We start from the raw sequence: 1,026,572 nt of genomic DNA on the forward strand, positions 1-1,026,572 counted from the left end.
TTTGATCCAAATAAAAATGCTCATCTTAAAAACGATATTAACAATTATGAGATACCAGGTAAAAGTCGTTTGAGTCAAAATTATAATAATAATAAGGAGTTAAACTTGGTGAAGTATGAGATTTAAATAGTCAAAATGATGGTGGTACTAAGTAATAAGCTGTTGATGTAAAAGAACAATTTATGATGCTGGATCAAAGAGATGACTTGATGATAATGTAACACCAAATTATGAGACACCAAGTCAAACATTTGTGTCTGGAGCAGAAATATAACTTTTAACTTAAAATATCACATAAAGATAATGACTTATGAAAAAATTGCGACTCTATGTCAAAATTGAGATAAACAAGAAAATTAGAAAATAACATTAAAAAAGAGAGAGAATAAATACTGACTTAATATTTTTACAAAAAAAAATCATTAGTAGCTCATGAACTTGGCATAAAAAAAGAATTCCTTAGGCATGACGCTGACTTAAAAAAGTCAGTCAATTTTAACTTAGTGTCTCAATCATGACTCAGTATCTCACTAGTTTTGAAAAATGTTTGGTTTTTTGTTTTCATATTTTGTTTTAATATCTCAGACTAATTATCTTATTTTTTTAATCTAATAACTCATAATTTTGAGTCACCATGAGTTTAAAAGAAAAAATAAATAAATAAATAAATCATGCCAAATGTTTCATCTGATTTCTTTTCCTTTCCCTGGCAGAAATGGCCTCCATACCATAAATCTGAAGTTCAAATAAAGAAAAACAGGCACAAAACACATAAAATGCAGTTACAAAATATACAGTAGAGTCCAGTGTGTGGTCTTTAGGCACAGGTGGTGTCTCTTCCTCCACCCTCCGTCTCCACTGCCAGTCTGGGGCCGATGTGAGCTTAGAGTCAAGGGGGAGGTCAGTCAGTGAGGGGAGGGGCCAGGGGACAGTAGTGGTCGTGGCTACAGGACTGCAGAACGCTTCATACACATGGATAAGTCAGTTCTCTGTGAGGAGACACAACAGAAAGACAGTAGGACACATCACTGTGTGTTGACTCCACAGCTGTCAGCGACACAGCTGTTAGACACATGTGCCACCTCTCACCTGGATACAAGTTAATAAGAGCAGAGTTCATGTGCCAGCACAGCCATGAGCTAAAAGAGGCGAACAGCTCTGGAGAACTGAGGGGAGCAGCACAGCTGGTGATCAGTCTCCATGGAAACATCACTACATGCATTTTAAAATCCTCCTTCTTGTCTATAAAGCACTAAACGGTCCTGGGCTCAGACACATCTCAGCTCTACTTATACGATGTGAAGCATCAGACCCTCGGGTGATCTGGAACAGGTTCACTCACTGTTCCAAGAATCAGAACCAAGCAGAGTGAAGCAGCTTTGAGTGTCTCTGCTCCTCACCTGTGGAACAAGCTTCCTGAACACCTGAGATCTGCTGTCAGCTCATTTCCATCAGAGCTAAAACATCTGTTTGCTGCAGCTCACCAATAAATTACACACGCCACATCTGTTTAATCTTGTGCCGTGTTTTCAACATCTTCTATCACTGCAGCTCTTCATTTAAAATGATGTTTCTTACCTGATTTTATGTAATTGCCACATGACTTATTAGAATGTTTTTATTTATTCTAATTATTTTTTAAATGCTGTTTCAATGTCTTCTTAACGTTCTGGTTTAATATATGTCCGTGCCTCTGTGAAGCACTTTGAATTGCCTTGTGTCTAAATAAACTTGCTTTGCCCATGAGCAACACCATTCATATTACACACAGCTTCCATCACCATGACTGGCTACAGCTTTAAGATGGACTGTGTCCATGTTCACCTTCACATTTTAAGTTTGACCAAAATGGATTTTTGAGGGAAAATAGGAGCCCCGTACAGATGTGTGATGAAGATAAACCTCATCATCAGTCTGACTTTGACTCACTCCTCCTGTTGTTTCATGTCTCTTTGCAAACAACAAAAACGCTGCATCGCTGCCACCATGTGGACAAACAAGGTCATTTCATGTCCCATCACATTCCATTCCAAGAGAACTGACTGAGCTTCATGTTAAAATGCAGCCACCAACGAAGAAGAACATAACACATGGACGACAAGAGATGGCAACAAGAAGGACAATAAACACCTGTCCACCATTAAAGCTCCTCTGACTTCATCCTCCCTCATATCACTGAGCACTGCTGCAGACCCTTCATTCACCTGATGGAGGGATGATGGATGGGTGACAGCTGTTGCTAGGAAACCTCAGCTACATGAAGTCAAGTCAGTGGTTGCAGAGATGAATCAGTTTGTGGTTATAATGTGTTAGATCACCAGGAAACCCCTGTACAGGTGGTCTGGACCAGCTCTCCGTTTAAAGGGTCTGACCCTTCAGCTTTGTAGGACTCTTATCCCGTCAATAGATTCTGTGGCTATTTCAGCTGGTGGTGAGGAGGCTCACTGAGCTTCTAACTGCCTTCCTCTGGGCGTCTACCCTTCTGCCTCTCATCCTGCACCTAGTTGAGTCGCCCTATTGAACTAAATACAGATATCAGCCATGCCCGTTAACAGCAGCTCTCCTCTAAAGGATCTGTGCACTTGTTCTGGTGCCAGGATATAATTTAGTGGCTCTGTAAGCCCCAAGGATCTGTTGTATTTATTTTGGTTGAAGTAACCTTTAAGAACCACCTGTTTTTATTTGAACACTCAGTCTACTTGTATAGTCAAGGAAGAGTCATACACTCAAATGAATTCAGACTTAGTATATTTACTTATGTTTGTTGATTTCAAAGAATATGTACCCTATTCATCTAAATTAATATTGCCAAAATGAGCTGAGGCTGGTTGGCTTACAAATGACTTTTAGAGGGAGATGGATGAAGTGAAAGCCTGGCCAGGGTGTCTATCCTCTGTCAGCAGCTGGTCCAAGGACATCAGAGTCCCTTGACTCTGCACAAAGTCCAGACTTCCTCTTTAGAAGTATCAGTTCCTTCTTGGCCGCACAAGCCGTGGAATCACAGAATTCCAGTTTGTCGTCCACAACTGGTTGGCAGGTTCTTTTCTCTTGCTTGTCCTCTGGTGATCTATTGTCAGCTGTAGAGTCTCTGTGATCTCTTGTGAGTCATCTTAAGGCTTGTAGACTCCGTCTCCTGTGTAGCTGTCTGAGGAAGGAACTTCGTCGATGGTGAGTAATTCACAGACTTGAAGCTGGAGTATGTGCTAAAAGATGTTTCATCAGTCCATAACCAGTTCCAACCAGATCCTATCATACTTAGTTACAGCAGTAGCACATCTTGAAATCAACCGTCAGTGATTTTCTTTTTCTTTCTTCATAATCCAACTGCCTCGCTGTTACAAATCATTCCTTCACCGATCTAATACATTTCTGTCTAATATATGTTAAAAAGTGCATTTAAAGCTTTTCAGCTTTATCACAGTGTTTTACTCTTGAAATCACAATCATTCACTTTTTAATCATTTCATATGTTCACAGTCATCATCACACTCTCTTCCTTATACTGTCATGTTCACATGACTCACACTTCCCCTTTTCTGGCCTACTGACCCACAAGAGGATTTTCCAGTTCAGGGAAGTCTCAACATGTCACATATCTCATTTTTTATGATTTAAATTATTCCTTTAATCATTCCTTTAAATTGCTTCCATTACACATTTCTTGATATTTATTTGGAGCATAATCATTCAAATAGAGCTCTGTGTCTTACTGTTCAGTTCATGATGTTGGTCCCTTTCAGTTGATGTCAGGAGCTCTGAGATCTCAACCCTTCTGGACAAACGAGATTCGTTAGTGAAATAATGAGACAGATCAGTGATGTGTAAGATAATGTGATGTGTTGTTACAGTTTGTTCATTGAATAAACTATATACATGGTGTGAAAGAAGGTATTACCATGATTGGACGACAAATTGAAACGGCCGCTTTCCCTCATATTCATTCAGGAAGGAGCTGAAATCTTTGTCCAGGGAGTCTCATCTGATTCTTTCAGGGTTTACCACTGACCTTAGGTGTTTGTTTTTGTGTAGTTTGTTGTGTATAACAGTTGACAACATGGTAAAGCAAGAAAGTTGTTTTTTGGGGGTTTTATTTTTTGCATCAATGCTTTATTTCAAGCTGAATCGAGAGCTTTTATTCTGAAAAGTTCGACTAAAGTTCAGGTTCTGTGCTTCTCTTGACAGAGCTCTGAAACAGACACCAGTTCAGTAAATCCTTCAGACTGACATGTGACTGTGGCCACGACACCACACATGAACAGGACCAAAGTGTGTGTGTGTGTGTGTGTGTGTGTGTCTCTTGAGCAGCTTGTTTGTCCTGACTCTTGTGTGTGTGAGCTCACAGTCAGTGTTACTGGTTTCCCTCTCAGACTGACTGAAGTCCTGAAGATGAGTGATTGTGTGGAGGAAGAGGAGGACAGAGCAGAGTCTCCAGGACCCAGCTGTCTGTCTGTGAAGAGTCACTGGTCCAAAGGTGAAGTTCCAGACTTCAGTCCTGAACCTGGACCCTCAGACTCACAGTAAGAGACCTGCTACAAACCTGTGAACCTCCAAACTGTCTCTGTAACAGTGTTTAGTGTGTTGAGCTCCTGCAGTGACATCACTTCCTGTAACAGCTGCCATAGGTTTTTTTATGATATAAACTTTATTCATAAACAAATCAAGATACAAACAAACAAGGCAGTTTAGCTTCTTCACAGGAAAAACTGAGGTTGAGCAGAAACACATTAAATAAATAAAGTCAAAGTTTAAGAGAAAAAAAAACAGAAATACATGAAAAGATTAAGAAGAAGATTCATGAAATAAATCAAGAGAATAAACTAACTTCAGGGCTTTCTTATCATCCTTTATCAGCTTCAGAGACTTGCATAGTGATTGAAATTCATTCAGCCCATGATTCATACATGGTTTGGTTTTAAAGTACCTGCATTTGTAAATGATCCTCTTGGACTGTGTCCAGCTCCACATGTCGCTCCAGAAAGACTGATCCACAGTGGAAGAATAAATGTTCCAAGCTTTCAGTCTCATTTTCACAGAACACACAGTTCTTCACATCAAGATCAAACCTCAGTTTTCACAACTTGTTTGTTGGGTAAATCTCATTTAAGATTTTAAAGTTCACCTCTTTCACTTCAGGAGGGAGAGGAAGTGAAATATATCTTCTCCTTATCACCTTCATCTCCTCAAGCTCAAATCCCCTCAGTATAGAATTTCTTTTAACTGGGCTGTGGTAGCGTTCCTATAACAGACTGTTTCTAATAACTTTGTACATTTACTGTCTCAAAAGTCAGTTCCTGCGCTGCAGAGCTGTGTCAGCCCAGGAGAGATCTTTAACCACTGATCTCAAAGAGACTGGTACGGCTTTAATCAATCTGTTAAAGGTTTGAACAGAACATTTGAGTTGGAATTTCTCACAGAACATCTCGTGCTGTAACACATTTCCACCGTCATCCAGAAAATGAGCTGCAGCCCAGATTCCTTCAGATTTCCACTCATCTAAATCCACTGATTTTTCACAGTGTAGAACATGTGTGTTGTTCCACACAGGTGTGTTATGTGGTGTCATATTATGTCTATATATTAATTTCCAGTAGAGGAGGGCTTGCTGATGGAAAGTGGAGAGTTTGAACTAAAAAGATGAAAGACTGTAACCACTTCAGTTTCAAGACACCACTCAGAATATCAAGATCAATCACATTTGCTCCCCCCTCTTCATAGTTTTTAATGATATCAGTTCTCCTTATATACTAACATTTATTTCTCCATTTGGACTTAAATTAACTTTATTGATAGTTTGGATCATTGTCGGTGATATGGGGAAGGAGAGAGCTGGTAAATCAGTCTGCACAAACTCTCCATCTTTGTTAACAAAATCCTCCCAGACATGCTGACATCTCTCTGCAGCCATCTGTGAAGAACTGTCTGACACTTTTCCATATTGTTACAGATATTCCTCTTTTCACTCATAATTCTGTCTCTACAAACAACAGTCCCTAAAGACTTCCCCTCCTTCTGAACCTGTATATTACATGCTGACTGCAGGGGGCGCTCCTGCAGTGTCATTGTTTCACATTCATTGATGTTGAACCATGGACCTGATGCTTTGGAGAACTGATTGACTGCAAAGCTAAAGGATCTGATTTTCATTTTATAAGAACAAAGTTGGGTCATCCACCAGCTGACTTCTTATTATTTGTTTATCCATCACATTTAACCTTCAATGTCACTGTTTTAATCAGAGTAGATCACATCTCTGCCACCATTACAAACAGAGGTGGCCAAGTGCCATGTCCTAGAGAAACACAGCTGTAGATTCCATTGTACAGCAGCCCTATAATCTTAATAAATGTCTCTCCAAGACCAAAGAACCTCAAAGTTTCCAGTATAAACTGATGTTGGACAGAATCAAATGCTTTGTAAAAATCGAGAAATAAAATAAACCCACTCGCTTGGATTATTTCACTACCATCAAGAAGGTCTAATACAGGCCTTGTGTTATTATGAACTGACCTTCCTTTCAAAAATCTTATAAAGGCACAAGGCACAGACACTTTTAAGACACAGATCATCTAACTTGGTTTGTAACTCCATCAGTTTGTTTTTCTCCTAAAGTTTTAGATCTGTTTCCTACAACACTGAGAAATTTCTTGGAGAAAATTACTTTAATATTTTTTCCTTGTTAGTTCTGTACAAACATTTGTAGTAAATTCTCTAATTTTGAATTAAGTAAATTCCGGTTTGCAATTATTACCTTCAATTGAATTATGATTTTCAATATCCCTTATTATTTCTCTAATTTTTTTTTTGGCTTTTTATGCCTTTATTGGAGAGGGCAGTTGAGACAGACAGGAAATGGGGAGGCAGAGAGAAAGGGAATGACACGCAGAATAGGGCCCTGTGTGCAGGATTCAAACGGGGGCCGCCTGCAGTGAGGACTATAGCCTCAACACATGGGGCAGGTGCTCTACCCACTAAGCTAAACACCACCCCTTATTTCTCTAATTTTATCACAATATACTTCCTTATTTAACAAACTGGCATCAAACTTCCAATGTCCTTTCTGTCTAATTTCTTTCCTTTTGGGTTCTAAGATAAAATCTACAAAACAATGATCTGACAAGGTGCTTTGGAAATTTTGGATTGTGAAGTGTAACTCAGAATATTATCACTCACCAACCAGTGATCATTTCTCTATTTGCTTCCTCCATTAGGCTTAAACCATGTGGAACTATTAACCCCCCCAATTTAAACTTTTGTAAACATCAGTTAAATTATTATCTGTCATAAAACTTTGTCCTTACACTCATCTCTGCAGGCCCTCTGGCACTTTACCACCAGCTCTGTTGTCTGTAGCGTATGGAAGAAAATCTGACTCTGTGAATTTCTGCCACTGGTTTTGTTTTGCATTGGAATTGTGGATCTGAATTTTTAAAAAGTGAATTAAACTGTGAATAGAAAATTCAAACTTGGAAACAAATCCAAATTCACAATGACTCTGTCATCAGAGAATTGATCAGTGATCGATTTGATATGAATAAAAACATGTTTGTGTTTGCAGAGGTCAGAACCACAGACTGAGAGCAGAGTCTCCAGGATCCAGCTGTCTGTCTATGAAGAGTGACCGGTCCAAAGAGTTTGATCCTCCAGACCTCAGTCCTGAACCTGGACCCTCAGACTCACAGTAAGAGACAGTTTCTACTGTAAACTGAGCTGAAGATGATTCAGTTATTAGACATATTTGACTGTGACATGTTAGCGATGAAGAAATGTCTTCACAGAGGGAGGAAGAGGAGTGGTGTCTCTGTGGAGGAGCAGCTGTCCTGCTGTACTCTGTGTCAGGACGTCCTGAAGGATCCAGTCTCTACCAGCTGTGGACACTGGTTCTGCAGACAGTGCTTCACCTCATACTGGGACCAGTCTGGGTCTTCAGGAGACCCCTCCTGTCCCCAGTGTGGACAAAGACCCAGAACCAGACCTGGACTGCAGACAGCCAGTCAGAGCAGCACTGTACAAAGTGAGACTGAACATGTGTCTGCTGATGTCTTCATTTCTGAAACCAGGACCTGTTGTTTTCTCCAGTGTCAGTTGTTCTATCACACAGCACTGACATTTCAGATGATTCTAAAAAGCACAACATTAAAAAGCTTTTCTTTGCTGCTCTTTAGTTTTTCTGTAGCTGATGAAAATAATCAGCAGATTCTCAGATTCTCTGTCTTCAGTCTGACATTGTCTCTTCTCTTTCAGCAGATAGTGGTCTGCAGGAGGTTTTAGATCAACATAAGATCAGTCTGAGGAGCAGATGTGAACGTGTGACTGAAGGAAGTGATGGAACAGGAAGTGGAACCCTCCTCAACAGGATCTACACTGAGCTCTACATCACAAAGGGACAGAGTGAAGAGGTTAATACCCAACATGAGGTGAGGCAGCTGGAGACAGATTCCAAGATGAAGACCCTCCATGACGCTCCAATCAAGTGCCACGACATCTTTAAAGCCTTACCTGACCAACAGAGACCCATCAGAGTGGTTCTGACCAACGGCGTCGCTGGCATTGGAAAAACCTTCTCAGTGCAGAAGTTCAGTCTGGACTGGGCAGAGGGCTTGGAGAACCAAGATGTCAGTCTGCTGGTTCTGCTTTCGTTCAGGGAGCTGAACCTGATCAGAGAGCAGCAGTACAGTCTTCTCAGGCTGCTCCATGTTTTCCATCCAACATTACAGAAGGTCACAGCAGAGCAGCTGGCTGTCTGTAAAGTTCTGTTCATCTTGGACGGCCTGGATGAAAGCAGACTTTCACTGGATTTCAACAACAGGGAGGTTGTGTCTGATGTCACACAGACGTCATCAGTCAACCTGCTGCTGACAAACCTCATCCAGGGGAATCTGCTTCCCTCGGCTCTGGTCTGGATCACTTCCAGACCTGCAGCAGCCAATCAGATCCCTCCTACACGTGTTGACAGGGTAACAGAGGTACGAGGCTTCACTGACGCCCAGAAGGAGGAGTACTTCAGGAGGAGATCCAGTGATGAAGAGCTGTCCAGCAGAACCATCTCACACATCAAGAAGTCCAGGAGCCTCCACATCATGTGTCAAGTCCCAGTCTTCTGCTGGATCACTGCTACAGTTCTGGAGCACATGTTGACTACAGAGCAGAGAGGAGAGCTGCCCCAGACCCTGACTGACCTGTTCTCACACTTCCTGCTGGTTCAGACAAAGAGGAAGAAGCTCAAGTATGATGAGGGACATGAGACCAGTCCACAGGAGCTGATGGAGGCTGACAGGGAAGTTCTTCTGAAGCTGGGGAGGCTGGCGTTTGAACATCTGGAGAAAGGAAACATCATGTTCTACCAAGAAGACCTGGAGCAGTGTGGTCTGGATGTCACAGAGGCCTCGGTGTACTCAGGACTCTGTACTGAGATCTTCAAAAGAGAGAGTGTGATCTTCCAGAAAACAGTCTACTGCTTTGTTCATCTGAGCATTCAGGAGTTTCTGGCTGCAGTCTACATGTTCCACTGTTACACCAACAGGAACACAGAGGTCCTGGAGAACTTCCTGGGGAAAAAACACTGTGATTCAACCCTGGATGACTTCCTGAAGGCAGCCATGGAGAAATCCCTCAGAAGTAAATATGGTCACCTGGACCTGTTTGTTCGCTTCCTTCATGGCCTCTCTCTGAAGTCCAACCAGAGACTATTAGGAGGTCTGCTGGGTCAGACAGAGAACAGTCCCGAAACCATCCAGAGAGCCATCAACAACCTGAAGGAGATGAACAGTGATGAAATATCTCCTGACAGAAGCATCAATATCTTCCACTGTCTGATGGAGATGAAGGACCACTCAGTTCATCAGGAGATCCAAGAGTTCCTGAAATCAGAGACCAGGTCAGAGAAGGAACTCTCTGAGATCCACTGCTCAGCTCTGGCCTACATGCTGCAGATGTCAGAGGAGGTTCTGGATGAGTTGGACCTGAGGAAGTACAAGACATCATATCAGGGACGATGGAGACTGATCCCAGCTGTGAGGAACTGCAGGAAGGCTCGGTGAGTCCAGACATGATCAATATAATTATCAATCAGTAGATTAGATCAGTAGTTGAGTCAAATTCAGATAAACACAGTTTTCATTTATTCTCATTATTCTTAGTTTTACTTTGAAACAATCAAAGGTCAGTTGTGTTTTTTCTGGAGGTGTTGTAAATGCTGTGAGCACCAAAATGTAGATGTTTCAGTTGGTTGTGATTGTTGCTGTTAAGTTCATAAAAACACTTGTTTTGTTTATTTGTGATAATTGTTCGATTCTTCATTGATTTGTTAATGTTCTGTGTTGTTTTGAGTCTTTTTGGTTTAATCCAAACCTGATCAAACTAATTAAAGCAGCTCCACTGATCTTACACCTCGGTGTGTGTTTCCAGGTGTTGTGCACAAGTAGGGACAATTTGGTTATTGGTGTATAATATTAATGATTATCAGTGATAATCACCAATATATATATAGATGTTTACTACAAGTAGTAACCTCGGGGCACCACCCGGTCACCAGGGACCAATGACCAAATTGATGACTCAAAATACAGTCTCAGAAGGTTGATTGAAGTGTAAATTCGAGCACTGACTGTTGTGAATCCAGCTGTTATCACTAATATAGTCACAATAATCACAGACAACGACGAGTTAAATTATAACAGGATTTATTAATAAGGGTAATAATTATTCAAAATAACATCACTTGATATTAAACCGATTATAATTCAACTATGACTAAAACAAACATTGGTTACTAACGAGATGATTACAGGCAAAACACATATGTACAACTGTGTGTGTGTGTGTGTGTGTGTGTGAGGGAGAGAGAGAGAAGATGGTGACGGAGTCACGTGAGTGATGTGTCAGTAGGAGCCAAGATGGCGGCAGCACGAGGTACTCGCTAGAGCCAAGATGGCAGCTGGACGCAGAGTGTGAATGGTGTGAACACGAGAACAAAGGGAGGGGCCTTGAGCCTTACGTGTATGATGCGATCACACTCTAGGGCCTGAATGTGAGTGAGATGTAGATGAGGTGCGTGATTGGGAGGAAGAGGGAGAATAGAGGTGAAGAGAGGAAAGAGTCCACAAGAGGTCGTCACCACAGTTAATAATCACCACAATATCACTACACAATAACGGAGCCAGAGAACCGGAGCTCGTCTGGTCGGATATTGGTCCTTTAACTAGTGATATTTGACTTATTAAGCTGATCACAGTGAATGATCTAAACAACAAGATATGCAGCACTTCACAGCTCGGTCCTCGGCTGGGAGCTCGGCAGGTCGTGTCCTGCTCTCCTGGCGATGACTGTGATGAGTTCCTCGGCGGCAGCGGGAAGATCACAGATGAGGGACGGTGAACTTTGTTTGTCCTTAACAAAGTCGGCGCTCGTCCTCACAGGACGTGAAATCAGGTGACTGCACAGCAATATCCGAAAGATGAAAAAACAAAAAGGAAACAAACACAGCAGTCTGTGCGCTCGGCCTGCGAGTTGAAGACTGTGACCTAGGTTTAAGAAGTTGTGGAAAAAGGTCAGATGTTTGCAGATTGCTCCCTTTCAGCAGCCGAGTTGTGGAGAGAGCTGGAGTAGCTCTCTACTGTAACTGGTGCCCGGGAAAAAGCAACAGAGAAGGGTCACGGTGCTGCTTTTATTACCTGAGTGATGTCACCGGGGATCCCTGCTTAAGTTCCTGGCCTTGGCCAGTGCCGTTGCTGAGTTTACATTCCACTCTGATTCGCACCTAGGTGTGAATCGTGGGGGGTCATGGCGCTGTCTTTCAAACAGCTGACCAACTCTAGCTCAGGCTCTGAGAGGGACATGTAGTTTCCATTGTTCTTTTCAGAACCCATGGCTTGAGATCCCAACACAGGTGTTTCCAGGAGTTTCCAGGTGTTGGGGAGGACACCTGCATATGAGAGAACAGTAGTATTAAACCTTTAGTGTCTCCAGCTGTGCAGTCTGATAAATGTCCTCAGGTGATGTCACCTGAGTCAGTGTGGGCGGAGTCTGAAGACGACACCAGACCTCTGTAGCCCCCCTCATCTCTGCTGCATAACACACCTTAATCTAACAGCTGAGGGTTGGTGGTTGAGGTGCATTGTGGGTAATGTAGGCAGCAGGTTTTTCTGAGGAAGAAGAATGTGTGAATGAAAAAAGAAGATGTCTCTGGTTCAGCTTTGTTGAAACTGTCCATTGTGACAGTGTTACAGGAGAGCAGTGATGAATCTGTGGAGGTCTGTGTTCAGGACTCATGAGGTTTCTATGACAACAGTCATCAGTGTTTGACAGTGAACAGTGAATGCAGTGAAGCTCTAATGAGCAGGTTCTAGCAGGTGTTTAGTAAAGTTTGTATAAGACCTGAATCATTGTCCAGAGATGACTGAAGTCATGATGAGCATGGAGGATGTTAGGGGACGCCCCCCCCCCTTTAAATCACAGGAGACAAAAACAGTGGGCTCCAATGAAAGCTGCTTTAAAAGTGGAGCTGAACAGCAGCCACTGTGGTAACAACAAACACTGATGGGATAATGGTTCATGATCAAACAGAATGTAACAGCTGCACAAGCAGAGAAAAGTCATCACATCAGTGAAATGACTCAACTGGTCAAAGCAGAACAAGAGTGGAGATGTAAACCCCTGAGTGTATTGACCTGATCAAGGCTGAGCTTTATTGATTATTGAACTTTTCATGTTGAAGAGTGAACTTGTGTTTTTTCAAGTGTCATGGTGGAGCTTTAAAGTCTTTCCATAGATTGTGTTGAATGAGACAGAAAGTCCCAGGTGTTTTCTCTCTTGTTGCTGTAGAGGAGAGTCGTATCAGGAAATGTTCAGCTTCAGCCAAGAACACAGGTGTGAATCTATCAGAGCAGAATGGGAGGATTCAGTCTTCTTCTACACACCAGAGCTCAGTGTCATGTTTCTGTGAGGACCTTCTGTGAAAACCAGGCAGCACAGTTTGTTCATGGATCAACGTGGGTGCTGCCACTGATTCACCACAATGAGCCAGATGTGTTTTATGCAGTGGTGTGTGTTGACCTCTACAGAGAGGCAGCAGAGCCAAGCAATCTGGAGTCAGTTTAAAAACAGTGGAGAATAAAACTGATTTTCTGAACAAGATTCTGACTCTGGATCAAATCATATGATGGAAGCAGAAATGTAACATCATTTTCCCTCCTTCATCTGCACAACAAAGATTCCCATGAAACTCTGCAGGTCTGAGAGAGAGTGATGAGAATTATTGTTTCATGTCAAACACAATCAGATCAGATGAGCTGAGCCACAGATGTGAAGAGCAGATGTTCATCACATCATCATCTTTTCTCATCAGATGCATTTTCACTTCAGTGTCTTTTATTACAAACTGTCTGATTTTTTAAAATATTTTCACAGACTTGGTTATTGTCAACTCTCAGAGACTCACTGTGAAGTCGTGTCCTCAGCTCTGAAGTCCAACCCCTCCCATCTGAGACACCTGGACCTGAGTGGAAACTACCTGAAGGATTCAGCAGTGAAGCAGCTGTGTGCTGGACTGGAGAGTCCAAACTGTAGACTGGAGACTCTGAGGTCAGTTCACTGACTGGAGCTGTTGTAGTTTTATATTCAGTTCAAATCTGTGAAGTTCCAGTTTTTCATTGGTTGGTTCATTTTCAGGATTTCTGTGTGAGGATTTAAAAAATCAGCCAGTGAAGAGAAAGAAGGAAGATGAGACCAGGAGCAGAGTGGTGATGGGGAGGGTCAGGAGAATCCCTGTGGGGCCATTTGGGGGCCGGACTGATTATTTTGTAGACTAATAATATTGTGTTATATAAAAGTGGTCTACCTCGCTGCACCATCCTGCAGCCTGAACTGAGCCTCGCAGCCTCTTGTCTCTCCCAGCACGTCAGACGCTACCAAGTCTATATTTGCAGTAGGGGGGTAAATGAGCAGCCCCTCCTCAGGGGGTACAACCCTGGTGTGCCTTGAAATGTGATTGGTCAGCTGCTGACCAATAAGAGCTGTGAAGTGGGGCTGGTACAGAGTCATCAGAGACGTGTTGGTGTTATCAGGGAACGTGTGTGTTCACTGTTCACATTGGTTTGAAGCAGCAGCAGAAAGAGAAGGAGAAAGGTGGAGCAGAGAAGAATGAAGAAGAACAAATACTGGAGGAGGAAGCAGAGAAATGTTCCACAATCACAGAGAGATTCAACATCCAGTAAAGAGCCGGCAGCTGAAATGCTAAGCAGGGGCGTTGTAGCTAGCTGCTAGCTCAGCTCATAGTAAATGTGGCTAGTATAGCTAGCTGCTAGTTGTTGGGCAGCAGCCCTGTGCTTGTGTTAGCTGCTGTTTGTCTTTGTGTGTTATTAACAGCTGGGACTGGTGATCTCCAGGTAAAATGAAGGGTCCCACTCGGCCCCTGGATGAGAGCAGTCACAGTGTTTGTGATTCAGAGCAGCAGAGAATTGACAGAGTTTGATGTTAAAACCAGAAAGTTGATGAGAATCAAACTGCAACAGTCTCACAGATCTTCTGCTGCTGCTGCTGATCTGAACACCAGCAAAGCTGCAGCTCTCTGCAACCAACAAATGTTGCAGCTGTTGTTGTGTGTTGATGTCAGCACTGCAGCATCATGGGAAGCCACAGACCTTCAGACTGCAACACAAACCAGATCAAAGCAGGGCCAGTGGCTGAGGCGGCTGAGCTCCCACCTCCCCAACATCATAGTGAATAAACAGCTGAGGAGCCAACATGTCCTCTATGTTCAGGTGGAGCTTCATGTGGCTCCTTCTATCAGGGGCTAAAACAAGCCTGTCTCCAGGCCCACACACCTGGAGACATCAGCAGGTGCTGAGGTGTCTCCCAGCAGCCACTGAGAGTCAGAGCTCAGAGGTGAACTCACTGGAGGCAGAAGGAGACAAGATGGATTTGATTTGTTGGTGAGGGTGAAGGACTCAGGAAGCAGCTTTGAACAGGCGTGATGCAGCTGAAGGCAGGGAGGGACTGGCCAATCAGAGGAGATCCAGGAAAACAGCTCCTAGTTCCTCAGGAGACAGCTGCCACTGATCTGAGAGCAGGTGTTGTGTTGTGGTCAGAAACACAGCAGCTTGTGTATGTTGTGGAGCTGACAGTACCATGGGAGGACGCAGGAGAAACGGCGTCTGAGAGGAAACAGCTCAGATACACAGAGCTGGCAGCAGAGGCAGAGGAGCCTGCTCTGAAAGCTGAGCTCCAGGGGAGGTTGGCTGTAGGGGTTTTGTTGGCAGATCAGTCTGGTCCCTGTTACCTGAACTGAGCTGCTCTCACTTCTGTTCTCTTCAAGTCCACGTTGTGCTTCTCTGAACCTGTGCACTGTGAACTCAAAGCGCTCCAGGTGTCCTTCATGTCATATCTAGTTGATTGTGTGTGAACACAACAAAAGCTCAGACTTGATCTTGAAGAATGGAGCTTCTTCTAATCACATGAATAACACAAGTGGTCATGTGACTGTGTTCAGGAGCAGTTACCAGAGCATACTGACACTAACACTCAGAGAAACTCTGTTCATCAACTATCAGACCTAAACCGTGGACGTTGTGCTGAGCTGAAGGGTTGTAGGACTGTGAGCACAGGTTTGATCTCTGCTCTGTGACCTTCATTAACCCCGTCCTCACTCAGTCTGCTCCTCACTGGGGGGTTGATGTGAAAACCAGATGAATTCTACTTCCTCATTCAGTGAAGATCAGCTGAATAAATCTGTGGTGTTTTCCAGCAGGAGGCTCTGAACGTTACCTGAAGGTGAACTGGTTGTTGCTGCAGGTCACAGAATCTGACGGCTCACAGAATGGGCTGTAACACCGGTGGTAGACTGAGGCCGAGCACTCGTCCTCCTCAAGTTCTCAACAGTGACACAAGTTCTTCTTTAAAGATGTGGACACACAGAAATATTTTCCCTCCTCCTGTAAATGTGACTTTGTGCAGTTGTTTGGTGACTTTGGAACATTGAAGCTGCTCCACCATGTTTGTTCTGAACAGTGTGACTGAGTTCTCACTGTTTGTTCACGTCCTCAGTGTTTTGTTTCTGTGCTGATGTCTGTAGTGTCAGAGAGGGAACAGACTAAACAGACGTGAATCCTCTGATTCTCCTCTGATCACAGACTGAACTGAGGTCAGCAGCAGCTGATCAACCTGTGTTCACATCAACAGCTGTATGAATGTTGTACTGACATTTGGATGATGTGTGTAGAAGGCTGACATGATGAAGATCCACAATAAAAGAAGGACAAAGTCACTCTACCCATTTTAGACAAAGATCATTGATCAGGACAAATCTGATTGATTATCAATCATTGATCTTCATCTTTGATTCTTTATTCAGATTATGGCGCTGCAGGTTGTCAGAGATCAGCTGTTCTTCTCTGGGCTCAGCTCTGAAGTCCAACCCCTCCCATCTGAGAGAACTGGACCTGAGCTGGAACCAGAACCTGCAGGGTCCAGGAGTGAAGGGTCTGTGTGGTTTTCTGCAGAGTCCAGACTGTAGACTGGAGACTCTGAGGTCAGTTCACTGTTGTAGATCTTATATCTTGAATCCACAGCTAATGAAGCTTCACACACAAGTTGAATCCATTGACTGTGAATGAATGAATGACATTGTAAATAGTTGTTGTCTCATGTTTCCAGTTGTTCTTCTCTCAGACTGAGAATGATTCTTCAGTTTCAGCTCATTTCACTCACTTGTCATGAATAATGTCTGTTCACTTCAGTTCAACCTTCACAGCTCACACACTCGTATTTCTCTCAGTCAGAGGACTCATGTTTTCTAAATCCACTGGAGAAAATGTCCAGTGTTAGTTGTTCAAGTCAATTCATTTTTATCACAACAACATACACAAGATCCTCACAACTAATATTTGTCCAAAGAAAGTGAAGAAACAATCTTCTTTTTTTCAGTAGATTTCAGTGAAGTGTCAGGACTAATGTCTGTTTGATCAAACTGTGCGTGTGTTTTCATCTGTAACACAACACACACAACTGTTGTGTTGACAATGTTGTGTTGTACTGACATGATGAAGATCCACAATAACAGAAGGACAAAGTCACTCTTCTCATTTTAGACAAAGATCATTGATCAGGACAAATCTGATTGATTATCAATCACTGATCTACATCTTTGATTCTTTATTCAGATTGGAGAACTGCAGGTTGTCAGAGATCAGCTGTTCTTCTCTGGGCTCAGCTCTGAAGTCCAACCCCTCCCATCTGAGAGAACTGGACCTGAGCTGGAACCAGGACCTGCAGGATCCAGGAGTGAAGGGTCTGTGTGGTTTTCTGCAGAGTCCAGACTGTAGACTGGAGACTCTGAGGTCAGACTCCATGTTTTCTTTCTGTGCTGAGATGAATGTGATGTGAAAGTTGTGTTGACACTGAGCTGCAGACATGAGGCTGATATTATACTGATCCACACTGAGGATCTTCATGGTAAAGTCTGTTTTCTTCTTCTCTGCTTTTAGTCCAGTGACTGTTTCTCCTCAACTTTCACCTCATGACTTTTTAAAACACCAACAGAAACACATTGAATCTGTCAGACAATAACTGATCTATAATCAATAGCTGATGGTCCCAACACTTTTATAAGGCTCTGTGATGTTTGTACTGACTCCAATATTCAAAGCCAAGTTGTCATAGCAACAGGTTGTTTCATCACTTTAAATCCTGTAGGTTTGACTGTGTTAAATATTTGAGCTCAGTCACCAGGTGTCTATGTCTCTGCCGTTCCATCAACTAGTGAATTGAATATATATTTCTATACATTTGTTCTCATGTCTCCAAACTTCAGCCTGACATGTTTGTTGTCTTTGAAAACTTGAGGATCTTTAGTAGAATCTGCACAACATGAGTTTGTATAGATGGAGCCACAGGTGGAGCTGGCAGAGTTGAAGAGGTGGAGTCACTACGTCTTTATTGAAGCAGCAGCATGTTGTCATGAATATTAATGAGAGCTGTTTTTACTTTGTCTGTTTGACTCTTTGTGGTTTCAAGCAGGAACTTTGTCTCCTAAACTCACATCTTTGATTCTTTATTCAGATTGAGGAGCTGCAGTTTGTCAGAGATCAGCTGTTCTTCTCTGGTCTCAGCTCTGAAGTCCAACCCCTCCCATCTGAGAGAACTGGACCTGAGCTTCAACAACCTGCGGTATTCAGACCTTAAGGATCTCCATGGTCTCGTGGAGAGTCCAGACTGTAGACTGGAGACTCTGAGGTCAGTAGAGGGGCGGAGTCAGTCCATGCTGCTCTCAGCAGTATTGTACTAAACACAGTTAGTATCAGAGCAAAGATCCAGTGTTTCCTGTGAACCTCCAACCTCCTCAGTGGCTGCTTTCCTCAGTGAAGCTGTGAGAGGAGAACGGGGACAGGCTTCAGGATTGGACAGAAAGACAGAGAGAGAGACAACAGTCAGCCAATCAGAGCAGCCAGAAGCTTGTTGTGATCATGTGTGTGAGTCGATGTGAAGACGACTGGTGTTGTTGTGTTGATGTGTACAGGAAATAAAGCTGATTCCAGCTGACAGCCTCACAGATGGACAGAGACAGTGTCCTCATTCATCAAACTGTCCAATCTGATCTGAGACTGTTTGTTCTCTGGTTTCAACACTAAACAGCTGATCAGTTTCATCTGTGTCACAGCTCTGAGATCAGTGTGATGGAGCCTGACAGTCCCTGGCTCTTAGTGACAGCCTCCATGTTCAGTCAGGTGATGTTTCAGAAGCAGCTCACATGTTGATCAACACACAGAGACTCTGTGTTTAAAGTGACATCAGCTGACAGGTAACAGGAGTGAATCCATCACTGACCTGTTGCTGACTCAGCACTTTGTTTCCACTGTGGACTGAGTGAAATGTGCAGAGTGAACAGACTTGATGCTGAACGTCTCTGCAGGTCTGTGAGCTTCCAGCTCAGTGTGTTCACTCCAACACGTTAACATGAGAGCTGAGAGGAAGCAGCTGCTGCACATCTGGTCTGAACAGGACTGAAGTCCCTGCTGCATCACTGACTGATGAAGTGAGTCTCTGTAAACACTGATTCATCTCCTCTGCTTTCTTCTTCTCTACACAGATGTTGGTGAGAGTGGAGAGGAGAGCTTGATCCAGCAGTGACTGACAGAGGAACCAGAAGAAGTGGAGATGACTCTCAGTGCTGCAGTCTGAACTGATCTGAGAACAGCTCCACTGTCACACACAGAGTCCAGTCCACCATCATCCCTGTGTGTTCCTCTGGATCTGACAGAGCATCATCAGTGTCTCTGGACTTAAAGCTCATCAAGTTCAGCTCTGAACAGTTTCCTTGTTGAGCTTCACAAAGAGGGAATTTCACAGTAAAATGACTTGAACTCTGAAGATTAGTTTGACTCAGACTTTGAAGCCTCATGTTCTTCAGCTGAACTTTACAAGATATTATTGTATAGGAGGAACATGTTGTTTTTATCCTCCATTTTATTGATGTATTCAATAATACACTATAGAAGATATAGTAAATTATCATATTCATAATGTTGGATATGCTAAATATTTGTAACCAGCCCCTGCAGTGAACAGAAACCAAGAAAGATTTTTACTCCAGTAGAAGTTAAAATATTTTAAGATGAAAGTAAAAAGTAAGTTAAAGTTAAAATCTACTCATTATGTTACTGTTACATTTTCATAGTATTGTATTTTATTGCACATTTACTGCTTCTCTTAAGCCTGTTGAGATATGAGGTTTTTAGCCATATCTCCCAGCCTTTTCATATGAGCATGTCTATATATCTTAATGATATGTCAACAAGTATCAATGGTTTAATTAATCATTAATTAACAGAACTTTAAGTCATTTTGTGTGGTAAATAATGTTTTTATATTTACTTCCTGTTCTTTATAGCCTTTTATTTGACTGGTGTTTAGTTCTGCTGTTTGTAGCAGAATAATAATTCAGTGTAAATTCAAATGTAGCTTAAACTTTCACCGACACAGTGAGGGGGGCAGTAGAGTTTCAAGAGCCAGAACCACCTCCACCAATCAGAGGTTTAGTTCAGCCTGAGAGGTAAAACCCAGGGCTGGTGAGAGCATCATCATCTTCATCAGCTCCTCTCTTCTCTCATTGGCTGTCATTCACAGCTGATCCACAGAAATACTCTGGGCTTTGTTTACTAGAGGTTTTAATGTTGGCGTTTCACTTGTTTCTTGTCTTTGTTTTTATATCCAGAGACTGTTGATGTGAAGTGCAGCATTATCAATGACCATAATTAGCAAATCATTTGAACACATTTCCTCCATCCACTACTGACTTATTCAATGACCTTGTTGCTTCCAATGATAATTTAAGATTTTCTTTAGATTCAGTTTCTCCTGATCAAAAAACACCACAAATCAAATCACCATGGAAAAAGAAGCTGTTGAAAAGCTGAGAGAGGACAGAGGAAAAGCAAATCACATGTTCACTTGTATATTTTTAAACATCTGGTTTTAATTAACAGTTAATTCAGAAAACCAAAATAACCACAGTTTTCTTTTCTACAGCTGATAATCTTTTAAATCCACCACCTGCTCTCAGTCTAACTCAACTTTCAACTGAGAAAATCTCAGCACAGTTTTAAAGAAAACATTTCTGTTAGAGCCAGCAGAGCAAATATTAACACACACACTGTCACACTGCATGCATGGGCTCCCAGCTATGATGTCAACCAATCTGCTGCCTTAATCTGTCCTCAGGAACAACAAGACTAATAAAGTCCCCTGAAAACAGCCATAGGAATGGTGAATATCCTCAGGGGCCCCACAGTACTGAATATGGTGTTCCTCAAGGAACCATTCACAGCCCAATCCTGTTCTCACTATATTTGCTCCCACTGGGAAACAGTATCAACCATCACCATATTGGGTGTCATCTGTACGCTGATGATACACAATTGTACATCTCTGTTTCCCCAAATGACTCCATTGCACTGCTCTCTCTCATCACCTGTCTCACCAACATTAACACATGGATGTTATGATAAAAACCTTTTAAAAGCAGCAAGAGAAAATCTACACTTTGTGTTTGGTCTCAGCAAACAAATGAAAACACTAATCACATATTTGGGATCACTTTAGCCTCAGATCTTTAGAGGAAGAAATAAGAAATGTTTCCAAAGTCACTCAGAATCCTCACTCACACTTTTATCACTACCTGTTTAGACTGTTGTGATTCTCTGTACCTTTCAGAAACGACTGTAAAGTTGTGACATGAGATTTTCTTTGGTTTTATGTTCCATGCAGATCACTAAGCTCTTCCACTACCTTTCTTTTAGATGTCTTTTCAGTGTTTTTTGTTGTTGTGCTGTTTTAATCCTGTGTGAATCACTTTAGGCAAAGTGTTTGTAGGACATATTTTATGTATGTTATCTATATGTTATATCAATAAAGTTGAATTGAAAAACATTTTAGAGCCAAGTTTAACCTGTTGCTGCCCAGAGGGACCACCTGTCCTGCAGAGTCTGTCAGTCTTCATGTGTCAGGACAGAGTGAAGCAGCTCCACGGTTTCTGCACCGGCCTTCACTCACACTCACCTGCTCACCTGAGTGATTATCTGCTTTAATCTGAACCATGCTCTGAAACTTCATGGTCTGCACACGCACTGACAATTTGTTGCTGATTGGCTGGTGGTGATTCCCTTGAGCCAATCACTTCCTCTCCTGCCTCCTGACCAAACAGACCTCAGTGACTCTGACTGTTGGTGGGTTGAAGAGCTGAGCAGCTGCTGATCTCCTGCAGGAACAGAAACCATCCAGTGAGCAGCAGCTCTGTGGTGAAGCAGCTCAGTGATGACAGAGGTTCAGACAGCCACTTACAAGAGGAGCATCTCTGAACACAGCTCATGATGAAGCTTGAAGTGGACGGACTCCAGTGGCAGAAGACTCAGCAGGTCACAAAGAGCTCAAAGTTCTTATCAGTGTCATATGAAAGGACTGGAACAGGAAGGTGAGGCACACAGGTGGAGACAGGAAGAAACAGGCTCCAGCAGGACAGTTACTGTGTCTGTTTAACTTCAGAACTGTGAGGCTTCCAGATCAGTCAGAGGATCTCTTCCCTGACGGTTTACGTTACCAGATGGATTTCAGAGCTGTTTAATCACAGTCCTGAGGTCAGTCATCGTTTTCAGGTGGTGTCAGCTGAGAGCACAACACACACAAACACACCAGAGTCCATAACCAAACAGGTGGAGTGTGAACGCTGGATGGACCCTGCAGTGGGACGGTTTAGTTGACATGGTTTTTGTCGGGGACTCGGTCCATAGAGATTTAAACAGACAGTGACAGATCAGTGGAACCATAACACCAAGTTCTGTCAGTCAACACAATGTGGAGCTTCACAGCACAAATCTGAAATATCAGGTGTTAACAGAATGATGGGAACCAAAACAGACCGGCTGCACCGAGACACTGACCCTGCTATTTTTACTGGTCAGCTCCCACTCTGTCAGTGACTGTGTTTCATTGTTCAGCTCGTAATCATGAAAACAACTCTCTCACTTTCTAATGAGTCGGCAGCAAAAGTCAGTGAGTCATCTGCAGTTATACATTTTAATAAACTGATGATAAAAGTTTGAGACTTTAATTTAAAATGTTTATGAGATGATTCTGGTCCAGATGCTCTGTAACTTGTTTTCCTGAAGGTCAGAGGTCAAACTGTTAATAATGGAGTCTGCATGATCAAGGTGTTACAGGAGGAGGAGGATAATCACCAGCACAACCTGGCAACCCAAATGTTTTTCTTATTAATGTTTTATAACTGAGCTATAAACGATTTAATGTTTTACTGTAGTTTGTTCGTGTGTGTGTGTGTGTGTGTGTGTGTGTGTGTGTGTGTGTTGGTTTTCATGGTATAGACAATTGACCTGACTACACACCGACATTACGTGGACGTGAGGGTAATACAGGGACTATGCTGATGTCCCTGTAATTCGCAGAGTGTATCTGTATCTGTTAGTGTCTAAATAACATCATTTCTTATTTTCTTTGAAAGTCCTTTTTTACCCGTTGACCTGATTTTCAGTGTGTCCCAGTGTATAGAACAGCAAACCCCAGAGGTGGTGGCTGCATTGCAGTTTCATACACATTTTCGATACACATTGTGCATATTTGGCAGGCTTCTTTTTGATTGGCTGTTTTACGAATTTGGGCGGTACCTACAAAACCCTCGGTCTCAAGATCTGCCCTCACCTCTGGGCTTTAACACCGTCATGTGCTCTGTGGTGGAAGCTGCAACATGGCCGCCCTGGACGATTCAAAACCTACAGGTAAGCAAATATATTTGTCAATGTCAGGTCGTTTTTTCCCCATATGTTTAGTTTCATGAAAATAAAGTCAAGTTAACATAGTCTGGATATTTAAACTGGCCGTGTTAAACTAGTTTAGATTATGCTCAGCTGGTGTTTGTGTTATGTGATAGCATTGGTAGAGGAAACTAGCCGCGGTTGCCTCGGCTGGCGGAGTTGATACAGTCTGAGGCAGCTAAATAGAAATACGTTTGTCTTTCAGAAAAGGCACATTATGGGGTATAGTGGTATGCCTTTTGTATTCAGTGTTGAGCAGCAGCTGTCTGCATTGCAGAGCTACATTTTGAGGAGGCTACACGCCCTCCTCCTTCAGCCTTCATTCGGTGTGTGGCATGTGTTCAGCCTGTGCTAGTGAGGAGGACCGCAGGTGGAGGAGAAGCGACAGGCAGCTCAGGTTTAGTTTTCTAAATAGAACAAAATAAATACGGAAGGAAATGTATAATATTAGCACAATTGTTGGTTTTCTTTGTTTGTGTTGAGCTGGATAGGCTAATTCAACCTGTGGCTCAGATCCTACTCGTTAAGTTAAGTGCCTGACTACTCGTGTCCACAGAGAGATCAGGTGGATGAGAGGAGGAGGAGTCATATCATAATAAATGCCTCATGGATATGAAGTTTTGGGATGATGGTAATGAAACGGTAAAGTCGCGCTGCACTACTAGTCGATCTAGATCTCTTTGTACTGTTGCACAACTGAATCAGTAATTATAAGTGTAAGATAGCCGTGTTTTCCTCAGAGGTTATTTGGCTCGCATTAATTCATTACAAAAGTAGGATGAATAAAAGGAATGGTATCTGGTGCAGCGCAGAGTGTTAATGTTATTTTGGTTTAATTCGTAGTTTAATGGGAATCTTTAAACATCACTACATGAGTGGAGGGGCATCAGATCTCAGTGTGTGTGTGTGTAGTACCTGAGTGTGATATGATGTATAAGGACAGTGGGATATAAGGACCTTTGTATAAAATGCTTTTCACAGTGTAAGTCAGTATCAGATCTGAGTGTGTGTATTAAGCAGTGACCCACCCAAATATCTTCGGAGGTCCATACAGTTTAAAGGGCCCATCCTGCATTTCAAGGTGATAGAGGTTGTCTCAGGTTGTCAGTCCTGCAGGCAGGTCTCTCATCCCACAGGCAGACTGTAACTTGGGCTGCAGCTCGTGTCAGTGGTTCTTGTTCTGTCACTGACCGACAACCAACACTTGTTAATCAAACATTATCTGGTAACTAACCAGATTAAACTGAACTACGCCTGACAGGCCTGCCCCAGTCCTAAGCATAGTGGTCAGTTTTGTCTACTGGTTTCATTCAGAACAAGCAAATTGTTGATATGCTGTGGGGTTAGTCTGGTGTGCAGTCCATTAACTTTGAGAGTCGTGGAGGAGAATACCTGCTCAGATGGTACTGATGTCCCTGGATATTTAAATGTTTAAGTGATACTTTTTTAATTGTCAAAATTCTTATTGTCAGTTATCAGTTGCTGTGCTTAATTATGAACAACACCAGTTCCATGTGATGGATGGGAACCCAGTCACTTGTGATAAATGTGATTCTATAAAATATCTTCAAAATTAACTACAGCAAATCTAAGAACTATAAAAGTCTAGAGTCACTCAGCAAAAAGCGGAGACCTAACTTTAAGCAGAGTCTGAAGAAGCAACTGCTTTATTGTTATTGTCATCTCTAGACCTCCAGTACAGTCTTCAAATAACTTAAAAAGTTAATTAGCTTTTTTATAGAATTTGTAGACTTTGTGACTGTGACACACCTCGCTGTTCAAATGGACACAAATAAATGTTACAATAAAATTTTGCCAACAGTGTCAAAATCACCGCCTTGTGTGCACAACAATATCCTCCTTGGATAAGTGCATTCAGTGTGCGGGACCTGTATCCTCCTTCAAGTGGCTTGGCTATAAATGCAAAGGTGAGACATTTATTGATTTGTTACAATGTGCAGTAGTATACACTCACTCACTGGGTATACACTCAGTTTATAAGGAACTCCTAGCTAAGATTAAAGCAGTCTAATATAACATAATGAATATATAAAGGAAAAAAGACAGCTGCATCTTTTGTAGCAGTGGTGCAGCCATCCTGCAGTAATATCACCAGTTACGTCACAGGGTTGGTTGGCTTGGATAATTTCAACAAATACGATGGTAGAAATTAAAAAGAGACAAAGGCAGTTAAAGATAGACAGTGGGCACTATTTTAACAGTTCAAAGCACATGGTTGAAACGCATGGCAGAAGTGCGTTTAGGGTATGTCCAAATCCACTTTTACTGTTTTAACGGTGGAAAAAATGGTTTCTGCACATGGTTCAAAAGGGTTGTACTTACTAAATATTTGTTACGATGAGATGAAGCTGACCACTGCGACATTGTTGGGCATGAGAGATTGTTTGTTGTTTGTTTCAATAACATGCCTCAAAAGTTTCAAAGAAAGAGACAACACAAAGCTCCATGAAGATGTCGCCATTGGGTTGTCAAGATTGAACAGAGACTCTGCAACTATTTCAGCCGAATAGAAATCATGGGAAAAAGGGGCCGAAAGGTTGCAGTTCTGTTATCACCATGAACTGTGAATGCACTCTCACTACTGACCAGTAAAAGGGCTGAATGTGGTATTTGTGCCACAAATGTCTTCCTTTTTGCAAGACCAAAAGCAATGAGCCATTACAGAGGACAGGACTGTTTGCGAGTTCATGCAAACCAGTGTGGAGCAAAGCACCCTGAGCACCTCAGGTCGACACTTCTTAGGAAACATGTTGCCACACTCTCACAAGTCCTAAATTTAAAAAACAATCAACTTGACCAGGTTGTAGATTTCCTGGGTCACGACATCCGTGTTCGTTGTGATTTCTACAGATTACCAGTTCCCACAACACAGCTGGCCAAGATTTCCGAACTGCTTTTGTCACTGGAGAAAGGACATCTTTCCAACATGCAGGGGAAATCACTGGATGACACTGACATTGAAGGTTTGTACATTAGCACTGACAGATATTTTCTGAGTGTTCCTTTTTCTGAATGTTAAGTCAGGTGCATCTAGACACTTCAGATCTGTGGTCACCACCCTTTTCCAAGAAAATATAACGTTTCATGTCGAAATATAAGACAAGGTCTTCAGTTCAGAAATACAGAAGCAATAATTCAAAACATAATGGTTTATCAACTGTCAGTCATATTGTGATACTATTATCACATTGTGTAATTATTATACACAATTTTGTCCAAATTAATTGTAAAATACAGAGCCTATGAATTCCTCATATTGATGTTTGTAATGTAAGTGTAGACAAACACAGTGTGCTCAGTCTCATCCTTTTTATTTTTTTGTTTGTGTTTTTTGTGTCCTCCTCAGTCTCTGAGATCTTTGTTGTGAGGCCTGGTTCACATCACCTCATGTTTCTCTTTATAATCTTTATATGTATTTTTATGTCTTTATACAGTGTTTCTAACACACAACCTCCAGTCTGGTGTCACTGACTGACTCCAGAGGTCTGTACTATGAAGCAGGATTTATGGTTATCAAGGTAACCTCAGGTTGAACTCAGGTTTAACTTAAGTTCAGAGGATCAACAGCCAAACTACTGACCAATCAGATACCTGGAAAACCTTAGTCATCATCTCTACAGGATTCTGACAGGGACAAGAGTTCAGAATAAAGTTTAGTAATAAAGATCAGTAGCTGTTTGTATAGATCAGTGGATGTTCTGCTGTTGGAGTCTTTCCATGTGTCCACAAAGCTGCTAACAGAGGAGAGTTTATCACTAAATAACTCCATCAGAACTATTAGAGCTTCATCTGAACTGAACACAGATTCTTGACAGTGAAGAAGCTGTGACGCTCCTCTTCATCACTGCAGCTCAGAATAACATGAGGAGACTCTGTGAGCAGAACTGGAAATAAGAACTAATCCTCTGATATCTTTGATCAGATCATAGATTGTCAGATTATACTTGTTTGTGTTCATAATTTTTTTCCCTCATATAAAACAACGACGTCTCTGTCCCTGAAGGTAAGCCAAGTTTGATTGTAAAGGACACATAAAGGCATGCACCACATCTGTAAGAAAAAAAGATTGATCTTAATTTAAAAAAATTAAACTGTCAAATAAGTCATAAAGCATCATCCAGTCAGTCTGGGATCACACAAAGAAACCAAAGACATTGAGGACGCCTAAATCCAGAGAGCGACTGTGGCAAGTTCTTCAACCTAACCTGCAAAACTGTGCAGGTGTACCAAGAGGAAGTGGTGTTGGTGGTGGTGTCAAAGGCAAAGGGATCAATCGTCAGATTTAGGTTTTTCTTCTCTGTACTGCATCTTGTACATTACTAATTGATAGGTTATGAAGTATTGATGTACTGTTTTTAAAGCATCTGAACTATAATTTCAGTGTCTAAAATTTTTGCACAGTGTTTTATATGCAGTATTTCCATTACGTACGCTTGGAACACTCTGCCGGCCACGTGTGCGTGTCTGCTGCATCATTGCAACTGCCAGATTTGTCTTTCTACATAAGAGTTTGCCTTGATTTGTCTTTACCGTCGTTCAGAGCAAGGCACACACATCCACAGAGAGAGGGAGTGTTTACCTGTAAAATCATGTCTGTGTCATATTCAGATTCAGTCTAGGCATTGAAGCTATAGTGAGAGGTGGCAATTTTATGTAATGTTGCTGGTATGATGTCAGTTTGACTATCAACACGTTTTTCCAGTCTGTTTTTGCTGGATCTGCATGGCACATGTGAAAAATAAGTGAGATGGCTAGATCACGTGACACAGCCGTGTCTCATGCAGGCATTGTGTCCACTATAACCTGTTAACATGGGCGCTGACGGACAACCAATGTTCCTCATGCAGGCAGTGTGGTTCAGGCCGAAGGCATTAGTTGAACTTGGGTTTTGATAGCTCCAACTGCCTAACACATTTTGCTTTTTATTTGTGTGATATTTTTTTGTTCTTCCAGGACGAGCTGCTGTTCAAGAATCCAGAAGAGTACAGAAGAAAGGGTGGTCCAAGGCTGAGGTAAAGGAAAGTTAGCAACCAAAAATGAATTTTTGGTTGTGACTGGCCCTGGAGAAGCAGGGTATTTACAGATGGAACTTAATTTTCACAATGAACGAGCACTTACAGCCTACTATCTTTTAACACCATTTTCTCAAGCTAGAAATGTTTTCTACTCTGTGCAAGCTATTCATGTTATGCCTAGTGACTGCTGCCAGGAAGATGATCTGTCACTGATTCGGGAAGTGAATATTGTACCTCAGTAGTTCTAATATACTTAAATTCAAGTGAATACACAGTTTACCATTTTTACAATTTCTGTATTAATCATATGGAGATGTTCATGTATAAGACATTGTATTGAATCCCCTGTTGAACTGTTTACACAGAGGACTCCAGACAAAGAACAACAGCCAAATGGCTTGGTCAGCTGTGCAGCAGAGGATGCAACAGAGAAGGTAAATGTCTGTGACGTGTCTCTAACCTAATGAGTTCAACTGAAAATGCTGCTGAAATATAGTCACCTTTTGTCTCAGTGTCTATCATTTCCCTGTTTAATGATCAAACCTTTCCCTTTTTTCCCCACAAGATTTCAACGGAGACGGATCCTCAACTGAGGCGGAATGACAACATTCAACAGGTGACTTAATTACATTAAAACATTAGTACAGGCATACGTGTTTTTCATTTATGTTCTTTGAACATTAAAGTTTGGTTTAATTTTTTAAGTCAAATCAGACTTATAGGATGATGCATATTGGAGATAAGACACATTTTATTTACATTTGCTCACATTTTTCCTATATGCTGTTTATATATATTTCCTATACTGCAGTACAGAACCGCTTTTGCTAAGCTATGTTCACAAATATAACCATTTATTATGTAATAAATACAATAAAATGCTGCCCAAATTAAAGCCAGAATAAGCATTGAAGTGTTCCACATTAAATGCTTGCTTCATGTTTCACAGAGGACTCCAGACAAAGAACAACAGCCTAATGGCTTGGTCAGCTGTGCAGCAGAGGATGCAACAGAGAAGGTAAATGTCTGTGAGGTGTGTCTCTAACCTGATGTCAGGTTAAATTAATATTTATTACGAGTTTAATATTGAAAAAAAATTGAGTCCACTTTTGACCCAAATATTACTAAACTCTGAATGGTTCAAAGAAGTATGTGATGTCACATTAGATTCCAACCACTTTAAACAAGTTAGAAGAACAGAGACAAAACAAAAATACAGAAAATTGTTATGGAAAATAACAATTTTTGTAGGATTCTATATACATAGTATGAAGATAATTATTTGCTGTTGCATTTAAAGGTCCATTAGAGCGTCTGTATATTCAGTAATGAATTTACAGGTTAAATATTTGGGTTGGGTATATTAATGAGGGGATTTAAATCAAATTCTCTAGATTTGATTTAAAGTGGGAACGTCTTACCATGTTTTTGAGTTTACAAGCTAACAGCCAGTTAATGATGGGCAAATTGAGTTATCGTAAATATTAAAATGTTTTAGGACGACGGAGGGAGATTCTGCTACACAAAAAATGTAAAACATACAAAACTTATGTTCTTAATATACTTTTCACATTTGAATGATGAACACGGATACATGATTAAATTTTAGATGAGCTGAATTCTGCAGTGACTGTGACACCTCCAACATTTGGCTGTTACAATAAAAATACTGCTCACAAGATATCACTTACATAGCTAAGGGCATTTAGAGTAATAAACTGGCCAGTGAATAAAAAAAAAATCCAAAGGTGCAAATATAAAGATAGTCTTGTATGTACAGGTACATCTTATTTAGTGTTTAAAATATTTCAGAATGTTTAATACAGACATTTTTTGTGGTAATCAGCAATATCCTGTCTTGCATGTTGAGGTCAGTTTGTGTATAATGTAATGTATGTGGCTTCTGTGTTCCAGATTTAGACTGGATCTCAGTTTGTCTGTGCACTGTGGGGAATGGACATTACTTTGCACAGAGTTCAGAATCAGCACTCTGTCAACAGATATCCCAGGGTGTTTGGAAGCTATTGACTGCGATGAAAGATGATGACGTCTCTGCTGCTGTGCGCAGTGACTTCTGCATTCTTCAGCTGGCCCACTCATTTTTCAATAAACATGGACAGGATCCCACCAAATACGACTATATTGGACAGAAGTTCCGCATGGTCGGAAGACTTCTGCTGACACTGTGTAGAGATTTTTCAATACACAGTCTTGAGGATGCTGTAAGACCTGCAAATTTCATGTGGTTATCCAAGCTGTGAAGAATGTGTCAGGGTTTGATGAAGAAAAGCACTGCTACCAAACTCCTCAGCTCATCAAGTCAACCCAAAAAACTGTGTACCACAAAGCGGTCTGAACTTGTTTCACACACAGCTTTGCTTACCTCGATGGAGGGAAACTTTAACAAGCCATTTACCCTCCCTTGCAAAGATGCAAGTAAAAGGCTTCCTTGAGAAGGATACAGATGCCCTACATAAGGATGTTGCAGTTGGTCTCACAAAGTTTGAGCAAAAACTTTGTGCACATTTCAGTCGGGTGGAAATTAGGGGTAAAAGGGAAGAAAAGTTGCTGTGCTCCTCTCTCCGGACATGGTTGATGCCGTAACACAACTCATAAGTAGCAGAAAGGAGTGTGGAGTCCCAGACGACAACACATTCCTATTTGGAAGGCCCAACTGTTTGACTCCTTTCAGAGGACAGGACTGTCTGAGGATTTATGCAAATGAGTGTGGTGCACAAAACCCTGAACTCCTCAGGTCCACACAGTTGCGCAAACATGTTGCAACCTTGTCACAGGTCCTGAATCTGAAAAACCACGAGTTGGACCAAGTTACTGACTTTTTGGGCCACGATATTCGTGTTCACAGAGAGTATTACAGACTTTCAGAGGCTACAACCCAGCTGGCCAAGATATCGAAGCTACTTCTTGCCATGGAGAAAGGATCTCTTACAAACCTTTGTGGCAAAACACTTGAAGAAATTGAAGTTGAAGGTATTGCTACCTAAAATTTTTGTAAATTGTATTTATTAGGTGAGTGTGAAGGTTTTCACATAATCCTAACATACAGACAAGCAATTTAAGGGCTTACATATTGTTTCTCAAATTTCAGTTTGATGATTTTGTCTCAGGTCTCTTACAATAATATTTGCAATGTTAAACTGATGAGATGCTCAAAACATTTATTTTTCTTTAGATAATATAGAATTGAGCGATTCTGCACAAAGTGAAGACGGTGAGACTGAAGAGCAATGTCTACAGACACAAACAGAAATGGGTAATGTACCTAAACATGCAAACATCAAATAATTTAGGTCCACATAAGAAGTTCAGCATATGATCTTTGGCAGTATAGCCTAAAACCTGTATCGCTGTATAATTTGAAGCGCAGACGGTAACTGTGTCACGGTATACTTGTTTTCGTGAAGCCCTTGCAATTTGGATTAAAATTTTAAAGACATACAGACAGGTGACAAATTAAAGGAAAAATCAACATAATGCAATGTCATTCTGTTTCTCCACTCATTTCTCAAATTATTCCTTTAATTTGTCACTGCCTGTAAGCCTTGTTAGATGCTTAATCATTTTAATCACCTAAAGCTCTTTCTCAGACTTCTCACTCTCTACCACATTCACCCTCTTCTTGCGTGGTCTGTGAAGTCTTGTCTCCTGCTCTTCACAGAATACGAGTGTGTGTGACAAACAGGACAGAAGCAGAGCACCTGTAAATCAAAATGTGTTAGAGAATCACAGAGTAGTGTTTTACTTGACTGTTTCAGTACAAACATGACCCACCAGTGTGGCAGATAGTACTCTGAGTTTTACTCACCCAGCATAAGAGCCACCTGCATTTGGCATCGGCAGGTATTCATTTTGGAACCTGGTTACTTCATTGCCACTTTATATTGTGAGGGCTCTAACACTCAACACCCTATATTCAAAAGGCATACATTGTGCTTTATATACTGTTTATACCATCCACCCCTAATATAATGAATAAGAGAGTTACTATATGATCACTTTACTGTGAAGTAATATGGTCAACAAATTTGCTCTTCAGAGTTAAAACTTAGCAACAAAATGCCAACGAGAAACAGATGAGGCAAATCCTTGCAAAAACGAAAAAATAGAACTTGCAGTTTTAAATGTTCATCTCTTCATAATGCTGAAGAGATCTTTATAGAGACTGACAGGATCCATGACATATGTATGAGTAGTAAAATGGATTGTTTTTATAAAATGTTGAACATGTGACACTAGAACATTTATATTGAGCTGTACTCTTCATACTGCAGGATTGAAGAGAGCAAGGTGTCCTGTTGAGGAACCTCCAGGCACCTCAGATGGTATGACCATGTTCCTCAGTCCACCAGCATGCCCACTGATGTTGGGTTTATTACATGTAGATCAACTAGTGCTCCTGTTTGTTAATGGCTGTTTAATTTCTAATTTTCTACTCACAGATGCTGACTCTGCCCTAGAAAGCACATCTCAAGGTATGACAAGCTTAGAACGTTTTTAACTACCAAGCAATTTCTAAAGATATATTAATGTTAACATCAACAACAGATGAGTGTGAAACTGAACTGAATACCATTACTAATCATTGTTTCAGCAATATTTGGTATGATCTATGAAGTTTCATGACCTCCTCTTCTATAGTCACTGTAGTATGCTGTGAAGCTATTAAAACACAGTTCAGATGTAACTCGATAATATCTTGTCAATTACATAAAGGTTGAAATGAAGATTAAACATGAACCTAAGTGTTGGGATTGACATGGAGGAGTTTATCATTTTTTTCTTCTCAGTAATTGACAAAAACACTGGTGGGATGGACAAAGTGCACAGCAGAAAGCAAGTGTGCAAACAACCAGGTAAAAGCACACAGACACACACAGGGAAGAACCTACTGCTGAATCATGTTTGAGAGCAGAGACTTCCTGCAGATTTAATAGGAACTGTCAATAAAGTTTTGTTCTTCACGAGGCAGGCCACCGAAGCGTCTGGATAATTACTGTATTAACATTAATATCACTAATTTACTGTCACAAGTAGGATTTCAGATGTGTTGTATACAGTTGCAGGACAATCACTGGAGGGTATTGAAAAATTCTGTTTACATCAGGATGAAGGCTGCGGGATTCTGTGTAAAATACACTGCTCAAAAAAAATTAAGGGAACAATTAGATCACACATTGGATCTCAATGACGAAAATATTCAAGTGGAAAGTCTTTACTCAGTAATACTGTGTAATTCGTTGAGAACAAAATGATGTAACAACAGTCACTGGAAACAAAAATCATCAATCCATTGATGCCTATCTATTAGAGACATGGGAAAGATGAAATAAATTTTACAGGTGAGCAATGATACTGTTATGTTTCTTTAAGATTGTTTTAGCTATCGCCAGATCAAGTGAAAAACATAGTGTTAATATACAATTATAAGAACAAGCCCAGTGCAGTTATATAACCCATTTTTTTAAAAAAATGTAGACTTAACAGAACAAACAAAGTAAAGAGAACTGAGTGTTAACCCCAGTGTTTGGGAATCTGTTTTCCTCTTTTGTAGTGTTTCTTGAAAATGCTGATGAAAAGGAGGATCCAAGTAGGAAACCAAAACGGCAGTGGTCTCCAACAGAGGTCGCAGCGGTAATGAGACATTTCAGAAACCACGTCAACAAGGGGAAACTAGCCTCTATGATTGAATGCAAACAGTGCAAGACTGCTGAGCATCCTTCTCTGGCTCGTCGCTCTATTCACAACATAAGAGACTTTGTCAGGAATCGGGACTTAATGGTCAAAAAAACAAAAGACAGTCACTGAATATTGAATTTAGTTTATATTTTTTATGTTTTCGAAATGTTATGTTCTTTTTATATGTTTATATATGTTCGTATGGATAATTTCTGATAGGCTTGCAACCTGTTCTCAACCTGTTGTCTGGTGTTGCAACTGATGTGATACACACACAGTGTGTTATTTGATGTTATCAGGAGAAGTGACTTTCACTATGTTGTCAAACAGTGATAGTAATTAAAACCTTTCTCCTTGTTCACTGACTCTGAATGCTGTGGTATGTCCTGATATCTATTAATAGATCATGTAGATACACAGATAGTGAGTCCTTTAATGCGTGGTATAAAAGTGTGGTTTCACATTTGCATCACTATACAAAAATACTATAAATACAGTATCTTTTAAATTGCACAATGCACAGTGCTGATGTACTATGCATAAAGAAATATAGATCAACTTATAATAAAGAATAACTTTAGTTGTTTAGTCTGTAACAGAAAAGATTTAAAGTGCATCAATTTGCCTGAAATTCAAAAAAAATGAAATCCTTATTTAAACTATAAACATTTTTTGATCGACTGCCATTTGATACTGAAAAATAAAATTAAATAAAATCAATAAATAATAATAAATTCAAACTGATCAGCAACATGCACTCAGGAGCACAATATATCAAATATGTTAACCTACAAAACAAAAATGAATAAAACAATTTGTGCTGATTTTTGTTATCAAAATGAGGAAGGCAGGATTAATGGCTACAATGAGCACGTTTTGCAGTGCACAGCTTTTGGAAGCGGGGTTTGAAGCATGATACTGCAACTCTCAGCTCCTGCTCAGTGTTTAGCTGGGACCTGTACTTGGTCTTCAGTGCAGCAACAGCAGAGACGCCAGTCTCACAGAGATATGATGTTGCAAAAGGAAGAAGAATGCCCAAAGCCTTCTGCCCTCAGAGCGGATACTGCCTCTCTGCACTCAGCCAGAATTCACTCAGTGTCTGTGATGTGAACATCAGTCTCCATGTGGAGTCAGACGTCATGTCAGTGAACTGGTCCTCCTCTGCAGAGCTGAAACCAGTTGGAGCTGGTGCACTGAAAGGATCTGTCACCCAGTCATACTGGGAACTGTTTTCAGGGAAGTACTTTTTAAAGAATCCCATCAATGATGAAATATGCTGCTTGATATATGGAATCACTGAGGGGGCATCATGGTCAGTGGTGTCAACAAATTGATGCAGGTTCTCGAATGAATCAGTATTTCCTTCATCAAGTCCCTGCCCCACATTGCAAGCTTTCGAGTGAAAGAGCTGATCTTGTCTGTGACCTGAGGGAGGTGTTTATCTTTCCCTTCAAGCTGTAGATTTAGTTCATTTAGCCTCCAAATATGTCACTCAGGTGGGCCAGTTTCACCAGGAAGTTCTCATCACTACATTTTTCTGCGACTTCATACTTGTGCTCATCCTCCATAAACATTCTTATCTGCTCTCTGAGCTCAAAAACCCGGGACGAGACTTTTCCTCGTGACAGCCACCTTGCTTCACTGTGAAACAGCACAGCTTGGTGTTCAGCTCCCATCTCCTCACAGATAGCAGAGAAGACTCTGGTTTTTAGTGGTCTGGTCTTTATAAAACTGACTACACCTATAATGTCAGGCATAACCTCACTTAATTCAGGGGAAAGGTGCCTTGAGGCCAGTGCTTCTCTGTGTATAACACAGTGTGTCCACTCAGCATGAGGTGAGGCCTTTTTGATGAGTGCCTGAAGTCCTTTTCTCCTCCCTGCCACGGCCTGTGCACCATCACTGCAAACACCAATGCAGTTCTCCCACTTCAGCCCACTCTCATTCAGGAAGCAGTCCAGCATTTTGAATAGCTCTTCAGCTGTGGCTCTGTCTCTGACAGATTTACAAAAAGGTAGATCCTCACACAGGGAGTCTGTCATGTCAAAACGTACATAAGCAATGAACAAACAGTCTTTGTTGCTGTCAGCTGCTTCATCGAACTGTGAGGCCAAACGTTTGTCTTTGAGTTTATCTACCAGACCACGTCTCATGCTGCAGGCAGTATCAGCTCCTCTGCTATGGTGTGGGGTTTTTTGCACTGAGCAGTTTGGTGCGCCACCTTATGTGATGCATCACCCCACTATTTGAGAAGGACTGCTGTAGACTAACATCATCACATACAATCAAACAGGTGACTGGAATTACCATGATGCTGACATTAATTCAACTCTAACACCACACAAGCCCAACCACTGCTCAGGTGCTGGCACAGTTTCTCCAGCAGGCTCGCTTGAAATTGCAGTGTTGTTGTCACTTTCTATATATTTTTTACTTCAAATTCAAAAGAATAACAGAATAATTCAAAAGTTTGGTTTAACCTGCTCTACTAAAATATTCTTTAAATGTTAGAGACAACTAAGGTCACCCATTCAGGTGAAAATGCAAGAAGAAGAGAGCAAACTCCACCAACCATGAGCACAAAATGATTTCAGCTGCAAACCAGCTGAAAATAAAACCCCAATGTGACTCATCATGAAACCTTTTGTTGAACTATTCAGAAATCAGCCTTACCTACAACATAATGATGATCTGCAGTCACAAGTGGACCTCATTAGCTTTGTGACGTTACTGATCAGTTCCATTTTGTTTAAAGCTGACGATAGTCAGCAAACAAAATGCCAGACAGATCAAATGTTTATTAACTTACCTCACGACTTGCTCATAAAGTGCAGGGTTCAGATGGAGAATCCTCGAAAAGAACCTCCAGAGCTGGTTTTACCCGCTCCATGGTCAGCAGGTCTCATCATGAAATACAGTAGCATCCTGTATTGGTGGGGTTCAAACACCATCCCCACAATGCAATGCGATTCACAGTATATTACAGTATTTCATGGAAATGGTAAATATTGCCCATCATGCATTGTTTTCTACAGTATGGTACAGTATCAGTGGGAAACAGTATGATACTGGCAGAATTTGGCTGTTTTTTTACAGCAGTTTGTTAAAGAGCAGCGTCGTTAGTTTGGCTGTTACAAACTACATGTGGCTCAGTTTGACAGGAAGTCGTCACAAATAACAGCTTCACTTTCACGTATTTGTACTAAATTTTACTGACAATATTAAATATAAAAATAGTGGTAAGACTGAGAAAAATCACCACGGTCAAATAATCAACAGGTGTTTGATTTACTCCTCTGTAAATAAATCAATGTTTTCTCCTGACAGCAGAGGTTGGAGGGGACAGGACATGTGGAGGTTGGGCCTGTTATAATACCTCCACCCAGTCCTGACTGTAGCATATAGCTGTGGAGAACAGTGGGAAACAGACAGAGGGCTCAGTAATGACAGGACATAAAGCTTCACTGCAGCACTGCACAGTTTTAGTTGTTTTTTTAAAGAAGACATGACGTATAAATCTGCTTCTCAATGAGAGAAAGTGAACGTAATAACTTTATCTGATGAGTTGTAGTTTTCTGTCACATGCAGCATCCATATCTTAAAAATGCCTAAAAGACAATTTAAACGTAATATTTTTGCCTGGTTATGATTTTTTTAAATGTTGATTCCAATGTGACTTTAGGCTCTAAAGCTTCAGACTGAATGTTGACACGTTTCCCTCTAACATCACAAATAAATGAACTCTTCACACCTGAACTACCCACGATATCAACGACTGCAGGTTTAACACCACCTTACTTGGTCAGATACAGTCTGTGGATATAATACATCCATGACTGGGACACATCTCAGTCAAGATGGCGGCCACTCCGTTCATATTCATCTGTGGCTGAAGACAAAGCTTTGATTTTCACACCTGATAAGTAGAAAATAGAAGAGCTTCGTTCACATGTAGCAGAACTGACTTTCAGCGAGCTAACTCAAACTAACTGAGCAGCTTAGTGATCAGTAACTTTACACTGAGACCATGGAGATGTCTGAAAAAAGAGGGAGAGAAGAAGAAAGGATAAAACAGATCAGATCAGAGTATCTTTTCAGTTTTAGGCAGTGACGTCTGTTGGTTCTGAGACTGAAGTCAACGCTGCAGATTCACATTCTGATGCTCGTTCAACAAGTCCTGATCGTACACCGAGACCTGACTCTGCTCAGGACTCTGATGTGGGACAGACGCCCCAATCATGGACCAGATTCTGAGTCTGGAATCTTATCAGTTCAAAAATATCTTCAAAGTCTTCAAAAATCACCAGGAGGCACAATTCAGTGCAGCAGAGATTTATTGTCGACAACAAAGCAAAAAGTTGATCTGAATACATGACACGTGACCTCTTCTTTTATAATCCAAAATCTGCCCACGCCTCCTCTCATATTTCACCAGTCTCCACCGAAACTGTCGTGTCCACCAAACCTGACCCCTCCCAGGTCATGTCTATTTTCTCACAGTCAAAACCATTTTCAGTAGAAGACCTGGACTGGATGAAAACCTCATTATCTATCCAGACTGGGACATAGCTCGTTAGACATAAATCTTATAAACTACATTCATGAGGCTGATCTATTTTTTTCTTTCCGTGAATCCATGTCCAGTGGACACCATTATATTCTGATTCTCTTTTTTTTTTTTAAAACCATGTTCTCCTCCAGGAATACACCTTTTTTGTGATGAGTATAGTAATTATAGTAATCATTATTGTAGACATAGTATATTTAGCAGATAGACAGAGAACTTAGCTGATAATATTATACTACAACTCCTGCTCTGAAGAAGGGTAGATCTGAGGCAGCCCCTGCTGAAGTACGAGACAGGACTGTGATGCTGCTGGTGGAAAAATAAAAGAGCTGACGGTCTGGAAAAGAAGGTGAGGATCTGGAAAAGGTCATTCAACTAAATACAGAGAGAATCAACAGCTTGAAAGAAAACTCAGAGTTCTTCTTCAACAAGGTCCAAGATATGAGAGACGTCACAGCCACACTTCACTCAGGCAAAACGTCAACTTCACAGAAATCAGTCCAACAGGACGACAGCACATGATCGACAGGCTAAAAGTCAAAAGGTCAAGACAGAAAGTAGTCGCACACTGATCACTGAGAAATATACACAAAGGAACAAAAGGCTGGACCACTGTCACAAGGGGGACAAGAGGAACAGGATCAGAGGGAAAGGAACACTGACACTAAATACTCTGGGGGAGGGGGGACAATGAGACACAGGTGAAACACATTAGGGAGGGGCCAGGTAATCACACAGGAGGGCAGGAAGTGAAGGGACCACCAGGTGAGTATCAAAATGAAACAGGAAAAACAAATCCTGGAGACATTAGGGGAGAATACAAAAAGGACTTTGCTGGACTGACGAGGAGCGACAGACACAGTGTTACAAAGAGCTTCACAACAAACACACAACACAACAATAACACACACAGTCATTTAGGAATAAACTGGCAGCTTTATGGAATAAAAGAGGAGTAAAATGTCAAAACAATGACAGATTAAAACGTCTGTCATTGTCTGACAACGTCAACGTCTGAGTCAAACTAATCTTCAGAGTTCAAGTCATTTTACTGTGAAATTCCCTCTTTGTGAAGCTCAACAAGGAAACTGTTCAGAGCTGAACTTGATGAGCTTTAAGTCCAGAGACACTGATGATGCTCTGTCAGATCCAGAGGAACACACAGGGATGATGGTGGACTGGACTCTGTGTGTGACAGTGGAGCTGTTCTCAGATCAGTTCAGACTGCAGCACTGAGAGTCATCTCCACTTCTTCTGGTTCCTCTGTCAGTCACTGCTGGATCAAGCTCTCCTCTCCACTCCACCTCCAGCTGTGTAGAGAAGAAGAAAGCAGAGGAGATGAATCAGTGTTTACAGAGTCTCACTTCATCAGTCAGTGATGCAGCAGGGACTTCAGTCCTGTTCAGATCAGATGTGCAGCAGCTGCTTCCTCTCAGCTCTCATGTTAACGTGTTGGAGTGAACACACTGAGCTGGAAGCTCACAGACCTGCAGAGACGTTCAGCATCAAGTCTGTTCACTCTGCACATTTCACTCAGTCCACAGTGGAAACAAAGTGCTGAGTCAGCAACAGGTCAGTGATGGATTCACTCCTGTTACCTGTCAGCTGATGTCACTTTAAACACAGAGTCTCTGTGTGTTGATCAACATGTGAGCTGCTTCTGAAACATCACCTGACTGAACATGGAGGCTGTCACTAAGAGCCAGGGACTGTCAGGCTACATCACACTGATCTCAGAGCTGTGACACAGATGAAACTGATCAGCTGTTTAGTGTTGAAACCAGAGAACAAACAGTCTCAGATCAGATTGGACAGTTTGATGAATGAGGACACTGTCTCTGTCCATCTGTGAGGCTGTCAGCTGGAATCAGCTTTATTTCCTGTACACATCAACACAACAACAACAGTCGTCTTCACATCAACTCACACACATGATCACAACAAGCTTCTGGCTGCTCTGATTGGCTGACTGTTGTCTCTCTCTCTGTCTTTCTGTCCAATCCTGAAGCCTGTCCCCGTTCTCCTCTCACAGCTTCACTGAGGAAAGCAGCCACTGAGGAGGTTGGAGGTTCACAGGAAACACTGGATCTTTGCTCTGATACTAACTGTGTTTAGTACAATACTGCTGAGAGCAGCATGGACTGACTCCGCCCCTCTACTGACCTCAGAGTCTCCAGTCTACAGTCTGGACTCTCCACGAGACCACGGAGATCCTTCAGGGCTGAATCCTGCAGGTTGTTGTATCTCAGGTCCAGTTCTCTCAGATGGGAGGGGTTGGACTTCAGAGCTGAGCCCAGAGAAGAACAGCTGATCTCTGACAAACTGCAGTTCCTCAACCTGAAGAAAGAATCAAAGATGTAGATCAATGATTGATAATCAATCAGATTTGTCCTGATCAATGATCTTTGTCTAAAATGAGTAGAGTGACTTTGTTCTTCTGTTATTGTGGATCTTCATCATGTCAGTACAACACAACATTGTCAACACAACAGTTGTGTGTGTTGTGTTACAGATGAAAACACACACACACAGTTTGATCAAACAGACATTAGTCCTGACACTTCACTGAAATCTACTGAAAACAAGAAGATTGTTTCTTCACTTTCTTTGGACAAATATTAGTTGTGAGGATCTTGTGTATGTTGTTGTGATAAAAATGAATTGACTTGAACAACTAACACTGGACATTTTCTCCAGTGGATTTAGAAAACATGAGTCCTCTGACTGAGAGAAATACGAGTGTGTGAGCTGTGAAGGTTGAACTGAAGTGAACAGACATTATTCATGACAAGTGAGTGAAATGAGCTGAAACTGAAGAATCATTCTCAGTCTGAGAGAAGAACAACTGGAAACATGAGACAACAACTATTTACAATGTCATTCATTCATTCACAGTCAATGGATTCAACTTGTGTGTGAAGCTTCATTAGCTGTGGATTCAAGATATAAGATCTACAACAGTGAACTGACCTCAGAGTCTCCAGTCTACAGTCTGGACTCTGCAGAAAACCACACAGACCCTTCACTCCTGGATCCTGCAGGTTCTGGTTCCAGCTCAGGTCCAGTTCTCTCAGATGGGAGGGGTTGGACTTCAGAGCTGAGACCAGAGAAGAACAGCTGATCTCTGACAACCTGCAGTTCTTCAATCTGAAAAAAGAATCAAAGATGTAGATCAATGATTGATAATCAATCAGATTTGTCCTGATCAATGATCTTTGTCTAAAATGAGTAGAGTGACTTTGTCCTTCTGTTATTGTGGATCTTCATCATGTCAGCCTTCTACACACATCATCCAAATGTCAGCACAACATTCATACAGCTGTTGATGTGAACACAGGTTGATCAGCTGCTGCTGACCTCAGTTCAGTCTGTAATCAGAGGAGAATCAGAGGATTCACGTCTGTTTAGTCTGTTCCCTCTCTGACACTACAGACATCAGCACAGAAACAAAACACTGAGGACGTGAACAAACAGTGAGAACTCAGTCACACTGTTCAGAACAAACATGGTGGAGCAGCTTCAATGTTCCAAAGTCACCAAACAACTGTACAATGTCACATTTACAGGAGGAGGGAAAAGATTTCTCTGTGTCCACATCTTTAAATAAGAACTTGTGATACTGTTGAGAACTTGAGGAGGACGAGTGCTCGGCCTCAGTCTACCACCGGTGTTACAGCCCATTCTGTGAGCCGTCAGATTCTGTGACCTGCAGCAACAACCAGTTCACCTTCAGGTAACGTTCAGAGCCATTTAACCCCCTACTGTAAATATAGACTTGGTAGCGTCTGACGTACTGGGAGAGACAAGAGGCTGCGAGGCTCAGTTCAGGCTGCAGGATGGTGCAGCGAGGTAGACCACTTTTATATAACACAATATTATTAGTCTACACAATAATCAGTCCGGTCCCGGCCCCCAACGGCCCCCAGGGATTCTCCTGACCCTCCCCATCACCACTCTGCTCCTGGTCTCATCTTCCTTCTTTCTCTTCACTGGCTGATCTTTTAAATCCTCACACAGAAATCCTGAAAATGAACCAACCAATGAAAAACTGGAACTTCACAGATTTGAACTGAATATAAAACTACAACAGCTCCAGTCAGTGAACTGACCCCAGAGTCTCCAGTCTACAGTTTGGACTCTCCAGTCCAGCACACAGCTGCTTCACTCCTGAGTCCTCCAGGTAGTTGTGGCTCAGGTCCAGGTGTCTCAGATGGGAGGGGTTGGACTTCAGAGCTGAGGACACGACTTCACAGTGAGTCTCTGAGAGTCCACAATGATCAAGTCTGTGATGTGAGAAAATATAAAATGTGTTAGAATAAAATCAGACAGTTTGTAATAAAAGACACTGAAGTTAAAATGCATCTGGTGAGAAAAGATGATGATGTGATGAACATCTGCTCTTCACATCTGTGGCTCAGCTCATCTGATCTGATTGTGTTTGACATGAAACAATAATTCTCATCACTCTCTCTCAGACCTGCAGAGTTTCATGGGAATCTTTGTTGTGCAGATGAAGGAGGGAAAATGATGTTACATTTCTGCTTCCATCATATGATTTGATCCAGAGTCAGAATCTTGTTCAGAAAAACAGTTTTATTCTCCAGTGTTTTTAAACTGACTCCAGATTGCTTGGCTCTGCTGCCTCTCTGTAGAAGTCAACACACACCACTGCATAAAACACATCTGGCTCATTGTGGTGAATCAGTGGCAGCGCCCACGTTGATCCATGAACAAACTGTCCTCAGTAAAACACTAGTGATCAACACTCAGTGGACTCTACAGTTAAAACCTGAAAGTGTGTGTGTGCAGCTCTATTGTGAAATAAGATTTTCCTCATTTGAAACTGTAAACCAATAGAAAATCAATATGTGGCGTCATTGTTGATGTTGTGGCGGCCTGTCACAGATAAATCAGTGTGTGGGAAACATCAGTGTTTGTTGTTACCACAGTGGCTGCTGTTCAGCTCCACTTTTAAAGCAGCTGTCATTGGAGCCCACTGTTTTTGTCTCCTGTGATTAAAAGGGGGGGGGGGGCGTCCCCTAACATCCTCCATGCTCATCATGACTTCAGTCATCTCTGGACAATGATTCAGGTCTTATACAAACTTTACTAAACACCTGCTAGAACCTGCTCATTAGAGCTTCACTGCATTTACAGTTCACTGTCAAACACTGATGACTGTTGTCATAGAAACCTCATGAGTCCTGAATACAGACCTCCACAGATTCATCACTGCTCTCCTGTAACACTGTCACAATGGACAGTTTCAACAAAGTGAACCAGAGACATCTTCTTTTTTCATTCACACATTCTTCTTCCTCACAAAAACCTGCTGCCTACATTACCCACAATGCACCTCAACCACCAACCCTCGGCTGTTAGATGAAGGTGTGTTAAGCAGTAGAGATGAGGGGGGCTAGAGAGGTCTGGTGTTTTCTTCAGACTCCGCCCACACTGACTCAGGTGACATCACCTGAGGACATTTATCAGACTGCACAGCTGGAGACACTAAAGGTTTAATACTACTGTTTTCTCATATGCAGGTGTCCTCCCCAACACCTGGAAACACCTGGAAACACCTGGAAACAAACACTGAGGTGTAAGATCAGTGGAGCTGCTTTAATTAGTTTAATCAGGTTTGAATTAAACCAAAAAGACTCAAAACTACACAGAACATTAACAAATCAATGAGGCATCCAACAATTATTACAAATAAACAAAACAAGTGATTTATCAACTTAACAGCAACAATCACAACCAACTGAAGCATCTACATTTTGCTGCTCACAGCATTTACAACACCTCCAGAAAAAAACACAACTGACTTTTGATTGTTTCAAAGTAAAACAACGAATAATGAGAATAAATGAAAACTGTGTTTATCTGAATTTGACTCAACTACTGATCTAATCTACTGATTGATAATTATATTGATCATGTCTGGACTCACCGAGCCTTCCTGCAGTTCCTCACAGCTGGGATCAGTCTCCGTCGTCCCTCCTCTGATGTGTTGTACTTCTTCAGGTCCAACTCATCCAGAACCTCCTCTGACATCTGCAGCATGTAGGCCAGAGCTGAGCAGTGGATCTCAGAGAGTTCCTTCTCTGATCTGGTCTCTGACTTCAGGAACTGTTGGATCTCCTGATGAACTGAGTGGTCCTTCATCTCCATCAGACAGTGGAAGATGCTGATGCTTCTGTCAGGAGAGAATTTATCACTGTTCATCTCCTTCAGGTTGTTGATGGCTCTCTGAATGGTTTCTGGACTGTTCTCTGTCTGACCCAGCAGACCTCCTAAGAGTCTCTGGTTGGATTCCAGAGAGAGGCCATGAAGGAAGCGAACAAACAGGTCCAGGCGACCATTTTTACTTCTAAGGGATTTCTTCATGGCTGCCCTCAGGAAGACATCCAGGGTTGAATCACTCTGTTTTTTCCCCAGTAAGTTCTCCAGGACCTTTCTCTCCCTGTTGGTGTAACAGTGGAACATGTAGACTGCAGCCAGAAACTCCTGAATGCTCAGATGAACAAAGCAGTAGACTGTTTTCTGGAAGATCACACTCTCTCTTTTGAAGATCTCAGTACAGAGTCCTGAGTACACCGAGGCCTCTGTGACATCCAGACCACACTGCTCCAGGTCTTCTTGGTAGAACATGATGTTTCCTTTCTCCAGATGTTCAAACGCCAGCCTCCCCAGCTTCAGAAGAACTTCCCTGTCAGCCTCCATCAGCTCCTGTGGACTCATCTCATGTCCCTCATCATACTTGAGCTTCTTCCTCTTTGTCTGAACCAGCAGGAAGTGTGAGAACAGGTCAGTCAGGGTCTGGGGCAGCTCTCCTCTCTGCTCTGTAGTCAACATGTGCTCCAGAACTGTAGCAGTGATCCAGCAGAAGACTGGGACTTGACACATGATGTGGAGGCTCCTGGACTTCTTGATGTGTGAGATGGTTCTGCTGGACAGCTCTTCATCACTGGATCTCCTCCTGAAGTACTCCTCCTTCTGGGTGTCAGTGAAGCCTCGTACCTCTGTTACCCTGTCAACACATGTAGGAGGGATCTGATTGGCTGCTGCAGGTCTGGAAGTGATCCAGACCAGAGCCGAGGGAAGCAGGTTCCCCTGGATGAGGTTTGTCAGCAGCAGGTTGACTGATGACGTCTGTGTGACATCAGACACAACCTCCCTGTTAGTGAAATCCAGTGAAAGTCTGCTTTCATCCAGGCCGTCCAAGATGAACACAACTTTACAGACAGCCAGCTGCTCTGCTGTGACCTTCTGTAATGTTGGATGGAAAACATGGAGCAGCCTGAGAAGACTGTACTGCTGCTCTCTGATCAGGTTCAGCTCCCTGAACGAAAGCAGAACCAGCAGACTGACATCTTGGTTCTCCAAGCCCTCTGCCCAGTCCAGACCGAACTTCTGCACTGAGAAGGTTTTTCCAATGCCAGCGACGCCGTTGGTCAGAACCACTCTGATGGGTCTCTGTTGGTCAGGTAAGACTTTAAAGATGTCGTGGCACTTGATTGGAGTGTCATGGAGGGTCTTCATCTTGGAAGCTGTCTCCAGCTGCCTCACCTCATGTTGGGTATTAACCTCTTCACTCTGTCCCTCTGTGATGTAGAGCTCAGTGTAGATCCTGTTGAGGAGGGTTCCACTTCCTGTTCCATCACTTCCTTCAGTCACACGTTCACACCTGCTCCTCAGACTGATCTTATGTTGATCTAAAACCTCCTGCAGACCACTATCTGCTGAAAGAGAAGAGACAATGTCAGACTGAAGACAGAGAATCTGAGAATCTGCTGATTATTTTTATCAGCTACAGAAAAACTAAAGAGCAGCAAAGAAAAGCTTTTTAATGTTGAGCTTTTTAGAATCATCTGAAATGTCAGTGCTGTGTGATAGAACAACTGACACTGGAGAAAACAACAGGTCCTGGTTTCAGAAATGAAGACATCAGCAGACACATGTTCAGTCTCACTTTGTACAGTGCTGCTCTGACTGGCTGTCTGCAGTCCAGGTCTGGTTCTGGGTCTTTGTCCACACTGGGGACAGGAGGGGTCTCCTGAAGACCCAGACTGGTCCCAGTATGAGGTGAAGCACTGTCTGCAGAACCAGTGTCCACAGCTGGTAGAGACTTGATCCTTCAGGACGTCCTGACACAGAGCACAGCAGGACAGCTGCTCCTCCACAGAGACACCACTCCTCTTCCTCCCTCTGTGAAGACATTTCTTCATCACTAACATGTCACAGTCAAATATGTCTCATAAGTGAATCATATTCAGCTCAGTTTACAATAGAAACTGTCTCTTACTGTGAGTCTGAGGGTCCAGGTTCAGGACCGGAGTGTGGATGATGATCTTTGGACCGGTCACTCTTCATAGACAGACAGCTGGATCCTGGAGACTCTGCTCTCAGTCTGTGGTTCTGACCTCTGCAAACACAAACATGTTTTTATTCATATCACATGGATCACTGATCAATTCTCTGATGACAGAGTCATTGTGGGAACTCTCAGCTGACGTCCTGCAGTGACGTCACCATCCAGCACTGCACACTGTACTGAAGGATGGAAGCAACACAGCAGCATCCAGAAACAACACTGTTGTGTCAGTCAGTCATTAAATGTGTCCAGTCTCCAGCTGTTGATGACCTGTCTCACATCAGCTCTAAAGAAGCAGAGTGATACAAAGGTAAGATGAGAGGATCAGATGTCTGTGACCCCAACACTGCCACTGCCACAAATGAAGACAAAACAACATCCTGACTAAAACTAATGGCTGCTGATGTGTCTGCTCTTCTTCTCCATATTGATTCTTTCTCTGGAGTTCAGCTTCATTTCACACAAGGAGGCCTGTGTGTTTCTACATGACTGTGACAACAGCAAACACCACATCCTGCTGCAGGCTTCATCTGACCATCACACAACTTCACTGACAAACACACAGTTTGTCAGAGTTACACCTGCACAGATATCAGTGATAGTAAAGACAGTCTTATGTGTAATTAAAGGATCATTCAACTCTTTCCTGCATGTCATTCTCCTCTCTCTCTACTCCCTTTCCTGTCAGTCTCCACTTACCTATAATAAAGGCATAAAAAACCCAAAAAAATAATTTACAAAGAAAAAAAAAAAAAACAGTGGACAAACAGTCGCAGCACCAGGCGCATGCTTCAAAAGGGTTGTAATTAGTCTCTTCATTCATCATGGATGTGTTTTGGATTTCTCTGATAACGGTGGATTTAGCAGGTAGTAAGACAGAGCTCTTCTCTGCAGAGGAAACTGCTGGTGTGCAGAGTGAAAGTGTGCGAGCAGACGTCTACAGCTACAGCAGGATTCCACCAAACAGGCCCGGCTGAAAAATATTCACCTGAAGGTGCAATGCATGTTTTTGTTCCCTCTCTTTCATATTTTACAGCCTCAGCTGAAACTGAATTAAATGATTTAGAAATTAAAATCAGTCAACAATGCTCCTGACCTCACCTCATTTTAACATCAACACAAAGACACTGTTTTCATAGAATATTGTCAGAACTACGTATTTTAAAAGTCAGAACTACACATTTTATCCATATCTGTTTCCTTCCCACTGAATTACAAAATGACCTCCACAATTCCTTCTTTGCATTTTTTATGGTTTTCCTTACACTTGCTTTTATATTCAGTAAGCTTCTGAAAACTCTGATTCCTTCTCAACATTTTAAAAGTTTTATTTCCAGCCTTAGTTGCTTCATCACATTTCTTTGTCCACTAAGGTTCTTTGCAGCCTCTAAAACAGCTTTACAAACACAATCATCTACATCATCAACATCTTCATTACTATCAGTGGTTTGCATTTCTTACTCACTGATAGATCTAAATGTTTCCCAATCAGCTCTACTGAACGACCATTTCTGTGACCCATCAGTGTCACATGTTCCCAAACTCACTCCTGCTTCTATCACTGTGGGGTAGTGGTCACTTCCTACAGTTGTTCCTCTAACTACTGATGAACCATGAACAAAGACCTGCCAATGAGTCTGACACTAGTGTAAGATCTGATGATTCTTCTGTTACTTCTGTCATTGAAGCTACTAGGTTTTTATTCTCCATTAACTCTTCATCACCATTCCATCCTCATCATCATTACTGCCCCATAACGAGCTATGGACATGAAAATCATGTATCACATCCAATTCTAACTTTTTCTGGAAGCACAGACTCCTGAAACTCCAGAAGCACAGACGAGCTATCAATCTGTTCGTTACCTGTTTTCAACAATCTCTTTATCCTGCTCACCTCACCTCCACTAGAACTCCATCTGAGTCTGTCCAAGTCTTCATTAACAGGAATACCTGTCATCACTCATCAGTTATTTGGAAAAGCTTTATTTTTCTGTTCTTCTGTTTTATAGGTTATTAACAAGTTTCCATCACAAAGATCTGAGCCATTTCCTCCTCTCCTAACTTCTTGTTTAATTCCCTAGACAGTGCTCTCAGACCTAGACTCACCTGCTCATCTTCCTTCCTGAACTGAAGGATTATTTTAAAATCCTCCCTCACCACCTTTTTGTGAACAACTCTCCTCTTCATGTGAATTGATCTGCCTTGACTTCATCTTGTCTGTTCTGCCCCTGTCCTCGTCCTCTCCTACTAGACACTGGAGTCCAGTCATCCAACTCCATATCATCATCATCATCATCCTCTTCATCCACCTGAGTTTCCATCCTGATCCAGTCACAAACCAGTTTCTGCCAAACGCTGAGTCCAGAATCCAAAAGTCATCATCAAATACCAAAAACATTGTTTAGAATCAACTCACCTGCTACACCACGTCCATCCTTCTCCACCCACTCCTCTTGACTGTGGATAACACCGGAGAAAGCTTTTATTTTGGTACTTCCTCTGATCAGCAGTGTCAATTAGCATATTAGCTAAATATTAAGTTTCACTAATATTCAGATTCAACATTTAAATTTTGATTAACTAAATGTGGTGAAATGTTGTTATTTCAGTATGAACCACTTGACAATCAGCGACCCATATTACATAGAGTCTGAAATCTGTATAAACAGCTGACAAATATCCAGTTTGATGTTAAAGAGGCTCAGTCATTTCCTCCAACAGCTGCTCACTGTAGTTTGGATCAAACTAACTGTGGAGAGTGAAGCTCTGACATGTGAAGCTCATCATTCAGGCTGTAAAATGATCCTGCAAAGTGTGGTCGACTCTGTTAGATCCCAGCTCATCCAGGTTCACCAACACACTGCTCTCTTCTTCTGTGGCTGCTTCTCTGCTCCACCACGGCCCTTTAATTACTGACATCTTTACATCTCTGTCATGTTCATCAGCTGCAGCAAAAATATGCACAAGAAAAAAGTCAAACTCTTCTTTGTTGGGATCATTTCACAAGAAACCAGCTCCTCAGCAGTCACTGTTAATATACTGATATGTCAGAGGAACCAGGGGAAGTTATTTTCTGCGACACTACGGCAGCTGTTACAGGAAGTGACATCACTGCAGGAGCTCAACACACTAAACACTGTTACAGAGACAGTTTGGAGGTTCACAGGTTTGTAGCAGGTCTCTTACTGTGAGTCTGAGGGTCCAGGTTCAGGACTGAAGTTTGGAGGATCACCTCTGGACCGGTGACTCTTCACAGACAGACAGCTGGGTCCTGGAGACTCTGCTCTGTCCTCCTCTTCCTCCACACAATCACTCATCTTCAGGACTTCAGTCAGTCTGAGAGGGAAACCAGTAACACTGACTGTGAGCTCACACACACAAGAGTCAGGACAAACAAGCTGCTCAAGAGAGACACACACACACACACACACACACACACACACACACACACACACACACAGGTTGTCCTCTCAGTGTCTCTGTGTGGACAGAAGTTCACTGTGACTCTTCTTCCCTCCACAGTCCACAGGGACAAACTGACTCAGAGACTTTGACAGTAAAATAATAATAATGTTGTGTTAACACTCACCTGCCTCAGCCTTCAGTTTCCCTCCTTCTGCTCTGTCCACTTCAAATGGAGTCTGAGCTCACTGAACACTTTCACTTTCAGCTGCTCCTCCCCTCTGCAGTTACAAGAAGTCACATGACTCTGTGTGTGTGTGTGTGTGTGTGTGTTTGTGTGTGTGTGTGTGTGTGTGTGTGTGTGTGTGTGTCTTAAAAACAGGTTTGACATGTTCCACCATCATTTATTGAAAACAGACTCTTCCTTATTCACCTTCATATAAAAAACAAGTCTCACTGTTTCAACAGAATTATCTTGATTTCCATTCATCTAATATCATTTTCAGGTTGAACTGGATCAAACATTATATTAAGAATAAAGATGTCATGACCTGCTCTTTGTATGACAGTTATTGGTCTGGAGTCTTGGACTTTTGTTTATTTCCTGATTTATTTTGTAATTACTTACCTTGTGTGCCCACTGTTGTTTTACTTCCTGTCTTTGGCTCCATCCACTCATTTTAAACTCTTCTGACAATACAACAATAAAAATACAACAGTGTAGAATCTCAGTGTTTACCTGAACTTACCTTTGGTGAAACGTGTGAACTTTGATGGTTGCCAGTGTTTGCCCTCCCCAGGGACGGAGGCACATTTGATTGTACAGATCCACAATCTCCTTCTCTCTGGGTTTTCTTTCTCTGACAGGATTCTGTAGAAGCACAAGTCAGACTTGTCTCCTCGTCAGTCAGTCTGAGAGGGAAACCAGTAACACTGACTGTGAGCTCACACACACAGGAATCAGGACAAACAAGCTGCTCAAGAGACACACCCAGGAACACACACACACACACACACACACACACACACACACACACACACACACACACACACACACTCTCTCTCTACCTTCTTCACTTTTCTATCAAAACAAGTCTCATTATGTCAACAGAATTATCTTGATTTCCATTCATCTAATATCATTTTCAGGTTGAACTGGATCAAACATTATATTAAGAATAAAGATGACCTGCTCTTTGTATGACAGTTGTTGGACATGGTCTGGAGTATTAGACTTTGGTTTATTTCCTGTTTTATTTTGTAATTACTTACCTTGTGTGCCCACTGTTGTTTTACCCCCTGTCTTTGGCTCCACCCACTCTGCTACATTTTAGTTTGAAACTCATCTCTTCTCTGTTTCCTCCTCCGGAGTCTTCCGCCTCTAAAACAGAGACTTTCAGAAATGCTGCTGGACCATTTTTTATTTTGAAAACTCCAGACCTTTGGAAACGATGACATAGACACCCATGCTGGCTCCTGATTGGCTCTTATCTGCCTGGACTACAAGGGCAATCTGATTCCAGATCGCTGTTTTCAGTCACTGTTCACATTTGTCTGTGGAGGACAATTTAATAGGAAAGAAAAATAAAATCTCACTGAATCAAATGTAGTTTACTACGACTCAGTGTCAACCTTGAGTCAGATTTATTTCCTCAGTCCACTCAGAGGAAAGGCAGCCCTGAGATAAATGGGAACATGTCTTCATACAAAAATAAAAACTGTTGCAAATAGAAACTGCAAAGTGCAAAACTTCAAATCACTTCAATTCAAACTTCACATACAAATACATGAAGTAAAGTGAAACAAGAGCTGCCAGAGTTCACTGTAAAGTGCTTTCATCAGGTCAGGGACAAACTGCTGGAACTAGGAAGAAGAAAAAGAGGGATTCAGCTTTGGCCTCCAGAGACAAGAAGTTTCCAAACTGCTGGACAATCATCACCTGTCATATAAACGATAACACAAAATAAAGAACACAATTAATGAATGTAACGCAACAATTTACTGAATCAGACAATCGCATGTATTGATCAGATTATTTAATGCTTGCTATTTTCAAGAGTACAGATCAGTTTCATTTCAAATATTCTTTTTGTTTACATGAGTGATTGTGTAACAAGATGATGAAACAGCAGATTATGTTGAAGATCAAGCATTTTTCTGAGCTAGAAAATAAAACATTTAAAATGAAGCATTTTCTGAACTTTCAGGAGTTTGTATGAATCCTGAACTTCATTCCTGCAGACTGGTGAACCCCTCTCTCCCTTCAGAACAACTGCTGCTGACTGTTCACACTGAACACTGAGCATTGTTCATGAACTATGTCACGACTACTGTCCATCAAATAAAGCTGCTCAGAGACTGAGTGGGCTCTTTACTGCGACGTGTTTGTACAAATCCATCACTTTGAAACTATTGGAGCCTGCTCACCCTCTTTGTCACAAAAAACCTGCCACTCAAATGGACGGGCAAAAAAAAACACACCCCCACAGCCTGCCACCGGAAATGATAGTCAAATCAACATGTAGCCGAAACAAAATGAACAACACAGGCTCCTCTGACCTGAGTGGGTGAGTGACCATTACGTTAAGATATAATGACAATACAACAATAAAAATACAACAGTGTAGAATCTCAGTGTTTGCCTGAACTTACCTTTGGTGAAATGTGTGAACTTTGATGGTTGCCAGTGTTTGCCCTCCCCAGGGACGGAGGCACATTTGATTGTATAGATCCACAATCTCCTCCTCTCTGGGTTTTCTTTCTCTGACAGGATTCTGTAGAAGCACAAGTCAGACTTGTCTCGTCGTCTGTTGGTGCATCCAGCTGCACAAAGACTGTTCTGGCCAAACGAACCAAAGAACCTTGTAATGGAAGGAAGCATTGGGTGCATTGGAGATGGACTTAAGCTGACTTCACCTGACTTGATAGTCAACGTGATCTACCAGTGACTGAAGGGGTGGAGTATAAAACCACTGCAATATATCAGACTGATTTATGTCAACATGTCAGACCGTTTAGCAAAACCTATAAACTCTGTTTACTCACCCAAACACATGGTTCTGAAACATAAGGTGGCGTACCAAACTGCTCAGTGCAAAAAACCCCACACCATAGCAGAGGAGCTGATACTGCCTGCAGCATGAGACGTGCTCTCTGTCATGCTGGATGACGCAAGTGCTGCAAAGATAAAAACTATCCCTCTGTCCAATGACACTGTCGCCAGACGTATAAATGACACTGCTGACGATCCTCAAGAACAGCTGGTAGATAAACTCAAAGACAAAAAGAAAAAAAAACTCTATTTTAAAACAGAACTAGCCTCATCCAGAAGAAACAATCCTGCCAGAACTTGTTTGGCCTCTTACACCATGCCACAAAGAGAACCAAGAAGACAGTAAATGCTTTACGCTGGAACTGTAGTTAGGTTTTATTTATTTTTCTATTTATGCCTTATTTTGGCTTGTGTGCATTTCGGAAATGACTATTTGTTAATTTGAAATGACTTACCTTAGAACTTCAATTAGAAGCCGAGTCCATTTTACTGTCCTGGTGTGGCTGCACAGTTTGTCAAATAAACGCAGGTCTCAATTAGACGCCCGGTTCTCTGGATGTATCGTCCCTGTCAGTTATCTAATTTGTTCATGCAAATAAAGGTTTAAATAACTATGGCAATCTTCAGCTTTCATCCTTTCTAAAGTAGGCTACCTGTGTTTAATATGGTCCTCTCTCTCTCTCTCTCTCTCTCTCTCTCTCTCTGTACATGTGGTTGTCCTAGATACGCTGTCTCTCAGAGCTAGATCACATGAATTTGTTGTAATATGTTATTGGATAGCCTGGTATTATTAACAGGAGTATTATTCATACTGATTTAATTAATCAATTTGACAGCATTTCCCATAATTCCTGTGCACGAGTTTTGTGCAGATGGAATTAATGGCCTCTCCCATGTAGACACCTGTCCCAAATATAGGTCAGTGGAATTCAGTGACCGAAGCAGATAAAAGCCCGAGCTATCAATTTAAGTTTTATGGTTCTTATTTTTTATGGATTTGTTTTTGAATTTCAAAACCAAGAATGTAACATGGTACTTGCACTACATGGCTTCAGTTTTTACAGATAATATTGTATGAAAAATTAGCAATAAAAATGAAGTGATTTTTCTTGAAAGTAAACCACTTACTTTCTCATTTTATGAGACCTGTTTTCTCTTTTTTATATTTTCTATTGCTCTTTAATAAGACAAGAATAGTTCTTACCAAGATACTCGATCAATCGATAGAATAATTGGTAAATACTCAATTATTAAATGAATCAGCAGCTGCAGTCTGATGTCAAGTTACTGTTCCTGTATGTGAACTATGACGATGACTTCTGTTGTAGCAACGCTCCACACACAATGTTCACCGAAGATAATGTTAGCTTGTTTAGGCTAATATTAGCTTGTTTAGGCTAACGTTGGTTAATTTAGGCTAACGTTAGCTTGTATAGGCTTTAGCCTTCCATTAGCTTGTTTAGACTAATATTAGCTTGTTCAGGCTAACATTAGCTTGTTTAGGCTAACATTAGCTTGTTCAGGCTACCGTTAGCTTGTTCAGGCTAACATTAGCTTGTTCAGGCTAACGTGGCGACAGCTCATCATGTGAGCTGGGAGCTTATAACATTAGCAGCTACAGTCTCCACTGTTCAGTCTGTCAGAATATAACAGTGACTTTTAAATGAATATTTTCCCTCCATGACTCTGTCCCCTCGTCGCTCAGTTGAACTCCTGCTGGACACTGACTGTATGGAGGTGTGTGTACATGCTGCTGACCTGTGTGGAGACATTTGTTTCTTTTCCCCTCATCAGGTAAATATTCTTCTCAGTGTCCATTAAACACTGGAAACACTTGCACTTTAACTGAACACGCTCAAAAGAATTCAGCATTATAACATCACTCACACACTAACAGTGGAGGGCGTCTCCTGCCGGCAGCTGTGGTAACTCCAGTCTGCTTCTCCAGCAGGATCATGGTTTGATCTCTGGATCTGGATGATGATCTGCTGCCATGTGACCCAGTTATGTTCGGCAGTCACTAGTTCAGTTGTATTGTGCACCACCCACTTAGGTGAGGCTGGGTAAGGTCACTATATGTCTGCTTAGGGGTTAGGGTGGGCTATACCATATACACTATCTGACTATCAAGTGGTTGTTCAGTTATTTCTAGGTGGCTGCAACTGTCTTTGTAAAATGTTACTCAGTTTAGTCAGATTTGAAATGTGAAACCATCTCCCTCAGTTCTCTGGTCCCGTTTTCTAAGTGCTTTCTGTCTCATTCATTGTGTGACTCTTACATTGTTGGTCCCCTGGTGAACACTGGTGACTGTGTGGGAGGGTTTGCGTTGTGGCCTACCTCAGTGACTCTGTCTGCTCTGGACTTATCTTTTTCCTTCCTCTGTCTCTGAAGTCTTTGCCTCTCCTCTTCATGCTCCTTCTGCTGCTCTGTTGGTTGCTGTGACATCAGCAGCTGCCTCCTTGTCTCCATCTCTGTCTGCTGTAATTAACAATGTCACTCATCATCTTTTTTTCCTCACTGAGCAAAAATCTTTCTTACCAGCATTTCATCATTACACCGTGGATCAGAAACAGAAATGTAACTGTAACTGACATGTTTCATATCTAAACTCATAACCCAGCAGTGTAGCAACAAGTGCAGTTAATACAACATGACAATTCATCACAAGGAGCTCAAAAGAAGCTTTTTCTGTCACATGAAAACTTTTTTTGTGATCAACAAACTGCACACAGGAATTAAAAAACAATGCAGTCACATGTAATAAAATACTTATTAAATCATCTTTATTTTTCATGTTATCGGTTAAAGAAACTGCAGAAAGTCACAAATGCAACAATTTCAAACCTTTCATGTAAAATTTCTTCCAGAGCAAGTAAATCTACACAGTTTTCCACACATGCAACTTAGACAACAAGTAAAACAGTTTTCTTCTTCAAACCGTGTTGTACAAGAGGAAAAAGTACGTTGGCATCTCCTGACTACAAACAGAGATGCACATCTTAATATAATGTCTGTTGGATTGTAACTGATGAAAAAAGTGAGTCACTGAACAGGAAAACACAGGAAAAGTAAATTCTCCTTTTCCACAACATGAAACAGTTTGACCAAAGAGAAATAAGAGAGTGAAGCGAGGAGGTCTTACCTGTCCACAGGCCAAATGTACATAGGACTGTAGAACTCTACTGTCCTGCAGATGATATGCAAATGAGCCTCTATGATGTCAGAGGACGTCACAACATGAGCATTCTATTCCAGCTGTCAGTTCTATTGTCAATGAATTCCAATCATATTATACAGTGAAATCATGTAGAGCACATTTCTTAACAAAAGTACAGGTGAAATAAAGTTCAATAAAATGTATAACACAATTTATAACTTATTTATTTACTGTATTTATAAGAGACAAGGTACAATATTAAATATGGGGCTATCTGATGCAGTGTAGCAGAGTTAGCCTGAGGCTAATTTTAATCTGCAGTCCCAATAAAACTTCCACACAGTGATGAAACAGCACTGAGCAAACTAAACTATGAATAAATAAACTTCACTCACTAACTTTATTCAGCTTTGTGTTTTCATTAAACATGACCTTGGAGAGGACATCAGGTTGTGACATTTCTATAGGTCACAAACACACAAAAATAATAAAACTGAAAAGTCATCAAAAATAGTCAAATGTAATAAGTTCAATGACTTTGATGAAGTCATTAAAACAGTTATATTAAATATTACATTTTTAACTATTACCTATTACCTCAAAAGTAACCCTCCCAACACTGATAATTACATCTAAATCCTCACAATACGAAGGGTTGATAGGCCCATTATTGTTGTGGTCATTGTTAGTAGTATCTATAGAAGACACAATAACAGTGGCTGCAATAACATTAATGATGATTAATTAGCAGTGTCAAAAAAAATCAATCAGGAAGGAGAAATGATTAATGCCACACAGTCATACAAGTATCTGAAGATTTATGAACAAACATTTTAACCTTATGCCACTGAAATAAACTGATGCTACATATGCTACTGACTAGATGACAAAAATTATCTCTAAATAAGTCAACAAAACATCACACGTTCTTCAGTTAAAAAACAAACAAACACATAAACACATAAAAAGAGACACAAAACATCACTATCAAAACTACTATGAAGATTATTCTTCATGAAACAACAGACTCATTATCCGTGGGCGAGGACAGACCTGTTGTCACAGAGTTACAGTGCATTCAGACCCCTTCCACTTTTCCACATTGTGTTATTTTACAGGTGTGCTCCTTTCCACAATAAGTCCAACCAGCTGAATTTACCACAGACTGACTCCAGTCAAGGTGGAGAAACATCTCAGAGATGATGACGAGAAATGGAACCTGAGCTAAAGTTCAACTGTCACAGCAAAGTGTCTGAATACTTGTGGAAATGTGATATTTCAGTTTTTCCTTTTTAATACATCTCCAAAAAAAATCTTCAGAAATTCTGTTTTCACTTTGTCATGATTGAATTTAGATTGATGAGGGAAAAAATGAATGTAAATGACCAGTGGTAATTCTACAGTGTGGTGGGGCCCTTCACAAAAAAATACCAGGTGGCTCCTCCAATCAGCAGTCACCATTTATCACCATTATGTAATAAGTACATAATCAATAATCAATACATAAAGCCCCTTTAAGGAGGTTTCCTACCGAGTGATGTTGGCAATTTAGCAGTTTTCTCACTAGATTTGGCAACTTTTAAATGAATAGCAAATGAATTTCAGTGCTCTGTTCATAATACTAATACTTCAGTTCCACAGTCTGTTCAACAGTCTGCGTAAAACAGTGTTTTTAATATTAGTGTAAGATTTAGATGCACATTGAGGGGCTGCTTGAAAAAAATAGCTAATTACATAGGTAATTACAGTCAGTATAATTGAATTATCTTTAGATTAAAACTATTAATAATCTTGTATGTGTGTACAGGCTTTACTGAAAACAGCTGGAAACACTGCTCCTAAGATGTCATTGGAAATCATCCAGGAAGTTGTTGTTGTGACTTCAGGTGTTTGGGTCCTGGAAATTTTATAATATATATATATATATATATATATATATATATATATATACACAGTTTCATTCTAAATGTTTCTTTACTCAGTCAATATTATGTCATCAATTTATTCTGAACAGTTTATGAGCAAGTTAGGCAAGTTAGAAGTCCTTCTCAGTCTATGAATCTCTGGAAGTGTCACTCAGCATCAGCAGACGTGTGTTTGAGCCCAGGAATCATGGGAAACACCTCTTTCTGAACAGAGAGCACTCGCACTGCACATCTAACCTGTGTGCTGTTGCCACAGAAACCTGACAGCACGGCTGTAGTGGTGACAGCGACTGTACGCTTGGTGTTGGTGACACTGACAGTGTTGTATTGTGAGAAGCAGACGTGTGGTGGTGGGACATGCAGTGTTCCTGTTGAAGCAGGTGGAGCTGTGGCTGAGCAGGACACCACAGTAGAGTCTGACTCTGTAACATGTTGAGAGGCTTCATGCAGCTCTGCAGAGAAACAGATATTGAACAAATATCAAATGGATGAAGTTGTTAGTTTGTACAAAAGTCTGCACAAACTGCTCATTGAAACAGGTTCCACTTGTAATGCAGTCAGATCTCACCATAGATCTGGAGGCAGGTTGTAACACTGAGATCACTGTCAGGGCTGGTTTGAAACAAACAGCGACAGCAGCCTTCATCCTGCTCCGTCACATTCCTGATAACTATGGAGCAGCTCTGCACTCCATCATCTTTAAACTCCACTTTATCTCTAAAATCAGGACTGACACTGAGACCAAGCTTTTTGTTGTTGGTGGCAATATTCTTCTCCCCGCTGGATAAAACTTTCTCCAACGTGACTTGACTAACATCTCCAGATTTCATGAGTGGGCAGTTGGAACGAGCCTTTTCTCCCGCTGCTGCCACCACAGTCTGCTGTGTTTGTATCACAGCTGTTGGACCTGCATGGAGGGAGTGAAAATACAGTTCAGTTTAAGATCTGAGCTTCCAGCTGTGTGTGAGCAAGAGCATCACTGCACAACAGTGATTTGTAGAAACTACAACTTGATGAAATCTGTCATCACATGGCATCCAGGCCACGTTTTCTCACACTGAGCGCTCAAAATGCTATTAAACTCTATGAAATCTGGAGGGGACTTGTATTCTGACCTTTATGGTGACTGCATTAAAAACACATGCAGCATTAACTATTTCATTCTGTTGTTTTTCTCACTGTCCAAAGACAAGCGCTGCAGTATTCAAGTCTTACTTGAAGAGAGCCTATGAAATCCTAATTGTGCTCCATCACACCACAAACAATTCAGTTTATGAAGTTGTGTTGGACATGGTGAGTTAGGGCGACCATTCACATGTGACTCTGGTATCAGAGAAATATATACAAAGTTGAACTGAACTGTAAGACAGGAAGTCCTGTGGCCCTTAGAAATGAAACATGTGAGGGAAATGACTTCATTGTTTAAGTTGCTGGAAAAATCATAAATCAAGTCAATAATTCCTGATAATGACTGAATGTAGTGTAGTTTGTCCCACATTTGCACCTAGAAGTAGCAGCTTATACATCTAAATATATGTACTACAAATGCTTCACCTTCAGTCTTTATTATGTCAGAGTTATCCTGAACTCAAATGTATCAGTCGTTGTGAGAGATCATTTATTTTGTTGTTCCAGCAACTTCAAATCTAATAATTTATTTGCAAGGGGAAAATGATTTCTATGTGTCTTTCTTATTAATACAGTGTATTTCATTTTATCTCCATATGCAGACTTTGTGTTGACACCGTGTGTTGGTGTGCTCATGTAACATCTGACAGCCGCTCACACTGAAGCACTTGTCTTTGGAAAGTGAGACAAATGATGTCATAAAGTCACCACAACGGCTCACCGCTCACCCTGGGCCGTTTCCGTGCATTTACCCTCAAGCTCTGATCACAAGTGCACTTTAACTTTGGGGGCTCGGTGCCTCCGGGGGAAAAGTCCTTCTGATGTGCTGCTTCTCTGTATAAACACTGATCTTCTGCTCATAAACTGATCAAAACGTGGGGACGACTTGTATCTGCAGCAGTGCAGCGCAACAGCACTTTGATTATTCAGTGTAATAGTGCACCGTGTCCTCCATGTTCAGTGTGGTCCCAAACTCTGATGCCCGATGGGACCGTGGCGGCTGCGCAACATCTTTAGAGAGACCAGTTAGAGATGTCAGACTTTTTGTTTTCTCAGACACAACAAGCAGAAACACCACTTTGACCGTGGGACAAGGAAACGACCTGAGGTGTGGGAAGGTGAAAGAGGAAGAATTAGACAGCAGAACCATTGGCAACCGGCTGTCACTCTGAAGAAACATGAACAGCCAAGGTCCTACACTGTACAGACTGAACATGAGCCGATCTACAGAAGAACCAGGAGACACACACTGAAAACAAAGGAGGCCTTGATTTCCCCACAACAAACTGAGGCTGTTGAAAATGTGCCTGACTCACCACAGCTGATGGAGAACGGACAGCAGCCTGCAGAGACAGGACCAGGACAAAGAGACCACCAAGAAAGACTCTGACCTGCAGGGTCCCCACTACCTGCTGTCACACCTGAGTCCTCAGTGAGAAATGAGACTGAGCACTGAGAACTGCGGAAACACTTTAAGCTGTGGGAGGCCTGTTAGAGTTCCCATAAGACACCAAGACTGAGGGCAGAGGCTGTTAAAGAAAGTGAAGCCACTAAGTTGTTGAGTGGTTAAGTTTATATAATGTAGAGCAGAAACTGAGTTGTGTGAACTTTCTATTGTTACTAAAAACAGGGAGATGTCATGTATTGTGTTGTAGTACTGGAGCTGCCAACAGGAGGAGCTGTAACATTACAGACGTTGTTCTGGTTCTACTGAAGACGCACCAGTAAAACGGGTTCTGTCTGCTTCAGGCGTCTCCTCCTTTGATCTGATAGAGCACAAGGTCATTTTACAAAAACCATGAACACAAAAGTGTAATTCATTCAGATTCAGCAGCATCATAAACCAGCAAGAGGAGAAACGGTGGTGACGGGGACGTCTGGTCCCTGTCGTCTTCACTCAGACAAAAGGTCGACTTCACAGAAATCAGTCCAAAAGGACGACAGCACATGATCGACAGGCTAAAGGTCAAGACAGAAAGTAGTCGCACACTGGCTCACTGAGAAATATACACAAAGGAACAAAAGGCTGGACCACTGTCACAAGGGGGACAAGAGGAACTGGATCAGAGGGTAGGGAACACTGAGACTAAGGCCGCGTTCAGACTGCAGGCGAATCTGATTCAAATCAGATTCCTTCACAAATCCGATTTTTAGGGCTGACTGTCCACACTGTTTTTCGCAAGTGTCCAAATCGGATATAGCTCTGTTCAGACTGTGCCACATTGACTGATCTGACAGGTTGCTGTAGTAACAAAGCGTCTGACGTCATATAATTGCGACAGTGACAACAACAACAACAAACATGATGGAGGCAGGTCACCTCGGTATATTGGCCTTATCACTGTCCAGTAGAGGTGCAGAACATCTCAGATGCACTAGACATTTGCAACGCCGCAGGAGGCTGGTAGGATTATACACAACAATGCTTCATGCTGCACTCACTGCCGGAGTTTCTGTGCAGCGACGAGTGTGGTGCCACCCGAAGAGCTATGACTGGTGGGAAAATGTAGTCCTAGGCAGTTTTGACGATGACCAATGGCTTGCGAATTTCAGAATGTGCCGAGCAACGTTTAATATGCTCACTGATCGCCTACGACCAAGGCTCACACGCCTGGACACGCACCTCAGGCCGGCAAAAGCGGTGGAGAAACGTGTCGCAGTTGCCCTGTAGTGGTTGGCCACAGGGTCAGGGTACCGCACCGTTGCGCACCTTTTTGGTAAGGCAAGGGTGTGCGTGGTCGTCCGTGAGGCGTGTACCGCCCTGACTGCTCTGCAAAAAGAGTACATCAAGATCCCTGTGGGAGATCACCTGCAGCGCATCGTCCAGGGCTTCCTAACACACTGGGTCTGGCATCGTGTAGAGTGATGTCCCGGACAGTCAAAACCGATCTGAGTGTTTGGAGCTGTTCAGACTGAGACGCATCTGTCCAAATGCGATCTGAAACTAACTCCCAAAGGTGGTTTCGATCTGGTTTCCACAAATCGGATTTCATGTGATTTGTGACTGTTCAGATCTCCAGTTCCAATCTGGATGGGCTAAAAATCGGATTTAGGCTGGCACTCTGAACAAGGCCTAAATACTACTCTGGAGGAGGGGGGGGCAATGAGACACAGGTGAAACTGTTGGCAGAGCAGCACGACACAGCGGCTACTCATTGTGAACCCAGGTAGCACCGAATTTGCAGGAAAGGAGGAGAAAGAAGACGTTCTGCTGTGTCTCAGTTCACCCGCACACTGCAACTCCAAACAGATGCGTGCAGGAGGCCTTTTATTAACCACGCCCATCAGGTGGCTCGTCAATCACAAATTAAATTAAATGTTTGCCCCATTATTAAGAAAACAAATAAACATCCATTATTGAGAGCACTATTCAACACCCCCACTTGCTCTCACATTATTACAAACAACAAAAAACATTACATTTACATTCAATCAAAAGGGGGGAAAAATATCATCACCTTTCCAGGGTTTTTCTTTTAGTTAACGCCAAACATAAACTTAGCAAATTTGACTAACTTAAATTTTGTTACAGGTTTGGTCATCAAATCTGCTACCATGTGATCAGTTGGACAATACTCCAATAATACCTTTCCATCATCCACAATGGACCGTATGAAGTGGTATTTTATATCCACATGTTTACACCTCTGTCTACGGACAGGATTCTTAGCTAAAGCAATTGTGCCTTGGTTGTCCTCATACAGCTTAGGTAGTGCATACAGATGTTTATCTATGCCATCTAAAAGTTGTGTGAGGTACAGACACTCTTGAATGGTTGCAGCCAGAGCAATATACTCTGCCTCACAAGTAGACAGTGCTACAGTGGGCTGCTTTTTGGTCTTCCATGAGGTCCGCCCTTCGTCAGGCTTACACAATATCCAGTTGTGCTTTTTCTATCATTAACATCACCAGCCCAGTTCGCATCACTGTAGGCTTGTATACACAGGTTCTCATCACATTTCCTGTAACACAACTTCTTATCCCTTGTGCCTTTGAGGTACCTCAACACATGTTTAACTGTACCAAAGTGCTGTTCAGTAGGTCCACTAAAACACTGTGACAGTTTGCTTACAACAAAACTCAAATCCGGTCTTGTACAGACAGTCAAATAAATCAGACTACCCACTGCCTCTCTGTATATGGAAACATCACTCATCAATGCAGCATCATCTGTGTAGTTCAGTTTTTGTTCACAAGGTGTTGACCTAGGTTTACAATCTTGCATGTTGAACCGTTCCAGGATCTTCCCAACATACTTTTCTTGTGACATTGTTACACAGTCGTCACTCTGGTTAAAATCAATACCAAGAAAATGTCTTAATCTGCCCAAATCCTTCATTTTGAATCTTGCTGTAAGCATGTCCTTCGTAACATTCATAGCATTTTCATCACTTGCTGCAATTATTAAGTCATCAACCCAAATTACTATGATCACCTTCTCATGGCCTCTTTGCCTTGTGTAAACACAGTGGTCAGCCTGGTTTTGTATAAACTCGTTTTGTGTCAGATACTCATGTAACAACTTGTTCCAGTTTCTGCCTGATTATTTTAGCCCATATAATGACCTCTCCAGTTTGCAAACCAACTCTTTGTCTGTGTGGGATTTTAACTCGTACCCCTCCGGCTGTTGCATGTAAATCTCACAGTCAATGGGTGCATTTAAATAGGCAGTCTTCACATCCATCTGGTGTAAAATCAAATTTTCCTGTGCTGCTTTCTGGATCAAAACTCTGACACTAGTCATGTTAGCGGTAGGAGAAAATGTCTCCTCATAATCTTTTGACTGTACCCTTTAGCAACACACAGAATTATTATTCTGCTACAAACAGCAGAACTAAACACCAGTCAAATATAAGGCTATAAAGAACAGGAAGTAAATATATAAACATTATTTACCATACAGAAGGATTTAAAGTTCTGTTAATTAATGATGAATTAAACCAATGATATTTGTTACTTATCATTATGATATATAGACATGCTCATATAAAAAGGCTGGGAGATATGGCTAAAAACCTCATATCTCAACAGGCTGAAGAGAAGCAGTAAATGTGCAATAAAATACAATACTATGAAAATGTAACAGTAACATAATGAGTAGATTTTAACTTTAACTTGCTTTTTACTTTTATCTTAAAACATTTTAACTTCTACTAGAGTAAAAAACTTTTTTGGTTTCGATTCACTGCAGGGGCTGGTTACAAATATTTAGCATATTCAACATTATGAATATGATCATTTAATATATCTTCTATAAAGTATTATTGAATACATCAATAAGATGGAGGATGAAAACAACATGTTGCTCCTGTACAATAATATCTTGTAAAGTTCAGCTGAAGAACATGAGGCTTCAACGTCTGAGTCAAACTCATCTTCAGAGTTCAAATCATTTTACTGTGAAATTCCCTCTTTGTGAAGCTCAACAAGGAAACTGTTCAGAGCTGAACTTGATGAGCTTTAAGTCCAGAGACACTGATGATGCTCTGTCAGATCCAGAGGAACACACAGGGATGATGGTGAACTGGACTCTGTGTGTGACAGTGGAGCTGTTCTCAGATCAGTTCAGACTGCAGCACTGAGAGTCATCTCCACTTCTTCTGGTTCCTCTGTCAGTCACTGCTGGATCAAGCTCTCCTCTCCACTCTCACCTCCAGCTGTGTAGAGAAGAAGAAAGCAGAGGAGATGAATCAGTGTTTACAGAGACTCACTTCATCAGTCAGTGATGCAGCAGGGACTTCAGTCCTGTTCAGACCAGATGTGCAGCAGCTGCTTCCTCTCAGCTCTCATGTTAACGTGTTGGAGTGAACACACTGAGCTGGAAGCTCACAGACCTGCAGAGACGTTCAGCATCAAGTCTGTTCACTCTGCACATTTCACTCAGTCCACAGTGGAAACAAAGTGCTGAGTCAGCAACAGGTCAGTGATGGATTCACTCCTGTTACCTGTCAGCTGATGTCACTTTAAACACAGAGTCTCTGTGTGTTGATCAACATGTGAGCTGCTTCTGAAACATCACCTGACTGAACATGGAGGCTGTCACTAAGAGCCAGGGACTGTCAGGCTCCATCACACTGATCTCAGAGCTGTGACACAGATGAAACTGATCAGCTGTTTAGTGTTGAAACCAGAGAACAAACAGTCTCAGATCAGATTGGACAGTTTGATGAATGAGGACACTGTCTCTGTCCATCTGTGAGGCTGTCAGCTGGAATCAGCTTTATTTCCCGTACACATCAACACAACAACAACAGTCGTCTTCACATCGACTCACACACATGATCACAACAAGCTTCTGGCTGCTCTGATTGGCTGACTGTTGTCTCTCTCTCTGTCTGTCCAATCCTGAAGCTTGTCCCCGTTCTCCTCTCAGAGCTTCACTGAGGAAAGCAGCCACTGAGGAGGTTGGAGGTTCACAGGAAACACTGGATCTTTGCTCTGATACTAACTGTGTCGAGTACAATACTGCTGAGAGCAGCATGGACTGACTCTGCCCCTCTACTGACCTCAGAGTCTCCAGTCTACAGTCTGGACTCTCCACGAGACCACGGAGATCCTTCAGGGCTGAATCCTGCAGGGTGTTGAAGCTCAGGTCCAGTTCTCTCAGATGGGAGGGGTTGGACTTCAGAGCTGAGACCAGAGAAGAACAGCTGATCTCTGACAAACTGCAGAACCTCAATCTGAATAAAGAATCAAAGATGCAGATCAATGATTGATAATCAATCAGATTTGTCCTGATCAATGATCTTTGTCTAAAATGAGTAGAGTGACTTTGTCCTTCTGTTATTGTGGATCATCATCATGTCAGTACAACACAACATTGTCAACACAACAGTTGTGTGTGTTGTGTTACAGATGAAAACACACACACACACAGTTTGATCAAACAGACATTAGTCCTGACACTTCACTGAAATCTACTGAAAAAAAGAAGATTGTTTCTTCACTTTCTTTGGACAAATATTAGTTGTGAGGATCTTGTGTATGTTGTTGTGATAAAAATGAATTGACTTGAACAACTAACACTGGACATTTTCTCCAGTGGATTTAGAAAACATGAGTCCTCTGACTGAGAGAAATACGAGTGTGTGAGCTGTGAAGGTTGAACTGAAGTGAACAGACATTATTCATGACAAGTGAGTGAAATGAGCTGAAACTGAAGAATCATTCTCAGTCTGAGAGAAGAACAACTGGAAACATGAGACAACAACTATTTACAATGTCATTCATTCATTCACAGTCAATGGATTCAACTTGTGTGTGAAGCTTCATTAGCTGTGGATTCAAGATATAAGATCTACAACAGTGAACTGACCTCAGAGTCTCCAGTCTACAGTCTGGACTCTGCAGAAAACCACACAGAACCTTCACTCCTGGATCCTGCAGGTTCTGGTTGTAGCTCAGGTCCAGTTCTCTCAGATGGGAGGGGTTGGACTTCAGAGCTGAGACCAGAGAAGAACAGCTGATCTCTGACAACCTGCAGCTCCTCAATCTGAATAAAGAATCAAAGATGTGAGTTTAGGAGACAAAGTTCCTGCTTGAAACCACAAAGAGTCAAACAGACAAAGTAAAAACAGCTCTCATTAATATTCATGACAACATGCTGCTGCTTCAATAAAGACGTAGTGACTCCACCTCTTCAACTCTGCCAGCTCCACCTGTGGCTCCATCTATACAAACTCACGTTGTGCAGATTCTACTAAAGATCCTCAAGTTTTCAAAGACAACAAACATGTCAGGCTGAAGTTTGGAGACATGAGAACAAATGTATAGAAATATATATTAAATTCACTAGTTGATGGAACGGCAGAGACACAGACACCTGGTGACTGAGCTCAAATATTTAACACAGTCAAACCTACAGGATTTATGTTGCTATGACAACATGGCATTGAATATTGGAGTCAGCACAAACATCACAGAGCCTTATGAAAGTGTTGGGACCATCAGCTATTGATTATAGATCAGTTATTGTCTGACAGATTCAATGTGTTTCTGTTGGTGTTTGAAAAAGTCATGAGGTGAAAGTTGAGGAGAAACAGTCACTGGACTAAAAGCAGAGAAGAAGAAAACAGACTTTACCATGAAGATCCTCAGTGTGGATCAGTATAATATCAGCCTCATGTCTGCAGCTCAGTGTCAACACAACTTTCACATCACATTCATCTCAGCACAGAAAGAAAACATGGAGTCTGACCTCAGAGTCTCCAGTCTACAGTCTGGACTCTGCAGAAAACCACACAGACCCTTCACTCCTGGATCCTGCAGGTTGTTGTTTCTCAGGTCCAGTTCTCTCAGATGGGAGGGGTTGGACTTCAGAGCTGAGCCCAGAGAAGAACAGCTGATCTCTGACAAACTGCAGCTCCTCAATCTGAATAAAGAATCAAAGATGTGAGTTTAGGAGACAAAGTTCCTGCTTGAAACCACAAAGAGTCAAACAGACAAAGTAAAAACAGCTCTCATTAATATTCATGACAACATGCTGCTGCTTCAATAAAGACGTAGTGACTCCACCTCTTCAACTCTGCCAGCTCCACCTGTGGCTCCATCTATACAAACTCATGTTGTGCAGATTCTACTAAAGATCCTCAAGTTTTCAAAGACAACAAACATGTCAGGCTGAAGTTTGGAGACATGAGAACAAATGTATAGCAATATATATTAAATTCACTAGTTGATGGAACGGCAGAGACACAGACACCTGGTGACTGAGCTCAAATATTTAACACAGTCAAACCTACAGGATTTAAAGTGATGAAACAACCTGTTGCTATGACAACTTGGCTTTGAATATTGGAGTCAGTACAAACATCACAGAGCCTTATAAAAGTGTTGGGACCATCAGCTATTGATTATAGATCAGTTATTGTCTGACAGATTCAATGTGTTTCTGTTGGTGTTTGAAAAAGTCATGAGGTGAAAGTTGAAGAGAAACAGTCACTGGACTAAAAGCAGAGAAGAAGAAAACAGACTTTACCATGAAGATCCTCAGTGTGGATCAGTATAATATCAGCCTCATGTCTGCAGCTCAGTGTCAACACAACTTTCACATCACATTCATCTCAGCACAGAAAGAAAACATGGAGTCTGACCTCAGAGTCTCCAGTCTACAGTCTGGACTCTGCAGAAAACCACACAGACCCTTCACTCCTGGATCCTGCAGGTTCACGTTCCAGCTCAGGTCCAGTTCTCTCAGATGGGAGGGGTTGGACTTCAGAGCTGAGCCCAGAGAAGAACAGCTGATCTCTGACAACCTGCAGCTCCACAATCTGAATAAAGAATCAAAGATGCAGATCAATGATTGATAATCAATCAGATTTTTCCTGATCAATGATCTTTGTCTAAAATGAGTAGAGTGACTTTGTCCTTCTGTTATTGTGGATCTTCATCATGTCAGTACAACACAACATTGTCAACACAACAGTTGTGTGTGTTGTGTTACAGATGAAAACACACACACACAGTTTGATCAAACAGACATTAGTCCTGACACTTCACTGAAATCTACTGAAAAAAAGAAGATTGTTTCTTCACTTTCTTTGGACAAATATTAGTTGTGAGGATCTTGTGTATGTTGTTGTGATAAAAATGAATTGACTTGAACAACTAACACTGGACATTTTCTCCAGTGGATTTAGAAAACATGAGTCCTCTGACTGAGAGAAATACGAGTGTGTGAGCTGTGAAGGTTGAACTGAAGTGAACAGACATTATTCATGACAAGTGAGTGAAATGAGCTGAAACTGAAGAATCATTCTCAGTCTGAGAGAAGAACAACTGGAAACATGAGACAACAACTATTTACAATGTCATTCATTCATTCACAGTCAATGGATTCAACTTGTGTGTGAAGCTTCATTAGCTGTGGATTCAAGATATAAGATCTACAACAGTGAACTGACCTCAGAGTCTCCAGTCTACAGTCTGGACTCTGCAGAAAACCACACAGACCCTTCACTCCTGGATCCTGCAGGTCCTGGTTTTCACTTAGGTCCAGTTCTCTCAGATGGGAGGGGTTGGACTTCAGAGCTGATACCAGAGAAGAACAGCTGATCTCTGACAACCTGCAATTCTTCAATCTGAATAAAGAAACAAAGATGTGAGTTTAGGAGACAAAGTTCCTGCTTGAAACCACAAAGAGTCAAACAGACAAAGTAAAAACAGCTCTCATTAATATTCATGACAACATGCTGCTGCTTCAATAAAGACGTAGTGACTCCACCTCTTCAACTCTGCCAGCTCCACCTGTGGCTCCATCTATACAAACTCATGTTGTACAGATTCTACTAAAGATCCTCAAGTTTTCAAAGACAACAAACATGTCAGGCTGAAGTTTGGAGACATGAGAACAAATGTATAGAAATATATATTAAATTCACTAGTTGATGGAACGGCAGAGACACAGACACCTGGTGACTGAGCTCAAATATTTAACACAGTCAAACCTACAGGGTTTAAAGTGATGAAACAGCCTGTTGCTATGACAACTTGGCTTTGAATATTGGAGTCAGTACAAACATCACAGAGCCTTATAAAAGTGTTGGGACCATCAGCTATTGATTATAGATCAGTTATTGTCTGACAGATTCAATGTGTTTCTGTTGGTGTTTTAAAAAGTCATGAGGTGAAAGTTGAAGAGAAACAGTCACTGGACTAAAAGCAGAGAAGAAGAAAACAGACTTTACCATGAAGATCCTCAGTGTGGATCAATATAATATCAGCCTCATGTCTGCAGCTCAGTGTCAACACAACTTTCACATCACATTCATCTCAGCACAGAAAGAAAACATGGAGTCTGACCTCAGAGTCTCCAGTCTACAGTGTGGACTCTGCAGAAAACCACACAGACCCTTCACTCCTGGATCCTGCAGGTCCTGGTTCCAGCTCAGGTCCAGTTCTCTCAGATGGGAGGGGTTGGACTTCAGAGCTGAGCCCAGAGAAGAACAGCTGATCTCTGACAAACTGCAGTTCCTCAATCTGAATAAAGAATCAAAGATGTAGATCAATGATTGATAATCAATCAGATTTGTCCTGATCAATGATCTTTGTCTAAAATGAGTAGAGTGACTTTGTCCTTCTGTTATTGTGGATCTTCATCATGTCAGCCTTCTACACACATCATCCAAATGTCAGCACAACATTCATACAGCTGTTGATGTGAACACAGGTTGATCAGCTGCTGCTGACCTCAGTTCAGTCTGTAATCAGAGGAGAATCAGAGGATTCACGTCTGTTTAGTCTGTTCCCTCTCTGACACTACAGACATCAGCACAGAAACAAAACACTGAGGACGTGAACAAACAGTGAGAACTCAGTCACACTGTTCAGAACAAACATGGTGGAGCAGCTTCAATGTTCCAAAGTCACCAAACAACTGCACAATGTCACATTTACAGGAGGAGGGAAAAGATTTCTCTGTGTCCACATCTTTAAAGAAGAACTTGTGTCACTGTTGAGAACTTGAGGAGGACGAGTGCTCGGCCTCAGTCTACCACCGGTGTTACAGCCCATTCTGTGAGCCGTCAGATTCTGTGACCTGCAGCAACAACCAGTTCACCTTCAGGTAACGTTCAGAGCCTCCTGCTGGAAAACACCACAGATTTATTCAGCTGATCTTCACTGAATGAGGAAGTAGAATTCATCTGATTTTCACATCAACCCCCCAGTGAGGAGCAGACTGAGTGAGGACGGGGTTAATGAAGGTCACAGAGCAGAGATCAAACCTGTGCTCACAGTCCTACAACCCTTCAGCTCAGCACAACGTCCACGGTTTAGGTCTGATAGTTGATGAACAGAGTTTCTCTGAGTGTCAGTGTCAGTCTGCTCTGGTAACTGCTCCTGAACCACAGTCACATGACCACTTGTGTTATTCATGTGATTAGAAGACGCTCCATTCTTCAAGATCAAGTCTGAGCTTTTGTTGTGTTCACACACAATAAACTAGATATGACATGAAGGACACCTGGAGCGCTTTGAGTTCACAGTGCACAGGTTCAGAGAAGCACAATGTGGACTTGAAGAGAACAGAAGTGAGAGCAGCTCAGTTCAGGTAACAGGGACCAGACTGATCTGCCAACAAAACCCCTACAGCCAACCTCCCCTGGAGCTCAGCTTTCAGAGCAGGCTCCTCTGCCTCTGCTGCCAGCTCTGTGTATCTGAGCTGTTTCCTCTCAGAGGCCGTTTCTCCTGTGTCCTCCCATGGTACTGTCAGCTCCACAACATACACAAGCTGCTGTGTTTCTGACCACAACACAACATCTGCTCTCAGATCAGTGGCAGCTGCCTCCTGAGGAACTAGGAGCTGTTTTCCTGGATCTCCTCTGATTGGCCAGTCCCTCCCTGCCTTCAGCTGCATCACGCCTGTTCAAAGCTGCTTCCTGAGTCCTTCACCCTCACCAACAAATCAAATCCATCTCATCTCCTTCTGCCTCCAGTGAGTTCACCTCTGAGCTCTGACTCTCAGTGGCTGCTGGGAGACACCTCAGCACCTGCTGATGTCTCCAGGTGTGTGGGCCTGGAGACAGGCTTGTTTTAGCCCCTGATAGAAGGAGCCCACATGAAGCTCCACCTGAACATAGAGGACATGTTGGCTCCTCAGCTGTTTATTCACTATGATGTTGGGGAGGTGGGAGCTGCTCATAAATTGCTCCCAGCATCAATCCAATCCTTCCTGCCTCCATGTCCCCCCTGCAGGATGGTGCAGCGAGGTAGACCACTTTTATATAACACAATATTATTAGTCTATACAATAATTAGTCCGGCCCCGGCCCCCAAACGGCCCCCGGGGATTCTCCTGACCCTCCCCATCACCACTCTGCTCCTGGTCTCATCTTCCTTCTTTCTCTTCACTGGCTGATTTTTTAAATGCTCACACAGAAATCCTGAAAATGAACCAACCAATGAAAAACTGGAACTTCACAGATTTGAACTGAATATAAAACTACAACAGCTCCAGTCAGTGAACTGACCTCAGAGTCTCCAGTCTACAGTTTGGACTCTCCAGTCCAGCACACAGCTGCTTCACTCCTGAATCCCTCAGGTCCCAGTTTCCACTCAGGTCCAGGTGTCTCAGATGGGAGGGGTTGGACTTCAGAGCTGAGGACACGACTTCACAGTGAGTCTCTGAGAGTCCACAATTAACAAGTCTGTGATGAGAGAAAATATAAAATGTGTTAGAATAAAATCAGACAGTTTGTAATAAAAGACACTGAAGTTAAAATGCATCTGTGGCTCAGCTCATCTGATCTGATTGTGTTTGACATGAAACAATAATTCTCATCACTCTCTCTCAGACCTGCAGAGTTTCATGGGAATCTTTGTTGTGCAGATGAAGGAGGGAAAATGATGTTACATTTCTGCTTCCATCATATGATTTGATCCAGAGTCAGAATCTTGTTCAGAAAAACAGTTTTATTCTCCACTGTTTTTAAACTGACTCCAGATTGCTTGGCTCTGCTGCCTCTCTGTAGAAGTCAACACACACCACTGCATAAAACACATCTGGCTCATTGTGGTGAATCAGTGGCAGCGCCCACGTTGATCCATGAACAAACTGTCCTCAGTAAAACACTAGTGATCAACACTTAGTGGACTCTACAGTTACAACCTGGAGGTGTGTGTGTATGTGTGTGTGTGTGTGTATGCGGCTCAACAGTGAAATAAGATTTTCCTCATTTGAAACTGTAAACCAATAGAAAATCAATATGTGGCATCATTGCTGATGTCATGGCGGCCTGTCACAGATAAATCAGTGTGTGGGAAACACTGAGGTCTAATCTACAGATACTGAGCCCACACATGTCTTAATGTCCGGTGGGAACATTTCCACACCGTGGCATCCCTACTCCAGAACATTTCACCTGAGCTCAACTCAGTCAACAGTTCAATCTAATCTCTGTTTGCTGCCTGGTTTTCACAGAAGGTCCTCACAGAAACATGACACTGAGCTCTGGTGTGTAGAAGAAGACTGAATCCTCCCGTTCTGCTCTGATAGATTCACACCTGTGTTCTTGGCTGAAGCTGAACATTTCCTGATACGACTCTCCTCTACAGCAACAAGAGAGAAAACACCTGGGACTTTCTGTCTCATTCAACACAACCTATGGAAAGACTTTAAAGCTCCACCATGACACTTGAGAAAACACAAGTTCACTCTTCAACATGAAAAGTTCAATAATCAATAAAGCTCAGCCTTGATCAGGTCAATACACTCAGGGGTTTACATCTCCACTCTTGGTCTGCTTTGACCAGTTGAGTCATTTCACTGATGTGATGACTTTTCTCTGCTTGTGCAGCTGTTACATTCTGTTTGATCATGAACCATTATCCCATCAGTATTTGTTGTTACCACAGTGGCTGCTGTTCAGCTCCACTTTTAAAGCAGCTTTCATTGGAGCCCACTGTGTTTGTCTCCTGTGATTTAAGGGGGGGGGCGTCCCCTAACGTCCTCCAGGCTCATCATTACTTCAGTCATCTCTGGACAATGATTCAGGTCTTATACAAACTTTACTAAACACCTGCTAGAACCTGCTCATTAGAGCTTCACTGCATTCACTGTTCACTGTCAAACACTGATGACTGTTGTCATAGAAACCTCATGAGTCCTGAATACAGACCTCCACAGATTCATCACTGCTCTCCTGTAACACTGTCACAATGGACAGTTTCAACAAAGCTGAACCAGAGACATCTTCTTTTTTCATTCACACATTCTTCTTCCTCAGAAAAACCTGCTGCCTATATTACCCACAATGCACCTCAACCACCATCCCTCAGCATGAGATTAAGGTGTGTTATGCAGAAGAGAGGGGCAGAGGGGGCTACAGAGGTCTGGTGTCATCTTCAGACTCCGTCCACAGGTGACATCACCTGAGGACATTATCAGACTGCACAGCTGGAGACACTAAAGGTTTAATACTACTGTTTTCTCATATGCAGGTGTCCTCCCCAACACCTGGAAACACCTGGAAACACCTGGAAACACACACTGAGGTGTAAGATCAGTGGAGCTGCTTTAATTAGTTTGATCAGGTTTGAATTAAACCAAAAAGATTCAAAACAACACAGAACATTAACAATTCAATGAAGCATTGAACAATTACACTGAACAAAAATATAAATGCAACATTTTCCTTTTTGCTCCCATTTTTCATGAGTTGAATTCAAAGATCTAAAACATTTTCTATCCCCACAAAATAACCATTTCTCTCAAATATTGTTCACAAATCTGTCTAAATCTGTGATAGTGAGCACTTCTCCTTTGCAGAGATAATCCATCCCACCTTACAGGTGTGGCATATCATGATGCTGATTAGACAGCATGATTATTGCACAGGTGTGCCTTAGACTGGCCACAATAAACACAAACACAACTGACCTTTGATTGTTTCAAAGTAAAACTAAGAATAATGAGAATAAATGAAAACTGTGTTTATCTGAATTTGACTCAACTACTGATCTAATCTACTGATTGATAATTATATTGATCATGTCTGGACTCACTGAGCCTTCCTGCAGTTCCTCACAGCTGGGATCAGTCTCCGTCGTCCCTCCTCTGATGTGTTGTACTTCTTCAGGTCCAACTCATCCAGAACCTCCTCTGACATCTGCAGCATGTAGGCCAGAGCTGAGCAGTGGAACACAGAGAGTTCCTTCTCTGATCTGGTCTCTGACTTCAGGAGCTCTTGGATCTCCTGATGAACTGAGTGGTCCTTCATCTCCATCAGACAGTGGAAGATGTTGATGCTTCTATCAGGAGAGATTTTATCACTGTTCATCTCCTTCAGGTTGTTGATGGCTCTCTGGATGGTTTCTGGACTGTTCTCTGTCTGACCCAGCAGACCTCCTAAGAGTATCTGGTTGGACTCCAGAGAGAGGCCATGAAGGAAGCGAACAAACAGATCCAGGTGACCATTTTTACTTCTGAGGGATTTCTCCATGGCTGCCCTCAGGAAGACATCCAGGGTTAAATCAACATGTTGTTTTCCCAGGAAGTACTCCAGGACCTCTGTGTTCCTGTTGGTGTAACAGTGGAACATGTAGACTGCAGCCAGAAACTCCTGAATGCTCAGATGAACAAAGCAGTAGACTGTTTTCTGGAAGATCACACTCTCTCTTTTGAAGATCTCAGTACAGAGTCCTGAGTACACCAAGGCCTCTGTGACATCCAGACCACACTGCTCCAGGTCTTCTTGGTAGAACATGATATTTCCTTTCTCCAGATGTTCAAACGCCAGCCTCCCCAGCTTCAGAAGAACTTCCCTGTCAGCCTCCATCAGCTCCTGTGGACTCGTCTCATGTCCCTCATCATACTTGAGCTTCTTCCTCTTTGTCTGAACCAGCAGGAAGTGTGAGAACAGGTCAGTCAGCGTCTGGGGCAGCTCTCCTCTCTGCTCTGTAGTCAACATGTGCTCCAGAACTGTAGCAGTGATCCAGCAGAAGACTGGGACTTGACACATGATGTGGAGGCTCCTGGACTTCTTGATGTGTGAGATGGTTCTGCTGGACAGCTCTTCATCACTGGATCTCCTCCTGAAGTACTCCTCCTTCTGGGCATCAGTGAAGCCGCGTACCTCTGTTACCCTGTCAACACATGTAGGAGGGATCTGATTGGCTGCTGCAGGTCTGGAAGTGATCCAGACCAGAGCCGAGGGAAGCAGATTCCCCTGGATGAGGTTTGTCAGCAGCAGGTTGACTGATGACGTCTGTGTGACATCAGACACAACCTCCCTGTTGGTGAAATCCAGTGAAAGTCTGCTTTCATCCAGGCCGTCCAAGATGAACAGAACTTTACAGACAGCCAGCCGCTCTGCTGTGACCTTCTGTAATGTTGGATGGAAAACATGGAGCAGCCTGAGAAGACTGTACTGCTGCTCTCTGATCAGGTTCAGCTCCCTGAACGAAAGCAGAACCAGCAGACTGACATCTTGGTTCTCCAAGCCCTCTGCCCAGTCCAGACTGAACTTCTGCACTGAGAAGGTTTTCCCAATGCCAGCGACGCCGTTGGTCAGAACCACTCTGATGGGTCTCTGTTGGTCAGGTAAGGGTTTAAAGATGTCGTGGCACTTGATTGGAACATCATGGAGGGTCTTCATCTTGGAAGCTGTCTCCAGCTGCCTCACCTCATGTTGGGTAGTAACCTCTTCACTCTGTCCCTCTGTGATGTAGAGCTCAGTGTAGATCCTGTTGAGGAGGGTTCCACTTCCTGTTCCATCACTTCCTTCAGTCACACGTTCACACCTGCTCCTCAGACTGATCTTATGTTGATCTAAAACCTCCTGCAGACCACTATCTGCTGAAAGAGAAGAGACAATGTCAGACTGAAGACAGAGAATCTGAGAATCTGCTGATTATTTTCATCAGCTACAGAAAAACTAAAGAGCAGCAAAGAAAAGCTTTTTAATGTTGTGCTTTTTAGAATCATCTGAAATGTCAGTGCTGTGTGATAGAACAACTGACACTGGAGAAAACAACAGGTCCTGGTTTCAGAAATGAAGACATCAGCAGACACATGTTCAGTCTCACTTTGTACAGTGCTGCTCTGACTGGCTGTCTGCAGTCCAGGTCTGGTTCTGGGTCTTTGTCCACACTGGGGACAGGAGGGGTCCCCAGACTGGTCCCAGAATGAGGTGACCCATTTCCACAACCTGTAGAGAATGGATCCTTTAGGATCCTTCAGGACGTCCTGACACAGAGCACAGAAGGACAGCTGTTCCTCCACAGAGACACCACTCCTCTTCCTCCCTCTGTGAAGACATGTCTTCATCACTAACATGTCACAGTCAAATATGTCTAATAACTGAATCATCTTCAGCTCAGTTTACAGTAGAAACTGTCTCTTACTGTGAGTCTGAGGGTCCAGGTTCAGGACTGAGGTCTGGAGGACGACCTTTGGACCGGTCACTCTTCATAGACAGACAGCTGGATCCTGGAGACTCTGCTCTCAGTCTGTGGTTCTGACCTCTGCAAACACAAACATGTTTTTATTCACATCACATCGATCACTGATCAATTCTCTGATGACAGAGTCATTGTTAAGATGGAGACGGAGCAAATATTCAAAAAGGAATCACATGGATGAACTGACCACATCTAATAAATCTAAACAGTCTCGTTCTCACCTGGAAAATTATGAAAACTCAGTAAAGTGATTTGAAAACAGTACGAGGACCGAAGTTGTAAGAGCTTTGAGTCTGGATTGACCGTGGGTAATGCCGGATTGAGCTTTTATTTTGGTACTTCCTCTGACCAGCAGTCTGAATTAGCATATTAGCTAAATATAGTGTTTCACTAATGTTTAGATTTAACATTTAAATTTAACATTAAAGTTGACTAAAGGTGGTGAAATGTTGTTGTTTCAGTATGAACCACTTTACAATCAGCGGCCCATATTACATAGAGCCTGAAATCTGTATAAACAGCTGACAAATATCTAGTTTGATGTTAAAGAGGCTCAGTCATTTCCTCCAACAGCTGCTCACTGTAGTTTGGATCAAACTAACTGTGGAGAGTGAAGCTCTGACATGTGAAGCTCATCATTCAGGCTGTAAAATGATCCTGCAAAGTGTGGTCAACTCTGTTAGATCCCAGCTCATCCAGGTTCACCAACACACTGCTCTCTTCTTCTGTGGCTGCTTCTCTGCTCCACCACGGCCCTTTAATTACTGACATCTTTACATCTCTGTCATGTTCATCAGCTGCAGCAAAAATATGCACAAGAAAAAAGTCAAACTCTTCTTTGTTGGGATCATTTCACAAGAAACCAGCTCCTCAGCAGTCACTGTTAATACGCTGATATGTCAGAGGAACCAGGGGAAGTTATTTTCTGTGACACTACAGCAGCTGTTACAGGAAGTGACATCACTGCAGGAGCTCAACACACTAAACACTGTTACAGAGACAGTTTGGAGGTTCACAGGTTTGTAGCAGGTCTCTTACTGTGAGTCTGAGGGTCCAGGTTCAGGACTGAACTTTGGAGGATCATCTTTGGACCGGTGACTCTCCACAGACAGACAGCTGGGTCCTGGAGACTCTGCTCTGTCCTCCTCTTCCTCCACACAATCACTCATCTTCAGGACTTCAGTCAGTCTGAGAGGGAAACCAGTAACACTGACTGTGAGCTCACACACACAAGAGTCAGGACAAACAAGCTGCTCAAGACACACACACACACACACACACACACACACACACACACACACACACACACACACAGGTTTTCCTCTCAGTGTCTCTGTGTGGACAGAAGTTCACTGTGACTCTTCTTCCCTCCACAGGGACAAACTGACTCAGAGACTTTGACAGTAAAATAATAATAATGTTGTGTTAACACTCACCTGCCTCAGCCTTCAGTTTCCCTCCTTCTGCTCCGTACACTTCAAATGGAGTCTGAGCTCACTGAACACTTTCACTTTCAGCTGCTCCTCCCCTCTGCAGGTACAAGAAGTCGCAATGACTGTGTGTGTGTGTTTGTGTGTGTGTGTGTGTGTGTGTGTGTGTGTGTGTGTTAAAAACAGGTTTGACCTGTTCCACCATCATTTATTAAAAACAGACTCTACCTTATTCACCTTCACATGAAAAAACAAGTCTCACTATTGCAACAGAATTATCTTGATTTCCATTCATCTAATATCATTTTCAGGTTGAACTGGATCAAACATTATATTAAGAATAAAGATGTCATGACCTGCTCTTTGTATGACAGTTCTTGGTCTGGAGTCTTGGACTTTGGTTTATTTTAAACTCGTCTCTTTTTCTCTATTTTAGTTTTAAACTTGTCTCTTCTTCTATGTTTTAGTTTTAAACTCGTCTCCTCTTCTATGTCTTAGTTTTGACAGTAAAATAATAATAATGTTGTGTTAACACTCACCTGCCTCAGCCTTCAGTTTCCCTCCTTCTGCTCCGTCCACTTCAAATGGAGTCTGAGCTCACTGAACACTTTCACTTTCAGCTGCTCCTCCCCTCTGCAGGTACTAAAAGTCCCATGACTGTCTGTATATGTGTGTGTGTGTGTGTGTGTGTGTGTGTGTATGAATGTGTGTGTGTGTGTGTGTGTGTATGTGTGTGTGTGTGTGTGTGTGTGTGTGTGTGTGTGTGTAGACCTCCATTCCTGCTGTTCAGTGGCGGCATACCAAGGGCCAGTTATGGCGTCAGACACTGTATCACAGTTAAACACAGTTAAACACAAGTGGCTCTGGATCATCGACTTCTTCAGACCGCAGCACACAGGCAGGCAACAAGTGACATACAACACATTCATCTTCAGCTATAGAACTGTAACCTGGTTACTGTTCACTGTGTCAACATTGTTTCAAGAAGAAAACCGGTTTGTATCATCAGGGTGGCAGGTGTGACAGTGTGACCACATTCTTGAGAGGAAAAAAACACTCAACAAGTTGAAAGGTCACAAAACTCTGAGTCTTCTGCTAACTGAAGGTACTGAAGCAGTGTTAATATATCCAGTATCTACAGGATCACAGTGCAGACAGAATAGAGAGATGTGATTATCCAGGTTACAGATCAGATGTTGCTGCCATGTGGAGCCTGATTCATTCAGAAATCTGATTCTTCACCTGCTACATGTAAATGCTGATTTTTACAACATCTGCACAGCACTGGGTATCAAACCTCTGTACTCTCTAAGTACAGACTGAAATATGTCCATAGTATCAGAACCTGTCTGCTACTGAAAGCTGGTGTTGGAGATTTACACTCTGCTTTACTTTGAGCAGTCAGATAATTAAGTTCATGTATTGTTTCTTGTATTTAGGCAACATTTAAGTTGTCTTCTTTGTTAAATGGAGAAAGGAGTTTTTACTAAAGGGCCACTCCACCAGTTTGAACCTTTATGGAGTTATGTTACTAAATCTCTTCAAAAACGGTTTGATTTTTCCTCAAAGGAAGCCATGAAAAAGTATCGGTCAGGTGTCAGCTACTAACAAAAGACATGCACACGTGATATGCATGTAAACACAACGTGCACATGATTTCCTGGTGTAACCTGATTTCTCCCAGCAGCCTGCTTTACTGTGTGCATGTAAACCTACTGACTCAACTGCCACTATTGTCCTGTGGGGGGTGTAAACAGGCTGAGGACATGTGTCATCTGTGCATCAACCAGGAAACCACGTTTGCAATGCAAAGCATCATAACAGACATTTAGTGTGTGCTCACCTTTGGTGCATATGATTAATATCAACTGTGGCTTTACTGGAGATAATCTACAACCCCAGGAGAGAAGTCTAAACAAGTGAGACGAACCTTTCCCAGATCAGTGTGTAACTACTGTTCTCACTGTGTCCTGTTGATCTGCAGGAGACCCCAGTGCACTGGTGGTCCTGGTGGAGGAGGAGCTGGTAGTGACTGACCTGCAGAGTGAGGGCTGGCCGGTCATTCAGACACCGTACCTGGTTCCCCTCCACAGCTCGGCCATCACCTGCTCCCACCACATCTCCACCACCCCCCTCAAACTGTGGGACAGGGTCATCGCTGCTGGAGACCTGCAGAACACACACTACTCCAAAAAGGTCTGAGCAGACATCAGACTGTTGAAGAGCGCTCCAGAGAACTCTGTGTTTACTGTTATTCATCATTTATGATTGCTTTTATTATTTTATATGATGTTTTACATTAGATATGTGAAATTAGCATTATTGAAAGTAAGTTATTTTCAGCCTGGTGTAAACCAGGGACTGAAATTGTCTTAGATCTTCTGGAATGACTGACAGAAGAGTCTTGCTTCTGTTTGCACGTTGGCTTCACTGGGATGTGGTGGATGCTGCAGAGCAGTAGTCAGGGGAATCTATACTGTATTTTATAATCTGATCTAAGTTTCAAACCTCACATAAGCAAGTTAGCAAAAACAGCTTTCTTCCACCTAAAACAGTGCGCCACTTTTTAACTCAACAAGTTGCTGAAAAGCTCCTTCCTGCTTATATTCCAAGCAGACTGGACGAATGTGACACTCTTTCTACTGGACTTCCAAAAAAGTCAGTTGAGAAAACTACAGCTAATTCAGAGCTCTGCTGCTAGACTTAACGAAAACAAGGAGGAAGAGCATATTACTCCTGCACTTCCTACACTACAGTCCCTGTACTATCCTGATTTTAAAGTTATTGACTTGTGTACAAAGCTCTCAATGGTTTGGCCTCTTACATCACAGATTCTCTGTTGTTTTATGTCCCTCCACGAGCTGTTAGATCCTCTACAGCAGGACTTCTAAATACTCTAAAGGTTCCTCAGAAAAAAAACTGGGGACGTGGCTTTTATCCATTATGCACCTAAACTACCAAGTATATATATCCATAGATTGACTATATATATATATATATATATATATATATATATATATATATGTATGTATGTATATATATATATATATATATATATATATATGTGCATCTTCTGAACATGGACGCACTGTTTCATTTCTGGTCGGACAGATGCCATTAAGTCGTATTATTGTTAAACTTTCATTTCCCCTCTCTCCACGCAGCCATGGCCAATCACAGGAGGCCAGAACCTGGCCCCAGACCCTCCACAGAGAGACCTGCTGCTCACAGGGTCAGTGAAGCAACAACATCTGTATGACAGACTGACAGACATCATTTTAGCCAAATAATTTTCTGTGTGTTTGTATGTTTTTACTTGAATTTCTAAAAGAGCAGTGATACAGAACAGCAAAACCATTGCACCAATAAAATAAATATTTCCAGCATATAACATGTTAAAATAATTATTACAAATGTTACAGAAGCATGGTTCAAAATGGACTTTGGGTAATCAGTCTTTCATGTTGAAGAAAGAAAAAAAAAGCTGCAGTTCCACAGATGCAAATCAGCAGCCACACATGCTGTCCAGGTAAATACCTGTTCCATTTTCACCATCTTCTAATGTATGAATCATTTCTCAATCCTAGCAACAACGACAGCGTGTTTATCTGTGTGTGTCTGTGTGTGTGTGTGTTTGTTTGTGTGCAGGCACGAGAATGGCACCGTGTGTTTCTGGGATGCATCAGGAGTCTGTCTGTATCCCATGTACAAGCTGAGCACAGCTGAGCCTCTGAAAACGGCTGTAAAATGTCTTTTGCCTTTGCAAGATTTGTCGCATGTGAGAAAAGAACCTCTTATCAGGCACAAAAGGTCAAAGAGCTGCAGTCAACTTGCATGATGGGAAAGTCAGATCCAGTGTTTTTGTAGCTCAACTTCTTCTAGGGACTAAAAATCCTTTTTTCATCTGTCTTTGAAAGCGTCACAACTTCATGGCAGTGCAAAGCTGATTTGCTGCTAAATCATTTTCCATCATGTGTTGTGCAGGTTGGCTGTTTTGACCCGCACAGTGACGACCCGAGGCTCGGCGTTCAGAAGATCCATACCCACTCACAACACCGTTTAACTGAGCTCCTCATTTCCTCACAGGCTCACATGCCTCTGCCTTCCTCCTGCAGGGCACAGAGCAGACGAGCCTGTCACAGCGCAGCCGGGTAAGAAACACTTTAGGACGTTTGTGTTTTTAAGGATGGGCTGTTTTCTCGTCTCTGTCCTGTTGTTGAAATGTCCTCTGCTCTCTGTCACCGCCTGCTTGAATCCAGCTAAGGACATCCAGCTGATGCACCGGGCTCCTGTCCTTGGTATAGAGGTGTTGGACGGTCCCTGTGCTCCTCTCCCTGAGTCCCTGGGGGGGCCCACGGCCTGGCTTGCTCACCTGACATGCAGGGATCACACCAGCTCCTGGTCATATCTGAGGAGCAGTTTAAGGTGAGAAAGCTTTTCACACAGGCTTAAAATAACTAACCAGCAAGTTACTATCAACTTATATATCCAATCCAATATATATCCAATATAATGAAATAAATTTGGGTTGAAATGTATTATTAGATATCAAGTGATAAATACTTTGATGTTGGTGACAATTAACCAGAACAGATTTTAATTCAACAATTCAACTGAATTCCACTTAAGGATGCTGGTATATTAAATGATGAGGACGGTCTTGTTGCATATTTTTCTAATTGCGAACAAATATCATGGGGAAAAAAAACAAAATGCCAAAGGTAACAATTTGTCAGACCATCTGTCAGTACTTTCTGACCTGATCTCCAAGACCAAAACAGATGGTCACTGTAGTTTTTATCAAACATCACTGAAACTGGAGGAAATCGTGCATTTTTGGGCACTATTTTCAGCAGCGGATGAATCCACATTTGTTGGGTGAGTATTTCTGGCAGCTGAACAGTGTGTGTGAGATTAAGTCAAAATAAAAAAATGTGTGTGTGTTCAGGGTGATGAAGGAACATGTCGCCCAGTCCAACAACAGTGTTGCTCACTGATGCTTTTTTTATAGTTTCTGGACAACAGCAGTTTTTCTATCACTACGGCACAGAGGAATAAGATATATCATTATTGGTTTCGGTCTGTTCGCAGGATTTGTTGGTAATAATAAAAAGGTATATTATTAAGCTTTATCCTTTAAAATATATATGTGTATAGATGATGGGAGAGAGCAGGTCTTCTGGTTAAATTCTGAGACGATAGAATGAGAGCACACAGGGAGATGTTTTGAAGTGAATGAAACACTTGATGAGGCTCATGCTGTGGTGAAGTGTTTGCTCACGGTGGGTTTCTCTGCTGCTCTTTGCTCTGGTATTTCTGCCTCAGCTCAGCTGTGTAGATGTTAAGAGGCTTGTAGGGGTTAATGGACAGTAGCATGTTTCTGATGTAAGTCTGGGGGAAAGAAAATGACACAGCTATTCAATGAATATATGTACACTAAATTTTTTGGAGAAAAAAAATCTAATCTAAAAAACCTAATTTGGGAAGGACTGTAGATATTTGGGGTCCAGATTTGTTTTGGTAAATTTTAGCCAGTTATCTATTCATTCATTTTTTTTCTGAAGCACCTTTAAATTGTTCTTACCCTACATGCATGGTGTGATTTTCTTCAGCATATACCCAGGTATATGTCATTTTTTCAGTTTTAACACAGATGCCAGCTGCTGGAGAGGTGAAGAAGAGGAGAGTACCTGAGTTCCCTGATGTAAAATATTTCAGATGTGTGAGGCCAGTAATGAAACTTACATAGATACAGTCACGGTGGAACCTCTTCTTCAGGTTCAGAAGCACAGAACTCTCGCACACTTCTCTGAGAACATACAGTAGGCAAACAGGTTAATTATACTGTAGGTGCTGTGTGTGTGTGTGTGTGTGTGTGTGTGTCTGAACTCACTCCAGTTGGGACAGATCTTCCACTTCATCCACCTCTACAGCTCTTTTGCTTCCTGGCATCACCACCTAAAAAAAAGGCAGTAACATGAGCAGATCCGGAGACACGAGTCAAAATAAGAAGTCCACCTCCACCACGCTCCTCAGGACCAAGACCTTCATACACCTCAGCCCTCACCTTCTCTCTACAGCCATCTTCTAGTCTGGCGAGCTCTGTATATATCATTAGATTCTCAAAACCTGATCGAGAGCCCTTCATGTGTTTTGTTTCTACGCTTCTCTCTGCTGCTAATGTTCCATAAACTTTCCACAGCAGGTGACTAATCCACTTGCAGCGATGGTGCAGTGTGCTGCAGCGTGTTTTTCTGCATGACTATTGGGCAATTTGCTATGAAATTCAATATACAATTATTGATGAAGGGGGATTCTTAGAGACTGGCACCACAAGATCTCTCCTTTCCAAACACATTGGTCCACTTTTTAGAGCAGGCCAAGGTGTTTGGAGGTGAGACTAAGATGAAATACAGCTACAGTAACTACCATTTTACACTGTATCTGGATCTATCTGGACCACGAGTACTTTAAAGAGCCTGCCCACCCATTGTCCATCCACACAGGCGTTTCCACTCGTTTGACCTCATTAAACCTCCTGTGAGGACTGTGAGTGTGGGTAAGGTCACATCTTCATCATTGTTAGTGGTTCATGTGAACACAAAGCGGTGCAGTTGCATGTGAATGTGAGTGAATGTGAACAGATGTGTGTTTGGTCCAGGTGTGCTTGAGTTGAAAATATCTCAGTTTACACCAAGGATTTGCAAATAATCAAAAGCTTTAAGGCTCCAGTTCATGAATGTTGAAGAACTAAAAGCAGAGGGATATGAAGGAAAATAAAGAGCCAGAATTCCCAGGAGCCAGTGCATACATTGGTAGCTGGCTACAGGTTATGTCTCTGCTGCCAATACTTTGGTTGTTTGTGGTGAATAAATATGGTCAGTCTGTTGTTTCTTCCATCCTCTAGGCCGGGGGAGCTCACAGGACTTTCATAATGCAGTATTAATATCTGTGTGCTGATGCGTTGGCTCTCCAACATCTCCTGGGTGGGGCCCTCTGATTCCCATGGGCCCCTTCCATTGTTGGCAGAAACAGTCCGAACCTGGCCCCCATTATCATAGACTGTCCCTTTGCTGCAAAGAAACTACAGGTATTAAATAAATATGGTGCACTAAAGTACAATATCATACTTCAAGTAGAAGTAGAAACATGAGGCAGGTATGCTGACAGTCCCTGAAAACTATATGTTTGCTAAATTTACTCAGTTTACAGCACTGGAAATTAAATATTTAATTGAACTTTATATTCATGAATAAAAGGTTTATTTGCCCAGTTACTTTCGGCCTTTCTAATCATCACATCTGTGTATATGAAGAAATAAAATTTCTACACCGTTCATCTGATGTGCATGTCAACACATCACACCTCCCACTGAAACACAAGTCAGCACTTCAACCTTGTTGTCACTGTTTTCTCTTCCAGTTCAGAGACGACTCTGCTCCTGCTGCTACTTCCTGACTGCTCAGTCTCTACTTACAGTCTTTTTCCTGCAGCTTCCTCAAGGTCAGGCCCTTATCAGCTATCAATGCATCATCAACAAATACACAAATACAGACTGAATGTATCTGGTGGCAATTTTCTACATAACTTCAACACAACTTTCTGGACTCTGAAGTTATGAAGCTGTAACCTGAGATAAAAACGAAAACTCCAGAAAAGCTATATAGGCCCGGGAACCCAGCCATGGTTTTATAGCTCATTCAACGTCTTCAGGTTGCAGATGATGATGACTCATCTTGCAGGGTCTTCCTGAGAGAGAGCTGCTTCTGTCAGCCGGCCCAGCCTCGGCCAGGTTCCTTAGAGAGCTCAGGCTGCAGTGAAGCCACGAACGTGGCTCAAGGCAGTTAGTGGACAAAGCACCTCATTTGAATTGAATTGAATTGAATTGAATTTCATAATGGATGATCAAAGCTCTTGGCTGTGCATGTATGACAACTGATCACTCCTTTATCTGCTTCATCAGAGGTGGCCTGGCTGCCGCGGTTCACAAAGACACAAAGATTAAAGTTCAGCTTTTAGAGAAAGAAAAAAAAGAAAAAACAGAAGCTGAAAGAGAGCACTGAGTTTTGGAATATAATCAGACAAGCCAAATGATGGGCTGGAAGTCTAAATGTTGTCCTCATTCGATCACTTTTCTTTGTAGATGAATGATGTGGGAAAATATCAGTTACAGAGTAAAGATGTGTGAGTGTAATAAGAAAATACGAACAGACACATTCATTCTTGGGACAAAACATGTAATAATTATCCACAAGGAACTGGAGTGTGAAGTTACAAATCAAAAAAACAAAAACAAAACAAAAATGGGTTCTTAATCGAGTCACTGCAAAAATATATTCTAGGCTGTTGTTAAAATACCCAGCATTCTGAGACACAGGACCAAAATATTTCCTTGTATGATCTAAACAGCAGCCAACCCCAGTTACAACAGGCCCACAGGTACAGTGGACACATAGATACTGTATATATTAAAAACATTTCACTACAATAGCTTACAATTACATTCCTGAATTACATTATTCATTGCTGGTAAAAAAAAATGGTTTACATAAAAATCAATGGATCAAACTTAGAGATGACTTGATGATAATGTAACACCAAATTATGAGACACCAAGTCAAACATTTGTGTCTGGAGCAGAAATATAACTTTTAACTTAAAATATCACCAAGTAAAGATAATGACTTATGAAAAAATTGTGACTCTACGTCCAAATTGAGATAAACAAGAAAATAACAAAAAAAAGAGAGAATAAACACTTAAAATTTTCACAAAAAATCATTGGTAGCTTATGAATTTGAAAAAAAAAAGAATTCCTTAGGCATGATGCTGACTTAAAAAAGTCAGAGTCAATTTTAACTTAGTGTCTCAATCATGACTCAGTATCTCACTAGTTTGACTTGAAAAATGTTTGTTTTTTTGTTTTCAAATTTTGTTTTAATATCTCAGACTAATTATCTTATTTTTTTTCATCTAATATCTCATAATTTTGAGTCACCATGAGTTTAAAATTAAAAAAAATCAATCATACCTAACTTTTCATCAGATTTTTTTTCCTTTCCCTGGCAGAAATGGGCCTCCATACCATAAATCTGAAGTTCAAATCAAGAAAAACAGGCACAAATCACATAAAATGCAGTTACAAAATATTTTCATCTTCATTATTGAAGCCACCCCACCCAGTCCTTCCAGCTGTATGTCCTCGTGGGGGGATGAAGGCCAGTGAGATGCGCAGCAGAGCAGACAAACCGTTTCCACATGAGAAGCCTGGCGGTGATGAAGCCTGGCAGAGCGATGTAGGCCTGGTCACCGTGTGAGTCCAACAGCTTCCACAGGAGGCATCTACGGCCGACGTGAGACGCTGCTTTGATGCTGGTGATGATTCATGGCAGTGGTCACATGGCAGGAATGTCCTTCCTGTAGCTTTGGGTTAAATGGCTGTGACCATGCTGTGAGGATCTGTGTACAGTGTGTGGTCTTTAGGCACAGGTGGTGTCTCTTCCTCCACCCTCCGTGTCCACTGCCAGTCTTCGTGCTGCTCCGAGCGCACTCCCGCTAAGAGCCCTTTGGCGTCTCTCCACATCTGTTTAATCTTGTGCCGTGTTTTCAACATCTTCTCTCACTGCAGCTCTTCATTTAAAATGGTGTAAGTTTCTTACCTGATTTTATGTAATTGTCACGTGACTTATCAAAATGTTTCTATTTATTCTAATTATTTTTTAAATGCTATTTCAATGTCTTCTTAACGTTCTGCTTTAATATATGTCCGTGCCTCTGTGAAGCACTTTGAATTGCCTTGTGTCTAAATAAACTTGCTTTGCCCATGAGCAACACCATTCATATTACACACAGCTTCCATCACCATGACTGGCTACAGCTTTAAGATGGACTGTGTCCATGTTCACCTTCAGGTTTTAAGTTTGACCAAAATGGATTTTTGGGGGGAAACAGGAGCCCCGTACATAACATGTAGGAGTTCTTGTAACTAAAATTTTCTGACTTATAAATATTGTTCAGGTCAAAATCCAAGGTGAGACTCTTTCCAGTCACTACTTTCCATCACAATTAACAGAAAATGAATAATAATTGGCTAATCAGGCCCAATTATATCTGACCCCAAAGACCATCTCTGAAGACACACAGGCTCCACATCTGCTGGTGGTCACAGCTGAGGCATGATGCAGCTTCAAACTCTGGCAAAAGCTGGTAAGTGAAGCTTGAGTTAATATTTCTAGTGAATATTTATCACTGGTATTAAACATTTGGCCTGATGGGGTATCTATAAAAAGATTTTCAGAACATTCAGTTCAGAAAGTGTCAGTGCAGCCCCTCCTCATATTTCAAAGGAGCTGAGAGCAGTGTTTGTAGCATCTATGATCAAGGACAGAGCCTCAGAGGGAGCAGTGAGCGGCTGATACTCACATCTGGTCACCTTCCAGTCACCTCTGGATCTCCTGAAGGACTCCTGTAAGGAAACACAGCGTCACGGTGGTCACACACTCTACACGTCATATGAGACCTGCAGCCACTGTTGAGTCACATCAGGACACAGCTGGCTGCATTCACAGGGGGGTTGTACAAATCGTGCAATGGGATGAAGTTTGGTAAACGCTGCTGCAGCTGCCAACTTGTTGATGTGGGTTTGTCTGATGACGACGGGAGCAGAAAGCTGACGTACCAGTGAGGAGAGGCAGCACACGGTGCAAATACAACCACACTGAAGGCATCAAATGTACGTCTGGTTCTTCTACGTCCTAGTTTGAATCCACTCTCTCCTCTGTCTCTCCAGCGCTCACTCTCATCATTCAGCAAAGCACGCTCCATAACACACAGGCAGCAGGCAAAGGTCACGTCCACACAGTCAGCCACAAACAAGGTGTGTGTGTAACAACAGGCAGACAGCACATCAGCAGCAGCTCATCAAACAGAACACTGCATCTGGACGTGTAGTGTTCCCTCAGCCGATGGCACGTGCATGTTTGATGATGCTGAACCTCTGAAAGACACGTCACCTGCGTCCTCACTGTCTCGTCTGGCGTCTCTACAAGAACGGAGGTGACAGAAACTCCTGAGCGCTGTCAGACATGAAGACTTTCCACAGTCAAATGAACAGACTCAGAGAGTGGGCACCCATGAGCAGGTGAAGCTCCGTCATGCAGCGGCCTGCGTTGGGTGGAGGTGCCTGAATGAAGAGGAACCTCCACCAGACGGCGAGGCTCCACCAGGTAGTGGGTGGGGACAAGGAGAACCGTTCAAACTCAGATGGAGAGATCAGGTAGAAGCCTGGAGGAAGATGCAGGAGGTTTCTGAGAGGTGCAATCAAAACCCAGTGAGCATTTAGTGAAATCATGATGACGAATGTATGTGTGTGTGTGTGTGTGTGTGTGTGTGTGTGTGTGTGTGGTAACGACACTACACGATTTGTCCCCACTACTTTCCATCTGAGCTACTGACATCAATACTCTAATCACAGTTCAACAAACAGTGTTTCGGAGCCACACTCTGCTGTCTGTGTTGGTCAGTTGTGCTGACTTGTTGTCCACACTGTGACAGTGGGGTTGTGAGATCCTGTGGATGATGTGGTGAAGTGTGTTACCAAGAGGTTGGACGTGTGTGTGTGGCTCTTTAATTTCAGACAGCAGCTCTCTTTGTCGTCAGCGGTGAACTCAGCTGATGAGCCACACTGGTTGTGTACTGGTTGACTGGGATCAACAACACTCAGACCAGTTCATTTAGTTTGTCCACTGGTGGAAAGAAGCTTCCAGGGACAGATGTGTGATGAAGATAAACCTCATCATCAGTCTGACTTTGACTCACTCCTCCTGTGGTTTCATGGCTCTTTGCAAACAACAAAAACGCTGCATCGCTGCCACCATGTGGACAAACAAGGTCATTTCATGTCCCATCACATTCCATTCCAAGAGAACTGACTGAGCTTCATGTTAAAATGCATCCACCAACGAAGAAGAACACAACACATGGACGACAAGAGATGGCAACAAGAAGGACAATAAACACCTGTCCACCATTAAAGCTCCTCTGACTTCATCCTCCCTCATATCACTGAGCACTGCTGCAGACCCCCACCCTTCACTCACCTGATGGAGGGATGATGGATGGATGACAGCTGTTGCTAGGAAACCTCAGCTACATGAAGTCAGGTCAGTGGTTGCTGAGATGAATCAGTTTGTGGTTATAATGAGACTCATTAGTGAAATAATGAGACAGGTTCGTGATGTATGAGATAACGTGACGTGTTGTTTCAACAGTTTGTTCATTGATCTGTTTGTTCATTGAATAAACTGTATACATGGTGTGAAAGAAGGTATTTCCATGACTGGAAGACAAATTGAAACGGCTGCTTTCCCTCATATTTATTCAGGAAAGAGCTGAAATCTTTGTCCAGAGAGTCTCATCTGATTCTTTCAGGATTTACCACTGACTTTAGGTGTTTGTTTTTGTGTAGATTGTTGTGTATAATAGTTGACAACATGGTGAAATAAGAAAGAAAGAAAGAGAAAGTTTTCTTTTTTTCAATGCTTTATTTCAAGCTGAATCGAAAGCTTTTATTCTGAAAAGTTCCGATGAAGTTCAGGTTCTGTGGTTCTCTTGACAGAGCTCTGAAATAGACACTAGTTCAGTAAATCCTTCAGACTGACATGAACAGGAACAAAGTAAATTCCAGTTGAATATTTTATCAATCAATTTCTTAAATTAGCATTTGATTACGTTCTGACCTGCTATCGAATGGCTGAGAAAATAACTGGCCTGAGGCCAAACTTGCCGACCCCTGCTCTGAGGTCAAGACGATGGCTGGACGTCGTAGAGGAAATCTACTCTGTGGAAAAAGTGACTGTTTACCTGAGAGCTAGAGCTGGACTTCATTCAAGGACAGATCCCAATCTTATCAGACAGGAAATAAACCAAAGTCCAAGACTCCAGACCATGTTCAACAACTGGGCAGGTCATGGTCATCTTTATTCTTAATATAATTAAGATAATAATAATTCATATTGATCCAGTTCAACCTGAAAATGATATTAGATGAATGGAAATCAAGATAATTCTGTTGAAATATTGAGACTTGTTTTTTCATGTGAAGGAATAAGGAAGAGTCTGTTTTTAATAAATGATGTTGGAACATGTCAATCAAACAATCATGTGACTTCTTGTACCTGCAGAGGGGAGGAGCAGCTGAAGGTGCAAAGTGCAGGTGAGGTCAGACTCCATTTGAAGTGGACGGAGCAGAAGGAGGGAAACTGAAGGCTGAGGCAGGTGAGTGTTAACACAACATTATTATTATTTTACTGTCAAAGTCTCTGAGTCAGTTTGTCCCTGTGGACTGTGGAGGGAAGAAGAGTCACAGTGAACGTCTGTCCACACAGAGACACTGATAGGAAAACCTGTGTGTGTGTGTGTGTGTGTGTGTGTGTGTGTGTGTGTGTGTGTGTGTGTGTGTGTGTGTGTGTGTTTCTGGGTGTGTCTCTTGAGCAGCTTGTTTGTCCTGACTCTTGTGTGTGTGAGCTCACAGTCAGTGTTACTGGTTTCCCTCTCAGACTGACTGAAGTCCTGAAGATGAGTGATTGTGTGGAGGAAGAGGAGGACAGAGCAGAGTCTCCAGGAACCAGCTGTCTGTCTGTGAAGAGTCACCGGTCCAAAAATGATCCTCCAGAGTTCAGTCCTGAACCTGGACCCTCAGACTCACAGTAAGAGACCTGCTACAAACCTGTGAACCTCCAAACTGTCTCTGTAACAGTGTTTAGTGTGTTGAGCTCCTGCAGTGATGTCACTTCCTGTAACAGCTGCCGTAGTGTCGCAGAAAATAACTTCCCCTGGTTCCTCTGACATATCAGTGTATTAACAGTGACTGCTGAGGAGCTGGTTTCTTGTGAAATGATCCCAACAAAGAAGAGTTTGACTTTTTTCTTGTGCATATTTTTGCTGCAGCTGATGAACATGACAGAGATGTAAAGATGTCAGTAATTAAAGGGCCGTGGTGGAGCAGAGAAGCAGCCACAGAAGAAGAGAGCAGTGTGTTGGTGAACCTGGATGAGCTGGGATCTAACAGAGTTGACCACACTTTGCAGGATCATTTTACAGCCTGAATGATGAGCTTCACATGTCAGAGCTTCACTCTCCACAGTTAGTTTGATCCAAACTACAGTGAGCAGCTGTTGGAGGAAATGACTGAGCCTCTTTAACATCAAACTAGATATTTGTCAGCTGTTTATACAGATTTCAGGCTCTATGTAATATGGGCCGCTGATTGTAAAGTAATGAAAAGGATGGAATGGTGATGAAGAGTTAATGGAGAATAAAAACCTAGTAGCTTCAATGACAGAAGTAACAGAAGAATCATTAGATCTTACACTAGTGTCAGACTCATTGGCAGGTGTTTGTTCATGGTTCATCAGTAGTTAGAGGAACAACTGTAGGAAGTGACCACTACCCCATAGTGATCGAAGCAGGACTGAGTTTGGGAACTTGTGACAATGACGGGTCACAGCAATGGTCGTTCAGTAGAGCTGATTGGGAAACATTTAGATCTATCAGTGAGTAAGACATGCAAACAACTGATAGTAGTGAAGATGTTGATGATGTAGATGATTGTGTTTGTAAAGCTGTTTTAGAGGCTGCAAAGAACCTTGGTGGACAAAGGAATGTGATGAAGCAACTGAGGCTGGAAATAAAGCTTTTAAAATGTTGAGAAGAAATCAGAGTTTTCAGAAGCTTATTGAATATAAAAGCAAATGTAAGGAAAACCATAAAAAATGCAAAGAAGTAATTGTGGAGGTCATTTTGTAATTCAGTGGGAAACAGATATGGATAAAATGCAGAGAATGATGAGAAGAATGAATGAAGTTAAAAGAGAACATGGGAATCCAGTTTGAAATGAAGGAGAAGTAACAGCAGTAAAAGATGAAGAGAAAGAAGAGATGGTGAGAAAAACTTTAGATTAAATCCACAGTTGTGACAATATCAGTGAAGAGGGAAACAGAGGAAGAGAAACTACAAGAGCAGAGGATGAAGAGTTATTACAGCATGAAGAAGACACAGATGATCGACTAAATAAGCCATTTACAAAGACAGAGCTGAACCCATCTCTCAAGAAAACCAAGATGTCAGAACCAGGCAAAGATCAGGTTTGTTAGTTAATGATGAACCATCTCAGTCAATCATCCAAGAAGGTTTTATTGGAATTAGATCATAAAGTGTGGGAGAGCGAGAAACTGCCACAAAGCTGGAAGGAAGCTGTCATAACTCCAATACACAAACCAGGAAGAGACAAACCCAGGAAATTATAGACCAGTGACTTTAACACCTAACATCTGCAGAATAATGGAGGAAATGATCAATGAAAGGTGAAGTTACTATATAGAAAATAAAGGAACTATAGATAAATACTAGAATGGCTTTAGGAGAGGAAGAAGTACTATGGATCCAGTTGTATGTTCAGAACATTAGAAAAGCACAGATAAACAGAGAAAGTGTAGTAAAAGTCACTGAGTTACTGGGACGTCCTGATAATAAAGAATGACAGTGGTCCAGTCTGGAGGAACTGATGCATGAACTAGGTTTTCAGCTTCCTCTGAAGACAGGAAGTAACAGGATGTTTTAATGTTATTTGGCGCTAAATGTGGTGAAATATTAATTTCACTATGAACCACTTTACAATCTGTGACCCACAATCTTACACCAGCACAAAGCACAACACCAGTGTCTTTGCTAGTGTGTGTTGGTGTTAAACTGAGGTGAGGTCAGGAGCATTGTCGACTCATCTCTATCTCATTTTATTCAGTTTCAGCTGAGGCTGTAAGATATGAAAGTGAGGGAACAAAAACATGCATTACAGCTTCAGGTGAATATTTTTCAGCCGGGCCTGTTTGGTGGAATCCTGCTGTAGCTGTAGACGTCTGCTCACACACTTTCACTCTGCACACCAGCAGTTTCCTCTGCAGAGAAGAGCTCTGTCTTACTACCTGCTAAATCCACCGTTATCAGAAAAATCCACCAAGGTGCAGGTGCACCTGGCTTTTAAAGGGGATGGGAGAGATCTCTCTGATTGTTTTGTTGTTGTTAGGTCTAAAACACACCCATGATTAATGAAGAGACTAATTACAACCCTTTTGAAGCATGCGCCTGGTGCTGTGACTGTTTGTCCACTGTTAAACTAACAAATGTGGATGAGGACACGTCCTAAATGTTCTGGCTCCATGAGCCTAGATGGTTAAAATAGGCCCTAAGTCTTCAGAAGGAACCAATGGGCTCAGAGCTGAGAGCCACAGACAGAGGAGGGGAGTCACAAAGTGTTGAGAGACAAACTCACACACTCTTGGTTTGGCTCTTTTCATGGGGTTTGTTGTCAAGAACAATCATGTAGAATAACAGCAGAATGATCCTTTAATTACACACAAGGAGCCTGGACACATGTAATGACTGACTGACACAACAGTGTTGTTTCTGGATGCTGCTGTGTTGCTTCCATCCTTCAGTCCAGTGTGCGGTGCTGAGAGTTCCCACAATGACTCTGTCATCAGAGAATTGATCAGTGATCGATGTGATATGAATAAAAACATGTTTGTGTTTGCAGAGGTCAGAACCACAGACTGAGAGCAGAGTCTCCAGGATCCAGCTGTCTGTCTGTGAAGAGTGACCGGTCCATAGAACTTCCTCCAGACCTCAGTCCTGAACCTGGACCCTCAGACTCACAGTAAGAGACAGTTTCTACTGTAAACTGAGCTGAAGATGATTCAGTTATTAGACATATTTGACGGTGACATGTTAGTGATGAAGAAATGTCTTGACAGAGGGAGGAAGAGGAGTGGTGTCTCTGTGGAGGAGCAGCTGTCCTGCTGTGCTAAGTGTCAGGACGTCCAGAAGGATCCTAAAGGATCCATTCTCTACAGGCTGTGGAAATGGGTCACCTCATTCTGGGACCAGTCTGGGTCTTCAGGAAACCCCTCCTGTCCCCAGTGTGGACAAAGACCCAGAACCAGACCTGGACTGCAGACAGCCAGTCAGAGCAGCACTGTACAAAGTGAGACTGAACATGTGTCTGCTGATGTCTTCATTTCTGAAACCAGGACCTGTTGTTTTCTCCAGTGTCAGTTGTTCTATCACACAGCACTGACATTTCAGATGATTCTAAAAACCACAACATTAAAAAGCTTTTCTTTGCTGCTCTTTAGTTTTTCTGTAGCTGATGAAAATAATCAGCAGATTCTCAGATTCTCTGTCTTCAGTCTGACATTGTCTCTTCTCTTTCAGCAGATAGTGGTCTGCAGGAGGTTTTAGATCAACATAAGATCAGTCTGAGGAGCAGATGTGAATGTGTGACTGAAGGAAGTGATGGAACAGGAAGTGGAACCCTCCTCAACAGGATCTACACTGAGCTCTACATCACAGAGGGACAGAGTGAAGAGGTTAATACCCAACATGAGGTGAGGCAGCTGGAGACAGCTTCCAAGATGAAGACCTTCCATGATGCTCCAATCAAGTGCCACAACATCTTTAAAGCCTTACCTGACCAACAGAGACACATCAGAGTGGTTCTGACCAACGGCGTTGCTGGGATTGGAAAAACCTTCTCAGTGCAGAAGTTCAGTCTGGACTGGGCAGAGGGCTTGGAGAACCAAGATGTCAGTCTGCTGGTTCTGCTTTCGTTCAGGGAGCTGAACCTGATCAGAGAGCAGCAGTACAGTCTTCTCAGGCTGCTCCATGTTTTCCATCCAACATTACAGAAGGTCACAGCAGAGCAGCTGGCTGTCTGTAAAGTTCTGTTCATCTTGGACGGCCTGGATGAAAGCAGACTTTCACTGGATTTCACCAACAGGGAGGTTGTGTCTGATGTCACACAGACGTCATCAGTCAACCTGCTGCTGACAAACCTCATCCAGGGGAATCTGCTTCCCTTGGCTCTGGTCTGGATCACTTCCAGACCTGCAGCAGCCAATCAGATCCCTCCTACATGTGTTGACAGGGTAACAGAGGTACGAGGCTTCACTGACGCCCAGAAGGAGGAGTACTTCAGGAGGAGATCCAGTGATGAAGAGCTGTCCAGCAGAACCATCTCACACATCAAGAAGTCCAGGAGCCTCCACATCATGTGTGAAGTCCCAGTCTTCTGCTGGATCACTGCTACAGTTCTGGAGCACATGTTGACTACAGAGCAGAGAGGAGAGCTGCCCCAGACCCTGACTCACCTGTTCTCACACTTCCTGCTGGTTCAGACAAAGAGGAAGAAGCTCAAGTATGATGAGGGACATGAGACGAGTCCACAGGAGCTGATGGAGGCTGACAGGGAAGTTCTTCTGAAGCTGGGGAGGCTGGCGTTTGAACATCTGGAGAAAGGAAACATCATGTTCTACCAAGAAGACCTGGAGCAGTGTGGTCTGGATGTCACAGAGGCCTCGGTGTACTCAGGACTCTGTACTGAGATCTTCAAAAGAGAGAGTGTGATCTTCCAGAAAACAGTCTACTGCTTTGTTCATCTGAGCATTCAGGAGTTTCTGGCTGCAGTCTACATGTTCCACTGTCACACCAACAGGAAGAGAAAGGTCCTGGATGACTTCCTGGGAGAAGACAACAAACGGAGGAACTCAACCCGAGGGCCTTTTTTAAAGACTTCTGGAATGTTTGGAAACCATGATAATCATTATCCATTTCTGGATGACTTCCTGAGTGCAGCCATGGAGAAATCCCTCACAAGTAAAAATGGTCACCTGGACCTGTTTGTTCGCTTCCTTCATGGCCTCTCTCTGGAGTCCAACCAGAGACTCTTAGGAGGTCTGCTGGGTCAGACAGAGAACAGTCCAGAAACCATCCAGAGAGCCATCAACAACCTGAAGAAGATGAACAGTTATAAAATCTCTCCTGACAGAAGCATCAACATCTTCCACTGTCTGATGGAGATGAAGGACCACTCAGTTCATCAGGAGATCCAAGAGTTCCTAAAGTCAGAGACCAGATCAGAGCAGAGACTCTCTGAGATCCACTGCTCAGCTCTGGCCTACATGCTGCAGATGTCAGAGGAGGTTCTGGATGAGTTGGACCTGGACAAGTACAACACATCAGAGGAGGGACGACGGAGACTGATCCCAGCTGTGAGGAACTGCAGGAAGGCTCGGTGAGTCCAGACATGATCAATATAATTATCAATCAGTAGATTAGATCAGTAGTTGATTCAAATTCAGATAAACACAGTTTTCATTTATTCTCATTATTCTTAGTTTTACTTTGAAACAATCAAAAGTCAGTTGTGTTTTTTTTCTGGAGGTGTTGTAAATGCTGTGAGCACCAAAATGTAGATGTTTTAAAGCAGCTCCACTGATCTTACACCTCAGAGTGTGTTTCCAGGTGTTTCCAGGTGTTGGGGAGGACACCTGCATATGAGAAAACAGTAGTATTAAACCTTTAGTGTCTCCAGCTGTGGAGTCTCATAAATGTCCTCAGGTGATGTCACCTGAGTCAGTGTGGGCGGAGTCTGAAGACGAAACCAGACCTCTGTAGCCCCCCCTCATCTCTGCTGCATAAAACACCTTAATCTAACAGCTGAGGGTTGGTGGTTGAGGTGCCTTGTGGGTAATGTAGGCAGCAGGTTTTTCTGAGGAAGAAGAATGTGTGAACGAAAAAAGAAGATGTCTCTGGTTCAGCTTTGTTGAAACTGTCCATTGTGACAGTGTTACAGGAGAGCAGTGATGAATCTGTGGAGGTCTGTATTCAGGACTCATGAGGTTTCCATGACAACAGTCATCAGTGTTTGACAGTGAATGCAGTGAATGCAGTGAAGCTCTAATGAGCAGGTTCTAGCAGGTGTTTAGTTAAGTTTGTATAAGACCTGAATCATTGTCCAGAGATGACTGAAGTCATGATGAGCATGGAGGATGTTAGGGGACATCCTTCTTCTACACACCAGAGCTCAGTGTCATGTTTCTGTGAGGACCTTCTGTGAAAACCAGACCAGACCAGACTCTGCTGCTCTGTGATTGGATTCTGCTCTGCTGCTGTACGGAACCGATGCTTCCAGGTTGTAACTGTAGAGTCCACTAAGTGTTGATCATGAGTGTTTTACTGAGGACAGTTTGTTCATGGATCAACGTGGGCGCTGCCACTGATTCACCACAATGAGCCAGATGTGTTTTATGCAGTGGTGTGTGTTGACTTCTACAGAGAGGCAGCAGAGCCAAGCAATCTGGAGTCAGTTTAAAAACACTGGAGAATAAAACTGTTTTTCTGAACAAGATTCTGACTCTGGATCAAATCATATGATGGAAGCAGAAATGTAACATCATTTTCCCTCCTTCATCTGCACAACAAAGATTCCCATGAAACTCTGCAGGTCTGAGAGAGAGTGATGAGAATTATTGTTTCATGTCAAACACAATCAGATCAGATGAGCTGAGCCACAGATGTGAAGAGCAGATGTTCATCACACCATCAACTTTTCTCATCAGATGCATTTTAACTTCAGTGTCTTTTATTACAAACTGTCTGATTTTATTCTAACACATTTTATATTTTCTCTCATCACAGACTTGTTTATTGTCGACTCTCAGAGACTCACTGTGAAGTCGTGTCCTCAGCTCTGAAGTCCAACCCCTCCCATCTGAGACACCTGGACCTGAGTGAAAACTGGGACCTGGAGGATTCAGGAGTGAAGCAGCTGTGTGCTGGACTGGAGAGTCCAAACTGTAGACTGGAGACTCTGAGGTCAGTTCACTGACTGGAGCTGTTGTAGTTTTATATTCAGTTCAAATTTGTGAAGTTCCAGTTTTTCATTGGTTGGTTCATTTTCAGGATTTCTGTGTGAGGATTTAAAAAATCAGCCAGTGAAGAGAAAGAAGGAAGATGAGGCCAGGAGCAGAGTGGTGATGGGGAGGGTCAGGAGAATCCCCGGGGGCCGTTTGGGGGCCGGACTGATTATTGTGATGCTAAGCAGGGGCGTTGTAGCTAGCTGCTAGCTCAGCTCATATTAAATGTGGCTAGTATAGCTAGCTGCTAGTTGTTGGGCAGCAGCCCTGTGCTTGTGTTAGCTGCTGTTTGTCTCTGTGTGTTATTAACAGCTGGGACTGGTGATCTCCAGGTAAAATGAAGGGTCCCACTCGGCCCCTGGATGAGAGCAGTCACAGTGTTTGTGATTCAGAGCAGCAGAGAATTGACAGAGTTTGATGTTAAAATCAGAAAGTTGATGAGAATCAAACTGCAACAGTCTCACAGATCTTCTGCTGCTGCTGCTGATCTGAACACCAGCAAAGCTGCAGCTCTCTGCAACCAACAAATATTGCAGCTGTTGTTGTGTGTTGATGTCAGCACTGCAGCATCATGGGAAGCCACAGACCTTCAGACTGCAACACAAACCAGATCAAAGCAGGGCCAGTGGCTGAGGCGGGAAAGTGGAGACAAGAGGAAACTCAGCTGGGACATGGAGGCAGGAAGGATTAGATTGATGCTGGGAGCAATTTATGAGCAGCTCCCACCTCCCCAACATCATAGTGAATAAACAGGTGAGGAGCCAACATGTCCTCTATGTTCAGGTGGAGCTTCATGTGGCTCCTTCTATCAGGGGCTAAAACAAGCCTGTCTCCAGGCCCACACACCTGGAGACATCAGCAGGTGCTGAGGTGTCTCCCAGCAGCCACTGAGAGTCAGAGCTCAGAGGTGAACTCACTGGAGGCAGAAGGAGACAAGATGGATTTGATTTGTTGGTGAGGGTGAAGGACTCAGGAAGCAGCTTTGAACAGGCGTGATGCAGCTGAAGGCAGGGAGGGACTGGCCAATCAGAGGAGATCCAGGAAAACAGCTCCTAGTTCCTCAGGAGACAGCTGCCACTGATCTGAGAGCAGGTGTTGTGTTGTGGTCAGAAACACAGCAGCTTGTGTATGTTGTGGAGCTGACAGTACCATGGGAGGACGCAGGAGAAACGGCCTCTGAGAGGAAACAGCTCAGATACACAGAGCTGGCAGCAGAGGCAGAGGAGCCTGCTCTGAAAGCTGAGCTCCAGGGGAGGTTGGCTGTAGGGGTTTTGTTGGCAGATCAGTCTGGTCCCTGTTACCTGAACTGAGCTGCTCTCACTTCTGTTCTCTTCAAGTCCACGTTGTGCTTCTCTGAACCTGTGCACTGTGAACTCAAAGCGCTCCAGGTGTCCTTCATGTCATATCTAGTTGATTGCGTGTGAACACAACAAAAGGTCAGACTTGATCTTGAAGAATGGAGCTTCTTCTAATCACATGAATAACACAAGTGGTCATGTGACTGTGGTTCAGGAGCAGTTACCAGAGCAGACTGACACTGACACTCAGAGAAACTCTGTTCATCAACTATCAGACCTAAACCGTGGACGTTGTGCTGAGCTGAAGGGTTGTAGGACTGTGAGCACAGGTTTGATCTCTGCTCTGTGACCTTCATTAACCCCGTCCTCACTCAGTCTGCTCCTCACTGGGGGGTTGATGTGAAAATCAGATGAATTCTACTTCCTCATTCATTGAAGATCAGCTGAATAAATCTGTGGTGTTTTCCAGCAGGAGGCTCTGAACGTTACCTGAAGGTGAACTGGTTGTTGCTGCAGGTCACAGAATCTGACGGCTCACAGAATGGGCTGTAACACCGGTGGTAGACTGAGGCCGAGCACTCGTCCTCCTCAAGTTCTCAACAGTAACACAAGTTCTTCTTTAAAGATGTGGACACAGAGAAATCTTTTCCCTCCTCCTGTAAATGTGACATTGTGCAGTTGTTTGGTGACGTTGGAACATTGAAGCTGCTCCACCATGTTTGTTCTGAACAGTGTGACTGAGTTCTCACTGTTTGTTCACGTCCTCAGTGTTTTGTTTCTGTGCTGATGTCTGTAGTGTCAGAGAGGGAACAGACTAAACAGACGTGAATCCTCTGATTCTCCTCTGATCACAGACTGAACTGAGGTCAGCAGCAGCTGATCAACCTGTGTTCACATCAACAGCTGTATGAATGTTGTGCTGACATTTGGATGATGTGTGTAGAAGGCTGACATGATGAAGATCCACAATAACAGAAGGACAAAGTCACTCTACTCATTTTAGACAAAGATCATTGATCAGGACAAATCTGATTGATTATCAATCATTGATCTACATCTTTGATTCTTTATTCAGACTGAAGAACTGCAGGTTGTCAGAGATCAGCTGTTCTTCTCTGGGCTCAGCTCTGAAGTCCAACCCCTCCCATCTGAGCGAATTGGACCTGGGTGACAACCAGAACCTGCAGGATCCAGGAGTGAAGGGTCTGTGTGGTTTTCTGCAGAGTCCAGACTGTAGACTGGAGACTCTGAGGTCAGTTCACTGTTGTAGATCTTATATCTTGAATCCACAGCTAATGAAGCTTCACACACAAGTTGAATCCATTGACTGTGAATGAATGAATGACATTGTAAATAGTAGTTGTCTCATGTTTCTAGTTGTTCTTCTCTCACACTGAGAATGATTCTTCAGTTTCAGCTCATTTCACTCACTTGTCATGAATAATGTCTGTTCACTTCAGTTCAACCTTCACAGCTCACACACTCGTATTTCTCTCAGTCAGAGGACTCATGTTTTCTAAATCCACTGGAGAAAATGTCCAGTGTTAGTTGTTCAAGTCAATTCATTTTTATCACAACAACATACACAAGATCCTCACAACTAATATTTGTCCAAAGAAAGTGAAGAAACGGTAGTTACCAATCTCATCGAGTGGCTATGACATGTGGAGTTCCTCAGGGGTCAGTCCTTGGACCCCTTCTGTTCAACCTGTATATGCTGCCTTTGGGTCAAATTCTGCAGAATTCTAATGTCAACTATCATAGTTATGCAGATGACACACAAATATATCTTGCACTGTCTCCAGATGACTGCAGTCCAATAGAGTCATTGTGTCAATGTTTAGAGCAAGTCAAAAATTGGATGAACCAAAATTTCCTTCAGTTAAATCAAGAAAAAACTGAGGTCATTGTTTTTGGCAATAAAGAGAAGAGGATTGCTGTCAGTAAACACCTTGAGTCACTGTCTATAGCAACTAAAGACTAAGTCCAAAACCTTGGCGGTGCTGATAGACTCAGATCTGACCTTCAACAGCCATATCAAATCAGTCACCAAATCAGCCTTTTATCAACTTAAGAACATATCCAGAATTAAAGGTTTAATGTCCCAAACTGATCAGGAGAAGCTGATTCATGCTTTCATCTCCAGTAGACTTCATTACTGTAACAGTCTTCTGACTGAACTCCCCCAAAAAAGTATCAAACAGCTGCAGCTCGAGTTTTAACCAGAACAAAGAGATCAGATCACATCACCCCAGTTCTTAAGACCTTACATTGGCTCCCAGTCAGCTACAGAATAGATTTTAAAGTTCTGCTACTGGTCTACAAATCACTGAATGGTTTAGGTCCAGAATACATGAATGACATGTTAGTAGAGCATAAACCCAGTAGAGCTCTGAGATCTACTGACTCAGGTCAGATAGTGGAGCACAGAGTTCAGACCAGACATGGTGAAGCGGCATTTAGTTGTTATGCTGCACACAACTGGAACAAACTACCAGCAGAACTGAGATCAGCCCCAACTGTAAGCACTTTTAAATCCAGGTTAAAAACATTGCTCTTTTCATGTGCTTATAGCTGAGCTCTTTTTAAGAACTTAAGACTCTATTTTCTTTTATTTTACTTTTTTGCCCCTGCTTTTCACTCTATGTTTTCTTTTGTTTTTATGCTGTTTTATGCTGTTCTTTTTTGTTTTTATGTAAAGCACATTGAGTTGCCTTGGTATGAAATGCGCTATATAAATAAAGATGCCTTGCCTTGAAGTGTCAGGACTTATGTCTGTTTGATCAAACTGTGTGTGTGTGTTTTCATCTGTAACACAACACACACAACTGTTGTGTTGACAATGTTGTGTTGTACTGACATGATGATGATCCACAATAACAGAAGGACAAAGTCACTCTACTCATTTTAGACAAAGATCATTGATCAGGACAAATCTGATTGATTATCAATCATTGATCTACATCTTTGATTCTTTATTCAGATTGGAGAACTGCAGGTTGTCAGAGATCAGCTGTTCTTCTCTGGGCTCAGCTCTGAAGTCCAACCCCTCCCATCTGAGAGAACTGGACCTGAGTGAAAACCAGGACCTGCAGGATCCAGGAGTGAAGGGTCTGTGTGGTTTTCTGCAGAGTCCAGACTGTAGACTGGAGACTCTGAGGTCAGTTCACTGTTGTAGATCTTATATCTTGAATCCACAGCTAATGAAGCTTCACACACAAGTTGAATCCATTGACTGTGAATGAATGAATGACATTGTAAATACAGTTGAAACCAGAAGTTTACATACACTATATAAAAAGGCACATAACCTTTTTTTTCTCACCGTCTTTGGTCAATTAGGATTACCAATTTGCTAAATGCCAGAATAATGAGAAAATGATTTTTTTAGACAATTTTTATTACTTTCTTCAAAGTCAGAAGTTTACATACACTAAGATTACTATGCCTTTAAACAATTTGGGAAAGCCCAGATGATGATGTCATGTCTTTGGAAGCCTCTGACAGGTTTATTTACAACATTTGAGTTAATTAGAGGCACACCTGTGGATGTATTTTAAGGCACACCTGAAACACACTGCTTCTTTGTGTAACATCATGGGAAAATCAAAAGAAATCAGCCAAGATATCAGGAAGAGAATTGTGGACTTACAGAAGTCTGGTTCATCCTTGGGTGCAATTTCCAGATGTCTGAAGGTGCCACATTCATCTGTTCAAACAATTATACGCAAGTATAAACACCATGGGAATGTCCAGCCATCATACCGCTCAGGAAAGAGACGGGTTCTGTGTCCCAGAGATGAACGTGCTTTGGTCCGAAATGTGCATATCAACCCAAGAACAAAAGCAAAAGACCTTGTGAAGATGCTGGCTGAAGCTGGTAAGAGTGTGTCATTATCAACAATGAAACGAGTCCTGTACCGACATGGGCTGAAAGGCCACTGTCCCAGGAAGAAGCCATTACTCCAAAAGAAACATAAAAAAGCCAGATTACAGTTTGCAAATGCACACAGGGACAAAGACCTTAATTTTAGGAGACATGTCCTGTGGTCTGACGAAACTAAAATTGAACTTTTTGACCATAATGATCATTGTTACATTTGGAGGAAAAAGGGGGAAGCTTGCAAGCCTGAGAACTGTGAAATAAGGGGGTGGCAGCATCATGTTGTGGGGTTGTTTTGCTGCAGGAGGGACTGGTGCACTTCACAGAATAGATGGCATCATGAGGAAAGAACATTATGTGGAAATACTGAAGCAACATCTCAAGACATCAGCCAGGAAGTTAAAGCTTGGGCACAAATGGGTTTTCCAAATGGACAATGACCCTAAGCATACTGCCAAACTGGTTACAATGTGGCTTAAGGATAACAAAGTCAATGTTTTGGAGTGGCCATCACAAAGCCCTGATCTTAATCCTATTGAAAATTTATGGGCAGAGCTGAAAAGGCATGTGCGAGCAAGGGGGCCTACAAGCTTGGCTCAGTTACACCAGTTCTGTCAGGAGGAATGGGCCAAAATTCCTGCAAACTATTGTGAGAAGCTTGTGAAAGCATATCCAAAACGTTTGACCCAAGTCATACACTTTAAAGGCAATGCTACCAAATACTAATGAAATGTATGTAAACTTCTGACTCTCAAGAAATGATTCTTCAGTTTCAGCTCATTTCACTCACTTGTCATGAATAATGTCTGTTCACTTCAGTTCAACCTTCACAGCTCACACACTCGTATTTCTCTCAGTCAGAGGACTCATGTTTTCTAAATCCACTGGAGAAAATGTCCAGTGTTAGTTGTTCAAGTCAATTCATTTTTATCACAACAACATACACAAGATCCTCACAACTAATATTTGTCCAAAGAAAGTGAAGAAACAATCTTCTTTTTTTCAGTAGATTTCAGTGAAGTGTCAGGACTAATGTCTGTTTGATCAAACTGTGTGTGTGTGTTTTCATCTGTAACACAACACACACAACTGTTGTGTTGACAATGTTGTGTTGTACTGACATGATGATGATCCACAATAACAGAAGGACAAAGTCACTCTACTCATTTTAGACAAAGATCATTGATCAGGACAAATCTGATTGATTATCAATCATTGATCTACATCTTTGATTCTTTATTCAGATTGAGGAGCTGCAGGTTGTCAGAGATCAGCTGTTCTTCTCTGGGCTCAGCTCTGAAGTCCAACCCCTCCCATCTGAGAGAACTGGACCTGAGATACAACAACCTGCAGGATTCAGCCCTGAAGGATCTCCGTGGTCTCGTGGAGAGTCCAGACTGTAGACTGGAGACTCTGAGGTCAGTAGAGGGGCAGAGTCAGTCCATGCTGCTCTCAGCAGTATTGTACTAAACACAGTTAGTATCAGAGCAAAGATCCAGTGTTTCCTGTGAACCTCCAACCTCCTCAGTGGCTGCTTTCCTCAGTGAAGCTGTGAGAGGAGAACGGGGACAGGCTTCAGGATTGGACAGAAAGACAGAGAGAGAGACAACAGTCAGCCAATCAGAGCAGCCAGAAGCTTGTTGTGATCATGTGTGTGAGTTGATGTGAAGATGACTGTTGTTGTTGTGTTGATGTGTACAGGAAATAAAGCAGATTCCAGCTGACAGCCTCACAGATGGACAGAGACAGTGTCCTCATTCATCAAACTGTCCAATCTGATCTGAGACTGTTTGTTCTCTGGTTTCAACACTAAACAGCTGATCAGTTTCCTCTGTGTCACAGCTCTGAGATCAGTGTGATGGAGCCTGACAGTCCCTGGCTCTTAGTGACAGCCTCCATGTTCAGTCAGGTGATGTTTCAGAAGCAGGTCACATGTTGATCAACACACAGAGACTCTGTGTTTAAAGTGACATCAGCTGACAGGTAACAGGAGTGAATCCATCACTGACCTGTTGCTGACTCAGCACTTTGTTTCCACTGTGGACTGAGTGAAATGTGCAGAGTGAACAGACTTGATGCTGAACGTCTCTGCAGGTCTGTGAGCTTCCAGCTCAGTGTGTTCACTCCAACACGTTAACATGAGAGCTGAGAGGAAGCAGCTGCTGCACATCTGGTCTGAACAGGACTGAAGTCCCTGCTGCATCACTGACTGATGAAGTGAGTCTCTGTAAACACTGATTCATCTCCTCTGCTTTCTTCTTCTCTACACAGATGGAGGTGAGAGTGGAGAGGAGAGCTTGATCCAGCAGTGACTGACAGAGGAACCAGAAGAAGTGGAGATGACTCTCAGTGCTGCAGTCTGAACTGATCTGAGAACAGCTCCACTGTCACACACAGAGTCCAGTCCACCATCATCCCTGTGTGTTCCTCTGGATCTGACAGAGCATCATCAGTGTCTCTGGACTTAAAGCTCATCAAGTTCAGCTCTGAACAGTTTCCTTGTTGAGCTTCACAAAGAGGGAATTTCACAGTAAAATGACTTGAACTCTGAAGATGAGTTTGACTCAGACGTTGAAGCCTCATGTTCTTCAGCTGAACTTTACCAGATATTATTGTACAGGAGGAACATGTTGTTTTTATCCTCCATCTCTTCATTCAAGTTGTGTTAAGGAGGAACAATCACACAGACCAACAACTCTTTCACTGTGTATATGGACATGTGAGTGTTGTTTTCAGACAGGCTTGAAAAATGTTCCTCTCTCCATTATAATGCTGAGTCAACAAGTGTCACTGATGCAATGGATCATTAATTAACTGGACTTTAAATCCTCCTTTATGATCAATAATGATTTCATCCTGACTTCCTGTTTGATTCCTGGTTTTTAATCTGTCGTTGTTTTGACATTTTACTCCTCTTTTATTCCATAAAGCTGCCAGTTTATTCCTAAATGACTGTGTGTGTTATTGTTGTGTTGTGTGTTTGTTGTGAAGCTCTTTGTAACACTGGTACTGTCGCTCCTCGTCAGTCCGGCTAAGTCCTTTTTGTCTTCTCCCCTAATGTTTCCAGGATTTGTGTTTCCTGTTTTATTTTGATATTCACTTGGTGTCTGGTTTCAGGTCCCTTCACTTCCTTCCCTCCTGTGTGATTACCTGGCCCCGCCCTAATGTGTTTCACCTGTGTCTCATTGTCCCCCCTCCCCCAGAGTATTTCGTGTCAGTGTTCCCTTCCCTCTGATCCAGTTCCTCTCGTCCTCCTTGTGACAGTGGTCCAGCCTTTTGTTCCTTTGTGTATATTTCTCAGTGAGATAGTGTGTGACTACTTTATGTCTTGACCTTTTGACCTTTAACCTGTCAATTTTATATTGTTGTCCTGTTGGACTGATTTCTGTGTAGTTGACCTTTTGTCTGAGTGAAGACTAGGGGGACCAGACGTCTCCGTTTTTGGTGTCCTGTCCCCGGCTGGAGCTGTCCCTGGAAATGTCCCTGTTTTTCTCTGTGAATTAAAAACAGAGTGGAGAGACGGGCAGCAGAGCAGACAGACAGACGTCTAGCGTTGTGCTTGTTGTGGCCAACAGAGGGGGCGGGATGCTAGCTATAGCAGCTTCAGAAGCTAAAAGAGTTTATCCAATCAGATGTCTCCTTTTTTCTTGTCTTTTGGCAGAGAAAAGGTTAGCTGGCTCACTCATTGGTTAGGAGTTCATAGACTAACAAAAACAAACACATCCAAAGCCTCCAGCCAGGTGAAAAACTGATTTTTCTGTTGGGAGAAGTGAAGATGTTGTTGTCCGACTGTCTGCTGGACTTCACATGACAATATTCACAACCTGGAATAGTTTTTCTGAAAAACACTTTGGGTTCTGTGAATCTGTGGAGCCTTCCGGACTAAAGGAAGAGAAATGATGAGGAACAGACAGACGATCTGACTTCACCACCTCAGTCACCACCGTTTCTCCTCTTGCTGGTTTATGATGCTGCTGAATCTGAATGAATTACACTTTTGTGTTCATGGTCTTTGTAAAATGACCTTGTGCTCTATCAGACCAAAGGAGGAGACGCCTGAAGCAGACAGAACCCGTTTTACTGGTGCGTCTGCAGTAGAACCAGAACAACGTCTGTAATGTTACAGCTCCTCCTTTTGGCAGCTCCAGTACTACAACACAATACATGACAGCTCCCTGTTTTTAGTAACAATAGAAAGTTCACACAACTCAGTTTCTGCTCTACATTATATAAACTTAACCACTCAACAACTTAGTGGCTTCACTTTCTTTAACAGCCTCTGCCCTCAGTCTTGGTGTCTTATGGGAACTCTAACAGGCCTCCCACAGCTTGAAGTGTTTCCACAGTTCTCAGTGCTCAGTCTCATTTCTCACTGAGGACTCAGGTGTGACAGCAGGTAGTGGGGACCCTGCAGGTCAGAGTCTGTCTTGGTGGTCTCTTTGTTCTGGTCCTGTCTCTGCAGGCTGCTGTCCGTTCTCCATCAGCTGTGGTGAGTCAGGCACATTTTCAACAGCCTCAGTTTGTTGTGGGGAAATCAAGGCCTCCTTTGTTTTCAGTGTGTGTCTCCTGGTTCTCCTGTAGACCGGCTCATGTTCAGTCTGTACAGTGTAGGACCTTGGCTGTTCATGTTTCTTCAGAGTGACAGCCGGTTGCCAATGGTTCTGCTGTCTAATTCTTCCTCTTTCACCTTCCCACACCTCAGGTCGTTTCCTTGTCCCACGGTCAAAGTGGTGTTTCTGCTTGTTGTCTCTGAGAAAACAAAAAGTCTGACGTCTCTAACTGGTCTCTCTAAAGATGTTGCGCAGCCGCCACAGTCCCATCATGCATCAGAGTTTGGGGCCACACTGAATATGGAGGATACGGTGCACTATTACACTGAATAATAAAAGTGCTGTTGCACTGCACTGCTGCAGATACAATTCGTCCCCACATTTTGAACAGTTTATGAGCACGAGATCAGTGTTTATACAGAGAAGCAGCACATCAGAAGGACTTTTCCCCCAGAGGCACCGAGCCCCCAAAGTTAAAGTGCACTTGTTATCAGAGCTTGAGGGTAAATGCACGGAAACGGCCCAGGGTGAGCTTTTATATAATATAATCTTTTATACTTCCTGTATGACAGTTCAAGACTTGAATACTGCAGCGCTTGTCTTTGGACAGTGAGAAAAACAACAGAATGAAATAGTTAATGCTGCATGTGTTTTTAATGCAGTCACCATAAAGGTCAGAATACAAGTCCCCTCCAGATTTAATAGAGTTTAATAGCATTTTGAGCGCTCAGTGTAAGAAAACGTGGCCTGGATGCCATGTGATGACAGATTTCATCAAGTTGTAGTTTCTACAAATCACTGTTGTGCAGTGATGCTCTTGCTCACACACAGCTGGAAGCTCAGATCTTAAACTGAACTGTATTTTCACTCCCTCCATGCAGGTCCAACAGCTGTGGTACAAACACAGCAGACTGTGGAGGCAGCAGCGGGAGAAAAGGCTCGTTCCAACTGCCCACTCATGAAATCTGGAGATGTTAGTCAAGTCACGTTGGAGAGAGTTTTATCCAGCGGGGAGAAGAATATTGCCACCAACAACAAAAAGCTTGGTCTCAGTGTCAGTCCTGATTTTAGAGATAAAGTGGAGTTTAAAGATGATGGAGTGCAGAACTGCTCCATAGTTATCAGGAATGTGACGGAGCAGGATGAAGGCTGCTGTCGCTGTTTGTTTCAAACCAGCCCTGACAGTGATCTCAGTGTTACAACCTGCCTCCAGATCTATGGTGAGATCTGACTGCATTACAAGTGGAACCTGTTTCAATGAGCAGTTTGTGCAGACTTTTGTACAAACTAACAACTTCCTCCATTTGATATTTGTTCAATATCTGTTTCTCTGCAGAGCTGCATGAAGCCTCTCAACATGTTACAGAGTCAGACTCTACTGTGGTGTCCTGCTCAGCCACAGCTCCACCTGCTTCAACAGGAACACTGCATGTCCCACCACCACACGTCTGCTTCTCGCAATACAACACTGTCAGCGTCACCAACACCAAGCGCACAGTCGCTGTCACCACTACAGCCGTGCTGTCAGGTTTCTGTGGCAACAGCACACAGGTTAGATGTGCAGTGTGAGTGCTCTCTGTTCAGAAAGAGGTGTTTCCCATGATTCCTGGGCTCAAACACACGTCTGCTGATGCTGAGTGACTCTTCCAGAGATTCATAGACTGAGAAGGATTTTATGATTCTGATGTGAGTCTCTTTTCCGGGTTTAGATTATTAATAGTTTTAATCTAAAGATAATTCAATTATACTGACTGTAATTACCTATATAATTAGCTATTTTTTTCAAGCAGCCCCTCAATGTGCATCTGAATCTAACACTAATATTAAAAACACTGTTTTACGCAGACTGTTGAACAGACTGTGTAACTGAAGTATTAGTATTATGAACAGAGCACTGGAATTCATTTGATATTCATTTAAAAGTTGCCAAATCTAGTGAGAAAACTGCTAAATTGCCAACATCATTCAGAAGGAAACCTCCTTAAAGGGGCTTTATGTATTGATTATTGATTATGTATTTATTACGTAATGTAATTCAATCATGACAAAGTGAAAACAGAATTTCTGAAGATTTTTTTTGGAGATGTATTAAAAAGGAAAAACTGAAATATCACATTTCCACAAGTATTCAGACACTTTGCTGTGACAGTTGAACTTTAGCTCAGGTTCCATTTCTCGTCATCATCTCTGAGATGTTTCTCCACCTTGACTGGAGTCAGTCTGTGGTAAATTCAGCTGGTTGGACTTATTGTGGAAAGGAGCACACCTGTAAAATAACACAATGTGGAAAAGTGGAAGGGTCTGAATGCACTGTAACTCTGTGACAACAGGTCTGTCCTCGCCCACGGATAATGAGTCTGTTGTTTCATGAAGAATAATCTACATAGTAGTTTTGATAGTGATGTTTTGTGTCTCTTTTTATGTGTTTATGTGTTTGGTTGTTTTTTAACTGAAGAACGTGTGATGTTTTGTTGACTTATTTAGAGATCATTTTTGTCATCTAGTCAGTAGCATATGTAGCATCAGTTTATTTCAGTGGCATAAGGTTAAAATATTTGTTCATAAATCTTCAGATTCTTGTGTGACTGTGTGGCATTAATCATTTCTCCTTCCTGATTGATTTTTTTTTGACACTGCTAATTAATCATCAGTATTATTGTTATTGCAGCAACTGTTATTGAGTCTTCTATAGATACTACTAATAATGACCACAACAATTATGGGCCTATCAACCCTTCATATTGTGAGGATTTAGATGGAATTATCAGTGTTGGGAGGGTTACTTTTGAGGTAATAGGTAATAGTTAAAAATGTAATATTTAATATAACTGTTTTAATGACTTCATCAAAATCATTGAACTTATCACATTTGACTATTTTTGATGACTTTTCAGTTGTATTATTTTTGTGTTTGTGGTCTATAGAAATGTCACAACCTGATGTCCTCTCCAAGGTCATGTTTAATGAAACACAAAGCTGAATAAAGTTAGTGAGTGAAGTTTATTTATTCATAGTTTAGTTTTCTCAGTGCTGTTTCATCACTGTGTGGAAGTTTTATTGGGACTGCAGATGAAAATTAGCCTCAGGCTAACTCTGCTACACTGCATCAGATAGCCCCATATTTAATATTGTACATTGTCTCTTATAAATACAGTAAATAAATAAGTTATAAATTGTGTTATATATTTTATTGAACTTTATTTCACCTGTACTTTTGTCAAGAAATGTGCTCTACATGATTTCACTGTATAAAATGATTGGAATTCATTGACAATAGAACTGACAGCTGGAATAGAACGCTCATGTTGTGACGTCCTCTGACATCATAGAGGCTCATTTGCATATCATCTGCAGGACAGTAGAGTTCTACAGTCCTATGTACATTTGGCCTGTGGACAGGTAAGACCTCCTCGCTTCACTCTCTTATTTCTCTTTGGTCAAACTGTTTCATGTTGTGGAAAAGGAGAATTTACTTTTCCTGTGTTTTCCTGTTCAGTGAGTCACTTTTTTCATCAGTTACAATCCAACAGGCATTATATTAAGATGTGCATCTCTGTTTGTAATCAGGAGATGCCAACGTACTTTTTCCTCTTGTACAACACAGTTTGAAGCAGGAAACTTTGTTTTACTTGTTGTCTAAGTTGCATGTGTGGAAAACTGTGGAGATTTACTTGCTCTGGAAGAAATTTTACATTAAGGTAGATTTTAAGGTGATCCTGTTATGTTCAGTCAGGGAGGTTAGTTTGAGTTCTACTTCCCCCTGCTCTGTCAGCTTGCAATGAGCACTCAAGCTGATGCCTGTCAGTCATATGACATGATAAACCTACTCCTGACTCCTGGAGTCTGATGTTTCCTGTCAGTTGTTTGTCGGTTTACAATACGAGCAAAGAGTCATTCAAGAAGAAAGGAGTGAAAAATGTTCCTGACATGACCCTTAAATGGAGAAAGAGAGAGGAGAAAGAAGGCGTGACCAGTGAGAGAGGACGACTGCAGAGTTTGGGTGATATCCTCATTCACCAATGATGAGCTCCTGTAAACCAAGCAAACAATAAAAAAGAAAAAAAGAGCACTGGTTGATACAAAACAACAGACTTATGAACTGTTGGAAAGTTCTCTGACTTGCAGGTTAAAGAAACTTAAACGAGTCGTCCTCAGTAACTGAGTTCACATGTGAGGGATGAATATTGAACAGTATGTTACAGTATTATACTGTTGTAAACAGTGGCCTCTGGTCAATTATCCAGATGTGAAAGACACATGACATATGATATTAATGATATTATTTCAACTGATTGGACAGTTTTCTATGGACCTTCATATTTGCAACTGCTGCTGATTGTTAGACCGGAGCTTTCACAAGATGACAAGTTCAAGTGGACCCGTGGAGAAAGAAAATTCAGTGATTTCTGTACAGAAACATCCTCTGACAGGACGCACACTGGAAGAGAAAAGAGGATAAAGGAGCTTGGACCGGACCAGCTCAACTTAAACATGAAGCAGCAGGCAGGTGATTGAGGATGGGCCTACACTCAAGGCTTCTCCTGCTCTTGTTACAACAGATGGAGCTGGATATCTGGATGTGGTGTGAGTTATACCTTTTATTGCTTTCCCTGTTTGCTTTTTCAAAGTGCTGGCACCGAAACGTGGAGGAAAAAGACAGGGACACAGGACCTTAAACACCTTTCTGAAGTGTTGTTTAATTCAATTCAATTCAATTTTATTTGTATAGTGCCACATCATAATGTACATTATCTCAAGGCACTTTACAGGGCAAGGTCAAGACCTTACTTTGTTACAGAGAAAAACCCAACAGTTCCCACAAAGAGCAGCGCTTGGCGAGAGGGGGGAGGAAAAACTCCCTTTTAACAGGAAGAAACCTCCAACAGAACCGGGCTCAGGGTGGGGGCGTCTGCCTCGACCGGTTGGGTTTAGGAGGAGATAAAAAACGGGGGGTGGGAGGAGGAGAGGGGAGAGAAGAGAGAGAGACCAGGAACAGCTGTGTCGGTAATGGTGTTATCACAAACAATGACAGGTAACAGTGGTTAATAGTAAAGATGAGTAGTGGTGGATCTGGATCCTGCTGCTCCAGAGGCAGAGAGACCTGCAGAATGAGGACAGAGAGAGGGAGAGAGAGGAGAAGCACAAACTACGGGAGAGAAAAAATACAAAGTTAATGGCATGAAGTCATCGAGAGAGAGAGAGAGAGAGAGAGAGAGAGCCCAGTGAATCATGGGAATCCCCCAGCAGTCTAGCTCTATAGCAGCATAGCTAAGGGATGGGTCAGGACATACCTGAGCCAGCCCTAACTATAAGCTTTACTAAATAGGACAGTTTTAAGCCTGATCTTAAAGGTAGAGAGGGGGTCTGCCTCCTGAACCCACACTGGGAGCTGGTTCCACAGGAGAGGAGCCTGATAGCTGAAGGCTCTGCCCCCCATTCTGCTCTTACAAACTCTGGGAACCACAAGTAGACCTGCATTTAGAGAGCGAAGTGTCCTATTGGGAAAATAGGGAACTATAAGCTCTCCAAGGTACGATGGTGCCTGACCATTAATGGCTTTGTAGGTGAGGAGGAGGATTTTAAATTCTATCCTGGAGTTTACAGGGAGCCAATGCAGAGAAGCTAACACAGGAGAGTATAAGCCTGATTAAACGGAGACGCCACCACCCCTCCCCCACATTGTTGCACAGTTTTACATTGGACAAAAAAACTCACCATCAATGTTAACATGAATCCACCTCACCTTAATACATTTAAAAACAGTTATTTTATCATAATACTTAATATTTGGCCGATACGTTGCCACTGGTTAACTTTTGCTTCAAGCAGCCACTCCTTGCCAGCAAACGTGAATGACTTTAACTTTAATGAACAGCCTGCCTCAACCAGCGTCAATAACAGCTCAGTTGTTTTACACCCCATGATTTATCACGACTTCATACAGCGTTTACCATCCGGTAGACGTAAAGATATTCGGTTCTTACCTTCTCTAAGCCGTGTAACGTTCATCCACACAACCCACACAAGGATTTTCTTTCCCATCCAGTGAAAAAGGCGGGCTGCGCACCTCACAGTCACAGGTGTCAACATTTAACTCTCAGAGCTTTATTATCACTGCAGGTGTTAAACCAGCACCCACCCACTCAAATGTACTTACACTGGAAAAACAACACGGCAGGTTTTGCTGTGTACATATAACAGAGTGGAGTCAGGGCGCTGGCTGGGTTCGGTGAGGGGCAGGTGACATTGAGCATGAATGAGAAGTGCACTGGCAACATGTTTTCCTTGTTCTCTATTCATATATAGTATTTCATCAATATGCTGATTATTTTAGCAAAATGTCACATCCATTAATCTAAATTTAGCTGAAACACTTGTTTGTGGGTTTTGAAAATGGACATTAAACTATTTTCAACTCCAATAATAAGACCGCTGCAGTAACTGTGGATTAGTGCTGGTGAATATTTTGTTTCGGTCACTCCTTCTGGCTCTGTTACAGTAGTTCTCTATGTGTTCATGATAAGATATTGATCAGTGCTGTTTTTGTCTGTCTGTGTTCATGTTCACTCTGTTGTGACATCCATGCTCAATAAAGATGCTGACAGAAAAAAAGGCTCTTCCTCCTCCTCCCGTTTCCTGGTTGAGCTTTAGTTTCACTTTGAACCAGCGCTGTGCCGCAGGTGGTCTTCTCCTCTGAAGGTAACGTTTCACTCGTGAACACCTGTCGTTACCTGAGTCACCTCACCTTCAACGTGTCGTTGTGTTGTTGTTGTGTTGTTATGATGTGACTGTAGCCGAGTCAGAGCTGTGGCTGAAGCGTGGACCCACATGACTGTGTGTGCTCGGTGTCAGTAGATTGAACCGCAGGACTGATGTGGACACAGCGGCGGGCTGAGGGCTGACAGGCTTTAAGGCTCTGTATGATGTTAGTGCTGGACACTTGCTGATGAGATCGTCCTGTGTAACTACTAATGCTGTCAAAGTGAACTAACGCAACTGCCTGTAACGGGAGTAGTTGTTTAACGTGATCAACGCTTGTGACATTTGAACCTCGGGCCACTCCGTAGCTCGGGAGATCAGGAAGCAATGACCGAGGTCGATGCCGTCGTGAGCAGTAATCATGGATCTATTATCAGACCTTATAATAGATAGATAGATAGATAGATAGATAGATAGATAGATAGATAGATAGATAGATAGATAGATAGGCAGTAATGGATAAAAAAGATATTTTGAAAGGCAAGTTCAGCTTCAAAGTCTCGCCAGATGGCTCTCTCGACAGGACAAAAGTCATTTGTGTTTATTGTCGCGGTGAATTTACGCACCACCGCAGTACGTCTACTCTCAAATACCACATTACTATAATGTTACAGTTAGTAAATTGTCTTTTGTTTTAGTTTATTTCAGCACCTTGTTTTACAATGCAGTTTGCACATGTTAGTTACTTGAACTGAGAGTATTTCTCATTGTAGCAATAAATAAACATGATTATTTTGCATAAAACAAGCATTTGTCTATTCTCATGCTGAAAAGAGGATTACAATTTGAAAACAATCAGTTTAAGGTACATGTAGAACAGATTAAAAATATGCGATTAATCATGATTAACTATGATCACTCATGCGATTAATCGTGATTAAATATTTGAATGGATTGACAGGCCTAGTAACTACACTCACCACAAGACAGCTGTCCTCTTCTGACTCAGTCTCTACTCTGTTGAGGCTGTTCAGACTGTACCTGTCAGGGCGCCTGACGGTTGCAGGCTGGTGAGGCTCACAGTTGTAATGCATCAACATCTTATCCTACTGTTGGTGTATTCTTGGGAGATTAAACCTTAATTATCCTGCACAAAACTGATGTAGCTCATTGACCAATGATGCTCCTTCACCTCAGTGCACAGAACACACTGAGCCTAGTTGTTGCTGTGTTCTAGCTTGGAGGGTAGTTTGTTTTTTTTATTATTGTCTTATTTATTTAGAGACCAGTTTCTTTCAGTTTGATGTGAAGATTTGTTGATATTGAATGATTTTATATAGACCACGGGCAAACAGTCTATACACGTGAAAACTCACGTGTCATTGTTTTCTTTGTTGTTGCCTGTTCTTGTGGTAAATGTAGAAAAAGTCAGAGCTAAAGATGGTTGTCTCTGTGTAAATTGATCATTTCATTTGCCAGTGTACAGTATTGAAATGAATACATATGTAAGTAACTTTATTTAATTGAATAATTGTGAGACAGATACCTCTTTTTTCCCCTTGAGCACCGGACCCTCAAAATGTCTGTGCAGGGGTCTGAACAGAGGGAGTTAGAAATAAAGAGCTGCCTCTAATAAAGAGCTGTGCTGGGGTCAATAAAGGCCCTGGATACTTTCTGAGGAGAATCTGTAGCTGAAAACTGGAGTGGATCCAGACTGAGGCTGTGCTCTGCGTGAGAGACACAATAAGAAAGATATTGTGTCTCTTTTAACTTTCTCTCTTAGCAAGTGTTTTATCAGTGAATACAGTCGAACTCACTCACTTTATTGATTATTGATTCCATATTGTTGGATCAATGTCAGATCCAATCAGTTGATCTCTCTTCTGTGTGTCAGTGGATGTCAATGTTGGTCCATCGTGTGTGAGCTGGGCTGCTCTTCACCTCACTGCAGCTTCATGACTCCATCTAGTGGACTGATGGTAGAAGCACAGCAGCTTCCTCTTCCTCACACTGCTGACTGAATACAGCTGACCCTGATATGAACCAGAGAAGAAGAGTCAGTCAATGGAGCTGATATTTTTACAGGAGAAATGATGTCAATTTCAGTTGATGTGCAGATGAATGATTTGTGTTTGTCTCCACATGAAGGTGGAAAGTGTGTGTGAGCTGATGTGGATGTGAATCCAGCAGCATGGATCAGTGTGAGGACAGAGAGGAGGGAGCCCCTCCCTCTAAAACCACTCTGTGTGGGGACCATGAGAGCCAGACCAGAGCTCAGAGGTGAGATGAGGATCTCTAACTGTCCATGACTCTTCTCCATGTCAGAGCTCAGCACTCACATCACTGCTCCATCATTTAGATTTCAGACAATCTGTTGATCAAAGGTCAGAATTTCAAACTGACACAAAGTCTTTTCACACTAAAAATGAGTTGTTGTGTTTATTCAAAGACTGAACATATTTTTCATCAGTTTTTATTCAACATGCACATTAATCAGTTGTGTTGTTGTTTCAGGATCCAGCAGCAGAGACCAGACTCTCCTGAACCCAGCTGTCTGTCTTTAAAGAGCGACCAGTCAAAGGATGTTATCATTGACTTTAAAGGAGGATGTCAATCAGCTGATCAGATGTAAGCTGTAACTGACAGTAAAACTGAGGTTATTGTAGAAAAGGAGCAGTTTGAACAACGTGTTGTTGGACCAGGTCTGAAATCAAAGTGTTTCTGTCTGTTGTGAACGTCCACACTGGAAGGTGGAGGTCAAACTGTGGCCATCATAGAGAGGGGGAGATGTGATATGGTTTCGATATGGAGATAACGTCTGCCATGTTCAGACAGTCTGTCCTGGAAGACATTCACAGTGTTGACTAGGGCTGAACTATCAATCCAAATATGATCCAAATCACAATATGGCCAAGTGCAACATCCAAATCACCGGAGCTGCAGTTTACTGATGAAGGTAAAATGTGTCACAACGTTGTTGTGCATTGTTAGCACCATAAGTGTTGTGGTGCTACAGAGACACCCCGACCTACAAATCATCTTCTCCAGACTTTGTTTGGTACAAGCCCCAACAAAAATCACATCATCATCATTTTTACAAATATCATGAAGCCCGAGTGTTGACCTCAGTTGTTCACATGAAAAGTGAAATAGTTTGTGTGAAGAGAGAAAGTCAAACCCCGCCTACTTTCTCACCTGCACACAGCTGACCAATCACTGAGGGAGGTGGACGTAGAGGATTATATTTCATAGTAGGCACAAGAACCACCTGTCCACTTGGAGGCTACCTTTAGGTTTCCCACGAGGGATTCAATACAGGACGCAGCATTTTGTCCCGTATCCTGTGCTGTGAATAATGTGATGTCAAGTCAAACCACAACTACTTCTAGTCAACAAGTGGACTGAAGAAGTTCATCAATGAGCAGTCGACTGACCAGCTCTGTGTGCTGTGAGAAAATACATGTACATATACTTTATACATAAAAGTAACCAGACAGTGAGGGTGACTCACTTTTGTTTTCATACTGGGAGCTGCCCAGTACAACCAGTCTGACACAAACAGACAGTGAGCAGCTCCACTGGAGCAGCTGGAAGGTCTAGGTGCCTTGCTTCAGGGCTCTTCAGCAGTGTTCAGTGAAGGAGGGAGAGCTGTATGGAGGGTTGGTGAGAGCTGAGCTGGAAGCTGCAAACAGCTGCAGACTGAGCTGTTGATTCTTAGTGGGATCAGCAGGACTAGTAAAACTTTACCTCTACAGGGAGTGGTCTGATTCACTGTCCACATCCAAACATCACTTCATGGACCTTCAGCTTGTGTCTGTCTCTGTGTGGACAGACATAATGTGAGCTCATTCTTCATGATTCCTCCACAGAGTGGACCAGGAGAGCTCAGAGATTCCTAGGGGTCAATCTGCCCAGCAGCGTCAAACACACCTGGACTCCATATTCATGGTCTGTGCATGTACAACAACTACTTTCACATCTGCTCACAATCATCTCCATGCTGCACTGTTAGACCAGTGGATTGTCAGTCTGTCCAACATGGATCTGATGTTTGGCTCCATGGTTTTAGTTTGATGCTGTCACTCAAATAGTTTTCTGTTCCAGCTTCTGGAGGAGAACATGGTCACTTTTGTGAAGAACGAGCTGAAGAAGATCCAGAAGCTTCTGGGTCCAGATTACCCAGAATGCTTAGAGAGCCAGAGGGAGGATGAGGAGGCGTTGGACGGTGAGGATGAAGAGCAGAGGAGCATCAGAGAGGCATTTGTGAAGATCACGGTGAACTTCCTGAGGAGGATGAAGCAGGAGGAGCTGGCTGACTGTCTGCAGAGCAGTAAGAGGATTTCTCTAAAGATTCAACATGATGCAGAAATGAGACATTTACTAACGACTCAACACATGAGGGAAATATGTTCATATATGTATTCTTTATGGGAATTAAAATGTTGTTGTTGTTGTTTCTTTTATCTTCATTCAGGGAATCCTGCAGTTTGTCAACATAGACTTAAATCTGAGCTGAAGGAGAAGTTCCAGTGTGTGTTTGAGGGGATCTCTAAAGCAGGAAACCCAACCTTTCTGAATCAGATCTACACAGAGCTCTACATCACAGAGGGAGGGGCTGGAGAGGTCAATGATGAACATGAGGTCAGACAGATTGAAACAGCTTCCAGGAAACCACACAGACCAGAAACAACCATCAGACGAGAAGACATCTTTAAAGCCCCACCTGGAAGAGATGGACCAATCAGAACAGTGATGACAAAGGGAGTGGCTGGCATTGGGAAAACAGTCTTAACACAGAAGTTCACTCTGGACTGGGCTGAAGACAAAGCCAACCAGGACATACAGTTCACATTTCCCTTCACCTTCAGAGAGCTGAATGTGCTGAAAGAGAAAAAGTTCAGCTTGGTGGAACTTGTTCATCACTTCTTCACTCAAACCAAAGAAGCAGGAATCTGCAGGTTTGAACGGTTCCAGGTTGTGTTCATCTTTGACGGTCTGGATGAGTGTCGACCTCCTCTGGACTTCCACAACACTGAGATCCTGACTGATGTCACAGAGTCCACCTCAGTGCACGTGCTGCTGACAAACCTCATCAGGGGGAACCTGCTTCCCTCTGCTCGCCTCTGGATAACCACACGACCTGCAGCAGCCAATCAGATCCCTCCTGAGTGTGTTGACATGGTGACAGAGGTCAGAGGGTTCACTGACCCACAGAAGGAGGAGTACTTCAGGAAGAGGCTCAGAGATAAGAAGCAGGCCAGCAGGATCATCTCCCACATCAAGACATCACGAAGCCTCCACATCATGTGCCACATCCCAGTCTTCTGCTGGATCACTGCTACAGTTCTGGAGGATGTGTTGAAGACCAGAGAGGGAGGAGAGCTGCCAAAGACCCTGACTGAGATGTACATCCACTTCCTGGTGGTTCAGTCCAAACTGAAGAAGGTCAAGTATGATGGAGGATCTGAGACAGATCCACACTGGAGTCCAGAGACCAGGAAGATGATTGAGTCTCTGGGAAAACTGGCTTTTGAGCAGCTGCAGAAAGGAAACCTGATCTTCTATGAATCAGACCTGACAGAGTGTGGCATCGATATCAGAGCAGCCTCAGTGTACTCAGGAGTGTTCACACAGGTCTTTAAAGAGGAGAGAGGGCTGTACCAGGACAAGGTGTTCTGCTTCGTCCATCTGAGTGTTCAGGAGTTTCTGGCTGCGCTTCATGTCCACATGACCTTCATCAACTCTGGAGTCAATCTGATGTCAGAGGAACAAACAACATCAAAGAAGGTAAAAATAAGAAAAGTCCAATCTACAGAAACAGACTTTTTCCAGAGAGCTGTGGACAAGGTCTTGCAGAGTTCAAATGGACACCTGGACTTGTTCCTCCGCTTCCTGCTGGGTCTTTCACTGCAGACCAATCAGACTCTTCTACAAGGTCTGATGACACAGACAGAAAGTGGCTCACAGACCAATCAGAAAACGGTCCAGTACATCAAGGAGAAGATGAGTGAGAATCTGTCTGCAGAGAAAATCATCAACCTGTTCCACTGTCTGAATGAACTGAATGATCGTTCTCTAGTGGAGCAGATCCAACAGTCCCTGAGATCAGGACGTCTCTCTACGGATGAACTGTCTCCTGCTCAATGGTCAGCTCTGGTCTTCATCTTACTGTCATCAGAAGAAGGTCTGGATGTGTTTGACCTGAAGAAATACTCTGCTTCAGAGGAGGCTCTTCTGTGGCTGCTGCCAGTGGTCAAAGCCTCCAACAAAGCCGTGTAAGTGTAGATTATTATTCATCATTATATAAAGACAATTCTATCTGTTCAACAGGAGAGAAAATAAATTCCTGTCTTCTGTAATTTCTTATGATCATCTCTGTAGACTGAGTGGCTGTAACCTCTCAGAGAGAAGCTGTGAAGCTCTGTCCTCAGTCCTCAGCTCCCAGTCCTCTAGTCTGAGAGATCTGGACATGAGTAACAACAACCTGCAGGACTCAGGAGTGAAGCTGCTGTCTGCTGGACTGATGAGTCCACACTGTACACTGGAAACTCTCAGGTCAGGATTCATCAACCTGTTTATCTGATGACTGTTTAACAGACCACCAAGTGTTGACAGAGTGTTCCTGTGTGTTGTTTTGTGTGTCTGCAGTCTGTCAGGCTGTCTGATCACAGAGGAAGGCTGTGCTTCTCTGGCCTCAGCTCTGAGATCCAACCCCTCCCATCTGAGAGAGCTGGACCTGAGCTACAATCATCCAGGAGACTCAGCAGTGAAGCAGCTGTCTGCTGGACTGGAGGATCCAGACTGGAGACGGGACTCTCTCAGGTATGGACAGACGATGTCTGATAGAGGAGAAAAGCTGGAGACATTTCCTCTGTCACAGCTGATGACAGATTTGTACAGAAGTTCTTTGCTTCAGCAGAACAATCCCAGAGACTGTTGTTATGTTCCCCCGATGAGGAACCAGGGGATGAGGGGAAGTAACAAAATAAAAAGTTTCATAAAAGTAGGGGCCACACCTGAGCAGGAGAGAGAGCAACAACACAAGACCACACCAGACCCACAGCATTAGGATCGTAACACTGTAGAGACCTGTTCACTGTTGATGCACTAATAACAACTGAGCAACAACAATAAAACCATCTAAAATTATGCAAGCGCAGATGGATAAAAATCTATTTTTGCTTAGGTCTTTGCTTTAAGACATGCTTTTATTGTGAAAGTCCTGACTGAAACTTGTGACCTGTATCTTTTCACAACATTAACGCTTCTTTCTCGAGTGTTTCGTAACCTTTCAAGCACAATGCTTCTTCTGTGTACAAATTGTGTCACAACCAGTCACACTGTTTTTCTTAGTTCACAGGGACTATTCGTTTTGACAGCGCTGTTATTTATTTATGAGGTGCTATATGAAAGTGTTTTGATTTGATCTGGTGGAGAGCTGATACATTGTGTGTGATTATTGTTCTTATTTTGTAGTGTTAATTTAATGTTACATTTAATTTGCCCAGCCAGTTTCATGTCAGCATTCCCTGCATATAACCGATGCGCGTGCACGCACACACTCCACCAGCTGATCGTCATTTAAAGTGCTTGTTGTGTGTATGTGCTGCACTGGGATTAAACAGAGTGGAGGAGATCAACAGTCAGCTTTAATTAATAACCTCATTAATAAACATGTGGAAATGCACAGTAGGTTCTTCCCAAATAGTCTACAGTGACCAGCAGAGGTCCCCATAACCCAATTCAATTCAATTCAATTCAATTTTATTTGTGTAGCGCCAAATCATAATATACATTATCTCAAGGCACTTTACAGGGTAAGGTCAAGACCTTACTTTGTTACAGAGAAAAATCCAACAGTCCCAACTGTTCACCCTTTCATCAAATTCGTTAATATTCTCCTATGATAGAGCTAATGTTTTTTATAGTTGTTGTTGTTGGTTGCTGCAGACGCTACAACTTTGACTCAGAAATTCATCCGTCCTCAGCCGTACATTAATCCTACAGTGGACAAATCAGTCTGTCAAATTGAAATTGATATTGTATTGATCACAATCATATTTGCAGCTTTTAGCCTATTTATTGAGTGTAAAAAAATAACCATAACTACGTATAATGAAGCTATTTTACACATTAATAGTCTCTATTCTAGACAGAACGTCAACATACAACAGACTTCAGACTTCAAAGTGAAGATTCTCAGCCATCCAGGTCATGGTTACTGCTCCTCCACCTGCAACATCATTTGTCCCCTCACTGTTCCTCATCCTGTAGCACCCCTGACATACAGGATGCAGAATCCAGCAGTATGAGTCCTTATAATATACATTCTGTATTCATTCATTCTGTTTTAAGTCTGATTCCTTATATAATGTGGCAGTATAATAGGCATTTACTATGATTCCTTATTGCTGGCTTATTTGAAACATACCATTTTTTGTTTTCAATCTCACCGTGGTCCACTCAGCACTCCTGTATTATTGTGTAACAGTAGCTTGTTCTCCAAAATGGATATTCACACAGGCCCCACTGATATATTTAACTAATATTTAACTAACCCCCCAAAAATTCACGTTTAGAAGCCTGTTACTCCAATTCCACAGCGTTGGATGAAATGACATTACGAGAACGGATTTTAAAATTAATAGGCTGCTCCTGGCTAATGTTGTGTGTTGCTGACCTTATCCATATCCAGTAACTCAGTCTAATCTGTTATCTGTTAATGTCCCTAAATCTTCTAATTTAGTGGGGAAACCACTAAACTGCTTTAATGTACATGTTAACATCATTCAGCTGTACCAATAATATACAGTCACATTCTTTACAAGTCTTACCTTTCAAACGTGCGTCCCAAACAGCATATTCTGTTGTTACTCCACTGTGCTGCTGCTATTTGCTGCTAACTTCCTGGAACTATTGAGACGCTCCATGATCCACCATTGCTGCAAAAACATGGTCCATTGGAGTGAACGGAGATGACGCGACTCTCTCTTTCAAGGGCTCTATCTATGAACGTTCATTGTTATTATTGTAACCATGACAACGAAGATCAGCTAATGTTGAGGAAGTACTTGTTTGAACCCAAATCACTTCCACTTCCCAAATCAAATCACTTGATGTTTCGCTCCAGTGAAGGGAAATAGGAGCGCAACATAAAAGCTGAAGGAGGTTTCTGCCCCGGTGGAAGCAGCGTATTGTCAGGAAGTGAAGTCATTTATTACAAGTGTTAGAAGCAACAACTTCAGGGTGAACCAAGGCCAAAACTATACTCAGAAGAAAGTCTCTCCCAGAAAGTGCTAACTAACCCGAGGTGAAAACAAAGGAAACTAAAGACACCAACTAAGCCTGGCTCCCTAAGGTAAAGAAAAACAGGAGGAAACAGATCAAAAATAAATGACAGTTCACCCCTACAGCTTCAATGCTATTTATAAGAAAGTGAATTCATCTATTTACATCCCCCAAAACAAAACCCAAATCTATTTCATACTCACAGCGGCACTGGGCCTGATCAAAAGCCACAGTTGACCAAACTAACTCACAGAACTAACACTCAATCAGACTGGGGGCCGGGACAGAACCGAGCTGCTGCTGTCAGCTCTGTCACCGGAGCACAGGACAAACCATGGGGTTTGAAATGCTGGAGCAGAAGAAGTCTAGTGAAGCTACAGCAACTGTATAGTTTTCATGAAGGAGCCTCTTTGTGTCTTCATCTTATTTGCTGTGACATTAGTTTGTGCAGCTTCAGAGTCACAGACTCAAAGTGTCTCACACCACAACTGAGATCAAATGGAGAAAACAAATGATGAAATCTTTTCTCCATGTCTCCTCCCTGCTCCGTGTAATTACAAGATAAAGACTCCACTTCCTGTTTCTCTGTGAATGTGCGTCCATACATACAAGCCTCCACTTGAACACAATCATGAAACAATGTGTGTATGAGAGCCATGTAATGTCCATGTCTGCATGTTGAGAGAAGCTGCTGGTCTGACCCCCCCTCCTCCTTTCAGGGTGGAGCCTGCTGGAGTCCAGTGGTTGAGACCAGGTCTGAGGAAGTGTAAGTGTGTTTTTCATTGACTCATGAAAACAAAGCAGCACATTCAACCATCTTCAAACTGTCACATCACTGATGTCATGAGTCATCATCAGACTGTCAATAACTGATCAGATAATAGATCAATAACTGCAGATGTGTCTCCTTCTCTCTATCAGATTCCTGTGAACTCACATTCGACACAAACACAGTGAACACAAACATCAAACTGTCTGACGACAACAGGAAGATGACACTTGTGAAGGAGGATCAGTCGTATCCTGATCATCCAGACAGATTTGACCAGTGTCACCAGCTGCTGTGTGGAACTGGTCTGACTGGTCGCTGTTACTGGGAGGTGGAGTGGAGAGGAGAGGTTCATATATCAGTGAGTTACAGAGGAATCAGCAGGAAAGGAAACAGTAAAGTCTGTGTGTTTGGAGGGGACCATCAGTCCTGGAGTATGAACTGCTCTGACGGTTTTTACCATGTTTGGCACAATAACATAAGAACAGATATCTCCTCCTCCTCTATCTCTCACAGAGTAGCAGTGTATGTGGACTATGTGGCTGGCTCTCTGTCCTTCTACAGAGTCTCCTCTGACTCACTGATCCACCTCCACACCTTCAACACCACCTTCACTCAGCCTCTGTATCCTGGGTTTGGCTTTGGGTTGAGGTCCTGGGCCAGTCCTGGTTCCTCAGTGTCTCTGTGTTGAGTGTAGCAGAGAGAGCCTCTGTTGAACAGAGAGAAGAACTGGTTTTTGTTTCTGTTTCAGTCTCTCAAGCTGCTGGAAGTCCAACACCCAAAGTGAAAACTGAAAATTTGTCACAGCCTCAAAGTGGTGAGACATTTAGAGGTGGTGTGTTTGATCCTGATCACGTCAGAAAGTCCAGCACCCGGGGTAAAGACTGAGCAGCTTTTAGAGATGATGTCTCCAGTGTCTCTGAGCAAATGTCGTTGGGAGCATTCTTCCGGCTCCCAACGAAGGCGGACGCATCTTCCCCCTCTCTCCTCTCCCTTTTTTTCCCTGCTTTGCATCTCACGTCTCGTCCTGTCTTGTCTAAACCTTGGAAGCCTCTCTCCGCACTGCTCTCTAAATCTAAAATCATGGAATTGGTCAACTGGTCTCTCAACGCAATTGACAGGATCTTCTCGACGAGAAGCCCGGGTTCGGGGGAACCTGTCTGCCCTGGCGGAACGTACCCCGCTGGCTACATGAGGGACTCCTGGGAGCAGTGGAGGGTCATGTGCCTGGCGAGTCTTTCCGTTGAGGACATCGAAGATCTCTACATATTCGGAACTGTGATATCAGGCTTTCTGCTGATTGGATTAGGCATTGCCCTGGTGTATCGGAAAATTCAGAAGACGGTGACAGCAGTCCAAATCCCCACGCTGCCCGACATAATTGATGGAGTGAGTAAAGCTGTAAGCACTCAGACTGTGATTGTGAACCGCAACTTGGGAACCACCTTGGAAGGAGCTGTTAATGCTCAGACTGTGGTCATAAATCGCAACATGGGTCACATCTTGGAGAAGCTTGCAGCTTTGAAAAGGAGAATGGATGGAGATGACCAGAATGGACTAACAGAGTAAGCCGTGTCTATTGAAATACGACTGCTCGCCCTAACCCAAACAATCATAATCGAATCTGCGTTCCGGCCCCCGCAGCACCAGCCTTGGCCAAGGCCGGTGCTGGAACAACTCCCCCACGAGATCGCTGCAGTGAGACGCTTCTACTCCTACCCCCCCCCCCCCCCCCCCCCCCCCCCCCTCCTCCACGGACACCTGTGGAATGTTGACTCCGTCCAGGACCCGATCAAGGATGTCTCCATGGCAACTTGCTGTGTTATCGCGATGACACCCTGCGAACTGAGGCACTGATTGTGAACTAGACGAAGCGACTCCCCAGGCCTATGCACACACACACATTCACGGACACCTCTTACATGTACATATGCAACTCACAACCCAACCCCATCCCACGCCTTCGCCACTTCCTCCCATCCAGCGCGGCGGGCGGGGTCCGATAGCTGCGCCTAAATGGCAGCGGCTGCGGCTGGCTGCCTGTCTGCACTGGAATCACCTCCTCCCCCCTTTACCCCCTCCCCTGGAGCAAGTTGTCTTGAGTCACTGTGTTGTAAGATGTGTTTGTTTATATATGCCTATGTTGCTGAGGTTTTTTTCCCGAATCCCACACTGTACCCCCCCCCCCCCCCCCCAGGAGTATAGTTTGGGTTCTGTTATTTTTTCTCCTCTCCTCTCCACTTGTTTTTTCCCCATTCCTCCTTTTTTAAATGGCGCCGCAGATGGCTGCCTCGGTGTTTTGGTGCGCTCTGCACCATTCACCAGAACAAATTCCTTGTACGTGAAAACATACTTGGCAATAAACCTGATTCTGATTCTGATAAACCTGATTCTGATGTCTCACAGTGTTAGAGACTCTTCAGGTGTTTTACACTAAGGTTTGATCCTCAGATGACTCAGTGAAGTTTGAAGTCCAACACCCAAAGTGAAAACTCAAAGGCTCTGAGGGAAACTTGTCAAACTGTCTTTGAGTGAGTTTGAAAGCTCCTGACTCCCCTGAACAGTCATTTTTTGGAACACAGAGAAAAACTGTCACTTTATACGTTAAGAGCAAAATATCTTTGGAGAATATCTTTTGTTTCTCTGTATTATTCTCATTGTCTTTCTTTTTTATTCTTTTTTAATGTGATCTTTTTTCAGGGTGTATATTAGTAAACCTGTTTTCTGAGTGATCCAATAAAAATAAATCAGATTTCAGGTAAACACTCAGAGAAACCAAATCCTGCAAAGTTTGGATGGTGGGGCCAGTGACTGCTTTGTTGTGACATCACAAAGTTCCACAAGTCCTGACGGCTGGTTTTAAGGCTCAGTTTTGAACACAGGCTGTGTGCATTTCTCTGACACAAGTCATCACCATAGAACCAGCAGTGTGTCTGAATAGCACACACACACACACACACACACACACACACACTGAATTAGATGATGTGATTTGACTATAATAGGCGGGAGCCCCCCAGCAGCAGCTCAGTGGTAAAGGTCGGTTCAGGTGGGTCAGTGTGAACTAATGATGGTGGAGTTACCACAGGTGGAGGTTATTCTGCAACATCAGATATTTAGATGGAAAACAAACATTTTACTGACACGTTCAGCATCAATATATTTGACACTAACAAATACAATTAACAACACGTCCTCATTAATTCATGATGTGAATGATTGTTGATGAAGTGGTGAAATGTTTGAACCAGGGGCTTAAAAAGCCAATTTTCTTCTTCTTTTTGTTGATGCAGATTTTTTTCTTTTTGACTAATGTCATCTACATTAAGTTCACATCCAGGAGGGGACCACACTCCTCCAAAAACTGTGCATGACGGACCGACTTACCTCACATCTTTTTGACACATCTTTATTACATCAGTCTGACAGAACAGGGAGAGAACGAGTTTTGCAGAAATGCGTCATCAGATTCATTGTGTGTGTGAGGTCCTCACCTGTGGATCAGTCCTGAGAAGAAGATTTGATTCTTCATGTTTGGACTTTTTTCCTGACCAGCCCATCCCGACCCTCATGTGCATGAGTGCTCCCATGTGTATGCAGATGCCTAACATCTGGCAAATGAGACGGAGGGAGGAGCCGAGGAAGAGGCATCAGGGGTCCCTAGGGACCAGGGAGGAGGCTGTGGCAGAACAGACAGAGGGCAGAACAGACAGGCAGCCAACGTGTTCCATGTTCCTTCAGTCCAACTTGTATGGACAAGGGCCGTCAGGTTTTCTCCTCATCAAGTCTGAAGGAATCCAAAGAACTGAAGAACTGCAACTTGTTCACCAGATCCAGTGATGAGATACCGAGGTGTTAGGGCTGACATTTTTGTTGATGTGTTTCTCTCCTACGTCAATACCTGCTCTGCACTTAACAACCATTGTATCCTCCAGCGTGGATGAAGAATGGCCATCCTAAACATTTAGTCAAAAGCCCCCTTAGCTGTTTCCATTGTCACATGAGGTGGGTGCTACTGTCATGCCCATGGGCTTTGGAATAGGATGCTTTGGTTAAGTCGACCAATCAGAACTGAGAAAAGCTGGCCATTATTATTATCAAAGTCTTGTACCTTTTGATATGTTCTGTTTTCCAGGGTGGAGAAACTGGTGAATTATTGAACAGTTTGTGTCACCTTGGAGCACTGTGTTGTATCAGAATGAAGCTTTTGTTGACTGTTACACACTAACACCACGAGGTCGCCTAATACTGTCTTTGTAAGGCTGCTGATACCCATTTACATTCAAAAGTGTCAGCATCATTTGTTATATCATTTGACACATCAGTGAATATTAAAATATACTTGTGAAGGACATACAGTAAGTAAGAGCGATTGTCTGTGTGCTGGCTGTTTACTGACTGATATTTCTAGCTGAACAAATGAAACATATCTTCACTTTTTTGAAATCAAGCAGGTTGTGTCATTGGCAACTGTGACATTTTTGTGGTTATTAGACTGAAGCAAACGAGGACAAGAACCACACATGATGGAACGCTGTCAGAGACAGTTGTTGGAAAGTAATTAAGTACATTTACTCAAGTACTGCACTGAAGTACAAATATGTGGAAGATATGTGGAGTATTTTCATTTTATGTGACTTTATACTTCCTCTCTACTACATTTATTTGACAGCTTTAGTTACTAGTTATTTGGAAGATTTTACACAATGGATAATATAACAAGCTTTTCATGTACAACACAGTGTTAAACATGAAACCAATGCTTTCCAACCTTTTTGGCTTCTGATGTCTCACAAAAAGCAGTTTGTGGTCAGGGTCACATTTTAGACGTCTGAGTTGAAATTTTTACCATCAAAGGTTCATGGTTTCATTTCAGTAAATGTTTGAATGATCCAATATCTCTACAGAAATCAAAGACTAGAGAAACAAATCCAAAAGGTCAAAAGGTCAGTTGTGTATTACAAAAACTTCTGCTTTCCCATGAATCATCTGATCCCCTGTCACACTTATCTGGTGACCCTGTTTCTAAAACTGTGTATAAGGTGAGTCAGACTAGCTCCACCTGCAGCAGCTACAAGGGTAACATGCTGCTGGCACACTGATACTTCAATATGAATCATCTCATGAGGTCATATTTAATAACATATCATTCACAGGGACCAAACCAGTACTTTGACTTCAATACTTGAACTACATGTTGCTGATAACACTTCATACTAATGTGCATTTACTTCAGGATTTTTCATGCAGGACATTTACTTGTAATGGAGAACTTCTGCATTGCTGTACTGGTACTGTTACTGAAGCAAAGGATCTGAATAGGCTGCTTCTTCCACCACTGGTTATAGAAAGTATGTGCGTCCACAAAACAACCATTAATGAATCCATCTTTTATTTACAATGGTCACATCAGCATGCCAGCTCAGTAGGTGGTGATAAAACTTTATGGCAAACCCCACAGAAGAACAGTAGGAGCAAGTGTGAGCGGGAAATTCAAATACAGCAACACGGCACCAGAGAGAGCCCCACCCTGGAAGGAGTTTTACAGAGATGACAAGATCATTCTGGAATAACTGAATAAGTGTGGACGAGGTCATCTGGATACCTGAAACACTCAGGAAAATGTCCAGGTGAGTGGGGCAGTTAGCAAGTGCAAGGTGTGGGTGAGAGCCAGTGACCTTTTTGATATTTCTTCTATTTCCAGTTTGCAGTAATAGTCACAGAACTTTTAAGGTCTCTGTCATTTTAAATTGTTCAAACAATTGGCCTCTTGGTTGGCTTAGACCACAAGACTAAAAAAGTACTTCAGATCACGAGGAGCTGTTCCAGTGAAATGAACATGCAGAGGTGAAACATTTTACTGTACTGTCATCCATCATATATAAAAATATGGTCTGTATGTCCACCGTGTATTATCCAGTAAAAAAAAAACTCCTTTGGCAGTACTTCATAGTGAAGGTAAACTGATCATTTGGAATGAAAATCGTATGACAAGATAAAGATATAAAAATGTTTTATAAGAGTGTCATTTATGCAAAACTATACTTTATCAAATACTGTTCTACCATTAAAATGAATATGTTTGATATGATGTTTTGGTCCTATCACCCAGCCCTTCTCCCAAAGAGACCAGTGACCAAACTGTGATGGTGGGATGGAGACACATAAACCTGACATGACTGTCTTTATTTCAGCCAGTTTCTCAGGAGGTTCTGGATCTGATCCAGTCCACAGTCACTGAGTACAGAACTGAGACAGACTGCACCAGATACACAGTGTGACCACTTCTTGTTTCGCTTGGGAAGCATTATCTCTGTCTGATCCAGATTTGCTGGAACCGGAACACTACAGCATGAGGAGGAGATCTTTTCACTGTTGAATATGGGTTTACATGAACTGGATAATCATGCTTTGCCAAAGGTTTTTCTTCCTTCATGAAGAGCAGCTGCAGAATTTGCTGGATGAACATTTTACTGTTGGAGAAACTGTCACAGTGTTTGGTGGAAGTCCACGCACAATCTGGAGGAAAATGTTGCAGTACCAGCTGTCGGTGCGGCAGACTTACACTGATATAAGTCATGAAGACATGAAAAAAGTGATGATGGACTTCATTGGCACTTGTTCAAACACGGGCCAAAAGATGGTCATGTGACATCTGAAAGCAAAAGGTATCAGGCAGAAGTGTGGACTCGAGTCACATGACTTGGACTCGAGTCAGACTCGAGTCATGAATTTGTTGACTTTTGACTCGACTTGACAAAATGTAAAGAGACTCGCAACTTGAACATTTTGACTTGAAAAGACTCGCTACTTTCCCTAAAGATTAAAAAGTATGTTACGTATGTAGGACCACTTGTGTGCGTCTCTCTCTCTCTCTCTCTCCCTCTGTGTGTGTGCGTGTGTGTGTGTGTGCGCTGTCGGTACAACATCCAATCAAATTCGATCCACATTATTTTGATCAACAGCATCCATCCAATCAAATTGCAGGACAAGATGACACAAGATGACTTGTCACCCTTTGCACTCTAAATCATCACAACACTCCACTCCAAAAATCATACAATATTTGTATCCTTCTTTTTCGCACTTTCTATTTACATATGCATATACATAGTATATTATTATTTATATCTTGCCATTCTGTATTTTTATTTCTAGTCTACCTCAGTATTCCATTCTATTGTATATTTTGTATTCTAATACACCGGACTGCTGTAACAACCTAATTTCCCTTCGGGGATGAATAAAGTCATCTATCTATCTATCTATCTATCTACAACCAACGAAGAAGAATTACCAAACAACGGTGCGAGTTGGCAAAAATGATACCAAAGATAGTTTTGTTCGGGTATAAAAACTATGAGGTGGTCAACAAAAACCAACTGCAGTATGCAAAACATGTGAGACGAAGATTAAAGACGGAGACGCAACAACTTCCAACTTCGTCCGACATTTGAAGTTGCACAAAGAACGATAAGTTCTGAATGAAAGCTAACGCTAGCTTCTCGGCTAAGTAACTTTGCTAGCAGCATTGCTAAATCAGTGAGAGTGTAAACTCACTGTTAACGTTACATAGCAAACACGGTAATCATTCCACTGCGGGTTCACTCCCTTACTCAAACTATTATAAAATGATATAGTTCGGGATTTTTGAAGCAGGTTGCATGACGTACGTAGTCAGTGTAGCTATCACACACATTAGACGAAATCACAACTAACCCGAACTAACACCGAAGACATAAAGTAACACAATTAAACATACTAATTGAGGCAGCAGTAGACCAGCAACTTCTGTGAGATGCCGGGTAAAATTGCTGTTTTTGTCAATGGAGTTTGTTGTGCTGGATAGAGTGAATTAACAAGCGATATAATCTCAGTTTCCTGACGGAAAGGGCTGTTTGATGGCAAGGTAAAGCAGTAAAAATATTCTTAATATAGCATACACTTAAACTGATATTGATTTTATTAGATTTGTGTCATGGCTAAAAGCCTTTCTGGCGTGGTGGTAGTGTCTGCTTCTCCACACTGAGAATACAATTAATACACGATGCGTTCACTTTTGTGTTTGTGTTTATCCATGTTCTATTTATTCATGTTTGACCCTTTAATACACTAAAGTGACATTTTTGTGTGTTGTATATTCACTGTCCTTACAAATCATGTTAGTCCTTCTAATACTATTCTGTGTCACGGGCGTGGCTTAGGTATCTAATTATCTGTTGTCCTCATAATTATGTATATTGTCAGGTTGTTATACTTTTAGTTGTGTCTTGTGTAAACAAACTCTGAAGTGAAATCTGTGTTGTGGGGCTAAAAACAGATTTTTTGATATGTACCACATGTCTGTGGTGAGAGTGGAAAGGGGTGTCCCTCTAATACACCAACAGACTGGTTTGTGGAGTAGTGTACCTGTAGTACACGAAAACCTGTGTGTGTGTGTGTGTGTGTGTGTGTGTGTGTGTGTGTGTGTGTGTGTGTGTATGTGTGTGTGTGTGTGTGAGATACTGGATGTAATTTGGCTTGTTTAGTTTGCTCAGTGCTGTTTCATCACTGTGTGGAAGTTTTATTGGGATAGATATATAGTTACATTGGGATCAGATTTTAATATTGTACATTGTCTCTTATAAATACAGTAAATAAATAAGTTATAAATTGTGTTATATATTTAATTGAACTTTATTTCACCTGTACTTTTGTTAAGAAATGTGCTCTACATGATTTCACTGTATAATATGATTGGAATTCATTGACAATAGAACTGACAGCTGGAATAGAATGCTCATGTTGTGACGTCCTCTGACATCATAGAGGCTCATTTGCATATCATCTGCAGGACAGTAGAGTTCTACAGTCCTATGTACATTTGGCCTGTGGACAGGTAAGACCTCCTCGCTTCACTCTCTTATTTCTCTTTGGTCAAACTGTTTCATGTTGTGGAAAAGGAGAATTTACTTTTCCTGTGTTTTCCTGTTCAGTGACTCACTTTTTTCATCAGTTACAATCCAACAGACATTATATTAAGATGTGCATCTCTGTTTGTAGTCAGGAGATGCCAACGTACTTTTTCCTCTTGTACAACACAGTTTGAAGCAGAAAACTTTGTTTTACTTGTTGTCTAAGTTGCATGTGTGGAAAACTGTGTAGATTTACTTGCTCTGGAAGAAATTTTACATGAAAGGTTTGAAATTGTTGCATTTGTGACTTTCTGCAGTTTCTTTAACTGATAACATGAAAAATAAAGATGATTTAATAAGTATTTTATTACATGTGACTGCATTGTTTTTTAATTCCTGTGTGCAGTTTGTTGATCACAAAAAAAGTTTTCATGTGACAGAAAAAGCTTCTTTTGAGCTCCTTGTGATGAATTGTCATGTTGTATTAACTGCACTTGTTGCTACACTGCTGGGTTATGAGTTTAGATATGAAACATGTCAGTTACAGTTACATTTCTGTTTCTGATCCACAGTGTAATGATGAAATGCTGGTAAGAAAGATTTTTGCTCAGTGAAGAAAATAAAGCTGATGAGTGACATTGTTAATTACAGCAGACAGAGATGGAGACAAGGAGGCAGCTGCTGATGTCACAGCAACCAACAGAGCAGCAGAAGGAGCATGAAGAGGAGAGGCAAAGACTTCAGAGACAGAGGAAGGAAAAAGATAAGTCCAGAGCAGACAGAGTCACTGAGGTAGGCCACAACGCAAACCCTCCCACACAGTCACCAGTGTTCACCAGGGGACCAACAATGTAAGAGTCACACAATGAATGAGACAGAAAGCACTTAGAAAACGGGACCAGAGAACTGAGGGAGATGGTTTCACATTTCAAATCTGACTAAACTAAGTAACATTTTACAAAGACAGTTGCAGCCACCTAGAAATAACTAAACAACCACTTGATAGTCAGATAGTGTATATGGTATAGCCCACCCTAACCCCTAAGCAGACATATAGTAACCTTACCCAGCCTCACCTAAGTGGGTGGTGCACAATACAACTGAACTAGTGACTGCCGAACATAACTGGGTCACATGGCAGCAGATCATCATCCAGATCCAGAGATCAAACCATGATCCTGCTGGAGAAGCAGACTGGAGTTACCACAGCTGCTGGCAGGAGACGCCCTCCACTGTTAGTGTGTGAGTGATGTTATAATGCTGAATTCTTTTGAGCGTGTTCAGTTAAAGTGCAAGTGTTTCCAGTGTTTAATGGACACTGAGAAGAATATTTACCTGATGAGGGGAAAAGAAACAAATGTCTCCACACAGGTCAGCAGCATGTACACACACCTCCATACAGTCAGTGTCCAGCAGGAGTTCAACTGAGCGACGAGGGGACAGAGTCATGGAGGGAAAATATTCATTTAAAAGTCACTGTTATATTCTGACAGACTGAACAGTGGAGACTGTAGCTGCTAATGTTATAAGCTCCCAGCTCACATGATGAGCTGTCGCCACGTTAGCCTGAACAAGCTACTGTTAGCCTGAACAAGCTAATGTTAGCCTGAACAAGTTAATGTTAGCCTGAACAAGCTACTGTTAGCCTGAACAAGCTACTGTTAGCCTGAACAAGCTAATGTTAGCCTGAACAAGTTAATGTTAGCCTGAACAAGCTACTGTTAGCCTGAACAAGCTAATGTTAGCCTGAACAAGCTAATGTTAGCCTGAACAAGCTAATGTTAGCCTGAACAAGCTAATATTAGCCTAAACAAGCTAACATTATCTTCGGTGAACATTGTGTGTGGAGCGTTGCTACGACAGAAGTCATCGTCATAGTTCACATACAGGAACAGTAACTTGACATCAGACTGCAGCTGCTGATTCATTTAATAATTGAGTATTCTACCAATTATTCTATCGATCGAGTATCTTGATAAGAACTATTCTTGTCTTATTAAAGAGCAATAGAAAATATGAAAAAGAGAAAACAGGCCTCATAGAATGAGAAAGTAAGTGGCCCTCCTCACTTCCTGTGTGAACACCTGTTAGACTGTTACTCTTCACAGTGAGGACAGGTGGACGTTGACCAACCACATCCAGAGTCACTGTTGAACAAACGTCTCTTTGAGTTGACACTTGGAGCCGGTGACCGTCACTTTATCAGCTGACATGAAAACCGTCACAGATGTTATCAGCTAGCTCGCTAATTACCGTTAGCTCCCTGATTTGGTGGAGAACTCTGTGACTGAGGTTTGAACATTCAGCACACGCTGCTGTCACGCTCCCCGCTCCTCCTTCTTTCTGCGTGGACGACGTCTCCACCTCCCATGGTTCATGTGAGGCTCCGGGCCGATGCTGTCAGGTCCCAGCAGAATGAAAGAAGAGTCAGTGCAGCTGCCTGTCCAACATCAGGACCCTGAGGAGCAGCTCTGTTCCTGTACTGCAGGGTTCAGCCGCTAAGCTCCAGTGTGACAGTACAGTAGAGTGAGGAGGACAGAAGCTGCTCTGAAGACGTCCACAGAAAACACAGCTGGACTCAGCAGAGAGAGATCACACTGACGCTGTGGTGTGTGGATGTTGTGTGTTTTGTTCTCACAAGAAGAAAGGCTTTTAGGATGAGGCCTAACGTAACACTGTCTCTGCTGGTGACTGGGTTTGGTGGCTGGAGTGTTAATTAGCCAGTGTTGGCCTCAAATAAATGAAGGGTAGAAAACAGAGAGACACAGTAGGTCCATCTAAACCACAGCAGGGACTGGTCCGGACAGAAATCAGAGCAGCACTGATCAGGACTGATGTGGGTCAGTGGCTGAAGAGTGGGCTCTGTCCACATTAACAGGCTCCTCCTCTCCTCTGTCCCCCTGACAGCCTGTGGGCTCCGGCCTGGACGTGTTTGAGGGGAGACCCAGGCTGAGCGCGTGGCGGGGCCGCCATTGGAAAGGAGCTGTTGGACGACGCCCACCAGGATGTCCTGGGGGCCCAGGAGAGCGTGACACTGATGGACGCCAGTCATGTGAAGAGGAGAAACACTGGTGCTGTGTGCTAACACTTTATAACCCAGCCTGTGAATTACAGTGTAGGTCAGCTGAGTCAGGAACCAATAAAATCCTTCAATGAAACAGGACAATGGGGAACAAGAGAGCAACACCTGGCTGTTTGACAGGAAGGAGAAATACATGATACTCCAAGTATTTCTGTAAATACTGGAACCTACAGGTTCAGTACTTAAAGCTCCATCCAGTCTAAAGGTAGATGTCCATGTGTTTGTGATTATAAAGCAGGTCTAGGTTCTATATTAATACTGTGAAAGTATCAAAGCCTCAGTCCACAGAGAAATGCACACAGCCTGTATTCAGACACTGAGCCTTAAAACCAGCCGTCAGGACTTCTGGAACTGGAACAAAGAAGTCACCGCCCAAAGCCCTGCCCCAAGCCCCGCCCACCTACACCCACCATCCAACCTTGCATGATTTGATTTCTCTGAGTGTCTACCTGAAATATGTTATATTTTTATTGGATCACTCAGAAATCAGTCAGCCAATCCTCTCTTCTGATTGGCTGACTGACCTGTTGTTACCAGAGCTCCAGAGAGAAGCCAGAGAGAGGAGATGTAAAACTACACTGAGATGGTTTTTGGTTCTTAAAACCACAGATATATCTCCGGTAGAGTGGATAATAGTCAGTGTGTGTTCCCAGCGTCTCGTATGAAGACGTCCACTGTTGGACAGTAACAGCAGCAGAATGTCTTGCAGCAGTGTGACAGCATGTGATGAGCAGGACTGGACCCTGGAGGCAGACAGACCCAGTTCTGGACTCAGTCGGCCTGATGATGGAACGCAGAGGAATGTGAGATAACAGCTCCTCTGACTTCATCCTCCCTCATAGCACTGAGCACTGCTGCAGACCCCCACCCTTCACTCACCTGATGGAGGGATGATGGATGGATGACAGCTGTTGCTAGGAAACCTCAGCTACATGAAGTCAGGTCAGTGGTTGCTGAGATGAATCAGTTTGTGGTTATAATGAGACTCGTTAGTGAAATAATGAGACAGGTTAGTGATGTATAAGATAACGTGACGTGTTGTTTCAACAGTTTGCTCATTGATCTGTTTGTTCATTGAATAAACTATATACATGGTGTGAAAGAAGGTATTTCCATGACTGGAAGACAAATTGAAACAGCTGCTTTCCCTCATATTTATTCAGGAAGCAGCTGAAATCTTTGTACAGGGAGTCTCATCTGATTCTTCCAGGGTTTACCACTGACTTTAGGTGTTTGTTTTGTGTAGTCTGTTGTGTATAATAGTTTACAACATGGTGAAATAAGAAAAAAGAAAGATAATTTTTTTCTTTTGCATCAATGCATTATTTCAAGCTGAATCAAGAGCTTTTATTCTGAAAAGTTCTGATGAAGTTCAGGTTCTGTGGTTCTCTTGACAGAGCTCTGAAATAGACACCAATTCAGTAAATCCTTCAGACTGACATGTGACTGTGGCCACAACGCCACACGTGAATAGTAACAAAGTAAATTCCAGTTGAATATTTTATCAATCAATTTCTTACATTAGCATTTGATTACGTTCTGACCTGCTATCGAATGGCTGAGAAAATAACTGGCCTGAGGCCAAACTTGCCGACCCCTGCTCTGAGGTCAAGACGATGGCTGGACGTAAAAGAGACTGTTTACCTGAGAGCTAGAGCTGGACTTCATTCAAGGACAGATCCCAATCTTATCAGAGGAAATAAACCAAAGTCTAAGACTCCAGACCATGTTCAACAACTGTCATACAAAGAGCAGGTCATGACATCTTTATCCTTAATATAATGTTTGATCCAGTTCAACCTGAAAATGATATTAGATGAATGGAAATCAAGATAATTCTGTTGAAATTGTGAGACTTGTTTTTTTCATGTGAAGGTGAATAAGGAAGAGTCTGTTTTTAATAAATGAGGGTGGAACATGTCACTCAAACAATCATGTGACTTCTTGTACCTGCAGAGGGGAGGAGCAGCTGAAGGTGCAAAGTGCAGGTGAGCTCAGACTCCATTTGAAGTGGACGGAGCAGAAGGAGGGAAACTGAAGGCTGAGGCAGGTGAGTGTTAACACAACATTATTATTATTTTACTGTCAAAGTCTCTGAGTCAGTTTGTCCCTGTGGACTGTGGAGGGAAGAAGAGTCACAGTGAACTTCTGTCCACACAGAGACACTGAGAGGAAAACCTGTGTGTGTGTGTGTGTGTGTGTGTGTGTCTCTTGAGCAGCTTGTTTGTCCTGACTCTTGTGTGTGTGAGCTCACAGTCAGTGTTACTGGTTTCCCTCTCAGACTGACTGAAGTCCTGAAGATGAATGATTGTGTGGAGGAAGAGGAGGACAGAGCAGAGTCTCCAGGACCCAGCTGTCTGTCTGTGAAGAGTCACCGGTCCAAATATGAACCTGGCCCCTCAGACTCACAGTAAGAGACCTGCTACAAACCTGTGAACCTCCAAACTGTCTCTGTAACAGTGTTTAGTGTGTTGAGCTCCTGCAGTGATGTCACTTCCTGTAACAGCTGCTGTAGTGTCACAGAAAATACCTTCCCCTGGTTCCTCTGACATACACACATGGACAAAGTTGTTGGTACCTTTCCATTAAAGAAAGAAAAACCCTGAGTAGTCACTGATATAATTTGAAACTGACAAAAGGAATAATACATAAAAATTTACTGAAAATTAACTAATGAAAATCAGACATTTGTTTTTGAATTGTGGTTCAACAGAATCATTTTAAAAAACAAACTAATGAAACTGGCCTGGACAAAAATAGGGACGTGTTAAACTAAGGTCCTGTAATTAGCATCACAGGTGTCTTAAAACTTGTAATCAGTCAGTCTGCCTATTTAAAGGCTGAAAAGTAGTCACTGTGCTGTTTGGTATCATGGTGTGTACCACACCGAACATGGACCACAGAAAGCCAAGGAGAGAGTTGAGAGTGCATGTTAAAGGTAAAGGCTATAAGACCATCTCCAAGCAGCTTGATGTCCCTGTGACTACAGTTGCGCATATTATTCATTTTAAGGTCCATGGGACTGTAGCCAGCCTCCCTGGATGTGGCCGCAAGAGGAAAATTTAGGACAAATTGAAGAGACGGATAATATGAATGGGAACCAAAGAGGCCAGAACAACTTCACATCAGTGTCAGATCGCACCATCCCTCGCTGTTTGAGCCAAAGTAGACTTAATGGAAGACGACCGAGGAGGACACCACTGTTGAAAGCAAATCATAAAAAGGCAAGATTGGAATTTGCCAAAATGCATATTGACAAGCCACAAAGCTTCTGGGAGAATGTCCACTGGACAGATGAGACAAAAATTGAGCTTTTTGGCAAGTCACATCAGCTCTTCACAGATGCAAAAATGAAGCATACAAAGAAAAGAACACTGTCCCTACTGTGAAACATGGAGAAGTTATGTTCTGGGGCTGCTTTGCTGCTTCTGGCACAGGGTGTCTTGAATCTGTGCAGGGTACAATGAAAACTCAAGACTATCAAGGCATTCTGGAGTGAAATGTGCTGCCCAGTGGCAGAAAGCTTGGTCTCAGTCGCAGGTCATGGGTCCTCCAACAGGATAATGACCCAAAACACACAGCTAAAAACACCCAAGAATGGCTAAGAACAAAACATTGGACTATTCTGAGGCGGCCTTCGATGAGCCCTGATATAAATCCTATTGAACATCTGTGGAAGGAGCTGAAACATGCAGTCTGGAGAAGGCACCCTTCAAACCTGAGACAGCTGGAGCAGTTTGCTCATGAGGAGTGGGCCAAAATACCTGTTGACAGGTGCAGAAGACTCATTGAGAGTTACAGGAATCGCTTGATTGCAGTGATTGCCTCAAAAGGTTGTGCAACAAAATATTTGTCAGTTTCAAGTTATTTCAGTGACCATTGAGGGTTTTTCTTTCTTTAATAGAAAGGTACCAACAATTTTATCCGCATGTTTATCAGCGTATTCACAGTGACTGCTGAGGAGCTGGTTTCTTGTGAAATGATCCCAACAAAGAAGAGTTTGACTTTTTTCTTGTGCATATTTTTGCTGCAGCTGATGAACATGACAGAGATGTAAAGATGTCAGTAATTAAAGGGCCGTGGTGGAGCAGAGAAGCAGCCACAGAAGAAGAGAGCAGTGTGTTGGTGAACCTGGATGAGCTGGGATCTAACAGAGTTGACCACACTTTGCAGGATCATTTTACAGCCTGAATGATGAGCTTCACATGTCAGAGCTTCACTCTCCACAGTTAGTTTGATCCAAACTACAGTGAGCAGCTGTTGGAGGAAATGACTGAGCCTCTTTACCATCAAACTAGATATTTGTCAGCTGTTTATACAGATTTCAGGCTCTGTGTAATATGGGCCGCTGATTGTAAAGTAATAAAAAAGTAAATGAGAGAATGGTGATGAAGAATTCATGGAGAATAACAAAATAAAAACCTAGTAGCTTCAATAACAGAAGTAACAGAAGAATCAGCCTGAGATTTTACACTAGTGGCTGGAAATAAAGCTTTTAAAATGTTGAGAAGGAATCAGTTTTCAGAAGCTTGTTGAATATAAAAGCAAATGTAAAGATGACCATAAAAATGCAAAGAAGTGATCGTGGAGGTCATTTTGTAATTCAGTGGGAAACGGATAAAATGTGGAGAATGATGAGAAGGATGAATGAGGTTAAAAGAGAACATGGGAATCCAGTTTGAAATGAAGGAGAAGTAACAGCAGTAAAAGATGAAGAGAAAGCAGAGATGGTGAGAAAAACTTTAGATCAAATCCACAGTTGTGACAATATCAGTGAAGAGGGAAACAGAGGAAGAGAAACTACAAGAGCAGAGGATGAAGAGTTATTACAGCATGAAGAAGACACAGATGATCGACTAAATAAGCCATTTACAAAGACAGAGCTGAACCCATCTCTCAAGAAAACCAAGATGTCAGCACCAGGCAAAGATCAGGTTTGTTAGTTAATGATGAACCATCTTAATCAATCATCCAAGGAGGTTTTATTGGAGTTAGATCATAAAGTGCGGGAGAGTGAGAAACTGCCACAAAGCTGGAAGGAAGCTGTCATAACTCCAATACACAAGCCAGGAAGAGACAAACCCAGGAAATCATAGACCAGTTACTTTAACATCTAACATCTGCAGAATAATGGAGGGAATGATCAATGAAAGATGAAGTTATTATTTAGAAAATAAAGGATATATGCATAAATACCAGAGTGGTTTAAGGAGAGGAAGAAGTACTATGGATCCAGAGAAAGTGTAGTAAAAGTCACTGAGTTACTGGAACATCCTGATGATAAAGAATGACAGTGGTCCAGTCTGGAGGAACTGATGCATGAACTAGCTTTTCAGCTTCCTCTGAAGACAGGAAGTAACAGGATGTTTTAACATTATTTGGAGCTAAATGTGGTGAAATGTTAATTTCAGTGTGAATCATTTTACAATGTGTGACCCACAATCTGACACCAGCACAAAGCACAACACCAGTGTCTTTGCTAGTGTGTGTTGGTGTTAAACTGAGGTGAGGTCAGGAGCGTTGTCGACTCATTCTATCTCATTTTATTCAGTTTCAGCTGAGGCTGTAAAATATGAAAGTGAGGGAACAAAAACATGCATTGCACCTTCAGGTGAATATTTTTCAGCCGGGCCTGTTTGGTGGAATCCTGCTGTAGCTGTAGACGTCTGCTCGCACACTTTCACTCTGCACACCAGCAGTTTCCTCTGCAGAGAAGAGCTCTGTCTTACTACCTGCTAAATCCACTGTTATCAGAGAAATCCACCAAGGTGCAGGTGCACCTGGCTTTTAGAGGGGATGGGAGAGAGCTCTCTGATTGGTTTATTACATGTTTACGTCCAAAACACACCCATGATTAATGAAGAGACTAATTTTCATCAGAGAATTGATCAGTGATCCATGTGATATGAATAAAAACATGTTTTTGTTTGCAGAGGTCAGAACCACAGACTGAGAGCAGAGTCTCCAGGATCCAGCTGTCTGTCTATGAAGAGTGACTGGTCCAAAGAACTTCCTCCAGTCTTCAGTCCTGAACCTGGACCCTCAAACTCACAGTAAGAGACAGTATCTACTGTAAACTGAGCTGAAGATGATTCAGTTATTAGACATATTTGACTGTGACATGTTAGTGATGAAGAAATGTCTTCACAGAGGGAGGAAGAGGAGTGGTGTCTCTGTGGAGGAGCAGCTGTCCTGCTGTGCTCTGTGTCAGGACATCCTGAAGGATCCAGTCTCTACCAGCTGTGGACACTGGTTCTGCAGACAGTGCTTCACCTCATACTGGGACCAGTCTGGGTCTTCAGGAGACCCCTCCTGTCCCCAGTGTGGACAAAGACCCAGAACCAGACCTGGACTGCAGACAGCCAGTCAGATCAGCACTGTACAAAGTGAGACTGAACATGTGTCTGCTGATGTCTTCATTTCTGAAACCAGGACCTGTTGTTTTCTCCAGTGTCAGTTGTTCTATCACACAGCACTGACATTTCAGATGATTCTAAAAAGCACAACATTAAAAAGCTTTTCTTTGCTGCTCTTTAGTTTTTCTGTAGCTGATGAAAATAATCAGCAGATTCTCATATTCTCTGTCTTCAGTCTGACATTGTCTCTTCTCTTTCAGCAGATAGTGGTCTGCAGGAGGTTTTAGATCAACATAAGATCAGTCTGAGGAGCAGATGTGAACGTGTGACTGAAGGAAGTGATGGAACAGGAAGTGGAACCCTCCTCAACAGGATCTACACTGAGCTCTACATCACAGAGGGACAGAGTGAAGAGGTTAATACCCAACATGAGGTGAGGCAGCTGGAGACAGCTTCCAAGATGAAGACCCTCCATGACGCTCCAATCAAGTGCCACGACATCTTTAAAGCCTTACCTGACCAACAGAGACCCATCAGAGTGGTTCTGACCAACGGCGTCGCTGGCGTTGGAAAAACCTTCTCAGTGCAGAAGTTCAGTCTGGACTGGGCAGAGGGCTTGGAGAACCAAGATGTCAGTCTGCTGGTTCTGCTTTCGTTCAGGGAGCTGAACCTGATCAGAGAGCAGCAGTACAGTCTTCTCAGGCTGCTCCATGTTTTCCATCCAACATTACAGAAGGTCACAGCAGAGCAGCTGGCTGTCTGCAAAGTTCTGTTCATCTTGGATGGCCTGGATGAAAGCAGACTTTCACTGGATTTCACCAACAGGGAGGTTGTGTCTGATGTCACACAGACGTCATCAGTCAACCTGCTGCTGACAAACCTCATCCAGGGGAACCTGCTTCCCTCGGCTCTGGTCTGGATCACTTCCAGACCTGCAGCAGCCAATCAGATCCCTCCTACATGTGTTGACAGGGTAACAGAGGTACGAGGCTTCACTGATGTCCAGAAGGAGGAGTACTTCAGGAGGAGATCCAGTGATGAAGAGCTGTCCAGCAGAACCATCTCACACATCAAGAAGTCCAGGAGCCTCCACATCATGTGTCAAGTCCCAGTCTTCTGCTGGATCACTGCTACAGTTCTGGAGCACATGTTGACTACAGAGCAGAGAGGAGAGCTGCCCCAGACCCTGACTGACCTGTTCTCACACTTCCTGCTGGTTCAGACAAAGAGGAAGAAGCTCAAGTATGATGAGGGACATGAGACAAGTCCACAGGAGCTGATGGAGGCTGACAGGGAAGTTCTTCTGAAGCTGGGGAGGCTGGCGTTTGAACATCTGGAGAAAGGAAACATCATGTTCTACCAAGAAGACCTGGAGCAGTGTGGTCTGGATGTCACAGAGGCCTCGGTGTACTCAGGACTCTGTACTGAGATCTTCAGAGGAGAGAGTGTGATCTTCCAGAAAACAGTCTACTGCTTTGTTCATCTGAGCATTCAGGAGTTTCTGGCTGCAGTCTACATGTTCCACTGTTACACCAACAGGAAGAGAAAGGTCCTGGAGAACTTCCTTTGCAATCAAGATGAGGAACATGATGACAGTGATTTGTCTTCCCAAGGAGGTTATGATGGTGGTGATGATGACGATGATGATGATGATGGCGGCCAATGTTCTGATGATGTCTTATTCCTGGATGTCTTCCTGAGGGCAGCCATGGAGGAATCCCTCAGAAGTAAAAATGGTCACCTGGACCTGTTTGTTCGCTTCCTTCATGGCATCTCTCTGGAGTCCAACCAGAGACTCTTAGGAGGTCTGCTGGGTCAGAGAAAGAACAGTCCAGAAACCATCCAGAGAGCCATCAACAACCTGAAGATGATGAACAGTGATAAAATCTCTCCTGACAGAAGCATCAACATCTTCCACTGTCTGATGGAGATGAAGGACCACTCAGTTCATCAGGAGATCCAAGAGTTCCTGAAGTCAGAGACCAGATCAGAGCAGAAACTCTCTGCGATCCACTGCTCAGCTCTGGCCTACATGCTGCAGATGTCAGAGGAGGTTCTGGATGAGTTGGACCTGATGAAGTACAACACATCAGTGGAGGGACAACGTAGACTGATCCCAGCTGTGAGGAACTGCAGGAAGGCTCGGTGAGTCCAGACATGATCAATATAATTATCAATCAGTAGATTAGATCAGTAGTTGAGTCAAATTCAGATAAACACAGTTTTCATTTATTCTCATTATTCTTAGTTTTACTTTGAAACAATCAAAGGTCAGTTGTGTTTTTTTTCTGGAGGTGTTGTAAATGCTGTGAGCACCAAAATGTAGATGTTTCAGTTGGTTGTGATTGTTGCTGTTAAGTTCATAAAAACACTTGTTTTGTTCATTTGTAATAATTGTTGGATGCTTCATTGATTTGTTAATGTTCTGTGTTGTTTTGAGTCTTTTTGGTTTAATTCAAATCTGATCAAACTAATTAAAGCAGCTCCACTGATCTTACACCTCAGAGTGTGTTTCCAGGTGTTTATCCTCAGGTGATGTCACCTGAGTCAGTGTGGGCAGAGTCTGAAGACGACACCAGACCTCTGTAGCCCCCCCTCATCTCTGCCGCATAACACACCTTCTAAGAGCTGAGGGTTGGTGGTTGAGGTGCATTGTGGGTGATGTAGGCACCAGGTTTTTCTGAGGAAGAAGAATGTGTGAATGAAAAAAGAAGATGTCTCTCATTCAGCTTTGTTGAAACTCCATTGTGACAGTGTTACAGGAGAGCAGTGATGAATCTGTGGAGGTCTGTATTCAGGACTCATGATGTTTCTATGACAACAGTCATCAGTGTTTGACAGTGAACAGTGAATGCAGTGAAGCTCTAATGAGCAGGTTCTAGCAGGTGTTTAGTAAAGTTTGTATAAGACCTGAATCATTGTCCAGAGATGACTGAAGTCATGATGAGCATGGAGGATGTTAGGGGACGCCCCCCCCCCCCCTTTAAATCACAGGAGACAAAAACAGTGGGCTCCAATGAAAGCTGCTTTAAAAGTGGAGCTGAACAGCAGCCACTGTGGTAACAACAAACACTGATGGGATAATGGTTCATGATCAAACAGAATGTAACAGCTGCACAAGCAGAGAAAAGTCATCACATCAGTGAAATGACTCAACTGGTCAAAGCAGACCAAGAGTGGAGATGTAAACCCCTGAGTGTATTGACCTGATCAAGGCTGAGCTTTATTGATTATTGAACTTTTCATGTTGAGGAGTGAACTTGTGTTTTTTCAAGTGTCATGGTGGAGCTTTAAAGTCTTTCCATAGATTGTGTTGAATGAGACAGAAAGTCCCAGGTGTTTTCTCTCTTGTTGCTGTAGAGGAGAGTCGTATCAGGAAATGTTCAGCTTCAGCCAAGAACACAGGTGTGAATCTATCAGAGCAGAATGGGAGGATTCAGTCTTCTTCTACACACCAGAGCTCAGTGTCATGTTTCTGTGAGGACCTTCTGTGAAAACCAGGCAGCAAACAGAGATTAGATTGAACTGTTGACTGAGTTGACCTCAGGAGAAATGTTCTGGAGTAGGGATGCCACGTTGTGGAAATGTTCCCACCGGACATTAAGACATGTGTGGGCTCAGTATCTGTAGATTAGACCTCAGTGTTTCCCACACACTGATTTATCTGTGACAGGCCGCCACCACATCAACAATGACGCCACATATTGATTTTCTATTGGTTTACAGTTTGAAAAGAGGAAAATCTTATTTCACTGCAGAGCTGCACACACACACACACACACACTGATGAGAATTATTGTTTCATGTCAAACACAATCAGATCAGATGAGCTGAGCCACAGATGTGAAGAGCAGATGTTCATCACATCATCATCTTTTCTCATCAGATGCATTTTAACTTCAGTGTCTTTTATTACAAACTGTCTGATTTTATTCTAACACATTTTATATTTTCTCTCATCACAGACTTGGTGGTTGTGGACTCTCAGAGACTCACTGTGATGTCGTGTCCTCAGCTCTGAAGTCCAACCCCTCCCATCTGAGACACCTGGACATGAGCTACAATGACTTGTGTGATTCAGGAGTGAAGCAGCTGTGTGCTGGACTGGAGAGTCCAAACTGTAGACTGGAGACTCTGAGGTCAGTTCACTGACTGGAGCTGTTGTAGTTTTATATTCAGTTCAAATCTGTGAAGTTCCAGTTTCTCATTGGTTGGTTCATTTTCAGGATTTCTGTGTGAGGATTTAAAAAATCAGCCAGTGAAGAGAAAGAAGGAAGATGAGACCAGGAGCAGAGTGGTGATGGGGAGGGTCAGGAGAATCCCCGGGGGCCGTTTGGGGGCCGAGGCTGGACTGATTATTGTGTAGACTAATAATATTGTGTTATATAAAAGTGGTCTACCTCGCTGCACCATCCTGCAGCCTGAACTGAGCCTCGCAGCCTCTTGTCTCTCCCAGCACGTCAGATGCTACCAAGTCTATATTTGCAGTAGGGGGGTAAATGAGCGGCCCCTCCTCAGGTGATACAACCCCGGTGTGCCTTGAACTGTGATTGGTCAGCTGCTGACCAATAAGAGCTGTGAAGTGGGGCTGGTACAGAGTCATCAGAGACGTGTTGGTGTTATCAGGGAACGTGTGTGTTCACTGTTCACATTGGTTTGAAGCAGCAGCAGAAAGAGAAGGAGAAAGGTGGAGCAGAGAAGAATGAAGAAGAACAAATACTGGAGGAGGAAGCAGAGAAATGTTCCACAATCACAGAGAGATTCAACATCCAGTAAAGAGCCTGCAGCTGAAATGCTAAGCAGGGGCGTTGTAGCTAGCTGCTAGCTCAGCTCATATTAAATGTGGCTAGTATAGCTAGCTGCTAGTTGTTGGGCAGCAGCCCTGTGCTTGTGTTAGCTGCTGTTTGTCTTTGTGTGTTATTAACAGCTGGGACTGGTGATCTCCAGGTAAAATGAAGGGTCCCACTCGGCCCCTGGATGAGAGCAGTCACAGTGTTTGTGATTCAGAGCAGCAGAGAATTGACAGAGTTTGATGTTAAAATCAGAAAGTTGATGAGAATCAAACTGCAACAGTCTCACAGATCTTCTGCTGCTGCTACTGATCTGAACAACAGCAAAGCTGCAGCTCTCTGCAACCAACAAATGTTGCAGCTGTTGTTGTGTGTTGATGTCAGCACTGCAGCATCATGGGAAGCCACAGACCTTCAGACTGCAACACAAACCAGATCAAAGCAGGGCCAGTGGCTGAGGCGGGAAAGTGGAGACAAGAGGAAACTCAGCTGGGACATGGAGGCAGGAAGGATTAGATTGATGCTGGGAGCAATTTATGAGCAGCTCCCACCTCCCCAACATCATAGTGAATAAACAGCTGAGGAGCCAACATGTCCTCTATGTTCAGGTGGAGCTTCATGTGGCTCCTTCTATCAGGGGCTAAAACAAGCCTGTCTCCAGGCCCACACACCTGGAGACATCAGCAGGTGCTGAGGTGTCTCCCAGCAGCCACTGAGAGTCAGAGCTCAGAGGTGAACTCACTGGAGGCAGAAGGAGACAAGATGGATTTGATTTGTTGGTGAGGGTGAAGGACTCAGGAAGCAGCTTTGAACAGGCGTGATGCAGCTGAAGGCAGGGAGGGACTGGCCAATCAGAGGAGATCCAGGAAAACAGCTCCTAGTTCCTCAGGAGACAGCTGCCACTGATCTGAGAGCAGATGTTGTGTTGTGGTCAGAAACACAGCAGCTTGTGTATGTTGTGGAGCTGACAGTACCATGGGAGGACGCAGGAGAAACGGCCTCTGAGAGGAAACAGCTCAGATACACAGAGCTGGCAGCAGAGGCAGAGGAGCCTGCTCTGAAAGCTGAGCTCCAGGGGAGGTTGGCTGTAGGGGTTTTGTTGGCAGATCAGTCTGGTCCCTGTTACCTGAACTGAGCTGCTCTCACTTCTGTTCTCTTCAGGTCCACGTTGTGCTTCTCTGAACCTGTGCACTGTGAACTCAAAGCGCTCCAGGTGTCCTTCATGTCATATCTTGTCGATTGTGTGTGAACACAACAAAAGGTCAGACTTGATCTTGAAGAATGGAGCTTCTTCTAATCACATGAATAACACAAGTGGTCATGTGACTGTGGTTCAGGAGCAGTTACCAGAGCAGACTGACACTGACACTCAGAGAAACTCTGTTCATCAACTATCAGACCTAAACCGTGGACGTTGTGCTGAGCTGAAGGGTTGTAGGACTGTGAGCACAGGTTTGATCTCTGCTCTGTGACCTTCATTAACCCCGTCCTCACTCAGTCTGCTCCTCACTGGGGGGTTGATGTGAAAACCAGATGAATTCTACTTCCTCATTCAGTGAAGATCAGCTGAATAAATCTGTGGTGTTTTCCAGCAGGAGGCTCTGAACGTTACCTGAAGGTGAACTGGTTGTTGCTGCAGGTCACAGAATCTGACGGCTCACAGAATGGGCTGTAACACCGGTGGTAGACTGAGGCCGAGCACTCGTCCTCCTCAAGTTCTCAACAGTGACACAAGTTCTTCTTTAAAGATGTGGACACAGAGAAATCTTTTCCCTCCTCCTGTAAATGTGACATTGTGCAGTTGTTTGGTGACTTTGGAACATTGAAGCTGCTCCACCATGTTTGTTCTGAACAGTGTGACTGAGTTCTCACTGTTTGTTCACGTCCTCAGTGTTTTGTTTCTGTGCTGATGTCTGTAGTGTCAGAGAGGGAACAGACTAAACAGACGTGAATCCTCTGATTCTCCTCTGATTACAGACTGAACTGAGGTCAGCAGCAGCTGATCAACCTGTGTTCACATCAACAGCTGTATGAATGTTGTGCTGACATTTGGATGATGTGTGTAGAAGGCTGACATGATGAAGATCCACAATAACAGAAGGACAAAGTCACTCTACTCATTTTAGACAAAGATCATTGATCAGGACAAATCTGACTGATTATCTATCATTGATCCTCATCTTTGATTCTTTATACAGATTGGAGCACTGCAGTTTGTCAGAGATCAGCTGTTCTTCTCTGGTCTCAGCTCTGAAGTCCAACCCCTCCCATCTGAGAGAACTGGACCTGAGCTGGAACCAGAACCTGCAGGATCCAGGAGTGAAGGGTCTGTGTGGTTTTCTGCAGAGTCCAGACTGTAGACTGGAGACTCTGAGGTCAGTTCACTGTTGTAGATCTTATATCTTGAATCCACAGCTAATGAAGCTTCACACACAAGTTGAATCCATTGACTGTGAATGAATGAATGACATTGTAAATAGTTGTTGTCTCATGTTTCCAGTTGTTCTTCTCTCAGACTGAGAATGATTCTTCAGTTTCAGCTCATTTCACTCACTTGTCATGAATAATGTCTGTTCACTTCAGTTCAACCTTCACAGCTCACACACTCGTATTTCTCTCAGTCAGAGGACTCATGTTTTCTAAATCCACTGGAGAAAATGTCCAGTGTTAGTTGTTCAAGTCAATTCATTTTTATCACAACAACATACACAAGATCCTCACAACTAATATTTGTCCAAAGAAAGTGAAGAAACAATCTTCTTGTTTTCAGTAGATTTCAGTGAAGTGTCAGGACTAATGTCTGTTTGATCAAACTGTGTGTGTGTGTTTTCATCTGTAACACAACACACACAACTGTTGTGTTGACAATGTTGTGTTGTACTGACATGATGATGATCCACAATAACAGAAGGGCAAAGTCACTCTGCTCATTTTAGACAAAGATCATTGATCAGGACAAATCTGATTGATTATCAATCATTGATCTACATCTTTGATTCTTTATTCAGATTGATCAGCTGCAGGTTGTCAGAGATCAGCTGTTCTTCTCTGGTCTCAGCTCTGAAGTCCAACCCCTCCCATCTGAGAGAACTGGACCTGAGCTACAACCAGGACCTGCAGGATCCAGGAGTGAAGGGTCTGTGTGGTTTCCTGCAGAGTCCAGACTGTAGACTGGAGACTCTGAGGTCAGACTCCATGTTTTCTTTCTGTGCTGAGATGAATGTGATGTGAAAGTTGTGTTGACACTGAGCTGCAGACATGAGGCTGATATTATACTGATCCACACTGAGGATCTTCATGGTAAAGTCTGTTTTCTTCTTCTCTGCTTTTAGTCCAGTGACTGTTTCTCTTCAACTTTCACCTCATGACTTTTTAAAACACCAACAGAAACACATTGAATCTGTCAGACAATAACTGATCTATAATCAATAGCTGATGGTCCCAACACTTTTATAAGGCTCTGTGATGTATGTACTGACTCCAATATTCAAAGCCAAGTTGTCATAGCAACAGGTTGTTTCATCACTTTAAATCCTGTAGGTTTGACTGTGTTAAATATTTGAGCTCAGTCACCAGGTGTCTGTGTCTCTGCCGTTCCATCAACTAGTGAATTTAATATATATTTCTATACATTCAATTCAATTCAATTTTATTTGTATAGCGCCAAATCATAATATACATTATCTCAAGGCACTTTACAGGGTAAGGTCAAGACCTTACTTTGTTAAAGAGAAAAACCCAACAGTTCCCACAAAGAGCAAGCGCTTGGCGACAGGGGGGAGGAAAAACTCCCTTTTAACAGGAAGAAACCTCCAACAGAACCGGGCTCAGGGTGGGCGGCCGTCTGCCTCGACCGGTTGGGTTTAGGAGAAGATAAAAGAGGGGGTGGGGGAGGAGAGGGGAGAGAAGAGAGAGAGAGGGAGAGACCAGGAACAGCTGTGTCGGTAATGGTGTTATCAATAATAATGACAGGTAACAGTGGTTAATAGTAAAGATGAGTAGTGTTGGATCTGGATCCTGCTGCTCCCGGGGCAGAGATACTGTCACAACCGGGCAAGGACTCTGGACGCAGGTGCAGGATAGTTTTCAAAAAAAGTCTTTATTTTTAAATCAGGCTCAAGCAAACAAAAAACTCTCCTGAAAACTGGAGGGACAAAACTATGAGATCAATAACAAAATCAAGGAACTAGAAATAAAACCAAAAGAAACAAGACACCAATTGGATTCTGCGCTGTGGAAGGCTAGATAAGTCGTATATGGATGTTGACATAAACGACACACTGGCACCAGACAAGGGGAGACACAGACTCTTAAACACATGGTAATAGGGGACAGGTGGAAACAATCAAACCATCAAACCAAGACACACAAGGGAGGGCAAGTGACCTGTAATGAGAGGAGAACTACTCTTTCAAAATAAAACAGGAAATGACAAGACAAGACATGGAGACAGGACAAAAAACCCAACATGACCTCACCGCGGTGTGACAGATACCTGCAGAATGAGGACAGAGAGAGGGAGAGAGAGAAGCACAAACTACGGGAGAGAAAAAATACAAAGTTAATGGCAGGAAGTCATCGAGAGAGAGAGAGGGAGAGAGACAGAAATAGAGAGAGAGCGCCCAGTGCATCATGGGAATCCCCAGCAGTCTAGCTCTATAGCAGCATAACTAAGGGATGGGTCAGGACATACCCGAGCCAGCCCTAACTATAAGCTTTACTAAACAAGACAGTTTTAAGCCTGATCTTAAAGGTAGAGAGGGGGTCTGCCTCCCGAACCCTCACTGGGAGCTGGTTCCACAGGAGAGGAGCCTGATAGCTGAAGGCTCTGCCCCCCATTCTATTCTTACTAACTCTGGGAACCACAAGTTGACCTGCATTTAGAGAGCGAAGTGTCCTATTGGGAAAATAGGGAACTATAAGCTCTCCAAGGTACGATGGTGCCTGACCATTAATGGCTTTGTAGGTGAGGAGGAGGATTTTAAATTCAATTCTGGATTTTACAGGGAGCCAATGCAGAGAAGCTAACACAGGAGAGATGTGATCTCGTTTCCTAGTTCCTGTCAGTACTTGTGCTGCCGCATTCTGGATCAATTGGAGGCTTTTTACTGAATTTTTGGGACATCCTGACAATAAAGAGTTACAGTAGTCCAGTCTTGAGGTAACAAATGCATGAACTAGTTTTTCAGCATCCTTTAGACACAGAATGGGTCTGATTTTAGCAATATTGCGCAGGTGGAAGAAGGCTGTCCTAGAGACTTGCTTTATATGTGAAGTAAAGGACAAGTCCTGGTCAAAAATGACACCAAGGTTTCTGACTGTAGCACTGGAGGCCAAGGTAATGTCATCCAGAGTCAGTATATTATCACATAGTGTATCTCTGAGGTGTTTTGGGCCAATTACAATAACTTCAGTTTTGTCTGAATTTAAGAGTAAGAAATTACTGGTCATCCAGGTTTTTATGTCCTTAAGACAGACCTGAAGCTTGGCTACCTGGTTAGTCTCACCTGGCTTCATGGATAAGTACAGCTGGGTGTCATCTGCGTAACAATGGAAATTCATCTGGTGCCTCCTAATAATGTTTCCCAGAGGGAGCATATATAGACTGAAGAGTACTGGTCCTAGCACAGAACCTTGTGGAACTCCATGACTGACTTCTGTGATGATAGAGGAGTCATTATTAACATGAACAAACTGGAGTCTATCTGACAATATGACTTAAACCAGTTTAGTGTGGTTCCTTTGATGCCGACCATATGTTCTAGTCTCTGTAATAAAATCTTATGATCAATGGTGTCAAATGCGGCACTAAGATCTAGTAGGACAAGTATAGAGACAAGTCCATTGTCTGAGGCTATGAGAAGATCATTGGTAACCTTAACCAGAGCTGTTTCTGTGCTATGATGGACTCTAAAACCTGACTGAAAATCTTCAAACAAACCATTTCTGTGCAAATAATCACATAACTGGTTTGCAACAACATTCTCAAGGATTTTGGAAATAAAGGGGAGGTTGGATATAGGTCTATAATTGGCTAAAACATCTGGATCAAGAGTAGGCTTTTTAAGTAGAGGTTTAATTACTGCAACTTTAAAAGCCTGCGGTACATAACCAGTTGATAAAGATAAGTTAATCAGACTTAATATAGAGGTGTCAAGTAAAGGAAAAACTTCTTTGAACAGCCTTGTTGGAACGGGGTCTAGAAGACAAGTCGATGGTTTAGATGACGAAACTGTTGAAGCGAGCTCAGAGAGATGTACAGGAGAAAAACAGTCAAAATACAAACCAGTTACAGTCGACTCTGAGGCTGCTGAACTGGACATTTGTTCTCGTGTCTCCAAACTTCAGCCTGACATGTTTGTTGTCTTTGAAAACTTGAGGATCTTTAGTAGAATCTGCACAACATGAGTTTGTATAGATGGAGCCACAGGTGGAGCTGGCAGAGTTGAAGAGGTGGAGTCACTACGTCTTTATTGAAGCAGAAACATGTTGTCATGAATATTAATGAGAGCTGTTTTTACTTTGTCTGTTTGACTCTTTGTGGTTTCAAGCAGGAACTTTGTCTCCTAAACTCAACTGATTCTTTATTCAGATTGAAGAACTGCAGGTTGTCAGAGATCAGCTGTTCTTCTCTGGTCTCAGCTCTGAAGTCCAACCCCTCCCATCTGAGAGAACTGGACCTGAGCTGGAACCAGAACCTGCAGGATCCAGGAGTGAAGGGTCTGTGTGGTTTTCTGCAGAGTCCAGACTGTAGACTGGAGACTCTGAGGTCAGTTCACTGTTGTAGATCTCATATCTTGAATCCACAGCTAATGAAGCTTCACACACAAGTTGAATCCATTGACTGTGAATGAATGAATGACATTGTAAATAGTTGTTGTCTCATGTTTCCAGTTGTTCTTCTCTCAGACTGAGAATGATTCTTCAGTTTCAGCTCATTTCAGTTACTTGTCATGAATAATGTGTAATGAAAGTTGTTACGTGCCATGCAGGGGCATAGTGTTTTTTGTTGTCGTTTTCCTCCTCCCTCTGTTTCCTGTCTTTCTCCCTCACCTAGTTTTCCCTCTAGGTGCTAATGGGTTGATTGGATTACACCTGAGCAGACTGGAGGACGGCCTATTAGTTCCCAGGCTGTCCGAGTGGCCAATCATCTGCCGGGAGTTTACATAAAAGGGGAGCCTGGATGAGGCGCTCCCTCTTTCTCATTTTCCCCTTATTGCCCTAGTAGACTGCCTGTGTTGTGCTGTGTCGTGTTGACTAGATTGTTACTTGAAGGTTTGTGTGGGGAGAAAGGATAGGTAAGTTGGGGTATCCTTTACATTTTCACCACATAGTTTTGTTTTGTCTAGAAACACCAGGTTAGTGGTGGGTGCCACCCCTTGTTTTTGGTTTGGGAAGTTTTCTTTAGATCAGATTAGACATGTTTTCTTTTGTGTCTTTTGTTTAAGTGACAGTAGTTAGAGGTAGGCCTCATTTTGTTTTATTTTCATTCCTTTGGCATACCACCTTCGCCTTTCCCCCCCCCCACATTTGTTAACTTCTTGGTATTTTTGTGTTAAAGTTTAGGTTGTATAATAAATCATCAAACTGCCAGTTGGCTCATTACAAATCCTTGATCTGTCCTGTTTACTGTCCCTGTCCACCCCTAGACTACACCAAAGGGACGTAACAAAAGTGAAGAAACTTCTTTTTTTCAATAGATTTCAGTGAAGTGTCAGGACTAATGTCTGTTTGATCAAACTGTGTGTGTGTGTTTTCATCTGTAACACAACACACACAACTGTTGTGTTGACAATGTTGTGTTGTACTGACATGATGAAGATCCACAATAACAGAAGGACAAAGTCACTCTACTCATTTTAGACAAAGATCATTGATCAGGAAAAATATGATTATCAATCATTGATCTACTTCTTTGATTCTTTATTCAGATTGGAGCGCTGCAGTTTGTCAGAGATCAGCTGTTCTTCTCTGGTCTCAGCTCTGAAGTCCAACCCCTCCCATCTGAGAGAACTGGACCTGAGAGACAACAACCTGCAGGATTCAGACCTGAAGGATCTCCGTGGTCTCGTGGAGAGTCCAGACTGTAGACTGGAGACTCTGAGGTCAGTAGAGGGGCGGAGTCAGTCCATGCTGCTCTCAGCAGTATTGTACTAAACACAGTTAGTATCAGAGCAAAGATCCAGTGTTTCCTGTGAACCTCCAACCTCCTCAGTGGCTGCTTTCCTCAGTGAAGCTGTGAGAGGAGAACGGGGACAGGCTTCAGGATTGGACAGAAAGACAGAGAGAGAGACAACAGTCAGCCAATCAGAGCAGCCAGAAGCTTGTTGTGATCATGTGTGTGAGTTGATGTGAAGACGACTGTTGCTGTTGTGTTGATGTGTACAGGAAATAAAGCTGATTCCAGCTGACAGCCTCACAGATGGACAGAGACAGTGTCCTCATTCATCAAAGTGTCCAATCTGATCTGAGACTGTTTGTTCTCTGGTTTCAACACTAAACAGCTGATCAGGTTCATCTGTGTCACAGCTCTGAGATCAGTGTGATGGAGCCTGACAGTCCCTGGCTCTTAGTGACAGCCTCCATGTTCAGTCAGGTGATGTTTCAGAAGCAGCTCACATGTTGATCAACACACAGAGACTCTGTGTTTAAAGTGACATCAGCTGACAGGTAACAGGAGTGAATCCATCACTGACCTGTTGCTGACTCAGCACTTTGTTTCCACTGTGGACTGAGTGAAATGTGCAGAGTGAACAGACTTGATGCTGAACGTCTCTGCAGGTCTGTGAGCTTCCAGCTCAGTGTGTTCACTCCAACACGTTAACATGAGAGCTGAGAGGAAGCAGCTGCTGCACATCTGGTCTGAACAGGACTGAAGTCCCTGCTGCATCACTGACTGATGAAGTGAGTCTCTGTAAACACTGATTCATCTCCTCTGCTTTCTTCTTCTCTACACAGATGGAGGTGAGAGTGGAGAGGAGAGCTTGATCCAGCAGTGACTGACAGAGGAATCAGAAGAAGTGGAGATGACTCTCAGTGCTGCAGTCTGAACTGATCTGAGAACAGCTCCACTGTCACACACAGAGTCCAGTCCACCATCATCCCTGTGTGTTCCTCTGGATCTGACAGAGCATCATCAGTGTCTCTGGACTTAAAGCTCATCAAGTTCAGCTCTGAACAGTTTCCTTGTTGAGCTTCACAAAGAGGGAATTTCACAGTAAAATGACTTGAACTCTGAAGATTAGTTTGACTCAGACGTTGAAGCCTCATGTTCTTCAGCTGAACTTTACCAGATATTATTGTACAGGAGGAACATGTTGTTTTTATCCTCCATCTCTTCATTCAAGTTGTGTTAAGGAGGAACAATCACACAGACCAACAGCTCTTTCACTGTGTATATGGACATGTGAGTGTTGTTTTCAGACAGGCTTGAAAAATGTTCATCTCTCCATTATAATGCTGAGTCAACAAGTGTCACTGATTCAATGGATCATGAATTAACTGGACTTTAAATCCTCCTTTATGATCAATAATGTTTTAAATTGACTTCCTGTTTGATTCATGGTTTTTAATCTGTCATTGTTTTGACATTTTACTCCTCTTTTATTCCATAAAGCTGCCAGTTTATTCCTAAATGACTGTGTGTTATTGTTGTGTGTTTGTTGTGAAGCTCTTTGTAACACTGGTACTGTCGCTCCTCGTCAGTCCAGCTAAGTCCTTTTTGTCTTCTCCCCTAATGTCTCCAGGATTTGTGTTTCCTGTTTTATTTTCATACTCACTTGGTGTCTGGTTTCAGGTCCCTTCACTTCCTGTCCTCCTGTGTGATTACCTGGCCCCGTCCTAATGTGTTTCACCTGTCTCATTGCCCCCCCCCCCCCCCCCCCCTCCCCCAGAGTATTTAGTGTCAGTGTTCCCTTCCCTCTGATCCAGTTCCTCTCGTCCCCCTTGTGACAGTGGTCCAGCCTTTTGTTCCTGTGTGTATATTTCTCAGTGAGCCAGTGTGCGACTACTTTCTGTCTTGACCTTTCGACCTTTAGCCTGTCGATCATGTGCCGTCGTCCTGTTGGACTGATTTCTGTGAAGTCGACCTTTTGCCTGAGTGAAGTGTGGCTGTGACGTCTCTCAGATCTTGGACCTTGTTGAAGAAGAACTCTGAGTTTTCTTTCAAGCTGTTGATTCTCTCTGTATTTAGTTGAATGACCTTTCCCAGATCCTCACCTTCTTTTCCAGACCGTCAGCTCTTTTATTTTTCCACCAGCAGCATCACAGTACTGTCTCGTACTTCAGCAGGGGCTGCCTCAGATCTACCCTTCTTCAGAGCAGGAGTTGTAGTATAATATTATCAGCTAAGTTCTCTGTGTATCTGCTAAATATACTATGTCTGCAATAATGATTACTATAATTACTATACTCATCACAAAAAAGACTGAAGTGTGAAGAATAATGTCACAATATGTGTAAACCCTGTGTATCACTGATTATGTTAAACTCAACTAAATATATTGTTTTTAAAAAATGCAGCAGGAAAAAGTCAGAACATAATGGTGTATTCCTGGACGAGAACATGGTTTTTAAAAAAATGTAGTGAAAAAGAATCGGAATATATTGGTGTCCACTGGGCATGGACTTCACGGAAAGAAAAAATAGATCAGCCTCATGAATGTAGTTTATAAGATTTATATCTAACGAGCTCTGTCCCAGTCTGGATAGATAATGAGGTTTTCATCCAGTCCAGGTCTTCTACTGAAAATTATTTTGACTGTGAGAAAATAGACATGACCTGGGAGGGGTCAGGTTTGGTGGACACGACAGTTTCGGTGGAGACTGGTGAAATATGAGAGGAGGCGTGGGCAAATTTTGGATTATAAAAGAAGAGGTCACGTATCATGTATTCAGATCAACTTTTTGCTTTGTTGTCAACAATAAATCTCTGCTGCACTGAATTGTGCCTCCTGGTGATTTTTGAAGACTTTGAAGATATTTTTGAACAACTGATAAGATTCCAGACTCAGAATCTGGTCCATGATTGGGGCGTCTGTCCCACATCAGAGTCCTGAGCAGAGTCAGGTCTCGGTGTACGATCAGGACTTGTTGAACGAGCATCAGAATGTGAATCTGCAGCGTTGACTTCAGTCTCAGAACCAACAGACGTCACTGCCTAAAACTGAAAAGATACTCTGATCTGATCTGTTTTATCCTTTCTTCTGTCTCTCCCTCTTTTTTCAGACATCTCCATGGTCTCAGTGTAAAGTTACTGATCACTAAGCTGCTCAGTTAGTTTGAGTTAGCTCGCTGAAAGTCAGTTCTGCTACATGTGAACGAAGCTCTTCTATTTCCTACTTCAATACAACATGAAGTTACTGTTTATGGTCAGGTGTTGACTTCAAATCTGTTATCAGGTGTGAAAATCAAAGCTTTGTCTTCAGCCACAGATGAATATGAACGGAGTGGCCACCATCTTGACTGAGATGTGTCCCAGTCATGGATGTATTATATCCACAGACTGTATCTGACCAAGTAAGGTGGTGTTAAACCTGCAGTCGTTGATATCGTGGGTAGTTCAGGTGTGAAGAGTTCATTTATTTGTGATGTTAGAGGGAAACGTGTCAACATTCAGTCTGAAGCTTTAGAGCCTAAAGTCACATTGGAATCAACATTTAAAAAAATCATAACCAGGCAAAAATATTAAGTTTAAATGTCTTTTAGGCATTTTTAAGATATGGATGCTGCATGTGACAGAAAACTACAACTCATCAGATAAAGTTATTACGTTCACTTTCTCTCATTGAGAAGCAGATTTATACGTCATGTCTTCTTTAAAAAACCAACTAAAACTGTGCAGTGCTGCAGTGAAGCTTTATGTCCTGTCATTACTGAGCCCTCTGTCTATTTCCCACTGTTCTCCACAGCTATATGCTACAGTCAGGACTGGGTGGAGGTATTATAACAGGCCCAACCTCCACATGTCCTGTCCCCTCCAACCTCTGCTGTCAGGAGAAAACATTGATTTATTTACAGTGGAGTAAATCAAACACCTGTTGATTATTTGACCGTGGTGATTTTTCTCAGTCTTTCCACTATTTTTATATTTAATATTGTCAGTAAAATTTAGTGCAAATACGTGAAAGTGAAGCTGTTATTTGTGACGACTTCCTGTCAAACTGAGCCACATGTAGTTTGTAACAGCCAAACTAACGACCCTGCTCTTTAACAAACTGCTGTAAAAAAACAGCCAAATTCTGCCAGTATCATACTGTTTCCCACTGATACTGCACCATACTGTAGAAAACAATGCATGATGGGCAATATTTACCATTTTCCATGAAATACTGTAATATACTGTGAATCGCATTGCATTGTGGGGATGGTGTTTGAACCCCACCAATACAGGATGCTACTGTATTTCATGATGAGACCTGCTGACCATGGAGCGGGTAAAACCAGCCCTGGAGTTTCTTTTGGAGGATTCTCCATCTGAACCCTGCACTTTATGAGCAAGTCGTGAGGTAAGTTAATAAACATTTGATCTGTCTGGCATTTTGTTTGCTGACTATCGTCAGCTTTAAACAAAATGGAACTGATCAGTAACGTCACAAAGCTAATGAGGTCCACTTGTGACTGCAGGTCATCATTATGTTGTAGGTAAGGCTGATTTCTGAATAGTTCAACAAAAGGTTTCATGATGAGTCACATTGGGGTTTTATTTTCAGCTGGTTTGCAGCTGAAATCATTTTGTGCTCATGGTTGGTGGAGTTTGCTCTCTTCTTCTTGCATTTTCACCTGAATGGGTGACCTTAGTTGTCGCTAACATTTAAAGAATATTTTAGTAGAGTAGGTTAAACCAAACTTTTGAATTATTCTGTTATTATTTTGAATTTGAAGTAAAAAATATATAGAAAGTGACAACAACACTGCAAGTTCAAGCGAGCCTGCTGGAGAAACTGTGCCACCACCTGAGCAGTGGTTGGGCTTGTGTGGTGTTAGAGTTGAATTAATGTCAGCATCATGGTAATTCCAGTCACCTGTTTGATTGTATGTGATGATGTTGGTCTACAGTCAGAGTTCAGTAATAACACATTAACTCCTCTGCTCTTCACATTCACATTGAGTGTCTGTATCAAAATCTACAATAATACGTACAAACACAAGAAATGTGGGAGTCTGTATTAAGGTTAATGTTTTAATTAGATGTTTGTTGTGGTGCCACCCTCTCTCTTTTCACATGCATCATGTGCAGCTTGAACACTCACTTCTTGACCACTTCATATAGTTACAGACTGTCTTTCTATCCACCTTCTAATTTCAGACCGCTGTGTTTTTCAGGCGCTTCATTGGAATCAACCCAGAAAGAGGGACGAAGGCCAGCCGGGGCGAGGTCGTCTCCAAGAGGACTGGGAGAGTCGTCCAGAAGAAGTCTGTCACAGTCAGTCCCCACGTCTCCACTCTTCTGAAGAACCTCACAGACTTTGAGTGGAATTTCATAGGTCAGTGAGAGCTCTGTACCCAGGCGCTTCATATCAACACAGACACAGTTATTTTAAATTTTCTGTCTTAAGTTCTCACTGTGTAATCAAAGTCTTGGTCTCCTGCTCACTAAAAACACTATATACCTTTACAGCGACTTAGTCTTTCTGCAGTGTTCTACCGCAGGTATAGCTGTTTATCTCAGCGAAACGAAGGGAACACGTTCACTGGTCCCAGGGCAGGAGTGCTCTTGAAGGATTTGATTAGTTTAGTCTTCAGTATTACTGTTGTGACGGCCCTAGTGCCTCTGCCCAGTGTACTGTGTGTTGTTTTGTCTTGCAGGTCCTTGGCTGGGCGGGGCTGAGGTCACATCACAGTAACTTCCCACACCTGGCCAGTGTTGGAGGTTACTTAAGCCCTCCAGTTTAGATGCCACGTGTGGTCTCCTCACCCACCACCGAGCTCGACACGCTCTCCTTTGTTTCGTTGGGTTATTTTGCTTTATACTGACAACATGCACCTCTCATCCCTCATCTTTCATACACCATCACACACCACTGATTCTGATTCCCACACCTCATTGATTCTTGTTATTCCGTTGACTATTTGTTCTTTATTTTAATAAATATGAGTTGATGATTGCCGCACTCCAGTGTTAATCTCCCTGCTTTGTTGCCGGACGTAACAAATTGGGGGCTCGTCCGTCTCGTCCTTTTTACCTGGTGATTGTGTGGACCTGCATAGAGTAGAGCGCTTTTGTTGGCGGGATATGTGTCATTTCGGTGTAATTCTATCTGTGCGTGGGGAAATCCTTTAATGGGGAGATTAGACTCTCCTGCGTCAGGTTGTGGGGAATTCCCTCGCGGCACAGGTACGTAGCAGCCCGTATATGGTCAGGTGCTGCGCTCGGGGAGATTAGTGTGGCAAATTTGGCGCACGTTTGCTGTGTGTTGGCCTTGATGTCTGTGGATGAGGAGGAGCTGCACGGAGACAGGAGAAGGTAGGTGTTGATCCACCTCTGTGTGCATCACCTGTTGGAGCGGTTCCCCTGATAGGCTGAGCGGAGTCTCCCCTTTGGGTTTCGTCGGGGTGGGGCCCGATGACTTGGATGACTGCACCAAGGATCAGTTGGTTAAAATAGCTGATTATTACAGTGCTGATGTTGGTGATAAGCGGAATAAAGAGACCGTGAAGGCAAATTTGAAGTTTAACTTGTTAAAGGAAAGTGTTGGATGTGGCTGGAGCCGTTTCGGTCTCTGAGGGCACAGAGGACTCGTCCCCGCCGTCAGTGAGTCCTGGTGCGGGTTTGTCTTTTGAGCAACAAAAAGAATTGCTCTTGTTGCGGATTGAATTAGAAAGTGAGAAGGAGGTCGCAGTGGAGAAGATGCGGCAGGGTATCGAGTTGGAGAAGGCGCTGTCGGTGGGAAAAATGAGGCAGGAGACGGAGCAGGCTCAGCTTGAGCTGCAGAAGGAAAAACTCTCTCTTGTTAGAGGGGAAAGTGGCGGCTGATCTTCTGCTTCCGGAGGATCTGTCTGTCAGCGCCTCGGAGAGGTCGGATATGAGCGATTTGAGGTTAGTGCCTAAATTTAATGAAAGGGATCCTGAAACTTCTTTCTCACTCTTTGAGCGTGTGTCCGAGGCACGTGGGTGGTCTGATTCCACTTGCACATTAATGTTGCAGTGTGTGTGAACCGGTAGAGCGCAGGAGGTGAACTCCTCTTTGAGCCATAGTGACAGTTTGAAATATGCGGTGGTGAAGTCTGCGGTTCTCAGGGCCTATGAGCTGGTGCCTGAAGCGTGTCGCCAGCGGTTCAGGAGTTGGAGAAGAGGTGATAAATCCCATTTGGAGTTTGCGCGCGATTTGTCCACCCAGTTTGACCGGTGGTGTTGTGCAGCTGGGGCGGGCACTTATGAGGCTCTGCGTGACCTGATGATCCTAGAGCAGTTTAAAAATTCGGTTCCGGAGCGGATTGCAACCTATATCAGTGAGCACAAGCTGAAGACGGCAGCTGAGGCCGCTGCGCTGGCGGACGATTATGTCCTGACGCATGCCGGGGACAGCTGGCATCCCGGTGCGCGGGGTGGCAGCGGGCACCGGGAATGCTTGGCTGCAGCGGGGTCTGGTCGCCCGGTAAGGCAGGTTGGCTTGGAGCCAAGGAACGAACAGGGGGCTCGCGAGGCTGATAAAATTTGTAACTACTGTCATAAACGGGGACACTGGAGAAGAGACTGTTTCGCTTTTAAGTCCCGGAGTAAGCAGTCTGTACCTGGCAGTCAGCCCAAGCCGGCGATGTGCGCTGTGCCAGTTTCGGAACAGTTGTGGGAGGTTCCAGCGGGTGAGTTAAAATCACAGGTGCGGGGTCCGGACCTAGAGTCTTACCTGCCTTTCATTACTGAAGGTTTTGTTTCTTGGGTGGGCAGTGAGGAAAAAGTGCCTGTCAGGATATTACGGGACACTGGTGCTTTTGATTCTTTTATTTTAGCATCAGTTCTGCCGTTTTCACAGGAGGCCTATACGGGTGCTTTTATTCCGGTGCTTGGGATCGGGTTGGAGGTCTTGCAGGTACCTCAGCACAGAATGAAGTTGTCGTGCGATCTACTTCAGGGTGAGGTAGCGGTCGGCGTACGTCCCGCTCTTCCCGTGGATGGTGTTACAATGATCTTGGGAAATGATGTAGCAGGGAATCGGGTGTGGGCCGATGTGACACCCCCTGCTATTGTTTCTTCTTTACCTTTGGTTTGTACTGAGCCCGATGAAAGTGAAACCGAGTTTCCTGGGGTGTTTAGGGCGTGCGCTGTGACGCGCGCGATGAAACGTACCCAGTCAGAGGCAGATGCTCCTGACAGTGAGGACTGTTCACAACCTCATGATGTGTTAGTCCCTGAGGTCCCATGGTCTGTGTCTTATGATGAGTTGGTGAGGGAGCAGCGCGCCGATGGTTCCTTCAAGATGTTGCTGGAGATGGCTTGGCCCTGTAGTGAGATAAAAAACCATGCGCAGGGGTACTTCATTCAGAATGATGTGCTGATGAGGAAATGGCTCCCTCATAGTGGTCATGTTATTGGTCAACCTGTTTATCAAGTTGTTGTGCCTTCTAGGTTCCGTAGCATGGTGTTGCAGATTTCCCATGATGAGTCTGGTCATTTAGGAGTCAGGAAGACGTATGATCGCATCTTGAGGTATTTTTTTTGGCCTCGGCTGAAAAGAGATGTTTCAGCTTATATAAAGTCATGCCACGTCTGTCAGTTAACTAGTAAGCCTAACCAGAGGTTAAAGCCTGCTCCGCTTTGCCCAATACCAGCTATGGGTCAACCCTTTGAACATCTAATTATTGACTGCGTTGGCCCTTTGCCTCCATCTAAGTCGGGTGCTAGTTATTTACTAACGGTAATGTGCCAGAGTACGAGGTATCCAGCTGCTTATCCTTTGCGCAGAATTACGTCCAGGTCTGTGGTGCGTGCACTGTCGCAGTTTTTTTTCTGTCTTTGGTGTTCCTCGAGTCATTCAGTCAGATCAAGGGTCAAACTTTTCTTCGCGTTTGTTTGCACAGGTTTTGAAGCAACTGCGTATTGACCATAATCAAGCGTCTGCTTACCATGCGCAGAGCCAAGGCGCATTGGAGCGTTTTCATCAGACCCTCAAGTCCATGTTGCGCTCGTACTGCGTCCAAATGAGCAGGGACTGGGAGGAGGGTTTGCCCTGGTTGTTGTTAGCAGCCCGGGAGGTGTTCCAGGAGAGTACGGGGTTTAGCCCCAATGACCTTGTTTTTGGCCATATGGTACGTGGTCCCTTGGCACTTCTGCAGGACAACTGGAAGGAGGCACAGCCGCCTCAAAACCTCATCGAGTATGTGAATGGTTTTAGGTATAGGTTGTATAGAGCTCAGGAGGTGGCCAGGGAAAATTTGGCCTCTGCACAGGGAAAAATGAAGCAACGTTATGATCGGCAGGTTGAGAATCGTGTTTTTCTCCCAGGAGATCAGGTACTGGCTCTGTTGCCTATTGTTACCTCTCCGTTTCAGGCTAAGTTCTCAGGTCCATATTCGGTGTTGAAGAAAGTATCGGATCAGAATTACGTGATAGCCACTCCAAATCGTAGATCATCCACTCAGCTTTGTCACGTTAACTTGTTGAAACCATACCATTCTCGTGAAAATCAGTCAGTCGATCAGGAAGCACAGGTTTCTGGTGTACGTCCGAGTTGTTTGTCAGTGTCTGTGTCCCCTCATGCTGTGGCAGGGCAAGGGGGGGAAGACTTGTTGAGACCCGATGAGGCTGTGCTTTGTGGTCGTTTGAAGAATTCCGAGTTGCTGACGGATCTGGAGAGCTTGTTGGGCCATTTGGAGGTGTCAGAACGTAGTCAATTGATTGACTTGATTAAACGGTATTCATGTCTGTTTGGAGATACACCTACATGTACACATTTGGTGGAGCACGATATAGATGTTGGGGATAGTAAACCTATTAAGCAGAGGTTTTATCGGGTTCACCCAGAGAAGCGTAAACATCTTGATGCTGAGGTTAGGTACATGCTTGACAATGGTATTGCGGAGCCTTCTTCATCCAGTTGGGCGTCACCCTGTTTGCTTGTGCCAAAGGCCGATAACACGCCTAGATTTTGTTCAGACTTCCATAAGGTGAATAATGTCACAAAATCTGATTCTTTTCCTCTTCCTCGGATGGAAGACTGCGTCGATCAAGTCGGGGCGGCGAAGTACGTCAGTAAGTTTGATCTACTGAAGGGTTACTGGCAGGTTCCCTTGTCAGAGAGGGCACGGGAGATTGCTGCGTTCATTACACCGACAGGATTATATTCTTACACAGTAATGCCCTTTGGGCTGCGGAATGCACCGGCTACCTTTCAGCGCTTAATGAATATGGTTGTTGGAGATCTGGAAGGTTGCTCAGTGTATTTAGATGATGTGGTCGTCTTCTCAGATGATTGGGATAGTCATCTTGTCCGGATTGAGGAACTGTTTGACCGCTTGGCTCACGCACACTTAACTGTTAATCTGGCTAAGTGCGAGTTTGCAAAGGCTACAGTCACTTATGTGGGTCGTGTGGTGGGTCAAGGTAGAGTGTGCCCGGTACGTGCTAAGGTGCAGGCTATCGATGACTACGCCCCGCCACCGACTAAAAAGGCGCTTATGCGTTTTTTGGGGCTAGTTGGTTACTATCGGTGTTTTTGTAGGAATTTTTCTACTGTTGTTGCGCCCCTCACAAACCTGTTAAAAGCTAAGGTTAAATATGTCTGGTCAGCAGAGTGCCAAACAGCTTTTAATAGTGTGAAGGCTCTCATATGTGGTGCTCCTGTTCTGGCTGCCCCGCGGTGGGATAGGCCGTTTAAGCTTGAGGTAGACGCCAGCTACGTGGGCGCTGGGGCGGTGCTGTTGCAGGCCGATGATTTGGGAGTGGACTTTGGCCCTAGTGCCTTTGCCCAGTGTAATGTGTGTTGTTTTGTCTTGCAGGTCCTTGGCTGGGCGGGGCTGAGGTCACATCACATTAACTTCCCACACCTGGCCAGTGTTGGAAGTTACTTAAGCCCTCCAGTTTAGATGCCACGTGTGGTCTTCTCACCCACCACCGAGCTCGACACGCTCTCCTTTGTTTCGTTGGGTTATTTTGCTTTATACTGACAACATGCACCTCTCATCCCTCATCTTTCATACACCATCACACACCACTGATTCTGATTTCCACACCTCATTGATTCTTGTTATTCCGTTGACTATTTGTTCTTTATTTAAATAAATATGAGTTTATGATTGCCGCACTCCAGTGTTAATCTCCCTATTTTTGTTGCGGTCTCTGAGCCGGACGTAACACTGTGTATGAAAACTGTCAGTAAAATCTGGGCAGACCTGCGATCAGTTCTGTTTTGAGAGCTCTCAGAGCCTCCTCTTTATGTTGTAAGAGACCTGTTAAAGTTCATTTAAAACAGCCTGATTTGAAACACAAAGCCTGTGGCGCTCTGAGTTAAGCTAAAACCTTTGAGTCACATTTTGTACAGTGTACTCTCTTTCAGAAATGTTAGCTGGTTATGGTGCATGTGTACTTTATACAGGTTACTTCGTGGTTTCCCCATCCCATTAAATCGTGGGGCTCCCATTGTCTGTCCCTCACACACAATATCTCAGACACCACTTTTCAAATTTTGACAGTGTTTGAAAGGATGATGTCCCTTTATGTTGTGAAATGTATTGTATTATGCCAGTCTGTCTGATGGAGGCACTTAATATTTGCCTACAGTACCACTCAAGTCTGCCTGGTTACATTTCCCACCATTTGGATTAAAAAACACTGCTTTGTTTCATATCTTTTAGTTGGTGTGAAAATGGAAGCTTCTGTCCTTATAGATTATTATGTTTGTGGGATCAATGTTCTTTTTCAGTCCCAGTGCCAAACTGTGCATTTTGTATTGAAAATGTAGTATGCATAATTCCCCTAAGTTTATTAAAATGTTGATCACATTTAAGGATAACGGCTGCTCTGTTATGCATAACTGAAATTTAGAACTGTAATTAAAAAATAAACAGTTTGTATCACCAACAACAAGTATTTCAGTTAGTGTTGCCTTTTTCTAATAAATGTTGGGTTACAGATATAATCTTATAATTTCTTAGTCTCTTCTTTTCCATAGAATGATTTATTGCTGAATTTTGGTGAACATAATCATTCAGTATGTGTATCTTGTATAGATTATCACACTGAAATCGCTAGTCAAGGGTTAGGGTTACACTCAAGGCGGTACTTAATTCATGGTGGCTGGCCGTCATCAATACTGTCATGATTACTGCAGCTACTGTAAATTGTAATAACATACAACCCTATACTGTGTTTTTAGTACTTACTGGTATAACAGTAATAAACTGTAAAATAAGTTTACAGTAAGCAAGCTAGAGAAAAAACTATAGAAAAAACTGGCAACCCTGCTGCCAGTAGTCTACTGTAAACTCAAGGAAACACAGCAATGCACTGTAATTCAGTACATGGTCGTATTACAGTAACATACTGTTGAGTTGATTACAGTAGGAGAACTGTAAAATTAACAGTAAACTACTGGCAACCCTGCTGCCAGTATTTTACTGTTAATTTACATGACAATCTTTTACAGTGTACTGACTGTAATTACCTCTATGATTAGCTATTTTTTTCAAGCAGCCCCTCAATGTGCATCTAAATCTAACACTAATATTAAAAACACTGTTTTACGCAGACTGTTGAACAGACTGTGTAACTGAAGTATTAGTATTATGAACAGAGCACTGGAATTCATTTGCTATTCATTTAAAAGTTGCCAAATCTAGTGAGAAATTGCTAAATTGCCAACATCACTCGGTAGGAAACCTCCTTAAAGGGGCTCTCATCAATCTAAATTCAATCATGACAAAGTGAAAACAGAATTTCTGAAGATTTTTTTTTGGAGATGTATTAAAAAGGAAAAACTGAAATATCACATTTCCACAAGTATTCAGACACTTTGCTGTGACAGTTGAACTTTAGCTCAGGTTCCATTTCTCGTCATCATCTCTGAGATGTTTCTCCACCTTGACTGGAGTCAGTCTGTGGTAAATTCAGCTGGTTGGACTTATTGTGGAAAGGAGCACACCTGTAAAATAACACAATGTGGAAAAGTGGAAGGGTCTGAATGCACTGTAACTCTGTGACAACAGGTCTGTCCTCGCCCACGGATAATGAGTCTGTTGTTTCATGAAGAATAATCTACATAGTAGTTTTGATAGTGATGTTTTGTGTCTCTTTTTATGTGTTTATGTGTTTGGTTGTTTATTTAAAAAAAATAATAAAATAAATGTACTTTTAAAATCCATGTGAACAATTTAGTAAAAAAGTTGTGGATGAAACTTGGTTTCTTGTATAGAAACACAACCTACTTTCCCATATGCAGTAGAATAAGAATTACTGAAGCTCTCTTTCTTTCTGCCCTGGACTGTGGTGATGTTATATGTATAGACATGCTGCTGTCACCACTCTTAAGCCCTTACATGATGTATATCACTCTGCTATTACATTTTTTACTGGGGATACCTACAATAGCCATCATTGCACTCTGATGAAAAGGTCGGCTGGTCCTCTTTCACCATGAGATGAGATCAACACTGGTATATATTCATCTATACAGCACTTTTAAAAAGATGACCAAATAATTAATGTAGGAATTCAGCAAACCTGCTCTCAGGACTGGATCACGCTGCCTGTTCCTCAGGTCAGTTCTGACCTTGGAAAGACAGCTTTTAGATTTTGTGCTCCAGATTCAAGGAAGAATCTACAACATCCTTGAAAAATTGATAAATAAATTATCAGACATCTTCATAATTACATGTCAGACATGCTAACATTAGCTTCAAGTTCAGACAGATTGACAGTTATGTGTTGTCAAGCAAGAGAAATCAGTTCTGAAATGCAAAATAACAGAATTTTAATCATGTGATAAAACATGCAATTAATTGCAATTACATTCAGCGATTAATCATGATTAAGGAAACATGAATGGTTTGACAGTCCTACTTACTATACTATGATGTTTTTAATGACATACTACATTATGACGTTTTTACGCCTTACTATACTATGACATTTTTTTATCACATATTGTACTAACATTGTTTTAATATTTTCATGGCTTACTAAACTATGACGTTTTTATGACATACTATACTACGACACTTTATGCCTTACTGTACTATGACATTTTTTTATCACATATTGTACTAAATTTTTTTGAATATTTTCATGGCTTACTAAACTATGAAATCTTTCATGACTTCCTAAAATATGATGTTTTTATGACATACTATACTACGACACTTTATGCCTTACTGTACTATGAGATTTTATGCTTTACTATCCTGTCATTTTTTTTTTGTCATTCTTACTACACTATGACATTTTTCATGACTTCCTAAAATATGTTTTTATGACACACTATACTGTGACATTTTTAATGCCTTACTATACCATGACATTTTTTATGACATACTATTCTATTACATTTAATGTCTTACTAGACTTTTTACATTTTTACGTCTTACTATCCCATATGATTTTTTTATGACATACTATACTAATCAAGTTTTATGACTTACTATACTGACATTTTATCCCTTACTATCCCATGACATTTTCTATGATATTTACTACCTCACTATACTATGACATTTTTCATGACAAACTAAAATATAATGTTTTTACGGTATATCATCCTAAGTTTTTTTTATGACATACTATACTATGATATTTTTATGCCTCACTATCCTGTGACATTTTTTATGACATACTATCCCATGGCCTTTTCTATGACATTTACTGCCTTACAATATTATGATATTTTTATACCTTATTATGCGATGACATTTTTATGACATAGTATCCTGTGATTTTCTCATGAAAAGAAAATACAAGACATGAAAAGAGTAAGCCATAAAAATGTGATAGTATAGTATGTCATAAAAAATGTCTATGACATTTCTATGCCTTAATATACTATGACATTTTACTAAATTCATAGGATGGATTTAGTAAAAAAAGAAAACATGCATTCTTCATAGCCAATATTTTATGTATTCAAGATTCTTTATCCCTCAAGTCAGTAAATACTATGAAATTATTATAATACACAATAATAAGACAATAATAATAATGATAATAATAATAATAATAATAACAATGATAATAATAAGAAGAAGAATATAACATCGATCTTTGTACAGTAACAGTGTTCAGTCCGTGTCCCTCAGTGACCACAGGTCTGACTCACAATCAGTAAAAACCAAACAAAAAACTCTCCTCTGGTTTTGGTGAGAAACATCAGTAGAGTGTGAATCATCTTCTCCTTTAACACAGTCCATCAGTCTGGCTGTATCGTTTAACGAGGGTGAACAGTCCATAGCTGATCATCAGACTGTCATTATGTTTTATAGATCTGGAGGTTTCCTCCTGCAGCACTGGCTCCCTCCTGAATGTCCAAGAACCTCATCCTCTGCCTCCTGTTCCTGGGCTCTGTCATCTACAGACACATTACAGTACATTCAGTTCACTCTCTGGAATCACAGCCACGTGTCAAAGGTCACAGTGAGGAAAAACTCTGCAGGTGAGTTTGCTTTTATCGGTCTGTCAGGAAAACTACTTCAAACAGCAGAACCAGAAGAGCTTCCAAGAACTAGGGCTGGTTCTCATAGTTGATTGTGGGTTTCACTAAGGTCAGACTTTAACCTGTCTACTGAACCTTTTCTCTCTCCTCACTCTCTTTATTTTTATTGTAGAATAATCTTTTTCTCATTTTTAGTTGATGCTTTCACTAATAGAAATGACAAACATCACTAACAGCAGACTGCGTATTCATTTCATGCAGGGATGGGGTCTGACAGCTGTTTCATTTCATCAGACATTTACTGATATCTGCCCCCCACAGGTGAAACACCTGGTCTCCAGTGTCTCCTCCTCCCCCTGTTCTTTGCTCCTCAGGTTGGCAAATGTGTCAACGACGATGCAGATTGATGACGATGATGATGATGATGATGATGAAGTACAACAACAGATGGTACACCACCTGTGCTGGAACACACACACACACACACACACACACACTGCAATAAAGCACTAAATCGTTTACAACTCAGTTATAAAACATGAATAAGAAAAACATTTGGGTTGCCAGGTTGTGCTGGTGATTATCCTCCTCCTCCTGTAACACCTTGATCATGCAGACTCCATTATTAACAGTTTGACGTCTCAAACTTTTATCATCAGTTTATTAAAATGTATAACTGCAGATGAGTCACTGACTTTTGCTGCCGACTCATTAGAAAGTGAGAGAGTTGTTTTCATGATTACGAGCTGAACAATGAAACACAGTCACTGACAGAGTGGGAGCTGACCAGTAAAAACAGCAGGGTCAGTGTCTCGGTGCAGCCGGTCTGTTTTGGTTCCCATCATTCTGTTAACACCTGATATTTCAGATTTGTGCTGTGAAGCTCCACATTGTGTTGACTGACAGAACTTGGTGTTATGGTTCCACTGATCTGTCTCTGTCTGTTTAAATCTCTATGGACCGAGTCCCCGACAAAAACCATGTCAACTAAACCGTCCCACTGCAGGGTCCATCCAGCGTTCACACTCCACCTGTTTGGTTATGGACTCTGGTGTGTTTGTGTGTGTTGTGCTCTCAGCTGACACCACCTGAAAACGATGACTGACCTCAGGACTGTGATTAAACAGCTCTGAAATCCATCTGGTAACGTAAACCGTCAGGGAAGAGATCCTCTGACTGATCTGGAAGCCTCACAGTTCTGAAGTTAAACAGACACAGTAACTGTCCTGCTGGAGCCTGTTTCTTCCTGTCTCCACCTGTGTGCCTCACCTTCCTGTTCCAGTCCTTTCATACGACACTGATAAGAACTTTGAGCTCTTTGTGACCTGCTGAGTCTTCTGCCACTGGAGTCCGTCCACTTCAAGCTTCATCATGAGCTGTGTTCAGAGATGCTCCTCTTGTAAGTGGCTGTCTGAACCTCTGTCATCACTGAGCTGCTTCACCACAGAGCTGCTGCTCACTGGATGGTTTCTGTTCCTGCAGGAGATCAGCAGCTGCTCAGCTCTTCAACCCACCAACAGTCAGAGTCACTGAGCTCTGTTTGGTCAGGAGGCAGGAGAGGAAGTGATTGGCTCAAGGGAATCACCAACCAGCCAATCAGCAACAAGTTGTCAGTGTGGGTGCAGACCATGAAGTTTCAGAGCATGGTTCAGATTAAAGCAGATAATCACTCAGGTGAGCAGGTGAGTGTGAGTGAAGGCCGGTGCAGAAACCGTGGAGCTGCTTCACTCTGTCCTGACACATGAAGACTGACAGACTCTGCAGGACAGGTGGTCCCTCTTGGCAGCAACAGGTTAAACTTGGCTGTAAAATGTTTTTCAACTCAACTTTATTGATATAACATATAGATAACATACATAAAATATGTCCTACAAACACTTTGCCCAAAGTGATTCACACAGGATTAAAACACCAACAAAAAACACTGAAAAGACATCTAAAAGAAAGGTAGTGGAAGAGCTTAGTGATCTGCATGGAACATACAACCAAATAAAATCTCATGTCACAACTTTACAGTGGTTTCTGAAAGGTGCAGAGAATCACAACAGTCTAAACAGGGAGTGATAAAAGTGTGAGTGAGGATTCTGAGTGACTTTGGAAACATTTCTTATTTCTTCCTCTAAAGATCTGAGGCTAAAGTGATCCCAAATATGTGATTAGTGTTTTCATTTGTTTGCTGAGACCAAACACAAAGTGTAGATTTTCTCTTGCTGCTTTTAAAAGGTTTTTACACATCCATGTGTTCATGTTAGTGAGACAGGTGATGAGAGAGAGCAGTGCAATGGAGTCATTTGGGGAAACAGAGATGTACAATTGTGTATCATCAGCGTACAGATGGCACCCAATATGGTGATGGTTGATACTGTTTCCCAATGGGAGCAAATATAGTGATAACAGGATTGGGCTGTGAATGGTTCCTTGAGGAACACCATATTCAGTACTGTGGGTCCCCTGAGGATATTCACCATTCCTATGGCTGTTTTCAGAGGACTTTATTAGTCTTGTTGTTCCTTAGGAGAGAGTAAGGTAGCAGATTGGTTGACATCATAGCTGAGAGCCCATGACAGTTTGTGTGTTAATATTTGCTATGCTGGCTCTAACAGAAATGTTTTCTTTAAAACTGTGCTGAGATTTTCTCAGTTGAAAGTTGAGTTAGACTGAGAGCAGGTGGTGGATTTAAAAGATTATCAGCTGTAGAAAAGAAAACTGTGGTTATTTTGGTTTTCTGAATTAATCGTCTCTCTTTCCTGATGACGTAACTGTTAATTTAAACCCTATGTTTAAAAATATACAAGTGAACATGTGATTTGCTTTTCCTCTGTCCTCTCAGCTTTTCAACAGCTTCTTTTTCCATGGTGATTTGATTTGTGGTGTTTTTTGATCGGGAGAAGATGTATCTAAAGAGAATCTTAAATTATCATTGGAAGCAACAAGGTCATTGAATAAGTCAGTAGTGGATGGAGGAAATGTGTTCAAATGATTTGCTAATTATGGTCATTGACAATGCTGCACTTCACATCAACAGTCTCTGGATGTAAAAACAGTCGTGTTAAACAAAGACAAGAAACAAGTGAAATGCCAACATTAAAACCTCTAGTAAACAAAGCCCAGAGTATTTCTGTGGATCAGCTGTGAATGACAGCCAATGAGAGAAGAGAGGAGCTGATGAAGATGATGATGCTCTCACCAGCCCTGGGTTTTACCTCTCAGGCTGAACTAAACCTCTGATTGGTGGAGGTTGTTCTGGCTCCTGAAACTCTACTGCCCCCCTCACTGTGTCGGTGAAAATTTAAGCTTCATTTAAATTTACACTGAATTATTATTCTGCTACAAGCAGCAGAACTAAACACCAGTCAAATATAAGGCTATAAAGAACAGGAAGTAAATATAAAAACATTATTTTCCATACAGAAGGATTTAAAGTTCTGTTAATTTATGATTAATTAAACCCATGATACTTGTTGACTTATCATTAAGATATATAGACATGCTCATATAAAAAGGCTGGGAGATATGGCTAAAAAACTCATATCTCAACAGGCTTAAGAAGAAAAGTAACAGTAACATAATGAGTAGATTTTAACTTTAACTTACTTTTTCTTTTATCTTAAAAGATTTTAACTTCTACTAGAGTAATAATCTTTTTTTGTTTCTATTCACTGAAGGGGCTGGTTACAAATATTTAGCATATCCAACATTATGAATATGATCATTTACCATATATTCTATGAAGTATTATTGAATATATCAATAAGATGGAGGATAAAAACAACATGTTCCTCCTGTACAATAATATCTAGTAAAGTTCAGCTGAAGAACATGAGGCTTCAACGTCTGAGTCAAACTAATCTTCAGCGTTCAAGTCATTTTACTGTGAAATTCCCTCTTTATGAAGCTCAACAAGGAAACTGTTCAGAGCTGAACTTGATGAGCTTTAAGTCCAGAGACACTGATGATGCTCTGTCAGATCCAGAGGAACACACAGGGATGATGGTGGACTGGACTCTGTGTGTGACAGTGGAGCTGTTCTCAGATCAGTTCAGACTGCAGCACTGAGAGTCATCTCCACTTCTTCTGATTCCTCTGTCAGTCACTGCTGGATCAAGCTCTCCTCTCCACTCTCACCTCCATCTGTGTGGAGAAGAAGAAAGCAGAGGAGATGAATCAGTGTTTACAGAGACTCACTTCATCAGTCAGTGATGCAGCAGGGACTTCAGTCCTGTTCAGACCAGATGTGCAGCAGCTGCTTCCTCTCAGCTCTCATGTTAACGTGTTGGAGTGAACACACTGAGCTGGAAGCTCACAGACCTGCAGAGACGTTCAGCATCAAGTCTGTTCACTCTGCACATTTCACTCAGTCCACAGTGGAAACAAAGTGCTGAGTCAGCAACAGGTCAGTGATGGATTCACTCCTGTTACCTGTCAGCTGATGTCACTTTAAACACAGAGTCTCTGTGTGTTGATCAACATGTGAGCTGCTTCTGAAACATCACCTGACTGAACATGGAGGCTGTCACTAAGAGCCAGGGACTGTCAGGCTCCATCACACTGATCTCAGAGCTGTGACACAGATGAAACTGATCAGCTGTTTAGTGTTGAAACCAGAGAACAAACAGTCTCAGATCAGATTGGACACTTTGATGAATGAGGACACTGTCTCTGTCCATCCGTGAGGCTGTCAGCTGGAATCAGATTTATTTCCTGTACACATCAACACAACAACAACAGTTGTCTTCACATCAACTCACACACATGATCACAACAAGCTTCTGGCTGCTCTGATTGGCTGACTGTTGTCTCTCTCTCTGTCTTTCTGTCCAATCCTGAAGCCTGTTAGTACAATACTGCTGAGAGCAGCATGGACTGACTCCGCCCCTCTACTGACCTCAGAGTCTCCAGTCTACAGTCTGGACTCTGCACAAGACCACGGAGATCCTTCAGGAATGAATCCTGCAGGTGGTTGTATCTCAGGTCCAGTTCTCTCAGATGGGAGGGGTTGGACTTCAGAGCTGAGACCAGAGAAGAACAGCTGATCTCTGACAAACTGCAGCTCCTCAATCTGAATAAAGAATCAAAGATGTAGATCAATGATTGATAATCAATCAGATTTGTCCTGATCAATGATCTTTGTCTAAAATGAGTAGTGACTTTGTCCTTCTGTTATTGTGGATCTTCATCATGTCAGTACAACACAACATTGTCAACACAACAGTTGTGTGTGTTGTGTTACAGATGAAAACACACACACACAGTTTGATCAAACAGACATTAGTCCTGACACTTCACTGAAATCTACTGAAAAAAAGAAGATTGTTTCTTCACTTTCTTTGGACAAATATTAGTTGTGAGGATCTTGTGTATGTTGTTGTGATAAAAATGAATTGACTTGAACAACTAACACTGGACATTTTCTCCAGTGGATTTAGAAAACATGAGTCCTCTGACTGAGAGAAATACGAGTGTGTGAGCTGTGAAGGTTGAACTGAAGTGAAGCTTCAGTAGCTGTGGATTCAAGATATAAGATCTACAACAGTGAACCGACCTCAGAGTCTCCAGTCTACAGTCTGGACTCTGCAGAAAACCACACAGACCCTTCACTCCTGGATCCTGCAGGTTCTGATTGTAGCTCAGGTCCAGTTCTCTCAGATGGGAGGGGTTGGACTTCAGAGCTGAGACCAGAGAAGAACAGCTGATCTCTGACAAACTGCAGCTCCTCAATCTGAATAAAGAATCAAAGATGTGAGTTTCGGAGACAAAGTTCCTGCTTGAAACCACAAAGAGTCAAACAGACAAAGTAAAAACAGCTCTCATTAATATTCATGACAACATGCTGCTGCTTCAATAAAGACGTAGTGACTCCACCTCTTCAACTCTGCCAGCTCCGCCTGTGGCTCCATCTATACAAACTCATGTTGTGCAGATTCTACTAAAGATCCTCAAGTTTTCAAAGACAACAAACATGTCAGGCTGAAGTTTGGAGACATGAGAACAAATGTATAGAAATATGTATTAAATTCACTAGTTGATGGAACGGCAGAGACACAGACACCTGGTGACTGAGCTCAAATATTTAACACAGTCAAACCTACAGGATTTAAAGTGATGAAACAAACTGTTGCTATGACAACTTGGCTTTGAATACTGGAGTCAGTGCAAACACCACAGAGCCTTATAAAAGTGTTGGGACCATCAGCTATTGATTATAGATCAGTTATTGTCTGACAGATTCAATGTGTTTCTGTTGGTGTTTTAAAAAGTCATGAGGTGAAAGTTGAAGAGAAACAGTCACTGGACTAAAAGCAGAGAAGAAGAAAAGAGACTTTACCATGAAGATCCTCAGTGTGGATCAGTATAATATCAGCCTCATGTCTGCAGCTCAGTGTCAACACAACTTTCACATCACATTCATCTCAGCACAGAAAGAAAACATGGAGTCTGACCTCAGAGTCTCCAGTCTACAGTCTGGACTCTGCAGAAAACCACACAGACCCTTCACTCCTGGATCCTGCAGGTCCTGGTTTCCACTCAGGTCCAGTTCTCTCAGATGGGAGGGGTTGGACTTCAGAGCTGAGACCAGAGAAGAACAGCTGATCTCTGACAACCTGCAGCTCCTCAATCTGAATAAAGAATCAAAGATGTAGATCAATGATTGATAATCAATCAGATTTGTCCTGATCAATGATCTTTGTCTAAAATGAGTAGAGTGACTTTGTCCTTCTGTTATTGTGGATCTTCATCATGTCAGTACAACACAACATTGTCAACACAACAGTTGTGTGTGCTGTGTTACAGATGAAAACACACACACACAGTTTGATCAAACAGACATTAGTCCTGACACTTCACTGAAATCTACTGAAAAAAAGATGATTGTTTCTTCACTTTCTTTGGACAAATATTAGTTGTGAGGATCTTGTGTATGTTGTTGTGATAAAAATGAATTGACTTGAACAACTAACACTGGACATTTTCTCCAGTGGATTTAGAAAACATGAGTCCTCTGACTGAGAGAAATACGAGTGTGTGAGCTGTGAAGGTTGAACTGAAGTGAACAGACATTATTCATGACAAGTGAGTGAAATGAGCTGAAACTGAAGAATCATTCTCAGTCTGAGAGAAGAACAACTGGAAACATGAGACAACAACTATTTACAATGTCATTCATTCATTCACAGTCAATGGATTCAACTTGTGTGTGAAGCTTCATTAGCTGTGGATTCAAGATATAAGATCTACAACAGTGAACTGACCTCAGAGTCTCCAGTCTACAGTCTGGACTCTGCAGAAAACCACACAGACCCTTCACTCCTGGATCCTGCAGGTCCTGGTTCCAGCTCAGGTCCAGTTCTCTCAGATGGGAGGGGTTGGACTTCAGAGCTGAGACCAGAGAAGAACAGCTGATCTCTGACAACCTGCAGTTCCACAATCTGAATAAAGAATCAAAGATGTGAGTTTAGGAGACAAAGTTCCTGCTTGAAACCACAAAGAGTCAAACAGACAAAGTAAAAACAGCTCTCATTAATATTCATGACAACATGCTGCTGCTTCAATAAAGACGTAGTGACTCCACCTCTTCAACTCTGCCAGCTCCACCTGTGGCTCCATCTATACAAACTCATGTTGTGCAGATTCTACTAAAGATCCTTAAGTTTTCAAAGACAACAAACATGTCAGGCTGAAGTTTGGAGACATGAGAACAAATGTATAGAAATATATATTAAATTCACTAGTTGATGGAACGGCAGAGACTCAGACACCTGGTGACTGAGCTCAAATATTTAACACAGTCAAACCTACAGGATTTAAAGTGATGAAACAACCTGTTGCTATGGCAACTTGGCTTTGAATATTGGAGTCAGTACAAATATCACAGAGCCTTATAAAATAGTTGGGACCATCAGCTATTGATTATAGATCAGTTATTGTCTGACAGATTCAATGTGTTTCTGTTGGTGTTTTAAAAAGTCATGAGGTGAAAGTTGAAGAGAAACAGTCACTGGACTGAAAGCAGAGAAGAAGAAAACAGACTTTACCATGAAGATCCTCAGTGTGGATCAGTATAATATCAGCCTCATGTCTGCAGCTCAGTGTCAACACAACTTTCACATCACATTCATCTCAGCACAGAAAGAAAACATGGAGTCTGACCTCAGAGTCTCCAGTCTACAGTCTGGACTCTGCAGAAAACCACACAGACCCTTCACTCCTGGATCCTGCAGGTCCTGGTTTCCATCCAGGTCCAGTTTTCTCAGATGGGAGGGGTTGGACTTCAGAGCTGAGACCAGAGAAGAACAGCTGATCTCTGACAAACTGCAGTTCTCCAATCTGAGTAAAGAATCAAAGATGTAGATCAATGATTGATAATCAATCAGATTTGTCCTGATCAATGATCTTTGTCTAAAATGAGTAGAGTGACTTTGTCCTTCTGTTATTGTGGATCTTCATCATGTCAGCCTTCTACACACATCATCCAAATGTCAGCACAACATTCATACAGCTGTTGATGTGAACACAGGTTGATCAGCTGCTGCTGACCTCAGTTCAGTCTGTAATCAGAGGAGAATCAGAGGATTCACGTCTGTTTAGTCTGTTCCCTCTCTGACACTACAGACATCAGCACAGAAACAAAACACTGAGGACGTGAACAAACAGTGAGAACTCAGTCACACTGTTCAGAACAAACATGGTGGAGCAGCTTCAATGTTCCAAAGTCACCAAACAACTGCACAATGTCACATTTACAGGAGGAGGGAAAATATTTCTCTGTGTCCACATCTTTAAAGAAGAACTTGTGTTACTGTTGAGAACTTGAGGAGGACGAGTGCTCGGCCTCAGTCTACCACCGGTGTTACAGCCCATTCTGTGAGCCGTCAGATTCTGTGACCTGCAGCAACAACCAGTTCACCTTCAGGTAACGTTCAGAGCCTCCTGCTGGAAAACACCACAGATTTATTCAGCTGATCTTCACTGAATGAGGAAGTAGAATTCATCTGATTTTCACATCAACCCCCCAGTGAGGAGCAGACTGAGTGAGGACGGGGTTAATGAAGGTCACAGAGCAGAGATCAAACCTGTGCTCACAGTCCTACAACCCTTCAGCTCAGCACAACGTCCACGGTTTAGGTCTGATAGTTGATGAACAGAGTTTCTCTGAGTGTCAGTGTCAGTCTGCTCTGGTAACTGCTCCTGAACCACAGTCACATGACCACTTGTGTTATTCATGTGATTAGAAGAAGCTCCATTCTTCAAGATCAAGTCTGAGCTTTTGTTGTGTTCACACACAATCAACTAGATATGACATGAAGGACACCTGGAGCGCTTTGAGTTCACAGTGCACAGGTTCAGAGAAGCACAACGTGGACATCAACACACAACAACAGCTGCAACATTTGTTGGTTGCAGAGAGCTGCAGCTTTGCTGGTGTTCAGATCAGCAGCAGCAGCAGAAGATCTGTGAGACTGTTGCAGTTTGATTCTCATCAACTTTCTGATTTTAACATCAAACTCTGTCAATTCTCTGCTGCTCTGAATCACAAACACTGTGACTGCTCTCATCCAGGGGCCGAGTGGGACCCTTCATTTTACCTGGAGATCACCAGTCCCAGCTGTTAATAACACACAAAGACAAACAGCAGCTAACACAAGCACAGGGCTGCTGCCCAACAACTAGCAGCTAGCTATACTAGCCACATTTAATATGAGCTGAGCTAGCAGCTAGCTACAACGCCCCTGCTTAGCATTTCAGCTGCCGGCTCTTTACTGGATGTTGAATCTCTCTGTGATTGTGGAACATTTCTCTGCTTCCTCCTCCAGTATTTGTTCTTCTTCATTCTTCTCTGCTCCACCTTTCTCCTTCTCTTTCTGCTGCTGCTTCAAACCAATGTGAACAGTGAACACACACGTTCCCTGATAACACCAACACGTCTCTGATGACTCTGTACCAGCCCCACTTCACAGCTCTTATTGGTCAGCAGCTGACCAATCACAGTTCAAGGCACCACCTGAGGAGGGGCCGCTCATTTACCCCCCTACTGCAAATATAGACTTGGTAGCGTGTGACGTGCTGGGAGAGACAAGAGGCTGCGAGGCTCAGTTCAGGCTGCAGGATGGTGCAGCGAGGTAGACCACTTTTATATAACACAATATTATTAGTCTACACAATAATCAGTCCGGCCCCGGCCCCCAAAATGGTATTCTCCTGACCCTCCCCATCACCACTCTGCTCCTGGTCTCATCTTCCTTCTTTCTCTTCACTGGCTGATTTTTTAAATCCTCACACAGAAATCCTGAAAATGAACCAACCAATGAAAAACTGGGACTTCACAGATTTGAACTGAATATAAAACTACAACAGCTCCAGTCAGTGAACTGACCTCAGAGTCTCCAGTCTACAGTTTGGACTCTCCAGTCCAGCACACAGCTGCTTCACTCCTGAATCCTTCAGGTCGTTGTCACTCAAGTCCAGGTGTGTCAGATGGGAGGGGTTGGACTTCAGAGCTGAGGACACGACTTCACAGTGAGTCTCTGAGAGTCCACAACCAACAAGTCTGTGATGAGAGAAAATATAAAATGTGTTAGAATAAAATCAGACAGTTTGTAATAAAAGACACTGAAGTTAAAATGCATCTGATGAGAAAAGATGATGATGTGATGAACATCTGCTCTTCACATCTGTGGCTCAGCTCATCGAAGTCAAAGTCAAAGTGAACTTTATTGTCAATCAAACCATGCAACACAGAAGACTGAAATCACGTTTCCCCAAACTCCAAATGTGCAGTATCGTAAACTAAATTTGACACACAACTAAGTATACACTGAACATGAGACGTCACTGGACAAATAAATATCAATAACATATCAACAATCAACACAACATATAGACAACAGAGAGCATACAGTTTCTAGACTAACACAGGAGTGCTGGAGTGCAATAGGACTGTGAACAACAATACAGGTGCAATATGGCAAAAGTGCAAAGGGCAGTGTAGCAGCATGGAAATGAATAAGTTTTGTAAACTTGTGTTTTTGTGAGCTCATCTGATCTGATTGTGTTTGACATGAAACAATAATTCTCATCACTCTCTCTCAGACCTGCAGAGTTTCATGGGAATCTTTGTTGTGCAGATGAAGGAGGGAAAATGATGTTACATTTCTGCTTCCATCATATGATTTGATCCAGAGTCAGAATCTTGTTCAGAAAAACAGTTTTATTCTCCAGTGTTTTTAAACTGACTCCAGATTGCTTGGCTCTGCTGCCTCTCTGTAGAAGTCAACACACACCACTGCATAAAACACATCTGGCTCATTGTGGTGAATCAGTGGCAGCGCCCACGTTGATCCATGAACAAACTGTCCTCAGCAAAACACTAGTGATCAACACTTAGTGGACTCTACAGTTACAACGTGGAAGTGTGTGTGTGTGTGTGTGTGTGTGTGTGTGTGTGTGTGTGTGTGTGTGTGTGTGTGTGTGTGTGCAGCTCTACAGTGAAATAAGATTTTCCTCATTTGAAACTGTAAACCAATAGGAAATGAGGAAAAATGAGGTCGAATCTACAGATACTGAGCCCACACATGTCTTAATGTTCGGTGGGAACATTTCCACACCGTGGCATCCCTACTCCAGAACATTTCTCCTGAGCTCAACTCAGTCAACAGTTCAATCTAATCTCTGTTTGCTGCCTGGTTTTCACAGAAGGTCCTCACAGAAACATGACACTGAGCTCTGGTGTGTAGAAGAAGACTGAATCCTCCCATTCTGCTCTGATAGATTCACACCTGTGTTCTTGGCTGAAGCTGAATATTTCTTGCTCATTAGAGCTTCACTGCATTCACTGTTCACTGTCAAACACTGATGACTGTTGTCATAGAAACCTCATGAGTCCTGAATACAGATCTCCACAGATTCATCACTGCTCTCCTGTAACACTGTCACGATGGACAGTTTCAACAAAGCTGAACCAGAGACATCCTCTTTTTACATTCACACATTCTTCTTCCTCACAAAAACCTGCTGCCTACATTACCCACAATGCACCTCAACCACCAACCCTCAGATGTTAGATTAAGGTGTGTTATGCAGCAGAGATGAGGGGGGGCTACAGAGGTCCGGTGTCGTCTTCAGACTCCGCCCACACTGACTCAGGTGACATCACCTGAGGACATTTATCAGACTGCACAGCTGGAGACACTAAAGGTTTAATACTACTGTTTTCTCATATGCAGGTGTCCTCCCCAACACCTGGAAACACCTGGAAACACACACTGAGGTGTAAGATCAGTGGAGCTGCTTTAATTAGTTTCATCAGGTTTGAATTAAACCAAAAAGACTCAAAACAACACAGAACATTAACAAATCATTGAAGCATCCAACAATTATTACAAATAAACAAAACAAGTGTTTTTATGAACTTAACAGCAACAATCACAACCAACTGAAACATCTACATTTTGGTGCTCACAGCATTTACAACACCTCCAGAAAAAACACAACTAACCTTTGATTGTTTCAAAGTAAAACTAAGAATAATGAGAATAAATGAAAACTGTGTTTATCTGAATTTGACTCAACTTCTGATCTAATCTACTGATTGATAATTATATTGATCATGTCTGGACTCACCGAGCCTTCCTGCAGTTCCTCACAGCTGGGATCAGTCTCCGTCGTCCCTGATATGATGTGTTGTACTTCTTCAGGTCCAACTCATCCAGAACCTCCTCTGACATCTGCAGCATGTAGGCCAGAGCTGAGCAGTGGATCTCAGAGAGTCTATTCTTTGATCTGGTCTCTGACTTCAGGAACTCTTGGATCTCCTGATGAACTGAGTGGTCCTTCATCTCCATCAGACTGTGGAAGATGTTGATGCTTCTGTCAGGAGAGATTTCATCACTGTTCATCCACTTCAGGTTGTTGATGGCTCTCCGGATGGATTCTGGACTGTTCTCTATCTGACCCAGCAGACCTCCTAAGAGTCTCTGGTTGGACTCCAGAGAGAGGCCATGAAGGAAGCGAACAAACAGGTCCAGGTGACCATTTTCACTTCTGAGGGATTTCTCCATGGCTGCCCTCAGGAAGACATCCAGGGTTAAATCATCATGTTGTTGTCCCAGGAAGTTCTCCAGGACCTCTGTGTTCCTGTTGGTGTAACAGTGGAACATGTAGACTGCAGCCAGAAACTCCTGAATGCTCAGATGAACAAAGCAGTAGACTGTTTTCTGGAAGATCACACTCTCTCTTTTGAAGATCTCAGTACAGAGTCCTGAGTACACCGAGGCCTCTGTGACATCCAGACCACACTGCTCCAGGTCTTCTTGGTAGAACACGATGTTTCCTTTCTCCAGATGTTCAAACGCCAGCCTCCCCAGCTTCAGAAGAACTTCCCTGTCAGCCTCCATCAGCTCCTGTGGACTCGTCTCATGTCCCTCATCATACTTGAGCGTCTTCCTCTTTGTCTGAACCAGCAGGAAGTGTGAGAACAGGTCAGTCAGGGTCTGGGGCAGCTCTCCTCTCTGCTCTGTAGTCGACATGTGCTCCAGAACTCTAGCAGTGATCCAGCAGAAGACTGGGACTTGACACATGATGTGGAGGCTCCTGGACTTCTTGATGTGTGAGATGGTTCTGCTGGACAGCTCTTCATCACTGGATCTCCTCCTGAAGTACTCCTCCTTCTGGGCGTCAGTGAAGCCTCGTACCTCTGTTACCCTGTCAACACATGTAGGAGGGATCTGATTGGCCGCTGCAGGTCTGGAAGTGATCCAGACCAGAGCCGAGGGAAGCAGGTTCCCCTGGATGAGGTTTGTCAGCAGCAGGTTGACTGATGACGTCTGTGTGACATCAGACACAACCTCCCTGTTGGTGAAATCAAGTGAAAGTCTGCTTTCATCCAGGCCGTCCAAGATGAACAGAACTTTACAGACAGCCAGCTGCTCTGCTGTGACCTTCTGTAATGTTGGATGGAAAACATGGAGCAGCCTGAGAAGACTGTACTGCTGCTCTCTGATCAGGTTCAGCTCCCTGAACGAAAGCAGAACCAGCAGACTGACATCTTGGTTCTCCAAGCCCTCTGCCCAGTCCAGACTGAACTTCTGCACTGAGAAGGTTTTTCCAACGCCAGCGACACCGTTGGTCAGAACCACTCTGATGGGTCTCTGTTGGTCTGGTAAGGCTTTAAAGATGTCGTGGCACTTGATTGGAGTGTCATGGAGGGTCTTCATCTTGGAAGCTGTCTCCAGCTGCCTCACCTCATGTTGGGTATTAACCTCTTCACTCTGTCCCTCTGTGATGTAGAGCTCAGTGTAGATCCTGTTGAGGAGGGTTCCACTTCCTGTTCCATCACTTCCTTCAGTCACACGTTCACATCTGCTCCTCAGACTGATCTTATGTTGATCTAAAACCTCCTGCAGACCACTATCTGCTGAAAGAGAAGAGACAATGTCAGACTGAAGACAGAGAATCTGAGAATCTGCTGATTATTTTCATCAGCTACAGAAAAACTAAAGAGCAGCAAAGAAAAGCTTTTTAATGTTGTGCTTTTTAGAATCATCTGAAATGTCAGTGCTGTGTGATAGAACAACTGACACTGGAGAAAACAACAGGTCCTGGTTTCAGAAATGAAGACATCAGCAGACACATGTTCTGTCTCACTTTGTACAGTGCTGCTCTGACTGGCTGTCTGCAGTCCAGGTCTGGTTCTGGGTCTTTGTCTACACTGGGGACAGGAGGGGTCTCCTGAAGAGCCAGACTGGTCCCAGTATGAGGTGACCCATTTCCATAGCCTGTAGAGAATAGCTCCTTTAGGATCCTTCTGGACGTCCTGACACAGAGCACAGCAGGACAGCTGCTCCTCCACAGAGACACCACTCCTCTTCCTCCCTCTGTGAAGACATGTCTTCATCACTAACATGTCACAGTCAAATATGTCTAATAACTGAATCATCTTCAGCTCAGTTTACAGTAGAAACTGTCTCTTACTGTGAGTCTGAGGGTCCAGTTTCAGGACTGAGGTCTGGAGGATCATGTTTGGACCGGTCACTCTTCATAGACAGACAGCTGGATCCTGGAGACTCTGCTCTCAGTCTGTGGTTCTGACCTCTGCAAACACAAACATGTTTTTATTCATATCACATGGATCACTGATCAATTCTCTGATGACAGAGTCATCGTGGGAACTCTCAGCTGACGTCCTGCAGTGACGTCACCATCCAGCACCGCACACTGTACTGAAGGATGGAAGCAACACAGCAGCATCCAGAAACAACACTGTTGTGTCAGTCAGTCATTAAATGTGTCCAGTCTCCAGCTGTTGATGACCTGTCTCACATCAGCTCTAAAGAAGCAGAGTGATACAAAGGTAAGATGAGAGGATCAGATGTCTGTGACCCCGACACTGCCACTGCCACAAATGAAGACAAAACAACATCCTGACTAAAACTAATGGCTGCTGATGTGTCTGCTCTTCTTCTCCATATTGATTCTTTCTCTGGAGTTCAGGTTCATTTCACACAAGGAGGCCTGTGTGTTTCTACATGACTGTGACAACAGCAAACACCACATCCTGCTGCAGGCTTCATCTGACCATCACACAACTTCACTGACAAACACACAGTTTGTCAGAGTTACATCTGCACAGATATCAGTGATGGTAAAGACAGTCTTGTGTGTAATTAAAGGATCATTCTGCTGTTATTCTACATGTTTGCTCTTGACAACAAACCCCATGAAAAGAGCCAAACCAACAGTGTGTGAGTTCGTCTCTCAACACTTTGTGACTCCCCTCCTCTGTCTGTGGCTCTCAGCTCTGAGCCCATTGGTTCCTTCTGAAGACTTAGGGCCTATTTTAACCATCTAGGCTCATGGAGCCAGAGCATTTAGGACGTGTCCTCATCCACATTTGTTTGTTTAACAGTGGACAAACAGTCACAGCACCAGGTGCATGCTTCAAAAGGGTTGTAATTAGTGTCTTCATTCATCATGGGTGTGCTTTGGACGTAGCATGTAATGAACCAATCAGAGAGCTCTTTGATTACACCAAACAGGCCCGGCTGAAAAATATTCACCTGAAGGTCCAATGCATGTTTTTGTTCCCTCACTTTCATATTTTACAGCCTCAGCTGAAACTGAATAAAATGATTTTGAAATTAACATCAATCAGTCAACAATGCTCCTGACCTCACCTCATTTTAACACCAACACATATTAACAAAGACACTGTTTTCAGTACTGTTTTCATAGAATATTGTCAGAACTACATGTTTTATCCATATGTGTTTCCTTCCCACTGAATTACAAAATATCCTCCACAATTCCTTCTTTGCATTTTTTATGGTTCTCCTTACACTTGCTTTTATATTCAATAAACCTCTGAAAACTGATTCCTTCCCGACATTTTAAAAGTTTTAAAGTTTTAAAAAGTTTCCAGCCTTAGTTGCTTCATCACATTCCTTTGTCCACCAAGGTTCTTTGCAGCCTCTAAAACAGCTTTACAAACACAATCATCTACATCATCAACATCTTCATTAATATCAGTTGTTTGCATTTCTTACACACTGATAGAGCTAAATGTTTCCCAATCAGCTCTACTGAACGACCATTTCTGTGACCCGTCAGTGTCACATGTTCCCAAACTCAGTCCTGCTTCTATCACTATGGGGTAGTGGTCACTTCCTACAGTTGTTCCTCTAACTACTGATGAACCATGAACAAACACCTGCCAATGAGTCTGACACTAGTGTAAGATCTGATGATTCTTCTGTTACTTCTGTCATTGAAGCTACTAGGTTTTTATTCTCCATTAACTCTTCATCACCATTCCATCCTCATCATTATTACTGCCCCATAATGAGTGAAGGATATTTTTAGCATTTTGCAATAGCATTGCGTGTGTGTGAGGATTGCAAGGTTATGATGCTTGCTTTTGATAACTATAGGTTAGGGAGTTGCTGAAGTCTCAACAGGGAGCAGGGTGTTACAGATAGTGAAGCCAAGGATGTGTGGAGGGGTTGTTCTTCAGATGCGGGGTGGACATGCCATGAATAGACTGCATAGGTAGAAGATGAGGATAGAAGTGTGCAAGGGTACGGTTAACTGATAGAGGGGAGACAGCCCTGAGAGGATGGGAGTGTTGTGTCTGTCTCTGTCTTCTCTTCTCTGTTCCACACACAGAAAAATCAGCTGTTGCCAGGCAGGAGTGAAGGAGGTCAAATGGAGTCAGATAACCACGAAGGAGGCGCCTGGGCGAAGGCCAGTCGGGCAACAGCCAATGAAGAAGAGTTCAACCTACATTCCTTGCTTTCTTTGTGTAACAGTAATAAAAAGACCGGGTTAGGGGAAGTTAGTGTGTCAAACTTTGTGAACTGACACAGCTGCATGTTGTTGTCAGGGAGAGATAGTTTGGACCCGGAGCTCTGTAACGATCCTCTTTTAATTTTGTGAAAGCTTGTTTAATAAATTAGTGAAAAGAATTCGGAATTTGTCTCCTGCATTAACTTCATCAGACGAACGCGCGAGTTTACTTGAAATGAGAAAAGGCAGTGAACTCAACAATTTGGTGACCCCGACGTGATGAAGGCAGGATCCAAATTCTATGACAACCGGGGAAAGAGGAAAACAGACAACTACGATACTTGGACAATCTGACTGAGGCCTCTTCTAAAAGGTAAGCAGACACCTGTTTAATCAAAAGATCTGCTGGATTGGAAATGCTAAAAAAATTTAAAGTTGTCCATTTATCTGCTTTGTCTGTATAAACCAAGTAAAGCAATGTAAAAGAGAATCGGGGTTAATCCAGGAACCTGCGCAGGTCCCGGAGGGTTGGAGTCCCCCGGAGGCTATTGCCTTTCTGGTGAGAGACTGGATAAAGTAAGAGCGGTCAGGGACCAAGGCTCAGGTGCATCTGGGACGTAGCCTAGGAGAGGTTAGTCGACTCTCTAAATCTGATTTGGGTTGGGAACCCTTGCGGTAGGTTTTAGAGTACTGCATAAATTATAGCCCGTTTAAAAGGCCAGGGAAGCAAACGTGACGCTGGGGACAAGGGAGTCCGTCGCAGAGTGTTTATTTTGTCGTTTTCGGGATGAGTTTGTGATTCTCAGCTACAGTAAGAAGTTTCATATTGAAGTTACCTGTAGTGGCCTGAGAGGGTGATGGTCTGGGACCAAGCTGTGTGTCAAGCTGTATGATATTGTTGCATTGTGTCAAGCTGTGTGATATTTTCATTATTGTGTGTGGCGTGGACAGTCCCTGTAACTTCAGAGAAATGGGGTGGTAGATATTAACAGTGTCTCAGTGATTGTGTGTGCAGTGTCTCGGTCTGAAACATCTCACTGAAAAGTGAGTTCAGACTGATTGGGTCAGTGGCTCGGGTGTACTCCATACACACTGACTGGCTGCACATACTATTCATTGATCAGGTCAGTTGCTCGGGTGTACTCCATACAAACTGACTGGCTGTTAAGGGGAGGTATATCATAACAATAATATATCATAACAATAACATATCATAATAATATTATTTATATTATATAGAATTATAATGGATGGGGAATTTGATCGGGAATGTGAGGAGACAGGAGGGTGTGGTCCTCCACGGTATATGATGGCAAGTTCAGTGGGAGAGCAGTGGAGTAAGGTGAAAGCACAGCTGTCAAGTGGGTTTTCTAGGGGAGAGAGAGAAAAGATGTTGAAAAAATATGAGAAGGTTTGGAAGCAGATGCAGACTGAGGGACAGGTACCAGCAGATCAGAGTAACGAGGCTGTGATAACTCATCTAGTAGCAGCAGAGGAAAAGGCAAAGAGAGAGGTTGAGGAGCATAATAAACAAACACCAGGCACTTTTCAGAAAGGGAAATGGGAAGAAGGGCTAGAAAAGAAAGATAAGTGGCGCACTCGAGTTCATAATATGGCCATGGCTTGTGCAGCAGTGTATCCTGAGGCATGGAGAAAAATGACACACAAGGGTGAAGGAATGCAGCACACGGGTAAATCAGCAGCAGTACCAACAGCCCCACAGTTGTATCCTGATTTAAGTGCATTATCACCACCTTATCAGATGCCAGTGGTCAAGGTAGAGGGAGTTTTGCAGACAGAAGAAATAAGCCAGAAAGAGAAGAATAAACTGTTGGAGGAAATGGATGGGTTGGTACAGGCAGAGCTAGAAGTGATAAGGAGAGAGCTAGAGCAGGCTAAGAAGAGAGTAGAAGAAACTAACCAGCAAACTGAAAATATGGAGAGAGTAGCACTCATGAACCTGTCAGGTGTAGGGGCAGCACATCAGTCTAACAGCAGAGCATCATCACCGCGCCACCCTTTGCCCAACACCATCACATCAACACCATGCACCACCATTCCATTTGTTACACTTATAGAGAGATTTAAAAATCAAGCACAGGAGGGGCACAGACAGGAGGGGGCACATGAGACGGATTTGGGGAAAAACATTCAAAGTGTAAAGCGGCAGCTTTTAGGCAACCAACAGGACTGAAGTCAGTCAATACATCAGGTTAGACTGAGCAACGATCCAGCTAACAAACAGGATATGAGTGATGGGGAATCTGACAACAATGAACGAGGACCAGATGATGCTGAATTAGAATGCATCGACAGAGAGGCGGTAACCAGAGATGAGGGACAGAATAATCGTTCACTCTCGTTCAGTGGGCAGGTCAAGGTGCCAGCGGGCATTTTACAGCCTCCAGATAGATCGCGCTCTCCGTATCCTTTACGCGGTGGAGCAACAAATTTTCCTTTGTTAAATCGTGGGCCGGGTAGAGGACAGGTTTATAAACCCTTCTCATTCACTGACATGAACTGCATGGTGGAGAAAATGCCACTCCCAACAGAAGGAGGAGGCCAATGGATGGCAAAGTTTTGTCAGCTGACCATGGGCCAACAATTGGCCATGGGAGATGGGAGAGCTCTGCTGGGCAGATAGGTTGGTGAATGGGAAGTGAAACAAGTAGAGGCGATGACTAAGCTAGGGGGAGAAGCCGATGCAACATGCCACTGACATAGGCGAAGCAATGCGTGTAAAATATCCAGTTCCACACAGTACAGTGTACTCACTAGTGTTCTCGACACAGGAGGAAGAGGATGTTCCAGCTTTTCTGATTAGATGTAAAACACAGTGGATAAACACCACTGGAGAACATCCGGGTTCTAGCGAGCTGCAGAAAACACTGTTTAGGAAAGCTGTGATGGAGGGAATGCCCAAAGCTGTCAAGACAGCTATGGAAAGCAATCCCGACATCCCAGGATGTGACTGTGCAAAATGGGAAAAGCATCTCTTTCACCATATGAGAGCTCACAAAAGTAGAATTGATGCAGAAAAGGCAGAGATCTTCAAACTTCAACTTGAGGCAGCAAGAAAACTTGTGCATGATTCAAAGAAATCAAAACAAATGGTGCAGCAGCCTCATCCACAGCCGCCCACCCATCCTGACCTGTATCCAGCGCCAAATTGGGTGCCTAGACCACCTAGACATCCTAGAAATTACACAGGGGGCATGGTCTCTCGGGGCAGAGGCAGGGGAGGCAGCGGTTGCCGAAGGTGTAACCATACGAGAGATCAGTGCTACATATGCCATGAAACAGGACATTGGGCTCGAGACTGCCCACAAACAGACCAGCAGGGGCCAAGGCCATGGCAGCCTCCCAATCGCGGTCCAGCACCTCAGCCACAGGGACAGCTCATGCATCAAGCACCAAACTCAGGGACTGCACCACCTAGGGGTCAATACCCTATGGTCTCTGAAGAGTATGAGTACTGACGGGGCCCGAGAGCTCAGGAGCGTGTGGGGTTGGCAGACCCCTACATGCCTATGATGGTAGATAACAAAGAACTGCTTTTTCTTGTGGATACAGGAGCAAGATATTCAACCATCATTGATAAACTGTCTGAATCTAGACTTTCTTCTAACAGTGTCCTGGTTGTTGGGTTCTCGGGTCGACCAGAAGCTTTGCCACTCACGAAACCTCTCCGCACGGCGGTGGCAGGACAGGTGTTTCATCATCAGTATGTTCAGGCAGCATCATGCCCTGCTAACCTCATGGGTAGGGACGTCTTGATAAAATGTGGAGTGTAGTCCGGAGGGGCTCACAGTCACGTTTCCAAATGGCGTAACCACAAACTGTTCTGTTCCATCGTTGCATACGACTTCACATATGATGCTGGCAGCTGACACGACTCCACAAGCGCCAACTCTGTGGGCTATGGACATTAAAATCATGTATCACATCCAATTCTAACTCTTTCTGGAAGCACAGATTCCTGAAACTCCAGAAGCACAGACGAGCTATCAATCTGTTCATCGTTACCTGTTTTCAACAATCTCTTTATTCTGCTCACCTCACCTCCACTAGTACTTTGTCTGAGTCTGTCCAAGTCTTCATTAACAGGAATACCTGTCATCAATCCCTGAGTCACTCAGCTCTCTCCCACAATCCTTCTTTCATTCACCAGTATTTAGCAAAATTTTAATTTTTCTGTTCTTCTGTTTTATAGGTTATTAACAAGTTTCCATCACAAAGATCTGAGCCATTTCCTCCTCTCCTAACTTCTTGTTTAATTCCCTAGACAGTGCTCTCAGACCTAGACTCACCTGCTCATCTTCCTTCCTGAACTGAAGGATTATTTTAAAATCCTCCCTCACCACCTTTTTGTGAACAACTCTCCTGTCTTCATGTGAATTGATCTGCCTTCACTCACTTCATCTTGTCTGTTCTGCCCCTGTCCTCGTCCTCTCCTACTAGAAACTGGAGTCCAGTCATCCAACTCCACATCATCATCATCATCATCCTCTTCATCCACCTGAGTTTCCATCCTGATCCAGTCACAAACCAGTTTCTGCCAAATACAGAGTCCAGAATCCAAAAGTCATTGTCAAATACCAAAAACATTGTTTAGAATCAACTCACCTGCTACGTCACATCCACCCTTCTCCACCCACTCCTCTTGAGTGTGGATGATGCCGGACTAAGCTTTTATTTTGGTACTTCCTCTGACCAGCAGTGTCAATTAGCATATTAGCTAAATATTAAGTTTCACTAATATTTAGATTCAACATTTAAATTTCGATTAACTAAATGTGGTGAAATGTTGTTATTTCAGTATGAACCACTTTACAATCAGCGGCCCATATTACATAGAGCCTGAAATCTGTATAAACAGCTGACAAATATCTAGTTTGATGTTAAAGAGGCTCAGTCATTTGCTCCAACAGCTGCTCACTGTAGTTTGGATCAAACTAACTGTGGAGAGTGAAGCTCTGACATGTGAAGCTCATCATTCAGGCTGTAAAATGATCCTGCAAAGTGTGGTCAACTCTGTTAGATCCCAGCTCATCCAGGTTCACCAACACACTGCTCTCTTCTTCTGTGGCTGCTTCTCTGCTCCACCACGGCCCTTTAATTACTGACATCTTTACATCTCTGTCATGTTCATCAGCTGCAGCAAAAATATGCACAAGCAGGTCTCTTACTGTGAGTCTGAGGGTCCAGGTTCAGGACTGAAGTTGTAAGGTTCAAGTTTGGACCGGTGACTCTTCACAGACAGACAGCTGGGTCCTGGAGACTCTGCTCTGTCCTCCTCTTCCTCCACACAATCACTCATCTTCAGGACTTCAGTCAGTCTGAGAGGGAAACCAGTAACACTGACTGTGAGCTCACACACACAAGAGTCAGGACAAACAAGCTGCTCAAGAGACACACACACACACACACACACACACACACACACACACACACACACACACAGGTTGTCCTCTCAGTGTCTCTGTGTGGACAGAAGTTCACTGTGACTCTTCTTCCCTCCACAGTCCACAGGGACAAACTGACTCAGAGACTTTGACAGTAAAATAATAATAATGTTGTGTTAACACTCACCTGCCTCAGCCTTCAGTTTCCCTCCTTCTGCTCCGTCCACTTCAAATGGAGTCTGAGCTCACTGAACACTTTCACTTTCAGCTGCTCCTCCCCTCTGCAGGTACAAGAAGTCACATGACTGTGTGTGTGTGTGTGTGTGTGTGTGTGCGTGTGTGTGTGTGTTAAAAACAGGTTTGACATGTTCCACCACCATTTATTAAAAACAGACTCTACCTTATTCACCTTCACATGAAAAAACAAGTCTCACTATTGCAACAGAATTATCTTGATTTCCATTCATCTAATATCATTTTCAGGTTGAACTGGATCAAACATTATATTAAGAGTAAAGATGTCATGACCTGCTCTTTGTATGACAGTTGATGAACATGGTCTGGAGTCTTGGACTTTGGTTTATTTCCTTTTTTATTTTGTAATTACTTACCTTGTGTGACCACTGTTGTTTTACTTCCTGTCTTTGGCTCCATCCACTCTGCTACATTTTAGATTTAAACTCTTCTGACAATACAATGATAAAAATACAACAATGTAGAATCTCAGTGTTTATCTGAACTTACCTTTGGTGAAACGTGTGAACTCTGATGGTTGCCAGTGTTTGCCCTCCCCAGGGACGGAGGCACATTTGATTGTACAGATCCACAATCTGCTCCTCTCTGGGTTTTCTTTCTCTGACAGGATTCTGTAGAAGCACAAGTCAGACTTGTCTCCTCGTCAGTCAGTCTGAGAGGGAAACCAGTAACACTGACTGTGAGCTCACACACACAGGAATCAGGACAAACAAGCTGCTCAAGAGACACACCCAGAAACACACACACACACACACACACACACACACACTTTCTCTCTCTACCTTCACTTTTCTATAAAAACAAGTCTCATTATTTCAACAGAATTATCTTGATTTCCATTCATCTAATATCATTTTCAGGTTGAACTGGATCAAACATTATATCAAGAATAAAGATGTCATGACCTGCTCTTTGTATGACAGTTGTTGGACATGGTCTGGAGTATTAGACTTTGGTTTATTTCCTGTTTTATTTTGTAATTACTTACCTTGTGTGTCCACTGTTGTTTTACTTCCTGTCTTTGGCTCCACCCACTCTGCTACATTTTAGTTTGAAACTCATCTCTTCTCTGTTTCCTCCTCCGTCCACTCTCCTCCAGAGTCTTCCGCCTCTAAAACAGAGACTGTCAGAAATGCTGCTGGACCATTTTTTATTTTGAAAACTCCAGACCTTTGGAAACGATGACATAGACACCCATGCTGGCTCCTGATTGGCTCTTATCTGCCTGGACTACAAGGGCAATCTGATTCCAGATTGCTGTTTTCAGTCACTGTTCACATTTGTCTGTGGAGGACAATTTAATAGGAAAGAAAAATAGAATCTCACTGAATCAAATGTAGTTTACTACGACTCAGTGTCAACCTTGAGTCAGATTTATTTCCTCAGTCCACTCAGAGGAAAGGCAGCCCTGAGATAAATGGGAACATGTCTTCATACAAAAATAAAAACTGTTGCAAATAGAAACTGCAAAGTGCAAAACTTCAAATCACTTCAATTCCAACTTCACATCAAAATACATGAAGTGAAGTGAAACAAGAGCTGCCAGAGTTCACTGTAAAGTGCTTTCATCAGGTCAGAGACAAACTGCTGGAACTAGGAAGAAGGAAAAGAGGGATTCAGCTTTGGCCTCCAGAGACAAGAAGTTTCCAAACTGCTGGACAATCATCACCTGTCATATAAACGATAACACAAAATAAAGAACACAATTAATGAATGTAAAGCAACAATTTACTGAATCAGACAATCGCATGTTTTGATCAGATTTTTAATGCTTGCTATTTTCAAGAGAACAGATAGTTTCATTACAAATATTCTTTTTGTTTACATGAGTGATTGTGTAACAAGATGAGGAAACAGCAGATTATGTTGAAGATCAAGCATTTTTCTGAGCAAGAAAACAAAACATTTAAAATGAAGCATCTTCTAAACTTTCAGGAGTTTGTATGAATCCTGAACTTCATTCCTGCAGACTGGTGAACCCCTCTCTCCCTTCAGAACAACTGCTGCTGACTGTTCACACTGAACACTGAGCATTGTTCATGAACTATGTCACGACCACTGTCCATCAAATAAAGCTGCTCAGAGACTGAGTGGGCTCTTTACTGCGACGTGTTTGTACAAATCCATCACTTTGTCCAGTTGACTTCTGACTGTTTATTAGAAAGCTTCAATCAAAGTACAACGTTAAACAGGAAATATCGGAGCCTGCTCACCCTCTTTGTCACAAAAAACCTGCCACTCAAATGGACGGGCAAAAAAACCACACCCCCACAGCCTGCCACCGGAAATGATAGTCAAATCAACACGCAGCCTAAACAAAATGAACAACACAGGCTCCTCCGACCTGAGTGGGTGAGTGGGTGAGTGACCTTAACCATTATGTTAAGATATAATGACAGTACAACAATAAAAATACAACAGTGTAGAATCTCAGTGTTTACCTGAACTTACCTTTGGTGAAATGTGTGAACTCTGATGGTTGCCAGTGTTTGCCCTCCCCAGGGACGGAGGCACATTTGATTGTACAGATCCACAATCTGCTCCTCTCTGGGTTTTCTTTCTCTGACAGGATTCTGTAGAAGCACAAGTCAGACTTGTCTCCTCGTCTGTTGGTGCATCCAGCTGCACAAAGACTGTTCTGGCCAAACAAACCAAAGAACCTTGTAATGGAAGGAAGCATTGGGTGCGTTGGAGATGGACTTAAGCTGACTTCACCTGACTTGATAGTCAACGTGATCTACCAGTGACTGCAGGGGTGGAGTATAAAACCACTGCAATATGTCAGACTGATTTATGTCAACATGTCAGACCGTTTAGCAAAACCTATAAACTCTGTTTACTCACCCAAACACATGGTTCTGAAACATTTTCAGGCCAAAGACAAGTTTACACCAGTCTCTGACACATGAAATTACATTTAGTAGGGATGTCGCGACAACCACTGCAGTACCAAATGGTACGTTTGTTTTTTTCCCTTCAGTGTTGTAGGCACTGTAAATGTAGTAGGTACTGGAGACCTGATTCTTCCAGGACTGAGGAGAGACTGTTCCAGACTCAGATCTTTACAGAGTTCAGGCTGAGTGAGTCTCAGTTGTTCACTTTATATTAACAACATGTCGTCAACATGTTCATGATCTCAAATTAGAGCTGAAACGATTCCTCAAGAAACTCCATTAATGAAAGTCATGGAGGCAAATTCTTTGTATCCAAGCTTCATTTAATCCATATGACGGCTCAGTTCTCTGCTTACACTGATGATACATGAGGGAGGGCAGACGTGATTTGATGGAACAGTTTGGAAAAATTGCGAAAAAGAAGGAAAATTACGAGGGGTCAGGTGAAGAGACAGGCCAGAGATGGGATTTAAAAAACAACAAAAATAAAACTCTGTCTATTTTGAAACAGAACTAGCCTCATCCAGAAGAAACGATCCTGCCAGAACTTGTTTGGCCTCTTACACCATGCCACAAAGTGAACCAAGAAGACAGTAAATACTTACTTTACGCTGGAACTGTAGTTAGGTTAAAACCTGTAGTTCTGAAAGTTAAGCTCTATCAACTTAAAGGCAGGATATTATTATTTTATTTATTTTTCTATTTATGCCTTATTTTGCATTGTGTGCATTTAGGAAATGACTATTTGACAATTTGAAATGACTTACCTCAGAACTTCAATTAGAAGCCGAGTCCATTTTACTGTCCTGGTGTGGCTGCACAGTTTGTCAAATAAACGCAGGTCTCAATTAGACGCCCGCTTCTCTGGATGGATCGTCCCTGTCAGTTATCTAATTTGTTCATGCAAATAAAGGTTTAAATAACTATGGCAATCTTCAGCTTTCATCCTTTCTAAAGTAGGCTACCTGTATTTTGATATGGTCCTCTCTCTCTCTCTCTCTCTCTCTCTCTGTCTGCATGTGGTTGTCCAGATACGCTGTCTCTCAGAGCTAGATCACATGAATTTGTTGTAATATGTTATTGGATAGCCTGGTAATATTAATAGGAGTATTATTCATACTGATTTAATTAATCAATTTGAAAGTATTTCCCATAATTCCTGTACACAGTTTTGTGCAGATGGAATTAATGGCCTGTCCCATGTAGACACCTGTCCCAAATATAGGTCAGTGGAATTCAGTGACTGAAGCAGATAAAAGCCCGAGCTATCAATTTAAGTTTTATGGTTCTTATTTTTTATGTATTTGTTTTTGAATTTCAAAACCAAGAATGTAACATGGTACTTGCACTACATGGCTTCAGTTTTTACAGATAATATTGTATGAAAAATAAGCAATAAAAATGAAGTGATTTTTCTTGAAAGTAAACCACTTACTTTCTCATTTTATGAGGCCTGTTTTCTCTTTTTTATATTTTCCATTGCTCTTTAATAAGACAAAAATAGTTCTTATCAAGATACTCGATCAATCGACAGAATAATTGGTAGAATACTCAATTATTAAATGAATCAGCAGCTGCAGTCTGATGTCAAGTTACTGTTCCTGTATGTGAACTATGACGATGACTTCTGTTGTAGCAACGCTCCACACACAATGTTCACCGAGGATAACATTAGCTTGTTAAGGCTAACGTTACCTAATTTAGGCAACCGTTAGCTTGGTTAGGCTAACGTTAGCTTGTTTAGGCTACCGTTAGCTTGTTTATGCTACCGTTAGCTTGTTTAGGCTAACATTAGCTTGTTCAGGCTAACATTAGCTTGTTCAGGCTAACATTAGCTTGTTCAGGCTAACATTAGCTTGTTCAGCCTACCGTTAGCTTGTTCAGGCTAACATTAGCTTGTTCAGGCTAACGTGGCGACAGCTCATCATGTGAGCTGGGAGCTTATAACATTAGCAGCTACAGTCTCCACTGTTCAGTCTGTCAGAATATAACAGTGACTTTGAAATGAATATTTTCCCTCCATGACTCTGTCCCCTCGTCGCTCAGTTGAACTCCTGCTGGACACTGACTGTATGGAGGTGTGTGTACATGCTGCTGACCTGTGTGGAGACATTTGTTTCTTTTCCCCTCATCAGGTAAATATTCTTCTCAGTGTCCATTAAACACTTGCACTTTAACTGAACACGCTCAAAAGAATTCAGCATTATAACATCACTCACACACTAACAGTGGAGGGCGTCTCCTGCCGGCAGCTGTGGTAACTCCAGTCTGCTTCTCCAGCAGGATCATGGTTTGATCTCTGGATCTGGATGATGATCTGCTGCCATGTGACCCAGTTATGTTCGGCAGTCACTAGTTCAGTTTTATTGTGCACCACCCACTTAGGTGAGGCTGGGTAAGGTTACTATATGTCTGCTTAGGGGTTAGGGTGGGCTATACCATATACACTATCTGACTATCAAGTGGTTGTTCAGTTATTTCTAGGTGGTTGCAACTGTCTTTGTAAAATGTTACTTAGTTTAGTCAGATTTGAAATGTGAAACCATCTCCCTCAGTTCTCTGGTCCCGTTTTCTAAGTGCTTTCTGTCTCATTCATTGTGTGACTCTTACATTGTTGGTCCCCTGGTGAACACTGGTGACTGTGTGGGAGGGTTTGCGTTGTGGCCTACCTCAGTGACTCTGTCTGCTCTGGACTTATCTTTTTCCTTCCTCTGTCTCTGAAGTCTTTGCCTCTCCTCTTCATGCTCCTTCTGCTGCTCTGTTGGTTGCTGTGACATCAGCAGCTGCCTCCTTGTCTCCATCTCTGTCTGCTGGAATTAACAATGTCACTCATCAGCTTTATTTTCTTCACTGAGCAAAAATCTTTCTTACCAGCATTTCATCATTACACTGTGGATCAGAAACAGAAATGTAACTGTAACTGACATGTTTCATATCTAAACTCATAACCCAGCAGTGTAGCAACAAGTGCAGTTAATACAACATGACAATTCATCACAAGGAGCTCAAAAGAAGCTTTTTCTGTCACATGAAAATTTTTTTTGTGATCAACAAACTGCACACAGGAATTAAAAAACAATGCAGTCACATGTAATAAAATACTTATGTCACAAATGCAACAACTTCAAACCTTTCATGTAAAATTTCTTCCAGTGCAAGTAAATCTACACAGTTTTCCACACATGCAACTTAGACAACAAGTAAAACAAAGTTTTCCACTTCAAACTGTGTTGTACAAGAGGAAAAAGTACGTTGGCATCTCCTGACTACAAACAGAGATGCACATCTTAATATAATGCCTGTTGGATTGTAACTGATGAAAAAAGTGACTCACTGAACAGGAAAACACAGGAAAAGTAAATTCTCCTTTTCCACAACATGAAACAGTTTGACCAAAGAGAAATAAGAGAGTGAAGCGAGGAGGTCTTACCTGTCCACAGGCCAAATGTACATAGGACTGTAGAGCTCTACTGTCCTGCAGATGATATGCAAATGAGCCTCTATGATGTCAGAGGACGTCACAACATGAGCATTCTATTCCAGCTGTCAGTTCTATTGTCAATGAATTCCAATCATATTATACAGTGAAATCATGTAGAGCACATTTCTTAACAAAAGTACAGGTGAAATAAAGTTCAATAAAATATATAACACAATTTATAACTTATTTATTTACTGTATTTATAAGAGACAATGTACAATATTAAATATGGGGCTATCTGATGCAGTGTAGCAGAGTTAGCCTGAGGCTAATTTTCATCTGCAGTCCCAATAAAACTTCCACACAGTGATGAAACAGCACTGAGCAAATTAAACTATGAATAAATAAACTTCACTCACTAACTTTATTCAGCTTTGTGTTTCATTAAACATGACCTTGGAGAGGACATTAGGTTGTGACATTTCTATCGGCCACAAACACACAAAAATAACACAACTGAAAAGTCATCAAAAATAGTCAAATGTGATAAGTTCAATGACTTTGATGAAGTCATTAAAACAGTGATATTAAATATTACATGTTTAACTATTACCTATTACCTCAAAAGTAACCCTCCCAACACTGATAATTCCATCTAAATCCTCACAATATGAAGGGTTGATAGGCCCATTATTGTTGTGGTCATTATTAGTAGTATCTATAGAAGACTCAATAACAGTGGCTGCAATAACCACAATACTGATGATTAATAAGCAGTGTCAAAAAAAATCAATCAGGAAGGAGAAATGATTAATGCCACACAGTCAAACGAGTATCTGAAGATTTATGAACAAATATTTTAACCTTATGCCACTGAAATAAACTGATGCTACATATGCTACTGACTAGATGACAAAAATGATCTCTAAATAAGTCAACAAAACATCACACGTTCTTCAGTTAAAATACAAACAAACACATAAACACATAAAAAGAGACACAAAACATCACTATACTTCAGGTGTTTGGGTCCTGGAAATTAAATATATATGTATCAGTTTCATTCTAAATGTTTCCTTACTCGGTCAATATTATGTCATCAATTTATTCTGAACAGTTTATGAGCAAGTTAGGCAAGTTGGAAGGTATCAAATCTGACAACATAAAACCAAGTGAACTTATCTGAAGGTTGAGTAAGGAGGGAAGGATTTAACAACAGTTATAGGTGGACAAACATTTATGAACTCTCATAGACGCAGACACAGGTATTAAAACAACACAGAGGCTGGTTTAAAGAAAGACCTTTTCTTATGTTGTATAATCAAGGGAATGATGACTGCAGCAATGATGACTGCAGCAACACAACCATTAAGGCCACTAACACAATCCAAGTCCCAGCTTTAAGACAAAGAGAAAAAACTGTTGATATGATTCACTCAACAACTATAAAGCAACAACAGAGCAAATGAGAACACTGGCCTGAGAACATCTGAGCATGAATATTAACTTACTGAAGTTTCTATTGTCAGATCCAGATTCTTCATCAAAACCCAGAAAAGAGACTCACATCAGAATCATAAAATCCTTCTCAGTCTATGAATCTCTGGAAGAGTCACTCAGCATCAGCAGACGTGTGTTTGAGCCCAGGAATCATGGGAAACACCTCTTTCTGAACAGAGAGCACTCGCACTGCACATCTAACCTGTGTGCTGTTGCCACAGAAACCTGACAGCACGGCTGTAGTGGTGACAGCGACTGCGCGCTTGGTGTTGGTGACGCTGACAGTGTTGTATTGTGAGAAGCAGACGTGTGGTGGTGGGACATGCAGTGTTCCTGTTGAAGCAGGTGGAGCTGTGGCTGAGCAGGACACCACAGTAGAGTCTGACTCTGTAACATGTTGAGTGGCTTCATGCAGCTCTGCAGAGAAACTGATATTGAACAAATATCAAATGGATGAAGTTGTTAGTTTGTACAAAAGTCTGCACAAACTGCTCATTGAAACAGGTTCCACTTGTAATGCAGTCAGATCTCACCATAGATCTGGAGGCAGGTTGTAACACTGAGATCACTGTCAGGGCTGGTTTGAAACAAACAGCGACAGCAGCCTTCATCCTGCTCCGTCACATTCCTGATAACTATGGAGCAGCTCTGCACTCCATCATCTTTAAACTCCACTTTATCTCTAAAATCAGGACTGACACTGAGACCAAGCTTTTTGTTGTTGGTGGCAATATTCTTCTCCCCGCTGGATAAAACTCTCTCCAGTGTGACTTGACTAACATCTCCAGATTTCATGAGTGGGCAGTTGAAACAAGCCTTTTCACCCACTGCTGCCTCCACAGTCTGCTGTGTTTGTATCACAGCTGTTGGACCTGCATGGAGGGAGTGAAAATACAGTTCAGTTTAAGATCTGAGCTTCCAGCTGTGTGTGAGCAAGAGCATCACTGCACAACAGTGATTTGTAGAAACTACAACTTGATGAAATCTGTCATCACATGGCATCCAGGCCACGTTTTCTGACACTGAGCGCTCAAAATGCTATTAAACTCTATGAAATCTGGAGGGGACTTGTATTCTGACCTTTATGGTGACTGCATTAAAAACACATGCAGCATTAACTATTTCATTCTGTTGTTTTTCTCACTGTCCAAAGACAAGCGTTGCAGTATTCAAGTCTTACTTGAAGAGAGCCTATGAAATCCTAATTGTGCTCCATCACACCACATACAACTCAGTTTATGAAGTTGTGTTGGACATGGTGAGTCAGGGCGACCATTCACATGTGACTCTGGTATCAGAGAAATATATACAAAGTTGAACTGAATTGTAATACAGGAAGTATAAAAGATTACCTGTGGCCCTTATAAATGACAAATGTGAGGGAAATGACTTCATTGTTTGTGTTGCTGGAAAAATCATAAATGAAATAAATAATTCCTGATCATGACTGAATGTAGTGTAGTTTGTCCCACATTTGCACCTAGAAGTAACAGCTCATATATCTAAATATATGTACTACACATGCTTCACCTTCAGTCTTTATTATGTCAGAGTTATCCTGAACTCAAATGTATCAGTCGTTGTGAGAGATCATTTATTTTGTTAATCCAGCAACTTCAAATCAAAGAGTTTATTTGCAAGGGGAAAACGGGTAAAATGATTTCTTATGTGTCTTTCTTATTAATACAGTGTATTTCATTTTATCTCCATACGCAGACTTTGTGTTGACACCGTGTGTCGGTGTGCTCATGTAACATTTAACAGCCGCTCACACTGAAGCACTTGTCTTTGGAAAGTGAGACAAATGATGTCATAAAGTCACCACAACGGCTCACCGCTCACCCTGGGCCGTTTCTGTGCATTTCCCCTCAAGCTCTGATAACAAGTGCACTTTAACTTTGGGGGCTCGGTGCCTCCGGGGGAAAAGTCCTTCTGATGTGCTGCTTCTCTGTATAAACACTGATCTTGTGCTCATAAACTGATCAAAACGTTGGGACGACTTGTATCTGCAGCAGTGCAGTGCAATAGCACTTTGATTATTCAGTGTAATAGTGCACCGTGTCCTCCATATTCAGTGTGGCCCCAAACTCTGATGCCTGATGGGACTGTGGCGGCTGCGCAACATCTTTAGAGAGACCAGTTAGAGATGTCAGACTTTTTGTTTTCTCAGACACAACAAGCAGAAACACCACTTTGACCGTGGGACAAGGAAACGACCTGAGGTGTGGGAAGGTGGAAGAGGAAGAATTAGACAGCAGAACCACTGGCAACCGGCAGTCACTCTGAACAAACATGAACAGCCAAGGTCCTACACTGTACAGACTGAACATGAGCCGGTCTACAGGAGAACCAGGAGACACACACTGAAAACAAAGGAGGCCTTGATTTCCCCACAACAAACTGAGGCTGTTGAAAATGTGCCTGACTCACCACAGCTGATGGAGAACGGACAGCAGCCTGCAGAGACAGGACCAGGACAAAGAGACCACCAAGAAAGACTCTGACCTGCAGGGTCCCCACTACCTGCTGTCACACCTGAGTCCTCAGTGAGAAATGAGACTGAGCACTGAGAACTGTGGAAACACTTCAAGCTGTGGGAGGCCTGTTAGAGTTCCCATAAGACACCAAGACTGAGGGCAGAGGCTGTTAAAGAAAGTGAAGCCACTAAGTTGTTGAGTGGTTAAGTTTATATAATGTAGAGCAGAAACTGAGTTGTGTGAACTTTCTATTGTTACTAAAAACAGGGAGATGTCATGTATTGTGTTGTAGTACTGGAGCTGCCAATAGGAGGAGCTGTAACATTACAGACGTTGTTCTGTTTCTACTGCAGACGCACCAGTAAAACGGGTTCTGTCTGCTTCAGGCGTCTCCTCCTTTGGTCTGATAGAGCACAAGGTCATTTTACAAAGACCATGAACACAAAAGTGTAATTCATTCAGATTCAGCAGCATCATAAACCAGCAAGAGGAGAAACGGTGGTGACGGGGACGTCTGGTCCCTGTCGTCTTCACTCAGACAAAAGGTCGACTTCACAGAAATCAGTCCAACAGGACGACAGCACATGATCGACAGGCTAAAGGTCAAGACAGAAAGTAGTTGCACACTGGCTCACTGAGAAATATACACAAAGGAACAAAAGGCTGGACCATTGTCACAAGGGGGACAAGAGGAACTGGATCAGAGGGTAGGGAACACTGAGACTAAGGCCGCGTTCAGACTGCAGGCGAATCTGATTCAAATCAGATTCCTACTCAAATCCGATTTTTAGGGCTGACTGTCCACACTGTTTTTCGCAAGTGTCCAAATCGGATATGGCTCTGTTCAGACTGTGCCACATTGACTGATCTGACAGGTTGCTGTAGTAACAAAGCGTCTGACGTCATATAATTGCGACAGTGACAACAACAACAACAACCATGATGGAGGCAGGTCACCTCAGTATATTGGCCTTATCACTGTCCAGTAGAGGTGCAGAACATCTCAGACGCACTAGACATTTGCAACGCCGCAGGAGGCTGGTAGGATTATACACAACAATGCTTCGTGCTGCACTCACTGCCGGAGTTTCTGTGCAGCGATGAGTGTGGTGCCACCCGAAGAGCTATGACTGGTGGGAAAATGTAGTCCTAGGCAGTTTTGACGATGACCAATGGCTTGCGAATTTCAGAATGTGCCGAGCAACGTTTAATATGCTCACTGATCGCCTACGACCAAGGCTCACACGCCTGGACACGCACCTCAGGCCGGCAAAAGCGGTGGAGAAACGTGTCGCAGTTGCCCTGTAGTGGTTGGCCACAAGGTCAGGGTCACCGTTGCGCACCTTTATGGTAAGGCAACGGTGTGCGTGGTCGTCCGTGACGCGTGTACCGCCCTGACTGCTCTGCAAAAAGATCCCTGTGGGAGATCACCTGCAGCGCATCGTCCAGGGCTTCCTAACACACTGGGTCTGGCATCGTGTAGAGTGATGTCCCGGACAGTCAAAACCGATCTGAGTGTTTGGAGCTGTTCAGACTGAGACGCATCTGTCCAAATGCGATCTGAAACTAACTCCCAAAGGTGGTTTCGATCTGGTTTCCACAAATCGGATTTCATGTGATTTGTGACTGTTCAGACTTCAAAAGAGCTCCAGTTCCAATCTGGATTGGCTAAAAATCGGATTTAGACTGGCACTCCGAACAAGGCCTAAATACTCTGGGGGAGGGGGGGCAATGAGACACAGGTGAAACTGTTGGCAGAGCAGCACGCCACAGCGGCTACTCATTGTGAACCCAGGTAGCAGCGAATTTGCAGGAAAGGAGGAGAAAGAAGACGTTCTGCTGTGTCTCAGTCCACCCGCACACTGCAACTCCAAACAGATGCGTGCAGGAGGCCTTTTATTAACCACGCCCATCAGGTGGCTCGTCAATCACAAATTAAATTAAATGTTTGCCCCATTATTAAGAAAACAAATAAACATCCATTAATTGAGAGCACTATTCAACACCCCCACTTGCTCTCACATTATTACAAACAACAAAAAACATTACATTTACATTCAATCAAAAGGGGGGAAAAATATCATCACCTTTCCAGGGTTTTTCTTTTAGTTAACGCCAAACATAAACTTAGCAAATTTGACTAACTTAAATTTTGTTACAGGTTTGGTCATCAAATCTGCTACCATGTGATCAGTTGGACAATACTCCAATAATACCTTTCCATCATCCACAATGGACCGTATGAAGTGGTATTTTATATCCACATGTTTACACCTCAGTCTACGGACAGGATTCTTAGCTAAAGCAATTGTGCCTTGGTTGTCCTCATACAGCTTAGGTAGTGCATACAGATGTTTATCTATGCCATCTAAAAGTTGTGTGAGGTACAGACACTCTTGAATGGTTGCAGCCAGAGCAATATACTCTGCCTCACAAGTAGACAGTGCTACAGTGGGCTGCTTTTTGGTCTTCCATGACACTAGAGGTCTGCCCTTCGTCAGGCTTACACAATATCCAGTTGTGCTTTTTCTATCATTAACATCACCAGCCCAGTTCGCATCACTGTAGACTTGTATACGCAGGTTCTCATCACATTTCCTGTAACACAACTTCTTATCCCTTGTGCCTTTGAGGTACCTCAACACATGTTTAACTGTACCAAAGTGCTGTTCAGTAGGTCCACTAAAATACTGTGACAGTTTGCTTACAACAAAACTCAAATCCGGTCTTGTACAGACAGTCAAATAAATCAGACTACCCACTGCCTCTCTGTATATGGAAACATCACTCATCAATGCAGCATCATCTGTGTAGTTCAGTTTTTGTTCACAAGGTGTTGACCTAGGTTTACAATCTTGCATGTTGAACCGTTCCAGGATCTTCCCAACATACTTTTCTTGTGACATTGTTACACAGTCGTCACTCTGGTTAAAATCAATACCAAGAAAATGTCTTAATCTGCCCAAATCCTTCATTTTAAATCTTGCTGTAAGCATGTCCTTCGTAACATTCATAGCATTTTCATCACTTGCTGCAATTATTAAGTCATCAACCCAAATTACTATGATCACCTTCTCATGGCCTCTTTGCCTTGTGTAAGCACAGTGGTCAGCCTGGTTTTGTATAAACTCGTTTTGTGTCAGATACTCATGTAACAACTTGTTCCAGTTTCTGCCTGATTGTTTTAGCCCATATAATGACCTCTCCAGTTTGCAAACCAACTCTTTGTCTGTGTGGGATTTTAACTCGTACCCCTCCGGCTGTTGCATGTAAATCTCACAGTCAATGGGTGCATTTAAATAGGCAGTCTTCACATCCATCTGGTGTAAAATCAAATTTTCCTGTGCTGCTTTCTGCATCAAAACTCTGACACTAGTCATGTTAGCGGTAGGAGAAAATGTCTCCTCATAATCTACACCAATCTTTTGACTGTACCCTTTAGCAACATATCGGGCTTTGTACTTCTCAGATCCATCAGCATTGGTTTTAATAGCATACACCCATCTACCCCCCACTGCTTTCTTACCCTCAGGCAAGTTGGTCAGGGTAAATGTGTTGTTCTCTGTAAGTGAATGCATTTCCTCATCCATTGCTTTTACCCACTCTCTTGATTTATCTGATGTTACAGCTTCTGTAAATGAAACAGGTATGTTACACATCACTCGATAACAGTAATCTATGTTACTCTGGACTCAGTCTCCTCATCAGACATACATTTAGATACATGGCTATCTGTGTATCTGTCTGGCATTCTCCTCTCTCTAGTGGGGTATCGGCTAGACTCAGGCTCACACTTGACCTCAACCGTCTGTGGTTGGTGGAGACTCACTTCAGGTTTATGCTCTGCTGCAACATGATGATCTGGACTTCTGGACCTGTGCTGTGTGAAGTCTTCATAATCAGGTGTAAAACCGGTCTGTGTCTGTTGTTCTATACCTGACTTAGCTACAAACTTTACCAGTCTGTGCCTCTGCACTTTCTGTCAGGAAAGTAGACAATGTATGCAGGGCTGTTTTTGTCGTACCCGACAAAAACACACTTTTCACACCTTGGATCAAGTTTTCGCTTGTCTTGTTTATAAGCAAAACACTCTGAGCCGAACCTTTGCATTCTAGACAAGTTGGGCCGTCTTCCTGTCAACATTTGGAACGGTGTCTGCCCTGTGCCTTTATTAAAACACCTATTTCTAATCACAGCAGCAGTCTGGACCGCATAAGTCCACAGTTGTTTTCAAACCACTCTCAATTAGCATACACCTTGCCATGTCAGAAAGTGTGCGCCAACTGCGCTCAGCAGAACCATTTTGGTGAGGAGAGTAAGGTGCTGATGTCTGATGTCTTACCGCATTTTTAATGAGCAAAGTCTGGTACTCTTTCCCTGTGAATTCTGTACCATTATCAGATCGGAAGCGTTTCACCTTGCCATGTGGGGCTGTATCAGCTAGAAACTTCTCTGTAGCTAGGACTGTGTCACTTTTGTTCTTTAAGAAATATACAAACACTGTACTGGAAAAATCATCAGTAAATGAAAGTGCATATCTGCACCCATCTCTAGACTCTGGGTGGATTGGTCCTGCCAAGTCTGTGTGTACAAGCTCTAGAGGGGTTTTAGCCCTCACATCAGGGTCTATTTCAGGTCTGGTAAAACTTCCCCTGGGTGCACACTTCACAATGTAGAGGTTTGTTTGTTGAACCTTTCATTTTCATACCGTCCACAACATCTTGTAACCTCTGGATGTCACTGTAGTCGCAGTGTCCCAGTGTCTCATGCCAAGTCTGTATGTCATGACAACCCTTGCACTGATCATCACATTCACCATTACTTACTGTGTGCAAATAAAACAGTCTGTCTTGTAGGTGAACGTGGAATCTGGTCCCGTCTCTGTTCTTCCCTTCCTTGAAGATGGCGGCCGCTCCGCTGGCAGTGGCTGCTGTCACAGAGAAAATGTCTTGTGAGAAGGATGGGATATACAACGCCTGCCTCCGCGTTACGTTCAGGTGTCTTCCTCTGCTGTCGATCAGACGGGCTCCAGCATCGCCTCTGCGCTCTGCCACGCCCACGCACAGCTCCACGCAGCGTGTCTTGGCCTGGAACCGGTCGTCAAACCTCTTCAACTCGGCAAGGCCCGTGACGATGTGCGAGGTGGCCCCGCAGTCGCCCACCGGGCCCCTCCCGGTGCCTCCTGCTGCCCTCTCGCTCACTCTGAAGGCGCACACGTCCCGGTCATCGTCGTGGGCTCTGTTAACATCGTGTCCTTTAACCCTTGTGAACGAAGGTGGCCCAAAAATTCCGCCTCCCATAACTCGTAGCTTTTTTTCATCTCCATCCAACAGGAGCCGCGACACAGCGGCTCCTCATCGTGAACCCAGGCAGCAGCGAATCAGCAGGAGAGGAGGAGACAGAAGACGTTCTGCTGTGTCTCAGTCCACCCGCTCACTGCAACTCCAACAGCTGCCTGCAGGAGGCCTTTCATTAACCACGCCCATCAGGCGTCAATCACAAATTAAATGAAATGTTTGCCCCATTATTAAGAAAACAAAGAAACATCCATTAATTGAGAGCACTCTTATTATTATTATTATTATTATATCCACATTGTGTTGACTGACAGAACTTGGTGTTATGGTTCCACTGATCTGTCACTGTCTGTTTAAATCTCTATGGACCGAGTCCCCGACAAAAACCATGTCAACTAAACCGTCCCACTGCAGGGTCCATCCAGCGTTCACACTCCACCTGTTTGGTTATGGACTCTGGTGTGTTTGTGTGTGTTGTGCTCTCAGCTGACACCACTTGAAAACGATGACTGACCTCAGGACTGTGATTAAACAGCTCTGAAATCCATCTGGTAACGTAAACCGTCAGGGAAGAGATCCTATGACTGATCTGGAAGCCTCACAGTTCTGAAGTTAAACAGACACAGTAACTGTCCTGCTGGAGCCTGTTTCTTCCTGTCTCCACCTGTGTGCCTCACCTTCCTGTTCCAGTCCTTTCATATGACACTGATAAGAACTTTGAGCTCTTTGTGACCTGCTGAGTCTTCTGCCACTGGAGTCCGTCCACTTCAAGCTTCATCATGAGCTGTGTTCAGAGATGCTCCTCTTGTAAGTGGCTGTCTGAACCTCTGTCATCACTGAGCTGCTTCACCACAGAGCTGCTGCTCACTGGATGGTTCCTGTTCCTGCAGGAGAGCAGCAGCTGCTCAGCTCTTCAACCCACCAACAGTCAGAGTCACTGAGCTCTGTTTGGTCAGGAGGCAGGAGAGGAAGTGATTGGCTCAAGGGAATCACCAACCAGCCAATCAGCAACAAGTTGTCAGTGCAGGTGCAGACCATGAAGTTTCAGAGCATGGTTCAGATTAAAGCAGATAATCACTCAGGTGAGCAGGTGAGTGTGAGTGAAGGCCGGTGCAGAAACCGTGGAGCTGCTTCACTCTGTCCTGACACATGAAGACTGACAGACTCTGCAGGACAGGTGGTCCCTCTGGGCAGCAACAGGTTAAACTTGGCTCTAAAATGTTTTTCAATTCAACTTTATTGATATAACATATAGATAACATACATAAAATATGTCCTACAAACACTTTGGCCAAAGTGATTCACACAGGATTAAAACAACACAACAACAAAAAACACTGAAAAGACATCTAAAAGAAAGGTAGTGGAAGAGCTTAGTGATCTGCATGGAACATAAAACCAAAGAAAATCTCATGTCACAACTTTACAGTCGTTTCTGAAAGGTACAGAGAATCACAACAGTCTAAACAGGTAGTGATAAAAGTGTGAGTGAGGATTCTGAGTGACTTTGGAAACATTTCTTATTTCTTCCTCTAAAGATCTGAGGCTAAAGTGATCCCAAATATGTGATTAGTGTTTTCATTTGTTTGCTGAGACCAAACACAAAGTGTAGATTTTCTCTTGCTGCTTTTAAAATGTTTTTACACATCCATGTGTTAATGTTAGTGAGACAGGTGATGAGAGAGAGCAGTGCAATGGAGTCATTTGGGGAAACAGAGGTGTACAATTGTGTATCATCAGCGTACAGATGGCACCCAATATGGTGATGGTTGATACTGTTTCCCAATGGGAGCAAATATAGTGATAACAGGATTGGGCTGTGAATGGTTCCTTGAGGAAAACCATATTCAGTACTGTGGGTCCCCTGAGGATATTCACCATTCCTATGGCTGTTTCATTAAATAAGAATAAATCAGACTAAAACACGGTCAGAGACCGGCTCATTTCTCATTTACCACTTTGATTACAGCACTCTCTGTGCTGTGGGTTGCTGAATAACCCATTTGGAACTTTTCAAAAATGTTGCTGGTCAAATGTGAGTGGTAGATTAAAAACAATTTTCTCTCAAAGAAATGTGTCTGGAATGATTTGACTGACAGTCCAGATTGATCATTGACATTTTAAAAGCAGTAGGTTTCCTGAGTTCAGAGGACTTTATTAGTCTTGTTGTTCCTTAGGAGAGAGTAAGGTAGCAGATTGGTTGACATCATAGCTGGGAGCCCATGCATGCAGTGTGACAGTGTGTGTGTTAATATTTGCTATGCTGGCTCTAACAGAAATGTTTTCTTTTAAAACTGTGCTGAGATTTTCTCAGTTGAAAGTTGAGTTAGACTGAGAGCAGGTGGTGGATTTAAAAGATTATCAACTGTAGAAAATAAAACTGTGGTTATTTTGGTTTTCTGAATTAATCGTCTCTCTTTCCTGACTACGTAACTGTTAATTAAAACCTTATGTTTAAAAATATACAAGTGAACATGTGATTTGCTTTTCCTCTGTCCTCTCTCAGCTTTTCAACAGTTTCCATGGTGATTTGATTTGTGGTGCTTTTTGATCAGGAGAAACTGTATCTAAAGAGAATCTTAAATTATCATTGGAAGCAACAAGGTCATTGAATAAGTCAGTAGTGGATGGAGGAAATGTGTTCAAATGATTTGCTAATTATGGTCATTGACAATGCTGCACTTCACATCAACAGTCTCTGGATGTAAAAACAGTCGTGTTAAACAAAGACAAGAAACAAGTGAAATGCCAACATTAAAACCTCTAGTAAACAAAGCCCAGAGTATTTCTGTGGATCAGCTGTGAATGACAGCCAATGAGAGAAGAGAGGAGCTGATGAAGATGATGATGCTCTCACCAGCCCTGGGTTTTACCTCTCAGGCTGAACTAAACCTCTGATTGGTGGAGGTTGTTCTGGCTCCTGAAACTCTACTGCCCCCCTCACTGTGTCGGTGAAAATTTAAACTACATTTGTATTTACACTGAATTATTATTCTGCAACAAACAGCAGAACTAAACACCAGTCAAATATAAGGCTATAAAGAACAGGAAGTAAATATAAAAACATTATTTACCACACAGAAGGATTTAAAGTGCTGTTAATTAATGATGAATTAAACCAATGATACTTGTTGACTTATCATTAAGATATATAGACATGCTCATATAAAAGGCTGGGAGATATGGCTAAAAACCTCATATCTCAACAGGCTTAAGAGAAGCAGTAAATGTGCAATAACAATACAATACTATGAAAATGTAACAGTAACATAATGAGTAGATTTTAACTGTAACTTACTTTTTACTTTTATCTTAAAACATTTTAACTTCTACAACAGTAAAAAACTTTTTTGGTTTCTATTTGCTGCAGGGGCTGGTTACAAATATTTAGCATATTCAACATTATGAATATGATCATTTAATATATCTTCTATAAAGTATTGTTGATTATATCAATATGATGGACAATAGAAACAACATGTTCCTCCTGTACAATAATATCTTGTAAAGTTCAGCTGAAGAACATGAGGCTTCAACGTCTGAGTCAAACTAATCTTCAGAGTTCAAGTCATTTTACTGTGAAATTCCCTCTTTGTGAAGCTCAACAAGGAAACTGTTCAGAGCTGAACTTGATGAGCTTTAAGTCCAGAGACACTGATGATGCTCTGTCAGATCCAGAGGAACACACAGGGATGATGGTGGACTGGACTCTGTGTGTGACAGTGGAGCTGTTCTCAGATCAGTTCAGACTGCAGCACTGAGAGTCATGTCCACTTCTTCTGATTCCTCTGTCAGTCACTGCTGGATCAAGCTCTCCTCTCCACTCTCACCTCCAGCTGTGTAGAGAAGAAGAAAGCAGAGGAGATGAATCAGTGTTTACAGAGACTCACTTCATCAGTCAGTGATGCAGCAGGGACTTCAGTCCTGTTCAGACCAGATGTGCAGCAGCTGCTTCCTCTCAGCTCTCATGTTAATGTGTTGGAGTGAACACACTGAGCTGGAAGCTCACAGACCTGCAGAGACGTTCAGCATTGTTGTGTTGGAAACCAGAGAACACAACCTGCAAATGCACTCCAGGCCTGAAGGGGGCAAAGTAACGAATATCAGTGGAACCTGAAAACAGCAGTCAGTGCTCATAGGGGGACTGAGTTCACCTGCACACCAGGTTTTGAAGAGCATGGGAAGAAATGTTTGGTGTCATATGGATTCACTCCTGCCAGGAAAGCAAGAGAGAAAACAGCTCATTGTCAGCACAGAAGACACAACTGATATCAATGCTGGACTCTGCATTTCATTTCAAGCCCTTTAGTCATATTCATTAATGCTGAATGTAGTTAATTTTTGTGCAAATGTAAAATTGTACCATTTTTATTTGGACTATTTAAGTTTAAATGACACATGGATTATATTAATTTGCTAACGTATATATATTTCTTTGTTTAACTTTTAAGGTTATCAACCTATTCCATTCAAGTTATTCCATTCAGCATCCCTCTAGAAAAAAATAAAAGGAAAAGAAAAGGAATTGAGTTGACCCTGGATCTTTGTGCTGAACAAGCCATTTTCAAGGTTGGGCAGAGCTGGAAAAATGTAACATCCACATAACTTGACAAGCATCAAGTCTGTTCACTGCACATTTCACTCAGTCCACAGTGGAAACAAAGTGCTGAGTCAGCAACAGGTCAGTGATGGATTCACTCCTGTTACCTGTCAGCTGATGTCACTTTAAACACAGAGTCTCTGTGTGTTGATCAACATGTGAGCTGCTTCTGAAACATCACCTGACTGAACATGGAGGCTGTCACTAAGAGCCAGGGACTGTCAGGCTCCATCACACTGATCTCAGAGCTGTGACACAGATGAAACTGATCAGCTGTTTAGTGTTGAAACCAGAGAACAAACAGTCTCAGATCAGATTGGACAGTTTGATGAATGAGGACACTGTCTCTGTCCATCTGTGAGGCTGTCAGCTGGAATCAGCTTTATTTCCTGTACACATCAACACAACAACAACAGTCGTCTTCACATCAACTCACACACATGATCACAACAAGCTTGTGGCTGCTCTGATTGGCTGACTGTTGTCTCTCTCTCTGTCTTTCTGTCCAATCCTGAAGCCTGTCCCCGTTCTCCTCTCACAGCTTCACTGACGAAAGCAGCCACTGAGGAGGTTGGAGGTTCACAGGAAACACTGGATCTTTGCTCTGATACTAACTGTGTTTAGTACAATACTGCTGAGAGCAGCATGGACTGTCTCCGCCCCTCTACTGACCTCAGAGTCTCCAGTCTACAGTCTGGACTCTCCACGAGACCACGGAGATCCTTCAGGTCTGGATCCTGCAGGTTGTTTCCACTCAGGTCCAGTTCTCTCAGATGGGAGGGGTTGGACTTCAGAGCTGAGCCCAGAGAAGAACAGCTGATCTCTGACAACCTGCAGAGACTCAATCTGAATAAAGAATCAAAGATGTAGATCGATGATTGATAATTAACCAGATTTGTCCTGATCAATGATCTTTGTCTAAAATGAGTAGAGTGACTTTGTCCTTCTGTTATTGTGGATCTTCATCATGTCAGTACAACACAACATTGTCAACACAACAGTTGTGTGTGTTGTGTTACAGATGAAAACACACACACACAGTTTGATCAAACAGACATTAGTCCTGACACTTGACTGAAATCTACTGAAAACAAGAAGATTGTTTCTTCACTTTCTTTGGACAAATATTAGTTGTGAGGATCTTGTGTATGTTGTTGTGATAAAAATGAATTGACTTGAACAACTAACACTGGACATTTTCTCCAGTGGATTTAGAAAACATGAGTCCTCTGACTGAGAGAAATACGAGTGTGTGAGCTGTGAAGGTTGAACTGAAGTGAACAGACATTATTCATGACAAGTGAGTGAAATGAGCTGAAACTGAAGAATCATTCTCAGTCTGAGAGAAGAACAACTGGAAACATGAGACAACAACTATTTACAATGTCATTCATTCATTCACAGTCAATGGATTCAACTTGTGTGTGAAGCTCCATTAGCTGTGGATTCAAGATATAAGATCTACAACAGTGAACTGACCTCAGAGTCTCCAGTCTACAGTCTGGACTCTGCAGAAAACCACACAGACCCTTCACTCCTGGATCCTGCAGGTCCTCATTCCAGCTCAGGTCCAGTTCTCTCAGATGGGAGGGGTTGGACTTCAGAGCTGAGACCAGAGAAGAACAGCTGATCTCTGACAACCTGCAGCCCCACAATCTGGATAAAGAATCAAAGATGTGAGTTTAGGAGACAAAGTTTGCTTGAAACCACTAAGAGTCAAACAGACAAAGTAAAAACAGCTCTCATTAATATTCATGACAACATGCTGCTGCTTCAATAAAGACGTAGTGACTCCACCTCTTCAACTCTGCCAGCTCCACCTGTGGCTCCATCTATACAAACTCATGTTGTGCAGATTCTACTAAAGATCCTCAAGTTTTCAAAGACAACAAACATGTCAGGCTGAAGTTTGGAGACATGAGAACAAATGTATAGAAATATATATTAAATTCACTAGTTGATGGAACGGCAGAGACACAGACACCTGGTGACTGAGCTCAAATATTTAACACAGTCAAACCTAAAGGATTTAAAGTGATGAAACAACCTGTTGCTATGACAACTTGGCTTTGAATATTGGAGTCAGTACAAACATCACAGAGCCTTATAAAAGTGTTGGGACCATCAGCTATTGATTATAGATCAGTTATTGTCTGACAGATTCAATGTGTTTCTGTTGGTGTTTTAAAAAGTCATGAGGTGAAAGTTGAAGAGAAACTGTCACTGGACTAAAAGCAGAGAAGAAGAAAACAGACTTTACCATGAAGATCCTCAGTGTGGATCAGTATAATATCAGCCTCATGTCTGCAGCTCAGTGTCAACACAACTTTCACATCACATTCATCTCAGCACAGAAAGAAAACATGGAGTCTGACCTCAGAGTCTCCAGTCTACAGTCTGGACTCTGCAGAAAACCGCACAGACCCTTCACTCCTGGATCCTGCAGGTTCTGGTTTCCACTCAGGTCCAGTTCTCTCAGATGGGAGGGGTTGGACTTCAGAGCTGAGACCAGAGAAGAACAGCTGATCTCTGACAAACTGCAGTTCTCCAATCTGAATAAAGAATCAAATATGTAGATCAATGATGATAATCAATCATAACCAATTTGTCCTGATCAATGATCTTTGTCGAAAATGAGTAGAGTGACTTTGTCCTTCTGTTATTGTGGATCTTCATCATGTCAGTACAACACAACATTGTCAACACAACAGTTGTGTGTGTTGTGTTACAGATGAAAACACACACACACAGTTTGATCAAACAGACATTAGTCCTGACACTTGACTGAAATCTACTGAAAACAAGAAGATTGAAACTGAAGAATCATTCTCAGTCTGAGAGAAGAACAACTGGAAAGATTCACAGTCAATGGATTCAACTTGTGTGTGAAGCTTCATTAGCTGTGGATTCAAGATATAAGATCTTTAACAGTGAACTGACCTCAGAGTCTCCAGTCTACAGTCTGGACTCTGCAGAAAACCACACAGACCCTTCACTCCTGGATCCTGCAGGTCCTGGTTGAAGCTCAGCTCCAGTTCTCTCAGATGGGAGGGGTTGGACTTCAGAGCTGAGACCAGAGAAGAACAGCTGATCTCTGACAAACTGCAGCTGATCAATCTGAATAAAGAATCAAAGATGTAGATCAATGATTGATAATCAATCAGATTTGTCCTGATCAATGATCTTTGACTAAAATGAGTAGAGTGACTTTGTCCTTCTGTTATTGTGGATCATCATCATGTCAGCCTTCTACACACATCATCCAAATGTCAGCACAACATTCATACAGCTGTTGATGTGAACACAGGTTGATCAGCTGCTGCTGACCTCAGTTCAGTCTGTGATCAGAGGAGAATCAGAGGATTCACGTCTGTTTAGTCTGTTCCCTCTCTGACACTACAGACATCAGCACAGAAACAAAACACTGAGGACGTGAACAAACAGTGAGAACTCAGTCACACTGTTCAGAACAAACATGGTGGAGCAGCTTCAATGTTCCAAAGTCACCAAACAACTGCACAATGTCACATTTACAGGAGGAGGGAAAATATTTCTCTGTGTCCACATCTTTAAAGAAGAACTTGTGTCACTGTTGAGAACTTGAGGAGGACGAGTGCTCGGCCTCAGTCTACCACCGGTGTTACAGCCCATTCTGTGAGCCGTCAGATTCTGTGACCTGCAGCAACAACCAGTTCACCTTCAGGTAACGTTCAGAGCCTCCTGCTGGAAAACACCACAGATTTATTCAGCTGATCTTCACTGAATGAGTAAGTAGAATTCATCTGATTTTCACATCAACCCCCCAGTGAGGAGCAGACTGAGTGAGGACGGGGTTAATGAAGGTCACAGAGCAGAGATCAAACCTGTGCTCACAGTCCTACAACCCTTCAGCTCAGCACAACGTCCACGGTTTAGGTCTGATAGTTGATGAACAGAGTTTCTCTGAGTGTCAGTGTCAGTCTGCTCTGGTAACTGCTCCTGAACCACAGTCACATGACCACTTGTGTTATTCATGTGATTAGAAGAAGCTCCATTCGTCAAGATCAAGTCTGAGCTTTTGTTGTCTTCACACACAATCAACTAGATATGACATGAAGGACACCTGGAGCGCTTTGAGTTCACAGTGCACAGGTTCAGAGAAGCACAACGTGGACTTGAAGAGAACAGAAGTGAGAGCAGCTCAGTTCAGGTAACAGGGACCAGACTGATCTGCCAACAAAACCCCTACAGCCAACCTCCCCTGGAGCTCAGCTTTCAGAGCGGGCTCCTCTGCCTCTGCTGCCAGCTCTGTGTGTCTGAGCTGTTTCCTCTCAGAGGCCGTTTCTCCTGCGTCCTCCCATGGTACTGTCAGCTCCACAACATACACAAGCTGCTGTGTTTCTGACCACAACACAACATCTGCTCTCAGATCAGTGGCAGCTGTCTCCTGAGGAACGAGGAGCTGTTTTCCTGGATCTCCTCTGATTGGCCAGTCCCTCCCTGCCTTCAGCTGCATCACGCCTGTTCAAAGCTGCTTCCTGAGTCCTTCACCCTCACCAACAAATCAAATCCATCTCGTCTCCTTCTGCCTCCAGTGAGTTCACCTCTGAGCTCTGACTCTCAGTGGCTGCTGGGAGACACCTCAGCACCTGCTGATGTCTCCAGGTGTGTGGGCCTGGAGACAGGCTTGTTTTAGCCCCTGATAGAAGGAGCCACATGAAGCTCCACCTGAACATAGAGGACATGTTGGCTCCTCACCATCCAGGGGCCGAGTGGGACCCTTCATTTTACCTGGAGATCACCAGTCCCAGCTGTTAATAACACACAAAGACAAACAGCAGCTAACACAAGCACAGGGCTGCTGCCCAACAACTAGCAGCTAGCTATACTAGCCACATTTAATATGAGCTGAGCTAGCAGCTAGCTACAACACCCCTGCTTAGCATTTCAGCTGCAGGCTCTTTACTGGATGTTGAATCTCTCTGTGATTGTGGAACATTTCTCTGCTTCCTCCTCCAGTATTTGTTCTTCTTCATTCTTCTCTGCTCCACCTTTCTCCTTCTCTTTCTGCTGCTGCTTCAAACCAATGTGAACAGTGAACACACACGTTCCCTGATAACACCAACACGTCTCTGATGACTCTGTACCAGCCCCACTTCACAGCTCTTATTGGTCAGCAGCTGACCAATCACAGTTCAAGGCACACCGGGGTTGGACCACCTGAGGAGGGGCCACTCATTTACCCCCCCCCCCCCCCCCCCCCACTGCAAATATAGACTTGGTAGTGTCTGACGTGCTGGGAGAGACAAGAGGCTGTGAGGCTCAGTTCAGGCTGCAGGATGGTGCAGCGAGGTAGACCACTTTTATATAACACAATATTATTAGTCTACACAATAATCAGTCCGGCCCCGGCCCCCAAACGGCCCCCGGGGATTCTCCTGACCCTCCCCATCACCACTCTGCTCCTGGTCTCATCTTCCTTCTTTCTCTTCACTGGCTGATCTTTTAAATCCTCACACAGAAATCCTGAAAATGAACCAACCAATGAAAAACTGGAACTTCACAGATTTGAACTGAATATAAAACTACAACAGCTCCAGTCAGTGAACTGACCTCAGAGTCTCCAGTCTACAGTTTGGACTCTCCAGTCCAGCACACAGCTGCTTCACTGCTGAATCCTCCAGGTCCCAGTTGTCACTCAGGTCCAGGTGTCTCAGATGGGAGGGGTTGGACTTCAGAGCTGAGGACACGACTTCACAGTGAGTCTCTGAGAGTCGACAACCAACAAGTCTGTGATGAGAAAAATATAAAATGTGTTAGAATAAAATCAGACAGTTTGTAATAAAAGACACTGAAGTTAAAATGCATCTGATGAGAAAAGATGATGATGTGATGAACATCTGCTCTTCACATCTGTGGCTCAGCTCATCTGATCTGATTGTGTTTGACATGAAACAATAATTCTCATCACTCTCTCTCAGACCTGCAGAGTTTCATGGGAATCTTTGTTGTGCAGATGAAGGAGGGAAAATGATGTTACATTTCTGCTTCCATCATATGATTTGATCCAGAGTCAGAATCTTGTTCAGAAAAACAGTTTTATTCTCCAGTGTTTTTAAACTGACTCCAGATTGCTTGGCTCTGCTGCCTCTCTGTAGAAGTCAACACACACCACTGCATAAAACACATCTGGCTCATTGTGGTGAATCAGTGGCAGCGCCCACGTTGATCCATGAACAAACTGTCCTCAGTAAAACACTAGTGATCAACACTTAGTGGACTCTACAGTTACAACCTGGAAGTGTGTGTGTGTGTGTGTGTGTGTGTGTGTGTGTGTGCAACTCGGCATTGAAATAAGATTTTCCTCATTTGAAACTGTAAAACAATAGAAAATCAATATGTGGCGTCATTGTTGATGTGGTGGCGGCCTGTCACAGATAAATCAGTGTGTGGGAAACTCTGAGGTCTAATCTACAGATACTGAGCCCACACATGTCTTAATGTCCGGTGGGAACATTTCCACACCGTGGCATCCCTACTCCAGAACATTTCTCCTGAGGTCAACTCAGTCAACAGTTCAATCTAATCTCTGTTTGCTGCCTGGTTTTCACAGAAGGTCCTCACAGAAACATGACACTGAGCTCTGGTGTGTAGAAGAAGACTGAATCCTCCCATTCTGCTCTGATAGATTCACACCTGTGTTCTTGGCTGAAGCTGAACATTTCCTGATACGACTCTCCTCTACAGCAACAAGAGAGAAGACACCTGGGACTTTCTGTCTCATTCAACACAATCTATGGAAAGACTTTAAAGCTCCACCATGACACTTGAAAAAACACAAGTTCACTCTTCAACATGAAAAGTTCAATAATCAATAAAGCTTAGCCTGAAACACCTGGAAACACCTGGAAAATCACACAGAGGTGTAAGATCAGTGGAGCTGCTTTAATTAGTTTGATCAGGTTTGAATTAAACCAAAAAGACTCAAAACAACACAGAACATTAACAAATCAATGAAGCATCCAACAATTATTACAAATAAACAAACCAAGTGTTTTAATGAACTTAACAGCAACAATCACAACCAACTGAAACATCTACATTTTGGTGCTCACAGCATTTACAACACCTCCAGAAAAAAACACAACTGACCGTTGATTGTTTCAAAGTAAAACTAAGAATAATGAGAATAAATGAAAACGGTGTTTATCTGAATTTGACTCAACTACTGATCTAATCTACTGATTGATAATTATATTGATCATGTCTGGACTCACCGAGCCTTCCTGCAGTTCCTCACAGCTGGGATCAGTCTCCATCGTCCCTGATATGATGTCTTGTACTTCCTCAGGTCCAACTCATCCAGAACCTCCTCTGACATCTGCAGCATGTAGGCCAGAGCTGAGCAGTGGAACACATAGAGTTTCTTCTCTGATCTGGTCTCTGACTTCAGGAACTCTTGGATCTCCTGATGAACTGAGTGGTCCTTCATCTCCATCAGACAGTGGAAGATGTTGATGCTTCTGTCAGGAGAGATTTTATCACTGTTCATCTTCTTCAGGTTGTTGATGGCTCTCTGGATGGTTTCTGGACTGTTCTCTGTCTGACCCAGCAGACCTCCAAAGAGTCTCTGGTTGGACTCCAGAGAGAGGCCATGAAGGAAGCGAACAAACAGGTCCAGGCGACCATTTTTACTTCTGAGGGATTTCTCCATGGCTGCCCTCAGGCAGACATCCAGAGATGGATGATGAATATCAGGGTTTCTAAAAAAATTAGAAATCTTCTCAAAAAAAGACCCTGAGGTTGAGTCTCTGTGTTTGTACTCTTGTCCCAGGAAGTTCTCCAGGACCTCTGTGTTCCTGTTGGTGTAACAGTGGGACATGTAGACTGCAGCCAGAAACTCCTGAATGCTCAGATGAACAAAGCAGTAGACTGTTTTCTGGAAGATCACACTCTCTCTTTTGAAGATCTCAGTACAGAGTCCTGAGTACACCGAGGCCTCTGTGACATCCAGACCACACTGCTCCAGGTCTTCTTGGTAGAACATGATGTTTCCTTTCTCCAGATGTTCAAACGCCAGCCTCCCCAGCTTCAGAAGAACTTCCCTGTCAGCCTCCATCAGCTCCTGTGGACTCGTCTCGTGTCCCTCATCATACTTGAGCTTCTTCCTCTTTGTCTGAACCAGCAGGAAGTGTGAGAACAGGTCAGTCAGGGTCTGGGGCAGCTCTCCTCTCTGCTCTGTAGTCAACATGTGCTCCAGAACTGTAGCAGTGATCCAGCAGAAGACTGGGACTTGACACATGATGTGGAGGCTCCTGGACTTCTTGATGTGTGAGATGGTTCTGCTGGACAGCTCTTCATCACTGGATCTCCTCCTGAAGTACTCCTCCTTCTGGGTGTCAGTGAAGCCTCGTACCTCTGTTACCCTGTCAACACATGTAGGAGGGATCTGATTGGCTGCTGCAGGTCTGGAAGTGATCCAGACTAGAGCCGAGGGAAGCAGGTTCCCCTGGATGAGGTTTGTCAGCAGCAGATTGACTGATGACGTCTGTGTGACATCAGACACAACCTCCCTGTTGGTGAAATCCAGTGAAAGTCTGCTTTCATCCAGGCCGTCCAAGATGAACACAACTTTACAGACAGCCAGCTGCTCTGCTGTGACCTTCTGTAATGTTGGATGGAAAACATGGAGCAGCCTGAGAAGACTGTACTGCTGCTCTCTGATCAGGTTCAGCTCCCTGAACGAAAGCAGAACCAGCAGACTGACATCTTGGTTCTCCAAGCCCTCTGCCCAGTCCAGACTGAACTTCTGCACTGAGAAGGTTTTTCCAATGCCAGCGACGCCATTGGTCAGAACCACTCTGATGTGTCTCTGTTGGTCAGGTAAGGCTTTAAAGATGTCGTGGCACTTGATTGGAGTGTCATGGAGGGTCTTCATCTTGGAAGCTGTCTCCAGCTGCCTCACCTCATGTTGGGTATTGACCTCTTCACTATGTCCCTCTGTGATGTAGAGCTCAGTGTAGATCCTGTTGAGGAGGGTTCCACTTCCTGTTCCATCACTTCCTTCAGTCACACGTTCACATCTGCTCCTCAGACTGATCTTATGTTGATCTAAAACCTCCTGCAGACCACTATCTGCTGAAAGAGAAGAGACAATGTCAGACTGAAGACAGAGAATCTGAGAATCTGCTGATTATTTTCATCAGCTACAGAAAAACTAAAGAGCAGCAAAGAAAAGCTTTTTAATGTTGTGGTTTTTAGAATCATCTGAAATGTCAGTGCTGTGTGATAGAACAACTGACACTGGAGAAAACAACAGGTCCTGGTTTCAGAAATGAAGACATCAGCAGACACATGTTCAGTCTCACTTTGTACAGTGCTGCTCTGACTGGCTGTCTGCAGTCCAGGTCTGGTTCTGGGTCTTTGTCCACACTGGGGACAGGAGGGGTCTCCTGAAGACCCAGACTGGTCCCAGTATGAGGTGAAGCACTGTCTGCAGAAGCAGTGTCCACAGCTGGTAGAGACTGGATCCTTCAGGACGTCCTGACACAGAGCACAGCAGGACAGCTGCTCCTCCACAGAGACACCACTCCTCTTCCTCCCTCTGTGAAGACATTTCTTCATCACTAACATGTCACAGTCAAATATGTCTAATAACTGAATCATCTTCAGCTCAGTTTACAGTAGAAACTGTCTCTTACTGTGAGTCTGAGGGTCCAGGTTCAGGACTGAGGTCTGGAGGACGACCTTTGGACCAGTCACTCTTCATAGACAGACAGCTGGATCCTGGAGACTCTGCTCTCAGTCTGTGGTTCTGACCTCTGCAAACACAAACATGTTTTTATTCATATCACATCGATCACTGATCAATTCTCTGATGACAGAGTCATTGTGGGAACTCTCAGCTGACGTCCTGCAGTCACGTCACCATCCAGCACCGCACACTGTACTGAAGGATGGAAGCAACACAGCAGCATCCAAAAACAACACTGTTGTGTCAGTCAGTCATTAAATGTGTCCAGTCTCCAGCTGTTGATGACCTGTCTCACATCAGCTCTAAAGAAGCAGAGTGATACAAAGGTAAGATGAGAGGATCAGATGTCTGTGACCCCGACACTGCCACTGCCACAAATGAAGACAAAACAACATCCTGACCAAAACTAATGGCTGCTGATGTGTCTGCTCTTCTTCTCCATATTGATTCTTTCTCTGGAGTTCAGCTTCATTTCACACAAGGAGGCCTGTGTGTTTCTACATGACTGTGACAACAGCAAACACCACATCCTGCTGCAGGCTTCATCTGACCATCACACAACTTCACTGACAAACACACAGTTTGTCAGAGTTACATCTGCACAGATATCAATGATGGTAAAGACAGTCTTGTGTGTAATTAAAGGATCATTCTGCTGTTATTCTACATGTTTGTTCTTGACAACAAACCCCATGAAAAGAGCCAAACCAACAGTGTGTGAGTTCGTCTCTCAACACTTTGTGACTTCCCTCCTCTGTCATTGGCTCTCAGCTCTGAGCCCATTGGTTCCCTCTGAAGACTTAGGGCCTATTTTAACCATCTAGGCACATGGAGCTGGAGCATTTAGGACGTGTCCTCATCCACTTTTGTTAGTTTAACAGTGGACAAACAGTCACAGCACCAGGTGCATGCTTCAGAAGGGTTGTAATTAGTCTCTTCATTAATCATGGGTGTGTTTTGGACGTAACATGTAATGAGCTCTCTCCCATCCCCTTTAAAAGCCAGGTGCACCTGCACCTTGGTGGATTTCTCTGATAACGGTGGATTTAGCAGGTAGTAAGACAGAGCTCTTCTCTGCAGAGGAAACTGCTGGTGTACAGAGTGAAAGTGTGCGAGCAGACGTCTACAGCTACAGCAGGATTCCACCAAACAGGCCCGGCTGAAAAATATTCACCTGAAGCTGTAATGCATGTTTTTGTTCCCTCACTTTCATATTTTACAGCCTCAGGTGAAACTGAATGAAATGAGTCAACAACGCTCCTAACCTCACCTCATTTTAACACCAACACACACTAGCAAAGACACTAGTGTTGTGCTTTTTGCTGGTGTAAGATTGTGGTTCACAGACTGTAAAGTGGTTCATACTGAAATTAACATTTCACCACATTTAGTTGCAAATAATGTTAAAACCAGATTTACAGCAATATTCGTGAACTTTGTCATATTTACTCTTCCTTAAGTTATGGCTCAGATAATTCAGATACTTTCAAACCTGGGCCCTATTTTCCATCATTTTGGGTCTAAATGGAGTCAGTCCAATATGATGCAAGAACACTATAAGAGATAAAAGGCTGCAACTTAAGAAAACAAGGCAGTTGTCCACATTAGTATGTCCACTGAAAGTGCCTGATTTGCCACTAACAGGTTCAGATTACTAATATATGTGTCTAACAATATTATGGACAGGGTTCCTACTGAGACAGACCTTTTTGTTAAAGGAAAGATCCTTTTTGTTTAACCAGAAACAGCCATTGCTCTATCCAAAGCCACATACCAGACTCCACTGACAAAAACAGTACTTCTACCTCACAGAACATGGGAGCTGTTGGTATACCGCTGCCTCCATCGCTCAGTTTGTTGGTGCTATTGGGCGACTTTCAGTGGTGGAATAACATATTTCAAAACTGTACAGACAACAGAGCCAGTGCTAAAGTGCCAGAGGGCTTGCAGAGATGGTTCTTCCTCCCCAGGACGATGGTGCACATTGACCAGCCGGTCGTCTCAGAAGGTGTCCTGCAAGCTACTGAGATGTGCTGGTCTCATCTAGTCCTGCAAGTGGGTTCTCACATTTCATTTGAAATTCTGGAATAAAAAATGCTCCTCCAGTTTTAATAGATGAGTTCTTTGATGCATCTGATTTGATGCGTCTGGATGTAACTATGGTAACTGTCAGTGTCAGCTTGTATGGTACATGGATTAAAAATGAACTTATCTTTGTTCTTCTTTTCTATCAATGTGAAATCTACTGTGGTGTCTTGAAGTATCCAAGGTGGTATTGCTGACAATAGTACTGTTGGACTGAATCCAGCGTAATTGTTTCATTTCAGTTCTGAAGCTTTCTGATTCATTATCCACCCAAAGCTTTTTGTTTCCCTCTTCTACTTTTCCCAGCCAGGTTTAACGTCTCTGGTGTTGGATGACCTGGACTATGACCCTGTAAACTGATCCAGTAATTCAGTGATATCTGTCATCTTCTCATTTCTAAAGGCACGTCTCCCATTTCCACCTGTAATGCTGTAGTTGGGGTTGTTTTAAATGCACCTGTGCATCATCTCAAAGCTTGATATTGTACATGATCTCATTTTTTGAGAGAAGTGTTTGCTGCTGATCCATAAACCACATATGTACAGTCCATGTCATTTTCTCATCAAATCATTTCCCTAAAAAGCTTTCACTCTCTCCAAATCCTGAGGATATCATTTTAGTCTCACTTCACTATTATTTTCCTTGTACAGAACACTGTCTTATTAAATGAAACTTAAAAGCCCCATTCATATGACTGGTACGTTACGTCTGCCCTTCTCCACCCACTCCTCTTGACTGTGGATTACGCTGGATTCAGCTTTTATTTTGGTACTTCCTCTGACCAGCAGTGCGAATTAGCATATTAGCTAAAATTTAAGTTTCACCAATATCTAGATTTGACATTAAAATTTAGACTTAATATCAACATTATATTATTTGTATGTGTTAAAGAAAAGTGAACATGACAAAGTTCACAAATATTGATGTAAATCTTGTTTAAAGAAAAAAAGTTGACTAAATGTGGTGAAATGTTGAAATGTGAAATTTCAGTATGAACCACTTTACAGTCAGCGACCCATATTACATAGAGCCTGAAATCTGTATAAACAGCTGACAAATATCTAGTTTGATGTTAAAGAGGCTCAGTCATTTCCTCCAACAGCTGCTCACTGTAGTTTGGATCAAACTAACTGTGGAGAGTGAAGCTCTGACATGTGAAGCTCATCATTCAGGCTGTAAAATGATCCTGCAAAGTGTGGTCAACTCTGTTAGATCCCAGCTCATCCAGGTTCACCAACACACTGCTCTCTTCTTCTGTGGCTGCTTCTCTGCTCCACCACGGCCCTTTAATTACTGACATCTTTACATCTCTGTCATGTTCATCAGCTGCAGCAACAATATGCACAAGAAAAAAGTCAAACTCTTCTTTGTTGGGATCATTTCACAAGAAACCAGCTCCTCAGCAGTCACTGTTAATACACTGATATGTCAGAGGAACCAGGCGGAGTTATTTGCTGTTACAGGAAGTGACATCACTGCAGGAGCTCAACACACTAAACACTGTTACAGAGACAGTTTGGAGGTTCACAGGTTTGTAGCAGGTCTCTTACTGTGAGTCTGAGGGTCCAGGTTCAGGACTGAACTCTGGAGGATCACCTCTGGACCGGTGACTCTTCACAGACAGACAGCTGGGTCCTGGAGACTCTGCTCTGTCCTCCTCTTCCTCCACACAATCACTCATCTTCAGGACTTCAGTCAGTCTGAGAGGGAAACCAGTAACACTGACTGTGAGCTCACACACACAAGAGTCAGGACAAACAAGCTGCTCAAGACACACACACACACACACACACACACACACACACACACACACACACACACACACACACACACACACACACACTCACACACACACACACACACACACACTTTGTTCTTGTTCATGTGTGGTGTTGTGGCCACAGTCACATGTCAGTCTGAAGGATTTACTGAACTGGTGTCTGTTTCAGAGCTCTGTCAAGAGAACCACAGAACCTGAACTTCAGTCAAACTTTTCAGAATAAAAGCTCTCGATTCAGCTTGAAATAAAGCATTGTTGGAAAAAAACAAAAACAAAACAAAAACAAACACCATGTTGTCAACTGTTATACACAACACTCTACACAAAAACAAACACCTAAAGTCAGTGGTAAATCCTGAAAGAATCAGATGAGACTCCCTGGACAAAGATTTCAGCTCCTTCCTGAATGAATATGTGGGAAAGCAGCTGTTTCAATGTGTCTTCCAGTCATGGAAATACCTTCTTTCACACCATGTATGTAGTTTATTTAATGAACAAACAGATCAATGAACAAACTGTTGTAACAACACATCACATTATCTTATACATCACTAACCTGTCTCATTATTTCACTGATGAATCTCATTTGTCCAGAAGAGTTGAGATCTCAGAGCTGCTGACATCAACTGAAAGGGACCAACATCATGAACTGAACAGTAAGACACAGAGTTCTATTTGAATGATTATGCCCCAAATAAATATCAATAAGAAATGTGTAATGGAAGCAATATAAAGGAATGATTTTAATCCTAAAAAATGAGATATGTGACATGTTGAGACTTCCCTGGACTGGAAAATCCTCTTGTGGGCCAGTAGGCCAGAAAAGGGGAAGTGTGAGTCATGTGAACATGACAGTATAAGGAAGAGAGTGTGATGATGACTGTCAACATATGAAATGATTAAAAAGTGAATGATTGTGATTTCAAGAGTAAAACACTATGATTTGAAAAGCTTTAAATGCACTTTTTAACATATATTAGACAGAAATGTATTAGATCGGTGAAGGAATGATTTGTAACAGCGAGGCAGTTGGATTATGAAGAAAGATCACTGACTGTTGATTTCAAGATGTGCTGCTGCTGTAACTAAGTATGAAACGATCTGGTTGGAACTGGTTATGGACTGATGAAACATCTTTTAGCACAAACACCAACTTCAAGTCTGTGAATTACTCACCATCGACGAAGTTCCCTCCTCGGACAGCTACACAGGAGACGGAGTCTACAAGCCTTAAGATGACTCACAAGAGATCACAGAGACTCTACAGCTGACAATCAATCACCAAAGGAGAAGCAAGAGAAAAGAACCTGCCAACCAGTTGTGGACGACAAACTAGATTTCTTCTTGTGCGGCCAAGAAGAAACTGATACTTCTAAAGAGGAAGTCTGGACTTTGTGCAGGGACGAGTCGAGGGACTCTGATGTCTTGGGACCGGCTGCTGACAGAGGATAGACACCCTGGCCAGGCTTTCACTTCATCCATCCCCCTCTAAAAGTCATTTGTAAGCCAACCAGCCTCAGCTCATTTTGGCAATATTAATTTAGATGAATAAGTTACATATTCTTTGAAATCAACGAACATAAGTAAATATACTAAGTCTGAATTCATTTGAGAATATGACTCTTCTTTGACTATACAAGTAGACTGAGTGTTCAAATAAAAACAGATGGTTCTTAAAGGTTACTTTAACCAAAATAAATACAACAGATCCTTGGGGCTTACAGAGCCACTAAATTATATCCTGGCACCAGAACAAGTGCACAGATCCTTTAGAGGAGAGCTGCTGTTAACGGGCGTGGCTGATATCTGTATTTAGTTCAATAGGGCGACTCAACTAGGTGCAGGATGAGAGGCAGAAGGGTAGACGCCCAGAGGAAGGCAGTTAGAAGCTCGGTGAGTCTCCTCGCCACCAGCTTAAATAGCCACAGAATCTATTGACAGGATAAGAGTCCTACAAAGCTGAAGGGTCAGACGCTTTAAACGGAGAGCTGGTCCAGACCACCTGTACAGGGGTTTCCTGGTGATCTAACACATTATAACCACAAACTGATTCATCTCTGCAACCACTGACCTGACTTCATGCAGCTGAGGTTTCCTAGCAACAGCTGTCATCCATCCATCATCCCTCCATCAGGTGAGTGAAGGGTGGGGGTCTGCAGCAGTGCTCAGTGATATGAGGGAGGATGAAGTCAGAGGAGCTTTAATGGTGGACAGGTGTTTATTGTCCTTCTTGTTGCCATCTCTTGTCGTCCATGTGTTGTGTTCTTCTTCGTTGGTGGATGCATTTTAACATGAAGCTCAGTCAGTTCCCTTGGAATGGAATGTGATGGGACATGAAATGACCTTGTTTGTCCACATGGTGGCAGCGATGCAGCGTTTTTGTTGTTTGCAAAGAGCCATGAAACCACAGGAGGAGTGAGTCAAAGTCAGACTGATGATGAGGTTTATCTTCATCACACATCTGTCCCTGGAAGCTTCTTTCCACCAGTGGACAAACTAAATGAACTGGTCTGAGTGTTGTTGATCCCAGTCAACCAGTACACAACCAGTGTGGCTCATCAGCTGAGTTCACCGCTGACGACAAAGAGAGCTGCTGTCTGAAATTAAAGAGCCACACACACACGTCCAACCTCTTGGTAACACACTTCACCACATCATCCACAGGACCTCACAACCCCACTGTCACAGTGTGGACAACAAGTCAGCACAACTGACCAACACAGACAGCAGAGTGTGGCTCCGAAACACTGTTTGTTGAACTGTGATTAGAGTATTGATGTCAGTAGCTCAGATGGAGCTGAGTGTGTGGTGTTGTTACCACACACACACACACACACACACACACACACACACACACAGTGCTGTGAAAGCAGAGGCCACAGTGTCTTAAATGAGCCTCGACCCGGTGCAGTCTACTTGCTGTAATCCCGTCTTAACAATAAGAATACAGAGTGTTTTTGCACCAGTTGTTCTTCTAAAAAAGATGTTCGTCATCATGATTTCACTAAATGCTCACTGGGTTTTGATTGCACCTCTCAGAAACCTCCTGCATCTTCCTCCAGGCTTCTACCTGATCTCTCCATCTGAGTTTGAATGGTTCTCCTTGTCCCCACCCGCTACCTGGTGGAGCCTTGCCGTCTGCTCGAGGTTCCTCTTCATTCAGGCACCTCCACCCACCGCAGGCCGCTGCATGACGGAGCTTCACCTGCTCATGGGTGCCCACTCTCTGAGTCTGTTCATTTGACTGTGGAAAGTCTTCATGTCTGACAGCGCTCAGGAGTTTCTGTCACCTCCGTTCTTGTAGAGACGCCAGACGAGACAGTGAGGACGCAGGTGACGTGTCTTTCAGGGGCTCAGCATCATCAAACATGCACGTGCCATCGGCTGAGGGAACACTACACGTCCAGATGCAGTGTTCTGTTTGATGAGCTGCTGCTGATGTGCTGTCTGCCTGTTGTTACACACACACCTTGTTTGTTTGTACAACCCCCCTGTGAACGCAGCCAGCTGTGTCCTGATGTGACTCAACAGTGGCTGCAGGTCTCATATGACGTGTAGAGTGTGTGACCACCGTGACGCTGTGTTTCCTTACAGGAGTCCTTCAGGAGATCCAGAGGTGACTGGAAGGTGACCAGATGTGAGTATCAGCCGCTCACTGCTCCCTCTGAGGCTCTGTCCTTGATCATAGATGCTACAAACACTGCTCTCAGCTCCTTTGAAATATGAGGAGGGGCTGCACTGACACTTTCTGAACTGAATGTTCTGAAAATCTTTTTATAGATACCCCATCAGGCCAAATGTTTAATACTAGTGATAAATATTCACTAGAAATATGAACTCAAGCTTCACTTACCAGCTTTTGCCAGAGTTTGAAGCTGCATCATGCCTCAGCTGTGACCACCAGCAGATGTGGAGCCTGTGTGTCTTCAGAGATGGTCTTTGGGATCAGATATAATTGGCCTGATTAGCTCCTGAGCTTGAACTTTACACTCAGTCATAAAAATGTTTAATTTTCTGTTAATTGTGATGGAAAGTAGTGACTGGAAAGAGTCTCACTTTGGATTTTGACCTGAACAATATTTATAAGTCAGAAAATTTTAGTTACAAGAACTCCTACATGTTATGTACGGGGCTCCTATTTCCCCTCAAAAATCCATTTTGGTCAAACTTAAAACCTGAAGGTGAACATGGACACAGTCCATCTTAAAGCCATGTGACCACTGCCATGAATCATCAACGCCAGCATCAAAGCAGCGTCTCACGTCGGCCGTAGATGCCTCCTGTGGAAGCTGTTTGACTCACATGGTGACCAGGCCTACATCGCTCTGCCAGGCTTCATCACCGCCAGGCTTCTCATGTGGAAACGGTTTGTCCGCTCTGCTGCGCATCTCCCTGGCCTTCATCCCCCCACGAGGACGTACAGCTGGAAGGACTGGGTGGGGTGGCTTCAGTAATGAAGATGAAAATATTTTGTAACTGCATTTTATGTGATTTGTGCCTGTTTTTCTTGATTTGAACTTCAGATTTATGGTATGGAGGCCATTTCTGCCAGGGAAACGAAAAAAATCAGATGAAAAGGTAGGCATGATTGATTTATTTTTTCTTTTAAACTCATGGTGACTCAAAATTATGAGATATTAGATTAAAAAATAAGATAATTAGTCTGAGATATTAAAACAAAATATGAAAACAAAAAAACAAACATTTTTCAAGTCAAACTCGTGAGATACTGAGTCATGATTGAGACACTAAGTTAAAATTGACTGACTTTTTTTAAGTCAGCGTTATGCCTAAGGAATTCTTTCTTTTTTTTCAAATTCATGAGCTACTAATGATTTTTTTGTGAAAATATTAAGTCAGTATTTATTCTTTCTCTTTTTTTTTGTTATTTTCTCATTTTCTTGTTTATCTCAATTTGGACGTAGAGTCGCAAATTTTTCATAAGTCATTATCTTTACTTGGTGATATTTTAAGTTCAAAGTTATATTTCTGCTCCAGACACAAATGTTTGACTTGGTGTCTCATAATTTGGTGTTACATTATCATCAAGTCATCTCTCAGTTTGATCCAGCATCATAAATTGTTCTTTTACATCAACAGCTTATTACTTAGTACCACCATCATTTTGACTATTTAAATCTCATACTTCACCAAGTTTAACTCCTTATTATTATTATAATTTTGACTCAAATGACTTTTACCTAGTATCTCATAATTGTTGATATAATTTTTAAGTTGAGACATTTTTATTTGGATCAAAATTTTGACTAAGTGAACATTTTAATTTTTGACATTCCTCCTTAAATTTATTTATTTATTTTTTTTTGGGGGGCATAAATTAGCTTCTTAAATTAGCTTCTTAAATTAATTAGGGGTGGCAGGTTTCTATGGGGGGGGTTCGTTTTTAATTATTTTTATGTAAACCATTATTTTATGCGAGCAATGAATAATGTAATTTAGGAATGTAATTGTAAGCTACTGCAGTGAAATGTTTTTAATATATACAGTATCTATGTGTCCACTGTACCTGTGGGCCTGTTGTAACTGGGGTTGGCTGCTGTTCAGATCATACAAGGAAATATTTTGGTCCTGTGTCTCAGAATGCTGGGTATTTTAGCAACAGCCTAGAATATATTTTTGCAGTGACTCAATTAAGAATCCAATTTTGGTTTTTTTTGTTTCTTTGACTTGTAACTTCACACTCCAGTTCCTTTTGGATAATTATTACATGTTTTGTCCCAAGAATTCATGTGTCTGTTCGTATTTTCTTATTACACTCACACGTCTTTACTCTGTAACTGATATTTTCCCACATCATTCATCTACAAAGAAAAGTGATTGAATGAGGACAACATTTAGACTTCCAGCCCATCATTTGGCTCGTCTGATTATATTCCAAAACTCAGTGCTCTCTTTCACTTTCTGTTTTTTCTTTTTTTCTTTCTCTAAAAGCTGAACTTTAATCTTTGTGTCTTTGTGAACTGCAGCAGCCAGGCCACCTCTGATGAAGCGGATAAAGGAGTGATCAGTTGTCATACATGCACAGCCAAGAGTTTTGATCCTCCATTATGAAATGAGGTGCTTTGTCCACTAACTGCCTTGAGCCACGGTCGTGGCTTCACTGCAGCCTGAGCTCTCTAAGGAACCTGGCCGAGGCTGGGCCGGCTGACAGAAGCAGCTCTCTCTCAGGAAGACCCTGCAAGATGAGTCATCATCATCTGCAACCTGAAGACGCTGGATGAGCTATAAAACCATGGCTGGGTTCCCGGGCCTATATAGCTTTTCTGGAGTTTTTGTTTTTATCTCAGGTTACAGCTTCATAACTTCAGAGTCCAGAAAGTTGTGTTGAAGTTATGTAGAAAATTGCCACCAGATACATTCAGTCTGTATTTGTGTATTTGTTGATGATGCATTGATAGCTGATAAGGGCCTGACCTTGAGGAAGCTGCAGGAAAAAGACTGTAAGTAGAGACTGAGCAGTCAGGAAGTAGCAGCAGGAGCAGAGTCGTCTCTGAACTGGAAGAGAAAACAATGACAACAAGGTTGAAGTGCTGACTTGTGTTTCAGTGTGAGGTGTGATGTGTTGACATGCACATCAGACGAACGGTGTAGAAATTTTATTTCTTCATAGACACAGATGTGATGATTAGAAGGGCCGAAAGTAACTGGACAAATAAACCTCTTATTCATGAATATAAAGTTCAATTAAATATTTAATTTCCAGTGCTGTAAACTGAGTAAATTTAGCAAATATATAGTTTTAAGGGACTGTCGGCATACCTGTTTCATGTTTCTACTTCTACTTGAAGTATGATATTGTACTTTAGTGCACCATATTTATTTAATACCTGTAGTTTCTTTGCAGCAAAGGGACAGTCTATGATAGAAGACTAGACTACTGTAACTCTTTATTGTCAGGATGTCCCAAAAATTCAGTAAAAAGCCTCCAATTGATCCAGAATGCGGCAGCACGAGTACTGACAGGAACTAGGAAACGGGATCACATCTCTCCTGTGTTAGCCTCTCTGCATTGGCTCCCTGTTAAATCCAGAATCGAATTTAAAATCCTCCTCCTCACCTACAAAGCCATTAATGGTCAGGCACCATCGTACCTTGGAGAGCTTATAGTTCCCTATTTTCCCAATAGGACACTTCGCTCTCTAAATGCAGGTCAACTTGTGGTTCCCAGAGTTAGTAAGAATAGAACGGGGGGCAGAGCCTTCAGCTATCAGGCTCCTCTCCTGTGGAACCAGCTCCCAGTGTGGGTTCGGGAGGCAGACCCCCTCTCTACCTTTAAGATCAGGCTTAAAACTGTCCTGTTTAGTAAAGCTTATAGTTAGGGCTGGCTCAGGTATGTCCTGACCCATCCCTTAGCTATGCTGCTATAGAGCTAGACTGCTGGGGGATTCCCATGATTCACTGGGCACTCTCTCCCTATTTCTGTCTCTCTCCCCCTCTCTCTCTCGATGACTTCATGCCATTAACTTTGTTTCTTTTTCTCTCCCGTAGTTTTGTGCTTCTCCTCTCTCTCCCTCTCTCTGTCCTCATTCTGCAGGTATCTCTGCCTCAGGAGCAGCAGGATCCAGATCCACCACTACTCATCTTTACCATTAACCACTGTTACCTGTCATTATTATTGATAACACCATTACCTACACAGCTGTTCCTGGTCTCTCTCTCTCTCTCTCTCTTCTCTCCCCTCTCCTCCCCCTCCCCCTCTTTCTATCTTCTCCTAAACCCAACCGGTCGAGGCAGACGGCCGCCCACCCTGAGCCCGGTTCTGTTGGAGGTTTCTTCCTGTTAAAAGGGAGTTTTTCCTCCCCCCTGTCGCCAAGCGCTTGCTCGTTGTGGGAACTGTTGGGTTTTTCTCTGTAACAAAGTAAGGTCTTGACCTTACCCTGTAAAGTGCCTTGAGATAATGTATATTATGATTTGGCGCTATACAAATAAAATTGAATTGAATTGAATTGAATTGATAATGGGGGCCAGGTCAGGACTGTTTCTGCCAACAATGGAAGGGGCCCGTGGGAATCAGAGGGCCCCACCCAGGAGAAGTTGGAGAGCCGAAACATCAGCACACAGGTATTAACACTGCATTATGAAAGTCCTGTGAGCTCCCCCGGCCTAGAGGATGGAAGAAACAACAGACTGACCATATTTATTCACCACAAACAACCAAAGTATTGACAGCAGAGACAGAACCTGTAGCCAGCTACCAATGTATGTACTGGCTCCTGGGAATTCTGGCTCTTTATTTTCCTTCATATCCCTCTGCTTTTAGTTCTTCAACATTCATGAACTGGAGCCTTAAAGCTTTTGATTATTTGCAAATCCTTGGTGTAAACTGAGATATTTTCAACTCAAGCACACCTGGACCAAACACACATCTGTTCACATTCACTCACATTCACATGCAACTGCACCGCTTTGTGTTCACATGAACCACTAACAATGATGAAGATGTGACCTTACCCACACTAACAGTCCTCACAGGAGGTTTAATGAGGTCAAACGAGTGGAAACGCCTGTGTGGATGGACAATGGGTGGGCAGGCTCTTTAAAGTACTAGTGGTCCAGATAGATACAGATACAGTGTAAAATGGTAGTTACTGTAGCTGTATTTCATCTTAGTCTCACCTCCAAACACCTTGGCCTGCTCTAAAAAGTGGACCAATGTGTTTGGAAAGGAGAGATCTTGTGGTACCAGACTCTAAGAATCCCCCTTCATCAATAATTTCATAGCAAATTGCCCAATAGTCATCCAGAAAACTTGCTCTGAACTAAAGTGACTGACCACCACACACTTTAATCCCAACCCTCAATTCAGAACAGTGAGTCTATGGTTGTCTGATGTCCAGGAGCTGGAGTCGGTTCTGCTTCATCACTCACAGCTGCTGTGCACACAAAACAATGAGCCATAAAAGACTTCCTGTTGGTTTATTCATCTCCAGGTCTGTGCAGATACAATAGAACCTAAAACACGCTGCAGCACACTGCACCATCGCTGCAAGTGGATTAGTCACCTGCTGTGGAAAGTTTATGGAACATTAGCAGCAGAGAGAAGCGTAGAAACAAAACACATGAAGGGCTCTCGATCAGGTTTTGAGAATCTAATGATATATACAGAGCTCGCCAGACTAGAAGACGGCTGTAGAGAGAAGGTGAGGGCTGAGGTGTATGAAGGTCTTGGTCCTGAGGAGCGTGGTGGAGGTGGACTTCTTATTTTGACTCGTGTCTCCGGATCTGCTCATGTTACTGCCTTTTTTTTTAGGTGGTGATGCCAGGCAGGAAAAGAGCTGTAGAGGTGGATGAAGTGGAAGATCTGTCCCAACTGGAGTGAGTTCAGGCACACACACACACACACACACACACAGCACCTACAGTATAATTAATCTGTTTGCCTACTGTATGTTCTCAGAGAAATGTGCGAGAGTTCTGTGCTTCTGAACCTGAAGAAGAGGTTCCACCGTGACTGTATCTATGTAAGTTTCATTACTGGCCTCACACATCTGAAATATTTTACATCAGGTAACTCAGGTACTCTCCTCTTCTTCACCTCTCCAGCAGCTGGCATCTGTGTTAAAACTGAAAAAGATGACATATAGCTGGGTATATGCTAAAAAAAAATCACACCATGCATGTAGGGTAAGGACAATTTAACGGGGCTTCAGAAAAAAATGAAAGCATAGATAACTGGCTAAAATTTACCAAAACAAATCTGGACCCCAAATATCTACAGTCTCCTACCACCAACAGGTCAAATGTTTCAGTCAATGTTGTACTCAAGTACTATGTGGATTACCATGACAGTTGGCACAGACATGGATTGATCATTGGATCAATTGTGATAACTTTAATGACCCCCTTACTTTGCATCTAGCACCATCCTGACGTCAGACTTCCAACTTGCCCATTACTTTGATTTATAACCTGCAAAATGACATTCTCATCAGCCTCAGTTCTCTTTTTTTTTTTTTAATCAGTAACATTAATGTTACCAACTGATCAAGTTGTCAAGCATCACTGTTTTGTCTGCTACGGTGCTAGTTAGCATGCAATTCCCTCCTATTTCACAAAATATATTACAGGCAACTGTGTCAGGCACCTTTGTCTACACATCATTTTTTATTTTTTTATTTTTTTATCATTTTATTTAGGTTCCTGTGAGCAAACAATGACATGTTATCAATTAGTCAATTAATCATGGAATCAATTTCTCCTCCACTGGGAACCAAACTTTACATGGTTGTGTTCACCACAGTTCTCTAGAGCGCAGCACTTATATATTCTGATTGGTTGCTGCCAAACTGCATCATAGCTCATTACCATAAAATTGCCTTGACTGAAACTTTTTCTGACACCCACACCACACACTGCCAAACGGGAAGCCACTGCTCATGAACGACTTCTGGTCACTTTGATGTCGTCTCTACTCTCATTCTGAATGTACAGTTAGTCCTTTAGTTCATTTCTTCATACTCTTTGACTGACGTGTGCTTCATGAAGTGTGTTTTGTTTGTTTCAGTTTTCACTTCAGAATTTATGAACTGCATTGGTGCCTCTGTCTAGTTCTTGTCTCATTTGCCTTGTAGGCCAATGAGGAGAGGAAGCACCATGTGTTTAATGAGCTGCTGGCAGGTATGAATGACTGGGACAAACAGGAGCTCTACCTGCAGGGAGCTCAGACCTATTACTACCTCAACCAAGCACATCACACATCAGTGAACACACAACTGTTTTCATCTCTGGTTTTCATTGTGTTTCTCTTTCACTCATTAGACATTTTACACAGTTATTTTTTCTCTGTCGTGCTGTAGGGTGGTGCCTGTGAGCTGAACGGGAAGCAGGACCAAGAGGACTTCCAGCTCTTGGTTCAGTGCTTTGACACCATCGGCCTCCATGCTGACCAGGTCTCCACCGGAACTCAGGGGGCATCTCGATCAGATGCTTGAACCACCTCAACTGGTTCCTTTCAACTCAAGTGGTTCTGCTCTCTACTCTGAGCTCCTTCCAGATGTCTGAGCTGCTCTGCTTCTTGACTGGCAAACTACCATGACCCCTGCATTACCCCTTCACTGTTCCACGCAATGTGTGTCGCTCCTCCGGCAAGCTCACATTGTGGCAGCAGGTATCATAATTTCATTTGCCTTACCTGAAAGGGACATGACTGACAAATAACTGTGAGCGCTCTTAAATAGCAACTATCCAGTCTTCCAAAACTTTGTGTCACGCATTGGTTACTTCCTCATAAGCCCTGGGATGTTAGCTACATCTATACAATATAATATTACATTTAGTGTTTATTGTCCATAAACATAAATTTCCTTTATTTGGAGAAAAGGAGATTTCCTGGTGACAGTGAATGCATCAGTAAAGTTTGTCTGAAAGTAAAGTTTTACACTGATGAGGTGTTAGAAATTGGCAAATTTTTAACATTTGACATTGAGCTGTGCCTCTGCCTGTAGTCAGGTGCTCTTCACTTGTCCAGCAGGAACAGGACAGAGGTAATCTGGACTCCAGGAGAGAGGACGCTCACCTTCAGTGGGCTCATCTCATGTGTGACCCAGCGCACACAGCCAGACTTGCATCAGTTCAAATCAGGAATCTGCCAGGATTTTTTTTTTGCTGCTTACACTGTGGAGCTGCTGTTAGTGTGTGAGTGATGTTATAATGCTAAATTCTTTGGAGCGTGTTAAGTTAAAGTGCAAGTGTTTCCAGTGTTTAATGGACACTGAGAAGAATATTTACCTGATGAGGGGAAAAGAAACAAATGTCTCCACACAGGTCAGCAGCATGTACACACACCTCCATACAGTCAGTGTCCAGCAGGAGTTCAACTGAGCGACGAGGGGACAGAGTCATGGAGGGAAAATATTCATTTAAAAGTCACTGTTATATTCTGACAGACTGAACAGTGGAGACTGTAGCTGCTAATGTTATAAGCTCCCAGCTCACATGATGAGCTGTCGCCACGTTAGCCTGAACAAGCTACTGTTAGCCTGAACAAGCTAACGGTAGCCTGAACAAGCTAATGTTAGCATAAACAAGCTAATGTTAGCATAAACAAGCTAACGTTAGCCTGAACAAGCTAATGTTAGCATGAACAAGCTAATGTTAGCCTGAACAAGCTAATGTTAGCCTGAACAAGCTAACGGTAGCCTGAACAAGCTAATGTTAGCCTGAACAAGCTAATGTTAGCCTGAACAAGCTAACGGTAGCCTGAACAAGCTAACGGTAGCCTGAACAAGCTAATGTTAGCCTGAACAAGCTAATGTTAGCCTAAACAAGCTAACGGTAGCCTGAACAAGCTAACGGTAGCCTTAACAAGCTAACGTTAGCCTAAACAAGCTAATGTTAGCATAAACAAGCTAATGTTATCCTCGGTGAACATTGTGTGTGGAGCGTTGCTACAACAGAAGTCATCGTCATAGTTCACATACAGGAACAGTAACTTGACATCAGACTGCAGCTGCTGATTCATTTAATAATTGAGTATTCTACCAATTATTCTATCGATTGATCGAGTATCTTGATAAGAACTGTTTTTGTCTTATTAAAGAGCAATAGAAAATATAAAAAAGAGAAAACAGGTCTCATAAAATGAGAAAGTAAGTGGTTTACTTTCAAGAAAAATCACTTCATTTTTATTGCTTATTTTTCATACAATATTATCTGTAAAAACTGAAGCCATGTAGTGCAAGTACCATGTTACATTCTTGGTTTTGAAATTCAAAAACAAATCCATAAAAAATAAGAACCATAAAACTTAAATTGATAGCTCGGGCTTTTATCTGCTTCAGTCACTGAATTCCACTGACCTATATTTGGGACAGGTGTCTACATGGGACAGGCCATTAATTCCATCTGCACAAAACTCGTGCACAGGAATTATGGGAAATACTGTCAAATTGATTAATTAAATCAGTGTTAATAAAAATACTATTAATGTTACCAGGCTATCCAATAACATATTACAACAAATTCATGTGATCGAGCTCTGAGAGACAGCGTATCTAGGACAACCACATGCACAGAGAGAGAGAGAGAGAGAGAGAGAGAGAGAGAGAGAGGACCATATCAAAATACAGGTAGCCTACTTTAGAAAGGACGAGAGCTGAAGATTGCCATAGTTATTTAAACCTTTATTTGCATGAACAAATTAGATAACTGACAGGGACGATACATCCAGAGAACCGGGCGTCTAATTGAGACCTGCGTTTATTTGACAAACTGTGCAGCCACACCAGGACAGTAAAATGGACTCGGCTTCTAATTGAAGTTCTGAGGTAAGTCATTTCAAATTGTCAAATAGTCATTTCCTAAATGCACACAAGGCAAAATAAGGCATAAATAGAAAAATAAATAAAATAATAACATCCTGCCTTTAAGTTGATAGAGCTTAACTTTCAGAACTACAGGTTTTAACCTAACTGCAGTTCCATCATAAAGTATTTACTGTCTTCTTGGTTCACTTTGTTATTGTTTTGTTTATTTTTTTTTATTTATTTATCCCATCTCTGGCCTGTCTCTTCACCTTGTGTCTCATTCTTTTCCTTCTTTTTCTCCCATTTTCCAAACTGTTCCATCAAATCACGTCTGCCTTCCCTCATGTATCAACAGTGTAAGCAGAGGACTGAGCCGTCATATGGATTAAATGAAGCCAAAGAATTTGCCTCGATAACTTTCATTAATCGAGATTCTTGAGGAATCATTTCAGCTCTAATTTGAGATCATGAACATGTTGACGACATGTTGTTAATATAAAGTGAACAACTGAGACTCACTCAGCCTGAACTCTGTACAGATCTGATGTCTGTCTCTGAGCTGTTTCCTCCTGTGGCTCCGTTTACACACTGACTTCTGCTCCTCTACAACTTGTCCTGATGATCTGAGTCAGATCATAAACTGCAGACACCAGGCATGGTGTGGTTTTTTTTGGTCCTGCTGCTGCACCTGAACCTGCTGCTGTCATTCCACATGTTGTTATTGTTACTGTACCTGTCTTCTTCTTCTCTCTGAGTTTAATGTCAGACTAGAACAGTCTGGAACAGTCTCTCGTCAGTCCTGGAAGAATCAGATCCCCAGGACCTATGACATTTACAGTACCTACAACACTGTAGGAAAAAAAACGTACCATTTGGTACTGTATTGGTTGTCGTGACATCCCTACTAAATGTAATTTCATGTGTCAAGAGACTGGTGTAAACTTGTCTTTGGCCTGAAAATGTTTCAGAACCATGTGTTCGGGTGAGTAAACAGAGTTTATAGGTTTTGCTAAACGGTCTGACATGTTGACATAAATCAGTCTGACATATTGCAGTGGTTTTATACTCCACCCCTGCAGTCACTGGTAGATCACGTTGACTATCAAGTCAGGTGAAGTCAGCTGGAGTCCATCTCCAACGCACCCAATGCTTCCTTCCATTACAAGGTTCTTTGGTTTGTTTGGCCAGAACAGTCTTTGTGCAGCTGGATGCACCAACAGACGAGGAGACAAGTCTGACTTGTGCTTCTACAGAATCCTGTCAGAGAAAGAAAACCCAGAGAGGAGGAGATTGTGGATCTGTACAATCAAATGTGCCTCCGTCCCTGGGGAGGGCAAACGCTGGCAACCATCAGAGTTCACACATTTCACCAAAGGTAAGTTCAGGTAAACACTGAGATTGACTGACACTGTATTTTTATTGTTGTATTGTCATTATATCTTAACATAATGGTTAAGGTCACTCACCCACTCAGGTCAGAGGAGCCTGTGTTGTTCATTTTGTTTAGGCTGCGTGTTGATTTGACTATCATTTCCGGTGGCAGGCTGTAGGGGTGTGGTTTTTTTGCCCGTCCATTTGAGTGGCAGGTTTTTTGTGACAAAGAGGGTGAGCAGGCTCCGATATTTTCTGTTTAACGTTATACTTTGATTGAAGCTTTCTAATAAACAGTCAGAAGTCAACTGGACAAAGTGATGGATTTGTACAAACACGTCGCAGTAAAGAGCCCACTCAGTCTCTGAGCAGCTTTATTTGATGGACAGTGGTCGTGACATAGTTCATGAACAATGCTCAGTGTTCAGTGTGAACAGTCAGCAGCAGTTGTTCTGAAGGGAGAGAGGGGTTCACCAGTCTGCAGGAATGAAGTTAAGGATTCATACAAACTCCTGAAAGTTCAGAAAATGCTTCATTTTAAATGTTTTGTTTTCTAGCTCAGAAAAATGCCTGATTTCAACATAATCATCTGTTTCATCATCTTGTTACACAATCACTCATGTAAACACAAAAAAAAAAATGAAATGAAACTGATCTGTACTCTTGAAAATAGCAAGCGTTAAATAATCTGATCAATACATGCTATTGTCTGATTCAGTAAATTGTTGCGTTACATTCATTAATTGTGTTCTTTATTTTGTGTTATCTTTTTTACGACAGGTGATGATTGTCCAGCAGTTTGGAAACTTCTTGTCTCTGGAGGCCAAAGCTGAATCCCTCTTTTCTTTCCAACCCATGCAGACAGGACTGGATGTTTTCCTGTGTTGACTCCTCCGTCAATCCCAGGTGCAGCCAAAGGATTCAGGTCTGGGGATGGATACATTCCAGACCATAGAGGAGCCAACCATGAGACAAGAAGGCTTGAACGCAGGCTGGGATGAGCTGAGACACATGGCGAGGACACTTGGTGGACACTGGGCTCAGTGGAGGTAGGAACCAGCTGCAGTTGGTGGCTGGAAGCTTTGACCGAGCTGCTGGACACTGCAGCTGGAGTAGGGGCTGGTGCATGATGGCAGATAATTCTGTTGAAATAGTGACACACACACACACACACACACACACAAACACACACACACACACACAGTCATGTGTCTTCTTGTAAATGCAGAGGGAAGTGAAAGTGTTCAGTGAGGTCAGACTCCATTTGAAGTGGACGGAGCAGAAGGAGGGAAACTGAAGGCTGAGGCAGGTGAGTGTTAACACAACATTATTATTATTTTACTGTCAAAGTCTCTGAGTCAGTTTGTCCCTGTGGACTGTGGAGGGAAGAAGAGTCACAGTGAACGTCTGTCCACACAGAGACACTGAGAGGAAAACCTGTGTGTGTGTGTGTGTGTGTGTGTGTGTGTGTGTGTGTGTGTGTGTGTGTGTGTGTCTCTTGAGCAGCTTGTTTGTCCTGACTCTTGTGTGTGTGAGCTCACAGTCAGTGTTACTGGTTTCCCTCTCAGACTGACTGAAGTCCTGAAGATGAGTGATTGTGTGGAGGAAGAGGAGGACAGAGCAGAGTCTCCAGGACCCAGCTGTCTGTCTGTGAAGAGTCACTGGTCCAAAGGTGATCCTCCAAACTTCAGTCCTGAACCTGGACCCTCAGACTCACAGTAAGAGACCTGCTACAAACCTGTGAACCTCCAAACTGTCTCTGTAACAGTGTTTAGTGTGTTGAGCTCCTGCAGTGATGTCACTTCTTTTTTTTATGAAATAAACTTTATTAATAAACAAATCAAGGCAGTTTTGCTTATTCACAGGAAAAACTGAGGTTGAGCAGAAGCACATTAAATAAATAAAGTTAAGGTTTAAGAGAAAAAAACAGAAGTACATGAAAAGATTAAGAAGAAGATTCATTGAAATAAATCAAGAGAATAAACTAACTTCAGGGCTTTCTATCACACCGCGGTGAGGTCATGTTGGTTTTTTTGTCCTGTCTCCATGTCTTGTCTTGTCATTTCCTGTTTTATTTTGAAAGAGTAACTCTCCTCTCGTTTCAGGTCACTTGCCCTCCCTTGTGTGTCTTGGTTTGATTGTCTGATTGTTTCCACCTGTCCCCTATTACCATGTGTTTAAGAGTCTGCGTCTCCCCTTGTCTGGTGCCAGTGTGTCGTTTATGTCGACATTCATTTAAGACCTATCTAGCCTTCCACAGCGCCGAATCCAATCGGTATCTTGTTCCTTTTGGTTTTATTTCTAGTTCCTTGATTTTTGTCCCTCCAGTTTTCAGGAGAGTTTTTTGTTTCCTTGAGCCTGATTTAAAAATAAAGACTTTTTTGAAACCATCCTGCACCTGCGTCCAGAGTCCTTGCCTGGTTGTGACAGTACACACTGGCCAGAATGGACGCAGCAGGATCCGAGCAACTAACTGCGGCTCTTCGGGCACAGGGAGCTCGCCTCGCCCGTCAGGATGAGCAGGTGGCTGCTCTGGGCCAGGGAGTCAGTGGCCTCGCCCATAGCCATGAGGACTTCAAGGCTGTCGTTTCTGCCCAGCTAGGGCAGCTCACCGAGCGGATGGAGCAGTTCTTCAGTCACCCTCAGAAGACGGAGACTGTGTCCGCTGCGCCCGAACCCCCGCCCGCTCCCACCATCGCCTACGCCGGAGCTGGAGCCCGGCTGGCAGCTCCTGAGCGATTCTCAGGAGAACTAGGACAATGTAAGTCATTCCTTGTAGACTGTGAAATGCATTTTGAACTCTCCCCCAACGCATTTCCCACAGACCGAGCCAGGATTGCTTTTATGATTTCCCACCTGGCGGGAAGGGCGAGGGCGTGGGCCACGGCGGAGTGGGCAAGGGGGTCCCCGCTCTGCAGCTCCCTCCAGGACTTCAAGGAGGCCCTTCATAAGACCTTCGACCCGGTCTCTACTGAACGGGACAAGGCAAGGGAGCTGAGTGGGTTGAGGCAAGGGCAAGAGTCCGTATGTGACTACGCCATACGCTTCCGGACCTTGGCTGCAGAGAGTGGGTGGAACGCCATGGCCCTCTATGACGTCTTTCTGAAGGGGCTGGCTGCCCCCGTTCAAGAGCGTCTGCTGCCCCTAGACCTGCCTTATCGCTCTCGCGGTCCGAACTGATAACCGCCTTCGGGAATTTGAGGCTCTCCGGAGAGGGTGCCAGCGGTTGCCAGACCGCTCACAGAACATCCCCGCTGTTCCCTGGTCTGGTCCTGGCCGAACATCGTCAGATCAGCGCTGGCAGTTTCCTTCTGCTGGAGATGAGGAGCCCATGCAGCTGGGCAGGGCCCGGCTCACTCAGGCGGAACGACAACGCCACCTCAAGGAGGGGCGGTGCTTCTACTGTGGGGAGCCCGGACACCTTGTGGCCGCCTGCCCGGTTAAGGCAGATCGGGTGAGGCGCCAATCCACAGCTTCCGGGTCCGCTCCACGTAGTTTGACCTCTGTCAAGGTAACACAACACCACAGTCCTTGAATTGGATGTTTTAATTGACTCTGGGGCTGATGAAAGTCTTATGGACTGGGAGTTAGCAAAGAGGTTGGGGTTGAAGACCAAGGCCCTCTCACAACCCATTAAGGCTAGGGCCTTGAATGGCACCGAACTGTTCACTGTTACAGACGTCACAGAACCGGTGGCCCTTACCTTAGACAATCACTCTGAACTGATTAATTTTTACCTGTATCACTCACCTGCACGCACACTGGTACTGGGACATCCGTGGCTCGTCAGCCACAACCCCCACATTGACTGGCCTACGGGCAAGATCCTGGGGTGGGGGGAAGACTGTAAGGGGAAGTGCCTGAGGGACCAGACTCTTGGACAGGCTACCACAGTTATAAACAGTGTTTCTGTTCCTCCTGACATAGAGTCCCAGTACCCGGATCTGACCTCCGTACCTGCCTGCTACCACCATCTCAGGGAGGTTTTTAACAAGGTCAAGGCCACGTCACTTCCACCGCATCGTCCGTATGATTGCGCCATCGAGCTTATCCCCGGCTCCACCATTCCCAAGGGGCGTCTGTACTCGGTGTCAGGGCCCGAACGTCAAGCCATGAAGGACTACATTGAGTCGTCACTGAAGGCAGGGCTCATCCGCCCGTCCTCATCACCTGCTGGAGCCGGTTTCTTTTTTGTGAGCAAAAAGGATGGGTCCTTAAGACCATGTATTGATTACAGCCCCCTCAATGACATTACAATAAAGAATCGCTATCCACTCCCTTTAATGCCGTCTGTGTTTGATCAGCTTCAGCAGGCCACGGTTTTTACTAAGCTTGATCTACGCAACGCTTACCACCTAGTTCGAATAAGGGAGGGGGACGAATGGAAGACTGGGTTTAATACTCCCAGCGGCCACTATGAATATCTGGTCATGCCTTTCGGCCTCACTAATGCCCCTGCTGTCTTTCAGGCCATGATCAACGATGTGCTCAGAGACTTTCTCGACCAGTTTGTCTACGTCTATTTGGATGACATATTAATCTACTCACCAGACCTTGACACTCATAAACAACATGTTAACGGAGTCCTTAAGCGTCTTCTTGACAATCACCTGTATGTCAAAGCTGAGAAGAGCGAGTTCCATGCCGATACCATCTCCTTCCTGGGCTTCATTGTAGCCCCTGGAAGGGTGCAGATGGATCCGGCTAAAGTGAGCGCTGTGGCCGAGTGGCCGACGCCGGATAGCCGCAAGAAGGTTCAGCAGTTCCTGGGGTTTGCTAACTTCTACAGGCGGTTTATCAGGGGCTTTAGCGCAATAGCTGCCCCTCTCCACTCTCTGACCTCTCCCCAGGTTCGATTCATCTGGACCCCGGAGGCGGAGGAGGCGTTCCAGGCCCTCAAGCGCCGCTTCTCCTCTGCGCCCATTCTCACCTTGCCGGATCCACAGCGTCAATTCGTGGTGGAGGTTGATGCATCTAATGTAGGGATCGGGGCGATCCTGTCTCAGCGATCAGAGGTGGATGGCAAGATGCATCCCTGCGCCTTTCTGTCCCGGCGATTGAGTTCCGCGGAAAGGAACTATGACGTTGGCAACCGGGAACTGCTGGCGGTCAAGGTCGCCTTGGAGGAGTGGAGACACTGGCTGGAGGGGGCCCAGCATCCGTTCATTGTGTGGACCGATCACAAGAATCTTGAGTATATCAGACAGGCCAAGAGACTAAATTCACGCCAGGCCAGGTGGGCATTGTTTTTTAACCGTTTTTGCTTCACGTTGTCTTACAGGCTGGGGTCCCGGAATGTCAAACCAGACGCCCTGTCACGCGTCTACGACCCGGAGCCTGTTGCCAAGGAACCAGAACCCATCCTCCCACTTAACCGTGTGGTTGGAGTGGTTACTTGGCAGATAGAACAGGAGGTGAAGCAAGTGAATGGTGAGACGCCTCCGCCCAGTGGGTGCCCAGAACATCGTTTGTTTGTCCCTGTTGAATTGCGCCCACGGGTAATTCATTGGGCTCACACCTCGCTGCTCACCTGCCATCCAGGAGTCCGGAGAACCATGTTCGCCATCTCCCAACGGTTCTGGTGGCCTTCGATGGAGGCGGGGGTCCGGGAGTACATCGAGGCTTGTTCGGTCTGTGCTCGCAACAAATCGTCCTCCGGGTCATGCATGGGACTCCTGCAACCTTTGCCGATCCCCTCCAGACCGTGGTCAGACATCTCAATGGACTTCATCACGGGACTCCCGGTCTCAAAAGGTAACACCACAGTCCTGACTGTGGTGGATCGCTTTTCCAAGATGGCACATTTCATCGCTTTGCCCAAGCTGCCCTCAGCTAAAGAAACTGCTGTAATTATGATGCAGAACATTTTTAGGATCCATGGGTTTCCTAAGGACGTCGTGTCCGACCGGGGGCCCACAATTTGCCCACAATTCTTTGCCCACCTCAGCCACTGGTTTCTCCCCCTTCAAGTGTGCCTATGGCTACCAGCCTCCTGTGTTTTCTGACTTGGAGCCAGAAGTGTCGGTTCCCTCTGCCCACGCCCTGGTTCGTTGCTGCCACCGCATCTGGGCCGCTGCCCGCCAGGTGCTCATTCGTCAGGGGGACAGAGTCAAAAGGGCAGCGGACCAAAAACGCCGTCCGGCACCAGAGTATCGGCCCGGGCAGAGAGTGTGGTTGTCAGCCAAGGATCTTCACCTCAAGGTTCCCTCTAGGAAGCTGGCCCCGCGGTTCGTGGGTCCTTTCCCCATCACCAAGGTCATCAGTCCAGCTGCCATCCGTCTCCGTCTGCCCAGGACCCTCCGTGTCCACCCCACTTTTCACGTCAGTCAGGTTAAGCCCGCTAAGGAGAGTTCCATGGTTCCGGCCACCAAGCCCCCACCGCCTCTGGAAGCAGCTGATGGGAGTCCACTTTATAGAGTGAAGAGACTGTTAGCTGTGCGCAACAGAGGCCGGGGAAAACAGTTTTTGGTGGACTGGGAGGGGTACGGTCCAGAGGAGAGACAGTGGATTCCACGGAGTTATATAGACGACCCTTCCCTTATTGAGGACTTTTATAGGAGCCGTCCAGAGTTGCCTGGTCCGTCAGGTGTCGGCCCTAGAAGGGGGGGTTCTGTCACACCGCGGTGAGGTCATGTTGGTTTTTTTGTCCTGTCTCCATGTCTTGTCTTGTCATTTCCTGTTTTTATTTTGAAAGAGTAACTCTCCTCTCGTTTCAGGTCACTTGCCCTCCCTTGTGTGTCTTGGTTTGATTGTCTGATTGTTTCCACCTGTCCCCTATTACCATGTGTTTAAGAGTCTGCGTCTCCCCTTGTCTGGTGCCAGTGTGTCGTTTATGTCGACATTCATTTACGACCTATCTAGCCTTCCACAGCGCCGAATCCAATCGGTATCTTGTTCCTTTTGGTTTTATTTCTAGTTCCTTGATTTTTGTCCCTCCAGTTTTCAGGAGTTTTTTGTTTCCTTGAGCCTGATTTAAAAAAGACTTTTTTGAAACCATCCTGCACCTGCGTCCAGAGTCCTTGCCTGGTTGTGACACTTTCTTATCATCCTTTATCAGCTTCAGAGACTTGCATAGTGATTTCAATTCCTGATTGAAATGATTCTTACATGGTTTGGTTTTAAAGAACCTGCATTTGTAAATGATCCTCTTGGACTGTGTCCAGCTCCACATGTCGCTCCAGAAAGACTGATCCACAGTGGAAGAATAAATGTTCCAAGCTTTCAGTCTCATTTTCACAGAACACTCAGTTCTTCACATCAAGATTAAACCTCAGTCTTCACAACTTGTTTGTTGGGTAAATCTCATTTAATATTTTAAAGTTCACCTCTTTCACTTCAGGAGGGAGAGGAAGTGAAATATATCTTCTCCTTATCACCTTCACCTCCTCAATCTCAAATCGCCTCAGTATAGAATTTCTTTGAACTGGGCTGTGGTAGCGTTTCTATAACAGACTGTTTCTAATAACTTTGTACATTTACTGTCTCAAAAGTCAGTTCCTGCTCTGCAGAGCTGTGTCAGCCCAGGAGAGATATTTAACCAGTGATCTCAAAGAGACTGGTACAGCTTTAATCAATCTGTTAAAGGTTTGAACAGAACATTTGAGCTGGAATTTCTCACAGAACATCTCGTGCTGTAACACATTTCCACTGTCATCCAGAAAATGAGCTGCAGCCCAGATTCCTTCAGATTCTCATCTAAATCCACTGATTTTTCACAGTGTAGAACATATGTGTTGTTCCACACAGGTGTGTTATGTGGTGTCATATTATGTCTATATATTAATTTCCAGTAGAGGAGGGCTTGCTGATGGAGAGTGGAGAGTTTGACTGGTAATGTGCTAAATTCAAAGTCACAGCGTAGTAGAAAGTCTGTTCCTTCCATGTTCTGGAAAATCACATCAGGGACAATGAACCAAAAAGATGAAAGACTGTAACCACTTCAGTTTCAAGGCACCCCTCAGAATATCAAAATCAATCACATTTGCTCCCCCCTCTTCATAGTTTTTAATTATATCAGTTCTCCTTATATACTGACATTTATTTCTCCATTTGGACTGAAATCAACTTTATTTATAGTTTGGATCATTGTCTGTGATATGGGGAAGGAGAGAGCTGGTAAATCAGTCTGGACAAACTCTCCATCTTTGTTAACAAAATCCTCCCAGACATGCTGACATCTCTCTGCAGCCATCTGTGAAGAACTGACTGACACTTTTCCATATTGTTACAGATATTCCTCTTTTCACTCATAATTCTGTCTCTACAAACAACAGTTCCTAAAGATTTCCCCTCCTTCTGAACCTGCTTTGGAGAACTGATTGACTGCAAAGCTAAAGGATCTGATTTTCATTTTATAAGAACAAAGTTGGGTTAACCACCAGCTGACTTCTTATTATTTGTTTATCCATCACATTGAACCTTCAATGTCACTGTTTTAATCAGAATAGATCACATCTCTGCCACCATTACAAACAGAGGTGGCCAAGTGCCATGTCCTAGAGAAACACAGCTGTAGATTCCATTGTACAGCAGCCCTATAATCTTAATAAATGTCTCTCCAAGACCAAAGAACCTCAAAGTTTCCAGTATAAACTGATGTTGGACAGAATCAAATGCTTTGTAAAGATCTAGAAATAAAATAAACCCACTCTCTTGGATTATTTCACTACAATCAAGAAGATCTAATACAGGCCTTGTGTTATTATGAAGTGACCTTCCTTTCAAAAATCCTGACTGTGTTTCACTAATTATGGACCAAATACCTGTCTTCAGTCTGGCAGCAACAGCCCCTGAGAGTATTTCATAGTCAGTGTTCAACAAAGTGATTGGTCTGAAATGATCTAAACTTCTTTTGTCTTTACCTGATTTAGGAATCAGGCTGATTGTTTCATGCTTGACATCAGTTCATTCTTCTCTATCCACTCTTTAAATAATACATTTCTTAGATCTTTTCCAAAAGAGCTGATAAAACTGAGGTGTGAGCCATCTGTCCCTGGAGATTTGTAGGAAGCCATCTTCAGGATCGCTGAGTCCAAATCCTCAGTTTTTAACTCTGTCTCACACAAATCCCTGAAGGAGTCCTCAATACGTGGGATACCATCCTGGATTTTTATCAGAGAAGGCGACAGCTTCACCTAAAGAGTAAAGTGAGGAGCACAGATCGGAGGAAAACATCAACACTTCTTTCTCTAAACTCTCTGGTTCTTTGCATTGGCTCCATTTATCAGTAGACTTGTATTTGAGTTTCTCTGTTCAGTTTGTTTTCCTCCTGAATGTTTAGATCTGTTTCCTACAACACTGAGATATTTCTTGGAGAAAATTACTTTCATACTTTTTCCTCTTTAGTTCCTTACAAACATTTGTAGTAAATTCTCTCATTTTGAATTTAATAAATTCCAGTTTGTAAATATTACCTTCATTTGAATCATTATTTTCAATATCCCTTATTATTTATCTAATTTTATCACAATATTCTTCCTTATTTAACAAACTGGCACCAAACTTCCAATATCCTCTAATTTCTTTCCTTGTGGGTTCGAAGATAAAATCTACAAACAATGATCTTACAAGGTGCTTTGGAAATGTTGGATTGTGAAGTGTAGCTCAGAATATTATCACTGACCAACCACTGATCATTTCTCTATTTGCTTCCTCCATGAGGCTTAAACCATGTGGAACTATTAACCCCCCTATTTAAACTTCTGTAAACATCAGTTCAGTTATTATCTGTCATAAAACTTTGAACAATGTCCTTACACTGCTTTACTTCCACCTGAGGGCACCTGTCAACCAGCTCAGTTGGAGCCATCTTCCAGTCTCCTCTGACTCAAATATAATCACTGGGGGTAACGTTTTTCCTACTCTATGCACAGAGTCCACCACATCCTCCATCTTTGACATTTTCATCACTTTTCTCTTCCAACCCTTTGATCTGCAGACTCCACCTCATTCTGTAACTTTCTGTATCTTACTCAGCAGAGTAACGTCCATTGCATAGTCGTGCTCCATGTCTCGCCTGCCGTCTTTTCTTTCCCCTTTAGATGAAGATTCTTGTTTTTGTGGTTCCAGTCTTAGCGTGGTGGGTTTAATTATCTTTTGTTTCCTCATTTCAGCACATTTGATTGGACAGTTATGAAGGATAAAGTTTTGGGACTAGCTTGAGAAGCTCTGAAAAAAGCACCTGCTCAACCTGCCATCTTGCCGCCCACCCTGACACCAGCAGCCTGACATATCAGTGTATTAACAGTGACTGCTGAGGAGCTGGTTTCTTCTGAAATGATCCCAACAAAGAAGAGTTTGACTTTTTTCTTGTGCATATTTTTGCTGCAGCTGATGAACATGACAGAGATGTAAAGATGTCAGTAATTAAAGGGCCGTGGTGGAGCAGAGAAGCAGCCACAGAAGAAGAGAGCAGTGTGTTGGTGAACCTGGATGAGCTGGGATCTAACAGAGTTGACCACACTTTGCAGGATCATTTTACAGCCTGAATGATGAGCTTCACATGTCAGAGCTTCACTCTCCACAGTTAGTTTGATCCAAACTACAGTGAGCAGCTGTTGGAGGAAATGACTGAGCCTCTTTAACATCAAACTAGATATTTGTCAGCTGTTTATACAGATTTCAGGCTCTATGTAATATGGGCCGCTGATTGTAAAGTGGTTCATACTGAAAAAAAAACAGTTCACCACATTTAGTCAACTTTAATGTTAAATTTAAATGTTAAATCTAAATTTGAATGCTAAATCTAAACATTAGTGAAACACTATATTTAGCAAATATGCTAATTCACGCTGCTGTTCAGAGGAAGTACCAAAATAAAAGCTCAATCTGGCAATATCAATCCAGACTCAGAGCTCTTACAACTTTGGTCCTAGGACTGATTTCATATCACTTTACTGAGTTTTAATACTTTTCCAGGTGAGAACGTGACAGTTTAGATTTATAAGATGTGGTCAGTTCATCCAAATGATTCCTTTTTGAATATTTGCTCCGATGATTTTGATGTGAGGACCCTCCTGCTGGACTGAATGAGACCGAATGAGTTGTCTGTAGTGTAGGGAAGCAAGTCTGTTTCATGAGATTTTGAATTTTGAAATCTGTGAATTTCTGCCACTGGTTTTGTTTTTCATTGAAATTATGTATATGAATGTGATATGAATAAAAACATGTTTGTGTTTGCAGAGGTCAGAACCACAGACTGAGAGCAGAGTCTCCAGGATCCAGCTGTCTGTCTATGAAGAGTGACCGGTCCAAAGGCTTTAATCCTCCATACCTCAGTCCTGAACCTGGACCCTCAGATTCACAGTAAGAGACAGTTTCTACTGTAAACTGAGCTGAAGATGATTCAGTTATGAGACATATTTGACTGTGACATGTTAGTGATGAAGAAATGTCTTCACAGAGGGAGGAAGAGGAGTGGTGTCTCTGTGGAGGAGCAGCTGTCCTGCTGTGCTCTGTGTCAGGACGTCCTGAAGGATCCAGTCTCTACCAGCTGTGGACACTGCTTCTGCAGACAGTGCTTCACCTCATACTGGGACCAGTCTGGGTCTTCAGGAGACCCATCCTGTCCCCAGTGTGGACAAAGACCCAGAACCAGACCTGGACTGCAGACAGCCAGTCAGAGCAGCACTGTACGAAGTGAGACTGAACATGTGTCTGCTGATGTCTTCATGTCTGAAACCAGGACCTGTTGTTTTCTCCAGTGTCAGTTGTTCTATCACACAGCACTGACATTTCAGATGATTCTAAAAAGCACAACATTAAAAAGCTTTTCTTTGCTGCTCTTTAGTTTTTCTGTAGCTGATGGACATAATCAGCAGATTGTCAGATTCTCTGTCTTCAGTCTGACATTGTCTCTTCTCTTTCAGCAGATAGTGGTCTGCAGGAGGTTTTAGATCAACATAAGATCAGTCTGAGGAGCAGATGTGAACGTGTGACTGAAGGAAGTGATGGAACAGGAAGTGGAACCCTCCTCAACAGGATCTACACTGAGCTCTACATCACAGAGGGACAGAGTGAAGAGGTTAATACCCAACATGAGGTGAGGCAGCTGGAGACGGCTTCCAAGATGAAGACCCTCCATGATGCTCCAATCAAGTGCCACGACATCTTTAAAGCCTTACCTGACCAACAGAGACCCATCAGAGTGGTTCTGACCAACGGCGTTGCTGGTTCTGGAAAAACCTTCTCAGTGCAGAAGTTCAGTCTGGACTGGGCAGAGGGCTTGGAGAACCAAGATGTCAGTCTGCTGGTTCTGCTTTCGTTCAGGGAGCTGAACCTGATCAGAGAGCAGCAGTACAGTCTTCTCAGGCTGCTCCATGTTTTCCATCCAACATTACAGAAGGTCACAGCAGAGCAGCTGGCTGTCTGTAAAGTCCTGTTCATCTTGGACGGCCTGGATGAAAGCAGACTTTCACTGGATTTCAACAACAGGGAGGTTGTGTCTGATGTCACACAGACATCATCAGTCAACCTGCTGTTGACAAACCTCATCCAGGGGAATCTGCTTCCCTCGGCTCTGGTCTGGATCACTTCCAGACCTGCAGCAGCCAATCAGATCCCTCCTACATGTGTTGACAGGGTAACAGAGGTACGAGGCTTCACTGACGCCCAGAAGGAGGAGTACTTCAGGAGGAGATCCAGTGATGAAGAGCTGTCCAACAGAACCATCTCACACATCAAGAAGTCCAGGAGCCTCCACATCATGTGTCAAGTCCCAGTCTTCTGCTGGATCACTGCTACAGTTCTGGAGCACATGTTGACTACAGAGCAGAGAGGAGAGCTGCCCCAGACCCTGACTGACCTGTTCTCACACTTCCTGCTGGTTCAGACAAAGAGGAAGAAGCTCAAGTATGATGAGGGACATGAGACGAGTCCACAGGAGCTGATGGAGGCTGACAGGGAAGTTCTTCTGAAGCTGGGGAGGCTGGCGTTGAAACATCTGGAGAAAGGAAACATCATGTTCTACCAAGAAGACCTGGAGCAGTGTGGTCTGGATGTCACAGAGGCCTCGGTGTACTCAGGACTCTGTACTGAGATCTTCAAAAGAGAGAGTGTGATCTTCCAGAAAACAGTCTACTGCTTTGTTCATCTGAGCATTCAGGAGTTTCTGGCTGCAGTCTACATGTTCCACTGTTACACCAACAGGAAGAGAAAGGTCCTGAAGAACTTCCTGGGACAAGACTACAAACACAGAGATTCAACCTCAAAGTCTTTGTTTCAGAAGGTTTCTGGGATGTTTGGAAACCTTCATCCATCTCTGGATTTCTTCCTGAGGGCAGCCATGGAGAAATCCCTCAGAAGTGAAAATGGTCACCTGGACCTGTTTGTTCGCTTCCTTCATGGCCTCTCTCTGGAGTCCAACCAGAGACTCTTAGGAGGTCTGCTGGGTCAGACAGAGAACAGTCCAGAAACCATCCAGAGAGCCATCTACAACCTGAAGGAGATGAACAGTGATGAAATCTCTCCTGACAGAAGCATCAACATCTTCCACTGTCTGATGGAGATGAAGGACCACTCAGTTCATCAGGAGATCCAGGAGTTCCTGAAGTCAGAGACCAGATCAGAGAAGGAACTCTCTGTGTTCAACTGCTCAGCTCTGGCCTACATGCTGCAGATATCAGAGGAGGTTCTGGATGAGTTGGACCTGGAGAAGTACAACACATCAGTGGAGGGACGACGGAGACTGATCCCAGCTGTGAGGAACTGCAGGAAGGCTGGGTGAGTCCAGACATGATCAATATAATTATCAATCAGTAGATTAGATCAGTAGTTCAGTCAAATTCAGATAAACACAGTTTTCATTTATTCTCATTATTCTTAGTTTTACTTTGAAACAATCAAAGGTCAGTTGTTTGTTTATTTCTGCAGGTGTTGTGAATGCTGTGAGCACCAAAATGTAGATGTTTCAGTTGGTTGTGATTGTTGCTGTTAAGTTCATAAAAACACTTGTTTCGTTTATTTGTAATAATTGTTGGATGATTCATTGATTTGTTAATGTTATGTGTTGTTTTGAGTCTTTTTGGTTTAATTCAAACCTGATCAAACTAATTAAAGCAGCTCCACTGATCTTACACCTCAGTGTGTTTCCAGGTGTTTCCAGGTGTTTCCAGGTGTTGGGGAGGACACCTGCATATGAGAAAACAGTAGTATTAAACCTTTAGTGTCTCCAGCTGTGCAGTCGGATAAATGTCCTCAGGTGATGTCACCTGAGTCAGTGTGGGCGGAGTCTGAAGACACCAGACCTCTGCACCCCCCCCCCGGCTGCATAACACACCTTAACCTAACAGCTGAGGGTTGGTGGTTGAGGTGCATTGAGGGTAATGTAGGCAGCAGGTTTTTCTGAGGAAGAAGAATGTGTGAATGAAAAAAGAAGATGTCTCTGGTTCAGCTTTGTTGAAACTGTCCATTGTGACAGTGTTACAGGAGAGCAGTGATTAATCTGTGGAGGTCTGTATTCAGGACTCATGAGGTTTCTATGACAACAGTCATCAGTGTTTGACAGTGGACAGTGAATGCAGTGAAGCTCTAATGAGCAGGTTCTAGCAGGTGTTTAGTAAAGTTTGAGAGAGTGATGAGAATTATTGTTTCATGTCAAACACAATCAGATCAGATGAGCTGAGCCACAGATGTGAAGAGCAGATGTTCATCACATCATCATCTTCTCTCATCAGATGCATTTTAACTTCAGTGTCGTTTATTACAAACTGTCTGATTTTATTCTCACACATTTTATATTTTCTCTCATCACAGACTTGGTGGTTGTCGACTCTCAGAGACTCAATGTGAAGTCGTGTCCTCAGCTCTGAAGTCCAACCCCTCCCATCTGAGACACCTGGACCTGTGTGGAAACAAAGACCTGAAGGATTCAGCAGTAAAGCAGCTGTGTGCTGGACTGGAGAGTCCAAACTGTAGACTGGAGACTCTGAGGTCAGTTCACTGACTGGAGCTGTTGTAGTTTTATATTCAGTTCAAATCTGTGAAGTTCTACTTTTTCATTGGTTGGATCATTTTCAGGATTTCTGTGTGAGGATTTAAAAATTGAGCCAATGAAGAGAAAGAAGGAAGATGAGACCAGGAGCAGAGTGGTGATGGGGAGGGTCAGGAGAATCCTCGGGGGCCGTTTGGGGGCCGGGCCAGACTGATTATTGTGTAGACTAATAATATTGTGTTATATAAAAGTGGTCTACCTCACTGCACAATCCTGCAGCCTGAACTGAGCCTTGAACTGTGATTGGTCAGCTGCTGACCAATAAGAGCTGTGAAGTGGGGCTGGTACAGAGTCATCAGAGACCTGTTGGTGTTATCAGGGAACGTGTGTGTTCACTGTTCACATTGGTTTGAAGCAGCAGCAGAAAGAGAAGGAGAAAGGTGGAGCAGAGAAGAATGAAGAAGAACAAATACTGGAGGAGGAAGCAGAGAAATGTTCCACAATCACAGAGAGATTCAACATCCAGTAAAGAGCCGGCAGCTGAAATGCTAAGCAGGGGCGTTGTAGCTAGCTGCTAGCTCAGCTCATATTAAATGTGGCTAGTATAGCTAGCTGCTAGTTGTTGGGCAGCAGCCCTGTGCTTGTGTTAGCTGCTGTTTGTCTTTGTGTGTTATTAACAGCTGGGACTGGTGATCTCCAGGTAAAATGAAGGGTCCCACTCGGCCCCTGGATGAGAGCAGTCACAGTGTTTGTGATTCAGAGCAGCAGAGAATTGACAGAGTTTGATGTTAAAATCAGAAAGTTGATGAGAATCAAACTGCAACAGTCTCACAGATCTTCTGCTGCTGCTGCTGATCTGAACACCAGCAAAGCTGCAGCTCTCTGCAACCAACAAATATTGCAGCTGTTGTTGTGTGTTGATGTCAGCACTGCAGCATCATGGGAAGCCACAGACCTTCAGACTGCAACACAAACCAGATCAAAGCAGGGCCAGTGGCTGAGGCGGGAAAGTGGAGACAAGAGGAAACTCAGCTGGGACATGGAGGCAGGAAGGATTAGATTGATGCTGGGAGCAATTTATGAGCAGCTCCCACCTCCCCAACATCATAGTGAATAAACAGGTGAGGAGCCAACATGTCCTCTATGTTCAGGTGGAGCTTCATGTGGCTCCTTCTATCAGGGGCTAAAACAAGCCTGTCTCCAGGCCCACACACCTGGAGACATCAGCAGGTGCTGAGGTGTCTCCCAGCAGCCACTGAGAGTCAGAAATCAGAGGTGAACTCACTGGAGGCAGAAGGAGACAAGATGGATTTGATTTGCTGAAAGCTGAGCTCCAGGGGAGGTTGGCTGTAGGGGTTTTGTTGGCAGATCAGTCTGGTCCCTGTTACCTGAACTGAGCTGGTCTCCCTTCTGTTCTCTTCAACTCCACTTCTATCGTGGGCTTAATGCCATCCGTAGCTTCTTGTTTATGTTTGTACTGAGGTTGCCAAATTGGAACTGCTGTGGACATGACAGAAAAAGTGACCGGGCTTATATCTTTATGTATCATGCTCACATTGGCCATTTACATCCGTTCTACTGAATGCGATACATATGAGTGGATGGGGAGACAAACAGCTTAGGTATTTGAGTAGGTTGCCAATCTGTAAGCACAGTTGCCTGTGTAACCATGGGACCTAGCTCTTTGGCTTGATGACCAGCATGTAGGGCCAGGGATATGTGGGGGACAGCAGTGTCTGCCATTTTATACCACTGTTCTCCATAGTCAGGTAACACCACTGCAGCTGCCACGCCCTCCTTGCCCACATAAATGCCATCTACATGCAGAGTCCAGATATGACCTTCCATTAAACTCTACTCTGTAAAACCAATCCTCATTTCGGTCATAATACAGGCTGCAGTGAGGGGGATCGGGAGTAGGGTGATAGGATGTGAGGGAGTGGATCCATGGAGACCATAAGTTAAACTGATCTAACAAGGGATTGTTCTCTGTGTCTAATAACACCCAGTATATGTCAGCTGGTGGGGTGCACATCTCACGGCCACTCCCAATGCTCTTCCCATTAAGTTCACAGGACAGTCAGGGGCATATACAAATGAGTGTCTCAATGTCTGGTTCCCCACAGTCACAACAGTTTCTTCAGTGAAAGGCGGTTTTTGTTCAGTGCCAGAAAATCCCAAAACAGAAACATAGATGGGTGAGAGTCTGCAGGGTGGATCACTCAAGGTTGAGTAGCGAGCTCCAGTATCCACCCATTTGGTTTTCCCTTTCACCTTTAGAGACAAACAGGGGGCTGCCAAACCCTGTAATCCCTCTTCTGTCGGGCATCCCTATTGCTGTGGGAACTGTCCCCACCCCCCAGGATGTACTGGCCATCCTCCTGGTGCCATATGTGGGTTAGGTGCCTGTTGAGGTGCTGCTGCCCCTTCCGGAGGACCCCCACTCCCTCTCTGCTGCTGACCATAGCCGTTATACCGTCAGTCTTTAACCCAATGACCTGTGTCTCCGCAAATAAAACATCACTTGTTTCTCTGTCCCCCACTTCCTCCACCACGACTGCCTATCTTCCTACCTCCCAACTGCTGTCTGTTATTTTGATTAATTCTCCCCTGGCTTCCTGCCCCTTGGAACATCTGACCTGCAATGAACACCGGCACCGGAATATGAACGGGATAGTAAGGATAAGGGTTAGGGGGAGGAGGAGTCGGCATGGGCGGGGAAGACAGTGGAGCAGCCGCTATTTCTGTCACAGACATTTGTGCCAATTGCTTATGCTGTTTAACGCTCGACTTTTTATCTGTTGCCTGATCTCGGGCCTGTTGTAATTGTAACTTTAGAAGCTGCCCTTTAAGTTCCTCCATTTCGCCCTCTTTCGTTTTCTGCTTTTGTGCATATGTGTCCATATGATGTGTGAAATGTCTTTCCTACACATCAGAGTGGGCTCCGAGGAGATCAGGATTGTCAGACATTTTAGTTTTCACTTCCTCCGTGCAGTTTTGTAATACTGCCTGTCTAAAAAGATAGTCATTACCTTGTGAGGGATGCTCCCCTGTGTTATCTAACCACTCTTGTGTGCAACGACTTAGAAACACAGAGGCTGACTCTTCTGGCTGTGGATGGAAGATAATGTTGTTTGTGTGCGGGTACAGGGAAACGCGCTCTAAGGGCGTCTCCAAATTTAGTGGCATATAGGCTGAATGGAGTGCTGTCTGCCACTAACTGTGTATTCGCCTGCTTCTCTACCGCATCACTTTCCCAGGAACCACAGGAGTGGCCCAAAAGCCCCCTTATATCGCCCATAGCTATGGTTTGCCCTTGTGTAAGCTGTGAGACACTCAGAGGAGGTAACTGATTAACTAGAGCCGTCATGTCACCCAGTGAGAATGGTTTGTATTTGGTGGGAAGTTTATTTGTGCCTTCTGAGAACAAAGGTAGCTGCCACCATCCCTTCCCTGTCTGTGCTCCTTTCCCTGTTTCTTAAGCTGTATCAGTCGATTCTGAAGAGCCTTTTTTATGTCCATCCTACAGTCATCATGTGGAAACCACCCAAGTTGTCATTTCATCCCATACCATTCTTCTAATTGTTTTAATACTTTTCCTTTTTTCTTTTCTGACTGACACACTGACACATTGTGTCTTATAACGTCCCACTTTTTTCCCCACGTCACAGGGACTCCTAAATCCTTTTTTAACATAGGTATGTCGAATTCGGCTTTTTCGCGGTCAAATTCCCCTTCCATTACTATTACTTGATGTCTTATTTCGTACTATAAACAGTTCAACTTATTTTACACATGGAAATATCTCATGAATGACTCCTATAGGTCAATCGGGGCTGCTGAGAGACAATCTTCTACAGCCTCTCCTATTGAGAACACTGCAGTCTCCCACTGGGTGTTTAAGATTCACACAGCATCCCGATCTTTTAATTCATGAAATAGATTTCCATCCAAACCACCCCAATACTTACCTCTGTGTATGTATGCTCAACACAGTAATCCCTCCCCACAATCCCCGTGAAGCCCCTGTTTTGTTTAACAAACTTAACACACAATTATATAGTTGTTTACAGGCTTTTAAGGCCCGAAGCCCCCTGCTTAACAACAACAATACAATACTTTTCGCAGGCTTTTAAGGTCCGAAACCCCCTGTTCAAAAGTATAACCCGGAATCAGGAATTATAGGTCCATAACCTCCTCTGATTCTTAAAATAAAAAAAAATGTGTACACACAAAGGCAATACCAGAAATCAGGAATTATAGGTCCGTAACCTCCTCTGACTTTCTAAGGTATTTACCATTTGTTCACTGCTTGTTATACTCAGATTACAGTGTAAAATACTAACAGGAAGAAGAATGAGCCCAGTAATGAAGGATAATTTAGTACTGTCCAATATGCACACTTTTCTTAAAAAGGTGGTGCTTACCTTATATTGGGGATCCCTTTTGTCCTCCAACTGGTTCACCTGCCTCCCGTACTTCACATCCAGTCGTTGCTGGTCAGTTAAGTATCACGTCGGGGTCACCAAATTGAAGGAAAAAAAACAATCTCACCCTCCGGCGGATGAGTGCGATGTTCAAAATACTTAAGGACCAAATAAATGAATGTCCACCACAGAATTTGAGTTCTAATTCTTTAGTGAATCCTTTCAGCAAGCAATGAACAGTTTACAGAGCTCTGGACCAGAATGCCTTACCCTGACCAATAACAAGTGTTAATCAGCCTGCATTCTGACAGTCTATCTTTTCCTGGTCCAGTATTTTGTATACGATTACATACAGAGAAAAAGTGCTAAGACGCGGTGTCCTCTTCTGATTGGCTCCTCTCGCTTCCCGCCTCTTCTTCTGCTTCCGACCGGAACGTGACCTGAAACTCAACTTTTACCCACTATCCTGTTCCCCATCTATACCACTGCATTTCACCGACTGCTCTTCCATTATGCCCTAATATGGAGCTGTTTTGATAGTGCGGTATCTATTCTGCCTTGAGCAGGTGTCTTCACTCCCACATCAGCCCGACACCAAGGTCGCTCTGCCCTTTAATTCTGCAGATGATGTTCCTGTTTTATCTCCTATTTCTGTGCACAGTATTCTTTTATCCTGACCTCTCTGACCCCTGGATTGAGAACCCTAATGCATTCCATTCCTTACATGAACCCCATTAAAATTACTAATAGTATTTGTGCACAGCATAACTATTAGTGAAATAAAAGCCTGAAGGACTTTGTCCTATAACAGCAGTTGTGTATAAAATAAGCAATATCAACAACACCACGTTGTGCTTCTCTGAACCTGTGCACTGTGAACTCAAAGCGCTCCAGGTGTCCTTCATGTCATATCTAGTTGATTGTGTGTGAACACAACAAAAGCTCAAACTTGATCTTGAAGAATGGAGCTTCTTCTAATCACATGAGTAACACAAGTGGTCATGTGACTGTGGTTCAGGAGCAGTTACCAGAGCAGACTGACACTGACACTCAGAGAAACTCTGTTCATCAACTATCAGACCTAAACCGTGGACGTTGTGCTGAGCTGAAGGGTTGTAGGACTGTGAGCACAGGTTTGATCTCTGCTCTGTGACCTTCATTAACCCCGTCCTCACTCAGTCTGCTCCTCACTGGGGGGTTGATGTGAAAATCAGATGAATTCTACTTCATCATTCAGTGAAGATCAGCTGAATAAATCTCTGGTGTTTTCCAGCAGGAGGCTCTGAACGTTACCTGAAGGTGAACTGGTTGTTGCTGCAGGTCACAGAATCTGACGGCTCACAGAATGGGCTGTAACACCGGTGGTAGACTGAGGCCGAGCACTCGTCCTCCTCAAGTTCTCAACAGTGACACAAGTTCTTCTTTAAAGATGTGGACACAGAGAAATCTTTTCCCTCCTCCTGTAAATGTGACATTGTGCAGTTGTTTGGTGACTTTGGAACATTGAAGCTGCTCCACCATGTTTGTTCTGAACAGTGTGACTGAGTTCTCACTGTTTGTTCACGTCCTCAGTGTTTTGTTTCTGTGCTGATGTCTGTAGTGTCAGAGAGGGAACAGACTAAACAGATGTGAATCCTCTGATTCTCCTCTGATTACAGACTGAACTGAGGTCAGCAGCAGCTGATCAACCTGTGTTCACATCAACAGCTGTATGAATGTTGTGCTGACATTTGGATGATGTGTGTAGAAGGCTGACATGATGAAGATCCACAATAACAGAAGGACAAAGTCACTCTACTCATTTTAGACAAAGATCATTGATCAGGACAAATCTGATTGATTATCAATCATTGATCTACATCTTTGATTCTTTACTCAGATTGAGTTGGTGCAGGTTGTCAGAGATCAGCTGTTCTTCTCTGGTCTCAGCTCTGAAGTCCAACCCCTCCCATCTGAGAGAACTGGACCTGAGTGGAAACCAGACCCTGCAGGATCCAGGAGTGAAGGGTCTGTGTGGTTTTCTGCAGAGTCCAGACTGTCGACTGGAGACTCTGAGGTCAGTTCACTGTTGTAGATCTTATATCTTGAATCCACAGCTAATGAAGCTTCACACACAAGTTGAATCCATTGACTGTGAATGAATGAATGACATTGTAAATAGTTGTTGTCTCATGTTTCCAGTTGTTCTTCTCTCAGACTGAGAATGATTCTTCAGTTTCAGCTCATTTCACTCACTTGTCATGAATAATGTCTGTTCACTTCAGTTCAACCTTCACAGCTCACACACTCGTATTTCTCTCAGTCAGAGGACTCATGTTTTCTAAATCCACTGGAGAAAATGTCCAGTGTTAGTTGTTCAAGTCAATTCATTTTTATCACAACAACATACACAAGATCCTCACAACTAATATTTGTCCGAAGAAAGTGAAGAAACAATCTTCTTTTTTCAGTAGATTTCAGTGAAGTGTCAGGACTAATGTCTGTTTGATCAAACTGTGTGTGTGTTTTCATCTGTAACACAACACACACAAATGTTGTGTTGACAATGTTGTGTTGTACTGACATGATGAAGATCCACAATAACAGAAGGACAAAGTCACTCTACTCATTTTAGACAAAGATCATTGATCAGGACAAATCTGATTGATTATCAATCATTGATCTACATCTTTGATTCTTTATTCAGATTGAGTTGGTGCAGTTTGTCAGAGATCAGCTGTTCTTCTCTGGGCTCAGCTCTGAAGTCCAACCCCTCCCATCTGAGAGAACTGGACCTGAGCTGGAACCAGGACCTGCAGGATTCAGACTTGAAGGATCTCCGTGGTCTCGTGAAGAGTCCAGACTGTAGACTGGAGACTCTGAGGTCAGTAGAGGGGCGGAGTCAGTCCATGCTGCTCTCAGCAGTATTGTACTAAACACAGTTAGTATCAGAGCAAAGATCCAGTGTTTCCTGTGAACCTCCAACCTCCTCAGTGGCTGCTTTCCTCAGTGAAGCTGTGAGAGGAGAACGGGGACAGGCTTCAGGATTGGACAGAAAGACAGAGAGACAACAGTCAGCCAATCAGAGCAGCCAGAAGCTTGTTGTGATCATGTGTGTGAGTTGATGTGAAGACGACTGTTGTTGTTGTGTTGATGTGTACAGGAAATAAAGCTGATTCCAGCTGACAGCCTCACAGATGGACAGAGACAGTGTCCTCATTCATCAAACTGTCCAATCTGATCTGAGACTGTTTGTTCTCTGGTTTCAACACTAAACAGCTGATCAGGTTCATCTGTGTCACAGCTCTGAGATCAGTGTGATGGAGCCTGACAGTCCCTGGCTCTTAGTGACAGCCTCCATGTTCAGTCAGGTGATGTTTCAGAAGCAGCTCACATGTTGATCAACACACAGAGACTCTGTGTTTAAAGTGACATCAGCTGACAGGTAACAGGAGTGAATCCATCACTGACCTGTTGCTGACTCAGCACTTTGTTTCCACTGTGGACTGAGTGAAATGTGCAGAGTGAACAGACTTGATGCTGAACGTCTCTGCAGGTCTGTGAGCTTCCAGCTCAGTGTGTTCACTCCAACACGTTAACATGAGAGCTGAGAGGAAGCAGCTGCTGCACATCTGGTCTGAACAGGACTGAAGTCCCTGCTGCATCACTGACTGATGAAGTGAGTCTCTGTAAACACTGATTCATCTCCTCTGCTTTCTTCTTCTCTACACAGATGGTGGTGAGAGTGGAGAGGAGAGCTTGATCCAGCAGTGACTGACAGAGGAACCAGAAGAAGTGGAGATGACTCTCAGTGCTGCAGTCTGAACTGATCTGAGAACAGCTCCACTGTCACACACAGAGTCCAGTCCACCATCATCCCTGTGTGTTCCTCTGGATCTGACAGAGCATCATCAGTGTCTCTGGACTTAAAGCTCATCAAGTTCAGCTCATTATGTTACTGTTACATTTTCATAGTATTGTATTTTATTGCACTTTACTGCTTCTCTTAAGCCTGTTGAGATATGAGGTTTTTAGCCATATCTCCCAGCCTTTTTATATGAGCATGTCTATATATCTTAATGATAAGTCAACAAGTATTTAATTCATCATTAATTAACAGTACTTTAAATCCTTCTGTATGGTAAATAATGTTTTTATGTTTACTTCCTGTTTTTATAGCCTTATATTTGACTGGTGTTTAGTTCTGCTGTTTGTAGCAGAATAATAATTCAGTGTAAATTCAAATGTAGCTTCAATTTCCACCGACACAGTGAGGGGGGCAGTAGAGTTTCAGTGTTGACATTTCACTTGTTTCATGTCTTTGTTCAACACGACTGTTTTTACATCCAGAGACTGTTGATGTGAAGTCCAGCATTATCAATGACCATAATTAGCAAATCATTTGAACACATTTCCTCCATCCACTACTGACTTATTCAATGACCTTGTTGCTTCCAATGATAATTTAAGATTCTCTTTTGATTCAGTTACTCCTGATCAAAAAACACCACAAATCGAATCACCATGGAAAAAGAAGCTGTTGAAAAGCTGAGAGAGGACAGAGGAAAAGCAAATCACATGTTCACTTGTATATTTTTAAACATAGGGTTTTAATTAACAGTTACGTCGTCAGGAAAGAGAGACGATTAATTCAGAAAACCAAAATAACCACAGTTTTCTTTTCTACAGTTGATCATCTTTTAAATCCACCACCTGCTCTCAGTCTAACTCAACTTTCAACTGAGAAAATCTCTGCACAGTTTTAAAGAAAACATTTCTGTTAGAGCCAGCATAGCAAATATTAACACACAAACTCTCATGGGCTCCCAGCTATGATGTCAACCAATCTGCTACCTGACTCTCTCCTAAGGAACAACAAGACTAATAAAGTCCTCTGAACTCAGGAAACCTACTGCTTTTAAAATGTCAATGATCAATCTGGACTGCCAGTTAAATAATTCCAGACACATTCCTTTGAGAGAAAATTGTTTTTAATCAACCACTCACATTTAACTAGTAACATTTTAGAAAAGTTCCAATTTGGTTATTCAGCAACCCACAGCACAGAGAGTGCTGTAATCAAAGTGGTAAATGAGAAATGAGCCGGTCTCTGACCGTGTTTTAGTCTGATTTATTCTTATTTAATGAAACAGCCATAGGAATGGTGAATATCCTCAGGGGACCCACAGTACTGAATATGGTGTTCCTCAAGGAACCATTCACAGCCCAATCCTGTTATCACTATATTTGCTCCCATTGGGAAACAGTATCAACCATCACCATATTGGGTGCCATCTGTACGCTGATGATACACAATTGTACATCTCTGTTTCCCCAAATGACTCCATTGCACTGCTCTCTCTCATCACCTGTCTCACGAACATTAACACATGGATGTGTAAAAACCTTTTAAAAGCAGCAAGAGAAAATCTACACTTTGTGTTTGGTCTCAGCAAACAAATGAAAACACTAATCACATATTTGGGATCACTTTAGCCTCAGATCTTTAGAGGAAGAAATAAGAAATGTTTCCAAAGTCACTCAGAATCCTCACTCACACTTTTATCACTACCTGTTTAGACTGTTGTGATTCTCTGTACCTTTCAGAAACGACTGTAAAGTTGTGACATGAGATTTTCTTTGGTTTTATGTTCCATGCAGATCACTAAGCTCTTCCACTACCTTTCTTTTAGATGTCTTTTCAGTGTTTTTTGTTGTTCTGTTGTTTTAATCCTGTGTGAATCACTTTGGCCAAAGTGTTTGTAGGACATATTTTATGTGTGTTATCTATAAGTTATCTCAATAAAACTGAATTGAAAAACATTTTACAGCCAAGTGCCCAGAGGGACCATCTGTCCTGCAGAGTCTGTCAGTCTTCATGTGTCAGGACAGAGTGAAGCAGCTCCACGGTTTCTGCACCGGCCTTCACTCACACTCACCTGCTCACCTGAGTGATTATCTGCTTTAATCTGAACCATGCTCTGAAACTTCATGGTCTGCACCCACACTGACAACTTGTTGCTGATTGGCTGGTTAGTGATTCCCTTGAGCCAATCTCTTCCTCTCCTGCCTCCTGACCAAACAGAGCTCAGTGACTCTGACTGTTGGTGGGTTGAAGAGCTGAGCAGCTGCTGATCTCCTGCAGGAACAGGAACCATCCAGTGAGCAGCAGCTCTGTGGTGAAGCAGCTCAGTGATGACAGAGGTTCAGACAGCCACTTACAAGAGGAGCATCTCTGAACACAGCTCATGATGAAGCTTGAAGTGGACGGACTCCAGTGGCAGAAGACTCAGCAGGTCACAAAGAGCTCAAAGTTCTTATCAGTGTCATATGAAAGGACTGGAACAGGAAGGTGAGGCACACAGGTGGAGACAGGAAGAAACAGGCTCCAGCAGGACAGTTACTGTGTCTGTTTAACTTCAGAACTGTGAGGCTTCCAGATCAGTCAGAGGATCTCTTCCCTGATGGTTAGTTGACATGGTTTTTGTCGGGGACTCGGTCCATAGAGATTTAAACAGACAGTGACAGATCAGTGAAACCATAACACCAAGTTCTGTCAGTCAACACAATGTGGATATAATAATAATAATAATAATAATAATAATAATAATAGTGCTCTCAATTAATGGATGTTTATTTGTTTTTCTTAATAATGGGGCAAACATTTCATTTAATTTGTGATTGACGCCTGATGGGCGTGGTTAATGAAAGGCCTCCTGCAGGCAGCTGTTGGAGTTGCAGTGAGCGGGTGGACTGAGACACAGCAGAACGTCTTCTGTCTCCTCCTCTCCTGCTGATTCGCTGCTGCCTGGGTTCACGATGAGGAGCCGCTGTGTCGCGGCTCCTGTTGGATGGAGATGAAAAAAAGCTACGAGTTACGGGAGGCGGAATTTTTGGGCCACCTTCGTTCACAAGGGTTAAAGGACACGATGTTAACAGAGCCCACGACGATGACCGGGACGTGTGCGCCTTCAGAGTGAGCGAGAGGGCAGCAGGAGGCACCGGGAGGGGCCTGGTGGGCGACTGCAGAGGAAGACACCTGAACGTAACGCGGAGGCAGGCGTTGTATATCCCATCCTTCTCACAAGACATTTTCTCTGTGACAGCAGCCACTGCCAGCGGAGCGGCCGCCATCTTCAAGGAAGGGAAGAACAGAGACGGGACCAGATTCCACGTTCACCTACAAGACAGACTGTTTTATTTGCACACAGTAAGTAATGGTGAATGTGATGATCAGTGCAAGGGTTGTCATGACATACAGACTTGGCATGAGACACTGGGACACTGCGACTACAGTGACATCCAGAGGTTACAAGATGTTGTGGACGGTATGAAAATGAAAGGTTCAACAAACAAACCTCTACATTGTGAAGTGTGCACCCAGGGGAAGTTTTACCAGACCTGAAATAGAGACCCTGATGTGAGGGCTAAAACCCCTCTAGAGCTGGTACACACAGACTTGGCAGGACCAATCCACCCAGAGTCTAGAGATGGGTACAGATATGCACTTTCATTTACTGATGATTTTTCCAGTACAGTGTTTGTATATTTCTTAAAGAACAAAAGTGACACAGTCCTAGCTACAGAGAAGTTTCTAGCTGATACAGCCCCACATGGCAAGGTGAAACGCTTCAGATCTGATAATGGTACAGAATTCACAGGGAAAGAGTACCAGACTTTGCTCATTAAAAATGCGGTAAGACATCAGACATCAGCACCTTACTCTCCTCACCAAAATGGTTCTGCTGAGCGCAGTTGGCACACACTTTCTGACATGGCAAGGTGTATGCTAATTGAGAGTGGTTTGCCAAAACAACTGTGGACTTATGCGGTCCAGACTGCTGCTGTGATTAGAAATAGGCGTTTTAATAAACGCACAGGGCAGACACCGTTCCAAATGTTGACAGGAAGACGGCCCAACTTGTCTAGAATGCAAAGGTTCGGCTCAGAGTGTTTTGCTTATAAACAAGACAAGCGAAAACTTGATCCAAGGTGTGAAAAGTGTGTTTTTGTCGGGTACGACAAAAACAGCCCTGCATACATTGTCTACTTTCCTGACAGAAAGTGCAGAGGCACAGACTGGTAAAGTTTGTAGCTAAGTCAGGTATAGAACAACAGACACAGACCGGTTTTACACCTGATTATGAAGACTTCACACAGCACAGGTCCAGAAGTCCAGATCATCATGTTGCAGCAGAGCATAAACCTGAAGTGAGTCACCACCAACCACAGACGGTTGAGGTCAAGTGTGAGCCTGAGTCTAGCCGATACCCCACTAGAGAGAGGAGAATGCCAGACAGATACACAGATAGCCATGTATCTAAATGTATGTCTGATGAGGAGACTGATCAAGTTCAGAGTAACATAGATTACTGTTATCGAGTGATGTGTAACATACCTGTTTCATTTACAGAAGCTGTAACATCAGATAAATCAAGAGAGTGGGTAAAAGCAATGGATGAGGAAATGCATTCACTTATAGAGAACAACACATTTACCCTGACCAACTTGCCTGAGGGTAAGAAAGCAGTGGGGGGTAGATGGGTGTATGCTATTAAAACCAATGCTGATGGATCTGAGAAGTACAAAGCCCGATATGTTGCTAAAGGGTACAGTCAAAAGATTGGTGTAGATTATGAGGAGACGTTTTCTCCTACCGCTAACATGACTAGTGTCAGAGTTTTGATGCAGAAAGCAGCACAGGAAAATTTGATTTTACACCAGATGGATGTGAAGACTGCCTATTTAAATGCACCCATTGACTGTGAGATTTACATGCAACAGCCGGAGGGGTACGAGTTAAAATCCCACACAGACAAAGAGTTGGTTTGCAAACTGGAGAGGTCATTATATGAGCTAAAACAATCAGGCAGAAACTGGAACAAGTTGTTACATGAGTATCTGACACAAAACGAGTTTATACAAAACCAGGCTGACCACTGTGCTTACACAAGGCAAAGAGGCCATGAGAAGGTGATCATAGTAATTTGGGTTGATGACTTAATAATTGCAGCAAGTGATGAAAATGCTATGAATGTTACGAAGGAGATGCTTACAGCAAGATTTAAAATGAAGGATTTGGGCAGATTAAGACATTTTCTTGGTATTGATTTTAACCAGAGGGACGACTGTGTAACAATGTCACAAGAAAAGTATGTTGGGAAGATCCTGGAACGGTTCAACATGCAAGATTGTAAACCTAGGTCAACACCTTGTGAACAAAAACTGAACTACACAGATGATGCTGCATTGATGAGTGATGTTTCCATATACAGAGAGGCAGTGGGTAGTCTGATTTATTTGACTGTCTGTACAAGACCGGATTTGAGTTTTGTTGTAAGCAAACTGTCACAGTATTTTAGTGGACCTACTGAACAGCACTTTGGTACAGTTAAACATGTGTTGCGGTACCTCAAAGGCACAAGGGATAAGAAGTTGTGTTACAGGAAATGTGATGAGAACCTGCGTATACAAGCCTACAGTGATGCGAACTGGGCTGGTGATGTTAACGATAGAAAAAGCACAACTGGATATTGTGTAAGCCTGACGAAGGGCAGACCCAAAAAAGCAAAAAAGCAGCCCACTGTAGCACTGTCTACTTGTGAGGCAGAGTATATTGCTCTGGCTGCAACCATTCAAGAGTGTCTGTACCTCACACAACTTTTAGATGGCATAGATAAACATCTGTATGCACTACCTAAGCTGTATGAGGACAACCAAGGCACAATTGCTTTAGCTAAGAATCCTGTCCGTAGACAGAGGTGTAAACATGTGGATATAAAATACCACTTCATACGGTCCATTGTGGATGATGGAAAGGTATTATTGGAGTATTGTCCAACTGATCACATGGTAGCAGATTTGATGACCAAACCTGTAACAAAATTTAAGTTAGTCAAATTTGCTAAGTTTATGTTTGGCGTTAACTAAAAGAAAAACCCTGGAAAGGTGATGATATTTTTCCCCCCTTTTGATTGAATGTAAATGTAATGTTTTTTGTTGTTTGTAATAATGTGAGAGCAAGTGGGGGTGTTGAATAGTGCTCTCAATTAATGGATGTTTATTTGTTTTCTTAATAATGGGGCAAACATTTAATTTAATTTGTGATTCACGAGCCACCTGATGGGCGTGGTTAATAAAAGGCCTCCTGCACGCATCTGTTTGGAGTTGCAGTGTGCGGGTGAACTGAGACACAGCAGAACGTCTTCTTTCTCCTCCTTTCCTGCAAATTCGGTGCTACCTGGGTTCACAATGAGTAGCCGCTGTGGCGTGCTGCTCTGCCAACAGTTTCACCTGTGTCTCATTGCCCCCCCTCCTCCAGAATAGTATTTAGGCCTTGTTCAGAGTGCCAGCCTAAATCCGATTTTTAGCCCATCCAGATTGGAACTGGAGATCTGAACAGTCACAAATCACATGAAATCCGATTTTTGGAAACCAGATCGAAACCACCTTTGGGAGTTAGTTTCAGATCGCATTTGGACAGATGCGTCTCAGTCTGAACAGCTCCAAACACTCAGATCGGTTTTGACTGTGCGTGACGTCACTCTACACGATGCCAGACCCAGTGTGTTAGGAAGCCCTGGACGATGCGCTGCAGGTGATCTCCCACAGGGATCTTGATGTACTCTTTTTGCAGAGCAGTCAGGGCGGTACACGCCTCACGGACGACCACGCACACCGTTGCCTTACCAAAAAGGTGCGCAACGGTGCGGTACCCTGACCCTGTGGCCAACCACTACAGGGCAACTGCGACACGTTTCTCCACCGCTTTTGCCGGCCTGAGGTGCGTGTCCAGGCGTGTGAGCCTTGGTCGTAGGCGATCAGTGAGCATATTAAACGTTGCTCGGCACATTCTGAAATTCGCAAGCCATTGGTCATCGTCAAAACTGCCTAGGACTACATTTTCCCACCAGTCATAGCTCTTCGGGTGGCACCACACTCGTCGCTGCACAGAAACTCCGGCAGTGAGTGCAGCACGAAGCATTGTTGTGTATAATCCTACCAGCCTCCTGCGGCGTTGCAAATGTCTAGTGCGTCTGAGATGTTCTGCACCTCTACTGGACAGTGATAAGGCCAATATACTGAGGTGACCTGCCTCCATCATGTTTGTTGTTGTTGTTGTTGTTGTCACTGTCGCAATTATATGACGTCAGACGCTTCGTTACTACAGCAACCTGTCAGATCAGTCAATGTGGCACAGTCTGAACAGAGCCATATCCGATTTGGACACTTGCGAAAAACAGTGTGGACAGTCAGCCCTAAAAATCGGATTTGAGTAGGAATCTGATTTGAATCAGATTCGCCTGCAGTCTGAACGCGGCCTTAGTGTCAGTGTTCCCTTCCCTCTGATCCAGTTCCTCTTGTCCCCCTTGTGACAGTGGTCCAGCCTTTTGTTCCTTTGTGTATATTTCTCAGTGAGCCAGTGTGCGACTACTTTCTGTCTTGACCTTTAGCCTGTTGATCATGTGCTGTCGTCCTGTTGGACTGATTTCTGTGAAGTCGACCTTTTGTCTGAGTGAAGACGACAGGGACCAGACGTCCCCGTCACCACCATTTCTCCTCTTGCTGGTTTATGATGCTGCTGAATCTGAATGAATTACACTTTTGTGTTCATGGTTTTTGTAAAATGACCTTGTGCTCTATCAGACCAAAGGAGGAGACGCCTGAAGCAGACAGAACCTGTTTTACTCGTGCGTCTGCAGTAGAACCAGAACAACGTCTGTAATGTTACAGCTCCTCCTATTGGCAGCTCCAGTACTACAACACAATACATGACATCTCCCTGTTTTTAGTAATAATAGAAAGTTCACACAACTCAGTTTCTGCTCTACATTATATAAACTTAACCACTCAACAACTTAGTGGCTTCACTTTCTTTAACAGCCTCTGCCCTCAGTCTTGGTGTCTTATGGGAACTCTAACAGGCCTCCCACAGCTTGAAGTGTTTCCACAGTTCTCAGTGCTCAGTCTCATTTCTCACTGAGGACTCAGGTGTGACAGCAGGTAGTGGGGACCCTGCAGGTCAGGGTCTTTCTTGGTGGTCTCTCTGTTCTGGTCCTGTCTCTGCAGGCTGCTGTCCGTTCTCCATCAGCTGTGGTGAGTCAGGCACATTTTCAACAGCTTCAGTTTGTGAGAAGGACTTTTCCCCCGGAGGCACCGAGCCCCCAAAGTTAAAGTGCACTTGTTATCAGAGCTTGAGGGTAAATGCACGGAAACGGCCCAGGGTGAGTGGTGAGCCGTTGTGGTGACTTTATGACATCATTTGTCTCACTTTCCAAAGACAAGTGCTTCAGTGTGAGCGGCTGTCATGAAATACACTGTATTAATAAGAAAGACACATAGAAATCATTTGACCCATTTTCCCCTTGGAAATAAACTCTTTGATTTGAAGTTGCTGGAACAACAAAATAAATGATCTCTCACAACGACTGATACATTTGAGTTCAGGATAACACTGACATAATAAAGACTGAAGGTGAAGCATGTGTAGTACATATATTTAGATATATAAGCTGCTACTTCTAGGTGCAAATGTGGGACAGACTACACTACATTGAGTCATGATCAGGAATTATTTATTTCTTTTATGATTTTTCCAGCAACACAAACAATGAAGTCATTTCCCTCACATTTGTCATTTATAAGGGCCACAGGTAATCTTTTATACTTTTATCTTTTTTATACTTTTACTACAAAATACTACTGTCTGTGGTGTGATGGAGAACAATTAGGATTTCATAGGCTCTCTTCAAGTAACTTGAATACTGCAACGCTTGTCTTTGGACAGTGAGAAAAACAACAGAATGAAATAGTTAATGCTGCATGTGTTTTTAATGCAGTCACCATCAAGGTCAGAATACAAGTCCCCTCCAGATTTCATAGAGTTTAATAGCATTTTGAGCACTCAGTGTCAGAAAACGTGGCCTGGATGCCATGTGATGACAGATTTCATCAAGTTGTAGTTTCTACAAATCACTGTTGTGCAGTGATGCTCTTGCTCACACACAGCTGGAAGCTCAGATCTTAAACTGAACTGTATTTTCACTCCCTCCATGCAGGTCCAACAGCTGTGATACAAACACAGCAGACTGTGGAGGCAGCAGCGGGAGAAAAGGCTCGTTCCAACTGCCCACTCATGAAATCTGGAGATGTTAGTCAAGTCACACTGGAGAGAGTTTTATCCAGCGGGGAGAAGAATATTGCCACCAACAACAAAAAGCTTGGTCTCAGTGTCAGTCCTGATTTTAGAGATAAAGTGGAGTTTAAAGATGATGGAGTGCAGAGCTGCTCCATAGTTATCAGGAATGTGACGGAGCAGGATGAAGGCTGCTGTCGCTGTTTGTTTCAAACCAGCCCTGACAGTGATCTCAGTGTTACAACCTGCCTCCAGATCTATGGTGAGATCTGACTGCATTACAAGTGGAACCTGTTTCAATGAGCAGTTTGTGCAGACTTTTGTACAAACTAACGACTTCATCCATTTGATATTTGTTCAATATCTGTTTCTCTGCAGAGCTGCATGAAGCCTCTCAACATGTTACAGAGTCAGACTCTACTGTGGTGTCCTGCTCAGCCACAGCTCCACCTGCTTCAACAGGAACACTGCATGTCCCACCACCACACGTCTGCTTCTCACAATACAACACTGTCAGTGTCACCAACACCAAGCGCACAGTCGCTGTCACCACTACAGCCGTGCTGTCAGGTTTCTGTGGCAACAGCACACAGGTTAGATGTGCAGTGCGAGTGCTCTCTGTTCAGAAAGAGGTGTTTCCCATGATTCCTGGGCTCAAACACACGTCTGCTGATGCTGAGTGACACTTCCAGAGATTCATAGACTGAGAAGGATTTTATGATTCTGATGTGAGTCTCTTTTCCGGGTTTTGGTGAGGAATCTGGATCTGACAATAGAAACTTCAGTAAGTTAATATTCATGCTCAGATGTCCTCAGGCCAGTGTTCTCATTTGATCTGTTGTTGCTTTATAGTTGCTGAGTGAATCATATCAACAGTTTTTCTCTTTGTCTTAAAGCTGGGACTTGGATTGTGTTAGTGGCCTTAATGGTTGTGTTGCTGCAGTCATCATTGCTGCAGTCATCATTCCCTTGATTATACAACATAAGAAAAGGTATTTCTTTAAACCAGCCTCTGTGTTGTTTTAATACCTGTGTCTGTGTCTATGAGAGTTCATAAATGTTTGTCCACCTATAACTGTTGTTAAATCCTTCCCTCCTTACTCAACATTCTTATGAAACTATCCAAAGAATGTGAAACCAGCTCCACCAAGGCAACATTAAAGTTCTGACTTAATGTTAGATACAATGATGATATGATATGATAGATATGATATGATATGATATGATATGATATGATATATATGATATGATATGATATGATATGATATGATATGATATGATATATATGATATGATATGATATGATATGATTCCTTGCTGCAGCAGCGTTTAAAGTGGATGTATTGGACAAACCATAACCCCGGCTGACCCACATGGAAACAGCAGAGCATCTGTTTTATGTTTGTGACATGATCCAAATCCTTATGGAAATCCTTGTCTAAGCTCCAAATCCATAAATATAGATTGATTCTCTTTCAAATGTGTCCAGATCTCTAGTTAACAATATCATCATCATCTAATTAACTCTTGCTCAGTTCTTCATTTGTATTTAATTATTGTTTTAATGGATCAGATTTCTCTACATGTGTTTTCTTTCATGTTATCTCATTCAACAATTCAATTCTGTTTGTTTCTGGGGTTAAAGGAGGATTTATTGTCCATGTGTTATAAAGTTGTTTCAGGGTTTGAGTTTGTCATCTGTTTCCTGTTTTATTTTGACAGGTCTGTCTCAACTTCCTGTCTTGCCCTATTCCTGGTGTCTTTACCTCCCCCCATGTTGATGACTTCCCCCCGCCCTAATGGTTTTCCCCTGTGTCTCGTTCTCTTCCCTGTCTGTCTGTATTTAAGTCCACGTCTCTTCCTTGTCATTTTGCAGACTGTCTCTACTCCAGTGTGACTTTTCTGACGCTCCTCATGTGTTCTGACCAGTTTTTGTAGTTTTCTCGTGTGTTTCTTGCCTGCTGATTCTGTTCCTCTGCCTGTGCTGACTGCTTTACTGTGTACTGGACCTTTTGCCTGAATAAAGGACCTAGAGTTTGGACTTTGTCTCAGTCTGCTCAGTGAGTCCATCTTTGTGCCTGATAAACCCACTGTGATCTCACCCATTGGTTGGTGAACTGCTGTTTTGAAGCCTTGATTTTTTGAAACCAGAAGACACCATATTTGGAGGCGAGGGTGGAGCTGACCTTAGACCCGAGGTCACGATGCACACCCACCTCCACCAGCTACCTGACGCACTGCACGAGGCTCGATGCTGCTCTGTGTGAGTCTGCATTCAGTCATTTTCCATAACTCAAGCTAAACTTCAGTACGAAGTATTAAAGAACTTTTAATAGCAAACTGCCTGCATGTCCACATTTGGAAAATATTACACACAGGAGGGGTTATGTAAAGTTATTGCAGCTGAAGTTACTGTGTGTTAGCTCACACACAGTGTAAGTATGGATGTAAGCTAACTGTAGTGTAAACCATAGACTTTATATAAATGGTAAAACATCATAATATTGTGTTTTAAAATTGGTTCTGCAAATCAAAGGTGATGATACTGAGCTTCATGAGTGTTAACAGTGACAGTGGGATAACGTGATTACAGTGAACTGCTGGGTCTCCAGTCTGTGCTCGAGTGTGGCTCATTGTTTCTGTCACTGTCAGTTTCATTATTGGAAACAGGCAACAACATTACTGTGTGGAGTGACTTCATTTCTATTCTATTATTTATGATAAAACAGTAGAGCAGACTGTTTTTATAACTAAGCTGAGGGAGTAATGTATTTTCAGATAACTGGAGTTCGTTTAATAGAGTGCTTCTTATTTTTGACTCTTTCTTAGAAGCCAAGGTCTGGATCATTGGGGACAGCTCCATCTGGCGTGGAGCCCAGAGAGCTACAGAGACCACGGGGAACAACCTTGGTGATGATGGTGTCTCCATCCACTGGTTCGGCTGGGGGGGTCTGAAGTGGAGGAGCCATCTCCTCTTTTCCAACCAGTACCTACGAGTGTTGTTGATGGTTCATGACATTTTTGAAATTGATGGTTTTTAAAAGTGCAATAAAAGTATTTATGAATCTCTTGGTCTAAGTTTGTTGATGGTCTTATGCTATGAATTATATCTGGTGTAAATTCTGACAATAGCAACATACACAGATTGTAATTGTACAAGAGCACATTGATGGAGGTTTTGCCAGAATTTGTAATTAGAAGGCTGTTTCTTTGTTAGTTACTTAAGTTACTTAACTTTGTTCATACAAGTTTTTATCAAATGTTGATGTCCGAGAACATTAACAATGAAGGATAAAAAGACATGTTTGATTTTGTCCTTTCCATGTGTTTTATGTACTTTATGTACTAAGAATAAACCGTTTCAATGACACTGAAAGCACTGATTCACCAAACTGTCCTGTGAGATTCATCACAAGCTGTACGGTCGATTTGGAAAACCCAGGCAACACTTCTGTAGTTAACAGAAAATGCAGTAGTGTTTGCTAAGTGTCCACAAATCGTTTCATGGATATTGAAAACTGGTTGTGGAGATCCAAGTCAGACCACAGCGACATCGGTAACGTTACCAGCTGCAACGTGTCGATAAAGGCTGCAGCCAGTGTTAGCCTGGCTGTCTCAAGTCAACTACCACCAGCTCACTCCTGCTGCCTGACTCCCCCCACCCCCTAACCCACAGCTTACACACAACCTTAGTAAAGAAGAGCCTGTGCAGGTGTCTAAGTAACTAAACAAATACCCAACCCGTCTATACCGTGTTGCTTATAATCATGTAAATGTCACGTCTGATAAACTGCAAACTGTTCTTTGGCTTTGATTGTTGAGCTGCAGGATTAAAGTTTCACAAAGACATTGTTTTGGTGGAACTGTAACCCACCTGAAAAATGGGTTAAGACCAATCTCAAAAAAAAAGGGGGAATTAATAAAGTTATAAATGTTTGAATTTGTGCATGTGTGAATGAGAGTCCCCACTTTGAGGTTTGAAAACGAGTGAGAATTAAGTCATAAGTGATACAGAAGTCTGTCGCTATCAGAACACAGTTGAAGCGGTTGCACGGCGGGAGCCACGGACCACGAGGTCTCGGTAAGCTAGCCTCTCTGTTGCTGCTATGCTAGTCTGCTACATCTTAGCATTGAAATGATTCACAAGAGGAGTCAGTTATCATCACGTTGTGATCAGTGAATAAATAAATGTTAAAAAGAGACATATTTCATGCTTAATATTTAAGTTCTGTATAAAATCCATCATTTTATCAAACAAGGAAAAAATCGGAAATGTTGGAAAGAGATCATAGTTTCTGTTTCCATGGAGCTGGGGATAATGATCTGCTGTCAAGCAGTGATGTTGAATTAAAAAGCAGTATGCTGTAAGATTCATTTTATGTTTATTATCAAGTTGTTAAAAACTTGATTTAATTGGTTGGTGAAACAGATTCTGTTTTGAAAAGGAAATACATGCTTTACTGGAAAAGTAAGGGTTCTCAGTGTTACTGTGGAGAAAGAGGAGAAGTCCAGCGGGTCAGTGGATGGCGAGCCACCAACGACACCAGACACCCAGATCACCCCTTTCCACTGGATCAACGGAGTTATCTTTTTCTGTGTCAGTCCCTGAGACTGCTACAGCTCAATTCACACAAGACATAGAGTGCACTCTGACTTTAAAGACTCTGATAAACCAGACTTTCTTCTGATTTAGACCATCACTTGACTCTGAGGGAACTTTGATATTGCCTCTGATCCGGCATTGACTGAGAGCTGATCTCACAACAAGGACAATTTATTTTATTTTATTTCAAAAGGAACAAAGGGCCCAGTTTGTTATTTGTGGTAATTGTGGTGGTGTTTGAAATTTAAAGCCAACTAAAGTGCAGTTAACTGCACTTAGTTGTTGTGTGTTGATGGTCACTCCACCCTGCACTCAGCTCCTCCTGAATCTAGAGCATTGCGCCCCAAGAGTGTGTTACATGTAGAAAAGAAAACTGTGGTTATTTTGGTTTTCTGAATTAATCGTCTCTCTTTCCTGACGACGTAACTGTTTGATTTGTGGTGCTTTTTGAAAAGGAGCAACTGTACCTAAAGAGAATCTTAAATTATCATTGGAAGCAACAAGGTCATTGAATAAGTCAGTAGTGGATGGAGGAAATGTGTTCAAATGAGTTGCTAATTATGGTCATTGATAATGCTGCACTTCACATCAACAGTCTCTGGATGTAAAAACAGTCGTGTTGAACAAAGACAAGAAACAAGTGAAATGCCAACATTAAAACCTCTAGTAAAAAAAGCCCAGAGTATTTCTGTGGATCAGCTGTGAATGTCAGCCAATGAGAGAAGAGAGGAGCTGATGAAGATGATGACGCTCTCACCAGCCCTGGGTTTTACCTCTCAGGCTGAACTAAACCTCTGATTGGTGGAGGTTGTTCTGGCTCCTGAAACTCTACTGCCCCCCTCACTGTGTCGGTGAAAATTTAAACTACATTTGAATTTACATTGAATTATTATTCTGCTACAAACAGCAGAACTAAACACCAGTCAAACATAAGGCTATAAAGAACAGGAAGTAAAGTTCTGTTAATTAATGATGAATTAAACAATGATACTTGTTGACTTATCATTAAGATATATAGACATGCTCATATAAAAAGGCTGGGAGATATGGCTAAAAACCTCATATCTCAACAGGCTTAAGAGAAGCAGTAAATGTGCAATAAAATACAATACTATGAAAATGTAACAGTAACATAATGAGTAGATTTTAACTTCAACTTACTTTTTACTTTCATCTTAAAATATTTTAACTTCTACTGGAGTAAAAAAACTTTTTTGGTTTCCATTCACTGCAGGGGCTGGTTACAAATATTTAGCATATTCAACATTATAAATATGATCATTTAATATATCTTCTATAAAGTATTATTGAATACATCAGTAAGGTGGAGGATAAAAACAACATGTTCCTCCTGTACAACTGTATCTTGTAAAGTTCAGCCGAAGAACATGAGGCTTCAAGTCTGAGTCAAACTAATCTTCAGAGTTCAAGTCATTTTACTGTGAAATTCCCTCTTTGTGAAGCTCAACAAGGAAACTGTTCAGAGCTGAACTTGATGAGCTTTAAGTCCAGAGACACTGATGATGCTCTGTCAGATCCAGAGGAACACACAGGGATGATGGTGGACTGGACTCTGTGTGTGACAATGGAGCTGTTCTCAGATCAGTTCAGACTGTAGCACTGAGAGTCATCTCCACTTCTTCTGGTTCCTCTTTCAGTCACTGCTGGATCAAGCTCTCCTCTCCACTCTCACCTCCAGCTGTGTAGAGAAGAAGAAAGCAGAGGAGATGGATCAGTGTTTACAGAGACTCACTTCATCAGTCAGTGATGCAGCAGGGACTTCAGTCCTGTTCAGACCAGATGTGCAGCAGCTGCTTCCTCTCAGCTCTCATGTTAACGTGTTGGAGTGAACACACTGAGCTGGAAGCTCACAGACCTGCAGAGACGTTCAGCATCAAGTCTGTTCACTCTGCACATTTCACTCAGTCCACAGTGGAGACAAAGTGCTGAGTCAGCAACAGGTCAGTGATGGATTCACTCCTGTTACCTGTCAGCTGATGTCACTTTAAACACAGAGTCTCTGTGTGTTGATCAACATGTGAGCTGCTTCTGAAACATCACCTGACTGAACATGGAGGCTGTCACTAAGAGCCAGGGACTGTCAGGCTCCATCACACTGATCTCAGAGCTGTGACACAGATGAAACTGATCAGCTGTTTAGTGTTGAAACCAGAGAACAAACAGTCTCAGATCAGATTGGACAGTTTGATGAATGAGGACACTGTCTCTGTCCATCTGTGAGGCTGTCAGCTGGAATCAGCCTTATTTCCTGTACACATCAACACAACAACAACAACAGTCGTCTTCACATCAACTCACACACATGATCACAACAAGCTTCTGGCTGCTCTGATTGGCTGACTGTTGTCTCTCTCTTTCTGTCTTTCTGTCCAATCCTGAAGCCTGTCCCCGTTCTCCTCTCAGAGCTTCACTGAGGAAAGCAGCCACTGAGGAGGTTGGAGGTTCACAGGAAACACTGGATCTTTGCTCTGATACTAACTGTGTTTAGTACAATACTGCTGAGAGCAGCATGGACTGACTCCGCCCCTCTACTGACCTCAGAGTCTCCAGTCTACAGTCTGGACTTTCCACGAGACCACAGAGATCCTTTAGGTCTGAACGCTTCAGGTGGTTTCCACTCAGGTCCAGTTCTCTCAGATGGGAGGGGTTGGACTTCAGAGCTGAGCCCAGAGAAGAACAGCTGATCTCTGACAAACTGCAGTCCTTCAATCTGAATAAAGAATCAAAGATGTGAGTTTAGGAGACAAAGTTCCTGCTTGAAACCACAAATAATCAAACAGACAAAGTAAAAACAGCTCTCATTAATATTCATGACAACATGCTGCTGCTTCAATAAAGACGTAGTGACTCCACCTCTTCAACTCTGCCAGCTCCACCTATGGCTCCATCTATACAAACTCATGTTGTGCAGATTCTACTAAAGATCCTCAAGTTTTCAAAGACAACAAACATGTCAGGCTGAAGTTTGGAGACATGAGAACAAATGTATAGAAATATATATTAAATTCACTCGTTGATGGAACGGCAGAGACACAGACACCTGGTGACTGAGCTCAAATATTTAACACAGTCAAACCTACAGGATTTAAAGTGATGAAACAACCTGTTGCTATGACAACTTCCCTTTGAATACTGGAGTCAGTACAAACATCACAGAGCCTTATAAAAGTGTTGGGACCATCAGCTATTGATTATAGATCAGTTATTGTCTGACAGATTCAATGTGTTTCTGTTGGTGTTTGAAAAAGTCATGAGGTGAAAGTTGAAGAGAAACAGTCACTGGACTAAAAGCAGAGAAGAAGAAAACAGACTTTACCATGAAGATCCTCAGTGTGGATCAGTATAATATCAGCCTCATGTCTGCAGCTCAGTGTCAACACAACTTTCACATCACATTCATCTCAGCACAGAAAAAAAACATGGAGTCTGACCTCAGAGTCTCCAGTCTACAGTCTGGACTCTGCAGAAAACCACACAGACCCTTCACTCCTGGATCCTGCAGGTTCTGGTTTCCACTCAGGTCCAGTTCTCTCAGATGGGAGGGGTTGGACTTCAGAGCTGAGACCAGAGAAGAACAGCTGATCTCTGACAACCTGCAGCTCCTCAATCTGAATAAAGAATCAAAGATGAAGATCAATGATTGATAATCAATCGGATTTGTCCTCATCAATGATCTTTGTCTAAAATGAGTAGAGTGACTTTGTCCTTCTGTTGTTGTGGATCATCATCATGTCAGTACAACACAACATTGTCAACACAACAGTTGTGTGTGTTGTGTTACAGATGAAAACACACACACACAGTTTGATCAAACAGACATTAGTCCTGACACTTCACTGAAATCTACTGAAAAAAAGAAGATTGTTTCTTCACTTTCTTAGGACAAATATTAGTTGTGAGGATCTTGTGTATGTTGTTGTGATAAAAATGAATTGACTTGAACAACTAACACTGGACATTTTCTCCAGTGGATTTAGAAAACATGAGTCCTCTGACTGAGAGAAATACGAGTGTGTGAGCTGTGAAGGTTGAACTGAAGTGAACAGACATTATTCATGACAAGTGACTGAAATGAGCTGAAACTGAAGAATCATTCTCAGTCTGAGAGAAGAACAACTGGAAACATGAGACAACAACTATTTACAATGTCATTCATTCATTCACAGTCAATGGATTCAACTTGTGTGTGAAGCTTCATTAGCTGTGGATTCAAGATATAAGATCTACAACAGTGAACTGACCTCAGAGTCTCCAGTCTACAGTCTGGACTCTGCAGAAAACCACACAGACCCTTCACTCCTGGATTCTGCAGGTTTCGGTTTTCACTCAGGTCCAGTTCTCTCAGATGGGAGGGGTTGGACTTCAGAGCTGAGACCAGAGAAGAACAGCTGATCTCTGACAAACTGCAGTCCTTCAATCTGAATAAAGAATCAACGATGTGAGTTTAGGAGACAAAGTTCCTGCTTGAAACCACAAATAATCAAACAGACAAAGTAAAAACAGCTCTCATTAATATTCATGACAACATGCTGCTGCTTCAATAAAGATGTAGTGACTCCACCTCTTCAACTCTGCCAGCTCCACCTGTGGCTCCATCTATACAAACTCATGTTGTGCAGATTCTACTAAAGATCCTCAAGTTTTCAAAGACAACAAACATGTCAGGCTGAAGTTTGGAGACATGAGAACAAATGTATAGAAATATATATTAAATTCACTCGTTGATGGAACGGCAGAGACATAGACACCTGGTGACTGAGCTCAAATATTTAACACAGTCAAACCTACAGGATTTAAAGTGATGAAACAACCTGTTGCTATGACAACTTCCCTTTGAATACTGGAGTCAGTACAAACATCACAGAGCCTTATAAAAGTGTTGGGACCATCAGCTATTGATTATAGATCAGTTATTGTCTGACAGATTCAATGTGTTTCTGTTGGTGTTTGAAAAAGTCATGAGGTGAAAATTGAAGAGAAACAGTCACTGGACTAAAAGCAGAGAAGAAGAAAACAGACTTTACCATGAAGATCCTCAGTGTGGATCAGTATAATATCAGCCTCATGTCTGCAGCTCAGTGTCAACACAACTTTCACATCACATTCATCTCAGCACAGAAAGAAAACATGGAGTCTGACCTCAGAGTCTCCAGTCTACAGTCTGGACTCTGCAGAAAACCACACAGACCATTCACTCCTGGATCCTGCTGGTCCTGGTTTCCAGTCAGGTCCAGTTCTCTCAGATGGGAGGGGTTGGACTTCAGAGCTGAGACCAGAGAAGAACAGCTGATCTCTGACAACCTGCAGTCCCTCAATCTGAATAAAGAATCAAAGATGTAGATCAATGATTGATAATCAATCGGATATGTCCTGATCAATGATCTTTGTCTAAAATGAGTAGAGTGACTTTGTCCTTCTGTTATTGTGGATCATCATCATGTCAGTACAACACAACACACACAACACAACAGTTGTGTGTGTTGTGTTAGAGATGAAAACACACACACACAGTTTGATCAAACAGACATTAGTCCTGACACTTCACTGAAATCTACTGAAAAAAAGAAGATTGTTTCTTCACTTTCTTTAGACAAATATTAGTTGTGAGGATCTTGTGTATGTTGTTGTGATAAAAATGAATTGACTTGAACAACTAACACTGGACATTTTCTCCAGTGGATTTAGAAAACATGAGTCCTCTGACTGAGAGAAATACGAGTGTGTGAGCTGTGAAGGTTGAACTGAAGTGAACAGACATTATTCATGACAAGTGAGTGAAATGAGCTGAAACTGAAGAATCATTCTCAGTCTGTGAGAAGAACAACTGGAAACATGAGACAACAACTATTTACAATGTCATTCATTCATTCACAGTCAATGGATTCAACTTGTGTGTGAAGCTTCATTAGCTGTGGATTCAAGATATAAGATCTACAACAGCGAACTGACCTCAGAGTCTCCAGTCTACAGTCTGGACTCTGCAGAAAACCACACAGACCCTTCACTCCTGGATCCTGCAAGTCCTCATTCCAGCTCAGGTCCAGTTCTCTCAGATGGGAGGGGTTGGACTTCAGAGCTGAGACCAGAGAAGAACAGCTGATCTCTGACAAACTGCAGAGTCTCAATCTGAATAAAGAATCAAAGATGTAGATCAATCATTAATAACCAATCAGATTTGTCCTGATCAATGATCTTTGTCTAAAATGAGTAGAGTGACTTTGTCCTTCTGTTATTGTGGATCTTCATCATGTCAGCCTTCTACACACATCATCCAAATGTCAGCACAACATTCATACAGCTGTTGGTGTGAACACAGGTTGATCATCTGCTGCTGACCTCAGTTCAGTCTGTAATCAGAGGAGAATCAGAGGATTCACATCTGTTTAGTCTGTTCCCTCTCTGACACTACAGACATCAGCACAGAAACAAAACACTGAGGACGTGAACAAACAGTGAGAACTCAGTCACACTGTTCAGAACAAACATGGTGGAGCAGCTTCAATGTTCCAAAGTCACCAAACAACTGCACAATGTCACATTTACAGGAGGAGGGAAAAGATTTCTCTGTGTCCACATCTTTAAAGAAGAACTTGTGTCACTGTTGAGAACTTGAGGAGGACGAGTGCTCGGCCTCAGTCTACCACCGGTGTTACAGCCCATTCTGTGAGCCGTCAGATTCTGTGACCTGCAGCAACAACCAGTTCACCTTCAGGTAACGTTCAGAGCCTCCTGCTGGAAAACACCACAGATTTATTCAGCTGATCTTCACTGAATGAGGAAGTAGAATTCATCTGATTTTCACATCAACCCCCCCAGGGAGGAGCAGACTGAGTGAGGACGGGGTTAATGAAGGTCACAGAGCAGAGATCAAACCTGTGCTCACAGTCCTACAACCCTTCAGCTCAGCACAACGTCCACGCTTTAGGTCTGATAGTTGATGAACAGAGTTTCTCTGAGTGTCAGTGTCAGTCTGCTCTGGTAACTGCTCCTGAACCACAGTCACATGACCACTTGTGTTATTCATGGGATTAGAAGAAGCTCCATTCTTCAAGATCAAGTCTGAGCTTTTGTTGTGTTCACACACAATCAACTAGATATGACATGAAGGACACCTGGAGCGCTTTGAGTTCACAGTGCACAGGTTCAGAGAAGCACAACGTGGACTTGAAGAGAACAGAAGTGAGAGCAGCTCAGTTCAGGTAACAGGGACCAGACTGATCTGCCAACAAAACCCCTACAGCCAACCTCCCCTGGAGCTCAGCTTTCAGAGCAGGCTCCTCTGCCTCTGCTGCCAGCTCTGTGTATCTGAGCTGTTTCCTCTCAGAGGCCGTTTCTCCTGCGTCCTCCCATGGTACTGTCAGCTCCACAACATACACAAGCTGCTGTGTTTCTGACCACAACACAACATCTGCTCTCAGATCAGTGGCAGCTGTCTCCTGAGGAACTAGGAGCTGTTTTCCTGGATCTCCTCTGATTGGCCAGTCCCTCCCTGCCTTCAGCTGCATCACGCCTGTTCAAAGCTGCTTCCTGAGTCCTTCACCCTCACCAACAAATCAAATCCATCTTGTCTCCTTCTGCCTCCAGTGAGTTCACCTCTGAGCTCTGACTCTCAGTGGCTGCTGGGAGACACCTCAGCACCTGCTGATGTCTCCAGGTGTGTGGGCCTGGAGACAGGCTTGTTTTAGCCCCTGATAGAAGGAGCCACATGAAGCTCCACCTGAACATAGAGGACATGTTGGCTCCTCACCTGTTTATTCACTATGATGTTGGGGAGGTGGGAGCTGCTCATAAATTTCTCCCACCATCAATCTAATCCTTCCTGCCTCCATGTCCCAGCTGAGTTTCCTCTTGTCTCCACTTTCCCGCCTCAGCCACTGGCCCTGCTTTGATCTGGTTTGTGTTGCAGTCTGAAGGTCTGTAGCTTCCCATGATTCTGCAGTGCTGACATCAACACACAACACCAGCTGCAATATTTGTTGGTTGCAGAGAGCTGCAGCTTTGCTGTTGTTCAGATCAGTAGCAGCAGCAGAAGATCTGTGAGACTGTTGCAGTTTGATTCTCATCAACTTTCTGATTTTAACATCAAACTCTGTCAATTCTCTGCTGCTCTGAATCACAAACACTGTGACTGCTCTCATCCAGGGGCCGAGTGGGACCCTTCATTTTACCTGGAGATCACCAGTCCCAGCTGTTAATAACACACAAAGACAAACAGCAGCTAACACAAGCACAGGGCTGCTGCCCAACAACTAGCAGCTAGCTATACTAGCCACATTTAATATGAGCTGAGCTAGCAGCTAGTTACAACGCCCCTGCTTAGCATTTCAGCTGCCGGCTCTTTACTGGATGTTGAATCTCTCTGTGATTGTGGAACATTTCTCTGCTTCCTCCTCCAGTATTTGTTCTTCTTCATTCTTCTCTGCTCCACCTTTCTCCTTCTCTTTCTGCTGCTGCTTCAAACCAATGTGAACAGTGAACACACACGTTCCCTGATAACACCAACACGTCTCTGATGACTCTGTACCAGCCCCACTTCACAGCTCTTATTGGTCAGCAGCTGACCAATCACAGTTCAAGGCACACTGGGGTTGTACCACCTGAGGAGGGGCCACTCATTTACCCCCCTACTGCAAATACAGACTTGGTAGCGTGTGACGTGCTGGAGAGACAAGAGGCTGCGAGGCTCAGTTCAGGCTGCAGGATGGTGCAGCGAGGTAGACCACTTTTATATAACACAATATTATTAGTCTACACAATAATCAGTCCGGCCGTGGTCCCCAAATGGCCCCCGGGGATTCTCCTGACCCTCCCCATCACCACTCTGCTCCTGGTCTCATCTTCCTTCTTTCTCTTCACTGGCTGATTTTTTAAATCCTCACACAGAAATCCTGAAAATGAACCAACCAATGAAAAACTGGAACTTCACAGATTTGAACTGAATATAAAACTACAACAGCTCCAGTCAGTGAACTGACCCCAGAGTCTCCAGTCTACAGTTTGGACTCTCCAGTCCAGCACACAGCTGCTTCACTGCTGAATCCTTCAGGTAGTTTCTACTCAGGTCCAGGTGTCTCAGATGGGAGGGGTTGGACTTCAGAGCTGAGGACACGACTTCACAGTGAGTCTCTGAGAGTCGACAATCAACAAGTCTGTGATGAGAGAAAATATAAAATGTGTTAGAATAAAATCAGACAGTTTGTAATAAAAGACACTGAAGTTAAAATGCATCTGATGAGAAAAGATGATGATGTGATGAACATCTGCTCCTCACATCTGTGGCTCAGCTCATCTGATCTGATTGTGTTTGACATGAAAGACCTGCAGAGTTTCATTGGAATCTTTGTTGTGCAGATGAAGGAGGGAAAATGATGTTACATTTCTGCTTCCATCATATGATTTGATCCAGAGTCAGAATCTTGTTCAGAAAATCAGTTTTATTCTCCAGTGTTTTTAAACTGACTCCAGATTGCTTGGCTCTGCTGCCTCTCTGTAGAAGTCAACACACACCACTGCATAAAACACATCTGGCTCATTGTGGTGAATCAGTGGCAGCGCCCACGTTGATCCATGAACAAACTGTCCTCAGTAAAACACTAGTGATCAACACTTAGTGGACTCTACAGTTACAACCTGGAAGTGTGTGTGTGTGTGTGTGTGTGTGTGTGTGTGTGTGTAGCTCTACAGTGAAATAAGATTCTCCTCATTTGAAACTGTAAACCAATAGAAAATCAATATGTGGCGTCATTGTTGATGTGTCTGTCACAGATAAATCAGTGTGTGGGAAACACTGAGGTCTAACCTACAGATACTGAGCCCACACATCTTAATGTTCGGTGGGAACATTTCCACACCGTGGCATCCCTACTCCAGAACATTTCTCCTGAGGTCAACTCAGTCAACAGTTCAATCTAATCTCTGTTTGCTGCCTGGTTTTCACAGAAGGTCCTCACAGAAACATGACACTGAGCTCTGGTGTGTAGAAGAAGACTGAATTCTCCCATTCTGCTCTGATAGATTCACACCTGTGTTCTTGGCTGAAGCTGAACATTTCCTGATACGACTCTCCTCTACAGCAACAAGAGAGAAAACACCTGGGACTTTCTGTCTCATTCAACACAGTCTATGTGTAGCAGAATAAAGATTTGTTGTAGTGGCTTTTGGCGTAAGAGGATCTTTCTGTTAGATCACTCCATAATTATTGGCCAATCACCATAAGGGGACGCACTATAAAAGCAGGTGACTCTCGGGTGCTCTTTCGTTTCTGCTGAGAGCGCGCGCCTCGTTTCCGGTGCCCCTTGCTTCCGCTTTGCCGCAGGTAGGAGAGAGTCGCCGTTGTTTGCAATTTAGCACGTCCTTGTTGCGAGGCTGCTTATATTGGTTGCTTATGATTTTATAGATCTCCTGGCTGTTGCTTCCCGTGTTCTGAGCAGTGAATTTACTGCTGATCGCCGCTGGTAGGTTCCTCCCCAGTTTCATTGTGCCGCAAACTTCCTGCCGATGGTATTTTACCAACAGTTGTGCTTTAGGTAATGACTGCTGGATCAGACTAGCGCCTGCAGATTCCCTTGTCTTCCTGCGGGTGAGAGCTCACGCGGCCCGATTGGTATGTAGCCTACTCTAACATTAGTTTTCTATTTTATTTTATTATTGTGGTCTAATTTGATCTGCATGCATTGTAGGAACTGGCCTGCTGTTGGCGTGCGCAGCCTTGTTGGAGCGACGGCTGCTGCCGTGGCGCACACAGCAGGGACGCTGCTGCTTTGCCTCTGGCTGTTGTTCGGCCTGTAATCGTTTAATGTGTCTGTGTTTATTTTAACTTGGGCCCGTTTTTAAGTGTGAATGGGAAGAAATGTGATCGTGCAGGATTGTATTTTGCGATGTTCTGATTTATTTGTAATTTTGTATCTACTTTTCCGTATGGTTGGTTACTTTTCTTATTGTTTGTATTTGTGATTTATTACTCGTTTCAGAATATAGCTGCCATCTAAGCAGCCTTAATCAGGTATGGTTTACGTTGTGTGAGTGCAGTCACACAGCTGTTCATCCACAAATAGTCTTGTAGTTTATTTTGTTATACATAGGATTTGTAAGATATTACTACTCTTCATTTTCATGTTAATGTATCGTTATATATGTGCTGATTTACTAATTGAATTGATCATTTAGCACTAATTAGTTTCTTTTCTTTAGTCTATTTTTTATTAGTTTACTTTCCTTTTTTTTTCTTTGGTGACCCCACTGGCAGGAGGCCATTTTGAGAGCTGCTGATAACCAGTGTTAAGGTTTCAGCATTTGGCCACTGCATGGTTTATATCTTATGTTGGAAGTTGTAATGCCTTAATTATGTTTTGTTTGTTTTAGGAGCTGGGTACCTGCGGTGGTGGTGGGGCTGGTGTCCTTCTTTGGTGGTGGAGCCCTCTTTTTGTGTGCAGTGTCTTGAGTCTCCCAGCGTGGACTCCACTTGTGTGGGTGTGTGTGTGTACATGTGCTTTCGGGTGACTTCTCCTGGGATCCCCCTTTTTTGGGCCTACCCTACCACTAGTAAGCCCCCTAAGCTCCAGTTCCTTTCAGTTACCCTGCTATTGAGTGAATTGTGTTTTTAATGATTATCCTGATGTTACTAAATTGTTAATAAATATTATTGATGGATGGAACCATGTCTCCGGCCTCCTGAGTAGAACAAACCTGTAAGCCTTTCTAAAATATCTGGTATCAATTGAGGGTTCACAATTCCTTGGGTGAAATTCCCAGGGTGGCGTTGTCGGATTACCATATGTGTAATGTATAAAACCTAGGGGTGTGTGTTTGTGTGTATTCTCCTCCCCCTCGTGCTCGCCCCACCACATATGGAAAGACTTTAAAGCTCCACCATGACACTTGAAAAACACAAGTTCACTCTTCAACATGAAAAGTTCAATAATCAATAAAGCTCAGCCTTGATCAGGTCAATACACTCAGGGGTTTACATCTCCACTCTTGGTCTGCTTTGACCAGTTGAGTCATTTCACTGATGTGATGACTTTTCTCTGCTTGTGCAGCTGTTACATTCTGTTTGATCATGAACCATTATCCCATCAGTGTTTGTTGTTACCACAGTGGCTGCTGTTCAGCTCCACTTTTAAAGCAGCTTTCATTGGAGCCCACTGTTTTTGTCTCCTGTAATTTAAAGGGTGAGGCGTCCACTGTTTTCATCATGATGTCAGGCATCTCTGGACAATGATTCAGGTCTTATACAAACTTTACTAAACACCTGCTAGAACCTGCTCATTAGAGCTTCACTGCATTCACTGTTCACTGTCAAACACTGATGACGGTTGTCATGGAAACCTCATGAATCCTGAATACAGACCTCCACAGATTCATCACTGCTGTAACACTGTCACAATGGACAGTTTCAACAAAGAACCAGAGACGACATCTTTTTTCATTCACACATTCTTCTTCCTCAGAAAAACCTGCTGCCTACATTACCCACAATGCACCTCAACCACCAACCCTCAGCTGTTAGATTAAGGTGTGTTATGCAGTAGAGATGAGGGGGGGCTACAGAGGTCTGGTGTCGTCTTCAGACTCCGCCCACACTGACTCAAGTGACATCACCTGAAGACATTTATCAGACTGCACAGCTGGAGACACTAAAGGTTTAATACTACTGTTTTCTCATATGTAGGTGTCCTCCCAAACACCTGGAAACACCTGGAAACACCTGGAAACACACTCTGAGGTGTAAGAGCAGTGGAGCTGCTTTAATTAGTTTGATCAGGTTTAAATTAAACCAAAAAGACTCAAAACAACACAGAACATTAACAAATCAATGAATCATCCAACAATTATTACAAATAAACAAAACAAGTGTTTTTATGAACTTAACAGCAACAATCACAACCAACTGAAACATCTACGTTTTGGTGCTCACAGCATTTACAACACCTCCAGAAAAAACACAACTGACCTTTGACTGTTTCAAAGTAAAACTAAGAATAATGAGAATAAATGAAAACTGTGTTTATCTGAATTTGACTCAACTACTGATCTAATCTACTGATTGATAATTATATTGATCATGTCTGGACTCACCGAGCCTTCCTGCAGTTCCTCATAGCTGGGATCAGTCTCCGTCGTCCCTCCTCTGATGTGTTGTACTTCTCCAGATCCAACTCATCCAGAACCTCCTCTGACATCTGCAGCATGTAGGCCAGAGCTGAGCAGTGGATTTCAGAGAGTCTCTGCCCTGATCTGGTCTCTGACTTCAGGAACTCTTGGATCTCCTGATGAACTGAGTGGTCCTTCATCTCCATCAGACAGTGGAAGATGTTGATGCTTCTGTCAGGAGAGATTTCATCACTGTTCATCTTCTTCAGGTTGTTGATGGCTCTCTGGATGGTTTCTGGACTGTTCTTTCTCTGACCCAGCAGACCTCCTAAGAGTCTCTGGTTGGACTCCAGAGAGAGGCCATGAAGGAAGCGAACAAACAGGTCCAGGTGACCATTTTTACTTCTGAGGGATTTCACCATGGCTGCCCTCAGGAAGACATCCATGGTTAAATCAACATGTTGTTTTCCCAGGAAGTTCTCCAGGACCTCTGTGTTCCTGTTGGTGTAACAGTGGAACATGTAGACTGCAGCCAGAAACTCCTGAATGCTCAGATGAACAAAGCAGTAGACTGTTTTCTGGAAGATCACACTCTCTCTTTTGAAGATCTCAGTACAGAGTCCTGAGTACACCAAGGCCTCTGTGACATCCAGACCACACTGCTCCAGGTCTTCTTGGTAGAACATGATGTTTCCTTTCTCCAGATGTTCAAACGCCAGCCTCCCCAGCTTCAGAAGAACTTCCCTGTCAGTCTCCATCAGCTCCTGTGGACTCGTCTCATGTCCCTCATCATACTTGAGCTTCTTCCTCTTTGTCTGAACCAGCAGGAAGTGTGAGAACAGGTCAGTCAGGGTCTGGGGCAGCTCTCCTCTCTGCTCTGTAGTCAACATGTGCTCCAGAACTGTAGCAGTGATCCAGCAGAAGACTGGGACTTGACACATAATGTGGAGGCTCCTGGACATCTTGATGTGTGAGATGGTTCTGCTGGACAGCTCTTCATCACTGGATCTCCTCCTGAAGTACTCCTCCTTCTGGGTGTCAGTGAAGCCTCGTACCTCTGTTACCCTGTCAACACATGTAGGAGGGATCTGATTGGCTGCTGCAGGTCTGGAAGTGATCCAGACCAGAGCCGAGGGAAGCAGGTTCCCCTGGATGAGGTTTGTCAGCAGCAGGTTGACTGATGATGTCTGTGTGACATCAGACACAACCTCCCTGTTGGTGAAATCCAGTGAAAGTCTGCTTTCATCCAGGCCGTCCAAGATGAACAGAACTTTACAGACAGCCAGCTGCTCTGCTGTGACCTTCTGTAATGTTGGATGGAAAACATGGAGCAGCCTGAGAAGACTGTACTGCTGCTCTCTGATCAGGTTCAGCTCCCTGAACGAAAGCAGAACCAGCAGACTGACATCTTGGTTCTCCAAGCCCTCTGCCCAGCCCAGACTGAACTTCTGCACTGAGAAGGTTTTTCCAACGCCAGCGACGCCATTGGTCAGAACCACTCTGATGTGTCTCTTTTGGTCAGGTAAGGCTTTAAAGATGTCGTGGCACTTGATTGGAGTGTCATGGAGGGTTTTCATCTTGGAAGCTGTCTCCAGCTGCCTCACCTCATGTTGGGTATTAACCTCTTCACTCTGTCCCTCTGTGATGTAGAGCTCAGTGTAGATCCTGTTGAGGAGGGTTCCACTTCCTGTTCCATCACTTCCCTCAGTCACACGTTCACATCTGCTCCTCAGACTGATCTTATGTTGATCTAAAACCTCCTGCAGACCACTATCTGCTGAAAGAGAAGAGACAATGTCAGACTGAAGACAGAGAATCTGAGAATCTGCTGATTATTTTCATCAGCCAAAGAAAAACTAAAGAGCAGCAAAGAAAAGCTTTTTAATGTTGTGCTTTTTAGAATCATCTGAAATGTCAGTGCTGTGTGATAGAACAACTGACACTGGAGAAAACAACAGGTCCTGGTTTCAGAAATGAAGACATCAGCAGACACATGTTCAGTCTCACTTTGTACAGTGCTGCTCTGACTGGCTGTCTGCAGTCCAGGTCTGGTTCTGGGTCTTTGTCCACACTGGGGACAGGAGGGGTCTCCTGAAGACCCAGACTGGACCCAGTATGAGGTGAAGCACTGTCTGCAGAACCAGTGTCCACAGCTGGTAGAGACTGGATCCTTCAGGACGTCCTGACACAGAGCACAGCAGGACAGCTGCTGCTCCACAGAGACACCACTCCTCTTCCTCCCTCTGTGAAGACATGTCTTCATCACTAACATGTTACAGTCAAATGTGTCTAATAACTGAATCATCTTCAGCTCAGTTTACAGTAGAAACTGTCTCTCACTGTGAGTCTGAGGGTCCAGATTCAGGACTGAAGTGTGGAGGATTACGTTCTTTGGACCAGTCACTCTTCATAGACAGACAGCTGGATCCTGGAGACTCTGCTCTCAGTCTGTGGTTCTGACCTCTGCAAACACAAACATGTTTTTATTCATATCACATCGATCACTGATCAATTCTCTGATGACAGAGTCATTGTGGGAACTCTCAGCTGACGTCCTGCAGTGACGTCACCATCCAGCACCGCACACTGTACTGAAGGATGGAAGCAACACAGCAGCATCCAGAAACAACACTGTTGTGTCAGTCAGTCATTAAATGTGTCCAGTCTCCAGCTGTTGATGACCTGTCTCACATCAGCTCTAAAGAAGCAGAGTGATACAAAGGTAAGATGAGAGGATCACATGTCTGTGACCCCGACACTGCCACTGCCACAAATGAAGACAAAACAACATCCTGACAAAAACTAATGGCTGCTGATGTGTCTGCTCTTCCATATTGATTCATCAACCACTGTCATTCTTTATTATCATCAGGACTTCCCAGTAACTCAGTGACTTTTACTACACTTTCTTTGCTTATCTGTGCTTTTCTAATGTCATGTTCTGAACATACAACTGGATCCAACTGTATTTCCTGGGTTTGTCTCTTCCTGGTTTGTGTATTGGAATTATGACAGCTTCCTTCCAGCTTTGTGGCAGTTTCTCGCTCTCCCACACTTTATGATCTAACTCCAATAAAAGCTCCTTGGATGATTGACTAAGATGGTTCATCATTAACTAACAAACCTGATCTTTGCCTGGTGCTGACATCTTGGTTTTCTTGAGAGATGGGTTCAGCTCTGTCTTTGTAAATGTCTTATTTAGGAGATCATCTGTGTCTTCTTCATGCTGTAATAACTCTTCATCCTCTGCTCTCGTAGTTTCCCTTCCTCTGTTTCCCTCTTCACTGATATTGTCAAAACTGTGGATTTGAACTAAAGTTTTTGTCACCATCTCTGCTTTCTGTTCATCTTTTACTGCTGTTACTTCTCCTTCATTTCAAACTGGATTCCCATGTTCTCTTTTAACCTCATTCATTCTTCACATCATTCTATCCATCTCTGTTTCCCACTTAATTACAAAATGACCTCCACAATTACTTTTTTGCATTTTTATGGTTCTCCTTACATTTGCTTTTATATTCAATAAGCTTCTGAAAACTCTGATTCCTTCTCAACATTTTAAAAGCTTTATTTCCAGCCACTAGTGTAAAGTCTCAGACTGATTCTTCTGTTACTTCTGTCATTGAAACTACTGGGTTTTTATTTTCCATGAACTCTTCATCACCATTCCATCATTTACTTTTTTATGATTTTACAGTCAGCGGCCCATATTACATAGAGCCTGAAATCTGTATAATCAGCTGACAAATATCTAGTTTGATGTTAAAGAGGCTCAGTCATTTCCTCCAACAGCTGCTCACTGTAGTTTGGATCAAACTAACTGTGGAGAGTGAAGCTCTGACATGTGAAGCTCATCATTCAGGCTGTAAAATGATCCTGCAAAGTGTGGTCAACTCTGTTAGATCCCAGCTCATCCAGGTTCACCAACACACTGCTCTCTTCTTCTGTGGCTGCTTCTCTGCTCCACCACGGCCCTTTAATTACTGACATCTTTACATCTCTGTCATGTTCATCAGCTGCAGCAAAAATATGCACAAGCAGGTCTCTTACTGTGAGTCTGAGGGTCCAGGTTCAGGACTGAAGTATGGAGGATCACCTTTGGACCGGTGACTCTTCACAGACAGACAGCTGGATCCTGGAGACTCTGCTCTGTCCTCCTCTTCCTCCACACAATCACTCATCTTCAGGACTTCAGTCAGTCTGAGAGGGAAACCAGTAACACTGACTGTGAGCTCACACACACACAAGAGTCAGGACAAACAAGCTGCTCAAGACACACACACACACACACACACACAGGTTTTCCTCTCAGTGTCTCTGTGTGGACAGAAGTTCTCTGTGACTCTTCTTCCCTCCACAGTCCACAGGGACAAACTGACTCAGAGACTTTGACAGTAAAATAATAATAATGTTGTGTTAACACTCACCTGCCTCAGCCTTCAGTTTCCCTCCTTCTGCTCCGTCCACTTCTAATGGAGTCTGAGCTCACTGAACACTTTCACTTTCAGCTGCTCCTCCCCTCTGCAGGTACAAGAAGTCCCATGACTGTGTGTGTGTGTGTGTTTGTGTTAAAAACAGGTTTGACATGTTCCACCATCATTTATTAAAAACAGACTCTACCTTATTCACCTTCACATGAAGAAACAAGTCTCACGATTCCAACAGAATTATCTTGATTTCCATTCATCTAATATCATTTTCAGGTTGAACTGGATCAAACATTATATTAAGAATAAAGATGTCATGACCTGCTCTTTATATGACAGTTGTTGGTCTGGAGTCTTGGACTTTGGTTTTTTTAAACTTGTCTCCTCTTCTATGTTTCAGTTTTGACAGTAAAATAATAATAATGTTGTGTTAACACTCACCTGCCTCAGCCTTCAGTTTCCCTCCTTCTGCTCCGTCCACTTCTAATGGAGTCTGAGCTCACTGAACACTTTCACTTTCAGCTGCTCCTCCCCTCTGCAGGTACAAGAAGTCCCATGACTGTGTTTGTGTGTGTGTGTGTGTGTGTCTGTGTGTAGACCTCCATTCCTGCTGTTCAGTGGCAGCATGCCAAGGGACAGTTATGGCGTCAGACACTGTATCACAGTTAAACACAGTTAAACACAAGTGGCTGTGGATCATCGACTTCTTCAGACCGCAGCACACAGGCAGGCAACAAGTGACATACAACACGTTCATCTTACAGTTATTTAACTGTAACCTGGTTCCTGTTCACTGTGTCAACATTGTTTCAAGAAGAAAACCGGTTTGTATAATCAGGGTGGTTCCTCCTGGAGAGGGGACACTCCCCATCTGGATGTTATCTGGATAAGAATCTCATGTTAAAGCAGGTGTAAATGCAAATGGGATGCGTTGCAACTGGAATGTGATAAAACTGAGGTCCAGATGTTGCCTGGCTTACGTTGTGATCAGATCACATCCAGGTGTCACAGTGTGACCACATTCTTGAGAGAGAAAAAAAACACTCAACAAGTTGAAAGGTCACAAAACTCTGAGTCTTCTGCTAACTGAAGGTACTGAAGCAGTGTTAATATATCCAGTATCTACAGGATCACAGTGCAGACAGAATAGAGAGATGTGATTATCCAGGTTACAGATCAGATGTTGCTGCCATGTGGAGCCTGATTCATTCAGAAATCTGATTCTTCACCTGCTACATGTAAATGCTGATTTTTATAACATCTGCACAGCACTGGGTATCAAACCTCTGTACTCTCTAAGTACAGACTGAAATCTGTCCATAGTATCAGAACCTGTCTGCTACTGAAAGCTGGTGTTGGAGATTTACACTCTGCTTTACTTTGAGCAGTCAGATAATTTAGTTCATGTATTGTTTCTTGTATTAGGCAACATTTAAGTTGTCTTCTTTGTTAAATGGAGAAAGGAGTTTTTACTAAAGAGCCACTCCACCAGTTTGAACCTTTATTGACATTTATTTTGACCTTGACTTTATTGACCATTATTTTATAATCTGATCTAAGTTTCAAATCTCACATAAGCAAGTTAGCAAAAACAGCTTTCTTCCACCTAAAACAGTGCGCCACTTTTTAACTCAACAAGTTGCTGAAAAGCTCCTTCCTGCTTTTATTCCAAGCAGACTGGACGAATGTGATACTCTTTCTACTGGACTTCCAAAAAAGTCAGTTGAGAAAACTACAGCTAATTCAGAGCTCTGCTGCTAGACTTAACGAAAACAAGGAGGAAGAGCAGATTACTCCTGTACTTCCTACACTACAGTCCCTGTACTATCCTGATTTTAAAGTTATTGACTTGTGTACAAAGCTCTCAATGGTTTGGCCTCTTCCATCACAGATTCTCTGTTGTTTTATGTCCCTCCACGAGCTGTTAGATCCTCTACAGCAGGACTTCTAAATACTCTAAAAGTTCCTCAGAAAAAAAACTGGGGACGTGGCTTTTATCCATTATGCACCGAAACTACCAAGAAATATTAGCGGGACGGGCTCAGTGGACATATTATTTAGTGAGCAAGTCCCCAGTCTTACTCACCTGCATCATGTAATCATCATGGGATGTTAGCTACATCTATGCAATATAATATTACATTTAGTGTTTATTGTCCATAAACATAAATTTCCTTTATTTGGAGAAAAGGAGATTTCCTGGTGACAGTGAACGCATCAGTAAAGTTTGTCTGAAAGTAAAGATTTAGACTGATGAGGTGTTAGAAATTGGCTAATTTTTTACATTTGACATTGAGCTCTGCCTCTGCCTGTAGTCAGGTGCTCTTCACTTGTCCAGCAGGAACAGGACAGAGGTCATCTGGACTCTAGGAGAGAGGACGCTCACCTTCAGTGGGCTCATCTCATGTGTGACCCAGCGCACACAGCCAGACTTGCATCAGTTCAAATCAGGAATCTGCCAGGATTTTTTTTTTGCTGCTTCCACTGTGGAGCTGCTGTTAGTGTGTGAGTGATGTTATAATGCTGAATTCTTTTGAGCGTGTTAAGTTAAAGTGCAAGTGTTTCCAGTGTTTAATGGACACTGAGAAGAATATTTACCTGATGAGGGGAAAAGAAACAAATGTCTCCACACAGGTCAGCAGCATGTACACACACCTCCATACAGTCAGTGTCCAGCAGGAGTTCAACTGAGCGACGAGGGGACAGAGTCATGGAGGGAAAATATTCATTTCAAAGTCACTGTTATATTCTGACAGACTGAACAGTGGAGACTGTAGCTGCTAATGTTATAAGCTCCCAGCTCACATGATGCCAAGGACTATGATGGTGAACTTCTACACCTCCATCATTGAGTCCATCCTCACCTCCTCCATCACCATCTGGTACGCTGCTGCCACGGAGAGGGACAATAACAGACTGCAGCGTATCATCCACTCTGCTGAGAAGGTGATTGGCTGCAATCTTCCGTCCCTCCAGGACCTGTACGCCTCAAGGGCTCTGAGGCGTGCAGGGAAGATTGTAGCTGACTCCTCCCACCCTGGACACAAACTCTTTGAGACACTCCCCTCTGGCAGGAGGCTGCGGTCCTTCAGGACCAAAACCTCTCGCCACAAAAATAGCTTCTTCCCATCTGCTATTAGCCTCATCAACAAGGCTAGAGAGCCCCACTGTTGCTGATCAATTGCACCAATCACCAGAAAAAATTCCTTGTATGTGAAAACATACTTGGCAATAAAACTGATTCTGATTCTGATTCTGATTCTGATGAGCTGTCGCCACGTTAGCCTGAACAAGCTAACGGTAGCCTGAACAAGCTAATGTTAGCCTGAACAAGCTAATGTTAGCCTGAACAAGCTAATGGTAGCCTGAACAAGCTAATGTTAGCCTGAACAAGCTAACGTTAGCCTGAACGAGCTAATGTTAGCCTGAACAAGCTAACGGTAGCCTGAACAAGCTAACGGTAGCCTAAACAAGTTAATGTTAGCATAAACAAGCTAATATTAGCATAAACAAGCTAACGGTAGCCTGAACAAGCTAACGGTTGCCTAAATAAGCTAACGTTAGCCTGAACAAGCTAACGGTAGCCTGAACAAGCTAATATTAGCCTAAACAAGCTAATGTTATCCTCGGTGAACATTGTGTGTGGAGCGTTGCTACAACAGAAGTCATCGTCATAGTTCACATACAGGAACAGTAACTTGACATCAGACTGTAGCTGGTGATTAATTTAATAATTGAGTATTCTACCAATTATTCTATCGATCGAGTATCTTGATAAGAACTATTCTTGTCTTATTAAAGAGCAATAGAAAATATGAAAAAGAGAAAACAGGCCTCATAGAATGAGAAAGTAAGTGGCCCTCCTCACTTCCTGTGTGAACACCTGTTAGACTCTTCACAGTGAGGACAGCTGGACGTTGACCAACCACATCCAGAGTCACTGTTGAACAAACGTCTCTTTGAGTTGACACTTGGAGCCGGTGACGGTCACTTTATCAGCTGACATGAAAACCGTCACAGATGTTATCAGCTAGCTCGCTCATTACCGTTAGCTCCCTGATTTGGTGGAGAACTCTGTGACTGAGGTTTGAACATTCAGCACACGCTGCTATCACGCTCCCCGCTCCTCCTTCTTTCTGCGTGGACGACTTCTCCACCTCCCATGGTTCATGTGAGGCTCCGGGCCGATGCTGTCAGGTCCCAGCAGAATGAAAGAAGAGTCAGTGCAGCTGCCTGTCCAACATCAGGACCCTGAGGAGCAGCTCTGTTCCTGTACTGCAGGGTTCAGCCGCTAAGCTCCTGTGTGACAGTACAGTAGAGTGAGGAGGACAGAAGCTGCTCTGAAGACGTCCACAGAAAACACAGCTGGACTCAGCAGAGAGAGATCACACTGACGCTGTGGTGTGTGTGTAGCGCTCCCCTCAGTAGTCCTATTGATGAGGGCAGAGCTTTTGTGTTCTTTTAAAATATTTATCAAATGTTTTTAACCCTGATTACCTCAGTTTTAAATATTATCTTGGATTCCTTTTAAAATATACACGAGATGTTTTCCAACCTACTTATGAACTCACCTTTAAGTTATATTTCTAACAAAGATGTTTAACCCTATGTGTTTGAATGCGTCTCTCAGAATGAAATGATAACCTCTTTCGAGGTAAGTGAGAAAATGACACAACACCAGGTCTTAGAAAAATAGGTCTCAATTATTTACTTAATAAAGAAAAGATTATTTAAAATGAAATAAGAGAATGAAATAGAAAATATGTTCTTTTTTACCTTCAAAATCAAATGTCCCTCTTTTTTCAGGAAAACACTATAAATGAAATACCCCTTTTTTCTGGAAAACCACTGTAAATGAATTCTCCCTCTTTTAAAGGAAAACCTTATAAATGAATACTCCCTCTTTTAAAGGGAAACACTGAATACTGTACTTTACGCCAATATAACCACTTTAACTCGTAAATGGATTAATTCAGAAAACCTCAAATTATCACTTTAAAGTCACTTAAACACAATTTACGGGCCCACACACCCCTTAATGCAATATAAAGCCGGCATAGAGATTTATTTGAACTAAAATGTACCGTTGCAGGCCTGTTACGTGTTCGCTGTGGCCCAAACTTAATGGCCGCTTCACTCGTCAGCGAGCAGAATAAAAGAAACAATACCGGAGTTTAGGTCTCGGTCCTTCCTCGGTCACAGGTGCAGCCTCAGCATCCGAGCAGCATCTCCACACGGACTCCGTCGGCTCCTCTTTCCTCCTCCAGGCTGCCGGGAAACTCACGAGTGAAGTCCTGGTCGCTCCACGCTCTGTCTGGGTCTCTCCTCCATCTTCAGGTCGGAAACAGCAGCTAAACCCCTCAAACAGTTCAACTGAGGGAGTCAAACCTGAACTAGAAAATGTCTGTCCAGTCGTGATGAACTGACTCCAGCTTCACTTCAGGTGGCTAAGCGCTAGCATTAGCATTAGCATTAGCACAAAACGTAAACAGTCTCTGAATTTCGGGTAGAAATTCCTCCCGTTTCACAATATGCAGCTCGTCACTCTTCTTACTGGTTGTTGTGCAAACAATCATAAGACACAAGTTACACACTGGTTTGTGCACTTCTAACCAACAAAATAACTCGGAAAGCCTCTGGGTCACGCTCCTCCATCACTTCACTCCCGCGTCTTTCCTCGGCCCGTCCCCTCCCGCTCCCCGGGCTGAAACACCTGACACCGGACGGTCCGGCCGATCGCTATTAACCCCATAAATGCTGGTTCAGACAGTTTTCACAAATACATTGTCTTTTAAATAAAATAATAAACATATAATATTTTTTAACAGCTTTCAAAGGAGCATACAAGGCCTCCCCCCTCCCCCACATTGGACTTTCGGACCACCTCACTGTTATGCTAATGCCAGGATATAGGCCCAGAGTGAAAGTGGAAAAACCGATTCGGAAGGAGATTACTGTGTGGCCGGAGGGATCAAGGTCTGCTCTCAAGGACTGCCTTGCTACAACAGACTGGGACATGTTCAAGCAAGCAGCTACTCACAACAACCGTATAGACAATGAGGAGCTCACAGACACTGTCTTCTCATACATCCGCAAATGCACAGATGATGTAACCCACACAAAAAACATCATCACTCGGGCTAACAAGAAGCCATGGCTGACAGGGGCTGTCCATCGGCTGCTGAGGGCCAGAGACAAAGCCTTCAAAGCTGGGGATAGAATTGGCCTGAGAACAGCGAGAGCCAGCCTGTCCCGTGGCATCAGAAAAGCAAAGCAGGACTACTCTAAAAAAATCACCAACCACTTCAAGGACAGCAGAGACACGCGCAGCCTGTGGCAGGGCATCCAGACCATCACGGATTACAAGCCTGCATCACAGACCTGTGACAACAACATCTCTCTGCTGAACGACCTCAACAGCTTCTTTGCACGGTTTGAATCAACAAACAACACAAGCCCACAGAAAACTCCACCCCCCCCCCACGACCAGGCTCTCTGCCTGTCTGCTGAAAGTGTGAAGAGGGCACTCTCCACCATCAACCCCCGCAAAGCAACAGGTCCAGACAACATTCCAGGACAAGTACTGAGGGACTGCGCAGAGGAGCTTACGGATATCTTCACAGATATCTTCAACACTTCTCTGAGTCAAGCTGCTGTTCCATCACTTTTCAAGACCTCCATCATCATACCTGTGCCAAAGAAACCGGCTCCATCCTGCTTCAGTGACTATCGCCCTGTGGCACTGACCCCCATCATTATGAAGTGCTTTGAAAGGCTGCTCATGTCTCACATCAAGTCAATCCTCCCCCCCACCCTGGACCCCTTTCAGTTCGCATACAGAGCAAAACGTTCCACAGAAGACGCAGTCTGCTCCGCTCTCCACCCAGCCCTCACCCACCTGGAAAAAGCAGACTCATACGTGAGAATGCTCTTCATAGACTTTAGTTCGGCCTTCAACACGATAATCCCACAACAACTCATCTGCAAACTGGACCAGCTGGGGCTCAACACCTCACTTTGCAACTGGATCCTGGACTTCCTCAGTGAGAGGCCACAAGCAGTACGAGTCGGCAACAACACCTCGGACAGCATCACACTCAGCACAGGGGCCCCACAAGGCTGTGTGCTCAGTCCCCTGCTCTTCACCCTGCTGACTCACGACTGCACACCAACCTACAGCACCAATCACATGGTGAAGTTTGCGGACGACACAACTCTGGTGGGTCTCATCACCAAGAACGACGAGACCCACTACAGGAAGGAGGTCAACCTTCTGACCACGTGGTGCAGGGACAACAACCTCCTACTGAATGTCAGCAAAACAAAGGAGATTGTGATGGACTTCAGGAAGAGCCACACTGAACACCCACCACTGACCATCGATGGTGCTGCTGTGGAGAGAGTGGGCAGCACCAAATTCCTGGGGGTGCACATCAGTGAGGACCTCTCCTGGGCCACCAACACTGCATCACTGGCGAGGAAAGCCCAGCAGCGCCTCTACTTCCTCTGCAAGCTGAAGAAAGCGAAAGCTCCCATACCCATCCTGAACACATTCTACAGGGGCACCATTGAAAGCATCCTGTCCAGCTGCATCACTGTGTGGGGCGGTGGCTGCACTGATTACAGCAGGAAGTCACTGCAACGCATAGTGAACACAGCTGGCAGGATCATTGGTGCCACACTCCCTTCCTTGGAAGACATCTACACCACCCGCCTCACCCGGAAAGCCATCTCGATGGCGAGCGACACCAACCACCCTGCATACAGACTGTTCAGCCTCCTACCCTCTGGAAGAAGGTATAGGAGCCTTCGCTGCCGCACCACCAGACTCAGCAACAGCCTCATACACCAAGCTATCAGGAAGCTAAACTCTCTCCCCTCACTCCCCCCAGCCACACCCCCCAGACTGACAGGATGCTGACCCCCGCCCCCACCCCCCCGAAAGGAAAATCACTCAGGACACTGTCCCCTGCACTTCCATTACCTGTATTCTGTTTATATGATCACTCACCACACAAACTGAAAACTGCACTATCAATGTCAAATTGCTGCCTTTACTGAATCACCTTTGCACTACAATAACCTAACTTGCACAGAAACTCCTGCTGCTACTGCAGTTATTTACGTATCTCATTTAGTTATTTTTATTTTTCTTGTCTTATCTGTCGTGCTCTTGTCTTATCTGTCGTGCCTGTGCAGTGTGCACTTTATATGTTTCACCGCGGGAGAGTGGGAAACGTCCTTTCGATTCCATTGTATGTCTTAACATGTGAAGAAATTATTAAATTAATAATTAAATTAAATAAAGCTACTTTGACTTTGACTTTGACTTTGACTTTTTACATTTTTATCATAACTGTTTAAATGAATTCCAACCTTTTTAATCACACTATTTATATTTCTAATCCTAAATAATACTGTAAATATCACTTATTACTTCATGCTTTTAACCGGGTTACATAAGTAATGTTGTTGGTAAGATGTCAATATGATTATTTATTTATTATTTATTTTTCTCTGTCTGTTTTTGCTGGGAACTGCACACCTCTTGCAAAAAATAAGCTCAAGCAGCATCTCACAAATGTGCCTCACGCAGTGAGCGTGTGGCTGCTCTAAATTGTTACCATGGTTACTGAATTAACCAACCAAGAGATTCCACAACTGATACAGATAGGTGAGGTAAACAGCTGTGGCCCAGGCCTAAATGAATACTCACCTGAGATGGGTGGTGGAAGTCATCATTTGTAATTCGACTGAGGCAGGATTTATGCCAGACACCGGAACAAACTGCAACACATTTTGAATATATTAATCTCAACTTTGTGGGTCCATTTCAGTTGTTCTGTCATAGTAGTGATTTGGAATACACAAAAACAGCTAGGATGTTTCACCATTAAACGCTACATGACTGAATGTGCAAACAATCAATTCAAAGGTGAATTCAAGAAAACCTCAAGTATAACATTCAAAGATCTAAGCAGTGCCACTGAGGCAAATATGAAGCATGAACCTGAATCATATGAGACACAACAAACAATCTCTCATGCCCAACAATGTCACAGTGGTCAGCTTCATCTCATTGTAACAAATATTTAGTAAGTACAACCCTTTTGAACCATGTGCAGAAACCATTTTTTCCACCGTTACAACAGTAAAAGTGGATTGGGACATACCCTAAACGCACTTCTGCCATGCGTTTCAACCATGTGCTTTGAACTGTTAAAATAGTGCCCACTGTCTATCTTTAACTGCCTTTGTCTCGTTTTAATTTCTACCATTGTATTTGTTGAAATTATCCAAGCCAACCAACCCTGTGACGTAACTGGTGATATTACTGCAGGATGGCTGCACCACTGCTACAAAAGATGTAACAGTCTTTTTCCTTTATATATTCATTATGTTATATTAGACTGCTTTAATCTTAGCTAAGAGTTCCTTATAAACTGAGTGTATACCCAGTGAGTGAGTGTATACTACTGCACATTGTAACAAATCAATAAATGTCTCACTTTTGCATTTATAGCCAAGCCACTTGAAGGAGGATACAGGTCCCGCACACTGAATGCACTTATCCAAGGAGGATATTGTTGTGCACACAAGGCGATGATTTTGACACTGTTGGCGAAATATTATTGTAACATTTATTTGTGTCCATTTGAACAGCAAGATGTGTCACAGTCACAAAGTCTACAAATTCTATAAAAAAAGCTAATTAATTTCAATCAAATATCAATATGATGTACAATTTACCTTTTCATTGTTGACTGGATCCATTTGACTGGTGAGCGGAGTCTGGATCATTTTCATCTAAAATACAACAAGAGCAGACAAGGTAACAATTACTGAAGTGTTTAATGACTGTTTGTCATATTTTTTTAACTAACTAACTTTTTAAATTATTTGAAGACTGAAGATGACAATAACAATAAAGCAGTTGAGTGACTCTAGACTTTTATAGTTCTCAGATTTGCTGTTGTTAATTTTGAAGATCTTTTATAGAATTACATTTATCACAAGTGACTGGGTTCCCATCCATCACATGGAACTGGTGTTGTTCATAATTAAGCACAGCAACTGATAACTGACAATAAGAATTTTGACAATTAAAAAAGTATCACTTAAACATTTAAATATCCAGGGACATCAGTACCATCTGAGCAGGTATTCTCCTCCACGACTCTCAAAGTTAATGGACTGCACACCAGACTAACCCCACAGCATATCAACAATTTGCTTGTTCTGAATGAAACCAGTAGACAAAACTGACCACTATGCTTAGGACTGGGGCAGGCCTGTCAGGCGTAGTACAGTTTAATCTGGTTAGTTACCAGATAATGTTTGATTAACAAGTGTTGGTTATCAGTCAGAGACAGAACAAGAACCACTGACACGAGCTGCAGCCCAAGTTACAGTCTGCCTGTGGGATGAGAGACCTGCCTGCAGAAGTGACAACCTGAGACAACCTCTATCACCTTGAAATGCAGGATGGGCCCTTTAAACTGTATGGACCTCCGAAGATATTTGGGTGGGTCACTGCTTAATACACACACTCAGATCTGATACTGACTTACACTGTGAAAAGCATTTTATACAAAGGTCCTTATATCCCACTGTCCTGATGCATCATATCACACTCAGGTAACTACACACACACACAATGAGATCTGATGCCCCTCCACTCATGTAGTGATGTTTAAAGATTCCCATTAAACTCCGAATTAAACCAAAATAACATTAACACTCTGCACAGCACCAGATACCATTCCTTTTATTCATCCTACTTTTGTAATTAATTAATGCAATAAATCTTACACTTATAATTACTGATTCAGTCGTGCAACAGTACAAAGAGATCTAGATCAACTAGTAGTGCAGTGCGACTTTACCGTTTCATTACCATCATCCCAAAACTTGATATCAATGAGGCATTTATTATGATATGACTCCTCCTCCTCTCATCCACCTGATATCTCTGTGGACACGAGTAGTCAGGCACTTAACTTAACGAGTAGGATCGGAGCCACAGGTTGAATTAGCCTATCTAGCTCAACACAAGCAAAGAAAACCAACAACTGTGCTAATATTATACATTTCCTTCCTTATTTATTTTGTTCTATTTAGAAAACCAAACCTGACCTGCCTGTTGCTTCTCCTCCACCTGCGGTCCTCCTCACTAGCAGCGGCTGAACACATGCCACACACCGAATGAAGGCTTAAGGAGGAGGGCGTGTGGCCTCCTCAAAATGTAGCTCTGCAGTGCAGACAGCTGCTGCTCAACACTGAATACAAAAGGCAAACCACAATACCCCATAATGTGCCTTTTCTGAAAGACAAACGTAATTCTATTTAGCTGCCTCAGACTGTATCAACTCTGCCAGCCGAGGCAACCGCGGCTAGTTTCCTCTACCAATGCTATCACATAACACAAACGACCAATGGAGCATAATCTAAACTAGTTTAACACGGCCAGTTCAAATATCCAGACTATGTTAACTTGACTTTATTTTCATTAAACTAAACATATGGGGAAAAAACGACCTGACATTAACAAATATATTTGCTTACCTGTAGGTTTTGAATTCTCCAGGGCGGCCATGTTGCAGCTTCAACCACAGAGCACATGACGGTGTTAAAGCCCAGAGGTGAGGGCAGACCATAGGACCGAGGGTTTTGTAGGTACCGCCCAAATTCGTAAAACAGCCAATCAAAAAGAAGCCTGCCAAAATTGCACAATGTGTATCGAAAATGTGTATGAAACTGCAATGCAGCCACCACCTCTGGGGTTCACTGTTCTACACACTGGGACACACTGAAGATCAGGTCAACGGGTAAAAAAGGACTTTCAAAGAAAATGAGAAATGATGTTATTTAGACACTAACAAATACAGATACACTCTGCGAATTACACGGACATCAGCATAGTCCCTGTATTACCCTCACGTCCGCGTAATGTCGGTGTGTAGCCAGGTCAATTGTCTATACCATGAAAACCAACACACACACACACACACACACAGACACAAACAAACTACAGTAAAATATTAAATCGTTTACAGTTCATTTATAAAACATTAATAAGAAAAACATTTGGGTTGCCAGGTTGTGCTGGTGATTATCCTCCTCCTCCTGTAACACCTTGATCATGCAGACTCCATTATTAACAGTTTGACCTCTGACCTTCAGGAAAACAAGTTACAGAGCATCTGGACCAAAATCATCTCATAAACATTTTAAATTAAAGTCTCAAACTTTTATCAACAGTTTATTGAAATGTATAACTGCAGATGAGTCACTGACTTTTGCTGCCGACTCATTAGAAAGTGAGAGAGTTGTTTTCATGATTACGAGCTGAACAATGAAACACAGTCACTGACAGAGTGGGAGCTGACCAGTAAAAACAGCAGGGTCAGTGTCTCGGTGCAGCCGGTCTGTTTTGGTTCCCATCATTCTGTTAACACCTGATATTTCAGATTTGTGCTGTGAAGCTCCACATTGTGTTGACTGACAGAACTTGGTGTTATGGTTTCACTGATCTGTCACTGTCTGTTTAAATCTCTATGGATCGAGTCCCCGACAAAAACCATGTCAACTAAACCGTCCCACTGCAGGGTCCATCCAGCGTTCACACTCCACCTGTTTGGTTATGGACTCTGGTGTGTTTGTGTGTGTTGTGCTCTCAGCTGACACCACCTGAAAACGATGACTGACCTCAGGACTGTGATTAAACAGCTCTGAAATACATCTGGTCACGTAAACCGTCAGGGAAGAGATCCTATGACTGATCTGGAAGCCTCACAGTTCTGAAGTTAAACAGACACAGTAACTGTCCTGCTGGAGCCTGTTGCTTCCTGTCTCCACCTGTGTGCCTCACCTTCCTGTTCCAGTCCTTTCATATGACACTGATAAGAACTTTGAGCTCTTTGTGACCTGCTGAGTCTTCTGCCACTGGAGTCCGTCCACTTCAAGCTTCATCATGAGCTGTGTTCAGAGATGCTCCTCTTGTAAGTGGCTGTCTGAACCTCTGTCATCACTGAGCTGCTTCACCACAGAGCTGCTGCTCACTGGATGGTTCCTGTTCCTGCAGGAGATCAGCAGCTGCTCAGCTCTTCAACCCACCAACAGTCAGAGTCACTGAGGTCTGTTTGGTCAGGAGGCAGGAGAGGAAGTGATTGGCTCAAGGGAATCACCAACCAGCCAATCAGCAACAAGTTGTCAGTGTGGGTGCAGACCATGAAGTTTCAGAGCATGGTTCAGATTAAAGCAGATAATCACTCAGGTGAGCAGGTGAGTGTGAGTGAAGGCCGGTGCAGAAACCGTGGAGCTGCTTCACTCTGTCCTGACACATGAAGACTGACAGACTCTGCAGGACAGGTGGTCCCTCTGGGCAGCAACAGGTTAAACATGGCTCTAAAATATTTTTCAATTCAACTTTATTGATATAACATATAGATAACATACATAAAATATGTCCTACAAACACTTTGGCCAAAGTGATTCACACAGGATTAAAACAACACAACAACAAAAAACACTGAAAAGACATCTAAAAGAAAGGTAGTGGAAGAGCTTAGTGATCTGCATGGAACATAAAACCAAAGGAAATCTCATGTCACAACTTTACAGTCATTTCTGAAAGGTACAGAGAATCACAACAGTCTAAACAGGTAGTGATAAAAGTGTGAGTGAGGATTCTGAGTGACTCTGGAAACATTTCTTATTTCTTCCTCTAAAGATCTGAGGCTAAAGTGATCCCAAATATGTGATTAGTGTTTTCATTTGTTTGCTGAGACCAAACACAAAGTGTAGATTTTCTCTTGCTGCTTTTAAAAGGTTTTTACACATCCATGTGTTAATGTTAGTGAGACAGGTGATGAGAGAGAGCAGTGCAATGGAGTCATTTGGGGAAACAGAGATGTACAATTGTGTATCATCAGCGTACAGATGGCACCCAACATGGTGATGGTTGATACTGTTTCCCAATGGGAGCAAATATAGTGATAACAGGATTGGGCTGTGAATGGTTCCTTGAGGAACACCATATTCTGTACTGTGGGTCCCCTGAGGATATTCACCATTCCTATGGCTGTTTCATTAAATAAGAATAAATCAGACTAAAACACGGTCAGAGACCGGCTCATTTCTCATTTACCACTTTGATTACAGCACTCTCTGTGCTGTGGGTTGCTGAATAACCAGATTGGAACTTTTCTAAAATGTTACTGGTTAAATGTGAGTGGTTGATTTAAAACAATTTTCTCTCAAAGAAATGTGTTTGGAATTATTTAACTGGCAGCCCAGATTGATCATTGACATTTTAAAAGCAGTAGGTTTCCTGAGTTCAGAGGACTTTATTATTCTCGTTGTTCCTTAGGAGAGAGTAAGGTAGCAGATTGGTTGACATCATAGCTGGGAGCCCATGAGAGTGTGTGTTAATATTTGCTATGCTGGCTCTAACAGAAATGTTTTCTTTAAAACTGTGCTGAGATTTTCTCAGTTGAAAGTTGAGTTAGACTGAGAGCAGGTGGTGGATTTAAAAGATTATCAACTGTAGAAAAGAAAACTGTGGTTATTTTGGTTTTCTGAATTAATTGTTAATTTAAACCCTATGTTTAAAAATATACAAGTGAACATGTGATTTGCTTTTCCTCTGTCCTCTCAGCTTTTCAACAGTTTCTTTTTCCATGGTGATTTGATTTGTGGTGTTTTTTGATCAGGAGAAACTGAATCTAAAGAGAATCTTAAATTATCATTGGAAGCAACGAGGTCATTGAATAAGTCAGAAGTGGATGGAGGAAATGTGTTCAAATGATTTGCTAATTATGGTCATTGATAATGCTGCACTTCACATCAACAGTCTCTGGATGTAAAAACAGTCGTGTTAAACAAAGACAAGAAACAAGTGAAATGCCAACATTAAAACCTCTAGTAAACAAAGCCCAGAGTATTTCTGTGGATCAGCTGTGAATGACAGCCAATGAGAGAAGAGAGGAGCTGATGAAGATGATGATGCTCTCACCAGCCCTGGGTTTTACCTCTCAGGCTGAACTAAACCTCTGATTGGTGGAGGTGGTTCTGGCTCCTGAAACTCTACTGCCCCCCTCACTGTGTCGGTGAAAATTTAAACTACATTTGAATTTACACTGAATTATTATTCTGCTACAAACAGCAGAACTAAACACCAGTCAAATAAAAGGCTATAAAGAACAGGAAGTAAATATAAAAACATTATTTACCAAACAGAAGGATTTAAAGTTCTGTTAATTAATGATGAATTAAACCAATGATACTTGTTGACTTATCATTAAGATATATAGACATGCTCATATAAAAAGGCTGGGAGATATGGCTAAAAACCTCATATCTCAACAGGCTGAAGAGAAGCAGTAAATGTGCAATAAAATACAATACTATGAAAATGTAACAGTAACATAATGAGTAGATTTTAACTTTAACTTACTTTTTACTTTTATCTTAAAAGATTTTAACTTCTATGACAGTAAATCACTTTTTTGGTTTCTATTTGCTGTAGGGGCTGGTTACAAATATTTAACATTATGAACATGATCATTTCATATATCTTCTATAAAGTATTGTTGATTATATCAATATGATGGAGGATAAAAACAACATGTTCCTCCTGTACAATAATATCTTGTAAAGTTCAGCTGAAGAACATGAGGCTTCAACGTCTGAGTTAAACTAATCTTCAGAGTTCAAGTCATTTTACTGTGAAATTCCCTCTTTGTGAAGCTCAACAAGGAAACTGTTCAGAGCTGAACTTGATGAGCTTTAAGTCCAGAGACACTGATGATGCTCTGTCAGATCCAGAGGAACACACAGGGATGATGGTGGACTGGACTCTGTGTGTGACAGTGGAGCTGTTCTCAGATCAGTTCAGACTGCAGCACTGAGAGTCATCTCCACTTCTTCTGGTTCCTCTGTCAGTCACTGCTGGATCAAGCTCTCCTCTCCACTCTCACCACCCCCATCTGTGTAGAGAAGAAGAAAGCAGAGGAGATGAATCAGTGTTTACAGAGACTCACTTCATCAGTCAGTGATGCAGCAGGGACTTCAGTCCTGTTCAGACCAGATGTGCAGCAGCTGCTTCCTCTCAGCTCTCATGTTAACGTGTTGGAGTGAACACACTGAGCTGGAAGCTCACAGACCTGCAGAGACGTTCAGCATCAAGTCTGTTCACTCTGCACATTTCACTCAGTCCACAGTGGAAACAAAGTGCTGAGTCAGCAACAGGTCAGTGATGGATTCACTCCTGTTACCTGTCAGCTGATGTCACTTTAAACACAGAGTCTCTGTGTGTTGATCAACATGTGACCTGCTTCTGAAACATCACCTGTCTGAACATGGAGGCTGTCACTAAGAGCCAGGGACTGTCAGGCTCCATCACACTGATCTCAGAGCTGTGACACAGATGAAACTGATCAGCTGTTTAGTGTTGAAACCAGAGAACAAACAGTCTCAGATCAGATTGGACAGTTTGATGAATGAGGACACTGTCTCTGTCCATCTGTGAGGCTGTCAGCTGGAATCAGCCTTATTTCCTGTACACATCAACACAACAACAACAGTTGTCTTCACATCAACTCACACACATGATCACAACAAGCTTCTGGCTGCTCTGATTGGCTGACTGTTGTCTCTCTCTCTCTGTCTTTCTGTCCAATCCTGAAGCCTGTCCCCGTTCTCCTCTCACAGCTTCACTGAGGAAAGCAGCCACTGAGGAGGTTGGAGGTTCACAGGAAACACTGGATCTTTGCTCTGATACTAACTGTGTTTAGTACAATACTGCTGAGAGCAGCATGGACTGACTCCGCCCCTCTACTGACCTCAGAGTCTCCAGTCTACAGTCTGGACTCTCCACGAGACCACGGAGATCCTTCAGGTCTGAATACCGCAGGTTGTTTCCACTCAGGTCCAGTTCTCTCAGATGGGAGGGGTTGGACTTCAGAGCTGAGCCCAGAGAAGAACAGCTGATCTCTGACAACCTGCAGCCCCACAATCTGAATAAAGAATCAAAGATGTGAGTTTAGGAGACAAAGTTCCTGCTTGAAACCACAAAGAGTCAAACAGACAAAGTAAAAACAGCTCTCATTAATATTCATGACAACATGCTGCTGCTTCAATAAAGACGTAGTGACTCCACCTCTTCAACTCTGCCAGCTCCACCTGTGGCTCCATCTATACAAACTCATGTTGTGCACATTCTACTAAAGATCCTCAAGTTTTCAAAGACAACAAACATGTCAGGCTGAAGTTTGGAGACATGAGAACAAATGTATAGAAATATATATTAAATTCACTAGTTGATGGAACGGCAGAGACACAGACACCTGGTGACTGAGCTCAAATATTTAACACAGTCAAACCTACAGGATCTAAAGTGATGAAACAACCTGTTGCTATGACAACTTGGCTTTGAATATTGGAGTCAATACAAACATCACAGAGCCTTATAAAAGTGTTGGGACCATCAGCTATTGATTATAGATCAGTTATTGTCTGACAGATTCAATGTGTTTCTGTTGGTGTTTTAAAAAGTCATGAGGTGAAAGTTGAAGAGAAACAGTCACTGGACTAAAAGCAGAGAAGAAGAAAACAGACTTTACCATGAAGATCCTCAGTGTGGATCAGTATAATATCAGCCTCATGTCTGCAGCTCAGTGTCAACACAACTTTCACATCACATTCATCTCAGCACAGAAAGAAAACATGGAGTCTGACCTCAGAGTCTCCAGTCTACAGTCTGGACTCTGCAGAAAACCACACAGACCCTTCACTCCTGGATCCTGCAGGTTCTGGTTCCAGCTCAGGTCCAGTTCTCTCAGATGGGAGGGGTTGGACTTCAGAGCTGAGCCCAGAGAAGAACAGCTGATCTCTGACAAACTGCAGCTCCTCAATCTGAATAAAGAATCAAAGATGTAGATCAATGATTGATAATCAATCAGATTTGTCCTGATCAATGATCTTTGTCTAAAACGAGTAGAGTGACTTTGTCCTTCTGTTATTGTGGATCTTCATCATGTCAGCCTTCTACACACATCATCCAAATGTCAGTGTAGTGGGTCTGAAATAGCCACTTATAGTTTATTATATTAACAAACATTCCCTCTTTTTCATTTTAATATTTGAACCTTTATTTGAACCTTTGCAGAAAGCATTACCACTTTACACCAGTAGAGGCTACTCTAACACCAGTGGGTCCAAGCAAATAGTCTATGCTCTGCTTTGCTCTGCGCATGTGCAGAGAATAAACCTGCTGAGCAGCAGTAGCATGAGCTAACAGCTCTCGTGTCGTGTGTTTGGATCCACAGTCGCTCAGTGCTCGCCGCCTGAGGAGCTCATGCTGCCGGACCAGAGACCCCTAGCTCTGGTGCCGGTAACATCAGCGCAACATTCATACAGCTGTTGATGTGAACACAGGTTGATCAGCTGCTGCTGACCTCAGTTCAGTCTGTAATCAGAGGAGAATCAGAGGATTCACGTCTGTTTAGTCTGTTCCCTCTCTGACACTACAGACATCAGCACAGAAACAAAACACTGAGGACGTGAACAAACAGTGAGAACTCAGTCACACTGTTCAGAACAAACATGGTGGAGCAGCTTCAATGTTCCAAAGTCACCAAACAACTGCACAATGTCACATTTCCAGGAGGAGGGAAAAGATTTCTCTGTGTCCACATCTTTAAAGAAGAACTTGTGTTACTGTTGAGAACTTGAGGAGGACGAGTGCTCGGCCTCAGTCTACCACCTGAGTCCCTCGCCCTCACCAACAAATCAAATCCATCTTGTCTCCTTCTGCCTCCAGTGAGTTCACCTCTGAGCTCTGACTCTCAGTGGCTGCTGGGAGACACCTCAGCACCTGCTGATGTCTCCAGGTGTGTGGACCTGGAGACAGGCTTGTTTTAGCCCCTGATAGAAGGAGCCACATGAAGCTCCACCTGAACATAGAGGACATGTTGGCTCCTCAGCTGTTTATTCACTATGATGTTGGGGAGGTGGGAGCTGCTCATAAATTGCTCCCAGCATCAATCTAATCCTTCCTGCCTCCATGTCCCAGCTGAGTTTCCTCTTGTCTCCACTTTCCCGCCTCAGCCACTGGCCCTGCTTTGATCTGGTTTGTGTTGCAGTCTGAAGGTCTGTGGCTTCCCATGATGCTGCAGTGCTGACATCAACACACAACAACAGCTGCACCAACACGTCTCTGATGACTCTGTACCAGCCCCACTTCACAGCTCTTATTGGTCAGCAGCTGACCAATCACAGTTCAAGGTACACCAGGGTTGGACCATCTGAGGAGGGGCCGCTCATTTGCCCCCCTACTGCAAATATAGACTTGGGAGTGTCTGACGTGCTGAGAGAGACAAGAGGCTGCGAGGCTCAGTTCAGGCTGCAGGATGGTGCAGCGAGGTAGACCACTTTTATATAACACAATGTTATTAGTCTACACAATAATCAGTCCGGCCCCGGCCCCCAAACGGCCCCCGGGGATTCTCCTGACCCTCCCCATCACCACTCTGCTCCTGGTCTCATCTTCCTTCTTTCTCTTCACTGGCTGATTTTTTAAATCCTCACGCAGAAATCCTGAAAATGAACCAACCAATGAAAAACTGGAACTTCACAGATTTGAACTGAATATAAAACTACAACAGCTCCAGTCAGTGAACTGACCCCAGAGTCTCCAGTCTACAGTTTGGACTCTCCAGTCCAGCACACAGCTGCTTCACTGCTGAATCCTCCAGGAAGTTGTGGCTTAGGTCCAGGTGTCTCAGATGGGAGGGGTTGGACTTCAGAGCTGAGGACACGACTTCACAGTGAGTCTCTGAGAGTCCACAATAACCAAGTCTGTGATGAGAGAAAATATAAAATGTGTTAGAATGAAATCAGACAGTTTGTAATAAAAGACACTGAAGTTAAAATGCATCTGATGAGAAAAGATGATGATGTGATGAACATCTGCTCTTCACATCTGTGGCTCAGCTCATCTGATCTGATTGTGTTTGACATGAAACAATAATTCTCATCACTCTCTCAGACCTGCAGAGTTTCATGGGAATCTTTGTTGTGCAGATGAAGGAGGGAAAATGATGTTAGTGTAGTGGAGTGCTGCATTTTGCACCCTTGAATGCAGTTCCAGGCTTGACTCCTCTCCTCAGCCAATTCCCTAATCAGGGCCAAATAAAAGGCAGCTGGGAGCCATGCTCAGCCTTTGCCTCATTCCCTCCCTGGTCAGTGGTGTTATTGCTTTTTGCCAACAGGTATGTGACCTTAGTCATATATGACTATCAGTTTTTATCAGTGCATTTACTTTATGATTTTTGTTTTAGCAGTTTGAACAGTGTGCTACAGGAGCCTGCCATTCCTAAGTCCTGTGAGTAGAATTCCTGCGAGAGGTGGTGAGTAGGATGAGCTATGAAATCCACAGTTGCAGCATGGTGAATGAGGAAACTATGTAACTTGTGTTGTCTTTTTGTAGGTTCACCTGCTGCTGTTCTGCTTGTGTTTACTTTTTGTTTTCATATTCATCTCAGTCAACAGTTCAATCTAATCTCTGTTGGCTGCCTGGTTTTCACAGAAGGTACTCACAGAAACATGACACTGAGCTCTGGTGTGTAGAAGAAGACTGAATCCTCCCATTCTGCTCTGATAGATTCACACCTGTGTTCTTGGCTGAAGCTGAACATTTCCTGATACGACTCTCCTCTACAGCAACAAGAGAGAAAACACCTGGGACTTTCTGTCTCATTCAGCACAATCTATGGAAAGACTTTAAAGCTCCACCATGACACTTGGAAAAACACAAGTTCACTCTTCAACATGAAAAGTTCAATAATCAATAAAGCTCAGCCTTGATCAGGTCAATACACTCAGGGGTTCACATCTCCATTCTTGGCGTCCCCAAACATCCTCCATGCTCATCATGACTTCAGTCATCTCTGGACAATGATTCAGGTCTTATACAAACTTTACTAAACACCTGCTAGAACCTGCTCATTAGAGCTTCACTGCATTCACTGTTCACTGTCAAACACTGATGACTGTTGTCATAGAAACCTCATGAGTCCTGAATACAGACCTCCATAGATTCATCACTGCTCTCCTGTAACACTGTCACAATGGACAGTTTCAACAGAGCTGCACCAGAGACATCTTCTTTTTTCATTCACACATTCTTCTTCCTCAGAAGAACCTGCTGCCTACATTACCCACAATGCACCTCAACCACCAACCCTCAGCTGTTAGATTAAGGTGTGTTATGCAGCAAAGATGAGGGGGGGCTACAGAGGTCTGGTGTCTTATTCAGACTCCACCCACATTGACTCAAATGACATCACCTGAGGACATTTATCAGACTGCACAGCTGGAGACACTAAAGGTTTAATACTACTGTTTTCTCATATGCAGGTGTCCTCCCCAACACCTGGAAACACCTGGAAACACACACTGAGGTGTAAGATCAGTGGAGCTGCTTTAATTAGTTTGATCAGGTTTGAATTAAACCAAAAAGATTCAAAACAACAAATCAATGAAGCATCAAACAATTATTACAAATAAACAAAACAAGTGTTTTTATGAACTTAACAGCAACAATCACAACCAACTGAAACATCTACATTTTGGTGCTCACAGCATTTACAACACCTCCAGAAAAAAACACAACTGACCTTTGATTGTTTCAAAGTAAAACTAAGAACAATGACAATAAATGAAAACTGTGTTTATCTGAATTTGACTCGACTACTGATCTAATCTACTGATTGATAATTATATTGATCTTGTCTGGACTCACCGAGCCTTCCTGCAGTTCCTCACAACTGGGATCAGTCTCCATCGTCCCTCCACTGATGTGTTGTACTTGTCCAGGTCCAACTCATCCAGAACCTCCTCTGACATCTGCAGCATGTAGGCCAGAGCTGAGCAGTGGATCTCAGAGAGTCTCTGCCCTGATCTGGTCTCTGACTTCAGGAACTCTTGGATCTCCTGATGAACTGAGTGGTCCTTCATCTCCATCAGACAGTGGAAGATGTTGATGCTTCTGTCAGGAGAGATTTCATCACTGTTCATCTCCTTCAGGTTGTTGATGGCTCTCTGGATGGTTCCTGGACTGTTCTCTGTCTGACCCAGCAGACCTCCTAAGAGTCTCTCCAGAGGGAGAGCATGAAGGAAGCGAACAAACAGGTCCAGGTGACCATTTTTACTTCTGAGGGATTTCTCCATGGCTGCCCTCAGGAAGTTATCCAGGAATAAGTCACTGTCATCATCATCGTAGGAAAACGAGTCATCGTCATCACCGTACCTGTAATTCCAGGTTTTTCCCAGGAGGTTCTCCAGAACCTCTGTGTTCCTGTTGGTGTAACAGTGGAACATGTAGACTGCAGCCAGAAACTCCTGAATGCTCAGATGAACAAAGCAGTAGACTGTTTTCTGGAAGATCACACTCTCTCCTCTGAAGATCTCAGTACAGAGTCCTGAGTACACCGAGGCCTCTGTGACATCCAGACCACACTGCTCCAGGTCTTCTTGGTAGAACATGATGTTTCCTTTCTCCAGATGTTCAAACGCCAGCCTCCCCAGCTTCAGAAGAACTTCCCTGTCAGCCTCCATCAGCTCCTGTGGATTCGTCTCATGACCCTCATCGTACTTGAGCTTCTTCCTCTTTGTCTGAACCAGCAGGAAGTGTGAGAACAGGTCAGTCAGGGTCGGGGGCAGCTCTCCTCTCTGCTCTGTAGTCAACATGTGCTCCAGAACTGTAGCAGTGATCCAGCAGAAGACTGGGACTTGACACATGATGTGGAGGCTCTTGGACTTCTTGATGTGTGAGATGATTCTGCTGGACAGCTCTTCATCACTGGATCTCCTCCTGAAGTACTCCTCCTTCTGGGCGTCAGTGAAGCCTCGTGCCTCTGTTACCCTGTCAACACACTTAGGAGGGATCTGATTGGCTGCTGCAAGTCTGGAAGTGATCCAGACCAGAGCCGAGGGAAGCAGGTTCCCCTGGATGAGGTTTGTCAGCAGCAGGTTGACTGATGACGTCTGTGTGACATCAGACACAACCTCCCCGTTGGTGAAATCCAGTGAAAGTCTGCTTTCATCCAGGCCATCCAAGATGAACACAACTTTACAGACAGCCAGCTGCTCTGCTGTGACCTTCTGTAATGTTGGATGGAAAACATGGAGCAGCCTGAGAAGACTGTACTGCTGCTCTCTGATCAGGTTCAGCTCCCTGAACGAAAGCAGAACCAGCAGACTGACATCTTGGTTCTCCAAGCCCTCTGCCCAGTCCAGACTGAACTTCTGCACTGAGAAGGTTTTTCCAATGCCAGCGACACCGTTGGTCAGAACCACTCTGATGTGTCTCTGTTGTTCAGGTAAGGCTTTAAAGATGTCGTGGCACTTGATTGGAGCGTCATGGAGGGTCTTCATCTTGGAAGCTGTCTCCAGCTGCCTCACCTCATGTTGGGTATTAACCTCTTCACTCTGTCCCTCTGTGATGTAGAGCTCAGTGTAGATCCTGTTGAGGAGGGTTCCACTTCCTGTTCCATCACTTCCTTCAGTCACACGTTCACATCTGCTCCTCAGACTGATCTTATGTTGATCTAAAACCTCCTGCAGACCACTATCTGCTGAAAGAGAAGAGACAATGTCAGACTGAAGACAGAGAATCTGAGAATCTGCTGATTATTTTCATCAGCTACAGAAAAACTAAAGAGCAGCAAAGAAAAGCTTTTTAATGTTGTGCTTTTTAGAATCATCTGAAATGTCAGTGCTGTGTGATAGAACAACTGACACTGGAGAAAACAACAGGTCCTGGTTTCAGAAATGAAGACATCAGCAGACACATGTTCAGTCTCACTTTGTACAGTGCTGCTCTGACTGGCTGTCTGCAGTCCAGGTCTGGTTCTAGGTCTTTGTCCACACTGGGGACAGGAGGGGACTCCTGAAGACTGGTCCCAGTATGAGGTGATGCACTGTCTGCAGTACCAGTGTCCACAGCTGGTAGAGACTGGATCCTTCAGGATGTCCTGACACAGAGCACAGCAGGACAGCTGCTCCTCCACAGAGACACCACTCCTCTTCCTCCCTCTGTGAAGACATGTCTTCATCACTAACATGTCACAGTCAAATATGTCTAATAACTGAATCATCTTCAGCTCAGTTTACAGTAGAAACTGTCTCTTACTGTGAGTCTGAGGGTCCAGGTTCAGGACTGAAGACCAGAGGAAGATCTTTGGAGCGGTCACTCTTCATAGACAGACAGCTGGATCCTGGACACTCTGCTCTCAGTCTGTGGTTCTGACCTCTGCAAACACAAACATGTTTTTATTCATATCACATCGACCACTGATCAATTCTCTGATGACTGAGTCATTGTGGGAACTCTCAGCTGACGTCCTGCAGTGATGTCACCATCCAGCACCGCACACTGTACTGAAGGATGGAAGCAACACAGCAGCATCCAGAAACAACACTGTTGTGTCAGTCAGTCATTAAATGTGTCCAGTCTCCAGCTGTTGATGACCTGTCTCACATCAGCTCTAAAGAAGCAGAGTGATACAAAGGTAAGATGAGAGGATCAGATGTCTGTGACCCCGACACTGCCACTGCCACAAATGAAGACAAAACAACATCCTGACTAAAACTAATGGCTGCTGATGTGTCTGCTCTTCTTCTCCATATTGATTCTTTCTCTGGAGTTCAGCTTCATTTCACACAAGGAGGCCTGTGTGTTTCTACATGACTGTGACAACAGCAAACACCACATCCTGCTGCAGGCTTCATCTGACCATCACACAACTTCACTGACAAACACACAGTTTGTCAGAGTTACATCTGCACAGATATCAGTGATGGTAAAGACAGTCTTGTGTGTAATTAAAGGATCATTCTGCTGTTATTCTACATGTTTGTTCTTGACAACAAACCCCATGAAAAGAGCAAAACCAAAAGTGTGTGAGTTCGTCTCTCAACACTTTGTGACTTCCCTCCTCTGTCTGTGGCTCTCAGCTCTGAGCCCATTGGTTCCCTCTGAAGACTTAGGGCCTATTTTAACCTAGGCTCATGGAGCCAGAGCATTTAGGGCGTGTCCTCATCCACTTTTGTTCGTTTAACAGTGGACAAACAGTCACAGCACCAGGCACATGCTTCAAAAGGGTTGTAATTAGTCTCTTCATTCATCATGGGTTTGGACATAACATGTAATGAACCACTCAGAGAGCTCTGCCATCCCCTCTAAAAACCAGGTGCACCTGCACCTTGGTGGATTTCTCTGATAATGGTGGCTTCAGCAGGTAGTAAGACAGAGCTCTTCTCTGCAGAGGAAACTGCTGGTGTGCAGAGTGAAAGTGTGCGAGCAGACGTCTACAGCTACAGCAGGATTCCACCAAACAGGCCCGGCTGAAAAATATTCACCTGAAGCTGCAATGCATGTTTTTGTTCCTTCACTTTCATATTTTACAGCCTCAGCTGAAACTGAATAAAATGAGATAGAGATGAGTCGACAATGCTCCTGACCTCACCTCATTTTAACACCAACACACACTAGACACCAATACACACTGATGCACTAGTCGAGAGGCAGCAAGTCCTCGTACCTTCTACTTCTTTTGCAAAGTATTAGTGTGCTTTCCTCATTTTTTACATCCTTATTCTGCGTTGTTGTGTCATCTGACATTGGAGAACATCATGTCTGTGAGGTAGGACCGCCTTTCCTTACAGCGTACCAGACTTTCCAACATCCCATACCAGCTGAGCTGAAGGTGAGGTATTGAGGATGCAGAGCAGTAGCAAAACTAAAGGCTAAGCTAAAGGCTAAGCTAAAGGCTAGGAGATGGAGATTTAAGCCTTTTCTACCATCGATCCTTGTGGGGAACATCAACTCCCTGGCTGTCAAGTGTGATGAGCTGGAGGCACTTGTAATGAACCAGTGAGCATATCTTGAGAGTCGTCTCGTGTTTCACAGAGACCTGGTTAAACGACAACACTCCAACCGCTGTGTGGAAGTTCCTGGCTTCACTGCAGTGAGAGCGACAGAGACACCAGAGCATGTAAGATAAGATAATAAGATAATAAATACTTTATTTATCCAGGTAGGGAAATTCACAGTTATCCAGCTTATTCGTGTATTTAGTTAAATTAAGATTCTGTGTGATGACCCACTGTCTCTGTCTGAGGTGTTGAACAGTCTGATGAACAGAGGATTTCCTGAACCTCTCAGTCCTGCAGCAGAGAGATGAGACGTTGGCTGAGTGAGTCCAGACTCCTCCAGTCACAGACTCAGCCTTTTGAACCAGCTGGTCCAGTCTCCTTGTGTTCTGGTCTGACCTGCTGCTGCTCCAGCAGACCACAGCAGAGAAGAGGACTCTCTCCACCACTGACTGATAAAACATGTGCAGCACTTCACTGCAGACGTCAAAGCACCTGAGCTTCCTGAGGAAAAAGAGCTGGCTCCGCCCCTTCCTGCAGATGGCATCTGTTGTCAGGGACCAGTCCAGTTTACTGTCCAGGTGGACACCTAGGTATTTATAAGTGTGCTCCACTTCAATGTCCTTCCCTCTAATGTTGACTGGCTGAAGTGTGGGTCTAGACCTGTGAAAGTCAGTGACCATCTCCTTGGTCTTGGGGGTTCAGAGGGAGGCAGTTCTTGTGGCTCCATTCACTGAAGGCCATCATCAGATCTCTGTTCTCTCCTTCCTGTCCATTCCTGATACACACCACAACAGCTGTGTTGTCAGAGTATTTCTGGATGTGGAGACTCAGAGTTGTATTTAAAGTCTGCTGTATACAGGATCCACAGGACCGGAGCAATGAACAGTCCCCTGAGGAGCTACTGGCTAACTTCTTCCTTTCCTAAAGCCCCTCTGGTATTTATCTACAGATCCTTTATTTTCTATATAATAACTTCACCTTTCATTGATCATTTCCTCCATTATTCTGCAGATGTTAGATGTTAAAGTAACTGGTCTATAATTTCCTGGGTTTGTCTCTTCCTGGTTTGTGTATTGGAGTTATGACAGCTTCCTTCCAGCTTTGTGGCAGTTTCTCACTCTCCTACACTTTATGATCTAACTCCAATAAAAGCTCCTTGGATGATTGACTGAGATGGTTCATCATTAACTAACAAACCTGATCTTTGCCTGGTGCTGACATCTTGGTTTTCTTGAGAGATGGGTTCAGCTCTGTCTTTGTAAATGGTTTATTTAGTAGATCATCTGTGTCCTCTTCATTCTGTAATAACTCTTCATCCTCTGCTCTTGTAGTTTCTCTTCCTCTGTTTCTCTCTTCACTGATATTGACAACTGTGGATTTGAACTAAAGTTTTTCTCACCATCTCTGCTTTCTCTTCATCTTTTACTGCTGTTACTCCTCCTTCATTTCAAACTGGATTGCCATGTTCTCCTTTAACTTCATTCATTCTTCTCATCATTCTCCACATTTTATCCATGTCTGTTTCCTTCCCACTGAATTACAAAAAGACCTCCACAATCACGTCTTTGCTTTTTTATGGTTCTCCTTACATTTGCTTTAATATTCAATAAGCTTCTGAAAACTCTGATTCCTTCTCAACATTTTAAAAGCTTTATTTCCAGCCACTAGTGTAAAATCTCAGGCTGATTCTTCTGTTACTTCTGTCATTGAAGCTACTGGGTTTTTATTTTGTTATTCTCCATTAATTCTTCATTACCATTCTCTCATTTACTTTTTTATTACTTTACAATCAGCGGCCCATATTACATAGAGCCTGAAATCTGTATAAACAGCTGACAAATATCTAGTTTGATGTTAAAGAGGCTCAGTCATTTCCTCCAACAGCTGCTCACTGTGGTTTGGATCAAACTAACTGTGGAGAGTGAAGCTCTGACATGTGAAGCTCATCATTCAGGCTGTAAAATGATCCTGCAAAGTGTGGTCAACTCTGTTAGATCCCAGCTCATCCAGGTTCACCAACACACTGCTCTCTTCTTCTGTGGCTGCTTCTCTGCTCCACCACGGCCCTTTAATTACTGACATCTTTACATCTCTGTCATGTTCATCAGCTGCAGCAAAAATATGCACAGGAAAAAAGTCAAACTCTTCTTTGTTGGGATCATTTCACAAGAAACCAGCTCCTCAGCAGTCACTGTTAATACGCTGATAAACATGCGGATAAAATTGTTGGTACCCTTCCATTAAAGAAAGAAAAACCAACAATGGTCACTGAAATAACTTGAAACTGACAAATATTTTGTTGCACAACCTTTTGAGGCAATCACTGCAATCAAGCGATTCCTGTAACTCTCAATGAGTCTTCTGCACCTGTCAACAGGTATTTTGGCCCACTCCTCATGAGCAAACTGCTCCAGCTGTCTCAGGTTTGAAGGGTGCCTTCTCCAGTCTGCATGTTTCAGCTCCTTCCACAGATGTTCAATAGGATTTATATCAGGGCTCATCGAAGGCCGCTTCAGAATAGTCCAGTGTTTTGTTCTTAGCCATTCTTGGGTGTTTTTAGCTGTGTGTTTTGGGTCATTATCCTGTTGGAGGACCCATGACCTGCGACTGAGACCAAGCTTTCTGAGACTGGGCAGCACATTTTGCTCCAGAATGCCTTGATAGTCTTGAGATTTCATTGTACCATGCACAGATTCAAGACACCCTGTGCCAGAAGCAGCAAAGCAGCCCCAGAACATAACCGAGCCTCCTCCATGTTTCACAGTAGGTACAGTGTTCTTTTCTTTGTATGCTTCATTTTTGCGTCTGTGAACATAGAGCTGATGTGACTTTCCAAAAAGCTCAATTTTTGTCTCATCTGTCCAGTGGACATTCTCCCAGAAGCTTTGTGGCTTGTCAATATGCTTTTTGGCAAATTCCAGTCTCGCTTTTTTATGATTTGCTTTCAACAGTGGTGTCCTCCTCGGTCGTCTTCCATTAAGTCTACTTTGGCTCAAACAGCGAGGGATGGTGCAATCTGACACTGATGTACCTTGACCTTGGAGTTCACCTCTCATCTCTTTGGAAGTTGTTCTGGCCTCTTTGGTTACCATTGGTATTATCCGTCTCTTCAATTTGCCATCAATTTTCCTCTTGCGGCCACATCCAGGAAGGCTGGCTACAGTCCCATGGACCTTAAACTTAAAGTGAATAATATGTGCAACTGTAGTCACAGGGACATCAAGCTGCTTGGAGAGGGTCTTACAGCCTTTACCTTTAACATACTTGTCTATAATTTTCTTTCTAATCCTCCGAGACAACTCTCTCCTTAGCTTTCTGTGGTCCATGTTCGGTGTGGTACACACCATGATACCAATCAGCACAGTGACTACTTTTCAGCCTTTAAATAGGCAGACTGACTGATTACAAGTTTGAAGACACCTGTGATGCTAATTACAGGACACACCTTAGTTTAACATATCCCTATGGTCAAATTATTTTCAATCTTTCCTAGGGGTACCATCATTTTTGTCCAGGCCAGTTTCATTAGTTTGTTTTTTAAAATGATTCCGTTGAACCACAATTCAAAAGCAATGTCTGATTTTCATTAGTTAATTTTCAGTAAATTTTTATGTATTATTCATTTTGTCAGTTTTTAGTTATTTCAGTGACCATTCAGGGTTTTTCTTTCTTTAACGGAAAGGTACCAACAATTTTGTCCACATGTGCATATCTTGAATCCACAGCTAATGAAGCTTCACACACAAGTTGAATCCATTGACTGTGAATGAATGAATGACATTGTAAATAGTTGTTGTCTCATGTTTCCAGTTGTTCTTCTCTCAGACTGAGAATGATTCTTCAGTTTCAGCTCATTTCACTCACTTGTCATGAATAATGTCTGTTCACTTCAGTTCAACCTTCACAGCTCACACACTCGTATTTCTCTCAGTCAGAGGACTCATGTTTTCTAAATCCACTGGAGAAAATGTCCAGTGTTAGTTGTTCAAGTCAATTCATTTTTATCACAACAACATACACAAGATCCTCACAACTAATATTTGTCCAAAGAAAGTGAAGAAACAATCTTCTTTTTTTCAGTAGATTTCAGTGAAGTGTCAGGACTAATGTCTGTTTGATCAAACTGTGTGTGTGTGTTTTCATCTGTAACACAACACACACAACTGTTGTGTTGACAATGTTGTGTTGTACTGACATGATGAAGATCCACAATAACAGAAGGACAAAGTCACTCTACTCATTTTAGACAAAGATCATTGATCAGGACAAATCTGATTGATTATCAATCATTGATCTACATCTTTGATTCTTTATTCAGATTGATGGACTGCAGGTTGTCAGAGATCAGCTGTTCTTCTCTGGTCTCAGCTCTGAAGTCCAACCCCTCCCATCTGAGAGAACTGGACCTGAGTCTCAACAACTTGAAGGATCCAGGAGTGAAGGGTCTGTGTGGTTTTCTGCAGAGTCCAGACTGTAGACTGGAGACTCTGAGGTCAGACTCCATGTTTTCTTTCTGTGCTGAGATGAATGTGATGTGAAAGTTGTGTTGACACTGAGCTGCAGACATGAGGCTGATATTATACTGATCCACACTGAGGATCTTCATGGTAAAGTCTGTTTTCTTCTTCTCTGCTTTTAGTCCAGTGACTGTTTCTCTTCAACTTTCACCTCATGACTTTTTAAAACACCAACAGAAACACATTGAATCTGTCAGACAATAACTGATCTATAATCAATAGCTGATGGTCCCAACGCTTTTATAAGGCTCTGTGATGTTTGTACTGACTCCAATATTCAAAGCCAAGTTGTCATAGCAACAGGTTGTTTCATCACTTTAAATCCTGTAGGTTTGACTGTGTTAAATATTTGAGCTCAGTCACCAGGTGTCTGTGTCTCTGCCGTTCCATCAACTAGTGAATTTAATATATATTTCTATACATTTGTTCTCATGTCTCCAAACTTCAGCCTGACATGTTTGTTGTCTTTGAAAACTTGAGGATCTTTAGTAGAATCTGCACAACATGAGTTTGTATAGATGGAGCCACAGGCGGAGCTGGCAGAGTTGAAGAGGTGGAGTCACTACGTCTTTATTGAAGCAGCAGCATGTTGTCATGAATATTAATGAGAGCTGTTTTTACTTTGTCTGTTTGACTCTTTGTGGTTTCAAGCAGGAACTTTGTCTCCTAAACTCACATCTTTGATTCTTTATTCAGATTGAGGAGCTGCAGTTTGTCAGAGATCAGCTGTTCTTCTCTGGTCTCAGCTCTGAAGTCCAACCCCTCCCATCTGAGAGAACTGGACCTGAGATACAACCACCTGCAGGATTCATTCCTGAAGGATCTCCGTGGTCTTGTGCAGAGTCCAGACTGTAGACTGGAGACTCTGAGGTCAGTAGAGGGGCGGAGTCAGTCCATGCTCTCAGCAGTATTGTACTAAACACAGTTAGTATCAGAGCAAAGATCCAGTGTTTCCTGTGAACCTCCAACCTCCTCAGTGGCTGCTTTCCTCAGTGAAGCTGTGAGAGGAGAACGGGGACAGGCTTCAGGATTGGACAGAAAGACAGAGAGAGAGACAACAGTCAGCCAATCAGAGCAGCCAGAAGTTTGTTGTGGTCATGTGTGTGAGTTGATGTGAAGACGACTGTTGTTGTTGTGTTGATGTGAACAGGAAATAAAGCTGATTCCAGCTGACAGCCTCACAGATGGACAGAGACAGTGTCCTCATTCATCAAACTGTCCAATCTGATCTGAGACTGTTTGTTCTCTGGTTTCAACACTAAACAGCTGATCAGTTTCACCTGTGTCACAGCTCTGAGATCAGTGTGATGGAGCCTGACAGTCCCTGGCTCTTAGTGACAGCCTCCATGTTCAGTCAGGTGATGTTTCAGAAGCAGCTCACATGTTGATCAACACACAGAGACTCTGTGTTTAAAGTGACATCAGCTGACAGGTAACAGGAGTGAATCCATCACTGACCTGTTGCTGACTCAGCACTTTGTTTCCACTGTGGACTGAGTGAAATGTGCAGAGTGAACAGACTTGATGCTGAACGTCTCTGCAGGTCTGTGAGCTTCCAGCTCAGTGTGTTCACTCCAACACGTTAACATGAGAGCTGAGAGGAAGCAGCTGCTGCACATCTGGTCTGAACAGGACTGAAGTCCCTGCTGCATCACTGACTGATGAAGTGAGTCTCTGTAAACACTGATTCATCTCCTCTGCTTTCTTCTTCTCTACACAGATGTTGGTGAGAGTGGAGAGGAGAGCTTGATCCAGCAGTGACTGACAGAGGAATCAGAAGAAGTGGAGATGACTCTCAGTGCTGCAGTCTGAACTGATCTGAGAACAGCTCCACTGTCACACACAGAGTCCAGTCCACCATCATCCCTGTGTGTTCCTCTGGATCTGACAGAGCATCATCAGTGTCTCTGGACTTAAAGCTCATCAAGTTCAGCTCTGAACAGTTTCCTTGTTGAGCTTCACAAAGAGGGAATTTCACAGTAAAATGACTTGAACTCTGAAGATTAGTTTGACTCAGACGTTGAAGCCTCATGTTCTTCAGCTGAACTTTACCAGATATTATTGTACAGGAGGAACATGTTGTTTTTATCCTCCATCTCTTCATTCAAGTTGTGTTAAGGAGGAACAATCACACAGACCAACAACTCTTTCACTGTGTATATGAACATGTGAGTGTTGTTTTCAGACAGGCTTGAAAAATGTTCATCTCTCCATTATAATGCTGAGTCAACAAGTGTCACTGATTCAATGGATCATTCATTAACTGGACTTTAAATCCTCCTTTATGGTCAATAATGTTTTTATATTGACTTCCTGTTTGATTCCTGTTTTTTAACCAGTCATTGTTTTTATATTTTACTCCTTTTTTATTCCATAAAGCTGCCAGTTTATTCCTAAACGACTGTGTGTGTTGTTGTTGTGTTGTGTGTTTGTTGTGAAGCTCTTGCTGTGTAAAATGAAGATCCACGTCTGGGCCAGATATGACTCTGGACTTCTACACCAACATGTAACAAAAGTCTCTTGAAAGTACTTAAAGGAGTCAAAAAGATGTTCAAAAAGGCACTGAAGACCTTCAGGGTTTGATGCTGTAGAGTTTATTCTTTGTGACAAGTCATAGACCCGAGTCTGTCCTGGACCAGACTGATGTCTAAACTGTTCTGCATGTCCTTTTATCCCATAAAACATCCTGCACACTTTGCCTCCAAAAAGGCAACTTTGCCTGCCTTCTCAAAAAAGATGTTCCAGGTGCCTTGGAAATAATGGAGTCCCAATCAGCCTTCTTGGCAGCTCTTTACCTTTTGTGACAGTTACTCATGGTGTCCTGCTACATCCTCAATCATCTTGCATGTTCGTTCTGTTGGTGTCATATAACCTTAGTTTGAACCCCCTTAGCTGCCATCAGCTGATTCCCTTATCTTTGAAGGGGCTTCACTGCACCTTTTTAAAAAGAACCGCAATACACTTGGGAATACATTTATCATCATTACATTTAATTACATCTGTAAGCCCAACTATTGCCCTATGGTTGCTCCACCAATGCCCTAACATTGCTCCATTAGCGCTCTAATGAGTAGCTGGTAGCTGGTATCATCAATCATCATGTTGGCATGCTCAGCCAACAAGCCATCGTTGCTGTTCTCTACCAAGAAGTCATTACAGTGGTACACTTAGCCAATGCTTAGCCAATGCTCTAACAGCCTGGTACATGATAACAAACCACACTGAGTACGCGTAATAGGTGGTAATAGGTAATAGGTGTGAGTTTAACTCCTAGGTATTGACTAACTTAACTCAGTAAACAAGAATAAACATCATCTATGTGTTGTTGCCCCCCCCCAGAAATGTTCCCATTTTTCACTGTGAATCAAAAACACAGTGGAGAGACGGGCAGCAGAGCCCCTCCAATAGGGTCCGGCTGCAGCCTGCAGACCAGGGAGCGTGTCAAGATCGGAGTGTGACGTAGCAATCGGACAAGTGGCAAGTGGAGGTCTGCTACGTCACATACCATTTTGGGTCAAAGTTCATTAGAAGAGAAATATGGAGGACAAAGGATTAGAATGTGTGAATGATTGCAGAGGTACTAGATATGATAGTGTTCAAAATAAGGAGAGTGCAATTGACCTTACACTGGTATCAGATGGAACTGCAGGAGCTACAACATGGGAAGTATTAAACCAGTCACCAGTGGGCAGTGATCATTACCCTATAATAATTAAGATAGGAGTAGAGATACACCAAGAGGAGGAGCTAAGGATTCCGAGATGGAAATGAAACCAAGCAAACTGGGAATTGTTTCATGTGCTGAGTAAGAGAAGGTGTGAAGCTTTACTTAGAGAACACATCTCAGATGGGGACGAGTTTAACGGAAAGTTAGTGGCAGCCAATATGCAGCAGCAAAGGAAACCATACCAAAGAGCACAGGAAGCAGAGGTGAGAAGAATGTTCCATGGTGGAATGAACATTGTAGGCAAGCAGTGAAAATGAGAAACAGCATTTAGGCAGTTGAAAAAACCTCACTCACTAGTCACATTAATCCAGAAGATCTCAAGCAGCAGTTAGGAAAATTATAAGAGCAACCAAGCGTGCACACTGGAGGTGATACTGTGACACAATAGGGAGAGAGACACAGGTATCTGAGGTGGGGGGTATGGTCAGGAAAATGAGTGGCATTAGGAGGAATTCTTTAATACCGGTGTTATATCACAGTTGGGAGACACTCTTGAACGAATGGTAACAGAGAGGCTACTGTACTTTCTAGAAAGTAAAGACTTGTTCTCTCCCTTCCAAAGTGGGTTTCAGAAAGAGAGAAACACAATGGACTCTGTGCTACGCTCGGAGTCAGAAATTAGAAAAGCCCAAACAAATAAGGAGATACAACTGGGTGCTGGACTTCCTCCGTGAGAGAACAATAGAAGTAAGGGCGGGAACAGAATACTCAAGAGTATATCAGGTTTAAAATGGAACCCCGCAGGGAAGTGTTTGTAGTCCGATATTATTTAACATCATGATTAATGATACTTTTTTTTTTTCAACTCTTTATTTATAGATCATTTTCATGTTTTAGTACAGGAAGGTAAAAACAAAAGGACAAATATCAAACATTGAACAATTACCCATATTCAAGGTCCGCGGGTGATCAACAAATCCAAAAGACAAAGTATCATACCCAGGACATGCATACAGTCTCACTCATTAGCCAAATAGGCTTGCCATTTCTGCCATCGTTTTTCCCCTAGATCTTTTTGGAGTCTGACTGAGTAAATCATTTGCTCTAAAACATGTAGTTGTTTTACAATATTAACAAAAGAATCGGTAGTGGGGGCATTTTTCTGGAGCCAACATTTTGTGATGGCCTTTTTACTTGCAGCCAGCAAGACCCTAAGTAGGTACAAATCAGCTTTACTCAACCCATCTGGCATATTCCCAAGATAGAGAGTTGTGAATGATACATTCATATTAAAACATAGAACCTTTGAAATAATTTTTGCCACTTCCCTCCAGAAAAACTGGATGGAGGGGCAAGACCAAAAAATATGAGCATGATCAGCAAAGACCTCTCCACATTCTCTCCAGCAGGCCAGCTGTGTACCAGTCTGTTTGGACTTCTGCTTGGGAGTTATAAAAAACAAATTAAGCTTTTCCAACAGAAGTCTCTCCAAGTCCAGGAGTTGGTGGAGGATGACTGTATTTTCCATGCGTTCAGCCACATGTCCTCTGTAATCACAATGTTCAACTCTTTTTCCCATCGTTGTTTCACATAGTCTGTGGAATCCTTCTTCAATGAGGTGATGCTGTGGTATAACTTGCTTATAAGTCCTTTAATATTCCCAGAGTTGTATGCATCCATAAATATATGAATAATTGCTGGTGGCTCTGCTGGGTTACAACCTTTCAGCTTTTTACAAAAATAATCACGGAACTGTAAGTGCCTGTAAAAGTCATGCCCTCCTAGTCCATACATTTGAAATAAATTGTTAAAGCTGTTAAGTTCCCATTTTTTTTAACAATTTTGCATACAGCTGTAAAACCATAATAGGTCTATTGTTTATATCTATGATCTAGTAATGCTGGTGTGAATTTGGGGTCATACGCTGGCCATCTGAGTAGTTTTATCTGTTTTTGGAGTTCAAATTTTTTAGCCATCTCCCCCCATACCTTCAAAGAGCAGTTAACCCATTGGCTCTCTGTATGTAATATTTTTTTCTCCATTCCCATACAACCAAGCAGTGATTGTATCGGTGCATCTGTTAATGATAACTCCATAGTTTTCCATTCAGCTACATAAGAAGAATTACGCCAACATACTAGGGGTCTCAGTTGGGCTGCTAAATAGTAGTCCCTTAAAGATGGGAGGGCCTTACCACCCCTCTCCTCCGGAAGCTGAAGGGTGGGAAATTTAACCCTTGGTCTCTGTTTATTATAGATGAATCGTGAAATATGTTTATTCCACTTTCTAAATTGATTCAAGGGATTTCCACTGGCAAGGATAAAAAGAGATACAATAACCTAGGGAGGATATTCATTTTTATTGATCTAATTCTGCCACCGAAGTCAAGAGGCAGCAGGCTCCACCCATCAAGGTCATCATATATTTTTTTGTTAATACAGTTACAGTTAATATTGAATAATTGTATCATATCTTTAGGCAAACTCACTCTCAGATATTTAATACAGGGTGTGTTCCAATTAAAACTATACACTGCGTTCAATTCTTCTGTAGGTGTGTAATTAAATATCATAACCTGTGTTTTATGTATATTTAGGGCATATCCTGAATATTCCCCATATGTTTTCAGCATTTTCATTAATAGAGGCAGAATTAAGATTTTTTATTGTGATCAATACATCGTCTGCGTACAGACTTATTTTATAGTCCTCTCCTCCCATGAATATACCTTCTAATTCTGTCTGCTGACGTATTGATTGGGCTAAGGGTTTGATGAATAAATTAAATAAGTTGGGGCTGAGAGGGCAGCCCTGCCTGCAACCACGTTGTAAAGTTATAGAATCAGACAGACTGCCATTAACTTTAATTCTCACAGTGGGGGAGGCATAAAGTGCCTGGATCCAGTGTATAAAATCCTGACTAAACTTAAATCTCTTCATAACTAAATACAGAAATTCCCATCCAACTGAATCAAAAGCTTTTTCCACGTCTAAACTGAGAATGATGGCACTAATTTGGTCTTTGTTAATCTGTTTGATGGTATGTAAGGCTCTTCTTATGTTGTCCTGTGTCTGCCTATTCTTTATGAATCCTCGTCTATTAACAAGGGCATTACAGGTTCCATTCTTTTTGCTAAAATGGTGGCATACAGTTTATAGTCTGAATTTAAAACATTAATAGGCCTGTACCTTTTACAGTCCGCTCTGTCCTTACCTTCTTTGGAGATCACAGATATGAAGGCCTCTCTCCAGGAGGGAGGGAGGGAGCCTCCTTTTAGAACGTAATTAAAACTGGACTCCAAATAAGGGAGCAGGTGATCTTTCATTGACTTATACCATTCTGGAGGAAAGCCATCCGTGCCAGGTGATTTGTTAGTGTTCAAACTTGCGATAGCTTTACTTATTTTCTCCTTTGTTATTGGTGAGATGAGTTTATCATTAGCTTCTTTACCTAGTGTGGAAGGTCTAAGGAGCTCCAAAATTCAGCAGCTGCGTGGTTATCAAACTGTTCTGATTGAGAGTATAAAGATTTATAATATCTTTCAAATGCTTTTTGTATGCCGTCCAAATTGTTAGTAATTTTATTTGTGGTAGGGTCTCTAATCTTGTGGATGGTGTTTTCTGCCTGTTGTTTTTTAAGCTTCCAAGCCAACAATTTTGCAGCCCTAGGGCCAGCCTCGTAATATCTTTGTTTCATGAATCTTATTTTTTTCTCCACCTCCTCACCTAGTATTTTATCTATTTTCTGTTTAGTATGTCTAATTTGTTGTATAATCCAGGGTTCTTTATTTGTTATGTGTATTTGTTCCAGGTCTCTCAGTTTTTCCTGTAAACCAATTAATTTTTGGGTTTTCACCTTTTTAAGTGCAGCTGTCCTGGCTATAATCTTCCCCCTAAGAACCGCTTTAGCTGCGTACCATAATATACTGGGGTTTACCTCACCATTATTATTGTCCTGCATGTATAACACTAAGTCCTTCTCCATTGAATTTCTAAAGGTATGGTCATTTAGCAAACCGGTATTAAGTCGCCATAGAGTTTTTCGCTGTCTACCATCTAAATGTAAAGTTAGAAAAATCCCTGAGTGGTCTGAAAAATCCCTCTGACCTATTCTGCAATATTTCAGCCTATGTAGATCTTTGTCATACATGAAAAAATAGTCAATCCTTGAGTGGGCTGTGTGTCTTGCAGAATAAAAAGTATAACCTGGAGTTGAACCATTCAGAGCCCGCCATACATCAATAAGTCCCAAGTCTTTAATTACTTTGTTTATGCGTTTTTCAATCAAATTCCTTTTTCTTATTCTATCGGTTGTATCTAAAGAAGAGTTCAGAAGTATATTAAAAAGTCCCATACGTTTGTGATGTAATTAGTTCAAATATCCTTTTGAAAAAGGTTATATTGCTTCCAGGGGGAGCATAGACATTAAATAATGTTATTTCTTTCTGGTCTATTTTTCCTTTTACCAAAACAAATCTACCTTCTCTATCATTAATTTGAGATATTAATTCAAATTTGACAGCATTTGAAATCAATATAGCTACTCCCCTTCTTTTTCCTTTCTTATGATGAAAAGAAAGAAACCCAGTCTTTTTAAGTTTTTCATGTTCAGCTCCTGAAAGGTGCGTCTCCTGCCAAAATGCCACATTTATCTTTTCCCTTTTTATTTTAGCTATCATTTTACTTCTTTTGACCAGGTTATTCAGCCCATTTACATTCAGAGACAGTATATTATAGTGTTGATAATGCGTCAGTCTTACATTTGAGACATTCTTGTATCACCCCGGACCAATGGTAATAAACAGTACAGTATAGAACAGAACTTTGTAGAACAGTGAACTGAACTTCCAACAGAAAAGCTGTCATGTCGCTTTAGACAGTGAGGGGGCTGGCCACAAGGTGGGGCCCTCAGTAGTGGAAAAAAAAAAAAAAAGAAAAAGTTTGGTGGCTCTGTCTTTTGCCCATGGGCATCAGCCTATGTTTATATCTGTATATTGTATATATTTATATATATATGTATAATGAGATAATGGGGAAATTATGATTAGGCTAAATGTCTCTCTCATCCCTTGCTGTGGCTCCTGGTTCCGTTCTGCGGTACTCCTTCAACTTCTCCCGAATCTGCTCCTGGAACCGGTGCTTTTCTCCACCGGGTCGGGCCTCCGTTGTCTTCCAGGGTAGAAGCCGAGCCAGCGTCTCCTCCGAGATGTCTTTGCTCTTGGTCCTGCCACCGGGGATCTCGCCCACCGTGTATCCTCTCCTCTGCAGGTCTTCTGCTGTTGTACGTTATAGGGCCTGTTTCAAAAAAAGCATGCATTCTTGTTAGTGGGGTCTGGAAACGTACGCCATTATCTCGTAGTATTTTCTTGATGGGTATATATTCCTTCCTTTTGTTCTGCACCTCCGTTGCATAATCATGGTCAAAATACACCCGTTTGTTTTGGACACGGAGCTCTTTTTTCCAGGCGGCGTGAAGGATCTTTTCTTTGACAGAGAACTGGAGGAAACGGACCACCATAGAGCATGGCGGGGCACTCAGTGGTGGTTTTGGTGCCACTGAGTAATGAAAACTGAATTTAAGGCTGATGCCCGGAGCTCAGTGACTATGCTGCCATGCTGTGTAGCGCGCCACCGGAAATCTGATTAATGATACTTTTGAGCAAACAAGAAATTCAGGAATAGGTAAATCTCTGTATGCTGATGATGGGGCCTTATGGGTAAGGGGGCGGAATCTAAAGTATATTCAGGGAAAACTCCAGGCAGCAGTTGGGATTGTGGAACAGTGGGCAAATGAGTGGGGCTTCAAGTTATCTGTGGCAAAGACACAAGTGATATGTTTTGCCAGGCGTCATAAACAGTATCACTGAAATTATATGAGCAAACATTTGAACAAGTCAGAATAATTAGATTTCTAGGTGTACTATTTGATGAGAAGTTAACCTGGAAACAGCATATTGATAAGATAAGGGACAAGTGTAAAAAGGTCAACATCTCCTGAGATGTTTGTCTGGAAGTGACTGGGGCGTAACCAGAGCTTCTTTGTTGAAGATATACCAAGCCCTTATGAGAGCTACATTGGACTATGGCTGTATAGCTTATATGTCTGCAGCAGTGGGTCATCTTAAAAAGCTGGATGTGGAGCAGGCTCAAGGACTCAGAACATGTAGTGGAGCATTTAAACCATCTCCTGTGGCAGCACTGCAAGTTGAAATGGGGGAAGAGCCATTAAGAATCAGAAGAGTGAAACTAATGCCGGCTTACTGGGTGAACTTACAAGGTCATACTAACTCTCATCCTACTAAGACCATTCTGCAGGATTGTTGGGAGCACAATGAGTCAAACTTTATGAGTTTGACAGCGGGTGTGTGAATATGATTGAGTAACTGTGGCTTGATAACATTATGTGGGTTCGTCTGATCGTTACTTTCACATTTCATTTTCTCTGTTTTTAGAAGAAACCTCAGCCTCAGAAAGAAAGAGCTGCAGGACAAATCCTAAATGATGAAGTCTGCACTGGAGTCCCAGCCTGCATTAGAGACTGTAGATGGATGGATATAAATATAATATTTAGAAATATATATTATAATGGATGAGTAGAAAAATGAATATACTATAATACATTGATATTAATGCAAATATACTATGGGGTAATATAATAGATGGATAGAAATATAAAATATTAATAGGCAATTAAATCCTTTCTATATATGCATATGCAAATAGAACAACAAATGCAATAAAGACTGTATAATAATTCAATGTGTTCAACATGTTCTGTATGACCAGGTATGAGTAGACTTGCTATGGACCACGTGTGTTTTGGTTCCTTTGTTTTATGAGGAATGAAATAAAACTGTATGTGCCAGGAAATGTTACATCATCAGTTAACATATCCATTAATACCTCCTGACTGTTGTGTTCATCATTAGTGCCTGCAGACTATGTTCTGACAACCTGAGATATTCAACTGTTTCCATATAAAGCTTTATAATATCAAGTTACTGTTGGGGAAACATGAATAACAGCATGACCTAGTTTGTACTCATGAAGATAGGAATTAAAAACTGTTTCCAGAACTTTGTGACAGCATTATATGTTTTTAGTTTTAATGGCAGAAATTTTCTGCACGTCCTAAGTGGATCGCTACGTCATGGTTTGGGGGGTGTAATTGTATTATCACATCACGCCCCCTGGTCTGCAGGCTGCAGCGGGACCCTTCTCCAGGCCACTGACATCCTTCAGGTGTACGACTGCCACCAGCTCGGTTGCAGTATTGACACGCAACTGTAGTTGCAATAAAGCTGCAAGGGATGTTTCCAAAGGTCTATAGACGTGCTTTCAAAATAAAAGACCAAGAGGTACACTTCAAGCTGTTTTTGACAAAGTCACTGTAAAACCTAATGTCTTAGAACTTTTCATTCTTCCCTCTGGACATAAATGTTCAACACCAAGAGCCTCAGAACCAGGTCTTTTCTCAGACCTTCAAACAAACTGACAGAATTTCAGTTTGAACTGAGTCAGTTGAGAAGTCCTGAGATTCACAGAGAGACCAAACATTCACAGTGATACTTTTATTGTGAAAGGATAAACAAATGACAGATTATTAAATATAGATATTTCCTGTAATATTTGTAACATGTACATTAATCTGAAAACATGTTAGTGAGTGAAAGAGACATGTACAGACTGAACGATCTGTTCAACAGTGAGAGAGTTTCTCTAACAGGAGGAGACTCTCTCTACTACACTGAACACAGAGACACTGAGGAGCCAGACGAACAGAACCCAAACCCAGTATACAGAGGCTGAGTGAAGGTGGTGTTGAAGGTGTGGAGGTGGATCAGTGAGTCAGAGGAGACTCTGTAGAAGGACAGAGAGCCAGCAGGACAGTCCACATACACTGCTACTCTCCTCTGTCTGTTGGGGACAGAGGAGGAGGAGACGGAGAAGGAGATAGATGTTTCTCTCTTATTGTGACAGACAGAGTGAACTTGATCAGAGCAGTACAGTCTCCAGGACTGATGGTTCTCTCCAAACACACAGTCTTTTCTGTTTCCTCTCCTTCTGATTCCTCTGTAACTCACTGATATATAAACCCTTCCACTCCACTCCACCTCCCAGTAACAGCGACCAGTCAGACCAGTTCCACACAGCAGCTGAGCCCAGTGGTCAAATCTGTCTGGATGATCAGGATACGACTGATCCTCCTCCACATGTGTCACCTTCCTGTTGTCGTCAGACAGTTGGAGCTTTGTGTTCACTGTGTTTGTGTCGATTGTGAGTTCACAGGAATCTGATGGAGACAACGAGACGCAACACAGGTGGAGTTATTGATCTGTTGTGACTGAGTCTTGTTTCGTTTTCATGAATCAAATGAAAAACACACTTACACTTCCTCAGACCTCGTCTCAACCATTGGACTCCACCAGGCACCCTGAAAGAGGGAGGGGGCACATTCACATTCAGCATGCAAACATAGACATTACACTGCTTTTAAAGACAGATGGTTTATTACTCTCTTCAGATGTAGGCTTGTATGTATGGACGTACAGTCACCACAGAGAGAAAGGTAGTGGAGTCTTTATCTTGTCATTATACAGAGAAAATATTTCATCATTTGTGAAGACACACAATCCTTAAAGCTTCCCTCCTGTATGTTGAGTTTAGAGTCTTTCACTTTGCTCGACAGTTTCACAGTCTGTGATATGTTAGATGAATAAATCTGACAGATGTTCACATGTCAGGGAAGAGACTAAACCAGAGACAGTCAGAAACACATGTTGGAGAGGATCAAACAGCAGGAAGCTCAAACTGCTGGAAATTCTTCTTCTGTATCTTATCAAAATGAAGACTGTGAGACTCCTTGGTTACTGTGAGCAAATGAGTTCAACAGTAATGACCTGCTGCTCAAACCTCTGCTAACAAAGGGGAGCTGTGAATTTAGTGTGCAGGTACTCTTTCTTTGTATCGCAGCGCCTGTCCCACTGAGGTTAAATACATGTGAACGACTACTTACAACTACATTTAGGAAAACATCTTGACCATCAGTAGGTGAACAATAATAATAATAATAATAATAATAATGATAATAATAATATAGAAATAGATGAAAAATCTCCACAGACTCCACATAAAGTAATTTTCAGAGTCTAGAAATGACTGTTTAACAAAATCCTACACAGTTTGGATGAATATTCGCTAATGCAAATCAGGTTTTACATGGTCATCAGTTAAACAGGTTGATGAATCCTGACCTGAGAATTTCCAGTGAACACTGTGGACTTGCGGCGGCAGCAGACAGCAGCCTCACTCCTGAATCCTGCAGGTTGTTGTTACTCAGGTCCAGTTCTCTCAGACTAGAGGACTGGGAGCTGAGGACTGAGGACAGAGCTTCACAGCTTCTCTCTGAGAGCTCACAGCCACTCAGGCTGAAGAGACAATAATGAAGAAGAGGACAAACAATATCTGTGTTAAAAGGAACAAAAACCTCAGTTTGCTTCACAGTTCCCAACAAACTAACAGCACTGCATTTCAAAACTGGGCAGAATATTAAACAGATATTTTTTCTGTGGATCACAGATCTGCCCCTGTCCACATGAAGTGTCCTTGGGCAAAAACCTGACCTCACCAGTTCCTTGCATAAGTAGGTCCCTGCCATCAGTGAGTTTGAATAGATGAATGAGAGGCAACATGTAAAGTGCCTTTGGTACAAGTGCTATATAAATACAGGGAGGTCCACCAGGGGAGCATCTGCAGGGGTCATGGTGGAGATAATCACGTCCTGGGCCCAGAGCTGGGTGCGATACTGAGGCAGGTCAGGCCAGTAATGTTGTATAGAGCGAAGCAGCACAACCACAAGACAGAAGCAACATGGTCAAAGGAGGAGAGCTGCTCTTCAAACATGACGCCCAGGTTTCATGGTTGAGGTAAGTTGAAGAGGTGATTTTGATATTGACATTGTGATGGAGAAAGTGGCCATGATGAGTAGGAGTTCAGTCTAAGAGAGGTTGAGCTGAGGCTGAACGACAGACATTAATCTTGAATTCACTTATTCCTCCTGACAGCAACATTCAAAGACATCCAATTGACTGTGACGCTGACATTACATCCACATCTCTTAAGGATGTAGTAATTATGTATGAAGTTTCTCAGTCGACTTTAGATTCAGTCCAGAAATGTGTTTCTTCAGAGAACGTCAGAGAAAATTACTGACAGAGGCAGAAACTACAGTGATTCCACAGATAAAGGTCATCAAATAAAACTGTGCAAATTATTATTATGAACCAGTGGCATTAGTATTATTAATTAGTTCATTTGTCCATTTGTCTTTCAAGTTATTACTTTTTATTGGTTGATAAAACATACAACATGTTTTGTCATAGTTCTCATTACCTATTATTTAGTTGTAGTCCTGAAAAAAAAGGTTGTCAGTGAATGATTTAGCTTTCACTGGCGTCATTAACACTGACATGTAATTATCCAAACCACATCACAAATCATCATCAATGAATTTATATAACTAAACCAGAGTTCATATATGTGTGCTCTACAGAATATAAAGTTGAAGATGACAAATGGACTGAAACATTTAAAAATGTGAAAAATCATTAGAGAAGCTGTTTAAAGTGTACTGCCCTCCCTGATGTCAACAGTGTTGGACTTGATATACTCGATATTTCCAGTCATTTCAAACAAACAGTAACTTCATCTGACCTGAGAGTTTCCAGTGAACAGTGTGACCTCCTCAGTGCAGCAGACAGTGACTCCACCCCTGAATCCTGCAGGTTGTTCTTACTCAGGTCCAGCTCTCTCAGACTAGAGGACCGGGAGCTGAGGACTGAGGACAGAGCTTCACAGCTTCTCTCTGAGAGCTCACAGGCGCGCAGACTGACAATGAAAAAATGAACATGAGGACATGTAAATGTTAAAAGGAACAAAAATCTCAGTTTGCTCTACAGCTTGAAGCAAACTAACAGCAAATGCAGAGCAGCTGATCATTTGGAAGCTGATTCACTTAAAATCCTGTTTACCGCCTGGGTTTATCTTGAGAGGAGAAGCTAAAACATGGGTTAATGTAATTGTTCAATCACAAGTTTAATACCTCGCCTTACCTGAAATCACCTGTCATCCTATTGACCACACCCAAGATGTTATATAACCCCACCCTTGTGGTCTGCAGAGCTCTTTCCTTCAAACCACGATGAGAACAAAGAGAAACACTACGAATTAAAGAATGGACTTTAAAACCTTACATTATTTTATTGGGTTAACATTATGGCAGTTATTTGATTAGCATTTTATAGTTTCATGGCCTTTGAATGTTTATTTGTATTGCGTAGCATTAGATTAGAAGTAAGTTCAGGAAAAGTCAGTTTGAGACAGCCATGATCAAAATCACCAAAGACCTGTTAATGGCAGCTGATTCTGGGGTTAACCATACTTGTGCGCCTTGATTTGAGCTCAGCCTTTGACACAATCTCTTATCGCTCCTCTCCAAGAGAAATTAGCAGCCATTAGCATCATTAGCATCCCTCTCACCTGGTTTAAATCATATCTATCTGGTCACACTCAGTTTGTTTGGTTAGACAATTTTTGATCATAAGCTTGCCCAGTTCTTAGCTCTGACATAAGGCTCCCACCTATTTATCATCCACCTTCTGCCTCTTGGACACATTTTTTAGGAAATGTAATATTCAGTTCCTCTGTTATGCTGATGACACCCAGCTGTTCAAGTCTTCTTATCCAAAGTCCACCCTTCCACCATCTTCCCTCTCTGATTGTCTACTGGAAATTATCTCCTGGTTGTCCTCTAACTTTCTGAAACTCAGCAGTGATACAACTGAGGTTCTCCTTGTTAGTACCAAAACTACCTTAGCCAAACTTGACAGTTTATCTCTAGTTATTGACAATGTCACAGTTCCTCCTGCATCCCAGTTAAAAAGTTACACCTTGCACTTCTAAGCCCATGTCAATAACATCACCCAGGCTGCATCTTTCCATATACAAAATATCAATTGCTTACACTGGTCACTGCTAGTGTTGTGTGCTCATTAGTCACAACCTGCATTGATTATTGTGAATCTATCCTCTCTGGTCTTCCTCGCAAACTCCTCCATAAACTTCACATATTACACCTGTCTTCCAGCAATTGCTTTGGCTCCCTGTCAAACACCATATTAATTTCAAGATTCTGCTTCAAGTAACCTTGCAACAACCTGGCACCTCCTTATGTGTCTCATCTACTCCATATCTGCACACCTGCCCCTACTCTTGGATCTTCCTCTCCTATTAATCTCAGTGTATCTCCTGCTTATCTGACTACCATGGGGTTTGGAGCCTTCAGCTGTGTTGGCCTTCAACTCTGGAACTTAAATAAACTGTATGGACTCTCTAATGTCAGCATTGCTGGACTTGAGAAATGCTTACAGTCATTTAAAACAAGGTCTGACCTGAGAGTTTCCAGTGTACAGTGTGGACTCATCAGTCCAGCAGACAGTGACTCCACCCCTGGATCCTGCAGGCTGTTGTTACTCAGGTCCAGCTCTCTCAGACTAGAGGACTGGGAGCTGAGGACTGAGGACAGAGCTTCACAGCTTCTCTCTGAGAGGTTACAGCCACTCAGTCTGAAGAGATGATAACAAGGAATTAAAGAAGAGAGGAATTTATTTCCTCTGCAGTTGAAAAGATATGAGTCTCTTTATATAACGATGAATAAATCTGACGATCTATACACTTACAGAGCTTTGTTAGAGGCTTTGACCACTGGCAGCAGCCTCAGAAGAGCTTCCTCTGAAGCAGAGTATTTCTTCAGGTCAAACACATCCAGATCTTTTTGTGATGACAGTAAGATGAAGACCAGAGCTGACCACTGAGCAGGAGACAGTTTATCTGTGGAGATACGTCCTGATCTCAGGGACTGTTGGATCTGCTCCACTAGAGAGCCATCATTCAGTTCATTCAGACAGTGGAACAGGTTGATGCTTTTCTCTAAAGAGGGAGTCTTTTTGATTGTCTTCTTGATGTAATGAACTATTTTCTGAATTATTTTTGAGCCACTTCCTGTCAGTGTCAGTAGGCCTCTTAAGAGAGTCTGATTGGTCTGCAGTGAAAGACCCAGGAGGAAGCGGAGGAACAAGTCCAAGTGTCCATTTGGACTCTGTAAGGCCTTGTCCACAGCACTCTGGTAGAAGAGTTTGGATTTGTCTCTGAACAGTTTAAACCACAGGGATGTTGGTTGTTCTTCTGACATCAAATTGACTCCAGAGTTGATGAAGGTCATGTGGACATGAAGAGCAGCCAAAAACTCCTGAACACTCAGATGGACGAAGCAGAACACCTTGTCCTGGTACAGCCCACTCTCCTCTTTAAAGATTTGTGTGAACACTCCTGAGTACACTGAGGCTGCTGTGATATTGATGCCACACTCTGTCAGGTCTGATTCATAGAAGATCAGGTTTCCTTTCTGCAGCTGCTCAAAAGCCAGTTTTCCCAGAGATTCGATCATCTTCCTGGTCTCTGGACTCCAGTGTGGATCTGTTGCAGCTCGTCCATGATACTTGATATTCTTCAGTTTGGACTGAACCACCAGGAAGTGGAAGCAGGTTCCCCCTGATGAGGTTTGTCAGCAGCACGTGCACTGAGGTGGACTCTGTGACATCAGTCAGGATCTCAGTGTTGTGGAAGTCCAGAGGAGGTCGACACTCATCCAGACCGTCAAAGATGAACACAACCTGGAACTGATCAAACCTGCAGATTCCTGCTTCTTTGGTTTGAGTGAAGAAGTGATGAACAAGTTCCACCAAGCTGAACTTTTTCTCTTTCAGCACATTCAGCTCTCTGAAGGTGAAGGGAAATGTGAACTGTATGTCCTGGTTGGCTTTGTCTTCGGCCCAGTCCAGAGTGAACTTCTGTGTTAAGACTGTTTTCCCAATGCCAGCCACTCCCTTTGTCATCACTCTTCTGACTGGTTCGTCCCTTCCAGGTGGGGGTTTAAAGATGTCTTCTTGTCTGATGGTTGTTTCTGGTCTGGCTGGTTTCCTGGATGCTGTTTCAATCTGCCTGACCTCATGTTCATCATTGACCTCTCCAGCCCCTCCCTCTGTGATGTAGAGCTCTGTGTAGATCTTATTCAGAAGGGTTGGATTTCCTGCTTTAGCAATTCCCTCAAACACACACTGGAACCTCCTTTTCATCTTAGATTTGAGTTTGGGCTGGCATTTCTTAAGAGCCACTGAATGAACAACAGATAATAGGAAAACATTTAATAGCACAGCAGATACTGCATATTTTAGAGAAATCTTTCAAATTACATACTAAATTGGCACATATCCTCCTTGGGTATTACTCCTTTGTTAAAACACATTAGCAACTCAAAAATTAAATAGCTGCCATTTCCATTACTTGCCAACATTACTGGCAAGTAAATGTCATTTTTTTGTAATAAGTTTATCCATAATTTATCCATATGAAATGTCAAGGGGGTCATATCAAAGACTTTAACAACATAGAAGATGAAACTGAGTACCCTGTTAAAAACAAAAGATGCAGTAGAGTACATTTCAGCAAAAATATCAACAAACTCAAAGTTGACTCATGAATTTTTGTTAATTTCTGCATTTAAAAATAATTTACCATACATTTTCATTATTTTTGCATATACTTTTCTTTAACAGTGCAGTTTTTTCTTTCATACTAAGATATTAGGACATGTGTCTTTACATGATAATGTTGCAGAGGACATGAAGAACTGTTCGTCTGGGGTAAATACTGCCGAACATTATCAACTATTTGCTGTGTGAATGTGACAGTATTATATGATAAGTCAGGCCTAGTTTATGTGGCCAGTCCATTGTATTTAACGTGGCTGATTCTGGGGAAGAAATCACAATGAAAACAAAAGTGAATTTCCTGGAAGCTCAACATGACAGTCCAACAACTGAAAGCTGGTTAACGCACATGGAGTTAACTTTTCATGGTAAAATCCAAGCTGCACCTGAAATGTTTGTGCCTTACTGACAAGCCACCAGAAAACCTGTTGAACGCTACCTGCTGTAGAAGCTGCACGGGCTGACGAATCTTGAGGCCCAACTTGTGACTGTTTTCCTGTTGGGGGACAGTGATTTTATATGATAAATAGTTATTTGTAAAAAATATGCATTGTCCATTTTCATTATACCTGCATTGCTTAAAAATAAAATATGTTCTGACATCCAGAAATTAAACAGCTTAAGCTTTGAATACATTTCAGGTGTTTGTAAATCTATTGGATACTGTTGTTTATCCATAATGGGACATGTATATCATGTTTTTCTTTTCCTGGGACTGACCTTCATTGCCTTTGATCTTCTTTAAAATCCACTTTGCCACATGCATAGCATGTTGAGTAGTGTACATGTTGACCATCAAATTCACTGTTTGCGGTCTGCTTGCATCCTCCAGATAGCACCTTTTGATGGCAGGGAAACCATCGGGTAACTCAGCATCCTGCAGGTACCACTGGAAGAGTTCCAGTTCTTTAGCTCCCAAATCCTGCAAAGCTTCCAGCAGCTGCTCCTTCACAGACGCCTCCATCTTTTCTCCCTGGTAGCATCAGAGGATTTTTACAGCTCAATAACACACTCTTTAACCAAGAATAAAAATCTCAGATGATCATATTACATGCTCTGATATGTTTGTTTGCTGCACTGAGCTGATGTTGATGTTGAAGGGATGAAAGATTGTAAAATGCATCAACAGATCAGTAAAAAACCTTTGTGATCAGTGACTGTCGACCTGGTAAACAATTATCAATGAATCTTACAGATCTGTGAGATTAAACTGAGCCAACTGCAGCCACCTGCTCTCCAACTTCATCCAGGACAAATTCAAGTCACACATCGGTCTGACTCACAGCAGTGACGGCCGACAGCAGACAGAGACTGTGGCTCAGTCTTCATTCTGCTCCTCAGACGTCGCAGCGTCGGCTGTGGGTTTGATGAGAGAACAGCTGAGACACTTCACAACAAGTTTGTGGTGTGTGGGTTTAAAAGTGATTTAACAGGTACAGCTCAGTTCACTCACCTGGTTTGGTGATTCTCAGTTGAATTGGGTGTTTAGGCATCTCAGCTAAATTTATTTTTACAGCTTTTAGACGTCGAGCTCATGTGTGATCTTATTTAACAAACAGTATTTCTTTGCAAAAGAAGAGTCAAACCTGTCATATGGTTTTATGGTTCTGGGCCTTGTTTTTTTTTTTATTCTCATTAAAGAAAAATTCTGGATTATGTCAATATACTGACATGAATCATTTCAAATGCTTGTCTCTGAGTCAGACCAGAACACCACCAGTTATCAAGTGTTTTTCCCCATCAGCTCCAGCTGTTGAAACAGGAAGTGGAGGACTCCATTTCCACTGACTGAGCCCTGTCAAAGGAAAGTTTCTGTTCCAGACAAAGTCATTTTATGTTATCAGCTGCTGATCAAATAACTGGTTCAACTCTGAGTTACTTATTTTTTCATAATACTTAATAATTAATAATACTGAATGTTAATGTGTGTGTAAATTCCTAATAACTGCCTCCAAAGTTTCCTTCAGTGACTCTAACCACAGACATGAGTTACCAGGGAAACAGAGACAGGGTCCAGCTGCTCCTCCTCTCATTCATTTCTTCAGCTGAATCACTGAGTCCTATAGTCAAAGGACAAACATGATGTGGTTCGTCTTTAACCACATCAGCCCTGAAGAGTAAACGTCACATGCAGCTGTTCTCCAGCGGCTGTCCGGCCGAGCTCAGGCCGCCTTTAGTGGGCTCGGACAGCGTAACAGCAGCGGGGCATGTCCGCCTCCTCCACAGGCTGATTCAGCCATGACAGTTGCCTTCAGTCATCAGCATGTGGAGCAACACAGTGATAACGACTCTGTGTTTCACTGCTGACCATCAAACCTCTCTGCTTCTGCTCTCATTCCACCGCTTCTACCGGGAACATGGACCCGACATGGCGGACAGAGTTAAAGCTGCTCCAGACTTTACTGTTACTGAGTCATAATAACACGATAACTTCCACTGTTTCTGCTGGAACTCAGGTCATTACAGGTACTAACGACTCAAACATTAAAAAACTCCTCACATCACCTTCAGGAGGAGAAAATAATCCGCGTCTCAGTGTTCGTTAGAAGAGAAACTAAACTTCAACCAGGAGGAGCCCAGGGAGGCTTGTGTGGGGGGGGCAGTGGGTGGAAAACCATGGATGTATAAATACCATGGATGTGTTACAAGAACAGCAAACCGGATCTAAAAATGGCTTCCGGCTTACTTCCGCGTTATGTGGCCCATAGAGACTGCGCAGTAGTGTCACTCCCATCCTGCCTTTGGGCAATGAGAGCGATGGATGTACTATAAGAACTTGTAATAGTCTTATCAGCAGATCCAAAAGCAGTCCCAGCGTTTGTCCCTTGAAAAACTAATCAGGAGCATTTTAAAGGATCAGTTCTCTCCATCAGAGGTGTTTGTCAGGTGGTCAAACAGTGTCTGAAACACCCACCTCCCTCAGTGATTGGTCAGCTGTGTACAGGTTAGTAAGTAGGCGGGGCTTGAACTTCTCTCTCAGCTCTTTTTTCATTCTCCACTCAGATTATTTCTGTCACTTTTCATGTGAACAACTTAGGTCGACACTATGAATGTCCTCCAGCAGAGACTGAACATGGGAGAAGTTGTCTAATTTCAACCCACAGCTGGATCCAGGTCCAGATCCAGGTCCAGGTCTAAGTCCAGGTCCAGCAGAGTCTGGTGTGTCCTGCTGCTGCTGCTCTGGGCTTCAACACAGCACACAAACAGCTTTAAGTGTGAATAATGATGGAGCAGTGATGTGAGTGCTGAGCTCTGACATGGAGAAGAGTCATGGACAGTTAGAGATCCTCATCTCACCTCTGAGCTCTGGTCTGGCTCTCATGGCCCCCACACAGAGTGGTTTTAGAGGGAGGGGCTCCCTCCTCTCTGTCCTCACACTGATCCATGCTGCTGAGTTCACATCCACATCAGCTCACACACACTTTCTACCTTCATGTGGAGAGAAACACACATCATGAAATCTGAAATCCTGTTTCATATCAGGGTCAGTTGAATGCAGTCAGACAGCAGTGTGAGGAGGAGGAAGCTGCCATCAGCTGCTGTACTTCTACCATCAGTCCACTAGATGGAGTCATGAAGCTGCAGTGAAGTGAAGAGCAGCCCAGCTCACACGCTGCATGGGCGACTGTTTCAGGACTGAGAGCCAATGATTTCATCTGACAGTCTCTTTGTCTACAATGTCCCTGTAGAAAATGACTCAATGAAACAAGCTACAGCTGATTATTTCACACACAACAACCCCGACTGAATCTATTTCACCTCAAAGCTCAAATAATACAACATTAAGTAATCATCATGTTATTTTCAGGTAGATTTTAAGGTGATCCTGTTATGTTCAGTCAGGGAGGTTAGTTTTAGTTCTACTTCCCCCTGCTCTGTCAGCTTGCAATGAGCACTCAAGCTGATGCCTGTCAGTCACATGACATGACGAACCTACTCCTGACTCCTGGAGTCTGATGTTTCCCGTCAGTTGTTCGTCAGTTTACAACACGAGCAAAGAGGAGAAAGGAGTGAAAAATGTTCCTGACATGACCCTTACATGGAGAAAGAGAGAGGAGAAAGATGGCGTGACCAGTGAGAGAGGACGACTGCAGAGTTTGGCTGATATCCTCAATCACCAGGGACGAGCTCCTGTAAACCAAGCAAACAATAAAAAAGAAAAAAAGAGCACTGGTTGATATGAAACAACAGACTTATGAACTGTTGGAAAGTTCTCTGACTTGCAGGTTAAAGAAACTCAAAAGAGTCGTCCTCAGTAACTGTGAGTTCACATGTGAGGGATGAATATTGAACAGTATGTTACAGTATTATACTGTTGTAAACAGTGGCCTCTGGTCAATTATCCAGATGTGAAAGACACATGACATGTGATATTAAACTTAAATTAATTATGCAAAAGTAGCTGTTAAGTACAAACTGTTTACTCTTCCTACTTCACCCTGTATCCATCTAATTATTATAACAGCCGGAGGAAGTACAGGTAGTACAGGAGTGGACCCGTGGAGAAAGAAAATTCAGTGATTTCTGTACAGAAACATCCTTTGACAGGACGCACACTGGAAGAGAAAAGAGGATAAAGGAGCTCGGACCGGACCAGCTCAACTTAAACATTAAGCAGCAGGCAGGTGATTGAGGACGGGCCTACACTCAAGGCTTCTCCCGCTCTTGTTACAACAGATGGAGCTGGATATCTGGATGTGGTGTGGTGCCTTTTATTGCTTTCCCTGTTTGCTTTTTCAAAGTGCTGGGACCGAAACGTGGAGGACAACGACGGGGATACAGGACCTTAAACACCTTTCTGAAGTGTTGCTGTCAGTGTTGTTGACTGAAGTGTTGAAGTGTTGTCAAGATGGTTGCAAGCGCAGCCACCTTCAGTTTCTCTGGCAGGCTGAGCAATGATGAACAGTTAGATGAGGGCTACAGGATCGGCTTCAGACGGCACAATGAAGAGGTGACACAAAACCTGCACTTCCTGTCCAGAATAATTGACTGTGTGAAGTTATTACTATTATTATTATTATCCAGTTTCTTTTATTGTCAATTTATTATTAGTGAAAATAAAAAAATATGATTAATTATCTTCATATCTTATCACAGAGATTCTCTCTGTTCCATGGTGGAGCAAAGCAGCGGCTCTCAGCCAACAAAGAAGCATCGGGGACTCATGGTCCAGGGGCCCAGTGAAGGATTGCAGCAGATTTGCAGCAAATCTATGTGTGAATTGAATCCAGAATCAGTTTTGAATCCAATCCTGAGATTTTCTGAATCGTGCAGCCCAAGTAGTCCAGGCTGATAGAGCCAATCGGGAGCCACCATGGGTGTCTCCGTCATCATTTCCAAAGGTCTGGAGTTTTCAAAATAGAACAGGTGCAGCAGCGTTTCTGAAAGTCTCTGTTTTAGAGGCTGAAGACTCTGGAGGAGAGAGGACGGGGGAGGAAACAAAGAAGAAGAGATGAGTTTCAAACTAAAATGTAGCAGAGTGGACAGAGTCAAACACAGGAAGTAAAGCAACAGTGGGCACACAAGGTAAGTAATTACAAAATAATGACCATGTTCAACAGTTGTCATGCAAAGGGCAGGTGTGGTGTTGCCTCTGTCTGCAAAGGGCAGATGATGGTATGGGCACTGGGAACACTTAAAAAAGATGTTTCAAAAAGAATTGTCAGCAGGCTGGAGTATGTGCTCAAAAAGTGATATTTTATTAACAAAACAGAAGACAAGATAAATCCTGGGCAATTTAAAAAGAAAAAGAATCTAAACCATAACAAGCAAATTCTAAAACTGCACCCTCACAGCAAGCTGCCACCTGCTTCACCTCTCTCTCCCCTTTGACCTCTGAATGGTGGAGCAAACCATCCTCTCAGGTAAGTATGGGGGTGAGCTAAAATGCTCGCCATCCCAAGCACCCCAACCCCACACTACCCCAACCCACACTGAAAGGACCTGATAGCACACACCTGTTTCCTCTCTCGCTGGCTGAGCAGCTAATTAACCCCACTCAGACAGAGACCTGAAAATATGCAGTGTGGGCCGACCCTTCCAACATAAACCACACAAAAATATCTCAAAACCCAAATATAAAACAATCCCTGAAAAATTAATAGAAACATTTACTCAAAATATAAAATACTCCACCAATGATAACAACAACACAATGATAATGTGGGGGATCAGGGCAGAGTGAAAAGGGGGTGGAGCAACCTTTTCACGGCAGGTCATGACATCTTTATTCTTAATATAATGTTTGATCCCAGAAAATGATAATAGATGAATGGAACTCAAGATAATTCTGTTGAAATAGTGAGACTTGTTTTTTCATGTGAAGGTGAATAAGGTAGAGTCTGTTTTTAATAAATGATGGTGGAACATGTCAAACCTGTTTTTAACACACACACACACACACACACACACACACACACACACACACACACACACACACACACACACACACACACACAGAGTCATGTGACTTCCTGTAGCTGCAGAGGGGAGGAGCAGCTGAAAGTGAAAGTGTTCAGTGAGCTCAGACTCCATTTGAAGTGGACGGAGCAGAAGGAGGGAAACTGAAGGCTGAGGCAGGTGAGTGTTAACACAACATTATTATTATTTTACTGTCAAAACTAAAACATAGAAGAGGAGACGAGTTTAAAACTAAAACAGAGAAGAAGAGATGAGTTTAAAACTAAAACATAGAATAAGAGATGAGTTTAAAATAAACCAGAGTCAAAGGCTCCAGACCAACAACTGTTATACAAAGAGCAGGTCATGACATCTGTAGAACCCGATAATGTAATAACCCCGATAATGTAATAAAAAATTTCACTTGAGTGGATTGAAAATGTAATAAAACCTGATAATGTAATAACTTCCCAATAATGTAAGAAAGTGCATTTCCCAATAATGTAATACACTCTTAACCAATAATGTAATAAAGTATTACATTAAAGGGAGGTTATTACATTATCAGGTTAGCCTTCATTTCAAGGGACCTGATAATGTAATAATACTCCAATAATGTAATCATTTAACAGGAGATCACCCATTACTTGGTTTCAAGTGGTGTGTTCAAGGTTATATTTCTGTGTAAGCAACACAAGCTCCAGAGCGCCACCAACAGGTCAAAGTTGGACATGCATGAATGGTTAACTTTGACCCGTTCATCCGTTTTCACAAACGATGTATCACTGGGGCCCTCGGGCCAAGCCTAGGTAAACGCATCCTTAATGTCTTTTTCCGCCAAATTGGATTTCCACCATCTTTGATTTGATCAAAAACCTTTAAAAGGCCTCTCTTGTCACAAATTTTGTCTAATCTTCTTGAAACGTTGCCCAGGTGATATTCAGACCATGACACATAAATGCATTCAGCATCTTCTTCAAATTCAAAGGCACTAATCAAACTTGACATTGAGGTTGCCAAACAGGAAGTAAGCCCATTTCTCAACAACCCTTTAACATATCTCAATCAAACTTGGTATATAGACTCATGACATCATCCTGGGGACACCCAAAACATCTGGTGACCTTTGACCTCTAGGGGGACACATATTCTGTCCAATCTTAATGAAACTTAGCGTATGATCTTCAGACCAAGCTGAACAAATGCGTCAAACAGATTCTTCTCAAATTTAAAAACAGGGTCAAAGTTAGCCATTCATGCATGTCCAACTTTGACCTGTTGGTGGTGCTCTGGAGCTTGTGTTGCTTACACAGAAATATAACCTTGAACACACCACTTGAAACCAAGTAATGGGTGATCTCCTGTTAAATTATTACATTATTGGAGTATTATTACATTATCAGGTCCCTTGAAATGAAGGCTAACCTGATAATGTAATAACCTCCCGTTAATGTAACACTTTATTACATTATTGGTTAAGAGTGTATTACATTATTGGGAAATGCACTTTATTACATTATTGGGAAGTTATTACATTATCAGATTTTATTACATTTTCAATCCACTCAAGTGAAATTTTTTATTACATTATCGGGGATTTATTACATTATCGGGTTCTACAACATCTTTATCCTTAATATAATGTTTGATCCAGTTCAACCTGAAAATGATATTAGATGAATGGAAATCAAGATAATTCTGTTGAAAACACACACACACACACACACACACACACACACACACACAGAGAGAGTCATGTGACTTCTTGTAACTGCAGAGGGGAGGAGCAGCTGAAAGTGAAAGTGTTCAGTGAGCTCAGACTCCATTTGAAGTGGACGGAGCAGAAGGAGGGAAACTGAAGGCTGAGGCAGGTGAGTGTTAACACAACATTATTATTATTTTACTGTCAAAGTCTCTGAGTCAGTTTGTCCCTGTGGACTGTGGAGGGAAGAAGAGTCACAGAGAACTTCTGTCCACACAGAGACACCGAGAGAAAAGGAGGAACAACATGAGGTGTGGTACTTCCTGTTCAACAGTTTGACTCCACATGGTGATGAGCTGAATAATATGAAACCTACAACTGAGCCGAGAGAACTGAGCAGGGGGACTTTATTATACTGTACAGGTGTGTGTGTGTGTGTGTGTGTGTGTGTGTGTTTCTGGGTGTGTCTCTTGAGCAGCTTGTTTGTCCTGACTCTTGTGTGTGTGAGCTCACAGTCAGTGTTACTGGTTTCCCTCTCAGACTGACTGAAGTCCTGAAGATGAGTGATTGTGTGGAGGAAGAGGAGGACAGAGCAGAGTCTCCAGGACCCAGCTGTCTGTCTGTGAAGAGTCACTGGTCCAAAGGTGATCCTCCAGACCTCAGTCCTGAACCTGGACCCTCAGACTCACAGTAAGAGACCTGCTACAAACCTGTGAACCTCCAAACTGTCTCTGTAACAGTGTTTAGTGTGTTGAGCTCCTGCAGTGATGTCACTTCCTGTAACAGCTGCCATAGTTTTTTTATGATATAAACTTTATTCATAAACAAATCAAGATACAAACAAACAAGGCAGTTTTGCTTCTTCACAGAAAAACTGAGGTTGAGCAGAAGCACATTAAATAAATAAAGTCAAGGTTTAAGAGAAAAAAACAGAAGTACATGAAAAGATTAAGAAGAAGATTCATTGAAATAAATCAAGAGAATAAACTAACTTCAGGGCTTTCTTATCATTCTTTATCAGCTTCAGAGACTTGCATAGTGATTTCAATTCATTCAGCCAATGATTCATACATGGTTTGGTTTTAAAGTACCTGCATTTGTAAATGATCCTCTTGGACTGTGTCCAGCTCCACATGTCGCTCCAGAAAGACTGATCCACAGTGGAAGAATAAATGTTCCAACTTTCAGCCTCATTTTCACAGAACACACAGTTCTTCACATCAAGATTAAACCTCAGTCTTCACAACTTGTTTGTTGGGTAAATCTCATTTAAGATTTTAAAGTTCACCTCTTTCACTTCAGGAGGGAGAGGAAGTGAAATATATCTTCTCCTCATCACCTTCACCTCCTCAATCTCAAATCCCCTTCTTAAACCACTGATCTCAAAGAGACTGGTACGGCTTTAATCAATCTGTTAAAGGTTTGAACAGAACATTTGAGTTGGAATTTCTCACAGAACATCTCGTGCTGTAACACATTTCCACTGTCATCCAGAAAATGAGCTGCAGCCCAGATTCCTTCAGATTTCTACTCATCTAAATCCACTGATTTTTCACAGTGTAGAACATATGTGTTGTTCCACACAGGTGTGTTATGTGGTGTCATATTATGTCTGTATATTAATTTCCAGTAGAGGAGGGCTTGCTGATGGAAAGTGGAGAGTTTGACTGGTAATGAGCTAAATTCAAAGTCACAGCGTGGTAGAAAGTCTGTTCCTCTCATGTTCTGGAAAATCACATCAGGGACAATGAACCAAAAAGATGAAAGACTGTAACCACTTCAGTTTCAAGACACCACTCAGAATATCAAGATCAATCACATTTGCTCCTCCTCTTCGTAGTTTTTAATTATATCAGTTCTCCTTATATACTGACTTTTATTTCTCCATTTGGACATAAATGAACTTTATTTATAGTTTGGATCATTGTCGGTGATATGGGGAAGGAGAGAGCTGGTAAATCAGTCTGGACAAACTCTCCATCTTTGTTAACAAAATCCTCCCAGACATGCTGACATCTCTCTGCAGCCATCTGTGAAGAACTGTCTGACACTTTTCCATATTGTTACAGATATTCCTCTTTTCACTCATAATTCTGTCTCTACAAACAACAGTTCCTAAAGATTTCCCCTCCTTCTGAACCTGTATATTACATGCTGACTGCAGGGGGCGCTCCTGCACTGTCATTATTTCACATTTATTGACGTTGAGCCATGGACCTGATGCTTTGGAGAACTGATTGACTGCAAAGCTAAAGGATCTGATTTTCATTTTATAAGAACAAAGTTGGGTCATCCACCAGCTGACTTCTTATTATTTGTTTATCCATCACATTTAACCTTCAATGTCACTGTTTTAATCAGAACAGATCACATCTCTGCCACCATTACAAACAGAGGTGGCCAAGTGCCATGTCCTAGAGAAACACAGCTGTAGATTCCATTGTACAGCAGCCCTGTAATCTTAATAAATGTCTCTCCAAGACCAAAGAACCTCAAAGTTTCCAGTATAAACTGATGTTCCACAGAATCAAATGCTTTGTAAAAATCTTGAAATAAAATAAACCCACTCTCTTGGATTATTTCACTACCATCAAGAAGGTCTAATACAGGCCTTGTGTTATTATGAACTGACCTTCCTTTCAAAAATCCTGACTGTGTTTCACTAATTATGGACCAAATACCTGTCTTCAGTCTCGCAGCAACAGCCCCTGAGAGTATTTTATAGTCAGTGTTCAACAATGTGATTGGTCTGAAATGATCTAAACTTCTTTAGTCTTTACCTGATTTAGGAATCAGGCTGATTGTTTCATGCTTGACATCAGTTCATTCTTCTCTATCCACTCTTTAAATAATACATTTCTTAGATCTTTTCCAAAAGAGCTGATAAAACTTAGCTGTGAGCCATCTGTCCCTGGAGATTTGTAGGAAGCCATCTTCAGGATCACTGAGTCCAAATCCTCAGTTTTTAACTCTGTCTCACACAAATCCCTGAAGGAGTCCTCAATATGTGGGATACCATCCTGGATTTTATCAGAGAAGGCAACAGCATCACCTAAAGAGTAAAGTGAGGAGCACAGATCGGAGTAAAACCTCAACACTTCTTTCTCTAAACTCTCTGGTTCTTTGCATTGGACTCCATTTATCAGTAGACTTGTATTTGAGTTTCTCTGTTGTCTACTTTTCTCTAAGTGACTAAAACATGAGGAGTTTTTCTCACCTCCCTCCAGACATTTGGCTCATGATCTTATAAAGACACAAGACACAGACACTTTCAAGACACAGATCATCTGACTTGGTTTGTAACTCCATCAGTTTGTTTTTCTCCTGAAGGTTTAGATCTGTTTCCTACAACACTGAGATATTTCTTGGAGAAAATTACTTTCATACTTTTTACTCTTTAGTTCCTTACAAACATTTATATTAAATTATCCACCACATCCTCCATCTTTGACTCTGTCTCTGGGACGAGTCTCTTGAGGATTTGGATGATTTGTGCACTGACATTTTCTTTTCTCTTCCAACCCTTTGATCTGCAGACTCCACCTCATTCTGTGTCTTTCTGTATCTTACTCAGCAGAGTAACGTCACTTGTGCTCCATGACTCACCTGCCGTCTTTTCTTTCCTCTTCAGACAAAGATTCTTGTTTTTGTGGTTCCAGTCTTAGCGTGGTGGGTTTAATTATCTTTTGTTTCCTCATTTCAGCACATTTGATTGGACAGTTAGTAATGAAGGATAAAGTTTTGGGACTAGCTTGAGGAGCTCTGAAAAAAGCACCTGCTCAACCCGCCATCTTACCGCCCACCCTGACACCAGCTGCCTGACATATCAGTGTATTAACAGTGACTGCTGAGGAGCTGGTTTCTTGTGAAATGATCCCAACAAAGAAGAGTTTGACTTTTTTCTTGTGCATATTTTTGCTGCAGCTGATGAACATGACAGAGATGTAAAGATGTCAGTAATTAAAGGGCCGTGGTGGAGCAGAGAAGCAGCCACAGAAGAAGAGAGCAGTGTGTTGGTGAACCTGGATGAGCTGGGATCTAACAGAGTTGACCACACTTTGCAGGATCATTTTACAGCCTGAATGATGAGCTTCACATGTCAGAGCTTCACTCTCCACAGTTAGTTTGATCCAAACTACAGTGAGCAGCTGTTGGAGGAAATGACTGAGCCTCTTTAACATCAAACTAGATATTTGTTAGCTGTTTATACAGATTTCAGGCTCTATGTAATATGGGCCGCTGATTGTAAAGTGGTTCATTCTGAAATAACAACATTTCACCATATTTAGTCAACTTTAATGTTAAATTTAAATGTTAAATCTAAATTTGAATGCTAAATCTAAAAATTAGTGAAACACTAAATTTAGCTAATATGCTAATTCAGAGGAAGTACCAAAATTAAAGCTCAATCCGGCGTTATCCACGGTAAATCCAGACTCAAAGCTCTTACAACTTTGTTGTCTGTAGTGTAGGGAAGAAAATCTGTCTCAGCAGATTTTGAATCTTGAAATCTGTGAATTTCTGCCACTGGTTTAGTTTTTCATTGAAATTATGTATATGAATTTTTAAAAGTGAATTCAAATTTACAAGAACTAATTTCACCGTTGTTTTTCAATGTTCATGAATTCAGAATAAAAACTTCAATCTTCACAAAGACTCTGTCATCAGAGAATTGATCAGTGATCAATGTGATATGAATAAACACATGTTTGTGTTTGCAGAGGTCAGAACCACAGACTGAGAGCAGAGTCTCCAGGATCCAGCTGTCTGTCTATGAAGAGTGACTGGTCCAAAGGTCGTCCTCCAGACCTCAGTCCTGAACCTGGACCCTCAGACTCACAGTAAGAGACAGTTTCTACTGTAAACTGAGCTGAAGATGATTCAGTTATTGGACATATTTGACTGTGACATGTTAGTGATGAGGAAATGTCTTCACAGAGGGAGGAAGAGGAGTGGTGTCTCTGTGGAGGAGCAGCTGTCCTGCTGTGCTCTGTGTCAGGACGTCCTGAAGGATCCAGTCTCTACCAGCTGTGGACACTGGTTCTGCAGACACTGCTTCACTTCATACTGGGGCCAGTCTGGGTCTTCAGGAGACCCCTCCTGTCCCCAGTGTGGACAAAGACCCAGAACCAGACCTGGACTGCAGACAGCCAGTCAGAGCAGCACTCTACAAAGCGAGACTGAACATGTGTCTGCTGATGTCTTCATTTCTGAAACCAGGACCTGTTGTTTTCTCCAGTGTCAGTTGTTCTATCACACAGCACTGACATTTCAGATGATTCTAAAAACCACAACATTAAAAAGCTTTTCTTTGCTGCTCTTTAGTTTTTCTGTAGCTGATGAAAATAATCAGCAGATTCTCAGATTCTCTGTCTTCATTCTGACATTGTCTCTTCTCTTTCAGCAGATAGTGGTCTGCAGGAGGTTTTAGATCAACATAAGATCAGTCTGAGGAGCAGATGTGAACGTGTGACTGAAGGAAGTGATGGAACAGGAAGTGGAACCCTCCTCAACAGGATCTACACTGAGCTCTACATCACAGAGAGACAGAGTGAAGAGGTTAATACCCAACATGAGGTGAGGCAGCTGGAGACAGCTTCCAAGATGAAGACCCTCCATGATGCTCCAATCAAGTGCCACGACATCTTTAAAGCCTTACCTGACCAACAGAGACACATCAGAGTGGTTCTGACCAACGGCGTCGCTGGCGTTGGAAAAACCTTCTCAGTGCAGAAGTTCAGTCTGGACTGGGCAGAGGGCTTGGAGAACCAAGATGTCAGTCTGCTGGTTCTGCTTTCGTTCAGGGAGCTGAACCTGATCAGAGAGCAGCAGTACAGTCTTCTCAGGCTGCTCCATGTTTTCCATCCAACATTACAGAAGGTCACAGCAGAGCAGCTGGCTGTCTGTAAAGTTCTGTTCATCTTGGACGGCCTGGATGAAAGCAGACTTTCACTGGATTTCACCAACAGGGAGGTTGTGTCTGATGTCACACAGACGTCATCAGTCAACCTGCTGCTGACAAACCTCATCCAGGGGACCCTGCTTCCCTCGGCTCTGGTCTGGATCACTTCCAGATTTGCAGCAGCCAATCAGATCCCTCCTACATGTGTTGACAGGGTAACAGAGGTACGAGGCTTCACTGATGCCCAGAAGGAGGAGTACTTCAGGAGGAGATCCAGTGATGAAGAGCTGTCCTGCAGAACCATCTCACACATCAAGAAGTCCAGGAGCCTCCACATCATGTGTCAAGTCCCAGTCTTCTGCTGGATCACTGCTACAGTTCTGGAGCACATGTTGACGACAGAGCAGAGAGGAGAGCTGCCCCAGACCCTGACTGACCTGTTCTCACACTTCCTGCTGGTTCAGACAAAGAGGAAGAAGCTCAAGTATGATGAGGGACATGAGAAGAGTCCACAGGAGCTGATGGAGGCTGACAGGGAAGTTCTTCTGAAGCTGGGGAGGCTGGCGTTTGAACATCTGGAGAAAGGAAACATGTTCTACCAAGAAGACCTGGAGCAGTGTGGTCTGGATGTCACAGAGGCCTCGGTGTACTCAGGACTCTGTACTGAGATCTTCAAAAGAGAGAGTGTGATCTTCCAGAAAACAGTCTACTGCTTTGTTCATCTGAGCATTCAGGAGTTTCTGGCTGCAGTCTACATGCTCCACTGTTACACCAACAGGAACACAGAGGTCCTGGAGAACTTCCTGGGAGAAGACTACAAACACAGAGACTCAACCTCAAAGTCTGTTTTTGAGAAGATTTCTCAATTTTTTTGGAAACATGATAGTCATCATCTACCTCTGGATGTCTTCCTGAGGGCAGCCATGGAGAAATCCCTCAGCAGTAAAAATGGTCACCTGGACCTGTTTGTTCGCTTCCTTCATGGCCTCTCTCTGGAGTCCAACCAGAGACTCTTAGGAGGTCTGTTGGGTCAGACAGAGAACAGTCCAGAAACCATCCAGAGAGCCATCAACAACCTGAAGGAGATGAACAGTGATGAAATCTCTCCTGACAGAAGCATCAACATCTTCCACTGTCTGATGGAGATGAAGGACCACTCAGTTCATCAGGAGATCCAAGAGTTCCTGAAGTCAGAGACCAGATCAGAGCAGAGACTCTCTGAGATCCACTGCTCAGCTCTGGCCTACATGCTGCAGATGTCAGAGGAGGTTCTGGATGAGTTGGACCTGGACAAGTACAAGACATCAGAGGAGGGACGATGGAGACTGATCCCAGCTGTGAGGAACTGCAGGAAGGCTCGGTGAGTCCAGGCATGATCAATATAATTATCAATCAGTAGATTAGATCAGTAGTTGAGTCAAATTCAGATAAACACAGTTTTCATTTATTCTCATTATTCTTAGTTTTACTTTGAAACAATCAAAGGTCAGTTGTGTTTTTTTGTGGAGGTGTTGTAAATGCTGTGAGCACCAAAACGTATAAAACTGATAAAACTAATTAAAGCAGCTCCACTGATCTTACACCTCAGTGTGTGTTTCCAGGTGTTTCCAGGTGTTGGGGAGAACACCTGCATATGAGAAAACAGTAGTATTAAAGCTTTAGTGTCTCCAGCTGTGCAGTTTGATAAATGTCCTCAGGTGATGTCACCTGAGTCAGTGTGGGCGGAGTCTGAAGACAACACCAGACCTCTGTAGCCCCCCCTCATCTCTGCTGCATACCACACCATAATCTAACAGCTGAGGGTTGGTGGTTGAGATGCATTGTGGGTAATGTAGGCAGCAGTTTCTTCTGAGGAAGAGGAATGTGTGAATGAAAAAAGAAGATGTCTCTGGTTCATCTTTGTTGAAACTGTCCATTGTGACAGTGTTACAGGAGAGCAGTGATGAATCTGTGGAGGTCTGTATTCAGGACTCATGAGGTTTCTATGACAACAGTCATCAGTGTTTGACAGTGAACAGTGAATGCAGTGAAGCTCTAATGAGCAGGTTCTAGCAGGTGTTTAGAAAAGTTTGTATAAGACCTGAATCATTGTCCAGAGATGACTGAAGTCATGATGAGCATTGAGGATGTTAGGGGAGCCACAGGTGTGAATCTATCAGAGCAGAATGGGAGGATTCAGTCTTCTTCTACACACCAGAGCTCAGTGTCATGTTTCTGTAAGGACCTTCTGGGAAAACCAGGCAGCAAAAAATGTTCCCACCGGACATTAAGACATGTGTGGGCTCAGTATCTGAAGATTAGACCTCAGTGTTTCCCACACACTGATTCATCTGTGATAGGCTGCCACAACATCAAAAATGAAGCCACATGTTGATATTCTTTTATTTTACAATTTAAATAGATACATAAATGTAACATCATTTTCCCTCCTTCATCTTCACAACAAAGATTCCCATAAAACTCTGCTGGTCTGAGAGAGAGTGATGACAATTATTGTTTCTGTCTGATTTTATTCTAACACATTTTATATTTTCTCTCATCACAGACTCGTTTATTGTGGACTCTCAGACACTCACTGTGAAGTCGTGTCCTCAGCTCTGAAGTCCAACCCCTCCCATCTGAGACACCTGGACCTGAGTGTAAACTGGGACCTGGAGGATTCAGGAGTGAAGCAGCTGTGTGCTGGACTGGAGAGTCCAAACTGTAGACTGGAGACTCTGGGGTCAGTTCACTGACTGGAGCTGTTGTAGTTTTATATTCAGTTCAAATCTGTGAAGTTCCAGTTTTTCATTGGTTGGTTCATTTTCAGGATTTCTGTGTGAGGATTTAAAAAATCAGCCAGTGAAGAGAAAGAAGGAGGATGAAAGAATGTTTGATGGGGAGGGTCAGGAGAATTCTCGGGGGCCGTTTGGGGGCCGGGGCCGCACTGATTATTGTGTAGACTAATAATATTGTGTTATATAAAAGTGGTCTACCTCGCTGCACCATCCTGCAGCCTGAACTGAGCCTCGCAGCCTCTTGTCTCTCCCAGCACGTCAGACGCTACCAAGTCTATATTTGCAGTAGGGGGGTAAATGAGCGGCCCCTCCTCAGGGGGTCCAACCCTGGTGTGCCTTGAACTGTGATTGGTCAGCTGCTGACCAATAAGAGCTGTGAAGTGGGGCTGGTACAGAGTCATCAGAGACGTGTTGGTGTTATCAGGGAACGTGTGTGTTCACTGTTCACATTGGTTTGAAGCAGCAGCAGAAAGAGAAGGAGAAAGGTGGAGCAGAGAAGAATGAAGAAGAACAAATACTGGAGGAGGAAGCAGAGAAATGTTCCACAATCACAGAGAGATTCAACATCCAGTAAAGAGCCGGCAGCTGAAATGCTAAGCAGGGGCGTTGTAGCTAGCTGCTAGCTCAGCTCATATTAAATGTGGCTAGTATAGCTAGCTGCTAGTTGTTGGGCAGCAGCCCTGTGCTTGTGTTAGCTGCTGTTTGTCTTTGTGTGTTATTAACAGCTGGGACTGGTGATCTCCAGGTAAAATGAAGGGTCCCACTCGGCCCCTGGATGAGAGCAGTCACAGTGTTTGTGATTCAGAGCAGCAGAGAATTGACAGAGTTTGATGTTAAAATCAGAAAGTTGATGAGAATCAAACTGCAACAGTCTCATAGACCTTCAGACTGCAACACAAACCAGATCAAAGCAGGGCCAGTGGCTGAGGCGGGAAAGTGGAGACAAGAGGAAACTCAGCTGGGACATGGAGGCAGGAAGGATTAGATTGATGCTGGGAGCAATTTATGAGCAGCTCCCACCTCCCCAACATCATAGTGAATAAACAGGTGAGGAGCCAACATGTCCTCTATGTTCAGGTGGAGCTTCATGTGGCTCCTTCTATCAGGGGCTAAAACAAGCCTGTCTCCAGGCCCACACACCTGGAGACATCAGCAGGTGCTGAGGTGTCTCCCAGCAGCCACTGAGAGTCAGAGCTCAGAGGTGAACTCACTGGAGGCAGAAGGAGACAAGATGGATTTGATTTGTTGGTGAGGGTGAAGGACTCAGGAAGCAGCTTTGAACAGGCGTGATGCAGCTGAAGGCAGGGAGGGACTGGCCAATCAGAGGAGATCCAGGAAAACAGCTCCTCGTTCCTCAGGAGACAGCTGCCACTGATCTGAGAGCAGATGTTGTGTTGTGGTCAGAAACACAGCAGCTTGTGTATGTTGTGGAGCTGACAGTACCATGGGAGGACGCAGGAGAAACGGCCTCTGAGAGGAAACAGCTCAGATACACAGAGCTGGCAGCAGAGGCAGAGGAGCCTGCTCTGAAAGCTGAGCTCCAGGGGAGGTTGGCTGTAGGGGTTTTGTTGGCAGATCAGTCTGGTCCCTGTTACCTGAACTGAGCTGCTCTCACTTCTGTTCTCTTCAAGTCCACGTTGTGCTTCTCTGAACCTGTGCACTGTGAACTCAAAGCGCTCCAGGTGTCCTTCATGTCATATCTAGTTGATTGTGTGTGAACACAACAAAAGCTCAGACTTGATCTTGAAGAATGGAGCTTCTTCTAATCACATGAATAACACAAGTGGTCATGTGACTGTGGTTCAGGAGCAGTTACCAGAGCAGACTGACACTGACACTCAGAGAAACTCTGTTCATCAACTATCAGACCTAAACCGTGGACGTTGTGCTGAGCTGAAGGGTTGTAGGACTGTGAGCACAGGTTTGATCTCTGCTCTGTGACCTTCATTAACCCCGTCCTCACTCAGTCTGCTCCTCACTGGGGGGTTGATGTGAAAATCAGATGAATTCTACTTCCTCATTCAGTGAAGATCAGCTGAATAAATCTGTGGTGTTTTCCAGCAGGAGGCTCTGAACGTTACCTGAAGGTGAACTGGTTGTTGCTGCAGGTCACAGAATCTGACGGCTCACAGAATGGGCTGTAACACCGGTGGTAGACTGAGGCCGAGCACTCGTCCTCCTCAAGTTCTCAACAGTGACACAAGTTCTTCTTTAAAGATGTGGACACAGAGAAATCTTTTCCCTCCTCCTGTAAATGTGACATTGTGCAGTTGTTTGGTGACTTTGGAACATTGAAGCTGCTCCACCATGTTTGTTCTGAACAGTGTGACTGAGTTCTCACTGTTTGTTCACGTCCTCAGTGTTTTGTTTCTGTGCTGATGTCTGTAGTGTCAGAGAGGGAACAGACTAAACAGACGTGAATCCTCTGATTCTCCTCTGATTACAGACTGAACTGAGGTCAGCAGCAGCTGATCAACCTGTATTCACATCAACAGCTGTATGAATGTTGTGCTGACATTTGGATGATGTGTGTAGAAGGCTGACATGATGAAGATCCACAATAACAGAAGGACAAAGTCACTCTACTCATTTTAGACAAAGATCATTGATCAGGATAAATCTGATTGATTATCAGTAATTGATCTCCATCTTTGATTCTTTGTTCAGATTGAGTGACTGCAGGTTGTCAGAGATCAGCTGTTCTTCTCTGGGCTCAGCTCTGAAGTCCAACCCCTCCCATCTGAGAGAACTGGACCTGAGCTGGAACCAGAACCTGAAGTATCCAGGAGTGAAGGGTCTGTGTGGTTTTCTGCAGAGTCCAGACTGTAGACTGGAGACTCTGAGGTCAGTTCACTGTTGTAGATCTTATATCTTGAATCCACAGCTAATGAAGCTTCACACACAAGTTGAATCCATTGACTGTGAATGAATGAATGACATTGTAAATAGTTGTTGTCTCATGTTTCCAGTTGTTCTTCTCTCAGACTGAGAATGATTCTTCAGTTTCAGCTCATTTCACTCACTTGTCATGAATAATGTCTGTTCACTTCAGTTCAACCTTCACAGCTCACACACTCGTATTTCTCTCAGTCAGAGGACTCATGTTTTCTAAATCCACTGGAGAAAATGTCCAGTGTTAGTTGTTCAAGTCAATTCATTTTTATCACAACAACATACACAAGATCCTCACAACTAATATTTGTCCAAAGAAAGTGAAGAAACAATCTTCTTGTTTTCAGTAGATTTCAGTGAAGTGTCAGGACTAATGTCTGTTTGATCAAACTGTGTGTGTGTGTTTTCATCTGTAACACAACACACACAACTGTTGTGTTGACAATGTTGTGTTGTACTGACATGATGATGATCCACAATAACAGAAGGACAAAGTCACTCTACTCATTTTAGACAAAGATCATTGATCAGGACAAATCTGATTGATTATCAATCATTGATCTACATCTTTGATTCTTTATTCAGATTGATCAGCTGCAGTTTGTCAGAGATCAGCTGTTCTTCTCTGGGCTCAGCTCTGAAGTCCAACCCCTCCCATCTGAGAGAACTGGACCTGAGTGGAAACCAGGACCTGCAGGATCCAGGAGTGAAGGGTCTGTGTGGTTTTCTGCAGAGTCCAGACTGTAGACTGGAGACTCTGAGGTCAGACTCCATGTTTTCTTTCTGTGCTGAGATGAATGTGATGTGAAAGTTGTGTTGACACTGAGCTGCAGACATGAGGCTGATATTATACTGATCCACACTGAGGATCTTCATGGTAAAGTCTGTTTTCTTCTTCTCTGCTTTTAGTCCAGTGACTGTTTCTCTTCAACTTTCACCTCATGACTTTTTAAAACACCAACAGAAACACATTGAATCTGTCAGACAATAACTGATCTATAATCAATAGCTGATGGTCCCAACACTTTTATAAGGCTCTGTGATGTTTGTACTGACTCCAATATTCAAAGCCAAGTTGCCATAGCAACAGGTTGTTTCATCACTTTAAACCCTGTAGGTTTGACTGTGTTAAATATTTGAGCTCAGTCACCAGGTGTCTGTGTCTCTGCCGTTCCATCAACGAGTGAATTTAATATATATTTCTATACATTTGTTCTCATGTCTCCAAACTTCAGCCTGACATGTTTGTTGTCTTTGAAAACTTGAGGATCTTTAGTAGAATCTGCACAACATGAGTTTGTATAGATGGAGCCACAGGTGGAGCTGGCAGAGTTGAAGAGGTGGAGTCACTACGTCTTTATTGAAGCAGCAGCATGTTGTCATGAATATTAATGAGAGCTGTTTTTACTTTGTCTGTTTGACTCTTTGTGGTTTCAAGCAGGAACTTTGTCTCCTAAACTCACATCTTTGATTCTTTATTCAGATTGAGGAGCTGCAGTTTGTCAGAGATCAGCTGTTCTTCTCTGGGCTCAGCTCTGAAGTCCAACCCCTCCCATCTGAGAGAACTGGACCTGAGTGAAAACCAGGACCTGCAGGATCCAGGAGTGAAGGGTCTGTGTGGTTTTCTGCAGAGTCCAGACTGTAGACTGGAGACTCTGAGGTCAGTTCACTGTTGTAGATCTTATATCTTGAATCCACAGCTAATGAAGCTTCACACACAAGTTGAATCCATTGACTGTGAATGAATGAATGACATTGTAAATAGTTGTTGTCTCATGTTTCCAGTTGTTCTTCTCTCAGACTGTGAATGATTCTTCCGTTTCAGCTCATTTCACTCACTTGTCATGAATAATGTCTGTTCACTTCAGTTCAACCTTCACAGCTCACACACTCGTATTTCTCTCAGTCAGAGGACTCATGTTTTCTAAATCCACTGGAGAAAATGTCCAGTGTTAGTTGTTCAAGTCAATTCATTTTTATCACAACAACATACACAAGATCCTCACAACTAATATTTGTCCAAAGAAAGTGAAGAAACAATCTTCTTGTTTTCAGTAGATTTCAGTGAAGTGTCAGGACTAATGTCTGTTTGATCAAACTGTGTGTGTGTGTTTTCATCTGTAACACAACACACACAACTGTTGTGTTGACAATGTTGTGTTGTACTGACATGATGATGATCCACAATAACAGAAGGACAAAGTCACTCTACTCATTTTAGACAAAGATCATTGATCAGGACAAATCTGATTGATTATCAATCATTGATCTACATCTTTGATTCTTTATTCAGATTGATGGACTGCAGTTTGTCAGAGATCAGCTGTTCTTCTCTGGGCTCAGCTCTGAAGTCCAACCCCTCCCATCTGAGAGAACTGGACCTGAGACTCAACAATCTGCAGGATTCAGACCTGAAGGATCTCCGTGGTCTCGTGGAGAGTCCAGACTGTAGACTGGAGACTCTGAGGTCAGTAGAGGGGCGGAGTCAGTCCATGCTGCTCTCAGCAGTATTGTACTAAACACAGTTAGTATCAGAGCAAAGATCCAGTGTTTCCTGTGAACCTCCAACCTCCTCAGTGGCTGCTTTCCTCAGTGAAGCTGTGAGAGGAGAACGGGGACAGGCTTCAGGATTGGACAGAAAGACAGAGAGAGAGACAACAGTCAGCCAATCAGAGCAGCCAGAAGCTTGTTGTGATCATGTGTGTGAGTTGATGTGAAGACGACTGTTGTTGTTGTTGTGTTGATGTGTACAGGAAATAAAGCTGATTCCAGCTGACAGCCTCACAGATGGACAGAGACAGTGTCCTCATTCATCAAACTGTCCAATCTGATCTGAGACTGTTTGTTCTCTGGTTTCAACACTAAACAGCTGATCAGTTTCATCTGTGTCACAGCTCTGAGATCAGTGTGATGGAGCCTGACAGTCCCTGGCTCTTAGTGACAGCCTCCATGTTCAGTCAGGTGATGTTTCAGAAGCAGCTCACATGTTGATCAACACACAGAGACTCTGTGTTTAAAGTGACATCAGCTGACAGGTAACAGGAGTGAATCCATCACTGACCTGTTGCTGACTCAGCACTTTGTTTCCACTGTGGACTGAGTGAAATGTGCAGAGTGAACAGACTTGATGCTGAACGTCTCTGCAGGTCTGTGAGCTTCCAGCTCAGTGTGTTCACTCCAACACGTTAACATGAGAGCTGAGAGGAAGCAGCTGCTGCACATCTGGTCTGAACAGGACTGAAGTCCCTGCTGCATCACTGACTGATGAAGTGAGTCTCTGTAAACACTGATTCATCTCCTCTGCTTTCTTCTTCTCTACGCAGCTGGGAGTCATGGCCTTTATAAAGGTGAGAGTGGAGAGGAGAGCTTGATCCAGCAGTGACTGACAGAGGAATCAGAAGAAGTGGAGATGACTCTCAGTGCTGCAGTCTGAACTGATCTGAGAACAGCTCCACTGTCACACACAGAGTCCAGTCCACCATCATCCCTGTGTGTTCCTCTGGATCTGACAGAGCATCATCAGTGTCTCTGGACTTAAAGCTCATCAAGTTCAGCTCTGAACAGTTTCCTTGTTGAGCTTCACAAAGAGGGAATTTCACAGTAAAATGACTTGAACTCTGAAGATTAGTTTGACTCAGACGTTGAAGCCTCATGTTCTTCAGCTGAACTTTACCAGATATTATTGTACAGGAGGAACATGTTGTTTTTATCCTCCACCTCTTCATTCAAGTTGTGTTAAGGAGGAACAATCACACAGATCAACAACTCTTTCACTGTGTATATGGACATGTGAGTGTTGTTTTCAGACAGGTTTGAAAAATGTTCATCTCTCCATTATAATGCTGAGTCAACAAGTGTCACTGATTCAATGGATCAGTGACACTGACACCTTCTTTTCCAGACCGTCAGCTCTTTTATTTTTCCACCAGCAGCATCACAGTACTGACTCGTACTTCAGCAGGGGCTGCCTCAGATCTACCCTTCTTCACAGCAGGAGTTGTAGTATAATATTATAAGCTAAGTTCTCTGTCTATCTGCTAAATATACTATGTCTCCAATAATGATTACTATAATTACTATACTCATCACAAAAAAGACTGAAGTGTGAAGAATAATGTCACAATATGTGTAAACTGTGTGTATCACTGATTATGTTAAACTCAAGTCAATATATTGTTTTTAAAAAACGCAGCAGGAAAAAGTCAGAACATAATGGTGTATTCCTGGACGAGAACATGGTTTTTAAAAAAATGTAGTGAAAGAGAATCAGAATATAATGGTGTCCACTGGGCATGGACTTCACGGAAAGAAAAATAGATCAGCCTCATGAATGTAGTTTATAAGATTTATGTCTAACGAGCTATGTCCCAGTCTGGATAGATAATGAGGTTTTCATCCAGTCCAGGTCTTCTACTGAAAATGGTTTTGACTGTGAGAAAATCGACATGACCTGGGAGGGGTCAGGTTTGGTGGACACGACAGTTTCGGTGGAGACTGGTGAAATATGAGAGGAGGCGTGGGCAGATTTTGGATTATAAAAGAAGAGGTCACGTGTCATGTATTCAGATCAACTTTTTGCTTTGTTGTCGACAATAAATCTCTGCTGCACTGAATTGTGCCTCCTGGTGATCTTTGAAGACTTTGAAGATATTTTTGAACAACTGATAAGATTCCAGACTCAGAATCTGGTCCATGATTGGGGCGTCTGTCCCACATCAGAGTCCTGAGCAGAGTCAGGTCTCGGTGTACGATCAGGACTTGTTGAACGAGCATCAGAATGTGAATCTGCAGCGTTGACTTCAGTCTCAGAACCAACAGACGTCACTGCCTAAAACTGAAAAGATACTCTGATCTGATCTGTTTTATCCTTTCTTCTGTCTCTCCCTCTTTTTTCAGACATCTCCATGGTCTCAGTGTAAAGTTACTGATCACTAAGCTGCTCAGTTAGTTTGAGTTAGCTCGCTGAAAGTCAGTTCTGCTACATGTGAACGAAGCTCTTCTATTTTCTACTTCAATACAACATGAAGTTACTGTTTATGGTCAGGTGTTGACTTCAAATCTGTTGTCAGGTGTGAAAATCAAAGCTTTGTCTTCAGCCACAGATGAATATGAACGGAGTGGCCGCCATCTTGACTGAGATGTGTCCCAGTCATGGATGTATTATATCCACAGACTGTATCTGACCAAGTAAGGTGGTGTTAAACCTGCAGTCGTTGATATCGTGGGTAGTTCAGGTGTGAAGAGTTAATTTATTTGTGATGTTAGAGGGAAACGTGTCAACATTCAGTCTGAAGCTTTAGAGCCTAAAGTCACATTGGAATCAACATTTTAAAAAAATCATAACCAGGCAGAAATATTAAGTTTAAATTATCTTTTAGGCAGTTTTAAGATATGGATGCTGCATGTGACAGAAAACTACAACTCATCAGATAAAGTTATTACGTTCACTTTCTCTCATTGAGAAGCAGATTTATACGTCATGTCTTCTTTAAAAAAACAACTAAAACTGTGCAGTGCTGCAGTGAAGCTTTATGTCCTGTCATTACTGAGCCCTCTGTCTATTTCCCACTGTTCTCCACAGCTATATGCTACAGTCAGGACTGGGTGGAGGTATTATAACAGGCCCAACCTCCACATGTCCTGTCCCCTCCAATCTCTGCTGTCGGGAGAACAACAATGCATGATGGGCAATATTTACCATTTTCCATGAAATACTGTAATATACTGTGAATCGCATTGCATTGTGGGGATGGTGTTTGAGTCGACGGCAGAGAACCCCACCAATACTGGATGCTACTGTATTTCATGACGAGACCTGCTGACCATGGAGCGGGTAAAACCAGCTCTGGAGGTTCTTTTGGAGGATTCTCCATCTGAACCCTGCACTTTATGAGCAAGTGGTGAGGTAAGTTAATAAACATTTGATCTGTCTGGCATTTTGTTTGCTGACTATCGTCAGCTTTAAACAAAATGGAACTGATCAGTAACGTCACAAAGCTAATGAGGTCCACTTGTGACTGCAGGTCATCATTATGTTGTAGGTAAGGCTGATTTCTGAATAGTTCAACAAAAGGTTTCATGATGAGTCACATTGGGGTTTTATTTCCAGCTGGTTTGCAGCTGAAATCATTTTGTGCTCATGGTTGGTGGAGTTTGCTCTCTTCTTCTTGCATTTTCACCTGAATGGGTGACCTTAGTTGTCTCTAACATTTAAAGAATATTTTAGTAGAGCAGGTTAAACCAAACTTTTGAATTATTCTGTTATTATTTTGAATTTGAAGTAAAAAATATATAGAAAGTGACAACAACACTGCAATTTCAAGCGAGCCTGCTGGAGAAACTGTGCCAGCACCTGAGCAGTGGTTGGGCCTGTGTGGTGTTAGAGTAGAATTAATGTCAGCATCATGGTAATTCCAGTCACCTGTTTGATTGTATGTGATGATGTTGGTCTACAGTCAGAGTTCAGTAATAACACATTAACTCCTCTGCTCTTCACATTCACATTGAGTGTCTGTATCAAAATCTACAATAATACGTATGAGCACAAGAAATGTGGGAGTCTGTATTAAGGTTAATGTTTTAATTAGATTTTTGTTGTGGTGCCACCCTCTCTCTTTTCACATGCATCATGTGCAGCTTGAACACTCACTTCTTGACCACTTCATATAGTTACAGACTGTCTTTCTATCCACCTTCTAATTTCAGACCGCTGTGTTTTTCAGGCGCTTCATTGGAATCAACCCAGAAAGAGGGACAAAGGCCAGCCGGGGCGAGGTCGTCTCCAAGAGGACTGGGAGAGTCGTCCAGAAGAAGTCTGTCACAGTCAGTCCCCACGTCTCCACTCTTCTGAAGAACCTCACAGACTTTGAGTGGGATTTCATAGGTCAGTGAGAGCTCTGTACCCAGGCACTTCATATCAACACAGCCACAGTTATTTTCCATTTTTTGTCTTAAGTTCTCACTGTGTAATCAAAGTCTTGGTCTCCTGCTCACTAAAAACACTATATACCTTTCTTTTTTCTGGTCCCGTCAGAACCGAATATTCAACTTTCCCTCGGCGAGCCGCGTCGATTCTTGGCAGAAGTGACGGGGGCAGTGTACACGTGTGAGCAGCACAGAGCAGTGAGATAACACTGCTGAGCTAACAACTTTTATATACAGTCTGTGGATAACAGTAACAATGGCTTCAGCAGGTGGGAATGGAAGCACAACACAGGTACGAAGAGTGGAAATATTTTGCATTCGAGGCGGATGAATATGGAGCAATTCTAGACAAAAACAAGCCGACATGCAAACAGTGCCTGGTGTTAGAGAGTTTAGTTATGTGAGATCAGGCTCCACACCACTGTAGTTTAGTTATTTATCTGCATATTTATAAGAAGAATATTGTTTGTTTTATATACTTGAAGGCTCCATGCCACTGCTGTTCTTTTTTGAATGTAAATAGTTGAATATTGTTATTTATTACCATAAAGCACAGTATTGCTTGTTTTCATAGTGGTATTAAATACTTGACAGTTTAAAGCAGTTTTCAATAAATTAGTGAATTTAAAAGTACATGGGTTCTGTTTTTTTTTTTTTTAATCGTGGTATCAAATTAGTATCGAGAATCGTGGAAAATCACAGGTATTGGTATCAACTACTGAAATTGTGGTATCGTGACAACCCTAGTCTATAGACATGCTCTCAGTAGTAAGTAAAAATCCAAGAGCTACACTTCAAGCTGCAAGTCACTGTAAAACCTAATGTCTTAGAACTTTCCATTCTTCAGTTGAGTAGTCCTGAGATTCACAGAAAGACCAAACATTCACAAGTGATACTTTTAATTTGAAAGGATAAATAAATGACAGATTATCAAAAATATATATATCCTGTAATATTTGTAACATTTACAATAGTTCATAAACAAACTTGTTCAGTACATTAATGTGAAAACATGTTAGTGAGTGAAAGAGACATGTACAGACTGAACGATCTGTTCAACAGTGAGAGAGTTTCTCTAACAGGAGGAGACTCTCTCTACTACACTGAACACAGAGACACTGAGGAGCCAGACGACCAGAACCCAAACCCAGGACACAGAGGCTGAGTGAAGGTGGTGTTGAAGGTGTGGAGGTGGATCAGTGAGTCAGAGGAGACTCTGTAGAAGGACAGAGAGCCAGCAGGACAGTCCACATACACTGCTACTCTCCTCTGTCTGTTGGGGACAGAGGAGGAGGAGACGGAGAAGGAGATAGATGTTTCTCTCTTATTGTGACAGACAGAGTGAACTTGATCAGAGCAGTACAGTCTCCAGGACTGATGGTTCTCTCCAAACACACAGTCTTTTCTGTTTCCTCTCCTGCTGATTCCTCTGTAACTCACTGATATATAAACCCTTCCACTCCACTCCACCTCCCAGTAACAGTGACCAGTCAGACCAGTTCCACACAGCAGCTGAGCCCAGTGGTCAAATCTGTCTGGATGATCAGGATACGACTGATCCTCCTCCACATGAGTCACCTTCCTGTTGTCGTCAGACAGTTGGAGCTTTGTGTTCACTGTGTTTGTGTCGATTGTGAGTTCACAGGAATCTGATGGAGACAACGAGACGCAACACAGGTGGAGTTATTGATCCGTTGTGACTGAGTCTTGTTTCGTTTTCATGAATCAAATGAAAAACACACTTACACTTCCTCAGACCTCGTCTCAACCATTGGACTCCACCAGGCTCCACCCTGAAAGAGGGAGGGGGCACATTCACATTCAGCATGCAAACATAGACATTACACTGCTTTTAAAGACAGATGGTTTATTACTCTCTTCAGATGTAGGCTTGTATGTATGGATGTACAGTCACCACAGAGAGAAAGGTAGTGGAGTCTTTATCTTGTCATTATACAGAGAAAATATTTCATCATTTGTGAAGACACACAATCCTTAAAGCTTCCTTCCTGTATGTTGAGTTTAGAGTCTTTCACTTTGCTCGACAGTTTCACAGTCTGTGATATGTTGGATGAATAAATCTGACAGATGTTCACATGTCAGGGAAGAGACTAAACCAGAGACAGTCAGAAACACATGTTGGAGAGGATCAAACAGCAGGAGGCTCAAACTGCTGGAAATTCTTCTTCTGTATCTTATCAAAATGAAGACTGTGAGACTCCTTGGTTACTGTGAGCAAATGAGTTCAACAGTAACGACCTGCTGCTCAAAGCTCTGCTAACAAAGGGAGCTGTGAATTTAGTGTGCAGGTACTCTTTCTTTGTATCGCAGCGCCTGTCCCACTGAGGTTAAATACATGTGAACGACTACTTACAACTACATTTAGGAAAACATCTTGACCATCAGTAGGTGAACAATAATAATAATAATAATAATAATAATGATAATAATAATATAGAAATAGATGAAAAATCTCCACAGACTCCACATAAAGTAATTTTCAGAGTCTAGAAACGACTGTTTAACAAAATCCTACACAGTTTGGATGAATATTCGCTAATGCAAATCAGGTTTTACATGGTCATCAGTGAAACAGGTTGATGAATCCTGACCTGAGAATTTCCAGTGAACACTGTGGACTTGCGACGGCAGCAGACAGCAGCCTCACTCCTGAATCCTGCAGGTTGTTGTTACTCAGGTCCAGCTCTCTCAGACTAGAGGACCGGGAGCTGAGGACTGAGGACAGAGCTTCACAGCTTCTCTCTGAGAGCTCACAGCCACTCAGGCTGAAGAGACAATAATGAAGAAGAGGACAAACAATATCTGTGTTAAAAGGAACAAAAACCTCAGTTTGCTTCACAGTTCCCAACAAACTAACAGAACTGCATTTCACAACTGGGCAAAACATTAAACAGATATTTTTTCTGTGGATCACAGATCTGCCCCTGTCCACATGAAGTGTCCTTGGGCAAAAACCTGACCTCACCAGTTCCTTGCATAAGTAGGTCCCTGCCATCAGTGAGTTTGAATAGATGAATGAGAGGCAACATGTAAAGTGCCTTTGGTACAAGTGCTATATAAATACAGGGAGGTCCACCAGGGGAGCATCTGCAGGGGTCATGGTGGAGATAATCACGTCCTGGGCCCAGAGCTGGGTGCGATACCGAGGCAGGTCAGGCCGGTAATGTTGTATAGAGCGAAGCAGCACAACCACAAGACAGAAGCAACATGGTCAGAGGAGGAGAGCTGCTCTTCAAACATGACGCCCAGGTTTCATGGTTGGGGTAAGTTGAAGAGGTGATTTTGATATTGACATTGTGATGGAGAAAGTGGCCATGATGAGTAGGAGTTCAGTCTAAGAGAGGTTGAGCTGAGGCTGAACGACAGACATTAATCTTGAATTCACTTATTCCTCCTGACAGCAACATTCAAAGACATCCAATTGACAGTGACGCTGACATTACATCCACATCTCTTAAGGATGTAGTAATTATGTATGAAGTTTCTCAGTCAACTTTAGATTCAGTCCAGAAATGTGTTTCTCCAGAGAACGTCAGAGAAAATTACTGACAGAGGCAGAAACTACAGTGATTCCACAGATAAAGGCAGGTCATTAAATAAAACTGTGCAAATTATTATTATGAACCAGTGGTATTAGTATTATTAATTAGTTCATTTGTCCATTTGTCTTTCAAGTTATTACTTTTTATTGGTTGATAAAACATACAATGTGTTTTGTCATAGTTCTCATTACCTATTATTTAGTTGTAGTCCTGAAAAAAAAGGTTGTCAGTGAATGATTTAGCTTTCACTGGCGTCATTAACACTGACATGTAATTATCCAAACCACATCACAAATCATCATCAATGAATTTATATAACTGAACCAGAGTTCATATATGTGTGCTCTACAGAATATAAAGTTGAAGATGACAAATGGACTGAAACATTTAAAAATGTGAAAAATCATTAGTGAAGCAGTTTAAAGTGTATGGCCCTCCCTGATGTCAACAGTGTTGGACTTGATATACTCGATATTTCCAGTCATTTCAAACAAACAGTAACTTCATCTGACCTGAGAGTTTCCAGTGAACAGTGTGACCTCCTCAGTGCAGCAGACAGTGACTCCACCCCTGAATCCTGCAGGTTGTTCTTACTCAGGTCCAGCTCTCTCAGACTAGAGGACCGGGAGCTGAGGACTGAGGACAGAGCTTCACAGCTTCTCTCTGAGAGCTCACAGGTGCGCAGACTGACAATGAAAAAATGAACATGAGGACATGTAAGTGTTAAAAGGAACAAAAATCTCAGTTTGCTCTACAGCTTGAAGCAAACTAACAGCAAATGCAGAGCAGCTGATCATTTGGAAGCTGATTCACTTAAAATCCTGTTTACCGCCTGGGTTCATCTTGAGAGGAGAAGCTAAAACATGGGTTAATGTAATTGTTCAATCACAAGTTTAATACCTCGCCTTACCTGAAATCACCTGTCATCCTATTGACCACACCCAAGATGTTATATAACCCCACCCTTGTGGTCTGCAGAGCTCTTTCCTTCAAACCACGATGAGAACAAAGAGAAACACTACGAATTAAAGAATGGACTTTAAAACCTTACATTATTTTATTGGGTTAACATTATGGCAGTTATTTGATTAGCATTTTATAGTTTCATGGCCTTTGAATGTTTATTTGTATTGCGTAGCATTAGATTAGAAGTAAGTTCAGGAAAAGTCAGTTTGAGACAGCCATGATCAAAATCACCAAAGACCTGTTAATGGCAGCTGATTCTGGGGTTAACCATACTTGTGCGCCTTGATTTGAGCTCAGCCTTTGACACAATCTCTTATCGCTCCTCTCCAAGAGAAATTAGCAGCCATTAGCATCATTAGCATCCCTCTCACCTGGTTTAAATCATATCTATCTGGTCACACTCAGTTTGTTTGGTTAGACAATTTTTGATCATAAGCTTGCCCAGTATTTAGCTCTGACATAAGGCTCCCACCTATTTATCATCCACCTTCTGCCTCTTGGACACATTTTTTAGGAAATGTAATATTCAGTTCCTCTGTTATGCTGATGACACCCAGCTGTTCAAGTCTTCTTATCCAAAGTCCACCCTTCCACCATCTTCCCTCTCTGATTGTCTACTGTAAATGATCTCCTGGTTGTCCTCTAACTTTCTGAAACTCAACAGTGATACAACTGCGGTTCTCCTCGTTAGTACCAAAACTACCTTAGCCAAACTTGACAGTTTATCTGTAGTTATTGACAATGTCACAGTTCCTCCTGCATCCCAGTTAAAAAGTTACACCTTGCACTTCGAAGCCCATGTCAATAACATCACCCAGGCTGCATCTTTCCATATACAAAATATCAATTGCTTACACTGGTCACTGCTAGTGTTGTATGCTCATCAGTCACAACCTGGATTGATTATTGTGAATCTATCCTCTCTGGTCTTCCTCGCAAACTCCTCCATAAACTTCACATATTACACCTGTCTTCCAGCAATTGCTTTGGCTCCCTGTCAAACACCATATTAATTTCAAGATTCTGCTTCAAGTAACCTTGCAACAACCTGGCACCTCCTTATGTGTCTCATCTACTCCATATCTGCACACCTGCCCCTACTCTTGGATCTTCCTCTCCTATTAATCTCAGTGTATCTCCTGCTTATCTGACTACCATGGGGTTTGGAGCCTTCAGCTGTGTTGGCCTTCAACTCTGGAACTTAAATAAACTGTATGGACTCTCTAATGTCAGCATTGCTGGATTTGAGAAATGCTTACAGTCATTTAAAACAAGGTCTGACCTGAGAGTTTCCAGTGTACAGTGTGGACTCATCAGTCCAGCAGACAGTGACTCCACCCCTGGATCCTGCAGGCTGTTGTTACTCAGGTCCAGGTCTCTCAGACTAGAGGACTGGGAGCTGAGGACTGAGGACAGAGCTTCACAGCTTCTCTCTGAGAGGTTACAGCCACTCAGTCTGAAGAGATGATAACAAGGAATTAAAGAAGAGTGGAATTTATTTCCTCTGCAGTTGAAAAGATATGAGTCTCTTTATATAACGATGAATAAATCTGACAATCTATACACTTACAGAGCTTTGTTAGAGGCTTTGACCACTGGCAGCAGCCTCAGAGGAGCTTCCTCTGAAGCAGAGTATTTCTTCAGGTCAAACACATCCAGATCTTTTTGTGATGACAGTAAGATGAAGACCAGAGCTGACCACTGAGCAGGAGACAGTTTATCTGTGGAGATACGTCCTGATCTCAGGGACTGTTGGATCTGCTCCACTAGAGAACCATCATTCAGTTCATTCAGACAGTGGAACAGGTTGATGCTTTTCTCTAAAGAGGGAGTCTTTTTGATTGTCTTCTTGATGTAATGAACTATTTTCTGAATTATTTTTGAGCCACTTCCTGTCAGTGTCAGTAGGCCTCTTAAGAGAGTCTGATTGGTCTGCAGTGAAAGACCCAGCAGGAAGCGGAGGAACAAGTCCAAGTGTCCATTTGGACTCTGTAAGGCCTTGTCCACAGCACTCTGGTAGAAGAGTTTGGATTTGTCTCTGAACAGTTTAAACCACAGGGATGTTGGTTGTTCTTCTGACATCAAATTGACTCCAGAGTTGATGAAGGTCATGTGGACATGAAGAGCAGCCAAAAACTCCTGAACACTCAGATGGACGAAGCAGAACACCTTGTCCTGGTACAGCCCACTCTCCTCTTTAAAGATTTGTGTGAACACTCCTGAGTACACTGAGGCTGCTCTGATATCGATGCCACACTCTGTCAGGTCTGATTCATAGAAGATCAGGTTTCCTTTCTGCAGCTGCTCAAAAGCCAGTTTTCCCAGAGATTCGATCATCTTCCTGGTCTCTGGACTCCAGTGTGGATGTGTTGCAGCTCGTCCATGATACTTGATATTCTTCAGTTTGGACTGAACCACCAGGAAGTGGATGTACATCTGAGTCAGGGTCTTGGGCAGCTCTCCTCCCTCTCTGGTCTTCAACACATCCTCCAGAACTGTAGCAGTGATCCAGCAGAAGACTGGGATGTCGCACATGATGTGGAGGCTTCGTGATGTCTTGATGTGGGAGATGATCCTGCTGGCCTGCTCCTCATCTCTGAACCTCTTCCTGAAGTACTCCTCCTTCTGTGGGTCAGTGAACCCTCTGACCTCTGTCATCATGTCAACACACTCAGGAGGGATCTGATTGGCTGCTGCAGGTCGTGTGGTTATCCAGAGGCGAGCAGAGGGAAGCAGGTTCCCCCTGATGAGGTTTGTCAGCAGCACGTGCACTGAGGTGGACATCAGTCAGGATCTCAGTGTTGTGGAAGTCCAGAGGAGGTCGACACTCATCCAGACCGTCCAAGATGAACACAACCTGGAACTGATCAAACCTGCAGATTCCTGCTTCTTTGGTTTGAGTGAAGAAGTGATGAACAAGTTCCACCAAGCTGAACTTTTTCTCTTTCAGCACATTCAGCTCTCTGAAAGTGAATAGAAATGTGAAGTGTATGTCCTGGTTGGCTTTGTCTTCAGCCCAGTCCAGAGTGAACTTCTGTGTTAAGACTGTTTTCCCAATGCCAGCCACTCCCTTTGTCATCACTCTTCTGACTGGTTCATCCCTTCCAGGTGGGGGTTTAAAGATGTCTTCTTGTCTGATGGTTGTTTCTGGTCTGGCTGGTTTCCTGGATGCTGTTTCAATCTGCCTGACCTCATGTTCATCATTGACCTCTCCAGCCCCTCCCTCTGTGATGTAGAGCTCTGTGTAGATCTTATTCAGAAGGGTTGGATTTCCTGCTTTAGCAATTCCCTCAAACACACACTGAAACTTCCTTTTCATCTTAGATTTGAGTTTGGGCTGGCATTTGTTAAGAGCCACTGAATGAACAACAGATAATAAGAAAACATTTAATAGCACAGCAGATACTGCATATTTTAGAGAAATCTTTCAAATTACATACTAAATTGGCACATATCCTCCTTGGGTATTACTCCTTTGTTAAAACACATTAGCAACTCAAAAATTAAATAGCTGCCATTTCCATTACTTGCCAACATTACTGGCAAGTAAATGTCATTTTTTTGTAATAAGTTTATCCATAATTTATCCATATGAAATGTCTAGGGGGTCATATCAAAGACTTTAACAACATAGAAGATGAAACTGAGTACCCTGTTAAAAACAAAAGATGCAGTAGAGTACATTTCAGCAAAAATATCAACAAACTCAAAGTTGACTCATGAATTTTTGTTAATTTCTGCATTTAAAAATAATTTACCATAAATTTTCATTATTTTTGCATATACTTTTCTTTAACAGTGCAGTTTTTTCTTTCATACTAAGATATTAGGACATGTGTCTTTACATGATAATGTTGCAGAGGACATGAAGAACTGTTCGTCTGGGGTAAATACTGCAGAACATTATCAACTATTTGCTGTGTGAATGTGACAGTATTATATGATAAGTCAGGCCTAGTTTATGTGGCCAGTCCATTGTATTTAACGTGGCTGATTCTGGGGAAGAAATCACAATGAAAACAAAAGTGAATTTCCTGGAAGCTCAACATGACAGTCCAACAACTGAAAGCTGGTTAACGCACATGGAGTTAACTTTTCATGGTAAAATCCAAGCTGCACCTGAAATGTTTGTGCCTTACTGACAAGCCACCAGAAAACCTGTTGAACGCTACCTGCTGTAGAAGCTGCACGGGCTGACGAATCTTGAGGCCCAACTTGTGACTGTTTTCCTGTTGGGGGACAGTGATTTTATATGATAAATAGTTATTTGTAAAAAATATGCATTGTCCATTTTCATTATACCTGCATTGCTTAAAAATAAAATATGTTCTGACATCCAGAAATGAAACAGCTTAAGCTTTGAATACATTTCAGGTGTTTGTAAATCTATTGGATACTGTTGTTTATCCATAATGGGACATGTATATCATGTTTTTCTTTTCCTGGGACTGACCTTCATTGCCTTTGATCTTCTTTAAAATCCACTTTGCCACATGCATAGCATCTTGAGTAGTGTACATGTTGACCATCAAATTCACTGTTTGCGGTCTGCTTGCATCCTCCAGATAGCACCTTTTGATGGCAGGGAAACCATCGGGTAACTCAGCATCCTGCAGGTACCACTGGAAGAGTTCCAGTTCTTTAGCTCCCAAATCCTGCAAAGCTTCCAGCAGCTGCTCCTTCACAGACGCCTCCATCTTTTCTCCCTGGTAGAATCAGAGGATTTTTACAGCTCAATAACACACTCTTTAACCTAGAATAAAAATCTCAGATGATCATATTACATGCTCTGATATGTTTGTTTGCTGCACTGAGCTGATGTTGATGTTGAAGGGATGAAAGATTGTAAAATGCATCAACAGATCAGTAAAAAACCTTTGTCATCAGTGACTGTCGACCTGGTGAACAATTATCAATGAATCTTACAGATCTGTGAGATTAAACTGAGCCAACTGCAGCCACCTGCTCTCCAACTTCATCCAGGACAAATTCAAGTCACACATCGGTCTGACTCACAGCAGTGACGGCCGACAGCAGACAGAGACTGAGACTCAGTCTTCATCCTGCTCCTCAGACGTCGCAGCGTCGGCTGTGGGTTTGATGAGAGAACAGCTGAGACACTTCACAACAAGTTTGTGGTGTGTGGGTTTAAAAGTGATTTAACAGGTACAGCTCAGTTCACTCACCTGGTTTGGTGATTCTCAGTTGAATTGGGTGTTTAGGCATCTCAGCTAAATTTATTTTTACAGCTTTTAGACGTCGAGCTCATGTGTGATCTTATTTAACAAACAGTATTTCTTTGCAAAAGAAGAGTCAAACCTGTCATATGGTTTTATGGTTCTGGGCCTTGTTTTTTTTTTTTAATTCTCATTAAAGAAAAATTCTGGATTATGTCAATATACTGACATGAATCATTTCAAATGCTTGTCTCAGAACTGTACTTGAGGAAATGACTCAGTTACTTTCCAGCACTGCTGAAGAGTTTGATCCTGAATATCGATCCAAGAGTGAGAAATAAATCATCAAAATAAACTCTCAGTAAACTCTCTAAAATATGACATGTTCACTATTGATCAGTGATAGGGAGTAAGAGTCACTATTGATCAGTGATAGGGAGTAAGAGTCACTATTGATCAGTGATAGGGAGCAAGAGTCACTATTGATCAGTGATAGGGAGTAAGAGTCACTATTGATCAGTGATAGGGAGCAAGAGTCACTATTGATCAGTGATAGGGAGCAAGAGTCACTATTGATCAGTGATAGGGAGTAAGAGTCACTATTGATCAGTGATAGGGAGAACTAGTAAGTATTGATCAGGATTGAGGTAAAATAGAAGCGACACTGGCTCCAGTTGGAGGAGAACCAGGATCCTCTGACTCATTGGATGCGGCAGTAATTGTCTTCTGAACGTCACACCGAGCTTTAAACCCCCTGTCAGCCCCTCAGCCTGCAACACTGCGTCCACATCAGCCCTGAAGAGTAAACGTCACATGCAGCTGTTCTCCAGCGGCTGTCCGGCCGAGCTCAGGCCGCCTTTAGTGGGCTCGGACAGCGTGAGAGCAGCGGGGCATGTCCGCCTCCTCCACAGGCTGATTCAGCCATGACAGTTGCCTTCAGTCATCAGCATGTGGAGCAACACAGTGATAACGACTCTGTGTTTCACTGCTGACCATCAAACCTCTCTGCTTCTGCTCTCATTCCACAGCTTCTACCGGGAACATGGGCCCGACATGGCGGACAGAGTTAAAGCTGCTCCAGACTTTACTGTTACTGAGTCATAATAACACGATAACTTCCACTGTTTCTGCTGGAACTCAGGTCATTACAGGTGCTAACGACTCAAACATTAAGAAAACTCCCCACATCACCTTCAGGTGGAGAAAATAATCAGCGTCTCAGTGTTCGTTAGAAGAGAAACTAAACTTCAACCAGGAGGAGCCCAGGGAGGCTTGTGTGTGTGTGGGGGGGGAGTGGGTGGAAAACCATGGATGTATAAATACCATGGATGTGTTACAAGAACAGCAAACCGGATCTAAAAATGGCTTCCGGGTTACTTCCGCGTTATGTGGCCCATAGAGACTGCGCAGTAGTGTCACTCCCATCCTGCCTTTGGGCAATGAGAGCGATGGATGTACTATAAGAACTTGTTATAGTGTTATTACAAGTTCTTATAGTACATCCATGTTGTCACACATTGACAACATGGAACTGGGTCGTAGCACCTTCTCTGCTGGCTCTCCTGTGCTGTTGGCTCTGAGACCTTGACTGGGGTCTGTCCTCGTGGACCCGGTCAGCAGATCCAAAAGCAGTCCCAGCGTTTGTCCCTTGAAAAACTAATCAGGAGCATTTTAAGGGATCAGTTCTCTCCATCAGAGGTGTTTGTCAGGTGGTCAAACAGTGTCTGAAACACCCACCTCCCTCAGTGATTGGTCAGCTGTGTACAGGTTAGTAAGTAGGCGGGGCTTGAACTTCTCTCTCAGCTCTTTTTTCATTCTCCACTCAGATTATTTCTGTCACTTTTCATGTGAACAACTTAGGTCGACACTATGAATGTCCTCCAGCAGAGACTGAACATGAGAGAAGTTGTCTCCATATTTAAACCACAGCTGGATCCAGGTCCAGGTCTAGGTCCAGGTCCAGCAGAGTCTGGTGTGTCCTGCTGCTGCTGCTCTGGGCTTCAACACAGCACACAAACAGCTTTAAGTGTGAATAATGATGGAGCAGTGATGTGAGTGCTGAGCTCTGACATGGAGAAGAGTCATGGACAGTTAGAGATCCTCATCTCACCTCTGAGCTCTGGTCTGGCTCCCATGGCCCCCACACAGAGTGGTTTTAGAGGGAGGGGCTCCCTCCTCTCTGTCCTCACACTGATCCATGCTGCTGGATTCACATCCACATCAGCTCACACACACTTTCTACCTTCATGTGGAGACAAACACACATCATGAAATCTGAAATCCTGTTTCATATCAGGGTCAGTTGAATTCAGTCAGACAGCAGTGTGAGGAGGAGGAAGCTGCCATCAGCTGCTGTACTTCTACCATCAGTCCACTAGATGGAGTCATGAAGCTGCAGTGAAGTGAAGAGCAGCCCAGCTCACACGCTGCATGGGCAACTGTTTCAGGACTGAGAGCCACTGATTTCATCTGACAGTCTTTTTGTCTACAATGTCCCTGTAGAAAATGACTCAATGAAACAAGCTACAGCTGATTATTTCACACACAACAACCCCCACTGAATTTATTTCACCTCAAAGCTCAAATAATACAACATTAAGTAATCATCATGTTATTTTAAGGTAGATTTTAAGGTGATCCTGTTATGTTCAGTCAGGGAGGTTAGTTTGAGTTCTACTTCCCCCTGCTCTGTCAGCTTGCAATGAGCACTCAAGCTGATGCCTGTCAGTCACATGACATGATGAACCTACTCCTGACTCTTGGAGTCTGATGTTTCCCGTCAGTTGTTTACAACACGAGCAAAGAGAAGAAAGGAGTGAAAAATATTGCTGACATTACCCTTACATGGAGAAATGAAGCTGTACCACAAGGATTACAGGAACTGAAACTGCAGTATATGCGTGTTCCAAAGTCACATTTGGGCTCAACTTCCTTTTGCAGTAAATGTGAAATGCATGACAGCAAAAGTGGCAGGTAGAAAGAGAGAGGAGAAAGAAGGCGTGACCAGTGAGAGAGGACGACTGCAGAGTTTGGCTGATATCCTCAATCACCAACGATGAGCTCCTGTAAACCAAGCAAACAATAAAAAAGGAAAAAAGAGCACTGGTTGATACAAAACAACAGACTTATGAACTGTTGGAAAGTTCTCTGACTTGCAGGTTAAAGAAACCTAAAAGAGTCGTCCTCAGTAACTGTGAGTTCACATGTGAGGGATGAATATTGAACAGTATGTTACAGTATTATACTGTTGTAAACAGTGGCCTCTGGTCAATTATCCAGATGTGAAAGACACATGACATATGATATTAAACTTAAATTAATTTTGCAAAAGTAGTTATTAAGTCCAAAGTGTTTACTGATCCTACTTCAACCTGTATCCATCTAATCATTTTAACATGTTTTTAAACTGTTATTTATTTCAAGTGATTGGACAGTTTTCTATGGACCTTCATATTTGCAACTGCTGCTGCTTGTTAGACCGGAAAGTCATGTGACTTCTTGTAACTGCAGAGGGGAGGAGCAGCTGAAAGTGAAAGTGTTCAGTGAGCTCAGACTCCATTTGAAGTGGACGGAGCAGAAGGAGGGAAACTGAAGGCTGAGGCAGGTGAGTGTTAACACAACATTATTATTATTTTACTGTCAAAGTCTCTGAGTCAGTTTGTCCCTGTGGACTGTGGAGGGAAGAAGAGTCACAGTGAACGTCTGTCCACACAGAGACACTGAGAGGAAAACCTGTGTGTGTGTGTGTGTGTGCGCGCGTGTGTGTGTGTGTGTGTGTGTGTGTGTGTGTGTGTGTGTGTGTGTGTGTGTGTGTGTGTCTCTTGAGCAGCTTGTTTGTCCTGATTCTTGTGTGTGTGAGCTCACAGTCAGTGTTTCCCTCTCAGACTGAGGCTGTGATGAGGGGAGCTGAAGAGGGAAGGGCAGGGGCTCATGGGTTTGGAGAAACAGAACTCAGAGGGAGTCGTCAGTCAGTTCAACAGCTTTCTGATGAGAACTGAGGGCACAAGCCACATTTAATCACTTCAATATAAAATTAGAAAAAGAAATTTTAAAAAGTCTTGCAAAAAGGGTTGGCATCTGGTCAGAGGCCTAAAGGACAGGTGCTTGAGCATCACCTGAGGTCTACCTGTGCACGTGCATATGGGGAGAAGGATTATTCATCAAAATCTCTCAGTCAGATATCAAGGGGAGAACATATGGATGGATTAAAGACTTTGTAAAGAAGATCAATACAAGTTAGAATTGGAAAAAACAGTGAAGGAAATGTGTTGTTGAAAATGGAACTCCTCGGGGGAGCAGAGTAAGTCCTCTTATTTTCCATAATGATAGACCATATATTTATGGGAATGGAGAAGGAGATGGGCTTTTCATTCATTGGCTTTTCCATGCAGTTCTCCTTTATTAAAGCAGGAGGAGCGTTTCAATTCAATTCAATTCAATTTTATTTGTATAGCGCCAAATCATAATATACATTATCTCAAGGCACTTTACAGGGTAAGGTCAAGACCTTACTTTGTTACAGAGAAAAACCCAACAGTTCCCACAAAGAGCAAGCGCTTGGCGACAGGGGGGAGGAAAAACTCCCTTTTAACAGGAAGAAACCTCCAACAGAACCGGGCTTAGGGTGGGGGGGTCTGCCTCGACCGGTTGGGTTTAGGGGGAGATATAAAAGAGGGGGTGGGGGGAGGAGAGAGGAGAGAAGAGAGAGAGAGAAACCAGGAACAGCTGTGTAGGTAATGGTGTTATCAATAATAATGACAGGTAACAGTGGTTAATAGTAAAGATGAGTAGTGGTGGATCTGGATCCTGCTGCTCCAGAGGCAGAGATACCTGCAGAATGAGGACAGAGAGAGAGAGAGAGAGGAGAAGCACAAACTACGGGAGAGAAAAAAATACAAAGTTAATGCCATAAAGTAGTCAAGAGAGAGAGAGAGGGAGAGAGACAGAAATAGAGAGAGAGCCCAGTGAATCATGGGAATCCCCCAGCAGTCTAGCTCTATAGCAGCATAACTAAGGGATGGGTCAGGACATACCCGAGCCAGCCCTAACTATAAGCTTTACTAAACAGGACAGTTTTAAGCCTGATCTTAAAGGTAGAGAGGGGGTCTGCCTCCCGAACCCACACTGGGAGCTGGTTCCACAGGAGAGGAGCCTGATAGCTGAAGGCTCTGCCCCCCATTCTACTCTTACAAACTCTGGGAACCACAAGTTGACCTGCATTTAGAGAGCGAAGTGTCCTATTGGGAAAATAGGGAACTATAAGCTCTCCAAGGTACGATGGTGCCTGACCATGAATGGCTTTGTAGGTGAGGAGGAGGATTTTAAATTCTATCCTGGAGTTTACAGGGAGCCAATGCAGAGAGGCTAACACAGGAGAGTATAAGCCTGATTAAAGGGAGACACCACCACCCCTCCCCCACATTGTTGCACAGTTTTACATTGGACAAAAAAAACTCACCATCAACGTTAACATGAATCCACCTCACCTTAATACATTTAAAAACAGTTATACTTAATGTTTGGCCGATACGTTGCCACTGGTTAACTTTTGTTTCAAGCAACCACTCCTTGCCAGCAAACGTGAATGACTTTAACTTTAATGAACAGCCTGCCTCAACCAGCGTCAATAACAGCTCAGTTGTTTTACACCCCATGATTTATCACGACTTCATACAGCGTTTACCATCCGGTAGACGTAAATATATTCAGTTCTTAGCTTCTCTAAGCCGTGTAACGTTCATCCACACAACCCACACAAGGATTTTCTTTCCCGTCCAGTGAAAAAGGGGGTAAATAAAGGCCCTGGATACTGTCTGAGTAGAATCTGTAGTTGAAAACTGGAGTGGATCCAGACTGAGGCTGTGCTCTGCGTGAGAGATACAATAAGAAAGATATTGTGTCTCTTTTAACTTTCTCTCTTAGCAAGTGTTTTATCAGTGAATACAGTCGAAGTCACAGCTCAGTCTTTGTCTTCTATTTATGTGTTTGACAATTTAGTTATATGATGTCCAGGTAATAAAGTCAACATTTGACCATAGGTCCATATATGTTTTGGCTAGTCTTGTTGTTAAGCTTATTTTAGGACTATTGCCTGACCTAGACTGTCTGTAATGAGCCACATTTAATAGTTTAATTTCACAACAGTGACAAACAGTAGGATGACCAACACTCTCGTTACCTGGTTGTCACCAGTGAAGGCAGGTCAGTGAGAAGTGCTGCTATGGAGAGCTTATTGTATCGTTAATTCATTGATACAGTAACTCATATGGTTCAACCATAATTATAAAGGTTGGATATTAAAGATGCGAAATTATTTCTTTGTAAGAGGAGTTACAATTTATGTACAGTGACTAATACATGTCACAAAGTGGCAGTGATGTTCTGACAAGAGTTCAAAGTGCCAGAAAGCAGTGTTGTAAAATCCAGAGATAGAGAGAAAGAAATGGGCACTGGCACAAGTGAAAGGAACAGTGCAGTGTTGTGTGTTGTCAATTCATGATGTGCAATTGTTAAGTAAAGTGTTCATAGTTAAACGTGATGTTCTGCTTATTTTTTTGTAGAATTTACAGCTTAGTTCCCACAGAGCTCTCACCTGTCACTGTGGAGGCTGTAATGAGGGAGCTGAGGAGGGAGGGGCAGGGGCTCATGTGTCTCGCAGAAACAGAACTCAACAAAATACAGTTGTTGGACAAGAAGCATTTAGATGAGAACTGATGCCACGGGCCAAATTTAAAAACCTGGATATGACATTAGAAAAAAAAAAGTCTATCTGTGCACGTGCCTGATCAATACTCTCTATCACTGATCAATACTGACTATTACTCCCTATCACTGATCAGTACCGAACATGTCATGTTGTTTTCAGGACTTTGCTGAGCCTTCATTGATTATTGATTCCATATTGTTGGATCAATGTCAGATCCAATCAGTTGATCTCAGTCCTTCTGTGTGTCAGTGGATGTCAATGTTGGTCCATCATGTGTGAGCTGGGCTGCTCTTCACCTCACTGCAGCTTCATGACTCCATCTAGTGGACTGATAGTAGAAGTACAGCAGCTTCCTCTTCCTCACACTGCTGTCTGAATACAGCTGACACTGATATGAACCAGAGAAGAATAGTCAGTCAGTGGAGGAGCAGCTGATATTTTTACAGGAGAAATGATGTCAATTTCAGTTGATGTGCAGATGAATGATTTGTGTTTCTCTCCACATGAAGGTAGAAAGTGTGTGTGAGCTGATGTGGATGTGAATCCAGCAGCATGGATCAGTGTGAGGACAGAGAGGAGGGAGCCCCTCCCTCTAAAACCACTCTGTGTGGGGGCCATGAGAGCCAGACCAGAGCTCAGAGGTGAGATGAGGATCTCTAACTGTCCATGACTCTTCTCCATGTCAGAGCTCAGCACTCACATCACTGCTCCATCATTTAGATTTCAGACAATCTGTTGATCAAAGGTCAGAATTTCAAACTGACACAAAGTCTTTTCACACTAAAAATGAGTTGTTGTGTTTATTCAAAGACTGAACATATTTTTCATCAGTTTTTATTCAACATGCACATTAATCAGTTGTGTTGTTGTTTCAGGATCCAGCAGCAGAGACCAGACTCTCCTGAACCCAGCTGTCTGTCTTTAAAGAGCGACCGGTCAAAGGAGCGTGGCATTAACTTTAAAGGAGGACGTCCATCAGCTGATCAGATGTAAGCTGTAACTGACAGTAAAACTGAGGATATTGTAGAAAAGAAGCAGTTCGGTCCAACGTGTTGTTGGACCAGGTCTGAAGTCAGAGTGTTTCTGTCTGTTGTGAACGTCCACACTGGCAGGTGGAGGTCAAACTGCGGCCGTCATAGAGAGGGGCGAGACGTGATGTGGTTTAAATATGGAGATAACGTCTGCCATGTTCAGACAGTCTGTCCTGGAAGACATTCACAGTGTTGACTAGGGCTGAACAATCAATCCAAATATGATCCAAATCACAATATGGCCAAGTGCAACATCCAAATCACCGGAGCTGCAGTTTACTGATGAAGGTAAAATGTGTCACAACGTTGTTGTGCATCGTTAGCACCATAAGTGTTGTGGTGCTGCAGAGACACCCCAACCTACAAATCATATTCTCCAGACATAAAGGAACATGTTTGTTTGGTACAAGCCCCAACAAAAATCACATCATTATCAGTTTTAAAATATCATGAAGCCCTAGTGTTGACCTCAGTTGTTCACATGAAAAGTGACAGAAATAGTTTGTGTGAAGAGAGAAAGTCAAACCCCGCCTACTTTCTCACCTGCACACAGCTGACAAATCAGTGAGGGAGGTGGACGTACAGGATTATATTTCATAGTAGGCACAAGAACCACCTGTCCGCTTGGAGGCTACCTTTAGGTTTCCCACGAGTGATTCAATACAGGACGCAGCATTTTGTCCCGTATCCTGTGCTGTGAATAATGTGATGTCAAGTCAAACCAAACTACTTCTAGTCAACAAGTGGACTGAAGAAGTTCATCAATGAGCAGTCGACTGACCAGCTCTGTGTGCTGTGAGAAAATACATGTACATACACTTTTGTTTTCATACTGGGAGCTGCCCAGTACAACCAGTCTGACACAAGCAGACACTAAGCAGCTCCACTGGAGCAGCTGGAGGGTCTAGGTGCCTTGCTTCAGGGCTCTTTAGCAGTGTGGAGTGAGGGAGGGAGAGCTGTATGGAGGGTTGGTGAGAGCTGTTGGGAATAAACCAAACTGCTGAAGCCAAACACTGAGCTGGAAGCTACAAACAGCTGCAGACTGAGCTGTTGATTCTCAGTGGGATCAGCAGGACTAGTAAACCTTGACCACTACAGGGAGTGGTCTGATTCACTGTCCACATCCAAACATCACTTCATGGACCTTCAGCTTGTGTCTGTCTCTGTGTGGACAGACATAATGTGAGCTCATTCTTCATGATTCCTCCACAGAGTGGACCAGGGGAGCTCAGAGGTTCCCAGTGGTCAGTCTGCCCAGCAGCGTCAAACACACCTGGACTCCATATTTATGGTCTGTACATGTACAACAACTACTTTCACATCTGCTCACAATCATCTCCCTGCTGCACTGTTAGACCAGTGGATTGTCAGTCTGTCCAACATGGATCTGATGTTTGGCTCCATGGTTTTAGTTTGATGCTGTCACTCATGTAGTTTTCTGTTCCAGCTGCTGGAGGAGAACATGGTCAGTTTTGTGAAGAACGAGCTGAAGAAGGTCCAGAAGCTTCTGGGTCCAGATTACCCAGAATGCTTAGAGAGCCAGAGGGAGGATGAGGAGGCATTGGACAGTGTGGATGAAGAGCAGAGGAGCAGCAGAGAGGCATTTGTGAAGATCACGGTGAACTTCCTGAGGAGGATGAAGCAGGAGGAGCTGGCTGACTGTCTGCAGAGCAGTAAGAGTATTTCTCTAAAGATTCAACATGATGCAGAAATGAGACATTTACTAACGACTCAACACATGAGGGAAATATGTTCATATATGTATTCTTTATAGGAATTAAAATGTTATATTTTCTTGCTGAATCTTGTTTCTTTTATCTTCATTCAGGAACTCCTGCAGTTTGTCAACATAGACTTAAATCTGAGCTGAAGGAGAAGTTCCAGTGTGTGTTTGAGGGGATCTCTAAAGCAGGAAACCCAACCTTTCTGAATCAGATCTACACAGAGCTCTACATCACAGAGGGAGGGGCTGGAGAGGTCAATGATGAACATGAGGTCAGACAGATTGAAACAGCATCCAGGAAACCAGCCAGACCAGAAACAACCATCAGACTAGAAGACATCTTTAAAGCCTCACCTGGAAGAGATGGACCAATCAGAAGAGTGATGACAAAGGGAGTGGCTGGCATTGGGAAAACAGTCTTAACACAGAAGTTCACTCTGGACTGGGCTGAAGACAAAGCCAACCAGGAAATTCACTTCACATTTCCCTTCACCTTCAGAGAGCTGAATGTGCTGAAAGAGAAAAAGTTCAGCTTGGTGGAACTTGTTCATCACTTCTTCACTCAAACCAAAGAAGCAGGAATCTGCAGGTTTGATCAGTTCCAGGTTGTGTTCATCCTTGATGGTCTGGATGAGTGTCGACCTCCTCTGGACTTCCACAACACTGAGATCCTGACTGATGTGACAGAGTCCACCTCAGTGCACGTGCTGCTGACCAACCTCATCAGGGGGAACCTGCTTCCCTCTGCTCGCCTCTGGATAACCACACGACCTGCAGCAGCCAATCAGATCCCTCCTGAGTGTGTTGACATGGTGACAGAGGTCAGAGGGTTCACTGACCCACAGAAGGAGGAGTACTTCAGGAAGAGGCTCAGAGATGAGGAGCAGGCCAGCAGGATCATCTCCCACATCAAGACATCACGAAGCCTCCACATCATGTGCCACATCCCAGTCTTCTGCTGGATCACTGCTACAGTTCTGGAGGATGTGTTGAAGACCAGAGAGGGAGGAGAGCTGCCCAAGACCCTGACTCAGATGTACATCCACTTCCTGGTGGTTCAGTCCAAACTGAAGAAGGTCAAGTATGATGGAGGAGCTGAGACAGATCCACACTGGAGTCCAGAGACCAGGAAGATGATCAAATCTCTGGGAAAACTGGCTTTTGAGCAGCTGCAGAAAGGAAACCTGATCTTCTATGAATCAGACCTGACAGAGTGTGACATCGATATCAGAGCAGCCTCAGTGTACTCAGGAGTGTTCACACAGGTCTTTACAGAGGAGAGTGGGCTGTACCAGGACAAGGTGTTCTGCTTCGTCCATCTGAGTGTTCAGGAGTTTCTGGCTGCTCTTCATGTCCACATGACCTTCATCAACTCTGGAGTCAATCTAATGTCAGAGGAACAAACAACATCAAAGAAGGTAAAAATAAGAAAATCTACAGAAACAGACTTTTTCCAGAGAGCTGTGGACAAGGTCTTGCAGAGTCCGAATGGACACCTGGACTTGTTCTTCCGCTTCCTTCTGGGTCTTTCACTGCAGACCAATCAGATTCTCCTACGAGGTCTGATGACACAGACAGGAAGTGGTTCACAGACCAATCAGAAAACAGTCCAGTACATCAAGAAGAAGATCAGTGAGAATCTGTCTGTAGAGAAAAGTATCAACCTGTTCCACTGTCTGAATGAACTGAATGATGCTTCTCTAGTGGAGCAGATCCAGCAGTCCCTGAGATCAGGACGTATCTCCACAGATAAACTGTCTCCTGCTGAATGGTCAGCTCTGGTCTTCATCTTACTGTCATCAGAAGAAGATCTGGACGTGTTTGACCTGAAGAAATACTCTGCTTCAGAGGAAGCTCTTCTGAGGCTGCTGCCAGTGGTCAAAGCCTCCAACAAAGCTGTGTAAGTGTAGATTATTATTCATCATTATATAAAGACAATTCTATCTGTTCAACAGGCGAGAAAATAAATTCCTCTCTTCTTTAATTCCTTATGATCATCTCTTCAGACTGAGTGACTGTAACCTCTCAGAGAGAAGCTGTGAAGCTCTGTCCTCAGTCCTCAGCTCCCAGTCCTCTAGTCTGAGAGACCTGGACCTGAGTAACAACAACCTGCAGGATTCAGGAGTGAAGCTGCTGTCTGCTGGACTGATGAGTCCACACTGTAGACTGGAAACTCTCAGGTCAGGATTCATCAACCTGTTTATCTGATGACTGTTTAACAGAGCACCAAGTGTTGACAGAGGGTTCCTGTGTGTTGTTTTGTGTATCTGCAGTCTGTCAGGTTGTCTGATCACAGAGGAAGGCTGTGCTTCTCTGGCCTCAGCTCTGAGATCCAACCCCTCCCATCTGAGAGAGCTGGACCTGAGCTACAATCATCCAGGAGACTCAGCAGTGAAGCAGCTGTCTGCTGGACTGGAGGATCCAGACTGGAGACTGGACTCTCTCAGGTATGGACAGACACTGACTGATAGAGGAGAAAAGTTGGAAACATTTCCTCTGTTACAGTTGTACAGAAGTTCTTTGCTTCAGCAGAACAATCCCAGAGACTATTGTTAGGTTCCCCAACGAGGAACTAGGGGATGAGGGGAAGTAACAAAATAAAAAGTTTCATAAAAGGAGGGGCTACACCTGAGCAGGAGAGAGAGCAACAACACAAGACCACACCAGACCACAGCATTAGGGTACTAATACAACTGAGCAACAATAATAAAACCATCTCCACTGCTCAGAGACAACTTTTTACAACTTTTAGCTTTTTTCCTTAAACTTAGATATTTACTTTCTACTCAGAACTGTACTATTCCGTCCAATCTCTAAACATGTGTGTTGAGAGAGTTTTGTCACGTCCACCATGGAAGTACTTCTTGCACTCAGTCAAGCTGTTGTGCAGCAACTCCATGGCCGCATTTTCACCTACACCAGGGATCAGCTGATTGTGCTGAGGCCGGCCCACCTGGCAATCAGTACAGCGGATATTCCTGCAGAAATCTGGAGAAGGACATATAGGGGATGCAGAGGAGGTGTGAAATAACAAGGGAAGAAAGGCATGCACAGACAACAGTGACTGGAGAAGGGGTAATATAAGTTGTGTCTCCCCTTTCTCACCATGGGCAACGTGAAGTCAGTGAAAGGACAACAGCATTAGCCAGGATCAGAGGGAGTTCCAGGAATGTAGTGTCATGTGCTTTACTGAAACATGGCTGCACCAGGATGTTCCCAGCCACATGATATATCCTATCCTATTCCATCCTAAATGAAAAGAAGAGGGCTTTTAAAGCAGGCAATAAGGAGAGGAGGGCTATACAAGGCAAGCTGAAGGTGAAGATCAGGGTGGTCAAAGGGGATTACAGGAGGAAGCTGGAGCTGAAACTTCAGCAAAACAAAATGCGGGAGGCGTGTTGTCACTGTAGATCAGCTAATGTTGAGGAAGTACTTACTTTAACTCAAATCACTTCCACTTCCCAAATCAAATGATTTGATGTTTCACTCCAGTCGAGGGGAAATAGGAGCGCAACATAAAAGCTGATGGAGGTTTCTGCCCCGGTGGAAGCAGCGTATTGTCAGGAAGTGAAGTCATTTATTACTTACTGAAGTGTTAGAAGCAACAACTTCAGGGTGAACCAAGGCCAAAACTATAATCAGAAGAAGGTCTCTCCCAGAAAGTGCTAACTAACCCGAGGTGAAAACAAAGGAAACTAAAGACACCAACTAAGCCTGGCTCCCTAAGGTAAAGAAAAACAGGAGGAAACAGATCAAAAATAAATGACAGTTCACCCCTACAGCTTCAGTGCTATTTACAAGAAAGTGAATTCATCTATTTACATCCCCCAAAACAAAACCCAAATCTATTTCATACTCACAGCGGCACTGGGCCTGATCAAAAGCCACAGTTGACCAAACTAACAGAGAGAACTAACACACAATCAGACTGGGGGCCGGGACAGAACCGAGCTGCTGCTGTCAGCTCTGTCACCACAGCACAGGACAAACCATGGGGTTTGAAATTCTGAATATTGTGAAGCAGCCGACCAGCAGCCACCACTTCCCCGGCCAAGCCCATGCATCCAGCCAATCAGGAGGGACCTAGAGGGGGAACACACGAAGCTCCTCACAGACAAAGAGCACTCACTCTCACATAAAAAAAACAGTAACAGTAAAACCACAGTCATACAAGAGACACCAGATCAGATGAAGACACAAAGTGGCTCCTTAATGAAAACTGTACAGCAGCTGTAGTTTCACAAGTCTTCCTCTCTGAGCCTCTTCCTCTTTGCTCTACAGTTTCTCTGACTTCCTCTGGACTTTAACTTGAAGTCAAATCAAGATGTGGCGACAGAAGCTCGTATGGTTCCTGCTGCTGTGTGACAGCTGATGAATAAACAGAACATCAGGACTGATGTTTCTGCAAAACTGTTCAGTGACATGTGAACATCATCTGTCAGATTTATTCATCTAACATGTCACAGACTGAGACACTGTGGAGCAAAGTGACACACATGAAGCTCATTTTAGTGAGGACTGTGTGTGTGTGTGTGTGTGGCTTAGACGTTGTCCTGTTAGCAGAGGAAGTCTAGTGAAGCTACAGCTCCTTTATAGTTTTCATGAAGGAGCCTCTTTGTGTCTTCTTCTTATTTGCTGTGACATTAGTTTGTGCAGCTTCAGAGTCACAGACTCAAAGTGTCTCACACCACAACTCAGATCGAATGAAGAAAACAAATGATGAAATCTTTTCTCCATGTCTCCTCCCTGCTCCGTGTAATTACAAGATAAAGACTCCACTTCATGTTTCTCTGTGAATGTGCGTCCATACATACAAGCCTCCATTTGAACACAATCATGAAACAGTCTGTGTATGAGAGCCATGTAATGTCCATGTCTGCATGCTGACAGAGAACGTGCTGGTCTGACCCCCCTCCCTCTTTCAGGGTGGAGCCTGCTGGAGTCCAGTGGTTGAGACCAGGTCTGAGGAAGTGTAAGTGTGTTTTTCATTGACTCATGAAAACAAAGCAGCACATTCAACCATCTTCAAACTGTCACATCACTGATGAGTCATCATCAGACTGTCAATAACTGATCAGATGATAGATCAATAACTGCAGATGTGTCTCCTTCTCTCCATCAGATTCCTGTGAACTCACACTTGACACAAACACAGTGAACACAAACATCAAACTGTCTGACGACAACAGGAAGATGACACGTGTGGAGGAGGATCAGTCGTATCCTGATCATCCAGACAGATTTGACCAGTGTCCTCAGCTGCTGTGTAGAACTGGTCTGACTGGTCGCTGTTACTGGGAGGTCGAGTGCAGAGGAGTGGTTTATATATCAGTGAGTTACAGAGGAATCAGAAGAAGAGGAGTCAGTGAAGACTGTTGGTTTGGATGGAACGATCAGTCCTGGAGTCTGATCCGCTCTGATGATTTTTATTCAGTCTGTCACAACTACAGAGAAACATATATCTCCTCCTCCTCCTCTTCCTCCTCCTCCTCCTCTGTCTTTGACAGAGTAGCAGTGTATGTGGACTGTCCTGCTGGCTCTCTGTCCTTCTACAGAGTCTCCTCTGACTCACTGATCCACCTCCGAACCTTCAACACCACCTTCACTCAGCCTCTGTATCCTGGGTTTGGGTTTAGGTTCTGGTCCACTCCTGGTTCCTCAGTGTCTCTGTGTTGAGTGTAGCAGAGAGAGCCTCTCATGAACTGAGAGAATAACTGGTTTTTGTTTCTGTCCCAGTCTCTAAAGCTGCTGGAAGACTTGTTAAAGGTTTTGAGGCCCTGGTTTTTAATCCTCAGGTGACTCAGTGAAGTTTGAAGTCCAACACCCAAAGTGAAAACTCAAAGGCTTTGAGGGAAACTTGTCAAACTGTCTTTGAGTGAGCTAGAAAGCTCCTGACTCCCCTGAAGAGTCTGATCACATGTAGCTTCCTGTCTTTGAACCATAAACTCTTTATATACAGTCATTGTTTGGAACACAGAGAAAATCTGTAGGAAGTCTACAATTTTAACCCAGAATGGCTTTTCTAATGTACATTCCCATATACAGTGCAGGACAGTTCCTACCTTTGTTTTACATTTGCAGCATAAATTGTCATTAGTTTCATTCTCTAAAGTCTAGTTGGGGTGTGATAGTATCTATGTACTGCAGGAAAATCAGACTTACCAAAAGGTTCCTGTTCAGGCAGCCACAGGCAGTGACTCTGTATGAGCACATATACCCCTCCTTTTGTGGCAACTGTGCAACTAACTATGGTAAAGAAAATGAAGTTAAAGCTTGTCATCAGCTGAAAAAACAGGTCATGGACGTTACTCATAAAGGCACTGTTAAAGTGTCCAAGAACCATGGCTCTCTTCCAGTCCTGATGGGATCAATGACTCATGTGCTCCTGGAAATAAAATGTCCAGAGCCAACCCAGCCCTCACTCTCTGAGCAGCTTACTCAGAAATGCAGTGATATCAAACCAGTAGATGGAGAGCTGCGGCTGCAGAAAACTACACATGCAAGTGCAGCTTACAGTGTTTTGCACAGGTCTAGCTACACTTCTGATCTGGACACCCAGTGAGCATGTTTCCTTCACAGCGGTATGATGAGGTGTTTGTGACTGAGCTAGTAAAGCACTTAAGAGGTTGTTACTTCTCACCTATGCTACCTCAGCTTGAAAACATACGCAACATGATTCCAACAGGATATTTCACTGCACATAAAAAGTAAAAACATTCACATACCTGCATGTCATATTTAAAAATCTGATGACATTAAATGTTGCAAGTGGCTAAATATTTTTTTCCATCTTTCAAGGTCATGTTCCAAACAAATTCAATGTAAACACTAAAGTTGGGCAGCAAATAATGATGTTTTTCATTATCGATTAATCTGCCAATTATTATCTGAATTGCCAGTTGTTCTGGTGATGTCTTTTTCTGTTTACTTAATGACAGTTTATTGTAATGAAGGACTAAATTAATAAGTTATAAGTAAAGTAATAAGTAATAAGCTGGAATCATAATTTTTTCTTGGTCAAAAACTAGAATATGACTACACCATGTATGGTCGATGCACAAAATTGAGGACATAGTTGAAAACTGACATTGTTGCATCACATTTATTCTTTGTTGTCATGACAACGGAACAAGTTTGAAACAGTGACAGAGCAGATCCACAGACAGAGCAGCCCTGGAGACTCTGCTCTGTGGAAAGTAGCTTAAGTTTGTCCAAAAAGTTGCTACATGTTTTGTGAAAAATCCTGATTAAACAGATCAATCGTTTATCAAAATAGTTGGTGATTAATCAATCAATTGTTGCAGCTCTACATTAGAGGTGATAAGGTTTCATTGTTACTGATGGCATGAAATGTAGTTTATATCATGTTAACAAAGTGCATTGTATTCACATTCTGTACAAAATAGTCAAAACTAATTCAAAGTAACATTAAAGATTCATTGTCAGTGATGGAGCTAAATGTAAATGTTTATATCATGTAAACTGAATGAAGAGGTATTCACATTCTGTACAACAAATGTTCATATAAAATCCATAACTCTTTCTCTACCTTCTCTACCTCTTGTACCCATCAGTTTTTTATGGTGCACACGTGCACATTTGGGGCAGTTGTGGCTCAGAGAGAGAGTCATCCACTAATCAGAAGACTGGTGGTTCGATTCCTGGCTCCTTCAGCCCCAAACTGAGACTGACAGAAAAGTGTAGTATGCATTGAAAAAACCCTGAATGAATGAATGAATGAATGAGTGAATGGCTGCATGTGGTTTGTAGTTTGTTTTGAGTGGTCAATAAGAAAAGTGTGGAGTTATCACTCAGTTTTAGTGAGTAGTTCAGTGTTACATTGTGCCATGAAACCAGCCAATCACAGACTTGGAGAAACTAATCCTGATTGGCTGTGTCATGGCACACTGTGCAGAGGTGAGTGCACTCAGAGCAGAGATGTTGAGAGAGCAAAGGAGAGAGAACAACTCACTAAAACACAGTGACAGACATCAACCACTGTGCAACTATGTGGGTTTCAGCAAACAGGGAAATACATTTATTGAGCACAGAACAGACTTTTGTTTGCTAGGGTTAAGTTATTCTTATTAAGTTATTTTCTCTTCAAAGCATCATTTGTGTATATTATTTGTCTGTGCTCAGAAAGACCCACTGCCTGCTCAGGAATGAGGAACAAAATAACTCCATAGAAAAGTGATATGTAAGTGCGGTCCATTTACTAGTCCATGCTAAATGAGTTTGAATCATGAATGAGGTCCTCCCTTAAATTGACAAGAGCAGCACATCCTCTTAAAATCTTGTCTATTTTAGGAGCCATGGTAACAGAAACTACCTGTGACAGTATTTTGGAAACTTTCAAACGGCAGATTGCTCTTTAACATGAATTCTCACATGTCCAGTTTGTCTAGTGCTTGTCACCTGTTCCTCAGTTAGTTGTTTTTTTTGTAAAAGAAGGCATTACCAATTTCACCTTTCTCTCAAACATCAAGTCTTTTAAGGTAAAGCCTCTGTCTGCCATGACCTCATCTCCAGGCATTAAGTAGTCCAACATGGCTGAGTCCATGGTGATGAATTTGCCACTGCATCGTCCTCCATAAGCTGCAGAGACAAACATGATTAGTCCGCAGGGGGCAACAGCTACCAGATATTTCACAGTGTTGTGTGAATAATAATGGCTGTATGATTCCCCTCTTGAATCAAGGATTTTGGGTTTTTGTAAAAGGCTCTACAACACAAATGTTTGGAAAGTTCTCCTTAAATGCTGCAGGCTTGGTTGCCTGAATAGTTTCTCCTGGAAGCCATGGAATTAGAGGTCGCAAAACCTCCTCCAGTTTGTGGATCCAATATGAGATTATCTTGCTAGCCATGCTCTGTGATGCATCAAACTGCCTGCTGAGATCACCTATTACATTTCATGAGTGTCATGAGAACTTGATCTCACACACACATTGTAAATGAATTATTGTCATATCCTTCTAGTGTTGAAACAAGAATGTTCAATGATTCCTGTGTAGAGCAAAGCATCTGCATCACTTTGAAGCATAAAGTAGCCGATCTCATCACACTGAGTCATCTTATCCTGCACAGACAGTGGTGTCACAGACACACACAGACCCACATTAATAGGTGCAGGCCCTGCAATGCAAACTCCCACATGTGTCATAAAATGCTGGAAATCCTGTTTAAATGTAAACTTGTTTTCTGCTCATGTGACAGGAAATAAAAATCAGTCTCTTTCAAGAATAAAACCACTTTCAAGATGTGAAGATTTGTGGTTAGAGGAAGATTGTACAAGTGTTGTCTGAAACACTGATCAATGCATCAACTTTGACCAAACTGTGATGAAGAGTCTCAAACAAACAGAGCAAAGACACTCACCCTCTGTCCCAGGTCGCTGTTCACTGTCACACAGTTGTTGGTCTTCAGCTCTGCAGCCACCTTTGACCTCTGCTCGTCCCTGGAGATCATGAAGGCGTTGGGCAGCTTCTTGATATATGGCCGCCCTTCATCCTGCTGCTCTCACGCTTTCTCTTTCTATGGGAAAACAGAACAAACAGAAGAAGAGCGTCACCACTGTGACTGTGAGGAGAGAAGTATTTTAGGAACAAGCAGCATCTTGGTAGACAAATAACACTCACCTGAAGCTGTGAGACATGAAATAGAAGGTGAGTGTGATTTGATGAGGACTCTGGCTTTGTTGTGGTCTTCCAGCTCCAGATCCTGAGCCAGTCAGGATGACTTACTGTGACATGGAGGTGTTGGGTGGAGGAGCAGCAGGAGCAACAGGAAGGCCGTGCACCACCTCACCATTCCTACATGACATCAACATCAGACACATTCATTAGAGAACAGAAAAAGTGTGTTTGAAGATACACACAGAGGCTCACACATGTGCACACTCGTGTGTTTGTCTGCTTTTGTGTTTGTGTGTGTTACTGACATTATTCCAGTAGGAACCAGGTTCTCCTTCACACCGTCAGGGAGCCTCACCACTGGCACGTTGTAGTTCTGGAGACATAAAACAGGTGATTGGACGAGCTGCATCATCATCTGTGTCACCTGTCCAGCAGGTGTCAGTGTGGCTCCTTTAAGAAGAATGATTGTTGTATTTATGAATATTAATGACACCCATGTGCCCAGCGCTTCACTCTGCACTGTGCTTACAAGCAGCACTGTGAGCATTAGTGAGATATCTGTGTGTGTGTCTTCACACTTCTGACAGACTCACACCACTAGTTTATCTTCACATTGTGTAGAAACACACGTGAACTTGTGAAAAGACGCCTGAAGCAGTGTGATCCTTTTATAGCCTCACATCAAACTGTTGATTCTGCTTCAGGCTGTCACACAGTACTCATTACTCACTGAAAAAATAATGACTGTAGTAACAACTCAACCACAGAGAGAACTGACATTAACATGTTGGAGTTCAGTCACAGATTCGCTGGATTTTATGATTTTTATAACTGATTTTTCTGTCTTTAAACACAATGTTGATAGTTGCGGTTTTTATTGATTCAAACATTACTGATGACAAAATGTGTCACTGATAAACTTTACAGAAAATAACAACATATCAGTCAATAATCAATCAATAACCCATCAGATGATTCAGATGATAAACTGCAGCTTTGTCTCTCCATCTGATTCCTGTGAACTGGAACTGGACACAAACACAGTGAACAGAGAACTGAAAGTGTCTGACAACAACAGGAAGGTGACACGTGTGACAGAGGATCAGTCAGATCCTGATCATCCACACACATTTAACTACTGGTCTCGGCTGCCGTGTAGAACTGGTAGGATATCAAATGTGTGTAAAAAATGAATTTCCTCATCAGAGCTTTATGGTCCATCTGGTAAGGATTCTTACTGTCTGTTAATCATTGACCTCAGCTGTTGATTCCAAAGGTCAGAGCTGCTCTGTGATCAGATTTCCCTGAAGAAATCTTCAGTCGAAGATGAACACAGAGAGCTGCACTTTAATTTCACCTTCTCTCATCAGCTTCATGCAGATTATTTCCTCCATCAGAAGGTAACGTAACCAACAGCTTTCATCATGTTTGTGTCAGCGGCTGTTCACCTGATCTGAGAACAGTACAGGTGCTGGTAGCAGCGATTTGTTGTTTTGTTGATTGTATTGGTGAAAAGGAATGAAACAGAAGAAGTAAGAGACTTCAGCCTGTTGGTAAATCAGAAACACCTGTGTGATGTGATGCTGCACTAAATGTTGTTGTGTTGACACGACTTCAAATGTTTGAATCTGTGGTTCATATGAAGTCACTGCTCTGTGCCGCTGCTGGAAGTTTCTAATATTTAGTCTCCTTCATCTTCATGTACATGAGGAGAGAAATGAATAGAAACAGCTGCACATTGAAATGTAATCCAGTTCATCAGCATCATGAAAATGACCACAGACTGAATCCAATTCAGTTTGACAAAGATTAGATTTATTACACTGCTGTATTTTCAGTCATAGTGGTCTCATGTACATCCGCTTCCTCTGACTGCTGTTAAAATGAGTCACATCAATATGAACTTGTGGTGTTTGAACCAATACATTAGACTTTCTGTATTTTTTAACCATTGTGGTAATTTTCGAATGAATAATTTAATATGTAAAGTTGTAAATATATGACTGAAATTTATGAAACATAATGTCACTGAGACTGGTGATAAAGGGTTATGGTACAATGACAGAAGATTTAAATCATCAAAGTATGATTGTTAGTTCTCTTTAGTGTCAACCAGTAACAGTGAACTCCGTGTTGGAACAGATGTTTTACAGTCAGTGACTTTGTTGATCATAAAACTCTGAAAATGTGCTGCTGGCAAGTTTTTGTTGAAGCCATGAACTGTGTCTGCCATTCATTTTATTGTTGACGTTTTGTGGCAGTGTCAAAGGTCACTGAGGTCACTACCTTCAGTCACTGTGAAAAATGATGCACATTAACAACCAGTGTGATTCAGGGAGTGAGGGACGTTCACCGTCCACAGTCCAGGAAAAAGAGTCTGAGGTTGTTCACAGGTCAACAGGAAATAAAAAGTCATCTAATTTTCACAGAAACACAAACACTGTTGAAATCATGAAATAAATTCAGTTATTCAACCAGGCTGAGAGCTGCAGCAACACAATCAGCATCTCCACACTACAACACTATAAAATGTTTTATATATAATATACAGAATCGATCACTGTAATCCCAGGAAATCCTATTTCTGGAATAATGGAGAATGTTTTTCAGTTTATCTGTAGATTGTGTTTGACAGATTTTACTCACTGTCTCAGTTCTTCATTGTTCCTGGAGATGATGTTATTAATGTGAACCATAAAGGTTTACAGCTCTTTTAATGCAGCCATACAGTCATTGAAACTTCAGTGCTAACATCCTCGTCCGACGACACTGGTTAAAGTGCAAAAGTCAAAGATAAGACATAAAATTGAAAAGTCGACTCCAGCAGCAATAAAAGTAGAAGATCAGGTACATGTACAACCCTGTTTCCAAAAAAGTTGGAACACTGAGTAAAATGTAAATAAAAACAGAATCTGATGATGTGCAAATCGTGTAAACACATATTTAACTGAAAATAGAACAAAGACAACATATCAAATGTTGAAATACTGAAATATTATTGTTTTATTAAAAATATTTCATCAGTTTAAATTTGATGCAGCAGCACGTTTTAAAAAAGTTGGGACAGGGCAACAAAAGACTCGAAAAGTTGTGTAATGCTACAAAAAAACACCTGTTTGAATATCTCACAACTAATAAGGTTAATTGTCAACAGGTCAGTAGATGATTGGGTATAAAAAGAGGCTCCAGAGAGGCAGAGTCTCTGTGCAGCGAAGATGGGGAGAGGTTCACCACTCTGTGAAAGACTGTGCGGGCAAATAGTGCAACAGTTTAAGAATAATGTTCCTCAATGTAAAACTGCAAAGAATTTGTGAATTTCAGCCTCTACGGTTCATGATATCATTAAAAGATTCTGAGAATCCAGAGAAATCTCTGTGTGCAAGGAACAAGGCTGAAAACCAGTACTGGATGGTCAAGACCTTCAGGTCCTCAGGCAGCACTGCATTAAAAACAGACATAATTCTATAGTGGAAATCACTGCATGGGCTCAGAAACACTTCTGAAAACCATTGTCTGTGAACACAGTTCATCACTGCTCCACAAATGCAGGTTGAAACTCTACCATGCAAAGAAGAAACCACATCTAAACATGATCCAGAAACGTCACCAACTTCTCTGGGCCCGAGCTCATTTAAGATTTTTGATGATTGTTACTCCTTTTAACTGATACATACTGACTATCACTGATAAACACTGACTATTTCTCCCTATCACTGATCAGTACTGAACATGTCATGTTGTTGTCAGGACTTTACTGAGATCATATTGATTATTGATTCCATATTGTTGGATCAATGTCAGATCCAATCAGTTGATCTCAGTCCTTTTGTGTGTCAGTGGATGTCAATGTTGGTCCATCGTGTGTGAGCTGGGCTGCTCTTCACCTCACTGCAGCTTCATGACTCCATCTAGTGGACTGATAGTAGAAGTACAGCATCTTCCTCCTCCTCACACTGCTGACTGAATACAGCTGACACTGATATGAACCAGAGAAGAAGAGTCAGTCAGTGGAGGAGCAGCTGATATCTTTACAGGAGAAATGATGTCAATTTCAGTTGATGTGCAGATGAATGATTTGTGTTTGTCTCCACATGAAGGTAGAAAGTGTGTGTGAGCTGATGTGGATGTGAATCCAGCAGCATGGATCAGTGTGAGGACAGAGAGGAGGGAGCCCCTCCCTCTAAAATCACTCTGTGTGGGGGCCATGAGAGCCAGACCAGAGCTCAGAGGTGAGATGAGGATCTCTAACTGTCCATGACTCTTCTCCATGTCAGAGCTCAGCACTCACATCACTGCTCCATCATTTAGATTTCAGACAATCTGTTGATCAAAGGTCAGAATTTCAAACTGACACAAAGTCTTTTCACACTAAGTTACTTGTTGTATTTATTCAAAGATTGAACATATTTTTAATCAGTTTTTATTCAACATGCACATTTATCAGTTGTGTGTTTGTTTCAGGATCCAGCAGCAGAGACCAGACTCTCCTGAACCCAGCTGTCTGTCTTTAAAGAGCCACCTGTCGAAGGATGTTATCATTGACTTTAAAGAAGGACGTCCATCAGCTGATCAGATGTAAGCTGTAAAACTGAGGTTATTGTAGTAAAAAAATAATTTGTACAACGTGTTGTTGGATCAGGTCTGAAATCAAAGTGTTTCTGTTTGTTGTGAACGTCCACACTGGAAGGTGGAGGTCAAACTGTGGCCGTCAAAGAGAGGGGGGAGAAGTGATGTGGTTTAAATCCAGTCTGTCCTTGAAGACATTCACAGTGTTGACTAGGGCTGAACAATCAATCCAAATATAATCCAAATCACAGGAGCTGCAGTTTACTGATGAAGGTAAAATGTGTCACAACGTCGTTAGCACCATAAGTGTTGTGGTGCTACACAGACGCCCCGACCTACAAATCATATTCTCTAGACGTAAAGGAACATGTTTGTTTGGCACAAGCCCCAACAACAATCACATCATCATCATTTTTACAAATATCATGAAGCCCTGGACTGGAGAAGTTCAACAATGAGCAGTCAACTGACCAGCTCAGCTCTTAAACCCTTATATTTAATGGCAGTGGTCCAGGTTCGAGTCCGACCTGAGGCCCTTTGCTGCATGTCATCTGCTTTCCTCTCTGATACTAATTGTAAAGCTGAGGTACACTGCTTTTGTTGTTACCCTTGATATTGTTGGGTTATAACCAATGAAAGAGTGTGTATCTGCAGTTTGAAATCTCCAAAAATGTTGCAAAAGTCGGCATGAAGCAGCAACAGATTCCCTCACTGAGCTAAATAAACAAACACAATCAAAAACAGTGCTACAGGATTACTGCTGCCGGCACCACTCCATCTGACAAACACCTCTGATGGAGGGAACTGATCCCTTCAGATGTTCCTGATTCATGTTTGAACTGTCATTTACTCAGTGAAACTTTACGGGTTCACTTTCATTTTCATACTAGTTGCTGCCCAGTACAACCAGTCTGATACAAGCAGACACTGAGCAGCTCCACTGGAGCAGCTGGAAGGTCTAGGTGCCTTGCTTCAGGGCTCTTCAGCAGTGTTGAATGAGAGAGGGAGAGTTTTATGGAGGGTTGCTGAGAGACGTTGGAAATAAACCAAACTGGTGAACCCAAACACTGAGCTGGAAGCTACAAACAGCTGCAGACTGAGCTGTTGATTCTCAGTGGGATCAGCAGGACTAGTAAACCTTTACATCTACAGGGAGTGGTCTGATTCACTGTCCACATCCAAACATCACTTCATGGACCTTCAGCTTGTGTCTGTCTCTGTGTGGACAGACATAATGTGAGCTCATTCTTCATGATTCCTCCACAGAGTGGACCAGGAGAGCTCAGAGGTTCCCAGGGGTCAGTCTGCCCAGCAGCATCAAACACACCTGGACTCCATATTTATGGTCTGTGCATGTACAACAACTACTTTCACATCTGCTCACAATCATCTCCATGCTGCACTGTGAGACCAGTGGATTGTCAGTCTGTCCAACATGGATCTGATGTTTGGTTCCATGGTTTTAGTTTGATACTGTCACTCATGTAGTTTCCTGTTCCAGCTGCTGGAGGAGAACATGGTCAGTTTTGTGAAGGACGAGCTGAAGAAGATCCAGAAGCTTCTGAGTCCAGATTACCCAGAATGCTTAGAGAGCCAGAGGGAGGATGAGGAGGTGTTGGACAGTGAGGATGAAGAGCAGAGGAGCAGCAGAGAGGCATTTGTGAAGATCACGGTGAACTTCCTGAGGAGGATGAAGCAGGAGGAGCTGGCTGACTGTCTGCAGAGCAGTAAGAGGATTTCTCTAAAGATTCAACATGATGGAGAAATGAGACATTTACTAACGTCTCAACACATGAGGGAAATATGTTCATATATGTATTCTTTATGGAAATGAAAATATTTGATTTTCTGTATGAATCCTGTTTCTTTTAAGTTCATTCAGGAAACTCTGCTGCAGTTTGTCAACATAAACTTAAATCTGAGCTGAAAGAGAAGTTCCAGTGTGTGTTTGAGGGGATCTTTAAAGCAGGAAAACCAACCCCTCTGAATCAGATCTACACAGAGCTCTACATCACAGAGGGAGGGGCTGGAGAGGTCAATGATGAACATGAGGTCAGACAGATTGAAACAGCTTCCAGGAAACCACACAGACCAGAAACAACCATCAGACGAGAAGACATCTTTAAAGCCCCACCTGGAAGAGATGGACCAATCAGAAGAGTGATGACAAAGGGAGTGGCTGGCATTGGGAAAACAGTCTTAACACAGAAGTTCACTCTGGACTGGGCTGAAGACAAAGCCAACCAGGACATACACTTCACATTTCCCTTCACCTTCAGAGAGCTGAATGTTCTGAAAGAGAAAAAGTTCAGCTTGGTGGAACTTGTTCATCACTTCTTCACTCAAACCAAAGAAGCAGGAATCTGCAGGTTTGATCAGTTCCAGGTTGTGTTCATCTTTGACGGTCTGGATGAGTGTCGACCTCCTCTGGACTTCCACAACACTGAGATCCTGACTGATGTGACAGAGTCCACCTCAGTGCACGTGCTGCTGACAAACCTCATCAGGGGGAACCTGCTTCCCTCTGCTCGCCTCTGGATAACCACACGACCTGCAGCAGCCAATCAGATCCCTCCTGAGTGTGTTGACATGATGACAGAAGTCAGAGGGTTCACTGACCCACAGAAGGAGGAGTACTTCAGGAAGAGGTTCAGAGATGAGGAGCAGGCCAGCAGGATCATCTTCCACATCAAGACATCACGAAGCCTCCACATCATGTGCCACGTCCCAGTCTTCTGCTGGATCACTGCTACAGTTCTGGAGGATGTGTTGAAGACCAGAGAGGGAGGAGAGCTGCCCAAGACCCTGACTGAGATGTACATCCACTTCCTGGTGGTTCAATCCAAACTGAAGAAGGTCAAGTATGATGGAGGAGCTGAGACAGATCCACACTGGAGTCCAGAGACCAGGAAGATGATTGAGTCACTGGGAAAACTGGCTTTTGAGCAGCTGCAGAAAGGAAACCTGATCTTCTATGAATCAGACCTGACAGAGTGTGGCATCGATATCAGAGCAGCCTCAGTGTACTCAGGAGTGTTCACACAGGTCTTTACAGAGGAGAGAGGGCTGTACCAGGACAAGGTGTTCTGCTTCGTCCATCTGAGTGTTCAGGAGTTTCTGGCTGCTCTTCATGTCCACATGACCTTCATCAACTCTGGAGTCAATCTGATGGCAGAGGAAGATACAACATCAAAGAGGGCAAAAAGAAGAAAAGTCCAATCTACAGAAACAGACTTTTTCCAGAGAGCTGTGGACAAGGTCTTGCAGAGTCCAAATGGACACCTGGACTTGTTCCTCCGCTTCCTTCTGGGTCTTTCACTGCAGACCAATCAGACTCTCCTACGAGGTCTGATGACACAGACAGGAAGTGGTTCACAGACCAATCAGAAAACAGTCCAGTACATCAAGAAGAAGATCAGTGAGAATCTGTCTGCAGAGAAAAGCATCAACCTGTTCCACTGTCTGAATGAACTGAATGATGCTTCTCTAGTGGAGCAGATTCAACAGTCCCTGAGATCAGGACGTATCTCCACAGATGAACTGTCTCCTGCTGAATGGTCAGCTCTGGTCTTCATCTTACTGTCATCAGAAGAAGATCTGGACGTGTTTGACCTGAGGAAATACTCTGCTTCAGAGGAAGCTCTTCTGAGGCTGCTGCCAGTGGTCAAAGCCTCCAACAAAGCTGTGTAAGTGTAGAGAGGGTTTGGTTTGTTCATCATTACATAAAGACACTTCTCTCTGTTGGAAAATAAATTCCTCTCTTCTTTAATTCCTTGTTATCATCTCTTCAGACTGAGTCACTGTAACCTCTCAGAGAGAAGCTGTGAAGCTCTGTCCTCAGTCCTCAGCTCCCAGTCCTCTAGTCTGAGAGACCTGGACCTGAGTAACAACAACCTGCAGGACTCAGGAGTGAAGCTGCTGTCTGCTGGACTGGAGAGTCCACACTGTTCACTGGAAACTCTCAGGTCAGGATTCATCAACCTGTTTATCTGATGACTGTTTAACAGAGCACCAAGTGTTGACAGAGGGTTCCTGTGTGTGGTTTTGTGTGTCTGCAGTCTGTCAGGCTGTCTGATCACAGAGGAAGGCTGTGCTTCTCTGGCCTCAGCTCTGAGATCCAACCCCTCCCATCTGAGAGAGCTGGACCTGAGTTACAATCATCCAGGAGACTCAGCAGTGAAGCAGCTGTCTGCTGGACTGGAGGATCCAGACTGGAGACTGGACTCTCTCAGGTATGGACAGACACTGACTGAAAGAGGAGAAGAGCTGGAAACATTTCCTCTGTCAAAGCTGATGACAGATTTGTACAGAAGTTCTTTGCTTCGGCAGAACAATCCCAGGGACTGTTGTTACGTTCCCCGATGAGGAACTAGGGGATGAGGGGAAGTTGCAAAATAAAAAGTTTCATAAAGGGAGGGGCCACACCTGAGCAGGAGAGAGAGCAACAACATAAGACCACACCAGACCCCAGCATTAGGATCGTAATACTGTAGAGGCCTGTTCAGTGTTGATGCACTAATAACAACTGAGCAACAATAATAAAACCATCTCCACTGCTCAGAGACATTAATCTCCCAGTGTCTTTAACCAGGGAGGAAATAATGGAGAATTCAATCAGGTGGCACCATCATGTCTCTGTCTTCTAAAATATTGATGATGAATAATTACCTGAACTTCTGTAAGATCCTGATCTTGTGATTATGTGATCTGTTGTATTTAGGTTACAGTAAATCGTAACTGTGACATGCAGATGTAATAACTATACGGAGGCTTCCAGCTGTCCAACTGAAAACAACAAGACTGTCCTTCTGTAACAAATGTGCCCACAGGTCGTCTGTCAGCAGGTTATTATAACCCATAGTTAGGTTCTATTGCTAGGCTACATCTAGTGGTTGTAATCATGATGACAGGAGCAAAGGTAAAAGTGCAGTGATGTAGTTTATAGAGCGACAAAGTCCATGTCAGGAGGAGGTTGGAGTGGATAGATGGGTTAACAAAACACAAGAATATGACACAGGAGAGCCGTGTTCGATTCCCATGTGAAAGTAGCCGTTTATGTTGTTTCTATTATCCATCACCAGAGCCCTTGAAAGAGAGTCGGGTCAGTGGAAGTCCAAAATGCTTAATTGTCATGTGATTCATGGAGCCCTCACATAGTTCCTGGAAGTTAGAGGTGGGAAATTTGAAAACGAGGTAGAGAAGAGACAGAACTGTGGTTTTTAAGCAATTTTTGGTCATTTTTTGGTCATTAATAATAATAAATGCATTGATTTACAATATGTATACAGCACACTGACACATGTATATAATTACATCACTATATTCTTTTAAAAGAAAAAATAGTTCCTATCTGAGGACATAAAGTCTATGTTTACATTTCATAGATCTCAAATGAACTCAGAAACATGAATAGTATGTGAAGTGGTTTGTGCCCGTCTTCTGTCTTACATATAGTCTGCACCATGGTTTATTGTGCTGCGTGGGGATGCTGCATTCAGTCAGAACAATGAGGATTTAGCTCGGGTCAGCAGGAGCTACCTTACCATCACTAAAGAGGCTAACAACAAAAAATATGCATTAAACACTACATTTGCACTTTTTCCTCAAGGGAAGAATACATCATTGGCTTCATGTTTGGTTTATTAAAAAAAGGAACAGGGAAAGTCTTGTAAAACCCAGGGAGTTGAGACAGAGTGAGAGTGTTGTCTGACTGCAGAAAATGTTCAGGCTCCACTGAATCCCCCTCTGGTCTTTCAGTCTCAAATATGCAGTTTTGTGATGTATCACAAAAAGCTGCTTCTGTATTATTGTGTAACAGTAGCTTGTTTTCCAAAATGGATATTCACACAGGCCCCACTGATATATTTAACTAATATTTAACTAACCCCCCAAAAATTCACGTTTAGAAGCCTGTTACTCCAATTCCACAGCGTTGGATGAAATGACTTTCTGAGGACGGATTTTAAAATTAATGGGCTGCTCCTGGCTAATGTTGTGTGTTGCTGACCTTATCCATATCCAGTAACTCAGTCTAATCTGTTATCTGTTAACGTCCCTAAATCTTCTAATTTAGTGGGGAAACCACTAAACTGCTTTAATGTACATGTTAACATCATTCAGCTGTACCGATAATATACAGTCACATTCTTTACAAGTCTTACCTTTCAAACGTGCGTCCCAAACAGCATATTCTGTTGTTACTCCACTGTGCTGCTGCTATTTGCTGCTAACTTCCTGGAACTATTGAGACGCTCCATGATCCACCATTGCTGCAAAAACATGGTCCATTGGAGTGAACGGAGATGACGCGACTCTCTCTTTCAAGGGCTCTATCTATGAATGTTCATTGTTATTATTGTAACCATGACAACAAAGATCAGCTAATGTTGAGGAAGTACTTACTTTAACTCAAATCACTTCCACTTCCCAAATCAAATCACTTGATGTTTCGCTCCAGTAGAGGGGAAATAGGAGCGCAACATAAAAGCTGAAGGAGGTTTCTGCCCCGGTGGAAGCAGCGTATTGTCAGGAAGTGAAGTCATTTATTACAAGTGTTAGAAGCAACAACTTCAGGGTGAACCAAGGCCAAAACTATACTCAGAAGAAAGTCTCTCCCAGAAAGTGCTGACTAACCCGAGGTGAAAACAAAGGAAACTAAAGACACCAACTAAACCTGGCTCCCTAAGGTAAAGAAAAACAGGAGGAAACAGGTCAAAAATAAATGGCAGTTCACCCCTACAGCTTCAGTGCTATTTACAAGAAAGTGAATTCATCTATTTACATCCCCCAAAACAAAACCCAAATCTATTTCATACTCACAGCAGCACTGGGCCTGATCAAAAGCCACAGTTGACCAAACTAACAGAGAGAACTAACACACAATCAGACTGGGGGCCGGGACAGAACCGAGCTGCTGCTGTCAGCTCTGTCACCACAGCACAGGACAAACCATGGAGTTTGAAATGCTGGATATTGTGAAGCAGCCGACCAGCAGCCGCCACTTCCCCGGCCAAGCCCATGCATCCAGCCAATCAGGAGGGACCTAGAGGTGGAACACACGAAGCTCCTCACAGACAAAGAGCACTCACTCTCACATAAAAAAAACTGTCACAGTCACACCACAGTCATACATGAGAGGAAACTGGACATTAGTCAATAATACAACCAGGGCCTAACACCATCTTTTCCTAAACCTGACCAACCATTGACCATTATTATAATAACCAAGGCGACAGAGGTAGGGACAGCTGCCGCTGTAGGAGCACTATTTCAGGAGACACTCCTGACAAAGGGTGGTTGTTGTTCAGGTTGGAGGACTGGTTGAAAAAAAACTCATTGTTGTGAACAGTTGAATAATTAGTGTATTTGAGTGAATGTTTTGAACATGAAACAGCTGTTTTCAGTTTCTGTGTCTTGATGCCCAAACAAATCTGACACCAGATCAGATGAAGACACAAAGTGGCTCCTTAATGAAAACTGTACAGCAGCTGTAGTTTCACTAGTCTTCCTCTCTGAGCCTCTTCCTCTTTGCTCTACAGTTTCTCTGACTTCCTCTGGACCTTAAGTCAAATCAAAATGTGGCGACAGAAGCTCGTATGGTTCCTGCTGCTGTGTGACAGCTGATGAATAAACAGAACATCAGGTCTGATGTTTCTGCAAAACTGTTCAGTGACCTGTGAACATCATCTGTCAGATTTATTCATCTAACATGTCACAGACTGAGACACTGTGGAGCAAAGTGACACACATGAAGCTCATTTTAGTGAGGACTGTGTGTGTGTGTGTGTGTGTGTGTGTGTGTTTGTGTGTGGCTCAGACATTGTCCTGTAAGAAGAGGAAGTCTAGTGAAGCTACAGCAGAAAAATGTGTTACTATCTGAGGACATACAGTCTATGTTTGAGGATAACAGCTAGCATCAGCATCATTCTCTGTGAATATGCGTCCATACATACAAGCCTCCATTTGAACACAATCATGAAACAATGTGTGTATGAGAGCCATGTAATGTCCATGTCTGCATGCTGACAGAGAACGTGCTGGTCTGACCCCCCTCCTCCTTTCAGGGTGGAGCCTGCTGGAGTCCGGTGGTTGAGACCAGGTCTGAGGAAGTGTAAGTGTGTTTTTCATTGACTCATGAAAACAAAGCAGCACATTCAACCATCTTCAAACTGTCACATCACTGATGTCATGAGTCATCATCAGACTGTCAATAACTGATCAGATGATAGATCAATAACTGTGGATGTGTCTTGTTCTCTCCATCAGATTCCTGTGAACTCACGCTTGACACAAACACAGTGAACACAAAGATCAAACTGTCTGACGACAACAGGAAGATGACACGTGTGGAGGAAGATCAGTCGTATCCTGATCATCCAGACAGATTTGACCAGTGTCCTCAGCTGCTGTGTGGAACTGGTCTGACTGGTCGCTGTTACTGGGAGGTAGAGTGCAGAGGAAGGGTTGATATATCAGTGAGTTACAGAGGAATCAGAAGAAAAGGAAACAGTAATGACTGTTGGTTTGGATTGAACAATCAGTCCTGGAGTCTAATCTGCTCTGATGGTGTTTACTGTGTTTGGCACAATGAAATAAGTACACGTATCTCCTCCTCCTCCTCCTCAGTCTCTCACAGAGTAGCAGTGTATGTGGACTGGCCTGCTGGCTCTCTGTCCTTCTACAGAGTCTCCTCTGACTCACTGATCCACCTCCACACCTTCAACACCACCTTCACTCAGCCTCTGTATCCTGGGTTTGGGTTTGGGGCCAGTCCTGGTTCCTCAGTGTCTCTGTGTTGAGTGTAGCAGAGAGAGCCTCTGTTGAACAGAGAGAAGAACTGGTTTTTGTTTCTGTCCCAGTCTCTCAAGCTGCTGGAAGACTTGTCAAACATTTTGTGGTCCTGGGTTTTAATCCTCAGGTGACTCAGTGAAGTTTGAAGTCAAACACTCAAAGTGAAAACTGAAAATCTGTCACAGCCTCAAAGTGGTGAGACATTTAGAGGTGGTGTGTTTGATCCTGATCATGTCAGAAAGTCCAGCACCCAGAGTAAAGATTGAGCAGCTTTTAGAGATGATGTCTCCTATGTCTCATGGTCTCCCATGGTGTTAGAGACTCTTCAGGTGTTTTACATTCAGGTTTGATCCTCAGGTGACTCAGTGAAGTTTGAAGCCCAACACCCAAAGTGAAAACTGAAAATCTGTCACAGCCTCAAAGTGGTGAGACATTTAGAGGTGGTGTGTTTGATCCTGATCACGTCAGAAAGTCCAGCACCCGGAGTAAAGACTGAGCAGCTTTTAGAGATGATGTCTCCAGTGTCTCTGAGCAAATGTCTCACAGTGTTAGAGACTCTTCAGGTGTTTTACATTCAGGTTTGATCCTCAGGTGACTCAGTGAAGTTTGAAGTCCAACACCCAAAGTGAAAACTCAAAGGCTCTGAGGGAAACTTGTCAAACTGTCTTTCAGTGAATTAGAAAGCTCCTGACTCCCCTGAAGAGTCTGAGCCTGAGTCTGATCACATATAGCTTCCATAGACACTTTATATACAGTCATTGTTTGTGTAACCAACTTTAGTGATGTAAAGTGTATTACAGTATAACAACTTGGAGCAGTTATAAGACTCTGGCCAGGATCAGAAGACACTAAATTCGTAAGGAGCCAATGTGTTGAGCAACAATAATGAGACAGGCACTGTAATAACTGCTGAGTAGCCACTCTTGTATTTTTACAGTGAACGAAGAGAAATGTTCAATTTGTACAAAACCATAAAGTAATGACCCAAATTGCCAAAAATAAAAGAATAAAGTGTCCGTTGGGGCCCTTAGAAATAAGAGTTGTTGCAGGTGCACCTGATTTTAAAGGTCCAGTGGAGTGTAATGTGAATGTATGGGTGTGAGTGTGTACGTGTGTATCTCCTTTGTGGTGATTCTTCCTCAAAGTGGTTGACTCGCCATCTGTCACGACCGGAATCTGGTCCTGGTCCTTCGGACTTTCTCCCGTCCTCTCAAAACCTGACCTATACACAAGGTGATATAATTTACATTCTATTTTCAGATGCATCATTAAAGGTTTAAATGTCAAAAATCAACATATTGCATCAAAGCTTATATGTTAATCTTCAATCTTATCTCAGAGCTTCAGTTTTTAGTTTTTTGTTGTACAACATTCAATAATCAAGTGTATCAAATATGAGAACTAAGTATTCAAGTGCTCACATATTTATCTGTTCATGTGAACAGTACTTCAATAATATTTACGGTAGGCAACCATTTACATTCAAAATATATATCATAACCATATAAAAATCATGTGCTAATACATAGAAAATACACATTGAGTTTATTTTAGAGGTATCAAACACTATAGGCCTATTTATGCGAGAGAAAATGCACCAAAAATTACCCTCTATACAACTTTAAACTCACAGTGAAATGAAATAAATTCCTGCATATTATAAAACAAAATATTAATTTACTCTCATCATAGGATTTACCAAATTACTTTCTTTCCCTTTTTTAAATCAGTTTTAGGGAAAATAAAACGAACCTCGCTTTTACATTCATACATCAGCATAAAATTAATAAACACAATATGCACATGTTCAAAATATTGCACCATTATTTACTTCAGTTCACTCTCATAACCTTTAATATGACCACTGCTCTCTTCCAGCACACTGAGAAACCACAGAGAAATAGCATCAGAGCAGCTAAAGGGATGTTTCTCACCGTTGCACCGACAGTAAGTGCTAACACACTTTTTCCCTCCAGATAAACAACTCGTCTTACCGACATGACTCGTCTCCTTTGTGTGGTCACTCAGCTCCGGACTTCGAGTGGGTAAGTGGGCTCTCTTTCTTTTTCCGCTTTCCACAGTTTTACTCGGGTTTCTCTCCTTTGTTTCTCTGTCTACTCAGCAGGTAGCTGCCCTCACTCCCGATAAATACAAAGATAAATACACTCTCTTCTGTCTCTTGTCTTATTGTGTTAATTTTACATCTGGGCTACAAAAAGGTTTCATGATGAGTCACATTGGGGTTTTATTTCCAGCTGGTTTGCAGCTGAAATCATTTTGTGCTCATGGTTGGTGGAGTTTGCTCTCTTCTTCTTGCATTTTCACCTGAATGGGTGACCTTAGTTGTCGCTAACATTTAAAGAATATTTTAGTAGAGCAGGTTAAACCAAACTTTTGAATTATTCTGTTATTATTTTGAATTTGAAGTAAAAAATATATAGAAAGTGACAACAACACTGCAAGTTCAAGCGAGCCTGCTGGAGAAACTGTGCCAGCACCTGAGCAGTGGTTGGGCTTGTGTGGTGTTAGAGTTGAATTAATGTCAGCATCATGGTAATTCCAGTCACCTGTTTGATTGTATGTGATGATGTTGGTCTACAGTCAGAGTTCAGTAATAACACATTAACTCCTCTGCTCTTCACATTCACATTGAGTGTCTGTATCAAAATCTACAATAATACGTACGAGCACAAGAAATGTGGGAGTCTGTATTAAGGTTAAAGTTTTAATTAGATTTTTGTTGTGGTGCCACCCTCTCTCTTTTCACATGCATCATGTGCAGCTTGAACACTCACTTCTTGACCACTTCATATAGTTACAGACTGTCTTTCTATCCACCTTCTAATTTCAGACCGCTGTGTTTTTCAGGCGCTTCATTGGAATCAACCCAGAAAGAGGGACAAAGGCCAGCCGGGGCGAGGTCGTCTCCAAGAGGACTGGGAGAGTCGTCCAGAAGAAGTCTGTCACAGTCAGTCCCCACGTCTCCACTCTTCTCACGTGTATGAAAACTGTCGGTAAAATCTGGGCAGACCTGCGATCAGTTCTGTTTTGAGAGCTCTCAGAGCCTCCTCTTTATGTTGTAAGAGACCTGTTAAAGTTCATTTAAAACAGCCTGATTTGAAACACAAAGCCTGTGGCGCTCTGAGTTAAGCTAAAACCTTTGAGTCACATTTTGTACAGTGTACTCTCTTTCAGAAACTTTAGTTGGTTATGGTGCATGTGTACTTTATACAGGTTACTTCTTGGTTTCCCCATCCCATTAAATCGTGGGGCTCCCATTGTCTGTCCCTCACACACAATATCTCAGACACCAGTCTGTTAGTTAGTTAGTTAGTGTGAAAATGGAAGCTTCTCTCCTTATAGATTATTATGTTTGTGGGATCCAGTTTGGCACTGGGATCAAGTCTCAGTGCCAAACTGTGCATTTTGTATTGAAAATGTAGTATGCATAATTCCCCTAAGTTTATTAAAATGTTGATCACATTTAAGGATAACGGCTTCTCTGTTATACATAACTGAAATTTAGAACTGTAATGAAAAAATAAACAGTTTGTATCACCAACAACAAGTATTTCAGTTAGTGTTGCCTTTTTCTAATAAATGTTGGGTTACAGATATAATCTTATAATTTCTTCGTCTCTTCTTTTCCATAGAATGATTTATTGCTGAATTTTGGTGAACAGAATCATTCAGTATGTGTATCTTGTATAGATTATCACACTGAAATCGCTAGTCAAGGGTTAGGGTTACACTCAAGGCGGTACTTAATTCATGGTGGCTGGCCGTCATCAATACTGTCATGATTACTGCAGCTACTGTAAATTGTAATAACATACAACCCTATACTGTGTTTTTAGTACTTAGTGGTATAACAGTAATAAACTGTAAAATACGTTTACAGTAAGCAAGCTAGAGAAAAAACTATAGAAAAAACTGGCAACCCTGCTGCCAGTGGTCTACTGTAAACTCAAGGAAACACAGCAATGCACTGTAATTCAGTACATGGTCGTATTACAGTAACATACTGTTGAGTTGATTACAGTAGGAGAACTGTAAAATTAACAGTAAACTACTGGCAACCCTGCTGCCAGTATTTTACTGTTAATTTACATGACAATCTTTTACAGTGTACTGACTGTAATTACCTCTATAATTAGCTATTTTTTTTTCAAGCAGCCCCTCAATGTGCATCTAAATCTAACACTAATATTAAAAACACTGTTTTACGCAGACTGTTGAACAGACTGTGTAACTGAAGTATTAGTATTATGAACAGAGCACTGGAATTCATTTGATATTCATTTAAAAGTTGCCAAATCTAGTGAGAAAACTGCTAAAGTGCCAACATCACTTGGAAGGAAACCTCCTTAAAGGGGCTTTATGTATTGATTATTGATTTTATATTTATTATGTAATGGTGATAAATGATGACTGCTGATTGGAGGAGCCACCTGGCATTTCTTTGTGAAGGGCCCCACCACACTGTAGAATCACCACTGGTCATTTACATTCATTTTTTCCCTCATCAATCTAAATTCAATCATGACAAAGTGAAAACAGAATTTCTGAAGATTTTTTTTGGAGATGTATTAAAAAGGAAAAACTGAAATAACACATTTCCACAAGTATTCAGACACTTTGCTGTGACAGTTGAACTTTAGCTCAGGTTCCATTTCTCGTCATCATCTCTGAGATGTTTCTCCACCTTGACTGGAGTCAGTCTGTGGTAAATTCAGCTGGTTGGACTTATTGTGGAAAGGAGCACACCTGTAAAATAACACAATGTGGAAAAGTGGAAGGGTCTGAATGCACTGTAACTCTGTGACAACAGGTCTGTCCTCGCCCACGGATAATGAGTCTGTTGTTTCATGAAGAATAATCTACATAGTAGTTTTGATAGTGATGTTTTGTGTCTCTTTTTATGTGTTTATGTGTTTGTTTGTATTTTAACTGAAGAACGTGTGATGTTTTGTTGACTTATTTAGAGATAATTTTTGTCATCTAGTCAGTAGCATATGTAGCATCAGTTTATTTCAGTGGCATAAGGTTAAAATATTTGTTCATAAATCTTCAGATACTTGTATGACTGTGTGGCATTAATCATTTCTCCTTCCTGATTGATTTTTTTTGACACTGCTAATTAATCATCAGTATTATTGTTATTGCAGCCACTGTTATTGAGTCTTCTATAGATACTACTAATAATGACCACAACAATAATGGCCTATCAACCCTTCATATTGTGAGGATTTAGATGGAGTTATCAGTGTTGGGAGGGTTACTTTTGAGGTAATAGGTAATAGTTACAAATGTAATATTTAATATAACTGTTTTAATGACTTCATCAAAGTCATTGAACTTATCACACTTGACTATTTTTGATGACTTTTCAGTTTTATTATTTTTGTGTGTTTGTGGTCTATAGAAATGTCACAACCTGATGTCCTCTCCAAGGTCATGTTTAATGAAAACACAAAGCTGAATAAAGTTAGTGAGTGAAGTTTATTTATTCATAGTTTAGTTTGCTCAGTGCTGTTTCATCACTGTGTGGAAGTTTTATTGGGACTGCAGATTAAAATTAGCCTCAGGCTAACTCTGCTACACTGCATCAGATAGCCCCATATTTAATATTGTACATTGTCTCTTATAAATACAGTAAATAAATGTTATAAATTGTGTTATATGTTTTATTGAACTTTATTTCACCTGTACTTTTGTTAAGAAATGTGCTCTACATGATTTCACTGTATAATATGATTGGAATTCATTGACAATAGAACTGACAGCTGGAATAGAACGCTCATGTTGTGACGTCCTCTGACATCATAGAGGCTCATTTGCATATCATCTGCAGGACAGTAGAGTTCTACAGTCCTATGTACATTTGGCCTGTGGACAGGTAAGACCTCCTCGCTTCACTCTCTTATTTCTCTTTGGTCAAACTGTTTCATGTTGTGGAAAAGGAGAATTTACTTTTCCTGTGTTTTCCTGTTCAGTGAGTCACTTTTTTCATCAGTTACAATCCAACAGGCATTATATTAAGATGTGCATCTCTGTTTGTAGTCAGGAGATGCCAACGTACTTTTTCCTCTTGTACAACACAGTTTGAAGCAGAAAACTTTGTTTTACTTGTTGTCTAAGTTGCATGTGTGGAAAACTGTGTAGATTTACTTGCTCTGGAAGAAATTTTACATGAAAGGTTTGAAATTGTTGCATTTGTGACTTTCTGCAGTTTCTTTAACAGATAACATGAAAAATAAAGATTATTTAATAAGTATTTTATTACATGTGACTGCATTGTTTTTTAATTCCTGTGTGCAGTTTTTTGATCACAAAAAGTTTTCATGTGACAGAAAAAGCTTCTTTTGAGCTCCTTGTGATGAATTGTCATGTTGTATTAACTGCACTTGTTGCTACACTGCTGGGTTATGAGTTTAGATATGAAACATGTCAGTTACAGTTACATTTCTGTTTCTGATCCACAGTGTAATGATGAAATGCTGGTAAGAAAGATTTTTGCTCAGTGAAGAAAATAAAGATGATGAGTGACATTGTTAATTACAGCAGACAGAGATGGAGACAAGGAGGCAGCTGCTGATGTCACAGCAACCAACAGAGCAGCAGAAGGAGCATGAAGAGGAGAGGCAAAGACTTCAGAGACAGAGGAAGGAAAAAGATAAGTCCAGAGCAGACAGAGTCACTGAGGTAGGCCACAACGCAAACCCTCCCACACAGTCACCAGTGTTCACCAGGGGACCAACAATGTAAGAGTCACACAATGAATGAGACAGAAAGCACTTAGAAAACGGGACCAGAGAACTGAGGGAGATGGTTTCACATTTCACATCTGACTAAACTAAGTAACATTTTACAAAGACAGTTGCAACCACCTAGAAATAACTGAACAACCACTTGATAGTCAGATAGTGTATATGGTATAGCCCACCCTAACCCCTAAGCAGACATATAGTAACCTTACCCAGCCTCACCTAAGTGGGTGGTGCACAATACAACTGAACTAGTGACTGCCGAACATAACTGGGTCACATGGCAGCAGATCATCATCCAGATCCAGAGATCAAACCATGATCCTGCTGGAGAAGCAGACTGGAGTTACCACAGCTGCCGGCAGGAGACGCCCTCCACTGTTAGTGTGTGAGTGATGTTATAATGCTGAATTCTTTTGAGCGTGTTCAGTTAAAGTGCAAGTGTTTCCAGTGTTTAATGGACACTGAGAAGAATATTTACCTGATGAGGGGAAAAGAAACAAATGTCTCCACACAGGTCAGCAGCATGTACACACACCTCCATACAGTCAGTGTCCAGCAGGAGTTCAACTGAGCGACGAGGGGACAGAGTCATGGAGGGAAAATATTCATTTCAAAGTCACTGTTATATTCTGACAGACTGAACAGTGGAGACTGTAGCTGCTAATGTTATAAGCTCCCAGCTCACATGATGAGCTGTCGCCACGTTAGCCTGAACAAGCTAACGGTAGCCTAAACACGCTAATGTTAGCATAAACAAGCTAATGTTAGCATAAACAAGCTAACGTTAGCCTTAACAAGCTAACGGTAGCCTGAACAAGCTAATGTTAGCCTGAACAAGCTAATGTTAGCCTGAACAAGCTAATGTTAGCCTAAACAAGCTAATGTTAGCCTGAACAAGCTAACGTTAGCCTGAACAAGCTAATGGTAGCCTGAACAAGCTAATATTAGCCTAAACAAGCTAATGTTATCCTCGGTGAACATTGTGTGTGGAGCGTTGCTACAACAGAAGTCATCGTCATAGTTCACATACAGGAACAGTAACTTGACATCAGACTGCAGCTGCTGATTCATTTAATAATTGAGTATTCTACCAATTATTCTATCGATTGATCGAGTATCTTGATAAGAACTATTTTTGTCTTATTAAAGAGCAATAGAAAATATAAAAAAGAGAAAACAGGTCTCATAAAATGAGAAAGTAAGTGGTTTACTTTCAAGAAAAGTCACTTCATTTTTATTGCTTATTTTTCATACAATATTATCTGTAAAAACTGAAGCCATGTAGTGAAGTACCATGTTACATTCTTGGTTTTGAAATTCAAAAACAAATCCATAAAAAATAAGAACCATAAAACTTAAATTGATAGCTCGGGCTTTTATCTGCTTCGGTCACTGAATTCCACTGACCTATATTTGGGACAGGTGTCTACATGGGACAGGCCATTAATTCCATCTGCACAAAACTCATGCACAGGAATTATGGGAAATACTGTCAAATTGATTAATTAAATCAGTGTTAATAAAAATACTATTAATGTTACCAGGCTATCCAATAACATATTACAACAAATTCATGTGATCTCGCTCTGAGAGACAGCGTATCTAGGACAACCACATGCAGAGAGAGAGAGAGAGAGAGAGAGAGAGAGAGGACCATATCAAAATACAGGTAGCCTACTTTAGAAAGGACGAAAGCTGAAGATTGCCATAGTTATTTAAACCTTTATTTGCATGAACAAATCAGATAACTGACAGGGACGATACATCCAGAGAACCGGGCGTCTAATTGAGACCTGCGTTTATTTGACAAACTGTGCAGCCACACCAGGACAGTAAAATGGACTCGGCTTCTAATTGAAGTTCTGAGGTAAGTCATTTCAAATTGTCAAATAGTCATTTCCTAAATGCACACAAGGCAAAATAAGGCATAAATAGAAAAATAAATAAAATAATAATATCCTGCCTTTAAGTTAATAGAGCTTAACTTTCAGAACTACAGGTTTTAACCTAACTACAGTTCCGGTGTAAAGTATTTACTGTCTTCTTGGTTCACTTTGTGGCATGGTGTAAGAGGCCAAACAAGTTCTGGCAGGATTTTTCTCCATTTTCCAAACTGTTCCATCAAATCACGTCTGCCCTCCCTCATGTATCAACAGTGTAAGCAGAGAACTGAGCCGTCATATGGATTAAATGAAGCTTGGATACAAAGAATTTGCCTCCATGACTTTCATTAATGGAGTTTCTTGAGGAATCGTTTCAGCTGTAATTTGAGATCATGAACATGTTGACGACATGTTGTTGATATAAAGTGAACAACTGAGACTCACTCAGCCTGAACTCTGTACAGATCTGATGTCTGTCTCTGAGCTGTTTCCTCCTGTGGCTCCGTTTACACACTGACTTCTGCTCCTCTACAACTTGTCCTGATGATCTGAGTGAGATCATAAACTGCAGACACCAGGCATGGTGTGGTTTTTTCTGGACCTGCTGCTGCACCTGAACCTGCTGCTGTCATTCCACATGTTGTTATTGTTACTGTACCTGTCTTCTTCTTCTCTCTGAGTTTAATGTCAGACTAGAACAGTCTGGAACAGTCTCTCGTCAGTCCTGGAAGAATCAGATCTCCAGTACCTACGACATTTACAGTACCTACAACACTGTAGGAAAAAACCAAAAGTACCATTTGGTACTGTATTGGTTGTCATGACATCCCTACTAAATGTAATTTCATGTGTCAAGAGACTGGTGTAAACTTGTCTTTGGCCTGAAAATGTTTCAGAACCATGTGTTTGGGTGAGTAAACAGAGTTTATAGGTTTTGCTAAACGGTCTGACATGTTGACATAAATCAGTCTGACATATTGCAGTGGTTTTATACTCCACCCCTGCAGTCACTGGTAGATCATGTTGACTATCAAGTCAGGTGAAGTCATCTTAAGTCCATCTCCAACGCACCCAATGCTTCCTTCCATTACAAGGTTCTTTGGTTTGTTTGGCCAGAACAGTCTTTGTGCAGCTGGATGCACCAACAGACGAGGAGACAAGTCTGACTTGTGCTTCTACAGAATCCTGTCAGAGAAAGAAAACCCAGAGAGGAGGAGATTGTGGATCTGTACAATCAAATGTGCCTCCGTCCCTGGGGAGGGCAAACACTGGCAACCATCAAAGTTCACACATTTCACCAAAGGTAAGTTCAGGTAAACACTGAGATTCTGCACTGTTGTATTTTTATTGTTGTATTGTCATTATATCTTAACATAATGGTTCTGATACGGTTCGTTTCCAACCAGCTCCAGTGGCCTGGACCAGTTACACCTGCTAACTGTGGTAGTTTTTATATAGTCCTGTTCACTCACTCATTCACTCACTGACTCGCTCGCTCGCTCACTCAGGTCATGAACAATGCTGTTTCTCAGTGTGAACAGTCAGCAGCAGTTGTTCTGAAGGGAGAGAGGGGTTTACCAGTCTGCAGGAATGAAGTTCAGGATTCATACAAATTCCTGAAAGTTTGGAAAATATTTCTTTTTAACTGTTTGTTTTCTAGGTCAGAAAAATGCTGTTTCATCATCTTGTTACACAACCAGAATCAATTCTGAATCCAATCCTGAGATTTTCTGGATTGTGCAGTCCTTGTAGTCGAGGCTGATAAAATCCAATCAGGAGCCACCGTGGGTGTCTATGTCATCATTTCCAAAAGTCTCTGTTTCTGTCCGTCCGGACGACAACACAACCCTGGTGTTTTCAAAATGAAACGGGTCCAGCAGTGTTTCTGAAAGTCTCTGTTTTAGAGGCTGAAGACTCTGGAGGAGAGTGGACGGAGGAGGAAACAGAGAAGAAGAGATGAGTTTCAAACTAAAACATAGAGGCCAATCACAGGAAAAAAAACACAAGGTAAGTAATTACCCTAACTCTAATAAATCAAAAGTCTAAGACTCCAGACCATGTTCAACAACTGTCATACAAAGAGCAGGTCATGACATCTTTATTCTTAATATAATGTTTGATCCAGTTCAACCTGAAAATTATATTAGATGAATGGAAATCAAGATAATTCTGTTGAAATAGTGAGACTTGTTTTTTTATTTTTAAGGTGAATAAGGTAGAGTCTGTTTTTAATAAATGATGGTGGATGGCAAACCTGTTTTTAACACACACACACACACACACACACACACACACACACACACACACACACACACACACACACAGAGTCATGTGACTTCTTGTACCTGCAGAGGGGAGGAGCAGCTGAAAGTGAAAGTGTTCAGTGAGCTCAGACTCCATTTGAAGTGGACGGAGCAGAAGGAGGGAAACTGAAGGCTGAGGCAGGTGAGTGTTAACACAACATTATTATTATTTTACTGTCAAAGTCTCTGAGTCAGTTTGTCCCTGTGGACTGTGGAGGGAAGAAGAGTCACAGTGAACTTCTGTCCACACAGAGACACTGAGAGGAAAACCTGTGTGTGTGTGTGTGTGTGTGTGTGTTTCTGGGTGTGTCTCTTGAGCAGCTTGTTTGTCCTGACTCTTGTGTGTGTGAGCTCACAGTCAGTGTTACTGGTTTCCCTCTCAGACTGACTGAAGTCCTGAAGATGAGTGATTGTGTGGAGGAAGAGGAGGACAGAGCAGAGTCTCCAGGACCCAGCTGTCTGTCTGTGAAGAGTCACCGGTCCAAAGATGAACCTCTGAAATTCAGTCCTGAACCTGGACCCTCAGACTCACAGTAAGAGACCTGCTACAAACCTGTGAACCTCCAAACTGTCTCTGTAACAGTGTTTAGTGTGTTGAGCTCCTGCAGTGATGTCACTTCCTGTAACATTTTTTTTTATTATATAAACAGACAAGGCAGTTTTGCTTCTTCACAGGAAAAACTGAGGTTGAGCAGAAGCACATTAAATAAATAAAGTCAAACTTTAAGAGAAAAAAACAGAAGTACATGAAGGATTAAGAAGAAGATTCATTGAAATAAACCAAGAGAATAAACTAACTTCAGGGCTTTCTTATCATCCTTTATCAGCTTCAGAGACTTGCATAGTGATTGAAATTCATTCAGCCAATGATTCATACATCGTTTGGCTTCAAAGTACCTGCATTTGTAAATGATCCTCTTGGACTGTGTCCAGCTCCACATGTCGCTCCAGAAAGACTGATCCACAGTGGAAGAATAAATGTTCCAAGCTTTCAGCCTCATTTTCACAGAACACACAGTTCTTCACATCAAGATCAAATATATCTTCTCCTCATCACCTTCACCTCCTCAATCTCAAATCCCCTCAGTATAGAATTTCTTTTAACTGGGCTGTGGCAGCGTTCCTATAACAGACTGTTTCTAATAATTTTGTGCATTTACTGTCTCAAAAGTCAGTTCCTGTGCTGCAGAGCTGTGTCAGCCCAGGAGAGATCTTTAACCATTGATCTCAAAGAGACTGGTACGGCTTTAATCAATCTGTTAAAGGTTTGAACAGAACATTTGAGTTGGAATTTCTCACAGAACATCTCGTGCTGTAACACATTTCCACTGTCATCCAGAAAATGAGCTACAGCCCAGATTCCTTCAGATTTCCACTCATCTGAATACACTGATTTTTCACAGTGTAGAACATGTGTGTTGTTCCACACAGGTGTGTTATGTGGTGTCATATTATGTCTATATATTAATCGACTGGAGGGCTTGCTGATAGAAAGTGGAGAGTTTGACTGGAAATGAGCTAAATTCAAAGTCACAGAGTAGTAGAAAGTTTGTTCCTCCCATGTTCTGGAAAATCACATCAGGGACAATGAACCAAAAAGATGAAAGACTGTAACCACTTCAGTTTCAAGACACCACTCAGAATATCAAAATCCATCACATTTGCTCCTCCCTCTTCATAGTTTTTAATGATATCAGTTCTCCTTATATGCTGACATTTATTTCTCCATTTGGACTTAAATGAACTTTATTTATAGTTTGGATCATTGTCGGTGATATGGGGAAGGAGAGAGCTGGTAAATCAGTCTGGACAAACTCTCCATCTTTGTTAACAAAATCCTCCCAGACATGCTGACATCTCTCTGCAGCCATCTGTGAAGAACTGTCTGACACTTTTCCATATTGTTACAGATATTCCTCTTTTCACTCATAATTCTGTCTCTACAAATAACAGTTCCTAAAGATTTCCCCTCCTTCTGAACCTGTATATTACATGCTGACTGCAGGGGGCGCTCCTGCACTGTCATTGTTTCACATTTATTGATGTTTAACCATGGACCTGATGCTTTGGAGAACTGATTGACTGCAAAGCTAAAGGATCTGATTTTCATTTTATAAGAACAAAGTTGGGTCATCCACCAGCTGACTTCTTATTATTTGTTTATCCATCACATTTAACCTTCAATGTCACTGTTTTAATCAGAATAGATCACATCTCTGCCACCATTACAAACAGAGGTGGCCAAGTGCCATGTCCTAGAGAAACACAGCTGTAGATTCCATTGTACAGCAGCTCTATAATCTTAATAAATGTCTCTCCAAGACCAAAGAACCTCAAAGTTTCCAGTATAAACTGATGTTGGACAGAATCAAATGCTTTGTAAAAATCTAGAAATAAAATAAACCCACTCTCTTGGATTATTTCACTACCATCAAGAAGGTCTAATACAGGCCTTGTGTTATTATGAACTGACCTTCCTTTCAAAAATCCTGACTGTGTTTCACTAATTATGGACCAAATACCTGTCTTCAGTCTCGCAGCAACAGCCCCTGAGAGTATTTTATCGTCAATGTTCAACAAAGTGATTGGTCCGAATCAGCTTCACCGAAAGAGTAAAGTGAGGAGCACAGATCGGAGGAAAACGTCAACACTTCTTTCTCTAAACTCTCTGGTTCTTTGCATTGGACTCCATTTATCAGTAGACTTGTATTTGAGTTTCTCTGTTGTCTACTTTTCTCTAAGTGACTAAAACATGAGGAGTTTTTCTCACCTGCCTCTAGACATTTGGCTCATGATCTTATAAAGGCACAAGACACAGACACTTTCAAGACACAGATCATCTAACTTGGTTTGTAACTCCATCAGTTTGTTTTTCTTCTGAGGGTTTAGATCTGTTTCCTAAAACATTGAGGTATTTCTTGGAGAAAATTACTTTCATACTTTTTCTTCTTTAGTTCCTTACAAACATTTGTAGTATATTCTTGACTTTTGAATGTAATAGATTCCAGTTTGCAAATATTACCTTCAATTGAATAATTATGTTCAATATCGCTGATTATTTGTCTAATTTTGTCACAATATTCTTCCTTATTAACAAACTGGCATCAAACTTCCAATATCCTTTCTTTCTAATTTCTTTCCTTGTGGGCTCTAAGATAAAATCTACAAAACAATGATCCGACAAGGGTGCTTTGGAAATTTTGGATTGTGAAGTGTAACTCACAATATTATCACTCACCAACCAGTCATCAATTCTCTATTTGCTTCCTCCATGAGGCTTAAACTATGTGGAACGATTAACCCCCCAATTTAAACTTCTGTAAACATCAGTTAAATTATTATCTGTCATAAAACCTTACACTGCATTACTTACACTGGAGGGCACCTGTCAACCAGCTCATTTGGAGTCATGTTCCAGTCTCCTGGGGAAGAAGTGTCATCTCTGCAGGCCCTCTGGCACTTTACCACCAGCTCTGTTGTCTGTAGCTTATGGAAGAAAATCTGTCTCAGCAGATTTTGAGTTTGTTAGGTATGTGAATTTCTGCCACTGGTTTTGTTTTGCATTGCAATTATGGATCTACATTTTTCAAAAACTGAATTCAACTCATGAGATTTTCAAGAAATGTTCATAAATTCAGAAAAAAAAAATTCCACAATGATTTTGTCATCAGAGAATTGATCAGTGATCGATGTGATATGAATGAAAAGATGTTTGTGTTTGCAGAGGTCAGAACCACAGACTGAGAGCAGAGTCTCCAGGATCCAGCTGTCTGTCTATGAAGAGTGACGGGTCCAAAGAGTTTAATCCTCCATACTTCAGTCCTGAACCTGGACCCTCAGACTCACAGTAAGAGACAGTTTCTACTGTAAACTGAGCTGAACATGATTCAGTTATTAGACACATTTGACTGTGACATGTTAGTGATGAAGGTCTTCACAGAGGGAGGAAGAGGAGTGGTGTCTCTGTGGAGGAGCAGCTGTCCTGCTGTGCTCTGTGTCAGGGCGTCCTGAAGGATCAAGTCTCTACCAGCTGTGGACACTGGTTCTGCAGACAGTGCTTCACCTCATACTGGGACCAGTCTTGGTCTTCAGGAGATCCCTCCTGTCCCCAGTGTGGAAAAAGACCCAGAACCAGACCTGGACTGCAGACAGCCAGTCAGAGCAGCACTGTACAAAGTGAGACTGAACATGTGTCTGCTGATGTCTTCATTTCTGAAACCAGGACCTGTTGTTTTCTCCAGTGTCAGTTGTTCCATCACACAGCACTGACATTTCAGATGATTCTAAATAGCACAACATTAAAAAGCTTTTCTTTGCTGCTCTTTAGTTTTTCTGTAGCTGATGAAAATAATCAGCAGATTCTCAGATTCTCTGTCTTCAGTCTGACATTGTCTCTTCTCTTTCAGCAGATAGTGGTCTGCAGGAGGTTTTAGATCAACATAAGATCAGTCTGAGGAGCAGATGTGAACGTGTGACTGAAGGAAGTGATGGAACAGGAAGTGGAACCCTCCTCAACAGGATCTACACTGAGCTCTACATCACAGAGGGACAGAGTGAAGAGGTTAATACCCAACATGAGGTGAGACAGCTGGAGACAGCTTCCAAGATGAAGACCCTCCATGACGCTCCAATCAAGTGCCACGACATCTTTAAAGCCTTACCTGACCAACAGAGACCCATCAGAGTGGTTCTGACCAACGGCGTCGCTGGAGTTGGAAAAACCTTCTCAGTGCAGAAGTTCAGTCTGGACTGGGCAGAGGGCTTGGAGAACCAAGATGTGAGTCTGCTGGTTCTGCTTTCGTTCAGGGAGCTGAACCTGATCAGAAAGCAGCAGTACAGTCTTCTCAGGCTGCTCCATGTTTTCCATCCAACATTACAGAAGGTCACAGCAGAGCAGCTGGCTGTCTGTAAAGTTGTGTTCATCTTGGACGGCCTGGATGAAAGCAGACTTTCACTGGATTTCAACAACAGGGAGGTTGTGTCTGATGTCACACAGACGTCATCAGTCAACCTGCTGCTGACAAACCTCATCCAGGGGAACCTGCTTCCCTCGGCTCTGGTCTGGATCACTTCCAGACCTGCAGCAGCCTATCAGATCCCTCCTACATGTGTTGACAGGGTAACAGAGGTACGAGGCTTCACTGACGCCCAGAAGGAGGAGTACTTCAGGAGGAGATCCAGTGATGAAGAGCTGTCCAGCAGAATCATCTCACACATCAAGAAGTCCAGGAGCCTCCACATCATGTGTCAAGTCCCAGTCTTCTGCTGGATCACTGCTACAGTTCTGGAGCACATGTTGACTACAGAGCAGAGAGGAGAGCTGCCCCAGACCCTGACTGACCTGTTCTCACACTTCCTGCTGGTTCAGACAAAGAGGAAGAAGCTCAAGTATGATGAGGGACATGAGACCAGTCCACAGGCGCTGATGGAGGCTGACAGGGAAGTTCTTCTGAAGCTGGGGAGGCTGGCGTTTGAACATCTGGAGAAAGGAAACATCATGTTCTACCAAGAAGACCTGGAGCAGTGTGGTCTGGATGTCACAGAGGCCTCGGTGTACTCAGGACTCTGTACTGAGATCTTCAAAAGAGAGAGTGTGATCTTCCAGAAAACAGTCTACTGCTTTGTACATCTGAGCATTCAGGAGTTTCTGGCTGCAGTCTACATGTTCCACTGTTACACCAACAGGAAGAGAAAGGTCCTGGAGAACTTCCTGGGAAAACAACATGTTGATTTCTTCCTGAGGGCAGCCATGGAGAAATCCGTCAGAAGTAAAAATGGTCACCTGGACCTGTTTGTTCGCTTCCTTCATGGCCTCTTTCTGGTGTCCAACCAGAGACTCTTAGAAGGTCTGCTGGGTCAGAGAAAGAACAGTCCAGAAACCATCCAGAGAGCCATCAGCAACCTGAAGAAGATGAACAGTGATAAAATCTCTCCTGACAGAAGCATCAACATCTTCCACTGTCTGATGGAGATGAAGGACCACTCAGTTCATCAGGAGATCCAAGAGTTCCTGAAGTCAGAGACCAGATCAGAGCAGAGACTCTCTGAGATCCACTGCTCAGCTCTGGCCTACATGCTGCAGATGTCAGAGAAGGTTCTGGGTGAGTTGGACCTCAAAAAGTACAACACATCAGAGGATGGACGACGGAGACTGATCCCAGCTGTGAGGAACTGTAGGAAGGCTCGGTGAGTCCAGACATGATCAATATAATTATCAATCAGTAGATTAGATTAGTACAGGGGTTGGACAATGAAACTGAAACGCCTGGTTTTAGACCACAATAATTCATTAGTATGGTGTAGGGCCTCCTTTTGCGGCCAATACAGCATCAATTCGTCTTGGGAATGACAGATACAAGTCCTGCACAGTGGCCAGAGGGATTTTGAGCCATTCTTCTTGCAGAATAGTGGCCAGGTCACGACGTGATGCTGGTGGAGTAAAATGTTTCCTGACTCGCTCCTCCAAAACACCCCAAAGTGGCTCAATAATATTTAGATCTGGTGACTGTGCAGGCCATGGGAGATGTTCAACTTCACCTTCATGTTCATCAAACCACTCTGTCACCAGTGTGGTACTGTGTGTATTGGTGCATTATCATCCTGATACACGGCACCAATTCACCAGTGTGGTACTGTGTGTATTGGTGCATTATCATCCTGATACACGGCACCGCCTTCAGGATACAATGTTTGAACCACTGGGTGCACATGGTCCTCCAGAATGGTTCGGTAGTCCTTGGCAGTGACGCGCCCATCTTGCACAAGTATTGGGCCAAGGGAATGCCATGATATTGCAGCCCAAACCATCACTGATCCACCCCCATGTTTCACTCTGGGCATGCAACAGTCTGGGTGGTACGCTTTTTGCGGCTTCTCCACACCGTAACTCTCCCAGATGTGGGAAAGACAGTAAAGGTGGACTCATCAGAGAACAATACATGTTTCACATTGTCCATAGCCCAAGATTTGCACTGCTGGCACCATTGAAACCGACATTTGGCAAAGGCACGATTGACCAAAGGTTTGGCTACAGTAGCCCGGCCGTGTATATTGACCCTGTGGAGCTCCCGACGGACAGTTTTGGTGGAAACAGGAGAGTTGAGGTGCACATTTAATTCTGCAGTGAGTTGTGCAGCTGTGGTTTTATGTTTTTTGGATACAATCCGGGTTAGCACCCGGACATCCCTTTCAGACAGCTTCCTCTTGCGTCCACAGTTACTCCTGTTGGATGTGGTTCGTCCTTCTTGGTGGTATGCTGACATTACCCTGGATACCGTGGCTTTTATACATCACAAAGACTTGCTTTCTTGGTCACAAATGCGCCAGCAAGACATGCACCAACAATTTGTCCTCTTTTGAACTCTGATATGTCACCCATAATGTTGTGTGCATTGCAATATTTTGAGCAAAGCTGTGCTATTCCTCTGCTAATTGAACCTTCACACTTTGCTGTTACTGGTGCAATGTGCAATCAATGAAGATTGGCCACCAGGCTGGTCAAATTTAGCCATGAAACCTCCAACACTAAATTGGCAGGTGTTTCAGTTTCATTGTCAAACCCCTGTAGGTGAGTCAAATTCAAATAAACAGTTTTCATTTATTTTCATTATTCTTAGTTTTACGTTGAAACAATTTAAGCTCAATTGTGTTTTTTTCTGGAGGGGTTGTAAATGCTGTGAGCAGCAAAATGTAGATGTTTCAGTTGGTTGTGATTGTTGCTGTTAAGTTCATAAAAACACTTGTTTTGTTTATTTGTAATAATTGTTAGATGCTTCATTGATTTGTTAATGTTCTGTGTTGTTTTGAGTCTTTTTGGTTTAATTCCAACCAGATCAAACTAATTAAAGCAGCTCCACTGATCTTACACCTCAGTGTGTGTTTCCAGGTGTTTCCAGGTGTTTCCAGGTGTTGGGGAGGACACCTGCATATGAGAAAACAGTAGTATTAAACCTTTAGTGTCTCCAGCTGTGCAGTCTGATAAATGTCCTCAGGTGATGTCACCTGAGTCAGTGTGGGCGGAGGCTGAGGACGACACCAGACCTCTGTAGCCCCCCCTCATCTCTGCTGCATTACACACCTCAATCTAACAGCCGAGGGTTGGTGGCTGAGGTGCATTGTGGGTAATGTAGGCAGCAGGTTTTTCTGAGGAAGAAGAATGTGTGAATGAAAAAAGAAGATGTCTCTGGTTCAGCTTTGTTGAAACTCCATTGTGACAGTGTTACAGGAGAGCAGTGATGAATCTGTGGATGTCTGTATTCAGGACTCATGAGGTTTCTATGACAACAATCATCAGTGTTTGACAGTGAACAGTGAATGCAGTGAAGCTCTAATGAGCAGGTTCTAGTAGGTGTTTAGTAAAGTTAGTATAAGACCTGAATCATTGTCCAGAGATGACTGAATTCATGATGAGCATGGAGGATGTTACGGGAGGATTCAGTCTTCTTCTACACACCAGAGCTCAGTGTCATGTTTCTGTGAGGACCTTCTGTGAAAACCAGGCAGCAAACAGAGATTAGATTGAACTGTTGACTGAGTTGACCTCAGGAGAAATGTTCTGGAGTAGGGATGCCACGGTGTGGAAATGTTCCCACCGGACATTAAGACATGTGTGGGCTCAGTATCTGTAGATTAGACCTCAGTGTTTCCCACACACTGATTTATCTGTGACAGGCCGCCACCACATCAACAATGACGCCACATATTGATTTTCTGTTGGTTTACAGTTTCAAATGAGGAAAATCTTATTTCACTGTAGAGCTGCACACACACACACACACACAGAAATCATGGGTGGGCTGTGATCAGACTCCCTCTCTGTGTGTCTGTCATTCAGGGTGTGTATGAGAGCACGCTGTGAGCGTGTGCAGGGACTGGGCTCACTGACCAATTTGTCATTTTCTGAACAAGATTCTGACTCTGGATCAAATCATATGATGGAAGCAGAAATGTAACATCATTTTCCCTCCTTCATCTGCACAACAAAGATTCCCATGAAACTCTGCAGGTCTGAGAGAGAGTGATGAGAATTATTGTTTCATGTCAAACACAATCAGATCAGATGAGCTGAGCCACAGATGTGAAGAGCAGATGTTCATCACATCATCATCTTTTCTCATCAGTTGCATTTTAACTTCAGTGTCTTTTATTACAAACTGTCTGATTTTATTCTAACACATTTTATATTTTCTCTCATCACAGACTTGTTCTTTGTGGACTCTCAGAGACTCACTGTGAAGTCGTGTCCTCAGCTCTGAAGTCCAACCCCTCCCATCTGAGACACCTGGACCTGAGCCACAATGATCTGGAGGATTCAGCAGTGAAGCAGCTGTGTGCTGGACTGGAGAGTCCAAACTGTAGACTGGAGACTCTGGGGTTAGTTCACTGACTGGAGCTGTTGTAGTTTTATATTCAGTTAAAATCTGTGAAGTTCCAGTTTTTCATTGGTTGGTTCATTTTCAAGATTTCTGTGTGAGCATTTAAAAAATCAGCCAGTGAAGAGAAAGAAGGAAGATGAGACCAGGAGCAGAGTGGTGATGGGGAGGGTCAGGAGAATCCCCGTGGACCGTTTGGGGGCCGGGGCCGAACTGATTATTGTGTAGACTAATAATATTGTGTTATATAAAAGTGGTCTACCTCGCTGCACCATCCTGCAGCCTGAACTGAGCCTCGCAGCCTCTTGCCTCTCCCAGCACGTCAGACACTACCAAGTCTATTGTAACATAGCTACACTCTTTAGTTTGTTTTTATTTTGGTTCCATGTCACGTCACTAACTCTCCTGTCATTTCAGATCCTGCCTTCCCTCCCTGCCATACAATCTACTCTTTTCCCTCACCTGGTTTTCCCCACCCATCTCCTCCTCACCTGCAGTCCATTTGCTCATTAGTTCCTCAGTGTATATATACCAGTCCATTTTCATTTGTTCCCTGCCAGATTATCTTGTGTTCTACGTTGCCAAGCTTTCCAGCATTTCCCAGTACTGCCTTCCTGCTCTGACCCCGTTTTGCCTTTCCTGGACTACGAATACCTGCCTGCTCCTTGTCGGATTTGTTTGCCTAATACTGATCTTCCCTTGCTACTCACCTGCCTCTTTGTCGTGCTTCTGGGTTCTCCTTTGTCGGCTCCAGTGACTGTGACATCTATATTTGCAGTCGGGGGGTAAATGAGTCTCCCCTCCTCAGGTGGTACAACTCAGGTGTGCCTTGAACTGTGATTGGTCAGCTGCTGACCAATAAGAGCTGTGAAGTGGGGCTGGTACAGAGTCATCAGAGACGTGTTGGTGTTATCAGGGAACGTGTGTGTTCACTGTTCACATTGGTTTGAAGCAGCAGCAGAAAGAGAAGGAGAAAGGTGGAGCAGAGAAGAATGAAGAAGAACAAATACTGGAGGAGGAAGCAGAGAAATGTTCCACAATCACAGAGAGATTCAACATCCAGTAAAGAGCCGGCAGCTGAAATGCTAAGCAGGGGCGTTGTAGCTAGCTGCTAGCTCAGCTCATAGTAAATGTGGCTAGTATAGCTAGCTGCTAGTTGTTGGGCAGCAGCCCTGTGCTTGTGTTAGCTGCTGTTTGTCTTTGTGTGTTATTAACAGCTGGGACTGGTGATCGCCAGGTAAAATGAAGGGTCCCACTCGGCCCCTGGATGAGAGCAGTCACAGTGTTTGTGATTCAGAGCAGCAGAGAATTGACAGAGTTTGATGTTAAAATCAGAAAGTTGATGAGAATCAAACTGCAACAGTCTCACAGATCTTCTGCTGCTGCTGCTGATCTGAACACCAGCAAAGCTGCAGCTCTCTGCAACCAACAAATATTGCAGCTGTTGTTGTGTGTTGATGTCAGCACTGCAGCATCATGGGAAGCCACAGACCTTCAGACTGCAACACAAACCAGATCAAAGCAGAGCCAGTGGCTGAGGCGGGAAAGTGGAGACAAGAGGAAACTCAGCTGGGACATGGAGGCAGGAAGGATTAGATTGATGCTGGGAGCAATTTATGAGCAGCTCCCACCTCCCCCAACATCATAGTGAATAAACAGGTGAGGAGCCAACATGTCCTCTATGTTCAGGTGGAGCTTCATGTGGCTCCTTCTATCAGGGGCTAAAACAAGCCTGTCTCCAGGCCCACACACCTGGAGACATCAGCAGGTGCTGAGGTGTCTCCCAGCAGCCACTGAGAGTCAGAGCTCAGAGGTGAACTCACTGGAGGCAGAAGGAGACAAGATGGATTTGATTTGTTGGTGAGGGTGAAGGACTCAGGAAGCAGCTTTGAACAGGCGTGATGCAGCTGAAGGCAGGGAGGGACTGGCCAATCAGAGGAGATCCAGGAAAACAGCTCCCAGTTCCTCAGGAGACAGCTGCCACTGATCTGAGAGCAGATGTTGTGTTGTGGTCAGAAACACAGCAGCTGAGCTCCAGGGGAGGTTGGCTGTAGGGGTTTTGTTGGCAGATCAGTCTGGTCCCTGTTACCTGAACTGAGCTGCTCTCACTTCTGTTCTCTTCAAGTCCACGTTGTGCTTCTCTTAACCTGTGCACTGTGAACTCAAAGCGCTCCAGGTGTCCTTCATGTCATATCTATTTGATTGTGTGTGGACACAACAAAAGGTCAGACTTGATCTTGAAGAATGGAGCTTCTTCTAATCACATGAATAACACAAGTGGTCATGTGACTGTGGTTCAGGAGCAGTTACCAGAGCAGACTGACACTGACACTCAGAGAAACTCTGTTCATCAACTATCAGACCTAAACCGTGGACGTTGTGCTGAGCTGAAGGGTTGTAGGACTGTGAGCACAGGTTTGATCTCTGCTCTGTGACCTTCATTAACCCCGTCCTCACTCAGTCTGCTCCTCACTGGGGGGTTGATGTGAGAATCAGATGAATTCTACTTCCTCATTCAGTGAAGATCAGCTGAATAAATCTGTGGTGTTTTCCAGCAGGAGGCTCTGAACGTTACCTGAAGGTGAACTGGTTGTTGCTGCAGGTCACAGAATCTGACGGCTCACAGAATGGGCTGTAACACCGGTGGTAGACTGAGGCCGAGCACTCGTCCTCCTCAAGTTCTCAACAGTAACACAAGTTCTTCTTTAAAGATGTGGACACAGAGAAATCTTTTCCCTCCTCCTGTAAATGTGACATTGTGCAGTTGTTTGGTGACTTTTGTTGAGTTTACTGTCCTTTCTCATTTCAAGTAAACTTGAAGTTAAAGCAGGAGGCGAACTCAGAGTTCTTTTCACCAATTTATTGAACAAGCTTTCACAAAATTAAAAGAGGATTGTTATAGAGCTCCGGGTTCAAACTATCTCTCCTTGACAACAACATGCAGCTGTGCCAGTTCACGAAGTTTGACACACTAATGTCCCCCTAGCCCGGTCTTTTTATTCCTGTTACACAAAGGAAGCAAAGCATGAAGGTTGAATTCTTCTTCATTGGCTGTTACCCGCCAGGCTTTCGCCCAGGCGCCTCCTTCTCGGTTATCTGACTCTATTTGACCCCCTTCACTTGTGCCTTGGAACAGCTGATTTTTCTGTGTGTGAAACAAAGAAAAGAAGACAGACACAACACTCCCATCTCCTCAGGGCTGTCTCACATCTATCAGTTAACCGTGCCCTTGCTCATTTCTGTCCTCGTCTTTACCTATGCCGTCTATCTGTGGCATGTCCGCCCCGCATCTGGAGAACAACCCCTTTACACATCCTTGACTTCACTATCTGTAACACCCTGTTCCCTGTTGAGACTTCAGCAACTCCCCAACATATAGTTATCAAAAGCAAGCATCATAACCTTGCAATCCTCACACACACAATGCTAAAAATATTCTACACTTTGAAGCTGCTCCACCATGTTTGTTCTGAACAGTGTGACTGAGTTCTCACTGCAGACTGAACTGAGGTCAGCAGCAGCTGATCAACCTGTGTTCACATCAACAGCTGTATGAATGTTGTGCTGACATTTGGATGATGTGTGTAGAAGGCTGACATGATGAAGATCCACAATAACAGAAGGACAAAGTCACTCTACTCGTTTTAGACAAAGATCATTGATCAGGACAAATCTGATTGATTATCAATCATTGATCTACATCTTTGATTCTTTATTCAGATTGATGAACTGCAGGTTGTCAGAGATCAGCTGTTCTTCTCTGGGCTCAGCTCTGAAGTCCAACCCCTCCCATCTGAGAGAACTGGACTTGAGCTTCAACCAGAACCTGCAGGGTCCAGGAGTGAAGGTTCTGTGTGGTTTTCTGCAGAGTCCAGACTGTAGACTGGAGACTCTGAGGTCAGTTCACTGTTGTAGATCTTATATCTTGAATCCACAGCTAATGAAGCTTCACACACAAGTTGAATCCATTGACTGTGAATGAATGAATGACATTGTAAATAGTTGTTGTCTCATGTTTCCAGTTGTTCTTCTCTCAGACTGAGAATGATTCTTCAGTTTCAGCTCATTTCACTCACTTGTCATGAATAATGTCTGTTCACTTCAGTTCAACCTTCACAGCTCACACACTCGTATTTCTCTGTCAGAGGACTCATGTTTTCTAAATCCACTGTAGAAAATGTCCAGTGTTAGTTGTTCAAGTCAATTCATTTTTATCACAACAACATACACAAGATCCTCACAACTAATATTTGTCCAAAGAAAGTGAAGAAACAATCTTCTTGTTTTCAGTAGATTTCAGTGAAGTGTCAGGACTAATGTCTGTTTGATCAAACTGTGTGTGTGTGTGTGTGTGTGTGTGTGTGTTTTCATCTCTAACTCAACATACACAACTGTTGTGTTGACAATGTTGTGTTGTACTGACATAATGATCCACAATAACAGAAGGACAAAGTCACTCTACTCATTCTCACTCATACTCACAAATCTGATTATCAGTCATTGATCTACACCTTTGATTTTTTTATTCAGATTGGAGAACTGCAGTTTGTCAGAGATCAGCTGTTCTTCTCTGGTCTCAGCTCTGAAGTCCAACCCCTCCCATCTGATAAAACTGAACCTGAGTGTAAACAACCTGCAGGATCCAGGAGTGAAGGGTCTGTGTGGTTTTCTGCAGAGTCCAGACTGTAGACTGGAGACTCTGAGGTCAGACTCCATGTTTTCTTTCTGTGCTGAGATGAATGTGATGTGAAAGTTGTGTTGACACTGAGCTGCAGACATGAGGCTGATATTATACTGATCCACACTGAGGATCTTCATGGTAAAGTCTGTTTTCTTCTTCTCTGCTTTTAGTCCAGTGACTAAAACACCAACAGAAACACAATGAATCTGTCAGACAATAACTGATCAATAATTAATAGCTGATGGTCACAATGCTTTTATAAGGCTCTGTGATGTTTGTACTGACTCCAATATTCAATTCAATTGTCATAGCAACTGGTTGTTTCATCACTTTAAATCCTGTAGGTTTGACTGTGTTAAATATTTGAGCTCAGTCACCAGGTGTCTGTGTCTCTGCCGTTCCATCAACTAGTGAATTTAATATATATTTCTATACATTTGTTCTCATGTCTCCAAACTTCAGCCTGACATGTTTGTTGTCTTTGAAAACTTGAGGATATTTAGTAGAATCTGCACAACATGAGTTTGTATAGATGGAGCCACAGGTGGAGCTGGCAGAGTTGAAGAGGTGGAGTCACTACGTCTTTATTGAAGCAGCAGCATGTTGTCATGAATATTAATGAGAGCTGTTTTTACTTTGTCTGTTTGACTCTTTGTGGTTTCAAGCAGGAACTTTGTCTCCTAAACTCACATCTTTGATTCTTTATTCAGATTGAGGAACTGCAGGTTGTCAGAGATCAGCTGTTCTTCTCTGGGCTCAGCTCTGAAGTCCAACCCCTCCCATCTGAGAGAACTGGATCTGAGTGGAAACAGCCTAAAGGATTCAGACCTGAAGGATCTCCGTGCTCTCGTGGAGAGTCCAGACTGTAGACTGGAGACTCTGAGGTCAGTAGAGGGGCAGAGTCAGTCCATGCTGCTCTCAGCAGTATTGTACTAAACACAGTTAGTATCAGAGCAAAGATCCAGTGTTTCCTGTGAACCTCCAACCTCCTCAGTGGCTGCTTTCCTCAGTGAAGCTGTGAGAGGAGAACGGGGACAGGCTTCGGGATTGGACAGACAGACGGAGAGAGAGACAACAGTCAGCCAATCAGAGCAGCCAGAAGCTTGTTGTGATCATGTGTGTGAGTTGATGTGAAGACGACTGTTGTTGTTGTGTTGATGTGTACAGGAAATAAAGCTGATTCCAGCTGACAGCCTCACAGATGGACAGAGACAGTGTCCTCATTCATCAAACTGTCCAATCTGCTCTGAGACTGTTTGTTCTCTGGTTTCAACACTAAACAGCTGATCAGTTTCATCTGTGTCACAGCTCTGAGATCAGTGTGATGGAGCCTGACAGTCCCTGGCTCTTAGTGACAGCCTCCATGTTCAGTCAGGTGATGTTTCAGAAGCAGCTCACATGTTGATCAACACACAGAGACTCTGTGTTTAAAGTGACATCAGCTGACAGGTAACAGGAGTGAATCCATCACTGACCTGTTGCTGACTCAGCACTTTGTTTCCACTGTGGACTGAGTGAAATGTGCAGAGTGAACAGACTTGATGCTGAACGTCTCTGCAGGTCTGTGAGCTTCCAGCTCAGTGTGTTCACTCCAACACGTTAACATGAGAGCTGAGAGGAAGCAGCTGCTGCACATCTGGTCTGAACAGGACTGAAGTCCCTGCTGCATCACTGACTGATGAAGTGAGTCTCTGTAAACACTGATTCATCTCCTCTGCTTTCTTCTTCTCTGTACAGCTGGAGGGGGTGAGAGTGGAGAGCTTGATCCAGCAGTGACTGACAGAGGAATCAGAAGAAGTGGAGATGACTCTCAGTGCTGCAGTCTGAACTGATCTGAGAACAGCTCCACTGTCACACACAGAGTCCAGTCCACCATCATCCCTGTGTGTTCCTCTGGATCTGACAGAGCATCATCAGTGTCTCTGGACTTAAAGCTCATCAAGTTCAGCTTTGAACAGTTTCCTTGTTGAGAACAAATGAAAACACTAATCACATATTTGGGATCACTTTAGCCTCAGATCTTTAGAGGAAGAAATAAGAAATGTTTCCAAAGTCACTCAGAATCCTCACTCACACTTTTATCACTACCTGTTTAGACTGTTGTGATTCTCTGTACCTTTCAGAAACAACTGTAAAGTTGTGACATGAGATTTTCTTTGGTTTTATGTTCCATGCAGATCACTAAGCTCTTCCACTACCTTTCTTTTAGATGTCTTTTCAGTGTTTATTGTTGTTGTGTTGTTTTAATCCTGTGTGAATCACTTTGGCCAAAGTGTTTGTAGGACTTATTTTATGTATGTTATCTATATGTTATATCAATAAAGTTGAATTGAAAAACATTTTAGAGCCAAGTTTAACCTGTTGCTGCCCAGAGGGACCACCTGTCCTGCAGAGTCTGTCAGTCTTCATGTGTCAGGACAGAGAGAAGCAGCTCCACGGTTTCTGCACCGGCCTTCACTCACACTCACCTGCTCACCTGAGTGATTATCTGCTTTAATCTGAACCATGCTCTGAAACTTCATGGTCTGCACCCGCACTGACAACTTGTCGCTGATTGGCTGGTTGGTGATTCCCTGTTGTTGTTCTCCTGTGTGACTTCAGGTGTTTGGGTCCTGGAAGTTAAATATATATGTATCAGTTTCATTCAAAATGTTTCTTTACTCAGTCAATGCTATGTCATCAATTTATTCTGAACAGTTTATGAACAAGTTAGGCAAGTTGGAAGGTATCAAATCAACATAAACCAAAGTGAATCCAGATCAATGAATGTTACCAGTGAAGAATGACAGTATAAAGAGAGTCTTAAGTGTTGGTGTTGTTCGCTGCAGTTTGAGGCGTCTCACTTATCTGAAGGTTGAGTAAGGAGGGAAGGATTTAACAACAGTTATAGGTGGACAAACATTTATGAACTCTCATAGACGCAGACACAGGTATTAAAACAACACAGAGGCTGGTTTAAAGAAATACCTTTTCTTATGTTGTATAATCAAGGGAATGATGACTGCAGCAATGATGACTGCAGCAACACAACTATTAACAGCTCTGCAGAGAAACAGATATTGAACAAATATCAAATGGATGAAGTTGTTAGTTTGTACAAAAGTCTGCACAAACTGCTCATTGAAACAGGTTCCACTTGTAATGCAGTCAGATCTCACCATAGATCTGGAGGCAGGTTGTAACACTGAGATCACTGTCAGGGCTGGTTTGAAACAAACAGCGACAGCAGCCTTCATCCTGCTCCGTCACATTCCTGATAACTATGGAGCAGCTCTGCACTCCATCATCTTTAAACTCCACTTTATCTCTAAAATCAGGACTGACACTGCGACCAAGCTTTTTGTTGTTGGTGGCAATATTCTTCTCCCCGCTGGATAAAACTCTCTCCAACGTGACTTGACTAACATCTCCAGATTTCATGAGTGGGCAGTTGGAGCGAACCTTTTCTCCCGCTGCTGCCTCCACAGTCTGCTGTGTTTGTACCACAGCTGCTGGACCTGCATGGAGGGAGTGAAGATACAGTTCAGTTTAAGATCTGAGCTTCCAGCTGTGTGTGAGCAAGAGCATCACTGCACAACAGTGATTTGTAGAAACTACAACTTGATGAGATCTGTCATCACATGGCATCCAGGCCACGTTTTCTCACACTGAGCGCTCAAAATGCTATTAAACTCTATGAAATCTGGAGGGGACTTGTATTCTGACCTTGATGGTGACTGCATTAAAAACACATGCAGCATTAACTATTTCATTCTGTTGTTTTTCTCACTGTCCAAAGACAAGCGCTGCAGTATTCAAGTCTTGAACTGTCACACAGGAAGTATAAAAGATTATATAATATAAAAGCTCACCCTGGGCCGTTTCCGTGCATTTATCCTCAAGCTCTGATAACAAGTGCACTTTAACTTTGGGGGCTCGGTGCCTCCGGGGGAAAAGTCCTTCTGATGTGCCGCTTCTCTGTATAAACACTGATCTCGTGCTCATAAACTGATCAAAACGTGGGGACGACTTGTATCTGCAGCAGTGCAGTGCAATAGTACTTTGATTATTCAGTGTAATAGTGCACCGTGTCCTCCATATTCAGTGTGGCCCCAAACTCTGATGCCTGATGGGACCGTGGTGGCTGCATCTTTAGAGAGACCAGTTCGAGACGTCAGACTTTTTGTTTTCTCAGACACAACAAGCAGAAACACCACTTTGACCGTGGGACAAGGAAACGACCTGAGGTGTGGGAAGGTGAAAGAGGAAGAATTAGACAGCAGAACCATTGGCAACCGGCTGTCACTCTGAAGAAACATGAACAGCCAAGGTCCTACACTGTACAGACTGAACATGAGCCGATCTACAGAAGAACCAGGAGACACACACTGAAAACAAAGGAGACCTTGATTTCCTCACAACAAACTGAGGCTGTTGAAAATGTGCCTGACTCACCACAGCTGATGGAGAATGGACAGCAGCCTGCAGAGACAGGACCAGGACAAAGAGACCACCAAGAAAGACTCTGACCTGCAGGGTCCCCACTACCTGCTGTCACACCTGAGTCCTCAGTGAGAAATGAGACTGAGCACTGAGAACTGTGGAAACACTTCAAGCTGTGGGAGGCCTGTTAGAGTTCCCATAAGACACCAAGACTGAGGGCAGAGGCTGTTAAAGAAAGTGAAGCCACTAAGTTGTTGAGTGGTTAAGTTTATATAATGTAGAGCAGAAACTGAGTTGTGTGAACTTTCTATTGTTACTAAAAACAGGGAGATGTCATGTATTGTGTTGTAGTACTGGAGCTGCCAATAGGAGGAGCTGTAACATTACAGACGTTGTTCTGGTTCTACTGCAGACGCACCAGTAAAACAGGTTCTGTCTGCTTCAGGCGTCTCCTCCTTTGGTCTGATAGAGCACAAGGTCATTTTACAAAAACCACGAACACAAAAGTGTAATTCATTCAGATTCAGCAGCATCATAAACCAGCAAGAGGAGAAACGGTGGTGACGGGGACGTCTGGTCCCTGTCGTCTTCACTCAGACAAAAGTTCGACTCCACAGAAATCAGTCCAACAGGATGACAGCACATGATCGACAGGCTAAAGGTCAAGACAGAAAGTAGTCGCACACTGGCTCACTGAGAAATATACACAAAGGAACAAAAGGCTGGACCACTGTCACACGGGGGACAAGAGGAACTGGATCAGAGGGAAGGGAACACTGAGACTAAGGCTGCGTTCAGACTGCAGGCGAATCTGATTCAAATCAGATTCCTACTCAAATCCGATTTTTAGGGCTGACTGTCCACACTGTTTTTCGCAAGTGTCCAAATCGGATATAGCTCTGTTCAGACTGTGCCACATTGACTGATCTGACAGGTTGCTGTAGTAACAAAGTGTCTGACATCATATAATTGCGACAGTGACAACAACAACAACAACAAACATGATGGAGGCAGGTCACCTCAGTATATTGGCCTTATCACTGTCCAGTAGAGGTGCAGAACATCTCAGACGCACTAGACATTTGCAACGCCGCAGGAGGCTGGTAGGATTATACACAACAATGCTTCATGCTGCACTCACTGCCGGAGTTTCTGTGCAGCGACGAGTGTGGTGCCACCCGAAGAGCTATGACTGGTGGGAAAATGTAGTCCTCGGCAGTTTTGACGATGACCAATGGCTTGCGAATTTCAGAATGTGCCGAGCAACGTTTAATATGCTCACTGATCGCCTACGACCAAGGCTCACACGCCTGGACACGCACCTCAGGCCGGCAAAAGCGGTGGAGAAACGTGTCACAGTTGCCCTGTAGTGGTTGGCCACAGGGTCAGGGTACCGCACCGTTGCGCACCTTTTTGGTAAGGCAACGGTGTGCGTGGTTGTCCGTGAGGCGTGTACCGCCCTGACTGCTCTGCAATAAGAGTACATCAAGATCCCTGTGGGAGATCACCTGCAGCGCATCGTCCAGGGCTTCCTAACACACTGGGTCTGGCATCGTGTAGAGTGATGTCCCGGACAGTCAAAACCGATCTGAGTGTTTGGAGCTGTTCAGACTGAGACACATCTGTCCAAATGCGATCTGAAACTAACTCCCAAAGGTGGTTTCGATCTGGTTTCCACAAATCGGATTTCATGTGATTTGTGACTGTTCAGACTTCAAAAGAGCTCCAGTTCCAATCTGGATGGGCTAAAAATCAGATTTTGGGTGGCACTCTGAACAAGGCCTAAATACTCTGGGGGAGGGGGGGCAATGAGACACAGGTGAAACACATTAGGGCGGGGCCAGGTAATCACACAGGAGGGCAGGAAGTGAAGGGAATGGAAACGAGACACCGGGTGAGTATCAAAGTAAAACAGGAAACACAAATCCTGGAGACATTAGGGGAGAAGACAAAAAGGACTTAGCTGGACTGACGGGGAGCGACAGACACAGTGTTACAAAGAGCTTCACAACAAACACACAACACAACAATAACACACACAGTCATTTAGGAATAAACTGGCAGCTTTATGGAATAAAAGAGGAGTAAAATGTCAAAACAATGACAGATTAAAAACCAGGAATCAAACAGGAAGTCAGGATAAAAACATTATTATATTATATGTTTCTCCTGTACAATAATATCTTGTAAAGTTCAGCTGAAGAACATGAGGCGTCAACGTCTGAGTCATTTCACTGTGAAATTCCCTCTTTGTAAAGCACAACAAGGAAACTGTTCAGAGCTGAACTTGATGAGCTTTAAGTCCAGAGACACTGATGATGCTCTGTCAGATCCAGAGGAACACACAGGGATGATGGTGGACTGGACTCTGTGTGTGACAGTGGAGCTGTTCTCAGATCAGTTCAGACTGCAGCACTGAGAGTCATCTCCACTTCTTCTGATTCCTCTGTCAGTCACTGCTGGATCAAGCTCTCCTCTCCACTCTCATCTTTAGAGAGGCTCCCATCTGTGTAGAGAAGAAGAAAGCAGAGGAGATGAATCAGTGTTTACAGAGACTCACTTCATCAGTCAGTGATGCAGCAGGGACTTCAGTCCTGTTCACACCAGATGTCAGCAGCTGCTTCCTCTCAGCTCTCATGTTAACGTGTTGGAGTGAACACACTGAGCTGGAAGCTCACAGACCTGCAGAGACGTTCAGCATCAAGTCTGTTCACTCTGCACATTTCACTCAGTCCACAGTGGAAACAAAGTGCTGAGTCAGCAACAGGTCAGTGATGGATTCACTCCTGTTACCTGTCAGCTGATGTCACTTTAAACACAGAGTCTCTGTGTGTTGATCAACATGTGAGCTGCTTCTGAAACATCACCTGACTGAACATGGAGGCTGTCACTAAGAGCCAGGGACTGTCAGGCTCCATCACACTGATCTCAGAGCTGTGACACAGATGAAACTGATCAGCTGTTTAGTGTTGAAACCAGAGAACAAACAGTCTCAGAGCAGATTGGACAGTTTGATGAATGAGGACACTGTCTCTGTCCATCTGTGAGGCTGTCAGCTGGAATCAGCTTTATTTCCTGTACACATAAACACAACAACAACAGTCGTCTTCACATCAACTCACACACATGATCACAACAAGCTTCTGGCTGCTCTGATTGGCTGACTGTTGTCTCTCTCTCCGTCTGTCTGTCCAATCCTGAAGCCTGTCCCCGTTCTCCTCTCACAGCTTCACTGAGGAGAGCAGCCACTGAGGAGGTTGGAGGTTCACAGGAAACACTGGATCTTTGCTCTGATACTAACTGTGTTTAGTACAATACTGCTGAGAGCAGCATGGACTGACTCCGCCCCTCTACTGACCTCAGAGTCTCCAGTCTACAGTCTGGACTCTCCACGAGACCACGGAGATCCTTCAGGTCTGAATACTGCAGGTTGTTAAGACTCAGGTCCAGTTCTCTCAGATGGGAGGGGTTGGACTTCAGAGCCGAGACCAGAGAAGAACAGCTGATCTCTGACAAACTGCAGCTCCTCAATCTGAATAAAGAATCAAAGATGTAGATCAATGATTGATAATCAATCAGATGTGTCCTGATCAATGATCTTTGTCTAAAATGAGTAGAGTGACTTTGTCCTTCTGTTATTGTGGATCATCATCATGTCAGTACAACACAACATTGTCAACACAACAGTTGTGTGTCTTGTTACAGATGAAAACACACACACACACAGTTTGATCAAACAGACATTAGTCCTGACACTTCACTGAAATCTAATGAAAAAAGAAGATTGTTTCTTCACTTTCTTTGGACAAATATTAGTTGTGAGGATCTTGTGTATGTTGTTGTGATAAAAATGAATTGACTTGAACAACTAACACTGGACATTTTCTCCAGTGGATTTAGAAAACATGAGTCCTCTGAGAGAAATACGAGTGTGTGAGCTGTGAAGGTTGAACTGAAGTGAACAGACATTATTCATGACAAGTGAGTGAAATGAGCTGAAACTGAAGAATCATTCTCAGTCTGAGAGAAGAACAACTGGAAACATGAGACAACAACTATTTACAATGTCATTCATTCATTCACAGTCAATGGATTCAACGTGTGTATGAAGCTTCATTAGCTGTGGATTCAAGATATAAGATCTACAACAGTGAACTGACCTCAGAGTCTCCAGTCTACAGTCTGGACTCTGCAGAAAACCACACAGACCCTTCACTCCTGGATCCTGCAGGGTCTGGTTGTGGCTCAGGTCCAGTTCTCTCAGATGGGAGGGGTTGGACTTCAGAGCTGAGCCCAGAGAAGAACAGCTGATCTCTGACAACCTGCAGTTCTCCAATCTGAATAAAGAATCAAAGATGTGAGTTTAGGAGACAAAGTTCCTGCTTGAAACCACAAAGAGTCAAACAGACAAAGTAAAAACAGCTCTCATTAATATTCATGACAACATGCTGCTGCTTCAATAAAGACGTAGTGACTCCACCTCTTCAACTCTGCCAGCTCCACCTGTGGCTCCATCTATACAAACTCATGTTGTGCAGATTCTACTAAAGATCCTCAAGTTTTCAAAGACAACAAACATGTCAGGCTGAAGTTTGGAGACATGAGAACAAATGTATAGAAATATATATTAAATTCACTAGTTGATGGAACGGCAGAGACACAGACACCTGGTGACTGAGCTCAAATATTTAACACAGTCAAACCTACAAGATTTATGTTGCTATGACAACTTGGCTTTGAATACTGGAGTCAGGACAAACATCACAGAGCCTTATAAAAGTGTTGGGACCATCAGCTATTGATTATAGATCAGTTATTGTCTGACAGATTCAATGTGTTTCTGTTGGTGTTTAAAAAAGTCATGAGGTGAAAGTTGAAGAGAAACAGTCACTGGACTAAAAGCAGAGAAGAAGAAAACAGACTTTACCATGAAGATCCTCAGTGTGGATCAGTATAATATCAGCCTCATGTCTGCTGCTCAGTGTCAACACAACTTTCACATCACATTCATCTCAGCACAGACAGAAAACATGGAGTCTGACCTCAGAGTCTCCAGTCTACAGTCTGGACTCTGCAGAAAACCACACAGACCCTTCACTCCTGGATCCTGCAGGTTCTGGTTGTAGCTCAGGTCCAGTTCTCTCAGATGGGAGGGGTTGGACTTCAGAGCTGAGACCAGAGGAGACCAGCTGATCTCTGACAACCTGTAGCCCCTCAATCTGAATAGAGAATCAAAGATGTGAGTTTAGGAGACAAAGCTCCTGCTTGAAACCACAAAGAGTCAAACAGGCAAAGTAAAAACAGCTCTCATTAATATTCATGACAACATGCTGCTGCTTCAATAAAGACGTAGTGACTCCACCTCTTCAACTCTGCCAGCTCCACCTGTGGCTCCATCTATACAAACTCATGTTGTGCAGATTCTACTAAAGATCCTCAAGTTTTCAAAGACAACAAACATGTCAGGCTGAAGTTTGGAGACATGAGAACAAATGTATAGAAATATATATTAAATTCACTCGTTGATGGAACGGCAGAGACACAGACACCTGGTGACTGAGCTCAAATATTTAACACAGTCAAACCTACAGGATTTAAAGTGATGAAACAACCTGTTGCTATGACAACTTGGCTTTGAATGTTGGAGTCAGTACAAACATCAAAGAGCCTTATAAAAGTGTTGGGACCATCAGTTATTGATTATAGATCAGTTATTGTCTGACAGATTCAATGTGTTTCTGTTGGTGTTTAAAAAAGTCATGAGGTTGAATTTGAAGAGAAACAGTCACTGGACTAAAAGCAGAGAAGAAGAAAACAGACTTTTCCATGAAGATCCTCAGTGTGGATCAATATAATATCAGCCTCATGTCTGCAGCTCAGTGTCAACACAACTTTCACATCACATTCATCTCAGCACAGAAAGAAAACATGGAGTCTGACCTCAGAGTCTCCAGTCTACAGTCTGGACTCTGCAGAAAACCACACAGACCCTTCACTCCTGGATCCTGCAGGGTCTGGTTTCCACTCAGGTCCAGTTCTCTCAGATGGGAGGGGTTGGACTTCAGAGCTGAGACCAGAGAAGAACAGCTGATCTCTGACAAACTGCAGCTGATCAATCTGAATAAAGAATCAAAGATGTGAGTTTAGGAGACAAAGTTCCTGCTTGAAACCACAAAGAGTCAAACAGACAAAGTAAAAACAGCTCTCATTAATATTCATGACAACATGCTGCTGCTTCAATAAAGACGTAGTGACTCCACCTCTTCAACTCTGCCAGCTCCACCTGTGGCTCCATCTATACAAACTCATGTTGTGCAGATTCTACTAAAGATCCTCAAGTTTTCAAAGACAACAAACATGTCAGGCTGAAGTTTGGAGACATGAGAACAAATGTATAGAAATATATATTAAATTCACTAGTTGATGGAACGGCAGAGACACAGACACCTGGTGACTGAGCTCAAATATTTAACACAGTCAAACCTAAAGGATTTATATTGTATGACAACTTGGCTTTGAACATTGGAGTCAATACAAACATCACAGAGCTTTATAAAAGTGTTGGGACCATCAGCTATTGATTATAGATCAGTTATTGTCTGACAGATTCAATGTGTTTCTGTTGGTGTTTTAAAAAGTCTTGAGGTGAAAGTTGAAGAGAAACAGTCACTGGACTAAAAGCAGAGAAGAAGAAAACAGACTTTACCATGAAGATCCTCAGTGTGGATCAGTATAATATCAGCCTCATGTCTGCAGCTCAGTGTCAACACAACTTTCACATCACATTCATCTCAGCACAGAAAGAAAACATGGAGTCTGACCTCAGAGTCTCCAGTCTACAGTCTGGACTCTGCAGAAAACCACACAGACCCTTCACTCCTGGATCCTGCAGGTCCTGGTTTCTACTCAGGTCCAGTTTTCTCAGATGGGAGGGGTTGGACTTCAGAGCTGAGACCAGAGAAGAACAGCTGATCTCTGACAAACTGCAGCTCCTCAATCTGAATAAAGAATCAAAGATGTTGATCAGTGATTGATAATCAATCAGATTTGTCCTGATCAGTGATCTTTGTCTAAAATGAGTAGAGTGACTTTGTTCTTCTGTTATTGTGGATCATCATCATGTCAGTACAACACAACATTTTCAACACAACAGTTGTGTGTGTTGTGTTACAGATGAAAACAGACACACAGTTTGATCAAACAGACATTAGTCCTGACACTTCAGTGAAATCTACTGAAAAAAAGAAGATTGTTTCTTCACTTTCTTTGGACAAATATTAGTTGTGAGGATCTTGTGTATGTTGTTGTGATAAAAATGAATTGACTTGAACAACTAACACTGGACATTTTCTCCAGTGGGTTTAGAAAACATGAGTCCTCTGACTGAGAGAAATACGAGTGTGTGAGCTGTGAAGGTTGAACTGAAGTGAACAGACATTATTCATGACAAGTGAGTGAAATGAGCTGAAACTGAAGAATCATTCTCAGTCTGAGAGAAGAACAACTGGAAACATGAGACAACAACTATTTACAATGTCATTCATTCATTCACAGTCAATGGATTCAACTTGTGTGTGAAGCTTCATTAGCTGTGGATTCAAGATATAAGATCTACAACAGTGAACTGACCTCAGAGTCTCCAGTCTACAGTCTGGACTCTGCAGAAAACCACACAGATCCTTCACTCCTGGACCCTTCAGGTTCTGGTTTTCACTCAGGTCCAGTTCTCTCAGATGGGAGGGGTTGGACTTCAGAGCAGAGACCAGAGAAGAACAGCTGATCTCTGACAACCTGCAGTTGTCCAATCTGAATAAAGAATCAAAGATGTAGATCGATGATTGATAATCAATCAGATTTGTCCTGATCAATAATCTACACACATCATCCAAATGTCAGCACAACATTCATACAGCTGTTGATGTGAACACAGGTTGATCAGCTGCTGCTGACCTCAGTTCAGTCTGTAATCAGAGGAGAATCAGAGGATTCACGTCTGTTTAGTCTGTTCCCTCTCTGACACTACAGACATCAGCACAGAAACAAAACACTGAGGACGTGAACAAACAGTGAGAACTCAGTCACACTGTTCAGAACAAACATGGTGGAGCAGCTTCAATGTTCCAAAGTCACCAAACAACTGCACAATGTCACATTTACAGGAGGAGGGAAAATATTTCTCTGTGTCCACATATTTAAAGAAGAACTTGTGTTACTCAAAGGAGTTTTAAATCCAAAGCAACTGGACTTGGTTATTTGTCTAGGAAGACTTTTCACGTCTCATCCAAGAGGCTTCATCAGTTCTTTCTCGCACCTGACCAGGCTGGGACTGGTCCAACTATCTGGTGTGGAGACTCAGGTATTTTTAACCTCTGGGAGGGGCTTTCACAAGGCTGATGATGTCATTGGTTCCCTTTGTGCTCCATCTGCCAACGACAGTCGTTAGAGTGACTGTCTTGGTGGAGAGTTGGTTTCGACTTTGTTAGAGCCCTATTGTGTTATAACAACAGTCGTTGGAGTCACATGCCACTTGTGAACAGTTGTTTTTTTTAGAGGTTAAATTGTTAAATCTCCTGGGAAGGGATGAAAGGGCAGCATTGTAAATTGGAGATAGGTGGTGTCTGAGGTCTCCTCCCCTGTTGAGGGATGGTTTCTCTACTTTTACACAGATGGCTTCTTTCACTCTTCTTTCGAACCACCTGTCCTCTCTGTCCAGGATGTGAACCTTGCTGTCCTCAAAGGAGTGAGCTTTCTCCTTAAGATGTAAGTGGACAGCAGAGTCCAAACCTGAGGAGTTAGCTTTCCTGTGTTGGGCCATGCGTTTATGCAGTGGTTGTTTTGTTTCTCCAATGTAGAGGTCTTTACATTCCTCATTACATTGGACTGCATACACCAGATTGCTTTTTCGGGTGTGTGGTGTTCTGTCCTTGGGGTGTACCAGTCTCTGTCTGAGTGTGGTGCAGGGTTTGAAATACACAGGGATACAGTGTTTGTTGAAGATCCTCCTGAGTTTTTCTGATACCCCAGACACATATGGGATAACTATGTTGTTTCTCTTGTTTGGTTTTTCTTTCTCAACCATGTTGCTACTTTTCTTTCTGGAAGCACAAGCAGTTTTCACAAAGGTCCAGTTGGGGTAACCACAAGTTGTGAGGGCGCCTCTCAGGTGCTTGTGTTCTACCCTTTGGGCCTGTGAGCTGGTGGCTACGTTATCAGCTCTGTGTTGCAGGGTTCTGATAACACCAAGCTTGTGTTCCAGGGGGTGGTGTGAGTCGAAAAGTAGATATTGGTCTGTATGTGTGGGTTTTCTGTATACCCCGATGTGGAGGCTCCTGTCCTTTTTCATATGGACGTCACAATCTAAGAAGGGCAGACTATTGTCCTTGACATCCTCTCTTGTGAACTTGATGTTTTTGTCCACTGAGTTAATGTGTTCGGTAAAAGTTTGCACCTCTTTGGTTTTGATTTTAACCCATGTGTCGTCCACATACCTGAACCAGTGGCTCGGTGTAGTTCCTTCAAAGGAGTTCAAAGCCTTGTTCTCCACCTCCTCCATGTATAGATTTGCCACAATGGAGGATACTGGTGAACCCATGGCACAGCCATGTTTTTGTCTGTAAAATTTGCCGTCAAACTGGAAAGATGTAGTGTTTAGGCATAAATCCAGAAGCTGGCAAATGTGTCTGGGTTTGAGATTTGTTCGGTTTTGCAGGGAGTTGTCCTGTGTGAGTCGTTCTCTTACTGAGGCCGAAGCCTCCACGGTTGGAATGCAGGTGAAAAGAGAAGTCACATCATAGGAAACCATGGCTTCATCTGGCTCCATTTAAGTCTATGGAGTTTTGGATGTGGTGTGGGGTGTTGCCCACCAAAGGTACCAGGATATTGGCTATGTATTTGGCTATGTTGTATGTGAGTGAGTTTATGCTGCTGACAATGGGCCTGAGCAGGGCCCCTTCTTTATGGATTTTGGGGAGTCCATATAGGCAGGGGATGGAGTCCTGGGGATAAAGCCGGTAATATTGTGTTTTGTCAACGACCCCTTCTTTTTTGCAGTTGTTGTAGACATTCTATCACCTTCTTTTTATAACCACTGGTCGGGTCTCGTTTCAGAGTTTCATAGGTGTTAGAGTCGCTGAGTAGTACAGGGATCTTGTCCTGGTAATCAGTTGTATTGAGCACAACTGTGCATCTACCCTTGTCTGCTGGGAGTATTGTGATGTTTTGGTATTTGCCCAATGCTGTCACTGCTTTCCTCTCCTCGAAAGTGAGGTTGGAGGGGGGTCCTTGGCCTCGGACACTTTTAACCTTAGCTGTTCGGCCTCAGTTTCGATTAAGTTGTTTTTCTTTTTAGCAGATTCTGTAGCTGTAATCAAATCCACTATGGGTAACTCTTTCGGTGTCATGTCGAAATTTAGGTCTTTAGATCTTCACTGAACGAGGAAGTAGAATTCATCTGATTTTCACATCAACCCCCAATGAGGAGCAGACTGAGTGAGGACGGGGTTAATGAAGGTCACAGAGCAGAGATCAAACCTGTGCTCACAGTCCTACAACCCTTCAGCTCAGCACAACGTCCACGGTTTAGGTCTGTTAGTTGATGAACAGAGTTTCTCTGAGTGTCAGTGTCAGTCTGCTCTGGTAACTGCTCCTGAACCACAGTCACATGACCACTTGTGTTACTCATGTGATTAGAAGAAGCTCCATTCTTCAAGATCAAGTCTGAGCTTTTGTTGTGTTCACACACAATCAACTAGATATGACATGAAGGACACCTGGAGCACTTTGAGTTCACAGTGCACAGGTTCAGAGAAGCACAACGTGGACTTGAAGAGAACAGAAGTGAGAGCAGCTCAGTTCAGGTAACAGGGACCAGACTGATCTGCCAACAAAACCCCTACAGCCAACCTCCCCTGGAGCTCAGCTTTCAGAGCAGGCTCCTCTGCCTCTGCTGCCAGCTCTGTGTATCTGAGCTGTTTCCTCTCAGAGGCCGTTTCTCCTGCGTCCTCCCATGGTACTGTCAGCTCCACAACATACACAAGCTGCTGTGTTTCTGACCACAACACAACATCTGCTCCTCAGCTGTTTATTCACTATGATGTTGGGGAGGTGGGAGCTGCTCATAAATTGCTCCCAGCATCAATCTAATCCTTCCTGCCTCCATGTCCCAGCTGAGTTTCCTCTTGTCTCCACTTTCCCGCCTCAGCCACTGGCCCTGCTTTGATCTGGTTTGTGTTGCAGTCTGAAGGTCTGTGGCTTCCCATGATGCTGCAGTGCTGACATCAACACACAACAACAGCTGCAATATTTGTTGGTTGCAGAGAGCTGCAGGTGTTCAGATCAGCAGCAGCAGCAGAAGATCTGTGAGACTGTTGCAGTTTGATTCTCATCAACTTTCTGATTTTAACATCAAACTCTGTCAATTCTCTGCTGCTCTGAATCACAAACACTGTGACTGCTCTCATCCAGGGGCCGAGTGGGACCCTTCATTTTACCTGGAGATCACCAGTCCCAGCTGTTAATAACACACAAAGACAAACAGCAGCTAACACAAGCACAGGGCTGCTGCCCAACAACTAGCAGCTAGCTATACTAGCCACATTTACTATGAGCTGAGCTAGCAGCTAGCTACAACGCCCCTGCTTAGCATTTCAGCTGCCGGCTCTTTACTGGATGTTGAATCTCTCTGTGATTGTGGAACATTTCTCTGCTTCCTCCTCCAGTATTTGTTCTTCTTCATTCTTCTCTGCTCCACCTTTCTCCTTCTCTTTCTGCTGCTGCTTCAAACCAATGTGAACAGTGAACACACACGTTCCCTGATAACACCAACACGTCTCTGATGATGAAAAACTGGAACTTCATAGATTTGAACTGAATATAAAACTACAACAGTTCCAGTCAGTGAACTGACCTCAGAGTCTCCAGTCTACAGTTTGGACTCTCCAGTCCAGCACACAGCTGCTTCACTCTTGAATCCATCAGGTCATTTTCACTCAGGTCCAGGTGTCTCAGATGGGAGGGGCTGGACTTCAGAGCTGAGGACACGACTTCACAGTGAGTCTCTGAGAGTCGACAACCACCAAGTCTGTGATGAGAGAAAATATAAAATGTGTTAGAATAAAATCAGACAGTTTGTAATAAAAGACACTGAAGTTAAAATGCATCTGATGAGAAAAGATGATGATGTGATGAACATCTGCTCTTCACATCTGTGGCTCAGCTCATCTGATCTGATTGTGTTTGACATGAAACAATAATTCTCATCACTCTCTCTCAGACCTGCAGAGTTTCATGGGAATCTTTGTTGTGCAGATGAAGGAGGGAAAATGATGTTACATTTCTGCTTCCATCATATGATTTGATCCAGAGTCAGAATCTTGTTCAGAAAAACAGTTTTATTCTCCAGTGTTTTTAAACTGACTCCAGATTGCTTGGCTCTGCTGCCTCTCTGTAGAAGTCAACACACACCACTGCATAAAACACATCTGGCTCATTGTGGTGAATCAGTGGCAGCGCCCACATTGATCCATGAACAAACTGTCCTCAGTAAAACACTAGTGATCAACACAAAGTGGACTCTACAGTTACAACCTGGAAGCGTCAGCTCCATGCAGCAGCAGAGCAGAGTCAAATCACAGAGCAAAAGAGTCTGATCATCTGGTTTTCACAGAAACATGACACTGAGCTCTGGTGTGTAGAAGAAGACTGAATCCTCCCATTCTGCTCTGATAGATTCACACCTGTGTTCTTGGCTGAAGCTGAACATTTCCTGATACGACTCTCCTCTACAGCAACAAGAGAGAAATCTATGGAAAGACTTTAAAGCTCAACCATGACAAAAAACACAAGTTCATTCTTCAACATGAAAAGTTCAATAATCAATAAAGCTCAGCCTTGATCAGTTCAATACACTCAGGGGTTTACATCTCCACTCTTGGTCTGCTTTGACCAGTTGAGTCATTTCACTGATGTGATGACTTTTCTCTGCTTGTGCAGCTGTTACATTCTGTTTGATCATGAACCATTATCCCATCAGTGTTTGTTGTTACCACAGTGGCTGCTGTTCAGCTCCACTTTTAAAGCAGCTTTCATTGGAGCCCACTGTTCTCCTGCGATTAAAGGGTCAAACACTGATGACTGTTGTCATAGAAACCTCATGAGTCCTGAATACAGACCTCCACAGATTCATCACTGCTCTCCTGTAACACTGTCACAATGGACAGTTTCAACAAAGCTGAACCAGAGACATCTTCTTTTTTCATTCACGCATTCTTCTTCCTCAGAAAAATTAGCTGCCTACATTACCCACAGCGCACCTCAACCACCAACCATTAGCTGTTAGATTAAGGTGTGTTATGCAGCAGAGATGAGGGGGGGCTCCAGATGTCTGGTGTTGTCTTCAGACTACGCCCACCCTGACTCAGGTGACATCACCTGAGGACATTTATCAGACTGCACAGCTGGAGATACTAAAGGTTTAATACTACTGTTTTCTCATATGCAGGTGTCCTCCCCAACACCTGGAAACACCTGGAAACAACTGGAAACACACTGAGGTGTAAGATCAGTGGAGCTGCTTTAATTAGTTTGATCTGGTTGGAATTAAACCAAAAAGACTCAAAACAACACAGAACATTAACAAATCAATGAAGCATCCAACAATTATTACAAATAAACAAAACAAGTATTTTTATGAACTTAACAGCAACAATCACAACCAACTGAAACATCTACATTTTGGTGCTCACAGCATTTACAACACCTCCAGAAAAAAACACAACTGACCTTTGATTGTTTCAAAGGAAAACTAAGAATAATGAGAATAAATGAAAACTGAATTCATCTGAATTTGACTCAACTACTGATCTAATCGACTGATTGATAATTATATTGATCATGTCTGGACTCACCGAGCCTTCTTGCAGTTCCTCACAGCTGGGATCAGTCTCCATCGTCCCTCCACTGATGTGTTGTACTTCATCAGGTCCAACTCATCCAGAACTTCCTCTGACATCTGCAGCATGTAGGCCAGAGCTGAGCAGTGGATCTCAGAGAGTCTCTGCTCTGATCTGGTCTCTGACTTCAATAACTCTTGGATCTCCTGATGAACTGAGTGGTCCTTCATCTCCATCAGACAGTGGAAGATGTTGATGCTTCTGTCAGGAGAGATTTCATCACTGTTCATCTCCTTCAGGTTGTTGATGGCTCTCTGGATGGTTTCTGGACTGTTCTCTGTCTGACCCAGCAGACCTCCTAAGAGTATCTGGTTGGACTCCAGAGAGAGGCCATGAAGGAAGCGAACAAACAGGTCCAGGTGACCATTTTTACTTCTGAGGGATTTCTCCATGCCTGCCATCAGGAAGACATCCAGGGTTAAATCAACATGTTGTTTTCCCAGGAAGTTCTCCAGGACCTCTGTGTTCCTGTTGGTGTAACAGTGGAACATGTAGACTGCAGCCAGAAACTCCTGAATGCTCAGATGAACAAAGCAGTAGACTGTTTTCTGGAAGATCACACTCTCTCTTTTGAAGATCTCAGTACAGAGTCCTGAGTACACCGAGGCCTCTGTGACATCCAGACCACACTGCTCCAGGTCTTCTTGGTAGAACATGATGTTTCCTTTCTCCAGATGTTCAAACGCCAGCCTCCCCAGCTTCAGAAGAACTTCCCTGTCAGCCTCCATCAGCTCCTGTGAACTCGTCTCATGTCTCTCATTATACTTGAGCTTCTTCCTCTTTGTCTGAACCAGCAGGAAGTGTGAGAACAGGTCAGTCAGGGTCTGGGGCAGCTCTCCTCTCTGCTCTGTAGTCAACATGTGCTCCAGAACTGTAGCAGTGATCCAGCAGAAGACTGGGACTTGACACATGATGTGGAGGCTCCTGGACTTCTTGATGTGTGAGATGGTTCTGCTGGACAGCTCTTCATCACTGGATCTCCTCCTGAAGTACTCCTCCTTCTGGGCGTCAGTGAAGCCTCGTACCTCTGTTACCCTGTCAACACGTGTAGGAGGGATCTGATTGGCTGCTGCAGGTCTGGAAGTGATCCAGACCAGAGCCGAGGGAAGCAGGTTCCCCTGGATGAGGTTTGTCAGCAGCAGGTTGACTGATGACGTCTGTGTGACATCAGACACAACCTCCCTGTTGTTGAAATCCAGTGAAAGTCTGCTTTCATCCAGGCCGTCCAAGATGAACACAACTTTACAGACAGCCAGCTGCTCTGCTGTGACCTTCTGTAATGTTGGATGGAAAACATGGAGCAGCCTGAGAAGACTGTACTGCTGCTCTCTGATCAGGTTCAGCTCCCTGAACGAAAGTAGAACCAGCAGACTCACATCTTGGTTCTCCAAGCCCTCTGCCCAGTCCAGACTGAACTTCTGCACTGAGAAGGTTTTTCCAACGCCAGCGACGCCGTTGGTCAGAACCACTCTGATGGGTCTCTGTTGGTCAGGTAAGGCTTTAAAGATGTCCTGACACTTGATTGGAGCGTCATGGAGGATCTTCATCTTGGAAGCTGTCTCCAGCTGCCTCACCTCATGTTGGGTATTAACCTCTTCACTCTGTCCCTCTGTGATGTAGAGCTCAGTGTAGATCCTGTTGAGGAGGGTTCCACTTCCTGTTCCATCACTTCCCTCAGTCACACGTTCACATCTGCTCCTCAGACTGATCTTATGTTGATCTAAAACCTCCTGCAGACCACCATTTGCTGAAAGAGAGGAGACAATGTCAGACTGAAGACAGAGAATCTGCTGATTATTTTCATCAGCGACAGAAAAACTAAAGAGCAGCAAAGAAAAGTTTTTTAATGTTGTGCTTTTTAGAATCATCTGAAATGTCAGTGCTGTGTGATAGAACAACTGACACTGGAGAAAACAACAGGTCCTGGTTTCAGAATTGAAGACATCAGCAGACACATGTTCAGTCTCACTTTGTACAGTGCTGCTCTGACTGGCTGTCTGCAGTCCAGGTCTGGTTCTGGGTCTGGGGTCACACTGGGGACAGGGGGGATCTTCTGAAGACCCAGACTGGTCCCAGTATGAGGTGAAGCACTGTCTGCAGAACCAGTGTCCACAGCTGGTAGAAACTGGATCCTTCAGGACGTCCTGACACAGAGCACAGCAGGATAGCTGCACCTCCACAGAGAGACCACTCCTCTTCCTCCCTCTGTGAAGACATTTCTTCATCACTAACATGTCACAGTCAAATATGTCTAATAACTGAATCATCTTAAGCTCAGTTTACGGTAGAAACTGTCTCTTACTGTGACTTTGAGGGTCCAGGTTCAGGACTGAAGACTGGAGGTTTTCCTCTGGACCGGTGACTCTTCACAGACAGACAGCTGGGTCCTGGAGACTCTGCTCTGTCCTCCTCTTCCTCCACACAATCACTCATCTTCAGGACTTCAGTCAGTCTGAGAGGGAAACCAGTAACACTGACTGTGAGCTCACACACACAAGAGTCAGGACAAACAAGCTGCTCAAGAGACACACACACACACACACACACACACACACTCATAATAACACGAGGCCTGTATTAGACCTTTTTGATTTTAGTGAAATAATCCAAGAGAGTGGGTTTATTTTATTTCTAGATTTTTACAAAGCGTTTGATTCTGTGGAACATCAGTTTATACTGGAAACTTTGAGGTTCTTTGGTCTTGGAGAGACATTTATTAAGATTATAGGGCTGCTGTACAATGGAATCTACAGCTGTGTTTCTCTAGGACATGGCACTTGGCCACCTCTGTTTGTAACGGTGGCAGAGATGTGATCTACTCTGATTAAAACAGTGACATTGAAGGTTAAATGCGATGGATAAACAAATAATAAGAAGTCAGCTGGTGGATGACCCAACTTTGTTCTTATAAAATGAAAATCAGATCCTTTAGCTTTGCAGTCAATCAGTTCTCCAAAGCATCAGGTCCATGGTTAAACATCAATAAATGTGAAATAATGACACTGCAGGAGCGCCCCCTGCAGTCAGCATGTAATATACAGGTTCAGAAGGAGGAGAAATCTTTAGGAACTGTTGTTTGTAGAGACAGAATTATGAGTGAAAAGAGGAATATCTGTAACAATATGGAAACAAGATGGCTGCAGAGAGATGTCAGCATGTCTGGGAGGATTTTGTTAACAAAGATGGAGAGTTTGTCCAGACTGATTTACCAGCTCTCTTCTTCCCCATATCACAGACAATGATCCAAACTATAAATAAAGTTCATTTAAGTCCAAATGGAGAAATAAATGTCAGCATATAAGGAGAACTGATATAATTAAAAACTATGAAGAGGGGGGAGCAAATGTGATTGATCTTGATATTCTGAGTGGTGTCTTGAAACTGAAGTGGTTACAGTCTTTCATCTTTTTGGTTCATTGTCCCTGATGTGATTTTCCAGAACATGGGAGGAACAGACTTTCTACTACGCTGTGACTTTGAATTTAGCTCATTACCAGTCAAACTCTCCACTTTCCATCAGCAAGCCCTCCTCTACTGGAAATTAATATATAGACATAATATGACACCACATAACACACCTGTGTGGAACAACACACATGTTCTACACTGTGAAAAATCAGTGTATTTAGATGAGTGGAAATCTGAAGGAATCTGGGCTGCAGCTCATTTTCTGGATGACAGTGGAAATGTGTTACAGCACAAGATGTTCTGTGAGAAATTCCAACTCAAATGTTCTGTTCAAACCTTTAACAGATTGATCAATGGTTAAAGATCTCTCCTGGACTGACACAGCTCTGCAGAGCAGGAACTGACTTTTGAGACAGTAAATGTACAAAGTTATTAGAAACAGTCTGTTATAGGAACGCTGCCACAGCCCAGTTAAAAGAAAGTCTATACTGAGGGGGTTTGAGATTGAGGAGGTGAAGGTGATGAGGAGAAGATATATTTCACTTCCTCTCCCTCCTGAAGTGAAAGAGGTGAACTTTAAAATCTTAAATGAGATTTACCCAACAAACAAGTTGTGAAGACTGAGGTTTAATCTTGATATGAAGAACTGTGTGTTCTGTGAAAATGAGGCTGAAAGCTTGGAACATTTATTCTTCCACTGTGGATCAGTCTTTCTGGAGCGACATGTGGAGCTGGACACAGTCCAAGAGGATCATTTACAAATGCTGGTACTTTAAAACCAAACCATGTATGAATCATTGGCTGAATGAATTGAAATCACTGTGCAAGTCTCTGAAGCTGATAAAGGATGATAAGAAAGCCCTGAAGTTAGTTTATTCTCTTGATTTATTTCAATTAATCTTCTTCTTAATCATTTCATGTTCTTCTGTTTTTTTTCTATGGCAACTGTCACAGGAAGTGACATCACTGCAGGAGCTCAACACACTAAACACTGTTACAGAGACAGTTTGGAGGTTCACAGGTTTGTAGCAGGTCTCTTACTGTGAGTCTGAGGGTCCAGGTTCAGGACTGAATTTCAGAGGTTCATCTTTGGACCAGTGACTCTTCACAGACAGACAGCTGGGTCCTGGAGACTCTGCTCTGTCCTCCTCTTCCTCCACACAATCACTCATCTTCAGGACTTCAGTCAGTCTGAGAGGGAAACCAGTAACACTGACTGTGAGCTCACACACACAAGAGTCAGGACAAACAAGCCGCTCAAGAGACACACACACACACACACACCCAGAAACACACACACACACACACACACACACACCAAGAAACACACACACACAGGTTTTCCTCTCAGTGTCTCTGTGTGGACAGAAGTTCACTGTGACTCTTCTTCCCTCCACAGTCCACAGGGACAAACGGACTCAGAGACTTTGACAGTAAAATAATGTTGTGTTAACACTCACCTGCCTCAGCCTTCAGTTTCCCTCCTTCTGCTCCGTCCACTTTTAATGGAGTCTGAGCTCCTGACCACTTTCACTTCCCTCTGCAGTTACAAGAAGACACATGACTCTTTGTGTGTGTGTGTGTGTGTGTGTGTGTGTGTGTGTGTGTGTGTGTGTGTGTGTGTCACTATTTCCACAGAATTATCTTGATTTCCATTCATCTAATATCATTTTCAGGTTGAACTGGATCAAACATTATATTAAGAATAAAGATGTCATGACCTGCTCTTTGTATGACAGTTGTTGGACATGGTCTGGAGTCTTGGACTTTGGTTTATTTCCCTTTTTTTTGTAATTACTTACCTTGTGTGCCCACTGTTGTTTTACTTCCTGTCTTTGGCTCCACCCACTCTGCTACATTTTAGTTTTAAACTCATCTCTTCTTCTCTGTTTCCTCCTCCGTCCTCTCTCCTCCAGAGTCTTCAGCCTCTAAAACAGAGACTGTCAGAAATGCTGCAGGACCTGTTTTATTTTGAAAACTTCAGACCTTTGGAAACGATGACATAAACACCCATGCTGGCTCCTGATTGGCTCTTATCTGCCTGGACTACAAGGGCAATCTGATTCCAGATCGCTGTTTTCAGTCACTGTTCGCATTTGTCTGTGGAGGACAATTTAATAGGAAAGAAAAATAAAATCTCACTGAATCAAATGTAGTTTACTACAACTCAGTGTCAACCTTGAGTCAGATTTATTTCCTCAGTCCGCTCAGAGGAAAGGCAGCCCTGAGATAAATGGGAACATGTCTTCATACAAAAATAAAAACTGTTGCAAATAGAAACTGCAAAGTGCAAAACTTCAAATCACTTCAATTCAAACTTCACATCAAAATACATGAAGTAAAATGAAACAAGAGCTGCCACTTGTAAAGTGCTTTCATCAGGCCAGAGACAAACTGCTGGAACTAGGAAGAAGAAAAAGAGGGATTCAGCTTTGGCCTCCACAGACAAGAAGTTTCCAAACTGCTGGACAATCATCACCTGTCATAAAAAAAGATAACAACAAGATGAGGAAACAGCAGATTATGTTGAAGATCAAGCATTTTTCTGAGCTAGAAAACAAAACATTTAAAATGAAGCATTTTCTAAACTTTCAGGAGTTTGTATGAATCCTGAACTTCATTCCTGCAGACTGGTGAACCCCTCTCTCCCTTCAGAACAACTGCTGCTGACTGTTCACACTGAACACTGAGCATTGTTCATGAACTATGTCACGACTATTGTCCATCAAATAAAGCCGCTCAGAGACTGAGTGGGCTCTTTACTGCGACGTGTTTGTACAAATCCATCACTTTGTCCAGTTGACTTCTGACTGTTTATTAGAAAGCTTCAATCAAAGTATAACAGAAAATATCGGAGCCTGCTCACCCTCTTTGTCACAAAAAACCTGCCACTCAAATGGACGGGCAAAAAAACCACACCCCTACAGCCTGCCACCGGAAATGATAGTCAAATCAACACGCAGCCTAAACAAAATGAACAACACAGGCTCCTCTGACCTGAGTGGGTGAGTGACCTTAACCATTACGTTAACATATAATGACAATACAATATATATTTATTTTTCTATCTAAGCCTTATTTTGCCTTGTGTGCATTTAGGAAATGACTATTTGACAATTTGAAATGACTTACCTCAGAACTTCAATTAGAAGCCGAGTCCATTTTACTGTCCTGGTGTGGCTGCACAGTTTGTCAAATAAACGCAGGTCTCAATTAGACGCCCGGTTCTCTGGATGTATCGTCCCTGTCAGTTATCTCATTTGTTCATGCAAATAAAGGTTTAAATAACTATGGCAATCTTCAGCTTTTGTCCTTTCTAAAGTAGGCTACCTGTATTTTGATATGGTCTCTCTCTCTCTCTCTCTCTCTCTCTCTCCCTCTCTCTCTCTCTGCATGTGGTTGTCCAGATACGCTGTCTCTCAGAGCTAGATCACATGAATTTGTTGTAATATGTTATTGGATAGCCTGGTAATATTAATAGTATTTTTATTAACACTGATTTAATTAATCAATTTGACAGTATTTCCCATAATTCCTGTGCACGAGTTTTGTGCAGATGGAATTAATGGCCTGTCCCATGTAGACACCTGTCCCAAATATAGGTCAGTGGAATTCAGTGACTGAAGCAGATAAAAGCCCGAGCTATCAATTTAAGTTTTATGGTTCTTATTTTTTATGGATTTGTTTTTGAATTTCAAAACCAAGAATGTAACATGGTACTTGCACGACATGACTTCAGTTTTTACAGATGATATTGTCTGAAAAATTAGCAATAAAAATGAAGTGATTTTTTTGAAAGTAAACCACTTACTTTCTCATTTTATGAGACCTGTTTTCTCTTTTTTATATTTTCCATTGCTCTTTAATAAGACAAAAACAGTTCTTATCAAGATACTCGATCAATCGATAGAATAATTGGTAGAATACTCAATTATTAAATGAATCAGCAGCTGCAGTCTGATGTCAAGTTACTGTTCCTGTATGTGAACTATGACGATGACTTCTGTTGTAGCAACGCTCCACACACAATGTTCACCGAGGATAACATTAGCTTGTTTAGGCTAATATTAGCTTGTTCAGGCTACCATTAGCTTGTTCAGGCTACCGTTAGCTTGTTCAGGCTAACATTAGCTTGTTTAGGCTAACATTAGCTTGTTCAGGCTAACATTAGCTTGTTCAGGCTAACATTAGCTTGGTCAGGCTAACGTTAGCTTGGTCAGGCTAACGTTAGCTTGTTTAGGCTTCCGTTAGCTTGTATAGGCTAACATTACCTAATTTAGGCAACCGTTAGCTTGTTTAGGCTACCATTAGCTTGTTCAAGCTAACATTAGCTTGTTCAGGCTACCGTTAGCTTGTTCAGGCTAACATTAGCTTGTTCAGGCTACCGTTAGCTTGTTCAGGCTAACATTAGCTTGTTCAGGCTAACGTGGCGACAGCTCATCATGTGAGCTGGGAGCTTATAACATTAGCAGCTACAGTCTCCACTGTTCAGTCTGTCAGAATATAACAGTGACTTTGAAATGAATATTTTCCCTCCATGACTCTGTCCCCTCGTCGCTCAGTTGAACTCCTGCTGGACACTGACTGTATGGAGGTGTGTGTACATGCTGCTGACCTGTGTGGAGACATTTGTTTCTTTTCCCCTCATCAGGTAAATATTCTTCTCAGTGTCCATTAAACACTGGAAACACTTGCACTTTAACTGAACACGCTCAAAAGAATTCAGCATTATAACATCACTCACACACTAACAGTGGAGGGCGTCTCCTGCCGGCAGCTGTGGTAACTCCAGTCTGCTTCTCCAGCAGGATCATGGTTTGATCTCTGGATCTGGATGATGATCTGCTGCCATGTGACCCAGTTATGTTCGGCAGTCACTAGTTCAGTTGTATTGTGCACCACCCACTTAGGTGAGGCTGGGTAAGGTTACTATATGTCTGCTTAGGGGTTAGGGTGGGCTATACCATATACACTATCTGACTATCAAGTGGTTGTTCAGTTATTTCTAGGTGGCTGCAACTGTCTTTGTAAAATGTTACTCAGTTTAGTCAGATTTGAAATGTGAAACCATCTCCCTCAGTTCTCTGGTCCCGTTTTCTAAGTGCTTTCTGTCTCATTCATTGTGTGACTCTTACATTGTTGGTCCCCTGGTGAACACTGGTGACTGTGTGGGAGGGTTTGCGTTGTGGCCTACCTCAGTGACTCTGTCTGCTCTGGACTTATCTTTTTCCTTCCTCTGTCTCTGAAGTCTTTGCCTCTCCTCTTCATGCTCCTTCTGCTGCTCTGTTGGTTGCTGTGACATCAGCAGCTGCCTCCTTGTCTCCATCTCTGTCTGCTGTAATTAACAATGTCACTCATCATCTTTATTTTCTTCACTGAGCAAAAATCTTTCTTACCAGCATTTCATCATGACACTGTGGATCAGAAACAGAAATGTAACTGTAACTGACATGTTTCATATCTAAACTCATAACCCAGCAGTGTAGCAACAAGTGCAGTTAATACAACATGACAATTCATCACAAGGAGCTCAAAAGAAGCTTTTTCTGTCACATGAAAACTTTTTTGTGATCAAAGGAATTAAAAAACAACGCAGTCACATGTAATAAAATACTTATTAAATAATCTTTATTTTTCATGTTATCGGTTAAAGAAACTGCAGAAAGTCACAAATGCAACAATTTCAAACCTTTCATGTAAAATTTCTTCCAGAGCAAGTAAATCTACACAGTTTTCCACACATGCAACTTAGACAACAAGTAAAACAAAGTTTTCTGCTTCAAACTGTGTTGTACAAGAGGAAAAAGTACGTTGGCATCTCCTGATTACAAACAGAGATGCACATCTTAATATAATGCCTGTTGGATTGTAACTGATGAAAAAAGTGACTCACTGAACAGGAAAACGCAGGAAAAGTAAATTCTCCTTTTCCACAACATGAAACAGTTTGACCAAAGAGAAATAAGAGAGTGAAGCGAGGAGGTCTTACCTGTCCACAGGCCAAATGTACATAGGACTGTAGAACTCTACTGTCCTGCAGATGATATGCAAATGAGCCTCTATGATGTCAGAGGACGTCACAACATGAGCATTCTATTCCAGCTGTCAGTTCTATTGTCAATGAATTCCAATCATATTATACAGTGAAATCATGTAGAGCACATTTCTTAACAAAAGTACAGGTGAAATAAAGTTCAATAAAATATATAACACAATTTATAACTTATTTATTTACTGTATTTATAAGAGACAATGTACAATATTAAATATGGGGCTATCTGATGCAGTGTAGCAGAGTTAGCCTGAGGCTAATTTTCATCTGCAGTCCCAATAAAACTTCCACACACAGGAGATTCACTGGAGTTAAAATTCTGGTGTTAAGCTGTTTTAGAGTGAAGTGTTGAGGTGCTGGTCCACTGGTGAGAAAACATAAGAGTGTTGGTGTAATATCACAGAGTTCATGGTATTAAACGCTGATGAGTGACACTTTCAACATCCGGGCACTTGGACAGGTAACCTGTTCAGGAATTTGACAGCAGCCATTTTCTTTCACTCGCATGGAGCATGAGAAGGACAGACTGGTGAGTAGAAATGTAACAAATTAGTCGTTGTGTCATTGCTGCTTTTATTAAATGTAGTGAAGTCAAATACTTCAAAACCTAAGTACAGATAAAGTTACTGATTTCATCAAATACTCCAAAGTACAAGAACACAAAGAAACAACTTCGTTACAGTAACGAGAGGAAACATTACTTCAGCTTGGCTCCATATAAAGCTGTGTAGTGATGATGCCTCACCTGGTGTGAGTCACTGAAGGTGAGGAATGCATTTAGATCAACACCTGCTTATGTTTTAAAATCGGGAGCAGACCTGGAAAGATATATAACTGGTGGGTGGAGGTGGGAGGAGGCCGGGGGTCCTCCCATAGAAAAAACATTGTAATTTCAAACAGATTTCCTGCATTTTGACACCAGATAACCTCTTGGATTAAGTTCAGTAACAGGCAGCTGCACTAGTCCAGATCACTTAGACTGAGGTGCTGTGAGAACCAAGAACTCATCAAGACCAGTTTAGAACTGGTGGATCAGGACAGGAAGTGATTATTAGAAGAACAGCTGTTTCATATGTGAGATGACTTAGAAAAACATCATGGATATAAAATGGTAGCAGGCTGCAGGCTACTGGATCATCTTCAAGCTCAAACCCTGAACTCTCGGAGCGTTAGTGAGGTTCAGGAAAACAAGAGGAAGACTGAAGAGAGAACAATCTTTTTCACAAATATATATTTTCCTATTTACTTTATTATTATTATTATTATTAGTGTACACAATGGTATATCATTAGAACATCCTCCTTACTTACACACCCAACCTTATTCAATCTACACCCTAAATCTCATTTATATACATATACACTTTGTCACATCAGCTGTCTGTCCATGGTCTCCTTTTCATGTTTTCTATGTCACTTTCTGTTTTTTCACCAGTAAAATCAAAATTATATAAAAATAATAATGTAAATGGTTGAAGGATAACAACCCGTGTGAACTTGTATGAGGAAGAGAGATGACTGAAGATGCACAGTTAAAGAACACACTGTAGAGACACAGGGGAAATGACTTTATAAAATGTGTAGACTCTAAGAGATATTTGGTCACAGACACTGAAGACATCATTTCTAAAAGCTTTTCAGTCTTTCCTCTGGGTGTTGGACTTTCCGACCTGCTCAGGATCAAACACACAACCTCTAAATGTCTCACCACTTTAAGGTTGAGAGAGATTTTGAGTTTTCACTGTCAGTGTTGAATTTCAAACTTCATTTAGTTCGTGCAGGTTAAAATTCATGACCTCAAAACTTTTGACAATCTTCCAACAGCTTGAGAGATTGGGACAGAAACAAAGACACTTTTCCTGGAGAATTTCAGTCTTTCTCCTCTGGGAAAGGTTAAATATTGATTATTATTGTTAACCTGTTTAACATTTAGTCATCACTAACACTACACTGATATTCACTGAAGAAAATGATTATCAGAATAATTTAATCAAAAGAGGCAGGATTTTTATTCTGCAATAATCTTTGTGAACACGGCAAAGTTTAAAAAATAAACTGATTTAATACATTAATCTGAAAACATGTTAATGAGTGAAAGAGACGGACATGAACAGACTGAACTCTCTGTTCAACAGTGAGAAAGTTTCTCTAACAGGAGGAGACTCTCTCTGCCTCACTGAACAGAGATACTGAGGAACCGGACCACCAGAACCCAAACCCAAACCCAGGATACAGAGGCTGAGTGAAGGTGGTGTTGAAGGTGTGGAGGTGGATCAGTGAGTCAGAGGAGACTCTGTAGAAGGACAGAGAGCCAGCAGGACAGTCCACATACACTGCTACTCTGTGAGAGATAGGGGAGGAGGGGGAGGAGGAGGAGGAGGAGGAGGAGGAGGAAGAGATATATGTTTTCATGTTATTGTGACAGACAGAGTAACCATGATTAGAGCAGTACAGACTCCAGGACTGATCATTCAATCCAAAAAAACAGTCAACACTGTTTCCTCTCCTGCTGATTCCTCTGTAACTCACTGATACATAAACCTTTCCTCTGCACTCCACCTCCCAGTAACAGCGACCAGTCAGACCAGTTCCACACAGCAGCTGAGGACACTGGTCAAATCTGTCTGGATGATCAGGATACGACTGATCCTCCTCCAAACGTGTCATCTTCCTGTTGTCGTCAGACAGTTGGAGCTTTCTGTGCACTGTGTTTGTGTCGAGTGTGAGTTCACAGGAATCTGATGGAGAGGAGACACAACACAGGTGGAGTTATTGATCTATCATCTGATCAGTTATTGACAGCCTGATGATGACTCAATGTGCTGCTTTGTTTTCAGGAATCAAATGAAAAACACACTTACACTTCCTCAGACCTGGTCTCAACCACCGGACTCCAGCAGGCTCCACCCTGAAAGGAGGAGGGGGGTCAGACCAGCAGCTTCTCTCAACATGCAGACATGGACATTACATGGCTCTCACACACAGACTGTTTTAGTATTGTGTTCAGATGGAGGCTTGTCTGTACGGACGTACATTCACCACAGAGAAACAGGAAGGCTTTTTAGCTGTGGAGGCTGCAGCTGAAAAGGAAGCGCTACTTCTTAGCATCTTCTTCACAGACATACCTGTGTACTGTGTCCTTGCTGCTACTTGGAAAGCACATTAACTGCAGTATTTGTGGAAGTGTTGGCTGGTAGTTGCAGCAGGGCAGTGTGAATGAGCTCATGACCCCCAGAAACAAACCTATTGTGCTGCTAATTCAGAGGCATACAAGCTCTGCAGCTCCTGTCCCTGATACATTAGTTTGACCTGAGATGTGTCTGCAGACCTCTGACTCACAAAGCTGGTAAAGTCCTTGACCTCATTCTCACCCGACATCGTGCCACAGACAGTCTAACAGTCTCAGCCCTGCACCTCTCTGACCACTATTCATTTGCTTCACTGTTTGCCTCCAGATCTGCCTCCATCCACCACCTCGGCCTCAGCTCTGCCTTCAAGAAAATGCTGCTTTCTCATCCAACACCAGTGCTCCCAAAACCCCCTCTTTACAATTATAAGATCAGCAGTACCACAGACATTTTCTACCTTCAAAACCTTACTCAATCCACCACCACCTCCACCAGACACAAACCTCTCAGGCAATATCTTGGCCTCCTTCTTCACTGAAAAGGTGGTCGCCATCAGCTGTCAATTCTCTGAACCTCACTGTGATCATCAATATTGTAGAAGACAGAGACATGATGGTGCGACCTGATTTCATTCTCTTTGTTTCCTCCTTGGTTGAAGACACATTTTCATTTATATCCCCTCGAACAGTCACTCATTCACACAGACAAAGAAAGGAAATGAATAAAATGGACAATGACAACAGACATCAAACAAATGGAAAATAAATACTAGAATAAATAATACTAAGATGGAGCAAAGAGAATAAATGAATAAATAAATTAAATTAAATTAAATAAATTAAAAATATAATGAAAGGCAGGATCATTTCATAACCTGTTGTTCAGTCAGTGTTATCCGTTTCATTGGTCAAGAATGACATAAATGATTCCCAAATCCAAGCAAACTCCTCCTGTTTACCTTTAACAATGTACAGTCATGGAAAAAATTATTAGACCACCCTTGTTTTCTTCAATTTCTTGTTCATTTTAATGCCTGGTACAACTAAAGGTACATTTGCTTGGACAAATATCATGATAACAACAAAAATAGCTCATAAGAGTTTAATTTAAGAGCTGATATCTAGCCATTTCCCATGTTTCTTGATAATAACCAAAATCACTTAAGTTCTAACATCAATAGCTATGGCATTGTACTGCCAAAAACAGTGCTTTTAGGCATTCTGTGTTTTCTTTTCTGCCTCTTTTAGTCACATGATACACACAGGAGTTAGTACTTGATTGCATAACCATTGTTTTTGATGACTGCAGCCATGCGTCTTGGCATGCTCTCCACCAGCTTCTGACATTGTTCTGCTGTCACAGAAGCCCATTCCTGTTGCACAAATTCAAACAAATTTGCTTTGTTTTGGGGCTTGTGGTTCTCCTTTTTGAGTTTGATGATTGTCCACTGGTTTTCCATTGGATTCAGATCTGGTGATTGAGCAGGCCAAGGCATGGTTCGAATGTTCTGGTTCTCCATCCAGGCTTTAACTGACTTTGCCGTGTGGCAAGGGGCATTGTCTTGTTGGAAAATCCAGTTGTTCGAGGCAGGAAAGAGTTTTCCAGCTGATGGAAGAAGACTTTTCAAAAGTATCCCTGTACATGACCTGGTTCATTCACCCTTCACACAATTGCATTTGCCCTGTGCCACCCATACTGGAACAACCCCAGATCATCACTGATCCACCCCCATGTTTTACTGTAGGGGCAAGACAGTCTGGTTTGTAAGCTTCTCCAGGCTTCCTCCTAACCAGTAAATTGGCTGGAGTGGGCATCAATTCAAAATTGGATTCATCACTGAAGAGAACCTTAGCCCAGTCATCAACGGTCCAATCCTTGTGATCCCTAGCAAAGAGTAACCGGGCCTTCCGCTGCCTTTCGTTGATGTAGGGCTTCTTCCGTGCCCTGTGTGACTTTAGTCCAGCTTCAAGAAGTCGGTTTCAAACTGTTCTTGCCGAACAAGTCACATGTCTTGACAGTGCCCACTCATTTTTAAGGTCCCTGGAGGTCTGACGACGATTCCTGACACAGGAACAGATGAGTGCACGGTCATCTCGTGGGGTAGAAAGACGTTTCCTGCCTCGACCAGCTAGCAATTTGGTAGTACTATGTTCGGCTTGTTTTTTCTTGGTGTAATGAATGGCTGTCTTGGAGATCTTCAGTTTTTTGGCTACCTGTCTCTCACTCATGCCAATTTCCAGTAGTGCCAAGATGGCTGCCTTTGTGGCTTCACATAATTCTTTTGTTTTAGGCATTATGTGAGAGCTGACAGCTTCTGAGTTGTGCCACAACTTGAATGTAAGCAGGAAACCACTCCAGGCCTTTGCATGTGCAATGCTGCTAATGACATGAAATGGCCTCTTATATACGTTATAGTTTATAGGGATAATGTCGCCAAGTTTCGGGGCAATCTTAATACCCAGATATTTAATCCATCTTGTGTGGCCGTAAATGGTATATTTATTTTGGGATTGCGTCTTTCTTCTTCATTTAGAATTAACAGTACTGATTTAGATTTGTTTATTCTGTATCCAGAAAACTCACCAAAGTTTTCAAGTAAAGTAATCAAATTTGGAATACTGCTCCTCAGGTTCGTTAAGAAAAAAATTATATCATCAGCATATAATGCTATATGATGCTCTATGTCCCAAATCCTGATGGCAGCTATATTCCTACGTGTCCTTACTGCGATCGCGAGAGGTTCTATTGCTAAAGTGAAAAGCAGAGGGGACAGAGGGCAGCCTTGCCTGGTTGAGCGTTGTAAACTGAAAGGTTTAGGAATTGTATTATTAGTCAATATTTCTGCTGTTGGGTTTGTGTACAGTAATTGAATCCATTTGAGAAATGTTTCTCCTAAACCGTATCTAGGAAGCAGATCAAAAAGGTATTTCTATTCTATTCTATCCAATGCTTGACTAGCATCGACTGATAACATTGCAGTGTCTTTGGCATTATTTTTCTCAAACAGTACATTCAAAACTCTCCTGATGTTATGGAAGCCTTGTCGTTGTAATACAAAACCATTCTGATCATTACTGACCAGTTGAGGAAGATATTGTTCTAACCTTTTAGAGAGAGCTTTGCATAATATTTTTGTATCACATCCCATTAAACTAATGGGCCTGAAAGATGAACAACTGGTTGGTGATTTGTTGGGTTTTAATATCACAGTTATCATAGCTAATCTTAATGATGGTGGAAGAGTTCCTGTTTTATATGATTCTTTAAACATATCCAATAAAGGTTGCGCAAGTTTCTGTTTAAACTTCTTATAAAATTCTATAGGTATCCCATCAGGACCAGGTCCTTTCCCGCTGTTCATACTGCTCATGGCATCATAAAGATCCTCAGCTGTTAATGCCCCGTCCAGTGCTTCCTTTTCATCTTCAGATAAGCTCTGGAACTGTAGCTGATCGAGAAATGCTTGTTGTTGTGCAGCTCCTGCATATTCTGATTTGTATAATAGTTCATAGACGTTTCTGAAGGTAGCATTAATTTCAGCTGGGTCTGTTGTTAAATCACCTGACATTGTCTTTATACTGTTAATTGTTCTTTCGGCTTGCATTTTCTTAATCCACCAAGCCAGTAATTTGCTTGGCTTTTCATAGCATGCTTGCTTGGTCTTGGTTTTTAGCAACTTTATCAGTTGCTAGTTTATTGTACTGAGCTCTCATTACTGTTAATTGTTGCTGTTTGTCCTCATCATTATTCTCATAAAGATCTAATTCTAGTGTTTTAATCTGTCTTTCCAATGTTTGTATTTCCTTTTTGTGCTGTTTAGTCTTTGAGCTTGTATATTTAATAATTTCTCCCCTTATATATGCTTTGAATGCTTCCCATCTTATACTGGCGGTTGTTTCATCCGTGTTTAGTAGGAAATAGTTATCTATGCAGGTTCCTATGAATTTAAGAAAGGATGGATCTTGTAACCAATATACCTGGAACCTCCATCTCTGATGTTGAGCAAATATGCCTAAGCATATTTCCATTGAGGCAGCTGCATGATCACTAATCACTATGCTGTCATACCAGCAGTTTGTGACATTAGTAAGCAGTTCAACAGATATTAGGAAATAATCGATACGTGAATACGTTTTATAAGTATAGGAGTGACAGGAAAAGTCTTTTTTGTTTGGATACATCGACTAGTCTTAGATCTTTTATGAATTCAGTCAGCTTTCTCCTTGTCTGTACGTGCGAGGTATCAGTTCCCGTAAGTCGATCCACTACTGGGTCTCACGTGCAATTAAAGTCACCCTCAAAAATATAGAGACCTTCTAAGGTGGACACAGTCAACAGTAATTTTTCAAAAAAAGAAGGCATGTCCTCGTTAGGGCCATAAATATTAATTAGGTTAACTTTACGTGACATAATGTTTCCTTGTGCAACCACATAGCTACCCGTTGGATCTTGAATAGTTTGAGTAATTTGGAATGGAACTGATTTGTGTACAAGGATAGCAAGACTTTGAGCATAATTATTATAAGAAGAATAAATCACTTGGCCTGGCCATCTTTTTCCAGACAAGGTTTGTCTGAGGCCATCAGATGGGTTTCTTGTTAGAAAACGATTTTAGACCTGAGATGTTTCAACCTATTTATAACTTGCTTCAATTTAATCAATTTTCTAAGCCCCCTAACATTCCAACTGGTGATCTTAATTTCATAATTATTCACAGACATAGTTTTTTGCCATTGGTAGTATCTTCTGATATCCTGATAAGGTTATAGTTACTGATTCTGCCAAAACCGTACACAAAGATATGACACACACCGGAGGGGAAAAGAAAAATCACAAGAACAACTAGAACAATGATAACCAAAACTAGAAAAAATCCACTCCCACCCTCTGGCATTTCCACTGAAATGCTCTCCCACACCCCCTTTAATAAACCAGCTCTGGGGGAGGCTGATCCACTATTGCTGAGGAGCAGCTAGTCTGCGTGCCCTTGACCCTGGACAGAACAGCCATAAGTCCAAACAACCATAATGTCTCCTCTTAACATTAACCCCTTTCTCTGTTCTCAGTTAAAGACAAAAAAAAGATTGCATTAAACAATGCTGTATTAGAAATAATCTTGGCTTATATGTTGCACCACAGAAAATAATACAATAAAATAATTTAGAAAAATGATCCTGATTTTTATCATGTTCCCTTATTTGAAATTCTGATCCCGTCTAAAAGTTTGAACCACTCCTTATCTTTTCAGTATAACATTTAGCAACACTATCACAAAGAAACAGTGTTTATTAGTCTCTGTATATCATTTATGATACCTGACTCAGCTGTTGTTATTCTTCTCGGTGCGTTCAATGTCCGTCGTAACTTCAGGAACTGTGTATCACGTCCTGTGCAGTCTTTATGCAGATCGTGTTCCGGCTCTCAACGAAGGCGGACGCATCTTCCCCCTCTCTCCTCTCCCTTTTTTCCCTGCTTTGCTTCTCATGTCTCGTCCTGTCTTGTCTAAACCTTGGAAGCCTCTCTCCGCACTGCTCTCTAAATCTAAAATCATGGAATTGGTCAACTGGTCTCTCAACACAATTGACAGGATCTTCTCAACAAGAAGCCCGGGTTCGGGGGAACCTGTCTGCCCTGGCGGAACGTACACCACTGGCTACATGAGGGACTCCTGGGAGCAGTGGAGGGTCGTGTGCCTGGCGATTCTTTCCGTTGAGGACATCGAAGATCTCTATATATTCGGAACTGTGATATCAGGCTTTCTGCTGATTGGATTAGGCATTGCCCTGGTGTATCGGAAAATTCGGAAGACGGTGACAGCAGTCCAAATCCCCATGCTGCCCGACATAATTGATGGAGTGAGTAAAGCTGTAAGCACTCAGACTGTGATTGTGAACCGCAACTTAACGCTCAGACTGTGGTCATAAATCGCAACATGGGTCACATCTTGGAGAAGCTTTCAGCTTTGAAAAGGAGAATGGATGAAGATGACCAGAATGGACTAACAGAGTAAACCGTGTCTATTGAAATACGACTGCTCGCCCTAACCCAAACAATCATAATCTAATCTGCGTTCCAGCCCCCGCAGCCTTGGCCAAGGCTGGTGCTGTGGGTTCCTCCACGGACACCTGTCGATTGTTGACTCCGTCCGGGACCCGATCAAGGATGTCTCCATGGCAACTTGCTGTGTTATCGCGATGACACCCTGCGAACTGAGGCACTGATTGTGAACTAGACGAAGCGACTCTCCAGGCCTATGCACACACACACATTCACAGACACTTCTCACATGTACATATGCAACTCACCCCAACCCCCAACCCCATCCCACGCCTTCGCCGCTTCCATTGTGTTGTAAAATGTGTTTATATATGCTTATGTTGCCGAGGTTTTCTTTTTCCCCCGAATCCCACACTGTACCCCCCCCCCCCCCCACTAGGAGTATAGTTTGGGTTCTGTTATTTTTTTTTCCTCCTCTCCTCTCCTCTCCACTTGTTTCTCCCCATCCCTCCCTTTTTTTAATGGCGCCGCGGATGGCTGATTCTGATTCTGATCAATATTGTCCGGTTTTGATCCAAAGTCTGAGCGAAGGGACTTCAACTCCGCTAGCACATCAGCTACATTTGCCATGCTGCTAACTTCATTAGCCACCATCGTTGCCGGAGAAGTTGTCTCAACGATGTTTGCCTTGCGTGCTCTGGTGAAAATGTCGTAGGGTTTCGACTCGGGTGGCTCTGACATATCCAGAGCTGCACTGTTTGCTCGAAATTGTTGGTGCGTTTGTGGGGTTTTTCTAAAGTTTGTGTTCGGCTGTATGGAGCTTTCAGGCTACGCCGCCATCTTGAACCTTGATCCCCTTGCTGTGTTATTATTAGTGTGTTAACACTGAACAGGTCTCTACAGTCTCTGGATTATTCTGGTGAAATTCAAAGAGACTCTGTTGCTTCAGGAGCAGCTAAACCAGCTGCAGCTGCTTTGAGCTGATTCAGTCTGAAATAAAAACACAGCTGACAACAGCTGATTTCACAACTGTGAGATCTTTTCTCCTAAATCTGACACAGTGAGTCATAATGAGACACTGGAGGCATCATGAGGAGAAAACTCCTCTTTTGTTGTTGTTGAAGTCAGAGCTCTTCTGTAGAGATCTGTCATCAGCTGTGACGGAGAACATGTTTCAGCTCTTCTCCTCTATCAGACAGTGTCTGTCCATACCTGAGAGAGTCCAGTCTCCAGTCTGGATCCTCCAGTCCAGCAGACAGCTGCTTCACTGCTGAGTCTCCTGGATGATTGTAGCTCAGGTCCAGCTCTCTCAGATGGGAGGGGTTGGAGCTCAGAGCTGAGGCCAGAGAAGCACAGCCTTCCTCTGTGATCAGACAGCCTGACAGACTGCAGACACACAAAACCACACACAGGAACCCTCTGTCAACACTTGGAGGTCTGTTTTTGTGCCGTTTGATTCTTTTCTTGTTGTCGGTTCTGTTCTGTTTTGGTCCAAATACAAAATATTTAAGGCATAGGAATAGGAATATTTGTCTGAGGAAGATCTGTTGCTCAAAATGTCACCAAAAAAGGGAAGCCGTGAATCTAGTGTGCAGATACACTTATAATATATTTCACAGATTTTTCTGAATCCATTACTGATCCTACTAAGATGTGGTCCACATGTGCACACCCCACTGGAAATTAAATTTAGACACGTTCATTTAAAAAAATCTTTGGAATGAAATGATCGAGCAACTAAACCAAAAACGAAAGACAATGATGAACAATCCTCATGGAAAAGAGAAATCAAAGTAAAGAGAAAACAAGAGTAAAAGATAAAGATCCATGGATCTCATGGAAAGAAATTCTTTGAGTCTAGAAAGTTCTGGCAAAGTTGAAAGTGAGATATACTTTACACAATCCTACACATGTTCGCTGTTTATCCTCTAATGTTAATGATATCTTAAATGGTCATTGGTTGATGAATCCTGACCTGAGAGTTTCCAGTCTACAGTGTGGACTCATCAGTCCAGCAGACAGTGAATCCACCCCTGGATCCTGCAGGTTGTTGTTACTCAGGTCCAGGTCTCTCAGACTAGAGGACTGGGAGCTGAGGACTGAGGACAGAGCTTCACAGCTTCTCTCTGAGAGGTTACAGCCACTCAGTCTGAAGAGATGATAACAAGGAATTAAAGAAGAGAGGAATTTATTTCCTCTGCTGTTGAAAAGATCAGAACAGTGTCTTCATATAATGATGAATAAACCAAACCCTCTCTATACTTACACAGCTTTGTTGGAGGCTTTGACCACTGGCAGCAGCCTCAGAAGAGCCTCCTCTGAAGCAGAGTATTTCTTCAGGTCAAACACATCCAGATCTTTTTGTGATGACAGTAAGATGAAGACCAGAGCTGACCACTGAGCAGGAGACAGTTCATCTGTGGAGAGACTTCCTGATCTCAGGGACTGTTGGATCTGCTCCACTAGAGAACGATCATTCAGTTCATTCAGACAGTGGAACAGGTTGATGATTTTCTCTACAGACAGATTCTCACTGATCTTCTTCTTGATGTACTGGACTGTTTTCTGATTGGTCTGTGAGCCACTTCCTGTCTGTGTCATCAGGCCTTGTAGGAGAGTCTGATTGGTCTGCAGTGAAAGACCCAGGAGGAAGCGAAGGAACAAGTCCAGGTGTCCATTTGGACTCTGTAGGGCCTTGTCCACAGCTCTCTGTTGGAAATTTGTCTGTGTAAACTCAACTTTTCTTCTTCTGGACTTCTGGGAGAATGTTGGTTCTTCTAATAGCAGATTGACTCCAGAGTTGATGAAGGTCATGTGGACATGAAGAGCAGCCAGAAACTCCTGAACACTCAGATGGACGAAGCAGAACACCTTGTCCTGGTACAGCCCATTCTCCTCTTTAAAGATTTGTGTGAACACTCCTGAATACACTGAGGCTGCTGTGATATCGATGCCACACTCTGTCAGGTCTGATTCATAGAAGATCAGGTTTCCTTTCTGCAGCTGCTCAAAAGCCAGTTTTCCCAGAGACTCAATCATCTTCCTGGTCTCTGGACTCCAGTGTGGATCTGTCTCAGCTCCTCCATCATACTTGACCTTCTTCAGTTTGGACTGAACCACCAGGAAGTGGATGTACATCTGAGTCAGGGTCTTGGGCAGCTCTCCTCCCTCTCTGGTCTTCAACACATCCTCCAGAACTGTAGCAGTGATCCAGCAGAAGACTGGGATGTGGCACATGATGTGGAGGCTTCGTGATGTCTTGATGTGGGAGATGATCCTGCTGGCCTTCTCCTTATCTCTGAACCTCTTCCTGAAGTACTCCTCCTTCTGTGGGTCAGTGAACCCTCTCACCTCTGTCATTATGTCAACACACTCAGGAGGGATCTGATTGGCTGCTGCAGGTCGTGTGGTTATCCAGAGGCGAGCAGAGGGAAGCAGGTTCCCCCTGATGAGGTTTGTCAGCAGCACGTGCACTGAGGTGGACTCTGTGACATCAGTCAGGATCTCAGTGTTGTGGAAGTCCAGAGGAGGTCGACACTCATCCAGACCGTCAAAGATGAACACAACCTGGAACCGTTCAAACCTGCAGATTCCTGCTTCTTTGGTTTGAGTAAAGAAGTGATGAACAAGTTCCACCAAGCTGAACTTTTTCTCTTTCAGCAGATTCAGCTCTCTGAAGGTGAAGGGAAATGTGAAGTGTATGTCCTGGTTGGCTTTGTCTTCAGCCCAGTCCAGAGTGAACTTCTGTGTTAAGACTGTTTTCCCAATGCCAGCCACTCCCTTTGTCATCACTCTTCTGATTGGTCCATCTCTTCCAGGTGGGGGTTTAAAGATGTCTTCTAGTTTGACAGTTGTTTCTGGTTTCCTGAAAGCTGTTTCAATCTGTCTGACCTCATGTTCATCATTGACCTCTCCAGCCCCTCCCTCTGTGATGTAGAGCTCTGTGTAGATCTGATTCAGATGGTTTGGTTTTCCTGCTTTAGAGATCCCCTCAAACACACACTGGAACTTCTCCTTCAGCTCAGATTTAAGTTTATGTTGACAAACTGCAGCAGGAGTTCCTGAATGAACACACAGCAAATAAGATACACAACTGATTCATGGAAAGAATATAAAACATTTTAACATGTGTTGAGACATTAGTAAATGTCTCATTTCTGCATCATGTTGAATCTTTAGAGAAATCCTCTTACTGCTCTGCAGACAGTCAGCCAGCTCCTCCTGCTTCATCCTCCTAAGGAAGTTCACTGTGATCTTCACAAATGCCTCTCTGATGCTCCTCTGCTCTTCATCCTCACCGTCCAACACCTCCTCATCCTCCCTCTGACTCTCTAAGCATTCTGGGTAATCTGCACTCAGAAGCTTCTGGGTCTTCTTCAGCTCGTTCTTCACAAAAGTGACCATGTTCTCCTCCAGCAGCTGGAACAGGAAACTACATGAGTCACAGCATCAAACTAAAACCATGGAGCCAAACATCAGATCCATGTTGGACAGACTGACAATCCACTGGTCTAACAGTGCAGCATGGAGATGATTGTGAGCAGATGTGAAAGTAGTTGTAGTACATGCACAGACCATAAATATGGAGTCCAGGTGTGTTTGATGCTGCTGAGCAGACTGACCCCTGGGAACCTCTGAGCTCCCCTGGTCCACTCTGTGGAGGAATCATGAAGAATGAGCTCACATTATGTCTGTCCACACAGAGACAGAACCCCCAGCTGCTCCAGTGGAGCTGCTCAGTGTCTGCATGTATCAGACTGGTTGTACTGGGCATCTCCCAGGATGAAAAATGTCACTGTGTAAATGACAGTTCAAATATGAATGAGGAACATTTTATCAATTTACTCCATCAGAGGGGTTCATCAAATGGTTGAACGGTGTATGAAACACCCACCTCCTTCAGTGATTGGTCAGCTGTGTGCAGGTGAGAAAGTAGGCGGGGTTTGAACTTCTCTCTCAGCTCTTTCAGTTCAATTCAATTCAATAGGCTTTACTGGCATGACATTTCAAATGTGTTGCCAAAGCACAATTACAATCATTCAATGCAATTTTATACACACACACACACACACACACACACACACACACACACACACACACAGACTCTCTCACTCTCTCAAGCTCTTTTTTCATTCTTCACCCAAATTATTTCTGTCACTTTTCATGTGAACAACTGAGGTCAACACTATGATTCTTCCAGGAGAGTCTGTCTGATCATGGGAGACGTTATCTCCATATTTAACCCACATCATATCTCCTCCCCCTCCATGACAGCTGGAGTTTGACCTCCACCTTCCAGCGTGGACGTTCACAACAGACACTTTGATTTCAGACATTGTTCAACAACACGTTGTACAAACTGGTTCTTTTCTACAGTAACCTGTGTCTTATTGTCCTGTTACAGCTTACATCTGATCAGCTGATGGACGTCCTCCTTTAAAGTCAATGACAAAGTCCTTTGACAGGTTGCTCTTTAAAGACAGACAGCTGGGTTCAGGAGAGTCTGGTCTCTGCTGCTGGATCCTGAAACAAACACACAACTGATAAATGTGCATGTTGGATAAAAACTGATGAAAAATACGTTCAATCTTTGAATAAACACAACACACACAGAGTTTTAAGTGTGAATAATGATGGAGCAGTGATCTGAGTGCTGAGCTCTGACATGGAGAAGAGTCATGGACAGTTAGAGATCCTCATCTCACCTCTGAGCTCTGGTCTGGCTCTCATGGCCCCCACACAGAGTGGTTTTAGAGGGAGGGGCTCCCTCCTCTCTGTCCTCACACTGATCCATGCTGCTGGATTCACATCCACATCAGCTCACACACACTTTCTACCTTCATATGGAGAGAAACACACATCATTCATCTGCACATCCACTGAAATTCTCTTTTACATCATTTCTCCTGTAAAGATATCAGCTGCTCCTCCACTGACTGACTCTTCTTCTCTGGTTCATATCAGTGTCAGCTGTATTCAGTCAGCAGTGTGAGGAAGAGGAAGCTGCTGTACTTCTACCATCAGTCCACTAGATGGAGTCAGGAAGCTGCAGTGAAGTGAAGAGCAGCCCAGCTCTCTCTCTCTCTCTCTCTCTCTCTCTCTCTCTCTCTCTCTCTCTCACACACACACACACACACAAACACACACACATACAGGTTTTCCTCTTGGTGTCTCTGTGTGGACAGAAGTTCACTGTGACTCTTCTTCCCTCCACAGTCCACAGGGACAAACTGACTCAGAGACTTTGACAGTAAAATAATAATAATGTTGTGTTAACACTCACCTGCCTCAGCCTTCAGTTTCCCTCCTTCTGCTCCGTCCACTTTTAATGGAGTCTGAGCTCACTGAACACTTTCACTTTCAGCTGCTCCTCCCCTCTGCAGGTACAAGAAGTCACATGATTGTGTGAGTGACATGTTCCACCCTTATTTATTAAAAACAAACTCTTCCTTATTCACCTTTACATGAAAAAACAAGTCTCACTATTTCAACATTATCTTGATTTCCACTCATCTAATATCATTTTCAGGTTGAACTGGATCAAACATTATATTAAGAATAAAGATGTCATGACCTGCTCTTTGTATGACAGTTGTTGAACATGGTCTGGAGTCTTGGACTTTGGTTTATTTCCTGTCTGATAAGATTGGGATCTGTCCTTGAATGAACTCCAGCTCTAGCTCTCAGGTAAACAGTCTCTTTTTCCACAGAGTAGATTTCCTCTACGACGTCCAGCCATCGTCTTGACCTCAGAGCAGGGGTCGGCAAGTTTGGCCTCAGGCCAATTTTTTTCTCAGCCATTCGATAGCAGGTCAGAACATAATCAAATGCTAATGTAAGAAATTGATTGATAAAATATTCAACTGGAATTTATTTTGCTACTCTTCATGTGTGGTGTCGTGGCCACAGTCACATGTCAGTCTGAAGGATTTACTGAACTGGTGTCTATTACACCTAAAGTCAGTGGTAAACCCTGGAAGAATCAGATGAGACTCCCTGGACAAAGATTTCAGCTCCTTCCTGAATAAATATGAGGGAAAGCAGCCGTTTCAATTTGTCTTCCAGTCATGGAAATACCTTCTTTCCCACCATGTATACAGTTTATTCAATGAACAAACAGATCAATGAACAAATTGTTGAAACAACACGTCACGTTATCTTATACATCACTAACCTGTCTCATTATTTCACTAACGAGTCTCATTATAACCACAAACTGATTCATCTCAGCAACCACTGACCTGACTTCATGTAGCTGAGGTTTCCTAGCAACAGCTGTCATCCATCCATCATCCCTCCATCAGGTGAGTGAAGGGTGGGGGTCTGCAGCAGTGCTCAGTGCTATGAGGGAGGATGAAGTCAGAGGAGCTGTTATCTCACATTCCTCTGCGTTCCATCATCAGGCCGACTGAGTCCAGAACTGGGTCTGTCTGCCTCCAGGGTCCAGTCCTGCTCATCACATGCTGTCACACTGCTGCAAGACATTCTGCTGCTGTTACTGTCCAACAGTGGACGTCTTCATACGAGACGCTGGGAACACACACTGACTATTATCCACTCCACCAGATATATCTGTGGTTTTAAGAACCAAAAACCATCTCAGTGTAGTTTTACATCTCCTCTCTCTGGTTTCTCTCTGGAGCTCTGGTAACAACAGGTCAGTCAGCCAATCAGAAGAGAGGATCTGATTGGCTGACTGATTTGTGAGTGATCCAATAAAAATATAACATATTTCAGGTAGACACTCAGAGAAATCAAATCATGCAAGGTTGGATGGTGGGTGTAGGTGGGCGGGGCTTGGGGCGGGGCTTTGGGCGGTGACTTCTTTGTTCCAGTTCCAGAAGTCCTGACGGCTGGTTTTAAGGCTCAGTTTCTGAATACAGGCTGTGTGCATTTCTCTGTGGACTGAGGCTTTGATACTTTCACAGTATTAATATAGAACCTAGACCTGCTTTATAATCACAAACACATGGACATCTACCTTTAGACTGGGTGGAGCTTTAAGTACTGAACCTGTAGGTTCCAGTATTTACAGAAATACTTGGAGTATCATGTATTTCTCCTTCCTGTCAAACAGCAGGTGTTGCTCTCTTGTTCCCCATTGTCCTGTTTCATTGAAGGATTTTATTGGTTCCTGACTCAGCTGACCTACACTGTAATTCACAGGCTGGGCTATAAAGTGTTAGCACACAGCACCAGTGTTTCTCCTCTTCACATGACTGGCGTCCATCAGTGTCACGCTCTCCTGGGCCCCCAGGACATCCTGGTGGGCGTCGTCCAACAGCTCCTTTCCAATGGCGGCCCCGCCACGCGCTCAGCCTGGGTCTCCCCTCAAACACGTCCAGGCCGGAGCCCACAGGCTGTCAGGGGGACAGAGGAGAGGAGGAGCCTGTTAATGTGGACAGAGCCCACTCTTCAGCCACTGACCCACATCAGTCCTGATCAGTGCTGCTCTGATTTCTGTCCGGACCGGTCCCTGCTGTGGTTTAGATGGACCTACTGTGTCTCTCTGTTTTCTACCCTTCATTTATTTGAGGCCAACACTGGCTAATTAACACTCCAGCCACCAAACCCAGTCACCAGCAGAGACAGTGTTACGTTAGGCCTCATCCTAATAGCCTTTCTTCTTGTGAGAACAAAACACACAACATCCACACACCACAGCGTCAGTGTGATCTCTCTCTGCTGAGTCCAGCTGTGTTTTCTGTGGACGTCTTCAGAGCAGCTTCTGTCCTCCTCACTCTACTGTACTGTCACACTGGAGCTTAGCGGCTGAACCCTGCAGTACAGGAACAGAGCTGCTCCTCAGGGTCCTGATGTTGGACAGGCAGCTGCACTGACTCCTCTTTCATTCTGCTGGGACCTGACAGCATCGGCCCGGAGCCTCACATGAACCATGGGAGGTGGAGACGTCGTCCACGCAGAAAGAAGGAGGAGCGGGGAACGTGACAGCAGCGTGTGCTGAATGTTCAAACCTCAGTCACAGAGCTCTCCACCAAATCAGGGAGCTAACGGTAATTAGCGAGCTAGCTGATAACATCTGTGACGGTTTTCATGTCAGCTGATAAAGTGACCGTCACCGGCTCCAAGTGTCAACTCAAAGAGACGTTTGTTCAACAGTGACTCTGGATGTGGTTGGTCAACGTCCACGTGTCCTCACTGTGAAGAGTAACAGTCTAACAGGTGTTCACACAGGAAGTGAGGAGGGCGGAGCTTAGTGAGGGGCTGATAATGAGAGCAGACTGAGTGGAGGAGAGAGCGCTGTAACCTCACCCACAGGAGGAAGAGCAGGCTGATCAGTGAACCTCAGGACTGTGGCTCTGACCTGATGTGTCAGGTACTGACTGCTGACTCTTCAGACTCATCATCTGTTCACTGGTTTAAAGCTGCACTCATCTCCACTTTAATGTTCACAGTGGGTCACATGAGCACCTGCACAGTGTGGGAGGTGTTGCTGGTGGTGATGAACCCACAGAGAATCATGGTTTGACTCCTCAGACACATGAACCAGAACAGTTACAGGAAACAGGCTCACAGGCATCTTTAAAGCTGCTGTTGATACAACACAATGATTTCAGGAGCAGATGAAGACCGATACAAAGACTGAGCTGATCATGTGACCAGCGTTCTTCCTGAAGGACGTCCAGGAACAGCAGACAGACGCAGCATGTAACCCGTCACTTCCTGAAACAGCCTGAGGACAACAGAGGTCAGAGGGTTCAGCTGCTGGGCAGGAGGAAGGTGAACTCTGTCCTCACACTCACTTCAGAGCTGGTCGTCATGGTGCTCACAACATCAGCTTCACTTCAGCACCTGCACACAACGTTACGCAGCAGCAACAGAAGCCAGGGTGGAAACTTCTGGGTCACTTTAGGCTGCATCTTCAAGTTAGCGAGGTAACGTTAGCTGTCAGATTTCTGAAGATCCATATTAAATGCACAGTGCATCTGGAAAGTATTCATATACAATATATATACAGTTAGCAGTTAGTCGTCCAGGCCACGAGAGCTGGTTGGAAACGAACCATGTCAGAACCATTACGTTAAGATTTAATGACAATACAACAGTAAAAATACAGCAATGTAGAATCTCAGTGTTTACCTGAACTTACCTTTGGTGAACTGTGTGAACTTTGATGGTTGCCAGTGTTTGCCCTCCCCAGGGACCACCAATGCAGTACCAAATGGTACATTTTTTTCCCCTTCAGTGTTGTAGGTACTGTAAATGTAGTAGGTACTGGAGACCTGATTCTTCCAGGACTGAGGAGAGACTGTTCCAGACTCAGATCTGTTCAGAGTTCAGGCTGAGTGAGTCTCAGTTGTTCACTTTATATTAACAACATGTCGTCAACATGTTCATGATCTCAAATTACAGCTGAAACGATTCCTCAAGAAACTCCATTAATGAAAGTCATGGAGGCAAATTCTTTGTATCCAAGCTTCATTTAATCCATATGACGGCTCAGTTCTCTGCTTACACTGTTGATACATGAGGGAGGGCAGACGTGATTTGATGGACCAGTTTAGAAAATGGAGAAAAAGAAGGAAAATTACGAGGGGTCAGGTGAAGAGACAGGCCAGAGATGGGATTAAGAAAAAACAAAAAAAACCAAAAAAAAAACCTATGTCTATTTTAAAACAGAACTAGCCTCATCCAGAAGAAACAATCCTGCCAGAACTTGTTTGGCCTCTTACACCATGCCACAAAGTGAACCAAGAAGACAGTAGATACTTTACGCCAGAACTGCAGTTAGGTTAAAACCTGCAGTTCTGAAAGTTAAGCTCTATCAACTTAAAGGCAGGATGTTATTATTTTATTTATTTTTCTATTTATGCCTTATTTTGCCTTGTGTGCATTTAGGAAATGACTATTTGACAATTTGAAATGACTTACCTTAGAACTTCAATTAGAAGCCGAGTCCATTTTACTGTCCTGGTGTGGCTGCACAGTTTGTCAAATAAACGCAGGTCTCAATTAGACGCCCGGTTCTCTGGATGTATCGTCCCTGTCAGTTATCTGATTTGTTCATGCAAATAAAGGTTTCAATAACTATGGCAAGCTTCGGCTTTCGTCCTTTCTAAAGTAGGCTACCTGTATTTTGATATGGTCCTCTCTCTCTCTCTCTCTCTCTGCATGTGGTTGTCCTAGATACGCTGTCTCTCAGAGCTAGATCACATGAATTTGTTGTAATATGTTATTGGATAGCCTGGTAATATTAACAGGAGTATTATTCATATTGATTTAATTAATCAATTTGACAGCATTTCCCATAATTCCTGTGCATGAGTTTTGTGCAGATGGAATTAATGGCCTGTCCCATGTAGACACCTGTCCCAAATATAGGTCAGTGGAATTCAGTGACTGAAGCAGATGAAAGCCCGAGCTATCAATTTAAGTTTTATGGTTCTTATTTTTTATGGATTTGTTTTTGAATTTCAAAACCAAGAATGTAACATGGTACTTCACTACATGGCTTCAGTTTTTACAGATAATATTGTATGAAAATTAAGCAATAAAAATGAAGTAAAACTTTCTCATTTCATGTTTTCTGACATTTTCTCCTTTTTAAATTTTCTATTGCTCTTTAATAAGACAAGAATAGTTCTTATCAAGATGCTCGATAACATTAGCTTGTTCAGCCTACCGTTAGCTTGTTTATGCTAACATTAGCTTGTTCAGGCTAACATTAGCTTGTTCAGGCTAGCATTAGCTTGTTCAGGCTAACGTGAGCTAATTTAGGCTACCGTTAGCTTGTTTAGGCTAAAATTAGCTTGTTTATGCTAACATTAGCTTGTTCAGGCTACCGTTAGCTTGTTCAGGCTAACATTAGCTTGTTCAGGCTACCGTTAGCTTGTTCAGGCTCACATTAGCTTGTTCAGGCTACCGTTAGCTTGTTCAGGCTACCGTTAGCTTGTTCAGGCTAACATTAGCTTGTTTATGCTAACGTTAGCTTGTTCAGGCTAACGTGGCGACAGCTTATAACATTACAACATGTGCTTATAACATTAGCTTGTTCAGGCTAACGTTAGCTTGTTTATGCTAACATTAGCTTGTTTATGCTAACATTAGCTTGTTCAGGCTAACATTAGCTTGTTCAGGCTAACATTAGCTTGTTCAGGCTAATATTAGCTTGTTCAGGCTAACATTAGCTTGTTCAGGCTAACGTTAGCTTGTTCAGGCTACCGTTAGCTTGTTCAGGCTAACATTAGCTTGTTCAGGCTAACGTGGCGACAGCTCATCATGTGAGCTGGGAGCTTATAACATTAGCAGCTACAGTCTCCACTGTTCAGTCTGTCAGAATATAACAGTGACTTTTAAATGAATATTTTCCCTCCATGACTCTGTCCCCTCGTCGCTCAGTTGAACTCCTGCTGGACACTGACTGTATGGAGGTGTGTGTACATGCTGCTGACCTGTGTGGAGACATTTGTTTCTTTTCCCCTCATCAGGTAAATATTCTTCTCAGTGTCCATTAAACACTGGAAACACTTGCACTTTAACTTAACACGCTCAAAAGAATCCAGCATTATAACATCACTCACACACTAACAGTGGAGGGCGTCTCCTGCCGGCAGCTGTGGTAACTCCAGTCTGCTTCTCCAGCAGGATCATGGTTTGATCTCTGGATCTGGATGATGATCTGCTGCCATGTGACCCAGTTATGTTCGGCAGTCACTAGTTCAGTTGTATTGTGCACCACCCACTTAGGTGAGGCTGGGTAAGGTTACTATATGTCTGCTTAGGGGTTAGGGTGGGCTATACCATATACACTATCTGACTATCAAGTGGTTGTTCAGTTATTTCTAGGTGGCTGCAACTGTCTTTGTAAAATGTTACTCAGTTTAGTCAGATTTGAAATGTGAAACCATCTCCCTCAGTTCTCTGGTCCCGTTTTCTAAGTGCTTTCTGTCTCATTCATTGTGTGACTCTTACATTGTTGGTCCCCTGGTGAACACTGGTGACTGTGTGGGAGGGTTTGCGTTGTGGCCTACCTCAGTGACTCTGTCTGCTCTGGACTTATCTTTTTCCTTCCTCTGTCTCTGAAGTCTTTGCCTCTCCTCTTCATGCTCCTTCTGCTGCTCTGTTGGTTGCTGTGACATCAGCAGCTGCCTCCTTGTCTCCATCTCTGTCTGCTGTAATTAACAATGTCACTCATCAGCTTTATTTTCTTCACTGAGCAAAAATCTTTCTTACCAGCATTTCATCATCACACTGTGGATCAGAAACAGAAATGTAACTGTAACTGACATGTTTCATATCTAAACTCATAACCCAGCAGTGTAGCAACAAGTGCAGTTAATACAACATGACAATTCATCACAAGGAGCTCAAAAGAAGCTTTTTCTGTCACATGAAAACTTTTTTTGTGATCAACAAACTGCACACAGGAATTAAAAAACAACGCAGTCACATGTAATAAAATACTTATTAAATAATCTTTATTTTTCATGTTATCAGTTAAAGAAACTGCAGAAAGTCACAAATGCAACAATTTCAAACCTTTCATGTAAAATTTCTTCCAGAGCAAGTAAATCTACACAGTTTTCCACACATGCAACTTAGACAACAAGTAAAACAAAGTTTTCTGCTTCAAACTGTGTTGTACAAGAGGAAAAAGTACGTTGGCATCTCCTGATTACAAACAGAGATGCACATCTTAATATAATGCCTGTTGGATTGTAACTGATGGAAAAAGTGACTCACTGAACAGGAAAACACAGGAAAAGTAAATTCTCCTTTTCCACAACATGAAACAGTTTGACCAAAGAGAAATAAGAGAGTGAAGCGAGGAGGTCTTACCTGTCCACAGGCCAAATGTACATAGGACTGTAGAACTCTACTGTCCTGCAGATGATATGCAAATGAGCCTCTATGATGTCAGAGGACATCACAACATGAGCATTCTATTCCAGCTGTCAGTTCTATTGTCAATGAATTCCAATCATATTATACAGTGAAATCATGTAGAGCACATTTTTTAACAAAAGTACAGGTGAAATAAAGTTCAATAAAATATATAACACAATTTATAACTTATTTATTTACTGTATTTATAAGAGACAATGTACAATATTAAAATCTGATCCCAATATAACTATATATCTATCCCAATAAAGCTTCCACACAGTGATGAAACAGCACTGAGCAAACTAAACAAGACAAATTACATCCAGTATCTCACACACACACACACACATACACACACACACACACACACACACACACACACACACACACACACACACACACACAGGTTTTCGTGTACTACAGGTACACTACTCCACAAACCAGTCTGTTGGTGTATTAGAGGGACACCCCTTTCCACTCTCACCACAGACATGTGGTAGATATCAAAAAATCTGTTTTTGGCCCACAACACAGATTTCACTTCAGAGTTTGTTTACACAAGACACAACTAAAAGTATAACAACCTGACAATATACATAATTATGAGGACAACAGATAATTAGATACCTAAGCCACGCCCGTGACACAGAATAGTATTAGAAGGACTAACATGATTTGTAAGGACAGTGAATATACAACACACAAAAATGTCACTTTAGTGTATTAAAGGGTCAAACATGAATAAATAGAACATGGATAAACACAAACACAAAAGTGAACGCATCGTGTATTAATTGTATTCTCAGTGTGGAGAAGCAGACACTACCACCACGCCAGAAAGGCTTTTAGCCATGACACAAATCTAATAAAATCAATATCAGTTTAAGTGTATGCTATATTAAGAATATTTTTACTGCTTTACCTTGCCATCAAACAGCCCTTTCCGTCAGGAAACTGAGATGATATCGCTTGTTAATTCACTCTATCCAGCACAACAAACTCCATTGACAAAAACAGCAATTTTACCCGGCATCTCACAGAAGTTGCTGGTCTACTGCTGCCTCAATTAGTATGTTTAATTGTGTTACTTTATGTCTTCGGTGTTAGTTCGGGTTAGTTGTGATTTCGTCTAATGTGTGTGATAGCTACACTGACTACGTACGTCATGCAACCTGCTTCAAAAATCCCGAACTATATCATTTTATAATAGTTTGAGTAAGGGAGTGAACCCGCAGTGGAATGATTACCGTGTTTGCAATGTAACGTTAACAGTGAGTTTACAGTCTCACTGATTTAGCAATGCTGCTAGCAAAGTTACTTAGCCGAGAAGCTAGCGTTAGCTTTCATTCAGAACTTATCGTTCTTTGTGCAACTTCAAATGTCGGACGAAGTTGGAAGTTGTTGCGTCTCCGTCTTTAATCTTCGTCTCACATGTTTTGCATACTGCAGTTCATTTTTTGTTGACCACCTCATAGTTTTTATACCCGAACAAAACTATCTTTGGTATCATTTTTGCCAACTCGCACCGTTGTTTGGTAATTCTTCTTCGTTGGTTGTAGATAGATAGATAGATAGATAGATGACTTTATTCATCCCCGAAGGGAAATTAGGTTGTTACAGCAGTCCGGTGTATTAGAATACAAAATATACAATAGAATGGAATACTGAGGTAGACTAGAAATAAAAATACAGAATGGCAAGATATAAATAATAATATACTATGTATATGCATATGTAAATAGAAAGTGCGAAAAAGAAGGATACAAATATTGTATGATTTTTGGAGTGGAGTGTTGTGATGATTTAGAGTGCAAAGGGTGACAAGTCATCTTGTGTCATCTTGTCCTGCAATTTGATTGGATGGATGCTGTTGATCAAAATAATGTGGATCGAATTTGATTGGATGTTGTACCGACAGCGCACACACACACACACGCACACACACAGAGGGAGAGAGAGAGAGAGAGAGATGCACACAAGTGGTCCTACATACGTAACATACTTTTTAATCTTTAGGGAAAGTAGCGAGTCTTTTCAAGTCAAAATGTTCAAGTTGCGAGTCTCTTTACATTTTGTCAAGTCGAGTCAAAAGTCAACAAATTCATGACTCGAGTCTGACTCGAGTCCAAGTCATGTGACTCGAGTCCACACCTCTGCCTGATACCTTTTGCTTTCAGATGTCACATGACCATCTTTTGGCCCGTGTTTGAACAAGTGCCAATGAAGTCCATCATCACTTTTTTCATGTCTTCATGACTTATATCAGTGTAAGTCTGCCGCACCGACAGCTGGTACTGCAACATTTTCCTCCAGATTGTGCGTGGACTTCCACCAAACACTGTGACAGTTTCTCCAACAGTAAAATGTTCATCCAGCAAATTCTGCAGCTGCTCTTCATGAAGGAAGAAAAACCTTTGGCAAAGCATGATTATCCAGTTCATGTAAACCCATATTCAACAGTGAAAAGATCTCCTCCTCATGCTGTAGTGTTCCGGTTCCAGCAAATCTGGATCAGACAGAGATAATGCTTCCCAAGTGAAACAAGAAGTGGTCACACTGTGTATCTGGTGCAGTCTGTCTCAGTTCTGTACTCAGTGACTGTGGACTGGATCAGATCCAGAACCTCCTGAGAAACTGGCTGAAATAAAGACAGTCATGTCAAGTTTATGTGCCGCCATCCCACCATCACAGTTTGGTCACTGGTCTCTTTGGGAGAAGGGCTGGGTGATAGGACCAAAACATCATATCAAACATATTCATTTTAATGGTAGAACAGTATTTGATAAAGTATAGTTTTACATCATAAATGACACTCTTATAAAACATTTTTATATCTTTATCTTGTCATACGATTTTCATTCCAAATGATCAGTTTACCTTCACTATGAAGTACTGCCAAAGGAGTTTTTTTTTACTGGATAATACACGGTGGACATACAGACCATATTTTTATATATGATGGATGACAGTACAGTAAAATGTTTGACCTCTGCATGTTCATTTCACTGGAACAGCTCCTCGTGATCTGAAGTACTTTTTTAGTCTTGTGGTCTAAGCCAAGCAAGAGGCCAATTGTTTGAACAATTTAAAATGACAGAGACCTTAAAAGTTCTGTGACTATTACTGCAAACTGGAAATAGAAGAAATATCAAAAAGGTCACTGGCTCTCACCCACACCTTGCACTTGCTAACTGCCCCACTCACCTGGACATTATCCTGAGTGTTTCAGGTATCCAGATGACCTCGTCCACTCTTATATGGTATTTAAAAAAAGAGATTCTCTGTGAATATTCACTGGGTTTCACCCTCCAATCCACATGAAAACAGTTATTCCAGAATGATCTTGTCATCTCTGTAAAACTCCTTCCAGGGTGGGGCTCTCTCTGGTGCCGTGTTGCTGTATTTGAATTTCCCGCTCACACTTGCTCCTACTGTTCTTCTGTGGAGTTTGACATAAAGTTTTATCACCACCTACTGAGCTGGCATGCTGATGTGACCATTGTAAATAAAAGATGGATTCATTAATGGTTGTTTTGTGGACGCACATACTTTCTATAACCAGTGGTGGAAGAAGTAGCCTATTCAGATCCTTTGCTTCAGTAACAGTACCAGTACAGCGATGCAGAAGTTCTCCATTACGAGTAAAAGTCCTGCATGAAAAATCCTGAAGTAAATGCACATTAGTATGAAGTATTATCAGCAACATGTAGTTCAAGTATTGAAGTCAAAGTACTGGTTTGGTCCCTGTGAATGATATGTGATTAAATATGACCTCATGAGATGATTCATATTGAAGTATCAGTGTGCCAGCAGCATGTTACCCTTGTAGCTGCTGCAGGTGGAGCTAGTCTGACTCACCTTATACACAGTTTTAGAAACAGGGTCACCAGATAAGTGTGACGGGGGATCAGATGATTCATGGGAAAGCAGAAGTTTTTGTAATACACAACTGACCTTTTGACCTTTTGGATTTGTTTCTCTAGTCTTTGATTTCTGTAGAGATATTGGATCATTCAAACATTTACTGAAATGAAACCATGAACCTTTGATGGTAAAAATTTCAACTCAGACGTCTAAAATGTGACCCTGACCACAAACTGCTTTTTGTGAGACATCAGAAGCCAAAAAGGTTGGAAAGCATTGGTTTCATGTTTAACACTGTGTTGTACATGAAAAGCTTGTTATATTATCCATTGTGTAAAATATTCCAAATAACTAGTAACTAAAGCTGTCAAATAAATGTAGTAGAGAGGAAGTATAAAGTCACATAAAATGAAAATACTCCAGTAGAGTAAATCTTGCACATATTTGTACTTCAGTGCAGTACTTGAGTAAATGTACTTAATTACTTTCCAACAACTGTCTCTGACAGCGTTCCATCATGTGTGGTTCTTGTCCTCGTTTGCTTCAGTCTAATAACCACAAAAATGTCACAGTTGCCAATGACACAACCTGCTTGATTTCAAAAAAGTGAAGATATGTTTCATTTGTTCAGCCAGAAATATCAGTCAGTAAACAGCCAGCACACAGACAATCGCTCTTACGTACTGTATGTCCTTCACAAGTATATTTTAATATTCACTGATGTGTCAAGTGATATAACAAATGATGTTGACACTTTTGAATGTAAATGGGTATCAGCAGCCTTACAAAGACAGTATTAGGCGACCTCGTGGTGTTAGTGTGTAACAGTCAACAAAAGCTTCATTCTGATACAACACAGTGCTCCAAGGTGACACAAACTGTTCAATAATTCACCAGTTTCTCCACCCTGGAAAACAGAACATATCAAAAGGTACAAGACTTTGATAATAATAATGGCCAGCTTTTCTCAGTTCTGATTGGTCGACTTAACCAAAGCATCCTATTCCAAAGCCCATGGGCATGACAGTAGCACCCACCTCATGTGACAATGGAAACAGCTAAGGGGGCTTTTGACTAAATGTTTAGGATGGCCATTCTTCATCCACGCTGGAGGATACAATGGTTGTTAAGTGCAGAGCAGGTATTGACGTAGGAGAGAAACACATCAACAAAAATGTCAGCCCTAACACCTCGGTATCTCATCACTGGATCTGGTGAACAAGTTGCAGTTCTTCAGTTCTTTGGATTCCTTCAGACTTGATGAGGAGAAAACCTGACGGCCCTTGTCCATACAAGCTGGACTGAAGGAACATTGAACACGGTGGCTGCCTGTCTGTTCTGCCCTCTGTCTGTTCTGCCACAGCCTCCTCCCTGGTCCCTGGGGACCACTGATGCCTCTTCCTCGGCTCCTCCCTCCGTCTCATTTGCCAGATGTTAGGCATCTGCATGCACATGGGAGCACTCATGCACATGAGGGTCGGGATGTGCTGGTCAGGAAAAAAAGTCCAAACATGAAGAATCAAATCTTCTTATCAGGACTGATCCACAGGTGAGGACCTCACACACACAATGAATCTGATGAAGCATTTCTGCAAAACTCGTTCTCTCCCTGTTCTGTCAGACTGATGTAATAAAGATGTGTCACTGAGGTAAGTCGGTCCGTCATGCACAGTTTTTGGAGGAGTGTGCTCCCCTCCTGGATGTGAACTTAATGTAGATGACATTAGTCAACAAGAAAAAAATCTGCATCAACAAAAAGAAGAAGAAAATTAGCTTTTTAAGCCCCTGGTTCAAACATTTCACCACTTCATCAACAATCATTCACATCATGAATTAATGAGGACGTGTTGTTAATTGTATTTGTTAGTGTCAAATATATTGATGCTGAACGTGTCAGTAACATGTTTGTTTTCCATCTAAATATCTGATGTTGCAGAATAACCTCCACCTGTGGTAACTCCACCATCATTAGTTCACACTGACCCACCTGAACTGACCTTTACCACAGAGCTGCTGCTGGGGGGCTCCTGCCTATTATAGTCAAATCACATCATCTAATTCAGTGTGTGTGTGTGTGTGTGTGTGTGTGTGTGTGTGTGTGTGTGTGTGTGTGTGTGCTATTCAGACACACTGCTGGTTCTATGGTGATGACTTGTGTCAGAGAAATGCACACAGCCTGTGTTCAAAACTGAGCCTTAAAACCAGCCGTCAGGACTTGTGGAACTTTGTGATGTCACAACAAAGCAGTCACTGGCCCAAGCCCCGCCCACCTGGACCCACCATCCAAACTTTGCAGGATTTGGTTTCTCTGAGTGTTTACCTGAAATCTGATTTATTTTTATTGGATCACTCAGAAAACAGGTTTACTAATATACACCCTGAAAAAAGATCACATTAAAATAGAATAAAAAAAGAAAGATAATGAGAATAATACAGAGAAACAAAAGATATTCTCCAAAGATATTTTGCTCTTAACGTATAAAGTGACAGTTTTTCTCTGTGTTCCAAAAAATGACTGTTCAGGGGAGTCAGGAGCTTTCAAACTCACTCAAAGACAGTTTGACAAGTTTCCCTCAGAGCCTTTGAGTTTTCACTTTGGGTGTTGGACTTCAAACTTCACTGAGTCATCTGAGGATCAAACCTTAGTGTAAAACACCTGAAGAGTCTCTAACACTGTGAGACATTTGCTCAGAGACGCTGGAGACATCATCTCTAAAAGCTGCTCAGTCTTTACTCCGGGTGCTGGACTTTCTGACGTGATCAGGATCAAACACACCACCTCTAAATGTCTCACCACTTTGAGGCTGTGACAGATTTTCAGTTTTCACTTTGGGTGTTGGACTTCAAATTTCACTGAGTCACCTGAGGATTAAAACCCAGGACCACAAAACCTTTGACAAGTCTTCCAGCAGCTTGAGAGACTGAAACAGAAACAAAAACCAGTTCTTCTCTCTGTTCAACAGAGGCTCTCTCTGCTACACTCAACACAGAGACACTGAGGAACCAGGACTGGCCCAGGACCTCAACCCAAAGCCAAACCCAGGATACAGAGGCTCAGTGAAGGTGGTGTTGAAGGTGTGGAGGTGGATCAGTGAGTCAGAGGAGACTCTGTAGAAGGACAGAGAGCCAGCCACATAGTCCACATACACTGCTACTCTGTGAGAGATAGAGGAGGAGGAGATATCTGTTCTTATGTTATTGTGCCAAACATGGTAAAAACCGTCAGAGCAGTTCATACTCCAGGACTGATGGTCCCCTCCAAACACACAGACTTTACTGTTTCCTTTCCTGCTGATTCCTCTGTAACTCACTGATATATGAACCTCTCCTCTCCACTCCACCTCCCAGTAACAGCGACCAGTCAGACCAGTTCCACACAGCAGCTGGTGACACTGGTCAAATCTGTCTGGATGATCAGGATACGACTGATCCTCCTCCACAAGTGTCATCTTCCTGTTGTCGTCAGACAGTTTGATCTTTGTGTTCACTGTGTTTGTGTCGAATGTGAGTTCACAGGAATCTGATGGAGAGAAGGAGACACAGCTGCAGTTATTGATCTATCATCTGATCAGTTATTGACAGTCTGATAATGACTCATGACATCAGTGATGTGACAGTTTGAAGATGGTTGAATGTGCTGCTTTGTTTTCATGAGTCAATAAAAAACACACTTACACTTCCTCAGACCTGGTCTCAACCACTGGACTCCAGCAGGCTCCACCCTGAAAGAGGGAGGGGGGTCAGACCAGCAGCTTCTCTCAACATGCAGACATGGACATTACATGGCTCTCATACACACATTGTTTCATGATTGTGTTCAAGTGGAGGCTTGTATGTATGGACGCACATTCACAGAGAAACAGGAAGTGGAGTCTTTATCTTGTAATTACACGGAGCAGGGAGGAGACATGGAGGAAAGATTTCATCATTTGTTTTCTCCATTTGATCTCAGTTGTGGTGTGAGACACTTTGAGTCTGTGACTCTGAAGATGCACAAACTAATGTCACAGCAAATAAGAAGAAGACACAAAGAGGCTCCTTCATGAAAACTATACAGTTGCTGTAGCTTCACTAGACTTCTTCTGCTCCAGCATTTCAAACTCCATGGTTTGTCCTGTGCTCCGGTGACAGAGCTGACAGCAGCAGCTCGGTTCTGTCCCGGCCCCCAGTCTGATTGTGTTTTAGTTCTCTCTGTTAGTTTGGTCAACTGTGACTTTTGATCAGGCCCAGTGCCACTGTGAGTATGAAATAGATTTGGGTTTTGTTTTGGGGGATGTAAATAGATGAATTCACTTTCTTGTAAATAGCACTGAAGCTGTAGGGGTGAACTGCCATTTATTTTTGATCTGTTTCCTCCTGTTTTTCTTCACCTTAGGGAGCCAGGTTTAGTTGGTGTCTTTAGTTTCCTTTGTTTTCACCTCGGGTTAGTCAGCACTTTCTGGGAGAGACTTTCTTCTGATTATAGTTTTGGCCTTGGTTCACCCTGAAGTTGTTGCTTCTAACACTTGAAATAAATGACTTCACTTCCTGACAATACGCTGCTTCCACATTGACTTTGGGGACCGGGGCAGAAACCTCCTTCAGCTTTTATGTTGCGCTCCTATTTCCCCTCTACTGGAGCGAAACATCAAGTGATTTGATTTGGGAAGTGGAAGTGATTTGGGTTCAAACAAGTACTTCCTCAACATAAGCTGATCTTCGTTGTCATGGTTACAATAGTCCCCTCTGCTTTTCACTTTAGCAATAGAACCTCTTGCGATCGCAGTAAGGACACGTAGGAATATAGCTGGCATCAGGATTTGGGACCTAGAGCATTATATAGCATTATATGCTGATGATATAATTTTTTCTTAACGAACCTGAGGAGCAGTATTCCAAATTTGATTATGTTACTTGAAAACTTTGGCAAGTTTTCTGGATACAGAATAAACAAATCTAAATCAGTACTGTTATTTCTAAATGAAGAAGAAAGACGCAATCCCAAAATAAATATACCATTTACGGCCACACAAGATGGATTTAAATATCTGGGTATTAAGATTGCCCCGAAACTTGGCGACATTATCCCTATAAACTATAACCCTCTGGTAGACGAAGTGACAGAAAAGTTGGACCGGTGGTCTAAATTGCTGATATCAATGATTGGTCATATAAACCTTATTAAAATGTCTATTATACCCAAATTTATATATCTTTTCCAAGCACTCCCACTCCCATTACCAAGTAACTTCCATAAAATATTGATAATATATTTAGCCAGTTCATTTGGAACAATAGAAAGGGTAGACTCCGACTCAAGTTATTATTTTTACCCTATGAAAGGGGAAGACTTTGGGTCCCAAACCTGAAATGGTACTATTGGGCTACCCAATTAAGTTCTGCAATGTACTATTTTTCTTCATCCATACCACCCGCTTGGGTAAATATTGAACAAAACTCAGGGTCAGATCTACCCATAAAGCAGTATTTATATTCCTCAGATATCAAGACACTGAAAAAACAGACAAGAAACCCTTTTGTTAAAAATACAATATCAGTATGGTATGCAGCAAATAACTTTGTTGATGAAACAATAACTTTGTCACAATTTACTCCTATCTGGGGCAACAGACTATTCAAACCTGGTAGATTGGATGGGGGATTCAAATTATGGGCAGAGAAAGGAATTGGGACGGTTTCAGACCTTTATTTTGAAGGTACCCTTCTCAGATTTGATCAACTTTGTCATAAGTACGGAGTTCCTCAAAAACATTTTTTCAAATATTTTTAATTAAGAAGTTTTATAGCATCAAAACATAAGACATTCATGGCCACACCCCCGCTATCGATTATTGAGGAAACAGTGATTAATAATTTGAATGGTAAAAAACACATATCTAGATTCTATAACCTTTTTTTTTTTACCTATAACCAGTCTGTATACTTGGAATATACCCCAAGAATTCCATCAGAACAAAGAAGCAATCAAAAATGATCGAGTTTGGACTTCTCCATGCAAGAAGAGTGATTGCACTATATTGGAAAAATGTAGAACCACCATCAATGGCAATATGGAAGTAGGAGTTGATGACTTGTCTTGGACTGGAGAGACTGACATACATTGTTAAAGGTAAACAGGAGGAGTTTGCTTGGATTTGGGAATCATTTATGTCATTCTTGACCAATGAAACGGACAACACTGACTGAACAACAGGTTGTGAAATGATCCTGCCTTTTATTATATTCTTAATTTATTTTACTTATTTTATTTTATTTATTTATTCATTTATTCCCTTTGCTCCATCTTAGTATTATTTATTCTAGTATTTATTTTCCATTTGTTTGATGTCTGTTGTCATTGTCCATTTTATTCATTTCCTTTTTTTGTCTGTGTGAATGAGTGACTGTTCGAGGGGATATAAATGAAAATGTTTGTACATTTGACATAAAGTTTGATATGCACTTGAAATTTCAATAAAAAATATTGTTAAAAAAAATAAAATAATAACACGGCAACAATAATGATGCCATCTACACTGCTCACAGACATTAATGTCCCTGTGTCTTCAACCAAGGAGGAAACAAAGAGAATGAAATCAGGTCGCACCATCATGTCTCTGTCTTCTACAATATTGATGATCACAGGGAGGTTCAGAGAATTGACAGCTGATGGCCACCACCTTTTCAGTGAAGAAGGAGGCCAAGATATTGCCTGAGAGGTTTGTGTCTGGTGGAGGTGGTGGTGGATTGAGTAAGGTTTTGAAGGTAGAAAATGTCTGTGGTACTACTGATCTTATAATTGTAAAGAGGCGGTTTTGGGAGCACTGGTGTTGGATGAGAAAGCAGCATTTTCTTGAAGGCAGAGCTGAGGCCAAGGTGGTGGAAGGAGGCAGATCTGGAGGCAAACAGTGAAGCAAATGAATAGTGTTCAGAGAGGTGCAGTGTCTGTGGCACGATGTCGGGTGAGAATGAGGTCAAGGACTTTACCAGCTTTGTGAGTCAGAGGTCTGCAGACACATCTCAGGTCAAACTAATGTATCAGGGACAGGAGCTGCAGAGCTTGTACGCCTCTGAATTAGCAGCACAATAGGTTTGTTTCTGGGGGTCATGAGCTCATTCACACTGCCCTGCTGCAACTACCAGCCAACACTTCCACAAATACTGCAGTTAATGTGCTTTCCAAGTAGCAGCAAGGACACAGTACACAGGTATGTCTGTGAAGAAGATGCTAAGAAGTAGCACTTCCTTTTCAGCTGCAGCCTCCACAGCTAAAAAGCCTTCCTGTTTCTCTGTGGTGAATGTACGTCCGTACAGACAAGCCTCCATCTGAACACAATACTAAAACAGTCTGTGTGTGAGAGCCATGTAATGTCCATGTTTGCATGTTGAGAGAAGCTGCTGGTCTGACCCCCCTCCTCCTTTCAGGGTGGAGCCTGCTGGAGTCCGGTGGTTGAGACCTGGTCTGAGGAAGTGTAAGTGTGTTTTTCATTTGATTCCTGAAAACAAAGCAGCACGTTGAGTCATCATCAGGCTGTCAATAACTGATCAGATGATAGATCAATAACTCCAACTGTGTTGTGTCTCCTCTCCATCAGATTCCTGTGAACTCACACTCGACACAAACACAGTGAACACAAAGCTCCAACTGTCTGACGACAACAGGAAGATGACACGTTTGGAGGAGGATCAGTCGTATCCTGATCATCCAGACAGATTTGACCAGTGTCCTCAGCTGCTGTGTGGAACTGGTCTGACTGGTCGCTGTTACTGGGAGGTCGAGTGCAGAGGAAAGGTTTATGTAGCAGTGAGTTACAGAGGAATCAGCAGGAAAGGAAACAGTGTTGACTGTTTTTTTGGATTGAACGATCAGTCCTGGAGTCTGTACTGCTCTAATCATGGTTACTCTGTCTGTCACAATAACATGAAAACATATATCTCTTCCTCCTCCTCCTCCTCCTCCTCCTCCTCCTCCCCCTCCTCCCCTATCTCTCACAGAGTAGCAGTGTATGTGGACTGTCCTGCTGGCTCTCTGTCCTTCTACAGAGTCTCCTCTGACTCACTGATCCACCTCCACACCTTCAACACCACCTTCACTCAGCCTCTGTATCCAGGGTTTGGGTTTGGGTTCTGGTGGTCCGGTTCCTCAGTATCTCTGTTCAGTGAGGCAGAGAGAGTCTCCTCCTGTTAGAGAACCTTTCTCACTGTTGAACAGAGAGTTCAGTCTGTTCATGTCCGTCTCTTTCACTCATTAACATGTTTTCAGATTAATGTATTAAATCAATTTATTTTTTAATCTTTGCCGTGTTCACAAAGATTATTGCAGAATAAAAATCCTGCCTCTTTTGATTAAATTATTCTGATAATCATTTTCTTCAGTGAATATCAGTGTAGTGTTAGTGATGACTAAATGTTAAACAGGTTAACAATAATAATCAATATTTAACCTTTCCCAGAGGAGAAAGACTGAAATTCTCCAGGAAAAGTGTCTTTGTTTCTGTCCCAATCTCTCAAGCTGTTGGAAGATTGTCAAAAGTTTTGAGGTCATGAATTTTAACCTGCACGAACTCAATGAAGTTTGAAATTCAACACTGACAGTGAAAACTCAAAATCTCTCTCAACCTTAAAGTGGTGAGACATTTAGAGGTTGTGTGTTTGATCCTGAGCAGGTCGGAAAGTCCAACATCCAGAGGAAAGACTGAAAAGCTTTTAGAAATGATGTCTTCAGTGTCTGTGACCAAATATCTCTTAGAGTCTACACATTTTATAAAGTCATTTCCCCTGTGTCTCTACAGTGTGTTCTTTAACTGTGCATCTTCAGTCATCTCTCTTCCTCATACAAGTTCACACGGGTTGTTATCCTTCAACTATTTACATTATTGTTTTTATATAATTTTGATTTTACTGGGGAAAAAACAGAAAGTGACATAGAAAACATGAAAAGGAGACCATGGACAGACAGCTGATGTGACAAAGTGTATATGTATATAAATGAGATTTAGGGTGTAGATTGAATAAGGTTGGGTGTGTAAGTAAGGAGGATGTTCTAATGATATACCATTGTCTACACTAATAATAATAATAAAGTAAATAGGAAAATATATATTTGTGAAAAAGGTTGTTCTCTCTTCAGTCTTCCTCTTGTTTTCCTGAACCTCACTAACGCTCCGAGAGTTCAGGGTTTGAGCTTGAAGATGATCCAGTAGCCTGCAGCCTGCTACCATTTTAGATCCATGATGTTTTTCTAAGTCATCTCACATATGAAACAGCTGTTCTTCTCATAATCACTTCCTGTCCTGATCCACCAGTTCTAAACTGGTCTTGATGAGTTCTTGGTTCTCACAGCACCTCAGTCTAAGTGATCTGGACTAGTGCAGCTGCCTGTTACTGAACTTAATCCAAGAGGTTAGCTGGTGTCAAAATGCAGGGAATCTGTTTGAAATTACAATGTTTTTTCTGGAGGACCCCCCCCCCCCCCCACCTCCACCCACCAGTTATATATCTTTCCAGGTCTGCTCCCGATTTTAAAACATAAGCAGGTGTTGATCTAAATGCATTCCTCACCTGCAGTGATTCAGTGACTCACACCAGGTGAGACGTCATCACTACACAGCTTTATATGGAGCCGAGCTGAAGTAATGTTTCCTCTCGTTACTGTAACAAAGTTGTTTCTTTGTGTACTTGTACTTTGGAGTATTTGATGAAATCAGTAACTTTATCTGTACTTAAGTTTTGAAGTATTTGACTTCACTACTTTTAATAAAAGCAGCAATGACACAACGACTCATTTGTTACATTTCTACTCACCAGTCTGTCCTTCTCATGCTCCATGCGAGTGAAAGAAAATGGCTGCTGTCAAATTCCTGAACGGGTTACCTGTCCAAGTGCCCGGATGTTGAAAGTGTCACTCATCAGCGTTTAATACCATGAACTCTGTGATTTTACACCAACACTCTTATGTTTTCTCACCAGTGGACCAGCACCTCAACACTTCACTCTAAAACAGCTTAACACCAGAATTTTAACTCCAGTGAATCTGCTGTGTGTGTGGAAGTTTTATTGGGACTGCAGATGAAAATTAGCCTCAGGCTAACTCTGCTACACTGCATCAGATAGCCCCATATTTAATATTGTACATTGTCTCTTATAAATACAGTAAATAAATAAGTTATAAATTGTGTTATATATTTTATTGAACTTTATTTCACCTGTACTTTTGTTAAGAAATGTGCTCTACATGATTTCACTGTATAATATGATTGGAATTCATTGACAATAGAACTGACAGCTGGAATAGAACGCTCATGTTGTGACGTCCTCTGACATCATAGAGGCTCATTTGCATATCATCTGCAGGACAGTAGAGTTCTACAGTCCTATGTACATTTGGCCTGTGGACAGGTAAGACCTCCTCGCTTCACTCTCTTATTTCTCTTTGGTCAAACTGTTTCATGTTGTGGAAAAGGAGAATTTACTTTTCCTGTGTTTTCCTGTTCAGTGAGTCACTTTTTCCATCAGTTACAATCCAACAGGCATTATATTAAGATGTGCATCTCTGTTTGTAGTCAGGAGATGCCAACGTACTTTTTCCTCTTGTACAACACAGTTTGAAGCAGGAAACTTTGTTTTACTTGTTGTCTAAGTTGCATGTGTGGAAAACTGTGTAGATTTACTTGCTCTGGAAGAAATTTTACATGAAAGGTTTGAAATTGTTGGATTTGTGACTTTCTGCAGTTTCTTTAACCGATAACATGAAAAATAAAGATTATTTAATAAGTATTTTATTACATGTGACTGCATTGTTTTTTAATTCCTGTGTGCAGTTTGTTGATCACAAAAAAAGTTGTCATGTGACAGAAAAAGCTTCTTTTGAGCTCCTTGTGATGAATTGTCATGTTGTATTAACTGCACTTGTTGCTACACTGCTGGGTTATGAGTTTAGATATGAAACATGTCAGTTACAGTTACATTTCTGTTTCTGATCCACAGTGTGATGATGAAATGCTGGTAAGAAAGATTTTTGCTCAGTGAAGAAAATAAAGCTGATGAGTGACATTGTTAATTCCAGCAGACAGAGATGGAGACAAGGAGGCAGCTGCTGATGTCACAGCAACCAACAGAGCAGCAGAAGGAGCATGAAGAGGAGAGGCAAAGACTTCAGAGACAGAGGAAGGAAAAAGATAAGTCCAGAGCAGACAGAGTCACTGAGGTAGGCCACAACGCAAACCCTCCCACACAGTCACCAGTGTTCACCAGGGGACCAACAATGTAAGAGTCACACAATGAATGAGACAGAAAGCACTTAGAAAACGGGACCAGAGAACTGAGGGAGATGGTTTCACATTTCAAATCTGACTAAACTAAGTAACATTTTACAAAGACAGTTGCAGCCACCTAGAAATAACTGAACAACCACTTGATAGTCAGATAGTGTATATGGTATAGCCCACCCTAACCCCTAAGCAGACATATAGTAACCTTACCCAGCCTCACCTAAGTGGGTGGTGCACAATACAACTGAACTAGTGACTGCCGAACATAACTGGGTCACATGGCAGCAGATCATCATCCAGATCCAGAGATCAAACCATGATCCTGCTGGAGAAGCAGACTGGAGTTACCACAGCTGCCGGCAGGAGACGCCCTCCACTGTTAGTGTGTGAGTGATGTTATAATGCTGAATTCTTCTGAGCGTGTTCAGTTAAAGTGCAAGTGTTTCCAGTGTTTAATGGACACTGAGAAGAATATTTACCTGATGAGGGGAAAAGAAACAAATGTCTCCACACAGGTCAGCAGCATGTACACACACCTCCATACAGTCAGTGTCCAGCAGGAGTTCAACTGAGCGACGAGGGGACAGAGTCATGGAGGGAAAATATTCATTTCAAAGTCACTGTTATATTCTGACAGACTGAACAGTGGAGACTGTAGCTGCTAATGTTATAAGCTCCCAGCTCACATGATGAGCTGTCGCCACGTTAGCCTGAACAAGCTAATGTTAGCCTGAACAAGCTAATGTTAGCCTGAACAAGCTAACGTTAGCCTGAACAAGCTAATGTTAGCATAAACAAGCTAACATTAGCCTGAACAAGCTAATGTTAGCCTGAACAAGCTAATGTTAGCTTGAATAAGCTAATGTTAGCCTAAACAAGCTAACGGTAGGCTAAACAAGCTAACGTTAGCATATACAAGCTAACAGTTGCCTAAATTAGTTCACGTTAACCTATACAAGCTAATGTTATCCTCGGTGAACATTGTGTGTGGAGCGTTGCTACAACAGAAGTCATCGTCATAGTTCACATACAGGAACAGTAACTTGACATCAGACTGCAGCTGCTGATTCATTTAATAATTGAGTATTCTACCAATTATTCTGTCGATTGATCGAGTATCTTGATAAGAACTATTTTTGTCTTATTAAAGAGCAATAGAAAATATAAAAAAGAGAAAACAGGTCTCATAGAATGATAAAGTAAGTGGTTTACTTTCAAGAAAAATCACTTCATTACTATTGCTAATTTTTCATACAATATTATCTGTAAAATGTTATATGTTACATTCTTGGTTTTGAAATTCAAAAACAAATACATACAAAATAAGAACCATAAAACTTAAATTGATAGCTCGGGCTTTTATCTGCTTCAGCCACTGAATTCCACTGACCTATATTTGGGACAGGTGTCTACATGGGACAGGCCATTAATTCCATCTGCACAAAACTGGTGCACAGGAATTATGGGAAATACTGTCAAATTGATTAATTAAATCAGTATGAATAATACTCCTGTTAATATTACCAGGCTATTCAATAACATATTGCAACAAATTCATTTGATCTAGCTCTGAGAGACAGCGTATCTGGACAACCACATGCAGAGAGAGAGAGAGAGAGAGAGAGAGAGAGAGAGGGGACCATATCAAAATACAGGTAGCCTACTTTAGAAAGGACGAAAGCTGAAGATTGCCACAGTTATTTAAACCTTTATTTGCATGAACAAATCAGATAACTGACAGGGACGATACATCCAGAGAAGCGGGCGTCTAATTGAGACCTGCGTTTATTTGACAAACTGTGCAGCCACACCAGGACAGTAAAATGGACTTGGCTTCTAATTGAAGTTCTGAGGTAAGTCATTTCAAATTGTCAAATAGTCATTTCCTAAATGCACACAAGGCAAAATAAGGCATAAATAGGAAAATAAATAAAATCTCTTGCCTTTAAGTTGATAGAGCTTAACTTTCAGAACTACAGCTTTTAACCTAACTACAGTTCCAGCGTTAAGTAAGTATTTACTGTCTTCTTGGTTCACTTTGTGGCATGGTGTAAGAGGCCAAAAAAGTTCTGGCAGGATTGTTTCTTCTGGATGAGGCTACTTCTGTTTTAAAATAGACAAAAAACAGAGTTTTTTTTTTTTTAATCCCATCTCTGGCCTGTCTCCTCACCTCCCGCTTTGTTATTTTCCCTCTTTTTCTCAATTTTTCCAAACTGTTCAATCAAATCACATCAGACTAGAACAGTCTGGAACAGTCTCTCCTCAGTCCTGGAAGAATCAGATCTCCAGTACCTACGATATTTACAGTACAGACAACACTGTAGAAAAAAAATGACAATGACATCCCTACTAAATGTAATTTCATGTGTCAGAGACTGGTGTAAACTTGTCTTTGGCCTGAAAATGTTTCAGAACCATGTGTTTGGGTGAGTAAACAGAGTTTATAGGTTTTGCTAAACGGTCTGACATGTTGACATAAATCAGTCTGACATATTGCAGTGGTTTTATACTCCACTCCTGCAGTCACTGGTAGATCACGTTAACTATCAAGTCAGGTGAAGTCATCTTAAGTCCATCTCCAACGCACCCAATGCTTCCTTCCATTACAAGGTTCTTTGGTTCGTTTGGCCAGAACAGTCTTTGTGCAGCTGGATGCACCAACAGACGAGGAGACAAGTCTGACTTGTGCTTCTCCAGAATCCTGTCAGAGAAAGAAAACCCAGAGAGGAGGAGATTGTGGATCTGTACAATCAAATGTGCCTCCGTCCCTGGGGAGGGCAAACACTGGCAACCATCAAAGTTCACACGTTTCACCAAAGGTAAGTTCAGGTAAACACTGAGATTCTACATTGTTGTATTTTTATTGTTGTATTGTCATTATATCTTAACATAATGGTTAAGGTCACTCACCCACTCACCCACTCAGGTCAGAGGAGCCTGTGTTGTTCATTTTGTTTAGGCTGCATGTTGATTTGACTATCATTTCCGGTGGCAGGCTGTAGGGATGTGGTTTTTTTGCCCGTCCATTTGAGTGGCAGGTTTTTTGTGACAAAGAGGGTGAGCAGGCTCCGATATTTTCTGTTTAACGTTATACTTTGATTGAAGCTTTCTAATAAACAGTCAGAAGTCAACTGGACAAAGTGATGGATTTGTACAAACACGTCGCAGTAAAGAGCCCACTCAGTCTCTGAGCGGCTTTATTTGATGGACAGTAGTCGTGACATAGGTCATGAACAATGCTCAGTGTTCAGTGTGAACAGTCAGCAGCAGTTGTTCTGAAGGGAGAGAGGGGTTCACCAGTCTGCAGGAATGAAGTTCAGGATTCATACAAACTCCTGAAAGTTTAGTAGATGCTTCATTTTAAATGTTTTGTTTTCTAGCTCAGAAAAATGCTTGATTTTCAACATAATCTGCTGTTTCATCATCTTGTTACACAATCACTCATGTAAACAAAAAGAATATTTGAAATGAAAATATCTGTACTCTTGAAAACAGCAAGCATTACATAATCTGATCAAAACATGTGATTGTCTGATTCAGCAAATTGTTGCATTACATTCATTAATTGTGTTCTTTATTTTGTGTTATCTTTTTTATGACAGGTGATGATTGTCCAGCAGTTTGGAAACTTCTTGTCTGTGGAGGCCAAAGCTGAATCCCTCTTTTCCTTCTTCCTAGTTCCAGCAGTTTGTCTCTGGCCTGATGAAAGCACTTTACAGTGAACTCTGGCAGCTCTTGTTTCACTTCACTTCATGTATTTTGATGTGAAGTTTGAATTGAAGTGATTTGAAGTTTTGCACTTTGCAGTTTCTATTTGCAACAGTTTTTATTTTTGTATGAAGACATGTTCCCATTTATCTCAGGGCTGCCTTTCCTCTGAGTGGACTGAGGAAATAAATCTGACTCAAGGTTGACACTGAGTCGTAGTAAACTACATTTGATTCAGTGAGATTTTATTTTTCTTTCCTATTAAATTGTCCTCCACAGACAAATGTGAACATTGACTGAAAACAGCAATCTGGAATCAGATTGCCCTTGTAGTCCAGGCAGATAAGAGCCAATCAGGAGCCAGCATGGGTGTTTATGTCATCGTTTCCAAAGGTCTGGAGTTTTCAAAATAAAACAGGTCCAGCAGCATTTCTGAAAGTCTTTGTTTCAGAGGCGGAAGACTCTGGAGGAGAGAGGACGGAGGAGGAAACAGAGAAGAAGAGATGAGTTTAAAATTGAAATGTAGCAGAGTGGATGGAGCCAAAGACAGGAAGTAAAACAACAGTGGGAACACAAGGTAAGTAATTACAAAATAAAACAGGAAATAAACCAAAGTCCAAGACTCCAAACCATGTTCAACAACTGTCATACAAAGGGCAGGTCATGACATCTTTATTCTTAATATAATGTTTGATCCAGTTCAACCTGAAAATGATATTAGATGAATGGAAATCAAGATAATTCTGTTGAAATAGTGAGACTTGTTTTGATAGAAAAGTGAAGAAGGAGAGAGTGTGTGTGTGTGTGTGTGTGTGTGTGTGTGTGTGTGTGTGTGTGTGTGTGTGTGTGTGTGTGTGTGTGTGTGTGTGTGTGTGTGTGTTTCTGGGTGTGTCTCTTGAGCAGCTTGTTTGTCCTGATTCCTGTGTGTGTGAGCTCACAGTCAGTGTTACTGGTTTCCCTCTCAGACTGACTGACACAAGTCTGACTTGTGCTTCTACAGAATCCTGTCAGAGAAAGAAAACCCAGAGAGGAGCAGATTGTGGATCTGTACAATCAAATGTGCCTCCGTCCCTGGGGAGGGCAAACACTGGCAACCATCAAAGTTCACACATTTCACCAAAGGTAAGTTCAGGTAAACACTGAGATTCTACATTGTTGTATTTTTATTGTTGTATTGTCAGAAGAGTTTAAATCTAAAACGTAGCAGAGTGGATGGAGCCAAAGAAAGGAAGTAAAACAACAGTGGGCACACAAGGTAAGTAATTACAAAATAAAACAGGAAAAAAACCAAAGTCCAAGACTCCAGACCATGTCCAACAACTGTCATACAAAGAGCAGGTCATGACATCTTTATTCTTAATATAATGTTTGATCCAGTTCAACCTGAAAATGATATTAGATGAATGGAAATCAAGATAATTCTGTTGAAATAGTGAGACTTGTTTTTTCTTATGAAGGTGAATAATGTAGAGTCTGTTTTTAATAAATGATGGTGGAACATGTCAAACCTGTTTTACACACACACACACACACAGAGAGTCATGTGACTTCTTGTACCTGCAGAGGGGAGGAGCAGCTGAAAGTGAAAGTGTTCAGTGAGCTCAGACTCCATTTGAAGTGGACGGAGCAGAAGGAGGGAAACTGAAGGCTGAGGCAGGTGAGTGTTAACACAACATTATTATTATTTTACTGTCAAAGTCTCTGAGTCACTTTGTCCCTGTGGACTGTGGAGGGAAGAAGAGTCACAGTGGACTTCTGTCCACACAGAGACACTGAGAGGAAAACCTGTGTGTGTGTGTGTGTGTGTGTGTGTGTGTGTGTGTGTGTGTGTGTGTGTCTCCCTTGAGCAGCTTGTTTGTCCTGACTCTTGTGTGTGTGAGCTCACAGTCAGTGTTACTGGTTTCCCTCTCAGACTGACTGAAGTCCTGAAGATGAGTGATTGTGTGGAGGAAGAGGAGGACAGAGCAGAGTCTCCAGGACCCAGCTGTCTGTCTGTGAAGAGTCACCGGTCCAGAGGTGATCCTATAAACTTCAGTCCTGAACCTGGACCCTCAGACTCACAGTAAGAGACCTGCTACAAACCTGTGAACCTCCAAACTGTCTCTGTAACAGTGTTTAGTGTGTTGAGCTCCTGCAGTGATGTCACTTCCTGTGACAGCTGCTGTAGTGTCACAGAAAATAACTTCCCCTGGTTCCTCTGACATATCAGTGTATTAACAGTGACTGCTGAGGGGCTGGTTTCTTGTGAAATGATCCCAACAAAGAAGAGTTTGACTTTTTTCTTGTGTATATTGTTGCTGCAGCTGATGAACATGACAGAGATGTAAAGATGTCAGTAATTAAAGGGCCGTGGTGGAGCAGAGAAGCAGCCACAGAAGAAGAGAGCAGTGTGTTGGTGAACCTGGATGAGCTGGGATCTAACAGAGTTGACCACACTTTGCAGTATCATTTTACAGCCTGAATGATGAGCTTCACATGTCAGAGCTTCACTCTCCACAGTTAGTTTGATCCAAACTACAGTGAGCAGCTGTTGGAGGAAATGACTGAGCCTCTTTAACATCAAACTAGATATTTGTCAGCTGTTTATACAGATTTCAGGCTCTATGTAATATGGGCCGCTGATTGTAAAGTGGTTCATACTGAAATAACAACATTTCATCATATTTAGTCAACTTGTGTTTTCTTAAACCAGATCAATATTTGTGAACTTTGTCATATTCACATAAAAATAATGTAATGTTGATATTAAATCTAAATTTTAATGTAAAAGCTAAACATTGGTGAAACTTAATATTTAGCTAATATGCTAATTCACACTGCTGATCAGAGGAAGTACCAAAATAAAAGCTCAATCCAGCATAATCCTCAGTAAGACAATGTTCTGTACAAGGAAAATAATTGATAGTGAAGTGAGACTAAAATGATATCCTCAGGATTTGGAGAGAGTGAAAAGTTTTTAGGGAAATGGTTTGATGAGAAAATGACATGGACTGTACATCTTCAGAAATTAGTGGACAAATGTTAGAAAGTAGTAAATATAATGAGGTGTTTAGTTGGAGGTGAATGGGGGCAGACAGACCTGCTTTGGGGACCATATACAAAGGGTTAATTAGATCAGTTTGGGATCATGGTTGTGTGGTTTATGGATCAGCAGCAAACACATCTTTCAAAAATAAGATCATGTACAATGTCAAGCTTTGAGATGATGCACAGTTGCATTTAAAACAACCCCAACTACAGCATTACAGGTGCAAATGGGAGACGTGCCTTTAGAAATGAGAAGATGACAGATATCACTGAATTACTGGATCAGTTTACAGGGTCATAGTCCAGGTCATCCAACACCAGACACATTAAACCTGGCTGGGAAAAGGAGAAGAGGGAAACAAAAAGCTTTGGGTGGATAATGAATCAGAAAGCTTCAGAACTGAAATCAGTGAGATCAATGAAACGTCAGTCCAACAGTACCATTGTCAGCAATACCACCTTGGATACTTCCAGACACCACAGTAGATTTCACATTGTAAGAAAATAAGATCAAGATAAGTTCATTTTTAATCCATGTACCATACAAGCTGACACTGACAGTTGCCATAGTTACATCCAGATATAGACAGATGCATCAAAGAGCTCATCTATTAAAGCTGGAGGAGCATTTTTGTATTGCAGAATTTCAAATGAAATGTCAGAACCCACTTGCAGGACTGGATGAGACCAGCACATCTCAGTAGCTTGCAGGACACCTTCTGAGATGACCGGCTGGTCAATGTGCACCATCGTCCTGGGGAGGACGTATCATCTCTGCAAGGCCTCTGGCACTTTAGCACTGGCTCTGTTGTCTGGAGGGTTTTGAAATATGTTATTCCACCACTGAAAGTCGCCCAATAGCACCAACAAACTGAATGATGGAGGCAGCGGTAAATCAACAGTTCCCATGTTCTGTGAGGTAGAAGTACTGTTTTTGTCAATGGAGTCTGGAATGTGGCTTTGAACAGAGCAATGGCTGTTTCTGGTTAAACAAAAAGGATCTTGCCTTTAACAAAAATGTCTGTCTCAGTAGGAACCCTGTCCATAATATAGTCAGACACATATATTAATAATCTGAACCTGTTTGTGGCAAATCAGGAACTTTCAGTGGACATACTAATTTGGACAACTGCCTTGTTTTCTTAAGTTGCAGCCTTTTACCTCTTATTGTGTTCTTGCATCATATTGGACTGACTCCATTTAGACCCAAAATGATGGAAAATAGGGCCCAGGTTTGAAAGTATCTGAATGATCTTAGCCATCACTTAAGGAAGAGTAAATATGACAAAGTTCACAAATATTGCTGTAAATCTGGTTTTAACATTATTTGCAACTAAATGTGGTGAAATGTTAATATCAGTATGAACCACTTTACAGTCTGTGATCCACAATCTTACACCAGCACAAAGCACAACACCAGTGTCTTTGCTAGTGTGTGTTGGTGTTAAAATGAGGTGAGGTCAGGAGCGTTGTTGACTCATTTCTATCTCATTTCATTCAGTTTCACCTGTGGCTGTAAAATATGAAAGTGAGGGAACAAAAACATGCATTGCAGTTTCAGGTGAATATTTTTCAGCCGGGCCTGTTTGGTGGAATCCTGCTGTAGCTGTAGACGTCTGCTCGCACACTTTCACTCTGCACACCAGCAGTTTCCTCTGCAGAGAAGAGCTCTGTCTTACTACCTGCTAAATCCACTGTTATCAGAGAAATCCACCAAGGTGCAGGTGCACCTGGCTTTTAAAGGGGATGGGAGAGATCTCTGATTGGTTCATTACATGTTATATCCAAACCCATGATGAATGAAGAGACTAATTACAACCCTTTTGAAGCTTGCGCCTGGTGCTGTGACTGTTTGTCCACTGTTAAACTAGCAAATGTGGATGAGGACATGTCCTAAATGTTCTGGCTCCATGAGCCTAGATGGTTAAAATAGGCCCTAAGTCTTCAGTAGGAACCAATGGGCTCAGAGCTGAGAGCCACAGACAGAGGAGGGAAGTCACAAAGTGTTGAGAGACGAACTCACACACTGTTGGTTTGGCTCTTTCCATGGGGTTTGTTGTCAAGAACCAACATGTAGAATAACACACAAGACTGTCTTTACCATCACTGATATCTGTGCAGATGTAACTCTGACAAACTGTGTGTTTGTCAGTGAAGTTGTGTGATGGTCAGATGAAGCCTGCAGCAGGATGTGGTGTTTGCTGTTGTCACAGTCATGTAGAAACACACAGGCCTCCTTGTGTGAAATGAAGCTGAACTCCAGAGAAAGAATCAATATGGAGAAGAAGAGCAGACACATCAGCAGCCATTAGTTTTAGTCAGGATGTTGTTTTGTCTTCATTTGTGGCAGTGGCAGTGTCGGGGTCACAGACATCTGATCCTCTCATCTTACCTTTGTATCACTCTGCTTCTTTAGAGCTGATGTGAGACAGGTCATCAACAGCTGGAGACTGGACACATTTAAAGACTGACTGACACAACAGTGTTGTTTCTGGATGCTGCTGTGTTGCTTTCATCCTTCAGTACAGTGTGTGGTGCTGGATGGTGACGTCACTGCAGGACGTCAGCTGAGAGTTCCCACAATGACTCTGTCATCAGAGAATTGATCAGTGATCGATGTGATATGAATAAAAACATGTTTGTGTTTGCAGAGGTCAGAACCACAGACTGAGAGCAGAGTCTCCAGGATCCAGCTGTCTGTCTATGAAGAGTGACTGGTCCAAAGAGTTTATTCCTCCAGACTTCAGTCCTGAACCTGGACCCTCAGACTCACAGTAAGAGACAGTTTCTACTGTAAACTGAGCTGAAGATGATTCAGTTATTAGACATATTTGACTGTGACATGTTAGTGATGAAGAAATGTCTTCACAGAGGGAGGAAGAGGAGTGGTGTCTCTGTGGAGGAGCAGCTGTCCTTCTGTGCTCTGTGTCAGGACGTCCAGAAGAATCCTAAAGGATCCAGTCTCTACAGGCTGTGGAAATGGGTCACCTCATTCTGGGACCAGTCTGGGTCTTCAGGAGACCCCTCCTGTCCCCAGTGTGGACAAAGACCCAGAACCAGACCTGGACTGCAGACAGCCAGTCAGAGCAGCACTGTACAAAGTGAGACTGAACATGTGTCTGCTGATGTCTTCATTTCTGAAACCAGGACCTGTTGTTTTCTCCAGTGTCAGTTGTTCTATCACACAGCACTGACATTTCAGATGATTCTAAAAAGCACAACATTAAAAAGCTTTTCTTTGCTGCTCTTTAGTTTTTCTGTAGCTGATGAAAATAATCAGCAGATTCTCAGATTCTCTGTCTTCAGTCTGACATTGTCTCTTCTCTTTCAGCAGATAGTGGTCTGCAGGAGGTTTTAGATCAACATAAGATCAGTCTGAGGAGCAGATGTGAACGTGTGACTGAAGGAAGTGATGGAGCAGGAAGTGGAACCCTCCTCAACAGGATCTACACTGAGCTCTACATCACAGAGGGACAGAGTGAAGAGGTTAATACCCAACATGAGGTGAGGCAGCTGGAGACAGCTTCCAAGAAGAAGACCCTCCATGATGCTCCAATCAAGTGCCACGACATCTTTAAAGCCTTACCTGACCAACAGAGACCCATCAGAGTGGTTCTGACCAACGGTGTCGCTGGCATTGGAAAAACCTTCTCAGTGCAGAAGTTCAATCTGGACTGGGCAGAGGGCTTGGAGAACCAAGATGTCAGTCTGCTGGTTCTGCTTTCGTTCAGGGAGCTGAACCTGATCAGAGAGCAGCAGTACAGTCTTCTCAGGCTGCTCCGTGTTTTCCATCCAACATTACAGGAGGTCACAGCAGAGCAGCTGGCTGTCTGTAAAGTTCTGTTCATCTTGGACGGCCTGGATGAAAGCAGACTTTCACTGGATTTCACCAACAGGGAGGTTGTGTCTGATGTCACACAGACGTCATCAGTCAACCTGCTGCTGACAAACCTCATCCAGGGGAACCTGCTTCCCTCGGCTCTGGTCTGGATCACTTCCAGACCTGCAGCAGCCAATCAGATCCCTCCTACATGTGTTGACAGGATAACAGAGGTACGAGGCTTCACTGACGCCCAGAAGGAGGAGTACTTCAGGAGGAGATCCAGTGATGAAGAGCTGTCCAGCAGAACCATCTCACACATCAAGAAGTCCAGGAGCCTCCACATCATGTGTCAAGTCCCAGTCTTCTGCTGGATCACTGCTACAGTTCTGGAGCACATGTTGACTACGGAGCAGAGAGGAGAGCTGCCCCAGACCCTGACTGACCTGTTCTCACACTTCCTGCTGGTTCAGACAAAGAGGAAGAAGATCAAGTATGATGAGGGACATGAGACGAGTCCACAGGAGCTGATGGAGGCTGACAGGGAAGTTCTCCTGAAGCTGGGGAGGCTGGCGTTTGAACATCTGGAGAAAGGAAACATCATGTTCTACCAAGAAGACCTGGAGCAGTGTGGTCTGGATGTCACAGAGGCCTCGGTGTACTCAGGACTCTGTACTGAGATCTTCAAAAGAGAGAGTGTGATCTTCCAGAAAACAGTCTACTGCTTTGTTCATCTGAGCATTCAGGAGTTTCTGGCTGCAGTCTACATGTTCCACTGTTACACCAACAGGAACACAGAGGTCCTGGAGAACTTCCTGAGAAAACAACATGTTAATTTAACCCTGGATGTCTTCCTGAGGGCAGCCATGGAGAAATCCCTCAGAAGTAAAAATGGTCACCTGGACCTGTTTGTTCGCTTCCTTCATGGCCTCTCTCTGGAGTCCAACCAGAGACTCTTAGGAGGTCTGCTGGGTCAGACAGAGAACAGTTCAGAAACCATCCAGAGAGCCATCAACAACCTGAAGGAGATGAACAGTGATGAAATCTCTCCTGACAGAAGCATCAACATCTTCCACTGTCTGATGGAGATGAAGGACCACTCAGTTCATCAGGAGATCCAAGAGTTCCTGAAGTCAGAGACCAGATCAGAGCAGAGACTCTCTGAGATCCACTGCTCAGCTCTGGCCTACATGCTGCAGATGTCAGAGGAGGTTCTGGATGAGTTGGACCTGGAGAGGTACAACACATCAGTGGAGGGACGACGGAGACTGATCCCAGCTGTGAGGAACTGCAGGAAGGCTCGGTGAGTCCAGACATGATCAATATAATTATCAATCAGTAGATTAGATCAGTAGTTGAGTCAAATTCAGATAAACACAGTTTTCATTTATTCTCATTGTTCTTAGTTTTACTTTGAAACAATCAAAGGTCAGTTGTGTTTTTTTCTGCAGGTGTTGTAAATGCTGTGAGCACCAAAATGTAGATGTTTCAGTTGGTTGTGATTGTTGCTGTTAAGTTCATAAAAACACTTGTTTTGTTTATTTGTAATAATTGTTGGATGCTTCATTGATTTGTTCATGTTGTGTGTTATTTGAGTCTTTTTGGTTTAATTCAAACCTGATCAAACTAATTAAAGCAGCTCCACTGATCTTACACCTCAGTGTGTGTTTCCAGGTGTCTCCAGATGTTGGGGAGGACACCTGCATATGAGAAAACAGTAGTATTAAACCTTTAGTGTCTCCAGCTGTGCAGTCTGATAAATGTCCTCAGGTGATGTCACCTGAGTCAGTGTGGGGGGAGTCTGAAGACGACACCAGACCTCTGCACCCCCCCTCATCTCTGCTACATAATACAATTGGTGGTTGAGGTGCATTGTGGGTAATGTAGGCAGCAGGTTCTTCTGAGGAAGAAGAATGTGTGAATGAAAAAAGAAGATGTCTCTGGTTCAGATTTGTTGAAACTGTCCATTGTGACAGTGTTACAGGAGAGCAGTGATGAATCTGTGGAGGTCTGTATTCAGGACTCATGAGGTTTCTATGACAACAGTCATCAGTGTTTGACAGTGAACAGTGAATGCAGTGAAGCTCTAATGAGCAGGTTCTAGCAGGTGTTGAGTAAAGTTTGTATAAGACCTGAATCATTGTCCAGAGATGACTGAAGTCATGATGAGTCTGGAGGATGTTAGGGGACGCCCCCCCCCTTTAAATCACAGGAGACAAAAACAGTGGGCTCCAATGAAAGCTGCTTTAAAAGTGGAGCTGAACAGCAGCCACTGTGGTAACAACAAACACTGATGGGATAATGGTTCATGATCAAACAGAATGTAACAGCTGCACAAGCAGAGAAAAGTCATCACATCAGTGAAATGACTCAACTGGTCAAAGCAGAACAAGAGTGGAGATGTAAACCCCTGAGTGTATTGACCTGATCAAGGCTGAGCTTTATTGATTATTGAACTTTTCATGTTGAAGAGTGAACTTGTGTTTTTTCAAGTGTCATGGTGGAGCTTTAAAGTCTTTCCATAGACTGTGTTGAATGAGACAGAAAGTCCCAGGTGTTTTCTCTCTTGTTGCTGTAGAGGAGAGTCGTATCAGGAAATGTTCAGCTTCAGCCAAGAACACAGGTGTGAATCTATCAGAGCAGAATGGGAGGATTCAGTCTTCTTCTACACACCAGAGCTCAGTGTCATGTTTCTGTGAGGACCTTCTGTGAAAACCAGGCAGCAAACAGAGATTAGATTGAACTGTTGACTGAGTTGAGCTCAGGAGAAATGTTCTGGAGTAGGGATGCCACGGTGTGGAAATGTTCCCACCGGACATTAAGACATGGGCTCAGTATCTGTAGATTAGACCTCAGTTTACAGTTTCAGATGAGGAGAATTTATTTCACTGTAGAGCTGCACACACACACACACACACACACACACACACACTTCCAGGTTGTAACTGTAGAGTCCATTAAGTGTTGATCACTAGAGAATTATTGTTTCGTGTCAAACACAATCAGATCACTTCAGTGTTTTTTGTTACAAACTGTCTGATTTTATTCTAACACATTTTATATTTTCTCTCATCACAGACTTGTTGGTTGTGGACTCTCAGAGACTCACTGTGAAGTCGTGTCCTCAGCTTTGAAGTCCAACCCCTCCCATCTGAGACACCTGGACCTGAGTAGAGACAACCTGAAGGATTCAGCAGTGAAGCAGTTGTGTGCTGGACTGGAGAGTCCAAACTGTAGACTGGAGACTCTGAGGTCAGTTCACTGACTGGAGCTGTTGTAGTTTTATATTCAGTTCAAATCTGTGAAGTTCCAGTTTTTCATTGGTTGGTTCATTTTCAGGATTTCTGTGTGAGGATTTAAAAAATCAGCCAGTGAAGAGAAAGAAGGAAGATGAGACCAGGAGCAGAGTGGTGATGGGGAGGGTCAGGAGAATCCCCGGGGGCCGTTTGGGGGCCGGGGCCGGACTGATTATTGTGTAGACTAATAATATTGTGTTATATAAAAGTGGTCTACCTCGCTGCACCATCCTGCAGCCTGAACTGAGCCTCGCAGCCTCTTGTCTCTCCCAGCACGTCAGACGTTACCAAGTCTATATTTGCAGTAGGGGGGTAAATGAGCGGCCCCTCCTCAGGTGGGCTAACCCCGGTGTGCCTTGAACTGTGATTGGTCAGCTGCTGACCAATAAGAGCTGTGAAGTGGGGCTGGTACAGAGTCATCAGAGACGTGTTGGTGTCAGGGAACGTGTGTGTTCACTGTTCACATTGGTTTGAAGCAGCAGCAGAAAGAGAAGGAGAAAGGTGGAGCAGAGAAGAATGAAGAAGAACAAATACTGGAGGAGGAAGCAGAGAAATGTTCCACAATCACAGAGAGATTCAACATCCAGTAAAGAGCCGGCAGCTGAAATGCTAAGCAGGGGCGTTGTAGCTAGCTGCTAGCTCAGCTCATATTAAATGTGGCTAGTATAGCTAGCTGCTAGTTGTTGGGCAGCAGCCCTGTGCTTGTGTTAGCTGCTGTTTGTCTTTGTGTGTTATTAACAGCTGGGACTGGTGATCTCCAGGTGAAATGAAGGGTCCCACTCGGCCCCTGGATGAGAGCAGTCACAGTGTTTGTGATTCAGAGCAGCAGAGAATTGACAGAGTTTGATGTTAAAATCAGAAAGTTGATGAGAATCAAACTGCAACAGTCTCACAGATCTTCTGCTGCTGCTGCTGATCTGAACACCAGCAAAGCTGCAGCTCTCTGCAACCAACAAATGTTGCAGCTGTTGTTGTGTGTTGATGTCAGCACTGCAGCATCATGGGAAGCCACAGACCTTCAGACTGCAACACAAACCAGATCAAAGCAGGGCCAGTGGCTGAGGCGGGAAAGTGGAGACAAGAGGAAACTCAGCTGGGACATGGAGGCAGGAAGGATTAGATTGATGCTGGGAGCAATTTATGAGCAGCTCCCACCTCCCCAACATCATAGTGAATAAACAGCTGAGGAGCCAACATGTCCTCTATGTTCAGGTGGAGCTTGATGTGGCTCCTTCTATCAGGGGCTAAAACAAGCCTGTCTCCAGGCCCACACACCTGGAGACATCAGCAGGTGCTGAGGTGTCTCCCAGCAGCCACTGAGAGTCAGAGCTCAGAGGTGAACTCACTGGAGGCAGAAGGAGACAAGATGGATTTGATTTGTTGGTGAGGGTGAAGGACTCAGGAAGCAGCTTTGAACAGGCGTGATGCAGCTGAAGGCAGGGAGGGACTGGCCAATCAGAGGAGATCCAGGAAAACAGCTCCTAGTTCCTCAGGAGACAGCTGCCACTGATCTGAGAGCAGATGTTGTGTTGTGGTCAGAAACACAGCAGCTTGTGTATGTTGTGGAGCTGACAGTACCATGGGAGGACGCAGGAGAAACGGCCTCTGAGAGGAAACAGCTCAGATACACAGAGCTGGCAGCAGAGGCAGAGGAGCCTGCTCTGAAAGCTGAGCTCCAGGGGAGGTTGGCTGTAGGGGTTTTGTTGGCAGATCAGTCTGGTCCCTGTTACCTGAACTGAGCTGCTCTCACTTCTGTTCTCTTCAAGTCCACGTTGTGCTTCTCTGAACCTGTGCACTGTGAACTCAAAGCGCTCCAGGTGTCCTTCATGTCATATCTAGTTGATTGTGTGTGAACACAACAAAAGCTCAGACTTGATCTTGAAGAATGGAGCTTCTTCTAATCACATGAATAACACAAGTGGTCATGTGACTGTGGTTCAGGAGCAGTTACCAGAGCAGACTGACACTGACACTCAGAGAAACTCTGTTCATCAACTATCAGACCTAAACCGTGGACGTTGTGCTGAGCTGAAGGGTTGTAGGACTGTGAGCACAGGTTTGATCTCTGCTCTGTGACCTTCATTAACCCCGTCCTCACTCAGTCTGCTCCTCACTGGGGGGTTGATGTGAAAATCAGATGAATTCTACTTCCTCATTCAGTGAAGATCAGCTGAATAAATCTGTGGTGTTTTCCAGCAGGAGGCTCTGAACGTTGCCTGAAGGTGAACTGGTTGTTGCTGCAGGTCACAGAATCTGACGGCTCACAGAATGGGCTGTAACACCGGTGGTAGACTGAGGCCGAGCACTCGTCCTCCTCAAGTTCTCAACAGTAACACAAGTTCTTCTTTAAAGATGTGGACACAGAGAAATCTTTTCCCTCCTCCTGTAAATGTGACATTGTGCAGTTGTTTGGTGACTTTGGAACATTGAAGCTGCTCCACCATGTTTGTTCTGAACAGTGTGACTGAGTTCTCACTGTTTGTTCACGTCCTCAGTGTTTTGTTTCTGTGCTGATGTCTGTAGTGTCAGAGAGGGAACAGACTAAACAGACGTGAATCCTCTGATTCTCCTCTGATCACAGACTGAACTGAGGTCAGCAGCAGCTGATCAACCTGTGTTCACATCAACAGCTGTATGAATGTTGTGCTGACATTTGGATGATGTGTGTAGAAGGCTGACATGATGAAGATCCACAATAACAGAAGGACAAAGTCACTCTACCCATTTTAGACAAAGATCATTGATCAGGACAAATCTGATTGATTATCAATTATTGATCTACATCTTTGATTCTTTATTCAGATTGGAGAACTGCAGGTTGTCAGAGATCAGCTGTTCTTCTCTGGTCTCAGCTCTGAAGTCCAACCCCTCCCATCTGAGAGAACTGGACCTGAGCTGGAACCAGAACCTGCAGGATCCAGGAGTGAAGGGTCTGTGTGGTTTTCTGCAGAGTCCAGACTGTAGACTGGAGACTCTGAGGTCAGTTCACTGTTGTAGATCTTATATCTTGAATCCACAGCTAATGAAGCTTCACACACAAGTTGAATCCATTGACTGTGAATGAATGAATGACATTGTAAATAGTTGTTGTCTCATGTTTCCAGTTGTTCTTCTCTCAGACTGAGAATGATTCTTCAGTTTCAGCTCATTTCACTCACTTGTCATGAATAATGTCTGTTCACTTCAGTTCAACCTTCACAGCTCACACACTCGTATTTCTCTCAGTCAGAGGACTCATGTTTTCTAAATCCACTGGAGAAAATGTCCAGTGTTAGTTGTTCAAGTCAATTCATTTTTATCACAACAACATACACAAGATCCTCACAACTAATATTTGTCCAAAGAAAGTGAAGAAACAATCTTCTTTTTTTCAGTAGATTTCAGTGAAGTGTCAGGACTAATGTCTGTTTGATCAAACTGTGTGTGTGTGTTTTCATCTGTAACACAAAACACACAACTGTTGTGTTGACAATGTTGTGTTGTACTGACATGATGATGATCCACAATAACAGAAGGACAAAGTCACTCTACTCATTTTAGACAAAGATCATTGATCAGGACAAATCTGATTGATTATCAATCATTGATCCACATCTATGATTCTTTATTCAGATTGATCAACTGCAGTTTGTCAGAGATCAGCTGTTCTTCTCTGGTCTCAGCTCTGAAGTCCAACCCCTCCCATCTGAGAGAACTGGACCTGAGCTGGAATGAGGACCTGCAGGATCCAGGAGTGAAGGGTCTGTGTGGTTTTCTGCAGAGTCCAGACTGTAGACTGGAGACTCTGAGGTCAGTTCACTGTTGTAGATCTTATATCTTGAATCCACAGCTAATGAAGCTTCACACACAAGTTGAATCCATTGACTGTGAATGAATGAATGACATTGTAAATAGTTGTTGTCTCATGTTTCCAGTTGTTCTTCTCTCAGACTGAGAATGATTCTTCAGTTTCAGCTTTTTTATCACAACAACATACAGAAGATACAGAAGATCCTCACAACTAATATTTGTCCAAAGAAAGTGAAGAAACAATCTTCTTTTTTTCAGTAGATTTCAGTGAAGTGTCAGGACTAATGTCTGTTTGATCAAACTGTGTGTGTGTGTTTTCATCTGTAACACAACACACACAACTGTTGTGTTGACAATGTTGTGTTGTACTGACATGATGAAGATCCACAATAACAGAAGGACAAAGTCACTCTACTCATTTTAGACAAAGATCATTGATCAGGACAAATCTGATTGATTATCAATCATTGATCTTTGATTCTTTATTCAGATTGATCAGCTGCAGTTTGTCAGAGATCAGCTGTTCTTCTCTGGTCTCAGCTCTGAAGTCCAACCCCTCCCATCTGAGAGAACTGGACCTGAGTGAAAACCAGGACCTGCAGGATCCAGGAGTGAAGGGTCTGTGTGGTTTTCTGCAGAGTCCAGACTGTAGACTGGAGACTCTGAGGTCAGACTCCATGTTTTCTTTCTGTGCTGAGATGAATGTGATGTGAAAGTTGTGTTGACACTGAGCTGCAGACATGAGGCTGATATTATACTGATCCACACTGAGGATCTTCATGGTAAAGTCTGTTTTCTTCTTCTCTGCTTTTAGTCCAGTGACTGTTTCTCTTCAACTTTCACCTCATGACTTTTTCAAACACCAACAGAAACACATTGAATCTGTCAGACAATAACTGATCTATAATCAATAGCTGATGGTCCCAGCACTTTTATAAGGCTCTGTGATGTTTGTACTGACTCCAATGTTCAAAGCCAAGTTGTCATAGCAACAGGTTGCTTAATCACTTTAAATCCTGTAGGTTTGACTGTATTAAATATTTGAGCTCAGTCACCAGGTGTCTGTGTCTCTGCCGTTCCATCAACTAGTGAATTTAATATATATTTCTATACATTTGTTCTCATGTCTCCAAACTTCAGCCTGACATGTTTGTTGTCTTTGAAAACTTGAGGATCTTTAGTAGAATCTGCACAACATGAGTTTGTATAGATGGAGCCACAGGTGGAGCTGGCAGAGTTGAAGAGGTGGAGTCACTACGTCTTTATTGAAGCAGCAGCATGTTGTCATGAATATTAATGAGAGCTGTTTTTACTTTGTCTGTTTGACTCTTTGTGGTTTCAAGCAGGAACTTTGTCTCCTAAACTCACATCTTTGATTCTTTATTCAGATTGGGGGGCTGCAGGTTGTCAGAGATCAGCTGTTCTTCTCTGGTCTCAGCTCTGAAGTCCAACCCCTCCCATCTGAGAGAACTGGACCTGAGCTTCAACCAGGACCAGCAGGATCCAGGAGTGAAGGGTCTGTGTGGTTTTCTGCAGAGTCCAGACTGTAGACTGGAGACTCTGAGGTCAGTTCACTGTTGTAGATCTTATATCTTGAATCCACAGCTAATGAAGCTTCACACACAAGTTGAATCCATTGACTGTGAATGAATGAATGACATTGTAAATAGTTGTTGTCTCATGTTTCCAGTTGTTCTTCTCTCAGACTGAGAATGATTCTTCAGTTTCAGCTCATTTCACTCACTTGTCATGAATAATGTCTGTTCACTTCAGTTCAACCTTCACAGCTCACACACTCGTATTTCTCTCAGTCAGAGGACTCATGTTTTCTTAATCCACTGGAGAAATTGTCCAGTGTTAGTTGTTCAAGTCAATTCATTTTTATCACAACAACATACACAAGATCCTCACAACTAATATTTGTCCAAAGAAAGTGAAGAAACAATCTTCTTTTTTTCAGTCGATTTCAGTGAAGTGTCAGGACTAATGTCTGTTTGATCAAACTGTGTGTGTGTTTTCATCTGTAACACAACACACACAACTGTTGTGTTGACAATGTTGTGTTGTACTGACATGATGATGATCCACAATAACAGAAGGACAAAGTCACTCTACTCATTTTAGACAAAGATCATTGATCAGGACAAATCTGATTGATTATCAGTCATTGATCTACATCTTTGATTCTTTATTCAGATTGATGGGCTGCAGTTTGTCAGAGATCAGCTGTTCTTCTCTGGGCTCAGCTCTGAAGTCCAACCCCTCCCATCTGAGAGAACTGGACCTGAGATACAACAACCTGCAGGATTCAGACCTGAAGGACCTCCGTGGTCTCGTGGAGAGTCCAGACTGTAGACTGGAGACTCTGAGGTCAGTAGAGGGGCGGAGTCAGTCCATGCTGCTCTCAGCAGTATTGTACTAAACACAGTTAGTATCAGAGCAAAGATCCAGTGTTTCCTGTGAACCTCCAACCTCCTCAGTGGCTGCTTTCCTCAGTGAAGCTGTGAGAGGAGAACGGGGACAGGCTTCAGGATTGGACAGAAAGACAGAGAGAGAGACAACAGTCAGCCAATCAGAGCAGCCACAAGCTTGTTGTGATCATGTGTGTGAGTTGATGTGAAGACGACTGTTGTTGTTGTGTTGATGTGTACAGGAAATAAAGCTGATTCCAGCTGACAGCCTCACAGATGGACAGAGACAGTGTCCTCATTCATCAAACTGTCCAATCTGATCTGAGACTGTTTGTTCTCTGGTTTCAACACTAAACAGCTGATCAGTTTCATCTGTGTCACAGCTCTGAGATCAGTGTGATGGAGCCTGACAGTCCCTGGCTCTTAGTGACAGCCTCCATGTTCAGTCAGGTGATGTTTCAGAAGCAGCTCACATGTTGATCAACACACAGAGACTCTGTGTTTAAAGTGACATCAGCTGACAGGTAACAGGAGTGAATCCATCACTGACCTGTTGCTGACTCAGCACTTTGTTTCCACTGTGGACTGAGTGAAATGTGCAGAGTGAACAGACTTGATGCTGAACGTCTCTGCAGGTCTGTGAGCTTCCAGCTCAGTGTGTTCACTCCAACACGTTAACATGAGAGCTGAGAGGAAGCAGCTGCTGCACATCTGGTGTGAACAGGACTGAAGTCCCTGCTGCATCACTGACTGATGAAGTGAGTCTCTGTAAACACTGATTCATCTCCTCTGCTTTCTTCTTCTCTACACAGCTGGAGGTGGTGAGAGTGGAGAGGAGAGCTTGATCCAGCAGTGACTGACAGAGGAATCAGAAGAAGTGGAGATGACTCTCAGTGCTGCAGTCTGAACTGATCTGAGAACAGCTCCACTGTCACACACAGAGTCCAGTCCACCATCATCCCTGTGTGTTCCTCTGGATCTGACAGAGCATCATCAGTGTCTCTGGACTTAAAGCTCATCAAGTTCAGCTCTGAACAGTTTCCTTGTTGAGCTTCACAAAGAGGGAATTTCACAGTAAAATGACTTGAACTCTGAAGATTAGTTTGACTCAGACGTTGAAGCCTCATGTTCTTCAGCTGAACTTTACCAGATATTATTGTACAGGAGGAACATGTTGTTTTTATCCTCCATCTTATTGATGTATTCAATAATACTTTATAGAAGATATATTAAATGATCATATACATACAGTGGGTACGGAAAGTATTCAGACCCCTTTAAATTTTTCACTCTTTGTTTCATTGCAGCCATTTGCTAAAATCAAAAAAGTTCATTTTATTTCTCATTAATGTACACTCAGCACCCCATCTTGACAGAAAAAAACTGAAATGTAGAAATTTTTGCAAATTTATTAAAAAAGAAAAACTGAAATATCACTTGGTCATAAGTATTCAGACCCTTTGCTCAGTATTGAGTAGAAGCACCCTTTTGAACTAGTACAGCCATAAGTCTTCTTGGGAATGATGCAACAAGTTTTTCACACCTGGATTTGGGGATCCTCTGCCATTCTTCCTTGCAGATCCTCTCCAGTTCCGTCAGGTTGGATGGTGAATGTTGGTGGACAGCCAACAGTGCAGCATTATCAATGACCATAATTAGCAAATCATTTGAACACATTTCCTCCATCCACGACTGACTTATTCAATGAAAGAATATTTTTAGCATTGTGTGTGTGAGTATTGCAAGCTCATGATGCTTGCTTTTGATAACTATAGGTTGGGGAGTTGCTGAAGTCTCAAAAGGGAGCAGGGTGTTACAGATAGTGAAGCCAAGGATGTGTGGAGGGGTTGTTCTTCAGATGCGGGGTGGACATGCCATGAATAGACTGCATAGGTAGAAGATGAGGTTAGAAGTGTGCAAGGACACAGTTAACTGAAAGAGGGGAGACAGCCCTGAGGAGATGGGAGTGTTGTGTCTGTCCCTGTCTTCTCTTCTCTGTTCCACACACAGAAAAATCAGCTGTTGCCAGGCAGGAGTGAAGGAGGTCAAATGGAGTCAGATAACCACGAAGGAGGCGCCTGGGCGAAGGCCAGTCGGGCAACAGCCAATGAAGAAGAGTTCAACCTACATTCCTTGCTTTCTTTGTGTAACAATAATAAAAAGACCGGGTTAGGGAAAGTGAGGGTGTCAAACTTTGTGAAGTGGCACAGCTGCATGTTGTTGTCAGGGAGAGATAGTTTGGACCCGGAGCTCTGTAACGATCCTCTTTTAATTTTGTGAAAGCTTGTTCAATAAATTAGTGAAAAGAATTCTGAGTTCGCCTCCTGCATTAACTTCATCAAACGAACACGTGAGTTTACTTGAAATGAGAAAAGGCAGTAAACTCAACACTTCCAATGATAATTTAAGATTCTCTTTAGATGCAGTTTCTCCTGATAAAAAACACCACAAATCAAATCACCATGGAAAAAGAAGCTGTTGAAAAGCTGAGAGGACAGAGGAAAAGCAAATCACATGTTCACTTGTATATTTTTAAACATAGGGTTTTGATTAACAATTAATTCAGAAAACCAAAATAACCACAGTTTTCTTTTCTACAGTTGATAATCTTTTAAATCCACCACCTGCTCTCAGTCTAACTCAACTGTCAACTGTAAAATCTCAGCACAGTTTTAAAGAAAACATTTCTGTTAGAGCCAGCATAGCAAATATTAACACACAAACTGTCATGGGCTCCCAGCTATGATGTCAACCGATCTGCTACCTTACTCTCTCCTAAGGAACAACAAGACTAATAAAGTCCTCTGAACTCAGGAAACATTAAACCAATAACATTTTAGAAAAGTTCCAATTTGGTTATTCAGCAACCCACAGCACAGAGAGTGCTGTAATCAAAGTGGTGAGGCACACAGGTGGAGACAGGAAGAAACAGGCTCCAGCAGGACAGTTACTGTGTCTGTTTAACTTCAGAACTGTGAGGCTTCCAGATCAGTCATAGGATCTCTTCCCTGATGGTTTACGTTACCAGATGGATTTCAGAGCTGTTTAATCACAGTCCTGAGGTCAGTCATCGTTTTCAGGTGGTGTCAGCTGAGAGCACAACACACACAAACACACCAGAGTCCATAACCAAACAGGTGGAGTGTGAACGCTGGATGGACCCTGCAGTGGGACGGTTTAGTTGACATGGTTTTTGTCGGGGACTCGGTCCATAGAGATTTAAACAGACAGTGACAGATCAGTGGAACCATAACACCAAGTTCTGTCAGTCAACACAATGTGGAGCTTCACAGCACAAATCTGAAATATCAGGTGTTAACAGAATGATGGGAACCAAAACAGACCGGCTGCACCGAGACACTGACCCTGCTGTTTTTACTGGTCAGCTCCCACTCTGTCAGTGACTGTGTTTCATTGTTCAGCTCGTAATCATGAAAACAACTCTCTCACTTTCTAATGAGTCGGCAGCAAAAGTCAGTGAGTCATCTGCAGTTATACATTTTAATAAACTGATGATAAAAGTTTGAGACTTTAATTTAAAATGTTTATGAGATGATTTTGGTCCAGATGCTCTGTTACTTGTTTTCCTGAAGGTCAGAGGTCAAACTGTCAATAATGGAGTCTGCATGATCAAGGTGTTACAGGAGGAGGAGGATAATCACCAGCACAACCTGGCAACCCAAATGTTTTTCTTATTCATGTTTTATAACTGAGCTGTAAACGATTTAATGCTTTACTGTAGTGTGTGTGTGTGTGTGTGTGTGTGTGTGTGTGTGTGTTCCAGCACAGGTGGTGTACCATCTGTTGTTGTACTTCATCATCATCGTCGTCAATCTGCATCGTCGTTGACACATTTGCCAACCTGAGGAGCAAAGAACAGGGGGAGGAGGAGACACTGGAGACCAGGTGTTTCACCTGTGGGGGGCAGATATAAGTAAATGTCTGATGAAATGAAACAGCTGTCAGACCCCATCCCTGCATGAAATGAATACGCAGTCTGCTGTTAGTGATGTTTGTCATTTCTATTAGTGAAAGCATAAACTAAAAATGAGAAAAATTTATTCTACAATAAAAATAAAGAGAGTGAGGAGAGAGAAAAGGTTCAGTAGACAGGTTAAAGTCTGACCTTAGTGAAACCCACAGTCAACTATGAGAACCAGCCCTAGTTCTTGGAAGCTCTTCTGGTTCTGCTGTTTGAAGTAGTTTTCCTGACAGACCGATAAAAGCAAACTCACCTGCAGAGTTTTTCCTCCCTGTGACCTTTGACACGTGGCTGTGATTCCAGAGAGTGAACTGAATGTACTGTAATGTGTCTGTAGATGACGGAGCCCAGGAACAGGAGGCAGAGGATGAGGTTCTTGGACATTCAGGAGGGAGCCAGTGCTGCAGGAGGAAACCTCCAGATCTATAAAACATAATGACAGTCTGATGATCAGCTATGGACTGTTCACCCTCGTTAAACGATACAGCCAGACTGATGGACTGTGTTAAAGGAGAAAATGATTCACACTCTACTGATGTTTCTCACCAAAACCAGAGGAGAGTTTTTTGTTTGGTTTTTACTGATTGTGAGTCAGACCTGTGGTCACTGAGGGACACGGACTGAACACTGTTACTGTATAAAGATTAAATTATCATCTTTGGAAACATTGTGTATTACAATAATTTCCTTCAGGGAAGGAGGAGGATGGTAAATTGAGGGATAAAGAATTCTGAATACATAAAATATTGGCTATGAAAAATGAAATGCGCGTTTTCTTTTTTTATTAAATTAATTTTATGAATTTAGTAAAATGTCATAGTATATGTGGCAAGCGAGGGGGGAGGACACACACACACACACACACACACACCTCTAGGTTTTATGCATTACAACGGCTGGTTACTTTAAAGGACACCAACAGTAAAATACTTTAATCCGATAACGCCACCCTGGGAATTTCACCAAAGGAATTGTGAACCCTCAATTGATACCAAATATTTCAAAAAGGCAAGAGACATGGTTCCATCCATCAATAATATTTATTGACAATATATCAACATAAGGATCATCATTAAAACACAATCACTCAGTGGCAGGGTAAATGGATATAACTGGAGCTGGGGGCTTACTAGTGGCAGGGTAGGCCCACGGAAACAGGATCCCAGGAGAAGTCACCCTAAAGCACACGTGCACACACACACACACACACACAAGTGAAGTCAATACCAGGAGACTCAAGACACAGCACACAGGAAGAGGGCTCCACCACCAGAGGAGGACACCAGCCCCCCCACCACAGGTGCCCCGCTCCTAAAAGAACCAAAACATAATTAGGGGATTACACTTCCAACACAAAGTATAAAAACATACAGTGGCTGAATGATGAAACCTGGACACTGGTTATCAGCAGCTCTCAAATGGCCTCCTGCCAGTGATGTAACCAAGGAAAGAAAGAAAGTAAACTGAAGAAAACAAGAAACTGATCATTAGTGCTAAATGGTCAATTCTATGAATAAATCAGCACTTAAACCATATATAACAATACACAAATGAAAGTGAGGTGAAAGGGTAATCCCACATTACAAATCATACATGTAACAAAAGAAACTACACCAAACTATCTGTAAATAGACAAATGTGTGACTGCAGCTCACACAACATAACCTGTACCTGAATAAGGCTGCTTGGATGGCAGCTGTATTACTGCAACATAAATAATAAATCACAAATAATGCAAACAATACGAAAAATAGACAACCAGGCTGAAACTTAATCAGAACACCGCAAATAGAATCCTGCTCACAATCACATTTTTTTTTTTTACCATTCATAGGACGTTAAATGATTACAGGCCAAACAACTGAGAGGAAAACCACCAGAGGCAAAGCGATCAGCAGGAAGGTCACCGCTCGGAGCACGGGAAGCAACAGCCAGGAGATCTACAGAGTCACAAGCAGCCGAGATAAGCGGCCGCGCAACAAGGACATGCCAACCTGCAGACAATAACGGAGACCGTCTCCTACCTGCGGCAGAGCGGGAGCAAGGTGACCCGCTTTTATAGTGTGTCCCCTTGTGGTGATTGGCCAATGATCACCAAGCGATCTGACAGAAAGATCCTCTTAGGCCAAAAGCTGCTACAACAAATCTTTATTAGGCTACACACTGTAAGGCTGGAGACACACTGGATGTGTTGTGTGTGCGTCGTCTAACAGATGAGAGCAGACACACTTCCTGCCTGCCATCATGGAATCTAGAAGTTTGGCATCTTGCCCATTTTTCCTGCAGGACTCAGGAACAGAAAACATGTGGACAGTCATTTTGACATCATACCAGCAGCATTACACAAAACTGACACCTTCCACTGTAGTGTCTGTGTGGAGGCTGAATCCCAACATGTCATAGACGTGACAAATTAGAAATATATTACAATATATCCAGCTCTGTCAAACTAATAATGTAAAATTGATTTCAACCTCTGTGTCATAAACAATGAAAAAACATTTATGAATCATCTCCCATCTGCCCCACTGCCCTCTAAGCTCCTGAGGAAATATTCCTCTTGGGGTCTGTTTATAAAGCCAGATATATTCAATAAGTTGAGCTATTGGTTGGTTATTGAATGTACTGTAAAGAGAAGCTGTCTGAGCCTCTTGTTTCCTGTTGGATGGAATAAAACATGTAACTGACTACAGTCTTCCCTATGTGGACAGATAAGTTGTGTGTTTTCCAGTGATACATAAAACTTCTGTAAGAGGCTCAGTCATCAGAACAGAAGTGATTATTGTTGGTTCATGATTATTGTTGACTAATTGTTCTTTGTTGCTCACAGTGGCTGATGTTGAGTATATTGTGTGTGCATTACAAGGCCTTTGGTGCTAAAATGAGCCTCCTAGTGGTATTTTAATTGATCCATGTTAACTAAATCCAGCAGTCACAGAATAAGGCTTTGTTGTAATGAGTGATTTCTATGAGACACAGTCAACACTGAAGCCAACTGCTTGGTCGACACACGTTCTACAGATCAGTTACATGTCACATCTGAAGCAATCGGAAAAAAGCTGTAATTCCTGCCTTGGTGTTTTTGTCACAGGTTTATAGTGATCACTTGTGTCTCGCTGCTCTGTGTAGACGTAGTCTGGCCTCTCTGTCTTTCAGCTGCCAGGTGCCTTTGTAAAACCTGCTTTAGTTTGCCTTCCTCCACTTTGACCTGTTGCCTGTCGATTTAGTTTCTGTCACTTGTTTTAAAGGGACACACTCACAGTTTGAGATGTGGTCCGAACGCATTGATGAGTGGCCTCGGACAAAAGGATCAAATGTGATGTAATGTGATGTCACAGGGTTTCTGTGTTTAATGAAAGACTTTTTAATACCACACAGAACGTAACTGAAAACCTGTTTCACAGTCAAACAGGCCAAAGTATGAGAGTATGATGGAAAACCTGTTGTCACGATATGACCCCACATTATTCATTATTACGGCACAAATTCTGAGTACTTTGCAGCAGCATCCAACCACTCAGACTGGATTCTGGGACAGTGAAGTGATGGAGGTGTGTCAGCAGCTGCGTTCCCAGCATGAAGCTGCTTTTCTGCACAGACGTGTTCAGTGCTGACGTGAGCTGCAGAGAGACGCACATTCATGAGGAAGACTTTGGTAAACTGGAACTATTGCTTTGCTTTGAATTATTTTCACCAGAGAAAAATGATTTTCTATTATTTTTAAGAATTTTCAAACTGATTTTGAGGATTTCCAATGCATTTCATGTTGGAATCAGTTACCCTAACTGTTGTTTCAATCAGCCTGTAAAGTCTTCATTTGAGAGGAAGAGATGAGTTTCTGTGTGAGCAGAGGAAGAACAGCTGGTTGTAAAAACTGCTGAAGTCCAGATGAGTAGATTTGAATAATGACAGTGTGATGCAGGAGATGGCTGTAATGACTTGTGTTGTTATGATGTGTTCTGCAGCAGAGGAAAACATTACAGTGTGGCTGTCTAATCATGTAAAGCTGCTTTAAAATGTCTCTCTCTTCAGTCTGCTGCCTGTCATCAATGTGCTGCTGGTTTCTTCCATCATGGAAAGGTTTGTTTAACACATCTGACAGTGTGTTCCTCTTCAGTAAATCAGATCTCCCTGTTCATTGATTATGTGTAATGATAAGCAGAAATAAGGTTGTGGGGTTTATGAGGAATGTGAGGAATTTGATCACATGATTGTTCTCCGTTTGAATATTGTTGTTTGTGAGTTTGCTCGGATGCTTTCAGAAAACAGCCAGGGGCCAATAGCCAATACTGAAGAGCCTTACACCTGCATTCTATCTACTAACCTTCAGGCCACTGGCTGTAAAATGAAGTCTGATTGGTTTGAAGTCGATGGCAAAAGGTAGGTAGGAGAGTGTAGGAGAACAATGTCGAGAAATCTAAAAAGTCGCTAGAGGAAAAACCCAGAGGAGGAGTAAAGGAGGAGAAAGGTGAGAAAAGGTATTTGAGGAGTTTGAAAAGGAGATGAGGAAGAGATGAGATGAAGAAGTGAAACTGATCATGTTTCACTGCCCTCCCGTGGTTAAGGTGTGGAACTACACTGAGAAGTCATATTAGTGGCTGGATTGCCCAGGCTCTGTGTTCACAGAGGATCTCTCTCATTATCTTATTTAAAATTGTCTTGAATGACACAAAAACACTCTGACTCAGAGTAAAACACAGAGAGGTTACTCTCTTTTTACCAAATTGCTGGCAGCAAGTTTTACTAAAGAACTGAAAGAAGTCCCAAAGAGAAGGGGCGGGTCCACAGGGAATTAATCTTCACTAATACACAAGGGCATCACACAAATGAATAAAATACCAGTTCTATCAGCAAAGGTCTTGAAACTAGATATTTTTTAATACAGTTGCTGTTATTGTAGACTTTACTGTTTACTGTCAAATGAATTTGGATCTGAAGGGCATTTTGTTTTAGTCAATGGTCCTGACAGACAGCTGAGGTATTCCAAGTTCATCAGCACTGCAAACTGTTTTTCTGTGGAGTCCCAGCACTTCAGATTGGATTGTGACCTGATTGGATCTTTGTTAAGTTGCCAGTATCAAAATATGCTGATTTTTGTTGCATTATTCTAAAACACTGATGCAACAAAGCACATTGGGTATAAGTAACTCTGGACTTCTCTGGACCTGTGATGTCTCTCTGAGGAGGTGTTGTACTGCTAAAATACTTTGATGAGGATCTCTCACTGTCCATGACTCAGATCACTGCTCCATCATTATTCACTCTCAGAGCTCTGTGTGTGTTGTGTTCAACCCTAGAGCAGCAACACACAGATTCTGCTGCAGCTGGACCTGGACCTGGACCTGGACCTGGACCTGGACCTGGACCTGGACCTGGACCTGGACCTGGACCTGGACCCAAACCTAGTTGTGTGACCATGAAGAGCAACCAATCAGTGCCTCCTCCTCGTAATTTCAGACAATCTGTTGATGGAAGGTAAGAATTTAAAACTGTCAGAAAGACACTTCACACTAAAAGTTAGTTGTTGTGTTTATTCAAAAATTCAACATATTCTCTATCAGTTTGTATCCAACATGCACATTTATCAGCTGTGTGTTTGTTTCAGGATCCAGCAGCAGAGACCAGACTCTCCTGAACCCAGCTGTCTGTCTTTAAAGAGCCACCTGTCGAAGGATGTTATGTTAAATTATATTAGATGAATGGAAATCAAGAGGATTCTATTGAAATAGTGAGACTTGATTTTTATATAAAGGTGAACAAGGTCGAGTCTGTTTTTAATAAATGATGGTGGAACATGTCAAACACACACACACAGACACACACACACAGACACACACACACAGAGTAATGTTACTTCCTGTAGCTGCAGAGGGGAGGAGCAGCTGAAAGTGAAAGTGTTCAGTGAGCTCAGACTCCATTTGAAGTGGACGGAGCAGAAGGAGGGAAACTGAAGGCTGAGGCAGGTGAGTGTTAACACAACATTATTATTATTTTACTGTCAAAGTCTCTGAGTCAGTTTGTCCCTGTGGACTGTGGAGGGAAGAAGAGTCACAGTGAACTTCTGTCCACACAGAGACACTGAGAGGAAAACCTGTGTGTGTGTGTGTGTGTGTGTGTGTGTCTTGAACAGCTTGTTTGTCCTGACTCTTGTGTGTGTGAGCTCACAGTCAGTGTTACTGGTTTCCCTCTCAGACTGACTGAAGTCCTGAAGATGAGTGATCGTGAACCTCCAGACTTCAGTCCTGAACCTGGACCCTCAGACTCACAGTAAGAGACCTGCTACAAACCTGTGAACCTCCCAACTGTCTCTGTAACAGTGTTTAGTGTGTTGAGCTCCTGCAGTGATGTCACTTCCTGTAACAGCTGACGTAGTGTCGCAGAAAATAACTTCCCCTGGTTCCTCTGACATATCAGTGTATTAACAGTGACTGCTGAGGAGCTGGTTTCTTGTGAAATGATCCCAACAAAGAAGAGTTTGACTTTTTTCTTGTGCATATTTTTGCTGCAGCTGATGAACATGACAGAGATGTAAAGATGTCAGTAATTAAAGGGCCGTGGTGGAGCAGAGAAGCAGCCACAGAAGAAGAGAGCAGTGTGTTGGTGAACCTGGATGAGCTGGGATCTAACAGAGTTGACCACACTTTGCAGGATCATTTTACAGCCTGAATGATGAGCTTCACATGTCAGAGCTTCACTCTCCACAGTTAGTTTGATCCAAACTACAGTGAGCAGCTGTTGGAGGAAATGACTGAGCCTCTTTAACATCAAACTAGATATTTGTCAGCTGTTTATACAGATTTCAGGCTCTATGTAATATGGGCCGCTGATTGTAAAGTGGTTCATACTGAAATAACAACATTTCATCATATTTAGTCAACTTGTGTTTTCTTAAACCAGATCAATATTTGTGAACTTTGTCATATTCACATAAAAATAATGTAATGTTGATATTAAATCTAAATTTTAATGTAAAAGCTAAACATTGGTGAAACTTAATATTTAGCTAATATGCTAATTCACACTGCTGATCAGAGGAAGTACCAAAATAAAAGCTCAATCCAGCATTATCCTCAGTAAGACAATGTTCTGTACAAGGAAAATAATTGATAGTGAAGTGAGACTAAAATGATATCCTCAGGATTTGGAGAGAGTGAAAAGTTTTTAGGGAAATGGTTTGATGAGAAAATGACATGGACTGTACATCTTCAGAAATTAGTGGACAAATGTTAGAAAGTAGTAAATGTAATGAGGTGTTTAGTTGGAGGTGAATGGGGGCAGACAGACCTGCTTTGGGGACCATATACAAAGGGTTAATTAGATCAGTTTGGGATCATGGTTGTGTGGTTTATGGATCAGCAGCAAACACATCTTTCAAAAATAAGATCATGTACAATGTCAAGCTTTGAGATGATGCACAGTTGCATTTAAAACAACCCCAACTACAGCATTACAGGTGGAAATGGGAGACGTGCCTTTAGAAATGAGAAGATGACAGATATCACTGAATTACTGGATCAGTTTACAGGGTCATAGTCCAGGTCATCCAACACCAGAGACATTAAACCTGGCTGGGAAAAGGAGAAGAGGGAAACAAAAAGCTTTGGGTGGACAATGAATCAGAAAGCTTCAGAACTGAAATGAGATCAATGAAACGTCAGTCCAACAGTACCATTGTCAGCAATACCACCTTGGATACTTCCAGACGCCACAGTAGATTTCACATTGATAGAAAATAAGATAAAGATAAGTTCATTTATAATCCATGTACCATACAAGCTGACACTGACAGTTGCCATAGTTACATCCAGATATAGACAGATGCATCAAAGAACTCATCTATTAAAGCTGGAGGAGCATTTTTTATTCAAGAACTTCAAATGAAATGTGAGAACCAACTTGCAGGACTGGATGAGACCAGCACATCTCAGTAGCTTGCAGGACACCTTCTGAGACGACCGGCTGGTCAATGTGCACCATTGTCCTGGGGAGGAAGAACCATCTCTGCAAGCCCTCTGGCACTTTAGCACTGGCTCTGTTGTCTGTACAGTTTTGAAATATGTTATTCCACCACTGAAAGTCGCCCAATAGCACCAACAAACTGAATGATGGAGGCAGCGGTAAATCAACAGTTCCCATGTTCTGTGAGGTAGAAGTACTGTTTTTGTCAATGGAGTCTGGAATGTGGCTTTGAATAGAGCAATGGCTGTTTCTGGTTAAACAAAAAGGATCTTGCCTTTAACAAAAAGGTCTGTCTCAGTAGGAACCCTGTCCAGAATATTGTCAGACACATATATTAATAATCTGAACCTGTTAGTGGCAAATCAGAAACTTTCAGTGGACATACTAATTTGGACAACTGCCTTGTTTTCTTAAGTTGCAGCCTTTTACCTCTTATTGTGTTCTTGCATCATATTGGACTGACTCCATTTAGACCCAAAATGATGGAAAATAGGGCCCAGGTTTGAAAGTATCTGAATGATCTTAGCCACAGCTTTAAGAAGAGTAAATATGACAAAGTTCACAAATATTGCTGTAAATCTGGTTTTAACATTATTTGCAACTAAATGTGGTGAAATGTTAATATCAGTATGAACCACTTTACAGTCTGTGATCCAAAATCTTACACCAGCACAAAGCACAACACTAGTGTCTTTGCTAGTGTGTGTTGGTGTTAAAATGAGGTGAGGTCTCGAGCGTTGTCGACTCATTTCTATCTCATTTCATTCAGTTTCACCTGAGGCTGTAAAATATGAAAGTGAGGGAACAAAAACATGCATTGCAGTTTCAGGTGAATATTTTTCAGCCGGGCCTGTTTGGTGGAATCCTGCTGTAGCTGTAGACGTCTGCTCGCACACTTTCACTCTGCACACCAGCAGTTTCCTCTGCAGAGAAGAGCTCTGTCTTACTACCTGCTAAATCCACCGTTATCAGAGAAATCCACCAAGGTGCAGGTGCACCTGGCTTTTAGAGGGGATGGGAGAGAGCTCTCTGTCCTAAATGCTCTGGCTCCATGTGCCTAGATGGTTAAAATAGGCCCTAAGTCTTCAGAAGGAACCAATGGGCTCAGAGCTGAGAGCCACAGACAGAGGAGGGAAGTCACAAAGTGTTGAGAGACGAACTCACACACTGTTGGTTTGGCTCTTTTCATGGGGTTTGTTGTCAAGAACAATCATGTAGAATAACAGCAGAATGATCCTTTAATTACACACAAGACTGTCTTTACCATCACTGATATCTGTGCAGATGTAACTCTGACAAACTGTGTGTTTGTCAGTGAAGTTGTGTGATGGTCAGATGAAGCCTGCAGCAGGATGTGGTGTTTGCTGTTGTCACAGTCATGTAGAAACACACAGGCCTCCTTGTGTGAAATGAAGCTGAACTCCAGAGAAAGAATCAATATGGAGAAGAAGAGCAGACACATCAGCAGCCATTAGTTTTAGTCAGGATGTTGTTTTGTCTTCATTTGTGGCAGTGGCAGTGTCGGGGTCACAGACATCTGATCCTCTCATCTTACCTTTGTATCACTCTGCTTCTTTAGAGCTGATGTGAGACAGGTCATCAACAGCTGGAGACTGGACACATTTAATGACTGACTGACACAACAGTGTTGTTTCTGGATGCTACTGTGTTGCTTCCATCCTTCAGTACAGTGTGCGGTGCTGGATGGTGACGTCACTGCAGGACGTCAGCTGAGAGTTCCCACAATGACTCTGTCATCAGAGAATTGATCAGTGATCCATGTGATATGAATAAAAACATGTTTGTGTTTGCAGAGGTCAGAACCACAGACTGAGAGCAGAGTCTCCAGGATCCAGCTGTCTGTCTATGAAGAGTGACCAGTCCAAAGAATATCCTCCAGTCTTCAGTCCTGAACCTGGACCCTCAGACTCACAGTAAGAGACAGTTTCTACTGTAAACTGAGCTGAAGATGATTCAGTTATTAGACATATTTGACTGTGACATGTTAGTGATGAAGACATGTCTTCACAGAGGGAGGAAGAGGAGTGGTGTCTCTGTGGAGGAGCAGCTGTCCTGCTGTGCTCTGTGTCAGGACGTCCTGAAGGATCCAGTCTCTACTAGCTGTGGACACTGGTTCTGCAGACAGTGCTTCACCTCATACTGGGACCAGTCTGGGTCTTCAGGAGACCCCTCCTGTCCCCAGTGTGGACAAAGACCCAGAACCAGACCTGGACTGCAGACAGCCAGTCAGAGCAGCACTGTACAAAGTGAGACTGAACATGTGTCTACTGATGTCTTCATTTCTGAAACCAGGACCTGTTGTTTTCTCCAGTGTCAGTTGTTCTATCACACAGCACTGACATTTCAGATGATTCTAAAAAGCACAACATTAAAAAGCTTTTCTTTGCTGCTCTTTAGTTTTTCCGTAGCTGAAGAAAATAATCAGCAGATTCTCAGATTCTCTGTCTTCAGTCTGACATTGTCTCTTCTCTTTCAGCAGATAGTGGTCTGCAGGAGGTTTTAGATCAACATAAGATCAGTCTGAGGAGCAGATGTGAACGTTTGACTGAAGGAAGTGATGGAACAGGAAGTGGAACCCTCCTCAACAGGATCTACACTGAGCTCTACATCACAGAGGGACAGAGTGAAGAGGTTAATACCCAACATGAGGTGAGGCAGCTGGAGACAGCTTCCAAGATGAAGACCCTCCATGATGCTCCAATCAAGTGCCGCGACATCTTTAAAGCCTTACCTGACCAACAGAGACCCATCAGAGTGGTTCTGACCAACGGCGTCGCTGGCGTTGGAAAAACCTTCTCAGTGCAGAAGTTCAGTCTGGACTGGGCAGAGGGCTTGGAGAACCAAGATGTCAGTCTGCTGGTTCTGCTTTCGTTCAGGGAGCTGAACCTGATCAGAGAGCAGCAGTACAGTCTTCTCAGGCTGCTCCATGTTTTCCATCCAACATTACAGAAGGTCACAGCAGAGCAGCTGGCTGTCTGCAAAGTTCTGTTCATCTTGGACGGCCTGGATGAAAGCAGACTTTCACTGGATTTCACCAACAGGGAGGTTGTGTCTGATGTCACACAGACGTCATCAGTCAACCTGCTGCTGACAAACCTCATCCAGAGGAACCTGCTTCCCTCGGCTCTGGTCTGGATCACTTCCAGACCTGCAGCAGCCAATCAGATCCCTCCTACATGTGTTGACAGGGTAACAGAGGTACGAGGCTTCACTGACACCCAGAAGGAGGAGTACTTCAGGAGGAGATCCAGTGATGAAGAGCTGTCCAGCAGAACCATCTCACACATCAAGAAGTCCAGGAGCCTCCACATCATGTGTCAAGTCCCAGTCTTCTGCTGGATCACTGCTACAGTTCTGGAGCACATGTTGACTACAGAGCAGAGAGGAGAGCTGCCCCAGACCCTGACTGACCTGTTCTCACACTTCCTGCTGGTTCAGACAAAGAGGAAGAACCTCAAGTATGATGAGGGACATGAGACGAGTCCACAGGCGCTGACGGAGGCTGACAGGGAAGTTCTTCTGAAGCTGGGGAGGCTGGCGTTTGAACATCTGGAGAAAGGAAACATCATGTTCTACCAAGAAGACCTGGAGCAGTGTGGTCTGGATGTCACAGAGGCCTCGGTGTACTCAGGACTCTGTACTGAGATCTTCAAAAGAGAGAGTGTGATCTTCCAGAAAACAGTCTACTGCTTTGTTCATCTGAGCATTCAGGAGTTTCTGGCTGCAGTCTACATGTTCCACTGTTACACCAACAGGGAGAGAAAGGTCCTGGAGAACTTCCTGGGACAAGACTACAAACACAGAGACTCAACCTCAAAGTCTGTTTTTGAGAAGATTTCAAAATTTTTAGGAAACCATGATAGTCATCATCCATCTCTGAATGGCTTCCTGCGGGCAGCCATGGAGAAATCCCTCAGAAGTAAAACTGGTCACCTGGACCTGTTTGTTCGCTTCCTTCATGGCCTCTCTCTGGAGTCCAACCAGAGACTCTTAGGAGGTCTGCTGGGTCAGAGGAAGAACAATCCAGAAACCATCCAGAGAGCCATCAACAACCTGAAGAAGATGAACAGTGATAAAATCTCTCCTGACAGAAGCATCAACATCTTCCACTGTCTGATGGAGATGAAGGACCACTCAGTTCATCAGGAGATCCAAGAGTTCCTGAGGTCAGAGACCAGATCAGAGAAGAAACTCTCTGTGTTCCACTGCTCAGCTCTGGCCTACATGCTGCAGATGTCAGAGGAGGTTCTGGATGAGTTGGACCTGAAGAAGTACAAGACATCAGAGGAGGGACGACGGAGACTGATCCCAGCTGTGAGGAACTGCAGGAAGGCTCGGTGAGTCCAGACATGATCAATATAATTATCAATCAGTAGATTAGATCAGTGGTTGAGTCAAATTCAGATAAACACAGTTTTCATTTATTCTCATTATTCTTAGTACATTGAAACAGTCAAAGGTCAGTTGTGTTTTTTTCTGCAGGTGTTGTAAATGCTGTGAGCACCAAAATGTCGATGTTTCAGTTGGTTGTGATTGTTGCTGTTAAGTTCATAAAGACACTTGTTTTGTTTATTTGTAATAATTGTTGGATGCTTCATTGATTTGTTAATGTTCTGTGTTGTTTTGAGTCTTTTTGGTTTAATTCAAACCTGATCAAACTAATTAAAGCAGCTCCACTGATCTTACACCTCAGTGCGTGTTTCCAGGTGTTTCCAGGTGTTGGGGAGGACACCTGCATATGAGAAAACAGTAGTATTAAACCTTTAGTGTCTCCAGCTGTGCAGTCTGATAAATGTCCTCAGGTGATGTCACTTGAGTCAGTGTGGGCGGAGTCTGAAGGCAACACCAGACCTCTGTAGCACACCTTAACACACCTTAATTTAACAGCTGAGGGTTGGCGGTTGAGGTGCATTGTGGGTAATGTAGGCAGCAGGTTTTTCTGAGGAAGATGAATGTGTGAATGAAAAAAGAAGATGTCTCTGGTTCAGCTTTGTTGAAACTGTCCATTGTGACAGTGTTACAGGAGAGCAGTGATGAATCTGTGGAGGTCTGTATTCAGGACTCATGAGGTTTCTATGACAACAGTCATCAGTGTTTGACAGTGAACAGTGAATGCAGTGAAGCTCTAATGAGCAGGTTCTAGCAGGTGTTTAGGAAAGTTTGTATAAGACCTGAATCATTGTCCAGAGATGACTGAAGTCATGATGAGCATTGAGGATGCTAGGGGAGCTTTAAAGTCTTTCCATAGATTGTGTTGAATGAGACAGAAAGTCCCAGGTGTTTTCTCTCTTGTTGCTGTAGAGGAGAGTCGTATCAGGAAATGTTCAGCTTCAGCCAAGAACACAGGTGTGAATCTATCAGAGCAGAATGGGAGGATTCAGTCTTCTTCTACACACCAGAGCTCAGTGTCATGTTTCTGTGAGGACCTTCTGTGAAAACCAGGCAGCAAACAGAGATTAGATTGAACTGTTGACTGAGTTGACCTCAGGAGAAATGTTCTGGAGTAGGGATGCCACGGTGTGGAAATGTTCCCACCGGACATTAAGACATGTGTGGGCTCAGTATCTGTAGATTAGACCTCAGTGTTTCCCACACACTGATTTATCTGTGACAGGCCGCCACCACATCAACAATGACGCCACATATTGATTGTCTATTGGTTTACAGTTTCAAATGAGGAAAATCTTATTTCACTGTAGAGCTGCACACACACACACACACACACACACACACACACACACACTTCCAGGTTGTAACTGTAGAGTCCACTGAGTGTTGAACACTAGTGTTTTACTGAGGACAGTTTGTTCATGGATCAACGTGGGCGCTGCCACTGATTCACCACAATGAGCCAGATGTGTTTTATGCAGTGGTGTGTGTTGACTTCTACAGAGAGGCAGCAGAGCCAAGCAATCTGGAGTCAGTTTAAAAACACTGGAGAATAAAACTGTTTTTCTGAACAAGATTCTGACTCTGGATCAAATCATATGATGGAAGCAGAAATGTAACATCATTTTCCCTCCTTCATCTGCACAACAAAGATTCCCATGAAACTCTGCAGGTCTGAGAGAGAGTGATGAGAATTATTGTTTCATGTCAAACACAATCAGATCAGATGAGCTGAGCCACAGATGTGAAGAGCAGATGTTCATCACATCATCATCTTTTCTCATCAGATGCATTTTAACTTCAGTGTCTTTTATTACAAACTGTCTGATTTTATTCTAACACATTTTATATTTTCTCTCATCACAGACTTGTTGGTTGTGGACTCTCAGAGACTCACTGTAAAGTCGTGTCCTCAGCTCTGAAGTCCAACCCCTCCCATCTGAGACACCTGGACCTGAGTGGAAACTACTTGAATGCTTCAGCAGTGAAGCAGCTGTGTGCTGGACTGGAGAGTCCAAACTGTAGACTGGAGACTCTGAGGTCAGTTCACTGACTGGAGCTGTTGTAGTTTTATATTCAGTTCAAACCTGTGAAGCTCCAGTTTTTCATTGGTTGGTTCATTTTCAGGATTTCTGTGTGAGGATTTAAAAAATCAGCCAGTGAAGAGAAAGAAGGAAGATGAGACCAGGAGCAGAGTGGTGATGGGGAGGGTCAGGAGAATCCCCGGGGGCCGTTTGGGGGCCGGTGCCGGACTGATTATTGTGTAGACTAATAACATTGTGTTATATAAAAGTGGTCTACCTCGCTGCACCATCCTGCAGCCTGAACTGAGCCTCGCAGCCTCTTGTCTCTCCCAGCACGTCAGACGCTACCAAGTCTATATTTGCAGTAGGGGGGTAAATGAGTGGCCCCTCCTCAGGTGGTCCAACCCCTGTGTGCCTTGAACTGTGATTGGACAGCTGCTGACCAATAAGAGCTGTGAAGTGGGGCTGGTACAGAGTCATCAGAGACGTGTTGGTGTTATCAGGGAACATGTGTGTTCACTGTTCACATTGGTTTGAAGCAGCAGCAGAAAGAGAAGGAGAAAGGTGGAGCAGAGAAGAATGAAGAAGAACAAATACTGGAGGAGGAAGCAGAGAAATGTTCCACAATCACAGAGAGATTCAACATCCAGTAAAGAGCCGGCAGCTGAAATGCTAAGCAGGGGCGTTGTAGCTAGCTGCTAGCTCAGCTCATATTAAATGTAGCTAGTATAGCTAGCTGCTAGTTGTTGGGCAGCAGCCCTGTGCTTGTGTTAGCTGCTGTTTGTCTTTGTGTGTTATTAACAGCTGGGACTGGTGATCTCCAGGTAAAATGAAGGGTCCCACTCGGCCCCTGGATGAGAGCAGTCACAGTGTTTGTGATTCAGAGCAGCAGAGAATTGACAGAGTTTGATGTTAAAATCAGAAAGTTGATGAGAATCAAACTGCAACAGTCTCACAGATCTTCTGCTGCTGCTGCTGATCTGAACACCAGCAAAGCTGCAGCTCTCTGCAACCAACAAATATTGCAGCTGTTGTTGTGTGTTGATGTCAGCACTGCAGAATCATGGGAAGCCACAGACCTTCAGACTGCAACACAAACCAGATCAAAGCAGGGCCAGTGGCTGAGGCGGGAAAGTGGAGACAAGAGGAAACTCAGCTGGGACATGGAGGCAGGAAGGATTAGATTGATGCTGGGAGCAATTTATGAGCAGCTCCCACCTCCCCAACATCATAGTGAATAAACAGCTGAGGAGCCAACATGTCCTCTATGTTCAGGTGGAGCTTCATGTGGCTCCTTCTATCAGGGGCTAAAACAAGCCTGTCTCCAGGCCCACACACCTGGAGACATCAGCAGGTGCTGAGGTGTCTCCCAGCAGCCACTGAGAGTCAGAGCTCAGAGGTGAACTCACTGGAGGCAGAAGGAGACAAGATGGATTTGATTTGTTGGTGAGGGTGAAGGACTCAGGAAGCAGCTTTGAACAGGCGTGATGCAGCTGAAGGCAGGGAGGGACTGGCCAATCAGAGGAGATCCAGGAAAACAGCTCCTAGTTCCTCAGGAGACAGCTGCCACTGATCTGAGAGCAGATGTTGTGTTGTGGTCAGAAACACAGCAGCTTGTGTATGTTGTGGAGCTGACAGTACCATGGGAGGACGCAGGAGAAACGGCCTCTGAGAGGAAACAGCTCAGATACACAGAGCTGGCAGCAGAGGCAGAGGAGCCTGCTCTGAAAGCTGAGCTCCAGGGGAGGTTGGCTGTAGGGGTTTTGTTGGCAGATCAGTCTGGTCCCTGTTACCTGAACTGAGCTGCTCTCACTTCTGTTCTCTTCAAGTCCACGTTGTGCTTCTCTGAACCTGTGCACTGTGAACTCAAAGCGCTCCAGGTGTCCTTCATGTCATATCTAGTTGATTGTGTGTGAACACAACAAAAGCTCAGACTTGATCTTGAAGAATGGAGCTTCTTCTAATCACATGAATAACACAAGTGGTCATGTGACTGTGGTTCAGGAGCAGTTACCAGAGCAGACTGACACTGACACTCAGAGAAACTCTGTTCATCAACTATCAGACCTAAACCGTGGACGTTGTGCTGAGCTGAAGGGTTGTAGGACTGTGAGCACAGGTTTGATCTCTGCTCTGTGACCTTCATTAACCCCGTCCTCACTCAGTCTGCTCCTCACTGGGGGGTTGATGTGAAAATCAGATCAATTCTACTTCCTCATTCAGTGAAGATCAGCTGAATAAATCTGTGGTGTTTTCCAGCAGGAGGCTCTGAACGTTACCTGAAGGTGAACTGGTTGTTGCTGCAGGTCACAGAATCTGACGGCTCACAGAATGGGCTGTAACACCGGTGGTAGACTGAGGCCGAGCACTCGTCCTCCTCAAGTTCTCAACAGTGACACAAGTTCTTCTTTAAAGATGTGGACACAGAGAAATCTTTTCCCTCCTCCTGTAAATGTGACATTGTGCAGTTGTTTGGTGACTTTGGAACATTGAAGCTGCTCCACCATGTTTGTTCTGAACAGTGTGACTGAGTTCTCACTGTTTGTTCACGTCCTCAGTGTTTTGTTTCTGTGCTGATGTCTGTAGTGTCAGAGAGGGAACAGACTAAACAGATGTGAATCCTCTGATTCTCCTCTGATCACAGACTGAACTGAGGTCAGCAGCAGCTGATCAACCTGTGTTCACATCAACAGCTGTATGAATGTTGTGCTGACATTTGGATGATGTGTGTAGAAGGCTGACATGATGAAGATCCACAATAACAGAAGGACAAAGTCACTCTACTCATTTTAGACAAAGATCATTGATCAGGACAAATCTGATTGATTATCAATCAATGATCTACATCTTTGATTCTTTATTCAGATTGGAGAACTGCAGGCTGTCAGAGATCAGCTGTTCTTTTCTGGTCTCAGCTCTGAAGTCCAACCCCTCCCATCTGAGAGAACTGGACCTGAGTAGAAACCAGAACCTGCAGGATCCAGGAGTGAAGGGTCTGTGTGGTTTTCTGCAGAGTCCAGACTGTAGACTGGAGACTCTGAGGTCAGTTCACTGTTGTAGATCTTATATCTTGAATCCACAGCTAATGAAGCTTCACACACAAGTTGAATCCATTGACTGTGAATGAATGAATGACATTGTAAATAGTTGTTGTCTCATGTTTCCAGTTGTTCTTCTCTCAGACTGAGAATGATTCTTCAGTTTCAGCTCATTTCACTCACTTGTCATGAATAATGTCTGTTCACTTCAGTTCAACCTTCACAGCTCACACACTCGTATTTCTCTCAGTCAGAGGACTCATGTTTTCTAAATCCACTGGAGAACATGTCCAGTGTTAGTTGTTCAAGTCAATTCATTTTTATCACAACAACATACACAAGATCCTCACAACTAATATTTGTCCAAAGAAAGTGAAGAAACAATCTTCTTGTTTTCAGTAGATTTCAGTCAAGTGTCAGGACTAATGTCTGTTTGATCAAACTGTGTGTGTGTGTGTTTTCATCTGTAACACAACACACACAACTGTTGTGTTGACAATGTTGTGTTGTACTGACATGATGATGATCCACAATAACAGAAGGACAAAGTCACTCTACTCATTGATCAGGAAAAATCTGATTGATTATCAATCATTGATCTACATCTTTGATTCTTTATTCAGATTGAGTGACTGCAGTTTGTCAGAGATCAGCTGTTCTTCTCTGGTCTCAGCTCTGAAGTCCAACCCCTCCCATCTGAGAGAACTGGACCTGAGTGGAAACCAGAACCTGCAGGATCCAGGAGTGAAGGGTCTGTGTGGTTTTCTGCAGAGTCCAGACTGTAGACTGGAGACTCTGAGGTCAGTTCACTGTTGTAGATCTTATATCTTGAATCCACAGCTAATGAAGCTTCACACACAAGTTGAATCCATTGACTGTGAATGAATGAATGACATTGTAAATAGTTGTTGTCTCATGTTTCCAGTTGTTCTTCTCTCAGACTGAGAATGATTCTTCAGTTTCAGCTCATTTCACTCACTTGTCATGAATAATGTCTGTTCACTTCAGTTCAACCTTCACAGCTCACACACTCGTATTTCTCTCAGTCAGAGGACTCATGTTTTCTAAATCCACTGGAGAAAATGTCCAGTGTTAGTTGTTCAAGTCAATTCATTTTTATCACAACAACATACAGAAGATCCTCACAACTAATATTTGTCCAAAGAAAGTGAAGAAACAATCTTCTTTTTTTCAGTAGATTTCAGTGAAGTGTCAGGACTAATGTCTGTTTGATCAAACTGTGTGTGTGTGTTTTCATCTGTAACACAACACACACAACTGTTGTGTTGACAATGTTGTGTTGTACTGACATGATGATGATCCACAATAACAGAAGGACAAAGTCACTCTACTCATTTTAGACAAAGATCATTGATCAGCACAAATCTGATTGATTGTCAATCATTGATCTACATCTTTGATTATTTATTCAGATTGAGTGACTGCAGGTTGTCAGAGATCAGCTGTTCTTCTCTGGGCTCAGCTCTGAAGTCCAACCCCTCCCATCTGAGAGAACTGGACCTGAGATACAACAACCTGCAGGATTCAGCCCTGAAGGATCTCCGTGGTCTCGTGGAGAGTCCAGACTGTAGACTGGAGACTCTGAGGTCAGTAGAGGGGCGGAGTCAGTCCATTCTGCTCTCAGCAGTATTGTACTAAACACAGTTAGTATCAAAGCAAAGATCCAGTGTTTCCTGTGAACCTCCAACCTCCTCAGTGGCTGCTTTCCTCAGTGAAGCTGTGAGAGGAGAACGGGGACAGGCTTCAGGATTGGACAGAAAGACAGAGAGAGAGACAACAGTCAGCCAATCAGAGCAGCCAGAAGCTTGTTGTGGTCATGTGTGTGAGTTGATGTGAAGACGACTGTTGTGTTTGTGTTGATGTGTACAGGAAATAAAGCTGATTCCAGCTGACAGCCTCACAGATGGACAGAGACAGTGTCCTCATTCATCAAACTGTCCAATCTGATCTGAGACTGTTTGTTCTCTGGTTTCAACACTAAACAGCTGATCAGTTTCATCTGTGTCACAGCTCTGAGATCAGTGTGATGGAGCCTGACAGTCCCTGGCTCTTAGTGACAGCCTCCATGTTCAGTCAGGTGATGTTTCAGAAGCAGCTCACATGTTGATCAACACACAGAGACTCTGTGTTTAAAGTGACATCAGCTGACAGGTAACAGGAGTGAATCCATCACTGACCTGTTGCTGACTCAGCACTTTGTTTCCACTGTGGACTGAGTGAAATGTGCAGAGTGAACAGACTTGATGCTGAACGTCTCTGCAGGTCTGTGAGCTTCCAGCTCAGTGTGTTCACTCCAACACGTTAACATGAGAGCTGAGAGGAAGCAGCTGCTGCACATCTGGTCTGAACAGGACTGAAGTCCCTGCTGCATCACTGACTGATGAAGTGAGTCTCTGTAAACACTGATTCATCTCCTCTGCTTTCTTCTTCTCTACACAGACGGGAGTCACTGCCTTTCTAAAGGTGAGAGTGGAGAGGAGAGCTTGATCCAGCAGTGACTGACAGAGGAATCAGAAGAAGTGGAGATGACTCTCAGTGCTGCAGTCTGAACTGATCTGAGAACAGCTCCACTGTCACACACAGAGTCCAGTCCACCATCATCCCTGTGTGTTCCTCTGGATCTGACAGAGCATCATCAGTGTCTCTGGACTTAAAGCTCATCAAGTTCAGCTCTGAACAGTTTCCTTGTTGAGCTTCACAAAGAGGGAATTTCACAGTAAAATGATTTGAACTCTGAAGATGAGTTTGACTCAGACGTTGAAGCCTCATGTTCTTCAGCTGAACTTTACCAGATATTATTGTACAGGAGCAACATGTTGTTTTCATCCTCCATCTTATTGATGTATTCAATAATACTTTATAGAAGATATATTAAATGATCATATTCATAATGTTGAATATGCTAAATATTTGTAACCAGCCCCTGCAGTGAATCGAAACCAAAAAAGTTTTTTACTCTAGTAGAAGTTAAAATGTTTTAAGATAAAAGTAAAAAGCAAGTTAAAGTTAAAATCTACTCATTATGTTACTGTTACATTTTCATAGTATTGTATTTTATTGCACATTTACTGCTTCTCTTCAGCCTGTTGAGATATGAGGTTTTTAGCCATATCTCCCAGCCTTTTTATATGAGCATGTCTATATATCATAATGATAAGTAACAAATATCATTGGTTTAATTCATCATTAATTAACAGAACTTTAAATCCTTCTGTATGGTAAATAATGTTTATATATTTACTTCCTGTTCTTTATAGCCTTATATTTGACTGGTGTTTAGTTCTGCTGTTTGTAGCAGAATAATCATTCAGTGTGTTGCTAAAGGGTACAGTCAAAAGATTATGAGGAGACATTTTCTCCTACCGCTAACATGACTAGTGTCAGAGTTTTGATCCAGAAAGCAGCACAGGAAAATTTGATTTTACACCAGATGGATGTGAAGACTGCCTATTTAAATGCACCCATTGACTGTGAGATTTACATGCAACAGCCGGAGGGGTACGAGTTAAAATCCCACACAGACAAAGAGTTGGTTTGCAAACTGGAGAGGTCATTATATGAGCTAAAACAATCAGGCAGAAACTGGAACAAGTTGTTACATGAGTATCTGACACAAAACGAGTTTATACAAAACCAGGCTGACCACTGTGCTTACACAAGGCAAAGAGGCCATGAGAAGGTGATCATAGTAATTTGGGTTGATGACTTAATAATTGCAGCAAGTGATGAAAAATGCTATGAATGTTACGAAGGACATGCTTACAGCAAGATTTAAAATGAAGGATTTGGGCAGATTAAGACATTTTCTTGGTATTGATTTTAACCAGAGTGACGACTGTGTAACAATGTCACAAGAAAAGTATGTTGGGAAGATCCTGGAACGGTTCAACATGCAAGATTGTAAACCTAGGTCAACACCTTGTGAACAAAAACTGAACTACACAGATGATGCTGCATTGATGAGTGATGTTTCCATATACAGAGAGGCAGTGGGTAGTCTGATTTATTTGACTGTCTGTACAAGACCGGATTTGAGTTTTGTTGTAAGCAAACTGTCACAGTATTTTAGTGGACCTACTGAACAGCACAGTTAAACATGTGTTGAGGTACCTCAAAGGCACAAGGGATAAGAAGTTGTGTTACAGGAAATGTGATGAGAACCTGCGTATACAAGCCTACAGTGATGCGAACTGGGCTGGTGATGTTAATGATAGAAAAAGCACAACTGGATATTGTGTAAGCCTGACGAAGGGCGGACCTCATGGAAGACCAAAAAGCAGCCCACTGTAGCACTGTCTACTTGTGAGGCAGAGTATATTGCTCTGGCTGCAACCATTCAAGAGTGTCTGTACCTCACACAACTTTTAGATGGCATAGATAAACATCTGTATGCACTACCTAAGCTGTATGAGGACAACCAAGGCACAATTGCTTTAGCTAAGAATCCTGTCCGTAGACAGAGGTGCAAACCTGTAACAAAATTTAAGTTAGTCAAATTTGCTAAGTTTGTTTGGCGTTAACTAAAAGAAAAACCCTGGAAAGGTGATGATATTTTTCCCCCCTTTTGATTGAATGTAAATGTAATGTTTTTTGTTGTTTGTAATAATGTGAGAGCAAGTGGGGGTGTTGAATAGTGCTCTCAATTAATGGATGTTTATTTGTTTTCTTAATAATGGGGCAAACATTTAATTTAATTTGTGATTGACGAGCCACCTGATGGGCGTGGTTAATAAAAGGCCTCCTGCACGCATCTGTTTGGAGTTGCAGTGTGCGGGTGAACTGAGACACAGCAGAACGTCTTCTTTCTCCTCCTTTCCTGCAAATTCGGTGCTACCTGGGTTCACAATGAGTAGCCGCTGTGGCGTGCTGCTCTGCCAACAGTTTCACCTGTGTCTCATTGCCCCCCCTCCCCCAGAGTATTTAGGCCTTGTTCAGAGTGCCAGCCTAAATCCGATTTTTAGCCAATCCAGATTGGAACTGGAGCTCTTTTGAAGTCTGAACAGTCACAAATCACATGAAATCCGATTTGTGGAAACCAGATCGAAACCACCTTTGGGAGTTAGTTTCAGATCGCATTTGGACAGATGTGTCTCAGTCTGAACAGCTCCAAACACTCAGATCGGTTTTGACTGTCCGGGACATCACTCTACACGATGCCAGACCCAGTGTGTTAGGAAGCCCCGGACGATGCGCTGCAGGTGATCTCCCACAGGGATCTTGATGTACTCTTTTTGCAGAGCAGTCAGGGTGGTACACACCTCACGGACGACCACGCACACCGTTGCCTTACCATAAAGGTGCGCAACGGTGACCCTGACCTTGTGGCCAACCACTACAGGGCAACTGCGACGCGTTTCTCCACCGCTTTTGCCGGCCTTAGGTGCGTGTCCAGGCGCGTGAGCCTTGGTCGTAGGCGATCAGTGAGCATATTAAACGTTGCTCGGCACATTCTGAAATTCGCAAGCCATTGGTCATCGTCAAAACTGCCTAGGACTACATTTTCCCACCAGTCATAGCTCTTCGGGTGGCACCACACTCATCGCTGCACAGAAACTCCGGCAGTGAGTGCAGCACGAAGCATTGTTGTGTATAATCCTACCAGCCTCCTGCGGTGTTGCAAATGTCTAGTGCGTCTGAGATGTTCTGCACCTCTACTGGACAGTGATAAGGCCAATATACCGAGGTGACCTGCCTCCATCATGGTTGTTGTTGTTGTTGTTGTTGTCACTGTCGCAATTATATGACGTCAGACGCTTTGTTACTACAGCAACCTGTCAGATCAGTCAATGTGGCACAGTCTGAACAGAGCCATATCCGATTTGGACACTTGCGAAAAACAGTGTGGACAGTCAGCCCTAAAAAATCGGATTTGAGAAGGAATCTGATTTGAATCAGATTCGCCTGCAGTCTGAACGCGGCCTTAGTGTCAGTGTTCCCTTCCCTCTGATCCAGTTCCTCTTGTCCCCTTTGTGACAGTGGTCCAGCCTTTTGTTCCTTTGTGTATATTTCTCAGTGAGCCAGTGTGCGACTACTTTCTGTCTTGACCTTTTGACCTTTAGCCTGTCGATCATGTGCTGTCGTCCTGTTGGACTGATTTCTGTGAAGTCGACCTTTTGTCTGAGTGAAGACGACAGGGACCAGACGTCCCCGTCACCACCGTTTCTCCTCTTGCTGGTTTATGATGCTGCTGAATCTGAATGAATTACACTTTTGTGTTCGTGGTTTTTGTAAAATGACCTTGTGCTCTATCAGACCAAAGGAGGAGACGCCTGAAGCAGACAGAACCCGTTTTACTGGTGCGTCTGCAGTAGAACCAGAACAACGTCTGTAATGTTACAGCTCCTCCTATTGGCAGCTCCAGTACTACAACACAATACATGACATCTCCCTGTTTTTAGTAACAATAGAAAGTTCACACAACTCAGTTTCTGCTCTACATTATATAAACTTCACCACTCAACAACTTAGTGGCTTCACTTTCTTTAACAGCCTCTGCCCTCAGTCTTGGTGTCTTATGGGAACTCTAACAGGCCTCCCACAGCTTGAAGTGTTTCCACAGTTCTCAGTGCTCAGTCTCATTTCTCACTGAGGACTCAGGTGTGGCAGCAGGTAGTGGGGGCCCTGCAGGTCAGAGTCTTTCTTGGTGGTCTCTTTGTCCTGGTCCTGTCTCTGCAGGCTGCTGTCCGTTCTCCATCAGCTGTGGTGAGTCAGGCACATTTTCAACAGCCTCAGTTTGTTGTGGGGAAATCAAGGCCTCCTTTGTTTTCAGTGTGTGTCTCCTGGTTCTTCTGTAGATCGGCTCATGTTCAGTCTGTACAGTGTAGGACCTTGGCTGTTCATGTTTCTTCAGAGTGACAGCCGGTTGCCAATGGTTCTGCTGTCTAATTCTTCCTCTTTCACCTTCCCACACCTCAGGTCGTTTCCTTGTCCCACGGTCAAAGTGGTGTTTCTGCTTGTTGTGTCTGAGAAAACAAAAAGTCTGACATCTCTAACTGGTCTCTCTAAAGATGTTGCGCAGCCGCCACGGTCCCATCAGGCATCAGAGTTTGGGACCACACTGAACATGGAGGACACGGTGCACTATTACACTGAATAATCAAAGTGCTGTTGCGCTGCACTGCTGCAGATACAAGTCGTCCCCACGTTTTGATCAGTTTATGAGCAGAAGATCAGTGTTTATACAGAGAAGCAGCACATCAGAAGGACTTTTCCCCCAAAGTTAAAGTGCACTTGTGATCAGAGCTTGAGGGTAAATGCACGGAAACGGCCCAGGGTGAGCGGTGAGCCGTTGTGGTGACTTTATGACATCATTTGTCTCACTTTCCAAAGACAAGTGCTTCAGTGTGAGCGGCTGTCAGATGTTACATGAGCACACCAACACACGGTGTCCACACAAAGTCTGCATATGGAGATAAAATGAAATACACTGTATTAATAAGAAAGACACATAGAAATCATTTTCCCCTTGCAAATAAATTATTAGATTTGAAGTTGCTGGAACAACAAAATAAATGATCTCTCACAACGACTGATACATTTGAGTTCAGGATAACTGACATAATAAAGACTGAAGGTGAAGCATTTGTAGTACATATATTTAGATATATGAGCTGTTACTTCTAGGTGCAAATGTGGGACAAACTACACTACATTCAGTCATGATCAGGAATTATTTATTTCTTTTATGATTTTTCCAGCAACACAAACAATGAAGTCATTTCCCTCACATGTTTCATTTCTAAGGGCCACAGGACTTCCTGTCTTACAGTTCAGTTCAACTTTGTATATATTTCTCTGATACCAGAGTCACATGTGAATGGTCGCCCTAACTCACCATGTCCAACACAACTTCATAAACTGAATTGTTTGTGGTGTGATGGAGCACAATTAGGATTTCATAGGCTCTCTTCAAGTAAGACTTGAATACTGCAACGCTTGTCTTTGGACAGTGAGAAAAACAACAGAATGAAATAGTTAATGCTGCATGTGTTTTTAATGCAGTCACCATAAAGGTCAGAATACAAGTCCCCTCCAGATTTCATAGAGTTTAATAGCATTTTGAGCGCTCAGTGTCAGAAAACGTGGCCTGGATGCCATGTGATGACAGATTTCATCAAGTTGTAGTTTCTACAAATCACTGTTGTGCAGTGATGCTCTTGCTCACACACAGCTGGAAGCTCAGATCTTAAACTGAACTGTATTTTCACTCCCTCCATGCAGGTCCAACAGCTGTGATACAAACACAGCAGACTGTGGAGGCAGCAGCGGGAGAAAAGGCTTGTTTCAACTGCCCACTCATGAAATCTGGAGATGTTAGTCAAGTCACACTGGAGAGAGTTTTATCCAGCGGGGAGAAGAATATTGCCACCAACAACAAAAAGCTTGGTCTCAGTGTCAGTCCTGATTTTAGAGATAAAGTGGAGTTTAAAGATGATGGAGTGCAGAACTGCTCCATAGTTATCAGGAATGTGACGGAGCAGGATGAAGGCTGCTGTCGCTGTTTGTTTCAAACCAGCCCTGACAGTGATCTCAGTGTTACAACCTGCCTCCAGATCTATGGTGAGATCTGACTGCATTACAAGTGGAACCTGTTTCAATGAGCAGTTTGTGCAGACTTTTGTACAAACTAACAACTTCATCCATTTGATATTTGTTCAATATCTGTTTCTCTGCAGAGCTGCATGAAGCCTCTCAACATGTTACAGAGTCAGACTCTACTGTGGTGTCCTGCTCAGCCACAGCTCCACCTGCTTCAACAGGAACACTGCATGTCCCACCACCACACGTCTGCTTCTCACAATACAACACTGTCAGCGTCACCAACACCAAGCGCACAGTCGCTGTCACCACTACAGCCGTGCTGTCAGGTTTCTGTGGCAACAGCACACAGGTTAGATGTGCAGTGCGAGTGCTCTCTGTTCAGAAAGAGGTGTTTCCCATGATTCCTGGGCTCAAACACACATCTGCTGATGCTGAGTGACACTTCCAGAGATTCATAGACTGAGAAGGACTTCTAACTTGCCTAACTTGCTCATAAACTGTTCAGAATAAATTGATGACATAATATTGACTGAGTAAAGAAACATTTAGAATGAAACTGTGTATATATATATATATATATATATATATATATATATTATAAAATTTCCAGGACCCAAACACCTGAAGTCACAACAACAACTTCCTGGATGATTTCCAATGACATCTTAGGAGCAGTGTTTCCAGCTGTTTTCAGTAAAGCCTGTACACACATACAAGATTATTAATAGTTTTAATCTAAAGATAATTCAATTATACTGACTGTAATTACCTATGTAATTAGCTATTTTTTTCAAGCAGCCCCTCAATGTGCATCTAAATCTAACACTAATATTAAAAACACTGTTTTAAGCAGACTGTTGAACAGACTGTGTAACTGAAGTATTAGTATTATGAACAGAGCACTGGAATTCATTTGCTATTCATTTAAAAGTTGCCAAATCTAGTGAGAAAACTGCTAAATTGCCAACATCACTCAGTAGGAAACTTCCTTAAAGGGGCTTTATGTATTGATTATTGATTATGTATTTATTACATAATGGTGATAAATGATGACTGCTGATTGGAGGAGCCACCTGGTTTTTTTTGTGAAGAGCCCCACCACACTGTAGAATCACCACTGGTCATTTACATTCATTTTTTCCCTCATCAATCTAAATTCAATCATGACAAAGTGAAAACAGAATTTCTGAAGATTTTTTTTTTTTTTTGGAGATGTATTAAAAAGGAAAAACTGAAATATCACATATACTGTGTATATTCATTTAGTACAAAATGATTTAACAACAGTCACTGGATACAAAAATCATCTATCCATTGATGCCTGGATTCAAAATCACCCTGAAAATCAAAGTGAAAAATTGAAATCACAGGCCGATCCAACTTTGTGAATTTCATCACAGCAACACATGATGTGTGTTCCTGGACAGTCTGTGGCACCACTTCATGGTGTCAGATGCACTGATACATAACATCCCAGAGGGTCTCAGTTGGATTCAGGTCTGGGGAACATGCAGGCCAGTCAATGGCATCAATGCCTTAGACAGTAGAGCGGCCGAGACACTCTGACCACATAGGGCCGGGCATTGTCCTGCACCCAGAGGAGCCCTGTTCTCCGTTCAGTTCAAGGATTCAATGAGTAAAGCTCTGTCTGATGCTAATTCATTACATTGTGCTTCACTGTAGTATAAAGATAGTTCTGACAGTGCAAGACTGCTGAGCATCCTTCTCTGGCTCGTCGCTCTATTCACAACATAAGAGACTTTGTCAGGAATCGGGGCTTAATGGTCAAAAAAACAAAAGACAGTCACTGAATACTGAATTTAGTTTATATTTTTGATGTTTATGTGAAGGTCTTTTCGAAATGTTATGTTCTTTTTATATGTTTATATATGTTCGTATGGGCAATTTCTGATTGCAACCTGTTCTCAACCTGTTGTCTGGTGTTGCAACTGATGTGATATACACACAGTGTGTTATTTAATGTTATCAGGAGAAGTGACTTTCACTATGTTGTCAAACAGTGATAGTAATTAAAACCTTTCTCCTTGTTCACTGACTCTGAATGCTGTGGTATGTCCTGATATCTATTAATAGATCATGTAGATACACAGATAGTGAGTCCTTTGATGCGTGGTATGAAAGTGTGGTTTCACATTTGCATCACTATACAAAAATACTATAAAGACAGTATCTTTTAAATTGCACAGTGCACAGTGCTGATGTACAATTGTCCTCATATAATAGGTGTGTCCTTTTAATACACAATGCGTTCACTTTTGTGTTTGTGTTTATCCATGTTCTATTTATTCATGTTTGAGCTTTTAATACACTAAAGCACTTCTCAATTATTTTCTGTTATGCCCCCCTAGGAAGAAGAACCCCCCCCATACTATAAATAGTATCATTTGTCTATAAAATTGTTATAAGTACACCTCTGCATAACATTGTATCCTTATTAACATTAAAGAAAACAAAAAAAGAAAGAAATATAGATCAACTTATAATCAAGAATAACTTTATTAACTTTGTTTTTTAGTCTGTAACAGAAAAGATTTAAAGTGCATCAATTTGCCTGAAATTCAACAAAAATTAAATCCTTATTTAAACTATAAACATTTTTTGACCGACTGCCATTTGATACTGAAAAATAAAATTAAATAAAATCAATAAATAATAATAAATTGAAACTGATCAGCAACATGCACTCAGGAGCACAATATATCAAATATGTTAACCTACAAAACAAAAATGAATAAAACAATTTGTGCTGATTTTTGTTATCAAAATGAGGAAGTCAGGATTAATGGCTACAATGAGCACGTTTTGCAGTGCACAGCTTTTCGAAGCGGGGTTTGAAGCATGATACTGCAACTCTCAGCTCCTGCTCAGTGTTTAGCTGGGACCTGTACTTGGTCTTCAGTGCAGCAACAGCAGAGACGCCAGTCTCACAGAGATATGATGTTGCAAAAGGAAGAAGAATGCCCAAAGCCTTCTGCCCTCAGAGCGGATACTGCCTCTCTGCACTCAGCCAGAATTCACTCAGTGTCTGTGATGTGAACCTCAGTCTCCATGTGGAGTCAGACGTCATGTCAGTGAACTGGTCCTCCTCTGCAGAGCTGAAACCAGTTGGAGCTGGTGCATTGAAAGGATCTGTCACCCAGTCATACTGGGAACTGTTTTCAGGGAAGTACTTTTTAAAGAATCCCATCAATGATGAAATATGCTGCTTGATATATGGAATCACTGAGGGGGCATCATAGTCAGTGGTGTCAACAAATTCATGCAGGTTCTCGAATGAATCAGTATTTCCTTCATCAAGTCCCTGCCCCACATTGCAAGCTTTCGAGTGAAAGAGCTGATCTCGTCTGTGACCTGAGGGAGGTGTTTATCTTTCCCTTCAAGCTGTAGATTTCGTTCATTTAGCCTCCACTGGTGCTCACGCTCCATAAACATTCTTGTCTGCTCTCTGAGCTCAAAAACCCGGGACGAGACTTTTCCTCGTGACAGCCACCTTGCTTCACTGTGAAACAGCACAGCTTGGTGTTCAGCTCCCATCTCCTCACAGATAGCAGAGAAGACTCCTGTTTTTAGTGGTCTGGTCTTTATAGAACTGACTACACCTATAATGTCAGGCATAACCTCACTTAATTCAGGGGAAAGGTGCCTTGAGGCCAGTGCTTCTCTGTGTATAACACAGTGTGTCCACTCAGCATGAGGTGAGGCCTTTTTGATGAGTGCCTGAAGTCCTTTTCTCCTCCCTGCCACGGCCTGTGCACCATCACTGCAAACACCAATGCAGTTCTCCCACTTCAGCCCACTCTCATTCAGGAAGCAGTCCAGCATTTTGAATAGCTCTTCAGCTGTGGCTCTGTCTCTGACAGATTTACAAAAAGGTAGATCCTCACACAGGGAGTCTGTCATGTCAAAACGTACATAAGCAATGAACAAACAGTCTTTGTTGCTGTCAGCTGCTTCATCGAACTGTGAGGCCAAACGTTTGTCTTTGAGTTTATCTACCAGCTGTTCTTGAGGATCGTCAGCAGTGTCATTTATACGTCTGGCGACAGTGTCATTGGACAGAGGGATAGTTTTTATCTTTGCAGCACTTGCGTCATCCAGCAGGACAGAGAGCACGTCTCATGCTGCAGGCAGTATCAGCTCCTCTGCTATGGTGTGGGGTTTTTTGCACTGAGCAGTTTGGTGCGCCACCTTATGTGATGCTAACAGCGCTCGCTGGTTTACTGAAGTAGCTTTCACAAAGCAGGATGATTGTTGGCGATATTCGGCACGTTTTCGCTGAAAAAACTCAAGCGGTTTATCAGCGTGATTAGGGTGGAATGTCTTTAAGTGACACCTTCATTTATTTGGCTTCATGCTGTCCGCTGCCAACATTTTAAGACACAGTGAACACACCGGTCTGTCCTGGTCTCCCACCGTAGTCACGGTGAAGCCAAGCGCTACATACGCTTCGTCATATTTCCTCGTCTTAGCTTTGTGGTGACTTTCGTTTGTCGCATTATCTCCGTCTCTCTCTGCCTTTCTTTTCATCCCTGTTAAATATTTCTCCATGGTGTCTCTTGAGGGTTTGTTCACTGCACTTCATATCTCCTGCTCTGTGCTGTGTGTGCGCAAGCCCGCGCAAAAAACCCCGACACAATAGAGCTAATACTCCCTGCGCACACTCTGACAATGAGAGCGCCACTGCCACCTCCTCATAATTATGTATATTGTCAGGTTGTTATACTTTTAGTTGTGTCTTGTGTAAACAAACTCTGAAGTGAAATCTGTGTTGTGGGGCTAAAAACAGATTTTTTGATATGTACCACATGTCTGTGGTGAGAGTGGAAAGGGGTGTCCCTCTAATACACCAACAGACTGGTTTGTGGAGTAGTGTCCCTGTAGTACACAAAAGCCCGTGTGTGTGTGTGTGTGTGTGAGATACTGGATGTAATTTGTCTTGTTTAGTTTGCTCAGTGCTGTTTCATCACTGTGTGGAAGCTTTATTGGGATAGATATATAGTTATATTGGGATCAGATTTTAATATTGTACATTGTCTCTTATAAATACAGTAAATAAATAAGTTATAAATTGTGTTATATATTTTATTGAACTTTATTTCACCTGTACTTTTGTTAAGAAATGTGCTCTACATGATTTCACTGTATAATATGATTGGAATTCATTGACAATAGAACTGACAGCTGGAATAGAATGCTCATGTTGTGACGTCCTCTGACATCATAGAGGCTCATTTGCATATCATCTGCAGGACAGTAGAGTTCTACAGTCCTATGTACATTTGGCCTGTGGACAGGTAAGACCTCCTCGCTTCACTCTCTTATTTCTCTTTGGTCAAACTGTTTCATGTTGTGGAAAAGGAGAATTTACTTTTCCTGTGTTTTCCTGTTCAGTGACTCACTTTTTTCATCAGTTACAATCCAACAGACATTATATTAAGATGTGCATCTCTGTTTGTAATCAGGAGATGCCAACGTACTTTTTCCTCTTGTACAACACAGTTTGAAGCAGGAAACTTTGTTTTACTTGTTGTCGAAGTTGCATGTGTGGAAAACTGTGTAGATTTACTTGCTCTGGAAGAAATTTTACATGAAAGGTTTGAAATTGATGCATTTGTGACTTTCTGCAGTTTCTTTAACCGATAACATGAAAAATAAAGATTATTTAATAAGTATTTTATTACATGTGACTGCATTGTTTTTTAATTCCTGTGTGCAGTTTGTTGATCACAAAAAAAGTTTTCATGTGACAGAAAAAGCTTCTTTTGAGCTCCTTGTGATGAATTGTCATGTTGTATTAACTGCACTTGTTGCTACACTGCTGGGTTATGAGTTTAGATATGAAACATGTCAGTTACAGTTACATTTCTGTTTCTGATCCACAGTGTAATGATGAAATGCTGGTAAGAAAGATTTTTGCTCAGTGAAGAAAATAAAGCTGATGAGTGACATTGTTAATTCCAGCAGACAGAGATGGAGACAAGGAGGCAGCTGCTGATGTCACAGCAACCAACAGAGCAGCAGAAGGAGCATGAAGAGGAGAGGCAAAGACTTCAGAGACAGAGGAAGGAAAAAGATAAGTCCAGAGCAGACAGAGTCACTGAGGTAGGCCACAACGCAAACCCTCCCACACAGTCACCAGTGTTCACCAGGGGACCAACAATGTAAGAGTCACACAATGAATGAGACAGAAAGCACTTAGAAAACGGGACCAGAGAACTGAGGGAGATGGTTTCACATTTCAAATCTGACTAAACTAAGTAACATTTTACAAAGACAGTTGCAGCCACCTAGAAATAACTGAACAACCACTTGATAGTCAGATAGTGTATATGGTATAGCCCACCCTAACCCCTAAGCAGACATATAGTAACCTTACCCAGCCTCACCTAAGTGGGTGGTGCACAATACAACTGAACTAGTGACTGCCGAACATAACTGGGTCACATGGCAGCAGATCATCATCCAGATCCAGAGATCAAACCATGATCCTGCTGGAGAAGCAGACTGGAGTTACCACAGCTGCCGGCAGGAGACGCCCTCCACTGTTAGTGTGTGAGTGATGTTATAATGCTGAATTCTTTTGAGCGTGTTAAGTTAAAGTGCAAGTGTTTCCAGTGTTTAATGGACACTGAGAAGAATATTTACCTGATGAGGGGAAAAGAAACAAATGTCTCCACACAGGTCAGCAGCATGTACACACACCTCCATACAGTCAGTGTCCAGCAGGAGTTCAACTGAGCGACGAGGGGACAGAGTCATGGAGGGAAAATATTCATTTCAAAGTCACTGTTATATTCTGACAGACTGAACAGTGGAGACTGTAGCTGCTAATGTTATAAGCTCCCAGCTCACATGATGAGCTGTCGCCACGTTAGCCTGAACAAGCTAATGTTAGCCTGAACAAGCTAACGGTAGCCTGAACAAGCTAATGTTAGCCTGAACAAGCTAATGGTAGCCTGAACAAGCTAATGTTAGCCTGAACAAGCTAATGTTAGCCTGAACAAGCTAATGGTAGCCTAAACAAGCTAATGTTAGCCTGAACAAGCTAACGGTAGCCTAAATAAGCTAATATTAGTCTAAACAAGCTAATATTAGCCTAAACAAGCTAACAGAAGCCTAAAGCCTGAACAAGCTAATGTTAGCCTAAACAAGCTAACATTAGCCTATACAAGCTAACGGTAGCCTGAACAAGCTAATGTTGTCCTCGGTGAACATTGTGTGTGGAGCGTTGCTACAACAGAAGTCATCGTCATAGTTCACATACAGGAACAGTAACTTGACATCAGACTGCAGCTGCTGATTCATTTAATAATTGAGTATTCTACCAATTATTCTATCGATTGATCGAGTATCTTGATAAGAACTATTCTTGTCTGATTAAAGAGCAATAGAAAATATAAAAAAGAGAAAACAGGTCTCATAAAATGAGAAAGTAAGTGGTTTACTTTCAAGAAAAATCACTTCATTTTTATTGCTTATTTTTCATACAATATTATCTGTAAAAACTAAAGTCATGTCGTGCAAGTACCATGTTACATTCTTGGTTTTGAAATTCAAAAACAAATACATAAAAAATAAGAACCATAAAACTTAAATTGATAGCTCGGGCTTTTATCTGCTTCAGTCACTGAATTCCACTGACCTATATTTGGGACAGGTGTCTACATGGGACAGGCCATTAATTCCATCTGCACAAAACTCATGCACAGGAATTATGGGAAATACTGTCAAACTGATTTATTAAATCAGTGTTAATAAAAATACTATTAATACTACCAGGCTATCCAACAAAATATTACAACAAATTCATGTGATCTAGCTCTGAGAGACAGCGTATCTAGGACAACCACATGCAGAGAGAGAGAGAGAGAGAGAGAGAGAGAGAGAGAGAGAGACCATATCAAAATACAGGTAGCCTACTTTAGAAAGGACGAAATCTGAAGATTGCCATAGTTATTTAAACCTTTATTTGCATGAACAAATGAGATAACTGACAGGGACGATACATCCAGAGAACCGGGCGTCTAATTGAGACCTGCGTTTATTTGACAAACTGTGCAGCCACACCAGGACAGTAAAATGGACTCGGCTTCTAATTGAAGTTCTAAGGTAAGTCATTTCAAATTGTCAAATAGTCATTTCCTAAATGCACACAAGGCAAAATAAGGCATAAATAGAAAAATAAATAAAATAATAACATCCTGCCTTTAAGTTGATAGAGCTTAACTTTCAGAACTGCATGTTTTAACCTAACTTCAGTTCTGGTGTAAAGTATTTACTGTCTTCTTGGTTCACTTTGTGGCATGGTGTAAGAGGCCAAACAAGTTCTGGCAATCAAATGTTCCTCCGTCCCTGGGGAGGGCAAACACTGGCAACCATCAGAGTTCACACATTTCACCAAAGGTAAGTTCAGGTAAACACTGAGATTCTACACTGTTGTGTTTTTATTGTTGTATTGTCATTATATCTGAACATAATGGTTAAGGTCACTCACCCACTCACCCACTCAGGTCGAAGGAGCCTGTGTGTTCATTTTGTTTAGGCTGCATGTTGATTTGACTATCATTTCCAGTGGCAGGCTGTGGGGGTGTGGTTTTTTTGCCCGTCCATTTGAGTGGCAGGTTTTTTGTGACAAAGAGGGTGAGCAGGCTCTGATATTTCCTGTTTAACGTTGTACTTTGATTGAAGCTTTCTAATAAACAGTCAGAAGTCAACTGGACAAAGTGATGGATTTGTACAAACACGTCGCAGTAAAGAGCCCACTCAGTCTCTGAGCAGCTTTATTTGATGGACAGTAGTCGTGACATAGTTCATGAACAATGCTCAGTGTTCAGTGTGAACAGTCAGCAGCAGTTGTTCTGAAGGGAGAGAGGGATTCACCAGTCTGCAGGAATTAAGTTCAGGATTCACACAAACTCCTGAAAGTTCAGAAAATGCTTCATTTTAAATGTTTTGTTTTCTAGCTCAGAAAAATGCTTGATTTTCAACATAATCTGCTGTTTCATCATCTTGTTGTTATCTTTTTTTATGACAGGTGATGATTGTCCAGCAGTTTGGAAACTTCTTGTCTCTGGAGGCCAAAGCTGAATCCCTCTTTTCTTTCCAACCCATGCAGACAGGACTGGATGTTTTCCTGTGTTGACTCCTCCATCAATCCCAGGTGCAGCAAAAGGATTCAGGTCTGGGGATGGATACATTCCAGACCATAGAGGAGCCAACCAGTGAGACAAGAAGGCTTGAACGCAGGCTGGGATGAGCTGGGACACTGGGCTCAGTGGAGGTAGGAACCAGCTTCAGTTGGTGGCTGGAAGCTTTGACCGAGCAGCTGGACACTGCAGCTGGAGCAGGGGCCGGTGGTAACGAGGCGGTGGTGACGGTGAGATGAAAATCTTGTGACTTCTGTTTCTGTTTCTAAAACATGTGACCACGCCTAAACTCAGACTCACAAATGGTCTGGTGCAGAAACACTTGTGATTATAGGAAGTACAATGTCCCCAGATCAGTTTTCATTTCAAAAGTGAACCCACTAGTTCCAGCAGCTGACCTGATGAAAGCACTTTACAGTGAACTCTGGCAGCTCTTGTTTCACTTCACTTCATGTATTTTGATGTGAAGTTGGAATTGAAGGGATTTGAAGTTTTGCACTTTGCAGTTTCTATTTGCAACAGTTTTTATTTTTGTATGAAGACATGTTCCCATTTATCTCAGGGCTGCCTTTCCTCTGAGTGGACTGAAGAAAATAAATCTGACTCAAGGTTGACACTGAGTCGTAGTAAACTACATTTGATTCAGTGAGATTTTATTTTTCTTTCCTATTAAATTGTCCTCCACAGACAAATGTGAACAGTGACTGAAAACAGCAATCTGGAATCAGATCTATGTGTGAATTGAATCCAGAATCAGTTTTGAATCCAATCCTGAGATTTTCTGAATCGTGCAGCCCAAGTAGTCCAGGCTGATAAGAGCCAATCAGGAGCCACCGTGGGTGCCTACGTCATTGTTTCCAAAGGTCTCTGTTTCTGTCCATCCAGACTACAACACAACCCTGGAATTTTCAGAATAAAACAGATCCAGCAGTGTTTCTGAAAGTGTCTATTTTACAGGCTGAAGACTCTGGAGGATAGTGGACGGAGGAGGAAACAGAGAAGAAGAGATGTCTATGTCGTCATTTCCAAAGGTCTGTTTTTAATAAATGATGTTGGAACATGTCAAACACAGACACAGACACACGCAGACACACACACACACACACACACACACACACACACACACACACACACACACAGAGTCATGTGACTTCCTGTAGCTGCAGAGGGGAGGAGCAGCTGAAAGTGAAAGTGTTCAGTGAGCTCAGACTCCATTTGAAGTGGACGGAGCAGAAGGAGGGAAACTGAAGGCTGAGGCAGGTGAGTGTTAACACAACATTATTATTATTTTACTGTCAAAGTCTCTGAGTCAGTTTGTCCCTGTGGACTGTGGAGGGACGAAGAGTCACAGTGAACTTCTGTCCACACAGAGACACTGAGAGGAAAACCTATGTGTGTGTGTGTGTGTGTGTCTCTTGAGAAGCTTGTTTGTCCTGACTCTTGTGTGTGTGAGCTCACAGTCAGTGTTACTGGTTTCCCTCTCAGACTGACTGAAGTCCTGAAGATGAGTGATTGTGTGGAGGAAGAGGAGGACAGAGCAGAGTCTCCAGGACCCAGCTGTCTGTCTGTGAAGAGTCACCGGTCCAAAGATCAACCTCCAGACTTCAGTCCTGAACCTGGACCCTCAGACTTACAGTAAGAGACCTGCTACAAACCTGTGAACCTCCAAACTGTCTCTGTAACAGTGTTTAGTGTGTTGAGCTCCTGCAGTGATGTCACTTCCTGTGACATCACTGCAGGAGCTGTAGTTTTTTTATTGTATAAACTTTATTCATAAACAAATCAAGATACAAACAAACAAGGCAGTTTTGCTTCTTCACAGGAAAAACTGAGGTTGAGCAGAAGCACATTAAATAAATAAAGTTAAACTTTAAGAGAATAAAAACAGAAGTACATGAAAAGATTAAGAAGAAGATTCATTGAAGTAAATCCAGAGAATAAACTAACTTCAGGGCTTTCTTATCATCCTTTATCAGCTTCAGAGACTTGCATAGTGATTGAAATTCATTCAGCCAATGATTCATACATGGTTTGGTTTTAAAGTACCTGCATTTGTAAATGATCCTCTTGGACTGTGTCCAGCTCCACATGTCGCTCCAGAAAGACTGATCCACAGTGGAAGAATAAATGTTCCAACTTTCAGTCTCATTTTCACAGAACACACAGTTCTTCACATCAAGATTAAACCTCAGTTTTCACAACTTGTTTGTTGGGTAAATCTCATTTAAGATTTTAAAGTTCACCTCTTTCACTTCAGGAGGGAGAGGAAGTGAAATATATCTTCTCCTCATCACCTTCACCTCCTCAATCTCAAATCCCTTCAGTATAGACTTTCTTTTAACTGGGCTGTGGTAGCGTTCCTATAACAGACTGTTTCTAATAACTTTGTACATTTACTGTCTCAAAAGTCAGTTCCTGCGCTGCAGAGCTGTGTCAGCCCAGGACAGATCTTTAACCACTGATCTCAAAGAGACTGGTACGGCTTTAATCAATCTGTTAAAGGTTTGAACAGAACATTTGAGTTGGAATTTCTCACAGAACATCTCGTGCTGTAACACATTTCCACTGTCATCCAGAAAATGAGCTGCAGCCCAGATTCCTTCAGATTTCCACTCATCTGAATACACTGATTTTTCACAGTGTAGAACATGTGTGTTGTTCCACACAGGTGTGTTATGTGGTGTCATATTATGTCTATATATTAATTTCCAGTCGAGGAGGGCTTGCTGATGGAAAGTGGAGAGTTTGACTGGTAATGAGCTAAATTCAAAGTCACAGCGTAGTAGAAAGTCTGTTCCTCCCATGTTCTGGAAAATCACATCAGGGACAATGAACCAAAAAGATGAAAGACTGTAACCACTTCAGTTTCAAGACGCCACTCAGAATATCAAGATCAATCACATTTGCTCCTCCTCTTCATAGTTTTTAATTATATTAGTTCTCCTTATATACTGACATTTATTTCTCCATTTGGACTTAAATGAACTTTATTTATAGTTTGGATCATTGTCGGTGATATGGGGAAGGAGAGAGCTGGTAAATCAGTCTGGACAAACTCTCCATTTTTGTTAACAAAATCCTCCCAGACATGCTGACATCTCTCTGCAGCCATCTGTGAAGAACTGACTGACACTTTTCCATATTGTCACAGATATTCCTCTTTTCACTCATAATTGCGTCTCTACAAACAAAAATTCCTAAAGATTTCTCCTCCTTCTGAACCTGTATATTACATGCTGACTGCAGGGGGCGCTCCTGCAGTGTCATTATTTCACATTTATTGATGTTTAACCATGGACCTGATGCTTTGGAGAACTGATTGACTGAAAAGCGAAAGGATCTGATTTTCATTTTATAAGAACAAAGTTGGGTCATCCACCAGCTGACTTCTTATTATTTGTTTATCCATCACATTTAACCTTCAATGTCACTGTTTTAATCAGAGTAGATCACATCTCTGCCACCATTACAAACAGAGGTGGCCAAGTGCCATGTCCTAGAGAAACACAGCTGTAGATTCCATTGTACAGCAGCTCTATAATCTTAATAAATGTCTCTCCAAGACCAAAGAACCTCAAAGTTTCCAGGATAAACTGATGTTTGACAGAATCAAATGCTTTGTAAAAATGTAGAAATAAAATAAACCCACTCTCTTGTATTATTTCACTACAATCAAGAAGGTCTAATACAGGCTTTGTGTTATGATGAACTGACCTTCCTTTCAAAAATCCTGACTGTGTTTCACTAATTATGGACCAAATACCTGTCTTCAGTCTGGCAGCAACAGCCCCTGAGAGTATTTTATAGTCAGTGTTCAACAAAGTGATTGGTCTGAAATGATCAAAACTTCTTTTGTCTTTACCTGATTTAGGAATCAGGCTGATTGTTTCATGCTTGACATCAGTTCATTCTTCTCTATCCACTCTTTAAATAATACATTTCTTAGATCTTTTCCAAAAGAACTAATAAAACTGAGGTGTGAGCCATCTGTCCCTGGAGATTTGTAGGAAGCCATCTTCAGGATCGCTGAGTCCAAATCCTCAGTTTTTAACTCTGTCTCACAAAAATCCCTGAAGGAGTCCTCAATACGTGGGATACCATCCTGGATTCTATCAAAGACGGGGACAGCATCACCTAAAGAGTGAAGTGAGGAGCACAGATCGGAGTAAAAGGTCAACACTTCTTTCTCTTAACTCTCTGGTTCTTTGTATTCGACTCCATTTATCAGTAGACTTGTATTTGAGTTTCTCTGTTGTCTACTTTTCTCTAAGTGACTAAATCATGAGGAGATTTTCTCACCTGCCTCCAGACATTTAACTCATGATCTTATAAAGACACAAGACACAGACACTTTCAAGATACAGATCATCATATTTCTTGGAGAAAAATTACTTCCATACTTTTTTTTATTTAAGTTCCTTACAAACATTTATAGTCAATTCTCTAATTTTGAATTTAATAAATTCCAGTTTGTAAATATTACCCTCAATTGAATCATTATGTTCAATCTCCCTTATTATTTGTTTAATTTTATCACAATATTCTTCCTTATTTAACAAACTGGCATCAAACTTCCAATATCCTTCCTTTCTCATTTCTTTCCTTGTGGGTTCTAAGATAAGATCTACAAAACAATGATCTGACAAGGTGCTGTGGAAATGTTGGATTGTGAATTGTAGCTCAGAATATTATCACTCACCAACCAGTGATCATTTCTCTATTTGCTTCCTCCATAAGGCTTAAACCATGTGGGACTATTAACCCCCCAATTTAAACTTCTGTAAACATCAGTTCAATTATTACCTGCATAAAACTTTGAACAATGTCCTTACACTGCATTACTTCCACTGGAGGGCACATGTCAACCAGCTCATTTGGAGTCATGTTCCAGCCTCCTGGGGAAGAAGTGTCATATCTGTAGGCCATCTGGCACTTTACCACGAGCTCTGTTGTCTGTAGCTTAGGGAAGAAAATCTGTCTCAGCAGATTTTGAGTTTGTTAACTGTGAATTTCTGCCACTGGTTTTGTTTTGCATTGCAATTATGGATCTGATTTTTTTTTACAGTGAATTCATCTCATGAGACTTTCAAGAAATGTTAATAAATTCAGAATAAAAAATTCAAACTTAGAAAAAAAAATCTAATTTCACAATGAATCTGTCATCAGTGAATTGATCAGTGATCAATGTGATATGAATAAAAACATGTTTGTGTTTGCAGAGGTCAGAACCACAGACTGAGAGCAGAGTCTCCAGGACCCAGCTGTCTGTCTGTGAAGAGTCACCGGTCCAAAGAAGATCCTCCAGTCTTCAGTCCTGAACCTGGACCCTCAGACTCACAGTAAGAGACCTGCTATAAACCTGTGAACCTCCAAACTGTCTCTGTAACAGTGTTTAGTGTGTTGAGCTCCTGCAGTGATGTCACTTCCTGTAACAGCTTCCATAGTTTTTTGTGATATAAACTTTATTCATAAACAAATCAAGATACAAACAAACAAGGCAGTTTTGCTTCTTCACAGGAAAGACTGAGGTTGAGCAGAAGCACATTAAATAAATAAAGTTAAAGTTTCAGAGAAAAAAACCAGAAGTACATGAAAAGATTAAGAAGAAGATTCATTGAAATAAATCAAGAGAATAAACTAACTTCAGGGCTTTCTTATCATCCTTTATCAGCTTCAGAGACTTGCATAGTGATTGAAATTCATTCAGCCAATGATTCATACATGGTTTGGTTTTAAAGTACCTACATTTGTAAATGATCCTCTTGGACTGTGTCCAGCTCCACATGTCGCTCCAGAAAGACTGATCCACAGTGGAAGAATAAATGTTCCAAGCTTTCAGTCTCATGTTCACAGAACACACAGTTCTTCACATCAAGATCAAACCTCAGTCTTCACAACTTGTTTGTTGGGTAAATCTCATTTAAGATTTTAAAGTTCACCTCTTTCACTTCAGGAGGGAGAGGAAGTGAAATATATCTTCTCCTCCTCACCTTCACCTCCTCAATCTCAAATCCCCTCAGTATAGAATTTCTTTTAACTGGGCTGTGGTAGCGTTCCTATAACAGACTGACATTTGTTTCTCCATTTGGACTTAAATGAACTTTATTTATAGTTTGGATCATTGTCGGTGATATGGGGAAGGAGAGAGCTGGTAAATCAGTCTGGACAAACTCTCCATCTTTGTGAACAAAATCCTCCCAGACATGCTGACATCTCTCTGCAGCCATCTGTGAAGAACTGTCTGACACTTTTCCATATTGTTACAGATATTCCTCTTTTCACTCATAATTCTGTCTCTACAAATAACAGTTCCTAAAGATTTCCCCTCCTTCTGAACCTGTATATTACATGCTGACTGCAGGGGGCGCTCCTGCACTGTCATTATTTCACATTTATTGATGTTTAACCATGGACCTGATGCTTTGGAGAACTGATTGACTGCAAAGCTAAAGGATCTGATTTTCATTTTATAAGAACAAAGTTGGGTCATCCACCAGCTGACTTCTTATTATTTGTTTATCCATCACATTTAACCTTCAATGTCACTGTTTTAATCAGAATAGATCACATCTCTGCCACCATTACAAACAGAGGTGGCCAAGTGCCATGTCCTAGAGAAACACAGCTGTAGATTCCATTGTACAGCAGCCCTATAATCTTCATAAATGTCTCTCCAAGACCAAAGTACCTCAAAGTTTCCAGTATAAACTGATGTTGGACAGAATCAAATGCTTTGTAAAAATGTAGAAATAAAATAAACCCACTCTCTTGGATTATTTCACTACAATCAAGAAGGTCTAATACAGGCTTTGTGTTATGATGAACTGACCTTCCTTTCAAAAATCCTGACTGTGTTTCACTAATTATGGACCAAATACCTGTCTTCAGTCTCGCAGCAACAGCCCCTGAGAGTATTTTATAGTCAGTGTTCAACAAAGTGATTGGTCTGAAATGATCTAAACTTCTTTTGTCTTTACCTGATTTAGGAATCAGGCTGATTGTTTCATGCTTGACATCAGTTCATTCTTCTCTATCCACTCTTTAAATAATACATTTCTTAGATCTTTTCCAAAAGAACTGATAAAACTTAGCTGTGAGCCATCTGTCCCTGGAGATTTGTAGGAAGCCATCTTCAGGATCGCAGAGTCCAAATCCTCAGTTTTTAACTCTGTCTCACACAAATCCCTGAAGGAGTCCGCAATACGTGGGATACCATCCTGGATTCTATCAAAGACGGGGACAGCATCACCTAAAGAGTGAAGTGAGGAGCACAGATCGGAGTAAAAGGTCAACACTTCTTTCTCTAAACTCTCTGGTTCTTTGTATTCGACTCCATTTATCAGTAGACTTGTATTTGAGTTTCTCTGTTGTCTACTTTTCTCTAAGTGACTAAATCATGAGGAGATTTTCTCACCTGCCTCCAGACATTTAACTCATGATCTTATAAAGGCACAAGACACAGACACTTTCAAGATACAGATCGTCATATTTCTTGGAGAAAAATTACTTCCATACTTTTTTTTATTTAAGTTCCTTACAAACATTTATAGTAAATTCTCTAATTTTGAATTTAATAAATTCCAGTTTGTAAATATTACCTTCAATTGAATCATTATGTTCAATCTCCCTTATTATTTTTTTAATTTTATCACAATATTCTTCCTTATTTAACAAACTGGCATCAAACTTCCAATATCCTTCCTTTCTCATTTCTTTCTTTGTGGGTTCTAAGATAAAATCTACAAAACAATGATCTGACAAGGTGCTTTGGAAATTTTGGATTGTGAAGTGTAGCTCAGAATATTATCACTCACCAACCAGTGATCATTTCTCTATTTGCTTCCTCCATGAGGCTTAAACCATGTGGGACTATTAAGCCCCCAATTTAAACTTCTGTAAACATCAGTTCAATTATTACCTGCATAAAACTTTGAACAATGTCCTTACACTGCATTACTTCCACTGGAGGGCACCTGTCAACCAGCTCATTTGGAGTCATGTTCCAGTCTCCTGGGGAAGAAGTGTCATATCTGTAGGCCCTCTGGCACTTTACCACCAGCTCTGTTGTCTGTAGCTTAGGGAAGAAAATCTGTCTCAGCAGATTTTGAGTTTGTTAACTGTGAATTTCTGCCACTGGTTTTGTTTTGCATTGCAATTATGGATCTGATTTTTTTTTACAGTGAATTCATCTCATGAGACTTTCAAGAAATGTTAATAAATTCAGAATAAAAAATTCAAACTTAGAAAAAAAATCTAATTTCACAATGAATCTGTCATCAGTGAATTGATCAGTGATCAATGTGATATGAATAAAAACATGTTTGTGTTTGCAGAGGTCAGAACCACAGACTGAGAGCAGAGTCTCCAGGATCCAGCTGTCTGTCTGTGAAGAGTCACCGGTCCAAAGAAGATCCTCCAGTCTTCAGTCCTGAACCTGGACCCTCAGACTCACAGTAAGAGACAGTTACTACTTACACTGAGCTGAACATGATTCAGTTATTAGACATATTTGACTGTGACATGTTAGTGATGAAGACATGTCTTCACAGATGGAGGAAGAGGAGTGGTGTCTCTGTGGAGGAGCAGCTGTCCTGCTTTGCTCTGTGTCAGGACGTCCTGAAGGATCCAGTCTCTACCAGCAGTGGACACTGGTTCTGCAGACAGTGCTTCACCTCATACTGGGACCAGTCTGGGTCTTCAGGAGACACCTCCTGTCCCCAGTGTGGACAAAGATCCAGAACCAGACCTGGACTGCAGACAGCCACTCACAGCAGCACTGTACATAGTGAGACTGAACATGTGTCTGCTGATGTCTTCATTTCTGAAACCAGGACCTGTTGTTTTCTCCAGTGTCAGTTGTTCTATCACACAGCACTGACATTTCAGATGATTCTAAAAAGCACAACATTAAAAAGCTTTTCTTTGCTGCTCTTTAGTTCTTCTGTAGCTGATGAAAATAATCAGCAGCTTCTCAGATTCTCTGTCTTCAGTCTGACATTGTCTCTTCTCTTTCAGCAGATAGTGGTCTGCAGGAGGTTTTAGATCAACATAAGATCAGTCTAAGGAGCAGATGTGAACGTGTGACTGAAGGAAGTGATGGAACAGGAAGTGGAACCCTCCTCAACAGGATCTACACTGAGCTCTACATCACAGAGGGACAGAGTGAAGAGGTTAATACCCAACATGAGGTGAGGCAGCTGGAGACAGCTTCCAAGATGAAGACCCTCCATGATGCTCCAATCAAATGCCACGACATCTTTAAAGCCTTACCTGACCAACAGAGACCCATCAGAGTGGTTCTGACCAACGGCGTCGCTGGCGCTGGAAAAACCTTCTCAGTGCAGAAGTTCAGTCTGGACTGGGCAGAGGGCTTGGAGAACCAAGATGTCAGTCTGCTGGTTCTGCTTTCGTTCAGGGAGCTGAACCTGATCAGAGAGCAGCAGTACAGTCTTCTCAGGCTGCTCCATGTTTTCCATCCAACATTACAGAAGGTCACAGCAGAGCGGCTGGCTGTCTGTAAAGTTGTGTTCATCTTGGACGGCCTGGATGAAAGCAGACTTTCACTGGATTTCACCAACAGGGAGGTTGTGTCTGATGTCACACAGACGTCATCAGTCAACCTGCTGCTTACAAACCTCATCCAGGGGAACCTGCTTCCCTTGGCTCTGGTGTGGATCACTTCCAGACCTGCAGCAGCCAATCAGATCCCTCCTACATGTGTTGACAGGGTAACAGAGGTACGAGGCTTCACTGACGCCCAGAAGGAGGAGTACTTCAGGAGGAGATCCAGTGATGAAGAGCTGTCCAGCAGAATCATCTCACACATCAAGAAGTCCAGGAGCCTCCACATCATGTGTCAAGTCCCAGTCTTCTGCTGGATCACTGCTACAGTTCTGGAGCACATGTTGACTACAGAGCAGAGAGGAGAGCTGCCCCAGACCCTGACTGACCTGTTCTCACACTTCCTGCTGGTTCAGACAAAGAGGAAGAAGCTCAAGTATGATGAGAGATATAAAGGAAAGAAGAAGAACAAAAAAAAGAACAGCAGTCCACAGGAGCTGATGGAGGCTGACAGGGAAGTTCTTCTGAAGCTGGGGAGGCTGGCGTTTGAACATCTGGAGAAAGGAAACATCATGTTCTACCAAGAAGACCTGGAGCAGTGTGGTCTGGATGTCACAGAGGCCTCGGTGTACTCAGGACTCTGTACTGAGATCTTCAAAAGAAAGAGTGTGATCTTCCAGAAAACAGTCTACTGCTTTGTTCATCTGAGCATTCAGGAGTTTCTGGCTGCAGTCTACATGTTCCACTGTTACACCAACAGGAACACAGAGGTCCTGGAGAACTTCCTGAGAAAACATGTTGATTTAACCCTGGATGACTTCCTGAGGGCAGCCATGGAGAAATCCCTCAGAAGTAAAAATGGTCACCTGGACCTGTTTGTTCGCTTCCTTCATGGCCTCTCTCTGAAGTCCAACCAGAGACTCTTAGGTGGTCTGCTGGGTCAGACAGAGAACAGTCCAGAAACCATCCAGAGAGCCATCAACAACCTGAAGAAGATGAACAGTGATAAAATCTCTCCTGACAGAAGCATCAACATCTTCCACTGTCTGACCGAAATGAAGGACCACTCAGTTCATCAGGAGATCCAAGAGTTCCTGAAATCAGAGACCAGATCAGAGCAGAGACTCTCTGAGATCCACTGCTCAGCTCTGGCCTACATGCTGCAGATGTCAGAGGAGGTTCTGGATGAGTTGGACCTGGACAAGTACAACACATCAGATCAGGGACGATGGAGACTGATCCCAGCTGTGAGGAACTGCAGGAAGGCTCGGTGAGTCCAAACATGAGCAATATAATTATCAATCAGTAGATCAGATCAGTAGTTGAGTCAAATCCAGATAAACACTGTTTTCATTTATTCTCATTATTCTTAGTTTTACTTTGAAACAACCAAAAGTCAGTTGTGTTTTTTTCTGGAGGTGTTGTAAATGCTGTGAGCACCAAAATTTAGATGTTTCAGTTGGTTGTGATTGTTGCTGTTAAGTTCATAAAAACACTTGTTATGTTTATTTGTAATAATAGTTGGATGCTTCATTGATTTGTTAATGTTCTATGTTGTTTTGAGTCTTTTTGGTTTAATTCAAACCTGATCAAACTAATTAATTCAATTCAATTCAATTCAATTCAGTTTTATTTGTATAGCACCAAATCATAATATACATTATCTCAATGCACTTTACAAGGTCAGGTCAAGACCTTACTTTGTTACAGAGAAAAACCCAACAGTTCCCACAAAGAGCAAGTGCTTGGCGACAGGGGGGAGGAAAAACTCCCTTTTAACAGGAAGAAACCTACGACAGAACCGGGCTCAGGGTGGGCGGCCGTCTGCCTCGACCGGTTGGGTTTAGGAGGAGAAAGAAAAAGGGGGGGGTGGGGGGAGGAGAGAGGAGAAAAGAGGGAGAGATAGACCAGGAACAGCTGTGTCGGTAATGTTGTTATCAATAATAATGACAGGTAACAGTGGTTAATAGTAAAGATGAGTAGTGGTGGATCTGGATCCTGCTGCTCCAGAGGCAGAGAGACCTGCAGAATGAGGACAGAGAGAGGGAGAGAGAGGAGAAGCACAAACTACGGGAGAGAAAAAATACAAAGTTAATGGCATAAAGTAATCGAGAGAGAGAGAGAGAGAGACAGAGAGACAGAAATAGAGAGAGAGCGCCCAGTGCATCATGGGAATCCCCCAGCAGTCTAGCTCTATAGCAGCATAACTAAGGGATGGTTCAGGACATACCTGAGCCAGCCCTAACTATAAGCTTTACTAAACAGGACAGTTTTAAGCCTGATCTTAAAGGTAGAGAGGGGGTCTGCCTCCTGAACCCACACTGGGAGCTGGTTCCACAGGAGAGGAGCCTGATAGCTGAAGGCTCTGCCCCCCCCCATTCTACTCTTACAAACTCTGGGAACCACAAGTTGACCTGCATTTAGAGAGCGAAGTGTCCTATTGGGAAAATAGGGAACTCTAAGCTCTCCAAGGTACGATGGTGCCTGACCATTAATGGCTTTGTAGGTGAGGAGGAGGATTTTAAATTTTATCCTGGATTTTACAGGGAGCCAATGCAGAAAAGCTAACACAGGAGAGATGTGATCTCGTTTTTTTGGGACATCCTGACAATAAAGAGTTACAGTAGTCCAGTCTTGAGGTAACAAATGCATGAACTAGTTTTTCAGCATCCTTTAGACATAGAATGGGTCTGATTTTAGCAATATTGCGCAGGTGGAAGACGGCTGTCCTAGAGACTTGCTTTATATGTGAAGTAAAGGACAAGTCCTGGTCAAAAATGACACCAAGGTTTCTGACTGTAGCACTGGAGGCCAAGGTGATGTCATCCAGAGTCAGTATATTATCACATAGTGTATCTCTGAGGTGTTTTGGGCCAATTACAATAACTTCAGTTTTGTCTGAATTTAAGAGTAAGAAATTACTGGTCATCCAGGTTTTATGTCCTTAAGACAGACCTGAAGCTTGGCTACCTGGTTAGTCTCACCTGGCTTCATGGATAAGTACAGCTGGGTGTCATCTGCGTAACAATGGACATTTATCTGGTGCCTCCTAATAATGTTTCCTAGAGGAAGCATAATTAAAGCAGCTCCACTGATCTTACACCTCAGTGTGTGTTTCCAAATGTTTCCAGGTGTTTCATTGTGACAGTGTCACAGGAGAGCAGTGATGAATCTGTGGAGGTGTGTATTCAGGACTCATGAGGTTTCTATGACAACAGTCATCAGTGTTTGACAGTGAACAGTGAATGCAGTGAAGCTCTAATGAGCAGGTTCTAGCAGGTGTTTAGTAAAGTTTGTATAAGACCTGAATCATTGTCCAGAGATGACTGAAGTCATGATGACCATGGAGGATGTTAGGGGACACCCCCCCCCCCCCCCCCCCCCCCCCCCCCCCCCTTAAATCACAGGAGACAAAAACAGTGGGCTCCAGTGAAAGCTGCTTTAAAAGTGGAGCTGAACAGCAGCCACTGTGGTAACAACAAACACTGATGGGATAATGGTTCATGATCAAACAGAATGTAACAGCTGCACAAGCAGAGAAAAGTCATCACATCAGTGAAATGACTCAACTGGTCAAAGCAGACCAAGAGTGGAGATGTAAACCCCTGAGTGTGTTGAACTGATCAAGGCTGAGCTTTATTGATTCTTGAACTTTTCATGTTGAAGAGTGAACTTGTGTTTTTTCAAGTGTCATGGTGGAGCTTTAAAGTCTTTCCATAGATTGTGCTGAATGAGACAGAAAGTCCCAGGTGTTTTCTCTCTTGTTGCTGTAGAGGAGAGTCGTATCAGGAAATGTTCAGCTTCAGCCAAGAACACAGGTGTGAATCTATCAGAGCAGAATGGGAGGATTCAGTCTTCTTCTACACACCAGAGCTCAGTGTCATGTTTCTGTGAGGACCTTCTGTGAAAACCAGGCAACAAACAGAGATTAGATTGAACTGTTGACTGAGTTGACCTCAGGAGAAATGTTCTGGAGTAGGGATGCCACGGTGTGGAAATGTTCCCACCGGACATTAAGACATGTGTGGGCTCAGTATCTGTAGATGAGACCTCAGTGTTTCCCACACACTGATTTATCTGTGACAGGCCACCACCACATCAACAATGACGCCACATATTGATTTTCTATTGGTTTACAGTTTCAGATGAGGAAAACTTTATTTCACTATAGAGCTGTACACACATACACACACACACACACACACGCACACACACACACACGCACACACACACACACACACACACACACACACGCTTCCAGGTTGTAACTGTAGAGTCCACTAAGTGTTGATCACTAGTGTTTTACTGAGGACAGTTTGTTCATGGATCAACGTGGGCGCTGCCACTGATTCACCACAATGAGCCAGATGTGTTTTATGCAGTGGTGTGTGTTGACTTCTACAGAGAGGCAGCAGAGCCAAGCAATCTGGAGTCAGTTTAAAAACACTGGAGAATAAAACTGTTTTTCTGAACAAGATTCTGACTCTGGATCAGATCATATGATGGAAGCAGAAATGTAACATCATTTTCCCTCCTTCATCTGCACAACAAAGATTCCCATGAAACTCTGCAGGTCTGAGAGAGAGTGATGAGAATTATTGTTTCATGTCAAACACAATCAGATAAGATGAGCTGAGCCACAGATGTGAAGAGCAGATGTTCATCACATCATCATCTTTTCTCATCAGATGCATTTTAACTTCAGTGTCTTTTATTACAAACTGTCTGATTTTATTCTAACACATTTTATATTTTCTCTCATCACAGACTTGTTGGTTGTGGACTCTCAGAGACTCACTGTGAAGTCGTGTCCTCAGCTCTGAAGTCCAACCCCTCCCATCTGAGACACCTGGACCTGAGCTACAACTACCTGAAGGATTCAGGAGTGAAGCAGCTGTGTGCTGGACTGGAGAGTCCAAACTGTAGATTGGAGACTCTGGGGTCAGTTCACTGACTGGAGCTGTTGTAGTTTTATATTCAGTTCAAATCTGTGAAGTTCCAGTTTTTCATTGGTTGGTTCATTTTCAGGATTTCTGTGTGAGGATTTAAAAAATCAGCCAGTGAAGAGAAAGAAGGAAGATGAGACCAGGAGCAGAGTGGTGATGGGGAGGGTCAGGAGAATCCCCGGGGGCCGTTTGGGGGCCGGGGCCGGACTGATTATTGTGTAGACTAATAATATTGTGTTATATAAAAGTGGTCTACCTCGCTGCACCATCCTGCAGCCTGAACTGAACCTCGCAGCCTCTTGTCTCTCCCAGCACGTCACACGCTACCAAGTCTATATTTGCAGTTGGGGGGTAAATGAGCGGCTCCTCCTCAGGTGGTACAACCCCCGTGTTCCTTGAACTGTGATTGGTCAGCTGCTGACCAATAAGAGCTGTGAAGTGGGGCTGGTACAGAGTCATCAGAGACGTGTTGGTGTTATCAGGGAACGTGTGTGTTCACTGTTCACATTGGTTTGAAGCAGCAGCAGAAAGAGAAGGAGAAAGGTGGAGCAGAGAAGAATGAAGAGGAACAAATACTGGAGGAGGAAGCAGAGAAATGTTCCACAATCACAGAGAGATTCAACATCCAGTAAAGAGCCGGCAGCTGAAATGCTAAGCAGGGGCGTTGTAGCTAGCTGCTAGCTCAGCTCATAGTAAATGTGGCTAGTATAGCTAGCTGCTAGTTGTTGGGCAGCAGCCCTGTGCTTGTGTTAGCTGCTGTTTGTCTTTGTGTGTTATTAACATCTGGGACTGGTGATCTCCAGGTAAAATGAAGGGTCCCACTCGGCCCCTGGATGAGAGCAGTCACAGTGTTTGTGATTCAGAGCAGCAGAGAATTGACAGAGTTTGATGTTAAAATCAGAAAGTTGATGAGAATCAAACTGCAACAGTCTCACAGATCTTCTGCTGCTGCTGCTGATCTGAACACCAGCAAAGCTGCAGCTCTCTGCAACCAACAAATATTGCAGCTGTTGTTGTGTGTTGATGTCAGCACTGCAGCATCATGGGAAGCCACAGACCTTCAGACTGCAACACAAACCAGATCAAAGCAGGGCCAGTGGCTGAGGCGGGAAAGTGGAGACAAGAGGAAACTCAGCTGGGACATGGAGGCAGGAAGGATTAGATTGATGCTGGGAGCAATTTATGAGCAGCTCCCACCTCCCCAATATCATAGTGAATAAACAGGTGAGGAGCCAACATGTCCTCTGTGTTCAGGTGGAGCTTCATGTGGCTCCTTCTATCAGGGGCTAAAACAAGCCTGTCTCCAGGCCCACACACCTGGAGACATCAGCAGGTGCTGAGGTGTCTCCCAGCAGCCACTGAGAGTCAGAGCTCAGAGGTGAACTCACTGGAGGCAGAAGGAGACAAGATGGATTTGATTTGTTGGTGAGGGTGAAGGACTCAGGAAGCAGCTTTGAACAGGCGTGATGCAGCTGAAGGCAGGGAGGGACTGGCCAATCAGAGGAGATCCAGGAAAACAGCTCCTAGTTCCTCAGGAGACAGCTGCCACTGATCTGAGAGCAGATGTTGTGTTGTGGTCAGAAACACAGCAGCTTGTGTATGTTGTGGAGCTGACAGTACCATGGGAGGACGCAGGAGAAACGGCCTCTGAGAGGAAACGGCTCAGATACACAGAGCTGGCAGCAGAGGCAGAGGAGCCTGCTCTGAAAGCTGAGCTCCAGGGGAGGTTGGCTGTAGGGGTTTTGTTGGCAGATCAGTCTGGTCCCTGTTACCTGAACTGAGCTGCTCTCACTTCTGTTCTCTTCAAGTCCACGTTGTGCTTCTCTGAACCTGTGCACTGTGAACTCAAAGCGCTCCAGGTGTCCTTCATGTCATATCTAGTTGATTGTGTGTGAACACAACAAAAGGTCAGACTTAATCTTGAAGAATGGAGCTTCTTCTAATCACATGAATAACACAAGTGGTCATGTGACTGTGGTTCAGGAGCAGTTACCAGAGCAGACTGACACTGACACTCAGAGAAACTCTGTTCATCAACTATCAGACCTAAACTGTGGACGTTTGTGCTGAGCTGAAGGGTTGTAGGACTGTGAGCACAGGTTTGATCTCTGCTCTGTGACCTTCATTAACCCCGTCCTCACTCAGTCTGCTCCTCACTGGGGGGTTGATGTGAAAATCAGATGAATTCTACTTCCTCATTCAGTGAAGATCAGCTGAATAAATCTGTGGTGTTTTCCAGCAGGAGGCTCTGAACGTTACCTGAAGGTGAACTGGTTGTTGCTGCAGGTCACAGAATCTGACGGCTCACAGAATGGGCTGTAACACCGGTGGTAGACTGAGGCCGAGCACTCGTCCTCCTCCAGTTCTCAACAGTAACACGAGTTCTTCTTTAAAGATGTGGACACAGAGAAATATTTTCCCTCCTCCTGTAAATGTGACATTGTGCAGTTGTTTGGTGACTTTGGAACATTGAAGCTGCTCCACCATGTTTGTTCTGAACAGTGTGACTGAGTTCTCACTGTTTGTTCACGTCCTCAGTGTTTTGTTTCTGTGCTGATGTCTGTAGTGTCAGAGAGGGAACAGACTAAACAGATGTGAATCCTCTGATTCTCCTCTGATTACAGACTGAACTGAGGTCAGCAGCAGCAGATCAACCTGTGTTCACATCAACAGCTGTATGAATGTTGTGCTGACATTTGGATGATGTGTGTAGAAGGCTGACATGATGAAGATCCACAATAACAGAAGGACAAAGTCACTCTACTCATTTTAGACAAAGATCATTGATCAGGACAAATCTGATTGATTATCAATCATTGATCTACATCTTTGATTCTTTATTCAGATTGAGGGGCTGCAGTTTATCAGAGATCAGCTGTTCTTCTCTGGTCTCAGCTCTGAAGTCCAACCCCTCCCATCTGAGAGAACTGGACCTGAGTGGAAACCAGGACCTGCAGGATCCAGGAGTGAAGAATCTGTGTGGTTTTCTGCAGAGTCCAGACTGTAGACTGGAGACTCTGAGGTCAGACTCCATGTTTTCTTTCTGTGCTGAGATGAATGTGATGTGAAAGTTGTGTTGACACTGAGCTGCAGATATGAGGCTGATATTATACTGATCCACACTGAGGATCTTCATGGTAAAGTCTGTTTTCTTCTTCTCTGCTTTTAGAGCTGCTCTTCTCGCTCGTTTGTTTGATGAAGTTAATGCAGGAGACAAATTCAGAATTCTTTTCACTAATTTATTAAACAAGCTTTCACAAAATTAAAAGAGGATCTGTTGCAGAGCTCCGGACCCAAACTCATAATCTTGCAATACTCACACACACAATGCTGTTGTACAAACATATTCTTCATGACACTGACATTGACATTTGTAGCCTTTTGGTGAAACACCACAGTTTAATGTGAGTCCTGCAGCCCCGAGTCTGGTGAGATACACTCATATTATAATAGGGTTAAATCATATGTATTCATTAAAATCATATGTTAAAATCATATTACAATCAGATTAAAATCATATTAAAATCATATTAACATTATATTTAAAATCATATTTAAAATCATATTTAAAATCATACTAAAATCATATGTGGTTACTTTTACTGTGTCTTCTTGATCATTAAATGAAAAATAAGCAAATAAGCAGTATGACATACTCTTCACCATCAACTAGTGAATTTAATATATATTTCTATACATTTGTTCTCATGTCTCCAAACTCCAGCCTGACATGTTTGTTGTCTTTGAAAACTTGAGGATCTTTAGTAGAATCTGCACAACATGAGTTTGTATAGATGGAGCCACAGGTGGAGCTGGCAGAGTTGAAGAGGTGGAGTCACTACGTCTTTATTGAAGCAGCAGCATGTTGTCATGAATATTAATGAGAGCTGTTTTTACTTTGTCTGTTTGACTCTTTGTGGTTTCAAGCAGGAACTTTGTCTCCTAAACTCATATCTTTGATTCTTTATTCAGACTGATTGAGTGCTGGTTGTCAAAGATCAGCTGTTCTTCTCTGGTCTCAGCTCTGAAGTCCAACCCCTCCCATCTGAGAGAACTGGACCTGAGTGTGAACCAGGACCTGCAGGATCCAGGAGTGAAGGGTCTGTGTGGTTTTCTGCAGAGTCCAGACTGTAGACTGGAGACTCTGAGGTCAGTTCACTGTTGTAGATCTTATATCTTGAATCCACAGCTAATGAAGCTTCACACACAAGTTGAATCCATTGACTGTGAATGAATGAATGACATTGTAAATAGTTGTTGTCTCATGTTTCCAGTTGTTCTTCTCTCAGACTGAGAATGATTCTTCAGTTTCAGCTCATTTCAGTCACAAAACTGTTGTGTTGACAATGTTGTGTTGTACTGACATGATGATGATCCACAATAACAGAAGGACAAAGTCACTCTACTCATTTTAGACAAAGATCATTGATCAGGACAAATCTGATTGATTATCAATCATTGATCTACATCTTTGATTCTTTATTCAGATTGAAGGACTGCAGGTTGTCAGAGATCAGCTGTTCTTCTCTGGGCTCAGCTCTGAAGTCCAACCCCTCCCATCTGAGAGAACTGGACCTGAGACTCAACGACCTGCAGGATTCAGACCTGAAGGATCTCCTTGGTCTCGTGGAGAGTCCAGACTGTAGACTGGAGACTCTGAGGTCAGTAGAGGGGCGGAGTCAGTCCATGCTGCTCTCAGCAGTATTGTACTAAACACAGTTAGTAACAGAGCAAAGATCCAGTGTTTCCTGTGAACCTCCAAACTCCTCAGTGGCTGCTTTCCTCAGTGAAGCTGTGAGAGGAGAACGGGGACAGGCTTCAGGATTGGACAGAAAGACAGAGAGAGAGACAACAGTCAGCCAATCAGAGCAGCCACAAGCTTGTTGTGATCATGTGACTGAGTTGATGTGAAGACGACTGTTGTTGTTGTGTTGATGTGTACAGGAAATAAAGCTGATTCCAGCTGACAGCCTCACAGATGGACAGAGACAGTGTCCTCATTCATCAAACTGTCCAATCTGATCTGAGACTGTTTGTTCTCTGGTTTCAACACTAAACAGCTGATCAGTTTCATCTGTGTCACAGCTCTGAGATCAGTGTGATGGAGCCTGACAGTCCCTGGCTCTTAGTGACAGCCTCCATGTTCAGTCAGGTGATGTTTCAGAAGCAGCTCACATGTTGATCAACACACAGAGACTCTGTGTTTAAAGTGACATCAGCTGACAGGTAACAGGAGTGAATCCATCACTGACCTGTTGCTGACTCAGCACTTTGTTTCCACTGTGGACTGAGTGAAATGTGCAGAGTGAACAGACTTGATGCTGAACGTCTCTGCAGGTCTGTGAGCTTCCAGCTCAGTGTGTTCACTCCAACACGTTAACATGAGAGCTGAGAGGAAGCAGCTGCTGCACATCCGGTCTGAACAGGACTGAAGTCCCTGCTGCATCACTGACTGATGAAGTGAGTCTCTGTAAACACTGATTCATCTCCTCTGCTTTCTTCTTCTCTACACAGATGTTGGTGGTGAGAGTGGAGAGGAGAGCTTGATCCAGCAGTGACTGACAGAGGAACCAGAAGAAGTGGAGATGACTCTCAGTGCTGCAGTCTGAACTGATCTGAGAGCAGCTCCACTGTCACACACAGAGTCCAGTCCACCATCATCCCTGTGTGTTCCTCTGGATCTGACAGAGCATCATCAGTGTCTCTGGACTTAAAGCTCATCAAGTTCAGCTCTGAACAGTTTCCTTGTTGAGCTTCACAAAGAGGGAATTTCACAGTAAAATGACTTGAACTCTGAAGATGAGTTTGACTCAGACGTTGAAGCCTCATGTTCTTCAGCTGAACTTTCCCAGATATTATTGTACAGGAGGAACATGTTGTTTTTATCCTCCATCTCTTCATTCAAGTTGTGTTAAGGAGGAACAATCACACAGACCAACAGCTTGGCTTGAAAAATGTTCATCTCTCCATTATAATGCTGAGTCAACAAGTGTCACTGAGTCAATGGATCATTAATTAACTGGACTTTAAATCCTCCTTTATGGTCAATAATGTTTTTATATTGACTTCCTGTTTGATTCCTGGTTTTTAACCAGTCATTGTTTTTATATTTTACTCCTCTTTTATTCCATAAAGCTGCCAGTTTATTCCTAAACGACTGTGTGTGTTGTTGTTGTGTTGTGTGTTTGTTGTGAAGCTCTTGCTGTGTAAAATGATGATCCACGTCTGGGCGAGATATGACTCTGGACTTCTACACCAACATGTAACAAAAGTTTCTTGAAAGTACTTGAATGAGTCAAAAAATTTTTCAAAAAGGCACTGAAGACCCTCAGGGTTTGATGTAGTAGAGTTTATTCCTTGTGACAAGTCATAGACCCGAGTCCGTCCTGGACCAGACTGATGTCCAAACTGTTCTTCACATCCTTTTATCCCATAAAACATCCTGCACACTTTGCCTCTAAAAAGGCAACTTTGCCTGCCTTCTAAAAAAAGACTTCCCAGGTGCCTTGGAAATAATGGAGTCCCAATCAGCCTTTACCTTTTGTGACAGTTACTCATGGTGTCCAGCTACATCCTCAATCATCTTGCATGTTCATTCTTGGTGTCATGTAACCTTAGTTTGAACCCCCTTAGCTGCCATCAGCTGACTCCCTTATCTTTGAAGGGGCTTCACTGCACCTTTTTAAAAAGAACCTCAATGCACTTGGGAATACATTTATCATGTTTAATTACATCTGTAAGCCCAACTATTGCCCTATGGTTGCTCCACCAATGCCCTAACATTGCTCCACTGGTGTTCTAATGAGCAGCTGGTAGCTGGTATCATCAATCATCATGTTGGCATGCTCAGCCAACAAGCCATCGTTGGTGTTCTCTACCAAGAAGTCATTACAGTGGTACACTTAGCCAATGCTCTAACAGCCTGGTACATGATAACAAACCACATTGAGTATGCGTAATAGGTGGTAATAGGTAATAGGTGTGAGCTTAACGCCTAGGTATGGACTAACTTAACTCAGTAAACAATAATATGATATAATAATAGATTATAATAGAATAAACATCATCTATGTGGCGTTGCCCCCCCCAGAAATGTTTCCATTTTTCACATGTGGCGAGACGGGCAGCAGAGCCCCTCCAATAGGGTCCGGCTGCAGCCTGCAGTGCTGCGGGCGTGGCGAGATCGGAGTGTGACAGAGCAATCGGACAAGTGGCTAGTGGAGGACATACCATTTTGGGTCAAAGGTCATTAGAAGAGAAATATGGAGGAAAAAGGATTAGTATGTGTGAATGATTGCAGAGGTACTAGATATAATAGTGTTCAAAATAAGGAGAGTGCAATTGACCTTACACTGGTATCAGATGGAATTGCAGGAGCTACAACATGGGAAGTATTAAACCAGTCACCAGTGGGCCGTGATCATTACCCTATAATAATTAAGATAGGAGTAGAGATACACCAAGAGGAGGAGCTAAGGATTCCAAGATGGAAATTAAACCAAGCAAACTGGGAATTGTTTCGTGTGCTGAGTAAGAGAAAGTGTGAAGCTTTACTCAGAGAACACATCTCAGATGGGGACGAGTTTAACGGAGAGTTAGTGGCAGCCAATATGCAGCAGCAAAGGAAACCATACCAAAGAGCACAGGAAGCAGAGGTGAGAAGAATGTTCCATGGTGGAATGAACATTGTAGGCAAGCAGTGAAAATGAGAAACAGCATTTAGGCAGTTGAAAAAACATCACTCACTAGACACATTAATCCAGTATAAAAGATCTCAAGCAGCAGTTAGGAAAATTATAAGAACAACCAAGCGTGCACACGGGAGGCGATACTATGACACAGCAGGGAGAGAGACACAGGTATCTGAGATGGGGGGTATGGTCAGGAAAATGAGTGGCATTAGGAGGAATTCTTTAATACCGGCGTTGACAATAAGCAACAAAACAGCAGTCAGCAGCATAGAAAAGGCAGACATTTTGGCAGAGACTTTAGTTAAAATCTGAAAATGCTAGACAGGGTAGAGATCACATTCTGGCACTAAACACAGGTATTAATATTAGGAAACCTGCAACAGGAGATAGTTTAGACTTTCCTTTTAGTTGGTTTGAATTGAAAAGGGCCATCTCCAACACACAGCAGTCATCACCAGGGAAAGACGGCATTTGTCACAGCATGCCGGATCATATGGACGACAGTGCACTGATGGTATTATTACAATTGTTCAATACACTGTGGGACACTGGGAAAATTCCAGTTGCATGGAAACAGTCAGTCATTGTACCCATTGTAAAACCTGGCAAAGACTCATCAGATCCCTCAAACTATAGACCAATAGCTCTTACATCACAGTTGGGAAACACTATGGAACGGATGGTAAGGGACGCTACTGTACTTTCTAGAAAGTAAAGACTTGTTCTCTCCCTTCCAAAGTGGGTTTCAGAAAGAGAGAAACACCATGGACTCTGTGCTACGCTTGGAGTCAGAAATTAGAAAAGCCCAAACAAATAAGGAGATAGTAGTTGCTGTATTAGAAAGAGCCTATGATATGTTGTGGGAGGAAGGTTTACTAAGTAAACTGAGTAGATTAGGGGTGGGTGGCAGGTTGTACAACTGGGTGCTGGACTTCCTCCGTGAGAGGACAATAGAAGTAAGGGTGGGAACAGAATACTCAAGAGTATATCAGGTTGAAAATGGAACCCCGCAGGGAAGTGTTTGTAGTCTGATATTATTTAACATCATGATTTATGATATTTTTGAGCAAATAAAAGATTTAGGAATAGGTAAATCTCTGTATGCTGATGATGGGGCCTTATGGGTAAGGGGGTGGAATCTAAAGTATATTCAGGGAAAACTCCAGGCAGCCGTTGGGATTGTGGGACAGTGGGCAAATGAGTGGGGCTTCAAGTAACAGTATCTGCGGCAATGAGACAAGTGATATGTTTTGCCAGGAGTCATAAAACAGTATCACTGAAATTATATGGGCAAACACTTGAACAAGTCAGAATAATTAGATTTCTAGGTGTACTATTTGATGAGAAGTTAACCTGGATCAATGAAGGAAATAGTTTATATTGTCATAATTAAGATGGATAATAAGATCCATCCTTCCTTTTTCTAGTCACTCAACCTGATTGGATCCATGGTGGGAAAAGGGCAACCAGAGCAGCCAAGATAAGCTCCTCCTACATTCCCAGATGCTCTCAGACCAGCTGGGAGAGTCAGGAGTGTGTATATAATGTAAGTTCCCCACCATCTTCTGCCTGGTTTGTACATTAAATATAAATGAGGGCTAAAAATAAACTTTGTACTTTTTATATTCCACTTTTTTTTCACAAGTTCTTGTGATTTTTTTATTTATTTATTTTTTATTATTAATGGTCCACATGCACAAAAATGTGTACTATAAGTATATTATTAGTACTATAACAACAATAACTATGATATATAAGATCAATGAAAGTAAAAGACCTACACTCCCAATTCAAATGAGGACCGGGGGAGCTGGGGATCAAACCACCGACCCTCAGGCTTTTTCTCCTCAGCTGCAGCCACCCCATGTTTGTATGAGGGGGTGTTTGTGAGCAGGAGCAGCATGACTGCTATTGGCCTACTGTGGGTTTGAGCGTGTAACTAGATTGTCACGTCACGCCCCGATCACACCACGCCCCCTGGTCTGCAGGCTGCAGCCGGACCCTTCTCCAGGTGGCTGACATCCTTCAGGTGTACGACTGCCACCAGCTCGGCTGCAGTATTGACACGCAACTGTAGTTGCAATAAAGCTGCAAGGGATGTTTCTGTCCCACAGACGGTCTATAGACGTGCTTTCAAAATAAAAGACCAAGAGGTACACTTCAAGTTGTTTTTGACAAAGTCACTGTAAAACCTAATGTCTTAGAACTTTTCATTCTTCCCTCTGGACATAAATGTTCAACACCATGAGCCTCAGAATCAGGCCTTTTCTCAGACCTTCAAACAAACTGACAGAATTTCAGTTTGAACTGAGTCAGTTGAGTAGTCCTGAGATTCACAGAGACCAAACATTCACAGTGATACTTTTATTGTGAAAGGATAAATAAATGACAGATTATCAAAAATATATATATCCTGTAATATTTGTAACATTTACAACAGTTCATAAACAAACTTGTTCAGTACATTAATCTGAAAACATGTTAGTGAGTGAAAGAGACATGTACAGACTGAACGATCTGTTCAACAGTGAGAGAGTTTCTCTAACAGGAGGAGACTCTCTCTACTACACTGAACACAGAGACACTGAGGAGCCAGACGACCAGAACCCAAACCCAGGACACAGAGGCTGAGTGAAGGTGGTGTTGAAGGTGTGGAGGTGGATCAGTGAGTCAGAGGAGACTCTGTAGAAGGACAGAGAGCCAGCAGGACAGTCCACATACACTGCTACTCTCCTCTGTCTGTTGGGGACAGAGGAGGAGGAGACGGAGAAGGAGACAGATGTTTCTCTCTTATTGTGACAGACAGAGTGAACTTGATCAGAGCAGTACAGTCTCCAGGACTGATGGTTCTCTCCAAACACACAGTCTTTTCTGTTTCCTCTCCTGCTGATTCCTCTGTAACTCACTGATATATAAACCCTTCCACTCCACTCCACCTCCCAGTAACAGCGACCAGTCAGACCAGTTCCACACAGCAGCTGAGCCCAGTGGTCAAATCTGTCTGGATGATCAGGATACGACTGATCCTCCTCCACGTGTGTCACCTTCCTGTTGTCGTCAGACAGTTGGAGCTTTGTGTTCACTGTGTTTGTGTCGAGTGTGAGTTCACAGGAATCTGATGGAGACAACGAGACACAACACAGGTGGAGTTATTGATCTGTTGTGACTGAGTCTTGTTTCGTTTTCATGAATCAAATGAAAAACACACTTACACTTCCTCAGACCTCGTCTCAACCATTGGACTCCACCAGGCTCCACCCTGAAAGAGGGAGGGGGCACATTCACATTCAGCATGCAAACATAGACATTACACTGCTTTTAAAGACAGATGGTTTATTACTCTCTTCAGATGTAGGCTTGTATGTATGGACGTACAGTCACCACAGAGAGAAAGGTAGTGGAGTCTTTATCTTGTCATTATACAGAGAAAATATTTCATCATTTGTGAAGACACACAATCCTTAAAGCTTCCTTCCTGTATGTTGAGTTTAGAGTCTTTCACTTTGCTCGACAGTTTCACAGTCTGTGATATGTTAGATGAATAAATCTGACAGATGTTCACATGTCAGGGAAGAGACTAAACAAGAGACAGTCAGAAACACATGTTGGAGAGGATCAAACAGCAAGAGGCTCAAACTGCTGGAAATTCTTCTTCTGTATCTTATCAAAATGAAGACTGTGAGACTCCTTGGTTACTGTGAGCAAATGAGTTCAACAGTAACGACCTGCTGCTCAAACCTCTGCTAACAAAGGGGAGCTGTGAATTTAGTGTGCAGGTACTCTTTCTTTGTATCGCAGCGCCTGTCCCACTGAGGTTAAATACATGTGAACGACGACTTACAACTACATTTAGGAAAACATCTTGACCATCAGTAGGTGAATAATAATAATAATAATAATAATAATAATGATAATAATAATACAGAAATAGATGAAAAATCTCCACAGACTCCACATAAAGTAATTTTCGGAGTCTAGAAATGACTGTTTAACAAAATCCTACACAGTTTGGATGAATATTCGCTAATGCAAATCAGGTTTTACATGGTCATCAGTGAAACAGGTTGATGAATCCTGACCTGAGAATTTCCAGTGAACACTGTGGACTTGCGGCGGCAGCAGACAGCAGCCTCACTCCTGAATCCTGCAGGTTGTTGTTACTCAGGTCCAGCTCTCTCAGACTAGAGGACTGGGAGCTGAGGACTGAGGACAGAGCTTCACAGCTTCTCTCTGAGAGCTCACAGCCACTCAGGCTGAAGAGACAATAATGAAGAAGAGGACAAACAATATCTGTGTTAAAAGGAACAAAAACCTCAGTTTGCTTCACAGTTCCCAACAAACTAACAGAACTGCATTTCACAACTGGGCAAAACATTAAACAGATATTTTTTCTGTGGATCACGGATCTGCCCCTGTCCACATGAAGTGTCCTTGGGCAAAAACCTGACCTCACCAGTTCCTTGCATAAGTAGGTCCCTGCCATCAGTGAGTTTGAATAGATGAATGAGAGGCAACATGTAAAGTGCCTTTGGTACAAGTGCTATATAAATACAGGGAGGTCCACCAGGGGAGCATCTGCAGGGGTCATGGTGGAGATAATCACGTCCTGGGCCCAGAGCTGGGTGCGATACTGAGGCAGGTCAGGCCAGTAATGTTGTATAGAGCGAAGCAGCACAACCACAAGACAGAAGCAACATGGTCAGAGGAGGAGAGCTGCTCTTCAAACATGACGCCCAGGTTTCATGGTTGGGGTAAGTTGAAGAGGTGATTTTGATATTGACATTGTGATGGAGAAAGTGGCCATGATGAGTAGGAGTTCAGTCTAAGAGAGGTTGAGCTGAGGCTGAACGACAGACATTAATCTTGAATTCACTTATTCCTCCTGACAGCAACATTCAAAGACATCCAATTGACAGTGACGCTGACATTACATCCACATCTCTTAAGGATGTAGTAATTATGTATGAAGTTTCTCAGTCAACTTTAGATTCAGTCCAGAAATGTGTTTCTCCAGAGAACGTCAGAGAAAATTACTGACAGAGGCAGAAACTACAGTGATTCCACAGATAAAGGCAGGTCATTAAATAAAACTGTGCAAATTATTATTATGAACCAGTGGTATTAGTATTATTAATTAGTTCATTTGTCCATTTGTCTTTCAAGTTATTACTTTTTATTGGTTGATAAAACATACAATGTGTTTTGTCATAGTTCTCATTACCTATTATTTAGTTGTAGTCCTGAAAAAAAAGGTTGTCAGTGAATGATTTAGCTTTCACTGGCGTCATTAACACTGACATGTAATTATCCAAACCACATCACAAATCATCATCAATGAATTTATATAACTGAACCAGAGTTCATATATGTGTGCTCTACAGAATATAAAGTTGAAGATGACAAATGGACTGAAACATTTAAAAATGTGAAAAATCATTAGTGAAGCAGTTTAAAGTGTACGGCCCTCCCTGATGTCAACAGTGTTGGACTTGATATACTCGATATTTCCAGTCATTTCAAACAAACAGTAACTTCATCTGACCTGAGAGTTTCCAGTGAACAGTGTGACCTCCTCAGTGCAGCAGACAGTGACTCCACCCCTGAATCCTGCAGGTTGTTCTTACTCAGGTCCAGCTCTCTCAGACTAGAGGACCGGGAGCTGAGGACTGAGGACAGAGCTTCACAGCTTCTCTCTGAGAGCTCACAGGTGCGCAGACTGACAATGAAAAAATGAACATGAGGACATGTAAGTGTTAAAAGGAACAAAAATCTCAGTTTGCTCTACAGCTCGAAGCAAACTAACAGCAAATGCAGAGCAGCTGATCATTTGGAAGCTGATTCACTTAAAATCCTGTTTACCGCCTGGGTTTATCTTGAGAGGAGAAGCTAAAACATGGGTTAATGTAATTGTTCAATCACAAGTTTAATACCTCGCCTTACCTGAAATCACCTGTCATCCTATTGACCACACCCAAGATGTTATATAACCCCACCCTTGTGGTCTGCAGAGCTCTTTCCTTCAAACCACGATGAGAACAAAGAGAAACACTACGAATTAAAGAATGGACTTTAAAACCTTACATTATTTTATTGGGTTAACATTATGGCAGTTATTTGATTAGCATTTTATAGTTTCATGGCCTTTGAATGTTTATTTGTATTGCGTAGCATTAGATTAGAAGTAAGTTCAGGAAAAGTCAGTTTGAGACAGCCATGATCAAAATCACCAAAGACCTGTTAATGGCAGCTGATTCTGGGGTTAACCATACTTGTGCGCCTTGATTTGAGCTCAGCCTTTGACACAATCTCTTATCGCTCCTCTCCAAGAGAAATTAGCAGCCATTAGCATCATTAGCATCCCTCTCACCTGGTTTAAATCATATCTATCTGGTCACACTCAGTTTGTTTGGTTAGACAATTTTTGATCATAAGCTTGCCCAGTATTTAGCTCTGACATAAGGCTCCCACCTATTTATCATCCACCTTCTGCCTCTTGGACACATTTTTTAGGAAATGTAATATTCAGTTCCTCTGTTATGCTGATGACACCCAGCTGTTCAAGTCTTCTTATCCAAAGTCCACCCTTCCACCATCTTCCCTCTCTGATTGTCTACTGGAAATGATCTCCTGGTTGTCCTCTAACTTTCTGAAACTCAACAGTGATACAACTGCGGTTCTCCTCGTTAGTACCAAAACTACCTTAGCCAAACTTGACAGTTTATCTGTAGTTATTGACAATGTCACAGTTCCTCCTGCATCCCAGTTAAAAAGTTACACCTTGCACTTCGAAGCCCATGTCAATAACATCACCCAGGCTGCATCTTTCCATATACAAAATATCAATTGCTTACACTGGTCACTGCTAGTGTTGTGTGCTCATTAGTCACAACCTGGATTGATTATTGTGAATCTATCCTCTCTGGTCTTCCTCGCAAACTCCTCCATAAACTTCACATATTACACCTGTCTTCCAGCAATTGCTTTGGCTCCCTGTCAAACACCATATTAATTTCAAGATTCTGCTTCAAGTAACCTTGCAACAACCTGGCACCTCCTTATGTGTCTCATCTACTCCATATCTGCACACCTGCCCCTACTCTTGGATCTTCCTCTCCTATTAATCTCAGTGTATCTCCTGCTTATCTGACTACCATGGGGTTTGGAGCCTTCAGCTGTGTTGGCCTTCAACTCTGGAACTTAAATAAACTGTATGGACTCTCTAATGTCAGCATTGCTGGATTTGAGAAATGCTTACAGTCATTTAAAACAAGGTCTGACCTGAGAGTTTCCAGTGTACAGTGTGGACTCATCAGTCCAGCAGACAGTGACTCCACCCCTGGATCCTGCAGGCTGTTGTTACTCAGGTCCAGGTCTCTCAGACTAGAGGACTGGGAGCTGAGGACTGAGGACAGAGCTTCACAGCTTCTCTCTGAGAGGTTATAGCCACTCAGTCTGAAGAGATGATAACAAGGAATTAAAGAAGAGTGGAATTTATTTCCTCTGCAGTTGAAAAGATATGAGTCTCTTTATATAACGATGAATAAATCTGACAATCTATACACTTACAGAGCTTTGTTAGAGGCTTTGACCACTGGCAGCAGCCTCAGAGGAGCTTCCTCTGAAGCAGAGTATTTCTTCAGGTCAAACACATCCAGATCTTTTTGTGATGACAGTAAGATGAAGACCAGAGCTGACCACTGAGCAGGAGACAGTTTATCTGTGGAGATACGTCCTGATCTCAGGGACTGTTGGATCTGCTCCACTAGAGAAGCATCATTCAGTTCATTCAGACAGTGGAACAGGTTGATGCTTTTCTCTAAAGAGGGAGTCTTTTTGATTGTCTTCTTGATGTAATGAACTATTTTCTGAATTATTTTTGAGCCACTTCCTGTCAGTGTCAGTAGGCCTCTTAAGAGAGTCTGATTGGTCTGCAGTGAAAGACCCAGCAGGAAGCGGAGGAACAAGTCCAAGTGTCCATTTGGACTCTGTAAGGCCTTGTCCACAGCACTCTGGTAGAAGAGTTTGGATTTGTCTCTGAACAGTTTAAACCACAGGGATGTTGGTTGTTCTTCTGACATCAAATTGACTCCAGAGTTGATGAAGGTCATGTGGACATGAAGAGCAGCCAAAAACTCCTGAACACTCAGATGGATGAAGCAGAACACCTTGTCCTGGTACAGCCCACTCTCCTCTTTAAAGATTTGTGTGAACACTCCTGAGTACACTGAGGCTGCTCTGATATCGATGCCACACTCTGTCAGGTCTGATTCATAGAAGATCAGGTTTCCTTTCTGCAGCTGCTCAAAAGCCAGTTTTCCCAGAGATTCGATCATCTTCCTGGTCTCTGGACTCCAGTGTGGATCTGTTGCAGCTCGTCCATGATACTTGATATTCTTCAGTTTGGACTGAACCACCAGGAAGTGGATGTACATCTGAGTCAGGGTCTTGGGCAGCTCTCCTCCCTCTCTGGTCTTCAACACATCCTCCAGAACTGTAGCAGTGATCCAGCAGAAGACTGGGATGTCGCACATGATGTGGAGGCTTCGTGATGTCTTGATGTGGGAGATGATCCTGCTGGCCTGCTCCTCATCTCTGAACCTCTTCCTGAAGTACTCCTCCTTCTGTGGGTCAGTGAACCCTCTGACCTCTGTCATCATGTCAACACACTCAGGAGGGATCTGATTGGCTGCTGCAGGTCGTGTGGTTATCCAGAGGCGAGCAGAGGGAAGCAGGTTCCCCCTGATGAGGTTTGTCAGCAGCACGTGCACTGAGGTGGACATCAGTCAGGATCTCAGTGTTGTGGAAGTCCAGAGGAGGTCGACACTCATCCAGACCGTCCAAGATGAACACAACCTGGAACTGATCAAACCTGCAGATTCCTGCTTCTTTGGTTTGAGTGAAGAAGTGATGAACAAGTTCCACCAAGCTGAACTTTTTCTCTTTCAGCACATTCAGCTCTCTGAAAGTGAATAGAAATGTGAACTGTATGTCCTGGTTGGCTTTGTCTTCAGCCCAGTCCAGAGTGAACTTCTGTGTTAAGACTGTTTTCCCAATGCCAGCCACTCCCTTTGTCATCACTCTTCTGACTGGTTCGTCCCTTCCAGGTGGGGGTTTAAAGATGTCTTCTTGTCTGATGGTTGTTTCTGGTCTGGCTGGTTTCCTGGATGCTGTTTCAATCTGCCTGACCTCATGTTCATCATTGACCTCTCCAGCCCCTCCCTCTGTGATGTAGAGCTCTGTGTAGATCTTATTCAGAAGGGTTGGATTTCCTGCTTTAGCAATTCCCTCAAACACACACTGGAACTTCCTTTTCATCTTAGATTTGAGTTTGGGCTGGCATTTGTTAAGAGCCACTGAATGAACAACAGATAATAAGAAAACATTTAATAGCACAGCAGATAATGCATATTTTAGAGAAATCTTTCAAATTACATACTAAATTGGCACATATCCTCCTTGGGTATTACTCCTTTGTTAAAACACATTAGCAACTCAAAAATTAAATAGCTGCCATTTCCATTACTTGCCAACATTACTGGCAAGTAAATGTCATTTTTTTGTAATAAGTTTATCCATAATTTTTCCATATGAAATGTCTAGGGGGTCATATCAAAGACTTTAACAACATAGAAGATGAAACTGAGTACCCTGTTAAAAACAAAAGATGCAGTAGAGTACATTTCAGCAAAAATATCAACAAACTCAAAGTTGACTCATGAATTTTTGTTAATTTCTGCATTTAAAAATAATTTACCATACATTTTCATTATTTTTGCATATACTTTTCTTTAACAGTGCAGTTTTTTCTTTCATACTAAGATATTAGGACATGTGTCTTTACATGATAATGTTGCAGAGGACATGAAGAACTGTTCGTCTGGGGTAAATACTGCCGAACATTATCAACTATTTGCTGTGTGAATGTGACAGTATTATATGATAAGTCAGGCCTAGTTTATGTGGCCAGTCCATTGTATTTAACGTGGCTGATTCTGGGGAAGAAATCACAATGAAAACAAAAGTGAATTTCCTGGAAGCTCAACATGACAGTCCAACAACTGAAAGCTGGTTAACGCACATGGAGTTAACTTTTCATGGTAAAATCCAAGCTGCACCTGAAATGTTTGTGCCTTACTGACAAGCCACCAGAAAACCTGTTGAACGCTACCTGCTGTAGAAGCTGCACGGGCTGACGAATCTTGAGGCCCAACTTGTGACTGTTTTCCTGTTGGGGGACAGTGATTTTATATGATAAATAGTTATTTGTAAAAAATATGCATTGTCCATTTTCATTATACCTGCATTGCTTAAAAATAAAATATGTTCTGACATCCAGAAATTAAACAGCTTAAGCTTTGAATACATTTCAGGTGTTTGTAAATCTATTGGATACTGTTGTTTATCCATAATGGGACATGTATATCATGTTTTTTTTTCCTGGGACTGACCTTCATTGCCTTTGATCTTCTTTAAAATCCACTTTGCCACATGCATAGCATGTTGAGCAGTGTACATGTTGACCATCAAATTCACTGTTTGCGGTCTGCTTGCATCCTCCAGATAGCACCTTTTGATGGCAGGGAAACCATCGGGTAACTCAGCATCCTGCAGGTACCACTGGAAGAGTTCCAGTTCTTTAGCTCCCAAATCCTGCAAAGCTTCCAGCAGCTGCTCCTTCACAGACGCCTCCATCTTTTCTCCCTGGTAGCATCAGAGGATTTTTACAGCTCAATAACACACTCTTTAACCTAGAATAAAAATCTCAGATGATCATATTACATGCTCTGATATGTTTGTTTGCTGCACTGAGCTGATGTTGATGTTGAAGGGATGAAAGATTGTAAAATGCATCAACAGATCAGTAAAAAACCTTTGTCATCAGTGACTGTCGACCTGGTAAACAATTATCAATGAATCTTACAGATCTGTGAGATTAAACTGAGCCAACTGCAGCCACCTGCTCTCCAACTTCATCCAGGACAAATTCAAGTCACACATCGGTCTGACTCACAGCAGTGACGGCCGACAGCAGACAGAGACTGAGACTCAGTCTTCATCCTGCTCCTCAGACGTCGCAGCGTCGGCTGTGGGTTTGATGAGAGAACAGCTGAGACACTTCACAACAAGTTTGTGGTGTGTGGGTTTAAAAGTGATTTAACAGGTACAGCTCAGTTCACTCACCTGGTTTGGTGATTCTCAGTTGAATTGGGTGTTTAGGCATCTCAGCTAAATTTATTTTTACAGCTTTTAGACGTCGAGCTCATGTGTGATCTTATTTAACAAACAGCATTTCTTTGCAAAAGAAGAGTCAAACCTGTCATATGGTTTTATGGTTCTGGGCCTTGTTTTTTTTTTATTCTCATTAAAGAAAAATTCTGGATTATGTCAATATACTGACATGAATCATTTCAAATGCTTGTCTCTGAGTCAGACCAGAACACCACCAGTTATCAAGTGTTTTTCCCCATCAGCTCCAGCTCTTGAAACAGGAAGTGGAGGACTCCATTTCCACTGACTGAGCCCTGTCAAAGGAAAGTTTCTGTTACAGACAAAGTCATTTTATGTTATCAGCTGCTGATCAAATAACTGGTTCAACTCTGAGTTACTTATTTTTTCATAATACTTAGTAATTAATAATATTGAATGTTAATGTGTGTGTAAATTCCTAATAACTGCCTCCAAAGTTTCCTTCAGTGACTCTAACTACAGACATGAGTTACCAGGGAAACAGAGACAGGGTCCAGCTGCTCCTCCTCTCATTCATTTCTTCAGCTGAATCACTGAGTCCTATAGTCAAAGGACAAACATGATGTGGTTCGTCTTCAACCACATCTTATATGTTCTGATCATTTTCTAATCTACAACCTACAGCTGGAGCGTGAGCAGTAACTACACCTGTCAGGTCCATCAGCTGCAGTACATGTAGAAAGCAGCAGAACATGGATATAAGTAAAGTAGCTCAGAACTGTACTTGAGGAAATGACTCAGTTACTTTCCAGCACTGCTGAAGAGTTTGATCCTGAATATCGATCCAAGAGTGAGAAATAAATCATCAAAATAAACTCTCAGTAAACTCTCTAAAAATATGACATGTTCAGTATTGATCAGTGATAGGGAGTAAGAGTCACTATTGATCAGTGATAGGGAGCAAGAGTCACTATTGATCAGTGATAGGGAGCAAGAGTCTCTATTGATCAGTGATAGGGAGAACTAGTAAGTATTGATCAGGATTGAGGTAAAATAGACGCGACACTGGCTCCAGTTGGAGGAGAACCAGGCTCCTCTGACTCATTGGATGTGGCAGTAATTGTCTTCTGAACATCACACCAAGCTTTAAACCCCCTGTCAGCCCCTCAGCCTGCAACACTGCATCCACATCAACCCTGAAGAGTAAACGTCACATGCAGCTGTTCTCCAGCGGCTGTCCGGCCGAGCTCAGGCCGCCTTTAGTGGGCTCGGACAGCGTGAGAGCAGCGGGCATGTCCGCCTCCTCCACAGGCTGATTCAGCCATGACAGTTGCCTTCAGTCATCAGCATGTGGAGCAACACAGTGATAACGACTCTGTGTTTCACTGCTGACCATCAAACCTCTCTGCTTCTGCTCTCATTCCACCGCTTCTACCGGGAACATGGACCCGACATGGCGGACAGAGTTAAAGCTGCTCCAGACTTTACTGTTACTGAGTCATAATAACATGATAACTTCCACTGTTTCTGCTGGAACTCAGGTCATTACAGGTGCTAACGACTCAAACATTAAGAAAACTCCTCACATCACCTTCAGGTGGAGAAAATAATCAGCGTCTCAGTGTTCGTTAGAAGAGAAACTAAACTTCAACCAGGAGGAGCCCAGGGAGGCTTGTGTGTGGGGGGCAGTGGGTGGAAAACCATGGATGTATAAATACCATGGATGTGTTACAAGAACAGCAAACCGGATCTAAAAATGGCTTCCGGGTTACTTCCGCGTTATGTGGCCCATAGAGACTGCGCAGTAGTGTCACTCCCATCCTGCCTTTGGGCAATGAGAGCGATGGATGTACTATAAGAACTTGTTATAGTGTTATTACAAGTTCTTATAGTACATCCATGTTGTCACACATTGACAACATGGAACTGGGTCGTAGCACCTTCTCTGCTGGCTCTCCTGTGCTGTTGGCTCTGAGACCTTGACTGGGGTCTGTCCTTGTGGACCCGGTCAGCAGATCCAAAAGCAGTCCCAGCGTTTGTCCCTTGAAAAACTAATCAGGAGCATTTTAAGGGATCAGTTCTCTCCATCAGAGGTGTTTGTCAGGTGGTCAAACAGTGTCTGAAACACCCACCTCCCTCAGTGATTGGTCGGCTGTGTACAGGTTAGTAAGTAGGCGGGGCTTGAACTTCTCTCTCAGCTCTTTTTTCATTCTCCACTCAGATTATTTCTGTCACTTTTCATGTGAACAACTTAGGTCGACACTATGAATGTCCTCCAGCAGAGACTGAACATGGGAGAATTTGTCTCCATATTTAAACCACAGCTGGATCCAGGTCCAGATCTAGGTCCAGGTCCAGCAGAGTCTGGTGTGTCCTGCTGCTGCTGCTCTGGGCTTCAACACAGCACACAAACAGCTTTAAGTGTGAATAATGATGGAGCAGTGATGTGAGTGCTGAGCTCTGACATGGAGAAGAGTCACGGACAGTTAGAGATCCTCATCTCACCTCTGAGCTCTGGTCTGGTTCTCATGGTCCCCACACAGAGTGGTTTTAGAGGGAGGGGCTCCCTCCTCTCTGTCCTCACACTGATCCATGCTGCTGGATTCACATCCACATCAGCTCACACACACTTTCCACCTTCATGTGGAGAGAAACACACATCATGAAATCTGAAATCCTGTTTCATATCAGGGTCAGTTGAATGCAGTCAGACAGCAGTGTGAGGAGGAGGAAGCTGCCATCAGCTGCTGTACTTCTACCATCAGTCCACTAGATGGAGTCATGAAGCTGCAGTGAAGTGAAGAGCAGCCCAGCTCACACGCTGCATGGGCGACTGTTTCAGGACTGAGGTCCACTGATTTCATCTGACAGTCTCTTTGTCTACAATGTCCCTGTAGAAAATGACTCAATGAAACAAGCTACAGCTGATTATTTCACACACAAAAACCCCGACCGAATTTATTTCACCTCTAAGCTCAAATAATACAACATGAAGTAATCATCATGTTATTTTAAGGTAGATTTTAAGGTGATCATGTTATGTTCAGTCATGGAGGTTAGTTTTAGTTCTACTTCCCCCTGCTCTGTCAGCTTGCAATGAGCACTCAAGCTGATGCCTGTCAGTCACATGACATGACGAACCTACTCCTGACTCTTGGAGTCTGATGTTTCCCGTCAGTTGTTCGTCAGTTTACAACACGAGCAAAGAGAAGAAAGGAGTGAAAAATATTCCTGACATTACCCTTAAATGGAGAAATGAAGCTGTGCCCCAAGGATTACAGGAACTGAAACGGCAGTTTATACAGGAAATAGGGAAGTTGGAAGGAGGATATATGCATGTTCCAAAGTCACATTGTGGGGCTCAACTTCCTTTTGCAGTAAATGTGAAATGCATGACAGCAAAAGTGGCAGGTAGAAAGAGAGAGGAGAAAGAAGGCGTGACCAGTGAAAGAGGACGACTGCAGAGTTTGGCTGATATCCTCAATCACCAATGATGAGCTCCTGTAAACCAAGCAAACAATATAAAAGAAAAAAAAGAGCACTGGTTGATACAAAACAACAGACTTATGAACTGTTGGAAAGTTCTCTGACTTGCAGGTTAAAGAAACTCAAAAGAGTCGTCCTCAGTAACTGTGAGTTCACATGTGAGGGATGAATATTGAACAGTATGTTACAGTATTATACTGTTGTAAACAGTGGCCTCTGGTCAATTATCCAGATATGAAAGACACATGACATGTGATATTAAACTTAAATTAATTTTGCAAAAGTAGTTGTTAAGTCCAAATTGTTTACTCATCCTACTTCACCCTGTATCCATCTAATCATTTAACATGTTATTAAAATCGTATTCATTTGAATTTCATGTGAACACCTGTACTTCCTCCAGTCGGGGCCAGACGAGTGTGTACGTGGCTCATCAAACTTTTGGAGAACAGGTGACCAAAGTGCGCAGTGGACACCCCGTCTTTTATTAGCAGCCAACTGGAATTGTTTTTAAGTTTTTTTTTCAAGTGATTGGACAGTTTTCTATGGGCCTTCATATTTGCAACTGCGGCTGCTTGTTAGACCGGAGCTTTCACAAGATCAAGTGGACCCGTGGAGAAAGAAAATTCAGTGATTTCTGTACAGAAACATCCTTTGACAGGACGCACACTGGAAGAGAAAAGAGGATAAAGGAGCTTGGACAGGACCAGCTCAACTTAAACATGAAGCAGCAGGCAGGTGATTGAGGATGGGCCTACACTCAAGGCTTCTCCCGCTCTTGTTACAACAGATGGAGCTGGATATCTGGATGTGGTGTGGTGCCTTTTATTGCTTTCCCTGTTTGCTTTTTCAAAGTGCTGGCACCGAAACATGGAGGACAACGACGGGGACACAGGACCTTAAACACCTTTCTGAAGTGTTGCTGTCAGTGTTGTTGACTGAAGTGTTGAAGTGTTGTCAAGATGGTTGCAAGCGCAGCCACCTTCAGTTTCTCTGGCAGGCTGAGCAGTGATGAACAGTTAGATGAGGGCTACAGGATCGGCTTCAGACGGCACAATGAAGAGGTGACACAAAACCTGCACTTCCTGTCCAGAATAATTGATTGTGTGAAGTTATTACTATTACTATTATATTCAGTTTCTTTTATTGTCAATTTATTGTTAATTAAAATAAAAAATATGATTAATTATCTTCATATGTTATCACAGAGATTCTCTCCGTTCCATAGTTGAGCAAAGCAGCAGCTCTCAGCCAACAAAGAAGCATCGGGGACTCATGGTCCAGGGGCCCAGTGAAGGATTGAGGTGAACTCTAGGAATGAGTCACTTCATATTACATTGAATTGTTATTTTATTGTTTGCTAACTTTATAGTTACTTTATAGTGGTGGACGTTGAACTGGTCTTTATCCAGGTCCTGACTCTGAAACATCTGACCACGCCAAAAAGTTTGTCTCTGACCTGATGAAAGCACTTCACAGTGAGCTCTGGCAGCTCTTGTTTCACTTTACTTCATGGATTTTTATGTGAAGTTTGAATTGAAGTGATTTGAAGTTTTGCACTTTGCAGTTTCTATTTGCAACAGTTTTTATTTTTGTATGAAGACATGTTCCCATTTATCTCAGGGCTGCCTTTCCTCTGAGTGGACTGAGGAAATAAATCTGACTCAAGGTTGACACTGAGTCGTAGTAAACTACATTTGATTCAGTGAGATTTTATTTTTCTTTCCTATTAAATTGTCCTCCACAGACAAATGTGAACAGTGACTGAAAACAGCGATCTAGAATCAGATCCATGTGTGAATTGAATCCAGAATCAGTTTTGAATCCAATCCTGAGATTTTCTGAATCGTGCAGCCCAAGTAGTCCAGGCTGATGAGAGCCAATCAGGATCCACCATGGGTGTCTATGTCATTGTTTCCAAATGTCTGTAGTTTTCAAAATAAAACAGGTCCTGCAGCGTTTCTGAGAGTCTCTGTTTTAGAGGCTGAAGACTCTGGAGGAGAGAGGACGGAGGAGGAAACAGAGAAGAAGAGATGAGTTTAAAACTAAAATGGAGCAGAGTGGATGGAGCTAATGACAGGAAGTAAAACACAAAAGGTAAGTAATTACAAAATAAATCAGGAAATAAACCAAAGTCCGAGACTCCAGATCATGTTCAACAACTGTCATGCAAAGGGCAGGTGTGGTGTTGCCTCTCTCTGCAAAGAGCAGATGATGCTATGGGCACTGGAAACTTTTAAAAAAGATGTTTCAAAAAGCATTATCAGCAGGCCGGAGTATGTGCTCAAAAAGTGATATTTTATTAACAAAATACTACAAAACAGAAATACTACAAAATAAATCCCAGGCAGTTCAAAAAGAAAAAGAACCTAAACCATAACAAATTCTAAAACTGCAGCCTCACAGCAAGCTGCCGCCTGCTCTACATCTCTCTCCCCTTTGACCCCTGAATGGATTGCATTTAATGTTCTCCTTCACCTACGTGGAGCATACCATCCTCTCAGGTAAGTATGGGGGTGAGCTAAAATGCTAACCATCCCAAGCACCCCAACCCCACACTACCACAACCCACACTGAAAGGACCTGATAGCACACACCTGTTTCCTCTCTCCCTGGCTGAGCAGCTAATTAACCCCACTCAGACAGACAACTGAAAATATGCAAAGTGGGCCGACCTTTCCAACATAAACCACACAAAAATATCTCAAGACCCATATATAAAACAATCCCTGAAAAATTAATAGAAACATTTACTCAAAATATAAAACACTGCACCAATGATAACAACAGCACAATGATAATGTGGGGGATCAGGGCAGAGTGAAAAGGGGGTGGAGCAACTTTTTCACAGCAGGGCATGACATCTTTAACCTTAATATAATGTTTGATCCAGTTCAACCTGAAAATGATATTAGATGAATGGAAATCAAGATAATTCTGTTGAACACACACAACAGATGGTACACCACCTGTGCTGGAGCACACACACACACACACACACACACACACACACACACACACACACACAGACTCATGTGACTTCTTGTAACTGCAGAGTGGAGGAGCAGCTGAAAGTGAAAGTGTTCAGTGAGCTCAGACTCCATTTGAAGTGGACGGAGCAGAAGGAGGGAAACTGAAGGCTGAGGCAGGTGAGTGTTAACACAACATTATTATTATTTTACTGTCAAAGTCTCTGAGTCAGTTTGTCCCTGTGGACTGTGGAGGGAAGAAGAGTCACAGTGAACTTCTGCCCACACAGAGACACTGAGAGGACAACCTGTGTGTGTGTGTTTCTGGGTGTGTGTGTGTGTGTGTGTGTGTGTGTGTGTGTGTGTGTGTGTGTGTGTGTGTGTGTGTGTGTGTGTGTGTGTGTGTGTGTGTGTGTGTGTGTGTGTGTGTGTGTGTGTCTTGAGCAGCTTGTTTGTCCTGACTCTTGTGTGTGTGAGCTCACAGTCAGTGTTACTGGTTTCCCTCTCAGACTGACTGAAGTCCTGAAGATGAGTGATTGTGTGGAGGAAGAGGAGGACAGAGCAGAGTCTCCAGGACCCAGCTGTCTGTCTGTGAAGAGTCACTGGTCCAAAGATGAACCTCTGAAATTCAGTCCTGAACCTGGACCCTCAGACTCACAGTAAGAGACCTGCTACAAACCTGTGAACCTCCAAACTGTCTCTATAACAGTGTTCAGTGTGTTGAGCTCCTGCAGTGATGTCACTTCCTGTAACAGCTGCCATAGGTTATTTTAATGATATAAACTTTATTCATAAACAAATCAAGATACAAACAAACAAGGCAGTTTAGCTTCTTCACAGGAAAAACTGAGGTTGAGCAGAAGCACATTAAATAAATAAAGTTAAAGTTTAAGAGAAAAAAACAGTACATGAAAAGATTAAGAAGAAGATTCACTGAAATAAATCAAGAGAATAAACTAACTTCAGGGCTTCTTATCATCCTTTATCAGCTTCAGAGACTTGCATAGTGATTTCAATTCATTCAGCCAATGATTCATACATGGTTTGGTTTTAAAGTACGTGCATTTGTAAATGATCCTCTTGGACTGTGTCCAGCTCCACATGTCGCTCCAGAAAGACTGATCTTTCTGATATGAATAAAAACATGTTTGTGTTTGCAGAGGTCAGAACCACAGACTGAGAGCAGAGTCTCCAGGATCCAGCTGTCTGTCTATGAAGAGTGACCGGTCCAAAGGCTTGGATCCTCCAGAGTTTAGTCCTGAACCTGGACCCTCAGACTCACAGTAAGAGACAGTTTCTACTGTAAACTGAGCTGAAGATGATTCGGTTATTAGACATATTTGACTGTGACATGTTAGTGATGAAGACATGTCTTCACAGAGGGAGGAAGAGGAGTGGTGTCTCTGTGGAGGAGCAGCTGTCCTGCTGTGCTCTGTGTCAGGACGTCCTGAAGGATCCAGTCTCTACCAGCTGTGGACACTGGTTCTGCAGACAGTGCTTCACCTCATACTGGGACCAGTCTGGGTCTTCAGGAGACCCATCCTGTCCCCAGTGTGGACAAAGACCCAGAACCAGACCTGGACTGCAGACAGCCAGTCAGAGCAGCACTGTACAAAGTGAGACTGAACATGTGTCTGCTGATGTCTTCATTTCTGAAACCAGGACCTGTTGTTTTCTCCAGTGTCAGTTGTTCTATCACACAGCACTGACATTTCAGATGATTCTAAAAAGCACAACATTAAAAAGCTTTTCTTTGCTGCTCTTTAGTTTTTCTGTAGCTGATGAAAATAATGAGCAGATTCTCAGATTCTCTGTCTTCAGTCTGACATTGTCTCTTCTCTTTCAGCAGATAGTGGTCTGCAGGAGGTTTTAGATCAACATAAGATCAGTCTGAGGAGCAGATGTGAACGTGTGACTGAAGGAAGTGATGGAACAGGAAGTGGAACCCTCCTCAACAGGATCTACACTGAGCTCTACATCACAGAGGGACAGAGTGAAGAGGTTAATACCCAACATGAGGTGAGGCAGCTGGAGACAGCTTCCAAGATGAAGACCCTCCATGACGCTCCAATCAAGTGCCACGACATCTTTAAAGCCTTACCTGACCAACAGAGACACATCAGAGTGGTTCTGACCAACGGCGTCGCTGGCATTGGAAAAACCTTCTCAGTGCAGAAGTTCAGTCTGGACTGGGCAGAGGGCTTGGAGAACCAAGATGTCAGTCTGCTGGTTCTGCTTTCGTTCAGGGAGCTGAACCTGATCAGAGAGCAGCAGTACAGTCTTCTCAGGCTGCTCCATGTTTTCCATCCAACATTACAGAAGGTCACAGCAGAGCAGCTGGCTGTCTGTAAAGTTCTGTTCATCTTGGACGGCCTGGATGAAAGCAGACTTTCACTGGATTTCACCAACAGGGAGGTTGTGTCTGATGTCACACAGACGTCATCAGTCAACCTGCTGCTGACAAACCTCATCCAGAGGAACCTGCTTCCCTCGGCTCTGCTCTGGATCACTTCCAGACCTGCAGCATCCAATCAGATCCCTCCTACATGTGTTGACAGGGTAACAGAGGTACGAGGCTTCACTGACGCCCAGAAGGAGGAGTACTTCAGGAAGAGATCCAGTGATGAAGAGCTGTCCAGTAGAACCATCTCACACATCAAGAAGTCCAGGAGCCTCCACATCATGTGTCAAGTCCCAGTGTTCTGCTGGATCACTGCTACAGTTCTGGAGCACATGTTGACTATAGAGCAGAGGGGAGAGCTGCCCCAGACCCTGACTGACCTGTTCTCACACTTCCTGCTGGTTCAGACAAAGAGGAAGAAGCTCAAGTATGATGAGGGACATGAGACCAGTCCACAGGAGCTGATGGAGGCTGACAGGGAAGTTCTTCTGAAGCTGGGGAGGCTGGCGTTTGAACATCTGGAGAAAGGAAACATCATGTTCTACCAAGAAGACCTGGAGCAGTGTGGTCTGGATGTCACAGAGGCCTCGGTGTACTCAGGACTCTGTACTGAGATCTTCAAAAGAGAGAGTGTGATCTTCCAGAAAACAGTCTACTGCTTTGTTCATCTGAGCATTCAGGAGTTTCTGGCTGCAGTCTACATGTTCCACTGTTACACCAACAGGAAGGGAAAGGTCCTGGAGAACTTCCTGGGACAAGACTATAAACAAAGAGACTTAACCTCAGAGTCTTTTTTCGAGAAGATTTCTAAATTTTTTGGTAACCATGATAGTCATCATCCATCTCTGGATGTCTTGCTGAGGGCAGCCATGGAGAAATCCCTCAGAAGTAAAAATGGTCACCTGGACCTGTTTGTTCGCTTCCTTCATGGCCTCTCTCTGGAGTCCAACCAGAGACTCTTAGGAGGTCTGCTGGGTCAGACAGAGAAACATCCAGAAACCATTCAGAGAGCCATCAACAATCTGAAGGAGATGAACAGTGATGAAATCTCTCCTGACAGAAGCATCAACATCTTCCACTGTCTGATGGAGATGAAGGACCACTCAGTTCATCAGGAGATCCAGGAGTTCCTGAAGTCAGAGACCAGATCAATGAAGAGACTCTCTGAGTTCCACTGCTCAGCTCTGGCCTACATGCTGCAGATGTCAGAGGAGGTTCTGGATGAGTTGGACCTGGAGAAGTACAACACATCAGAGGAGGGACGACGGAGACTGATCCCAGCTGTGAGGAACTGCAGGAAGGCTCGGTGAGTCCAGACATGATCAATATAATTATCAATCAGTAGATTAGCTCAGTAGTTGAGTCAAATTCAGATAAACACAGTTTTCATTTATTCTCATTATTCTTAGTTTTGCTTTGAAACAATCAAAGGTCAGTTGTGTTTTTTTCTGGAGGTGTTGTAAATGCTGTGAGCACCAAAATGTAGATGTTTCAGTTGGTTGTGATTGTTGCTGTTAAGTTCATAAAAACACTTGTTTTGTTTATTTGTAATAATTGTTTGATGCTTCATTGATTCGTTAATGTTCTGTGTTGTTTTGAGTCTTTTTGGTTTAATTCAAACCTGATCAAACTAATTAAAGCAGCTCCACTGATCTTACACTACAGAGTGTGTTTCCAGGTGTTTCCAGGTGTTGGGGAGGACACCTGCATATGAGAAAACAGTAGTATTAAACCTTTAGTGTCTCCAGCTGTGCAGTCTGATAAATGTCCTCAGGTGATGTCACCTGAGTCAGTGTGGGCGGAGTCTGAAGACGACACCAGACCTCTGTAGCCCCCCCTCATCTCTGCTGCATAACACATCTTAATCTAACAGCTGAGGGTTGGTGGTTGAGGTGCATTGTGGGTAATGTAGGCAGCAGGTTTTTGTGAGGAAGAAGAACGTGTGAATGAAAAAAGAAGATGTCTCTGGTTCAGCTTTGTTGAAACTGTCCATTGTGACAGTGTTACAGGAGAGCAGTGATGAATCTGTGGAGGTCTGTATTCAGGACTCATGAGGTTTCTATGACAACAGTCATCAGTGTTTGACAGTGAACAGTGAATGCAGTGAAGCTCTAATGAGCAGGTTCTAGCAGGTGTTGTAGGAGTCGTATCAGGAAATGTTCAGCTTCAGCCAAGAACACAGGTGTGAATCTATCAGTTCTATCTATGAGTTGAGCTCAGGTGAAATGTTCTGGAGTAGGGATGCCACGGTGTGGAAATGTTCCCACCGGACATTAAGACATGTGTGGGCTCAGTATCTGTAGATGAGACCTCAGTGTTTCCCACACACTGATTTATCTGTGACAGGCCGCCACCACATCAACAATGATGCCACATATTGATTTTCTGTTGGTTTACAGTTTCAGATGAGGAAAATCTTATTTCACTGTAGAGCTGCACACACACACACACACACTTCCAGGTTGTAACTGTAGAGTCCACTAAGTGTTGATCACTAGTGTTTTACTGAGGACAGTTTGTTCATGGATCAACGTGGGCGCTGCCACTGATTCACCACAATGAGCCAGATGTGTTTTATGCAGTGGTGTGTGTTGACTTCTACAGAGAGGCAGCTGAGCCAAGCAATCTGGAGTCAGTTTAAAAACAGTGGAGAATAAAACTGTTTTTCTGAACAAGATTCTGACTCTGGATCAAATCATATGATGGAAGCAGAAATGTAACATCATTTTCCCTCCTTCATCTGCACAACAAAGATTCCCATGAAACTCTGCAGGTCTGAGAGAGAGTGATGAGAATTATTGTTTCATGTCAAACACAATCAGATCAGATGAGCTGAGCCACAGATGTGAAGAGCAGATGTTCATCACATCATCATCTTTTCTCATCAGATGCATTTTAACTTTAGTGTCTTTTATTACAAACTGTCTGATTTTATTCTAATACAGTTTATATTTTCTCTCATCACAGACTTGGTGGTTGTCGACTCTCAGAGACTCACTGTGAAGTCGTGTCCTCAGCTCTGAAGTCCAACCCCTCCCATCTGAGACACCTGGACCTGAGTAGAAACTACCTGAGGGATTCAGCAGTGAAGCAGCTGTGTGCTGGACTGGAGAGTCCAAACTGTAGACTGGAGACTCTGAGGTCAGTTCACTGACTGGAGCTGTTGTAGTTTTATATTCAGTTCAAATGTGTGAAGTTCCAGTTTTTCATTGGTTGGTTCATTTTCAGGATTTCTGTGTGAGGACTTAAAAAATCAGCCAGTGAAGAGAAAGAAGGAAGATGAGACCAGGAGCAGAGTGGTGATGGGGAGGGTCAGGAGAATCCCCGGGGGCCGTTTGGGGGCCGGGGCCGGACTGATTATTGTGTAGACTAATAATATTGTGTTATATAAAAGTGGTCTACCTCACTGCACCATCCTGCAGCCTGAACTGAGCCTCGCAGCCTCTTGTCTCTCCCAGCACGTCAGACGCTACCAAGTCTATATTTGCAGTAGGGGGGTAAATGAGTGGCCCCTCCTCAGCCCATTGTGCCTTGAACTGTGACTGGTCAGCTGCTGACCAATAAGAGCTGTGAAGTGGGGCTGGTACAGAGTCATCAGAGACTGTTGGTGTTATCAGGGAACGTGTGTGTTCACTGTTCACATTGTCCCCAACATCAGTGAATAAACAGATGAGGAGCCAACATGTCCTCTATGTTCAGGTGGAGCTTCATGTGGCTCCTTCTATCAGGGGCTAAAACAAGCCTGTCTCCAGGCCCACACACCTGGAGACATCAGCAGGTGCTGAGGTGTCTCCCAGCAGCCACTGAGAGTCAGAGCTCAGAGGAGAACTCACTGGAGGCAGAAGGAGACGAGATGGATTTGATTTGTTGGTGAGGGTGAAGGACTCAGGAAGCAGCTTTGAACAGGCGTGATGCAGCTGAAGGCAGGGAGGGACTGGCCAATCAGAGGAGATCCAGGAAAACAGCTCCTAGTTCCTCAGGAGACAGCTGCCACTGATCTGAGAGCAGATGTTGTGTTGTGGTCAGAAACACAGCAGCTTGTGTATGTTGTGGAGCTGACAGTACCATGGGAGGACGCAGGAGAAACGGCCTCTGAGAGGAAACAGCTCAGATACACAGAGCTGGCAGCAGAGGCAGAGGAGCCTGCTCTGAAAGCTGAGCTCCAGGGGAGGTTGGCTGTAGGGGTTTTGTTGGCAGATCAGTCTGGTCCCTGTTACCTGAACTGAGCTGCTCTCACTTCTGTTCTCTTCAAGTCCACGTTGTGCTTCTCTGAACCTGTGCACTGTGAACTCAAAGCGCTCCAGGTGTCCTTCATGTCATATCTAGTTGATTGTGTGTGAACACAACAAAAGCTCAGACTTGATCTTGAAGAATGGAGCTTCTTCTAATCACATGAATAACACAAGTGGTCATGTGACTGTGGTTCAGGAGCAGTTACCAGAGCAGACTGACACTGACACTCAGAGAAACTCTGTTCATCAACTATCAGACCTAAACCGTGGACGTTGTGCTGAGCTGAAGGGTTGTAGGACTGTGAGCACAGGTTTGATCTCTGCTCTGTGACCTTCATTAACCCCGTCCTCACTCAGTCTGCTCCTCACTGGGGGGTTGATGTGAAAATCAGATGAATTCTACTTCCTCATTCAGTGAAGATCAGCTGAATAAATCTGTGGTGTTTTCCAGCAGGAGGCTCTGAACGTTACCTGAAGGTGAACTGGTTGTTGCTGCAGGTCACAGAATCTGACGGCTCACAGAATGGGCTGTAACACCGGTGGTAGACTGAGGCCGAGCACTCGTCCTCCTCAAGTTCTCAACAGTAACACAAGTTCTTCTTTAAAGATGTGGACACAGAGAAATCTTTTCCCTCCTCCTGTAAATGTGACATTGTGCAGTTGTTTGGTGACTTTGGAACATTGAAGCTGCTCCACCATGTTTGTTCTGAACAGTGTGACTGAGTTCTCACTGTTTGTTCACGTCCTCAGTGTTTTGTTTCTGTGCTGATGTCTGTAGTGTCAGAGAGGGAACAGACTAAACAGACGTGAATCCTCTGATTCTCCTCTGATCACAGACTGAACTGAGGTCAGCAGCAGCTGATCAACCTGTGTTCACATCAACAGCTGTATGAATGTTGTGCTGACATTTGGATGATGTGTGTAGAAGGCTGACATGATGAAGATCCACAATAACAGAAGGACAAAGTCACTCTACTCATTTTAGACAAAGATCATTGATCAGGACAAATCTGATTGATTATCAATCATTGATCTACATCTTTGATTCTTTATTCAGATTGAAGAACTGCAGTTTGTCAGAGATCAGCTGTTCTTCTCTGGGCTCAGCTCTGAAGTCCAACCCCTCCCATCTGAGAGAACTGGACCTGAGTTACAACCAGGACCTGCAGGATCCAGGAGTGAAGGGTCTGTGTGGTTTTCTGCAGAGTCCAGACTGTAGACTGGAGACTCTGAGGTCAGACTCCATGTTTTCTTTCTGTGCTGAGATGAATGTGATGTGAAAGTTGTGTTGACACTGAGCTGCAGACATGAGGCTGATATTATACTGATCCACACTGAGGATCTTCATGGTAAAGTCTGTTTTCTTCTTCTCTGCTTTTAGTCCAGTGACTGTTTCTCTTCAACTTTCACCTCATGACTTTTTAAAACACCAACAGAAACACATTGAATCTGTCAGACAATAAATGATCTATAATCAATAGCTGATGGTCCCAACACTTTTATAAGGCTCTGTGATGTTTGTACTGACTCCAGTATTCAAAGCCAAGTTGTCATAGCAACAGGTTGTTTCATCACTTTAAATCCTGTAGCTTTGACTGTGTTAAATATTTGAGCTCAGTCACCAGGTGTCTGTGTCTCTGCCGTTCCATCAACTAGTGAATTTAATATATATTTCTATACATTTGTTCTCATGTCTCCAAACTTCAGCCTGACATGTTTGTTGTCTTTGAAAACTTGAGGATCTTTAGTAGAATCTGCACAACATGAGTTTGTATAGATGGAGCCACAGGTGGAGCTGGCAGAGTTGAAGAGGTGGAGTCACTACGTCTTTATTGAAGCAGCAGCATGTTGTCATGAATATTAATGAGAGCTGTTTTTACTTTGTCTGTTTGACTCTTTGTGGTTTCAAGCAGGAACTTTGTCTCCTAAACTCACATCTTTGATTCTTTATTCAGATTGAGGAGCTGCAGTTTGTCAGAGATCAGCTGTTCTTCTCTGGGCTCAGCTCTGAAGTCCAACCCCTCCCATCTGAGAGAACTGGACCTGAGTAGAAACCTGAACCTGCAGGATCCAGGAGTGAAGGGTCTGTGTGGTTTTCTGCAGAGTCCAGACTGTAGACTGGAGACTCTGAGGTCAGTTCACTGTTGTAGATCTTATATCTTGAATCCACAGCTAATGAAGCTTCACACACAAGTTGAATCCATTGACTGTGAATGAATGAATGACATTGTAAATAGTAGTTGTCTCATGTTTCCAGTTGTTCTTCTCTCAGACTGAGAATGATTCTTCAGTTTCAGCTCATTTCACTCACTTGTCATGAATAATGTCTGTTCACTTCAGTTCAACCTTCACAGCTCACACACTCGTATTTCTCTCAGTCAGAGGACTCATGTTTTCTAAATCCACTGGAGAAAATGTCCAGTGTTAGTTGTTCAAGTCAATTCATTTTTATCACAACAACATACACAAGATCCTCACAACTAATATTTGTCCAAAGAAAGTGAAGAAACAATCTTCTTGTTTTCAGTAGATTTCAGTGAAGTATCAGGACTAATGTCTGTTTGATCAAACTGTGTGTGTGTGTGTTTTCATCTGTAACACAACACACACAACTGTTGTGTTGACAATGTTGTGTTGTACTGACAAGATGAAGATCCACAATAACAGAAGGACAAAGTCACTCTACTCATTTTAGACAAAGATCATTGATCAGGACAAATCTAACTGATTATCAATCATTGATCTACATCTTTGATTATTTATTCAGATTGAAGGACTGCAGGTTGTCAAAGATCAGCTGTTCTTCTCTGGTCTCAGCTCTGAAGTCCAACCCCTCCCATCTGAGAGAACTGGACCTGACCTTCAACAACCTGCAGGATTCAGACCTGAAGGATCTCCGTGGTCTCCTGGAGAGTCCAGACTGTAGACTGGAGACTCTGAGGTCAGTAGAGGGGCGGAGTCAGTCCATGCTGCTCTCAGCAGTATTGTACTAAACACAGTTAGTATCAGAGCAAAGATCCAGTGTTTCCTGTGAACCTCCAACCTCCTCAGTGGCTGCTTTCCTCAGTGAAGTTGTGAGAGGAGAACGGGGACAGGCTTCAGGATTGGACAGAAAGACAGAGAGAGAGACAACTGTCAGCCAATCAGAGCAGCCAGAAGCTTGTTGTGATCATGTGTGTGAGTTGATGTGAAGACGACTGTTGTTGTTGTGTTGATGTGTACAGGAAATAAAGCTGATTCCCGCTCACAGCCTCACAGATGGACAGAGACAGTGTCCTCATTCATCAAACTGTCCAATCTGATCTGAGACTGTTTGTTCTCTGGTTTCAACACTAAACAGCTGATCAGTTTCATCTGTGTCACAGCTCTGAGATCAGTCTGATGGAGCCTGACAGTCCCTGGCTCTTAGTGACAGCCTCCATGTTCAGTCAGGTGATGTTTCAGAAGCAGCTCACATGTTGATCAACACACAGAGACTCTGTGTTTAAAGTGACATCAGCTGACAGGTAACAGGAGTGAATCCATCACTGACCTGTTGCTGACTCAGCACTTTGTTTCCACTGTGGACTGAGTGAAATGTGCAGAGTGAACAGACTTGATGCTGAACGTCTCTGCAGGTCTGTGAGTTTCCAGCTCAGTGTGTTCACTCCAACACGTTAACATGAGAGCTGAGAGGAAGCAGCTGCTGCACATCTGGTCTGAACAGGACTGAAGTCCCTGCTGCATCACTGACTGATGAAGTGAGTCTCTGTAAACACTGATTCATCTCCTCTGCTTTCTTCTTCTCTACACAGATGGTGGTGAGAGTGGAGAGGAGAGCTTGATCCAGCAGTGACTGACAGAGGAACCAGAAGAAGTGGAGATGACTCTCAGTGCTGCAGTCTGAATTGATCTGAGAACAGCTCCACTGTCACACACAGAGTCCAGTCCACCATCATCCCTGTGTGTTCCTCTGGATCTGACAGAGCATCATCAGTGTCTCTGGACTTAAAGCTCATCAAGTTCAGCTCTGAACAGTTTCCTTGTTGAGCTTCATTATATTGAATTATACATTTAATATAATATAATAAATTTACAAAGTCACGGTTAAAATGGGTCTTTTATGTACGAATGTCACAGCCATATCCTAGAGATTTAGCAAACTAAGTCACTACTCTCTGTCCGCTCACCTTTTTGTTCATCTCCCTCATGGTTTGGAAAGGATTGCCTGGTCTCTGAACATATTTTAAAACTTAGACAATATACTTGATGGTCTCCCTATAAGTGAACGCATCTGTTGTTACATCCCTCTTTCATTCATCATTGTTCTTTTGCTGTCCTACTTTTTGTTTCTGTCTTTAGTTTGTTTTATTCCTTTTTTACAAAAAAAAAAATATGTTTTCCACATTGCAGCTGATGCACAGCAACGTTTTCAGTACCATGACTGTATGTTTTGATACACTGTTTTTTTTTCTTGATGATAACTTTGAACCAAGAGATTGATGTCTGCTGTGTAATGTAATCCGTGATAATAATAATAATGAAAAAATTACAAAAAAAAAAGAAAAGTGAATAAACTGCATAAAGGTGAGCCTGTGAATATTCTCATTTGTCCAGGTCATAGTATCTCAAAGGAATTTTAAATGGAAAGCAACTGGACTTGGTTATTTGTCTAGGAAGACGTTTCACCTCTCATCCAAGAGGCTTCATCAGTTCATTCTCGCACCTGACCAGGCTGGGACTGGACCAAAAAGCACAACTATCTCAACACAACAAAAACAAAGAGAGACAAACCAAGAAATTCCTCAACTTACAATCCCGACATATTGACAATAACACAGAAACACTCACTTACAGGCAAAAAACTGACACACCAGCACAGAAAGAAACACAAAACAGATGGGTAAAGAATTTGTCGGACAGAGAACTCACCCACCCTGAGAAGGAGGTCCTAGCCAAACGCCTGAATTTCGCCATGACACCGAAAGAGTTACCCATAATGGATTTAATTACAGCTACAGAATCTGCTATAAAGAAAAACAACTTAATCGAAACTGAGGCCGAACAGCTAAGGTTAAAAGTGTCAGCAGCGTTGTCCGAGGCTAAGGTCCCCCCCTCCAACCTCACCTTTGAGGAGAGGAAAGCAGTGACGGCATTGAGCAAAGACCAAAACATCACAATCCTCCCAGCAGACAAGGGTAGATGCACAGTTGTGCTCAATACATCTGATTACCAGGACAAGATCTCTGCACTACTCAGCGACTCTAACACTTATGAAACTCTGAAACGAGACCCGACCAGTGGTTATAAAAAGAAGGTGATAGAATGTCTACAACAACTGCAAAAAAGAAGGGGTCGTTGACAAAACACAATATTACCGGCTTTATCCCCAGGACTCCATCCCCTGCCTATATGGACTCCCCAAAATCCATAAAGAAGGGGCCCTGCTCAGGCCCATTGTCAGCAGCATAAACTTGGTCACGTACAACATAGCCAAACACATAGCCAATATCCTGGTACCTTTGGTGGGCAACACCCCACACCACAGCCAAAACTCCAGAGACTTTGTGAGTAAAGTCCGGAACTTAAAAATGGAGCCAGATGAAACCATGGTTTCCTACGATGTGACTTCTCTTTTCACCTGCATTCCAACCATGGAGGCTTGGGCCACAGTAAGAGAACGACTCACACAGGACAACTCCCTGCAAAACCGAACAAATCTCAAACCCAGACACATTTGCCAGCTTCTGGCTTTATGAAAAACTCAGGAGGATCTTCAACAAACACCGTATCCCTGTGTATTTCAAACCCAGCAACACACTCAGACAGAGACTGGTACACCCCAAGGACAGAACACCACACACCCGAAAAAGCAATCTGGTGTATGCAGTCCAATGCAATGAGGAATGTAAAGACCTCCACATTGGAGAAACAAAACAACCACTGCATAAACGCATGGCCCAACACAGGAGAGCTAACTCCTCAGGTTTGGACTCTGCTGTCCACTTACATCTTAAGGAGAAAGCTCACTCCTTTGAGGACAGCAAGGTTCACATCCTAGACAGAGAGGACAGGTGGTTCGAAAGAGGAGTGAAAGAAGACATCTATGTGAAAGAAGAGAAACCATCCCTCAACAGGGGAGGAGACCTCAGACACCACCTATCTCCAATTTATAATGCTGCCCTTTCATCCCTTCCCAGGAGATTCAACAATTTAACCTCTAAAAAAAACAACTGTTCACAAGTGGCATGTGACTCCAACGACTGTGGTTATAACACAATAGGGCTCTAACAAAGTCGAAACCAACTCTCCACCAAGACAGTCACTCTAACGACTGTCGTTGGCAGATGGAGCACAAAGGGAACCAGTGACATCATCAGCCTTGTGAAAGCCCCTCCCAGAGGTTAAAAATACCTGAGTCTCCACACTAGATAGTTGGACCAGTCCCAGCCTGGTCAGGTGCGAGAAAGAACTGATGAAGCCTCTTGGATGAGAGGTGAAAAGTCTTCCTAGACAAATAACCAAGTCCAGTTGCTTTCAATTTAAAATTCCTTTGAGTGCACAAAGGTGAGTTTTCTTCTACAAACATCAAGGTACGTTGGTTTTGTGGTTTTTTTTTGTCGCACTTCTTCGTCACTTCTTACACTTTTTTTCAGGAATGTAATTGTTTTTTAATCGATATTTTAGCCTCATAATGACCGGATTCACTCATATGACACTGATATGATTTTTCATAACTACCTCCGTAACAGTTTTCTTCAGGTATTTTAATTTCGTGAGTCATTGAGCTTCTATGTGATAGTTTCTGTGATGTGTGTGTCAGAGTGCAGAGTTATATTATGCACAATTAAGTATTTAACAGTGACTTAATGAATAAATATATATTTAAATACAAGTAAAAGTGAAAAGCTTTGGTGGATCAAAGTGGTAAAACTGAGAAAAATCACCACGGTCAAATAATCAACAGGCGTTTGATTTACTCCACTGTAAATAAATCAATGTTTTCTCCTGACAGCAGAGATTGGAGGGGACAGGACATGTGGAGGTTGGGCCTGTTATAATACCTCCACCCAGTCCTGACTGTAGCATATAGCTGTGGAGAACAGTGGGAAATAGACAGAGGGCTCAGTAATGACAGGACATAAAGCTTCACTGCAGCACTGCACAGTTTTAGTTGGTTTTTTAAAGAAGACATGACGTATAAATCTGCTTCTCAATGAGAGAAAGTGAACGTAATAACTTTATCTGATGAGTTGTAGTTTTCTGTCACATGCAGCATCCATATCTTAAAAATGCCTAAAAGACAATTTAAACTTAATATTTTTGCCTGGTTATGATTTTTTTAAATGTTGATTCCAATGTGACTTTAGGCTCTAAAGCTTCAGACTGAATGTTGACACGTTTCCCTCTAACATCACAAATAAATGAACTCTTCACACCTGAACTACCCACGATATCAACGACTGCAGGTTTAACACCACCTTACTTGGTCAGATACAGTCTGTGGATATAATACATCCATGACTGGGACACATCTCAGTTAAGATGGCGGCCACTCCGTTCATATTCATTTAAAATTCAGATAAAGCTTTGATTTTCACACCTGAAAATAGATTTGAAGTCAACATCTGACCAGGCTGAGACTGGTCCTGGACTAGTCAGATGCGAACATGAACTGATGAAGCCTCTTGGATGAGAGGTGAAACGTCTTCCTAGACAAATAACCAAGTCCAGTTGCTTTCGATTGAAAATTCCTTTGTGATACTATGACCTGGACTAATGAGAATACTCACAGGCTGATTATAATGGAGAGATGAACATTTTTCAAGCCCGTCTGAAAACAACACTCACATGTCCATATACACAGTGAAAGAGTTGTTGGTGTGTGTGATTGTTCCTCCTTAACACAACTTGAATGAAGAGGTGGAGGATAAAAACAACATGTTCCTCCTGTACAATAATATCTGGTAAAGTTCAGCTGAAGAACATGAGGCTTCAACGTCTGAGTCAAACTAATCTTCAGAGTTCAAGTCATTTTACTGTGAAATTCCCTCTTTGTGAAGCTCAACAAGGAAACTGTTCAGAGCTGAACTTTATGAGCCTTAGAGAGGCTTACTTTGTTACAGAGAAAAACCCAACAGTTCCCACAAAGAGCAAGCGCTTGGCGACAGGGGGGAGGAAAAACACCCGGGCTCAGGGTGGGCGGCCGTCTGCCTCGACCGGTTGGGTTTAGGAGGAGATAAAAAAGGGGGGGTGGGGGAGGAGGGAGGAGAAAGAGAGAGAGAGAGACCAGGAATACAAACTCTGGGAAACACAAGTTGACCTGCATTTAGAGAGCGAAGTGTCCTATTGGGAAAATAGGGAACTATAAGCTCTCCAAGGTACGATGGTGCCTGACCATTAATGGCTTTGTAGGTGAGGAGGAGGATTTTAAATTCTATCCTGGATTTTACAGGGAGCCAATGCAACTGGGTGTCATCTGCGTAGCAATGGAAATTTATCTCTCCTCACTCTTTTTATTTTTAATGTAGAATAATTTTTTTTCTCATTTTTAGTTTATGCTCTGAAATCCATCTAGTAACGTAAACCGTCAGGGAAGAGATCCTCTGACTGATCTGGAAGCCTCACAGTTCTGAAGTTAAACAGACACAGTAACTGTCCTGCTGGAGCCTGTTTCTTCCTGTCTCCACCTGTGTGCCTCACCTTCCTGTTCCAGTCCTGTCATATGACACTGATAAGAACTTTGAGCTCTTTGTGACCTGCTGAGTCTTCTGCCACTGGAGTCCGTCCACTTCAAGCTTCATCATGAGCTGTGTTCAGAGATGCTCCTCTTGTAAGTGGCTGTCTGAACCTCTGTCATCACTGAGCTGCTTCACCACAGAGCTGCTGCTCACTGGATGGTTCCTGTTCCTGCAGGAGATCAGCAGCTGCTCAGCTCTTCAACCCACCAACAGTCAGAGTCACTGAGGTCTGTTTGGTCAGGAGGCAGGAGAGGAAGTGATTGGCTCAAGGGAATCACCAACCAGCCAATCAGCAACAAGTTGTCAGTGCGTGTGCAGACCATGAAGTTTCAGAGCATGGTTCAGATTAAAGCAGATAATCACTCAGGTGAGCAGGTGAGTGTGAGTGAAGGCCGGTGCAGAAACCGTGGAGCTGCTTCTCTCTGTCCTGACACATGAAGACTGACAGACTCTGCAGGACAGGTGGTCCCTCTGGACAGCAACAGGTTAAACATGGCTCTAAAATGTTTTTCAATTCAACTTTATTGATATAACATATAGATAACATACATAAAATATGTCCTACAAACACTTTGCCCAAAGTGATTCACACAGGATTAAAACAGCGCAACAACAAAAAACACTGAAAAGACATCTAAAAGAAAGGTAGTGGAAGATCTTAGTGATCTGCATGGAACATAAAACCAAAGAAAATCTCAAGTCACAACTTTACAGTGGTTTCTGAAAGGTGCAGAGAATCACAACAGTCTAAACAGGTAGTAATAAAAGTGTGAGTGAGGATTCTGAGTGACTTTGGAAACATTTCTTATTTCTTCCTCTAAAGATCTGAGGCTAAAGTGATCCCAAATATGTGATTAGTGTTTTCATTTGCTTGCTGAGACCAAACACAAAGTGTAGATTTTCTCTTGCAGCTTTTAAAAGGTTTTTATCATAACATCCATGTGTTAATGTTAGTGAGACAGGTGATGAGAGAGAGCAGTGCAATGGAGTCATTTGGGGAAACAGAGATGTACAATTGTGTATCATCAGCGTACAGATGGCACCCAATATGGTGATGGTTGATACTGTTTCCCAATGGGAGCAAATATAGTGATAACAGGATTGGGCTGTGAATGGTTCCTTGAGGAACACCATATTCAGTACTGTGGGGCCCCTGAGGATATTCACCATTCCTATGGCTGTTTTCAGAGGACTTTATTAGTCTTGTTGTTCCTGAGGACAGATTAAGGTAGCAGATTGGTTGACATCATAGCTGGGAGCCCATGCATGCAGTGTGACAGTGTGTGTGTTAATATTTGCTCTGCTGGCTCTAACAGAAATGTTTTCTTTAAAACTGTGCTGAGATTTTCTCAGTTGAAAGTTGAGTTAGACTGAGAGCAGGTGGTGGATTTAAAAGATTATCAACTGTAGAAAAGAAAACTGTGGTTATTTTGGTTTTCTGAATTAACTGTTAATTAAAACCCTATGTTTAAAAATACACATGTGAACATGTGATTTGCTTTTCCTCTGTCCTCTCTCAGCTTTTCAACAGCTTCTTTTTCCATGGTGATTTAATTTGTGGTGTTTTTTGATCAGGAGAAACTGTATCTAAAGAGAATCTTAAATTATCATTGGAAGCAACAAGGTCATTGAATAAGTCAGTAGTGGATGGAGGAAATGTGTTCAAATGATTTGCTAATTATGGTCATTGATAATGCTGCACTTCACATCAACAGTCTCTGGATGTAAAACCAGTCGTGTTAAACAAAGACAAGAAACAAGTGAAATGCCAACATTAAAACCTCTAGTAAACAAAGCCCAGAGTATTTCTGTGGATCAGCTGTGAATGACAGCCAATGAGAGAAGAGAGGCGCTGATGAAGATGATGATGCTCTCACCAGCCCTGGGTTTTACCTCTCAGGCTGAACTAAACCTCTGATTGGTGGAGGTGGTTCTGGCTCCTGAAACTCTACTGCCCCCCTCACTGTGTGGGTGACAGTTTAACTACATTTGAATTTACACTGAATTATTATCCTGCTACAAACAGCAGAACTAAACACCAGTCAAATATAAGGCTATAAAGAACAGGAAGTAAATATAAAAACATTATTTACCACACAGAAGGATTTAAAGTGCTGTTAATTAATGATGAAATAAACCAATGATACTTGTTGACTTATCATTAAGATATAGAGACATGCTCATATAAAAAGGCTGGGAGATATGGCTAAAAACCTCATATCTCAACAGGCTTAAGAGAAGCAGTAAATGTGCAATAACAATACAATACTATGAAAATGTAACAGTAACATAATGAGTAGATTTTAACTTTAACTTACTTTTTACTTTCATCTTAAAACATTTTAACTTCTACTGGAGTAAAAATCTTTTTTGGTTTCTGTTCACTGCAGGGGCTGGTTACAAATATTTAGCATATCCAACATTATGAATATGATAATTTACTATATCTTCTATAGTGTATTATTGAATACATCAATAAAATGGAGGATAAAAACAACATGTTCCTCCTGTACAATAATATCTTGTAAAGTTCAGCTGAAGAACATGAGGCTTCAACGTCTGAGTCAAACTAATCTTCAGAGTTCAAATCATTTTACTGTGAAATTCCCTCTTTGTGAAGCTCAACAAGGAAACTGTTCAGAGCTGAACTTGATGAGCTTTAAGTCCAGAGACACTGATGATGCTCTGTCAGATCCAGAGGAACACACAGGGATGATGGTGGACTGGACTCTGTGTGTGACAGTGGAGCTGTTCTCAGATCAGTTCAGACTGCAGCACTGAGAGTCATCTCCACTTCTTCTGATTCCTCTGTCAGTCACTGCTGGATCAAGCTCTCCTCTCTACTCTCACCTTTAGAAAGGCAGTGACTCCCGTCTGTGTAGAGAAGAAGAAAGCAGAGGAGATGAATCAGTGTTTACAGAGACTCACTTCATCAGTCAGTGATGCAGCAGGGACTTCAGTCCTGTTCAGACCAGATGTGCAGCAGCTGCTTCCTCTCAGCTCTCATGTTAACGTGTTGGAGTGAACACACTGAGCTGGAAACTCACAGACCTGCAGAGACGTTCAGCATCAAGTCTGTTCACTCTGCACATTTCACTCAGTCCACAGTGGAAACAAAGTGCTGAGTCAGCAACAGGTCAGTGATGGATTCACTCCTGTTACCTGTCAGCTGATGTCACTTTAAACACAGAGTCTCTGTGTGTTGATCAACATGTGAGCTGCTTCTGAAACATCACCTGACTGAACATGGAGGCTGTCACTAAGAGCCAGGGACTGTCAGGCTCCATCACACTGATCTCAGAGCTGTGACACAGATGAAACTGATCAGCTGTTTAATGTTGAAACCAGAGAACAAACAGTCTCAGATCAGATTGGACAGTTTGATGAATGAGGACACTGTCTCTGTCCATCTGTGAGGCTGTCAGCTGGAATCAGCTTTATTTCCCGTACACATCAACACAACAACAACAGTCGTCTTCACATCAACTCACACACGTGATCACAACAAGCTTCTGGCTGCTCTGATTGGCTGACTGTTGTCTCTCTCTCTGTCTTTCTGTCCAGTCCTGAAGCCTGTCCCCGTTCTCCTCTCACAGCTTCACTGAGGAAAGCAGCCACTGAGGAGGTTGGAGGTTCACAGGAAACACTGGATCTTTGCTCTGATACTAACTGTGTTTAGTACAATACTGCTGAGAGCAGAATGGACTGACTCCGCCCCTCTACTGACCTCAGAGTCTCCAGTCTACAGTCTGGACTCTCCACGAGACCACGGAGATCCTTCAGGGCTGAATCCTGCAGGTTGTTGTATCTCAGGTCCAGTTCTCTCAGATGGGAGGGGTTGGACTTCAGAGCTGAGCCCAGAGAAGAACAGCTGATCTCTGACAACCTGCAGTCACTCAATCTGAATAAATAATCAAAGATGTAGATCAATGATTGATAATCAATCAGATTTGTCCTGATCAATGATCTTTGTCTAAAATGAGTAGAGTAACTTTGTCCTTCTGTTATTGTGGATCTTCATCATGTCAGTACAACACAACATTGTCAACACAACAGTTGTGTGTGTTGTGTTACAGATGAAAACACACACACACAGTTTGATCAAACAGACATTAGTCCTGACACTTCACTGAAATCTACTGAAAAAAAGAAGATTGTTTCTTCACTTTCTTTGGACAAATATTAGTTGTGAGGATCTTGTGTATGTTGTTGTGATAAAAATGAATTGACTTGAACAACTAACACTGGACATTTTCTCCAGTGGATTTAGAAAACATGAGTCCTCGGACTGAGAGAAATACGAGTGTGTGAGCTGTGAAGGTTGAACTGAAGTGAACAGACATTATTCATGACAAGTGAGTGAAATGAGCTGAAACTGAAGAATCATTCTCAGTCTGAGAGAAGAACAACTGGAAACATGAGACAACAACTATTTACAATGTCATTCATTCATTCACAGTCAATGGATTCAACTTGTGTGTGAAGCTTCATTAGCTGTGGATTCAAGATATAAGATCTACAACAGTGAACTGACCTCAGAGTCTCCAGTCTACAGTCTGGACTCTGCAGAAAACCACACAGACCCTTCACTCCTGGATCCTGCAGGTTCTGGTTTCCACTCAGGTCCAGTTCTCTCAGATGGGAGGGGTTGGACTTCAGAGCTGAGACCAGAGAAGAACAGCTGATCTTTGACAACATGCAGTCCTCCAATCTGAATAAAGAATCAAAGATGTAGATCAATGAGTGATAATCAATCAGATTTGTCCTGATCAATGATCTTTGTCTAAAATGAGTAGAGTGACTTTGTCCTTCTGTTATTGTGGATCTTCATCATGTCAGTACAACACAACATTGTCAACACAACAGTTGTGTGTGTTGTGTTACAGATGAAAACACACACACACAGTTTGATCAAACAGACATTAGTCCTGACACTTCACTGAAATCTACTGAAAAAAAGAAGATTGTTTCTTCACTTTCTTTGGACAAATATTAGTTGTGAGGATCTTGTGTATGTTGTTGTGATAAAAATGAATTGACTTGAACAACTAACACTGGACATTTTCTCCAGTGGATTTAGAAAACATGAGTCCTCTGACTGAGAGAAATACGAGTGTGTGAGCTGTGAAGGTTGAACTGAAGTGAACAGACATTATTCATGACAAGTGAGTGAAATGAGCTGAAACTGAAGAATCATTCTCAGTCTGAGAGAAGAACAACTGGAAACATGAGACAACAACTATTTACAATGTCATTCATTCATTCACAGTCAATGGATTCAACTTGTGTGTGAAGCTTCATTAGCTGTGGATTCAAGATATAAGATCTACAACAGTGAACTGACCTCAGAGTCTCCAGTCTACAGTCTGGACTCTGCAGAAAACCACACAGAACCTTCAATCCTGGATCCTGCAGGTTCTGGTTTCCACTCAGGTCCAGTTCTCTCAGATGGGAGGGGTTGGACTTCAGAGCTGAGACCAGAGAAGAACAGCTGATCTCTGACAACCTGCAGTTCTTCAATCTGAAAAAAGAATCAAAGATGTAGATCAATGATTGATAATCAATCAGATTTGTCCTGATCAATGATCTTTGTCTAAAATGAGTAGAGTGACTTTGTCCTTCTGTTATTGTGGATCATCATCATGTCAGCCTTCTACACACATCATCCAAATGTCAGCACTGGAGTGGGACCCTTCATTTTACCTGGAGATCACCAGTCCCAGCTGTTAATAACACACAAAGACAAACAGCAGCTAACACAAGCACAGGGCTGCTGCCCAACAACTAGCAGCTAGCTATACTAGCCACATTTAATATGAGCTGAGCTAGCAGCTAGCTACAACGCCCCTGCTTAGCATTTCAGCTGCCGGCTCTTTACTGGATGTTGAATCTCTCTGTGATTGTGGAACATTTCTCTGCTTCCTCCTCCAGTATTTGTTCTTCTTCATTCTTCTCTGCTCCACCTTTCTCCTTCTCTTTCTGCTGCTGCTTCAAACCAATGTGAACAGTGAACACACACGTTCCCTGATAACACCAACACGTCTCTGATGACTCTGTACCAGCCCCACTTCACAGCTCTTATTGGTCAGCAGCTGACCAATCCCCTGGCCCTGGCCCCCAAACGGCCCCCGGGGATTCTCCTGACCCTCCCCATCACCACTCTGCTCCTGGTCTCATCTTCCTTCTTTCTCTTCATTGTCTGATTTTTTAAATCCTCACACAGAAATCCTGAAAATTAACCAACCAATGAAAAACTGGAACTTCACAGATTTGAACTGAATATAAAACTACAACAGCTCCAGTCAGTGAACTGACCCCAGAGTCTCCAGTCTACAGTTTGGACTCTCCAGTCCAGCACACAGCTGCTTCACTCTTGAATCCTTCGGGTCCCAGTTTCCACTCAGGTCCAGGTGTCTCAGATGGGAGGGGTTGGACTTCAGAGCTGAGGACACAACTTCACAGTGAGTCTCTGAGAGTCGACAACCAACAAGTCTGTGATGAGAGAAAATATAAAATGTGTTAGAATAAAATCAGACAGATTGTAATAAAAGACACTGAAGTTAAAATGCATCTGATGAGAAAAGATGATGATGTGATGAACATCTGCTCTTCACATCTGTGGCTCAGCTCATCTGATCTGATTGTGTTTGACATGAAACAATAATTCTCATCACTCTCTCTCAGACCTGCAGAGTTTCATGGGAATCTTTGTTGTGCAGATGAAGGAGGGAAAATGATGTTACATTTCTGCTTCCATCATATGATTTGATCCAGAGTCAGAATCTTGTTCAGAAAAACAGTTTTATTCTCCAGTGTTTTTAAACTGACTCCAGATTGCTTGGCTCTGCTGCCTCTCTGTAGAAGTCAACACACACCACTGCATAAAACACATCTGGCTCATTGTGGTGAATCAGTGGCAGCGCCCACGTTGATCCATGAACAAACTGTCCTCAGTAAAACACTAGTGATCAACACTTTGTGGACTCTACAGTTCTTACAGAGCAGAGTCTGGTCACGTGATCAAAGGAGAGTTGACCCACAAGACCATGGAAGAGGGTTTGGTGTTCAGCTCAACTGCTTCATTTTGAGTCAAACACATAAAGACCTTCACCCACTCAGGTCTGGTGGGTGAGGTCTCAATTACAAAGCCTGTTGTGATTGATCAGTGAGCCCAGTCCCTGCACGCTCTCATACGCACCCTGAATTACAGACACACAGAGAGGGAGTCTGATCACAGCCCAGCCATGTGTGTGTGTGTGTGACTATGTGCTGTGTGTGTGTGTCTGTCTGTGTGTGTGGATGTGTGTGTGTGAGTGTGTGTGTGTGTGTGTGTGTGTGTGTGTGTGTGTGTGTGTGTGTGCAGCTCTACAGTGAAATAACATTTTCCTCATTTGTAAACCAATAGAAAATCAATATGTGGCATCATTGTTGATGTGGTGGCGGCCTGTCACAGATAAATCAGCGTGTGGGAAACACTGAGGTCTAATCTACAGATACTGAGCCCACACATGTCTTAATGTCCGGTGGGAACATTTCCACACCGTGGCATCCCTACTCCAGAACATTTCTCCTGAGGTCAACTCAGTCAACAGTTCAATCTAATCTCTGTTTGCTGCCTGGTTTTCACAGAAGGTCCTCACAGAAACATGACACTGAGCTCTGGTGTGTAGAAGAAGACTGAATCCTCCCATTCTGCTCTGATAGATTCACACCTGTGTTCTTGGCTGAAGCTGAACATTTCCTGATACGACTCTCCTCTACAGCAACAAGAGAGAAAACACCTGGGACTTTCTGTCTCATTCAACACAATCTATGGAAAGACTTTAAAGCTCCACCAAAACACAAGTTCACTCTTCAACATGAAAAGTTCAATAATCAATAAAGCTCAGCCTTGATCAGGTCAATACACTCAGGGGTTTACATCTCCACTCTTGGTCTGCTTTGACCAGTTGAGTCATTTCACTGATGTGATGACTTTTCTCTGCTTGTGCAGCTGTTACATTCTGTTTGATCATGAACCATTATCCCATCAGTGTTTGTTGTTACCACAGTGGCTGCTGTTCAGCTCCACTTTTAAAGCAGCTTTCATTGGAGCCCACTGTTTTTGTCTCCTGTGATTTAAAAGGGGGGGGGGGTGACTTCAGTCATCTCTGGACAATGATTCAGGTCTTATACAAACTTTACTAAACACCTTTTTTCATTCACACATTCTTCTTCCTCAGAAAAAAAACTAACTTCATTACCCACAATGCACCTCAGCCACCAGCCACACCTTAGATGAAGGTGTGTTATGCAGCAGAGATGGGAGTGGGGACATTTATCAGACTGCACAGCTGGAGACACTAAAGGTTTAATACTATTGTTTTCTCATATGCAGGTGTCCTCCCCAACCTGGAAACACCTGGAAACACCTGGAAACACACACTGAGGTGTAAGATCAGTGGAGCTGCTTGAATTTGTTTGATCGGGTTTGAATTTAACCAAAAAGACTCCAAACAACACAGAACATTAACAAATCAATGAAACAATGAAAACTACTGATCTAATCTACTGATTGATAATTATAGTGATCATGTCTGGACTCACCGAGCCTTCCTGCAGTTCCTCACAGCTGGGATCAGTCTCCGTCGTCCCTCCTCTGATGTGTTGTACATCTTCAGGTCCAACTCATCCAGAACCTCCTCTGACATCTGCAGCATGTAGGCCAGAGCTGAGCAGTGGATCTCAGAGAGTTTCTGCTCTGATCTGGTCCCTGACTTCAGGAACTCTTGGATCTCCTGATGAACTGAGTGGTCCTTCATCTCCATCAGACAGTGGAAGATGTTGATGATTCTATCAGGAGAGATTTCATAATTGTTCATCTTCTTCAGGTTGTTGATGGCTCTCTGGATTGTTTTTGATCTGTTCTTTCTCTGACCCAGCAGACCTCCTAAGAGTCTCTGGTTGGACTCCAGAGAGAGGCCATGAAGGAAGCGAACAAAAAGGTCCAGGTGACCATTTTTACTCCTGAGGGATTTCTCCATGGCTGCCCTCAGGAAGACATCCAGAGATGGATGATGACTTCCATGGTTTCCAAAGAAATCAGAAATCTTCTCAAAAAAAGGCTTTGAGGTTGAGTCTCTGTGTTTGTAGTCTCGTCTCAGGAAGTTCTTCAGGACCTTTCTCTCCCTGTTGGTGTAACAGTGGAACATGTAGACTGCAGCCAGAAACTCCTGAATGCTCAGATGAATAAAGCAGTAGACTGTTTTATGGAAGATCATACTTTCTCTTTTGAAGATCTCAGTACAGAGTCCTGAGTACACCGAGGCCTCTGTGACATCCAGACCACACTGCTCCAGGTCTTCTTGGTAGAACATGATGTTTCCTTTCTCCAGATGTTCAAACGCCAGCCTCCCCAGCTTCAGAAGAACTTCACTGTCAGCCTCCATCAGCTCCTGTGGACTCGTCTCATATCCCTCATCATACTTGAGCTTCTTCCTCTTTGTCTGAACCAGCAGGAAGTGTGAGAACAGGTCAGTCAGGGTCTGGGGCAGCTCTCCTCTCTGCTCTGTAGTCAACATGTGCTCCAGAACTGTAGCAGTGATCCAGCAGAAGACTGGGACTTGACACATGATGTGGAGGCTCCTGGACTTCTTGATGTGTGAGATGGTTCTGCTGGACAGCTCTTCATCACTGGATCTCCTCCTGAAGTACTCCTCCTTCTGGCTGTCAGTGAAGCCTCGTACCTCTGTTACCCTGTCAACACATGTAGGAGGGATCTGATTGGCTGCTGCAGGTCTGGAAGTGATCCAGACCAGAGCCGAGGGAAGCAGGTTCCCCTGGATGAGGTTTGTCAGCAGCAGGTTGACTGATGACGTCTGTGTGACATCAGACACAACCTCCCTGTTGGTGAAATCCAGTGAAAGTCTGCTTTCATCCAGGCCGTCCAAGATGAACAGAACTTTACAGACAGCCAGCTGCTCTGCTGTGACCTTCTGTAATGTTGGATGGAAAACATGGAGCACCCTGAGAAGACTGTACTGCTGCTCTCTGATCAGGTTCAGCTCCCTGAACGAAAGCAGAACCAGCAGACTCACATCTTGGTTCTCCAAGCCCTCTGCCCAGTCCAGACTGAACTTCTGCACTGAGAAGGTTTTTCCAATGCCAGCGACACCGTTGGTCAGAACCACTCTGATGGGTCTCTGTTGGTCAGGTAAGGCTTTAAAGATGTCGTGGCACTTGATTGGAGCATCATGGAGGGTCTTCATCTTGGAAGCTGTCTCCAGCTGCCTCACCTCATGTTGGGTATTAATCTCTTCACTCTGTCCCTCTGTGATGTAGAGCTCAGTGTAGATCCTGTTGAGGAGGGTTCCACTTCCTGTTCCATCACTTCCTTCAGTCACACGTTCACATCTGCTCCTCAGACTGATCTTATGTTGATCTAAAACCTCCTGCAGACCACTATCTGCTGAAAGAGAAGAGACAATGTCAGACTGAAGACAGAGAATCTGAGAATCTGCTGATTAATTTCATCAGCGACAGAAAAACTAAAGAGCAACAGAGAAAAGCTTTTTAATGTTGTGGCTTTTAGAATCATCTGAAATGTCAGTGCTGTGTGATAGAACAGCTGACATTTGAGAAAACAACAGGTCCTCTTTCACAAATGAAGACATCAGCAGACACATGTTCAGTCTCACTTTGTACAGTGCTGGTCTGACTGGCTGTCTGCAGTCCAGGTCTGGTTCTGGGTCTTTGTCCACACTGGGGACAGGAGGGGTCTCCTGAAGACCCAGACTGGTCCCAGTATGAGGTGAAGCACTGTCTGCAGAACCAGTGTCCACAGCTGGTAGAGACTGGATCCTTCAGGACGTCCTGACACAGAGCACAGCAGGACAGCTGCTCCTCCACAGAGACACCACTCCTCTTCCTCCCTCTGTGAAGACATGTCTTCATCACTAACATGTCACAGTCAAATATTTCTAATAACTGAATCATCTTCAGCTCAGTTTACAGTAGAAACTGTCTCTTACTGTGAGTCTGAGGGTCCAGGTTCAGGACTGAAGTGTGGAGGATAAAACACTTTGGACCAGTCACTCTTCATAGACAGACAGCTGGATCCTGGAGACTCTGCTCTCAGTCTGTGGTTCTGACCTCTGCAAACACAAACATGTTTTTATTCATATCACATCAATCACTGATCAATTCTCTGATGACAGAGTCATTGTGGGAACTCTCAGCTGACGTCCTGCAGTGACGTCACCATCCAGCACCACACACTGTACTGAAGGATGGAGACAACACAGCAGCATCCAGAAACAACACTGTTGTGTCAGTCAGTCATTAAATGTGTCCAGTCTCCAGATGTTGATGACCTGTCTCACATCAGCTCTAAATAAGCAGAGTGATACAAAGGTAAGATGAGAAGTCAATGATCCCAACATTGCCACTGCCAAATCACACATTTTGTCAGAGTTACATCTGCACAGATATCAGTGATGGTAAAGACAGTCTTGTGTGTAATTAAAGGATCATTCTGCTGTTATTCTACGTTTGTTCTTGAAAACAAACCCCATGAAAAGAGCCAAACCAACAGTGTGTGAGTTCGTCTCTCAACACTTTGTGACTTCCCTCCTCTGTCTGTGGCTCTCAGCTCTGAGCCCATTGGTTCCCTCTGAAGACTTAGGGCCTATTTTAACCATCTAGGCTCATGGATCCAGAGCATTTGACTGGTGTAAGATTGTGTGTCACAGATTGTAAAATGCTTAATACTGAAATTGACATTTCACCAAATGTTAAAACCAGATTTACAGCAATATTTGTGAACTTTGTCATATTTACTCTTCTTTAAAATAATAATGTGATAATAATGTTCTATATTATAGAACATAATATAGAGCAATAATAATCTAAATATTAAATCTAAATTTAGATATTAAATATTTAATTGTTGTTAATCTAAATATTAGTGAAACTTCATATTTAATTAATATTCAAATTCAAAACTAAAACTACCAAAATAAAAGATCAGTTCAGCGTTATCCATGGTCAATCAAGACTCAAAGCTCTTCCAACTTTGGTTCTAGGAGTTTTCACATCACTTTGCTACGTTTCCACATTTTTTCAGGTGAGAATATCACTGTTTAGATTTATAATTTGTGGTTTATCCAAATGATGCCTTTTTAAGTATTTGCTGCGACATTTTGGATGTGAGGACCCAATGAATGGGTGGAGGCGGCTAATCTTTACAGCTCACAGCCTGGTTCCTGGAATGACTGACCCTCCACTCCTGTCCAGTAGGGGGCTGTGATGCATCTGCAAGATGTTTGGTTTACCACCGGTGTTATGGCTAAGACAATTCAGATACTTTTGTGATGACCCCATCTCTTTTGGCTGCTGGGCTGGCTGTTTGTCTCTGTGTGTTTATGTTTTGTGTTGCAGGTGCCCAGTAGGTTTGGCCAGGTTATCGAGTATTGGGAACACCTGGGCGTGGTGTTCTCAGTAGTGTAAATACTCCCTCTGACCTCTACCTTGCTTGTGTTCTGGGGTTTTCCTCCTGTCATTCCAGGTATGCGCCTTCTTTTTCTCTTGCCCCGTTCTCATGGTAAGTGAACACACCAGTGTTCACTCTAGTAATTGGGTGGCTTGGGAATTAAATCTAGAGGAGGTACCCAGTCAGTGCCAGTGGACCATTTGGCAGTCTTGAGTGCTGTGTGTGTGCTGTGAGCAGCTGTTGTGTACTGGATTCAGTAGTTTGTGATTTTGGCCTAACCTTCTTTTTGTATATCTCTGTTTTTCTCCTCTCTTTTTCCCCGGGGTTTGAATGGTTGTGTTACTCCCCGCATCCCCTGGCCACATAGGGACATAACATGCAGGCTTGTCCATTTTGATTCTTAGGTGTTGGGTTTTTTTTTTTTTCTGTTGGAACACATCCTTGTTCTTGGTGGAGAGACCAATCAGTGACAGGGAAGAGATGTGTGTCACTCAAGGGCGGGTTCTTGGAGGTGATTCTTTAAATTGGTTGCTTGGACCATGTTCTGTGTAATCAAGGTAAGAGAAGGCATCTGGGTGAGTTGAGTGTCTTTGAGTTCAGAGAAGCAGGTTTTGTGGATTTGAAGTATTGTTTGATCAAAAGAAGGTAAGTCTTGGTATGCTGGTCTATAATTTTTAGTTTTATTTTTGGAGCTAAAGCTATGATCCCCTGGTACGCATAGCACCATTACTCCTTTTGGGTTTTGTTGGTTTCTTTTTTTTGTAGTGTTGGGGTGAACACGGTTAGAAGTTTGTCTTGCGAGCATGTCCCTTTCTGTAGGGTTGGTTGTCAGTGACTGGTCGCTTCCCCATACCATCAGTCTCTGGTTCATAAGAACCTGCCGCAACTAACCACATGAAGACTAGTTTAGGATTTGGGTTAGGCAAATAGAGGGAACGCTCCTATTTGTCTTGTTGCAGCCAGCTTGTCGAATACTATGCTCTTTTGTTCTAGGTTTTGAAAATGGCTCCGTTGAAGGATTTTTTTTTTCCATTATTTTTTGAAGCTCTGTCAGAGTTGTTTTTAGATAACTGTACAAAGGAACTTTTTTTTGAAAATTGCAGACCACTACAATATTGAAATTTGCAACAAAATGGTCAAGGACACAATTACTGTAAGTCTATTTTAAAGGCTAAGTTGTATGAGTTTAATGTTTTGCCTAGTACAGTTTTAGGTTTCTGATGGTGCCACTGGTTCTTCGCTGTTGTCACATCAGAGTGCTGATTTGTCCTTTGAACAACAGAAAAAGCTACTGTTGTTACAAATGGAGCGTCAGAAAATTAAGTATGACATAGAGCAAGCTAGGATTGCTTGGGAGTGGGAAAAGATGAACTTGATAAAGGAGGGTAAGTTGAGCCTGGAGGCTGGCCAAGCACTGGATAGACAGAGTTTTTCAGGAGATCTCTCTCCTTTGCATTTTGATCTGGTGGGTAATTTGCACCCCATTCCGAGGTTTAACGAGAAGGACCCTGACACATTTTTTTTTCTCTGTTTGAAAGGTTGGCGGATGCAAAGGGTTGGCCTGATGCTGATCGCACAATCATGCTGCGATGTGTACTGACTGGAAAAGCACAGGAGGCATATTCAGCATTGTCTGTGATGGATAGCCTGAGTTATGCATCAGTGAGGGCTGTGGTTCCTAAGGTCTATGAGATGGTTCCTGAGGCTTACCGCCAGCAGTCTAGGTTTGGTAGGAAGGATGATAATGTTGTTTATTAATCAGCAATGATGATGAAGAAAACTCTGCTGTCACCGTCTTGCTTGTATATAAAGAGGTTCATTACAAAGAAGTCCAGCATCAAATCAAGCACCATGGATTGCCTGAGAGAGGAGTCGAAGACAATATGAATCTCCTGAATAACAGCTCCAACTCCCCTCCTATATAGGTTGGTTGTTTTCTAAACCTAAGGTAAAACATATGGTTCCTAAATTACAGAAAAAGGGCTTCATTACATAAGATGAGGGAGTCATCAATCTCCCATCCACACCTAGACCTTTTGACCTAGAAACCCCTAGACAAAACCCCTAAATCTTTTTGCCCTAGAGCCTTCTGGCTAAGGCCCTTAAATCTTTTTGACCAGGGGACTCCTAGCTAAACATACCAAACCCATATTTCACTGAACATAAAGAACTTCAGATACTACAATAATCAGTTCTATCTTGAGTTTTCATGTGATTTGCTGAATGCTTTTAATCATTGGTGCACAGCTTCGGATGTTGAGACTTTAAAATGCGTGATCTTATTGTGTTGGAGTAGTTCAAAAATGTGGTTCCCAGCTGTATTGCCACTTATTTAGCAGAGCGACAGGTAAGGACAGTTGTTGAGGCAGCTGCACTGGCAGATCAATATGTCTTGACTCATTGCAGTGATTGGGGAAATGTGCGTAGTGCTAGTGGATCTAAGGGTGGTGCCACTGGGCAGGGACTTTGGTCTGTCGCTTCATTCAAGTCAGAAAGGAAGGTGACAGATTTGCATGTCTTGGATAAGGTGTGTCACTTCTGTGGCAAAAAGGGGCATGTAAAAGCAGATTGCTATGCTTTAAAGAAAAAGAACAAGCAAATGAATATAAAGTCTCCTGCGTTAGCCTCTTCCCTGATGAGTATGAGGGAGAATCCTCCTTCTCCTCAGGTGTGGGAGAAATGTGATGAGGCCCACTTGCCTTGTGTATCAGATGATTTTGTTTCCCTGACAGCAGATAGTGATAGGATAGGGTTCTGAGGGATTCAGGTGCCTTAGATTCATTTATTCTGGCATCAGTTCTCTCTTTTTCAGAGGAATCTGATACTGGTGGTTTTGTTGTTCAAGGCATAGGGTTGTCTGTATTTTCAGCTCCAGTGCACAGATTGCACCTCTTCTCAGATTTGGTTCAGGAGGAGTTGTGCATGGCAGTGCGCCCGGCTTTGCCAGTGGAAGGAGTCCATGTTGTTCTTGGGAATAGGCTAGCTGGTGGGCAAGTCTGGTCAGGAGTTCATCCATTTCCAGTTCTTACTTTAGCTCCTCTTGTGAACCAGATGAGAGTGGGCATGACTTTCCAGAGGTGTTTGCAGTGTGTGCAGTGACACATGTTGGGGCTCGTGTTGGTGGTGAACCTGGTAGAGTCAAGGTGCTGGAGGAACCATGTGTAAACTTGTCTGACTTTCCCATGTCTATCTCACATGCAGAGCTGGTAGCAGAGCAGCAGTCTGACCCATCAATTAAGGAGCTGTTAGAGACTGTGATCCCTGTTGAAGAGGTGAAGGACAGGGCTCATGGCTATTTCCTTGAGAATGGCCTGCTGGTGAGGAATTGGTTGCCTTGTGGGGAGGTTGGTGTGGAGAATCCAACTTTTCAGATTGTGGTACCAGCCAAATTTCGTAATTTGGTTTTGCAGCTCTCCCATGACCAGTCAGGGCATATGGGAGTTAGGAAGACTTATGACCCTATTTTTTGGTACTTTTTTGGCGTCGGTTAAAAAAGGATGTGTCAGAATACATCAGGACTTGCCATACCAGGTTATTAAGCCTGCCCCTTTGCACCCAATACCTGCCATTGGTGAACCATTTGACCACACATAATTGTTGACTGTGCTGGATTTCTGCCTCCATCTAGGTCAGGAGCAAAGTACCTCTTGACAGTTGTGTCAGGCTACCATATATCCTGCTGCATACCCTCTGTCAATAACAGCTAGATCTGTGGTTAAAGCCCTCTCCCAGTTCATTTCTGTGTTTGGTAGTCCTAGGGTTGTTCAAAGTGATCAAGGGCCTAACTTTTCCTCCCATATGTTTGCACAGGTGTTAAAGCAACTTCAGGTGAAGCACTCACAGTCATCAGCCTATCATGCACAAAGTCAGGGGGCACTGGAATGTTTTCACCAGACTCTTAAGTCACTGCATTTTGCACAGAGTTAGGCAGGGATTGGTAGGAAGGTTTGCCCTGGTTAATGCTGGTGGTCAGGGAAGTGACACAAGAGAGTACAGGGTTTAGCCCAAATTACTTGGTGTTTGCACATTCTGTGCATGGTCCTCTAGCAGTGTTGAGGGACAATTTTAAGAGCACTAACCCTCCAAGGCACTTGCTTGACTATGTTAATGGATTCAGGTATGCAGGTTGTATGTTGCAGGGGAGTTGGCAAGGAAGAAATTAATGACATCTCAAGAGAAAAGGAAGCATCGCTATGATAGACAGGCTGAACAGTGACAGTTCAGTCCTGGCGATCCGGTGCTGGCTCTGTTGCCAATTATGGGACCCCCTTCCAAGCCAGGTTCACAGGTGCTCACCTGGTGGTGAAGCAGACATCAGAAGAGAACTATCTCCTTTCTACTCCTGGAAAAAGGAAGGAAAAACAGCTTTGTCATGTCAACCTGTTAAAGCCATGCTACACTCGGCTGGCTGAGCCAGGGGTTACAAAGATCGATAGGTCAGAGTGTGTCTGTCCTGTGGCTCTTGTTAACACTGTAGTGGGTTCTTCCTGAGTCAGGGGCAGTAATGGAGAGTGGGGATCCTTATATTATTGATCAGGCATTGTTGTTTGGTCAGTTAAAGAGGTTCTGAGCAGCTTGGATGACTTGTTAGGCCACCACTTGCAAGAGTCCAAACTTGAGTTGATTGAGTTAATTCACAGTTTGTGTTGTTTGGTGATACACCTTCTCAAACATATCTTATTGAACATGATATAGATGTTGGGACTGCAAGTTCGATCAAGCAACATTTTTTCTGAGTGTCAGCTGATAAACGAAAGTATTTGGATGCAGAGGTGAAATATATGCTTGAAAACAACATTGCTGAACCATTATTCTCTCGCTGTGCCTCACCTTGTCTGCTTGTCCCTAAGTCTGATAATACTCCCAGATTTTGCTCTGACTTTCGTAAGGTCACCAAGCCAGATGCGTATCTACTTCCGTGAATGGATGACTGCAGCAATCAGGTTGGATCTGCGAGGTTTGTAAGCAAATTTGATCTACTTAAGAGATACTGGCAGGTGCCATTGTCAAAAAGGGCCCAAGAGGTTTCTGCATTTGTAACACCATCTGGCCTGTATTCGTATAAGGTAATGCCCTTTGGTTTGTGGAATGCACCAGCAACATTCCAACACTTGATGAATAGGGTAGTTGGTGATTTGGATGGTTTTGTTGTGTATTTGGATGACATTGTGGGCTATAGTGACAGTTGGGACACTCACATTTTGAGTATTCATGAGTTGTTTGAACGTTTGGCAGCTGTGTGACTGACAGTTAACCTGGCAAAATGTGATTTTGCTTGTGCAACTGTGAGGTACCTTGGACATGTGGTGGGACAGGGCCAAGTACAACCAGTGCAAGCAAAGGTGCTGGCTGTAGAGCAGTTTCCTCCACCAGCAACAAAAAAAGAGTTTATGCGGTTTCTGGGGATGGTGAAGTACTACCACAGATTCTGCAGAGATGGTACTTCCTCCCCAGGACGATGATACATATTGACCAGCTGGTCGTCTCAGAAGGTGTCCTGCAAGCTGCTGAGACGTGCTGGTCTCATCCAGTCCTGCAAGCGGATTCTCACATTTCATTGGAAATTCTCATTTCCCTAAAAACTTTTCACTCTCTCCAAATCCTGAATATATCATTTTAGTCTCACTTCACTATCAATTATTTTCCTTGTACAGAACATTAACTGAAACTTAAAAGTCCCATTTATATAACTGGTATGTTACATCTGCCCTTGTCCACCCACTCCTCTTGACTGTGGATAACGCTGGATTCAGCTTTTATTTTGGTACTTCCTCTGACCAGCAGTGCGAATTAGCATATTAGCTAAATATTAAGTCATTAAAATTTAGATTTAATACCAACATTACATTATTTTTATGTTTTAAAGAAAAGTGAATATGACAAAGTTGAAAATATTGATCTGGTTTAAAAAACATAAGTTGACTAAATGTGGTGAAGTGTAATTTCAGTAGGAACAACTTTATAATCAGCAGCCCATATTACATAGAGCCTGAAATCTGTATAAACAGCTGACAAATATCTAGTTTGATGTTAAAGAGGCTCAGTCATTTCCTCCAACAGCTGCTCACTGTAGTTTGGATCAAACTAACTGTGGAGAGTGAAGCTCTGACATGTGAAGCTCATCATTCAGGCTGTAAAATGATCCTGCAAAGTGTGGTCAACTCTGTTAGATCCCAGCTCATCCAGGTTCACCAACACACTGCTCTCTTCTTCTGTGGCTGCTTCTCTGCTCCACCACGGCCCTTTAATTACTGACATCTTTACATCTCTGTCATGTTCATCAGCTGCAGCAAAAATATGCACAAGCAGGTCTCTTACTGTGAGTCTGAGGGTCCAGGTTCAGGACTGAAGACTGGAGGTTGACCTTTGGACCGGTGACTCTTCACAGACAGACAGCTGGGTCCTGGAGACTCTGCTCTGTCCTCCTCTTCCTCCACACAATCACTCATCTTCAGGACTTCAGTCAGTCTGAGAGGGAAACCAGTAACACTGACTGTGAGCTCACACACACAAGAGTCAGGACAAACAAGCTGCTCAAGAGACACACACACACACACACACACACACACACACACACACACACACACACACACACACACACACACACACACACACACACACACACACACACACACACACACACACACACAGGTTTTCCTCTCAGTGTCTCTGTGTGGACAGAAGTTCACTGTGACTCTTCTTCCCTCCACAGTCCACAGGGACAAACTGACTCAGAGACTTTGACAGTAAAATAATAATAATGTTGTGTTAACACTCACCTGCCTCAGCCTTCAGTTTCCCTCCTTCTGCTCCGTCCACTTCTAATGGAGTCTGAGTTCACCTGCACTTTGCACCTTCAGCTGCTCCTCCCCTCTGCAGGTACAAGAAGTCACATGATTGATTGTTTGTGTGTGTGTGTGTGTGTGTGTGTGTGTGTTGTATGACAGTTGTTGAACATGGTCTGGAGTCTTTCCATCGAGTAGCTTTCCTCTACAGCGTCCAGCCATCGTCTTGACCTCAGAGCAGGGGTCGGCAAGTTTGGCCTCAGGCCAGTTTTTTTCTCAGCCATTCGATAGCAGGTCAGAACATAATCAAATGCTAATGTAAGAAATTGATTGATAAAATATTCAACTGGAATTTACTTTGTTACTGTCCATGTCAGTCTGAAGGATTTACTGAACTGGTGTCTAGTTCAGAGCTCTGTCAAGAGAACAACAGAATCTGAACTTTATCTGAACTTTTCAGAATAAAAGCTCTTGATTCAGCATGAAATAAAGCATTGATGCAAAAAAACCCCAACTTTTTCCTTTCTTTCTTACTTCACCATGTTGTCAATTGTTATACACAACAAACTACACAAAAACAAACACCTAAAGTCAGTGGTAAACCCTGAAAGAATCAGATGAGACTCCCTGGACAAAGATTTCAGCTCCTTCCTGAATAAATATGAGGGAAAGCAGCTGTTTCAATTTGTCTTCCAGTCATGGAAATACCTTCTTTCACACCATGTATACAGTTTATTCAATGAACAAACAGATCAATGAACAAACTGTTGAAACAACACGTCACGTTATCTCGTACATCACTAACCTGTCTCATTATTTCACTAACGAGTCTCATTATAACCACAAACTGATTCATCTCAGCAACCACTGACCTGACTTCATGTAGCTGAGGTTTCCTAGCAACAGCTGTCATCCATCCATCTTCCCTCCATCAGGTGAGTGAAGGGTGGGGGTCTGCAGCAGTGCTCAGTGATATGAGGGAGGATGAAGTCAGAGGAGCTTTAATGGTGGACAGGTGTTTATTGTCCTTCTTGTTGCCATCTCTTGTCGTCCATGTGTTGTGTTCTTCTTCGTTGGTGGATGCATTTTAACATGAAGCTCAGTCAGTGCTCTTGGAATGGAATGTGATGGGACATGAAATGACCTTGTTTGTCCACATGGTGGCAGCGATGCAGCGTTTTTGTTGTTTGCAAAGAGCCATGAAACCACAGGAGGAGTGAGTCAAAGTCAGACTGATGATGAGGTTTATCTTCATCACACATCTGTCCCTGGAAGCTTCTTTCCACCAGTGGACAAACTAAATGAACTGGTCTGAGTGTTGTTGATCCCAGTCAACCAGTACACAACCAGTGTGGCTCATCAGCTGAGTTCACCGCTGACCACAAAGAGAGCTGCTGTCTGAAATTAAAGAGCCACACACACACGTCCAACCTCTTGGTAACACACTTCACCACATCATCCACAGGATCTCACAACCCCACTGTCGCAGTGTGGACAACAAGTCAGCACAACTGACCAACACAGACAGCAGAGTGTGGCTCCGAAACACTGTTTGTTGAACTGTGATTAGAGTATTGATGTCAGTAGCTCAGATGGAAAGTAGTGGGGACAAATCCCGTAGTGTCGTTACCACACACACACACACACACACACACACACACACACACACACACACACACACACACAGTGCTGTGAAAGCAGAGGCCACAGTGTTTTAAATGAGCCTCGACCCGGTGCAGTCTACTTGCTGTAATCCCGTCTTAACAATAAGAACACAGAGTGTTTTTGCACCAGTTGTTCTTCTAAAAAAGATGTTCGTCATCATGATTTCACTAAATGCTCACTGGGTTTTGATTGAACCTCTCAGAAACCTCCTGCATCTTCCTCCAGGCTTCTACCTGATCTCTCCATCTGAGTTTGAACGGTTCTCCTTGTCCCCACAGGAGTCCTTCAGGAGATCCAGAGGTGACTGGAAGGTGACCAGATGTGAGTATCAGCCACTCACTGCTCCCTCTGAGGCTCTGTCCTTGATCATAGATGCTACAAACACTGCTCTCAGCTCCTTTTAAATATGAGGAGGGGCTGCACTGACACTTTCTGAACTGAATGTTCTGAAAATCTTTTTATAGATACCCCATCAGGCCAAATGTTTAATACCAGTGATAAATATTCACTAGAAATATTAACTCAAGCTTCACTTACCAGCTTTTGCCAGAGTTTGAAGCTGCATCATGCCTCAGCTGTGACCACCAGCAGATGTGGAGCCTGTGTGTCTTCAGAGATGGTCTTTGGGGTCAGATATAATTGGGCCTGATTAGGCAATTATTATTCATTTTCTGTTAATTGTGATGGAAAGAGTCTCACCTTGGATTTTGACCTGAACAATATTTATAAGTCAGAAAATTTTAGTTACAAGAACTCCTACATGTTATGTACGGGGCTCCTGTTTCCCCCCAAAAATCCATTTTGGTCAAACTTAAAACCTGAAGGTGAACATGGACACAGTCCATCTTAAAGCTGTAGCCAGTCATGGTGATGGAAGCTGTGTGTAATATGAATGGTGTTGCTCATGGGCAAAGCAAGTTTATTTAGACACAAGGCAATTCAAAGTGCTTCACAGAGGCACGGACATATATTAAAACAGAACGTTAAGAAGACATTGAAATAGCATTTAAAAAATAATTCGAATAAATAGAAACATTTTGATAAGTCATGTGACAATTACATAAAATCAGGTAAGAAACTTACACCATTTTAAATGAAGAGCTGCAGTGATAGAAGATGTTGAAAACACGGCACAAGAGTAAACAGATGTGTAGAGACGCCAAAGGGCTCTTAGCAGGAGTGCGCTCGGAGCAGCACGAAGACTGGCAGTGGACACGGAGGGTGGAGGAAGAGACACCACCTGTGCCTAAAGACCACACACTGTACACAGATCCTCACAGCATGGTCACAGCCATTTAACCCAAAGCTACAGGAAGGACATTCCTGCCATGTGACCACTGCCATGAATCATCACCAGCATCAAAGCAGCGTCTCACGTCGGCCGTAGATGCCTCCTGTGGAAGCTGTTTGACTCACACGGTGACCAGGCCTACATCGCTCTGCCAGGCTTCATCACCGCCAGGCTTCTCATGTGGAAATGGTTTGTCCGCTCTGCTGCGCATCTCACTGGCCTTCATCCCCCCACGAGGACGTACAGCTGGAGGGACTGGGTGGGGGGACTTCAATAATGAAGATGAAAATATTTTGTAACTGCATTTTATGTGATTTGTGCCTGTTTTTCTTGATTTGAACTTCAGATTTATGGTATGGAGGCCCATTTCTGCCAGGGAAAGGAAAAAAAATCTGATGAAAAGTTAGGCATTATTGATTTTTTTAAATTTTAAACTCATGGTGACTCAAAATTATGAGATATTAGATGAAAAAAAATAAGATAATTAGTCTGAGATATTAAAACAAAATTTGAAAACAAAAAAACAAACATTTTTCAAGTCAAACTAGTGAGATACTGAGTCATGATGGAGACACTAAGTTAAAATTGACTCTGACTTTTTTAAGTCAGCGTCATGCCTAAGGAATTCTTTTTTTTTCAAATTCATAAGCTACCAATGATTTTTTGTGAAAATTTTAAGTGTTTATTCTCTTTTTTTTTGTTATTTTCTTGTTTATCTCAATTTTGACGTAGAGTCACAATTTTTTCACAAGTCATTATCTTTACTTGGTGATATTTTAAGTTAAAAGTTATATTTCTGCTCCAGACACAAATGTTTGACTTGGTATCTCATAATTTGGTGTTACATTATCATCAAGTCATCTCTCAGTTTGATCCATTGATTTTTATGTAAACCATTTTTTTTTTTACCAGCAATGAATAATGTAATTTAGGAATGTAATTGTGAGCTACTGTAGTGAAATGTTTTTAATATATACAGTATCTATGTGTCCACTGTACCTGTGGGCCTGTTGTAACTGGGGTTGGCTGCTGTTCAGATCATACAAGGAAATATTTTGGTCCTGTGTCCCAGAATGCTGGGTATTTTAACAACAGCCTAGAATATATTTTCGCAGTGACTCGATTAAGAATCCATTTTTGTTTTGTTTTAGTTTTTTTGATTTGTAACTTCACACTACAGTTCCTTGTGGATAATTATTACATGTTTTCTCCCAAGAAATAATGTGTCTGTTCGTATTTTCTTATTACACTCACACGTCTTTACTCTGTAACTGATATTTTCCCACATCATTCATCTACAAAGAAAAGTGATTGAATGAGGACAACATTTAGACTTCCAGCCCATCATTTGGCTTGTCTGATTAAATTCCAAAACTCAGTGCTCTCTTTCAGTTTCTGTTTTTTCTTTTTTTTCTTTCTCTAAAAGCTGAACTTTAATCTTTGTGTCTTTGTGAACCGTGGCAGCCAGGCCACCTCTGATGAAGCAGATAAAGGAGTGATCAGTTGTCATACATGCACAGCCAAGAGTTTGATCATCCATTATGAAATGAGGTGCTTTGTCCACTAACTGCCTTGAGCCATGGTCGTGGCTTCACTGCAGCCTGAGCTCTCTAAGGAACCTGGCCGAGGCTGGGCCGGCTGACAGAAGCAGCTCTCTCTCAGGAAGACCCTGCAAGATGAGTCATCATCATCTGCAACCTGAAGACGTTGAATGAGCTATATAACCATGGCTGGGTTCCCGGGCCTATATAGCTTTTCTGGAGTTTTCGTTTTTATCTCAGGTTACAGCTTCATAACTTCAGAGTCCAGAAAGTTGTGTTGAAGTTATGTAGAAAATTGCCACCAGATACATTCAGTCTGTATTTGTGTATTTGTTGATGATGCATTGATAGCTGATAAGGGCCTGACCTTGAGGAAACTGCAGGAAAAAGACTGTAAGTAGAGACTGAGCAGTCAGGAAGTAGCAGCAGGAGCAGAGTCGTCTCTGAATTGGAAGAGAAAACAATGACAACAAGGTTGAAGTGCTGACTTGTGTTTCAGTGTGAGGTGTGATGTGTTGACATGCACATCAGATGAACGGTGTAGAAATTTTACTTCTTCATATACACAGATGTGATGATTAGAAGGGCCGAAAGTAACTGGACAAATAAACCTCTTATTCATGAATATAAAGTTCAATTAAATATCTAATTTCCAGTGCTGTAAACTGAGTAAATTTAGCAAACATATAGTTTTAAGGGACTGTCAGCATACCTGTTTCATGTTTCTACTTCTACTTGAAGTATGATATTGTACTTTAGTGCACCATATTTATTTAATACCTGTAGTTTCTTTGCAGCAAAGGGACAGTCTATGATAATGGGGGCCAGGTTAGGACTGTTTCTGCCAACAATGGAAGGGGCCCGTGGGAATCAGAGGGCCCCACCCAGGAGAAGTTGGAGAGCCGAAGCATCAGCACACAGGTATTAACACTGCATTATGAAAGTCCTGTGAGCTCCCCCAGCCTAGAGGATGGAAGAAACAACAGACTGACCATATTTATTCACCACAAACAACCAAAGTATTGACAGCAGAGACATAACCTGTAGCCAGCTACCAATGTATGCACTGGCTCCTGGGAATTCTGGCTCTTTATTTTCCTTCATATCCCTCTGCTTTTAGTTCTTCAACATTCATGAACTGGAGCCTTAAAGCTTTTGATTATTTGCAAATCCTTGGTGTAAACTGAGATATTTTCAACTCAAGCACACCTGGACCAAACACACATCTGTTCACATTCACTCGCATTCACATGCAACTGCACCGCTTTGTGTTCACATGAACCACTAACAATGATGAAGATGTGACCTTACCCACACTAACAGTCCTCACAGGAGGTTTAATGAGGTCAAACGAGTGGAAACGCCTGTGTGGATGGACAATGGGTGGACAGGCTCTTTAAAGTACTAGTGGTCCAGATAGATACAGATACAGTGTAAAATGGTAGTTACTGTAGCTGTATTTCATCTTAGTCTCACCTCCAAGCACCTTGGCTTCATCACTCACAGCTACTGTGCACACAAAACAATGAGCCATGAAAGACTTCCTGTTGGTTTATTCATCTCCTGGTCTGTGCAGATACAATAGAACCTAAAACACGCTGCAGCACACTGCACCATCGCTGCAAGTGCATTAGTCACCTGCTGAGGAAAGTTTATGGAACATTAGCAGCAGAGAGAAGCGTAGAAACAAAACACATGAAGGGCTCTCGATCAGGTTTTGAGAATCTAATGATATATACAGAGCTCGCCAGACTAGAAGATGGCTGTAGAGAGAAGGTGAGGGCTGAGGTGTATGAAGGTCTTGGTCCTGAGGAGCGTGGTGGAGGTGGACTTCTTATTTTGACTCGTGTCTCCGGATCTGCTCATGTTACTGCCTTTTTTTTTAGGTGGTGATGCCAGGAAGCAAAAGAGCTGTAGAGGTGGATGAAGTGGAAGATCTGTCCCAACTGGAGTGAGTTCAGACACACACACACACACACACACACACACACACAGCACCTACAGTGTAATTAACCTGTTTGCCTACTGTATGTTCTCAGAGAAGTGTGCGAGAGTTCTGTGCTTCTGAACCTGAAGAAGAGGTTCCACCGTGACTGTATCTATGTAAGTTTCATTACTGGCCTCACACCTCTGAAATATTTTACATCAGGTAACTCAGGTACTCTCCTCTTCTTCACCTCTCCAGCAGCTGGCATCTGTGTTAAAACTGAAAAAGATGACATATAGCTGGGTATATGCTAAAAAAAATCACACCATCCATGTAGGGTAAGAACAATTTAAAGGTGCTTCAGAAAAAAAATGAAAGCACAGATAACTGGCTAAAATTTACCAAAACAAATCTGGACCCAAATATCTACAGTCCTTCCCAAATGAGTTTTTTAGATTTGATAGTTTTTCTCTAAAAAGGTTTAGTGTACATATATTCATTGAATGGCTGTGTCATCTTCTTTCCCCCAGACTTACATCAGAAACATGCTACTGTCCATTAACCCCTTCAAGCCTCTTAACATCTACTTTATTTATTCTATTTTATTACCAACAAATCCTGCAAACAGACTGAAACCAATAATGATATATCTTATTCCTCTGTGCCGTAGTGATAGAAAAACTGCTGTTGTCCAGAAACTATAAAAAAAGCATCAGTGAGCCACACTGTTGTTGGACTGGGCGACATATTCCTTCATCACCCTGAACACACACACATTTTTTTATTTTGACTTAATCTCACACACACACTGTTCAGCTGCCAGAAATACTCACCCAGGATTCATCCGCTGCTGAAAATAGTGCCCAAAAATGCAGGATTTCCTCCAGTTTCAGTGATGTCTGATAGAAATTACAGTGACCATCTGTTTTCAGAAATTACTGAGTGTTTTTAAAGATTTATGTTCTCTGTACAAACCAGTGTTCTTGGAGATCAGGTCAGAAAGTATTGACAGGTGGTCTGACAAATTGTTACCTTTGGCATTTCATTTTTTTCCCCATGATATTTGTTCGCAATTAGAAAAATATGCAACAAGACCGTCCTCATCATTTAATATACCAGCATCAGTTGAATTGTTGCATTAAAATCTGTTCTGGTTAATTGTCACCAACATCAAAGTATTTATCACTTGACATCAAATAATACATTTCTACCAAAATCAATTTCATTATATTGGATATATATTGGATTGGATATATAAGCTGATAGTAACTTGCTGGTTAGTTATTTTAAGCCTGTGTGAAAAGCTTTCTCACCTTAAACTGCTCCTCAGATATGACCAGGAGCTGGTGTGATCCCTGCATGTCAGGTGAGTGAGCCAGGCCGTGGGCCCCCCCCAGGGACTCAGGGAGAGGAGCACAGGGACCGTCCAACACCACTATACCAAGGACAGGAGCCCGGTGCATCAGCTGGATCTCCTTAGCTGGATTCAAGCAGGCGGTGACAGAGAGCAGAGGACATTTCAACAACAGGACAGAGATGAGAAAACAGCCCATCCTAAAAAACACAAACTTCCTAAAGTGTTTCTTACCCGGCTGCGCTGTGACAGGCTCGTCTGCTCTGTGCTCTGCAGGAGGAAGGCGGAGCATGTATGCAAGCACACAGCCACCCTTCGTTCCTGCCCACGGGGGGGGGGGGTGTGTGTCATGTGAGCCTGTGAGGAAATGAGGAGACACGTGTGAATTATAATGAAGTAAGTTCATGTATTCGGCTGCTGAAGGACTGTCGGAGGGATTTCTTCATGCTCTTCACCCTGGACAGAGGAGCCTCCATGGCAAGCTGGTCACTCGGGTTCAGGGTGCACCTACAGGGCAGAGGGGAAGATTTGAAATACTAATTGAACTGTTATAGATGCAGAGTTAGAAATGGTTTTTGGGCTGTGGAGCTCAGTTAAACGGTGTTGTGAGTGGGTATGTCTTTGTGTAAAATGTCATGTCCTGTATCTGTTAGTTTTTTAATTAGTTATTTACTTATTACCGTTATCTTCTGTTATCCACTGTCAACAAATCAAAATCAGTCCTCTCACCTGTCCAGCAGTGCCCGCCACAGTCAGGTAACCACTGTGTTTACAAAGATGGATCTTCTGAACGCCGAGCCTCAGGTCGTCACTGTGCGGGTCAAAACAGCCAACCTGCACAACACATGATGGAAAATGATTTAGCAGCAAATCAGCTTTGCACTGCCATGAAGTCATGACGCTTTCAAAGACAGATGAAAAAAGGATTTTTAGTCACTAGAAGAAGTTGAGCTACAAACACACTGGATCCTGATTTTCCCATCATGCAAGTTGACTGCAGCTCTTTGACCTTTTGTGCCTGATAAGAGGTTCTTTTCTCACATGTGACAAATCTTGCAAAGGCAAAAGACATTTTACAGCCGTTTTCAGAGGCTCAGCTGTGCTCAGCTTGTTCATGGGATACAGACAGACTCCTGATGCATCCCAGAAACACACGGTGCCATTCTTGTGCCTGCACACAAACACACACACACACAGACATACACAGATAAACACGCTGTTGTTGTTGCTAGGATTGAGAAATGATTCATACATTAGAAGATGGTGAAAATGGAACAGGTATTTACCTGGACAGCATGTGTGGCTGCTGATTTGCATCTGTGGAACTGCAGCTTTTTTTTTTTCTTTCTTCAACATGAAAGACTGATTACCCAAGTCCATTTTGAACCATGCTTCTGTAACATTTGTAATAATTATTTTAACATGTTTTATGCTGGAAATATTTATTTTATTGGTGCAATGGTTTTGCTGTTCTGTATCACTGCTCTTTTAGAAATTCAAGTAAAAACATACAAACAAACAGAAAATTATTTGGCTAAAATGATGTCTGTCAGTCTGTCATACAGATGTTGTTGCTGCACTGACCCTGTGAGCAGCAGGTCTCCCTGTGGAGGGTCTGGGGCAATCTATGGATATATATACTTTAGGTGCATAATGGATAAAAGTATATATATAGTCAATCTATGGATATATATACTTTAGGTGCATAATGGATAAAAGCCACGTCCCCAGTTTTTTTTCTGAGGAGCTTTTAGAGTATTTAGAAGTCCTGCTGTAGAAGATCTAACAGCTCGTGGAGGGACATAAAACAACAGAGAATCTGTGATGTAAGAGGCCAAACCATTGAGAGCTTTGTACACAAGTCAATAACTTTAAAATCAGGATAGTACAGGGACTGTAGTGTAGGAAGTACAGGAGTAATATGCTCTTCCTCCTTGTTTTCGTTAAGTCTAGCAGCAGAGCTCTGAATTAGCTGTAGTTTTCTCAATTGACTTTTTTGGAAGTCCAGTAGAAAGAGTATCACATTCGTCCAGTCTGCTTGGAATAAAAGCAGGAAGGAGCTTTTCAGCAACTTGTTGAGTTAAAAAGTGGCGCACTGTTTTAGGTGGAAGAAAGCTGTTTTTGCTAACTTGCTTATGTGAGGTTTGAAACTTAGATCAGGTTATAAATTACAGTATAGATTCCCCTGACTACTGCTCTGCAGCATCCACCACATCCCAGTGAAGCCAACGTGCAAACAGAAGCAAAACTCTTCTGTCAGTCATTCCAGAAGATCTAAGACAATTTCAGTCCCTGGTTTACACCAGGCTTAAAATAACTTACTTTCAATAATGCTAATTTCACATATCTAATGTAAAACACCATATAAGATCATAAAAGCAATCATAAATGATGAATAACAGTAAACACAGAGTTCTCTGGAGCGCTCTTCAACAGTCTGACGTCTGCTCAGACCTTTTTGGAGTAGCGTGTGTTCTGCAGGTCTCCAGCAGCGATGCCCTGTCCCACAGTTTGAGGGGGGTGGTGGAGATGTGGTGGGAGCAGGTGATGGCCGAGCTGTGGAGGGGAACCAGGTACGGTGTCTGAATGAGCGGCCAGCCCTCACTCTGCAGGTCAGTCACTACCAGCTCCTCCTCCACCAGGACCACCAGTGCACTGGGGTCTCCTGCAGATCAACAGGACACAGTGAGAACAGTAGTTACACACTGATCTGGGAAAGGTTCGTCTCACTTGTTTAGACTTTTCTCCTGGGGTTGTAGATGATCTCCAGTAAAGCCACAGTTGATATTAATCATATGCACCAAAGGTGAGCACACACTAAATGTCTGTTATGATGTTTTGCATTGAAAACATGGTTTCCTGGTTGATGCACAGATGACCCATGTCCTCAGTCTGTTTACACCCCCCACAGGACAATAGTGGCAGTTGAGTCAGTAGGTTTACATGCACACAATAAAGCAGGCTGCTGGGAGAAATCAGGTTACACCAGGAAATCATGTGCACATTGTGTTTACATGCATATCACGTGTGCATGTCTTTTGTTAGTAGCTGACACCTGACCGATACTTTTTCATGGCTTCCTTTGAGGAAAAATCAAACTGTTTTTGAAGAGATTTAGTAACATAACTCCATAAAGGTTCAAACTGGTGGAGTGGCCCTTTAGTAAAAACTCCTTTCTCCATTTAACAAAGAAGACAACTTAAATGTTGCCTAAATACAAGAAACAATACATGAACTAAATTATCTGACTGCTCAAAGCAAAGCAGAGTGTAAATCTCCAACACCAGCTTTCAGTAGCAGACAGGTTCTGATACTATGGACAGATTTCAGTCTGTACTTAGAGAGTAAAGAGGTTTGATACCCAGTGCTGTGCAGATGTTGTAAAAATCAGCATTTACATGTAGCAGGAGAATAATCAGATTTCTGAATGAATCAGGCTCCACATGGCAGCAACATCTGATCTGTAACCTGGATAATCACATCTCTCTATTCTGTCTGCACTGTGATCCTGTATATACTGGATATATTAACACTGCTTCAGTACCTTCAGTTAGCAGAAGACTCAGAGTTTTGTGACCTTTCAACTTGTTGAGTGTTTTTTTTTTCTCAAGAATGTGGTCACACTGTGACATCTGGATGTGATCTGATCACAACGTAAACCAGGCAACATCTGGACTTCAGTTTTATCTCATTCTAGTTGCAAAGCATCCCATTTGCATTTACACCTGCTTTAACATGAGATTCTTATCCAGATAACATCCAGATGGGGAGTGTCCCCTCTCCAGGAGGAACCAGGCTTCTCTGATCTGCCACCCTGATTATACAAACCGGTTTTCTTCTTGAAACAATGTTGACACAGTGAACAGGAACCAGGTTACAGTTCAATAACTGTAAGATGAATGTGTTGTATGTCACTTGTCGCCTGCCTGTGTGCTGCGGTCTGAAGAAGTCGATGATCCAGAGCCACTTGTGTTTAACCGTGGATCACTGTGATACAGTGTCTGACGCCATAACTGGCCCTTGGCATGCTGCCACTGAACAGCAGGAATGGAGGGCTACGCACACACACGCACACACACACACACACACACACACACACACAGTCATGGGACTTCTTGTACCTGCAGAGGGGAGGAGCAGCTGAAAGTGAAAGTGTTCAGTGAGCTCAGACTCCATTTGAAGTGGACGGAGCAGAAGGAGGGAAACTGAAGGCTGAGGCAGGTGAGTGTTAACACAACATTATTATTATTTTACTGTCAAAGTCTCTGAGTCACTTTGTCCCTGTGGACAAAAAAATCCATTTCTATTGAATCCATTTTATATTCAATGAGATGGAAGTGTAATCTTATTCAACTTGCATTACATGATGCAGGTGAGTAAGATTGGGGACTTGCTCACTAAATAATATGTCCACTGAGCCCGTCCCACCAATATTTCTTGGTAGTTTCGGTGCATAATGGATAAAAGCCACGTCCCCAGTTTTTTTTCTGAGGAACTTTTAGAGTATTTAGAAGTCCTGCTGTAGAAGATCTAACAGCTTGTGGAGGGACATAAAACAACAGAGAATCTGTGATGGAAGAGGCCAAACCATTGAGAGCTTTGTACACAAGTGTGTTCTGCAGGTCTCCAGCAGCGATGACCCTGTCCCACAGTTTGAGGGGGTGGTGGAGATGTGGTGGGAGCAGGTGATGGCCGAGCTGTGGAGGGGAACCAGGTACGGTGTCTGAATGAGCGGCCAGCCCTCACTCTGCAGGTCAGTCACTACCAGCTCCTCCTCCACCAGGACCACCAGTGCACTGGGGTCTCCTGCAGATCAACAGGACACAGTGAGAACAGTAGTTACACACTGATCTGGGAAAGGTTAGTCTCACTTGTTCAGACTTTTCTCCTGGGGTTGTAGATTATCTGCAGTAAAGCCACAGTTGATATTAATCATATGCACCAAAGGTGAGCACACACTAAATGTCTGTTGTGATGTTTTGCGTTGCAAATATGGTTTCCTGGTTGATGCACAGATGACACATGTCCTCAGCCTGTTTACACCCCCCACAGGACAATAGTGGCAGTTGAGTCAGTAGGTTTACGTGCACACAGTAAAGCAGGCTGCTGGGAGAAATCAGGTTACACCAGGAAATCACGTGTGCATGTCTTGTGATGGTAGAGCTGAGCTGACACCTGACCGATACTTTTTCATGGCTTCCATTGAGGAAAAATCAAACCGTTTTTGAAGAGATTTAGTAACATAACTCCATAAAGTTTCAAACTGGTGGAGTGGCCCTTTTGTAAAAACACCTTTTTCAATTTAACAAAGAAGACAACTTAAATGTTGCCTAAATACAAGAAACAATACATGAACTAAATTATCTGACTGCTCAAAGTAAAGCAGGGTGTAAATCTTCAACACCAGCTTTCAGTAGCAGACAGGTTCTGATACTATGGACACATTTCAGTCTGCACTTAGAGAGTACAGAGGTTTGATACCCAGTGCTGTGTAGATGTTGTAAAAATCAGCATTTACATGTAGCAGGAGAATAATCAGATTTCTGAATGAATCAGGCTCCACATGGCAGCAACATCTGATCTGTAACCTGGATAATCACATCTCTCTATTCTGTCTGCACTGTGATCCTGTAGATACTGGATATATTAACACTGCTTCAGTACCTTCAGTTAGCAGAAGACTCAGAGTTTTGTGACCTTTCAACTTGTTGAGTGTTTTTTTTTTCTCAAGAATGTGGTCAAACTGTAACACCTGCCACCCTGATGATACAAACCGGTTTTCTTCTTGAAACAATGTTGACACAGTGAACAGTAACCAGGTTACAGTTCAATAACTGTAAGATGAATGTGTTGTATGTCACTTGTTGCCTGCCTGTGTGCTGCGGTCTGAAGAAGTCGATGATCCAGAGCCACTTGTGTTTAACTGTGGATCACTGTGATACAGTGTCTGATGCCATAACTGGCCCTTGGTATGCTGCCACTGAACAGCAGGAATGGAGGTCCACACACACATGTGTGTGTGTGTGTGTGTGTGTGTGTGTGTGTGTGTGTGTGTGTCTTGAGCAGCTTGTTTGTCCTGACTCTTGTGTGTGTGAGCTCACAGTCAGTGTTACTGGTTTCCCTCTCAGACTGACTGAAGTCCTGAAGATGAGTGATTGTGTGGAGGAAGAGGAGGACAGAGCAGAGTCTCCAGGACCCAGCTGTCTGTCTGTGAAGAGTCACCGGTCCAGAGGTCAACCTTTCAACTTCAGTCCTGAACCTGGACCCTCAGACTCACAGTAAGAGACCTGCTTGTGCATATTTTTGCTGCAGCTGATGAACATGACAGAGATGTAAAGATGTCAGTAATTAAAGGGCCGTGGTGGAGCAGAGAAGCAGCCACAGAAGAAGAGAGCAGTGTGTTGGTGAACCTGGATGAGCTGGGATCTAACAGAGTTGACCACACTTTGCAGGATCATTTTACAGCCTGAATGATGAGCTTCACATGTCAGAGCTTCACTCTCCACAGTTAGTTTGATCCAAACTACAGTGAGCAGCTGTTGGAGGAAATGACTGAGCCTCTTTAACATCAAACTAGATATTTGTCAGCTGTTGATACAGATTTCAGGCTCTATGTAATATGGGCCGCTGATTGTAAAGTGGTTCATACTGAAATAACAACATTTCACCACATTTTGTCAACGTATGTTTTTTTAAACCAGATCAATGTTTGTGAACTTTGTCATATTCTCTTTTCTATAAAACATAAAAATAATGTAATATTGATATCAAATCTGAATTCTAATCTAATTCAAATCTAAACATTGGCGAAACTTAGTATTTAGCTAATATGCTAATTCACACTGCTGGTCAGAGGAAGTACCAAAATAAAAGCTGAATCCAGCGTTATCCACAGTCAAGAGGAGTGGGTGGAGAAGGGCAGACGTAACGTACCAGTCATATAAATGGGGCTTTTAAGTTCCAGTTAATAAGACAATGTTCTGTACAAGGAAAATAATTGATAGTGAAGTGAGACTAAAAGGATATCCTCAGGATTTGGAGAGAGTGAAAAGTTTTAAGGTAAATGGTTTGATGAGAAAATGACATGGACTGTACATATTCAGAAATTAGTGGACGAATGTTAGAAAGTAGTAAATGTAATGAGGTGTTTAGTTGGAGGTGAATGGGGACAGACAGACCTGCTTTGAGGACCATATACAAAGGGTTAATTAGATCAGTTGTAGATCATGGTTGTGTAGTTTATGGATCAGCAGCAAACACATTTCTCAAAAAATAAGATCATGTACAATATCAAGCTTGGAGATTAGCAGTAGATTTCACATTGTTAGAAAAGAAGAACAAAGATAAATTCATTTATAATCCATGTACCATACAAGCTGACACTGACAGTTAACATAGTTACATCCAGATATACACAGATGCATCAAAGAGCTCATCTACTAAAGCTGGAGGAGCATTTTTGTATTGCAGAATTTCAAATGAAATGTGAGAACCCACTTGCAGGACTGGATGAGACCAGCACGTCTCAGCAGCCTGCAGGACACCTTCTGAGATGACCGGCTGGTCAATGTGCACCATCGTCCTGGGCAGGAAGAACCATCTCTGCAAGCCCTCTGGCCCTTTAGCACTGGCTCTGTTGTCTGGAAGGTTTTGAAATATGTTATTCCACCACTGAAAGTCGCCCAATAGCACCAACAAACTGAGCAATGGAGGCAGCGGTAAATCAACAGCTCCCATGTTCTGTGAGGTAGATTTACTGTTTTTGTCAATGGAGTCTGGTATGTGGCTTTAAATAGAGCAATGGCTGTTTCAGGTTAAACAAAAAGGATCTTTCCTTTAACAAAAAGGTCTGTCTCAGTAGGAACCCTGTCCATAATATTGTTAGACACATATATTAATAATCTGAACCTGTTAGTGGCAAATCAGGCACTTTCAATGGACGTACTAATGTGGACAACTGCTTTGTTTTCTTACATTGCAGCCTTTTACCTCTTAAAGCGTTCTTGCATCATATTGGATTGAGTCCATTTAGACCCAAAATGATGGAAAACAGGGCCCAGGTTTGAAAGTATCTGAATGATCTTAGCCATAGTACCAGTGGTAAGACAAACATCTTGCAGATGCATCACTGCCCCCTATTGGACAAGAGTGGATGGTCAGTCATTTCAGGAACCAGGCTGTGAGCTGTAGAGATGAGCCAGCCCCATTGATTCATTGGGTCCTCACATCGAAAATGTTGCAGCAAATACTCCAAAAGGCATCATTTGGATAAACTGACCACAGATTATAAATCTAAACAGTAATGTTCTCACCTGAAAAAATATGAAAACAAAGTGATGTGCAAAGTCCAAGGACCAAAGTTGTAGGAGCTTTGAGTCTGGATTGACCATGGATAACGCCAGATTGAGGTTTTATTTTGGTATTTCCACTGAACAGCGGTGTGAATTTGCATATTAGCTAAAGATTTAGTTTCACCAATATTAACATTGAATATTGAAATTAATTAGTTAATGTTTAGATTTAGATTTAATATTTAAGTTTAACGTTATTATCACATTATTATCTTAAAGAAGAGTAAATATGACAAAGTTCACAAATATTGCTCTAAATCCGGTTATAACATTATTTGGAGATAAATATGGTGAAATGTTAAATTCAATATGAACCACTTTACAATCTGTGACCCACAATCTTACACCAGCACAACACCAGTGTCTTTGCTAGTGTGTGTTGGTGTTAAAATGAGGTGAGGTCAGAAGCAGTGTCGACTCATTTCTATCTCATTTTATTCAGTTTTATCTGAGGCTGTAAAATATGAAAGTGAGGGAACAAAAACATGCATTGCACCTTCAGGTGAATATTTTTCAGCCGGGCCTGTTTGGTGGAATCCTGCTGTAGTTGTAGACGTCTGCTCGCACACTTTCACTCTGCACACCAGCAGTTTCCTCTGCAGAGAAGAGCTCTGTCTTACTACCTGCTGAATCCACCGTTATCAGAGAAATCCACCAAGGTGCAGGTGCAGGAGAGAGCTCTCTGATTGGTTTGTTACATGTTATGTCCAAACCCATGATTCATGAAGAGACTAATTACAACCCTCTTGAAGCATGTGCCTGGTGCTGCGACTGTTTGTCCACTGTTAAACTAACAAAAGTGGATGAGGACACGTCCTAAATGCTCTGGCTCCATGAGTCTAGATGGTTAAAATAGGCCCTAAGTCTTCAGAAGGAACCAATGGGCTCAGAGCTGAGAGCCACTGACAGAGGAGGGAAGTCACAAAGTGTTGAGAGATGAACTCACACACTGTTGGTTTGGCTCTTTTCATGGGGTTTGTTGTCAAGAACAAAAATGTAGAATAACAGAATATTGATCCTTTAATTACACACAAGACTGTCTTTACCATCACTGATATCTGTGCAGATGTAACTCTGACAAACTGTGTGTTTGTCAGTGAAGTTGTGTGATGGTCAGATGAAGCCTGCAGCAGGATGTGGTGTTTGCTGTTGTCACAGTCATGTAGAAACACACAGGCCTCCTTGTGTGAAATGAAGCTGAACTCCAGAGAAAGAATCAATATGGAGAAGAAGAGCAGACACATCAGCAGCCATTAGTTTTAGTCAGGATGTTGTTTTGTCTTCATTTGTGGCAGTGGCAGTGTCGGGGTCACAGACATCTGATCCTCTCATCTCACCTTTGTATCACTCTGCTTCTTTAGAGCTGATGTGAGACAGGTCATCAACAGCTGGAGACTGGACACATTTAATGACTGACTGACACAACAGTGTTGTTTCTGGATGCTGCTGTGTTGCTTCCAACCTTCAGTACAGTGTGCGGTGCTGGATGGTGACGTCACTGCAGGACGTCAGCTGAGAGTTCCCACAATGACTCTGTCATCAGAGAATTGATCAGTGATCGATGTGATATGAATAAAAACATGTTTGTGTTTGCAGAGGTCAGAACCACAGACTGAGAGCAGAGTCTCCAGGATCCAGCTGTCTGTCAATGAAGAGTGACCGGTCCAAAATATTTGATCCTCCAAACTTCAGTCCTGAACCTGGACCCTCAGACTCACAGTAAGAGACAGTTTCTACTGTAAACTGAGCTGAAGATGATTCAGTTATTAGACATATTTGACTGTGACATGTTAGTGATGAAGACATGTCTTCACAGAGGGAGGAAGAGGAGTGGTGTCTCTGTGGAGGAGCATCTGTCCTGCTGTGCTCTGTGTCAGGACGTCCTGAAGGATCCAGTCTCTACCAGCTGTGGACACTGGTTCTGCAGACAGTGCTTCACCTCATACTGGGACCAGTCTGGGTCTTCAGGAGACCCCTCCTGTCCCCAGTGTGGACAAAGACCCAGAACCAGACCTGGACTGCAGACAGCCAGTCAGACCAACACTGTACAAAGTGAGACTGAACATGTGTCTGCTGATGTCTTCATTTCTGAAACTAGGACCTGTTGTTTTCTCCAGTGTCAGTTGTTCTATCACACAGCACTGACATTTCAGATGATTCTAAAAAGCACAACATTAAAAAGCTTTTCTTTGCTGCTCTTTAGTTTTTCTGTAGCTGATGAAAATAATCAGCAGATTCTCAGATTCTCTGTCTTCAGTCTGACATTATCTCTTCTCTTTCAGCAGATAGTGGTCTGCAGGAGGTTTTAGATCAACATAAGATCAGTCTGAGGAGCAGATGTGAACATGTGACTGAAGGAAGTGATGGAACAGGAAGTGGAACCCTCCTCAACAGGATCTACACTGAGCTCTACATCACAGAGGGACAGAGTGAAGAGGTTAATACCCAACATGAGGTGAGGCAGCTGGAGACAGATTCCAAGATGAAGACTCTCCATGACGCTCCAATCAAGTGCCACGACATCTTTAAAGCCTTACCTGACCAACAGAGACCCATCAGAGTGGTTCTGACCAACGGCGTCGCTGGCATTGGAAAAACCTTCTCAGTGCAGAAGTTCAGTCTGGACTGGGCAGAGGGCTTGGAGAACCAAGATGTCAGTCTGCTGGTTCTGCTTTCGTTCAGGGAGCTGAACCTGATCAGAGAGCAGCAGTACAGTCTTCTCAGGCTGCTCCATGTTTTCCATCCAACATTACAGAAGGTCACAGCAGAGCAGCTGGCTGTCTGTAAAGTTGTGTTCATCTTGGACGGCCTGGATGAAAGCAGACTTTCACTGGATTTCACCAACAGGGAGGTTGTGTCTGATGTCACACAGACGTCATCAGTCAACCTGCTGCTGACAAACCTCATCCAGGGGAACCTGCTTCCCTCGGCTCTGGTCTGGATCACTTCCAGACCTGCAGCAGCCAATCAGATCCCTCCTCCATGTGTTGACAGGGTAACAGAGGTACGAGGCTTCACTGACGCCCAGAAGGAGGAGTACTTCAGGAGGAGATCCAGTGATGAAGAGCTGTCCAGCAGAACCATCTCACACATCAAGAAGTCCAGGAGCCTCCACATCATGTGTCAAGTCCCAGTCTTCTGCTGGATCACTGCTACAGTTCTGGAGCACATGTTGACTACAGAGCAGAGAGGAGAGCTGCCCCAGACCCTGACTGACCTGTTCTCACACTTCCTGCTGGTTCAGACAAAGAGAAAGAAGCTCAAGTATGATGAGGGACATGAGACGAGTCCACAGGAGCTGATGGAGGCTGACAGGGAAGTTCTTCTGAAGCTGGGGAGGCTGGCGTTTGAACATCTGGAGAAAGGAAACATCATGTTCTACCAAGAAGACCTGGAGCAGTGTGGTCTGGATGTCACAGAGGCCTCGGTGTACTCAGGACTCTGTACTGAGATCTTCAAAAGAGAGAGTGTGATCTTCCAGAAAACAGTCTACTGCTTTGTTCATCTGAGCATTCAGGAGTTTCTGGCTGCAGTCTACATGTTCCACTGTTACACCAACAGGAACACAGAGGTCCTGGAGAACTTCCTGGGAAAACATGACGATATAACCCTGGATGTCTTCCTGAGGGCAACCATGGAGAAATCCTTCAGAAGTCAAAGTGGTCACCTGGACCTGTTTGTTCGCTTCCTTCATGGCCTCTCTCTGGAGTCCAACCAGAGACTCTTAGGAGGTCTGCTGGGTCAGACAGAGAACAGTCCAGAAACCATCCAGAGAGCCACCAACAACCTGAAGGAGATGAACAGTGATGGAATCTCTCTTGACAGAAGCATCAGTATCTTCCACTGTCTGATGGAGATGAAGGACCACTCAGTTCATCAGGAGATCCAAGAGTTCCTGAAGTCAGAGACCAGATCAGAGCAGAGACTCTCTGAGACCCACTGCTCAGCTCTGGCCTACATGCTGCAGATGTCAGAGGAAGTTCTGGATGAGTTGGACCTGAACAAGTACAACACATCAGAGGAGGGACGACGGAGACTGATCCCAGCTGTGAGGAACTGCAGGAAGGCTCGGTGAGTCCTCAGGTGATGTCACCTGAGTCAGTGTGGGCGGAGTCTGAAGATGACACCAGACCTCTGTAGCCCCCTCTCATTTCTGCTGCATAACACATCTTAATCTAACAGCTGAGGGTTGGCGGTTGAAGTGCATTGTGGGTAATGTAGGCAGCAGGTTTTTCTGAGGAAGAAGAATGTGTGAATGAAAAAAGAAGATGTCTCTGGTTCAGCTTTGTTGAAACTGTCCATTGTGACAGTGTTACAGGAGAGCAGTGATGAATCTGTGGAGGTCTGTATTCAGGACTCATGAGGTTTCTATGACAACAGTCATCCTTGTTTGACAGTGAACTATTGTTGGGGCACAGGTAGGGGCAATTTGGTTATTGGCGTATAATATTAATGATTATCAGTGATAATCACCAATATATATATATAGATGTTTACTACAAGTAGTAACCTCGGGGCACCACCCTGTCACCAGGGACCAATGACCAAATTGATGGCTCAAAATACAGTCTCAGAAGGTTGGTTGAAGGGTAAATTTGAGCACTGACTGTTGTGAATCCAGCTGTTATCACAAATCTAATCACAATAATCACAGACAACGACGAGTTAAATTATAACAGGATTTTTTTATAAGAGGAATAATTATTCAAAATAGCATTACTTAATATTAAACCGATTATAATTCAACTATAATTAAAACAAACATTGGTTACTATCTACATAAATACAGGCAAAACACGTCTGTAACAACCGTGTGTGTGTGTGTGTGTGAGTGAGAGAAAGAGAGAGAGAGAGAGAGAGAGAGAGAGAGAGAATGGTGACAAAGTCACGTGAGTTATGCGTCAGTAGGAGCCAAGATGGCGGCAGAGTGAGGTCCTCGCTAGAGCCAAGATGGCGGCTGCCTGCAGAGTGTGAATGGCGTGAACAACGAGAACAAAGGGAGGGGCCTTGAACCTTACGTGTATGACGCGACCACACTCTAGGGCCTGAATGTGAGAGAGATGTAGATGAAGTGATTGGGAGAAGAGAGGGAGAATAAAGGTGAAGAGAGGAAAGAGTCCACAAGAGATCGTCACCACAGTTAATAATCACCACAACATCACTACACAATAACAGAGCCAGAGAACCGGAGCTCGTCTGGTCGGATATTGGTCCTTTAACTAGTGATATTTGGCTTATTAAGCTGATCACAGTGAACGATCTGAAACAACAGGATATGCAGCACTTATAAGTCAATAGCACAATCCAACACGCTACACTAATTGTGTCTCTGCCAAGACATCAGCCTCTGACTGTGAGTTGCTCAGATCCTTCGGAGTTAGAACAGAAAGTCTCTGGATCTCCACAGCTTGGTCCTCGGCTGGGAGCCCGGCAGGTCATGTCTCGCTCTTCTGGTGATGACAGTGTGATGAGTTCCTCGGCGGCAGCGGGAAGATCACAGATGAGGGACAGTGAACTTTGTTTTGTCCTTAACAAAGTCGGCGCTCGTCCTCACAGGACGTGAAATCAGCTGATTGCACAGAGATCTACGTCAGATCCAAAAAGAAAAGGAAACAAACAAAGCAGTCTGTGCGCTCGGCCCGCGAGTTGAAGACTGTGACCTGGGCTTTAAGAACTTGTGGAAAAAGGTCAAATGTTTGCAGATTGCTCCCTTTCAGCAGCCGAGTCATGGAGAGAGCTGGAGTAGCTCTCTACTGTAACTGGTGCATGGGAATTAAGCGCAGGAGGAGGGTTATCACTTGAGTGACGTCACCGGGGATCCCTGCTGAGAATGCCTGGCCTCGGCCTATGCCGGTGCTGAGTTTCCCTTCAAACTCTAATTCACAGATAGGTGTGAATTGTGGGGGTGGTTTTGGCTCCGTTGCTTGCAGGGAAATGTAGTCCTCTCCTTTGTTCCTTTCAGGATGCATGGCTTGAGACTCAGGCTTTGGGAGGGACATGTAGGCCTCTCCATTGTTCTTCTCAGAACCCATGGCTTGAACACTGTGAATGCAGTGAAGCTCTAATGAGCAGATTCTAGCAGGTGTTTAGTAAAGTTTGTATAAGACCTGAATCATTGTCCAGTAATGACTGAAGTCATGATGAGCATGGAGGATGTTAGGGGACGCCTCCCCCCCCCCTTTAAATCACAGGAGACAAAAACAGTGGGCTCCAATGAAAGCTGCTTTAAAAGTGGAGCTGAACAGCAGCCACTGTGGTAACAACAAACACTGATGGGATAATGGTTCATGATCAAACAGAATGTAACAGCTGCACAAGCAGAGAAAAGTCATCACATCAGTGAAATGACTCAACTGGTCAAAGCAGACCAAGAGTGGAGATGTAAACCCCTGAGTGTATTGACCTGATCAAGGCTGAGCTTTATTGATTATTGAACTTTTCATGTTGAAGAGTGAGCTTGTGTTTTTTTCAAGTGTCATGGTGGAGCTTTAAAGTCTTTCCATAGATTGTGTTGAATGAGACAGAATGTCCCAGGTGTTTTCTCTCTTGTTGCTGTAGAGGAGAGTCGTATCAGGAAATGTTCAGCTTCAGCCAAGAACACAGGTGTGAATCTATCAGAGCAGAATGGGAGGATTCAGTCTTCTTCTACACACCAGAGCTCAGTGTCATGTTTCTGTGAGGACCTTCTGTGAAAACCAGATTACCAGACTCTTCTGCTGCTGCACAGAGCTGACACTTCCAGGTTGTAACTGTAGAGTCCACAAAGTGTTGATCACTAGTGTTTTACTGAGGACAGTTTGTTCATGGATCAACGTGGGCGCTGCCACTGATTCACCACAATGAGCCAGATGTGTTTTATGCAGTGGTGTGTGTTGACTTCTACAGAGAGGCAGCAGAGCCAAGCAATCTGGAGTCAGTTTAAAAACACTGGAGAATAAAACTGTTTTTCTGAACAAGATTCTGACTCTGGATCAAATCATATGATGGAAGCAGAAATGTAACATCATTTTCCCTCCTTCATCTGCACAACAAAGATTCCCATGAAACTCTGCAGGTCTGAGAGAGAGTGATGAGAATTATTGTTTCATGTCAAACACAATCAGATCAGATGAGCTGAGCCACAGATGTGAAGAGCAGATGTTCATCACATCATCATCTTTTCTCATCAGATGCATTTTAACTTCAGTGACTTTTATTACAAACTGTCTAACACAATTTATATTTTCACAGACTTGGTTATTGTCGGCTCTCAGAGACTCACTGTGAAGTCGTGTCCTCAGCTCTGAAGTCCAAACCCTCCCATCTGAGACACCTGGACCTGAGCTACAACTACCTGGAGGATTCAGCAGTGAAGCAGCTGTGTGCTGGACTGGAGAGTCCAAACTGTAGACTGGAAACTCTGGGGTCAGTTCACTGACTGGAGCTGTTGTAGTTTTATATTCAGTTCAAATCTGTGAAGTTCCAGTTTTTCATTGGTTGGTTCATTTTCAGGATTTCTGTGTGAGGATTTAAAAAATCAGCCAGTGAAGAGAAAGAAGGAAGATGAGACCAGGAGCAGAGTGGTGATGGGGAGGGTCAGGAGAATCCCCGGGGGCCGTTTGGGGGTCGGGGCCGGACTGATTCTTGTGTAGACTAATAATATTGTGTTATAAAAGTGGTCTACCTCGCTGCACCATCCTGCAGCCTGAACTGAGCCTTGCAGCCTCTTGTCTCTCCCAGCACGTCAGACGCTACCAAGTCTATATTTGCAGTAGGGGGGTAAATGAGCGGCCCCTCCTCAGGTGGCCTTGAACTGTGATTGGTCAGCTGCTGACCAATAAGAGCTGTGAAGTGGGGCTGGTACAGAGTCATCAGAGACGTGTTGGTGTTATCAGGGAACGTGTGTGTTCACTGTTCACATTGGTTTGAAGCAGCAGCAGAAAGAGAAGGAGAAAGGTGGAGCAGAGAAGAATGAAGAAGAACAAATACTGGAGGAGGAAGCAGAGAAATGTTCCACAATCACAGAGAGATTCAACATCCAGTAAAGAGCCGGCAGCTGAAATGCTAAGCAGGGGCGTTGTAGCTAGCTGCTAGCTCAGCTCATATTAAATGTGGCTAGTATAGCTAGCTGCTAGTTGTTGGGCAGCAGCCCTGTGCTTGTGTTAGCTGCTGTTTGACTTTGTGTGTTATTAACAGCTGGGACTGGTGATCTCCAGGTAAAATGAAGGGTCCCACTCGGCCCCTGGATGAGAGCAGTCACAGTGTTTGTGATTCAGAGCAGCAGAGAATTGACAGAGTTTGATGTTAAAATCAGAAAGTTGATGAGAATCAAACTGCAACAGTCTCACAGATCTTCTGCTGCTGCTGCTGATCTGAACACCAGCAAAGCTGCAGCTCTCTGCAACCAACAAATATTGCAGCTGTTGTTGTGTGTTGATGTCAGCACTGCAGCATCATGGGAAGCCACAGACCTTCAGACTGCAACACAAACCAGATCAAAGCAGGGCCAGTGGCTGAGGCGGGAAAGTGGAGACAAGAGGAAACTCAGCTGGGACATGGAGGTAGGAAGGATTAGATTGATGCTGGGAGCAATTTAGCAGATCAGTGTGGTCCCTGTTACCTGAACTGAGCTGCTCTCACTTCTGTTCTCTTCAAGTCCACGTTGTGCTTCTCTGAACCTGTGCACTGAGAACTCAAAGCGCTCCAGGTGTCCTTCATGTCATATCTAGTTGATTGTGTGTGAACACAACAAAAGGTCAGACTTGATCTTGAAGAATGGAGCTTCTTCTAATCACATGAACAACACAAGTGGTCATGTGACTGTGGTTCAGGAGCAGTTACCAGAGCAGACTGACACTGACACTCAGAGAAACTCTGTTCATCAACTATCAGACCTAAACCGTGGACGTTGTGCTGAGCTGAAGGGTTGTAGGACTGTGAGCACAGGTTTGATCTCTGCTCTGTGACCTTCATTAACCCCGTCCTCACTCAGTCTGCTCCTCACTGGGGGGTTGATGTGAAAATCAGATGAATTCTACTTCCTCATTCAGTGAAGATCAGCTGAATAAATCTGTGGTGTTTTCCAGCAGGAGGCTCTGAACGTTACCTGAAGGTGAACTGGTTGTTGCTGCAGGTCACAGAATCTGACGGCTCACAGAATGGGCTGTAACACCGGTGGTAGACTGAGGTCGAGCACTCGTCCTCCTCAAGTTCTCAACAGTGACACAAGTTCTTCTTTAAAGATGTGGACACAGAGAAATCTTTTCCCTCCTCCTGTAAATGTGACATTGTGCAGTTGTTTGGTGACTTTGGAACATTGAAGCTGCTCCACCATGTTTGTTCTGAACAGTGTGACTGAGTTCTCACTGTTTGTTCACGTCCTCAGTGTTTTGTTTCTGTGCTGATGTCTGTAGTGTCAGAGAGGGAACAGACTAAACAGACGTGAATCCTCTGATTCTCCTCTGATTACAGACTGAACTGAGGTCAGCAGCAGCTGATCAACCTGTGTTCACATCAACAGCTGTATGAATGTTGTGCTGACATTTGGATGATGTGTGTATAAGGCTGACATGATGAAGATCCACAATAACAGAAGGACAAAGTCACTCTACTCAATTTAGACAAACACCATTGATCAGGACAAATCTGATTGATTATCAATCATTGATCTCCATCTTTGATTCTTTATACAGACTGTGGTTCTGCGGTTTGTCAGAGATCAGCTGTTCTTCTCTGGTCTCAGCTCTGAAGTCCAACCCCTCCCATCTGAGAGAACTGGACCTGAGCTACAACCAGGACCTGCAGGATCCAGGAGTGAAGGGTCTGTGTGGTTTTCTGCAGAGTCCAGACTGTAGACTGGAGACTCTGAGGTCAGACTCCATGTTTTCTTTCTGTGCTGAGATGAATGTGATGTGAAAGTTGTGTTGACACTGAGCTGCAGACATGAGGCTGATATTATACTGATCCACACTGAGGATCTTCATGGTAAAGTCTGTTTTCTTCTTCTCTGCTTTTAGTCCAGTGACTGTTTCTCTTCAACTTTCACCTCATGACTTTTTAAAACACCAACAGAAACACATTGAATCTGTCAGACAATAACTGATCTATAATCAATAGCTGATGGTCCCAACACTTTTATAAGGCTCTGTGATGTTTGTACTGACTCCAATATTCAAAGCCAAGTTGTCATAGCAACAGGTTGTTTCATCACTTTAAATCCTGTAGCTTTGACTGTGTTAAATATTTGAGCTCAGTCACCAGGTGTCTGTGTCTCTGCCGTTCCATCAACTAGTGAATTTAATATATATTTCTATACATTTGTTCTCATGTCTCCAAACTTCAGCCTGACATGTTTGTTGTCTTTGAAAACTTGAGGATCTTTAGTAGAATCTGCACAACATGAGTTTGTATAGATGGAGCCACAGGTGAAGCTGGCAGAGTTGAAGAGGTGGAGTCACTACGTCTTTATTGAAGCAGCAGCATGTTGTCATGAATATTAATGAGAGCTGTTTTTACTTTGCCTGTTTGACTCTTTGTGGTTTCAAGCGGGAACTTTGTCTCCTAAACTCACATCTTTGATTCTTTATTCAGATTGAGGAGCTGCAGTTTGTCAGAGATCAGCTGTTCTTCTCTGGTCTCAGCTCTGAAGTCCAACCCCTCCCATCTGAGAGAACTGGACCTGAGTGAAAACCCGGACCTGCAGGATCCAGGAGTGAAGGTTCTGTGTGGTTTTCTGCAGAGTCCAGACTGTAGACTGGAGACTCTGAGGTCAGTTCACTGTTGTAGATCTTATATCTTGAATCCACAGCTAATGAAGCTTCACACACAAGTTGAATCCATTGACTGTGAATGAATGAATGACATTGTAAATAGTTGTTGTCTCATGTGTCCAGTTGTTCTTCTCTCAGACTGAGAATGATTCTTCAGTTTCAGCTCATTTCACTCACTTGTCATGAATAATGTCTGTTCACTTCAGTTCAACCTTCACAGCTCACACACTCGTATTTCTCTCAGTCAGAGGACTCATGTTTTCTAAATCCACTGGAGAAAATGTCCAGTGTTAGTTGTTCAAGTCAATTCATTTTTATCACAACAACATACACAAGATCCTCACAACTAATATTTGTCCAAAGAAAGTGAAGAAACAATCTTCTTTTTTTCAGTAGATTTCAGTGAAGTGTCAGGACTAATGTCTGTTTGATCAAACTGTGTGTGTGTGTTTTCATCTGTAACACAACACACACAACTGTTGTGTTGACAATGTTGTGTTGTACTGACATGATGATGATCCACAATAACAGAAGGACAAAGTCACTCTACTCATTTCAGACAAAGATCATTGATCAGGACAAATCTGATTGATTATCAATCATTTATCTACATCTTTGATTCTTTATTCAGATTGAGGGACTGCAGGTTGTCAGAGATCAGCTGTTCTTCTCTGGTCTCAGCTCTGAAGTCCAACCCCTCCCATCTGAGAGAACTGGACCTGAGTGGAAACCAGGACCTGCAGGATCCAGGAGTGAAGGGTCTGTGTGGTTTTCTGCAGAGTCCAGACTGTAGACTGGAGACTCTGAGGTCAGACTCCATGTTTTCTTTCTGTGCTCAGATGAATGTGATGTGAAAATTGTGTTGACACTGAGCTGCAGACATGAGGCTGATATTATACTGATCCACACTGAGGATCTTCATGGTAAAGTCTGTTTTCTTCTTCTCTGCTTTTAGTCCAGTGACTGTTTCTCTTCAACTTTCACCTCATGACTTTTTAAAACACCAACAGAAACACATTGAATCTGTCAGACAATAACTGATCTATAATCAATAGCTGATGGTCCCAACACTTTTATAAGGCTCTGTGATGTTTGTACTGACTCCAATATTCAAAGCCAAGTTGTCATAGCAACAGGTTGTTTCATCACTTTAAACCCTGTAGGTTTGACTGTGTTAAATATTTGAGCTCAGTCACCAGGTGTCTGTGTCTCTGCCGTTCCATCAACTAGTGAATTTGATATATATTTCTATACATTTGTTCTCATGTCTCCAAACTTCAGCCTGACATGTTTGTTGTCTTTGAAAACTTGAGGATCTTTAGTAGAATCTGCACAACATGAATTTGTATACTGTATTTTCAGGACTATAAGGCGCACTTAAAAGCCTTCAATTTTCTCAATAAACGACAGTGCGCCTTATAATCCGGAGCGCCTTATTTATGCATTAATTCTGGTTGTGCTTACTGACCTCGAAGCGATTTTGTGTGGTACACGGCGCTCTGTCAAAATGTTTTAGTACAACTTTGGTAAACTACAAAGCCGCACCGCTTGCAGCATTACAGCTATCGTAGTCAGGAGCGTCGCGGAGTAATACATACTGTGCTTCACCATAATGTGGCAAGTGGAGGGGTGAAAAAAGGTGTACCGACAACGCCACCTGGGGAGTTTCGCCCCAGGAGATAGTTTATATGAGATGGTTATATGGTTAGATGGTTAAATTTACTATACACAGGTCTTCACAGGTCCGTATACCACGGGCAGAGACGTATTTGGAAAAGCAGAAAAATGGTTTATTTTACAACCAATTAAAATATCACTTGAACAGTACTGGCTCGTAATTACGTACTGGGGCCACAGAGCGGAATGAACAGGGCTGTGGAGGCTACGGCAGCCCAAAATCAAATCAAGGGGGAGGAATAACTAACCAAAAACACCCGTGACACTGCAAACACACACACCCGCAAGGGGTTCGTGAAGAAAATACCACCACCAGGAATTGGGTCGCCGCCTGGCCCTCCGCACCTGTCCACAAAGACAAGAAAGCAAGTTATAAAACTGGCCTCCCAGTTAATATGGCCCTTGATTGCTACCACACACACACACACACACACACACACACACACACACACACACTACTTTAAGTGATTAAAAACAACGAAACAAACCAATGGTAAATAATGTTCCTTAAACAACAAACAGTCAATAATGTTCAACAAATTAAACAAATGAATACAAAATAAATCTTTGCAAGGTTGATTAATGAACTAAACAGAATCCTTAGAGTAGCAATAGGCCCTGACACCAGCTCTGTGAAGAGCCTTAGTACGTTGCCTCCCCACAGCTCAGAAAAGCTGAGGAGTCAAAACGGCTTCAGTGAGCCAAAACAGTCAGGATGGACCAAACACAGCCAAAACAGCAGTGGGTGAACCAACGCAGCCAAAACAGTCAGGATGGACCAACGCAGCCAAAACAGTCAGAGTGAACCAACGCAGCCAAAACAGTCAGAGTGAACCAACGCAGCCAAAACAGCAGTGGGTGAACCAACCCAGCCAAAACAGTCAGAGTGAACCAACGCAGCCAAAACAGTCAGAGTGAACCAACGCAGCCGGAACAGTCAGAGTGAACCAACCCAGCCAAAACAGTCAGGGTGAACCAACGCAGCCAAAACAGTCAGGGTGAACCAACGCAGCCAAAACAGTCAGGGTGAACCAACGCAGCCAAAACAGCAGTGGGTGAACCAACGCAGCCAAAACAGTCAGAGTGAACCAACGCAGCCAAAACAGCAGTGGGTGAACCAACGCAGCCAAAACAGTCAGAGTGAACCAACGCAGCCAAAACAGCAGTGGGTGAACCAACGCAGCCGGAACAGTCAGGGTGAACCAACGCAGCCAAAACAGTCAGGGTGAACCAACGCAGCCAAAACAGTCAGGGTGAACCAACGCAGCCAAAACAGTCAGGGTGAACCAACGCAGCCAAAACAGTCAGAGTGAACCAACGCAGCCAAAACAGCAGTGGGTGAACCAACGCAGCCGGAACAGTCAGAGTGAACCAACGCAGCCAAAACAGTCAGGGTGAACCAACGCAGCCGGAACAGTCAGAGTGAACCAACCCAGCCAAAACAGTCAGGGTGAACCAACGCAGCCAAAACAGTCAGGGTGAACCAACGCAGCCAAAACAGTCAGGGTGAACCAACGCAGCCAAAACAGTCAGAGTGAACCAACGCAGCCAAAACAGCAGTGGGTGAACCAACGCAGCCAAAACAGTCAGAGTGAACCAACCCAGCCAAAACAGTCAGAGTGAACCAACCCAGCCAAAACAGTCAGAGTGAACCAACCCAGCCAAAACAGTCAGAGTGAACCAACGCAGCCAAAACAGCAGTGGGTGAACCAACGCAGCCAAAACAGTCAGAGTGAACCAACGCAGCCGGAACAGTCAGAGTGAACCAAACACAGCCAAAACAGTCAGAGTGAACCAACCCAGCCAAAACAGTCAGGGTGAACCAACGCAGCCAAAACAGTCAGAGTGAACCAACGCAGCCGGAACAGTCAGAGTGAACCAAACGCAGCCAAAACAGTCAGGGTGAACCAAACACAGCCAAAACAGTCAGAGTGAACCAACGCAGCCAAAACAGTCAGGGTGAACCAAACGCAGCCGGAACAGTCAGAGTGAACCAAACGCAGCCAAAACAGTCAGGGTGAACCAACGCAGCCAAAACAGTCAGAGTGAACCAAACGCAGCCAAAACAGTCAGAGTGAACCAAACGCAGCCAAAACAGTCAGAGTGAACCAAACGCAGCCAAAACAGTCAGAGTGAACCAAACGCAGCCAAAACAGTCAGGGTGAACCAAACGCAGCCAAAACAGCAGTGGGTCCAGGAGATGGTGGCTTTAATAGTTTCTGGGCCTCACCAGCAGGACATTACAGAGCGCCGAGAGGTCACATGGAGACCGCGCCACAACGCCGACAGGCCCCCAGCAGGGCAGCTCAGCCCCGTGACTCCAGCAGTCCGCCACACCGTGCGCCGAAGGAGAGCGCGCGTCGTTCTGGCGACACGCCAAAGACGCACTGATGCTGGGCACGCTGCACTGCGCTGAAGGGCAGAGCGTGCGTTATTATGGCAAAACGCCACACGGCTTCACCACGCCACTCCAGGCCACAGCCACCACCACGGACGAGCGGAACAGGAAGAGAGAGAGCGCGCCAGGTGTACCCAGGCCCCTATATATAAAGGTGCGCTCCCCGCCCACAAATCAGTGCCACAGGGTGACACAGCGCCCCACTGTGAGGAGGAGTAAGCCGTGCTCCGGCCACAATAATATTACAGTGTGTGTGTATAAGGACCTATCAGGAGTTATTGTGAATACGCTAACGTTTGATTTAGCGGTATCACTGTGTTTTTTTTTACGTGTTATAACTGAACAAGGTTGGGAGTTATTGTGAACGTGTTTAATAAAGTTTGACTGACTTATCTGACTGTTATAGTCCGTTGCACTTTATATATGAAAAAAGTTCAAAAATAGACCATTCATTGACAGGGCGCCTTATAATCCAGTGCGCCCTACAGTACAAATACGGTAGATGGAGCCACAGGTGGAGCTGGCAGAGTTGAAGAGGTGGAGTCACTACGTCTTTATTGAAGCAGCAGCATGTTGTCATGAATATTAATGAGAGCTGTTTTTACTTTGTCTGTTTGACTCTTTGTGGTTTCAATCTTTGATTCTTTGATTCTTTATTCAGGTTGAGGAGCTGCAGTTTGTCAGAGATCAGCTGTTCTTCTCTGGTCTCAGTTCTGAAGTCCAACCCCTCCCATCTGAGAGAACTGGACCTGAGTGAAAACCCGGACCTACAGGATCCAGGAGTGAAGGGTCTGTGTGGTTTTCTGCAGAGTCCAGACTGTAGACTGGAGACTCTGAGGTCAGTTCACTGTTGTAGATCTTATATCTTGAATCCACAGCTAATGAAGCTTCACACACAAGTTGAATCCATTGACTGTGAATGAATGAATGACATTGTAAATAGCTGTTGTCTCATGTTTCCAGTTGTTCTTCTCTCAGACTGAGAATGATTCTTCAGTTTCAGCTCATTTCACTCACTTGTCATGAATAATGTCTGTTCACTTCAGTTCAACCTTCACAGCTCACACACTCGTATTTCTCTCAGTCAGAGGACTCATGTTTTCTAAATCCACTGGAGAAAATGTCCAGTGTTAGTTGTTCAAGTCAATTCATTTTTATCACAACAACATACACAAGATCCTCACAACTAATATTTGTCCAAAGAAAGTGAAGAAACAATCTTCTTTTTTTCAGTAGATTTCAGTGAAGTGTCAGGACTAATGTCTGTTTGATCAAACTGTGTGTGTGTGTTTTCATCTGTAACACAACACACACAACTGTTGTGTTGACAATGTTGTGTTGTACTGACATGATGAAGATCCACAATAACAGAAGGACAAAGTCACTCTACTCATTTTAGACAAAGATCATTGATCAGGACAAATCTGATTGATTATCAATCATTGATCTACATCTTTGATTCTTTATTCAGATTGAGGAACTGCAGTTTGTCAGAGATCAGCTGTTCTTCTCTGGTCTCAGCTCTGAAGTCCAACCCCTCCCATCTGAGAGAACTGGACCTGAGTGAAAACCTGAACCTGCAGGATCCAGGAGTGAAGGGTCTGTGTGGTTTTCTGCAGAGTCCAGACTGTAGACTGGAGACTCTGAGGTCAGTTCACTGTTGTAGATCTTATATCTTGAATCCACAGCTAATGAAGCTTCACACACAAGTTGAATCCATTGAATGTGAATGAATGAATGACATTGTAAATAGTTGTTGTCTCATGTTTCCAGTTGAAGCAGCAGCATGTTGTCATGAATATTAATGAGAGCTGTTTTTACTTTGTCTGTTTGACTCTTTGTGGTTTCAAGCAGGAACTTTGTCTCCTAAACTCACATCTTTGATTCTTTATTCAGATTGTGGGGCTGCAGTTTGTCAGAGATCAGCTGTTCTTCTCTGGGCTCAGCTCTGAAGTCCAACCCCTCCCATCTGAGAGAACTGGATCTGAGAGACAACAACCTGCAGGATTCAGACCTGAAGGATCTCCGTGGTCTCGTGGAGAGTCCAGACTGTAGACTGGAGACTCTGAGGTCAGTAGAGGGGCGGAGTCAGTCCATGCTGCTCTCAGCAGTATTGTACTAAACACAGTTAGTATCAGAGCAAAGATCCAGTGTTTCCTGTGAACCTCCAACCTCCTCAGTGGCTGCTTTCCTCAGTGAAGCTGTGAGAGGAGAACGGGGACAGGCTTCAGGATTGGACAGATAGACAGAGAGAGAGACAACAGTCAGCCAATCAGAGTAGTCAGAAGCTTGTTGTGATCATGACTCTGAGTTGGTGTGAAGACGACTGTTGTTGTTGTGTTGATGTGTACAGGAAATAAAGCTGATTCCAGCTGACAGCCTCACAGATGGACAGAGACAGTGTCCTCATTCATCAAACTGTCCAATCTGATCTGAGACTGTTTGTTCTCTGGTTTCAACACTAAACAGCTGATCAGTTTCATCTGTGTCACAGCTCTGAGATCAGTGTGATGGAGCCTGACAGTCCCTGGCTCTTAGTGACAGCCTCCATGTTCAGTCAGGTGATGTTTCAGAAGCAGCTCACATGTTGATCAACACACAGAGACTCTGTGTTTAAAGTGACATCAGCTGACAGGTAACAGGAGTGAACCCATCACTGACCTGTTGCTGACTCAGCACTTTGTTTCCACTGTGGACTGAGTGAAATGTGCAGAGTGAACAGACTTGATGCTGAATGTCTCTGCAGGTCTGTGAGCTTCCAGCTCAGTGTGTTCACTCCAACACGTTAACTTGAGAGCTGAGAGGAAGCAGCTGCTGCACATCTGGTCTGAACAGGACTGAAGTCCCTGCTGCATCACTGACTGATGAAGTGAGTCTCTGTAAACACTGATTCATCTCCTCTGCTTTCTTCTTCTCTACACAGATGGGAGTCACTCTACAGGTAAGAGTAGAGAGGAGAGCTTGATCCAGCAGTGACTGACAGAGGAATCAGAAGAAGTGGACATGACTCTCAGTGCTGCAGTCTGAACTGATCTGAGAACAGCTCCACTGTCACACACAGAGTCTAGTCCACCATCATCCCTGTGTGTTCCTCTGGATCTGACAGAGCATCATCAGTGTCTCTGGACTTAAAGCTCATCAAGTTCAGCTCTGAACAGTTTCCTTGTTGAGCTTCACAAAGAGGGAATTTCACAGTAAAATGACTTGAACTCTGAAGATTAGTTTGACTCAGACGTTGAAGCTTCATGTTCTTCAGCTGAACTTTACCAGATATTATTGTACAGGAGGAACATGTTGTTTTTATCCTCCATCTTATTGATGTATTCAATAATACTTCATAGAAGATATATTAAATGATCATATTCATAATGTTGTATATGCTAAATATTTGTAACCAACCCCTGCAGTGAATAGAAACCAACAAAGATTTTTACTCTAGTAGAAGTTCAAATGTTTTAAGATAAAAGTAAAAAGTAAGTTAAAGTTAAAATCTACTCATTATGTTACTGTTACATTTTCATAGCATTGTATTTTATTGCACATTTACTGCTTCTCTTAAGCCTGTTGAGATATGAGGTTTTTAGCCATATCTCCCAGCCTTTTTATATGAGCATGTCTATATATCTTAATGATAAGTCAACAAGTATCATTGGTTTAATTCATCATTAATTAACAGCACTTTAAATCCTTCTGTATGGTAAATAATGTTTTTATATTTACTTCCTGTTTTTTATAGCCTTATATTTGACTGGTGTTTAGTTCTGCTGTTTGTAGCAGAATAATAATTCAATGTAAATTCAAATGTAGTTTAAATTTTCACCGACACAGTGAGGGGGGCAGTAGAGTTTCAGGAGCCAGAACAACCTCCACCAATCAGAGGTTTAGTTCAGCCTGAGAGGTAAAACCCAGGGCTGGTGAGAGCATCATCATCTTCATCAGCTCCTCTCTTCTCTCATTGGCCGTCATTCACAGCTGATCCACAGAAATACTCTGGGCTTTGTTTACTAGAGGTTTTAATGTTGGCATTTCACTGTTTTTACATCGAGAGACTGTTGATGTGAAGTGCAGCATTATCAATGACCATAATTAGCAAATCATTTGAACACATTTCCTCCATCCACTACTGACTTATTCAATGACCTCGTTGCTTCCAATGATAATTTAAGATTCTCTTTCGACTCAGTTTCTCCTGATCAACAAACACCACAAATCAAATCACCATGGAAAAAGAAACTGTTGAAAAGCTGAGAGAGGACAGAGGAAAAGCAAATCACATGTTCACTTGTATGTTTTTAAACATAGGGTTTTAATTAACAGTTACGTCGTCAGGAAAGAGAGACGATTAATTCAGAAAACCAAAATAACCACAGTTTTCTTTTCTACAGTTGATCATCTTTTAAATCCACCACCTGCTCTCAGTCTAACTCAACTTTCAACTGAGAAAATCTCAGCACAGTTTTAAAAGAAAACATTTCTGTAAGAGCCAGCATAGCAAATATTAACACACAAACTGTCATGGGCTCCCAGCTATGATGTCAACCAATCTTACTCTCTCCTAAGGAACAACAAGACGAATAAAGTCCTCTGAACTCAGGAAACATTTAACCAATAACATTTTAGAAAAGTTCCAATTGGGTTATTCAGCAACCCACAGCACAGAGAGTGCTGTAATCAAAGTGGTAAATGAGAAATGAGCCGGTCTCTGACTGTGTTTTAGTCTGATTTATTCTTATTTAATGAAACAGCCATAGGAATGGTGAATATCCTCAGGGGACCCACAGTACTGAATATGGTGTTCCTCAAGGAACCATTCAAGGTCCAATCCTGTTATCACTATATTTGCTCCCACTGGGAAACAGTATCAACCATCACCATATTGGGTGCCATCTGTACGCTGATGATACACAATTGTACATCTCTGTTTCCCCAAATGACTCCATTGCACTGCTCTCTCTCATCACCTGTCTCACTAACATTAACACATGGATGTGTAAAAACATTTTAAAAGCAGCAAGAGAAAATCTACACTTTGTGTTTGGTCTCAGCAAACAAATGAAAACACTAATCACATATTTGGGATCACTTTAGCCTCAGATCTTTAGAGGAAGAAATAAGAAATGTTTCCAAAGTCACTCAGAATCCTCACTCACACTTTTATCACTACCTGTTTAGACTGTTGTGATTCTCTGTACCTTTCAGAAACGAGTGTAAAGTTGTGACATGAGATTTTCTTTGGTTTTATGTTCCATGCAGATCACTAAGCTCTTCCACTCCCTTTCTTTTAGATGTCTTTTCAGTGTTTTTGTTGTTCTGTTGTTTTAATCCTGTGTGAATCACTTTGGCCAAAGTGTTTGTAGAACATATTTTATGTATGTTATCTATATGTTATATCAATAAAGTTGAATTGAAAAACATTTTAGAGCCATGTTTAACCTGTTGCTGCCCAGAGGGACCACCTGTCCTGCAGAGTCTGTCAGTCTTCATGTGTCAGGACAGAGTGAAGCAGCTCCACGGTTTTTGCACCAGCCTTCACTCACACTCACCTGCTCACCTGAGTGATTATCTGCTTTAATCTGAACCATGCTCTGAAACTTCATGGTCTGCACCCACACTGACAACTTGTCGCTGATTGGCTGGTTGGTGATTCCCTTGAGCCAATCACTTCCTCTCCTGCCTCCTGACCAAACAGAGCTCAGTGACTCTGACTGTTGGTGGGTTGAAGAGCTGAGCAGCTGCTGATCTCCTGCAGGAACAGAAACCATCCAGTGAGCAGCAGCTCTGTGGTGAAGCAGCTCAGTGATGACAGAGGTTCAGACAGCCACTTACAAGAGGAGCATCTCTGAACACAGCTCATGATGAAGCTTGAAGTGGACGGACTCCAGTGGCAGAAGACTCAGCAGGTCACAAAGAGCTCAAAGTTCTTATCAGTGTCATATGAAAGGACTGGAACAGGAAGGTGAGGCACACAGGTGGAGACAGGAAGAAACAGGCTCCAGCAGGACAGTTACTGTGTCTGTTTAACTTCAGAACTGTGAGGCTTCCAGATCAGTCATAGGATCTCTTCCCTGACGGTTTACGTTACCAGATGGATTTCAGAGCTGTTTAATCACAGTCCTGAGGTCAGTCATCGTTTTCAGGTGGTGTCAGCTGAGAGCACAACACACACAAACACACCAGAGTCCATAACCAAACAGGTGGAGTGTGAACGCTGGATGGACCCTGCAGTGGGACGGTTTAGTTGACATGGTTTTTGTCGGGGACTCGGTCCATAGAGATTTAAACAGACAGTGACAGATCAGTGGAACCATAACACCAAGTTCTGTCAGTCAACACAATGTGGAGCTTCACAGCACAAATCTGAAATATCAGGTGTTAACGGAATGATGGGAACCAAAACAGACCGGCTGCACCGAGACACTGACCCTGCTGTTTTTACTGGTCAGCTCCCACTCTGTCAGTGACTGTGTTTCATTGTTCAGCTCATAATCATGAAAACAACTCTCTCACTTTCTAATGAGTCGGCAGCAAAAGTCAGTGAGTCATCTGCAGTTATACATTTTAATGAACTGATGATAAAAGTTTGAGACTTTCATTTAAAATGTTTATGAGATGATTTTGGTCCAGATGCTCTGTAACTTGTTTTCCTGAAGGTCAGAGGTCAAACTGTTAATAATGGAGTCTGCATGATCAAGGTGTTACAGGAGGAGGAGGATAATCACCAGCACATCCTGGCAACCCAAATGTTTTTCTTATTCATGTTTTATAACTGAGGTGTAAACGATTTAATGCTTTGCTGTAGTGTGTGTGTGTGTGTGTGTGTGTGTGTGTGTGTGCTCCAGCACAGGTGGTGTACCATCTGTTGTGTACCAGTGTTGTTGACACTGTAATGGCTATGCTTGACAGTTTAAGCTTAGATATCTCAAACTGCAGAGGCCAGGCATACGACAATGCAAGTACTATGTCGGGGCGTTATAACGGGCTGCAGGCTCACTGTAAGAACAAGAATCCATTAATCCATTACATTCCCTCCGCAGCACATTCTCTCAATTTGGTGGGTGTCAACAGTGAAGAAGGCAGCTGTCAAGATGCAAGTCGTTTCTTTCACCTCATGCAGTCCTTATATGTCTTTTGTGAGGGTTCGACTCATAGACGGAACAGAGTCTTCAATAATGCAGACATCAAGGTAGACATGACATTGAAATCACAGTCATCAACGCGTTGGAGTTGCCGTGCAGATGCATCTAAAGCCCTTTGTGGGAATTACACACAATTAAGGGATGTAATTAAGAGCATGTCCTCTGATACAGGAGAAAAACGTGACACAGGCAGCAGCACTGTGTTCAGAGTTGGGCCGTCTTGAGATGTCATTTACGGCACGCTTCTGGGACTGAGTCTTCAGCAGGTTCAAAGTGACAAGTGAAGCATTACAAAAAGCAAACATGGATCTGATGACTGCTGTTCGTCTGTTCGAGTCTTTGAGATCATGGGTTGTATCACTTTGAGACCAATTTGACCATTTTGAAAGATCTGCAAAGAAAGTTCCCGGTGTGTGTCAGTCATATGAAGATGACCTGCAGCAGCCAAGAAGCACAAAGTGTTTTCAGATGAATCTGCAGAGCATGAAGTAACACTGAAAGGCCAGGAGCGACACCGATAGAAACGTTCAATGTCACTATTGACGAGCTAGTCAGCCGTTTAGACCATAGAAAAGAGTATCTGGAGACAGGAGAGGAGGAGAGAGACAGACACAGAGAGAGAACCCCTGAGAGACAGAGCTGAGCAGAACAGGAGAGAGACAGCTACAGGTGTGTGTGTGTCTGAGTGAGGACAACCTACATGAACATAGCATCATCATCATTATCAACAAGATGTTTCATTTTCCATTTAATATCATATACCTTAAGGCTTTTAGACATGTTGACCTATGCTGTTTGCATCCTTTTTATCACTAGAAGAGGAGAGGACAGAAAAAGGGGGAAAGGAGGAGACAGACAGACAAAGAGAGGCAGCACCTGGAGAGCTGTGGAGGAGAGGACCGAAAGAGCATCTGGAGACAGGAGAGGAGGAGACAGACAGACAGGAAAGAAACACTAACAGGTGTGTGTGTGTGTGTGTGTGTGTGTGTGTGTGTGTGTGTGTGTGTGTGTGTGTGTGTGTGTGTGTGTGTGTGTGTGTGTATTATGGAAGAATCTGAATCATAGAACTGGATTGGTGGAGGTGAGGCAGTATGTGTTTGCAGAAGCCAGTGAGTAGGCTAATGTTTTGATATTGTTGCTGCTGTTGCATCAAATAGCCTATAATTCAAAACCTTGATTGGGAGGGGGGCCCTCAAAAACTTTGCGCCCAGGGGCCTCTGAATTCTTAATCCGGGCCTGTATGTATGTACAGGCTTTACTGAAAACAGTTGGAAACACTGCTCCTAAGATGTCACTGGAAATCATCCAGGAAGTTGTTGTTGTTCTCCTGTGTGACTTCAGGAGTTTGGGTCCTGGAAGTTAAATATATATGTATCAGTTTCATTCAAAATGTTTCTTTACTCAGTCAATGCTATGTCATCAATTTATTCTGAACAGTTTATGAACAAGTTAGGCAAGTTGGAAGGTATCACATCAACATAAACCAAAGTGAATCCAGATCAATGAATGTTACCAGTGAAGAATGACAGTATAAAGAGAGTCTTAAGTGTTGGTGTTGTTCGCTGCAGTTTGAGGCGTCTCACTTATCTGAAGGTTGAGTAAGGAGGGAAGGATTTAACAACAGTTATAGGTGGACAAACATTTATGAACTCTCATAGACGCAGACACAGGTATTAAAACAACACAGAGGCTGCTTTAAAGAAATACCTTTTCTTATGTTGTATAATCAAGGGAATGATGACTGCAGCAATGATGACTGCAGCAACACAACTATTAACAGCTCTGCAGAGAAACAGATATTGAACAAATATCAAATGGATGAAGTTGTTAGTTTGTACAAAAGTCTGCACAAACTGCTCATTGAAACAGGTTCCACTTGTAATGCAGTCAGATCTCACCATAGATCTGGAGGCAGGTTGTAACACTGAGATCACTGTCAGGGCTGGTTTGAAACAAACAGCGACAGCAGCCTTCATCCTGCTCCGTCACATTCCTGATAACTATGGAGCAGCTCTGCACTCCATCATCTTTAAACTCCACTTTATCTCTAAAATCAGGACTGACACTGAGACCAAGCTTTTTGTTGTTGGTGGCAATATTCTTCTCCCCGCTGGATGAAACTTTCTCCAGCATGACTTGACTAACATCTCCAGATTTCATGAGTGGGCAGTTGGAACGAGCCTTTTCTCCCGCTGCTGCCGCCACAGTCTGCTGTGTTTGTATCACAGCTGTTGGACCTGCATGGAGGGAGTGAAAATACAGTTCAGTTTAAGATCTGAGCTTCCAGCTGTGTGTGAGCAAGAGCATCACTGCACAACAGTGATTTGTAGAAACTACAACTTGATGAAATCTGTCATCACATGGCATCCAGGTCACGTTTTCTCACACTGAGCGCTCAAAATGCTATTAAACTCTATGAAATCTGGAGGGGACTTGTATTCTGACCTTGATGGTGACTGCATTAAAAACACATGCAGCATTAACTATTTCATTCTGTTGTTTTTCTCACTGTCCAAAGACAAGCGTTGCAGTATTCAAGTCTTGAACTGTCATACAGGAAGTATAAAAGATTATATAATATAAAAGCTCACCCTGGGCCGTTTCCGTGCATTTCCCCTCAAGCTCTGATAACAAGTGCACTTTAACTTTGGGGGCTCGGTGCCTCCTGGGGAAAAGTCCTTCTGATGTGCTGCTTCTCTGTATAAACACTGATCTCGTGCTCATAAACTGATCAAAACGTGGGGACGACTTGTATCTGCAGCAGTGTAGTGCAACAGCACTTTGATTATTCAGTGTAATAGTACACCGTGTCCTCCATATTCAGTGTGGCCCCAAACTCTGATGCCTGATGGGACCGTGGCGGCTGCACAACATCTTTAGAGAGACCAGTTAGAGATGTCAGACTTTTTGTTTTCTCAGACACAACAAGCAGAAACACCACTTTGACCGTGGGACAAGGAAACGACCTGAGGTGTGGGAAGGTGGAAGAGGAAGAATTAGACAGCAGAACCTTTGGCAACCGGCTGTCACTCTGAAGAAACATGAACAGCCAAGGTCCTACACTGTACAGACTGAACATGAGCCGGTCTACAGAAGAACCAGGAGACACACACTGAAAACAAAGGAGACCTTGATTTCCCCACAACAAACTGAGGCTGTTGAAAATGTGCCTGACTCACCACAGCTGATGGAGAACGGACAGCAGCCTGCAGAGACAGGACCAGGACAAAGAGACCACCAAGAAAGACTCTGACCTGCAGGGTCCCCACTACCTGCTGTCACACCTGAGTCCTCAGTGAGAAATGAGACTGAGCACTGAGAACTGTGGAAACACTTCAAGCTGTGGGAGGCCTGTTAGAGTTCCCATAAGACACCAAGACTGAGGGCAGAGGCTGTTAAAGAAAGTGAAGCCACTAAGTTGTTGAGTGGTTAAGTTTATATAATGTAGCAGAAACTGAGTTGTGTGAACTTTCTATTGTTACTAAAAACAGGGAGATTTCATGTATTGTGTTGTAGTACTGGAGCTGCCAATAGGAGGAGCTGTAACATTACAGACGTTGTTCTGGTTCTACTGCAGACGCACCAGTAAAACAGGTTCTGTCTGCTTCAGGCGTCTCCTCCTTTGGTCTGATAGAGCACAAGGTCATTTTACAAAAACCACGAACACAACAGTGTAATTCATTCAGATTCAGCAGCATCATAAACCAGCAAGAGGAGAAACGGTGGTGACGGGGACGTCTGGTCCCTGTCGTCTTCACTCAGACAAAAGTTCGACTCCACAGAAATCAGTCCAACAGGACGACAGCACATGATCGACAGGCTAAAGGTCAAGACAGAAAGTAGTCGCACACTGGCTCACTGAGAAATATACACAAAGGAACAAAAGGCTGGACCACTGTCACACGGGGGACAAGAGGAACTGGATCAGAGGGTAGGGAACACTGAGACTAAGGCCGCGTTCAGACTGCAGGCGAATCTGATTCAAATCAGATTCCTACTCAAATCCGATTTTTAGGGCTGACTGTCCACACTGTTTTTCGCAAGTGTCCAAATCGGATATAGCTCTGTTCAGACTGTGCCACATTGACTGATCTGACAGGTTGCTGTAGTAACAAAGCGTCTGACGTCATATAATTGCGACAGTGACAACAACAACAACAACAACCATGATGGAGGCAGGTCACCTCAGTATATTGGCCTTATCACTGTCCAGTAGAGGTGCAGAACATCTCAGACGCACTAGACATTTGCAACGCCGCAGGAGGCTGGTAGGATTATACACAACAATGCTTCATGCTGCACTCACTGCCGGAGTTTCTGTGCAGCGACGAGTGTGGTGCCACCCGAAGAGCTATGACTGGTGGGAAAATGTAGTCCTCGGCAGTTTTGACGATGACCAATGGCTTGCGAATTTCAGAATGTGCCGAGCAACGTTTAATATGCTCACTGATCGCCTACGACCAAGGCTCACACGCCTGGACACGCACCTCAGGCCGGCAAAAGCGGTGGAGAAACGTGTCACAGTTGCCCTGTAGTGGTTGGCCACAGGGTCAGGGTACCGCACCGTTGCGCACCTTTTTGGTAAGGCAACGGTGTGCGTGGTCGTCCGTGAGGCGTGTACCGCCCTGACTGCTCTGCAAAAAGAGTACATCAAGATCCCTGTGGGAGATCACCTGCAGCGCATCGTCCGGGGCTTCCTAACACACTGGGTCTGGCATCGTGTAGAGTGATGTCCCGGACAGTCAAAACCGATCTGAGTGTTTGGAGCTGTTCAGACTGAGACACATCTGTCCAAATGCGATCTGAAACTAACTCCCAAAGGTGGTTTCGATCTGGTTTCCACAAATCGGATTTCATGTGATTTGTGACTGTTCAGACTTCAAAAGAGCTCCAGTTCCAATCTGGATGGGCTAAAAATCGGATTTTGGGTGGCACTCTGAACAAGGCCTAAATACTCTGGGGGAGGGGGGGCAATGAGACACAGGTGAAACACATTAGGGCGGGGCCAGGTAATCACACAGGAGGGCAGGAAGTGAAGGGAATGGAAACGAGACACCGGGTGAGTATCAAAGTAAAACAGGAAACACAAATCCTGGAGACATTAGGGGAGAAGACAAAAAGGACTTAGCTGGACTGACGGGGAGCGACAGACACAGTGTTACAAAGAGCTTCACAACAAACACACAACACAACAATAACACACACAGTCATTTAGGAATAAACTGGCAGCTTTATGGAATAAAAGAGGAGTAAAATGTCAAAACAATGACAGATTAAAAACCAGGAATCAAACAGGAAGTCAGGATAAAAACATTATTATATTATATGTTTCTCCTGTACAATAATATCTTGTAAAGTTCAGCTGAAGAACATGAGGCGTCAACGTCTGAGTCATTTCACTGTGAAATTCCCTCTTTGTGAAGCTCAACAAGGAAACTGTTCAGAGCTGAACTTGATGAGCTTTAAGTCCAGAGACACTGATGATGCTCTGTCAGATCCAGAGGAACGCACAGGGATGATGGTGGACTGGACTCTGTGTGTGACAGTGGAGCTGTTCTCAGATCAGTTCAGACTGCAGCACTGAGAGTCATCTCCACTTCTTCTGGTTCCTCTGTCAGTCACTGCTGCATCAAGCTCTCCTCTCCACTCTCATCTTTAGAGAGGCTCCCATCTGTGTAGAGAAGAAGAAAGCAGAGGAGATGAATCAGTGTTTACAGAGACTCACTTCATCAGTCAGTGATGCAGCAGGGACTTCAGTCCTGTTCAGACCAGATGTGCAGCAGCTGCTTCCTCTCAGCTCTCATGTTAACGTGTTGGAGTGAACACACTGAGCTGGAAGCTCACAGACCTGCAGAGACGTTCAGCATCAAGTCTGTTCACTCTGCACATTTCACTCAGTCCACAGTGGAAACAAAGTGCTGAGTCAGCAACAGGTCAGTGATGGATTCACTCCTGTTACCTGTCAGCTGATGTCACTTTAAACACAGAGTCTCTGTGTGTTGATCAACATGTGAGCTGCTTCTGAAACATCACCTGACTGAACATGGAGGCTGTCACTAAGAGCCAGGGACTGTCAGGCTCCATCACACTGATCTCAGAGCTGTGACACAGATGAAACTGATCAGCTGTTTAGTGTTGAAACCAGAGAACAAACAGTCTCAGATCAGATTGGACAGTTTGATGAATGAGGACACTGTCTCTGTCCATCTGTGAGGCTGTCAGCTGGAATCAGCTTTATTTCCTGTACACATAAACACAACAACAACAGTCGTCTTCACATCAACTCACACACATGATCACAACAAGCTTCTGGCTGCTCTGATTGGCTGACTGTTGTCTCTCTCTCCGTCTGTCTGTCCAATCCTGAAGCCTGTCCCCGTTCTCCTCTCACAGCTTCACTGAGGAAAGCAGCCACTGAGGAGGTTGGAGGTTCACAGGAAACACTGGCTCTTTGCTCTGATACTAACTGTGTTTAGTACAATACTGCTGAGAGCAGCATGGACTGACTCCGCCCCTCTACTGACCTCAGAGTCTCCAGTCTACAGTCTGGACTCTCCACGAGACCACGGAGATCCTTCAGGTCTGAATACTGCAGGTTGTTAAGACTCAGGTCCAGTTCTCTCAGATGGGAGGGGTTGGACTTCAGAGCCGAGACCAGAGAAGAACAGCTGATCTCTGACAAACTGCAGCTCCTCAATCTGAATAAAGAATCAAAGATGTAGATCAATGATTGATAATCAATCAGATTTGTCCTGATCAATGATCTTTGTCTAAAATGAGTAGAGTGACTTTGTCCTTCTGTTATTGTGGATCATCATCATGTCAGTACAACACAACATTGTCAACACAACAGTTGCGTGTCTTGTTACAGATGAAAACACACACACACACAGTTTGATCAAACAGACATTAGTCCTGACACTTCTGCAGCAACACAACTATTAACAGCTCTGCAGAGAAACAGATATTGAACAAATATCAAATGGATGAAGTTGTTAGTTTGTACAAAAGTCTGCACAAACTGCTCATTGAAACAGGTTCCACTTGTAATGCAGTCAGATCTCACCATAGATCTGGAGGCAGGTTGTAACACTGAGATCACTGTCAGGGCTGGTTTGAAACAAACAGCGACAGCAGCCTTCATCCTGCTCCGTCACATTCCTGATAACTATGGAGCAGCTCTGCACTCCATCATCTTTAAACTCCACTTTATCTCTAAAATCAGGACTGACACTGAGACCAAGCTTTTTGTTGTTGGTGGCAATATTCTTCTCCCCGCTGGATGAAACTTTCTCCAGCATGACTTGACTAACATCTCCAGATTTCATGAGTGGGCAGTTGGAACGAGCCTTTTCTCCCGCTGCTGCCGCCACAGTCTGCTGTGTTTGTATCACAGCTGTTGGACCTGCATGGAGGGAGTGAAAATACAGTTCAGTTTAAGATCTGAGCTTCCAGCTGTGTGTGAGCAAGAGCATCACTGCACAACAGTGATTTGTAGAAACTACAACTTGATGAAATCTGTCATCACATGGCATCCAGGTCACGTTTTCTCACACTGAGCGCTCAAAATGCTATTAAACTCTATGAAATCTGGAGGGGACTTGTATTCTGACCTTGATGGTGACTGCATTAAAAACACATGCAGCATTAACTATTTCATTCTGTTGTTTTTCTCACTGTCCAAAGACAAGCGTTGCAGTATTCAAGTCTTGAACTGTCATACAGGAAGTATAAAAGATTATATAATATAAAAGCTCACCCTGGGCCGTTTCCGTGCATTTCCCCTCAAGCTCTGATAACAAGTGCACTTTAACTTTGGGGGCTCGGTGCCTCCTGGGGAAAAGTCCTTCTGATGTGCTGCTTCTCTGTATAAACACTGATCTCGTGCTCATAAACTGATCAAAACGTGGGGACGACTTGTATCTGCAGCAGTGTAGTGCAACAGCACTTTGATTATTCAGTGTAATAGTACACCGTGTCCTCCATATTCAGTGTGGCCCCAAACTCTGATGCCTGATGGGACCGTGGCGGCTGCACAACATCTTTAGAGAGACCAGTTAGAGATGTCAGACTTTTTGTTTTCTCAGACACAACAAGCAGAAACACCACTTTGACCGTGGGACAAGGAAACGACCTGAGGTGTGGGAAGGTGGAAGAGGAAGAATTAGACAGCAGAACCTTTGGCAACCGGCTGTCACTCTGAAGAAACATGAACAGCCAAGGTCCTACACTGTACAGACTGAACATGAGCCGGTCTACAGAAGAACCAGGAGACACACACTGAAAACAAAGGAGACCTTGATTTCCCCACAACAAACTGAGGCTGTTGAAAATGTGCCTGACTCACCACAGCTGATGGAGAACGGACAGCAGCCTGCAGAGACAGGACCAGGACAAAGAGACCACCAAGAAAGACTCTGACCTGCAGGGTCCCCACTACCTGCTGTCACACCTGAGTCCTCAGTGAGAAATGAGACTGAGCACTGAGAACTGTGGAAACACTTCAAGCTGTGGGAGGCCTGTTAGAGTTCCCATAAGACACCAAGACTGAGGGCAGAGGCTGTTAAAGAAAGTGAAGCCACTAAGTTGTTGAGTGGTTAAGTTTATATAATGTAGCAGAAACTGAGTTGTGTGAACTTTCTATTGTTACTAAAAACAGGGAGATTTCATGTATTGTGTTGTAGTACTGGAGCTGCCAATAGGAGGAGCTGTAACATTACAGACGTTGTTCTGGTTCTACTGCAGACGCACCAGTAAAACAGGTTCTGTCTGCTTCAGGCGTCTCCTCCTTTGGTCTGATAGAGCACAAGGTCATTTTACAAAAACCACGAACACAACAGTGTAATTCATTCAGATTCAGCAGCATCATAAACCAGCAAGAGGAGAAACGGTGGTGACGGGGACGTCTGGTCCCTGTCGTCTTCACTCAGACAAAAGTTCGACTCCACAGAAATCAGTCCAACAGGACGACAGCACATGATCGACAGGCTAAAGGTCAAGACAGAAAGTAGTCGCACACTGGCTCACTGAGAAATATACACAAAGGAACAAAAGGCTGGACCACTGTCACACGGGGGACAAGAGGAACTGGATCAGAGGGTAGGGAACACTGAGACTAAGGCCGCGTTCAGACTGCAGGCGAATCTGATTCAAATCAGATTCCTACTCAAATCCGATTTTTAGGGCTGACTGTCCACACTGTTTTTCGCAAGTGTCCAAATCGGATATAGCTCTGTTCAGACTGTGCCACATTGACTGATCTGACAGGTTGCTGTAGTAACAAAGCGTCTGACGTCATATAATTGCGACAGTGACAACAACAACAACAACAACCATGATGGAGGCAGGTCACCTCAGTATATTGGCCTTATCACTGTCCAGTAGAGGTGCAGAACATCTCAGACGCACTAGACATTTGCAACGCCGCAGGAGGCTGGTAGGATTATACACAACAATGCTTCATGCTGCACTCACTGCCGGAGTTTCTGTGCAGCGACGAGTGTGGTGCCACCCGAAGAGCTATGACTGGTGGGAAAATGTAGTCCTCGGCAGTTTTGACGATGACCAATGGCTTGCGAATTTCAGAATGTGCCGAGCAACGTTTAATATGCTCACTGATCGCCTACGACCAAGGCTCACACGCCTGGACACGCACCTCAGGCCGGCAAAAGCGGTGGAGAAACGTGTCACAGTTGCCCTGTAGTGGTTGGCCACAGGGTCAGGGTACCGCACCGTTGCGCACCTTTTTGGTAAGGCAACGGTGTGCGTGGTCGTCCGTGAGGCGTGTACCGCCCTGACTGCTCTGCAAAAAGAGTACATCAAGATCCCTGTGGGAGATCACCTGCAGCGCATCGTCCGGGGCTTCCTAACACACTGGGTCTGGCATCGTGTAGAGTGATGTCCCGGACAGTCAAAACCGATCTGAGTGTTTGGAGCTGTTCAGACTGAGACACATCTGTCCAAATGCGATCTGAAACTAACTCCCAAAGGTGGTTTCGATCTGGTTTCCACAAATCGGATTTCATGTGATTTGTGACTGTTCAGACTTCAAAAGAGCTCCAGTTCCAATCTGGATGGGCTAAAAATCGGATTTTGGGTGGCACTCTGAACAAGGCCTAAATACTCTGGGGGAGGGGGGGCAATGAGACACAGGTGAAACACATTAGGGCGGGGCCAGGTAATCACACAGGAGGGCAGGAAGTGAAGGGAATGGAAACGAGACACCGGGTGAGTATCAAAGTAAAACAGGAAACACAAATCCTGGAGACATTAGGGGAGAAGACAAAAAGGACTTAGCTGGACTGACGGGGAGCGACAGACACAGTGTTACAAAGAGCTTCACAACAAACACACAACACAACAATAACACACACAGTCATTTAGGAATAAACTGGCAGCTTTATGGAATAAAAGAGGAGTAAAATGTCAAAACAATGACAGATTAAAAACCAGGAATCAAACAGGAAGTCAGGATAAAAACATTATTATATTATATGTTTCTCCTGTACAATAATATCTTGTAAAGTTCAGCTGAAGAACATGAGGCGTCAACGTCTGAGTCATTTCACTGTGAAATTCCCTCTTTGTGAAGCTCAACAAGGAAACTGTTCAGAGCTGAACTTGATGAGCTTTAAGTCCAGAGACACTGATGATGCTCTGTCAGATCCAGAGGAACGCACAGGGATGATGGTGGACTGGACTCTGTGTGTGACAGTGGAGCTGTTCTCAGATCAGTTCAGACTGCAGCACTGAGAGTCATCTCCACTTCTTCTGGTTCCTCTGTCAGTCACTGCTGCATCAAGCTCTCCTCTCCACTCTCATCTTTAGAGAGGCTCCCATCTGTGTAGAGAAGAAGAAAGCAGAGGAGATGAATCAGTGTTTACAGAGACTCACTTCATCAGTCAGTGATGCAGCAGGGACTTCAGTCCTGTTCAGACCAGATGTGCAGCAGCTGCTTCCTCTCAGCTCTCATGTTAACGTGTTGGAGTGAACACACTGAGCTGGAAGCTCACAGACCTGCAGAGACGTTCAGCATCAAGTCTGTTCACTCTGCACATTTCACTCAGTCCACAGTGGAAACAAAGTGCTGAGTCAGCAACAGGTCAGTGATGGATTCACTCCTGTTACCTGTCAGCTGATGTCACTTTAAACACAGAGTCTCTGTGTGTTGATCAACATGTGAGCTGCTTCTGAAACATCACCTGACTGAACATGGAGGCTGTCACTAAGAGCCAGGGACTGTCAGGCTCCATCACACTGATCTCAGAGCTGTGACACAGATGAAACTGATCAGCTGTTTAGTGTTGAAACCAGAGAACAAACAGTCTCAGATCAGATTGGACAGTTTGATGAATGAGGACACTGTCTCTGTCCATCTGTGAGGCTGTCAGCTGGAATCAGCTTTATTTCCTGTACACATAAACACAACAACAACAGTCGTCTTCACATCAACTCACACACATGATCACAACAAGCTTCTGGCTGCTCTGATTGGCTGACTGTTGTCTCTCTCTCCGTCTGTCTGTCCAATCCTGAAGCCTGTCCCCGTTCTCCTCTCACAGCTTCACTGAGGAAAGCAGCCACTGAGGAGGTTGGAGGTTCACAGGAAACACTGGCTCTTTGCTCTGATACTAACTGTGTTTAGTACAATACTGCTGAGAGCAGCATGGACTGACTCCGCCCCTCTACTGACCTCAGAGTCTCCAGTCTACAGTCTGGACTCTCCACGAGACCACGGAGATCCTTCAGGTCTGAATACTGCAGGTTGTTAAGACTCAGGTCCAGTTCTCTCAGATGGGAGGGGTTGGACTTCAGAGCCGAGACCAGAGAAGAACAGCTGATCTCTGACAAACTGCAGCTCCTCAATCTGAATAAAGAATCAAAGATGTAGATCAATGATTGATAATCAATCAGATTTGTCCTGATCAATGATCTTTGTCTAAAATGAGTAGAGTGACTTTGTCCTTCTGTTATTGTGGATCATCATCATGTCAGTACAACACAACATTGTCAACACAACAGTTGCGTGTCTTGTTACAGATGAAAACACACACACACACAGTTTGATCAAACAGACATTAGTCCTGACACTTCACTGAAATCTAATGAAAAAAGAAGATTGTTTCTTCACTTTCTTTGGACAAATATTAGTTGTGAGGATCTTGAGTATGTTGTTGTGATAAAAATGAATTGACTTGAACAACTAACACTGGACATTTTCTCCAGTGGATTTAGAAAACATGAGTCCTCTGACTGAGAGAAAAACGAGTGTGTGAGCTGTGAAGGTTGAACTGAAGTGAACAGACATTATTCATGACAAGTGAGTGAAATGAGCTGAAACTGAAGAATCATTCTCAGTCTGAGAGAAGAACAACTGGAAACATGAGACAACAACTATTTACAATGTCATTCATTCATTCACAGTCAATGGATTCAACGTGTGTATGAAGCTTCATTAGCTGTGGATTCAAGATATAAGATCTACAACAGTGAACTGACCTCAGAGTCTCCAGTCTACAGTCTGGACTCTGCAGAAAACCACACAGAACCTTCACTCCTGGATCCTGCAGGGTCTGGTTGTGGCTCAGGTCCAGTTCTCTCAGATGGGAGGGGTTGGACTTCAGAGCTGAGCCCAGAGAAGAACAGCTGATCTCTGACAACCTGCAGTTCTCCAATCTGAATAAAGAATCAAAGATGTGAGTTTAGGAGACAAAGTTCCTGCTTGAAACCACAAAGAGTCAAACAGACAAAGTAAAAACAGCTCTCATTAATATTCATGACAACATGCTGCTGCTTCAATAAAGACGTAGTGACTCCACCTCTTCAACTCTGCCAGCTCCACCTGTGGCTCCATCTATACAAACTCATGTTGTGCAGATTCTACTAAAGATCCTCAAGTTTTCAAAGACAACAAACATGTCAGGCTGAAGTTTGGAGACATGAGAACAAATGTATAGAAATATATATTAAATTCACTAGTTGATGGAACGGCAGAGACACAGACACCTGGTGACTGAGCTCAAATATTTAACACAGTCAAACCTACAAGATTTATGTTGCTATGACAACTTGGCTTTGAATACTGGAGTCAGGACAAACATCACAGAGCCTTATAAAAGTGTTGGGACCATCAGCTATTGATTATAGATCAGTTATTGTCTGACAGATTCAATGTGTTTCTGTTGGTGTTTAAAAAAGTCATGAGGTGAAAGTTGAAGAGAAACAGTCACTGGACTAAAAGCAGAGAAGAAGAAAACAGACTTTACCATGAAGATCCTCAGTGTGGATCAGTATAATATCAGCCTCATGTCTGCTGCTCAGTGTCAACACAACTTTCACATCACATTCATCTCAGCACAGAAAGAAAACATGGAGTCTGACCTCAGAGTCTCCAGTCTACAGTCTGGACTCTGCAGAAAACCACACAGACCCTTCACTCCTGGATCCTGCAGGTTCTGGTTGTAGCTCAGGTCCAGTTCTCTCAGATGGGAGGGGTTGGACTTCAGAGCTGAGACCAGAGGAGACCAGCTGATCTCTGACAACCTGTAGCCCCTCAATCTGAATAGAGAATCAAAGATGTGAGTTTAGGAGACAAAGTTCCTGCTTGAAACCACAAAGAATCAAACAGGCAAAGTAAAAACAGCTCTCATTAATATTCATGACAACATGCTGCTGCTTCAATAAAGACGTAGTGACTCCACCTCTTCAACTCTGCCAGCTCCACCTGTGGCTCCATCTATACAAACTCATGTTGTGCAGATTCTACTAAAGATCCTCAAGTTTTCAAAGACAACAAACATGTCAGGCTGAAGTTTCGAGACATGACAACAAATGTATAGAAATATATATTAAATTCACTCGTTGATGGAACGGCAGAGACACAGACACCTGGTGACTGAGCTCAAATATTTAACACAGTCAAACCTACAGGATTTAAAGTGATGAAACAACCTGTTGCTATGACAACTTGGCTTTGAATGTTGGAGTCAGTACAAACATCAAAGAGCCTTATAAAAGTGTTGGGACCATCAGTTATTGATTATAGATCAGTTATTGTCTGACAGATTCAATGTGTTTCTGTTGGTGTTTAAAAAAGTCATGAGGTTGAATTTGAAGAGAAACAGTCACTGGACTAAAAGCAGAGAAGAAGAAAACAGACTTTTCCATGAAGATCCTCAGTGTGGATCAGTATAATATCAGCCTCATGTCTGCAGCTCAGTGTCAACACAACTTTCACATCACATTCATCTCAGCACAGAAAGAAAACATGGAGTCTGACCTCAGAGTCTCCAGTCTACAGTCTGGACTCTGCAGAAAACCACACAGACCCTTCACTCCTGGATCCTGCAGGGTCTGGTTTCCACTCAGGTCCAGTTCTCTCAGATGGGAGGGGTTGGACTTCAGAGCTGAGACCAGAGAAGAACAGCTGATCTCTGACAAACTGCAGCTGATCAATCTGAATAAAGAATCAAAGATGTGAGTTTAGGAGACAAAGTTCCTGCTTGAAACCACAAAGAGTCAAACAGACAAAGTAAAAACAGCTCTCATTAATATTCATGACAACATGCTGCTGCTTCAATAAAGACGTAGTGACTCCACCTCTTCAACTCTGCCAGCTCCACCTGTGGCTCCATCTATACAAACTCATGTTGTGCAGATTCTACTAAAGATCCTCAAGTTTTCAAAGACAACAAACATGTCAGGCTGAAGTTTGGAGACATGAGAACAAATGTATAGAAATATATATTAAATTCACTAGTTGATGGAACGGCAGAGACACAGACACCTGGTGACTGAGCTCAAATATTTAACACAGTCAAACCTAAAGGATTTATATTGTATGACAACTTGGCTTTGAACATTGGAGTCAATACAAACATCACAGAGCTTTATAAAAGTGTTGGGACCATCAGCTATTGATTATAGATCAGTTATTGTCTGACAGATTCAATGTGTTTCTGTTGGTGTTTTAAAAAGTCTTGAGGTGAAAGTTGAAGAGAAACAGTCACTGGACTAAAAGCAGAGAAGAAGAAAACAGACTTTACCATGAAGATCCTCAGTGTGGATCAATATAATATCAGCCTCATGTCTGCAGCTCAGTGTCAACACAACTTTCACATCACATTCATCTCAGCACAGAGAGAAAACATGGAGTCTGACCTCAGAGTCTCCAGTCTACAGTCTGGACTCTGCAGAAAACCACACAGACCCTTCACTCCTGGATCCTGCAGGTCCTGGTTTCTACTCAGGTCCAGTTCTCTCAGATGGGAGGGGTTGGACTTCAGAGCTGAGACCAGAGAAGAACAGCTGATCTCTGACAAACTGCAGCTGTTCAATCTGAATAAAGAATCAAAGATGTAGATCAATGATTGATAATCAATCAGATTTGTCCTGATCAGTGATCTTTGTCTAAAATGAGTAGAGTGACTTTGTTCTTCTGTTATTGTGGATCATCATCATGTCAGTACAACACAACATTTTCAACACAACAGTTGTGTGTGTTGTGTTACAGATGAAAACAGACACACAGTTTGATCAAACAGACATTAGTCCTGACACTTCAGTGAAATCTACTGAAAAAAAGAAGATTGTTTCTTCACTTTCTTTGGACAAATATTAGTTGTGAGGATCTTGTGTATGTTGTTGTGATAAAAATGAATTGACTTGAACAACTAACACTGGACATTTTCTCCAGTGGATTTAGAAAACATGAGTCCTCTGACTGAGAGAAATACGAGTGTGTGAGCTGTGAAGGTTGAACTGAAGTGAACAGACATTATTCATGACAAGTGAGTGAAATGAGCTGAAACTGAAGAATCATTCTCAGTCTGAGAGAAGAACAACTGGAAACATGAGACAACAACTATTTACAATGTCATTCATTCATTCACAGTCAATGGATTCAACTTGTGTGTGAGGCTTCATCAGCTGTGGATTCAAGATATAAGATCTACAACAGTGAACTGACCTCAGAGTCTCCAGTCTACAGTCTGGACTCTGCAGAAAACCACACAGATCCTTCACTCCTGGACCCTTCAGGTTCTGGTTTTCACTCAGGTCCAGTTCTCTCAGATGGGAGGGGTTGGACTTCAGAGCAGAGACCAGAGAAGAACAGCTGATCTCTGACAACCTGCAGTTCTCCAATCTGAATAAAGAATCAAAGATGTAGATCGATGATTGATAATCAATCAGATTTGTCCTGATCAATAATCTACACACATCATCCAAATGTCAGCACAACATTCATACAGCTGTTGATGTGAACACAGGTTGATCAGCTGCTGCTGACCTCAGTTCAGTCTGTAATCAGAGGAGAATCAGAGGATTCACGTCTGTTTAGTCTGTTCCCTCTCTGACACTACAGACATCAGCACAGAAACAAAACACTGAGGACGTGAACAAACAGTGAGAACTCAGTCACACTGTTCAGAACAAACATGGTGGAGCAGCTTCAATGTTCCAAAGTCACCAAACAACTGCACAATGTCACATTTACAGGAGGAGGGAAAATATTTCTCTGTGTCCACATCTTTAAAGATGAACTTGTGTTACTCAAAGGAGTTTTAAATCCAAAGCAACTGGACTTGGTTATTTGTCTAGGAAGACTTTTCACCTCTCATCCAAGAGGCTTCATCAGTTCTTTCTCGCACCTGACCAGGCTGGGACTGGTCCAACTATCTGGTGTGGAGACCCAGGTATTTTTAACCTCTGGGAGGGGCTTTCACAAGGCTGATGATGTCATTGGTTCCCTTTGTGCTCCATCTGCCAACGACAGTCGTTAGAGTGACTGTCTTGGTGGAGAGTTGGTTTCGACTTCGTTAGAGCCCTATTGTGTTATAACGACAGTCGTTGGAGTCACATGCCACTTGTGAACAGTTGTTTTTTTAGAGGTTAAATTGTTAAATCTCCTGGGAAGGGATGAAAGGGCAGCATTGTAAATTGGAGATAGGTGGTGTCTGAGGTCTCCTCCCCTGTTGAGGGATGGTTTCTCTACTTTTACATAGATGGCTTCTTTCACTCTTCTTTCGAACCACCTGTCCTCTCTGTCCAGGATGTGAACCTTGCTGTCCTCAAAGGAGTGAGCTTTCTCCTTAAGATGTAAGTGGACAGCAGAGTCCAAACCTGAGGAGTTAGCTCTCCTGTGTTGGGCCATGCGTTTATGCAGTGGTTGTTTTGTTTCTCCAATGTAGAGGTCTTTACATTCCTCATTACATTGGACTGCATACACCAGATTGCTTTTTCGGGTGTGTGGTGTTCTGTCCTTGGGGTGTACCAGTCTCTGTCTGAGTGTGGTGCAGGGTTTGAAATACACAGGGATACAGTGTTTGTTGAAGATCCTCCTGAGTTTTTCTGATACCCCAGTCACATATGGGATAACTATGTTGTTTCTCTTGTTTGGTTTTTCTTTCTCAACCATGTTGCTACTTTTCTTTCTGGAAGCACAAGCAGTTTTCACAAAGGTCCAGTTGGGGTAACCACAAGTTGTGAGGGCGCCTCTCAGGTGCTTGTGTTCTACCCTTTGGGCCTGTGAGCTGGTGGCTACGTTATCAGCTCTGTGTTGCAGGGTTCTGATAACACCAAGCTTGTGTTCCAGGGGGTGGTGTGAGTCGAAAAGTAGATATTGGTCTGTATGTGTGGGTTTTCTGTATACCCCGATGTGGAGGCTCCTGTCCTTTTTCATATGGACGTCACAATCTAAGAAGGGCAGACTATTGTCCTTGACATCCTCTCTTGTGAACTTGATGTTTTTGTCCACTGAGTTAATGTGTTCGGTAAAAGTTTGCACCTCTTTGGTTTTGATTTTAACCCATGTGTCGTCCACATACCTGAACCAGTGGCTCGGTGTAGTTCCTTCAAAGGAGTTCAAAGCCTTGTTCTCCACCTCCTCCATGTATAGATTTGCCACAATAAAGGATACTGGTGAACCCATGGCACAGCCATGTTTTTGTCTGTAAAATTTGCCGTCAAACTGGAAATATGTAGTGTTTAGGCATAAATCCAGAAGCTGGCAAATGTGTCTGGGTTTGAGATTTGTTCGGTTTTGCAGGGAGTTGTCCTGTGTGAGTCGTTCTCTTACTGAGGCCGAAGCCTCCACGGTTGGAATGCAGGTGAAAAGAGAAGTCACATCATAGGAAACCATGGCTTCATCTGGCTCCATTTAAGTCTATGGAGTTTTGGATGTGGTGTGGGGTGTTGCCCACCAAAGGTACCAGGATATTGGCTATGTATTTGGCTATGTTGTATGTGAGTGAGTTTATGCTGCTGACAATGGGCCTGAGCAGGGCCCCTTCTTTATGGATTTTGGGGAGTCCATATAGGCAGGGGATGGAGTCCTGGGGATAAAGCCGGTAATATTGTGTTTTGTCAATGACCCCTTCTTTTTTGCAGTTGTTGTAGACATTCTATCACCTTCTTTTTATAACCACTGGTCGGGTCTCGTTTCAGAGTTTCATAGGTGTTAGAGTCGCTGAGTAGTACAGGGATCTTGTCCTGGTAATCAGTTGTATTGAGCACAACTGTGCATCTACCCTTGTCTGCTGGGAGTATTGTGATGTTTTGGTATTTGCCCAATGCTGTCACTGCTTTCCTCTCCTCGAAAGTGAGGTTGGAGGGGGGTCCTTGGCCTCGGACACTTTTAACCTTAGCTGTTCGGCCTCAGTTTCGATTAAGTTGTTTTTCTTTTTAGCAGATTCTGTAGCTGTAATCAAATCCACTATGGGTAACTCTTTCGGTGTCATGTCGAAATTTAGGTCTTTAGATCTTCACTGAACGAGGAAGTAGAATTCATCTGATTTTCACATCAACCCCCAATGAGGAGCAGACTGAGTGAGGACGGGGTTAATGAAGGTCACAGAGCAGAGATCAAACCTGTGCTCACAGTCCTACAACCCTTCAGCTCAGCACAACGTCCACGGTTTAGGTCTGATAGTTGATGAACAGAGTTTCTCTGAGTGTCAGTGTCAGTCTGCTCTGGTAACTGCTCCTGAACCACAGTCACATGACCACTTGTGTTACTCATGTGATTAGAAGAAGCTCCATTCTTCAAGATCAAGTCTGAGCTTTTGTTGTGTTCACACACAATCAACTAGATATGACATGAAGGACACCTGGAGCACTTTGAGTTCACAGTGCACAGGTTCAGAGAAGCACAACGTGGACTTGAAGAGAACAGAAGTGAGAGCAGCTCAGTTCAGGTAACAGGGACCAGACTGATCTGCCAACAAAACCCCTACAGCCAACCTCCCCTGGAGCTCAGCTTTCAGAGCAGGCTCCTCTGCCTCTGCTGCCAGCTCTGTGTATCTGAGCTGTTTCCTCTCAGAGGCCGTTTCTCCTGCGTCCTCCCATGGTACTGTCAGCTCCACAATATACACAAGCTGCTGTGTTTCTGACCACAACACAACATCTGCTCCTCAGCTGTTTATTCACTATGATGTTGGGGAGGTGGGAGCTGCTCATAAATTGCTCCCAGCATCAATCTAATCCTTCCTGCCTCCATGTCCCAGCTGAGTTTCCTCTTGTCTCCACTTTCCCGCCTCAGCCACTGGCCCTGCTTTGATCTGGTTTGTGTTGCAGTCTGAAGGTCTGTGGCTTCCCATGATGCTGCAGTGCTGACATCAACACACAACAACAGCTGCAATATTTGTTGGTTGCAGAGAGCTGCAGCTTTGCTGGTGTTCAGATCAGCAGCAGCAACAGAAGATCTGTGAGACTGTTGCAGTTTGATTCTCATCAACTTTCTGATTTTAAGATCAAACTCTGTCAATTCTCTGCTGCTCTGAATCACAAACACTGTGACTGCTCTCATCCAGGGGCCGAGTGGGACCCTTCATTTTACCTGGAGATCACCAGTCCCAGCTGTTAATAACACACAAAGACAAACAGCAGCTAACACAAGCACAGGGCTGCTGCCCAACAACTAGCAGCTAGCTATACTAGCCACATTTACTATGAGCTGAGCTAGCAGCTAGCTACAACGCCCCTGCTTAGCATTTCAGCTGCCGGCTCTTTACTGGATGTTGAATCTCTCTGTGATTGTGGAACATTTCTCTGCTTCCTCCTCCAGTATTTGTTCTTCTTCATTCTTCTCTGCTCCACCTTTCTCCTTCTCTTTCTGCTGCTGCTTCAAACCAATGTGAACAGTGAACACACACGTTACCTGATAACACCAACACGTCTCTGATGATGAAAAACTGGAACTTCATAGATTTGAACTGAATATAAAACTACAACAGTTCCAGTCAGTGAACTGACCTCAGAGTCTCCAGTCTACAGTTTGGACTCTCCAGTCCAGCACACAGCTGCTTCACTCTTGAATCCATCAGGTCATTTTCACTCAGGTCCAGGAGTCTCAGATGGGAGGGGCTGGACTTCAGAGCTGAGGACACGACTTCACAGTGAGTCTCTGAGAGTCGACAACCACCAAGTCTGTGATGAGAGAAAATATAAAATGTGTTAGAATAAAATCAGACAGTTTGTAATAAAAGACACTGAAGTTAAAATGCATCTGATGAGAAAAGATGATGATGTGATGAACGTCTGCTCTTCACATCTGTGGCTCAGCTCATCTGATCTGATTGTGTTTGACATGAAACAATAATTCTCATCACTCTCTCTCAGACCTGCAGAGTTTCATGGGAATCTTTGTTGTGCAGATGAAGGAGGGAAAATGATGTTACATTTCTGCTTCCATCATATGATTTGATCCAGAGTCAGAATCTTGTTCAGAAAAACAGTTTTATTCTCCAGTGTTTTTAAACTGACTCCAGATTGCTTGGCTCTGCTGCCTCTCTGTAGAAGTCAACACACACCACTGCATAAAACACATCTGGCTCATTGTGGTGAATCAGTGGCAGCGCCCACATTGATCCATGAACAAACTGTCCTCAGTAAAACACTAGAGATCAACACTTAGTGGACTCTACAGTTACAACCTGGAAGCGTCAGCTCCATGCAGCAGCAGAGCAGAGTCAAATCACAGAGCAAAAGAGTCTGATCATCTGGTTTTCACAGAAACATGACACTGAGCTCTGGTGTGTAGAAGAAGACTGAATCCTCCCATTCTGCTCTGATAGATTCACACCTGTGTTCTTGGCTGAAGCTGAACATTTCCTGATCCGACTCTCCTCTACAGCAACAAGAGAGAAATCTATGGAAAGACTTTAAAGCTCAACCATGACAAAAAACACAAGTTCACTCTTCAACATGAACAGTTCAATAATCAATAAAGCTCAGCCTTGATCAGGTCAATACACTCAGGGGTTTACATCTCCACTCTTGGTCTGCTTTGACCAGTTGAGTCATTTCACTGATGTGATGACTTTTCTCTGCTTGTGCAGCTGTTACATTCTGTTTGATCATGAACCATTATCCCATCAGTGTTTGTTGTTACCACAGTGGCTGCTGTTCAGCTCCACTTTTAAAGCAGCTTTCATTGGAGCCCACTGTTCTCCTGCGATTAAAGGGTCAAACACTGATGACTGTTGTCATAGAAACCTCATGAGTCCTGAATACAGACCTCCACAGATTCATCACTGCTCTCCTGTAACACTGTCACAATGGACAGTTTCAACAAAGCTGAACCAGAGACATCTTCTTTTTTCATTCACACATTCTTCTTCCTCAGAAAAATTAGCTGCCTACATTACCCACAGCGCACCTCAACCACCAACCATTAGCTGTTAGATTAAGGTGTGTTATGCAGCAGAGATGGGGGGGGCTCCAGATGTCTGGTGTTGTCTTCAGACTACGCCCACCCTGACTCAGGTGACATCACCTGAGGACATTTATCAGACTGCACAGCTGGAGATACTAAAGGTTTAATACTACTGTTTTCTCATATGCAGGTGTCCTCCCCAACACCTGGAAACACCTGGAAACAACTGGAAACACACTGAGGTGTAAGATCAGTGGAGCTGCTTTAATTAGTTTGATCAGGTTTGAATTAAACCAAAAAGACTCAAAACAACACAGAACATTAACAAATCAATGAAGCATCCAACAATTATTACAAATAAACAAAACAAGTATTTTTATGAACTTAACAGCAACAATCACAACCAACTGAAACATCTACATTTTGGTGCTCACAGCATTTACAACACCTCCAGAAAAAAACACAACTGACCTTTGATTGTTTCAAAGGAAAACTAAGAATAATGAGAATAAATGAAAACTGAATTCATCTGAATTTGACTCAACTACTGATCTAATCGACTGATTGATAATTATATTGATCATGTCTGGACTCACTGAGCCTTCCTGCAGTTCCTCACAGCTGGGATCAGTCTCCATCGTCCCTCCACTGATGTGTTGTACTTCATCAGGTCCAACTCATCCAGAACTTCCTCTGACATCTGCAGCATGTAGGCCAGAGCTGAGCAGTGGATCTCAGAGAGTCTCTGCTCTGATCTGGTCTCTGACTTCAATAACTCTTGGATCTCCTGATGAACTGAGTGGTCCTTCATCTCCATCAGACAGTGGAAGATGTTGATGCTTCTGTCAGGAGAGATTTCATCACTGTTCATCTCCTTCAGGTTGTTGATGGCTCTCTGGATGGTTTCTGGACTGTTCTCTGTCTGACCCAGCAGACCTCCTAAGAGTATCTGGTTGGACTCCAGAGAGAGGCCATGAAGGAAGCGAACAAACAGGTCCAGGTGACCATTTTTACTTCTGAGGGATTTCTCCATGCCTGCCATCAGGAAGACATCCAGGGTTAAATCAACATGTTGTTTTCCCAGGAAGTTCTCCAGGACCTCTGTGCTCCTGTTGGTGTAACAGTGGAACATGTACACTGCAGCCAGAAACTCCTGAATGCTCAGATGAACAAAGCAGTAGACTGTTTTCTGGAAGATCACACTCTCTCTTTTGAAGATCTCAGTACAGAGTCCTGAGTACACCGAGGCCTCTGTGACATCCAGACCACACTGCTCCAGGTCTTCTTGGTAGAACATGATGTTTCCTTTCTCCAGATGTTCAAACGCCAGCCTCCCCAGCTTCAGAAGAACTTCCCTGTCAGCCTCCATCAGCTCCTGTGAACTCGTCTCATGTCTCTCATTATACTTGAGCTTCTTCCTCTTTGTCTGAACCAGCAGGAAGTGTGAGAACAGGTCAGTCAGGGTCTGGGGCAGCTCTCCTCTCTGCTCTGTAGTCAACATGTGCTCCAGAACTGAAGCAGTGATCCAGCAGAAGACTGGGACTTGACACATGATGTGGAGGCTCCTGGACTTCTTGATGTGTGAGATGGTTCTGCTGGACAGCTCTTCATCACTGGATCTCCTCCTGAAGTACTCCTCCTTCTGGGCGTCAGTGAAGCCTCGTACCTCTGTTACCCTGTCAACACGTGTAGGAGGGATCTGATTGGCTGCTGCAGGTCTGGAAGTGATCCAGACCAGAGCCGAGGGAAGCAGGTTCCCCTGGATGAGGTTTGTCAGCAGCAGGTTGACTGATGACGTCTGTGTGACATCAGACACAACCTCCCTGTTGTTGAAATCCAGTGAAAGTCTGCTTTCATCCAGGCCGTCCAAGATGAACACAACTTTACAGACAGCCAGCTGCTCTGCTGTGACCTTCTGTAATGTTGGATGGAAAACATGGAGCAGCCTGAGAAGACTGTACTGCTGCTCTCTGATCAGGTTCAGCTCCCTGAACGAAAGCAGAACCAGCAGACTCACATCTTGGTTCTCCAAGCCCTCTGCCCAGTCCAGACTGAACTTCTGCACTGAGAAGGTTTTTCCAACGCCAGCGACGCCGTTGGTCAGAACCACTCTGATGGGTCTCTGTCGGTCAGGTAAGACTTTAAAGATGTCGTGGCACTTGATTGGAGCGTCATGGAGGATCTTCATCTTGGAAGCTGTCTCCAGCTGCCTCACCTCATGTTGGGTATTAACCTCTTCACTCTGTCCCTCTGTGATGTAGAGCTCAGTGTAGATCCTGTTGAGGAGGGTTCCACTTCCTGTTCCATCACTTCCCTCAGTCACACGTTCACATCTACTCCTCAGACTGATCTTATGTTGATCTAAAACCTCCTGCAGACCACCATCTGCTGAAAGAGAGGAGACAATGTCAGACTGAAGACAGAGAATCTGCTGATTATTTTCATCAGCGACAGAAAAACTAAAGAGCAGCAAAGAAAAGCTTTTTAATGTTGTGCTTTTTAGAATCATCTGAAATGTCAGTGCTGTGTGATAGAACTGGTCTGGAGGTTCACCTTTGGACCAGTGACTCTTCACAGACAGACAGCTGGGTCCTGGAGACTCTGCTCTGTCCTCCTCTTCCTCCACACAATCACTCATCTTCAGGACTTCAGTCAGTCTGAGAGGGAAACCAGTAACACTGACTGTGAGCTCACACACACAAGAGTCAGGACAAACAAGCTGCTCAAGAGACACACACACACACACACACACACACACAAGAGTCAGGACAAACAAGCTGCTCAAGAGACACACCCAGAAAAACACACACACACACACACACACACACACACACACACACACACACAGGTTTTCCTCTCAGTGTCTCTGTGTGGACAGAAGTTCACTGTGACTCTTCTTCCCTCCACAGTCCACAGGGACAAACTGACTCAGAGACTTTGACAGTAAAATAATAATAATGTTGTGTTAACACTCACCTGCCTCAGCCTTCAGTTTCCCTCCTTCTGCTCCGTCCACTTCAAATGGAGTCTGAGCTCACTGAACACTTTCACTTTCAGCTGCTCCTCCCCTCTGCAGGTACAAGAAGTCACATGACTCTGTGTGTGTTTGTGTGTGTGTGTGTGTGTGTGTGTGTGTGTGTGTTAAAAACAGGTTTGACATGTTCCACCATCATTTATTAAAAACAGACTCTTCCTTATTCACCTTCACATGAAAAAACAAGTCTCACTGTTTCAACAGAATTCTCTTGATTTCCATTCATCTAATATCATTTTCAGGTTGAACTGGATCAAACATCATATTAAGAATAAAGATGTCATGACCTGCTCTTTGTATGACAGTTGTTGAACATGGTCTGGAGTCTTGGACTTTGGTTTATTTCCTGATTTATTTTGTAATTACTTACCTTGTGTGCCCACTGTTGTTTTACTTCCTGTCTTTGGCTCCATCCACTCTGCTACATTTTAGTTTTAAACTCTTCTGACAACACAACAATAAAAATACAACAGTGTAGAATCTCAGTGTTTACCTGAACTTACCTTTGGTGAAATGTGTGAACTCTGATGGTTGCCAGTGTTTGCCCTCCCCAGGGACGGAGGCACATTTGATTGTACAGATCCACAATCTGCTCCTCTCTGGGTTTTCTTTCTCTGACAGGATTCTGTAGAAGCACAAGTCAGACTTGTCTCCTCATCAGTCAGTCTGAGAGGGAAACCAGTAACACTGACTGTGAGCTCACACACACAGGAATCAGGACAAACAAGCTGCTCAAGAGACACACCCAGAAACACACACACACACACACACACACATACACACACACACTTTCTCTCTCTACCTTCACTTTTCTATAGAAACAAGTCTCATTATTTCAACAGAATTATCTTGATTTCCATTTATCTAATATCATTTTCAGGTTGAACTGGATCAAACATTATATTAAGAATAAAGATGTCATGACCTGCTCTTTGTATGACAGTTGTTGGACATGTTCTGGAGTCTTGGACTTTGGTTTATTTCCTGTTTTATTTTGTAATTACTTACCTTGTGTGTCCACTGTTGTTTTACCTCCTGTCTTTGGCTCCACCCACTCTGCTACATTTTAGTTTTAAACTCATCTCTTCTTCTCTGTTTCCTCCTCCGTCCTCTCTCCTCCGGAGTCTTCCGCCTCTAAAACAGAGACTGTCAGAAATGCTGCTGGACCATTTTTTATTTTGAAAACTCCAGACCTTTGGAAACGATGACATAGACACCCATGCTGGCTCCTGATTGGCTCTTATCTGCCTGGACTACAAGGGCAATCTGATTCCAGATTGCTGTTTTCAGTCACTGTTCACATTTGTCTGTGGAGGACAATTTAATAGGAAAGAAAAATAAAATCTCACTGAATCAAATGTAGTTTACTACAACTCAGTGTCAACCTTGAGTCAGATTTATTTCCTCAGTCCACTCAGAGGAAAGGCAGCCCTGAGATAAATGGGAACATGTCTTCATACAAAAATAAAAACTGTTGCAAATAGAAACTGAAAAGTGCAAAACTTCAAATCACTTCAATTCCAACTTCACATCAAAATACATGAAGTAAAGTGAAACAAGAGCTGCCAGAGTTCACTGTAAAGTGCTTTCATCAGGTCAGAGACAAACTGCTGGAACTAGGAAGAAGGAAAAGAGGGATTCAGGTTTGGCCTCCAGAGACAAGAAGTTTCCAAACTGCTGGACAATCATCACCTGTCATATAAACGATAACACAAAATAAAGAACACAATTAATGAATGTAATGCAACAATTTACTGAATCAGACAATCACATGTTTTGATCAGATTATTTAATGCTTGCTATTTTCAAGAGAACAGATAGTTTCATTACAAATATTCTTTTCGTTTACATGAGTGATTGTGTAACAAGATGATTAAACAGCAGATTATGTTGAAAATCAAGCATTTTTCTGAGCAAGAAAACAAAACATTTAAAATGAAGCATCTTCTAAACTTTCAGGAGTTTGTATGAATCCTGAACTTCATTCCTGCAGACTGGTGAACCCCTCTCTCCCTTCAGAACAACTGCTGCTGACTGTTCACACTGAACACTGAGCATTGTTCATGAACTATGTCACGACCACTGTCCATCAAATAAAGCTGCTCAGAGACTGAGTGGGCTCTTTACTGCGACGTGTTTGTACAAATCCATCACTTTGTCCAGTTGACTTCTGACTGTTTATTAGAAAGCTTCAATCAAATTATAACGTTAAACAGGAAATATCGGAGCCTGCTCACCCTCTTTGTCACAAAAAACCTGCCACTCAAATGGACGGGCAAAAAAACCACACCCCCACAGCCTGCCACTGGAAATGATAGTCAAATCAACACGCAGCCTAAACAAAATGAACAACACAGGCTCCTCCGACCTGAGTGGGTGAGTGGGTGAGTGACCTTAACCATTATGTTAAGATATAATGACAATACAACAATAAAAATACAACAATGTAGAATCTCAGTGTTTACCTGAGCTTACCTTTGGTGAAATGTGTGAACTCTGATGGTTGCCAGTGTTTGCCCTCCCCAGGGACGGAGGCACATTTGATTGTACAGATCCACAATCTCCTCCTCTCTGGGTTTTCTTTCTCTGACAGGATTCTGTAGAAGCACAAGTCAGACTTGTCTCCTCGTCTGTTGGTGCATCCAGCTGCACAAAGACTGTTCTGGCCAAACAAACCAAAGAACCTTGTAATGGAAGGAAGCATTGGGTGCGTTGGAGATGGACTTAAGCTGACTTCACCTGACTTGATAGTCAACGTGATCTACCAGTGACTGCAGGGGTGGAGTATAAAACCACTGCAATATGTCAGACTGATTTATGTCAACATGTCAGACCGTTTAGCAAAACCTATAAACTCTGTTTACTCACCCAAACACATGGTTCTGAAACATTTTCAGGCCAAAGACAAGTTTACACCAGTCTCTGACACATGAAATTACATTTAGTAGGGATGTCGCGACAACCACTGCAGTACCAAATGGTACGTTTTTTTTTTCCCTTCAGTGTTGTAGGTACTGTAAATGTCGTAGGTACTGGAGACCTGATTCTTCCAGGACTGAGGAGAGACTGTTCCAGACTCAGATCTTTACAGAGTTCAGGCTGAGTGAGTCTCAGTTGTTCACTTTATATTAACAACATGTCGTCAACATGTTCATGATCTCAAATTACAGCTGAAACGATTCCTCAAGAAACTCCATTAATGAAAGTCATGGAGGCAAATTCTTTGTATCCAAGCTTCATTTAATCCATATGACGGCTCAGTTCTCTGCTTACACTGTTGATACATGAGGGAGGGCAGACGTGATTTGATGGAACAGTTTGGAAAAATTGCGAAAAAGAAGGAAAATTACGAGGGGTCAGGTGAAGAGACAGGCTAGAGCTGGGATTTAAAAAACAACAAAAATAAAACTCTGTCTATTTTAAAACAGAACTAGCCTCATCCAGAAGAAACGATCCTGCCAGAACTTGTTTGGCCTCTTACACCATGCCACAAAGTGAACCAAGAAGACAGTAAATACTTTACACTGGAACTGTAGTTAGGTTAAAACCTGTAGTTCTGAAAGTTAAGCTCTATCAACTTAAAGGCAGGAGATTATTATTTTATTTATTTTTCTATTTATGCCTTATTTTGCCTTGTGTGCATTTAGGAAATGACTATTTGACAATTTGAAATGACTTACCTCAGAACTTCAATTAGAAGCCGAGTCCATTTTACTGTCCTGGTGTGGCTGCACAGTTTGTCAAATAAACGCAGGTCTCAATTAGACGCCCGCTTCTCTGGATGTATCGTCCCTGTCAGTTATCTGATTTGTTCATGCAAATAAAGGTTTAAATAACTATGGCGATTTTCAGCTTTCGTCCTTTCTAAAGTAGGCTACCTGTGTTTTGATATGGTCCTCTCTCTCTCTCTCTCTCTCTCTCTCTCTCTCTCTCTCTCTCTCTCTCTCTGTGCATGTGGTTGTCCTAGATACGCTGTCTCTCAGAGCTAGATCACATGAATTTGTTGTAACTTGTTATTGGATAGCCTGGTCATATTAACAGGAGTATTATTCATACTGATTTAATTAATCAATTTGACAGGATTTCCCATAATTCCTGTGCATGAGTTTTGTGCAGATGGAATTAATGGCCTGTCCCATGTAGACACCTGTCCCAAATATAGGTCAGTGGAATTCAGTGACTGAAGCAGATAAAAGCCCGAGCTATCAATTTAAGTTTTATGGTTCTTATTTTTTATGGATTTGTTTTTGAATTTCAAAACCAAGAATGTAACATGGTACTTGCACTACATGGCTTCAGTTTTTACAGATAATATTGTATGAAAAATAAAGATGAAGTGATTTTTCTTGAAAGTAAACCACTTACTTTCTCATTTTATGAGACCTGTTTTCTCTTTTTGATATTTTCTATTGCTCTTTAATAAAACAAAAATAGTTCTTATCAAGATACTCGATCAATCGATAGAATAATTGGTAGAATACTCAATTATTAAATGAATCAGCAGCTGCAGTCTGATGTCAAGTTACTGTTCCTGTATGTGAACTATGACGATGACTTCTGTTGTAGCAACGCTCCACACACAATGTTCACCGAGGATAACATTAGCTTGTTCAGGCTAATATTAGCTTGTTTAGGCTAACGTTAGCTTGTTTAGGCTAATGTTAGCTTGGTCAGGCTAACGTTAGCTTGTTTAGGCTACCGTTAGCTTGTTCAGGCTAATATTAGCTTGTTTAGGCATTAGGCTTCTTTTAGCTTGTTTAGGCTAACATTAGCTTGTATAGGCTAACGAGAGCTAATTTAGGCAACCGTTAGCTTGTATAGGCTAACGTTAGCTTGTTTAGCCTATCGTTATCGTCTCCATCTCTGTCTGCTGTAATTAACAATGTCACTCATCATCTTTATTTTCTTCACTGAGCAAAAATCTTTCTTACCAGCATTTCATCATGACACTGTGGATCAGAAACAGAAATGTAACTGTAACTGACATGTTTCATATCTAAACTCATAACCCAGCAGTGTAGCAACAAGTGCAGTTAATACAACATGACAATTCATCACAAGGAGCTCAAAAGAAGCTTTTTCTGTCACATGAAAACTTTTTTTGTGATCAACAAACTGCACACAGGAATTAAAAAACAATGCAGTCACATGTAATAAAATACTTATTAAATCATCTTTATTTTTCATGTTATCGGTTAAAGAAACTGCAGAAAGTCACAAATGCAACAATTTCAACCCTTTCATGTGAAATTTCTTCCAGAGCAAGTAAATCTACACAGTTTTCCACACATGCAACTTAGACAACAAGTAAAACAAAGTTTTCTGCTTCAAACTGTGTTGTACAAGAGGAAAAAGTACGTTGGCATCTCCTGACTACAAACAGAGATGCACATCTTAATATAATGCCTGTTGGATTGTAACTGATGGAAAAAGTGAGTCACTGAACAGGAAAACACAGGAAAAGTAAATTCTCCTTTTCCACAACATGAAACAGTTTGACCAAAGAGAAATAAGAGAGTGAAGCGAGGAGGTCTTACCTGTCCACAGGCCAAATGTACATAGGACTGTAGAACTCTACTGTCCTGCAGATGATATGCAAATGAGCCTCTATGATGTCAGAGGACGTCACAACATGAGCATTCTATTCCAGCTGTCAGTTCTATTGTCAATGAATTCCAATCATATTATACAGTGAAATCATGTAGAGCACTTTTCGTAACAAAAGTACAGGTGAAATAATGAATGGCACTGACAGCATTTCTCAGACATGTAACCGAAGCACTGGGGAGGAGTGGAGGGGCCATTCAACCTTTGACACACCATGAGACACAGCTCTGCTGCTTCATATGTGTGTTTGCACGTGTTTGTGTCATATTTGTTCGAGTGTGTTTAGCACCTAAAGCACAAAATCACATTTAACCATCTTCCTGTTTTATTGGCTGCTGGTTCCTTTTTTGCAGCTCTACTTCCTTTTTGGTGGAGTTTCCATGTTGTTCAGATCTGTTGTACCAGAGATGGTGGCTTCACAGTTCTCTGAAACAAGATTTCAGGTCCACACAGTCTAAAGGCAGATGTCCATGTGTCTGTGATCATAAAGCAGGTCTAGGTTCTATATTAATACTGTGAAAGTATCAAAGCCTCAGTCCACAGAGAAATGCACACAGCCTGTATTCAGACACTGAGCCTTAAAACCAGCCGTCAGGACTTCTGATGCTTTGTGATGTCACATCAAAGCAGTCACTGCCCTCAGCCACGCCCCCAAGCTCCTCCTACCTGAAATCTGCTATTCGGTTTCCATGAAATCTGCTACATTTTTATCAGATCACTCAATCTGATAAAAGAATCAACCAATCAGAAGGGAGGCCTGAGAGAGGAGATGTAAAACTACACTGAGATGGTTTTTGGTTCTTAAAACCACAGATATATCTTCTGATGGAGATCAGCACTTATAGGTAGTCCTATAAATACTCCTCTGTCCAGTCACTTGTTGTTGTATGTGTAAAGCCCTCTCTCCTCTGCAGTGTTCATATTTCTTTATGGATATTTGCTCCTCAGCCTGAGTCACAGCACTGTGAGCAGAACCTGGTTAAACTAATCAACACACTTTAGAAAGAGTTTGCTTCACTCCAGTGGATGTTAATATGCTGCACAGAGTTAGCACTCCACAGAGCAGGCACACTGTTTGGCTCTTCGCTGTCTCATATAGTCTCTGTTCATTCTCTCTGAAGGTTAATGCTCTATATAAATACTGTATATTCATTTATTCTTGTTACTGTGGTCTTATTTCAGGAAGTTGTCCACTGTAACACACCGCATGAATCCCGACAGTAAAACCTCAGTGAAGGTTGTGATGTTGTGTTATCACCGTCACTGTGAAAGCCACTTGTCCATCTTGCGTTTTTGTCAGTAAATGTTATGTAAGTTCTTCTTTGTGGTTTTTGTTAGACAGTGTATGAGTAAGAGAACAGCAGACGTGAGGGCTGTGCGGGGGTCTACTTTAATCAGAAGAAGAAGACAGCCCTGGTGACGGTGATGGTAAGCTGCTGCCTTCACGGCGGCTGCCAGTCCAGCAGGCCTCCTACAGGCCTCCTTAAGACCACGTGTCAGTGGCCAGACCTCTAGACAGACAGGTCTGGAGGTCTTTGTGTTGTGACTCAAAGAGAGCCTGTGCTCAGTTCTTTGAGTATATGCTCTGAATCCAAGCTCCCTGAACGCACCACAACGTACTTAATGTTTCTTAGAAATATTTAAAGGCTTTTGTGACTTGATGGAAGCAGGTGTGAAAACACTGAGTCTCAAGCAGAGCGTTTTAAAGATTTAGAACCATCACATTTGTTACAGTGTGGAGAGCTGAAGCGTAAAATGTTACATAAGTTAATGAAACAGTCGAGAGAAGGTTGCAGGGGGCTGTATCTGTGCTGCTCGTGTTTTATAATGTTGCCTTAACTTCATTTACATTTTACAACTGAGTGAATTCAACTTCAATTTTCTGCTTGTTTTTTTCTTCTGCCTCACGATGAGAGGACTGAATGAACATCTCATAGTCAACTCGAGGAATTACACTGCGCTCCTGAACATATGTCAGTGTCCCGCAGCCCGACGACAGTCACGTTCACTTCCTCTGTGGATCCAGGACGGCTGTTTTCAGAGTGTGACAGGCAGCTGCTGGTCAGGACTGATTGCAACATCACTGACTTTCCAGCAGTGACGCAACAGAGGAATCTACCTATTGACTTGTCACTGCAGGACCCTCGTGTTCAGGAATTCATGCCTCTTTCACTGATTGATCGTTTCACTGCTGTAATATGCTTTTCAAGGTAAAACAAACACAATGGTAGAAAGAAACTAAGCATTTTCTCAAATACTGTACTCAGGTACAAGTCTGAGGTACTTGTACTTTACTTGAGTATTTTGCTTTCTATAAATGCTACTTTAGAATTTCCTCTGCTTCAGAGGAAAATGTACTTTTTACACTATATTGATGTGATGGATATATTTTAATGAGTGGTGACTTTTCAAAATAAGATCTTCTCGAGTTCTTTTGTAGAGGCAGAAGAGTACTATATACTTTAGATACTTTAGCTACATTTAGCTGATGATACATCTGTACTTTTACTGGTGTTTTTTTTTGTATTTTGTTTTGTATAGAAAAAGAACAATCATGCAGGTGAATATTCAAAGTAAAAGTGAGGACTCACACACACAGTGGAGTTCTGCAGGAAAGCTGGAAATTAGTCAAAGCATTTTCAGCCTCTGGTTCCCTCGTCCTGAAGTCTCTGGGTTTCTTGAAAAGGTTTTTGTTTAGATGCCTTATGTCCTTTCACTTTTAGAAATGCTGTCTTTATATTTATTCTGAGTTGTCTGGTTTTAATCCAAAAGAATGAATTTGTCATGGCAGCTTTTCCACAGGAGGTGGCGGTGTGAAACAATGACAGATATAAACACGTCCTCTCATCCCTCAGTCCTGCACTTCAGGTAGGTAATGTGTCAAAACCTGACTCGACATGTTAGCTCGGGCTCATCTCCATTATTTGGTTTAGACTGACATCATACTGCCTGGCTCCATAAACTGTTTGTAGTGATTAAGATGTATCATATTGTTGACCTGTGCTGGAAACAGTATAAATAGTTTCTGTACAAATGTATAAGAATAGTTGTTGACTCCAGGCGATACTTGACTGTATCTGTGTAAAGGTGCATTTATGATGCACTTTGTAACTAAAGTATATTTGGAAAGTGGAATTTAGAGATATAAATGACATAGAGCCAAAAATGTGTTTGCTTTGGCCTGAGAGCCTGAAAATACACAGTAGAAGAAAAGACTGAAAGATAACAGTGCACACAGTCAACAGAAACTGTATCACCTGAATACATAAAGCTGTGGATCATTCAGCAACAGAAAGCCACGACTTTCCTGCATGTCAGGAAACAGCTGTTGACAGGCGCTGCACTCGGAACCATAACACAAGCTCGACACACGTTTTAACGTTTTATTCTACAACATCAAATACAGCAGTACATTTTTAAAGCTTCTACATGCCTTAAGAAAGGTGGCGCTCACCGGCCCACCTCTACAGCCTCGCTGTATTTATACTCAACACTCGTAGAAACTGTTACTAACTTTTCTGCAGCACTCTGTTTCTGTGTGTTCATTTTTTATTGAACTGAGAGGCCAGTCAATAACAATGGATTACAATAATGGCTAAAACTGAGTTCATGCAGATGTTGAAGTTTCAGATCATCAGCTCAGTTGCATCGGTCCGTGGTGCACGTGAAGACTTGAAAGTGGGGGGTTGACTGTAAAATGAAGGCGTCTGATCTCTTCATGCACCTCTTGAAATATGAGTACTCTGCAGCGAAGAGAGGAATCATGTGAGAATGCTGCATGAACTAACCCGACTCTGTCCGGACTTCATTGCAAAGAAAAGCTTGGTCAACCAAATGACTTACTGGGAAAAGTAGAGACAACAGAGGCGCAGACGTCGTCGGCCCTTTGGCAGGTCTCCACTGTGTTGGTGCAACCGCCACCAGGTGAATATGGCACACAGCGGTTGCACTTCAGAGCCACACCTGGAAAACAAACATACACATATTGATATAATTGCTCCGCAGATATGTGCTTCCATTATGGAACACAAAGAGCCAGGCGCTTTCTTTATCTCACAAAAACATGGCAGCACTGGCTGTTATTTCAATCACCGATCACTAATGAGCCTTGCTTACTTTAGATTTAACCCGTTCAGATTTCCTGCGGCTTGAGCAAGATCTCGTATTCCATTGAGCAAAGAAAGAAAAACAAAGAAAATGAGTAAAATCCCAAATCAGACTCACCGCTGCCGATGCAGACGATCAGAAGAATGACAGCAAGCTGGGAGGCTTTCATTCTGACTCCTTCTGAAGACCTGATTACTGTTAAAGACCTGCTTAACATTTGAAGAATTTCATGTTACTACTGACGTCTTTCTTCTTCCTCCTTTTCTTCTAACATCTATAAATACTGTTCCTCCTTCCCTCTGTTCCAGCTCTTACAGTCTGACCACCAATAACCCTCCAATCTCCTTAATCACACACAAACCATGACCACTGTTGTTAAAAACATGAAATGAAGAAAGTATCAAATAATTACCTGCTTGTGTTTTCTGTCAGGTGCGTGAAGATCCACTGGCAGGAAGCGTTCTTGCAGACCCACTTATACTCTGCTCAGTCCACTGCTGAATAAACTGGAAATCCCGTTTTATTGTAACATGTTGGCACTGTGCAAGGGACTGCACAAAGGCAAACAATCATTGTGAAACTGAAACACAGAATTTCATCTAAACAAACTTCCTCCTGACAGTCCTGTCGACCATGTGACAGATCTTGGCTCAAATGTTCTGCATTTTCACAGAACTTCCCTGTGTCAAATCCCTGCACAGCAACTTGGTTGCTTACATTTTCCTCTACTCTACGAAATGAAATACAAATCAGGGGCAAAAACCAGGACCCCAGGACCCCCCAAAAAAAAAAAAAAAAAAGCCACATACCCACCCCAAAATAAGTAATCTCTCTTTGTATTTATTTCCCTTTTTATGCCCCTGGCATTCTGGTCATTGATCGGGCAGCTGATCGATGCACTCTGGATGAAACAAGTTGCAGCAAGTGTGTCGTGGTGTGGTGATGATGGTGTTTCGCCCTGTGGCGTTTGAGTCCGTGGAAAAAAAGAAAACCAAAACTGCAGACTTGTGTTATGGCTCTATAAAAGGCACATGCAAAGTTTAACGATATCCTAATCACAAGAGTTCAGTCTTCTCACTTCAAAACACTTCATGTTCCGTGGTCATTTAACCAGCATCATGCAGTTCATCTTCATGGCCACCAGAGGGAGACACATCATCATCAGTGAAGAGTCAGAGTCCTTCACTGTTAATGGAGAGATTTCCTTTAGAGCTCAGCTGATCGATAATCAACAATAATTGCTGTTGCAGTTGTAACAAACAGTGTATTTCATCATGAGATTATCCAAGCAGATAAAAACATTGTTGATTCACTAATTAAATGAGCACAGTATATATAATATCATTTTATAATGTAACATACCCCTGGCAGATTTTGATTTAAAGTGATCTTTTTTATTTGACCAACACGTTTCTTCTGACTGGAAAGGACATAGATGTGTGTCAAAATATGATTCAACAATGTGCTAGAGATTTTAATGAAACAAAGAAACTGTTTCTATGTTTGATTTACATTTTTATGAAAGATAGCATGTCTGAAATTATTCATACTCTTTGCAAATCGTCACAGTCTGTGGGAAAATTCAAGGCTCTAAACCATTCCAAATACCCCCCGCTGTTCTAGAGCATTCTACTTACACCACCAAGGCCATCCTGGTGAATCTGGGCCATGCTGGTGCCAACGTCTCAAGGCACACTCAACAAAACCATCAGGCAGTCTGCAGAGAAACGTGGGCTTGGGCAGCACTGGACGCTCCAACCTGACAATGCTAAAGATTAGGTTGATGGCAAAGAGGCCCTCCAACCCCAAAGACTTGGAGATGAATGATGACTGGTCACAAATACTGGTGGAGACGTGCAAAAAGCCTGTCAGCAATTATAAGAAGCGTTTGATTGCTGTAATAGCCAGTAAAGGCTTTTCCACTGATTATTGAGAAGGGTATGAATCATTCTGGACATGCCATTTTTTTCAACGCCTCATCTCACTGCTGCAGGACTGAGAGATTTTTCAGGAAATCCTGTTCCCACTGCCATCAAACTGGCTTAGATATTAACTGAATAATCTGCAGGACAATCAATCAATCAATCAATCAATCTATCTATCTATCTATCTATCTATCTATCTACCCCACCCCCACCCCCCCATACACACACACACACACACTCCGTTTACTTTCACTTTCAACGAACACTGTGATGCAGATTATTTTCTCCATCTGACGGGAATGTTACCGTGGAAAGTGAAAGTTATTAAGGGGTATTTAAGTGTTATAATGTTATGTAATGACTGGGTCAGCGGTGTAGCAGTGGTAAAACAGCCCTTTATAGAGCCTACTGTATCTTTGTATGTATTATGATTATTTTTGTTGTTTATCTTACGCTCTCTTATTGTTGTCTACTTTTATTTTTAGTTTGTAACTGTCATGGACCTGTGTGTCTGGAATAAAGTAAAATCAAAAATGAAAGTCCGGACTTTAAACATGTCAGAGAGAGCAGGAGGGTGGGGGCTGGTGTTTACATCCCTCACCGCAGGCTGGCCAATCAGCTCCGACTCAAAGAGAGAGAGAGGTGGAGCAAGGCATGAAAACATAAACGCCCCACAGAGAGAGAGTTAGGTTTCTCTCTGAGTCAACATGGTGACGCAGCTTCTTCTCTCCGTCTGAAGGTAACATGAGCACCTTCTTTAACACCTGTAATGACCTGAGCCACAGCAGAAGCTGCAGTAGAGCTCTCTGTGGTGATATTTCATCTTATTCTAATGCTGCTGAGTCAGAGCTGTAAGTGTAAAGTCAGGACGGGCTTTAAACATGGCCGCCGGTGTTTACAGCAGAGGCGGAGGAGTCAGAGTCAGACGCAGTCAGCTGCTTCCTGTTTTTGTCTCTGAGTTGGGATTTTTATACATTTATTGTCTTTATTTTGTTAAAACATATTTGGTATTTTTATTGAAGCGATGCCGAATTGTGTCTCTCTTGTTAGTTTGCTTTTGGTTGTTGGTTTGTTGTGGTTCCTTTATGCAGGAGCAGACAGGCAGGAAACTGCCAGGGCCCCTGGACGAAAAGAGGCCCCTGGTGGTTTTAGATTTATTGGGAAGTTTACTTATTGACAAATGTAGCTGCACCAATCTTGTGAAATGTAATTAAAGCCCTTCATAGGAAGATGTGTTGATAACGATTGGGAACTTGCAGACCCATAAAAGGTCAAGATTATTTTTTAATAATGTGATGTTTCAGAAATATTTTTTTAATTTTCAGTGTCAGTGAAATGAGTGAATGTTGTGTAATTTGAGCTTAGAGGTGAAATAAATTCAGTCCCAGTTGTTGTGTGTGAAATAATCAGCTGCAGCTTGTTTCATGAAGTCATTTCCTACAGAGACGCTGCACATTCAGAGACTGTCAGATAAACTCAGTGTGTGTGAGTGTGTGTGTGTGTGAGAGAGAGAGAGAGAGAGAGAGAGAGAGAGAGAGAGAGAGAGAGAGAGAGAGAGAGAGACTTCACTGCAGCTTCATGACTCCATCTAGTGGACTGATGGTAGAAGTACAGCAGCTTCCTCTTCCTCACACTGCTGACTGAATACAGCTGACACTGATATGAACCAGAGAAGAAGAGTCAGTCAGTGGAGGAGCAGCTGATATTTTTACAAGAGAAGTGATGTAAAGTTCAGTTGATGTGCAGATGAATGATTTGTGTTTGTCTTCACATGAATGTAGAAAATGTGATGTGGATGTGAACTCAGCAGCATGGCTCAGTGTGAGGACAGAGAGGAGGGGGCCCCTCCCTCTAAAATCACTCTGTGTGGGGGCCATGAGAGCCAGACCAGAGCTCAGAGGTGAGATGAGGATCTCTAACTGTCCATGACTCTTCTCCATGTCAGAGCTCAGCACTCACATCACTGCTCCATCATTATTCACATTCAAAGCTCTGTGTGTGTTGTTTTCAAGCCCAGAGCAGCAGCATGACACCCCAGACTGTGCTGCACCTGGACTTAGACCTGGACCTGGACTTAGGCGTGGACCTGCACCTGAGCCCAGCTGTGTGTCAATGAATAGTGACAGGTCAAATGAACGCTTTGTTGATTTTAAAAGAAGACAGTCCTCTGCTGCAATGAGGTACGCTGTTACTAACATTAACTTCATTGACATTAACATGTGTGTATTCATTTTATAATACCCAAAAAAGAATGTGGGTCTGTTGGATGTTTTTTCTGTCTGGTGAAGAATTATAATGCCAGGTTTGAAGTGACAAGCTAAGAGCTGTCCACTTGTGGTCGGATCAACTGAAACAGGTTTTAATGCCAGCTCTGAACAGGGTCTAATGGTCCATGACTCTTTTCCATGACCATGCTTAGCATTCAGATCACTCCACCATCATTACGCATCATTATGCATTATGCTTATTTTATTTACAGTGCTCACCATTTCGTGTTGCATTTCAACTCAAGCTAAGTGACCTAAAGAAAACCTCAAGGCAGTTCAAACTCACAAGTAGACTGCTTCACCCAGAACCACAACACAGCAGGTTGTCCCACACAGCAATACTAACACCAAGGAATCAGCCAGCATTCTTGGTTTCCTTTCTCAGCACATTTCCACACAGCATTCCCTAAGGCAGGGGTCGGCAAGTAAATGTGGCTTCCGGCCAGTTTTTTCCTAACCCATTACATGGCGGCCAGAACAAAATCAAAGGCTAATTTAAGAAACTGATTGATACAAATGCAACTCAAAGGAACTTTATTACTGTTCACACGTGGCTCTGTGGCCCACAGTCGCATATTATACGTTTGACTGATTTATTTAACTGGTGTTATTTTTTCACCAGTTTTAGCTGAAACTAACTCATGACCATGTGTTTACTGTACTCTGCTTCTGATATATTATTGCAAACCCAAACAAACCCCGGACAGTAAGAGAGGCAATGTCACAAAGCAATGTTGAATCATAGTAAAGTGAACATATGTAGAAAATGGTGAAACATGGTGTAATGTGTAACAGAAACATGTAAGAGACAAGTGGTGAGTAAAAGAGAGTTCTCACATTTATCAGCTATGTGTTTGTTTCAGGATCCAGCAGCAGAGACCAGACTCTCCTGAACCCAGCTGTCTGTCTTTAAAGAGCAACCTGTCGAAGGATGTTATCACTGACTTTAAAGGAGGACGTCCATCAGCTGATCAGATGTAAGATGTAACAGGACAATAAGACACAGGTTACTGTAGAAAAGAATCAGTTTGTACAACAGGTTGTTGAACAATGTCTGAAATCAAAGTGTTTCTGTCTGTTGTGAACGTCCACACTGGAATGTAGAGGTAAAACTCCAGCTGTCATAGAGAGGGAGGAGACATGATGTAGGTTAAATATGGAGTCTGTCCTGGAGGAATCATAGTGTTGACCTCAGTTGTTCACATGAAAAGTGACAGAAATAGTTTGTGTGAAGAATGAAAAAAGAGCTTGAGAGTGTTCAAACCCCGCCTCCTTTCTCACCTGCACACAGCTGACCAATCAATGAGGGAGGAGGGTGTTTCATACGCTGTTCAGCCATCTGATGAACTCCTCTGATGGAGTAAATTGATCCCTTAAAATGTTCCTGATTCATGTTTGAACTGTTGTTGTTTCTTAAATTGCGATGATGTGAAGATGATGAAGAAAACTCCGCTGACACCGTCTTACTTGTATGTAAAGAGGTTTATTACAAAGAAGTCCAGCATCAAATCAAGCACCATGGATTGCCTGAGAGGGGAGTCGAAGCCAATATGAATCTCCTCTGAATAACAGCTCTAACTACCCACTTATATAGGGTGTTGTCATGAAGCTGAGACAAGATATATGGTCCATATCTAAATGGACCTCATTTCCTAAGACAAAGAAGCACTCATCTCCCATGTCCTTTTGACCTAGTGCCCCTAACTGAATGTACCAGACCCAGGAAGTCACATAACATATGGAACTTAGGACACCACACTGTCATTTACACAGTGACCTGTCATTTTTCATCCTGGGAGCTGCCCAGTACAACCAGTCTGCATCCAGACGAGTGTTTAGTTCCCTATCAGAAATAATCTCTGTCCATGATAATACGCACGTGATGATTCACATCCACTGAGGATGTTGGTGTAAACAGGAAGGTGATTGTCTACGCTGCATTCAGATCACTCCACCATCATTATGCATCATTATGCATTATGCATATTTTATTTACAGTGCTCGCCATTTCATGTTGCATTTCAACTCAGGCTAAGTGACCTAAAGAAAACCTCAAGGCAGTTCAAACTCACAAGTAGACTGCTTCACCCAGAACCACAACACAGCAGGTTGACCCACACAGCAATGCTAACGCCAAGGAATCAGCCAGCATTCTTGGCTTCCTTTCTAAGCACATTTCCACACAGCATTCCCTAAGGCAGGGGTCGGCAAGTAAATGTGGCTTCCGGCCAGTTGTTTTCTAACCCATTACATGGCGGCCAGAACAAAATCAAAGGCTAATTTAAGAAACTGATTGATACAAATGCAACTCAAAGGAACTTTATTACTGTTCACACGTGGCTCTGTGGCCCACAGTCGCATATAATACGTTTGACTGATTTATTTAACTGGTGTTATTTTTTCACATCACACTTCTCATGTCCGCTATTTCAGAGGTCTGTCAAGTGAGCGACAGAACCTTTGGAACTTCCTGTCAGAACTTTTCAAAATAGAAGCTAAAAGCTTGTTTGAACAAAAGAATTGCAGAAAAATAACTTTCTTGCGCTTTTATTTTGTAGACAAGATAAAAAGACAAAACTCGCTAAAGAGGAAGTGACCCACTGTGCGGTGGGTCAGAACAAAGGAACAAACAAATAAACATGTTCAAACCTGCAACATAATAAAAGTAGCTGAAACTAACTCATGACTGTGTGTTTACTGTACTCTGCTTCTGATATATTATTGCAAACCCAAACAAACCCCAGACAGTAACAGAGGCAATGTCACAAAGCAATGTTGAATTATAGTAAAGTGAACATATGTAGAAAATGGTGAAACATGGTGTAATGTGTAACAGAAACATGTAAGAGACAAGTGGTGAGTAAAAGAGTTCTCACATTTATCAGCTATGTGTTTGTTTCAGGATCCAGCAGCAGAGACCAGACTCTCCTGAACCCAGCTGTCTGTCTTTAAAGAGCCACCTGTCGAAGGATGTTATCACTGACTTTAAAGGAGGACGTCCATCAGCTGATCAGATGTAAGATGTAACAGGACAATAAGACACAGGTTACTGTAGAAAAGAATCAGTTTGTACAACAGGTTGTTGAACAATGTCTGAAATCAAAGTGTTTCTGTCTGTTGTGAACGTCCACACTGGAAGGTGGAGGTAAAACTCCAGCTGTCATAGAGAGGGAGGAGACATGATGTAGGTTAAATATGGATTCTGTCCTGGAGGAATCATAGTGTTGACCTCAGTTGTTCACATGAAAAGTGACAGAAATAGTTTGTGTGAAGAATGAAAAAAGAGCTTGAGAGAGATGTTCAAACCCCGCCTCTTTTCTCACCTGCACACAGCTGACCAATCAATGAGGGAGGAGGGTGTTTCAGACACTGTTCTACCATCCGATGAACCCCTCTGATGGAGTAAATTGAGCCCTTAAAATGTTCCTGATTCATATTTGAACTTTACACAGTGACCTGTCATCCTGGGAGCTGCCCAGTACAACCAGTCTGCATCCAGACGAGTGTTTAGTTCCATATCAGAAATACTCTCTGTCCATGTGATGATTCACATCCACTGAGGATGTTGGTGTAAACAGGAAGGAGATTGTCTACGCTGAAGAATAATAATAATAAGAAAATACGGAGAAAGAACAGCAAATGCAATTGTAGCAATAAAATGCAGAATTAAACTGCACAGCAGCTTCCACAAAGACAACAAGCTCAGTAACACTTGTCATTAATTATCCATGTTGCTTTCACTGGTAGTTGTGATAAGACCCAATCAGGGAGTGAACATGGGTGCCTACATCAGTGTTTCCAGAAGCCTCTGTTTTGGGGACTCAAACTCCTGAGTTATGTGGATACCAGAAGTAAATGTAGCAAAAGTAATGGATTTTAAAACTAAAATGTATTAATGTGAAAATAGTCTGATACATGCAGACACTGAGCAGCTCCACTGGAGCAGCTGGGGGTTCTAGGTGCCTTGCTTCAGGGCTCTTCAGCAGTGTTCAGTGAAGGAGGGAGAGCTGTATAGAGGGTTGGTGAGAGCTGAGCTGGAAGCTGCAAACAGCTGCAGACTGAGCTGTTGATTCTCAGTGGGATCAGCAGGACTAGTAAAACTTTAGCTCTACAGGGAGTGGTCTGATTCACTGTTCACATCCAAACATCACTTCATGGACCTTCAGCTTGTGTCTGTCTCTGTGTGGACAGACATAATGTGAGCTCATTCTTCATGATTCCTCCACAGAGTGGACCAGGGGAGCTCAGAGGTTCCCAGGGGTCAGTCTGCCCGGCAGCATCAAACACACCTGGGCTCCATATTAATGGTCTGTGCATGTACAACAAGTACTTTCACATCTGCTCACAATCATCTCCATGCTGCACTGTTAGACCAGTGGATTGTCAGTCTGTCCAACATGGATCTGATGTTTGGCTCCATGGTTTTAGTTTGATGCTATCACTCATGTAGTTTCCTGTTCCAGCTGCTGGAGGAGAACATTGTCAGTTTTGTGAAGGACGAGCTGAAGAAGATCCCGAAGGTTCTGAGTGCAGATTACCCAGAATGCTTAGAGAGTCAGAGGGAGGATGAGGAGGTGTTGGACGGTGAGGATGAAGAGCAGAGGAGCAGCAGAGAGGCATTTGAGAAGATCACAGTGAACTTCCTGAGGAGGATGAAGCAGGAGGAGCTGGCTGACTGTCTGCAGAGCAGTAAGAGGATTTCTCTAAAGATTCAACGTGATGGAGAAATGAGACATTTACTAACATCTCAACACATGTTAAAATGTTTTATATTTTTTCCATGAATCAGTTGTGTATCTTATTTGCTGTGTGTTAATTCAGGAACTCCTGCTGCAGTTTGTCAACATAAACTTAAATCTGAGCTGAAGGAGAAGTTCCAGTGTGTGTTTGAGGGGATCTCTAAAGCAGGAAAACCAAACCATCTGAATCAGATCTACACAGAGCTCAACATCACAGAGGGAGGGGCTGGAGAGGTCAATGATGAACATGAAGTCAGACAGATTGAAACAACTTCTAGGAAACCAGACAGACCAGAAACAACCATCAGACTAGAAGACATCTTTAAAGCCCCACCTGGAAGAGATGGACCAATCAGAACAGTGATGACAAAGGGAGTGGCTGGCATTGGGAAAACAGTCTTAACACAGAAGTTCACTCTGGACTGGGCTGAAGACAAAGCCAACCAGGACATACACTTCACATTTCCCTTCACCTTCAGAGAGCTGAATGTGCTGAAAGAGAAAAAGTTCAGCTTGGTGGAACTTGTTCATCACTTCTTCACTCAAACCAAAGAAGCAGGAATCTGCAGGTTTGATCAGTTCCAGGTTGTGTTCATCTTTGACGGTCTGGATGAGTGTCGACCTCCTCTGGACTTCAACAACACTGAGATCCTGACTGATGTCACAGAGTCCACCTCAGTGCACGTGCTGCTGACCAACCTCATCAGGGGGAACCTGCTTCCCTCTGCTCGCCTCTGGATAACCACACGACCTGCAGCAGCCAATCAGATCCCTCCTGAGTGTGTTGACATGGTGACAGAGGTCAGAGGGTTCACTGACCCACAGAAGGAGGAGTACTTCAGGAAGAGGTTCAGAGATGAGGAGCAGGCCAGCAGGATCATCTCCCACATCAAGATGTCACAAAGCCTCCACATCATGTGCCACATCCCAGTCTTCTGCTGGATCACTGCTACAGTTCTGGAGGATGTGTTGAAGACCAGAGAGGGAGGAGAGCTGCCAAAGACCCTGACTGAGATGTACATCCACTTCCTGGTGGTTCAGTCCAAACTGAAGAAGGTCAAGTATGATGGAGGAGCTGAGACAGATCCACACTGGAGTCCAGAGACCAGGAAGATGATTGAGTCTCTGGGAAAACTGGCTTTTGAGCAGCTGCAGAAAGGAAACCTGATCTTCTATGAATCAGACCTGACAGAGTGTGGCATCGATATCAGAGCAGCCTCAGTGTACTCAGGAGTGTTCACACAGGTCTTTACAGAGGAGAGAGGGCTGTACCAGGACAAGGTGTTCTGCTTCGTCCATCTGAGTGTTCAGGAGTTTCTGGCTGCTCTTCATGTCCACATGACCTTCATCAACTCTGGAGTCAATCTGCTGTTAGAAGAACCAACATTCTCCCAGAAGTCCAGAAGAAGAAAAGTTGAGTTTACACAGACACATTTCCACCAGAGAGCTGTGGACAAGGCCTTACAGAGTCCAAATGGACACCTGGACTTGTTCCTCCGCTTCCTGCTGGGTCTTTCACTGCAGACCAATCAGACTCTCCTACAAGGCCTGATGACACAGACAGGAAGTGGCTCACAGACCAATCAGAAAACAGTCCAGTACATCAAGAAGAAGATCAGTGAGAATCTGTCTGTAGAGAAAAGCATCAACCTGTTCCACTGTCTGAATGAACTGAATGATGATTCTCTAGTGGAGCAGATCCAACAGTCCCTGAGATCAGGAAGTCTCTCCACAGATGAACTGTCTCCTGCTCAGTGGTCAGCTCTGGTCTTCATCTTACTGTCATCACAAAAAGATCTGGACGTGTTTGACCTGAAGAAATACTCTGCTTCAGAGGAGGCTCTTCTGAGGCTGCTGCCAGTGGTCAAAGCCTCCAACAAAGCTGTGTAAGTGTATAGATCATCAGATTTATTCATCATTATATGAAGACACTGCTCTGATCTTTTCAACAGCAGAGGGAATAAATTCCTCTCTTCTTTAATTCCTTGTTATCATCCCTTCAGACTGAGTGGCTGTAACCTCTCAGAGAGAAGCTGTGAAGCTCTGTCCTCAGTCCTCAGCTCCCAGTCCTCTAGTCTGAGAGACCTGGACCTGAGTAACAACAACCTGCAGGATCCAGGGGTGGAGTCACTGTCTGCTGGACTGATGAGTCCACACTGTAGACTGGAAACTCTCAGGTCAGGATTCATCAACCTGTTTAACCAATGACCATTTAAGATATCATTAACATTAGTGGATAAACAGCAAACATGTGTAGGATTGTGTAAAGTATATTTCACTAAACTTTGGCAGAACTTTCTAGACTCAAAGAATTTCTTTCCATGAGATCCATGGATCTTTAATATCTTTATTTTTTTGAGGAACATGTCTAAATGTAATTTCCACTGGGGTGTGCGCATATGGACCACATCTCAGTGGTATCAGTAATGAATACAGAAAAATCTGTGAAATATATTTCAAAGTGTATCTGCACACTAAATTCACAGCTTTTTTGGTGACATTGGACCAAAAAAGAACAGAACCGACAACAAGAAAAGAATCAAACAGCACAAAAACAGACCACCAAGTGTTGACAGAGGATTCCTGTGTGTGGTTTTGTGTGTCTGCAGTCTGTCAGGCTGTCTGATCACAGAGGAAGGCTGTGCTTCTCTGGCCTCAGCTCTGAGATCCAACCCCTCCCATCTGAGAGAGCTGGACCTGAGCTACAATCATCCAGGAGACTCAGCAGTGAAGCAGCTGTCTGCTGGACTGGAGGATCCAGACTGGAGACTGGAGTCTCTCAGGTATGGACAGACACTGTCTGATAGAGGAGAAGAGCTGAAACATGTTCTCTGTCACAGCTGATGACAGATCTCTACAGAAGAGCTCTGACTTCAACAAGCTGTGTCAAGGACGCTAAGAAGCTGATTGATAACTGAGCTTCTGGGTCATGTATGGAACTAGTGGAGGTGGGGGGGCATGGTAGTTTGACTCATGACGTCAGAAAATTTGGCAACGGCAGACACATCTATATCTATTTCTTGGATTAAGTATTTACACTGTGTTTGTAGTGGAAAAAGGAACTTCAGCCTGAACACAGTAATGATCAGAGATGGCCAAGTCCAGTAATGTCCAAGTCTGCATGTTGAGAGAACGTGCTGGTCTGACCCCCCTCCTCCTTTCAGGGTGGAGCCTGCTGGAGTCCGGTGGTTGAGACCAGGTCTGAGGAAGTGTAAGTGTGTTTTTCATTTGATTCATGATTCACTGTCAATAACTGATCAGATGATAGATCAATAACTGCAGCTGTGTCTCCTTCTCTCCATCAGATTTCTGTGAACTCACAATCGACACAAACACAGTGAACAGAAAGCTCCAACTGTCTGACGACAACAGGAAGGTGACACATGTGAGGAAGAATCAGTCGTATCCTGATCATCCAGACAGATTTGACCAGTGTCCTCAGCTGCTGTGTGGAACTGGTCTGACTGGTCGCTGTTACTGGGAGGTCGAGTGCAGAGGAGGAGTTTATGTAGCAGTGAGTTACAGAGGAATCAGCCGGAGAGGAAACAGAAAAGACTGTGTGTTTGGACTGAACCATCAGTCCTGGAGTCTGTACTGCTCTGATGGTGGTTACTCTGTCTGGCACAATAACATAAGAACAGATATCTTCCTCTCTTCCTCCTCCTCCTCCCCTTCCCCCTCAGTCTCTCACAGGGTAGCAGTGTATGTGGACTGTCCTGCTGGCTCTCTGTCCTTCTACAGAGTCTCCTCTGACTCACTGATCCACCTCCACACCTTCAACACCACCTTCACTCAGCCTCTGTATCCTGGGTTTGCAGCATGGCCTGGTGCCTCACTGTGTCTGTGTTCAGTGAGGCAGAGAGTCTCCTCCTGTTAGAGAAACTCTCTCACTGTTGAACAGATAGTTCAGTCTCTTTCACTCACACATTGTCAGGTTCATGTATTACAGCAGTTTACTTTTTAAATGCTTCTTCCAGTGCTGTAAAGATAAAAGCTACAGTTATAACAGGATAAACATGTTCACTTGTTATTGAGTCTTTTGAGTCTGTTTCCAGTGAAAACATCACAGTGAATATCTGGATGTCGTCTTTCTCTGAAGTCAGTTCAGCTGAGACGACTCAGTTCATCTCAGCTGCAGTTAGTTTGCTGCAGATGTGACAAACTGTGAGATCAGAGAGGAATCACTGACCTGCACTGACCTGAGCTGGATCTGCAAAAAGACATTCAGAGATGATGGTCCAGTGAACAGAGGGTTGATGAACAGCCTGGTTTCTTCCTGCTGATGAATCAGGCTGCAATGTTCCCTGTCAGTAGCTACAGTCAGGGGTTAAAGTGGGAGTGGAGGAGTCCAAAGGTTTGTGGGTGGGTGTAGATACCAGTCTGTGGAGCGACCAGTCCCCTGGCTGTCCCTCTGCTCTTCTCTAATCACATGTAGAGCTGAGCTTTGTAATAACCTCATGAATTTATAACGTATAGATTTTCATGTGTTCTACATAAGTGAGACACAGCTTCATCTGCAACAATGAATCTAAAAGGACAACTGCCTTGTGTGAGGATGTATAACAGATATACAACATATATATATATATCTGATATGAGTTACTTACTGTAATAAACATGAAGTGGTTACTGTACTATAACTTTTCTATCATGGTAAAACATTTGTAAATGTATTTCTTGATCATAAATGTATTTTTATATATTTTCTTGTCTTACATCACTGGATCTTTTATTTTTTGAATGGAGCACTTTGTAACTTGAGTTTAGAAAAGGGATCTACAGATAAAGATGATTATTTTTACTGTCTCAAAGTGACCAACAGGAGTATAACCAACAGGAGGCTGTTGATGTAGGACATGATTTTTGTGTCACCGCTGTATAAGACTGAATTTAGTGAATATTATTCCTAATAAAAATTCTCAAAATTGTGAAAAAGCACATTTTTCCGAATTAATTTATGTTGTTAAAATGTGAAATGTAAAATTTATGCTTAACAAGTGATCACATCACAACATGAAATGTACTTTTACAATTACTTTTTTGTTATATCGTGAGAAGTTTGTATGTAGAAGCATGAAAATATCAGATTTTTTTTTCTTGCGTGGCAGCAATAGCTTCCATCATTTATAATGTTTCAGTCGTTAACACCTGTCGTTACCTGAGCTACAGTAGAAACTGTAGTAGAACCTTTGCTGGTGTTATTTAGTGTTTTTATAATGTCACTGTAAAGTGTGGACGGACTTGAAACACGTCCGCCATGTTGTGTGGATGTTTGCAGTGGAAGTGATGGAATAAGAGCAGAAGCAGAGTCAGCTGTTGCTCAGTGGTTGAACACAGAGTCGTTGTCACTGTGCAGCTCCTCTCAGGACTGAAGGCAGCTCTTCCTCCCTGAATCAGCCTGTGGAGGAGGCGGAGACCAGCGGCTGCTCTCTCTGTGGGTGAGTGTCTTCAGATTTACACTGCAGGACGGACATGGACACTGTGTGGCAGGCTGATGGGTTTCAGACTGAGAGTAACTATGGCTGCGTTCAGAGAGATGACAAGAGAAACCTGGCACTTAAACAACAGCCTCTTTCACTGAAATGAGAGAGATTTCCATCAAATTAAGTTTTAATATCAATGTGAAGGCTTCATTTATTTTTGTTTGGAACTGTCTAAACTAGTTATTTGCAGGGATTATGTAACTTCTGGTGCTGGACAGTAACAAAGTACATTTACTCCAGTACTTCAATCTTAATTGTACTTTACTTGAGTATGTCCATGTTCTGCTTCTTTATACTTTTCCTGAACTACATTGTGTTTATTTCACAGCTAATTTCCATTGAGAATTTATACAAAAACCTAATGATCACTTAGAAATGAAATAAAATAAAATGTGATACATTATTACAGATACAAGAATGTGAAACCAGCTCCACCATGGCTACATTAAAGTTCTGACTTAATGTTAGATATGATATGATATGATATATATGATATGATATGATATGATATGATAGATATGATATGATATATATGATATGATATGATATGATATGATTCATGCTGCAGCAGCGTTTAAAGTGGATGTATTGGACACACCATAACCCCGGCTGACCCACATGGAAACAACAGAGCATCTGTTTTATGTTTGTGACATGATCCAAAACTTATGGAAATCCTTGTCTAAGCTCCAAATCCATAAATATAGATTGATTCTCTTTCAAATGTGTCCAGATTTCTAGTTAACAATATCATCATCACAAAATTCTATGTACATAAATGTCATTTCATGAAATCCCCTCCCACTGTGTAAAGCACTAAACATTCATTTTTTCCACTTAACAAATGCATAAAATGTCAACGTGTCCATAACAGGAAACTCTATGTGTGTGAATATAATCTACTCTCTAATTAACTCTTGCTCAGTTCTTCATTTGTATTTAATTGTTGTTTTAATGGATCAGATTTCTCTACATGTGTTTTCTTTCGTGTTATCTCATTCAACAATTCAATTCTGTTTGTTTCTGGGGTTAAAGGAGGATTTATTGTCCATGTGTTATAAAGTTGTGTCAGGGTTTGAGTTTGTCATCTGTTTCCTGTTTTATTTTGACATGTCTGTCTCGTCTTCCTGTCTTGCCCCATTCCTGGTGTCTTTACCTCCCCCCATGTTGATGACTTCCCCCCGCCCTAATGGTTTTCCCCTGTGTCTCGTTCTCTTCCCTGTCTGTCTGTATTTAAGTCCACGTCTCTTCCTTGTCATTTGCCAGACTGTCTCTACTCCAGTGTGACTTTTCTGATGCTCCTCATGTGTTCTGACCAGTTTTTGTAGTTTTCTCGTGTGTTTCTTGCCTGCTGATTCTGTTCCTCTGCCTGTGCTGACTGCTTTACTGTGTACTGGACCTTTTGCCTGAATAAAGGACCTAGAGTTTGGACTTTGTCTCAGTTTGCTCAGTGAGTCCATCTTTGTGCCTGATAAACCCACTGTGATCTCACCCATTGGTTGGTGAACTGCTGTTTTGAAGCCTTGATTTTTTGAAACTAGAAGACACCATGTTTGGAGGCGAGGGTGGAGCTGACCTTAGACCCGAGGTCACGATGCACACCCACCTCCACCAGCTACCTGACGCACTGCACGAGGCTCGATGCTGCTCTGTGTGAGTCTGCATTCAGTCATTTTCCATAACTCAAGCTAAACTTCAGCACGAAGTATTAAAGAACTTTTAATAGCAAACTGCCTGCATGTCCACATTTGGAAAATATTACACACAGGAGGGTTATGTAAAGTTATTGCAGCTGCAGTTACTGTGTGTTAGTTTACACACAGTGTAAGCATGTGTGGCGAGTGGAGGGGTGGGAAAGGGGTGTACCGACAACGCCACCTGGGGAGTTTCGCCCCAGGAGATAGTTTATATGAGATGGTTATATGGTTAGATGGTTAAATTTACTATACACAGGTCTTCACAGGTCCGTATACCACGGGCAGAGACGTATTTAGAAAAGTAGAAAAATAGTTTATTTTACAACCAATTAAAACATCACTTGAACAGTACTGGCTCGTAATTACGTACTGGGGCCACAGAGCAGAATGAACAGGGCTGTGGAGGCTACGGCGGCCCAAAATCAAATCAAGGGGGAGGAATAACTAACCAAAAACACCCGTGACACTGCAAACACACACACCCGCAAGGGGTTCGTGAAGAAAATACCACCACCAGGAATTGGGTCGCCGCCTGGCCCTCCGCACCTGTCCGCAAAGACAAGAAAGCAAGTTATAAAACTGGCCTCCCAGTTAATATGGCCCTTGATTGCTACCACACACACACACACACACACACACACACACACACACACACACACACACACACACACACTACTTTAAGTGATTAAAAACAACGAAACAAACCAAAGGTAAATAATGTTCCTTAAACAACAAACAGTCAATAATGTTCAACAAATTAAACAAATGAATACAAAATAAATCTTTGCAAGGTTGATTAATGAACTAAACAGAATCCTTAGAGTAGCAATAGGCCCTGACACCAGCTCTGTGAAGAGCCTTAGTACGTTGCCTCCCCACAGCTCAGAAAAGCTGAGGAGTCAAAACGGCTTCAGTGAGCCAAAACAGTCAGGATGGACCAAACACAGCCAAAACAGCAGTGGGTGAACCAACGCAGCCAAAACAGTCAGGATGGACCAAACACAGCCAAAACAGCAGTGGGTGAACCAACGCAGCCAAAACAGTCAGGGTGAACCAACGCAGCCAAAACAGTCAGGGTGAACCAACGCAGCCAAAACAGTCAGGATGGACCAACGCAGCCAAAACAGTCAGAGTGAACCAACGCAGCCAAAACAGCAGTGGGTGAACCAACCCAGCCAAAACAGTCAGAGTGAACCAACGCAGCCAAAACAGTCAGGGTGAACCAACGCAGCCAAAACAGTCAGGGTGAACCAACGCAGCCAAAACAGTCAGGATGGACCAAACACAGCCAAAACAGTCAGGGTGAACCAACGCAGCCAAAACAGTCAGGGTGAACCAACGCAGCCAAAACAGTCAGGATGGACCAAACACAGCCAAAACAGTCAGGGTGAACCAACGCAGCCAAAACAGTCAGAGTGAACCAAACACAGCCAAAACAGTCAGGGTGAACCAAACGCAGCCAAAACAGTCAGAGTGAACCAAACACAGCCAAAACAGTCAGGGTGAACCAACGCAGCCAAAACAGTCAGAGTGAACCAAACGCAGCCGGAACAGTCAGAGTGAACCAACGCAGCCAAAACAGTCAGGGTGAACCAAACGCAGCCAAAACAGTCAGAGTGAACCAAACGCAGCCAAAACAGTCAGAGTGAACCAAACGCAGCCAAAAAAGCAGTGGGTCCAGGAGATGGTGGCTTTAATAGTTTCTGGGCCTCACCAGCAGGACATTACAGAGCGCCGAGAGGTCACATGGAGACCGCGCCACAACGCTGACAGGCCCCCAGCAGGGCAGCTCAGCCCCGTGACTCCAGCAGTCCGCCACACCGTACGCCGAAGGAGAGCGTGCGTCGTTCTGGCGACACGCCAAAGACGCACTGATGCTGGGCACGCTGCACTGCGCTGAAGGGCAGAGCGTGCGTTATTATGGCAAAACGCTGAAAACGCTCTGGTGCCAGCACGACACACGGCTTCACCACGCCACTCCAGGCCACAGCCACCACCACGGACGAGCGGAACAGAAAGAGAGAGAGAGTGCGCCAGGTGTACCCAGGCCCCTATATATAAAGGTGCGCTCCCCGCCCACAAATCAGTGCCACAGGGTGACACAGCGCCCCACTGTGAGGAGGAGTAAGCCGTGCTCCGGCCACAATAATATTACAGTGTGTGTGTATAAGGACCTATCAGGAGTTATTGTGAATACGCTAACGTTTGATTTAGCGGTATCACTGTGTTTTTTTTACGTGTTATAACTGAACAAGGTTGGGAGTTATTGTGAACGTGTTTAATAAAGTTTGACTGACTTATCTGACTGTTATAGTCCGTTGCACTTTATATATGAAAAAAGTTCGAAAATAGACCATTCATTGACAGGGCGCCTTATAATCCAGTGCGCCCTACAGTACAAATACGGTAGATGGAGCCACAGGTGGGGGTGGCAGAGTTGAAGAGGTGGAGTCACTACGTCTTTATTGAAGCAGCAGCATGTTGTCATGAATATTAATGAGAGCTGTTTTTACTTTGTCTGTTTGACTCTTTGTGGTTTCAATCTTTGATTCTTTGATTCTTTATTCAGATTGAGGAGCTGCAGTTTGTCAGAGATCAGCTGTTCTTCTCTGGTCTCAGCTCTGAAGTCCAACCCCTCCCATCTGAGAGAACTGGACCTGAGTGAAAACCCGGACCTACAGGATCCAGGAGTGAAGGGTCTGTGTGGTTTTCTGCAGAGTCCAGACTGTAGACTGGAGACTCTGAGGTCAGTTCACTGTTGTAGATCTTATATCTTGAATCCACAGCTAATGAAGCTTCACACACAAGTTGAATCCATTGACTGTGAATGAATGAATGACATTGTAAATAGTTGTTGTCTCATGTTTCCAGTTGTTCTTCTCTCAGACTGAGAATGATTCTTCAGTTTCAGCTCATTTCACTCACTTGTCATGAATAATGTCTGTTCACTTCAGTTCAACCTTCACAGCTCACACACTCGTATTTCTCTCAGTCAGAGGACTCATGTTTTCTAAATCCACTGGAGAAAATGTCCAGTGTTAGTTGTTCAAGTCAATTCATTTTTATCACAACAACATACACAAGATCCTCACAACTAATATTTGTCCAAAGAAAGTGAAGAAACAATCTTCTTGTTTTCAGTAGATTTCAGTGAAGTGTCAGGACTAATGTCTGTTTGATCAAACTGTGTGTGTGTGTTTTCATCTGTAACACAACACACACAACTGTTGTGTTGACAATGTTGTGTTGTACTGACATGATGATGATCCACAATAACAGAAGGACAAAGTCACTCTACTCATTTTAGACAAAGATCATTGATCAGGACAAATCTGATTGATTATCAATCATTGATCTACATCTTTGATTCTTTATTCAGATTGTGGGACTGCAGTTTGTCAGAGATCAGCTGTTCTTCTCTGGGCTCAGCTCTGAAGTCCAACCCCTCCCATCTGAGAGAACTGGACCTGAGCTGGAACCAGGACCTGCAGGATCCAGGAGTGAAGGGTCTGTGTGGTTTTCTGCAGAGTCCAGACTGTAGACTGGAGACTCTGAGGTCAGTTCACTGTTGTAGATCTTATATCTTGAATCCACAGCTAATGAAGCTTCACACACAAGTTGAATCCATTGAATGTGAATGAATGACATTGTAAATAGTTGTTGTCTCATGTTTCCAGTTGAAGCAGCAGCATGTTGTCATGAATATTAATGAGAGCTGTTTTTACTTTGTCTGTTTGACTCTTTGTGGTTTCAAGCAGGAACTTTGTCTCCTAAACTCACATCTTTGATTCTTTATTCAGATTGATCAACTGCAGGTTGTCACAGATCAGCTGTTCTTCTCTGGGCTCAGCTCTGAAGTCCAACCCCTCCCATCTGAGAGAACTGGACCTGAGTGAAAACAACCTGCAGGATCCAGACCTGAAGGATCTCCGTGGTCTCGTGGAGAGTCCAGACTGTAGACTGGAGACTCTGAGGTCAGTAGAGGGGCGGAGTCAGTCCATGCTGCTCTCAGCAGTATTGTACTAAACACAGTTAGTATCAGAGCAAAGATCCAGTGTTTCCTGTGAACCTCCAACCTCCTCAGTGGCTGCTTTCCTCAGTGAAGCTGTGAGAGGAGAACGGGGACAGGCTTCAGGATTGGACAGAAAGACAGAGAGAGAGACAACAGTCAGCCAATCAGAGCAGCCACAAGCTTGTTGTGATCATGTGTGAGAGTTGATGTGAAGACGACTGTTGTTGTTGTGTTGATGTGTACAGGAAATAAAGCTGATTCCAGCTGACAGCCTCACAGATGGACAGAGACAGTGTCCTCATTCATCAAACTGTCCAATCTGATCTGAGACTGTTTGTTCTCTGGTTTCAACACTAAACAGCTGATCAGTTTCATCTGTGTCACAGCTCTGAGATCAGTGTGATGGAGCCTGGCAGTCCCTGGCTCTTAGTGACAGCCTCCATGTTCAGTCAGGTGATGTTTCAGAAGCAGCTCACATGTTGATCAACACACAGAGACTCTGTGTTTAAAGTGACATCAGCTGACAGGTAACAGGAGTGAATCCATCACTGACCTGTTGCTGACTCAGCACTTTGTTTCCACTGTGGACTGAGTGAAATGTGCAGAGTGAACAGACTTGATGCTGAACGTCTCTGCAGGTCTGTGAGCTTCCAGCTCAGTGTGTTCACTCCAACACGTTAACATGAGAGCTGAGAGGAAGCAGCTGCTGCACATCTGGTCTGAACAGGACTGAAGTCCCTGCTGCATCACTGACTGATGAAGTGAGTCTCTGTAAACACTGATTCATCTCCTCTGCTTTCTTCTTCTCTACACAGATGGAGGTGGTGAGAGAGGAGAGGAGAGCTTGATCCAGCAGTGACTGACAGAGGAATCAGAAGAAGTGGAGATGACTCTCAGTGCTGCAGTCTGAACTGATCTGAGAACAGCTCCACTGTCACACACAGAGTCCAGTCCACCATCATCCCTGTGTGTTCCTCTGGATCTGACAGAGCATCATCAGTGTCTCTGGACTTAAAGCTCATCAAGTTCAGCTCTGAACAGTTTCCTTGTTGAGCTTCACAAAGAGGGAATTTCACAGTAAAATGACTTGAACTCTGAAGATGAGTTTGACTCAGACGTTGAAGCCTCATGTTCTTCAGCTGAACTTTACAAGATATTATTGTACAGGAGGAACATGTTGTTTTTATCCTCCATCTTATTGATGTATTCAATAATACTTTATAGAAGATATATTAAATGATCATATTCATAATGTTGAATATGCTAAATATTTGTAAGCAGCCCCTGCGGTGAATAGAAACCAAAAAAAATTTTACTGTAGTAGAAGTTAAAATGTTTTAAGATAAAAGTAAAAAGTAAGTTGAAGTTAAAATCTACTCATTATGTTACTGTTACATTTTCATAGTATTGTATTTTATTGCACATTTACTGCTTCTCTTAAGCCTGTTGAGATATGAGGTTTTTAGCCATATCTCCCAGCCTTTTTATATGAGCATGTCTATATATCTTGATAAGTCAACAAGTATCATTGGTTTAATTCATCATTAATTAACAGTACTTTAAATCCTTCTGTGTGGTAAATCATGTTTTCATATTTACTTCCTGTTCTTTATAGCCTTATATTTGACTGGTGTTTAGTTCTGCTGTTTGTAGCAGAATAATAATTCAGTGTATGTGATGCCGATACTGAGTAAAGATTTTAACTACATCAGGATGGTCAGAGGCTTGGAAAAAAACATCGTCCAAGATGATCAAATGTTTTTGATCAGGAGGAAACAGGTTTTCATCATCAAAAGAATCTGGCAATCCTTCAACAAATGTAATCTTTTTATTCAACATTTGCAACTCACTGTACATAGGTTGAAAGGAAGTATAAATCCACACAATATTTTCAGGTACAATATTCATGACATGTACACAGTTTCAGTACTCCCCCCCCCCCCCAAAAAAAAAATCAACTTTCTCCATTACATTCTGGTGTGACATTTTTAAAACAAAATAACACAAAATCAAACTAGGTAGGCCTATCCAAAAGGCAAAGTTTTATGAAACAACACAAAATCAAACTCAATATCCAAAAGGCAAAGTTGTGCTGTCAGCAAAGAGACGTCTTTTGTCATACACCACTTTAAACTTTTTCTGAAATGATGTTTTTCAAGACGAAGCTCTTTTTATCGCGACTAATGTTGTGCTGTGGGATATCACACTCATCAGAATCACGCAGGTAACCCTCCACCAGATCTCTGACCCTGTCAAAGTTTACCAACTCACAGCATTCCTGAGTCTGAGTGATGCCTTTGACGCACATTGCTACTTTTGTTTGGTATGCATAGCTCTTTGGACCCGTGGCTACAAATTCTTGAATGCTATCCCCATCCAGTTCATCTGTCAAGTCCCCTAGATAATTACCCATCTCTAAAGGCGTCTCACCCTTCTTTACCACATAGATTAAACTATTGGTGTCGATGTAAAGAACCCTCTTTCAACTTTTCTAAATAACTGTACAGTTTTAGATGTGCGTGTGCTGTGGTGAATGCCGCAACGAATATATTGTTCTGTTTACCCGGGGGGTTTAATGCATCGCTCTGTGTATCTCCCCCTAATTAAAATACTCTCCTGAAATACAGGAGAAAGCGTTTAACACAGCCCAGACCGTAAAACACCTTCTCTTCACCTTTCAATGTTTTTGCATACACTAGAAAGGGGATGTGTTTGTTGTTCTCGTTGACAAATGTTTCAAAGTCATAAAAAACCAAACCGAAGTGTTTGGTCTCACTGGCAACGGGTTGAATGTAACAAGTGATCGTCTGTTTCAGAACCAGACAGTAATGTTTCACTGCAGATTCTACATCTAGATGTGCTACAACAATGCTTGGCCTTGCCTGTGGTCATATTAACGTAGTAGCATAGTTTGCATTTTTTTTACTTGATCACAGAAACTAAAAGCCTGTTTGTTCACAGGACATGGTTTAGCCTCTGTGTCGAGCAAAACAGGAGAGTGAACGACACAGCCTGTGACAAGCTGAGCATTTTATGGGTTTGAGCTCTTATGTAGAGCAGATGGGGTCGATGCAGACTTGACAGTAACCCTTACAGCTGTGCACATAGGGATTATTTAAACCCTTGTAACAATTACAAACTTTGCACCCATAAAGGCTTTGAGGTTTTTAAACCCGTAGTAATGATTTTGCAATAGGAATAAAAACAGAGGTTTGGAACGATCGGGGGAAGTCTGTTGCAAAATGTGAGAGGGGTTCGTTATGAGATGTTCTGTAAAACACTACAATTTTGCGCTTCAAGATCTCCTCAAATTTGGCTATGTCATTGAAAGTGACGGGTGTCCGATCATTTAAACCAGCCTGACGCTGCAACTTCCTACCCAGACTATCACACTGGCCATCTGTGAAATCCGGATGGATAACATGAGATAGGCTGACGGCGAAGCAGAGCTGATCCTTCCTGTCATCTACAAAATAGAGATGGGGTCTTTACTTTGAGAATTTCACAAAAGTTTTCTCCATCTTACATTTGGCACCACCCGTAGGGTTCCGCACTATGTGAACAATTAATTCTACACCTTCGTCAGCGGCTATGTTATTGTTTGACTGTACTATACGATCGAGCAAACCTTCAAAAGCTGGAAGAATATTTCTGCCCTGGTCGCTGTTGGTGAATGAAACATAATCACGCACATTTTCACCTACCACCTCCAACTGAACAACATCATTGCGACTAGCTCACAATTCTACCTCGTTGGCTTATTCCCTAATTACCCCTATCACATTTCGATAAAATGCGGCAATATCGGGTACATTGCCGGGTCGAGGAACTGTAAATGTGTGTCTCATGACTAGAGTGTTAAACCGATCATAAGAGGCTGTTTCTGTCTCTCTGCCCCCTCTATACCCCTCCTCCTTCTGCTCTTCAGCAGGAGTGTGTCTCTGCTCCAACCCTTCACCCCCCTGGTGAGGCTGCGGCTGAGACTCATTTTGTTCATTTTGAGGTTCATTTGATGAGCTGAGAGCTGATGTGTTTGATTTAGATTTTGGAGTATGTTTTCTATGTTGTGGAAGGCGTCTTCGTTGTTTTGATTTAATCTTTGGAATGTGTTTTCTAAGGTTTGGAAAGGATTTTGTGGTTCTGAAGGAGAGCTATTTTGCACATCAACATTGTTGGATATTGGGATAGAACGTCATTGATCTACAGCTATTTGCAAGTCAAGAGGGACTTGGTGGACAGAAGAGAGTGTTGGAATATGACGTAATTGCTCTACAGCTAACTCAATTTCAAGAGGGACTTGGGATGAGGGTGAACAAGCAAAAGACTCGGAATCAAATTCTCTATTCATCTTTTAAATTAAAAAATGTCATACAAATATACATACGTACTAAGATTACAACATTTTTTTCACAAATGGCCGTGAAGGATGAAATGATAGAATGCATTACTTGGGTAACCATCTGGAGCGTTTCCAATTGCTGGTATCGGCCGCCTCTTTGGGTTCTTCCCGTTCCTCTTCTTCCCACTATCGGTCCTGGTGAATGATAGTATCCGCAAAGAGTATGCGGACAATCGTCGATCTGACACGTTGTATTTTACGCCGTCTGTGAGGTCTCGCCGGAGCCTTCTCAATGTCGGTTGTAGTGGTAACCCTCGCAGAAGAAGAAGAAGTGTGAGGCTTCTGTCCTCCGGGAGGAAATGAAAGAACAGGTGTCACAGGTGCTGTTTGTCGCCTGACAGGAGATGGGAGGTCTACCCGAGGTGGTGTCTGGGCCCTCAGGGGTGTTGAGACCATAGGCTGAGAGTCTGTTGGGCATAACAAATTTAATGGGTTAGCATCATTAACAATAAACTTTTTACTCTTTTAAAAAACATTTTAGTTAGACACAAAGTTTTAGTTTCAGATTCAGAATTTACTTTATTTACCCGAGACTGGAAAATTGAATGAACAAAAAATCCACACTAAGCAAAATGCATTTCAACCTGCTTCCAGTTAACAATGAAGCAGTCTGTGTTTACAAGTGTGCATGCACAATATATACACACACACGATATTTGAGCCCTGTCCCTTATGGGTAATCTTGCTCAACCAACATATTTCTGATTTGCACCCTGAGCGCTCTGTCATAGGACATAAGGACCTATGCGAACATGCTACATCATCGTCATCGCCTTGCGACCAAACGCAAGGAAGTTGTATTTTTATTTGAACGCTGAAGCGCGAAGAGTCAACTTCCTTCCACGTATATATTTAACAAAAGGGGTTTTAAAAAAAAAAGGGTCAAGATTACCTGATATCTGTGCCCCGTCAGATCCTTGCGCCAGTGGTCCCTGCTGGATCTGCCTTTTATTTTTACGCAGACGGTTCGCTTTTGGTTGGTTGGTTAACCCAGGACGTACTGCTGAATCACTCTGCTGGTTCTTCCTTTTACTTTTTCCCCCGGGGTCGGACCAGCAAATCCCCCGCTAGGATCTCGTCGATACCCCTGTGGAAGACGGCCGGATTCCACGCCCCAGCTGGCACCGGAGCTATCGGAGTGTTGATGTGCTCTTCACCCGCTGGAGGGGTGGTGTTGGTCGGGGCAGGTGGAGGAGGTGGTGGTGCAGCCTCTGACGGGATCAACACCGAATCCTCTGCCGCTTGAATTTCTTGTAAAACCTGTGAAACTGCCGTCAAGGTCTCATACCTCGTTCAGACCGTCGGTAAAATCTGTAAGTATGTATGTATATTTTTCAGCTAAACCTCAGTATGTTTTGTTGAAACTGTTATTTTAACACAGAAACGGATGCAGTGTGAGTTAAATTTTAAAAAGACAAACCTTACCAAAATGTGATTGTGAAAAGTTGATTCCTTCCAAATCTGCGGCTGTGACTTTAAAAGATGGATAATTGATTTAAACCCCACACACACGTTTAGACAATGAATAGAATACATAAAAATACATTAAATATAGTAAATACTTACCAGAAAACTGCTGTGGTGGATGGACATCTATGGAGACGGTAAATGCTAAATACACAGATCTTTCGTTTAATATTTTTAAATGTTATTTAAAAAAAAAAAAAAAAAAAAAAAAAAAAAAAGGAAACGTGTGTAGAAACGCAAAGTCTTCTTACCGCGAGCCATTGTGCTGAGTTTTGAGTCGTACGTCTTGGGGCCTGCTCCGTCATACAACCGCTCAGGATGATGGTGTATTTATACCCGTATTTCTTATCTTGAACACAATTACCCTGTGTCTTTTGTTTAGTTTTCCAACCAAAACAAAATTGGATTCATATGGAAAGCTATCACCCTAAGGTTGGGTCAGGTCAAGTTTATAAGAAACAGAAAATTAGGTGCATATGGGTGTGAGATGACTTCTTAAAGTGACTTTGACCATGACCTTGAGAAACTCTTTGTATGTGAGGGTTGAATGAATTGTGGTGAGTAGGGCTCTCCTCCTGAAAATACACTGACTCTATAGTTCTGTGACAAAGTCTAGACTCTAAGAAACTTATGTGCAAGCATGGGGGGGAAAAAAAGGGGGTCAAAGGTCAACCCCTCCCCCTATGCAAATTAGGTCAAAGGTGAGACCTGTCAAAAGTTTGATGAGAAGTGGATACTTCCTCTCTCTATCGGCCATGGCTTCCAGGTGCTTCGTAGCACCTTCAAACGCATGGCGCATTCTGGTCTGATGTTCCACAATCCAGTTGTGGGTGCTGCCAGCTGTTGGCTCCTGTACTCTGCCCAGAAAGAAATCGACAGGTAATTGTGGGTCTTGGCCAAACATAAGAAAGAATGGTGACTCACCAGTGGACGGATGCGCTGTGGTGTTGTATGAGAAAGTCACATGGGGCAGGTAACATGACCAATCTCTCTTCTTAGTGACAGGCAGGGTGCGAAGGAGGTTGTGCAAGGTGCGATTGAACCTCACATTGGCCGTTACCAGCTGGATGATAGGTGGTGTGGCTTCTCTCAATCCCATACATACTGCAAAGCTGTTGGATGAGGTTGCTCTCAAAATGTCTGCCTTGGTCAGAGTGGATACAGCATGGCACTCCAAACTTGCAGAACCATTCATTAACAAGCACCTCAGCTACTGTAGAAGCCCTTTGGTCGTGGGTTGGGACTGCCTGAGTGTACTTGGAAAAGACATCTGTCAGGACAAGGACATTCTCCATCCCATTTTTCGCAGGTTCAAGTACAGTAAAGTCAACAGCCACTATTTGATTTGGACGAGAGGCCAGCAAATGACCCATGTAAGCAGGGGCAGCAGGTTGTGTGTTTTTAAGCTAACTGGCAACGTTCACACTCCAAACACCACTGCTCGATGTCACGGTGCATTCCAGGCCAGTAGCGTCGCTGATGGACCAGATCAGTTATCTGTTTGACCCCTTGATGTCCATGTTCATCATGCAGCTGACTCAAGACCTGGCTCTTAAGGGACCGGGGGAGCACCAGCTGGAGAACCTCTCCCCTCTCAGGGTCGCAAACTTGGCGAAAGAGCACGCCATCTTGGTCCTGTATCCTGTCCCACTGTTTGGCCAACAGTGTTTCTTTAGAGACCTGGCACTGTTCTGCTGCATCAGGTCTCTTCTGTCGGGTCCAGAATTTCAGAAATTCCTTGATGGCGGGGTCAGCTTCCTGTAAAACATGTAGGTCAGAGTGAGTGTGAGAAGGAAAAGCTGATATTGTGGCCTGGGTACCTTGGACAACCGGAGTGGTCCTGATAGCCTGCTGCAATGGTGCTGGAATGGGAAGGCCAGAGGCTACATAGTAAGTCATGCTTGTGCTGGCTGGACGCTGCCAGGAGAGGGCATCTGCATTGTGATTACTTGGGCCAGACCTGTACTTGATGGTGAAGTCAAATGTAGCGAGTTGCGCAGCCCAGCGCTGTTCTGTAGCTCCCAACTTGGCTGTGGAGATATGACTGAGGGGGTTATTGTCTGTATACACCACACATTTCTGTCCTAGCAGGTACTCTGATTTTTTCAGTGAGGGCCCATTTAAGCGCCAGAAACTCCAATTTCATAGAGCCATATTTCCCATTACGCTCTGTAGGCCTGAGGCCACAGCTGGCATGAGCTACTGGTCTGACCTTGCTGTCCTGTTCTTGAGAGCACTGCACCCAATCCCTGGTAGCTGGCATTGACCTCAAGGATGAAGGGTAGAGCAAAGTTGGCATAGGCCAAGACAGGGGCAGACACCAACCTGCTTTTAAGGTTCTCAAAGCTCAACTCACACTCCTGTCCATAAGGCAGGTAGGCCCCTTGTTGCAGGTTTCCGGGATTTGGTGCCAGTCAGTTCAGCTACTAGGCGGTGGAGAGGAGCAGCCAGCTTTGCAAACCCCTCAATGAACTGTCTGTAGTAGCTTGCAAATCCTAGAAAGGAATGCAACTCTGACACAGTTAGGTCGCTGCCACTTTGAAACCACTTGCCAGGGTCTGTGGACACCCCCGCCCTGGATATAATGTGGCCCAAGTAGCTTACCTCTGGCTTGAAGAAAGAGCACTTTTCCAACTGTGCCTTGAGGCCCTCTTGCTCTAGGCAGCCCAGCACAGCATCCAGCCATTCGATATGCTCTGTCACAGTGGAGGAAAAGACAACCTCATCCAAGTACAACAACCATGACTGACCATGCTGGTCTCCGAAGATTCTCTCCATTAATCTCTGGAAAGTACTTGGAGCATTGCACAACCCGAAAGGCATCCTGTTCCACTCAAACAGCCCAAAGGGAGTGCAGAATGCAGTCTTCATTTTGTCCTTTTCTGTAACTGGTACCTGGTTGTAGCCTGCAGCAAGGTCCAAAGTTGAAAACCAGTGAGCCCCGGACAAGGCGTCAAGGGACTCTTCAATGTGGGGCAAGTGAAAAGCATCCTTGCGGGTCTTACTGTTCAAGAGCCGGTAGTTGACACACAAATGAGGGCTGCCATCGTTCTTCTTTACCAGCACAATGGGACAGGCAAATGGGCTACTACTTTCCCTGATGATCTGTGCCTTAAGGAGCTGATGGATGTGGGCCTTGACTGCCTCGTATTCTGAAGGAGGGATGCGCCTATACCTTTGACGTACAGGTGCCTCTTCCACTAAAGGGATATCGTGAGAAATGAGGTTAGTGCAACCTACGTCTCCCTCATGATCAGAAAAGACACCACTGTACTTGTGCAGCAATGACCTGACCTGACACTGTCCCTGCTCTGTAAGGGCTGTTAAGTCAACAGCAGCAACCTTGTCCTGTACTGAACTGTTCACAGTCTGTGATGAAACTGTGGCTGCCACTTCCTCAAAACCTGTGGGAGAGCTCACCTGGTGGGCATGAGTCAATGTGCCCAAAACAGTGCGTGGGTACAATAAAACATCCTGGGTCCCCACGTTGACAATGGGGGATGTACACAGTACCATTAGTTGCCATTAGTGCTGGAGAGGCTAAGAGGCCTGCGGGCAAGCCTCGGCTAAGGGGTTCAAACAAGGTGTCCTTTTCCAGGAAGTGTTTGGAGTAAGTGGCTGCCACAATTTTCATGGTACCCCCTGGAACTCTACATACCCTCCCACCCTTCACTTTGACCTGACCTGACCTGACAGGAGGTTCCTTAGCTTGGTGACACTGCTGGAGGGCTTGCTGAATTTGGAGGGGAGCCTGCAACACAGAAGGTAAGTTAAAGAGAGCAGGACCGTGTAGCACAAGCAACTCCCAGCAACATTCCTTGATAATGTTCATACCCAACACACCAGGAACTGAGGGTACACCGTGTGGGGGATCCTTGACCACCAACACCCCCCGATTGGGAATCACTCTACCACAAAGCTGCACATCCAACTCAAAGTAACCTATGTATGGTATTGATAGCCCATTAGCAGCACTTAGCCTCAGCCAGTTACAAGAGTGGAGTTTCTCTGGGCCCCAAGATTCAAAATGCTGTACAAAGAACCTTTCAGTTATAGTTGATACCATGGATCTAGTGTCAACCAAGCATGGAACTGGGACCCCACCCATTGAGAGGGTAAGATGTGGGCAAACTGCTACCAAATTTTCAGAACCATCCTCTACAGGCTCAGAGCCAGAGAAGCCCCCACCCAAACTTTGGCTCAACAGTTCAGGGGGTGGGAGTTTCCCTGGTCCTGTGAGCAATCCCTGTCATTAGCAGTGAAGCGGGCTGTGGCTAAGGCTGGCTGGGGCCTTGTAGCTACATATTTGCTCCTACACTCCCTAGCATAGTGACCAGGCTGTTGGCATCGACAAAGGTCATCCCTCCTGTAAGTTTTAGTAGCATTGTTAAGGGTTGCAAAACTTTTGGTAAGTTGGGTCAACTGTTCTTGCTGATTTCTGAGGATCTCTTTTAATTCACTTAGCTCAGAGCTAAAAGAAGAATTACTTGCCTTGCTATCAGCAGAATGGCCTCCTTGAACAGTGTGTTGGAAACTAATTGCAGTGGGGACAGTAACTTCTACCCCTCCCACCCCCTGGCATCCCTTCTTGTTCCCACCTAATGGCCTCACTACGGACATCAAGGTGGCGGTAGGATGACCTCGGACAAATTGTTTCAGTTCCCTGCGTAGAGAACAGACACATACTCCACAAACGGATCTCTGAGTAACACTTCTTTGTTCACCAACCCATCAGGGGCCTTTTTGATAACTTTATCCATCAGACACAGTAAGGCATGAGAAACTTCTTGCAGAGTTTCCCTCCTTTTGTTGCCTTCTTAAAAAAAAAAAAAAAAGTCTTCCTGCAAGGACACATGACCTACTACACCCACACAGTTCCTGCAATATAGCCTGTATCTTAGCTGGATCTTCTCTCTTCCTGAGACCGGTATTTAATTTCTTCCCTTGCCTCCCCCTCTAAATGATCATACATAAAGAGTGCTTGTTCAGATGAGGATAGGTATCGAGCCCGGGTACAAGCCTGGACCTCTTCTATCCATTCAACAATGTTCAGACCAGTCTTAGCCCTGAGTCTAAGTCTCTTAGCTGGGCGAGTTCCTCCTCCATGGGGAAAGAGCAGAAGAGAACAACAAAGCACTGGCTTGCAGTTCAGGGATCCCTCCAGGACCCGCTGCTGTTCTGCCCACAAACAAAATCAATACAACTGAATAAACCAACTGGGTTACAAAACAAGAAAATGCAAAACTACACGTCTGTTAGAGCATCCTGCCGACAAGACGAGAATGTAGCGGAGCGGGGTTATTTTGAATAGTGGTAAATAGTTGCGACAACGCCACCTGGGGAATTGCACCCCAAGAAATACAATGGAAAGCCCAAGATTCAAATTAAAGGACTCACAGGTTCGTTGGCTGCTGCAAATAGGACAGAGACGTGTTTCCAAAATGATAAGGAGTTTTTATTTAAAATGGCAGGCTAGAGAAGGAAAAAAAAAAAAAAGAAATTAATGCACACAATATTAAAACCAGAATCCAGAATGACTGTTAAGCAAATATGTTCATGAAATTATTTTTCTTTAAAACAATTCTTTATTATGTTCTCTAAAACAGTGCACAGCAAACTGGTGGAAAGCCCTGGACGGACGGACGGACGCACGCACGCACGCACGCACGCACACACGAAAGTAAAAATGAAACAAAATTAATTGAGCAACAAAACAAACACAACCCAGTTGGTTAACAGAGATAAACCAATATGAAAACAAAAAGTAAATACAAGCAGAACAGCAGCAGGTGAACCTACCAAAAGACAACACAACTTACATAGTTTCCTAGTTCCCCATGCTGCAATTGTGGATTTTGTAGCTCATCCTACTCACCACCTCTACTCACAGGACTTAGGAATGGCAGGCTCCTGTAGCACACTGTTCAAACTGCTAAAACAAAAACCATAAAGTAAATGCACTGATAAAACTGATAATCTTATATGACTAAGGTCACATACCTGTTGGTAAACAGCAATCACACCACTGACCAGGGAGGGAGTGAGGCAAAGGCTGAGCAGGGCTCCCAGCTGCCTTTTATTTGGCCCTAATTAGGGAATTGGCTGAGGAGAGGAGTCAAGCCTGGAGCTGCATTCAAGGGTGCAAAGTGCAGCACTCCACTACACTAACAACTTCATCCATTTGATATTTGTTCAATATCTGTTTCTCTGCAGAGCTGCATGAAGCCACTCAACATGTTACAGAGTCAGACTCTACTGTGGTGTCCTGCTCAGCCACAGCTCCACCTGCTTCAACAGGAACACTGCATGTCCCACCACCACACGTCTGCTTCTCACAATACAACACTGTCAGCGTCACCAACACCAAGCGTACAGTCGCTGTCACCACTACAGCCGTGCTGTCAGGTTTCTGTGGCAACAGCACACAGGTTAGATGTGCAGTGCGAGTGCTCTCTGTTCAGAAAGAGGTGTTTCCCATGATTCCTGGGCTCAAACACACGTCTGCTGATGCTGAGTGACACTTCCAGAGATTCATAGACTGAGAAGGATTTTATGATTCTGATGTGAGTCTCTTTTCCGGGTTTCGATGAGGAATCTGGATCTATATATTTAATTTCCAGGACCCAAACACCTGAAGTCACACAGGAGAACAACAACAACTTCCTGGATGATTTCCAATGACATCTTAGGAGCAGTGTTTCCAGCTGTTTTCAGTAAAGCCTGTACATACATACAAGATTATTAATAGTTTTAATCTAAAGATAATTCAATTATACTGACTTTAATTACCTATATAATTAGCTATTTTTTTCAAGCAGCCCCTCAATGTGCATCTAAATCTAACACTAACATTAAAAACACTGTTTTACGCAGACTGTTGAACAGACTGTGTAACTGAAGTATTAGTATTATGAACAGAGCACTGGAATTCATTTGCTATTCATTGAAAAGTTGCCAAATCTAGTGAGAAAACTGCTAAATTGCCAACATCACTCAGTAGGAAACTTCCTTAAAGGGGCTTTATGTATTGATTATTGATTATGTATTTATTATGTAATGGTGATAAATGATGACTGCTGATTGGAGGAGCCACCTGGTATTTTTTTGTGAAGGGCCCCACCACACTGTAGAACCACCACTGGTCATTTACATTCATTTTTCCCTCATCAATCTAAATTCAATCATGACAAAGTGAAAACAGAATTTCTGAAGATTTTTTTTGGAGATGTATTAAAAAGGAAAAACTGAAATATCACATTTCCACAAGTATTCAGACACTTTGCTGTGACAGTTGAACTTTAGCTCAGGTTCCATTTCTCGCCATCATCTCTGAGATGTTTCTCCACCTTGACTGGAGTCAGTCTGTGGTAAATTCAGCTGGTTGGACTTATTGTAGAAAGGAGCACAGCTGTAAAATAACACAATGTGGAAAAGTGGAAGGGTCTGAATGCACTGTAACTCTGTGACAACAGGTCTGTCCTCACCCCCGGATAATGAGTCTGTTGCTTCATGAAGAATAATCTACATAGTAGTTTTGATAGTGATGTTTTGTGTCTCTTTTTATGCGTTTATGTGTTTGATTGTTTATTCAAAAAAAATAATAAAATAAATTTACTTTTAAAATCCATGTGAACAATTTAGTAAAAAAGTTGTGGATGAAACTTGGTTTCTTGTATAGAAACACAACCTACTTTCCCATACGCAGTAGAATAAGAATTACTGAAGCTCTGTTTTCTTTCTGCCCTGGACTGTGGTGATGTTATATGTATAGACATGCTGCTGTCACCACTCTTAAGCCCTTACATGATGTATATCACTCTGCTATTACATTTTTTAATGGGGATACCTACAATAGCCATCATTGCACTCTGATGAAAGGGTCGGCTGGTCCTCTTTCACCATGAGATGAGATCAACACTGGTATATATTCATCTATAAAGCACTTTTAAAAAGATGACCAAATAATTAATGTAGGAATTCAGCAAACCTGCTCTCAGGACTGGATCACGCTGCCTGTTCCTCAGGTCAGTTCTGACCTTGGAAAGACAGCTTTTAGATTTTGTGCTCCAGATTCAAGGAAGAATCTACAACATCCTTGATAAATACATTATCAGACAGCTTCATAATTACATGTCAGACATGCTAACATTAGCTTCAAGTTCAGACAGACTGACAGTTATGTGTTGTCAAGCAAGAGAAATCAGTTCTGAAATGCAAAATAACAGAATTTTAATCATGTGATAAAACATGTGATTAATTGCAATTAAATTCAGTGATTAATCATGATTAAGGAAACATGAATGGTTTGACAGTCCTACTTACTATACTATGATGTTTTCAATGACATACTACATTATGAAGTTTTTATGCCTTACTATACTATGACATTTTTTAATCACATATTGTAGTAACATTTTTTTAATATTTTCATGGCTTACTAAACTATGACGTTTTTATGACACACTATACTGTGACATTTTTAATGCCTTACTATACCATGACGTTTTTTATGACATACTATTCTATTACATTTAATGTCTTACTAGACTTTGACATTTTTACGTCTTACTATCCCATATCATTTTTTATGACATACTATACTAATCAATTTTTATGACTTACTATAGTGACATTTTATCCCTTACTATCCCATGACATTTTCTATGATATTTACTACCTCACTATACTATGACATTTTTCATGATAAACTAAAATATAATGTTTTTACGGTATATCATCCTAAGTTTTTTTTATGACATACTATACTATGATATTTTTATGTCTTACTATCCTGTGACATTTTTTATGACATACTATCCCATGGCCTTTTCTATGACATTTACTGCCTTACAATATTATGATATTTTTATACCTTATTATGCGATGAAATTTTTATGACATAGTATCCTGTGATTTTCTCATGAAAAGAAAAGACATGAAAAATGTCAGAGTAAGCCATAAAAATATCATGGTATAGTAGGTCATAAAAAATGTCTATGACATTTCTATGCCTTAATATACTATGACATTTTACTAAATGCAAGAAAACATGCATTTCATTTTTCATAGCCAATATTTTATGTATTCAGAATTCTTTATCCCTCAATTTACCATCCTCCTCCTTCCCACTATCTTTTTGTCAGTGGAGGAAAGTCAGTAAATACTATAAAACTATTATAATCATACACAATATTTCCAAAGACAATAATAATAATAATAATAATAACAATAATAATAATAAGAAGAATAATATAACATCAATCTTTATACAGTAACAGTGTTCAGTCCGTGTCCCTCAGTGACCACAGGTCTGACTCACAATCAGTAAAAACCAAACAAAAAACTCTCCTCTGGTTTTGGTGAGAAACATCAGTAGAGTGTGAATCATTTTCTCCTTTAACACAGTCCATCAGTCTGGCTGTATCGTTTAACGAGGGTGAACAGTCCATAGCTGATCATCAGACTGTCATTATGTTTTATAGATCTGGAGGTTTCCTCCTGCAGCACTGGCTCCCTCCTGAATGTCCAAGAACCTCATCCTCTGCCTCCTGTTCCTGGGCTCCGTCATCTACAGACACATTACAGTACATTCAGTTCACTCTCTGGAATCACAGCCACGTGTCAAAGGTCACAGTGAGGAAAAACTCTGCAGGTGAGTTTGCTTTTATCGGTCTGTCAGGAAAACTACTTCAAACAGCAGAACCAGAAGAGCTTCCAAGAACTAGGGCTGGTTCTCATAGTTGATTGTGGGTTTCACTAAGGTCAGACTTTAACCTGTCTGCTGAACCTTTTCTCTCTCCTCACTCTCTTTATTTTTATTGTAGAAAAATTTTTTCTCATTTCTAGTTGATGCTTTCACTAATAGAAATGACAAACATCACTAACAGCAGACTGCGTATTCATTTCATGCAGGGATGGGGTCTGACAGCTGTTTCATTTCATCAGACATTTACTTATATCTGCCCCCCACAGGTGAAACACCTGGTCTCCAGTGTCTCCTCCTCCCCCTGTTCTTTGCTCCTCAGGTTGGCAAATGTGTCAACGACGATGCAGATTGATGACGATGATGATGGCGATGAAGTACAACAACAGATGGTACACCATCTGTGCTGGAACACACACACACACACACACACACACACACACACTACAGTAAAGCATAAAATCGTTTACAGCTCAGTTATAAAACATTAATAAGAAAAACATTTGGGTTGCCAGGTTGTGCTGGTGATTATCCTCCTCCTCCTGTAACACCTTGATCATGCAGACTCAAGTTACAGAGCATCTGGACCAAAATCATCTCATAAACAGTTTAAATTAAAGTCTCAAACTTTTATCATCAGTTTATTAAAATGTATAACTGCAGATGACTCACTGACTTTTGCTGCCGACTCATTAGAAAGTGAGAGAGTTGTTTTCATGATTACGAGCTGAACAATGAAACACAGTCACTGACAGAGTGGGAGCTGACCAGTAAAAACAGCAGGGTCAGTGTCTCGGTGCAGCCGGTCTGTTTTGGTTCCCATCATTCTGTTAACACCTGATATTTCAGATTTGTGCTGTGAAGCTCCACATTGTGTTGACTGACAGAACTTGGTGTTATGGTTTCACTGATCTGTCTCTGTCTGTTTAAATCTCTATGGACCGAGTCCCCGACAAAAACCATGTCAACTAAACCGTCCCACTGCAGGGTCCATCCAGCGTTCACACTCCACCTGTTTGGTTATGGACTCTGGTGTGTTTGTGTGTGTTGTGCTCTCAGCTGACACCACCTGAAAATGATGACTGACCTCAGGACTGTGATTAAACAGCTCTGAAATCCATCTGGTAACGTAAACCGTCAGGGAAGAGATCCTCTGACTGATCTGGAAGCCTCACAGTTCTGAAGTTAAACAGACACAGTAACTGTCCTGCTGGAGCCTGTTTCTTCCTGTCTCCACCTGTGTACCTCACCTTCCTGTTCCAGTCCTTTCATATGACACTGATAAGAACTTTGAGCTCTTTGTGACCTGCTGAGTCTTCTGCCACTGGAGTCCGTCCACTTCAAGCTTCATCATGAGCTGTGTTCAGAGATGCTCCTCTTGTAAGTGGCTGTCTGAACCTCTGTCATCACTGAGCTGCTTCACCACAGAGCTGCTGCTCACTGGATGGTTTCTGTTCCTGCAGGAGATCAGCAGCTGCTCAGCTCTTCAACCCACCAACAGTCAGAGTCACTGAGCTCTGTTTGGTCAGGAGACAGGAGAGGAAGTGATTGGCTCAAGGGAATCACCAACCAGCCAATCAGCAACAAGTTGTCAGTGTGGGTGCAGACCATGAAGTTTCAGAGCATGGTTCAGGTTAAAGCAGATAATCACTCAGGTGAGCAGGTGAGTGTGAGTGAAGGCCGGTGCAGAAACCGTGGAGCTGCTTCACTCTGTGCTGACACATGAAGACTGACAGACTCTGCAGGACAGGTGGTCCCTCTGGGCAGCAACAGGTTAAACCTGGCTCTAAAATGTTTTTCAATTCAACTTTATTGATATAACATATAGATAACATACATAAACAAAGTGATTCACACAGGATTAAAACAACACAATAACAAAAAACACTGAAAAGACATCTAAAAGAAAGGTAGTGGAAGACCTTAGTGATCTGCATGGAACATAAAACCAAAGAAAATCTCATGTCACAACTTTACAGTGGTTTCTGAAAGGTGCAGAGAATCACAACAGTCTAAACAGGTAGTGATAAAAGTGTGAGTGAGGATTCTGAGTGACTCTGGAAACATTTCTTATTTCTTCCTCTAAAGATCTGAGGCTAAAGTGATCCCAAATATGTGATTAGTGTTTTCATTTGTTTGCTGAGACCAAACACAAAGTGTAGATTTTCTCTTGCTGCTTTTAAAAGGTTTTTACACATCCATGTGTTAATGTTAGTGAGACAGGTGATGAGAGAGAGCATTGCAATGGAGTCATTTGGGGAAACAGAGATGTACAATTGTGTATCATCAGCGTACAGATGGCACGCAATATGGTGATGGTTGATACTGTTTCCCAATGGGAGCAAATATAGTGATAACAGGATTGGGCTGTGAATGGTTCCTTGAGGAACACCATATTCAGTACTGTGGGGCCCATTAGGATATTCACCATTCCTATGGCTGTTTCATTAAATAAGAATAAATCAGACTAAAACACAGTCAGAGACCGGCTCATTTCTCATTTACCACTTTGATTACAGCACTCTCTGTGCTGTGGTTTGCTGAATAACCAGATTGCAACTTTTCTAAAATGTTATTGGTTAAATGTGAGTGGTTGATTAAAAACAATTTTCTCTCAAAGAAATGTGTCTGGAATGATTTAACTGGCAGTCCAGATTGATCATTGACATTTTAAAAGCAGTAGGTTTCCTGAGTTCAGAGGACTTTATTAGTCTTGTTGTTCCTTAGGAGAGAGTCAGGTAGCAGATTGGTTGACATCATAGCTGGGAGCCCATGCATGCAGTGTGACAGTGTGTGTGTTAATATTTGCTATGCTGGCTCTAACAGAAATGTTTTCTTTAAAACTGTGCTGAGATTTTCTCAGTTGAAAGTTGAGTTAGACTGAGAGCAGGTGGTGGATTTAAAAGATTATCAACTGTTTTCTGAATTAATCATCTCTCTTTCCTGACTACATAACTGTTAATTAAAACCCTATGTTTAAAATTATACAAGTGAACATGTGATTTGCTTTTCCTCTGTCCTCTCTCAGCTTTTCAACAGCTTCTTTTTCCATGGTGATTCGATTTGTGGTGTTTTTTGATCAGGAGTAACTGAATCAAAAGAGAATCTTAAATTATCATTGGAAGCAACAAGGTCATTGAATAAGTCAGTAGTGGTTGGAGGAAATGTGTTCAAATGATTTGCTAATTATGGTCATTGATAATGCTGCACTTCACATCAACAGTCTCTGGATGTAAAAACAGTCGTGTTAAACAAAGACAAGAAACAAGTGAAATGCCAACATTAAAACCTCTAGTAAACAAAGCCCAGAGTATTTCTGTGGATCAGCTGTGAATGACAGCCAATGAGAGAAGAGAGGAGCTGATGAAGATGATGATGCTCTCACCAGCCCTGGGTTTTACCTCTCAGGCTGAACTAAACCTCTGATTGGTGGAGGTGGTTCTGGCTCTTGAAACTCTACTGCCCCCCTCACTGTGTCGGTGAAAGTTTAAGCTACATTTGAATTTACACTGAATTATTATTCTGCTACAAACAGCAGAACTAAACACCAGTCAAATAAAAGGCTATAAAGAACAGGAAGTAAATATAAAAACATTATTTACCACACAGAAGGACTTAAAGTTCTGTTAATTAATGATGAATTAAACCAATGATACTTGTTGACTTATCATTAAGATATATAGACATGCTCATATGACAAGGCTGGGAGATATGGCTAAAAACCCTCATATCTCAACAGGCTTAAGAGAAGCAGTAAATGTGCAATAACAATACAATACTATGAAAATGTAACAGTAACATAATGAGTAGATTTGAACTTTAACTTACTTTTTACTTTCATCTTAAAATATTTTAACTTCTACTGGAGTAAAAATCTTTTTTGGTTTCTGTTCACTGCAGGGGCTGGTTACAAATATTTAGCATATTCAACATTATGAATATGATAATTTACTATATCTTCTATAGTGTATTATTGAATACATCAATAAAATGGAGGATAAAAACAACATGTTCCTCCTGTACAATAATATCTTGTAAAGTTCAGCTGAAGAACATGAGGCTTCAAAGTCTGAGTCAAACTCATCTTCAGAGTTCAAGTCATTTTACTGTGAAATTCCCTCTTTGTGAAGCTCAACAAGGAAACTGTTCAGAGCTGAACTTGATGAGCTTTGAGTCCAGAGACACTGATGATGCTCTGTCAGATCCAGAGGAACACACAGGGATGATGGTGGACTGGACTCTGTGTGTGACAGTGGAGCTGTTCTCAGATCAGTTCAGACTGCAGCACTGAGAGTCATCTCCACTTCTTCTGGTTCCTCTGTCAGTCACTGCTGGATCAAGCTCTCCTCTCCACTCTCACCTCCAGCTGTGTAGAGAAGAAGAAAGCAGAGGAGATGAATCAGTGTTTACAGAGACTCACTTCATCAGTCAGTGATGCAGCAGGGACTTCAGTCCTGTTCAGACCAGATGTGCAGCAGCTGCTTCCTCTCAGCTCTCATGTTAACGTGTTGGAGTGAACACACTGAGCTGGAAGCTCACAGACCTGCAGAGACGTTCAGCATCAAGTCTGTTCACTCTGCACATTTCACTCAGTCCACAGTGGAAACAAAGTGCTGAGTCAGCAACAGGTCAGTGATGGATTCACTCCTGTTACCTGTCAGCTGATGCCACTTTAAACACAGAGTCTCTGTGTGTTGATCAACATGTGAGCTGCTTCTGAAACATCACCTGACTGAACATGGAGGCTGTCACTAAGAGCCAGGGACTGTCAGGCTCCATCACACTGATCTCAGAGCTGTGACACAGATGAAACTGATCAGCTGTTTAGTGTTGAAACCAGAGAACAAACAGTCTCAGATCAGATTGGACAGTTTGATGAATGAGGACACTGTCTCTGTCCATCTGTGAGGCTGTCAGCTGGAATCAGCTTTATTTCCTGTACACATCAACACAACAACAACAGTCGTCTTCACATCAACTCACACACATGATCACAACAAGCTTCTGGCTGCTCTGATTGGCTGACTGTTGTCTCTCTGTCTTTCTGTCCAATCCTGAAGCCTGTCCCCGTTCTCCTCTCACAGCTTCACTGAGGAAAGCAGCCACTGAGGAAGTTGGAGGTTCACAGGAAACACTGGATCTTTGCTCTGATACTAACTGTGTTTAGTACAATACTGCTGAGAGCAGCATGGACTGACTCCGCCCCTCTACTGACCTCAGAGTCTCCAGTCTACAGTCTGGACTCTCCACGAGACCACGGAGATCCTTCAGGGCTGAATCCTGCAGGTTGTTGAGTCTCAGGTCCAGTTCTCTCAGATGGGAGGGGTTGGACTTCAGAGCTGAGACCAGAGAAGAACAGCTGATCTCTGACAACCTGCAGTTCTCCAATCTGAATAAAGAATCAAAGATGTAGATCAATGATTGATAATCAATCAGATTTGTCCTGATCAATGATCTTTGTCTAAAATGAGTAGAGTGACTTTGTCCTGCTGTTATTGTGGATCATCATCATGTCAGTACAACACAACATTGTCAACACAACAGTTGTGTGTGTTGTGTTACAGATGAAAACACACACACACAGTTTGATCAAACAGACATTAGTCCTGACACTTCACTGAAATCTACTGAAAAAAAGATGATTGTTTCTTCACTTTCTTTGGACAAATATTAGTTGTGAGGATCTTCTGTATGTTGTGATAAAAATGAATTGACTTGAACAACTAACACTGGACATTTTCTACAGTGGATTTAGAAAACATGAGTCCTCTGACTGAGAGAAATACGAGTGTGTGAGCTGTGAAGGTTGAACTGAAGTGAACAGACATTATTCATGACCAGTGAGTGAAATGAGCTGAAACTGAAGAATCATTCTCAGTCTGAGAGAAGAACAACTGGAAACATGAGACAACAACTATTTACAATGTCATTCATTCATTCACAGTCAATGGATTCAACTTGTGTGTGAAGCTTCATTAGCTGTGGATTCAAGATATAAGATCTACAACAGTGAACTGACCTCAGAGTCTCCAGTCTACAGTCTGGACTCTGCAGAAAACCACACAGACCCTTCACTCCTTGATCCTGCAGGTTCAGGTTGTAGCCCAGGTCCAGTTCTCTCAGATGGGAGGGGTTGGACTTCAGAGCTGAGCCCAGAGAAGAACAGCTGATCTCTGACAAACTGCAGCCCCACAATCTGAATAAAGAATCAAAGATGTAGATCAATGACTGATAATCAATCAGATTTTTCCTGATCAATGATCTTTGTCTAAAATGAGTAGAGTGACTTTGTCCTTCTGTTATTGTGGATCTTCATCATGTCAGCCTTCTACACACATCATCCAAATGTCAGCACAACATTCATACAGTTGTTGATGTGAACACAGGTTGATCAACGCCCACACCCCCAGCGGAGAGCCCGCCACGCACCGGAGAGGTCCCAACCTCCCAGCCCCCCCAGCAGGAAAGACCCCAGCCCACCGCAGTGGCCCGGTATTCCGGCCCCAGTGATCCTGCTGGACAAATGGGGGAAGGAGGGCGGATGGAGTCCCCACCCCTCCGCCGGGAAGTCAAGCCCGGGTAGATAGAGAACAGCAGGCCTCCCCGCCCAGCCCCAAACCCAATCCCCCAAATTCGCAGGTAGGGCCCAGAGCATCCCAGAAATTCCCGGATTACCCGTCAGAGCCCCAGACCATCGCAGCGTGGCCCAGCTCCCCACATGGCAGGCTCCCCGCACAGTCCACAGGGACAGATAGACAGGGGGTTCCTCGACCCACCCTCGCCCCACCCTGCCTCTGGTCTTGGTGCAAAGTGTGTATGTGTTGGTTGCGTATGAGTGCGTGAGTGAGTTGGTGTGTGGGTGACTATAGGGCATTAAAATTGGGGGAGCGGTCAGGGCATGGCACCGCTAGCAGGCGGTTGGGTCCTACCTGCCCTTCCCTACTCCCAAAGCCCTAGTGTCATATGGCTTGTGGGCCGTGTGGATGACTAAGGTGTATTAAAATTGAGGGAGCAGACGGGGCATGGGTACTCCACCGCTGGCAGACAGCAGAGTCTCACCTGCCCCATCCCGCCCCCCAAGGCCCTAGTGTCGTGTGATATCTAATGTGCAATTAAAATTGAGGAGCAGCACGACAACAATAGCAGGGCCAGTGGGCAGTCCTGCCCCTCAACCTGCCTCATCCCCGTACCACCCCTCAGAGCCCTAGTGTCATGTGGAATGTGGTGTGTGGTACAGGGGAGCAACAAGGGCAGGCGAGGCATGCACCCCCCCAGTGGGGCCAGATCCCCGACTGGCCCCAATATGTTCCCCATACCTGCCACGCCCAGCCAGCCGGGAGCCCGAACCGGGGTGCCCAGAGATGCCTTCAGGCACGACCCCCGCAGGCGCAAGCTGGAGGGGCACAGACCCACCGCGCATGGCGAGACCCCAGTCATCCAGACCCATCGATGAACAGGGAGCCGCTCCGGCCAAGCAGGTCGACCAGAGCCCCGCCACCCCCAACGACACTACGTAATCAGACTAATTATTGGAGTCCAGATGTGTTCAAATTCTGTTAATTGATTTTCTTTACAGGCAGACATTAGATTACTATTAGATCATGGAAACATGATCTGCGTTATGTTTAAGTTCTATTTTGACTTCCAGTTCAGGAGGATTGTTTTCTTGGCCATGGTTAGGACTGAGAAGCATGTGAGATTTTTTTTGTGTCCATATTAATGTTAGTGAGGTCACCAAACAGGCAAAGTGAGGGGGAGACAGGGATGGGATGTCCGAGGTGCGTCGATAGGTCTTCACAAATCCTCTGCCAAAAAATTGCTGACCCGTGTGCAGTGCTAAAAAGCATGCAGATAGTTATCTGGTGCGTCATTCTTGCAGCTAATACATCTGTTAGTATTTCTGATACCCATCTGGAACATCCTTTGTCCTGTGTAGTGTGCTCTGTGGAGAATTTTGTACTGTATCAGCTGCAGGTTGGAGTTTTGAGTCATGCTGAAGGTGTTTGAGCAAATTTGTATCCAGAAATTGGAATCTGGGTTGATGAGTAAGTCTTTTTTCCATTTGAAAGTGGGGAGTGAGAGAGTTGTCTCTGATTCGGCTAAACTTACATACATTCTAGAGAGTAGTTTTTGGAACGGAGGTTTTAAAAAGTTTGCTATTGTTGGTGGGAGTTATAGGTCTAATTGCTTGAGGTTAAACCTAGCTTGAATGATGGATTTAAACTGAATATATTCAACGTATCTGTTTTTGTCAATGCTGTAAAGTTCTAACATTTTGTCAAATGGGATCATATGATTGTCTTGGAGAATATGTTCTAATTATCTTATTCCCTTACTATACCATGTTGTAAAGTTTATAGTTTTTTTTTATTTTGCAGGATGTCAGGATTGTTCCAGATGGGTGAGAGTTTGCACAGGACCAGTGAAGACTCATTCATTTAAAGAAATTCCAACCAGGCCATCAGTGATGTGCTGATATTGATGCTCTTAAAGCAGGGATATTGTTTGATGATGGGGCTAATAAATGGCAGGTCTTGGATTTGGATGGTGTTACAGAAAGTTTGTTCAATGTCCAGCCAAGGATGGTTAATTTGACTTTGTGTAGTCCATTTAGGGATATATTGTAGTCTATTGGCAAGAAAGTAATTGTAGAAATTTGGAAGCTCCAGACCACCTCGATTTGGGGGTTTTTGTAAGGTTTTAAGGCTTATTTGTGGTGGCTTAGATTTCCATAAAAATTTGGATATTATGGAGTTCAGTGATTTGTACCAAACCTTGGGAGGATGGGTCAGGACCTTTGAGAAAATGTAGTTGATTTTTGGCAAAATCATCATTTTGTTTGTTTCTACTCTTCCCATAAGTGATATGGGCTGAGTACTCCACCGAGTGAGGTTATCTTCTATTTTTTTAAGTGGGGGAATGTGATTTAAATGGGTCAGGTGTGATACCTTGGTGGAAATGTTGATGCCAAGGTATCCGATGTTTGCACCAGATTGCAGTGGAATAGTTGGGTTGAACTGGAGGTCAAAAGCTATGGGAAGGACAGTCAATTTGTTCCAATTAATAGAGTAGTCTGAGATGGATGAGAATTTATCTATGAGTGTTATAGTCTCAGAAAGAGAGGCATGTGCGTCTTGAAGAAAAAGTAATACATCGCCAGCGTAAAGGCTAATTTTATGAATCAAATTTGCTGATTGAATCCCTTTAATATTATTATTTTGCCAAATTGCAGCTGCCAGTGGTAGCTAGAAATATGGCAAACAAAGAGGGAGAGAGTGGACAACCTTGTCTGCTGCCTCTTTCAAGTTTGATCATTTGTTTTGACGCATGTGCTAGGTGAGCTGTATAATGTTTTAATCCAAGATAAGAAGTTATCACTGAATCTGAATTTCTGTAAGGTTGCAAAAAGAAATTTCCAGTTGACCCTGTCGAAAGCCTTTTCTGCATCCAGTGAGACAAATATAGCTTTCTTAATTTGTATGTTGCAGAAGTCTATTAGGTCAATTAGTCTCTGTGTGTTGTCAGTGGACGGCCTTAAATTAACCCATTTTGATCTGGATCTATTATGTAAGGTGTTACTTTTTCAATTCTACTAGCTAGCGCCTTGCTGATGATTTTAAGATTGCATTTATGAGTGATATTGGACGATAACTAGATGGAAGTGCAGGGTCTTTGTCTGGTTTAAGGAGGAGATTAATATTTGCACTATTCACATTTGGAGGAAGTCTGGTGGTTTCAGTAATTTCTGTAACCATTCTATGAAATACTGATGCCAGCGTAGGCCAGAATGTTTTGTAGAATTCTGCTGGAAAGCCATCTGGAGCTGGGCCTTTTCTGTTATGTTGGAGGGCATCGTGGAGTTCTGCAATTGAGAGAAGTGACTCCAGAGCCATAATTTGCTCTTTGTTTAGTTTTGGCAGATCGATATTGCTCAAAAACTCCTCTATTTCAGAGTTTGATGGGTTAGTGTTGGATAAATATAAGTTTTTATATAAATTCCTGAAAGTTTTATTTATCTCCCCTGGGACCTGAGTTGTTTTCCCAGTGGAGTCCGTAACTGAGGAGATTTTCTCTTTTATTTGTTCTGTTTTAATTGGTTTGCGAAAACTAATTCTTTTAGTTTCATTTTAGATTTTCTCAACTCATTCAACAGGTGTTCCTCTTGAGAGGCGGCATGAGCTGCTTCCAAGGTTTTAATTTTCTGATCTAGTTCTATCTCAAGTGCTTTTTTCTTTTTTTTTTTCTTGTGTGATGAGTATGAAATTATTATGCCTCGTATTACAGCCTTTACCATCTCCCAGAGAACACAAGGAGAGATGCCGGGCAGGTTGTTTGCTTCAGAAAAAGTTGTCCACTCTTTTTGGAAGAATTCAATATCATCAATTCAATATCAGCAGCAGCAGCAGAAGATCTGTGAGACTGTTGCAGTTTGATTCTCATCAACTTTCTGATTTTAACATCAAACTCTGTCAATTCTCTGCTGCTCTGAATCACAAACACTGTGACTGCTCTCATCCAGGGGCCGAGTGGGACCCTTCATTTTACCTGGAGATCACCAGTCCCAGCTGTTAATAACACACAAAGACAAACAGCAGCTAACACAAGCACAGGGCTGCTGCCCAACAACTAGCAGCTAGCTATACTAGCCACATTTAATATGAGCTGAGCACAGCTCCAGTCAGTGAACTGACCTCAGAGTCTCCAGTCTACAGTTTGGACTCTCCAGTCCAGCACACAGCAGCTTCACTCCTGAATCCTTCAGGTCCCAGTTTCTACTCAGGTCCAGGTGTCTCAGATGGGAGGGGTTGGACTTCAGAGCTGAGGACACGACTTCACAGTGAGTCTCTGAGAGTCCATAACCAACAAGTCTGTGATGAGAGAAAATATAAAATGTGTTAGAATAAAATCAGACAGTTTGTAATAAAAGACACTGAAGTTAAAATGCATCTGATGAGAAAAGATGATGATGTGATGAACATCTGCTCTTCACATCTGTGGCTCAGCTCATCTGATCTGATTGTGTTTGACATGAAACAATAATTCTCATCACTCTCTCTCAGACCTGCAGAGTTTCATGGGAATCTTTGTTGTGCAGATGAAGGAGGGAAAATGATGTTACATTTCTGCTTCCATCATATGATTTGATCCAGAGTCAGAATCTTGTTGTGAAAAACAGTTTTATTCTCCACTGTTTTTAAACTGACTCCAGATTGCTTGGCTCTGCTGCCTCTCTGTAGAAGTCAACACACACCACTGCATAAAACACATCCGGCTCATTGTGGTGAATCAGTGGCAGCGCCCACGTTGATCCATGAACAAACTGTCCTCAGTAAAACACTTGTGATCAACACTTAGTGGACTCTACAGTTACAACCAGGAAGCGTCTGCTCCGTGCAGCAGCAGAGGAGAGTCCAATCACAGAGCAGCAGAGTCTGATCACGTGATAAGAGGAGAGTCGACCCACAAGACCATGGAGGAGAGCTTGGTGTCCAGCTCCACTGCTTCACATTGAGTCAAACACATAATGACCCTCACCCACTCAGGTCTGGTGGGTGAGGGTCGATTACAAAGCCTGTCGTGATTGGTCAGTGAGGCCAGTCCCTGCACGTGCTCACAGCGCGCTCTCATACTCACCCTGAAAGACACACAGAGAGGGAGTCTGACCACAGTCCACCCATGATTTTTGTGTGTTGATGTGGTGGTGGCCTGTCACAGATAAATCAGTGTGTGGGAAACACTGAGGTCTAATCTACAGATACTGAGCCCACACATGTCTTAATGTCCGGTGGGAACATTTCCACACCGTGGCATCCCTACTCCAGAACATTTCTCCTGAGGTCAACTCAGTCAACAGTTCAATCTAATCTCTGTTTGCTGCCTGGTTTTCACAGAAGGTCCTCACAGAAACATGACACTGAGCTCTGGTGTGTAGAAGAAGACTGAATCCTCCCATTCTGCTCTGATAGATTCACACCTGTGTTCTTGGCTGAAGCTGAACATTTCCTGATACGACTCTCCTCTACAGCAACAAGAGAGAAAACACCTGGGACTTTCTGTCTCATTCAACACAATCTATGGAAAGACTTTAAAGCTCCACCATGACACTTGAAAAAACACAAGTTCACTCTTCAACATGAAAAGTTCAATAATCAATAAAGCTCAGCCTTGATCAGGTCAATACACTCAGGGGTTTACATCTCCACTCTTGGCATCCCCGAACATCCTCCATGCTCGTCATGACTTCAGTCATCTGTGGAAAATGATTCAGGTCTTATACAAACTTTACTAAACACCTGCTAGAACCTGCTCATTAGAGCTTCACTGCATTCACTGTTCACTGTCAAACACTGATGACTGTTGTCATAGAAACCTCATGAGTGCTGAACACAGACTTCCACAGATTCATCACTGCTCTCCTGTAACACTGTCACAATGGACAGTTTCAACAAAGCTGAACCAGAGACATCTTCTTTTTTCATTCACACATTCTTCTTCCTCACAAAAACCTGCTGCCTACATTACCCACAATGCACCTCAACCACCAACCCTAAGATGTTAGATTAAGGTGTGTTATGCAGCAGAGATGAGGGGGGGCTACAGAGGTCTGGTGTCCTCTTCAGACTCCGCCCACACTGACTCAGGTGACATCACTTGAGGACAATTATCAGACTGCACAGCTGGAGACACTAAAGGTTTAATACTACTGTTTTCTCATATGCAGGTGTCCTCCCCAACACCTGGAAACACCTGGAAACACACACTGAGGTGTAAGATCAGTGGAGCTGCTTTAATTAGTTTCATCAGGTTTGAATTAAACCAAAAAGATTAAAAACAACACAGAACATTAACACATCAATGAAGCATCCAACAATTATTACAAATAAACATAAACATCATGTCTGGACTCACCGAGCCTTCCTGCAGTTCCTCACAACTGGGATCAGTCTCCGTTGTCCCTCCTGTGATGTGTTGTACTTGTCCAGGTCCAACTCATCCAGAACCTCCTCTGACATCTGCAGCATGTAGGCCAGAGCTGAGCAGTGGATCTTAGAGAGTCTCTGCTTTGATCTGGTCTTTGACTTCAGGAACTCTTGGATCTCCTGATGAACTGAATGGTCCTTCATCTCCATCAGACAGTGGAAGATGTTGATGCTTCTGTCAGGAGAGATTTCATCACTGTTCATCTCCTTCAGGTTGTTGATGGCTCTCTGGATGGTTTCTGGACTGTTCTCTGTCTGACCCAGCAGACCTCCTAAGAGTCTGTGGTTGGACTCCAGAGAGAGGCCATGAAGGAAGCGAACAAACAGGTCCAGGTGACCATTGTTACTTCTGAGGGATTTCACCATGGCTGCCCTCAGGAAGACATCCAGGGTTAAATTAACATGTTGTTTTCCCAGGAAGTTCTCCAGGACCTCTGTGTTCCTGTTGGTGTAACAGTGGAACATGTAGACTGCAGCCAGAAACTCCTGAATGCTCAGATGAACAAAGCAGTAGACTGTTTTCTGGAAGATCACACTCTCTCTTTTGAAGATCTCAGTACAGAGTCCTGAGTACACCGAGGCCTCTGTGACATCCAGACCACACTGCTCCAGGTCTTCTTGGTAGAACAGGATGTTTCCTTTCTCCAGATGTTCAAACGCCAGCCTCCCCAGCTTCAGAAGAACTTCCCTCTCAGCCTCCATCAGCTCCTGTGGATTCGTCTCGTGTCCCTCATCATACTTGAGCTTCTTCCTCTTTGTCTGAACCAGCAGGAAGTGTGAGAACAGGTCAGTCAGGGTCTGGGGCAGCTCTCCTCTCTGCTCTGTAGTCAACATGTGCTCCAGAACTGTAGCAGTGATCCAGCAGAAGACTGGGACTTGACACATGATGTGGAGGCTCCTGGACTTCTTGATGTGTGAGATGGTTCTGTTGGACAGCTCTTCATCACTGGATCTCCTCCTGAAGTACTCCTCCTTCTGGGCGTCAGTGAAGCCTCGTACCTCTGTTACTCTGTCAACACATGTAGGAGGGATCTGATTGGCTGCTGCAGGTCTGGAAGTGATCCAGACCAGAGCCGAGGGAAGCAGGTTCCCCTGGATGAGGTTTGTCAGCAGCAGGTTGACTGACGATGTCTGTGTGACATCAGACACAACCTCCCTGTTGGTGAAATCCAGTGAAAGTCTGCTTTCATCCAGGCCGTCCAAGATGAACAGAACTTTACAGACAGCCAGCTGCTCTGCTGTGACCTTCTGTAATGTTGGATGGAAAACATGGAGCAGCCTGAGAAGACTGTACTGCTGCTCTCTGATCAGGTTCAGCTCCCTGAACGAAAGCAGAACCAGCAGACTGACATCTTGGTTCTCCAAGCCCTCTGCCCAGTCCAGACTGAACTTCTGCACTGAGAAGGTTTTTCCAATGCCAGCGACGCCATTGGTCAGAACCACTCTGATGTGTCTCTGTTGGTCAGGTAAGGCTTTAAAGATGTCGTGGCACTTGATTGGAGTGTCATGGAGGGTCTTCATCTTGGAAGCTGTCTCCAGCTGCCTCACCTCATGTTGGGTATTAACCTCTTCACTCTGTCCCTCTATGATGTAGAGCTCAGTATAGATCCTGTTGAGGAGGGTTCCACTTCCTGTTCCATCACTTCCTTCAGTCACACGTTCACATCTGCTCCTCAGACTGATCTTATGTTGATCTAAAACCTCCTGCAGACCACTATCTGCTGAAAGAGAAGAGACAATGTCAGACTGAAGACAGAGAATCTGAGAATCTGCTGATTATTTTCATCAGCTACAGAAAAACTAAAGAGCAGCAAAGAAAAGCTTTTTAATGTTGTGCTTTTTAGAATCATCTGAAATGTCAGTGCTGTGTGATAGAACAACTGACACTGGAGAAAACAACAGGTCCTGGTTTCAGACATGAAGACATCAGCAGACACATGTTCAGTCTCACTTTGTACAGTACTGGTTTGACTGGCTGCCTCCAGTCCAGGTCTGGTTCTGGGTCTTTGTCCACACTGGGGACAGGAGGGGTCTCCTGAAGACCCAGACTGGTCCCAGTATGAGGTGAAGCACTGTCTGCAGAACAAGTGTCCACAGCTGGTAGAGACTGGATCCTTCAGGACGTCCTGACACAGAGCACAGCAGGACAGCTGCTCCTCCACAGAGACACCACTCCTCTTCCTCCCTCTGTGAAGACATTTCTTCCTTACTAACATGTCCCAGTCAAGTATGTTTAATAACTGAATCATCTTCATCTCAGTTTACAGTAGAAACTTTCTCTTACTGTGAGTCTGAGGGTCCAGGTTCAGGACTGAAGTGTGGAGGATCATCTTTGGACCAGTCACTCTTCACAGACAGACAGTTGGATCCTGGAGACTCTGCTCTCAGTTTGTGGTTCTGACCTCTGCAAACACAAACATGTTGTTATTCATATCAAATCAATCACTGATCAATTCTCTGATTCAATTCAATTCAAAGGCACTTTACAGGGTAAGGTCAAGATCTTACTTTGTTACAGAGAAAAACCCAACAGTTCCCACAAAGAGCAGCGCTTGGCGACAGGGGGGAGGAAAAACTCCCTTTTAACAGGAAGAAACCTCCAACAGAACCAGGCTCAGGGTGGGGGGGTCTGCCTCGACCGGTTGGGTTTAGGAGAAGATAAAAAAGGGAGGGTGGGGGGAGGAGAGAGGAGAAAAGAGAGACAGAGACCAGGAACAACTGTCTAGGTAATGGTGTTATCTGATGACAGAGTCATTGTGAAATTTGATTTATTTCCAAGTTTGAATTGTTTATTCACATTTCATTAACACTTCTTGAACATCTTATGAGTTGAATTCACTTTTTAAAAAAATAATTAATTGCAATGCAAAACAAAACCAGTGGCAGAAATTCACAGTCTTAACAAACTCAAAATCTGCTGAGACATATTTTCTGCCATAAGCTACAGACAACAGAGCTGGTGGTAAAGTGCCAGAGGGCCTGCAGAGATGACACTTCTTCACCAGGAGACTGGAACATGGCTCCAAATGAGTTGGTTGACAGGTGCCCTCCAGTGTAAGTAATGCAGTGTAAGGACATTGTTCAAAGTTTTATGCAGGTAATAATTTAACTGATGTTTATAGAAGTTTAAATTGGGGGTTAATAGTCCCACATGGTTTAAGCCTCATGGAGGAAGCAAATAGAGAAATGATCACTGGTTGGTCAGTGATAATATTCTGAGTTACACTTCACAATCCAAAATTTCCAAAGCACCTTGTCAGATCATTGTTTTGTAGATTTTATCTTAGAACCCACAAGGAAAGAAATGAGAAAGAAAGAATATTGGAAGTTTGATGCCAGTTTGTTAAATAAGGAAGGATATTGTGATAAAATTAAACAAATAATAAGGGATATTGAAATTAATGATTCAACTGAAGGTAATATTTGCAAACTGGAATTTATTAAATTCAAAATTAGAGAATTTACCACAAATGTTTGTAAGAAACTAAAGAGGAAAAAGTATGAAAGTAAATTTCTCCAAGAAATATCTCAGTGTTGTATGAAACAGATCTAAACCTTCAGGAGAAAAACAAACTGGAGTTACAAACCAAGTGAGATGATCTGTGTCTTGAAAGTGTCTGTGTCTTGTGCCTTTATAAGATCAGGAGCCAAATGTCTGGAGGCAGGTGAGAAAAACTCCTCATGTTTTAGTCACTTAGAGAAAAGTAGACAACAGAGAAACTCAAATACAAGTCTACTGATAAATGGAGTCCAATGCAAAGAACCAGAGAGTTTAGAGAAAGAAGTGTTGACGTTTTCCTCCGATCTGTGCTCCTCACTTCACTCTTTAGGTGATGCTGTCCCCGTCTTTGATAGAATCCAGGATGGTATCCCACGTATTGAGGATCCTTCAGGGATTTGTGTGAGACAGAGTTAAAAACTGAGGATTTGGACTCAGCGATCCTGAAGATGGCTTCCTACAAATCTCCAGGGACAGATGGCTCACAGCTCAGTTTTATCAGCTCTTTTGGAAAAGATCTAAGAAATGTATTATTTAAAGAGTGGATAGAGAAGAATGAACTGATGTCAAGCATGAAACAATCAGCCTGATTCCTAAATCAGGTAAAGACAAAAGAAGTTTAGATCATTTCAGACCAATCACTTTGTTGAACACTGACTATAAAATACTCTCAGGGGCTATTGCTGCGAGACTGAAGACAGGTATCTGGTCCATAATTAGTGAAACACGGTCAGGACTTTTGAAAGGAAGGTCAGTTCATAATAACACAAGGCCTGTATTAGACCTTCTTGATTGTAGTGAAATAATCCAAGAGAGTGGGTTTATTTTATTTCTACATTTTTACAAAGCATTTGATTCTGTGGAACATCAGTTTATACTGGAAACTTTGAGGTACTTTGGTCTTGGAGAGACGTTTATTAAGATGTGGATTTGAGATTGAGGAGGTGAAGGTGATAAGGGGAAGATATATTTCACTTCCTCTCCCTCCTGAAGTGAAAGAGGTGAACTTTAAAATCTTAAATGAGATTTACCCAACAAACAAGTTGTGAAGACTGAGGTTTAATCTTGATGTGAAGAACTGTGTGTTCTGTGAAAATGAGGCTGAAAGTTGGAACATTTATTCTTCCACTGTGGATCAGTCTTTCTGGAGCGACATGTGGAGCTGGACACAGTCCAAGAGGATCATTTACAAATGCAGGTACTTTAAAACCAAACCATGTATGAATCATTGGCTGAATGAACTGAAATCACTATGCAAGTCTCTGAAGCTGATAAAGGATGATAAGAAAGCCCTGAAGTTAGTTTATTCTCTTGATTTATTTCAATGAATCTTCTTCTTAATCATTTCATGTACTTCTGTTTTTTTTCTCTGAAACTTTGACTTTATTTATTTAATGTGCTTCTGCTCAACCTCAGTTTTTCCTGTGAAGAAGCTGAACTGCCTTGTTTGTTTGTATCTTGATTTGTTTATGAATAAAGTTTATATCATAAAAAAACTACGGCAGCTGTTACAGGAAGTGACATCACTGCAGGAGCTCAACACTAAACACTGTTACAGAGACAGTTTGGAGGTTCACAGGTTTGTAGCAGGTCTCTTACTGTGAGTCTGAGGGTCCAGGTTCAGGACTGAAGTCTGGAGGTTCAGGTTTGGACCGGTGACTCTTCACAGACAGACAGCTGGGTCCTGGAGACTCTGCTCTGTCCTCCTCTTCCTCCACACAATCACTCATCTTCAGGACTTCAGTCAGTCTGAGAGGGAAACCAGTAACACTGACTGTGAGCTCACACACACAAGAGTCAGAACAAACAAGCTGCTCAAGAGACACACACACACACACACACACACACACACACACACACACACACACACACACACACACACACACACATACACACACATACACACACACACGTGTACAGTATAACAAAGTCCCCCTGCTCAGTTCTCTTGGCTCAGTTGTAGGTTTCATATTATTCAGCTCATCACGACATGGAGTCAAACTGTTGAACAGGAAGTACCACACCTCATGTTGTTCCTCCTTTTCTCTCAGTGTCTCTGTGTGGACAGAAGTTCACTGTGACTCTTCTTCCCTCCACAGTCCACAGGGACAAACTGACTCAGAGACTTTGACAGTAAAATAATAATAATGTTGTGTTAACACTCACCTGCCTCAGCCTTCAGTTTCCCTCCTTCTGCTCCGTCCACTTCAAATGGAGTCTGAGCTCACTGAACACTTTCAGCTGCTCCTCCCCTCAGCAGCTACAGGAAGTCACATGACTTCTTGTAAGTGAGTCCTCTGCACTAAATGTGTGTGTGTGTGTGTGTGTGTGTTCAACAGAATTATCTAATATCATTTCAGGTTGAACTGGATCAATTATATTAAGGATAAAGATGTCATGACCTGAGCCTTTGACTTTGGTTTATTTTAAACTCATCTCTTCTTCTATGTTTTAGTTTTAAACTCGCCTCTTCTTCTATGTTTTAGTTTTAAACTCGTCTCTTCTTCTATGTTTCAGTTTTGAACTCAAACGTTTAATCCCACCTGCCGTGATTTCATTGGTTTAACAGTCAAATTACAATGATTTTTGAATGATGCTTTTTGGTTATTTGATCAATAATAAGCTGAAATTTAAGTTACTTTGAATTTTTTCATTCTCATCAATGATAACATGCAGGTATGTAACAGTCGATGACTAAGAAGAGGAGGAATCCAACAAACAGGTTATATGATGTAAAATTAGCAGCTTAGTAAAACTTTACTGATGCATTCACTGTCACCAGGAAAATACATTCTTCTTCAAACAAAGGGGATCTATGTTTACAGACAATTAAACATTAAATGTAATATTATAAGGCCACACACATAGCTAACATCTCAGGGCGTATGATCAAGTAACCAAGGAGTTACACAAGGTCAAGGGCGTAGAATTGGATAGGGACGCTCGGGACACGTCCCTACCAATAATCAGCTGCTACAGTGTAGTCCCTGTCAATACAACCGCTGTCCGTAGTGTTTAATCAATGATTATGGCACACAAAGGGTTAACAGTCGGTCTCTGCTAGAAGTCCCGCCTCTAACCTAAATGTCGCTCTTCGATTGGCTGCCGGTTTCTCGCTTACGTACATATGATTGGCTGTCCCCACTGTCACTACATCTGCCTGTAAAAGTCACCTGCTAGTTGGGCCGGACAGTGCGTGTTACTTGCAACCGCGAAGCGTGAGTTGTCAACATGTTTGGCATATTGTGCCTGGGTCACGTCAGCTTAAACGGATTTTAATATCAGCGGTGTCATTTACATGTACATTTGTGGTTGTGTCGGTTTGCGTGCGTGCGTGCGTGCGTGGTATAGGATTTGAAGGATGTCAAAGAAAAGAAAACGGGATATAAGAGACTTCTTTAGGAGTCAAAGTGTAAGTAACTTCAAGGGTATAGCCTACTGTAGAGGCTCAACAATACAGATATTGAATAAAAGACTACATTTAATGCCAAAGAGATACACTTTTTAAAGTTATTTTTAATTAATTATTATTTTCATGTATTTGTGTGGAAGAGAGCAACTGTATAAAAACTCCAAAAAGAACATTTTGGGGGAAAATACAATAAAACCTCAGATTCTAGATAAGATGTTCATGTGATTTTATACATCCATATTTTGGGAAGAATAAATAATAAAAAAATGTGTGAAAGTAAAAGCCTCAGGCAATGACTTTACCATCAAACTCTATGATCATTCTATCCCTAATCTATCTGTTCATGTCATGCATCAACATGTTTTTGTAAGGTGACAGACAGCAGAGTGGCTGGAGGAGATGGAGGAGGAGAGGCAGGAGGAGATAGAGGAGGATAAGCTGGAGGAGATAGAGGAGAAGCTGGAGGAGATGGGGGAGGAGAAGCTGAAAGAGAGGCTGGAAATACACATGTGAGGTTAAATAATGATGGAGATGTTAGTCAAGAGATTCAGCACTGTGACAAATGTTAGTGTGATGATGATCTGAATAACAATCTGGTGTTCTAAGAGGCCCCGTCATATTACTAGTGTGTATGTGTTTACAGTAGTTGCTATATAGTGGTCAAATTTATATTGTGGTTTATTCTTAGACACTGATCCTCCTGGAGAGAACAGCAGGGAGAGCAGCAGGGAGAGTGGCAGGGAGAGTGGCAGTAATCAGGAGGATATCCTGGACAAGCCCAACCAACCTGACCCAAATTTCATTCCAGCTCAACAGCTACCAAACAGGGTCCTTAATTTTCAAGCGAGTTGGTGCAGGCAGTATCCATGGCTGCACTATAGCTCCTCCATCAAGGGTGTTCTTTGTTTTCACTGTGTGAAAACATACATTGGAAAGAAAAGTACACTGTCCAAAAAGGCAGACCCTGCCTTTTCATCAAAGGGATTCAATAATTGGAAGAATGCACTTGCCAGTTTTCAGCTGCATCAAAATAGTAAATCCCACCATCATGCCATGGAGGTTAGTGCTCAAGAGGGAAGCCCAATAGATTCGCAACTCTCAAGTGCATGGGCACAACAACAGGAGGATGCTAGGCACTGCCTAAAAAGTATTGTGGGATCAATACAGTACCTTGCCAGACAGGGCATAGCACTGAGAGGCCATGAGACACAAGATGGCAATCTTTTTCAGCTTTTGAAATTCAAAGCCAAGGATGATGCACGTCTCTGTACTTGGCTAGCTCGCTGTCATGATTATACCTCTCCTCAAGTGCAAAATGAAATTTTGCAAATGCTAGGAAACTGTATTGTCAGGAGCATTGCACAGTCCATCCAGTTGCTACCACTTTTGCAGTACTCACTAATTATTGATGGCACACAAGATGTCTCAGGAACAGAGCAAGAGTCTATTTGTTTGAGATATGTGGACCATGACCTGGTACCACAGGAGGTTTTTATCAGTTTGTATTTGGTCCCTGGTACTACTGGAGTTGAGATTGCAAAAATGGCTGAGGATGTCCTCTTGAGGCTCAATATTCCCATGTCTGGGTTAAGAGCCCAGACAGTGAGAGGAAAGACTACCAGAGCAGTGCTATCTCAGTATGAGGGTGTTTTGTCCAGCTTGGAGGAGATGGCATCAAGTAGGTCCAACACAGGCATGAGAGCAAATGGTCTGCGAGAGAGGTTTGAGAAAGGGAAAACTCTACTTGGACTTTGTCTAGCATTAGAAGTGATAGAGGAGCTGGAGTGTCTGAGCATATCCCTGCAAAAAAGGACTGAAACTGTTGCAGGGATGAGAAGTGCCATAGAGTGTGTCAGATCTACTGTACATGGCAAAAGGTTTTTGAGAAAGCAGTGGCAATGGTTGACTCTCTTGGGATTGAACCCATCCAGATTCCTCACCAAAGAAAGCCACCAAAACGATACACTAGTGAGGTGAGCCAGCACATTCCCAAGTCAGCTGAGGAGCATTACCGTGCGTTCACACCAAACGCGATGGACGCGATGTCATCGCCCGTAACGCGAGTATCGCGTCGCTCGACACATTTGTGTCACATTTGTGATCATCGCTTCATCGCGTCCATCGCGCGATGACGCAACCCCCCTCCCGCTATTTTCTTCACATCCCGCTGTTTTATTTCTTTCTCTCGTCAACCATGGCTGAGTTAACAACCGTAGCTGCGCTTTATCTGTTGTGGACGTCTGATTTAATTAAGACGTCCACAGTCCAGCTGTACCTCCTTGCTAACCTTCTTCCAGGCATTATCTCTTTTGTTTCTGTCCCGGTAAAAGTGGGACGTTGTGTCGTATAGCTCCGTGTATCCACCATGGATGTATTATAAGAATAAGGTCTTATAATACATCCACGGTATCCACAGACAGCCACAATAATTTTCTCCATTTTTTGAAATGTGCGTCTGACGTAACTACATCGGTGGCGTGGTTTGGACATCAATGCTGATTGGATGTCGCGGCACAGCGTCACGCGATGTCGCTTGAAAAGTTCAAATTTTTCAACTTCAAGTGATGGACGCGATGGACGTGTATCGCTTGAAGTTGAAAAATTTCTCGCTCCTATCGCCCGAATCGTGTCGCCCGACGCAGCATCGCGTGTCATCGCGCCATTTACATTGACTTTGAATGGAAACTTGTGGCGTTCATCGCGTCCATCGCGTTTGGTGTGAATGCACTGTTATAGAACTGAGTTCTGTTGGGATCTCAAGCCATGAGTTCTGAGAAGAACAATGGAGAGGCCTACATTTCCTCAAAAGCCTGAGTCTCAAGCCATGCATCCTGAAGGGAACAAAAGAGAGGCCTGCGTGCTTCTCCTGAAGCCTGACTCGAGCCATGCCTCCTGGGGAGAACAAAGGAGTGGACTACATTTCCCTCCAGGCTATGGGCCAAAACCACCCCCACAATTCACACCTAGGTGTAAAATTGGAGTTTGGAAAGAAAACTCCGCAACAGCATTGGCCGAGGCCAGGCATTCCCAGCAGGGATCCCCGGTGACGCCACTCAGGTAATAAAAGCTGCGCTGCGACCCTCCTCCTGCGCTTAATTCCCGTGCACCAGTTACAGTAGAGAGCTACTCCAGCTCTCTCCGCGACTCGGCTGCTGAAAGGGAGCAATCTGCAACATCTGACCTTTTTCCAGAACTTCTTCAAGCCCAGGTCACAGTCTCCAACTCGCAGGCCGAGTGCACAGACTGCTGTGTCTCTCTTCTTTTTGGATCCGACGTAGATCGCTGTGCAATCAGCTGATTTCAGGTCCTGTGAGGACGAGCACCGACTTTGTTAAAGACAAACAAAGTTCACCGTCCCTCATCTGTGATCTTCCCGCTGCCGCCGAGGAACTCATCACTGTCACCGCCAGGAGAGCGAGACACGAGCCGCCGAGCTCCAGCCGAGGACCGAGCTCCCAGCCGAGGACCGAGCTGTGGAGACCCAGAGACTTTCTGTTCTGACTCCGGAGGACCGGAGCCGCTCACAGTAAGAGGCTGATGTCTGGGCAGAGACACAGTTAGTGTAGCGTGCTGTATTGGTGCTATCTGACTTATAAGTGCTGCAGATCCTGTTGTTTTAGATCATTCACTGTGATCAGCTTAATAAGCCAAATATCACTAGTTAAAGGACCAATATCCGACCAGACGAGCTCCGGTTCTCTGGCTCCGTTATTGTGTAGTGATAATGTGGTGATTATTAACTGTGGTGACGATCTCTTGTGGACTCTTTCCTCTGTTCACCTCTATTCTCCCTCTTTCCTCCCAATCACGCACCTCATCTACACCTCTCTCATTCAGGCCCTAGAGTGTGGTCGCGTGATACACGTAAAGCTCAAGGCCCCTCCCCTTGTTCTCGTGTTCACGCCATTCACGCTCTGCGGCCAGCCGCCATCTTGGCTCTAGCGAGTACCTCACTCTGCCGCCATCTTGGTTCCTACTGACACGTCACTCACGTGACCTCGTCACATCCTCTCTCTCTCTCTCTCTCACACACACACACACACACACACACGGTTGTACATATGTGTTTTGCCTGTAATCTAGTTAGTAACCAATGTTTGTTTTAATTATAGTTGAATTATAATCGGTTTAATATTAAGTAATGTTATTTTGAATAATTATTACTCTTATTAATAAATCCTGTTATAATTTAACTCGTCGTTGTCTGTGATTATTGTGACTATATTTGTGATAACAGCTGGATTCACAACAGTCAGTGCTCGAATTTACCCTTCAACCAACCTTCTGAGACTGTATTCTGAGCCATCAATTTGGTCATTGGTCCCTGGTGACAGGGTGGTGCCCCGAGGTTACTACTTGTAGTAAACATTTATATATATATTGGTGATTATCACTGATAATCATTAATATGATAAGCCAATAACCAAATTACTCCTACCTGTGCCCCAACAGTTCTATAAAATGTTAGATAGTGTACATATTCAGTTTGAGGAGAGTTTCAACCAACCAGATCTAGATGTCCTGCAGAAGCTGGAAGAAACTCTCCTGACTGGAGAAGTGAAGGACATTGTTGATCAATACCCAGAGCTGAACAGGGACAGTTTAAAGGTCCAACTAGCCATGTTTAGGTCCAAATACACTTTCAAATCTGTGGCTGACATAATGAGAGGTTTGACAGTTGAAGTGAGAGGCTTGTTTGATCAAGTTGAATCCCTTGTCAGGCTGCTTTTAGTCATCCCAGTTTCATCAGCTGAGGCTGAAAGAAGTTTCAGTGCTCTTAGGAGACTTAAAACATGGCTCAGAACCACCATGACACAAGTAAGACTGAACAGCCTTGCTGTGTGCCATGTCCATCAGGAAACACTGACCTGACAGTAATCTGCCAGGAGTTTCTGTTACAGACCGGCGTAGGCATGTGTTTGGTTCTTTCAAATAGGAACAACCAGTGGACACTAATCTGCTTGTATTTGAGTATTAGTGAAAAACACATGTACATTTCATTTATGTTTATTTACAATGTTGTATTGTATTTATGTATGTCCAATGTTATTGATGGACAGTATGTTAATTGACAGTATGATGCACAGTTGCACTACAGCCCTACAGCCCTACACTACAGAGTAAAGATGAGAACTCTTTGCAGTTGCCTCCTTTTCTTTCATTAGTTGCTGCAACCTATAACTTGTGGAATGCATTAAATTCTTATTTACTCGTATTCTCTTTAGATATTCAGATATGCCTTATAAACATGACAATTTTCTGACTATGATTGTTTGCTTGTTTGATCAGCTCTACATGATGCAAAATTATGATTGCAAATGCAAAAAAACATAAACTTTGAGGAGGACAATTTTGTGTCCCCACCAATGTCAAAATCAAACCTACTCCCTTGACAGTCAGTGTACAGCAGGAGTTCAACTGACCGACGAGGGGACAGAGTCATGGAGGGAAAATATTCATTTAAAAGTCACTGTTATATTCTGACAGACTGAACAGTGGAGACTGTAGCTGCTAATGTTATAAGCTCCCAGCTCACATGATGAGCTGTCGCCACGTTAGCCTGAACAAGCTAATGTTAGCCTGAACAAGCTAACGGTAGCCTGAACAAGCTAACATTAGCCTGAACAAGCTAATATTAGCCTGAACAAGCTAATGTTAGCCTGAACAAGCTAACATTAGCCTGAACAAGCTAACGGTTGCCTAAATTAGGTAACATTAGCCTAAACAAGCTAATATTAGCTTAACCAAGCTAACAGTTGCCTAAATTAGCTAACATTAGCCTATACAAGCTAACATCAGCCTAAACAAGCTAACGGAAGCCTAAAGCCTAAACAAGCTCATATTAGCCTAAACAAGCTAATGTTATCCTCGGTGAACATTGTGTGTGGAGCGTTGCTACAACAGAAGTCATCGTCATAGTTCACATACAGGAACAGTAACTTGACATCAGACTGCAGCTGGTGATTAATTTAATAATTGAGTATTCTACCAATTATTCTATCGATCGAGTATCTTGATAAGAACTATTTTTGTCTTATTAAAGAGCAATAGAAAATATAAACAAGAGAAAACAGGTCTCATAAAATGAGAAAGTAAGTGGTTTACTTTCAAGAAAAATCACTTCATTTTTATTGCTTATTTTTCATACAATATTATCTGTAAAAACTGAAGCCATGTCGTGCAAGTACCATGTTACATTCTTGGTTTTGAAATTCAAAAACAAATACATAAAAAATAAGAACCATAAAACTTAAATTGATAGCTCGGGCTTTTATCTGCTTCAGTCACTGAATTCCACTGACCTATATTTGGGACAGGTGTCTACATGGGACAGGCCATTAATTCCATCTGCACAAAACTCATGCACAGGAATTATGGGAAATACTGTCAAATTGATTAATTAAATCAGTATTAATAATAATACTATTAATGTTACCATGCTATCTAATAACGTTACAACAAATTCATGTGATCTAGCTCTGAGAGACAGCGTATCTAGGACAACCACATGCACAGAGAGAGAGAGAGAGAGAGAGAGAGACCATATCAAAATACAGGTAGCCTACTTTAGAAAGGACGAAAGCTGAAGATTGCCATAGTTATTTAAACCTTTATTTGCATGTGTAACTGATGGGTTCTTTTCATTTCATTTCACCAAAAATCCACTTTATTTTCAATTCAATTCAATTCAATTTTATTTGTATAGCGCCAAATCATAATATACATTATCTCAAGGCACTTTACAGGGTAAGGTCAAGACCTTACTTTGTTACAGAATAAACCCAACAGTTCCCACAAAGAGCAAGCGCTTGGCGACAGGGGGGAGGAAAAACTCCCTTTTAACAGGAAGAAACCTCCAACAGAACCGGGCTCAGGGTGGGCGGCCGTCTGCCTCGACCGGTTGGGTTTAGGAGAAGATAGAAAGAGGGGGAGGGGGAGGAGAGGGGAGAGAAGAGAGAGAGAGAGAGAGACCAGGAACAGCTGTGTCGGTAATGGTGTTATCAATAATAGTGACAGGTAACAGTGGTTAATAGTAATGATGAGTAGTGGTGGATCTGGATCCTGCTGCTCCTGAGGCAGAGAGACCTGCAGAATGAGGACAGAGAGAGGGAGAGAGAGGAGAAGCACAAACTACAGGAGAGAAAAAATACAAAGTTAATGGCATGAAGTCATCAAGAGAGAGAGGGGGAGAGAGACAGAAATAGAGAGAGAGCACCCAGTGAATCATGGAATCCCCCAGCAGTCTAGCTCTATAGCAGCATAACTAAGGGATGGGTCAGGACATACCCGAGCCAGCCCTAACTATAAGCTTTACTAAACAGGACAGTTTTAAGCCTGATCTTAAAGGTAGAGAGGGGGTCTGCCTCCTGAACCCACACTGGGAGCTGGTTCCACAGGAGAGGAGCCTGATAGCTGAAGGCTCTGCCCCCCATTCTACTCTTACTAACTCTGGGAACCACAAGTTGACCTGCATTTAGAGAGCGAAGTGTCCTATTGGGAAAATAGGGAACTATAAGCTCTCCAAGGTACGATGGTGCCTGACCATTAATGGCTTTGTAGGTGAGGAGGAGGATTTTAAATTCGATTCTAGAGTTTACAGGGAGCCAATGCACAGCAACATACAATTTTGTTATTGCTGTTATTTTTAACTTATATATGCTTTTCTTTGATATTCTTTTGTGGGACCTTTTATTTTGTTAGTTTTATTTTGGTAATGTGACTTGTGACCCTTGATGTCACATCCTGTTTACGTCGTGCCGCCTTTTTCTCAGTCTGCCAAAATGGCTGCTGAAGAGGCGAGAGAGTGCTCCTGTTTAAAATATGTAGAAAAAGGTTCGAATTGTGTGTTTTTCTTATGCCATTCTCGGACAGTTCTCATACCATGGTTTTTGCTGTTGATCGGGTGTATGTTGCTGTGTGTGTGGTTGTATGTGCGTTTTGCACGGCATTCTGTGAGTCGAAGTCACGAGCGTAGGCTAAGCTAATGGTAGTGTGCTAGTCTCTCATGCAGTTGCTATTTCTCCTCCCCTCTAAAGGTGTGTGAGACTGGATGGAAAGAATGTGTGCTGTACTAACACATATGTCACTGTACACAGGTATGTGCGCACCCATTTATACATGTATATGTTTTGTATTTTTTTGTATTTGTGTCATGTGTTCCGGGTTTTCCCATACACACTGTTTATATTCCTGTTAATATTTTTCTTGTGTATAAAATAATAAAAATGTTGCCAGTAGGTCTTAGCGGGGGTAATTCTGAGGATATTGTCATGTGACTTTATTATTATTACCATGAGATTGTTGATGATTTGTGTAGTTACACACTGAGTCTGCCAAAATGGCTGCTGAGGAAAGGTGTGTGAGACTGGATGAAAAGAGTGCTGTGCTGTACTAACACATATGTCACTGTACACAGATAATAAATAAACCCTCCCCTGCTGGCTGAAAAGAGACTTGTCGTATTCGACTTAACACAACACAACGCAGGAAGGTCTTCCGAGCTCGTGGCAGGGTAGACCGGTTACACATGAACAAATGAGATAACTGACAGGGACGATACATCCAGAGAACCGGGCGTCTAATTGAGACCTGCGTTTATTTGACAAACTGTGCAGCCACACCAGGACAGTAAACTGGACTCAGCTTCTAATTGAAGTTCTGAGGTAAGTCATTTCAAATTGTCAAATAGTCATTTACTAAATGCACACAAGGCAAAATAAGCTATAAATAGAAAAATAAATAAAATAATAACATCCTGCCTCTAAATTGATAGAGCTTAACTTTCAGAACCGCAGGTTTTAACCAAACTACAGTTCTGGTGTAAAGTAAGCATTTACTGTCTTCTTAGTTCACTTTGTGGCATGGTGTAAGAGGCCAAAAAAGTTCTGGCAGGATTGTTTCTTCTGGATGAGGCTAGTTCTGTTTTAAAATAGACAGTTATTTTTTTTTTTAATCCCATCTCTGGCCTGTCTCTTCACCTCACGCCCCGTTATTTTCCTTCTTTTTCTTCATTTTCCAAACTGTTCCATCAGATCACGTTTGCCTTCACTCATGTATCAACAGTGTAAGCAGAGAACTGAGCCGTCATATGGATTAAATGAAGCTTGGATACAAAGAATTTGCCTCGATGACTTTCATTAATCAAGTTTCTTGAGGAATTGTTTCAGCTCTAGCCCTGTAATGCCTGACCCCAGAAATAATGGACAGAAAATTCTGATTTCTTGAATCTGGAACCTTAATTTGGCCCTTTCACAAAATTTGAAAAAAAAATTATCTGCATATAGGTTTTTCCATTTGTATCGTAAACGATACATTGGGCATTACATGCAGGTCTGGTGATACAGCAAAAACATCAGCCTCTTTAGGCCTCTTTCTTCTTTTCTCTTTTATTATGAAAAGTGGTAAGCATGAAAACAGCAGTTAAGGCTGTAAAGAACATTGGCCTCTTATTTTTGCTACTTTTTCCAGTAACTTTTTCTTGTATTATGAACAGTAGTAGGCATGAAAACAGCAGTTCAGGCAATATAACAAGAACATCGGCCTCTTATTTTTTTCAAACTGCTACCTTTTCTAGTAACTTTCTTTTATTGTGACAAGTGGTAATCATGAAAACAGCAGTTAAGGTGATAACAAGAACATCAGCCTCTTCATGTTTTAAAACTGTGACTGTTTTCGGTGACTTTTTCTTTTATTATGCCATGTGGTAATCATGGAAACAGTTCCTGTCCTTGTTCAGGCAGAGATGGACGTTGCATTTTCCACAGTGCACATGGGAAAAGTGTCCTGTGCAGTGCTTGCGCCTTTGTCGCTTTTCCCAGGATGGGAAGTGGTTGACCATCTCCCTCCTCACATCTGGAGGCACACTGGTCGATCGCCACCTCCTATGTGGTGGTGGTGTTGGTGATTGTGCTGGTGGGGAGTGTGGTGGAGGGGATACTGGTGGAGAAGAGAGTGGTCTGCCAACCCTGACTTTCTTACGCTTACCAGGGAAAAGCCAACTGATACCTGAAATCTTCTCAGGGGCATGGTGTTTTTCTCTAGGTACAGTGCCTTCAGGTCTCATCGGTACAGGGACCAAGCATTGAACTCACAATTTTCTTCAATGCCTTCATCACTCTCAATAAATGGAACATCTGGAGGGTCAAATTCTGCCTTTCTTCAACTGTACTCCTTCGTTTTTTCTTTGCAGATTTATTTGTTCTTTTGGCCTGTGTTACTGTTGGACCTCCTTCTTCTGTGCTAATCTGGTCATCACTGTTATCAAAGTCAACAGCTGTATGTGCCTTTCTCTTCTTCTCTTTTCTTTTCACTTTGCTTCTACCACACTGTTTTGTTGACTGTGACATTGTAAGACCTTCCTCTTCAAGCCCATCATCAAGAGTTTTATCGTCCTCATTGCTACTACCAGTACTAGAGTTCTCTTCATCATAGTCTGCATTAGGGGTCCAATATTTATCCAACACTTCATCATCTGCAGACATCAACTCCTCTATGTCGCTTGAATTGCCATCAAGGAAGTGTAGGACATCTTCAACACTGTACCATTTAGCCATCTAAAGTAAGAAATATAGGTTTATCAATTTTCGAGTGCAATTATTTGTTGTAAATATAACATTTCAATCTGTAATTTGTGTATATTCTGCCCTAGTTATTTGTTGTGAACTTGGCAGATAGCTAACAGATGATCTTCAGTAAACAGGTGAGTCAGCAATTGAGTTTTCAGTCTGTTTACTGTTGATGCACTGTAAAACTGCAACATGAAAATAAACAATAAAATGTTATATGTAGTTTGTCTCGTTCTTTTTAACACAAACAATAATCTTATGCAATACAAATCCACATAAAGAAGTTCAATTTTTGATTAACATAATATCAACAAATTATCACCGATTAGCTTAACGCTAACGTTACATTGAAAACGCCATTAACAAGCTAGCGCATTAGCATTGCTTCATTTTTAAAGTTTTCTCACATGAACTATGAACTGTTTTCGAAGTTTTAACAGGTAAGTTGAACACAATAACAACCAATACTTACAGACATAGGCATTGCCGAGTACAGCTGAGAAAAAGTGAATGAGCGAAAACCAACAGCTTCACTTCAGGCTACCTGCCCGTGAAAAAAGGAACTAGCTACGGCAAGTCTAAAGAGACACACAGCACGACAGAGTAAACAATCCCCCTGCACCTTTAAAGGGGCAGCACACTCCCCGTCTGGTATAGTATGCTATACCACTATGGTCCTTTAAGTAGCAACACTACCTCTGAAGTGGGTCTTGAATACACCCTAGGGGAGTCACCTTTAACGACTCTCACTTCCACCTTACGGATCCTGTTGTCTTGACCAGGAAAGGTGTTGACTACAAGTCCTGTAGGCCATTCATTGTCCTTCGCCTGGCTGTCCTTTAGGAGCACAACATCTCCAATTTGCAAGTTGGGTTGGTCTGCTTGCCATTTCCTCCTTGGCTGGAGTGTAGCCAGGTACTCTTGGCACCATTGTTTCCAGAACGAATCAGCGAGTCCCTGGACTTGTTTCCACTGGCTCCAGTAGAGATCCTTAAGGTCGAGGTCTACTGAAGGAGATGACACAGAATCGACCTTTTGCGTTAAAAGCATAGCCGGAGTAAGTACAGTTGGCACGTTGGGATCTGATGACACAGGAACTATTGGCCACGCATTCATTGTGGCGACGGCCTCAGCCATCAGCGTGATGAGAACTTCATGTGTCAGACTGGGGGAATGCACCTTTAGCAGCATGCCATCTAAAATGCGCCGAGCAACCCCAATCATTCTTTCCCACACTCCCCCCATGTGAGAAGAGTGTGGAAGATTGAAGTCCCAAGTACAGCCTTGGTCTTTGAGGTAAGACTGAAGCTCAGCATTTCCTGGTGTTATGCCGAGTTCCTTGCAAGTGCCAACAAAGTTCGTCCCTCGGTCCGAACAAAAGAGCTTTGCTGGACCCCTGATAGCAGTGAATCTTCTGAGCGCATTTATGAAGCTTGATGTAGACAGAGACTCTACTACCTCCACATGAACCGCTCTGGTGACCAAGCAGGTGAACATGACGGCCCAGCGCTTGCTTTCTGAGAGACCTCCCCTGGTACGATGAACACAGACAGACCATGGTCTGAACACGTCTAATCCAACCTGTGTGAATGGAGGTGCTTGAGTGAGCCGATCGACAGGTAAGTTGGACATTTTTTGTTTTTCCATGCCTCGTCTTAACCTCCTGCAGGTGACACACTTGTGTATGATGCTTGATACCAGTCTTTTCCCTCCTAGAATCCACAGCCAGGCGGACCTGATGGCACCTTCAGTGATGTGCCTACCCTGGTGTGCGACTTTTCCATGGTAATACTGCACCAACAACGTAGCAACGTGGCTGTTTTTAGGGATGATGATAGGATGTTTCTCCTCCCAAGAGATTGTAGCCGATGACATCCTGCCACCGATCCTCAGTACTCCGTCTGAATCCAGGATGGGATCGAGCTTCCTGAGAGGGCTGTGTTTTGAGACAATTTCTCCTTTGGATAGGCTCTTGATGTCCTCTTTAAAGGTCCCTTGCTGTACAGTTTGGACGATTACTATTCTTGCCTGCATGAGCTCATCTGCCTTTGGCGTATGGTCGCACATCTGCATCCGTGTCTGGTTCGACTAGCTCGAAGGACTCAGGCTGGCTAGGTGTTGCTCCATCATCCTTTCTGAGAAAGGTAGGTCCTGAAAACCAGTTTGTATCTCCAAGACGTGCAGCTGGTACTGGTCGTGTTCCATGGTCTGCAGGATTGTGGTCCGTGCTGACGAAGTGCCACTATTCTGGCTGTGATGACTTCCTTATGCGCGTGACTCTGTTAGCGACGTACACATAGAACCTCCAGTTGGCGTTGTAGATATAACCTAGCACAACTCTAGAGTCAGTGTAAAACTTCACTGTGTGGATGTTGACATCTAGCTCGTCCACTAACATGACGGCTAACTCGACTGCGAGCACGGCTGCACAAAGCTCCAGACGAGGCACAGTATGGGAGTGACGTGGTGCTAATTTGGATTTCCCCATACAGAATCCTACATGACTGTGTCCTTGATTGTCAACGGCTCTGAGATAGGCCACTGCAGAGATGGCCACAGGGGATGCGTCGGAGAAGACACATAGTTCCCCCTTCAGCGTGGAGAGTAAGGAAACAGGTAGGTGTGGTCTTGGTATGTGCAGTTGCTCAAGTGCTTTGAGTGATTCTTTCCAGGACTTCCACTGTGTCTCCTTTTCAACAGGTATTGGGTCGTCCCATCTATATTGCTCAGTGCATAGTTCTCTGACTATAGCCTTGCCTTGCACTGTTATTGGAGCCACAAACCCCAGTGGATCGAATATGCTGTTGACTGTAGAGAGAATTCCCCTACGGGTGAATGGCTTCTCCTCTGTAGAGACAAGGAAGGTAAAGCTGTCAGTTTGAAGTTGCCAGTTAAGACCTAAACTTCTCTGCAGGGGTACGGGATCCACACCCAACTCCAGATCTTTCAGCTCCTTTGCATGTTCTTCAAGTGGAAACGCCTCCATCACTGCATTATGATTAGAGAATATCTTATGCAGGCGTATGTTTGAGTCGGCTAACATTTCTTTTGTCTTTTTCAGGACCCGGATGGCGTCGGAGGAGGAGGAGAATGAGGTAAGTCCGTTGTCAACATAAAAGTTCCTTAGAACGAACTGTTTTGCCTTGGTGTCATGTTCTTCCTGACTTTGCAGGGCAGCTATTCTCAAACCATGTATGGCAACAGCGGGAGAAGGGCTATTGCCAAATACGTGTACGGTCATGCGGTACTCGGTGATCTCTTTGGTCGGGTCATTGTTCTCGAGCCAGAGGAAACATAAGAAGTCGCGATATTCCTGGCTGACTTTGAAACAGTAGAACATTTGTTCTATATCCGCTGCGACCGCCACGGGTTCCTTACGGAAGCGAGTGAGGACTCCCAAGAGTGTGTTATTTAGGTCAGGGCTGCTCAACAGGACGTCGTTCAGGGAGACGCCCTCATGCTTGGCGCTGGAGTCAAAAACTGCTCGCACCTGACCCGGCTTGCGCGGATGATAAACTCCAAAGATTGGTAAGAACCACCACTCCTGCTCTTCATTGAGTGGTGGAGCTGGTTGAGCATGACCTGCCTCGAAGATTTTCTGCATGAATGCAACCATGTATTAGTTCATGTCCGGCTTTTTAGCAAGCATGTGGCGTAACGTTGAAAGGCGCTTGACTGCTTGCACTCGATTGTTGGGGAAGTTTTGTCTTCCACAGACATGGCAGGCCTGTCGTCATGTGGTGTTTGCTGGAAGACTCCTTCACCAAGGCTATCTTTTTCATCAAACAGGTCTTCCAGTGTGTTAGCCTTTGAGAAGTGAAAGCGATGAACTGGAATCTCAAGCTTCTCTTTGATGTGGAGACTGTTCATACAAGGGTCGAACAATGATGTACGTCCGTTGCTCAACACGTTAGTTCGATAGACATTGACACGATCCAATTTATGGGCTCTTCCAAGACAAACCTCTCCTACAATCACCCAGCCCAAGTCGAGACGCTGAGCATAAGGAGCACTGTGAGGGCCGTTGCATTGTTCTCGAACCTTGTGTGCCCTTGGGATATCTCGGCCGAGCAGGATGAGGATGGCTGCTGAGGGATCCAGAGCTGGGATCTTGTCCATGAACCGCTTGAGGTGAGTATAGTGTCTGGCGATCTCAGGCGTGGGGATCTCCGACTTGTCATCTGAGAGCATGTCACATTCTATTAGTGTGGGGAGTGGAATGTGAGTTTTACCATCTAATGACTCCATGATAAAATTGGTGGCTCTTCGGCCCATGGTTTCAATGACTCCCGAGCAAGTCTTCAGAGTGTATGCTGCTGTGCCCTCTGTAATCCCGAAGAGCTCAAAAAACTCTGTTCTTGCTAGAGACTTGTTGCTCTGCTCATCGAGAACAGCATAAGACTTAACCCCTCTCTCTCGTTGGCCTGCTGGATACACTCTGACGAGGCAGATTTTGGAGCATGATCTTCCTCTGACAGTTGTCCCACAGATGTCAGTGCATTTTGATGTGACAGTTTGAGCGGCTCCTTCCTCTTGCTCCCCGCCTTGATCTCTTGTGGTTACAGAGATCTCAGTCATCCAGGGAGCCGGCCCTGGGTGGAGTGCAGTGGGGTGTCTATCACTCTAGCATTCTCTGCACTGAACATTTTTACCACAGTCTTTGGCTAGGTGGCTGGTTGATGCACAGCACCTATAGCAAATGTTTTTCTCTTTAAGGTAGGCTTTCCTCTCATCCAAAGATTTGCTCCTAAACCCACGGCACTTCCTGAGGGGGTGTGGTTTGCTGTGGAGTGGACATTGCTTGTCTGGGTCAGCCATATTTTTCTCTGAGTGGTTGTTGTAGCTACTGTCAGAGTTCACTGAGACCTCTGTCTTTTTGACAGAAATGGGTGTTCTCATGTTTGGTTGAAAAGAATGCTCTGACTTCCCCATGCTCCCACCACCTTTGAGCGCGGCAAAGCTTGGGTCGTTGAGCGTTTTGGCTTGATCACAAACAAACCTTGCAAAGACGGTGAAAGGTGGGTAAGACGTGTGGTATTTTTCCTGGTAATGTGATGCAAGAGAGACCCACTTGTCTTGCAGGAAGTATGGCAGCTTTTGGAGAATAGGGGTGATTCCACAAGATGTGTCCAGGTACTTTAGACCAGATAGGAATCCATCTGACCTGGCAGCTTCAAGCTCCAAAAGAATGTCTCCCAGCTCTCTCAACCTTTGGTTTTCTCGGTTTGCGATTTTTGGAGCTTATCATCTCACAATGTATCAAATACTTGGCCAGATCTGTTGTGGATGATGAACTGGGCTCGTTGGTTCTGGGAGAAGCATACATCTGTGGCTGAGGACAGCCGGTTTGTCTTGTATTGCATGACTGAGATTGATGGCTGGACTTGCTTTTGGATGGATTTGAGTCATACAGACGTTCTTCTTTCAGGAAGCCAATTCTGGTTGAGGTTTGTGGATGAGGATAATATGGAGTGGCACCATCCTCCTTGAATGTTTGTTGAACAGGTAAGTCGTATTCACAGAGTTCGTAGTGGCTGATCTCGCTTGACTCCTCTATACCTTTCCCCGTGCTGATTTCAGCTGCCTCACCGCTGTCCATTGCTAGCAGGCGCATTGGTGCTGGCGTGGGTTCGAGTAGATTTGAGTCTCGGTGAGGCTCAGGTCTTAGATCCTCCATGGACTTATGTTCTGCACATTCACTTAAACAATCTAGCTCTCCTTGCTCGTTCTCAGCAGCTGCCTCCAAAACATTAGCTTCGGCGATAGCAGCCGTAGCTGCACCTTCTAGCCTCAGTGTGTGCAGACTGGCTTCTAGCTCTGCTTTCTTTCTAGTAGCCTCGGCTGCAGCCTTTTGTTGCTGCTCTTCAATGTATGCTTGAGCTTTAATGACTTCTTCTTCTCTTTTAGCAAATGATGCTTGCGCTGCAATGGCACTGGCTGAAGAACGCTGACTGGCATGTGAGGTGTTGGAACACACTGACCTCGTCTCCAGCGTGTCTTCCATATTGTCCATGATGAAGCTTTGTCGACAGAAGAAAACTTTGTGCTTCTATGTGGATCCACTTTTCTGTAGGTAACCCATATGGTGTCTGTCTTTTTACTATTCTGCCCCAGTTATTTGTTGCGAACTTGGCAGATAGCTAACAGATGATCGTCAATAAGTCCGTCTGTTTACTGTTGATGCACTGTAAAACTGCAACATGAAAATAAACAATAAAATGTTACATGTAGTTTGTCTCGTTCTTTTTAACACTTATGCAATACAAATCCACATAAAGAAGTTCGATTTTTGATTAACTTAATATCAACAAATTATCGCCGATTAGCTTAACGTTACATTGAAAACGCCATTGACAAGCTAGCGCATTAGCATTGCTCCGTTTTTAAAGTTTTCTCACATGAACTATGAACTGTTTTCGAAGTTTTAACAGGTAAGTTGAACACAATAACAACCAATACTTACAGACAGGCATTGCCGAGTACAGCTGAGAAAAAGTGAATGAGCAAAAACCAACAGCTTCACTTCAGGCTACCTGCCCGTGAAAAAAGGAACTAGCTACGGCAAGTCTAAAGAGACACACAGCACGACAGAGTAAACAATCCCCCTGCTCCTTTAAAGGGGCAGCACAGTGTAATTGATTGATAAAAACATTTTTATGATACACAATCATCAATATAATGCATATTGCACCAAGAAAAGAAAGATAATGACAATTGAGGGATTTTTTTTGGACCTGCTGCTGCACCTGAACCTGCTGCTGTCATTCCACATGTTGTTATTGTTACTGTACCTGTCTTCTTCTTCTCTCTGAGTTTAATGTCAGACTAGAACAGTCTGGAACAGTCTCTCGTCAGTCCTGGAAGAATCAGATCTCCAGTACCTACAACATTTACAGTATCTACAACACTGTAGGAAAATTGGTTCCTTGGTTGTCATGACATCCCTATTAAATGTAATTTAATGTCTCAGAGACTGGTGTAAACTTGTCATTGGCCAGAAAATGTTTCAGAACCACGTGTTTGGGTGAGTAAACAGAGTTTATAGGTTTTGCTAAACGGTCTGACACGTTGGCATAAATCAGTCTGACATATTGCAGTGGTTTTATACTCCACCCCTGCAGTCACTGGTAGATCACGTTGACTATCAAGTCAGGTGAAGTCAGCTTAAGTCCATCTCCAACACACCCAATGCTTCCTTCCATTACAAGGTTCTTTGGTTTGTTTGGCCAGAACAGTCTTTGTGCAGCTGGATGCACCAACAGACGAGGAGACAAGTCTGACTTGTGCTTCTACAGAATCCTGTCAGAGAAAGAAAACCCAGAGAGGAGGAGATTGTGGATCTGTACAATCAAATGTACCTCCGTCCCTGGGGAGGGCAAACACTGGCAACCATCAAAGTTCACACATTTCACCAAAGGTAAGTTCAGGTAAACACTGAAATTCTACACTGTTGTATTTTTATCGTTGTATTGTCATTATATCTTAACATAATCGTTAAGGTCACTCACCCACTCACCCACTCAGGTCAGAGGAGCCTGTGTTGTTCATTTTGTTTAGGCTGCGTGTTGATTTGACTATCATTTCCGGTGGCAGGCTGTGGGGGTGTGGTTTTTTTGCCCGTCCATTTGAGTGGCAGGTTTTTTGTGACAAAGAGGGTGAGCAGGCTCCGATATTTTCTGTTTAACGTTATACTTTGATTGAAGCTTTCTAATAAACAGTCAGAAGTCAACTGGACAAAGTGATGGATTTGTACAAACACATCACAGTAAAGAGCCCACTCAGTCTCTGAGCGGCTTTATTTGATGGACAGTAGTCGTGACATAGTTCATGAACAATGCTCAGTGTTCAGTGTGAACAGTCAGCAGCAGTTGTTCTGAAGGGAGAGAGGGGTTCACCAGTCTGCAGGAATGAAGTTCAGGATTCATACAAACTCCTGAAAGTTCAGAAAATGCTTCATTTTAAATGTTTTGTTTTCTAGCTCAGAAAAATGCTTGATTTTCAACATAATCTGCAGTTTCCTCATCTTGTTACACAATCACTCATGTAAACAAAAAGAATATTTGAAATGAAACTGATCTGTACTCTTGAAAATAGCAAGCATTAAATAATCTGATCAATACATGTGATTCAGTAAATTGTTGCATTACATTCATTAATTGTGTTCTTTATTTTGTGTTATCTTTTTTATGACAGGTGATGATTGTCCAGCAGTTTGGAAACTTCTTGTCTCTGGAGGCCAAAGCTGAATCCCTCTTTTCCTTCTTCCTAGTTCCAGCAGTTTGTCTCTGACCTGATGAAAGCACTTTACAGTGAACTCTGGCAGCTCTTGTTTCACTTTACTTCATGTATTTTTGAATTGAAGTGATTTGAAGTTTTGCACTTTGCAGTTTCTATTTGCAACAGTTTTTATTTTTGTATGAAGACATGTTCCCATTTATCTCAGGGCTGCCTTTCCTCTGAGTGGACTGAGGAAATAAATCTGACTCAAGGTTGACACTGAGTCGTAGTAAACTACATTTGATTCAGTGAGATTTTATTTTTCTTTCCTATTAAATTGTCCTCCACAGACAAATGTGAACAGTGACTGAAAACAGCAATCTGGAATCACATCTATGTGTGAATTGAAAGGTCTGTCGTTTTCAAAATAAAACAGGTCCTGCAGCATTTCTGAAAGTCTCTGTTTTAGAGGCTGAAGACTCTGGAGGAGAGAGGACGGAGGAGGAAACAGAGAAGAAGAGATGAGTTTAAAACTAAAATGTAGCAGAGTGGATGGAGACAAAGACAGGAAGTAAAACAACAGTGGGCACAAAAGGTAAGTAATTACAAAATAAAACAGGAAATAAACCAAAGTCCAAGACTCCAGACCATATTCAACAACTGTCATACAAAGGGCAGATGATGGTATGGGCACTGGAAACTTTTAAAAAGATGTTTCAAAAAGTATTATCAGCAGGCCGGAGTATGTGCTCAAAAAGTGATATTTTATTAACAAAATACTACAAAACAGAAATACTACAAAATAAATCGCGGGCAATTCAAAAAGAAAAAGAACCTAAACCATAACAAATTCTAAAACTGCAGCCTCACAGCAAGCTGCCACCTGCTCTCTCCCCTTTGACCCCTGAATGGCTTGCATTTAATCTTCTCCTTCACCTACGTGGAACATACCATCCTCTCAGGTAAGTATGGGGGTGAGCTAAAATACTAATCATCCCAAGCACCCCAACCCCACACTACCACTACCCACACTAAAAGGACCTGATAGCACACACCTGTTTCCTCTCTCCCTGGCTGAGCAGCTAATTAACCCCACTCAGACAGAGACCTGAAAATATGCAGAGTGGGCCGACCCTTCCAACATAAACCACACAAAAATATCTCAAAACCCATATATAAAACAATCCCTGAAAAATTTATAGAAACATTTACTCAAAATATAAAATACTCCACCAATGATAACAACAACACAATGATAATGTGGGGGATCAGGGCAGAGTGAAAAGGGGGTGGAGCAACCTTTTCACAGCAGGTCATGACATCTTTACCCTTAATATAATGTTTGATCCAGTTTAACCTGAAAATGATATTAGATGAATGGAAATCAAGATAATTCTGTTGAACACACACACACACACACAGAGTCATGTTACTTCCTGTAGCTGCAGAGGGGAGGAGCAGCTGAAAGTGAAAGTGTTCAGTGAGCTCAGACTCCATTTGAAGTGGACGGAGCAGAAGGAGGGAAACTGAAGGCTGAGGCAGGTGAGTGTTAACACAACATTATTATTATTTTACTGTCAAAGTCTCTGAGTCAGTTTGTCCCTGTGGACTGTGGAGGGAAGAAGAGTCACAGTGAACGTCTGTCCACACAGAGACACTGAGAGAAAAGGAGGAACAACATGAGGTGTGGTACTTCCTGTTCAACAGTTTGACTCCACGTGGTGATGAGCTGAATAATATGAAACCTACAACTGAGCCAAGAGAACTGAGCAGGTTATTGTACTGTACAGGTGTGTGTGTGTGTGTCTGTGTGTGTGTGTGTGTGTGTGTGTGTGTGTGTGTGTGTGTGTGTCTCTTGAGCAGCTTGTTTGTCCTGACTCTTGTGTGTGTGAGCTCACAGTCAGTGTTACTGGTTTCCCTCTCAGACTGACTGAAGTCCTGAAGATGAGTGATTGTGTGGAGGAAGAGGAGGACAGAGCAGAGTCTCCAGGACCCAGCTGTCTGTCTGTGAAGAGTCACTGGTCCAAAGGTCGTCCTCCAGTCTTCAGTCCTGAACCTGGACCCTCAGACTCACAGTAAGAGACCTGCTACAAACCTGTGAACCTCCAAACTGTCTCTGTAACAGTGTTTAGTGCGTTGAGCTCCTGCAGTGATGTCACTTCCTGTAACAGCTGCCATAGGTTATTTTAATGATATAAACTTTATTCATAAACAAATCAAGATACAAACAGACAAGGCAGTTTTGCTTCTTCACAAAAAAAACTGAGGTTGAGCAGAAGCACATTAAATAAATAAAGTTAAAGTTTTAGAGAAAAAAAACAGAAATACATGAAAAGATTAAGAAGAAGATTCATTGAAATAAATCAAGAGAATAAACTAACCTCAGGGCTTTCTTATCATTCTTTATCAGCTTCAGAGACTTGCATAGTGATTTTAATTCATTCAGCCAATGATTCATACATGGTTTGGTTTTAAAGTACCTGCATTTGTAAATGATCCTCTTGGACTGTGTCCAGCTCCACATGTCGCTCCAGAAAGACTGATCCACAGTGGAAGAATAAATGTTCCAACTTTCAGCCTCATTTTCACAGAACACTCAGTTCTTCACATCAAGATTAAACCTCAGTCTTCACAACTTGTTAGTTGGGTAAATCTCATTTAAGATTTTAAAGTTCACCTCTTTCACTTCAGGAGGGAGAGGAAGTGAAATATATCTTCTCCTCATCACCTTCACCTCCCCAACCTCAAATCCACATCTTAATAAATGTCTCTCCAAGACCAAAGAACCTCAAAGTTTCCAGTATAAACTGATGTTCCACAGAATCAAATGCTTTGTAAAAATGTAGAAATAAAATAAACCCACTCTCTTGGATTATTTCACGACAATCAAGAAGGTTTAATACAGGCCTTGTGTTATTATGAACTGACCTTCCTTTCAAAAATCCTGACTGTTGTTGTGCACAGGTAGGGGCAATTTGGTTTTTGGCGTATAATATGAATGATTATCAGTGATAATCACCTATATATATATATATATATATATATATATATATATATATATATATATATTTTTTTTTTTTTTTTACCACAACTAGTAACCTCGACCAATGACCAAATTGATGGCTCAAAATACAGTCTCAGAAGGTTGGTTGAAGAGTAAATTCGAGCAATGACTGTTGTGAATCCAGCTGTTATCACAAATATAGTCACAATAATCACAGACAACGATGAGTTAAATTGTAACAGGATTTATTAATAAAAGTAATAATTCTGTATCTTTCTGTATCTTACTCAGCAGAGTAACGTCCATTGCATAGTCGTGCTCCATGTCTCGCCTGCCGTCTTTTCTTTCCCCTTTAGATGAAGATTCTTGTTTTTGTGGTTCCAGTCTTAGTGTGGTGGGTTTAATTATCTTTTGTTTCCTCATTTCAGCACTTTTGACTGGACAGTTAGTAATGAAGGATAAAGTTTTGGGACTAGCTTGAGGAGCTCTAAAAAAAGCACCTGCTCAACCCGCCATCTTGCCGCCCACCCTGACACCAGCTGACAAGGGCCATGGTGGAGCAGAGAAGCAGCCACAGAAGAAGAGAGCAGTGTGTTGGTGAACCTGGATGAGCTGGGATCTAACAGAGTTGACCACACTTTGCAGGATCATTTTACAGCCTGAATGATGAGCTTCACATGTCAGAGCTTCACTCTCCACAGTTAGTTTGATCCAAACTACAGTGAGCAGCTGTTGGAGGAAATGACTGAGCCTCTTTAACATCAAACTAGATATTTGTCAGCTGTTTATACAGATTTCAGGCTCTATGTAATATGGGCCGCTGATTGTAAAGTGGTTCATACTGAAATAACAACATTTCACCACATTTAGTCAACTTTAATGTTAAATGTTAAATCTAAATTTGAATGCTAAATCTAAACATTAGTGAAACACAATATTTAGCTAATATGCTAATTCACACTGCTGTTCAGAGGAAGTACCAAAATAAAAGCTCAATCCAGTGTTATCCACGGTCAATCCAGACTCAAAGCTTTTACAACTTTGGTTCTAGGACTGTTTTCATATCACTTTACTGAGTTTTCATACTTCTCCAGGTGAGAACGTGACTGTTAAGATTTGGTCAGTTCATCCATGTCAGGTTTAAACATCCCAAAACATTATTAAAAATACAAAGAGAGAAGGCACAGAGTTAGAGCTCTTTTTACTCGCGAGGAGAACGGACAGAGATGTACTCAGTTACACTCTCCAACCCGCTCTGAGTACATCTTGCCGTCTCCTCTTTTTTATTTCCTTAGGGTGGTCCCTAGTTACATGAGAGATGCAGCCTCTAAAGGATGGGGAAAACACAGGCTGCACTCCTTATCTGAAAAACATTATGAGAATGCTCTCTATTCTAGCAGGTGTGTTCAAGGTCTAAGACCGTGCTATTCTATCAGTTGCATAGTTTCTCAGTACATCCCTCTGCTCTAATTAAAGGAGTTTCATGTTTATCTCTTCAGTGTGGTTTCACTCTGTGCCCCGTCCTTGACTCTGCATGTGAGTCCTCCTGATGAATCTGAAAGACAGCTTGCACAACATTCTACATAGTCACACACACACAGGCATATGTATAACTCTTAAACAGTGTAAGCAAATGTAAGATAACTTTTATGTATAGTAATTCCAACAATCCAAATGATTCCTTTTTGAATATTTGCTCCGATGTTTTCGATGTGAGGACCCTCCTGCTGGACCGAATGAGACCAGCACGTCTCAGCAGCTTGCAGGCTGCCTTTACCACCAGCTCTGTTGTCTGTAGTGTAGGGAAGCAAATCTGTCTCAGCAGATATTGAATTTTGAAATCTGTGAATTTCTGCCACTGGTTTTGTTTTTCATTGAAATTATGTATCTACATTTTTAAAAGTGAATTCAACTTGCGAAATGTTCAAGAACTTAAATCACTGTTGTTTTTCAGTGTTCATAAATTCAGAATGAAAACTTCAATCTTCACAATGACTCTGTCATCAGAGAATTGATCAGTGATCGATGTGATATGAATAAAAAGATGTTTGTGTTTGCAGAGATCAGAACCACAGACTGAGAGCAGAGTCTCCAGGATCCAGCTGTCTGTCTATGAAGAGTGACCGGTCCAAACATGATCCTCCAGACCTCAGTCCTGAACCTGGACCCTCAGACTCACAGTAAGAGACAGTTTCTACTGTAAACTGAGCTGAAGATGATTCAGTTATTAGACATATTTGACTGTGACATGTTAGTGATGAAGAAATGTCTTCACAGAGGGAGGAAGAGGAGTGGTGTCTCTGTGGAGGAGCAGCTGTCCTGCTGTGCTCTGTGTCAGGACGTCCTGAAGGATCCAGTCTCTACCAGCTGTGGACACTGGTTCTGCAGACAGTGCTTCACCTCATACTGGGACCAGTCTGGGTCTTTAGGAGACCCCTCCTGTCCCCAGTGTGGACAAAGACCCAGAACCAGAACTCGACTGCAGACAGCCAGTCAGAGCAGCACTGTACAAAGTGAGACTGAACATGTGTCTGCTGATGTCTTCATTTCTGAAACCAGGACCTGTTGTTTTCTCCAGTGTCAGTTGTTCTATCACACAGCACTGACATTTCAGATGATTCTAAAAAGCACAACATTAAAAAGCTTTTCTTTGCTGCTCTTTAGTTTTTCTGTAGCTGATGAAAATAATCAGCAGATTCTCAGATTCTCTGTCTTCAGTCTGACATTGTCTCTTCTCTTTCAGCAGATAGTGGTCTGCAGGAGGTTTTAGATCAACATAAGATCAGTCTGAGGAGCAGATGTGAACGTGTGACTGAAGGAAGTGATGGAACAGGAAGTGGAACCCTCCTCAACAGGATCTACACTAAGCTCTACATCACAGAGGGACAGAGTGAAGAGGTCAATACCCAACATGAGGTGAGGCAGCTGGAGACAGCTTCCAAGATGAAGACCCTCCATGACGCTCCAATCAAGTGCCACGACATCTTTAAAGCCTTACCTGACCAACAGAGACCTATCAGAGTGGTTCTGACCAACGGCGTCGCTGGTGTTGGAAAAACCTTCTCAGTGCAGAAGTTCAGTCTGGACTGGGCAGAGGGCTTGGAGAACCAAGATGTCAGTCTGCTGGTTCTGCTTTCGTTCAGGGAGCTGAACCTGATCAGAGAGCAGCAGTACAGTCTTCTCAGGCTGCTCCATGTTTTCCATCCAACATTACAGAAGGTCACAGCAGAGCAGCTGGCTGTCTGTAAAGTTGTGTTCATCTTGGACGGCCTGGATGAAAGCAGACTTTCACTGGATTTCACCAACAGGGAGGTTGTGTCTGATGTCACACAGACGTCATCAGTCAACCTGCTGCTGACAAACCTCATCCAGGGGAATCTGCTTCCCTCGGCTCTGGTCTGGATCACTTCCAGACCTGCAGCAGCCAATCAGATCCCTCCTACATGTGTTGACAGGGTAACAGAGGTACGAGGCTTCACAGACGCCCAGAAGGAGGAGTACTTCAGGAGGAGATCCAGTGATGAAGAGCTGTCCAGCAGAACCATCTCACACATCAAGAAGTCCAGGAGCCTCCACATCATGTGTCAAGTCCCAGTCTTCTGCTGGATCACTGCTACAGTTCTGGAGCACATGTTGACTACAGAGCAGAGAGGAGAGCTGCCCCAGACCCTGACTGACCTGTTCTCACACTTCCTGCTGGTTCAGACAAAGAGGAAGAAGCTCAAGTATGATGAGGGACATGAGACGAGTCCACAGGAGCTGATGGACGCTGACAGGGAAGTTCTTCTGAAGCTGGGGGGGCTGGCGTTTGAACATCTGGAGAAAGGAAACATCATGTTCTACCAAGAAGACCTGGAGCAGTGTGGTCTGGATGTCACAGAGGCCTCAGTGTACTCAGGACTCTGTACTGAGATCTTCAAAAGAGAGAGTGTGATCTTCCAGAAAACAGTCTACTGCTTTGTTCATCTGAGCATTCAGGAGTTTCTGGCTGCAGTGTACATGTTCCACTGTTACACCAACAGGAGCACAGAGGTCCTGGAGAACTTCCTGGGACAAAATTGGAATAATGACAGCTGGGACACCAACAGGAACACAGAGGTCCTGGACTGGAATTATTACAACAAGTACAGTGATGACGATGACTCGTTTTTCTCAGAAAACAATGATGATGATGACAGTGACGTATTCCTGGAGAACTTCCTGAGGGCAGCCATGGAGAAATCCCTCAGAAATAAAAATGGTCACCTGGACCTGTTTGTCCGCTTCCTTCATGGCCTCTCTCTGGAGTCCAACCAGAGATTCTTAGGAGGTCTGCTGGGTCAGAGGAAAAACAGATCAAAAACCATCCAGAGAGCCATCAACAACCTGAAGGAGATGAACAGTGATAAATTCTCTCCTGACAGAAGCATCAACATCTTCCACTGTCTGATGGAGATGAAGGACCACTCAGTTCATCAGGAGATCCAAGAGTTCCTGAGGTCAGAGACCAGATCAGAGCAGAAACTCTCTGAGATCCACTGCTCAGCTCTGGCCTACATGCTACAGATGTCAGAGGAGGTTCTGGGTGAGTTGGACTTGAGCAAGTACAAGACATCAGTGGAGGGACGATGGAGACTGATCCCAGCTGTGAGGAACTGCAGGAAGGCTCGGTGAGTCCAGACATGATCAATATAATTATCAATCAGTAGATTAGATCAGTAGTTGAGTCAAATTCAGATAAACACAGTTTTCATTTATTCTCATTATTCTTAGTTTTACTTTAAAACAATCAAAGGTCAGTTGTGTTTTTTCCTGGAGGTGTTGTAAATGCTGTGAGCACCAAAATGTAGATGTTTCAGTTGGTTGTGATTGTTGCTGTTAAGTTCATAAAAACACTTGTTTTGTTTATTTGTAATAATTGTTGGATGCTTCATTGATTTGTTAATGTTCTGTGTTGTTTTGAGTCTTTTTGGTTTAATTCAAACCTGATCAAACTAATTAAAGCAGCTCCACTGATCTTACACCTCAGTGTGTGTTTCCAGGTGTTTCCAGGTGTTTCCAGGTGTTTCCAGGTGTTGGGGAGGACACCTGCATATGAGAAAACAGTAGTATTCAACCTTTAGTGTCTCCAGCTGTGCAGTCTGATAAATGTCCTCAGGTGATCTCACCTGAGTCAGTGTGGGCGGAGTCTGAGGTCAACACCAGACCTCTGTAGCCCCCCCTCATCTCCGCTGCATAACACACCTTAATCAAACAGCCAAGGTTTGCTGGTTGATGTGCATTGTGAGTAATGTAGGCAGCAGGTTTTTCTGAGGAAGAAGAATGTGTGAATGAAAAAAGAAGATGTCTCTGGTTCAGCTTTGTTGAAACTGTCCATTGTGACAGTGTTACAGGAGAGCAGTGATGAATCTGTGGAGGTCTGTATTCAGGACTCATGAGGTTTCTATGACAACAGTCATCAGTGTTTGACAGTGAACAGTGAATGCAGTGAAGCTCTAATGAGCAGGTTCTAGCAGGTGTTTAGTAAAGTTTGTATAAGACCTGAATCATTGTCCAGAGATGACTGAAGTCATGATGAGCATGGAGGATGTTAGGGGACACCCCATCATGACACCTTTTTCAAGTGTCATGGTGGAGCTTTAAAGTCTTTCCATAGATTGTGTTGAGACAGAAAGTCCCAGGTGTTTTCTCTCTTGTTGCTGTAGAGGAGAGTCGTATCAGGAAATGTTCAGCTTCAGCCAAGAACACAGGTGTGAATCTATCAGAGCAGAATGGGAGGATTCAGTCTTCTTCTACACACCAGAGCTCAGTGTCATGTTTCTGTGAGGACCTTCTGTGAAAACCAGGCAGCAAACAGTGATTAGATTGAACTGTTGACTGAGTTGACCTCAGGACAAATGTTCTGGAGTAGGGATGCCACAGTGTGGAAATGTTCCCACCGGACATTAAGACATGTGTGGGCTCAGTATCTGTAGATTAGACCTCAGTGTTTCCCACACACTGATTTATCTGTGACAGGCCACCACGACATCAACACACAGAAATCATGGGTGGACTGTGATCAGACTCTCTCTCTGTATGTCTGTCATTCAGGGTGCATATGAGAGCGTGCTGTGAGTGTGTGTAATGACTGGGCTCACTGACCAATCACAACAGGCTTTGTAATTTTAATAAGATTCTGACTCTGGATCAAATCATATGATGGAAGCAGAAATGTAACATCATTTTCCCTCCTTCATCTGCACAACAAAGATTCCCATGAAACTCAACAGGTCTGAGAGAGAGTGATGAGAATTATTGTTTCATGTCAAACACAATCAGATCAGATGAGCTGAGCCACAGATGTGAAGAGCAGATGTTCATCACATCATCATCTTTTCTCATCAGATGCATTTTAACTTCAGTGTCTTTTATTACAAACTGTCTGATTTTATTCTAACACATTTTATATTTTCTCTCATCACAGACTTGTTCTTTGTCAACTCTCAGAGACTCACTGTGAAGTCGTGTCCTCAGCTCTGAAGTCCAACCCCTCCCATCTGAGACACCTGGACCTGAGCCACAATGACCTGGAGGATTCAGCAGTGAAGCAGCTGTGTGCTGGACTGGAGAGTCCAAACTGTAGACTGGAGACTCTGGGGTCAGTTCACTGACTGGAGCTGTTGTAGTTTTATATTCAGTTCAAATGTGTGAAGTTCCAGTTTTTCATTGGTTGGTTCATTTTCAGGATTTCTGTGTGAGGATTTAAAAAATCAGCCAGTGAAGAGAAAGAAGGAAGATGAGACCAGGAGCAGAGTGGTGATGGGGAGGGTCAGGAGAATCCCTGGGGGCCGTTTGGGGGCCGGGGCCAGACTGATTATTGTGTAGACTAATAATATTGTGTTATATAAAAGTGGTCTACCTCGCTGCACCATCCTGCAGCCTGAACTGAGCCTCGCAGCCTCTTGTCTCTCCCAGCACGTCAGACGCTACCAAGTCTATATTTGCAGTCGGGGGGTAAATGAGCGGCCCCTCCTCAGGTGGTCCAGTCCCGGGGTACCTTGAACTGTGATTTGTCAGCTGCTGACCAATAAGAGCTGTGAAGTGGGGCTGGTACAGAGTCATCAGAGACGTGTTGGTGTTATCAGGGAACATGTGTGTTCACTGTTCACATTGGTTTGAAGCAGCAGCAGAAAGAGAAGGAGAAAGGTGGAGCAGAGAAGAATGAAGAAGAACAAATACTGGAGGAGGAAGCAGAGAAATGTTCCACAATCACAGAGAGATTCAACATCCAGTAAAGAGCCGGCAGCTGAAATGCTAAGCAGGGGCGTTGTAGCTAGCTGCTAGCTCAGCTCATAGTAAATGTGGCTAGTGTAGCTAGCTGCTAGTTGTTGGGCAGCAGCCCTGTGCTTGTGTTAGCTGCTGTTTGTCTTTGTGTGTTATTAACAGCTGGGACTGGTGATCTCCAGGTAAAATGAAGGGTCCCACTCGGCCCCTGGATGAGAGCAGTCACAGTGTTTGTGATTCAGAGCAGCAGAGAATTGACAGAGTTTGATCTTTGATCTTTGAACAGGCGTGATTTCTGCTGAAGGCAGGGAGGGACTGGCCAATCAGAGGAGATCCAGTAAAACAGCTCCTAGTTCCTCAGGAGACAGCTGCCACTGATCTGAGAGCAGATGTTGTGTTGTGGTCAGAAACACAGCAGCTTGTGTATGTTGTGGAGCTGACAGTACCATGGGAGGACGCAGGAGAAACGGCCTCTGAGAGGAAACAGCTCAGATACACAGAGCTGGCAGCAGAGGCAGAGGAGCCTGCTCTGAAAGCTGAGCTCCAGGGGAGGTTGGCTGTAGGGGTTTTGTTGGCAGATCAGTCTGGTCCCTGTTACCTGAACTGAGCTGCTCTCACTTCTGTTCTCTTCAAGTCCACGTTGTGCTTCTCTGAACCTGTGCACTGTGAACTCAAAGCGCTCCAGGTGTCCTTCATGTCATATCTAGTTGATTGTGTGTGAACACAACAAAAGCTCAGACTTGATCTTGAAGAATGGAGCTTCTTCTAATCACATGAATAACACAAGTGGTCATGTGACTGTGGTTCAGGAGCAGTTACCAGAGCAGACTGACACTGACACTCAGAGAAACTCTGTTCATTGCTCCTTCTCTTCCGGCTCCCAACGAAGGCGGACGCATCTTCCCCCTCTCTCCTCTCCCTTTTTTTCCCTGCTTTGCATCTCACGTCTCGTCCTGTCTTGTCTAAACCTTGGAAGCCTCTCTCCGCACTGCTCTCCAAATCTAAAATCATGGAATTGGTCAACTGGTCTCTCAACGCAATTGACAGGATCTTCTCGACGAGAAGCCCGGGTTCGGGGGAACCTGTCTGCCCTGGCGGAACGTACCCCGCTGGCTACATGAGGGACTCCTGGGAGCAGTGGAGGGTCGTGTGCCTGGCGAGTCTTTCCGTTGAGGACATCGAAGATCTCTATATATTCGGAACTGTGATATCAGGCTTTCTGCTGATTGGATTAGGCATTGCCCTGGTGTATCGGAAAATTCAGAAGACGGTGACAGCAGTCCAAATCCCCACGCTGCCCGACATAATTGATGGAGTGAGTAAAGCTGTAAGCACTCAGACTGTGATTGTGAACCGCAACTTGGGAACCACCTTGGAAGGAGCTGTTAATGCTCAGACTGTGGTCATAAATCGCAACATGGGTCACATCTTGGAGAAGCTTGCAGCTTTGAAAAGGAGAATGGATGGAGATGACCAGAATGGACTAACAGAGTAAGCCGTGTCTATTGAAATACGACTGCTCGCCCCAACCCAAACAATCATAATCTAATCTGCGTTCCGGCCCCCGCAGCACCAGCCTTGGCCAAGGCCGGTGCTGGAACAACTCCCCCACGAGATCGCTGCAGTGAGACGCTTCTACTCCTACCCCTCCCCCCCTCCTCCACGGACACCTGTGGATTGTTGACTCCGTCCAGGAACCGATCAAGGATGTCTCCATGGCAACTTGCTGTGTTATCGCGATGACACCCTGCGAACTGAGGCACTGATTGTGAACTAGATGAAGCGACTCCCCAGGCCTATGCACACACACACATTCACGGACACCTCTTAAATGTACATATGCAACTCACAACCCAACCCCATCCCACGCCTTCGCCACTTCCTCCCATCCAGCGCGGCGGGCGGGGTCCGATAGCTGCTCCTTAATGGCAGCGGCTGCGGCTGGCTGCCTGTCTGCACTGGAATCACCTCCTCCCCCCTTTACCCCCTCCCCTGGAGCAAATTGTCTTGAGTCACTGTGTTGTAAGATGTGTTTGTTTATATATGCCTATGTTGCTGAGGTTTTTTTTCCCGAATCCCACACTGTACCCCCCCCCCCCCCCCCCCCCCCAGGAGTATAGTTTGGGTTCTGTTATTTTTTCTCCTCTCCTCTCCACTTGTTTTTTTCCCCATTCCTCCTTTTTAAATGGCGCCGCAGATGGCTGCCTCGGTGTTTTGGTGCGCTCTGCACCATTCACTAGAACAAATTCCTTGTACGTGAAAACATACTTGGCAATAAACCTGATTCTGATTCTGATTCTGATTCTGATCAACTATCAGACCTAAACCGTGGACGTTGTGCTGAGCTGAAGGGTTGTAGGACTGTGAGCACAGGTTTGATCTCTGCTCTGTGACCTTCATTAACCCCGTCCTCACTCAGTCTGCTCCTCACTGGGGGGTTGATGTGAAAATCAGATGAATTCTACTTCCTCATTCAGTGAAGATCAGCTGAATAAATCTGTGGTGTTTTCCAGCAGGAGGCTCTGAACGTTACCTGAAGGTGAACTGGTTGTGTCACAAATGTGACATTGTACAGTTGTTTGGTGACTTTGGAACATTGAAGCTACTCCACCATGTTTGTTCTGAACAGTGTGACTGAGTTCTCACTGTTTGTTCACGTCCTCAGTGTTTTGTTTCTGTGCTGATGTCTGTAGTGTCAGAGAGGGAACAGACTAAACAGACGTGAATCCTCTGATTCTCCTCTGATTACAGACTGAACTGAGGTCAGCAGCAGCTGATCAACCTGTGTTCACACCAACAGCTGTATGAATGTTGTGCTGACATTTGGATGATGTGTGTAGAAGGCTGACATGATGAAGATCCACAATAACAGAAGGACAAAGTCACTCTACTCATTTTAAACAAAGATCATTGATCAGGACAAATCTGATTGATTATCAATCACTGATCTACATCTTTGATTCTTTGTTCAGATTGAGGTTCTGCAGGTTGTCAGAGATCAGCTGTTCTTCTCTGGTCTCAGCTCTGAAGTCCAACCCCTCCCATCTGAGAGAACTGGACCTGAGCTACAACCAGGACCTGCAGGATCCAGGAGTGAAGGGTCTGTGTGGTTTTCTGCAGAGTCCAGACTGTAGACTGGAGACTCTGAGGTCAGTTCACTGTTGTAGATCTTATATCTTGAATAATGTCTGTTCACTTCAGTTCAACCTTCACAGCTCACACACTCGTATTTCTCTCAGTCAGAGGACTCATGTTTTCTAAATCCACTGGAGAAAATGTCCAGTGTTAGTTGTTCAAGTCAATTCATTTTTATCACAACAACATACACAAGATCCTCACAACTAATATTTGTCCGAAGAAAGTGAAGAAACAATCTTCTTTTTTTCAGTAGATTTCAGTGAAGTGTCAGGACTAATGTCTGTTTGATCAATCAATCAATCAATCAATCAAAGTACTTTAATGATCCCAAACTGGGAAATTGTTGCGTTGCAGCAGCAGCATAAGTTACAATATGTACAATTTATTATTATTTATTTAAACAGATTTATTATATAGGGTGATGGCTTGTGGCAGGAATGATTTCCTGTATCTGTCCCGTCAATCAAACTGTGTGTGTGTGTTTTCATCTGTAAAACAACACACAAAACTGTTGTGTTGACAATGTTGTGTTGTACTGACATGATGAAGATCCACAATAACAGAAGGACAAAGTCACTCTACTCATTTTAGACAAAGATCATTTATCAGGACAAATCTGATTGATTATCAATCACTGATCTATATCTTTGATTGTTGATTCAGATTGGAGAACTGCAGTTTGTCAGAGATCAGCTGTTCTTCTCTGGGCTCAGCTCTGAAGTCCAACCCCTCCCATCTGAGAGAACTGGACCTGAGTCTCAACCACCTGAAGGATTCAGACCTGAAGTATCTCCGTGGTCTCGTGGAGAGTCCAGACTGTAGACTGGAGACTCTGAGGTCAGTAGAGGGGCGGAGTCAGTCCATGCTGCTCTCAGCAGTATTGTACTAAACACAGTTAGTATCAGAGCAAAGATCCAGTGTTTCCTGTGAACCTCCAACCTCCTCAGTGGCTGCTTTCCTCAGTGAAGCTGTGAGAGGAGAACGGGGACAGGCTTCAGGATTGGACAGAAAGACAGAGAGAGAGACAACAGTCAGCCAATCAGAGCAGCCACAAGCTTGTTGTGATCATGTGTGTGAGTTGATGTGAAGACGACTGTTGTTGTTGTGTTGATGTGTACAGGAAATAAAGCTGATTCCAGCTGACAGCCTCACAGATGGACAGAGACAGTGTCCTCATTCATCAAACTGTCCGATCTGATCTGAGACTGTTTGTTCTCTGGTTTCAACACTAAACAGCTGATCAGTTTCATCTGTGTCACAGCTCTGAGATCAGTGTGATGGAGCCTGGCAGTCCCTGGCTCTTAGTGACAGCCTCCATGTTCAGTCAGGTGATGTTTCAGAAGCAGCTCACATGTTGATCAACACACAGAGACTCTGTGTTTAAAGTGACATCAGCTGACAGGTAACAGGAGTGAATCCATCACTGACCTGTTGCTGACTCAGCACTTTGTTTCCACTGTGGACTGAGTGAAATGTGCAGAGTGAACAGACTTGATGCTGAATGTCTCTGCAGGTCTGTGAGCTTCCAGCTCAGTGTGTTCACTCCAACACGTTAACATGAGAGCTGAGAGGAAGCAGCTGCTGCACATCTGGTCTGAACAGGACTGAAGTCCCTGCTGCATCACTGACTGATGAAGTGAGTCTCTGTAAACACTGATTCATCTCCTCTGCTTTCTTCTTCTCCACGCAGATGGGGGTGGTGAGAGAGGAGAGGAGAGCTTGATCCAGCAGTGACTGACAGAGGAACCAGAAGAAGTGGAGATGACTCTCAGTGCTGCAGTCTGAACTGATCTGAGAACAGCTCCACTGTCACACACAGAGTCCAGTCCACCATCATCCCTGTGTGTTCCTCTGGATCTGACAGAGCATCATCAGTGTCTCTGGACTTAAAGCTCATCAAGTTCAGCTCTGAACAGTTTCCTTGTTGAGCTTCACAAAGAGGGAATTTCACAGTAAAATGATTTGAACTCTGAAGATTAGTTTGACTCAGACGTTGAAGCCTCATGTTCTTCAGCTGAACTTTACCAGATATTATTGTACAGGAGGAACATATTGTTTTTATCCTCCATCTTATTGATGTATTCAATAATACTTTATAGAAGATATAGTAAATGATCATATTCATAATGTTGAATATGCTAAATATTTGTAACCAGCCCCTGCAGCGAATAGTAACCAAAAAAGTTTTTTACTCTAAAAGTAAAAAGTAAGTTGAAGTTAAAATCTACTCATTATGTTACTGTTACATTTTCATAGTATTGTATTTTATTGCACATTTACTGCTTCTCTTTGGCCTGTTGAGATATGAGGTTTTTAGCCATATCTCCCAGCCTTTTTATATGAGCATGTCTATATATCTTAATGATAAGTCAACAAGTATCATTGGTTTAATTCATCATTAATTAACAGAACTTTAAGTCCTTCTGTGTGGTAAATTATGTTTTTATATGTTCTATGTTATATGTTTTTTATAGCCTTATATTTGACTGGTGTTTAGTTCTGCTGTTTGTAGCAGGATAATAATTCAGTGTAAATTTAAATGTAGCTTCAATTTTCACCGACACAGTGAGGGGGGCAGTAGAGTCTCAGGAGCCAGAACAACCTCCACCAATCAGAGGTTCAGTTCAGCCTGAGAGGTAAAACCCAGGGCTGGTGAGAGCGTCATCATCTTCATCAGCTCCTCTCTTCTCTCATTGGCTGTCATTCACAGCTGATCCACAGAAATACTCTGGGCTTTGTTTACTAGAGGTTTTAATGTTGGCATTTCACTTGTTTCTTGTCTTTGTTTAACACGACTGTTTTTACATCCAGAGACTGTTGATGTGAAGTGCAGCATTATCAATGACCATAATTAGCAAATCATTTGAACACATTTCCTCCATCCACTACTGACTTATTCAATGACCTTGTTGCTTCCAATGATAATTTAAGATTCTCTTTAGATACAGTTTCTCCTGATCAAAAAACACCACGAATCAAATCACCATGGAAAAACTTGTATATCACTTGTATATTTTTAAACACAGGGTTTTAATTAACAGTTATGTAGTCAGGAAAGAGAGACGATTAATTCAGAAAACCAAAATAACCAGTTTTCTCTTATCTACATGTAACCCACTCTTGGGGCGCAATGCTCTGGATTCGGGAGGAGCTGAGTGCAGGGTGGAGTGACCATAAACACACAACAACTAAGTGTAGTTAACTGCACTTTAGTTGGCTTTAAATTTCAAACACCACCACAATTACACAATTATTTAAAATGACAAACTGGGCCCTTTTTTCCTTTTGAAATAAAATAAAATAAATTGTCCTTGTTGTGAGATCAGCTCTCAGTCAATCCCGGATCAGAGGCAATATCAAAGTTCCCTCAGAGTCAAGTGATGGTCTACATCAGAAGAAAGTCTGGTTTATCAGAGTCTTTAAAGTCAGAGTGCACTCTATGTCTTGTGTGAATTGAGCTGTAGCAGTCTCAGGGACTCACACAGAAAAAGATAACTCCGTTGATCCAGTGGAGAGGGGTGATCTGGGTGTCTGGTGTTGTTGGTGGCTCGCCATCCACTGACCCGCTGGACTTCTCCTCTTTCTCCACAGTAACACTGAGAACCCTTACTTTTCCAGTAAAGTATGTATTTCCTTTTCAAAACAGAATCTGTTTCACCAACCAAGTAAATCAAGTTTTTAACAAAAACTCTTGATAATAAACATAAAATGAATCTTACAGCATACTGCTTTTTAATTCAACATCACTGCTTGACAGCAGATCAATATCCCCAGCTCCATGGAAACAGAAACTATGATCTCTTTCCAACATTTCCAATTTTTTCCTTGTTTGATAAAATGATGGATTTTATACAGAATTTAAATATCAAGCATGAATTATGTCTCTTTTTAACATTTATTTATTCACTGATCACAACGTGATGATAACTGACTCCTCTTGTGAATCACTTCAATGCTAAGATGTAGCAGACTAGCATAGCAGCAGCAGAGAGGCTCGCTTACCGAGACCTCGTGGTCCGTGGCTCCCGCCGTGCAACCGCTTCAACTGTGTTCTGATAGCGACAGACTTCTGCATCACTTATGACTTAATTCTCACTCGTTTTCAAACCTCAAAGTGGGGACTCTCATTCACACACGCACAAATTCAAACATTTATAACTTTATTAATTCCCCCTTTTTTTTTGAGATTGGTCTTAACCCATTTTTCAGGTGGGTTACAGTTCCACCAAAACAATGTCTTTGTGAAACTTTAATCCTGCAGCTCAACAATCAAAGCCAAAGAACAGTTTGCAGTTTATCAGACATGACATTTACATGATTATAAGCAACACGGTATAGACGGGTTGGGTATTTGTTTAGTTACTTAGACACCTGCACAGGCTCTTCTTTACTAAGGTTGTGTGTAAGCTGTGGGTTAGGGGGTGGGGGGAGTCAGGCAGCAGGAGTGAGCTGGTGGTAGTTGACTTGAGACAGCCAGGCTAACACTGGCTGCAGCCTTTATCGACACGTTGCAGCTGGTAACGTTACCGATGTCGCTGTGGTCTGACTTGGATCTCCACAACCAGTTTTCAACATCCATGTACCGATTTGTGGACACTTAGCAAACACTACTGCATTTTCTGTTAACTACAGAAGTGTTGCCTGGGTTTTCCAAACTGACCGTACAGCTTGTGATGAATCTCACAGGACAGTTTGGTGAATCAGTGCTTTCAGTGTCATTGAAACGGTTTATTCTTAGTACATAAAGTACATAAAACACATGGAAAGGACAAAATCAAACATGTCTTTTTATCCTTCATTGTTAATGTTCTCGGACATCAACATTTGATAGAAATTTGTATGAACAAAGTTAAGTAACTTAAGTAACTAACAAAGAAACAGCCTTCTAATTACAAATTCTGGCAAAACCTCCATCAATGTGCTCTTGTACAATTACAATCTGTGTATGTTGCTATTGTCAGAATTTACACCAGATATAATTCATAGCATAAGACCATCAACAAACTTAGACCAAGAGATTCATAAATATTTTTATTGCACTTTTATTGCAAAACCATCAATTTCAAAAATGTCATGAACCATCAACAACACTCGTAGGTACTGGTTGGAAAAGAGGAGATGGCTCCTCCACTTCAGACCCCCCCAGCCGAACCAGTGGATGGAGACACCATCATCACCAAGGTTGTTCCCCGTGGTCTCTGTAGCTCTCTGGGCTCCACGCCAGATGGAGCTGTCCCCAATGATCCAGACCTTGGCTTCTAAGAAAGAGTCAAAAATAAGAAGCACTCTATTAAACGAACTCCAGTTATCTGAAAATACATTACTCCCTCAGCTTATTTATAAAAACAGTCTGCTGTACTGTTTTATCATAAATAATAGAATAGAAACGAAGTCACTCCACACAGTAATGTTGTTGCCTGTTTCCAATAATGAAACTGACAGTGACAGAAACAATGACCCACACTCGAGCACAGACTGGAGACCCAGCAGTTCACTGTAATCACGTTATCCCGCTGTCACTGTTAACACTCATGAAGCTCAGTATCATTACCTTTGATTTGCAGAACCAATTTTAAAACACAATATTATGATGTTTTACCATTTATATAAAGTCTATGGTTTACACTACAGTTAGCTTACATCCATGCTTACACTGTGTGTGAGCTAACACACAGTAACTTCAGCTACAATAACTTTACATAACCCTCCTGTGTGTAATATTTTCCAAATGTGGACATGCAGGCAGTTTGCTATTAAAAGTTCTTTAATACTTCGTACTGAAGTTTAGCTTGAGTTATGGAAAATGACTGAATGCAGACTCACACAGAGCAGCATGGAGCCTCGTGCAGTGCGTCAGGTAGCTGGTGGAGGTGGGTGTGCATAGTGACCTCGGGTCTGAGGTCAGCTCCACCCTCACCTCCAAATATGGTGTCTTCTGGTTTCAAAAAATCAAGGCTTCAAAACAGCAGTTCACCAACCAATGGGTGAGATCACAGTGGGTTTATCAGGCACAAAGATGGACTCACTGAGCAGACCGAGACAAAGTCCAAACTCTAGGTCCTTTATTCAGGCAAAAGGTCCAGTACACAGTAAAGCAGTCAGCACAGGCAGAGGAACAGAATCAGCAGGCAAGAAACACACGAGAAAACTACAAAAACTGGTCAGAACACATGAGGAGCATCAGAAAAGTCACACTGGAGTAGAGACAGTCTGGCAAATGACAAGGAAGAGACGTGGACTTAAATACAGACAGACAGGGAAGAGAACGAGACACAGGGGAAAACCATTAGGGCGGGGGGAAGTCATCAACATGGGGGGAGGTAAAGACACCAGGAATAGGGCAAGACAGGAAGTTGAGACAGACCTGTCAAAATAAAACAGGACAAACTCAAACCCTGACACAACTTTATAACACATGGACAATAAATCCTCCTTTAACCCCAGAAACAAACAGAATTTAATTGTTGAATGAGATAACATGAAAGAAAACACATGCAGAGAAAACTGATCCATTAAAACAATAATTAAATACAAATGAAGAACTGAGCAAGAGTTAATTAGATGATGATGATATTGTTAACTAGAGATCTGGACAAATTTGAAAGAGAATCAATCTATATTTATGGATTTGGAGCTTAGACAAGGATTTCCATAAGGATTTGGATCATGTCACAAACATAAGTTTCCATGTGGGTCAGCCGGGGTTATGGTGTGTCCAATACATCCACTTTAAACGCTGCTGCAGCAAGGAATCATATCATATCATATCATATCATATCATATCATATATATCATATCATATCTATCATATCATATCATATCATATATATCATATCATATCTATCATATCATATCATATCATATCTATCATATCTATCATATCATATCATATCATATCATATCATATCATATCATATCATATCATATCATCATTGTATCTAACATTAAGTCAGAACTTTAATGTTGCCTTGGTGGAGCTGGTTTCACATTCTTTGGATATTTTCATCTGTAATAATGTATCATATTTTATTTTATTTCATTTCTAAGGGATCATTAGGTTTTTGTATAAATTCTCAAGGGAAACGAGCTGTGAAATAAATATAATGTAGTTCAGTAAAAGTATAAAGAAGCAGAACATGGACATACTCAAGTAAAGTACAATTAAGATTGAAGTACTGGAGTAAATGTACTTTGTTACTGTCCAGCACCAGAAGTTACATAATCCCTGCAAATAACTAGTTTAGACAAAAATAAATGAATCCTTCACATTGATATTAAAACATAATTTGACGGAAATCTCTCTCATTTCAGTGAAAGAGGCTGTTGTTGAAGTGCCAGGTTTCTCTTGTCATCTCTCTGAACACGGCCATAGTTACTCTCAGTCTGAAACCCATCAGCCCGCCACACAGTGTCCATGTCCGTCCTGCAGTGTAAATCTGAAGACACTCACCCACAGAGAGAGCAGCCGCTGGTCTCCGCCTCCTCCACAGGCTGATTCAGGGAGGAAGAGCTGCCTTCAGTCCTGAGAGGAGCTGCACAGTGACAACGACTCTGTGTTCAACCACTGAGCAACAGCTGACTCTGCTTCTGCTCTTATTCCATCACTTCCACTGCAAACATCCACACAACATGGCGGACGTGTTTCAAGTCCGTCCACACTTTACAGTGACATTATAAAAACACTAAATAACACCAGCAAAGGTTCTACTACAGGTTCTACTGTAGCTCAGGTAACGACAGGTGTTAGCGACTGAAACATAAATGATGGAAGCTATTGCTGCCACGCAAGAAAAAAAAATCTGATATTTTCATGCTTCTACATACAAACTTCTCACGATATAACAAAAAAGTAATTGTAAAAGTACATTTCATGTTGTGATGTGATCACTTGTTAAACATAAATTTTACATTTGACATTTTAACAATATAAATTAATTTGGAAAAATGTGCTTTTTCACAATTTTGAGAATTTTTATTAGGAATAATATTCACTAAATTCAGTCTTATACAACAGTGACACAAAAATCATGTCCTACATCAACAGTCTCCTGTTGGTTATACTCCTGTTGGTCACTTTGAGACAGTAAAAATAATCATCTTTATCTGTAGATCCCTTTTCTAAACTCAAGTTACAAAGTGCTCCATTCAAAAAATAAAAGATCCAGTGATGTCAGACAAGAAAATATATACAAATACATTTATGAAAATATGAAAAAGAAATACATTTTCAAAGGTTTTACCATGATAGAAAAGTTATAGTACAGTAACCACTTCATGTTTATTACAGTAAGTAACTCATATCAGATATATATATATATATGTTATATAGCTGTTAAACATCCTCACACAAGGCAGTTGAGCTTTTAGATTCATTGTTGCAGATGAAGCTGTGTCTCACTTATGTAGAACACATGAAAAGCTCTACGTTATAAATTCATGAGGTTATGACAAAGCTCAGCTCTACATGTGATTAGAGAAGAGCAGAGGGACAGCCAGGGCACTGGTTGCTCCACAGACTGGTATCTACACCCACCCACAAACCTTTGACTCCTCCACTCCCACTTTAACCCCTGACTGTAGCTACTGACAGTGAACATTGCAGCCTGATTCATCAGCAGGAAGAAACCAGGCTGTTCATCAACCCTCTGTTCACTGGACCATCATCTCTGAATGTCTTTTTGCAGATCCAGCTCAGGTCACTGCAGGTCAGTGATTCCTCTCTGATCTCACAGTTTGTCACATCTGCAGCAAACTAACTGCAGCTGAGATGAACTGAGTCGTCTCAGCTGAACTGACTTCAGAGAAAGACGACATCCAGATATTCACTGTGATGTTTTCACTGGAAACAGACTCAAAAGACTCAATAACAAGTGAACATGTTTATCCTGTTATAACTGTAGCTTTTATCTTTACAACACTGGAAGAAGCATTTAAAAAGTAAACTGCTGTAATACATGAACCTGACAATGTGTGTGAGTGAAAGAGACTGAACTCTCTGTTCAACAGTGAGAGAGTTTCTCTAACAGGAGGAGACTCTCTGCCTCACTGAACACAGACACAGTGAGGCACCAGGCCACGCTGCAAACCCAGGACACAGAGGCTGAGTGAAGGTGGTGTTGAAGGTGTGGAGGTGGATCAGTGAGTCAGAGGAGACTCTGTAGAAGGACAGAGAGCCAGCAGGACAGTCCACATACACTGCTACTCTGTGAGAGACTGAGGGGGGAGGGGAGGAGGAGGAGGAAGAGAGGAAGATATCTGTTCTTATGTTATTGTGCCAGACAGAGTAACCACCATCAGAGCAGTACAGACTCCAGGACTGATGGTTCAGTCCAAACACACAGTCTTTTCTGTTTCCTCTCCTGCTGATTCCTCTGTAACTTACTGCTACATAAACTCCTCCTCTGCACTCGACCTCCCAGTAACAGCGACCAGTCAGACCAGTTCCACACAGCAGCTGAGGACACTGGTCAAATCTGTCTGGATGATCAGGATACGACTGATTCTTCCTCACATGTGTCACCTTCCTGTTGTCGTCAGACAGTTGGAGCTTTCTGTTCACTGTGTTTGTGTCGATTGTGAGTTCACAGAAATCTGATGGAGAGAAGGAGACACAGCTGCAGTTATTGATCTATCATCTGATCAGTTATTGACAGTGAATCATGAATCAAATGAAAAACACACTTACACTTCCTCAGACCTGTTCTCAACCACCGGACTCCAGCAGGCTCCACCCTGAAAGGAGGAGGGGGGTCAGACCAGCACGTTCTCTCAACATGCAAACATGGACATTACTTGACTTGGCCATCTCTGATCATTACTGTGTTCAGGCTGAAGTTCCTTTTTCCACTACAAACACAGTGTAAATACTTAATCCAAGAAATAGATATAGATGTGTCTGCCGTTGCCAAATTTTCTGACGTCATGAGTCAAACTACCATGCCCCCCCCCCCCCCCCCACTTGTTCCATACATGACCCAGAAGCTCAGTTATCAATCAGCTTCTTAGTGTCCTTGACACAGCTTGTTGAAGTCAGAGCTCTTCTGTAGAGATCTGTCATCAGCTGTGACAGAGAACATGTTTCAGCTCTTCTCCTCTATCAGACAGTGTCTGTCCATACCTGAGAGAGTCCAGTCTCCAGTCTGGATCCTCCAGTCCAGCAGACAGCTGCTTCACTGCTGAGTCTCCTGGATGATTGTAGCTCAGGTCCAGCTCTCTCAGATGGGAGGGGTTGGATCTCAGAGCTGAGGCCAGAGAAGCACAGCCTTCCTCTGTGATCAGACAGCCTGACAGACTGCAGACACACAAAACCACACACAGGAACACTCTGTCAGCACTTGGAGGTCTGTTTTTGTGCTGTTTGATTCTTTTCTTGTTTTCGGTTCTGTTCTTTTTTGGTCCAATGTCACCAAAAAAGCTGTGAATTTAGTGTGCAGATACACTTTGAAATATATTTCACAGATTTTTCTGTATCCATTACTGATCCCACTGAGATGTGGTCCATATGCACACACCCCACTGGAAATTACATTTAGACTGTTGATGTTCCTCAAAAAAATAAAGATATTGAAGATCCATGGATCTCATGGAAAGAAATTCTTTGAGTCTAGAAAGTTCTGCCAAAGTTTAGTGAAATATACTTTACACAATCCTACACATGTTTGCTGTTTATCCACTAATGTTAATGATATCTTAAATGGTCATTGGTTAAACAGGTTGATGAATCCTGACCTGAGAGTTTCCAGTCTACAGTGTGGACTCTCCAGTCCAGCAGACAGTGACTCCACCCCTGGATCCTGCAGGTTGTTGTTACTCAGGTCCAGGTCTCTCAGACTAGAGGACCGGGAGCTGAGGACTGAGGACAGAGCTTCACAGCTTCTCTCTGAGAGGTTACAGCCACTCAGTCTGAAGGGATGATAACAAGGAATTAAAGAAGAGAGGAATTTATTCCCTCTGCTGTTGAAAAGATCAGAGCAGTGTCTTCATATAATGATGAATAAATCTGATGATCTATACACTTACACAGCTTTGTTGGAGGCTTTGACCACTGGCAGCAGCCTCAGAAGAGCTTCCTCTGAAGCAGAGTATTTCTTCAGGTCAAACACATCCAGATATTTTTGTGATGACAGTAAGATGAAGACCAGAGCTGACCACTGAGCAGGAGACAGTTCATCTGTGGAGAGACTTCCTGATCTCAGGGACTGTTGGATCTGCTCCACTAGAGAATCATCATTCAGTTCATTCAGACAGTGGAACAGGTTGATGCTTTTCTCTACAGACAGATTCTCACTGATCTTCTTCTTGATGTACTGGACTGTTTTCTGATTGGTCTGTGAGCCACTTCCTGTCTGTGTCATCAGGCCTTGTAGGAGAGTCTGATTGGTCTGCAGTGAAAGACCCAGGAGGAAGCGGAGGAACAAGTCCAGGTGTCCATTTGGACTCTGTAAGGCCTTGTCCACAGCTCTCTGGTGGAAATGTGTCTGTGTAAACTCAACTTTTCTTCTTCTGGACTTCTGGGAGAATGTTGGTTCTTCTAACAGCAGATTGACTCCAGAGTTGATGAAGGTCATGTGGACATGAAGAGCAGCCAGAAACTCCTGAACACTCAGATGGACGAAGCAGAACACCTTGTCCTGGTACAGCCCACTCTCCTCTGTAAAGACCTGTGTGAACACTCCTGAGTACACTGAGGCTGCTGTGATATCGATGCCACACTCTGTCAGGTCTGATTCATAGAAGATCAGGTTTCCTTTCTGCAGCTGCTCAAAAGCCAGTTTTCCCAGAGACTCAATCATCTTCCTGGTCTCTGGACTCCAGTGTGGATCTGTCTCAGCTCCTCCATCATACTTGACCTTCTTCAGTTTGGACTGAACCACCAGGAAGTGGATGTACATCTGAGTCAGGGTCTTGGGCAGCTCTCCTCCCTCTCTGGTCTTCAACACATCCTCCAGAACTGTAGCAGTGATCCAGCAGAAGACTGGGATGTGGCACATGATGTGGAGGCTTTGTGACATCTTGATGTGGGAGATGATCCTGCTGGCCTGCTCCTCATCTCTGAACCTCTTCCTGAAGTACTCCTCCTTCTGTGGGTCAGTGAACCCTCTGACCTCTGTCACCATGTCAACACACTCAGGAGGGATCTGATTGGCTGCTGCAGGTCGTGTGGTTATCCAGAGGCGAGCAGAGGGAAGCAGGTTCCCCCTGATGAGGTTGGTCAGCAGCACGTGCACTGAGGTGGACTCTGTGACATCAGTCAGGATCTCAGTGTTGTGGAAGTCCAGAGGAGGTCGACACTCATCCAGACCGTCCAAGATAAACACAACCTGGAACTGATCAAACCTGCAGATTCCTGCTTCTTTGGTTTGAGTGAAGAAGTGATGAACAAGTTCCACCAAGCTGAACTTTTTCTCTTTCAGCACATTCAGCTCTCTGAAGGTGAAGGGAAATGTGAACTGTATGTCCTGGTTGGCTTTGTCTTCAGCCCAGTCCAGAGTGAACTTCTGTGTTAAGACTGTTTTCCCAATGCCAGCCACTCCCTTTGTCATCACTGTTCTGATTGGTCCATCTCTTCCAGGTGAGGCTTTAAAGATGTCTTCTAGTCTGATGGTTGTTTCTGGTCTGTCTGGTTTCCTGGAAGTTGTTTCAATCTGTCTGACCTCATGTTCATCATTGACCTCTCCAGCCCCTCCCTCTGTGATGTTGAGCTCTGTGTAGATCTGATTCAGATGGTTTGGTTTTCCTGCTTTAGAGATCCCCTCAAACACACACTGGAACTTCTCCTTCAGCTCAGATTTAAGTTTATGTTGACAAACTGCAGCAGGAGTTCCTGAATTAACACACAGCAAATAAGATACACAACTGATTCATGGAAAAAATATAAAACATTTTAACATGTGTTGAGACATTAGTAAATGTCTCATTTCTCCATCACGTTGAATCTTTAGAGAAATCCTCTTACTGCTCTGCAGACAGTCAGCCAGCTCCTCCAGCTTCATCCTCCTCAGGAAGTTCACTGTGATCTTCACTAATGCCTCTCTGCTGCTCCTCTGCTCTTCATCCTCACCGTCCAACACCTCCTCATCCTCCCTCTGACTCTCTAAGCATTCTGGGTAATCTGCACTCAGAACCTTTGGGATCTTCTTCAGCTCGTCCTTCACAAAACTGACAATGTTCTCCTCCAGCAGCTGGAACAGGAAACTACATGAGTGATAGCATCAAACTAAAACCATGGAGCCAAACATCAGATCCATGTTGGACAGACTGACAATCCACTGGTCTAACAGTGCAGCATGGAGATGATTGTGAGCAGATGTGAAAGTACTTGTTGTACATGCACAGACCATTAATATGGAGTCCAGGTGTGTTTGATGCTGCCGGGCAGACTGACCCCTGGGAACCTCTGAGCTCCCCTGGTCCACTCTGTGGAGGAATCATGAAGAATGAGCTCACATTATGTCTGTCCACACAGAGACAGACACAAGCTGAAGGTCCACGAAGTGATGTTTGGATGTGAACAGTGAATCAGACCACTCCCTGTGGAGCTAAAGTTTTACTAGTCCTGCTGATCCCACTAAGAATCAACAGCTCAGTCTGCAGCTGTTTGCAGCTTCCAGCTCAGCTCTCACCAACCCTCTATACAGCTCTCCCTCCTTCACTGAACACTGCTGAAGAGCCCTGAAGCAAGGCACCTAGAACCCCCAGCTGCTCCAGTGGAGCTGCTCAGTGTCTGCATGTATCAGACTATTTTCACATTAATACATTTTAGTTTTAAAATCCATTACTTTTGCTACATTTACTTCTGGTATCCACATAACTCAGGAGTTTGAGTCCCCGAAACAGAGGCTTCTGGAAACACTGATGTAGGCACCCATGTTCACTCCCTGATTGGGTCTTATCACAACTACCAGTGAAAGCAACATTGATAATTAATGACAAGTGTTACTGAGCTTGTTGTCTTTGTGGAAGCTGCTGTGCAGTTTAATTCTGCATTTTATTGCTACAATTGCATTTGCTGTTCTTTCTCCGTATTTTCTTATTATTATTATTCTTCAGCGTAGACAATCTCCTTCCTGTTTACACCAACATCCTCAGTGGATGTGAATCATCACATGGACAGAGAGTATTTCTGATATGGAACTAAACACTCGTCTGGATGCAGACTGGTTGTACTGGGCAGCTCCCAGGATGACAGGTCACTGTGTAAAGTTCAAATATGAATCAGGAACATTTTAAGGGCTCAATTTACTCCATCAGAGGGGTTCATCGGATGGTAGAACGGTGTCTGAAACACCCTCCTCCCTCATTGATTGGTCAGCTGTGTGCAGGTGAGAAAGGAGGCGGGGTTTGAACATCTCTCTCAAGCTCTTTTTTCATTCTTCACACAAACTATTTCTGTCACTTTTCATGTGAACAACTGAGGTCAACACTATGATTCCTCCAGGACAGACTCCATATTTAACCTACATTATGTCTCCTCCTTCTCTATGACAGCTGGAGTTTTACCTCCACCTTCCAGTGTGGACGTTCACAACAGACAGAAACACTTTGATTTCAGACATTGTTCAACAACCTGTTGTACAAACTGATTCTTTTCTACAGTAACCTGTGTCTTATTGTCCTGTTACAGCTTACATCTGATCAGCTGATGGACGTCCTCCTTTAAAGTCAGTGATAACATCCTTCGACAGGTGGCTCTTTAAAGACAGACAGCTGGGTTCAGGAGAGTCTGGTCTCTGCTGCTGGATCCTGAAACAAACACACGACTGATAAATGTGAGAACTCTTTTACTCACCACTTGTCTCTTACATGTTTCTGTTACACATTACACCATGTTTCACCATTTTCTACATATGTTCACTTTACTATGATTCAACATTGCTTTGTGACATTGCCTCTGTTACTGTCTGGGGTTTGTTTGGGTTTGCAATAATATATCAGAAGCAGAGTACAGTAAACACACAGTCATGAGTTAGTTTCAGCTACTTTTATTATGTTGCAGGTTTGAACATGTTTATTTGCTTGTTCCTTTGTTCTGACCCACCGCACAGTGGGTCACTTCCTCTTTAGCGAGTTGTCTTTTTATCTTGTCTACAAAATAAAAGCGCAAGAAAGTTATTTTTCTGCAATTCTTTTGTTCAAACAAGCTTTTAGCTTCTATTTTGAAAAGTTCTGACAGGAAGTTCCAAAGGTTCTGTCGCTCACTTGACAGACCTCTGAAATAGCGGACATGAGAAGTGTGATGTGAAAAAATAACACCAGTTAAATAAATCAGTCAAACGTATTATATGCGACTGTGGGCCACAGAGCCACGTGTGAACAGTAATAAAGTTCCTTTAAGTTGCATTTGTATCAATCAGTTTCTTAAATTAGCCTTTGATTTTGTTCTGGCCGCCATGTAATGGGTTAGAAAACAACTGGCCGGAAGCCACATTTACTTGCCGACCCCTGCCTTAGGGAATGCTGTGTGGAAATGTGCTTAGAAAGGAAACCAAGAATGCTGGCTGATTCCTTGGTGTTAGCATTGCTGTGTGGGTCAACCTGCTGTGTTGTGGTTCTGGGTGAAGCAGTCTACTTGTGAGTTTGAACTGCCTTGAGGTTTTCTTTAGGTCACTTAGCTTGAGTTGAAATGCAACATGAAATGGCGAGCACTGTAAATAAAATATGCATAATGCATAATGATGCATAATGATGGTGGAGTGATCTGAATGCAGTGTAGACAATCATCTTCCTGTTTACACCAACATCCTCAGTGGATGTGAATCATCACGTGCGTATTATCATGGACAGAGATTATTTCTGATATGGAACTAAACACTCGTCTGGATGCAGACTGGTTGTACTGGGCAGCTCTCAGGATGAAAAATGACAGGTCACTGTGTAAATGACAGTGTGGTGTCCTAAGTTCCATATGTTATGTGACTTCCTGGGTCTGGTACATTCAGTTAGGGGCACTAGGTCAAAAGGACATGGGAGATGAGTGCTTCTTTGTCTTAGGAAATGAGGTCCATTTAGATATGGACCATATATCTTGTCTCAGCTTCATGACAACACCCTATATAAGCGGGTAGTTAGAGCTGTTATTCAGAGGAGATTCATATTGGCTTCGACTCCCCTCTCAGGCAATCCATGGTGCTTGATTTGATGCTGGACTTCTTTGTAATAAATCTCTTTACATACAAGTAAGACGGTGTCAGCGGAGTTTTCTTCATCATCATCACATCATCGCTATTTAAGAAACAACAACAGTTCAAACATGAATCAGGAACATTTTAAGGGATCAATTTACTCCATCAGAGGGGTTCATCAGATGGCTGAACAGCGTATGAAACACCCTCCTCCCTCATTGATTGGTCAGCTGTGTGCAGGTGAGAAAGGAGGCGGGGTTTGAACACTCTCAAGCTCTTTTTTCATTCTTCACACAAACTATTTCTGTCACTTTTCATGTGAACAACTGAGGTCAACACTATGATTCCTCCAGGACAGACTCCATATTTAACCTACACCATGTCTCCTCCTTCTCTATGACAGCTGGAGTTTTACCTCTACATTCCAGTGTGGACGTTCATAACAGACAGAGACACTTTGATTTCAGACATTGTTCAACAACCTGTTGTACAAACTGATTCTTTTCTACAGTAACCTGTGTCTTATTGTCCTGTTACATCTTACATCTGATCAGCTGATGGACGTCCTCCTTTAAAGTCAGTGATAACATCCTTCGACAGGTTGCTCTTTAAAGACAGACAGCTGGGTTCAGGAGAGTCTGGTCTCTGCTGCTGGATCCTGAAACAAACACACAGCTGATAAATGTGAGAACTCTTTTACTCACCACTTGTCTCTTACATGTTTCTGTTACACATTACACCATGTTTCACCATTTTCTACATATGTTCACTTTACTATGATTCAACATTGCTTTGTGACATTGCCTCTCTTACTGTCCGGGGTTTGTTTGGGTTTGCAATAATATATCAGAAGCAGAGTACAGTAAACACATGGTCATGAGTTAGTTTCAGCTAAAACTGGTGAAAAAATAACACCAGTTAAATAAATCAGTCAAATGTCTAATATGTGACTGTGGGCCATAGAGCCACGTGTGAACAGTAATAAAGTTCCTTTGAGTTGCATTTGTATCAATCAGTTTCTTAAATTAGCCTTTGATTTTGTTCTGGCCGCCATGTAATGGGTTAGAAAAAACTGTCCGGGAGCCACATTTACTTGCCGACCCCTGCCTTAGGGAATGCTGCGTGGAAATGTGCTGAGAAAGGAAACCAAGAATGCTGGCTGATTCCTTGGCGTTAGCATTGCTGTGTGGGACAACCTGCTGTGTTGTGGTTCTGGGTGAAGCAGTCTACTTGTGAGTTTGAACTGCCTTGAGGTTTTCTTTAGGTCACTTAGCTTGAGTTGAAATGCAACATGAAATGGCGAGCACTGTAAATAAAATATGCATAATGCATAATGGTGCGTAATGATGGTGGAGTGACCACTGAGTCATGGACCATTAGACCCTGTTCAGAGCTGGCATTAAAACCTGTTTTAGTTGATCTGACCACAAGTGGACAGCTCTTAGCTTGTCACTTCAAACCTGGCATTAGAATTCATCACCAGACAGAAAAAACATCCAACAGACCCACATTCTTTTTTGGGTATTATAAAATGAATACACACATCAACCACTGTTAATGTTAATGAAGTTAATGTTAGTTAATGTTAGTAACAGCATACCTCATTGCAGCAGAGGACTGTCTTCTTTTAAAATCAACGAAGCGTTCATTTGACCTGTCACTATTCATTGACACACAGCTGGGCTCAGGTGCAGGTCCACGCCTAAGTCCAGGTCCAGGTCTAAGTCCAGGTCCAGCACAGTCTGGTGTGTCCTGCTGCTGCTGCTCTGGGCTTCAACACAGCACACAAACAGCTTTAAGTATGAATAATGATGGAGCAGTGATGTGAGTGCTGAGCTCTGACATGGAGAAGAGTCGTAGACAGTTAGAGATCCTCATCTCACCTCTGAGCTCTGGTCTGGCTCTCATGGCCCCCACACAGAGTGATTTTAGAGGGAGGGGCTCCCTCCTCTCTGTCCTCACACTGAGCCATGCTGCTGAGTTCACATCCACATCACATTTTCTACATTCATGTGAAGACAAACACAAATCATTCATCTGCACATCAACTGAACTTTACATCATTTCTCCTGTAAAGATGTCAGCTGCTCCTCCACTGACTGACTCTTCTTCTCTGGTTCATATCAGTGTCAGCTGTATTCAGTCAGCAGTGTGAGGAAGAGGAAGCTGCTGTACTTCTACCATCAGTCCACTAGATGGAGTCATGAAGCAGCAGTGAAGTCTCTCTCTCTCTCTCTCTCTCTCTCTCTCTCTCTCTCTCTCTCTCTCTCTCTCACACACACACACACACACACACACACACACACACACTGAGTTTATCTGACAGTCTCTGAATGTGCAGCGTCTCTGCAGGAAATGACTTCATCAAACAAGCTGCAGCTGATTATTTCACACACAACAACTGGGACTGAATTTATTTCACCTCTAAGCTCAAATTACACAACATTCACTCATTTCACCGACACTGAAAATTAAAAAATAATTTATTATTAAAAAATAATCTTGACCTTTTATGGGTCTGCAAGTTCCCAATCGTTATCAACACATCTTCCTATGAAGGGCTTTAATTACATTTCAGAAGATTGGTGCAGCTACATTTGTCAATAAGTAAACTTCCCAATAAATCTAAAACCACCAGGGGCCTCTTTTAGTCCAGGGGCCCTGGCAGTTTCCTGCCTGTCTGCTCCTGCATAAAGGAACCACAACAAACCAACAACCAAAAGCAAACTAACAAGAGAGACACAATTCGGCATCGCTTCAATAAAAATACCAAATATGTTTTAACAAAATAAACACAATAAATGTATAAAAATCCCAACTCAGAGACAAAAACAGGAAGCAGCTGACTGCGTCTGACTCTGACTCCTCCGCCTCTGCTGTAAACACCGGCGGCCATGTTTAAAGCCCGTCCTGACTTTACACTTACAGCTCTGACTCAGCAGCATTAGAATAAGATGAAATATCACCACAGAGAGCTCTACTGCAGCTTCTGCTGTGGCTCAGGTCATTACAGGTGTTAAAGAAGGTGCTCATGTTACCTTCAGACGGAGAGAAGAAGCTGCGCCGCCATGTTGACTCAGAGAGAAACCTGACTCTCTCTCTCTGTGGGGCGTTTGTGTTTTCCTGCCTTGCTCCACCTCTCTCTCTCTTTGAGTCGGAGCTGATTGGCCAGCCTGCGGTGAGGGATGTAAACACCAGCTGTTGCTGCCTCTGAACTTTTAACCTCTGCTCCACTGTCAACATGGACACAACATGGCGGACATGTTTAAAGTCCGTCCAGACTTCACTGCTGCACCGCTGACTCAGTCATTACACAACATTATAACAACACTAACATACCGCTGAATAACTTCCTCTTTCTACGGTAACTCGGGTAAATCAGGAAGGAGAGTGAGTGGGAAGAGGCCGGATGTAGAAGCAAGAGGGGGACAGTGATAAGAGAAATATAAAGTGAAACTGGGTGGTAAGGGAGTGATGGTTGGAGGGCCACTCGCTGGTACTATGAAAGAAGAATCTGAAGAGTCTGAAGAGTTTGGTTAGAAGTGCTATAAGAATCACAAGAAGTGGAGGAAAGGGAAACAGAGACTGAGACAAAAGAAATCCCAACAGACCTGGTTTGGATTCATAAGGTATCAGGTGAGAGAAATTATACCAAATCAATGAGGTGTTTCAGATGCCAGGGATTTGGACATGTAGCCAAAGTGTGTAAAGGAAAGAGGAGCAGTGTGAGGTGTGGGATGATCATGAGTATGGAAGGTGTCCCACCAAAGAGTTGCTGCCATGGAGGTGAGTGTAGCGTTGTGTATCAGGATGTGAAGAGATGAAACATGAAGTAGAGGTCCAACAGAGAAGAGTGGAGGAAGGGTGTGGTAACAGAAGCAGTTAAGAGACAGGAGGAAGGGAATAGGAAACAAGGGTATGAAAAAGGAAGTGAGTGACTGAGGAGCAGGTTGGTAAAAGAAAGATGTGGACAGAGAAGAAGACAGTGGTTACTGTCACAGTGGGAGCAGTCAGCCAGGAGCCAACATGTGTGGATTAGTGAACGTTCAAAGATATAGATTAAATAGATCAGATCTACGAAACAGGTCAGACAGAAGATTGTAGAAGTAGATGAGACAGACCAGACAGATGTTCAGCTCAGATAGATTTTTGTATAAATAGATGAAACAGATCAGACAGGTGTTCATACATATAGATAAAATGGAGAAGATGGCCATAGACATAGATGAAGCAGATCAGACAAACTTTCCCAGTTATAAATAAAAAAGACAAGACGTTAGTAGATATAGATGATATATATATATATATATATAGATGACACAGATCAGACATATTCTCATAGATATACATGAAACAGATCAGACAGATGCTCATAGATATACATGAAACAAATCATAAGTTCATAGATAAAGATGAAACAGATCAGAGTTTCATAGGTATAGATGAAACAGATCAGACAGACATTCTTAGATACAGATGAAACAGATAAGACAGAACTTCATTTCCATAAATGAAACAGATCAGACAGAAGGTCGTAGAAATAAATGAAACAGATAAGACAGAACCTCATAGATATGAACAAAACAGATGTGACAGATGTTTATAGATCTAGTAAGTAAGTGTTGGAATCTCAAGCCATGAATCCTGAAGAGAACAATAGAGAGGCCTACATGTCCCTCCATTAGCCTGAGCCAGAGTAAGTCGACCGTTTGAACAACAGAGCCACGACCGCCCCACGATTCACACCTAGGTGTGAATCAGAGTTTGAATGTGAACTCAGCATTGGCATTGGTCGAGGCCAGGCACTCTAAGCAGGGATCCCCGGCGACATCACTCAGGTGATAAAAGCAGCTGCTTATTCCCGGGCACCAGTTACAGTAGAGAGCTACTTCAGCTCTCTCCACGGCTCGGCTGCTAAAAGGGAGCAATCTGCAAACATTTGACCTTTTTCCACAACTTCTTCAAGCCCAGGTCACAGTCTTCAACTCGGCCGAGCACATACTGGTTCCGACCAGACGAACTCCGGTTCTCTGGCTCCGTTATTGTGCAGTGATATTGGGGTGATTATTAACTGTGGTGACGATCTCTTGTGGACTCTACATCTCACTCACATTCAGGCCCTAGGGTGTGATCGCGTCATACACGTAAAGCTCAAGGGTCCCTCCCTTTGTTCTCGTTGTTCATGCCGTTCACACTCCACGGCCAGCCGCCATCTTGGCTCTAGCGACGACGTCACTCGCGTCACGCTGCCGCCATCTTGGCTCCTACTGACACGTCACTCACGTGACTTCGCAAGATAACTGATACTGTCTGTCTTTATTGCAGGACGGCACTTCAGCACAACAGGCATCTGGCTTATAACAAACACAATCTAAAGTGTCTCACCATACACATACAGAACACCCAGAGCTGGCAGCATTCTTATTCTCTAACTCATAAGATATCCTTTGCAGATCACAGCGCCCCCTTGTGGGTGCCTGGCCTCACAACCTGACTACTATCCCATGACAACACTTACTTAGCTGTCTGTGTGTGTCCGTCTGTCTGTTTGTCTGTAGCTGTCTGTCTACATCCAGCTCTGTCAAACTAATAATGTAAAATTGATTTAAGCCTCAATGTCATAAATAATGAAAATACATTTATACATTGGAAGAAATGAGAATTACACTTTGTAGAAAAATCTTTTCTATGTTTTCATCTTACATGATGAGACGCTCCCATCTGCCCCACTGCCCTCCAACTCCTGAGGAAATATTCCTCTTGGGGTCTGTTTATAAAGCCAGATATATTCAATAAGTTGAGCTATTGGTTGGTTATTGAATGTACTGTAAAGAGAAGCTGTCTGAGCCTCTTGTTTCCTGTTGGATTGAATAAAACATGTATCTGACTACAGTCTTCCCTATGTGGACAGATAAATTGTGTGTTTTCCAATGATATATAAAACTTCTGTAAGAGGCTCAGTCATCAGAACAGAAGTGATTATTGTTGGTTCATGATTATTGTTGACTAATTGTTCTTTGTTGCTCACAGTGGCTGATGGTTAGTATATTGTGTGCATTACAAGGCCTTTGGTGCTAAAATGAGCCTCCTAGTGGTATTTTAATTGATCCATGTTAACTAAATCCAGCAGTCACAGAATAAGGCTTTGTTGTAATGAGTGATTTCTATGAGACACAGTCAACACTGAAGCCAACTGCTTGGTTGACACACACGTTCTACAGATCAGTTACATGTCACATCTGAAGCAATCGGAAAAAAGCTGTAATTCCTGCCTTGGTGTTTTTCTCACAGGTTTATAGTGATCACTTGTGTCTCGCTGCTCTGTGTAGACGTAGTCTGGCCTCTCTGTCTTTCAGCTGCCAGGTGCCTTTGTAAAACCTGCTTTAGTTTGCCTTCCTCCACTTTGACCTGTTGCCTGTCGATTTAGTTTCTGTCACTTGTTTTAAAGGGACACATTCACAGTTTGAGATGTGGTCCGAACGCATTGATGAGTGGCCTCGGACAAAAGGATCAAATGTGATGTAATGTGATGCCACAGGGTTTCTGTGTTTAATGAAAGACTTTTTAATACCACACAGAACGTAACTGAAAACCTGTTTCACAGTCAAACAGGCCAAAGTATGAGAGTATGATGGAAAACCTGTTGTCACGATATGACCCCACATTATTCATTATTACGGCACAAATTCTGAGTACTTTGCAGCAGCATCCAACCACTCAGACTGGATTCTGGGACAGTGAAGTGATGGAGGTGTGTCAGCAGCTGGGTTCCCAGCATGAAGCTGCTTTTCTGCACAGACGTGTTCAGTGCTGAGGTGAGCTGCAGAGAGACGCACATTCATGAGGAAGACTTTGGTAAACTGGAACTATTGCTTTGCTTTGAATTATTTTCACCAGAGAAAAATGATTTTCTATTATTTTTAAGAATTTTCAAACTGATCTTGAGGATTTCCAATTTATTTCATGTTGGAATCAGTTACCCTAACTGTTGTTTCAATCAGCCTGTAAAGTCTTCATTTGAGAGGAAGAGATGAGTTTCTGTGTGAGCAGAGGAAGAACAGCTGGTTGTAAAAACTGCTGAAGTCCAGATGAGTAGATTTGAATAATGACAGTGTGATGCAGGAGATGGCTGTAATGACTTGTGTTGTTCTGATGTGTTCTGCAGCAGAGGAAAACATTACAGTGTGGATGTCTAATCATGTAAAGCTGCGTTAAAATGTCTCTCTCTTCAGTCTGCTGCCTGTCATCAATGTACTGCTGGTTTCTTCCATCATGGAAAGGTTTGTTTAACACACATCTGACAGTGTGTTCCTCTTCAGTAAATCAGATCTCCCTGTTCATTGATTATGTGTAATGATAAGCATAAATAAGGTTGTGGGGTTTATGAGGAATGTGAGGAATTTGATCACATGATTGTTCCCCGTTTGAATATTGTTGTTTGTGAGTTTGGTCAAATGCTTTCAGAAAACAGTCGGGGGGCTCCCCCTAGTGGCCTCATGTGTTTGTAACTATTTTACATCTCACTCTGGTTGTTGGGATGTTGACAACTTGTCCTTCAGCATGCAAAGCTTCATACTTTACTGAACTGATGTGTTAAAACAATTCTGAATAGCATTAGTAAGTGTCTTCAGTCCAGCCTGAACAACTATACAGGTCATTTTTTCCAGCCCTCTGATATGACCCATTGATGTGTCTCCTGAAATAGGGCCCCTACACTGGCAGGTCCACTGGAACTATGTGAATCGAACACCGCTCTCCTGTGTCATATTCATCCATCCACCCCAACCTCCTCCTGACGTGGACTTTGTCGCTCTATGAATTACTACGACCACTAGATGTCGCTTAGCAAGAAAACCTAAGTATGGGTCATAATAACCTGCTGACAGACGACCTACAGGCTTGATTTTTTACCATCGACTGTATATAAAAATGGACATAGACTCCGGGTCTGAGAAGTGAAGCCAATAGTGAGGAGCCTTAAACCTGCATTCTATCTAATGACCTTCAGGCCACTGGCTGTAAAAAGAAGTTTGATTGGATTGAAGTCGATGGCAAAAGGTAGGTAGGAGAGTGTAGGAGAACAATGTCGAGAAATCTAAAAATAAAGTCGGTAGAGGAAAAACCCAGAGGAGGAGTAAAGGAGGAGAAAGGTGAGAAAAGGTATTCGAGGAGTTTGAAAAGGAGATGAGGAAGAGATGAGATGAAGATGTGAAACTGATCATGTTTCACTGCCCTCCCGTGGTTAAGGTGTGGAACTACACTGAGAAGTCATATTAGTGGCTGGATTGCCCAGGCTCTGTGTTCACAGAGGATCTCTCTCATTATCTTATTTAAAATTGTCCTGAATGACACAAAAACACTCTGACTCAGAGTTTAAAACACAGAGAGGTTACTCTCTTTTCACCAAATTGCTGGCAGCAAGTTTTACTAAAGAACTGAAAGAAGTCCCAAAGAGAAGGGGCGGGTCCACAGGGAATTAATCTTCACTAATACACAAGGGCATCACACAAATGAATAAAATACCAGTTCTATCAGCAAAGGTCTTGAAACTAGATATTTTTTAATACAGTTGCTGTTATTGTAGACTTTACTGTTTACTGTCAAATGAATTTGGATCTGAAGGGCATTTTGTTTTAGTCAATGGTCCTGACAGACAGCTGAGGTATTCCAAGTTCATCAGCACTGCAAACTGTTTTTCTGTGGAGTCCCAGCACTTCAGATTGGATTGTGACCTGATTGGATCTTTGTCAAGTTGCCAGTATCAAAATATGCTGATTTTTGTTGCATTATTCTAAAACACTGATGCAACAAAGCACATTGTGTATAAGTAACTCTGGACTTCTCTGGACCTGTGATGTCTCTCTGAGGAGGTGTTGTACTGCTAAAATACTTTGATGAGGATCTCTCACTGTCCATGACTCAGATCACTGCTCCATCATTATTCACTCTCAGAGCTCTGTGTGTGTTGTGTTCAACCCTAGAGCAGCAACACACAGATTCTGCTGCAGCTGGACCTGGACCTGGACCTGGACCTGGACCTGGACCTGGACCTGGACCCAAACCTAGTTGTGTGACCATGAAGAGCAACCAATCAGTGCCTCCTCCTCGTAATTTCAGACAATCTGTTGATGGAAGGTAAGAATTTAAAACTGTCAGAAAGACACTTCACACTAAAAGTTAGTTGTTGTGTTTATTCAAAAATTCAACATATTCTCTATCAGTTTGTATCCAACATGCACATTTATCAGCTGTGTGTTTGTTTCAGGATCCAGCAGCAGAGACCAGACTCTCCTGAACCCAGCTGTCTGTCTTTAAAGAGCCACCTGTTATGTTAAATTATATTAGATGAATGGAAATCAAGAGGATTCTGTTGAAATAGTGAGACTTGATTTTTATATAAAGGTGAACAAGGTCGAGTCTGTTTTTAATAAATGATGGTGGAACATGTCAAACACACACACACAGACACACACACACAGACACACACACACAGAGTAATGTTACTTCCTGTAACTGCAGAGGGGAGGAGCAGCTGAAAGTGAAAGTGTTCAGTGAGCTCAGACTCCATTTGAAGTGGACGGAGCAGAAGGAGGGAAACTGAAGGCTGAGGCAGGTGAGTGTTAACACAACATTATTATTATTTTACTGTCAAAGTCTCTGAGTCAGTTTGTCCCTGTGGACTGTGGAGAGAAGAAGAGTCACAGTGAACTTCTGTCCACACAGAGACACTGAGAGGAAAACCTGTGTGTGTGTGTGTGTGTGTGTGTGTGTGTGTCTTGAACAGCTTGTTTGTCCTGACTCTTGTGTGTGTGAGCTCACAGTCAGTGTTACTGGTTTCCCTCTCAGACTGACTGAACTCCTGAAGATGAGTGATCGTGAACCTCCAGTCTTCAGTCCTGAACCTGGACCCTCAGACTCACAGTAAGAGACCTGCTACAAACCTGTGAACCTCCAAACTGTCTCTGTAACAGTGTTTAGTGTGTTGAGCTCCTGCAGTGATGTCACTTCCTGTAACAGCTGCCGTAGTGTCGCAGAAAATAACTTCCCCTGGTTCCTCTGACATATCAGTGTATTAACAGTGACTGCTGAGGAGCTGGTTTCTTGTGAAATGATCCCAACAAAGAAGAGTTTGACTTTTTTCTTGTGCATATTTTTGCTGCAGCTGATGAACATGACAGAGATGTAAAGATGTCAGTAATTAAAGGGCCGTGGTGGAGCAGAGAAGCAGCCACAGAAGAAGAGAGCAGTGTGTTGGTGAACCTGGATGAGCTGGGATCTAACAGAGTTGACCACACTTTGCAGGATCATTTTACAGCCTGAATGATGAGCTTCACATGTCAGAGCTTCACTCTCCACAGTTAGTTTGATCCAAACTACAGTGAGCAGCTGTTGGAGGAAATGACTGAGCCTCTTTAACATCAAACTAGATATTTGTCAGCTGTTTATACAGATTTCAGGCTCTATGTAATATGGGCCGCTGATTGTAAAGTGGTTCATACTGAAATAACAACATTTCATCATATTTAGTCAACTTGTGTTTTCTTAAACCAGATCAATATTTGTGAACTTTGTCATATTCACATAAAAATAATGTAATGTTGATATTAAATCTAAATTTTAATGTAAAAGCTAAACATTGGTGAAACTTAATATTTAGCTAATATGCTAATTCACACTGCTGATCAGAGGAAGTACCAAAATAAAAGCTCAATCCAGCATTATCCTCAGTAAGACAATGTTCTGTACAAGGAAAATAATTGACAGTGAAGTGAGACTAAAATGATATCCTCAGGATTTGGAGAGAGTGAAAAGTTTTTAGGGAAATGGTTTGATGAGAAAATGACATGGACTGTACATCTTCAGAAATTAGTGGACAAATGTTAGAAAGTAGTAAATATAATGAGGTGTTTAGTTGGAGGTGAATGGGGGCAGACAGACCTGCTTTGGGGACCATATACAAAGGGTTAATTAGATCAGTTTGGGATCATGGTTGTGTGGTTTATGGATCAGCAGCAAACACATCTTTCAAAAATAAGATCATGTACAATGTCAAGCTTTGAGATGATGCACAGTTGCATTTAAAACAACCCCAACTACAGCATTACAGGTGGAAATGGGAGACGTGCCTTTAGAAATGAGAAGATGACAGATATCACTGAATTACTGGATCAGTTTACAGGGTCATAGTCCAGGTCATCCAACACCAGACACATTAAACCTGGCTGGGAAAAGGAGAAGAGGGAAACAAAAAGCTTTGGGTGGACAATGAATCAGAAAGCTTCAGAACTGAAATGAGATCAATGAAACGTCAGTCCAACAGTACCATTGTCAGCAATACCACCTTGGATACTTCCAGACGCCACAGTAGATTTCACATTGATAGAAAATAAGATAAAGATAAGTTCATTTATAATCCATGTACCATACAAGCTGACACTGACAGTTGCCATAGTTACATCCAGATATAGACAGATGCATCAAAGAACTCATCTATTAAAGCTGGAGGAGCATTTTTTATTCAAGAACTTCAAATGAAATGTGAGAACCAACTTGCAGGACTGGATGAGACCAGCACATCTCAGTAGCTTGCAGGACACCTTCTGAGACGACCGGCTGGTCAATGTGCACCATCGTCCTGGGGAGGACGTATCATCTCTGCAAGGCCTCTGGCACTTTAGCACTGGCTCTGTTGTCTGTACAGTTTTGAAATATGTTATTCCACCACTGAAAGTCGCCCAATAGCACCAACAAACTGAATGATGGAGGCAGCGGTAAATCAACAGTTCCCATGTTCTGTGAGGTAGAAGTACTGTTTTTGTCAATGGAGTCTGGAATGTGGCTTTGAATAGAGCAATGGCTGTTTCTGGTTAAACAAAAAGGATCTTGCCTTTAACAAAAATGTCTGTCTCAGTAGGAACCCTGTCCAGAATATAGTCAGACACATATATTAATAATCTGAACCTGTTAGTGGCAAATCAGGAACTTTCAGTGGACATACTAATTTGGACAACTGCCTTGTTTTCTTAAGTTGCAGCCTTTTACCTCTTATTGTGTTCTTGCATCATATTGGACTGACTCCATTTAGACCCAAAATGATGGAAAATAGGGTCCAGGTTTGAAAGTATCTGAATGATCTTAGCCACAGCTTTAAGAAGAGTAAATATGACAAAGTTCACAAATATTGCTGTAAATCTGGTTTTAACATTATTTGCAACTAAATGTGGTGAAATGTTAATATCAGTATGAACCACTTTACAGTCTGTGATCCACAATCTTACACCAGCACAAAGCACAACACTAGTGTCTTTGCTAGTGTGTGTTGGTGTTAAAATGAGGTGAGGTCAGGAGCAGTGTCGACTCATTTCTATCTCATTTCATTCAGTTTCACCTGAGGCTGTAAAATATGAAAGTGAGGGAACAAAAACATGCATTGCAGTTTCAGGTGAATATTTTTCAGCCGGGCCTGTTTGGTGGAATCCTGCTGTAGCTGTAGACGTCTGCTCGCACACTTTCACTCTGCACACCAGCAGTTTCCTCTGCAGAGAAGAGCTCTGTCTTACTACCTGCTGAATCCACCATTATCAGAGAAATCCACCAAGGTGCAGGTGCACCTGGCTTTTAGAGGGGATGGGAGAGAGCTCTCTGTCCTAAATGCTCTGGCTCCATGTGCCTAGATGGTTAAAATAGGCCCTAAGTCTTCAGAAGGAACCAATGGGCTCAGAGCTGAGAGCCACAGACAGAGGAGGGAAGTCACAAAGTGTTGAGAGACGAACTCACACACTGTTGGTTTGGCTCTTTTCATGGGGTTTGTTATCAAGAACAATCATGTAGAATAACAGCAGAATGATCCTTTAATTACACACAAGACTGTCTTTACCATCACTGATATCTGTGCTGTGATGTAACTCTGACAAACTGTGTGTTTGTCAGTGAAGTTGTGTGATGGTCAGATGAAGCCTGCAGCAGGATGTGGTGTTTGCTGTTGTCACAGTCATGTAGAAACACACAGGCCTCCTTGTGTGAAATGAAGCTGAACTCCAGAGAAAGAATCAATATGGAGAAGAAGAGCAGACACATCAGCAGCCATTAGTTTTAGTCAGGATGTTGTTTTGTCTTCATTTGTGGCAGTGGCAGTGTCGGGGTCACAGACATCTGATCCTCTCATCTTACCTTTGTATCACTCTGCTTCTTTAGAGCTGATGTGAGACAGGTCATCAACAGCTGGAGACTGGAAACATTTAATGACTGACTGACACAACAGTGTTGTTTCTGGATGCTGCTGTGTTGCTTCCATCCTTCAGTACAGTGTGCGGTGCTGGATGGTGACGTCACTGCAGGACGTCAGCTGAGAGTTCCCACAATGACTCTGTCATCAGAGAATTGATCAGTGATCCATGTGATATGAATAAAAACATGTTTGTGTTTGCAGAGGTCAGAACCACAGACTGAGAGCAGAGTCTCCAGGATCCAGCTGTCTGTCTATGAAGAGTGACCGGTCCAAATACTTTAATCCTCCAGAGTTCAGTCCTGAACCTGGACCCTCAGACTCACAGTAAGAGACAGTTTCTACTGTAAACTGAGCTGAAGATGATTCAGTTATTAGACATATTTGACTGTGACATGTTAGTGATGAAGACATGTCTTCACAGAGGGAGGAAGAGGAGTGGTGTCTCTGTGGAGGAGCAGCTGTCCTGCTGTGCTCTGTGTCAGGACGTCCTGAAGGATCCAGTCTCTACCAGCTGTGGACACTGGTTCTGCAGACAGTGCTTCACCTCATACTGGGACCAGTCTGGGTCTTCAGGAGACCCCTCCTGTCCCCAGTGTGGACAAAGACCCAGAACCAGACCTGGACTGCAGACAGCCAGTCAGAGCAGCACTGTACAAAGTGAGACTGAACATGTGTCTGCTGATGTCGTCATGTCTGAAACCAGGACCTGTTGTTTTCTCCAGTGTCAGTTGTTCTATCACACAGCACTGACATTTCAGATGATTCTAAAAAGCACAACATTAAAAAGCTTTTCTTTGCTGCTCTTTAGTTTTTCCGTAGCTGAAGAAAATAATCAGCAGATTCTCAGATTCTCTGTCTTCAGTCTGACATTGTCTCTTCTCTTTCAGCAGATAGTGGTCTGCAGGAGGTTTTAGATCAACATAAGATCAGTCTGAGGAGCAGATGTGAACGTGTGACTGAAGGAAGTGATGGAACAGGAAGTGGAACCCTCCTCAACAGGATCTACACTGAGCTCTACATCACAGAGGGACGGAGTGAAGAGGTCAATACCCAACATGAGGTGAGGCAGCTGGAGACAGCTTCCAAGATGAAGACCCTCTATGACACTCCAATCAAGTGCCGCGACATCTTTAAAGCCTTACCTGACCAACAGAGACCCATCAGAGTGGTTCTGACCAAGGGCGTCGCTGGCGTTGGAAAAACCTTCTCAGTGCAGAAGTTCAGTCTGGACTGGGCAGAGGGCTTGGAGAACCAAGATGTCAGTCTGCTGGTTCTGCTTTCGTTCAGGGAGCTGAACCTGATCAGAGAGCAGCAGTACAGTCTTCTCAGGCTGCTCCATGTTTTCCATCCAACATTACAGAAGGTCACAGCAGAGCAGCTGGCTGTCTGTAAAGTTCTGTTCATCTTGGACGGCCTGGATGAAAGCAGACTTTCACTGGATTTCACCAACAGGGAGGTTGTGTCTGATGTCACACAGACGTCATCAGTCAACCTGCTGCTGACAAACCTCATCCAGAGGAACCTGCTTCCCTCGGCTCTGGTCTGGATCACTTCCAGACCTGCAGCAGCCAATCAGATCCCTCCTACATGTGTTGACAGGGTAACAGAGGTACGAGGCTTCACTGACACCCAGAAGGAGGAGTACTTCAGGAGGAGATCCAGTGATGAAGAGCTGTCCAGCAGAACCATCTCACACATCAAGAAGTCCAGGAGCCTCCACATCATGTGTCAAGTCCCAGTCTTCTGCTGGATCACTGCTACAGTTCTGGAGCACATGTTGACTACAGAGCAGAGAGGAGAGCTGCCCCAGACCCTGACTGACCTGTTCTCACACTTCCTGCTGGTTCAGACAAAGAGGAAGAAGCTCAAGTATGATGAGGGACATGAGACGAGTCCACAGGCGCTGACGGAGGCTGACAGGGAAGTTCTTCTGAAGCTGGGGAGGCTGGCGTTTGAACATCTGGAGAAAGGAAACATCATGTTCTACCAAGAAGACCTGGAGCAGTGTGGTCTGGATGTCACAGAGGCCTCGGTGTACTCAGGACTCTGTACTGAGATCTTCAAAAGAGAGAGTGTGATCTTCCAGAAAACAGTCTACTGCTTTGTTCATCTGAGCATTCAGGAGTTTCTGGCTGCAGTCTACATGTTCCACTGTTACACCAACAGGAACACAGAGGTCCTGGAGAACTTCCTGGGACAAGACTACAAACACAGAGACTCAACCTCAAAGTCTGTTTTTGAGAAGATTTCAAAATTTTTAGGAAACCATGATAGTCATCATCCATCTCTGAATGGCTTCCTGCGGGCAGCCATGGAGAAATCCCTCAGAAGTAAAACTGGTCACCTGGACCTGTTTGTTCGCTTCCTTCATGGCCTCTCTCTGGAGTCCAACCAGAGACTCATAGGAGGTCTGCTGGGTCAGAGGAAGAACAATCCAGAAACCATCCAGAGAGCCATCAACAACCTGAAGAAGATGAACAGTGATAAAATCTCTCCTGACAGAAGCATCAACATCTTCCACTGTCTGATGGAGATGAAGGACCACTCAGTTCATCAGGAGATCCAAGAGTTCCTGAAGTCAGAGACCAGATCAGAGAAGAAACTCTGTGAGATCCACTGCTCAGCTCTGGCCTACATGCTGCAGATGTCAGAGGAGGTTCTGGATGAGTTGGACCTGAAGAAGTACAACACATCACTGGAGGGACGACGGAGACTGATCCCAGCTGTGAGGAACTGCAGGAAGGCTCGGTGAGTCCAGACATGATCAATATAATTATCAATCAGTAGATTAGATTAGTGGTTGAGTCAAATTCAGATAAACACAGTTTTCATTTATTCTCATTATTCTTAGTACATTGAAACAGTCAAAGGTCAGTCGTGTTTTTTTCTGCAGGTGTTGTAAATGCTGTGAGCACCAAAATGTAGATGTTTCAGTTGGTTGTGATTGTTGCTGTTAAGTTCATAAAGACACTTGTTTTGTTTATTTGTAATAATTGTTGGATGCTTCATTGATTTGTTAATGTTCTGTGTTGTTTTGAGTCTTTTTGGTTTAATTCAAACCTGATCAAACTAATTAAAGCAGCTCCTCTGATCTTACACCTCAGTGCGTGTTTCCAGGTGTTTCCAGGTGTTGGGGAGGACACCTGCATATGAGAAAACAGTAGTATTAAACCTTTAGTGTCTCCAGCTGTGCAGTCTGATAAATGTCCTCAGGTGATGTCACTTGAGTCAGTGTGGGTGGAGTCTGAAGACACCAGGCCTCTGTAGCACACCTTAACACACCTTAATTTAACAGCTGAGGGTTGGCGGTTGAGGTGCATTGTGGGTAATGTAGGCAGCAGGTTTTTCTGAGGAAGATGAATGTGTGAATGAAAAAAGAAGATGTCTCTGGTTCAGCTTTGTTGAAACTGTCCATTGTGACAGTGTTACAGGAGAGCAGTGATGAATCTGTGGAGGTCTGTATTCAGGACTCATGAGGTTTCTATGACAACAGTCATCAGTGTTTGACAGTGAACAGTGAATGCAGTGAAGCTCTAATGAGCAGGTTCTAGCAGGTGTTTAGTAAAGTTTGTATAAGACCTGAATCATTGTCCAGAGATGACTGAAGTCATGATGAGCATTGAGGATGCTAGGGGAGCTTTAAAGTCTTTCCATAGATTGTGTTGAATGAGACAGAAAGTCCCAGGTGTTTTCTCTCTTGTTGCTGTAGAGGAGAGTCGTATCAGGAAATGTTCAGCTTCAGCCAAGAACACAGGTGTGAATCTATCAGAGCAGAATGGGAGGATTCAGTCTTCTTCTACACACCAGAGCTCAGTGTCATGTTTCTGTGAGGACCTTCTGTGAAAACCAGGCAGCAAACAGAGATTAGATTGAACTGTTGACTGAGTTGACCTCAGGAGAAATGTTCTGGAGTAGGGATGCCACGGTGTGGAAATGTTCCCACCGGACATTAAGACATGTGTGGGCTCAGTATCTGTAGATTAGACCTCAGTGTTTCCCACACACTGATTTATCTGTGACAGGCTGCCACCACATCAACAATGACGCCACATATTGATTGTCTATTGGTTTACAGTTTCAAATGAGGAAAATCTTATTTCACTGTAGAGCTGCACACACACACACACACACACACACACACACACACACACACTTCCAGGTTGTAACTGTAGAGTCCACTGAGTGTTGAACACTAGTGTTTTACTGAGGACAGTTTGTTCATGGATCAACGTGGGCGCTGCCACTGATTCACCACAATGAGCCAGATGTGTTTTATGCAGTGGTGTGTGTTGACTTCTACAGAGAGGCAGCAGAGCCAAGCAATCTGGAGTCAGTTTAAAAACAGTGGAGAATAAAACTGATTTTCTGAACAAGATTCTGACTCTGGATCAGATCATATGATGGAAGCAGAAATGTAACATCATTTTCCCTCCTTCATCTGCACAACAAAGATTCCCATGAAACTCTGCAGGTCTGAGAGAGAGTGATGAGAATTATTGTTTCATGTCAAACACAATCAGATCAGATGAGCTGAGCCACAGATGTGAAGAGCAGATGTTCATCACATCATCATCTTTTCTCATCAGATGCATTTTAACTTCAGTGTCTTTTATTACAAACTGTCTGATTTTATTCTAACACATTTTATATTTTCTCTCATCACAGACTTGTTGGTTGTCGACTCTCAGAGACTCACTGTGAAGTCGTGTCCTCAGCTCTGAAGTCCAACCCCTCCCATCTGAGACACCTGGACCTGAGTGGAAACTACCTGAAGGATTCAGCAGTGAAGCAGCTGTGTGCTGGACTGGAGAGTCCAAACTGTAGACTGGAGACTCTGAGGTCAGTTCACTGACTGGAGCTGTTGTAGTTTTATATTCAGTTCAAACCTGTGAAGTTCCAGTTTTTCATTGGTTGGTTCATTTTCAGGATTTCTGTGTGAGGATTTAAAAAATCAGCCAGTGAAGAGAAAGAAGGAAGATGAGACCAGGAGCAGAGTGGTGATGGGGAGGGTCAGGAGAATCCCCGGGGGCCGTTTGGGGGCCGGTGCCGGACTGATTATTGTGTAGACTAATAATATTGTGTTATATAAATGTGGTCTACCTCGCTGCACCATCCTGCAGCCTGAACTGAGCCTCGCAGCCTCTTGTCTCTCCCAGCACGTCAGACACTACCAAGTCTATATTTGCAGTAGGGGGGTAAATGAGCAGCTCCTCCTCAGATGGTCCAACCCCAGTGTGCCTTGAACTGTGATTGGCCAGCCGCTGACCAATAAGAGCTGTGAAGTGGGGCTGGTACAGAGTCATCAGAGACGTGTTGGTGTTATCAGGGAACGTGTGTGTTCACTGTTCACATTGGTTTGAAGCAGCAGCAGAAAGAGAAGGAGAAAGGTGGAGCAGAGAAGAATGAAGAAGAACAAATACTGGAGGAGGAAGCAGAGAAATGTTCCACAATCACAGAGAGATTCAACATCCAGTAAAGAGCCGGCAGCTGAAATGCTAAGCAGGGGCGTTGGAGCTAGCTGCTAGCTCAGCTCATATTAAATGTGGCTAGTATAGCTAGCTGCTAGTTGTTGGGCAGCAGCCCTGTGCTTGTGTTAGCTGCTGTTTGTCTTTGTGTGTTATTAACAGCTGGGACTGGTGATCTCCAGGTAAAATGAAGGGTCCCACTCGGCCCCTGGATGAGAGCAGTCACAGTGTTTGTGATTCAGAGCAGCAGAGAATTGACAGAGTTTGATCTTTGATCTTTGAACAGGCGTGATTTCTGCTGAAGGCAGGGAGGGACTGGCCAATCAGAGGAGATCCAGGAAAACAGCTCCTCGTTCCTCAGGAGACAGCTGCCACTGATCTGAGAGCAGATGTTGTGTTGTGGTCAGAAACACAGCAGCTTGTGTATGTTGTGGAGCTGACAGTACCATGGGAGGACGCAGGAGAAACGGCCTCTGAGAGGAAACAGCTCAGATACACAGAGCTGGCAGCAGAGGCAGAGGAGCCTGCTCTGAAAGCTGAGCTCCAGGGGAGGTTGGCTGTAGGGGTTTTGTTGGCAGATCAGTCTGGTCCCTGTTACCTGAACTGAGCTGCTCTCACTTCTGTTCTCTTCAAGTCCACGTTGTGCTTCTCTGAACCTGTGCACTGTGAACTCAAAGCGCTCCAGGTGTCCTTCATGTCATATCTAGTTGATTGTGTGTGAACACAACAAAAGCTCAGACTTGATCTTGAAGAATGGAGCTTCTTCTAATCACATGAATAACACAAGTGGTCATGTGACTGTGGTTCAGGAGCAGTTACCAGAGCAGACTGACACTGACACTCAGAGAAACTCTGTTCATTGCTCCTTCTCTTCCGGCTCCCAACGAAGGCGGACGCATCTTCCCCCTCTCTCCTCTCCCTTTTTTTCCCTGCTTTGCATCTCATGTCTCGTCCTGTCTTGTCTAAACCTTGGAAGCCTCTCTCCGCACTGCTCTCCAAATCTAAAATCATGGAATTGGTCAACTGGTCTCTCAACGCAATTGACAGGATCTTCTCGACGAGAAGCCCGGGTTCGGGGGAACCTGTCTGCCCTGGCGGAACGTACCCCGCTGGCTACATGAGGGACTCCTGGGAGCAGTGGAGGGTCGTGTGCCTGGCGAGTCTTTCCGTTGAGGACATCGAAGATCTCTATATATTCGGAACTGTGATATCAGGCTTTCTGCTGATTGGATTAGGCATTGCCCTGGTGTATCGGAAAATTCGGAAGACGGTGACAGCAGTCCAAATCCCCACGCTGCCCGACATAATTGATGGAGTGAGTAAAGCTGTAAGCACTCAGACTGTGATTGTGAACCGCAACTTGGGAACCACCTTGGAAGGAGCTGTTAATGCTCAGACTGTGGTCATAAATCGCAACATGGGTCACATCTTGGAGAAGCTTGCAGCTTTGAAAAGGAGAATGGATGGAGATGACCAGAATGGACTAACAGAGTAAGCCGTGTCTATTGAAATACGACTGCTCGCCCTAACCCAAACAATCATAATCTAATCTGCGTTCCGGCCCCCGCAGCACCAGCCTTGGCCAAGGCCGGTGCTGGAACAACTCCCCCACGAGATCGCTGCAGTGAGACGCTTCCTCCACGGACACCTGTGGATTGTTGACTCCGTCCAGGAACCGATCAAGGATGTCTCCATGGCAACTTGCTGTGTTATCGCGATGACACCCTGCGAACTGAGGCACTGATTGTGAACTAGATGAAGTGACTCCCCAGGCCTATGCACACACACACATTCACGGACACCTCTTAAATGTACATATGCAACTCACAACCCAACCCCATCCCACGCCTTCGCCACTTCCTCCCATCCAGCGCGGCGGGCGGGGTCCGATAGCTGCTCCTTAATGGCAGCGGCTGCGGCTGGCTGCCTGTCTGCACTGGAATCACCTCCTCCCCCCTTTACCCCCTCCCCTGGAGCAAATTGTCTTGAGTCACTGTGTTGTAAGATGTGTTTGTTTATATATGCCTATGTTGCTGAGGTTTTTTTTCCCGAATCCCACACTGTACCCCCCCCCCCCCCCAGGAGTATAGTTTGGGTTCTGTTATTTTTTCTCCTCTCCTCTCCACTTGTTTTTTTCCCCATTCCTCCTTTTTAAATGGCGCCGCAGATGGCTGCCTCGGTGTTTTGGTGCGCTCTGCACCATTCACTAGAACAAATTCCTTGTACGTGAAAACATACTTGGCAATAAACCTGATTCTGATTCTGATTCTGATTCTGATCAACTATCAGACCTAAACCGTGGACGTTGTGCTGAGCTGAAGGGTTGTAGGACTGTGAGCACAGGTTTGATCTCTGCTCTGTGACCTTCATTAACCCCGTCCTCACTCAGTCTGCTCCTCACTGGGGGGTTGATGTGAAAATCAGATGAATTCTACTTCCTCATTCAGTGAAGATCAGCTGAATAAATCTGTGGTGTTTTCCAGCAGGAGGCTCTGAACGTTACCTGAAGGTGAACTGGTTGTTGCTGCAGGTCACATAATCTGACGGCTCACAGAATGGGCTGTAACACCGGTGGTAGACTGAGGCCGAGCACTCGTCCTCCTCAAGTTCTCAACAGTAACACAAGTTCTTCTTTAAAGATGTGGACACAGAGAAATATTTTCCCTCCTCCTGTAAATGTGACATTGTGCAGTTGTTTGGTGACTTTGGAACATTGAAGCTGCTCCACCATGTTTGTTCTGAACAGTGTGACTGAGTTCTCACTGTTTGTTCACGTCCTCAGTGTTTTGTTTCTGTGCTGATGTCTGTAGTGTCAGAGAGGGAACAGACTAAACAGACGTGAATCCTCTGATTCTCCTCTGATTACAGACTGAACTGAGGTCAGCAGCAGCTGATCAACCTGTGTTCACATCAACAGCTGTATGAATGTTGTGCTGACATTTGGATGATGTGTGTAGAAGGCTGACATGATGAAGATCCACAATAACAGAAGGACAGAGTCACTCTACTCATTTTATACAAAGATCATTGATCAGGACAAATCTGATTGATTATCAATCATTGATCTACATCTTTGATTCTTTATTCAGATTGATGGACTGCAGGTTGTCAGAGATCAGCTGTTCTTCTCTGGGCTCAGCTCTGAAGTCCAACCCCTCCCATCTGAGAGAACTGGACCTGAGCTGGAACCAGGACCTGCAGGATCCAGGAGTGAAGGGTCTGTGTGGTTTTCTGCAGAGTCCAGACTGTAGACTGGAGACTCTGAGGTCAGTTCACTGTTGTAGATCTTATATCTGAATCCACAGCTAATGAAGCTTCACACATAAGTTGAATCCATTGACTGTGAATGAATGAATGACATTGTAAATAGTTGTTGTCTCATGTTTCCAGTTGTTCTTCTCTCAGACTGAGAATGATTCTTCAGTTTCAGCTCATTTCACTCACTTGTCATGAATACTGTGTGTGTGGAACTTCTGGTTATGGCGGCCACCTAGGGAGACGTGCTTCGTGCTGCTCTGCCTTAGCCACTAACATTTCTACTAAAAATACTCACAATTATCACATAACTTGGTAATATAGGGTGAGCGTGGATACTGTAATGCCGAAGGCTGTCAGTCTAAGTAAAGATAAAAACAAACCGTCAAAGCCACCGAAGCTACCTGACTTCGGTGGCTCCACCAAGAACACTTATCATGAAGTTTCTCAACTACAAGGACAAGCGGACAGTTGTGGAAGCTGCAAGGGCTAAAAAAGACATCCTCTACAAGGAACAGCAAATACGGTTTGACTTGGCTACGGGGAGGTAATATAATACCTGAATTAGGGTGCTGAAAATTACTGTTATAAATTCGGCTTAACCTGTGTTCTGAAAGCGTTTTAGTATTCTGAAGGTAATCTCAGCTAATAATATATTATTCACAGTGCATAAGTCTCCACTTCATGATGAGGCTGCAATGTGGGCCCTGATATCAAGTGTAAAAAAAAAAAATAGCGCACACTAAAATACGTTGGGCTTTTGAACATACACATTAAACTTAGGATACATTTGATTTGTGGGGCATACTTGATAAATAAAAAACGTAGTTGGGTATAGACTAAAACAAACACGCTACGTATGTTGCAGACGAGTGTTAATTACTGTTATAGCGGCAGAGATCTTTATTTTTATCTTTTTTGGTTAGAGGATAACAGAGTGGTTTGACTGATCCTCATTAAGTGTGGAACAGACAGCGATATCGAGAGTTAAAATGTTTTCAGGGGGGCTCCCACGAAAGTGGGAAAGGGGAAGTAGTTCATGTTCAGTGTTTTGTATAAGTGTTCAAGAATCCACGTTTGTTATGCTCCTCCGTAAGTTTTTTTCCAGGTTGCAAGGTAATCTATCATTGTCTCTTGTTAAAGAGTTAAAGTCATGAATAAAATAAAGGAAATGGACTCCAAAGTAGTGTTTCTACAAGAAAGGCATCTCTTGGAAAAAGAAAAATGTAATTAAGGATACATTTGGAAGGCATTTAATCATCCAGGGCTCTTTATTGTCAGAAAACTTAAACTTGGTAAATTTATATGGCCCTAATACAGATGATCCTAGTTATTTTGTAAATCTGTTCCTTACTCTCTCAACATTTGCAGGACATTATGTAATAGCAAGGGATTTTAACTGTACCTTGAATCCTAGTATGGACAGATCTACGGGAGTAGATCAATCTCATAATAGGTGTAGAGCAGTTATTCATCAATTTATTAACGAACACAGCCTGATAGATATTTAGAGAGAATTTAGACCACATGCCAAAACCTACTCTTGTTAATCAAACACATTTAAGTCATACTCTCGTATTGATTATTTTTTAATTTCTTCACAACTGCGGTCCAAAATTCATGACAGCTTCTATGATAATATCATGATTTCAGATCACGCCCCATGTTGTATAGTATATGTGGATAAAAAATTGACAATAGACCCAGCTAGATGGCACTTTCATCACAAATGGTTGCAAGATGAAGAATTTGTGAAATATATAGGAAAACGGATAGAAGATTTTTTTTTAACATAACACTACACAAACTTCTGCTAGTACAAAGTGGGAAGCATTTAACGCTTTCCTAAGAGGACATATTATCAGTTACATGAGTTCAAAATCAAAAAAGGCATGTGAGGAGAGAGTACAATTGGAATATAAAATAAAGACTCCAGGAAAAAATTTATGAGAAAAGTGACCCACAAATGGAAAGCGAATTACTGATTTTGAGAGCTGAATATGATAAGCTGTCTGTTTCCAGAGCTGCCTCTAGTCTTCTGAGACAAAAGCAATCGTTCTTTGAACATGGTGACAAATCGGGTAAATTACTAGCATGGCAGATTAGACAACTGGAAACCAAAGCATCAATTACAACCATTATATCTAATGTGGAAGATATAGTGGAGCCTATAAAAATTAACGATGCCTTTAGAGACTACTATAAAGAATTATATGATACTAAAAATGCGATTAATGTGCAAAATCTGAATAGTTTTTTAGATGAACTATCTATACCTAATTTACCTAACAAAGATAAAGAAGATCTGGAGATGGAAATTACTGAAGAGGAAATAGGGCATGCCATGGACAATATGAAGTCAGGAAAAAGGGCAGGACCAGATAGTCTCCCAATCGATCTATATAAAAAAATTCAAAAATAAGTTGCTGACACCACTTTTGGAAATGTTTCTGGAAGCATTTCAGAAAGGCAGTTTTCCATCCATTATGAATAGTGCTTTGATTACTTTATTGCCAAAACCAGGTAAACCTTCTAACAAGTGTGAAAACATGAGACCAATAAGTCTGTTAAACTGTGACCTTAAGATATTATGTAAACTGTTGGCAATACGCTTACAAAAGTTACTGCCAAATATTATTAATAGAGATCAAAATGGATTTATAACAGGAAGGCAGGGTTTTAACAACATAAGAAGAGTATTGAACATTATTCATACAAACAAAGAAATGTCAGATGCAGCACTCTTATCATTGGATGCGGAAAAGGCCTTTGATAGGGTCGAATGGCCTTATCTTTTCAATGTTTTAGAAAGGTTTGGAATTGGACGTAATTTCATAAATTGGGATAATGTGTTATATAAAAATTCTACTGCAGAAATCTTGACAAACAGAAATATTTCAAAACCAATAAAAATCAGTAAAGGATGCCAGCAAGGTTGCTCACTATCTCCTTTATTGTTCATACTAGCAATTGAACCTCTCGCAATCAGAGTACGTTCACATCAGCAATTTTGTGCTATAACAGTGGGGCCGACAGAACATATATCCTTATATGCTGATGATGTTATTCTATTCATATCAAATTTAAACAAATCAATACCGACTGTGTTACAGCTAATCAAAACATTTGGTGATATTTCGGGATATAAGGTGAATAACACAAAGTCTTCTATATTATTACTCCACTGAAATGAAAGAAAGAATCCAATTTCGAGCGTAATTCAATTTAATGTTGTAGATCAGTTTAAATATTTGGGTGTGGGGCGCCTCAGTGGCTCACCTGGTAGAGCGTGTACCGTTAAGACAGCGGCCCTGGGTTCGAATCTGACCCATGGCCCTTTGCTGCATGTCATCCCCTCTCGCTCCCTGACTGTCACTCTCTCACTGACCTATCCAATAAAGGCAAAAAATAATAAAAAATTTGGGTGTACAGATTTTGCCAAGATTGGAAAATATTGTTAACACTAATTATGAACCTTTGATGATAGAAATTAATGAATCAATCGACAGATGGATGTCACTACCAGTATCTATAATTGGGAGAATTCATATTTTAAAAATGAATATACTGCCGAATCTACTCTATTTATTTCAAAATATTCCTCTTCCACCTCCTCCAGATTTTTTCTCAAAAACTAAAAATATGTTTGTGAGATTTATATGGAGGAATAGGAGGGCAAGACTTCGTTTGTCTTTGTTATATTTGCCATATGATAGAGGGGGCTTAAAGTGTCCGAACCTAATGTGCTACTACTGGGCTGCGCAGCTGAGGTCTGTTATGTTCTACTTTTCAACAAATGAGCCTCCACATTGGACTGAAATGGAGTCTCATGGTCTGGCGTTGCCTCTTCCCTCATACATATACTCAGATACAGTAAAAAGACTAAAGAAACAAACTAAAAACCCAATAGTAAAGCATATGTTAAAGATATTTTATGACGTTCAAAAATACTTAAAGGAACAGCATACACTATCTCAATATATTCCAGTATGGGGTAATCGGTTTTTTGTACCAGGGAGAGCGGATGCAGCGTTTAAATTGTGGCACTCTAAGGGACTTAAAATGGTCCAAGACCTTTACTTGACTGACTCAGGTATTATGATGTCTTTTGAGGAGTTGAGCTTTAAATTTGGCCTCAACAGGAAACATTTTTTCAAGTACCTTCAGCTTAGAAGCTTTGTTAAAGCAAATCATAATAATTTACTTACTAGACCCCCACATTCATCGTTGGAGGAAATTATGATAAAGGACAGTTTAAGAAAAGGTATCATATCAGAAGTATACAGGTTGCTGACATCTTATTCATCAGAAAATGCACAGTACAAGTTGAATACATGGAAGGAAGACTTGCAATTAGAAGTTTCGGATGGGGATTGGAAAGCAGCCTGTGCTAAGGCTCACACTATGTCCATAAATACACATCTTAAACTTCTACAGTACAAATGGTTAATGCGGACATATGTGACACCGATAGATTTAAATAGATACAATAAAAATATACTAGATGTATGCACAAAATGTATGGAATCCAGAGGAACTTTGTTTCACTGCATTTGGCAATGCAGAAAGATTAAAATATTCTGGGAAGAGGTAAGAGCTATAGTCAAGAAGATTATTTCAAAACCAATCTTACTGGACCCTAAACTTTTTTTGTTGGGCTTATACCCAGAGAAACATAACTATAGTAGGAATGAGCGGGCATATATAGACCTCAGCTTGCTTTATGCTAAGAAATGTGTTGCATTGTTGTGGAAAAAGATATATACACCAAGTACTACTCAATGGATAAGACAGATGTTAGCAAGCCTTCCATTGGAGAGAATAACTTACATATTAAAGGCAAAACAGCATGTATTTGAGAACATATGGAGCCCATTCATCAACTACATTAAGGACTTGGATTTAACAGACGAAGAAGTGGATGACTAGTCTTTGTGGACAATGCAGATTCCAATCTTGAAAGATTTATATTGTTTTTCTACATATGCGTTTTAATTTGCACTGATTACAAACAATAATCAATTGTATATAGATTACCATTTTATTCAATAGGAGGAGCATTCCTGTTCTGAGTGTAATGTTTTGTTTTGTTTTGTTTCTTCTTTTGTCTAAAAGTAAATGCAGCGATCCTACAGTATGGAAGTTGAATGAAGCTATACAAATGTATATCAAGTGTTAAAAACTGAAAATAAAAAATAAAAATATTGTGGAAAAAAAACAAAAAAAAAACTGTGTGTGTGTTTTCATCTGTAACACAACATACAAAACTGTTGTGTTGACAATGTTGTGTTGTACTGACATGATGAAGATCCACAATAACAGAAGGACAAAGTCACTCTACTCATTTTAGATGAAGATCATTAATCAGGACAAATCTGATTGATTATCAATCATTGATCTACATCTTTGATTCTTTATTCAGATTGTGGCGCTGCAGTTTGTCAGAGATCAGCTGTTCTTCTCTGGGCTCAGCTCTGAAGTCCAACCCCTCCCATCTGAGAGAACTGGACCTGAGTGACAACCAGAACCTGCAGGATCCAGGAGTGAAGGGTCTGTGTGGTTTTCTGCAGAGTCCAGACTGTAGACTGGAGACTCTGAGGTCAGACTCCATGTTTTCTTTCTGTGCTGAGATGAATGTGATGTGAAAGTTGTGTTGACTCTGAGCTGCAGACATGAGGCTGATATTATACTGATCCACACTGAGGATCTTCATGGTAAAGTCTGTTTTCTTCTTCTCTGCTTTTAGTCCAGTGACTGTTTCTCTTCAACTTTCACCTCATGACTTTTTAAAACACCAACAGAAACACATTGAATCTGTCAGACAATAACTGATCTATAATCAATAGCTGATGGTCCCAACACTTTTATAAGGCTCTGTGATGTTTGTGCTGACTCCAATATTCAAAGCCAAGTTGTCATAGCAACAGGTTGTTTCATCACTTTAAATCCTGTAGGTTTGACTGTGTTAAATATTTGAGCTCAGTCACCAGGTGTCTGTGTCTCTGCCGTTCCATCAACTAGTGAATTTAATATATATTTCTATACATTTGTTGTCATGTCTCCAAACTTCAGCCTGACATGTTTGTTGTCTTTGAAAACTTGAGGATCTTTAGTAGAATCTGCACAACATGAGTTTGTATAGATGGAGCCACAGGTGGAGCTGGCAGAGTTGAAGAGGTGGAGTCACTACGTCTTTATTGAAGCAGCAGCATGTTGTCATGAATATTAATGAGAGCTGTTTTTACTTTGTCTGTTTGACTCTTTGTGGTTTCAAGCGGGAACTTTGTCTCCTAAACTCACATCTTTGATTCTTTATTCAGATTGAGGAGCTGCAGGTTGTCAGAGATCAGCTGTTCCTCTCTGGGCTCAGCTCTGAAGTCCAACCCCTCCCATCTGAGAGAAATGGACCTCAGTGAAAACCAGAACCTGAAGGGTCCAGGAGTGAAGGGTCTGTGTGGTTTTCTGCAGAGTCCAGACTGTAGACTGGAGACTCTGAGGTCAGTTCACTGTTGTAGATCTTATATCTTGAATCCACAGCTAATGAAGCTTCACACACAAGTTGAATCCATTGACTGTGAATGAATGAATGACATTGTAAATAGTTGTTGTCTCATGTTTCCAGTTGTTCTTCTCTCAGACTGAGAATGATTCTTCAGTTTCAGCTCATTTCACTCACTTGTCATGAATAATGTCTGTTCACTTCAGTTCAACCTTCACAGCTCACACACTCGTATTTCTCTCAGTCAGAGGACTCATGTTTTCTAAATCCACTGGAGAAAATGTCCAGGGTTAGTTGTTCAAGTCAATTCATTTTTATCACAACAACATCCACAAGATCCTCACAACTAATATTTGTCCAAAGAAAGTGAAGAAACAATCTTCTTTTTTTCAGCAGATTTAAGTGAAGTGTCAGGACTAATGTCTGTTTGATCAAACTGTGTGTGTGTTTTCATCTGTAACACAACACACACAACTGTTGTGTTGACAATGTTGTGTTGTACTGACATGATGAAGAGCCACAATAACAGAAGGACAAAGTCACTCTACTCATTTTAGACAAAGATCATTGATCAGGACAAATCAGATTGATTATCAGTCATTGATCTACATCTTTGATTCTTTATTCAGATTGATCAGCTGCAGGTTGTCAGAGATCAGCTGTTCTTCTCTGGGCTCAGCTCTAAAGTCCAACCCCTCCCATCTGAGAGAACTGGACCTGAGTGGAAACCACCTGCAGGATCCAGGAGTGAAGGGTCTGTGTGGTTTTCTGCAGAGTCCAGACTGTAGACTGGAGACTCTGAGGTCAGACTCCATGTTTTCTCTCTGTGCTGAGATGAATGTGATGTGAAAGTTGTGTTGACACTGAGCTGCAGACATGAGGCTGATATTATACTGATCCACACTGAGGATCTTCATGGTAAAGTCTGTTTTCTTCTTCTCTGCTTTTAGTCCAGTGGCTGTTTCTCTTCAACTATAAGGCTCTGTGATGCTTGTACTGACTCCAATATTCAAAGCCAAGTTGTCATAGCAACAGGTTGTTTCATCACTTTAAATCCTGTAGGTTTGACTGTGTTAAATATTTGAGCTCAGTCACCAGGTGTCTGTGTCTCTGCCGTTCCATCAACTAGTTAATTTAATATATATTTCTATACATTTGTTCTCATGTCTCCAAACTTCAGCCTGACATGTTTGTTGTCTTTGAAAACTTGAGGATCTTTAGTAGAATCTGCACAACATGAGTTTGTATAGATGGAGCCACAGGTGGAGCTGGCAGAGTTGAAGAGGTGGAGTCACTACGTCTTTATTGAAGCAGCAGCATGTTGTCATGAATATTAATGAGAGCTGTTTTTACTTTGTCTGTTTGACTCTTTGTGGTTTCAAGCAGGAACTTTGTCTCCTAAACTCACATCTTTGATTCTTTATTCAGATTGAGGAACTGCAGGTTGTCAGAGATCAGCTGTTCTTCTCTGGTCTCAGCTCTGAAGTCCAACCCCTCCCATCTGAGAGAACTGGACCTGAGACTCAACAACCTGCGGTATTCAGACCTGAAGGATCTCCGTGGTCTCGTGGAGAGTCCAGACTGTAGACTGGAGACTCTGAGGTCAGTAGAGGGGCGGAGTCAGTCCATGCTGCTCTCAGCAGTATTGTACTAAACACAGTTAGTATCAGAGCAAAGATCCAGTGTTTCCTGTGAACCTCCAACCTCCTCAGTGGCTGCTTTCCTCAGTGAAGCTGTGAGAGGAGAATGGGGACAGGCTTCAGGATTGGACAGAAAGACAGAGAGAGAGACAACAGTCAGCCAATCAGAGCAGCCAGAAGCTTGTTGTGATCATGTGTGTGAGTTGATGTGAAGACGACTGTTGTTGTTGTGTTGTTGTGTACAGGAAATAAAGCTGATTCCAGCTGACAGCCTCACAGATGGACAGAGACAGTGTCCTCATTCATCAAACTGTCCAATCTGATCTGAGACTGTTTGTTCTCTGGTTTCAACACTAAACAGCTGATCAGTTTCATCTGTGTCACAGCTCTGAGATCAGTGTGATGGAGCCTGACAGTCCCTGGCTCTTAGTGACAGCCTCCATGTTCAGTCAGGTGATGTTTCAGAAGCAGCTCACATGTTGATCAACACACAGAGACTCTGTGTTTAAAGTGACATCAGCTGACAGGTAACAGGAGTGAATCCATCACTGACCTGTTGCTGACTCAGCACTTTGTTTCCACTGTGGACTGAGTGAAACGTGCAGAGTGAACAGACTTGATGCTGAACGTCTCTGCAGGTCTGTGAGCTTCCAGCTCAGTGTGTTCACTCCAACACGTTAACATGAGAGCTGAGAGGAAGCAGCTGCTGCACATCTGGTCTGAACAGGACTGAAGTCCCTGCTGCATCACTGACTGATGAAGTGAGACTCTGTAAACACTGATTCATCTCCTCTGCTTTCTTCTTCTCTACACAGATGTTTGTGGTGAGAGTGGAGAGGAGAGCTTGATCCAGCAGTGACTGACAGAGGAACCAGAAGAAGTGGAGATAACTCTCAGTGCTGCAGTCTGAACTGATCTGAGAACAGCTCCACTGTCACACACAGAGTCCAGTCCACCATCATCCCTGTGTGTTCCTCTGGATCTGACAGAGCATCATCAGTGTCTCTGGACTTAAAGCTCATCAAGTTCAGCTCTGAACAGTTTCCTTGTTGAGCTTCACAAAGAGGGAATTTCACAGTAAAATGACTTGAACTCTGAAGATTAGTTTGACTCAGACGTTGAAGCCTCATGTTCTTCAGCTGAACTTTACAAGATATTATTGTACAGGAGGAACATGTTGTTTTTATCCTCCATTTTATTGATGTATTCAATAATACACTGTAGAAGATATAGTAAATTATCATATTCATAATGTTGGATATGCTAAATATTTGTAACCAGCCCCTGCAGTGAACAGAAACCAAAAAAGATTTTTACTCCAGTAGAAGTTAAAATATTTTAAGATGAAAGTAAAAAGTAAGTTAAAGTTCAAATCTACTCATTATGTTACTGTTACATTTTCATAGTATTGTATTGTTATTGCACATTTACTGCTTCTCTTAAGCCTGTTGAGATATGAGGTTTTTAGCCATATCTCCCAGCCTTTTTATATGAGCATGTCTATATATCTTAATGATAAGTCAACAAGTATCATTGGTTTAATTCATCATTAATTAACAGCACTTTAAATCCTTCTGTGTGGTAAATAATGTTTTTATATTTACTTCCTGTTCTTTATAGCCTTATATTTGACTGGTGTTTAGTTCTGCAGTTTGTAGCAGAATAATAATTCAGTGTAAATACAAATGTAGCTTAAACTTTCACCGACACAGTGAGGGGGGCAGTAGAGTTTCAGGAGCCAGAACCACCTCCACCAATCAGAGGTTTAGTTCAGCCTGAGAGGTAAAACCCAGGGATGGTGAGAGCATCATCATCTTCATCAGCTCCTCTCTTCTCTCATTGGCTGTCATTCACAGCTGATCCACAGAAATACTCTGGGCTTTGTTTACTAGAGGTTTTAATGTTGGCATTTCACTTGTTTCTTGTCTTTGTTTAACACGACTGTTTTTACATCCAGAGACTGTTGATGTGAAGTGCAGCATTATCAATGACCATAATTAGCAAATCATTTGAACACATTTCCTCCATCCACTACTGACTTATTCAATGACCTTGTTGCTTCCAATGATAATTTAAGATTCTCTTTAGATACAGTTTCTCCTGATCAAAAAACACCACAAATTAAATCACCATGGAAAAAGAAGCTGTTGAAAAGCTGAGAGAGGACAGAGGAAAAGCAAATCACATGTTCACTTGTATATTTTTAAACATCTGGTTTTAATTAACAGTTAATTCAGAAAACCAAAATAACCACAGTTTTCTTTTCTACAGCTGATAATCTTTTAAATCCACCACCTGCTCTCAGTCTAACTCAACTTTCAACTGAGAAAATCTCAGCACAGTTTTAAAGAAAACATTTCTGTAAGAGCCAGCATAGCAAATATTAACACACACACTGTCACACTGCATGCATGGGCTCCCAGCTATGATGTCAACCAATCTGCTACCTTAATCTGTCCTCAGGAACAACAAGACTAATAAAGTCCCCTGAAAACAGCCATAGGAATGGTGAATATCCTCAGGGGCCCCACAGTACTGAATATGGAGTTCCTCAAGGAACCATTCACAGCCCAATCCTGTTATCACTATATTTGCTCCCATTGGGAAACAGTATCAACCATCACCATATTGGGTGTCATCTGTACGCTGATGATACACAATTGTACATCTCTGTTTCCCCAAATGACTCCATTGCACTGCTCTCTCTCATCACCTGTCTCACCAACATTAACACATGGATGTGTAAAAACCTTTTAAAAGCAGCAAGAGAAAATCTACACTTTGTGTTTGGTCTCAGCAAACAAATGAAAACACTAATCACATATTTGGGATCACTTTAGCCTCAGATCTTTAGAGGAAGAAATAAGAAATGTTTCCAAAGTCACTCAGAATCCTCACTCACACTTTTATCACTACCTGTTTAGACTGTTGTGATTCTCTGTACCTTTCAGAAACGACTGTAAAGTTGTGACATGAGATTTTCTTTGGTTTTATGTTCCATGCAGATCACTAAGCTCTTCCACTACCTTTCTTTTAGATGTCTTTTCAGTGTTTTTTGTTGTTGTGCTGTTTTAATCCTGTGTGAATCACTTTAGGCAAAGTGTTTGTAGGACATATTTTATGTATGTTATCTATATGTTATATCAATAAAGTTGAATTGAAAAACATTTTAGAGCCAAGTTTGACCTGTTGCTGCCCAGAGGGACCACCTGTCCTGCAGAGTCTGTCAGTCTTCATGTGTCAGGACAGAGTGAAGCAGCTCCACGGTTTCTGCACCGGCCTTCACTCACACTCACCTGCTCACCTGAGTGATTATCTGCTTTAATCTGAACCATGCTCTGAAACTTCATGGTCTGCACCCACACTGACAACTTGTTGCTGATTGGCTGGTTGGTTATTCCCTTGAGCCAATCACTTCCTCTCCTGCCTCCTGACCAAACAGACCTCAGTGACTCTGACTGTTGGTGGGTTGAAGAGCTGAGCAGCTGCTGATCTCCTGCAGGAACAGAAACCATCCAGTGAGCAGCAGCTCTGTGGTGAAGCAGCTCAGTGATGACAGAGGTTCAGACAGCCACTTACAAGAGGAGCATCTCTGAACACAGCTCATGATGAAGCTTGAAGTGGACGGACTCCAGTGGCAGAAGACTCAGCAGGTCACAAAGAGCTCAAAGTTCTTATCAGTGTCGTATGAAAGGACTGGAACAGGAAGGTGAGGCACACAGGTGGAGACAGGAAGAAACAGGCTCCAGCAGGACAGTTACTGTGTCTGTTTAACTTCAGAACTGTGAGGCTTCCAGATCAGTCAGAGGATCTCTTCCCTGACGGTTTACGTTACCAGATGGATTTCAGAGCTGTTTAATCACAGTCCTGAGGTCAGTCATCGTTTTCAGGTGGTGTCAGCTGAGAGCACAACACACACAAACACACCAGAGTCCATAACCAAACAGGTGGAGTGTGAACGCTGGATGGACCCTGCAGTGGGACGGTTTAGTTGACATGGTTTTTGTCGGGGACTCGGTCCATAGAGATTTAAACAGACAGTGACAGATCAGTGAAACCATAACACCAAGTTCTGTCAGTCAACACAATGTGGAGCTTCACAGCACAAATCTGAAATATCAGGTGTTAACAGAATGATGGGAACCAAAACAGACCGGCTGCACCGAGACACTGACCCTGCTGTTTTTACTGGTCAGCTCCCACTCTGTCAGTGACTGTGTTTCATTGTTCAGCTCGTAATCATGAAAACAACTCTCTCACTTTCTAATGAGTCGGCAGCAAAAGTCAGTGAGTCATCTGCAGTTATACATTTTAATAAACTGATGATAAAAGTTTGAGACTTTCATTTGAAATGTTTATAAGATGATTTTGGTCCAGATGCTCTGTAACTTGTTTTCCTGAAGGTCAGAGGTCAAACTGTTAATAATGGAGTCTGCATGATCAAGGTGTTACAGGAGGAGGAGGATGATCACCAGCACAACCTGGCAACCCAAATGTTTTTCTTATTAATGTTTTATAACTGAGCTATAAACGATTTAATGTTTTACTGTAGTTTGTTCGTGTGTGTGTGTGTGTGTGTGTGTGTGTGTGTGTTGGTTTTCATGGTATAGACAACTGACCTGACTACACACCGACATTACGTGGACGTGAGGGTAATACAGGGACTATGCTGATGTCCCTGTAATTCGCAGAGTGTATCTGTATCTGTTAGTGTCTAAATAACATCATTTCTTATTTTCTTTGAAAGTCCTTTTTTACCCGTTGACCTGATTTTCAGTGTGTCCCAGTGTATAGAACAGTGAACCCCAGAGGTGGTGGCTGCATTGCAGTTTCATACACATTTTCGATACACATTGTGCATATTTGGCAGGCTTCTTTTTGATTGGCTGTTTTATGAATTTGGGCGGTACCTACAAAACCCTCGGTCTCAAGATCTGCCCTCACCTCTGGGCTTTAACACTGTCATGTGCTCTGTGGTGGAAGCTGCAACATGGCCGCCCTGGACGATTCAAAACCTACAGGTAAGCAAATATATTTGTCAATGTCAGGTCGTTTTTTCCCCATATGTTTAGTTTCATGAAAATAAAGTCAAGTTAACATAGTCTGGATATTTGAACTGGCCGTGTTAAACTAGTTTAGATTATGCTCAGCTGGTGTTTGTGTTACGTGATAGCATTGGTAGAGGAAACTAGCCGCGGTTGCCTCGGCTGGCGGAGTTGATACAGTCTGAGGCAGCTAAATAGAAATACGTTTGTCTTTCAGAAAAGGCTCACATTATGGGGTATTGTGGTTTGCCTTTTGTATTCAGTGTTGAGCAGCAGCTGTCTGCACTGCAGAGCTACATTTTGAGGAGGCCACACGCCCTCCTCCTAAAGCCTTCATTCAGTGTGTGGCATGTGTTCAGCCTGTGCTAGTGAGGAGGACCGCAGGTGGAGGAGAAGCGACAGGCAGCTCAGGTTTAGTTTTCTAAATAGAACAAAATAAATACGGAAGGAAATGTATAATATTGGCACAGTCGTTGGTTTTCTTTGCTTGTGTTGAGCTAGATAGGCTAATTCAACCTGTGGCTCAGATCCTACTCGTTAAGTTAAGTGCCTGACTACTCGTGTCCACAGAGAGATCAGGTGGATGAGAGGAGGAGGAGTCATATCATAATAAATGCCTCATGGATATCAAGTTTTGGGATGATGGTAATGAAACGGTAAAGTCGCACTGCACTACTAGTCGATCTAGATCTCTTTGTACTGTTGCACAACTGAATCAGTAATTATAAGTGTAAGATAGCCGTGTTTTCCTCAGAGGTTATTTGGCTCGCATTAATTCATTACAAAAGTAGGATGAATAAAAGGAATGGTATCTGGTGCAGCGCAGAGTGTTAATGTTATTTTGGTTTAATTCGTAGTTTAATGGGAATCTTTAAACATCACTACATGAGTGGAGGGGCATCAGATCTCAGTGTGTGTGTGTGTGTGTAGTTACCTGAGTGTGATATGATGTATAAGGACAGTATATAAGGATAGGGATATAAGGACCTTTGTATAAAATGCTTTTCACAGTGTAAGTCAGTATCAGATCTGAGTGTGTGTATTAAGCAGTGACCCACCCAAATATCTTCGGAGGTCCATACAGTTTAAAGGGCCCATCCTGCATTTCAAGGTGATAGAGGTTGTCTCAGGTTGTCACTCCTGCAGGCAGGTCTCTCATCCCACAGGCAGACTGTAACTTGGGCTGCAGCTCGTGTCAGTGGTTCTTGTTCCGTCTCTGACCGACAACCAACACTTGTTAATCAAACATTATCTGGTAACTAACCAGATTAAACTGAACTACGCCTGACAGGCCTGCCCCAGTCCTAAGCATAGTGGTCAGTTTTGTCTACTGGTTTCATTCAGAACAAGCAAATTGTTGATATGCTGTGGGGTTAGTCTGGTGTGCAGTCCATTAACTTTGAGAGTCGTGGAGGAGAATACCTGCTCAGATGGTACTGATGTCCCTGGATATTTAAATGTTTAAGTGATACTTTTTTAATTGTCAAAATTCTTATTGTCAGTTATCAGTTGCTGTGCTTAATTATGAACAACACCAGTTCCATGTGATGGATGGGAACCCAGTCACTTGTGATAAATGTGATTCTATAAAATATCTTCAAAATTAACTACAGCAAATCTAAGAACTATAAAAGTCTAGAGTCACTCAGCAAAAAGCGGAGACCTAACTTTAAGCAGAGTCTGAAGAAGCAACTGCTTTATTGTTATTGTCATCTCTAGACCTCCAGTACAGTCTTCAAATAACTTAAAAAGTTAATTAGCTTTTTTATAGAATTTGTAGACTTTGTGACTGTGACACACCTCGCTGTTCAAATGGACACAAATAAATGTTACAATAAAATTTCGCCAACAGTGTCAAAATCACCGCCTTGTGTGCACAACAATATCCTCCTTGGATAAGTGCATTCAGTGTGCGGGACCTGTATCCTCCTTCAAGTGGCTTGGCTATAAATGCAAAGGTGAGACATTTATTGATTTGTTACAATGTGCAGTAGTATACACTCACTCACTGGGTATACACTCAGTTTATAAGGAACTCCTAGCTAAGATTAAAGCAGTCTAATATAACATAATGAATATATAAAGGAAAAAAGACAGCTGCATCTTTTGTAGCAGTGGTGCAGCCATCCTGCAGTAATATCACCAGTTACGTCACAGGGTTGGTTGGCTTGGATAATTTCAACAAATATGATGGTAGAAATTAAAAAGAGACAAAGGCAGTTAAAGATAGACAGTGGGCACTATTTTAACTGTTCAAATCACATGGTTGAAACGCATGGCAGAAGTGCGTTTAGGGTATGTCCAAATCCACTTTTACTGTTTTAACGGTGGAAAAAATGGTTTCTGCACATGGTTCAAAAGGGTTGTACTTACTAAATATTTGTTACGATGAGATGAAGCTGACCACTGCGACATTGTTGGGCATGAGAGATTGTTTGTTGTTTGTTTCAATAACATGCCTCAAAAGTTTCAAAGAAAGAGACAACACAAAGCTCCATGAAGATGTCGCCATTGGGTTGTCAAGATTGAACAGAGACTCTGCAACTATTTCAGCCGAATAGAAATCATGGGAAAAAGGGGCCGAAAGGTTGCAGTTCTGTTATCACCATGAACTGTGAATGCACTCTCACTACTGACCAGTAAAAGGGCTGAATGTGGTGTTTGTGCCACAAATGTCTTCCTTTTTGCAAGACCAAAAGCAATGAGCCATTACAGAGGACAGGACTGTTTGCGAGTTCATGCAAACCAGTGTGGAGCAAAGCACCCTGAGCACCTCAGGTCGACACTTCTTAGGAAACATGTTGCCACACTCTCACAAGTCCTAAATTTAAAAAAACAATGAACTTGACCAGGTTGTAGATTTCCTGGGTCACGACATCCGTGTTCGTTGTGATTTCTACAGATTACCAGTTCCCACAACACAGCTGGCCAAGATTTCCAAACTGCTTTTGTCAGTGGAGAAAGGATCTTTCCAACATGCAGGGGAAATCACTGGATGACACTGACATTGAAGGTTTGTTAGCACTGACAGATATTTTCTGAGTGTTCCTTTTTCTGAATGTTAAGTCAGGTGCATCTAGACACTTCAGATCAGTGGTCACCACCCTTTTCCAAGAAAATATAACGTTTCATGTCGAAATATAAGACAAGGTCTTCAGTTCAGAAATACAGAAGCAATAATTCAAAACATAATGGTTTATCAACTGTCAGTCATATTGTGATACTATTATCACATTGTGTAATTATTATACACAATTTTGTCCAAATTAATTGTAAAATACAGAGCCTATGAATTCCTCATATTGATGTTTGTAATGTAAGTGTAGACAAACACAGTGTGCTCAGTCTCATCCTTTTTATTTTTTTGTTTGTGTTTTTTGTGTCCTCCTCAGTCTCTGAGATCTTTGTTGTGAGGCCTGGTTCACATCACCTCATGTTTCTCTTTATAATCTTTATATGTATTTTTATGTCTTTATACAGTGTCTCTAACACACAACCTCCAGTCTGGTGTCACTGACTGACTCCAGAGGTCTGTACTATGAAGCAGGATTTATGGTTATCAAAGTAACCTCAGGTTGAACTCAGGTTTAACTTAAGTTCAGAGGATCAACAGCCAAACTACTGACCAATCAGATACCTGGAAAACCTTAGTCATCATCTCCACAGGATTCTGACAGGGACAAGAGTTCAGAATAAAGTTTAGTAATAAAGATCAGTAGCTGTTTGTATAGATCAGTGGATGTTCTGCTGTTGGAGTCTTTCCATGTGTCCACAAAGCTGCTAACAGAGGAGAGTTTATCACTAAATAACTCCATCAGAACTATTAGAGCTTCATCTGAACTGAACACAGATTCTTGACACTGAAGAAGCTGTGACGCTCCTCTTCATCACTGCAGCTCAGAATAACATGAGGAGACTCTGTGAGCAGAACTGGAAATAAGAACTAATCCTCTGATATCTTTGATCAGATCATAGATTGTCAGATTATACTTGTTTGTGTTCATAATTTTTTTCCCTCATATAAAACAACGACGTCTCTGTCCCTGAAGGTAAGCCAAATTTGATTGTAAAGCAAAGGACACATAAAAGCATGCACCACATCTGTAAGAAAAAAAGATTGATCTTAATTTAAAAAAATTAAACTGTCAAATAAGTCATAAAGCATCATCCAGTCAGTCTGGGATCACACGAAGAAACCAAAGACATTGAGGACGCCTAAATCCAGAGAGCGACTGTGGCAAGTTCTTCAACCTAACCTGCAAAACTGTGCAGGTGTACCAAGAGGAAGTGGTGTTGGTGGTGGTGTCAAAGGCAAAGGGATCAATCGTCAGATTTAGGTTTTTCTTCTCTGTACTGCATCTTGTACATTACTAATTGATAGGTTATGAAGTATTGATGTACTGTTTTTAAAGCATCTGAACTATAATTTCAGTGACTAAAATTTTTGCACGGTGTTTTATATGCAGTATTTCCATTCCGTACGCTTGGAACACTGCCGGCCACGTGTGCATGTCTGCTGCATCATTGCAACTGCCAGATTTGTCTTTCTACATAAGAGTTTGCCTTGATTTGTCTTTACCCTCGTTCAGGGCAAGGCACACACATCCACAGAGAGAGGGAGTGCTTACCTGTAAAATCATGTCTGTGTCATATTCAGATTCAGTCTAGGCATTGAAGCTATAGTGAGAGGTGGCAATTTTATGTAATGTTGCTGGTATGATGTCAATATGACTATCAACACGTTTTTCCAGTCTGTTTTTGCTGGAACTACATGGCACATGTGAAAAATAAGTGAGATACTAATACTACAAATACTTAAAAACCTGTATGTGTGTGTAGCCTGTGTATTGAGACAGTGCCCCTGTTGGTGGGGCTGTGGTATTGCACCCCCTACGAAATAATTCACACGAGTATGATTCGGAGCTTTTCATTGGCTGGCCACTGGAAGTCCCCATGATACAGGGTTTTGTCAAATCCACTGTTTTAATCTGATTTAAACACAGAATTGTCGGTTATCCAGGAAACGTCAGCTGCCATAACTTCACCTTTACTTTAACTTTTGGTGCAGACAAGTTAATGAACTACCCTCATCTTTTATTTCAGAGTATCAATTTAAAACACACAAAAAACTGATTTTGAAATCCTACTGCATTTTTCATTTTATAAAAAGCCTTTCCTAGCATTATTAGTTTTGATTGATCAGTTATTTTGATGCATTGATAAATTATTGTCTGTGTCAGCACTTTAGCTGACTGTCATGAAGTAATGCTGTGGGGCATTAGAATTCTAATTTCCAACATACAGATGAATTAGATCAGATACTGTGCTGTGTAGGATGCCTGAAACATACCAAAATGAAAAAGAAAAGATTATATATTTTCAATGCAAGAAATTCTAAAACAAAACATGATGTTGCAAAGAACACATAAACGACCGCTTTTACTCTTTGGCTCTTGGCTGCCCTCATTTCTTAATCTGACGGAACCTTTGTAGGCTGTTATCTTTTCATGTTTGTGCATGTGTACGTGGCGGTTCTTACAAATGTAAATATGCATCCTATGATGTGCATGTGATAATGTCTCTCACTAGTGACAACTACAGTGTGGTTGAGATAGTGAGAGAAGCAACGCATCAAAACTCAATGCTTCAAATAGATCATGTTCAGATATGTATAAAGTGACTGGTCTAAGACAGGGTTCAAATACAAGTTTCACTAGTTATGGCTGACAAGTTGTTCTAAATATAGCAGCACTGTCACTGTTGCTATTCCCACCTATGCTTTTCTCCCCTATCACTAATTAGAGTGGAGGCTTTAAGTCATGTGATCTGATCAGCCAGTAGTCTTACGATCGACGACACTAAACCGTCTAAATAAAATGTATAGTGTGAAGTGACTGAAGACATTATCATCGGGCCTTTGCAGGAGATGGCAGCACCATGGTCCTGGAGGAACAAGCTAAAACCTAAAGATGAGACTGTGTATTTTTCATCCATGTGTAAAGACAAGGATGGTTTTGATGTTAAGTACATGAATTCATACAAAGGTGAGTAACACAGGCCTATGTTAAAGCATTGTTTACATTTTGTCACTTTTCCTGAGTAATCATTTGTTGTTTAGGTGGAGAGTGTTCAGCTGCCGGCACTTTCACAAGGGAGATTTCCTTGTTGAATACAGAGGACAAGTCATAACTAAACAAGACTATGAAAGCAGACTCAGACTGTACCATGACGGACTTCAAGTTTTTACTTTTGAATTTCATTTCAATGGAAAACAATTATGGAATATATATTGCTATATTTATTATGTTGCTGTGCTCAAGTTATAAGTCACCCATAAATATAAACTCTGCTTTTTCTTATTCTATGGTTGTAGAAGTAGTAGAAGAATAAAGGAGATTAGAAATCCTTCCAGAAACATGATTCCTTAATTGTACAGTGAAACTTGCATTAATTGCTTGTGTGTGTCAGTATATATTTTTACACTTTGTAACATTGTGTTCCTGCTGCTTCAGGATTGATGCTGCCAGAGAAGATGACTCCCTTGGGAGACTTGTCAATGATGATCATGTGAACCCAAACAGCAAAATGAAAACAATCACAGTGGATGGAAAGCCCCATCTGTGCTTATTTGCACTAAAGGACATCAGTCCCGGAGAATAGATCACATACAGCTATGGAGATTGTGACTGGTCATGGAGAAGCAAAGTATTTACAGATGGAACTTAATTTTCACAATGAAAGAGCACTTACAGCCTACTATCTTTGAACACCACTTTCTTAGAAAAATCTAGCTAGAAATCTTTTCCACTCTGTGCAAGCTATTCATGTTATGCCTAGTGACTGCTGCCAGGAAGATGATCTGTCACTGATTCAGGAAGTGAATATTGTACCTCAATAATTCTAATATACTTCTATGTATTCAAGTGAATACACAGTTTACCATTTTTACAATTTCTGTATCAATCGTATGGAGATGTTCATGTATAAGTCATTATATTGAGTGTGAAACTGAACTGAATACCATTACTGATCATTGTTTCAGCAATATTTGGTATGATCTGTGAAGTTTCATGACCTCCTCTTCTATAGTCACTGTAGTATGCTGTGAAGCTGTTAAAACACAGTTCAGATGTAGCTCGATAATATCTTGTCAATTACATAAAGGTTGAAATGAAGATTAAACATGAACCTAAGTGTTGGGATTGACATGGAGGAGTTTGTCATTTTTTTCCTTCTCAGCAACTGACAAAAACACTGGTGGGATGGACAAAGTGCACAGCAGAAAGCAAGCGCGCAAACAACCAGGTAAAAGCACACAGACACACACACAGGGAAGAACCTACTGCTGAATCATGTTTGAGAGCAGAGACTTCCTGCAGATTTAATAGGAACTGTCAATAAAGTTTTGTTCTTCACGAGGCAGGCCACCGAAACATCTGGATAATTACTGTATTAACATTAATATCACTAATTTACTGTCACAAGTAGGATTTCAGATGTGTTGTATACAGTTGCAGGACAATCACTGGAGGGTATTGAAAAATTCTGTTTACATCAGCTCAAAAAACAGGGAACAATTAGATCACACATTGGATCTCAATGAAGAAAATATTCAAGTGGAAAGTCTTTTCTCAGTAATACTGTGTAATTCGTTTAGAACAAAATGATGTAACAGCAGTCACTGGAAACAAAAATCATCAATCCATTGATGCCTATCTATTAGAGACATGGGAAAGATGAAATAAATTTTACAGGTGAGCAATGATACTGTTATGTTTCTTTAAGATTGTTTTAGCTATCATCAGATCAAGTGAAAAACATAGTGTTAATATACAATTATAAGAACAAGCCCAGTGCAGTTATATAACCCATTTTTTTAAAAAAAATTTAGACTTAACAGAAGAAACAAAGTAAAGAGAACTGAGTGTTAACCCCAGTGTTTGGGAATCTGTTTTCCTCTTTTGTAGTGTTTCTTGAAAATGCTGATGAAAAGGAGGATCCTAGGAGGAAACCAAAACGGCAGTGGTCTCCAACAGAGGTCGCAGCAGTAATGAGACATTTCAGAAAGCACATCAACAAGGGGAAACTAGCCTCTATGATTGAATGCAAACAGTGCAAGACTGCTGAGCATCCTTCTCTGGCTCGTCGCTCTATTCACAACATAAGAGACTTTGTCAGGAATCGGGACTTAATGGTCAAAAAAACAAAAGACAGTGACTGAATAATGAATTTAGTTTATATTTTTTATGTTTTCGAAATGTTATGTTCTTTTTATATGTTTATATATGTTCGTATGGGCAATTTCTGATAGGCTTGCAACCTGTTCTCAACCTGTTGTCTGGTGTTGCAACTGATGTGATATACACACAGTGTGTTATTTGATGTTATCAGGAGAAGTGACTTTCACTATGTTGTCAAACAGTGATAGTAATTAAAACCTTTCTCCTTGTTCACTGACTCTGAATGCTGTGGTATGTCCTGATATCTATTAATAGATCATGTAGACACACAGATAGTGAGTCCTTTAATGCGTGGTATAAAAGTGTGGTTTCACATTTGCATCACTATACAAAAATACTATAAATACAGTATCTTTTAAATTGCACAGTGCACAGTGCTGGTGTACTATGCATTGTGTAGAACAATTTGTCTTCATATAATAGGTGTGTCCTTTTAATACACAATGCGTTCACTTTTGTGTTTGTGTTTATCCATGTTCTATTTATTCATGTTTGAGCCTTTAATACACTAAAGCACTTCTCAATTATTTTCTGTTATGCCCCCCTAGGAAGAAGAACCCCCCCCATACTATAAATAGTATCATTTGTCTATAAAATTGTTATAAGTACACCTCTGCATAACATTGTATCCTTATTAACATTAAAGAAAACAAAAAAAGAAAGAAATATAGATCAACTTATAACAAAGAATAACTTTATTAACTTTGTTTTTTAGTCTGTAACAGAAAAGATTTAAAGTGCATCAATTTCCCTGAATTCAAAAAAATTTTAATCCTTATTTAAACTATAAACATTTTTTGACCGACTGCCATTTGATACTGAAAAATAAAATTAAATAAAATCAATAAATAATAATAAATTCAAACTGATCAGCAACATGCACTCAGGAGCACAATATATCAAATATGTTAACCTACAAAACAAAAATGAATAAAACAATTTGTGCTGATTTTTGTTATCAAAATGAGGAAGTCAGGATTAATGGCTACAATGAGCACGTTTTGCAGTGCACAGCTTTTGGAAGCGGGGTTTGAAGCATGATACTGCAACTCTCAGCTCCTGCTCAGTGTTTAGCTGGGACCTGTACTTGGTCTTCAGTGCAGCAACAGCAGAGACGCCAGTCTCACAGAGATATGATGTTGCAAAAGGAAGAAGAATGCCCAAAGCCTTCTGCCCTCAGAGCGGATACTGCCTCTCTACCCTCAGCCAGAATTCACTCAGTGTCTGTGATGTGAACCTCAGTCTCCATGTGGAGTCAGACGTCATGTCAGTGAACTGGTCCTCCTCTGCAGAGCTGAAACCAGTTGGAGCTGGTGCATTGAAAGGATCTGTCACCCAGTCATAATGGGAACTGTTTTCAGGGAAGTACTTTTTAAAGAATCCCATCAATGATGAAATATGCTGCTTGATATATGGAATCACTGAGGGGGCATCATAGTCAGTGGTGTCAACAAATTGATGCAGGTTCTCGAATGAATCAGTATTTCCTTCATCAAGTCCCTGCCCCACATTGCAAGCTTTCGAGTGAAAGAGCTGATCTTGTCTGTGACCTGAGGGAGGTGTTTATCTTTCCCTTCAAGCTGTAGATTTAGTTCATTTAGCCTCCAAATATGTCACTCAGGTGGGCCAGTTTCGCCAGGAAGTTCTCATCACTACATTTTTCTGCGACTTCATACTTGTGCTCATCCTCCATAAACATTCTTATCTGCTCTCTGAGCTCAAAAGCCCGGGACGAGACTTTTCCTCGTGACAGCCACCTTGCTTCACTGTGAAACAGCACAGCTTGGTGTTCAGCTCCCATCTCCTCACAGATAGCAGAGAAGACTCTGGTTTTAGTGGTCTGGTCTTTATAAAACTGACTACACCTATAATGTCAGGCATAACCTCACTTAATTCAGGGGAAAGGTGCCTTGAGGCCAGTGCTTCTCTGTGTATAACACAGTGTGTCCACTCAGCATGAGGTGAGGCCTTTTTGATGAGTGCCTGAAGTCCTTTTCTCCTCCCTGCCACAGCCTGTGCACCATCACTGCAAACACCAATGCAGTTCTCCCACTTCAGCCCACTCTCATTCAGGAAGCAGTCCAGCATTTTGAATAGCTCTTCAGCTGTGGCTCTGTCTCTGACATATTTACAAAAAGGTAGATCCTCACACAGGGAGTCTGTCATGTCAAAACGTACATAAGCAATGAACAAACAGTCTTTGTTGCTGTCAGCTGCTTCATCGAACTGTGAGGCCAAACGTTTGTCTTTGAGTTTATCTACCAGCTGTTCTTGAGGATCGTCAGCAGTGTCATTTATACGTCTGGCGACAGTGTCATTGGACAGAGGGATAGTTTTTATCTTTGCAGCACTTGCGTCATCCAGCAGGACAGAGAGCACGTCTCATGCTGCAGGCAGTATCAGCTCCTCTGCTATGGTGTGGGGTTTTTTGCACTGAGCAGTTTGGTGCGCCACCTTATGTGATGCTAACAGAGCTCGCTGGTTTACTGAAGTAGCTTTCACAAAGCGGGATGATTGTTGGTGATATTCAGCACGTTTTCACTGAAAAAACTCAAGCGGTTTATCAGCGTGATTAGGGTGGAATGTCTTTAAGTGACGCCTTCATTTATTTGGCTTCATGCTGTCCGCTGCCAACATTTTAAGACACAGTGAACACACCGGTCTGTCCTGGTCTCCCACCGTAGTCACGGTGAAGCCAAGCGCTACATACGCTTCGTCATATTTCCTCGTCTTAGCTTTGTGGTGACTTTCGTTTGTCGCATTATCTCCGTCTCTCTCTGCCTTTCTTTTCATCCCTGTTAAATATTTCTCCATGGTGTCTCTTGAGGGTTTGTTCACTGCACTTCATATCTCCTGCTCTGTGCTGTGTGTGCGCAAGCCCGCGCAAAAAACCCCGACACAACAGAGCTAATACTCCCTGCGCACACTCTGACAATGAGAGCGCCACTGCCACCTCCTCATAATTATGTATATTGTCAGGTTGTTATACTTTTAGTTGTGTCTTGTGTAAACAAACTCTGAAGTGAAATCTGTGTTGTGGGGCTAAAAACAGATTTTTTTGATATGTACCACATGTCTGTGGTGAGAGTGGAAAGTGGTGTCCCTCTAATACACCAACAGACTGGTTTGTGGATTAGTGTCCCTGTAGTACACAAAAGCCTGTGTGTGTGTGTGTGTGTGTGTGTGTGTGTGTGTGTGTGTGAGATACTGGATGTAATGTGTCTTGTTTAGTTTGCTCATTTCTGTTTCATCACTGTGTGGAAGTTTTATTGGGATAGATATACAGTTATATTGGGATCAGATTTTAATATTGTACATTGTCTCTTATAAATACAGTAAATAAATAACTTATAAATTGTGTTATATATTTTATTGAACTTTATTTCACCTGTACTTTTGTTAAGAAATGTGCTCTACATGATTTCACTGTATAATATGATTGGAATTCATTGACAATAGAACTGACAGCTGGAATAGAATGCTCATGTTGTGACGTCCTCTGACATCATAGAGGCTCATTTGCATATCATCTGCAGGACAGTAGAGCTCTACAGTCCTATGTACATTTGGCCTGTGGACAGGTAAGACCTCCTCGCTTCACTCTCTTATTTCTCTTTGGTCAAACTGTTTCATGTTGTGGAAAAGGAGAATTTACTTTTCCTGTGTTTTCCTGTTCAGTGAGTCACTTTTTTCATCAGTTACAATCCAACAGACATTATATTAAGATGTGCATCTCTGTTTGTAGTCAGGAGATGCCAACGTACTTTTTCCTCTTGTACAACACAGTTTGAAGCAGAAAACTTTGTTTTACTTGTTGTCGAAGTTGCATGTGTGGAAAACTGTGTAGATTTACTTGCTCTGGAAGAAATTTTACATGAAAGGTTTGAAATTGTTGCATTTGTGACTTTCTGCAGTTTCTTTAACTGATAACATGAAAAATAAAGATGATTTAATAAGTATTTTATTACATGTGACTGCATTGTTTTTTAATTCCTGTGTGCAGTTTGTTGATCACAAAAAAAGTTTTCATGTGACAGAAAAAGCTTCTTTTGAGCTCCTTGTGGTGAATTGTCATGTTGTATTAACTGCACTTGTTGCTACACTGCTGGGTTATGAGTTTAGATATGAAACATGTCAGTTACAGTTACATTTCTGTTTCTGATCCACAGTGTAATGATGAAATGCTGGTAAGAAAGATTTTTGCTCAGTGAAGAAAATAAAGCTGATGAGTGACATTGTTAATTACAGCAGACAGAGATGGAGACAAGGAGGCAGCTGCTGATGTCACAGCAACCAACAGAGCAGCAGAAGGAGCATGAAGAGGAGAGGCAAAGACTTCAGAGACAGAGGAAGGAAAAAGATAAGTCCAGAGCAGACAGAGTCACTGAGGTAGGCCACAACGCAAACCCTCCCACACAGTCACCAGTGTTCACCAGGGGACCAACAATGTAAGAGTCACACAATGAATGAGACAGAAAGCACTTAGAAAACGGGACCAGAGAACTGAGGGAGATGGTTTCACATTTCAAATCTGACTAAACTAAGTAACATTTTACAAAGACAGTTGCAACCACCTAGAAATAACTGAACAACCACTTGATAGTCAGATAGTGTATATGGTATAGCCCACCCTAACCCCTAAGCAGACATATAGTAACCTTACCCAGCCTCACCTAAGTGGGTGGTGCACAATACAACTGAACTAGTGACTGCCGAACATAACTGGGTCACATGGCAGCAGATCATCATCCAGATCCAGAGATCAAACCATGATCCTGCTGGAGAAGCAGACTGGAGTTACCACAGCTGCCGGCAGGAGACGCCCTCCACTGTTAGTGTGTGAGTGATGTTATAATGCTGAATTCTTTTGAGCGTGTTCAGTTAAAGTGCAAGTGTTTCCAGTGTTTAATGGACACTGAGAAGAATATTTACCTGATGAGGGGAAAAGAAACAAATGTCTCCACACAGGTCAGCAGCATGTACACACACCTCCATACAGTCAGTGTCCAGCAGGAGTTCAACTGAGCGACGAGGGGACAGAGTCATGGAGGGAAAATATTCATTTAAAAGTCACTGTTATATTCTGACAGACTGAACAGTGGAGACTGTAGCTGCTAATGTTATAAGCTCCCAGCTCACATGATGAGCTGTCGCCACGTTAGCCTGAACAAGCTAATGTTAGCCTGAACAAGCTAATGTTAGCCTGAACAAGCTAACGGTAGCCTGAACAAGCTAATGTTAGCCTGAACAAGCTAATGTTAGCCTGAACAAGCTAACGGTAGCATAAACAAGCTAATGTTAGCCTAAACAAGCTAACGGTAGCCTAAATTAGCTCACGTTAGCCAAAACAAGCTAATGTTAGCCTGAACAAGCTAACGTTAGCCTAAACAAGCTAACATTAGCCTAAACAAGCTAATGTTATCCTCGGTGAACATTGTGTGTGGAGCGTTGCTACAACAGAAGTCATCGTCATAGTTCACATACAGGAACAGTAACTTGACATCAGACTGCAGCTGCTGATTCATTTAATAATTGAGTATTTACCAATTATTCTATCGATTGATCGAGTATCTTGATAAGAACTATTTTTGTCTTATTAAAGAGCAATAGAAAATATAAAAAAGAGAAGACAGGTCTCATAGAATGAGAAAGTAAGTGGTTTACTTTCAAGAAAAATCACTTCATTTTTATTGCTTATTTTTCATACAATATTATCTGTAAAAACTGAAGCCATGTGCAAGTACCATGTTACATTCTTGGTTTTTCAATTCAAAAACAAATCCATAAAAAATAAGAACCATAAAACTTAAATTGATAGCTCGGGCTTTTATCTGCTTCAGTCACTGAATTCCACTGACCTATATTTGGGACAGGTGTCTACATGGGACAGGCCATTAATTCCATCTGCACAAAATTCATGCACAGGAATTATGGGAAATCCTGTCAAATTGATTAATTAAATCAGTGTTCATAAAAATACTATTAATATTATCAGGCTATCCAATAACATATTACAACAAATTCATTTGATCTCGCTCTGAGAGACAGCGTATCTAGGACAACCACATGCACAGAGAGAGAGAGAGAGAGAGAGAGAGAGACCATATCAAAATACAGGTAGCCTACTTTAGAAAGGATGAAAGCTGAAGATTGCCATAGTTATTTAAACCTTTATTTGCATGAACAAATTAGATAACTGACAGGGACGATACATCCAGAGAACCGGGCGTCTAATTGAGACCTGCGTTTATTTGACAAACTGTGCAGCCACACCAGGACAGTAAAATGGACTCGACTTCTAGTTGAAGTTCTAAGGTAAGTCATTTCAAATTGTCAAATAGTCATTTCCTAAATGCACACAAGGCAAAATAAGGCAGAAATAGAAAAATAAATAAAATAATAATATTCTGCCTTTAAGTTGATAGAGCTTAACTTTCAGAACTGCAGGTTTTAACCTAACTACAGTTCCGGAGTAAAGTAAGTATTTACCATCTTCTTGGTTCACTTTGTGGCATGGTGTAAGAGGCCAAACAAGTTCTGGCAGGATTGTTTCTTCTGGATGAGGCTAGTTCTGTTTTAAAATAGAGGTTTTTATTCTTTTTTTAATCCCATCTCTGGCCTGTCTCTTCACCTCACGCCTCGTTCTTTTCCTTCTTTTTCTCCATTTTCCAAACTGTTCCATCAAATCACGTCTGCCTTCCCTCATGTATCAACAGTGTAAGCAGAGAACTGAGCCGTCATATGGATTAAATGAAGCTTGGATACAAAGAATTTGCCTCCATGACTTTCATTAATGGAGTTTCTTGAGGAATCGTTTCAGGTCTAATCTGAGATCATGAACATGTTGACGACATGTTGTTAATATAAAGTGAACAACTGAGACTCACTCAGCCTGAACTCTGTACAGATCTGATGTCTGTCTCTGAGCTGTTTCCTCCTGTGGCTCCGTTTACACACTGACTTCTGCTCCTCTACAACTTGTCCTGATGATCTGAGTCAGATCATAAACTGCAGACACCAGGCATGGTGTGTTTTTTTTTGGACCTGCTGCTGCACCTGAACCTGCTGCTGTCATTCCACATGTTGTTATTGTTACTGTACCTGTCTTCTTCTTCTCTCTGAGTTTAATGTCAGACTAGAACAGTCTGGAACAGTCTCTCCTCAGTCCTGGAAGAATCAGATCTCCAGTACCTATGACATTTACAGTATCTATAACACTGTAGGAAGAAAAAAACAACGTACCATTTGGTACTGCAGTGGTTGTCATGACATCCCTACTAAATGTAATTTCATGTGTCAGAGACTGGTGTAAACTTGTCTTTGGGCTGAAAATGATTCAGAACCATGTGTTTGGGTGAGTAAACAGAGTTTATAGGTTTTGCTAAAGGGTCTGACATGTTGACATAAATCAGTCTGATATATTGCAGTGGTTTTATACTCCACCCCTGCAGTCACTGGTAGATCACGTTGACTATCAAGTCAGGTGAAGTCAGCTTAAGTCCATCTCCAACGCACCCAATGCTTCCTTCCATGACAAGGTTCTTTGGTTTGTTTGGCCAGAACAGTCTTTGTGCAGCTGGATGCACCAACAGACGAGGAGACAAGTCTGACTTGTGCTTCTACAGAATCCTGTCAGAGAAAGAAAACCCAGAGAGGAGGAGATTGTGGATCTGTACAATCAAATGTGCCTCCGTCCCTGGGGAGGGCAAACACTGGCAACCATCAGAGTTCACACGTTTCACCAAAGGTAAGTTCAGGTAAACACTGAGATTCTACATTGTTGTATTTTTATTGTTGTATTGTCATTATATCTTAACATAATGGTTAAGGTCACTCACCCACTCAGGTCGGAGGAGCCTGTGTTGTTCATTTTGTTTAGGCTGCATGTTGATATGACTATCATTTCCGGTGGCAGGCTACTGAAATGTAGCAGAGTGGACAGAGCAAAAGACAGGAAGTAAAACAACAGTGGGCACACAAGGTAAGTAATTACAAAAAAAATGGAAATAAACCAAAGTCCAAGACTCCAGACCATGTCCAACAACTGTCTTACAAAGAGCAGGTCATGACATCTTTATTCTGAATATAATGTTTGATCCAGTTCAACCTGAAAATGATAATAGATCAGAATCAGAATCAGAATCAGAATCAGAATCAGAATCAGTTTTATTGCCAAGTATGTTTTCACATACAAGGAATTTTTTCTGGTGATTGGTGCAATTGATCAGCAACAGTGGGGCTCTCTAGCCTTGTTGATGAGGCTAATAGCAGATGGGAAGAAGCTATTTTTGTGGCGAGAGGTTTTGGTCCTGAAGGACCGCAGCCTCCTGCCAGAGGGGAGTGTCACAAAAAGTTTGTGTCCAGGGTGGGAGGAGTCAGCTACAATCTTCCCTGCACGCTTCAGAGTCCTTGAGGCGTACAGGTCCTGGAGGGACGGAAGATTGCAGCCAATCACCTTCTCAGCAGAGTGGATGATACGCTGCAGTCTGTTATTGTCCCTCTCCGTGGCAGCAGCGTACCAGATGGTGATGGAGGAGGTGAGGATGGACTCAATGATGGAGGTGTAGAAGTTCACCATCATAGTCCTTGGCAGGTTGAACTTCTTCAATTGCCTCAGGAAATACATCCTCTGCTGAGCTTTTTTGATGAGGGAGCTGATGTTTAGCTCCCATTTGAGATCCTGTGTGATGGTGGTTCCCAAGAAGCGAAAATGCTCCACGGTAGCCACGGGGGAGTCACACAGGGTGATGGGGGTGGGTGGGGCTGGGCTCTTCCTGAAGTCCACTATCATTTCCACTGTCTTCAGAGCGTTTAGCTCTAGGTTGTTCTGCCTGCACCAGGTCACCAGACGCTCAGTCTCCCACCTGTAGGCAGACTCATCGCCATCAGAGATGAGTCCAATGAGAGTGGTGTCGTCTGCAAACTTCAGGAGCTTGACAGACTGATGGCTGGAGGTGCAGGTGTTGGTGTACAGGGAGAAGAGCAGAGGAGAAAGAACGCAGCCTTGTGGGGATCCAGTGCTGATGGTCTGGGAGTCAGACACGTGCTTTCCTAGCTTCACGTGCTGCCTCCTGTCAGACAGGAAGTCGGTGATCCACCTGCAGGTGGAGTCAGGCACGCTCAGCTGGGAGAGCTTGTCCTGCAGCAGAGCTGGGATGATGGTGTTGAAGGCAGAGCTGAAGTCCACAAACAGGATCCTGGCATAGGTCCCTGAGGAGTCCAGGTGCTGGAGGATGAAGTGGAGAGCCATGTTGACGGCGTCGTCTACAGACCTGTTGGCTCTGTAGGCGAACTGCAGGGGGTCCAGGAGTGGGTCAGTGATGGATTTGAGATGGGACAGGACAAGGCGCTCAAATGATTCAAAGATGAATGGAAATCAAGATAATTCTGTTGAAATAGTGAGACTTGTTTTGATAGAAAAGTGAAGAAGGAGAGAGAGTGTGTGTGTGTGTGTGTGTGTGTGTGTGTGTGTGTGTGTGTGTGTTTCTGGGTGTGTCTCTTAAGCAGCTTGTTTGTCCTGATTCCTGTGTGTGTGAGCTCACAGTCAGTGTTACTGGTTTCCCTCTCAGACTGACTGATGAGGAGACAAGTCTGACTTGTGCTTCTACAGAATCCTGTCAGAGAAAGAAAACCCAGAGAGGAGCAGATTGTGGATCTGTACAATCAAATGTGCCTCCGTCCCTGGGGAGGGCAAACACTGGCAACCATCAGAGTTCACACATTTCACCAAAGGTAAGTTCAGGTAAACACTGAGGTTCTACACTGTTGTATTTTTATCGTTGTATTGTCAGAAGAGTTTAAAACTAAAATGTAGCAGAGTGGATGGAGCCAAAGACAGGAAGTAAAACAACAGTGGGAACACAAGGTAAGTAATTACAAAATAAAACAGGAAATAAACCAAAGTCCAAGACTCCAGACCATGTTCAACAACTGTCATACAAAGAGCAGGTCATGACATCTTTATTCTTAATATAATGTTTGATCCAGTTCAACCTGAAAATTATATTAGATGAATGGAAATCAAGATAATTCTGTTGAAATAGTGAGACTTGTTTTTTCATGTGAAGGTGAATAAGGTAGAGTCTGTTTTTAATAAATGATGATGGAACATGTCAAACCTGTTTTTACCACACACGCACACACACACACACACACACACACACACACACACACACACACACACACACACACACACACACACACACACACACAGAGTCATGTGACTTCTTGTACCTGCAGAGGGGAGGAGCAGCTGAAAGTGAAAGTGTTCAGTGAGCTCAGACTCCATTTGAAGTGGACGGAGCAGAAGGAGGGAAACTGAAGGCTGAGGCAGCTGAGTGTTAACACAACATTATTATTATTTTACTGTCAAAGTCTCTGAGTCAGTTTGTCCCTGTGGACTGTGGAGGGAAGAAGAGTCACAGTGAACTTCTGTCCACACAGAGACACTGAGGAAAACCTGTGTGTGTGTGTGTGTGTGTGTGTGTGTGTGTGTGTGTGTGTGTGTATGTGTCTCTAGAGCAGCTTGTTTGTCCTGACTCTTGTCCTGTGTGTGAGCTCACAGTCAGTGTTACTGGTTTCCCTCTCAGTCTGACTGAAGTCCTGAAGATGAGTGATTGTGTGGAGGAAGAGGAGGACAGAGCAGAGTCTCCAGGACCCAGCTGTCTGTCTGTGAAGAGTCACCGGTCCAGAGGTCAACCTATGAACTTCAGTCCTGAACCTGGACCCTCAGACTCACAGTAAGAGACCTGCTACAAACCTGTGAACCTCCAAACTGTCTCTGTAACAGTGTTTAGTGTGTTGAGCTCCTGCAGTGATGTCACTTCCTGTAACAGCTGCCGTAGTGTCGCAGAAAATAACTTCCCCTGGTTCCTCTGACATATCAGTGTATTAACAGTGACTGCTGAGGAGCTGGTTTCTTGTGAAATGATCCCAACAAAGAAGAGTTTGACTTTTTTCTTGTGCATATTTTTGCTGCAGCTGATGAACATGACAGAGATATAAAGATGTCAGTAATTAAAGGGCCGTGGTGGAGCAGAGAAGCAGCCACAGAAGAAGAGAGCAGTGTGTTGGTGAACCTGGATGAGCTGGGATCTAACAGAGTTGACCACACTTTGCAGGATCATTTTACAGCCTGAATGATGAGCTTCACATGTCAGAGCTTCACTCTCCACAGTTAGTTTGATCCAAACTACAGTGAGCAGCTGTTGGAGGAAATGACTGAGCCTCTTTAACATCAAACTAGATATTTGTCAGCTGTTTATACAGATTTCAGGCTCTATGTAATATGGGCCGCAGGTGAGTCTAGGTCTGAGAGCACTGTCTAGGGAATTAAACAAGAAGTTAGGAGAGGAGGAAATGGCTCAGATCTTTGTGATGGAAACTTGTTAATAACCTATAAAACAGAAGAACAGAAAAATAAAGCTTTTCCAAATAACTGATGAGTGATGACAGGTATTCCTGTTAATGAAGACTTGGACAGACTCAGATGGAGTACTAGTGGAGGTGAGGTGAGCAGGATAAAGAGATTGTTGAAAACAGGTAACGATGAACAGATTGATAAATCGTCTGTGCTTCTGGAGTTTCAGGAGTCTGTGCTTCCAGAAAAAGTTAGAATTGGATGTGATACATGATTTTAATGTCCATAGCTCGTTATGGGGCAGTAATAATGATGAGGATGGAATGGTGATGAAGAGTTCATGGAGAATAAAAACCGAGTAGCTTCAATAACAGAAGTAACAGAAGAATGATTAGATCTTACACTAGTGTCAGACTCATTGGCAGGTGTTTGTTCATGGTTCATCAGTAGTCAGAGGAACAACTGTAGGAAGTGACCACTACCCCATAGTGATAGAAGCAGGACTGAGTTTGGGAACATGAGACACTGACGGGTCACAGCAATGGTCGTTCAGTAGAGCTGATTGGGAAACATTTAGACCTATCAGTGAATAAGAAATGCAAACAACTGATATTAATGAAGATGTTGATGATGTAGATGATGGTGTTTGTAAAGCTGTTTTAGAGGCTGCAAAGAACCTTGGTGGACAAAGGAATGTGATAAAGCAACTAAGGCTGGAAATAGAACTTTTAAAATGTTGAGAAGGAATCAGAGTTTTCAGAAGCTTATTGAATATAAAAGCAAATGTAAGGAGAACCATAAAAAATGCAAAGAAGGAATTGTGAAGGTAATTTTGTAATTCAGTGGGAAGGAAACAGATATGGATAAAATGTGTAGTTCTGACTTTTAAGATACGTAGTTCTGACAATATTCTATGAAAACAGTCCTGAAAACAGTGTCTTTGTTAATATGTGTTGGTGTTAAAATGAGATGAGGTCAGGAGCATTGTTGACTGATTGATATTAATTTCTAAATCACTTAATTCAGTTTCAGCTGAGGCTGTAAAATATGAAAGAGAGGGAACAAAAACATGGCGAGGAGAATGACATGCAGGAAAGTGTTGGACCGGTCGGGAGTCGAACCGGTGACTGCCTGCTAAGAGCGTTTTGCGCTCAACATAGTACGCGCCCCAACCACTTGACTACGGGGCCGACCTGTTTGTCCACTGTTAAACGAACAAAAGTGGATGAGGACACGTCCTAAATGCTCTGGCTCCATGAGCCTAGATGGTTAAAATAGGCCCTAAGTCTTCAGAAGGAACCAATGGGCTCAGAGCTGAGAGCCACACACAGAGGAGGGAAGTCACAAAGTGTTGAGAGACGAACTCACACACTGTTGGTTTGGCTCTTTTCATGGGGTTTGTTGTCAAGAACAAACATGTAGAATAACAGCAGAATGACCCTTTAATTACACACAAGACTGTCTTTACCATCACTGATATCTGTGCAGATGTAACTCTGACAAACTGTGTGTTTGTCAGTGAAGTTGTGTGATGGTCAGATGAAGCCTGCAGCAGGATGTGGTGTTTGCTGTTGTCACAGTCATGTAGAAACACACAGGCCTCGAGGGGCTAATGCTGCTGCTGCTGCCGTGAGACGTCGCGAGATCCGTGCGTAACCCAACATGGCGGCATCCATCTAAACGAAAATAACACAACTAGCTTCGATAGCCAGCTTAACTAACAACAAACAAACAAACTTACTGATAAACACTCCTCTGACAGTTTGATACCTCCATCAAACCGACGGTTTCTTCATCCTGGACGAAGAAACCTTGGAAAGCTTACAGGATTACGTGGACGAGTGTTACCACCGGCTCGTCATGGGGAAAAAACAAACTCCCTCCTCAAAGAGAGGAGTACTCTGCCCATGTCACTTATGGGAACAGTAGCAACAATCAAAATGATGATCTTGCCAAAAATCAACTACATTTTCTCAAAGGTCCCGACCCATCCTCCCAAGGCTTGGTTCAAATCACTGGACTCCATAATATCCAAATTTTTGATATCCACCACGAATAAGCCTTAACACCCTACAAAAACCCAAAAATCGAGGTGGTCTGGAGCTTCTAAATTTCTACAATTATTTTCTTGCCAATAGACTACAATACATCTTAAAATGGACCACACAAAGTCAAATTGACCATACTTGGCTGGACATTGAACAAACTTTCTGCAACACCACCGGAATCCAAGACCTGACATTTATTAGCCCCATCATCAAACAATATCCCTGCTTTAAGAGTATCAATATCAGCACATCACTGATGGCCTGGTGGGAATTTCTAAAAATGAATGGGTCTTTATTGGTCCTGGGCAAACTCTCACCCATCTGGAACAATCCTGACATCCTGGGCAGTTGCACCCCCGGGCACTGTGGGGGGGGGGGGGCTACCTCTCCGCCTGGGTGGGTGCTGGGGGGGTGGGGTGTGCGGGACGACCTGCCTGGCCGGACAGACTCCCTGTTCGTCAGCGGGTCTCTCCATGTGGGGCAGGTCTGTGCCCCCCCAGCTTGCGCCTGCAGGGGTGGTGGCCCTACCGCTTGGGCCGCCTGAAGGCATCTCTGGGCACCCCGGCTCAGCTCCCCGCTGGCTGGGCGGCGCAGGGATGGAGAACGTATTAGGGCCAGTCAGGGATCTGGCCCCAGTGGGGGGGTGCATGCCTCACCTGCCCTTGTTGCCCCACTACACCACATCCCACATGACTGTAGGGCGTCTGAGGGGCAGTGCGGGGATGAGGCAGGTTGGTGGGCAGGACTGCCCATCGGCCCTGCTATTGTTGTTGTGCTGCTCCTCAATTTTAAATGCACATTAGATATCACATGACACTAGGGCCTTGGGGGGTGGGATGGGGCAGGTGACACTCTGCCGTCTACCAGCGGTGGAGTACCCATGCCCCATCTGCTCCCTTAATTTTAATACACCTTAGTCATCCACACGACCCACAGGCCATACGACACTAGGGCTTTGGGGGTAGGGAAGGAACCGCCTGCTAGCGGTAAGGCGCCCATGCCCTGACCGTTCCCCCAATCTTAAGGCACTATAGTCACCCACACACCCAACTCACTCACGCACTCATACGCACACCCACACATACACACTTTGCACCCACACCAGACGCAGGGTGGGGAGAGGGTGGCTTGGTGGGCCCCCCTGTCTACCTGTCCCGGGTGCCGTGTGGACTGTGTGGGGAGCCTGCCATGTGGGGGAAGAAGATCCATTGCGAGGATGTCATGGGTGGCCCTGGTGGGGGTGGGCGGCCTCCTCTTGTGGGTGGCAGGCTGGGTGGGGGCTGTGGCCATGCTGCGGGGGTTCGAGGCTCCGGCGGGTAATCCGGGCATTTCTGGGATGCCCTGGGCCCCGCAGGCGGATTCGGGGGATTGGGTTTGGGGCTGGGCGGGGGGGTCTACTCTTCTCTGTAACCCGGGCTTGGCTTCCTGGCCGGGGGGTGGGGACTCCGTCTGCCCTCCTTCCCCCATTTGTTCTGCAGGGTCACTGGGGCCGGAATACCGGGCCGCTGCGGCTGGCTGGGGTCTTTCCCGCTGGGTGGGCAGGAGCTGGGGGGTTGGGGCCTCTCCGGTGTGTGGCAGGCTCTCCGCCGGGGGTGCGGGCGGGTCTTCAGTTGCCGGGGCCATTTGGCTCTGGGTCCTGCCTGCTGTCCCTCTACGGTCCTCCTTGCGCTGGGGGCTGTTGCCTCTGTACTCCCTTGCGGGCTCCTCCTTGGGTCGGGCACGTGGCTACCGTGGGGTCATGCTGCCGCAGGTCCTTGGGCTCTGGGGGTGGCTGGGAGTCTCGGTGGCCTGGTTTCTGGCCACCTGTGCCTTTGGTCTGGGGGGGCGCTGTTACTGCAGCCCCCACATCAATTACCCACCACATCCAATGACAAATCGCCACACACTTGCATACACACATGAACACATACACACACGCACACCTACCTACCCCTTCCCTCATACACACACACACACACAGACAGATTCACACACACACACATACACACATATACACATATACACAAATACACGTACGGAGCATCTAATGGTTAAGAGCTATAGAGTGACCATAAATGTGGATATTGTTAACTATTGTTATTGTTACTGTGGTTATTTTTCTGTTGTGCTGATGTTGTTGTTTCTCCCCGTCTCCCCACTCCCATTTTCCTTTTCCCCATATATTTCCTCTTCCTGTCCACTCTCATTCCTGATGCAGTCCGGTTGTCTTAATAAAGTTAAAATATGCGATAGGAGGAGTATCCCACACTCCTCCTTCGCACAGTAAATCTGCCCCAACAACACAAGGAATCCAGACCACTCATACTGCTTGCCAATGATATTGGGACAGGACAAAAAGAAACACACAGGCCTCCTTGTGTGAAATGAAGCTGAACTCCAGAGAAAGAATCAATATGGAGAAGAAGAGCAGACACATCAGCAGCCATTAGTTTTAGTCAGGATGTTGTTTTGTCTTCATTTGTGGCAGTGGCAGTGTCGGGGTCACAGACATCTGATCCTCTCATCTTACCTTTGTATCACTCTGCTTCTTTAGAGCTGATGTGAGACAGGTCATCAACAGCTGGAGACTGGACACATTTAATGACTGACTGACACAACAGTGTTGTTTCTGGATGCTGCTGTGTTGCCTCCATCCTTCAGTACAGTGTGCGGTGCTGTAAACTGAGCTGAAGATGATTCAGTTATGAGACATATTTGGCTGTGACATGTTAGTAATGAAGACATGTCTTCACAGAGGGAGGAAGAGGAGTGGTGTCTCTGTGGAGGAGCAGCTGTCCTGCTGTGCTCTGTGTCAGGACGTCCTGAAGGATCCAGTCTCTACCAGCTGTGGACACTGGTTCTGCAGACAGTGCTTCACCTCATACTGGGACCAGTCTGGGTCTTCAGGAGACCCCTCCTGTCCCCAGTGTGGACAGAGACCCAGAACCAGACCTGGATTGCAGACAGCCAGTCAGAGCAGCACTGTACAAAGTGAGACTGAACATGTGTCTGCTGATGTCTTCATTTGTGAAACCAGGACCTGTTGTTTTCTCCAGTGTCAGTTGTTCTATCACACAGCACTGACATTTCAGATGATTCTAAAAAGCACAACATTAAAAAGCTTTTCTTTGCTGCTCTTTAGTTTTTCTGTAGCTGATGAAAATAATTAGCAGATTCTCAGATTCAGACAGCTTCAGTCTGACATTGTCTCTTTTCTTTCAGCAGATAGTGGTCTGCAGGAGGTTTTAGATCAACATAAGATCAGTCTGAGGAGCAGATGTGAATGTGTGACTGAAGGAAGTGATGGAACAGGAAGTGGAACCCTCCTCAACAGGATCTACACTGAGCTCTACATCACAGAGGGACAGAGTGAAGAGGTTAATACCCAACATGAGGTGAGGCAGCTGGAGACAGCTTCCAAGATGAAGACCCTCCATGATGCTCCAATCAAGTGCCACGACATCTTTAAAGCCTTACCTGACCAACAGAGACACATCAGAGTGGTTCTGACCAACGGGGTCGCTGGCATTGGAAAAACTTTCTCAGTGCAGAAGTTCAGTCTGGACTGGGCAGAGGGCTTGGAGAACCAAGATGTCAGTCTGCTGGTTCTGCTTTCGTTCAGGGAGCTGAACCTGATCAGAGAGCAGCAGTACAGTCTTCTCAGGCTGCTCCATGTTTTCCATCCAACATTACAGAAGGTCACAGCAGAGCAGCTGGCTGTCTGTAAAGTTCTGTTCATCTTGGACGGCCTGGATGAAAACAGACTTTCACTGGATTTCACCAACAGGGAGGTTGTGTCTGATGTCACACAGACGTCCTCAGTCAACCTGCTGCTGACAAACCTCATCCAGGGGAACCTGCTTCCCTCGGCTCTGCTCTGGATCACTTCCAGACCTGCAGCAGCCAATCAGATCCCTCCTACATGTGTTGACAGGGTAACAGAGGTACGAGGCTTCACTGACACCCAGAAGGAGGAGTACTTCAGGAGGAGATCCAGTGATGAAGAGCTGTCCAGCAGAACCATCTCACACATCAAGAAGTCCAGGAGCCTCCACATCATGTGTCAAGTCCCAGTCTTCTGCTGGATCACTGCTACAGTTCTGGAGCACATGTTGACTACAGAGCAGAGAGGAGAGCTGCCCCAGACCCTGACTGACCTGTTCTCACACTTCCTGCTGGTTCAGACAAAGAGGAAGAAGCTCAAGTATGATGGGGAACATGAGACGAGTTCACAGGAGCTGATGGAGGCTGACAGGGAAGTTCTTCTGAAGCTGGGGAGGCTGGCATTTGAACATCTGGAGAAAGGAAACATCATGTTCTACCAAGAAGACCTGGAGCAGTGTGGTCTGGATGTCACAGAGGCCTCGGTGTACTCAGGACTCTTTACTGAGATCTTCAAAAGAGAGAGTGTGATCTTCCAGAAAACAGTCTTCTGCTTTGTTCATCTGAGCATTCAGGAGTTTCTGGCTGCAGTCTACATGTTCCACTGTTACACCAACAGGAACACAGAGGTCCTGGAGAACTTCCTGGGACAAGACTACAAACACAGAAACTCAACCTCAGAGTCTGTTTTTGAGAAGATTTCTCAATTTTTTCGAAACCACGAAAGTCATCATCTACCTCTAGATGTCTCCCTGAGGGCAGCCATGGAGAAATCCCTCAGAGGTAAAAATGGTCACCTGGACCTGTTTGTTCGCTTCCTTCATGGCCTCTCTCTGGAGTCCAACCAGAGACTCTTAGGAGGTCTGCTGGGTCAGACCGAGAACAGTCCAGAAACCATCCAGAGAGCCATCAACAACCTGAAGGAGATGAACAGTGATAAAATCTCTCCTGACAGAAGCATCAACATCTTCCACTGTCTGATGGAGATGAAGGACCACTCAGTTCATCAGGAGATCCAAGAGTTTCTCAAATCAGAGACCAGATCAGGGAAGAAACTCTCTGTGATCCACTGCTCAGCTCTGGCCTACATGCTGCAGATGTCAGAGGAGGTTCTGGATGAATTGGACCTGAAGAAGTACAACACATCAGAGGAGGGACGACAGAGACTGATCCCAGCTGTGAGGAACTGCAGGAAGGCTCGGTGAGTCCAAACATGATCAATATAATTATCAGTCAGTAGATTAGATCAGTAGTTGAGTTAAATTCAGAAACACTTTCCATTTATTCTCATTATTCTTAGTTTTACTTTGCAACAATCAAAGGTCAGTTGTGTTTTTTTCTGGAGGTGTTGTAAATGCTGTGAGCACCAAAATGTAGATGTTTCAGTTGGTTGTGATTGTTGCTGTTAAGTTGATAAAACACTTGTTTTGTTTATTTGTAATAATTGTTGGATGCTTCATTGATTTGTTAATGTTCTGTGTTGTTTTGAGTCTTTTTGGTTTAATTCAAACCAGATCAAACTAATTAAAGCAGCTCCACTGATCTTACACCTCAGTGTGTTTCCAGGTGTTTCCAGGTGTTTCCAGGTGTTGGGGAGGACACCTGCATATGAGAAAACAGTAGTATTAAACCTTTAGTGTGTCCTCAGGTGATGTCACCTGAGGACGACACCAGGCCTCTGTAGCCCCCCCTCATCTCTGCTGCATAACACACCTTAATGTAACAGCCGAGGGTTGGTGGTTGGGGTGCATTGTGGGTAATGTAGGCAGCAGGCTTTTCTGAGGAAGAAGAATGTGTGAATGAAAAAAGAAGATGTCTCTGGTTCAGCTTTGTTGAAACTGTCCATTGTGACAGTGTTACAGGAGAGCAGTGATGAATCTGTGGAGGTCTGTATTCAGGACTCATGAGGTTTCTATGACAACAGTCATCAGTGTTTGACAGTGAACAGTGAATGCAGTGAAGCTCTAATGAGCAGGTTCTAGCAGGTGTTTAGTAAAGTTTGTATAAGACCTGAATCATTGTCCAGAGATGACTGAAGTCATGATGAGCATGGAGGATGTTAGGGGACGCCCCCCCCCTTTAAATCACAGGAGACAACAACAGTGGGCTCCAATGAAAGCTGCTTTAAAAGTGGAGCTGAACAGCAGCCACTGTGGTAACAACAAACACTGATGGGATAATGGTTCATGATCAAACAGAATGTAACAGCTGCACAAGCAGAGAAAAGTCATCACATCAGTGAAATGACTCAACTGGTCAAAGCAGAACAAGAGTGGAGATGTAAACCCCTGAGTGTATTGACCTGATCAAGGCTGAGCTTTATTGATTATTGAACTTTTCATGTTGAAGAGTGAACTTGTGTTTTTTCAAGTGTCATGGTGGAGCTTTAAAGTCTTTCCATAGATTGTGTTGAATGAGACAGAAAGTCCCAGGTGTTTTCTCTCTTGTTGCTGTAGAGGAGAGTCGTATCAGGAAATGTTCAGCTTCAGCCAAGAACACAGGTGTGAATCTATCAGAGCAGAATGGGAGGATTCAATCTTCTTCTACACACCAGAGCTCAGTGTCATGTTTCTGTGAGGACCTTCTGTGAAAACCAGGCAGCAAACAGAGATTAGATTGAACTGTTGACTGAGTTGACACCTAACCCTCCTCCATGGTCTTGTGGATCAAATCGAGTCCACTAAGTGTTGATCACTAGTGTTTTACTGAGGACAGTTTGTTCATGGATCAACGTGGGCGCTGCCACTGATTCACCACAATGAGCCAGATGTGTTTTATGCAGTGGTGTGTGTTGACTTCTATAGAGAGGCAGCAGAGCCAAGCAATCTGGAGTCAGTTTAAAAACACTGGAGAATAAAACTGTTTTTCTGAACAAGATTCTGACTCTGGATCAAATCATATGATGGAAGCAGAAATGTAACATCATTTTCCCTCCTTCATCTGCACAACAAAGATTCCCATGAAACTCTGCAGGTCTGAGAGAGAGTGATGAGAATTATTGTTTCATGTCAAACACAATCAGATCAGATGAGCTGAGCCACAGATGTGAAGAGCAGATGTTCATCACATCATCATCTTTTCTCATCAGATGCATTTTAACTTCAGTGTCTTTTATTACAAACTGTCTGATTTTATTCTAACACACTTTATGTTTTCTCTCATCACAGACTTATTTGTTGCGGAATCTCAGAGACTCACGGTGAAGTCGTGTCCTCAGCTCTGAAGTCCAACCCCTCCCATCTGAGACACCTGGACCTGAGTGGAAACTGGGACATGAAGGATTCAGCAGTGAAGCAGCTGTGTGCTGGACTGGAGAGTCCAAACTGTAGACTGGAGACTCTGAGGTCAGTTCACTGACTGGAGCTGTTGTAGTTTTATATTCAGTTCAAATCTGTGAAGTTCCAGCTTTTCATTGGTTGGTTCATTTTCAGGATTTCTGTGTGAGGATTTAAAAAATCAGCCAGTGAAGAGAAAGAAGGAAGATGAGACCAGGAGCAGAGTGGTGATGGGGAGGGTCAGGAGAATCCCCGGGGGCCGTTTGGGGGCCGGGGCCAGACTGATTATTGTGTAGACTAATAATATTGTGTTATATAAAAGTGGTCTACCTCGCTGCACCATCCTGCAGCCTGAACTGAGCCTTGAAGCTGAGTTGGCAGCTGAAATGCTAAGCAGGGGCGTTGTAGCTAGCTGCTAGCTCAGCTCATATTAAATGTGGCTAGTATAGCTAGCTGCTAGTTGTTGGGCAGCAGCCCTGTGCTTGTGTTAGCTGCTGTTTGTCTTTGTGTGTTATTAACAGCTGGGACTGGTGATCTCCAGGTAAAATGAAGGGTCCCACTCGGCCCCTGGATGAGAGCAGTCACAGTGTTTGTGATTCAGAGCAGCAGAGAATTGACAGAGTTTGATGTTAAAATCAGAAAGTTGATGAGAATCAAACTGCAACAGTCTCACAGATCTGCTGCTGCTGCTGCTGATCTGAACACCAGCAAAGCTGCAGCTCTCTGCAACCAACAAATATTGCAGCTGTTATTGTGTGTTGATGTCAGCACTGCAGCATCATGGGAAGCCACAGACCTTCAGACTGCAACACAAACCAGATCAAAGCAGGGCCAGTGGCTGAGGCGGGAAAGTGGAGACAAGAGGAAACTCAGCTGGGACATGGAGGCAGGAAGGATTAGATTGATGCTGGGAGCAATTTATGAGCAGCTCCCACCTCCCCAACATCATAGTGAATAAACAGCTGAGGAGCCAACATGTCCTCTATGTTCAGGTGGAGCTTCATGTGGGCTCCTTCTATCAGGGGCTAAAACAAGCCTGTCTCCAGGCCCACACACCTGGAGACATCAGCAGGTGCTGAGGTGTCTCCCAGCAGCCACTGAGAGTCAGAGCTCAGAGGTGAACTCACTGGAGGCAGAAGGAGACAAGATGGATTTGATTTGTTGTTGAGGGTGAAGGACTCAGGAAGCAGCTTTGAACAGGCGTGATGCAGCTTAAGGCAGGGAGGGACTGGCCAATCAGAGGAGATCCAGGAAAACAGCGCCTAGTTCCTCAGAAGACAGCTGCCACTGATCTGAGAGCAGATGTTGTGTTGTGGTCAGAAACACAGCAGCTTGTGTATGTTGTGGAGCTGACAGTACCATGGGAGGACGCAGGAGAAACGGCCTCTGAGAGGAAACAGCTCAGATACACAGAGCTGGCAGCAGAGGCAGAGGAGCCTGCTCTGAAAGCTGAGCTCCAGGGGAGGTTGGCTGTAGGGGTTTTGTTGGTAGATCAGTCTGGTCCCTGTTACCTGAACTGAGCTGCTCTCACTTCTGTTCTCTTCAAGTCCACGTTGTGCTTCTCTGAACCTGTGCACTGTGAACTCAAAGTGCTCCAGGTGTCCTTCATGTCATATCTAGCTGATTGTGTGTGAACACAACAAAAGGTCAGACTTGATCTTGAAGAATGGAGCTTCTTCTAATCACATGAATAACACAAGTGGTCATGTGACTGTGGTTCAGGAGCAGTTACCAGAGCAGACTGACACTGACACTCAGAGAAACTCTGTTCATCAACTATCAGACCTAAACCGTGGACGTTGTGCTGAGCTGAAGGGTTGTAGGACTGTGAGCACAGGTTTGATCTCTGCTCTGTGACCTTCATTAACCCCGTCCTCACTCAGTCTGCTCCTCACTGGGGGGTTGATGTGAAAATCAGATGAATTCTACTTCCTCATTCAGTGAAGATCAGCTGAATAAATCTGTGGTGTTTTCCAGCAGGAGGCTCTGAACGTTACCTGAAGGTGAACTGGTTGTTGCTGCAGGTCACAGAATCTGACGGCTCACAGAATGGGCTGTAACACCGGTGGTAGACTGAGGCCGAGCACTCGTCCTCCTCAAGTTCTCAACAGTGACACAAGTTCTTCTTTAAAGATGTGGACACAGAGAAATATTTTCCCTCCTCCTGTAAATGTGACATTGTGCAGTTGTTTGGTGACTTTGGAACATTGAAGCTGCTCCACCATGTTTGTTCTGAACAGTGTGACTGAGTTCTCACTGTTTGTTCACGTCCTCAGTGTTTTATTTCTGTGCTGATGTCTGTAGTGTCAGAGAGGGAACAGACTAAACAGACGTGAATCCTCTGATTCTCCTCTGATTACAGACTGAACTGAGGTCAGCAGCAGCTGATCAACCTGTGTTCACATCAACAGCTGTATGAATGTTGTGCTGACATTTGGATGATGTGTGTAGAAGGCTGACATGATGAAGATCCACAATAACAGAAGGACAAAGTCACTCTACTCATTTTAGACCAAGATCATTGATCAGGACAAATCTGATTGATTATCAATCATTGATCTCCATCTTTGATTCTTTATTCAGATTGATGGACTGCAGTTTGTCAGAGATCAGCTGTTCTTCTCTGGTCTCAGCTCTGAAGTCCAACCCCTCCCATCTGAGAGAACTGGACCTGAGCTGGAACCAGGACCTGCAGGATCCAGGAGTGAAGGGTCTGTGTGGTTTTCTGCAGAGTCCAGACTGTAGACTGGAGACTCTGAGGTCAGACTCCATGTTTTCTTTCTGTGCTGAGATGAATGTGATGTGAAAGTTGTGTTGACACTGAGCTGCAGACATGAGGCTGATATTATACTGATCCACACTGAGGATCTTCATGGTAAAGTCTGTTTTCTTCTTCTCTGCTTTTAGTCCAGTGACTGTTTCTCTTCAACTTTCACCTCATGACTTTTTAAAACACCAACAGAAACACATTGAATCTGTCAGACAATAACTGATCTATAATCAATAGCTGATGGTCCCAACACTTTTATAAGGCTCTGTGATGTTTGTACTGACTCCAATATTCAAAGCCAAGTTGTCATAGCAACATGGTGTTTCATCACTTTAAATCCTGTAGGTTTGACTGTGTTAAATATTTGAGCTCAGTCACCAGGTGTCTGTGTCTCTGCCGTTCCATCAACTAGTGAATTTCATATATATTTCTATACATTTGTTCTCATGTCTCCAAACTTCAGCCTGACATGTTTGTTGTCTTTGAAAACTTGAGGATCTTTAGTAGAATCTGCACAACATGAGTTTGTATAGATGGAGCCACAGGTGGAGCTGGCAGAGTTGAAGAGGTGGAGTCACTACGTCTTTATTGAAGCAGCAGCATGTTGTCATGAATATTAATGAGAGCTGTTTTTACTTTGTCTGTTTGACTCTTTGTGGTTTCAAGCAGGAACTTTGTCTCCTAAACTCACATCTTTGATTCTTTATTCAGATTGAGGAGCTGCAGTTTGTCAGAGATCAGCTGTTCTTCTCTGGTCTCAGCTCTGAAGTCCAACCCCTCCCATCTGAGAGAACTGGACCTGAGTAGAAACCAGAACCTGCAGGATCCAGGAGTGAAGGGTCTGTGTGGTTTTCTGCAGAGTCCAGACTGTAGACTGGAGACTCTGAGGTCAGTTCACTGTTGTAGATCTTATATCTTGAATCCATAGCTAATGAAGCTTCACACACAAGTTGAATCCATTGACTGTGAATGAATGAATGACATTGTAAATAGTTGTTGTCTCATGTTTCCAGTTGTTCTTCTCTCAGACTGAGAATGATTCTTCAGTTTCAGCTCATTTCACTCACTTGTCATGAATAATGTCTGTTCACTTCAGTTCAACCTTCACAGCTCACACACTCGTATTTCTCTCAGTCAGAGGACTCATGTTTTCTAAATCCACTGGAGAAAATGTCCAGTGTTAGTTGTTCAAGTCAATTCATTTTTATCACAACAACATACACAAGATCCTCACAACTAATATTTGTCCAAAGAAAGTGAAGAAACAATCTTCTTTTTTTCAGTAGATTTCAGTGAAGTGTCAGGACTAATGTCTGTTTGATCAAACTGTGTGTGTGTGTTTTCATCTGTAACACAACACACACAACATTTGTGTTGACAATGTTGTGTTGTACTGACATGATGATGATCCACAATAACAGAAGGACAACTCTACTAATTTTAGACAAAGATCATTGATCAGGACAAATCTGACTGATTATCAATCATTGATCTACATCTTTGATTCTTTATTCAGATTGAGGAACTGCAGTTTGTCAGAGATCAGCTGTTCTTCTCTGGTCTCAGCTCTGAAGTCCAACCCCTCCCATCTGAGAGAACTGGACCTGAGCTTCAACACCCTGCAGGATCCAGACCTGAAGGATCTCTTTGGTCTCGTGGAGAGTCCAGACTGTAGACTGGAGACTCTGAGGTCAGTAGAGGGGCGGAGTCAGTCCATGCTGCTCTCAGCAGTATTGTACTAAACAGAGTTAGTATCAGAGCAAAGATCCAGTGTTTCCTGTGAACCTCCAACCTCCTCAGTGGCTGCTTTCCTCAGTGAAGCTGTGAGAGGAGAACGGGGACAGGCTTCAGGATTGGACAGAAAGACAGAGAGAGAGACAACAGTCAGCCAATCAGAGCAGCCAGAAGCTTGTTGTGATCATGTGTGTGAGTTGATGTGAAGACGACTGTTGTTGTTGTGTTGATGTGTACAGGAAATAAAGCTGATTCCAGCTGACAGCCTCACAGATGGACAGAGACAGTGTCCTCATTCATCAAACTGTCCAATCTGATCTGAGACTGTTTGTTCTCTGGTTTCAACACTAAACAGCTGATCAGTTTCATCTGTGTCACAGCTCTGAGATCAGTGTGATGGAGCCTGACAGTCCCTGGCTCTTAGTGACAGCCTCCATGTTCAGTCAGGTGATGTTTCAGAAGCAGCTCACATGTTGATCAACACACAGAGACTCTGTGTTTAAAGTGACATCAGCTGACAGGTAACAGGAGTGAATCCATCACTGACCTGTTGCTGACTCAGCACTTTGTTTCCACTGTGGACTGAGTGAAATGTGCAGAGTGAACAGACTTGATGCTGAACGTCTCTGCAGGTCTGTGAGCTTCCAGCTCAGTGTGTTCACTCCAACACGTTAACATGAGAGCTGAGAGGAAGCAGCTGCTGCACATCTGGTCTGAACAGGACTGAAGTCCCTGCTGCATCACTGACTGATGAAGTGAGTCTCTGTAAACACTGATTCATCTCCTCTGCTTTCTTCTTCTCTACACAGCTGGAGGGGGTGAGAGTGGAGAGGAGAGCTTGATCCAGCAGTGACTGACAGAGGAATCAGAAGAAGTGGAGATGACTCTCAGTGCTGCAGTCTGAACTGATCTGAGAACAGCTCCACTGTCACACACAGAGTCCAGTCCACCATCATCCCTGTGTGTTCCTCTGGATCTGACAGAGCATCATCAGTGTCTCTGGACTTAAAGCTCATCAAATTCAGCTCTGAACAGCCCCTGTAGCAAATAGAAACCAAAAAAGTTTTTTACTCTAGTAGAAGTTAAAATGTAAAAAAAGTAAAAAGCAAGTTAAAGTTAAAATCTACTCATTATGTCACTGTTACATTTTCATAGTATTGTATTTTATTGCACATTTACTGCTTCTCTTAAGCCTGTTGAGATATGAGGTTTTTAGCCATATCTCCCAGCCTTTTTATATGAGCATGTCTATATATCTTAATGATAAGTCAACAAGTATCATTGGTTGAATTAATCATTAATTAACAGAACTTTAAATCCTTCTGTGTGGTAAATAATGTTTTTATATTTACTTCCTGTTCTTTATAGCCTTATATTTGACTGGTGTTTAGTTCTGCTGTTTGTAGCAGAATAATAATTCATTGTAAATTCAAATGTAGTTAAAATTTTCACCGACACAGTGAGGGGAGCAGTAGAGTTTCAGGAGCCAGAACAACCTCCACCAATCAGAGGTTTAGTTCAGCCTGAGAGGTAAAACCCAGGGCTGGTGAGAGCATCATCATCTTCATCAGCTCCTCTCTTCTCTCATTGGCTGTCATTCACAACTGATTCACAGAAATACTCTGGGCTTTGTTTACTAGAGGTTTTAATGTTGGCATTTCACTTGTTTCTTGTCTTTGTTTAACACGACTGTTTTTATATCCAGAGACTGTTGATGTGAAGTGCAGCATTATCAATGACCATAATTAGCAAATCATTTGAACACATTTCCTCCAACCACTACTGACTTATTCAATGACCTTGTTGCTTCCAATGATAATTTAAGATTCTCTTTAGATACAGTTTCTCCTGATCAAAAAACACCACGAATCAAATCACCATGGAAAAAGAAGCTGTTGAAAAGCTGAGAGAGGTCAGAGGAAAAGCAAATCACATGTTCACTTGTATATTTTTAAACATAGGGTTTTAATTAACAAACAGTTACGTCGTCAGGAAAGAGAGACGATTAATTCAGAAAACCAAAATAACCACAGTTTTCTTTTCTACAGCTGATAATCTTTTAAATCCACCACCTGCTCTCAGTCTAACTCAACTTTCAACTGAGAAAATCTCAGCACAGTTTTAAAAGAAAACATTTCTGTTAGAGCCAGCATAGCAAATATTAACACACAACAAGTCCTCTGAACTCAGGAAACCTACTGGTTTTAAAATGTCAATGATCAATCTGGACTGCCAGTTAAATAATTCCAGACACATTTCTTTGAGAGAAAATTGTTTTTAATCAACCACTCACATTTCGCCAGTAACATTTTAGAAAAGTTCCAATTTGGTTATTCAGCAACCCACAGCACAGAGAGCGCTGTTATCAAAGTGGTAAATGAGAAATGAGCCGGTCTCTGACCGTGTTTTAGTCTGATTTATTCTTATTTAATGAAACAGCCATAGGAATGGTGAATATCCTCAGGGGACCCACAGTACTGAATATGGTGTTCCTCAAGGAACCATTCACAGCCCAATCCTGTTCTCACTATATTTGCTCCCATTGGGAAACAGTATCAACCATCACCATATTGGGTGCCATCTGTACGCTGATGACACACAATTGTACATCTCTGTTTCCCCAAACGACTCCATTGCACTGCTCTCTCTCATCACCTGTCTCACTAACATTAACACATGGATGTGTAAAAACCTTTTAAAAGCAGCAAGAGAAAATCTACACTTTGTGTTTGGTCTCAGCAAACAAATGAAAACACTAATCACATATTTGGGATCACTTTAGCCTCAGATCTTTAGAGGAAGAAATAAGAAATGTTTCCAAAGTCACTCAGAATCCTCACTCACACTTTTATCACTACCTGTTTAGACTGTTGTGATTCTCTGTACCTTTCAGAAAAGACTGTAAAGTTGTGACATGAGATTTTCTTTGGTTTTATGTTCCATGCAGATCACTAAGATCTTCCACTCCCTTTCTTTTGATGTCTTTTCAGTGTTTTTTGTTGTTGTGTTGTTTTAATCCTGTGTGAATCACTTTGCCCAAAGTGTTTGTAGGACATATTTTATGTATGTTATCTATATGTTATATCAATAAAGTTGAATTTAAAAACATTTTAGAGCCATGTTTAACCTGTTGCTGCCCAGAGGGACCACCTGTCCTGCAGAGTCTGTCAGTCTTCATGTGTCAGGACAGAGTGAAGCAGCTCCACGGTTTCTGCACCGGCCTTCACTCACACTCACCTGCTCACCTGAGTGATTATCTGCTTTAATCTGAACCATGCTCTGAAACTTCATGGTCTGCACCCACACTGACAACTTGTTGCTGATTGGCTGGTTGGTGATTCCCTTGAGCCAATCACTTCCTCTCCTGCCTCCTGACCAAACAGAGCTCAGTGACTCTGACTGTTGGTGGGTTGAAGAGCTGAGCAGCTGCTGATCTCCTGCAGGAACAGAAACCATCCAGTGAGCAGCAGCTCTGTGGTGAAGCAGCTCAGTGATGACAGAGGTTCAGACAGCCACTTACAAGAGGAGCATCTCTGAACACAGCTCATGATGAAGCTTGAAGTGGACGGACTCCAGTGGCAGAAGACTCAGCAGGTCACAAAGAGCTCAAAGTTCTTATCAGTGTCGTATGAAAGGACTGGAACAGGAAGGTGAGGCACACAGGTGGAGACAGGAAGAAACAGGCTCCAGCAGGACAGTTACTGTGTCTGTTTAACTTCAGAACCGTGAGGCTTCCAGATCAGTCATAGGATCTCTTCCCTGATGGTTTACGTTACCAGATGGATTTCAGAGCTGTTTAATCACAGTCCTGAGGTCAGTCATCGTTTTCAGGTGGTGTCAGCTGAGAGCACAACACACACAAACACACCAGAGTCCATAACCAAACAGGTGGAGTGTGAACGCTGGATGGACCCTGCAGTGGGACGGTTTAGTTGACATGGTTTTTGTCGGGGACTCGGTCCATAGAGATTTAAACAGACAGTGACAGATCAGTGAAACCATAACACCAAGTTCTGTCAGTCAACACAATGTGGAGCTTCACAGCACAAATCTGAAATATCAGGTGTTAACAGAATGATGGGAACCAAAACAGACCGGCTGCACCGAGACACTGACCCTGCTGTTTTTACTGGTCAGCTCCCACTCTGTCAGTGACTGTGTTTCATTGTTCAGCTCGTAATCATGAAAACAACTCTCTCACTTTCTAATGAGTCGGCAGCAAAAGTCAGTGAGTCATCTGCAGTTATACATTTTAATAAACTGATGATAAAAGTTTGAGACTTTAATTTGAAATGTTTATGAGATGATTTTGGTCCAGATGCTCTGTAACTTGTTTTCCTGAAGGTCAGAGGTCAAACTGTTAATAATGGAGTCTGCATGATCAAGGTGTTACAGGAGGAGGAGGATAATCACCAGCACAACCTGGCAACCCAAATGTTTTTCTTATTAATGTTTTATAACTAGCTGTAAACGATTTAATGCTTTACTGTAGTGTGTGTGTGTGTGTGTCTGTGTGTGTGTGTGTGTTCCAGCACAGGTGGTGTACCATCTGTTGTTGTACTTCATCACCATCATCATCATCGTCATCAATCTGCATCGTCGCTGACACATTTGCCAACCTGAGGAGCAAAGAACAGGGGGAGGAGGAGACACTGGGGACCAGGTGTTTCACCTGTGGGGGGCAGATATCAGTAAATGTCTGATGAAATGAAACAGCTGTCAGACCCCATCCCTGCATCAGAATCAGAATCAGAATCAGAATCAGAATCAGAATCAGTTTTATTGCCAAGTATGCTTTCACATACAAGGAATTTTTTCTGGTGATTGGTGCAATTGATCAGCAACAGTGGGGCTCTCTAGCCTTGTTGATGAGGCTAATAGCAGATGGGAAGAAGCTATTTTTGTGGCGAGAGGTTTTGGTCCTGAAGGACCGCAGCCTCCTGCCAGAGGGGAGTGTCTCAAAGAGTTTGTGTCCAGGGTGGGAGGAGTCAGCTACAATCTTCCCTGCACGCCTCAGAGTCCTTGAGGTGTACAGGTCCTGGAGGGATGGAAGATTGCAGCCAATCACCTTCTCAGCAGAGTGGATGATACGCTGCAGTCTGTTATTGTCCCTCTCCGTGGCAGCAGCGTACCAGATGGTGATGGAGGAGGTGAGGATGGACTCAATGATGGAGGTGTAGAAGTTCACCATCATAGTCCTTGGCAGGTTGAACTTCTTCAATTGCCTCAGGAAATACATCCTCTGCTGAGCTTTTTTGATGAGGGAGCTGATGTTTAGCTCCCATTTGAGATCCTGTGTGATGGTGGTTCCCAAGAAGCGAAAATGCTCCACGGTAGCCACGGGGGAGTCACACAGGGAGATGGGGGTGGGTGGGGCTGGGCTCTTCCTGAAGTCCACTATCATTTCCACTGTCTTCAGAGTGTTTAGCTCTAGGTTGTTCTGCCTGCACCAGGTCACCAGACGCTCAGTCTCCCACCTGTAGGCAGACTCATCGCCATCAGAGATGAGTCCAATGAGAGTGGTGTCGTCTGCAAACTTCAGGAGCTTGACAGACTGATGGCTGGAGGTGCAGGTTTTGGTGTACAGGGAGAAGAGCAGAGGAGAAAGAACGCAGCCTTGCGGGGATCCAGTGCTGATGGTCTGGGAGTCAGACACGTGCTTTCCTAGCTTCACGTGCTGCCTCCTGTCAGACAGGAAGTCGGTGATCCACCTGCAGGTGGAGTCAGGCACACTCAGCTGGGAGAGCTTGTCCTGCAGCAGAGCCGGGATGATGGTGTTGAAGGCAGAGCTGAAGTCCACAAACAGGATCCTGGCATAGGTCCCTGAGGAGTCCAGGTGCTGGAGGATGAAGTGGAGAGCCATGTTGACGGCGTCGTCTACAGACCTGTTGGCTCTGTAGGCGAACTGCAGGGGGTCCAGGAGTGGGTCAGTGATGGATTTGAGATGGGACAGGACAAGGCGCTCAAATGATTTCATGACCACAGAGGTCAGGGCAATGGGTCTGTAGTCATTTAGTCCTGTGGGCCTTGGTTTTTTGGGGACAGGGATGATGGTGGAGGATTTGAAGCAGGCTGGCACGTGGCAGATCTCCAGTGAGGTGTTGAAGATGTCTGTGAACACTGGAGACAGCTGATCAGCACAGTGCTTCAGGGATGATGGAGAGACAGAGTCAGGACCGGCTGCTTTGCGGGGGTTCTGCTTCTTAAAAAGCCTGTTGACATCTCTCTCCAGGATAGAGAGAGATGTTCCTTTGGTAGGGGAGGAGGGGGGTTCTGATGTGGCTCTGATGTGGAGGTTAGTGTCAGGCTTGTCCCACTGTCTTTCAAAGCGGCAGTAGAACTCATTCAGATCGTTGGCCAGACGGAAGTCATTAATGGAGTGGGGGGGGTTTAGGTTTGTAGTTAGTGATCTGTCTGAGCCCTTTCCAGACAGAAGCAGAGTCATTGGCTGAGAACTGGAGCTGAAGTTTCTCAGAGTACAGACGTTTAGCTTCTCTCACCGCCTTGCTAAACCTGTACTTGGACTCTTTAAACTTGTCCCTGTCCCCACTCCTGAAAGCTTCCTCCTTTTGCCTCCTGAGCTGACTGAGCTTAGCTGTGAACCAGGGTTTGTCATTGTTATAACTCACCCTGGTGCGTGATGGGATACAGCAGTCCTCACAGAAGCTGATGTATGACGTCACAGCCTCTGTGAACTCATCCAGACTGTTGGAAGCAGTCCTGAACACCTCCCAGTCAGTGCAGTCCAAACATGCCGCAGATCCTCTATGGCTTCACTGCACCACTGCTTTAATGTCCTCGCAACAGGTTTACACAGTTTTAGTTTCTGCCTGTATGTGGGAATCAGGTGGACCATGACATGGTCAGAGTGGCCCAGTGCAGCCCGGGGGACGGCGTGATAAGCACCACTGATTGTGGTGTAACAGTGGTCCAGAGTGTTCCCCTCTCTGGTCGGGCAGTTAACAAACTGTCTGTATTTGGGCAGTTCATGACTGAGGTCACCTTTGTTAAAGTCACCAAGGACAATAACTACGGAGTCCGGGTTGGTCCGCTCCACACACAGTATCTGGTCTGCGAGCGCCCGCTGTGCCTCCTGCACGTTGGCCTGTGGTGGGATGTAAACACCGACCAGGATGATTGAGGTGAACTCACGGGGGGAGTAGAAGGGCCTGCAGTTTATGATGAAAGTCTCCAGGTCAGGAGAACAGTGCTGCAGGATCACTGTCACGTCTCTGCACCAGCCACTGTTTGCATAAAAACAGATTCCTCCACCTTTGGTTTTGCCGGACAGCTCTGTGTCGCGATCCGCTCTGAAGAGCTGGAAGCCGGCCAGCTCCAGCGCAGAGTCCAGAATCGATCCACACAGCCACGTCTCCGTGAAGCACAGGACGGCAGATGAGGAAAAGTCTCTGTTCTTCTGCACCAGTAGCTGAAGTTCATCCAGTTTGTTGGGCAGTGAACGCACGTTGGAGAGAAAGATACCTGGGAGAGGTGTGCGGAGTGCGCGCCGGCGGAGACGCGCAAGCGCACCGGCACGTTTTCCTCTCCTCCGGCGTTTCACTGCGAGAGCAACGGTCAGTGACCTCTGACCAAAATGTCCAATAATCCCACAGATGAGTCGAGAAAAGTAGGAAAAAAATCCACTGGAGTTGTTTCTCTGATATTAATGAGCTCTTCTCTGGTGAAAGAGCTCCGGAAACCAAAGCAGAAAACTGGATTTATAAAGAAAATAAGGCAAAAAAATGCGCACCAAAACACCGAGGCAGCCATCCGCGGCGCCATGGCAACAGAATCATTGTTCAGCATGAAATGAATACGCAGTCTGCTGTTAGTGATGTTTGTCATTTCTATTAGTGAAAGCATCAACTAAAAATGAGAAAAAATTATTCTACAATAAAAATAAAGAGAGTGAGGAGAGAGAAAAGGTTCAGTAGACAGGTTAAAGTCTGACCTTAGTGAAACCCACAGTCAACTATGAGAACCAGCCCTAGTTCTTGGAAGCTCTTCTGGTTCTGCTGTTTGAAGTAGTTTTCCTGACAGACTGATAAAAGCAAACTCACCTGCAGAGTTTTTCCTCCCTGTGACCTTTGACACGTGGCTGTGATTCCAGAGAGTGAACTGAATGTACTGTAATGTGTCTGTAGATGACGGAGCCCAGGAACAGGAGGCAGAGGATGAGATTCTTGGACATTCAGGAGGGAGCCAGTGCTGCAGGAGGAAACCTCCAGATCTATAAAACATAATGACAGTCTGATGATCAGCTATGGACTGTTCACCCTCGTTAAACGATACAGCCAGACTGATGGACTGTGTTAAAGGAGAAAATGATTCACACTCTACTGATGTTTCTCACCAAAACCAGAGGAGAGTTTTTTATTTGGTTTTTACTGATTGTGAGCCAGACCTGTGGTCACTGAGGGACACGGACTGAACACTGTTACTGTACAAAGATCGATGTTATATTATTCTTCTTCTTCTTATTATTATTATTGTCTTTGGAAATATTGTGTATTATAATAATTTCATAGTATTTAGTGACTTTCCTCCACTAACAAAAAGATAGTGGGAAGGAGGAGGATGGTAAATTGAGGGATAAAGAATTCTGAACACATAAAATATTGGCTATGAAAAATGAAATGCACGTTTTCTTTTTTATTAAATTCATTCTATGAATTTAGTAAAATGTCATAGTATATGTGGCAAGTGAGGGGGGAGGACACACACACACACACCTCTAGGTTTTATGCATTACAACGGCTGGTTATTTTAAAGGACACCAACAGTAAAATACTTTAAACGCCACCCTGGGAATTTCACCCAAGGAATTGTGAACTCTCAATTGATACCAAATATTTCAAAAAGGCAAGAGACATGGTTCCACCCATCAATAATATTTATTAACAATATATCAACATGAGGATCATCATTAAAACACAATCACTCAGTGGCAGGGTAAATGAATATAACTGGAGCTGGGGGCTTACCAGTGGCAGGGTAGGCCCACGGAAACAGGATCCCAGGAGAAGTCACCCTAAAGCACACGTGCACACACACACACACAAGTGAAGTCAATACCAGGAGACACAGCACACAGGAAGAGGGCTCCACCACCAGAGGAGGACACCAGCCCCCCCACCACAGGTGCCCCGCTCCTAAAAGAACCAAAACATAATTAGGGGATTACACTTCCAACACAAAGTATAAAAACATACAGTGGCTGAATGATGAAACCTGGACACTGGTTATCAGCAGCTCTCAAATGGCCTCCTGCCAGTGATGTAACCAAGGAAAGAAAGAAAGTAAACTGAAGAAAACAAGAAACTGATCATTAGTGCTAAACGGTCAATTCTATGAATAAATCAGCACTTAAACCACATATAACAATACACAAATGAAAGTGAGGTGAAAGGGTAATCCCACATTACAAATCATACATGTAACAAAATAAACTACACCAAACTATCTGTAAATAGACAAATGTGTGACTGCAACTCACACAACATAACATATACCTAAATAAGAAAGACCCTCTGAGGCCAAAAGCTGCTACAACAAATCTTTATTCTGCTACATATCCATTATCGTGTTATTATGACTCAGTAACAGTAAAGTCTGGAGCAGCTTTAACTCTGTCCGCCATGTCGGGCCCATGTTCCCGGTAGAAGCGGTGGAATGAGAGCAGAAGCAGAGAGGTTTGATGGTCAGCAGTGAAACACAGAGTCGTTATCACTGTGTTGCTCCACATGCTGATGACTGAAGGCAACTGTCATGGCTGAATCAGCCTGTGGAGGAGGCGGACATGCCCCGCTGCTCTCACGCTGTCCGAGCCCACTAAAGGCGGCCTGAGCTCGGCTGGACAGCCGCTGGAGAACAGCTGCATGTGACGTTTACTCTTCAGGGCTGATGTGGACGCAGTGTTGCAGGCTGAGGGGCTGACAGGGGGGTTAAAGCTCAGTGTGATGTTCAGAAGACAATTACTGCCGCATCCAATGAGTCAGAGGATCCTGGTTCTCCTCCAACTGGAGCCAGTGTCGCTTCTATTTTACCTCAATCCTGATCAATACTTACTAGTTCTCCCTATCACTGATCAGTAGTGACTCTTACTCCCTATCACTGATCAATAGTGACTCTTGCTCCCTATCACTGATCAATAGTGACTCTTGCTCCCTATCACTGATCAATAGTGACTCTTACTCCCTATCTCTGATCAATAGTGACTCTTGCTCCCTATCTCTGATCAATAGTGACTCTTACTCCCTATCTCTGATCAATAGTGACTCTTACTCCCTATCACTGATCAATAGTGACTCTTACTCCCTATCACTGATCAATAGTGACTCTTACTCCCTATCACTGATCAATACTGAACATGTCATATGTTTAGAGAGTTTACTGAGAGTTTATTTTGATGATTTATTTCTCACTCTTGGATCGATATTCAGGATCAAACTCCTCAGCAGTGGTGGAAAGTAACTGAGTCATTTCCTCAAGTACAGTTCTGAGCTACTTTACTTATATCCATGTTCTGCTGCTTTCTACATGTACTGCAGCTCATGGACCTGACAGGTGTAGTTACTGCTCACGCTCCAGCTGTAGGTTGTAGATTAGAAAATGATCAGAACATATAAGATGTGGTTAAAGACGAACCACATCATGTTTGTCCTTTGACTATAGGACTCAGTGATTCAGCTGAAGAAATGAATGAGAGGAGGAGCAGCTGGACCCTGTCTCTGTTTCCCTGGTAACTCATGTCTGTAGTTAGAGTCACTGAAGGAAACTTTGGAGGCAGTTATTAGGAATTTACACACACATTAACATTCAGTATTATTAATTATTAAGTATTATGAAAAAATAAGTAACTCAGAGTTGAACCAGTTATTTGATCAGCAGCTGATAACATAAAATGACTTTGTCTGTAACAGAAACTTTCCTTTGACAGGGCTCAGTCAGTGGAAATGGAGTCCTCCACTTCCTGTTTCAGGAGCTGGAGCTGATGGGGAAAAACACTTGATAACTGGTGGTGTTCTGGTCAGACTCAGAGACAAGCATTTGAAATGATTCATGTCAGTATATTGACATAATCCAGAATTTTTCTTTAATGAGAATAAAAAAAAAAACAAGGCCCAGAACCATAAAACCATATGACAGGTTTGACTCTTCTTTTGCAAAGAAATACTGTTTGTTAAATAAGATCACACATGAGCTCGACGTCTAAAAGCTGTAAAAATAAATTTAGCTGAGATGCCTAAACACCCAATTCAACTGAGAATCACCAAACCAGGTGAGTGAACTGAGCTGTACCTGTTAAATCACTTTTAAACCCACACACCACAAACTTGTTGTGAAGTGTCTCAGCTGTTCTCTCATCAAACCCACAGCCGACGCTGCGACGTCTGAGGAGCAGGATGAAGACTGAGTCTCAGTCTCTGTCTGCTGTCGGCCGTCACTGCTGTGAGTCAGACCGATGTGTGACTTGAATTTGTCCTGGATGAAGTTGGAGAGCAGGTGGCTGCAGTTGGCTCAGTTTAATCTCACAGATCTGTAAGATTCATTGATAATTGTTCACCAGGTCGACAGTCACTGATCACAAAGGTTTTTTTACTGATCTGTGGATGCATTTTACAATCTTTCATCACTTCAACATCAACATCAGCTCAGTGCAGCAAACAAACATATCAGAGCATGTAATATGATCATCTGAGATTTTTATTCTAGGTTAAAGAGTGTGTTATTGAGCTGTAAAAATCCTCTGATGCTAGCAGGGAGAAAAGATGGAGGCGTCTGTGAAGGAGCAGCTGCTGGAAGCTTTGCAGGATTTGGGAGCTAAGGAACTGGAACTCTTCCAGTGGTAGCTGCAGGATGCTGAGTTACCCGATGGTTTCCCTGCCATCAAAAGGTGCTATCTGGAGGATGCAAGCAGACTGCAAACAGTGAACTTGATGGTCAACATGTACACTACTCAACATGCTATGCATGTGGCAAAGTGGATTTTAAAGAAGATCGAAGGCAATGAAGGTCAGTCACAGGAAAAGAAAAACATGATATACATGTCCCATTATGGATAAACAACAGTATCCAATAGATTTACAAACACCTGAAATGTATTCAAAGCTTAAGCTGTTTAATTTCTGGATGTCAGAGGATATCAAATAGAAGTGACATTGTCAATAACTAGAGATAAACTGTCAAGTTTGGCTAAGGTAGTTTTGGTACTAACGAGGAGAACCTCAGTTGAGTTTCAGAAAGTTAGAGGACAACCAGGAGATCATTTCCAGTAGACAATCAGAGAGGGAAGATGGTGGAAGGGTGGACTTTGGATGAGAAGACATGAACAGCTGGATGTCACTACTGTAAAAACTACACTGAAGGTTGTGGCACTGGCTCACTGACCATCTCATGTGGAACGCACATTTGAACACAGGCCATTTTTTTCTGTACATGTAGTGAGATATCAAAATACATGAAGACAAAGTACAATTACATGTCAACTTAAAATGTCAGCACTAATAATATAAATTCTGAATGATCAGCTGCTCTGCATTTTGTTGTTAGTTTGCTTCGAGCTGTAGAGCAAACTGAGATCTTTGTTCCTTTTAACACTTACATGTCCTCATGTTCATTTTTTCATTGTCAGTCTGCGCGCCTGTGAGCTCTCAGAGAGAAGCTGTGAAGCTCTGTCCTCAGTCCTCAGCTCCCGGTCCTCTAGTCTGAGAGAGCTGGACCTGAGTAACAACAACCTGCAGGATTCAGGGGTGGAGTCACTGTCTGCTGCACTGAGGAGGTCACACTGTTCACTGGAAACTCTCAGGTCAGATGAAGTTACTGTTTGTTTGAAATGGCTGGAAATATCGAGTATATCAAGTCCAACACTGTTGACATCAGGGAGGGCCGTACACTTTAAACTGCTTCACTAATGATTTTTCACATTTTTAAATGTTTCAGTCCATTTTTCATCTTCAACTTTATATCCTGTAGAGCACACATATATGAACTCTGGTTTAGTTATATAAATTCATTGATGATGATTTGTGATGTGGTTTGGATAATTACATGTCAGTGTTAATGACGCCAGTGAAAGCTAAATCATTCACTGACAACCTTTTTTTTCAGGACTACAACTAAATAATAGGTAATGAGAACTATGACAAAACATGTTGTATGTTTTATCAACCAATAAAAAGTAATAACTTGGAAGACAAATGGACAAATGAACTAATTAATAATACTAATACCACTGGTTCATAATAATAATTTGCACAGTTTTATTTGATGACCTTTATCTGTGGAATCACTGTAGTTTCTGCCTCTGTCAGTAATTTTCTCTGACGTTCTCTGAAGAAACACATTTCTGGACTGAATCTAAAGTCGACTGAGAAACTTCATACATAATTACTACATCCTTAAGAGATGTGGATGTAATGTCAGCGTCACTGTCAATTGGATGTCTTTGAATGTTGCTGTCAGGAGGAATAAGTAAATTCAAGATTAATGTCTGTCGTTCAGCCTCAGCTCAACCTCTCTTAGACTGAACTCCTACTCATCATGGCCACTTTCTCCATCACAATGTCAATATCAAAATCACCTCTTCAACTGACCCCAACCATGAAACCTGGGCGTCATGTTTGAAGAGCAGCTCTCCTCCTCTGACCATGTTGCTTCTGTCTTGTGGTCGTGCTGCTTCGCTCTATACAACATTACTGGCCTGACCTGCCTCAGTATCGCACCCAGCTCTGGGCCCAGGACGTGATTATCTCCACCATGACCCCTGCAGATGCTCCCCTGGTGGACCTCCCTGTATTTATATAGCACTTGTACCAAAGGCACTTTACATGTTGCCTCTCATTCATCTATTCAAACTCACTGATGGCAGGGACCTACTTATGCAAGGAACTGGTGAGGTCAGGTTTTTGCCCGAGGACACTTCATGTGGACAGGGGCAGATCTGTGATCCACAGAAAAAATATCTGTTTAATGTTTTGCCCAGTTTTGAAATGCAGTTCTGTTAGTTTGTTGGGAACTGTGAAGCAAACTGAGGTTTTTGTTCCTTTTAACACAGATATTGTTTGTCCTCTTCTTCATTATTGTCTCTTCAGCCTGAGTGGCTGTGAGCTCTCAGAGAGAAGCTGTGAAGCTCTGTCCTCAGTCCTCAGCTCGCAGTCCTCTAGTCTGAGAGAGCTGGACCTGAGTAACAACAACCTGCAGGATTCAGGAGTGAGGCTGCTGTCTGCTGCCGTCGCAAGTCCACAGTGTTCACTGGAAATTCTCAGGTCAGGATTCATCAACCTGTTTCACTGATGACCATGTAAAACCTGATTTGCATTCGCGAATATTCATCCAAACTGTGTAGAATTTTGTTAAACAGTCATTTCTAGACTCTGAAAATTACTTTATGTGGAGTCTGTGGAGATTTTTCATCTATTTCTATATTATTATTATTATTATTATTATTGTTCACCTACTGATGGTCAAGATGTTTTCCTAAATGTAGTTGTAAGTCGTCGTTCACATGTATTTAACCTCAGTGGGACAGGCGCTGCAATACAAAGAAAGAGTACCTGCACACTAAATTCACAGCTCCCCTTTGTTAGCAGAGGTTTGAGCAGCAGGTCATTACTGTTGAACTCATTTGCTCACAGTAACCAAGTAGTCTTACAGTCTTCATTTTGATAAGATACAGAAGAAGAATTTCCAACTGTTTGAGCCTCCTGCTGTTTGATCCTCTCCAACATGTGTTTCTGATTGTCTCTGGTTTAGTCTCTTCCCTGACATGTGACATCTGTCAGATTTATTCATCTAACATATCACAGACTGTGAAACTGTCGAGCAAAGTGAAAGACTCTAAACTCAACATACAGGAAGGACGCTTTAAGGATTGTGTGTCTTCACAAATGATGAAATATTTTCTCTGTATAATGACAAGATAAAGACTCCACTACCTTTCTCTCTGTGGTGACTGTACGTCCATACATACAAGCCTACATCTGAAGAGAGTAATACAACCATCTGTCTTTAAAAGCAGTGTAATGTCTATGTTTGCATGCTGAATGTGAATGTGCCCCCTCCCTCTTTCAGGGTGGAGGCTGGCGGAGTCCAATGGTTGAGACGAGGTCTGAGGAAGTGTAAGTGTGTTTTTCATTTGATTCATGAAAACGAAACAAGACTCAGTCACAACAGATCAATAACTCCACCTGTGTTGCGTCTCATTGTCTCCATCAGATTCCTGTGAACTCACAATCGACACAAACACAGTGAACACAAAGCTCCAACTGTCTGACGACAACAGGAAGGTGACTCATGTGGAGGAGCATCAGTCGTATCCTGATCATCCAGACAGATTTGACCACTGGGCTCAGCTGCTGTGTGGAACTGGTCTGACTGGTCGCTGTTACTGGGAGGTGGAGTGGAGTGGAAGGGTTTATATATCAGTGAGTTACAGAGGAATCAGAAGGAGAGGAAACAGAAAAGACTGTGTGTTTGGAGAGAACCATCAGTCCTGGAGACTGTACTGCTCTGATCAAGTTCACTCTGTCTGTCACAATAAGAGAGAAACATCTGTCTCCTTCTCCGTCTCCTCCTCCTCTGTCCCCAACAGACAGAGGAGAGTAGCAGTGTATGTGGACTGTCCTGCTGGCTCTCTGTCCTTCTACAGAGTCTCCTCTGACTCACTGATCCACCTCCACACCTTCAACACCACCTTCACTCAGCCTCTGTGTCCTGGGTTTGGGTTCTGGTCGTCTGGCTCCTCAGTGTCTCTGTGTTCAGTGTAGTAGAGAGAGTCTCCTCCTGTTAGAGAAACTCTCTCACTGTTGAACAGATCGTTGAGTCTGTACATGTCTCTTTCACTCTCTAACATGTTTTCAGATGAATGTACTGAACAAGTTTGTTTATGAACTATTGTAAATGTTACAAATATTACAGGATATATATATTTTTGATAATCTGTCATTTATTTATCTTTTCACAATAAAAGTATCACTGTGAATGTTTGGTCTCTCTGTGAATCTCAGGACTACTCAACTGACTCAGTTCAAACTGAAATTCTGTCAGTTTGTTTGAAGGTCTGAGATAAGGCCTGGTTCTGAGGCTCATGGTGTTGAACATTTATGTCCAGAGGGAAGAATGAAAAGTTCTAAGACATTAGGTTTTACAGTGACTTTGTCAAAAACAACTTGAAGTGTACCTCTTGGTCTTTTATTTTGAAAGCATGTCTATAGACCCTCTGTGGGACAGAAACATCCCTTGCAGCTTTATTGCAACTACAGTTGTGTGTCAATACTGCAGCCGAGCTGGTGGCAGTCGTACACCTGAAGGATGTCAGTGGCCTGGAGAAGGGTCCGGCTGCAGCCTGCAGACCAGGGGGCGTGGCATGATCGGGGCGTGACGTGACAATCCAGTTACACCCCCCCAAACCATGACTTAGCGATCCAGTTACACCCCCAAACCCACAGTAGGCCAATAGCAGTCATGCTGCTCCTGCTCACGGAACACCCCCTCATACAAACATGGGGTGGCTGCAGCTGAGGAGAAAGAGCCTGAAGGTCGGTGGTTCGATCCCCGGCTCCCCCAGCCCTCATCTCAAGTTGGGAGCGTAGGTCTTTTACTTTCATTGATCTGATATATCATAGTTATTGTTATTATAGTACTAATAATATACTTATAGTACACATTTTTGTGTATGTGGACCATTGATAATAAAAAAAAATCACAAGAACTGATTAGTTTATTTTCAGCCTTCAGTTATATTTAATGTACAAACCAGGCAGAAGATGGTGGGAACTTACATTATATACACACTCCTGACTCTCCCAGCTGGTCTGAGAGCATCTGGGAATGTAGGAGGAACTTATCTGGGCTGCTCTGGTCGCCCTTTTCCCACCATGGATCCAATCAGGTTGAGTGACTAGAAAAAGGAAGGATGGATCTTATTATCCATCTTAATTATGACAATATAAACTATTTCCTTCATTGATCCAGGGTAACTTCTCATCAAATAGTACACCTAGAAATCTAATTATTCTGACTTGTTCAAGTGTTTGCTCATATAATTTCAGTGATACTGTTTTATGACTCCTGGCAAAACATATCACTTGTCTCATTGCCGCAGATACTGTAACTTGAAGCCCCACTCATTTGCCCACTGTTCCACAATCCCAACTGCTGCCTGGAGTTTTCCCTGAATATACTTTAGATTCCGCCCCCTTACCCATAAGGCCCCATCATCAGCATACAGAGATCTGCCTATTCCTGAATTTTTTATTTGCTCAAAAGTATCATTAATCATAATGTTAAATAATATCAGACTACAAACACTTCCCTGCGGGGTTTCATTTTCAACCTGATATACTCTTGAATATTCTGTTCCCACCCTTATTTCTATTGTCCTCTCACGGAGGAAGTCCAGCACCCAGTTGTACAACCTGCCACCCACCCCTAATCTACTCTGTTTACTTAGTAAACCTTCCTTCCACAACATATCATAGGCTCTTTCTAATACAGCAACTACTTTCTCCTTATTTGTTTGGGCTTTTCTCATTTCTGACTCCAAGCGTAGCACAGAGTCCATTGTGTTTCTCTCTTTCCAAAACCCACTTTGGAAGAGAACAAGTCTTTACTTTCTAGAAAGTACAGTAGCCTCTCTGTTACCATCCGTTCCATAGTGTTTCCCAACTGTGATGTAAGAGCTATTGGTCTATAGTTTGAGGGATCTGATGAGTCTTTGCCAGGTTTTACAATGGGTACAATGACTGACTGTTTCCATGCAACTGGAATTTTCCCAGCGTCCCACAGTGTATTGAACAATTGTAATAATACCATCAGTGCACTGTCGTCCATATGATCCAGCATGCTGTGACAAATGCCATCTTTCCCTGGTGATGACTGCCATGTGTGTTGGAGATGGGCCTTTTCAATTCAAACCAACTAAAAGGAAAGTCTAAACTATCTCCAGTTGCAGGTTTCCTAATATTAATACCTGTGTTTAGTGCCAGAATGTGATCTCTACCCTGTCTAGCATTTTCTGATTTTAACTAAAGTCTCTGCCAAAAGCTCTGGCTTTTCTATGTTGCTGATTTCTGTTTTCTTGCTTATTGTCAACGCCGGTATTAAAGAATTCCTCCTAATGCCACTCATTGTCCTGACCATACCCCCCACCTCAGATACCTGTGTCTCTCTCCCTATTGTGTCACAGTATCACCTCCAGTGTGCACGCTTGGTTGCTCTTATAATTTTCCTAACTGCTGCTTGAGATCTTTTATACTGGATTAATGTGTCTAGTGAGTGATGTTTTTTCAACTGCCTAAATGCTGTTTCTCATTTTCACTGCTTGCCTACAATGTTCATTCCACCATGGAACATTCTTCTCACCTCTGCTTCCTATGCTCTTTGGTATGGTTTCCTTTGTTGCTGCATACATAATCCTGCCACTGACTTTCGTTAAACTCGTCCCCATCTGAGATGTGTTCTCTAAGTAAAGCTTCACGCCTTCTCTTACTCAGCACACGAAACAATTCCCAGTTTGCTTGGTTTCATTTCCATCTCGGAATCCTTAGCTCCTCCTCTTGGTGTATCTCTACTCCTATCTTAATTATTATAGGGTAATGATCACGGCCCAATGGTGGCTGGTTTAATACTTCCCATGTTGTAGCTCCTGCAGTTCCATCTGATACCAGTGTAAGGTCAATTGCACTCTCCTTACTTTGAACACTATTATATCTAGTACCTCTGCAATCATTCACACATACTAATCCTTTTTCCTCCATATGTCTCTTCTAATGACCTTTGACCCAAAATGGTATGTGACGTAGCGGTCCTCCACTAGCCACTTGTCCGATTGCTATGTCACGCTCCAATCTCGCCACGCCCCCAGCACTGCAGGCTGCAGCCGGACCCTATTGGAGGGGCTCTGCTGCCCGTCTCGCCACATGTGAAAAATGGAAACATTTCTGGGGGGGGCAACGCCACATAGATGATGTTTATTCTAATATTATATCATATTATTGTTTACTGAGTTAAGTTAGTCCATACCTAGGCGTTAAGCTCACACCTATTACCTATTACCACCTATTACGCATACTCAATGTGGTTTGTTATCATGTACCAGGCTGTTAGAGCATTGGCTAAGCATTGGCTAAGTGTACCACTGTAATGACTTCTTGGTAGAGAACACCAACGATGGCTTGTTGGCTGAGCATGCCAACATGATGATTGATGATACCAGCTACCAGCTGCTCATTAGAACACCAGTGGAGCAACGTTAGGGCATTGGTGGAGCAACCATAGGGCAATAGTTGGGCTTACAGATGTAATTAAACATGATAAATGTATTCCCAGATGCATTGCGGTTCTTTTTAAAAAGGTGCAGTGAAGCCCCTTCAAAGATAAGGGAGTCAGCTGATGGCAGCTAAGGGGTTAAACCCCCTTAGCTGCCATCAGCTGGCTAAGGTTACGTGACACCAATACAACGAACATGCAAGATGATTGAGGATGTAGCAGGACACCATTAGTAACTGTCACAAAAGGTAAAGAGCTACCAAGAAGGCTGATTGTGACTCCATTATTTCCAAGGCACCTGGAACATCTTTTTTGAGAAGGCAGGCAAAGTTGCCTTTTTGGAGGCAAAGTGTGCAGGATGTTTTATGGGATAAAAGGACATGCAGAACGGTTTGGACATCAGTCTGGTCCAGGACAGACTTGGGTCTATGACTTGTCACAAAGAATAAACTCTACAGCATCAAACCCTGAAGGTCTTCAGTGCCTTTTTGAAATTTTTTTTGACTCATTTAAGTACTTTCAAGAGACTTTTGTTACATGTTGGTGTACAAGTTCAGAGTCATATCTGGCCCAGACGTGGATCATCATTTTACACAGCAAGAGCTTCACAACAAACACACAACACAACAACAACACACACAGTCGTTTAGGAATAAACTGGCAGCTTTATGGAATAAAAGAGGAGTAAAATATAAAAACAATGACTGGTTAAAAACCAGGAATCAAACAGGAAGTCAATATAAAAACATTATTGACCATAAAGGAGGATTTAAAGTCCAGTTAATTAATGATCCATTGACTCAGTGACACTTGTTGACTCAGCATTATAATGGAGAGATGAACATTTTTCAAGCCTGTCTGAAAACACTCACATGTCCATATACACAGTGAAAGAGTTGTTGGTCTGTGTGATTGTTCCTCCTTAACACAACTTGAATGAAGAGATGGAGGATAAAAACAACATGTTCCTCCTGTACAATAATATCTGGTAAAGTTCAGCTGAAGAACATGAGGCTTCAACGTCTGAGTCAAACTAATCTTCAGAGTTCAAGTCATTTTACTGTGAAATTCCCTCTTTGTGAAGCTCAACAAGGAAACTGTTCAGAGCTGAACTTGATGAGCTTTAAGTCCAGAGACACTGATGATGCTCTGTCAGATCCAGAGGAACACACAGGGATGATGGTGGACTGGACTCTGTGTGTGACAGTGGAGCTGTTCTCAGATCAGTTCAGACTGCAGCACTGAGAGTCATCTCCACTTCTTCTGGTTCCTCTGTCAGTCACTGCTGGATCAAGCTCTCCTCTCCACTCTCACCTCCATCTGTGTAGAGAAGAAGAAAGCAGAGGAGATGAATCAGTGTTTACAGAGACTCACTTCATCAGTCAGTGATGCAGCAGGGACTTCAGTCCTGTTCAGACCAGATGTGCAGCAGCTGCTTCCTCTCAGCTCTCATGTTAACATGTTGGAGTGAACACACTGAGCTGGAAGCTCACAGACCTGCAGAGACGTTCAGCATCAAGTCTGTTCACTCTGCACATTTCACTCAGTCCACAGTGGAAACAAAGTGCTGAGTCAGCAACAGGTCAGTGATGGATTCACTCCTGTTACCTGTCAGCTGATGTCACTTTAAACACAGAGTCTCTGTGTGTTGATCAACATGTGAGCTGCTTCTGAAACATCACCTGACTGAACATGGAGGCTGTCACTAAGAGCCAGGGACTGTCAGGCTCCATCACACTGATCTCAGAGCTGTGACACACATGAAACTGATCAGCTGTTTAGTGTTGAAACCAGAGAACAAACAGTCTCAGATCAGATTGGACAGTTTGATGAATGAGGACACTGTCTCTGTCCATCTGTGAGGCTATCAGCTGGAATCAGCTTCATTTCCTGTACACATCAACACAACAACAACAGTCGTCTTCACATCAACTCACACACATGATCACAACAAGCTTCTGGCTGCTCTGATTGGCTGACTGTTGTCTCTCTCTCTGTCTTTCTGTCCAACCCTGAAGCCTGTCCCCGTTCTCCTCTCACAGCTTCACTGAGGAAAGCAGCCACTGAGGAGGTTGGAGGTTCACAGGAAACACTGGATCTTTGCTCTGATACTAACTGTGTTTAGTACAATACTGCTGAGAGCAGCATGGACTGACTCCGCCCCTCTACTGACCTCAGAGTCTCCAGTCTACAGTCTGGAATCTCCACGAGACCACGGAGATCCTTCAGGTCTGAATCCCTCAGGTGGTTTTCACTCAGGTCCAGTTCTCTCAGATGGGAGGGGTTGGACTTCAGAGCTGAGACCAGAGAAGAACAGCTGATCTCTGACAACCTGCAGTCCTTCAATCTGAATAAAGAATCAAAGATGTGAGTTCAGGAGACAAAGTTCCTGCTTGAAACCACAAAGAGTCAAACAGACAAAGTAAAAACAGCTCTCATTAATATTCATGACAACATGCTGCTGCTTCAATAAAGACGTAGTGACTCCACCTCTTCAACTCTGCCAGCTCCACCTGTGGCTCCATCTATACAAACTCATGTTGTGCAGATTCTACTAAAGATCCTCAAGTTTTCAAAGACAACAAACATGTCAGGCTGAAGTTTGGAGACATGAGAACAAATGTATAGAAATATATATTAAATTCACTAGTTGATGGAACGGCAGAGACACAGACACCTGGTGACTGAGCTCAAATATTTAACACAGTCAAACCTACAGGATTTAAAGTGATGAAACAACCTGTTGCTATGACAACTTGGCTTTGAATACTGGAGTCAGTACAAACATCACAGAGCCTTATAAAAGTGTTGGGATCATCAGCTATTGATTATAGATCAGTTATTGTCTGACAGATTCAATGTGTTTCTGTTGGTGTTTTAAAAAGTCATGAGGTGAAAGTTGAAGAGAAACAGTCACTGGACTAAAAGCAGAGAAGAAGAAAACAGACTTTACCATGAAGATCCTCAGTGTGGATCAGTATAATATCAGCCTCATGTCTGCAGCTCATTGTCAACACAACTTTCACATCACATTCATCTCAGCACAGAAAGAAAACATGGAGTCTGACCTCAGAGTCTCCAGTCTACAGTCTGGACTCTGCAGAAAACCACACAGACCCTTCACTCCTGGATCCTGCAGGTTCTGGTTGTAGCTCAGGTCCAGTTCTCTCAGATGGGAGGGGTTGAACTTCAGAGCTGAGCCCAGAGAAGAACAGCTGATCTCTGACAAGCTGCAGAGTCTCAACCTGAATAAAGAATCAAAGAAGTAGATGAGTGATTGATAATCAATCAGATTTGTCCTGATCAATGATCTTTGTCTAAAATGAGTAGAGTGACTTTGTCCTTCTGTTATTGTGGATCTTCATCATGTCAGCCTTCTACACACATCATCCAAATGTCAGCACAACATTCATACAGCTGTTGATGTGAACACAGGTTGATCAGCTGCTGCTGACCTCAGTTCAGTCTGTAATCAGAGGAGAATCAGAGGATTCACGTCTGTTTAGTCTGTTCCCTCTCTGACACTACAGACATCAGCACAGAAACAAAACACTGAGGACGTGAACAAACAGTGAGAACTCAGTCACACTGTTCAGAAGAAAGGTTCAGAGCCTCCTGCTGGAAAACACCAGAGATTTATTCTTCTTCATTCTTCTCTGCTCCACCTTTCTCCTTCTCTTTCTGCTGCTGCTTCAAACCAATGTGAACAGTGAACACACACGTTCCCTGATAACACCAACACGTCTCTGATGACTCTGTACCAGCCCCACTTCACAGCTCTTATTGGTCAGCAGCTGACCAATCACAGCTCAATTACCCCCCTACTGCAAATATAGACTTGGTAGCGTCTGACGTGCTGGGAGAGACAAGAGGCTGCGAGGCTCAGTTCAGGCTGCAGGATGGTGCAGCAAGGTAGACTACTTTTATATAACACAATATTATTAGTCTACACAATAATCAGTCTGGCCCCGGCCCCCAAACGGCCCCCGGGGATTCTCCTGACCCTCCCCATCACCACTCTGCTCCTGGTCTCATCTTCCTTCTTTCTCTTCACTGGCTGATTTTTTAAATCCTCACACAGAAATCCTGAAAATGAACCAACCAATGAAAAGCTGGAACTTCACAGATTTGAACTGAATATAAAACTACAACAGCTCCAGTCAGTGAACTGACCCCAGAGTCTCCAGTCTACAGTTTGGACTCTCCAGTCCAGCACACAGCTGCTTCACTGCTGAATCCTCCAGGAAGTTTCCACTCAGGTCCAGGTGTCTCAGATGGGAGGGGTTGGACTTCAGAGCTGAGGACACGACTTCACAGTGAGTCTCTGAGAGTCCACAATCAACAAGTCTGTGATGTGAGAAAATATAAAATGTGTTAGAATAAAATCAGACAGTTTGTAATAAAAGACACTGAAGTTAAAATGCATCTGATGAGAAAAGATGATGATGTGATGAACATCTGCTCTTCACATCTGTGGCTCAGCTCATCTGATCTGATTGTGTTTGACATGAAACAATAATTCTCATCACTCTCTCTCAGACCTGCAGAGTTTCATGGGAATCTTTGTTGTGCAGATGAAGGAGGGAAAATGATGTTACATTTCTGCTTCCATCATATGATTTGATCCAGAGTCAGAATCTTGTTCAGAAAAACAGTTTTATTCTCCAGTGTTTTTAAACTGACTCCAGATTGCTTGGCTCTGCTGCCTCTCTGTAGAAGTCAACACACACCACTGCATAAAACACATCTGGCTCATTGTGGTGAATCAGTGGCAGCGCCCACGTTGATCCATGAACAAACTGTCCTCAGTAAAACACTAGTGATCAACACTTAGTGGACTCTACAGTTACAACCTGGAAGTGTGTGTGTGTGTGTGTGTGTGTGTGTGTGTGTGTGTGTGTGTGTGTGTGTGTGTGTGTGTGTGTGTGCAGCTCTAAAGTGAAATAAGATTTTCCTCATCTGAAACTATAAACCAATAGAAAATCATTGTTGATGTGGTGGCGGCCTGTCACAGATAAATCAGTGTGTGGGAAACACTGAGGTCTCATCTACAGATACTGAGCCCACACATGTCTTAATGTCCGGTGGGAACATTTCCACACCGTGGCATCCCTACTCCAGAACATTTCTCCTGAGGTCAACTCAGTCAACAGTTCAATCTAATCTCTGTTTGCTGCCTGGTTTTCACAGAAGGTCCTCACAGAAACATGACACTGAGCTCTGGTGTGTAGAAGAAGACTGAATCCTCCCATTCTGCTCTGATAGATTCACACCTGTGTTCTTGGCTGAAGCTGAACATTTCCTGATACGACTCTCCTCTACAGCAACAAGAGAGAAAACACCTGGGACTTTCTGTCTCATTCAACACAATCTATGGAAAGACTTTAAAGCTCCACCATGACACTTGAAAAAACACAAGTTCACTCTTCAACATGAAAAGTTCAATAATCAATAAAGCTCAGCCTTGATCAGGTCAATACACTCAGGGGTTTACATCTCCACTCTTGGTCTGCTTTGACCAGTTGAGTCATTTCACTGATGTGATGACTTTTCTCTGCTTGTGCAGCTGTTACATTCTGTTTGATCATGAACCATTATCCCATCAGTGTTTGTTGTTACCACAGTGGCTGCTGTTCAGCTCCACTTTTAAAGCAGCTTTCATTGGAGCCCACTGTTTTTGTCTCCTGTGATTTAAAGGGGGGGGGCGTCCCCTAACATCCTCCATGCTCGTCATGACTTCAGTCATCTCTGGACAATGATTCAGGTCTTATACAAACTTTACTAAACACCTGCTAGAACCTGCTCATTAGAGCTTCACTGCATTCACTGTTCACTGTCAAACACTGATGACTGTTGTCATAGAAACCTAATGAGTCCTGAATACAGACCTCCACAGATTCATCACTGCTCTCCTGTAACACTGTTACAATGGACAGTTTCAACAAAGCTGAACCAGAGACATCTTCTTTTTTCATTCACACGTTCTTCTTCCTCAGAAAAAACCTGCTTCCTTCATTACCCACAATGCACCTCAGCCACAAGCCACACCTTAGATGAAGGTGTGTTATGCAGCAGAGATGGGAGTGGGAACATTTATCAGACTGCACAGCTGGAGATACTAAAGGTTTAATACTACTGTTTTCTCATATGCAGGTGTCCTCCCCAACACCTGGAAACACCTGGAAACACCTGGAAACACACACTGAGGTGTAAGATCAGTGGAGCTGCTTTAATTAGTTTGATCAGGTTTCAATTAAACCAAAAAGACTCAAAACAACACAGAACATTAACAAATCAATGAAGCATCCAACAATTATTACAAATAAACAAAACAAGTGTTTTTATGAACTTAACAGCAACAATCACAACCAACTGAAACATCTACATTTTGGTGCTCACAGCATTTACAACACCTCCAGAAAAAAACACAACTGACCTTTGATTGTTTCAAAGTAAAACTAAGAATAATGAGAAGAAATGAAAACTGTGTTTATCTGAATTTGACTCAACTACTGATCTAATCTACTGATTGATAATTATATTGATCATGTCTGGACTCACCGAGCCTTCCCGCAGTTCCTCACAGCTGGGATCAGTCTCCGTCGTCCCTCCTCTGATGTGTTGTACTTCTTCAGGTCCAACTCATCCAGAACCTCCTCTGACATCTGCAGCATGTAGGCCAGAGCTGAGCAGTGGATCTCAGAGAGTTTCTGTTCTGATCTGGTCTCTGACTTCAGGAACTCTTGGATCTCCTGATGAACTGAGTGGTCCTTCATCTCCATCAGACAGTGGAAGATGTTGATGCTTCTGTCAGGAGAGATTTTATCACTGTTCATCTTTTTCAGGTTGTAGATGGCTCTCTGGATGGTTTTTGATCTGTTCCTTCTCTGACCCAGCAGACCTCCTAAGAGTCTCTGGTTGGACTCCAGAGAGAGGCCATGAAGGAAGCGAACAAACAGGTCCAGGTGACCATTTTTACTTCTGAGGGATTTCTCCATGGCTGCCCTCAGGAAGACATCCAGGGTTAAATCAACATGTTGTTTTCCCAGGAAGTTCTCCAGGACCTCTGTGTTCCTGTTGATGTAACAGTTGAACATGTAGACTGCAGCCAGAAACTCCTGAATGCTCAGATGAACAAAGCAGTAGACTGTTTTCTGGAAGATCACACTCTCTCTTTTGAAGATCTCAGTACAGAGTCCTGAGTACACCGAGGCCTCTGTGACATCCAGACCACACTGCTCCAGGTCTTCTTGGTAGAACATGATGTTTCCTTTCTCCAGATGTTCAAACGCCAGCCTCCCCAGCTTCAGAAGAACTTCCCTGTCAGCCTCCATCAGCTCCTGTGGACTCGTCTCATGTCCCTCATCATACTTGAGCTTCTTCCTCTTTGTCTGAACCAGCAGGAAGTGTGAGAACAGGTCAGTCAGGGTCTGGGGCAGCTCTCCTCTCTGCTCTGTAGTCAACATGTGCTCCAGAACTGTAGCAGTGATCCAGCAGAAGACTGGGACTTGACACATGATGTGGAGGCTCCTGGACTTCTTGATGTGTGAGATGGTTCTGCTGGACAGCTCTTCATCACTGGATCTCCTCCTGAAGTACTCCTCCTTCTGGCTGTCAGTGAAGCCTCGTACCTCTGTTACCCTGTCAACACATGTAGGAGGGATCTGATTGGCTGCTGCAGGTCTGGAAGTGATCCAGACCAGAGCCGAGGGAAGCAGGTTCCCCTGGATGAGGTTTGTCAGCAGCAGGTTGACTGATGACGTCTGTGTGACATCAGACACAACCTCCCTGTTGGTGAAATCCAGTGAAAGTCTGCTTTCATCCAGGCCGTCCAAGATGAACAGAACTTTACAGACAGCCAGCTGCTCTGCTGTGACCTTCTGTAATGTTGGATGGAAAACATGGAGCAGCCTGAGAAGACTGTACTGCTGCTCTCTGATCAGGTTCAGCTCCCTGAACGAAAGCAGAACCAGCAGACTGACATCTTGGTTCTCCAAGCCCTCTGCCCAGTCCAGACTGAACTTCTGCACTGAGAAGGTTTTTCCAGAACCAGCGACGCCGTTGGTCAGAACCACTCTGATGGGTCTCTGTTGTTCAGGTAAGGCTTTAAAGATGTCGTGGCACTTGATTGGAGCATCATGGAGGGTCTTCATCTTGGAAGCTGTCTCCAGCTGCCTCACCTCATGTTGGGTATTAACCTCTTCACTCTGTCCCTCTGTGATGTAGAGCTCAGTGTAGATCCTGTTGAGGAGGGTTCCACTTCCTGTTCCATCACTTCCTTCAGTCACACGTTCACATCTGCTCCTCAGACTGATCTTATGTTGATCTAAAACCTCCTGCAGACCACCATCTGCTGAAAGAGAAGAGACAATGTCAGACTGAAGACAGAATCTGAGAATCTGCTGATTATTTTCATCAGCTACAGAAAAACTAAAGAGCAACAGAGAAAAGCTTTTTAATGTTGTGCTTTTTAGAATCATCTGAAATGTCAGTGCTGTGTGATAGAACAACTGACACTGGCGAAAACAACAGGTCCTGGTTTCAGAAATGAAGACATCAGCAGACACATGTTCAGTCTCACTTTGTACAGTGCTGCTCTGACTGGCTGTCTGCAGTCCAGGTCTGGTTCTGGGTCTTTGTCCACACTGGGGACAGGAGGGGTCTCCTGAAGACCCAGACTGGTCCCAGTATGAGGTGAAGCACTGTCTGCAGAACCAGTGTCCACAGCTGGTAGAGACTGGATCCTTCAGGACGTCCTGACACAGAGCACAGCAGGACAGCTGCTCCTCCACAGAGACACCACTCCTCTTCCTCCCTCTGTGAAGACATGTCTTCATCACTAACATGTCACAGTCAAATATGTCTAATAACTGAATCATCTTCAGCTCAGTTTACAGTAGAAACTGTCTCTTACTTTGAGTCTGAGGGTCCAGGTTCAGGACTGAAGTCTGGAGGAAAAAAGTCTTTGGACCGGTCACTCTTCACAGACAGACAGCTGGATCCTGGAGACTCTGCTCTCAGTCTGTGGTTCTGACCTCTGCAAACACAAACATGTTTTTATTCATATCACATCGATCACTGATCAATTCTCTGGTGACAATTTTTCTCTTAATTAATCATGGCTGTGTTTTGGGCTTAACATGTCATAAATCAATCAGAGAGCTCTCTCCCATCCCCTTTAAAAGCCAGGTGCACCTGCACCTTGGTGGATTTCTCTGATAACGGTGGATTTAGCAGGTAGTAAGACAGAGCTCTTCTCTGCAGAGGAAACTGCTGGTGTGCAGAGTGAAAGTGTGCGAGCAGACGTCTACAGCTACAGCAGGATTCCACCAAACAGGCCCGGCTGAAAAATATTTACCTAAAGGTGCAATGCATGATTTTGTTCCCTCACTTTCATATTTTACAGCCTCAGCTGAAACTGAATAAAATGAGATAGAAATGAGTCGACAACGCTCCTGACCTCACCTCATTTTAACACCAACACACACTATCAAAGACACTGGTGTTGTGCTTTGTGCTGGTGTAAGATTGTGGGTCACAGATTGTAAAGTGGTTCATACTGAAATTAACATTTCACCACATTTAGCTCCAAATAACATTAAAACCAGATTTACAGCAATATTTGTGAACTTTGTCATATTTACTCTTCTTTAAGCTATGGCTAAGATAATTTAGTTACTTTCAAGCCCAGGCCCTATTTTCCATCATTTTGGCTCTAAATGGAGTCAGTCCATCATAATGCAAGAACGCTAGAACAGGTAAAAGGCTGCAACTTAAGAAAACAAAGCATTTGTCCACATTAGTATGTCCACTGAAAGTACCTGATTTGCCACTAACAGGTTCAGATTATTAATATATGTGTCTGACAATATTAATAGGGAATAGGGTTCCTACTGAGACAGACATTTTTGTTAAAGGAAAGATCCTTTTTGTTTAACCAGAAACAGCCATTGCTCTATCCAAAGCCACATACCAGACTCCACTGACAAAAACAGTAAATCTACCTCACAGACCATAGGAGCTGTTGATTTACCGCTGCCTTCATCGCTCAGTATGTTGGTGCTATTGGGCGACTTTCAGTGGATGAATAATATATTTCAAAACCTTACAGACAACAGAGCCAGAGCTAAAGTGCCAGAGGGCTTGCAAAGATGGTTCTTCCTCCCCAGGACGATGGTGCACATTAACCAGCCCGTCGTCTCAGAAGGTGTCCTGCAAGCTGCTGAGACGTGCTGGTCTCATCCAGTCCTGCAAGTGGGTTCTCACATTTCATTTGAAATTCTAGAATAAAAAATGTTCCTCCAGCTTTAATAGATATAGAGCTCTTTGATGCATCTGTCTATATCTGGATGTAACTACGATAACTGTCAGTGTCAGCTTGTATGGTACATGGATTAAAAATGAACTTTTCTTTGTTCTTCTTTTCTAACAATGTGAAATCTACTGTGGTGTCTGGAAGTATCCAAGGTGGTATTGCTGACAATGGTACTGTTGGACTGACGTTTCATTGATCTCATTTCAGTTCTGAAGCTTTCTGATTCATTGTCCACCCAAAGCTTTTTGTTTCCCTCTTCTCCTTTTCCCAGCCAGGTTTAATGTGTCTGGTGTTGGATGACCTTGACTATGACCCTCTAAACTGATCCAGTAATTCAGTGATATCTGTCATCTTCTCATTTCTAAAGCCATGTCTCCCATTTCCACCTGTAATGCTGTAGTTGGGGCTGTTTTAAATGCACCTGTGCATCATCTCCAAGCTTGATATTGTACATGATCTAATTTTTTGAGAGAAGTGTTTGCTGCTGATCCATAAACCACACAACCATGATCTAAAACTGATCTAATTAACCCATTGTATATGGTCCTCAAAGCAGGTCTGTCTGCCCCCATTCACCTCCAACTAAACACCTCATTACATTTACTACTTTCTAACATTTGTCCACTAATTTCTGAAGATGTACAGTCCATATCATTTTCTCATCAAACCATTTCCCTAAAAACTTTTCACTCTCTCCAAATCCTGAGGATATCATTTAAGTCTCGCTTCACTATCAATTATTTTCCTTGTACAGAACATTGTCTTATTAACTGAAAATTAAAAGCCCCATTTATATGACGGTACGTTACGTCTGCCCGTCTCCACCCACTCCTCTTGACTGTGGATTATCCTGGATTCAGCTTTTATTTTGGTACTTCCTCTGACCAGCAGTGTGAAGTAGCATATTAGCTAAATATTAAGTTTCACCAATGTTTAGATTTGACATTAAAATTTAGATTTAATATCAACATTACATTATTATTATGTTTTAAAAAAAAGTAAATATGACAAAGTTCACAAATATTGATCTGGTTTAAAAAAACATAAGTTGACTAAATGTGGTGAAATGTTGTTATTTCAGTATGAACCACTTTACAATCAGCGGCCCATATTACATAGAGCCTGAAATCTGTATAAACAGCTGACAAATATCTAATTTGATGTTAAAGAGGCTCAGTCATTTCCTCCAACAGCTGCTCACTGTAGTTTGGATCAAACTAACTGTGGAGAGTGAAGCTCTGACATGTGAAGCTCATCATTCAGGCTGTAAAATGATCCTGCAAAGTGTGGTCAACTCTGTTAGATCCCAGCTCATCCAGGTTCACCAACACACTGCTCTCTTCTTCTGTGGCTGCTTCTCTGCTCCACCACGGCCCTTTAATTACTGACATCTTTACATCTCTGTCATGTTCATCAGCTGCAGCAAAAATATGCACAAGAAAAAAGTCAAACTCTTCTTTGTTGGGATCATTTCACAAGAAACCAGCTCCTCAGCAGTCACTGTTAATACACTGATATGTCAGAGGAACCAGGAGAAGTTATTTTCTGTGACACTACGGCAGCTGTTACAGGAAGTGACATCACTGCAGGAGCTCAACACACTCAACACTGTTACAGAGACAGTTTGGAGGTTCACAGGTTTGTAGCAGGTCTCTTACTGTGAGTCTGAGGGTCCAGGTTCAGGACTGAAGTTGAAAGGTTCATCTTTGGGCCGGTGGCTCTTCACAGACAGACAGCTGGGTCCTGGAGACTCTGCTATGTCCTCCTCTTCCTCCACACAATCACTCATCTTCAGGACTTCAGTCAGTCTGAGAGGGAAACCAGTAACACTGACTGTGAGCTCACACACACAAGAGTCAGGACAAACAAGCTGCTCAAGAGACACACACACACACACACACACACACACACACACACACACACACAAAGGTTTTCCTCTCAGTGTCTCTGTGTGGACAGAAGTTCACTGTGACTCTTCTTCCCTCCACAGTCCACAGGGACAAACTGACTCAGAGACTTTGACAGTAAAATAATAATAATGTTGTGTTAACACTCACCTGCCTCAGCCTTCAGTTTCCCTCCTTCTGCTCCGTCCACTTCTAATGGAGTCTGCTCACCTGCACTTTGCACTTTCAGCTGCTCCTCCCCTCTGCAGGTACAAGAAGTCACATGATTGTTTGATTGACATGTTCCACCATCATTTATTAAAAATAGACTCTTCTTTATTCACCTTTATATGAAAAAAACAAGTCTCACTTTTTCCACAGAATTATCTTGATTTCCATTCATCTAATATCATTTTCAGGTTGAACTGGATCAAACATTATATTAAGGATAAAGATGCCATGACCTGCTCTTTGTATGACAGTTGTTGAACATGGTCTGGAGTCTTGGACTTTGGTTTATTTCCTGTCTGATAAGATTGGGATCTGTCCTTGAATGAAGTCCAGCTCTAGCTCTCAGGTAAACAGTCTCTTTTTCCACAGAGTAGATTTCCTCTACAACGTCCAGCCATCGTCTTGACCTCAGAGCAGGGGTCACCAAGTTTGGCCTCAGGCCAGTTATTTTCTCAGCCATTCGATAGCAGGTCAGAACGTAATCAAATGCTAATGTAAGAAATTGATTGATAAAATATTCAACTGGAATTTCCTTTGTTACTGTTCATGTGTGGTGTCGTGGCCACAGTCACATGTCAGTCTGAAGGATTTACTGAACTGGTGTCTATTACACCTAAAGTCAGTGGTAAACCCTGAAAGAATCAGAGGAGACTCCCTGGACAAAGGTTTTGGCTCCTTCCTGAATAAATATGAGGGAAAGCAGCTGTTTCAATTTGTCTTCCAGTCATGGAAATACCTTCTTTCACACCATGTAGACAGTTTATTCAATGAACAAACAGATCAATGAACAAATTGTTGAAACAACACGTCACGTTATCTCATACATCACTAACCTGTCTCATTATTTCACTAACGAGTCTCATTATAATCACAAACTGATTCATCTCAGCAACCACTGACCTGACTTCATGTAGCTTAGGTTTCCTAGCAACAGCTGTCATCCATCCATCATCCCTCCATCAGGTGAGTGAAGGGTGGGGGTCTGCAGCAGTGCTCAGTGCTATGAGGGAGGATGAAGTCAGAGGAGCTGTTATCTCACATTCCTCTGCGTTCCATCATCAGGCCGACTGAGTCCAGAACTGGGTCTGTCTGCCACCAGGGTCCAGTCCTGCTCATCACATGCTGTCACAGTGCTGAAGACATTCTGCTGCTGTTACTGTCCAACAGTGGACGTCTTCATACGAGACGCTGGGAACACACACTGACTATTATCCACTCCACCAGAGATATATCTGTGGTTTTAAGAACCAAAAACCATCTCAGTGTAGTTTTACATCTCCTCTCTCTGGCTTCTCTCTGGAGCTCTGGTAACAACAGGTCAGTCAGCCAATCAGAGGAGAGGATCAGATTGGCTGACTGATTTCTGAGTGATCCAATAAAAATATAACATATTTCAGGTAGACACTCAGAGAAATCAAATCATGCAAGGTTGGATGGTGGGTGTAGGTGGGCGGGGCTTGGGGCGGGGCTTAGGGCGGTGACTCCTTTGTTCCAGTTCCAGAAGTCCTGACGGCTGGTTTTAAGGCTCAGTGTCTGAATACAGGCTGTGTGCATTTCTCTGTGGACTGAGGCTTTGATACTTTCACAGTATTAGATCAAATGAATTTGTTCTAACTTGTTATTGGATAGCCTGGTATTATTAATAGGAGTATTATTCATACTGATTTAATTAATCAATTTGACAGCATTTCCCATAATTCCTGTGCATGAGTTTTGTGCAGATGGAATTAATGGCCTGTCCCATGTAGACACCTGTCCCAAATATAGGTCAGTGGAATTCAGTGACTGAAGCAGATAAAAGCCCGAGCTATCAATTTAAGTTTTATGGTTCTTATTTTTTATGGATTTGTTTTTGAATTGAAAAACCAAGAATGTAACATGGTACTTGCACTACATGGCTTTAGTTTTTACAGATAATATTGTATGAAAAATAAGCAATAAAAATGAAGTGACTTTTCTTGAAAGTAAACCACTTACTTTCTCATTCTATGAGACCTGTTTTCTCTTTTTTATATTTTCTATTGCTCTTTAATAAGACAAAAACAGTTCTTATCAAGATACTCGATCAATCAATAGAATAATTGGTAGAATACTCAATTATTAAATGAATCAGCAGCTGCAGTCTGATGTCAAGTTACTGTTCCTGTATGTGAACTATGAAGATGACTTCTGTTGTAGCAACGCTCCACACACAATGTTCACCGAGGATAACATTAGCTAGTTTAGGCTAATATTAGCTTGTTTAGGCTAACATTAGCTTGTTTAGGCTTTAGGTTTCTGTTAGCTTGTTTAGGCTTTAGGCTTCTGTTAGCTTGTTTATGCTTACATTAGCTTGTTTATGCTAACATTAGCTTGTTAAGGCTAACATTAGCTTGTTCAGGCTAACGTTAGCTTGTTTAGGCTAACATTAGCTTGTTCAGGCTACCGTTAGCTTGTATAGGCTAACATGACCTAATTTAGGCAACCATTAGCTTCGTTAGGCTAACATTAGCTTGTTCAGGCTAACATTAGCTTGTTCAGGCTAACGTTAGCTTGTTCAGGCTAATATTAGCTTGTTTATGCTAACATTAGCTTGTTCAGCCTACCGTTAGCTTGTTCAGGCTACCGTTAGCTTGTTTAGGCTAACGTTAGCTTGTTCAGGCTAACATTAGCTTGTTCAGGCTAACGTGGCGACAGCTCATCATGTGAGCTGGGAGCTTATAACATTAGCAGCTACAGTCTCCACTGTTCAGTCTGTCAGAATATAACAGTGACTTTTAAATGAATATTTTCCCTCCATGACTCTGTCCCCTCGTCGCTCAGTTGAACTCCTGCTGGACACTGACTGTATGGAGGTGTGTGTACATGCTGCTGACCTGTGTGGAGACATTTGTTTCTTTTCCCCTCATCAGGTAAATATTCTTCTCAGTGTCCATTAAACACTGGAAACACTTGCACTTTAACTGAACACGCTCAAAAGAATTCAGCATTATAACATCACTCACACACTAACAGTGGAGGGCGTCTCCTGCCGGCAGCTGTGGTAACTCCAGTCTGCTTCTCCAGCAGGATCATGGTTTGATCTCTGGATCTGGATGATGATCTGCTGCCATGTGACCCAGTTATGTTCGGCAGTCACTAGTTCAGTTGTATTGTGCACCACCCACTTAGGTGAGGCTGGGTAAGGTTACTATATGTCTGCTTAGGGGTTAGGGTGGGCTATACCATATACACTATCTGACTATCAAGTGGTTGTTCAGTTATTTCTAGGTGGCTGCAACTGTCTTTGTAAAATGTTACTTAGTTTAGTCAGATTTGAAATGTGAAACCATCTCCCTCAGTTCTCTGGTCCCGTTTTCTAAATGCTTTCTGTCTCATTCATTGTGTGACTCTTACATTGTTGGTCCCCTGGTGAACACTGGTGACTGTGTGGGAGGGTTTGCGTTGTGGCCTACCTCAGTGACTCTGTCTGCTCTGGACTTATCTTTTTCCTTCCTCTGTCTCTGAAGTCTTTGCCTCTCCTCTTCATGCTCCTTCTGCTGCTCTGTTGGTTGCTGTGACATCAGCAGCTGCCTCCTTGTCTCCATCTCTGTCTGCTGTAATTAACAATGTCACTCATCAGCTTTATTTTCTTCACTGAGCAAAAATCTTTCTTACCAGCATTTCATCATTACACTGTGGATCAGAAACAGAAATGTAACTGTAACTGACATGTTTCATATCTAAACTCATAACCCAGCAGTGTAGCAACAAGTGCAGTTAATACAACATGACAATTCATCACAAGGAGCTCAAAAGAAGCTTTTTCTGTCACATGAAAACTTTTTTTGTGATCAAAAACCTGCACACAGGAATTAAAAAACAATGCAGTCACATGTAATAAAATACTTATTAAATCATCTTTATTTTTCATGTTATCGGTTAAAGAAACAGCAGAAAGTCACAAATGCAACAATTTCAAACCTTTCATGTGAAATTTCTTCCAGAGCAAGTAAATCTACACAGTTTTCCACACATGCAACTTAGACAACAAGTAAAACAGAGTTTTCTACTTCAAACTGTGTTGTACAAGAGGAAAAAGTACGTTGGCATCTCCTGATTACAAACAGAGATGCACATCTTAATATAATGCCTGTTGGATTGTAACTGATGAAAAAAGTGACTCACTGAACAGGAAAACACAGGAAAAGTAAATTCTCCTTTTCCACAACATGAAACAGTTTGACCAAAGAGAAATAAGAGAGTGAAGCGAGGAGGTCTTACCTGTCCACAGGCCAAATGTACATAGGACTGTAGAACTCTACTGTCCTGCAGATGATATGCAAATGAGCCTCTATGATGTCAGAGGACGTCACAACATGAGCATTCTATTCCAGCTGTCAGTTCTATTGTCAATGACTTCCAATCATATTATACAGTGAAATCATGTAGAGCACATTTCTTAACAAAAGTACAGGTGAAATAAAGTTCAATAAAATATATAACACAATTTATAACTTATTTATTTACTGTATTTATAAGAGACAATGTTCAATATTAAATATGGGGCTATCTGATGCAGTGTAGCAGAGTTAGCCTGAGGCTAATTTTCATCTGCAGTCCCAATAAAACTTCCACACAGTGATGAAACAGCACTGAGCAAACTAAACAAGACACATTACATACAGTATCACACACACACACACACACACACACACACACACACACACACACACACACACACAGGCTTTTGTGTACTACAGGGACACTACTCCCCAAACCAGTCTGTTGGTGTATTAGAGGGACACCACTTTCCACTCTCACCACAGACATGTGGTACATATCAAAAAATCTGTTTTTAGCCCCACAACACAGATTTCACTTCAGAGTTTGTTTACACAAGACACAACTAAAAGTATAACAATATATATCGCTTGTTAATTCACTCTATCCAGCACAACAAACTCCATTGACAAAAACAGCAATTTTACCCCGCATCTCACAGAAGTTGCTGGTCTCCTGCTGCCTCAATTAGTATGTTTAATTGTGTTACTTTATGTCTTCGGTGTTAGTTCGGGTTAGTTGTGATTTACCGAAATTACACAAACGACACATATTCTTAATATAAAATACATTTAAACGTTGTTTACGTTTTGCTGCTGACCGCCGTCTAATGTGTGTGATAGCTACGCTGACTAAGTACGTCACACAACCTGCTTCAAAAATCCCGAACTATATCATTTTATAATAGTTTGAGTAAGGGAGTGAACCCGCAGTGGAATGATTACCGTTTTTGCAATGTAATGTTAACAGTGAGTTTACAGTCTCACTGATTTAGCAATGCTGCTAGCAAAGTTACTTAGCTGAGAAGCTAGCGTTAGCTTTCATTCAGAACTTATCGTTCTTTGTGCAACTTCAAATGTCGGACAAAGTTAATCTTCGTCTCACATGTTTTGCATACTGCAGTTCGTTTTTTGTTGACCACCTCGTAGTTTTTATACCCAAACAAAACTATCTTTGGTATCATTTTTGCCAACTCGCGCCGTTATTTGGCAATTTCTCTTCGTTGGTTGTCCTGCAATTTGATTGGATGGACGCTGTTGATCAAAACAATGTGGATCGAATTTGATTGGATGTTGTACCGACAGCGCGCACACACACACGCACACACACAGAGGGAGAGGGAGAGAGAGAGAGAGAGACGCACACAAGTGGTCCTACATACGTAACATACTTTTTAATCTTTGGGGAAAGTAGCGAGTCTTTTCAAGTCAAAATGCTCAAGTTGCAAGTCTCTTTACATTTGGTCAAGTCAAGTCAAAAGTCATCAAATTCATGACTCGAGTCTGACTCGAGTCCAAGTCATGTGACTCGAGTCCACACCTCTGCCTGATACCTTTTGCTTTCAGATGTCACATGACCATCTTTTGGCCTGTGTTTGAACAAGTGCCAATGAAGTCCATCATCACTTTTTTCATGTCTTCATGACTTATATCAGTGTAAGTCCACACCGACAGCTGGTACTGCAACATTTTCTTCCAGATTGTGCGTGGACTTCCACCAAACACTGTGACAGTTTCTCCAACAGTAAAATGTTCATCCAGCAAATTCTGCAGCTGCTCTTCATGAAGGAAGAAAAACCTTTGGCAAAGCATGATTATCCAGTTCATGTAAACCCATATTCAACAGTGAAAAGATCTCCTCCTCATGCTGTAGTGTTCCGGTTCCAGCAAATCTGGATCAGACAGAGATAATGCTTCCCAAGCGAAACAAGAAGTGGTCACACTGTGTATCTGGTGCAGTCTGTCTCAGTTCTGTACTCAGTGACTGTGGACTGGATCAGATCCAGAACCTCCTGAGAAACTGGCTGAAATAAAGAAAGTCATGTCAAGTTTATGTGCCGCCATCCCACCATCACAGTTTGGTCACTGGTCTCTTTGGGAGAAGGGCTGGGTGATAGGACCAAAACATCATATCAAACATATTCATTTTAATGGTAGAACAGTATTTGATATAGTATAGTTTTACATCATAAATGACACTCTTATAAAACATTTTTATATCTTTATCTTGTCATACGATTTTCATTCCAAATGATCAGTTTACCTTCACTATGAAGTACTGCCAAAGGAGTTTTTTTTTTACTGAAGAATACACGGTGGACATACAGACCATATTTTTATATATGATGGATGACAGTACAGTAAAATGTTTGACCTCTGCATGTTCATTTCACTGGAACAGCTCCTCGTGATCTGAAGTACTTTTTTAGTCTTGTGGTCTAAGCCAAGCAAGAGGCCAATTGTTTGAACAATTTAAAATGACAGAGACCTTAAAAGTTATGTGACTATTACTGCAAACTGGAAATAGAAGAAATATCAAAAAGGTCACTGGCTCTCACCCACACCTTGCACTTGCTAACTGCCCCACTCACCTGGACATTTTCCTGAGTGTTTCAGGTATCCAGATGACCTCGTCCACTCTTATATGGTATTTAAAAAAAGAGATTCTCTGTGAATATTCACTGGGTTTCACCCTCCAATCCACATGAAAACAGTTATTCCAGAATGATCTTGTCATCTCTGTAAAACTCCTTTTAGGGTGGGGCTCTCTCTGGTGCCGTGTTGCTGTATTTGAATTTCCCGCTCACACTTGCTCCTACTGTTCTTCTGTGGAGTTTGACATAAAGTTTTATCACCACCTACTGAGCTGGCATGCTGATGTGACCATTGTAAATAAAAGATGGATTCATTAATGGTTGTTTTGTGGACGCACATACTTTCTATAACCAGTGGTGGAAGAAGTAGCCTATTCAGATCCTTTGCTTCAGTAACAGTACCAGTACAGCGATGCAGAAGTTCTCCATTACGAGTAAAAGTCCTGCATGAAAAATCCTGAAGTAAATGCACATTAGTATGAAGTATTATCAGCAACATGTAGTTCAAGTATTGAAGTCAAAGTACTGGTTTGGTCCCTGTGAATGATATGTGATTAAATATGACCTCATGAGATGATTCATATTGAAGTATCAGTGTGCCAGCAGCATGTTACCCTTGTAGCTGCTGCAGGTGGAGCTAGTCTGACTCACCTTATACACAGTTTTAGAAACAGGGTCACCAGATAAGTGTGACGGGGGATCAGATGATTCATGGGAAAGCAGAAGTTTTTGTAATACACAACTGACCTTTTGACCTTTTGGATTTGTTTCTCTAATCTTTGATTTCTGTAGAGATATTGGATCATTCAAACATTTACTGAAATGAAACCATGAACCTTTGATGGTAAAAAATTTCAACTCAGACGTCTAAAATGTGACCCTGACCACAAACTGCTTTTTGTGAGACATCAGAAGCCAAAAAGGTTGGAAAGCATTGGTTTCATGTTTAACACTGTGTTGTACATGAGAAGCTTGTTATATTATCCATTGTGTAAAATCTTCCAAATAACTAGTAACTAAAGCTGTCAAATAAATGTAGTAGAGAGGAAGTATAAAGTCACATAAAATGAAAATACTCCAGTAGAGTAAATCTTGCACATATTTGTACTTCAGTGCAGTACTTGAGTAAATGTACTTAATTACTTTCCAACAACTGTCTCTGACAGCGTTCCATCGTGTGTGGTTCTTGTCCTTGTTTGCTTCAGTCTAATAACCACAAAAATGTCACTGTTGCCAATGACACAACCTGCTTGATTTCAAAAAAGTGAAGATATGTTTCATTTGTTCAGCCAGAAATATCAGTCAGTAAACAGCCAGCACACAGACAATCGCTCTTACGTACTGTATGTCCTTCACAAGTATATTTTAATATTCACTGATGTGTCAAGTGATATAACAAATGATGTTGACACTTTTGAATGTAAATGGGTATCAGCAGCCTTACAAAGACAGTATTAGGCGACCTCGTGGTGTTAGTGTGTAACAGTCAACAAAAGCTTCATTCTGATACAACACAGTGCTCCAAGGTGACACAAACTGTTCAATAATTCACCAGTTTCTCCACCCTGGAAAACAGAACATATCAAAAGGTACAAGACTTTGATAATAATAATGGCCAGCTTTTCTCGGTTCTGATTGGTCGACTTAACCAAAGCATCCTATTCCAAAGCCCATGGGCATGACAGTAGCACCCACCTCATGTGACAATGGAAACAGCTAAGGGGGCTTTTGACTAAATGTTTAGGATGGCCATTCTTCATCCACGCTGGAGGATACAATGGTTGTTAAGTGCAGAGCAGGTATTGACGTAGGAGAGGAACACATCAACAAAAATGTCAGCCCTAACACCTCGGTATCTCATCACTGGATCTGGTGAACACGTTGCAGTTCTTCAGTTCTTTGGATTCCTTCAGACTTGATGAGGAGAAAACCTGACGGCCCTTGTCCATACAAGTTGGACTGAAGGAACATTGAACACGGTGGCTGCCTGTCTGTTCTGCCCTCTGTCTGTTCTGCCACAGCCTCCTCCCTGGTCCCTGGGGACCCCTGATGCCTCTTCCTCGGCTCCTCCCTCCGTCTCATTTGCCAGATGTTAGGCATCTGCATACACATGGGAGCACTCATGCACATGAGGGTCGGGATGGGCTGGTCAGGAAAAAAGTCCAAACATGAAGAATCAAATGTTCTTCTCAGGACTGATCCACAGGTGAGGACCTCACACACACAATGAATCTGATGAAGCATTTCTGCAAAACTCGTTCTCTCCCTGTTCTTTCAGACTGATGTAATAAAGCTGTGTCACTGAGGTAAGTCGGTCCGTCATGCACAGTTTTTGGAGGAGTGTGGTCCCCTCCTGGATGTGAACTTAATGTAGATGACATTAGTCAAAAAGAAAAAAATCTGCATCAACAAAAAGAAGAAGAAAATTGGCTTTTTAAGCCCCTGGTTCAAACATTTCACCCCTTCATCAACAATCATTCACATCATGAATTAATGAGGACGTGTTGTTAATTGTATTTGTTAGTGTCAAATATATTGATGCTGAACATGTCAGTAACATGTTTGTTTTCCATCTAAATATCTGATGTTGCAGAATAACCTCCACCTGTGGTAACTCCACCATCATTAGTTCACACTGACCCACCTGAACTGACCTTTACCACAGAGCTGCTGCTAGGGGGCTCCCGCCTATTATAGTCAAATCACATCATCTAATTCAGTGTGTGTGTGTGTGTGTGTGTGTGTGCTATTCAGACACACTGCTGGTTCTATGGTGATGACTTGTGTCAGAGAAATGCACACAGCCTGTGTTCAAAACTGAGCCTTAAAACCAGCCGTCAGGACTTGTGGAACTTTGTGATGTCACAACAAAGCAGTCACTGGCCCAAGCCCCGCCCACCTGGACCCACCATCCAAACTTTGCAGGATTTGGTTTCTCTGAGTGTTTACCTGAAATCTGATTTATTTTTATTGGATCACTCAGAAAACAGGTTTACTAATATACACCCTGAAAAAAGATCACATTAAAATAGAATAATACAGAGAAACAAAAGATATTCTCCAAAGATATTTTGCTCTTAACGTATAAAGTGACAGTTTTTCTCTGTGTTCCAAAAAATGACTGTTCAGGGGAGTCAGGAGCTTTCTAACTCACTCAAAACAGTTTGACAAGTTTCCCTCAGAGCCTTTGAGTTTTCACTTTGGGTGTTGGACTTCAAACTTCACTGAGTCATCTGAGGATCAAACCTAAGTGTAAAACACCTGAAGAGTCTCTAACACTGTGAGACATTTGCTCAGAGACACTGGAGACATCATCTCTAAAAGCTGCTCAGTCTTTACTCCGGGTGCTGGACTTTCTGACGTGATCAGGATCAAACACACCACCTCTAAATGTCTCACCACTTTGAGGCTGTGACAGATTTTCAGTTTTCACTTTGGGTGTTGGACTTCAAATTTCACTGAGTCACCTGAGGATTAAAACCCAGGACCACAAAACCTTTGACAAGTCTTGCAGCAGCTTGAGAGACTGAAACAGAAACAAAATCCAGTTCTTCTCTCTGTTCAACAGAGGCTCTCTCTGCTACACTCAACACAGAGACACTGAGGAACCAGGACTGGCCCAGGACCTCAACCCAAAGCCAAACCCAGGATACAGAGGCTGAGTGAAGGTGGTGTTGAAGGTGTGGAGGTGGATCAGTGAGTCAGAGGAGACTCTGTAGAAGGACAGAGAGCCAGCAGGACAGTCCACATACACTGCTACTCTGTGAGAGATAGAGGAGGAGGAGATATCTGTTCTTATATTATTGTGCCAAACATGGTAAAAACCGTCAGAGCAGTTCATACTCCAGGACTGATGGTCCCCTCCAAACACACAGACTTTACTGTTTCCTTTCCTGCTGATTCCTCTGTAACTCACTGATATATGAACCTCTCCTTTCCACTCGACCTCCCAGTAACAGCGACCAGTCAGACCAGTTCCACACAGCAGCTGGTGACACTGGTCAAATCTGTCTGGATGATCAGGATACGACTGATGCTCCTCCACAAGTGTCATCTTCCTGCTGTCATCAGACAGTTTGATGTTTGTGTTCACTGTGTTTGTGTCGAATGTGAGTTCACAGGAATCTGATGGAGAGAAGGAGACACAGCTGCAGTTATTGATCTATCACCTGATCAGTTATTGACAGTCTGATGATGACTCATGACATCAGTGATGTGACAGTTTGAAGATGGTTGAATGTGCTGCTTTGTTTTCATGAGTCAATGATAAACACACTTACACTTCCTCAGACCTGGTGTCAACCACTGGACTCCAGCAGGCTCCACCCTGAAAGAGGGAGGGGGGTCAGACCAGCACGTTCTCTGTCAGCATGCAGACATGGACATTACATGGCTCTCATACACACATTGTTTCATGATTGTGTTCACAGGAAGTGGAGTCTTTATCTTGTAATTACACGGAGCAGGGAGGAGACATGGAGAAAAGATTTCATCATTTGTTTTCTCCATTTGATCTCAGTTGTGGTGTGAGACACTTTGAGTCTGTGACTCTGAAGATGCACAAACTAATGTCACAGCAAATAAGATGAAGACACAAAAAGGCTCCTTCATGAAAACTATACAGTTGCTGTAGCTTCACTAGACTTCTTCTGCTCCAGCATTTCAAACCCCATGGTTTGTCCTGTGCTCCGGTGACAGAGCTGACAGCAGCAGCTCGGTTCTGTCCCGGCCCCCAGTCTGATTGTGTGTTAGTTCTCTCTGTTAGTTTGGTCAACTGTGACTTTTGATCAGGCCCAGTGCTGCTGTGAGTATGAAATAGATTTGGGTTTTGTTTTGGGGGATGTAAATAGATGAATTCACTTTCTTGTAAATAGCACTGAAGCTGTAGGGGTGAACTGCCATTTATTTTTGATCTGTTTCCTCCTGTTTTTCTTTACCTTAGGGAGCCAGGCTTAGTTGGTGTCTTTAGTTTCCTTTGTTTTCACCTCGGGTTAGTCAGCACTTTCTGGGAGAGACTTTCTTCTGAGTATAGTTTTGGCCTTGGTTCACCCTGAAGTTGTTGCTTCTAACACTTGTAATAAAGGACTTCACTTCCTGACAATACGCTGCTTCCACCGGGGCAGAAACCTCCTTCAGCTTTTATGTTGCGCTCCTATTTCCCTTCACTGGAGCGAAACATCAAGTGATTTGATTTGGGAAGTGGAAGTGATTTGGGTTCAAACAAGTACTTCCTCAACATTAGCTGATCTTCGTTGTCATGGTTACAATAATCACAATGAACGTTCATAGATAGAGCCCTTGAAAGAGAGAGTCGCGTCATCTCCGTTCACTCCAATGGACCATGTTTTTGCAGCAATGGTGGATCATGGAGCGTCTCAATAGTTCCAGGAAGTTAGCAGCAAATAGCAGCAGCACAGTGGAGTAACAACAGAATATACTGTTTGGGACGCATGTTTGAAAGGTAAGACTTGTAAAGAATGTGACTGTATATTATTGGTACAGCTGAATCATGTTAACATGTGCATTAAAGCAGTTTAGTGGTTTCCCCACTAAATTAGAAGATTTAGGGACGTTAACAGATAACAGATTAGACTGAGTTACTGGATATGGATAAGGTCAGCAACACACAACATTAGCCAGGAGCAGCCCATTAATTTTAAAATCCGTTCTCAGAAAGTCATTTCATCCAACGCTGTGGAATTGGAGTAACAGGCTTCTAAACGTGAATTTTTGGGAGGTTAGTTAAATATTAGTTAAATATATCAGTGGGGCCTGTGTGAATATCCATTTTGGAGAACAAGCTACTGTTACACAATAATACAGGAGTGCTGAGTGGACCACGGTGAGATTGAAAACAAAACATGGTATGTTTCAAATAAGCCAGCAATAAGGAATCATAGTAAATGCCTATTATACTGCCACATTATATAAGGAATCAGACTTAAAACAGTGTATTAAATGATTCTATTGAGTTATCATACTGAATACAGAATGTATATTATAAGGACTCATACTGCTGGATTCTGCATCCTGTATGTCAGGGGTGCTACAGGATGAGGAGCAGTGAGGGGACAAATGATGTTGCAGGTGGAGGAGCAGTAACCATGACCTGGATGGCTGAGAATCTTCACAGATGTAGAGTTTGTCGAACCCTTTCTCTCTGTCTTTTTCTTCCTCTCTCAGCACATGAACCAGAGGGGGATTCAGTGGAGCCTGAACATTTTCTGCAGTCAGACAGCACTCTCACTCTGTCTCAACTCCCTGGGTCTTACAAGCGTTTAGTTATGTAAGGTAGCTCCTGCTGACCTGAGCTAAATCCTCAGTGTTCTGACTGAGTGCAGCATCCCCACGCAGCACAATAAACCATGGTCATTCTGACAACAAAAACAGATAAACTTCCCCTGTGAAGGGAAATATTTCAAAATAAAAGCCAGATGATAGAATTGCCATTGCCATTCTATAAAGTGTAAAAATATACAAGCACAGAGAGACAGACAGTTTTGTCTATTTAAAGAACAAATTAAATTTTGGGGGTATATCTGAAATATCTAATATGAATTTCTTCCTTTGAAGTCTGAAGTCTGTTGTATGTTGACGTTCTGTCTAGAATAGAGACTATTAATGTGTAAAATAGCTTCATGATACGTAGTTATGGTTACTTTTCTTACGCTCAATAAAGAGGCTAAAAGCTGTCTACTGCAAATATGATTGTGATCAGAACAATATCAATTTCAATTTGACAGACTGATTTGTCCACTGTAGGACTAATGTACGGCTGAGGACGGATGAATTTCTGAGTCAAAGTTGTTGCGTCTGCAGCAACCAACAACAACAACAACTATAAAAAATTAACATTAGCTTGATCATAGGAGAATATTAACGAATTTGATGAAAGGGTGAACAGTTGGGACTGTTGGGTTTTTCTCTGTAACAAAGTTAGGTCTTGACCTTACCCTGTAAAGTGCCTTGAGATAATGTATTTTATGATTTGGCACTATACAAATAAAATTGAATTGAATTGAACTGAATTGAATTGAATTGGGTTATGGGGACCTCTGCTGGTCACTGTAGACAACACTATTTGGGAAGAACCTACGGTGCATTTCCACATGTTTATTAATGAGGTTATTAATTAAAGTTGACTGTTGATCTCCTCCACTCTGTTTAATCCCAGTGCAGCACATACACACAACAAGCGCTTTAAATGACGATCAGCTGGTGGAGTGTGTGCGTGCACGCGCATCGGTTATATGCAGGGAATGCTGACATGAAACTGGCTGGGCAAATTAAATGTAACATTAATTTAACACTACAAAATGAGAACAATAATCACACACAATGTATCAGCTCTCCACCAGAACAGAGCAGGAAACTGTCACCAGCTGCAGGCAGTGGAAATACAGTGCGCCCATGGGAGAAGAGGGCTGCAGGACGAGCCAAGGCTAACTGGTTAGCAGCAACAAAATTTTCAAATGAAAACAAATAAATAAATTACAGCGCTGTCAAAACGAATAGTCCCTGTGAATTAAGAAAAACAGTGTGACTGGTTGTGACACAATTTGTACACAGAGGAAGCATTGTGCTTGAAAAGTTACGAAACACTCCAGAAAGAAGCGTTAATGTTGTGAAAAGATACAGATCACAAGTTCCACTCAGGACTTTCACAATAAAAGCATGTCTTAAAGCAAAGACCTAAGCAAAAATAGATTTTTATCCATCTGCGCTTGCATAATTTTAGATGGTTTTATTGTTGTTGCTCAGTTGTTATTAGTGCATCAACACTGAACAGGTCTCTACAGTGTTACGACCCTAATGCTGTGGGTCTGGTGTGGTTTTGTGTTGTTGCTCTCTCTCCTGCTCAGGTGTGGCCCCTCCTTTTATGAAACGTTTTATTTTGTTACTTCCCCTCATCCCCTGGTTCCTCATCGGGGAGATAACAGTCTCTGGGATTGTTCTGCTAAAGTAAAGAACTTCTGTACAAATCTGTCATCAGCTGTGACAGAGGAAATGTCTCCAGCTCTTCTCCTCTATCAGACAGTGTCTGTCCATACCTGAGAGAGTCCAGTCTCCAGTCTGGATCCTCCAGTCCAGCAGACAGCTGCTTCACTGCTGAGTCTCCTGGATGATTGTAGCTCAGGTCCAGCTCTCTCAGATGGGAGGGGTTGGAGCTCATAGCTGAGGCCAGAGAAGCACAGCCTTCCTCTGTGATCAGACAACCTGACAGACTGCAGACACAAAAAACCACACACAGGAACCCTCTGTCAACACTTGGAGGTCTGTTAAACAGTCATCAGTTAAACAGGTTGATGAATCCTGACCTGAGAGTTTCCAGTGTACAGTGTGGACTCTCCAGTCCAGCAGACAGCAGCTTCACTCCTGAATCCTGCAGGTTGTTGTTAGTCAGGTCCAGATCTCTCAGGCTAGAGGACTGGGAGCTGAGGACTGAGGACAGAGCTTCACAGCTTCTCTCTGAGAGGTTACAGCCACTCAGTCTACAGAGATGATCATAAGAAATTAAAGAAGAGAGGAATTTATTTTCTCTCCTGTTGAACAGATAGAATTGTCTTTATATAATGATGAATAATAATCTACACTTACACAGCTTTGTTGGAGGCTTTGACCACTGGCAGCAGCCTCAGAAGAGCCTCCTCTGAAGCAGAGTATTTCTTCAGGTCAAACATGTCCAGACCTTCTTCTGATGACAGTAAGATGAAGACCAGAGCTGACCACTGAGCAGGAGACAGTTCATCTGTAGAGAGACGTCCTGAACTCAGGAACTGTTGGATCTGCTCCACTAGAGAACGATCATTCAGTTCATTCAGACAGTGGAACAGGTTGATGATTTTCTCTACAGACAGATTCTCACTCATCTTCTCCTTGATGTACTGGACTGTCTCCTGATTGGTCTGTGAGCCACTTCCTGTCTGTGTCATCAGACCTTGTAGAAGAGTCTGATTGGTCTGCAGTGAAAGACCCAGGAGGAAGCGGAGGAACAAGTCCAGGTGTCCATTTGGACTCTGCAAGACCTTGTCCACAGCTCTCTGGAAAAAGTCTGTTTCTGTAGATTGGACTTTTCCTATGTTTACCTTCTTTGATGTTGTTTGTTCCTCTGACATCAGATTGACTCCGGAGTTGATGAAGGTCATGTGGACATGAAGAGCAGCCAGAAACTCCTGAACACTCAGATGGACGAAGCAGAACACCTTGTCCTGGTACAGCCCTCTCTCCTCTTTAAAGACCTGTGTGAACACTCCTGAGTACACTGAGGCTGCTCTGATATCAATGCCACACTCTGTCAGGTCTGATTCATAGAAGATCAGGTTTCCTTTCTGCAGCTGCTCAAAAGCCAGTTTTCCCAGAGACTCAATCATCTTCCTGGTCTCTGGACTCCAGTGTGGATCTGTCTCAGCTCCTCCATCATACTTGACCTTCTTCAGTTTGGACTGAACCACCAGGAAGTGGATGTACATCTCAGTCAGGGTCATGGGCAGCTCTCCTCCCTCTCTGGTCTTCAACACATCCTCCAGAACTGTAGCAGTGATCCAGCAGAAGACTGGGATGTGGCACATGATGTGGAGGCTTCGTGATGTCTTGATGTGGGAGATGATCTTGCTGGCCTGCTTCTTATCTCTGAGCCTCTTCCTGAAGTACTCCTCCTTCTGTGGGTCAGTGAACCCTCTGACCTCTGTCATCATGTCAACACACTCAGGAGGGATCTGATTGGCTGCTGCAGGTCGCGTGGTTATCCAGAGGCGAGCAGAGGGAAGCAGGTTCCCCCTGATGAGGTTTGTCAGCAGCACGTGCACTGAGGTGGACTCTGTGACATCAGTCAGGATCTCAGTGTTGTGGAAGTCCAGAGGAGGTCGACACTCATCCAGACCGTCAAAGATGAACACAACCTGGAACTGATCAAACCTGCAGATTCCTGCTTCTTTGGTTTGAGTGAAGAAGTGATGAACAAGTTCCACCAAGCTGAACTTTTTCTCTTTCAGCACATTCAGCTCTCTGAAGGTGAAGGGAAATGTGAAGTGTATGTCCTGGTTGGCTTTGTCTTCAGCCCAGTCCAGAGTGAACTTCTGTGTTAAGACTGTTTTCCCAATGCCAGCCACTCCCTTTGTCATCACTCTTCTGATTGGTCCATCTCTTCCAGGTGAGGCTTTAAAGATGTCTTCTTGTCTGATGGTTGTTTCTGGTCTGTGTGGTTTCCTGGATGCTGTTTCAATCTGTCTGATCTCATGTTCATCATTGACCTCTCCAGCCCCTCCCTCTGTGATGAAGAGCTCTGTGTAGATCTGATTCAGATAGTTTGGTTCTCCTGCTTTAGAGATCCCCTCAAACACACACTGGAACTTCTCCTTCAGCTCAGATTTAAGTCGATGTTGACAAACTGCAGGAGTTCCTGAATGAAGATAAAAGAAACAAGATTCAGCAAGAAAATATAACATTTTAATTCCCATAAAGAATACATATATGAACATATTTCCCTGATGTGTTGAAACATTAGTAAATGTCTCATTTCTCCATCATGTTGAATCTTTAGAGAAATCCTCTTACTGATCTGCAGACGGTTAGCCAGCTCCTCCTGCTTCATCCTCCTCAGGAAGTTCACTGTGATCTTCACTAATGCCTCTCTGGTGCTCCTCTGCTCTTCATCCTCACCATCCAACACTTCATCCTCCCTCTGGCTCTCTAAGCATTCTGGGTAATCTGGACCCAGAAGCTTCTGGATCTTCTTCAGCTCGTTCTTCACAAAAGTGACCATGTTCTCCTCCAGAAGCTGGAACAGGAAACTACATGAGTGACAGCATCAAACTAAAACCATGGAGCCAAACATCAGATCCATGTTGGACAGACTGACAATCCACTGGTCTAAAAGTGCAGCATGGAGATGATTGTGAGCAGATGTGAAAGTAGTTGTTGTACATGCACAGACCATAAATATGGAGTCCAGGTGTGTTTGATGCTGCTGGGCAGATTGACCCCTGGGAACCTCTGAGCTCTCCTGGTCCACTCTGTGGAGGAATCATGAAGAATGAGCTCACATTATGTCTGTCCACACAGAGACAGACACAAGCTGAAGGTCCATGAAGTGATGGTTGGATGTGAACAGTGAGTCAGACCACTCCCTGTATTGGTAAAGGTTTACTAGTCCTGCTGATCCCACTGAGAATCAAAAGCTCAGTCTGCAGCTGTTTGCAGCTTCCAGCTCAGCTCTCACCAACCCTCCATACAGCTCTCCCTCCTTCACTGCTGAAGAGCCCTGAAGCAAGGCACCTAGACCTTCCAGCTGCTCCAGTGGAGCTGCTCACTGTCTGTTTGTGTCAGACTGGTTGTACTGGGCAGCTCCCAGTATGAAAACAAAAGTGAGTCACCCTCACTGTCTGGTCACTTTTATGTATAAAGTGTATGTACATGTATTTTCTCACAGCACACAGAGCTGGTCAGTCGACTGCTCATTGATGAACTTCTTCAGTCCACTTGTTGACTAGAAGTAGTTGTGGTTTGACTTGGCATCACATTATTCACAGCACAGGATACGGGACAAAATGCTGCGTCCTGTATTGAACCAATAGGGGACAATCCCATAATATACGGGATAGGTGGCGACCCTCGTGGGAAACCTCAAGGTAGCCTCCAAGAGGACAGGTGGTTCTTGTGCGTACTATGAAATATAATCCTTTACATCCACCTCCCTCACTGATTGGTCAGCTGTGTGCAGGTGAGAAAGTAGGCGGGGTTTGACTTTGGGACTTTCTCTCTTCACACAAACTATTTCTGTCACTTTTCATGTGAACAACTGAGGTCAACACATGATATTTGTAAAAATGATGATGATGTGATTTTTGTTGGGGCTTGTACCAAACAAACATGTTCCTTTACATCTGGAGAATATGATTTGTAGGTCGGGGCGTCTCTGCAGCACCACAACACTTATGGTGCTAACGATGCACAACAACGTTGTGACACATTTTACCTTCATCAGAAAAACTGCAGCTCCGGTGATTTGGATGTTGCACTTGGCCATATTGTGATTTGGATCATATTTGGATTGATTGTTCAGCCCTAGTCAACACTGTGAATGTCTTCCAGGACAGACTGTCTGAACTTGGCAGACGTTATCTCCATATTTAAACCACATCACGTCTCCCCCCTCTCTATGATGGCCACAGTTTGACCTCCACCTTCCAGTGTGGACGTTCACAACAGACAGAAACACTCTGATTTCAGACCTGGTCCAACAACACGTTGGACCAAACTACTTCTTTTCTACAATAACATAAGTTTTACTGTCAGTTACAGCTTACATCTGATCAGCTGATGGACGTCCTCCTTTAAAGTCAATGTCCCAGTCCTTTGACCGGTCGCTCTTTAAAGACAGACAGCTGGGTTCAGGAGAGTCTGGTCTCTGCTGCTGGATCCTGAAACAACAACACAACTGATTAATGTGCACGTTGAATAAAAACTGATGAAAAATATGTTCAATCTTTGAATAAACACAACAACTCATTTTTAGTGTGAAAAGACTTTGTGTCAGTTTGAAATTCTGACCTTTGATCAACAGATTGTCTGAAATCTAAATGATGGAGCAGTGATGTGAGTGCTGAGCTCTGACATGGAGAAGAGTCATGGACCATTAGACCCTGTTCAGAGCTGGCATTAAAACCTATTTCATATTCATATATTTCACATATTTTATGATCCGACCACAAGTGGACAGCTCTTAGCATGTCAACCACTGTTAATGTTAATGAAGTTAATGTTAGTAACAGCGTACCTCATTGCAGCAGACGTCTGTCCTTTTTTAAAATAAATGATGCGTTCATTTGACCTGTCACTATTCATGGACACACAGCTGGGTTCAGGTGCAGGTCCACGTCTAAGTCCAGGTCCAGGTCTAAGTCCAGGTCCAGCAGAGTCTGGTGTGTCCTGCTGCTGCTCTGGGCTTCAACACAGCACACAAACAGCTTTAAGTGTGAATAATGATGGAGCAGTGATCTGAGTGCTGAGCTCTGACATGGAGAAGAGTCATGGACAGTTAGAGATCCTCATCTCACCTCTGAGCTCTGGTCTGGCTCTCATGGTCCCCACACAGAGTGGTTTTAGAGGGAGGGGCTCCCTCCTCTCTGTCCTCACACTGATCCATGCTGCTGGATTCACATCCACATCAGCTCACACACACTTTCTACCTTCATGTGGAGACAAACACAAATCATTCATCTGCACATCAACTGAAATTAACATCATTTCTCCTGTAAAAATATCGGCTGCTCCTCCACTGACTGACTCTTCTTCTCTGGTTCATATCAGTGTCAGCTGTATTCAGTCAGCAGTGTGAGGAAGAGGAAGCTGCTGTACTTCTACTACCAGTCCACTAGATGGAGTCATGAAGCTGCAGCCCAGCTCACACACGATGGACCAACATTGACATCCACTGACACACAGAAGGACTGAGATCAACTGATTGGATCTGACATTGATCCAACAATATGGAATCAATAATCAATAAAGTCTCAGTAAAGTCCTGACATCAACATGACATGTTCAGTACTGATCAGTGATAGGGAGTAATAGTCAGTATTGATCAGTGATAGAGAGTAATCGCCAGTATTGATCAGTGATATGGAGTAATAGTCAGTATTGATCAGTGATATGTAGTATCAGTCAGTATTGATCAGGCACGTGCACAGATAGACTTTTTTTTTTCTAATGTCATATCCAGGTTTTTAAATTTGGCCCGTGGCATCAGTTCTCATCTAAATGCCTGTTGTCCAACAACTGTATTTGAGTTCTGTTTCTGTGAGACACATGAGCCCCTGCCCCTCCCTCCTCAGCTCCCTCATTACAGCCTCCACAGTTACAGGTGAGAGCTCTGTAGGAACTAAGCTGAAAATTCTACAAAAAATAAGCAGAACATCACGTTTAACTATGAACACTTTACTTAACAACTGCACATCATGAATTGACAACACACAACACTGCACTGTTCCTTTCACTTGTGCCAGTGCCCATTTCTTTCTCTCTATCTCTGGATTTTACAACACTGCTTTCTGGCACTTTGAACTCTTGTCAGAACATCACTGCCACTTTGTGACATGTATTAGTCGCTGTACATAAATTGTAACTCCTCTTACAAAGAAATAATTTCGCATCTTTAATATCCAACCTTTATAATTATGGTTGAACCATATGAGTTACTGTATCAATGAATTAATGATACAATAAGCTCTCCATAGCAGCACTTCTCACTGACCTGCCTTCACTGGTGACAACCAGGTAACGAGAGTGTTGGTCATCCTACTGTTTGTCACTGTTGTGAAATTAAACTATTAAATGTGGCTCATTACAGACAGTCTAGGTCAGGCAATAGTCCTAAAATAAGCTTAACAACAAGACTAGCCAAAACATATATGGACCTATGGTCAAATGTTGACTTTATTACCTGGACATCATCTGACAAAATTGTCAAACACATAAATAGAAGACAAAGACTGAGCTGTGACTTCGACTGTATTCACTGATAAAACACTCGCTAAGAGAGAAAGTTAAAAGAGACACAATATCTTTCTTATTGTGTCTCTCACGCAGAGCACAGCCTCAGTCTGGATCCACTCCAGTTTTCAACTACAGATTCTACTCAGACAGTATCCAGGGCCTTTATTTACCCCCTTTTTCACTGGACGGGAAAGAAAATCCTTGTGTGGATTGTGTGGATGAACGTTACACGGCTTAGAGAAGGTAAGAACCGAATATATTTACGTCTACCGGATGGTAAACGCTGTATGAAGTCGTGATAAATCATGGGGTGTAAAACAACTGAGCTGTTATTGACGCTGGTTGAGGCAGGCTGTTAATTAAAGTTAAAGTCATTCACGTTTGCTGGCAAGGAGTGGTTGCTTGAAACAAAAGTTAACCAGTGGCAACGTATCGGCCAAACATTAAGTATTACGATAAAATAACTGTTTTTAAATGTATCAAGGTGAGGTGGATTCATGTTAACGTTGATGGTGAGTTTTTTTGTCCAATGTAAAACTGTGCAACAATGTGGGGGAGGGGTGGTGGCGTCTCCGTTTAATCAGGCTTATACTCTCCTGTGTTAGCCTCTCTGCATTGGCTCCCTGTAAACTCCAGGATAGAATTTAAAATCCTCCTCCTCACCTACAAAGCCATTAATGGTCAGGCACCATCGTACCTTGGAGCGCTTATAGTTCCCTATTTTCCCAATAGGACACTTCGCTCTCTAAATGCAGGTCAACTTGTGGTTCCCAGAGTTTGTAAGAGTAGAATGGGGGGCAGAGCCTTCAGCTATCAGGCTCCTCTCCTGTGGAACCAGCTCCCAGTGTGGGTTCGGGAGGCAGACCCCCTCTCTACCTTTAAGATCAGGCTTCAAACTGTCCTGTTTAGTAAAGCTTATAGTTAGGGCTGGCTCGGGTATGTCCTGACCCATCCCTTAGTTATGCTGCTATAGAGCTAGACTGCTGGGGGATTCCCATGATTCACTGGGGGCTCTCTCTCTATTTCTGTCTCTCTCCCTCTCTCTCTCTTGATTACTTTATGCCATTAACTTTGTATTTTTTCTCTCTCCCGTAGTTTGTGCTTCTCCTCTCTCTCCCTCTCTCTGTCCTCATTCTGCAGGTCTCTCTGCCTCTGGAGCAGCAGGATCCAGATCCACCACTACTCATCTTTACTATTAACCACTGTTACCTGTCATTATTATTGATAACACCATTACCTACACAGCTATTCCTGGTCTCTCTCTCTCTTTCCTCCTCCCTCCTCCCCCCACCCCCCATTTTTTATCTCCTCCTAAACCCAACCAGTCAAGGCAGACGGCCGCCCACCCTGAGCCCGGTTCTGTTGGAGGTTTCTTCCTGTTAAAAGGGAGTTTTTCCTCCCCCCTGTCGCCAAGCGCTTGCTCGTTGTGGGAACTGTTGGGTTTTTCTCTGTAACAAAGTAAGGTCTTGACCTGACCCTGTAAAGTGCCTTGAGATAATGTATATTATGATTTGGCGCTATACAAATAAAATTGAATTGAATTGAATTGAAACGCTCCTCCTGCTTTAATAAAGGAGAACTGCATGGAAAAGCCGATGAATGAAAAGCCCATCTCCTTCTCCATTCTCATAAATATCTGGTTTATCATTATGGAAAATAAGAGACTTACTCTGCTCCCCTGAGGAGTTCCATTTTCAACAACACATTCCCTTCAGTGTTTTTTCACAATTCTAACTTGTATTGATCTTCTTTACAAAGTCTTTAATCCATCCATATGTTCTCCCCTTGATATCTGACTGAGAGAGTTTGATTAATAATCCTTCTCCCCATATGCACGTGCACAGGTAGACCTCAGGTGATGCTCAAGCACCTGCCCTTTAGGCCTCTGACCAGATGCCAACCCTTATTTGTTTTTCTAATGTTATATTGAAGTGATTAAATGTGGCTTGTGCCCTCAGTTCTCATCAGAAAGCTGTTGAACTGACTGACGACTCCCTCTGAGTTCTGTTTCTCCAAACCCATGAGCCCCTGCCCTTCCCTCTTCAGCTCCCCTCATCACAGCCTCAGTCTGAGAGGGAAACACTGACTGTGAGCTCACACACACAAGAGTCAGGACAAACAAGCTGCTCAAGAGACACACACACACACACACACACACACACACACACACACACTCACACACACACACACACACACACAAGTTTTCCTCTCAGAGTCTCTGTGTGGACAGAAGTTCACTGTGACTCTTCTTCCCTCCACAGTCCACAGGGACAAACTGACTCAGAGACTTTGACAGTAAAATAATAATAATGTTGTGTTAACACTCACCTGCCTCAGCCTTCAGTTTCCCTCCTTCTGCTCCGTCCACTTCAAATGGAGTCTGAGTTCACTGAACACTTTCACTTTCAGCTGCTCCTCCCCTCTGCAGCTACAGGAAGTCACATGACTCTCTCTGTGTGTGTGTGTGTGTGTGTGTGTGTGTGTGTGTGTGTGTGTGTGTGTGTGTGTGTGTGTGTGTGTGTGTGTGTGTTAAAAACAGGTTTGACATGTTCCACCATCATTTATTAAAAACAGACTCTACCTTATTCACCTTCACATGAAAAAACAAGTCTCACTATTGCAACAGAATTATCTTGATTTCCATTCATCTAATATCATTTTCAGGTTGAACTGGATCAAACATTATATTAAGAATAAAGATGTCATGACCTGCTCTTTGTTTGACAGTTGTTGAACATGGTCTGGAGTCTTGGACTTTGGTTTATTTCCTGTTTTATTTTGTAATCACTTACCTTGTGTGCCCACTGTTGTTTTACTTCCTGTCTTTGGCTCCATCCACTCTGCTACATTTTAGTTTTAAACTCTTCTGACAATACAACAATAAAAAAAACAACAGTGTAGAATCTCAGTGTTTATCTGAGCTTACCTTTGGTGAAATGTGTGAACTCTGATGGTTGCCAGTGTTTGCCCTCCCCAGGGACGGAGGCACATTTGATTGTACAGATCCACAATCTGCTCCTCTCTGGGTTTTCTTTCTCTGACAGGATTCTGTAGAAGCACAAGTCAGACTTGTCTCCTCGTCAGTCAGTCTGAGAGGGAAACCAGTAACACTGACTGTGAGCTCACACACACAGGAATCAGGACAAACAAGCTGCTCAAGAGACACACCCAGGAACACACACACACACACACACACACACACACACACACACACACACACACACACACACACACCTACGCATGCATGCACGCAAACACACTCTCTCTACCTTCTTCACTTTTCTATAAAAACAAGTCTCACTATTTCAACAGAATTATCTTGATTTCCATTCATCTAATATCATTTTCAGGTTGAACTGGATCAAACATTATATTAAGAATAAAGATGTCATGACCTGCTCTTTGTATGACAGTTGTTGAACATGGTCTGGAGTCTTGGACTTTGGTTTATTTCCATTTTTTTTGTAATTACTTACCTTGTGTGACCACTGTTGTTTTACTTCCTGTCTTTGGCTCCATCCACTCTGCAACATTTTAGTTTGAAACTCATCTCTTCTTCTCTGTTTCCTCCTCCGTCCTCTCTCCTCCAGAGTCTTCAGCCTCTAAAACAGAGACTGTCAGAAATGCTGCTGGACCTGTTTTATTTTGAAAACTCCAGACCTTTGGAAACGATGACATAGACACCCATGCTGGCTCCTGATTGGCTCTTATCTGCCTGGACTACAAGGGCAATCTGATTCCAGATTGCTGTTTTCAGTCACTGTTCACATTAGTCTGTGGAGGACAATTTAATAAGAAAGAAAAATAAAATCTCACTGAATCAAATGTAGTTTACTACAACTCAGTGTCAACCTTGAGTCAGATTTATTTCCTCAGTCCACTCAGAGGAAAGGCAGCCCTGAGATAAATGGGAACATGTCTTCATACAAAAATAAAAACTGTTGCAAATAGAAACTGAAAAGTGCAAAACTTCAAATCACTTCAATTCAAACTTCACATAAAAATACATGAAGTAAAGTGAAACAAGAGCTGCCAGAGTTCACTGTAAAGTGCTTTCATCAGGTCAGAGACAAACTGCTGGAGCCAGGAAGAAAGAAAAGAGGGATTCAGCTTTGGCCTCCACAGACAAGAAGTTTCCAAACTGCTGGACAATTATCACCTGTCATAAAAAAGATAACACAAAATAAATAACAAAATTAATGAATGTAAAGCAACAACTTACTGAATCAGACAATCACATGTTTTGACCAGATTATTTAATGCTTGCTACTTTCAAGAGTACAGATCAGTTTCATTACAAATACTCTTTTTGTTTACATGAGTGATTGTGTAACAAGATGAGGAAACAGCAGATTATGTTGAAAATCAAGCATTTTTCTGAGCTAGAAAACAAAACATTTAAAATGAAGCATCTTCTAAACTTTCAGGAGTTTGTATGAATCCTGAACTTCATTCCTGCAGACTGGTGAACCCCTCTCTCCCTTCAGAACAACTGCTGCTGACTGTTCACACTGAACACTGAGCATTGTTCATGAACTATCTCACGACGACTGTCCATCAAATAAAGCTGCTCAGAGACTGAGTGGGCTCTTTACTGCGACGTGTTTGTACAAATCCATCACTTTGTCCAGTTGACTTCTGACTGTTTATTAGAAAGCTTCAATCAAAGTACAACGTTAAACAGAAAATATCGGAGCCTGCTCACCCTCTTTGTCACAAAAAACCTGCCACTCAAATGGACGGGCAAAAAAACCACACCCCCACAGCCTGCCACCGGAAATGATAGTCAAATCAACACGCAGCCTAAACAAAATGAACAACACAGGCTCCTCCGACCTGAGTGGGTGAGTGACCTTAACCATTATGTTAAGATATAATGACAATACAACAATAAAAATACAACAGTGTAGAATCTCAGTGTTTACCTGAACTTACCTTTGGTGAAATGTGTGAACTCTGATGGTTGCCAGTGTTTGCCCTCCCCAGGGACGGAGGCACATTTGATTGTACAGATCCACAATCTCCTCCTCTCTGGGTTTTCTTTCTCTGACAGGATTCTGTAGAAGCACAAGTCAGACTTGTCTCCTCGTCTGTTGGTGCATCCAGCTGCACAAAGACTGTTCTGGCCAAATGAACCAAAGAACCTTGTAATGGAAGGAAGCATTGGGTGCGTTGGAGATGGACGTAAGCTGACTTCACCTGACTTGATAGTCAACGTGATCTACCAGTGACTGCAGGGGTGGAGTATAAAACCACTGCAATATGTCAGACTGATTTATGTCAACATGTCAGACCGTTTAGCAAAACCTATAAACTCTGTTTACTCACCCGAACACGTGGTTCTGAAACATTTTCAGGCCAAAGACCAGTTTACACCAGTCTCTGACACATGAAATTACATTTAATAGGGATGTCGCGACAACCACTGCAGTACCAAATGGTACGTTTTTTTTTTCCCTTCAGTGTTGTAGGTACTGTAAATGTCGTAGGTACTGGAGATCTGATTCTTCCAGGACTGAGGAGAGACTGTTCCAGACTCAGATCTTTACAGAGTTCAGGCTGAGTGAGTCTCAGTTGTTCACTTTATATTAACAACATGTCGTCAACATGTTCATGATCTCAAATTAGAGCTGAAACGATTCCTCAAGAAACTCCATTAATGAAAGTCACTGAGGCAAATTCTTTGTATCCAAGCTTCATTTAATCCATGTGACGGCTCAGTTCTCTGCTTACACTGTTGATACATGAGGGAGGGCAGACGTGATTTGATGGAACAGTTTGGAAAAATTTAGTAAAAGAAGGAAAATTACAAGGGGTCAGGTGAAGAGACAGGCCAGAGATGGGATTAAAAAAAGAAAAAAAACAACTCTATTTTAAAACAGGACTAGCCTCATCCAGAAGAAACGATCCTGCCAGAACTTTTTTGGCCTCTGACACCATGCCACAAAGTGAACCAAGAAGACAGTAAATACTTTACACCAGAACTGTAGTTAGGTTAAAACCTGTAGTTCTGAAAGTTAAGCTCTATCAACTTAAAGGCAGAATGTTATTATTTTATTTATTTTTCTATTTATGCCTTATTTTGTCTTGTGTGCATTTAGGAAATGACTGTTTGACAATTTGAAATGACTTACCTTAGAACTTCAATTAGAAGCCGAGTCCATTTTACTGTCCTGGTGTGGCTGCACAGTTTGTCAAATAAACGCAGGTCTCAATTAGACGCCCGCTTCTCTGGATGTATCGTCCCTGTCAGTTATCTAATTTGTTCATGCAAATAAAGGTTTAAATAACTATGGCGATTTTCAGCTTTCGTCCTTTCTAAAGTAGGCTACCTGTATTTTGATATGGTCCTCTCTCTCTCTCTCTCTCTCTCTCTCTCTCTCTCTCTCTGTGCATGTGGTTGTCCTAGATACGCTGTCTGTCAGAGCTAGATCACATGAATTTGTTGTAATATTTTGTTGGATAGCCTGGTAATATTAATAGTATTTTTATTAACACTGATTTAATTAATCAATTTGAAAGTATTTCCCATAATTCCTGTGCATGAGTTTTGTGCAGATGGAATTAATGGCCTGTCCCATGTAGACACCCAAATATAGGTCAGTGGAATTCAGTGACTGAAGCAGATAAAAGCCCGAGCTATCAATTTAAGTTTTATGGTTCTTATTTTTTATGTATTTTTTTTTTTAATTTCAAAACCAAGAATGTAACATGGTACTTGCACATGGCTTCAGTTTTTACAGATAATATTGTATGAAAAATAAGCAATAAAAATGAAGTGATTTTTCTTGAAAGTAAACCACTTACTTTCTCATTTTATGAGACCTGTTTTCTCTTTTTTATATTTTCTATTGCTCTTTAATAAGACAAAAATAGTTCTTATCAAGATACTCGATCAATCGATAGAATAATTGGTAGAATACTCAATTATTAAATGAATCAGCAGCTGCAGTCTGATGTCAAGTTACTGTTCCTGTATGTGAACTATGACGATGACTTCTGTTGTAGCAACGCTCCACACACAATGTTCACCGAGGATAACATTAGCTTGTTCAGGCTAACGTTAGCTAATTTAGGCTAACGTTAGCTTGTTTATGCTAACATTAGCTTGTATAGGCTAACGTTATCTAATTTAGGCTAACGTTAGCTTGTATAGGCTAATATAAGCTTGTTCAGGCTACCGTTAGCTTGTTTATGCTAACATTAGCTTGTTCAGGCTACCGTTAGCTTGTTCAGGCTACCATTAGCTTGTTCAGGCTACCATTAGCTTGTTCAGGCTACCTTTAGCTTGTTTATGCTAACATTAGCTTGTTTACGCTACCGTTAGCTTGTTTAGGCTAACATTAGCTTGTTCAGGCTAACATTAGCTAGTTCAGGCTACCGTTAGCTTGTTTAGTCTAACATTAGCTTGTTCAGGCTAACGTTACCTAATTTAGGCTACCGTTAGCTTGTTCAGGCTAACATTAGCTTGTTCAGGCTACCGTTAGCTTGTTCAGGCTAACATTAGCTTGTTCAGGCTACCGTTAGCTTGTTCAGGCTACCGTTAGCTTGTTCAGGCTAACATTAGCTTGTTCAGGCTACCGTTAGCTTGTTTATGCTAACATTAGCTTGTTCAGGCTAACGTTAGCTTGTTCAGGCTAACATTAGCTTGTTCAGGCTAACGTGGCGACAGCTCATCATGTGAGCTGGGAGCTTATAACATTAGCAGCTACAGTCTCCACTGTTCAGTCTGTCAGAATATAACAGTGACTTTGAAATGAATATTTTCCCTCCATGACTCTGTCCCCTCGTCGCTCAGTTGAACTCCTGCTGGACACTGACTGTATGGAGGTGTGTGTACATGCTGCTGACCTGTGTGGAGACATTTGTTTCTTTTCCCCTCATCAGGTAAATATTCTTCTCAGTGTCCATTAAACACTGGAAACACTTGCACTTTAACTGAACACGCTCAAAAGAATTCAGCATTATAACATCACTCACACACTAACAGCAGCTCCACAGTGTAAGCAGCAAATAAAAAAAAAAGCTGGCAGATTCCTGATTTGAACTGATGCAAGTCTGGCTGTGTGCGCTGGGTCACACATGAGATGAGCCCACTGAAGGTGAGCGTCCTCTCTCCTAGAGTCCAGATCACCTCTGTCCTGTTCCTGCTGGACAAGTGAAGAGCACCTGACTACAGGCAGAGGCACAGCTCAATGTCAAATGTTCAAAATTAGCCAATTTCTAACACTTCATCAGTGTAAAACTTTAATTCTGACAAACTTTACTGATGCGTTCACTGTCACCAGGAAATCTCCTTTTCTCCAAATAAAGGAAATTTATGTTTATGGACAATAAACACTAAATGTAATATTATATTGCATAGATGTAGCTAACATCCCAGGGCTTATGAGGAAGTAACCAATGCGTGACACAGTTTTGGAAGACTGGATAGTTGCTATTTAAGAGTGCTCACAGTTATTTGTCAGTCATGTCCCTTTCAGGTAAGGCAAATGAAATTATGATACTTGCTGCCACAATGTGAGCTTGCTGGAGGAGCAACACACATTGTGTGGAACAGTGAAGGGGTAATGCAGGGGTCATGGTAGTTTGCCAGTCAAGAAGCAGAGCAGCTCAGACATCAGGAAGGAGCTCAGAGTAGAGAGCAGAACCACTTGAGCTGAAAGGAACCAGTTGAGGTGGTTCAAGCATCTGATCGAGATGCCCCCTGAGTTCCGGTGGAGACCTGGTCAGCATGGAGGCCGATGGTGTCAAAGCACTGAACCAAGAGCTGGAAGTCCTCTTGGTCCTGCTTCCCGTTCAGCTCACAGGCACCACCCTACAGCACGACAGAGAAAAAATAAATGTGTAAAATGTCTAATGAGTGAAAGAGAAACACAATGAAAACCAGAGATGAAAACAGTTGTGTGTTCACTGATGTGTGATGTGCTTGGTTGAGGTAGTAATAGGTCTGAGCTCCCTGCAGGTAGAGCTCCTGTTTGTCCCAGTCATTCATACCTGCCAGCAGCTCATTAAACACATGGTGCTTCCTCTCCTCATTGGCCTACAAGGCAAATGAGACAAGAACTAGACAGAGGCACCAATGCAGTTCATAAATTCTGAAGTGAAAACTGAAACAAACAAAACACACTTCATGAAGCACACGTCAGTCAAAGAGTATGAAGAAATGAACTAAAGGACTAACTGTACATTCAGAATGAGAGTAGAGACGACATCAAAGTGACCAGAAGTCGTTCATGAGCAGTGGCTTCCTGTTTGGCAGTGTGTGGTGTGGGTGTCAGAAAAAGTTTCAGTCAAGGCAATTTTATGGTAATGAGCTATGATGCAGTTTGGCAGCAACCAATCAGAATATATAAGTGCTGCGCTCTAGAGAACTGTGGTGAACACAACCATGTGAAGTTTTGTTCCCAGTGGAGGAGAAATTGATTCCATGATTAATTGACTAATTGATAACATGTCATTGTTTGCTCACAGGAACTTAAATAAAATAAAATAATTTAAAAAAATGATGTGTAGACAAAGGTGCCTGACACAGTTGCCTGTAATATATTTTGTGAAATAGGAGGGAATTGCATGCTAACTAGCGCCGTAGCATACAAAACAGTGATGCTTGACAACTTGATCAGTTGGTAACATTAATGTTGCTGATTAAAAAAAACAAAAAAAAACAAAACAACTGAGGCTGATGAGAATGTCATTAATTTAGCAGGTTATAAATCAAAGTAATGGACAAGTTGGAAGTCTGACCTCAGGATGGTGCTAGATGTAAAGTAAGGGGGTCATTAAAGTTATCACAATTGATCCAATGAGCAATCCATGTCTGTGCCAACTGTCATGGTAATCCCTGTAGTACTTGAGTACTACAACACTGACTGAAACATTTGACCTGTTGGTGGTAGGAGACTGTAGATAGAAACAGATTTGTTTTGGTAAATTTTAGCCAGTTATCTATGCTTTCATTTTTTTCTGAAGCACCTTTAAATTGTCCTTACCCTACATGCATGGTGTGATTTTCTTCAGCATATACCCAGCTATATGTCATCTTTTTCAGTTTTAACACAGATGCCAGCTGCTGGAGAGGTGAAGAAGAGGAGAGGACCTGAGTTACCTGATGTAAAATATTTCAGATGTGTGAGGCCAGTAATGAAACTTACGTAGATACAGTCACAGTGGAACCTCTTCTTCAGGTTCAGAAGCACAGAACTCTCGCACACTTCTCTGAGAACATACAGTAGGCAAACAGGTTAATTATACTGTAGGTGCTGTGTGTGTGTGTGTGTGTGTGTGTGTGTGTGTGTGTGTGTCTGAACTCACTCCAGTTGGGACAGATCTTCCACTTCATCCACCTCTACAGCTCTTTTGCTTCCTGGCATCACCACCTAATAAAAAAGGCAGTAACATGAGCAGATCCGGAGACACGAGTCAAAATAAGAAGTCCACCTCCACCACGCTCCTCAGGACCAAGACCTTCATACACCTCAGCCCTCACCTTCTCTCTACAGCCATCTTCTAGTCTGGCGAGCTCTGTATATATCATTAGATTCTCAAAACCTGATCGAGAGCCCTTCATGTGTTTTGTTTCTACGCTTCTCTCTGCTGCTAATGTTCCATAAACTTTCCACAGCAGGTAACTAATCCACTTGCAGCGATGGTGCAGTGCGCTGCAGCGTGTTTTAGGTTCTGTTGTATCTGCACAGACCAGGAGATGAATAAACCAACAGGAAGTCTTTTATGGCTCATTGTTTTGTGTGCACAGCAGCTGTGAGAGATGAAGCAGAACCGACTCCAGCTCCTGGACATCAGACAACCATAGACTCACTGTTCTGAATGAGGGTTGGGATTAAAGTGTGTGGTGGTCAGTCACTTTGGTTCAGAGCAAGTTTTTCTGGATGACTATTGGGCAATTTTCTATGAAATTATTGATGAAGGGGGATTCTTAGAGTCTGGCACCACAAGATCTCTCCTTTCCAAACACATTGGTCCACTTTTTAGAGCAGGCCAAGGTGTTTGGAGGTGAGACTAAGATGGAATACAGCTACAGTAACTACCATTTTACACTGTATCTGTATCTATCTGGACCACTAGTACTTTAAAGAGCCTGCCCACCCATTGTCCATCCACACAGGCGTTTCCACTCGTTTGACCTCATTAAACCTCCTGTGAGGACTGTTAGTGTGGGTAAGGTCACATCTTCATCATTGTCAGTGGTTCATGTGAACACAAAGCGGTGCAGTTGCATGTGAATGTAAGTGAATGTGAACAGATGCGTGTTTGGTCCAGGTGTGCTTGAGTTGAAAATTTCTCAGTTTACACCAAGGATTTGCAAATAATCAAAAGCTTTAAGGTTCCAGTTCATGAATGTAGAAGAACTAAAAGCAGAGGGATATGAAGGAAAATAAAGAGCCAGAATTTCCAGGAGCCAGTGCATACATTGGTAGCTGGCTACAGGTTTTGTCTCTGCTGTCAATACTTTGGTTGTTTGTGGTGAATAAATATGGTCAGTCTGTTGTTTCTTCCATCCTCTAGGCCGGGGGAGCTCACAGGACTTTCATAATGCTGTGTTAATACCTGTGTGCTGATGCTTCGGCTCTCCAACTTCTCCTGGGTGGGGCCCTCTGATTCCCACGGGCCCCTTCCATTGTTGGCAGAAACAGTCCGAACCTGGCCCCCATTATCATAGACTGTCCCTCTGCTGCAAAGAAACTACAGGTATTAAATAAATATGGTGCACTAAAGTACAATATCATACTTCAAGTAGAAGTAGAAACATGAGGCAGGTATGCTGACAGTCCCTTAAAACTATATGTTTGCTGAATTTACTCAGTTTACAGCACTGGAAATTAAATATTTAATTGAACTTTATATTCATGAATAAAAGGTTTATTTGCCCAGTTACTTTCGGCCTTTCTAATCATCACATCTGTGTATATGAAGAAATAAAATTTCTACACCGTTCATCTGATGTGCATGTCAACACATCACACCTCACACTGAAACACAAGTCAGCACTTCAACCTTGTTGTCACTGTTTTCTCTTCCAGTTCAGAGACGACTCTGCTCCTGCTGCTACTTCCTGACTGCTCAGTCTCTACTTACAGTCTTTTTCCTGCAGCTTCCTCAAGGTCAGGCCCTTATCAGCTATCAATGCATCATCAACAAATACACAAATACAGACTGAATGTATCTGGTGGAAATTTTCTACATAACTTCAACACAACTTTCTGGACTCTGAAGTTATGAAGCTGTAACCTGAGATAAAAACGAAAACTCCAGAAAAGCTATATAGGCCCGGGAACCCAGCCATGGTTTTATAGCTCATTCAACGTCTTCAGGTTGCAGATGATGATGACTCATCTTGCAGGGTCTTCCTGAGAGAGAGCTGCTTCTGTCAGCCGGCCCAGCCTCGGCCAGGTTCCTTAGAGAGCTCAGACTGCAGTGAAGCCACGACCGTGGCTCAAGGCAGTTAGTGGACAAAGCACCTCATTTCATAATGGATGATCAAAACTCTTGGCTGTGCATGTATGACAACTGATCACTCCTTTATCTGCTTCATCAGAGGTGGTCTGGCTGCCGCGGTTCACAAAGACACAAAGATTAAAGTTCAGCTTTTAGAGAAAGAAAGAAAAGAAAAAACAGAAACTGAAAGAGAGCACTGAGTTTTGGAATATAATCAGACAAGCCAAATGATGGGCTGGAAGTCTAAATGTTGTCCTCATTCAATCACTTTTCTTTGTAGATGAATGATGTGGGAAAATATCAGTTACAGAGTAAAGACGTGTGAGTGAAATAAGAAAATACAAACAGACACATTATTTCTTGGGAGAAAACATGTAATAATTATCCACAAGGAACTGGAGTGTGAAGTTACAAATCAAAAAAACTAAAGAAAAAAAGAATTGGATTCTTAATTGACTCACTGCAAAAATATATTCTAGGCTGTTGCTAAAATACCCAGCATTCTGAGACACAGGACCAAAATATTTCCTTGTATGATCTAAACAGCAGCCAACCCCAGTTACAACTGGCCCACAGGTACAGCATTGTGAGTGCCGCAGTAGTGGAGAAGTACCTATGGCCAGTTATTTTATCATGTAATAAAAATGGTTGGGAGGGGAGAGGCCTGTGTGAGCAGCATACAGTGGTGCAATACAATAATGCTATTGCTAATTTAGTAAATTATTGGGAGTTGACTGGAAAAAAAAAGCAAATAACAGTGTGATTCAACATACATAAAACAACATCAGTTTTTTTTCTCTTCTGGGGTATCATTACAAACATCTTCCCTTGACTGTTTATCTGAAAAGTATAGAAGCTAATTTATGCCAAAAAAAAGAAATGTAAGGAGGAATGTCAAAAATAAAAATGCTCACTTAGTCAAAATTTTGATCCAAATAAAAATGCTCATCTTAAAAACGATATTAACAATTATGAGATACCAGGTAAAAGTCGTTTGAGTCAAAATTATAATAATAATAAGGAGTTAAACTTGGTGAAGTATGAGATTTAAATAGTCAAAATGATGGTGGTACTAAGTAATAAGCTGTTGATGTAAAAGAACAATTTATGATGCTGGATCAAAGAGATGACTTGATGATAATGTAACACCAAATTATGAGACACCAAGTCAAACATTTGTGTCTGGAGCAGAAATATAACTTTTAACTTAAAATATCACATAAAGATAATGACTTATGAAAAAATTGCGACTCTATGTCAAAATTGAGATAAACAAGAAAATTAGAAAATAACATTAAAAAAGAGAGAGAATAAATACTGACTTAATATTTTTACAAAAAAAAATCATTAGTAGCTCATGAACTTGGCATAAAAAAAGAATTCCTTAGGCATGACGCTGACTTAAAAAAGTCAGTCAATTTTAACTTAGTGTCTCAATCATGACTCAGTATCTCACTAGTTTTGAAAAATGTTTGGTTTTTTGTTTTCATATTTTGTTTTAATATCTCAGACTAATTATCTTATTTTTTTAATCTAATAACTCATAATTTTGAGTCACCATGAGTTTAAAAGAAAAAATAAATAAATAAATAAATCATGCCAAATGTTTCATCTGATTTCTTTTCCTTTCCCTGGCAGAAATGGCCTCCATACCATAAATCTGAAGTTCAAATAAAGAAAAACAGGCACAAAACACATAAAATGCAGTTACAAAATATACAGTAGAGTCCAGTGTGTGGTCTTTAGGCACAGGTGGTGTCTCTTCCTCCACCCTCCGTCTCCACTGCCAGTCTGGGGCCGATGTGAGCTTAGAGTCAAGGGGGAGGTCAGTCAGTGAGGGGAGGGGCCAGGGGACAGTAGTGGTCATGGCTACAGGACTGCAGAACGCTTCATACACATGGATAAGTCAGTTCTCTGTGAGGAGACACAACAGAAAGACAGTAGGACACATCACTGTGTGTTGACTCCACAGCTGTCAGCGACACAGCTGTTAGACACATGTGCCACCTCTCACCTGGATACAAGTTAATAAGAGCAGAGTTCATGTGCCAGCACAGCCATGAGCTAAAAGAGGCGAACAGCTCTGGAGAACTGAGGGGAGCAGCACAGCTGGTGATCAGTCTCCATGGAAACATCACTACATGCATTTTAAAATCCTCCTTCTTGTCTATAAAGCACTAAACGGTCCTGGGCTCAGACACATCTCAGCTCTACTTATACGATGTGAAGCATCAGACCCTCGGGTGATCTGGAACAGGTTCACTCACTGTTCCAAGAATCAGAACCAAGCAGAGTGAAGCAGCTTTGAGTGTCTCTGCTCCTCACCTGTGGAACAAGCTTCCTGAACACCTGAGATCTGCTGTCAGCTCATTTCCATCAGAGCTTCAAACATCTGTTTGCTGCAGCTCACCAATAAATTACACACGCCACATCTGTTTAATCTTGTGCCGTGTTTTCAACATCTTCTATCACTGCAGCTCTTCATTTAAAATGATGTTTCTTACCTGATTTTATGTAATTGCCACATGACTTATTAGAATGTTTCTATTTATTCTAATTATTTTTTAGATGCTGTTTCAATGTCTTCTTAACGTTCTGGTTTAATATATGTCCGTGCCTCTGTGAAGCACTTTGAATTGCCTTGTGTCTAAATAAACTTGCTTTGCCCATGAGCAACACCATTCATATTACACACAGCTTCCATCACCATGACTGGCTACAGCTTTAAGATGGACTGTGTCCATGTTCACCTTCACATTTTAAGTTTGACCAAAATGGATTTTTGAGGGAAAATAGGAGCCCCGTACAGATGTGTGATGAAGATAAACCTCATCATCAGTCTGACTTTGACTCACTCCTCCTGTTGTTTCATGTCTCTTTGCAAACAACAAAAACGCTGCATCGCTGCCACCATGTGGACAAACAAGGTCATTTCATGTCCCATCACATTCCATTCCAAGAGAACTGACTGAGCTTCATGTTAAAATGCAGCCACCAACGAAGAAGAACATAACACATGGACGACAAGAGATGGCAACAAGAAGGACAATAAACACCTGTCCACCATTAAAGCTCCTCTGACTTCATCCTCCCTCATATCACTGAGCACTGCTGCAGACCCTTCATTCACCTGATGGAGGGATGATGGATGGGTGACAGCTGTTGCTAGGAAACCTCAGCTACATGAAGTCAAGTCAGTGGTTGCAGAGATGAATCAGTTTGTGGTTATAATGTGTTAGATCACCAGGAAACCCCTGTACAGGTGGTCTGGACCAGCTCTCCGTTTAAAGGGTCTGACCCTTCAGCTTTGTAGGACTCTTATCCCGTCAATAGATTCTGTGGCTATTTCAGCTGGTGGTGAGGAGGCTCACTGAGCTTCTAACTGCCTTCCTCTGGGCGTCTACCCTTCTGCCTCTCATCCTGCACCTAGTTGAGTCGCCCTATTGAACTAAATACAGATATCAGCCATGCCCGTTAACAGCAGCTCTCCTCTAAAGGATCTGTGCACTTGTTCTGGTGCCAGGATATAATTTAGTGGCTCTGTAAGCCCCAAGGATCTGTTGTATTTATTTTGGTTGAAGTAACCTTTAAGAACCACCTGTTTTTATTTGAACACTCAGTCTACTTGTATAGTCAAGGAAGAGTCATACACTCAAATGAATTCAGACTTAGTATATTTACTTATGTTTGTTGATTTCAAAGAATATGTACCCTATTCATCTAAATTAATATTGCCAAAATGAGCTGAGGCTGGTTGGCTTACAAATGACTTTTAGAGGGAGATGGATGAAGTGAAAGCCTGGCCAGGGTGTCTATCCTCTGTCAGCAGCTGGTCCAAGGACATCAGAGTCCCTTGACTCTGCACAAAGTCCAGACTTCCTCTTTAGAAGTATCAGTTCCTTCTTGGCCGCACAAGCCGTGGAATCACAGAATTCCAGTTTGTCGTCCACAACTGGTTGGCAGGTTCTTTTCTCTTGCTTGTCCTCTGGTGATCTATTGTCAGCTGTAGAGTCTCTGTGATCTCTTGTGAGTCATCTTAAGGCTTGTAGACTCCGTCTCCTGTGTAGCTGTCTGAGGAAGGAACTTCGTCGATGGTGAGTAATTCACAGACTTGAAGCTGGAGTATGTGCTAAAAGATGTTTCATCAGTCCATAACCAGTTCCAACCAGATCCTATCATACTTAGTTACAGCAGTAGCACATCTTGAAATCAACCGTCAGTGATTTTCTTTTTCTTTCTTCATAATCCAACTGCCTCGCTGTTACAAATCATTCCTTCACCGATCTAATACATTTCTGTCTAATATATGTTAAAAAGTGCATTTAAAGCTTTTCAGCTTTATCACAGTGTTTTACTCTTGAAATCACAATCATTCACTTTTTAATCATTTCATATGTTCACAGTCATCATCACACTCTCTTCCTTATACTGTCATGTTCACATGACTCACACTTCCCCTTTTCTGGCCTACTGACCCACAAGAGGATTTTCCAGTTCAGGGAAGTCTCAACATGTCACATATCTCATTTTTTATGATTTAAATTATTCCTTTAATCATTCCTTTAAATTGCTTCCATTACACATTTCTTGATATTTATTTGGAGCATAATCATTCAAATAGAGCTCTGTGTCTTACTGTTCAGTTCATGATGTTGGTCCCTTTCAGTTGATGTCAGGAGCTCTGAGATCTCAACCCTTCTGGACAAACGAGATTCGTTAGTGAAATAATGAGACAGATCAGTGATGTGTAAGATAATGTGATGTGTTGTTACAGTTTGTTCATTGAATAAACTATATACATGGTGTGAAAGAAGGTATTACCATGATTGGACGACAAATTGAAACGGCCGCTTTCCCTCATATTCATTCAGGAAGGAGCTGAAATCTTTGTCCAGGGAGTCTCATCTGATTCTTTCAGGGTTTACCACTGACCTTAGGTGTTTGTTTTTGTGTAGTTTGTTGTGTATAACAGTTGACAACATGGTAAAGCAAGAAAGTTGTTTTTTGGGGGTTTTATTTTTTGCATCAATGCTTTATTTCAAGCTGAATCGAGAGCTTTTATTCTGAAAAGTTCGACTAAAGTTCAGGTTCTGTGCTTCTCTTGACAGAGCTCTGAAACAGACACCAGTTCAGTAAATCCTTCAGACTGACATGTGACTGTGGCCACGACACCACACATGAACAGGACCAAAGTGTGTGTGTGTGTGTGTGTGTATGTGTCTTGAGCAGCTTGTTTGTCCTGACTCTTGTGTGTGTGAGCTCACAGTCAGTGTTACTGGTTTCCCTCTCAGACTGACTGAAGTCCTGAAGATGAGTGATTGTGTGGAGGAAGAGGAGGACAGAGCAGAGTCTCCAGGACCCAGCTGTCTGTCTGTGAAGAGTCACTGGTCCAAAGGTGAAGTTCCAGACTTCAGTCCTGAACCTGGACCCTCAGACTCACAGTAAGAGACCTGCTACAAACCTGTGAACCTCCAAACTGTCTCTGTAACAGTGTTTAGTGTGTTGAGCTCCTGCAGTGACATCACTTCCTGTAACAGCTGCCATAGGTTTTTTTATGATATAAACTTTATTCATAAACAAATCAAGATACAAACAAACAAGGCAGTTTAGCTTCTTCACAGGAAAAACTGAGGTTGAGCAGAAACACATTAAATAAATAAAGTCAAAGTTTAAGAGAAAAAAAAACAGAAATACATGAAAAGATTAAGAAGAAGATTCATGAAATAAATCAAGAGAATAAACTAACTTCAGGGCTTTCTTATCATCCTTTATCAGCTTCAGAGACTTGCATAGTGATTGAAATTCATTCAGCCAATGATTCATACATGGTTTGGTTTTAAAGTACCTGCATTTGTAAATGATCCTCTTGGACTGTGTCCAGCTCCACATGTCGCTCCAGAAAGACTGATCCACAGTGGAAGAATAAATGTTCCAAGCTTTCAGTCTCATTTTCACAGAACACACAGTTCTTCACATCAAGATCAAACCTCAGTTTTCACAACTTGTTTGTTGGGTAAATCTCATTTAAGATTTTAAAGTTCACCTCTTTCACTTCAGGAGGGAGAGGAAGTGAAATATATCTTCTCCTTATCACCTTCATCTCCTCAAGCTCAAATCCCCTCAGTATAGAATTTCTTTTAACTGGGCTGTGGTAGCGTTCCTATAACAGACTGTTTCTAATAACTTTGTACATTTACTGTCTCAAAAGTCAGTTCCTGCGCTGCAGAGCTGTGTCAGCCCAGGAGAGATCTTTAACCACTGATCTCAAAGAGACTGGTACGGCTTTAATCAATCTGTTAAAGGTTTGAACAGAACATTTGAGTTGGAATTTCTCACAGAACATCTCGTGCTGTAACACATTTCCACTGTCATCCAGAAAATGAGCTGCAGCCCAGACTCCCTCAGATTTCCACTCATCTAAATACACAGATTTTTCACAGTGTAGAACATATGTGTTGTTCCACACAGGTGTGTTATGTGGTGTCATATTATGTCTATATATTAATTTCCAGTCAAGGAGGGCTTGCTGATGGAAAGTGGAGAGTGTGACTGGTAATGAGCTAAATTCAAAGTCACAGCGTAGTAGAAAGTCTGTTCCTCCCATGTTCTGGAAAATCACATCTGGGACAATGAGAGAAAAGGTGGAACAACATGAGGTGTGGTTCTTCCTGTTCAACAGTTTGACTCCACGTCATGGTGAGCTGAATAATATGAAACCTACAACTGAGCCAAGAGAACTGAGCAGGTGGACTTTATTATACTGTACAGGTGTGTGTGTGTGTGTGTGTGTGTGTGTGTGAGAGAGTGTGTGTGTGTGTGTGTGTGTCTCTTGAGCAGCTTGTTTGTCCTGACTCTTGTGTGTGTGAGCTCACAGTCAGTGTTACTGGTTTCCCTCTCAGACTGACTGAAGTCCTGAAGATGAGTGATTGTGTGGAGGAAGAGGAGGACAGAGCAGAGTCTCCAGGACCCAGCTGTCTGTCTGTGAAGAGTCACCGGTCCAAAGGTCGTCCTCCAGTCTTCAGTCCTGAACCTGGACCCTCAGACTCACAGTAAAAGACAGTTTCTACTGTAAACTGAGCTGAAGATGATTCAGTTATTAGACATATTTGACTGTGACATGTTAGTGATGAAGACATGTCTTCACAGAGGGAGGAAGAGGAGTGGTGTCTCTGTGGAGGAGCAGCTGTCCTGCTGTGCTCTGTGTCAGGACGTCCTGAAGGATCCAGTCTCTACCAGCTGTGGACACTGGTTCTGCAGACAGTGCTTCACCTCATACTGGAACCAGTCTGGGTCTTCAGGAGACCCCTCCTGTCCTCAGTGTGGACAAAGACCCAGAACCAGACCTGGACTGCAGACAGCCAGTCAGAGCAGCACTGTACAAAGTGAGACTGAACATGTGTCTGCTGATGTCTTCATTTCTGAAACCAGGACCTGTTGTTTTCTCCAGTGTCAGTTGTTCTATCACACAGCACTGACATTTCAGATGATTCTAAAAAGCACAACATTAAAAAGCTTTTCTTTGCTGCTCTTTAGTTTTTCTGTAGCTGATGAAAATAATCAGCAGATTCTCAGATTCTCTGTCTTCAGTCTAACATTGTCTCTTCTCTTTCAGCAGATAGTGGTCTGCAGGAGGTTTTAGATCAACATAAGATCAGTCTGAGGAGCAGATGTGAATGTGTGACTGAAGGAAGTGATGGAACAGGAAGTGGAACCCTCCTCAACAGGATCTACACTGAGCTCTACATCACAGAGGGACAGAGTGAAGAGGTTAATACCCAACATGAGGTGAGGCAGCTGGAGACAGCTTCCAAGATGAAGACCCTCCATGACGCTCCAATCAAGTGCCACGACATCTTTAAAGCCTTACCTGACCAACAGAGACCCATCAGAGTGGTTCTGACCAACGGCGTCGCTGGCATTGGAAAAACCTTCTCAGTGCAGAAGTTCAGTCTGGACTGGGCAGAGGGCTTGGAGAACCAAGATGTCAGTCTGCTGGTTCTGCTTTCGTTCAGGGAGCTGAACCTGATCAGAGAGCAGCAGTACAGTCTTCTCAGGCTGCTCCATGTTTTCCATCCAACATTACAGAAGGTCACAGCAGAGCAGCTGGCTGTCTGTAAAGTTGTGTTCATCTTGGACGGCCTGGATGAAAGCAGACTTTCACTGGATTTCACCAACAGGGAGGTTGTGTCTGATGTCACACAGACGTCATCAGTCAACCTGCTGCTGACAAACCTCATCCAGGGGAACCTGCTTCCCTCGGCTCTGGTGTGGATCACTTCCAGACCTGCAGCAGCCAATCAGATCCCTCCTACATGTGTTAACAGGGTGACAGATCTACGAGGCTTCACTGACGCCCAGAAGGAGGAGTACTTCAGGAGGAGATCCAGTGATGAAGAGCTGTCCAGCAGAACCATCTCACACATCAAGACGTCCAGGAGCCTCCACATCATGTGTCAAGTCCCAGTCTTCTGCTGGATCACTGCTACAGTTCTGGAGCACATGTTGACTACAGAGCAGAGAGGAGAGCTGCCCCAGACCCTGACTGACCTGTTCTCACACTTCCTGCTGGTTCAGACAAAGAGGAAGAAGCTCAAGTATGATGAGGGACATGAGACGAGTCCACAGAAGCTGATGGAGGCTGACAGGGAAGTTCTTCTGAAGCTGGGGAGGCTGGCGTTTGAACATCTGGAGAAAGGAAACATCATGTTCTACCAAGAAGACCTGGAGCAGTGTGGTCTGGATGTCACAGACGCCTCAGTGTACTCAGGACTCTGTACTGAGATCTTCAAAAGAGAGAGTGTGATCTTCCAGAAAACAGTCTACTGCTTTGTTCATCTGAGCATTCAGGAGTTTCTGGCTGCAGTCTACATGTTCCACTGTTACACCAACAGGAACACAGAGGTCCTGGAGAACTTCCTGGGAAAACAACATGTTGATTTAACCCTGGATGTCTTCCTGAGGGCAGCCATGGAGAAATCCTTCAGAAGTAACAATGGTCACCTGGACCTGTTTGTTCGCTTCCTTCATGGCCTCTCTCTGGAGTCCAACCAGAGACTCTTAGGAGGTCTGCTGGGTCAGACAAAGAACAGTCCAGAAACCATCCAGAGCGCCATGAACAACCTGAAGGAGATGAACAGTGATGAAATCTCTCCTGACAGAAGCATCAACATCTTCCACTGTCTGATGGAGATGAAGGACCACTCAGTTCATCAGGAGATCCAAGAGTTCCTGAAGTCAGAGACCAGATCAGAGCAGAGACTCTCTGAGATCCACTGCTCAGCTCTGGCCTACATGCTGCAGATGTCAGAGGAGGTTCTGGATGAGTTGGACCTGGAGAAGTACAACACATCAGAGGAGGGACGACGGAGACTGATCCCAGCTGTGAGGAACTGCAGGAAGGCTCGGTGAGTCCAGACATGATCAATATAATTATCAATCAGCAGATTAGATCAGTAGTTGAGTCAAATTCAGATAAACACAGAGGTGTTGTAAATGCTGTGAGCACCAAACTGTCGATGTTTCAGTTGGTTGTGATTGTTGCTGTTAAGTTCATAAAAACACTTGTTTTGTTTATTTGTAATAATTGTTGGATGCTTCATTGATTTGTTAATGTTCTGTGTTGTTTTGAGTCTTTTTGGTTTAATCCAAACCTGATAAAACTAATTAAAGCAGCTCCACTGATCTTACACCTCAGTGTGTGTTTCCAGGTGTTTCCAGGTGTTTCCAGGTGTTGGGGAGGACACCTGCATATGAGAAAACAGTAGTATTAAACCTTTAGTGTCTCCAGCTGTGCAGTCTGATAAATGTCCTCAGGTGATTTCACCTGAGTCAGTGTGGGCGGAGTCTGAAGACGACACCAGACGTCTGTACACCCCCCTCATCTCTGCTGCATAACACACCTTAATCTAACATCTGAGGGTTGGTGGTTGATGTGCATTGTGGGTAATGTAGGCAGCAGTAAAGTTTGTATAAGACCTGAATCATTGTCCAGAGATGACTGAAGTCATGATGAGCATGGAGGATGTTTATTGATTATTGAACTTTTCATGTTGAAGAGTGAACTTGTGTTTTTTCAAGTGTCATGGTGGAGCTTTAAAGTCTTTCCATAGATTGTGTTGAATGAGACAGAAAGTCCCAGGTGTTTTCTCTCTTGTTGCTGTAGAGGAGAGTCGTATCAGGAAATGTTCAGCTTCAGCCAAGAACACAGGTGTGAATCTATCAGAGCAGAATGGGAGGATTCAGTCTTCTTCTACACACCAGAGCTCAGTGTCATGTTTCCGTGAGGACCTTCTGTGAAAACCAGGCAGCAAACAGAGATTAGATTGAACTGTTGACTGAGTTGACCTCAGGAGAAATGTTCTGGAGTAGGGATGCCACGGTGTGGAAATGTTCCCACCGGACATTAAGACATGTGTGGGCTCAGTATCTGTAGATCAGACCTCAGTGTTTCCCACACACTGATTTATCTGTGACAGGCCGCCGCCACATCTACAATGACGCCACATATTGATTGTCTATTGGTTTACAGTTTCAAATGAGGAAAATCTTATTTCACTGTAGAGCTGCACACACACACACACACACACACACACACACACACACACACACACACACACTTCCAGGTTGTAACTGTAGAGTCCACTGAGTGTTGAACACTAGTGTTTTACTGAGGACAGTTTGTTCATGGATCAACGTGGGCGCTGCCACTGATTCACCACAATGAGCCAGATGTGTTTTATGCAGTGGTGTGTGTTGACTTCTACAGAGAGGCAGCAGAGCCAAGCAATCTGGAGTCAGTTTAAAAACAGTGGAGAATAAAACTGTTTTTCTGAACAAGATTCTGACTCTGGATCAAATCATATGATGGAAGCAGAAATGTAACATCATTTTCCCTCCTTCATCTGCACAACAAAGATTCCCATGAAACTCTGCAGGTCTGAGAGAGAGTGATGAGAATTATTGTTTCATGTCAAACACAATCAGATCAGATGAGCTGAGCCACAGATGTGAAGAGCAGATGTTCATCACATCATCATCTTTTCTCATCAGATGCATTTTAACTTCAGTGTCTTTTATTACAAACTGTCTGATTTTATTCTAACACATTTTATATTTTCTCTCATCACAGACTTGGTTATTGTGGACTCTCAGAGACTCACTGTGAAGTCGTGTCCTCAGCTCTGAAGTCCAACCCCTCCCATCTGAGACACCTGGACCTGAGTGGAAACTGGGACCTGAAGGATTCAGGAGTGAAGCAGCTGTGTGCTGGACTGGAGAGTCCAAACTGTAGACTGGAGACTCTGAGGTCAGTTCACTGACTGGAGCTGTTGTAGTTTTAAATTCAGTTCAAATCTGTGAAGTTCCAGTTTTTCATTGGTTGGTTCATTTTCAGGATTTCTGTGTGAGGATTTAAAAAATCAGCCAGTGAAGAGAAAGAAGGAAGATGAGACCAGGAGCAGAGTGGTGATGGGGAGGGTCAGGAGAATCCCCGGGGGCCGTTCGGGGCCCGGGGCCAGACTGATTATTGTGTAGACTAATAATATTGTGTTATATAAAAGTGGTCTACCTCGCTGCACCATCCTGCAGCCTGAACTGAGCCTCGCAGCCTCTTGTCTCTCCCAGCACATCAGACACTACCAAGTCTATATTTGCAGTAGGGGGGTAAATGAGCGGCCCCTCCTCAGGTGGTACTCCGGTGCGCCTTGAACTGTGATTGGTCAGCTGCTGACCAATAAGAGCTGTGAAGTGGGGCTGGTACAGAGTCATCAGAGACGTGTTGGTGTTATCAGGGAACGTGTGTGTTCACTGTTCACATTGGTTTGAAGCAGCAGCAGAAAGAGAAGGAGAAAGGTGGAGCAGAGAAGAATGAAGAAGAACAAATACTGGAGGAGGAAGCAGAGAAATGTTCCACAATCACAGAGAGATTCAACATCCAGTAAAGAGCCGGCAGCTGAAATGCTAAGCAGGGGCGTTGTAGCTAGCTGCTAGCTCAGCTCATATTAAATGTGGCTAGTATAGCTAGCTGCTAGTTGTTGGGCAGCAGCCTGTGCTTGTGTTAGCTGCTGTTTGTCTTTGTGTGTTATTAACAGCTGGGACTGGTGATCTCCAGGTAAAATGAAGGGTCCCACTCGGCCCCTGGATGAGAGCAGTCACAGTGTTTGTGATTCAGAGCAGCAGAGAATTGACAGAGTTTGATGTTAAAATCAGAAAGTTGATGAGAATCAAACTGCAACAGTCTCACAGATCTTCTGCTGCTGCTGCTGATCTGAACACCAGCAAAGCTGCAGCTCTCTGCAACCAACAAATATTGCAGCTGTTGTTGTGTGTTGATGTCAGCACTGCAGCATCATGGGAAGCCACAGACCTTCAGACTGCAACACAAACCAGATCAAAGCAGGGCCAGTGGCTGAGACGGGAAAGTGGAGACAAGAGGAAACTCAGCTGGGACATGGAGGCAGGAAGGATTAGATTGATGCTGGGAGCAATTTATGAGCAGCTCCCACCTCCCCAACATCATAGTGAATAAACAGCTGAGGAGCCAACATGTCCTCTATGTTCAGGTGGAGCTTCATGTGGCTCCTTCTATCAGGGGCTAAAACAAGCCTGTCTCCAGGCCCACACACCTGGAGACATCAGCAGGTGCTGAGGTGTCTCCCAGCAGCCACTGAGAGTCAGAGCTCAGAGGTGAACTCACTGGAGGCAGAAGGAGACAAGATGGATTTGATTTGTTGGTGAGGGTGAAGGACTCAGGAAGCAGCTTTGAACAGGCGTGATGCAGCTGAAGGCAGGGAGGGACTGGCCAATCAGAGGAGATCCAGGAAAACAGCTCCCAGTTCCTCAGGAGACAGCTGCCACTGATCTGAGAGCAGATGTTGTGCTGTGGTCAGAAACACAGCAGCTTGTGTATGTTGTGGAGCTGACAGTACCATGGGAGGACGCAGGAGAAACGGCCTCTGAGAGGAAACAGCTCAGATACACAGAGCTGGCAGCAGAGGCAGAGGAGCCTGCTCTGAAAGCTGAGCTCCAGGGGAGGTTGGCTGTAGGGGTTTTGTTGGCAGATCAGTCTGGTCCCTGTTACCTGAACTGAGCTGCTCTCACTTCTGTTCTCTTCAAGTCCACGTTGTGCTTCTCTGAACCTGTGCACTGTGAACTCAAAGCGCTCCAGGTGTCCTTCATGTCATATCTAGTTGATTGTGTGTGAACACAACAAAAGCTCAGACTTGATCTTGAAGAATGGAGCTTCTTCTAATCACATGAATAACACCAGTGGTCATGTGACTGTGGTTCAGGAGCAGTTACCAGAGCAGACTGACACTGACACTCAGAGAAACTCTGTTCATCAACTATCAGACCTAAACCGTGGACGTTGTGCTGAGCTGAAGGGTTGTAGGACTGTGAGCACAGGTTTGATCTCTGCTCTGTGACCTTCATTAACCCCGTCCTCACTCAGTCTGCTCCTCACTGGGCGGTTGATGTGAAAACCAGATGAATTCTACTTCCTCATTCAGTGAAGATCAGCTGAATAAATCTGTGGTGTTTTCCAGCAGGAGGCTCTGAACGTTACCTGAAGGTGAACTGGTTGTTGCTGCAGGTCACAGAATCTGACGGCTCACAGAATGGGCTGTAACACCGGTGGTAGACTGAGGCCGAGCACTCGTCCTCCTCAAGTTCTCAACAGTAACACAAGTTCTTCTTTAAAGATGTGGACACAGAGAAATCTTTTCCCTCCTCCTGTAAATGTGACATTGTGCAGTTGTTTGGTGACTTTGGAACATTGAAGCTGCTCCACCTGTCAGGTCCCACAAAGTGGCAGGCAAGAACCCAGTAGCACGACACAGAAACACTTCAGGTGAAGAAACGGTGTTTAATGACAAGCCGAAGTCAAACCAGGTAGTCAGTCCACGTAGCAAACAAATCCAGTAGGAGCAGGCAAAAGGGAAGGTCCAAAGTCCAAAAGGTAGGTCAAAACACGAACAGACAGGAACAGGATCAGAATCAGAATCAGACTAACGGGATGCTGGAGAGCTAGGTAAACACACTAGACAATCTGGCAAAGAACTGAGAGAAATGGACCGGTATATATACTAAGGGCTGATTAGCTGATGAGGAGCAGGTGAGTGAGGGGGCGGGGCAGGCCAGGCCAGGTGAAGGAAATCAGCAGGTAATGCAGAGCAGGAGGGAGTGGCAGAGTCTGAAATCACAAGAGAGAGTTAGTGTGGCAAAACAGGAAACAGACAAATGAAAAACTAAAGCCTGGCTGAAGTTGTGACACCACCATGTTTGTTCTGAACAGTGTGACTGAGTTCTCACTGTTTGTTCACGTCCTCAGTGTTTTGTTTCTGTGCTGATGTCTGTAGTGTCAGAGAGGGAACAGACTAAACAGACGTGAATCCTCTGATTCTCCTCTGATCACAGACTGAACTGAGGTCAGCAGCAGCTGATCAACCTGTGTTCACATCAACAGCTGTATGAATGTTGTGCTGACATTTGGATGATGTGTGTAGAAGGCTGACATGATGAAGATCCACAATAACAGAAGGACAAAGTCACTCTACTCATTTTAGACAAAGATCATTGATCAGGACAAATCTGATTGATTATCAATCACTGATCAACATCTTTGATTCTTTATTCAGATTGATGGACTGCAGTTTGTCAGAGATCAGCTGTTCTTCTCTGGTCTCAGCTCTGAAGTCCAACCCCTCCCATCTGAGAGAACTGGACCTGAGCTGGAACCAGAACCTGCAGGATCCAGGAGTGAAGGGTCTGTGTGGTTTTCTGCAGAGTCCAGACTGTAGACTGGAGACTCTGAGGTCAGTTCACTGTTGTAGATCTTATATCTTGAATCCACAGCTAATGAAGCTTCACACACAAGTTGATGTTGTTGTTTGTTGAAGTCAATTCATTTTTATCACAACAACATACACCAGATCCTCACAACTAATATTTGTCCAAAGAAAGTGAAGAAACAATCTTCTTTTTTTCAGTAGATTTCAGTGAAGTGTCAGGACTAATGTCTGTTTGATCAAACTGTGTGTGTGTGTTTTCATCTGTAACACAACACACACAACTGTTGTGTTGACAATGTTGTGTTGTACTGACATGATGAAGATCCACAATAACAGAAGGACAAAGTCACTCTACTCATTTTAGACAAAGATCATTGATCAGGACAAATCTGATTGATTATCAGTCATTGATCTACATCTTTGATTCTTTATTCAGATTGATCAGCTGCAGGTTGTCAGAGATCAGCTGTTCTTCTCTGGGCTCAGCTCTGAAGTCCAACCCCTCCCATCTGAGAGAACTGGACCTGAGTGGAAACCAGAACCTGCAGGATCCAGGAGTGAAGGGTCTGTGTGGTTTTCTGCAGAGTCCAGACTGTAGACTGGAGACTCTGAGGTCAGTTCACTGTTGTAGATCTTATATCTTGAATCCACAGCTAATGAAGCTTCACACACAAGTTGAATCCATTGACTGTGAATGAATGAATGACATTGTAAATAGTTGTTGTCTCATGTTTCCAGTTGTTCTTCTCTCAGACTGAGAATGATTCTTCAGTTTCAGCTCATTTCACTCACTTGTCATGAATAATGTCTGTTCACTTCAGTTCAACCTTCACAGCTCACACACTCGTATTTCTCTCAGTCAGAGGACTCATGTTTTCTAAATCCACTGGAGAAAATGTCCAGTGTTAGTTGTTCAAGTCAATTCATTTTTATCACAACAACATACACAAGATCCTCACAACTAATATTTGTCCAAAGAAAGTGAAGAAACAATCTTCTTTTTTTCAGTAGATTTCAGTGAAGTTTCAGGACTAATGTCTGTTTGATCAAACTGTGTGTGTGTGTTTTCATCTGTAACACAACACACACAACTGTTGTGTTGACAATGTTGTGTTGTACTGACATGATGAAGATCCACAATAACAGAAGGACAAAGTCACTCTACTCATTTTAGACAAAGATCATTGATCAGGACAAATCTGATTGATTATCAGTCATTGATCTACATCTTTGATTCTTTATTCAGATTGATCAGCTGCAGGTTGTCAGAGATCAGCTGTTCTTCTCTGGGCTCAGCTCTGAAGTCCAACCCCTCCCATCTGAGAGAACTGGACCTGAGTGGAAACCAGAACCTGCAGGATCCAGGAGTGAAGGGTCTGTGTGGTTTTCTGCAGAGTCCAGACTGTAGACTGGAGACTCTGAGGTCAGTTCACTGTTGTAGATCTTATATCTTGAATCCACAGCTAATGAAGCTTCACACACAAGTTGAATCCATTGACTGTGAATGAATGAATGACATTGTAAATAGTTGTTGTCTCATGTTTCCAGTTGTTCTTCTCTCAGACTGAGAATGATTCTTCAGTTTCAGCTCATTTCACTCACTTGTCATGAATAATGTCTGTTCACTTCAGTTCAACCTTCACAGCTCACACACTCGTATTTCTCTCAGTCAGAGGACTCATGTTTTCTAAATCCACTGGAGAAAATGTCCAGTGTTAGTTGTTCAAGTCAATTCATTTTTATCACAACAACATACACAAGATCCTCACAACTAATATTTGTCCAAAGAAAGTGAAGAAACAATCTTCTTTTTTTCAGTAGATTTCAGTGAAGTGTCAGGACTAATGTCTGTTTGATCAAACTGTGTGTGTGTGTTTTCATCTGTAACACAACACACACAGCTGTTGTGTTGACAATGTTGTGTTGTACTGACATGATGAATATCCACAATAACAGAAGGACAAAGTCACTCTACTCATTTTAGACAAAGATCATTGATCAGGACAAATCTGATTGATTATCAATCATTGATCTACATATTTGATTCTTTATTCAGATTGAGGTTCTGCAGTTTGTCAGAGATCAGCTGTTCTTCTCTGGTCTCAGCTCTGAAGTCCAACCCCTCCCATCTGAGAGAACTGGATCTGAGTGGAAACATGAACCTGCAGGATCCAGGAGTGAAGGGTCTGTGTGGTTTTCTGCAGAGTCCAGACTGTAGACTGGAGACTCTGAGGTCAGACTCCATGTTTTCTTTCTGTGCTGAGATGAATGTGATGTGAAAGTTGTGTTGACACTGAGCTGCAGACATGAGGCTGATATTATACTGATCCACACTGAGGATCTTCATGGTAAAGTCTGTTTTCTTCTTCTCTGCTTTTAGTCCAGTGACTGTTTCTCTTCAACTTTCACCTCATGACTTTTTCAAACACCAACAGAGACACATTGAATCTGTCAGACAATAACTGATCTATAATCAATAGCTGATGGTCCCAACACTTTTATAAGGCTCTGTGATGTTTGTACTGACTCCAATATTCAAAGCCAAGTTGTCATAGCAACAGGTTGTTTCATCACTTTAAATCCTGTAGGTTTGACTGTGTTAAATATTTGAGCTCAGTCACCAGGTGTCTGTGTCTCTGCCGTTCCATCAACTAGAGAATTTAATATATATTTCTATACATTTGTTCTCATGTCTCCAAACTTCAGCCTGACATGTTTGTTGTCTTTGAAAACTTGAGGATCTTTAGTAGCATCTGCACAACATGAGTTTGTATAGATGGAGCCACAGGTGGAGCTGGCAGAGTTGAAGAGGTGGAGTCACTACGTCTTTATTGAAGCAGCAGCATGTTGTCATGAATATTAATGAGAGCTGTTTTTACTTTGTCTGTTTGACTCTTTGTGGTTTCAAGCAGGAACTTTGTCTCCTAAACTCACATCTTTGATTCTTTATTCAGATTGAGTTTCTGCAGGTTGTCAGAGATCAGCTGTTCTTCTCTGGGCTCAGCTCTGAAGTCCAACCCCTCCCATCTGAGAGAACTGGACCTGAGTGGAAACCAGAACCTGCAGGATTCAGACCTGAAGGATCTCCGTGGTCTCGTGCAGAGTCCAGACTGTAGACTGGAGACTCTGAGGTCAGTAGAGGGGCGGAGTCAGTCCATGCTGCTCTCAGCAGTATTGTACTAAACACAGTTAGTATCAGAGCAAAGATCCAGTGTTTCCTGTGAACCTCCAACCTCCTCAGTGGTCACAGACAGACAAAGAGAGAGACAACAGTTAACATGAGAGCTGAGAGGAAGCAGCTGCTGCACATCTGGTCTGAACAGGACTGAAGTCCCTGCTGCATCACTGACTGATGAAGTGAGTCTCTGTAAACACTGATTCATCTCCTCTGCTTTCTTCTTCTCTACACAGATGGGGGTGGTGAGAGTGGAGAGGAGAGCTTGATCCAGCAGTGACTGACAGAGGAACCAGAAGAAGTGGAGATGACTCTCAGTGCTGCAGTCTGAACTGATCTGAGAACAGCTCCACTGTCACACACAGAGTCCAGTCCACCATCATCCCTGTGTGTTCCTCTGGATCTGACAGAGCATCATCAGTGTCTCTGGACTTAAAGCTCATCAAGTTCAGCTCTGAACAGTTTCCTTGTTGAGCTTCACAAAGAGGGAATTTCACAGTAAAATGACTTGAACTCTGAAGATTAGTTTGACTCAGATGTTGAAGCCTCATGTTCTTCAGCTGAACTTTACCAGACATTATTGTACAGGAGGAACATGTTTTTATCCTCCATCTTATTGATGTATTCAGTAATACTTTATAGAAGATATATTAAATGATCATATTCATAATGTTGAATATGCTAAACATTTGTAACCAGCCCCTGCAGCAAATAGAAACCAAAAGGTTTTTTATTCAAGTAAAAGTTAAAATCTTTTAAGATCAAAGTAAAAAGTAAGTTGAAATTAAAATCTACTCATTATGTTACTGTTACATTTTCATAGTATTGTATTGTTATTGCACATTTACTGCTTCTCTTAGGCCTGTTGAGATATGAGGTTTTTAGCCATATCTCCCAGCCTTTTTATATGAGCATGTCTATATATCTTAATGATAAGTCAACAAGTATCATTGGTTTAATTCATCATTAATTAACAGAACTTTAAATCCTTCTGTGTGGTAAATAATGTTTTTATATTTACTTCCTGTTCTTTATAGCCTTATATTTGACTGGTGTTTAGTTCTGCTGTTTGTAGCAGAATACTAATTCAGTGTAAATTCAAATGTAGTTTAAATTTTCACCGACACAGTGAGTGGGGCAGTAGAGTTTCAGGAGCCAGAACAACCTCCACCAATCAGAGGTTTAGTTCAGCCTGAGAGGTAAAACCCAGGGCTGGTGAGAGCATCATCATCTTCATCAGCTCCTCTCTTCTCTCATTGGCTGTCATTCACAGCTGATCCACAGAAATACTCTGGGCTTTGTTTACTAGAGGTTTTAATGTTGGCATTTCACTTGTTTCTTGTCTTTGTTTAACACAACTGTTTTTACATCCAGAGACTGTTGATGTGAAGTGCAGCATTATCAATGACCATAATTAGCAAATCATTTGAACACATTTCCTCCATCCACTACTGACTTATTCAATGACCTCGTTGCTTCCAATGATAATTTAAGATTCTCTTTCGACTCAGTTTCTCCTGATCAACAAACACCACAAATCAAATCACCATGGAAAAAGAAACTGTTGAAAAGCTGAGAGAGGACAGAGGAAAAGCAAATCACATGTTCACTTGTATGTTTTTAAACATAGGGTTTTAATTAACAGTTACGTCGTCAGGAAAGAGAGACGATTAATTCAGAAAACCAAAATAACCACAGTTTTCTTTTCTACAGTTGATAATCTTTTAAATCCACCACCTGCTCTCAGTCTAACTCAACTTTCAACTGAGAAAATCTCAGCACAGTTTTAAAGAAAACATTTCTGTAAGAGCCAGCATAGCAAATATTAACATACAAACTGTCATGGGCTATGATGTCAACCAATCTGCTACCTTACTCTCTCCTAAGGAACAACAAGACGAATAAAGTCCTCTGAACTCAGGAAACATTTAACCAATAACATTTTAGAAAAGTTCCAATTGGGTTATTCAGCAACCCACAGCACAGAGAGTGCTGTAATCAAAGTGGTAAATGAGAAATTAGCCGGTCTCTGACCGTGTTTTAGTCTGATTTATTCTTATTTAATGAAACAGCCATAGGAATGGTGAATATCCTCAGGGGACCCACAGTACTGAATATGGTGTTCCTCAAGGAACCATTCACAGCCCAATCCTGTTATCACTATATTTGCTCCCACTGGGAAACAGAATCAACCATCACCATATTGGGTGCCATCTGTACGCTGATGATACACAATTGTACATCTCTGTTTCCCCAAATGACTCCATTGCACTGCTCTCTCTCATCACCTGTCTCACCAACATTAACACATGGATGTGTAAAAACCTTTTAAAAGCAGCAAGAGAAAATCTACACTTTGTGTTTGGTCTCAGCAAACAAATGAAAACACTAATCACATATTTGGGATCACTTTAGCCTCAGATCTTTAGAGGAAGAAATAAGAAATGTTTCCAAAGTCACTCACAATCCTCACTCACACTTTTATCACTACCTGTTTAGACTGTTGTGATTCTCTGTACCTTTCAGAAACCACTGTAAAGTTGTGACATGAGATTTTCTTTGGTTTTATGTTCCATGCAGATCACTAAGCTCTTCCACTACCTTTCTTTTAGATGTCTTTTCAGTGTTTTTTGTTGTTGTGTTGTTTTAATCCTGTGTGAATCACTTTGGCCAAAGTGTTTGTAGGACATATTTTATGTATGTTATCTATATGTTATATCAATAAAGTTGAATTGAAAAACATTTTACAGCCAAGTTTAACCTGTTGCTGCCCAGAGGGACCACCTGTCCTGCAGAGTCTGTCAGTCTTCATGTGTCAGGACAGAGTGAAGCAGCTCCACGGTTTCTGCACCGGCCTTCACTCACACTCACCTGCTCACCTGAGTGATTATCTGCTTTAATCTGAACCATGCTCTGAAACTTCATGGTCTGCACCCACACTGACAACTTGTCGCTGATTGGCTGGTTGGTGATTCCCTTGAGCCAATCACTTCCTCTCCTGCCTCCTGACCAAACAGAGCTCAGTGACTCTGACTGTTGGTGGGTTGAAGAGCTGAGCAGCTGCTGATCTCCTGCAGGAACAGAAACCATCCATTGAGCAGCAGCTCTGTGGTGAAGCAGCTCAGTGATGACAGAGGTTCAGACAGCCACTTACAAGAGGAGCATCTCTGAACACAGCTCATGAAGCTTGAAGTGGACGGACTCCAGTGGCAGAAGACTTAGCAGGTCACAAAGAGCTCAAAGTTCTTATCAGTGTCATATGAAAGGACTGGAACAGGAAGGTGAGGCACACAGGTGGAGACAGGAAGAAACAGGCTCCAGCAGGACAGTTACTGTGTCTGTTTAACTTCAGAACTGTGAGGCTTCCAGATCAGTCATAGGATCTCTTCCCTGACGGTTTACGTTACCAGATGGATTTCAGAGCTGTTTAATCACAGTCCTGAGGTCAGTCATCGTTTTCAGGTGGTGTCAGCTGAGAGCACAACACACACAAACACACCAGAGTCCATAACCAAACAGGTGGAGTGTGAGCGCTGGATGGACCCTGCAGTGGGACGGTTTAGTTGACATGGTTTTTGTCGGGGACTCGGTCCATAGAGATTTAAACAGACGGTGACAGATCAGTGAAACCATAACACCAAGTTCTGTCAGTCAACACAATGTGGAGCTTCACAGCACAAATCTGAAATATCAGGTGTTAACAGAATGATGGGAACCAAAACAGACCGGCTGCACCGAGACACTGACCCTGCTGTTTTTACTGGTCAGCTCCCACTCTGTCAGTGACTGTGTTTCATTGTTCAGCTCGTAATCATGAAAACAACTCTCTCACTTTCTAATGAGTCGGCAGCAAAAGTCAGTGAGTCATCTGCAGTTATACATTTTAATGAACTGATGATAAAAGTTTGAGACTTTAATTTAAAATGTTTATGAGATGATTTTGGTCCAGATGCTCTGTAACTTGTTTTCCTGAAGGTCAGAGGTCAAACTGTTAATAATGGAGTCTGCATGATCAAGGTGTTACAGGAGGAGGAGGATAATCACCAGCACATCCTGGCAACCCAAATGTTTTTCTTATTAATGTTTTATAACTGAGCTGTAAACGATTTAATGCTTTGCTGTAGTGTGTGTGTGTCTGTATGCGTGTGTGTGTGTGTGTGCTCCAGCACAGGTGGTGTACCATCTGTTGTGTACCAGTGTTGTTGACACTGTAATGGCTATGCTTGACAGTTTAAGCTTAGATATCTCAAACTGCAGAGGCCAGGCATACGACAATGCAAGTACTATGTCGGGGCGTTATAATGGGCTGCAGGCTCACTGTAAGAACAAGAATCCATTAATCCATTACATTCCCTCCGCAGCACATTCTCTCAACTTGGTGGGTGTCAACAGTGAAGAAGGCAGCTGTCAAGATGCAAGTCGTTTCGTTCACCTCATGCAGTCCTTATATGTCTTTTGTGAGGGTTCGACTCATAGACGGAACAGAGTCTTCAATAATGCAGACATCAAGGTAGACATGACATTGAAATCACAGTCATCAACGCGTTGGAGTTGCCGTGCAGATGCATCTAAAGCCCTTTGTGGGAATTACACACAATTAAGGGATGTAATTAAGAGCATGTCCTCTGATACAGGAGAAAAACGTGACACAGGCAGCAGCACTGTGTTCAGAGTTGGGCTGTCTTGAGATGTCATTTACGGCACGCTTCTGGGACTGAGTCTTCAGCAGGTTCAAAGTGACAAGTGAAGCATTACAAAAAGCAAACATGGATCTGATGACTGCTGTTCGTCTGTTCGAGTCTTTGAGATCATGGGTTGTATCACTTTGAGACCAATTTGACCATTTTGAAAGATCTGCAAAGAAAGTTCCCGGTGTGTGTCAGTCATATGAAGATGACCTGCAGCAGCCAAGAAGCACAAAGTGTTTTCAGATGAATCTGCAGAGCATGAAGTAACACTGAAAGGCCAGGAGCGACACCGATAGAAACGTTCAATGTCACTATTGACGAGCTAGTCAGCCGTTTAGACCATAGAAAAGAGTATCTGGAGACAGGAGAGGAGGAGAGAGACAGACACAGAGAGAGAACCCCTAAGAGACAGAGCTGAGCAGAACAGGAGAGAGACAGCTACAGGTGTGTGTGTGTGTCTGAGTGAGGACAACCTACATGAACATAGCATCATCATCATTATCAACAAGATGTTTCATTTTCCATTTAATATCATATACCTTAAGGCTTTTAGACATGTTGACCTATGCTGTTTGCATCCTTTTTATCACTAGAAGAGGAGAGGACAGAAAAAGGGGGAAAGGAGGAGACAGACAGACAAAGAGAGGCAGCACCTGGAGAGCTGTGGAGGAGAGGACCGAAAGAGCATCTGGAGACAGGAGAGGAGGAGACAGACAGACAGGAAAGAAACACTAACAGGTGTGTGTGTGTGTGTGTGTGTGTGTGTGAATTATGGAAGAATCTGAATCATAGAACTGGATTGGTGGAGGTGAGGCAGTATGTGTTTGCAGAAGCCAATGAGTAGGCTAATGTTTTGATATTGTTGCTGCTGTTGCATCAAATAGCCTATAATTCAAAACCTTGATTGGGAGGGGGGCCCTCAAAAACTTTGCGCCCAGGGGCCTCTGAATTCTTAATCCGGGCCTGTATGTATGTACAGGCTTTACTGAAAACAGTTGGAAACACTGCTCCTAAGATGTCACTGGAAATCATCCAGGAAGTTGTTGTTGTTGTTCTCCTGTGTGACTTCAGGAGTTTGGGTCCTGGAAGTTAAATATATATGTATCAGTTTCATTCAAAATGTTTCTTTACTCAGTCAATGCTATGTCATCAATTTATTCTGAACAGTTTATGAACAAGTTAGGCAAGTTGGAAGGTATCACATCAACATAAACCAAAGTGAATCCAGATCAATGAATGTTACCAGTGAAGAATGACAGTATAAAGAGAGTCTTAAGTGTTGGTGTTGTTCGCTGCAGTTTGAGGCGTCTCACTTATCTGAAGGTTGAGTAAGGAGGGAAGGATTTAACAACAGTTATAGGTGGACAAACATTTATGAACTCTCATAGACGCAGACACAGGTATTAAAACAACACAGAGGCTGGTTTAAAGAAATACCTTTTCTTATGTTGTATAATCAAGGGAATGATGACTGCAGCAATGATGACTGCAGCAACACAACTATTAACAGCTCTGCAGAGAAACAGATATTGAACAAATATCAAATGGATGAAGTTGTTAGTTTGTACAAAAGTCTGCACAAACTGCTCATTGAAACAGGTTCCACTTGTAATGCAGTCACATCTCACCATAGATCTGGAGGCAGGTTGTAACACTGAGATCACTGTCAGGGCTGGTTTGAAACAAACAGCGACAGCAGCCTTCATCCTGCTCCGTCACATTCCTGATAACTATGGAGCAGCTCTGCACTCCATCATCTTTAAACTCCACTTTATCTCTAAAATCAGGACTGACACTGAGACCAAGCTTTTTGTTGTTGGTGGCAATATTCTTCTCCCCGCTGGATAAAACTCTCTCCAGTGTGACTTGACTAACATCTCCAGATTTCATGAGTGGGCAGTTGGAACGAGCCTTTTCTCCCGCTGCTGCCTCCACAGTCTGCTGTGTTTGTATCACAGCTGTTGGACCTGCATGGAGGGAGTGAAGATACAGTTCAGTTTAAGATCTGAGCTTCCAGCTGTGTGTGAGCAAGAGCATCACTGCACAACAGTGATTTGTAGAAACTACAACTTGATGAAATCTGTCATCACATGGCATCCAGGTCACGTTTTCTCACACTGAGCACTCAAAATGCTATTAAACTCTATGAAATCTGGAGGGGACTTGTATTCTGACCTTGATGGTGACTGCATTAAAAACACATGCAGCATTAACTATTTCATTCTGTTGTTTTTCTCACTGTCCAAAGACAAGCGTTGCAGTATTCAAGTCTTGAACTGTCATACAGGAAGTATAAAAGATTATATAATATGAAAGCTCACCCTGGGCCGTTTCCGTGCATTTCCCCTCAAGCTCTGATAACAAGTGCACTTTAACTTTGGGGGCTCGGTGCCTCCTGGGGAAAAGTCCTTCTGATGTGCTGCTTCTCTGTATAAACACTGATCTCGTGCTCATAAACTGATCAAAACGTGGGGACGACTTGTATCTGCAGCAGTGCAGTGCAACAGCACTTTGATTATTCAGTGTAATAGTGCACCGTGTCCTCCATATTCAGTGTGGCCCCAAACTCTGATGCCTGATGGGACCGTGGCGGCTGCACAACATCTTTAGAGAGACCAGTTAGAGATGTCAGACTTTTTGTTTTCTCAGACACAACAAGCAGAAGCACCACTTTGACCGTGGGACAAGGAAACGACCTGAGGTGTGGGAAGGTGAAAGAGGAAGAATTAGACAGCAGAACCACTGGCAACCGGCTGTCACTCTGAAGAAACATGAGCAGCCAAGGTCCTACACTGTACAGACTGAACATGAGCCGATCTACAGGAGAACCAGGAGACACACTGAAAACAAAGGAGGCCTTGATTTCCCCACAACAAACTGAGGCTGTTGAAAATGTGCCTGACTCACCACAGCTGATGGAGAACGGACAGCAGCCTGCAGAGACAGGACCAGGACAAAGAGACCACCAAGAAAGACTCTGACCTGCAGGGTCCCACTACCTGCTGTCACACCTGAGTCCTCAGTGAGAAATGAGACTGAGCACTGATAACTGTGGAAACACTTCAAGCTGTGGGAGGCCTGTTAGAGTTCCCATAAGACACCAAGACTGAGGGCAGAGGCTGTTAAAGAAAGTGAAGCCACTAAGTTGTTGAGTGGTTAAGTTTATATAATGTAGAGCAGAAACTGAGTTGTGTGAACTTTCTACTGTTACTAAAAACAGGGAGATGTCATGTATTGTGTTGTAGTACTGGAGCTGCCAATAGGAGGAGCTGTAACATTACAGACGTTGTTCTGGTTCTACTGCAGACGCACCAGTAAAACGGGTTCTGTCTGGTTCAGGCGTCTCCTCCTTTGGTCTGATAGGGCACAAGGTCATTTTACAAAGACCATGAACACAGAAGTGTAATTCATTCAGATTCAGCAGCATCATAAACCAGCAAGAGGAGAAATGGTGGTGACGGGGACGTCTGGTCCTCGTCGTCTTCACTCAGACAAAAGGTCGACTTCACAGAAATCAGTCCAACAGGACGACAGCACATGATCAACAGGCTAAAGGTCAAGACAGAAAGTAGTTGCACACTGGCTCACTGAGAAATATACACAAAGGAACAAAAGGCTGGACCACTGTCACAAGGGGGACAAGAGGAACTGGATCAGAGGGTAGGGAACACTGACACGAAGGCCACATTCAGACTGCAGGCGAATCTGATTCAAATCAGATTCCTTCTCAAATCCGATTTTTTAGGGCTGACTGTCCACACTGTTTTTCGCAAGTGTCCAAATCGGATATAGCTCTGTTCAGACTGTGCCACATTGACTGATCTGACAGGTTGCTGTAGTAACGAAGCGTCTGACGTCATATAATTGCGACAGTGACAACAACAACAACAACAACAACAACAACAACCATGATGGAGGCAGGTCACCTCAGTATATTGGCCTTATCACTGTCCAGTAGAGGTGCAGAACATCTCAGACGCACTAGACATTTGCAACGCCGCAGGAGGCTGGTAGGATTATACACAACAATGCTTCGTGCTGCACTCACTGCCGGAGTTTCTGTGCAGCGACCAGTGTGGTGCCACCTGAAGAGCTATGACTGGTGGGAAAATGTAGTCCTAGGCAGTTTTGACGATGACCAATGGCTTGTGAATTTCAGAATGTAACGAGTAACGTTTAATATGCTCACTGATCGCCTACGACCAAGGCTCACGCGCCTGGACACGCACCTCAGGCCGGCAAAAGCTGTGGAGAAACGTGTCGCAGTTGCCCTGTAGTGGTTGGCCACAGGGTCAGGGTACTGCACCGTTGCGCACCTTTTTGGTAAGGCAACGGTGTGCGTGGTTGTCCGTGAGGTGTGTACCGCCCTGACTGCTCTGCAAAAAGAGTACATCAAGATCCCTGTGGGAGATCACCTGCAGCGCATCGTCCAGGGCTTCCTAACACACTGGGTCTGGCATCGTGTAGAGTGATGTCCCGGACAGTCAAAACCGATCTGAGTGTTTGGAGCTGTTCAGACTGGGACGCATCTGTCCAAATGCGATCTGAAACTAACTCCCAAAGGTGGTTTCGATCTGGTTTCCACAAATCGGATTTCATGTGATTTGTGACTGTTCAGATTTCAAAAGAGCTCCAGTTCCAATCTGGATGGGCTAAAAATCGGATTTAGGCTGGCACTCTGAACAAGGCCTAAATACTCTGGGGGAGAGGGGGCAATGAGACACAGGTGAAACTGTTGGCAGAGCAGCACGCCACAGCGGCTACTCATTGTGAACCCAGGTAGCACCGAATTTGCAGGAAAGGAGGACAAAGACGTTCTGCTGTGTCTCAGTTCACCCGCACACTGCAACTCAAAACAGCTGCGTGCAGGAGGCCTTTTATTAACCACGCCCATCAGGTGGCTCGTCAATCACAAATTAAATTAAATGTTTGCCCCATTATTAAGAAAACAAATAAACATCCATTAATTGAGAGCACTATTCAACACCCCCACTTGCTCTCACATTATTACAAACAACAAAAAAACATTACATTTACATTCAATCAAAAGGGGGGAAAAATATCATCACCTTTCCAGGGTTTTTCTTTTAGTTAACGCCAAACATAAACTTAGCAAATTTGACTAACTTAAATTTTGTTACAGGTTTGCACCTCAGTCTACAGACAGGATTCTTAGCTAAAGCAATTGTGCCTTGGTTGTCCTCATACAGCTTAGGTAGTGCATACAGATGTTTATCTATGCCATCTAAAAGTTGTGTGAGGTACAGACACTCTTGAATGGTTGCAGCCAGAGCAATATACTCTGCCTCACAAGTAGACAGTGCTACAGTGGGGGCTGCTTTTTGGTCTTCCATGAGGTCCGCCCTTCGTCAGGCTTACACAATATCCAGTTGTGCTTTTTCTATCATTAACATCACCAGCCCAGTTCGCATCACTGTAGGCTTGTATACACAGGTTCTCATCACATTTCCTGTAACACAACTTCTTATCCCTTGTGCCTTTGAGGTACCGCAACACATGTTTAACTGTACCAAAGTGCTGTTCAGTAGGTCCACTAAAATACTGTGACAGTTTGCTTACAACAAAACTCAAATCCGGTCTTGTACAGACAGTCAAATAAATCAGACTACCCACTGCCTCTCTGTATATGGAAACATCACTCATCAATGCAGCATCATCTGTGTAGTTCAGTTTTTGTTCACAAGGTGTTGACCTAGGTTTACAATCTTGCATGTTGAACCGTTCCAGGATCTTCCCAACATACTTTTCTTGTGACATTGTTACACAGTCGTCACTCTGGTTAAAATCAATACCAAGAAAATGTCTTAATCTGCCCAAATCCTTCATTTTAAATCTTGCTGTAAGCATGTCCTTCGTAACATTCATAGCATTTTCATCACTTGCTGCAATTATTAAGTCATCAACCCAAATTACTATGATCACCTTCTCATGGCCTCTTTGCCTTGTGTAAACACAGTGGTCAGCCTGGTTTTGTATAAACTCGTTTTGTGTCAGATACTCATGTAACAACTTGTTCCAGTTTCTGCCTGATTATTTTAGCCCATATAATGACCTCTCCAGTTTGCAAACCAACTCTTTGTCTGTGTGGGATTTTAACTCGTACCCCTCCGGCTGTTGCATGTAAATCTCACAGTCAATGGGTGCATTTAAATAGGCAGTCTTCACATCCATCTGGTGTAAAATCAAATTTTCCTGTGCTGCTTTCTGGATCAAAACTCTGACACTAGTCATGTTAGCGGTAGGAGAAAATGTCTCCTCATAATCTTTTGACTGTACCCTTTAGCAACACACTGAATGATTATTCTGCTACAAACAGCAGAACTAAACACCAGTCAAATATAAGGCTATAAAGAACAGGAAGTAAATATATAAACATTATTTACCATACAGAAGGATTTAAAGTTCTGTTAATTAATGATGAATTAAACCAATGATATTTGTTACTTATCATTATGATATATAGACATGCTCATATAAAAAGGCTGGGAGATATGGCTAAAAACCTCATATCTCAACAGGCTGAAGAGAAGCAGTAAATGTGCAATAAAATACAATACTATGAAAATGTAACAGTAACATAATGAGTAGATTTTAACTTTAACTTGCTTTTTACTTTTATCTTAAAACATTTTAACTTCTACTGGAGTAAAAAACTTTTTTGGTTTCGATTCACTGCAGGGGCTGGTTACAAATATTTAGCATATTCAACATTATGAATATGATCATTTAATATATCTTCTATAAAGTATTATTGAATACATCAATAAGATGGAGGATGAAAACAACATGTTGCTCCTGTACAATAATATCTTGTAAAGTTCAGCTGAAGAACATGAGGCTTCAACGTCTGAGTCAAACTCATCTTCAGAGTTCAAGTCATTTTACTGTGAAATTCCCTCTTTGTGAAGCTCAACAAGGAAACTGTTCAGAGCTGAACTTGATGAGCTTTAAGTCCAGAGACACTGATGATGCTCTGTCAGATCCAGAGGAACACACAGGGATGATGGTGGACTGGACTCTGTGTGTGACAGTGGAGCTGTTCTCAGATCAGTTCAGACTGCAGCACTGAGAGTCATCTCCACTTCTTCTGATTCCTCTGTCAGTCACTGCTGGATCAAGCTCTCCTCTCCATTCTCACCTCCAGCTGTGAGAAGAAGAAAGCAGAGGAGATGAATCAGTGTTTACAGAGACTCACTTCATCAGTCAGTGATGCAGCAGGGACTTCAGTCCTGTTCAGACCAGATGTGCAGCAGCTGCTTCCTCTCAGCTCTCATGTTAACGTGTTGGAGTGAACACACTGAGCTGGAAGCTCACAGACCTGCAGAGACGTTCAGCATCAAGTCTGTTCACTCTGCACATTTCACTCAGTCCACAGTGGAAACAAAGTGCTGAGTCAGCAACAGGTCAGTGATGGATTCACTCCTGTTACCTGTCAGCTGATGTCACTTTAAACACAGAGTCTCTGTGTGTTGATCAACATGTGAGCTGCTTCTGAAACATCACCTGACTGAACATGGAGGCTGTCACTAAGAGCCAGGGACTGTCAGGCTCCATCACACTGATCTCAGAGCTGTGACACAGATGAAACTGATCAGCTGTTTAGTGTTGAAACCAGAGAACAAACAGTCTCAGATCAGATTGGACAGTTTGATGAATGAGGACACTGTCTCTGTCCATCTGTGAGGCTGTCAGCTGGAATCAGCTTTATTTCCTGTACACATCAACACAAACACAACAGTCGTCTTCACATCAACTCACACACATGACCACAACAAGCTTCTGGCTGCTCTGATTGGCTGACTGTTGTCTCTCTCTCTGTCTTTCTGTCCAATCCTGAAGCCTGTCCCCGTTCTCCTCTCACAGCTTCACTGAGGAAAGCAGCCACTGAGGAGGTTGGAGGTTCACAGGAAACACTGGATCTTTGCTCTGATACTAACTGTGTTTAGTACAATACTGCTGAGAGCAGCATGGACTGACTCCGCCCCTCTACTGACCTCAGAGTCTCCAGTCTACAGTCTGGACTCTCCACGAGACCACGGAGATCCTTCAGGGCTGAATCCTGCAGGTTGTTGTATCTCAGGTCCAGTTCTCTCAGATGGGAGGGGTTGGACTTCAGAGCCGAGACCAGAGAAGAACAGCTGATCTCTGACAACCTGCAGAGACTCAATCTGAATAAAGAATCAAAGATGTAGATCAATGATTGATAATCAATCAGATTTTTCCTGATCAATGATCTTTGTCTAAAATGAGTAGAGTGACTTTGTCCTTCTGTTATTGTGGATCATCATCATGTCAGTACAACACAACATTGTCAACACAACAGTTGTGTGTGTTGTGTTACAGATGAAAACACACACACACACAGTTTGATCAAACAGACATTAGTCCTGACACTTGACTGAAATCTACTGAAAAAAAGAAGATTGTTTCTTCACTTTCTTTGGACAAATATTAGTTGTGAGGATCTTGTGTATGTTGTTGTGATAAAAATGAATTGACTTGAACAACTAACACTGGACATTTTCTCCAGTGGATTTAGAAAACATGAGTCCTCTGACTGAGAGAAATACGAGTGTGTGAGCTGTGAAGGTTGAACTGAAGTGAACAGACATTATTCATGACAAGTGAGTGAAATGAGCTGAAACTGAAGAATCATTCTCAGTCTGAGAGAAGAACAACTGGAAACATGAGACAACAACTATTTACAATGTCATTCATTCATTCACAGTCAATGGATTCAACTTGTGTGTGAAGCTTCATTAGCTGTGGATTCAAGATATAAGATCTACAACAGTGAACTGACCTCAGAGTCTCCAGTCTACAGTCTGGACTCTGCAGAAAACCACACAGACCCTTCACTCCTGGATCCTGCAGGTTCAGGTTTCCACTCAGGTCCAGTTCTCTCAGATGGGAGGGGTTGGACTTCAGAGCTGAGACCAGAGAAGAACAGCTGATCTCTGACAGCCTGCAGTTCTCCAATCTGAATAAAGAATCAAAGATGTAGATCATTGATTGATAATCAATCAGATTTGTCCTGATCAATGATCTTTGTCTAAAATGAGTAGAGTGACTTTGTGCTTCTGTTATTGTGGATCTTCATCATGTCAGCCTTCTACACACATCATCCAAATGTCAGCACAACATTCATACAGCTGTTGATGTGAACACAGGTTGATCAGCTGCTGCTGACCTCAGTTCAGTCTGTGATCAGAGGAGAATCAGAGGATTCACGTCTGTTTAGTCTGTTCCCTCTCTGACACTACAGACATCAGCACAGAAACAAAACACTGAGGACGTGAACAAACAGTGAGAACTCAGTCACACTGTTCAGAACAAACATGGTGGAGCAGCTTCAATGTTCCAAAGTCACCAAACAACTGCACAATGTCACATTTACAGGAGGAGGGAAAAGATTTCTCTGTGTCCACATCTTTAAAGAAGAACTTGTGTTACTGTTGAGAACTTGAGGAGGACGAGTGCTCGGCCTCAGTCTACCACTGGTGTTACAGCCCATTCTGTGAGCCGTCAGATTCTGTGACCTGCAGCAACAACCAGTTCACCTTCAGGTAACATTCAGAGCCTCCTGCTGGAAAACACCACAGATTTATTCAGCTGATCTTCACTGAATGAGGAAGTAGAATTGATCTGATTTTCACATCAACCCCCCAGTGAGGAGCAGACTGAGTGAGGACGGGGTTAATGAAGGTCACAGAGCAGAGATCAAACCTGTGCTCACAGTCCTACAACCCTTCAGCTCAGCACAACGTCCACGGTTTAGGTCTGATAGTTGATGAACAGAGTTTCTCTGAGTGTCAGTGTCAGTCTGCTCTGGTAACTGCTCCTGAACCACAGTCACATGACCACTTGTGTTATTCATGTGATTAGAAGAAGCTCCATTCTTCAAGATCAAGTCTGAGCTTTTGTTGTGTTCACACACAATCAACTAGATATGACATGAAGGACACCTGGAGCGCTTTGAGTTCACAGTGCACAGGTTCAGAGAAGCACAACGTGGACCTGAAGAGAACAGAAGTGAGAGCAGCTCAGTTCAGGTAACAGGGACCAGACTGATCTGCCAACAAAACCCCTACAGCCAACCTCCCCTGGAGCTCAGCTTTCAGAGCAGGCTCCTCTGCCTCTGCTGCCAGCTCTGTGTATCTGAGCTGTTTCCTCTCAGAGGCCGTTTCTACTGCGTCCTCCCATGGTACTGTCAGCTCCACAACATACACAAGCTGCTGTGTTTCTGAGCACAACACAACATCTGCTCTCAGATCAGTGGCAGCTGTCTCCTGAGGAACTAGGAGCTGTTTTCCTGGATCTCCTCTGATTGGCCAGTCCCTCCCTGCCTTCAGCTGCATCACGCCTGTTCAAAGCTGCTTCCTGAGTCCTTCACCCTCACCAACAAATCAAATCCATCTTGTCTCCTTCTGCCTCCAGTGAGTTCACCTCTGAGCTCTGACTCTCAGTGGCTGCTGGGAGACACCTCAGCACCTGCTGATGTCTCCAGGTGTGTGGGCCTGGAGACAGGCTTGTTTTAGCCCCTGATAGAAGGAGCCACATGAAGCTCCACCTGAACATAGAGGACATGTTGGCTCCTCAGCTGTTTATTCACTATGATGTTGGGGAGGTGGGAGCTGCTCATAAATTGCTCCCAGCATCAATCTAATCCTTCCTGCCTCCTTGTCCCAGCTGAGTTTCCTCTCGTCTCCACTTTCCCGCCTCAGCCACTGGCCCTGCTTTGATCTGGTTTGTGTTGCAGTCTGAAGGTCTGTGGCTTCCCATGATGCTGCAGTGCTGACATCAACACACAACAACAGCTGCAACATTTGTTGGTTGCAGAGAGCTGCAGCTTTGCTGGTGTTCAGATCAGCAGCAGCAGCAGCAGAAGATCTGTGAGACTGTTGCAGTTTGATTCTCATCAACTTTCTGATTTTAACATCAAACTCTGTCAATTCTCTGCTGCTCTGAATCACAAACACTGTGACTGCTCTCATCCAGGGGCCGAGTGGGACCCTTCATTTTACCTGGAGATCACCAGTCCCAGCTGTTGATAACACACAAAGACAAACAGCAGCTAACACAAGCACAGGGCTGCTGCCCAACAACTAGCAGCTAGCTATACTAGCCACATTTAATATGAGCTGATTTTTTTTTTTTTTTTTTTCAGAGTTACATCTGCACAGATATCAGTGATGGTAAAGACAGTCTTGTGTGTAATTAAAGGATCATTCTGCTGTTGTTCTACATGTTTGTTCTTGACAAAAAAAACCCCATGAAAAGAGCCAAACCAACAGTGTGTGAGTTCGTCTCTCAACACTTTGTGACTTCCCTCCTCTGTCTGTGGCTCTCAGCTCTGAGCCCATTGGTTCCTTCTGAAGACTTAGGGCCTATTTTAACCATCTAGGCTCATGGAGCCAGAGCATTTAGGACAGAGAGCTCTCTCCCATCCCCTCTAAAAGCCAGGTGCACCTGCACCTTGGTGGATTTCTCTGATAATGGTTGATTCAGCAGGTAGTAAGACAGAGCTCTTCTCTGCAGAGGAAACTGCTGGTGTGCAGAGTGAAAGTGTGCGAGCAGACGTCTACAGCTACAGCAGGATTCCACCAAACAGGCCCGGCTGAAAAATATTCACCTGAAACTGCAATGCATGTTTTTGTTCCCTCACTTTCATATTTTACAGCCTCAGGTGAAACTGAATGAAATGAGATAGAAATGAGTCGACACTGCTCCTGACCTCACCTCATTTTAACACCAACACACACTAGCAAAGACACTAGTGTTGTGCTTTGTGCTGGTGTAAGATTGTGGATCACAGACTGTAAAGTGGTTCATACTGATATTAACATTTCACCACATTTAGTTGCAAATAATGTTAAAACCAGATTTACAGCAATATTTGTGAACTTTGTCATATTTACTCTTCTTAAAGCTGTGGCTAAGATCATTCAGATACTTTCAAACCTGGGCCCTATTTTCCATCATTTTGGGTCTAAATGGAGTCAGTCCAATATGATGCAAGAACACTATAAGAGGTAAAAGGCTGCAACTTAAGAAAACAAGGCAGTTGTCCAAATTAGTATGTCCACTGAAAGTTCCTGATTTGCCACTAACAGGTTCAGATTATTAATATATGTGTCTGACTATATTCTGGACAGGGTTTCTACTGAGACAGACATTTTTGTTAAAGGCAAGATCCTTTTTGTTTAACCAGAAACAGCCATTGCTCTATTCAAAGCCACATTCCAGACTCCATTGACAAAAACAGTAATTCTACCTCACAGAACATGGGAACTGTTGATTTACCGCTGCCTCCATCATTCAGTTTGTTGGTGCTATTGGGCGACTTTCAGTGGTGGAATAACATATTTCAAAACTGTACAGACAACAGAGCCAGTGCTAAAGTGCCAGAGGCCTTGCAGAGATGATACGTCCTCCCCAGGACAATGGTGCACATTGACCAGCCGGTCGTCTCAGAAGGTGTCCTGCAAGCTACTGAGATGTGCTGGTCTCATCCAGTCCTGCAAGTTGGTTCTCACATTTCATTTGAAGTTCTTGAATAAAAAATGCTCCTCCAGCTTTAATAGATGAGTTCTTTGATGCATCTGTCTATATCTGGATGTAACTATGGCAACTGTCAGTGTCAGCTTGTATGGCACATGGATTATAAATGAACTTATCTTTATCTTATTTTCTATCAATGTGAAATCTACTGTGGTGTCTGGAAGTATCCAAGGTGGTATTGCTGACAATGGTACTGTTGGACTGACGTTTCATTGATCTCATTTCAGTTCTGAAGCTTTCTGATTCATTGTCCACCCAAAGCCTTTTGTTTCCCTCTTCTCCTTTTCCCAGCCAGGTTTAATGTGTCTGGTGTTGGATGACCTGGACTATGACCCTGTAAACTGATCCAGTAATTCAGTGATATCTGTCATCTTCTCATTTCTAAAGGCACGTCTCCCATTTCCACCTGTAATGCTGTAGTTGGGGTTGTTTTAAATGCAACTGTGCATCATCTCAAAGCTTGACATTGTACATGATCTTATTTTTGAAAGATGTGTTTGCTGCTGATCCATAAACCACACAACCATGATCCCAAACTGATCTAATTAACCCTTTGTATATGGTCCCCAAAGCAGGTCTGTCTGCCCCCATTCACCTCCAACTAAACACCTCATTATATTTACTACTTTCTAACATTTGTCCACTAATTTCTGAAGATGTACAGTCCATGTCATTTTCTCATCAAACCATTTCCCTAAAAACTTTTCACTCTCTCCAAATCCTGAGGATATCATTTTAGTCTCACTTCACTATCAATTATTTTCCTTGTACAGAACATTGTCTTACTGAGGATAATGCTGGATTGAGCTTTTATTTTGGTACTTCCTCTGATCAGCAGTGTGAATTAGCATATTAGCTAAATATTAAGTTTCACCAATGTTTAGCTTTTACATTAAAATTTAGATTTAATATCAACATTACATTATTTTTATGTGAATATGACAAAGTTCACAAATATTGATCTGGTTTAAGAAAACACAAGTTGACTAAATATGATGAAATGTTGTTATTTCAGTATGAACCACTTTACAATCAGCGGCCCATATTACATAGAGCCTGAAATCTGTATAAACAGCTGACAAATATCTAGTTTGATGTTAAAGAGGCTCAGTCATTTCCTCCAACAGCTGCTCACTGTAGTTTGGATCAAACTAACTGTGGAGAGTGAAGCTCTGACATGTGAAGCTCATCATTCAGGCTGTAAAATGATCCTGCAAAGTGTGGTCAACTCTGTTAGATCCCAGCTCATCCAGGTTCACCAACACACTGCTCTCTTCTTCTGTGGCTGCTTCTCTGCTCCACCACGGCCCTTTAATTACTGACATCTTTACATCTCTGTCATGTTCATCAGCTGCAGCAAAAATATGCACAAGAAAAAAGTCAAACTCTTCTTTGTTGGGATCATTTCACAAGAAACCAGCTCCTCAGCAGTCACTGTTAATACACTGATATGTCAGAGGAACCAGGGGAAGGTATTTTCTGCGACACTACAGCAGCTGTTACAGGAAGTGACATCACTGCAGGAGCTCAACACACTAAACACTGTTACAGAGACAGTTTGGAGGTTCACAGGTTTGTAGCAGGTCTCTTACTGTGAGTCTGAGGGTCCAGGTTCAGGACTGAAGTCTGGAGGTTCACGATCACTCATCTTCAGGACTTCAGTCAGTCTGAGAGGGAAACCAGTAACACTGACTGTGAGCTCACACACACAAGAGTCAGGACAAACAAGCTGTTCAAGACACACACACACACACACACACACACACACACACACACACACACACACACACACACACACACACACACACACACACACACACACACACACACACACACACACACAGGTTTTCCTCTCAGTGTCTCTGTGTGGACAGAAGTTCACTGTGACTCTTCTTCCCTCCACAGTCCACAGGGACAAACTGACTCAGAGACTTTGACAGTAAAATAATAATAATGTTGTGTTAACACTCACCTGCCTCAGCCTTCAGTTTCCCTCCTTCTGCTCCGTCCACTTCAAATGGAGTCTGAGCTCACTGAACACTTTCACTTTCAGCTGCTCCTCCCCTCTGCAGGAATATTTTGAAATGTAGTTGAAAATAAAAATCCCTTGCTGTGTCAGGTGCTCACTCTAGATGTGCACTCACAGTGAATATAGGCTGGAGGAATCCTACATTAAAATGATAAAGGAGCTTGAATAGAGCTGAGTCTGCTGGTCTTGAAGGAATTTAAGTCTTCAGCTTCATTTATGAAACTCTGAAACATGTTTTTCACCACCACAGGCAATGTTGGATAAATCATTATTCTGCTGCTTACTGGGAACCAGCTTGTATTAGTTTAATGAATTATATCTCTAGGAATTAGTGTCGTATGCTGCTGCAACGTACTGAGAATTTGTGCCGTAATAATAAATAATGTGGGGTCATATCGTGACAACAGGTTTTCCATCATACTCTCATACTTTGGCCTGTTCGACTGTGAAACAGGTTTTCAGTTACGTTCTGTGTGGTATTAAAAAGTCTTTCATTAAACACAGAAACCCTGTGACATCACATTACATCACATTTGATCCTTTTGTCCGAGGCCACTCATCAATGCGTGTGTCCCTTTAAAACAAGTGACAGAAACTAAATCGACAGGCAACAGGTCAAAGTGGAGGAAGGCAAACTAAAGCAGGTTTTACAAAGGCACCTGGCAGCTGAAAGACAGAGAGGCCAGACTACGTCTACACAGAGCAGAGAGACACAAGTGATCACTATAAACCTGTGAGAAAAACACCAAGGCAGGAATTACAGCTTTTTTCCGATTGCTTCAGATGTGACATGTAACTGATCTGTAGAACGTGTGTGTAGACCAAGCAGTTGGCTTCAGTGTTGACTGTGTCTCATAGAAATCACTCATTACAACAAAGCCTTATTCTGTGACTGCTGGATTTAGTTAACATGGGTTATCAATTAAAATACCACTAGGAGGCTCATTTTAGCACCAAAGGCCTTGTAATGCACACACAATATAATCAACATCAGCCACTGTGAGCAACAAAGAACAATTAGTCAACAATAATCATGAACCAACAATAATCACTTCTGTTCTGATGACTGAGCCTCTTACAGAAGTTTTATATATCACTGGAAAACACACAACTTATCTGTCCACATAGGGAAGACTGTAGTCAGATACATGTTTTATTCCATCCAACAGGAAACAAGAGGCTCAAACAGCTTCTATTTACAGTACATTCAATAACCAACCAATAGTTCAACTTATTGAATATATCTGGCTTTATAAACAGACCCCAAGAGGAATATTTCCTCAGGAGCTTGGAGGGCAGTGGGGCAGATGGGAGCGTCTCATCATGTAAGATGAAAACATAGAAAAGATTTTTCTATCATTTTTTCTAATTTCACATTATTAGTTTGACAGGGCTGGATATAGACAGACAGCTACAGACAGACAGACAGTCACAAACACAGACAGCTACAGACAGACAGACAGTCACAAACACAGACAGCTACAGACAGACAGTCACAAACACAGACAGCTACAGACAGACAGTCACAAACACAGACAGCTACAGACAGACAGACAGTCACAAACACAGACAGCTACAGACAGACAGTCACAAACACAGACAGGCATTTTGAAGCACATTTATTGGAGTCATTCAGCAGATCTGGAGGTGAACTCGTACCAAAGCAGGGGTCAGTGTGTGGGAATGTCTCCTCCACTAAGCGCCTGTAAAACAGTAAGCCATAAGTCAGAGAGTCTCACGTTTAGCTTGTCTCTATCATCAACAGATCACAAGTTATCACATGTTTTATAGAACATGTTCCTGCATAGCATCGATGACTGGCTCAACAGTCACATTACTTGATCTAGCATGTATGGGATAATGTGGATACTTGTTTATTTCTCTAAGAATACAAGAAGTCTGACATGACTGAATCCATTTTTTTTAATGCATGAATTTTATGATGATTTATGTTCAATCACTGTAGTTTTACCCACAATGTGGTAACAACCCCATTTTGTGTGAACAATAAAAACCTCATGATCATAATTAATACATTTATTTTAGACAGAAAATGTCGCAAACACCACTGTCTCCACACGCAGCTGCTAATTTTTCACGTCTATGACATGTTGGGATTCAGCCTCCACACAGACACTACAGTGGAAGGTGTCAGTTTTGTGTAATGCTGCTGGTATGATGTCAAAATGACTGTCCACATGTTTTCTCTGTCTGTTTTCCTGCAGGAGGCGTCCTGCAAGAAAAATGGGCAAGATGCCAAAATTCTAGATTCCATGATGGCAGGCAGGAAGTGTGTCTGCTCTCATCTGTTAGACGACGCACACACAACTCATCCAGTGTGTGTCCGGCCTTACAGTGCCTGCATCTCTCTGAACCGTGGGGGGTTAAGTGTGTGTTCAACCTGTGGCCTAAGAAAGGTGGAGAAGCAGCAGCTCCAGGGTCTTAATGATGTCTGATGTGAGGGCCACTGGTCTATAGTCATTCATCTTGGTCCACATCCTACTTTACACACTGTTCTTCTGTGGCTGATATTCTCATCTGAGCTCACATTCCTCATGAGGACTGATGGTAGAAAAGGCTTGTTTCTCCATCTCCTAGCCTTTGGCTTAGCCCTGGCTCCGCATCCTCGATATGGCACTTTCAGCTCAGCCGGTACCCTCTCTGGTAAAGCGTAAAGGAAGGAGGTCCTCCCTCCAGCACACTTTTTTCTCCATAGTCAGACGAAACAACAGTGCAGAATAAAGACCTGCCAAAAAAAAAAAAAGTATGAGCCATGAAGACTTGCTGCCACTCTGCCAGCACATTACTCAAATGAATGAATCATTAGATGAATCAAATCAAGTTTTTATCAGTGTAGCACCAAATCACAATAAAAGTTCTCTCAAGGCACTTTCCAATTGGAGGAGGTCAATACCTTCTCTTTAAAGTATAGGAGAGAAAGAGACCCAACAATTCCCACCCAGAGCAAGCACCTGGCGACAGTGGCAAGGAAAAACTTCCTTTAAGAGGCAGAAACCTCAGGCAGAACCGGGCTCAGGGTGGGAGAGAGTGAAAGAGAGAGATGCACTCATAGTAGTAACAGTAATGAGCAGTAACAGCAGCAACTATAATGTTAATGTTAACGATAATACTGCTACTGATATAAAACAGTATGAATGATGGTTAATAACAGTGACAGTAATTCAGCAGCAGGTGTTGAGCAGGATCGTGGAGGCAGCTGCAGTTGGAGATTCTAACTCTGCAGCTCCGGGCAGAAGGACCTGTAGAGAACAACGAGGGGGAGAAAGACAGAGAGAGGGAGGTGGGGGGGTGGGGGGTGGGTCACAGGGAGATGGAGAGGGGGAGGGGCACACAGCTTGGGCGCTCATGTGCATGAGAGACAAATAATAAATCAGTAAATGCAGTAAAGTCAGAAAGTGCACAGTAATTTTGTGGGCTATACTGTGTATATACTGGGGATGATTGATTTATTGAGACTGAGCCCCCCCCCCCCGTCGATATTAGGAGAATAACAGGTACAACATCTGAGGTAGTTAGAGAATATACATCTAAGTAAAAGTTAAGGCATAAAAATAAGTTTTAAGTTTAGATTTAAAGGCATGAATTGAGTCGGACAGCTTAATACCAGCAGGGAGGTTGTTCCAGAACAGAGGGGCCCGACAGGAGAAGGCTCTGCAGCCAGCAGAAGACTTTTTAACTCCAGGAACAGACAAGAGCCCTAAACTCTGGGAGCGCAGATCACAAGAAGGAGTATGAGATTGAAGAAGATCAACTGAGTCCAGAAGACTCGCTAGGACTAATGTTTAATTCTTTGGTGAAATTTTCCACACAGTCAGATTAGATACCTGTATCCCACGGGATAGAATCAAGTCTAAAGTGTTACCACTGCAATGAGTTGGTTCAGACACAGACTGGGTGAAACCAAAAGTGTTGATAATTGCTAGAAAGGCTTTACTCAAAGGGTCACAGGCATTATTCAGGTGAATATTAAAGTCACCCATAATGAAAATGTCATCAGTGTCCATAACAAGGCCTGAGAGGAATTCACCAAATTCTTCTGAAAACTGTGAATAAGGGCCTGGTGGTCTGTAAAGCACCACCAGATGAAATGGTCACAGTTTATCACCCTGGTGAAAACTATTCTTAGCTAATGGAGGTGATTTCAAGACAAGCGCCTCAAAAGAGTTAAAGGTCACACCAGGTTTGGATGTTAGTCCAGAATTTGACTCATAAATTAAGGCCACACCCCCACCTTGTTTAGTAGCTGAGCAGCATGTTCATAAGTATAATCAGGGGGGGAAGCTTCATTAAGGGTAAGGATAACATTTGGTTTAAGCCATGTTTCACAAAGAGCAATCATCTCCAGCTTATGCTCAAGAATCAAGTTGTTTATTAGCAGTGATTTACTAGATAGTGAGCTGATGTTTAGGAAACCAAATGTGACTGCCTTGTTAAGGCTGGAGATCAGTAGCAGTCTGGTTGGTAAAGCTTCCAGCAGATAGAGTCTGAATAGGAATAAGCCATGTTGTATTATTAAGGAGAGATTTAGAAGGCCTGCACATGTGGCAGTGTGAAGACACAGTGGTGATTCTGCCTTGGAAAAAAAAAAATTGCTTTGTGAGACACTAAATGTTTGAAGTTCGGCAAAATTCACAGAGTGTTCCTTTAATTTTGTTCTTATTTTATTTTAATATTGATGGATGTCGATTGATGGATGGTATATTTATGCAAGGCTCCGTTTTATTTTGGAAGGATTTTATTTTGACGGACGTGGTTGGTTTAGATAGTTTAGCCAGCAGCTCATTCCTTTGCTGCTTGGACTTCCATATTATGGTATGTAGTTCACACAGCTCCGTTACTTTTATATTTTAATCCGCAATGCACAAATGTCACTGTAAACAAAGTATATGTTGAGTGATATAGACATTGTTGAAATGTTTTGCAGCCGTTTGTGGCGACCGGGGTTTGAGGTTAGCCAATTAATTCACTTTAACCTTAGCTTAGTGTTGCCAGACAACACCACCCTGGGAATTTCAGCCAGGGAACTATTATAATCTTAAAGGCACTCAGATCCGTCATACAACGGGGCAGAGACGAGGTCAAAAGGAATCCAATCCACACTGATGTTACCAGGGGAATAAAGTGGACCAGTCAGGGTGGAGGCCTACCAGTAGGGAGATCGGCCCAAGAAGTAAAAAGGGGTCCCAGGAAAGTCACCCCAAATACTCGTGACACGCACGGACACACTGGTGAAGATCAACCTGGGGTGAAAGCACAAAGCACAAAGGAGACACCGCCACCGAGGACACCACATCCACCACCGTAGTCTCAACCTCTGAAAGGACAAACACAATCAAGAGTAAAAAACAACAACATATAAAAACAAAATCAAACCTAACTATACAAAAAAAGTAAATAACCAAACTAGGTAAATAAATCAATACAAAAACTAAATCATACTTGGACAAATAACCATTGTCTGCAACCTGCTCAAAAGTAACCACAACACGCACACAATTAACCAAAATTATTAATTGCAAGTTGCAGTCAACTTAAATTCCTACAAAACAAAACAACTCAACTAAACATTTAATTGCATGCGAACACTCACATAAGGCCTGTGGACGCACACCATGAAATATAAACATACATTTCCCCTCCCCAGTTAACATCTAACACACACACACAGTAAAACACAGGACTTAAAGAGGCCACCAGGCCGAAGCCACCAATGCCGCAGGTGCCGACAACCCTCCGCGGGGCAAGCCAGTCCGAAACGGAGCGACAGTGCTCGGCTCCAACAGGTCAAGCTGTGCGGCAGAAACAAATCAGTCCCCAAAGTACAGTAATTCCCAGAGAGGGCTATCCCCTAAAATCAGTGTATTTCTCTATAAGCAAAGCAATTTGCCGTGAGCAAAGCAATTTCCTGTGGGCAAAGCAGCAGTGGTCAAGCAGGCAGTGAAAGTAGCCGATACAGTCCCCCCCCCCCAGTAAAGCGGTTACCAATCCAGCTGCCTCTGTCCACACATGCAGGAGAGGGGAAGGAACCAAGACTGCTGTTTCTGCGGCGGCGACCTGCAAACACACACACACACACACACACACACACCGTTTGCCACATGCGCACCGCAGCAACAGCTCAGTGCATGAACCAGAGGACCCACCGGCAGTAATCATGCGCAGCTCACAGACCCGCGGAACCCAATCCGGCCCTACAACAAAGACAACAGTCTTATTTACTGTCAAGCTAAACATGCAAACTGGCAGCGCAGACACCACTAGCCTACCTGCAAACACCAACTGAAGAGGGACAGGGATGAGCAAATAGGAAGTGACGTACCCTCGGCCTCCACAAGCAAGAGAGAGAAATCCGGTGACACCTACCGGCTTTTATACCCCCCTCTCCCTACTGCCATTGGCCTGAGGGAGACAGGCAATTAGGCGCCATCTTCTTCAAATTGACACAGGGCCACAATGCTCATCCTGCTACACGTTAGTAAGTTGGTATTGTGCAGTTAATTCTGATTTTAGACTGAGCGAAGTTGTTAACTTGTTAGCTAGCACCGCACAATAGCGACAACGTACTGCGCAACTGACGTGGCTTCATTGTGCATGTTGTGTGTCTCTTCTGGTGCACAGGGGCAGGAGCTGTGTGTGTGTGTGTGTGAGGACCAACGCCAACCACACTTGTGCTGTCCATCTGTTTACACAGGTATGTTTTATATTAAAAGAGAAACGTTTTAGTTTATCATTTTATTTATTATTTTATTTATTGGTGAGACACTTGGTATATCATTTTGTATTTCATTTTTTTTGTATTAATTCATTGTTATATTGTGTTTGGGATAAAAAATTACTTAAAAAACAGGTTCATGGCTAAAAATAGTTGATGCTGTGAGGAAAATATTTCATGATCTCATGTCATGTTAAAAACTAATAATTCATGTTCGTGTAAAAACTATACGATCACATTGACCGTCTTAATCACGCCCCTTTTGCTGCTTGGACTTCCATGTTATGGGGCAGGAGCTGTGTGTGTGTGTGTGTGTGTGTGTGTGAGGACAAACGCCAACCACACTTGCGTTGTTTATCTGTTTACACAGAGGATGACAATTAAACACTGTGAACCTGATCAAAGCCAGTCTCATCATTCTACTGGAGTGAGCCAGAACATAAGGGGTTACACTTAGACTTGTGCGTAGTACGGCGGGTGAGGCAGACAGTCTCAAAATTATAAATCTGGCTGTCAGGCTGACAATCTAGACAATGGGATAATCCCAAATTAACTTGAGTTCTAAACCAGTGGACTCCAGAACCGCACTCACTCTAACCCCAGCAGGCTCTCTAATCACCTGTGACCTGCTGAGTACTAAGTCCCTGGTGTCAAGCCTGCTGTAAGCACCTGTCTATGTTCCTGGATAAAACAGCAGCACCAACTCCAGTAGGATGGAGGCCGTCTGCTCTCAGCAGATCTGGGCGGCCCCAGAAGAAGGCCAGTTATCTACAAACTGATATCCCTGCCCCCTCCAGTGACGAGCCAGCCAGCGGTTCAGAGACACAAGCCTACTGTAAACCTCTGCTGATTGTCTTGTCCAACAGAAGGTGCAGCAACAAGAGGATGTAGACGTCACTTACTGCTGCTCCTCTCCGGCCCTGTCCAAGGAGACCATAATGATGTACTGCTGTTGGCCGCCCCTCACTGACTCAGATACCTCTGAGGAGGTCATGTATGAAGCTCAGGTCCATGAAGAGACAAGAAAAATGTGTAAGAGCTTTGTGGCTCCAGAGAACCTAGAGGAGGAGGAAGAGTATTCGGAGACAGAGAGGAAGTCCTGACCACTGAGACAAGATACTCTTCCAGATTTTCCATCTTTTCAGAAGAGAGTCACAGACCTGTCTCATCTTCCTCATCTTCCTCCACCAACACAGCATTAACTTGTCTACCAGTTGATTGACAAGGCTGTTAATCCACTGTGGCTGTCAGGACACTGCAGTCAACTAAATCTGCCAGCAAAGCCAAGACACCGGTTGGATTATTCAGAAAGCTGAAGTCAACATGGAGGAGCATCTTGAGCAGAAAGTGGATCAAGAGGGTCAAAGAGACAAAACAAATCAGACCTGACCTCTATCCCTCTGCAGCTGGTTGAGGAAGACGACAATGCCGAAAAGAAGGAGATGAGGAATCTTACATCTCCAACCTCCACCACCTGGTGAGGTCCCTTGACCAGAGCTGCAACTGCTGCCTGAAACATCAAAATCCATAGGACTATGATGATTGGGGGTCTGAATGAAGCTGCCAACACTTAAGGGGAAGTGTCTACTCCTGACCTGGAGGACAGCTACTCTCCAGACTTTGAGAAAACCCCCAGTTGGAGTTCCATGATAATTAAAGTATTTCCCATTGAAGGCCAGGAAGAATATGACAAGACTGAAGCTGGTGGACAAACTAATTGAGATGTAAAAGAAAGACAGTTAGGATCCCTCAAACTGGATCAGAGTCTAGACTCTTTACCAGGTCTGAGGACAGCATGAAGTCAGCTTCATCTGCTCTCTTTGCGACCACGTCAGCCATCTTTGATGTGACAGATGTGACGAGTGAACGCAGGGAAAAGACTCAAATGCAGAACCCAGAGACACTCAGTAGTTCAATGAACAGTCTTTACTCAGGTAAAAAGTTTCTACAGGGAAATCAGTCCAACAGTGCAAAATCAACAGGTTAAAGATCTGAAGATCAAGACAGAAAGTAGTCACACACTGAGAAATATACACAAAGGAACGAAAGACTGGACCACTGTCACAAGGGGGACAAGAGGAACTGGATCAGAGGGAAGGGAACACTGACACTAAATACTCTGGAGGAGGGGGACAATGAGACACAGGTGAAACACATTAGGGCGGGGCCAGGTAATCACACAGGAGGGCAGGAAATGAAGGGACCACCAGGTGAGTATCAAAATAAAACAGGAAACACGAATCCTGGAGACATTAGGGGAGAAGACAAAAAGGACTTAGCTGCACTGACGAGGAGCGACAGTACCAGTGTTACAAAGAGCTTCACAACAAACACACAACACAACAATAACACACACAGTCATTTAGGAATAAACTGGCAGCTTTATGGAATAAAAGAGGAGTAAAATGTCAAAACAATGACAGATTAAAAACCAGGAATCAAACAGGAAGTCAATATAAAAACATTATTGACCATAAAGGAGGATTTAAAGTGCAGTTAATTAATGATCCATTGAATCAGTGACACTTGTTGACTCAGCATTATAATGGAGAGATGAACATTTTTCAAGCCTGTCTGAAAACAACACTCACATGTCCATATACACAGTGAAAGAGTTGTTGGTCTGTGTGATTGTTCCTCCTTAACACAACTTGAATGAAGAGATGGAGGATAAAAACAACATGTTCCTCCTGTACAATAATATCTGGTAAAGTTCAGCTGAAGAACATGAGGCTTCAACGTCTGAGTCAAACTCATCTTCAGAGTTCAAGTCATTTTACTGTGAAATTCCCTCTTTGTGAAGCTCAACAAGGAAACTGTTCAGAGCTGAACTTGATGAGCTTTAAGTCCATAGACACTGATGATGCTCTGTCAGATCCAGAGGAACACACAGGGATGATGGTGGACTGGACTCTGTGTGTGACAGTGGGAGAACGGTCTGTCTGCAGCTTGCAGACAAGGGAGCATGACGTGATGGGGCTAGACACTTCAGCCTCAGAGAAAAAGACCTGCAGGACAAAGCCCAAATAATGAAGTCTGCACTGGAGTCACCAGCATTCATTACGAGACTGTAGATGGATGGATATAAATATAATATAATAGATGTGAATGAAATATATATATTATAATGGATGGGTAGAAAAATAAGTAAACTCTAATATAATAAATCTATAAATACAAATATATTATGGGGTGATATAACAGATGGAGATGGATAAGAATGAATATCAACAGGCAATTAAATACTCTCTACTGCATATGCAAATAGAACAATAAAAGGCAATAAAGACATAATAATTCAGTGTGTTCAACATGTTCTGTATGGCCAGGTATCAGGTGTACTTGCTATGGACCACATGTTTTTTTGATTTCTTTTTCATGTTTTTTTAAGAGGAATGAGATGAAACTGTATGTGTCAGAAAATTTTATATCATCAGTAAACATATCCATCAATGCCTCCTGGCTGTTGTGTTCATTATTAGTGCTTACATACTATGTTTTGACAACGTGAGACAGTTTACCATTGATAGTCCTGGCCTTACATTTAAAGCTTTATAATATAAAGTCTGTGTTGTGGAAACATGAATGACAGCATGCCCTAATTTGTAACAATGAAGATAAGAATTTAAAAATGTTTCCAGAACTTTGTGACAGCATTACATGTATGTAGTATTAATGGCAGAAATTTGCTACACTTTTTCATGTTAGTTATATATTTGAATTTCTTTACTTTCCTGGATGTCATGCTAGTTCTAGCTTGTGGAAACAAGAACAAATTGGTGATCTGAGAATTTAATTTTGGATTCTTTGCTAATCCGATGAAACAAAACAATATCTGTGATCAGTGAGGGAAATAGTTTATATTGTCATAATTAAGATACATGACAAGATCCATCTGTCTGTTTTCTGCTGACTCTATGCGATGAGATCCATAGTGGGAAAAGGGCAAGCAGAACAGCGTCTAGATTCCCAGATGCTCCCAGACCAGCTGGGAGAGTTGAGTGTGTGTGTATTATGCAAGTTCCCCACCAACTTCTGCCTCGTGTATACATTAAAAATAATTGAAGGCTGAAAATAAACGAATCAGTTCTTGTGATATTTTGTTGTTGTAATTATTAATGGTCCACATGAACAAAAAGGTGTAGGTTAAGTATATTATTCGTACAATAATAACAATAACTATGATATATCACATTAATGAAAGTAAAAGACATATGTTCCCAATTTGAGATGAGGACCAGGGGAACTAGGGATCAAACCACCTACCCTCTGGCTCTTTCTCCTCAGCCACAGCCACCCCATGTTTGTATGAGGGGATGTTCGGTGAGCAAGTGCAGCATGACTGTGATTGGCGTGGTGTCGGTTTGGGGGTGTAACTTGATTGCCACGATCATCAGGACACACATACAAATACACAGTACTCTTCACCTCTTTGAAGATCACCTGAAGCTGTGTAAAAAAGAAAAGACACACACACACAGCTGTCACTGAGAATCTCTGACAGATTGACAGGTTCAGATCAAATCTGATGGTTGGACAGTTTGATGAATGAGGACACTGTCTCTGTCCATCTGTGAGGCTGTCAGCTGGAATCAGCTTTATTTCCTGTACACATCAACACAACAACAACAGTCGTCTTCACATCAACGCGCACACACAAGATCACAACAAGCTTCTGGCTGCTCTGATTGGCTGACTGTTGTCTCTCTCTGTGTTTCTGTCCAATCCTGAAGCCTGTCCCCGTTCTCCTCTCACAGCTTCACTGAGGAAAGCAGCCACTGAGGAGGTTGGAGGTTCACAGGAAACACTGGATCTTTGCTCTGATACTAACTGTGTTTAGTACAATACTGCTGAGAGCAGCATGGACTGACTCCGCCCCTCGACTGACCTCAGAGTCTCCAATCTACAGTCTGGACTCTCCACGAGACCACGGAGATCCTTCACTCCTGGATCCTGCAGGTCCTGGTTTCCTCTCAGGTCCAGTTCTCTCAGATGGGAGGGGTTGGACTTCAGAGCTGAGACCAGAGAAGAACAGCTGATCTCTGACAAACTGCAGAACCTCAATCTGAATAAAGAATCAAAGATGTAGATCAATGATTGATAATCAATCAGATTTGTCCTGATCAATGATCTTTGTCTAAAATGAGTAGAGTGACTTTGTCCTTCTGTTGTTGTGGATCTTCATCATGTCAGTACAACACAACAGTTGTGTGTGTTGTGTTACAGATGAAAACACACACACACAGTTTGATCAAACAGACATTAGTCCTGACACTTCACTGAAATCTACTGAAACAAAGAAGATTGTTTCTTCACTTTCTTTGGACAAATATTAGTTGTGAGGATCTTCTGTATGTTGTTGTGATAAAAATGAATTGACTTGAACAACTAACACTGGACATTTTCTCCAGTGGATTTAGAAAACATGAGTCCTCTGACTGAGAGAAATACGAGTGTGTGAGCTGTGAAGGTTGAACTGAAGTGAACAGACATTATTCATGACAAGTGAGTGAAATGAGCTGAAACTGAAGAATCATTCTCAGTCTGAGAGAAGAATAACTGGAAACATGAGACAACAACTATTTACAATGTCATTCATTCAATGGATCAATGGATCAGTCAATGGATTCAACTTGTGTGTGAAGCTTTATTAGTTGTGGAGTAAAGATAAAAGTAGACATCAACAACAGTGAACTGACCCCAGAGTCTCCAGTCTACAGTCTGGACTCTGCAGAAAACCACACAGACCCTTCACTCCTGGATCCCGCAGGTCCTGGTTTCCACTCAGGTCCAGTTCTCTCAGATGGGAGGGGTTGGACTTCAGAGCTGAGACCAGAGAAGAACAGCTGATCTCTGACAAACTGCAGTTCCTCAATCTGAATAAAGAATCAAAGATGTGAGTTCAGGAGACAAAGTTCCTGCTTGAAACCACAAAGAGTCAAACAGACTGTGGTGTTGCCTCTCTCCGCAAAGGGCAGAGGATGATGTAAGCACCGGATGGTTTAAAAAGATGTTGAAAAAAACGTTGTCAGCAGGCGAGAGTCTGTGCTCAAAAGTGAATTTTTTTATTAACCAAATACTACAAACAAAAAAAACACAAATGAATCCCGGGCAATTCAATGAAACAGAACTTAAACCATATCAAACAAATATTAAAATTGCAGCCTCACTCCAAGCTGCCACCTGCTCTACGTCTTTTCCCCCCTCTCTCTGCCCCTCAATAGCCTGCACTTAATCTTCCCCTAAGTGGAGCATACCATCTTCCCAGGTAAGTGTGGGGGTGAGCTAAAATGCTCCCCATTCCAAGCACCCCACCCCACACTAAAATCTAACTGGATCTGCCAGCCCACACCTGTTTCCTCTCTCCCTGATGGAGCAGCCAATCAACTCCAACAATAATAATAACCATGATAATGTGGGGGATTAGGGCACAGTGAAAAGGGAATAGAACCACCTTTTCACATTTCCCTCTCCCCTGGAAGCTCGCCATCAGGATGGCGAGATAGAAAATCAGCCACCACATTGGATTTCCCGGGCCGGTACTCCACCTGAAACCGGTAGGGCTGCATTTCCAGCACCCATCTGGAAATGCGGTTGTTCGAGTCCTTCATTTTATGGAGCCACTACAGACCCCTATGGTCAGTTTGCAGAATGAAATCTCTTCCCAGCAGATAATACTTAAAAGTCTCTAAAGCCCACTTTATTGCCAGGCATTCCAGCTCAACGGCTGAATACCGGGTTTCACGTGGCCACAGCTTGCGGCTAACATAAGCCACTGGTTTCTGGTCATCCCCTTCACCTTGAAGCAGGACAGCCCCAAGCCCCACTCCTGAGGCGTCCGTCTGCACAGTGAAGGGCCGATTGAAGTCTGGACTCTGCAACACTGGATCATTACAAAGTGCCTCCTTTAAATCCATGAAAGCCTTCTCATGCCTCTCCTCCCAAGGCAACTGATTAGGACTTGATTTACGAGTCAGATCAGTTAAAGAGGCTGCTCGTGTTGCAAAATGTGGTACAAACCGCCGATACCACCCAGCCAATCCGAGAAAGGACTTGAGCTGTGTCTTTGTGCAGGGACGAGGGCAGTTCTTCACTGCCTGGACCTTGTCCTGTTGGGGCCGTATCTCCCCATGGCCCAGCAGGTAGCCCAAATACTTAGCCTCTGTTTGAGCAATCGAACACTTCTTGGGCTGTGCGGTCAAACCAGCTTGGTGGAGCCGCTGCAGTATCTCTCTCAGATGCTGCAGATGATCCTCCCATGTCATGCTATAGACAACAATGTCATCTAGATAAGCTGCTGCAAAGGCCTCTGCGCCTGCTAACACTTGATCCATAAGCCTCTGAAATGTTGCAGGTGCACCGTGTAAGCCAAATGGCATGACAGTGAATTGAAACAAGCCCTGGGGTGTTCTGAAAGCAGTATACTGCCTGGCCTCAGGAGCTAAGGGCACCTGCCAATAACCCCTACACAAATCCAATGTGCTGATGTACTGGGCCTGACCAATGCGTTCAATGAGGTCATCTAATCTGGGGGTTGGATATGCATCAAAATTTGACTGGGAATTCACTTTTCGAAAATCAATACAGAATCTGATAGAGCCATCCTTCTTCAGCACCAGAACTATTGGGCTGCTCCACTCACTCTGTGACCTTTCGATGACCCCCAGTGACTTCATCACCTCCAGTTCCGCCTTCAGAGCTGTAAGCAGCTTCTCTGGGACTCTATACATTCTCTGACGTACCGGTGTAGGATCTTTAAGGACGATGCTGTGTTCCACCAAGGAAGTGTAACCTGGTTTGTCCAGAAACACATCTGGAGGGACAATTGCCAACAGCTGCTTCTGCATCTCGGGAGACAAATGAGACAAGTCCAAGTTAATTTGAGTGTCTTCTATAATTTGAGGAAGAAACTGGTCAGTCTGATCCTCCTCCTTCTTTACAGCCCTCACCAAGAGCTGTTGACTGGCATGGTCTGCTTCAGAGTGCCACTCTTTAAGGAGGTTCACATGAAAAGTCTGTTTTTTCCTCCTATGCTGAGGCATGCTAACCTCATATGTGGCAGGACCCATCTTCCTCAAGATTTCAAAGGGCCCCTGCCACCGAGCTAGCAACTTGTTTTCCGAAGTAGGCAGAAGAAGCAGAACCTTTTGTCCTGGTTGGAAGACTCTCACTTTTGTATTCTTATCATAACAGAGTTTCTGTCTCACCTGCGCTTTCTCCATATTGTCATGCACCAATTTTGCCATTTCCTCCATCTTCTCCCTCATTTCCAGGACATACTGGAGGACAGGAATGGGCTGGGGATCACTGCCCTTCTCCCAGGCATCTCTGAGCACATCCAGAGGTCCTCTTACTTGCCTCCCATACAGCAACTCAAATGGAGAATATCCTGTGGAGGCCTGGGGTACCTCTCTGTAAGCAAACATCAAGTAGGGCAGCCAACGATCCCAATCTTTCCCATCTTCAGCCACAAATTTTCTCAGCATTGACTTTAATGTTTGGTTATATCTTTCTACCAAACCATCAGTCTGTGGGTGGTAAGAAGTGGTCCTGATCCCTTTAATCCCTAGCAAGCTGTACACCTGACATAAAGTCCTGGATAAAAAGGCTGTACCTTGATCTGTCACTATTTCTTTAGGGATACCTACTCTGGAAAAGAGCTGCAACAGGGCTTGGGCAACTGACTGAGCAGTGACTCGCCTCAGTGGGAAAGCCTCTGGGTACCGTGTGGCATAATCACAAACTACTAGTATGTACCTAAACCCGGAATGTGTCTTCTCCAATGGCCCAACAATATCCATTGCTATCCTGGAAAATGGCACATCAATGATTGGCATGGGCTGTAATGGAAATTGCCTGACCTTCTTATGGCTGGCTAACTGACAATCAGGACAGGCTGCACAAAACTTTTGAACATCAGTATATAAGCCTGGCCAATAGAATTTATTTGCAATACGTTCTAGAGTTTTTACACTTCCCAGATGTCCTGCCCAGGGTATACTATGGCCTAGGGTCAAAACCCTCTCTCTTAAACTAAGTGGCACTACCAACTGCTCAATAGCACCCCCTTCTGGCCTATGGTATAATAATCCTCCTCGAAGGAAATAACTTTCCCCTGTTAAGGATGTAGCTGTCCCTATCTGTACTCCATCTACCTCCACCGCTTTACTGAAAGGTGCCTTCAGGGTTGCATCCTCCTTCTGCAACTGTTCTAGGCCACTTGGCACCTCCCACCAGCCACCTTCCACTGACTGTGTTGACTGGGGTAACTGCGGCTGCTCTTTCCTGCATGTCCCCATTATCTTCTCCCTCCTTTGTTTTCTGCTCTTCTTAACCTTGCCATTATTCTCCACAGGAAACTCAGAATGGCTAAAAGGCAGCTGCTCTAACCAGTGTGAGTGGGTACTATCACCAGGGGGCTGATCTACCTCCTGCTCTGCCCTTGACCGAGTAATTACCATGTTAACTGGTTTACTGTTCTGAAGCAATTTCGACAGCACTGGCACATCCTGACCTAATAGTACTGGATGACTCAAGCCTGGTACAACCCCCACCTCCAACAAATAAGTCTGGCCTTGAACCTCCAGATAGACATAGGCTGTTGGATATGGTCTTTTGTCCCCATGGACACACCACACATCCACCACCCCATTCCCCAACTGCTGTGACTGAACCAAATCAGGCACGACTAGCGTTTGAGTGCTAGCTGAATCTAGCAGGGCCGTAGCTGGGATACCATTTACTGATATCCTGGCTGTCTGCATTTTCCCCTGAATATCTTGAATATCTGCTTTTGGTCTAGGAACACAACACATAGTATTTGCACCCCTAACTCTCATAGCTGGGCAGTGAGGCTTAATATGGCCCTCCTTCCCACAAAAATAGCAAACCATTGGGACTTTATCCTTTCTCCTTATAGAACTTTCAGTAGCTTTCCCTGTAACAGTTCTCTCCTCTACACCTCCCCCACCTTCTCTATCAATCAGGCCACCCCCACCAAACCCAACAGACTTACCCCTCGTTGTGGGCTGGCGGTGGCTCTTGTCATATCGGAAGACCTTGGGCCCTCGCCGAGCAGCGATAAAGGCCTCCACCAGTTCCGCCGCTTTCTGGCCCGTCTTAGGGTTATGCTCTTTCACCCACACTCTCACTTCAGGGGATAGTGTACGGAGGTACTGCTCCAGAATCAGTATTTCTTCAATTTCCTCCACTGTCTTCCTGGATGGCTTGACCCATTTCCTGTACAGATCTTTCAAACGATTATAAAGTTCACGAGGAGTCTCTCCAGGACGAATATCTGGCTCTCTGAACCTTTGCCGATACATTTCTTCATTAATTTCATATTTAGCCAAAATGGCCTCTTTAACATTATCATAGTCCATTGAATCCCCCATGTCCATAGCCACATATGCACCCCGTGCCTTACCAGACAGGTGAGGGACAAGATACACAGCCCACTCTTCTTTGGGCCAACTATAAGCAGTGGCTAGTCGTTCGAAAGTCGTTAAGTACTGCTCAATGTCATCTCCATCCTCAAACTTTGGAATTGTACCTCCACTCCAAGCTCTGGTCTGGGATGGAGCATGCAGGCTACTATTCGGGGTTGATGACTCCCTCTGTGGTAAATGCTCTCCCAGGAGATCCCTTTCCTCTGGACTGCCTTGTTCCAACCTCCTATCAGCTTCCCGTCTGCCTGCATCCATCTCCTCCTGAAACATATTTAGCCGAACCTGCACACTTCTCCATCGTTGCTCCTGTTTGAAGGCCTCCTTCTCCTGGATTTTCATCTGCTTCTGTATTAGGGCATACAGTTGCTCAAACCCTCCCTGGTCAAGACTCTGAAGTCCGTCATCAGCTGCTACACCTGTCGCCTGGTCCAACCGGGCCTCCTGGCCACCTGGAGGAGGACCTGGGTCATGATGTACAATCCGGGCCTGATCACTCTGCATGGCCTTCTGCACAATCCTGGTGTTGTAGTGCCTCGCTTGCTTCCTGCTCTCCAGTGTCTATGAAGGCAAAAGATCCCACCACTGCCACCAAATGTGGTGTTGCCTCTCTCCGCAAAGGGCAGAGGATGATGTAAGCACCGGATGGTTTAAAAAGATGTTGAAAAAAACGTTGTCAGCAGGCGAGAGTCTGTGCTCAAAAGTGAATTTTTTTATTAACCAAATACTACAAACAAAAAAAACACAAATGAATCCCGGGCAATTCAATGAAACAGAACTTAAACCATATCAAACAAATATTAAAATTGCAGCCTCACTCCAACAATAATAATAACCATGATAATGTGGGGGATTAGGGCACAGTGAAAAGGGAATAGAACCACCTTTTCACACAGACAAAGTAAAAACAGCTCTCATTAATATTCATGACAACATGCTGCTGCTTCAATAAAGACGTAGTGACTCCACCTCTTCAACTCTGCCAGCTCCACCTGTGGCTCCATCTATACAAACTCATGTTGTGCAGATTCTACTAAAGATCCTCAAGTTTTCAAAGACAACAAACATGTCAGGCTGAAGTTTGGAGACATGAGAACAAATGTATGGAAATATATATTAAATTCGCTAGTTGATGGAACGACAGAGACACAGACACCTGGTGACTGAGCTCAAATATTTAACACAGTCAAACCTACAGGATTTAAAGTGATGAAACAACCTGTTGCTATGACAACTTGGCTTTGAATATTGGAGTCAGTACAAACATCACAGAGCCTTATAAAAGTGTTGGGACCATCAGCTATTGATTATAGATCAGTTATTGTCTGACAGATTCAATGTGTTTCTGTTGGTGTTTTAAAAAGTCATGAGGTGAAAGTTGAAGAGAAACAGTCACTGGACTAAAAGCAGAGAAGAAGAAAACAGACTTTATCATGAAGATCCTCAGTGTGGATCAGTATAATATCAGCCTCATGTCTGCAGCTCAGTGTCAACACAACTTTCACATCACATTCATCTCAGCACAGAAAGAAAACATGGAGTCTGACCTCAGAGTTTCCAGTCTACAGTCTGGACTCTGCAGAAAAACACACAGACCCTTCACTCCTGGATCCTGCAGGTTCTGGTTGTAGCTCAGGTCCAGTTCTCTCAGATGGGAGGGGTTGGACTTCAGAGCTGAGCCCAGAGAAGAACAGCTGATCTCTGACAACCTGCAGCTGATCAATCTGAATAAAGAATCAAAGAGAAATGACTGATAATCAGATTTGTCCTGATCAATGAACATTTTCCCTAAAATGAGTAGAGTGACTTTGTCCTTCTGCTATTGTGGATCATCATCATGTCAGTACAACACAACATTGTCAACACAACAGTTTTGTGTGTTGTGTTATCGATGAAAAGACACACACACAGAAGATTGCTTCTTCAGTTTCTTTGGAGATATAAGAGCTACAACAGTGAACTGACCTCAGAGTCTCCAGTCTACAGTTTGGACTCTGCAGAAAACCACAGAGAACCTTCATTCCTGAATCCTGCAGGTCCTGGTTTCTACTCAGGTCCAGTTCTCTCAGATGGGAGGGGTTGGACTTCAGAGCTGAGACCAGAGAGGAACAGCTGATCTCTGACAACCTGCAGCTGATCAATCTGAATAAAGGATACAGAATGTAAATAAAATGATTGATAATCAATCACAGTTTTCTCTGTTGTATTTAACATGAAAACACGAATGATTGGTCGATACATCCTAGGATGCACTGGGACACATCATCAGTGATTTTCCTGAGGTCATCGGGCGTTTTGAGTCTTTCAACATCATACATCCTCGCTCAGGTTACCCTGTCAGAGTTGACCTAGCTTGTGTACCAGCAGCATTGGCCCACGTCTGACTCATCCTGGGCTACAACCATCTAGAGGCTCTTCCAAAGGCTTCCATGCCAGACTAGATGGCTTTCCTCTTCACAGCCCCGCTGACGTCAACTTTGCTCAGTGAGTGGCCCTCAAAACTTCTACACCCCACTTTGATGGGCTTGCAGTGTGCATTCCAGCGTCTCCTCCAAAACTGTTACACCAGCTTCTGATCCTCCCAGGGAACTGTTAACTCTATGAGGAGCACTTCCCTTGCTGGAGACAGCTCCATGTCTGGCCTCAAGGTGGTTGTCACAACATGGTCTGGGTAGTTGAGATGCCTCCCCAAGCCAGCTTGTAGCTCCCAGTCTGAGACAGGGGTGAACAGTCCGGTTGCTTGCCTGGGCTCCACTTGCAGCTGCTCACTAGCTCTGATGAAGGCAATGTTCTTCTGGCTGCAGACATGTTTGTTATTGGCCACAGCTTTCCAGATGACCTCTAACACAGCCTTTAGCACCTGGTCATGCCACCAGCATTAGCAGCCTTCCCCCAGTGCAGCTGGAGAGCTCCTCAAGTTGTGTTCCAGGGACCCTCTCTTGGGGCACAGAGGACATGCTGGAGAGTGACTCCTGCCCCAGATGTGAAGGTTTGCTGGACGAGGCAGGACATCATACACAGCTTGCACCATGAACTTGACTCACTGGGCTTCTGCCTGTCAAATGAAACCGCTACCTCCAGGCCTTCCTGAGCTCTCCACTTGCCTGTCACCTCATACACCAGCAAAGGCCAAAAGACTCGAGGCAATATGCCATGCTAGTAGATCCAAGCCTTAAGCTACCAGTTAATCCATACTTGTCTACCTTTGTGAGCCAAGATTCAAGTTTCTTGATGGTTATGTGGATAGGCCATGTGTATCCCTGAGGCTGCAATGAAAGACCTTCCCTAGGCTCTTGACTGGTTTCTCAAAACGGAACTTGGAAACAACCTTGCCCCTCTTCAACACCCAGGACCTGGATTTGGCAGGCTTAAAACTCACCCTTGCCCAAGCCATGAGCTTCTCATAAGTATTGATTGATTGTTGACAGTGCAATCATCCAGGCTCTGATGGGGGACTGCTGAATGCCAGACTTAGACAAAGGACCACACAGTTTTATCAAACAGACATTAGTCCTGACACTTCACTGAAATCTACTGAAGAGTAGTAGACTGTTTCTTCACTTTCTGTGGACAAAAATTACTTCTGAGGATCTTGTGTATGTTGTTGTGATAAAAATGAATTGACTTGAACAACTAACACTGGACATTTTCTCCAGTGGATTTAGAAAACATGAGTCCTCTGACTGAGAGAAATACGAGTGTGTGAGCTGTGAAGGTTGAAGAATCATTCTCAGTCTGAGAGAAGAACAACTGGAAACATGAGACAACAACTATTTACAATGTCATTCATTCATTCACAGTCAATGGATTTAACTTCTATGTGAAACTTTATTAGTTATAGAGTAAAGATAAAAGATCTACAACAGTGAACTGACCTCAGAGTCTCCAGTCTACAGTCTGGACTCTGCAGAAAACCACACAGACCCTTCACTCCTGGATTCTGCAGGTTCTGGTTGTAGCTCAGCTCCAGTTCTCTCAGATGGGAGGGGTTGGACTTCAGAGCTGAGACCAGAGAAGAACAGCTGATTTCTGACAAACTGCAGAGACTCAACCTGAATAAAGAATAAAAGATGTAGATCAATGATAGACAATCAATCAGATTTGTCCTGATCAATGAGCTTTGTCTAAAATGAGTAGAGTGACTTTGTCCTTCTGTTATTGTGGATCTTCATCATGTCAGCCTTCTACACACATCATCCAAATGTCAGCACAACATTCATACAGCTGTTGATGTGAACACAGGTTGATCAGCTGCTGCTGACCTCAGTTCAGTCTGTAATCAGAGGAGAATCAGAGGATTCACGTCTGTTTAGTCTGTTCCCTCTCTGACACTACAGACATCAGCACAGAAACAAAACACTGAGGACGTGAACAAACAGTGAGAACTCAGTCACACTGTTCAGAACAAACATGGTGGAGCAGCTTCAATGTTCCAAAGTCAACTGCTGATTTTCACATCAACCCCCCAGTGAGGGGCAGACTGAGTGAGGACGGGGTTAATGAAGGTCACAGAGCAGAGATCAAACCTGTGCTCACAGTCCTACAACCCTTCAGCTCAGCACAACGTCCACGGTTTAGGTCTGATAGTTGATGAACAGAGTTTCTCTGAGTGTCAGTGTCAGTCTGCTCTGGTAACTGCTCCTGAACCACAGTCACATGACCACTTGTGTTATTCATGTGATTAGAAGAAGCTCCATTCTTCAAGATCAAGTCTGACCTTTTGTTGTGTTCACACACAATCAACTAGATGTGACATGAAGGACACCTGGAGCGCTTTGAGTTCACAGTGCACAGGTTAAGAGAAGAACAACGTGGACTTGAAGAGAACAGAAGTGAGAGCAGCTCAGTTCAGGTAACAGGGACCAGACTGATCTGCCAACAAAACCCCTACAGCCAACCTCCCCTGGAGCTCAGCTTTCAGCAAATCAAATCCATCTTGTCTCCTTCTGCCTCCAGTGAGTTCACCTCTGAGCTCTGACTCTCAGTGGCTGCTGGGAGACACCTCAGCACCTGCTGATGTCTCCAGGCTTGTTTTAGCCCCTGATCGAAGGAGCCCACATGAAGCTCCACCTGAACATAGAGGACATGTTGGCTCCTCTCCTGTTTATTCACTATGATGTTGGGGAGGTGGGAGCTGCTCATAAATTGCTCCCAGCATCAATCTAATCCTTCCTGCCTCCATGTCCCAGCTGAGTTTCCTCTTGTCTCCACTTTCCCGCCTCAGCCACTGGCCCTGCTTTGATCTGGTTTGTGTTGCAGTCTGAAGGTCTGTGGCTTCCCATGATGCTGCAGTGCTGACATCAACACACAACAACAGCTGCAATATTTGTTGGTTGCAGAGAGCTGCAGCTTTGCTGGTGTTCAGATCAGCAGCAGCAGCAGAAGATCTGTGAGACTGTTGCAGTTTGATTCTCATCAACTTTCTGATTTTAACATCAAACTCTGTCAATTCTCTGTTGCTCTGAATCACAAACACTGACTGCTCTCATCCAGGGGCCGAGTGGGACCCTTCATTTTACCTGGAGATCACCAGTCCCAGCTCTTAATAACACACAAAGACAAACAGCAGCTAACACAAGCACAGGGCTGCTGCCCAACAACTAGCAGCTAGCTATACTAGCCACATTTAATATGAGCTGAGCTAGCAGCTAGCTACAACGCCCCTGCTTAGCATTTCAGCTGCCGGCTCTTTACTGGATGTTGAATCTCTCTGTGATTGTGGAACATTTCTCTGCTTCCTCCTCCAGTATTTGTTCTTTTTCTTTCTGCTGCTGCTTCAAACCAATGTGAACAGTGAACACACACGTTCCCTGATAACACCAACACGTCTCTCATGACTCTGTACCATCCTCTTCTTTAGTGTTTATTGGCATCCAAAATATTCCATTACTGCCATCTGCAGGGTTTATTTTCCCTCAGAATCCATTCACTTCAGATACGTTTTTCCAGCCCAGTAATTTAGAAAATCAACTACCCATTTTCTTCCTTGACCAATTCCCATGCCAAATCCATCCTCAATGCAATGAACTCATTTCGCAAGAGCAACACTCTCTGCGATATCACTCTGAGGGTGGAAAACACAGATTTTCCTGATTGAGTGTCTCCCTTTTACTGCATTTTCCCAATACTGTTGCCACTGTTGATTTACCTTTTTCCACACCATGACCTTTCCCTCTGACTTTGATAACTTAATATTAATCTCAACAGCTTCTTTGTTGACTGCTACCTAATTCCACGATATAGACATTTAAACAATCCGATGTTCTCTTATTTAACTCCGTTTGATAGCTTGCAGACCCTGTTGAATCAGTTTCTGGATCCTTTGACCCATCTCTATATACTTGCAGTCCCTATAATTATAATACTCACTAGTTAAGTCTGTGTTCTTATTCTTATGCTTAATCCTTAAACACATGGACTTCAATTATTGAACAAGCACTTTAATAGGAGCAACAGCAATTTATTGAAGAGTTGCACAATACATTTGATAACATTGCATTTTGCACATATGGCTAGACTTTGCACTATTAATGAATGAAATATTTGTCTCCATATTTATTGTGCTTTTTAATTTTGATTGGATGGCAGGGGCTGTGTAGGCCACACAGCTCCAACTGAAAGAGAGGGACATGGGAGTAAATGTGCAGCCATGTTTTAACGAATAAAACAATAAGCTTAGAGTTAAACCAAAAGAAATGTAATGGTTGATGTAATGTGTAGTATGTGCGATAAGTGTATGAAGGTGCAATGAGGGACATCTTAAAGTGTGTTAACTACTCACCGGTCTCTTTGTCTTCAGGGTGTTCGGGCAAAAGGCTTCCCCAGTCAACGGACCCCATGTTTTATAGTCCCGGGGGTAACCAAGTGTAAATTGGTGTGGGGTGGTTTAGATATGTGTATTTTATTGTGGTAAATGTACTGTGGTTTAGTGGGGTTTTGTTTCATTGTTAGTGGAAAAAATGAATATGTATATAGGGGTGTGAGGATGTGTATGTATAATTATAAGAAAAGAAAGAGTGTGTTAATATGTGAGCAGGCAGTGGATCCCTGTAAATGAAGTCTCCTGAGGTCATTAGCCAAAATGCGATATAAAAAGGCGCCATTTTAACAACTTGTGTGTTGCTGGTCTGATCCTTGGTGATTGGCATTTGTGCCTGAAGATGGATGAATAAAAGGCCTCATCTGTTACACATGCCAAACCTGCCTGTGAGTCATTTTATTGCTGTATCGTCCAACCGTAATTGTGGTCCGTCTTACAGTAATTATGAGTTCTTTTTACAAGTTTAAACACCTTGTTTCTATTTCTCACTGCTTCTTTACATTCATCATCTCACCATGGCACCACCTTCTTCTTTATTCTGCCTTTACTTTTAAGAATGGATTCCAACAATGCTGCTGTTACTATGCCTAGCCTTGTTTTATTTTGCTGACAAGTGTTCTAATGCTCATTCCATCATTAACCCGACTTAAATACTTACTGTTCTACAAATTTCTCCCAATTAGCCTTCTCAAAGATCCATTTCCCATGTTTGCTCACTGTGTTTAGAGCAGTTGCTATGTTTATTTTGCATTACACTAGGTAGTGGTCACTTCCTATAGTTCCTCCCTGATATTCTCCCCAATCACGTACTGATACAATAGTGCTTGATACAAAGGTAAGATCAAGTGCAGTTTCTCTTCCTGTATTAACAGTTTTTATCTGAGTTAGCTCTTAGCACAGATAAAGTCATCATAGTGGGTGATTTTAACATTCATGTAGATGTTGAAAGTGACAGCCTGAGTCATGCATTTAATTCATTATTAGACTCAATTGGCTTCTCTCAGCATGTTGATGAACCCACTCACTCTTTTAATCATACCCTTGATCTGGTTCTGACTTATGGGATTGACATTGAATACCTAACAGTTTCTCCCAGAAACCCTCTTTTGTCTGACCATTCTCTGTTAACATTTGAGTTTTCAGTCATGGACTACACAGCATCTGGGGAAAAAATCTATTACAGCAGGTGTCTCTCTGACAATACCATTAGCAAATTTAAAGAAAGGATCCCATCAGTACTGAGCCCACTGCCATGTATCAATGCAGTAGGGAACAGCTCTCTTAACTTCACAGCCACACAGGTTGATGATTTTGTTGACAGGACTGTAGTCTCACTGCGTGCAACTCTAGATACTGTGGCCCCTCTGAGGAAGAAGGTAGTGAGTCAGAGAAGGCTAGCTCCATGGTACAACTCAGAAACACGAGCTTTAAAGCAAAATTCAAGGAAGCTAGAAAGAAGGTGGCGTTCTACTAACCTGGATGAATCTTTAAAGGCTTGGAAAGACAGCCTGTTGGCGTATAAAAAAAGTCTCCGCAAAGCCAGAACATCCTATTATTCATCATTGATAGAAGAAAACAAGAACAATCCCAGGTTTCTGTTCAGCACTGTAGCCAGGCTGACAGACAGCCACAGCTCTGTTGACCCATCTATACCTTTAGCCCTCAGTTGTAATGACTTCATGAGCTTCTTTACAGATAAAATTGTCTCTGTTAGAGAAAAAATTCACCATCTCCTCCCCACAGCTGACTCAGATGTACTGTCCAGTTCAGCAGCCTCAGAGTCCACTGTAACTGGCTTATATTTTGACTGTTTCTCTCCTGTACATCTCCCTGAGCTCACTTCAACAGTTTATTTATCTAAACCATCATCCTGTCTTCTTGACCCCATTCCAACAAGGTTGTTCAAAGAGGTTTTTCCTTTACTTGACACCTCTATATTAAGTCTGATTAACTTATCTCTATCAACTGGTTATGTACCGCAGGCTTTTAAAGTTGCAGTAATTAAACCTCTACTTAAAAAGCCTACTCTTGATCCTGACGTTTTAGCCAATTATAGACCTATATCCAACCTCCCCTTTATCTCCAAAATCCTTGAGAGGGTCGTTGCAAGCCAGTTATGTGATTACTTGCACAGGAATGGTTTGTTTGAAGACTTTCAGTCAGGTTTTAGAGTCCATCATAGCACAGAAACAGCTCTGGTTAAGGTTACCAATGATCTCCTCATAGCCTCAGACAATGGACTTGTCTCTATACTTGTCCTACTAGATCTTAGTGCCGCATTTGACACCATCGATCATAAGATTTTATTACAGAGACTAGAACATATGGTCGGCATCAAAGGAACCACACTAAGCTGGTTTAAGTCATATCTGTCAGATAGACTCCAGTTTGTTCATGTTAACAATGACTCCTCTATCATCACAAAAGTCAGTCATGGAGTTCCACAAGGTTCTGTGCTAGGACCAATGCTCTTCAGTCTATATATGCTTCCTCTGGGAAACATTATTAGGAGGCACCAGATGAATTTCCATTGTTACGCAGATGACACCCAGCTGTACTTATCCATGAAGCCAGGTGAGACTAACCAGGTAGCCAAGCTTCAGGTCTGTCTTAAGGACATAAAAATCTGGATGACCAGTAATTTCTTACTCTTAAATTCAGACAAAACTGAAGTTATTGTAATTGGCCCAAAACACCTCAGAGATACACTATGTGATAATATACTGACTCTGGATGACATCACCTTGGCCTCCAGTGCTACAGTCAGAAACCTTGGTGTCATTTTTGACCAGGACTTGTCCTTTACTTCACATATAAAGCAAGTCTCTAGGACAGCCTTCTTCCACCTGCGCAATATTGCTAAAATCAGACCCATTCTTTGTCTAAAGGATGCTGAAAAACTAGTTCATGCATTTGTTACCTCAAGACTGGACTACTGTAACTCTTTATTGTCAGGATGTCCCAAAAATTCAGTAAAAAGCCTCCAATTGATCCAGAATGCGGCAGCACGAGTACTGACAGGAACGAGGAAACGAGATCACGTCTCTCCTGTGTTAGCCTCTCTGCATTGGCTCCCTGTAAAATCCAGAATCGAATTTAAAATCCTCCTCCTCACCTACAAAGCCATTAATGGTCAGGCACCATCGTACCTTGGAGAGCTTATAGTTCCCTATTTTCCCAATAGGACACTTCGCTCTCTAAATGCAGGTCAACTTGTGGTTCCCAGAGTTAGTAAGAGTAGAATGGGGGGCAGAGCCTTCAGCTATCAGGCTCCTCTCCTGTGGAACCAGCTCCCAGTGTGGGTTCGGGAGGCAGACACCCTCTCTACCTTTAAGATCAGGCTTAAAACTGTCTTGTTTAGTAAAGCTTATAGTTAGGGCTGGCTCGGGTATGTCCTGACCCATCCCTTAGCTATGCTGCTATAGAGCTAAACTGCTGGGGGATTCCCATGATTCACTGGGCGCTCTCTCCCTATTTCTGTCTCTCTCCCCCGCTCTCTCTCAATGACTTCATGCCATTAACTTTGTTTTTTTTTTTTTTTTTCTCTCCCGTAGTTTTGTGCTTCTCCTCTCTCTCCCTCTCTCTGTCCTCATTCTGCAGGTATCTCTGCCTCGGGAGCAGCAGGATCCAGATCCACCACTACTCATCTTTACTATTACTATTACCTGTCTTTATTATTAATAACGCCATTACCGACACAGCTGTTCCTGGTCTCTCTCTCTTCTCTCCCCTCTCCTCCCCCTCCCCCTCTTTCTATCTTCCCCTAAACCCAACCGGTCGAGGCAGACGGCCGCCCACCCTGAGCCCGGTTCTGTTGGAGGTTTCTTCCTGTTAAAAGGGAGTTTTTCCTCCCCCCTGTCGCCAAGCGCTTGCTCGTTGTGGGAACTGTTGGGTTTTTCTCTGTAACAAAGTAAGGTCTTGACCTTACCCTGTAAAGTGCCTTGAGATAATGTATATTATGATTTGGCGCTATACAAATAAAATTGAATTGAATTGAATTAATTATTGTACTCCTACCATCATTTAAGCATACTAAATGATGGTAGGAGTACCATCCCACTGAAAAATTAGAATTGTTAGTATTAACAGCCAACATGCCATCTTGACTTGATTGTATCCTCAGCTCATTGTTTACTTCTCCCCATTTTGACCCTTCCATATACAAATGATGCTCTGCAGCTTTCACAATAATCTGAATCCTTCTTTCGTTTGGGTTTGATCTCACACATCCTGCTATAAAGGTCACCAATTTCTCCACATTTCCCATATTCATGCTTCCCACCACACCTAACACATCTCTTTCCTTTGCCCAAACTCCTCCGACTTGAAACACCTCATGGGTTTTGGTATATATTCTTACATTATACCTTAGAAATCTGAAACATACCTCTTTTGGAAGTTCCTTTTCCCCAAATTCTACTAAGATCGTTTCAGTCTCCTTCCTGTTCTCCACTATTTCCCTCATATTTACACTGAGAGGAACTTCTGAAATCACCCACTTGCAGCCATTGAACCTCTTTTCCCCAACCCCTACCACCCTGGACCCTTTGATTTAGCCAACACTAGCTATCTTCTTTATCTTCTCCACCTGTACTTCAGTGTTGCAAGTTTCCATCCACCAAAACTCGCACATATTTTACTTCCACAACTTTTCCTCTGATGATTTTTGTTAACTTAAGCGAACAACTTTCCTTGCCCCATCTTCCTCCTCAAATCTCATTATTTCATTAAGCAATCCTGCCCCTCTCCTCCTCTTCTCTTTCCTCACTTCCCATCCACCGACACAAGATTTTTTTTCTTTTATGACTATTCACCTTTCGTCCTCCCACCACTTCTTGCCACTCATTCTCCCTCCTCTCATCCTCCTCACTAAATGCCATGTCTTTGTAGACACCATCCATCTCAGTGCCATCCTATATGAGTATGTAAGGAATAGTGCAAGAATATCATTTCAGACCTACACAGGCTGCCGGCCAATATAAAGTCCTGATTTCTGTAATCCAAAATCAATGTCATTTTCTCAGAAATAAAGGTAAACTAAGTCCAAAAATAACCAACGTAGCAACGTACAATTCAAATCTTCCCTCCAAGATCACTTACGAATTCCTCGACTGATTGTTGGTGCCCCACACTCTGTACCAGCCCCACTTCAGAGCTCTTATGGGTCCTCCTGGTCTCATCTTCCTTCTTTCTCTTCACTGGCTGACTTTTTTTTTTAAATCCTCACACAGAAATCCTGAAAATGTACTAACCAAAGAAGAACTAGAACTTCAGAGATTTTATAATATAAAACTACAACAGCTCCAGTCAGTCAGGATGTAATTGTTTTAGCAAAAATCATGGGATAAGATGGCTGCGCTTACGAGTGCAGCAGCTCTTTGCTCTCTAGTTTGGTGTTTTTTCATTCTGTTACTGTCTATGTTCGTAAATCTGTGTCCAGCAGACCATGTATAGTTGACAAGACTTAACCAACATTAAACTGTAATCAAGCAGTCACAGTTGATTTCTAGATGGCTCACAATATTCTGGAGGAAATCGCTAGACCACCGGGGTTGCGTAGATTGTCAGCTTGACCAGTAGGCAATGCAGATGGCAAAGAGAGTGCTGGCAGAAACAAGGATGCAGGTCAGGTGTGCAGGCTAAGGAAGCAACCACACAGACCTTTGCTTCTGAGTATCTTCCTAACAAACGCCAGATCTGTCACTCACAAAACTGATGAATTGGAGCCTCTGATCACCTTGAACAGCTTTTGCACTGCAAAAACTGCAACTGCAGCGTGATGATTATAACAGATAGCTGGCTACACCTGTTGATCCTTGATGCCGCAGTGCAGCTAGCAGGTTGGACAGGAACAAGGACTGGGCTAAGAGTAGAGGAGGGGGGCTGTGTATGTATCTACACAATGACTGGTGTGCCAACAGCAGGATTGTTGCCCAGCATTGTTGTCCTGATTTTGAAGCCCTCTGAGTCTTATGAAGACCCTTGTATCTATCCTGGGAGCTAAGTGTAGTAATCATCGCTGCTGTCTACACTTCACAGGATGCTAATATTGGTATTGCCCTTGGCCAACTGTAGATGAACAGCAGCGAGCACATCCTGACAGTGTATACATTATAGCGGGGGATTTCAACCAAGCATGTCTTAAAACAGTACTCTCCAACTTCCACCAGCATATGAAATTGCAACAAGGGGGGGAAAATACTTTGGATCATGTCTATTCCAACATAAAACATGCTTACACAACTGTTACTCTCCCTCACCTTGGACAGTCAGATCACCTGTCATTGTTCCTGCTCCCTGCATACCTGCATACACCCTACTCAGGAAAACAACACAGGAAAGTATCGAGACTATTACAACTTGGCCTGAAGAGGCTCTATCACAGCAGCAGGACTGCTTTCATCGCACAGCATGGGACTTATTTGACCAAGGGTACCTGGAGAAATATACAGAGACTGTGTTTTTTACAAGCTGTGCTGACAACATCACAGTCAAGAAACGCATTTGATGCCATGGATGATGAGTGAGGTCCAACACTACAAAACTACAACATTGCCTTCAGGTCAGGCAACAAAGCTCACTACAGCATTGCGAGAGCTGATCTGAAGAGAGGTATAAAAGAGGCTAAGAGAGCCTACAAGAGAAGGATTGAAGACCACCTGACACATAATGACTACCTGAGGGTATGGCAAAGGTTACAGCACATAATCAACTACAAAGGCAGCACCAGCAACGCTGTGAATGCTGATGCAGAGGAGCTAAACCATATCTTTTTGCAGTGACACAGATCCGTCACCGGTCTGAATAAATAGGGCATGTGTGGAAAGAGTGCAGACATACAAGTTCCTGGGGGTCCTCATACATGAAGATCTCTCCTGGTTGGTCAATACAACTGCAACCATCAAGAGAGCACAGCACAGCAAAGACTGCACTTCCTGAGAGTGCTCACGAGGCACAACATGGAAAGGAAGCTGTTGGTGGCCTTTTACTGGGCGATCACAGAGAGCCTCCTAACATAATGTATATCTGTGTGGTATGCACACTGATAAAAAAAGCGCTCCGGAGAGTTGTCAAGACTGCAGAGAAACTGGCTTCTCACTGCCTTCTCTGGAGGTTATCGCCACCTCATGCCACATCAGCAGAGCCACAGATATCATGAAAGATTCCACTCACCCCACCCATCACCTATTTGAACTGCATCATTAACCTATGCTTCTGTGCACTAGGACTTTACTTAATGAAGTGCAATGCAGATTATTTATTCTATTATTTATGCAAATTTTACTATCTGGCTGCTCTTGGTCTGTTTCTTTTATTTTTGCACCACACAGAATAGCAATTTTAATTTCGTTGTATGCACTGGCAATGACAATAAAGGGCAAATCTGATTCTGAACTGACCTCAGAGTCTCCAGTCTACAGTTTGGACTCTCCAGTCCAGCACACAGCTGCTTCACTGCTGAATCCTCCAAGTCATTGTAGGTCAGGTCCAGGTGTCTCAGATGGGAGGGGTTGGACTTCAGAGCTGAGGACACGACTTCACAGTGAGTCTCTGAGAGTCCACAATTAACAAGTCTGTGATGAGAGAAAATATAAAATGTGTTAGAATAAAATCGGACAGTTTGTAATAAAAGACACTGAAGTTAAAATTCATCTGATGAGAAAAGATGATGATGTGATGAACATCTGCTCTTCACATCTGTGGCTCAGCTCATCTGATCTGATTGTGTTTGACATGAAACAATAATTCTCATCACTCTCTCTCAGACCTGCAGAGTTTCATGGGAATCTTTGTTGTGCAGATGAAGGAGGGAAAATGATGTTACATTTCTGCTTCCATCATATGATTTGATCCAGAGTCAGAATCTCCACTGTTTTTAAATTGACTCCAGATTGCTTGGGTCTGCTGCCTATCTGACGAGGTCAGCACAAACCATTGCATAAAATACATCTGGGTCATTGTGGTGTATCAGTGGCAGCGTCCATGTTGATCCATGAACCCTCACCCACTCAGGTCTGGTGGGTGAGGGTCGATTATAAAGCCTTTCATGATTGGTAAGTGAGCCCAGTCCTTGCACATGCTCACAGCATGCTCTCATATGCACCCTGAATGACAGACACACAGAGAGGGAGTTTGACCACGGCCCATCAATGATTTTTGTGTGTGTGTGTCTCCACAGATAGTGAAATATGATTTTCCTTATTTGGAACTGTAAAACAATAGAAAATCAATATGTGGCGTCATTGTTGATGTTGTAGTGGCCTGTCACAGATAAATCAATATGTGGTGGGAACATTTCCACACCGTGGCATCCCTACTCCAGAACATTTCTCATGAGGTCAACTCAGTCAACAGTTCAATCTAATCTCTGTTTGCTGCCTGGTTTTCACAGAAGGTCCTCACAGAAACATGACACTGAGCTCTGGTGTGTAGAAGAAGACTGAGAATCCTCCCATTCTGCTCTGATAGATTCACACCTGTGTTCTTGGCTGAAGCTGAACATTTCCTGATACGACTCTCGTCTACAGCAACAAGACAGAAAACACCTGGGACTTTCTGTCTCATTCAACACAATCTATGGAAAGACTTTAAAGCTCCATCATGACACTTGAAAAAACACAAGTTCACTCTTCAACATGAAAAGTTCAATAATCAATAAAGCTCAGCCTTGATCAGTTCAGTATACTCAGGGGTTTACATCTCCACTCTTGGTCTGCTTTGACCAGTTGAGCCATTTCACTGATGTGATGACTTTTCTCTGCTTGTGCAGCTGTTACATTCTGTTTGATCATGAACCATTATCCCATCAGTGCGTCCCCTAACATCCTCCATGCTCATCATGACTTCAGTCATCTCTGGACAATGATTCAGGTCTTATACAAACTGTCACACCGCGGTGAGGTCATGTTGGTTTTTGTCCTGTCTCCATGTCTTGTCTTGTCATTTCCTGTTTTATTTTGAAAGAGTAATCCTCCTCTCGTTTCAGGTCACTTGCCCTCCCTTGTGTGTCTTGGTTTGATTGTTTGATTGTTTCCACCTGTCCCCTATTACCATGTGTTTAAGAGTCTGCGTCTCCCCTTGTCTGGTGCCAGTGTGTCGTTTATGTCGACAATCATTCACAACGATCTAGCCTTCCACAGCGCAGAATCCAATCGCTATCTTGTTCCTTTTGGTGTTATTTCTAGTTCCTTGATTTTTTGTCCCTCCAGTTTTCAGGAGCGTTTTTTGTTTGCTGAGCCTGATTTAAAAATAAAGACCTTTTTTGAAACCATCCTGCACCTGCGTCCAGAGTCCTTGCCCGGTCGTGACAGTACACACTGGCCAGAATGGACGCAGCAGGATCCGAGCAACTAACTGCGGCTCTTCGGGCACAGGGAGCTCGCCTCGCCCGTCAGGATGAGCAGGTGGCTGCTCTGGGCCAGGGAGTCAGTGGCCTCGCCTATAGCCATGAGGACTTCAAGGCTGTCGTTTCTGCCCAGCTAGGGCAGCTCACTGAGCGGATGGAGCAGTTCCTCAGTCACCCTCAGAAGACGGAGACTGTGTCTGCTGCGCCCGAACCCCCGCCCGCTCCCACCATCGCCTACGCCGGAGCTGGTGCCTGGCTGGCAGCTCCTGAGCGATTCTCAGGAGAACTAGGACAATGTAAGTCATTCCTTGTGGACTGTGAAATGCATTTTGAACTCTCCCCCAACGCATTTCCCACAGACCGAGCCAGGATTGCTTTTATGATTTCCCACCTGGCGGGAAGGGCGAGGGCGTGGGCCACGGCAGAGTGGGCATGGGGTCCCCGCTCTGCAGCTCCCTCCAGGACTTCAAGGAGGCCCTTCATAAGACCTTTGACCCGGTCTCTACTGAACGGGAAAAGGCAAGAGAGCTGAGTGGGTTGAGGCAAGGGCAAGAGTCCGTATGTGACTACGCCATACGCTTCCGGACCTTGGCTGCGGAGAGTGGGTGGAACGCCATGGCCCTCTACGACGTCTTCCTGAAGGGGCTGGCTGCCCCCGTTCAAGAGCGTCTGCTGCCCCTAGACCTGCCGCCGGACCTGGACTCCCTTATCGCTCTCGCGGTCCGAACTGATAACCGCCTTCGGGAATTTGAGGCTCTCCGGAGAGGGTGCCAGCGGTTGCCAGACCGCTCACAGCACATCCCCGCTGTTCCCTGGTCTGGTCCCGGCCGAACATCATCAGATCAGCGCTGGCAGTTTCCTCCTGCTGGAGATGAGGAGCCCATGCAGCTGGGCAGGGCCCGGCTCACTCAGGCGGAACGACAACGCCGCCTCAAGGAGGGGCGGTGCTTCTACTGTGGGGAGCCCGGACACCTTGTGGCCGCCTGCCCGGTTAAGGCAGATCGGGTGAGGCGCCAATCCACAGCTTCCGGGTCTGCTCCACGTAGTTTGACCTCTGTCAAGGTAACACACAACACCACAGTCCTTGAATTGGATGTTTTAATTGACTCTGGGGCTGATGAAAGTCTTATGGACTGGGAGTTAGCAAAGAGGTTGGGGCTGAAGACCAAGGCCCTCTCACAACCCATTAAGGCTAGGGCCTTGAATGGTACCGAACTGTTCACTGTTACAGACGTCACAGAACCGGTGGCCCTTACCTTAGACAATCACTCTGAACTGATAAATTTTTACCTGTATCACTCACCTGCACGCACACTGGTGCTGGGACATCCATGGCTCGTCAGCCACAACCCCCACATTGACTGGCCTACGGGCAAGATCCTGGGGTGGGGGGAAGACTGTAAGGGGAAGTGCCTGAGGGACCAGACTCTTGGACAGGCTACCACAGTTATGAACAGTGTTTCTGTTCCTCCTGACATAGAGTCCCAGTACCCGGATCTGACCTCCGTACCTGCCTGCTACCACCATCTCAGGGAGGTTTTTAACAAGGTCAAGGCCACGTCACTTCCACCGCATCGTCCGTATGATTGCGCCATCGAGCTTATCCCCGGCTCCACCATTCCCAAGGGGCTTCTGTACTCAGTGTCAGGGCCCGAACGTCAAGCCATGAAAGACTATATTGAGTCGTCACTGAAGGCAGGGCTCATCCGCCCGTCCTCATCACCTGCTGGAGCCGGTTTCTTTTTTGTGAGCAAAAAGGATGGGTCCTTAAGACCATGTATTGATTACAGCCCCCTCAATGACATTACAATAAAGAATCGCTATCCACTCCCTTTAATGTCGTCTGTGTTTGATCAGCTTCAGCAGGCCACGATTTTTACTAAGCTTGATCTACGCAACGCTTACCACCTAGTTCGAATAAGGGAGGGGGACGAATGGAAGACTGGGTTTAATACTCCCAGCGGCCACTATGAATATCTGGTCATGCCTTTCGGCCTCACTAATGCCCCTGCTGTCTTTCAGGCCATGATCAACGATGTGCTCAGAGACTTTCTCGACCAGTTTGTCTACGTCTATTTGGATGACATATTAATCTACTCACCAGACCTTGACACTCATAAACAACATGTTAACCGAGTCCTTAAGCGTCTTCTTGACAATCACCTGTATGTCAAAGCTGAGAAGAGCGAGTTCCATGCCGATACCATCTCCTTCCTGGGCTTCATTGTAGCCCCTGGAAGGGTGCAGATGGATCCGGCTAAAGTGAGCGCTGTGGCCGAGTGGCCGACACCGGATAGCCGCAAGAAGGTTCAGCAGTTCCTGGGGTTTGCTAACTTCTACAGGCGGTTTATCAGGGGCTTTAGCGCAATAGCTGCTCCTCTCCACTTTCTGACCTCTCCCCAGGTTCGATTCATCTGGACCCCGGAGGCGGAGGAGGCGTTCCAGGCCCTCAAGCGCCGCTTCACCTCTGCGCCCATTCTCACCTTGCCGGATCCACAGCGTCAATTCGTGGTGGAGGTTGATGCATCTAATGTAGGGATCGGGGCGATCCTGTCTCAGCGATCAGAGGTGGATGGCAAGATGCATCCCTGCGCCTTTCTGTCCCGGCGATTGAGTTCCGCGGAAAGGAACTATGACGTTGGCAACCGGGAACTGCTGGCGGTCAAGGTCGCCTTGGAGGAGTGGAGACACTGGCTGGAGGGGGCCCAGCATCCGTTCATTGTGTGGACCGATCACAAGAATCTTGAGTATATCAGACAGGCCAAGAGACTAAATTCACGCCAGGCCAGGTGGGCATTGTTTTTTAACCGTTTTTGCTTCACGTTGTCTTACAGGCCGGGGTCCCGGAATGTCAAACCAGACGCCCTGTCACGCGTCTACGACCCGGAGCCTGTTGCCAAGGAACCAGAACCCATCCTCCCACTTAACCGTGTGGTTGGAGTGGTTACTTGGCAGATAGAACAGGAGGTGAAGCAAGCGAATGGTGAGACGCCTCCGCCCAGTGGGTGCCCAGAACATCGTTTGTTTGTCCCTGTTGAATTGCGCCCACGGGTAATTCATTGGGCTCACACCTCGCTGCTCACCTGCCATCCGGGAGTCCGGAGAACCATGTTCGCCATCTCCCAACGGTTCTGGTGGCCTTCAATGGAGGCGGGGGTCCGGGAGTACATCGAGGCTTGTTCGGTCTGTGCTCGCAACAAATCGTCCTCCGGGTCACGCATGGGACTCCTGCAACCTTTGCCGATCCCCTCCAGACCGTGGTCAGACATCTCTATGGACTTCATCACGGGACTCCCGGTCTCGAAAGGTAATACCACAGTCCTGACTGTGGTGGACCGCTTTTCCAAGATGGCACATTTCATCGCTTTGCCCAAGCTGCCCTCAGCTAAGGAAACTGCTGTAATTATGATGCAGAACATTTTCAGGATCCATGGTTTTCCTAAGGACGTCGTGTCTGACCGGGGGCCCCAATTCGTTTCCCGGTTCTGGAGGGAGTTCTGTCGACTCATCGGTGCCACTGCGAGTCTGACGTCTGGATATCACCCAGAGGCCAACGGCCAGACCGAACGCCTCAACCAGCAGCTGGAAACTGGCCTCCGATGCCTGGTTTCCCAGAACCCGACTTTGTGGAGCACCTACCTGGTCTGGGTGGAATTTGCCCACAATTCTTTGCCCACCTCGGCCACTGGTTTCTCCCCCTTCAAGTGTGCCTATGGCTACCAGCCTCCTGTGTTTTCTGACTTGGAGCCAGAAGTGTCGGTTCCCTCCGCCCACGCCCTGGTTCGTCGCTGCCACCGCATCTGGGCCGCTGCCCGCCAGGTGCTCATCCGTCAGGGGGACAGAGTCAAAAGGGCAGCGGACCAAAAACGCCGTCCCGCACCAGAGTATCGGCCCGGGCAGAGAGTGTGGTTGTCAGCCAGGGATCTTCACCTCAAGGTTCCCTCTAGGAAGCTGGCCCCGCGGTTCGTGGGTCCTTTCCCCATCACCAAGGTCATCAGTCCAGCTGCCATCCGTCTCCGTCTGCCCAGGACCCTCCGTGTCCACCCCACTTTTCACGTCAGTCAGGTCAAGCCCGCTAAGGAGAGTTCCATGGTCCCGGCCACCAAGCCCCCACCGCCTCTGGAAGCAGCTGATGGGAGTCCACTTTATAGAGTGAAGAGACTGTTAGCTGTGCGCAACAGAGGCCGGGGAAAACAGTTTTTGGTGGACTGGGAGGGGTACGGTCCAGAGGAGAGACAGTGGATTCCACGGAGTTATATAGACGACCCTTCCCTTATTGAGGACTTTTATAGGAGCCATCCAGAGTTGCCTGGTCCGTCAGGTGTCGGCCCTAGAAGGGGGGGTTCTGTCACACCGCGGTGAGGTCATGTTGGTTTTTGTCCTGTCTCCATGTCTTGTCTTGTCATTTCCTGTTTTATTTTGAAAGAGTAATCCTCCTCTCGTTTCAGGTCACTTGCCCTCCCTTGTGTGTCTTGGTTTGATTGTTTGATTGTTTCCACCTGTCCCCTATTACCATGTGTTTAAGAGTCTGCGTCTCCCCTTGTCTGGTGCCAGTGTGTCGTTTATGTCGACAATCATTTACAACGATCTAGCCTTCCACAGCGCAGAATCCAATCACTATCTTGTTCCTTTTGGTTTTATTTCTAGTTCCTTGATTTTTTGTCCCTCCAGTTTTCAGGAGCGTTTTTTGTTTGCTGAGCCTGATTTAA

The 1,026,572-nt window shown here is 43.0% G+C and overlaps 29 protein-coding genes, 11 long non-coding RNA genes and 2 pseudogenes across 71 annotated transcripts; 21 read left to right on the forward strand and 21 right to left on the reverse strand.

Moving 5' to 3' along the window:
* The first annotated feature begins 4,386 nt into the window (after positions 1-4,386).
* Positions 4,387-21,491, forward strand: LOC139612041 (protein NLRC3-like). The gene is made up of 8 exons (XM_071467164.1): positions 4,387-4,517; positions 7,556-7,678; positions 7,782-8,011; positions 8,242-10,033; positions 13,405-13,578; positions 17,154-17,330; positions 18,052-18,225; positions 19,079-21,491. Exons 1-8 carry the CDS (start codon positions 4,387-4,389, stop codon positions 19,086-19,088), a joined length of 2,811 nt encoding a protein of 936 aa, XP_071323265.1. The 3' UTR covers positions 19,089-21,491.
* Positions 21,492-28,285: 6,794 nt separating this feature from the next.
* LOC139612039 (uncharacterized) lies at positions 28,286-29,369 on the forward strand. The gene is made up of 4 exons (XR_011686431.1): positions 28,286-28,345; positions 28,714-28,782; positions 28,914-28,964; positions 29,298-29,369. It is a non-coding gene; the product is annotated as an uncharacterized lncRNA (long non-coding RNA).
* An 8,992-nt stretch (positions 29,370-38,361) lies between these two features.
* On the reverse strand, positions 38,362-304,396 carry LOC139611994 (protein NLRC3-like). Its single transcript, XM_071467100.1, has 28 exons — positions 304,053-304,396; positions 301,749-303,183; positions 299,326-301,571; positions 298,885-298,978; positions 298,508-298,657; positions 296,798-296,920; positions 296,465-296,700; positions 294,443-296,234; positions 290,341-290,514; positions 287,315-287,491; positions 286,505-286,681; positions 285,607-285,783; positions 284,797-284,973; positions 218,979-219,155; positions 218,414-218,590; positions 217,518-217,694; positions 181,061-181,237; positions 180,163-180,339; positions 179,353-179,529; positions 178,455-178,631; positions 70,453-70,629; positions 69,555-69,731; positions 68,745-68,921; positions 67,850-68,023; positions 66,968-67,144; positions 41,583-41,759; positions 40,776-40,949; positions 38,362-39,922 (listed from the first exon to the last, which is right to left on the reverse strand). Exons 5-28 carry the CDS (start codon positions 298,636-298,638, stop codon positions 39,883-39,885), a joined length of 5,676 nt encoding a protein of 1,891 aa, XP_071323201.1. The 5' UTR covers positions 298,639-298,657; positions 298,885-298,978; positions 299,326-301,571; positions 301,749-303,183; positions 304,053-304,396; the 3' UTR covers positions 38,362-39,882.
* On the reverse strand, positions 56,099-59,450 carry LOC139612028 (OX-2 membrane glycoprotein-like; the record flags this gene model as incomplete). The annotated part of the gene is made up of 2 exons (XM_071467152.1): positions 56,099-58,976; positions 59,093-59,450. Coding segments are annotated over 2 exons (663 nt in total), but the record flags the coding sequence as incomplete, so codon positions are not given.
* On the forward strand, positions 92,173-108,274 carry LOC139612016 (protein NLRC3-like). The gene is made up of 9 exons (XM_071467151.1): positions 92,173-92,255; positions 92,537-92,686; positions 95,572-95,691; positions 95,789-96,018; positions 96,249-98,106; positions 99,513-99,689; positions 104,012-104,188; positions 106,156-106,329; positions 107,183-108,274. Exons 2-9 carry the CDS (start codon positions 92,556-92,558, stop codon positions 107,190-107,192), a joined length of 2,877 nt encoding a protein of 958 aa, XP_071323252.1. The 5' UTR covers positions 92,173-92,255; positions 92,537-92,555; the 3' UTR covers positions 107,193-108,274.
* Positions 116,075-127,143, forward strand: LOC139612006 (NLR family CARD domain-containing protein 3-like). 3 transcript variants are annotated; one of them, XM_071467137.1, is made up of 10 exons: positions 116,075-116,160; positions 118,309-118,440; positions 118,675-118,788; positions 120,030-120,108; positions 120,265-120,490; positions 120,635-122,435; positions 122,542-122,715; positions 122,809-122,982; positions 126,168-126,214; positions 126,370-127,143. In XM_071467137.1, the coding sequence occupies exons 2-10, from the start codon at positions 118,352-118,354 to the stop codon at positions 126,906-126,908; spliced, it is 3,243 nt and encodes a 1,080-aa protein (XP_071323238.1). In that variant the 5' UTR covers positions 116,075-116,160; positions 118,309-118,351; the 3' UTR covers positions 126,909-127,143. The 3 variants fall into 3 exon arrangements, with proteins under 3 accessions (XP_071323238.1, XP_071323239.1, XP_071323241.1); XM_071467138.1 differs by having other exon boundaries at positions 116,124-116,700; XM_071467140.1 differs by lacking the exons at positions 116,075-116,160; positions 118,309-118,440; positions 120,030-120,108 and having other exon boundaries at positions 118,673-118,788.
* LOC139612017 (uncharacterized) lies at positions 128,619-130,571 on the forward strand. The gene is made up of 2 exons (XR_011686420.1): positions 128,619-129,015; positions 129,267-130,571. It is a non-coding gene; the product is annotated as an uncharacterized lncRNA (long non-coding RNA).
* On the forward strand, positions 144,816-149,114 carry LOC139612029 (protein NLRC3-like). The gene is made up of 3 exons (XM_071467153.1): positions 144,816-146,694; positions 148,515-148,688; positions 149,108-149,114. Exons 1-3 carry the CDS (start codon positions 145,010-145,012, stop codon positions 149,112-149,114), a joined length of 1,866 nt encoding a protein of 621 aa, XP_071323254.1. The 5' UTR covers positions 144,816-145,009.
* Positions 156,021-332,367, forward strand: LOC139612011 (ribonuclease inhibitor-like). Its single transcript, XM_071467147.1, has 5 exons — positions 156,021-156,108; positions 265,508-265,684; positions 329,144-329,317; positions 330,039-330,212; positions 331,063-332,367. Exons 3-5 carry the CDS (start codon positions 329,148-329,150, stop codon positions 331,070-331,072), a joined length of 354 nt encoding a protein of 117 aa, XP_071323248.1. The 5' UTR covers positions 156,021-156,108; positions 265,508-265,684; positions 329,144-329,147; the 3' UTR covers positions 331,073-332,367.
* On the forward strand, positions 250,627-262,882 carry LOC139612030 (protein NLRC3-like). Its single transcript, XM_071467154.1, has 6 exons — positions 250,627-250,754; positions 255,454-255,548; positions 256,140-257,983; positions 258,095-258,116; positions 259,074-259,200; positions 262,873-262,882. Exons 1-6 carry the CDS (start codon positions 250,627-250,629, stop codon positions 262,880-262,882), a joined length of 2,226 nt encoding a protein of 741 aa, XP_071323255.1.
* LOC139612012 (OX-2 membrane glycoprotein-like) lies at positions 270,575-278,787 on the forward strand. The gene is made up of 3 exons (XM_071467148.1): positions 270,575-270,817; positions 276,666-277,004; positions 277,121-278,787. The coding sequence occupies exons 2-3, from the start codon at positions 276,743-276,745 to the stop codon at positions 277,423-277,425; spliced, it is 567 nt and encodes a 188-aa protein (XP_071323249.1). The 5' UTR covers positions 270,575-270,817; positions 276,666-276,742; the 3' UTR covers positions 277,426-278,787.
* Positions 281,107-283,895, reverse strand: LOC139612023 (uncharacterized). Its single transcript, XR_011686426.1, has 2 exons — positions 283,664-283,895; positions 281,107-283,043 (listed from the first exon to the last, which is right to left on the reverse strand). It is a non-coding gene; the product is annotated as an uncharacterized lncRNA (long non-coding RNA).
* Positions 312,307-321,660, reverse strand: LOC139612009 (protein NLRC3-like). Its single transcript, XM_071467145.1, has 5 exons — positions 320,690-321,660; positions 318,571-318,744; positions 316,624-316,800; positions 315,729-315,902; positions 312,307-314,873 (listed from the first exon to the last, which is right to left on the reverse strand). The coding sequence occupies exons 1-5, from the start codon at positions 321,634-321,636 to the stop codon at positions 314,861-314,863; spliced, it is 1,485 nt and encodes a 494-aa protein (XP_071323246.1). The 5' UTR covers positions 321,637-321,660; the 3' UTR covers positions 312,307-314,860.
* Positions 332,368-340,564: 8,197 nt separating the features above from the next.
* On the reverse strand, positions 340,565-347,200 carry LOC139612036 (NLR family CARD domain-containing protein 3-like). Its single transcript, XM_071467161.1, has 7 exons — positions 346,942-347,200; positions 345,746-346,616; positions 345,458-345,631; positions 343,722-343,895; positions 342,263-342,436; positions 341,399-341,442; positions 340,565-341,301 (listed from the first exon to the last, which is right to left on the reverse strand). Exons 1-7 carry the CDS (start codon positions 347,198-347,200, stop codon positions 340,751-340,753), a joined length of 2,247 nt encoding a protein of 748 aa, XP_071323262.1. The 3' UTR covers positions 340,565-340,750.
* Positions 347,201-348,931: 1,731 nt separating this feature from the next.
* LOC139611995 (protein NLRC3-like) lies at positions 348,932-767,310 on the reverse strand. 9 transcript variants are annotated; one of them, XM_071467102.1, is made up of 17 exons: positions 704,714-706,455; positions 704,209-704,371; positions 640,926-641,019; positions 640,465-640,614; positions 632,687-632,809; positions 632,354-632,589; positions 630,264-632,124; positions 627,993-628,169; positions 627,022-627,198; positions 626,212-626,388; positions 452,619-452,795; positions 451,738-451,914; positions 450,840-451,016; positions 449,958-450,134; positions 449,156-449,329; positions 349,068-350,799; positions 348,932-348,970 (listed from the first exon to the last, which is right to left on the reverse strand). In XM_071467102.1, exons 4-16 carry the CDS (start codon positions 640,593-640,595, stop codon positions 350,628-350,630), a joined length of 3,936 nt encoding a protein of 1,311 aa, XP_071323203.1. In that variant the 5' UTR covers positions 640,596-640,614; positions 640,926-641,019; positions 704,209-704,371; positions 704,714-706,455; the 3' UTR covers positions 348,932-348,970; positions 349,068-350,627. The 9 variants fall into 9 exon arrangements, 2 of the variants coding, with proteins under 2 accessions (XP_071323203.1, XP_071323202.1); XM_071467101.1 differs by lacking the exons at positions 348,932-348,970; positions 349,068-350,799; positions 627,993-628,169; ... (5 more) ...; positions 704,209-704,371; positions 704,714-706,455 and adding exons at positions 445,770-448,303; positions 691,518-691,694; positions 692,400-692,576; ... (3 more) ...; positions 699,270-699,443; positions 701,268-703,174; XR_011686418.1 differs by lacking the exons at positions 348,932-348,970; positions 349,068-350,799; positions 449,156-449,329; ... (12 more) ...; positions 704,209-704,371; positions 704,714-706,455 and adding exons at positions 764,259-764,278; positions 764,376-764,495; positions 764,600-765,746; positions 765,884-765,978; positions 767,190-767,310.
* Positions 355,488-528,577, forward strand: LOC139611996 (NACHT, LRR and PYD domains-containing protein 12-like). The gene is made up of 17 exons (XM_071467104.1): positions 355,488-355,884; positions 355,995-356,138; positions 356,256-356,405; positions 360,437-360,556; positions 360,654-360,955; positions 361,123-362,977; positions 364,163-364,339; positions 367,062-367,238; positions 367,872-368,048; positions 368,770-368,946; positions 441,225-441,398; positions 523,945-524,121; positions 524,755-524,931; positions 525,422-525,598; positions 526,320-526,496; positions 527,128-527,301; positions 528,155-528,577. Exons 3-17 carry the CDS (start codon positions 356,275-356,277, stop codon positions 528,165-528,167), a joined length of 4,185 nt encoding a protein of 1,394 aa, XP_071323205.1. The 5' UTR covers positions 355,488-355,884; positions 355,995-356,138; positions 356,256-356,274; the 3' UTR covers positions 528,168-528,577.
* On the reverse strand, positions 375,093-385,514 carry LOC139612014 (NLR family CARD domain-containing protein 3-like; annotated as a pseudogene).
* Positions 387,070-417,578, forward strand: LOC139612003 (NLR family CARD domain-containing protein 3-like). 7 transcript variants are annotated; one of them, XM_071467124.1, is made up of 11 exons: positions 387,070-387,520; positions 391,132-391,263; positions 391,498-391,611; positions 407,473-407,586; positions 408,844-408,922; positions 409,079-409,304; positions 409,460-411,263; positions 411,369-411,542; positions 411,636-411,809; positions 415,641-415,687; positions 415,843-417,578. In XM_071467124.1, the coding sequence occupies exons 2-11, from the start codon at positions 391,175-391,177 to the stop codon at positions 416,373-416,375; spliced, it is 3,354 nt and encodes a 1,117-aa protein (XP_071323225.1). In that variant the 5' UTR covers positions 387,070-387,520; positions 391,132-391,174; the 3' UTR covers positions 416,376-417,578. The 7 variants fall into 7 exon arrangements, with proteins under 7 accessions (XP_071323225.1, XP_071323227.1, XP_071323230.1 ...); XM_071467126.1 differs by lacking the exons at positions 407,473-407,586; positions 408,844-408,922; positions 409,079-409,304; ... (3 more) ...; positions 415,641-415,687; positions 415,843-417,578 and adding exons at positions 392,866-392,944; positions 393,101-393,326; positions 393,482-395,276; ... (2 more) ...; positions 398,302-398,348; positions 398,499-400,924 and having other exon boundaries at positions 387,128-387,520; XM_071467127.1 differs by lacking the exons at positions 387,070-387,520; positions 391,132-391,263; positions 391,498-391,611 and adding exons at positions 404,290-404,411; positions 407,109-407,240 and having other exon boundaries at positions 409,451-411,263.
* LOC139612007 (protein NLRC3-like) lies at positions 469,760-485,882 on the reverse strand. The gene is made up of 11 exons (XM_071467141.1): positions 485,572-485,882; positions 484,614-484,707; positions 484,036-484,167; positions 483,740-483,853; positions 482,906-482,984; positions 482,524-482,749; positions 480,597-482,391; positions 480,306-480,479; positions 479,543-479,716; positions 472,067-472,113; positions 469,760-471,943 (listed from the first exon to the last, which is right to left on the reverse strand). Exons 3-11 carry the CDS (start codon positions 484,122-484,124, stop codon positions 471,354-471,356), a joined length of 3,288 nt encoding a protein of 1,095 aa, XP_071323242.1. The 5' UTR covers positions 484,125-484,167; positions 484,614-484,707; positions 485,572-485,882; the 3' UTR covers positions 469,760-471,353.
* LOC139612021 (uncharacterized) lies at positions 496,731-500,757 on the reverse strand. The gene is made up of 2 exons (XR_011686424.1): positions 499,718-500,757; positions 496,731-499,562 (listed from the first exon to the last, which is right to left on the reverse strand). It is a non-coding gene; the product is annotated as an uncharacterized lncRNA (long non-coding RNA).
* Positions 502,244-505,801, forward strand: LOC139612010 (stonustoxin subunit beta-like). The gene is made up of 3 exons (XM_071467146.1): positions 502,244-502,740; positions 503,447-503,493; positions 503,617-505,801. The coding sequence occupies exons 1-3, from the start codon at positions 502,691-502,693 to the stop codon at positions 504,207-504,209; spliced, it is 690 nt and encodes a 229-aa protein (XP_071323247.1). The 5' UTR covers positions 502,244-502,690; the 3' UTR covers positions 504,210-505,801.
* On the forward strand, positions 510,120-513,055 carry LOC139612020 (uncharacterized). The gene is made up of 4 exons (XR_011686423.1): positions 510,120-511,576; positions 512,000-512,121; positions 512,563-512,656; positions 512,850-513,055. It is a non-coding gene; the product is annotated as an uncharacterized lncRNA (long non-coding RNA).
* Positions 515,476-519,153, forward strand: LOC139612031 (protein NLRC3-like). The gene is made up of 4 exons (XM_071467156.1): positions 515,476-515,480; positions 516,678-516,800; positions 516,898-517,064; positions 517,838-519,153. The coding sequence occupies exons 1-4, from the start codon at positions 515,476-515,478 to the stop codon at positions 519,151-519,153; spliced, it is 1,611 nt and encodes a 536-aa protein (XP_071323257.1).
* On the forward strand, positions 533,945-735,250 carry LOC139611997 (NACHT, LRR and PYD domains-containing protein 12-like). 4 transcript variants are annotated; one of them, XM_071467106.1, is made up of 16 exons: positions 533,964-536,799; positions 536,930-537,287; positions 537,517-537,591; positions 541,098-541,217; positions 570,561-570,656; positions 571,704-571,823; positions 573,676-573,771; positions 574,818-574,937; positions 575,034-575,269; positions 575,500-577,315; positions 580,813-580,986; positions 668,440-668,616; positions 672,545-672,721; positions 673,355-673,531; positions 673,780-673,953; positions 674,807-676,451. In XM_071467106.1, exons 3-16 carry the CDS (start codon positions 537,536-537,538, stop codon positions 674,826-674,828), a joined length of 3,561 nt encoding a protein of 1,186 aa, XP_071323207.1. In that variant the 5' UTR covers positions 533,964-536,799; positions 536,930-537,287; positions 537,517-537,535; the 3' UTR covers positions 674,829-676,451. The 4 variants fall into 4 exon arrangements, with proteins under 4 accessions (XP_071323206.1, XP_071323207.1, XP_071323208.1 ...); XM_071467105.1 differs by lacking the exons at positions 570,561-570,656; positions 571,704-571,823; positions 573,676-573,771; ... (2 more) ...; positions 575,500-577,315; positions 580,813-580,986 and adding exons at positions 607,500-607,607; positions 607,705-608,006; positions 608,174-610,031; ... (1 more) ...; positions 666,732-666,908; positions 667,630-667,806 and having other exon boundaries at positions 533,945-536,799; XM_071467107.1 differs by lacking the exons at positions 668,440-668,616; positions 672,545-672,721; positions 673,355-673,531; positions 673,780-673,953; positions 674,807-676,451 and adding exons at positions 583,837-584,013; positions 584,964-585,140; positions 585,479-585,652; positions 586,506-587,145 and having other exon boundaries at positions 533,978-536,799.
* On the forward strand, positions 541,253-553,571 carry LOC139612032 (protein NLRC3-like). Its single transcript, XM_071467157.1, has 7 exons — positions 541,253-541,280; positions 541,781-543,641; positions 545,560-545,733; positions 548,583-548,759; positions 549,379-549,555; positions 550,189-550,362; positions 551,216-553,571. The coding sequence occupies exons 1-7, from the start codon at positions 541,253-541,255 to the stop codon at positions 551,235-551,237; spliced, it is 2,613 nt and encodes an 870-aa protein (XP_071323258.1). The 3' UTR covers positions 551,238-553,571.
* LOC139612015 (NLR family CARD domain-containing protein 3-like) lies at positions 591,110-601,555 on the reverse strand (annotated as a pseudogene).
* Positions 684,230-685,713, reverse strand: LOC139612018 (uncharacterized). Its single transcript, XR_011686421.1, has 2 exons — positions 685,544-685,713; positions 684,230-684,690 (listed from the first exon to the last, which is right to left on the reverse strand). It is a non-coding gene; the product is annotated as an uncharacterized lncRNA (long non-coding RNA).
* Positions 689,398-690,694, reverse strand: LOC139612027 (uncharacterized). Its single transcript, XR_011686429.1, has 2 exons — positions 690,476-690,694; positions 689,398-689,858 (listed from the first exon to the last, which is right to left on the reverse strand). It is a non-coding gene; the product is annotated as an uncharacterized lncRNA (long non-coding RNA).
* LOC139611998 (NACHT, LRR and PYD domains-containing protein 12-like) lies at positions 715,958-849,522 on the forward strand. Of its 11 annotated transcripts, none has more exons than XM_071467111.1 (14): positions 789,171-789,326; positions 789,437-789,557; positions 789,710-789,859; positions 792,849-792,968; positions 830,737-830,844; positions 830,942-831,177; positions 831,408-833,268; positions 835,186-835,359; positions 839,075-839,251; positions 844,663-844,839; positions 845,561-845,737; positions 846,369-846,542; positions 847,168-847,341; positions 848,195-849,522. In XM_071467111.1, exons 2-14 carry the CDS (start codon positions 789,523-789,525, stop codon positions 848,205-848,207), a joined length of 3,576 nt encoding a protein of 1,191 aa, XP_071323212.1. In that variant the 5' UTR covers positions 789,171-789,326; positions 789,437-789,522; the 3' UTR covers positions 848,208-849,522. The 11 variants fall into 11 exon arrangements, with proteins under 11 accessions (XP_071323213.1, XP_071323215.1, XP_071323216.1 ...); XM_071467119.1 differs by lacking the exons at positions 789,171-789,326; positions 789,437-789,557; positions 789,710-789,859; positions 792,849-792,968 and adding exons at positions 820,334-820,928; positions 826,274-826,427; positions 826,558-826,905; positions 827,139-827,213 and having other exon boundaries at positions 830,722-830,844; XM_071467118.1 differs by lacking the exons at positions 789,171-789,326; positions 789,437-789,557; positions 789,710-789,859; positions 792,849-792,968 and adding exons at positions 718,597-720,627; positions 826,558-826,905; positions 827,139-827,213 and having other exon boundaries at positions 830,722-830,844.
* LOC139612022 (uncharacterized) lies at positions 729,668-730,077 on the forward strand. The gene is made up of 2 exons (XR_011686425.1): positions 729,668-729,831; positions 729,926-730,077. It is a non-coding gene; the product is annotated as an uncharacterized lncRNA (long non-coding RNA).
* LOC139612033 (NACHT, LRR and PYD domains-containing protein 12-like) lies at positions 751,150-762,235 on the reverse strand. Its single transcript, XM_071467158.1, has 7 exons — positions 762,021-762,235; positions 760,679-760,746; positions 759,799-759,929; positions 758,060-758,142; positions 755,131-755,307; positions 754,327-754,500; positions 751,150-753,477 (listed from the first exon to the last, which is right to left on the reverse strand). Exons 1-7 carry the CDS (start codon positions 762,233-762,235, stop codon positions 753,468-753,470), a joined length of 858 nt encoding a protein of 285 aa, XP_071323259.1. The 3' UTR covers positions 751,150-753,467.
* Positions 779,714-781,640, reverse strand: LOC139612042 (uncharacterized). The gene has a single exon (XM_071467165.1). The coding sequence runs from the start codon at positions 781,638-781,640 to the stop codon at positions 780,237-780,239; it is 1,404 nt and encodes a 467-aa protein (XP_071323266.1). The 3' UTR covers positions 779,714-780,236.
* On the reverse strand, positions 809,119-908,172 carry LOC139612002 (protein NLRC3-like). The gene is made up of 12 exons (XM_071467123.1): positions 908,049-908,172; positions 907,154-907,327; positions 818,893-819,063; positions 817,837-817,950; positions 815,800-815,913; positions 814,509-814,587; positions 814,127-814,352; positions 812,191-813,994; positions 811,900-812,073; positions 811,289-811,462; positions 810,857-810,903; positions 809,119-810,762 (listed from the first exon to the last, which is right to left on the reverse strand). Exons 3-12 carry the CDS (start codon positions 818,958-818,960, stop codon positions 810,191-810,193), a joined length of 3,372 nt encoding a protein of 1,123 aa, XP_071323224.1. The 5' UTR covers positions 818,961-819,063; positions 907,154-907,327; positions 908,049-908,172; the 3' UTR covers positions 809,119-810,190.
* Positions 876,794-901,524, forward strand: LOC139612034 (protein NLRC3-like). Its single transcript, XM_071467159.1, has 8 exons — positions 876,794-876,822; positions 877,610-879,133; positions 881,100-881,276; positions 883,791-883,959; positions 885,552-885,671; positions 899,518-899,978; positions 900,784-900,830; positions 900,928-901,524. The coding sequence occupies exons 1-8, from the start codon at positions 876,794-876,796 to the stop codon at positions 901,476-901,478; spliced, it is 3,078 nt and encodes a 1,025-aa protein (XP_071323260.1). The 3' UTR covers positions 901,479-901,524.
* Positions 895,317-898,717, forward strand: LOC139612019 (uncharacterized). Its single transcript, XR_011686422.1, has 4 exons — positions 895,317-896,992; positions 897,090-897,252; positions 897,474-897,726; positions 898,346-898,717. It is a non-coding gene; the product is annotated as an uncharacterized lncRNA (long non-coding RNA).
* Positions 908,173-909,080: 908 nt separating the features above from the next.
* On the reverse strand, positions 909,081-918,599 carry LOC139612008 (protein NLRC3-like). Of its 2 annotated transcripts, XM_071467142.1 has the most exons (7): positions 918,313-918,599; positions 917,353-917,444; positions 916,954-917,103; positions 913,895-914,017; positions 913,562-913,797; positions 911,542-913,333; positions 909,081-909,327 (listed from the first exon to the last, which is right to left on the reverse strand). In XM_071467142.1, the coding sequence occupies exons 3-7, from the start codon at positions 917,082-917,084 to the stop codon at positions 909,141-909,143; spliced, it is 2,469 nt and encodes an 822-aa protein (XP_071323243.1). In that variant the 5' UTR covers positions 917,085-917,103; positions 917,353-917,444; positions 918,313-918,599; the 3' UTR covers positions 909,081-909,140. The 2 variants fall into 2 exon arrangements, with proteins under 2 accessions (XP_071323243.1, XP_071323244.1); XM_071467143.1 differs by lacking the exon at positions 918,313-918,599 and having other exon boundaries at positions 917,353-918,261.
* A 7,054-nt stretch (positions 918,600-925,653) lies between these two features.
* On the reverse strand, positions 925,654-943,943 carry LOC139612001 (NLR family CARD domain-containing protein 3-like). 2 transcript variants are annotated; one of them, XM_071467121.1, is made up of 13 exons: positions 942,277-943,940; positions 941,727-941,889; positions 941,129-941,248; positions 937,363-937,494; positions 937,083-937,250; positions 936,613-936,726; positions 935,241-935,319; positions 934,862-935,084; positions 932,906-934,706; positions 932,626-932,799; positions 932,359-932,532; positions 928,588-928,634; positions 925,654-928,432 (listed from the first exon to the last, which is right to left on the reverse strand). In XM_071467121.1, exons 4-13 carry the CDS (start codon positions 937,449-937,451, stop codon positions 927,894-927,896), a joined length of 3,408 nt encoding a protein of 1,135 aa, XP_071323222.1. In that variant the 5' UTR covers positions 937,452-937,494; positions 941,129-941,248; positions 941,727-941,889; positions 942,277-943,940; the 3' UTR covers positions 925,654-927,893. The 2 variants fall into 2 exon arrangements, with proteins under 2 accessions (XP_071323222.1, XP_071323223.1); XM_071467122.1 differs by lacking the exon at positions 937,083-937,250 and having other exon boundaries at positions 942,277-943,943.
* A 12,623-nt stretch (positions 943,944-956,566) lies between these two features.
* LOC139612037 (NACHT, LRR and PYD domains-containing protein 12-like) lies at positions 956,567-971,063 on the forward strand. Its single transcript, XM_071467162.1, has 10 exons — positions 956,567-956,697; positions 958,409-958,638; positions 958,869-960,660; positions 962,385-962,561; positions 965,893-966,069; positions 966,482-966,658; positions 967,292-967,468; positions 968,102-968,278; positions 969,000-969,176; positions 969,457-971,063. Exons 1-10 carry the CDS (start codon positions 956,567-956,569, stop codon positions 969,467-969,469), a joined length of 3,228 nt encoding a protein of 1,075 aa, XP_071323263.1. The 3' UTR covers positions 969,470-971,063.
* Positions 971,064-982,311: 11,248 nt separating this feature from the next.
* LOC139612038 (ribonuclease inhibitor-like) lies at positions 982,312-1,020,596 on the reverse strand. The gene is made up of 3 exons (XM_071467163.1): positions 1,020,523-1,020,596; positions 1,019,918-1,020,088; positions 982,312-982,909 (listed from the first exon to the last, which is right to left on the reverse strand). Exons 1-3 carry the CDS (start codon positions 1,020,594-1,020,596, stop codon positions 982,648-982,650), a joined length of 507 nt encoding a protein of 168 aa, XP_071323264.1. The 3' UTR covers positions 982,312-982,647.
* Positions 993,658-994,869, reverse strand: LOC139612024 (uncharacterized). The gene is made up of 3 exons (XR_011686427.1): positions 994,807-994,869; positions 994,684-994,731; positions 993,658-993,854 (listed from the first exon to the last, which is right to left on the reverse strand). It is a non-coding gene; the product is annotated as an uncharacterized lncRNA (long non-coding RNA).
* Positions 997,614-999,650, reverse strand: LOC139612025 (uncharacterized). Its single transcript, XR_011686428.1, has 2 exons — positions 999,519-999,650; positions 997,614-998,260 (listed from the first exon to the last, which is right to left on the reverse strand). It is a non-coding gene; the product is annotated as an uncharacterized lncRNA (long non-coding RNA).
* LOC139612035 (ribonuclease inhibitor-like) lies at positions 1,007,250-1,017,697 on the reverse strand (the record flags this gene model as incomplete). The annotated part of the gene is made up of 4 exons (XM_071467160.1): positions 1,017,618-1,017,697; positions 1,009,573-1,009,737; positions 1,007,663-1,007,839; positions 1,007,250-1,007,421 (listed from the first exon to the last, which is right to left on the reverse strand). Coding segments are annotated over exons 1-4 (594 nt in total), but the record flags the coding sequence as incomplete, so codon positions are not given.
* Positions 1,020,597-1,026,572: the final 5,976 nt, after the last annotated feature.

This window comes from Trachinotus anak, unplaced genomic scaffold (genome assembly GCF_046630095.1).
Source record: "Trachinotus anak isolate AG129_WGS33_773 ecotype Australia unplaced genomic scaffold, CSIRO_AGI_Tana_v1 ptg000029l, whole genome shotgun sequence".
In the NCBI taxonomy this organism is placed as follows: Eukaryota; Metazoa; Chordata; class Actinopteri; order Carangiformes; family Carangidae; genus Trachinotus; species Trachinotus anak.

Bases quoted from the DNA above. Each gene is read 5' to 3' on its own strand.
- LOC139612041 (XM_071467164.1), top strand. From the start codon at position 4,387: ATGAGTGATTGTGTGGAGGAAGAGGAGGACAGAGCAGAGTCTCCAGGA. The intron at 8,012-8,241 runs GTGAGACTGAAC...CTTCTCTTTCAG, and splicing joins TCAGAGCAGCACTGTACAAA to CAGATAGTGGTCTGCAGGAG. The intron at 13,579-17,153 runs GTCAGTTCACTG...TTCTTTATTCAG, and splicing joins TGTAGACTGGAGACTCTGAG to ATTGGAGAACTGCAGGTTGT.
- LOC139612016 (XM_071467151.1), top strand. From the start codon at position 92,556: ATGAGTGATTGTGTGGAGGAAGAGGAGGACAGAGCAGAGTCTCCAGGA. The intron at 92,687-95,571 runs GTAAGAGACCTG...TTGTGTTTGCAG, and splicing joins CCTGGACCCTCAGACTCACA to AGGTCAGAACCACAGACTGA. The intron at 98,107-99,512 runs GTGAGTCCAGAC...CTCTCATCACAG, and splicing joins AGGAACTGCAGGAAGGCTCG to ACTTGTTTATTGTCGACTCT.
- LOC139612006 (XM_071467137.1), top strand. From the start codon at position 118,352: ATGGATCAGTGTGAGGACAGAGAGGAGGGAGCCCCTCCCTCTAAAACC. The intron at 118,789-120,029 runs GTAAGCTGTAAC...ATTCCTCCACAG, and splicing joins TGTCAATCAGCTGATCAGAT to AGTGGACCAGGAGAGCTCAG. The intron at 122,983-126,167 runs GTATGGACAGAC...TCCTCCTTTCAG, and splicing joins TGGAGACGGGACTCTCTCAG to GGTGGAGCCTGCTGGAGTCC.
- LOC139612029 (XM_071467153.1), top strand. From the start codon at position 145,010: ATGAAGACCCTCCATGACGCTCCAATCAAGTGCCACGACATCTTTAAA. The intron at 146,695-148,514 runs GTGAGTCCAGAC...CTCTCATCACAG, and splicing joins AGGAACTGCAGGAAGGCTCG to ACTTGGTGGTTGTGGACTCT.
- LOC139612030 (XM_071467154.1), top strand. From the start codon at position 250,627: ATGGTTCCGGCCACCAAGCCCCCACCGCCTCTGGAAGCAGCTGATGGG. The intron at 250,755-255,453 runs GTACGGTCCAGA...TTGTGTTTGCAG, and splicing joins TTTTTGGTGGACTGGGAGGG to AGGTCAGAACCACAGACTGA. The intron at 257,984-258,094 runs AAGGCTGGGTGA...CATTATTCTTAG, and splicing joins CAGCTGTGAGGAACTGCAGG to TTTTACTTTGAAACAATCAA.
- LOC139612012 (XM_071467148.1), top strand. From the start codon at position 276,743: ATGAAATCTGGAGATGTTAGTCAAGTCACACTGGAGAGAGTTTTATCC. The intron at 277,005-277,120 runs GTGAGATCTGAC...GTTTCTCTGCAG, and splicing joins AACCTGCCTCCAGATCTATG to AGCTGCATGAAGCCTCTCAA.
- LOC139611994 (XM_071467100.1), bottom strand. From the start codon at position 298,638: ATGAGTGATTGTGTGGAGGAAGAGGAGGACAGAGCAGAGTCTCCAGGA. The intron at 296,235-296,464 runs GTGAGACTGAAC...CTTCTCTTTCAG, and splicing joins TCAGAGCAGCACTGTACAAA to CAGATAGTGGTCTGCAGGAG. The intron at 284,974-285,606 runs GTCAGTTCACTG...TTCTTTATTCAG, and splicing joins TGTAGACTGGAGACTCTGAG to ATTGAGGAGCTGCAGGTTGT.
- LOC139612009 (XM_071467145.1), bottom strand. From the start codon at position 321,636: ATGTTGACTACAGAGCAGAGAGGAGAGCTGCCCCCGACCCTGACTGAC. The intron at 316,801-318,570 runs GTCAGTTCACTG...TTCTTTATTCAG, and splicing joins TGTAGACTGGAGACTCTGGG to ATTGAGGAGCTGCAGTTTGT. The intron at 315,903-316,623 runs GTCAGACTCCAT...TTCTTTATTCAG, and splicing joins TGTAGACTGGAGACTCTGAG to ATTGTGGGGCTGCAGGTTGT.
- LOC139612011 (XM_071467147.1), top strand. From the start codon at position 329,148: ATGGACTGCAGGTTGTCAGAGATCAGCTGTTCTTCTCTGGTCTCAGCT. The intron at 329,318-330,038 runs GTCAGACTCCAT...TTCTTTATTCAG, and splicing joins TGTAGACTGGAGACTCTGAG to ATTGAGGAGCTGCAGTTTGT.
- LOC139612036 (XM_071467161.1), bottom strand. From the start codon at position 347,200: ATGAAAAGGAGGTTCCAGTGTGTGTTTGAGGGAATTGCTAAAGCAGGA. The intron at 346,617-346,941 runs GCATTGGGAAAA...AAACCTCATCAG, and splicing joins GATGACAAAGGGAGTGGCTG to GGGGAACCTGCTTCCACTTC. The intron at 341,302-341,398 runs GTAAGTGTGTTT...TGTCTCCATCAG, and splicing joins GAGACGAGGTCTGAGGAAGT to ATTCCTGTGAACTCACAATC.
- LOC139611996 (XM_071467104.1), top strand. From the start codon at position 356,275: ATGAGTGATTGTGTGGAGGAAGAGGAGGACAGAGCAGAGTCTCCAGGA. The intron at 364,340-367,061 runs GTCAGTTCACTG...TTCTTTGTTCAG, and splicing joins TGTAGACTGGAGACTCTGGG to ATTGAGTGACTGCAGGTTGT. The intron at 368,947-441,224 runs GTCAGTTCACTG...TTTTTTATTCAG, and splicing joins TGTAGACTGGAGACTCTGAG to ATTGGAGAACTGCAGTTTGT.
- LOC139612003 (XM_071467124.1), top strand. From the start codon at position 391,175: ATGGATCAGTGTGAGGACAGAGAGGAGGGAGCCCCTCCCTCTAAAACC. The intron at 407,587-408,843 runs GTAAGCTGTAAA...ATTCCTCCACAG, and splicing joins CGTCCATCAGCTGATCAGAT to AGTGGACCAGGAGAGCTCAG. The intron at 411,264-411,368 runs GTAAGTGTAGAG...TCATCTCTTCAG, and splicing joins AAAGCCTCCAACAAAGCTGT to ACTGAGTCACTGTAACCTCT.
- LOC139612007 (XM_071467141.1), bottom strand. From the start codon at position 484,124: ATGGATCAGTGTGAGGACAGAGAGGAGGGAGCCCCTCCCTCTAAAACC. The intron at 482,985-483,739 runs GTAAGCTGTAAC...ATTCCTCCACAG, and splicing joins CGTCCATCAGCTGATCAGAT to AGTGGACCAGGGGAGCTCAG. The intron at 482,750-482,905 runs GTCTGTGCATGT...TTCCTGTTCCAG, and splicing joins ACCTGGACTCCATATTTATG to CTGCTGGAGGAGAACATGGT.
- LOC139612010 (XM_071467146.1), top strand. From the start codon at position 502,691: ATGGCCACCACCTTTTCAGTGAAGAAGGAGGCCAAGATATTGCCTGAG. The intron at 502,741-503,446 runs GTTTGTGTCTGG...TCCTCCTTTCAG, and splicing joins GCCAAGATATTGCCTGAGAG to GGTGGAGCCTGCTGGAGTCC. The intron at 503,494-503,616 runs GTAAGTGTGTTT...CCTCTCCATCAG, and splicing joins GAGACCTGGTCTGAGGAAGT to ATTCCTGTGAACTCACACTC.
- LOC139612031 (XM_071467156.1), top strand. The intron at 516,801-516,897 runs GTAAGAGACAGT...ATGTCTTCACAG, and splicing joins CCTGGACCCTCAGACTCACA to AGGGAGGAAGAGGAGTGGTG. The intron at 517,065-517,837 runs GTGGACAAAGAC...TACAGGAGGTCA, and splicing joins AGACCCCTCCTGTCCCCAGT to CAGCAGAGCAGCTGGCTGTC.
- LOC139611997 (XM_071467105.1), top strand. From the start codon at position 537,536: ATGAGTGATCGTGAACCTCCAGACTTCAGTCCTGAACCTGGACCCTCA. The intron at 667,807-668,439 runs GTCAGTTCACTG...TTCTTTATTCAG, and splicing joins TGTAGACTGGAGACTCTGAG to ATTGAGGGACTGCAGGTTGT. The intron at 668,617-672,544 runs GTCAGACTCCAT...TTCTTTATTCAG, and splicing joins TGTAGACTGGAGACTCTGAG to GTTGAGGAGCTGCAGTTTGT.
- LOC139612032 (XM_071467157.1), top strand. From the start codon at position 541,253: ATGATTCAGTTATTAGACATATTTGACT. The intron at 549,556-550,188 runs GTCAGTTCACTG...TTATTTATTCAG, and splicing joins TGTAGACTGGAGACTCTGAG to ATTGAGTGACTGCAGGTTGT. The intron at 550,363-551,215 runs GTCAGTAGAGGG...TTCTCTACACAG, and splicing joins TGTAGACTGGAGACTCTGAG to ACGGGAGTCACTGCCTTTCT.
- LOC139611995 (XM_071467102.1), bottom strand. From the start codon at position 640,595: ATGAGTGATTGTGTGGAGGAAGAGGAGGACAGAGCAGAGTCTCCAGGA. The intron at 632,590-632,686 runs GTAAGAGACAGT...ATGTCTTCACAG, and splicing joins CCTGGACCCTCAGACTCACA to AGGGAGGAAGAGGAGTGGTG. The intron at 451,915-452,618 runs GTCAGACTCCAT...TTCTTTATTCAG, and splicing joins TGTAGACTGGAGACTCTGAG to ATTGATCAGCTGCAGTTTGT.
- LOC139611998 (XM_071467109.1), top strand. From the start codon at position 717,091: ATGAATGATTTGTGTTTGTCTTCACATGAATGTAGAAAATGTGATGTG. The intron at 717,525-718,474 runs GTACGCTGTTAC...TGTTTGTTTCAG, and splicing joins CAGTCCTCTGCTGCAATGAG to GATCCAGCAGCAGAGACCAG. The intron at 720,628-721,839 runs GTAAGATGTAAC...ATTCCTCCACAG, and splicing joins CGTCCATCAGCTGATCAGAT to AGTGGACCAGGGGAGCTCAG.
- LOC139612033 (XM_071467158.1), bottom strand. From the start codon at position 762,235: ATGAAGGACCATTCAGTTCATCAGGAGATCCAAGAGTTCCTGAAGTCA. The intron at 760,747-762,020 runs GTGAGTCCAGAC...TGTGTCTTTCAG, and splicing joins AGGAACTGCAGGAAGGCTCG to GGTGAGTATGAGAGCGCGCT. The intron at 755,308-758,059 runs GTATCACACCTG...TTCTTTATTCAG, and splicing joins GCATCAACATTTCCACCAAG to ATTGTGGGGCTGCAGTTTGT.
- LOC139612042 (XM_071467165.1), bottom strand. From the start codon at position 781,640: ATGCAGATGTGCGACCATACGCCAAAGGCAGATGAGCTCATGCAGGCA.
- LOC139612002 (XM_071467123.1), bottom strand. From the start codon at position 818,960: ATGAATAGTGACAGGTCAAATGAACGCTTCGTTGATTTTAAAAGAAGA. The intron at 814,588-815,799 runs GTAAGCTGTAAC...ATTCCTCCACAG, and splicing joins CGTCCATCAGCTGATCAGAT to AGTGGACCAGGGGAGCTCAG. The intron at 813,995-814,126 runs GTAAGAGGATTT...GTGTTAATTCAG, and splicing joins GGCTGACTGTCTGCAGAGCA to GAACTCCTGCTGCAGTTTGT.
- LOC139612034 (XM_071467159.1), top strand. From the start codon at position 876,794: ATGTCTTCACAGAGGGAGGAAGAGGAGTG. The intron at 881,277-883,790 runs GTCAGTTCACTG...TTCTTTATTCAG, and splicing joins TGTAGACTGGAGACTCTGAG to ATTGATGGACTGCAGTTTGT. The intron at 883,960-885,551 runs ACTCTGAGGTCA...TCAGCTCTGAAG, and splicing joins GTCCAGACTGTAGACTGGAG to TCCAACCCCTCCCATCTGAG.
- LOC139612008 (XM_071467142.1), bottom strand. From the start codon at position 917,084: ATGAGTGATTGTGTGGAGGAAGAGGAGGACATAGCAGAGTCTCCAGGA. The intron at 914,018-916,953 runs GTAAGAGACCTG...TTGTGTTTGCAG, and splicing joins CCTGGACCCTCAGACTCACA to AGGTCAGAACCACAGACTGA. The intron at 909,328-911,541 runs GTGAGTCCAGAC...CTCACATCACAG, and splicing joins AGGAACTGCGGGAAGGCTCG to ACTTGTTGATTGTGGACTCT.
- LOC139612001 (XM_071467121.1), bottom strand. From the start codon at position 937,451: ATGGATCAGTGTGAGGACAGAGAGGAGGGAGCCCCTCCCTCTAAAACC. The intron at 935,085-935,240 runs GTCTGTGCATGT...TTCCTGTTCCAG, and splicing joins ACCTGGACTCCATATTTATG to CTTCTGGAGGAGAACATGGT. The intron at 928,433-928,587 runs GTAAGTGTGTTT...TCTCTCCATCAG, and splicing joins GACACCAGGTCTGAGGAAGT to ATTCCTGTGAACTCACATTC.
- LOC139612037 (XM_071467162.1), top strand. From the start codon at position 956,567: ATGAGTGATTGTGTGGAGGAAGAGGAGGACAGAGCAGAGTCTCCAGGA. The intron at 958,639-958,868 runs GTGAGACTGAAC...CTTCTCTTTCAG, and splicing joins TCAGAGCAGCACTGTACAAA to CAGATAGTGGTCTGCAGGAG. The intron at 966,070-966,481 runs GTCAGTTCACTG...TTCTTTATTCAG, and splicing joins TGTAGACTGGAGACTCTGAG to ATTGATCAGCTGCAGGTTGT.
- LOC139612038 (XM_071467163.1), bottom strand. From the start codon at position 1,020,596: ATGTGCAAGGACTGGGCTCACTTACCAATCATGAAAGGCTTTATAATC. The intron at 1,020,089-1,020,522 runs GTGAGGGTTCAT...TCATCACAGACT, and splicing joins CACCCACCAGACCTGAGTGG to TGTTAATTGTGGACTCTCAG. The intron at 982,910-1,019,917 runs GTCAGTTCAGAA...TTCTTTATTCAG, and splicing joins TGTAGACTGGAGACTCTGAG to ATTGGAGAACTGCAGGCTGT.